The 1,092,420-nt window shown below is 35.1% G+C and overlaps 22 protein-coding genes across 27 annotated transcripts; 12 read left to right on the top strand and 10 right to left on the bottom strand.

Annotated features, from left to right (window-relative positions):
- Positions 1–24,810: 24,810 nt before the first annotated feature.
- zld (zinc finger protein zelda) lies at positions 24,811–31,163 on the bottom strand. Its single transcript, XM_023166638.2, is given in 2 exon segments — positions 24,811–29,441; positions 29,444–31,163. Coding segments are annotated over 2 exon segments (2,907 nt in total). The 5' UTR covers positions 30,756–31,163; the 3' UTR covers positions 24,811–27,846.
- Positions 31,164–155,172: 124,009 nt separating this feature from the next.
- Positions 155,173–156,660, bottom strand: LOC141479967 (uncharacterized). Its single transcript, XM_074169552.1, has 3 exons — positions 156,152–156,660; positions 155,871–156,092; positions 155,173–155,814 (listed from the first exon to the last, which is right to left on the bottom strand). The coding sequence occupies exons 1-3, from the start codon at positions 156,320–156,322 to the stop codon at positions 155,611–155,613; spliced, it is 597 nt and encodes a 198-aa protein (XP_074025653.1). The 5' UTR covers positions 156,323–156,660; the 3' UTR covers positions 155,173–155,610.
- A 159,713-nt stretch (positions 156,661–316,373) lies between these two features.
- pico (ras-associated and pleckstrin homology domains-containing protein pico) lies at positions 316,374–793,489 on the bottom strand. Its single transcript, XM_074169549.1, is given in 11 exon segments — positions 316,374–319,775; positions 319,893–320,804; positions 321,627–322,042; positions 323,749–323,918; positions 324,666–325,359; positions 326,972–327,206; positions 334,322–334,371; positions 334,374–334,559; positions 337,665–337,872; positions 752,428–752,538; positions 793,329–793,489. Coding segments are annotated over 11 exon segments (3,324 nt in total). The 5' UTR covers positions 793,365–793,489; the 3' UTR covers positions 316,374–319,469.
- Positions 498,085–499,651, top strand: LOC111503813 (RNA-binding protein squid-like). The gene has a single exon (XM_023158226.2). It carries the CDS (start codon positions 498,672–498,674, stop codon positions 499,569–499,571), a length of 900 nt encoding a protein of 299 aa, XP_023013994.2. The 5' UTR covers positions 498,085–498,671; the 3' UTR covers positions 499,572–499,651.
- Positions 510,041–511,122, top strand: LOC111516020 (RNA-binding protein squid-like). Its single transcript, XM_023172208.2, has one exon. The coding sequence runs from the start codon at positions 510,041–510,043 to the stop codon at positions 511,055–511,057; it is 1,017 nt and encodes a 338-aa protein (XP_023027976.2). The 3' UTR covers positions 511,058–511,122.
- Positions 511,891–514,187, top strand: LOC141479965 (uncharacterized). Its single transcript, XM_074169548.1, has 2 exons — positions 511,891–512,501; positions 513,652–514,187. Exons 1-2 carry the CDS (start codon positions 512,379–512,381, stop codon positions 514,144–514,146), a joined length of 618 nt encoding a protein of 205 aa, XP_074025649.1. The 5' UTR covers positions 511,891–512,378; the 3' UTR covers positions 514,147–514,187.
- On the top strand, positions 531,217–540,068 carry LOC141487608 (RNA-binding protein squid-like). The gene is made up of 2 exons (XM_074186761.1): positions 531,217–531,280; positions 538,898–540,068. The coding sequence occupies exons 1-2, from the start codon at positions 531,217–531,219 to the stop codon at positions 539,557–539,559; spliced, it is 726 nt and encodes a 241-aa protein (XP_074042862.1). The 3' UTR covers positions 539,560–540,068.
- Positions 574,190–575,388, top strand: LOC141479966 (RNA-binding protein squid-like). The gene has a single exon (XM_074169550.1). It carries the CDS (start codon positions 574,288–574,290, stop codon positions 575,293–575,295), a length of 1,008 nt encoding a protein of 335 aa, XP_074025651.1. The 5' UTR covers positions 574,190–574,287; the 3' UTR covers positions 575,296–575,388.
- Positions 581,468–583,650, top strand: LOC111509346 (uncharacterized). The gene is made up of 2 exons (XM_023165068.2): positions 581,468–581,608; positions 581,689–583,650. Exon 2 carries the CDS (start codon positions 581,713–581,715, stop codon positions 583,039–583,041), a length of 1,329 nt encoding a protein of 442 aa, XP_023020836.2. The 5' UTR covers positions 581,468–581,608; positions 581,689–581,712; the 3' UTR covers positions 583,042–583,650.
- Positions 589,438–590,945, top strand: LOC141487607 (polyadenylate-binding protein 4-like). Its single transcript, XM_074186760.1, has one exon. The coding sequence runs from the start codon at positions 589,438–589,440 to the stop codon at positions 590,812–590,814; it is 1,377 nt and encodes a 458-aa protein (XP_074042861.1). The 3' UTR covers positions 590,815–590,945.
- On the top strand, positions 594,425–595,954 carry LOC111509347 (uncharacterized). Its single transcript, XM_023165069.2, has one exon. The coding sequence runs from the start codon at positions 594,649–594,651 to the stop codon at positions 595,726–595,728; it is 1,080 nt and encodes a 359-aa protein (XP_023020837.2). The 5' UTR covers positions 594,425–594,648; the 3' UTR covers positions 595,729–595,954.
- A 5,613-nt stretch (positions 793,490–799,102) lies between the features above and the next one.
- Positions 799,103–840,075, bottom strand: LOC111506182 (esterase E4). Of its 2 annotated transcripts, XM_023161187.2 has the most exons (11): positions 839,830–840,075; positions 823,792–823,935; positions 815,590–815,737; positions 810,489–810,683; positions 807,772–807,968; positions 806,843–807,008; positions 804,796–804,971; positions 801,742–801,892; positions 800,489–800,624; positions 799,349–799,508; positions 799,103–799,295 (listed from the first exon to the last, which is right to left on the bottom strand). In XM_023161187.2, exons 1-11 carry the CDS (start codon positions 840,019–840,021, stop codon positions 799,278–799,280), a joined length of 1,683 nt encoding a protein of 560 aa, XP_023016955.2. In that variant the 5' UTR covers positions 840,022–840,075; the 3' UTR covers positions 799,103–799,277. The 2 variants fall into 2 exon arrangements, with proteins under 2 accessions (XP_023016955.2, XP_023016954.2); XM_023161186.2 differs by having other exon boundaries at positions 799,103–799,508.
- A 35,861-nt stretch (positions 840,076–875,936) lies between these two features.
- On the top strand, positions 875,937–892,078 carry LOC111506180 (facilitated trehalose transporter Tret1). 2 transcript variants are annotated; one of them, XM_023161184.2, is made up of 4 exons: positions 875,937–876,125; positions 881,506–881,696; positions 885,153–885,355; positions 890,826–892,078. In XM_023161184.2, the coding sequence occupies exons 1-4, from the start codon at positions 876,070–876,072 to the stop codon at positions 891,975–891,977; spliced, it is 1,602 nt and encodes a 533-aa protein (XP_023016952.2). In that variant the 5' UTR covers positions 875,937–876,069; the 3' UTR covers positions 891,978–892,078. The 2 variants fall into 2 exon arrangements, with proteins under 2 accessions (XP_023016952.2, XP_023016951.2); XM_023161183.2 differs by lacking the exon at positions 875,937–876,125 and adding an exon at positions 876,263–876,654.
- Positions 892,079–903,910: 11,832 nt separating this feature from the next.
- On the top strand, positions 903,911–940,069 carry LOC111514635 (facilitated trehalose transporter Tret1). Its single transcript, XM_074169545.1, has 4 exons — positions 903,911–904,360; positions 927,154–927,362; positions 928,116–928,318; positions 938,691–940,069. The coding sequence occupies exons 1-4, from the start codon at positions 904,353–904,355 to the stop codon at positions 939,843–939,845; spliced, it is 1,575 nt and encodes a 524-aa protein (XP_074025646.1). The 5' UTR covers positions 903,911–904,352; the 3' UTR covers positions 939,846–940,069.
- On the bottom strand, positions 916,303–920,717 carry LOC141479964 (uncharacterized). The gene is made up of 2 exons (XM_074169541.1): positions 917,317–920,717; positions 916,303–916,571 (listed from the first exon to the last, which is right to left on the bottom strand). Coding segments are annotated over exons 1-2 (3,060 nt in total). The 5' UTR covers positions 920,376–920,717; the 3' UTR covers positions 916,303–916,570.
- Positions 940,070–944,836: 4,767 nt separating the features above from the next.
- Positions 944,837–962,608, bottom strand: LOC111514632 (uncharacterized). 2 transcript variants are annotated; one of them, XM_023170890.2, is made up of 5 exons: positions 962,421–962,608; positions 960,026–960,123; positions 957,882–958,255; positions 954,596–954,917; positions 944,837–946,862 (listed from the first exon to the last, which is right to left on the bottom strand). In XM_023170890.2, exons 2-5 carry the CDS (start codon positions 960,093–960,095, stop codon positions 945,583–945,585), a joined length of 2,046 nt encoding a protein of 681 aa, XP_023026658.2. In that variant the 5' UTR covers positions 960,096–960,123; positions 962,421–962,608; the 3' UTR covers positions 944,837–945,582. The 2 variants fall into 2 exon arrangements, with proteins under 2 accessions (XP_023026658.2, XP_023026657.2); XM_023170889.2 differs by lacking the exon at positions 962,421–962,608 and adding an exon at positions 960,270–960,387.
- Positions 961,564–984,703, top strand: Aos1 (SUMO1 activating enzyme subunit 1). Its single transcript, XM_074169546.1, has 5 exons — positions 961,564–961,786; positions 964,526–964,697; positions 983,451–983,707; positions 983,766–983,956; positions 984,157–984,703. The coding sequence occupies exons 1-5, from the start codon at positions 961,695–961,697 to the stop codon at positions 984,465–984,467; spliced, it is 1,023 nt and encodes a 340-aa protein (XP_074025647.1). The 5' UTR covers positions 961,564–961,694; the 3' UTR covers positions 984,468–984,703.
- On the bottom strand, positions 964,705–974,301 carry LOC111516308 (uncharacterized). The gene is made up of 6 exons (XM_074169544.1): positions 973,832–974,301; positions 971,825–972,059; positions 969,888–970,451; positions 968,361–968,536; positions 968,087–968,307; positions 964,705–965,119 (listed from the first exon to the last, which is right to left on the bottom strand). Exons 1-6 carry the CDS (start codon positions 974,187–974,189, stop codon positions 964,712–964,714), a joined length of 1,962 nt encoding a protein of 653 aa, XP_074025645.1. The 5' UTR covers positions 974,190–974,301; the 3' UTR covers positions 964,705–964,711.
- Positions 984,704–987,860: 3,157 nt separating the features above from the next.
- On the top strand, positions 987,861–1,009,064 carry MBD-R2 (PHD finger protein MBD-R2). Of its 2 annotated transcripts, XM_074169543.1 has the most exons (10): positions 987,861–988,902; positions 993,437–993,782; positions 995,209–995,376; positions 995,429–995,670; positions 998,408–998,617; positions 1,001,755–1,002,150; positions 1,004,571–1,004,660; positions 1,004,862–1,005,013; positions 1,007,770–1,008,014; positions 1,008,466–1,009,064. In XM_074169543.1, the coding sequence occupies exons 1-10, from the start codon at positions 988,077–988,079 to the stop codon at positions 1,008,956–1,008,958; spliced, it is 3,168 nt and encodes a 1,055-aa protein (XP_074025644.1). In that variant the 5' UTR covers positions 987,861–988,076; the 3' UTR covers positions 1,008,959–1,009,064. The 2 variants fall into 2 exon arrangements, with proteins under 2 accessions (XP_074025644.1, XP_074025643.1); XM_074169542.1 differs by having other exon boundaries at positions 987,863–988,902; positions 1,004,571–1,005,013.
- A 686-nt stretch (positions 1,009,065–1,009,750) lies between these two features.
- Positions 1,009,751–1,019,100, bottom strand: LOC111506784 (uncharacterized). Its single transcript, XM_023161989.2, has 4 exons — positions 1,018,872–1,019,100; positions 1,013,708–1,014,000; positions 1,013,290–1,013,481; positions 1,009,751–1,010,171 (listed from the first exon to the last, which is right to left on the bottom strand). Exons 1-4 carry the CDS (start codon positions 1,019,030–1,019,032, stop codon positions 1,009,876–1,009,878), a joined length of 942 nt encoding a protein of 313 aa, XP_023017757.2. The 5' UTR covers positions 1,019,033–1,019,100; the 3' UTR covers positions 1,009,751–1,009,875.
- A 2,529-nt stretch (positions 1,019,101–1,021,629) lies between these two features.
- Positions 1,021,630–1,090,438, bottom strand: Cad96Cb (protocadherin Fat 4-like Cad96Ca). 2 transcript variants are annotated; one of them, XM_074169538.1, is made up of 10 exons: positions 1,090,141–1,090,438; positions 1,084,739–1,084,847; positions 1,080,738–1,080,833; positions 1,057,434–1,058,115; positions 1,048,747–1,049,029; positions 1,042,732–1,042,995; positions 1,039,489–1,039,720; positions 1,036,036–1,036,261; positions 1,033,478–1,033,736; positions 1,021,630–1,021,801 (listed from the first exon to the last, which is right to left on the bottom strand). In XM_074169538.1, the coding sequence occupies exons 3-10, from the start codon at positions 1,080,817–1,080,819 to the stop codon at positions 1,021,715–1,021,717; spliced, it is 2,115 nt and encodes a 704-aa protein (XP_074025639.1). In that variant the 5' UTR covers positions 1,080,820–1,080,833; positions 1,084,739–1,084,847; positions 1,090,141–1,090,438; the 3' UTR covers positions 1,021,630–1,021,714. The 2 variants fall into 2 exon arrangements, with proteins under 2 accessions (XP_074025639.1, XP_074025640.1); XM_074169539.1 differs by lacking the exon at positions 1,084,739–1,084,847.
- On the bottom strand, positions 1,027,134–1,030,788 carry LOC111506781 (rod outer segment membrane protein 1). Its single transcript, XM_023161986.2, has 2 exons — positions 1,030,107–1,030,788; positions 1,027,134–1,027,687 (listed from the first exon to the last, which is right to left on the bottom strand). The coding sequence occupies exons 1-2, from the start codon at positions 1,030,697–1,030,699 to the stop codon at positions 1,027,198–1,027,200; spliced, it is 1,083 nt and encodes a 360-aa protein (XP_023017754.2). The 5' UTR covers positions 1,030,700–1,030,788; the 3' UTR covers positions 1,027,134–1,027,197.
- Positions 1,090,439–1,092,420: the final 1,982 nt, after the last annotated feature.

Raw genomic sequence — 1,092,420 nt, 5'->3', positions numbered from 1 at the left:
AAGTAGTGCGTAGGATGGTGGAAGAATTGAGGTCAGCTTCCATGCGATTTTCGATGGTTGAAAACGTATTGGAAAGGTCAAAAAGCTCCAAAAGTGGGTGCCCCACGATTTGAACGATCGCCAGAAATCGTCACGTTTGGAGGACTGCTCTTTTTTACCTTTGAGAAACCAAAACTATTTTTTTTTTCAGATCGTCACGTGTGATGAAAAGTGGATCCTCTACGGCAACAGGACAGTTGTTGGACACCGATGAGCGAGCCAGGCACTTCCAAAGACGAAAACCCACCGAAAAAAGACCATTGTTACTGTATGGTGGCCAGCGGCTGCTGTGATTCACGATTACATTCTGCAACTGGGCCGAACCATTACAGCAGAGTCCTATTCTGAAGAAATCGATGAAATGTACCGAAAATTGCGTCAGTAGCAGCCAGCATTGAATAACGGAAGAGGTCCGATCCTGCTCCACGACAACGTCAGTTCACATGTTCACAAATCACCGTCAGACAATCAAATTTAGCGTCGAAGTTCTGCCTCAGCCACCATACTCCCCAGACCTCTCGTCAACCGACTGAAATCTTTCCAAGCACTTCGATAAATTTTTCACCGGTAGAAACTTTGTCAATCAGGACTTCGTCGGCCTTCGTCGACTTAATCGACTTCCAAGCATCCAATTTTTATGCTAACGTTGACAAAAGTGCACTGATTAAACTGACGTATATAGATCAAATTTAATAAGTATTCACTGATATGTCACAGTTTGAAGTAGACTAATAAAAAGGAACAAAACTTCTGAAACACCTTAATATTTCATACTCAATGTTTATTTCTTCTCATTTTCTTATATTGTTCCCTGTTTTCAACCAACTTTTCCGAATATGTCGGTCTCAGTATTTTTTTCTCGTGTCCTGGGTAGGCAATGTTAATAACTCTCCGAGCCACCTAGGGAGCCATGTAGCGTTGCAGATTCATCCCAACTTTTTCTCACGAAAAAAATATCTGGTTGAGGTTGGGATCGAACTGAGGACCTTCCAGTTGGGCGCCCTACCACTGCGTCAATTTACTGCTGAGTATTTATGTAGATTTATAATGTCAAAGCTACTCCCAGAGTTTTTTGGCCGTAGTCTGCAGATTTATGCCTGTTGTTTTGTCTACGACTGCGGTAGGCATAACCACGGCCAACAAATCTGTGGTTATGCAGCCAGCAATATTTTTTTTGTTCTTCTCTGATCCCAAATTTGTTTGTAGACTTGGATAACTTCAAGAGATAATCGATGATTGTTACCTAACATTGATTTCAGAATTTTCTCCTCCATATTTCCACTTGCTCAAACTCGGTTATAAGGTGGGAATATTCAGATGGATAATAATAATAACATGCTTTTTTTGAAAAATTTTATATCATGGGAACTGAGTAACATCTCAAGATTCCAGTCGGTATGGAACTCGTCTAGGAGGTAATTGTATTTTTTATATCATATTATTTTTAAATTGTTATTATCGTCAATTATTTTCATATTCGCTAGAACGCTTAGTCATTTAAATCTTCAATAACTTGAAATCATTCGTGAAATCATTCGATTTCAAGGTTATAATTCATTCGATGCTTAAATTTGAGGAAGCAAATAAATTATACTGTAAGATGTGTATGCGGAATATATACGATGAGGTTTACTTCTATTCGGCTTTTTCAAGTCATGAATCAGTTCCTGGATAGGAAACCGGTGTCCAGGTTTTCATATATTCATGTTCCCTAGAACTAGCTAAGATACAGAGCATTACGCAATGATTGAACAGTTCTTTTTCATGAAGCATTCCATATTAACACGCTTTTATTAGCATCACTGTTATGTTTGTTTGTAAGCGACTCCTTTGGACTTGATTTTAACTAACTTTGAACGGACATATGTATTTTAAACTTTGTATACTGATCGAGAATCGGTAACAAAACAATTATTTCATAAGTTTATGTTAATATCCTGATCAGGATCCCCAGGATTAAATAATTTTCTCGTAAAGTAATAAAATAAATTAGTTTCGAATTATTTTCTAGTTTGTGTTGCTATTAAAGCATGTTTTTTTAGTTCCTTAATCTATTATTTATTTTAAACTAAATTGGGTAATGCACCTAAAGAAGCCATTGTATAGTGGAAACTTCCTAAATAGCAGTTTGTTGGTCACACAAATGCGCAGTCCTTACGAATTTAACAGTCTTCCGAGGATAACAGGATAAGTTATGAACAAGCAGTTCAACACAATTTCATAGAGAAAAAATAGAGGAACAGAACTATTATGTCGCCTAATTAACTAGTCGCTCAATTTCTAACTGGAAGCTGAATGATGGAATTCTGTTTTATCAAAGTTCCATTGAACGACAACCATCAATTATCGTAACTTGTTCGAGTTAAAGATTGCCGGAGTCTTACCTTTTAACGTGCGATTCCTGATTGTATAGGTGAGATTATACACAAGGAACATTTGACACACTAGAGTTGGGGTCAAACTAACATTTACAATAGTAAAGATCTGTGAGTGGATCCCATATACAAACATTAACATTATTTAAATTTGATAACACCATTGTTTTCTGGAACTCCTTATAGAGCTACCAGTTACAATGTTCTAATTGAAAGGAGGTATCTCGTGAAACTTATAACTTGAGACTAATATAAAATCTAGCAGATCAGATAAATAACAATGCTGAACACGATTTTCTACTGACTGTTGTCAATTGAAAATAATAACATATTCGAAAAATTTTGCCGAATAAATGAATTAACTAGAAAAATTGAAACAGCCCTTCTCTCTATTCACGATATTAGGGGTTATTTCAATATAATAATAATAATAATAATAATACGTCTTTATTCACCATAAAAATACTAATGGAATAGACAAAAATAAAATAGAACAGAATACAGGAACAATAACAAAAACAAAGAAAAAAAAACTTCCAGTATATGGTGAATAGGCGGAGTATCAGCCAAGGCTGTTTTTCAACTCAACCTGGGAGAAACTAAAGATAAATAATATGAACACAAGTCGAGTTAACAATATCAAAAAATTTTAGTTATTGCTTTACTTTAGAAAATTCATTTTAGAAATGCCAAGGTCGGGAACGGGCAAGAGGCTAATGAGATAAATAAGTCTTCAGTCTTTTTTTAAAGTTTACGATGGTGTATGGTGTATCGTTAGTCTAATAGTTGTTGTTAATCCATAGCTGCACTATTAAAGTAAGTGAAAAGGACCAAGTCATTTTTGTGGACCTGCAAAGATGACATATACGTACGCCAATGTCGTGTTGACAATATCCTTGATGCGGCAGTTCTTTCTCCCACGAAAAGTTGTCTCGCTTCAATATCTTTTGAAATTGGATATAATGCATTTTGATTTGTGTCTGCAGATAAAGAGTCCATTGTAAGCATTTTGTCGATGTCGGATGAATGTCCAGGATGTTTTTCTAACTTTAATTGATTTTTGTGCATTATTTGAGCATGAGTCGTTAGAGAACACCGAATTGCTGATCGCTCATACCCGTCAAACTAGTGAAACGCTGACTAGATGTTTTAATTTTGATGCAGGAGTGATTGATTTTGATTGATAAAAGTATACCTCGTCCAATCGTGCAAGAGGGTTTGGCGAAGAAAAAACTGTAGAAGTAGGTACTGTTTGTCCCCCGTACAAACTTGGCGTGTTATACAGTGTGATCAAAGTGAAGTCAAATTATTGCAAACTTCTTTATTATTGTGTTTTCCGTTGATCAACGTGATACTACCAGAAAAACAATTGGATATCGCGTTTTTTGATATATTTTTTCAGATGAAACACCTTGTATATTTCTATCTTTATCGTGTGCCAAATCTTTTCTGAATTTATAAGATCATCATGAATTTTATCCTAGAACCCTTTTCAGTTTTTGTCAAGTTTGCAATGAAATTTGAAATTAAAACAAAATAATACACATCGGTTGCAATATTTGCTATTGAACTTACGGTATGTAAAGTAAAATTTCATAATAGTAGGCACTAAATTCTCAGAAATATTATTGCATTAAAACGAAAACATTGAAAACATTGTTGTCAAGGTTGTGATTCTATATATTTTATAATCATTTTTCCCCATCTGTTTAGTATAATTCCTGTAGCCACTGCAAAAGACACATCATGGAAGAACTTCAGTCATTTCTGAGAATTTAGTGCCTACTATTTTCGAATTATAGATAACAATCAACTCAATTGAACTTTTCACTTTTATGTTTATAAAATATCTCCATTAAGTTGGATAAGAAATCATTGGACCAGTTTTTCACTATGGTACTTTACTAGGTGAGCGTTATCTGAAGCTTCTGGGAGTCGACTGATGCATCATAAAAAGGGTATTTCGATTTCTAATCCATTGCCGATTTGCGTTTGAAAATCGGTTCACTCGTTTGCAAGATATGGAGCTTTAGAATGCCAAAAACACGGTTTCTTTAAACAATCAAAATTGAATGATTTTTTTTTTACTTGAAACCTTAGCTTCAAGTGAATGCTGGTAAAGGCCTGTCAGACATCGTAGTTCGTCCCTACTGTAGTCCAACAACTGTTTGGTATCAAGCTTCGAAGGGTGAATAAAGGCTTTGGAGTGAGCCAATCCTGGAAAATTCTGCCAGAAGTCCATAAATCTTCTTGCCATCCAGGTGTTCAATTTTTGTTTGGCAAAGCCTAAAGCGATGCCAATGACAGGTTTTGGTTCTATGAAGCTGACTGCAGCACCCTCCTTTGCAAGGGAGTTAGCAGCCTCATTGCCCTCCAGGCTGGTATGGCTAGGAATCCAGACCAGAGACAATCTGCTTCGTCTTCCTATCGAGGAGAGTCGTTTTTGGCAATCTGCTGCCAATTTAGACGTTGCTCGGTAGGGGCCTAGAACTTTCAATGCCGCTTGACTGTCCGAGAATATTTTTATTGACTTGTGTATGAGGTTGGATTCTTCCAATATCTCCGCACACAATTCAATAGCGTAAATTTCCGCTTGAAATACAGTCGCATAGGTACCTAGGCAGGTTCATATCTCTGTCCTGGTTCTGCGACTGAAACCACCTGCACCAGATCTGGATTGTAGGCATAAAGTCAGAGGTCATTTCCAGAATGCTGTAACTTCCAGTGTCAACTAACAGTCTGTTACACTCAGCTTTAAATTGATTTGTGCAATTGACAATGTTCACAAGTCTATATGCAGTACATCTAGCCTCTCTCTCCAGAAAAATGTGGAGAAGAGATAGATCTAGAAGGATTCCCATGGCCGCTGACGGTGTGGTACTGATGGCACCACTGATAGCCATACTAGCACGTCTCTGTAAGCCAGAGAGCTTCTCCTGAGCCGTTTTCTGTAAAGCCTTCGGTCACTAGACAATTGCACCATGAGTGATCCCTGGTCGGACAAACAAGAAAATAACAGGAATTTTTAAATTTCACAGGTTTGGAAAATCCGATTGTCATTTTTTTTTTATTATCTTGGTATACAGACCCCTGAAGTATGATAACATTTTCAGCTGTACTCATTGTTTAGTTTGTCTCTGGCTGTCGCTAAGGATTGACGTGTTTTTAAGATCTCGGAGTTTTCGTTTGTTGAAACAAATGATTCACAGATTTTGTATAAAAATTTGCGTGAAAATGAAATAAACTGTACCAAAGTGTGTGAAATGTTAACAAAGACTCATGGTGAGTCTACGATGAGAAGTAGACTTGTGGGAAAAAAATTCATGGATGTTGCACCACGATGATGCATCTGTTCAGACTTCATTGCTTGTTCGAGAACTTTGGGCCAAAAACAATACTGCACCAGCCCCAGCCTCCATATTTGCCAGACATGGTTCCACGTGTTTTTTCTTATTTCCAAAAATCAATAGAACCTCAAATGGCTGTCGACTCACAATCATAGATAAAATCGAAAGAGCATCGCTGAAAGAACTGAAGTCTATCCCAAAGATCGAGTTTGAGAAGTGTTTTGGCGATTCCAAGATGCGCTGGCATAAGTATATAGTATCTAATGAGGACTTTTTTGAAGGCGACAACATCAATGTAGAAGAATGAATAAATATTTTTTTAATTGAAATTCCCTTCCATTTCCTGAATATTCCTCGTACATGTCGTTTTCAGAACGATTTCGTACATTTAGAACACTTGTGCTGTCACTTCTCGATATACGATAATGATTCGTTCTCACTGGCATGAAAAACTTTAAAGGACTCAAGTCGGGCGACCCAGGAGGCCACTTAATTGCACCTTCTTGCCCTAGTCAGTGAGATGGTGACCTGATGTTCATATAATGACGTACATTTAGTGATTAACCAGATTGAACACCGTCATGGTGTTCCTTGACCTGTTGGTTGGTCATCACCTGTTGAATTTCCAGATAGACAAAAAACTCAGGACAGGAGAAAATTTCCTCTCAAATAACCCTAGGATAGCCATCAACGACAATTGTGGTATTCAACTATAAATATACGGTGCAGAAAAAAGTACACTAGTACATCAAATCAGAAATGACCTTTTTCCATGGCTCGTTCGCTATTATTATTTTGATACATCTACTATGTCTACTTCTATGATTCTTATATGATTGGAAATCTCTAAAAGAACATATAAAATGAAAATGAATAGCTTGAATATCAATTATAGTGAAGTAACTTGGTTCAAAATCCCTTTTAATTTTTTTCAATTGTTTAATTTAAAGTTTTTGCTTAGTTTTATTTATTTTTACTCTGTAGTCGTTTTCATTTTTCACCTTGATTATTTTACTTTTTTTATTGTAATTTTATTTCATGTTTTATTGCATACTTTAACTGATATTCAGGCTATTTGTTTCGATTTTATTTCAGAGATTTCAAATCATATTTCAAACTAATGAAATTTATCGTTCATAAAACATGTATAATGAAGGTACTTTTTGAGCATATCTAAGTATACATGAAATGAGGAAAGGATATGATTACGTCACATGAAATTTGGTCAATACAGGAAATTTGAAATCATCAATGAGCATTCGTCTGATTACATAAATTTGCATAAGACGTTCGGTCTGATGAGTAAGCTTTCATTTTATCCTAGGTAGGTATCATAATTTTTGTTATATTGCAGGTAAAATAAGACATTGTCAAATTAATCCACACTAATCGGGTCATAAATCCCAATTTTCTTTGGAAATATTCCAAAGTAGTTTTGAGTATTATTCAGAATAGCCAGCATTATTTAGGGGAAAAATGCAGCTCTGAATATATATTTATGAAAAATTCCAATTTGACTAGACTAATATTGGAATGTTTCAAAATATTTGACCGTTTAAATGTCATGTGTTTTCGTAGCTCCGTATCTCATTAAATATTTTTTCTACTTAGTCATGGTATAGACTGATCGATAGAGAATTTACTACTGCATACATTGATACTGTTCATTTTTCCAAATTTCAAATTTTTGTCTCTTTTCAGGTTATTACTATATGATGTTTTTGGCCAATTTTTCTCTACGAATTCAAATTGAACCAAAGCGCTGCCAAAACAGCCCGAAAAATTAACTAGGCATTTCAAGAAAGGCTCGAAACAAATTGCAAAATCATAAACCCTTCAGTAAAAAAAGGAAGGTTTGATTTTTGAAAATATTCCGGAAAATATTAAAGATATTCGAAAGTTCAAAAAAGATCCTCAAAGAGGAGGAAATCTAAAATAAGTCCCACATCCCGGAACTCTATCACCAATATTTATAATTTTAAATTAGAGGTGAAAATAGTGTTAGAAGCGGGACGAAAATCCATGGAAAAAATTTTTTCCCGTGATTATTTTATCAGATATACTTTAGTTAATCAACTAATTTTTACAAGTTTCAAGTTTCATAAAAGTCCCGATAATTTTTAAACTAAAAACCTAAAATTTTGTTGAATCCTTGAAGCTTTTTTTGAAAGCCTTCAGAAAAGATTCCCGTTGGAAAAATTATTTTTCACTTTTTCATTTGAAGTCACATAAAAATAATTTTTCATAATTTTTAGCTGTATTTGTTTAAAAAAAAATTATAAACAAATGTATTGTTTATGAAATATTTGAAAATTTTTGGGAAGATTTTTATCAGTGATGAATATTATGATTTTTCCAAACATAATCTTTTTTTAACAAAAATTTTTTATTGTTTAAAATCGCATTTCTTTTGCTACTAATTAATATTAAGAAACGATTTTTTTTTTGATCATAATTTCTATTTCTCTTTGATATTCAGAAAAAAACTTTTTTCAATTTGTTTTGAACATTCGCCTCGGTATGAAGAGAGTTACGGAAACACTTTCGGCACAGGTATATGTGGGTCCACGAGGAGCATATTCCAAAATTATTTTAAAATATACAGGGTGACTCCAAAAAAATATATACCAAAGTTATATTTTTTCTAATGTAATACCCTTTATGTTTTATATTTTTAGCTACTATAGACAAAATGAAGGAGAGCTACTATCATATTTCCCATACTTAAAACTGACCGTTTCCGAGAAATTTAAAAATATAGACCATAACTTAAAAATTATTTTCACCCTGTAACGTGTAACGAGCTGCCCGTGATTAAATGTACTACTTAGCTCAAAGGTTGAAGTTGACTACCACATGAAATTTTCAATGCAATATTATTCCGATTGGCGAAAAAAATTGCCTCAAATTTGGACACACATTTAATTAAATAACTTCTCAAAGTTGAATGGAACGTAATTGGCGTAATTTGACGCAGGAGTAGATTCCCTTTAAAACTACATTAGGGTTCCCTATACCTATCTCTTCTGCTTTTTACACAAAAGACGTTTTTATATTTTACTTATGAGTAATTTTTTTATCTTTAAAATGAAACACGCTGTATTGTAATGAAAAGCCTAAAAAGCGTTTCAAACACCTTTTTATTGTAGAATACGTAGATTCGCTTTAGATACACCTTATTTTGAAATTTTTCAAAATAAGGTGTATCTAAAGTAAAATGCAAGCAAATGTAAAAACTAAAATTCATTGCCATTTCTGAAATATTAAAGCATTCTTCAAAATAAGATGATGCACGTGTCTTAATTATTGAGGCAAAATATGTTAAATTCCCTTGTTTCTTAATAAATATATTAGACTTCATAGTAGAATAAATACCAAAAATTATAAAATGGGGTCAATAAAAACATTTACGATTGCCTATAAAACCTATTCTACTATTTTTTCAATGATAGTAGGCTCTGGCCTAGATGACGTTAATTATTATTATGAAACAAGAAGTATTTAACAGTGACACAACTTGATCACCAGCACAGATGGTCTGTTAATGTGTGGGGTGGAATAATTGAAATGCAAGTAGTAGGTTCTTACTTTCTTGATAGTCATTTAAACGGCGTCATGTTTCTCGAATTTATTGGGGATAATTTGCCTATGCTGTTGGAAAGTATATCTCTTAATATTCGTCAACGGATGTGGATGCAGCTAGATGGTACTCCATCTTTGATAAACGTGTTAGAAACGAATTAGATCAACAATATCCAAATAGATGGATGGGATGAGGAGGTCCACAGAACTGGCCAGACATTTCTCCCTCTGACGAAAACCAGCCCAAAGGGTAAGGGAGCAAGGCTCCAGCCTGATTAATGCGACGATGAACATCGCCAGGTCTCCGAACCTTACAAGTCCTGACGATTTTATGGGGATATATCAAAAGCATTGTTCATTTTTTCGATAAAATGACTTCAAGAATGCTTGTTTGCTTTTCATAACAATACAGGGTGTTTAATTTTCAAGATGAAAAAATTACTTATAAGTAAAATATATAAACGCCTTTTGTGTAAAAACTAGAAGAGATAGGTATAGGGAACCCTAATATAGTTTTGAAGGAAATCTACTTCTGTGTCAAATTACGCCACCAAATACGTGGTGTTCTATTCAACTTTAAGAAGTTATTTATTTGAATGTGTATCCAAAAACGGTCAGTTTTGAGTATGGGAAATATAATAGTAACCCACCTTCATTTTGTCTATAGTATCTAAAAATATAAAAAAATATAGGGTGTTCCTTAAGAAAAATTATAACTTTGGTATGTAACTTTTTTGGGAGTCAAAATAATTTTGGAATATGCTCCTTATGGACCCACATATAACTGTGCTAAAAGTTTTCCCCTAACTCTCTTCATTTCTCGTAGAAATACCGATGCGAATGTGGGCCACCCTGTATATTTTTTTCAATACTATCAAAAAAACAAAAACAACCATGTATCAATTTTTGTGTCAAAATATTTTTCTCCATTTTTTACAATTTTATCAATATTTTTCTATTTTTGCGTTTGCCAATTTCTTATGGTTCTCAATCATTGTTATTAAAATAACTCATAAAGTAATGGAGATAGGACAAAGATACTTCAAATCGTTTTTGTTCTCCTTTTAGTAGTTAACATATTATATATATTTCAAACGAATGCTCTAACACTATTATTTATTAAATTTTATGACAATTGTTTAATAAAATACCCCATTAACCTGTTTTTATGGCTTTTAAATCTTTCTAACTCATAAACTACTCAAAATACAACAATGACACTTCAAGTCTTTTTTGTTCTTCTTTTAATAAACAGAAACATTTCAAATAAATGCTGTAACCCTATTGTTTATCAACTTTTCTGAAAATTAATTTAAAAAAACCCTTTAAACCTAATTTATACGACTTTTCAACTCAATTATTTCTTAAATTATTGATAAAATGATTATTAATAACAAGGTGGAAAATCAAATTTTTTCAATTTTTCCAACGGAAATCTTTTCTGAAGGCTTTCAAGAAAAGGAGTGAGGTTTTCAGTTTAAAAATTATCAGGGTTTTTATGTAAATTTGAAATTCGTAAGAATTATTTAAGTAATTAAAGTATATCTAATAAAATAATCACAGGAATTTTTTTTCCATGGATATTTGTTTATTCAAGTGTCTAGAAGGCATGTGAATTTTTTTTCATAATAATGATATTTAGTGGGTTAAAATAATTTTTATTGTTCAAAGGTCCGTATCGGCCAGCGCATTGCCCGCTTTCAGCGCTAATTTTCGCCTCTAAATCAAAATCAAATATTGGTGATAGAGTTCCGGCAGGTAGGACTTTTTTTATTAAAGTTCCTCCTCTTTAAGGATCTTTTTTCAAATTTCAGATATCTTCAATATTTTCCGAGATGTTTTCAAAAAACCAAACTCATTTTTTTTTACTAAATTCTTTATAACTTTTGCAATTTCTTCGAGCCCCTCTTGAAATTTTTCAAAAAGTTGCTAGAGGTCATTCCGAATCGAATGAGCGCTGGATCATAATTTTCGGTGCCCTTGGACAGAAGTTCCAAAAAAAGTATCTTGTAACAGTCAGGTTTTAGAAAAGGTTACAGTTGTGTAACAGCAGTATTAGATATCGTAGTTGACATAATTGAAGCTATAGATAAAAATGAAACCACCATTTTGATTCGGTTGGATTATTCAAAAGCATTTGACACCATCAATCATAAAATACTTTGTGCTATATTACATTTTTTGGGTTCAGTAATGTTGATATCATCTTTCCCAGATAATAGATTACAAAAAGTACAGATTCATAATCTGTTTTCTACTTGGAGAGAAGTTAAAACAGGAGTACCCCAAGGCGCCATTTTAGGCCCACTTTTCTATACCCTCTATTCTGCCACATTTATCAAGAAGTCTTGTAAATATCACCTTTATGCAGATGACTCTCAAATATATTTATCTTTCAAATCTTCAGATATGGGTCAAGCAGTAACCGATATAAATTTTGATTTAAATACGATTCTAAAAGTGTCCATTGACCATATGTTGAAAATCAATCCAAACAAATCAGTAGCTATTATTTTTGGAAGTGATAGCATCAGGGAAGAAGTAAAAAACTACAGCTTGAAAATGGGAAACTTTGAGATACAATTTAGACCGTATTCAAAAAATTTGGGGTTGATTTTAGATCATAAACTAAGATTTCATAAACATATAACCTACAAACTTAAAATTGCTTATTCATCATTGAAACTCATACATCCCCATAGACAATATTTGGATGTAGGTGTCAAGAAAATGCTATGTGATTCGTTAGTTTTATCTCATTTCAACTACTGTGACGCTGTTTATCATTCATGTTTAGACAAGAACGACAGGTGTCGCATACAAAAAGTTCAAAACTCTTGTATCAGGTTAATATTTGGTATCAGAAGAAGGTCCAGAATTTCACACAAATAAGCAGATTTGAAGTGGTTGAATATGTTTAATCGTAGACGTTTTCATGCAACATACATATTCTTCAAAATATTCAAATATAGGAATCCTCCCTACTTATATGAACATTTGTCTAATAGAACAGATATCCATAACCTGAATTTGCGTATAAAGACAGTGCTAAACATTCCTGTACATAAAAAGGAAATATTCAAACTATCTTTTTCCTATAATACATATCTCTTTTCATAAATGCGAAGACAATTGTTTTAACATGTCGGAAACTGTTTTCAAAAGTAGGTTCAAACAGCATCTGTTCAGCATTCAGAATAACTAGGTCCGCGGCGAGAATCCTGAAAAAGGTTTTAGCTATTCATATATCTATATCTTTATATTACCTTCTCTTTTCTTTTTTTTTCTTCCTTTCTTCTTTTCAAGCCCTCATTTATTTATTTTTATACATTTTCGGCATTGGTGGAAGAGCAGATGTGAATGCAATTTCGCGATCTGAACCAGAAGCCATTTGCAATCAAATACAAAGTGTTTTTATTTTTCTCTCTCTTGTATTTTGTTTTTTGTTATTATCTTGTTATTTTGATTGGCAATAAACTTATTATAATTCTTTTTAATCCAAACACGGTACCAAATTTGGTTTGAAGTTAAGTGATACTTGTAGGCTTTCAACACTTCAGCGTAATCTTCATTACTTCAATACAGGGTGGTAATAAAATACAGTTTCTTTGTTTGCTTGAAAAAGTGATTATTTCAAATGGAACATCCTGTGTATCATTACAAATTCAGAAAGCTGTTAAAAGTGTCTTCCTTTCTATGTATATCATGTGTATACCTAACTAGTCAAGTTTCGGACTCAGCAATTATTTGTAAAATGCCCCTTCAGATTGGTATTTCCATTCGGTATTTTGTGAGCAGGCCATGACAGTAAAGTTATGACATTTGCATAGCCAACGAAACATCTCATCTCTTTATGGATGAGCCAAATGAACTTCACCCCGTATATTCACGTCCAAATTCAATACCTCCCACCAGTTAATAGGAACAATTAAGCTGAGCACAACAAGCAATCAGTACGAGTTTCATTAAGCAATCCTCGAGCAAAACCCGAGTTTTGATTGGGGTTAACTTAAGCCCATGCGATATCAAAGGTCTGATTTATAACCGGAAGTGGCGTAATGAGTTCGAACAGGTGGCGCGCGGAGGTGATCACAGCCTTCTTGTGGGAACAATCGACGGTCGTCTCGTATGGAGAGGATCTTTTTCGAAAGCGATTCCTTTCGGAAATACGAAAGAGGGATGATCCAGCACGTAGGATACGTCAGTATGAATTTTTGGCTTGTGCAGGTCGAGCCGGAATGAATATACAGGCTGATTCACGGTGGATGGCACATCACACGTTTCTGGTGGACCACACAACGGATCACTTTCAAAGTTCAATGGAGAGCATATTCGGACATTCTCTACCCAACTAAAATGCGTTCATTGAGAAAGTTAAAAAAATATGAAAGACGATGCTTTTGTGATTTATATGAAAAAAATCATGAAGACATGAATTCAGAGAAAGTTTAAAACATATTTCAGTAATATTCTATACATTATAATGTAGCTCCGATTGAAAAGAAACAGTGAAACTGAAAAACTTTAGTGTTAACTTTGTGATAAATGTTTTCATCTGAAAATGGAATTTTTAACAGGTGATGATTGACTGTATTGCCAAACAGGCGCCAAACTAACTGACTGTTATAAGGAAACAAGTATATCGGAGGCACCAGTCAATCTAATAATAACACTGATGATCTGATGATCATGTCTTTGCAAATGTATGAAACGATGTCCTAATGAGAATTTTGGACCAAACATGTCTCGGAAAAATGTGAAAATTGCAAGAAGCTAGCTATAAATTTGGCCACTATGTTTGGCTCGACATACGTATGTAAAACATCTTTCTCAAATATGAATTTTTTTAAAAATAAACATCGTTTGAGATTAACGGACACCCAATAGAATACCCCATTTGCTGTTTCTCTCGAGAACCAAACTGGCTCAAGATCGTCGGTGTAGTTTATCACATTAATTTTACGTCTTGTGTTATATAATTCAGAATTTGATTTGAAACCAAAATAATACATAGGTAGCATCTCATTGTTATCAGTTGTTTTTTTTTCCACAGTCTATTTTTGGAAAGTATTCGGAAAACATTGAGCAGACTCACTAACGTTTTTCCATTTATTTTTTTATGACACCCTGTATCGAATATTACTGGAGTTTTATCCCAACACCACACCGTTATTTTTAACTCGTCGACACGTGTCAAAATCACTAAGTGATCATCTTCAAGAGGGAGATTAAACAGTTTAGTTCAATCGTCCTCTTGAAAATGATCACTTGGTGATCAAAACACGTGTCGATGTGTTAAAATAACGGTTTGGTGTTGGGACAAAACTCCAGTAATATTCATTACTACACCAAAGGTTCCAAACAGTGTATTTATTACAAGTACCCTGTACTAGTTTGAATTGGTCCTTTTTGTTGAAGTTTTTTTGGAAAAATTTGCCAAAGATATCGCTAACTGTATGTGTTGCTTAGTTGTATTGTCTGCAGCTGAAATCTTCGTTATCTGTCCTATTTTGTTTGGGTATCACTCAGGGCCGTAGCGAAAAGAAATACCAGGGGGGTATATATTTATTTTCTTACCTAGCTATCCAAAGATTGGCTGAATGCTTATGTCCGTTAGGGTGTGCACAAACAAAAATAAATTTTGGTAATTATAAAAATAATAATGGGAATTATTCTACTTTGAACCATATCCACCATGTATAGGAATATTCAATACAAATGAAAGGAAACAACACTTGAATAATATTGTGCTTATTGTTTTGTACTATTATTTTTTCTATTTTCACTTCATAATTTGTGGACTGTTCAGGACTGTTCAGGACTGGGATCTCCAAGTTAAGCATGTTGGGAAATCCCAACCTTCTCCCTGTTCTTTTCCTCTTCTTATTACCTCTCCTTTCTTTTCTCTCATTTTTATTTTTTAAATATTCATTAATTTTTTTACTATTATTTTTTTCTATCTTCACGGCCCAAAAATTACCAATATTTTCCCAAGTCGAAAAAGCAGGGGGGAGGCTCCCCCCATGGCGACGGCCCTGGTATCAATAAATGTACAGTGTCTGCTGAGGAGGCCTGTAATACTTCTGAGCATATATGCCTTCTTTGTTGAAGCAGTCGTTCGATTCTTTTCTTTAATAGTTTTTTTGGTTTCTTCTATTCGTCATGATTGTGATAAATATTTTTGCCACTCACACAGTTGGCTCTAGACCTATATAGAATAGAATTCAGCCACATTTCCAGGAATGACAATCATAGTGACCTTACATTAAGGAGCATCTCACAGGGATCAAAATTATAGAAAATAGTGGAACGGTAGGTCCTACAAGGATATATGAAAGAAATTACAATGAAGTCATGTTCCGTTTGCTACTGTAATTAAAACTAATTATAGGTACGACAGGGACTTATCGTAATCCAATAGTAATTTAGTTGGGAGAATCTATACCTGCCATCGCAATCGCTTGCCATCACGTTTGGAGCTTGCTGTACATCAGGCTCATTAGCTTGTATGAGCCTGAGTTGGGATATGAATAGTACCAATGAGTTCGGCACTTCTAATTCCACAGAACGGATTTAATATTTCCCATAGCGTAAGACAACACTGGTATCTCGTCAATACCGTAAAAGTGCCTTAGATGAGTATTATTATTATTATCATTACACACATACAAATTTGCAATATTACATTTATAAATTTGAAAGGAAATGAAATTTATTATCATCATCTAATTGGACAAAAAAAGTGTAAATGACGTTGAGACCTTCTATGTTTTAATTCATAGAAAGAAAATAATTGAAAGCATGGGCTATTTCAAGAAAATTACTTTTATGTGAATTGATAGACTTCTGAGGGTTGTCGTTTTAGGGGGTGACTGCTGGTTAACGAAAAACCGTTTTTGTCAGATTTCAACAGATCTAATATACTGACACACTCGTATGCAATTTTGTGATGTAGGTCAATCGAGTGCTGTGCAAAAGTGAAACTCTTCTTCTTGTTTTTGATATCATTTTTACGAGCATTAATTCTATTCTTGTGAAGTCTATCGGTTTGACCAATATAATTTTGATTGCATTCTGCACAAGAAACTTCATAGACTAAACCAAAGTTATATAAAGTTTTGTCTTTCAATATTTTGAAAATATTATTCACCATAGCGGTGTTTATAAAAGAAATTATGATATTGGCAAAGGTTTCAAATATTTCTGATTTTATATGATGAATCATACATTTGAAGAATTGGATAAAGGAGTGTCAACCTCCCCTGCACAGTGCGGAAGTGAAAGACCGATTACAAATCAAACGGTGGACTAGCCGTGGAAGATAGCTTCTTTTGATGAATACCGAGAATGTTTTTGTAGTTTGATATCCTTGAAATGGAGTGACTTGTGAAGTTGACTCCATTTTTCGATGGAATGACTAGTAGATAAGCAATTTCTGGAAGAACAGAGTTTGGGTACACAAGAAGTAATCATAGAAACCTTGTACTCACACAAATCTACATCGCTATTACTCTTTTCATCAAGACAACAACAATGACAGTTGAATTAGTAAAATAAAACTATTTTTCAAACTTATTCCTCAACAGAAAGTATTTCCTTGTAACAAAATGAATGTTACTGCTGTTTAATCAATTTTTGCAAACTTTTTATGACGTTGAAAGTTTTTGAATATAACTTTCTTATTTCTTACCCTGCTCTTTCAATGATTTTTCATCTTCTAATTTAGAATTAAATTGTGGATATTTAATATTCCACACAACTGCCAAGATTGTTTCAAATATTCAACATTGTTTGTAGAGCTATTCACTCTGGTGACAAATTTTAGAAACTTAGCTCCATGTTCCATGAATACTTTTTTATATTTTTAATATTTTCATAGTTCTGTACTTTTATGACATTTATCATACTCAAAATAAATAGTACAAAATGTTATTAATTTTTAACGATTTTTAGTAGTACTATATGATAAATCATGTACTGTGAGTTTACGCATTTTTCTTCTTTGTGGTTGAATTATATTATTGTTTTATGTTCTAAGAATATTGAGTAATGTCTCAAAAAGAATACAATGTTACTTACCATTAACCTCACATTTTGTGAATATGATAATAACTAGCTGATTATGTTATTACTTATATTTTTCATTACACATTAGCGTTTTCGATGAAGAGCCAATGAAAGTCTCTAAAGCTTGAACAGAATCTGTTCAAAATCTGTTTTTCCGTTAACCAGCTGTCGCACCCCTACGAACGACAACTCTCAGAAGTCGAAACTAGTGAGAGCTAAGGTCTAACGAGGTTTTACCTTTTAACGTGTGTTTCCTGTAGAGTTATATTTTCTTTGCAGAGTGCAACAAACTGTTGATTGATACTAGAAGTCACAGCATTCTAGAAATGACCTCTAACTGTATGCTTCCAACTGTCAACTACGAACTGCCTTATAAAGTATTGTTCCCGAGTAGAAAGGACTGGATTCTCCGGGAGAAGGAAATTTTAAGAGCAGATAGTTGTTGGTTAACGGATGGATCAAAAAACACCTTCCGGTTCTGGTGCAGGTGTTTTCAGTCGCTGACCCAGGACAGAGATATCAACCTGCCTAGGAACCTATGCGACTGTATTTCAAGCGGAAATTTACGGTATTGAATTGTGTGCGGAGATATTGGAACAATCCAACCTCATATACAAGGCAATAAAAATATTCTCGGACAGTGAAGCGGCCTTGGAAGCTCTTGGCTCCTACCGAGCATCATCTAAATTGCAAGCAAATTGCCAAAAACGAGTCTCCTCGATAGGAAGGCTTAACATATTGTCTCTGGTCCATACTGGCGTGGAAGGCGTTAATGCTGTTGACTTCCTTGCAAAGGAGGGTGCTGCAAGCAGCTTCATCGGAGCAGAACCTGTCATTGGCATCGCTTCACCCTTCGAACCTTGATACCAAACAGTTGTTGGACTACAGTAGGGATGAACTACGATGTCCAACAGGCCTTCTTACAGGTCACTGTCATTTGAATCATTATATGCAGAGACTCGGACTGTGGGAAAATAGTTTGTGTTACTTTGTGCCTGTCCCGCTGGGGACCGAATCAGGTTTTAAGAGTTCGGCAGAGCCGTACCTTTGCGGGTTGCGGACCGGTGGAGGGCCGAATAGACCCACTCACTTTGGACGTATCCTATCCTGACCTATTTTTTCTTTTGTCTACGATTGCAATACCTGCTCCAATATACAGGGCATAACGTAAGTGATGACTTTAATTTCTGAATGTGATTCCTTGTTATATTTTATGAAAGTAAACGTGTAAACATATGTGCTAAATCATTCATTTTTTGAATGACAGGGTTTTGCTTTAGTAGATATTTCAAACATACAACGGGTCTATGCAATTTTGCCAAGCGATGGTCCCAATCGATTGGATTTTTGTTAGTGATTCCTTTGGAATATTGCAAACAATTCTAACTCTACGTCTGACGTTTTGTTCACAGATGAGGCAAGTTTTTTTCACAAAATGCTATCAGAAAAGAAACTTCCATAATAATCATCAAATACTTACGAAAATCTTCATACTATTGTAGAAAATGGATTTCCGCAGATGTCATCACTTGAGTTACACTCTGTATGATTTTTAACCGCTTATGTGAAGAATTGAAATAATTGCCTTTTTTGTATACTTGAAATGACGTCTTCAGTATGTACTACTAAATCTTTCATCTTCAAATATCCGTTAATTTTATATTTTTAGTGATACGGAAAAAAAATATCATCTTTCTGGGAAAGAAAGTTTTTGGCTTTCTACTACTACTTTCCCAAAAATTAGTTACTCTTAAAAGTATAACCCTTTCAAAGTAATCGTCTTTCTGTTTTTGATTCATCAGCAGAAATACAAATACATAATTTCTTTAGCTTGAAGAAAATGATTTAATATGATATATGCATGATATTTAATATTTCAATCATGAAAAAAATGTTTATACAGAGTGTTCATTGAACATGCGGCAAGGGACTATTCCTTGGAATATTCTAAGGATATTTTGTCCTTGATAATTTTTGATAGACCGCTTCGTTTCGAAGATACGGGGCGGAAAATAATTTCGACAATAACAATTTTGGTAATTTTAAAATTATTAACGTAGCCGTAATAAAAGTATGCGTACTACAGGGACCTACCAAGTAATCTAACAATTCCGTTGGTACCTATCAACAACATTCCGATTAGTACAAACGGCTGCAGACATTCAATTTGCTGGGTGTACCGCAATCAGAAACGATTCTGGTGTTTTTGAAAGAGTTTGGAAGTCGATGAGAAGAAGATTGGATTCTTGCATCTGACCGGGGGTAGTTATTTTCAACAGTTCTTGTAGATTAAGAAACAATTTATCTAATTTTTGGTAATACATTGTTTTTTCGCTCAAAATCATCAAAGGGCAAAATATCCCTAGAATAGTCCCTTGAATAATTATTGAGATGACGATCATATTAACATTTATTCATATATCATATCTATGATCATCTCATTACCAACTTAATTAATTAGAACTATTTTGATCTAACACATCATATGAGCAATATTTTGAAACACTGTACTTTCTGTGTAACTTCATCTAGATAACCATATCTATCGAAAAGAATTACAAAACTGGCCGATGCTACGATGTATCTTGAACATCAAGCTTCTACTTCACCAACATATATGTTCAGAACCACTACTTAAAAATTCTACAGTTTTTGAAAAATTTACATTTATCTCAAACCCATTTTGAGCTTTCTTATCTTACCTTCCGGAACTAGTTTTTGCTTCTTGCTTTCCTAATTTGAATATCTTAGTTATTAACGCAACCACAGACCATAAAAAAATAAAGATTTTTTGTATAAAATTTTATAAATAGTGAATGAATATTTTTTGTAACTATGAAAATCGAACACAGAATCTTATACATTCAACGAAAGACTTTTTTGTAGGAGGAAATCTTTTTTGGTTTTATCGTCTTTCCAAATTGAAAATAAAATGAAAGATTGTAATGGGGAACTGTATACAGCTTTTTTGGTAGGCCTATCTTTTTTGAAGGACCTATCCTTTTTCATAGGCTCATTATTTTTGATAGCCAAAATTATTAATGATAAATAAAGCATTTTCCTTTGTAGAGAATACATTGAGTTTACGCAGTAACTCATCGTGGTGAACTGAAAAGTTTGACTTTTCTACAATTGTATAAAGTTTTCCATTGAAATTTTTAATTTTTTTCAGATTAAAAAAAGGCGAAAAATTTGAAAAAAGGTGGAGAAAAACAAAATGTTGTTATATTATACTTACCACTTATCGCCAGTTTTTCACCTGTTGTTTTCGATCAGTTTGATCTGATTATATAACTTTAAAATAAATAAAGCCAAATCGAAACATTTGCGAAAATTTGAATTTGCATAACTTTCAGGCACTTACCTCTGTTGCAGAAGCAGGAATGAACCCTTTTTTGGCTTCCTACATTCTATATAAAATTGTATTCAATTACTATATGTAATTGTATTCAAAGAAACAAAAAAAGGAAAAATATCAATAATAGTATTTAGAGGAACTGTAAGAAAAGTACCATCTTGTCTCTATGGATAATTGAACATTACTAAGATGAAGTATAACCAATTTGTATCATGCAAATTTTCATCTTTTAGATGTGTCATTATGACGGACCAGAATTGTTTCCATCATTTTCGAATTACCACCAGTTTTTCTTTTTATTAATGTTCTGTCTGTGGTTGGTGTAGCAATCCAAATATTAAATTCATACGAGGTTATGAAAAATACTCAATGGAACAATGAAGAATAAGATTACTGAAGAATTCAAATATCATATACCATATGTGGAATTGGCCGCGGTGGTAGTGCGTCCGACTCACGATCGGAAGGTCGTGTGTTCGATTCCCGCCTCGACCAGATATTTTTCTCGAGAGAATTTATCTGGTTGAATCTGGAATGATTCTGCAACCGTGTTAGGAATCACACGTTAAAAGGTAAGACCTCGTTAGTCCTTAGCTCGCACAAGTTTCTCAACTTCTGAGAGTTGTATGGGGGCGGCAGCTGATTAACGGAAACACAGATTTTAAACAGATTTTTTTAAACAGATATCATAACCAAACCTTTTTCAAAATATACGATATAATTCATACTATCAAACTTTTGCTGCTGATGAACTGGTTGCCCGTTTACTAGTCATTTACTTTGTAGTGGAGATTATCAGAGATTATCCTTTCAGAAGCATTTTACATATTCAAATCAAGTTTTGATTTTTCTCGTTATATCTCCAGAACTATCAACAACTCTATGAAATTAGTTACTTTTTTTATTATAAAATTCTCTATAGAAAAAAGTTATCTTTCTTTTCATAGAAGTCAAATCTTAAGATTCATATGCCTCAAAAACTATTGTAGCAGAGATAAAATACTCGATAAATAAGTTATCTTCACTGTTCATCATAAATGCCCACAAAAAGTTATCTTGCTCTTTTGAAGAAGTCACCAATTTCAAAAAATGTATAACATAGAGAGATTTTCAATTTCGATTCTATATACTGTTAAATTATAGCGATGACTTGAAAAAAATTATTTTTGACGATCATCAGGAATATAGGAGAAAATGTAATATCAGAAGATTTCCAATTAAAAAATTGCCCTAAAAATACTGATCAATATTTGAACTTTCAAATTTCATAATGAATAATTATGTTAAGTCATTTCATGTTAGCCTGAATAGTTTTAGGGATATTTAATCTTATGTAAGGTTTCTCTGACGATTTATTCCATGCCAAATATTCGAGAAATGGCAACATTTACGAAAAAGGAGCTAATGATTCTATGGGCAATTTTCTTTCACAAGGTTAAAAACTTATTACATCGCACCATTGACGGCTGAGAATATTTTGTAATAAAATTTTTAAAACCTTAGCATCCAATACAAATAAATCTCCACTGTGATTTGCACAGCCTCTCCAAGAAATGTTATGCATAGATAAAAGTAGGTACTTGGTTTGAAATCTTTTTAAAGTTTTCATTATTTTTTTATTGTTTGCTCTTTCAATTCTTTTTTACTCTGTGGTCATTTTCAATTTGTATTATGATTATTTTATTCATTCGTTTTATTGTATTTTCAGTTCACGTTTCATTGCTTATGTATAATTAGATATTTTAGCTATTCTTTCTAATTTTATTCGTTCTTTCATACATTTCGAACCACTTGCAAATAAAAGTTTTATATTTCATTAGCTGATGTCCTTCGCCGATTTCTGATATTTCCAAATTAATGAAGGGGAAACAGGGCCCAAAATGAGACTAATACGATACAGTTGTCTCATTCGAATAAAAAAAACTCTTGGGGTTTTGCAATCTCAACCAGCAGACCTACGGTATATAACCTTTATATAAAAGACATTCTGAAGTTTGACTGTGATTATTGTATCGGTAAAATTGTTAGGAAATCTTGAAAAACAGATTATTGATATTTTCAAAAATAAAGATACTCCCGAGTAAAATTGATAATGATAGGATGAATTTTGAAGTTTTCAAAACGTTTCACGTTGGGTTTTTTTACTAAAACTAATAATAACGTTATCTATATGAGAAAGAAGCTTCTTTAAAGATAAAATGTGGGAAACTACCGAAGAAAAGAAGCAAGCAAAAAGTATCCCACAATTTTTTTATGAAAATGGGGAAGCAGAAAGCCAAAAAACTGATCTGTCTGGGACATACTGTATAATAACTATTAAGTATATTCTTCATGAGCTATTTTAACCAGCAGACCTATGGTTTTGCCTTTATATAAAAGACGTTCTCGAGTTTGATTGATTATTTTACCGGTAAAATTGTTAGGAAATCTTAATGAAACAGAAAGATTTCATGAAATGAATCATTTGAAAAAGCTTTTTCCTTCATATCAATATTTCTCGATAACAATTTTTATATTTTCAAAAATAAATGTACCTACTCCTGAGTAAAATTGATAATGATAGGATGAATTTCAAGTTTTGAAAAAGTCTCACGTTGGGTATTTTTTTTTTACTAAAATTAATAATAAGGTTATCTAGATGAGAAAGAAGATTCTTTGAAGATAGAATGTGGGAAACTACTGAAGGAAAGAAGAAAGCAAAAAGTATCCCACAAGTTTTTTATGAAGATGGAGAAGCAGAAAGCCAAAAAGCTGATCTGTGTGGGACATACTGTATGAGAACTAATTATTCTCTTCGTCAAAATTTGGATTTTGAAGGTCACTTAAATAACCTATGCAAAAAAATGTCATCAGGATTCTTTACAGTATCAGCAAATGAGTAGGGCACTAATATGGCAAAAAATGTGTACTTTGCCCTCATCGATTCTCATCTGAGATACCGTATCTGTTTTTGGGGAACGTGTTGCCAATACATGTTTGATAGGGTGTTTGTACTTCAAAAAAGAGGAGTTAGAAGTTAGAAATATGTGTAGAGTTGGATTCAGGAATTCCTGTCCTTTATTCAGAAAGCATACAATCTTGACCTTGCCTTCCATACTTCTATCGGAAATGTTATGTCTGATGCAGAAAAATACAGGAAGGAAATTATTATTTTACAACGTAATACCAGAAATAAGCTTATTATAGGTTTACCGATTCCAATATCAAAAATTGAGAGGTCTTTCATATATAATGAAAAAAAAATGTTTAACCATTTGCCAATTGAGATCAAAGGCATAACATTTACCACTAAATTCAGAAAGTCTGTAAAAATCTTCTGATTTCAAAGGCCTTTTATTCTTTAGACGAATTCTAGACAGAAATTTAAATTATACAAACAATTAATTGTAATTGTTGTGTTTCAGTACCTACTTGTATTTAAACTATGTGGCTTTTTTAACTTTTTGTTTGATGTTTACATTTAGCTCTGAACTGTATATAGTTGAACTTGTTTACGAAGTTGATACTTACTTTTATTTTCTATGCATCAACTTTTATATTTTTAGGCTTTATACTTTTTATATTCTTATACTTACATTTATGTGTTGCATGACAATATTCATTATTATCAATTATGTAGCATATAAATTATTACTTTTTCACCCCAAAATTCTGAAATTACCAAATGTTCAAATTTTACTTTTTATTTGTATAACTTATATTCTTTAAAATAATAACACTTTGAAAATGATATTTTATTTTCAACAATATCTTTTAAGTTGTGTATCGTATATTTCTTAGAATAGTAACAGTTTGTCAATGAGATTTCATCTTCGACAATAAAGTACATTTTAATTTGATTTGCTCAATATTCAATATTAGAACCACAGTGGCATTACCCAGGATTTCTTTGTAAAGTATTTTTGTTATTCATAACAGAATTACCCAAATATTAGGATTGCTTTTTTAATTAATTTCATTAAGAATTATTCATTTCTAAAATACTGTTTATTGGAAATTCCGATATGAATACCTGAAAAAGAAATAAAATAAAAAGCAGAAGTATAATAAGTGTCTATATTTAATCTTGTGTCATTGGTAAGAGTAACATAAACATTCCAACTTAGTACTAAATAGATGTAACCGTGAAAAATGTACAGAATGGCAAAAATTATAAACAAATCACTACATACAATCAGTCTCAAACAAATAATACATATCTTTTCTCGGTTTTTTCGACTACCATATGTATAAATAACGGGGTAAGAACAAGAACCACAGTAAAAATTGTCCAACATTATGAACATAACATGTAATCACACTCACAATTATTTAAAAAGGAACATAACAAAACAATTCAGACACAGATTGAGTGTTTCAATTGCACCCCCTTTGGCAGGCAAATATGTACAAAATCAGGAGAGCTGTTTATTTAGTCGAAAATAATATACAAATATAAAATGAGGATCTAGAAACATCTTCGTTTTGCAATGGAATTTCCTCGAGTACTTTTTTCAGTTGACGTGAATGGATGTAATAGCCATATTTATTTTAATAACAGCTACAATATTGAATTATGTGATTCATTTTCTCTCGGCCAATTACTCAACAAGAAACATTTGACTATTATCCTATATAAAATCTCCTGCGAGATATTTTATTCTGTAAACAAATATTTTGAAATTTATCAGCTTATCACAGAAAATCACAATGAATACCTACTTATCAATGATAGTTACGGTGCATTGAATATATTTTCTGATAAGAGTTATTTACTTAGTAAGTCACATTTCCAAAGAACTATATTTTCCGTTCAAGGAAAAAACCATTTTTTGGATAAAAAGGGGTTGAAATTCAACTTACTCACTGTGTTCGCAAACAATTGGTAACTAGTCAACTTAACACGATTTTTCGAAGCGTTCTAAAATTAAAGGTAAATTGCACTAAATTGTAACGATCAAGTACCATAGTGCTCACATAAATTGTTTGAGAAGAATATTTCGAAGCAAAAAAAATTGAAAATACACAAAAATCAATAAATTCTTTGTGAGGGCTTATTAAGAATTTTTACATTGGTTCAATATCGCCAAAAACATGAATAGTAACTGACTGAATGTATGAATCGAATCTTGAAAAAATTTCAGAAGGTAGAATTACAATAGGTGAATATTACTTTTTATTGTTGTATGAATTGTATGAAAATGTTTTAGGTAACTTGTATCGGAATGAGTAAAAATTGAATTTTATTTTTCGAAGCATCCTCAGCAATTATGTGAGACACCAAGTACTACCAAATTGGCAAAACATTGACATATTTTCATACATAATATATCAACATTGTGCAATATAATTTTGGCACGAGAATTGTCTAATAGCACCCGTCATTTGGGTTCCAAACTTAATTTTAAAATTGGCACATAAAATTCATCGTAACTGAGGTAGATCTGTTATGGAAAATCAATAATTTTTTCTATTTTCAATGGAAACATATTTACAGAAAAAATTTACGATTTCATTACATCTTATAGATAAAAACAAATATCAAAACCTTGCGTTGTAACATTATTGCATATTATTACTTCACGGTTAGATACAGGGTGAAATTTTCCAAAAGGAATATATATCACAAATATATACAAGGGAGGAACTAATTAAGGAATGTATTATTTACATTGAAAAAACAATCAAGAGATATTTCACTTTAGATTATGCGTAAAGTGAGATAACTCTCTTCAAAATTATACAGGGTGGTACAAGCCATGACGACAAAAAGTTTTCCAAATATTTGTAATTTTTGGAGTTAAATTTTTTAATTGTTTTCCCAGAGTTTTTTTAGGGTCTTTCAGGATATTTTTAAACTTAATCATTAGGAATTACATGGTAACATTTATGCAAGTTGCAAAAACTTTGATAACAAATGAAAACTAGATATCCGATTAAGAGAGAGTTCAATTTTCAAATCAAAAATAATACCCTTCTGAATATTTTTTGTGTTATAATGGAAACCTATAATGGAATTTTGAAAATTATTTGGGAATTGTAGAATAATTGTAGAATTTTTTAATGAAATCTTAAATGTGACAGAACAATCTCAAGTTCAGAACATATTCCAAAAACATTAAAAAATTCGTCCCGAGTACATTTGTATACCCCTCAATATTAGAAATCAAATTTTATTCTTTGACGTCATAGTTTGAACCGCCCTATACATTATAATTCACAGCGGAAGTTCGTGAAAAACGAAATAATCAATATGCAAAAATCATAAATATGATGACTTGAGTATACAATATTTTTTAATATACCAAAAACTCAAAGGTAAATACAACACATTTACAGAGGTGACGATAATTGAAAGTTAAAGTTAAGACTCAGATTCTGCCCTACTGAAAATGATTCCTGTTAATCAGAAAAAACTAAAAACAGGTCAACAAGTGAACACAAATTTGTGTAGTGACCTGATACTTTTTTTCTCGTGAACAAAACATTATACTACACCAACAAAAAAGACGTTTAAGAAATGCATTGCCCGTCCCTTTATATTTCTATAAATTTTCTGTATTAACTCCAGATTTTTTGAAATCATGAAAAGCAGTAAAGTTCAAAAATCAGTTATATCCAATTTATTTTTGGAAATAAATAACTGTAGAACTTATGGAGAGTCAAATATCACCCTGTAGCCATTATTTGTAACCAACTATTTTTCAATTGATGATGATTTCACCAATAGAAAAATAAAATTAAGTTGCTATCTCATTTTTATACATATTTATCATTTGAATCTAGATTTTGTACATCCACAAGATATTTATAATAAAATCTGATATAAATATGTTATATCTATATTAATAACTGAGATTCTGAGGTATTGCTGTTTGAGTATTGTTTATTATCGGACACTATGAAATAAACTTGAGCAATTTTCTTTGTTGTATTATCATTACTCTGTTTTTCTCCCTTTGATCGCCGTTAAAAATCAAATATAAAATAATATGTACAAATATAATAAAATATATATTTAAATAGAGCTCACAATCATTTAAGTAGAAAAAGTGCCAAGTGACAACTACTATTTCATACGTACACACAAGGGCCGTCCTTAACGGATGGCAGCGATTTTGGACTGAGTTTTCCTATTGTGCGTCTCCTTGTGTTTCTCCATGTGGTCCTTCCTGATGAAGCCTTTTTCGCAAGTGCTACACTTGTATGGTTTTTTCCCCGTATGAAGGCACATATGCCTTCTGAGGTCGGTCTTGTGGTTGAAGGCTTTTTGACATGGCGACACATCGCATTTGTGTGGCTTGTTTCCAGCGTGTTTGGCCAAGTGCACCTCATAAGTCTTTTCACATCCAAATCTTTTACCGCATCTCGTGCATTTGTAGGGTTTTTCCCCGCTGTGAAAGGTTTTGTTGTGCTGCGTCAGATAACATGCTTTATTGAAGAACTTGTCGCATGGGTTGCATTTGTGTATTCTGGCCTTGTTGTCAGTTGAAGACACAATCATAGTGTTAACGTTTTCTTGGTAATCTCTCTTTGTGTGAGCCTTTTCTGGGGAATCAGGCTGATTCGCTAATCTGTATTGGATTTCGTCAAACGTCGTTATCCTCTTTGGTTTGTTCATGGCCTCTGGATCATTCTCAATTGCCATAAGACCTTCCCCAGTATTGTTGTTATTCGGTGCGGGAGTATAACCCAGGATATACTCATCCTCGCAATGAGGCGCTACGGGTTCGTTCTGAAGGAGAATCGCTTCATTTTGATTCTGCTGGTATATTATATTTCTTTGATCTACGTTATCGTTGGGGATGTCATAATAGGTATAGGAGGACGTTACCGACCCTCCGCCCCCCACGTTATCTAAATCATAGCCGCCAACCAGCGCGTAACGGTTCGGCTGGAGTTGTTGGAAGCTTGGAAGCGGTTGATTTTCGTCAGCTTGGCTGATTGGAATACCGTATTGGTACTCACCAGTAGTATTGAGGTTGCTGGTAGCCATAGCCTGAATAACGTGGGGGGCCAACTCGTTTGGGTACATCTGGTACTGGTTGTCCTCCATTGACATCATATGCTGAGACGCCATGTTGAATCCAAGAGGGGTATTGACCGAATTGGTTGCTTGTGAACTGAGCGACAGCAGGCCCCTCGAATCTAGGTTGGTGGTGGAGAGGCCTGCATCCCCGTTTGGGGGACTCCCGTTAGATATGAGTTGGTTGCCGATATGGTTTCCCAACGGGCTCGGATGTTGAGGCATCGGCGAGAGGGGCATCGGAGAATGTGGCATTGGAGAATGTAGAGGCTGCGTGTGGTGTATATTTGGCGCCGGTTGCCGGTCGTAGGGACCATTTGGAGGATGCTGTAGTAAGCCTGGCATTGAATTCAGTCTCTCGTATTGAGATGACATACTGCTGTCATCACCTCGGATTTCATCTCCCGGGCTTCTCGATTGCGGACGATCATCTTGCTTAGAGTTATTGTCCCTGGCTGGATGATGATGGGCGCTAATTGGCAGAGATGCCGGATCTGGCTGTCCGCTGGATTTTACGGCATTTTTATGTAGGGTCGTATTGTAGTGCCTTTTCAAGTGACCGGAGCTGGTGAACCACTTGTTGCAAGCTGTACAGTTGTATGTCTTAGGCCTCCTAGCCTCGTTGGATTTCCAATTCGCTCCTTTCTGGTTTGTGCTCGACGGGGTTGAACTGGAGTGCTCGAAACTCCAGTACTAGTTATCACAGGAACATTTGGTTGTGGCGTCATGTGTTCAAACGGCCTATAAACCTGAGGAGTTTGATTCATGGCATTTCCTTCCGGGCTTGTAGTGGTAACGGCGCCACTACTCATAAATTCTTGATTATGTATCTGATGTGGTTGGAATAACTTTTGTTCGGGTTGGAATAATTTCGTCTCAGATGTGAACAATTTCTGTTCAGCTTGGAACATTTTACTATCCGGAATGTTTTCTGGAATGTTACTTTGGAACATTTTCTCGGAACTACTGAACACACTCTGTTCCTGGAACAGTTTTTGTGCTGGCTGGACGTTTTGCTGCTGCAAAGTTGACCACGACGGTAACATGACAGTTACAGAGTGCGGATTCGATTCCCCGTTATGGGGTTTTTCATCTTCGGGAAAAACGTTGTGAACAACTTTGTGAGAATCAAGATCCAGTATCTCGCTTTGTGAAGCGTCCTCCTGTTTAATGTTATGATGCTCGAACATAAAATGCTGATTGGGCTGATAAGATGAAAGATGTGATGCCGGGGTTGGAGGATGAACCATATTGAGATGTTCTATTAACTGCGAAGCAGATTCGCACACCTGACCACACTTGTCGCATTGTTTCGGGCTAGGGGATGGGGTTGGCTGTGGAGGGAACGCAGGACTTGAAGATGACACCTGTGCCTGCGTTTGCCTATCGTAAGGGCTGTTTTGGGGTTGCGTATAGGGGTGATACCTGTACGCGGAAGATTTGTGAACAAAGGAATCCTGAAACTGTTGGCCCTGGTTGGAATCCATAGGGAAGTATTGTTCGGGATAGCTGGCATAATTGTTTTGATATTGGGGTTGTTGCGGCGTGGGGGAAATTCGCTCGCTTTTCACTTGATAACAATGGAAATTCGGAGAAAAAGTGGAATTATCGTGACTTTGATAAGGCGAATTAGCGCTCTGATAGCTCTGAGGGGTAGGAGGGTGTCCAAAAATGGTTTCTGGGGTCGTCGTACTGTACTCTGGACTCTTTTTTTGGAAAGAATCGGAGCTATCAGCAGTCGCTGCTGCATTATTAGGAATTGACTCACGTTTAATGTTCGCCTTTGTGGTGTTGTTGTTCGTTTCCTCCGAGTGTGAGGAAGCTGCTTCTAAGGCCCAGTGTTTCAGCAAATTATCTTTGTGGTACTGATAATGGACGTTCAAGGACTGCTTCGAATTCATCACGAGACCGCATTCCTTGCATTGCAAATCTTCTTCGGCAGCTTCCACAAATTGTTGTTGCACTCCATTGCCGCTCGCCATTGCACTTCAGTTCGTAAACAATAAAAAAGTTTATAAAACGAAAAATACAACTGTCACTTTTTAAATATCATAACATTTCAAATGTCTTCAGTCGCGGTGGTGTAACGTTCTCAACAGAAAATAGAAAAGCGCATTCGTGCGAAAGGTGCATCACTTTTTCGAAATGAATCAAATAAATCGAAACCAAAAATAAAAAAGTTCCATAAGCGGTTCCGTTTAGCCCATCATTGGCTAGTTTCACAACTGTCCGTACACAAAACTATAACAACACTCGTAGACATGTCCAGGTAATATTCACCGAGAAACACCGACTGACTGATGTACGAATTTTCAGACCCTCACTAACGCACAGACGATACTAAACTGAAATGAATACCACTCTGGGCCGGTAGATCTTGACGAATTTGGGGGTCCAAGAAGTCGTCGGTCCTCGGTGCGTAGTTTTGCGAGTTCGCATAGGCTGGCCGCTCGGATTTCGGCCAATGGCGTGCCTCCGTTTAATGCGTTCGGGGTAGTAGGGGGTAAGATGCTGCATTTTTGAACATACACTGGGCTTTTGGATTATGATGCTTATGTTGTATACTTTGGAGTTTGCTTTCCTAGAATTCACCTTTAAAACTCGGCAATGTTTTCAAATTGTCAGAGTCGCAAAGAGTTATTGAAAATTGTTTTTCGGTTTTTTTGTTTTTCCGTCTATGCATGCATATGAAATACCGAGCTTTCAAAATAAACTAATTGAAACTGAATTATCAATATTTTTCTCTTTTTGAAAAATCCTAGATGCATTTTTGGGAATTATATTTTTAGGTTATTCTTGGCATTCCATTTGCAAGGACATGTTCAGATCAGGTTATAAAAAAGTATGGTTGTTCAAACAAGTTGAAAATAAAAAAAATGTCTTTGCTTTTCTGTAAATGATCTAAACTGATATAAACAGAAGATTTGTTGTTTGTAATTGATAAACTCGGAAATAACAACCTTTCTTTAATTATCTCGATTCACTATATAGTTTTAAGAATATCGTAGTTGTGGAGTAATCAAACTTGCTTTGAATAACTGAAAATTATTTTTCGGTTTATTTTATATAAAGTGTTTGGTTTTGTAAAATAACGACCTCATAAGATAAAAACGTACTTATATGTGTTTGAATAAATTAATAAATACAATAAATGTTGATTTCAAACTATTTCCTGTCGAATATTCGGGAACTTGAAATGATACCAAATAAAAAAGTAATGATAATTTTCTTTTGAAATAACGTAGATACATTTTTGCGAATTATTATGATATTTTAAGCTGCATGTGCGGGAGTATATTTGAATCAGAATTGCTCTTTCGAAAAAGACCAATTATTAAATTTCAGAGTTGTGACTTTATATAAACAATATAATTCATATATAAACTAATATTATGAAAAAGTAAAATTTTTTCGTTTGTAATGAATAAACTTGAAAAATACTTGATCGTTTTTAAAAATTATTACACTATAGAAAACTACATTATCGGCGGTAATCTGAACTGTATTTTGTGTTAGAAAAAATTCCATACCGAATAATATGTGTCTATATGAGAACAATTGTACCTCGGCGCACGCGTCAAGAGGTCGCTAGTTTTTTGTAATTTTGAAAATATTGAAAAGTAATTAAATTAACTTTTTTTCATTTTATGTCCGGTGTGCTTTTAGAAAAAAAAACAAACTTTCAACTATCTCCTATCAAATATTTGGGAACATGAAACCAAATATAAAAAGTAATAAAATAAAATATAATACTTCCATGCATTTGTTTGATTTGTGAAAAATAATTATTGCTTCGATTTTTTCTCTTTTAAAAAACTATCGTGATAGGATTGAATCAACTGGCTATTTTGTGAGATCAACACTTTACCTAAAATTTCATGATTTTACCTCCACCTAGCAAATATTGTGAACGATCTATAATGAAGATTTGAATAAAGTTTTTACGATTTAAAATTTCATGCATTTATTTCCTTCTCCGATTCCTATTAGGTGAATCAGTGAAAATGAAATAATTTCTTCTTTGATCTTGTCATTTTCTAATTTCTTTTTCAGTGAAAAATTTCCAAATGAACTCTATGACTATCTTTTTTATAAAGATAACATTATTTTTCCGAAGGTGTTGAATAAAAGATATATCGTGTGTATTTTGGTCAGTATACATATTTTTATTGCTTCTATCTATCTTTCTTTTTTCTATAGTTTACTTGTTTGAAGGAATTCTTGAGAATGTAAATAATTTTTTCAAATCATCTTTTTTTCTGGCAACGGGATCGACTACTTTGGTTATTAGCCTGTTTTTCTATGTAGGTTATGTTGATAACTCGTCGTGCCACCTAGGGAGATCTGTTTTCCGTTAATCAGCTGTCGCCCCCATACGAACGATAACTCTCAGAAGTTGAGTAACTTCTGCAAGCTAAGGACTAACGAGGTCTTACCTCGTGTGATTCCTAACCCGGTTGCAGAATTCCCAGCTTCAACCAGATAAATTCTCTCGAGAAAAATATCTGGTCGAGGCGGGAATCGAACCCACGGTCTTCCGATCGTGAGTCGGACGCACTACCACCGCTGCCAATTCCAGAACGAATGCTCCAACAATGCTCCAACTCATCGATGAATCATCATTTTTATTCTCTCTTTCAAAAACCGTATTGTGATGTGAATGTAATTTCTGGAATATACTTTGTCAATCATTTTGAGTTATTGGAGTTTGGAAATCAATTTATTTTCATTCTCTTCAATTTCAATATATTTTTCAATAACGTACCTAAGGTTTCTCTTAAGAAATGAAGTTGAATTTGAATTAATTTCATGAATAAGTTCTGGGAAGAATATAATGTTTTCTTTTGTTCCAGATTTGTTGCAAGCAATTTCTCATTCAGGTAAGGATTTACTCAATTATCTCTGTTAATCCTATAATTCCAGGAGATTCTTCATTTAGTATGAATTACAATAAAATTTTACCTGCAATTCAAAGAGAAGAGAAGTTTGTATATTCTATTTTATTTCCTATTTTATTTATTCAACATATAGGTGTCAATGAGAAATCAACAGAATATAAAACATTTTTGAGCAGAACAAATTCTCTCAATTCTTCGTTAATCAAATTATTTATACGATGAACGTTGAAGATTTTGCAAGGACGTTTCTCAAAAGCATATATGTATGTATTATAATCTATGTAAAAGTTGATAATTTGAAAAAACCTAGTTATTATTTCCAAAACTGACAGTAATACCTATACAAAAATAAGGCATCTGTAGAAATTCTGATTTTACTGGATTTCTGTCCTGTAATTTTTTCACAAAATGTTATCAGTCATCTTTGAAGATATGAGAGAATATTATATTTGTGATTCCAGGTCATGAGTGTTCCTCAATAATTGACTTTTGTGTCTCCTTCTTTTTTAAATGTTGGTTGATTTCATGAATCTGTATGTTCATATTTCGAATGCTGATTTCTGGTAGTCGATTCGTTGAATATATCCGGAAAAATATTTTCAATATTCTACTGAATGTCTCCAACTCCTCTGGTTATTCGTTTATTTTTTGTCGCATCAGAAAAGTCTTTTTAATCTCTCATTGGGTTAAAGTTTGCTAAGTAGTTAGTCACTTATTAAGTATTACTCAGTAAACATTGCATTTATGAGGAATTGATAACATTCGAATAAACGATGAAATCCTATGAAAATTATTTAGAAAAATATAGTTTAAAGAACTAAAAAATACGCTTTTAAAGAACATCGAACTAAAAAGTTAAAAATATTTTTTTAAATAAGCTTTAAACAATAACGAATGGAAAATACTAGTATTATTGTGAAAAAAATGACGGGCGCTTGATATACAAAAAAGATGACACAAAGAGCCCACACTTTTTTTACAATAATACTAGTATTTTTCGTTCGTTATTGTTTTAAGCTTATTTAAAAAAAATCAACTTTTCAGTTCGATGTTCTTTAAAAGCGTGTTTTTTTAGTTTTTTAAACTATATTCATTTTTTAGTTTTGTATGCTATAAAAGCGTGTTTTTCAGTCATTTCAAACATTTATTTTTTCTAAACTTTGGGATCAGACAGCCGTATATTGTTTAGAAAAATGACCATTGATATTTTCCGATTCCGGAGAGGGAGCCTGAAAATCAGCTATCAAGCTACATGTAAAGTGAGTTTGAATTATATCAAGGAGATTACGTACAGCGCCATCTGTCCGCGAATAGATCAAGCAATAATGTCGATAATTCTGTCAAATACACATCCCGATACGAAATGGAAAAAAGAGTTACAAACAAACATACATACATACAGGTGAAGCTAATATAAAGCGTGTAAAAATAATTTGCAGGCATTTTTCGTAAGCGATTTTTTTCTCACACAATGAGTTGTTAAGAATTTTTGGTAGAAATCTGGGTCAAAAAAGAGTAATGTCAATGTTTTTGAATGTAAGGAAAGTACTTATTTCAGATGAGCATATTTTCCAGTTTGTTATCTGACATAAACACAGATAACAAATTGTGTGATTTACTAATTTTTCCGAAGAGTTTTTTTTTTCGATTTGAATCGAAATAATATAAATATCTTACGGGGGACTAATTTTTGTGGAAGAAAAGTTTTGGCTACAAATAGATTGATATCTTCATTATTTGGAAAGTCATCTCCACATTCCTATTCCGATGCAGAGTCGCTATCCTCATATCAAACATAAGATCATTTGACATAAAATCTCAAATTCCTTTGCTTGTTGAAAACCAGATTTCCATTGCTACGAAGAAAACTGTTCAAAAATTCGTCGCAATATTGCATGACATCGTTGAAATTGAAAGTAGCACTTTGATTTGCCACGTTATCTTTCAGTCCAGCCCAAACGAACTCAATTGGATTCAAATCCGGGTGACATGGCGGTAATTGTACAACGTTGTGATCTGCTGCTAGGCATATAATTCAGGTTTCAGCATGCTTTGTCTGAATGAAGTATTCCTCTCTGATGAACATGATTGCATATCGGTCGATGTTGTTGGCATTTTGTCGATTTGTTTGTTATGATATGATGCATTATCGATAACCACATTGCTTTTTAACGACAAATTCGGAATCAGCTGTTCCGACAGCCATTTCTCATAATTATTAAAATTAATTTCGTTGTGATGATTACCTGTATTACAATTTGATTTCCATCTAATGTGAGCATTATGATCAGATGTTGCCCTTTTCTAACAGGTTTTCTCAGGCCTTCAATGGTATGGTAACTCCAATCTTTTTGGTGTATGTTGCGTGGATTTACGTTTCATCCATACAGCGTGACTCACGGTCCATGGTAGGTTAGACGTTTCTGGAAAACGCAAAGCATGATTTTTCTGAAAATTTCATCTCTCACTTTTCCTTACCTGTTCTATCGATCTAGAATATTTTCAACATTGCGGCGTTACCACTTCCATCAAAAAGTCCTAGCAACTTTATTTTTGTTTAATGGAACACCCCGTATATTAATACATCGCTCTGGTATTTTAATACTTTTTTGTTGATAATGTCCTATACCTATCTCTATCTGTTTTCGAGATAAAAAATAAATTGTGCTAAATATGGTCCAAAACATAGCCTTAATTGAAATTGAGTACATCAGTACTCTCAATTCATGAAAACTTGATATTTTGATGATAGTTTGGACAAACTTGAAATATTCAAATAACACCAAGAAATCGACTCCATATCATACAGGGCGTACTAAAATTACTATCATTATCATCGTGCATTAAAGTAGTCAAAAGTTCATTTTTTCAAATGAAACCCCCTGTATATTACTCGGTAAATTGAAAGATGGTGAAAAATGCTTCAAGATGATATATCATATTCCTATACCTAAATCGTCAAGTTTTCTCAATAAAGCCGCTTATTCTAGAAAAATATTTTTTTTTTAGAATTTGGATTTAGGTAGCAGTGGAATTATCAAGCTTACAGCAGTTCGGTTACTTTTATAAGTAATTTACAAAGAGTTATCGACGGTGTTTCGAATCATCTTCCAAAATGAATGCAAATATCGATTATTCAAACGAAGTTCTTATGAAATTATTTATTATACACATGAACAAAGTGATGAAATCATTGTCAGAACGTGTAAAAAATTCAACCAAATGTATTCTGAATTAACACCAATAAACGAGAGGAAGTTTGTAAGGTTACAAAATAATTTCCTTAACTATGGCTCAAAGTTTCCAGGGAACAACTGTACCAAAAATCAGTCATTTCTAGGTGAAAAGTAAGATTTTGTGGGCTAAAACATGTGAAAGTACAGACAATAACAGAATAGGATGATTCAAAATAACAAAATTGTAAACAAAATAGCACATTTGCACAATAAATGCTGAAAATATTGACCATTTCATTCTAAACACTTTAAAATGTTTTTTTGTACGCGACTTGTGGTTGCTTTTTCAATTTCCTGGGGATCCAGATCTTCAATACCCCGCATTATTCGCCGTCGCAATTCTTCTTTGGTAGGCACTGGAGTACTGTATACCCTTTCTTTCAAAACACCCCATAAAAAAGTCAAGTGGCGTGAGATCGGGTGATCTCGGTGGCCAATCCCACGGCCCTAAACGCCTAAACCAACGATCGTCGAAGAGTTCGTCAAGTTACCTGGAAACTTCCTGGGTGGAAAGAGCTGGCGCTCCGTCCAGTTGAAACCACGAATTCCTATATTCCTCTAAAGGAAAATTTTCAAGAAAATCGGTTACAGTCGTCCTTGATATTTGGAGATATTTCTCCGCATTCAGTGTGTCTTCATAATTAAAAAATACATTCAGAATACAGAAAACATTCAGGTCAAATTTTTCTTGAAAACCCATTTCATTTGTAACATGAGGATTATGATCAGCCCAAAAATGTTTATTCCTTCTGTTGAAAATACCATCCCTCGGTAATTTTGATTCGTCGCTCCAAATTATTTTTGACAAAAATTCCCGATCTTCCTGTGTAAGAATCAAAAAGGATTCTCAAAAATGCATTCTACGTTCGAAGTCTTCTGCTTTTAGAGCTTGAACTTTGGTAAATTTATACGGATGCATTCCGTGATTTTTAAAAATTCGTTGTACTGAAGCATGTGATACACCTAAATCTTTTTCAGCACTGCGAATGGAAGCTTCTGGATATGCATAAAAATATGCCAAAACGTTAACAGTATTGTCCTCATCTGAAGTAACAGGTTTTGGTAATATTGAAAGCGCTTTTAACATGGAGCCATAGTTGAGGAAATTATTTTGTAATCTTACAAACTTCCTCTCGTTCATTGGTGTTAATTCAGGATACATTTGGTTGAATTTTCTACAAGTTCTGGCAATGATTTGATCACACTGTCCGTGTATAATAAATAATTTCATAAGAACTTCTATTGAATAATCAATATTTGCATTTATTTTTGTCGATTTTTTGAAATACCGTCAATAACCATTTATCAATTAGGTACTTATTAAAGTCACCAAACTGTCATAAGCTTGATATTTCCACGGCTACCTAGAAATCAAATTCTTTAAAAAATAGTTTTTGTACAACTGTTATTGAAAATCTCTTTGATAGAAACACTTCAATCAGAACACCTACCAAAATATCATTTAGAAAAGTTCACACATGCAGTTCGTGCTATTGGTAATATTAAATCCCTGTGAAGTTACTGACGATGACGAAGTAGTATTCAGTCCAACTGTAGAAATTCCTTCATGACTAACCAATAATCCTCCTTAAAATAACGTGAGTTGGCGTATGTAGTTGTAACATATGCCTTGTAATCCAAATATCGTGTGTTCAAATCCCTTGGACCCTATATTTTTTTTTATTATCAGCAGTAACGTTATACAAAAAAAAATTGTATGATACATTTGTTAAAAGTGATTTTATCTTGCTCGTGAGTTTGCTCCACTTGCTGACGCTCGTTTTGCAATAATCCTTACTCACAAAATAAAATGCCACTTTCAACACTTGTAGGCAAAACGTGAATAACTATTTTTTCACAAAAACGGCTTTATTAAGAAAACTTGACGATTTAGGTATAGGGACATGTATATCATCTTGAAGCATGTTTCACCATCTTTTAATTTATCGAGTAATATACAGAGGGTTTCATTTGAAAAAATGAACTTTCGACTACTTTTATGCACAATGGAAATAATAGTAATTTTGCACGCCCTGTATGATATGGAGTCGATTTCTTGGTGTTATTTGAATATTTCGAGCTTATCCAAACTACCATCAAAATATAAACTTTTCATGAATTGAGAGTACTGATGTACTTAATTTCAATTAAGGCTATGTTTTGGACCATATTTAGCACAATTTATTTTTCATCTCGAAAACAGATAGAGATAGGTATAGGACATTATCAACAAATAAGTATTAGAATACTAGAGTGATTCCAAAAATGTATCAATATAGGGGGTGTTCTAAATATAATTGCTAGGACTTTTTGATAGAAGTGGCAACGCCGCAATGCTGAAAATATTTTAGATCGATAGAACAGGTAAGGAAATGTAAGAGGTGAAATTTTCAGAAAAATCATGCTTTGCGTTTTCCAGAAACGTCTAACCTACCATCGACCGTGAGTCACGCTGTAAACATAATAGGTCGACAATTTTCTTTATAGGTCCACATTTTCCTCAAAAATTCTATCCTAAGTAGTCCCATAGGCTGGCTTTCCATCAATATTTTCCTGTTATATTTCACCTTTTCCATCACAATCCAAGTTTATGAATTTCTCTTCGCAAAGACTCTATCCTACTCTGATATGAATTTCCCCAAACATTGGAGTTGAAAATGTTTTTTCTCACTATTTTCTATTTTCCGTCTCTGATTTGATTTTTCGTACAGTTCGCACGCAAACCCCTGTGACCTCAGGTACTTGTTCTTGAACTTTCAAATTTAAAATACAATATTCATTACAATTACCTTCGCAAGAGGAATTATTACTCTATCTTCCGTTGATTCAGCTTGCATGACTCTTTATACGTTCTTCACAGTTTCTCTGCTTTGTCCACTGAGAATCTTCTTTTTCGGTTTACTGTTCGAATGCATTTTTGAAGATAATAAATAATTCACAGTTCACCACACATAATGATTTCTCCACCTACTGTTCTAACACGATGTTCACTACACGAGTTCCTCAATGTTAACGAGCTCTCGCCTCACTCCGCCGGCTGATCTAAAGCACATCCAATTTTCAGAGGCACAGTTAGATTTGCTAAGATGTTCGTGGGATTTGACTCTCAAGAAAGGAACAACACCTCTCTTTTACCGATACCAACCTTAGGTCTAGATTTCGAATTAGCACAACCAGAAAAAAAATGCTTTCATAAATTGTTCAAAATGACCTGTAACTAATTCCATACAATAATACAGTCTACTCTTGAAAGCGTTCCGTACATTATTGAAGATGTCCGAAGTCAGCAAGCGGCATTACCGAACAATACTCTGTCGCAGGTCTTCTAGATTTGTAGGCTCAGTAGAGTACACTTTCGAATTCAGGTGTCCCCACAGAAAGAAGTCCATCGGTGTGAGATAAGGTGATCTAGCTGGCCACTCCACAGGGCTCCTTCTGCCGATCCAACGTATTGGAAAACGTTCGTCCAAAAACTGTCACACCCGAACATCAAAATGTGGGGTTGCACCATCCTGCTGAAATGTAATTTCATTTTCTTCTGAATTGTCATAATTTTCTAAAATTTGTGTAATTATAGGATCTTGTAATAGATTTAAGTATGTCTCCATTGAGATTACCTTCGAAGAAGAATGGTCCAACAATATGATTACCAAGAATGCCGGCCCAGACATTCAATTTTTATGGAGTTTGTGAATGTTTCCATCACCAAGTGAAGATTTATATTGGTCCAGTAACGACAATTATGTCTATTCACTTTAACACTCAACATTAAAGAACTTTCGTCGTAAAAATATGTTTTAAGGAAATGTTAATGTATGAAGGAAAGGTTACTTGTCTGATCCTGTTGGATTACAGCAAGGCATTTGATACCATGGATCATGAGGTTTTCGTTAGTAAATTAAGATTCTTTGGATTCCATCCTGATTCAGTGAAACTATTGGAATGTTACCTGAAGGGAAGAACACAGAGAGTGGTTCATGACCTTGAATCCTCAGAGACCCTTGCTTTGAGCCATGGCGTTCCGCAAGGATCAATATTGGGCTCACTTATTTTCTTTGTACATCTCAGATTTTCATTCATTCGTCAAACTCTGCCGCATACACCATTACGCGGACGATACCCAGCTGTACTTATCTTTCAATGAAGTGAAACCCGATGTTACCGCTGCTTCAAATTCGGATCTGGATTCTTTGATAAATGTATCTGCAGCACATAATCTGAAGTCGAACGCGAGTAAGTCCAGTGCATTGTTTTTCGGACCGAAGCTCCGAAGCGACATCATTTTTGGTGGGGAGAAAATTCCCATAAAAATGGAACAAAAAATCTCGGTCTCTGGTTAGACAATGAATTGAGGTTCACAAAACATGTCTATCAACTTTGCCGAGGTTCATATAATACACTCAAACAACTTTATCCAAGTAGACAATTCATGAGTTCTGCTCTGAAAATTCGTGTATGTGAATCCCTCATATTATCGAAACTGGCTTACTGTGACTACATTTATGGACCCGTTCTTCTGAGTGTTGACAGTAGTCGACTACTCAGAAAAAATACAGAACTCTTGTATTAGACTTTCCTTCGGAATACGCAAATATGAGTACATAAGTCATAAATATCGGGAAATGCGAAAACTGAAATTGTTAGATATGAGAAAATGACATCTATTAAATATGACTCATAAAGTACTGAAATATAAAATATCAACATATCTATATGACAAACTAATTAAAATAGGGAATCTGAGTGATTATAACACTCGTAACTCGGCAATGTACAAACATAAAACCTCCATTTTTCAGCGATCTCTCACGTAGAACTCCTGTAAGTTCTATAATCAACTTCCACATGATTACAGTACATATTCTCAGATGAACTTCAAAAAAAAGTTAAAATCTCTATTATCAGCTCAATATGATTAACAAATGTCGAACTCTGCATCTACAGAACGGATGATGACCAGTCAATCACTTTATGAATTTCAGATAGGTACTCATCAATTTGATAGATCTCAGACAGCAAAAATATTCTACAATGTAATAGAATTATACTCATCGTAGATATAGGTATAGCTAAGATAATTAAGAAAATTGTAAATTTATATTGTATTTCCATGGTTAAGTTGAAAAACACCCGCGGTGACACTTCGCCACTTTATCTTTGTCGAATACCTATTATTGTTATCTCTTTACATATGTGTTCAAAGATGAATAAAGACGATTTATTATTATTATTGTATAATAGGTTTGGGTTATTAGTCAATTTATCACTGAACACCTCCCAAAACTGAAGTCGACGATCAAGATCATATTCATTTAAGTCCTGAACTAGCCTTATTTTGAAAGGATGGAATTCAAAATCCGAAAAACACTAGTTGCTGATACACCAGAGCTGCTTGTCTGATAGATTGTCGATCATTCATTTGTACATGTCCTAAAACTGCAACTTCAACTCCGTCATTTCTGACAGGACGGAATACTTCATGTTTTCTGTTGTGAACAAAACCTGAAAATCGAAATTTATCCATCAACTGTTCAACGTACTGATGGCTCACGTTGTGGTACCTAGATAATTCGTATTATAATATAATATTATAATATGTTAGGAATCACACGTTGAAAGATAAGACCTCGTTAGTCCTCAGCTCGCGCAAGTTTAGACTTCTGAGAGTTGTCGTTTGTAGGGGTGCTATAGCTGGTCAACGGAATAAACATTTTAAACAACAACATACATAACGTAAATTCTTGCAGCAGTTTTAGCACATTCATTATTTCGATAATGGGTTGCAACAATTTTTATTTTTTCTTCAGTAAAATGAACCATATTGGAACACAGTGAACAAGGATTTCTGAATAATAATTTGTGATGAAGTGACAGTGACCAACTATCTACTTTTTGTTCTGCGACAACTAGTTTCAACAAAAACTACCAGTGCAAAAAAAACTAACAGTGTCGTCCATTTCAAAACGTTTACTACTAATTGAATAAATTCTACAAATCTAGAAGACCTGCGACAGAGAATTGTTCGGGAATGCCGATTTCTGATTCCGGACATCTTCAATAATGTAAGATACGCTTTTGAAAGTAGACTGTATCATTGTATAGAACTAGATGAAGGTCATTTTGAACACTCTATCCGTTGTTTGTGTTGTCATCGATATTACTTTTGTTGATCTCGTCAATGAAATGAGCGACAGCGAATTTTATTGTTTTTTCTTAATTAAAACATTCAACATTCAATTTCTCAATAACGAATGAACCAATTTCGAAAAAAATTACAGAAGTAATAGAAAGGCAAATAACCTTTCAAATGATGTATCACTCGACCCCCCATACCAATGAAAAAAATAGGGGGGTAGTTTGCTGGCCGCAGGGGGGGTGAAGTTTCGGATATGACTTTCATATCAGAATTAATCCCCCTAGAAATAAAAATTTACGTGTTCTTTGAAATTTTCGATTACACGTCTGTTTCTGACGTATAGGGGGGGTCAAGTTTTCGTTAGAACGCCCTGTATATCTTTTTAAAGGGTAAAACTGGAATCTCTAACGAATAATGAATTCAAAACAAGAACATATTTCAATCAGCAGAAAGGCAATAGTCTTCTTGACGACTTTGATGTCGACGAAATGATCATGATGATGAAAGTTTTGTTCAACAGATTACCGTTGTGGAAGTCGAAAATAAACTAAAAGAAATAATTAGGATTTTTTTAAATACTTATTCGAGCCGTACTCAATGTTTATGGCTCCATTAACCATTAGATTTTAGAAATCTGTTACTGTTAAAATCTGTTAAAGTAACTGTGTACAATGAAAACATTAAATCAATGACTTTAGTGTGCTGAAGATTTTGTTTCACAAAACCCTCATAGAATTCAATCATTTTTGACAAAGAGTGTGAATTTCATCAGTTCGAACTTCCATTGTCTAATATAATATAAATTGATTTGATAACCCCGAAAAAATCAAAAAGATTAACCGAAAATAACAGTTTTATTAAACAAAAAGAAAAATTGAAAGATTTCAAACCAAGTTATGTCACAACGTTTCGATTGTTGGTATCTACAATCGTCTTCGGGTGATAACTGGACTTATTCCTTCGAGATCTGACTATTTATAGGTCATTCGAGTGCTTCCACCTATCCCCTTTTCCCTCTTTCCACTTCATTGGTTTTGGCGGGAGACGACCGTTTGGCGGGAGTTGGTCGTTTTTCGCTTGATTAGAGGTTTCATATGTTACGTATCTCTACGCTAGCTTGACGTTGGACAACATATACGCGGCTTTTTTGAATTTTCTCCTAAACCAGTGTTCCTCTTTGTGGATGATTTCAGCTTGAGCCCACTTGATGTTGTGTTGATGAGTCCAAACATGCTCTGCTATTCCAGATTTGCTGGTTTCTCCTCGCTGTGTGTGTTTCTTGTGCTCAGCAATGCGAACTTTCAATGGCTTCTTAGTTTCACCGATGTATGATTCTCCGCACTCGCAAGGTATCCGGTAAATGCAATTCTTGGAATCACAATCCGCGTTTGGTGGCCTGGTTTTCGTGAGGCTGCCACGGATAGTGTTCCCAGATCTGAAATAGGTCCTGATGTTATACTTGTACCTAATCCGTCTTATCCTTTCCGATAATCCTCTGATGTAGGAAAGTACAAGTACTGGTTGTGGCGGCTTCTCTTCCTTGTAGAGCCTAGTTCCTTTTCGAGGCCTTCTTTTGTATTACAGAGCCCAAAAGCACGGTCCAGTAGAGTCTTGATGACTCCTCTCTTAGTCGATTGATGGTAGTTGGATTTCTGGTTCAGATACTGTCCTGTGTGAGTGGGTTTTCGATATACAGATGTTTCCCATTAAGTGTCGGTCCTCTTCACCAAGACGTCTAAGAAACGCAATTCGTTGTGGATTTCTTTCTCCATTGTAAAAGTGATGGAAGGCCATACGTTGTTGATCTGCTCCAGGTAAGTGTCTAGTTCTGCATTCCCATAGTTCCATATTATGAAGGTGTCGTCTACGTATCTCAACCAGACTCGGGCTTCTTGTGGGCTTCTTCAGTGGCCAAAGTTTCAAACCATTCCATAAATAAATTGGCTATAATAAGTGATAGTGGCGATCCCATGTGCAGTCCCTCATGCTGCGTTATCAGTTATCACCCGAAGACGATTGTGAATACTAACAATCGAAACGTTGTGACATAATTTGGTTTGAAATCTTTTAATTTTAATTTTTCATTTTCTGTTAATAATGTTTTTAATTTTTAAATTTTTTCAGCTTTTATTAATATTTCAATTTTTATTTGTTTGGTTAATTGTTGCTTGTATGTTATTTCTTTGTAATTTCAGTTTTTTGTTTAATAAAATTGTTATTCTCGGTTAATCTTTTTGATTTTTTCAGGGTTATCAAATCGATTTATATTATATCAGACAATGGAAGTCCGAACTGATGAAATACACCACGAAACATTGTCAACCACCTTCAAACAAAGAGTGTGAAGTTGTTAAAATATATTGTGAGAGCAATATATTCAAGTTATGTGTTCCCAAAATATACGTAATGAACTTTGAATCACTAAGATACTATCGCTAATTAATAAAAGTCATTCAATTCACCGATTCCCACGGACCTGTTTTTTGAACAGCCAAGCAAAAAGTGTTTACTTGTTTTTGAATCTGCTTAATCTCGTCTGGTAAATAAATATCAGTTCATTGTTCGCGCGACTGTCTCGAATATGAAAAGTAGAACTAATTTATAACTTTATTGACAACTAGCTTCACTACTTGATTTTCAAAAGCCCCAAAACCATCGCTGTTCTTAGTAAACAGTTTTCGAACATGCTGAAAATTGTTTTGCTTGAACACAATACACAATACTTTCTCTAGAAACGGGTTATAACCTTCGATAATGAAAAATACATAGTGATTTTGTTTAGCGCGCATACTTCTCCGCGAAAAACATTTTTGCACAAAATGATTATACAGTGTGTAAAAGCCGAATGGAATAAATTCATTATTTTGATTGAGGTACATATTTTACGTCAAATTTATATTATAATTTGAAATACTTTAACGGAAAAACGCTATCCCTAGCTTCAACCCCCGTCGAATGACAAGTAAAACCCCCAATTTTTAAATGGGAAGTATATGTTTGTGATATATCGTTCGTTTGAAAGGTATCTTCGTTCTCTTGCCAAAAATGTTATGACTTTCAAGTTTATTGCAACAATTAAGATAAAATAATATTAAAGTCATGTGGTTACCGAAATTCGATAAAACACACTGAAAAACTAAAATGTAATGCAAAACGAAATGAAATGTAGAATACGAAAAATAACTATAGATGTTCAAAATGTTCATCGCGAACGTCTTGGCAACATCCTAATCTCAAATAAAACTGTTTTTTAGCATTATTTAACAAATCAGGTGTGACCAACCCAATCGCAAGCGTTATTCATTCTCTTAAGTCATTCAAATCTGAAGGTTTACTTTTGTACACATTGCTCTTTAGATATCTCCATGAAAATAAATCTAATGATGAAAGATCAGGTGATTGCGCTGGCCATTCAATCGATCCTCGCCTCCCTATGTATTGCCGTACATTAACTTGGTAATGTGGTGGTGCTTCATCCTGCTGAAATCGTATCGTATCACTGGAACTTGAGAGTTTCCTGGATCAGGATATAAATTTACTGAACTTGGAATGATATCATTTTGAAGTAGTGCCAAATAATTATCGCCATTCAAGTTTTCCCCAATGAAAAAGGGACCAATGATATGGTTTTCTACAATCCCTGCCCAAACATCAACCACTTGAGGGTATTGTGTGTATTCTTCTCTCATCCAGCGAGGATTTTCCATTGACCAGTAGCGGCAATTTTGCCAATTAGCATGACCGTTAAGAGACAAAGTTCACTCATCAGAAAAATAACGTCTTCTAATTGGATGATATTGTTATCCAACAGGTACATCATTTGCTCACAAAAATAAGTTCTTATATCAAAATCGTCTTCCGTGAGCTCCTGAGTGAGTATCATTTTATAGGGATGCATTTTATTTCCTTTTAATATATTTACTATCGATGTATGGCTAACACTGAATGTGGAGGATGCCTGTCTACTCGATGTATGTGGGTTTTCCTCAATCTCAAGCATCAAATCTAATTTGAGTTTATTACTCATTCCATTGGCAGCAGGTTTTTTTATAATTGCTCATTGTTCCTTGAGATATGGTCGGTGAATTAGGAAATTTCTCATTTGTATTTTATGCACTTACGTTAAAGTAACCATTCGTCAGACTTGAAGTAAACGAACTTTAAACTGACAACTAATGTTGTGACATACAAAACAAGTTGACAAGGCGTTTTAAACTAACGTTGCCACGGAAATTATTTACAGTTTTTTAAAGGATACCATATAAAAAGAACATTGCCATGGTTTTTGCTTACTTTCTTATTATCAATACCTCAATATGAAATACGTTTTGAATTCAAAAACTACACCTCACGATTTGATCTCCACAAACTGTATTTGAAAAATATATCACAACATGTTTCGCTAGCACAGTAGTTTCATCAAATCACAAATCAATTTTTTTATCATTTTATCATTTTGGAGAAAATATTCGGTAAACTCTTAAGGTTTTGTAGTCTTACTTTTTATTGTGGATTTAGGTTGTTTCAAATGTTTTGTCCGTTTTTATGAGTCCATTGTAAACAGTAATATCTCAGTAAATTCTTATTCAATTCATTCGAAATCAGCGCTATTTGAATCAGTGCTGTTTTTCCAAGATAACACAAGTCGAATAATTCCGTCAGCATAAACATTGGGTACTCGAGATTCGACGAAGTCGATGAAATCGCCTTTGGGAAGTGCCTGGTGACTCATCGGTGTCAAACCACTGTTCTGAACATCTCTTTTTCATCATCCAAAAAAGAATCGAGAACAGACCTGGAAACGTGAGAATACGTTTTAAATAATCAAAAGCCGCATGGGAGCTGACTCCCAGTTATTCCTCCATCCCACGCACTGTTTTTGATGGTTCAGTCTCCACCAGGGTCCTCAAGTCCTCGTCCTTGATAACTGTAGGTCGATCACTTCGGGACTCATCTTCGAGGCTGAAATCATCGGAACGATATTTCGCAAATCAACGTCAAAATGTGCGTTCATTAACACAGTTACTTACAGCCTTGCCATGGGACACTCGCCGTTGCGATTATTCGCGCGGTGCGAACGGCGAAGCGTCTAGCGACTGACACAAACGTATAGCAATGTATGAAGCCACGCGTAACGGTGACCGGCGAAATGTACAAAGCGAACCGCGTAGGCGACTTGCGGCGCGACGGGCGAGTAAAACAAATGTCAAATATATGAATCAGTACTTCGCGAGCCATGGAGTTGAGTGGCAATAGCGGCGAATAGTGCAGTGATCAAACGAGTTTAGTTGTTTTCGCCGCGAAAAATAAACACCGAGACTTTTATTGCTGAAATACTAGCTAGACCATCTATTTGAAAGACTGATTAAAAAGTTAGAAATTCATTATTAATTCTACCGTCAATTACAAGTAAGAAGTTGTTTTTTGTTTCAGTTGTACGAAAAATTACTGTCATTCATGTTAGATTTTTGCAATAAATAACATAATCATCTGAAAGTATTTTTATATACAGGTACATATCAGAAATACGCGACGTTCTATGGCTGCTCATCGTTTTGAGGTTCAACTCAGTACTCTTCGGACTTCTCCGTTCAAAAATTCTTTGAGAACTTTTTTCCAAATGGATGTAATCTCCAACGATTCAAATCCAATGTAAACCGCTACTTTCGCACAGGCACCGCTCTTAGAGAGCCTCAAGGATTTTCCTGTAGCGCTTGTGTTTGGTCCTTAAGAAGAAACACGACACAGTGGAATGAATATTCATTGAGATAGAGATAATACGGACAAATAAATATAGTTTTTGTAAAAAAATGGAAATTTCTCGATAACATTTTCAGGTCCACTGGTATTACTTTCGAAAAAATGTTTTCAAAAGTAAACATTGTGGAATTGGCCGCGGTGGTAGTGCGTCCGACTCACGATCGGAAGGTCGTGTGTTCGATTCCCGCTTCGACCAGATATTTTTCTCGAGAGAATTTATCTGGTTGAAGCTGGAATGATTCTGCAACCGTGTTAGGAATCACACGTTAAAAGGTAAGACCTCGTTAGTCCTTAGCTCGCACAAGTTTCTCAACTTCTGAGAGTTGTCGTTCGTATGGGGGCGGCAGCTGATTAAGATATCTGATTTTTATTCCATAACGAATGTTTGAAATACAAACTGAGTAGAGAAAAGTATCTTCTGTATAATTCAGTGTTCATATAGAAGCATTTGTTTCGAAATTTTTTTTTTTCTTTCGTGTAATTCAATATTTATATAAAAGTAGCTGTTTCAGGAGGGCTTTCTTTCAGTTTGTGTTTGAAAGTTGCTTCTCTGCATGATGTACACATCCATGTATAGTTACTTATTTTCAAATTGGTTACTTCCTTCCTTTCTTTGGAAGATTCCCACTTTTTTTTATCAAGATGGAGTAGTAGAAAGCCGAAAACTTTCCCAAAAATTAATCACTCCTAAAAATATAATCCCTTCAATTTAAGTAAAGTACTCTTATTTTGAAAACTCTCGGGAAATGTTATCCAGAAAAATTGTTCAGCATTAAAAAATATGTCTAGATTCAAAGTCATAGCCATCTAAGTGAAGTTTTATTTTTTCAATAATTTTTTCTTAAATGGGGACTACGAAAAAAAATTGCTGAAACGATAAATAGACAGCATCCTGTATACGACGGTTTATTTCAAGAGCCTGCAATATTACAAATTACACCACCATGGTGTTAAGCATGGTCAACTTTTTTGAAGAGAAAAATAACTTTCAAAGTTTTTGATGCAAAGTTATTTTTATTTTTTGTTAACACCGAAAATTACTCAAAATTATAGAGTATAGTAACAAGAACTTATTATTCAACAATACCATTGTACAAACATCAAAATAAAATAGGTATTTTGGAACAAACTCATTGATTCTCTAGGGATTATTTTGGATAAATATTTTGGACAAGAAAATCTCCAGAAAATCAATGAGTTTGTTCCGAAATGCATATTTCATTTTGATGTTTTGTGATTTGATGATTTGATATTATTGAATATTGAGTTCTTGTTACAATACTATATGATTTTGAGTAATTTTCAGTGTTAACAAAAAATAAAAATAACTGCACCAAAAACTTTGAAAATTAATTTACTTTTAAAAACAATTGACCATAATTAAAACCACAGTTGTGTAATTTGTAATATTACAGGCTTTCAAAATGTACCGTCGAATACAGGAGGCTGTCTATTTATCGTTTTATAATTTTTTTTTCGCAGCTCCCACTTGAAAAATTTGGTAAAAAAATAAAACTTCACTTAGATGACCATAACTTCAAATCTAGATGTATTTTTCAATGCTGAACAACTTTTCTAAATAACATTTTCCGAGATTTTTCAAAATAAGAGTACTTTACTTTTGTCCCAAAATCAAATATTTGAAGGCTCCTCGTATATTAGGTGTGTTGTACTGTATTTTGTTGGTGCATATTCAGTTTTAGGGGATGCACAAACTTTCAAGAATAACTTGTTTTCCATATGGTGCAGATTTTGAGAATGACACTGTATATAAAGTTGAGAATTTAGCGATTGGAGAAATGTACAGTAAAATGGATTAACGGGGTATCTCAGTCAAAAAATCAAAACTCTGCTCTACTTTGCCAAGCTCTCGCTTCTAATGGAAAGCTTGTGAAAAAAATGAGTTGAACATATAAATCGACGAAAGAAAGTTAACATGTATGGATTTTTTTAGTTTCAGAAATGTCATTGAGTTGTGGATTTTTTTGCCTTTTAATTACATTACAAATTATACTTACAGTAAAAATGAGTGAAAAAAAATAAGTTGATCATATAAATTGACGAAAGAAAGTTAACATGTATGGATTTTTTGGTTTTACAAATGTCATACCTTCACATAAATTTCAATTTTCAATGGGCATGATGATTTGATAATCTTTGACTCTTATGGGAAGTCGCATCACTTCCCATAAGAGCGACTGTAGACGAAATGTTAATTCTTGTGCATTAACAGAACATGTTAATTCGGAGGATCATAAAATGAATTTTGAAAATCCAAATATTTTAGATAGAGAAACCAATACAACAAAAAGAATATTTTTGGAAATGATACATATTAATAACGAAGAACATTCAATGAATAAACGAACTGATATTGATAGTCTTAGCAAAATTTACACGTACCTACTGAAATATGATAAAGAAAATAAAAGATCTAGTAATTCGAGTATTATTCAGAATTTTCCCACTTGACATTGTCAGCCAAAATTTTTATCAACTGTCATTTATTAATGTTTTTCTATCTGTTTTTGAACCATTATATATTTTATTCTCACGTTAGTAAGTTCTCCATATTTATATATTTTTTACAAGATATATAATCTTATTATTGTAGTTGTCCTGACGAAGGTGTGAAATATACCGAAAGCTTGACATATAACAAAGAGTTTTCTTTGTAACAGCCCAGCTATTGACTGCAACCTCACGAATTAAATCGATTTATAGTTAATCCAGTCACTAATTATTCTGTTATATATATATATATATATATATATATATATATATATATATATATATATATATATATATATAGAATATATATATATATATATATATATATATATATATATATATATATAGAAATAGAAGTTAATATCGGACATAGCACTCAAGAAAGTGGCAAACCATAGACACGTGTTTCGGGCTTTTGGTTTACCACTTTCTTGAGTGCTATGTCCGATATTAACTTCTGTTTCTATATCAAGACACTCAATAACTTTCATATTCGTATATATATATATATATATATATATATATATATATATATTGATATATATATATATATATATATATATATATATATATATCAATATCAATATTGAATTCTACAAAAAGGATTTGAAGCTTTATATCTTCTATTAATTATCTGCGAGCGCTTTCGACAGTTGGTAGTACTGTCATCATCTGGCACTCCTTAAACTGTAATTCAAACCAACTTACAGTGTATGTGAGGTTATATGGCAGGTTGAAAGAAGTATGGACGTAACATATATGAAAAATTACTATGATGTCACTCAGGACGTTACAGACAAACAACATATAGTAGATTTAATGATATATCATTGTATTCTCAAATTAAAAAACCACCTGTTCCTTGAAGAGGAAACCACGTGCATGATTCAAAAAAAGACATATGACATGTAATCCAAATTAGCATGCGATGTATAAGCCAATTACGGGGCTCAAAACGAATTGACATTCGACATCAACAAAATTGTTTGATCTGTGGCATAAAACCTTAACACTCTTGCAAAATGATTTTCGGGCAATGTCTGGCTGTAGACATCGCATGTTTAGATTCCATTACATTTTAAAGCCAAGTAATTTTGTATTTAAACAATATCTGGAACAATTTTTGGGAAAAATTATCCTAATGGATTTTATATTAAACAATAATAACGAAAAAGGATCATGATGTATTGTATATGGAAGATTCAATCTGTGAGAAGAATACCATTAGATGAGATTTGATGATTTCTCTTTTTGTGATTATCCATACAAATTAAATAAGAGTAAATCTCACTTAGGTGATTTAAGTCGGTTTTTTTATTCATGGACTTTTGTGAATGTGCTATATGTACCATTTCTAGAAAAAGCCTCTTGGTAGTGTTTTTTCGGTTGATAAAATTTTAATTGAATTATAATCCATACAGTGCCCTTGTTTAGAGACATGTTCACTCTTTCCGGGTGTAACCTACTGTCACTTTTGTGTGCTGTGATCCGATCTTTTAATAATCTAGATGTCTGTGACAAAGAATATATAGGACAGACATCTAGATTATTAAAAGATCGGATCACAGCACACAAAAGTGACAGTAGGTTACACAATTATTTGGTGGATCGCTCTCCGGTTCCTATGATATACATATGTTTTCAACTCTCTTTTGAATTTTATATATATATATATATATATATATATATATATATATATATATATATATATATATATATATATATATATATATAGATATATATATATATATATATATGCTATATATTAAAAGAATCGAAATATGAAACGATAATTATCACTTCACACAAACGTTATTCGTGCAAGACCGATGGTGTTTCGGTCATCGAGTAATTCAAGAATGGAAGAATTCGATTAGACAATGGTAGATGGACCTTGAAATGTGCAGAGGAGAGCGCTGCTGCAGCCGAATTCGAGAATGCCTCGAGGATGCAATTAATGCATGCAGACGGAGTCTGGCCAAAATAAAAAATACCAAAATAAGTTCATAAGAGTTTATTCAGCGCCGAAAAGGCGAACTCTCTCACCTTGACTTTGCACATAATCATTTCAATTTGTCTACCAAATTATTTGCAATTTGTTGTACACAGTGGATGGGTTGTAGATATTCGCGGTATGTCTGTTAATAATTGTTGGGTGATTTATATTAAATGAATTTGTGGGTAAGTACTGAGTGCAAGTTGAGGATAACGGAGGAATTTTTGGAAGGCTTTCTTCGGAATGGAAACATTCCAATAATTTTATCGACAATCGAAACTTCGTGAAAACTCAGGTTGAACTCCTCAAATAATATGTGTACAATGATAGAATAAGATAAAATAATCTCCATGATGGGAATATATTTCAAAAAAATTCTCCAACAAATCGATTTTCAACTTTGAAAATACAGTTAAATACAAAAAGTTTCAACTTCCTGCTCTGCAGATCACCCCCTTCATAAGTTTTTAAATGTACAAGAAGTTTTAATCTTTATACGGTGCTGGGTCTATTTTTTGTTCGGTTGACCCTTATTAGTCAATTGAAAAGTTACATCGTGTGAAAAAGTCCTTATGTGAGTCTTTGGTGCTTTCAGTTCTCAACTACGCGAATGTTCAGTATGGTCCATGTTCAACCACTCAATAGGATTAATTTCTGGTATTGGCCGACGACACAGGATCTCGTAAAAGTTTCAGAAAATTGGATAGTTGAGCATGAAGAAAAGATGGTTACTCCACGCAACAAATAAACCTTCATATCTTCATTGGAAAATTACACATCGTACTCGTACAGACATCCACAACTTGAGTATTCAATATTAAAATATGCTTGCAATGCACAGTGTTTAGGCGGTCTTTCAGGTATCAAATTTGTCAAAAGTATAATTCTGTCTCCAACTTCCTTAAACAAATTTCAAAACTAAATATAAAGACTATTTGTTCGATTATAAGGAATAGGTAAACTAAACTGAATCAAATTTTGTTTTTTTCTTTCTCTTTTTATCTTTTCAGGGTTAAGAGGAAAATATTTTCCGTTATAAACTTTGTCCTTTATCCACTTGCTAGTTTGATAATATAACAGTTATGGGTGTTGTTGTTCTTGATATTTTTAAGGCCTATGACCCTGTGTGGCATGCGGGTTTGCTGGCCAAACTTCGATGCTATGGCTTATCGGATAATTTTTGCTTTTTCACAATAATACTAGTATTTTCCGTTCGTTATCATTTTCAGTTTATTAAAAAAAAATTATTTTCAACTATTTAGTTCGATGTTCTTTAAAAGCGTGTTTTTAGTTTTTCAAACTATATTTATTTTTAATTTTTTAGTTTCGTAGCGTGTTTTTTAGTCTTTTTAGACTATATTTATTTTTGAAGAGGATTTCGACCGTTGAATATGATTTTGATTGTCAAGTTGGCGAGAATTCGGTCAAAATGTTGAAGAAAACCAATTTCTAAATTATCGACGTTTCGAAACTTCATTGTTTCATCTTCAGGACTATTTAGGGCGGCTTTCCGAGTTGAAGGGTGAAGTGAACAATTTCGACATGAAATATAAATACGTACACAGATTCCTGAAAGACGTTGACACAGTCACAGATATTGTTAATCCCTTCGTGTCTGTGTCAACGTCTTTCAGGAACCTGTGTACGTATTTATATTTTATGTCGTAATTATTCACTTCACCCTTCAACTCGGAAAGCCGCCCTAAACAGTCCTGAAGATGAAACAATAAAGTTTCGAGATTGTTGATCCCTTCGTGTCTGTGTCAACGTCTTTCAGGAACCTGTGTAATTATTTATATTTTATGTCGAAATTATTCACTTCAGCCTTCAACTCGGAAAGCCGCCCTACATAGTCCTGAAGATGAAAAATAAAGTAGACAATTTAGAAATTGGTTTTCTTCAACATTTTGACAGAATTCCTGCCAACTTGACAATCAAAATTATATTTATTTCATCTAAACTTTGGGATCAATCAGCTGTATATTGTTAAGAAAAATGACCATTGATATTTTCCGATTCCGGAGAGGAAGCCTGAAAATCAGCTACCAAGTCCAAGGAAGGCAGCAGGCACGCGTGTTAATAAAAAAATACTTTTTCAGATGAAGAAATACATGTAAAGTGAGTTCGATTTATATCAAGGAGAGCGTTTAAAATTCATTCATTGAAGCAATAATGTCGATAATTCTGAGAAATATAGATCCCGAGTATTCAAACGGAAAAGAAGATTTACAAACAAACAAACATACATACATACAGATGAAGCTATTATAAAGCGTGTAATAAAAAGTAGTGCCATTTGAAAAAAGTTGGGAGTAGTTCCTTAAAAACTATAGTGTTACAATCATTTCAATTGTGATCGCAAAAAGTCTTTCAAGACCGATTGGCACATCAAGTGCCAATAGCAAAATGTGAACAGATTTTCAAAATGTCAGCGAATAAAGAAGATATAGGCAAAAAAATAATTTGGGATTTTTTGGTTTTTCCTGTAAATCTCCAGAACCGAAAGAGCAATATTCGATTTTTTTACATCATTGAAAAGGTCTCTAAAATACGCAACTTTGCCACAATTTAACCGACACTCTATCTCTTATTGTTTACGAGATCCCCACGTACAGAAACGAATTTGAATAGCCCTGTATAATTATTTTCATTCTTTCTGGTTGTTGATGAAGAAAGTCAAAAAGTTTATTTTTTTAAACACTTATGTCACCTGAAGAATATTCTCTTTTTAATAAATTCATTCATTTTTGTTCTTTCACCGTTCTGACTTCCCTGTCCGCCACTGCAAAAAAATAAACTTTCACGGTATAAAAATTGACAGAATGGAAGACTACTTACATGCGCCTTCAGCGCTCCTTATTATTGCTGTAGAATATCCTGAACTTTGTCAAGCCTAGGGGGTGTAACGTAACACAGGATAAAATTACTAAGAATTTCTAAAGATTACAATAGAGATTAGACAAGGCTAATAAAAGCGACAGAGATGGATGCATAGTGTTGAAACACGTGCAAATAGAAAGCTCACCATCAGCTTCGTGGACGTTTCTACAGCAGTTTCGTAGAAAGTTGGTACGAATTACAATGTTTAAATTGCGTTGAGGGATGAAAGTTTCCAGATATTTATCTTTTCGTCGAAAATTATTGAGATCAGTTGAATCCACTTGTTGGTATCATTACATTTACGTTCCTGGTTTTTGTTTGTGGTTTTTGTTCAACAGCATTGTGACACGTTTGAAAGTGGTTGATAATGTTTCATGATGAATTTTTCTAGTTTCGACTTTACAACTTCCATTGTCTTATATGATTGTGATATGATTCAAAATCTGTGAAAGAACAAATCAAATTAAAATGAATAACTAAAATATCAATTATATATACGCAGTAAAACATGAGAATGGTCACAGAATGAAAATTAATAAAAAATAAAAATAAAAAAACAAAAGGAATAAAAATAAAGAAATTGATTGAATTTAAAAACAAAATCATTAAAAAAATTGAAAAGATTTTAAAACAAGTTGCTTCACGACGTTTTGATTGTTACTATCATCTTCCGGGTTATGCTTATATACAGGGTGTTCCATCTCAGACGAGACCGTATATTTCTTATCCCATAGTTAGCGGAAAAATTTCCCGAAACACTTCGAATGATTTTGTTTGGGGGACATCTCTTGACGTATATTTTATTAGGCTTGAATGAGCAACACCCTAATAGGGGGCTCTTAAACCCCTCAAACTTGAATAGGGGAGAGGGCTTGAGTGATACTTCATTTGAAAGGTCTTGGAAGCCTCTTTACAACGGTGTATGAAAAACGTAAATTTGATGAACCGTTTTTGCCAAAACACAATTCACAATTCTTTGGCGTAGTTCGTCCAGTTTTTCACGGTGAGTCACAAAAATCTTGGACTTGAGATGTCCCCACAAGAAGAAGTCCAGAGGATTCAGGTCAGGATATCGGGCAGGCCACTCTATAGGACCTCTTCTTCCAATCCAACGACTGGGGTATTGTAAATTGAGGTATTGGCGTACTGGTGCGGCGTAGTGCGGAGGAGCTCCGTCTTGTTGGAAATGCAATTGTTGTTCAAGTAGTAGAGGATCGTTTTCTAAATGTTCAGTTATTAACGGATCAATCGCATTTTCAAGCATTTGAAGATAACATTCGCCAGTTAAATTACCAGGAATAAACAGAGGTCCAATTAGGTGGTCTCCCAAAATTTCTACCCAAACGTTTAGCTTTTCTGGATGTTGAGTGTGAGCTTCTCGAAATACATGAGGATTTGTATCGCTCCAAAACCTACAGTTATGCCGGTTAACCTCTGCATTAAGAGAGAAACTTGGGTTATTGTTGATACGCTCGGCCATAATTTCGCAAAACTCTTGCCTTCGATCCCAATCATTTATGTATCATCATCATTTAATTCATGAATTAGATTAATTTTGTACAGATGGAACTTTTGTCTATGTAAAATTCTGAAAACGTTAGATTGACTAATACCGGAAACTGCAGAAAGTTGTCGTACAGATTGCGTGTTTGGAATAAGTTGGACATGTCCCTATAACGCCACAGCTGCTCCTTCATTATTCACAATTCCAATGAGTGTCCTTTTTTTATCAATTACTGAACCCATCTCCACAAATTTTGAAATCAATTCCAGTACGTACTTATGGCGAACGCTACGTTCAGGATGATTTTGCTTAAATATCCTTGCAGCCGCTCGGGCACAATTTTATTTTTGGTAATGAAGGCTAACCAGCTCAACACGTTCTTGCAATGTGTACACCATATTTTTCGAAATTTTAAACAAATCAGCAAAGTAGTACTTGTGATGTACTGTTTGGAACCTTTGGTGTAGTAATGAATATTACTGGAGTTTTTTCCCAACACCAAATCGTTATTTTTACACCTCGACACGTGTTTCGATCACCAAGTGATCATCTTCAAGAGAAAGATAAAACTGTTTTATCTTGGGAAAAAAAAAACTCCAGTAATATTCAGCAAAGTAGTAACTCAACAGATTGATTTCAATTCTGAAATGATCGAAAAAACGTTACAATCAGATAATCACCTTCTAAGCACAAAAAATTAAGGCAAGATAAGGAAATGTTTTGCTGTTTTTTTATTTATTAGTTTGAGAGAAAGTGTTATTGTATGGATGTCAATGGAGGACAATTTGAACATTGGATTTAAACACGCAGATTTGGTTTTTTTGATTGTAAGCATGATGATAACAACAATTAAATTTTTCAAGAATGCAATTTTTTGACCATTTGTTTGAGTTTGTGAAAAGGGCTTAATGAAAATGGGCTTGTACATTGTAAAAATAACCAAATTATTCAAGGTGGCTCATTCGAGCTATAAAATAGATTTTTGGCAAAAACGGTTCATCAAATTCACGTCTTTCATACACCGTTGTAAAGAGGCCTCCAAGTATCACTCAACCCCTCTCCCCTATTCAAGTTTGAGGGGTTGAACCCCCTATTAGGGGGTTGCTCGTTCAAGCCTAAAATATACGTCAAAAGATGTCCCTCAAACAAAATCATTCGACGTGTTTCGGAAATCTTTTCCACTAACTATGATATAAGAAATATACGGGGTGGCTCGTCTGAAATGGAACTCCCTGTATATAAGCATTGCCCGGAAGAAGATACTAACAATCGAAACGTCGTGAATCAACTTGGTTTGAAATCTTTTTAATTTTTTGAATAATTTTTTTTATTCAATCAATTTCTTTATTTTCATAAAATCATATTAGATAGTGAAAGTCCGATCTAGTAAAATTTTGCATGTGACATATTATCTATGCATGACATGTTGAAGAAATTTTGTAATCATGGAATTTTTTATGTAGTTCATTTTTGAGGTAGGAAAAAATATGTAACTTTGCATCAGTAATGCAAATTTCATATTGCCACTTGAGAAAAAGTTACTTTTCAACAACAATATTTCACACTAAAATTTTATACATATTTTCTCCAGAATCTCCAGAAGAGTAAAGAATGGAAAGTTCTGCAAAACCAGGTCCTTGAAGCTTCAAAAGAAATAATTTCTGCAGCAAGAATATTCGACTAAAAGAATGAAATGGCATTAATCATAAAATGAAAATTAAATAATCCTAGACATAATTCAATGACATGGGTTCATGAGAAACGAATTGAATCCTATTTTATTTTCGCTTCAATGGCTTTGTGGAACCTATCGAATCTTGAAAGAAGTATTTATTTGACAATTTTTGAAAATAAATGCTTTTGTCTTAATGATGTCTTATCTCATTTGATCTGTGGTATTTACTTCTGCTTTTGAAAAATTGCAGATTCTCTTCTGGTTAAGATAACAGCTTATCATATCGAAAAATATAGTTACCTAAAATTTAAAAATAATATTATAATATAAACAGTTTTCGTCTAGACAAGAGGATCAATTTCATTCAGCAGAATAAACAATATTTTCAATATAATATAATGAAGAAGGTAATAATAAACGATAAAGAAAATATGAATTTCAAATGTATTCATTTGATATAAAATGGTATGAACATAGCTCTACATTAAGCGTAATATGTTAGAAATTTGATTGTTATGTTTACATTTATTGTCAGTTTTGTGAAAAGCAGAGGATGCACCAAAATCAGCTGTAAGAGTTTAATTTCATTTTAATTAAAAACATACTTGATGAAATTCATAACTTATTGAGAAATTTTCCCAACGCTATGAAAACACTTGATGAAGATATTGTAGGGCAAAACACGTGTTGGGGTTTTGTAAACTGTATGGTGGAAATCTCACAAAACAGTGGTACTCGACTGACACATCAAACATGTCAATAACCATGGCTGAAAAATTATTTAATCAATAGAGATGTGATTAAGAATACAATATATATATATATATATATATATATATATATATATATATATATATATATATATATATATATATATATATATATATATATATATATATATATATATATATATGATGTGTTGTTTTTCCGGGTGTTCATCCGTTGTGTACTATTCGATAGTCGACGTTTCGCCATCATCTCAGATGGCATTATCAAGACGAGTTACTGCTTCGCTTCGAGAGGTGTAACGAAGGTGTAACGAAGCAGTAACTCGTCTTGATAATGCCATCTGAGATGATGGCGAAACGTTGACTATCGAATAGTACACAACGGATGAACACCCGGAAAAACAACACATCATATTCTACCATCCGTGAAAACCTACATTGTAATATATATATATATATATATATATATATATATATATATATATATATATATATATATATATATATATATATATATATATATATACCTGAAAAATCAGAAGTCGCCCATCATATTTTGCAACAAAACCATTCCATAGACTTCAGTTCATTAAGATTAGTTAGACAAGTTACAACAACAGGCAACTAGATGCCTATGAGAGTGTTGAAATAAGTAAACACAATAATATTATGAATAACGATGACGGACCTATACCAAAGAGCATACTATATAGCTTGTTGAAATAAAATAAAATAATGTTTTTGGTTTACTGATTACTACATAAGGACACATTGCAAAAATAAATTTGGATTGGCAATATTGTGAAATTAATTTTTATATAGCTGAAAATTGTTTTATATAAACATACGTTGGTACGCCTGGATGGTTTACATATATGGGTTACCTTTATAGCATAAATAGGGTTAGCTCGCATTAGTTTCTAGTTTTAATCTTCCTCTTTGAAGATGATCACTTGGTAATCGAAACACGTGTCGAGGTGTTAAAAATAACGATTTGGTGTTGGGAAAAAACTCCAGTAATATTCATTACAACACAAAAGGTTCCAAACAGGGCATCATAAGTACTATGTAATATAGTAATAATCATTTAATATAATACAATGAGTTCTCTTATTGATGAGTCATTTCATTGAATTCTTTAGAAATATTTTATTGGGAAGTCAATGTTTCCTAGTTTTATATTGTCGATCCTTACTTTTTTTGGGATAACTATTGCGAAACCATTTCGGTGCAGCTCTTCAATAATGTCGTCGGTATACCATCAGGCCCATAAGAATACTTGAGCTTTAAGTTATGGCTACCATCAAAGACTTCAACCAATCCAATATTATTTTGTTAATATCAACTGTATTTTTATAACAGTAGTTTGGAATTATACAGTTTGTGTTAGAAAAGACTTTTGCGAAGCGTTGGGCAAACAAATTAACAGAATTATTTTTACTATGGCTGATCTGGTTTTCCAGATACATTCAATGAGGGTATGATGATGCCTTGTGTAAATTGGAGATATGTTTCCAAAACAAGTTTGGTTGAATATCATATTGAATATTTTTTCAATATTACAATTTTTACTCAGCTCTTTGCATTGAGAACAAAAATTCAAGATAAGTGTGTAACATCATTTGTCCTTTTAAATTCTTTGTGTAATAATTTTTTCCTGAAGACAAGATATTTTAATTCGTGAGAAAACTAAATTGAATAAGTAGAAGTTTTGAAATGTTTTATGGGTACAAAATGTTCAATACTGTTATATAAAACGTAAAAAAATTAAGTTGCTACATTGATACCATTTAGGCTATACATGTAATCCTAATTTGCCAATGCTAAAAAGTCATTCATTCCAGTTACGTTCATATTTTTGAAATCATAGTAATAATTATCGAATTTCAACGATTACTCTATATTTACAACAACGACTTCAAAGCTATATACATTATGATGATAATTAACATCCATAAGTATTTAATCTGCAAGGACCACTACAGTTTTTAAGTGTGAGAAACCAAGGTTTGGTATGTAGTTTACTTGATTCAATACAATGGTGCTAAGACTATCATTTACAACCTTTCCTGGCAAAGAATCTGGACAGCTGGCCATGAGAAAATTATCCCGAGATACCCATATAAAATCTCCAAATATCAGAAATTCGAAGACATTTTCAACAACAGAATAGGGCATCATTGGGGTGAAACTCGGTTTGTGAATAATAGCACCACCAGTGACCAGTTATTTCCATATCCGGTGGTGCTACGGGGAAGCAGACAACAGATAGGTGCATTTGCTCACCATTCCATAACCCAGGCTAACACATGCGAAAAACTGCAAGAGGTAGTTTGAGCGGTGAAGCAATGATCAAAGAAACCGACCCGATCAAAAGAATTGTGGGAGGGGCAGCACTCAAAGAAACTTTGAAGTTTCTCTCTTCTGTGGTATCTAGAATACTTTTTTTCATTGCTAATATATTGCCAATTTTCTTTGCTGCAAGCAATAGTTAAAGCACCCAACTCCGTCAACAGGATCGTATGGTAGATAGGATGTACTGACCTCCTCAGGCACTAGAGTAGTTTATCCAAATTATTGACCCTAAATTGATTCATTCACCCATTGTAATTTCAACTATATGCGAAGAAAATAAACATAAATATGTCATTAACAGGATAATTCATTAATTTCAATAAAATCAGAACGATAAATACAAAATTACAGATGCAGAAACATCTCGGGACCACTTATACGAGTCAAAAATAGCATGACGTAAGCCAAATTTAAATTTGAATGCAACATGCAATTTGAGATTTACAAGGACAAAGGTGCATTTACCTCTCCCCGAGATAGACGCTTTTGAATTAGTACTCATCCATTATACGTCATGGTTTAATGTGTTGTTTCTCGAAAAAATTTGGCTGCAGTGGAAGAATTTCCTAATGACTATGAATCTGTGGACATTAATAATAATTTTGTAATCAGCAACGAAGTATCATTAAATTTCATCAATGGAACTGATAATTATCTTTTTAGGATAAAGGTTAATTGAAAGCAAGTTCATTTTCGTTGATCATTTTTCTCTAGTATAATTTAGGTTTGGAAAAGATCGGTTTTTTTTTTCAAAATTACAAATTCGGTTTTCTGGTAATCCGATAGTTATTTGTTCAACTATGGGTGGAGAAGATTTACTGCCGCTGCTAATATTTCATGAATGAAACTAGCTAAGGCAGTGAATCTGTTTATCTGCCGTGCGAATCATATATTTTCTTTCAGATTGTTTGTACAGTGTGTTTAAAAATCAAAATAAAATAAAATTTTCTGTATAACGAATATAAATCAATCTCTCTAATATTCATTCCAGTCGAATGTTTCAGTTTATTATTTTAAATCGTTGAATAGTATTTTTTAATAATCATTATTGTCGATTAGATCGTATTTACCGAAAAATGATGATGTATTTGAATTGAAGGGGTTATATTTTTAGGAGTGATTAATTTTTGGGGAAAGAAAGTTTTTGGTTTTCTACTACTCCATCTGATACAAAAAAAGGGATGAGAGAATCTTCCAAAGAAAGGAAGGAAGTAATCAATTTGAAACTCTATACATGAATGTGTAGACCATGCAAAGAGGTAACTTTCATTTTATTACCATTCATTCAAAGTAGAACTCATGTGAATGATATCTGATTCTTATTCCACAACAAATGTTTGAAATACAAACTGAGTAGAGAAAAGTATCTTCTGTATAATTCAGTGTTCATATAGAAGTATATATATATATATATATATATATATATATATATATATATATATATATATATATATAACATACCTTTCTTTTTAAAAAATTAATCATTCATTTGTGTCCTTTAGTCTTAATTTAATAATAAATTTTTGTCATCGCCTTGTTTAAATGTAAAATAAATTCTGCACATCAGTTATGCATTGCGCAACTAAAGAATTCCCACGCACAACTTCGGTTTTAGTGGGTTTCTCCATGTTTGTTTGTATTGCTTTGTTTATATGTTACTATCTTGTGCTGTTGTATATTTATAAATAAACATTATATTATTTTCAAAAAATAGCTGCATGCTATTGACAAAGAATGTTTCAATGTCTGAACATTTTCGACAACAGCTTCGCTGGACTCTTCTATTACTTTCGTTGTAGGAATTGGCATTATTTTCATCAGACGGCAGAATGTGCCGCTCGCTACTAAGAAAACGCATCGGAATTATTGCCAAATAGCCGAAGGGCCATAGAAAGGTGCGCGGGGACCGAAATAACGGCCTCCAACAAAAGAAATCCTAGGATGCGCCAGCCCATGAAGATAGATGTTATCTCAACTAGAAGGCCATTTAGATCCAGCTCGGATTTTTTTAAATTAACTCCATTTAATTACTGTTTTCGGTCTAAGTTTTCGTCTAGAATTTCGGACTAGTCTCACGTATTATATATACCAGACACTGATGCCAAATGTTCCAACTAACACTGTCTTAAAATATCAACAGATTTGGAGCCTACCACTATAGAGTGATGAATGAAATAGAGAATTATAAGACTGAAATATTTCGAGTTGTAAATATTTCAAGGATGATTGAAAAAAGTAAAATATCAAATTGGAGAGTGAACATATATAAAAATCGAAAATTTAAAAAAACGACTCAAAAGTGATATATGTCGCTGTATTTAAACTCCTGTCAACGTCATTGACACTACGGCTAGTTACTCATTAAGATCTTCAAAATGAGCCCAAACATGTCAACGTCTGCTGTAAATTGCCGAGAAGTTGGTCCTTTGCACCATCAAGTCAAAGTATAAATGTTACTGTACATACTCTTAAAAATATCGAATTTTTATTTCGCTCAATCAAATGGATGTAGTGTTAACTGTAATTCAATGCATAATTTCACTTCATAACTTTGGAAACGAGTTGGTAACTTCTGAACGGCTGGAGCGATTTCCATGATTCATATCTAAGAACCACCCCGACGAAATTAGCTATTGAATTAAAAAAAACGCATCGGTTTACTAGTATAGGAGCTACAGTGCAACACACAGACACACAGATATACAAGTTAAACTTATAATATCGCACTGTATTATTTAAATAAATTTTGGATTAGTTTTAATTTTGAAATTTTTTTCTCAGCGGAAGCAGTACTCACAAGTATTGCTAATAAAATGTCAATGACAATGTAAACATTTGAGTAAATTTCTTTTAAATCGCTCTCTATAATATATTGGAGCAGATGTTTCACGTCTTTTGGTAAATTTCGGTCTTCACGACATAACACGACATCAAACTCGTGTTAGTTTTGAAACTTTGTACAGCAAGCGCCAAACGTGATGGCGAGTCCGCTTCCATGCGCACAAACTCGTTTTCAATGTAACATACAAATGCTCTGTACAGAGCCGTATCATTACTTGTCCTCTAATACTGTTTTGGATAAGTGTATATAACGTTTCAATGTTACCTATGATACTAAACAAAATATGATAAGAAATTACAAAGGAGTCATGTTTCATTTGCTACCCTAATTATAGGTACGACACTGACTGTAAAGGGGCTTATCGTAATCCAATAGTAATTTAGATGAGACAGTCTATACCTCCGCGATCTCTCGCCATCATATTCGGCGCTTGCTGTAACACTATTATTTATCCTCAATCAAATAGAAATTATAGGAACATTAGTCTCATGGTCACAATATTCTTTTTTTTGGAACTTCTGTCCAAGGACACCAAAAATTATGATCCAGGGCTCATATACATAAAAACTGTGATAATTTTCAAACCAATAACCTCAAATATTGCTCACTTCTTGGAGCTTTTCTTGAAAGCCTCAATAATCAAAAAGACGTTAAAAAGTGAAAAATTTTAATTGAAGCAACTAAATTTTTATTCAATATTCAAATTTATTTGTATACTTATTATTTAAAGTTACATAAATATGATTTTTCATAATTTTTAGCTCTAGTTTTTTGAAAAATTGTTATAAACAAATGTATTGTTTATAAGATATTTGAAATTTTTTTAGGGGTATTTTCATCAGTGGTGAATATTTTGATTTTTAAAAACAAAATCGTTTTTCGAAAAAAAAATTTTATTGCTTAAAAACGCATTTGTTGATATTCTAAAAAACAACATTTTTTAAAATACATTCCATTATTTCTTTAATAAACAATTTGTTTTGAAGAAATCAATTTTTACGATATGGTTTTTTTTGAATACTACAAAAAAAAACAAAAACAACCATGTGTCACTTTTTGTATGAAATAAATATTAAAAAATTTGTAAAAAATAGAGGAACTGTTTTTTTGCGTCTGCGTCTCTTTGTTCTTCAACCACATGGCTTTTACTGGTAATTCATAATTTCAAAACAAATAACGATTTTTGGTAAATTTTAATTCAATAATCTTCTTTGTATCCAGTGACATGTTTTTTAATTATTTAAATGTAACATTCTTTTCGACACGGCCATCCTCACTAACACTTTTCCTTGAAGAGTACACTTCCGTGCTGGTGCAATCAATTGCACCAGCGGCAAATGTCAAGTCTACTTCTTCTTCAAAATTTAATAAATTGACAAGTGATGTGTTTCTAACCTAAGATCACCACGTTCATTCTCAAATTTAAAAAAACACAATTTTATGAATATTCCTCATTTAACGTATATATTTTGTAGCTTTCACTTACTTCATATGTCTTGTAATTTTACAGTTGTTACGTGTTTTTATCATGATCACAACGTTCATATTTTAATTTTAACTCAACTCAATTGCGACCAATCTCACTAACATTGTAAGTATCTGTCTGTTAACTTAAATTCTGTATTAATTCAAAATCTATCATCTTAGCTCCCTGATGATGACAATAACCATTGTCGAAATATTGGAAATATAATGTTATAAGAGTACACTTGCGCTTCGCGCTGCTATCCCAAATAACTCCAGGGAATTGTTCGTAACTAGTCAGCAAAGACTACCTCTCTCTCTCTCTTCAGATATATATATATATATATATATATATATATATATATATATATATATATATATATATATATTGATTATATTATATTATTTATATATTGATATATTTAAATCAGTGTGACCCATTTAAAATGGAACCACCCCTGTAGAATGTGCATTTTTCAATCAATCTCAATTTTTTTTTATTGAAATATTAAGCATGAAAAACTGTATCTTGACACTAACTTTCACAATTTTAGTTTCATTTCCAAGGCACTCTATGGTTTTTTTTGTTTGTCAAAAACGGCAAAAGTTTATTAGGCAATTTTTGTTTTCAAATTTGACTACACCACTGGATTCGTAGTCGTTATAAATCAAAACTGTCAAATTTTCATTAAAAAATATTTGTTAACAACGAAGTTACAACAACTTTGGAAACAAAATTTTGGAAACAAAGTATTTGTTTGCAATTTTTATTCAGATTATAGACATATTTGAGATCTGACAACACTGTCATCACCAAGTAGAACACCAGTGAATTTGTACAGTGAAAATCCGAAGTCAACAGCTCAATGCGTTCTACAGTTATAACTCCTGAAAATATGGTAATGTGAGAGATTTGTGGTGCAAGCGTTTTGTAATAAAAATCTGACTACGCCACTGGATTTGTGGATAATATTCCCTTAAAATCATTCATTTGAGTGTAGGTTACGAGAAGTGTATTCTAGAATAACAGAAAATTAAAAATTCATTTTCAAGTTATGCAGTACTTAGTACATTCTTCCGCATAGCCGCTAAAATCAAATTGATTTAAAGCATGGAAATCATTTATTCAATAATAAAACAGAGAGCAGGACAAAAATTGTTCCCTGTAAATTCTTCATAACTCAGCTAAAACAATCTTTTAGAGGAGATATCAATAATTTGAGGAAGCTGAACTCATTATGCAAAGGTTTTATAATAAATCAACAGTAGGCTGTGATTTTGACAGTTAATCATAAATAAAATAATAGTTGTTAGTTACGTGCATTTAATAATGGCTTTGCAATTATCATTAGAAGAAAGAATTGAAATTGTGAGAATTTCTGGGGACAATTATCATAGTGAAAGAGAAGCAGCTAGGATATTTAATCACAGACATCCAAATCGACTTCCCATTGACAGAAGCACCGTCAGTAAAATTAACAAAACATTTAAAGAAACCGGTGCAGTCAGCAAACATATTTTAAAAAATAATCACCGAAGAAGAAATTTAAACGAAGGTGCTGTTTTAGATTATTTTAGAAACCACCCAAACAGAAGTTTACGAGTCGCCAGTTTGGATTTAAACTTACCGAGAGAGACTATTCGACTATGTCTTAAACAAAACAAAATGAGAGCATTTAAACCTAAATTTCTTCACTCTTTAAAGGCAGGTGATGAAGTGAAACGTATGGAATTTTGTTTGTGGGCACAAGGCGAGTACCTGATTACAAGAAATTTTTTAAACTGCATAATGTTTAGTGATGAAGCTTCTTTCAGCACCAATGGGGTAGTTTCATCGCAAAATGCTCGGTATTGGGCTACGGAAAATCCGCACTGGATCATAAATTGTAAAAGTCAATATTCCGAAAAAGTTAACGTTTGGTGTGGTATAGTACAAAATAGAATAATAGGTCCATATTTTTTTGATGGAAACATAAACGGGCAAAATTTTTTGGAATTTCTAAATAACCAATTATCGGACGAAATAGATGAAATGCCTCTTGCGGAACAAGTAAATTTATATTTTCAGCTCGACGGCTGTTCCGTGCACAATTCGAGGATTGTTAAAGAGTGGCTAAATAACCAGTTTCCAAATCATTGGATAGGACGAGGTAGTGACTTAATTGAATGGCCACCTAGATCGCCTGATCTAACAATATTAGACTTTTTTCTGTGGGGTATTCTGACACAAAAAGTATACAGAACAAGACCAACGAATCGAGCTGAACTCATGCAAAGGATACGACAAGCTTGTGCCGAAATTACAGTTCAACAAATAAGAAATAGTGTAAACAATATTCGGAAGAGATACGATAAATGTATTGAACTTAATGGAGGTTTGGTAGAAGCCACAAAAATTTGAATGTTTAGTTTTAAATCAATGTTTATTTTAGTATCAGTTTTTTCTTAATGGCAATTAATTGTTGAATAAATACTTTGAAACTTGTTTGTATACATTTTGTTTTCATCAGCTATAGAAGAAGATAGATTAAGTTCAGAATCTCATAAAATGTGATTTTCCAGGTGCGCTGTTACAAAAGTACTATTATTTATTATTGGGAAACTTCCAAAAAGCTTACAAGTATGACCATTAATACTTCAGGATTCTATCAAGATTTGGTAAAAGCGCAATTGGGAGATCCCATGACATGAGATTCTGAACTTGGTCTACTACTGCGTAACTTGAAAATGAACTTTTAATTTTCTGTTATTCAATTATTCAATTTTTATTTTAATTTTCACTTCTCGTAACCTACACTCAAATGAATGATTTTAAGGGAATATTATCCACAAATCCAGTGGCGTAGTCAGATTTTTATTACAAAACGCTTGCACCACAAATCTGTCACATTACCATATTTTCAGGAGTTATATCTGTAGAACGCATTGAGCTGTTGAATTCGGATTTTCACTGTACAAATTCACTGGTGTTCTACTTGGTGATGACAGTGTTGTCAGATCTCAAATATGTCTATAATCTGAATAAAAATTACAAACAAATACTTTGTTTCCAAAATTGAAGTTGTTGTAACTTCGTTGTTAACAAATATTTTTTAATGAAAATTTGACAGTTTTGATTTATAACGACTACGAATCCAGTGGTGTAGTCAAATTTGAAAACAAAAATTGCCTAATAAACTTTTGCCGTTTTTGACAAACAAAAAAAACCATAGAGTGCCTTGGAAATGAAACTAAAATTGTGAAAGTTAGTGTCGAGATACAGTTTTTCATGCTTAATATTTCAATTAAAAAAAAATTGAGATTGATTGAAAAATGCACATTCTACAGGGGTGGTTCCATTTTAAATGGGTCACACTGTATATATATATATATATATATATATATATATATATATATATATATATATTGTGAATTTCTATATTTGATTGAGTTTTTCAGTTTTTTCATGCTGTAGAGTCTCTAGAAATGAACTGATTTAATTTGATTTGAATTTCGAGCGCCGAAGGGTGAAATACCTTAAGGTTGAGATTTTTCTAATGTAATTATTATAAAACAAAATGGTGGCATGTACCCATTTTTTTGCTGATAGAATTACCCGACTTGTGTTACGCTGGCGAAAGTGCACTAATTCAAATGACTCTTATTTCAATTGCAATTCAATAAATATGCGATGAATTATTACATAAAAACCGACAAAACTGTTGAAACAACTATAAATTGTATATTTTAATTTTTAATTCTGATAACGTCATTCGGTTATAGAAATTATAAAATCGTCTTATTTATGTAATGTACTGAAAATCGCAATATTACCTAGGTACCTTGTAATCATCAGGCGTCAGATAAGAACGCTATTATTATTGCATGAATCAACTCTGTTCCCAAGAGATTACATATCATGAAAAGTAAACAGCGAACTGATAATACTTAGAAGAATCCCAAAAATACCTTTAAATAATTCGTTATGAACCAAAGAAATAGTACAAACATTGATAAGCAATTAGACAACAAACAGTGAAAGTTCGAATATTTCACAATAACAGTGAACAAAAACATTGAATGTTCTCAAACTTTCATTCATTTACAAGGGCAACATAATGAATTGGAATTTATTGCAAATAGTACCTCAGGAAGGGTGTTTAGGTATATGAAACTTGGATAAACCTTTTATCAATATCATATAGATAGAATAGAATCAATTCAACGACGATTTTAAAACTGCTAAGCCTAAAAACTGATGGTATTTATCCTCCAATAGGAACAACCCACTCTGAATTGCTACAAAATATGTGTTGTACTGACCTATAACATTATCAAAAGCATAGTTGACTGCCCAACATTACTGGAAAAGTTTAATATTTGCATTCCTAGAATCTGTTCCAGACACCCGAGTACTTTCCATATAAAACATCTCGCACAAATGTTCTGGAGAATTCTCTGATCCATACCATGTGTAAAGTGACAAACTCTGTTATCGATAATTTAGATATATTTAGTTGCAAACTGTCAGATATAAAATCCCACTTCCTAAAAATAATTGTTTTGTCATCTATTATAAATATAAAATGTGTAGTCTTTATAGTCACCAGTTTGTGATGTATTTATTATACTCTGTTATTTCCTGCTCTGTAATTGGGTTATGTCCTGTAGAGTATTGTATCACAAAATAAATAAATTAACGACCAAGAAATGCATTAGTGGAAAAATTTAAAGTGTTCTTATATACCTAATCGATTCATTAAAGTGTAAATATCCTCAAAACTTCCTTAATCTCAGAAACTGATAGGATTCTGATGACTTTTTCTTTTTCGAAGTTCTTTTTTGTTTATTATTCGAATTCAGAAATATTGCTGAATCAAATTTTGGTTTTGGCTTTATGCTTCTCCATTGTAATACAAAAAAATTTGGGAATCTTTCAAAGAAAGGAAGGAAGCAAAGTAAAATCTTTACAAAGATGAAAGAAAAATCCCTCTCTAAACAACTAGTCACATTAACGTTGAATTAAATTGTGCAATCCCTATTGTGGAAAGATTTCAAACAAAAGTCTCGACACATATTGCTGTATATTTTATTTTTCTGAAGAAATAGTGAGAATAATTCTTTCGTTTAATTCGATGTTTATATGAAAGTTGCTGTCATGATAAGGCTTCTTCTTCCAGTTTGTATCTAAAAGTTACTTTGCATGATCTACACATGTTTGTGAATAGTGTATTTTTAAATAAATTGCTTTCTTCCTTTCTTTGGAAGATTCTCACATTTTTTTGTTTGAGGATGAAGAAGTTCAAAACCAAAACCTTCGTTGCCCAAATATCAGTCTCTCATAAAAATATACCTCTCATTTCGATCAAACAACGTGTGTGGGTAAATACGGCATATTTCTCCCAATGAATGAATTCGATAGTAAAGAAATGGTGATATTTTCCATTGAATTTTATATTGAAACTTTATGGTGTCCCAAAAATTTTGGAAAAATATCATCAGTCTGTCTTACGACATTCTGGAGTGTATTGCAAGTTATAAAGGGTGTTTCCATCACACATCAGGGGGTGGAAAATAAAAATGGAGAATGAATACATTCTTTATGTGGACTATACTTCCTGAAAACGTATTTCCAAATGAATATAATCTCCAGAGATTGAAATCCAATGTGAATCGCTACTTTCGCACAGGCACCGCTTTTAGAGCGTCTTAAGGATTTTCCTGTCAATTGTTTCGTAAAGAAAATATTGGAATAACTTATTTATTTATGTATTTAAACTGAAAAGCATTAAAAACGTCAATTATGAAGGCTCTTTTCAAAACGAATACTCTCAAATTATACAAAAATTTCCATAATCTCGAATCTATCAAAAATATATGAGAAACTTTTGAAACAGAGAACTACCACATTTTTTGAAAAAATATGAATTGATGTCGGGTAAGCAATTTGTGTTCAGAGAGAATAGGTGGACAAATTGCTTCTGAATACTTTGGGGAATACAGTTTTTAGAGGTACTGCTTTTCAGTTATTCAAGAGTTACCTAAGTGACCGTGAAAAATGTAGCAAAATCCAAAACAGCATAAGTCCTACCCAAATAATCAAATTTGGTATAGCACAAGGTACCGTCCTTGGACCTATACTCTTCAACATATATTTGAACGACCCATTCAAATTAAATGTATATGGAAATGTGATGAGCTTTGCTGATGACACAGCCAAAACTTGAGAAGAATTGAAAATTGTAGTAGAACGGGACTTCGGAACTACCTTCGAAAGGTTTGACGAGTAGCTACTAACAGTGAATACAGACAAAACATACAGACAAACAAAACATACATAAAGATAAAACAAACTAATAAAGTAGTCAGTTGCAGATACTGAGGGATTCACCTAGATGGTAATCCGAAATGGAATGTACGAATTACTCAACATAGACCAAATAGAAATATTATATTATATTATGCGCTGATCGAGAGTCACCTCATTTATGGAATCATTGCTTGGGGTGCACTTGTCTCGTCAGTATATTTGGATTCCAGGATATCGGCTGCGGATGCAGCCAATGTGAATCATTAGTTTCACACAGCCACCGCTTCAAGAGCGCTCTAAGGATTCTTGTCGGGCATGTGTTTTGTCCTTGGAAAAAAGGGAGTAAAACAAAAACCTAGAAAAAATGCAGAAAATGATTCTCAAAGTCATTTTTTTAAAAACCAACTGAACCAACTATTTAATGAATCGAAAAACTTGGATATTCGATAATTATCCGTACCTAAGGCTAATTGCACACATTTACCTGAGGCTAATTGTGTGCAGTTAGCGTTACGCTAGTTGCACACACACCGATTTTGGACGGCCAGTATAAAATCGGCCGATATTTTATTGGTAGCGGGTGCTTGCGCACTCACCGGATTTTTATCAGTCAAACAATCAGTTGCTTTGTTGTCGTAATTAGCACGCACTACCAAACCGAAGTTAATGCGTAGTAACTACAATTTCACCGAGCATTCGAGACTGGAATGGTCGTTACAAAACCGGTGAGTGTGCAAGAGTGTATTTAGTCATGTACGCCACTACTTCCCGGTATTGCCGGCGATACAGTGGCAGTGGACGGCTGCTCACCAGTATTTTACCGGCGACGATCACCGGTAGGCATGTGTGCAAGGTCCCCTTACCACATGTGGTTCACTATTGGAATTTGGACGACTGGTACAAAGTCGGCCGTCCAAAATCGGTGTTTGTGCAACTAGCGTTACGCTAGTTGCACACACACAACTAGCATTACGCTAGTTGCACACACACCGATTTTGGACGGCCGACTTTGTACCGGTCGTCCAAATTCCAATAGTGAACCACATGTGGGAACGGGACCTTGCACACATGCCTACCGGTGATCGTCGCCGGTAAAATACCGGTGAGCAGCCGTCTACTGCCACTGTATCGCCGGCAGTACCGGGACTAAATACACTCTTGCATACTCACCGGTTTTTTACCGACCATTCCAGTCTCGAATGCTCGGTGAAATTGTAGTTACTACGCATTAACTTCGTTTTGGTAGTGCGTGCTAATTACGACAACAAAGCAACTGATTGTTTGACCGATAAAAATCCGGTGAGTGTGTAAGCACCCGCTACCAATAAAATATCGGCCAATTTTATACTGGCCGTCCAAAATCGGTGTGTGTGCAACTAGCGTAACACGACAAAAATTGAACATTATGGAAGTATCAAGACCATCAAAACACATATTGCAAATAAGTTTTCTTTAGTTAGGTCCAAAACTTTATGATGCTTTACTGAAAAAATTCAAAATATATCCAGAACTTAACGTTTCACTCTGACACATACATTTGAATCGGCTTCAGAAAATTATTAGGTATTCCTTTTGTGATTATGTATGTACTTATATACAGGATGTTAATTAAGTATGTACCATAAATTTAACAGACAATTCTTTAGGTAGTTCTAAGACGAAATGTTCATATAGATATGGGTCTGCAAATCCTTCGTTCTCAAGGTACAGGGTGTTAAAATAAAAATAAAAAAAAAGTTATTGGTAAATATCTCAAATATCCTTTACCTAATTTTGTTGTAATTTGGCAATGTTATTTATAACATTAAAGAGCTAATTTAGCCCTGACGTGATTCAATTTATTAAGTCCATTGGCGTTTCGAGCGGTATTTGAACGAATATTTTTGACTTGAAAATGTACGCCACTGACTTTTGTGCAATTTTTATTATTTCTTTGGATTGAGCAATTAAAAATACAACTTTTTTGTTTCTTGAATTTTTTTCATGTCTTGCTTAGTTTTTAAGAAAAAAAGTCGACCTAATTGCATATCTCTGGACCTCACAAGGAATAATATGGGGAATTGAATGTTTCTTTTAGAAATTATTATTTTTACACTTTTTCATTACTAATTATATAATAATAACAAATATCAAATAACATTAACATCTAGACTGACGAATTGCACTAAATTAAGTGTTGGAAATGGCCTCCTTCGGCTACAATACAACCGGCTTGCACACGTTGCATGTGATAGGGATATAGCTGCTGGACTCTTAAAATCTGCCACAGTGTGGCACAGCTATTTTCTGAGTACTGGTATGAGGATTTACTTCAATCTCATTTAAAACAGCTTCTTCAATTTGAACTGTTCGTATCGTTGCAGGCCTCCCAATGACAACCGTAGATCTTTTAAAGCTGCCTGTTTCAGAAAGTCGTGCATGGAGACGTACAAAAGTTCTTCTATTAGGCACTACACGCTAAGGAAATCTTTCATGATAAATGCGTCTTGCAGCATTCGAGTTTCCGTGAGCCATTCCATAACAGAAATGCATATCTGCCATTTCACTGTTAATAAATTGAACCATGTTTTACAAAAATAGTTCGAAAAATAACCACTTTTTATAACAATTATAAATTAAAAGCTTATAAAGTTGACAACAACTGTCAAGTTGTATATTAAATGCTGTAATCGAATTTCAAGGCAACCCTTGATTATTATTTATGGTATTTTCAGAAGAGTGCGAAATTCAATGATGCGGCGGCTAGACGATTGTACTGAAGCTGAAAGAGGCCATTTCCAACACTTAATTTAGTGCAATTCGTTAGTCTAGATGTTAATGTTATTTAATATTTGTTGTTATTGTTACATCATCAGTAATGAAAAATTGTAAAAATAATAATTTCCAAAAGAAACATTCAATTCCCCATATTATCCCTTGTGAGGTCCAGGGATATGCAATTAGGTCGACATTTTTTCTTAAAAACTAAGCAAGATACGGAAAAAATTCAAGAGACAAAAAAGATGTATTTCTAATTGCTCAATCCAAAGATATAATGAAAATTGCACAAAAGTCAGTACATTTTCAAGTCAAAAATATTCGTTCAAATCCCGCTCGTGACGCCACTGGACTTAATAAATTGAATCACGTTAGGGCTAAATTATCTCCTTAAGGTTATAAATACCATTGCCAAATGACAATAAAATTAGGTAAAGGATATTTAAGATATTTACGAATGACTTTTTTTTTTAATTTTAACACCCTGTATCTTGAGAACGAAGGATTTGCGGACCCATGTTTATATGAACATATCGTCTTGAAATTACCTCAAGAATCGTCCTTTGAATTTATGGTACATACTTAATTAACACCCTGTATTTGTGTTTACTCGCATTTCTACAAATATCTAATGTCTAGCCTGTAGTTAACAAAGCTCATTCTCAATGTTTACCTTTTGTGAGTTACCTTAATTTATTTGCAAATCATTACTTTTCTTAACATTTCTGTATAACTTGTGTGTCAATAAAAAAATGTATGAAAAAAAATCAGTTGAATAAATAGAATTTACAGTTATTTTGAATGTATGCATTTCGAATACATTTAAAAAATCTCGAAATCTGTGAATTCTATTTTATTTATGAAGAATATAAATTCAGAAAACATTATATCAGTGGATATTCAAAAACCAGGTATAAAAATTATATTTGAGGATTTTCATAAAAAAATTATTTATCCATTACTTATGAATCTAGCTGCTGAATATTTCAATAAAATTTGTTTATATTATATTATATTTATTGTTATATTATGATAACCTACCTATACCTACTGATACCTAATCTATGATAACCAAATGTGTTCACATCATTCACGTTTTTTCTTTCAACCCAGGTCCTACTATACCTATCGCAAATTTTTCCAATTACCTTTCAACACATGGATGATTTACAATTATTAAAGACGGCTTCAAAGCCGTTAAAATTTGTATTGTTTTCATCTTGTCCCCCCCACGTTGGATAAGCGCTTGTTTTCTTTTTCTCAGATCACCGCTCTACAGGAAATTAATCCCAGCGACCCTTCTATCAATCTGAATTAAGTGTTTAAATGTTGAGAATGGCATGAATTCTTTCTTATCCCTGACCTATACTTGGAGTTTTTCGTTGATGCTCCGCAGAAAGAGATATAGGCGGGATGGATGGATTGAAAAGAGATAAAGGGATCCCTTGATGGGCGAGTGTTGAATACTCTACGTGCCACTGTCGGTAGATAGCGGCCAATAAAAATTAATGTGATGCTGAAGTGTCTTTCCTTGTTTGATGTTTGGGGTATTCTTTTATTTCGCGTTGTATAAATAAGGTCTCACCTAGTTTTGTCTAATAATATCTGTTTAAAATCTGTTTTTCCGGTAACCAGCTGTCGCACCCCTACGAACAACAACCCTCAGAAGTGGAAACTTGTGCAAGCTGAGGATTAGGACTCACCTTTTATAGTGTGATTCCTAACACGGGTTGGACGATAGCAAGTGAACATCGATCGTTCAGACTAGGGCTTGAATCACCAACCAACACGACAGTCAATTCGACTGAGTGGCCAAAGCACCCACGCCGAACCACCTGGCTATAAAACTATGATTTAGGAAATAAACGCTATGATATCTTCCCCTATCAAAAAAGTCATCTATAGGGTCAACAGAAGGGTCGTCGAATAGCAATGATAAACGAGGCATCAACCACGGAATGAGATTGGGTCTTTCACTGCAAGGCAACCAGTGGAACTTGTAATTCAACACCAAACCGCACTGTTTCAACTCGTCTAGGTCCCATCAGTGGAACCTCGAGGACGAATCTTGTACGGCAATCGATGTCAAAGCTTGGCTCTGCAACTAACCTCCTTGGAGAGCCTCATATATCCTTGATCTTGAAGAATTCAATCTTCTGTCGATTCTATAGATGGCAACTTCGGAGCAGAAGTCATTGCCTTTACTTTCAGATACAATAATAGTCATTTTTTAAGACAGTTGAGTAGTTCATTCTAGTATCACTGATGAGACCTTTGCGGATCGAAACGGCGGTGTTAATGAATAAAACTGATAATCAAATCCGAGCAAAGGAATTTAACTGAGCCTCTGAATATTGGATGCCCAGCAGATCAGCCGGCGGAGTGGGGCGAGAGCACATTGACATCGAAGAGTTCGTGCAGGAATCTTTATGTCGATCAAACATGATTTTTCAGTTAAAAATCGAAGGTGATCATTATATGATTTTTCAGAAAAAATAATCATTGATTTCAAACCCTGTTATAATTAGTGAGCGAGCTGGAGAGAAAATTCAATGTTGTAAATGAATGGAATCCTTTACTTTTTTCAAATTTCATATGTAGTCCATTCAGATCATCAAAAATATGTATTTTCATTTTTATTTTGGATAATTTATCAGACTCACAAAAATATATAAAAAAAAAAACACTTTTATTATATATAATGGCGAAGGACCTGGGTAAAATTTGTGTTTTGCCTGTTTTGAATAACAGGTACTGCCGAAAATGGAATGTAGTGACGATGAAAATACCCCTTCACAAATTGTAGGAGCGGTAAATGATTTAAAATAAGAGTTTTTACCCTAAACTTTTTTGAAAAAGAATAATTTATTAGGCTCGAGATTCATGTAGCGACGACAAACCAATACTGTAAATTCAATTTCAGCTATCCAAAGTGTTTAAATATCCAACAATGTATGTCATGACCAAATTGTCGCTAAAGAATATTTCAAGCTATCAAAAACTACGTGCATTGGTCAATAGAAAATCCGAAGGATTTTCTGCAATAATAAATTAAAATCCTTAACTAATGAAGAAATTCATCAATTTTCACTAAGAGCTCTGACGATATGTATCTACTAACGAAAGTAAAATTTCTAACAGTTTCCACCTGTTATTTTTTGTACACCTGTTGTTTTTCGTAGACCTACGTCTAGTATTATATCGCGAGCTTGCAGACAGAAAGAACTGAAAATTTCAAAAATATGAGATATTCAGGACATGGACTCAGCTGTTCTACTGAATATAATGGAAATATAAACGAAAGTTTGTAGAAAATTCTCATTTACAAGATATTTTTGACGATACATCAAAAAATATACTGAACTTCGATCACCACATGTATTTCATGACGTCTTTTTTATAAATTATTGGAAGGGGAAACAGCAATTCATTACAATGAAGAAATTTAGTAACATGATACAGCAAACTGGTCAATTTTCAAAGTTGCCAAATACCAAAAACTATACAAGTCATTGCTTTCGACAATAATCCACAATATTGGCAGACCTGCCGTGTCGCTTGTAGTGGAAATCTATTATAATGGCAGAGGGATATATTGATGACAGTATGTCAAGCAAAGTATCATTCGCTAATGAAATTTGTCGAAAACGAAACAGCATTTTTTAGTGAAATAGCAGATTCTTATAGAATAGAAATCAGTATAAATTAGTAGTTTGCAAAATATGTTGTTCAAAGTTGAATACACAAACATATTTTTGATTTAAAACATAACGTAACATTATTCAAACTTCCGAAAAATGATTTATTGAATGAGAAAATTAAATGAAAAGAATAAGTGTATAAATTGTTAATCGAATTCCTCAACAATCGTACGTCAAAGTTTCTTCTTGTCGTTCGTCAAGGAAATTGAAAAATCGAAAGATATATTCATTTGATAGTCTGTATTAAATATATCCGATTACTAGTTCACGAAGAACTAGTTTACTTTCATTTTTTTCGTCTTAAACTACTTGGCAACTAAATTGATCTCATTCTGATTTGATTTAATTTGATTTTATTCTTAGGAATAAAATGAAAATCCATTGAAACAAAAAAAACAAAGATTCCTTTTCTTGTCTTTTAAATAATATATGCATCTTCAACTTCTCAAGTCTAGTGACAGTTAATAACATGGTAGATAACAAAGTTGCTCCAAGTGTCAATAATGAAGATTTGATTGTTTTAACCGCCTTTCTGATCGTCCTCTTCATTTTCTTAACAGTCTTCGTCTCGGATATAACATTAAAAATAATGGCTCACATATTGAGGATTGAGTGGGATAACCTTCGAAAGCATAATGTATATGGTGATTCAACTGAAATATAAAAGTTGGTTACAGTTGAATCTCAAACTTTCTATTGACATCATGCGCACTATGTTTCCACACACATAACGTGTGAAAATAGATCTATATATACAGAGTGCTACGTTTTTCCATGATGGAAATTTATTTTCAAGAAAAAAAAAATTCATCGAAATGATGAAATGGAAGTTCTCCAATCTCTGAATAGAATGATCAGAAAGCTATCTGCTGGAATGCCGTAGATAACAAAATAATATGCCTTGTTTGATGAAATTGAACATGTCACAGTCAGGAAAAGTTAGTAACTGCTGCTGAAACCAGTTATAAAATATTAATCTTCATTCAAGATCATTCCAGTGTAATTTCTCTCATAGACATATTTTTACCTAATCACGGTATCCAGTCTGTTTGATATTTTGTTTGTTTGAAGGTGATTGGTGAAGAGGTCCGACACTAAGTGGGAAACATCTGTATACCGAAAACTCACTCATACGGGACAGTATCTGAACCACAAATCCAACCACCATCAATCAACTGAAAGAGGAATCATCAAGACTCTATTAGAACGTGCTTTTGGGCTCTGTAATACGAAGGAAGGTCTCGAGAAGGAACTAGACATCATCAAAAATGATCTTCAACGGAATGGCTACTCCAAAGCGATGGTAGAAAACACTTTGGCTAAAAGACAGCAGGAGCCTCACAAGGAAGAGAAGCCGTCACAACCAGTTCTTGCACTTCCCTACATCAGAGGATTATCGGAGAGGATAAGAAGAATTGGTTCCAAGTACAACATCAGAACCTGCTTCAGTACAACATCAGAACCTGCTTCAGATCCGGTAACACTATCCGTAGCAGCCTCACGAAAACCAGGCCACCAAACGCAGACTGCGATTCCAAGAATTGCATTTACCGGATACCCTGTGAGTGCGGAAAATCCTATATTGGTGAAACTAAGAGGCCATTGAATGTTCACATTGCCGAGCACAAGAAACACACACAGCGAGGGAAAACCAGCAAATCAGGAATAACAGACCATGTTTGGACCCATCAACACAACATCGAGTGGTCCCAAGCTGAGATCTTGCACAGAGAGGAACATTGGTTCAGGAGAAAATTCAAGGAAGCCGCACACATGTTGTCCAACAACGTATTCAGCCAAGCCAGCGTAAAAATGCGCAACATATGGAAACCCATCATCAAGCGAAAAATGGCCAACTCCCGCCAAAACGGTCATCTCCCACGGAACCAGTGAAGCGGAAAATGGAAAGCGGGGATAAGTGAAAGTACTCGAACGACCCATAAATAGTCATCTCTTGTAGGAATCAGTCCAGTCATCACCCGAAGATGATTGTAGATACTAACAATCGAAATGTCGTGAACTAACGTGACTTGGAATCTCTCCACTTTTTGTTTATTTTCAATTTCTTTCTCTAGAATGAATATTCCAAAATATGGCCTCTTGTATAATTGTTCACCTATTTTTTTATTTTTTCCGAAAATCATTGTTACAAAAGTTATTGAGGGTGGCTCGTTTTCAACTCAAATAATTTGTAGTTCCCGAACCATAAGCTTCAGACTATATGTTTTACACTTTGTTAAAATCTGTTCATAATGTAAAACAAGATTGGCAGATCCATTTAAAAAAAATTCTCGGGGGGTGCGATAGGCGAAGTAACATAAAATAAATGTGAATATGTCAAAATGCGCCCCCTGTACACTATGGTTGACGTGTTTTTTTATTATTCCTGCAAATAATTGTACCAAAAGTTATTCAGGGTGGCTCGTTCTAAATAGAATGCACTGTATTTCAACCAAAGCGGAGATGGATAAAATAGAAATGATACAATCCAGCTCACATATGTATTCGTATTCCTCGCTATCGCTAGACTTTCTGTTTCTATGTATTTAGTGAGTGATCGGTAAAAACGTCACATATTTGGGATTTCTCGACTACTTTGATGATATAAAAGAAACGGATAAGTTGATTTGATTGAATATTCCAGTCAGTATTCTTTCTTTTAGTTTCAGAAGGCCAGTCGTGTGTGTGTGACAACCCTCTCCCTATTTTCATCCGTCCCGTGCGTATGTGCTAAATCGACCAATCGTCTTTTGTTCTTGACGAAGTTTGCCTTCGAGTTATCTTGTGTAGGACAAGTCAACTTCAGACGAGTGAAAGTCGCATCTTCTTTGAATTTTGCGTTTCGAAAGATAACAATGAGATTCGGAGAGAATGACGTATTAGTATGATGTCATTTTTTTAGCAGTGTGACCACTGTACTCTATCTAATTTATACTCCTAATCAACAAAAAAAATCATTATAGTTTTTATTTCATTATTCCTATCATTATTTCAGCTTTCATAATTTTTCGAATAATTCAATTCTTCATTAATAACCCAAAAATATTGATAATGATCACAATATGATGAAATGATAACAGCTTCTGTAATTGTAGATAAATCCTAGCCTCCATATTGATAAGACAACAAAATGAGCAAGTTTTGCTCATTCATTCATGGTTCAGAAGTATATTCTCTGGAGCAGAAAAAAGTCTTCTGCAAGTTGTGTAGGTTATATTAGGTCCAAAGAGAGTGGGTCTATTCGGCCCTCCTCCGCAACCCGCAAGGGTTTATTGTGGCTCACACCAATTCACACTTGACCAAATAAACCCAGCTTCTTAACGAAGCCGATTAGTTTGTATGGTGAGTGGTCTTTCAGGTTAGATGGTAAGAGTAGGGCTCTGCCGAACTCTAAAAACCTGATACGTTCCCTAGCGGGGCAAGTACAAAGTATGTGCTCTGCTATTTTACCATTTTCCAAACAGAGGTGACACACACTGTCTTCGGACAATCCGAGTCTCTGCATATTATGATTCAGTGGCCTATAAGAAAGCCTGTTAGACATCGTAGTTTATTCATAGTGTAGTCCAACAACTATTTGGTATCAAGCTTCGAAGGGTGAATAAACGCCTTGGAGTGAGCCAATCCTGGAAGATTCTGCCAGAAGTCCACAAATCTTGCCATCCAGGTGTTCAATCTTTGTTTGGTAAATCCTAAAGCGATGCCAATGACAGGTTCTGTTCCGATGAAGCACCCTCCATTGCAAAGGAGTCGGCAGACCCATTGCATTTCAGGCCAGTATGGTCAGGAATCTAGACCAGAGACAATCTGTTAAGTGTTTCTATCGAGGAGACTCGTTTTTGGCAATTTGCTACCAATTTAGACGTAGCTCCGTAGGAGCGAAGAGTTTTCAGTGCCGCTTAACTGTCCCAGAATATTTTTATCGACTTGTGTTTGAGATTGGCTTCTTCCAATCTTCCTATATAGACCAATCGCACTAGTACCTTGGTTTTTCAAAGTGCTGAAGGAAGTTATATCAATCTGGATATCACTAATAGCCGACAAGGTATGTTATTGTTGAGAATTATCAATATGGTTTCCGTTTTCTAGCTTGCCATACCTGTATGGTTTAATTTTTTAAAGAAAGGAGGAGAATCTGGCAGTAACTCCATGTATAATCTAAACTTCTTGCTCATCTTCTTATAACTTACCATCAGAATTGTGCTAACTCACAAAATTTAGAAAAACTTTGAGCTAAACTTTTGTTAGCCCAGAATTCAAGAACACCAGATATTTTTCTTACTGTACGGAAGCAGTAAGAAAAACGTTGGACCACGCTAGATCTTCTACACGATTAGTATAAATATATAGTCCTGAAAAATTCAAGTATGGCAAAAGGCAAAAGTCACCTGGATGCATTGAACACGCCTGATGAAGTTATCGCAAAGTGAAACACGTGCTGTAGTTTTGCATACTGTTTAGTAAAAATCTCACATGAAATTGTTATCATATTTCAATATTATCAATTATAATATCTTCATTCAATACTTTCAGATCACATACAGCATGATATAGGATACGTCACGAATAAAAACTATGAGAAGGTAGACACATTAACAATTAACAATATTAAAATATCACTACATAACAGTTTTGTGCACATATACATAGAAACATTTATTCAATTTATATTCATTAACACAAGCAAACACATTTTCAGTTTGCAACAAGAAACTCTTTTTTACCATAAAAACATTTGTCTTGCAAACTTATTTGATAACAATACATATATTTTGGTTACTGCTATATGTATAGAGGCATCTGATTTAGGAGCAGAAATTGCCAGACAAAGATGCCAGTATTGCATTTCGGTACCCTTCTGGTTGATTTTAAATTTGTTTTATATGTAAATTAGTTGCGAGTATAGAGTATATAATCATTGAAAAAAAAGTTTGTTATAATAATGAGGAGAAACCAACGGAGACAACAGGGATTGGTTTTCCCTTTTTGCCTTCTAGGTGCATCATGGAATCAATAGAATTAATAAATATACCATTGCCTAAATTTTATCTATCGAAAATTTATCAGAATTTATCGAGGTCTAGTAATATAATTTTTTCCACTTGTATTTTAAAAGTTTTGTGATTTTTTATTTCTCTAAGGTTGGGTGGGATAAGGTTGAAAAATTTTGGACCGGAATACATAAATGATCTTTGAGTTAGATATTTTTTTTTTAATATTAACGTGTCTCGGCATCTAATGGCCACTGACACGGAATCTGTGATACATTTACATAATAATACAAAACAAAAAAAATCAGATTAAATGAAACAGTCGACAGTCCTTGAGGAACTGTATCACGACACCGAGCTGGTTAGGTAAGCCGAGAATGTCTTTGAGAGTTCCACTGAGTTTGTGTTTGCGGCGAATTGGGCTGTAGTGTATACAATTCAAAAGTATGTGCTCAATTGTGAGTCTTGCATTACCACAAAATTCACAAGTAGAGGGATTTTGTGAAGACATCAGGTAACCGTGGGTGAGTCGAAAGTGGCCTATTCTGAGTCTTCTTATAACACTTTTGTCCTTTCTTGTCATTGGGAGCAGGTCCAGCACCGAAACTGTGGGTTGGATTGTATGTAGTTTGGTGGTACATGTGTTCCAATGTGTTTGCAATGTTTGTATCATCATTTGTCGAGCTGCTGATTTCAAGTCCTGGTGAAGTTGAATTTGCTCCTCAGGCAATTCGGAGAAACAAGCTTGTTCTGCTGCTTGGTCTGCACGTTCGTTGCCCGTAATTCCTACATGAGAAGGGATTCAGATGATATTCACAAGACCTCTGGTACGATGGTGGTGGCAGGTATCGAGGATATCTTGAACCAAAGGATGATATGAGTAACTATTTTTGATAGAGAATATTGATGAAAAGGAGGCTGTGCGTATGTGATATTTTTTGAAAGAGTGAACTTGAAGGTTATTGTTGAGAGTCGATCTGGTCATCCTTTCTTTTTCACTGTGAATTTTTAAACTCACTATACATTCGTAGTGATGATTGATGAATGAAGAGTGTTATTATATTGAGCGTTTTTCATGAAATGATGAGCTGTGTGCAGGAATTTTGATGAGTTAGGTAATCATGGCACTGAGAAACAATTCATTTGATTTTTGGTTTGAAATGAGTCGAATAATTATACTTGAGTTACTGGAGCATCCCCATATGTTGATGTTATATATGTGGGAGTAGATTGTAGCATAATACAGGGCTTTTCATGATGAGCGTTAATTAGTCGTCTTTGACAAACTATTTAACGGATCAACCTGAAAATTTCACAGTATGCATAAATCAATATGACCTACACGCCTAACAGTTTATCTCGAAAACGGTTCAAAATAGAAATAGTATTATCTGAACAAAGTTAATCTAAAATTGGATGTAGAGCTCGAAAATGTTGAAATATACAGGGTGTTCTATTTGAAAAAATTGAGTTCCACTAATTTTTTCATGAGATCAAAGTATCTGCATTTTTTGAAGACCCTGTATGAGTCAAATGAAAAAATGACAAGTGCAAGAGAGTTCAAGATTATCAGCATTTATAAAAGTTCATGTTTGGTAAAAAAAATATCGAAATTAATTTATATCTTCTAAACGGTAATAGATAGGTATAGGAAAATAGTATATGAATTTGTTGACAAAGTGATAATGAATCATAATATGATATTATATACGGGGTGTTCCATTTGAAAAATCAAAGAAGCCGCTACTTTATAGTAGAAGCGACAACGCCGCTTCGTCTAAAATATTTTAGGCGTGTAGGTCATATTGACTTATGCATACTGTGGAATTTTCAGGTTGATCCGTTAAATAGTTTGCCAGAAACGGCTAATTAACGTTCATCATGAAAAGCCCCGTATACATTGATGAGTGGATTGATATCAACCTTTTTTTTTAATTGCAATACAGCATAATAACCTGTGTTCACTTTTTGGATTATGGCATCAAGACTATTTTCCCAACTCATTTTACTGTCATTATACGTTTCAAAGAATTTCGTAACTTCAGGAAGATAAATAGCACTATGTCTGACAACTACTTGAATACCAATCACAGATCTCCATATAGAATAGAAATTCACACGAACTGTTTTTTCTGCATTCACTATACACACCAATTTATGAATTTCTCTGCTGAATCATTCAGTTTTTTGTATATCTTCATGACTGTCATAATCAGTTGCCAATATACTATCATTTGCATAGAGAACTACAGAATCTGAACTAGTATGGTCAGATAGATGGTTTATAAATGAAAAAAATAAGCGGAACAGAATAGATCCATGAGGAACTCCCAGGCCCATCTCGTGATATTCAGATTTATGCTCTTCGATTACAACTGAAATTTTTCCACGAAAACTAAGAGAATACAGTTTACTTTCGATTATCTTCAGGTCAATAATATCAAAGTCGAGAAGTCGAAGAAATGTGCTGCCATATATTTTTTTCTATCTAGCGACACGTTGATATAATTGGAAAAATTTGTATGAAACACTTTCGGTCGACTTTGACAGTATTTGGAATTTGGATAAAAATCATTAGTTACATTTTTCTATAAACACACCTTTTCAATAATGGTGGGAATTGTTATACGTCAAAAATTACATATATCAGAAGGAAGAATATTGAATTCTACTTAGAGTATAACATCTCAAGAATTTTCTTAGGTTTTTTAAGATGATTCAATACTACACTGACATGACACCGCTACAAAAAAAAAACTTTCTAAACGGTGGGCACGTGCTCAAAAATACCGTAACGAAGCGGATCTCGCGATCTCCTGCAATCTCCATCCAATCCCATCACCTAATCCGGCCCGTTCCAACCAAATTTCTCAGGAAGAAAGGTGAGAGACAATCCGCAATCCTTTTTTCCTTATCCTCTTATAATATGGAGTTATTAATATGACTGCGTCTCGTCCTCACCGGCACCGGCAATAACGTCCTGCGTCCCAATGGAGCGAAGGGAGACGGGGTAATCGCGTTTAGTATGTGAAATGCGTAAGATGCCTTGGGCGCACATTTGCGAATCCCCTGCCGCTCCCCGCGCTCCCGCTAGCCACATCTTTGATAATGGATATATTGTATCATCTTCGATACGATGGACATGCGGAGTTGCCGGGTCCTCCCTCATGGACTTACCATGGATGCGTGAATTAATAATTGAGGCACGAGAGGATGCTCATCATCGTCGAAATGAAGAAGTAACTGGAGAAATTACGGAATCATCAACCATTCTAGTATCACACAGCAAAGACGAGAATCGCACTTAGCCTCGGACATAATCCAACTGTGTTCCAGGCAGACGTAGCGGCCATCAAAGACTGTATAGGGGTAATAAACATGCAGAAGATCACAAATAAATAAATTTCCATTTTCTCCGACAGCCAGGCGGCAATTAAGGCGCTCAGCTCATTTCAAGTCTTCTCAAGACTGGTGGGAAGCTGTCTGAACGCATTCAAGGAGCTAAGTCCCCAAAATAGGGTCACTCTAGCTTGGGTACCCGGACATGAGGGTCACAAGGGCAATGAGGAGGTCGATGTTCTAGCCCGTGAAGGCGCAACCAAGGCTATAATCGGCCCAGAATCCTTCTGCGAGGTAGCGAAAGACATCCATAAACTCATGGCTGCGAGCCGAATCGATAGATGGGTGGAATAATCTCCCAGGAATGAGGCAGGCGAAAGAGTTCATAAAGAAACCATCACCCAGATTCACTGAAGACCTGCTAAACCACAACCGTAAGGTTGTAAGGGTAGTGGTGAGTCTACTAACGGGGCATAGCCGACTCAGGAAATATATGAGCAACATGGGTCTGACAGAAGGAGCCCAATGCAGGTTCTGTCAAGAAAAAGAAGAAACCGCACTGCATGTGCTCTGTGAATCCGAAGCGCTAGCAAGTCTGAAACACGTAAGATGCGGGAAAGAGAAACCAGAGGCTGTCAGATATTTGAATGGGTCAGCGTCAAGGCTATGGAGTCTCATCGTTGAGATCATGCTAGACAATGAGCTCTAACAACCAAGGAAAAGGTTGCAGTGAATCAGGCCAGGGACCAGGTCCCCGACAATCTTATCTAATCACACAGTTAACACAAACTTTCTCATTACTGCTTAATCGCTGAAGCCGCCAGAGCTATGACATCATTTTGCACAGTTGGTATTTTGACAAAATGGTCAAGGCTTTCGCGGCCACGGTGTTCAATGACAATTTTTGGAATTTCATCCTCATGTTTCGTTAGCGCAAGTTGCTTCATCAGAGGTTTATAAATCTTGAGTGTATCTCCGATAACTGGGTATTACGACTGCGTGAAGAGTATTTATATTGACTCAGGCAGTTTGATGTGCTAATACCTGTAGTCGAATTAGGTAAATTGTCAATAACATTCGTTGACTCTTTTGTAGGTGCCTTCTTGATGTTTGCTATTCTTGAACTTCTAAGAATGAAATTCACAGCGTCTTCTTTTCTGTTGAAATGATCCGTGTGCTTGTGGATCTCTTTTGCCTTCCGTACCAGTCGGCTATGTTATCCCTGGTTGAAGGCAATGAGTTTTGCCATAAGAGACCTGTTGTCAGAGTATTTTCAGCTATAATATCCCAAGGACATTGATGACTAACGAAATAATTTTATCACAGTTTTCGAAAGCACGTTATTTGGTAATATCCCGACGCCGAAGGCGGAGGGATGTTACCTAAAATAACGTGCTTGAGGAAGTTGTGATAAAATTATGAGTTATTTATCAATGTTCGAGGGATATTCGGTGAGAACATTTTTTGCAATTCGAACAAAATTATTTATTGAACACACAGTTATTAAAAGAACAATTCGTATAATGCTATTCCGTTGATCTTGCTGTATTTGCCTCGGTTACTGCATAGGTGTTTCCACGCATACTATTGATTATTTGGTTATGATGTTCCTGATCAATATTCAAATAAGGTTTTATGGAATTTCCATTATTGTGCCCAGTAATTTTCAACAATTGCTGTTCTTGAACTCCACTCTTAGCTAGTTGACTGACTGCAGTTGCTCTATTAGAGTGATTGGTTATTTTCCTCTGTTTCGTATCCAAGCCAATTGCTTCAGCAGAAGATTTCGTCCATCCGTTGATTATATTTCTACCCAGAGGCATATTGTCATACCAGTTATCGCTTCCTGTCTTCCAGTGACGATTTGGCCTTAAAAATAGTCTATTTGTCTTGATATTTGTGCCTCGTTTTGATAATAATTTAATGAATAATCTGACAGGACAAGCATTGTTATCACTATTTTGAACTAACCATTTGCTAGAGGCGCAGTTCTTTGAACCCCCTTGGCAGGTTTTACTGAAAATTGGATTATATTCTATCCTATTAGTTGGAGATCCATTGTTGTCCTTTTCGATATGAAAATAATCAACTAAGCAAGCAGCACCTTCACCACCTCTCCAAGCCAATTCCACCGCTGCTATGTGGGTATTTTCATCCCAAAAGTTTATAATTTTACTCATTTCATTTGAAGTTAATGGTACTGAGCTTGTTTTGCGTTTAGTGGGATCTGTTTGTAAATTTCTTCGTGCTGCGTCGCGTGCATTCCGCGCTTGTTTGAATGCAACACTTTTAAAGGGGTCTAGCATGATATTATACTCCTTGTAATACTTTTCTTGTAATAATTTGCTTATTATATTCCATACGGTTTTAACAGTAGCCTCCTTAAACTCTGTGCTATCCTTTTTTCTCATATTAATCGCCCAATCCTTGAGTATTAATGCAAGCTCTTCGAGAGTACGATTTCCATCCAATTCATATTTTCTGGCGTCACAAAACTCCATAAATATTTTCCAAGTGTATTTTTTACTATTGACAGTATTTTTTGGTGTATTTTCTTCAATGATTTTGTCAATTGCCGCATCATTTTGAACACCAAAGCGAGGAAGTGACATTTTCGAAATAAATTGAATTACTGAAATGTCAAACAACTTTATTGTGTTGGTTGCTTAGCAATGTCATGACATAAGTGATAACTACCCGTGAAAACTATCCATGGGTAGTTATCAGTATAATGATGGTTTCATTGGTTATTTCGACACACATGACTAGAAATAGACAAATTTGATAGGATAATTTTTTTGGCAAAAAATTTTCACAGAAATCAGAGCCCCTATAAGATCAGGGGTTTCTTGACTCCTGGTATTGAAAAAGTGCGTTCTAATGTCAGATCACTACTGTCAATAAATGGCATTGAATTTATTGGAGCCTCTGGAGACACCCTACATTTTGTTTTATGAGAGAGAGGACATTGTTGGATCAAGATCTTCAGATGATGTGGTGCTGCAGGTTTTTCCGGGTTTTCCTGCAGCTGAAAAAGCAAATGCGCCACTGGAATCAATGAAGTCGCCCCGGAGCGCCAATTAATTTTTATTGTTGTATTTATTTTATTTTTAATGTCATATATATAATATATTTCCAAAGTTAATTTGCGTGAAAATTTGAATGTAATTCCGTTATTTTCATTAAAAATATTTACGATAAATGACATTGTTGAAGCTGAAGTTTTTGATGCGAGGGACGATTCTTAGCCTTCTTCAAGGCTGAATACCTTTTCTGATTCGTATCAGAACCAACTTTCCTTATCATATTATGAGGATAGCGCATTATACCTTTGAAGGTTAGGATGAGAACATGGAACCATGTAAGCATACACTTATTTACCTATAACACAGGTAGAATAGAAATTAAGGTACTCTGATATTTGGGCTAACAGAAATTCAAGTTGTTCCTAAACTTATAACCATATCTTTCCTATCTATCTATCGCCAAGATAAATTTCCAACTCTATCGCAGAAAATTATAATAGGCAAAATGGCTGTAAATGGAGGTGTGTTTCCTTGTTGAGATCCACACCAGTGTAAAAACTATCAGTTTTTCTGGTAAAGTGACAAAATAATCTTCATTTGCATAAAGTGATCCCCGGTTTGCGGTAACAAGTTATAAGCAGATAAACAAAAGGGCTGCACTGCACTGCAAAACTTATCGCTATTATCATAATTATTAGAATAATTTTATTATTATATATCGTGTAAATATTCTGGCTAGTTATAGAACCAAGCAACTACATCAAAATTAAGAGTTCACTTTGAGACAGCGAGTAATATTGAGACAACTACATGAACCTATATTTTATAATTTTGGACTTGTGCAGTCCAAAATTCCATAGTGGCTACTCTTCTCGAAAAATCTAGCATAATCAATAAACATACTCGATAAAAAAAACCTATAATTAAATTCAAATAAAACAGAGTCTGTGTGAGATATCACCAAAATTGTATTCATTTGAAAGACATATCAATGTCATTATGTGTGGAATATAATTAGTTGTTTTTCAATGTGAATAGTTATTCATCAATTGGTTCACTGATTACAAAAGAAAAACTCAAAACCTACAAAAAGTGCCATCTGATAAGAACTTACCAACAAAGGCCCCGGTCCTGATGGAATTCCTTCAACTTTTCTTAAATCATTTAGCTTCATTTTAGCTCGACCACTTTTCTATATATTTAATAATTCCCTATCATCTGGCAAATTCCCGGACTATTGGAAAACCTCATATGTCACCCCAATATATAAATCAGGTCGAAAATCCGACGTCCAATTTCTATTCTTAGCGCAATCCCTAAAGTTTTTGAGAGCATCATTTTTGATTAACTTACTTATGACTGCTCCCCAATTATAATGACCCAACAATTCGGATTTACATCCAAAAAGTCAGCTGAACTGGGTCTGATTACCTACGTTGATTTTCAGTCTGATGCTCTGTCTGAGGGTTTTTAAGTTGACTCTGTGTAAACTGATTTCTATAAAGCTTTTGACATGAGCTATTGATCCATAAACTTTGTGTATATGGTGTTGATGGTCAATTATTGCAGTGGCTCAAGAGCTATCTTACAGAAATAACACAAATTGTTAGAGTTAATCATTACTATCCTCAAACCAACGCAGTTACATCGGGTGTTCCACAAGGTTCACATATGGGACCACTGTTTTTTTATCCCTTTCATCAACGATCTAATCAGCTGTTTTCATGAAAGCAAAGCTTTGGTATTTGCCGACAATTCTATTCGAAATTATCAACGGACTGAGTATCAGTTCCGAGCTTCTTTCGAAAATATCTTTACATATCCTCAGTCGTTCAACTAGACAGGTACAAACGTTTTACGTTTCTTTTCACATATTTAATTATTCATATAACGGATTTATTCCCAGAACTCTTCGATTGGATAACTCTTTAAATAACCTTCAAATCTTAAATATATATCAGTATCTGCTTGTGTTGTTGTATTGTTGTGTTGTGTTACTTGCCTGTAAGAATTATATTAGTTCATATTGTTATACATTTTAATTTTTTCTTAAATAATCTATTTGTTATCTTACTTCAGAATCGTATTATTGTTATAACTTACTTTTAATCCACTGTATTGCATCGAGTACTACATAACACTGTACTACTTATATCTGAATTAGGCTTGCCCGTGTATATGTTACGGGCAACATGATCAACTGGGCATTATTAATAAGGACCGGCCATTATTGATAATGCCCACAAGCCAGTGTTTGAATTCATCACTTGGACCGGGCAGTATGAATAATTCTCTACTTGTAGCCGGGCAATGTGATGAATTGGTACACGGCAAACCTCGTCATAGCCAATCTCAAGGTAGGTTCAAAATCAGTATTGTCATCATTTGACGGGTTAACGGAGATAGTAAGTGAATATGACCTTGAGACAATGTTAAAAGATGGTGACTCCGGTGAAGGTCAAAACGTAATTTTGGACTAGAGGATCAACAGCCTTATGCACTGGAACAACATTCTGCCGATAGTCTACCAGAAAATCAGCAACCCCCTATTAGTGTGGACATAACAAATGAAAACCCGCGAGCAGCTGATCAACAGCCTTCTGCCAATATGAGCAATGGAAATGAAAATTGTGATAATAAAAAGGCTGCATCTTTACTCAACGCAAAATCAAACGAAATTCGGAAGGCTCGTAACGCTGTTAAAGAATCACTTGATAGGCAAGCCGAAAAAATGTTGGCGCCTTCAAATGCAAAATTTCCCAAAGCGTTCGCGTAAGGATACCAGATTTAGACCGAGCCAAGACGGATAGTCGTAATATAATTGCTATTATTATATATGTCGAAAAAGAAAAAAATTACAAACTTGGAACTGAACATGGTATTTTAAACCAACTGTACTCCAGAAATGAGTTTACTGTGTGTAAAGAAAAGTTCATTTCGATCGACGATGTTCCAAAAGTTGATATCACTCTTCGAGAATGTGCTCGAAAGACTCATTTTGAGGGACAAGGCTTCCAGCATTGTAACTGTAGTGGTGACTGCAATTCAAAATGTTGTAAATGCAAGAAATTAAACATTCTTTGCAATTCCGAATGTCACAAAAGCTCATCTTGCAAGAATAAATAATTCTAAACTCAATAACTTTCTTGCGCAGTCCTCAAATATTAGATATTTCTGTTGATTTTTCTCAGTTTACTAATTTTTAAACTATTGTTCTTAAGTAATATTTTTATCAAAATAAAAGTAGGTAACTACTGATGTTATATTTTTAATTATTTATTTTTTAACTACTATGTTCAATAGTTTATTTTTTGTTAACTTTTTATGAAAATTTTGTAACTTTTTTTTCATTTAATAAACATAAACACTAGGTACAGTTCACGTATTTTATTACTTTGCCCAAGATATGGTGAGCATTATTCATAATGGCCAGGAAAAGTAATTAATCATGATGTTTTAATCACATTGCCCAATTGAGTCAGGCATTATGAATACAGACCGGCCATTATTAATAGTGCCCGAACTTATCAAAATGCCCGTAACTTAAATAAATATAACATCGCTCAAATGTCCGCCACGGCTTCTCTGGGTGGAGCGCATCGGAAACGTCCAATTTTCTATTACCCTGACGCATAAATAAATTTAGCCAATGGCATGGGTTACGTTGGCTTTGAGGACCCCTGTTGTTTATGGCTTATTCGCATACACCTGCGACTTAAGAAACCTCCACAAGAAAAAGCCTAATGGGGTCAAATCGCACGATCTCGGTGGTCAGTTGACATCACCTCCACGGAAGATGGTCAATGCAGAATATCCAATGTGGCATAAGCTGTTGAAACCACATGTCATTGGTGTACAGATTATCTAATTCAGACCAAGAGAAGTTGGTGCTTGGCGTTGACAGTGATGAACTGGCCAACGTCATTCCCAAAGAAATATAGACCGATGACGCCGCCAGCCGAAAATCCATACCAAATAGGGTCTTTTTCGAAATGTATTGGACACTTTTCGATAACATGTGGATTGGTATCGTTGTAAATTCGACAATTTAGTTTGTTCAAGTACCTTTTCTGGATGAATGGATACGTGAACGACATACTCGACAAAGAGCGTTTTTGCCTGGTCCTGATTGGCGAGAGGAAGTTATAAAAGTGCTTGAAGAGATGGTAGTCGGTTGGCGAGAGGTCTGAGGAGTATGGTGGGCGAAGCAGAACTCCGACGCTAAATTTGTTTGATTTTCGGATGATGATTTGTGAAATGTGCAGACGGGCGTTGTCATGGAGCCGAATCGGACCTCTTCTGTTGACCAGTGCCGGCAGCTGCTGACGCAATATTCGGTACATTTCATCGATTTCGTAATGGTTTGGTCCGGCGAGCCTCCATACAATAACCACTGTCTTTTTTGGCAGGTTTTCGCCGTTGGGAAGTGCCTGGGTGTCTCACCACTGTCCTGAACGTCTTCTGTTGTCGTAGAATATCCACTTCTCATCTCAAGTGACGATTCAATATAAAAAAAGATCGTTTTGGTTACGCAAAAGAAGATAAGAACAGACCTCGAAACGTGGAAATTTCTGTTGATCCTTCAAATATTTGTTTCAAATATTCCTAAAAGTGTTTTTACTCAATGTATTGATACAATAAAACAGCATTTACAGCTTTACATATTATGAGTACACCGACATAAATCGATGCTCATGATAAGTGCAGTCGACATCAGTATTTTGAACATATAATTATAATTTTCAGAAATTTAATATCTTCAGAAATTTCACACGAACTCTAAAATTTGGATTTTAGATGCAGATATCAACCGTAAACCAAAGTCATTCGATCAAAAATTGCTTTTCATCGAAAACTCAAATCATTATAGAACAGATTTCAAAAATTATATGGATTTGCGTCTTTCAGCTGATAAACTTGGCATACCCCTTGAAAATCTCCAACAAAACCCAACTGGTCTTCCAACCCAGCACTGAGGTGATTCAAAAAATGCATTCATCTTCTGTTTTGTTATGATACCACTTGGCAACATCGGCATCGGTTCAAATTAATACACCCTTTCGATCATATTCATTCCAAGGTGGATGGACATATCACTCTAGCCAATTTAACATGGGACACATTTCCAGTTGAGCTTTTGTTGGTCTGTCACATCCGTAATGGATTCGAATTTATGTATGTCTTATTTGAGAGCAGGATGACACGCGGATGGATGGTCCTAGAATATCGGTCCTATTTCAATATTTGGAGTAATCCATGGATGATAGATAGGTGTAATCTGCAGTACACAGAAGCACTTATTTTTTGTTGGTAGTTTGTACTTTCAAAAAACATTTTTTAAGGACAAAACACAAACCCTACAGGAAAATCTTTAAGGCGCTATAAGAGCGGTGCTTGGATTTCCTTCATACATGAAAACAATACTCCAAAGAAGGTCTGACCTGAGCTTTATGAAGCATCAAACAAATATTGCTACTCTAAGGATAACTATTATCAATTAGTACCCCCTGCATAGATTCAATCTCACAGGTACCTGTGTAGATTTTGATAAAATAAAATCAGATAGATAGCACTCTATTTTCAACAGGTGTACACCCAATTACAGTAAATGTCAAAGAAAATATACTAAAAAACATTCAATTCAATTAAATTCACATATTACATATTAAATTGGCAAATTACACAACACAACAAAGTTTTTGTTTCGGGGTTGAAATTAGATGATTTTAATGTATTTCCACGTGTTAAAACCGAAAGTGACCATAAAAATTATATATTAGCTCTTGTTTTCAAGATATAGTATCATTATATTATATATATGTATATTGAGTTTTCAACAAATGAAATATTTCATCACCAACAGTTGGTACACATGTTTGTTTACATAACACCCCTCTCATCAGCTGTTCTTAAGTAGTAAACATAACTTATGTGAGTTTGTCAATTGTACGCACGTGGTTGCTATTGAAATTATCGTGTGAAGTTGATTTTTAAATTAATTTAAGTGCTGATCTGAAATGCCTCGAAAGTGTGTGAATTCTGTCGATAGCTTTTGCTATATATGTGGTGAAATAACATTTAAGGCTCAGAAACGTAAAATGACACCTATCGTTAAGACAGCCTATGAACATTATTTTGGTGTGAAAGTTGGGGACCAAGATAAATCATGGGCTCTTCATATATGTTGTAATTCTTGTTCCGTCATATTGCGAGAGTGGCTGAAAAATAAAAACCGGGCAATGGCTTTTGCAGTACCTATGGTTTGGCGTGAGCCTACCAATCATACAGACGACTGTTATTTCTGCTTAACTCCTCCCATTGAGCAAGGTTTATCTATGAAGAAAAGAGGAACGGTTAAATACCCTAATCTCCCATCTGCTCTTCGGCCTGTACCACACTCAGACAATTTGCCAGTCCCTTCTCCACCCCAAAACTATGAAATTTTAGAGGAAGGTGATGAAGACTGTTTAGAAGGAGCAACCCATCCTTCTACATCCTATGACCCTGATTTTGAGGTAAGCGATAGGTCTAGTGATCCGCACAGAATTAGTCAAGCAGAGTTGAGTGACCTTATAAGAGATCTTCGCTTGTCTAAGGAAAAGGCTGAGCTGTTAGGGTCACGACTACAACAGTGGAATCTTCTAAAACATGATGTGAAAATATCTCAGTACAGACAGCGTCAAAATGATTTGCTTCCTTTTTTTGAGAAAAAAGAAAACCTCGTAGTTTGTTCTGATGTTAATGGTTTGATGGACTACTTGAATTAGGATCACACTCCATCTGAATGGAGACTGTTTATAGACTCTTCAAAACTAAGCTTAAAAGTTGTACTTCTGCATAATGGAAATCAGCTACCCTCTATTCCTATAGGTCATGCAGTTCACATGAAGGAAACGTATATAAATATGAAAACACTTCTCCAATCAATCAAATATGAACAACACAAGTGGCACATCTGTGGTGATCTGAAAGTCATTGCTATACTCCTAGGAATGCAATTAGGGTTCACCAAGTACTGTTGTTTTTTGTGTCTGTGGGACAGTCGGGATAGAAAATCTCACTATAAAAAAATGAACTGGCCTACACGAGACCTAAACCCTTATGAGAAAAATGTAGTTTACGAGCCTCTTGTAGATCCTAAGGATGTTCTCCTTCCCCCATTACATATTAAGTTGGGACTAATGAAAAACTTTGTGAAGGCCATGGACCAGGAAGGACAAGCTTTTAAGTACTTGAGAGCAAAGTTTCCCAGGTTGAGTGATGCTAAAGTCAAGGAAGGCATCTTTATTGGGCCTCAAATCCGTGAAATCGTAAATGATCCTGCTTTTGACATGATTTTAACAGGAAATGAAAAAAGAGCCTGGGAAGCCTTTAAGGGGGTTGTACATGGGTTTTTAGGTAACAAAAGAGATGATAACTTTACAGCATTGGTTAAAAAGCTTCTTCAAGCTTACCACCAACTTGGATGCAACATGTCCTTAAAAATTCATTTTCTTCACTCTCATCTTAATTTCTTCCCACAAAACTGAGGAGCTGTGAGTGACGAACATGGAGAAAGATTCCATCAAGACATTGCCTTAATGGAACAGAGATATCAGGGCCGTTGGAATGAAGCAATGCTTGCAGACTACTGCTGGTCTGTGTGTAGGGATGCTCCAGAAGTGTTTTATAAAAGACAAGCTAAACGACAGCGATCTTACAATGAATCGGATGGACTTAATTGAAATTTGGTGGTACAAACTTCTTTTATTTGTCAAAACACTAAGAATAATGTTTTTTTTTATTAATTTTGTACTTAAAATATTCTAAAAGAAACATAACAATATTGTTTTATGTACTTTCACTTTTCACGTATAGTATAACTACTCTTTAAGATTAAGTACTGTGTATCTCAAAAATCAGAGCTAATAAAAATTTTTCATTGTTATTTTCGTTTTTATCACCCCAAAATTAGTAGAAATTGACTAATTTAGTGTAGGAAACATTCAAAAAATATTTTTTTGTTGTGTTGTGTTATAAATGATATTAACAATATAAATGAAATTATATAATTAGATTCAATTGACATGTTAAAAATGAATTAGCCTTCACAAGGTATGCATAAAACGAATGAAAGTTATATAAAAAAAATTATAAATGAAAGGTTTGCGATAACAATTTATAAGCAGATAAACAAAAGGCTGCACTGCACTGCAAAACTCATCGCTATTATCATAATTATCATAATAATTTCATTATTATATATCGGGTAAATATTCTGGCTAGTTATAGAACCAGGCAACCACATCAAAATTAAGAGATAACTTAGAGACAGCGACTAATATTGAGACAACTACATGAACCTATATTTTCTAATTTTGGACTATAAATGAAAGGTTCTATGTAAGATACAGTCCTTGGTAAAGTTCAAAGAGTTTCCTTTAATGTCACACATGTTACATACTGAATTAAAATTATAACACATCAAATTCAATGGTGCTTTGAGATTCACATTTGTTCTACTACTCTGACATTGAAATGTTTTCTCGTATCTTGAGTTGAGGCGTGGCACATAAAAATTTATTTTTTGTAGGAGCGGAGTACAGGAGATGTTATTATTTATTAAATTATATAAAAATATGACCGTAATGAGAAGTCTACGTGTATTCAATGATATAATATTAAATTAGTTCAAAAGGATGGAATAGTCAATTCCCCTTTGGGGTAAATACCTGTAGTGCGAAAAGACAAGAATTTGAAGAACTTTCTTTGGACAGCTTCAATTTGCTGTATGTGAGAATTATAAATGGGATACCAGATCATCGCCCCATATTCTAGTTTGGACCTCACATAAGCATAGAACAGCGTGATTATCACCTTAGTATCTCTAAATTCTCTGGTGTTCCTCATTATGAAGCCCAAAAGTCGACTAGCGGACGAAACAGCTATATGTGAAACAAAAGTGAATTTCTGATCAAAATTAATGCCAAGGTATTTCATTTCATTAACTCGACTTATGGTATTGTTATCAATTTTGTAAGTAAATTGTATTAGACTTTCCTTTCTGGAAAAAGACAATGCATGACATTTAGCAATGTTAAGATTCAAACGATTACTGGAAAACCGATCATATATCAGATCTAATTCATACTGTCTAAGTCTAAGCAGTCTCCATAATTTTTTATCACCTTGAATATTTTAAGGTCATCAGCATAGAGCAGTTTTGAATTATTTTAGTTAAATCATTAATGAAAATCGAGAACAAAAGAGGTCCTAAATTCGAGCCTTGAGGCACTCCGGAACTGGGAGTATATAAAGCAGATTTGAAGCCTTCATACTCTACTTACTGTTTTCTTTTGAGTAGATAGGTTGACAAGAGTTTCACTCATTTTGCTGACAAACCAAATTCTGAGAGACGCTTGAGAAGAATAAAGAAATCCATTTGATCAAAAGCTTTTTGCATGTCTGTATAAATGACGTCAACCTGCAGTTTCCTATCCAAGGCTTCACGTGTGTCGATCACCAAGTGATAATCTTTGAAGATGATCACTTGGTAATCGAAACACGTGTCGAGGTGTTGAAACAAAGGTTTGGTGTAGGGAAAAAACTTCAGTAATGGTTATCGCCGTCGTGATCAGTTCAGAAAGTGATGGCGATTTGAGTGATGAAATTTGATATTGGTGCAGTTATAAACAGGTTCTCGAAATATTTGTTGTCTGTTAAAAATGTGGCGTCCTTGGACTAGTACTAATAGTAATAACGAGTGTGATAACAATGCAGACTTTTTCCAGTGTAGTGATTCCAATAGCGATGGTAAACAATGCGTAAAAGAAATACCAGTGAATAAGATTCAGAAGCATTTGAATATTGAAACACAGAGAGTATACTTCAATGTATATAAGAATCTACATCTCAAGTTTGGTTTCGAAAGAAACAAACTATTACAAGCAACATCAGATTTGACCGAAATTCCTTTCTCAACTGTACGTAAAATAGTCAAAATCAAACCTAATAAACGCAAGACGCGATGTGATATTGGATTACCAAAACTTTTACATGTTCATCTAATAAAATCATTGGAAAAAAAACAATTTATAACCGTTACAAAAGTAATGAGATTCCTTCAATTGAAATGATAAGGGAGAAATTGAATACTTCCGGCCATAACGCGAGCTGCTGTGACAAAACTCTCCAAAATTGAATAAAGAAACTAGGATTTATATTTAACATAATAAACAAACGCCAAGCAGTTACGGAAAGCAGAAGAATAGTGGAATTGCGTAACAAATACTTAGAACAAATAACTAAATATAGACAAGAACAACGGACGAAACTTGTTATGTTGTCACTCACGACACAGTTACGAAAGGGTGGACAGATAGTTCGAGAATGTGTACGCCTTACATGCCTGCAAACAAAGGATCGCGACTAATCATTATGCATTGTAGAGGAAGTGAAGGATGGATCTGAATTCTTTTAAATTTTGTGGAAAAAACTTGAGGACTGCAATGCTGACTATCATGAAAACTAATGTTTTCGAGGAATTTGGATGGGAATAGTGTAATAGTTCTTGACAACGCTTCCTATCATTCGCGACAGCTCATCAAAGTGCCGAATAAAAATTCGAGGAAAGATGAAATACAAAGTTTTTAATGGATTACAGTTCATACTTTGAAGATTACTATACCAAAAACCAACTACTTGAAGTTTTACAGACAAAAACATTTGAAGAAGTGTACGTCCTTGAGAGTATTGCTAAAAAGTATGGACACACCAAACTGATTCTTCCACCCTATTTTTGTGTTTTCAATCCCATCGAGATGATTTGAGGAAAATTGAAACGAAGCATCAGGCGTTAAAATAATTTTCCATAATTTGATAAGAATGTAAGAGTTATACTTATAATTAAAGAAGAAGTATCTAATAATACCGAAGAAGACTGGCAGAAAATGATTAAAAAAGTAATTTTAGTTGAAACAGGCTATATGGAGATTGGACACTTCCATATCAATGGTGGAAATAAATTTATTATTGATTTAAATGACGACAGTGATAGTGAAACAGAGAATATGCGAGAGGAATCATCAGAAGCTTTCGAAGAAAGTTAGTGAAATTTTTTTGATGCGATCGATTGTATATACCTATATGTAAGTATATGTAGCTCCCTAACTAAATTATTAAAGGGGAGCTTTTCAGGAAAGTAGTTGCACTATATCGTTTACTTGAACTATAATAACACGCTGTGAATTCCTATTGACATAGTCGATCCCAAAGAAATTGTCGGAATGAAGACAGAATTGCGATTTTTTGTCAAATACTTTGGTTCAATTCTATTTCAAATATGATTCATAACCGTGAACAATATTCCTCTCGCATATGTCACAAATTTTGTCTAACCTGTGATAACTAACTGTGGAGTTAGACTGGCCTGAATGTCCCGGAGGAAGAGTGGCCCAAACGAATTGTTCATTTAGATAATTTGATTCATAGCCAGACTTCAAGTATCCCCACTCACTATAGGTGGAATTTATTTCCTCATACAAAGATTCGCGCTATTCCAAAATGCGGTTGATTAGTACCTTGTCTACAGGCAGAGGGGGCGATGACAAATATATTGCTTGTCGTTCGCTTCATCTTTGTTTGGAGTGTGATACTCTAGAAAAATTTGATTTTTTATTATGGGAAATCATCGAATCCGTGGTGACGTAGAACGACACTACCTTGCACTGACGAGCGCCAAATAGCTCGTAACTGGTCTGCAAGTGTGCCTGTTCCAAAAATTGTAAATCGATTCCGGCAGTTGTATCGCCAAAAACATATGCAGGAATTTCTTTTGTGAATAATCCTGCACTGACACCTGTCGGATATATTCCAACGCCCTACGTGGTATTAGCCAGGGAAGTAGTTGTTTTCTAATAGGTGTCAGTGCATGAACCTACTGTGTAGCTGAGGGAAGACTGGCCTGAACGAATTGTTCATGTAGATAATACAACTTTGGAGCTGTTTCAATTCTCTTTTGGTTGCAAAGTCACGAATTATCATTTTCCCAGTCTCCAATTCATACACTAGTAACTCCGCACCTGGCTATACAAACTCAAAACAGGTGAAGAATTGAAAACCTTTTCAGCGAAGGGTCATAGGACCTTTCTATTTAAAAAAAAGTTGATAGTGTCTTCTCTGCGACGAGTGAAGTCACGCCATTTTGGTCGATTTTGATATCTCGTTTGAAAGTTAAGAGGAGGGCTGTTTACGTCCGCCCTGTATTAACAAACTGTTTTTTGCAGTCCGCACAGTAGTAATATATTGCGTTTCTCATTTTCCTGTTTTTCAATTTAACATATATTTTTATTAACAAAGGGATCTCATGGTTGGTTAGTACAAATTCCTTTTATAGTTATTTTTGTAGATGAAGATATAATGAACAATTATTGTATCTCAGAAACTAACAGCAAAGTCTTTATGTGGAAATCTATACTCAGATCTTCGTGAAGGAAAAATATAACCCCAGTAATTACCGAAATATAACAAAGTTTCACAACTCCGAAATCTCGAAACACTGTTATGGATACTTCGCCCTGACCACCCCGAAACTTCGTCCTTAGTAACTCGCCACGGACGGAAAACTCCTCTCCGCAACTCCTCGTAATCTGCAAGGTGAACGCCACCGAATCCTAGAACACAAGGAGACAATGAGATAGTGTTACATACAGGGCCGGTAAGACCTGGGGGTCGAGGGAAGGGGGGCGTGAATGCGTGTCAGCACACACACACTCACACCCTCCCTAGGCCTGTAGATCAATACCTCAGGGCAGCCTCGCTGGACCCAGGTCCACCAGCCTACTTTACATTTCCTTTCCCCCCGCACCGACCCCCTTAACTTCACTCGCTCTTGCTTGCTTTTGGTCTCATGCTAAGCTCAGCGCCACAGATGGATTTTCAGAGACGGACTCGGGCTGTATGTCCGGAGTTCAGATTTTCTGTGAATGTTAATTTGGATGCGGAAACGATGAATGAAAACTATTATGAATAAAATGATAGCAAACCTGAAGATGCTTTCAATAAAATAAGGAATGATATTTTTTGCGAATCTGGATTGAAATTAGATTGCTGCAAAATTTCTCAATCAGAAAAAACCTTTTTGCTTTCTATTTCTCCATTCATTAGTAATTATATACAGTGTGTAAAAGCCAAATGCAATAAATTCGTTATTTCGATTACGGTATATATTTAAAGAAAATCCCGGAACACGTCGAATGTAAATTATAATTTGACATTCTTCAACGTAAAAATGTCACCCCTACCTTCAACCCCTTTTGAATGACAGGTACAACTCCCAATTTTTTAAATGGAAAGTATAAGTTTGTGATATACCGTTTTTAAATGGAAAGTATAAGTTTGTGATATATCGTTTGAAAAGTCTCTTCGTTCTTTATTCAAAAATATTATCGCTTTCAAGTTTATTGCAGTAGTTAAGATAAAATAAATTAAAATCATGTGATTACCGAAATTCTATAAAATACACTCAAAACCTAAAATGCAATGCAAAATGTAATGAAATGTAGAATACGAAAAAGAACTATGGATGTTAACGAAGTAGATGTTCAAAATGTTCACCGCGAACGCCTTGGCAACATCCTGATCTCAAATAAAACTGACCTAATCGGTTGACTCATCAAACGTTGGAAAGGGAACTTTCCTAACATGAGTTCTAGGGGGGAGGTGAGTGCCCGCTCGCGGCTGGAGGCTAGTGAGCCTCATCTCCAACTGGCGTTGGCCTCTTAGGGGCAGCGGCTCCGCTAGCGGGTAAAGGGATACAGGGCTGCGGTAATCCATTCATGGGTGCATTGCAGCCCCATTCTGAGGCACTGGACGGCTTATGCTGTTCCGTGATCCTCGCCTGCTTCTGTACGGATCCAAGCGTTCGAGGTGTCGGGGCTCGCGGTCCTTCCGGGCTCTAGTATCCGAGTCTAGCCTTGGAGGGCACCAAGGCAGACGCTTGAGGTGTCGGAACCCGGTTGGACGGAGCTACTAGTATCCGAGCTTAGGACCCCGGCCGGCCACTTCCGGGACCATATTCCCAATTGATTTGGCATGGTTGGCGGGGGCAGGTGTGCGACGCGAGCACTCTCTGGCGAAAGAAGAGCTTAGTTAACTTGTACGAACGTTCGGTCGAACGCTGCCGATGGTCCTGTCTCTTGGTTTGCCACACTAAGTAGATGTAAGGAAGCAATTCCGAGTTCGGTGAGCGGGAGGAAGCCCTGCGAAATCCTGTTGGTGTGGGGTGAACTTAGTAATGTGGTTTAAAAAATTTTTTTGAAGTAGTATCAAATATTTATCGGCATTCAAGTTACCCTCAATGAAAAAAGGACCAATTATATGGTTTCCTATAATCCCTGCCCAAACATTAACCTTTTGATGGAATTGCATGTGTTCTTCTCTTGTCCAGTTAGGATTTTCCGTTGACCAGTGGCGATAATTTTGCCGATTAGCACGACCGTTAAGAGACAAAGTACACTCATCAGAAAAATAACGTCTTCTAATTGGATGAGATTGTTATCCAACAGGTACATCATTTGCTCACAAAAATAAGTTCTTATATCAAAATCGTCTTCCGTGTGCTCCTGAGTGAGTATCATTTTATAGGGATGTATTTTATTTATTTTTAGTATGTTTACTATCGATGTATGTCTAAATTGAATGTAGTTGAAGTCTGTCTACTCGATTTATGTGAGTTTTCCTCAAACTAAATCTAACTTGAGTTCATCACTCATTGGCAGCTGCTTTTTTATCTGCCCCACATGACCAAACTCCCGAAACTGCTTTTCTATTCTGCTTATTGTTCCTTGAGATATGGGTGGTAAATTAAGAAATTTATCATGAAATAGGCGAGCTACTTCCTGTTGTGTTCGGGTTTTATTTCCGTAACCAATCATTTGTAAAACTGTTATTTTATGCTTTTCCGTTAATCTAACCATTTGTCAGACTTGAAGTTAACAATTTGATATGACGTTTCAAAGTAACGTTGGCCACGGAAATTATTTAAAGTTTTTTAAAGGATACCCTCTAAAAAAATATTGCTATGGTTTTTACTTACTTTCTTATTATCAAAACCTCAACATGCAATAAGTTTTGAGTATATTACAATAAGCTTTGAGTGTATTTTATTGAAATTCGGTAGAAACATGATTTTATTTTATTTTATCTCAATTGTTGCAATAAACTTGAAAGCCATAACATTTTTGAAAAGAGAATGAATATACCTTTCAAACGATATATCACAAGCCTAATATGTAATAATAATAATCGTCTTTATTGTTTCCCAGCTGTAGTTTCATACAAATATTTAACTGAATTACAGAGCTAGTTGCTGACATAACAAAAGGCGAAGTTCAACTCAGTTAGCACAAGTGCTACTGAGTTGTTCTTCCACTCAACCTCAATATACTCCCCATTTAAAAAATTAGGGGTTATACCTGTCATCCGAAGAGAGTTGAAGGTAAGGGTAGCATTTTTCCGTTGAGGTAAGTCAAATTATAATTCAAATTCAACGAGTTTGGGGATTTTGTTAAAAATGTACCGTAAACAAAGTAATGCTTTCATTCCATTTGGCTTTTACATACTGCAGAAACTGGAAAACATCTGAATGAAGAAAGTAATTGAAACATCAATAAAAATTATTTCAATTTAAAAAAATCTGTTTAAAATATGTTTTTCCGTTCATCAGCTGTCGCCCCCATACGAACGACAACTCTCAGAAGTTGAAAAACTTGTGCGAGCCAAGGACTAACGAGGTCTTACCTTTTAACGTGTGATTCCTAACACGGTTGCAGAATCATACCAGTTTCAACCAGATGATTTATCTCTAAAAAAATATCTGATCGAGGCGGGAATCGAACCCACGGCCTTCCGATCGTGAGTCGGGCGCACTACCACCGCGGCCAATTATGCAACAAAAATAAACTCCTCAATACAATTAAATGATCACTTCTGTTTGAACTAACAGTAAAACCACTTTCTATATGTTATATTGAAAGGCAATGCAAATGGCTACCAAATCCATGCTAATAACTACCAAAATCAAAATGAAAACCCTTCAATTATTGAAATCAAAAATAAACAAAAAGTTGTTTTTGTGTTACAATTAACGACTCAATATCTTGGGTTTCCTCCTCGAGCAGAAATAACAGCTCTGATTCGCCGGCACATGGTTCCTATAAGCCTTCTGAAGTTTTCTTGAGGTTAATGCTGCTACTCTTCTCGAAGAACGATTTCCAGCTCATCCAAAGTGCAGGGTTGGTTTTGACGGCTATAGATTCTTCTTCCCAGTTGAGCCCAGACATGTTTGACGGAATTCAGATCCGGGCTGCAAGCAGGCCACCTCAGAGTAGTGATATTGTGGGCTTTCAGGTACTGCCGCATGAGTCCTCCAGGGAGAGGACGGGCCCCGTTGTGCATAAAAATGAAATTGTGCCCTTCTGCTACTGCTCTGTGACGTATCTGGATATTCAACACCTCATTAACGTACCTTTGGGAGATCAGGGATCATTTGCGGATGACTATAAGGTCTGTACGATCATTGAGTATTATTCCACTCCACACCATTATTGATCCACCTCCTAATGAACTCTTGAAGATAAGCAGCAGGCAATAAAACGTGCATTTCTTCTTCAATGTATACTCTGGCCCGACTATCATCACCAAAAAGAGTGAATTCCAAAGGTCACATTATTATATTTATCATAAAACTTATTCTTGTACATGATCATTAGAAAGTAGTGACCCTTTGATTGTTTTGAGGAGTGCATGTAGATCGTTCACAAAATTTTCTTTCAGCTTAAAACTTTTCTAATGAAATTGAAACAAATATTGTTTTCATGAACAATATATTTGCAAAATATCGGTTATGTAATGGTTTTTGTAATAAGTCCCCAAATATGTCTAAATTATTTATAAATAATGTATATGGGTCATCTCAATGACTCAAATAATTGGTAACACATTAAACATCATTGATATGTCTCATATTAGATCATTTTCGTTAAGCAGTTGAAAATATGTATTTTTTCAGTTGATAAAAATCTGTTTTACCACTGATGAATTAAAAACGTCAGAGAGAGAATGTCTTATTTCTGTATTATAATGAATAGAGAATAAACAAATATTTGAAAATGAAAGTTATAAATGATTCATCTTGAAGCACTTTATAAATTTTGTACCTATTTATGACGGTCATCTGAAACACATTCGTTTTGTGATGTTTATTTCATATTCGAAATATGTGGTAGATTTTTATACATCACAAATGAATCTCCATCATCCCATGATTTTCTTTGACTGACAAAAACTAATGAAAAGGCATATTTTTTAATCAATGTGTTTCTATTTCTGATGTAATGCATTCAAAGCATTGGAAAGAGAATGTTTCATCTCCGCAGGATTACAATCAGAAAATAAACAAATATTTGAACATAAAGTTCAGTCACCCGAAATAACGTTATATCAAAAACATCATTTCAAAAATTTAAAAAGACCGATAGTTTTCTTTCCTCATGAAACAGCTTGTATGTTCATGACTGTGATCCAAAAGACATATTTCAAATATTAAATAATACGTATTGCATAAAAAATATATTTATAGTACCATATCATTTGCACGGATGAAAATATGTATTTTATCAGTTTGGGGCATTTTTAATGATAATGATAGAAATTGAACAAATATTCAGAAGTCAAAGTTATTAGGTATATTAAATATACCTAGCAATAAACTCTAGATTGAAAACCAACATTTCAACAATCTATAAAAAATAATTATCAATACTACCTCCCACGTCATATATTTTATATTCTGTCAGATTTTATATTCAATCTTTCTGTACTTATAATACTTGAAGTTGAGGACACTTTCGTTTGCGTTTTAGTTATATATCTGAATTTTCTATAAGTGTTTATTTTTCCCATTCTACAAAAGATAAGAATTTTTTACATCTGTCTATCTATCATTTAGGTCGTTTGGAGTTTTTTCCTGATTGAAAGGTCCTAGGTTCAAGGCACCAAACCGTTATTTTATCACCACGACATGTGTTTCAAGATTAAATATTGCTCTTGAAGATGATCACTTGGTGATCGAAACACGTGTCGAGGTGTTAAAATAACAGTTTGGTGTTGGGAAAAACTCCAGTAACATCCATTATTACACCAAAAGTTCCAAACAGTGCATCACAAGTCAATGTGAACAGATAGACACAGGGTGACACTTATTTAGTCCAATTTCAACTAGAGCGAATGGGTTGTGACATTATCACACGAGGTTGTATTTCGGTATTAATTTTTGGTAAACAAAACATCAGTTTGTTTTCAACGACCTTATTTGAATGATTTGAAAAAACAGTAACCCGAAAATGACTTTGGATCAAGCAAGATCTCCACGACACGCTTGTGACTCAATCAAATACATTGGTTTATTAGCTCAGAAATTTTCTTTTACCATTTTTTCTATTCATATTTACTATTGCCATATTTCTAAAAATAACTTTCTCATGTACTACCTCAAAAATAGCAGATTTTGAGTATGTTAACTAACAGGCTGTAAACTACAACGATTTTATGGTCTTATCGCTTGCAATACATCCAATTTCAAATTTCCACAGCAAACGGCGGAAAATGAGGAACGTCGGTTCTGCTCGATCGCGGCAAAAGAAGAGACCTTCCTTATAAATGGTCAACAGGGAATAAGCCGGAATCACTACGGGAACGGTTAAGTAGCTACTCGAGTTCCAGGATTCTACCTCGATACACGATGTTATACGTTGGATATCACCAGTGAAATTATTTCGGTGACGGTTCGGAAATAAAACTTTGAAAAAGCGTACAAAGGAATATTGTTTCCTATTATTTCATTCGGGATATACTCTTAGTCAAATAAATCATTTGCTTGGACTCGACAAACATTCCAAATTGAATTTCAAAATATCCATTCCTCTCAGCTTTATTATTCAATGTACAATGGAAAATGATTTCCGGTAAACAATTACTTCTCTTTCTAATACAGTGACTTGATTACTTTCGACAGACAACTGGCTTAAATTTTTGAATTCCAATACATATACACCGTAAAATTTCCATAAACATGCAACAAACAAACACATTTTTCTATATTTTTCAACTAATATCTGCTAAAAATATACCCTTTTCAATCTAAACTCATTTCAGTTTTGAGTCAATTAGAAATAAATTCAAAAACAATATAAACCGTGTAGTGGGGCACTATAAATCTGCTATGTGGTAATATTTTTCAGACCATTTTCCTGGCTAGACATTTCTTTGCACTTCCATCAACATGTGCTTCTGCGGTCACTATAAAGTAAGAAAACACATATCATGACAAAACCGCAAATGATGTTCTTAACACGACAGTGGAAGAGTAGCCCACGCTAAACCCAGCCACATTGAATAAAGGGAACTTATTATCATATTATGTCATGAAAAATGAGGAATAAAACTTTCTATATTTTTATACCACTTTTATTTGTAACTAACGTCATCGTAGTTTTGTCCTACAAGGACATTTTCAGACTAATACAATGAACTGGAATAATTAACAATGATAATCCTTATATATCTATACACCACTTCAGGTAATAACAGACGGTCTTTAATGACTTCATTATCTGAATTATGTTTACTTTCCACAATGTCGGTTCGTTAATCTGAAACCCGGCGAGTAGACCAGATCCATTGCCTTGCCTGCTTAGCGCAAAATATCCATATCTTTTAGATTCGGAAATTTACGGTTGCATTCCAAGGAATGGTTTGAAAATGTTGAATCATTTTCACCTAGTTTGAAGGATATTTCATGTTCAACATACCGTTTTGAGAAATTTCGGCCACACTGTCCAACATAAACACTATTACACTTCGGACACTTAAGCTTATGAACAGTATAAACTCCAGACTCCTCCATCTTGTCCACTTCATCTTTCCCATCAAAAAGTAAATCAGGGGTTAGACCTGAATGCCACTTCCACATTTTTTTTTCTTCTGAAAATTCCTGCAATTGTCTCTGTTACCATTACAAATTTCTCAATTTCTGATTATTTGATCTGTGGGTATATCATTCTGTATGTTTCTGTATCTGTAGAGTAGGGGGGGGTGAGTGTAAGCCCACAGCATTTAGGCCACATGTGACCCATTGTACATCCTCCCGAGGAGTTGTCCTCCTAGGTCATCGTCCATCCTGTCCTTTCCAGAAAGGTGGACAGGTCACTGGGAGACATCTCCTTTATATCGGCAGGTGTAGGCCAAGACTCGCCAAACACACACTCTCTTATTAACGATAACTCAGGGAACTCGCATAGGACATGCCTGACAGTCTCATCTTCCTGTTCACACATCCTGCATAGAGCCATATTACCCATATTATGGAGGTGTTTCCTTAATTGACAGTGGCCAGTCAGAAATCCTACTGTTGAGCGTAGATTTTTCCTGGTCATCGCCAAATATTTTTTCAGCGCCAGCTCCCCAGGGTCGCCCAAGGTGATGGGCGACCCTGGGTGTATGGGTCGTGTATGGTATGTGTATGGTGTATGGTGCATGGGTGTAACATTTAGGTAGTTCCGCAATTGTCAAAGTCATCAGGCCGTAGGTGCCACTGGGTCCTAAAATTCTTGGTCCAGCCGCTTCCTTGGCTAAAGAGTCGGCAATGCGATTACCTTTACTCCTGTCGTGTCCTTTAACCCACCTCAGAATAATGTTATTATCTACCGAGGCTTTGGCTAAATATTGGTGACACACTTGTACTAACTCTGAGGTCAATAGGGCTTGTCTGCTGTCAGTGCAGATTGTTATGTTTTTGCCATGAATTCCCTTCCTGGCTATTTCTTTCGTAGCGCTGGAGATACCAGCCAGTTCTGTTTGGACCACGCTAGTATTTCTTCCCATTCCCCACTTAATCCTTAGGCTTAGTGATCTGGAGTACACTCCACATCCTGAGCCTTCTTTTGTTTTTGAGACTGTGTATAAGTGCGTATTGCAATTGTAGCATCTGACTCTGTGTTCCGCTTACTTTGTATTCTGTAGGGTTTATTAAACACCTGGGTTGAATTGCATCACTGGTTGCCTGCAGCAGAGGTTGCGCAGTAAGCGCTTCCCGCCATAGGCCCAGCCTCAATTGACCCATTCCCACTTCGAGGTTTACACCAGCCGTGCGCATTAAGCATTAAGGCCACCTCCTTAACGTATAGGTCCAGAGGGGTCAGACCCGTAATTAATTTCATTGCCGCGGTTGGTGTTGTTCTCAAGGCTCCTGTGTTGTTCAAACAATCCAGTCACTGTATTTGATATAATTTTTGGATAGCCGTTGCTTGTAGAACTTTGGGTCCCCATACAGTGGCTCCATACGTTAACATAGGTCTTATTATTGCAGTGCAGAACCAGGTGACCACACGTGGTGAATGACCCCATGCGCGTCCCACTGTCCTCCGACATTGCTCACAAGCCACGTATGCTCTTTTTTGCTCTACTCTGTAGATGAGAGTTCCATGTTAGCTTCCTGTCGAGGATAGTACCAAGGTATTTCACCTCTTCGGAGAAGTTTAGCTTCTGAAGATTCTGGGAGATTTTGAGTCCGATAAACATCTTCTCCTGGTGAAAAGGGCCATCCCAGTCTTCTTGTGATTGATCGACATTGAGTGTTCCTTGCACCATGTTTCTATCAATTTGGGCCCATCCTGCGCTCTATCGCACAGTGTGTTTAAAAATTTGCCGGTCTGCAAGATAACTATGTCGTCTGCGTATGCAATTGTTTAGAATCTATTTTTGTTAAAGTGATTAATAGGGTATCCAGAACTATGTTCCAGAGACGGGGTGATTAGACCCCTCCCTGTGGACATCCCCTCATGACCAGTCCTTTCACTGTGATGTCTTCTATACTATACTAATACTTATTGCTCTACTAGAGAACATCTTGAGTATCAATTCTCCATACAGAAATGTACCCCTGGTAGTAAGACTGGGTAATTATTGGAAATGTTGTTTTATCAAACGCTCCCTGGATATCTATGAATATATCTAAGGTGGATTCTTTGTTGTCCAAAGATTTCTCGATTCTGCCAACCACATGGTGAAGGGCCGAATCAGTAGATCTTCCCGGAGTATATGCATGTTGATTTAGATGAGGTGGGTTGTAAACTAGTACTTCATCTCTTATGTACCGCTCACATAACCTCTGCATGGTTTTTGAGAAAAACGATGTGAGACTAATTGGTCGGAATGCTTTTGGTAGAGTGTAGTTCAGCCTACCTTGTTTGGGTATAAATACTACTCTTACTTCCCTCCACTTACTGGGAATATACCTAAGAGCTAAAGAGGCTCTGAATATTTCAACCAGGTGCGGCATAAGAATGTCCAGTCCCCATTGAAGTAGGGCTGGTTTTATACTGTCAGGTCCTGGTGACTTGAAGGAGGGAAAGCCAGATATAGTTCATCTTATTCTCTATGTATTGAGGCTTTGTTTTCTGATTCACTTCTCGATTAAGTCTGCGTTGAAACTATTATCATGTCCTATCTGTATAATTATTTTCAACTTCCCTATCTAGGTTATTAGCAGACGAAGGTAACGAGATTTCTCTATGTAGCATCGAATTGTAGGATGCTAATTTATGACTGTCAGGATGGAATTAATAACTTAGGATTGTAATGTCTGTATAGCTCGGTTTTCTGAATATATTGAATTCAAATTTATTATGATTATGTGTGATGGTCAGTTCTAGGAAATGAATCTGTTCCTCTATCTCTGTTTCGAGTGTGAACTGTATGTTTCTATTGAAATTATTCATAACTGTCATTGATTGGTTGATCTGACATGTAGTACCTCTGAAACAGATACGTCCACATCTCTATAGCAGAAATGTATATGTTTCTTACCTAGGTTGGAATTTACTATAGTGGTCGTTTTCATTTTTAATGTGTCTGTGGTGTATGTGTTTTCAGTTGGTTAGTCCTCATGTTCGTTTGTACCTATGTTGTCTGACATATATGTTTTAAACGTTTTTTTGACATGAATAACTAATGTTTGGTATGTGCACCTGTTTGTTTCTCTTTCACATAATATGAGATTGTATATACTTTATAAATTTTGCAATATGTATTGGCATACACTGTTCACTTATTGAATTATTTTATTATAGAGCCCCGATGATGTATTTAATAAAGTGCGAAACTAAATTGTTTATCTACGAACATTTTTGATCCCTTTCCCAAACAATAGAGGAAACCGCATTTGAAAATATTTTGGATCATCAAACCAGGCAAAAAAACATATATACTTACATTCATCCTCACAAACTATCACATTTATACTTGTGCTGCACTGTTTGGAACCTTTGATGTAGAGTTTATTCCCAACACCAAACCGTTATTTTAACACCTCCACACGTGTTTCGCTCACCAAGTGATCATCTTCAAGAGGAAGATCAAATATTGGTATAGACCCATTTGAGATCATTTATAGTTTTACTAAGATATTGAAGTAGTGGGTTCCTCAGTTATCAAGACGGTTTCCTTTTTTTTGGCTAAAATTAGATGGCGCAATGAAGAACAACCTTTTTTTATCAATCAAACCTACGACGCACAAGTTTCTCAACTCTCAGAAGTTGAGAAACTTGTGCGAGCTAAGGACTAACGAGGTCTTAACCTTTCAACATGTGATTCCTAACACGGTTGCAGAATCATTTCAGCTTCAACCAGATAAATTCTCTCGAGAAAAATATGTGGTCGAGGCGGGAATCGAACCCACGGCCTTCCGATCGTGAGTCGGGCGCACTACCACCGCGGACAATTCCACAACCCAGCTGGGTATAACCTGTTGTTGGTGTATTATTGCATCTCCTACTGCTAGTATTTAAAAATTATCATTTGGCAAAATTCACCCTAGCAAGTTTCAAAATAATACCGATCTAAAACTAATAAAAACTTAGTTGAAACTTTTAGGGTCGAAGGATTCGTCATGATAATTAACGAATTGTCCGAACAAATGCTTCTTGGACTCTTCAGTTATCAATCATTCAAGATGTTGTTTTTTAAAAACGAGAAACTTCTTCGTATTCATTGTTATTCGAAGTTATTCTTGTGATTCGCTGGAGCGTACCCGATACTGCGGTAATTGAGTTATTATATGACATAAAGCCAAGGTCCCATCTAGAGGCAAATTATCCAATCACGCTGTGAACCGGTCGAATGTAAACCTTCTGGCTTTTCCTGCGACGGTGAAAATTCGTGAATTCCTCCTAATTCCTGCAGTTATCTTCCAATTCTCAGCGTCCTCTTTACATGGCGCTTCGTATGGTAACACGTGCGCCGGCAACTAACTGGACGTCTCCTTTCGCATACACTACCAGCATTAGATTATATAACACAGGGCAGTATTCAGGTATATTCTCCCAAATTAGTGTGAAATAAAATTACTTGATCGTATTCTTCCCAAACACCTGAACTACATAACGTCTCTCGACGCACTTTTTCACAACCAAGTTCTTAGTCTACTTCAACTCTTGAAAATGGCAACTTAGTCGGGGAAACGCGCGTCGAGAAGAATATCGCAATTCTGGTATTTGGTAACAATGCTTGCTTTGTTTTTATTTCGCACCGGAGGTTTAAGTTCTACATTTCAAAAATCGTATTCTAAGATAGAGCAATATGATGATATCAGCCTTCTGAGGTCTAAGAACTGTGTTACAGCTATTTGTCTTTGTCTGCAGGTTCTATTCTATGTATGGTGGGCGAAAAGTTGTTCCTATTGGTAAGGTGTATTGGCCTGATCCATGTATGGTTTAGGTTAGGTTCAAAGTGAGTGTGCCTATCGACCCTCCACCTCAACCCGAAAGGGTTTATTGTGGCTCACACCTAGTTACACTCGACCAAGTAAACCCAGCTTCTCAACGAAATCAATTAGTTTGTATGTCGAGTGGTTTTTCAGGTCAGATGGTAAGAGTACGGCTCTGCCGAATTCTAAATACCTAGTTAGGTCCCCAGCGGGGCACGCACAAATTATGTGCTCTGCTGTTTCATCATTTTCCACACAGAGGCAACACACACTGTTTTCCGACAGTCCGAGTCTCTGCATATGATGATTCAAATAACAGGGACCTGTAAGAATGCCTCTCAGACAGCGTAGTTCAACTCCTACTGTAGTCCAACAAATGTTTGGTATCAAGCTTCGAAGGGTGAATAAATGCCTGGAAGATTCTGACAGAAGTACGTAAATCTTCTTGCCATCCAGGTGTTCAATCTCTGTTTGGCAAAGCCTAAAGCGATGGCAATGACAGGTTCTGGTCCGATCAAGCTGCTTGCAGCATCCTCCTTTGCAAGGGAGTTAGCAGCCTCATTGCCTTCCAGGCCAGTATGGCCAGGAATCCAGATCAGAAACAATCTGTTAAGTCTTCCTATCGAGGATAGTCGTTTTTGGCAATTTGCTACCGATTTAAACGTTGCTCAGTAGGAGCCAAGAGTGTACAGTTTAGTGAGTATAGTATAGTTCAGAGTAGGTAGCCTGACTTAATTTATGTTGATTTTTTTTTGCTTTCGGTTGAAATTGCCTCTGCCTGTGTCCGTAGTCCTATATAAACAGACAGACAGACAGATAGTTTCATTGATCATGAAATCACAGATTTACATCGGATTGGCAGGTCATAAAAATTAAAAATACCATCGAAAAGTAACATTGCAATAGTAATAATTTGTCATAAAGGACAACATAGGAGTGTAAGTTAGCATGGCATTACAAATAATTAGTAAATGTGTAGAATACATGAATTTTCAACGAATAATGAATATAGTTTAAAAACTAAAAAACACGCTCTTAAAGAACATCGAACTAAAAAGTTAAAAATATTTTTGATATACAAAAAATATGGCACAAAGCGCCCACGCTTTTTTCACAATAATACTAGTATTTTTCGTTATTGTTTTAAGCTTATTTAAAAAAAAAAACATTTTCAACTTTCAGCTCGATGTTCTTCAAAAGCGTGTTTTTTAGTTTTTGAAACTACAGGGCTATTCAAATTCGATTCTGTACATGGTGATCGGTTAAATCATGGTAAAGTTGCATATTTTAAAGACCTATTCAATGATGTAAAGAAATCGAATATAGTTCTGGAGATATACAGGAAAAACAAATAATCCCAAATTATTTTTCTGCCTATATATTCTTTATTCACAAACATATTGAATATCTATCCACATTTTGCCGTTGGCACTTGATGTGGGCTCTCAGAATATATCCATTAATCTTTTATACAGGGTGTCATCTGATTTGGGCCACCCCCACTTTTGAATTTTCAAATACGGACCTGTATTTTTGTTGTAGTTTCTCGATCGTAGACGTTCACTTCATACTGAGAAATTAAATTCAATTTTATATTTCGAAATTTTTTGGTAATTTTCGATTATAATTGTGTGAATTATTCCCTTTCAAATTACGGTCCTGGAAATTGATTGACTGATTTGAATAAAAACACATTAGCAACTTTCACGTCTCCCTATGTACCGTAGAGTTTTTTTCTTATTTTTAGGTACCTATTCATATTTTTTCCATTGCTCTGAGCGTTTTCTACAATGAACTTCGAATAAAAAAACCTTTTATGATTATCTGAAACATATCTACAACAAAAATATATTATATGTGATTTGATGAGCAGAAAAAAAAAGATAGCAATAATAGCATCCGAAACGAACACCATAATTATAATGAAAATTGAAATGAAGTAAGGAATTTATCTACTCAAAAAAATTTATTGTGCAATAAATGTTCGAAATGGAGTCCTTCCATTTCGAGACAAATAATGGGACAATGAGATGGTCTGCAGGATCACCAGATCTTACTATTTTGAACTATTTTCTATGGGGGATATTGAAAAATAGGATTTACGCTGGCAGAGAAATAGAAAATGTGAAAGACTCGAGTTGAGGATTTTGAATGATTTCGCAACAATGCAGCAAATAAGTGTATTAAGGGCAATGAATAATATGAAAAACCGAGTTTGAAAATGTCTCGAAATGGAAGGACTCCAATTGGAACATTTATTGCGCCAATAAGTTTTTGGGTACCTATATAAATTACTTCATTTCAATTTTCATTACAATTATAGTGTTCGTTTCGGATGTTATTATTGCTATCATTTCTTTTTCTGCTTATTAAAACACATATTTTTGATGTCGATGTAGATATGTTTCAAATAATCATAAAATGTTTTCTTATTCGAAGTTCATTGTAGAAAACGCTCAGAGCAACGAAAAAAATATGAATAGGTATCTAAAAATTAAAGAAAACTCTCGAAATAGTCTACGATACATAGGGAGACGTGAAAGTGTTGCTATTATGTTTTCATTCAACTCAGCCAACCAATTTCCAGAGCCGTAATTTGAAAGGGAATAATTCACACAATTATAATCGAATATTACCGAAACATCCCTAAATATAAAATTGAATTCAATTTCTCAGTATGAAGTGAACGTCTACGATACAAAAACTACCACGAAAAAAACAGGTCCGTATTTAAAAATTCAAAGATGGGAGTAACCCAAGTCAGATGGCACCCTGTATAAAAGATTCATGGATATATTCTGAGAGCCCACATCGAGTGCCAATAGCAAAATGTGGACAGATTTTCAATATGTCTGCGAATAAAGAAGATATAGGCAAAAAAATAATTTGGAATTTTTTGTTTTTTCCTGTATATCTCCAGAACCAAAAGAGCTATATTCGATTTATTTACATCATTGAATAAGTCTCTAAAATACACAACTTTGACACAATTTAACCGACACTATATCTTTTATCGATTACGAGATCCCCATGTACAGAAACGAATTTGAATACCCGTGGATATTTATTTTTCATTTTTTGGTTTCGTATTATAAAAGCGTGTTTTTTAGTCTTTTCAAACTATATTTATTTTTTCTGAACTTTGGAATCAATCAGCTGTATATTGTTTAGAAAAATGACCATTGATATTTTTCCATTCCGGAGAGGGAGCCTGAAAATCAGTTACTAAGCCCAAGGCAGCAGGCGCGCAGAGGAGAGTTACAAATAATGCAGTAAACGCGCTGCCTTATTTGTAATACATTTTTCAAATGAAGAAATACATGTAAAGTGAGTTCGAATTATATCAAGGAGGTTATGTACAGCGCCATCTGCCCGCGAATAGATCAAGCAATAGTGTTGATAATTCTGTAAAATACAGATGCCGATATGAAATGAAAAGGAGAGTTACAAACAAACATACATACAGGTGAAACTGATATAAAGCGTGTAATAAGAACATACATACAGGTGAAGCTAATAGAAAGCGTTTAAAAAAAAAGAATTTATCAGCTCGTCTCAGTTCATATCACAGAGAGAGGAAAACCCTTAAATGTTATAAAATATTTTCGTGATCAAAAACGACTTAAGATTATCTTTGAATCTGTTCAGGCTTGTTATATTTTTGAATTGTTTGGTAAAATATTGAAGTACTACATACCAGCGTAGTCAGATGATTTTTTCTAACTTGAGTATCTCACCTTTTGCAATCTGAATCGATTTTTTTCTCTTGTTGGGTAGCCATGAATGTCGCTACTACGATAAAGTTATTTATATTCTTGTAAATAGTTGATAGTTTATATGAATAAATACCTGTGAAAGTTGATAATTGCTTTGTTCTGAACACCTTTCAGCAGGAGTCACGATGGTCTAGCACGGATTATTCTTTTTTGTGCCAGAAAAACTCTGTTACTTGAAGTTTCTAGCCCATAAACTAAGATGTTGTAACGAATATTATGAGTAGTCAGTTCTCTGAGGACATATTCGGATATTTACTTATTCATTCATTTTGAAACTGGTGAAAACCTCATCACATGAAATTAATGATTTCCATTAAAAATTTGAAAACTGTCTAAGAGTTTTAACGTGTATATATATATATATATATATATATATATATATATATATATATATATATATATATGGCGACTGGGCGGTATTTGGAAAGAAATAAAATTAAATGGAAGGGAGGGGTCTTGTGATACATCTTTTCGAAGCTCTCGACAAATGCTTCACAACCCTAGAATTAAATTTCAATATCTTCAACTACTACAAAATGGCTGAACTTTTAATAATTACCTAAATACATTGACCTTTAACTACATAATATGAGGTAATAAGCTTGAGGTCATTTTAGAAGCTGCCTGAAATGGTTGTCTCAAACTTCTTGAATAGCCTATCCGATATTTCAACAGTAGTTTTCAGCATATTCAAATACAGTTCCCCTGTTAAATTTTGATCAATAAATGGAGATGCTACAATATGGTTTCCCAATATTCCTGCCCAAACGTTATTTTTTTCTGGATATTGGGTATGTGTTTCCCGGAAACCGTGAGGGTTGGTGTCACTCCAATAACGGCAATTTTGTCTGTGAACATTGCCGTTTAAAAAAATATACATTCGTCACTGAAACAAATATTGTAGAGATAGGTAGGATGCCTTGCAATGGCTTCCGTCATGATTTCGCAGACTTCTGTTCTACGATAAGGGTCATCTTCAATTAACTGGTGTACCATTTTAATTTTCTATGGATGATACCTATTCCTCTTCAAAAGTCTCCACACAGTACAAGGAGACATCTCACAAACATTCGCGACGGAATAAATAGACTGTTCAGGATTTACTACCATCTCACCAATTATTTGCACTTGCTGTTCTTTCGGAATGGACGGATGACCTGGGGGCTTTTTGTTATGTATACTACCGGTAGTGGTGAATTTGGATACAAGTTCCCTCAAATATTTTATACAGATAGGACAATTCGGAAAACATTCATTGAAAATCCTTTCGGTCTCGTGAGAGTCATGCGTCGCACCGTAAATAAAAATGGCTTCAATTTTTTTTTCCAATGGACGAGAATTGAACATTTTAGAGATTGTTGACGTGGTACCTTTCGACTAGTAAAACCGAAAACTAAATGAGAATATTGAAACAATAATGTTCATTGTCGTACTGACATTTTTGGTCATTTTTATAAACGAAAAATAACTTATCAAACCTTATCGGGTTGTTGGAATTGCCATATGGCAGATAAAAAGGAAGATTTCTAGAAACATCGATATTAATGTGTTTGTGTTCAGGAAATTATTAAATGTTAAGACATTTTATAGTAGGTAAAGATATTGACTTCATATTCTAGGATTGTGAAGAATTCGTCAGGAGTTTCAAAATTATGTATCACAAGACCCCCCCTTTCTATTTACTTTTTTCCCAGATGACTTCCAGTCGTCATTTCGGAATTTTCATCTGTCAATTTCACTTCAAAATAAAGTATTCATGCATCAATTTCATTATCCCAAATTTCTATTTTTTGAGTTGACCCGTTCAAAAATAAAAGTGGGGGGACAATAAAGAAATGCAGTGTATAGAAAAAGTGTACCTACGGGATAAGTGGCTACAGTGGAATAGTATGATAAAGATTATAAATATTTTAAAAGATCGGAAAACACTATTGTAAATGGGATGGATTCTTATTATTTTATCGGTTTTAAAATAGACTTTGACTTTTCTCGTAATGACTTTTAATTAATAATTTTTAACAACTGAACTCTACTCTATACAATAGTTACCAAAAACAAAATTATTCCTATAGGGAGATAAAATATTAACATCGATATATTATAATAAACAATTCCAACATTCTCCCCCCATTTTGCAATCTAATTGCAAAATCATTCCAACCCAAAACGCTTCGGTATCTTCACTCTTCTTCCAGATCTTGTTATTACTTGTGATGAAGCCGTCGCATCTTGGTGTCTTCTTTCGCATCTATTTTCTCCCTCTTCATCTTCTCCTTGCTGTGTTACCTTTCCATTGTATATGCTATTGTTTTCTACGTTTCGATTTTCTGGTATCTCGTTAGTATCCCCTTCTCTAGTCTCCTTTAATTGGTTCGCCGTGTCTGCCTCAATTTCTAATGGAAACAATCGCTGAAGAGGACGAATTAATTCCCCTCGTTCTGTTTTAACACGTGCTACCCTTTCTATTCCATCTCTTCCTGGAAACAGTTGTAAAATTTTCCCCAATGGCCAGTTTACTCGTTTTTTGTTGTCACTTCCAATGAGTACAATATCTCCAATTTTGAGTGAAGTTACCCTTTTTTGACCAGTATGGACTAATTCTGCCAGATATTCCTTCCTAAATCGACTACGAAGGCCCTCTCGAAGTTTTTGCAGATACTTGTACCTTTTCAGTAGATGACCTCTATCAACCATATCCAACTCTGGAGTATCGGTGCTTGAGTTTGAACTGATAAACATCAAAGGCGTTAATGGAATCAGATCCTCTTCGCTACTTGAGATATATGTGAGAGGTCGAGCATTAATATTTGCTTCACAGTCACACAAAACAGTCATGAGTTCTTCGTAATTTAACGATGATTTTCCCAAATTACGACGCAATAGTTCCTTTATAATTCTGACTATTCGCTCCCACCATCCTCCCCACCAAGGAGCAGTTGGAGCATTGAAAATCCATTTAATTTTTCTAGTTGTCGAATATTCTTCAATCTCTTTCCACGAAATTTTCTGCAGCAAATTCCAAGTACCTACAAAATTCCCACCGTTATCCGAATAGATTACAGAAATATTTCCTCTTCTCGCCACGAATCGTCTGAGTGCCATCAAGAAATCCTCAGTAGACAGGGATCGCACTAATTCAAAATGTACTGCCCTGTATACCGCACACGTGAAGATAACAATCCAAGATTTCTCGCCTCCTTTAAGAAAAAGCGGTCCTGCCAAATCCACACCAGTTACTTGGAATGGTGAAGACTGTTTGATTCTATTCAAAGGTAACGGTGCATACGGTGTATCTGCGGGGTTTTTCTTATGTTTCATACAAATCAAACATTTTGCCACAACATCCTTGACAAACTTCCTTCCTTTCAGTATCCAAAATTTTTCTCTCAATAATCCTAGAAGAGTTTGGACTCCTATATGACAATGTATTCGATGTTGTTGTCTAATCATTCTTTCTACAAGTTCGTGTTTGTATGGCAATATAATAGGATATTTGAAATCAAATGAATCATCACTTAGGATTAATTTAGTTTTTACCCTCAACAGACCATCTTCTGAACGAAACAAATTGATATTTTGAAGAACGTTCATATTTTCAGAAAAACTTTCATTCTGTATTGCTCTGAATAAACAAATTTCAGCATGTTCAATTTCATCGAAAGTTAATGGACCTGATTTTCTATGATTCTCTTTATTCGCATTATAACAAAATCTGAATAGCCAAGCAATCATCCTAGTAATTTTCGTGAATACAGAAAAATATTTGAATATTTGTGTAAACCACTGGTTTTGATTACTGACACAAGAAGTTACAGTCTTTTTTCTTTCTTTATCAACTTCATCATTCGTACAGTAAATCTCTACGTTTGGCCAGTGTTTTGGATCATTCTTCAACCACTCTGGTCCCTTCCACCATTGTTTCTCAACCAAAGTCTTACTCGAGCAACCTCTTGAAGCAACGTCTGCCGGATTTAAGTGACCAGGTACATGTCGCCAATCATTAACATTGCTCACTGAAGTTATTTCTTTCACTCTGTTACCTACGAAAGTATTCCAGTAACCTTGTGTTTTAATCCATGTGAGAGCAACCATTGAATCACTCCAGAAGTACGTTTTCAGAACACTCAGTTCATTCACACTTTTTACAGTTTTCCAAAGTCTGACCCCTATAACAGTGGCTAACAATTCCAACCTAGGTAGGGTTATATTTTTAGGAGCTATTCTCGATTTGGCCTCAACAAGTTCAACAAACACTCTTCCTTCCACTACATTTCTTAGAAATATGCAGCAAGCATAAGCAGATTTACTAGCATCCGAAAACACATGAATCGTTGCATGGTCATAATCAACTCTTTGGCCACTACTGAGTGATCTTGGAATTTTACACAGACTGAGATAATGTATTTGTTTCAACCACATATCGAACGGTTTCACAATATCACTTGGCAAAACTTCATCCCAAGCAACTTTTAGATTCCAAATTTCTTTTAATAATAATTTTGGAATAAGTGTTACTGGGCATGTAAAACCTATCGGATCAAATACTCTATGTGCTGCTGATAGTATTCCTCTTTTCGTTCTTGGAGTGTTTTCTAATTGAATGAGTGCGTTTACATCACACGAGAGTTCATCATTATGAAAATTCCAAATCAATCCCAAAACATATATATTTTCATTTTGAGCTACTTCATCTTTCATGCCTGAATTGGAATTGGAAGTCCAATCTCTAAGATTGAAGCCTCCCAAAGACATTAATTGTTTGGATTCAATAATAAATTTATTCATATCTTTCTCAGAATCAAAACTACATAAACAGTTATCTACATAAAACGATTTCTTCAACAAATAAGCTGTGTCTTGGAATTCTGGAGGTGATCTAGATAAATGGTAGTTGATAGTTGCAGCTAAAAGGAATGGACTACATTTCAAACCAAAAACTACTCGACGATGCCTAAAAAATTTTATTTTTTCATATGAATCATCTTGCCACCAAAGAAATCTTAGAAAATCCCGATCCTTTTCAGTAACACTGATCTGTAAAAATGCTTTCTCAATGTCAGCTGTTACTCCTATCTTTCCTAATCTGAATTTAACTAAAAGTGATGGGATTAAATCAATCATATTTGGACCTTTTTCTAGACACCCATTCAAAGATACACCTCTCTTATCAGTTGCCGAAGCATCAAAAACCGGCCTCACCTTTGTGGTTATACTGACATCTTTAATGACAGCGTGATGTGGTAAATAGTGTACTTTTTTGTCCTCAGCTTGTTTTGCTTCCTCAATAATTGCCAGTGTTTCCCAGTCATGAAGAATTTTTTCGTATTCTTGTAATTTACCTGTATTTCTTAACTTTTTTGTAGTAGACATCAACCGAGAATTGGCCATTTCATCATTTCTCATTATTTCTGGATGACCTTCAATCCAAGGTAGATGAACTTCATATCTGTTCTCCTTCCAAGTTATCGTTTGATTAAACTTCTTTAAAACTTCTTCTTCATGTTCATCTTTGGTTTTGATATGTGCAACATCTTTTATTCCTATCACATCCAAATTCCATAGATCTGCAATGGAAAACTCAGTAAAACCGGCAAATATAGTAGAATATGTCGAACATTCACTTACTCTCTGACCCATTATTGTCCAACCTAAATAAGTTTCGAGAGCAACGTAGCCATTCATCAAATTTTCGATTTTTCCTGTCAAAAGCTTACCAAAAACATCGGCTCCTAATAATAATTGTATTTCATTTGAAACATCAAAGTTTCTAGTATCACTCAAAATTATATTTCTTTGTTTCAAATAGTCTATAACGGATAAATCAATCAAACGAGGTAAGTTGTTACATATTTTCACTTGTTCCACCACATTCACTTCTGTTTCAAACGTATTATTTGGATTTTGAATAATAATATTATACACATCATGTATTTTTGGTTCTGACTGAAACCCACCAAAAACACCTTGTACAATATTTTCCTGACGAACACTATCCAATCGTAATTCAGCTGCACAGTGTCGTGAAATATATGATCTTTGCGATCCTGAATCAAGTAACGTTCTAATCAATTTCTGTTTGTCATTATTGACAATTTTGACAACAACCGTTTGCAATAGAGTTTCGTTCGAAAAATTGTTAGTTAAAGTATTTTCAACCTTATTGTTTGGATTTTTATCATCTTGATCAGTGATACCTTTCTTCACATGCAAATTAGGACATAAAATGGGGTAATGTTTCTTTGAACATATCAAACACCTAATTACAGCTCGACAATTCTTACTAATGTGATTCAATTTTAAACAAGAGAAACATCCACGTTTTTTCATTATTCTAGATTTTCTTTCATCAATTGAAAGACTTTGAGCTTTCAAACAATCCTTACTTGCATGTGAATTCAAATCGCAGAATAAACAATTATTTTGCTTATCTTTTAAATAATCTTTGGGATTAGCTGTGTACAAAGCAGCTGCTGTATATAATTCGGGCTCACCTTGTTTTGGAAAATATTTATCCTTACTGTCATGATATTTGTTGTGCTCGTGTCCTTTTCCAAATCCTTTTTGTGCCAAATTTATTCGTTCTTCTGACTCAACCTCCATTTTCAAAAAACCTAATAACATATTCAAATAATTAGTACCTTTGGAAGTGTCATTATCATCCTTCTCATTTCGTTGATTGAAATTACGATGTCTTTCCCAAGTTCTTAAAACTTCTGCAGGCAAAGCCGATTCTACAAGAGGGAAAAGCATAGCCGCATATTTTTCGCTAGTAACTCCTAGGGATTCCAAAGCTCTTAACTGGGTTTCAAGTTTATCATACAGATTGGAAAGAGACATACCTGTTTTAGCTTTTGAAGATTGTTGCAGTACAAGTTGTAATAGTTCCCTTACGTAAACTTCGATTAGGAATTCGTCCCTGGCAAAACGAGTCTTCAACTGGTCAATGGCTTTAATGTAATTGGGCCCAGACGGGGGGTAACTTTCTACTAAATCTCGAGCAACTGAACCACTTTCCGTCGCTTGTAAAAGATACTGAAACTTGTCTTCATTATCTATTTCTGGGTCGTTGTGAATCTTCTTGAATTGTCCCCAGAACCCAATCCAGTTCTTCACGTTCCCATCGAATTTCTTCAGTTCTATTCTTGGTAAATGAAATTTTCTCTGAATTTTCTCCGTTATAGAGAAATTGGCACAGCTCAAATTATCTTCTTGGGTCTTCGTAATCTCGTTCAAACGGAATTCGCATTTGGATTTATATTTTATCAGTTCGTCTCTGTAATATTCTACCTCGTCGTACTCCTCTTCTAATTCAATATCATCGACGGCTTCTAATGACAATTTTTCTTTAACTCCTTCATCTGCCTCGAATAATCTGCTACTCTTATCCTCCAATTGTCTCAGTAGAAACAGTAAATCATCTTTGGTCGAATCTCTCAGCTTCAAAGCTCCATCAAGCGCTTCAACAGATTTTTTGAAAAGTCTCCTCAACTGCTGCCTATTTTTCTTCAAACTATCCATCTTTTATGTCCTGTCACGGTCGCCAAATATTGTAAATGGGATGGATTCTTATTATTTTATCGGTTTTAAAATAGACTTTGACTTTTCTCGTAATGACTTTTAATTAATAATTTTTAACAACTGAACTCTACTCTATACAATAGTTACCAAAAACAAAATTATTCCTATAGGGAGATAAAATATTAACATCGATATATTATAATAAACAATTCCAACAAACACTGGCAAATAATGAATCTACAATTACACCATTTCTGTACAACTCCTGGCGACCGTAATGCGGCGTAGGAGTGGAGGGAGAGCGAGAAGGAACGGTGAAGAATCGTCGTTAGAATTTGCATCGCCCTATCTCCTGATATATGGCCTGGCGGCGGTGGAGCCTTATCTGCGCTGTCCACCCCGGCCGGCCACTCTACCAAGTGCTAAAGTTTAATTTATAGTCACCGCACTGCATTGTCACGTCTTACAGATGACTGAGGCTAGTTCCTGCCACCGACTTCCTCTCTTATTCCTGCTAACGCACGTCGTTGCTGTGTTCTAACTACCGCCTCGCTCGGTTTTGGCTCCCTCTGCAGGAAACTCCACGTTTGGAATATTTTAATGAGCGGCCTAATGGTAGGCGAGGAGATTCGTCCTGAAATTAAGGGGGGGTAGGAGGAGTCGAGGATGTACACACGTGGCTATTATTCCAAAGATGTGACCATGAAGTCTTTTTATTTTCGCTGTCAAGTTCATCCAGTTCAAAGTCTTGGATATAACTTCTAACCGGTGATACCTGCTTTGTCTTAACGTGTATATACATATACATATATATATATATATATATATATATATATATATATATATATATATATATATATATATATATATATATATAATTTTTCCTTTATTTTCATTATTTTACTAGTACTGTAAGTTACAAAAAGGATTTGAAGCTCTATGACTTCTATTTGATTATCTGCGAGCGCTTTCGTCAGCTGGTCGTGTTGTCATCTTCTAGGCACTCTTCTACCTCATTTCTATCTTATCTATTTTTATAATTGTATAGAAAATGTTCAATAATAATTTGACAGTAAACAAGATTTTTGTAGGTTTGAGACAGGTTCAGTGATTTTTACGATTCTTTTTTTCTACACCAGTATACATGAATTCTATAAACTTTTTTACTAAGTCCTTTCTATCTTTGAATTTAAATATAACAAAATGTGTGTCTGATATCATCGACATCTGTTACTTTATTCGTTTGAAAGACCCATTGATGTCATTATGTGTGGCATATAACAATATTCAAATGTCTTCCACGGCTTCTCTGGGTGGAGGGCATCCGAAACGTTCAATTTTCCATGGCTGGGGTGTATAAATCAGGATGAATTTGACCGATGGCAAAGGTTATGTTGGCTTTGAGGACCGCTGTTTTTTATGGCTTATTTGCATACACCTACGACTCAAGAAAACTCCACAAGATAAAGTCTAACGGGGTCAAATCGTACGATATCGGTGGCCAGTTTACATCACCTCCACGTAAGATGCCTCTGCTCTCAAATCGCTCGTGCTCCTCTGTGTGGCATCAGCTGTGTGGCACATAGTACGGTCCTTTTAAAACCACATGTCATTGGTGTCAAAATCATCCAATTCAGTCCAAAAGAAGTTGGCAATCATCGACCTATAGTGCTCGCCGTTGACAGTGATGGTGGCCAACGTCGTTCTCAAAGAAACATGGAACGATTACGCCGCGAGCCAAAATCCACACCAAAATAGTGACTTTTCGGAATGCATTGGACGCTCTTGGCTCTCATGTGGATTGGTATCGCCCCAAGTTCCTTAACTTTCAGTGTCATTGCTTTTCGAGTTTGAAAGCCGTGGATTTTTGGAATTTCTTTCTGACGTTTCGCTGGCGCGAGAGGGTTGCTTCTTTAGAGGTTTAACCATCATGGCTTGCTGTCCAATGACTACCTTTTAGGCTTCGTAAAGCGTATTTATGCCTTTCCAAGTAATCAGTTGTATTTGTACCTGTATTTGTACCTGCATTTGTACCTGTATTCGTACCTGCACTTGAACCTGGAACATTAACAATCTTGCTGCCTGTTATCCTGTTCGTTATTCTCGAATTCCTCAAAATGGGGTTCCATATTTGATTGAGGTTCACCGCTTCTTCTTTTCTGTTAAAATTATCTCTATTGCCTCCCGTACCAGTCGGCTATGGTATCCCTGGTTGGGGGCAATTAGTTCTGTGTTTTCAAACAAAATTCTGTGGTCTCCTTCACTTAGTGCATGTTCTGCCACAGCTGACCTGTCTGTTTGGCCTAGTCTGCAGTTCCTTTTATGCTCTTTTAGTCTTGTTCCCATGGATCGTTTGGTTTATCAGCAGCAGGGGTCTATCGCATTCCGTGCACTTGTGGAAAGGTATATATCGGAACCACCAAACGATCCATGAGAACAAGACTAAAAGAGCATAAAAGGAACTGCAGACTAGGCCAAACAGACAAGTCAGCTGTGGCAGAACACGCACTGAGTGAAGGAGACAACAGAATGCTGTTTGAAAACACAGAACTAATTACCCCCAACCAGGGATACCATAGCCGACTGGTACGGGAGGCAATAGAGATCCACAAATACACGGATAATTTTAACAGAAAAGAAGAAGCGGTGAATCTCAATCAAATATGGAACCCCATTTTAAGGAATTCGACAATAACGAACAGGACAACAGGCAGCAAGATTGTTAATGGTCCATGTTCAAGTGCAGGTACGAATACAGGTACAAATGCAGGTACAAAGGCATAAATGCGCTTTACGAAGCCTTAAAGGTAGTCATCGGACAGCAAGCCATGATGGTTAAACCTCTGAAGAAGCTAGGCACTCGCACCAGCGAAACATCAGGAAGAAATTCCAAAAATCCACGGCTTTCAAACTTGAAAAGCAATGACACTGAAAACCTCAGCCGTGAAAGTCTAATCCATTTTTTTCCTCAATTTTGTTTGTTCACGTACCCATCCATCCAAAAATTGTCCTAATCTCTGAAGATGATTTTTCGATTAAATCAGGGTCAGTTGCCAACTGTTCCAGAGACCATTCAGCGAACACAGGTCATTGTCTATGGTAGTTTACCTTCAGTCCCTGGGTCAGTTGAATTTTGTACGGGGCATGCTCAAGTCATGACGCAAAATTCGCCAAGTTGTGGTCTGCGAAGGGGCGAGTGCGAAGGGGCGAATGTCTGGCATTCTCCTGCCTCGGCAGATCTTACATTTCGTCGACGTAGTGCTGTTGGTCAATCGTTTACTGAACCAGTGGATTCGAATGTATCTACCACTTTGCGAGTAGTCCTATCGATAGGACGATTATGGTGACCGTAAAATGGGCGAAGCGCGAGGTACGACCAAACACCTATTTTGATAAAAGAATTTTATTATTTTCACGTGTTATTGTTTATTATTTGCACGTGTGGTTGTATGCTATATCCGTTCATGGTGATTTGGCAAAACAGACTAAATAAGTGACAACTAATTTTACAGATATAGCTTCAACAAGATGACCGTTATCAATTGTCAAAGTTCTGAAGTTGCTATTGGAAAACTCTATATTTGGTAACGGCCCAGGCGTGAGAACCCGGCAACTCCTCACGTCCGTTCTTGGTCATTTCGTTAAACAGACTGAATAAATGACAACTAATTTGACAGATGTTATCAATTGTTTAAGTTCGGAAGCCCCCGCTGGAAGACCCTATATTAACAAAGACAACGATTCAAAGTCTTTAATGATGAACAGTTAATATTTTATCTGGACTAGTTCATAAACATCTTCAATCAAATCTGTTGTTATTGAATTGAAATGATCTGTTTTCAACAGATCATTTCAATTCAATAACAATACTAGTTTGAATAGAGAGCATTTTTAAGGAAATATTAGATGTGAAGAACTTCTCGATGTTTCGAGTTGAAAAAACTCATCTTCAACTCCTCATCAGCAATTTTTTGAACTTTTGAGACGAAAACACAGATATTTTGCCAAAAATTACGACCATATATCACCGAAACAAACAAGTCTCCTCTTGTCACGATGATAGTTCATAAAGACATTCATACAACTAACTGGTTCAAATCTAAAGAAATTAACTTTAAACGTTCAAGCCAGTCTCAGATATACCTACAATGTAGGTGGAATGGACTGACGCCTATCAGAAAACAACTACTCCCCTGGTTAATACCACGAAGGGCGTTGGATTATATCCGACAGGCGTCAGTGCGGTAATTTTCACCGAAATTTTCCTGCATACGCAATTGGCAATACAACTAAAAGAGTTGACGTTTAATTTTGGAACAGGCACACTTGCAGATCGGTTTCGGGCTCATTAGCCACTCATTAGTGCAAGATAGTGGCCAACTGGTTCAATTCCAACTATAGGAATTTCATTCAAATGAAAAATAAAACATTATTTGAAGAGATTTTTCTACACTGATGAGTGGTAATACCTCGAAACCGGTCTGTAGGTGATCTACACGATTGATTTCAGCGTGCTTCTGCTGCTGGATGAAAGAGAAACATCTGCCAGATCAACCTCCATGAGGTATTTTGCATACATGCCTATCGGATATAATTCAATGCCCATCGTGATATTAGCCGGAGATATAGTTGTTTTCTGGCAGGCATATACCAAAACCTACTATGGTACGTGGGGAGAGATAAATGTTCGGAAATTTCATATCGAAAGTTTTTTTGCAAAGATTTTATTTTGAAGTAAATTTTCCGCGTCTTCTCTTCGGAAGTTTCCAACATTTTTTGATCAGAGGTGCAAAAGTTGAAAACCAAAACGCTTTATTCTATATTAGATATTTTTTACAAGTGCTCCAAAAGCTTCAGTGTTACGGATTTAGAGATGTAAGCTACAATTGGTTCGAGTCATACCTCTCTGACAGGAAGCAACTTGTGAAAATGAAAGAGAACAACTCTAACTCCAAATTACGAAATATCAGGAGTGGCGTTCCACAAGGTTCAATCCCTGGGTCGATATTATTCCTATTATATATAAATGACTTAGTCAGTAATAATATACAGGACCAGTTCACAATGTTTGTTGATGACACGACACTGATGTGGAAGGAGTCTAATTTTCAGTTACTAAAATCAAAAATGGAAGATGATTTGAAGAAGGTAAAACACTGATGTGACTCAAACCATCTCTGCTTCAATGCAAAAAAAATAGCCTCCTAACCTTCAAAAACATTCATGAACCTCTTATATTTGACACTGAAACCATTGAAAACAAACTCTGTACCGAATTCCTTGGCATTGAAATTGATAGTAACCTAAAATTCCATATTCACATCCAAAGTCTCAAAAGGAAACTGGCATCGTGCTGTTTTGCAGTGAGAGTTGTGTCTGAGTTGGGTTTGCCAATGAGTAAGGTGACATATATTTCTCTAATCTCTAATTGGGGTTATTTCAGCAAGCAATTGTTCGATTCTGTTATCATCCTGCAGAAACCAGCAGTCAGATTCAAGTCCAGAGCTAAATATACCAACCATTGTAAACCGATATTTATAAAACACAGAATTTTGACTTTAACTTTCATTTTTATACTTGAAACTCTATGTTTGGAGCATAAGTACAAGTCCAAGTTTTTTCTCGTCAAATAACGAGAAAAAACTTACGTCTCCCCATCCTCCATTTAGATTTAACGAAAAAAATCAATAATGTATGAGAGCAAAAAGATATATAACAATTTCCCACCCTGCTTGAGAGAAATCTCCATACACCATATTTTTCGAAAAAAAAATTTAATTATACATATATTCATTTTAGATTATAATAAGATTATAATAAGCCATGTTACTGTTTTTTTTTTATGATGATGCTCACTTTTGGTGTTGTGAAAATTTTTGTATTCGACGACCTGTGGTATATAGAATACTATTTTCAAATTTAATTATGTACTGACTTTAGATTATAGAAAGCTTTTTCAATAAGAATATCTTTTCTTAGACAATAAAGTATATTGATTGATTATTCTATGATCTATCCTGTGCAGTGTGCATTGTCGGAGGATTTTCACGTGTTTATACTGATTGCCATAATTTTGGTACGAGTGAATACGAGTGAATGCTGTAATTTGATTGCGAATTAGGAACCCGTATTGAAACTGATGAGAATGGGAAATATTTTAACAGGTTCGCATTGAATGACAATTTGGTGAACCCAGTTTCGACATCATGCACCGGGAAAAATGATTGAAATTTACCTCGGAATTTTCATTTCGAACGAAGAAAATTGCTTCAGTTTTATTGAAAATATACTCTCTCTATTGAATAATTCACATCCCCGAGCGTAATTTCAGTAGGCAATGTACTTTTCATTGAGAATTAAATATTCATCTAATATATGTGTGAAATCATAACGTATTATTTCATGTGGAGAGAATTACTAACTGGACGATGGGTATTCCCTCTTAGTGAAATGTAAATTTTCGCCATCTCTTTATCGAATGTAAAATTACGCTTGTATTTGTGAGTGATTATTGTATTGTTCATTCTTGTCTACAGAAGCGCATCGGTTTGTCTGACGTGTGCATTAGAATATTTTTGTTGTTGGTGAAAATAAGTAAAGAAGGTGAGTACATTTCTTGTAAAATTTCAATAACTAGTCCAATAAACAGATGAATTCATTGAGTTATCTCGTTATGCATTATAGAGTGTTTTTTTTATTACAAGTATATCCTAACCTCACATCGCGAATTATTTCATACTATATGGAATAGTACAACATATATTATTTTAACTGATTTTCAAATAATTACAGAACATATATTTGAAACTGTTTGTGATAATTACTGAATGGTATCGAGAAAAAGAGATATACTCGATAGCAGTGGCGTGACTCATCAGTGACGCCGTATGCACGATCCATTTTAAAAATGATGAGGAATAAAGTTTCGTGGTGGTTGCAAATATCGGACAATGTTAAATCGTAATTTCATTCACCTAAAAAATATCTGAACGTTTTATTCGTATCTCTCATAATTTTGGATAAAGTTGAGGATTTGTGATTCTTATTATTGAACTTGAAAACATTTTTGCGATGGGAGGCAAGTTGGAACTCAAAATGGAAGGAATCGAGAAACACTTTAGGACCTTTTTGTTTCTGTTGAAGAGGTGAACAAAACACTTCATCACCACTTCATACCATATCATTATAGCTATATTTGCTATATTTCAGATGTTGGAAAACATTTAGAAAAATCTAATTTTTTATTTAAACGGTTGAATATGTATCAAAAATTTTTGAGAAATATTAAAATTGAAGTCAAACTAGTAGTAGTTTTTCTCTAGGAATGTGTGTTCGTCAACTTACTGTGTTTTTAGATTTCTAAACCTATTCATTTGATGATATTTCATTTCTCTTTTAGGATAATAACAGAAATTCAGGAAAAAAGAAAAAGAAATATTACTTTCATTTTTCTTTCCGAATAATACCACCATGAGCAAGAAAGAAAATGTGTATGAAGAATGTTTTTTTTATTTTGTACTGTTATTTGACTTTTTTGAAAATGAAAAAAAAATGTTTTGTAGAATTTCATTTCAAGAATGTGTATGAACTTATTTTGTATATATATATTTTTTTAATATATCAATGTGTGATATGTCTTGTGTGTTCAATTATCTAAATTATGAGGAAAAATGGCCACTTAAGAGTCAAGAGTCAACATCCGATTGAGGTATCATTGTCTTCAAAACTACTCTGAATACGGACCTTCTTACAACGGAATATCCCAAGGTAATATAACCCGTAAATGAAAAATTACACCGTAAAATTTTATCAGAGTATAGAATTCCACTGTGAAATTATATAAGAGTGTAAAATTCTACTGTAAAATTCTGTCAAGAGTGTAATATCTCGATATAAATTTATATCGCAAATTTACCCTATAAAGTTTTATTTCAACACAAAAGTACACTCAAAATGAAAAATTACAGTGAAAAATTCCACACTTGTCTTCGGGGTAGAATTACAAAATAATATTCCGCATAGAATGTGAGATCACACACGAAAGTAATTTCTCGCTAATATGGGCGGTAATTAAATTGCCACCGGTACCGGTGGAAAAATTTTTACCAGTGTGGTTCCTAAAGTATGGCTTTCTCTTATGAAACAGAATAACTGTAGTGTAACTTTGAAACAGTGAAAAGTACCTCGTTAAGGTGGTGATGCATTTTTTTCCTGAAGCTGAAAAGACAAAAGTCCATCTAAATAACTAAGCTCCAGCTAATAAACATGTTTTCCGTTTTGATATTACAACTGTTAGTAGAGATATATATAATTTTTTCGTAAAAGCATACTGTTATTTTGATTTAACGGTATCAGGATGACAATTGACAGCCTCCGTCCGTTAAGATTTTTCAACGGCCGTTAAGATTTTTCAACGGCCGTTAAGAGCAACCATGTATGATCCTCTGCCTCCAACAAACACTTAGTTACTTCTTCTTCTGGCAAAATTTTTGCTTTCTTTGGTGTGTATCCATCAGACTTTTGTCTCAAGAACAAAAATAATTTTCTAAATCTGAAAATACTATTTCTGTAGGTAATACTCTAATATGGTGTACGATTTAGAAAACTAACCTTGAAATGTCAGTGTTGTTATAAACTTTCAAAGCAAGTGTACGTGGTTTGTTCTTTCCTCGGAATCCTAAAAGTCAAGAACGACACCCGACCGATACGCAAATAACTCATTCGGTTGTTATAATATTCAACTTCATCCGTTATTTGCAACATATCTGCCTTGTAACGTTAATAACTATATCAGCACTTTGAAATTATTTATTGTTTTTCGCTTTGAGTAGAGGGAATAGAAAAGAAGAAGGTAGACTAATTTAATATAACGTTGATATTGAAATGAAGGAAAAATAAAAAATAACACTTATATTAGGAAACTGATACAAAAATCTATGTTTACAAAAGCGAGACACGTATTTCTCTATACAAATAGGAGGAAGTGAATCGTAGTTTTGTGATCCTTTTATTGTAAAAATCTAAATCCATGTCATTAGTAAATCTTTCGAAAAGTGTCGTTTTGGGTATTCAGCACAATTTCCATGAGTTAGCGTTAGTAACGTTAGTTACTCAAAATGAAATTTCATGATTTTAATAGAAAATGAATGTTATTTCATCATTTTTCGAATAAATACCATTTCTAGGTATGTTTATCGTACCGCTTATGCAGTTTGACGTCTTATATAGAAAAGGCGGCAAAAACACCTTACATTCTATTATTCCAGAAAAATCTAAAATGAATGTATATATGAACGCCTGTCAGTGAATATCTTCAATCGACTTTGATACATATGAAGGAGGAGACCGATATATAATTTTATATGAGAAATATGTGATTTCGGATTGGTTACCAAAAGTAAGGCGTTTTTACATCTGCAACAAGTTTCTAGAGTGATAATTCGTGTGTTTAAGTTAGAATAAAAGTTATTTCAGAGATCAACTAGTCATAATACTATTTCTTCAACTTCAAAATTCAAAATCAATACCAGTAAAAACCACTTAGGTTATGTTTTGAACAAAAAACATGGAGATTTCATGTTCCCCTCTAGTTTTACCATTTTGAAAACTCCAATCGTAAAAAACCACCCAGTGTTAATTCGTCGAAACGGTCTTAATCGAAACAATAATTCGACGTGCTCCGAATGACGTAAGCGGCACGATAAATCAGGATAAAAAACAAGTTCAGCTCCTGTTTTCCTCGGAGTGCTTTTCTAAACAAATAGGTCTCATTAAAGGGCACATCTCAGACCGGTTGGCGAGCTATCGAGCGCATCCTTCTTGCAGGATCCATTCGAAATTTGCTCTTGGAAAGGTAAAGCGATAACGAATTCTTCTCGGGGTGTTTCGAGATTCTGAAAAGAACCGATCAGAATATTGAATATTATTTATTTTTCTCTAATGTATCAGTGTTTGTTTCGGATCAGTCTCAATTAATTTGTAAGTCGGTTTACTAAGTCAATCGATTTTTTCTTTCAAAGAAGAATAAGTCATTGAAGCACATTTACTAAATTTGTGTAAGTCGGAAAGTTGAACTTTTATAAGTATTTATCGAATAAATTTTGAAGAATTGAAGTAAATTTAATGATTTTTTCGTAATATATGTCAAACATAATTGTATGACTTGTTACCATAGTGAGAAAGAAAATCTAATTCAGAATTTTCAGGAATATATACAAGCTTCCTGATATGAAAGATTGTTCACTGGATATTTTTCACATCATCACATACTCCATTTGGGTTGAAGATTTATTTTATCTTGAAAATAATAATAAAAATTTTGTAGTTTTCAATTATAGAAACATATAAAAAAAAGTAATAAAAACTATGAAACTATGAAACAACAACGAAAATTAATTGGCGCATCGGGGCGATTAATTTCAGTGGCGCATTTGCTTTTTCAGCTGCAGGAAAACCCGGAAAAACCTGCAGCACCACATCATCTGAAGATCTTGATCTGCGAATGTCCTCTCTTTCATAAAACAAAATATAGGGTGTCTCCAGAGGCTCCAATAAATTCAAGACATCGCCAGAACACTTACTGACACGACTATCGTCAAACTTAAACCAGTCCGTTTTGTCTTTGACCAATGCCTATTAATAACCAGATTCAACGCCAGAACCACAGCGAACAATGACTGCAGTATTATTATTAGATTGACTGGTGTCTCAGCTATGCTTGTTATCTGACAATAGTCAGTTAGTTTGGTGCATATTTGGTAATACAGTTGATCATCACCCGTTAAAAGTTCTATTTTCAGATGATTCAACAGTAAGCTTTGCACGGACTGGTTATCAGTCATATTAGAAAACGCTAGTTGAAGTTCTAGAAAGTCACATACGTTTCTGCTGCCTCTTGAATACGTACTACAAAGTAAACTACTGAGGATTTTTCCAGCAAAATATCTACAAACCCAAGACGAGGTAGACTGTACAAAATCAATCATTCCAAAGCGGCCAGGAGTATTGATTCTGCTATTTTCCTGCTCAAGAAGAGTATTCAACAAGAACCCCAAGAATCCTCTTGTTGTTCTAACGAGTATCTAGTGGACTTCAAAGACTTCAAGATATCGGTTGGTATGGAAGATAATACATTCTTACGAAACAGCATCTGCAAGAACAGGTGTTTGAGTGTGGTGAATAAGTAGGAAACATTCTCATGGACAACCGTCTACTGATTCGTAAGGAAGAACATATTTCATAGAATCTATATCAGAACCATTTCTCAAGCTGCATTCGATCCTTCAATGTGATGAAGGGTTTCGTAGAGGGATCAATTCGGCTCTTGGTCCATGAAGCTCTTTCACTGAAAGGGAACCAAAACCACAAACCTATGTCCATTGACCGCACTGAAAAAGAATAAGGTAAATCAATCACTTGCAAATTATCGATAGGAGACTGATGAATATACACATATCTCGACTTGTTTTGAAGAGATTTTAGTTCCGTTCTGAAATAAGGACAATACATGATCTCATCACAATTATGTGGAGGAGGGATAGTTCCAAGGACCAAAGTAGCATTACTATGTTGAATAGCAATACTAATTATTTCTATCAAAACAGAGGTAGAACGGTAATCTTCCGCTGCTTGGCCTAGTTCATGAACGAATAACAGAGACTTCGGGCTATAAACAACCGCTACTGGATGGAACAGATACTTGTTACCAAGATTTTGGTATTTTTTTTCATTTTAATTTTTTGCCAGACAATGCTGCAGTTCTAACAGACTTTGAACTTTCGGCTAGATGAGAAGTCGCGACCGTGTCAACGCAAGTGAAGTCCCATACCACAGGTTTACCGTATAATGATATAATTATAAAAATTGAAAATCTTTCAGAGATCAATATTCTATTTTTTATGAGTCTACAACTTTATAGAATTCCGAATTGTCACAAATGCTGGATTAATTGATCGTTCCAAAGCTATCATGGTATTTTAAAAACTATAATCAGTAAACATGATTTTTGATAAGCACCACAATTTGTTAGTTGCAAATTTTAAATTATTGATTGGTAAAATATGTTGAAATGGTTTGGAAATCATCACGTTGGTTGAATCCAATATATGAAATGTAAGTCGGTCTCTGACTCAATTAAAGTACCACCTGGTTCAACTTTTTGTAATCTACTCATTATCAATCTACCCAAACTACTTGTTATCAACAACTCATTCTTCATGCTCGCTGATGACTTCAAGATATTTGGAACAGTAAATTTGATATGCATTTAAAAATTTGTGAGTAATATCGATTTCCCTGTTATCATGATTGCTCTATTTGTTTTTCAATGACAGAAGAAACAAAATAAGTTATGTTTTTTATATTTCCATCTTGCTAAACAAATGTTGGCTAATATCAACAAAAAGTACTTGATTGTATTTTCTATAGAATATCTATAATTGATGATAATACCTGAGCTTACATAGGTACCGTGTTTTTAGCGCCGTAGCCTATAAATTATATTTATTTTGTCAAATTTGTTAAATGAATGAATGAATCTAATATCTAGTATATCATTCATAACTCAAGAACGACTCAAACCATCTTAATTATTTTTTGCTTTGTTGGATTTGTCTCCATCCGAAATAGTAGCATAATTATTGAAACAGTTGAAGAAGTTAGCAAAAAAATTCTAATGTAATTCCAAATCATTTTTTCAAGATCAAAATACAAGCACTACAGAAAAATCCCTAAAGGGGTCTAAGAGCGTTTCATGTGTGAAAGTATCGATTTACATTGGCTTTGAATCGCTGGGGATTGAATCATCCATTTAGAAAAACGTTCTCAGGAAGTTTATTCCACATAAACGCAGTTCGCCAGATGAAAGACTGAAACAGTGAAGTTCGAGGTGTATTGAGTTGAACCTCAAATCGATGAGCAGCCACAGTCCGTCGGGTATTTCTGACATGTATCGCTCTTGATGGAATCAAATGTGAAAGTATCTAAAGAAGAAAGACAAATCTCCAACCTTTCTTCGATGTTCCAGGCTACCAAGGTTGCACGTGATATTCGCGTCTCCAATCAGGCGGATGGCTTTTTTCTGATTGGAATCCAGAAACTTCAAGGTATATTTGGGAGCAGAGCTCTATACATGAGAACAATACTCCAAAGAAGGTCTGATCTGATCTCTATAAAGTATCAAAAGTTGCTGAGGTGTGTAGTTTTCTGGTTCGGAACAGTCTTCCAAGCTTTTGAGAAGCAGCCTATGCAATTCCATCGATATGATTGCGTCAAGACATATTGGTGCCCATTTTAACCCCCACAAACTTATCGAAGCAGAAAGCGGAATTGCCTGAGAAAATCGATGCCTTGGTTTTTGTGGCATTGAATTGAACCAGGTTAATTTCACCCCAATTCGAAATAACTTCTAGATCCTTCTCATTAGGATATTCAACTTCCTGCTGCCGGTGAAGATGTGCCTCCGTAGCCGATGTCCTGGAATCCAAATGGAACCTGTTAGTAGCTTTCCAGTTTTTCTATTCTAGTCCCCTTCCACTGAAATCCACCATACGCAGGGAAAGTCTTTCAAGACATCAAAAATACTTATAGGAGCCAAACCATTCAGAGTAGCAACACCTAGTTGTGAACAGCTGCTTAATTCGTCACTAATGTCTGGCATTACATCTAGGACCTGTAATTCGGAATTCCAAAAGTTACTTGAATTACTTACTCAGTACTGTGGTACTGAGTACTGTGGTACTCCAATGTGTGGAATACTATTACTGGAAATATTTCGAGTATTTTCCAAATAAAACTACAGGTATTGGTAGGTGATCTTCGGTTGAACTGTAGTGGCGGAGTGGTGTAAATTATTCTATGGAATCTTCGAACACTATACCATACTTTAAGAGTATTCTTCATAATTTCGATTTTGGTATAGATAAGCTGAAAAAATATATATTTTTTTGCCGAATTATCTATTTTCAAAAACGGAAAGTACAAGTATTATTACCTAATAATTTTATCAACGAAGAATTATGTAGGTCATCTACTTAGTCTGATCAAAGAAAACAAAAAAGGCCCAAATCACTTATATATATATATATATATATATATATATATATATATATATTTATATATATATATATATATATATATAATGTAGAAGTGAAATTTGATACAACTGTAGAAGTAATGCCCCTAAATAACACACCTGAAGTTCTAGAAGCTAGGGTTTAGGCTTCAGTACGGGGAAATCTCCAAAGGCTCCTTTCAAAGTTTCTCACCATTTACATCTGGCAAAAAAATGTGCATATAACTGAATTATCCTCATGAAAATAGTGGTGGAATTAGATATATGTTTGAATCATTTTCGATGTTTAACGTAGGTCAAATCGAAATAACATTGAAACTACACATAAAAGAAACATAGAAACAGTTTCCATGATGGAAGTCATCTCCTCACAGAGGAATATGAATTCGATCATAAATTCACAATCTTTCATTTCCAAAAGAAAATTTCGAGAAGGGATGGAAACCTTCTTTCTTGCAGGGGATATGGATGTCTCCATAAGCTCTGTCTTAAAGAAAGCATATCTGCATCGAGTTATAGCTGTCATTGGGAAAGATGTGGACTTCATGGATTAGTACTACCAGACTGTCAAAAAAATTTTTTTCAATGAAGCAAGGCTGAGAAAAGGTGGCTAAAAATGATTGTCTGTTCGCACTTTCATAGCTCAGCTTTGCTGTCATGATCCTCTTTCTTCATAGTTCATCTGTATGCACAATTTGTGAAGAATGATAGTCATAGCCTCATGACAATAATTTTTAAATGCCTCATCGTCTTTGAAGGGGCTTGTAGAGGCAGGAAAAAAGGTATTTTTCATAGCGTTGCTCCGAGACAAAGCAGAGATACAATGTCTTTGTGGTCTTCGTTGAAACTAAAGTACCAAAGTTCGACTTGGTTACTCTTCCCCTTTCAAGAGGAGAGCTAAACAACACTTCCAGGAGTCGTACTTACAGATAGTATCATACTTAGCACAAAATACATAATGAAATAGCTGCTATCTAACGTTTCCAAAACGAAATTATATAAATAGGTGGTGGCTCAATGACTTAGCCAACCCCCTACCTCTCAATGACATTGGGCCATGGAGAACAGGAATTACTATTTATTCCCCGTCACCACCAATGGATTATGTGGCACCTGTCGACATTCTCAACAAGATATTTGGAAATTGTGCAACTGGTTGTGGTGTACAGCGCTGCTGCTGATAAGTACTTATCGGAAGCTGCACCGATAGTGCACCTATTAACGATGTCATCAATGACGACGATGTAGATGGAATCGACCTTCTTATAATCTACGCATTTCACTCCAAATATTTTAAGAATTTTCTACTTTTTTTTAATAAAAATCAAAGTATCACCTTTTCGTCTTTCTTTTATACAGTGTGTCCAAGATAAGGATCCTAAGCATGGGAATCTCAGTACCTGTTGGAGATACAGCTTAGGTTGAATTAGGAAAAAGTTGTGTTCTTTAAAGCTTATTTACATGCCGTTCAGAAACTTGAAGAATTTTCATGGCCTGCTGATATATTTGGGAAAAACGAGAATTTGACAATATCAATTTTATTTTTTTCTGACTTTATTTGAAAAGATATCAAAAAACGAATAACACTTTTTCATTGGCACTTTCAAGGTACTACACGATGGTATTTTTAGTTTTTATATCCGACGTTTCGGTTTCTAAAAACCATCATCAACTTTATTTTTTTAAATAGCCCGAAAAAAAAAGTACACCCTGTATCTGATTCCATTTTTTATTACGAATTCAACGATGTAACACATGCCATTGTTTTCTTTTTAGTTTAAGGGAAAATTGCATTTTTTCTATTTTTAAAATGTATTTTTAAGTAGGTTAATAATGATTTTTTTGAAGTAATGAAAACAACAAAGAAATTATCGCATTTTTTATTTAATTCAAAGGAGGTGTTCAAACAGGTTTCCGTTATTTTCCAAACATAAGTATGATCTTCTAACTGTAGAACTTAAAACATCACGTAACATCTCTGGTGTAATACTGTTAAATGCGACAGTTACACATTCTCGTAACTGCTGTTCAGTTTCAAAAGAATGTTGGTAAACCCGGTTTTTAACAAAACCCCATATGAAGAAGTCCAGAGGAGTTAAGTCAGGGGATCGCGCTGGCCAAGACACTTCACTAAAGGTTCCAATCCACCTTCCAGAAAATCGCTGCGAAAGATACTCTCGAACTTGTCTAGAATTATGTGCAGGAGCACCCTCTTGTTGAAACCAACAGTTATTGACCTGTGCCAGAGGTAAATTATCTAAACAGTCTTCTACATAGTTTTGCAATAAATGATGGTATCGTTCGGCGGTCAAAGAATTATAGTAAAAAAACGGACCTAGTATTTTAGTTCCTAAAATTGCACACCACATATTAAACCCAAAACGTTCTTGATGTCTTGATATTTTCTTAACACGCGGATTTTGCTGAGCCCAGTAATGCGTCTTGCGGCGGTTGAAGATACCATTATTCTTTTAAATTTCGAGCCAGCTCTAAGAAAATGGACTTACATGGCTGCTTTCTTTCTGGATATGTATTAAGATACATTGCTGCTGTATTTACAGTATTTTTGTGGCACAAAATGTAGCACGTTAGCATGTCAAACTTTTCTTCATGGCTATAATGCTCACCCGGCATATTCGACGATAATAACACAATATTATCTATTCAACAATAAACAATAATAACGACAACAATAACAATAACTCTAAAAACAACAACTCGACAAACAGGCTAACAACAACGACAATTACTATTTTATCATGTAATTAAATAATATTTGACAGGCTCGGTGACAGGTATTTACGTCAAAGAATTTGTTTGCAACGCCTACTTAAAGATTTTTTTTAAAATAGAAAAAATGTAATTTTCCTTCGAACTGAAAAGAAAACAATGGCATGTGATACATCGTTGAATTTGTAATAAAAAATGGAATCAGATACAGGGTGTACTTTTGTTTCGGGTCATATAAAAAATTAAAGTTGATGATGGTTTCTTGAAAACGAAACGTCAGATATAAAATCTAAAAATACCATCGTGTAGTACCTTAAAAGTGCCAATGAAAAAGTGTTATTCGTTTTTTGATATCTTTTCAAATAAAGTCAGAAAAAAATAAAATTGATATTGTCAAATTCTCGTTTTTCCCAAATATCTCAGCAGGCCATGAAAATTCTTCAAGTTTCTAAACGGCATGTAAATAAGCTTTAAAAAACACAACTTTTTCCTAATTTAACCTAAGCTGTATCTCCAACAGGTACTGAGATTCCCATGCTTAGGATCCTTATCTTGGACACACTGTATATTTTTGAGTAATGATCCTATCAAAAACGTGTATAAAACCTTTTATAAATTCAGTAATCAGACATTTTTAGTAGATGTAGTTTTAGTTATTCAGAGGATTAACATGAGTAGTGCATTCTACTAATTCATTCTGCCTCTATGTGATACGGTGGTTCGAGCCTGACGGTCGAACGATCGATTTTCACTGCTATCGCCTTTCCTGTGCTAGAAATCGAACGTTGAAAGGTAAGACCTTCTGAATGTTGTCGTTCTCAACGTTTTTAAGAAGCAACGCCTGGTTATCGGAAAATGTAAAAAGGAGAAATTTGGTATATCGTTCAGGCACTGTCTTTCACATCTGTATCAATTTTAGCTTTTACACTAGTCGGTTGAACTAACGAATCATTTTAAACATGAAGAAGATGTTCCACCCTGACATTTAATTGAAGTCTTTCTCTTGATGGATTATTACAATGCCAAGAAGTAATGTTTCTGTATTTGTGAGGCATTTACAAGTCACTTGAACATTTTGGTGAACATCGCACCTCTCGCCACCTAAATTTGCTCATGAGTCGACGTAATATTTCCCCGGAATCCTAAAATTTCCTCAACAAATATCACTTGATACATGGGGGTAATATCGTTTATTCAGCTGGTCTTCAGCCCCGTCTTATTGGCCTCATTTGCAGCGCGCGATTCTTGATGAAGGGCGAAAGCGAAGGGAAAGTGAGTGTATTTTCTTGTCGGGAATGAATGGATGATCTCTGACACAGTAAATGTCGACGCAGCGATTCTTTGAATGTATTAGCGATAGAGGGGGTCGGTCCGGCAACCATATCCGACACTAAGTCGCGTCCACTATCTGCCGGACTCGTAATAGGCTTGATGCAAATCTGGATTTGCACTATATTTCATCCGGTCTTGGTCTTTTATGGCCTCGCAGGGAAATGGAAAGGCGTAGTTACAGTGCGTTCGAATTGAGGGGAGAGTCGTTTTGGAAATGTTCGTTTTCTTCTATGGTCTTTCAGATTTCCCTCTTGCAAATGCAACTGATTCAAAATAATTTCATTATTAGTAGTATCACAAAGTTGGAATAATGAAAAAAAACATATGGAGATTTAAAAACTCATTCTGATGATTTTATTGAACAAAAAGACGTTGAACAATTGGAAAGGAAGTAGAGATATAAAACTGGAATGATCTCTCATCATTTAGAAAATAAACAGACAAACTCTTGATGCAATGAAAGAATTCTGGCTTATCTTCAAGAAGAAGTCGGTTATTAATAGTTGGATTCGAATCGCTGGAGATTGAAATGATTTAGGAAAACGTTCTCAGGAAGTTTATTCCACATAAACACAGTTCTCCAGATGAAAGCGTTCTCAAACAGTAAAATTCGAGGTGTACTAGTTGAACCTCAAACGATGAGCCGATGTACCGCTCTTGGTGGAATCAAATGTGCCAAGTCACTTGAACACCTTCCGTGAGAGTATCTATAAAAGAGAAACAATTCTCCAATCTTTCTTCGATGTTCCAGACTCTAAAGATCGCAAGTGATGTTCGTGTCTCCAATCAGGTGGATATCTCTTTTCTGAATGAAATCTAGCAGCTTCAGGGAATGTTTAGGAGCGAAGCTCCATACATAGGAACAATACTTTAAAGATGGTCTGATCTGAGTTTTATAAAGCATCAAACGTTGCTGAGTTGTGTACAGTTTTCTGGTTCGAAACATTGTTCCAAGCCCCAACATGGGGCTGACGACGGCCCCACGTTGGGCGCCACTTTATTACGTTTACCCGTAGGATTATTAATTTCCAGATATAACGTAGTTACTTTTTGTTTTGGTTTAAGTACGGTCGGTTTAGTTACCAACTCGAAACATTCAACAGGGCCGTGGATCAAAGATGTTATTACCAATAAAATAAAAGATTTCTAATCAAAATGGGCGCCAAGTGATTTGGCCGGCTTTTATTACAAAAATCACTAAACTATACAAGAGATAACTACAAGATTCAATCCTAAACTAATACCCAGGGTGTGACCTAATATATGGATATGATAAATCACGATAAAGAAAAACTCCAAGGTCACTGAGTCTTAATGTTCTACTCAACGATGTAATGAGCCGATTCTTGCAAGAACTTCGGTGGGAAGAATTGAATGTGAACAGGCAACACATCAATCATTCAATTCTTCTCAACTATGAATACGGTTCCTAGTATAACATAAAATATAGGCATCGGTTTGTCCTTAATTAATTCACTTCACAAAAATATGATCTTTCAATTCTTATGTTTATTGTTACCGTAACGATTTTTTTTAAAGAAAAAGAAAATCCTCTACGAGGTACTTATCCTCGTCGATTCTATTATCCAAGTCCGTTGCATATAATCACCAGGTAAAAAGGTGTAGCAATACCAAAGTTTAAGTAGTAGCAATACTTCGGGAAGTAAAACAGGCTAAAACTTCCTTCTGGATACACAACGAGTGTAGGAAACTCATAAATATGGAACGTGGTCCGTGAGAAATGAAACGTCTGAAATTATGAACAGTTCAAGGTATTTTCAAAGTTTATGTTTCTAAATAAATGTCGAACGCTTACCTCCTTGTGTCTAGATCCCTAGCACAACAGGAGACGTTTCGAAATCAATGTATTATCTTAATCCAAACTCGTTTGAAACAAGGGTTGAATTCACTTTCAAATAACCCAAAAATGCACCAAACATTCAACCCTTAACAGCCTTTGAAATGTATATCCGCACTTTTGCGAAAATCAATCAATGATAGTTAAAAACACATTTACTAGGCAGATATCTTCATGATTTTCTCCAGAAATCGCTATCTCATTTACGTCGTTTCCAATCAGTACCGAGCCCAAGAGTTTTTGTCGCATAGAAAAAAAAATTATGAAGAAGACTACTTTTATAGGGTGTTCGTGATACAGGAAATATATTCAATTGAAGTTGAACCGATGCAAGGAATTAATTAAACAGAAAATATGGTAACAGCAATTCCAGTGACATGATTGTGCAAAGACAAATTGGTGACATATGGTCTTCAACCTATCATTATAAGGGGCAATCATTCTGGATGCAGCTGCTTACATGGTACCAATTGTATCAATGTAGAATAGAAGTTAAAACAAGACTCCGAATTTCGGGTCCAAGTGACAAATTGAGCAGCTGCTGAGTTGTTACTCTGGCTCCTATAAGTATTTTTGAAGCCTAAAAGAAGTTTCCTTCCGTATGTTAGATTCAAGTGGAAGAAGTATGAAATCGAAAAACTGGGAAGCTACTAACAGACTGAATCCTTGTGTAATCTGTAAATTATAGTTATAGAAAGGAAACAAAAGAAAACTGTAGGATTTTCCCTCCAACTAAAAAATGTTAACCCGATAGTAAAAAAGGTAATTTTTTAACCAGTTTGGTGAGAAGAATCTTATCAGTCGGCTAACGTACCTTAAAATCTGTAGGCAAACCACAGATACGTATTTTTATTTAATTGCCTCATCACCACGGTGTAGCTAAGTGCAAGTAGGAAATTTTCTCATCGGTTTAGGAAGATGAAATTCACAAAAAAAATCTACAGAATGTCATCTTTTGATGTACAAAAATCTGGGTTCGCAAATGAAGCGGTTACCTAGAAAATAAATTTCAGGCTTTATTGAAGGTTTTTTTTTCAGAAATGTTTTCATCTGTTTAGGAGGATGATGTTTCAGATAGAGTATCTATTAAATGAAGTCTGCCGATGAGCGGTTGAGTCTAGGGTGTCACAAGGAGTAGTTTCCTGAAAAATGATTGTCAGTATTTATTAAAAATATTTTTTTATGTTTCCATCAGTGTGGGAGGATAATATCTTCATGAGATGATTTAATGAATGAACTCATCAGATGAGCAAATTTCTGTTGGAAATATTTTTTTTGTGAATGTTTCAATCCGGTTAGGACTAGGAGGATGATGTTTTTAGGAAAGTATCTGATGAATGACGAAGAAACTTCCAGGTCTGAAGTCCACGTGGATGAAATCTCGCGTAACAGTCATGAGAGTAAAATATCTTAAAATTACCCACCTAGGAAACGTGATGTGATTCAGTACTATTCTTTTTCATGTTGTATTTTCCAAATATACTCACTGAAAGGTCCAATGGAACAATGGCTGGATCGGCTTTCCAAAAGTATATTTTCATGCTGTAGAAAGGTTTTGGCTTTCTAGTTTTCCATCTTCATACAAAGAAAAATGTGGAAATCTTTCGAAGAAAGGAAGAACGTAATTAACTTCAAAATGAACTCTATACAAATATGTATATTTCTTGCGAAGAAGTGACTTGCAGGCACAAATTGGAAGGAACCGTGTGTAATAATGTCAGGACAGACCATTCCGCTTTCTGCTTCGATAAGTTTGTTGGGGGTTCAAATGGACACCAATATGTCTTGGTACACTCATGTTGATGAAATTGTTAAGGCTGCTAATCAAAAACTTCAAATACTGTTCCAAACCATAAAATTGTACACACCTTAGCAATTTCTGATGCTTTATGAAGCTCATATCAAACCTTCTATGAAGTATTGTTCTCATGAATGGAACTCCGCTCGTAAGCATAGCATAGATTCATCGAATATGCCGAACGGTTCGGACGTGACTGTCGAGCTCTCCCAAAATTCAAATAATAAATTCATAAAATGCCACAGAAAATTGGCTAAAGGTGTACAATGTGTAGTGTGTGCTAACAATTCACATTTTAAGTGCGCTAATGTGGATGAAGATTTGGCCCCTAAGAACTTTATATGTCACCATTGTGAGTTACCGCATTCGGATTTTCACGATGTCATAGATGTAGTAGGAGATAAATTCGATCCTAAAATCTTCAAGTATATTTTGAAACAAAAAGACGAGTTGTTCAGTGTGTTGAGAAGTAAAATTCAGCTCTTGAACAATCATATTGAAATTCTCAATAAATTAAATCAAACTGTCGATAGCGGTAGACAGATTTCAAATATTTCGTCGAGGAAAAAAAATATTGGAATGTCTGAGATAAAGAAGCAAGAAATTCCGGCTAAGTCGACAAATAGGCCGTCCAAAAACACTGCCCTAAAAACAGTAATTGCCCATGGGGAATCCTTGGTGAAAACTGATAAAATCACCAAAAATGAAGATGAAAATTAAAGGTGAAAATAAGTGCCGTGAAATCATAGAATGAAATCGCGACGTCATTCAAGTTGATAATAATAGTAATGACCAAACGCAATGGACGACTGTACATAACAAAAATAGACAGAGAAAGAAACACCTTATATATGGGAAAACACAGAACTTGCTTCATGAAGAATACAAAAGGACATCTATCCTCGAAGATAGATCTGCTTCTTATGAAATTTTTTGGCAACAGTTTCATTAGAAACTTAACGTCGATACCTGCGACTTATGACAGACTCATCCTTGAAGAAAATTGGCTCAAGCGGAGGACAAAACGATGATAGAAGAAAAACTGCACTTACATCAATCTGATGCTGACCAGTCTTATAATCAAAAGCAAAACGACAAAAATTTCGCAGAATGATGCATCAAAGAAAACTTAACATTTGACATGCAACTATGCCTTGCAACTCCATTATTGAAACATTCAATTTCCTTTTTTAAAAGGACCTTTAATTAAACCATTTTCGATTGTGACAAAAACCAAACCTGCTGTTATGTGTAGCACGCCGGCTGTGGCGCAAACGAAATTGAATCATGTTTGTATCACTATTTCACCAATATTCTTGAGCATCTGTAACAATGTACTCCGATTCATGCCCTGACCAAAACAAATATAGCCATATTGTTCTTATGTACTGGTAGCTCTTCATAATTCCAGTAGCCTACAAGAGATAAACCACAAATTTCTCATTCCACGCCATACTCATATGGAGTGGGATACCTCTCATGCTCCGGGAAAAAAATTACATTTCATATAATCGAGTTGGAGAGAACCAACTTTTATAATTTCTCGGCATTACTAAAATCTGCATTAGTTAACAGAAAAAAATAACGATAATGGTGTGATGCATTGGGGTAAGGTTAAATGGCTAACTTACCACAACGTTGATTCTGGAATTTTTTTCTATAAATTAAGAATCGGCAATGAAGAATTTAAAACAGTTTCTTTCAAGAAAAAAGGGAAGGTTGTAAAACTTTTGTCGCCTCTTAGATATCTGAGATCACCAATAATACAAATAAAAAAAAGATCTCTTGGATTTACTTTCTTATATAGGTGCAACACACACCAAATTTTGATAGGACCTTGATTCGGGTAATGTAGCTGATGTGTACCTGGATGCTCAAGATGAAGAAGCCGAGAGGGGCATTTTATAATAATATTCAGGAAAGCAACAATTTTTTTAAAATTTTTTTACTATGTCTATACTTCTTCAATAATTGTTTTTTTTTATTAGCACATTTTGTTTTACTTGTTATTGTTCATTTTATGTTCCTAGCTACTTATGCCTCTTTTAATTATAATAACATTGTGATAAAAATTATTCTGAGTACGACATGTTATCATTGTTCACCTAGCTATTGTGTTTCAATAAAGAAATGTATGAAAAAAAATGTATTGTTTACTTGAGCTCTAACAGGGTAAATATGGCATAAAATTGAGGTACTATTGAGCCAACAATTCGTAAAAATAGAGGTTATAAATAACAAACAGAAAACGATAATATTTCCATAACTAAGAAAAAAGTACTGCCAATATTTCTAAGCTTTAAAATTGGAATTTAATCAATATGTATATTCTGGAAAAATTATAAAATAGTCAATTGCGTTTTTCCGAAAATGCGATTTTTGTACTTACCTCCTTCTACGCAGGTGACTCAGTTATGTTATAATTTCATCTCACGAAATAGAATAAAATGAACAGGGGTCCTTGTAGAATGTTGACAAAAACATCTCATTTCATTTGAATATAGAATTCATAAATTCTGATTTTGCGAATACCAATTGAGTAATACAAAGAAATATCATTAATAGGTTTGTATAAGAATTTCTTTCCAATTTTCAATGGGCTATCAACCTATATATGCTTATATCAATATTTAGTGGACAGACGAAAAATCTTTGATGAACGACAAAACAGTTATGCTATAAGACATTGCAATTTTTATAACTGTATATAATAATAAAGTTCGAAGAACGAATTTTATTTTTTTACACTACACACATCTTCCACATAACCATCTGACACCCATACCGCATTGATAATTATTTTTGGGACTACTATTTCCGCCAATGGTGTGTCAGAACAAAAGAGGAAAGAAAAACGATGAAACCATATTTCATCCAAATGGCCAGACCTGAATGAAAATCTCCATGTCTATTCTCAGTGACCCCGAAGGGAGAATTCAAATAATTCAATTAAAGTTTCCATTATGTAGGTGAATATACATTAAAATCATAAATAAAGGGTGTGGGCCAGCTCAGAGATAAACTTTATCTTGTAGGGAGAAAGTGCTTTTTCGACCGTCGCTTGACCGGTCCAAATAATCTAAAGGCAGTTTTGTGTCCGACCATAGGGAAGTTGTTTTATATTAATTAATTTATTAGTGGAAGTTTCTGAACATTTGTTAATGTTAGTACATATCCGGGGAAATTTCACGCCATTTTGGCAAGTAAAATTCCAAACATGTTTATGAAAGAGAGAACAAATTGACAGGTATAAATGAACATTTTTTTCATTCCACCACGTGAAATGGAAAATTTCAGAGAGTATTTCCAGTAATTAAATAACAATAACAATCTGATAAAAATGATCATATGGATGGAAAAGTGTTTTCCGCCTATTAAAATTTTGAATATCAAAGAATTATTATACATAAATACGTATGACTGAAATGAATAATAAATATAGGGTTGTTGAAGAATAATTCAGCTCAATAAAATTGTTTTCAATAAATCGCCAAAAAACTGGTAAATTTTTGGATGGAGTAATATGTTATGAAACTAGTTTATCATGCAGTAGTTTGAAGCATGGATGATTTTTGGATAATTGCACAAATGGTATAACCTCGTATCATTAACGAGTTTCATATTTTTTCATCACGTGGCAATGCTGCTTCGGTCATTGAAACTATTCCTCCTTCACATAATTTTGATGAGATCATGCATTGCCCTAATTTCAGGACGGAACTGAAATCTCTTCGAAACAAGCCGAGATATGTGGATATTCATCAGTCTCCTATCAAGTTTAATTCAAAAGTGATTGATCCACTTACTTCTTTTTCAGTGCGGTCAATGGACATTCTTGCCCCCCAAATATGAGTTGCAGTCCTCGTTATTCTGGTGACCTTTCAGTGGAAGAGCTTCATAAAGCAAAAGCCGAATCGATCCCTCTACGAAACCCTTTTTCACTTAGAAGGATCGATCGCAGCTTGAGAAATGGTTCTAATGGAGATTATGAGAAACATATTCTTCCTTACGAATCAGTAGAAAGTTGTCCTGAAAATCTAGAGGAGAAAATTGGATTGGATAATTTTGGAAACACTTGCTACATGAATAGCATTTTACAAGTGTTGATCATGACGAATAATTTCAAGAACGAGATTTTAATGACGAACGAGAACGGGAATGTTTCCTACTTATTCATCAAACTCAAACACCTGTTCAAGCAGCTATAATTTTGTAAGAATGAATCATCTTTCCCTCCAACCGATTTCCTGGAGTCTTTGAAGTCCACTAGATACTCGTTAGGACAACAAGAGGATTGTTCCGAATTCTTGGGGTTCTTATTGAATACTCTTCGTGAGCAAAACAATAGCAAAATAAATACTCCTGACCGCTCTGGATTGAATGATTCCATACAGTACATCTCGTCTTGTGTTTGTAAATCTTTTGCTGGAAAAATCCTCTCTTGTTTACTTTGTAGTAAATGTTCAAGATGTAGCGAAAACTTATGTGAATTTCTAGCTTTTCCTAATATGACTAATAACCAGTACGTGCAAAGCTTATTATTGAATCTCCTGAAAATGGAATTTTTAACAGGTGATGATCGACTGTATTGCCAAACATGTGCCAAACTAACTGACTGTTATAAGGAAACAAGTATATCTGAGGCACCAGTCAATCCAATAATAACACTGATAATCTTCACACAAGACTCAACCTCTGACGGAAGCAAGAAACTCTTTCGAAGGTTCGAAATTTCGAAATAGATGAATATTTCAATCTAGCAGACCACTATTATAATATTCATGCAGTCATTGTTCACTGTGGTTCTGGCGTTGAATTTGATTTGACATCTTTGGAAAATAGGAAAGTTATCCTTGGTATGAAATTCCTGTATAAAACAACAATATTGACACCACGGTTCTTTTACATGAGATCAATTTCTTAGTACCAAGAAACGGAGGTCGACACAATTTGAAGTTCTATTGTGAAGCATCATGCACAAATGTTATGCTACGATCACCATTGAATTTTATTTGCAGTAGCTTCAATAAAATCTGTGAACATTGCGATATTCATTTTGGATCTCTGAACGTCTTGGTATCATGTATCAACAATTACTTTTAATAATACTGTAATCTTTGTGTCAGTACTGCTAAATTGCATGATTTGTAACTTTTTGTGTTATATACTTAAATCTTCATTTCTCTTTTGAAATTCTACGTATACGAATATTTTATATATACTTTGTCTTAGCATTTACTTTTGTACAGTTCTATATTCCAATATTTTTAGTATTTATTTCATATATATACTCTGCAAAATAGCATTTCCTGTAACTCGGTACTTCTGTTGGAAATAAATTGCTTTTTTTTGGAATCACTAGAGAGACCTACCTACTCAGGAACATACTCAATCATTATTACCTATAGTATCTACTCAACTTTTATATACCTCAGGTGTATTCTCAATTATGTTTACCTAGAGCATATTATACATATTATTATTATCATATTATAATATCAATAGTAATATGTCTACAAAGATTAGGAAAATATCGATTTTTAAGAAGTTCAATAATGGTGATCTATTTAAATCCAGTTGGCCATTCAGTAGGATATTTGGATTTTCAAGTGGATTAATTTCCATTGTTTTCAAATGATTTAGCTTCAAAACTTAATTATCTACATGTATAATTTTCAAATTTCCATTAACGATATAATGTTCTTTCAAAAGATCATTCGAATATGTTGAACATGTTTTCCTATTAACATAGCAAGAACATCAGAAATCGAGGAAGCGGTATTAGTTTTCATTAACGGAAATTTCCTAAAAAATTGGGAACAATTTGTGTCACGAAGTGTTCTGGCGATGTATTGAAGCTATTGGAACCTCTAGAGACACCCTACATTGTTTTATGAGAGAGAGGACATTGGCAGATCAAGATCTTCAGATGATGTGGTGCTGCATGTTTTTCCGGGTTTTCCTGCAGTTGAAAAAGCAAATGCGTCACTGGAATCAATAAAGTCGCCCCGGATCGCCATTTAATTTTTATTGTTGTTTTTATTTTTATCGCTGTAATATTAAATATAAGATTTTTTATTTGAATATCTCACATATTCGTGTTCGGCACATTCTTTATATCGTTTTATCATATCCCTAATAAATGCAATGGGTTCAGGATCTATTCCCTCTCATGACTTTCCAATACGAACAAACTTCTGCCAATGGTTTCCTGAAAATGTGAGTGAAAATCCATTATTAGCGATCGAACTTCATAATAATGAATTATCTGTCACTACGAAATATAGAAAATATATATTTATTTCTGACCGGGATATTATAAGCTTATATCGTCATAGTTACGCTATCAATAAAGAGGGTCATAACTCCCTTGGGACATTATAGATTTTATAATTCCCTCTACCTTTCACAAGTAAAAATAAATAGAAATGAAAACTGAACCATATTTTATTTATTCACGTCATTACAAATAATAAATGTACAATTTTGAAATGTTCCCTGAAAATTACTTCCGCCACTGGAAACAATTTCTTCTTTTGTATGGCTGGAGCTTCTGTTCACTACAGTCGAGGTACCTGCCTCTTCTGATGACAAAGTAGACAACATACGCGCCGTTTTATTTCTCAATTCGATGCTATCCTCCAAATACCCCTCCGCCACCGTGGAACTTTTCCAACCTCCGTGTCTTTTTAAGTTAGTCATAGTTGCTCCTGCATTGGCTAGAGCAGTAGCAGAAGTGCGACGAAGGCAATGTCCCGTATAGGAAGATGAGTTTGGCAATCCTAAATACATTGCGATTTTGCTGGGGATTTTCCCAAACATGTTTTTTTCCAATTGGCTGAGATGTACATTTATTTTATCGGAAGCTCAAAAAAAATCGTTCAATACCTTTAGGACGCAAAGACATATAAAGTCTTTTTCATCCACAACTGTAAATTTCTTCGATACACCAGTTTTACTTTCCGGTACGTTCACTACCATAACGGAATCCCGGTCCTCTATATCCGATATCTTCATATTCAAAAGTTCCTGACTTCTGCATCCTCCAAAATAACCCATAATCAAAACAACCTATAACAAAAAAAGGAAATGAATACACACAAAAAGGAAAATAAGAAAAAAATTACCTTATGCAATAAATGAATATCATTAGGAGCGTTCTTTAGGAATCTGATAACATCTTCAGGAGATAAAACAGCAGACTTTTTCGGCTTATAACTCTTACTCTTCCGTTTCAAAAAAGCCTGTAGTTCATTGAACTTGGTGATATCTCGTTTCTCATGTATAGTCACCATCGATTTTAGCATTGACCATTTAGTCCATAAAGAATTCGGACTATACGTTTCTGACTGAAACGAATAAACACAATTACTACCAAATCTACCGAAAAACATAGAAAATTCCTTACCAGTTCTTGAAAATATGCCAGAAATACAGTTTCAGTGACATCTTTTGGCATAACATTTTTCCGTGTCAGCCAGTCCAGATATATCTTGTATTCTTTTTGGTATACGGCTTCACTTTTCGATGGAATTAATGATTCTCTTGCTTGTTCAGCTTTTTTCAAAATATCCTCCATTATATTTGGGGTAGAAAACACGTTTTCACCGCAAACACAGCTTGATAACAAAGTTCTGTTTATAAACAAGTAACATAGCAACAACCTAGCAACAAGAAAACTCTACTATAATCAACGGTACCTGATTCAAATATACCGGGAAGGTAATGAATTGGTACATTTTTCCGTTTCAAAAATGAACAAAATTTTATTGAAATCGGTCAGAAATAAAATTATCTATGTACCACGGGAATTAATGAGCCTTAATAACCTCAGGCAATTGCTGTCCCTCGGGCCAGAGGCCCTCGGGACGCAAACTTTGCCATCAGTAATTAAGGCCCTCCTAATTCCCTTGATACATAAATAACTATTATGTTCATTCAAAAAAAAATTAGAATACTTTATGAAATAGAATCATATTTTTCAACGGTATTTATCCATTATGACATATCCAATCCCTCCTGACTGATTGGTAAAAACTACTTTGAATTCACGCAGTTACTTATTAGAGTGAACTGGAAGTTTGGGTGTATTAAGTTCTCAATTAATACTAATTTTATCAGATTGTGAAAGCTAAAAATGCCTAAAAAGGTCGATGAAAACCCTTCAATATATTATTCTCCTCTTCTCATCGTCATCAGTTATGAATTGTTGTTACTCACTCCAGCATTCAATCTTGTCACATTCTTATACCAAACTTTAGGGAAATTCGTGACCAACGGAAGGGACTATCAATATATTTTTGACAAGTCCCCAGTTTCAACCGCATGGAAATTCCCACTCTGTATTAGTTCGGACTGAATTTCCATTCTTGGCATAACTAAATAGTAATATTAATAATATCACGCATACCTACAGTTCCTCTCGTACGCATTATGGGAAAATTTCTCGCATAACTCCAAGTCATTCCTCTGATTCTTGTCCTGCAATCGATACAAAACAATTTGAACTCACAAAGTCTTCAGTGAGGGACCCCGACAATGAAAAAAGTGTCAGTGATTAATATTTGATATTCACGGCCAAAATCATAAGCCGTGAAGAGTGGAAGACAGATAGATCGATCACCAAACATGGAACGGGAGCTGGAATATACTGAGCGGATAGAAATCTAAACTACAGCTATCCGCTAGGACTATACACATCCGTCTTTCAGGCGGAAGTGTATGCTATCTTGCACTGTGCTAGGATTATTAAATTGAGAACTCAAAGAAATGAGCGGATCAATATTTTTACAGACAGCAAGAGCGCACTAGGGGCTCTGACAAACCCGAAGGTGACATCAAAACTGGTCTGGGAATGCCATGAAGAACTGAATGAACATGCAAACAGGAACAAATTAACTTTGTTCTGGGTGGCAGGGCATTCAGGAATCACAGGTAATGATAAAGCGAATGAATGCGCTAGACGCGGATCATCAACTTAGGTCCTGAACCAGCTCTGGGGCTACCAAAATCATTGGTACGAAACCAGATTAGGACATGGACCAAGAAGAAGCACACAGAGTACTGGACAAAAGTACCTGGCAACAAACACAGTAGAACCTTCATTAGGGAACCGTCCGAGAAAAGAACCGAATAACTACTTCAATATAGTAGGGATCGGCTAAGAATAATTACAGGGTTACTAACCAGTCATTGTCCGCTTAGAGGACAGCTGAATAAAATGGGGCTGTACAACGGAGACATCAGCTGCAGATTATGCAACAAAGGGATAGAAACAGCTCTACACATCTTATGCGAATGTGAGGCATTGAATCACAGGAGGCAGGCAATATATGGACGTAAGAAATTACGTCCAGAAGAATATGACGAACATCCAACACGGAACCTGTACAAACTAGTACAGGGAATGAGACTGATGGAATGGGTGTCATGAGAAGATGGGAGAATAAACGCAATAAGAGGCTGCAGTGTTTTCTGGAGACTTGGACTAAATGGACAAGTCAGACAGCTCCCAAGGTACAAAAATAACCATTTAATATTGCGTTTCATCAGTTTCTATTCAAAATATTCAACCATTTCTCACTGTTTTTTGGGTATATACCCTTTCACAACCTGGAAAATGAACCGGGATAAATCAATAGAAAATCTGCTGAAATGTAATAAAGAATAAAGGGAACAGCTCAATATCAACAAGGCGTCTGATGAAGTGCCAGTTTTCATACCTAAAAAGTGCGCAAATGAACTCGCACCAGTATTTTGCAGACTTTTCAACCTGTTTTACAAGAAACGGGTTCTTCTTATTGAAATATTACTCGTGTTCAGCCTATTCCCGAAAAGGGCAAGAAAAATCTTCCTAATAACTATAGACCAGTCGCTTTTCTATCAGAGATATCAAAAATCATAAAGCACCATAAACAGGCTATCATAATAGTATATTGTGTAACAAGTGCGTGAAATCGACTTTTTTACACAAGCGTGGAATTTGCGACACGAGCCCTCAGGCGAGTGTCGCAAACAACGCGAGTGTAAAAAAGTCTTCACGCACATGTTCCATACTTTTTCTACGACCATACAGAGAACATCAAGCACCATTAGTTTGAAGAGCTTTATTGAATTTCAGAATAATTAGTAAGTACCTATATTATAAAATTAACAATTAATTCTTACACTGAGATCATTATTTTTGGTTTTCATTCTGATGTGGAATAATAATGATTATTAATAGTAATATTGGAACCTGTGACCATTCCAAAACTTACACCTGCAGCATTTGATTTTTCTATTAGTGTGTTTCTTGACTTGGAAGTTGAGATGATAGAAGTAGTGGCGATAGGGGCTGAGAAAATTTGATTTTGAGGCGATAAAATTTTATTTACCACATCAATTTCCTGAGTAACTGAGTTTTCTATATAATGCTCTGCTACTGCAGAGGATTTCCAACCTCCATGTTTTTTTAAGGTAAGCAAATCGCCTCCAGCTTCTACTAATAACGTGGCGGATGACCGCCTAAAACAGTGGCCTGTATATTGTTCAGCATGAGGTAAATTTAGGTATTTTGCGATTACCGAAGGAACTTTACCAGTTTTATTTATACCAACGATCTGGCAGGTACATTTTCCACCTTGATAATTAATAAATAATTTTTTTTCTGCGTATTTTTGCGGACGGAGTGCCGTATATTTTCGGTATAATTCAAGATGTTCCGTGATGATAAATTTTCTTGAGATTTTGGTTTTTGTATCATGGACGTTTACTATGAGTATTGTACCTAAATCTTCAATATCATCTAATTTCAGTTCATCTCTTCTAAGAGCTCCAGCAAGTCCAAATATTAGTATAACCTAAAAGAAAAAGAAATTACAATATAGAAACTAAAAAAAGATTATGGCTGTCAGAAATCGAACCCAGGTCCTTGGGCGCGCGAGGCCGACGCACTACCGCTGAACCATTCGTATTTACAAATATATGTGTGAAAACGCGATTCTCATCGCCCAATTTAAAATAATTTAGAAGATCATAGTTAGATATCATATTAACATAGTTTTAGATAATATATCTGATTTGGCCAACTATACTTATTAGGATCTGCTTAATTTATAGATATTATTTTCTATTTATTTAATACTACTGTGAGACATTAAACTTACCTTGGTCAATAAAAATTTTTCGTCAGGAGCTTCTTGTATAAACTTCAGTATTTGTTCTTTCTCCAAAACTCTGGATTTTTTGGGAACGTATCCCTCACTCTTCCTATTTAAAAAAGCGCGTACCTTAGGATAGTCAATATTTATGTTTTTTTTAATGCTGATGGTACTTTTTAGCATTGAAAAATTACTCCAAAGTGTTGCTGCCTTAAAGTTCTTGGATAATTCTGACAAATATGCCAATATTACGTTTTCAGAAAATTAATTGATATTCTTTGTTTTCCTCCATGCCATGAATTTCTCATACGTATTTTCAGACACGCTCAATGATTTTTGTGGTAATAAAGTCTTACTAGCCTCATTGGCTGCATCCATAACATCCGGCGGGGTACTTCGTATATCTGAATGATCAGAATCCATTATAAAATAATGTTAAAATATTAATAATTAACTCTCAACAATGAGCTCACAACAATAATGATCAAGCTATTTTGACAGTTTATTTATGATTTATTGCTGCTCTTAAACAAAAGATGCACTAAGGCCGCCTATCAGCGAAATATTCATGTATTAGGTCTTATGGACAGACTACAATGTATTTCTTATGAGTATATTTCACGCACTGGTAATAAAAACACTTGAATGTACCATGTTATTCTTATGGGTTCATTTCACGCCCTAGGGCGTAAAAATAATTTCACGCACAAGGGCGTGAAATTACATTTTACGATTCGTGAACGGTGTGTGAAAGTACTATTTCACGTACGGGAGTAGAAAAATAAATGTTTAAATGGTAAACAAATAATAAGACAAAAAGTTACATTGGAAATAAATTTTAGGGGTTGCGTTTTCCACCCCTTACAATCATGGGGTAAACCAAATAAATTTCTGGTTAAGTGTCTTTTTGGTAGTACGAAACGTCAGGTTAATTTCAATATTGTAACTTTTTTAGTGCTTGTGAAAAAAATTGCTATACAAATTTTATGTACCCCCTTTAAGGGGCTGTATCTTAACAAGGGATGCTCCAATGAAATTTGTTTATATGAAAGAGTCTATCTTTTTTTCGATGAGGAATCACCTCCTTAAATGTTTTACACACATTTAGTTACACCCTGTATATGGGAATAATAGAGTAGGTACTTTAAAAAAGCAAACACATTATTAAGAACATTTTAAAAGTACAACAGATTTGCTCATCTGTGGAACACCATAGTGGTGTTTTGGGGTACCATAATTATGCGTAGGTCAACTGGAATGATTTTCAATTTTTTTATATTTCAATATAACATTCAAACAATATAGTGGCCTCAGGTCCAGTATCCCGCATTCCTTATATAAAAGATCTGTAGAATATCGGTGGGGTTTTTCTAAAATGAACTTCAGGAATCTGTTTTGGATAATCTCTAGTGATTTGAGGTGTATTCGTAGGGGCCCCACCTCAACCTCCAACCTACTATGCCGTAAAGTAATTGACTGTCTACTAAAGCAAAGTATAGTGTTTGCATATGCTTGAATGACAAAATTTTCTTAAGGTATCTGAATTTATATAGGATGCTCTGTTGTTTTGTGATGACATACAGATTGTGATTTTTTCATTTCAAATTACTATCAATTGTAACACCTAAGTGTTTGATTTCTTTCACAGGTAATATTGAGAAACTTTGAATTTTTGAAGTAACGATTACGTTAGTAATTTATGTTCGAGCCAATTCTTCATATATGTTGAACAAAAGAGGTCCACGAACAATACCTCGAGGCACATTTAGATCAGACAATCTTTATCAGCCCTGTACAACCTTGTCAGCGATAATTATTGACATACTTGAACACGGATGAGAAATAGTTGAAGAATTCAAAAATTTTCAGAGAATTTCAAAATCTAATTTTTACTAATTCTTACTCGAAGCAAAAATCAATACAGTTGAATGTATGATTTTCACTATAAAGGGTTTTACAAAAACCACGACACGTGTTTCGCTATAGAATAGCTTTCTCAAGCGTATTTTAGGCTTGAGGACCTATTGTTTTCAGTCTTCTGATGACCCCACAGGTAGCGTCTTTGTAAGGAAATATGTCCATGTTTACATATATTTTTGAACTCTTTAGAGTTTTTCATGTATCTACGCCAGGCGAGTTGTGAACTATGAGAGGAACAAAAATAGACTCAACCAATTAGATATGGCTATAACCCCAAATGATTTCAATAACTTTTTTATAGGAATAGCAGAAAATATAATTAACTCTTTACCGCAAATATCAGACTCTGAATTACTTCACTTCAAAAAATTTCCGGCCCCCTCGAAGTCATTTTTTTTCCACCAGTTACATCTCAAGAAATACTGGATACTGTAAACTCTTTCAAAAATTCAAAATGAACAGATTTTGACAACCTAAACAGTGGAATATTAAAAGATACCATTGACATAATATTACTACCATTAACAGAGCTCATCAATTTAATTTTATTCACTGGTGTGTTTCCGGATGTATTCAAGTATGCAAAAGTTATACCAATTCATAAGAAGGGTGACAAAGCACTTCTTGATAACTACCGTCCGATTTCGATAATTTGTATATTTTCAAAGATTCTCGAAAAGATAATCAAACAGAAGTTGGCAGCTCATTTTGAGATGAATAACTACTTCCATGATCCTCAATTTGGTTTTCGAAAAAACAACTCGACTACTCGTGCAGTGATGAGTGTTGTGAGAGATATAGTTGAGGCGATGGACAAAGGATATCATGCGTCAGTAATCCTATGTGATTTGTCGAAAGCTTTCGACTGTGTCTCTCATGATATCCTTCTTCAGAAGCTGAGTTATTATGGACTGAGAGGAGTTGCTCTAAAGCTTTCTGAATCTTACCTAAAAAATTGCTATCAAGTTGTTGAATTCAGCAATGAGAGGTCAGAGTTAAAAACTAACAAACATGGTGTCCCACAGGGACATTTACATTAATTATTGCTGCCAATTTCTGTTGCCGGAAAAGTGTACTTCGTTTGCTGATGATACTACCCTGATTACCTCTCACTATGACTATCAGCAACTAACGATGTTATCACTGGCGTTACAAGAAAAAGCCAAATATTGGTTTCAGGCTAATAATCTACAACTTAATAATAGTAAAACCCAGAATATCACATTTTCTACAAATGATTCTCTCATGGAGGACATTAACGTTAAATTATTGGGAATAACTATTGATAACAGACTTGGCTAGAATTGTCATATTGAACAACTAAGACATAAACTTTCTAGTACGCTAATTTACTTCGGCAATTGAAGAGATATGTTAATCATGATACACTGAAAAGTACCCACTTTGCACTTTTTCATGCTTATATGAGTTACGGTATCATAATGTGGGGTAACTCCTCAAAGTCACTGCAAATCTTTCTACAACAAAAAAAGGCCCTGAGAATAATTTTAAATTATAATAGCAAAGAACATTGTCGTCCTGTATTTGTTCGCCTCAAAATCCTCTCGGGAATGTATATATGGGGTCAAAATATCACCAGTACTTCATATAACTTTTTTTCCTAAAATCCTTCGTTACCAAGTAACGGGCCCTCGAAGTTACAAAATGAAAAATGTTTTTTTTGATAACTTTTCAAGTGAATATTCAAAATCATCCAAATTTTGGTAACTGACTAAACAAATGAATTCCTTCGATGAGCTTTCATGCAGGAGTCAGTTGTTTTGCTACAAAGTCAGGAACGGACTACCCCCGATGGTCCACACCCCAAAACTTTGAAATGACAGATATTTTTCAATATTTTTCAACAAATTAAGGTTACTTGGACAATTTTATGAATAAAAGTACTCGTGTGGAAAGTCGATCGGAGCAACGAGTCTTGATAAAAATGTAGTTTCACTCGACGACATCAAACCCGCTCGTCCACCATTATTTGAAATGAATAATTATCAAAGCAGAAATAATAATGATAACGTTAATTCAACAACATTTATCCTGAGATGTCTACCATTATTCGAAAATATTAGTTTTTAAGGAAAATGGAAATGATAGGTAAAATGTTCATAACGAATTTTTATAATGCAAACACGTTTAACTAACGAAACTCAAGAGCCTCAAGAGCAAACAGAAATGAAAAATCCGCTACAGAAACTGCTCGATATGACCACCTTCTCTCTCTATACATTTTCTTAGTCTGCGAAGACACCCTCTCTGTACTTGAAATTTCATTCCAGGGTCGTTTCGTATGGCTTCACAATGTAATGTTATTCTATTCAACAATGCATCTCTTGTGTGAATAGGTGTAGCGTAAACAAGGCTTTTTAGATGCCCCCACAGAAAGAAATCCAATGGATTTAAATCCGGAGACCGCGATGGCCATGAATATGGCCCACCTCTACCAATCCATCTATTGTGGAAAATATGGTTCAGATGGTCACGCACAATCAAACTAAAATGAGGAGGAGCGCCATCATGCATAAACCACATATCTCTTCGGGTTTGCAATGGAACATGTTCCAAAAGTCCATTCAAATCGTTCTGAATGAACTCCAAATAACGTTCTCCATTCAATCGGTCCTGTAGAACGAATGGTCCTATAAGATGGTTTCCTATGATACCAGCCCAAACATTCACGTTGAATTTCCGTTGGTGTTTGGTTTGCAATATCCCATGGGGATTTTCTTCGGCCCATATATGGAGATTATGAGAGTTGATAACTCCATCTCTACTGAAACCTGCTTCATCAGTGAATAAAACTCGATTAATAAAAGTCATATCCTCTCTTTGCCTATCCATGAACCAATTGGCATATTCCAGTCGTGCTGGAAAATCTTGAGGTGTCATGGCATGTACCTTCTGGATGTGAAATGGGTGGAGCAGTTGTTCCCTAATTATTCTATGAATAGTGGACTTGGATGTATGGAACTGTTCTGATAGATTTCTGATGCTCATTGAAGGATCATCAGCGACGGCTTCCAAAATATTTTCCTCCAATACAACGGTACGTACAGTCCTAGGAGCGCCCTCACCACCTCGTTTTGGCAAAACTGTACCTACAATAATATCGAAATAAAACAACGTGCTCAAATTAATTATCAATTATTACATATCTGTCTCCCTCAAGCTGCGATCGACACGCTCAAATGTTTCTCTTGACGGTACCGTTCGATTGGGAAAATGCTCGGAATACAGACGACGAGCTTCTGCAGCATTACAAAATGCTCGTCCATAAAATACATGCATATCTGCATATTCATTGAATGTAAACTGTTCGGCCATATCAAAAAAATTCAAAATATCCTATAGAATATTGACAATACAATGATAGTCATATGACAACGCACCACTCAACAAAACAAAATCGCATTCCAGTTTCTCATTTTTTATCAAAACTTTCTAAAAGGTTTTTTTGTCAACATCTGTGAAAGAAATGGAACACAATTATTCCCTGGATATTTTTCACCTGATCATGTGCAGCCGTTTTTGTAGTTCATTCGTTTGCTTTTTATTAGTATAGTAAATATTTTTTCCGATGTGCGTTTTTTCAGCTAAATTTAGATTCGTGTTAAAGAATTTCTCCCATAAAATTATAATTATCAGTGAAACTCCTCAACAGTTTAGCTGTGAAGAAGAATTTGAAACATTCGAATGTTGAGTTTCATGAGATTCAGATAACTGATCAACACGAAACGTGATTATTCCACACGTATTATGTACATACAAAATATGGAATGATATTTCATAGTAGAGTAGCTTGTTAGTTTAGAAACACCACGAATCTACAGAACTTGATATTTCTTTTGAAAAAATATCTGCTATCACAATTGTGACTTAAACTTCCATATAGGTACTGTACTTTTTGTTTACGACTTCATTTTAGCATACTTTGTATTATTCCTGTTATAAATGTTGTTGAATTAACGTTATCATTATTATTTCTGCTTTGATAATTATTCATTTCAAATAATGGTGGACGAGCGGGTTTGATGTCATCGAGTAGAACTACATTTTTATCAAGACTCGTTGCTCCGATCGACTTTCCACACGAGTACTTTTATTCATAAAATTGTCCAAGTAACCTTATTTTGTTGAAAAATATTGAAAAATATCTGTCATTTCAAAGTTTTGGGGTGTGGACCATCGGGGGTAGTCCGTTCCTGACTTTGTAGCAAAACAACTGACTCCTGCATGAAAACTCATCGACGGAATTCATTTGTTTAGTCAATTACCAAAATTTGGATGATTTTGAATATTCACTTGAAAAGTTATCAAAGAAAAACATTTTTCATTTTGTAACTTCGAGGGCCCGTTACTTGGTAACGAAGGATTTTAGGAAAAAAAGTTATATGAAGTACTGGTGATATTTTGACCCCATCTATACATTCCCGAGAGGAAAAGAGGAAGTCCAGGGACACCCTGTATATGAGACTCTTACAGAAATACATAGACAAACAAGAAATTTAGTAATACAATATCAAGTACATTCATATGATACAAGACGATCAGATTATATCAGAACTCCCAGGTACAGGCTTACAGTCTCCCAAAGAAATTCACCAGACTATCATGTGTATAATATATTACCTTTCAAAAAAAGATAAGAAGATTTCTTTTGCAACACTGCTTCTATTCAGTGGTTGAGTTTAAAGAATATATGCAACATCTTGAAGTGCCTCTTTGAACACTCCTTTCAGATCCCATTCGCTCGACTCTGTTTTCTCAGAAGTGCTTTGATAAATATCATCACTATTTCTTTTTTTATATCATAATGATCATAAATATACTCAACGTGGCAATAAATGCTATAAATGTACTTTTGTATATAACATAGCTAAATAAATATTCTATTATATTCATCTACAATACGAGATGTTGCAGGTATTATTATTTTCTGATATTTTTGTCTAAAAATAATTGGAAACGCATTGTTTGAAATCTTAAATCAGCATCAACGCGCCCTCTTCTAATAACTGATCATTTCCGTTTGTTTTAAACGGAGAATCACAACTCACGCAAGCAAATTCCTTTCTTCCCCACCCTCACTTCCATTTCCCCCGCTGTTTAATCGCCTATTCAGCAACGGCCTGTCCAAATAGCCCTCGGTCAGCAGGACGAGTTGTACGTAGCAGGACTAACAGGAGAAGGAACGCTACCGCTTGTTTTTTCTCAAGTCGGAGCAGGAACAGAGAGAAGAGCGTTTGCAGGAATGCGGGCTAACTAGGAGAAGGGCGTTAAAGGCGAGTCATACATTAGGTTAGCCGACAGTGGCGGACGGTGTGGTTCAGAATACAAAAAATGTTGATATTAAATTCGGTTTTTTTGTTTGCCTCATGCTAGGTTATTTTCTGGAGATTATGAGTTGGTAGGATTTTTAAAAAGCATGTTGTTGTTGTCTCAGTAAAACATTATTACACGTTCTAGAGGTCATGAAAAATACCATATTAAAATAATTTTTAAGAAAAATAGAAGGTACTCAACTGAAGACCTTTACAAAGAAACTGGCTTATTTCATGTAAGAAAACTCAATACCTATTTCAATGCTTAATATGGGTGCAAAATACCTCCATCTCTCAGATACACCATACTTTCAACACACGTACTAAATCTGAGTAGAAAATAAATATTCTCCTCTATATATTAACACACACACACAAACACACAGAAATTTATATCATACTTTGGTGCAGAATTGTAAAACCTAGTACCTATAGAAATCTATATAATATAATAAACTATTATAATAAACGTAAAATGATATCAAAACCGAAAGAATATGTGAACCAAAATTATAACGGACTGAAAACCGTATACGAACTCGAATAATAATAATAAATACAAAATACAATAAATAACTATATTCTCTCTCCTTCACGATTAATTTAACTTTCTTTTTTTCCTTCTTTCTACTCACTACTCACTATGTGAATAATCAATGTAATCCAGGTTGATGACTACAACACAAGCATTGCTTAGGTGGCTCAGCCTGGACACACAATTTCCAGTTTTTGTTAGTTCTTTTCTTTTTTTTTCTTCTAGTTTCTCAAGTTATCTAGTTTCAAAGTTGAATTCATATTGTAGAGTATGCTTACCCAAATAAAATTTACTTCATTACTTACTAGTTTTACAAAGTGTTTCAATTCATTTCAATAAGGATTCTCCAGCATCAGAATTAGGCAAATAATTCAAAAGAATGAGACTATGGATTTTTTACATATTTTTTTTACACAATCTGAATTTCACTACCGCTAAAAGTTAGTCCCAACCAGCAAAATTGTTTTATAATTTCATGGTCCTGCAACATTTTTATGTTGTTGGTATTTTATAATTACTTCCAAAAGGCTAATTGATTATATTAGACGAGCTGTGAACGCAATACAGTTGTAGTCCATAAAAGTGTTTCATAAATTTGTCATAGAAATGTTTGTGAAATAAAATCGAAATACCATTATAAAATAGTCACGAAATTATCACATACACGTTTTTACAACTAACTTATAGAACATACTTTCCTATAAAAGTAAATTCTTTTGCAGCAGTTTCTTAGAACTTTCCTGCGAGGTTTGTATGATTTTTGTAAAACTATTTCTAACTTATGAAGTATAATTTGTCGGTTTTATTTCACTAGCGTCCCAACAACTATATACCTAATAATGTTGTGTAATATTGGTCATTGGAAAAAAATTAAAACCGTGGATTCAACTGTAGCACCATGTACCATCAAATCACTAGCTCATAACTTCTTCGAAATTCAGCCTTTATAATCGATTGAAGAAGCTTCTCAGCCAAAACATCCCGATGGATAATATTTATCCAAACTATAAGTGAAAAATCCTTCATACAAGCACTTTAGTAGAAATCTATAGTTTTAAAAGTAGTCCGGCTCTGCCGCAATACCATCACTCCTAGAACTAAGTATTTCTTAACAGTTTTATAGGGGTAACATAGTAGCTAAAATACGTTACATGCTTGCTATTGAAAACAATTTATTTCATAGAATGACGATATTTTAAAATGATAGCAATTCGGAATACTGACACTAGAGTTGAAAATATGAAATACCAATCCTGATGCGATTGACCTGTTGCACAGATGAACTGCAGTGTTTACTGCTTCTGCCCAAAAAGGTTTAGCTAATCGTGCATCGAATAACAAACATCTCACTTTTTCTACGACTGTACGATTGTACCTTTCGCAGAGACCATTTTGTTCCGGTGTGTATGGGTAAGTTTTTTGATGTACAATTCCGGCCGATTGCAAGAAATTTTCAAATGCCTTACTGCAGAATTCTGTACCATTATCTGTCCTCAATACTTTCAGCTTTCTGCCTGTCTGATTTTCTACTAACGTCTTGAATGCTTTGAAAATTGAAAATACTTCATTTTTAGTCTTCAGGAAATATACAAATGCCATCCGACTATAGTCATCGACAAACAGCAAAATATATTTCGTTCCTCCAATAGACCTGGCTTCCATAGGTCCACAGACATCAGCATGCACCATCTCGAGAAGTTCCACGCCTCTGTTGCCAACATGACTGAAAGGCAGCCTGGATTGCTTTCCCTCACAACATACGACGCAGCTAGTCTTACTGACCTGAGCCCTATCCGAATATGACATACCTTTTACAGCACCATCCTTCTTCACATTAAGGTCTTTGCTGTTAAGGTGACCAAATCTTCTATGCCATACACTTCCTGATTTGTTTGTATGGTGAGTGGTCTTTCAGGTCAGATGGTAAGAGTACGACTCTACCAAACTCTGAAAACCTTATTCGGTCCCCAGCGGGGACCTTCGAGAAGGCCTGTTAGATATCGTAGTTCATCCTGACTATAGTCCAACAACTGTTTGGTATCAAGCTTCGAAGAGTGAATAAACGCCTTGGATTGAGCCAATCCTGGAAGATTCTGCCAGAAGTCCATAAATCTTCTCGCCATCCAGGTATTCAATGTTTGTTTGGCAAAGCCTGAAGCGATGCCAATGACAGGTTCTGGTCCGATGAAGCTGCTTGCAGTTCTCTCCTTTGCAAGGGAGTCAGCAGTCTCATTGCCTTCCAGGTCAGTATGGCTAGGAATCCAGACCAGAGACAATATTTTGAGTCTTCCTATCGAGGAGAGTCATTTCTGGCAATTTGCTACCAATTTAGAAGCCAAGAGCTTCCAACGCCGCTTGACTGTCCGAGAATATTTTTATTGACTTGTGTATGAGGTTTGATTCTTCTATTCTCTCCGCACAAAATTCAGTAACGCAAATTAACGCTTTAAATACAGTCGCAAAGGTCTGGGTCAACGACTGAAAACATCTGCACCAAAACCTACAGGTGGTTTTGATCCATCTGTGAACCAACAACTATAAGCTCTTATTATCAAATACACAATGTTCGAATACATAAACAAAGTACACAATTGACTAACCTCGTATTTTTTTCACAATAGGATTTCATTGTTGAAATCTATCGTACCTTGACATGAAACAGTAGTGAGTACCCGAGTCACCCAACTCTCGACTTATTACCGAGGGTAAATGCAATCACTGTATGTAGCGTATACTTTACCATTCGATTACAATCCAAACATTTCAACTGCAACTGCGGCAGTCATCTGACATTTGAATTGTCTCAGTAGAGTCAGGGTCTAGTCACTGTCATAATCATAATGTCAAATGAAACCTGTGTATTTATGCAGAAACATTCATACGCATTTTCAATATTGAGTCACAATCATATTTAAATATTTGATTCCATTGGTACAATGTGTTTAGTGGCGGTGATTGAAATTGTGAAAATGATGCATTACTAGGTCCTGAGAGTCGGGTATAATTAAAAAATAATGGCAGCTAGATGTTAATTTCATATCTGTCAGTTTAATCACTGTTGCGAAGAAGGGTTTTATCGCTGTAAAACGTTTCAGTAAAATTCACATAGGGTTAGATGTTTAAGTAACCGTGTTAGGAATCACACGTTAAAAGGTAAGACCTCGTTAATCCTCAGCTCGCACAAGTTTCGACTCTGAGGGTTGTCGTTCATAGGGGTGCGACAGCTGGTTAACGAAAAAACAGAAAACAGACAGACAGACAGTGCATGTTTGTTGAAATGATATTTAACAAAAATTCACAAGTTTCGTTATATTATTTTCAAAGAATAACATTTGTATTTCCAATTCATGAGAAAATTCTTCAAATATGTAAGAACAAAAGTCAATTAAACACATCAAAACTATCGCACTAGGTAAAACTACGAACGACAACTCTCAGAAGCTAAAACTTGTGCGAGCCAAGGATTAACGATGTATTATCTTTCACCGTACGATCCCTAGCACAGAAACATATCCAAAACAAATTCGAAACAGCTAATAAAACAAATTATTGAAGTGTTTCTGTATGTCACCATTCTCTTTCCAGTCATCTAATCCAACTTAAAATCCATGTAACAATTACATGTTCAGAAAACAATTAAGAGGTACTCTCACGAGCAGTTGAATCCAAAAATGAACTACTCTGGATTCACAATTTTTTAATGCGTGTAGGCAAATATTCTTGACATCTTCAGGGCTACAATGAATATAATAGATATTTTGAATTTAACATACATGGAACTATTTCTCGAAGGTCTTGAGATTCTGTATGTAAAAAAAAATGGACGTTTCTTTCTGGGTTACTTTGTATATAGAGAAAGAGATGAATTTTCGATATATCATTACTTGATACAGACTGACAGAAAATCAATATGGATAATTTCATCCAGGTGTATGGTGGAAAAATTTTTATTTACTTCGGAAAAGTACTGCTTATCAAGTAAATTATTTTTCGAAGAAAAGTATTTACACAATAAATTATTGTCGTGAACCAAAACTTCTTCTTTTCTATATGTTCATATATCATGATTTCAATAAGTTTTTTACGAGTTGTAGAATGTAAAAATACCTAATACAGTCACAAAATTTTCCATATCTCTTTAAAGAAATCTTCTATAAATTGTTTTGATTTAATGATGATGAAATATTTGCACAAAGCCGAATTTCATGGTATATTCACCACATTATCGCTTTTTTTGTCTCAGATATTTTGACAATACATTATTTTTGAGTTCTCGCATACTTTCAGCAAATTCAAATACAAAAAAATGGAACAGAGTCTACGTAAACACATTTTTTTTCTACAGGTTAGTTTATAATTATTATAATCGATCATTGATTGATTTCTCAAAAATTCGTTCAATCAACAACAATCCACATTTAGAAACTACTTTGGAATCTGTTGAAGACGAATGAAAATAAAGAGAATCAGCATAGAAATGTGAGTATAAATAAATTTTATCAAGGCCTGAAGTCGAAGGCAAATTTTAGCCTCCAAAACGTTAAGATGAGTATCTAAATAATTTCTCAGTTTTTTTTTTTGATTGATGAAACTATAAAAAACACCAAGTTACTGATGAACAGAACATTTTCTCTGTGACGAATACTTTGAATTTACGCAGTTACTTATCAGGGTGAACTAAAAAGTTCTTCCTTTCTACACCTCCCAACCAGCAAAGTTGTTTTATAATTCCATGGTATTGCAACAGTTTTATTTTATGAGTATTTTATAATTACTTCCAAAATGCTAATTGATTATATTAGATGATCGGTGAACAGAATACAGTTGTAGGCAATAAAAGTGTTTTATAAATTTGTTATAGAAACGTTTATGAAATAAAATTAAAAAACCATTATAAAATAGTCTGGAAATTATCACAGAAACGTTTTTGCAACTAACTTATAAAACTTATTTTCCTATAAAATTAAATTGTTATGTAGCAGTTTTATAACACTTTTCTGCAAGATTTTTATGAAATTATTTTATTGGAATGCTTTCAGATACCACATTCTTTTCATTACCTTATTGTCACTTCAATGATAATTTCCCAACTATTTTATAGAATGGTATATTAACTACAATTCAAAAACATTAATATAACTGTGATAAAATCAAATTGCTTTTGCTAATATATATTTGCTGCCACCAAGAATAAAATGCAGCATTCAAGAACAACCAGCTGACATCGATTCCTAATCACAGCTTTGAAAAATTCTTCAGAATTTTAGTTATGTTTAGTACACCATCGATATCGTGGTGGAAATTAGTTCTTCAGCAACTTAATATTTGATTTTTATTGAGTATAAGTAAGTAAATTGAATATTTTTAATTCATCCTCAATTTTAGACACTATGATATGCATATATATGAATGTATATATGTTATACTTTCAATTTGATGATAATTCCATTGTGTGGATACTGTAGTGGATTTTTCTTTTTGTATCCCGAATATATAAATAAAAATAAATAATAACTCAATGGCGGCCATTTTGAACATTTATTGGGGGTATATAATAGTTTTAGATTCAGTTCGAGGTGCTTCAAATAGATGAAGGAATGGCTTGGTGTTCCATAAAAAAAACTTTCTGGAAGCTTTGAGTTGCCCTGTATATTGGAAATAATAAAAAAAATACTTAAAACTATCTCACCCAACCTAGTGCTTCAATTTTTTTTGCGAAAAACAGAAAAAGTTATTATAATGGTTAAAACCCGTCGTTTAGCCTTTATAATCGATGAAAGAAACTCTTTAGCCAAAACATCCTGACAGATAATATTTATTCAAAGTGTATGTGAATAATCCTCTATTCATACAAGCACTTTTGTAGAAACCTACAACTTTAAAAAATAGTCCGACTCTGGCGCAATACCATCACTACCAGAACTGAGTGTTTCTTAACAGTTTTATAGGGGTAACATAGTAGCTAAAATACGTTGAAATGCTTGCTACTGATACCAATTCATTTCATAGAACGACGCCATTTTAAATAATAGCGATCCGGGATACTGAAATTAGATGTGTTAAAAATATGAAATACCGCACATTTACAATACAGCTGAAAAGTACATAAATATTAGAACATTATATTACTTAGAATAAAGTGAGTGAAGTTGGTGACTAGAAAATTAATACGTCGACAGAGTGAATGTTTGTATAATTAATAATTTTATCGAAAACATTTATAAATGAGTGGCGCGCTTAAATTTTGCTAATAATAGGCTATATATTTGTCAATAAAATTTCATTTGCAGTTAAAATATCAATCTTTGAAACACAAACAATATCTTAAACAGTTTTATGAGTGCAAAAGTGAAATTTTAAAATGGCTTCAACCTCTCTATTTCTTAGTTTTCAGTTGGTGACATATCAATTATATTTTCCTAGTGTCCAATACAAAATTACTCCTTGCGTCTTCAAGAAAACATTTTAACATTTTATTGTTATCGTTTTCGGCTGTATTATATTTTATAACGCCTACTTGAAACTACTAAAAAACTCTTATAAAACTGTCTTCTGATTATTTTATAGGTATCGCTTAAATATGTTCCAAAAGTGCAGTAAGGGAAGTCTTTACAAAACTACTTTTTGAGAGTGTTAGACAAATTTTATAGTAACTGTCAAAATGTTTATAAAACTGTTTTGTAGTGTTTGTAAGAGGCCTTACAAAATATTGATAATTACTGTAATGTTTTATAAAACGGTGCCAATTTCTTATTTATTGCAGTTTTATAAACACATTGAAAACATTTCTGGGAGAAACGTAGTTTTATAATTTGTTCCTCCGAAACGTTTCCGCAACTATTATAAAATACGAAATTGCCCGTTGGGCTGTATAAGTTCTGCATTACAATTTTTATTTTTTTTTTAATTCTGGAAGGTAAAAATATCCAATTGAGATTGAGGAAAACTCTGATTTCATCCACAAAAAAAACTTTCATTGAATGCCCATAAACATGCTTGGGGTCTTTAATCTACATATTACAAGATTTCAATATTGCTCGATCTCTTGTTCCTCTATGAATTTTCGAGCCTAAATTGGCCACTTCTTGCCTACCCTTTTATGATGAAATGTAAAGAGGGTACATTCAAGAATATTTTTAATGCTGCCAAAGCTGCTGTTTCGATGTTTCCATTGCTTACTCAATTCTCAGAGAAGCAACACTTTGCAACCCACAGGCGAAAACTGCTCCACAGTGCTTGGTAGTTGGAGGTGTTCTCATGTAGGAGGTCTGTTCGGAGATTTTGATCCATTTGGCAGCCAGCTGAATTGGACAAAGATGCCTCCTACAACCGAGAACCGTGCCTTCACGTTACGCCTCTTTCATATCCTGAAAGTCAATGCCCGGTTTTTTAACCTCCAATCCACATAAGTATCCATATAGGTATATAGCATATCACGTTTTCTCACATCCTAAGAACCGGGTACCTTGGAAATTAATTATCTTCTAGGATCTCTGATATGAAATGGAATTGATCAATACTTGATAAAAATCCATAAAGTGTTTAAGACTCTTTCAATGTAACATAGATTAGGAATATACTATTAGTAAACTTGTTGGTTCTTTCCCAAAATTTATATTGGCCAATCGGGGAAAATCTTTTTCCAAAGAATGGAAGAACATATGAATAGTTTCTTGAATGTAAAGAAATTTCTCATTTACAAGCTTTTGGCAGAGGGACATGAGTAAGGCGTATTACATTTGAAAAGGAAAATTTTGACACTCACTATGAAGTCAATATCTTCACCTACTACAAAATGGCGGAACGTTTAATAATTTCCTGAAGACAAGCACATTAATATCGATATTTCTAGAAATATTCCTTTTTATCTGCCATATTGCAATTGCAACAACCCGATAAGGTTTGTTAAATTATTTTTTGTTTATAAAAATGACAAAAAATGCCAGTACGACAATGAACCGTTTTCGGTTTTACTAGTAGAAAGGTACCACGTCAACAATCTCCAAAATGGTCAATTGCAAGTGCAAATAATTGGTCAGATGGTAGTAAATCCTAAACAGTCTACTTATTCCGTCGCGAATGTTTGTGAGGTGTCTCCTTCTACTATGTGGAGACTTTTGAAGAGGAATAGGTACCATCCATACAAAATTACAATGGTACACTAATTAACTGAAGATGACCCTGATCGAAGAACAGAATTCTGCGAAATCATGACGGAAACTATGGCAAGGCATCCTACCTATCTCCACAATATTTGTTTTAGTGACGAATGTACATTTTTTTAAACGGCAATGTTCACTTCAATGTTGACTCCAACCCTCACGTTTTTCGATAAACACATACCCAATATCCAGAAAAAATTAATGTTTGGGCAGGAATATTGGGAAACCATATTGTAGAACCTCTATTTATTGATCAAAATTTAACAGGGGAACTGTATTTGAATATGCTGGAAACTACTGCTGACCCTCTCATTACTGAAATCGTCGAAGCGAATCCTAATGAATTCGATATGGACATTGTATTTCAACAAGATGGAGCACCACCACATTACTCCAAACAAGTGAGAAACTATTTGGATACTACTTATCCCGGTCGTTGGATTGGCCGTCGAGGTCCTACAGAATGGCTAGTACGCTCACCAGATTCAACACCTTTGGACTTTTTTAGGGGACTATTTGAAGCAAAATGTGTACGTAACTGAAACTGCTTCAATATTGGATATTCGACAGAGAATAATAAATATTTGTAGAGATATTGACGTTACTGTGTTCAGCGTGAAATATCGGATAGGCTGTTCATATGTCAATGAACTGACATGAACCTTATTATCTCATATTATGTAGTTAAATGTCAATATATTCAGGCGATTATTAAAAGTTCTGCCATTTTGTAATAGTTGAAGATATTGACTTTATATTCTAGGGTTATTGTGAAGCATTTGCCAGGAGCTTCAAAAAGATGTCATAAGACCCACCTTTCCATTTAACTTTTTTTCTCAGTCGCCATCTTGAAAGTTTCATCTGTCAATTTCACTTCAAAATAAAATATTCATGCATTAATTTCATTATCCCAAATTTCAATTCTTTGAGTTGACCCGTTCAAAAAATAAAGGGGGAGGGCATTAAAGAAAGGCACTGTATAAGTGCTTTTTGCCCAAAATTTATATTAGCCAAGCGGGAAACCTTTCTTCAATGAATGAAAGTACATTTGAATAATTTCTTGAATGTGAAGAAATTTCACATTTGCAAGCTTTTGGCAGAGGGACATGAGTATGGCGTGTTACATGTGAAAGGGAAAGTTTTGACACTCAATCTTTAGCAATGCTTGGATACTATTAGATTCAATAATTCGGAAAGTTCACTGAGAAACATGTAGCGGTTTACTGAACTATTCTAGAATATCTGCTCTGTTCTGAAAGGCTGACTAGCTTTTCTATAATGTACAATCTGAATGAGAATTGAAAAACGATATTTCACCATATTATATCCTTCTTCAAACGCTGCATGATTGTGAGGGCATAATAAAATCAAATTGAGTTGTACATCATGCATATGCCGCTGAGCCAGAGAATATAAAATAAAGCGATATCCATGTAAATATCGCGATCCTATCAAATTTCCCACCAAAATATTTCGGAATTTGTTTCGATACGTATATCCGGTCCAGCGAGCCGAAAAACAAATCCGTCCGAAATTCAATTATAATTTTCCACCGCGTCCACCTCTTGACCGACCCCCCCTAATCACGGGGATCGCCATCCCCGATTCCCTTCTTCCACACGCCCTTGAGTCATACATTAGGTTATCCAATATTCCACTCTGGTGGGCGAGCGCTCTAGGCATGCAAATGAAGTTAGTGTCGCTGGGGTGGCGAGGGGGGACGACGTTGTGGGGGGCAGGGGGCGGGGGACGCACACACGACTTGGCTCGTGCTATTGATTAAAGACGGCCGTGGTCCAGCGCGTAATTACCCCCTTATCTCGACTCCCCTACCGCTGCTACTACTCCGTGTGTGCACTGCGTACTAAGGCATTTGTTTCTGGTATCGGTGTCCTGCCATCGCAGGAGGCGAAAAACGCGAGTCGAAGGGATAAGCAGGATAACGAGTTTCAATTTCTTTCCGTCTAATTGGAATATGGAATCAGATTGATAAGGGAAAGTAATGAATAACAACGTGAATAACTATATCTTTCTGCAGACAAAAACATTTAATATCACGTTGGCTATGAAATAAAATAGTTATTCGTGAACCGATGAGGGTTGTTGAGTCGAACATATTTCAATACTCGCGCTGTATACGGAATTTTATGTCATACTACTTCGTTAATCACAATATACACACAATGTTTCAAAGTCTATTTTTCGGCTTCTATAGAAAATCTTAAAATATGCAGAAACACCTCAAACTAGTAGTTTTCGATTAAATCAACCATCTAGCGGGAACGAAAACACCCCACAGAGTCTTAAATGCAAACGAGGTTGGGTGATACCTCATTTCAAAGGTCGATCAGCTACCTTTTCAAAAATATCACAAACTTGACCTTCCTTGTTAGAAGTTCACGAGAAATCTGCATAAAGGAGAGTTTTTACCTGAATTGGTTTTTCTAAATGAGGTAACAAAAAAAATCATGATTTCGCAAGTCTCTGCAAGATGTAGGTATTCAATGGAATTTTTGTTAACTTTGGACAATCGATACGATTATTGAAAATTTTGTATATCAATTATAATGAAATAAATTCATTATTTCGGTTACTGTGCATATTTAAAAAAATCCCGAAACACGTCAAATGTAAATTATAATTTGACATTCTTCAACGAAAAAATACCACCCCTATCTTCAATCCCCTTCGAATGACAGGTACAGCCCCAAATTTTTTAAATGTGAAGTATAGGTTTGTGATATATCATTTGAAAGATATCTTCATTCTCTATTCAAAAATTGTATCGCTTTCAAGTTTATTGCTATAATTAAGTTAAAATAAATTGGAATCGTGGATACCGAAATTCGATAAAATACACTCAAAAACTAAAATGTAATGCAAAACGTAAACAAATGTAGAATATGAAAAAGAACTATGGATGTTAACGAAGCTCTCTGGCTTACAGACACAGGCTTGTCTGGCCATTGTGGTTCCATCAGTACCACACCGTCAACGGCCATGGATACCCTTCTAGATCTACCTCCTCTCCACATTTTCCTGAGGGAGAGGCTAGACGGACTGCCTATAGACTTGTGCATATTGCCAATTGCACAAATTGATTTAATGCAGAGACTCTTAGTTGACACTGGAAGTCACAGCAATCTGGAAATGACCTCTGACTTTATGCCTCCAACTGTCAACTACGAACTGCCTTATAAAGTATTGTTTCCGAGTAGAGAGGACTAGATCCTCCAGATCCTCCAGTGAGAGCAGATAGTTGTTGCTTCACATATGGATCAAAAACACCTTCCGGTTCTGGGGCAGGGATTTTCAGTCGCAGACCTAGGACAGAGATATCAACCTTCCTAGGAACTTATGCGACTGTATTTCAAGCAGAAATTTACGCTATTGAATTGTGAGCGGAGAGATTGGAAGAATTCAACCTCATACACAAGTCAATAAAAATATTCTTAGACAGTCAAGCAGTGTTGGAAGCTCTTTGCTCCTACCGAGCAACATCTAAATTGGTAGCAAATTGCCAAAAACGACTCTCCTCGATATGAAGACTTAACAGATTGTCTCTGGTCTGGATTCCTGGCCATACTGGCCTGGAAGGCAATGAGTCTGCTGACTCCCTTGCAAAGGAGGATGCTGCAAGCAGCTTCATCGGACCAGAACCTGTCATTTGCATCGTTTCAGGCTTTGCCAAACAAATATCGAACACCTTGATGGCAAGAAAATTTATGGCCTGCTGGCAGAATCTTCCAGGACTGGCTCACTTCAAGGCGTTTAATTCACCTTTCGTAGCTCGATACCAAACAGTTGTTAGACTACAGTAGGGATGAACTACGATGTCCAACAGGCCTCACAGGTCACTGCTATTTGAATCATCATATGCAGAGACTCGGACTGTCGGATTGTTTGGAAAATAATGAAAGAGCAGAGCACCATCTGACCTGAAAGACCACTGACCATACGGCAGACAAAGACGGTGAGAAGGCTCTGTGCAGCATTGAATTGTAGGCTGCTAATTCATGACTGTCTGGATGGAAATAATCGCTTGGGATGGTGATGTCTGTATAGCTAGGTTTTATGACAACATTGAACTCGAATTTATTCTGATTGTGTGTAATGGCCAGGTCTAAGACAATCTAGCTAGGGATATTGATACAATTACACAGATAGGTCATAATAACGGTTTCAACGCAGATACTATCCAGAAGTTAGTCAGGACACAAAGCTGGAAATTGACTTGCAGATTAATATATCCTCAGGTCAAACAACCAGAAATCAAGAAATGGGTAACGCTAACATATTTTGGAAAAAGAACAGAACTTATCGCAGGTTTCTTCAGAAAAAACAATGTGGAAGTAGCATTCAGACCACATGCCAGGTTATCTCATTTTTTTTTCAATGTCAAAGATAAGGTCGACAAGTTGGAAAAATCTGGAGTTTATAAGCTTAAGTGTCCGGAGTGTAATAGTGTTTATGTGGGACAATGCGGACGAAATTTCCAAAAACGGTATGCTGAACATGAAATGTCCCTCAGACAGGGAAAAAATGATTCGACGTTTTCAAACCATTCCTTGACATGCAACCACAAGTTTCTGAATCTAAACGATATGGAAATTCTGCACTATGCAAGAAAGGGTTGCAAACTCAATTATTTAGAATCCTTGGAAATTCACAAGCATAAACATTGCAGGTGCAACCTATTAAATGACCAAATCGATTTAATTTACTCTCTGGTTTTTAAATTGGCACATGCGCATTGTTAACTGTAAATTCAGGTACTCAATCAAGTACCTGAATGGTATATATTAGCGAATGTAAAGAATAATTCTTAGTTTATTGTTCAAATTTGAAAATGTCCACCATATAGGACGAAACTGCAGTAACATTAGTTACAAATAAAAGTGGTAAAAAACATGGAATTTTTTTTCTCTTTTTTGTCAGATTAGTTGTCATTTTCATTAGGCCTGTCCTGCCTAATGAAGTTAGGGTCCAGTTCAGGTCAACTTCTGTTGACCTGAACTGGATGATATGGTTTCAACAGGAAGTAGCTACGTGCAACACAGCTCATACCACATTTTGTATTCTGCACGAGAGATTTGAGAGCATGATCATCTCACGTGGAAGAACTGGCCACCAGGAAACGAGTGAGGTTGATATTAATAATTTTATAACCTTTTTAAAGAAGGAAAACTGGGAAGAGGTTTACTTGGTAAGCAATACTGATTCAAAATGTAACGCCATTCTTGACACATTGATTTACAACTTTGAAGCCACGTGTCCCATTGAAAACAAAAAAATTAAAAAAACCATTGGAAATGAATGGGTAACAAATGAAATAAAAAATCATCTAAAGTACGAATAGTCAATTTTACATCAATAAAATTCAAAATTCGTCAAACAAAAGTAAGTCTACTTGGCAGATTATAAATGAGCTCAATGGAAAAAAACCCAAAAACACTTCGTAATAAAATTATATGATGAAATTATTGAAGAACCATTAATTTTATCAAATATATTTAATGATTATTTTTTAAACATACGAAAGGAAACAATACGAAATATACAACACCCAAATCATCGAATTAAATATCCACAAAATAATTTTCAAAGAGAGAGTATGTTTGTTCAATATGTTTCTGAGATAGAAGTTCTCAATGTTATAAAATATAAAATTAAAAATAAGCCCTCCTGTGGTTATGCCATCGGTCAAATTAAGCCTGATTCATGCCCTAGAGTCATGGAAAATTGGACGTTTCGGATTCACTCCAACCAGAGAAGCCGTAGTGTCACAAAAAATGACATCAATAAGTCTTTCAAACGAATAAAAAAAATCAATGATATCTCACACATAGTTTCTTTTATTTACATTCAAAAATAGAAAGCGCTCAATGAAAGACCCTGTATTTAGTATTTATTACCATCCCCAGTTGTTATACTGATGAATGAATTAGTAATAAACTTCAAACAATAGTCATAACTTGGCCTAGTATAACTGTGGTAACGATATCTGAAAAACCTAACTCTAGTTCCTCAATACTCATAAAAGATATAGTAGTGAAGCAAATTTTCTGGAAATTTTCTTCCTAAAACATTCAAACGTATCATTTCTTCCTAATTCACGTAGCTTTCTGTGGTAGGAACCTTTTCCACATACTGAGTAATAGCTGCTGGAATTGTTAACCCGAAAGGAGTTTCTAATTGAATTTCCATATGACGTGAAGTATTGAAGTGACCTGAGGTTAGCCACCACTCTGTCACTCACACGAATCGCCCAGCCCTTGCCTGCCCTTCGACCCTTTACTCCGACAACACGCACCAAAATATACCTACAGAAAGCCTACTGAAGACGACACACGAAATAAAAGGAACGGGCACGTGCGTTATGTGCCAAAGATTAGCGTACCAAACAACGATTTAATCGAATTTTAATTGATAAATGTTTTGAAGAGAATTATCGATGTGTTCGTGGTAATTGAAATTATTTTCGTTCCTGAGATTTTTGACATTGAACGTTGTATACCAGGGATTTCCATTTTTATTATCGTTTGAGATGACTTACTTTGAAGTTCCCTCAACTAAAAGTGGAGAGAGACTGCAATGGAAAACCTGGAGTCTATTTATTTTATTAAATTTGTCTATTTGTAATATATATTATTGACATAACTTTTTTTATAAGATAATATCACACTGCTCAGTGTGACATTTCCATATGAGATTATTGTCCAAATGTATACACAATAATTACTACCATAAACATCAGATGTGACTCCAAAAATGAAGGCTAGAATGAAGGCTTTGTGCCTTTCCACCACTTAGTTGAATCAAAAGCCAATTTTGTGTACGACTTCTTAGGATATTTCTATGAGTTCTTCATCTGAATATATGAATTGGTATCGTCGACGAATAGTACAGTACCGAATAGTTGAATGACTTTTCTGATATCATTTATGTACATTATAAACATCAGAGGTCCCAGTACTGGCCCCTGCGGAACACCATACTTTACATGATCAAATTTTGAAACTCTGTTGTTGACACTAATGGTATGATATTGATTTGACATGTATGATTTCATGAAAGAAAGTACAATTCCTCCCGCTCCATAATGGTTTGATTTTTCCGATAGTATGATATGCAGTTGAAATCCATCGGGAGGTCGCAGAGCTTGATTAGTGCTTACTTTGCCGAAGGCTCTTGACTACGTCTCTTACTACAATGAGGACAGCCTGAGCAGTAGAACAATTTCTGCGAGAACCAAATTGTTAATTGTCACAAAAGTTATTTGTTTCAAAACAAGCATAAATACCATGTTTCAAAATGTTCCCCGATGACTTTGGAAAACATTAATATGATAGAGATAGGTCAAAAATCTTCAACAAGACTTGAGTTGTCTTTTTTGAATAGCAAAACGATTGTGTTTAGGGTTAGAGACAGTTCTTGTACTATTTGTAAAATTATCTATGGGGGCTATCATTCAAAACGAAGAGGTGTATGTTTTGTCTTAATAAATGAAACCCACGAAGTAGACATGGATGTGATGTGATTCCATTTACCTGATTTGTTTGAATAAACATCACACTCGTCGGTATGGATTGGTGCAAATAAATAATCATTGCGAAAAGCATCAGGAGATTCCTTGATCCTCCTCAGTTGCTAGTTTGAAATTTGATTTTGTTAGTTCTTCTTACTTCAGGATTGTCTCTGGTCTGGATTCCTGGCCATACTGCCCTGGAAGGCGTTGATGCTGTTGACTCCCTTGCAAAAGAGGGTGCTGCAAGCAGCTTCATCGGACCAGAACCTGTCATTGGCATCGCTTCAGGCTTTGCCAAACAAAGATTGGACACCTGGATGGCAAGAATATTTATGGACTTCTGGCAGAATTTTCCAGGATTGGCTCACTCCAAGCTAAATACCAAACGCTTGTTGGACTACAGTAGGGATGAACTACGATGTCTAACAGGCCTTCTTACAGGTTACTGTTATTTGAATCATCATATGCAGAGACTCTGACTGTCGGAAGACAGTGTGTGTCGCCTCAGTTTAAAAAATGATGGAACAGCAGAGCATATACTTTGTCCAATCCCGCTGGGGACCGAATCAGGTTATTATAGTTCGACAGAGCCGTACTCTTACCATCTGACCTGAAAGACCACTTACCATAGAAACTAATCAGCTTCGTTAAGAAACTGGGTTTATTTGATCGAGTGTGAACAGGTGTGAGCCACAATAAACCTTTGCGGGTTGCGGTGGAGAGTTGAAAAGACCCACACACTTTGGACCTAACCTAACCTACTTCAGATTTCTGCTGAAAAATGCTACCTTTTGGCGAAACACGTGTCGCCATTTTCTAAACACTCAAAAGTGAAAATCAAATTCTATTAGTTTTTACTTTTGAAAAAATTGTGTTTGAAATTTCGCCCAACATCAACGTGCAAATTATTATTTCTTCCTTGGTGAATATGGAGATAGGAATATCGTTTTTCCACAAGATGTGCGAAATATAATTTCCAAGATTGTTAGTTAATTAGACCTGCTAATCTCACAGAACTTCCTTGGTCAGTCACGAGAAGGATTTACGTAGAATTTCTCTCTCGCCCGGAAGAACGTATGTACACAGTTACCGAACTCCACCGACTGTTTCATTATTTCTCCAAACACTCGACTGCCAAGGAATAACATTACGTCTTTCCCGGTGTATTCAGATCGGAGCTCAGAAATGCCCCTGGGCGATTCGATTGTGTTTCGAGGCAAAATCCTAGAAGTGTAACAATATTTACAATTTAGATGAAACGAGAATCGAGTATCTGTATAACGTTTCTAGTCGTGGCACACAAAAGGATGAGTAGTTTCAGTCAATAGTAGAAGATCCAAATTAGAAACGGCGTTCGCCCATCTGTTCTATCATTGAAAAGTATTTTATAACAAATTGTCCGATGTTTACGGGTGTATCAGTCGTGGTCTACAGGCTTTTATACCTGGTGTTTCACTATTCACGGGCGTCATGGGACCTTCACTCAACTGAATCGGGAGGGGTCGTCTATAGTGTAATCTACAGCTTCCCTAACTAATGGGTTATCATGAGTTTCTGCTGATTCGAAAACTCTCTGATTCGTCGAGGATGGTCTGCTGTATAGTCGTTCAAATCTCTGCGGATACCCTCGTATCTGGAACTGAAATTGGTCCTGGTGCGGTTGTATTCATAAAGGGACTAGGTACCGTACGGTTGACTGCTTATTTGAACATTGCTTAATATCAACATACTTCCAGTGAGATGGAAAATTATATGAGCAAAAAGGAGTTGCAATGAGAAACCTACTGATTCCAATAGTTGCCAACTTCTACACGGAATAATTCAAACGACGAACACGCAAGATTTCTGGTATATTTCATTTCCTGGAATCCCAACGACCAGTACGCAATTGAAAAAAAAGAGGAAGAGAGAAACGCTTTTTTTCATGTATTGGTCAAAAGACGAGAGTGAGGCACCCTGGTGTAAGAAGTATACAGAAAACTAACCCATACGAACCGATATTTGAACAAACACCGAACATAATCTGCAATGGAAAGAGGGGTTATCAAGACTCTGGTAGAGAGGTATTAAAGACGATATTAAAAGGCTACATGAGGAAATGTTTCATCTGAAGAATGATTTTCTTGGTTACGGATATGACGTGGTGTGACGGGCCGCATTGAAAAAATCCTTGGAAAAACATGGAGTTATGGCCATTTTCAATCTTAAAATAACGTTAGAGGCCAGAAAATCTCCAAAGAACCAGAAATATACTCTATACCGTGTAATTGTGGTACTTTCTATATCGGAACCACAAAAAGAAGCGTAAAAACTTGCTTGACTGAGCCGCTATGGCCAAATAGATGAATCGGCAGTTGCAGAACACGCTTTCTCAGAGGGCAGCCATAACATTGTTTTCGAATGCATGCAAGTTCTTGAGAAAACCAGAGGCTAATATCCGAGGGTATTCAGAGAGACCATAGAAGTACATTAACATAAGGATAATTTCAACCGTAAGAGAAAAAGCCTAACCATCAACAAGACATAGATACCGGCTCTTCATAACACAAAGATTCTCCCAACAAGGGTCGGACCAATCAGGTACTAGAGCAGTTGGTCGTCTGACACCTAGTCCCATCATAATTACACACGCAGCAGGACCATTTTCGGTTTGTTTGAATATTCCAATGTTTCACTAGTTGCGGACGACCTCAAGATTTATCGAACCATCAAAGAAATGTCCCAAAATATGTTTTACTAGAAATAAAAATCCCATTAATTTTTGATACAAAATTAGAAATCATTCAATTAAAACAGTAAATGAAGTACTCGATTCAAAACTAATAATGGATTCCAAAATGATTTTCAAGTCTCGCATAGAGAAAACCGTTAATATGTCTATATACTGAATTTTCGGAAATGACTGAGGTTTTTGCCTTAATTTGTCCGTTGCCGTAGCGTACGGAGATTATACTAAGCAAATGGGGGAAAATGATGATAAAATATATGGAATCACAACAGTAACAACAATGTTTTGTTTTAATTCAATAATTAGTCCATAAAACAGAAATTTCTAAAATCGATGGAAATTTCCGTCCAGGATGGAGCACCAGCACCAGTTAATGTCCGGCAGCACCTCGATACAACATTTCCCAATCGATGGATGGGGAGGCGAGGATCGATTAAATGGCCACTGCGATCACCTGATCTTCAATCATTAGATATCTTTTTATGGGGATATGTAAAGAGCATTGCGTACAAAACTAAACCTTCAGTTTTGAATAACTTCAAAAAAAAACGAATAACGCTTGCGATAAGGTTGGTCACGCCTGATATATTAAATAATGTTAAAAGATAGTTTCATTTGAGATTAGAATGTTGCTAAGACGTTCGCGGTGAACATTTTGAACATCTACTTTGACCCTCCATCGCAACCCGCAAGGGTTTATTGTGGCTCACACCTATTAACACTCGACCAAATAAACCCAGCTTTTTATCGAAGCTCTTTTCATCATGATCTCCTACCACATAGTAACTGCTACATCCATCAATTTATTTAATCTGATAAATATTACTTCAAAAATTATGGCCGTTTTCAATTGTCAATTGTCGTATATGAACATCCCTACTTCCCTACTAATATTATAAATGCGAATGTAAATTTGTTTGTTACGGGTTCACGCGAAAACTACTCAACCCATCATTACGAAATTTTGTACTTTTTATTAAAAAAAATATTTTTGAGTTTAGGTAAGTAGTTGTTTACAGCTGATTCTCGGCCTCCCCCCACCACTATGACGTATTAATTGCTTTTTTTATTGGTTGTTGTTTGGTGAAGTTTTTTTTTGTTGTGCAGTGAAGTCAAGGCGTTGTGACCTTGAAGTGTCTGGTGCATGGATCGTTCAGATTTTTTTTTCATATGAGATTTTGTGTGTTTATGTGTGTGTGTAGGAGAATGCACGGTACAGGGTTTCATCATGTGCTTGTTTGTCTATGTACAAACATACGTCTGCATACTTCGAAGATCCTCCAAGTAATAAATGCTCCATCGGTGTTAGGGCACCAAGTTAGTAGTGGAGTGACGTCACAGCAATAACCGTTCAACGGCTAGAGAGCGACATGTTCACTCCACGACGTGTGGCAGAGTAATGCGTATTCATCGGTCTGCCCTCACCTCTCCTGAAGCGATGAAGGTTCGCTCTAGCCCCGCTATCGATGGTGACACAACGGCAGCCGAGGACTGTTTGCCTAGCGTCTACCCTCTCCGAGACCGCAACGACCACTGCTTGCTCGTACCGGCAACTGTTATCGCATCAAGTTGGGAGATGGGCTTGGCTGTGACGTCAGGCATCTCTAGTGGATAGCAACTAGCAATGTGAATCTTTCACGGTTTCATGGTGGGGGTGACTCACACTGTTTAATATAAAAGAAATGCCTGGCACACTATGAAATCAGTAGACGAATATATCTGCAGCAGTTAGCAATTGGTAGAGTGTTATTCAGTTCGTAATAGAAGGAAGACGGTGAGTGTATTTGTCTGTTGGAAATTGTTTATATTTTCATATATATTTTCATCATGTCCGTTTCAAAAGTAGACTTGAATAAAATTAATAATTTGATTGTACAGGAGGTTGAAATACTAGAGCAAAAGGCCTTATCATCATTGCCAATTGATGAAGTGTACATAATTAAAAATATGTCAACTTATTCTACACGATTTGGTAAATCAATTTTATTAACTTTGCAAGATGTGAGCAATGATAAATTATTTAAAACATGGCTACCAAAACGTATTTCGTTGCAATTCAGTGATGACGATATATCTTGTATCAACTCATCAGGTGGTAAATATACGATGATGTATTTAGGACAGAGCCAACAAAGTTTTGCTGGCATGAAAACGCGATCTCTAGTCAAATTCAATATGATTGAATAATAGTAATAATTTATAGTGAATTTCTTTAGGTCATAGCTTACAAAGTTTTTTTTGGTGTGAAAACGATAACTCTAGTCAAATTCAATATGATTGAATAATAATAGTAATTATAATGAATTTCTTATTGTTTTATTAATATTCATATATTAGATGATAATTATATGGAAATATAAACATTACTAACTTAGTTGAATACACTCACTTTGTAACTACAAGTAAAATGGGAATGTGAGTATTATATCACTGAAAAATTGGAGGTTGCTTATTGTTTTTTTTTTTTTGTTCGATTTCAGTTCCACCATTTAAAGATGTGGATGCAGTACGCAAGTCAAGATTGGGTCGATATTGTAGATCTCAAATCATCGGTTCAACATTTGTCGTCTAAATTGAAGGTGTTGGGTGATGGAGCCGAACATGCAAGCGTTTATGATATGAGTGTATGCTATGATGAAAAACAAATCGAATTATGCCTTCGTGATGCTGAGAACTATTGGAGTGGTGCAGAAGTTTGCAACAAATTTTTGGATAATGAATTGGAATTGTGGCAACTTTGTGAGGTTATGATTGAACTGAACCTAAGAAGATTCCTGTATAGCCTCCAACCATACTTGCCAGAATGGATTATTCATCACTTTGAATTGAATGATGAAAATCGAGAGGAAATTGAAGATGGTCGCGAAAATGATGATTATGAGGAAGAAGTTATTTTAGATAGTCTGTATGTTCCTGTGAATCATAAATAATGTCAAATAAAAAACTTTGTATTATTTTCATGTTTTATTTATTTAAATCTGATGAAATACAATAGAAAATGATTACAAAACAATAAATATGATATAAAATACAATACATGATATAAGTCAGTTACAAATAAAAAAAAAAAGATCATAAAACAGTACATGATAGAGTGAAAAAAAAGTGTCAATATCTGCTATGAACTGAACCATCCAATGCATTGTATGTTAAAACTGTATCATGCAAAATTAATGCATATACTTTAGTGTTGTCTGGAAACTTGGTCTTCCTCGTCTCAAACTCAATCTTTATATCAATAGTTGATGATTTTGTTGCATTCGGTTGATGGGAACAATCGATGACGAATAGTGGATTCTCTCTAAATTGTCCAATGTCCATCAGAGGTTCACTCATATCTTTATCATAATAACTTCGCTGGAAACTCTCAAAAGCATAATAAGCAGGAGCATCAAGTTTTTTATCGAAATTCAAATTCCAACGCTCATATGGATAAACTTCAGAATTCAAGTATACTCGAATACTATTGATATCAGCAGTTGTGAATTTTGTAATATCTTGTGTTCTATCTTCAGATGTGGTAGTACTTTGGAATGCGATGATGACAAAACGAGGAGTTTCCAATGCGTTAGTTGTTTTGATGGCCCATATGTCTGAAGAAGTCCCACGTAATGATGGTAGTTCATAGAGGTCCCACATACGATACGCCAACTTGATTTTGGCATTCAGACCGCTTTTGTTTATTCTACTCAAAAGTTTGAGCTTGTGTTTATCATCTGGTACAATATGCCTTATTTTCCATTCGATTTTATTTATTTCCAAATCAGCATCAACCTCACCTATATATGAGTTTTTGAATGATCGAGCGATAATCAAAATCAATTCCTGTTTGGCATTCAAGATACTTTTGTTGTAATCTTCAGCAAAACCCATCAAATATTTCAGTGGTAGTTTTCCACTAAAAACATGACTGTTTGTATCCAAGATATCTTGCTTCAATTGTGAAAGTCCCCAACCAGATGTCAATAATGTGTTAGCATGAGATTGTCCAAATGATATCATGGTTTTCATTGTAGATGTTATCCCAGGTTTTCTAACAACAGCCACTTGTTCACCTCCCATTTCATAACGAATTTCGTCAAAGAGAAATGCAATTGCATTATTCGAGAGATAGCATGTTTTCGCTACATCTTTGGGGGTGAATTTACCTTCTATGTAAATGAAGCTCTCGGCAATATCTAGTATAACATCTTGATTATTGATTGCAATTCTGATTTCATCCGAATTCCTGAATAGCGGTGATCCATAGGGCTTATATGTGTGCTCATGTAAACTTATGAGAGAATGATCGAGCACTGGTTCATTGAATATATTCAACTTTTCATTGTTTGTTTCGAGCACCATTGTTATTTTCTCACTTTCAATCCAATCGATTTCAAAAATTTAAGATCACTCACAGACAGAGCGTTATGTGCTAACTGTTTAGCATACACTTGTGGAATGAGCTTCTTTTTATGCACACCTTTCTTTTTGATAGTGCAACTCGTTTGGGATTGTTCAATGCGATTTTGTCTATTATAAATGAAACCCATAACAACAGTTATTCGATTTTCTTCAATTCCAAAATAATGAAAATCTCTTCTTCACTTCCAAAATCGATAAGGTTATTTTTTTCATCCAAAATACGCACTGTAATGTTGTGAATCAATTGACGACCTTCTGGACTGACAGGCATATATATAATACTGTGTGGTTCTTTAGTAAGATTGTAGCCAGGTTCAACATCAATATCGAATGAGAAAAGAATGTGGGATTCTTCACCATTTATATATGAACCAGATATTATATTGCAATCTAAGCGGATAAGTCTCACAGTTGTAATGTTTATTGGTAATGATGATTCATGTATCTGATTTGGTGGAAATATTTCATGAGCGAACCCCATCATTTCTGCTATTGAATTTGGATGTGTCAGATCAATTTCATATTTGGATCGCATTTCACATTTGAATGTATTATTATTGGCGTGTAGATAGAAAATATCATCTGCAACGACATCATTTGGTTTTTTATCATGAAACAATCTGAACATGATATGTTTCTGTATGACGGCATTGATCTCTTCTATTTCATAAGCACCACATGGAATTTCAATTGTCAACTTTTGGGGTATCGATGAGTTGTCATTACTGATTCTAAAACTAACTAAGTTATTAGCTTCAGTTATATTATTGATTGTATTGCATCCATAGAATCCCAAAAGTCCTAATCCATAACGACTGTTCCTATCCAATTCAATTGGTGGAAAAAAATCCGCACTCAAGACACTTGTCCCGACAGCTTGTAGCTCGAACTTTCGTGACATGACTGATGAATATTTTGAAACACATTTCAATTTATTATTGTACACAGCAACAGCACATTTGAGACAATTTACACTTTTTGGAAGGTGTTGTATTGTAATAAGTATCATTTTTATTGATACCAATATTCACATCCTCTATATTACAAATACAACACATAGATTTCCGAGGTATAGGACCGTCATTAACATCCGATTCTGAATTTTGATCGTGGTGGTGGTGCTCATAACAATATCTATGTTTCATTATATCGATGTCATCTTGCAGATGCTTAGGCAACTTTTCCCAAACATATGCAATCTCATGTGCAACACATGCAAGTATCACTTCCTTAGGCATATTTGCAAGCATCACTTTATCCATTTTTTTCAAGGTACCATATTTTGAAAACATTCTAAGTGAAAACCCCATTCCCTTGATAGCCTCCCGATCCAGTTTTGGTGTTGAATCCATTTTTATTTGGAAAATTATTTAGAGAGAAACTGCAAGCACAAGTGACCACAGAGAACTGTATTAAATTTCTGTTGTCGATCATAGTTATATTTGATTTTTACATTCGAACATTTTCGAAAGAATCGAGTCAATTCCAATGGTGGGGGTAGATCTCCAAAACTATCGAAATATGTGACTTCTTTCCCACATTTTTTATATGCCACCCAATGTGTTCCTGGTCCACTTATTCCATCTAAATTAACAATAGCTGTCTCGTTTTGTTTTGGACCTGAAGATGGTAATCTATCACGCATAAAAACACCACGAAAATGTGGAATTTTCATTTTTTGTGCATAATAACTGAGATCGAGATCAGTAAGAGGCCTCTGAGGTAGGGGTTCAATTAGTTTTTTGTTTTGTTTGTGGCTTTGTATGGTTTTAAATATAGTCCTAAACCTTTACGGTATGGTTTGAGATATATTCCACTTCCGCGTTTGCCTAATGCTACAGCCTCCATGGTTTTATTGTGACGATTGGCTTCCATTAAAGCCGCTCTGCTGGCTTTTGCCGAATTCACGGCCTTGGTAATACCAGCAGCAGCTCCCGCCAAACTTCCTAGTGCGGATAGTCCAGCAAAAATTGGTATCAATGGTAAAAGTCCACCGATCTTGGGAACAGGAATTATGCGTGGTGTGCGGATTTTCTTCTTTCCACCGGCAGCTTTAAGGTATTTACGTGCCGCCTGCAATGCCACAGTGATAGCTTTTTTGCTATTATTCGTCACAAATTGATTCCCACCAGCTTTCTTCAATACATTTCGCACTTTATGGACTATCCCAGCACCAAATGCAACTTTTTTAATTTTATTTTTCTTCGTTTGTTTCCTCTTACATTTTTTCTTATTGGTACTACAACCCATGCCCATATGTCTTTTCGCTTTCATAATGTTGGTGACAAGTAATGCAGCTGCTCTTTCCCCAATACTCGCGTCCTTCGATTTAACCCTATCCCAAGCGCTGTATTCAAGTTCTTTGTCGGCTAAATGTCTTGCTGCAAGATCGGATGGATGCTTAGAATATTGAATATCGTGTTTTTTGCATTCAATATCTAATTTATTGATTCCAGGGTCGTTACGAGCTAAACGTTGTTTCAATTTTGTACCCGGTCCACAGTATTGATAACCTCCGGTAGATGTAATTCGAAAGGAAGTTTGTTTATTAAATCATTAACAAAACCACAACCTCTTTTAATTTTACGATCACTTTCAATACGTCCGTATCGTTTGATGGTACACATTGAAATGAATAAGCTAATAACATTTATATAGTCTCCAACCACGGCACGATGCGCATTGTAAAACAGAAAGAAAAGTTTGCTGTAGATAATCTAGATGAGAAATTTGGTTGTGGATTGAATGGACAAAGGGTATTCAGACATGGTCCACTACTTCCATCATCAGTTCGAGGACTCATTATAGGACCTTCAAATTGTGGAAAGACGAATGCAATGATATCACTATTAACACATCCACAAGGACTGAGATTTAGAAATGTGTATCTCTATTCGAAATCACTCAATCAACCTAAATATCAGTACTTGCGAAGTGTTTTGGAACCTATAAAAGGATTAGGTTTTTATACATTCAGCAATAATGCAGAAATAGTGGAACCCTCCGACGCTAAGCCTAATTCTGTTTTCATTTTCGATGATGTAATATGTGAAAAGCAAGATATTATTAGATCATATTTCTGTATGGGACGTCATAAGGATGTTGATTGTTTTTATCTAGCACAGACATATTCACGGGTACCCAAACAGTTAGTGCGTGACAATACCAATTTCATTATAATGTTCAAACAAGATGAGACGAATTTACATCACATTTATTCAGATCATGTTTCACCCGATGTAACATTCAAACAATTCCAATTGATGTGTGTTAAATGCTGGGAGGACCAATATGGATTTCTAGTCATTGATAAGGATAGAAAAATAGATGAAGGTAGATATCGCAAAGGATTCGATAGTTTTATATACCCATGATCTTGTTTTTGGAACTTATTCGATCACTGAATATTGTAGTGGTCACTTCACCAACGAATTAAGCTTTAATTCAAAAAAAAGGGCATTATGAATACAAAAAAAGATCCTGAAAATAAAAACAATGAAATAAATTTGAAACGTCAACTAGTAGAGACAACAGAAGCTGTCAGGCAGAAATTCAACTCTATCAAGAATGATAATATTGAAAATCGTACGACACTTGAAAGATTGTATGAGCCCATAATGAAACCATTGAATGTTTTATCATCAAACGCTACTTCTAAATCACCAGTGTTATCACCAAATCATGGAACTGTTCAATCTACTTCAAATTATCCCATGAGTACTCCAATAGGAAGAAAACAATCTTTTGGTAGTGTATCATCTGTGAATAGTGACACGAGCACACTTCAAGACGATATGAGAACAACTCTATTCGAAACACCATCATCGTCCCACATCGATTCCTCGGATCCTGACATCTCACCTGTTATGAATGAAAGTGGTGAAGATGTTTTGATGAAACATTTGAATAATATAAAATCTAGAAATCCAGCATATGATGGAACATTTGGCGTACGTATGGATCCAATTACACAAAAGCTGAAAATGGGAAGTCTAGTGGTAAATTTCAAAGATGGAAACATTTCATTTTGGGATGCTAATAAAGTGAAAAAATATGAATGCGCAGGTAGTCCAGAATTGTATGATATGATTTTTTTGAAGAATCCACAAGATGTTGATAATGAAGAAACTCGTCAAGTATATTCCAAAATATTGAAAATAACGAATGCTCCATATAAACAATATCATCTGAAGAATGGTTTTAAAAATACAAATTCTAAAAAATTTCGTGAAGTTATCAAACCTCTATTAGACTCACGACAATATCCAATAAGAAGTAGAAGTAAAATTGGTGGAGCACTCAAACGAGTGAAAATGGAGAAAATATATAATTCTAAACCTGTGAATTATGTGTACTGGAATTCACCGAAAGAGTTAGTTGCTCGCCTACGACTATTGGTAGCTTCAAAGTCAGCCGGACATACCGGACATGATAATGAAATAATTTCAATAATTGAAGAATTACGTGAAGAAGGTATAATATATTAACATATTCACATGTAATGATCACTGTCACATCATCATTCAATGCAGTAACATTATCACCTTTTCTCTTTAATCATATTGAAATAGAATGACTAATGAAATAAGTGATGTCAAACGACAAGTTGTTAATGAATTACATAAACCTGCAAGACGTAATTTTCGTAGAAGAATAACCACCATCAAAGGTTTTGCAGATCTATGGCAAATAGATTTAGCTGAACTGCAACCTTATGCAAAAAGTAATGAAGGATACCGATATATACTTGTAGTGATAGATTGTTACTCCAAATATCTGTGGACTGTAGCAGTTAAAGATAAAACAGGTAGTACAGTAACTAATGCAATGAAACATGTACTGAAAGAAGCCAAATACTCCCCCAAACACATACAAAGCGATCAAGGGAAAGAATTTTTCAATAAAAGCTTCTCATCTCTCATGCGAGAATATAATATCAATCATTATTCAACATTTAGCACAAAGAAGGCAGCTATAGCAGAAAGAGTGATTCGTACAATAAAGGCATGGCTCTACAAGGAATTTTCGATGAGAGGTCACCACAAATGGCTTGATATTCTTCCAATTATAACTAGTAGATATAATAATAAAGTTCATCGTACAATAGGTATGGCACCCATCAATGTTGATTCAACAACAAAATTAAAATTCAAGGGTATCAATGGAATTGGAGGAAGACAAAGTAAACCCAAATTCCAATTAAATGATATTGTACGTATAAGTAAATACAAACATATTTTTGAAAAGTCTTACACTGCGAATTTTACCACGGAGCTATTCAAGATTGTTAAAATTAATAAAACCATCCCAACGACTTATAATCTTGAAGATATGAATGAACAGCCGATTAGAGGATGTTTTTACGAAGAAGAGTTATTACGAACCGAGAATCCTGACGTATATCTGATTGAGAAGGTGTTGAAGAGAAGAAAAAATAAAGTATATGTAAAGTGGTTAGGCCTTCCTAGCGAACAAAATTCTTGGATTGATGAATCAAATATGGTTTAAATGTATATAATAGTGACTTTTATGAATAAAGTAATATTAAAGTTCATTATTGTTTTCATTTCAATTATAAGTATGTGAACTGAAAAATATTGCAGCGGTAAACATTGCCCCAGCCATTCGCAATGTTCTGTGTATACCAAACCAAATTAATTGTATACTCCATTCCCGCTTATATTTTTCAACTCACGATATTGAAAACACATTATCATTCCCAAAACTAATCGCCGTCACTTTGAAATGCAGTATCCAACTCTTTTTGCCAATTATCTCTCACTGATAATGCTGTCTCATAAAGCTTAGTCGACTCCTCAAGCTCAGCCTGAGCTTGCATTCTCGAACGTTGATGGAATTGCTTATCTTTACCAATTTTTGAACGGAGTTCATCAGCATCTTTAGACATTCTAGCCAATTCAACCTTCGCTAATGCAATCTTGGCATCTAATGCTTCAAGAGTTTCATTATTAGCATTAATAGCTCGCTCACTCTTTTCAAGTTCAGCAATAGTCATCTGTGCCTTTACAAGACGGCATTTTGCTTTCCTTTTCATTTCCCCAAACCGATGGAGGGGGCTGAAAGAAGATAGCGGTTCAGCTTTCAAATCACTCTTCATTTCTTTAGGAGTACCTTTTGGCTTCCTCTTCGATCTGTCACTTTTCGTTGCGGGTTTTTTCTGTCGCACAACACTTTTGGATTCTTTCTTTTCTTTAAAGTCAGTGACAATCGATGAAGATGCCTTAGTAACCTTCCTCTTGATTGTTCTAGATTTCTTATCAACACCAAGAGGAAGGGTAGATGAAGAGTGTTTGAGTGATGATAATTGCGAAACGATCGGATTTTCAATAATAATTTGCTCATTTGGTTCTGGCACATCTGCAAAGTTAACGAAGTCGTTAATATCAAAATCATTTATCGAATCTTGACTCGATAAATGTAATACTGGAATATTTTCAAAATCAGTCTGATCGATATCAACAAGTGGTGAACCATCTTCAGCAATCAATAGCGGCATAGAGCTCATGATTATTAAGGTCTGAGGAATGATATGTGATAGCAATAGAATGTGGATAGGAAAGGTGATGATGTTACTGAGACCTCACCATTTATAGAAGAAAATAAACTAGCGCATGCGCTCTTTCATCAACTGGCACATGCGCTCTCTCACTAAACTATTCACGCATGTAACAATCTTTGTCATTTAAGAGGAAAACTTTGTGTTGCATGCATGTATTTTTAAATGTTAGAAAATAATACAAATAAATTCAAAATATATATATATTTATTAATAATAGAGGACAATAACGATAATAAAAAATGAAAAATGTTAATATGTCTCTGTGGATGTGGAACGTTCTTTGACTCTATTCCTCAATAGTTGTTGCTCGTGCGTCAAACACCAACATTGAAAAAAATGGATTCTCCTATTGGGGTAGAGTTGACCAACCTTCTCACACAGATCCCAAGTACTTCTACATGCATTGCATACATGATTCCAACAATTCATGGAATATGTATCACAACGCAAACAACGTTGCAGTGGAGTTGGAACGGCAGCACAGATACCACAAATATTTCTACAGATACCTATATTGTTAAATATTATAGGTTCGGAACACTTCAGACACTGTAACTGTTGTTGACGATAATCCGATTTTGTTCGCTTCGGTGGATGAGAAGGAGGCGATAGTTGAATCCGCAACACGCAATCACTACACATACCAGTACATGGATTGATTGAATCCTTAGGTCTACTTATTTGACAAAAGTAGCACACAATAGCCCCTGCAATCATCATTGGGTAGACACACACTTTTGGTTTTTCATTCCACTCTTTTGGAAACGGCATTTTACTAATTCGATTAGAAATATAAAGAGATGACTTACAGAAACTCTGAATGCTCTCTCCTATACCTACGATCTCTATTTATACAAATCAACATCATGTGGAAGTATAGTGGGATAACTTCTCCTACTATTCCACTCTAAACGAGTCAAGTGGGAGTCGCATCACCTCCTATATAAGTTGACTTGCAAACCTAGAGTTCATTCATTCACTCTCTACAACTGTGAGCAAACAACAACAAGATGAATTCTGCAAAAATAAATGCTGCATTAAATAGAATAGCTGCTGTTGATGAAAACAATTGGATAGACGAATCAGATGATGAGGATGTCAATGTTCCGCTAGAGGAAGTAATAGTTGAAGCAGAAGATGTTGGAGTCGATGAAGATGAGATAGACGAAGTTGAAAACGAGGCCAACCAAAGCGACGAAGATGATGACGTGATGGAGTTTGAGAGGGTCATGGATGAAGAAGGAGATGATGAAGGGATAGAAGCTGACACAACTGAAGGTGATGGTGCTATGAGGATCGGTATGCGAACACTCAATGTCAGTGAGACACTGGAAGATCCCTTGGATTTGTATTGTGCATTGGATGCATACGTATTGATCAGCACAATAGATGGAGAGAACAAAAAACTATGTTGGTGCTGCTTTCGGTTTTATTCGCATAGAAACAATAATGGAGGGTGGTATGCCCATGTCAACACCCACAACACTGTCTCAATTATGGAAATGGGACAGAATTGGTGTGAAGCTTGCGAGAGGCCACTAACAAACTTCACCCGAGTATCTACATGTATTATATGTAATAATGTCCAACCTGTGGCACAATAACCGTGGACCTACTGGTCAAAAAAAAAACAACAGCCCTTTTCAGGGCTACATTATTCACACAAACAGTAGTTAGTTGTATTAGTATTCATAGATTATGTGACAAATGAATACTTTGATTAATAAAAGTCTAAGTTGGAAATTTGTTAGTCTTTGAATATCTATACATTATATGACAAATAAATTACTACTTTGACTGAAAAGTCGAAATTTGGAATTTGATAGTCATTGAATATCTATGCATATGATGAGTACTACTTTAAATGAAAGTTGAAGTTGGCATTTGTCAATCATTCATATGCATATAATGATGAATACTTTCACATACATATATTTCGTTTGAGATTATAATGTTAACATAATGTTAACAATGGTATGAATCTGTTTCTGTTTGAAAGTATAATGGTAGCTCTGAAAAGAGCTATTTTTTTTATTGTTTCAGTCTTTAATTGTAGCCCTGAAAAGGGCTGTTATTTTTTTATTAATCCATGCAATGATATGGACTAACGCTCCTCATCATCAGAAACAATAATTATGGTATCGTCATCTGAATCAGATGATATACTAATGATATCATCCTCATAGTAGTCATCTGAATCAGATGATATACTCATGATGTCGTCGTCGTCATAATCAGCTGAATCAGATGATATACTAATCACATCATCCGCATTATTATCGTCAACAGCATCTATGTCGTCCTGAATACCTTGTTCCACTCGTTCTGCGAAATCATCAGGAAGATCATAGATTCGCTGCAGAAATTGAGCGAAGGTTGTACTCAAATGATCAGACGTTGAATCTATTTCATGTACTTGGATGGGTCCTGTACTCGACATTGTGGAAGAATGATATAGAACTGGGATTGTTGCTATATTTATATTGGAAGAAATGAAATGGAGGGGGTGAAATGTAGAACAGTGTTTGAGATTCGAAAACATCAAGAATGAAACTCTGAGCGATTATTAGGAGAAATTCTAGTGATTATTATGGAAAAAAAACTAATAAGAGGGAGAGGAAGGGAGGAAGACACTGCCCCAGCCTCGCAGTGCCTCGTGTACACCAACCAAAAAGTGTGTACTCCGTGGAAGGAAAGGAAAGGAAATGATGGACGAGTAGATGATTATATGTCATCATCGGAATTGAGGACATCATCATCGATTAGGATTGGGGATGGCGGAGGACTATCCTCGATGAGGATAGGGGATGGTGGAGGACGTCTAACGTCAAGCTCGTCATCAGCATCATCACCAGAGTCGTCGTCGTCATCATCGTCGTCGTCGCTACTCATTGGGACAATGTCATCATAAGCAGGGTCCCACCATCCGTCAGGATCTGGATATTCCGAGTCATCCAAGTGTCCTTCGTCACTGCCAGTGACATGCTGAACTTGCATCCTGATGTCGTGATCCCGGTATTCGTATGGCGGACTGTGGGGTTCCGTGGTGGAAGAGACAACCTGTACCTGGCTGTTATCCCAGTAATTGAAGTTGTACCCCTGATCCGGGCAGCTATAGGGTTCGGAGGTTGAATCGGGTTCCATCTCGATGCTAGCTGATCAACTGAATGTTTCATCAGATGATTTCTACTTTTATAACTATTAACCTAACCTAACGAGGGAATACTAACCTAACACCTAACCTAACGTAAGTATGCAGCTAACCTAACGTAGCTATTAACCTAACCTAACGAGGGAATACATTCACCATGTTGGTTCCATTAATACATCATCAGTTGGTTTTGGTTTTGGTTGTATTATTCTATGATTTGGATTAATGTTCAGTCCTGGATATCCCAGTCCACCTGATGATGATGGCCTGACTTTATAGTTTCTCTCCAAAACTTCTTTATGGTTTTTCTCCAATACTTCAACTCTCTGTTCCAGTACATCATACTTTTTCATTGTAGTCCCTGTTATGTTTGACATAGCATCAAATTTTTTATTTGTAGACGCTGTTATGTCAGACATTTTTATGTCTACATCACTTGTAAGTTTGTCAAATTTACGAGTGAAAGTTATCCGAGCCTCTGCAATTTTATCGTTAAATGCTTGCCGGGCGTCCCGAGCAATATTGCCTATTGTGGATTGTATTGCAGCTTGTAGGGCTAGAAGTATAACTTCCTTTGCTCCATTAATTTCCCCCTCAAGATATGATACAGTTACACAATCACTCTTGTCAATTGGTTCACTTGTATTTTTCAATATTTTCCTTTGCATGTCATAATGACCATCTTTTGTTAATTTAAAACCATTCCCAGGAGGACCTCGAATGACATTACCACCCCATTTTCTTTTTCTACCAAACTTATCGATTGTTTTAGACATTGTGCACTCTACGATGATTCTCTTCAAACTGATATTTCTGTCATTTACATTATACTATATATTGCAGTAATTGATTAGGGAAATAGAAATAATACAAATAAAATTTTAATCATTTTATATTCATTACAGTAATACATATACATACATACATAATACATTAATATCACATTACTTCTATCATATATTATTAATTATAAATGGCTACATAAATATCAATATTGAATTTTCCGGTTTTGAAGATATTGAATGATATTTCAATCATTGATCTCGGCAGATAATAAATTAATCAATTGATCCAATGGAGTCTCCTGAGATTGTGATTGTTGAATAATATTACTTATCCAACGAATGTTCTCATTTGGATCGTTTTCATAAAATTCAATATCATTATGACCCCAAGGAAGAGTGTGGGTAGTATTCGGAATGATAAATCGTTTATCATCGTGATATGATAATGCAACTTTATTTTTTAATTCAGTATACATATCATGTAACACGCTTCTAAATGAATTCATCTTTCTGAATATCATACCACCTTGTTCGACGATTTTTTGATAATCTTCGCATGTCAATTCATTCTTTATTACAGATCGTTTAACCCCTTTGGCTTTCTTAAATTCACCATCAACAGATTTCACATAATATGCTTTAGCACCTGTACCATAAAAACTCATGATTGGATCATTTGGAAATTCATCTTTGAAGTTACCCAAGACTGAACTTGTTACTGGAATATTGAATTGGTTAACTATACTGTAATTGGATGTATCAAATCTACTTATGTTAGTTTTTATGAATTCATAAAAATTTTCTGTGTTTACTTTAAGAATGAGCGAGTCGGTATCTGTGTAAAGTAAAGAGACATTTTCATCAAAGTGTTGTTTGATGCATCCATAGAAAAAGTCATACATGACTGTTTTAGATAATTCTAATATGGAAAATCCCAAATATAATGGTTTATCGTAATGAACCTTCACTCTACCCAATTGAATGGCAACGAAATTATCAGTGAAAATTGAACAATTTTTGAAATTTGGTTTGGCTATGAGAGTGCTGGCACCTATATTTTTCTTTATATTTTCCCAATGTGTAACGAGTCTAACATCAATTCGATTATCTACATTCTCCATTGTCTTTCCATACACCGCATTATTCATTAGTTTATAGAAATCTTTAACAGATTTGTTGTTAGACCTATTACGCATTTCAGTATTAAGATCTATATAGGGTTTCATCCAGCATGATTGTTTGAATTTCAATACTCTATGTGTATTCATTACAATCAATCCATTTTTGACAGCTTGCTGTAGATTCCTATAATGAACAATATATTTTCTTTTATCATTCAAATTTGGAATTAATTTGGGAATTTTCGATTGTGTACGAGGTGGTATTATTTTTTCGACTAAAAATGGAAGGTCAGAATGTTTATCATGCAACTCTTGTGGATAATGAATGTCCACTTCAAATACATACCCATACGGACTATCAGTACTCACATCCATCACATCGAGATTAAGAATTTCATTTGGTGTCAACCATGTAAATTCACTTGTTGGTAGAGGTTGTGACATACTGTGACCGTATAGATTTGTTGCATCTAAATATGTAATGAATGTGGAAGGTTCGTTGGGATTATAATTGGGTAAAAATCTATTATTTGCTATATGTTTCCTCTCGCTACATTGACTAATTCCACCTCGTATACCTTTTTGAAAAAAGTGAATCATATCAATGTCAGTTAGTAATTCCAATTCAACATTAGTGAACTTCAACATGGCATCCCATGATAATCCAGGTGCAGTGTAATATTGTGCCGGATCTAAGTTATATATCTCTAAACTTGTGGTGCGGAAGTTTTCAAAAATATCACATAGTAGCAATACATCCGACTTCAAATACAAATCAGAGTATTCCCCCAAATTCTGACACTCGAATAAATTCCAAACTTTTCTAGCCCTATCATAATCAGTTTCCGATATATGTTCACAATTGAGTGTGTCATAAAACTGATTTTTTGTCGGAAGTAATGGATAATTCAATTTGTCAATGTCATCAACAAAACTATATGGAAATACACCTTTCTGTCTCATCAAATTGAATTTCTCAATTTGTGGGAAATGTTTGTGCATCTCCAAACATTGATCGGAGGTCAAGTTTGCACCCAACTTCTCCAACGAATTAGTCATAAATTTATAACTATCGATAAATCTCATTTTGAGATAATTCTTCCTAACCACACCATCTTTATCGGTATAGCTGTGTGTAAAGAGATGCTTCGTGAAAGATATATATTTCTCTTTAGTTTGCGGGATAACATCAACTTTCTCTTTATTCCTATACAATTCTTTTATGAATAAATGACAATCATAACCACTTAAATTATGAAAAATGATAGGTATGAAGTTTGGTATTTTGAAATTTAAATTACATTTCGAGTGAGCGGCATGTGATCTTTTCTTTCCTGTGACATGACAATGATCTCTTACTTTGACGTCACCATCAGTAAATGCTTTATTACATATACCACAAGTTCTGGCTGCAACAAACTGTTCTTCTTCTTCGACAGTTTGTGTATCCATTGGTTTAGGGTTTCTGAGATGATTTTCATGTATCTCTTTCAAATCATCTTCAATGCTACTCACAAATTTCTGAGCTGCATCTACACCCCTATATGTAACAAATTTTGTCAAATCATCATTATATGAACACTTTATCAAATAAGCAAATGAATATGGGGCATGTTTGAATGTTTTAATCGTGTATGAACTTCCAGGATTTGGCTCATTCACATGAATCGGTTTAAGCACTGATTCAAAATCAGCATACACTACAAATGGCACCCTCATTTGCCTCTCAAAGTTTTCAAACATTAGTTTATTTTCCGCAACCATTCTACCATATTTATTGATCTTTAAATTAGTAGTTGGTGTTGTGGTACTAATGTGATTACAATCATACATATTATGACGTAAAAGCAATCTCTCATCAGAAAAATATATCAAACATCCGTCACAAAAATATTTTTTCTGTCTATGAGCTGATAGTTGATTAGAAACTAATCTTGAAAGATCTTTGATCCAACAATAGTGACCATTACCGGAGTCATCAGTTATAAACAACAAATTGACATGTCTCCGGAGTCTTCTCTGTGAGTATCGCAATGGACCAATCACTTCATACTTCATTTTACCCTTCTCAAATGTACTCTCTAAACCGTAAACATTAATTGAAATATCATTCCTATCTTCGAATATTTCGATACTCTTATTATTAACTTTAACCGGAAAATCCATACCTGTGACATCTAAAACAGTGGAAAAATGTGGATATGACGTAAGTTCGGACACTCGACTATCTGCAGGATATAATGCTGATGTTATAGCCCAAGCGAAACAATATTGATCTTCATTACGAACATTCACAACAGCTTTCTTCCATTGAATACATTGAGGCAGCTTCACATATGAACGTCCTTCCAGTGGACTGTATTTATTAATGTTGACCTCGAGAAACAATATTTTTTCACAAGTCCAACCTGAATTATAAAAAAAAAAAAATATTACTATTCAATCTTATTGAAATTTTTAAAAAATAAATACCTGAGTCACGATCCTGGAACTCAGTCGTTTGTGCCACAATTACATCACGGAATCCATCAAAAACAGCATTCAAATCTGAAGATTGGTCCACTATTTTATTTTGGGAATTAAATGACTTCGTGTCCCTCGAATCATCAGTCTGAAGAATATAATTCCCAAAAACTTCCATATTCACCTTGATGCTTTTATGGATCCTGATGGCTGATTCCAGTAATTCAATGACCTTCTGCCTAATCTTATTGAAAAATGAAATGTAGTCACTGGTTACAATCGAACTCTCCACCCTGTATGTAGCAATGCGGCAATTGAATGCATTCGTTATAATTTGAACACCGTCAGACAATTGAACACATGCATTATTTTTATGACTCATGGTTCTTCGGTGAGAATTCACTTGGCTCATAGGAATTGTCACATTACAACAATTGCACGTATACATAGGTGTTGCATTATCCACTCTCACCCGTTTCACTGCAGGCCCTCCTTGGCAACTCTGGAGCTGATGCCGACGAAGATTATCACTACGAGTGAAAGATTTACCACAATCACAGGAATACATTTTATATAATAGTTCTCACTAACTCACTTGATGTAAACTGACATAGCCAACACTCGTACGCTTCTTAAATACACTCTGATAGGACCCGTCAAGACGTCATAGCCAACCCCACTTCTCAACTACATGCGCCAAGATTACCTCCCAACTGAATGCGATAACAGATGTCGATATACGAGCAAGCAGTGGTCGTTGCGGTCTCGGAGAGGGTAGACGCTAGGCAAACAGTCCTCGGCTGCCGTTGTGTCACCATCGATAGCGGGGCTAGAGCGAACCTTCATCGCTTCAGGAGAGGTGAGGGCAGACCGATGAATACGCATTACTCTGCCACACGTCGTGGAGTGAACATGTCGCTCTCTAGCCGTTGAACGGTTATTGCTGTGACGTCACTCCACTACTAACTTGGTGCCCTAACACCGATGGAGCATTTATTACTTGGAGGATCTTCGAAGTATGCAGACGTATGTTTGTACATAGACAAACAAGCACATGATGAAACCCTGTACCGTGCATTCTCCTACACACACACATAAACACACAAAATCTCATATGAAAAAAAAATCTGAACGATCCATGCACCAGACACTTCAAGGTCACAACGCCTTGACTTCACTGCACAACAAAAAAAAACTTCACCAAACAACAACCAATAAAAAAAGCAATTAATACGTCATAGTGGTGGGGGGAGGCCGAGAATCAGCTGTAAACAACTACTTAGGTAAGGTTAGGTTATAATTTTTAAAAATTGATAATCCCAGCCGAGCATTAAAATATAGTTCTCATATTGATTCATTTCTATTGTACTGACACTTATTCAATGGCATAAATGTGAGCGAAGCCGCGGGTAAAAGCTTGAGAAAAAATTATTTTTGATAAATGTTAATAAAAAAACTGTTTGTGTGAAACGGTCTGTCACGAAACTCAATGTGACAAACCAAATCCTACGCACGCGAAACCGCGGGTAATAAATAGCCAGTGGGAATTTAAAAACTATATCTACCAATTGAAATTTGAACAAATGGTTGAGAAAACAGTGGACATAAGCAGATATATAATAATTGTAAACGGCATGGAATGATGAATGAAACGAAATAGACGTATAGCAGTAAACAGTAATTTTTCCAAAAGTTTCAAGAGTACACTAGTTGAGAACAGTTCAAAGGAATCTCTCTCTCTCGCTATTATTGGCGTTTGCTTCCTTTTAGGTGCAGTAAGCCGTGTCTATTCGAGGGAGTACATAATTCTTACTTTACGCAATACTGTACCCCATTTATTCTTTCCAAATTATTCGTTTTTCACGTCTTCTAACGAAGAAAATTGTCTACTGCATAAAAGATTATTGTTGCGATCCTACTCCCACGTGGACATCCGGTCCACCCCGGCCTCCAACTGGCGTGAATGGGAGTAGGTATTATATAAATTTATTCCACTTTAGCACTCCCACGTGGACATCCGATCCCCTCCGGCCTGTAACCGGCGTGAATTGGAGTACTATTGATTTTAACACTTAGCAATTTTTATTAACACTATTATTATTTAAATGATGCTGGCACGTTATATAACGGCGGACATTCACAACACAAAATGAATTCCGTCTCCAACAATGGCGTCCGCGTACCTTCTTTGTGGACGGTCGCTATCGGCATGTCCGTCCACCACCATATCGAAAACGAAACTGAAAGTTATGAATTGCAGTGTAATGGTTCTGCAACCATTGATATAAAAAATCATGGAGAAAGCCGTAAAGCACCACATTCTTGAATATTTGGAAGGCTCCAACATCTTGAGCGACCATAAATATGGCTTTCGGAAACAAAGATCAACAGGCGACCTTCTATCTCATGTAACCCGTATTTGGAATAACGCAATCGAGAAACATAGATAGTCAAGAGCTGTTGCGATTTCTAAGGCCGTTGACTGTGTTTGGCATGAGAGTTTGCTGGCCAAACTTCGATGCTATGGCTTGTCAGATCATTATTGTGTATGGCTCTGCAGCTTCCTGAAATAACAGTCCCTGCAAATGGCCGTTGATGGATATCTCTCGAATACTTTTACCACCAACGCGGGTGTTCCCCAGGGAGCCATATTGTCTTAAATCATCTTTATATTGTATATACTTGTCTCGTCATTCCATTTGGATTCCAGGATATTGACCGCGGATGCACATCTTTACCGATAGCAGGAGGTTGAGGTGTTCTAGGTGATCTAGAGGTGTTCTCGAATTGGAGTGGAAGCAACCAGGATCAATTCAAAGCCACGAAAATCCATGCATCAGATTTCTCCAAAAAGATGTCTCCAAACCGGATATAAATGTCAGGTCAGACAATTCCACTTTCTGCTCAAAATGGTCACCAATATGTTTTGGCACAATAATGTTGCTGAAATTGCGAAGGCTGCTTCTCTAAAGCTGGAAACACTGTTCCGAATCAGAAAACTGTACACACCTCAGCAACTTCTGATGCTTCATTAAGCTCAGATCAGACCATCTTTGGAGTATCATTTTTACGTATAGACCTCCACCCCTAAGCATACCCTGAAGCTGCTGGATTCTATCCAGAGAAGAGCCATCCGCCTGATTGAAGACACAAATATCATTTGCAACGATGATAGTCTATATAGGTTGGAGATTTGTCCCTCTTTTATAGATATTTTCACGGCAGGTGTTCAAGTAACTTGGCACATTTGATGCCCCAAAAGCTGTATATATCAGAAAAACGCGACTTACTGTCAGTAAACCTCAAACTTCACTGTTCATTAACTATTCCATTTGGAGAACTGCGTTTATATTGAATAAACTTTTTGATAACATTTTTCCAAAGCTATTCGACATAAAACAGATATATGTGACAGGTCAGGTCATATATGTGATATATGTGACAATCTATACTTATAAAAACAAACAAATACTCCAACAGAACAAACATACATACAATACTCGCATTAAATCAAGGGAAATCGTGAAAACACGCCAGAAAACAAATAGGACAAAGATCGTATACTTACGTTGACGTTAGAATGTACAATGAATTACCAGAAATATACAAACTCTACATCCACCGTATAAACTCCCTAGAACTGATAGAAAAGATAATAAAAGGATACTTACATGTGACAGATAGACATAAAATACATTCACTTGTCGAAAATTAAATACTGCTGTCTTCTTTTCTGTTTTCTCTGTATATAGAAATATGGGTATGTGTGTATGTATGGATATGTGTATGTATAGATATGTGTATATGTATATATATATATATATATATATATATATATATATATATATATATATATATATATATGTGTGTGTGTGTGTGTATATGGGTGTGATACTATGTAAGTGTTGTAAAAATATAATCTTTGAATAACTGTTTTACCTAAATGACAAATGTAATTAATAATTTCTTTGGGGAACATTCTGTTCAAAAAACTAGAAATAATGACCCATGCGCAACCATTTGGTCCTAAATGGGTTTTCTCCGTTGCAAATGACACCCAGAGTTATGCCATTATTGTAAACATTCTAATGTAAATAAACTTATCATTATCATTATTATAAATGAATTTAATCTCCAGCGATTCAAACCCAACCTGAATCCCCCCTTTCGCACAGGCACCGCTCTTAGAGCAGTGCCTGTGCGAAAGGGGGTATTCTTCTGTAGTGCTTGTGTTTTTTTCCTTACAAACAAGTGATACCTTTCTTTCTTAAGATGTTGAAACTGAAAACATTTCAAATATTCAAGAATATGGGGATTAGTAGCTTCCTATATGACACTCATCACTGGAAATTTTTCTTGTCCTTTTTAAGTATAGATTGTACAACTTAATTTGAGGCCTTGTTGATGTTGAGCAGTTTCGGTGTTTGTCTAATAGTACATGCACTGTTTGGAACCTTTGGTGTAGTAATGAATTTTACTGGAGTTTTATCTCAACACCAAACCGTTATCTTTAACACCTCAACACGTTTTTCAATCAACCAGTTATCATCTTCAAGAAGAAGAGTACACTGCCCAAACTGTTCAATCTTCCTCTTGAAAATGATCACTTGGTGATTGAAATACGGTTTGGTGTTGGGATGAAACTCCATTAATATTCAGTACACCATTGAAAAGTAATATTTGGTATGTTTTGGACGGTTTCCAAGTTTTGCCGTGGTCTTCTTTGGTTATGATTTTCAAACGTTTCGATTGCAACTGGGGCAGTCATCTTCAGTGACGTGGTCGAAGTACCCTTCTTGACATGTGTCAACACGTCAAAAATACCTGTGAAATTTTCAAGCCTGCAATACATTTATTCATGATTCTCTTGTTGCCGGGATTTTGACGCCACTATCGGTATGCGATAGTGGAATTTCCAGGCATTCCAGTAAGTGTGCAGTTTCTCCTTCTGATAATTTCATACTTTTTTCAAAATCCCTTTACATTATCAACTTTCAGGAACGACTTGAATGGTTTCTTTGACACGAATCTTTATTGATAGAATAACAGCTAGCGTGTTAATATTTTTGACAGTGGAAGACCAACCCCTGATACCACAGAAAGCATCGCTAGTCGAACGCTTTAATGAACCAACCCCTATCAAAATGAAAACAGTCGTATTTGAGAAAATATACAACCTGAATATGTTCATTGGGAATCTGAATAATTATTCAAATATACCAGGATTGTTTGAACGTATCGAAATTCCACACACATACTGAAAATCAAAGCAAAACGAGTAACACGGCCTTACAATAAATCTACAATCATAGAAGTTCGTTAACAGGAATTGTCCTGTTCTCTCATAATTAATTTATGGGTACGGTTGGATTTGCATGCACAAAACTTAACCTACTCGGACAACATCGAAATTAAATTTCCATGCTACTGCTACAACAGTACTTGTCTAATGGACATTTGCCTAACAAATAAAAGCTCTCTCTGGTGTCTCTTCCTATCGTTCTCGCTTGCACGGAGCAGTGCGGCTTCTTCCTATTCTCGTTCTATCATTTCATACGAGGATCGTTCATTGTTTCATGAATCGTGAACTTACATTTTCCAAAAGTAATACCCCAAAATCTCAAAATATTATCAATACATTTTCATTTTTTAACGAAGACTTTGTTATTTATCAATTGATTCAAAGGGATTACGATAACTATATAAATAATACTGAATCCTCATTGATTCTAGAAGTTTCTGGAAGCTGATTTACAGAAATCGAAAACTCCTCCCTAAAAACACAAGAATTACTCTATGTGACAGACTCGTTCTTCGATCTTTGAACTATGCAGGAACAAGAAAAGACTACAAAAGATTCAAAACTCCTGCCTTATTCATGGGGTACGTAGAAGGAACAGAATATCATCAAATCTGTCAAAAACTTGTTGGCTCAATATGGATAACCGAAGGTCGCTACCATATCTAGCGGTTTTGAACTTCGCCTCTTGGTTGTTATATTCTATTTCACCCAATAAAGACTATTATTATTATCATACAAAATGAAAAAACAAAATAATTCGGATATATCTCAATCAGTATTTTTAGACGATCAATCAGCAAACACCGTAGAAAGCATATGTAAACTATTTCCTACGTTTTTCAAGAGAGTGTACATTCACGATCTTCTTACAAATGATAATTTAATGCCAAACGAAGATATTGATCACTATATTAATATTTCTGAACAGCAACAAGTATTCCAACTTCAATCGGCATTGCGAGTTTCAAATCAAAATTTTTGATAGAGCTTAGGTCCGAAACAAGCACTATTCCAAAACACCAGAAATGCAGTACTATACTGTACAGTGTACTTTTATCTCCTGAAGACGCCATCTCGATTGGTGAAACGTGTGTCGAGAAGAGTATTGCAGTTCTGGTGTCAGGGAAGAGTGCTTGTTCATTTAGGCATTTATTCCACGCCAGAGATTACCTTTCGAAGCTCAAGGTGTTCAGGTTCACACATCAATTCGCAGATTGTCCTATGTTTCCGGGATTATTAGTCGTGCGAGTTTTATAGCTGGTTTACCTGTTACAAAAACCTGTCGACCACGGCTAATAAACCCGGACACATCGTTCACTGTTAGATTCCTCCAAAAATAATGGTTTTGCGAGTGCATGGTTTGCAGGTTTTTATACCAGGTGTGGCAACCTGCAGACCATGGCTGCTGAACGTAAAAACATCGGACAATCTGTTAGACACCGATAATGAAAGCCTACACGTAATGATCTGAAGATATCTCTAAAAATATTAGTTTTGTGGGTGCGTGGTCTAAAGATTTTTATACCAGGTATAACCTGGAAACATTGGACAATTTTTTAAACACCAGCCGTGAAAATCTCTAGAAGATTCCTTTGGAAATATTAGGTTTTGCGAGTGCGTGGTCTGCAGGTTTTATGCAGGTATGAAAACCTGCAGACCACGGCTGATGAAGTCGAAAACATCGAATTTGAGGAACACCGGCCGTGAAAGACTGCACACCATGATCTCGAGTTTCCTCCAAAAATATTTGTTTTGCGAGTCTGCAGGTTTTTATACCAGGTATAAAAATCTGCAGACCACGGCTGATGGACCCGGAAACATTGGATAATTTGTTAGACACCGGCCGTGAAAGGCTGTACACTATGATCTGAAGATTCCTTCAAAAATATTGGTTTCCCGAGTTTGCAGGTTTTGTATCAGGTATGATCTGAAGATGTCTTCAAAAATATTGGTTTTGCGAATCTGCAGGTATAAAATCCTGCAGATACGAAAACATCGGACAATTTTTTTAAACACCGGCCGTGAAATCCTACACACTGACGATTTCTCGAAAGATATTGGTTTTGCCGGTGCACTCAAATTTGGCCCAAAATATACTGACCGCCCCCTATACATCCCAAGCAGGATCACATAAGGAGCAGGAAGAAGAAATGTAAATTCTCTCGAGGGAGTCAGCCGTGCTCTGGAGCGGAATAACAGGTACACAAGTGGCGTACAGTTGCAGATGCAATTTAATTTATTCCCGAACTATCGCATCCCGTGGATTGTGCAGTGCATTCATCTTCAGCTAAAAGCCGTTTAGCGTTGACAATTGCTGGCCGGCCATACAGGGAATACATTATTTGGTTGAAACTTTGATGGTGGTAATGGTTTGGTCGGGCGCATTAATATGCATGATATTACGTTAAGAGTATGTAGATGAATTATGGAGGAAAGTAGAATTCAGAAGCGATAATTTCAGTTTTTTGGTGTGAATCGAATGAAGTTCTCGGTACCCCCTTAGCACACAACGTACTGGGTAACTACGAATTAAGTCCACTTTGTCTTTACATCCATAGACCAATCAGAAATGTTCCGAGTACGTACATTTCTAGAAGTAATGGGACTAGAAATGAACGTATTGTAATGAATCTGAAGCCACCTCTGACCTATATGTACGCCAGCGAACAAACACATGACAACACCGCAAAAGGAATGCAGTTGGCAAGCGCCGATTAAATTCTAGCTGAGTACCGAAACGAATATAGAATTCTAGAACAATCGTTACCGATATTTAAGGCCGGTTTCTTGTCCCAAGAGGGCAGTGGAGTTCAGAAAGTGAATTGAGCGGTTAAACAAGGAATTCAAATAGTGAAAATAAATTTAGCGTTGGTTACTAAGTGTTGTAAATAAATTAGCTTGGGATAATGAAATATTGTGGGAAATGAATTTGTTCAAGACAGTAAATTCTTTAATTTGTTACAGTATGTATGTAAGTTTATGTCCATTTTAGGTGTAAAGGTCAGTATACGTTCATCCAGTAATGTACGTACTCAAAATGGTCATTTCAGTACGTACTGAGAATGTCCAGAAATGTATTGTCTCAGTACATTCATTATATTTGGAAATCTGTTTTTAGTTCTTCATTTGCACGGTGATTCATTCGAAACTCTTTATTACTCTTATACATTATTCTCATGGTAGATTATTGGATTTGTCTTTCATGTAAGCACTTGAACCTGATGAACCCAAAGGAAACAGAAATGAAATGAAAACAGAAGAAATGAGTAGTTGTAAACTATACATTCAATGCTATCCAACTAAACCAAAGAGTAACTTTCTGATGATGAGGAAATTTTGTTTCAATATTTGGTTGATACTTTCTAATGTCATATAAAAGTGCATATATATTGTCAAAAACCGAAAAGTCATCTCAGAATATATTTGAAAAAGAAGATAAACTCTTTCTTAAACTGTACACTGATCAAGTTTTCCTGGATCTTCTGAAAGTATACCGACAATTTCTCAATAATTAGTCTTTTCTTTTGCATAGAGAAGAAGAAATTGCCGTTCTTGGCATGGAGTCCATCATAGTGTGTTACCATGTGTCTCGCGGCAAATTGTTATTAGAGATACACATAATTGATATTTTGAACCTGAATAACACAACCAATGCTTAGATACTCGACAAGGATTAAACTAAAAAAGTTCATAACCTCTAGCCAAAACTCAATTCTGTAATTCTCTGAAATTACTATACATATAATTCTCAAATAAATTTCTTATATAAACTTGTTTGTTGTCATTGATATATCACTTACTGTCGACAGAATGTAGGCAATTTGTATAATTTTTAAAAGTCCTGTGAATCCAACTGTTCTGTTACAACAGACAAAGGCATTACTGGTCAAAAAAATATTTTTGCAATACATCTGAAAGGTACACACATCGGATTCAGTATCATACTGTTCTGAACTGTCATTCTGAACAATTTCCTGAATTAACTTGATCAATAATTAAAAAAATGCCAATGCCCCCAATAGAAGGTGCCCAACACCCTCAGTTTCTGGGGGCATTGGCCACCCCCCCTTCATTTTTTTGTGGGGTTATTAAAATGACTACCACAATAACACAACACAACAAAAAAATATTTTTTGAATGTTTCCTACACTAAATTAGTCAATTTCTACTAATTTTGGGGTGATAAAAACGAAAATAACAATGAAAAATTTTTATTAGCTCTGGTTTTTGAGATACACAGTATTTAATCTTAAAGAGTAGTTATACTATACGTGAAAAGTGAAAGTACATAAAACAATATTGTTATGTTTCTTTTAGAATATTTTAAGTACAAAATTAATAAAAAAAAACATTATTCTTAGTGTTTTGACAAATAAAAGAAGTTTGTACCACCAAATTTCAATTAAGTCCATCCGATTCATTGTAAGATCGCTGTCGTTTAGCTTGTCTTTTATAAAACACTTCTGGAGCATCCCTACACACAGACCAGCAGTAGTCTGCAAGCATTGCTTCATTCCAACGGCCCTGATATCTCTGTTCCATTAAGGCAATGTCTTGATGGAATCTTTCTCCATGTTCGTCACTCACAGCTCCACAGTTTTGTGGGAAGAAATTAAGATGAGAGTGAAGAAAATGAATTTTTAAGGACATGTTGCATCCAAGTTGGTGGTAAGCTTGAAGAAGCTCTTTAACGAATACTGTGAAGTTATCATCTCTTTTGTTACCTAAAAACCCATGTACAACCCCCTTAAAGGCTTCCCAGGCTCTTTTTTCATTTCCTGTTAAAATCATGTCAAAAGCAGGATCATTTACGATTTCACGGGTTTGAGGCCCAATAAAGATACCTTCTTCGACTTTAGCATCACTCAACCTGGGAAACTTTGCTCTCAAGTACTTAAAAGCTTGTCCTTCCTGGTCTATGGCCTTCACAAAGTTTTTCATTAGTCCCAACTTAATATGTAATGGGGGAAGGAGAACATCCTTAGGATCTACAAGAGGCTCGTAAACTACATTTTTCTCATTAGGGTTTAGGTCTCGTGTAGGCCAGTTCATTTTTTTATAGTGAGATTTTCTATCCCGACTGTCCCACAGACACAAAAAACAACAGTACTTGGTGAACCCTAATTGCATTCCTAGGAGTATAGCAATGACTTTCAGATCACCACAAATGTGCCACTTGTGTTGTTCATATTTGATTGATTGGAGAAGTGTTTTCATATTTATATACGTTTCCTTCATGTGAACTGCATGACCTATAGGAATAGAGGGTAGCTGATTTCCATTATGCAGAAGTACAGCTTTTAAGCTTAGTTTTGAAGAGTCTATAAACAGTCTCCATTCAGATGGAGTGTGATCCAAATTCAAGCAGTCCATCAAACCAATAACATCAGAACAAACTACGAGGTTTTCTTTTTTCTCAAAAAAAGGAAGCAAATCTTTTTGACGCTGTCTGTACTGAGATATTTTCACATCATGTTTTAGAAGATTCCACTGTTGTAGTCTTGACCCTAACAGCTCAGCCTTTTCCTTAGACAAGCGAAGATCTCTTATAAGGTCACTCAACTCTGCTTGACTAATTCTGTGCGGATCACTAGACCTATCGCTTACCTCAAAATCAGGGTCATAGGATGTAGAAGGATGGGTTGCTCCTTCTAAACAGTCTTCATCACCTTCCTCTAAAATTTCATAGTTTTGGGGTGGAGAAGGAACTGGCAAATTGTCTGAGTGTGGTACAGGTCGAAGAGCATATGGGAGATTAGGGTATTTAACCGTTCCTCTTTTCTTCATAGATAAACCTTGCTTAATGGGAGGAGTTAAGCAGAAATAACAGTCGTCTGTATGATTGGTAGGCTCACGCCAAACCATAGGTACTGCAAAAGCCATTGCCCGGTTTTTATTTTTCAGCCACTCTCGCAACAAGAATTACAACATATATGAGGAGCCCATGATTTATCTTGGTCCCCAACTTTCACACCAAAATAATGTTCATAGGCTGTCTTAACGATAGGTGTCATTTTACGTTTCTGAGCCTTAAATGTTATTTCACCACATATATAGCAAAAGCTATCGACAGAATTCACACACTTTCGAGGCATTTCAGATCAGCACTTAAATTAATTTAAAAATCAACTTCACACGATAATTTCAATAGCAACCACGTGCGTACAATTGACAAACTCACATAGGTTATGTTTACTACTTAAGAACAGCTGATGGGAGGGGTGTTATGTAAACAAACATGTGTACCAACTATTGGTGATGAAATATTTCATTTGTTGAAAACTCAATATACATATATATAATATAATGATACTATATCTTGAAAACAAGAGCTAATATATAATTTTTATGGTCACTTTCGGTTTTAACACGTGGAAATACATTAAAATCATCTAATTTCAACCCCGAAACAAAAACTTTGTTGTGTTGTGTAATGTATCGGAGATATCACTGACGTCTTTGAATGATGAGGATGGTGATTGAAATTGTCTTTTTTGAAATGAAATTCTCTAAAAAGAATCACAAAAATGTTTTATGAAAAAAACATTCCACTCAGAAAGTCGGGAATGAATTGCTTGAATTCTTTCTGTTTCTAGCATTTCTTCCAGCATGAAAATACTAATAATTAGCTCAATTTTCCGTATCTCTGATAATAAAAAATTTTGGATCACAATACGAGACGAATCACAATTTTTTTCATAACATAACGACTCTGTGTCACCGTGAGAGACAAATATGTTCTTGTAATGATGATAGCACGTATACACATTCATACGGATGGTAAATTCCAGCAATAGGAATTTGAGATGAAAAGGAAATATTCTCAGAAGAAATTAGTTTAAGAACTTTTTCATTCGGAAAACTGCGTTTAATGTCCAGCGATTTAAATTTAATGTGAATCGCTACTATCGCTCTTACAGCGCCCTAAGGATTTACCTGTAGTGCTTGTGTTTTGTCCCTAAAAAATGTTTTTTGGAGAAAAAGCCTATTGGCATTTTTCACAAAAAACTAATCTCCCCTAAAAATATTCTTTTCTCAATTTAAGTTTCATCTGTGTTTTTCAACAAAAACACAATTGAGAGTTAAATTACGTTTACATTTTTTTTCAGCGGAGTATTGTTAAATGTTCATTGAATCAAATCACTCGTATTTTCACCGCTCAATTGAAATGATAAATACTGCTGCTTCTGTTGTCCCGAGAGCCATGCTTTTTTTAGTATGTTTCTGATCTTCAAGGATCTTTATTCAAATTTTGTTCAGTAACGTTAATCGTACGTATAGCCCGCGATATAACAGATCTCCTACATACGCAGACCCATGTAACTGATTTTATTTATTTGCAAATAATTCTTGTCACATTAATCCTCGTATCAATACAAATGATTATACAGTGCATTTTTTCAATGTTCCCCCTTTTATTTTTTGAACGAGTCAACTCAAAAAATTGAAATTTGGGATAACGAAATTAATGCGTGAATACTTTCTGTAGAGTAGGGAGGGTGAGTGTAAGCCCATAGTACTTGGCCACATGTGACCCATTGTACATCCTCCCGAGGAGTTGTCCTACTAGGTCATCGTCCATCCTGTCCTTTCCAGAAAGGTGGACAGATCACTGGGAGACATCTCTTTTATATTGGCAGGTGTAGTCCAAGACTCGCCAAACACACACTCTCTTATTGACGATCACTCCGGGCACTCGTACAGGACATGCCTGACAGTCTCATCTTCTTGTTCACACATCCTGCATAAAGGTGTGTCCAATAGCCCCATATTATGGAGGTGTTTTCTTAGTTGACAATGACCAGTCAGAAATCCTACTGTTAGGCGTAGATTTTTCCTGGTCATTGCCAAATATTTCTTCGGCGCCAGCTTCCCAGGGTCACCTAAGGTAATCCTGGCAAGATTAAATTCTTTGGTTTTGTCCCATCTCTTTAAGAATTGAGCATGGGTGTAACATTCGACTAGTTCCGCAATTGTCGAAGTCATCAGGCCGTAGGTGCCACTAGGTCCTAAAATTCTTAGTCCAGCCGCTTCCTTGGCTAAAAAGTCGGCAATGCGATTACCTTCACTCCTATCGTGCCCTTTAACCCACCTCAGGATAATGTTATTATCTACCGAGGCTTTGGCTAAATCTTGGTGACACTCTAGTACTAGCCCTGAGGTTATACGTTGTCTGTTCAAGGCTAATAGGGCTTGTCTGCTGTCAGTGCAGATTGTTATGTTTTTGCCAGAAATTCCTTTCTTGGTTAATTTTTTTGTGGCGATTGAGATACCAGCCAGTTCTGTTAGGACCACGCTGGTATTTCTTCCCATTCCCCACTCAATTCTTCTTTGGTTTTTGAGCCGTCTGTGTAAATCCGTATTGCATTTGTATCATTGTTTATTGAACACAAACCTGGGTTCAATTGCATCGCTTGTTGCCTGCAGCAGAGGTTGCGCAGTAAGCGCTTTCCGCATTGACCCATTTCTACTTCGAGATTTATACCAGCCGTGCGCAATCGTACCATGACCATCAATGCAACCTCTTTAACGTACAGATCAATAGGGGTCAGACCCGTGATTAATTCCATTGCCGTGGTTGGTGTTGTTCTCATGGCTCCTATGATGTTTAAACAAGCCATTCGCTGTATTTGGTATAATGGCCGTTGCTTGTAAAACTTTCGGTCCCCATGTAATGGCTCCATACGTTAACATAGGTCTTATTATTGCAGTGTAGATCCAGGTGACCACACACGGTGAAAGACCCCATGCGCGTCCTACTGTCCTCCGACATTGCTCATAAGCCACGTATGCTCTTTTTGCTCTACTCTGTAGATGAGAGTTCCATGTTAGCTTCCTGTCGAGGATAGTACCAAGATATTTTACCTCTTCAGAGAAGTTTAGTTTGCTTTTGAAGATTTCGGGAGGTTTTAAGCTTCTTTTTCTGGTGAAAAGGACCATCTCAGTCTTCTTGGGATTGATCGACATTGAGTGTTCCTCACACCATGTTTCTATCAATTTGAGCCCATCCTGCGCTCTATCGCACAGTGTGTTTACAAATTTGCCAGTATGCAAGATAACTATGTCATCTGCGTATGCAATTGTGTAGAATTCATTTTTGTTAAGGTGATTAATCAGGGTATCCAGAACTATGTTCCAGAGAAGGGGTAATAAGACCCCTCCCTGTGGATATCCCCTCATGACCAGTCCTTTCACTGTGATGTCTTCTACATTAATACTTATTGCTCTACTAGAGAGCATCTTGAGTGTCCATTCTCCTACTACCAGGGGTACATTCCTGGAGTGTAGTTGCTGGGTAATTGTTGGAGAGGTTGTTTTATCAAACGCTCCCTCGATATCTATGAATGTGCCCAGGGTGGATTCTTTATTGTCCAGTGATCTCTCGATTCTACCAACCACATGGTGAAGGGCAGAATCAGTAGACCTTCCCGGAGTATATGCATGCTGATTTGAATGAAGTGGGTTGTGAACTAGTACTTCATCTCTTATGTACCGCTCACATAGCCTCTCCATGGTTTTTAAGAAAAACGATGTGAGACTAATTGGTCGGAATGCTTTTGGTAGAAACCATCCTACCTGGTTTGGGTATAAATTCTACTCTTACTTCTCTCCACTTACTGGGAATATACCTCAGAGCTAGAGAGGTTCTGAATATTCCAACCAGGTGCGGCATAAGAGTGTCCAGTCCCCACTGAAGTAGGGCTGGTCTTATACCGTCAGGCATGAATACTTTATTTTGAAGTGAAATTGACAAATGAATTTTCCAAGATGGCGACTGGGCGCCATCTGGGAAAAAAATTAATAGTAGAGGTGGTCTTGTGACACATCATTTTGAAGCTCCTAACAAATACTTCACAACACTGGATTATGAAGTCAATATCTTCACCTACTATCGATATTTCTAGAAATATTCCTTTTTATCTACCATATGGCAATTTAAACAACCCGATAAGGTTGGTTAAGTTATTTTTTGTTTATAAAAACGACAATAAATGTCAGTACGACAATGATCATTATTGTTCGGTTAGAATATTCTCATTTAGTTTTAGGTTTTACTAGTAGAAAGGTACCACGTCAACAATCTCTAAAATGGACAATTGTCGTCCATTGGAAGAAAAAATTGAAGCGATTTTTATTTACGGTGCAATACGTAACTTTCACGAGACCGAAAGAATTTTCAATGAACGTTTTCCGAATCGTCCTATATGTAGAAAATATTTGAGGAAACCTGTATCCAAATTGACAACTACCGGTAGTGTACATAACAAAAAGCCTCCAGGTCATCCGTCCATTCCGGAAGAACAGCAAGTGCAAATAATTGGTGAGATGGTAATAAATCCTGGACAGTCTACTTATTTCGTCGCGAATGTTTGTGAGGTGTCTCCTTCTACTGTGTGGAGACTTTTGAAGAGGAATAGTTATCATCCATACAAAATTAAAATGACCAATTAACATCAATTAACTGAAGATGACCTTGATCGAGAACAGAAATCTGCGAAATCATGACAGAAACCATTGCAAGGCATCCAACCTATCTCCACAATATTTGTTTAGTGACGAATGTACATTTTTTTCTTCAAACGGCAATGTTCACAGACAAAATTGCCGTTATTCGAATGACACCAACCCTCACGTTTTCCGAGAAACACATACCCAATATCTAGAAAAAAAATGTTTGGGCAGAAATATTGGGACATCATATTGTAGGACCTCCATTTATTGATCAAAATTTAACAGAAGAACTGTATTTGAATATGCTGGAAACTACTGTTGACCCTCTCATCACTGAAATCGTCGAAGCGATTCCTAATTAATTCGATATGGTTATTGTATTCCAACAAGATGGAGCATCACCACATTACTCCAGACAAGTAGGAAACTATTTGGATACTACTCTTCCCGGTCGTTGGATTGGTCGTCGAGGTCCTACAGAATGGCCAGCCCACTCGACAGATTTGACACCTTTGGACTTTTTTATGGGGCTATTTGAAGCAAAAGGTGTACGAAACTGAACCTGCTTGAATATTGGATATACGGCAGAGAATAATAAATATTTGTAAAGGTATTGACGTCACTGTGTTCGAAAATGTTCGGTGTGAGATATCGGATAGGCTGTTCATATGTCAAGAAGTTCAAGGCAACCATTTCGAGCATCTTCTGAAGTGACCTCAAGCTTATTACATCATATTATGTAGTTAAATATCAATGTTTTCAGAGAATTATTAAAAGTTCCTCCATTTTCTAGTAGATGAAGATATTGACATTATATTCTAGGGTTGTGAAGCGCTTTCAAGATGGCGCTCATTCGCCATCTTGAAAGTTTCATCTGTCAATTCCACTTCAAAATAAAGTATTCATGCATTAATTTCATTATCCCAAATCACAATTTTTTGAGTTGACCCGTTCAAAAAATAAAAATAGGGGGGAGCATTAAAGAAATTCACTGTATTTACTCACAGGATGTTAGCAGGTTGGACTGGCGTAAGTTTTTTGTTTCACTCATCCAATAGACCGTCAGATGAAACGGTGGTTCGAGACACGAGGCCAAACAATCGATTTTCACTGCCAACCTATACTAGGAATCGCACTTGGAAGGTAAGGCCTCGTTAATCCTTAGTTCGCACAAGTTTCGCCTTGTGAAGGTTGTCGTTGGTAGGGGGGGGGGCAACAGCTTGTTAACGGAAAAACAGGTTTTAAACAGAATAAACAGATCAAATATATCTTAAATGGCCTTTAGCAATACTGAACTATTATAAAATGTCAATTCACTTTTGTTAAACAAAACAGACATTCATCTCGTTGTATTTATTTGAAAAATTATGGCTGCAGTAATTATTTTTGAATAAATTTAAACGTTCAGCCCTCCAGCTGTACAATACTGTCGCCTCCCTTATCTGCCATTCATTATGATAGCCCCCTCCTCTTGCATACTGCAAACTCTTTATTAAATTCTGACAAATATCTCTTTGAGGCCGTTTTTGGAAGGGTTGAAATGAACTCGTAACTCTGGAAAGCTATTAAAATACAGTAAAACGTGTCTAACAAAAACAACGTTTTCGCTCGTAAATCGTAACGAACTTTTCAACAAGTCTTGCAACAATCACTCTTCAAATTTACATGCGATACTGTTACATTCCCATTATCCTTTTCTCTAATTCATTTACCTGGATATGTCCTGCATTTGATTCTCAATCGGAAATGTCCACTCTTTTGATTTGGGTCACGGCAAAGACTCTAAGGTTCTTTCAGGATTTAGTTTCAATTCTTTCGCCTCGAAGGAACTTTTGAAATTGTAATTTTGTTGCACTTTCATTCTCACTGGTCTCATTTACAGTTATTTGAATATAAATGTGTGATATGGATACTTCTATTTTGGTGCATAATTTTGGTGTGAAAAAAGGGTTGAGGTTGTAAAATTGTTCATGTATGTTGAATGTGTCGAGGTTTGGAATATTCTTGAAGGAAAACGATTTCTGCATTTTAGCGCCTTTTTCCGAACGGTGAGTTCCAAAGCGAGGGGTAATAAAAACGTAATAAATGCATTAATGTCGATGTAAAGGCCTAAACCAAAAAACCAACCTTCGAATTGTCACCAAATTTTTTGTTTATCATGAATCCTTTTGTTGTTTTGTTTCAGCAATCGTATCACAAGATCGTATCACGACCCATACCCATTTTTTATTTGAAATACAAAACTCTGTATATTGAACAATTTTTGGATTCTTCAGATCATTCACAAAATCTTTCGTGAACAAAGTGTTTTCATATTTATAACAAATATTTACTTTAAAAAATATTTGATTACAAAACTTCGCTATAATACAATCGAAAATGGAAAAAGGTATATTCAAACCATTATATCCTTATATCCTTATAATTGGAAGGCTTCGACGTCTTGAGCGACCATCAATATGGCTTTTGGAAACAAAGATTAACAGGCGACCTTCTATCGTATGTCACTCATATTTGGAACAACGCAATCGAGAAACATGAAGAATCAAGAGCTGTTGCGCTTGATATTTCTAAGACATTTGATCGTGTGTGGCATGAGGGTTTGCTGGCCAAACTTCGATGCTATTGCTTGTCGGATCATTTTTGTACATATATAACTCTACAGCGATGGATATCTCTCGAATACTTTCACCATCAACGCTGGTGTTTCCCAGGGATCCATATTGTCTCCATCTGTATCTGTATCTATAGAGTAGAGAAGGTGAGTGTAAGGCCACATGTGACCCATTGTACATCCTCTCGAGGAGTTGTCCTCCTAGGTCATCGTCCATCCTGTCCTTTCCAGGAAGGTGCACAGGTGCAGGCCAAGACTCGCCGAACACATACTCTCTTATTGACGATAACTCCGGGCACTCGCACAGGACATGCCTGACAGTCTCATCTTCCTGTTCACACATCCTGCATAAAGGTGTGTCCACTAGCCCCATATTATGGAGGTGTTTCCTTAGTTGACAGTGGCCAGTCAGAAATCCTACTGCTAAGCGTAGATTTTTCCTGGTCATCACCAGATATTTCTTCGGCGCCAACTTCCCAGGGTCGCCCAAGGTGATCCTTTGATTCCATCCTATCTCTTTAAGGATTGAGCATGGGTGTAACATTTGACTAATTCCGCAATTGTCGAAGTCATCAGGCCGTAGGTGCCACTGGGTCCTAAAATTCTTAGTCCAGCTGCTTCCTTGACTAAAGAGTCGGCAATGCGATTACCTTTACTCTTGTCATGCCCTTTAACCCACCTCAGGATAATGTTATTATCTACCGAGGCTTTGGCTAAATCTTGGTGGCATTCTAGTACTAGCCCTGAGGTTATACGTTGACTGTTCAAGGCTAAAAGGGCTTGTCTGCTGTCAGTGCAGACTATTATGTTTTTGCCAGAAATTCCTTACTTGGTTATTTCTTTTGTGGCGATTGGGATACCAGCCAGTTCTGTTTGGACCACGCTGGTATTTCTTCCCATTCCCCACTTAATCCTAAAACTTAGTGATCTGGAGTATTCTCCACATCCTGAGTATTTTGATTTTTGAGACGTCTGTATATATGCGTATTGCATTTGTAGCATCTGACTCTGTGTTCTGCTCAATTTGTATTTTGTAGGGTTTATTGGTCACTTGTTGCCTGCAGCAGAGGTTGCGCAGTAAGCGCTTCCCGCCATAGGCCCAGCCTCAATTGACCCATTCCTACTTCGAGATTTACACCAGCCGTGCGCAATCGTCCCATGGCCCCTAACACAACCTCCTTAACGTACAGGTCCAGAGGGATCAGACCCGTAATTAATTCCATTGCCGCGGTTGGTGTTGTTCTCATGGCTCCTGTAATGTTTAGACAAGCCAGTCGCTGTATTTGATATAATTTTTGGATGGCCGTTGCTTGTAGAACTTTCGGTCCCCATGCAATGGCTCCATACGTTAACATAGGTCTTATTATTGCAGTGCAGAACCAGGTGACCACACGTGGTGAATGACCCCATGCGCGTCCCACTGTCCTCCGACATTGCTCATAAGCCACATATGCTCTTTTTGCTCTACTCTGTAGATGAGAGTTCCATGTTAGCTTCCTGTCGAGGATAGTACCAAGGTATTTCACCTCTTCGGAGAAGTTTAGTTTACTTTTGAATCCAATTGGATTCCAGGACATCGGCTACGGAGGCACATCTTCACCGACAGCAAGAGGTTGCATATCTCAATAAAGATCTAGAAGTGATTTCGAATTGGGTAACCAGGTTCAATTCAATGCCACTAAAATCCCAGCATCGCTTTTCTTCAAGAAGATGTCAGGTCTGAAAATTCCGCTTTCTGCTTCGATACGTTTTTTGGGGGTTAAAATGGACACCAATAGGTATGGGCACAATCATGTCGCTGTAATTGCAAAAGCTGCTTTTCAAAAGCTTGGAACACTGTTCCGAACCAAAAAACTGTACACACCTCAGCAACTATTGATGCTGTATAAAGCTCAGATCAGACTTTCTTTGGAGTATTGTTCTCAAGTATGGATCTCTGTCCCCAAAAATACCCTGAAGTTGAAACTGTGGAATAAACTTCCTGAGAACGTTTTTCCAAGTGGAAGTAAATCACTACTTTCGCACAGACACCGATCTGAAAGCGCCTTAAGGATTTTCCTGTAGTGCTTGTGAATTGTCCATAAAAAGCTGCATATTATAATGGAATAGAAAATACAGTTTTTATATCCAGATTGTCAAATTTAGCAAAAACTACCTTTTGTAAACTCTAAAGAAGAGAAAGTTTTGAACTTATTTTTACATCTCCATTTATTCATAAAGTTGTAGTAACACACGACAAAAACGTCAACACGCCTCAGTTCGTCAGTTCCCCCTTTTTATTGGAACACAAAAAAGTGGAGTAAATAATATGCGGAACACGACACGCCATAAAAACAATTTTATGATGGTGTATTTCTTGACCAACAAGGCATTAATCAAAAAAGGACGCCCCGAGCTGACGTTTTCGTGACGACTGAGTTGTGCATGCAATGTACGTTGTTGACAGATTTGTCTATAATATCCCGAAAATCAATTTTCAATTTAATCGAAAACTTTGTTTTCAGTAATTTCCATCGACTTCCACATCAGTAGTAAATTATAGTATTTCGACTTTCGTGGTGATTTTTTGTCGTGGATGATGTCTTTAATGAAAATCAGAAACTGTCTGTGAAAATTGATCATCACCAATCTGAAATCTCATCAGTTGATCTGGACGTCCCTCAAGGCTCCATTGTGGGCCCGCTAATATTTCTTTCATGTATTGATGATTTACTTATATGACTATCAACTATACGACTTTATACTAAACTACTTAAACGAAGGATGCAAACAGCTCTCAGAAGTACTTATGATGAATGATTAAAAATTTTCTCTTGGTGTTGGGTAAAAACTCGAGTAATATTCAGCTCCGAGATTTACTGGAGATGGAGATTGAGATGCTTTACATGTCAAGGTCAATGATAAAAGAATAAACTTTGCAAAATACACCAAAATTCTACGAACATCGACAGTAATTTGCTTATGCATAGGGTCTAAAAGACAAATAGTAGAAACTCAGTATAACTTTAGGCTCACTCTCGATAACGTAGACATTGACTGGGTAGACAGTGCTAAAAATCTTGGCGTAACCATAGATAGCTCTTTGTCTTTCCATGAGCATGTGACAAACATTTTCAAAGTATCATTCTTCAAACTCAAATCGCTATACAAATTCAAGTATCAGTTATCAGAAGAAATGAAACTCGGGTTAGTTAAAACTCTTATTTACCCCCATATCGAGTATTGTTGTTTGGTGTATCACAATTTTTTGCCGCTATATAACAATTAGAAGTTACAACGTATACAAAATGCTTGCATGTGATTCGTATGCTGTATACCATATGGTGAACATGTCACACCATATTATCGAGTTTTGTTGTTTGGTGTATTAGAATTTTTTGCCGCTATATAACAATTAGAAGTTACAACGTATACAAAATGCTTGCATGCGATTCGAATGCTGTATACAACGTATACAAAATGCTTGCATGTGATTCGTATGCTGTATACCATATGGTGAACATGTCACACCATATTATCGAGTTTTGTTGTTTGGTGTATTAGAATTTTTTGCCGCTATATAACAATTAGAAGTTACAACGTATACAAAATGCTTGCATGCGATTCGAATGCTGTATACCATATGGTGAACATGTCACACCATTTTTGTTATAAAATGAAGGAGCTGAATGTGAGGTACAGAGTTCAATATTTGATTCAATTTTTTTTGTTTAAGTTGCTGTCAAACTAAAACACCTAGTTATTTATATAGTTTATTTAGCAGGCATTCTGACATACATATGGTCAATTTGAGAATTAACTCATTCAACATACCTAGGTACCGTAGTTCCAAATTTCAAGGATGTTTTTCTTATATGTATAGCCTCTTCTTATCTGAATGGAATTTCCCCCCTTTTGATTATAATTTTCATCAATTTAAGAAATAAATAAAATCACAGATGCTCACTGCTCAGTGCTAATTTAAAATTTGTGCAGTGAAATTGTTGAATTGACCAAAATAATGTTGAAAATATTAAGAGTTATTAGTAACTATATGATATATTATCATTGTTATGATAGTAAATAAGTATTTTTATAACTATTTTCTTACACTCACTGTATAATTTTTGGGAGGGGTGGGAGATATCCTTTGGATAACCCTTTTCCTTCTTTAGGCCTATATCTATGCTTCTTACCCTTGCTAAAATCATGGAAAAACTTGTTAAACAAAAAAATATGATGTTTGTGGAAAAGCATAATATTATTAGTAGCAGTTTGGGTTTCAGAGTTTGAAAAACACGGAAGATGCTATGTTTCATCTACTGGAAAACGTGTATCTCAATTTGAATAATCGTGAAATATCAGCGGAAGTTTTTTGCGGTCTATCAAAAGCTCTCGATTGCGTGGATCATGAAATTCTGTTGCAACAACTAGAAGTGTATGGCTTTAGACATATATCTTTGAAATGGTTCAGATCATACCTGTCAGAACGTACTCAGAAAGTCAAACTCCCGGACAACATATCCCATCTCCAGACAGTTACTTGTGGTGTTCCACAAGAATCGGTTCTAGGCCCAATTCTCTTCTTGTTATATATTAACGACCTAGCCCGCATTAATATAACCGCAGAAATAACCCAATTCGTTGATGACACTAGGTACATTATTTTGGCATTGCAAGAATGAAAGGGAACTGCATGATTAGATCAGCATGGATATTATAAAAATAAAAGACTGGTGTGATGCTAATCTCTTGTCATTTAATATCTCACAAACTAGCATCATCACCCTCAACTGCTCTACACTAGATATCTACCTGAGTACTCAATTAATAGAAAACAAAATGTCAGCAAAATTTCTGGGATTACAAATTGATAAAATTTTGGATTTTGAAGGTCACATAAATAACCCATGTGAAAAAATTTCATCAGGATGCTTTGCAGTCAGTGTATCAGCAAATGAATTGGGCACTAATATGGCAAAAAATGTGTACTTTGCTCTCATCGATTCCCATCTGAGATACGGTATCTGTTTTTGGGGAACGTGTTGCCAATACATGTTTGATAGGGTGTTTGTACTACAAAAAAGAGGAATTAGAAATATGTCTAGAGTTGGATTCAGGGATTCCTGTCGACTTTTATTCAGAAAGCATTTGACCTTGCCTTCCATACTTATATTGGAAATGTTATGTCTGGTGCAAAAAAAATACAGGACGGAAATTTTCATTTCACCACGACGAAATACCAGAATAAGCTCAATAAAGGTTACCGATTCCAATATCATCAAAAATTGAGAGATCTTTCATATATAATGGAAAAAAAATGTTCAACCATTTGCCAATTGAGATAAAATGCATAACATGTACCACTAAATTTAGAAATTCTGTATGAAAGCTTCTGATTTCAAAGGCTTTTTATTCTTTAGACGAATTTTATTCAGACATAAATTTAAATTATATAAACAATTAATTTTAATTATGGTGTTTCAGTACCTACTGATATTCGAACTATGTGACTGTTTTAACTTTTTGTTTAATGTTTACATTTAGCTCTGAACTGTATAGTTGAAAATGTTTACGAAGTTGATACTTAGGTACTGTTATTTTCTAAGCATTCACTTTTATATTTTTATGATTTATACTTTTTATATCCTCATACTTACATTTATGTGTTGCATGAGAATATTCATTATTATTATTATTTCAATATGTAGCATATATTATTACTTTCTCACTACTTTTTCACCCCAAAATGCTGAAATTACCAAATATTCAAATATTACTTTCAATTTGTATAACTTATATTCTTTAAAATAATAATACTTCTGACAATAATATTTTATCTTCGACAATATCTTTTAAGTTGTGTATCTTATATTTCTTAGAATAGTAACCATTTGTCAATGAGATTTTATCTTCGACAATAAAGAACATTTTGATTTGATTTGATATAAATGTATTTTTTATGCATAATAAACGATATAATTATTATTATTATTTTTCACTCCATTGTAGGTATGGAAATTTTCAATAGTGTTCATATATTTCTATAATAAATACACATGTTGAATGATGTATCAAAAGCAAATTCGATATAACAACAATTATAATAACCGACACAGTCGAGAGAAAAACAACTAAAAATATTTCAAGTATTTCGGAAACATTACCGTTGACTTATCCGAGACAACCCCTAGGAATAGGAATTGAAAACAACCATCCGTGCAAATCGTTAATAATAAAAAAGACATATAATACAGATGTAGAGTAATCCCTTTATAAAAGGTTTGTAAGTCTCGTGCCGGGCCAGAGGTCAAATGACCACTGGTCAGTGACTGACTCTGGTCACCCTTATCTCTGTCCTCTCATTCCCCTGACTGTCGTCACCTTGCGCTACTTTTCATTTATCAAAATCCAGCCTTGATTTATAACGCATCTATTTTGTTGAAATCGGTTTCTTGGTTTGCGAAAATTATGAGTTGGGATACGCAGTGAATATTTATAAGGGAGATTTAGCGATATTTCACAAGAAAGACATTTTTGTCGGTTGGAAATTGAAAGAAAAGGCTGGTGGTATGATGATTCTTTTTCAAATTGTTACATATTTCAATAAATTATGTATAAGGGGTGATAATAAAATCTGAGATATCTATTTTCATTGATTTATTTTCTGTTAATGAATAGTAATAGTTTTGAAAAACTTCAACTTTCTCTTAAAGTGATGATAATGCCCTCCATGCCCTTTCCCAGACGGTTGAATGAGAAGAAACTAAGAGCTTCATGGTATCCATCCCCGCACGCTCATAATTCATAATCTGCTAAATATTACTGGAATTTTATTTATTTATTTATTTATTCATTGAGAAAAAACATCCAACAGGTCATGAGGCCCATTTACAGGAGTACATAATACAAAATAAAAAGCTTATATTAGTCCTGAAAACCAAAAATTAAACATAAAACGAAATCTATGTATATTAGCATTACATACCATGTAACATTATATCAGTTATGTAGTGCATTATATATTGCTTTCCTGAACTGAGATAGTGGTAAGAAGAATATATCGATGTTTTGTAAACTATTGTAGCTTCTACACATAGATGTCGAAGGACAGGGAAAGTGGTGTTGTGAGCTAGGTACGTCGATGTAAAAAGTTATATGTGACCTGGAAGTTATACGAGGAACGTTAAAATTCAATGGAGAAATTAGAGTAGAAGAGTCGTTTTGATTATGTATGATTTTGTATATAAAAATTAAGTCGTTAATTTGACGGGGTTTTTTAACTGATGTATAGTTAAACTCTTCCAAGAGTAAATCATAGAGCTATGCTCTCTTATGGGGTAAGAACCATGCTTTTTCAAGTAAAAAAATTTCAGAAACTTTTTCTGTACAGCTTCAATACAATGTATATATATTTTCCTTGACAACAACAAACCGTTATTTTAACACCTCGACACGTGTTTCGATCACCAAGTAATCATTTTCAAAACGAAGATTAAACCAGTTTAATCATTCATGAGTATTACAAATTACCGACCAATTAGATTCGCGCCACTTTCATCTCCAGGAGGGGGCGTCAATTGGAATATTCAAAAAAAAATCTTTCTAATTGCACATTAACAATATAAAACGAACCTACATACAAAATTTTAGCCTTCGAAAATATAGCGATGCGGAGAAACAATCATGAAAACGTAATTTTCATATGCAAACGCGCCCCTTTCATCTCTAGGGGGGGGAAAGTCAGTTGGAATATTCACAAATCCCTTCTCATTGCATATCTACAATATAAAACGAATCTACATACAAAATTTCAGTCTTCGAAAATATACCGGTGCGGAGAAACAATCATAAAAAAGTAATTTTCATATGTAAACGCTCCCCTTTCACCTCCAGGGGGGAATGTCAGTTGGAATTTTCAAAATTCTTCATTATTGCACATCTACAATCTAAAACGAACCTACATACATAATTCCAGCCACCGAAAATGTAGCGGTACGGAAAAACAGTGAGAACAAGGTAATTTTCATATGTAAAAGCACCCCTTTCATCTCTAGGAGAGGAACGTCAGTTGGAATATTCAGAAATCCCGTTTTATTGCATATTTACAATATAAAACGAACCTACATACAAAATTTCAGCCTCCGAAAATATAGCGGTACGGAGAAACAGTGATGAAAAGGTAATTTTCATATGTAAACGCGCCCCTTTCATCTTTAGGGGGGAGATGTCAGTTGGAATATTCACAAATCCCTTCTCATATTTACAATATAAAACGAACCCACATACAAAATTTCAGCCTTTCAAAATATAGCGGTGCAGGGAAACAATCATGAAAAAGTAATTTTCATATGTGAACGCTCCCCTTTCACCTCCAGGGGAAGCGTCAGTTGGAATTTTCGAAATTCTCTCTTATTGCACATCCACAATATAAAACGAACCTACATACAAAATTTCAGCCTCTGAAAATATAGCGGTGCGGAGAAACAATCATGAAAACGTAATTTTCATATGTAAACGCTCTCCTTTCACCTACAGGGGGGGAGCATCAGTTGGAATTTTTCAAATTCTTTCTTATTGCACATCTACAATATAAAACGAACCTACATACAAAATTTCAGCCTCTGAAAATATAGCGGTGCAGAGAAACAATCATGAAAAATGTATTTTCATATGTGAACGCTCTCCTTTCACCTCCAGGGGGAGCGTCAGTAGGAATTTTCGAAATTATTCTTTATTGCACATCTACAATATAAAACAAACCTGCATACATAATTCCAGTCACCGAAAATATAGCAGTACGGAGAAATAGTGATGAAAAGGTAATTTTCATATGTAAACGCGCCCCTTTCATCTCTAGGGGGGATGTCAGTTGGAATATTCACAAATCCCTTCTCATTGCATATCTACAATATAAAACGAACCTGCATACAAAATTCCAGCCTCCAAAAATATACGATGCGGAGAAACAATCATGAAAAAATAATTTTCATATTCAAAATTCTTTCTTATTGCACATCTACAATATAAAACGAACCTACATACATAATTCCAGACAACGAAAATATAGCGGTACGGAAAAACAGTGATGAAAAGGTAATTTTCATATGTAAATGCTCCCCTTTCATCTCTAGGGGAGGCACATTTACAATATAAATCGAACCTTCATACAAAATTTCAGCCTCCGAAAAGATAGCGGTACGGAGACAGTGGTGAAAGGGTAATTTTGATATGTGAACGCTCCCCTTCTACCCCCACGGGGAGAGCCCCAGTTGACATATTTGAAAATACTTTCTTGGTGCGCATCTAAGATCTAAGAAAAACCTATATACCAAATTTTAGCTTCCTATGGCTCACTGGTACGGAGAAACAGAGATGAATGTGTGATTGTTATGTGAGTAACTTTCGCAGTTTATAAGTATAGAAGAAGATATAAGATTTAAAATGATATATCTACACATTCAAAAATTACGAAAGTCCTGTATGAAATTGATCTTTGGTATTAATGGAACACTTTATTGGGAAATGTATACTAAACAGTTTTTCGAAAACGCAAAACGTGTTTTGCTATACAATAGCTTCTTCAGGCGTGTTTATACTATGTCTATACTTGTCTATACTAAAGTTTCACTATTCAACTATATTTTCAGTCCATACTATAGTTTTACAAAAACACAACACGAGTTTCGCTATGCAATAGCTTCTTCAGGCTTGTCTATACTGTCTATACATGTCTATTCTATAGTTTCACTATAGTCAACTATAATTTCAGTCCATACAATGGTTTCACAAAAATGCAACACGAGTGTCGCTATTCAACAGGTTCTTAGCTTCTTGAGGCGTATCTATACTATGTATATACGTGTCTATACGATAGTTTTACTATAGTCAACTATAGTTTCAGTCCATACAATAGTTTTATAAAAACGTAACACGTGTTTCGCTAGCTATGCAATAGCTTCTTCAGGCTTGTCTATACTATGTCTATAGGTGTCTATAATATATAGTATAGACACGCCTAAATGTTTGTTGGAAATCTCATAATGAACTATTTCTTGAATACGACACAGAATATGGCTGAATTGAAAGAAGAAACAAACCTGAACTACGATTCGCATTTTTTCATAAATCAATTAAATATAAGAAACCTGAGTATCTTTACAACAAAATGCACTTCAGAGACGACACATATGATCTGAATATTCGGCATTGTTTCTATATCTCATCACAGGAAAATCAAATTTGCCAAAATATTCATAAGGAGGCAAAAAAACCAAAATATATGTATGTCAGATGAAAAAAAAATTATAAGAAACTTCATTGATAATCATATCTCGTCAAGTCATCACTTCCACATATCCAAAAAAAATATGTCACCATTTCTCATGCCAAAGATAAACAAATTGCCCTCAGCCAAATGGGGTTAAATGCCTTTCAATTTTTTCTTTTCTATTGACAGTCCAACTTCTGGAACAACCCCTTTGACCTTCTTTAGTCTTAGCTCAGATTCACAGCCACCACAACTAATTGTCTGTGCTGAGATAGGGTGCTTCTGTCTTTCATAAAAGAACTCATCTTGGTATTCACTGGCGAACGTTATGTAACGGCTAAAGGGGGCCGACCAAACGATGAGAGATTTTTAATACTGCGAAGAGTGCGAAGACTTTCCGTCTGTTGCGAACTGATTATAAATATATCTAATTAATGTGAAGTTGAAGCTGAAAAGAATTCCAATTCACAGGGTTTTTAACAGAAAGTATGAAATTCATTTTCTCGGATGATTTCGATGTCAATATACTTTGAAATGGAATCAAAAATGGAATATATATGATGAATATTTATTTCAATCTTGTCACTTCCAAAGACAGAAATTAGGCTAATCGATATAATCATAATAATAATAATAATGAATCGGCTTTATCGAAAATACAAAAAATCCATAGAAATAAGAAAAAAAGTGATGGGAGATTCTGGTACTCAATAGCCGAAGTCTAGCTCAGAGCTATTGAAACTTAACCACAAGCACCACTCCAAAATAAATGCGAACATACAGAAATTAAAAAACAATTAACGTGGGTGGAATCATGACAAGAGAAAAATAAATAAAAATTATTTGGTGATTATCCTCTTAAGAGTTGATAAATCAAATTGATTCACCCGAAACTTTAAGTTGTGTAGAGTTCCTGTGGGTGATATTTGTTTCAATTCCGATACAAATATTTGAAATACAAACTGAATGAATATAAAGTATTTTCATATAATTCAATGTTCATATATTTGAAAATACATAGTTTTTGGAATGGGTTTTTATCTTCCGATTTCTATCCGAAAGAAACATCTGTGCAAGATCATCGTGAAGGGAATTCATTAATTTATTCAATCACTTTCTTTCTTCCTTCGGAAATGTTCACTTTATGTGTGATAATGGATAAGTACCTAGAGAGAGAAAAAGTTTCATGCCAAAAACTACTTTCCCCTAAAATATATTTCTTTCCAAGTAAATCGATATCAAAATAAATCTTTTTGAAATACAATCATGATCACAGACCCAAAAATCATTCCCATCTTATCCTTCGTGAAAAAATAGAATGAAAAAATTTTAATAAAATACAACTGCAGTGCCACAATTACCAACAACCATTATATTTGAAAGAAACCATAGATCAGCTCTTGATCATTTCAACCGTTTGAAAATATGCTACATGCTACTTGGTACATAATTGAGTAAACAATAATCCGCCAGCAGAAAGTTTTTTTGCAAGTTTCTTCATAATTATGCTTTTGTTGACTAGCATTTATTGCAAATCGAAGATTCACTGGAAAAATGATGAATTTTAAAACTGAAGCCCTAATTTTTCCATTCTTCATGTACAGTCAGAGATAATAAAAAATGAAAAACATGAATGAAGTATTTTTTCAAATATTCCGATTGTTTAGTTTTTGCGTTAATAAAAACTACATGAATATATTTTTCTGAACTGCGTTCAAATTGCTTGAAGAATTATTATAAACAAATGAATTTCAATGTTTTTTTGGAATTCGTATTACTAATGCGAATAATGATTTCTGAGAAAAATGAAATTTCTTGTTGAAAATGTCATTGAATAAAAACGCATTTGTTAACTATATATTTTTGCCATAAAATATCGATATTGAGGAAATGAAATTGAATAAAGAAGATATTCCTTACAAAATGATCTTCAATCATGTTACTATGAAAAAAAATGGTTCAAAAATGTTTTTATTTATAATAAATTGTATTTCGAACAAACGAATAAGAAAATTGATAAAATAATATTTTATTTTAGAAAACGAAATAACAGTGAAAATAATGATTTTTTATATGAATATCGTTCGTGAATACAAAAACTTGACGGAAATAAATAGTCAATCAACTTTGTGTTTCCTGAATAATGTATTACTTGATTTTTTCGATTTTTTAAATACAGGGTGTAACTAAATAAGTGTAAAACATTTAAGGAGGTCATTTCTCATCGAAAAAAGATAGGATCTTTCATATAAAGAAATTTCATTGAAGCATCCCTTGTTAAGATATATCCCTTAAAGGGGGTACATAAAATTTGTATAACAATTTTTTTCACAAGCACTAAAAAAGTTACAATATTGAAATTAACCTGACGTTAGATAGATTAGTTTCGTATTTTCGCATTTATGACGATGTATATCTGTAGTTGTTCGTAAAATAATTTTTTGCTGCGAACTGGTTTATTTTGGGCAAAAAACCCAAGAGACATTTTTTGTTTAGAATGAAACAGGCTATCGGAAATAAATTTTCGAATGGCAAACAAATAATAAGACAAAAAGTTACATTGGAAATAAATATTAGGGGTTGCGTTTTCCACCCCTCACAACCATGGGGTAAACCAAATAAATTACTGGCTAAGTGTATTTTTGATAGTACAAAACGTCAGGTCAATTTCAATATTGTAACTTTTTCAGTGCTTGTGAAAAAAATTGTTATAAAAATTTTATGTACCCCCTTTAAGAGACTGTATCTTAATAAGTGATGCTCCAATGAAGTTTTTTTATATGAAAGATCCTATTTTTTTTTCGATGTTTTACACTTATTCAGTTACACTCTGTATATATATTGTTCACAGAAAATGAAAAACTGAGATTTTGATATTTTTTCAGCAGAATCTTTTTTAATGCCTCCAAAACAGCTCTAAAATAAAAAAACAAGCTTCAGTTTCCAAAATTATCAATGTTCATATATAAACCTTGAAAAAAACTCAATTTCCAAGAGCAGGAAAGTGTTGTGCCAGCACATTATTGTTTATTCAACTAGCCATCACGAACCTAATTTTGTCGATTATAATCGACAATCAATATTCGTATTTAACGAGACAAAATAGCAATTGAAACTACAAATATTGAACCTATAGTTTCGAAAACTGACCCTTTTTAGTAAATTTTCTGCACTTTGAGGATCTTCTTTGAAGTATTTACACTCTTCAATTTTGAGATATTCGTAAAAATAAACCTGGCTTTTTTGTTCGATTAAATTGTTCATAACTTCCAAGCTCTTGTTTGAAGGTGATTGACAATGTTTCGTGATGAATTTCACTAGTTCGGACTTCCATTGTCTATTATATAAAATGATTTGAAATCCCTGAAACAAGTAAAAAAGAATAATTAAAAAAAGAATAGTTGAAAATAACAATTATATCAAGCAACAATAAACCTGAAATGAAATGATAGTAAAATAACCTACAAGTAAAAATATAATAATTGAATAAATAAAAATTGAAGGAATGCAAAAAGAAAATAATAAAAATAAAAAAGTGTAGAGATTCCAAGTCACGTTAGTTCACGACGTTTCGATTGTTGGTATCTACAATCGTCTTCGGGTGATGACTGGACTGATTCCTCCGAGAGATGACTATTTTATAGGTCGTTGAAATACTTTCACTTTCTCTACTTTCCATTTTCCGCTTCACTGATTCCGTGAGAGATGACCGATTTGGCGGGAGTTGGTCATTTCTCGTTTGATGATGGGTTTCCATATGTTTCGTATATCTACGCTGGCCTGGCTGAATACGTTGTTGGACAACATGTATGTGGCTTCCTTAAATTTTCTCCTGAACCAATGTTCCTCTCTGTGCAAGATCTCAGCTTGGGACCACTCGATGTTGTGTTGATGGGTCCAAACATGGTCTGCTATTCCTGATTTGCTGGTTTCTCCTCGCTGTGTGTGCTTCTTGTGCTCGGCAATGCGGATATTCAATGGCCTCTTAGTTTCACCAATATAGGATTTTCCGCACTCACAGGGTATCCGGTAAATGCAATTCTTGGAATCGCAGTCCGCGTTTGGGGGCCTGGTTTTCGTGAGGCTGCTACGGATAGTGTTACCGGATCTAAAACAGGTTCTAATGTTGTACTTGGAACCAATTCTTCTTATCCTCTCCGATAATCAATTTTTATTTATTCAATTATTATATTTTTACTTGTAGGTTATTTTACTATCATTTCATTTCAGGTTTATTGTTGCTTAATATAATTGTTATTTTCAACTATTCTTTTTTCAATTATTCTTTTTTACTTGTTTCAGGGATTTCAAATCATTTTATATAATAGACAATGGAAGTCCGAACTAGTGAAATTCCAAGCTCTTTGTTGGAAAATCGCATTTGTGAAATAGATTATTTGATTGGTTAGTGATGAACTGAAATTTGATATATCAAAGATACTACTAGTAGTTCCCCTGCTGAACAAAAAACCATGGCCAGTTATAGTATCTAAAGGGTCAGTAATTCAAGTCTTCTCGTCCTTGCCGTAAGAATTCGATTCTTATCAGTACAAAATGTTCCTTTTACTCGGGCAAATGAACGTATTCAAACTAGCTTAGTCTTTTATGAACGAAAGTGGTCAATCGGAAGTGGCCCGTACACGAATAATTTGATTAGGGTTCCTTTTGATACGTTTAAAAGGCACCAGGAAGGGCCAGAAAATTGGCAATTGTTACTTCCGAGGGACGCTATACTGGACGATAACCCTTCACGTTTCTTCAATTTATATTAGGATTATTATGGCCATTCTTCTGATGAGACTCAACTGGACGAGCTTCCCATGGGCTTCTAAAATGACATTTTCTTGATTCTGGACGAGCAACAGTGAATGCAGAAAGATGACAGTTGTAACGGTTAACGGACTTTCAAGTCAGATTACATTTCAAACTAGTTTATCAAAAATCTACACTTATTAATTCAACATTTTCATTGTTTTGTAGTTTTAAAATGTTATGTATAATAGGAAATATCCAATTAGTGCTTTAAGTTACACAATATGAATCATATGATCTTTTACTTACTTATTGACTGATGATTTCAAGTATAACCCAATTGAAAATTTAAAAGTTAGGAAAGAAATTGTACATATACATCTGAAATAATACCTGAATAATAACTTATTACAGAACCACGTCGTATTATGGTTCAGATACTCGTAAGTGGATGATATCCCCGTGAGTTTTGACGGCTCGACGAGACAAATAGTTAGGTTGGGTCCAAAGTTAGTGGTTCTATTCGACTCTCCGCCGCAACCCGCAAGGGTTTATTGTGGATCACACCTATTCACACTCGACCAAATAAACCTAGCTTCTTAACGAAGCCGATTAGTTCGTATGGTGAGTGGTCTTTCAGATCAGATTGTAAGAGTACGGCTCTGCCGAACTCTAAAAACGTGATTCAGTCCCCAGCGAAGCAGGCACAAAGTATATGCTCTGCTGTTCCATCAGTTTTTAAACTGAGGCGACACACACTGTCTTCCGTCACTCCGAGTCTCTGCATATGATGATTCAAATGACAGTGACCTGTAAGAAAGCCTGTTAGACCTCGTAGTTCATCCCTACTGTAGTCGAACAACTGTTTGGTACCAAGCTTCAAAGGGTTAATGAACGCCTTGGAGTGAGTCATTCCTGGAAGAATTCCCAACGTTATGTGTTATGAAGGTATTGAGTACGATAATCCTCAAGCAATTGTGGATGCCTTCTCTCTCTTTTTCTCAAGTGTCTATCTGTCACCTAATAACTCTCAAACTGAAGGCTGCCCTTACACTAAAATTAATAACACTAATATCAATATCTCTATTATAACCGAGGAAAATATTATAACGGCATCGAAAAAACTGAAGAACAAATTAACTTCTGGTTACGACAATATTCCAAGCTTCATTGTGAAAGACTGTATTTATGTACTTGCCAAACCCTTATCTATCATATTCAACATGATGTTGAAGTCGGGCCAATACCCTGAAATTTGGAAAAAAACAAAAATATGTCCGGTATTCAAGAGTGGTGAGCGCTATGATATATCCAACTATAGAGCAATAGCCATAATCTGCAACTTCGCGAAACTATTTGAAATAATTTTATACGACACTATTTATAGGGAAGTCAGTGGTTGTTTATCGAACAAGCAATTTGGTTTTATGACCGGTAGGTCAACGGTATCTAATTTAGTATGTATAACTCAATTTATTTCAACAGCTTTGGACTCCCAAAGTCAAGTAGATGTAATTTTCACGGACCTTCAAAAAGCTTTCGACAGAATCGATCATCACATATTGCTGTCAAAGCTGGATGTGATGGGACTTTCTGATCCTCTTATAAAGCTAATGTCATCCTACTTGATTGCGCGAGATCTTTACGTTGAATATGGTGGTTACAGGTCAGTCGAATTTCAAGCAGCTTCTGGTGTGCCTCAAGGATCCAACCTGGGACCACTGTTGTTTTTAATATTCAGTGACGATCTATCTCAGTTGTTGAAATGCAATCATCTTCTTTTTGCTGACGACCTTAAGATCTACAATCGTATAAATAATTTGAATGACTGCCATAACTTGCAGATTGGACTCGATTTGGCAACTGAATGGTGTTCTAAAAACCGTTTATCTGTCAACATTGCAAAATGCAAAGTTCTATCGTTCTCCAGAAAACAAACACTATTTTACAATTTGATTACAACATAAATAATAATATCCTTGAAAGATGCCTTTCTATAAAGGATTTGGGAGTTTTATTTGATCCTAAACTAAGTTTTATGGACCATATATCAAAGACAATCTCGTCGGCCCTCAAAACATTGGGATACTGTATAAGAAACTGGTCCAATTTTGCGAATACTAGTACACTCATTATCCTGTTTAATACGTTCGTAAGAAGCAAATTGGAGTATGCTGGCCTAATATGGTCTCCTTTTTACCAGTACGCCAAAATAATGATAGAATCTGTCCAGAGGAAATTCCTGAAATATCTATTCTTCAAGTGTAATGGCATATATCCTGAACGCGGAATTGAGTATAATGTTTTGCTTGAAACGTTTTCATTCGACTCTCTTGAACTACGAAGAGATCTGTCGGCAATTACATTCCTCTTTAAAGTCTTGCACAACAAAATTGATTGTCCAGACATTCTAGCTCAAATTTTCTTTAGAGTACCTCGTCTTCAGTCACGTAAAGAAATTACGTTTTACACTCCTACACCAAGAACCAATCTACTTATTGGATCACCAATATTCCATATGTGTGGTTTAGTGAATGGAATGAGCTTGCAGTGCGACAGTCACCATGACTCACTGAATAGTATATTGGAATGTTATCGGAGGAATACGGTCTTACTCTGAGATCAGCAAGGGCTACGGGTTTGTCGTTCATAGTCAATATGCCGTATGTATGTGTATAAATTCCATTTATAAGTTTCTGCATTCTCTTGAATTTCATTTGTTATTAATTAATTTTATATTAGTACTAATTTTTATGCCTATGTAACATTTCATTATAGTATCTCTAAGAAATAGTTTTAATTGCATTGTTCTGTATTTCCTGTGATTGGGTGTTAACCTGTTGGAAATAAAGGTATTATTATTATTATTATTATTATTATTAAGATTCTGCCAGAAGAACATAAATCTTCTTGCCATCCAGGTGTTCAATCTTTGTTTAGAAAAGCCTAAAGCAATACCAATGACAGGTTCTGGTCCGATGAAGTTGCTTGCAGCAGGGTGCTGCGAGGGAGTCAGCAGCATCATTGCCTTTCAGGCCAGTATGGCCAGGAATGTAGACCAGAGAATCTGTTAAATCTTCCTATTGAGATAGTCGTTTTTGGCAATTTACTGCCAATTTAGACGTTACTCGGTAGGAGCCAAGAGCTTCCAACGCCGCTTGACTGTCCGAGACAAATAAATCAGTTCCTGAATTTCATCAACACTCTTCACGATAATATCAAATTCACGATCGAAATTGAACAAAACAATAGCATTGAATTTCTTGATATCAATATTACAAAAATAATGTATTACACTTCAAAATATATAGCAAAACACTTCAATTCTCATGGATTCTTTCAGTCCATTGTCACATGAATTATCTGCATTCGGATCAATGATACATATAGAACATTCATGATTCCTCCATCAGAGACTTTCATTACTTTCATTATTATATTTATTTCAGTACTATGAAATACACTTTTGTAGGTATGTCATGAAAAAAGTTTAGGTGAATCATACTTTATTTTCTGTATTAAACATAGACGAATACCGTGGAAATTATGGGTTGACATTTGATTTACTGAGTTGTTTCAGTTTGCTTTTTTTCTGGAATTAATATCAATATTCAGTGTTTTACTCATTGCAATATATCAATGGAAAAATATGTATGTCAATTTGAAATAATAGAGTTAGATCTCTATGCATAAAATATTAATAATATATGATATGAAATATTAAAATATTAATATTACTCGTAGTAGATTGAGTGTGAGATTAAAAGTTCTGTGCTGGGAGCCAGCACATGTAAACGCTCGTCCCAAAGATGTTCAATGGGATTTAAATCCGGACTGTTTGCAGGACAAACAAATCACGTGAGTTGAACCTATACCCTTAAAAACTTTTCCCCTCCCAATTCCGGAACTCACCCGTAATTTATTTTTCCTTCTATAACAGCTGTAACTGTTTTTAAAGCACTAGAAACGAGAAAGCGGTAATTCAGTTTCGTGTACCGCCGCCATTTTTCGAAGCTGCCACAATTCTAGCCGCAACAACAGAATTTGTATTCATTTCGATTCACCAACATCGGTCGGTCGGTCGGTAGCCAAGCGGTTCGGCGAGGGTGCTTTGTTCACTCACTCAAATTGACTGCCGTATTGGTCGGTGGTTCAAGCCCTAGTCTGAACGATCGATCTTCACTTGCTATCGTCCAACCCGTGTTAGGAATCACACGTTAAAAGGTATGACCTCGTTAATCCTTAGCTCGCACAAGTTTCGACTTCTGAAGGTTGTCGTTCGTAGGGGTGCGACAGCTGGTTAACGGAAAAACAGATTTTAAAAACAGATTTTTTTTAAACATTGAAAACAGTACACAAACAAATGGCAATTGACAGATAAAACTGTAAAAAAAAGTATACTAATAGTAGTTTTTAGGAAATCAGGCGAGAGCTCGCTGTTGTCGAACACTTATTGCAGAAACAACAACTCTGTTTTTTGAAGCAATTCATTAGTAAAGTATGGTTCATCCAAAATAATTCAAATAAAAACATACATTTCGAAGATAACGTCGACTCAAAGGGTGACCCTAGTTTTATGCAGGGCAGTGTATATGTAAAATAAAGTATATCAAATATTATTTCACCACTTCCGGCATAAAGATGCTATTGTTTAATAAAACACGTGTTAGGTTTTGTAAACTGTTCAGCAGGAAAAATCTCACAAAACGGTGTTACTTATATAAGTTAACTGGTAATTCCAAAATATTCAAGGCCTCCTTTATAAAAATCTTTTGATTTTCTTGTAATTGAGTTGTTCAATAGGCTTCCAGTGATCAAAACTATTCGAGTGAAAATTAATGTCTTACTCATTTTACTTTTGTTTCTATAATAATAAACGAAATTTAACATTTTTTGTGATTCATTAAATCTAAAAAACCTTTTTAGCTGAAAGTAGATGGTTTCTGAAAATATTTTTAATGAAATAAACATTTAAAAATCCTTTCTCTACATTGATGGCTTATCAAAAGTAATTCAACAGGTTTTTTCAGACTAGTCTTAGAGATTTCAGAATATTTTTGAAGTAGTTTTCTTGAAAAATATTACTCAGATTCGAATAATCTGGTATGAGAAATAAACAATATTTCATACAATTTCTCTGAAATTCACAAATAAAAAACATGTCAATGGAAAATGAATTTCTCTTGAATTTTATACTTTTAAAAAACCTCTAGTAGTCTGGTTCACATGTACTCGATTTAGCTCTTTTTGGTGACATTTTTCAGCCCTGTCCAAAAATTACGACCAAGGTGTCATTCGATTCGTATTTTTGCCTAGAAAGTTTAAGGAAAGGTCCGAAAACGCGCCAATAAAAATTACAAAAGTTATAAACAATTAAGTGAAAAAAAAATGGGGTTTTAGTTTTTTCTTAATATCTCGGAAAATATTCAAAATTTTGGAAATTTGAAAGAAGATTTGAAAAGATCAATGAATTTGCGTAAAAAAAGTCCCGACTCTCGAAACTGTATCTCGATTATTTATAATTTTTACAGAACCCTGAAAATAGAGCCAAAAGCGGGTAGTCTGGCTTCCGCGCGCCTTTCGTCACTCTGACATAAAAACAAAAAAATTATTTAAACATTTTAAATGTGAATATTGAGGAATAAAAAAATTCATGTGATGTTAGAATACATCAATAAACAATAATCCGCAGTCAAAAAATTTTTATCCCAAGTTTAACGTTAATTATAAATTTGTTAATTAATAACTTTTTCTGAATTGAAAGTTAATATAAAAATCCCTATAATTATTAAACTAAAACCCTGGCATTTTTTTCCTTTGGTGAAGTTATCCTTAATAGGCAAAAAAATAGATTACCGTTGCCAAAATAAAAAAATTGTTATTTTCTATTTTTTTATTAACAATTGAAAATTATAATTTTATAAAAAATACATTACAATTTTTTTTAACTGTTACAATGTCTCATGGCTAAAAAGTAATCAATAATAGTTTTTTAATTTTTTACAACTATTGTTAATACATTCATTATAAACAAATACATTGTTTATAAGCAATTCGAAAATTTTTTTTTGCATTATGTTAATTGAAAAAAAATCATGATTTTTAGAAAAAAATGGTTTGTTAAAAAAATTTCTTTGTTGCTAAAAAATGCGTTTGTTAATCAACAATCGTTTTTTGCAACTAAATATTAAATTTAAGGAACCGTTTTTTTTAATCATAAATTCTATTGTTCTTTATGGTTTTGAAAAAACTTTCTTTTTATTTTTTTTTATTGTTTATTTGAAAAAAATTGTCATAAACAAATTTAAAGTAGGACATCAACAGGTGGAAACCACCGATGCGAGCAACAACATTTTTTAAGTCCTTAACTTTACAATTACACAAGATTTGTTGAGCTTTCATGTATAGAGGGTAATCAAAGGTCACAAAAATAGTTTTCTGATCCAGACGACGAGCATGTTTTGCTGCATACTGCATACAGTATAGACACTGCGTAAATCTGATGAATTTTCTTCAATAAACGGTAGGTACTGTATGCGAGAAACTGTATAAGGCATTGATGATGAAACCCGCTCCATAAAACCCCTTATTTCGGGTAAATTTACTTGCAAATAGCTTCCCCAAATATGAGTCGAGTAGCTAACAGGAATATCAGTAGTGAAATCGCCAAATTTTAAGCTACCAATATCGATAGATTTAATGGATTCTAAAAAAAGTCATTAGTTATTTTCCCCTCTTCTGATATTTCGACTGCAGTAGGTAACCGATCTAATTTAGCTACTTCTCCAAAGGTAGTTAAAGCTGTGGAGGGTGTAACGCAACAAATTCCACCCATGCAACGAAAACTGTTTAAACCATCTGAAGTCGATGGATTGTGGTCTGCATTATCAAACACGTATTGGACAAATGCACTAGGTTCTATTCTGATGACATTAGACTTGATTGCAGAAATTTCATGTAGAGCAACACTGTGATATGAAGAACAAACGCCTAACTTCGCTAGAATGTTAATAACAGTCTTAGAACCGCATTTTCGATTCAAATATATCCCTGTGGCTGGCTAATAAACTTCCTAATAATAGAGATAGTTTCCACTGTGTACTTTGCAAATAACTCGTACCTTTTTAGTGTTTGTGACTTTTGACTCCAACTTTTCAATCCTCTCACTTTTATAAAATTTCTTACCTGAACTTCGAAAAACCCAGACATATCCGAAACAGGTTGCTACAGTTTTTATTGTAACATGATATTTCATACAATATATTGTTTTTTCTAAATGGAGGACGTTTCATCGTTCACTTCCTTCCGTTTCTCCCATTATCAACGTTCGAATAGGAAGCATTCGCACCCCAAAAACTTTCAGAAGAAAGGTGCTGGCAAGTGAATGCATCAAAATGTCACTATTACAGGTTAGACAAGAGGGTGAGATATGCGAGAGGGACGCTGTGAGTTGCATATTTTACCCCCTTACATGTAGGTTACTGACAATAGCAACGGAATGATGATAAATGGCCTGACAAGGCTCGCAGGGGATGTGCATGAGAAAATCTTCGCAGATTCCCACTGATTTCGAAGATGTTAGTTCGAGATAAATGGGGATGATTTCACCTATTTCATTTCCGGACGGTTTCTATACGTTGTTGAGTTTTTAGGTTTATTCAGCTTGAGTCGTTTCAATAATAGGGATTGTAATCACGACGTATAATAGAGTTGTAATATGGATTATATATACTCATTCAGGAAATCATTAGGTCGTGAATATCCCTGTTTGGGAAGTCTGAGGAAACATGATTTCAACAATACAGTTTTCTATAAATGGCAATCAGATAAAAATTCCCAATGTAAATTTTATTAATACTATTGTAATATTACATAAGGTGTCTGGTGTTAACAAATACGAAAATCAATATTGATGTAAGTTTTTCCTCATCTGAAGAAGCAACTATTAGTTGAGAAAAAGTTCTGACTCCTGGATTTTCCTGGATTCAAAATTTCACCACATACCACACCACATTGGAAAATCGTTACCCTGATATTGCCTAGTTGGATGTAACCCTGAATTGAGCTGATTTGAGAAAAATCGATTGAAATTGCTACAATTCCAAGGTTCATTTGAATGAAATTTCAATAGAATATAAAATGAGTGAAATATTTCTTTATTTTTTTATCTGATCAATACCGTAGTGCTAAGGAGAGTGGTGTGATAACTGCTACCTAGGACTTCCGATTTATTTTTTAAATTTTCAGTACATTTTTCAATAAAACCGTTCAACATAATTTTTTTTTACTTATTTTTAGTTTCTTATTTTTATCCACTCAAATGCCACACAGTAAGTACTTTAACTTGGGAGGGAGATTCATGCTTCTATCCCGATTCTGAGTTGATAAAGTTCTTTGTATAGATTATATTGGATTTGCATCTTTTTCATAATGTACTACTATAGTATTAGTCAAACCCTGTCATTTGCTACTCATATTTAGGTAGTTGTGAAAAAAAAAGTTATCCGCCATTTTGTAGCTGCGGCCATCTTGGATTCACAATGATACTGGATTCATTAAATCGTATTGTCATCAAAACTAAATGTGTGTACCAAATTTCAGACCAATCTGTCAATGGGAAGAGGGTCAAACTTCAGTAACTAAATTTGACCCAAATAAGTGAACAAACAAACAAACAGGGCGAACTAAATAAAACTGTTTGAATAAAAATGATTTACTTTATAGGTAGGCTCACTTTTTTTAATCAATTCTTTCAAATTAGCATCTTACATACCGTTATATTAAGGTGAGTAAATAATAATCTTTTTAAAAAAATCTATTCAAAATCTGTTTGAAATCTGTTTTTCCGTTAACCAGCTGTCGCACCCCTACGAACGACCACCCTCAGAAGTATAAACTTGTGCGAGCTGAGGATTAACGAGGTCTTACCTTTTAACGTGTGATTCCTAATACATTGAATTTCTACTCAAACTGGTAATTTTCAGTAAAATTATTCATTTGCTATTCTGAAAAGATGGATATGTGATAGAACGAATTAATTTATAAACATGTTATTAATGCCATTACATTTTTGACATTTTTTAGAGTATTCAAAAATTTTACCATACTTTCCCTTTTTTCAAATCTCATGATTTCCTGAAACGAAAAACTGGACCATCTGGCGAGGGATACACTCAAAACAGCACTGCTCCCAAACACCAGAACTGCAACGCCCTTTCCGGAGTACACTTCACAAACCATGTATTTAGACTATCAAGTAGACATTTCTACTCAAATTTATAAAATAATTAAAGACTCCATTCATCAACATAACCTTAAAATGAAATACTTATACCCAGTGTAGTTTTGAATATAAATTAAAAGTAGTGTTCAGATCGAGCAGTATTCATACTGGACTTTGTCGAAAAAAAATAAATTATCGTTATCATTTAAATACATAAAATCAGTGAATTTTCAAAATCATTCGTGACTATTTACGAAAAGGTGAAGAAATAGGTCAACCGCATATATTGATAGTACTTATATCCCAACAATCGTCTCTATTCCTAACCAATCACTATTGCATGACACCCAATTCAAACTCCACTCAAGCAATCATCTTAATAATAATAATAAAATTAATGATAACACTGCATATTCCTAGCTAGAGGTTTAATTTCAGAACCAAACAGTTAACTGCTAATTCACAAAGAGCTGGAATCCTGTAAAGATCTGCTTGGTTACTAGTGATGTTCATATCCTTATTTACCATGTTTTTCGTCATTTGGTGAAGAACTCTGAGGAAATGTTTCAGTGAAATCACCATAGAAATTGATATGACGTCTGATGTGAATTATATTTTGACGTAATTAATTATATTGGTATATTCAGTACATTCAACAAAAATAAAAGGACATTTAGAAGAATTTGATCCTTTAGGGCATTTTCCATCATTTATCCTTCTTATTTCTGAATATTGGTAAGGTTTATTCTATATAGTATTCTTTTTTTTTTAAATACTTTATTTGAATTTCCTTGGTTTCAAATAATTTCATCAACGTTATTTCTGTGGGATTTACTGAATAATTTCCAGCCTCCTGGATCAGAGAGATGAAATAATATTGCAATTTTCCTTTCACCAGATGCCTTGTATAACCTCCATCAATTATATACAAATCAAAGGATTAATACCAAATTAACAATTCCATTTCGATATATAGAGTGAATCATCCTAATTTTGAACTTCCTGATTTTTCCTTGAACAGCTGAGCGTTTAAGATTTCTATCAAATCGAAACTTCCTCGCATCTAGATAAAATGTAAAAATGATTTTACTGTATTATGGTATTCAAATTGGTTTTTGGGTGAATAAAAGAAATTAGTTGATGTATGGCTTGACACACATTTTTTGGATTACTTTATTTTATAGCTTCGTTTGTGAATTATTACTTCATATCATATTCATATCTGTCAGTAACAAATCTAAAATATCATAAAATGAAATCAGAGAGCTGGAAAGTTATAGCTTCAGTTCTTTGGCATTGCCAAGGGTTAATCGTTTTCTTGAAAGTGATAGAACAATAACTGAAAATTGCTTTTCGACGTTAATGAACACTCTTTGAGGAAAAACCAATGAGGCATAATAAACGGACTATTGTCCAAAGGTTTTTTTGCTGGACAATGTCTTTGTTGTCATGCAAACAATTCGTAAATTATGGTTCTAATTTTACTTGAACACACTCCTTACTCACTAGATTTGGCTCCGTCTGATTAAGGCGTCTCTCCTCAACTATTAAAAAGAATGAAAGGCCGTATTTTTTTCTAATGAAGAGGTGGAGGCATCGCTTGCAAGCAAGATAATTTTTTGTATAGCCTTGAGTAGTTACTTTGACTTTTAAATTTTGTTTATTTCTATAGTATAGTAGGATATGTTCGTTAAACTACGTATTAAATAGATAGACGAGTAACTCATAAAAAAAACTTGCCCCCTTGAAGTGAAAACAAACATTATTCAGTAGTCGTCTTTCGAAGTAAGTTCTTCGCCTACAGTGTCCAGATAGGAAGTGTGCCTGCCAAATTAATGATGGTGTCCGAAAGGGTCATGACATGTGGTCATGTGATGTATGACCCACGACGTAGGATTAGCGATGACAATTTAATTATACGAGGTTTGCTTAAGTGTTGGACGTGCCGAATTACTAATTTGTTTTACATTGTAAATGGTGCGTTTTTGGCAGGGTTACTCCGTGTCTTGTTATTATGGTTTTCTGAAATTTTGCTAATTCCAAAGATAATGGGTGTCTACAAATGACAACTTTCGCAGTGAGGGATAAAAAGTGTAATTTCTGGACAGTTGCGTTATTTACATAATTGTGTTATACAACATTTTCTACGGAAACCTTTTTAATAGAGCAAATAAAGAGTATTTTGAAGTAGTGTCATCATAATTTATCCAAAGAAAACTGAAATATTACTGCTTGCAGAACTCAATGTATGCAGTAACAATGAATTATTTCAATTCATTACTGATACAATTTGAAATCTTTGGAAAAGAAAGTTTTAGGCTTTCTACTACTCCATCTTGATACAAACAAAGGGATGAGGGAATCTTCCAAAGATTATTATCATTCCGATAATTCGATTGAATATTTGATTTCATATATTTTATTCACGTTTGAAATAATTCACTGTGACTGGGCTGATTTTAATTTTGTAAATGTTAAGTGCTTCATTTCATATCATTTTTGTAGCCGTTCGGAGGAGAAAAATTCAAGTTTGTATCACATCAATATATCTCAAGAGATTTTCATTTTACATGAATGACATTTATTCTAGCTAGTTGAGCAATCAGTAACCAGTCAGAAAATGTTTAATTTTGGGCATTTCTGCGCTGCCTATATAGAGTTATACAAAATGAAATTTTCTAATGTGTTTCACACAAGATTTTCTTCTGATGTTGATTGGAATTTTTTTCCATTTTAAAATGCCACTTTGGCGTCATCTTTAGAAAAAAAATTGTAAAGAACGTTTTACATTCTAGCATGCACTCGAAATTATAAAAAAAACTCGATGACGCTTATGAACATTCATTCTCATTCGACTTCATTTGAATTTCACTTGAAAAATATATGGTTTCTTTTTAGGTGATTGGTAAGAAATGAAAATTCACTAGGAACGGATTACAAGAAGTGAAACAATTTGAAGAAGAGTCGCTTCATATGTCGAAATTTGAAAAGATATAGTTTCATATTTTTACCACAGTCAGCCAACATACGGAAGAAAAAAATAAGAGTCACTGATGACTTCAATTATGTTATCAATCGTTAGCAAACTTGTCGAAGACAACAAATAATCATTTTATTTGAACGGAAATGCACAACAAACATTTTTTTATTTTCCCGTTTTTCTGACATGAAAAAAAAAGTCTAATAATTTAAGGGGAATTAAAATTTTCTCTGAGGTTTCTAAGATAACGTTCTGTTTAATAGGTAACATAGTCTTTATCGCATTTCTCATTCGCAAAGAAAGGAAATATAAGTACATATAATCGGACTTCGTTGTCAGCCGAAAAGTTTCCATTGGTAAAGACGCATATACTAGAAATTTTTATACATGGGGTTTCCAAAAAGAGCAAATAGTTAAGTAGTTATAACTACATGTGGATTGATAGAAAATGGGGAATGTTTCTCCTGACGAAAATCAAGTAGTTTTCATAAAAGAGCTCTAAAACAACGTATTTTGAACTTATCATTTCAACCTTCTCTTTTAAAAAATTATTTAAATACTCAAAAAAGAGAAATGGAATAATGCATTCAACATTTAAAGGGATTGGTTTCTATTTCACCATTTGGCAACATCGGTTATAGCTAAAAAAGGACAATGAATCAGTTACTTGTATGAGACAAACAAAGATGACATATTTCAGAGGTGTGCTGTTCTGTTTACTCATGTTCCGAGTTCCGAGACATTCTGTGACTTATGACATTTTGTGCACCTAACCTATCTTCCTCTATATAAATAAATAACAAAGCAACTGTTGTTCATGTGGCTTGTGGAGGTGGTATTGAACTATAATGTTTATTTTGCCCCAATTGTTGATTTATAAAAATAATTTTCCTTTTTTGAAGTAGAATATCTAGGTACGTATAAATTATTTCAACTTGATATAGGCGATGTTGCCAATATGTGAATTAGAAACAAATCCCTTTAAAAATTGAAACCCAACATTTGAAACATCAATTTGAATACTTGTCGAAGTGAATTTGAAAAACTCATGAATTAAACTCAACTTTATTTTGTTCAACTTGCATTTGCTCTAATAACCCAAATTGAGGAACATTTCCCATTAGATACTGAGCAATACAGGACATTGACAAACAGTGTGTTACATTGAAAATATAGTTTTAACGTTTCAAATATTGCCACGTTGATACCGTCATGAAAGAAACCCAGTATAAGTTGTAGTGAATTTTCTCGCAAGGAATAATTCTATGGACTTTCATGTTTGTGAACACGTAATGATGCATCATTAAAGTCTAAGTACTTAATGTTTTAAACTACTTTGCAATTTTATCTGGATATTCTAGTAAATTATAAATAGCGTGACATAAACTCCATTCTCATCAAATTGAAATGAATAACTGCAAAATATTATACCAAATCCATGTATAAATAAAAAGTTGGGGTCGCTATTTTAAACAACTGCCTTTGTGGAACTATTTTTTTGTATAAAAAAATTAGGATATGCGTCCTGTCCTATACTATGAATTTTATTTGAAACTTTTGTCTATATTTTGGCTAACAATGTCTATTATATAGCCCTGTGTAGGCGTTTTGAAATAGAGAAAAATGAAAATAAAAACTCAAAAAAGTATTTTTTTCTGACATCACTTATAGTTATCATTATGAAAAATGCTACAGGGTTAGATAAAAATAAGGCATTACATGTTGTTATAATAATTTTTGCTCAAACCATTGAACACATTAATAGATTTTTTCACAAACTACACCAGATCTTCACTAACTTTATTTTCAAAAATATCACGATATGTTCTGCTATCTATCACAGTAGCTTTTTGTATTGAATAACATGTTATTTTAATTTTTTCTAGTGAATTTTTTCATATTTATATAGAAAAATATGATGGTTTTTCTAAGAAGTGGATATCATTAATAAACAAAAACTGAGAAAATAGATTAAAACAACTCTATTTCAGAAGAGATATTTTCGTACAGTGAGAGTATTATTTTTTCTTATTTAATCTTACTAGAAGAAAGCTGAAATCATATATTCTTTCATAAAAATCATCCAGATTGCTGATCTCGTTTTGTGGGACAGGAATTACCAACCCTTCCCATAAAATCTCTTTGTTGGATATCTTTTAACGTCTTGTATTGATCTCATGACACACCATATTGCAATGAATCATCAATTTCTTCTATAGTAATAGTCTTCACACAACATTTGGCAAATCGATTATAGTTCTCGAGAAAAACTCTTCGACAGCATGTGTCATAATTGAATAGAAACTTTCCAAATCATAAAGATGTGACTGAGTTCATATGTTTCCTAAAAGCTGTGAATGTTTAGTGGATTAAAAAAATCGAAAGAAGTAGTTTTGTCACATATTCATCCATTGTTTAAAATTGTAATATTTTTCTTACTTTTCTCGTGATAATAATTACGAATGAATATTGTAGAAAATATGTGATGGATCAACAAAAAATAATAACTCTATTTTTTCATTTTGAGGCATAATTGAATTGATTGTTTTCAATGAATAATTTGATAACCTCAAATAATTCTAACAGAAGACAATCATTAGTCCGTACAAATACATGGGTACGATACAAAAGATGATTATTCCTTCCTATGAATATATGGGTTTGAGAGACTTTCGATCATAAGGTGATATCATTAAGCATATAGAGTAATTTGTCCACTGCCATTTCAAGAAAAATAAAAAGTGATAGTTTTTACTCTCGTGCTTGAACTATTTCCAAGAGGTAGATATTACCCTTATAATTTTATAAAGCAAGAGGGTCAGGTGCCACAATATAAGGGATTTCAATTCTTATTACTAGTCTAGTTCACATATACTTTTTTTTGTAATATTTTTCAGCCCTGTCCAAAAATTACGATCAAGGTGTCATTCGATTCGTATTTTTGCCTAGAAAGTTTAAAGAAAGGACCGAAAACGCGCCGATGAAAATTACAAAAGTTATAAACAATTAAGTGAAAAAAAATTAGGCTTTAGTTTTTTCTTAATATCTCGGAAAATTTTCAAAATTTTGGAAATTTGAAAAAAGATTTGAAAAGATCAATGAATTTTCGTAAAAAAAGTCCCGACTCCCGAAACTGTATCTCGATTATTTATAATTTTTACAGAGCTCTGAAAATAGAGCCAAAAGCGGGTAGTCTGGCTTCTGCGCGCCTTTCGTCACTCTGACATAAAAACAAAAAAAAGTATTTAAACATATTAAATGTAAATATTAAGGAATGGAAAAATTCATGTAATGTTCGAATACATCAATAAACAATAATCCGCAGTCAAAAAATGTTTATCCCAATTTTAACGTTAATAATAAATTTGTTAATTAATAACTTTTTCTGAATTGAAAGTTAATATAAAAATCCCTAAAATTATTAAACTAAAACCCTGGCATTTTTTTCCTTTGGTGAAGTTATCCTTAACAGGCAAAAAAATAGATTGCCGTTGCCAAAATGAAAAAATTGTTATTTTCTATTTTTTTATAGACAATTGAAAATTATAATTTTATAAAAAATACATAACAAATTTTTTTTTTCTAATTTATTATTGTTTCAATGTCTCATGGCTGAAAACTAATCAATAATTTTTTTAATTTTTTACAGCTATTGTTAATAAATTTATTATAAACAAATACATTGTTTATAAGCAATTCGAAATTTTTTTTTGCATTATGTTAATTGAAAAAAATCATGATTTTCAGAAAAAAAATGGTTTCTTATAAAAATTTCTTTGTTGCTAAAAAATGCGTTTGTTGATTAACAATCGTTTTTGGCAACTAAATATTAAAATTAAAGAATCGATTTTTTTTTAAATCATAAATTCTATTATTCTTTAAGGTTTTGAGAAAACTTTTTTCATTCTTTTTTTAATTGTTTATTTAAAAAAAAATTGTTATAAACAATTTTTTTTTCAATACTTTGTTCTATAATAATAATGTTATATAATTGTAATAACTTTCAAACTATTGCAGTTATGATGAATATGCTACGAGTCTTTTTTGTTCATTATGTTTTGTTCTTTGTTCATTCATTATGTTCATTATGAATTTATTAACAATTTAAGCCTTTTACTAAAGTTGTAGTCCTGTTATTTATTTAATTATTGATCGTTATTTATCAAAAAAAGAAGTTTTTTTTAAGTTTTTTCAACATAAACTTCGTGTCATATAACAATAAATCATAAGGATTTTATTACTTGCACTTTTGATAGTTGTAGGATCATCAACATTCACTTATTGTCATATTTGTATGGAGTTTGAGAAAATGAAATGGAGCGATCAGTCATTCTGTTAATTTAATTTTAATGTGTTTACTCATTAAACCTCCTTTAAATTTCCGATGCTCACAATTTTTTCAAAACCTTAAAGAACAATTAACATAATGCAAAAAAAAAATTTCGAATTGCTTATAAACAATGTATTTGTTTATAATAAATTTATCAACAATTGCTGTGAAAAATTAAAAAAAAAATAATAATTAGTTTTTAGCCATGAGACATTGAAACAATAAAAAATAAAAAAAAATTATAATGTATTTTTTATAAAATTATATTTTTCAATTGTTGATAAAAAATAGAAAATAACAATTTTTTTATTTCGGCAATCTATTTTTTTGCCTGTTAAGGATAACTTCACCAAAGGAAAAAATGCCAGGGTTTTAGTTTAATAATTATAGGGATTTTTATATTAACTTTCAATTCAGAAAAAGTTATTAATTAACAAATTTATAATTAACGTTAAAATTGGGATAAACATGTTTTGACTGCAGATTATTATTTATTGATGTATCCCAACATTACATGAATTTTTTCATTCCTTAATATTTACATTTGATATGTTTAAATTTTTTTTTTATTTTTATGTCAGAGTGACGAAAGGCGCGCGGAAGCCAGACTACCCGCTATTGGCTCTATTTCACAGGGCTCTGTAAAAATTATAAATAATCGAGATACAGTTTCGGGAGTCGGGACTTTTTTTACGCAAATTCGTTGATCTTTTCAAATCTTTTTTCAAATTTCCAAAATTTTGAAAATTTTCCGAGATATTAAGAAAAAACTAAAGCCCCATTTTTTTTCACTTAATTGTTTATAACTTTTGTAATTTTTATCGGCGCGTTTACGGACCTTCCCTTAAACTTTCTAGGCAAAAATATGAATCGAATGACACCTTGGTCGTAATTTTTGGACAAGGCTGAAAAATGTCACCAAAAAGAGCTAAATCGGGTACATGTAAACCAGACTATATAATTAATTATTTTTTGACCAGCAGTTTCTAAAAAATCCCGTTCGTAAATGGCAGAAATAATCAGAACTCACCTAATACAATGAGTAGTGTAGAGTAGATCTACCCAAAATCTAGCGGATCTATGCGGAAGAGTCATTGAAAATTGGACCACTCGAATCCGTGCCACCGTAAGAAGCCGAGGCGGGCATTCGAATGATGTCATATTTCACACTTAATGGCATACATGCGCCTTTCAAATATAAAAATAATTCTGTTATTACCTCACACACAGCTTGTTTTATTCCATTTCAACATCTACCCGCCCTTTATAATTTTGTAAATGAAACTTATTGTATTGTTTGAAAAGCAAAAGTGCCTCCAAAAAATCTACGTCAAAGCTCAATGTAATAGTGAAATTTCAATGATAATTTACTCGCGTTTTTTAATTTATAGATTTTCACTTAAACTGGAATGGTATGGCCCTATTTTTGAGAAAGCAAAGCAAAATGTTGTTCACTAAATTTCAAGGATTTATACTACATCTTTTTTTTAAGGACAAAATACAAGCACTACAGAAACATCCTTTGGAAAAACATTCTCAAGAAGTTAATTCCACATGAACGCCGTTCTCCAAATGGAAGAGTTCTCAAACAGTGAAGTTCGAGGTGTACTGAGTTGAACCTCAAAACGATGAGCAGCCGCAGTCCGTCGCGTATGTCTGATATGTACCGCTCTTGGTGGAATCAAATGTGCCAAGTCACTTGAACACTTCCCTTGAAAGTATCTATAAAAGAGAGACCAATCTCCAACATTTCTTCGATGTTCCAGACTATCAAGGTTGCAAGTAATGTTCGCGTCTCCAATCAGGTGGATGGCTCTTCTCTGGATTGAATCCAGTAGCTTCAGGGTATGTTTGGGGGCGGAGCTCCATACATGAGAACACTACTCCAAAGAAGGTCTCATCTGAGCTTTCTAAGCATCAAAAGTTGCTGAGGTGTGTACAGTTTTCTAGTTCAAAACAGTGTTTCAAGCTTTTGAAAAGCAGCCTTTACAATTCCAGTGACATTGTGCCAAGACATATTGGTATCCATTTTAACTACATTCAGTTATACTTAATTTACTCTTCTGCTTCAATGAGTCTACACAACTTTAATAAGTGAATAAAATACAAAAAAGTGTAACTTTCTTCAAAAATTGATTGGCATAATTTTCATTCATGCAGAGTTGAAAAGTGCACAAGAAGCCCTCTACAAATTTGGGTTTTGAAAATATTGTTGCAAAGCCACCAAGTACTTATGAATAAATGACAGAACTGATATGGGAATTTCACGCGAGACTGTGAGAAATGCTCTGCAAATATATAAATTCATTTTCTCAGATTCCTGGGGGTGATTCTTGTAGAATACAGTTCTGTGAAAACATACCTGAGCAAATGGAAACATAGTTGTGGTTAGACTTCTTCATCATGAAATCGCCCACTATTGTGATAATTCATTATTTTATCAAATCGCACTGTGATTTCGACTGGTCTGTGCTGGGAATCGCAGGTTTACACTCAATATCTCGTTAATCTTTAACTAGCACAAGTGTCGAATTTTGAGGGTTCTCGTTCACCTCGATACGTGTTTCGATCACCAAGTGATCATCTTCAAGAGGAAGATTAAACTAAAAAGTTTACAAAGCTAATCCTATTTATGCTATACAGGTATACCACACTTACAGGTGTACCACACCTTAGTGTCTTAGATTGAATTTACAATTTGCCTCATCGATTTAATTTACAATATGTCCTTATGTAGTTTTTAGATGTTATAGCTATATATAAAACAGTTTTCAAGCTATATAAAAATTAATTTCACAATATTGCCTATTCAAATTTTCACAATGTGTCCTTATGTAATAGTCAGTAAAACCAATAATATTATTTTAACAAGCTATATAGTATACTATTTGGTATTGGTCCGTCATCGTTATTCATAATATTATTATGTTTACTTATTTCTACACTCTCATAGGCGTCTAGTTGCCTGTTGTTGTTAACTTCTCTAACTAATCTTAATCTTAACTAATGGTTTTGTTGCGACTGCTGAGTTTTCAGGTCTTCCATATTTCAAGTGTGTTCCTTATATCTTACTTTAATATATCTTTTTATCTGTCCATAATATTTTGCATGGCAGTCCTCACATTCAATTTCGTAAACCCCACACTTTTCCGAATTCTCGAATTTGTCTTTTGGGCTTCCCAAAAGGCTCTGTAGTGCATGACTTGTTATAAAAACCACTTTCATACCTAGTTCCTTGAATATCTCTCCAAAGTTCTTCGTGTATTGGTGGTATGGAACTGAGATGTAATTATCTTGGTTTTTGTCCTTTCTGAAAGTCGAGATTTCGTTCTGTCTTAACCTAAACTTCTTCTTCCTTATTATGTCATCTACAATACCCTTCGAGAAACCGTTAGTGGCTGCTATTTCTTGTAATGTACGTTTTTATTTTGTGTATAACATAAATAGGATTAGCTTTGCAAACTTTTCATTGAACTCTTCCTCTTGAACAGGGGTATCCAAACTACGGCCCGTGGGCCAAATCCGGTCCGCCAGTGTCATCAATCCGGCCCGCGACAGCCAATGATTACCTAATTGTTGTTACTATTGCTGTGATAAGTTGAAGAAAAAAACACAGAATGATTATTACTCGGTTTTATTTACTTGCAAGGTAAAACTTAACCGACAGAAATGATGACAAAGAAAACTTAACTTAAGTATCTAAGTTTAAGCATATTAATAACTAACAAATAATTGAAATGAATCACAGTAAAACAAAAACACTAATGAGATTTATGTAATTGTGATTTTCCACCGACAATACTTTGTAGTTGTGAATCAATTTTACTTGTACCAATTATCAAAAGAGATTTAAGATGCTCATCGGTTAATTGAGATCTGTAAACATTCTTTGTGTACTTCATCTTGGAAAACGTTTTCTCACACAAGTAAGTAGTACCAAAAACAGAAAACAACCCACAAGCAAATTTATGCAAATTATCAAATTGTTCCAGTGGAAGACTCTTATAAAATTCCAACAAAGATGAATTTTGATATTTGTTCTTAAGCATATCACTGCACCGTATATCAATAATTTCCATTTGGACTTCCGGAGCCAGGGTTTCAATGTCAGAATCAAAAGGATTTTGAAAAAGCTCAATTTCATTTGCAATGACATCAAAATCTGAAAAACGAGTATCAAAATTCATCTTCAAAGCATTCAAAGTTTCGATTGCATAATTGACAGGAAATTCAGTCTCTGTAGTGTGGCTGAATATTTGACATGCTTCAAAATGTGTGAAACATTTTTTACGTAATTGCGATTGAAATAGTATTATTTTCTGCCTGAAGGATTTGATATTGGTGTATAAATCAGGGAGAAGCTGATTTTTCTCCTTGCAATCTCAAATTCAGTTCGTTCATATGATTTGTCAAATCGACATAGAAGGCTAACTTCCACATCCATTCACTATTTTCTAAATCGGCAAAAGGGCGCTGCTTCTCATTTGAAAAAATTTCGACTTTTCTGCAACTAAGCCAGCGTACGGCAGTATGATTCAGTCGGTGATTCAGCCCAGTGGATCTGATGAAGTTAACAACTGATATGACTGTTTTTAGAACTTCAGACATATCCAAACATTTTCCGCACAAGGACTGTTGATGAATGATACAATGTAAGACTAATGGTTTTGAACCACCATCATTTTCTACAGCCTTTGACACAAGTGCAACCACTCCTTTATTTTTACCATACAGTTGTTATAGATTTCAAATTTCTCCATCGAAGGTTCTTTTTATTAATAGCATTTTCAACTCCCTTAAAAATATATGCCCCAGTTGTCGTGCCGTGAATACTATCAACATCAAGAAGTTCTTCATACACTTCATAGCTTTTATCTACTCCGCGAATAAAAATCAACACCTGAGCAGTATCTGACACATCCGTTGACTCATCCAATGCTAGAGAAAACCACTCATGATGTCCATTTTTGTCAGACAGTTGAGATGACATATTTTCTGCGATGTCTTGCACCCTCCGATCCACGGTGTTTGCTGACAAACTGACACTTTTAAATAAATTTACCTTTTCGGGGCATATTTCTTCGGCTACTGCAATCAAGCATTCTTTTATCATTTTTTGCCACGTTTTCCGATTTCGAGAGCCAAACGAAAGCTGGCGCGAGTTGCAGACTCTTATTCAGTATTCGCTTTGATAAACAAAGATTGCTGCGATTTGAGTCCGCGTTTCAAAGCTTCAAATTTTTCCTTCCGCAAACTTCCTGTATACTTGAAGTAACTTTGAAGATGTTTCGATTCATAGTGTCGTTTAATGTTATAGTCTTTGAGAACTGCTATGGTTTCATTACAAATTAAACATAGCCCCTTATTACTGAACTCAACTACAAAATAATGAAAGTTCCATTTTTCTTGGAACGTTGTGCATTCACTGTCGATTTTTTGCTTCTTTTCCATACTAACAAATCACACATAAGAACAATAATTCAAATCAAAATACTTTTATTGACGGGTGTTACTTTATTTCACAATAGACAGTTTCGCTTCCGTCGCCTTTCCTACGCAGACTATCTCGCAGTTGCGCCGCTAACCTTTTTATATGCAATTATTACTGGCATCTCGAGATGATCGGAATACACTAGCTAGAACCAGAACTTTCTCGAATCAACGCGGTAATTCCAAATATTTAATTACGCCTAATGCCACCTAGCGGGTAGCTGAAAAAGATAGTACATAGTACTACTACTCGCCACTAGATGTCATTAAGTGTCACAATACACAATAATAATTGAAATGCAAAAAAAGCGTAAGTTTGCTTAGGTCGCGCACTTTGCGCTAGTCTAGAAATATAGTTAAGGGCAGAAATTGGCCCTTGGAACAAACTGAAAAAATCATTATCGCCCGAAGGCTTCAAAGTTTGGAGACCCCTGCTTTTGAAGATGATCACTTGGTGATCGAAACACGTGTCGAGGTGCTAAAAATAACGATTTGGTGTTGAGAATAAACTCCAGTAATATTCATTACTACAAGAGCAAAGAAGAGCCAATGTATTTATGTGAGGTGAATATGAGTTATATCAAACTACGGTTAGACGGTCTGGTAAGGTTAGGTTAAAAATAATCAGTTTAGTTCTTCTACGTTTCGTTGGAATCGTTGAAACATATCTTTTTTGAGAAAATCATATTAAAATTGTTTTATGGTATTTCGCCAAACAAGCAATTATAATATTCATAAGTATTTTTTCAACATTGTCAACACTATCTAACTTACTCGGAATTTTCTAGAAACCCAACAAAAATCAGTTATAAATTCGCAATATAAACATGAGTGAGAGCATTGCGTATATCCAGTGTAAGTGAAAACGTTCTATTGTCGCCGAATTTACGAATAATTTTCCTAATCCGAAACATAATTTCTACTCAATAGCACCCATATCCCGTAATGTCATCAGAACGAACATTATAGGGGCGATAAGATATATATCGAAATTGCAATCCGACAACAATACCCATATTTTACACTCCACTTTTGAGAGGCCGCCTATACCCTATTTGCTTATAAATCTTAAGTAGCGAAGGGGTTATCTAATTTTTAACCCCTCCCTAGGAAGAAACTGTACCTTCGCATTGTCAACGAAATAAAATACGTTATCCTAGGTGGACTGTGTCTATTGGAATCAAATTTAGCGTACGTGGAGTAACGAATTTATCGGGGTGAGGTTCAGGTAAGGATTTTTTCTTGTAATGGCTATGTTCCTTGCGTCTTAAGTTACGTTATCTGTCAGCTGAAAAGCCGAAATGTGCTCCTTTCGAGTGGGTACAGCGATATGGTCAGTAATTATTTACATAATATATGGGTCAGAACGAGAAAGAGGTATCAGTGGACCCAGAATTGAATTTTCTACACGTTTGGTCTCTGGACCAGTTCAAAACGTTGGGTTGCTGCCTAGAGTTTTGGCCGGAGTACACGTGTGGAATTATGGTTTCATTTTTTGCAAAGAGCTTCTCGAACTTGTACAGTAGAATGTTCCCATAAGTCGCTAAAAAATCGAATTCTTTAGTTTATATTGAAGTCCAGTCTGCAAACTATGGTCAACACATCCCGTTTAAAAATACCTTTAGAATGGAAAATTGTTTCAGATATTATTCATTTACTTCTGAAAACAGACATAGTTTCATTTTAGACCTTCAGAATGTTAAAAATTTGGACATTGATCTAATAAGATTCACAAATTCAAAATTTAAGAGATATATTGAAAATTTTGATAAGGAAGGGTTTTGGAAAGGTTTGGCTTTCTTTCTACTTCTCCATCGTTATATGAAAAAAAGTGGGAATCTTTCAGAGAAAGAAGTGAAGCAATCAATTTTGAAAAATTAACATAATGATGTGTAGAACATGTAAAGAAGTAACTTTCAGGCAAAAACTCGAAGAAAAATTCCTCTCCAAACAGCTACTCTCCTATAAACATTGAATTACACGTAAGAAAAATAATTTCGAAACAAATGCTTCTATATAAACCTTGATTTATACAGAAAACACTTTTTTCTATTCAGTTTGTATTCCAAACATTCGTTATGGAATTGAATCAGATATCATTCACATGATTGCTACACAATATAGTAAATGAAAGAGGTAAAATTTAACTTACGTGGAACACTGTCATCCTCACTGATATACATACAATGTTTCGCCATAATACACTTGCCTCATCAGCTTTTTAGTACCAAATCTGAATAACATGATAAGAAAAATCACTCGATTTGTTATAAAAATTAATCTCTCATATGAATATACCCCTTTCAATTCAAACAAGATTCCTAGGGTTGGGATTTAATCAAATAAGCGAATGAATGTCATCACGAATTGCCATTGATAACTTGAGTAGATTGAAATGTTTCGTGATATAAATTCGTAATTTTAAGAATGAATTCAATGTTTCATCTCATAATGTTATCCAGATTTGGCACTGAAGAGACAATAAGTCAAGTGTCTTTTGCCGAAACATCGGATGTCCACCAGTGAAGTTAACAGTTCATTTATTACATTGTGTAGAAATCCTGTGAATGATAGCTGATTCAATTCCATAACAAATGTTTGGAGTACAAACTGAGTATATATAATATGAAAGTAGCTGATTCAAAAGGACTTTTTTCCAGTTTGTGTCTGAATTTTAATTCTTTGCATCATCGACACATTCTCAAATTTTTTTGTATAACGATGGAGAAGTAGAAAGTACGAAAAAGAACCATGAATGTTAACGAAGTGGATGTTCAGAATGTCCACCGCGAACGTCTTGGCAACATCCTTATCTCAAATAAAACTGTCTTCTAACATTATTTAACAAATCAGGTGTGACCGACTTAATCGCAAGCGTTATTCGTTCTTTTAAGTCATTCAAATCTGAAGATTCAGTTTTGTATACATTGCTCTCCACATATTCCCATAAAAATAAATCAAATGATGAAAGATCAGGTAATCGCGCTGGCCATTCAATCGATCCTCGCCCCCCTATCCACTGATTGGGAAATGTTGTATTAAGGTATTGCCTGACATTAACTTGGTAATGTGGTGGTGCTCCATCCTGCTGAAACCGTATCGTATTCACTGGAAATTGCGGGTTTCCTGGATCAAGATATAAATTTGCTAAACTTGGAATAACATAATTTTGAAGTAGTGCCAAATAATTATCGCCATTCAAGTTGCCCTCAATGAAAAAGGGACCAAAGATTTGGCTTCCTACAATCCCTGGCCAAACATTAACCCTTTGAGGGTATTGTGTGTGTTCTTCTCTCATCCAGTGAGGATTTTCCGTTGACCAGTAGCGGCAATTTTGCCGATTAACATGACCGTTAAGAAAACAGAAAACATGACGTCTTCCAATTGGCTAATATTGTTATTCAATATGTCCATCATTTGCTCACAAAAATACGTTCTTCTATCAAAATCGTGTTCCATGAGCTCCAGAGTAAGTATCATTTTATAGGGATGCATTTTATCTTCTTTTAATATGCTTACTATATATGTATGGCTAACATTGAATGTAGTGGATGCCTGTCTACTCGATGTATGTGAGTTTTCCTCAAAGTCAAGCATCGCATCTAATTTGAGTTCATCACTCATTGCATCGGCAGCTGTTTTTTATCTGCCCCACATGACCAAGCTTGCGAAACTGTTTCTTCACTTTGCTCATTGTTCCTTGGAAAATTAGGAAATTTCTCATGAAATAGTCGAGCTACTTCCTGTTGTGTTCTGGTTTTATCTCTGTAACCAATCATTTGTGAAACTGTTATTTTATGCGTTTTCGTTAATCTAGCCATTTGTCAGACTTGAAATTAATGAACTTTAAATTTAAATTAAAATGGTGTAACATACAAAACAAGTTGACAAGGCGTTTTGAACTAACGTTGCCACGGAAATTATTTACAGTTTTTCAAAGGATACCATGTAAAAAGAATATTGCTGTGATTTTTGCTTACTTTCTTATTATCTACATGATTTCAATTTATTTTATCTCAATTGTTGCGATAAGCTTGAAAGCGATAACATTTTTGAATAAAGAATGAAGAGACCTTTCAAACGATATGTCACAAACCTATACTCCCCATTCAAAAAATTGGGGGTGGTACCTGTGATTCGATGGGGGTTGAAGGTAGGGGGAGCATTTTTCCATTGAAGTATGTCAAATTTCAATTTAAATGTGACGTGTTTTGGGATTTTGTTTAAATATATACCGTAACCGAAATAATGAATTTATTCTATTTGACTTTTACACACTGTATGTATAGAGTTACTTCTTTTGAAGTTGATTGCTTCCTTCCGTTCTTTGGAAGATTCCCACATTTTTTTGTATCAAGATGGAATAGTAGAAAGCCAAAAACTTTCTTTCCCATTGGAATTCTAATATTGGATTTCTTCACATTTACCATATTCAGAATACTCATCGGAAAATTCGTGAAAATGTGGCAAACCTCTTTGTAAATATCTGGATCGAAAGCTGAATATTTTCCCTGACACCGAAATTGTCTGCACGACATATACAGGCCATTTCTTAGTTGATACCACTATTTCTATCTCGTAAACGGTAAGGCCTACCAGGTCGGTTGAATTAAACAAAAGTTTGCCATTTCGAGAAAATAGAATAATCTATTTTCAGATCAACAATTTCAGTGGTTGTTTTTGGAATATTCGCCATTAACTAAAATTGTCAAATTTCGTATTTTGGCTCTACCGCCTCCATTTTATATGATATAAAAAATCAGAAGAACTTTCAATATACTGTTTTATATTTATTATAATCTGATATAAACCAATATTGTTTCATTATCAACGTTATTTTTTTAAATACCAAATTATATCATAATACATAGCTAAAGTTTTAATTGCAGTGGCTACAAAACCGAATAAAAAAATGGAGGTCCGTATTAAAAAAAGTTGATGATGGAATCGAATGAATGAAACGTCGTATTACGAATTGATTCATACCAGATTGCAAAAAATATGAAACACTATTGAAGATCCTTCTGCTTTTTTATATCATTCGAAATGGAGGTGGTAGAATCAAAAAACGAAATTCGATTTCAAAAACAACCACTTATATTCTCGATCTGAAAAGAGATTATTCTAGTTCTCCAAAATAGGAAATTATTGTCCAACTTAACCTTGGAGGTCTTACCGTTTCCGAGATAGCAATAGCTAAAAAAACGGCCTCTATATAGCAACCATTCCACTCGTACCATCACCCCAAAAAAAATGTGAGTTATGAAATAGATATGTTCAAAACTGGAAATAAACAGGAAATGACCTATATGGACGTGAACCGTAGACACACTTTGGGTAAAACTGACCAGTTGTATTTTTGTCTTGTGCTCAGTGACCGTGGGTCAGTCCGTCAATGGTGAATAAGAAATGAATTATTGCTATCATTACTAGTTGTAATCCTTTTTGTGATCTACTTGACTGAAATATATTAAAATGTCGTTACATTTAATGGACGGTTTCATGATGCAGGTAGAAATAAGGCAAGTTTCTTTCAAGAAAACACGAATTTGTGCATTATATACAAGTAGACGTGTTTCTTTGCTAGGTATTTTCACTGAACTATAATACTACTAGAAGGAAAATGAGCATATAGGTTGTCTAGCACGAAAGGAGGATAGGTCAAGATCATGAAACAAGAAACAACGAGGCATGACGCATAAATGCTATAGAACAATTGGTTTGAATGTTAATTTCACTAGTTCGGACTTTCCTTGTCTGATATGATATACACTACAGGAAGGCATCAAGTTGTGGATGTTAACGGTTACCAGTCAGAAACTTTTGTGGTTAGATCAGGTGTACCACAGGGAAGTCACTTGGGACCATTACTTTTTATAATTTATATTACCAATATTGTTGAAGTATTTCAACATTCCAGCACTGTGAGAGATAGCAAAATGATCTTGAAGCATTTGCAGAAATCTGTGGCAATACTGGCCTATACTTAAATCATGATAAATGTCACAAATTAACTTACACCAAAAATAGAAATCCCATTGATTTTCAATATCAAATAGGAAATCACACAATCGAAACAGTTAATGAAGTACGTGATTTGGAGTGATAATGGATTCCAAAATGATTTTTAAATCCCACATTGAGAAGACCGTTAATATGTGTAATCATTTATTGGGTTTCATTATAAGAAATACAAGACATTTCAGAAATGCAAAAACTCTTCTTAATCTAAATTACTCTTATGTGTATAGTTGTTTGAACTTTGCATCTGTCATTTGGAGTCCACAATATACGATTTACCAACAGAGAATTGAAAATGTTCAAAATAAATTCGTCAAACAATTCTACGGCAACAGACATTTCTTTAATCAATGGACATTTCCGTCCAGTTTTCAAAAAGTATTGTTTGTTACAGATAGAAGAAAAATGTCAGATATATAAATGCTGTAAAAATTATTCAATAAACGTGTCGATTGTCCTACGTTTTCCTACAATTTCATTGAATACACTTTGCAGAGACTTGCGAAACCATGATCTCTTTGCAACCCCATTTAGAAAAACCATTTCAGGAAAAAACTCTCCTTTATGCAGAATTGTCAGATCCTTCAATACTCATTGCAATGATATTAAAAAACTGAGGTTACCTTTCCTTAGATTTAAAAAGTATGTGAAATCTATTTTTATTTATAATTAGTTATCTGTTCTTCATATACTGTTTATTTAATTTTTTCTTAATATTCATTACTATATAGTGTAATGTACTTAGCATTTATATTTTGTTTACTCACTATCTTTCATATGTAAAATGGGGAATTTTTTTGGATTTATTCTGTTTGAATCCCTATTCGTGTTAATAAATAAATAAATCCCTGAAAGTTACAATGTGATTGGAAATTAAAATCAAGGAAAAAATTTAACAAATTGAAAGATATAAAAAATTTAAATATTTCAAGCCAAATTACTTCACGACGTTTCGATTGTCAGTATCCCCAATCGTCTTCAGGTGATGACCCAGAGAAAGAACGCAGTAAATGACAGATATACTGATATTTTTCGATGATAGAAGTCTCAAATCAAGGGTTACATTACGATAAATCCTATTTGTTTTTCAATATTTATTTTTCAGTCATCACCCGAAGATGATTGTGGATACTGACAACCGAAACGTAGTGAAGTAACTTGGATTAAATTCTTTATATTTTTTATTTCTTTTGAATTGCTCAATTTTTTGCATGATTTCTATTTTATTGTAATTTCATTTCCAGGTTTTTTTTACTTAATATAGCTATTAATTTCAGCTATTCATTTTAATGTGTTCATTTCCTTTTATTGACTTTGGGAATTGCATTGAACTCAATCTCTAACGTAAGCAAGAAACTCTTTGGGAAGTTCGAAATAGATGAACATTTCAACCTTGCAGACCACTGTTATAATATTCATGCAGTCATTGTTCACTGTGGTTCTGGCGTTGAATTTGGTCATTATTACGCCTTGGTCAAAGAAGAAACGGACTGGTTTAAGTTTGACGATAGTCGTGTCACAACGTGTTCTGGCGATGCATTGAATTTATTGGAGCCTCTGGAGACACCCTACATTTTGTTTTATGAGAGAGAGGACATTGTTGGATCAAGATCTTCAGATGATGTGGTGCTGCAGGTTTTTCCGGGATTTCCTGCAGCTGAAAAAGCAAATGCGCCACTGGAATCAATGAAGTCGCCCCGGAGCGCCAATTAATTTTTATTGTTGTTTTTATTTTATATCATTTTAGACAATGGAAGTCCGAACTGATGAAATGCACCAGGAAACTTTGTCAACCACCTTCAAACAAACATTATTTTAAATGAAATATATAATTTATCGAACAAATATATAATAGTGATAAGGGACAACATACTGATCAGATTCAAATTAATTGAGATTTAGTCTTCAGTATCTCACACAGAAACTCATTTTCAGCATCGTTGAAATTATCATACATACACTGTAGTATACTGTCCAAACAAAAATAAATATGTCAAAAATTGTTGCTTTCTTTCAATGCCAATGATACATTCCTTGACAATTAGCAACAAATACAACATCTACGGTTATGAAACAAAATTTCACACAATGGCCAACAAAAAACCCAGGTAAACCGTGTGTGGACCAGATGAAGAATTTTTACGGTACTAGCACGTGGTCATACCTACTAGAAAGGACCAGGCTCGAGTTTACAATTATACCGAATTAAAGAATGAAATTTCTTGAATAAGAATACCAGGTCAGTATTATTTAAAAAGCAAAAAAAGGAGTGAAACTGGCGGGAGACCGTTGACTTGGAGCTATTTTGGTTAACGGTATTCAAAATGGGATGTTACGGTTTGGGATATGTTTTTGTGATGGAGTTAGATGATTTGTATTGAAATAAATTGTAGTATTATTGATTTCAGTTTCTAGCATTCGAATTATTGATAATTCTGTTCAGTTAACAAGTTGGTAACTAGTCACATGCGGTGCAAAATTGAGAAGAAAACTTATTTATCATCAACCTTACTTGATGAGGTAATTGGCGTAGTTGTGACATTGTCTATTCAATCTGTAACTTCTCGAATGCTCCTCGAATCTCTGGTTGAAACTGCGGCCAGTCTAGCCTATGTAAGGCATTGTAGTCATTGCATATAGGTACGTATATATAGTCCAGACTGGCGGCAGTTTCAACCAGAGGTTCGAGGTGCATTTGAGAAATTACAGATTGTACAAACGAAATTCCAAAAACATCAATCTCACACACACAGTTACACACAAAATTCGGAAATTCTACAAATTCAAACAAGAAGTATGAAATTAAATAAATTGGAATCAAAAGATAGATAGAATTTATTTATTCTTTGTACTACATTACATAGATGGGATACGTCAAATAAATATATATATATATATATATATATATATATATATATATATATATATATATATATATATATATATATATATATATATGTGGCTAATCCCCAGACAGCAATGTTGCAACATGGAGGGAAATTTTACGTAATAAACCGTTTGTAGAGATTTGGTATCTAGTATACTTTTGGTAATTTTATTAGTTAATAAGATTGGTTCAGTTTCTTAGATGTAAACTCTATGTGTTCTCTCCATGTGAAAAGCGAATCAATCATTGTTTCTAAAAACTTTGTACAAGTTGTTGATCTCGGAGATTCATTGAGAAAATTGAAGGTGAAGTTATGTATATTCCGAGGAGAATATGCAAATTCAATACAAACAGTCTTATTGTCATTAACAATCAATCTGTTTTCAAAACACAACTCACTGAATTCTTACAGTACAGTGAGTACAGTACAGTACGTATCATCTGCATAAAGGTACACATTACCATAACTTATGTTATCAGGAAGATCATTGACATACAGTAAAAATATCAGTGGACCAAAAATACCACCCTGTGGTGTTCCTGTTGTAACAGAATACTCGTCAGATAATGTATTATTCTGTTTCACTTTGAAATATCAATTAGTAAAGAAGGACACGATGAGCCTATTGATATTGCCTCTGATACCAAGAGTTTTTTAGAAATTATTTCTATACTCAGAGTATCCAAAGCTCTACTTAAGTCGAACAAAAGTCCCACAACGACTGTTTTCTCATTGATTGAATCATGGATTTGTTGAACCAATTTGAGTGTTGCTGTTTCCGTTGAATGATTTTTTCGAAAGCCATGTTGGCACTTGGTCATCAAGTCGAATCTTTCCAGGTAGTCATTTATTCTGCGCGATATAATCTTTTCAAAGATTTTAGAGAAGACGCTGATAATCGATATGGGGCGATAATTCTCTATGTTAGTGCAATCGCCACTTTTCAATATCGGAATCAATAGTGCGATTTTAAGAAGATCAGGATGGCCTCCAAAATAAATACATAACTTGTGGTTAGTAAGAAAAACATTGTTGTGTTGACATTGTTGATATAGAAATCAAGAAACATCTTGCTGATGAAAACAACATTGTTCTAAATGATCAGATAGATATTTATAATTCTCCAATTAATTATCAATAATTTCCCAAATGCCCCTTGATACCTCTTTCTACCTACCAATGTAACTTTTAGTATTCAAGGAGATAACATCATATACATAGGTTAGGTAGACAATAACACACTCCTGAGATGGGTTAAAGGGCACGACAGGAGTAAAGGTAATCGCATTGTCGACTCTTTAGCCAAGGAAGCGGCTGGACTAAGAATTTTAGGACCCATTGGCACCTACGGCCTGATGACTTCGACAATTGCGGAACTGGCCAAACGTCACACTAATAACCAATCCCTGAAGAGATGAGATGGAATCAAAGGATGCAGTCTTGCCAGGATCATCCTGGGTGACCCTGGGAAGCTGGCCCCTAAGAAATATCTGGCGATGACCAGGAAAAACCTACACTCAACAGTAACATTTCTGACTGGACACTGTCAACTATAGTCTATTTCAAAAGAGTGTAGAGTAATAAAATCTCATTAAGTATTCAAAAGCGCTACAGGGTGATCCGTCAATAAATTCTGTCACTTCCCTAGTCCGCATTGCAAAATTATGTCGTTTCATAAAGAGCAGGTAGGTATCACCCTGTTTTAAGAGATTTGTCCATTGTTATCGACGGATAAATACTGAGCCAGAGGCGCGCTAGTGGGATAATTGCCAAAAGAATATGCATTCATAAAAATTATATTAAAGGAAATAAAAATTTAATACAGCAGAACAGTGTTATTAAAAAAATATAAAATGTAACAATAAAATATATACGAACCGAAATCGGGAAATACTCACAAACACACACGAACGAACTTTACGTATTGAAACACTTGTGGGGACTTTAAATCAATTTATTCACAAAAACGACAAGAACTTTACTGGATACGTTATTACAATTTGACACTTGAACAATACTAAAACTGTGAACTTCCCTTAACGTTTAACAACACTCTATTTATACCCTAATTGAATGTTCTAGAGATTACTAGGTACAATTTTCGAGAACCTTCCGAGAAAATAATTATTCAGACTACCCTTAATTCTAAACCCTAACCTAAGCAAAAGTGTCACTGTCACTGATACACTGGTCTCTGTCCAGATTGCTTATCCCGCTACAGTATATTTACAATTCAATTAAATTATTCTACATCAGTATAGTCTTCATCCGAAGAACTGTCATCATCCCCTGGTGTTATAATTATAGGGTCAACCACCTGATCGACCAAGTTGTCCAGTTCCCACATTTTATCTTCCTCTTTTAAAACATGCTGGATTGCTTTTTGCCAGTTTTCTGATGTGATTTCCATAATGGCTTGATCAAACAATACCTTGACATCTTTCATTTTAAATGTGGTATTGTGCCTTGCAACATATCCTTTAACTTGTGCCCATATAAGTTCTATAGGATTTAATTCGCAATGATATGGCGGTAGGCGCAGCACAGTTACTTTATACTTTTCTGCTACATCTTCTACGGCATATTTCATGAAGCGAGATTCATGTTGTTTTACTATGGCTAGTAGTTCCTTCTTTACTGAATTCGTCTCAAACTGAATACCTTTATTTGACAGCCATATAATAATTTCTTGCTTTCTCCAAGCTGAAGTTGGTACCTTCTCTAAGCGCCTTGAATGGTAGCTTGCATTATCCATAACCACGACCGAATCAGCTGAAAGAAATTTTCTTCGAAGACATCCGAATTCATGTCCTCATGATAATCTCCCGTCCGGCACGACTCAAAGCTTAACAAACCTTCTTTTAAAAATCCGTCTTCGCTTCCAATGTGAGCAATTATAAGCCTCTTCCCTTTTCCCGAAGGCACTTTAATACCCGTCGAAAGGCCTTCTATGAAAGCTTGGCGAGAACTTGTTATATTTTTATCTTGCCACATTTTTTTGACTATATAACCTTCGTTTATCCACGTCTCATCAAGATAAAAAATTTTCTTTTGCTCTCTGCGGTACTGCTTTATAGTTGTCAAATATTTTCGTCTCCAGCAAACAATTTCATCACTTTCCAGTAATAGTGCCTTTCGATTGTGCTTTTCCCAGGCAAAATTCATACTTTTTAAAGTTTTCCATAAAAGTTTTCTGGATATCAAAGGAATATCGTTATCTTGGCTTATCTCGATAAATATTTTTTCAAGAGTGGGTATTTCCTTTTTAAAATAAAACGAATGAACTCTTCTTCGAATGTCACATTTGGTGTCTTCATCTAAGATTTTTATTGGTCTTCCTGATTTTCTCTTGCATGGACTTACCTGGCCTGATATCTTTCTTTCTCGCAATAATTTAAAAATCGTGGACTGTCCAATTCCAGTCATTCGGGCACATCGCTCAACACTTTCTTGCACAGACAAACTAGGGTGATCGTGTTTTATGCAATCATATACATTTAAAATTATAACTTTTTCGCAAACAGATAGCGGAGAATTTTTTACACTTCTTTTCTTTGGAGTAAATGTCCCCATTTTATAACTTTTTCACTATTTCTATATCACAATATCACTGTACGTTTAATTGGTGTAGTAACAATTACTATTATAACTCGAATGTTTAAGACACCATTACAATATATTTAAACCCTTTTTCTTAATTACCTGGGTTTAATAGGTATTGCATGATTGGTGGGCAGGGTCAAAAAGGGATTATTATAATGACATGGCACCTCGGAACTAAGTGTTAACCCTTTTTTGAGAAATCATGCTCAAGTATATGAACCCAAATTGCATATTAAATAAGTTTACAAGAACCACTAAAATTAATCTTAATCTTTTTTTAAGAAATTTTACTTACCTAAATACATGTAGGTACTTAGTTTTAGACCAAATTACTTCCCAAAAATGGCCTTTTATTATTATCTATGTCTGTAATTTTTAATTTACTTTAATTATTAAGTTTAATAATCCTAAGATTTGCCTACGCCCATGGACGACAACGAAATTCAGGCAAATTTTATGACACTTCATGATTTATTACTCTACACTCTTTTGAAATAGACTATAAGAGTGTCTTATGCGAGTGTCCGGAGTTATCGTCAATAAGAGAATTTGTGTTCGGCGAGTCTTGACCTACACCTGCCGATAGAAAGGATAGGTCTTCTAGTGACCTGTCCACCTTCCTAAAAAGAACTGAATGGAAGATGACCTAGTAGGACAACTCCTCGGGAGGATGTACAATGGGTCACATGTGGCCTAAGTACTGTGGGACTACACTCTCTCTTCCTACTCTACAATTACAGATACTTAGGTTAGTTTATAACTCGATCAGAAGATGACACCGAGTGTCGAAACAGCCATTAGCATTAAATGTTAGTGTTTTGTAAATTGTGACCTATTATTGCCAGCTTACCCATTCAACTAAAATAAATTTACATATATTAGAGGCCGAAACTGTAGAACATGTTGAAAAAACTTTCCCAACACCAGAACAAAAGTTATGGTATTTCGACGCGCGTTTCGCTAACAGAGTTAACGTCTTCAGGAGTTCATTATGACTAAATTTTACTACTATATTAGTGTTTTTTTATGCTAGTGGCCTAACTACTACCTGTTAGTAATACCTAACTAACTACCGGTTAGGTATTACTAACAGGTAGTACCGTTATTGATCCTATGCTTGTCTTTCGGACGTTGGAGGAAAATAAAAGTTTGGGATTTACGAAATGAGCTGCGAGTATTGTGATAAAGAATATGTTATTCAAACCAAACAGACTATATTAGCTTGCTACAAGGAATATATTTGGCATGTTCCGTTTCATAGACCGGAGGAATCTAGTGTCACTCTACATGCCATAGAGAATGACCATAGGATAAGTAGGGAATGTTTGAAATTGTTGAGATCAGTACATGACAAAAGGTTTCTGGATGCCGTCGAAAGCTTGGAAATCGAAAGGTGCGGAATGAGTTCTATGGCTATTTCGAACAACACTTTGTTTGGTCTCATACGTGATAATCCTGAATAAAAAACAGATGAATATTAGAGATAATCACTAACATAGTGAAAATACATAACAAATTACAGGTATTAAAAAAACAAGTAGTTTAGCATAGGATCAATAACAGGTAGCAGTTAGGTAATACTAACAAGGAGTAGCAAGGCCACTAGCATATAAAAGTACTAACATAGTAGTAAAATATAGTCATAATGATCTCCTGAGGACGCTAAGTTGGTTACCGAAACGCACATCAAGAGACCGTATTTTTTGTTCTGGTATTGGGAAAGTGTTCTAAATAAATGAATAGTATTCGTACTAGTTCAGTATACCATATTGATACCTTCTTAGTTAGCTGTAAGCTGTGATTTAGTTGAACTATTTAGCAGTTTCTACTCCAAATAAGTATTATTCAGGTGTTCACACAGATTGCCTTGTTTCATGTATCGATTGTTCCTTCAACTTCTCGGCAAATGGTTATGACACCTGCAGCTTGATTTGCGAAAATTAAGCCCTGTCGAAATACATAGTTTGAGTTTTCAAATGTTCAAGAAAACGACGCATATCAAGTGTTGTTCATGACGAAGATTTTCAAGAACGAGGTTTTAATGATGAACGAGAACGAGAATGTTTCCTACTTACTCACCAAACTCAAACACCTGTTCATGCAGCTGCAGTTACGTAAGAATGTATAAACTTTCCCCCCAACCGATTTCCTGGAGTCTTTGAAGTCCACTAGATACTCGTTAGGACAACAAGAGAACTGTTCCGAATCCTTGGTGTTCTTGTTGAATACTCTTCGTGAGCAAAACAATAGCAGAATCAATACTCCCGACTCCAGCAAATGATTCCGTACAGCCCATCTGGACTGTACGGAATCATTTGCTGGAAAATTATTTTGCGCTGGAAAAATCCTCATTTCTGGAACTTCAACTAGCGTTTCCTAATATGACTAATAACCAGTCCGTGCAAAGCTTATAGTTAAATCTTCTGAAAATGGAACTTTTAACAGGTGATGATCGATTGTATTGCCAAACATGCGCCAAACTAACTCACTGTTATAAGAAAACAAGTATATCTGAGGTACCAGTCAATCTAATAATAACACTGATGATCTTCAAACATGACTCCACCTCTGACGGAAGCACCAAACTCCTACAAAGGTTCGAAATAGATGAAAACTTCAATCTAGCAGACCACTATTATAATCTTCATGCTGTCATTGTTCACTGTGGTTCTAGCATTGAATCTGATCATAATTACGCCTTGGTCAAAGACCTAATGAACTGGTTTAAGTTTGACGATAGTCGTGTCACTAAGTGTTCTGGCGATGTATTGAATTTATTGAAGCACCTGGAGACACCCTACATTTTGTTTCATGAGAGAGAGGACATTGGCAGATCAAGATCTTCAGATGATGTGGTGCTGCAGTTTTTTCCAGGTTTTCCTGCAGCTGAAAAAGCAAATGCGCCACTGGAATCAATGAAGTCGCCACGGAGCGCCAATTAATTTTTGTTGTTTTATAATTTCATGATTTGTATTTTGGAAGTGTTAAACATGATATCAACTCATACTAAGCTTTCAACATGACATATGGATTTTTTTAAGACGGTTTGAAATTCGAATTGAAAAAACCTTTTATTGTTTTCACTTCATTGTTGTTCTTATATGAACGATAATTATATTCATTCCATATGGTTGAACATTCTCTGTATGAGTTCTTTCAGAACAAGGAGATCTTTCTTGGAAAAGTAATTAAAATCTTCATGTTGGTGGTCTTATTTGAATAATATATTCAAGTCCACCACCATGAAATGGTACTAAACCACCAAATCAGGTCGCAAGTTTTGGCATTTCAAGAACGTTTTCGCAAATTTGACATTGACTCATAGGTAAACTCCGTCGGCCATCAAGGCTGTCTATCTCTACAAAAGCCTTTCCATTCGTTCCCAATAATCCAAAAAATAAAATAAACACCGTTGCGATTCTTTTGTCTTAACCGCCAAAAGCATAAATATAAATTTTTTTAGATGTTGCATGTTACACGAATATTCGTTCTGATTAAGTTTTATTCTATTTTGTTTACGTAAGACTGCTCAGTCTTGTTGAACAAGAATTATTGCATAGTGTGGTATTCAGGATGTTTCAAAACCTTTTTTTTTCCAGGAAAATGTTGACGTTATTTTTTGTTCAAATGGTAAAGGGAAATACTTTGATAGTTTTTGGGAAGAATGAGATAATTTTGGTTGTCTGCTTCTCCATCTTCACGCAAAAAAATTGAGAAAATGCCAAAGGGTGAGATAAACTACAAGTGTTTTGAAAACTCAAAATAGCCTTATTATTTTTGTAGAAAACCGATATCATCTTTCTCTGAATTTTCACATGGTTTGTACATTTGAAAAACTGCGACGAAATTGATCAAACAAGTGTAAAAATTTCACCTGACCTAAAGTTACCTCATCTTTTTTTATTCGCTTTGAAATCAAACATTAGCGTGACACTAAATAGCAACGGTAACTTTACCAAAATTTGGAAAAAATATGTTCAATTGAGTAAATTTGACAAAGCATTAAACAGATATAAGGATATCCATTTATTTATTTTGTGGCTATGAATAATTTTCAATTCCCCACCAATTCAAACGAAACATGATTCAAACTTGACCTACGTGCAATTTCTTGTCCAGCAGTAGTTGAACTAACATCAGAAAAACTGCAACAACAAAAATTTGTCATTATTGCTACAAATTTGTTACTGTAACTGAATGGGCTAGTTTGCTTTTCATTATTATTTGAATGGATCAGTATGTTTTGTTAGGAATCTAACTACTGTTAATAACATATCTGATATAAAACTCATGAAATCATCGACAAAAATTTGAATAATGAGTCTAAAGATTGTATCGAGAAGAGATACATGCGAATAAGAAAATAAATATTTCGAAATGGAATCTTGAAACATACATCTCTCAGAACTTACCTACATGGTAGGTTCTGGTAAATGCCTGCATGAAAACAACTACTTTCCCGGCTAATACCACGATGGACATTGAATCATATCCGACAGACATTTATACAAAATACCTCACGGATGTTAGTTTCGCAGATAATAATAATAATGATAATATCGTTTATTATGCATAAAAAATACATTTATACATAAAAGGAAGAGGGTTAGCCAAAGGCTATCTTCCACGCCTCCCAAAAATTATACAGTGAGTGTAAGAAAATGATTATAAAAATACTTACTAGCATAACAATGATAGAGAAGAGAAAAAATTATTAGATCATATAGTTGCTAATAACTTTTAATATTCTTAACATTATTTTGGTCAATTTAAAAATTTCATTGCACTACCATACATTGAATTTTAAATTAGCACTGAGCAGTAAGCATCTATGATTTCATTTCTTTCTCAAATTGATGAATATTATGAATTAAAAGGGGTAAAATTTCGTTCAGATAAGAAGGGGCTATATAAGAAAAACATCCTTGAAATTAGGTATGTTGAATGAGTCAATTCTCAAATTGATCATATGTATGTCAGAATACCTGCTCAATAAACTGTATAAATAACTAGGTGTTTTACTTTGAAGCAACTTGAACAAAAAAAAATTATCAAACATTGGACTCTGTACTCTCATTCAGCTCCTTCATTTTTAACAAAAATTATGTGACATGTTCACCATATGGTATACAGCATACGAATCGGATGCAAGCATTTTGTATACATTGTAACTTCTGCTTGTTATATTGCGGCAAAAAACTGTAATACACCGAACAACAATACTCGATATGGGGGTAAATAAGAGTTTTAACCAACCTGAGTTTCATTTCTTCCGATAACTGATACTTGAATTTATATAGCAATTTGAGTTTGAAGAATGATACTTTGAAAATATTTGTCACATGTTCATGGAAAGACAAAGAGCTATATATGGTTACGCCAAGCTTTTTAGCATTGTCTACCCAGTCAATGTTTGCGTTATCGAGAGTGAGCCTGAAGTTACACTGAGTTTCTACTATTTGTCTCCGAGAATAGGAATGTTTTGTGCAAATCTGTGTTTATATTGGCCACGCAACTCTCTGTATCAGTTATGAGAAGACAAATATAACTGTATATCATCTGCGTACAGATTTACTTGACAATGTGATAAGAAAGCGAGGTAATCAAAAATAAACACTGAAAACGTCAATGGTCCTAAAATACTTCCCTGCGGTACACCTGAGATTGTTTCTTTTAGTGATGACCATGAGTAATCATCCAGTTTGACCCTCTGTGAGCGGCCTGTGAGATAGCTGGTCATCCATTCAAGAGAAATGTCATCGAATCCTAGGAACTTGAGCTTGCTGATGTTTCTCGTTCATCAAGCAGCAGGATGAACTAGAAACATTGAATATAATTTAAAATCAATCGTGGTATTAGATGAGAAAGTAGTTGTTTTCTACCAGAACTAACGTTGGGAGAGCTGAATATTTCGAGATTTCAGTTCGAAATATTTATCATTGTAAATGAATTTAGGAAAAGTAGTATCTAAGAATTCATCTGAATTGAATACAAATTTGTTATAATACATGAAGAAGTATTGCTTTATAAATGGAAAAAAATCTTGTTCAATCAGTTATTCGATTACCTCCTAATAAAACAAATTAGAATTAGTAATTTTTTTGATAATAAGCCAAAAATACTATTTTCCGGTAAAAATAATCATCAGAAATATTAGGGGGAGAGCAAAATAATGAAAAAATTCGAAGTGACAGAAGAGATTTCCAGAAACAACACTAATTTTCAAAAAAAAATCAGAAAACGTCGAATTTGACAGGTTCAGAATAGCATGTGGCTACTGAAGTGGAGATCATATTCAATTACTGACTGTGAAATGGAATTTCGATTATATAAATCAATAAAGAACTTCCATACGGTATAGACTTTAATATTATCACTGTATATAGGGACATAACCATTCATGTATATATTCGTATTGTCTTCAATTGAACAGTATTTTGTAAAAATCATTCTTTATACCAATGATGTGTGTTGCCGTTATTTAACGAATCTTGTTCACCTAATTGTATTTTGTGCATCCTGCCTAAATGTCCACGATTGATTTATCTGTACACAACTGCATATATACCTGAATAATGTGACTCCCTGTTGGTCCTGGCAATAGACAAGAAAGTAGATGGCTTCATTTGCATATTCCCACCGTATAGTATCCACATGACTTTCAATTTCTCTTTTACAGTTATCTATAGTTTTGGATTTGTTCATAGTTGATATGACGTGGATTCATTTATCTGATGATCATAGTTTTGAAGTAATTATAGTGCAGTGCAAGTCAGTATGTTGGTGAGTAGAAAACATGTGAGGGGATTCTTCCAAAGAAAGGAAGATAGCAATCGATTTCAAAAAATTTGTGTAGATCATGTGCAGATCATGCAAAGAAGTAACTTTCAGGCAAAAATTCGAAGAAAAAGTACTCTCCAAACAACTACTTTCATAATAACATTGAATTAAACGTAAGAAAAATAATTTAGAAACAAATTCTTCTATATGAAAACTGAATTATACAGAAAATACTTTTCTCTATTCAGTTTGTATTCCATACATTCGGTATGGAATTGAATCAGATATCATTCACAGGATTCCTACACAATATACTAGGTTAAGTGGAGAATAATTTAGCAGTTATTTACAGAGCTGCGAAAACTGAACTCCGCCTTTTACTGTAACTTTATATATGTAGTTAGAACTTAATATTGTTATTTTTTTGTTTGGTTATAGTAATAAATATGTTTATTATTATTATTGAAATTTCACTTACATGGGACACTGTCATCCTTAGTGGTAGACATCCAATGTTTCGCCGTAACACACTTAGCTCATTAGTACCAAATCTGGATAACATTATAAGAAAAAACACTCAATTTGTTAAAAAAATATGACTTCATTTCACGAATAAGTTGAATCTACTCATGTCAAAGATTATAATACGTAATGACATTCAATCGTTTATTTGATCAAATCCCAGTAATAGGAATCTTGTTTAAATTGAAAGGGGTACCTATGTTTTTAGGCTTTCTACTTGTCCATTTGTGGAATTGGCCGCGGTGGTAGAGCGCCCGACTCACGATCGGAAGACCGTGGGTTCGATGCCTGCCTCGACCAGATATTTTTCTCGAGAGAATTTATCTGGTTGACGCTGGGATGATTCTGCAACCGTGTTAGGAATCACACGTTAAAAGGTAAGACCTCGTTAGTCCTTACCTCGCACAAGTTTCTCAACTTCTGAGAGTTGTCGTTCGTATGGAGGCAACAGCTGATTAACGGAAAAACAGATATTTTTTTAAACATATTTTTTTGTATAAAGATGGAGTAGTAGAATGTCAAAACCATTATTTTCCAAAAATTCATCTCTTCTGAAAATATACCCCTTTCAATTCATGTAAGTGGGTAGGTTTTGGATGTGAGAATGAAGATGTTATTGAAATTTCACGTTTTTTTACTTTTTCAGTAATTGTGAATAAAATAATTATTGTACATGTTCATATTCACATCAATAAATTGTAAAATAACAAGTATATTATCAAGTTATTATATTTCCAAAATAAGTAATCGAATAAATTGACACAATCTTCCCTATGAACCCTCTTCGTAACAACTTTGAAAAATGAGGTAAAATATAAATGAGAAGACCTGATTAAAATTACACTTGTTTTACGCTCACTTTAGTTAATCATGAATTGCAAATCAGTGTACGGTAACAAATTGCCTTTTTCAAATATTCAAATCCGGCGAGCGTAAAAAACCTATTAAGCAAAATCATTAGTTGGTGTGGCATCGACGAGAATACAAATAAACGCCGCTGGGAAAAAAGCAACGATCGCAGAAGAAAAAAACACTTGAGACGTGCATCTCGGTGAAGGCCAAGGCTAACGCTGATGCACCAGTCTCGGTGCCAAGGTCGACCTCCCAAAAATCTCGCGAGTCGCGATCTATTATTCACGCGGGTCAGAGGCGGAGACAATTGGAAAAATCTGGGAATTCACGAAGTACGAAAATTCCAATAGAAGAGCATACTAATATAGGGTCTTCCAACAGGGACTTTCGAACTTTCACAGTTGATAATACGACTCACGATACAAAGCAATGCTTTATGTGGATAACTCTTTATTTGTTTGTAATATTGACATTGGTTACTGTACTTGTTTGTGGCAAATAAATATTATTATTATATCATTATTATAACGGCTATCGTGTCGAAGCTATGTCTGTCGATTAAGTTGTCATTTATTCAGCCTGTTCTGCCAAATCACCGTGGACGGACATACTCGTAGTATTCAACATCACGTGTTCTGTTTGGGCAACGTACCGTGCGCTCATTGTACGGTCGCCATAATAGTCTTATCGAGAGGAGTATTCGCAATGTGGTGCATGAATTTGAGTCCACTGGTTCAATAAGCAATCGACCAACACCAGTACGTCGATGAAATGAAAGATCTGCCATAAGTATCACCGCTGTCTGTGAGAGTGTGCAGAAGAATCCGAGATAGTCGATTTTGCGTCGCTCACAAAAGCCCAGCCTTTCGCATACCACAAATTGGCGAATTTTGTGTCATAACTTGGGCAGTACAAAATTCAACTGACCCAAGAACTGAAGGTAAACGACTATAGACTACGACATGTGTTGGCTGAATGGACTCTGGAGCAGTTGGCAACTGACCCTAATTAACATAGATATAAAAAAGGTAAAAAAAAAGTATGTTAAACGGTTTCATTGAAAAAAAATATTGATATAGATAATGTACTAAAAACTAAAAAATAATTCAGAAGGTCCGATGTCTCAGTCATCACACCTCTCTTCTCGGTAATCTACGGTATTGATCAGATAAAAATTTAATAAAATCTTTAGGCGTAGCGTAACCTGAGTAAATATGTAAATACTACCACCGTTTAATTTTGTTGTTTTCAATTTTGCTACTCAATCCTTCTCATTCTGTTTAGTTCAGTTAGTGCCTCAGTATCATAAGGTAATTTGTAATTCGCCATTTTGTAGCTGCGGCCATCTTGAATTTGCATAATTTTCAAAGTGTACTACTATTCTTATACTCAAGCCCTGCCATTTGATACCCATATTGAGCTAGTTGTGGAAAAATATGTAATGTGCCATTTCGCAGGTATGAATATCTTGAATTCGCATCTTTTTCAAAAAGTACTACTGTCATATGATACCCTTTGGAGTATTGTGAAAACATTTGTAATCCGCCATGTTGCAGCTGTGACCATCTTGAATTTGCATCTTTTTCAAAGTGTTAGGTTAGGTTAGGTCTAGAGTGAGTAGTTCTATTCGACCCTCCACCGCAACCCGCAAGGGTTTATTGTGGCTCACACCTATTCACACTCGACCAAATTAACCCAGCTTCCTAACGAAGCCGATTACTTTGTATGGTGAGTAGTCTTTTAGGTTAGATAGTAACAGTACGGCTCTGCCGAACTCTAAAAACCTGATTCGGTCCCCACCGGGGCAGGCACAAAGTATATGTTCTGTTGTTTCATCATTTTCCAAACAGAGGCGACACACACTGTCTTCCGACAGTCCGAGTCTGCATATGATGATTCAAATGACAGTGACCTGCAAGAAGGCCTGTTAGATATCTTAGTTAATCTCTACTGCAGTATAACAACTGTTTGGTATCAAGCCTCGAAGGATGAATAAACGCCTTGGAGTGAGCCAATCCTGGAAGATTCTGCCAGAAGTCCATAAATCTTCTTGCTATCCAGGTGTTCAATATTTGTTTGACAAAGCCTAAAGCGATGGTCCGATGAAGCTGCGTGCAGAACCCCCCTTTGCAAGGGAGTCAGCAGCCTCATTACCTTCCAGGCCTGTATGGCCAGAAATCCAGACCAGAGACAATCTGGTAAGTCCTCCTATCGAGGAGAGTCGTTTTTGGCAATTTGCTACCAATTTAGACGTTGCTCTGTAGGAGCCAAGAGCTTCCAATCCCGCATGACTGTCCGAGAATATTTTTATTGACTTTTGTATGAGGTTGGATTCTTCCAATCTCTCTGCACATAATTCAATAGCGTAAATTTCCACTTGAAATACAGTCGCATAGGTTCCTAGGTAGATATCTCAGTCCTGGGTCTGCGACTGAAAACACCTGCACAAGAACCAGATGGTGTTTTGATCCATCTGTGAACCAACAACTATCTGCTTTTAATATTTCCTCCTCCTGGAGGATCCAGTCCTCTCTACCCGGGAACAGTACTTTATAAGGCAGTTAGTAGTTGACAGTTGCAGGTATAAAGTCAGAGGTCATTTCCAGAATACTGTAACTTCCAGTGTCAACCAACAGTCTGTTGCACTCTGCATTAAATTGATTTGTGCAATTGGCAATGTACACAAGTGTGTATCCAGTCCATCTAGCCTCTCTCTCCAGAAAAATGTGGAGAGGAGGTAGTTCTAGAAGGATCTCAATGGCCGCTGACGGTGTGGTACTGATGGCACCACTGATAGCCAGACAAGCTTGTCTCTGTGAGTCAAAGAGTTTCTCGTGGGCCGTTTTCTGTAAAGCCTTCGGCCACAAGGCAATTGTACCATTGGTCTGACAATCATAAATCCAATGGATTTATGTGATAATTTTCATTAACTGTATAGTTAAAACCGACTGTTTTAACTGTGAACTGAGATGTACAAAGAAGTGCAGTTCAATTGTTCATTTCTTCAGTTTTTCCATGGATTCAAACGGGGACGACGATATGACCGCACTCGGTTTACTTTTTGCTATGTTAGAACAAAAAAGAAAAAGCGTAAACAGTGGTGCAAGAAGTGGCTACAAAAACAAAATGCATCTTCCCACATAAATTTATTGAAAGAATTAAGGAAAGAGCCATTAGAATTTCTAAATTAATTGCGCGAGACGCAAACAGTATACCTAAATTACTTTCGTTAGTTTCGCCTTTGATTAAGAAGCAAGATATGGGAGAAACAAACGGCACCTACTCTTGCGTAGTGGGGTTCAGGGGAAGTTTGATCCGAGCTGAGAAGTATGGGCAATGCCAATTCAAACCGCCACACACACCCAGTTCAGTTTGTCATTTCAGTAAAAAATATGAATAATATAATTTCTCTCAGTTGAACTGTACAGTTGAAAAATTGGAGTTGAACTGTGACCAAAATAGCCATACACGTACAGTTTTAACTGTTTAGTTATAACTGTTAGTTGAAACTGTACGTGGGTGGTCGGCCAAACAAAAAAATAAAACCATTTGAAAATCATCCTCAGCGATGAGGCTCATTTCTGGATGGATGAGTACGTGAACAAACAAGATTGTCGAATTTGGGACCATACCAATCCAAATGAGATTCAAGAGCCTTCAATGAATTCCGAAGGAGCCACTATTAGGTGTGGATTTTGGACTGGTGTGGTCATCGGTCCATATTTCTTTGAGAACGACGTTGGCCAAGCCATCACTATTAATAGCACTCGACACTATAGGTCGATGATTACCTACCAACTTATTTTTGCCTAAATTGAATAATATTTGTAAAAAGGTACAAACACATTAATAATAGTCAATTTCTCCTAAATAAATTAGAATGAACACATATCGAAAGCTATTATACATAGTACATCCTACACACATAAAGAGAAAACTGGGCTCGCTTCTGGATATAATCTTGTAAGGCGGTCCTTAAACGGTCAATGTTTGCGAAGACAATTCCATTTTATTTGAAAACCCATCAATATACCAAGGCGGCATCAACATTTTCGAAACGTTTGTCACAGCTTAGTTCTTAGTTCTTAAACTGATCGATATTATTGATTGGTGTGAGGTCTACTGTTTTTTCACGACATATTACGTCAATAATATTGGTCAATAATATTCACCGTCTATAAGGTATAAATGCTATTCGTATGTTTTTAATTCATGTTAAAAAGTTTTGATATTGGTTCCTGATTAACATTTTTAATATGACCAGAGTGCGACATGAAGCCATTTTTCTTTCCGGTATAATATTTGTGAGTGTTTGTTCAGTTATCTGTCATTACCAGCGGTGAAGCTATAAAAACACATGACGTTGAAACGAACAAATCTTTTAAAACAACCTCATACAACATATTGTATCATCTGTGGGCCGTTATTTTTTTTAAGGAAAAAACACAAGCACTACAGGAAAATCCCTAAGGCGCTCTCAGATCAATGCCTGTGCGAAAGCACGATTCACATGAAGATTAAATCCATTTAGGAAAAAGTTTTCGGGTAGTTTATTTCACATAAACGCAGTTCTCCAGATGAAAGAGTTCATAAACAGTGAAGTTTGAGATGTACTGAGTTGAACTTCAAAACGATGAGCAGCTACAGTCCGTCGCGTATTTCTGATAGGTACCGCTCTTGGTGGAATCAAATGTGCCAAGTCAATTGACCACCTTCTGTGAAAGTATATATAGAAGAGAGACAAAGCTCCAACCCTCCTTCGATGTTCCAGGGTATCAAGGTTGCAGGTGATGTTATCGTCTCCAATCAGGCGGATGGCTCTTTTCTGGATGGAATCCAGCAACTCAGGGTATGTTTGAGGGCAGAGCTCCATACATGAGAACAATACTTCAAAGAAGGTCTGATCTGAGATTTATAAAACATCAAAAGTTGCTGAGGTGTGTACAGTTTTCTGGTTCGGGGGGGAAATTGGGGGGAAAATAAACAGAAAGCGGAATTGTCTGACCTGACATTATTATATCCGGTCGGAGACATTCATCTTCTTAGAGAAAACCGATACCTGGGTTTTTGTAGCATTGAATTAAACCTGGTTACTTTCACCCAAATTCACCCCCAAATATCAAGCGCAACAGCTCTTGATTCTCCATGCTTATCGATTGCGTTATTCCATAAAACACACAACTTTTGATTCAATAACTTGTACTATTCTGAGACTACTGGTTTATTATATTGGGAACGCCTCTGCTTATGCATATTCCCAGGCGATAAAAAATTGTTTAACAATTTAGCGATTTTCGGATCAAGTTACCTACGCCAAGTTTGAATTTGTTACGCCATTTACAGCAGTCTGCAATTCGAACAATAATTTAAATTTTTTTTATGTTCGCCAAAGGTCCTGTATTGAAATATTGGTTTTGAAACTTGAAATGTTGACTGGCTAAGCGCGATATTGTCTTGTTTTTGTTTGGGCGGGCACTCGTTTGCGTTTTGAGAACTCTCACTGTACCGGAACGGTCAGTCATCCCAAAAGTTGTTATTCCTAATTCAGATTCGAGAATGCAGCGTAATAAAAGCGATGATAATGTTGTTTTATATGCAACTCATCATGAGTGGTCGTCAATAAGAATGAATTGCAGCTGTAATGAACAGAAACTTATAAAATGAAATAACATGGGTTTTGGATGAATCACATGAAATTCTGTCAGTCGGTAGCCAAGCGGTTCGGCGTGGGTGCTTTGTTCACTCACTCGAATTGACTGCCGTGTTGGTCGGTGGTTCAAGCCCTAGTCTGAACGATCGATCTTCACTTGCTACCGTCCAACCCGTGTTAGGAATCACACGTTAAAAGGTAAGACCTCGTTAATCCTTAGCTCGCACAAGTTTCTACTTCTGAGGGTTGTCGTTCGTAGGGGTGCGACAGCTGGTTAACGGAAAAACAGATTTTAAACAGATTTTAAACAGATTTTTTAAACTATCGTACAGCTAACAGCATATTGATGAAGTTATTGAAATGGCTTGATTCACCTGATGAATTGATTAAAGCTACACCATTTTTCCTCGGATGTAATATTAAATATTGAAGTAATAAGTGTAAGTAAAGTAATATTGAAGTTTTGTCCGTTTTTATGAGTCTACTTCAAACTATAACATATCAATGAATACGTATTTAGTTCAATCAAAACGCTTGAAAGGGTGGTTGTTGATTGGCGAGAGGTCTGGGGAGTATGGTGGGTGAAGTAGATGAGGTAGAAGTTCAACGCTCAATTTCGGATGGTGATTTGTGAAACGTGCAGACGGGCTTTGTCATGGAGCAGGATCGAACTCCTGGATCAATGCCGGCTACTGCTGACGCAATTTTCGGTACATTTCGTCAATTTCCTCACTATAGAACAGTACTACACTATAGTACAGTAAATCCCTGTTTTCCTAGCGCGTCGCGTGCGACGTGTTACGCTCAGCTTAATACGTCGCCTACTCCTCCATAGGGATCCAATAGGACTGTTTTCCTAAAGAGCGTAACACGTTCCACGCCGACGTGATGCGCACAACGTGTTAGACTGACTGCTTCGAGAGGAATCTATTCGGTTTTACGCTGCACAATATAGTCAGGTTTTGTCTGAGAACGTTTGTTTCCTTCAATGTTATTAGTGACTTCCTGATGATGACGGAGCCATGCTTCCAATCATAGGAAAAACCCCTACACTCGCAAAACTCCTTGGCTTTTTCTTCCTATTCTATGTAGGAGGGGCAAAAAATAGACACAAACACCGCTAACACCTTAGGTACTATAATGCTTTCGGCAGACGGCGATATGCGGTATCCAAAAGCCAGTAACCTCTATAACGTCTGGCCATCACTGGTGGCATCAGTACCACATCGTCAGCGGCCATGGAGACCCTTCTATATCTACCTCCTCTCCACATTTTTCTGGAGAGAGATGGACTGCATATATACTTGTGCACATTGCCAATTGCACAAATCAATTTAATGCAGAGTGCAACAGTCTTTTGATTGACACTGGAAGTCACAGCATTCTGGAAATGACCTCTGACTTCAGGTCTCCAACTGTCAACTACGAACTGCCTTATAAAGTACTGTTCCCGTGTAGAAAGGACTGGATCCTCCGTGAGAAGGAAATATTAAGAGCAGATAATTATTGGTTCACAGATGGATCAAAAACTCCTTCCAGTTCTGGTGCAGGTGTTTTCAGTCGCAGACCCAGGACAGAGATATCAATCTGCCTAGGAATCTAGGTCATACTAACCTGAAAGGCGATGAGGCTGCTGATTCCCTAGCAAACGAGGGTGCTGCAAGCAGCTTCATCTAACCAAAACCTGTCATTGGCATCGTTTTAGGCTTTGCCAAACAAATACTGAACACCTGGATGGCAAGAAGATTTATGGACTTCTGGTAGAATCTTCCACGATTGGCTCACTCCAAGGCGTTTATTTACCCTTTGAAGCTTGATACTAAACAGTTGTTGAAGTACAGTAGGGATGAACTACGATGTCTAAGAGGCCTTCTTACAGGTCACTGTCATTTGAATCATCATATGCAGAGACTCGAACTGTCGTAAGACAGTTACAAACTAATTCGTTCTTCGTTAAGAAGCTGGGTTTATTTGGTCGATTGTGAATAGGTGTGAGCCACAATAAACCCTTGCGGGTTGCGGTGGAGGGTCGAATAGACCCACTCACTTTGGACCTAACCTAACCTAACCTCTACGACTCTCCCGTGGTCAGAAACATGAAACAAAATCAATTATAAGTTGTTATAAGTGTCGTGTTCAAATAGAGTTTCAACCATCATTCAACCATCACATTTCATATAATTATGCTTTTTTTCCGGAGCTTTCGGAGTCTTGTTTTGTGTGTTACAGGCGGTAAGGGCAAGACACGGAGGAGAAGTTTCAGAGACCCTCACAGAAGGGAAAAAATCAGAAAAAGGATCCACAGGAAGCTTCAATAAAAATAATAAGGCAATTAAATGGGAACTTTTGCAATTTTTGGATGAAGTGGAAGATGAACGGAAGAATTTCACGAACGTTTTACCCGCACCAAAAAATCAACAGCCAACAGCCAGAAGTGATTGATAAAATTGCCACAATGCAAAATTATTTTTCTGATTTTTATAAAATTCACTCATTTCTTTTTCAAATTTCGCGTGTTTCCAGAAAATATGGCCCTCCTCTTCATCATTTTTCATTTGTTTACGAATAATCATTGCAAACTCTTCTTTTTTTTTCTGGATTCGATTCATAATGACACACCAATACACTGTCCGTTGTCCGTTAGTACGTTAACTGATGAACAGCGAAACACGCTTTGCTTTGGAAAATATTAAAACGCCGCGTGATAAGTTTTGCGCCCCTGTTGACGCGATTGGGGCGAATCCGGTTCCTGCTACGCGAAAAACACGTCGCTAGGAAAACATACCTTAACCATGTTAGGTTTTCGCTTTCGGGAAGTACATGGGTGGAGTATCGGTGTTCAACCACTGTCCTGGACGTCTCCTGTTGTCATTGAGGATTCACTTTTCATCACACATGACGATCCAATCCAAAAAAGGATGTTTTTGATTGCTCAAAAGCAAAGAAGAACAGTCTTGGAAACGTAACAATTTCTGTCGATCGTCCAAATCGTGAGGCACCCACTTTTCGAGCTTTCTGACCTTTTCAGTACCTCTCAAACCATCACAAACGCCAAGTTCTTCCGCCATGCCACTCTCCGTTCGTGGTGGATCAGTCTCTACTAGGGTCCACAAATACTTGTCGTGAATTACTGTAGGTCGACCACTTCGGAGATCATCTTCGAGACTGAAATCTCCTGAACGAAATTTCCTGAATCAACATCGAACAGTGCGTTTATTAACACTACCATTGCTAAATGTCTAATGTCTGCTTATTTTTTTGGGCTGTTTCGGCAGAGCTTCGGTTCAATTCGAAATCGTAGAGAAAGATTTACCGAATAACGCTTGGAGACATCTTATAGTAAAAAGGTGAAAATCAAAATTTGAAAAAAATTAAAACCATCAGTGTATTGAGTACAAAACTCTCTATTAATCAGTAGAATGCTGATCTACTCTACGACACAGTAGAATAAATATTTATTGAGATATGAAGTTACAAAAACACATGACATCAAAGTGGACAAATTCACAAAAATCAGTCATCAAAGTTTTCTTCAGATACATTAAAATACTCGAAAACAATGTTTTTTCATACAGTATGTACACTAAACATTTATAGTTCCCAAGTACTGAAGCTGTTTATTATTTGCCAATGATCACAACAGTTTTTAAAAATTCTAAACTGTCAGAGACAGTGTTATGTTGCAGAAGGACTTGCAATACGTTTGCGAGTGGAGTTGTAAAAATTAAATATTGTTCCATCTGAAAAAATGCAGTGGTATGAGAATAACAAGGCTGAGAGATCCGATAACATTTGATTACCTACATGATACACGGAGAGGGGTTAAAGAGCATTATGGAAACGAAAGATCTGGGTATTATATATAATGATAGACTATCCTTTTCAAACCATGTAAGAAATATAATCAAATCATCAAACCGTATGTTAGGCTTCATAGTAAGACAACCATAATATTTTTCCAAAATAGAACCTATGAAGATGTACTACACACTAGTCAGATCAAAACTTGAATTCGGATCAGAAATTTGGTTAGGAGTATATCAAACTACACTTTTCGAAGTAGTCAGAATAACAAAATTGAGAAGTGAATTCAGAATATTGTTTCTGAACGATTGTGAAGAAATCAAAATATATTAATATTTCTATTTAAAATACCGAATCATGAAGTTAACTCTCGTGAACTCCTTATACGGATAAGATTTAACCCTAGTTTGTACTACTGTTAGGTCACCGCTCATAATCATGTTGCGACTAGCCAATACATTCAACTTATTGATGGATATAGATTGGAAAATTTCAGTGAGCGCTTTCAAAAAATTCGTTACATAGTAAATAAGGAGCTTCAATTGAGCATGTATTAGACAGTAGACTGTAAGCTATACAAATATATCAATTAAAATTTATATTTCAGTTTTTTTATTCATGTAATAATGTCTTGTAGGCCTGTTTGAATATTAAATAAATAAATTTCTAATGTATTCAAAGCACACATCATACACAGTATTAAGGCTACACAACTTGAAAAATGAATGAGTGCATATAAAATTTCACTAACTGAGAACATTTTCAATCCCTTGGACGACATCCATGACTTTGGGGTGAAAACGCTAGTGTTTGACTCTTCATATGCACCTTTCTGGATGTTTCGTAAAGACGATTCACTCATTTCATGTCAAAATTTATCAACTTTATTGAAAAAGAAAAATCTGTCCCATCAAATCGACAGTTAGTTGAAAACCGTCATACAACTAGATACTTCAATTACAGAAAAAAGGAGTTCGTATCTTCAGAAATATCCGAAAACATTACTGAAAGCTACTAATATTTCGATATGTGCGTGTTCCAAAAATATATCTTGAAATTTTATCAAATTAAAAACTTTTGTCACCATAGCACTTAATCAGTAACCAAATGTAATGTAGGAATTCTTTTGAATGAAGTTTTCATTATTTCATAGATATATTCAGAATCTAGATTCATCCAAAATTGATTTTTTTAGATATTCTTCCTACTTTTCCACCTTGATTATTTGTTAATATACTTATAAAATTCACCCTACTTCTACCTGTAGCGTGAAACCGTCTATTGAAATAACGACATTTTAATTCGTTTCAGTCAAGTGGGTAAAAAAGGACTACGATTCGCATTTGACGGACTGACCCATGGTCAATGGACGAGCACAAGACTAAATATAAGTGGTCTATTCCCCCAACGTGTGTCCAAGGTGTATATAAATGTCCAGATAGAGCGTTTCCTGATTAAAAAAATAATATGATGTTTTTCTCGGACATAGAGGGTTTATGCCCAGATATACTAGTATTGAGTATGTAGCCTATCAGGAATTTGAGAAAAAGGAGTCTGTTCGAAGTCATTTAAAATGGAAAATACCCACACGAAGCAAGTTATAATGATAATCCTTCTATTCATGCGAATGCAAAGTTAAATGACACCTGGGCTGAAAAGTCTCAGGCCCAAGGAAGAAAACACGTATTTTTTTAAAAATTGGCTTTACTCAACAACGTAATCCCATCAAGAGCCACACAATCATTCCAGTGCCGCTCTAATATTTCAATACTACTTTTGTTGAACAATTTACCTTTTGCCTGAATATAGGCCTCAGTTTCAGCAATAATATCTTCATTCGGCCGAAATTTCTTACTGGTGGGTATTTTTTTGAGGTCTGCGAACAGCCAGAAATCACTGAGAGCCAAATCAGGCGAATACGGTGGATATGGAATATAGGAGCAATTCGAAGTTCAATTCATGTAGTTTCGCCATTGTTTCGATTGACACTGTGCGTCGTCTTGATGAAACAGAATTTTTTTCTTTTCTTTGCCGTATGCGGCCGTTTCTTTGCAATTCCGGCCTTCAAACGCTCCAATAACGCTATATAATATTCACTGTTGATGGTATTTCCCTTCTCAAGATAGTCGATGAATATTACACCACGCACATCCCAAAATACCAAGGCCATAACCTTTCCAGCCGATTGTTGTTCTTTCGGTGCTTTAGACGAGATTCACCAGTTGCTCTCCGCTCAGATGACGATCGTTTTGATTCCGGAGTGGAGTGATGGATCCATGTTTAATCCATTGTCACATAACGACGCAAACATTTCAGTTTTTTATGTTTAAACATGGCCAAACACTGCTCATAATCATCAAGACGTTCTTGTTTTTGGTCAACAGTGAGCTCGCGCAGCGCCCTCTTTGAACAGAGCTTTCTCATAGTCAAATGCGCATGCAATATAAACCCAACACGTTCTTTTGATATCTTCACAATATCAGCTAACTCACGCAACTTCACTTTTCGATCATTCAAAACGATTCTGTGGATTTTTTATGCTTTCTGGTGTTACTGCCTCTATGGACGTCCACTGCTCTCTGCATTATTGGTGTCTCTACGACCACGTTCGAATCTGTTTTAAAGAAATCTGTTTAAAACCTGTTTTTCCGTTAACCAGCTGTCGCACCTCTACGAACGACAACCCTCACAAGTCGAAACTTGTGCGAGCTAAGGACTAACGAGGTCTTACCTTTTAACGTGTGATTCCTAACACGGGTGAGTGAACAAAGTATGCAAGTCGAACTGACCGGCTACCGACCGACCAGTCAGCAAACCAACGTTAAATTTTTTTTCATATAGATCAGAGTCCTTATAACACTTTTAAAGCCATTACATCGCTTAAACGGTATTTTTTCTCATCAAGAAGCAGTGTAAAATTGAAACACGAAATTGTTTTTGATCGATTGTTTTGAAAATAACAAAAATAGTGTCACTCTTAGCACAATAACTCACAAACTTATGAGTAAAATATCATGAAATTCCAACAGCTTTCTATCGAAGATTGATTGACTTATAACATCGCAGAGATATTTCAACTTTTTTTCTTTTGTCTATTTGTGATATTTGTTCTTGGTTGGCTTGTATGAGAGTAAATTCTTATTAAGGAAAAAAAAATAAAAGAACATTAGAAAATCTTCAATCAGATGAGATGGGGATACTATTTCACTAAATAATACACTTTTTCAAAGCGATGTTTCCAAGCAGTTGCAAGATTATAATTCTTTTGAAAAAAGTAAAAATGGGGAAAGTAGTTGTTTCGAAAGGACTTTTTCCCCAGTTGTCTAATCTACATATCTTTAAGAAGAGTTCATTTTGAAATTAATAGCTTTCTTCCTTTATGTGGAAGAATCCACATAAAATCCACAACAAGATAGCGAAATAGAAAGCCAAAACCTTTCTTTTTCAAAAATATCGACGCATACTTACACTGTTCATTTCAGAAACAAATCTTGAAATACATGCAAGAAAAGATTTCAGAAAAGCTTGGTGAAAATTTTCTGTTATTATCTACAGTTTCGACACCTATTGCAGCCAAATATGGTTTGGTTTCGAAAATTATAGGAAAACCATTTATTGAAACTTTTGTTGATGCCACTAGTGATTTCTCATCATGGGGGTTAGCGATATCGACTTTACCTCTCTCGTTATGAATTTTCATTCGATCAATGAACAGTAATTTCTAATTGATTCCGAACTTTTACCCAAATATACAATTTGTTTATCAACATAACCATCATAATATGAATATCTATCTTATATACTAATATAAATGTGAAAGTTTGTGACGATGGATATGTATGTATGTATGTTTGTGGCTTTTTCACGCCTAAACGACTGAACGGATTTAGATCAAACTTTATAAAATACAGCTTATAAATCAGAATAACACATCACATAGGCTACAATTATCAAAGGTTTCGTGTAATTTTGCTCATAATATAACGATAAGTATTAAGTAAGTTGGAAAAATTCCTTCTCCCTGAGAGAAGGAATTTTTCCCTGTCTTAAATAGTCATAAATAAAATTCCGCGATAGCATATATCTACCTCTTATGTGGTAGCCACTATATGCAGAATACAGAGCCATGAATACAATTGAATTGGATACTTTTTTAACAATGCACATTATAGAATATATGTCAAATCTTATAAAAATTGATACAATAGTCGTTTTAAGTATTTAATAAAGATGAACTTTGTCTTTTACACTAAGTAATTTGGACGAATCACTTAAAATTTGTCACGATAAGATTAATTCGACACAACACAGTAAGCCATTACGCGTCGCATCTACTGCAAGACGACGGAGGACAATACGCGGGTGTAGAGGGGTGGTCTAAGCAATGAAGCGCCATCGCCGAGAACGCGACTCGAATGCAAGCAGACGCCTGAGGGCAGACGCCGTTGACGGTTCTGCTAGTTTTGCGAATATCTTTATAGATAACATAATTCCATTCTCGAAGCTACTCGATGCAGTTGACATATTTTTTAATTACTGTATTTTTAAAATATAAATATAAATTACTAGCTGTTGTCCGCTCTTATATTAACACAACCGAAGCTACTGAACCTAAAATCTTGAAATATGCAGGTAGGTTCTTTGTATAACGTAAATAAGCATCAAGAAAGGAAATCCAGAATTTCCACCCCCAAGGGGGATGAATAGGAGTTCAAAGATTGTATTGAATTTCGTCAGTTTTGAGGTTGGAAACCTGAAGTTTTGGAATAATTAAAAAATATTGTAACTATTTGTTTGAAATGGTCTATCACGAAACTTGATGTGACAAACCAAATTCTACGCTGGCGAAGCCGCGGGCAACAACTAGTACCTACTCCATAATTTGAAGATTCGCAAACATTCCCATCAGCTCGCGATATATCAACCACCAATTTGGCTAATAATATTGTGAGCATACAAAACATCCAAATATCGTCATCTAGAGGAATTAACAAATTATAGCCTGTCAAATGGCGATAAAATTGAACGGAGTTTAGTTCAACTAGTAATTAGATAATTACCATATCAATTTTCTGTGTTATTTAGACAAATCCTTGGGAAAAATTATACCACCTAGACAACTACGTTCTCCTACAAAAAAATGGGACTTTTTTATGTGTTTTGGATTGTCAGAGGTCAGGCACATTTCGTTTCACATGGGCGGTTATTGTTAGTGATAGATTTGGCCTTGCTATCATTGCCTAATTTCTTGGAAAAATCATTATAATATAGTTCAAAAAGTAACAGTAGCAGACGGTTCTAAAGTTTCATGTGAATAACAACAAACTGACTACAGAGAGGAACAACAAACCGGTGATAACGGATAACTTCAAGATGAATGACAAATAAATAACTGATGTATTTTCCATAGTAAAAGAATTTTAGTGTTGGCATTTGAAATATCCATATTGATGCTGTTTTGCCTAGAATGAGAAAATTGGTGATATTCGATTTTATAATAATAATAGAATGTATTCATCAATCAAAGATTATTCAAGGCATCATACATACACACGTGTATGAAACTTATCAGACTAGTCAAAATGAATAATAGTTTGAAAAAATAAAAAAACACATTTCAATAGCAGCACAAACTAATATAAAAAAATAATTCGAAACTAATTTAAGTTTATGTTCAACATCGATAATAAGTGCTATGGCTTGATGTAACAGATGACTTTCAATAAGCCTGCAATCTAAATAAATCTATTTACAAAAAATTATAATTGATTTTATTGTAAAAAAAGTATGGGGTGCTTTAAATTATTGTTTTATTATGGCTCCAATCTTGCAAACAGCTCCTCACAAGTATTTATAATAACGGAGATTTAGCACCCCAGGCTATTTTACAACAAAATAAATTTTTCTGTAAATAGGTTTATTCTGATTTCAGACTTATTAAAAGACATCGGTTACATCAAGCCATAAAACTTTGTATCGATGTTGAACACTTTCTAAGGACAAAACACAAGCACTACAGGAAAACCCTTCAGACGCTTTCAGAGCGGTGCCTGTGCGAAAGTAGCGATGTACATTGGATTTGAATCGCTGGAGATTAAATCCATTTGGAAAAAAGTTCTCAGTAAGTTTATTCCACCTAAACGCATATCACCAGATAAAAGAGTTCTTAAATAGTGACTTTCGAGGTGTACTGAGTTGAACCTCAAAACGATGAGCAGCAGCAGTCCGTCGCATATTTCTGATATATATTGTTCTTGGTGGAATTTGAACATTTCCCGTGAAATTATCTACAGAAGAGAGACAAATCTCCAACCTTTCTTCGATGTTTCATGCTATCAAGGTTGCACGTGATTTTCGCGTCTCCAATCAAGCGGATGGCTCTTTCCTGGATGGAATGCAGCAACTTCAGGGTATGTTTGGGGGCAGAGCTCCATACATGAGAACAGTACTCCAAAGAAAGTCTGATTGGAGCTTTATAAAGCATCAAAAGTTGCTAAGGTGGGTACAGTTTTATAGTTCGGAACGGTGTTCCAAGCTTTTGGGAAGCAGCCTTTGCAATTCAAGCGACATGAACGTGCCAAGACATATTGGTGTCCATTTTAACCCCCAACAAACTTTTGTTATATATTGAAAAAATCTTATTTATTCTGTATTATATTAGAGAAAGTATTTGTCTATAATAGTAGTGTCTGTCACCGAAATGTTGTGTAAACAATGTGTGGTTGACTCGGTAGATGTCAATCAGATTATCAATTTGTATTGCTTTTATACTATTAATGAAGTTATTATAGCGGTCTTTCTGGTTGTTGTACCAAGAACAACTGAAGCAGGTTTTTATTGTGAATAGCTCCTTCAATGAAAAAGATTCCAAGAATGATCGCAGAATATCAGCATTTCTGAGTTTAAACGGAGCAGATACATATAAGGTACTTCGAGATTCATGCACACCTAATTTACCAAAGGAAAAGCCTTATGAACAACTGTGTACCTTACTGAAGACTCATTTTTCTCCAATAACATGTGGATAGCGTGAAAGAATTGGGTTTCACGAAGATAGACAGGAAGGAAATGAATCAGTTAGTGCCACTGTCAACATTTTAAGTGTTTTTGAGCACCTACTTCAATTTTTTTGCATCAAACTTGATGCAAATTCTTTGATCCATTTTTTCGATAGCGAAAAATCGCCATACATACAACAAATTCTCTGAAGGAATGTCTGAAAGATCATAAAGAAAATCTGGATAGAATTTTAAATTTATGAAAGCTATAGGGCTATACTCAAAAATTTAAACGAGGAAACAAATGATAAACAAACTAATAGTAGATGGAAAATGACCTCGTATTCGGCACCTTCAAACATAATAACAAAACCGGTCTAACTTATATGCTTCTCCCCAACAAACTAAACATGATGGATATCTGAAACTATCAACATATGTTCGATACGAGTATAACAACATAAAAAAATCACTGATTGATATTTTAATATTCACCTTATTTTTTGAACAAAGCTCATATAGAAGATCTTCCTGATTATAAAGAAAAATTTTAATATTCACTGCATTTTTTGAATAAACATCGTACAGAAGATCTTCCTATATAAAGAAAAATTTGAATTTTGGCGTTCCTGCTCTAACTGGTGATACAGAGTATCTTTGTGGAACTATAAAGTGGAAACATTTTCTCAAAAGTTCCTAGTTGTGTGGTTTTTACATTAAAAGTTCCGACGTCGAACTGTACCCAAATTTGAATAATAATAATAATTTTTATTCACCATTTGTAATACATAGCGTATATATGGTAGGTCAATGATTAATTAGGTAAAACAAAGAACAGTACGTTACTTATTAATGAAATAATGAAATCAAAGCTTGAATAAAAATTAATATTTGCATATACAAAGGTATAGGTACATATAGACATATGAAATACTAATAAAAAAATAAATAAAAAAGTGGCAATTTTGCTTGCCATACTCAAATAAATATACATATATATATATATATATATATATATATATATATATATATATATATATATATATTTACATTTACATACATCTACACACATACACATATAAAAAACCGATAAAATCGCCAGTCGAAACACTGAAACTGAAGCAAAACAGCAAGTGAAAAATTTGAACGATTATATATCTTATTATTCTTCTGTGAAAGAATCCTATAAATATCCCTTATGACTGTAGTAACATTTGTCCAGTAATAAGTTTTTAACTTTCTTACTGAACAAATTTGCAGAATTCAACCTCTTTATAGAAAGTGGCAGTCTGTTATAAAAATTCATGGCATTATATAATGGAGATTTTTTTAAATGACCACTCTTATGCGAAGGGACCCTCAGAGCAGTAGCATGGCGAGTATAACGACCGTGAATGCTCAAGTTCGTTATATACAAGTAAAGGTTCCTGATGTGCACAAAAATGACACATTTCATTATATATATTGCGGGTGCAGTCAACAAGCGTTCTCTTTTGAAAACGGGTCTACAACTTTCTTGGTACCCCAGGTTGAATATCAATCTTATCAGTCGTTTCTGAGAGATGAAAACTCTAGACAATTCCTTCGCACATCCCCAAGTCATTATGTTGAAACTGATGTAGGAGTATGCATTCGCAAAGTGAACATTTAGTAAACCAAACCTTAACAATGTTTTAACTGTTTGATCGAATAATAAGCTGAATTGAGTTTACTGCACACTTTTTATATGTGACTTCTCCAGGTGAGATTCTCATCTGAAATAGTTCCAAGAAAATTAACTTCTTTTGATATTTTTATGTCATTCAAAGTGACTAAATTACAACAGAAATCCCTTCTAACAAATGTTTTCATCAGCACTGACTTAGATTTATTTAAAATCAGTTTGTTACGTTGACACCAACTACTGAATTCGTCAATAACTAAATTAATTTTCATTGATAAGACTGCTGAAAAGTCTGGCAACTCTTTCAACTCTTGCCAATGAGATAGAAGCACATTCTGTGATTTCAAATTCAGAACTATAATAAAAAGAAAGGAGGCAATTGGAAGAAGGCTGTTTAGGCTTTTTCAGTATTCATACCTAATATATCTATAACGTTTTTCACACTGGTAACCCCAAGTAACCTCCGAAGTTCCTGTTCCGATGTCCGGTATAAACACTCAACCGACTGATTTCGAGTTGTTCAGAACTTTTTTCAAAAAGCAAATCAACCTTCGGAAACAATTGGCTACCAAACGACGAACCCTCGTCAAAATTCCAGAAAATTTCGAAGCGATTTCCCACACGAAAATTTGCGTTCGGGAAGCGCCACATAATAGGAAGTAACAATTCAAGGAAGTCTCGATTTGAATAAGAGCAAGTGGCGTGTCGTAAGTGTTGCCAGGGGGTCAAAGGTTTCTCCGACCTACCTGCTCGGTGGTCAAGCTCGAGGGGTGGTCCCCGGCCAATCCCTTTGACAGGCGAAACATGATTTAAAGTATGTTAAGAAGTGTTACCTTCGTTTTATATTACAATTAAAACGGTACCGACCGGCCTACGAAATTTGTAATTCAGTTTCTGTTGTTATTTTTGTTATATTAGCCGGGGTTGGTACACCGTTATAAATTTAAGTGATCGTATTATAATGTTATAGTAAATTTATTTTAATGGCAGGGTCATTCTTCATACTGCAAAACGGTCAATCGTTTTTGTATTAATTTCTGTCAAGAAAGTTGGACTTGTGTTTTTTATGGGGTCTTTATAACGGTCGTCTTATTTACGATTTTGGCGGCAGTTGTGTAAGAATACTTTACATAAGTTATTACACCGTTTTTCATGTTCTAGGTAGTAATTTGTATATTGTAACTTAAGTTATATATTGTGTAACTAAGGAATAATAAACAATTTAAAAAGAGTTATGGATAAAGCGACTGTAACACTGAACTCTTACAATCAACCATTGTAGAGTCGCTGAGGAAATTCATTCATATTACTGGGTTGTTTCAAAAGTTTTGTCCATTTTGAATTCATGTGTTTTTGTAGCTCCAAATCACAATGAATATTTATTCTACTTCCTCATAGTATATACTGATCGAAAGAGAGTTTTGTACTCTATACATTGATGCTGTTCATTTTTTCAAATTTTAATTTTTTGCCTCTTTTCATTTTATCACTGTATAATGATATACGATTTCCAGCCAATTTTTTCTACCAATTCAAATTGAACTAAAGCTTTTTTAGTAATTGTAATGTTAATGAACGCACTGTTTGAAGTTGATAAGCGAAATTTCGTTATAAAGATTTTAGCCACCGATTGATTTTTACGATATATATTTTTTAATACCACCAACAAAAACAAAAACAACCATGTGTCACTTTTTTTGTAAAAAAAGTTTTCTCTATTTTTCACAAATTTTTCAATATTTTTTTTTTTTACACAAAAAGTGATACATGGGTGTTTGTTTTTTTTTGGTAGTATTAAAAAAAATATATCGTAAAAATCAATTTGTTTAAAACAAATTGTTCATTAAATAAATAAAAAATACATTAATTATAATAAAGCTTTTTTCAGAATATCAAAGAGGAATAGAGATTATAATTGAAAGAAAATCGTTCCTTTATATTCATATTTAGTAGCAATTAAAAAAAAATTTTAAGAAACGATTTTGTTTTTAGAAATCATAATATTCATCACTGATAAAAATCCCCTCAAAAAAAAAATTTCAAATATCTTTATTAACAACACCATTATTTATAACAATTTTTTTAACAAATAGTGATAAAAATTACGAAAAATAATTTTTATGTAACTTCAAATAATAAGAATACGAATAAATTTGAATATCAAAAAAAAGTTGTTCGTTGCTTTATTTGAATTTTTCACTTTTTACCGTCTTTGATTATTAATAATGTGGAAAATCAAAACTTTTTGATTTTTCCAACAGGAATCTTTTTTGAAGGCTTTCTAGAAAAGCTCCAAGAAGTGAACAGAATTGTAGGTTTTTAGTTTAAAAATTATCAGGGTTTTTTATGTAAATTTAAAACTTGGAAAATTTAGTTAATTAACTGAAGTATATCTAATAAAATAACCACGGGAAAAAAAAATCCCGTTGATTTTCGTTCATTTAAGTGTCCAGAAGGTATGTGAATTTTTTTTAATAATGATATTTAATGGCTTAAAATAATGTTCATTGTGCGGGACGCGCATCGCCCGCTTTTAGCGCTATTTTTGCCTCTAAATTAAAATTATAATTATTGGTGATAGAGTTTCGGTAGGTGAGCTTTTTTTGAGAAATTTCCTCCTCTTTAAGAATCTTTTTTCAAATTTCGGATATCTTCAATATTTTACGAGATATTTGCAAACAACCAAACCACCACTTTTTTACTGAATTGTTCAAAACTTGTGCAATTTTTTCGAGCCCCTCTTGAAATTTTTCATAATTTTTCATAATTTCAGGTGCCCTTGGACAGAAGTTCCAAAAAAAAGGATCTTATGACCCAGACTACATGTTGCTCAAAGAATAGGTGCTCCACGATTTGAACAATCGAAATTGTCACGTTTCGAGATTTGTTCTTCTTTGCTTTTGCGCAAGCCAAACGACCCTTTTTAGGTTCGGATTTTCATGAAAAACTATAGCAGACGTTCAGGGCAGTTGATGAACACTGATGAACCACCCAGGCACTTCTCAAAGGTGAAAACTCACCAAAAGATACCATGGTTATTGTATGATGATCAGCGGCTGGTGTGTTTCACTATAACTTTTTTCAACCGAGTCAAACCACCACAGCAGAATCCTATTATGAGGAAATCGACGGAATGTACCAAAAATTTCGTCAGCCGCAGCAGACACTGGTCAACGGAAGAGGTCCGATCCTGCTCCACGACAACGCCCATGTACACGCTTCACAAATCACTTTCCGAAAATTAAATGAATTGAGCTTCGAAGTTTTACCTTAGCCACCATTCTCCCCAGACTTCTCGTCAACCGACTACTCAAGCACTTCGATAACTTTTTCACCGGTAGAACTTTCGCCAATCAGGACCAGGCAAAAACGGCCTTCATTGACTTCATCGAATCCCGATCACACAATTTTTATGCTGACAGAAATAATCGACCTGTGTTACGTTGGCAAAATTGTAGTGGTTTCAAATTTCGCTTATTTCGACTACGTTGAATAAGTATTCACTGAGATATTACAGTTTAAATTGGACTAATTAAAACGGGCAAAACTTTCGAAACAACTCAATATAAAATGCGAACTGAGATATCTGTTTGAAAATCTGCTTAAAATCTGTTTTTCCGTTAACCAGCTGTCACACCCCTACTAAGGAATAACGAGGTATTACCTTTTAACGTGTGATTCCTAGCACGGATTGGACGATAGCAAGTGAAAATCTATCGTTCAGACTAGGGCTTGAACCACCGAATAATAAGGCAGTCAATTAGAGTGAGTGAACAAAGTACCCACGTCCAACCGCCTGGCTACCGACCGATGATCGAAGTAAACATTTTTGGGTTCGTTTAATTCAAACTTCTGAAAGAAAAAGGAAACATCAACAGCGAAATGAAACTTTTCGTGGCCATGAAGATCTGAAAAGAAAAATAGGCGAGGTTTCGGATTACTGTAACGTTGGGCAATTTCTATCGCAAAATATTACAATTAACTTTCTCTCACAACTCCAAGTATCAGTATTTTGTGGTATCTGAAGTTTTTGTATGATTTTATTAAAATATCTTCACCGATTTTATTCAAGTAACCTATAAAAATTGTAAGTATGTTGGAGATATACCAACTTTGGAGGAAAAACATAATGACAAGGATGTTTCTATACAATCCTATCTGGAGATCAGTTACAGAGTTTTCGGGTACCTATCATGTAAAATGTAAATAAATTTTGAAAAAATTTGTGAATTTTCCAATTAATAATTGCACATATATTATGTAATTGTTAAACAATCAATTAAAATATTAAATAAATTATCAATTTAGTAATTTCTCCTTAACATTTTTGGTGATGAACATTTTCATGTAATTTGACTTCTATTGACCTATCTCATTTTCAAAAACTAGTTAGTGGAATCGAGTTTACCCATTGATAACATTATCAGACAATAAATATCGAAAAATAATTCACGTTTTTGGATTTCTGGTATTCTGGTTCCATTCTACAAATGTTCTAGGTTTGTAGAATTTATTTAATTGGTAGTAAACGTTTCAAAATGGACGACGCTGTTAGTTTTTTCTGTACTGGTAGTTTTTGTTAAATCTAGTTGTCGCAGAACAAAAAGTAGGTAGTTGGTCACTGTCACTTCTTCACGAATTATTATTCAGTCATCCTTGTTTACTGTGTTCCAACATGGTTTATTCTACTGAAGAAAGAATAGAAATTGTTGCAACCTATTATCGAAATAATGAATGTGCTAAAGCTACTACAAAAATGTATAATACGAATTATCCAGACTACAACGTGAGCCATCAATACGTTAAACAGTTAATGGATAAGTTTCGAACTTCAGGTTCTATTCACAACAGAAAACATGAAGTATCCTATCCTGTCAGAAATGACGGAGTTGAAGTTGCAGTTTTAGGACATGTACAAATTGATAATCGACACTCTATCAGACAAGTAGTTAGAGCGTCTGGTGTATCAACTACTAGTGTTTTTCGGATTTTGAAAGCCTACAAATTCCATCCTTTTAAAATAAGGCTAGTTCAGGAATTAAACGAAGATGGTCCTGATCGTCGACTTCAGTTTTGTGAGGTGCTCAGCGAGAAATTGACCAATAACCGAAACCTATTATACAATACAAGTTTTTCAGACGAAAGTTCTGTTGTAATGTTGAATGGTGAAGTGAATAGACATAATTGTCGTTACTGGAGCGATGTGAATCCTCATTTTGTGATGGAAACACATTCACAAACTCCACAAAAATTTAATGTCTGGGCCGGCATTCTTGGTAATCATATTGTTGGACCATTCTTCATTGAAGGTAATCACAATGGAGACACTTAAATCTATTAAAAGACTGTGTAGATCCTATGATTACACAAATTCTAGAAAATGATGACTATTCAGTAGAAAATTAAATAATATTCCAGCAGAATGGTGCACCCCCACATTTTGATGTTCGGGTGAGACATTTTTTGGAAGAAACGTTTTCCAATGTGTTTGATAGGCAGAAGGGGTCTAGTGGAGTGGCCAGCTAGATCAACTGACTTCACACCGATAGACTTCTTTCTGTGGGAACATCTGAAGTCGAAAGTGTACTCAGAGAATTGTACGACAGAGAATTGTTCGGGAATGCCGATTGCTAACTCCGGACATCTTGAATAATGTACGGAACGCTTTCGAGAGTATACTGTATTAGGTAGGTAGGTCTAAAGTGAGTAGGTCTATTCGAACCTCCACCGCAACCCGCAAGGGTTTATTGTGGCTCACAACTATTCACACTCGGCCAAATAAACCCAGCTTCTTAACGAAGCCGATTAGTTTGTATGGTGAGTGGTCTTTCAGGTCAGATGGTGAGAGTACGGATCTGTCGAACTCATGGAACCTAATTCGGTCCCCAGCGGGGCAGGCACAAAGTATATGCTCTGCTGTTTCATCATTTCCCAGACAGAGGCGACACACACTGTCTTCCGACAGTCCAAGTCTCTGCATATGATGATTCAAATGACAGTGACCTGTAAGAATGTTGTTAGACATCGTAGTTCATCCCTACTGTAGTCTAACAACTGTTTGGAATCAAGCTTCGAAGGGTGAATAAACGCTTTGGAGTGAGCCAATCCTGGAAGATTCTGTCAGAAGTCCATAAATCTTCTTGCCATCCAGGTGTTCAGTGTTTGTTTGGCGAAGCCTAAAGCGATGTCAATGACAGGTTCTGGTCCAATGAAGCCGCTTGCAGCACCCTTCTTCCAGTGCATCCTCCAGGCTAGTGTGGCCAGGAATCCAGACCAGAGACAATTTGTTAAGTATTCCTATCGAGGAGAGTCGTTTTTGGCAGTTTGCTACCAATTTAGACGTTGCTCGGTAGGAGCCAAGAGTTTCCAACGCCGCTTGACTACGAGAATATTTTTATTGACTTGTGAGTGAGGTTGGATTTATCCAATTCACAACACAATTCAATAGCGTAAATTTCCGCTTGAAATACAGTCGCATAAGTTTCTAGGCAGGTAGTCCGGGGTCTGCGACTGAAAACATGTGTACCAGAACCGGAAGGTGTTTTTGATCCATCTGTGAACCAACAACTATCTGCTCCTAATATTTCCTTCTCACGGAGGATCCATTCCTCTCTACTCGGGAATAGTACTTTAAACGGCAGTTCGTAGTTGACAGTTGAAGGCATAAAGTCAGAGGTCATTCGCAAAATGCTGTGACTTCCAATGTCAACCATCAGTCTGTTGCACTCTGCATTGAATTGATTTGTGCAATTGACAATGTGCACAAGTCTGTATGCAGTCCATCTAGCCTCTCTTTCCAGAAAAATGTGGAGAGGAGGTAGATCTAGAAGGATCTCCATGGCCGCTGACGGCACCACTGATAGCCATGGCACCACTGATAGCCAGACAAGCCTGTCTCTGTAAGCCAGAGAGCTTCGCTTGGGCCGTTTTCTGTAAAGCCTTCGGCCACCAAAGAATTGTTCGGGAATGCCGATTGCTGACTCCAGACATCTTGAATAATGTACAGAACGCTTTCGAGAGTAAACTGTATTTTTGTATGGAACTAGGTGGAGGTCATTTTGAACAATTTATCCGTAGATTTTGTTTCCACGGATATTATTTGTTGATGATTTTCTTATTAAAATGAACGACAGCAAATTTTCTGTTTTTCCTTAACTAAAACGTTCAACATTTGATTTCTCAATAACGAATAAACCAAATTCGAAAAAAATTACGAAGGTGATAGAGGGATAAAAGACCTTTCAAATGATGTATCATTCGACCCCGCATGCCATTGAAAAAAATATGGGGGAGGGGGTAGTTGTTGGCCGCAGGGGGGTGAGGTTCCGTGATGGTTTCTGTATTAGAATTTTTCCCTTTAAAAATAAAAATTGACGTGTTCTTTGAAATTTTCGATTACACGTCCGTTTCTGACTTATAGGGGAGTCAAGTTTTCATTGGAACGCCCTGTATGTATTTGAGCGGAATTTTATTATTAAAATATTCTGTAGATACATGCCTTACTTCTCTGTTCGTAAATGTTTTTTAAAATTATAAATGTTATGTTATTTCAATTTTGTATGTGTATCCATTAATCCCAATCTACATGAGTTCCAACAAAAATAGTATTAGTCAGTTTGTTTACTTCAGAAGACCTTTGCCTTAGCAGGGGAATTGTTTGTGGTTAATTTTTATGTATTCAACTATAATATTTTGAGAAATATGACATTCTGGTTTTCTGATTTTTTATTCATTCCATTTAAATAAAAACGTTAACGAAAGTAATCAAAAAATAGCAACACAACGAAATTCAACTAATCAGATATAGATTTGTTACATGTAGAAAAGTATCGTAAAGTACCCAATAATTACCTAACTGTAATTATTGTTATTTCGTTATTGTTTTACTTCGAGAATTAAAACTCAAATTTTTATTAATCATTCTGTAATTGAACGTTCCCCAGACGGACGACGCATCAGGCTTGAATTTTCTAAGTATTTGAGGAATTATTTTTGACAATATAATTACAGGCTGGATAACAAATTTGACCTTTGCATCAGAAGAGAAGTAAAATTTCAGAGTTTCGCAGAATGTGCATCAGATATAAACCGCCGACACATAATTATAGTGTTCAAATTACTTTCATGGAATGATACATTCATGATCTGACACGTCTTCCACAACATGTATAGAAAATGAATATTCAGAATGCCATTGAATATCGTTGGTATTTTGGAATACTTACATGAAGGAATTCTTACCTGAATTACAAAAAAAGAAAATTGAGGGAGTCAAAATTAATAATAATTTGAATAAATCACCTGTTTTTTTTCAAATTATTACGTATAATTTTCACCAATTAACCAATTAATATTTCCTTACAGATTTTTTTTTCAATTTTCATAAGGATTTCAAGTTTTTAACTGAAGTTTTATTATGGAAAAAAGATTTCAGAAAAATGAACATGGAATCGACAAAAGCAATACCTAACATGCACTTAATTGTGGGCTAGAGAATAGAATTTAATTTCAATCTTTTTTCGAATTCTGCTCAATCGTTTCTGTAGATTTGGTATTCTTTCTCCAACTTTTCATATTCAGTGGAGTTCTTTAGTGGGGTCTGGTAGAATACTCATTTCGAATGCTCCCTCATAAAAATATTAATGGATGTGATATAGGAAGACCTAGGGGGCATTTTATGTGACTGTTAGTTTATTTATTTGTAATGCACTGTTTGGGACATTTGGTGTAGTAATGAATATTACTGGAATTTTTTCCCAATACCAAACCATTATTTTAACACTTCGACACGTGTTTCGATCACCAAGTGATCATCTTCAAGAGGAAAATCAAACTTACTTCCTACTACTAAGCGAATATGAACACCGACGTCTAGGTCAGATGACGCCACTTGCCGGACGAAATTACTCTTGCAGGCGGAACATCAACTGCTCATGAAGTTCTCATTTGAAGAGATATTTTGATATTCTTCCACAGTTTTGTTCAAATTCCCCTAAACTCCTTTAATATGTATATTGATAAAATGAAAACTTCTGTATTTCAACATTCAGGTCCTATGCTCCCCCATACAATCCAACTCTGCTAATTCTCTTTCACAAGTCGCCGATTTTGTTGTTGCTTAACAGAAATCTAAGATGATCTCAGGTCTGAACGATGCACGTTTAATTCTCGTCCAGAGATGAAAAGAATGAACCGGTCATGGCCAAATTGAAACGAATTCAAATTAATCTTTCAAACAAAGAAATTTAATTAACGAGAGAGTCGTACTTCTTTTGTTCTCTGGGAATACGTGGAAGTGAAAATTAATCACGAATAGAAATTGGGGTGAACGAATTTATGGATATTAATAGTTTGATTTGAAAAGTATCAAACACCAATCACTAAATATTGAAAAACAAAGTCCCCCGTCGTATTTCTCTGTCTGTCTGAACGCGATGAACTTGAGGAAACTTTATGTGTAATTTATTAATATTTTTCAATCCCCCTACTATATAACAGAATAATTCACTATATATTGGTCTGACGAAAACTTGACCCCTCCTGTAAGTCAGAAACGGACCTGTAATCGAAAATTTCAAAGAATTTTTATTTCTAGGGGGCATTCCCGAATAATTCTCTGTCGCAGGTCTTTTAGATTTGTAGGCTTAGTAGAGTACACTTTCGACTTCAGGTGTCCCCACAGAAAGAAGTCCATCGGTGTGAGATCAGGTGATCTAGCTGGCCACTCCACTGGACCCCTCCTGCCGATCCAACGCATTGGAAAACGTTTAACGTATTGATGGCTCACGTTGTGGTCTGGATGATTCGTATTATAAATTCTTGCAGCAGCTTCAGCATATTCATTATTTCGATAATAGGTTGCAACAATTTCTATTCTTTCTTCAGTAGAATAAACCATGTTGGAACACAGTAAACAAGGATGACTGAATAATAATTCGTGAAGAAGTGACAGTGGACAACTATCTACTTTTTGTTCTGCGACAACTAGATTCAACAAAAACTACCAGTGCAGAAAAAAACTAACAGTGTAGCACATTGCAAAACGTTCACTACTAATTAAATAAATTCTACAAATCTAGAAGACCTGCGACAGAGAATTGTTTCGGGAATGCCAATTTCTGACTCTGGACATCTTCGATAATGTAAGGAACGCTTTCGAAAGTAGACTGTATTATTGTATGGAACTAGATGAAAGTCATTTTGAACACTTTCTCCGTTGATTCTGTTGCTTTTGATATTACTTTTGTTGATTTCCTCAATAAAATAAATGACAGCGAGTTTTCTGTTTTTTCTTAAATAAAACGTTCAACATATAATTTCTCAATAACGAATGAACCATTTTCGAAAAAACTCACAGAAGTAATAAAGGAACAAAATACCTTTCAAATTATGTATCACTCGATCCCCCATGTCATTGAAAAAAATAGAGGGGGGAGGTGCTGACCGCAGGGGAGTGAAGTTTCAGGTGTGATTTCCATATCAGAATTTGTCCCCTAGAAATAAAAATTGACGTGTTCTTTGAAATTTTCGATTACACGAAACCCCCCCCTGACTTACGGGGGGGGTAACTTTTCATTGAAACGCCCTGTATGTCTACAATAAGTAGTAGAATAATGGTCACATAATGGTTCATTATGGTTAACTTCACTCAGAAAGCTTTAATTTTTTAAGGAGGTGCCAAATGCGTACATTTAGTACCGTTCATTGCTATTATTAATGAATATTACACATTGACACGTGTTTCGATCACCAAGTGATCATCTTCAAGTGGAAGATCAGACTACAGTTTAATCTGTAGATTAAAGAGGAAGATTAAAGTACAGTTTAATCTTCCTCTTGAAGATGATCACTTGGTAATCGAAACACGTGTCGAGGTGTTAAAATAACTACAGTTTAATCTTCCTCCTGAAGATAATCACTTGGTGATCGAAACACGTGTTAAGGTGTTAAAATAAGGGTTTGGTGTTGGAAAAAAACTTCAGTAATATTCATTACCATACCGAAGGTTCCAAACAGTGCATTACAAGTGCTCTTATTAATGTTAATTATTTTATAATCTTGATATTATTCTAACTGTTGGTGGTGATTGTGTTGAGCTGGTTGGACCTCATCTTCGATTCGAAAAAATGATACATTCGGGATCATAAGCGATCACTGGGCCCGAGAATCATGGGTCCTAAACAAACGCAATGAACCAAGAATGAATAGCCTTCTGCATTTTTCGGCTAATATTTCTGCCTTAGTGTGACAGGCCGGCATGATCTTGAGCAATGTAAAATATTAATCAGATTCAGATTTCATGAATCTTCGTTTCAAAGGCATTTGCATGGTGCTTCAAGTAAAAGTAAAAATTTGGTGGATGAATCAATCACAAGTAAATCTCAATTAAAACATGAATCGGTAGAAGCATCTGTTGAATTTATAGCGTACTAAATGAAGAGCCCTCTATTGCAGAAAATCTAAAACTTTTTTTGTGCACCCAGTAAGATGATCTCACCGTTGATGACTCGCTTATAACTTTCCAAACGATGACACAAAGTATATGTTTAACGTTCTTCAAAGTTTCGAACAAAGTTCATGATTCTACAGCTACAGCTACAGAACACTTTCGGTGTGGCTTCTTCTCGAGTTCGTTGAATGTTTTAGCAACCTATTACCAGATGGGGATACTTATCAACCATCCAATAATATTTCTTGGTATTTCGAATAATCGAACACTCCCAGTGCTACAAACAAGGCGAAAACTATACAAAATCTGCATATTGTAGTATCTTCGCGCATTTGTTGCGCTTTCCGGATTTTACGGAATTTCTGCACATTTTGAACCCAACCACTGCATCCCAACAAATCAGTTTCACCTCATCGTAACTAATCCCATTTACCTATCAATGTTAAATGTAGAACGGTAGAACAAACGGTTCAAGTAGATTTCAGTAGGTAGGTTAATCATGTATTTTGCTCTTGCATGTTCTATGTACCAATTACCAATCGATCTATTTTGTATCTATGTTCTATTAACGAAAAAATGGACTTCCTGTGCTTTTTCAGAAAAAGAATGCTGAGAGAAAAAAGAACAAAAAAATAAAACAAATAGCATTCAGTCTAACAGATAATTTGCTGTTTTCGTATGTATTGATGGTCTGTAGGTTTTTTGATCTGACGTTTCGTCCGCAAATGTGGCAGACATTATCACAGGTGTCGGGCAGCATGATTATTTGATTTTTTTATTATTTGTTTCATTAAACTGCATTTCGTTAAATAGCAGGTAAAACACTTTCTTAAGATTATGATTCAAGTGTGCGTCCAGTTTTCCATGAAATAATGTTTCGCGCTTTTCAATCAGGACATTACACCAGGACATTACATTCAAAAAATAGTTTTTAACTTATTCGACGGGTTGGAGATGAGTGAAGCATAAGCACGTGATTAAAAAATATATTGGAGCAAAGATTTGAGAGAACAGGTCACATCAAGCTGGAGGTTGCATATCTTAATGAGGATCTAGAAGTGATTTTGAATTGGGGTGAAAGTAACTAGGTTCAATTGAATGCCACAAAAACCCAGGCATCGGTTTTCTCCAAGAAGAAAAATGTCTCCGAACCGGATATAATAATTTCAGGACAGACAATTCAGCTTTCTGCTTCGATAAGTTTGTTGGGGATTAAAACGGATACCGATAGGTATGTTTTGGCACAATCATGTGGCTGGAATTGCAAAACGGTTCCGAAGCAGAAAACTGTACATACCTCAGTAACTTTTGATGCTTTATAAAGCTCAGATCAGACCTTCTTTAGAGTATGGTTCTCATGTATGGATCTCCGCCCCTAAGCATGCCCTGAAGCTGCTGTAATCCATTCAGAAAAGAGCCATCCGCATGATTGGAGACGCTAACATCACTTGCAACCTTGAAAGTCTCTCTTCAATAGATACTTTCACATGAGGTGTTCAAGTGACTTGACACTTGTTCAAGTGACTTGGCACTTGAACACTTCCTTTTGGAAGTTTCCCACATTTTTTGTATATAGATGAAGAAGTAGTAAGCCAAAACATATTTCAAAAATTGATCCCTCCTGAAAATATCTGTCTGTCTGTCTGTTTAAAATCTGTTCAGCTGTCGCCCCTATTCGAACGACAACTCTCAGAAGTTGAGAAACTTGTGCGAGCTATGGACTAACGAGGTCTTACCTTTTAACGTGTGATTTATAACTCCTTCAAATCAATTCGTATTCTATAACTATAACACACATACTTTTATCTGACTTATTCAATGTCATTTTTAGATAGTGTGACTGGAATGAATATTACTATTATCAAGCGAAACTTTTTGAAAACTGTTTCATAGCGAGTCAAGTTTGAACTTGATGATTTCAAAAATATAAGAGGCATGTGAAAACATTCAAGAAACTTTCAAAAGTTCTCTGTTATGTAATGAATCCTTTAGGATATGGATTCATGACTTCATTTCTCTATACTAGCAATAGAATCACGCAATGAAATATTTAAATGACAGAATTACCCCGTAGATGGAGATCGGGACAAGATTCAATACATTGTCTCAAAGAATAGCTTGTGAAGTATCTACTCTGTACCCATGAATCATCTTTGTTCACAGTCAGAAGAATTATCTCAATATATTGTTCATTTTGAATAGAAGTTATCCGAGGAACTTGCAATCATGACAATCATTGAAATGAGATTAGTGTGAAATTGGTAATAACTTTCGTATGAGGTATGTTCTGAAATTAACGTGAACTTTGTTTTATTGAAAAAATATTTGATTATTCGTCTACATATTGTCGCCTTCAAAATAATCTCCATTTGATTTCACGCACTTGTGCCAGGGCTTCTTACCATTCTGAAAACACTTCTTCAACTTTATCTTTGGGATAGCCTTCACATCTCAGCTTTTATCAATGCGCCTTTGAAGTCGTCTGTGGCAATAAAAAAGCTGATGAGTGTGCCAGAAAAGTGTCTTAAACTCCATATACAGTCCTTGAACCAGTTGTGGGGGAACCAAAGTCTGTGGTACGAAACCAGATTAGAAAGTGGGTCTAGAAAAAACAGAAAGTACTGGACACTGTCCACTGAGAGGACACCTAAACGAAATAAAGTTGTACAACAGAAACCTTAACCAAAAGCAATGTAGTGTGATCCAATAAGAAGCACTGGATCACAGAAGGCCAAAAATGTATGCTTCCTGTTCGGAAAAATAAGGCCCCCTCAGAGGCAGCGTTTTTTTCAATCCTCGAAGTAGTTCTGATTTGTGGACTATATGGTATGTCTTTGAGCTCTCTCAGCGATTCGGTTTTCATCTTCTCAATCGTCGTTGAAAGCCATCCTTTCATGGGTCTCTTCAATCTTGGGAAAAGGACCAAATCTGGTGAGTACGGTGGCTGAGGCAAAAGTAATGACGAGTTAGCAGGTTCATTATGGTGATGCAAAAGCCATGAATTGTTTTTTGAACGTCTTCTTCGTACTGCTTCTCGCAAGCAGCGCAACTCCCAGATAATACTCCTTAGTGACAAGGACTCCTGATGCACGACGCCACGGTAATCGAAAAAAACCGTGAGCAAAACCCTTGACATTTGATGGAATCTGGCGTGCTTTTTTTGGTCTTGGCTCTCCTGGGATCTTCCATTGGGACGATACATCATGTGATTCAACGTTTCTCCATAATAATTCTTTCACTTTCTCAACAATCTCATCGGTTGTTGATGTGCTGGGGCACGACCGTCGTCATTTACGTCTTCTCGACCTTCTGTGAAAAACTTGTACCGCTTGTAAACATTTTCCTGACTCAGAGTACAATCACCGTATGCCACTGTCAATATTTCAAGTGTTTTTGAGCACTTATGTCCATTTTTTTACACACAATTTGATGCAAAATCAACATGCAAAATTTGAACATTCATGAATGGACAGTCCAAATTATGTCCAGGAGAATATGACAGTCATTCACCAAGGGATCTGTATAAATCAGTGGCGGGAGCAAAATTGTTGGAATGAGAGTCATGAAAAAGATGGGGAAAAACACAAGGAGCCATATGCAGAACAAATCAGATGGTCCCAAGTGGTAGAATAAAAATTGTCATCTTTGCTCGTAAGCCGACAGCCTTTGAAGTTGTCTTCATTTTTGGAAATGGCAAAAAGTTGCATGGAGCCATGTTTGGCGAATACGGAGGCTGGAGCATTGTAACAGTATTGATTTTTATCAAAAAATTCATGAACAAGCAATGAAGTGTTAGCAGGTGCATTTACCGTGTTGCAAAGACCTGATTTTTTTTCCCACAAATCCAGGCGGCATAACAATTTTTTCAATTCTTCTACGGTTTCATAGGTTATTGATGTGCTGGGGCATTCGTCGTCTTCAAAGTGTTCATCTTGGAAACGCTTTTACAAGACGTTTACTCTTGTTTCACTTGAATCATTTGTTTTGACAAACAAAAATCGCCAAACTCTTGAAAATACACCTAATAATAAAAATGGACTAGCACTAAACACTGCTAAGACCTATCATATTCGATTCTTACCAAAAAATATGAATCCTAATAATGATATCTACTTAACAATGGAAAATCGATAGAAAGCAAAGACAGTATGAAGTTCTCAGGTGTTGTGCTTGATAGGAAACTTTCATGGGAAAACTATATCACCACTTTATGTTCAAAACTCAGCACAATCACATACATCATTAGGAATCTGAGGGATACAGTATCAGCTGAAGTACTGAGAATTCTTTATTACAGATTGGCACAGTCAGCTTTGCAATATGGGATAATATTTTGGGGATCCTCAACTCACATACTAGGAGCTTTTCGTTCACAGCTATGAATAAAACTTAGCCTTCAGAATCTTGTAAGCCACTATTCCGAAATTCCAAAATACTAACGCTACCATGTCTCTCATACATGAAGGACACTGAAAAAACATTTCTGAAGAATGACCAAATACATGCATATGATACAAGGAATGAGGAAAATATTCATCTTCCCTTTTCCAGGCTTCTCGTTGGTCAAAATTCCCCAAAATATGTAGGTGTAAAATGTTTCAATAAGATGAAAAATGTAATAGATATGATTGGTAGCAAGTCAGCATTTAGGACTAAAATATCAACATATTTCAGTGATAAAGAGGTAGCATGTTAAAAGATAGCAAATATCGTTTAAGACAACTGCAAGATGAACAGCTGAAGACAACTGTAAGATGAAGAGCTGTCATTGAATCTTTATATTGATAATGTCATCATTGAAAGGGTAACAACTTTTAAATATCTGGGAGTGGTATTAGATCAAGAATTGAACCTTAATGTGCACTGTAGTTATATTCAGAAGAAAATAGCTACGAAAAATCATCTTTTATATAGATTGAAAAATAAAATAAATGAATATACAAAATTAACAATTTATAAATCAATAATAGCACCCCACTTTGACTATTGCAGTACTTACATTACTCTATTTTGTGAGCAATGAAAATCTAAATAGACTACAGAAGATTCAAAACAGATCCAGATTAAGTTGTAATAAACGCACATGTTGGAAACACTGTCTCTTATGTCTGCTAATTAAAGGATAACACTCAATATGCTCATATTTATATTTAAAATCAAACACAATATGTTGCCAAATTATCTGAGTGATCAGTTAACCTACACAAGTAGTATTCATACACACTCCACTAGAAATAGAATAGGAAATTTTTATATCAACAGAGAACATATTGGTTGTGACTCGTTGTATAGTTCTGGTCTGATTGCATTTAATAATTTGCCAAATCATATAAAAGGCTATGATTCATTAAATTCATTCAAAAGAAAATGTAGTGAATATATTTATTTATTTATTTATTTATAATACAATACTCTTCAGGACATAGCCCAATTACAGAGCAGGAAATAACAGGAATAACATCAATAATTCGTTTGGTTTTCCAGTTTCTTGTTTTTGAAAGATGACTTGTTTCTATTTTTATATTTTTTTTTTTGTTTCGTATTTTATAAGTGACTGACTGCACTATGAAGAGCAGTATTTGCCAATAAAGAGTAATAATAATAAAATAAAGCTTTCTAAAGCTTAGAAGAGTTTCAGGGCTCCTGAATATATTTTAAAATTACAGTTGTACAAACCTCAAGTGAATTCATTGTCTGTTATAATTGTACATTCTTATTTTTTTTTTATTCTGGCAGCGATACCATGCAATTGTACCATATTCCAACTTTATATTCCATTTCATCCATCCCCTTTTTTATATGTATAAAACTAAATATTGTATTGGCTATATTTTATCAATTTCAATTAATCTATTTTATATGAAAATATCTTTTTTGACTAGTCAGATAAGTTACATATTCTGTAGTTTTCACAACACAATGTGTATTCTTTTCTGATGAATAACTGATTATGATTCTGACCTTAGCAGCTGCCGGCAAACAATGAACAGCTGAAAACTATCATATTTACATATTACTAACATAGTGAAAAATTATAATAGGACTCTCAAAACACATGAAATTTAAAATCCTTATTTTTGAAGATACTTCGTATTCACTCGACACTGAACTTTAATCAGCTTGGCAAGGTAATAGGATTAGGAAATGAAACACAATATTTGGTAAATATTTTTAATCTGGGTGATGACAAATTTTAAAATTGAGTCATTTATCATTTGATCCCACCCAAATAAACATATACGTATGCATGTTTTTTGATATCCATACATATGCATATAAATTATATAAACAGTAGATGGTATACAAAGTGTTCATTAAAAACAGTAAAAACAATAAAGATACTATTAAAGTAGAAAACTCTAGAATGTCTACAACGCCCTTCTACCTCTTTTTTGTGCTAAAAGACAAGTAATGTAGACCAATGAAATTGCACACAAAAACTGATTGTTGTTCTTCATATAAATTTAATTCAAATATACCTATACTTGTCTACATGTAGGACTACTAAAACTACATTTTGTAATATAGCATTATTAGTACAAAACATACAAAAAATATACGATAATGGCATTGTAGAGATCAATAAAGATTATATAAAAACGGATAATTATTACAGTATAATTACACGAAATAATCCGCCGTTGCATCGTGAAAACGGCATGGAACTTTAAACTATCTATATACATAAGTATCAAATACAAAAGGAAAAAAAGATTATTTAAACAAAGAAAAATAAATAACTGACTTTTTCAACCCTGTAACTTCATAATCATTGTATAAATATTTCAAACTAATTTGGGTAAAGTTTGTTATAAAATTTATAAAACACACAAATTCCGCTACATCTGTTGAAATTTTTAACTAGAGCTCACAGAGTAGGTAAGAACTTCGGATAAATAAAAGCAAATTGATGATGAATCATTCAACTGTGGTTTCATTTCTTTTATTACACTACCTACAATCTGTTCGATACTGACAAAGAGTGATAAAAGTTTCTATTAAGCATTTTGCATACAAGCAGGGTTTACCACTCTCTCTGTCAATATCAAATAGTAAATTTATCGTTTGAAATAAACCATGAATTAAAGTCAATTTTCCATCTGGATTTTCACAAATTACTTCTTTTTTTTAATTGTGACTAATTTTTTGTTTACTCCGTTTTTATGCTTACTCCATTTAAGTTGAAATTAACTCTCAGTCTTCCTGTTTTCATTTTTACTTCGATCCTATTTTTTCCAATACTACTCAAATTTATATCATTCAACAGAGTGCATTTTTTATCATCATTCAAATGAAAGAAAAGTATTCCCAGTCACCTTCTGTTGAACAAACGTTTTACAAACTACCTCATCCCTTGAAGGACATGAGAATTAGAAAATACCATTCTGAAATATTATATCCTAAAAATTTTCAAATATAAAACAAAAACTAGCCCACATTGCTCAATAATGTTTTCACTGAATTAAATAAAGTTGCAAGCAACAAAATAATTGTAATAAAATAATTGTAATTTTAGGTTAGGAACCAGTAATAAAATAAAAGTTTCATTCAGTACCTAGTATTAATTTCTGTAAAAAAATTTTAAATCAACTCGTTTATATCCGAAAATAAAAATAAATAACATTATTTTATCCCAAGTTACTACTACTCAGTAAACATTGTAAGCACCATTAATGTTTGACATTTTTCATCCATAAATAATTTAACTACCAATTTTAATTATGTACAGAAATTTTTTTCATAATTTCCACATCTAAGATTAAAACTAAGTAAGGAGTTCTTAAAATCACTCAATAAATGGCACAATTAATTTAAAATCACATCCCAGTGCAGACTTTTTGCTGGCAGTATAGTAGGACATACAAACTTGAAAAATAAACTCAAATTTCAGGAATGGTTACATACATTGGCAACAAGTTTTATATTATGCTTTGGTTATAGCATCATTGAATACTGTGAGTTGTGATCATCATTGTAATGAAAATTGCTTGTAAGATTATTGAAAATATTTGCGATGCAAACTGCAGGTGGCTTGCTTGATCATTATATGCTTAGCTTAGTCTCATTTCCTGCAGATATAATAGAGGGTTATTAAAAAATATTAATGGCAGGCTCAGAAAGACTTTGGAGTTCAGAACATTTTTATTTGGCATAAAATCTGCCCAGTTGTGTCATTATCATGGGTTATAGTCCTGGGTTGAAATCTGCAAATCCATGAATTTCAAAATGTTGCTAAGCAAATAACTCGAGTGTATAATAATTGAGGAAACTCAGAAAACTCAAGTTTCATAATCCAAATTTCAGGAATTTTATTTCAGATTTATTTCAGATTTTTATTCAACAAAGTATTTGCTCAGGAGCAAAATTGTCAAAATTATAAGATGGCAAGCATTTTTATTAATTCAGTTTGGTGTAAGATGGATATATGTTGGTGTTATTTCGTGAAAAAGGAAACGATAATATAAACTCAAAAAATATCATTTCAAAGTCCAAAATTTTCTCCAATGTATGTTAATTTCAATTGGTAAAAAAGGTCTAGTACAATGAATCATGGTAAATCGATTAAATAGGTCTAGTAGCTTGTTAAATAGGTCTAGTGCTTTGAATCGCTGTGAAACTCGGTAAACACCAGCAATCCTTCAACTGTTTCATCATTTCTTTGCATTGAGAAACATGATCTCTGTAAGTTCTGTAAAAGCTGCCTAGGTTAATTTTTTCATTGTTTTTAGTCATTGACGAAAATAATTAAATATTTCCCACAATCAATGAAAATGTATGCAATCCCGTTCTCCAAGTTTAGAAAATTATGGTATTTAATCAAATTATTATACACTCAAGTCAATTGTTTAGCAAAATTTCGAAAATTATGGTATCGCACATATTTTAACGAATTAAACTGGATGCACTGGAATGAACCCATTCATTTCACCAAAAATTATAATTTTTACATTTCTTGTTGAAGTTTATTCTGAAAAATACCTAGTATTTGTTACATAACCCTCCCAATTAAGAGTCTTTGGGATACTTGTGAGCAGTCCTGCATACGTAACAAAGCTCGGTACTTCACGAATGATTCACTTTGTTGGATGAAGGGTTACGTGTTGCTTAAGACTTTTCACAGCCCTTCTGAACCTGACTATCTTTCACACTAACCTTGAATATCACGGACAATTATAACATACAACGAAGCGACACTGATCTGATATGCCAAATTTGAGATTATTTTCCATGATCTATACTAACACACACAGCATCACTGAGTCTTTGGGGTACTTAAGTGCGTCGTTTCGCTCCGCTTGGGGGGAGGGGGCGGAGGTCGTTTGGGAGTGGATTTGCAGTCTCCTGACCTTGAGTGAACTGGACTTGTGGCATATTCCACTACAGAGCCATCTATGCTGTCCCTGTAGATGTTTTCGTAGAGATTGTTGGGACCATAGTGCTCCTGTACCCAGTTCGAGACGTTATGTTCTTTGTAGTCGGGAAGAAGAGGTGGAGGATCGCGGAAACCAAGAACCTCGTGAGGAGTCGTTTCTGGTTCGAGTTTACACTTTTCTGCAACCTAAAATCAAAATAAGGTTAAATTACATGATATATGGAAAATCATTAAAAAAAAGATCAGGTAAATCAGAACCCTCACTCACATTAATCGGTATCAAAACTAGAAGCAAGTTCTTACCTGCCACTTTTTCCTCATTACCCTCTGCAAGTCTTTGAGAAAAGTCATAGGTGGCTCGGCCAGCTTCTTTGGGCTTGTAAGCTTCGTGGACTCGGATCGTTTTGGGGGAGGAGGCTTCTTAGGTAGGGGAGGTAACTCTTGAGGTGGAAGAATAAAACTAATTTTCTTGCCAGACTTCTTTGGACTTAGAGGTTCCTGGAAGTTAACTTTCCTTTGTAAGCTGGGGGAGTTTTGCATGGTATAAGCACTGTTTCCAGAAGAACCGGAACTATTTGTAGATGCAATGCTATTCGAAGAAATTTGTCTTGGTAAAGAAGTTTGCCTGAGAGAAGATCTTAAACCCATGTTATTGTTGAAAGCTGGGTTGCTTGGAAGGGTGTTGGACTGCCTATACTGAGGAGGATTAACGTAAGGTGGCATTTCTTGAGTTGGGTAACTTGGGCTGTTCTGACTATAGCTACCCCTATGAGCTGGGCTGAAACCAGCAGGAGGATTGGCTTGTACTGGTGTACTACACCCGCTTCCAGCTGTCGACAGTGGTGGGCTACACACTGGGGTATTCAGTCTCGAATGTGTTGGAGTCAAGTCTGGCGACATTCCTTGAGTAGGAGTTCTTTCCGGACTCAGCACATTAACTGGCGTTATGCTACCTTTTCTCCTTCTAATTGTACCAGTATCAACTTCGCCTGGTGGTGGTGGTAAAGACATCAGGGATAACTGACTGCCAGTCAGTTCGCTGCCTGTTATAGGAGGGAGATCGCTTGGGTTGGGAGGTGGAGGAAGACTATCGAGAGAGAGGTTAGAATTGTATATTTCTGGAGGAGGGGGTGGAAGGGTGTAGTTGGGTGAATTGTTGAGAATAACGTCCCCATTTGTTTCTGGAGGAGGTGGTAGTGATGTTACAGAGTCGGTCTGTAAAAAAAAAGAAACCGTATTATAAATATGAAGAAAATGTATTATCCCTAACAATAAAAGCAATACGTTTCAATCATCAAATCATTCTGTTCAACATTCCTTGACACCCAATAATGAACTATTGTTCTGTTAATAATTATTTTCAAGACTATCACCAAATCTAGAATCATCAAAACACAATAAGCACGGGAACAATAAAGTAAATACTAACATGCAGTTGGAGGTTAAAATAAAGTTAGTTAGGTGGCTTCAACAAATTCTGGAAACCATGCTTTCCAACATGATTTTTTAGAACTTCTCGTGCTTTCAAAAAGTTAGAGTTCCGGTGCTTAAAACAGAAAAGGGGATAATTAGAAAAAAATGTATGAGAACTATCGGCAGAACCATGTCAAAAAAGGTGGTGTTAACAGAAGAAATAATCTATAGCAACGACATATATTTAGAACAGTGGTTTTCAAATTTACCTTCAATATCTTCAAAAACAACCAGAAAGATAACATATGAAAATTTTTTGGTGATTCATATGTTCGAAATTAAGATTATTTCAAATTTTTTTCATGAAAATTCTTATATGTTAGGCTGATAGAATTTTTAAGATACATTTCTGAAGTATTTTTTCATGAAGATATCCAAGGCAGATTTTCAATTAAAAATATCTAGAAGTAATAGTGCCACTTGACTGAATCAAGATTGAATCAAAATGAAATTGCTATGCAAGTTATGTTCAACAATCTTGTCTTCAAATTTGTCAAAGGCAGTGTCTTTCCATTGACTGTTAAATGAATACAGAATTTTTCACTACTTATAATCTTCACTCACCATGCAAGATGGAAGGTCCATATTATTTGTAGGCGAAGAGGATCCCCTAAGAGACCCACCAGTCGGAGACTCCACGAAGGGTCTTTCTCCGAAAGGAGACCCTCGATCCCTGATGGGAGTTCCGCACAATGGAGTAGAACTGCCACTTCTTCCTCCCATCGATTCCATGGACCCTCTCGACTTGTAGGAATGTTGCCTTTTCAGTGTACCAGTATTGGAAGAGTCGTCTGGAGAAAGTCCAGATTTTCTTCTGTTGTGCGATCTCGTTAGTGTGCCCGAGTTGGTATAGAGAGCGGGGCTGGAGGGAAGAGCCACGCCATCTACTTCGTCACGGGTTTCGCCTACTTCTTTCAGTTGTCTAGTGATGTTGGTTAAGGGAAGACTGGGTTTCATGGAGGGTTTCCGTTTGATCGTTCCTGATGAAGAAATAAAATTTAGTTCAACATAACAGTATTATTCCAGATTCAGGCGAACTTTTCGACATAATTCAACTACTGAAGAACATTTTGTAGTGACGTTCAAAAATGTTTATAGAGAGACTTCATTTTAGTATTCCATTTTTATTGTCGTGATCTGAGTCAATCACGAGGTATTTTTGAATTTCACGGGTTTGGAGAGTTTAACCATCAGAATTTTTTGATTGTGTTGGTATACATGCCCCTGAAGTATGATAAAATTTTCAGCTGTAACCATTGTTCATTGTGGCGGCCACTAAGGCTACCAAAAACGGAAGACTTAACAAAACATCAATGTATATCAAATTTTGCATAAAAAATAACTTGAGTATGTGAAATGTAAACAAAAGCCTATGGTGAGTCCGCTATGAGGAAAACAAACAAAAGTTCACGAGTGATATAAGCGTTTCCAAGATGGTCGTGAAGACGCTGCAGCTCCCATTTATAGAATTCAGCTAAAGGACATTCACGCAATTTTCTACAACTCAAGGGGAAATTTTCTCAAGAGTCGTACCAAAAAGATTGAGACTTTCAAAGACAATAGTGAATCAAATTATCCTGAAGCAACATGGAAAACTTTAGTCTCCGTGTGTGATACAAGAAGAGTGGAAAATCATGATGGCGTATTGAGATTCAACTAGATTTATAAATAAACTGTGGAACAATTAATGATCCAAATTCAGATACTTCTGGAGAGCAAAATCTTTCTCACAGTCAATCACTTCCACCCAATTTTTTATAAGTTTATAATACTGATTTCATTTTCACACACTGTACATTTATGTAGAATCTTTCAATTTCTTTTTTGTGATCTATTATCAGCTTTAGACCATGTTGATTTGATTTTGACCACTGTCGAAAATTATTATGTTTTGTAAAAAGTCTGCAGAAACCTTTAAATAACAAAACGGAAGAAATCCAGAGACATATTTGCACATGCAACACAATTTCTAGGTGATTTTACAGATCATTTTGCATTGTGAAATTCAGAGACCATAGGTTAATTTTGTCAAATATTGGCAGATTGGTTCCCTCAGTGGAGAATGAATACAATGTTGATACTTTCGCTTTGTACAAAAAATTCTGAACTTGGACACACTCGACTCGAAGATAAATGATGGATAATCAAATGGAAGTATGGAAAGGAAAATTATATACAAAGCTATACAATAGCTTTAAAGATTGAAAACTTATTCGAGAAACTCAACTGGAGAAAACAAGACTGAGTTTTCTGCCTTCGGAAGTTATTCATAGACATATTGATGTTTCTGTGGAAGAAGTAATTGACCTATTCGCAGCCAGAACAAATATATTTTCATTAGTATGGCTTTTTTGTTATGTGTCTGAAAATTTTAGAGAACATTGAATACTTATCAAATAAATAAGCGGTGTATTATCAAACCCTCTCACTCATTTAGAAAAGACTTCAACTATCCACTGATATAATCACAAAAAGTTATTTTAGTGGAGATAGTTTTCCGCAAACTGATTTTTTTATAGAGGTGAGTAATGTTTCACAGCATTTTATTTTCAAACACTTTGTACTTATTACCTCCCCGGGAATAAATTCCTGGTTGCGGCTTTGAAAATTGTTCATTGCCAATGAATTCAGATCAAGAAAGATATTGTCGTAGTCATAAATGTTTCAAAAACTTGGGATTACTCACCCATTGGAAATTCTGAATCAAAAGCATTTTCACAGCTGGAAGGGGCTCCATCTGACATACATCCACTAGAACTTGAACTGCTCGCTCTACTATGGCGACCTGAACTCATATCAGTAGAAGTGGAATAAGTTTCGCTCTGGGTTCCATAACCACCTTCACTGCTCTGATATCTGAAAAATTGAAAATTGAGATTGAAAGTACTCGTGAGTAAAGATACATGCTATCCTAAGAGATGTGAAATATTGAAACAAAGTATCTGCCAATTTCTGAACAAATATTCTTTATCAATTCATGTTCAAAATCATCTTCAGTCCAAATTGAAAATGTTTCGGGGCTGATAAGACTATCAAAGATTACAATTCACACAGATGGAAAGCTCAGGTCAACAAATATGATTTAACAAAAAAAAAATGAACCGAAAAATATTTACCATATTTTACATTTTTGCCTTTCTTTCGAAATATGAAAAATGTATTGGTTCTGAAATGTGACTGGAGAGGTTTAGAAAAAATATCTGGTAATGGTGGCATATTATTATATAGCAAGGCAAAAAGTGAATCAAAGAGGCGAACTTCATTATATTTACAATCTTTCTAAATAAAAAATTATGAAATACAATGACGAGCAAATAACTGTCAAAACAGAAACACTTTGAATTTATACAAAATTATAACCGCTCAAATTTCTCATACTAGTGATATTCATTCAGAAAGAAAATATATGGTTCCTAAGTAAAACCTTTTATAGTTGATTTCCTGAACCCAAGTGAAACCTTCTACAGATGGTTCCTATATTTATATTTTTATGTTTCATTTTAGCAATCTGGGTTTGTAGTTTGTTTGTGTATATATAACCAATTAGAAAACTAGAAATATCTGGTTTTTCCCAAACAGTAAAGTAATAAAAAGGATACGTACCCTTGCGTCGGAGTTGTAACATTGGACGGAAAAGACTGTACAGCAATCGAACTGACAGAACAACTCCTGGCATGTGCTAAAATATCCAAATCCTCCCGCTCCAGCTCGTCAATCAAACTCCGGTAATTGTCCATCAGCTGTTTTCCAAACTTGGCGATTCTCATTCCGACTAGCCATTTCTCCAGAGTCTTTTGGTCTTCGGCGCACAAATACTTGATGAATTTCGTCGATTTGGGTTCCTGTAATCTAGGATGCTTGATCGCGAAACAGAAGTCTGTTGGGGCTTTGTACTTTTTCTTCCACCCCAAGCCATAATATATGTGGTTATTGTCAAAAGTGGCTAAACAAACCAAGTCCTTGGCAGATTTCACTTTGTCCTTCGGGAAATAGTACAGACCGGAAGCTCTGAGGACGAAGTGGTATTTTTTCCAACCCTTCTTCGAGTCTGCTTTGAGGTAGAGAGGTCCTTCTAGTTCGGGTGGGTTGGTGGAAGAAAAATATTCCTCTAGAAGCATGTTTCTGGCATGTTCGTCGAAGTCTTGATTTTTATCATTGATGGATGGTAAAAACTTTTCTGGAGTGAGAAACAATCTGATTTTGTCTTCTCTTTCCACAAAATATATCTTGTTCTTGGATTCCCGAGTCCAAAGAAGGAGATTGTCCACGAGTAGCTCGTGATCTTCATAGAAACGTTCTGTGAAAGGATTAGAAGTCGTTAGTTTTTAATAAAAAGAAAATGAAACTGACTGTGGTTTAAATAATTTGGACAATCGAAAAAGTGCATTTTACAAAAGTATATGACTAGTATTTTTATTGGCATAACTGAGCTGAGATTGAAGGTACAAATAAAAGGTATTTCAAATGTTTTATTTCTGAAATATTCCCATTTCAGTTGTATATCAAGATGTTTATAATGTTCATTTCAAAATCATCTAACAACATACTTTTCAGTTTATTCCAATTTGCAGCTGCATAAAAAACTATTTGATTGGTAGGTGCAATCTTGTATTTTTTCCTACATTATATGAGACAGATCATGGAAATAAATATTAAAAGGTAAAAGGGGAGGAGAATAAATTATTATTATCATTATATTGTAATTTCGTGTCACTATGATTACTTTGAATGCTATCAAGGCTGTGAAATTGTGACTAGCATATTCATGGATGAATTATATACCATCGTTTTCCTCTCCAGACTATCTCATACTGTGTATTTGAAAATAAAATTATAAATAATAAAACTGGGTGATAAATAGTAACACTGGGTAAGTACGTGGTAGATCTACCTCCTCTCCAAATTTTTCTGGAGAGAGAGGCTAGATAGACTGCATATAGACTTGTACACATTGCCAATTGCACAAATCAATTTAATGCAGAGTGCAACAGACTGTTGGTTAACACTGGAAGTCATAACATTCTGGAAATGACCTCTGACTTTATGCCTTCAACTGTCAACTACGAACTGCCTTATAAAGTACTGTTTCCAATTAGAGAAGACTGGATCCTACGGAAGACGGAAATATTGAGAGCAGATAGATGTTGGTTCACAGATGGATCTGGTGCAGGTGTTTTCAGTCGCAGACCCAGGATAGAGATTTCAACCTGCCTAGGAACCTATGCAACTGTATTTCAAGGAAATTTACGCTATTGAATTGTGTGCGGAGAGATTGGAAGAATCCAACTTCATACAAGTCAATGAAAATATTCTCGGACTGTCAAGCGGTGCGGTGTTGGAAGTTCTTGGCTCCTACCGAGCAACGTCTAAATTGGTAGCAAATTGCCAAAAACGACTCTCCTCGATGGTCTGGATTCCTGGCCATACTGGCCTGAAAGGCAATGAGTCTGCTGACTCCCTTGCAAAGGAGGGTGCTTTAAGCCGCTTCATCGGACCAGAACCTGTCATTGGCATCGCTTTAGGCTTTGCCAAACAAAGATTGAACACCTGGATAGCAAGAAGATTTATGGACTTCTGGCAGAATCTTTCAAGATTGGCTCACTCCAAGGCGTTTATCCACCCTTCGAAGCTTGATACCAAACAGTTTTTGGACTACAGTAGGGATGAACTACGATGTCTAACAGGCCTTCCTACAGGTCACTGTCATTAGAATCATCATATGCAGAGAATCGGACTGTCGCCTCTGGAAAATGATGAAACAGCAGAGCACATACTTTGTGCCTGCCCCGCTGGGGCCGAATCAGGTTTTTAGAGTTCGGCTCAGAAAATATTCAAACACTAAAAATACATTACAAGAAATAATAAACAAACTTTGAATATACAGAAAACATACAAAAATAATCACTCACCCATGTACAAGTCAGGCAAATGTTCCACAAGAGCCCACTTCGGTTCCATCGGTACGTGATTTTTGTCCGCCAAAAGCCTAGTCACGTACGAACAAATCATTTTTTCGTCCACCAAAAGCGATTTCGCCGAACCGTCAGTAGTAAAAACTTTCAAAAACAGTTTCTGTATGTTGGCTTCTTTGATCTTCTCCATGGCCATTCTGATTTTTTCCGCCTTGAGCCTCGATGCATCATCCTGCGTGCAAGAACGAAAACGTACTGATTAAGAAAGGATATGAAATATTAAGCGTTGCAAAATAAAGGTGCATTTAATATTGTTAGTGAAATTATCCGTATGTAGTTATGTTGCCTCACAGGTAGGTATTATAAATAATGAAATCATTTTTCAAAGAAAACAAAGATTATATCCGCATAACCGTACTTTGATTTTTTGTTTAGGGTAATAAAAATACGATTAGAATTCAATAGTTTCATAATTCTGGTAAGTCAACTCTGAAAATTGAAATTGATCTGAGTATTTTGCATTTGAAAAAATAATGAATCGTTTGGATGTTTCTTCATTCGTTATAAGAAAAATCTTTTCAATTGACTGTTCCTAAACGCTTTATTTCCTTTTATGATTGAGTTATAGAGGTTTTTGGAATGGTACAATTTGTATCCGAAATCGAAGATAACAAACATCTGATTATTACTAAAAAATCGAAGTAAGTAATCCAGAAACTCTAGAAATGTCAGACATAAAAATTTTCGGACCAGGGCTAACGAATCCGGAAATTAGCTTTGGCATAGTTACATCCAAAAGGTTTCCCTCGTTTGACTCTAAAAATTGTTCACTTTTATTTTCTGAGATTCATCCTTCATTCTCTCTTCCATGGTTTCCAATATCTTTCTCCGGGAGCTTCATCTGGTATTCGACATACACATCCCTTTTAGTTTCTTCTGCTATTTTATTGTTTATAGATAATTCATAAACGATTCCTGAATGTTTCTTTAAATTTTCTGTCTTCCTGCCATGTCTTTGATATTCATTAGAATTTCATGTCACTATCATCAGTGTGGCAGAGCTATTTTTTCGAATTTTCGACTGTAGTCCGCAAATTTAATACCTGACGTTTCGTCTACAGCTCAGGTACTAGGAGAAGCACTTTAAAAGGTAACACCTCGTTAACCTTTACCCAGCTAATGCCGCGCAGAAAGCTGAAGGAAAACCATCAGGCGAATATGCAACGTCTTCCATTTTGAAGATTTGGTTTATTATATCCGTTAGAGCACGATATTCTTTTCTGTTTCTATTTCTTTTTCTGCGTGATGTACTTCTTCAAAGGATCATCTTTTACTTTCCACTGTTTGGTCGTCTTCTTCTTCATTATTAGTTGTTTTTACTATTGTTCTCTGAAGTTTTTGTTCATTCTACCACCGAATTCATTTCTTTATTTTTCATGGTTTGAAAACCCTTTTTCTTTTGATAATTTGTTTTCATATTTCGGTATTATTGTCCCTAACTCAGGTATTTTTTTCTTTCAATTATTTTTTGAGGTTAGAGCTTATTTTGATGTTCCACAATGTCCTCTACATAGTTTTGTTTCATTTGAAACTGATATTTGAAAAACAAATAATTTACTTTTTTGTATTCAAGAAACAGATTATCGTGAGATAACACCACTGTAGGTAATAATAGAGGTACTTAGCTCAATCGAATACCTGCATTTTGTTTACTTGTAACAATTTGGATACGCTAATATGAAAACCTGTGAGTAAACTAGATCGATTTGATCATTCAAAAGGTTGCACAAGCAATGTTTATGCTTATTGAATTTCCAAGGATTCCAAATAATTGAGTTTGCAACCCCTCCTTGCATAGTGCCAAATTTCCGTAACGTTTAGATTCGGGAACTTGTGGTTACATGCCAAGGAATGGTTTGAAAACGTCGAATCATTTTTACCTATTCTGAAGGACCTTTCATGTTCACCATACCGTCTTTAGTTTAATATATAGGTTTGAAAATGTCTTTATATAGGACGACACTGCAGTTAGTTAGTTACAAATAAAAGTGGTAAAAAACATAGAAAGTTTCAATTCTCTTTTCTTCACAAAGAATATTTATTAAAAATATTGAAATCTCAAGTTTTTTATACAAATTCAGATTCTGAACAGATATCTAAGAATGGTAGGTATCAAATTTTAATAAATGAAAGCAGCTTTTGATTTGATATTATGATATCTTCAGGATTACCAAATGTTATATTGCATTATGTATTAGTTGTAAAACAAAATAATATCATCCACAACCTTAACATTGAATACATACTATAGATTCACACATTGCCTCCATGTGAAGGGTTACCGCATCTAAAATTTCCATCATCTTTCCCAGGCGGATCGAAATTCTAAGGTCTAAAGTTTATCCACCATAAAAACGGTGAACTTTTGTTTTATTTACCGAATCAAAAGTTCAACTAGTCCACTGTCAACAAACACAAAATCAAGTATGAAATTATCACTATTTTGACGACCAGATAAGAAACGTGCTGATTCGTAAATACAGTCTGGTCGATAGGAACAAATTTATTGTTTCCAGACAAGGCTGTGAACCACAACTGAATAAATATGAGTATGTCCCAAGTTCTAGGTACTTAGGTCATTAGAGTAGACTATATATACGGGGTAATAACTAATTTCTTGTTCCTAGAAACTTTAAAACTCGTATTTAATTAATTTTTATATTAGGCGAGATAAGTACAAAATTTAAATAAACCTCTAGAATGGTTGATACATCACCTGCTTCCTTATTACAAATGGGCATAAAATAATATGTTGCGAGTGCGGAAGGTCTATAAAATGAAAATTCCATCATCCCTCTAGTAGGTAGGTATTGTCAATGGGGAATGTTCTCAATTTGGGTTATTCCAGCAAATGCAAGTTTGAAGAAAATAAAGTTGAGTTTAATTCATGAGTTTTTCAAATTCACTTCGAAAAGTATTCAAATTGATGTTTCAAATGTTGGGTTTTAATTTTTAAAGGGATTTGTTTCTAATTCACATATTGGCAACAGCCCCTATATCAAGTTGAAATAATTTATACGTACTTAGATATTCTACTTTAAAAAAACGAAAATTACCTTTATCAATCAACAATTAAGGCAAAATATAAATTATAGTTCAATACCACCTCCACAAGCCACATAAACAACAGTTGTTTTGTTATTTATTTATATAGAGGAAGTGCACAAAATGTCATATGTCACATAATGTCTTGGAACTCGGAACATAAGTAAACAGAACAGCACGCCTCTGAAATATGTCATCTTTGTTTGTCACATACAGGTAACAGATTCATTGTCCTTTATTAGCTATAACCGATGTTGCCAAATGGTGAAATAGAAACGAGTACCTTTAAATGTTGAATGCATTATTCAATTCCTCTTTTTTAAGTATTTAAATAATTTTTTAAAGAAAAAGGTTGAAATGATAAGTTTAAAATGCGTTGTTTTAGAGCTTTTTTATGAAAACTACTTGATTTCGTCAGGAGGAACATTCCCCATTGTTGACCAGACAGACTTATCCTTCTTGAGCACATGTGCAATATCAGATGAACAGATATGGTGTTGTAAATGTCTGCTCGAGTTATGAACAAAAAACATTTACCTTTGCAGCTACGTGTCTTTTGAATATTTCCTAAGAATAATTTCAGACTGTTTTTTATACTATTTCTATAGTATATGGATGTATTTATGGGATGTGAGACGGTAGCCTGGTGGGTTGACGTGGGTGGTTTGCTCCACTCGCTCAATCAACCGCTGTGGGAACCAATGGTTCGAAACGGAAGGCCGGACGATCGATTTTCACTTCCTATCGTCCAACCCATGTTAGAAATCACTCGTTAAAAGACTTCGTTAATCCTTAGCTCGCACAAGTTTCGACTTCTGAGAGTTGTCGTTCGTAGGAGGACGACAGGTGATTGAGGGAAAAACAGATTTATTAGGTTTCCTCTGTCGATTTTCATTTTTATGACATTATAGTAGAACAGATGTTTTAAAATTCTTACCTGCCTTTCAGCTTTGGTTATGAACTATCTATTTTACAGAAAGAGTACAGAATAGAAAATAAAGAAAGTTGGAAGTTTCCAGCTGCGCTTCTTTCACTTTTGTATGTTTTTTATGTTGCCACCATGGATGAAACTTGGCCAACTTGTCATCTGTCAAGTCTTGTTTGGTTAGACGCAGTGCTGCCAATGACGGGTAATCGAACTCATGGCTAAACATCCTGGAATGGTTTTGTGTAATGACATCGAGAGTTATGACAGAAATCATGATTGCCAACAATTAAATCTGAAACCCAGTGACAATGGGCGCCAATATCATCGTTAATAGCATCATTTTATACCGAATTAGTTTGGCAGTAGAGAAGTAGTACCTATTCAGTGTTTTTTTCATCACTTCATCGTTTGAAGGATATAAATACACTACTCGTAATTGTGCACTTGTTCTGGAAGTGTCTAAAATTCGCTGTTGCATGTATCATTAGGCAACTTTAACTATTTTACTATTTATTCACTTCTTTGCGGCCTCCCAAATTGAGCCTTGAGAAGTAAATGCATAGGTATCGAAAATTCCGTATCAATCGACGAGGAGATTGAGTTTTAAAGCATCACATTTCTTGCTTTTAACATACATATTCATCTAAAAACGCAGACTTCTTTGTAATGTTTGGTCCTTGCAAAATCTGGTAATTTCAAACACATTTGTAGGTAATCTGAAAATTCATCATTGGCAACACTGGTTTGATACGTTTTGAGGCTTCTATTACTTCAGATGTGTAGATTGTCACTATACAACGTATCAAATTTTGCATTGTTCCTTCTTGTTTCACGCGTTTTTTAAAAATTGTTCTTTACTCCCTAGTAGAATCAATTTTTATATGTCAGTATTAAAATTATTCAATAATATTCCGTATGACCCTAAAATATTTCTTTACTAACAAGACCAGAAATCGTTTTTGAATTATGATTTTATCACTGACATCTATCGGGGACATCGATCAAAGGTTTTTTTCGAAATACAGGAGTTTTAAAAAACTCCTATGATATCAATCGAGGACGTTGAGAAAATAAAACGAACCGAAGAAAAAACTCTAAGATTCATTAGAATTTTTCCAATTCTGAATACGGAGGCAGATTTTAGCTTCCGAAACATGAGGATCTGTAGGTGTATAAGCTCTTTACTCTTTATTAGTAGCAGATTACATCTGCTACTTTTATTTAAGGAAAAATAAATGAATACGATAAATGGATAGAACATTTTCTTTGAGAAAAATACTTTTGAGTTTAAATTTATCGGTGTCAACTGAAAAGTTTGCCCATTCTACACCTGTATTCATTTCATGACAATTTTTTTACACTTTTTAGATTGTGGAAGGTAAACAAACCAAAAAAAGGTCGACAGAAAAACCGTGCCTTTCTCAAAAAAATGAATTTGGGTAAAATATATACTCTTTCGTACGAATAAACAAAAGTAACATGTGAATCTGTATTTATCTCACAATGACAACACGTGGCCCAACCATAACTTTGTTATTTATAGTTCTTTTAATATTCCCATGAATTAAATGAAAGAAGGTTCAAAATTTCAAAGCTTCACACAAATATTTATTTGCAGTCGTTCTGGCGTCTTGTCAGAAGCCATGTCCTGTAAACAGACATCCAGTGAAGAATCAATCGTCAACGGTACTGATTACAAGTCGGCCATAGTACATTGCGCTGTATAAAGACATCAAAGAGATTTATAGCCCAGATCTAGATGCAACTTCGATGTTCTGTTCAAGGCACGTTAGTGACAGATATCCACTTGCGAAAGTCTGGATTTCGATATAGAATTTTATTTGAGAAGTCAGAACAACGGATACCTGGATATGTTCACTTTAGCCTCTAGTCCAAATTCATCTTCTATTTCATGTTAACTTTTATTCTTACATATCTCGCTTGTTAGTCCATAGGTGACCTTTTTACCTTCCTGGAAAGGACAGGTTGGACGATGACCTAGAAGGACAACTCCTCGGAAGGATGTACCACTCTACAGATACAGATAGAAACATAATGTAGTGATCGAACTCGAACTCGGGAGTGGAAGGTCGACACTGGGTTTCACGATGGATCATGGACTTCACCTTTACTCCACATATTGAGTGGTTCAAGTACGCTGTTCAAACCTGTCATTATGTAAGCTTCGAAGTAAGCTTTATCCATTTGGAGAAATATAAAATTGAATTCTCTCTTTGGAACATATACCAGGGAGACATTGAAAATGATGCCGAGTGCTTCATAGTACTCAGAGTTTCAATATTATATTTGGTGGATACACGACTCCTCACGGTATCAAAGGTCTGGTCACTCAACCATCTGAAGACGTCAGTTTCCCAACAAATGGTTTGGATGCAGTGGAGATACTTCTAAGAGAAGTCTACAGCCAGCACAGTAGAAAGGTCAGCTTAAATTTATACCACCCCGCCACTATCGATCAATAAAGTCTCATCTACCTACTGTCTTCTTACGGAAACTGCAGCTAAAAGTTTAAAGTTCGAAGATCGTTACGATTTTGGTTACTTAAATTTTTTGAGGGCCTTGAAATTTATATTTTGGCATTATCTAGGTCCAATTCGCATGAATCAATTGTGGCTCCCAAAAATACAAACTCCACCAAATAACTGGAGTTCGTTAACAAAACCGATTAATTGGTGTAGTGGGTGATGTTTCAGGTCCGATGGCGAGAGTGTAATTTTGCCAAATATTGAAAACCTGATTCGGACCGCGGTGATGAAAGTACTTATGTGATCTGATGTTTCATCATCTTCTAAACAGAGATGTCATGCCAAATCTTCCGACAGTACAAGTTTCTCCATATGATGATTTAAAGGAATTCAGAAGGTAAACGATCTGTAAAATGAGCAATTTATTCAAGTAATCTGTAAGTTTATACCACTGACGTGACATTAATGTGATATCATCTTTAAAAAACCATCTTGAGCTCTGCAACCTTTTGGCTGCATGCTGCAAAAAACTTCATCCCATGCTGCCCGTAGAACCAAGAACTAAATAAACCCTTTCAGTATTAAAATACACATTTCAATCCATACGAAATAATTAACCGAAGCCAGAGTACAAACATTCTGGAAGTCAGGAATGATTAAGAGATACCCGTGAGGAAAATTAATAAATATGCTCCCGTCGCACGTATGACTGATTTATCACAGCCACTACAAAAACAATTGGTGATTTATAATTCCGTTTGGTGCAGCGTTATAATAAATGGATAAATCCGACCCGAGTGTGGGTGAGATTAATTACTTTTTTCTTACCTGCTGCATGTTTTGTAGCCTCAACGTTTGAGGCTTGGCCCCACTTCCCCACTGCTGGCAGACGATTCGCTGGAGAGCATGGAAACGGTATCGCTGAAAGCGGAATCATTGTCCGGTGATTCGGTTCTTCCGGCTTCGGTTTTCAATAAGCTATCTTCTGGGTCGATCTTCATTCTGGAGGCTTCCGATAAGGATCTATTGTGCGTTCGGGTTTCATATTGTGACATTGTTTGAGCATCTGGAAACGAACGTGCATTTCAATTACTACGAACGGATAACAAAGTTATATTTATGTTGAAAATACTGTTGAAGAAAAAATAATTTGGACAAGTACTAGATAAGTGGCTAGAATCGTGCGTTAAATGCAGCAGTATTACAAGGAGACAGAACTTCCAGGCAGATAATTTTTTCAAGTAAACCAAAAACACGTCAACCGGGTAACATATTATTATCTAAAAACCACTGAAAAACCTTCAACCCAAATGGGGGTTTCATCAACAATATTTTTACAAAGGGAATGGAATTGGGTTGGAGATCCATGAAAAATCCGTTACTCAACAACTAATCTTCAGAGAGGTATCACAATGGATAGAATGTTGATTATGACAAAATAGCTACTTCAACGGGCGTAAGTCGTTCTAGTGCCTGGCACAATCATCGTTATTGGGCTGAAATACAAAACTACGGCCAGTAGCACGTTTATCCATGTCTAAGTGAGAAACAACATGGGTTCTTAACTAAAAGATCCACGATAACTAACCTAACATGTTTTATACAAGAGGCAAATCAAGTTGTCAAAAATAGTCATTATTTTTACAGATTTTAGTAAAGTCTTCGACAAGGATGATCATGAGGTTATGTTGAAAAAACTATACACTTTTGGGCTCTCAGATCAACTCTTGAAGCTGTCAGCTTCGTATCTTACAGTATGTACTTTATACGGAATAGGAATCAGAGAATTTCTTCACAAGATCTGGTGTACCCCAAGGGTCCAATCTAGGACCCCTCTTCTTTTTATTACTAATACATGATCTACCAGATGTAGTTCAGGACTCGCAATGTGCACTATTCGCAGATGATTTTAAATTATTCAAGGAAATCAAAAGCCAAGAAGATTTGATTTTGCTATAAAATGACGTAGATACGGTTTACGAGTGGTCACTGTCAAATCGTCTCACATTTGATGTTGACAAATGTTTAAGTATGTCAATTACTAGGAAAAAACTACGGAATGATTTCCAGTGCAAGCTAAACAATGAATATTTAGCCAAGAAGACATAATGTAGAGATTTGGGAGTTACGCTGGTTGAAAAACTCACTTTTGAACAACATATGACCAACATTATAAACAGATCATATAGAATACTTGGCTTCATTATTAGGAAATCATTCAAATTCACACATTACTTCACACATTACTAACACTTTGTAATGCATTTGTCCGTAGTATACTGGAATATGGTGCAATAGTATGGTCTCCTTATTATTCCGTTCGTAAAAATGAAGTTGAAAAGGTACAGAAAAAATTCTTAAGATTACAAAAAACATGGTTACTATATTTTTAATCTTGAATGAATGTAAATTCACAACCTTATAATTTAAAAGAAAAATTTCTTTTCTATAAGCTACTGCATAATAAAATGGATACTCCACACTTCTTGTCAAAAATGTATCTGAATTACAGTACATACTTCAATAATAGAAAGAAAGATATATTTGTTTTGCCTTAACCTCGAACCAACCTAGGTTTAAATTCCCCACTATACGTGTTCTCTGGCAAATTGTTTGAGGAATATAGATTTCTTTGTCAAATGTAAAATGCAAAAAAATATTGTAATTGTAACTGAGAGTAAATTTAAATGAAAAAAGGTCCATTTGTCATTTTCAACTGAATGGAGTAATTTTAGTTTTAGTCTTTGCATTATATTGAGAATGGTTATTTAATTAGTTTTTGATATTGTAATCGATTATTGGAACTGCTTGTTCTGTAGATTGCATAATAAATAAAATTAAATAAACTTTAATAAAATAAATTCACTTCAAAATGCTACTGACAAAGATCTTACTAACTAATTATCATAGAGAATGATCCTGCATACACTGAAGAGGAAGTGATGCGTTAAGAAGAAAACGTTGACGTGTTTTTGGATTTTTGTGAAAACTTTCATTCGAAAAAACTGTTTTTCTACTTTACTGGTCAAATCTGTACTATTTAACCCTCTCAAATCGAATATTTTTTGATAAAATTGTCATGAATTCATCTACAAAATAAATATTTACCGGTCAATTTGCTTTTTCTGGTACTGCCAACTCAACTAACAAAGGAAAATTGAACCCAGAATCGAACTATGAGTATACAAGTAGTTTTTTATGAAACACAAATATTCCTGAAGTTCACTTTTGATAGGTTGAAAAAATTACTCACGATTATTTACTATAGAATTTACTTCGATTAACCATCAATTCAACAATACTATGATTCCAAAATAATAGGCACTAAATTCTAAAAAATGACTGACACTTAGTGCCTACTATTATCGAATTGTACTATAGATTTAAGTGATGGTTACATAAAAATCATCCAAAACCAAATTTGAAAAGTACATAGGTACAAAATATTTCGAGACAAAAAACGTGGTATAATGAGGTAGTTAATAACTATATAGAAACATTGAATTCATCTTTGAAAAAAAGTTTTGGCTTTCTACTTCTCCATCTTCAAGAAAATTTCAAAGTTAAATGTCTTCTTCCTATCTTCAGATGTTTCCCTCAGTTTTTGTTTGAAAACGAAGGAGAAGAAAGCACAACGTATTTTTTTTTCGCAAAAAGTGATTGCTCCTCTTTCAATTTGAACCAGATCAATCGATGAACTATTTAAAAATATTCAACCTCTACATGATATGGACAGATAAATCAAAAAATCTGATACATTTGATCCATTCGTTCGATTTAGAGACAGTGATGTCTGGTGATATACTTACAAAAAAAATACCAAGCTTTTTGTCAAAGAAAAAAGTAGTCATTAAATTTTTCAAATCTTCAAGTTGCATATTGAAAAATCGATTCATTATTAGACACTACACATATCAATAATCTATATTAGTACCACCAAATGTTATTTACTGTAGAAATGAACCAGTAAGAGATTTTATCTTTCATTTGCCTGCCAAATTATACATCATGTCTGCGACAAAAAACTCATTTACTATTTTACTAGTAATATAGTATAGTAGTAGTATACGACCATGTAGTGGCTAGATTAGATATTCAGCAGAAAATATTTTCACATATTATTTTGTGACATCTGAAATTGTAATCAAGATACTTTCAAAGGAAACCTCACCTGAATGACGTTTGTTCTCTTTGACCTGTCCGATTTCCCTTTCGCAAACTGTTTCGAGCGCGCAGAGTTCCCCAAGGATCGCATCCAGGTCCACATCTTGAGAATCTTCAAGATTCGCCATCGAAAATCTGTAACTATCTATTCTGGGAGCTGCGATCTCAGAGTTGAGCGGCCTCAAGTGCGCTGTAGAATTGACGGGGTCTAAACCCTGAAACAATACAAGAACTCGTTAATAAGGTTCCTGTTACAGAAGCCTAAATGAATGAAGAGTGAGACATGAACAAATACTGATTGAAATTTTGGACCACTGCGCGAAGCAATGGCTAATAATTCCGTTCATATAAATAAGCTAAAATTCCTCCAATGTCATACATTTAACAATATTAAATTTACCAGAGTTATTCATTCGTGAATGGTTGAAAGTGATACGGATAGTAATTGGAGAATTAGTATAGCAAATATGTATTTCGCAATACATTTCACACCATGGGAACAGTACTCGAATAAAAATAACATGTTTGTAGTAAATGAAAGAAATTTAGATAACTGAATTCACTTGAAAATATCTTGTGTATCAGTTTCTATATATTTTAATTTTTAATCACTGATGAATTTATATGAACAAAAGAGAATTGAACTTTCTATGTTTTTACCACTCTTATTTGTAACTAACGTTACTACAGTTGCATCCTATAAGGACATTTTCAAACTTATACATTAAACTCTTCAACGTATTTAGTTTAATGTATAGGTTTGAAAATGTCCTTATAGGACGAAACTGTAGTAACGTTAGTTACAAATGAAAGTGGTAAAAAACAAAGAAAGTTTCAATTATCTTTTCTTCATAATGATTTCCTACCACGTAGTACATCCATCAACTTGATGAATTTATAATTGTTTCAAATCGACCCATAACAAAAAAATACCTACGTAGATTCCAATTTCTTGATATGCAGATATTCTTGTAGCAAAATCTAAAAAGTATTTGTTTTAGTTCAGTGACGTTATAGACTGCAGAATGGAATACACTTATATCAAGATAAAAATAAGTAAAACTATGCTAAGATATTTCATTGACAGAAAGATTTCAGTGGTTTTTGCAAAACAAGATTTACTATATTCATGTTTTCCAAAAGTTGGAATGAGTGTAATAAGATATTAAAAATTGTCAAAATATTGTCAAAATCTGTTTTTATTGATTGGGTTCCCCTAATAATCGGAGAACTCCTAAATGGTTATTTGAACCTAAAAAATCTATGAATGATTCTATTTAACTTGTTTCGTAGTTGATTATGCAATACCCATTTTGCATATAAAATTATATAAATGGCCAATTCTGATCTTAAAAATATTGACTCTGAATTGAATTTGTTTTCTCAATACCTTCCAATGATATAGTATACTGAAATTCGTATTCGTTTTTCGTACATGAGAAAATATATGATCAAGTATTCGATTGAAATTTCTTTTCAACGCAACACTCAATTGTTTAGTCTAAATATTTAGCACCGGTTGTCAGTCTAATTTGAGTTTTTCGTAGAAGAAACATATAATCGGATTTCTTTTCAATAAAACGATTCCTTGGAGGTGCTAACTAAATTTTGTGTTCGTCAATAATGTACCTTTTACAAACATACGTGAGTCAGCAGCAAATGATTTTCATATTTTCATCAATGTAGATCAAAACTAGCACCGGACTGAAATTGGTTCTTCCGTGAAATTTTTCAGCTATTTTGGCATTGTTCACCAGCGCCATTGGAAAAAGACTGCGTTGTTATCACACTCGTTATTACTATTAGTACTTATCCAAGGACGCCACATTTTAAACAAATAACAAGTAATTATAACTTCACCAATATCGAATTTCAACACTCAAATCGCGATCAGTTCCTGAACTGAACATTGACAACACGACTCTTCTAACCATTCTCACATTCTATTGGTCACCGTAACATGACTTCAAATTTAATTTTATGACTCTTCAGCCAATCATAAAACTCGGTTAGTAAAAATTATCCAATTCGAACCGCCAATTCTTCATTCCACGTGGACTAATTCGTAGCGGCATTATTTCTTTGTATCGGTTTTTTTGGCCTTTGACTTTGCCGATAGCTTTAAGAATTACTATATCGGTTACTTCGACTATACCATCGCAGGGGGAGTTGTCATCACTACTACATAATCAGAATAGCCGAATATTTTTCAATCAAAAGAATTGGATTGGAATATAGCTTGACCATTTCAATGAAAAGTGCTTACAGAATATTAGCAAGCCGCCCCGGCTCCGCATTGGTGCAATGCATATAAACGCGTGCGATCGCTGCTAATCATAAAGTGCTGTAGGGCGAAGCAAGGTCTTCGACGCGCTATTTATAGGTATGCGCAGCCTGCCACCCGGCCGGTACCGCCGAAACCGCTATGTCCCGCATTTCAAATCTGTAATAACTTCGAAAATATCCATTAACATTAATGCCGTGAAGGGCCATGTTGATCTACATTAAACGCACAATGTATTTAAAGTACTTAATTGGGTAAGGATGAATACTATATTGCTTGAAATCGCTTCGTAAATGAGCCATTATTTCTCGAGGATAAAAAATAGTTATTGTGGGCTATCCTTAAGAGATAGACATATACCATCGCGGACTTTTTGTAGACCTTTTTAAGGTGTACAATACTGTAGTATAGTTCTTGATCTATCTCGTAGGGTTCAGCCAGCTCTGCAATGTAAGCTGCAATGTAAGCGACATCACATTAGAAACCTCTAAAGTTATCAGTTTCTCTACTATATTATGCATGTTATATACATCAAAACCTTCCTCTCTAATCACTCTATCTATTGAAAAAACCCGCATTAAAATCCATGGCATAGTTTTGAAGATCTAAGCACAGTAGAATAACACAACCAGAAGGCTCTCTTACCACGTGATCCGTCCGAGTTTCCGGGGACCTTCAATCGCTCTTAGGATGAGATTCTCATCCAACGCGGTCAGTGCTGTAGTATCGAAGAATTTGACGGTACCAGGGACATCGGATTAGTTATAATAACGGTCGGAAATTGATATTGTGTTTATTCGCTGTTGTTATTGTTGTTTTTAGTTTTCGTAGTTTGATACCACAAAATATTCTATAATAACCTCAAATTTCGTTTTTATATGAGCGCACGCCTATGGTGAAAGAAATAAATTGGCTCCACACTTCGTTTTGAGATCACCGAGAAGTTTGTGAATTTATGAATGAAAGTAGTGGGACTGGACTAACTGGTTACTTTTACTATGATCTAAGCAAGCATACACAAGGACATCGAGAAGCGACATTGTTTTATACTATGTAGTGATAGTGAAGAACAGTTTCAACATAAGTATTCTGTTTTTGTAATTACAGAATTTATTGGTTTCATGTATTTATATATTGATAACTAAAGTGTTAAGTTTTACTATACTATAATCTCAAAATAGTGTACCTACACACTATGTGTAGGTACTAAATTCTCAGAAACGAGTTACGCTTTTGTATTATTCTGTCTTTTGCAGTGACGTACGGAAATTATACTAAACAGATGGGGAAAAATTATGAAAAAATATATAGAATCACAACCTTGACAACAATGTTTTCATTTTAATGCAATAATATTTTTGATAATTTAGTGCTGCCTACTATTACGGAATTGTACTATATAAGAATAATTTCTGTGGTGACCAGGCGCCCGACTTTTTTTCTTTTCAAATTGATGCAATTCATCAAACAAAAATGATTTCAATAAATTGATGGATGTAGCCGTTACTACGTGGTAGAAAATCATTATGGAGAAAATTGAAACTTTCCATGTTTTTTACCACTTTTATTCGTAACTAATAACTAACGTTACTGCAATTTTGTCCAATAAGAACATTTTCAAGCTTAACTTGAAAATGTCCTTATAGGACGAAACTTATACATTAAATGTATATGTCCTTATAGGACGAAACTGTAGTAACGTTAGTTACAAATAAAAGTGGTAAAAAACATAGAAAGTTTCAGTCCTCTTCTCTTCAAAAATGATTTTCTTATTTTTCAGAACGTTTTTCTTCTCAAGTTGACAAAAATAATGTTCAGATCAACGTCAAGTAGTGGGTAAAAAGCTGCAAATAGTTAGACGTTTCTGCCAATGCTTTGAATCATCTAGTGATTGTGCTGTATAAGTTAACTTACTTAACCAATATTTCAAGCACTTCTAACACATAGAATAAAACAATTGTTTAAATTGTAGACGAAAAAGTTTAAGAAAAATCACATTGAGCAGTATTTTCACTGTACTTCCAAACACTGATACAAACTTCCTTCATCGAAGTGTCTTTCAACAATGTCTACAGAAAAGACAATTCTATCTACCAGCGTAGCGACGTCCCATTTAACCGAAACATTTTTGTCTCGAGGATTTCCATATCGAATAACAATAACAGAATAATGAACAAAAAATCCGACATATTTCAATAATATCCTGCCACATCCATGTCTCACAGGCGCCTACATAGAATGATGAGAAAAATCAACAAACAATCGATTATCTGTCTGCCTCGCGGTTCAACGTACTTTGCATTGTTGTCGTTTCCATGTGAGTACAAGATTTTACCACCATAAAGATTGTTACCTAATTTTCTCATGCAGTAGCGATACAGAAATGAGATATACAGGGTGTATATCTCATCATCACCTCATCATCTGAAGATCTTGATCTGTCAATGTTCTCTCTCATAAAACAAAATGTAGAGTGTCTCCAGATGCTCCAATAAATTCAATACATCGCCAGACCACTTAGTGACAGGACTATCGTCAAACTTAAACCAGTGCGTTTCGTCTTTAGCCAAGGCGTAATAATGACAAGATTCAACGCCAGAACCACAGTGAACAATGACTACATGAAGATTATAATAGTGGTCTACTAGATTGAAGTGTTCATCTATTTCGACAGTTTGCAAGAGTTTGGTGCTTCCGTCAGAGGTTGAGTCATGTTTGAACAATATTCATTTAAGCGCCTCTCTTCTCAATGAGTGCATCGCAGAACAGAAAAAGAGATCTGCCGTTTCTACAGATCTTACAAAAGGAATTGCTTTCCGGATACCCATATCAAGAACAAATAGATAAGACTGTTCAAACAAAGATATTTTTTCAACAGATTTGATCCGCTCTCTGAATTATTGTTCAGCAAACAAATACGCTTCCAATTATCTACTTTCCATGAAAAGTAGAAAGTTTAGATTTGTCCTTTTTCGAAGATCTTAAAGGGCATTTCTCCCGGAGATTTATTTTATTCTTTCGTCACCATCTGGTGCCACAAGAATGATCTTCAAAGCTGTTCCCTTTCAATGTAACACAAACAAAAAACTGGTTATAAAAATTCCTCTCATTCCTGATAGTGTAGTTTTTTTATTTGAATCAGAAGAGAAATAATTGTAATAATAATATTTCATGGAAAACCTAATACATGTATGTAACGATTTATAGAGAAATAAATAGAAAAACGTAAAATATATTGTCGGTTTGAAATTATTCACAAAACCAGTGCAACATAATAATAAATAGCTATAATATAGATTTTTTCGAATTCTGAAATGAAATCACGTAGTTGATTTGGTTTTTTAATACCCTTCTCTGATAGCTATATTATCAGCTTACCACCTGTTGTGATCTTAAATTACGGTGGTTATTGTGGTTTGATGCCTGTTTCACTACTGCTCGAACCGTACATGTTTATTAAAAGATATTTTTGCTATTTCGACAACTGTTCTTTGTAGAATTATGATGTTACACCTACCTTTTGTTTTCCAAACAAGCTGGTTATTTGAAATATTTGAATATTTCTTTTGTAACTCAAATGTTTTTCATATTGAATGACTGATAGTTTTAGGTAGCTATACCTCAAATAATTGTCGTTAGAGAGTTTTATGTTGTTGTATACTGTGTCTGTTCATTATGAAATATTGTAACGAATAGAAATATGAATTTCTTGCTAAATAGCAGTGGTTAAATAACCATTAAGACAAATCAATGAGACCCAAGTGTCAATGGTTTTCGTCTTTTCTTCAAAGAATAATGAAAATATACAAATTTAACTTTCCGGAGACAACAATACAGGGATAGAGCATCGTTTGTTACGAATGTGTAAGTTTGTGTCAAATGCGAGGGAAAACGAATTTATAGCACAAGTTGTATATGTATGATACGTGTTAAAGTGTTTTGATTTCATACGCTTCTCACAAAATAAAATCACAAATATAAATTAGGGTGTTTCATTTTGAGGCAATATTTTTCTCATAGAAACAAACTGAAGAGTTCAAAATCTAAATACAGGTGGGTGAAGCCTTTCCGATCTTTATCTATTCCTGCGGAGGAACATTTGCCCCCCCTCCCTATATTACATATATATATATATATATATATATATATATATATATATATATATATATATATATATATATATATATATATATATATATATATATATAAATACATTTATGAATTATAAATATTCAGTACCAGTTATTGGATAATTTTTTGTATATCAATAAATCCAAAATTATTGGAGATGAAAATTCATTTTTCAATTCTGTTAGGTGAAAACTGTGGGTCATCGGCTTTAGCTCGAAGGAACATTATTTTGTAGCGAAATTAATGATCTATAACAGCTCTATACTAGTATGTAGGTACTTGCTCTTCCTAAAAATGAAAACTTAATAAATATAGTTTAAAAAGACTAAAAAACACGCTTTTAAAGAAGATCGAACTAAAAAGTTAAAAATATTTTTTTAAATAAGCTTAAAACAATAACGAACGAAAAATACTAGTATTATTGTGAAAAAAGCGACGAGCGCTTGATATATAAAAATATGGCACAAATCGCCCACGCTTTTTTCACAATATTACTAGCATTTTTCGTTCGTTATTGTTTTAAGCTTATTTAAAAAAAACATTTCTAAGTTTTTAGTTCGATGTTCGTGCGTGTTTTTTAGTTTTTTGAAACTATATTTATTTTTCATTTTTTAGTTAAGTATGCTATAAAAGCGTGTTTTATAGTCTTTTTAAACTATATTTATTTTATCTAAACTTTGGGATCAATTAGCTGTAAAATACATGTAAAGTGAGTTCGAATTATATCAAGGAGGTTACTTACAGCGCCATCTGCCCGCGAATCAAGCAATAATGTCGATAATTCTGTCAAATACAGATCCCGAGCATTCAAACCGGTATAAATATGAAATGAAAAGGAGTGTTACACACAAATAAACAAACATACATACATACAGGTGAAGCTAATAAAAGCGTATTAATAATAAAAAAAACCTAGTTGATACCCGAAAAAAATGTTTGATACGTTATATAAAAAAAAAGAATTTTTGAATGAGTACGCAATCTAGTTCATTCAGAATTTTTTCCAACAGGCATTTTATTTTTTTCTATTCATTATCAGATTTTCAGGTAGGAAATAAGAAAAAAAAGTCACATGAAAATGAAACACCTTAATCACGGAAGTGGAGGAATTGCTACGTTAAATTGACAAATTCCAAATTTTTGTTTTATGGGTTCACAATACTTTTTGAGAAATTTTCAATTAGGCCTACGTATTTTTCTCCACAGATCTGGAATTTGAATTTTTTTCAACAGTTTCGACTTTTCAATGGTCGTATATCTGAAAGTAGATCGGAGCGCAAGCTTCGTGATCAGCGGCGAAAATACGTATGTCCAATCAAAAATTTTTGACAAAACTAGACAGACCCACAAAAAAGACGCTTATCGGCGTTCTCGATGTCAACAAATAAAACTGGAAATAAACGATCAAATATATATCTTTGCCATAACATAATGAATGATGGTTGCTATTAATCATCATACCGCTGAGCAATCTTCTCAGAATCCTTGACCTGGTGCGACGAGGTAGGTGACCCAGTTCATTAACCGTTTATCAAAAAACGTAATATTAAACCAGATCATTATGAAATCAACATACATAGGCGTGCTTGTTGTAAACATATGCTTCATACGAGATTCTCGATAGCCTGTCAAATACATTTGATATGGATTTTCATCAAGTATTTGTCGTGTCCAACCAAATAATTTTATTTTACATTATTATAACATTGTTTTTTAGTCACTTATGAGCCACAAAAATTTGCATTCGCAAGATAATTTTCAACAACTTCTTCTTTAGTTTTAAAAGTCCACTTTTAGATTTTACACTGCTAAAAATCAAATTTATGTTTGTTTTACTGTTGTTTTTGCTTCCGTTTTTAATATTCACCAACGTGACATAATCAATATGAATGAAAACATGCGACGTATGTCTCAAGAGAGGTGCTGATTCTGTCAAAAAGATATTCAATCGAATCATAGAGAAATCACTTAAGTACCCTCTGTGTGTAGCGATGGGAACATGATCTTGGAATCAAAGCAAAAGAAAAGGTTAGTGCAAACCTTTATAAAGTTAGATGAAGAAGAATAAAGACCATCAATATCACAGTGTCCTTAGATCATATATCGGGAGTTACAGTTGTTACAATTCCCAACTTCCTTAGAAATCTTGGACTAAATAGTGCTAAACTTAACCTTTAGCTACTTTCTCTCCCTTCAACAAATCTTCGACAAAAGGTATGTCATTCCACTAACTGCTCAAGATTTGTGGATAAGGATTACTAGTCATGCAAAAAACTGCTAGGGACCAACTTATCCCAGAAATACCTTCTAAAATATCAGAAGCCCATCGAGCTAACATTTTTTATAGTTCTCCAAAGAGATCGGTAAATAACCGGAACATTAAGGAATATTATCATGAATGCATGAAAATACTCACAAAGCAGTCAAACGTTTTTGACAACATGGACTTCTCAAGATACATTCTGGTTGTATAGCTTGCATGTTTCTGTTTCACATAAACGACCTCATCTTCACAAATAACAGTACAAACTTCATCCTATCTGGTTGTCCAAGACTTCGCCATCGATCACCCAAGTCAGATCGTGAGTAACAACCTTGGTAATCAAATAATCGTACCATGAATGTTCTGGATATAGTTCATGTTCTTATGACGCCAACTTCATTAGTAAAACGCACGTCAAGAAATGTGTTGCATTTCTGTTATTATACGCCAGAGGTGCCAATTCTACTTTTGAATTATGACATAACTGACAGTTATGACATATCGATGAAGATCTGGCAAAGACTACATAATGTAGAGCAACCAATATTGTACAAATCGACGCTACTGAAATGATCAATGAAGAAAACGATAAAATTTTGCCTGCTGTGAATATTTTTGTTATTATTTTACTGTGATTTATTATTATTTATGATTTTGCGACTTTCATTACTCTATTGACAGTTATTTCTTTCCCAGCAAATTCTTAGGATCTGAGTATAGATAGAGAATAGTCACCAAAATAGATAGATCCCTTTCAATATATTCTGATAAATTATATACATACAGGATTAATGAAAATTGGCAATATAAATTGACAAAATAAATCAATTGTCAATTTGCGAAGTTGCCGTAGCTTCTATAAGGAAGGTCTGTGAACCTTATCCTCTAGCCTAAAAAGAGTTTTAAGTTTATTTAAATGAAAAGTTGAAGACATGAAAAATCTGTGAATGATGAAAGGAAAAGTGAAAATGAAACTTTCCTCCAAATATTCATAATCAAAGCCGGAATAATATCAATTATGAGATATATCTCACTACAGTTTGGCTGAGTATGTTGTTTGCTGGGCTCTTCTACAAGAGGTGCCAGAAAACCAAATGCTCTTTCTTACGGACACGATGTTTATTTATCATTCTCTATACCAGAGTAAAACAGTCAGCGCTTTAACAATGGTTATCTTTGTAAAGAAATACACACAATATATGTCGATGGGTCTAAGAATGTTTTTAACCATTATTTAATAAGCTGTATTATGTCAACTTTACCCACCCCGCATCCTGCCACCTACGCCACTGTACCACTGTACATCGAATCATCGAAAATACGCCCAAGACAAAATTACCTTGTTTCCAAACTTCCAACCCTTGAACATTATCTTTCTCCGAGCGCCAACGTGATCTACTTCACAACGGCCTGGTAATGGAAAAAATGGAAGATCCCAACGACGGACGGACTTTCCAATAACCCGTAATAGTTCGTATCCATGATGACAAATAGAAATCCACTAAAGCCTCAGCACCAATGTCATTTCCGAAACGAGTTCGCATCAGAAATCGTATATCCGCATTGTGAAAACGAACCGAGAAATGGAAAATGGAAATGGGACAAACCGGCAAAACGGCGTGGACGGAAAACGACTGCGGATTCTTCCGCGTATGACGTCACACTGCCTGGGATCCTCCACAACCGCCTTTCAAATCGGTTCGGGTAGGTTCGTCGTAGGTCGGAAGCAGAGGGTGTAAAAAATGAAGTTGTGCTGGAACTGTTTCGGCTCTTCGGGGTTAATGATATGTTAGGCGTGTTGATTATGTTTTTGATGGAAAAAGAGTCTGGATGTTCATTAATTTTACGGCGACAAGCTGACTTAGGATATGGATTTTGATGAAGATTGATCGAAGAAAAACATGGACATAATTAATTTTAGTTGTTAAGCTGAAATAGGGTGTCCTAAAAAGTGGACGTCCAAACAAAAGACGGAATGAGAACACACAAATACTCATAATGGATAGCACAGGCAACTCCAATTGGAGAAAAATACTGGACAGAAATGATTTAGGTACTTGTGAATTCATTTACTACTTCATTTCATTAAAAAGAAAATATTTACATCATAAGAATGGCTCAGTAAATAGCCATGTGCGTTAAGGCGTCTCCACACTAAGTCGATTTGCGTCAGTCGCCAAAGTTGGACGTAACGTCCGTATCGGTAGAGATCCCGTTGTGTTTTGTCAAGTGTGAAATGAAAAATGGTTTTCAAGTTAAACTATGATGAACTAGTCCGTAATCACTCGTTTTGAAAGAATGTTAACAGATAATTTTATTAAACTAGTTCAGCAAGACACAATGAGTGACACATACACACATGTTGACCAAAAGAGGTGTGGTGTTATTTGGTATACTCATGGTATGAAAGCTTTTATCGACTTGATGTGGCCGTTGTATCAAATTAATACCTACATTTGTTGATTTTGTCAAATCTAAGCTAAATAAGGGAGCAAGCTTTCGAGAACAATACAATTTTTCCAAGCGTTTAGCATCGTCGTATAGTTCTCCCCATTTTCCTCAGAAAACGACATGAAGAATTCGTCACCTTCAATGTTGGCTTCTAGTTTTTATCAGCTGCCCATAGTGATATGCCCACACTAATTCAATAGGGATCAAAACGGGATGATGAGGAGGCAATCTCACTACTTAATTATCCATGATTTTCTATTATCCTATCGATTTCATATAAGTACTTTTAAATGGTGGTTTGCAGATTTTTATCATAGAATACATTCGGCTTTGAGGATACCATTGTGCATTGCGTCGTCTTGACCACTCCTTAATTTTTTTTTCAGGGAGCTTGGAAATTAACATTCCTTGCAACTTTATGTAATTATTGTACTGCCAAACATGCCCCAAACTAATTGACTATTATAAGAAAACAAGTATAGCTGAGGCACCAGTCAATCTAATGATGATACTGATGACCATCAAACATGTCTCAACCTCTGACGGAAGCACCAAACTCTTACAAGGGTTCGAAATAGATGAACACTTCAATCTAGCAGACCACTGTTATAATCTTCACTCAGTCATTGTTCACTGTAGTTCTGGCGTTGAATCTGGTCATTATTACGCATTGGTCAAAGACAAAACGAACTGGTATAAGTTTGACGATAGTCGTGTCACGAAGTGTTCTGGCGATGTTTTGAATTTATTGGAACCTCTGGAGACACCCTACATGTTGTTTTATAAAATAGAGCAAATTGGCAGATCAAGATCTTCAGATGATGTGGTGCTGCAGGTTTTCCTGCAGCTGAAAAAGCAAATGCGCCACTGGAATCAATGAAGTCGCCACGGAGCACCAATTAATTTTTGTTGTTTCATAATTTCATGATTTGTATTACTTTCTTCTTTAATATATATATTTAATTCTCAGATGATGCAGTGATCAAGAAACAATCTAGATCATGTCACTGACAATCCGAACTACTGTGAATATGAAATTGATCCTGCGTCAAATGTAAAGATGTTTCTTTTTTCAGTTATTGAGTACACATTGTGAAATAGCAAAATAGGGAGTTCCCCCTATAACCCATTTTTGTTGTCATCAGCAAGAATGTTGTGTTTCATTTTCATCAATTCCATTAATGTCAATATATCTGAAACACCGCCGTAGATCATTTGTATAAATGAGCTTCCATTGGTAGAATAAAACTCTTTGCTGATATTATTCAATTAACATTCTCATATATCCCCAAAACTAATCTAAAAAATATTTCTTGTGGCAGCAGAGTTCCTTAAGTTGATCCATTATTGGCAATGTTTCCCAAATGGACCCATTTGCAAAGGCAGGGGAATACGGGAATAGGTGAACTTAATCCACACCACTACGAGGAGAAATGAGTCGACTCTTTATTTCTATTTTATACTTCGCCTCGTGTCATAGCTCTCAACCTTTGCTTTCTATAATAAAGTGCAAAGTTATTTCATCCGAGATTTTACAGACGTTTTATCACCTACCAAGCACAACATATTTTGGAATGTACTCTTGGTATTTCCGTATTTTCGGAACGCAGTCTAAACAAAAAGTCGAACTGGTTTACTGTGTTTATTGACCTTTCGTAATATTTACCAAAGGATTGCACATGCCCCATTCTGGATTGTGGCTGAATAATATCGATTAAGTTATCTGAGAGTCGCACGCAGTACAAATGTTTATTTACTCTCATCTGATGGAGATATAGCTTGTTCCAGTTTCGGTAGCAGCATCGAGAGAATTCGTTAAACATACGTTCATGTTAGAAGAACATGATACATTTTTTTTTCAACAACACTAATAGATACAAATTATTACGACAGATTCCAAAAATATAACAGAGCGCAAGTTATTAATAAGCCTCATATGCTATAAATACAGGATATTGAAAATGGATGTGTTTAGTTCCGACCCCCCAACACTAAGTGATTATTGCGATTTGTAAATCGTATATATTCATCAATAGTATTTTTCAAAACAATATCTACGGAGGAATAACAATTATTTAATTTTATCAAATGTACAAAATGTTGCCCATTGTATTAATAAAATTCTGCTTCAGTTGGAAATAGTAGTTCCGTACACAGCATCCCAGTAAGTCCGTGATTATTTCTATAGGTAAGTTCGTTCTATCTTCTAGGTCCTCCAGGTCTTCGGATAGCTTCCTCTGTGAGAGGAAGCTGCCGAAGAAGCACTTCAAATCATACTATCCGAAGACGAAGATCTGGAAAACAGAACGAATTTACCTACAGAAGACATCATGGACTTACTAGGATGCCGTGTACGAAACTGCTATTTCTAACTGAAGGACAAAATTCTACTTAATCTGTATGTTTCAATCAGGTATTCGTGATGATCTTTCAATAGCTTCTCTTCGTCAAATCCTTTGATCAGAAAATCTCATTCAGAAAAATCATTCAACTATTGCCTTACTGGAAAAGTTAGTGCAGTAGTGCTCCATCCTGTTGGAAATGGAGAAGATCTTTTTGACAAATATTGTTTCCAGTCGCATCAGCTTTTGTTTAATGGGTCGATTATCTGATCAAGAAGTAGTAGCTGCATTTCCAATACCAGCCCAAATATTACCTTTCCTTGATCCTGGTTTAGATCTGATACAAGGAAGAGGTATTCTTCTTATTCGACAAACTTGCGATCAATTAGGAACAACTTCAATTTTTTTAAAGAAACTTATATGACCCAGCTTATTTTAGAGAATAGACTAGCCAATTTGATGAAACGATTTTTGTGTTTACATCTACAGGGCCTTTTCCGTTGAATGTTCCGCAGACATACTAAGATATAGGTACAAGAGAGATCTGTTGGGAGTGAAACATAAGAAATGAAACTATGTGTTTTTTACCACTTTTATTTGTAACTATCGTTACTGCAGTTACAAATAAAAGTGATGGTCTCCTACCACGTCTATATCAATCAATCAATTCATCTATTAATAAAATTCTCTATGCAGTAAACCATGTTGTTCCTCTGATATATTTTTTGTTGGTGTATGATGGAAGTTCTATAGAATAATCTCAAACTGTTTGAAAATAAGCACAGAACTGCATATAACTTTGTATAACTCATGTGTATGTTGGACAATATACAACTTGCTACAGTTAATTCCAAATAATATGTACTAAAGATTGTAATAAAATCCTTTATAAAACAGCTAGAAATCTGATGAGGTCCTACAATCAGTTTATAATTAATTTTTCTGTAAGCCTTGATTACATCCTCAGAAATCTCTGTTGAATCGTTAAAATAATTATTACTTCAAGTTTACTAGGAAGAGTAATTGGTGTATTCTATTCAGAAAAGTAAGAGCTGAAAGCATCAACAATATTTTGGGTGAATCAGGGTAGATGTTGATCGCACAAGTGTTCATTAGGAGGAAAGGAGAGCCTAAAACCGTTCCTTGTCTCGCTCTTTAAGTTCAGTAAGGAATGTTCTATGCAGAAGAATGATTTTTAAGATTGATTTATTGGAGAATATCTGTTATATTTTCATAATGAAAAATCTCAAGAACTTTTAACCCGAGGAAACTTTTGATTTCTATCTACCACATTTGTTATTTTGTTATAACTGTAGAAGAGCGAATCATTAAGTTTTATTGGGAACTAATCGTAATTACAAATCCGTTCCGAAGCCTGCTATCTCATTAATGCATTTTTCTTCATGGAATAGAAAAGCATTTTTGACGTCGTGATCGTGACTTCCATTCCGAGTAATTGTCTTTATAAATTTCGCCGATAGACCTGATAAATCGTTTGCAGGCGTAAATACGATTTTTTCACGGTTACGTAGTAAAGATTTAGGTCATCGGGGTCGAGAATATAACCTCAAACCACAATGGTTATTACTTTTGCAAATGAATGATTGATTCGCTGATAGGTAAATATACTTAGTTAAACGGGCACCCTGCCGTTGTTCACTATTTTATTTCGATTGCATTACTGCACACGGTGATAAATGGAAAATAGTCGATGAGATCAATTTATATGCAAATTATATTGCAAATTGCACCGGTATATTGGGTACACCCACACGCGAAGTCTGAGAAAGAGACCATCGCGGGTTATGTGGATTCTTACTAAATACTTACTTGATTAAATGTTTGAACCAGTCATCATCCGCGACTCAACAATAACAAATATTATATTAAAATCGATCTCGAGAATTTCCGGACTGATTCCATGAAACTTTTGAAAAATTCTGATGTGACCAAAGAGTTTACTTCAAAGGTATCCCCACGAAAAAAACAAAGAAGGATAAATCTAGAATAAATAAGTACACCAACATTTTCTACGTCACTGGATGGAAAGAAGTAGCAGTATATAATAGAATAGCCTCCACTACTGATTAGTGATTAAACAGCAAAACAAAATCAAATTTTTAAATGATTTTTTTACAAAAGCAAACGGGTATTCAAAGGCCATTTTGAAGGCGAAAGAGGTCTTATTCGATCCCCAATGCCATTAAAATAAACTGGGGAAAATTTCACCCGTTTTCAAAGGTGTAAATGACGGTATCATTAATGTTGGAGAAGAGTGTCTCCACTTCAGTAAAAAATCTATGGATCCTTGCGTTTTTCTAAAATGTTCACGCGTATTCTGATAACGCTTTCGTTTTCTTGTCGTTTGTTCACCCTGAACATAGCCATAACCAAAAAGTTCATTATTCTCAAAAAGTTATCAAATATTAAATACCTGGATTTTCTTCTACGAGTGAATTCTGCGTACACGGATTTCAGCAAGGCTTTTGAAAAGATATAACAAAGTCAAAAATAAATTCAGTTTAGGCTGGAACCACTACCTTCTTATGTAAATTTCAGTGTTCCGCAAGGTTTCCACCTGAAACCATTACTATTTTCAATGTATATTATTGTAATAACCGCACATTTTTAAATTTACTAGATCAAATGAAGGTCAAAAAATACAATTTGTGATGGAATTTGCCTATGCTTGGTGAAAATTCATGATGTCCGAATTCAATAAAATTTTAATGATATATTTAAATATAATATTGGCAAAGCCGTTATATATAACAGTTGCAAAACCGAAACATTTGTTTCATTCCGCCCTCAGTCGGATCTAATTGCTGATATACACTCGATTTTCTTCAGTTTCTAAAAAAAGCATCCTAGAGAAACTTCATAATGAAATATAGTCTGCGTGGGGTAAATAGGACTATAATTAGAAAAATTCAGTGTTTGATGACGATCAGAGCATCATAGAGAAACAAAGAAACAATGAAAAGAGTAAAAAAGTCAAATGAAATCAAGCAGAGAACATAAAAAAGTTAGAAAAGTGAACAATTCATAAATGATAAAAATAATGCTTATCGCATACATCATGAAAACATTACATACATCATTTATACACTGACTAAGCAATGACATTTTCAGTAGCAATAGAAACATGGAAATCAGTAAAGAGGTCTTAAGAAAACAGCAATCATATAATATCATATAATGAACAATTATTGTGAAAGACAAAAGATTCAGTTCAGATAAAACTTACAAATATAATAGACAGAATCCGAAAGATACATAATCCGGTAATAAAAAAACAGAAGAAAGCCAGTTTAGGTGGAAAGATCAGGTGAAAATACTGGAAGATAAAGGAGAAAAGAGAGTGTTTAGCGAAAGGACTAGCAAAAAACTGAAAGAAAGTACCACCAATTGTCATCCATTTGCAAAAGTAGATGGAATGTGTAGTCATTATAGAGCGTCTGGTTATGTCTATTTGATATTTGCAAAATTGATGTCAATAATATGAGTATTAGGAAAATCGTTCATCACAAAAATATAACAACTGGAATTAAGTTACCAAGAAACGATTGAAACAAACTATTTTCAATGAGTCCAGAAAAAATGCAATACCTGAAATGTTCAAAAGCTCACCGACGTGTAACGATTGCATGAGAACCAGCGAGTCAATTGCAATTTCCTGAACGTTCTTGGTAACGGTTTCGCTCAAGCAGATTAATCCGCGAGTTTTTGTTAGCCGTATCTTATTCAAATCGATCCGAGACCGAAACAAAACGTGTGACCCAATTTCGAAGCTTCAGGCGGCTCTTTGAAAGCTGAACGTGATTGTCTGGTTTGTAAGGAAACTCTCGAACATCCTGGATATATTAGGAGAATGTAGGTTGAATGTAGGAACAAGGGTTAAACATAGAAAATAACCTTAGAACATTTCGTCGATCATGCATGACAAACGGTCTACTTCAAGTCTTGGAACAAACTGCTGCTGATTTGGATTAGAAAGAAAATATTATTGGAATTGAGCTTTACAACTTCTATTTATTATATGCGAGCGCTTTCGATAGCTGGCTGTGCTGTCATCTTCAAGGCTCTACTCATCCTTTTTGTGACATATGTTAATATTAAAATAATGAAAATAAAGAAAAATTAGTTGCATCATTCAAAGCTCTACTCAAACTGAACCTTTTATCTTCTTGTTTGTTCTTTCATGCGGTTAGAACGCCGTAGTTCAGGTATTTGTCCTCTACAGTCATCCGGATGTCTCTTTGAATTTGCCTGTATTTGGGTTACATCAGGTAATATCTTTTGTGTTGAGTTTCTCCAGTTTCATTGTTTCTAGGAATGTGTATTGTATTGTGTAGTATATTGAATGTTTGGTCTTGTTGTGTTTTCATTTGTATTTGTTCCTCGATAAGTGAATCATCAGTTTTTTCTTGGTTTGGCCGATGTAGAATTTGTTGCAGTCCGAGCATTGTATGCTGTACACTCCGTTTAGGTTTTGGTCTTCTTCTTTTTCATAGTTGTTTATTTTTTGTGTTATTTTCGTGTTCGATTTGTAAGTAATGTTGATGTTCAAGGGTTTGAAGATGTTTTTTGGTTTGGTGACCTACGTATGTGAGTGCAGTCCATCGTTGTGTTGTTTTATCTGTTGGAGTAGTTTGATTCTTGTTCTCTATTTTTTGTTTGATTCTATTTTCTAATTTATCTATTGTCTTTTGGGTCTATCCGTTCTCGTTTGCTATTTGGTATATAATTTTCCTTTCCTTGTTTCGACCTTCATTGCTAAGTGGTATCCTTAGCAATCTGTATATGAAGGCGTTATAGGCAGCCATTTTGTGTGATGGTGGGTGGTTTGAACTTGCTGGTATGGTGGAGCTTGTTTGTGTAGGTTTCCTTCTGTATATTGCCACTTGAAATTGGTGTTTCAATCACCAAGTGATCAGCTTCAAGAGGAAGATTAAACTGTTCAATCCTCGTCTTGAAAATGATCACTTGGTGATTGAAACACGTGTCGAGGTGTTAAAAATAACAGTTTGTTGTTGGGGAAAAAACTCCAATAATATTCATTATTACACCAAAGGTTCCAAACGATTTGATAAAAAAAAAATTCGTAAAATCTATAATTTTACCTATCAATTGGTGAGAGAACATTTTCTATGAAAATTAGGAGAATATGAAATACATTAGCGATTGTTAGACAAAATGAAATTTATCAAGTTACATACGAGTAAATAACCATTCTCCAATATTTATTTGAAACTCAATATTTATTGATGATATTGAATTTGAGAAATGTTATTATATTCACTTACACCATGTCTACGTTTATTGTATTTTGACACTGTGGCACCATTCACTTCGATATCATCACACCACTGTGTCAATAATAATTTTATATCTCAAGAGATTTCAGTTTCGATATACAATGCACTGGTCTAATATCTTATTACATTCCAAATAAAACAAATATTTCAGATGAGGAATATTTACCATACGCATTACGAGTACCATATAACATACATTATTAGAAACACTATGATAATTTATTCACTACAAGACCATTTTGTGAAAACATAAAGGTTTTCAACTCCTTGTGAACTTACTGGGTCAGTAATAATGAGAACAAAATCCGGGCTGATAGGCCGTGGTCGCAGAAAAGTGGTAGTACCAAACGTTTCGACTGCTATTGCAGCAGATTTCATCAGAGGTATGGGCGTTTACTGCGAGATAAAACCTTCGTCCTCGCAGTCAACGCACATACACTGATGATGGGTACCGCAGTGGCAGAAGAAACGTTTGGTACTCCAGAAACATTCGACTAGGGCTTACCAGCCCGGATTTTGTTTTAGTTAACTGTGACTCTAGCCGTGATGTGTTCTTATAGTGTAATTGGTCATTATGAGTGACGATCCACTCGATAATTGTCACGCTTTCATTGTAAAAAACATCTTTTCAGTCACAATTACGATTCGAAAATGTCATATGTATCATTCATGGTGGAAAATAGACAAAAGTGTGTTTTTGTAATGTATCCTCAGTGATCATTAATGGTACTTTGTGATACGATTCTGGATCCCAGACATGGGGACTAGGTTAATGAAGCATTACAAATCACTGGAGAAATAGAAAAACAAAAACTGTTTGGCTTGAAACTTCATTATTTCCACAAAATGTTTTTCCCTTAACGCACAGTACCTGTAAATTATTTCGATCTCTTTCTCTTAATATTCTGAATGATGCAAATAGAGTAAAAAAATACTATAAGTCCGCTTCGCTATTGTAATAAGTTACCTATCAGACGTGAAATTCTTTGATTCATGTCAAAGGTATTTTTATCTAAAGTTAGTACCTCATTAATGTCCCACTTAGTTTGAAACATATAGACAATCTTGATACCATTGTATGAACTTCGAAACAAAATCGGTGGTTGAAAGATATATATTTAAACTCTCCATTAATGCCTCAACAGAAATTCACAGGTTTAATTTGATATATAGCATGAAATGAATACTTTTTATGAATTCAGCATATTCGAAATACGAGGGAGGTCGAAAAAGTTCTCGACCTAACAAAGACACAAGACATTTATTTTATTTTATTTTTTTCAACATAGTCTCCTTTTAACTGTACACATATCTCCTAGCGATGCTCCCATCTCTGTAATCCGTCCAAATAGTACTCGGCGTTTTTTTATGCAAAATATTGTTCACGAAGGTGATTGTCTCTTCTTTGACAAAAATCGTTGTCCTCTGTGCGCAATTTTTAGATAAGGTAACAACAAGAAGTCGCTTGGGGCTGAATCAGGTGAGTAAGGCGGATGGTCAAGCAGTTTAAACCGTAATTCGTGGATTTTCGCCGTGGCAATCACTGAGGTGTGAGACGGTGCGTTGTCTTAGTGCACAGGGATTTTCTTTTTCTGCAAATGTGGCCGTTTTTCCGCAAATTCTGGCTTCAGCTTGTCAAGTAATAATGCGCACTATGCTACTGCGATATTTTTTTGAAGATAATCGATTAAAATGACTCCATGACTATTCCAAAATACATTCACCATCTCTTTTCCAGCCGAAAAAATAGTTTTACTTTTGTTTGGGCCAGTTCCCCCTATGCAGTCCACTGTTTGGACTGTATTTTTATTTCGGGCGTATAATGGTGTATTCGAGTTTCATCTACAGGAATTAATCGGTGCCAAAACTAGGATATTTTGCGCCTAAACTAAGCGTTGGAAATGTTCATTCGAACACGTTTTTTGTGTAACGTGAGCAAACGCGGCACCCAACGCAGGGACAGCTTTCTCGTTCCTAAATATTGATTCAATATATGACAAACACGTTCCACTTTTTTTTGGCATGTTCAAAACCTCTGCTATCTCTCTCACTTCAATTTGGCTGCCGTCTAGCGCCTTTTGGTGAACGTTGGCGATGTTTTTGTCGCTAGTTGCAGTTTTTGTACGTCCCAAACATTCTTCGTCTCCCAAGCTCTTACGGCAAAGTTTAAATTCAGCTGCCCAAAATTGCACTGTGGTAAATTTTGATGCAGAGTCCCCATACATAGGATCCAGATCATCTTTGATTTGCGTAGGCGTATTGCCTTTCATAAACAAATATTTAGTGACAGCTTGATACTCGATATCGTCAATTTTTATAAAAACACTCACATCTCCCTCGAACGACTGTTACAACTGCGCGTTCAAAGTAGCTGAAACTTTGGCGAGAAACTATCAACAGATGAACAACGAAATTCACAAGCTTTTATTCGCCAGTGCTGATATCTTCATGTTAAGGTCGGAAACTTTTCGGAACACCCTCGTAAAAGAGTATTCTCATTAATTTGCGAGTAAGCCACAAGTATACTCAAGTGTTGGAGTATCCTAAGCAATTTCCTTATTTATCAAAGGTTTTTCGACAAAAAGTTATTCTTGATTAAAAATTGTGCATCCCCTAAAACTAAATATGCAAGAACAAAATACAGTACAACACACATAATATACGAGGAGCCTTCAAATATTTGATTTTGTGAGAAGAGTAAAGTACTCTTATTTTGAAAAATCTCGGGAAATGTTACTTAGAAAAGTTGTTCAGCATTGAAAAATACATCCAGATTTGAAGTCATGGCCATCTAAGTGAAGTTTTATTTTTTTACAAATTTTTTTAAATGGAGACTACGAAAAATTTTTTTTTGCTAAAACGATAAATAGACAGCATCCTGCATACAACGGTTCATTTTGAAAGCCTTTAGTATTACAAATTACACAACTGTCGTGTTAACCATGGTCAATTTTTTTTAAAAGTAAATTAATTTTTGCTACAAAGATATTTTTATTTTTTGTTATCACCGAAAATTACTCAAAATATATTGTATTGTAACAAAAACTTGATATTATACCTGTTTTATTTTGATATTATTGAATATTAAGTTCTTGTTACAATACTGTATAATTTTGAGTAATTTTCGGTGTTAACAAAAAATAAAAATAAATTAGCACCAAAAACTTTGAAAATTAATTTATTTTTCAAATAATTGACCGTGGTCAACACCATAGTTGTGTAATTAGTAATATTACAGGCTTTTAAAATGAACCATCGATATCCCCTTTAAAAAAATGGGTAGAAAAATAAAACTTCACTTAGATCTCCTTGACTTCAAATCTAGATGTATTTTTCAATGCTGAACAACTTTTCTGAATAACATTTCCCAAAATTTTTCAAAATATGAGTACTTTACTATTGTCACAAAATCAAATATTTGAAGGCTCCTCGTATATTACGCGTGTTGTACTGTATTTTGTTGGTGCATATTTAGTTTTAGGAGATGCAAAAATTTACGGTGCATACTTTGGGGATGACACTGTATATCGCAAATACCGATTGAACGGCTACTTCGAAACAAACAGCCTCGTATGTCTTTGTCTAAAGGTCGCTGTGTACAATAAAAAAAACCTAAAAAACAATCGATTCAATTTCCTTTCCTTCCATACTAATCAAGAATTATACAAATTCATTCCATATTCGTTTCCCTCCTGGGCTTGTCCGACCCCTCCGAAATTGATCGAATCGTTATCCTCCAGAGAATCGTATCCTGACAACATAATTATTATTTTTAGCACGGTATTTTCTTCTCTCTCGACAATAGCGTACAACTCGTGGCCCATATGCGATTGACAACTGCTTTATAGAAAGCACAGAAATAAGATTCGGAACATCTGGCAATGGCGATTTATAACAATGATGAACCGGAAACTGGCTCCTGTGGCACCTCTCTCATCTAGGGTACATGCGCATCCGGTGAATAGTCATTCGGACAATATCTAGCTGTCTTGTCGGAGAAGCTCTGATGAATTATGTAACAGTGATCCAATGGAAATTATTATCCCGATTTGCATGGCAGGGATAGAAGGAAGAAAAAAGCTGGTGGATGTTTTTTCGAAAGAATTTACGATTTTCTAGAATATGTCTATGAAAAGTCATAATTTTATGAGTAATATTGAACGGTTTAGGCTATTCAACTATAACAATTACAAAGTATTCAAAAAATCACCTAAATAACAACCTATAGGTATGTCTCAGGATTTGGTTCTGTGACCATTATTGTTCCTCCTGTATGTCAATGGCCTACTTCAAAATGGCCACGTGACAATTCTTTCTGACGATACTAATATAACTTTACCTGAAAATAATGTTGAACAACTTGCCAGCAAATCTGAAAGCATAATCGATATATTCAGTGTATTTTAAACACTAACAAGTTTCTGTCATTGAAATTTCATTTAGTAAAATGATGGATGTAGCCGTTATTACTACGTGGTAGGAAATCATAATGAAGAAAAGAGAATTGAAACTTTCTATGTTTTTACCACTTTTATTTGTAACTAACGTTACTGCAGTTTCATCCTATTAGGACATTTCAAAACTTATACATTAAATTAACAATGGTTTATTACATTAGCCTTTATATAGCACCCCTGTAGGTAATAAGAGGTTTGATTGAATACCTGAATTTACAATTTACAATGCGGATGTGCTTATTTGAAAACTGGTGAGTAAACTAAATCGATTTGATCATTTAACAGGTTGCACAGATTTCAGACCACATGCCAGGTTATCTGATTTCCTTTTCAATGCCAAAGATAAGGTGGAAAAGTTGGAGAAATCTGAAGTTTATAAGCTCAAGTGTCCGAAGTGTAATAGTGTTTATGTGGGATAATGTGGTCGAAATTTCCAAAAACGGTATGCTAAACATGAAAGGTCTGTCAGACTGAGAAAAAATGATTCGACGTTTTTACACCATTCCTTGGCATGCAACCACAAGTTCCCGAATCTAGACGATACGAAAATTTGGCACTATGCACGGAAGGGTTACAAACTCAATCATTTAGAATCCTTGGAAATTCACAAGCATAAACATTGCGGGTGCATCCTGTTAAATGATAAAAAATCGATTTAGTTTAATCACCAGTTTTCAAATTAGCACATCCGCATTGTAAATTATAAATTCAGTTACCTACTCAATCAAGCCAAGTACCTCTATTATTACCTACAGGGGTGCTATATAAGGGCTAATGTAATAAACCATTGTTAGTTTAATGTATAAGTTTGAAAATATCCTTATAGGACGAAACTGCAGTAACGTTAGTTACAAATAGAAGTGGTAAAAACAGAAAGTTTAAATTCTCTTTTCTTAATTTCATTTAGGTAGATATATTACATCAAAAGTGATATTGAAAACTCATTTGAAGTAAAACTCTTAGATTCCTACCTAGACTAGAACTGGATGAAGCAAGTGGATCACACTTGCTCTAAGACAAGTTATAAGATGACCAACAACTGAAATCCAGTTTAAATGAAACTGGCTTGCTCAGCATCTAGATACTACGTTATGGTCTACTCTCATGATCATGAATATACTTGTTTGGAGTACGGTTAAAGATTTTTCTTGAGGATTTGTAGCCCAGAAACGAATAAGGCTCATTCTACAGCACCTTCCAGTTTATTGTTGGAGGCATTTTGTTTGCCAGACAAAACCTAGACCTATTAAACATAAAACTTATTTGAGTTTAACTATAATACACCTAATGGTGACCTTCTGAGAGTTTATTAACATTGAATGACACTGGTCCAGGTAGGAATCAATTTCAGGACATTTCGATTGTGAGTCGGGCGCACTACCACCGTGCCAATACACTGCTATCTAATGGAATTATTATCACATTTGAAATAAACAAAATGAAACATTGCGAAACAATAACAAAATAACTAGTTTCGATAACAAATTTCACAATAAAACTGACCTTACTTCGGCTAGAGCGACTTGGACGATTTATTGCTAATCATTTCATGCCTGGACGCACCTGCTCAGGTGTTTAACTACGCATTCGATATATATTTTAATTAACGTTTCGAATTGACTGATAAACTAGCAAATTGCTTGTTCATCAATATGCGCAGGCTTTAGATAAAAAATAGGTCATGGACATGGAATATATTTGTAGACTTTTGAGGTGATATATCTAATCAACAATCTATAAATTTATCAGAAGGTGTATCTCACCAAATTGACATTCTATATAATATGGCGAAACACTTGTTGTGTTTTTTGTAAAACTATTTAATGAAAATCTCACAATAAAGTGTTTTTTGAATACGTTAGTTACGGATTTTCATCAAGTATCGGCCAATTCTATCAGACATTCTCTGTTTCCATGTGTAGTAATCATTATTTTTCGGGTACTATATACGATCCTTCTAAATATAAAAAAAAACAAATGTATACAAATATAAAAAGACTATTGTGCTTCAGAGTCTATCTTTGTGGAGTTCATACTATTCATAGTAGGTACCAAAACCATTCAAAATATTGATATTCTTAGTGCATACAATTTCGTATGCTTTCATTTCTTGGCATTGAGTTAGTATCCCATGAACCTTATATCTTGATCCATGAACCTTTTTACACCTTGATCCATGGACCTCATTACACCTTGTAATGAAAATACCAACGCCAATTGCCGGACTTGGGCTTTCACCATCAATGGAAGGATGCAAGTGAGAAGGCTTCATGGAATACTATGTCAATAGAAAAAGAAATACTGCTTCCTGTTCGGACGTTAACTCGAATGAGGCTATAGACTTATCTCGGATGAGGCTATCGACGGCCAAGTTGCGATTTGTAGAATGCGTCTTCCCTCTCTGATATTTTGTTCACATAATGAGGCTATGACTTCAACATAAGATGGGGCTATCACTTCAATATTAGATGAAGCACAAGCTTATACATATAAGAACTGGAGTGCGAAGGCATCAATCAAGTTTCGGAATAATTTTCTTTGTAGTTAAGATTAGGAAATGAGTGCCTATTGCTAGTCACACTCCATCCAAGCCTCATAGAATAACTTCTGTTTCTTCAGAAGCAGCACGAGGGATACTACAGTGATTGTGCAAAGTTTAGGATTGGCTGTCACGTGTTGAGCAAAAAAACCATAGTGGTTGCAACTCGGTTTGCAAGTGTAGTGTCCTGTATATCATATCGTTTGGAGGTCTACAAATTGAATTTATGACTCTGATGATTTCATCTTAAACCACATGACATGAAAGCTTTGAGTTCAAGTGTGTCTTGTGGATTACAAAACAGATCACTTCAGAGTGAGAAATTCCAAAGTGATGTCTAAATTGAGGATGAAAGTCATAACTCGAATGTGGAAAGTTGACGTGCTTATTTTAGGACTGTCTTTGATCTCGATAAGTTAGTTCGCTGATTCTTAGCAACTGCAGTTACCGTCCTATTTCTTCATGAACCTACTGATGTTTAAAAAATCTGTTTAAAATCTGTTTTTTCCGTTAATCAGCTGATGAATGTACCCTGATGAATGTCAGAAATGATGGTTTCCAAATAACTACTGCAGGATAATACCCTTGATCCAATCCGCACCTGGAGATCCGATAGGGAGCTTTTTTGCCTTTGCAGAATTTCAAGTCTTAGAGCTTCCTCTATGAGACATTTTTTCCATTCTGTTCCCATTCTTAAAGCCAAAGACAGGCGGAACAACAACGAAACATTAAAAACTCAAAGTTCAACAGTGCATATAGAACTTACGTGGTGTTTATACTTGTCTGCCAGGACATAAAAATGTCAAAATTAGTGTAATTCTTCAACCTTTCATCCATTTGGTTTGAGATTGAACGGCGAAAGGTTTTTTAAACATTAGACATTATTCGATTTGTAAGTAAGATAGTGACCTCGATAACATTAACAAATTACACCCCGTATCTTCCAACAGTCAATTTTACAGGTTGTAAAACAATCCTAGGAGCGAGACCAAATCTCAGATGAGACCTCAGAGAGACAAGTATACCCTGATTGACATTTATCCGAGTCAAGGCAGCCATTTTCTCGTTCTGCCTTCAACTGGAAACCAGTAAGCATTTCCCGTTTCCACGTAACCGTACGGTGCACAATAGCGTAATTGCGAGAGTTGAAAATCATATTTTCATGAACGTTGTGAAAACGCCAAAAGAACGTAAAAAACTCAAACTGGTTCACGGAACATCAAAAGGACTCCGATGGGGAAGAGTTATCGACCGATTTCACACACTAGCGTTGTAATTTTGACCCTGAAATTGCACAAGCGACGCTAAACTCATTCAGTATAAAATGGTGTGCCAATCGCTCTCTAGGCACCCGGCGGCCATTGAAGGCAGTGGCGTGGGTGTCACTCGATGGGGATTTGAATCCTTTTATTCTCCTTTTTTTTTGTTCCGAAAGGATTAGTGGGAAGTGCAAATAAAAAGGAATTTTTACTAGGAACACTCATTTTATAAATATCAACAATATATTACTACTTGAAACAAGTGACGCGTTTCGCTATTCCTATAGCTTTTTCAAATAACAACGGTATTCAGTAAATGTAAAAACATTTTTTTAAGACAAAACACAAGCACTACAGGAAACTCCTTGAGGCGCTCTCAGAGCAGTGTCTGTGCGAAACTAGCGATTCACATTGGATTTGAATCGCAGGAAATTGAATCTATTTGAAAAATCGTTCTCAGGAAGTTTACTCCCCATAAACGCAGTTCTCCAGCTGAAAGAGTTCTTAAAGAGTGAAGTGCGAGGTGCACTATGTTGAACCTCAAAACGATGAACAGCCACAGTCCGTCACGTATTTCTGATATGTACGGCTCTTGGTGGAATCAAATAAGCCAAGTCACTTGCACACTTTCCGTGAAAGTATCTATAGAAGAGAAACAAATCTCCTTTCTTTCTTCAATATTGCAGGCTATCAAAGTTGCACGTAATGTTCGCGTCTCCAGTCAGGCGGATGGCTCTTTTCTGGATTGAATCCAGCAACTTCAGGGTATGTTTGGGGGCAGAGCTCCTGATATGAGAACAATACTCCAAAGAAGGTCTGATCTGAGCTTTATTAAGCATCAGAAGTTGCTGAGGTGTGTACAGTTTTCTAGTTCGAAACAGTGTTCCAAGCTTTCGAGAAGCAGCCTTTGCAATTCCAGCGACATGATTGTGCCACGACATTTCAACCTCCAACAAACTTATCGAAGCAGAAAGCGGAATTGTCTGACCTGACATTATTATATCCGGTTCGGAGACATTTATCTTCTTGAAGAAAACCGATGTTTGGGTTTTTGTGGCATTGAATTGAACCTGGCTACTTTCACCCAATTCAAAATCACTTCTAGATCCTCATTAAGATATGCAACCTCCTGCTGCTAGTGAAGATGTGCCTCCTTAGCTGATATTCTGTAATCCAAATGGAATGCCGAGACAAGGTTCCTGTCGTCAGCAAAGCAATATATTGGATTATTGGTTTTTTCCAATAAGTCGTTGATATACAATAAAAAGAAAGTTGGAGACAATATCCATCGACGGCTACTTTCAGGAAACGTCCTTTCGGGAAGCTGAAGAGCCATACACAAAAATGATCCGACAAGCCACAGCATCGAAGTTTGGCCTGCAAACCCTCATGCCACACACGGTCAAAGACCCAAGAAATATCAGGCGCAAAAGCTCTTGACTCTCTATGTTTTTCGATTGCGTTATTCCAAATATGGGTGACATACGATAGAAAGAAACCTGTTGATCTTTGTTTCCGAAAGCCATATTGATGGTCGCTCAAGATGTTGGAGCCTTCCAAATATTTAAGAATATGGTGCTTTACGGCTTTCTCCATGATTTTTATTGCCCTTTTTGGGAATAGGCTGAACGTGAGCTATCTTCCAACAAGAAGGAGAAACCCCTTTCTTGTAAAACAGGTTGAAAAGTCTGAAAAATACTGGTGCGATTTCAGTTGCGCACTTTTCAAGTACAATGACGGGCACTTTATCAGGGCCAGATGCCTTGTTGATATTGAGCTGTTTCAAAATTCGCCTGACTAGACGCTGTCGAAAAGTAATTTCCGGCATTGTGGATTCTAGTGTGGGAATTGTGGGTGATGCCTTTTTCAGAAAATCGACTTTAAAGTGGAACGCAAATTTTTCAGCTAGTAGATTTGCTTTTTCTATGGCTGTTGTTGCAATTGAACCACCCGCTTGTGTTAGTGGTGGAATTGTAGATTTTGTTAAATTTCTGATTAACAGCTTTAGCTGCCGACCAGAATGACCTAGACCCGTTGGGATTGGCAAGCAGTTTATCCCTAATTATCTGATTGTGAAGTTCTTTGCTTACATTTATCCTAAATTTGCAGCTGTTTGCGAGCATTAACAAACTTCAAATCAATTCAATATTACGAATTTCGCACGTCTATTTTATGAAACCATGGGTTTTGATACATTAACCATTAGTCTAGCAGATCCAAATTCATTTTGTCAAAGTTAAAAATTTGCAAACATTTTGTAATTTTCAAAGTTTATTCATCACTTGATATATTGAAAAAACTCTTGTTTCTTGTTTTTACCTCATGTATAAGCATCAAAAGTAGAAATACATTTTTTGTGTGAGTGAGATATCCTTTAGGAAAGTAAGATCTCGAAATATATAGTGGTATTTATATGCTAGTTTTGGGCTTATAGTTGTTACTGATTTCCCTTCAAGTTATTTGAAAAATCGGTGATTCTAGTTGATTAACTTTAAATTTTGCAGGACCAAATCAAAATCTTTCTTTTTATGAAAATTTAGAATTTCCAATAATTTTAGGCACATTAATTGAAGAACAAAAAATCAGGAAACGGAGAACAATATGAAACTAAAATTATAGCTTAAATGCACATACTGTGTAACATGTTACACAGTATGCATTCAAAAGTATTTCCATTGTAAGGGCTCAAACCGAACATCTTAATGTTTACATATGTATTTTTTCTCGATTCATGAAAAATGAACAGAAAAGAACTACAAAAATTACTAAAAACCAAATTTAATTCCACTTCTTCTTTTCGCACGGTTTCAATTTTAAAAAGCCGAAGTTTCTCACGATCAATTTGCACGGGCGCCGCGATACGCTTTTTCCAATCTTACACCGTCCTTCCTGAGGGTTAATAACTTCAATGTGCACGAATTCGCAAAACCGACTCTTCGCCGGCCAATTTTGAATCACCATTATTACCATAATCGTTCCGCGAAAGCGGTTTCACACCCACCATTTATTATTGTGTTAGTGGTAAGCGATTAGGCTCGACGTATCAGACCGTAGAGAACGTGTCGGCTTACAACTTCCTAAAGACAGATTTATTGTATTGAGCCCACTAATCTTAGAGCCAGCAGAATTTTTTTTTTTAATTTTGGTGAAGGACAATTTTCCATTTGATGGGGTTGGTTGTCTCAGTCCTTGAACTACTGGTGTTGCTTTCTGATGTGTTTTAACTTGGGTGAACAAATTCAGTTTTCGGGTGTCTGTTTCCACGAGTGCACCTCACCAACGAAACTTTCGAAAAAGCCCCTTCGTCGTAGAACTTGTCACAGTAACGCTGGACTTTGCTGTAACATACATCTTTTCCCTAGTTACTCGTGAAACACTTAAGGATCGTAAAGTAACCAAAAAGTCTGACCCAGAGTCTGCAAAGGAGATGAACCGTCAAATCAACCCCAAGGGACCTACTTGTGATATCGAATAAAGAGCGAGAGCTTAGTTCTCTAACTCTTGATCCTATTAACAAACCTATGAGGCTAAGTGGTGGCAGCTAGAAAGTGACTCAGTCACGTCCTAAGGAAACGATTCTGCCAAATGCTCAAGCAACAGAAGGAAAAATTGCATCAGGAGTCAGCAAATGCTTACGCTCAAACGATAATTCGTCCTAACCTGATGCGAACGTTACTGTAGGCTTCAGAGTGGAAATCTTGCACCTTCAACATCCGACAACTTCAACATCGAACAATCAACTGGAATCTCGTCAATATGCCATTATTTCAGAAAATGATGCATAGTTACAATTCCAAAGCAGCACATTCCGTTCCGAAGAGAGCATCTTCTAGATCTAGATAGTGGTTGTATTTAATTATCTGTAGCCATGTGAGAGCGCTTCCCCGTATCTTAGGAGCCCTACTTCCTGATGCTTCCCTACTTGACGAAGCTAGTCGCAGACTAATCAGATCATCACTATATTGAAGAAAAGTAATCATAATCTCTCAATTTTGAAGTGGACTAATCTTCAGAAGCCAATTTCAGGCCCTAGTAGCCTTACATATGTCAAGTTGACAAGACACTTTTCGAAATTTGCAAAATGAATGATTTCATAATTTGCCGCTATTTATTCGCTAATTAGTTCCGGAAGGAAATATTTTTTCGCCCCTTTTATTTAAAAAATACACTTTGTCAAGTTAGCGATACCGCTTCTTTATTATAAAGTTTTCCAGAACTTTGACTAGAACATTGGTTTGGTATATTTATTCGCTAAATAGTTGCGGAAGAAAATATTTGACTTTCTCTTTGTTTGAAAAACTACATGGTGTCTCGCTAACTTAACATCGATAAGACATTTTTTATTATTCACTGTGAAAACAGCCACGAGTTCCAGTCATGGATTTGTCGAACCGACGCGACGTGAGAGATCTTCCATGAATTAACTCAATTACCTGAAATTTACTCCAATGACATTGACATTTTTCGTCAGATGTCGGACTTTATATGTCAGACCTTTTGTAGGGCAGAAAATCCACCTTCATCCATGTTTTTATTAATCCATTATACTCTCTCAAAACATTCGTGGATGTAAATTGTTTCTCATTAACATATATTATTACATTACATTATAAACAAGTTACACATGTCAAATTTATTTTGTCAGGCATTAAATCATCCCTGTTTTCATCCATTTTCAACAAAAATCGATAACTCCTTCCAAACATTCGTGGATAGAATAAAAAAATGAATTCACAAATGTTTTTTGGAAATGAATGAAAACAGGGATGGAGATAGTTTTTTTGCCCGATAAAATGATTTGACTTACGGAATTTGTTTAGTAAGTAATATATGTTAATGAGAAAAAAGTCACACCCACGAAAGTTTTGAGAGAGTTACGAAATAATAAAAACAAGAGTGTGGCTTCATTTTCTGCCCTACAAAAAGTCTGACATATGAGCTTTGATGAACTACATATTTTACCTAGAATTCTCCAGATCAAGTTTTCATCCACGAAAATTTTATTGAAATTCAATCGTGGTTGTTTTCTCACTGATTTTTTATTATTGAGTTTTCCAGATCTTTGACTACACCATTAGCATGTTCTAGTTATTAGCGAATTACTTGCGAAGGAAAATATTATAATTTCCTGTAGTTTAAACAAGTACATGGTGTCTTGCTAATTTGTCACCCCTGCTAAGCTAGCAGAACCACTTTGGAATTTTACATTCAGTCTAATTTTGTATTCTATTGCCGAATTTTTTGCTCTTCGTTTAACGTAGATATCATGGGTCCTGCTAGCTTAATGTTAAGCTAGAAAAACCTACCCTCATAAAAAAACATTTTGTCAAATCGGATTCCATCATAATTTCAGGCTCATTTTAGGCACATCTTTTCCCTTATCGCCGATTATCCAGGTGTTCTACTTTTTGAAAAAATGTTGGGTTCTGCTGGCTTAACCGTTAAGATAGCAGAACCAAATCTAAATAGTTCACTTTCTAGAAATTTCGAATATGCAATAATTTCATTTAAGGCTACTTCATTAACACATTGGAACATGTTTTGATTTCAGTTAGAATCAATTATTCAGGGGATTACCTCCGGCACAAACGGTAAAAGATGGAATATTTCATTTGAATAATATTTTTCAAGTATATGAAAAATCCAGAACAGTGAGAATTTTAGGCTCAGGCTTGTCTTTCCCTCATCGCCTATATTCCAGATATTGTTTTATTTTTAAATCAATGGATTCTGCTAGTTTAACCGTTAGGCTGGCAGAACCAAATCTAAAGCATCAAAATGAATCTAATTTTTCAAAAATAAAATCCAATCTATGTTTTTCGCTGATAATGTAGTTTGCTATAGGTGATAACTGGTTGAGTAGGTTTTGAGTCCATTCATTATAAAACAAAGAAATATTCCCTCTTTACAATATTGGTTCATCATCATAATATTCTATTTTGACAGATCCGAATGACAGCTTTGGGAAAATACTCTTGATATTTGCCTATTATTTTTTAATTGTCGCGTCGAAATGCATACTTTTATACGGCATCCTTTTCCTCTACAAGTTAAAAACGAAGACTAAACAGTAAACGTTTACGTTTAAACAGAGAGAAAGAGCTTTTAACGAAAAGAGATAACTGAAAAAACTTTCATTTTCAGTCCGTTCAACAGTTTACATTTCAATATGGAAAATTTGTACGGTTCATGTTTCTAATACTACAACAAAAGTTGCCTTTTCAACTAATAAAATAAAAATTATGGGCATTTCATATTTCACAGTAAATATATTTCGTGTCGTTATTATACATTTCAACTTCAAATTGAAAATAGTTCTGTCTACTGTGTCGCATACTGGAAAATTTGAATTGCCAGGATGGAAAATGAGATGGTAAAATGTGTTACACAATAATTAATAAAAATTATAAGGAATTTTGTGAAATAAGCAATAGACCTTTACACTTTCCTGAAAAAAAAAATGAATATTATCCGTTAGTTCTCTAAAGAAATGATCAATTAATCAAATTCTTACATTTCGATGGAAAATCGAGGTTTCAAAAATGACTGCAATATCACTAACGATAAGTTTTACCCCCTTTCAAACCACGGTTCAAAATATATACGATTTTTGTGAAGCAGAAAAGAGTACATGAATGAATTTGTGAATGCCTATTCAAAGGATACTACTCAATCAAACATTTCTTTAAAAAAAATCCAAACTATTCAAAGGATACTACTCAATCAAACATTTCTTTAAAAAAATCCAAACGAGTATAAATTATTCGTTTCGTAATATGATTTGCTTCCTAATTTCGAAAGTAACCTCAAAAACCTCAAAAACAAGTTATCAATGTCGCAGGTACGGTCTGCACAACAAGAAAACAGAAAGAAAAAAGTCAAAATATGCAATATGAATAGGTTTTACAGTGTTGCTACTGGTGACGTCATGATCATCGTTTACTCTATTTTGAACAAACTACTGACAAAAAATTGTGAAAAATATAAAACAATTTCGTATTACCTACACATGCAGTTTTCACCTATGCGGTTATCCCAATATCAATGTATGGGTCCATTGTTCCTTAAAAAGATAATTTATTCAGATGTTGCTCTGTTGTTCTTAGCAATAGCCACATCGTTCCGTTTCCATCAGTTCGTGGTAAGTTTGTGGACTGATATCGGATATCGGACGAATTGACGTAGTATGTGCATTCTTTCGCCAGTGAGCATAATTCCACCTTTGGTAAAATACTTGTCGCCTATCGGCCTCTGGCTCTTAGACTATTATTACCATCATCGTTTCGCAAAAGCGGTTTCACACCCACTATTTATGATTGTGTTAGTGGTAACCGATTAGGCTCGACGTACCAGACCGTGCCGACTCAAAAGTTCCGAAAGACACATTTTCTTGTCATTGAGCCAATCTACCATGAAAACAATGACCACGCCATGGGACCACCGCGACCTGTAGTTCGATTTAATGGTTCACGGAGTTCATTCTCCGTGTGTATGTATGTATGGAAATTGCACGGTGGTGCAATCTGCTGTGGTCCGCCAGCGAGTTCAATAACTCATACACGGCTTCGAAATGACGAGGATTACGTATGGGAACAGGCTGGTAAAAATAGCACTCTCACAAACTGTAGGAATGTGCCGAAGCTGACGAGAATCTTCCCTCTCTCAACTGGCAGATATATCTGAACGTTAGTACTGACAGTTACAAACTTTCCCATTGAAAATGTCTGATGGACAACAATGAAAAACTTCAACCGAATCATGGAATAAAGAAAAAGTCCAATTATTTCCAGCTCGAAGCAACCTAGATATACATGCCATATAAAGAAATACAAACTGGAAAAGATCTATAAAAACACCAGAAACAATGTGGGTTGTGAAAAAATAATAATAGTGACCAAATTCCTGGAGGATGCAGAAATATCAAGCAACATCACTATCAATTCACTTTTCCCACGGCAATAGGTTTTATATCTTGATCGAAGTCCCGACAGAAATTCGGTTTGAGATGACAGAAACCAAGAAGAAGTCAATGCTATAAAAACCAAGGTTTCACTTTTCTCTAAGAATGGGGAACGTGACGGAATAGGACATCATAATATCTGGGCATCAAACCTGCGCTTAATTGCTCTCGTATCAGGTCATTTAATTCAACCAATAGGGACGAAGCCAAACTCACCACCAATGGAAAACATTCAGATACCCAAACCAATACTTGAGTAGCTGCTTTCAGCACTTTGAACACTTTATCCGTTGCTCCATCACCTTTGATAATGCCTACTGCAGTGGTAGACGAAACGTCAGGCATGCAAATCATGGCCAACGAACTCTGATACAGTTATTTCCGGCCGTGTAAGTTTTTACTTGGAAAGAAAACGGTCTTAAGAGACATATTTTATGAGACAGAAGAACATATAGTTGTTTATTTGATCAACTGAAACTGAAAACGTCATTGAAATTGAATGTCATGATGAAATTATAAAATATTCTGACGCTCCTGATTGGTCTCGTTTTTGGGGTATTGTCTGTGACGACAAAGTTCGATTTATTCATTTGATAAATTTCATACAATCAAGATTTAACGTTCTATATAAATGTGGGACAGCATTCCAGTTTGAACCACACTACAGTTTTAATTGACTCGGGTTTTCTTCGATTGATTTGGCCTTATTTCGTAAACTGAATATTTAAACAATCATCTTCGTGATAAATAACTTTGGACTTGAGTTGTTGGGTCGATCGGCGATAAAAACAGGTTATAATTGAAACATATTTTCTGATTTCATGAGTTTTTACCGGTTTGTTTAACGAATTGATTATGCAACCATGTTAGGAATCACACGTTAAAAGGTAAGACCTCGTTAGTCCTTAGCTCGCACAAGTTCTCAACTTCTGAGATGTGTCGTTCGTATGGGGGCGACGGAAAAACAGATTTTAAACAGATTGAAACAGAATTGACATTTTCTGAAAGAGGTGTTCAGAAAATAAGATAAATTTTCAATTTTCTCTTGGAAACGGGAAAAAGTCGCAAGGGGCCAAATCTGTTGAATACGGAGACATGATTTTTGGATGTATGCCACTGTCAACATCTCAAGTGTTTTTGAGCACTTAATTCCATTTTTTACACAACACAACAAACTAAACATGCTCAATAGCTGACATATACTGACACAATTGTGAACTTATATGTTCCAGACGACTGTAACATTATAACAAAATCGCTAATTGAATGTACGTATACCCAGCGAAATTTGAACATTCACCTTATTTTTTGAACAGTCCATGTATACGTCGAGATTGATTTCGTTATTAAATAGAATTTAATAGAAAGCAAGTTTGAAACTGTACTAATGAATGCATTTTCATGCAATATTTTTTAAACCATTTTTTAATCTTTACTTGATTGCCCGATTATTAGAATCTCTAAACAAATTTCGAGTATCTTATAAAACAATGCATTCGTATACAGTGCATTTCTTCAATGTCCCCCACCTTTTATTTTTTGAACGGTCAACTCAAAAAATTGAAAAGTTACTCAGTACAGGAGATACTAATCTAACCTAACAAATGGCAGAATTCAACGTCTGCGCATGATAAATCAAAGCAGAAATTGCTTTGATTTATCATCCAATGAAATTAATGTATGAATACCTTATTTTGAAGTGAAATTGACAGGTGAAACTTTCAAGATGGTGACTGGGCTCCATCTGGGAAAAAAATTAAATGGAAAGGGGTGTTTTGTGACAAATCATTTTGAAGCTCCTGACGAATACTTCGCAACCCTAGAACATGAATATCTTCACCTACTACAAAATGTCGGAACATTTAATAATTTCCTGAAGACAAACACACTAATGTCGATATTTCTAGAAATATTCCTTTCTATCTGCCGTATGAGACTTCCATCAACCCCATGAAGTTTAAGTTATTTTTTGTTTATAAAAAATTGGAGTGACACCAACCCTGACGTTTTCTGGGAAACACATACCCAATATACAGAAAAAATTAACGTTTGCGGAGGAAAATTGGGAAACCATATTGTAGGACCTCTATTTATTGATCAAAATTCAACAGGGGAACTGTATTTGATTATGGTGGAAACTACTGTTGACCCTCTCATCACTGAAACTATTTGGATACTACTTTTTCCGGTCGTTGGGTTGGCCGTCGAGGTCCTACAGAATGGCCAGCCCGCTCGCCAGATTTGATACCTTTGGACTTTGACACTGTTTTTTAAATTTTCAATATATGCGAAGATTTTGAGATATTTGCAAGAAACTTTCCGATTTGAAACGTTTTCGAAAGTGTACTTTGGTATTATGTTCGATGTTCATTCCCATCATTCTCTTTAATGATCATAAAGAGGTATGAAATGAAACATCTCAGGATGTCCAGTCTACTATGCCGATTTAGTGGAAAAGTTTTCATAATAACTCCTTTTCGAAATTTATTTTTTCGTATTTACCAAACGGCTCTTTCTTCATGTATGTGCTTAGTATTTAACGAGATTTCAATGATGGTGGCATAGAAAAAGTAATCTCTCTGTATTACATACCTTCTGCGAATGAGCCATGTGGACCTCCCCGCCATGAATGCTATTCATTAAATGAACAAATCCTAATTTTTTCCAAATGTAATATATTCACCCCCAAAGTCCCTCCGGAAAAACAACCGAATAGCCCAATTCTGTACGCATCCGATACCGAAATTCACACAATAAATATACAGTCCATCGTATTTGTCATCGAGTGAAAAGGGTAACTTTTCTATTCCATTAGACTCTCTCAGACAGACAGAGATGATGACGCATCGGTTCTCGTCCTGCAGGATAATACCAATGACTCATCCAACGTCGGGGCGCGGAGTCATTGGCGTCCGGAAATGAAGGCGAGGGTGAGCAAGAATTGGGAAGGGGTGGACGATATTTAGGAAATTTATCCGTCTGAGTTTTCCAGTTCGATGGATCTTTCCCTTTTGATCGAATATAATGAAAATTTGTGAATCAGAGGTAATTTGATAATCGATATTAATGACAAATTTCTGAGTCAATTTTTAAAACAGGGTCTCATTTTTGGGGAGCTGTGTTTAGTGATAGAACAACTATTGTGAAATTCGGTTCATCTCAATGTACCCAAGCACTGGAATGTTTATTAGTTTCTGGTTCATATGAATATATCCACTTTTTGTCACCTGTGACAATATTAAAGAAGGCGATGACATCTCTTAGGAAAACGCCATCTATGAGGTCGACAGAAAACTTAATCCCAAACTGGATTCGTCATTCATCTTCCTCTGCAGCTTTCACTGTAAGGCAACTATTCAAAACCAAAGCCCAAAATCAGATCCAATACTAGACAGCGATGTTTGAACCTACTATAGATATCATCAGTGGTATAAGGTGAACCAAAAATGCATTGTTGGCCTGCCCACAAAAGAGCTGAATATAACAATACAGCCTGGCACCACTGGTTGATCGAAAAACAACAACTGTTGTTGGATCTCGAATGATATGTTTTTGGATTCTGGTTTCAGATAATATCAAATATCAAAACCTAATAGTCAAGACGAGATATTCAACTTTGAAAAAATCAAAACACTGCCGAACAAAAACGTATTAAAACGACTGGTAGTGATAAAAGTTTTAATGTATTTCGAACAAACAAATCAGCCGATGACATTTTTTTGTCTTCTATATTCTCTAATAAATACCTCACGTGCAATAAAGCCTAATAACTCATTCCATATTCTCCGCAGTACACCTGAAAAGTTTTTGTGTGAAGTGAAACCATCTTCAGTATTTGAAAAGTTGGATCACCTCAATGATCTCCTAATGAATTAAATTCAATATGTCTAATGACATTCGAACAAAATAAAAACTGCTGAAGGAATAATAGAAGTGACAGTTAATGTCCCCCAATAGAGATGAGTTTTTAATTGCATTGGAACGGCAAGATTTTACAATAAAGTAAAAAAGTGATGAAAACTATTAGACATTCAAAAGAAAGGATAAAGAATTGGTTATATTTGAAAAATATTCAAGAAATAAATATTTTCCCCTGTCCGATGAAGCTGCTACAAGCAGTTTCATTAGACCAGAACCTGTCATTGGCATCGCTTTATGCTTTGCCAAACAAAGATTGAACACCTGGATGGCAAGAAGAATTATGGAAATTTAAATATAACATATTTTCCAAAATTTTTTTGCGGAATGCTGATTGGGAAAGTGTCCAATCAAGATCTATTGATATATCCAAACTATTGACTAACTTTAGTAAGGATATTAGTGGTGCTTTCGTTGCGGTACTTACGGTTGGAATATTAAACATGAGCGAAAATCGGGTGCGACGAGGAGGTACGTGAAATGGTAACATACTGAGAATTTCTAAAGGATCAATGTTGTTATTCAAGAGTTTATGCATGAATATCATTGCTGATAATTTGCGTCGCTGTTCTAAAGATAATATTTTAAATTCATGTCGTAGGTCCAAAGACCTTGTTGAGTTATAGTTTGGCCACCTGTGATGTCGCTTAAAAAATAGATATCTCAAGAATTTGTTCTGAATTTTCTCTAGTTCTTTCATATAGGTTTGGTATTCCGCAAACCAAATAATAGAAGCAAACTACAATTTCGATCTTACTAACGAAAAATAAAATAATTTAATAATGTCTATATTAGAGAATGGAGAAGTTTGTCTGATTACAAAACCCAACATTCGACTACCAGATTTCATAATATCTCGTATATGATCAGCAAATGAGAATTGTGTATTATACCTCAATCCAAGATCTTTAGTATCAGTTTTTCTTTCAAGAACCACACCATCAATCTCATAACTAAATATGATTGGCTCCTTTATGCGAGTTATTGAGATGACTGAACATTTATTGAGATTGAAGTATACTTTATTCTTCAAACTCCAATCTAAGATGTTATTTATATCCCTTTGCAGATATGTACAGTCTCGGACTGTTTGCACTGATGAACTACGATGTCTAACAAGCCTTCTTTCAGGTCACTGTCATTTGAATCATATGCGGAGACTCGGACTGTCGAAAGACAGTGTGTGTCGCCTCTGTTTAGAAAATGATGAAATAGCAGAGCACATACTTTATGTCTGCCCCGCTGGGGAAAGAATCAGGTTTTTAGAGACCTGAAAGATCACTCACCATACAAACTAATCGGCTTCGTTAAGAAGCTGGGTTTATTTGGTCGAGTGTGAATAGGTGTGAGCCACAATAAACCCTTGCGGCTTGCGGTGGAGTGTCGAATAGACCCAGTCACTTTGGACCTAACCTTACCTAATTGGGGACATTACCTTTCACTTCTTCAATTCTCTCAGTAGTTTTTATTTTGTTTGAATGTCATTGACATATTGAATTTTATAATATATTAGGAGATCATTGAGGTGATCAATAACTTCTCAAAGACTGAAGATGGTTTTACTTCACATAAACATTTTTCAGGTGTACTGTCACGGGTATTTTGAGTATGGAATGAGTTATTAGTCTTTACTGCACGTTCGAAAGCCTCAACCATTTTGTCCAATACAACAATCTTCACTTCACCAATTTCCAAAATAGGCGAAAGCATCCAATTTGTCTTTTCGAGAGTTGTGCTCAAGTAGAATCTCATGTGAATTTTTATGGAATTCTCTAAACAACGATAAAGTATACATAATGCCAAAGTTATTGAGTTTGAAAATATCTTAACATTTCTGAATGTGCTGTAAAAAAACAAAAGTGATAAATATACTTTGAAAATGTTGGACAGTCAGTATTGTTATGAAAAACTATTTAGAAATACAGGGTTATCAAATTTTGAAGACTGAAATTGAGACGATATCAACGAATATCACTTTCTCGATCTTTTTTTATTTTCAAGTGTGAGAAAACATTTGTGGAAGATCTACTCAATTCCTTAAGAAAGTTTTGATTAATATTTATGGAATCTTTTTTTTTAATGGAAAGTCCTATTCGCTTTATATCTAGGGTGAAAGACCACAAAGTTCTGCTAAACTTCTTCAATTCTTTTAGTTTTGAACACCAATGAGAACGCCCCTGATAATCAATCTAGTCTGATTCTTTCTGAATGCCAAGTTCGCAGTAAAAGTTCACAAATATCATTTATATTAAAGTTCAAGGCGGCCGAAATGCCGATACGTGGAAAATATATTACCATTGATGCGTTTTTGAGAACAAGCTTTCTGTGAATTCAGACCATAAATTATGCTTTCCCTGAACAGAAATAAATCAAAAACAAAAGAGAATAACCATTGATGCGTTCGGGGTGAATTGTGTAGGTTACTTCAAGTTGTACTCTTATTTCTACCAAATTTTCGTCAACATCTAAAACGTTTCTCTTGGGCTGCAATCAGTTTCATTTGCACTTATTCGGTTAATGGAGAAAGCTAGTAAGAACCGACTGAAATCTTATTTAAACTGGCTGAAGTCCTTAAGTTAAACTCTCGAAGGATGATGATTATGCGGAACCTAAGTGTAAGGATTAGGATGGCTTTTCTACAGAATTTTAGAAGTTGGCTTTTTTTAATTTGACATTGTTAATATTAACAACATAACTCTTCCTGATAACGCTCCATTGATATAATTTAATGTCCGAAATTAACTTCCCAGTATTCCACCATAAAATTGAGCAGGTTGAGCTTCTCTTGAACAGAAATCATTACCAATTAAATGACAAGTTTTATTTATGCAGCGAAAGTCTAATAATAGGAAACCCTTTCAGTCCATTGCTAACTGGAATTTTTATGAAAAAATCTATTAGAGAAAGAAATTCATATTATGAACAAATGATAAACACTCATTAATACATTTTATTGTATGATTTTTCACTTTATATGGTTTTACAAAAACCGCTATACAATAGCTTTCTCAAGTTAGGTTAGGTCTACTACTGACTTGAGAGTTTATAGTGAATTTTCAAATAAAATTAGTTTAAAAAAATGGTGGTCTCCAATAACAAACTCAGAAATTTTGGTAGTGAAAAATAAATCTATACTGATTATGTCATCAAATAAGGCAAATAACCAGAACACGCGGTATATGATAAAAAGTTCTGTGAATCTATAATAGTGTATGCACAATTGGAGAAATGTACAGACTTTCAAAATATGAGAAAGAAATGTTTGAAATGAAACTGAAGGAACCATTTTTTTCTATTGACTTTCAGCTTCTATATTTGACCTTATTTTTTTCCTTCAAATGGAATTCGCATCAGAGTAAATCCATTTGCCAGATTCTTGTAACAGATGGATATTGAGTGACATGGTATTATAAATGAAAAGAAGCTATTAGGATTTCAAACAGATTTTAAACAGTTTTTTTTTTAAACAGACATGGTACTTATGATGCACTGTTTGGAACCTTTGGTGTAGTAATGAATATTACTGGAGTTTTTTCCCAACACCAAATCGTTATTTTTAACACCTCGACACGTGTTTCGATCACCAAGTGATCATCTTCAAAGAGGAAGATTAAAACTCAAACTTAATCTTCCTCTTTGAAGATGATCACTTGGTGTTGTGTCGAGGTGTTGAAAATAACGATTTGGTGTTGGTAAAAAACTCCAGTAATATTCAGAAATGGTATTATCAATGAAAAGTAGTTATTGGACAAACACTCATAGGACAGTGGGCAAACCGCAGATACGTGTTTCTAGCTATATAGCCTTCGTCAGTACTGTACGGTCTAGCCAAGTGTAAAGGATAGACAACACTTGGTTGCGAGAAAGGGGTCAAAAAGAAACAAGCGGATTCACCATCAGGGTGCTGTTCCAAATAATCTTCCCTATTTGAATTTAATCATAGACACTCAATAACACCCCTTTTTTATATTTATATTCTGGACACGGATGTCACAGAGGTAGTTGTAGCTGCCTCCGTGGTAATGTTGGGATATCCTAGGAATTCTAGGTCTCTAAACTAAAATTATAACTGTGCGGTAGGCTCCTGTTGTTGACTCCGACCGTTTGTGCTGTCTTTCTGTTTTCGACAACCAAGTGTTGCCCATCTTTGCGCTTGGCTACACCACGCGGATGAGGCCACAATAGCCAGAAACACAAACACGCGGTTTACCGTCAATTTCTCTTGAGTGCTTTTCCAAATAATCTTTCCCATTTGAATTTAATCATAGACAGTCAATAACACCCCTGTCTGGTATATAATCATGTTTTGATGGCTACATACTTGTTTGTAGGGAATAGAAAAAACATGGCATGTTGAAAATAAAATAATTGAACCGATTTATTTTTTATATTTTCTACTTATATTATGTTACTTGTGGGGCATATTTCAGAATAAACAATATGCTTTACATAGAAGACGGTTACAACTATAATTTTTATGGTTTGAAAAAATCCATTAATCCGGTTGTTTCCCAAGTGATAAGAAACGCCTTCGGCTGAGACAATTACAATGACACGTCCCAATAAAATATTTTAATAGCTTTACTCGAAGACCTTTTTTAAAGGTTTATTTAAAGAAGGCTGCATTCCGAGCATTCTCTCCTGTGTCAGAGAAAGGAATGGCGTGTATTTTTAATCCCCGTTGCGCCTAATTGCTCGTAATCATTTTCAATAAAACTTTGAGCTTCAGATTAGAACGAGCCGTCTTAATAAGTCGAAATGAATTTCGTTAAGCATTTTATGTGGTCGTTACGAGGAGAAATTAATCGGTGTAAACAAATTAAAAGTTTCTGAATTTACTGTCGGTTTATCGCAAGAAAGTTTTCGGGAGTTCAGAACGAAAGAAGTTATTCGTGAACCGGGATGTTCATTATCCAAATTTGGGGGTGTTCGTGAGAATACTAAAAGACCAATGAATTTGTTATAGGCCATTTGTTAAAAATTCATGGCCATTATTCAATTTAACATTTACTCGTGAGTTGAATAATTCAGATTTGGTTTCTGAAGAATATACAGGACGGAAAAATACAATTTCTAGCCTCACAATTGTTTTTGTTTTGAACCAAGTCAATGTTTGTAATCTATATTAATGATGTTCCTTCCTTCTTGTTCCCAAACGAAAGTGTTCTATATGCAGATGACACTACGCTAATTTATTCCCATGAGGAATTTGATTCCCTAGAAACCGTATCGGAAGAAATTGAAGAGAAACCTGAACAGTGGTTCATAGCTAATAAGCTGAAATTAAAAAACAATAAATCACAAAACTTGATAATCTCTACCAGGAAACCCATTCCAGAAGATAACAATGTGAAGCTTCTACAAGATTTTTTTGGACGATAAGCTAATATGTACAACTTAGACATTGCACAAATATAAGCACTCTGAGATCAGTTTATTTTTCTTTATTCCATTCTCATCTTAATTATGGCATTGTCGTTTGGAGAAACTCATCTGCAGTTTCTAGCGTTTTCCGACAACAAAAAAAAGCTATTAGAATACTGTGCAATGCAAAATATGGAGAAACCTGCAGATCATTCTTTAAAAATGTAAAAATCATGAATCTTCATTCTATTTACATTTGGAATACTTTGATTAAAATTTACAAAAGAATTCCTACATTAATAATACAATCAGACACCAGAGGTTCAGATGTAATAAGAGAACTAAGACATAGGCTCAGTAAATCCTAAAATAATTCACTGAAATTGAACGTCTATAACATTCTTCTAGTGGAAGTCGGAAAATTGAGAACTTTCGCTTTCAATAAAATAATAAAATTATTCTTGCTCGAAAACCCCTCTTGGGGAATATGTGAAAAGTGAAAAGGAAAGTGTAACTATGCTCACAAAATCATCACTTTTTAATAATTTTTCAATTATTCAATTAATTGATTATATGATTGTTGACTTATGCTCAAGTTTATTTTTGTGATGTCCATTATGTCTGGAATAACATATTAATGTATCATTCAACTTATGTTATTGATTCATTCACACTATCTTTTCAAAAAACTTTTTCAACTACTTTTGAACTATTTCACCATTTTTTAACTGTGACTTGTCATACATATATTTTGTGTTAGGTTAGGTTAGGTCCAAAGTGAGTGGGACTATTAGACCCTCCACTGCAACCCGCAAGAGTTCATTGTGACTCACACCTATTCACACTCGACTTCTTAACGAAGCCGATTAGTTTGTATGGTGAGTGGTCTTTCAGGTCAGATGATAACTGTACGGCTCTGCCGAACTCTAAAAACCTGATTCGGTCCCCAGCGGAGCAGGCACAAAGTATATGCTCTGCTGTTCCATCATTTTCCAAACAGAGGCAACACACACTGTCTTCCGACAATCCGAGTCTCTGCATATGATGATTCAAATGACTGTGACCTGTAAGAAGGCCTATTAGTCCAACAACTGTTTGATATCGAACTTCGAAGGGTGAATAAATGCCTTGGAGTGAGCCAATCCTGGAAGATTCTGCGAGAAGTCCATAAATCTTCTTGCCATCCAGGTGTTCAATGTTTGTTCGGCAAAGCCTGAAGCAATGCCAATGACAGGTTCTGGTCCGATGGAGCTGCTTGCAGCACCCTTCTTTGTAAGGAAGTCAGCAGTCTCATTGCCTTCCAGGCCAGTATGGCCAGAAATCCAGACCAGATACAATACATCAAGTCTTCCTATCAAGGAGAGCCGTTTTTGGTAATTTGCTACCAATTTAGACGTTGCTTGGTAGGAACCAAGAGCTTCCAACGCCACTTGACTGTCCGAGAATATTTTATTGACTTTTGTATGAGGTTGGATTCTTCCAATCCCCCCGCACACAATTCAATATCGTCAATTTCAGGTTGAAATACAGTCGCATAGGTTCCTAGACAGGTAGACATCTCTGTCCTGGGTCTGCGACTGAAAACACCTGCACCAGAACCGGAAGGTGTTTTTGATCCATCTGTGAACCAACAACTATCTGCTTTTAATATTTCCTTCTCCCGAAGGATCCATGTATTTTATGTGATTAGCTGTCTATTTATAAAAAAACAATCTGCGTATCCTGGTCTGACATACCACATAGTATCTTATGCAATCCTATCTAATCTGAGTTATCGACTACTGCTAAAAAAGTTTTTAAATAACTGAAAATACTGTTCCTTGAATTTATATTTTATTCCACTAATGCAGACATTTACAGTTACCCTACGAGAGATTCAAACAATATAAGTTTCGACCACCATAGAGTTTTAAAAAGTATAGCAGACAATTTGAATACAAGAAATTTGAAGAAAGATTCAGAGAATTTTCAACCACTTCTAATTTTAGTTAACACCACCATTAGCAAAGCCCCCAACTTGTATGTGAAAAATTCAAATTGATAACTAAATATTTTCAAAGACTATTTTCGAAAAAGTTCACGATATTTCAGAATCCTCGACATGATTTATTTGTACTCCAAAATGTACAACTTTTGTCTAATTCAATGAATTTTGTAACCTACCAAAGAAGAAATAATTTGCAGTTTTCGCCAACCTCTATATTTACTGAATAACATCAATTATTCTAATAGAAAAACATTCATTTCGTTCAAGAGTATAAGGATCATATTTTATATTTTTATTTCATGAATAATTTTGATTTTGCTTAGTTAGTAGTCTCATTTACAGGAGGTTTTACAGAAATACTACAGAATAATACTTTAGTGATATATAGCATGTGTCGACAGAAACGACCTCCTCTATTACCTCCTTAGGCACCATGACTTATGAAACACGCTGTATATTTTTCTTAAATATCACCAAATTAAAACTAAAAGAAAATCACCATCTGTTATATAATTTGTCAATGCTACCAGTTAAACAATTTTGAATTAGATTAAAATTGTTTTCGATGACACTGGGACACTAAAAATGGAATGGAATTGGAAAATATTTAGTGAAAACCACGCGTGTTCATACTGAATGAGCAGCATTTAGTAAAAATCTCACAATAAAGTGCTATTTCAATATATTGAAATGAACATATTTGAAAACAAGATGACTGTTTTCACCATTTATAGAACAGTTTCATTTATATACTCTACTGACTACAGTTTAGCTTTCCCCAATCCATACAATTTCTGTCCCTTTTCTATTTCATTTAAGAGCACACCCAGTTTGAAGCTTATAACGCAACTTAACATGTTTCCTGAAATTTTATATGCACCTTACCGTCGAAAAAATAAAATACATTCCATATATTATATCGTTATATTACGGCATTATATCATGACACACCAATTTTTATGATTATATAAACACAAAAAAAGGGGTGAACGCCCAGAAAATATTGAAAAGGTACAGTGAAAATTTTGATATAGAAATTAGCCATTTGGTATAGAGAAAAATGTCATTTTTGGTAAACTGTTTCGCAAATAAGAAACAATGGGAACATATTATTGTTAACTTTAATTGGTTCATTTTCTGAACATATTGTATATCTCATAAAGTAAATACTTTATTGTCGATGTGATGATAAGTGAAAAACTAAAGACAGTGTCATATTTAACATTAATAGACTTTGGCTAAAAAATACAGCACATTACAATTAACCTTCGATTTTTAATTTTGTTTCATCCTTGATATTAATTCAGAAGTATTTTTCAAAATTGGTACCACAGCATGACCAATCAATATTTCAGTAGCAGGGTATGTTTTTAATTATATCATAGCACCTTTCAACACTAATTAAGTTTTTCAGAACAAATGTAACATTCAACTCACAAGCTGCACACCTTATAAGGAGTGGCATTATTCAAATGTGGATGAAATGAAAGTTAATTCGGGGGGTTTTGCATCTGCTATAAAGATATTGAAAAACTTACGAGAAAAATCCGACTCATTTCCATTTCGTGTTTGAATGTCATAACAGTCAGTAAACTTACCTGAAACAAAAAATATATAAATTAATATTGAAATATACTTTGACAGAATTGTTAGATTAGGAGGCCGTATCAATTTAAAACTATCATAAATTTTTGAAATCGCGATGTATTGATGGAAAAGAGTTCTCATGACATAAGAAACAACTTTAGAACATCAATAGCTTGAATCAACTCAATAATGTTATGCATGTTTCAAAATATACTAACAAAAATCAAAAAATAAGGTTATATGTTTATATTTTATGTAAATAAAAGTATGAGTAGAAAAATTCGCATATCTGAAAATACCATGTTCTATAATATTATCATCCTACTTTTAAGTTCCTTCAGGCAATTTTCTTTTATTTCATTCAGATTTCGATTTCAACATGAATGATTGCATAAAACAAAGCCCGTACCAGCTGAAAAATTATAGTATGTTCAATGCACAGGATAAGGAAATGTCCAGTATCGAAGAACTAGGAGTTAAAAACTAAAATTATTATCTGTCTGTTAAAAAAAATCTGTTTTTCCGTTAACCAGCTGTCGCACCCCTACGAACGACAACCCTCAGAAGTCGAAACTTGTGCGAGCTAAGGATTAACGAGGTCTTACCTTTTAACGTGTGATTCCTAACACGGGTTGGACGATAGCAAGTGAAGATCGATCGTTCAGACTAGGGCTAGAACCACCGACCAACACGGCAGTCAATTCGAGTGAGGGAACAAAGCACCCACGCCGAACCGCTTGGTTACCGGCTCAATCGGAGCAAAGTGCTATTATTACTAATTGTGAATAATTGGAAATAGTGACGGTATCATCCATTACCATGAACAAATAAAACTCTAAACTGCTTAGCTTGCACATTGATTTTAATCAAATACGGTGTATGGAAACAACTAAAGTTCACAGCTACGGTGAACAGTGAATTACATTTCTTCGTAGTATTACAATTATAAATAAAATATAGAAGATGACATATTGTAACTTGCATTTCAATTAAAATCCACCATTTCCGTTTCTAGATTTCATTGTAATCGATAAAAAACAAAAATTTGAGTTCGAACGTAGAAAAAATTTGGTTAACAACCTAGTAGATGAAATAACATTGCGATTACTAATAACGACAATAACTACAAAAAATGATAACAGTACAAATAATATCTCAAATTTATATGTGTCTAACAAAAGTTTATCAAAAATTGAGAAAGTTGAGTAGACTGGTTTACAGTCAATTCAATTTCTCATTTCTGTGATTTTCAATATGGTTATATTACAAAAAAATACCAAATTATATACAGTTCAATACAGAAATAAATGTTGCAGGCAAAGATTTTATAAAAGAAATTTGAAACTCATGATGCAAGAATTATATAACCGCCGAAAATGGATCATTATGTTAAGGAACTCAGACAAAAAATACAACTGTGGAAATAATCAGTTTGTTGAAAGTTGCATAAAAATATTATGTAAAAGATGTTTCTCTTATTATTTCTCTTGAAAATAATTTCTTAAACGAAAGTTAATAATTACGAGCTATGTTGTCAGCGGATGTTCCTGCAATTCTGGAACCCTTAGGTACCAGTCGAGATGATGGTAAACGACCAGATGGCATGTCTCTCATACCATGGAAATACGGTAAACCTGTGGTATGGGACTTTACTTGCGTTGACACGGTCGCGGCTTCCCATCTAGCCGAAAGTTCCAAGTCTGCTGGAACTGCAGCATTGTCTGGCGAGAAATTGAAAAGGAAAAAATACCAAAATCTTGGAAACAACTATCTGTTTCATCCAGTAGCGGTTGAAACTTTTGGTGTTTATGGCCCGGAGTCTCTGTTATTCGTTCATGAACTCGGAAGGAGAATAGGCCAAGCAACGAAAGATCACCGTTCTACCTCTTTTTTGGTGGCAATGCTGCTTCAGTACTTGGAACTATTCCTCTTTCACATAATTTTGATGAGGTCATGCATTGCCCTAATTTCAGTACGTAACTGAAACCTCTTCGAAACAAGCCAAAATATGTGGATATTTATCAGTCTCCTATCAAGGTTAATTCACAAGTGATTGATCCACCTTCTTCTTTTTCAGTGCGGTCAGTGGACTCAGGTCATTCTTGGCCCCAAAAAATGAGTTGCATTCCTCGTAAAATTGGTACCATTTCAGTGGAAGCGCTTCATGAAGCAAGAGCCGAATCAATCCCTCTACGAAACCCTTTTTCACTTGGAAGGATCGATCGCAGCTTGAGAAATGGTTCTTATGGAGATTCTGTGAAACGTGTTCTTCCTTACGAATCAGTAGAGAGTTGTCCTGAAAATCTAGCGAAGAAAATTGGATTGGATAATTTAGGAAACACTTGTTACATGAATAGCATTTTACAAGTGTTGTTCATGACGAAGAATTTCAAGAACGAAGTTTTAATGATGAACGAGAACGGGAATGTTTCCTGCTTATTCATCAAACTCAAACAACTGTTCATGCAGCTGCAGTTTCGTAAGAAGGTATCATCTTTCCCTCCAACCGATTTCCTGGAGTCTTTGAAGTCCACTAGATATTCGTTAGGACAACAAGAGCAAAACAATGGCAAAATCAATACTCCCAGCCGCTTTGGACTGAATCATTCCGTACAACCCATCTCGTCTTGTGTTTGTAAATCGTTTGCTGGAAAAATCCTCACTTGTTTACTTTGTGGTAAATGTTCAAGAAGTACTGAAAACTTATGTGAATTTCTGGAACTTCATCTAGCTTTTCCTAATACGACTAATTACCAGTCCGTGCAAAGTTTATTGTTAAATCATCTGAAAATGGAATTTTTAACAGGTGATGATAGAAGGTATTGTCAAACATGCGCCAAACTAACTGACTGTTATAAGGAAACAAGTATAGCTGAGGCACCAGTCAATCTAATTATAACACTGATGATTTTCAAACACGACTCAACCTCTAACGGAAGCAAGAAACTCTTTGGAAGGTACGAAATAGATGAACATTTCAACCTAGCAGACCACTGTTATAATATTCATGCAGTCATTGTTCACTGTGGTTCTGGCGTTGAATGGGGTCATTATTACGCCTTGGTCAAAGAAGAAACGGACTGGTTTAAATTTGACGATAGTCGTGTCACGAAGTGTTCTGGCGATGCATTGAATTTATTGGAGCCTCTGGAGACACCCTACATTTTGTTTTATAAGAGAGAGGACATTGTTAGATCAAGATTTTCAGATGATGTGGTGCTGCAGGTTTTTCCGGGTTTTCCTGCAGCTGAAAAAGCAAACGCGCCACTGGAATCAATGAAGTCGCCCCGGAGCGCCAATTAATTTTTATTGTTGTATTTATTTTATTTTTATCGTTGTTTTAACACATTGTATACAGCTTGAAATATATAAATTAACAAACCTTTTAAAAAAAAATTACAGAAAGGTTCAAGTTTTTTTAGACAACAGTAAATACGTTCAATGTAATAGAGTTTATCAATAGTGTCTTATATAATTGACAAATTTTAAGAGTTTGTGGCGTTTCAAATAAAACCAGTACCTAAAAAAATTAGCTTAATGTGACAAAAAAATGCAAACATCGCAAAAAAAATTCAATAACCAAAATTATAACATCAAAAATCATGTACTCAATTTTATAGATCTAGTAATAATTAATTATAATGACTCTGATTGGGATTCTGATATATGTATGTATATGATATATTGTATTTCTTTTTATTGTATTTATTTTTTCATTATTATACAATATTGAATTGAAATACCGATAAACCTCAATACCAAAATTAATATTTCAAGACTGGTTTCTATGGGCCATTTATATTTAAGAAGGCTCTGCACCCTGCCACAAACTATAGCCAAATTATCAATTCAGTATTTTTCTGAAAACACTATACCAACTCAACACCCACCCAGGACTAAATGCTTTCTCAGCACCCCATACATTAAACTCCTCCGTTGAATTCCCCCATAGAAATTACCCGTGTGGTCATCCCACTGCATCGACTACCACATATGATTATTTGCACGGTATAAATATAAATAACCTACCAATATGAACTGAATAAAGCATTCCTAACCTCCTACCAGTACCAGTACGTCAATTGAAAGTAATTTTATTACCAGTTAAAATGTTACCCGCATGTCTGTCACGGCCGACCATTACGAATTGCCCAGTTTTATTTACTATTTCCTTTCCGAATTATCAGAATGTTTTTTAAAACAATGAAATAATTGAGCCATAAAGTGATGAAGATTGTGAGGGTAGGACGAAAACAATAATTTTTAAATGTCATTTGAAATGAACTGCATATTATTGTTTTCATTTTTACTAAAGTGAGTTTAAAGAAATTCATGTTCTACGAAATTACAAAGATCCTGATCACAATTACAAATTCTGAATATGATATCAGACTTTATCTGGAGAAAAAACAGGTTCAATTTATGGTCTCCAATCTTCCTTCAGTGTTACAGCAATCAATTTCATTTTTTTTTTAATTGATTGCTTCAATTTTTGTTGTTGATTGCTTCCTTCCTAGAAAGCCAAAAGCGTTCATTCCCAAAAATGTATCTCTCCTAAAAATATTCCCTTTTCGCTTGAAAAAAAATATGATCAGCACATTTCCTGATGATGCTAACTTGGTTACCGAAACGCACGTCGAGAGACAGTGTTTTTGTTTTGGCGTGAGAAAAGTGGTTTCAATAGATTCATATATGATGGAATCGGCCGATACTTGATGAAAATCCATAACTAACGTATTCTAAAAACACTTTATTGTGTTTGTCACTAGATAGTTTTACAAAAATGCAACACGTGTTTCGCCATACAATGGCTTCCTCGGGCGTGTCTTAATAACTAATTTTACACACTAAATGCTATATATACCTTATTCTACAATTTGAGGTACCTGAATTTCAAGTACCTGTTTTTTTAACTAAGTTTGTAATGAATTTAATTACCTGAGCTTATGTTGCATTTTCCACATTTCAAAAAATATTCAGTAACGGAGAGTAAAGTGAATACCGTTGAAATTCAGGTACCTCAAATTGTAGAATAAGGTATATATAGCATTTAGTGTGTAAAATTAGTTATTAAGACACGCCCGAGGAAGCCATTGTATGGCGAAACACGTGTTGCGTTTTTGTAAAACTATCTAGTGAAAATCACACAATGAAGTGTTTTTAGAATACGTTCAATAGATTCACTTTACGCCAGAGGTTCCAAATTCTACTAAAAAATTTCGAGATAGCCTTACGGCATGTTGAAAGGCATAGCCCCATATAAGTGAGCAATACTACAAAAAGGCGAACATGATTAAAAGTTACTGAGGTATCTTCAAGTTTCTAGTTCGATATGGTGCCAAGGGAGGCTCACTTTGGAATTCAATACATATTAGTCTCCAATATGACATCCAACAAATTATTCGATGCAGTTGGTTAAAGTGTGTGCCCTGACAATATGATGCCCGGTTCCACCACATCAACTTAGAGAAAACTAATGTCTCAATTTTCGTAGCATTAAATGCCTTTTGATTTCGTCTAACCCAAATTGAATGTTTTCCAGGTCTCATCAAGACATGAAACCTCTTGTTGTCACCCTGGATACGCATTGACAGCTGATGTTCGGGCATACAAATTGATTGAAAAGCCTGCGTTCTTCAAAAGTTCTGTCACTCCTGTTACTTCTTCACAACCCACGAGTTTTTATTGTTCCAGATGTTTTTTATAGATCTTTCCGGATATACAAATGGAAAGCAGAGTGATTTTGTTGGCAAAGCAAAAATTGTATTTGTTGTCTTTTCCAACAGAATGTTGATTGATGTATATCATAGTAAAAAGGTTATTTGGAAGCTGTTTCATAGCCTTTTTTGGTATAGGATAATTTTGAGCAATCAGCAACAAGTAGGAATATTTTTTTTGAAAAAGAAAGTGCCTGTGGAATGAAAATCAGATATCATTCACATGAGTTCTACTTTGAATAAATGGTAATAAATTGCACTTACATGGAACACTGTCACCCTCACTGGTATACACCGATGTTTCGCCTTAAGACACTTGCCCCAAGGCTCTTCAGTACCAAATTGGATAACATTATAGAAAATACACACAATTCATTCACGAATTACGATTTTTTAATGTCAAGCAATAAGCTTGATCTGCTTATGTCATCGATGACATCGTAATGACATTCATTCACCTATTTGATTCAATCCCAGCCAAGAGGAATCTTATTTGAATTGAAGGGGTTATATTTTTAGGAGTGATTAATTTTTTGGAAAAGAAAGTTTTTGGCTTTCTACTACTCCATCTTGATATAAAAAAAGGGATAAGGGAATCTTCCAAAGAAAGGAAGGAAGTAATCAATTTGAAAATAAGTAACTCTATACATGGATGTGTAGATCATGCAAAGAAGTAACTTTCAGACACAAACTGAAAGAAAGTCCTCCTGAAACAGCTACTTTCATATGAACATTGAATTACACGAAAGAAAAAAAAATTCTTTCGAAACAAATACTTCTATATGAACACTGAATTATACAGAAGATACTTTTCTCTACTCAGTTTGTATTTCAAACATTTGTTGTGGAATGAAAATCAGATATCATTCACATGAGTTCTACTTTGAATGAATGGTAATAAATTGCACTTACATGTAACACTGTCACCCTCACTGGTATACACTGAATGCCTTAAGACACTTGCCCCAAGGCTCTTCAGTACCAAATTGGATAACATTATAGAAAATACGCAGCCAAAAACTTTCTTCTCCAAAAAATTAATCACTCCTAAAAATATAACCCCTTCAATTCAAATAGGAATAACTGGCAGTTTGTTCAAGAGGACCAGAAAGTTCGTTGTTATCAGTATTCGTCGAGAAGTAATATTTGGTATTGTGATTTGTACAGTGGGGAAAGTGGGTAGTGATTTTCTCCTAAAATTCAATTAAAGTGTAGGATGTAAATTGTGCGGCAGATCAATTTTATTTCATCTATAGCTGTTGCGTCTATTTAAACATTCGCTTGTGTAACTGGTTGAATTATGGACTTTTGATCATTGACCAGAAATATCCAGAACCGTTGAAATTGACAAAAAGTTTTTTCTAATTCTCTGGTTGTGCAGTGCTTTACTTTCGGTCGTTCTTACTTATCATTTGTTGCGAGCGTCAACAAACCTAATATAATTTTCGATACAGGGAGTTTTGCGGCACTGGAAATTGTCTTAAAAATCTTGCAATTTAGCAGATCATTGGTGATAAAATTTGGGTGGTTTGGAGTTTTCTCAAAACTTATTGGTAATTCATTTGAAACTGAAATGAGTGTTCGGTCAACACCAAAGAATACTTTACGAGGATTGTGTAAAGAATACTTGCAAATTTTCAATTTCAGCTAAAAAAATTGTAGGCTCAATTATAATCTGAGTAATAAGACCGCTGCTTACTGCTTCATTATACTCTCCAAATATACAGTGAATCTCAAATTGTTCCCAACAACACTCTTATCGATTTATCAGAAAATGTATCATTTGAAAAAATGTCTGTAAATTGAAAAAACAGGGAGAATCAAAAATCAGCAATCGATGCAAGAGTGGCTACCCTAAAATTTTCAGTTAGAGAAATATTTTATTTGGAAAAGTTGTTTTTATTGACACTATTTACTCGAATATGATGTAAATTCTAGCTTTCATTCGAATTCACACACACATTTGAGGTAAGACATGAGTTATTTCAGTTTTTTACGACTACAAAACTTCTGTTATTTTCAAAATTGATGTTTTGAAGCGCGGCAACTAGAGTATTTCGAAAGCTAGAAAGTATTCACCTAATTTTACTTATGATGCACCGTTTGGAACCTCTGATGTAGTAATGAATATTACTGGAGTTTTTTCCCAACACCAACATCTCGACACGTGTTTCGATCACCAAGTGATCATATTCAGAGAGGAAGATTAAATTTAAGATTAAAGATCTTTGAAGATGATCACTTGGTGATCGAAACACGTGTCGAGGTGTTAAAAATAACGATTTGGTGTTGGGAAAAACTCCAGTAATATTTATTCACCTAATGTCAATCTGAACTACTTTTCTAAATGAAATTTTTCTCTATTTGAAAATATTCAAGTGGTTTATTCCTGCACCAATTGATATAATGTATTTCCTTCTGTATGACGTAACGTTGTTTTTCAAATTTGATGTATTTTGTCTCTGTTGAGGATGATACAAAACTTTTTGAAAAGAGTAAATAAACATTTCTGACAAATCGAAATTAAAAAAGCTTTCCATTAAAATTCTACAATTCGAGACCGTAAAGTTTTTTGAAACCCATATGCCACGAATTCATATTCGAGTAAATGATGGCCATCTAAAAAACTTCCTCATTAAAAAATTTTCTACATATATTAGAAAATTTTAGGTACTTTTCCTTTCGAATCGATTTATACTTTTTTGTTCTCCCTGTATGATGAAAGGTTTGTCTTCGATTTCGATGTGTGTTATCTAGGTTAGAAATGATGCATATTATTATTTGAAATATACAACTTTTCAACTAATCGGTAAATGTAGAAAATGATTTTAACCGAACTGTATAAAAAATGATTCCATTACTTGATAAAGAACTACAAGTTGACAAATAAATTTCTGCGAGGTTTTTGAATTGTCTCTTATCAATAAAGACAAAAAACCTTTGAACTAAATATATGATCAATAAAATATAACCCATAAAATGAATCTAGAATTCTGAACGAGTGCCAATTTCTTAGATTATGAATAAAATTACAAGTTTTCAACAATTGGAATTATTTTCGAATCAAATGAGTGACGAAAAAGCCTAAAAATTGTGGAAAATTTGTGAATATTCCGATTATAGTGAATGATTTTGTTCTGGCTCTACCTGTAATGTTCAAGGTAGAAGAACAATGAGCAATGAAAAAGAACCAACAATTATGATGCAGTCCGTTTCAAAAAAATAATTTTTTCAACAGTGAAATAATTTTTCACAGCGACTGTTCTGACTCAAAGATAAGCTAGGTATCAATGGAGAGAATGGAGAGATAACAGAGTTTTATTTGTATTGATATTCGGGCAAAAACATCTCAAAAACTTCAACTTTCTTCTGCAAATAAAAACGTATTGCTTCCAACAAGCTTTATGTCTTTAAAAAACAGATGGAGCTCGTAAGAAACACCCACAAAAACAACAAATGTTTCAAAGGCGTCCATCGATTTCCAACATCCGAGATATTAAAACCCATCTATCACTTCCGCGAGGACTTTATTCAAATTTGAAGGGCGTCGCGACATTAATCAACTCGAGAACAATTTCCAAAATCTATTAGTCTCCCCCTTTCATAATATAAGTGCGACTGTCGCGCTCCTCCAACCCGTGCTTTATCTCCGGGCGATCGAAATACGTTTCATATAAACTTCCTGTTGTTACATTCTAACAGAATTTCATTTATAACGGAGTATAACGCAAATATTTGTCTAAGCGTGGCTTTTAATTCCGGGTCGATTCGCGTGGCATTATTATTAAAGGTGTTTCTGTGGGGGTAAATGCGACAGCCGGATGGGGTGGTTTGATGTGCCTGCAGATCCAGCTACACTAATTCCAGTTTAACTGGAATTGTAACTGATTCGAATTTTATCCAGGAGATTATTCACTTCAATTTTGTAATCATTTTTTTTGGTTTATTTTTGAGTAATGAAAATCTAAAAGCACAGTTCCATAGTACTTTCCGAAATAAAAGTTTGGATATATGATGGAAATGGCCGATACTTGATGAAAATCTATAACTACGTATAACACAATATTCCACTGTCTGAGAGTAATTATCAGAGAGAGCTGAGTTCGATCAAACAAATTGCGGTTAACAACGGTTATAAGGTAGATACTATAGACTCCATTCTTTCCAAAAGCAAGCCATGGACCTGGTCTACATTGTTATATTTGGACGAGCCAACCAATAATATTGCACGTTTTTTGAAGAAAGAATGCGTAAACGTAGCTTACAGAACGAATGATAGTCTAAGTGAATTTATTAAACACAATAAAGACGAAACTTCGGTGTCAGATAGATCAGGAGTATAGAAGCTGACTTGTGGCTCTTGCCCAAAACTATATGTTGGCCAAACAGGGAGAACATTTTCCCAAAGAATTAAAGAGCATCGAAGTAGTTTTGTAAATAGAAAGACCAACTCCACATTTGCAAACCAACTTTTAGTTGAAGGACATGAGTTCAATAATGAATAGAATGTGTTACATTTAGAAGATAAGAGTTTGAAACTCAATCGTCTAGAATGTTTAGAAATCAATAGATTCAGGAATTCGGGTAATTTACTGAATGATCAATTAGAATTGAATAACTACCCGTTACTAAATATTTTTTCAAATGTGGAAAATGGGACATAAGATCAGGTAATTTAATTCATTACAAACCTAGGTAAGAATCTGGTACTTAAAATGTAGGTTCTTCAAATTGTAAAATTGTGTCTATGGAACATTGAATATGTAGAATATAGTTAGTAAAGACACGTCCGAAGAGCCATTGTATGGCGAAACACGTGTTGTGTTTCTGTAAAATCGTTTAGTGAATATCTCACAATAAAGTGTTTTTTGAATATGTTGAAAGTTTGGAAGAAATGAAATAACTACAATGAGAACTCTATATGAAGATAATATGTAGATTATGCATACAAGTTTTCATCAGATATACACTGAAAGAAAAAATCTTTTCGAAACAACTACTTCCATATGAGCATTGAATTACACGAAAATTAATTTTTTCCATTTATAGTTCATGCTCCAAATGATATTCATGGAATTGACACAAATATCATTCATAGAAAATCTACACTAGGTAAGATATGAAAGAGTATTGATAAATCACTTACACGGAATACTATCATCTCTAATGGTGAACTTCGAAGTGTCGGGACAAAATTCAATTGTTTTGTCACCTCGTCAGCACCGTTTTACATAATATATCTACAGCTTTAATATGAGGTTTTTGCTGAACGGGTTCCAACTTGGTGACAGAGTTGTGTGTTATCATTATTATTATTATTATAATTATTATTCCAGGTTCATATCAATTGGAAAAAACTATGACAAATTTGTTTTGATGAATAGATTCCACAATAACGATACTAAGTAATAAAAAGGCTCATAATAAAGTGAAACATTTCAAAAAAGTGTATATTAGGTAAAATCATTTACAAGATACCTTTTTGAATGAAAATTGTTCATTCTTTATCTTTAGTCTCAGTTGTCATTCGTAACATTACTGTGATTATCTTATCTAATTCGATATAATTATTCAAATTGAATTACGATAAGGCTAGCCAACAGTAGGATAAGGAAATGATTTTATTATCATAATTAGGTTTTTAAATGAAATTGGAACACCCAAATGCAGAACAAGTTTGAATATCTTTTCTTGTGATCAAAAAAAGAAAGGTTATACTGACATTAAGTACTAGTAAAAAAAACCCTACCCATATCTCCGAAGAGAAATTAAAATTATTTATGTCAAAACTTTGGTATTTTTCGTGATAAAATTATATTGATATAATAAATTCATAAGTTAAAGTGTTTCTGATTTTTTCTATTAGTCACAATGAAAAGATACCATCCGTGTTAGGAATCACACATTAAAAGGTAAGACCTTGTTAATCCTTAGCTCGCACAAGTTTCGACTTCTGAGGGTTGTCGTTCGTAGGGGTGCGCCAGCTGGATAATAAGCGCAGAATCTGTTTAGGTTAGTCGCACATATTTAGTATACCAATTCAGAATTTATTTTGATATTAAGGAATAGGCTAATTCCAATGCTATTGCAAAAAAAATAATTTTAAGTTGATAGATGAAGGAAATATATAGGGTAGATTTTCTAGGGTATTATGGTTTTACTCGATTTCCACTGAAACTGAAGACCTTTTATCTAATAAGTTTTAGGTAATGCAGACAACAAAAAGATTTACCAATTTTTGTATGAACTATTTTATCACATGACCTGAAATTTCAACAATAAAGACAATTTTTTATTTTTTTTTTTTCAAAAAATGTTCACGAAATTTGGTTGAAACTAATTTTTATATGTCGCAAATACAATGCACTTTATTTGAATCAAAATATTCACTTTCACTTATATTTTAATTTTAATCCTAAAACAACCGAAAACATTTAACAATATTTTTAAAAATACCAATGGACTTCTTTATGGTCTTCTTTACGGCAGAATATTTGCTTTCTGGTACATTACAAAATCAACAAGAAAAAAAACAAAAAAAAAACAAACAAAAACGTGAAATAATTTTCAGATGTATTGTTAGAAATTTTCAAATATTTGTAAATTTAAAATATAATGTAATCACTTGTACTTCATTATAGTTTTTTTCAATCTTCCAGCATGATAGTTGTACATAAATATGTTGAAGATAATTTTTTCCACATCAGAGCAGAAGCAGCCTCCTTCCATTGAACAAGTAGCATCATTAGCATTACACTTTTCACCAAATGAGAAAAATATAAGATTTTAGTACAAGAAAAAACCAAAAACGAACAAACCAAGTTTGTCAATGTTTTTTTTGGAAAATTTCAGGTAACATGGAAAATTTATTCATATAAAGTTTTAGATCTTTACATATTATCTATAACTTTCACATTCAAGTTTTTTCAACTGGAATTCTACTTACAGTGGGGATTGTTAAAAACCATTTTCCATCCCTGAAGTTCACCTTATTTTATCCCCAATACCTTGTATAGGGTTCAATTCACTTTTCCTGATTTAAGCACAATATTTTCTACCCTATTGTTGTTACTACCCCTGTTATTTTGTTTCAATTGTTTCCCTTTCCAACAGGCTTGAGCATTGATCCAAAAGCATTTATTCAGCCAAAAATTGAAACTGAACAACTTTTCTGCCTTCTCGATGGGGTTACGTTGATTACGAGTAATCGGTAGGACAAACACAGAATCGCTCCCAAACTCGAATCAAACAACACCAAATTCGTCATTTTCCGTCGATACACATCCAACAAATTCCCAAGCAATGAAAAGTACACACTCTGTAACTAAACGCGTCACGACAATGGCTCTCGACACCCAAATTTTGAACGCAAACATTTCAATGGCCCCTCTTGTCGCACACACACACATCAACACATGTATTATATGAATGCGAAAACATGACTGGGAACGTTCATCTTATAAACAGGATACAGATACGGCATATTTATCATGGGACGCCTTCACACTTCCAATCGTTTATTATCTCGATCTCTGACACGTCTGAAATTCGCTGATATAACCCGCGAAGGATCCTGAACAGATCGCACGGAAAATGTCGGTGAAAATATCTTGTGGAAGCGAGTGTCGGAAATTGGGCAGAAATAATAAGCTCCGCTTTTAGCACCGCCGGATTTTCGGAAAGCTGGAAGTTCTTTGAAGATTATGGGGTCAGAATATATATTTAACTAGAATAAATCGATAAAAAAATAAATTCACACAGTATTAGAAAAAAGATTGTGGTGAAATTATAAGTAGATAATGAAAAAGCTACATTTTAGAAACATTTCCATAACAAAATAGGGACGGTGGAATAGAAAAACTTTTTGACGTTCTTTTTGGCATATAACTTCTAAAGTGCTTAGTGTTTATCCACGTAATATCAATTTATTTCAAGTACTTTTCTGACGAAATTCGATTACACTAAAAAAAACACTAACTTTGACAAGACAAGCTTCTAGTGCAGGGATCGACAAGTAGTTTCAGGTGGGGTCCGGTAACTGTGGGAAAATTTTGACGAGGTCCAGAAAAAAAAAACTGATAAAAATTATGTGCCAGTTATGTATTATTTTGGTTTCAAATCAAATTCTGAATTATAAAACACAAAACCTGAAATTAATGTGAGAAATTACACCGACGAGAGGAACAGCAAATTCGAAGTGAAATTCGAAGTGTGCCTTCTAGGTGGGCGTCCGTTAATCTCGAACGATATTTGTTTTTCAGGCCAAATTCATAGCTAGTTTCTTCCAATTTTCATATTTTACTGGAACGTATTTGGCCCAAAATTCATCAGTGAATACCGTTTTATATATTTGCAAATACACATCTTCTTGCAAATCAATTATCTCTATTTGAAGTGATGCCTTTGGCAGCCACATCTATCCATTCCGCTACTAAATCAACTTCAAAAGGCGATTTAAGAAACGGAGATAGCTTGCCCATCTCTGCAAAGTCTTGGAATCTTGTAGCAAATTCGTTCCTAAGATTGCCCAGAAATTTTACAAACATTGCAATATCTTCTTCAGAGTTCTTTTTATATTAAACAATTGTCGGAATATAAATAAATTCTTGTCTTGCAATATCTTTTTCAAAGATATCCAACTTGCGACGGAAAGCAGACACGTTTTGTATCTGATACAATATGTGATTTGATACTAATTTTCCATTTCCTTCTGATTCTGTGTTGAGCGCATTTGAATATTTCAAAATATCTTTTAAAAAAGCCATGACCGGCATATTACGCTCGTTTGTGCTTTCTGGCTCCCTCCGTATCTGAGGTTTGCAAGAAGGTTACTTCTTTTATCAGCCAGAAACTTTCAATAACTTGACCTTTTCTTAGCCAACGAACATTTTGTCGTATTGCAGTAAGTCAGAATACGCTGTCAGAAAGAAACTCCTTGAAATGTCGGTGCTAAAGAGCAGAATGAGATCTCATAATTTTAATCAATTCGACCAAGCTGTAGCACTAAGTATTCCACAAAGGGCTGCCTGGTGAACTATGCATTGATACGATACGAGTATTAGACCTGAGTTTTTATCCCTGAATCTCTTTACTGCACATTTTTCTTTGCCAATCATTGCTGGGGCCCCGCCAGTTGAAAACGACACCATTTTATATCAACTAATGTTAGATTCAGTAATAAATTCATCAATGACCTTGAATAAATATTCTCCTCGAGTGTGTAACCTTTCAACGGCAATATTGCTAGCAACTCTTCCTTAAAAATCTGACACTCAATATCAAGAAATCTTACGAAAATAGACATTTGTTCATTATGAACAATGTCACATGATTCATCAAGTGCTATGTTCAAGAAGACTGTTTTTGATATCAGCAGCAAAAATTTCCATTTTTCGTGTAATACTTCTCGCTGATAATGGAATACTTTTAAATGCAGCGACATCTTTTTTCCTTCAAAAAGTGCCATGCCTAATTCTAACATACATATTTTCACCATCTTTGAATGTGAAAATGGTTTCTGCTGTTTATTAAGCATTCAGCACACACGTAATGCTGCATCTGTGGATTTGTATTGCTCGCTTATGCAACTAACTAGTCATTTTGTGCTTTTTTTTTTTGGTGAGAACTGAGATATGCATGGAGTTTTTCTTTACGAGCCTTACTGCCAAGAGAAAAGCTTTTGTGAAATTGCTGATGAGTTGTTTCTTGCTTCAAATTACCACTCTTAACAATAGCGACAGTTGTATTACATAAAAGGCACACTGGAACCGCTTGAGGCGTATTAGGCAGCGTAAAACTATATTGTTCAGTCCATTCTATCAGAAACCTTCTATTTTCACTGTCCACTTTACCCTTTTTAGAATCCATATTAGCATAGGTACGAAAATATTATGAAAACGCCCGCACTCCCGATTTTGATACGCGCTCGCGCTTGTTTCAATAAAACAAAACAGTGACAAGCGCGCAAAAACACACTTACACACAGGATAGATAGGAAAGTAATAAAACCATATCAGTTGTAGATACTTGTAAAATAGGTTGACTGGGCAACCTGAAATAAAATAAGTACATGCTAGGAATCACACGTGTTAGGAATCACACGTTAAAAGGTAAGACCTCGTTAGTCCTTAGCTCGCACAAGTTTCTCAACTTCTGAGAGTTGTCGTTCGTATGGGGTGGCAGCTGATTAATGGAAAAACAGATTTTAAACAGATTTTTTAAACATACTTAGTTGAATTCTATGTGGCTTGAAAATATTACTTTAATTAATAAAGGTATATTATACCTTATCTACATATTAATTTTTATACTTGGTATGTAACACATTATAATATTTGGCGGTCCTATGTTCGACTTTTCGCGGTCCGCCTGTTGCTGACCGCTGTTCTAGTGGGTACCCTGTATATTGAAAAATATTTCAAAAAAATCCACAGCGTAAAACTAACTTCGATACGAAACATTTTTTAATAACTCACTCCTTCATCCCAAACTTCTTCTACTGGACGTTCTGACCTAATGAGTAGGTATGATTTTTATCCACATTTCTTGCTGATGGTTCCAATAATGAACCAATATTCCTGTAAATGTAAGAAGTAAACAATTACCATACTTATTTTGCCCCGCTAGTTCTCTCATTGTGACATATGAGACAAAACAAATCGAGCAATTTCTTTTTTATAAATCTTCCTATTATGCCACCTTCTCTATATGGAACCTCCACTTAACGTAATCAAACTCTTTTCAAAACCTTCATGTACAGTTTTAATTATAATCCCTTCAACAAATTGCATTCCAAATTGGGAGCAAGATATCTGATTAGCTGAAATTGACGACTTTCTATCAAATTACATTTCCCAATGATATGACGTAAGAGCCTAACCGCGTCCCCTGTACAGTATATCAATTCATCTAACGAAGTTATTTCTATTCAGTTCTTCTCCCAGTCGTGTACCATATAAATACCGTATTCAAATCAGGAGAGTCAATCCAATCATCCTAATGTGGAATAATTTAATAAATATGGAGACCAATAACACCATCAAACCCATACGGTTATTCGAAGTAATATCTTCTTCTCGCTGACAAAGAAAGTCTACGAAAGGAATGTTTAGACGATATAGTCGATGCACTCGAGATAAGTTGGGAGACATGGAACTGATACAGCCGCTGATAATGTTCGATTGTAAAATAGTTTATTCTGTCGCGATGATTGAGTTATTATTCTCAATAACATCGTAATGAAGTTATCAATCTTTGTTTAGAACTATTCGAGGAACAATTTTAATTGAACCGGCGTTAAGGAAATGTTTTTGCTATTAATACTGCGACTTTCAACCTTGATCTGAATATTGCGATTTGGAACTCCCACATCTTCCTGCAACGCATTTGTACGATATTCTGCACATCCTTATCACTTGTCTCATTGATATAATTCAAAACTTCCCAGTAGTGTCTGAAAGTTACTTCTTTACTTGATCTACTTTTTTGAAATTTACTGCTTCCTTCCTTTTTTTGGAAGATTCTTACATTTTTTGTATGAAGATGGAGATAAAGAAAACCGAAACTTTTCTTTCCCAAAAATATACCCCTTTCAATTGAAACACTCATTAGCTAATATAATATTTTCGATTATTTCACCAATCAGTCGAAGAATTCCATTGATAGAGGGCAATGGTTGATGTTACATACTGCATTAATATCAAAAAAGTTATAAGTTCTGACAAAAATAACATTAATATGTTTAATCAAAAACTTCAGTTGAAAAGGTCTGTCAAAACTATCGAGAGTCAAAAAAACCAATACCCTGGTTTGTCTACCACAAGTGGAAATGGCATGAATAATGAAAAACCTTCTAAAAAAGTCATGAGTATGGAGGATTTGCTCTTGGATTTTCCTAACGCCATTAGAGTCATCTCAATATAGGCCCTAGACATATAGTTAATCCCATATTAATCCTATATGGAGCTGATAAATTTCAAAATATTATGAAAACTTGCAAAGGTGAAGCAGTGCAATAAAAAATGGACTGATTTTTAACAGGAGTTGTTTGTTTAATACAACAGGAAACAATGAGCTCAGTAATGAATAAATAACCTCATGATCCACAAACGAACCCTGTGGGTAATTATTCTCAATTTTACTAAACTTATCATAAATAAATTAATAGGTTCCAAATCCAATTCAGTGTAAATTCTAAATCTATACTTATGAATGCGAAAGTCACTCAACACTCATTCATCTATGTTTCTCCCTACTGATGAGTCCTAGGAAGCTAAAATTTGGTATAAAGTTGATTTTCAGGTTTTAGAGGCGCACCAAAGAAGGATTTTCAAATATTCCAACTGGGGTACCCCTTTGGAGGTAAAAGGGGCGCGTTTACATATGAACATGCTGAAATTTTGTATGTAAGTTCGTTTTATGTTGTAGGTGTGCTATAAGGAGGCATTTTTAAATAATTCAACTGAGGCGCTAGCTGAGGGAAAAAAGGCGCGTTCATATAATGAAGATACCTATTTATCACTGTTTCCCCGTACTGATATATTTTTGGTGGCTGGAATTTTATATGTTGGTTCGTTTTATGTTGTAGATGAGCAATAAGAAAGTTAAATAATCCAACTGGGGCGCCAGCCGCGTTGTAGATGTGCAATAAGGAAGGATTTTCAAATAATCCAACTGAGGCGCCAGCCGCGGGGGGAAAAGGCGCGTTCATAAAATAAAGTTACCTATTTATCACTGTTTCTCCGTACTGCTATATTTTTGGTGGCTGGAATTTTATATGTAGGTTCGTTTTATGTTGTAGATGTGCAACAAGAAAGTTCGCAGGCGCATTTATAAAATGAAGTTACTTTTTCATCACTGTTCCTCCGTACTGCTACATTTTTGGTGGCTGGAATTTTATTTGTAGGTTCGTTATATGTTGTAGATGTGCAATAAGAAAGTTAAATAATCCAACTGGGGCGCCAGCCGCGGGGAAGAAAAGGCGCATTCATAAAATGAAGTTACTTTTTCATCATTGTTTCTCTGTACTGCTACTTTTTGGTGGCTGGAATTTTATTTGTAGGTTCGTTTTATGTCTCCGTACTGCTACATTTTTGGTGGCTGGAATTTTATTTGTAGGTTCGTTGTATGTTGTAGATGTGCAATAAGAAAGTTAAATAATCAAACTGGGGTGCCAGCCGCGGGGGAGAAAAGGCGCATTTATACAATAAAGTTAATTTTTCATCACTGTTTCTCCGTACTGCTACATTTTTGGTGGCTGGAATTTTATTTGTAGGTTCGTTTTATGTTGTAGGTGTGTATTATTATTTTCAAATAATCCAACTGTGGCACCGGCCGCGGGGGAAAAGGCTCGTCCATAAAACGAAATTATCTTTTCATCACTCTTTCCCCATGCCCTTAAAATTCCAGTGGGTGAATTTACATATAGTATCAGCATTGCACTCGTGCGGAACCGTGGCGGATTGCTGATTAAATACACATCCAAATAAACAGTATTGTATTCAAGCTAACTTCAATCCTTAACCAAAAATTCATAATGATTTTTCTATTACTATGGAAGAAAGCATCAATTATGTAACCCTCTCTTGTTGAGTAAGTAGCTAAAATGACACATTAATCACAAATTCGTAACGTTACAGTTGTGTATCAAATATTTTGAATAGAAAGTAGGCCTTAAAAATGTTTCACTCCTTAATATGTTCTCAAACAGAGTAATCTATAGTGACACTATTTGAAATTGAATATAACAGAAATAAGAGGAAGATCAAGACAAGTACAATCTGTCTTCTGATTACTGTAGGCGAAACTAGAGATGTTCAATAATTTCTTATCAATATTTCCCTTTATCATTTTTCTCAAACTATTTGAAATAGAATATGACAGAAAGAAGAGGAAGATCAAGACAAGCCGAAACTATAGATGTTCAACAATTTCTTTGTAGAGGCATCTAACATATGAAGTGACTTGTCCCGTTGGGGAGAAAATTTCGAATAATTTCACCCTTCCATAATTTCAATAACAATGAATATGTATAAGCTGAAATATTCTGGGCTCATTATCGGATTTTACTTTGTTTCCACAACCATTAAGAACTCTCCCAGGGCGATTTCTTGAAAGTTTATGGCAGGGAATGGAAGTTACGTGACTTTTTTCGAGCCAGTGTTATTGAGGGGCTTCTTATAAGTTGTTCTAACGCGTTGTGACATGTTTTCGACGGTTATTAAACTACTGTGGAAAGGAAATGAAAAAGGAAGGGTCTCCGAATTTTTTTGGTGCTCTGCTATTAATTAATGAATCCTTAAAAAATGAAAGCCTTTCAAGTTTTATAAAACTGTCACCTATATAATGGTGTGGGGAAAATATCACCTTAGATTGCTTCTAGAAAGGAATACTCATCTTGAGATTTAATTTTTTGTAATATGTAAATAAAAATCTAGGTAATTGGAACAATTTCTCTTTCTTTATCCACTACAATAATACAAGATACAAGAAGAAATTGAAACATTGCGCCATTCCAGAAAGTCCCTTTTTGAAAGTATATTTTTCATTTTGTATTAATCCCATTAACTTCCACCTTCCAGTTGGCAGATTACCATTCAAGGAGTTATTTCATTACATATACCTCGTTCTCGTAAAATCCACCCCCAACTAAATCAAGTATTTAATTGAAATGGAGCAGGTATAAGGATCCTTTCGATTCTGCTCGCATAACAATTTGTGATTGGACGATTTGAGTGATTAAATATTTGAGCAAATGTAATTGAATTTCGGAGTATTTCGAAATTGCTATTTATTGATAATAATTCGTTGGCCAATCCATGCGCACGGAACAAATCAATTTGGATTAACGACATTAATTATAATGGGTAACTACGCAGTGGTTCTAACTATACAGTGGGTCCCAACTAAAACTTGTCACACCCCTAATCTGCGAACCCGTGGAAAAAATTGAAAATAGCTCAGACCTGTCGATTTTCATTTCAAGGGGTGACACTTTCACCAAATACATAATCATTGGGTTGTCAACCCACTCATCCCCAGCACTCAACTTCAGAATTTTCAATGGGACTACTATACTTGTGATATATCATTTTGAAGGGAACTCAATCCCAAATTGAAATTGAAATTGAGGATCAAGTGTTGTTGAAGTTTTAATAAAAACTAGTTTTATCAAGATATATTTTTATTTTTCATCACCTAAAATGTTATCATCGTAAGAAAGGTTCACTGTGGATACGCCACTGTATTAAAAAAATGCTTTCAGAAATAATAGTTTAGAAGGTGAGACAGGCGTTTTCATGAAAAAAATTGTCGTTCCTATGTGTTTTTGTATACGCATATCTGTGGTTAAGCTGTGTTTAACAATTTGAAAACTTTCGAAAATGGTTTATACTATACAAGAGAATATTCATTGTAGCTGCGTATTTTGAAAATGGACGATGTGCTAGAGCTACGGCTCGAATTTTCAATGAGATTCATCCAGAAAAAACCACGTCAGAGCAGTACGTGACTCAATTGATGAATAAGTTCATGTAGTCGGGTTAAGTGCCGAATAAAAAACATGAACGAGAGAAGCCTATGAGGAAGGAAATGTAGGAGTCGTTGTTGCAGTTGTAGGACATGCAATGATGGACAACATCCAATATTTAAGACAACTTGAGACTATTTCTGGAGTCTCTAAAAGCAGCGTATATCAAATTCTGAAAGAAACAAAAATCAGTTCTTATAAAATGGACAATGTACAAGAATAAAATGAAGATGATCCTGACAGAGTTTTGCAAAATCATGAGTCGATTATTGACTGGTGATAATAATTACCTCTACAATGTGTGCTTTTCTGACGAATCATTTTATATAAATGGACATGTGAACAAGCACAACTGCAGATACTGGAGTGGCGTAAATCAGAGAAACTCATTCACAAACTCCAAAGAAACTGAATGTTTGGGCTGGTATTCTAGGAGACCACATTGTAGGTCCATGTTTTATTGATGGTAACCTCAACGCACAAACGTATGTTGGACTTCTTGATACAACTGTGAACCCCAAAATCAGTCAGTTACTTGAAGACGATGATAGTCTACTTGAAGGTCAGCTCACCTTTCAACGAGGTGGAGGTCCTCCACATTTTGTTGCACCTGTATGTCAATTTTTAGATGACAATTCACAGGGAGATTGATTGGAATGCTAGTACCAATAAAATGGCTGGCTGGATCTTCTGATTTATCAACATTAGACTTCTTTCTATGGGGTCATTTGAAATCCAAAGTTTATAATACACAGCCAAATTATCTTGATGATCTATGCAGGAGAATTGTTGTGGTGTCGTGCAGTGACTCCAGAAATGTTGAGAAATGTGCGAAGACATTTTGAAAATCGCTTATACTTCTGTTTGGAACTGAATGGTTCACATTTTGAACCTTTCATATGATGACAATATTTCAGGTTAGAAAAGAAGAGGAAATGTCAATTCCATGCAAAATAGTTAATTTTTTCGTGCTTTCCATTGTTCAAATTCGATGAAAAATTAATTGTATTATCAAGGAGTCAGGATACAACTGAGGGAAAAAGTTTATTTTTCGAGTAGAATCATAAATGTTGTTTATGCATTCATTTTCATTTATTACACCTTTTATCTAATTCACGAGTGTATAAATGTATAAAATTAGTCTTTGTAGCCATCAGTGAAGTGTCGTCACAAAAAACTTATATCAGACAAAACCAGGCAATGAATATGAATAGTCATAATTTTTCGTTGAAGAGAAATTGATTAATAATTACATTCATTATTGAAAAACGCAAAAAAATGCCAGTGTTGTGAAACAGTACAATGCAATATTATAATTTCGGTTTTTTCAGCTAAATCATTTCCGACGTCATCGTTCTAGTCGAACGAAATGTCTGATCTTTTTTCGCTTGACTGCCTAGTTCAATCTGGTGATCTGTCCGGTGGTGATTAGCAGAGCGATGATAAATGTGTAATATCGCAGATGGAATTGCAAAGGCTGCTTCTCAAAAGCTTGGAACACTGTTCCTAGCCAGAGAACTGTACACACCTCAGCGACTTTTGATGCTCAATAATGCTCAGATCAGACCTTCTTTGGAGTACTGTTCTCATTATGGAGCTCCGCCCCTAAGCATGCCCTGAAGCTGCTGGGTTCCATTCCGAAAACATCGAAGAAAGGTTGAGGATTTGTCTCTCTTCTATAAATACGTTCACAAGAGATGTTCAAGTGACTTGACAATTGAACACCTCCTGTTCAACAACAATGGCATTCTATGTAATCCGGAAACTGTCAAAGTAGAATGTTTTATATCCCGTCGATAACACGAGGATTTAAATAGCGATCTAACGTAATTTTCAGTGAGACCACAGACTAACGGAGTCTCAAGTAAGGCGCCAGAGTAAATTTAAATATGCCCTACCATGTGTTTGCTTTCCATCGATAAAAAGCGAGTGCATTTACACACATTCAGAGACATATAGAGACGAGGAGAATGGGAGACGTCATTAAAAAAATGAAACGGCTACATTTATGGCCGTAGCATGCGGCTAAATTTCTGTTATTCAAATTTGACGTTATTATTATTGTCGGTCGGAAAAACGGTGATAAATATATTCGTAATGACTATTAACGGTATTATCATCACTGTTGTTAATTCTATTTAGTCATAGTTATTAGTAGATGCGTTGCAGACACGGTGTGACGAATTGTGGGTTGTGGCTTGTTTGATATTCAGAATATTCACACGAGTATATTATTTGTTATGGTTATTTTACTTGAAGCGACTATTATTGTTATGCAGAAGAGCAATTACGCCATAGAATAAGTTAATTTTTTTTTAAATATTTCTATTGGACACAACAATTAGTTCGCTTTACATAGTATCTTAGTATGAGTGATGTGTCTGTCTGGGTTTTCCTCCACACCGGAGTCATTTTTCAAATAATTGAATAACATGTTGGGTACATTGAAAACGGATCATCCTAGAGGTTTTTTTAAGTTCGAAATACTACATAGTATGGAACATAGTATGCAACGTGGATAGTATGGAACAACGTTGATAGTATGGAACATTGAGTAAAGGTTGGGGATTTGTGTCTCTTCTATAGATACTTTCACATGAAACGCTATTGACTGTGGCTGCTCATCGTTTTGAGGTTCAACTCAGTACACCTCGAACTTCACTGATTTGGCACACAGAAATACGCTACCTGAGAACGGTTTTCCAAATGGATTTGATCTCCAGCGATTTAAATCCAATGTGAGTCGCTACTTTCGCACAGGCACCACTCGCAGAGCGCCTTAAGGATTTTCCTGTAGTGCTTGTGTTTTTTCTTGAAGAAAATATGCTCATAATTTAATTCTTTAATGTCAAATTTGTTAGGGACATATTAACGCTGTGTTTATTGACACCATTTTCACAATCAGGCAAACAAAGCATTTGTTAATTTCGCCGCGTTGCACTTATAATCTGGGTATCACTGTATTATTCAATATTTGTTTACTCTTATGATGCATTTAGTATCAAAGCAATTAGTATCGATACAATTACTATTTCTTTATAACAAACAATCGGATAAAAAGTACAAAAATATGTAACGAATGCATAATTAAGCCTTTCCCATATCAGCGATAGATATATCAATAGATCGTTTGAATGAATTTTTATCATTTCAGTTTATTTAATAAAGGTCTTTACACGAAGAATCAATACTTTTTTGAAAAAGTCAATGTTTTTCCAAAATTCAGCATTCAAATGATACAGACTACAAAAAATAACCCACACCTGAAGCATTCATACGAAAATAAAAACAAAGGCATGACAAATTATTCAGAAATATCAAATATTTAATTTAATTATAATAATTTTTTTAAATTCAAATTATTTTTCCAATACAAATGTAAGTAGCATCAAGAAAAGGCATGTACACTTATGTACTTATTTTAATTCGGTTCATTTGGATGATTATGAAACGCCGGTTTTTATAAATCTTTTATAAAATCGTTTCATTGAAATGGGGATTATTCATTTCTCATGTGAATTTGATGAATATTCCATGAATGTTTCAGACCTGTTACGTGTTGAAATGCCAGCAGTAAGCACGAACATTATCGTGAAATAAATGAAAAAAATAAACATCTATGAAGTTAAGCGAGACCAATTAGCAGTAAAATTGATAAAATTGCAATTGTCAAGAATTTGTGGCGCGCGAATGTGGCGCGCCTCTACTAATTCAAACAGGGGTATGTAGCTCTCCTAACTTTATGTCAAGTTAGCAGTTAATTCTTAATGAAACGCGAATGTTGCATGAATCTTCAGTCTAATGACTATCGTTACTCATTAGATATCATAAAAATCCCTGAAATGTCTTTATCTAATAGGTATTTATTGCATTTTTTATATCATAACTGGTGTTTCGAGAATATTTTGCACCATGTGACAACACCGCAATATGTATATTTGATTTCCTTGTCACTTTTTTCAAAAGAACGAGAACGAAAATGCCACAATTGCTTTTAAGCAATTCGCTTCGCTGAGAAAAAAACAAAAGGAAAGAAAAAGTATGGATTTCTCCCAGTTCATATGAATTATTTTTTTTTCAATAAGCAATTATCGTATCCCTTTCGACAATCGTTGTGGTGAATAAAAAACAATTGGCGCCCATATTTTTTTCAAAACGTATTTTTTTGTACTGGGGTTGTTGGTCTAACCTTATATCAAGCTAACGGAACAACCCATTTGATAGAGATGATGAGCGACTTTTTTTATCCATAAACAATTGTCGAAAAGGGTATGACAATAGGTCAAAAAATATGTACAAGAATATAGAACTACGTCGCTAACTGGGAAAAATTGATATATTTCTTCAATAATATTGACTCTTTCAACGGAAATATGTTTAAAAAAATATGTTTTTCCGTTAGCCACCTGTCGCACTCCTACGAACAACAACCCTCAGAAGTCGTAACTTGTTCGAGCTAAGGACTAACGAGGTCTTACTTTTTAACGTGTGATTCCTACACTACCAATCGAATCTGGTTTCTTTCTGTCACTATATTTTGAAAAAAATTCTAAATATTCAAATATGAGTATTGAGGGGTTGCTACATGGTGCATCGTGACAAGAAAAATGCAATAAGTAGTTATGACAATTATTCCACAAATATTGATTTGTTAACAGAAGTTTCAATTTTTGAGTTTTATTTAAAATGTTACTAGGGTGGCTGTGCTAACTTGATATCATTTTTCTTTCACGACAAATTCTCGGTAATTACTCGACAATTGAAAAAATATATTTCAATAATTTTACTGCAAGTGGTCTTGCTTACATTAGAGAAGTGAAAAAAAAAAGGTATGACACGCATAATCACATACTTATAGTTGGAAAAATCAATCGACTCAAAATTGTTTTAAACCAGTGGATGTTGTATTATTGAGTTAATCTGTATTATGAGTTAATAAACTCTTCAATAAACATGGATTCTTTGAATCCATAAAATATTAATAATGATACTTATAAACGATGAATATTCATTTCTCTAATTTCACAGATTTGCTAATTGATGGCAATATCATAAAACGAACACTCGAACGAGCATAACGAAATTTAGCTATAAATACTAATCAAACGTTGATTTACCTCGACCTCAGAGATGGAACTAAACAATCAATTAAGTTATTCTCTAGTGATTAATGACCTGTCATGTCAGGCACATACGTTGTAATTATAAAAGAAGATGCACGTTTTCTAGTACATCATGTGTTTTTTGTTATGATATTTGTTAGGTTAGGCAGAGAGTAATGTTACAAACTATAGATGCTCCTTATATATTTCAAATACAAATGAAAATTTATTAAGGATGTTTACAAAAGCATATGTCGTTGCAATTCCGTTTGTATTGTGGTCAAGTAATTTCTCACAAAAGTAATAGGTCTCCATTCATTAGAAATAGTTATTCTAAATTTTTCACAATATTTCTTTGAAGAATAAATATAGCCAAGTTTGTTAAACGTATTGGAATAGCAGTAATGGCTAATATTTGAAAATACATACACAAATACAAAATACATTAAAGTGTTTGCAATTCATATTCACTCCGATACTTGTATGATATACATTTCAAAAATTGATGTTTCAATCTGTAAATTGACATGCTTTTTTGAATTTTTTCTTCAGCAAAATATTTTCACAGATAAATAATGACGAACGAGATATTTTCTGGAAAATTTCAACAAAACTGGTTGAGAGATCATTAAAAGTCAACCTGAGAGACTGATTTTGAGATGTGATATATGAAGAGAATCAATTATTGAAAAAAAATAAAAACGAAAAATGAATACGAACAGATTTCTAATCTGATTCGCACCGTATATCAAATAACATTTCAAAAATCCGTGAAATGCATATTTTATAGATAATTAATTAAATATTAAAATACTTATAACAAATAACAAAATACTTATAATCAATCTATTTTTCATCGATTGAATAGAAATCTTTTGACGCCATCTTCTGACATAAATCAGGTAAAATATTAGGTCAAATGGTTACGAAATACTAGATCGTATTTCACTGCCAATTCTAACGTGACTGTGAAACTAAATCAATGTTCTATTACTATATTGCTCAGTAAACGATTCAGTTTCAATTTTACAACTACAATAAACACGTTCTTATGATCTGTGAGAAAAACACTCGGAGCCAAGATAAATAATGAATAGTTTCCTTTTATGATATTTATCGCGAAGCAATTAGTGCAGTCTAAGTGCAACGGAATGTCGAAAAAATGCCAGTGAACTCATTCATCAGACAGATCATTTATGTGCCGGTCGTAGTTCAGGAGCCTTGGTGTATAATTATAATCGAACAATTTTAATCCAGGTTGTAGAAGCAAAAAAAGAGCAAGTTTTATAAAACGCGGCGTGAAAACGATTTTGATTGAAATTATTGATGAAGGAGCCCCCAAATTAGCCAAAACCTTTCTTTCTCAAAAATTAATCTCTTCCAAAAATATACCCCTTTCAATTTAGATGAAACTTAGGTCTATCTAAATCCTGGAAGTATGAAGAATGACCAGCTGACACTGATTCGAAAATTTAATAGCTTCATAAAATAATTATACAGAAATATATTACTTAAGTAATAGTAGGTAAGTCACGAAAAAACTTCAAGATGAATAAATATAGTTAATTTTTTCTTCTACAAATGAACAGTTGTCTTCGTAAAGTGAGTGAGTCTATTCAAACCTTCACTACAACCCGCGAGGGTTATTGCCATTTTTTAGATGACAAGAGTGAAACTCTGACAAACACTGAAACCCTGGTTTAGTCCTCGGCGAGGCAGACATAGATTATGTGCTCTGCTGTGCATACAACCCTTAACACAAGAACTCCATTTTCATGAGAGTTTTAACTTTGAGACTTCTTTTCTTCATCCCCTACATCACTGAAGGTGATGGGAGGTTGTCTTTGGTATTTGACCCTATAATCTAGTTGCTGTTATGAGACATTAATGAATCCTACAGTAATATATTATTGAAACTCATCAATCCATCATGATGAATAAGTAGAAGTGGACAAAATCTCATAAAACAGCCGTAAACTTAGAATAAAGAAAGGACTTCACAATCAGAGAATTAGAGATGAATTGCTTGAAACAGCTCAATATCAACAAGGCATCTGGTCCTGATAAAGTGTCCATCATCTTACTTAAAAAGTGCGCAAATGAACTCGCAACAGTATTTTGCAGACTTTTCAACTTGTCTTACAAGGAAGGGGTGTTTCCTTTCTGTTGGAAGATTTCTAGCGTTCAGCATATTCCCGAAAAGAGCAAGAAATATCTTCCAAATAACTGTAGACCAGTCGCTTTCCTGTCAATTATATCAAAAATCAAGCTTCCTGAAACAATGTTTCCTGCAAGTGGCCATCGATGGATATCTCTCGAAGACTTTTACCATCAACGCTGGTGTTTCTCAGGGTTCTATATTGTCTCCAACCCTCTTTTTATTTATATCAACGACTTATTGGAAAAAACCAAGAATCTAATATATTCCTTTGTTGACGACAGCACACATGTCTCGTCATTCCATTTGGATTCCAGGACATCGGCTGAGGATGCAGCTCTTCACCGGCATCAGGAGGTTGCATATCTCAATGAGGATCTAGAAGTGATTTCAAATTGTGGTGAAACTAAACAAGTCTAATTCAATGCCACAAAAATCCAGGTATCGGTTTTCTTCAAAAAGATAAATATAATAATGTTAGGGCAGACCATTCCGCTTTCTGCTTCGATAAGTTTGTTGAAGGTTAAAATGGATACCAATATGTCTGGGTACAATCATGTCACTGGAACTGCAAAGGCTGCTTCTCAAAAGCTTGGAACACTGTTATGAACTAGAAAACTGTATACACCTTAGCAAATTTTGACGCTTTATACAGCTCGGATCAGACCTTCTTCAGAGTATTGTTCTCATGTATGGAACTCTATCCCTAAGCATACCCTGAAGCTGCTGGATTCCACTAAGAAAAGAGCCATCCGCCTGATTGGACACACAATCATCACTTGCAACCCTAATAGTCTGGAACATTGAAAAGAGGTTGGGAATTTGTCTCTCTTCTATAGATACTTTCACGGGAAGTGTTCAAGTGACTTGGCATATTTGATTCCACCAAGAGCGGGACTCGGGACACATAAAAAATACTAGACGGACTGTGACTGCTCATCGTTTTGAGGTTCAACTCAGTACACCTCGAACTTGACTATTTAAGAACTTTTTCATTTGAAGAACTGCCTTTATGTGAAATAAGAACTTCCTAAGAACGTGTTTTCAAATGAATTCAATCTTCAGGGATTCAAATCCAATGTGAATCGCTACTTTCGCACAGGCACCGCTCTTAGAGCGCCTTAGGAATTTTCCTGTAGTTCTTGTGTTTTGTCCTTGAAAAAAAATTTGTTTCAAAATTATTCAATCAACATGAGGCAGGTTGTTCTTTTGAAAAAATTATGTCGCCTACTATATTAGTTGCCTATTATATTAATGATGACCAAAACTTTAAATAATTTCAACTCAACACGTATTTTGAAATATATTAGTTTGTTTTCACTCAAATGCAAACATTTTCGGGTGACCAGAAGAGTAAAATTTTCAAGTGAAATGTAAAACTTGACATTATTTTATTCGCAAAAATATTTCATTTATATATTCATTATGTTCAGCGAATGTAAAAAAAGTGTCAGAAAACACGTTTAAAAAAAATTATCACGCGAGCTCCCGGTCTATCGTCTTAAAGACGCCACGGACCACTTTCAGTATATCGGTGGATGAGGAAAAGTGAAATTGTGACTTCCTGTTTATATTTATATTGTTGACAGAGATTTCGTTACGTCGATAGTTCTTCGAATGTACAGTTGTATAAAATTTAATATTACTTCAGTTTCACCGGAATGGAAATTTTACGTAAACTTCTCGGTTGAACTCATTTATATCGTTTCCTGGTAAAAATAGAATACAACTTCCCGATAAAAATATATTTTCAAGAATTTGAATGACAAGGCACTGAAGGACGATTTTATAGTGGTTTCAGTTGCTTGAAATGTCAATGAAATTAATAAATTAGGACTGGTAACCACAAGTTGGCCCTCAAGCTTGTTTTATGGAAGAACTGTGGGAATAAAAATAAGAAAGAAATTACCTGAATTTAATGCAAACAATACATTACTAAATTTCATGTATGACAATAAAATACTCTAGAAGTAACAACTGATGAATCTCAATGTCACACTTTCAACTTGATGACGGATTGGTTTCAAATAATAGCAACTTATCACTGTCACTGCTTATTATAAAACCGCCGCAGCCCCCGCCACTCCACATTTGTGTGTCTGAATGTCTGTCTGTTTGAAGGCAGTAAACTCATAAACTACAAATAATCTGTGATCATTTGATCTATTCTTTATTTTTGTTACTTTTCTTCGGGGTTTTATCACTGGACTGCTTACCAATTATCCATTGATCAACTTTTTTTTCCACACCTTCGTAGGAAAGTTGCAAAGACTTTGATGATGGCTGCAGCAGTTGCAGACAAAATTTCAGACCCAAAAACTTGCAGACGACAGCTAATAAAGCCAAAAATAGCAAAAAATCTGTCGACACTGGAAACCATAATCATATAACCTATTTGGTTAGTTTGTTTAACTTTTTTCGTTGAACTGCTTTTCGTAAAATTCCAGACACAGGGGGGGGCTTTTTTTAGGTTATAATTAAAACAGGTATATGCATATTTTTTATGAATCTATATATCAAGCTCTTCTACCGGAATTCAGACATCACGCCCGCGGGAAATAACTTTATTGTGTTGGCAACACTGGCAATTAGGGTTGGTAACTAGAAAACATATAAGGCTACATTTCGCAAAAGTGATGTGTGTGAGCGATCCCATGGAAATAGCTTGTACTTAATGAAGAACGAGAAAAGGGAGAGGAACGATCTAAATTTAACACTCACAACACGCTTTCGATGTGTGCTTCTACCATCCACTTCGAACCCTATTCTGAGTAAGGCCTAGAACTGCTTTCTATTGATAAATATTTATTTATAGTGGCAACGATAACGCGCACTCACAATACAAGACGTAGATTGATGTCGGTTTTTACAGAGACGAACAATGTCGTCTTTTATCAGAAATAAAGTAGTGAAGGAATTTTTATTCGTAGGAGTAAGTCGGAAGACAATAATTCTTATTACAAAAAATTTCATTCAATTTTTCGAATATCCAAGCTACCTCACCTAAAAAAAACAGTGTACGAGTATGCGACTATAACAGGTACGAGTAGGTATAACAATATCATAAGAAAACAGTTTTTGGGAAACAAATTCATTCATTCATATAAGTACTGATTTTTTTGACAGTCATGGATTGAATCATTCACAGTTTGTTTTTTAATAAAACCTCTGTACTGTATAAATTTCTCTCATGTTTTGGAGAAATAAATACCACCAATATTTGTTGTTTACCATGTCGATATCAAGACAACACAAATTCATCGACAATAGATGCATTGTTTTATATACATTTGAAATGACAATTCAAAATTTACATAGAATGTAATTGTTCTACAAAACCGGCATTTGAAATTTCATGGATACCCATTTTTATTACATCATTCACCTACTTGCAGTTATTTAAATTCAATTACAATGGTGAATTTCTATACAATCACTGAATATTTGATCTGAGCCTATATTTATTAGAGTGACAACTAATTATGTCTTCGATTATGTCACTATGGATTATCTGGTCGAAATTCATTTTTAGGGGAACACTTTGTTTTTGATAATGCATAACTTCTGGAGTTGCTTCCAGAGAAAATCTTTTTCATGTGTTTTTACTTACACAGGACAGTCGACGAGGGAGAATCCAGCCACCATAAATGTATATAAAGCGAATTCAATACCAGTATCTCCGAAAGAAGTCTAGATAATGGATAATTCCGCATCACAGGCGACCTCCAACAAAATAGTTCCCTGAGAAAACGCGTGGTACGAACATTGGTACGAAGAAAGCACACGAAGAAAATAAACTGTCAGAGCAGCGGTTTCTCTTCCTCATGTAAAAAGGCAGAGGAAATTGAAGAAAACCATCTTCAACCACCAAATACGTGGCATACATGAGCTATGTTTTCAGATACCATGAGAAGGTGGCAAAATATCTTTTGCATCAACTAACAGATTACTCTTCGAGATGGTGGATGAGTAGGTAATCGCACGTGTGGTTTTACTTAGCATGGAAGGAATCCTTGTACCAACATCGGGTACCAACATTTGCGGCTTTGATCAACCGAGTGTGGAAACCAAAATATATGGAAACCTTAACTTGGATGAAAAAACGAATTGTGAAATTGAAGTTTGAAATCATTTCTTGATAATTACTATATTTTATTTTCTACTTATAGGGCCTTTCATCTTCTGTAGGTGGAGCGCATCCGAAAGGTCCAATTTTATATGGCTCTGGTGCATATAAATCAGGCTGAATTTGACCGATGACATGGTATAATGGTTTTGAGGACCGCTGTGGTTTGAGGCTTATTCACATATACCTGCGACTTGAGAAAACCCCACATGAAAAAGACAAACCACATGTCGTTGGTATCCAGGCGAAAAATTTGCCAAGTTGTGGTCTGCGAAAGGCTGAGTTCTTAGGAGCGACGCGAAATCGACATACGGGTGTTGGTCGAGCGTTTGCCAAACCAGTGGAATCAAATTCATCCACCAAATTGCAAATAGTCCTCTCGGTAGGAAGATTATGGCGACCATAAAATGGGCGAAGCGCGCGCTACGCTGCCCGTACGGAAGACCCACTTTAAGAACTTGTTGCATTCTATAACCTTGCAATCATGTTTCAATCCCTTTCATTTCTAGCTCATTTGAGCAAAGAGAATATTTTTTCACATACTAGTTTCAAGAATTCTGTTTTATTTCAGATACTTTTTGAATAGTTTTGAATAATGTCATCTATTATGGTATTATTGTTCTATCCCGTTTTTATAAATAGATATTAGAAAAGATAGCAATTCTACATTTTCCTTGGATGTGGATATCAAATCTAATATAGTTATGGAGAAGTAACTATGTCTAACTTTTTATCGACTTCGACCAACGTCGTGTCATTGATGGTATTCATTCTGACTGACAACTTGCATACTACAGTGGGGAGACAGACATATGTATTTATTCGTGAAAATAGAGTTTTTTATTTCTAACATACTTCGAATAATTGTAAGTATTTTTTCATTTAAACTCAAATTGAGATATTTGTGTTTTGAACATATATTTTCTGTTTACCTACAAAAATTGTAAAAACTGTCTCAATGTTATTTTTATTTTGTAACAATTTTCCATGTAACTCTAAGCTACCACCATTCATCATTTTCGCCTTCTACACATTGATTATAGTTGTATTCATACAACATACTTAATCCTCTAACGAGGTACGATTTACATTTAAAAACCTACAAATTTAAAACTCAACATCAAGAGCTTCCCAAAAAATTATGACTCTCATGATATGCTACGAGGCATTGTGACTTACTTAGAAGTATAAAGCCGCATTTCACTTTACGAAAACATTCCTAAGTTTAATCGAATACGATTTTTCAATCATCTCCCCAGTGATATCAAAATTGAAAAAAATATTAATGAATTCAAAACAAGATTGAAAAAATATTTAGTGGAATCCTGCTTTTATGACATAAGTTAATATTTTGCTAATTCATAATTTTTTAGTTTGTTGATTGCTTGTTTGTATGGACGATATGTTTAAAGTAAAATAGTTATTTGTTTATCGTATGTATATATATATATATATATATATATATATATATATATATATATATATATGTGTGTGTGTGTGTACGTATATATGTATGTGGATATACATTTTATGACTTGTCCTATATCATGTGTATGATCTTAAAGGATGAATCAAGTTTATTATTATTATAACCAAAGCACGTTCAAGTAATGTCAAAGTTGGGAATCTGTCAGTTTTAGGAATTCATCTGGAGTCTTCCTAAATGTGTATCTTTGATACATTCGTTGTTGATATTAGGTAATAAAAACTTGATGTTATATCTGCTGGACGAACGGCTTTGTCAATTTCAGTTTGATGTACCTACTTACCATCTGGCAAAAATATCTAACATAAAGTAGAATTCATACATTTACTTTTTACTGTGAAAATATTCTATGATTTATGTGATCACTGCAGATTTGTCTGATATTTTCTGTGATAGTTTCGAACAGTTCTCGCTGAAGCCGAAGTTGAAATAAAGAACGGTTCCCCAGGGACGTGAACTTGGCCCCTGAATAAATGGTCCTTCGAAAGGCGATTCAAGAAACATTTCTACCCTTCCATTCATCCTTAAAACTTACCGAATCTTCCGAATAAGTCGAGCTGCTATCATCATCGTTATTATCGAACGCCACCTTATTTTTCGCAACTTTAACGGACGATCTCCTTATCCAGGACATGTTGAACTTAACCTCACTTGCACTTTCACAGAACAGACACAAAAAACTAATTCTCGGCAAAACAACCAAAGTCACAATAATAATTCTCTGTACGGTCGGGCGCGACGAAGAAGAAGAATATAAATGCAAAAGACGACATCAGAAATAGCTGCTTTTGTGAGGGAGTGAAGCTCTACACGCCGATGCACTCTGCCTTCCCAACCCAAAGCGACTGAACTTGACGTGCATAAGCATGAGGTCTAAGAACAGTAAAGCACCAGGCCATAGGAGCAATGGAACTGAATTAGTCACCATGGCCGTCCGTCCGTGTTGGTGAGCGTTTTGATGAGATTAGACAGAGGCGCGGCGTTGGGAGGGGATTACCGCACGTTGTTCACTTTGGATGATGTCATTCTGTATACTGAATGAAACTGCATGTGAGGCGTACTAGGAATTTCCGTTTAAAATTTGTGAAATGAGATTAGCTTTTCATCAAGTAACAATTTTAATCAGTCAATTAGTTCCCTAATGCCGCAGAAAACCACACTGTGTACACAAAGCTAACACGAACAAATATTTGATTTGAATACAGAAAAACAGTAATTTTGTATGATTATTAACCACCTCTGTAGGGTTTTTGTTAGGAAATAAACTTTTCATGACTCTATTCTCGAGCTGTCGTTTATAATATCTATCTGCTTGGGTTTTTATGTTAATTCTTTTATTTTTATTTTCACTTATGATTTTCATATTTTCTCATCGCATATCACTGGAATGCTCTCTTCTGTCAAAACGAAAGTTTATTGCCGAAAAACAGATGAATATTTAGAACGAAACCACTTGGGATGTTTCGAATAGGCACTCATCATACCTAACACTCTTATAGATAACAAGGAATTCGGGCCTAACTGGTTACCCTTTTGACTATATTTATGACCCCGACCATTACCAGTGGTGATTTTTCGAGAGTTACTTCGAACACATTTTTTACCCAAGGCATTCATTCTGTTCAGGGATTTCGGCTGGGAACACAGTTATTTTCTGTTTGTCGTTTTGTTGGTATTATTAATACATTTTATTATTCGTAAACACTGTGTCCGATGATTAATGATAATTCACCTATCACCAGTCCCGAAACCTCAAAGGTTTGATTCAGTGCCCCTTAAAGTGGTTTCACTTTCCAATTTCTGAGAATTGCCATTTATTAATAAAATTTAACAAAATCTATTTAATAACATGATAGTATAATCTCAAATAAACATCACCGAAAACATTCCCAAGGAGCAATTTCTATATAAAACGTACAAAATTATATTCCAAAAATATTGCTAGAGATCAATACATAATATTCGAAAAATAGAGAAACGGTTATTTTACAAATCTGGTCGAAAAAATAATTTTTCTAAGTGTTTTTTGGGTATATAACCTTCCACAACATGAGAAAAAAAACAAAGCTGAATCAATAAAGAATCTGCTGAAATGTAATAAAGGAAAACTTACTGTAATATAAACCACTGAAGAGAGTAATTAGTCACTACCCTGTCCTTTTCATACATTTTGCCTATATATTGAAACAAAAATTAAAAAATGTCTTTCAAAGAATACTAAAGTGAAATGTTTCTGAAAAGAATATTTCTTATTTTTTGTGCAATGAATCCTTCTCAAATGCTTTTCTGCATGGACTCTATGGTAGATCGAAACAATGTTGTTTGATTTTGAAACTTAAATGCAACATTTTCGAGCTGTGATGTTACTAATAAATAAACTATTGAAACTTCATCTTGTAATCATATTATTGCGTGTTGGTTGGACACCAGAACAAGAAGAATAATAGTAATGGCAAAAGTATTGATTCACATATAATGACCGTAATATTTCATGCGATACCAAATTATCTACACTCATTATTGTTGAATCATTATCATCATCTATAATGCTATTAACGTAATATTTTGTAATACGTATTCATATCAGCAATCACAGATCATAGCTTATTTACAAATTCGTTCGATGAACCATTACGAAGTCGAAATTAAAATTAATATACACGTTTCGGAAATTAATATCATTATTATTCGGATGTTTTATTCAATGAAATGGATGTTGACTTCCTCGTATATTCATGATTCTGAGCATATGACAATTCGCTTAACTAAATTGGCATTGATTTAATGAGAATAACGACAGTGCGACCAACTCGCCTTTGGGAATAATTTGTCCTACTTGTTATAACACCAGTTTGAATCATCTTAATTTGAAATGACACAATAATTGGTCTACATTAAATATTCGTATTGGTATTGAGATGGGCAATAATCGACTTTTAACAATATTCGCCTCATTATAAAGACAAGTTCAAGTTTCTCGACAGAATTGAGCACCTGGTCTTAACAACAAGGTTTGTTTTTATAGAAATAACTTCTTATAGAAGGGTAAACCGCTTGGTAACGTAACGCATAACAACGCCAGTGTGTCTGGCTTCCGTTTCTTCTCACTCTAACACATAGCGCTAGCCGTATCTCGGACAAAAGATTCTCTCGCCAGTTTCCGCATGACTCAGTATTCAGTGTGCGGTTGATATATACTGTTGACAGTGAGCATATAACCTAAAACTATCACCGCTTTTTATCTTCAAAACATTACATAATCTCCTAACGAAAGGATAGTTCAATATATTATATCAATTTATCAATATCAAGCATTCAACAAGTCTACTGCCGCAGCGTCTATATTTTGAATGTTTATATATCTTTAGCGTCACTGCTTCGATATACAGTGCATTTCTTTATAGTCCCCCCTTTTATTTTTTTAATGGGTCAACTCAAAAAATTCAAGTTTGGGATAATGAAATTAATGCAGGAAATGCAGAAATTGACAGATGAAATTTTCAAGATGGCGACTGGGCGCTAACTGGGAAAAAAATTAGAGGGGGGTCTTGTGACACATCATTTTGAAGATCTTGACGAATACTTCACAACCCTAGAATATGAAGTCAATATCTTCACCTATTACAAAATAGCGGAACATTTGATAATTTCCTGAAGATAAACACATTAATATCGATATTTCTAGAAATATTCGTTTTTATCTGTCATATGACAATTCCAACAACCCGATAAGGTTTGTTAAGTTATTTTTTGTTTATAAAAACGACAAAAAGTCAGTCAGTACGACAATCAACATCATTGTTCAGTTAGAATATTCTCATTCAGTTTTCGGTTTTACTAGTAGAAAGGTATCACGTTAAAAATCTCCAAAATGGTAAATTCTCGTCCATTGGAAAAAAAATTGACGCGATTTTTATTTTACGATACGAAGCGTAACTTTCACGAGACCGAAAGGATTCTCAATGAACGTTTTCCGAATCGTCATATCTGTAGAAAATATTTGAGGGAACTTGTATCCAAATTCACAACTACCGGTAGTGTACATAACAAAAAGCCCCCAGATTATACATCCATTCCGGAAGAACAGCAAGTGCAAATAATTGGTGAGATGGTAGTAAATCCTGAATAGTCTACTTATTCCGTCGCGAATGTTTGTGAGGTGTCTCCTTCTACTGTGTGGAGACTTTTGAAGAGGAAAAGGTATCATCTATACAAAATTAAAATGGTACACCAATTAACTGAAGATGACCCTGATCGAAGAACAGAATTCTACGAAATCATGACGTTAACCATTGCAAGGCATCCTACCTATCTCCACAATATTTGTTTTAGTGACGAATGTATATTTTTTTAAACGGCAATGTTCACAGACAAAATTGCCGTTATTGGAGTCACACAACCTTCACGTTTTCAGGAAAACACATTCCCATTATCCAGAAAAAATTAACGATTGGGCAGGAATATTGGGAAACCATATTGTAGGACCTCTATTCATTGATCAAAATTCAATTGTAGGAAAATTGTAGAAATATGCTGAAAACTACTGTTGACCCCCTCATCACTGAAATCGTTGAAGCGAATCCTAATGAATTCGATATGGATATTGTATTCCAACAAGATGGAGCACCACGACATTACTCCAGACAAGAAACTATTTGGATACTACTTTTCCCGGTCGTTGGATTGGCCGTCGAAGTCCTACAGAATGGCCAGCCCGCTCGCCAGATTTGACTTTTTTTTATGGGGCAATTTGAAGTAAAAGGTGTACGAAACTGAACCGACTTCAATATTGGATATACGGCATTGAATAATAAATATTTGTAGAGATTCAAAAAATGAAAGGGGAGAGGGACATTAAAGAAAAGCACTGTACACACACAAACACATATATACAAACAAATACATATATACATGCAAACACATATATACATATCACGTTTACGATTACTCAATATTGTATATTTATTGTAATACTGAATAATTGTAAACAATATATATTATACATATATACATAGTGTTGATGATTATTATAAAAATCTAACCAGCAAGCACGTAACATACTTTTATAATGTGAAACGTGTCTTAAAAATAATGATACTAATTTTTTGTATGCATTAGTATCATTATTTAATCCTACAAAAGTAACAATTGGCTAATGATAGCTATAATATATTATGAAGGTACATACAGAAAGTAATCAAGAAAATATTTTATCAATAAATAACCTTTCCATACAATATCATAAAAAAAATTTAAGTAACAACCTGAGCTTTTCTCGATTTAAACAATTTAATATTAAATAGTTCACACCAAAGGTTCCAAACAGTGCATCACAAGTTCAACTTAGATTAGTTTAAGTAATCACAATATCTCAGTTGAATTTGAAATGAAATCAGGCTAAAGCATGAAAAGAACTGCTAATATTATCCATATCACACAATAATCTGAAAAATATATAATTATATGGGATTCGTACATCAAACCAATACTTCCTAAATATTGACATGAAAGTCGATGTGTCTTTTTTCAAGGACAAAACATAAGCACTACAAAAAAATATTTAAGGCGCTCTGAGAGCGGTGCCTGTGCGAAAGTAGCGATTCACGTTGGATTTGCATCTATGGAGATAAAATTCATTTGGAAAAAAGTTCTCAGGAAGTGTAGTCTACACATTTATTCTGAAAAGCACGTATGTGAAGAGTACTAGACTTTAGATATTGAATTGTTCATTCCAACGATTTTAATTTGCTATTACGAAGCTAATCTATATTAATGGAAAATTCAATGTCCACTAACCTTGGGTCCGATATTCATGAGAAAATTAGTTATTGCCAATAATTATTCAATCTAGAACATATATGTCACATATTTTTTACAGTAGATCCGCAATTATACATATAATTGATAAATAATGATTCATTACAAATAATGTGTCTCTTACACAACTACATTTGACATTATCACTATGAAGAATTTACAATGAATTTATGTATATTCAAAAAACTATTTTTTACCATTTTCTTGTTATTGGTTTGATTTTATTATGAACTTATATGTGTTTAAATATGTTTGAAATACGTCTACCGTCAACCAGCTATCGCACCCTTACGAACGACAACCCTCAGAAGTCGAAACTTGTACGAGTTAAGGACTAACAGGGTCTTATCTTTTAACGTGAGATTCCTAACACGGGTTGGACGATAGCAAGTGAAAATCGATCGTTCAGCCTGCGGCTTAAACCATCGACAGACACATCGGCTGATTGACTGAGTGAACAAAGCACCCACGTCGAACCGTCTGGCTACCATAGATTTAATTGGAAACTGAAGAATGGCGAAAGACGCACTTTCAACGTATTTCATCGAGATCTACTGTGCTCCTAGAGTTCAGCCCGGAACACTGAACTATACATTGGTTCAGAGAAATAATAATAATTTGTATTATACATTATTGAAAAAGCCTAAGGTGTACCCCAAGGATCTCCTTGGGGTACACCTTACTGCTTTCTAAATAAGTTCACTAAGAATGATACAAAAATATTAACAATAATAAAGAACTTCAGAAATTTACTTGAACTGTTGGTTCTGTTGGTATAATTTGATATTCATACAAAATAGTAATTGAGAATTTAATTTAATACTAATTGTAACTGAGAGACAATTTAAATGAAAAAGGTCTATTTGTCATTCTCAACTAAATGTGTTCTTGAATTTGATTTTGATTCAGGTTATTTGGAGTAATTTTAGTTTTAGTCATTATATTGAGAATGATTATTTAATTAGTTTTTGATTTTGTAATCGATTATATGACCTGCTTGTACCTAATAAATAAAATATAATATAAAAACCTCCATTGCCTAATGATCATACTTGAAGGGATCGGTAATGAAAATCTATCTGTTAGGTTTCGAGTTGAATAATTACATCACACAAACAAACGAAATGAAAAAAAAGTTCCTGAATCATCATAATGGAATATCCAGGAAAAATTCCTGGAAACTTACAAGTATTCTGAGTACATCACATTATGTTGATATCTGTATTCCAAATTTCTTCAAGGATGAAATTAATCAATTATGTTGTTGATATTAGATAATGTAGTAGAATGACAATGTTTTCAATCATCGCCACAAATTTTTATCGAAATGATGAGTTAAGAGGAAATAAGTAGGAGTATATAAACAAAGGCTATATGGAAACATCGGTTACTTTATCAGCATGCCAAGGTTGAACGCATATCTTGCATTTTTATTATCATCAATTTTTATTATGGCTCAATCGAAAGAATTTCCTATATACAAAAATATGTCTATTAGGATTCTTTTAAGATATTAGTGAGTTTCACTTTGAACATCTTTCGTTTCTAGGATTCAATTGGTTTTTCCAAGAAGTTGTCATGCATACCTCTGTCCAAATATCCTGATATTGAAACTATACTTTCTATGGCTGATCCTTATGAGATAGATAAATTACCAGTTTACAAAATAATCGCGATACGTGTTTCATTATATGCAGTAACTTCCTCAAGCAGCAATGATTAATTAAACCTAAGTTACAACTATTTTATTTTCTAACAAAATTTGTTACTATGTATCTACCTAATCTACTCCACGGTCCAATTGGATGATTAATTCTAGGCTAGATTTAGATTTTGTTGTATTTTCATCGGCTATGACTCATACCGGCACAGATTACGAATTAACGCTTCAAAACTCTTCTATTAATCGTTTCGAAAACATCTCATTTGATTTGGCGCACGTCTATACGGATCAAAGTTATAGTACAGTCGAATTGTATTTTAGATTTAAATAAGTTTATTTCAGTTTTATTGTTGAAAAATTGTTAATTACTCCTTTAGTGAAGTAGTTAGTTGGGCTATCTACTACAAAGTAAGTAGTTCAATTGAATGATAACTATTATTAACAGTTGCAAAAAAATGTTTCCTCATTAACATTAAAATTCTTATGATGCACTGTTTGGAACCTTTGGTATAGTAATGAATGTTACTGGGATTTTTTCCATCACCAAACCGTTTTTTCAACACCTCGACACGTGTTTCGATCATCAAGTGATCATCTCCAAGAGAAAGATTAAACATCTTCAAGAGGAACACTTCGAAACGTGTTTCGATCACCAAGTGATCATCTTCAAGAGGAAGATTCCTTTTAAAATAACGGATAGGTGTTAGGAAAAAAACTCCAATAATAAACATTACAATTGATTGATTAATTTCTAATCGGTCATGATCTTTCCATCAACAGCAAATGAGTGAACTTTCTTTAACAAATGGTATTGTTCTTTCTAACTATTTTAATTTATCATAAATAATCTTTATGAAACAGAAGAGATATTTTCTGAAAAGTCTTATTTGTTGAACCTAAAAACCATAGAAAACCTAATTTCTCAATTGAAATTTGAATACAGTACCAAAATCCGTAATTTGGTAATTGTAGGTTTATAAATTTTCCAATTCTACTATTATAACCCGTCTCAAGACATTAGTGATGTCCGATTTTATTATCTTTCAACTTCCTATATTATTTATAACTAGATTTTGGGTTGTATCTGATTGGTACCTACATTTTTATCATAAGCCCTCCATAGTACCAACACAACACAAAATAAATTTAACGATTAAAACAGTGCTGTATTTAGTTACTAAAATATCTGTATTGACTGTAACAGCTTGCCAAATCTAGGAAGAAACATGAGAAATCTTTCTTCCTCTTTCTCTCTCTCTCTCTCTTTCCCACTGTCTTCTAACGAACGCAGATCTAGTGAGCGGGACATAACGGAATTCAGAAAGCTCTTCCTACATTTATCAAGCTGCATCCACTAGTGTAATAATAATAATTTCTATTTAATTAATACTCAACTCGTCCAGGGTGAACTTGGTCTGGACTATTGCAGTTTTTTAAACGAGTACGTAGGTCAATGTTTTCAGTTTTCACAATTGAACAATTTTGTACTCCTTACCGTAGAAACTACCTGAGAAGACCGGAAAAATCCTTAATCCCAATACAATAAAAAACATCAATATATTTTACCATTTCAAAATGTCATTGTGGCAATTTATATGCAGGCAGCCACGACAAATGATTTCTGATTTTGTTGACAAAAAAATATTTGAAATAAAGTTTTTATCAAGGTAAAAAAGTGTGTGAATGAACAAACTTTTCATTACTTTACAATAGACCCTCATATTATATATTAGTACATCAGGATTGTCCGTTTTACTTTATTTATTTATTATTATAATTTGTAACACACCGCTTACAACATTTGTGTCATTTAAATGTCATACAAACCATCTTATACCACTCACACCCATCAACCATTGTATTAATACATAATTACATACACATACATAATTACACATGTATATGCGTATGTGCGAATGGTTTATAAATATTTAAGTGTGAAAAACACTTATAGAGTACCTACTCATTTATTCACCTTCATCTTCTCATTACATTGTTCTGTATTCTTCTTTCCTATGTGAATAAATATTATTATTATATTATTATTATTTTATAATTAACAGCTTTTCAAACTATCAATTAATATATTTTGCAATGGCTACGTCGTAGAAAAAAATAACAATTTCCAAATTCAGCAACTTCATATAACAGTTTTAATTCTCACCCAAGGAAAAAGATAATGTTGCAAAATCGAATACTTTATAGGCAACTGCAACTAATATTACAAAATCAATCAAACATTGTTCTCACTGTGTACAGTCATTAGTGAGGCAATGTAATTTGAGTTGAACGATCTTAGGAACTTCCGTGTTAGGAATCACACGTTAAAAGGTAATACCTCGGTAGTCCTTAGCTCGCACAAGTTTCTCAACTTCTGAGAGTTGTCGTTCGTTAGGGAGGGATAGCTGATTAACGGAAAAACAGATTTTAAACAGACATAATACACGCGAAGCACTCACAATGAAATCAAAATTAAAAACCATTAGTTATGTTTTCACTCTCGATACTCTTCTCAAGAACTCAAACACCCATTACCAACATCGAACTCGACCAATCTCTTTAAACAATTCAAAAATAAAGTAAAACAGATACGATACCCGACAAGATCGAACTAGTTCCCAACCACTTTCGGCCAACATTCCTGAGATACTTTTGGCAAAATTGCGTCTGTCTATATTCGGAATCTAAAAACGAACAAAAAACTAAGATCCAAATATAGCAGGTATTTCTGTCTTTGGCGAGGTGAAGGAGCCGAATCAATAATTCAGAGATTGAAAGAATGCAGGTAGAGACACCAGCATTTGAAAACTGAGAGGGTTCCCGAAAGACCATAGACGTCGATGAGGAGTTGGAAAAATTTATTAGGGGGAGCAAACTAGGATTTGTTCTAGACTTATGAAAAAATTCGAAGATCACGAAAATATTGTATTATTTTCTCATATCCTTACTCAAAAATGAAGTTACGAGATTGATCCCAGAAGTACCTGACTTGTTCTAGAGATGGCGGTAGTTGTTCGAAAAATATCATTGTATCAGGAAGTAAACAATCTATAAAGCATATGTTTCAAGTTTGAAGACCCTGCGTTGTTTAGTATCTGTTTGTCAGCCATCAAAAGCGAACGTTTTCGGTGAATTTAAAAGGCCTCAGCCCAACTAATATAAAAGCTGAACTGGATTATATTCTGGGAGTCTGATCCTTCATTCACAACAGTAAAATATTGGGTAGCAGAGTTTAAACGAGCTGCCAAGACGAGCATCGCAGTGGCCGACCAAAAGATGGGACGACTCTAATGCGGTGAGGAAAGTCCACAAAGTGAGCTAGCAGACTCAATAGGCATTTCAAAAAGTACGGTACATCGTCCATCATCTGAAAATAGGGATATGAGAAAGCTGTGTACAAGAAAGGTGCCGCGTTTCTCACACAAACAGTGTCGTGAAGATATTTCAATTGTATGTTTAGCGAAGTTTTACAGTAACAAAGCAGAATTTTTTCGTCGTTTCATAACCATGGAACCACCACTTCACACCCGAGACAAAAGGACAATCAAAACAGTGGACTTAACAGGGAGAACCGGCTCCAAAGAAGGCAAAGACCGTTTCATCGGCAGGCAAGGTCATGGCATAGGATTTTTGAGATGCGCGTGGGATGATTTTTATTGACTATTATCTTGAACAAGGTAAAACTATCCACGCCGAGTATTGTGCGAATTTATTGCAACGTTTGAGTGGAGAAATCAAGCAGAAACGGCCGCATTTGGCTAAGAAAAAAATGTTATTTCATCAAGACACTGCACCAGCTCACAAATCCATAATATCAACAACCGAAACCACTTCCAAAATCACCACCAAAAAACTTCATATACCCTATTCGCCAGATTTAGGACCCTCGGATTATTTTCTGTCCCCATACTTGAAAAATGGCTCAGTGGTCAAAGATTATGAAGAGCGAGACAGTTCTTATTATAGAGACGGTATCGAACTTATTGAAGGTCGCTGAAAAGCTTTGTATAGAGCTGCAAGGAGATTATATTGAAAAATGAATACATTTTTTCCGGGTACCTACTTCTAGGACTAACCTCGTTCACCGAAGTTCACCAAAAACTCACTTGGAACAACCATTTGGAAAAGGTTCTCACTAAGACCAAAGCACAACAAAATACTTTAGATGACCTACTGCCTCACTGAGGTGGATCGGTTTGCCTTCAAAAGAATAAATGGGGCAACTTCTTTATGCCCCACTGCATGATATAATGTTGAATGTATTACATGTTATTACACATGCACAAGTGCTTTCGAAAAGAAAGGACGTGGAATACTTCAAATAATGTCATGAATATGTCATCTGAGGCTATTTTTGAGGTACAATCAGATATACTATGTACGTAGAAAATAGTTTCTGAAGTGACCTATGCAAAATTATACAAGAAAATGCACATAAGTCTTGAGCAATCGACAAAAAATTCCAAAATCACATTGGCAACTTGGTCAAGTATAGGGTCACAAGAACCGAATATTATTATTTATGACTCATTGAGATGGTGTTGCACTTGAAGAACCATCAGCACAGGTTAAGTTGCAGAAAAGGAACAACTAGCATGTTTGGGAAACACAGGATCAACTTCTATGTGCCCCAGAACTGCTTCAGAGGTAATGTTGATCCTTTCACCATGACATGTTTGTATAATGAAAAAAACAGCTCTCCAGGACGCACCAGACAACAAACAAAAAAGTAAATCTGTATGGATGAATGGACCACCGTATGAGAGTAGCTTTTTCTGCAAACAGCGTTGTCTCAGCCTACTAAAGTCTTTTTGTTGCCTTGCAGGGAAAGCTGCAAAGAAAAACTTGTCTCTGTATTGGACCTCTGCAGTTTGAGTCTTCTGTAGATCCTATAGATGACGTATTCATAATGGAAAATGTCCATGCCAACTTTAAGGGCAGTAAAGCCTAATAAAGCCTTCGTCGTTCAGCTTTGAACTACGGATAAGACCTATGACAGGTTGAAAGGGAACTGTCAGTTTTTAGACCACGAGTACATTTTTGGTGCTCTGATTTCATTTATTTTACAGTGTCACAAAAAGTCTTTGCAATATTATGTGGGCGATTTTTTTAGATATAGTAGATAACAGAAAAATCCAATTGATTATTACGAATTCAGCTTTCATTACTATTCATACATGTGAAGAAATGCTAGACAAAATTACCGTTACTTTTGACTTTTGAAGTTTTTTTTTCAAATTTTGGTCCCCTAGATAATTATTCGTAGCCACTCCTCTGATAACCAAGGCACTATATTCATATTCCCTCCTTATCGTTTTCGACGGGTTTCATGATCAAATAATCGAGACCGTACAGGGGCATTAATTTAAATGAAACGGAAGGGAGATAAGGGTGTGAAGAGTGTGGTGTCGGGGCTTAGAGGGCATGACCCTTAGTATCCCTTTGATGGACGGCGACCACAGAAAAGTCAACGAGCAAAAAAGACATGACATATAACCGGAATGAATTACTAAGGATTTTCTTTGCCCGTTGAAGGCAGGTAGAATAACTTGGCGAGTAGAAAAATTAATTAAAATTTTTCATCATCACATTATGGCAAGCAAGTGCTTTTTGATGCTGTGGAAATGTGTTCAAAATATGTACAACAAAAAGACATTTATTCCCGAAACACTAACTCAATCGAGAAACATGGAGAACTAAGAGTTGTTGCGCTAGATATTTCTAAGGCCTTGGAACATGTGTGGCATGAGGGTTTGCTGGCCAAACTTCGATCATTTTTGTGTATGGCTCCTCAGCTTCCTGAATTGGGGTGAAATTAACCAAGTTCAGTTCAATGCCACCAAAACCAAGGCATCGATTTTCTCCAAATAGATAAATGTTTCCGAACCAGATATAATAATGTCAGGTCAGACAATTCCGTTTTCTGCTTCGATAGGTTTGTTTGGGGTTAAAATGGACACCAATATGTCATGGCACATTCATGTCGCTGGAATTGCAAAGGCTGTTTCTCGAAAGCTTGGAACACTGTTCCGAACCAGAAAACTGTACACACTTCGGCAACTTTTGATGCTTTATAAAGCTCAGATCAGACCTTCTTTGGAGTATTGTTCTCATTTATGGAGCTCCGCCTCTAAACATACACTAAAGCTTCTGGATTCCATCCAGAAAAGAGCCATCCGCTTGATTGGAGACACGAAAATCACTTGCAACCTTGATAGCCTGAAACATCGAAGAAAGGTTGGAGATTTGTCTCTCTTCTATAGATACTTTCACGGGAAGTGTTCAAGTTTCTTGGCACATTTGATTCCACCAAGAGCGATACATATCAGCAATACGCGACGGACTGTGGCTGCTCATCGTTTTGGGGTTCAACTCATTACATCTCGAACTTCACTGTTTATGAACTCTTTCATTTGCGGAACGGCGTTTATGTGGAATAAACTTCCTGAGAACGATTTCCCAAATGGAGTTTATCTACAGCGATTCAAATACAACGCGAATCACTACTTTCGCACAGGCACCGCTCTAAGAGCGTCTCAAGGATTTATTCCCTGTAGTGCTTGTTTTATGTTTTAAAAAAAAAGACAAAAATGTGAAAAATGAAATTTTTCGATAAGTATTTGCTTTCGACTTTCGATAATTATCCCACTTTCTCTTCCCAGAGAGTGAAAAACGGAATATTTGACAATCAAACTATCTCTGCTTTTTTCGAAAGCACTGAAAATGTGAAAAATGTATGGCCATAATGGTATATTCAACAACTTTTCAAATGTGGCTGTTTAGATAACCTGATCAATTTTCCTAATGAACAGAATATTATAATCAACACCAGTTTCGTATAGAAAAATCGACAGAAACTGGTATTTATAAATTGTACTAATTAATATAATCTATCCGCTTGGATTTTTGTGCAACTTCAGTGGCACTATGATGATCACGACATTTTGATATCGAAATTATATAACTATGGAAAAATGAATAGATTACTTCCAGAGATAAAATTGAATTGCCAGAAGTCAATTCAGTATATCTATTGTACCTACTATACTGTACATTGGATCAAGTCATTCATCAAAAGTCAATCTTAAACATAAACGTAAGTGCCGTAATGACAAATTATCGAAGTAATCTATGAAATATTTCACTGTTCAAACTGATACTAGTGTTCCACAGGGTTCTGAATTAGGTGTGGTTTTCTTCATTTCATATAGGTACACATGATTCTGAAAAATCTAAAAATAATTATCAACTTTCTTTGTAACCTTTCTCTAAAATGTAGTAACTTAGAAATATGTAACACTATACTAAGGGATTGTGGAATGACTCATGGAAGGAAGGAGGAGGATCGAGAAAATTTGAGCACAAGAATTGATGGCATAATTAATATCTTTGAAATATATGGGAGTAGACATAGGTAGAAATAGAAGTCACCAATAGTATAGAGAAAACAATAAAAATATACTATACTATGAACAGAGCATTCATTGATGAAAATGAAATCACAAGGAAAACAAAGATTCGAAATTGCATCAAAAACAACCAAAAGACAAAAAGCAAAATACAAGCTATGAGGATGAAATATCTCGGGGTAAAATGCTTCACAAGAAGGGATAAAATGAGAGATAAAAAAAAATAAGAGAAGAAATAGAATCAACCCTGGAATATATGGACATGAAATAACTAGCACGATGAGGAAATTCACAAAGAATGAATATCACAAGACCAACTAAATAGATATGGGAAGCAAAAGCACAATAATCGAAAGAAGAGAAAGATCTTTACAATATCATTTCTCAGTTGTACCTAATTACGGAAAACTGGTAGACTGAAAGTAAGGCCTAAAAATTTATGAATTTCAGCTAGAAAATTCGAAATCAGATGGAAATTTGTTAAATAATGAAGGTGAAAGCATTACAAGAAAATTATTTTGATCCAAATGTATAAAATGAGTACTTCAATGGTAAATACCAAATGGCCATCGACCCATGGCCTTCAGTTATATCAACATATTATTTTTATTACAAAAACACTTTACGTGGTTTCAGTTCATCATTTTTATTTTTGTAAAAAATATAACAAAACGGACCGATCCAAGTCAGTTGGAAACAAACGTTTTTATTCAAACTCGCAACGTGAACCTCCGTAAAAAGAAAGCCACGGAAAAACCTTGAATGGGATAAAAGCTGTAGTCGATAAATCGTGAAGGCCATTCAGAAAAAAATCCACCGACATCAACAGTTTACACTATCACAGTTGGATACTGCTTTGAATTTTACATGCAATCCGTGACTGTGAGAGCTATTGTTTGAAACATGTGCCTCTGAAAGGATATTATACGCGAGGGCCTTTGTCATGATATTGCATACCGATCTGGAAGAAATCGGACAAATAATCAACTTTTTCCGAGAGAACTCAACGTGTTTCAAATGTCCGGTAGCGCCGGCGGTCAAGGATATTAGATACAAATGATATGATTCAAACAGCCTTTGTTCTTTTTACACCAGATGTGGAACTAAAACGTAAGATTAATTGAATTGATACGTTATAATCCAGGACGATTAAACTACTGCTGCTGATGAAATTGCAGCTGCCTGATTTTTTCACTAGATCTTCACATTATAGTGAGGAACATCACCTGATCAGCCGCAACAAAACCGAGTGGGGTTTTTTTATTCTTGTTTAAAAATGTGAAAAACCATTTTTCACATATATTGTATAACATATATATATATATATATATATATATATATATATATATATATATATATATATATATATATATATATGTTTCTGTGTTCTCTTCCTCTATTCCTGTATGACCATTGCTTCCTTCTCAGTCGTATTCGACCAATTTTTTATCAGCAATCACATATTCTTCTCTTTTACTTCTTTTTCAACTAGGTTCACCGTCATGCGCAAATCTGTCTGCCATCTTGACTGGCAATAAACATATTTCAGATATCGATCCTATATAAACTTTTTGAGTTGGTGTTTGTTCGTAAAAAAGTACAAGGAAGTGAATCAAAAACAATTCAAAATGAAATGTTTAACATTTGCAGTGTACAAATTATTAGGTTTTATGGAGAGGTATTATAAACATATTACACGAGTGCTGTTTACAGAAATATACCGAAATGGCATTTCAACCTGTGATGATAAAACCAAAAAGCATTCGATACCATCAATCATGAGCTGATTTGCATGAAACTCAAATATTTTGGTTTTGATAGTATTGCCTTATTTCTCATTTGCTCTTATTTACTGAGTAGATCTCAAAAAGTTTTTGTTGATGGTCACTACTCCTTATCTCTTGAAATTATATCTGGAGTACCCCAGTGTTCCATTTTGGGATCTTTATTGTTCATCATTTATACCTACTATTGACATTATCTGGTCAATCAAGAATTGTAAAATACAGGCTAAGCTGATGAAATACAGTTACAAACGCATTTTGAAATCGATGAGTAAGCTGAGACACAGAATCTCTTTAACGCTAATCTAGGCTAATGCTAATCCTAATGATGATGCATTCTGGATCGCAAAAGAATCGTTAATTTGCAGAAAACAAATTTCACTATCCTGACTCCTGACACTTCAATCAACAAACGAAGAAAAACAAACAAAATTCGTTAGCAGTTCATCCGTAAACATACCAGCATTTAATAAAAGTCACACACAGAAATGTATTTTCTATCATGGTCCAAAATTATTGAATCTTCTGCCAATTAGCATCAGAAACAATTCCAATCTCAATACATTTAAAAAATCAATCAAAACATTCATTATGTACAATACCGAACTTCTCGATTTATTCGGCTAAACATAAACGATGTTCAGCAAGCTCTTCATCATTTCCAATATTCATCAAGTCTGTAAATTAATTAATCGAAATGTAGGTATATATTACTCAAATAAAATTGTGGAAGCAAAATATGACATGAAAAAAATCTGGAGCAATATAAACGAAATAACTAACACCAAACCAGGAATAAAATTGAAACATTTTGATATTGTAACCGTCAATGAACTTGAAATTCCATTAGATACAGAGAAAGCCAACTATTTTAATAAGACTATTGTTGAAAACCATGTAAACATGTGCAACTCATTATTTCTTCAACCGATAACAACTAAAGAACTGATCACTGTTACAGCTGGACTCAAAAATAGCACATCTCCTGGACCTGATGTAATTTCTGTTCATATTATTAAAAAGTATCACACTTACTTTGCTATACCCCTCTGTCATATATTGAATTTAATTTTCGTAGTAGGAGAAATACCAGCCTCCTTCAAAGAATCAATTACAGTACCAATTTTCAAGTCTGGGGATAAAAAACTTGTAACTAATTATAGACCTATAACACTCATAAACAATTTTGCAAAAATTTTGGAAAAATGTATAAAAAAAAGAATGGTGCATTTCCTAGAAAATAATAATTTTTTTTCTCAATGTCAATTTGGTTTCAGAGAAAACAGGTCCACTGAAAAAGCCATCTTTGAAGTAGTTAATATAGTTAACAATTCTTTTCAAAATCAAGACAAAACTATCACTGTTTTTTTAGATTTAGCTAAGACCTTTGACACGGTGGATCACAATATACTTCTTCAGAGTTTATATGATTCGGGTATAAGAGGGGTAGCATTGAACATCTTTGAGGATTATTTGTCTAATAGGATTCAGAGAGCTAAAATAAATAATTCAATTAGTGAACCTCTATTAATAACCAGGGGCGTACCTCAAGGAACGGTGCTTGGCCCTATCTTATTTCTAATATACATAAATAATATTTTTTCAGTGAGGGACTTCGAAGGTAATATAACTTCTGTTGCGGATGATACAGCATTAACTTTTGTCGGGACCACATGGGAAGAAGCTCATAGAAAGGCGGAGGTAGGCATAAATATAATTTTCCACTGGCTAAGTAATGATTTATTGAGTGTCAACGTCAAAAAAACTACATTTATTACATTCTCCTCAACAAAGAAGGATCAGCCCACTATTACAGAGATTAAAATCCATAAACTTACTTGCCAAAACGAACGACTCTCTTGCACTTGTCCTTTCATACTTAGGGGTCATACTTAGGGGTCCTAGTGGATCAGTGCCTTCGTTGGAATGATCATATAAACTATACGGTAAAAAGATTACGTAAGCTCACTTACAAATTTTATCAACTCAGAAATATAGTCAGTAGAAAAATGTTGCTTACTGTATATGATGCCCTGGCCGAGTCCATTTTACGGTATTGTCTAATAATATGGGGCGGAATATTCAAATCTTCCTTACGTAATTTAGAAATGATCCAAAACTCACTCATAAAAATTATGTTGAAAAAGAATAAATTCTATAATACTCAAGCATTATATGAAGAGAGTGGAATATATAGTGTAAGAAAACTGTATACTTTCCGTTGTACATTATGGAAAGCCAATGTTACGAGTTCATTTGTTCAGAATATATATAATACTTGTTTACACACTTCTCAGATTGCAAAGGTTCCACGATGCCGACTTACTCACAATCAAAAATTTATCACATACATTGGACCAAAACTCTACAATTCTTTACCACCGTCACTAAATTGTATCAGAAGTTATACTAAATTGAAAATAGAATTGAAAACATTTATCAATCACAACTACCACAGATTGGAAACAATACTGGTTAGTTGACTAATTCACCATACTGCAATCACTCAAAACAATGTCACAAGTTGTTGTTTCTGTTTCTTCTTTCGTATTTGATGCTCTAGTTATGCTAAAAGACTGCTCATCATTTTGGTCGTCCTTCTAGGACTTTCCAGAACTATTTAGTAGGTTCATCTTAGTTTGTAAATGTATTGTTTGTATTGGATTCGTGGCTGTAACACAAGCTTGGCTTAGATAGCCACAATCCTTCATAGATGTAAGTTGTAACGGTTTATATTTTATATTAATCTGAATTGAATAAATTTTGATTTTGATTTTTTTGATTTTGATATAAGATAATTAATGACCTAAAATTGAATACCCTGAGCGGTATAGGCAAAGGGCAGCACAAGTACTTTACTTGCTTAGGGGCATCCATCCTCACACTGAGGATAATAAAACTGTATATGTAAACTGTAAAAATTATGACTTGTGAATAAATCTTGAAATGTTGAAAAAAAGCTAGAAACTTAGGGGTGATGCTTGGCACCAACCTTAGATTCTCTGATCATGTTGAAATTTCAATGAAAAAAGCCTATATGTCATTGAAACTGTTATACTGCAATCGTTTTATTTTGAGCCAACCTCTAAAAAATGCTTTGTGACAGTTTGATGCTAAACCACCTCAACTACTGTGACTTCATATATGGGTCATGCTTATATGACTCAGATAAAAAAAGAACACCAACAGTTCAAAATTCTTGTTGGCGTAATTCGTATGATTCCATTTCTGAAACCTTTGCTCGCTGGCTCGATATGAAGAACCGTATGATTCATCATTCCGGTTGTTTTGTTCATAAATTAATTACTCTTCCCCACTCACCCCTTCTAATACAAACCAATGCTGCGTGAAGATATCCACTCAAAAAATATTAGAAATGAAAATGAATTAACTATGCCACGACATCGCATTGCTCAGTTTCAGAGGTCATTTCTTTTCAGAGTTGTGGAACTCTACAATTCATTGCCTGAGGTTCAATACCAGGAAATTCAAATACAAATATTAAAATAACGTCTATATAGTCAGTAATGTCAATTTTTGCTCATTGGACAAATAAATAATCACCAAAAGATATCTTTACTTGATTTGAAAGGGTTATATTTTTAGGAGTGATTAATTTTTTGGGAAAGAAAGTTTTTGGTTTTCTACTACTCCATCTGATACAAAAAAATGGATGAGAGAATCTTCCAAAGAAAGGAAGGATTCGAATTGATTAATCCTTCCTTTCTTTGGAAGATTCTCTCATCCATTTTTTTGTATCAGATGGAGTAGTAGAAAGCCAAAAACTTTCTTTCCCAAAAAAAAAAAATATCTTTACTTATTTTTCTCTTGTAGTGGAACCATCCCCGTTAATTGTTTTTCAATTTCTGTATATTCGCATTAATTATGGTGTGGTGCTTGTTAGTTGCAGTTCAGTGTTAGATCTCATCCCGCAAAGGTTGAATCCAAACAAGTGAAAGTGAAAGTGTGAAGTGAAAGTGAATAGTGACCTACCTATACCAAAAGGAAGTACCTCAGAAACCCTTAGTGCGTGACGGATCCCTGATTCCCAGAATCACATCCATCCGAAGAAGGAGCAGAGATAACTCCCCAGGTAAAAGGAAACCACTCAAAACAGGTAAAAGCAAGCCAACCTAACCCAGGTAGACGAATCCAGCCACCAACTTCCAGGACGCCAGAAAATCAAATTCAAGGACACCAGGTAGTATCGGCCTGACCATGACCCGAACAAGGTCAACCAAAAAAAACCCTCTCTCCTCACCTCAACCTGAACCTAGTACCTCACCATCCTTCTCCTCTGAACCCCCAACAAGATCCCCCACACCGGAAACACAAAACAGACCAACAGAAAAAATTCTGAACATAAGAGACATCCCGGAAACACTCTCAAATCAAAAAACTCTATACAACCTACTAAACACGACAGAAATACTACGAGGACAAATAACAGAACTTAAAGTGAACTTCAACAGGACAGCACTATTAAAAACCACTAACATGGACAAAAACTCAGAAACACTACAAAAAATTATCAGACAAAGAACAGGCGACCCCACAATAAAAGTAATCGACTTACGACCAAACATCCAAACAAAAACCAACACAACAAACACACCACACCTCTCATACGTAATAAAAGGAGTGGACCTGAACATAACCGAGGACGAAATCATCCATTTTCTGGATGAAGAAAAAATTCACTATATAAAACTTTGGAGAATCATCTCAAGAAGGACGGGCAACCCAACTCCATTAATCAGAATAATCACAAATGACAAGGACCATTACTCCAAGAGCTTAACTAAGGGAATAAGCCTATACGGAAGAACGCACGAATGCGAAGCCTCCAACCTGAACCCGGTACCGCCAATTCCTAAATACTGCAGTATATGCAGCACCACCGGGCACCAAGCACAGGAATGCCCGACGCATAAAACAAAATGCCCACACTGCGGAGAAGCGCACACTTCGACAAAGTGTACAAAAATCAACAACCCAATCTGCCCAAATTGCAGTGGAGAACACCCGGCATATTCTCTAAAATGCCCAAAACGAGCCACTCAACCCGAAAACCCAAAAGAAGTAGCTCCAGTAACAATCAAAGAATCCACCACTACAGTACTGACAAAACAAATTGAAACAATAATCAAGCTACAAACAACACTTCTTCTAAACATCCTCCCGGATAGGAGAACCGAAATCCTCACAATTACAAACGAGCTCTGCAAGACCATTCTGGGGCACACAATATTCGCCACAGCACAAGGGAATAAAATCGAATATGTATTCACCGAAATTACACCTGAAATAAATGAACAGTAGACACACGGAGCAAGAAAATGGGCGTTTACTCCTCGGAACCGTAAACGCCCAAGGGCTAACCCGCAAGAGACAACACACCAAACTACTACTACATACGCACAAAATACACATACTAGGCATAACCGACACACTAACAAGGAACCCACCACACTTCACAGGATATCACACAATACACAGACCAAAGGACCAAAACTCTCGCGGGATAGCCATCCTCATCAAACACGGCATACCTCACAAAAAACACACCTTACCCCCACATATCCAATCCCTCGATTGCCTAGCAATCGATATACACATATCCAACAGCATAATAACCATTATCACACTTTATAACCACTACCACCAAACACTTCCTAGAGAAATCATGGAATACACCTCATCCCTTCCTAAATCCCTCCTAATAGGCGACCTCAACGCAAGACACACACAATTCGGAGACACCAACACCAACACTAACGGAAGACTACTCACCAACTACCTACTAGAACACAACCTACACAGAATCCCATGCCCAGACCCGACGTTCCTGAGCCACCAAGGGGCCTCGGTCATCGATCATATCCTATGTTCAGAAAAACTAATGGAGGAGATGGACGACCGAGCCTACACTGGTGACACAATCACATCCGACCACCTCCCCCTTATAGTCAAAACCTTCCTAGATCCCAAAATCCCAATCACTCCCGAATACATAACTTACAAAAACTACAAGTACACCGACTTCAAAAAATTTCAAAGACTCATTAACCAAAACCTACCACAAATCAGCAGACCTACCCTCAACAACAGCAAACTCATCGACACACAAATAGACAAAATACAAACACTCATCCACAACTCAAACAACGAATCCACACCAACAACAACGAGAAGACGCGACCAAACTCCACTACCCCCCTACCTAGTAAACCTAATCCGCAACAAAAGAAAACTATACAGGACCTACATACAAACTAGAGACCCCGCTACTAAAACAGAATGGAACAGACAAAACGCAAGAATACGCCTACTCATCAATCTTTTCACTCAGAAAAGATGGATGGAAGAAACAAGCAAACTAGACTACAAGAACGGCTCAGCATTCTGGAACAAATTCAAAATACTTACGCGACAAAAACAAAAATCACACAGCCACCTGATGATCGAAGACAAGGCCATCTCCAGCCCAACGGAAAAAGCGGAAGCCTTCCAAAAAACACTCAGAACGACTTACACGGTACCTACCAATGAACACTTCGACAACGAACACATGAACAACATACATCAACAAATCACCGCACAACTAGGCAGACACCCAGGACCAATCCCGACTGACCCACATTGCCCCCTCCGATCCCCTATCAGCGAGGACGACATCCTCAAAGCCATCCAGCGCGGAAAAAACACAGCCCCAGGACCAGATGCAATAAACCGCAGAACCCTAAGAAACCTACCAAACACCATCCTACCATACCTTAGTGATATCCTGAACTCCTGCATAACCCTAGCGTACTTCCCCAAGGCCTGGAAACAGGCCAACACCATAATGATCCCGAAACCTCACAAAGACCCTACCAACCCCGAATCCTACCGACCAATCAGCCTCCTAAATTGCCTAGGAAAACTACTCGAAAGACTACTGACCGACAGACTCACCGACTACCTACAAGAAAACAACATCATACCACCATACCAACACGGCTTCAGGGCCGAACACTCAACACAAAACGCTCTCATAGAACTACATACACACATCACACAAAACATAAACGCCTCGTTCGGCACACTAGCCGTACTACTCGACATACAAAAGGCTTTCGATAAGGTCTGGCACGCAGGCCTGATCTGGAAGCTTACACAAATACACCTACCACCACACTTCATCAGACTGATAGCCTCATACCTCACAAACAGACAAATACAAATCAAAGTCAACAACACACTCTCCAACCCATTCACACCCAAAGCTGGAGTCCCCCAGGGCTCCATACTAGCTCCCATCCTATTCCTAATTTTCGTCCACGACACCCCCACAACCCAAAGAATACTTCAATACGCCGACGACACCATCCTATACTCCTCCGCATCCAACACCCAAAGACTACAGACACAAACACAAAATATGATAAACCACTTCACACATTGGTGCAACAAATGGCGCATCCAGATCAACCCGACAAAAACTCAGACAATACTCTTCCGACACCCAAACACAACTAACAGATCCCGACTCAACCCCGAAAACTTGAACCTCAGGCTTCTGGGAGAAAACCTCCAACTCCAAGACTCTGTAACCTACCTAGGCGTGACCTTCACGAGAACTCTCAATTGGGAAACCGACATCAGAGAAACCCTGGACAGAGTCAGGAATAGAGCTAACCTCCTGAAAGCCTTGAGAGGAAAGCTCGGGAGAACCAACACCCAAACACTAATGCACACATACAAAACATACATACGACCGATCATAGACTACAAAGCGACAATCTACAGCACAATACCCACACGACTAACAAACCGACTACAAGCCACAGAAAGAAAAATACTCCGAAACATACACAACCTACACTACCGATTCCCCTCCAACGAACTATATCAAATAACAAAACTAACCCCAATAAACATTAGATTACAGGAACTCCGAAGAAAATACACAGAAAGGACCATAAACAGCAACAACACAGCAGCCAAGGACACCCTGACCACACCCTGGAGACCCCGCGGGGGCTCGAGGAGGATACCAAGGAAGAAACTCCCATTTCCCCCAGCCAGACTACTGGGAACCCTGGAGGATATACCGGAGAGATTCCTGGACATCCTGGACGAGTTCCCGCTGGCAATCAGATGAAAGAACCAACCAAACACTCCATTAAAACACAAGCCGACTCCAACACAGAACCAGCACAAATCCACACCCCCAAGACAACCGACCACAGCAAAGAACAAGGACATCCAAATTACTATTAATTATATTCATAATCAAACTATTATTCATACCCATTAACCATAACTTATTCAAAATTCATACATGCTAATACATACTAACACAAACTAACACTGATAGGGAAAAAATTGTAAACCCTGAAGAGGCACGAGCCTATAGCAGGGTCATAGCAAATACACCAAACAAATTGTAAAATACTAACCAAAATATGTGAATATACGTGTACTACTACTTGTTAGTTGAGTTTGAATAGCTCTGAGCTAGACTTCGCCAATGAGTACTAGAATCTCCTGTAACTTTTTTTCTCATTTACCTGAGTATTGTTGTTTGTATTATCAATAAAACCGATTTATTACTATTATTATTATTATTAGGTACTCGGCAGAGTTCACATAGTAGGTATTGTAGTAATTTCTCAAAATGTTAATTCTGTACATTTCTGAAAATATTTTACGTTTGAAGATGGTGCAATAGTCATGCAATATCATCGTAATCAATAAAATGATTATCTTCACTGATGAATACTAATCCCCTTGTTTCGAAATGAACTATAATTATTATTTCTTCAGTATATTCAGATTGTTCACATTCATGAAGAACAAAGATATGTTTGCAAAGGTTAACCTCAATTTAATAATATACTTTACTGCAATAATGCGAATTCTCAATGTCAAAAACTGTAAGGAATCACAGTAGGATTTATATCAAAAGTCACAAATAAATCATTAATTCTCAAGTTTCTTATGTTTCATTGCTAGTATTGTAACAGTACAGATCGCCATGTCTATATATCGCTGTGGATTTGAATAGAAATATACATACATTCAAAAATAAATCCGGTTTCTCAGAAGTTTCATTTCTATAAAACATTAGTATCATTTAGGTTCAATAAACATCATTTACACAAATACCATAGGTTTAGGTAAAGTTCGATAATGTTTAAATCAATCATTCAATTGAAAAATCTATTTTTTTCTGAACAAGAAAAGCAGTTCAATGTCTCATAGAACAATCTCCATAAACTAAGATCCAGTTGTGACAGTTTTAGAAAAAGTGACTTACGGTTCAGACTATACTAAGGAATTGTTGAATAGGACGTTCAATATGCCACCCGCTCGACTTACCTGGAAGAAAAAAAAACATGAAACAGATAAATCGCAATAAATTCATGAAGCACAATAAATATTGAAATTCTTAAGAGTAATTCAAAAAAACTAGCAATAAAACAGACAAAAGATCTCGAAATATATAAAGCCATTCTTTCATCATTTTTATTTATCAATATTTGTACCAGAATTTCACAAGAGAAAAATCAAAATGGTATGTAAAATAATCATGTACTCTCCTATCAATAGAAAAGTGAATCTATCACTAAAGCTAAAGTATATTCGTCAATCAGGAATATCATAATCTTTTTCACACCACATTCTCATGTAATATGGAAAATAATTATGATTCCAAATTTACAACACTGATTTCGCCAGTTATTTTTTTTAAATAACAATGGTTTAATTCCTGAGAGGAAGAATTAGTAATTGGAATTTTTTGAGTATTTTTGGCAATACTGCCCAAAACCCAATAATTAGAACCAATGAAAATCTTTCGTAACGAGCTTTGAGGTTTGCCCATCAGCTCGTATGCAATTGGCCATTTCTGGAAAACTATTCATTTTTGAAATAGTTTCTTACTGGTAACTTCTTAACACAATCATATAGAAGGTTCACATGACCATAACATATCAAATTCCAAATTTTACAGCTTCCGCAAGTACAATGAAAACCGTTGATGAAATCGTGAGAAAAGTAGGAAACATTTGTTGAAAAGTCGACATTCCACAATTTATTTCAGAAAATGAGTTTTAAATTAAAGAAACGGGCGGAGAAATAGTTTGTTGCTCGAGAAACCAGAAATAGTATTGTGGAGACGACAATATTTAATGAAAATGAGAACCTACAGAGGAGAGAATAGAAAAATCTTTTACCTAGATGAAACGCAGGCACACTGAGTCCAAAATTTGGGTTGATGAATCAATAACTTTTTCAAGAACTTGCCTTAATAACCTATCAGGTAAGAATCACCTTATTATACTCTCAAGAAACCGCATATGTTTGTGAACAAGATAACTTTTTATTGTTATGTGATGTTATTCGTATGAAAACAAAACACTATCCCTGTTTCCACTGAAACAAAATAAATCATTTTTTAGGAAAAGAAAGAAGGTTTATAATATGCCATATAGGAAGCGAAACCGGTTTTGTCCCCAACGTCTTGTGAGCTTATTTGGGAGGACAAAAAAAACTATGTTGCTAAAAAAAAACACTTTTGAATTTTGTGATTTTGTTAAGTGGAGCTGCTTCATCTATTACTGCTGAAAATGACATAATAACACAGGAGATGTGAAAGATTAAGTAGAAATGAAAATTTTAAGATTAGGACATCTAATGGATCATTTAGTTGACAGAAATCCGTTGATGAATAATCTTAATGATGATTCTTCTTATAGCAGTTCTTCAGAATCAATAATCGGTCTAAAATGACAAAAGGAATCATCATTTTATTATTATTTTTAATTCATTCGCTAAAACGTCATTTTGAGATCAAAAACTATTTACCCGTTCGCCCTGCTGAAATAAAATGACCCCATTTAATGTTAAATATACAAAATATACAAAATATACAAATATAATATAGAAATATTAAATATACAAAAAATATACAAAACCTAACTTCTTCAGTTAGGTTTTGAATAATTTTCCTATATCCAGCCGGTCATTTGGTTGTTCCTTAGTGCGACTCTGTACAATCAGCCTTGTCTGGGAGACCACGTGCACTATGCATGATAATATTTTGGATTGAAGGGGTTATATTTTTAGGAGTGATTAATTTTTTGGGAAAAAAAGTTTTTGGCTTTCTACTACTCCATCTGATACAAAAAAAGGGATGAGACAATCTTCCAAAGAAAGGAAGGAAGTAATCAATTTGAAACTCTATACATGAATGTGTAGATCATGCAAAGAAGTAACTTTCAGTCACAAACTGAAAGAAAGTCCTCCTGAAACAGCTACTTTCATATAAACATTGAATTACACGAAAGAAAATAATTCTTTCGAAACAAATACTTCTATATGAACACTGAATTATACAGAAGATACTTTTCTCTACTCAGTTTGTATTTCAAACATTTGTTGTGGAATAAGAATCAGATATCATTCACATGAGTTCTACTTTGAATGAATGGTAATAAATTGTACTCACATAGAACACTGTCACCCTCACTGGTATACACCGATGTTTCGTCTTAAGACACTTGCCCTAAGGCTCTTCAGTACCAAATTGGATAACATTATAGAAAATACACACACTTCATTCATGAATTATGTGTGTGTATTTTCATTCATTCATGAATTATGAAGTGTTTGTATTTTCTATAATGTTATCCAATTTGGTACTGAAGAGCCTTAGGGCAAGTGTCTTAAGGCGAAACATCGGTGTATACCAGTGAGGGTAACAGTGTTCTATGTGAGTACAATTTATTACCATTCATTCAAAGTAGAACTCATGTGAATGATATCTGATTCTTATTCCACAACAAATGTTTGAAATACAAACTGAGTAGAGAAAAGTATCTTCTGTATAATTCAGTGTTCATATAGAAGTATTTGTTTCGAAAGAATTATTTTCTTTCGTGTAATTCAATGTTTATATGAAAGTAGCTGTTTCAGGAGGACTTTCTTTCAGTTTGTGACTGAAAGTTACTTCTTTGCATGATCTACACATTCATGTATAGAGTTTCAAATTGATTACTTCCTTCCTTTCTTTGGAAGATTCTCTCATCCCTTTTTTTTGTATCAGATGGAGTAGTAGAAAGCCAAAAACTTTCCCAAAAAATATTTTGGAGTACTCCATTTCTTGGATAGACAGAGTTCAACAACTACGTATAAAATCGTTTTTACATATTATACCATTTTCTGTCGAATTATAAGTTTAGCTAATGAAATAAAATGGCATAAGCCTGTCTTTTCTGAGTCATTAATATCTGCAGATTACGAATGCTTTGCTGCAACTTGATTTGTACGCCCCAATGATTTACAGTGTATAACGAAAGAACAAAAATTTCAGAGTTCACAATCTTGATTTGAGCGTGAAGGAATCGGAAATTCTTGTCACATCAAGAAAATAACCAGAATAAATGAAGGTGCAACGTGAAACCGAAAAAGTGCAATCAATTCGGTTAAATAAGCGAACATTTCAAAATTACACATTTTGCGGTTGAATAACTGCGTTAATTATTGTATTCCCAACAGCTACAGGAATTATATATTCGGATAAAATCGATACATTAACTTTCTAAATCACGAGAAATTCGTGAAATTTTTGCTTCAATGGGTGAATGTGATCAGGAAGAATAAAATGTGTTATGCTTTACTATTGAAAGAAAGGATAAAAGAGATACTTTCGACGTGAAAGTAATCAAAGAACAAAGTGAATTTTTTAAGACTCCCAAAAATTAATCAACCGTTGATATCTGCCCCAATCGAACTTTCGCAATCCGAAATGAATGACAACCAATGTCAGGAAGAGATGAAAGTAGTTATTATACAATGTCGCATATTTCAAGAACCCCAAGAGACTAGGAAGGATCATGACAACTCTTCCTACGACATGCAATCTGTGGTGTCGATATTAACCAGTATTCTTCAATTGTTTACTTAGATAGGAAAGTTCTTTGTCCAGATACGACCTCTACCGGAAATACTAGGATTGAGTTGAAAAGTGAAACAAAAACAAAGTCTTGTCAACCGGCTCTTACACCATCATTGTGATTTCTTGCCTTCACGCTTGCGGAATTATTGTATTTCACCTATTATTCAGTTTCTCATGTTCAGTAAAACGGCATTCAAAAACATTACCCTCACAAATTCACAACTGAGCCACGCAGAACACAGTAAACTCCAAAATTTAAATGAAATGAATAAAAAAACTTTTGTCTAAATACCACTGGAAAATTTTATTTAAACGACCGGTTTCGGGTTTGATCCCATTGTCAAGTATAATAATCAGTAAAAGTTTTACCTCTCAATAGATTCTGAAAACGAATTACTATGTTGATGAAGTTTTCGCAATAAAAGTTAGGGATTCTTAAAGATAGTCTCTTCGAAGAAATGTGTTTCATCCCATTCTTCCAAGTGTCCGGAACTGCAGCCTCATGGACCTCATAGGCTGCAGTTCCAGTGTCTTCAAGGACTGCAGCCAGTAGTACTTTTTCCCTTTGCATCAAAGTTCATTAATTTGCCATTTTTCGGGATTGTTAACAATTGCCTCTTGGAATAAATGTGTTCGTTCCATTTCTTCCAAATGTCCGGTACTGCAGCCTCATGGGCGTCAAAGGCTGCAGTTTCATTGGCTTCACGGACAGCAGCCTCACATGCTTATTGTGTTTTCCTCCCTTCTTTCTGTGACGCCATTTCACAATCATGTACTAGTTTGAACAGGTTCTTTACTGGATTCTTGTTATATTTCTCTGAAGTACTTTTTCCCTTTGTATCAAAGTTTATTATTTTGCCATTTTTCGGGATTAACAATTGCCTCTTGGAAGAAATGTGTTTGTTCCATTCCTTCCATGTGTCCGGCACTGCAGCCTCATTGGCCTCAAACGCTGCAGTTCTATGGGTTTCATGGACTGCAGCCTTATACGCTTATTGTGTTTTCCTCCCACTTTTCTGTGTCATCCATTCCGCAGTCATGTACTAGTTTGAACAGGTTCTTTTTTGGATTCTTGTTATATTTCCCAGTAGTACTTCTTCCCTTTGTATCAAAGTTCATTAATTTGCCATTTTTCGAGATTGTTAACAATTGCCTCTTGGAATGAATGTGTTTGTTCCATTTCTTCCAAATGTCCGGTACTGCAGCGTCAAGGCTGCAGTTCCATTGGCTTCATGGACAGCAGCCTCACATACTTATTGTGTTTTCCTCCCATCTTTCTGTGACACCCATTCCACAATCATGTACTAGTTTGAACAGGTTCTTTACTGGATTTCTGTTATATTTCTCTGTAGTACTTTTTTTCTTTGCATCAAAGTTCATTATTTTGCCATTTTTAGGATTGTTAACAATTGACTCTTCGAGGAAATGTGTTTGTTCCATTTCTTCCAAGTGTCCGCAACTGCAGTCTCATGGCCTCATAAGCTGCAGCTCCATGGGTTTCCAGGACTGCAGCATCACAGGTTCATCGTGTTTTCCTCCTATCTTTCTGTGACACCCATTCCACAATCATGTATTAGTTTGAACATGTTCTCTATTGGATTCTTGTTATATTTCTCTGAAGTACTTTTTCCCTTTGTATCAAAGTTTATTATTTTGCCATTTTTCGGGATTGTTAACAACTGCCTCTTGGAAGAAATGTGTTTGTTTCATTCCTTCCATGTGTCCGGTACTGCAACCTCATTGGCCTCAAAAGCTGCAGTTCCATGGGTTTCATGGACTGCAGCCTTATACGCTTATCGTGTTTTCCTCCCATTTTCTGTGTCATCCATTCCGCAGTCATGTACTAGTTTGAACAGGTTCTTTTTTGGATTCTTCTTATATTTCTCTGAAGTACTTTTTCCCTTTGTATCAAAGTTCATTATTTTGACATTTTTCGGGATTGTTAATAATTGTATTTGTAGCATTTCTTCCAACTGTCCGAAACTGCAGCTTCATGGACCTCATAGGCTGCATGGGCTTCATGAACTGCAGCCTCATAGGCTTATTGTATTTTCATACCATCTTTCTGTGATACAATCATGTACTAGTTTGAACAGGTTCGTTATTGGATTCTTGTTATATTTCTCTGTAGTACTTTGTTATCTTATAAGCAGCTAAGGTCTATGTTTTCTCCTATTTTGTTCAGGTATTCTGAACGAATAGAGTCCAATAGCCCTGTATTCGTTTGAAGGTGATTGACAATGTTTCGTGATGAATTTCACTAGTTCGGACTTCCATTGTCTACTATATAAAATGATTTGAAATCCCTGAAACAAGTAAAAAAGAATAATTAAAGAAGAATAGTTGAAAATAACAATTATATTAAGCAACAATAAACCTGAAATGAAATGATAGTGAAATAACCTACAAGTAAAAATATAATAATTGAATAAATAAAAATTAAAGGAATGAAAAAAGAAAATAATAAAAAATAAAAAAGTGTAGAGATTCCAAGTCACGTTAGTTCACGACGTTTCGATTGTTGGTATCTACAATCGTCTTCGGGTGATGACATTTCAGGTTTATTGTTGCTTAATATAATTGTTATTTTCAACTATTCTTCTATAATTATTCTTTTTTACTTGTTTCAGGGATTTCAAATCATTTTATATAGTAGACAATGGAAGTCCGAACTAGTAAAAGCCCTGTATTCATTCTGAGCTAACCCATGCTCTGTTTAAGATATTCTTCAGTTGTTTTCTTAGACGGTTTTTGTGTTCCTACATAGATTTTTCCTACATTGATTTTTTCTGATTTAAACCTGTAGGTTGCAAATTTATGTACCCTCTTCTTCAGAATTGTTATCTGTGTTATGAAATTGCAATACTCTGAGGTTTCATTCAGATTCTGATCATCATTTTCAACAGTTATTATGAACCACATTGTAGTCCCCCATAATAATATATAAAAATGGTTAATCTCTTAAGGTTTGATAAAACTCTAAATTAGGGTACATTGCTGACATTTCATGTCATGAATATATTGTCGAATAACTTTATTTTCAGATTTTACCTGTTTTAAAAAAATGGTTTTTCTATGAAGCAGCTGAAATCCGCATCTAACCTAAAACTTCCAAAAGCGCAGCTCTCAGAGTGCCAGTTTATCGTTTTCTCGACTGTGCTGCACAAACCAATAACGCAATAAAAAAGTGTAACTACTTTGTATAACAATTCTCCCTAATTCTAATACTGTGGCACCATGCTTAGGTTACTCACCCTTAACGATGTTTTTTGTATTGCCCGCCCAGATGCATACAAGATTCAAAAGGAAAATGATTAATTAATGGTGTGAAAACTACACAATACATGATAGTTACCCGAGACGACCGTGTGTGTTAGGTATTTGAAAATGTGAAGAGTGTGCAACCATTCATGTTTAGCACTTAACATTCCAATAATAACTTGGTAATGATAGTTTTAATGCAGCGGCTGTAAGAAGTCTATTTCAGGTTCATCGGAAGTTGAGTTGGAAATGTAGAATTTCTTACGTGCCGATTGCAAAATACTTGTAATTTGAACATTTAACTTTTTTTATTTGATTCTTAGATTAATTCGTTATTTGGAATAATTGAGAATTTCAAAGGGTTTCAGTAGAAATGTAAGAAATTCGGTCATATTTCTTCCACATACAGGGTAAAACCTCGTGCAACTCTATCATATTTATTTCATTACTATGTGTTGTGAGCTGGTATTTTTTATACTGAATCTATGAAATAAATATTATAATTACTATTATTAAATTGAAATTGGGTACCATCAATTCATTCACCACGCCGCTACAGATTGACAAATCCTTTCTGATACGAATTCATTTTTCTTTGCCAAAAAATGGTTGGTAAATGTGGAATTGGTCATCACATTCAAAAAAATAGTCCGATGTTCTTTCAATCTTCAAAAATAGATTTTCCATGTTCGGCCAATATAAAGTTTTGTGCACTGATAATGTTATTTTCATTAATTATTGACCAATTCCATCACATATATTAGAAAGCTTGGAAAATGAAAGTGCATGTTTAAATTATGTTATTCGTAGACTAAAATGGAATTGGAATTGGAGAATGGAAAACATGTAGTGAAGTCGTAATGAGTGAATTCGCGGGCCATCTTGATGGTCGATATATGCAAATCGACGCATTAGAAAAGGCTACATTAAAGGTGCGTCGATGTTTAGGAAAAGTTCTCGTTTTGGATTCATTCTACGCCAGGGATTCCAGTTTCACGTTTCTAAGCTATAATATTAAAATATTTCTTCAATAATTTGATGAAACGAATTATTTGTCATATAGGCCTTTCAATGGCCCCTGGATTCAATTTCTTGACTAGTCTTGCTTTATGATATTGAACTTGTTTTGTTCAAATATTCTACAGTAGGAGTTCCTTCATATCTTAGTGTTATATTTTATTTCATCCAGAGAAGTCTTCGCAGGTTAATCAACTTGCTAAAGAACCAAAGCTATGTTGTGGCAATATCACACGTTGTTTTTGTGAAACTACCGCTATAGTGTTTCCAGAAACATCTAATTTACTCCATATATTGATTCATATGTTCTACCAGTTATTGCTCGTGGTTCGATTCGTTAAACAAAGTTTCAGCTGAATATAAAACATTCATATAGCATTTTTTTCCAAAAAATGTTCGACGTGGATCTTCAAATTGACACATCTTTTTCATTTATCAGCCGATTGAAATACACAAACACTAAATGTTGAGTGAATCTTACCATCCAATTCGAATGAGTACGCACAAACGCACAGACAGACAAAAATTCTATAAGTCACTGTTTTGAGTACTATTGCGTTAATAATGTTCCCCAACGATGGTTTTTCTGAAATATTATCCATCCTATGCAGTGATAACTTACATACATACTTACAATTGACAAAATTTAGAAACCGTATAGTAAGTATACTGTAGAAAAATATTAAATTGCGCAAATATTTTACTAATTTTACTAATTTTTCACTAATTTTCGGAACAGGCATCCTGATTCCAAGTAACCCTTGTTTTTAATGCTTGATACGATTAAATCATGAAAATGGGGGGTTTCCATTTGATGAAAGTAACTTTAGACGGTTTATTAAATTTCAAGTAAGAGTTTTTTTGACCAAATTTCATATAAAGTATATTGAATTTCGTTCTACTCTACAAGGAACCCGACCAAAACATAATGATAAAGTTTTCCTTATAGGAAAAACTGATAAAATTATTGTAGGGTCTGGAAACAAAATTTTTCACATAAAAATCAAATATGTCCAAAACGGTTAGACTTAGATATAGAAAATTTTACACAAAAATTATTTAGATTCTGATGTGGAATCCAAAAATTGTAATAATATATAGGGTGCTCCATTTAAAATAATGAAATTGACATCTACTTCCGGTATAACCGGAAGTGCCGCCATGTTGAAATGATTTTAGCCGAGTTGCCCCCATTGACTTTAGTATATTGTCAAATTTTCAGATTCTTTCTAATTATAGTTTTCCCACAATTGATCGATGCAGTTCCTGGAGATTCACCATGTAGAGACGAAAATATCTAAATCCGGACCTGAGCAATGGAATTTCCATCGGAATGAAATTGATCTATTCGAACGCAAGAGAAAAGTCATTCGGATGTGTTTAAGGGCGCGATGATCTCAATAATAAAATCGTAAAGATACGATTTTGAATTCCAGACTTTACAAATCCCTCAAACCGGGTTTATGTCGAAGATTGATGAGAGTTTGAGCCCTCTGGTTTCACAGAGTAATGGCACAAACAATAAATAGAAATTCTAAAGTGTTTACGAGTCAAATATCGTTCGGCTCAATAAAGATTCACATGAAGAATATAAAATACACAGAATCGGGCTGGCGAACTAAAAATCAAGTTCCAAATTGAAAATTGCTAAATTACGAAATGGCAGACAAATTATGAATGGCGCTCAAATGGGTATCAGTACTATTAATTGTCTTAATTATAAATGAGTAACTATTGAAATAATTGAAGTCTTATTTGTACTTTTGAAAATCAGAGATACAATTTAAAAACATATTTTTTCTAAGCCCACTCTGTACCAAAATGCGGGGGTTTTATAAATGGAACATTGTCCGATAACGCCTTACTGCCTGCCACACACAGGTTCGAGGACCGAGACAATAGTTTTCATTTTTAATTTATGGTCTTTCTCAGGATTAGAAAATCTACACCCATACAAGGCAGTAATACAGAAATAATATCCATAAACCATTCTTCTAATGGTGTTCGGAATTACAAACGGTACAGAGGTGGAGAAACTTAGGATCAAAGCAAACAATAAAGAAGTTGTTTGTTGTTTAATGCACTAGCTGTAGAGGAGTGGTTTGTCTAAATCATAATCAAGGCACCTACAAATATAATTTGTCATATTTTCAAGGGTCTGAGCGCATTAAATTTCAATTGAAAATGTTTTCACTATACTTCTTATGCAGAGGACGAAGATAATATGAAAAACAAAATCAATGTGCCATTTGCGGATAGTTATACCAAATGTTATTCCTTATTTACAGTGAATTCATTTCAATATGATCGACATGTTGACATGTTTTTGTTAAATTGTGACGGTTGAGACTTGACTGATTGACATATTTGAAACTGAGAAATAAATAGAAACTCGAAGTAAAAAGAATAAAACAACATTTTAGATTTGCTGCTGTGACTACTTTAAAGGCGGAAGAAGTACAATAAACAAAGTATTAGTTTCTGAAGACTAATATATGTAAAAAAAAAGAAATAAATACATATATTCAAGGCTTATTCACCATTCAAGGTGATAGGAGCTGTAAACCTAGTATAAATTTGAAAGTGAATCCGACTTTCACGTTCCAGAGGATACTCTGCCCATTTAAGCAAAAGAGTGCTCCAAAATATTATCATGCACAGTACCCGTGATTCCCAGACAAGGCTGCTTTTACAGAGTCGCACTAAGGAACGACCGAAATTTGATTTTTTTTTCAATATGCGATTGGGTATAGGACAATTTTTTAGGTGGAGTTTGGGTACACAAATTAGTAGTTTGTTCTGCCGTATCGATACTTTACATTTTTAAAATATTAAACTTTAAAATATCGTATATGTACACATCATAGACGTTAAAACGTAATAAACCACTCCAACCCTGTAGCGATATACGTGAGTGATTTCCGCCAGCCGATTGCACTGAAATCTGATTGGCCAGCATAAAGAGGTTAGTTCATTTTACCCAACAGATGCTTTACTTTGTTTGTTGTATGAACAGAGTTTAGGTAATAACAATAGAAATATAAGATACCTACTTTTTAATTCAAGTTACAGGTAATTGAGATAATTTCGACCTACGAAATGAATCTGAATCAAGTTTCAAATTCTTTTGGGAAAACAATTTTCAAAAAGGAACAACTTATAACATTTTCTAAGATTTGACCACGTTGTATGTTTCATCATAATAAAATACAAATACAAACAAAAAACGCCATTATGAAAAATGAACATTGTATCGTTAAAAAATATTCAGAAATTAACAATGATAATCAAATTTTAAAGTAAGTCATAGGAAGCCCTTAAGGAAGTCTAAAAGACAAAGAAGAGAATTCGAAAAAGTCTGAAATTTACGAAATTAAATGTAAGGACTGCGATGCAAAATATGATGGTCAGACAAAAAGATCTTTTGAAATAAGGTGTAAGGAACATTTAGCTCACTTAAAATATGGAAGACCAAAATCAGCAGTTGCCCATCATATTTTGCAACAAAACCATTCCATAGACTTCAAGTGATCAAGATTAGTTAGACAAGTTAACAACAACAGGCATCTAGATGCATATGAGAGTTTAGAAATAAGTAAACATAATAAATTTATGAATAAAGATGGTGGACCACTACCTGATAGTCTAATATATAAAAATGGATGTTTGTTAGTTGGTTGGTAAGTGATAAACTTCTACATCGCTCAACCGATCGTGATGAAACTTGACATGTATAAGTATTTTTTCATAGAGAAGGTTTCTAGGCTATCAATTTTTCTGTAACTCGCCACTAATGGCGCTGTAGAACAATTTTTTGAAAGCACTGTCCTATAACGCTGCGCACGCCTAAGTTCGTTGATTCTGATTCTGTCAAAACATTGGAACAGCAGCGATACAGCAACATAGTACTAATTAGTACAACAACTACCAAATTCAATAATGTGAAATTAATTTAAGACACTTAAGACTCAGGTTAGAACAGGTATCTATGGTATAAATGAGGATAACTTTGTGAGTATGATTAGTTTGATCTTTGCCTTGAAGATGATCACCTGGTGATCGAAACACGTGTCGAGGTGTCAAAATAAAAGTTTGGTGTTGGGAAAAAACTCCAGTATTGCTCCATCAAAGGTTCCAAACAGTACATCACAAGTTAAGAAATTCTGACGAAATTTCACGTTTTCTGTGAATCCACTATTATTAATGAGAATGATTCATTATACAGGATATCAAAACGTGCTCGTAGTCGCTTTATCCTTATAGGGGAAACCATGTCGGTCTAATTATGAGAAAGAATGCCAAGTTTTTATACGAGTACTCGGGTACTACCGTGAAATGTGCAAATGTTCAATTTACTTTCTGTGACAATGTGCGCAGATAGCACAGCAGCTGCGAGTTCAATGAATTGAAGTAAGTTCATTGTTGTTCAAAAAGGTTGCAACTTCATAGATGAGTATGTCACACTGTTCACAAGATTCGTGCCATCTGGACATTTGTAGTATCACATTTAACAACACATTCATACTTTTGAAAGTAAGAGAATTAGGCAACCTTAAATCTGGCGAATTTTTGTCGAATTTCTATTATAATAATTATTTTATTTCTTCCGTTACTTATTCTTCATTTTGCATTCGATTGGTACAGTCTAGGTACTGCATTCGTTGTAGTTATAGATATAGTCAAAATTGTTAAATAAATATTAATAAGTCCTTGTATGTAAGATTTAATGGTCAAGTAGGATAGTACAGTATGAATCACACGTTGAAAGGTAAGACCTCGTTAGTCCTTAGCTCGCATGAGTTCGACTTCTGAGGGTTGTCGTTCGTAGGGGTGCAACAGCTGGTTAACGGAAAAACATATTTTTTTAATATAATTATATGGAATATTATTATAATAATATGGATACACAACTGAAATCACAGTAAAAAGTTCGCAAATTGATAAAATTAAATACTCTTCAGAAGAATGAAAACAAATATAGACGGTATATGACTCTCGACAGAATTTCAAAAAGTAGTTTATTCAAAATTTTGATAACCATCACACAATTATAATTTCTTAGAAACATACTCGATATAAACGTACCATGAAAAATCTAATGTGGTCATAACATCTTTCGTTATAACCCTGACATTTGAAAAAGAAGAACTTTGAATATTTTCTCTGAACATATGCTATGCTGTCGATGACATTTTTTTAAAATGGTTATCAAATAAGCGTTGCATAAGGAAATTGGACCAGTCTCGTACACAAATTGTCGTATATGACTTCCCAAGTCTAAATTGTCGGACATCTCTCTAGGACAGCACTGTTTATAAAGTAAAAGTATTAGGTAAAAGTTATTGACTTATGTTTTCGAGAGAATGTCATTACGCCATTACCTTACATTTGAAAATAATGAGTTTCTGACAATTTCTGAAGCACCAGAACTCTTAGTGCTTTCAGTTCTTCTTGAAAAAATTTTTCAAAATCTCCAACCTCATTTTTTATAGTAACTGCAACATTGTTCTTTAGTTTCAAAAAGTCAACTGATAGCCACAAATGAGCGATATTTATTCAGAATGCTATACAGAGTATCAATTTGCAAAACCTTCAACCCTCTTAGTGAGGGTGTCATCTTTAAACAGTAATGAATTTGAGTATGGTTCAATGAAAAGGGGTTTCAATCCTTGTTTCATTTCATTTCTGCGTTCCTTTTGAAAATAGGTCCATTGGATTAGAAAATATGGAGCTTTGAAATGCCAACAATACGTTTTTCGTTTGAATTATTTGAAAACACTTTCCTAACCCCAGAAAGCTTTGCATTATTGCAAAAGTTGTGTGGAGACTTAAAAAAACAATATGTGTTAATCTAACAGACCGTAAACCCATGCAAAATTTGTGGCGTGGGTTCCATTTTTATAGTTCTGAAATTAAAAATTGTTTTCGGCTTTTATTGATAAAAATACTAATTACGACCTCCGGGGTCTTTCATAATCAAACCTAACCTAACCAAAAGCCGTATGGACAAAAAAATCAGTTTTTCATTGACATAAAAAACTGATTTTCAAGGTCAAGATCATTTATTATTATGTAGTTGACTACTCCTTGAATCAACTAATTTCTACGGCATATCAAAATGAATAAATATTTTCGATACAAAAAAAATAATTCACAAAAGTCATACAGAAAATGTTTTTTCCTGTTTTCCTATCCCATTTGTGTTTATTAGTATCTGAATCAGCGAAAGCCTTACAAGAACTTCTGGCAAATTACTCATCAACTGTTTGGTAACTTTTTTCACTTTTCCAAGATTCCACTTTTCCAACAACTGATGGAATATATCTGAAATAATATTTTTACGCCAGGACTTTACAGCTATGCTAATCAAAAAGGTTGTATCTGTATTTTTTATAGCTTGTTTCCATGAGAAAAACAAGTTTTCTTACAAAGTAACAGGTGAAGCGATGTGGGTATCGCATGCAAATACCTCGAAAAATCAGAGTATTTTTTTTATTTTCAGTACGAAAATGCAGAATGGTGCACACAATACTCATTCATCTTTAAGAATATTTTTTACAAAATGTTGGTACGATCTATATATGTTTCAATACCGGAAAGGGTGGAAAGGATTGAACTTTATTTCAAAATTATTGAATGTGGAAATATCGTCTTTCTAGACAAATCGCCAAACTGGTTCATTTCTAAATAGCAAGTGATAGAGTTTTATTTGTCATTATGTTATTATGTTAACTCTTACTATCTGAATATTCCAATAGTAATGTCTACCGTGTTAATATTTTGGGCAGTATGAAAAGTTTTGTTTTCGTTTTGGAGGCATTCAAAAATAATAAATTTTCAATGACCGATTTTTACGCTGTAATACTGTATATCAATTATGTACGTCCTGAAGTTGCATCGCCAGTTCTCCAAAATGTACGACAATTGCTTGAAGAAAACATGTATTAAGTAATGCGTATTGAGGTTGATTGACAACTTTCCAACATTTTCCTTGAATATCGAAATCCTCAAATGTTTGACTGTCTCTTGGTATTCTGAAGAATATTCTCCAATCTCAAAAGCAAATAGTATTAGGTAATAATTAAAAAAAAGTTTTCCAGCAGCACATTCAAGATGTAAATACATCCTTCCGAGAATCTACGTGGATCCCAACTTCAAAAGTATGAGTCATCATATTCTCCAGGCTTCCACGAGCAAGAAAAATTGTGACGTCGGCAAATTTTCTCTAGACGAGGGTGATTGCTCCCCTGCCGAAACACCGAGTTCTGATTTTGTTCCATGTTTACATAATAGAATAACGATTGTTTGAATTCGAGAATTAGGATTTATGTTGCTATGGCGATGGTGATCCAACTAGGGTGGTATCATGAGTTCCTTGAGAACGGAAACTACATTAGAACGGAAAAGAGCAATAATATGCGTGACTTCCAGCAATGAATAACTGAATTGAATATAATACTTATATTCAATTTAGTTATATCGATAGGATAACTATCACTAGTTTGATTTACTATGAGCTTTATTGCAGCAGAAATATCGAACTTCTATCCATTCGTGCTTGAATGTGGAGTGAGTTAATGAATCAGAACAATTGGAAGAAATGTGATATGGAATCTCAGAAAAGGAATATTTTTAAAGAAACTGAAAGATATTGAAAAGAGAAATGAAAATTTCTTTGTCTTTACCACTTTTAATTAAAAATAAACAATAAAAGCCCGTTAAAGAAATATGAAGAACATGCATAGAATGTTTTTAAGGTACCAGTAAAAAGACATAATTCTATCCCAAACAACTACTTTCCGTTAGTAACTTAGAATTATACATGAATCAGAATCATTGTCCTTCATATATTGATGGAGAAGAAGAAAAACAAATAAGAGTTTTCTTTCAAAAAATTAAAGTCTACTAAAAATACTCCCATTTCGAAAAATGCAACTCTGATTAAAGTAAACACATAGTTGTGAGATGGAAAATATTTGTTGTCCCATCGGTTTGCAAAGTGCAAATGAGGCCTTCAAAATTAATATTTCAAAGACTATGATTCAACTTAAGATTGACGGATATTCATATAAGTGAAATATTGAGTGAATATTATCCTGTATATCATCGGTTTGGTGTACAAACTGAGAGAGAATGGGTGATTTCTTTGTGATTGAATGTTCAACAGATTATGTTTTTTTTTGATGTCTTAAATTTCCTTCTTTCTTTCTTTGTAAGTTCTCTACTCTTCATTTATTGGTGGAAAAGTAGAAAACCAAACAGTGATATTGAATCATTATCTTAAATTATCTGTAAGATATCATCTATTCAAAGGTCAGAATTGATTCTACTCATTAAACATTTCCTCTGCATCTGGTTATTAATAATTAATTTAGGTTCTCCTCTTGAATAAATAAGCATCCGGAAAACAAAATCACATTTGGTATGCTATGTAACCATATGAATAATTCGTGAAATTTACAACAAGTTTGAAGAAACGATTAAGATACCTACAGAAGAAGATACAGTAATAATTACTACATTCTTTTGATTATTGAGGCTGATAAAAACAATATTGCCCCTGAAAATTTAACGTTAACCGAGTTCTAGTTGTAAACTATATTACAGTTAAAAACATGGAGAGTTAAAATTGCACTTTGTTAAATTATAAAAAAATTAACTCCTTAAACAAATTCTACAACTATTATGAGAGCAGCAATTGTCAAGAAAATAATGATTTATGGGAAACATACAGTCAATAGAATACCAAGTTACGAATTCATTCTATATATATTTTCAACAGAAATCGAACACTACCGTCAGTCAGTTGGAGGTAATTGTTTGAATTCAATTCGATATAACTGATCAACCTTTAATGTGGACAAATCAACTGAAATTAGCTCGGAAGAGCAAACAGAAACAGGGTTTCCCCCATATGGTTAAGGACCTCTTTCGGCTAGCATTTTGTTATCATTTTCGTCACCTATTTTATCATTTCGTTTCACTAGCAATTCTCTCAACATCGATTACTTTCCTGTAAATGAAGACCATGGGCTTTTTCGTAATGACTAAGGTATACTAGGTACTAGTACTACGAAATACTAAAAAATCTATAGAGATCCGCGTGCAAGTCCAGGTTTCTACAAACTACAAATCATGAAAGCTTTCAGTAACCATAATCTTGCACAACTCATCCAGAAACAAGGAATCAGACGATCACATTTCGCGAACATTGACAGAAAATAAACAATTGTAATGTATTGCCACAAGTCATATACTCCACCCCATCCTATTATGCTGTATGAAAGTTGGGACTGTACTAAAATATTTTCATGAATAAATGGCATTTCAAGCTTTTTCTGATACTGAACAATAATATTTCAACGCTTTCGAAAAAAAAAAAGACAAAATCAATATTATTCGTTGGTTCTATAAAGAAATTGTTCATTCAACAGAAAGTAAAAATATAAAAAATGCCGTACAGAAATGTATTAGCTTAGCATATAGAGGTCACTTTTGCGAAAATGAAAATGTTTCGTTTTTTCAGGTCCCATTTACGGCGTGTGGTTAAGTCGCATAAAGCGTGAAAACATTATCACAATCATTTTCCAAGACTTTCGCATATAACACTTACATCTGACGGCACAAAGATATAAAATGACCCCCTGAAAATGAGCTTGCTGACTTTCGGAACAAGGTTACAATATTCTCCGCCTCATGTATTACTGCCTTGTAGCTCGGGTCGAAAACAGAATAAATGAAGATCCAGAAAATCAACTCATTTCAGAAGGAGTTGAGCAATTCCTATAAACCCATCACAGTTCGAAGCCATGTTTGAAAAACAAACAGTCACGTTTTTTCTGACAGATGAAATATGGCCAAACTGCTAGAAACTTTCAGCTGAGCTAATCCAGCAGAACAAAAAAAGAATCCTTTTCTCTCGGGCCCGCATTACCGAGCGAACAGCAACAAACTTTGGCCATTTGTTAATTTTCCCTCTCAAAGCTCTCGAAACACCCATCGATTACCCCGTAGACCGAAATACTCACCAAAGACGGCTTGAAGAAGAGTTTATTCGCATCCACAGGCACTTTGGGCGGCACAACGAAAACTCTCTTCGGCGCTGGTCTATCTGCTGCCGCCAAACTCACACTCCTCATTATCCTAACTGTCTTGTTATTAACCCTGACACTGATGTATTCATCGTTCTTTTCGATTGTTCTCGAACGAAAACTGCCGCCGCACAACATCACAAAACAATCCGCTAACTCTCGAAAACAAAAAACGATCACCAATTATATCAGCGAAGACGGCCAGTTTGTTGCATTTCTGGGTAAACAACTTCGTAGTTTGTTCCTTTACACAGCTGCGTTCTCAAATGAACTGAAATCTTTCTCCCATGAGTGTTGTGCGGCAACACACCTTTACTTACCTGTTCTGTGGCAGAATAAGTATAAAGAGAACGACGAGTAGGCCAGGTGATAGCGGTCGAAGTGCATGCGACAGAGAGGGAAAAACACGGCTGCCGCTGACCAGTGGCTGAGGTGGTCTTTCGGTGCGAGAAGGGCTATTTCATGGATTCGCGTAATCGTGTGGCAGACAGGTAGATTGTTAACACCGACGATAATAAAATTGTCCGTCTTTTCAAGGATAAGGGCTGTTTAAAACTCGTAAAATCTTGTGCCTCTGTTGTCGCGATTTATTGAAAGTTTTAGTCAGTACCTGTGTAACTTAAAGGTTTTTCCTAGATGAATAGGCACTAGAGGTTTTGTTTACCAACACTACAATATTCTATTCCTAGTTATAGTACAAATAAACGATATAGTGCAACCTGTCAACAAGGAGCAAACTAATTTCGTTATTCAAGATTATATATATATATATATACAGAGTGACCCATTTGAAAGCGGGCCACCTCTCTAAAACTGTTATTTATTATCCGATTCAGAAGTTTTTTTTTTCAATAGATAGAGCGTCAATAGTTCTATTAGAGTGCTGTGAAGTCGAAATATAAATAAAATTTTCAAGGCCTACTTCGAATTTTTTTCAAGGTCAAAAATCCAAAAAACATACTAGCGATTTTTTTATATGAAATTTGACGACGCCACTGGATTTGTGATGCTTTCAAATGGTTGTGACTGAAATTTCAAGATGAAATATGTTTTTTAACAGAAATATAGCATAAGTAAAATTTTTATCACTTTATCTAAATATTTCGAATTGTCGTCATATTAAATCACAATATTATTAATAATATCGTTTAAAATGCTCTTTCACGTCGTTAGCAGTCGAGCTTGTAAACAGCAGTTATTCAAAATGGTGTCAAATTATGTTTCTTTCAAACAGAACTCCATAAAGTATAGAAGATAGTTATGTCCATCAAAACACTGCAGTTTTTTTGTCATCAGAGAAATGAAATATACATCTTTACATCAAATAGTAATCAATATTCAATAATCAATAATAACCAATACTGATGAAATAAATGAACTACAACAAAAAAATGGATTGAGATGAGAGTGCCCAGACATTAATTTCCGTACTTTGTAACTAATTTCCGATTTAATTCGATACGTTTATTCTACCATTTTCTAATGCTAACTAATCATAAGATTCGATCAAAATTCGATCATTGGTTTGGGGTAACATTTATGCAAGCCTGGTCTTATTCTTTCACGCAGTTCCTCTTTGGTGGTTGTCAGTTATTCCGAATATCTACATATCTTGGTTTCATTCAAACATGTTTGGGATGCCACATTTCGAAAATATTATTTTTATTAGAAGGCTTTGAAAGTTAAGTTGCCGTGGAGATGACAAGTCATTAAAATAAAAGACGAAAAGACACAAATTTGTCAGTATTAATAGTGAAGTTTATAACTCTTCAAGTACCTACACTAATAAAGAAGTATGGCAGATAATTTGACTTTGCAGGAGAAAATTGAAATAGTAAAACTTCGTGGTAACAACGACAGATCCGAAAGGGAAGTATGTAGAATTTTCAATAACATGCATCCGGAGCGTCGAAATATTAGCAGAGCTACAGTTGGAAGAGTAAACAAAATTTTCAATCAGTATGGAGCTGTTAGTAAACATATCCTGAAGAATATTAATACTGTACAAAGGCAGAAACGAAATAATTCTGAACGAATTCGAAATTATTTTAATAATAATCCGAAAACAAGTGTGAGAATTGCAAGTTTGGACATCAACTTACCGCGTGAAACAATAAGGAGAAATCTTAGGAAATATAATAATATGAAGCCCTTTAAACCAAAGTTTCTTCACACCTTAGAAGAAGGCGATAATGAAAAGAGGATGGAGTATAGTTTATGGGCTCAAGGAGAATATCTAAATAACAGGAATTTTCTGAAAAAAATTTTGTTCAGTGACGAGGCAACATTCACAACCAATGGAACAGTTAATTCTCAAAATTCAAGGTACTGGACGGAAGAAAATCCACATTGGATAATAAATTGCAGAAGACAGTACTCCCAAAAAATAAATGTTTGGTGCGGAATATTACATACCAGAATAATTGGCCCCTTTTTTTTTGAAAACAATTTGAATGGTCAAATTTTTTTGAATTTTTTGAAAAACGAGTTTTCCAACGCTATGGATGAACTTCCACTAGCAGAAGAGGCCCATATTCTATTTCAATTAGATGGCTGTTCCATCCACAATAGCAGGATTGTTAGAGATTGGCTGGAAGAAAATTTTCCTAATCGGTGGATAGGGCGAAATAGTTCACTGATTGAGTTTCCCCCAGATCCCCGGACTTGACTCCACTTGATTTTTTTTTATGGGGCACCGTTAAGGAAAAAGTATACAAAACTCGCCCAACGAGCAAAGAGGAACTGCGTGAAAGAATAAGACAGGCTTGCAGAGATATCACCCCAAATCAATTATTGAATGTTTTGGTTAACATTAGAAAACGATATGATAAATGTATCGAATTGAATGGAGATTTGGTGGAACAGTCCAAAATTTAATGTGTGGGCATTGTCATGTTAATACATTCTTTTGTAGTGGTTCATTTATGGTTTTAATATTGATAATTATATTATGATATAAAGATGTGTATTTCTATTCTTTGACAACAAACTGCAGTGTGCTAATAAAGATAACTATATCGCACATAAAGTTGTTATGTTCTGAAGAAGTATTTCAAACCATATTATTTACAAAATTGTTATTTAATATACAACTATTTGAATTATTTTGACAGTGATTGGTATATTTTACTTATGCCATATTTCTGTTAAAAAACATTATTTTATCTTGAAATTTCAGTCACAACCATTTGAAAGCATCACAAATCCAGTGGCGTCGTCAAATTTCATATAAAAAAATCGCTAGTATGTTTTTTGGATTTTTGACCTTGAAAAAAATTCGAAGTAGGCCTTGAAAATTTTATTTATATTTCGACTTCACAGCACTCTAATAGAACTATTGACGCTCTATCTATTGAAAAAAAAAACTTCTGAATCGGATAATAAATAACAGTTTTAGAGAGGTGGCCCGCTTTCAAATGGGTCACTCTGTATATATATGTATATATATATATATATATATATATATATATATATATATATATATATATATATATATATATATATATATATATATATATATATATATATATTTATATATATATATATATTTTGGATGATGCAACTAATTTTCCTTTATTTTCAGTATTTTACTATTAATGTAAGTTACAAAAAGGATTTGCAGATCGAGTAGGGCCTAGAGGATGACAGCACGCCCAGCTGTCGAAAGCGCTCGCAAATAATTGAATATATGAATGAATATTCATGAATATATATATATATATATATATATATATATATATATATATATATATATATACATATATTCAACCAATGCTTCAAAAACACTTTACTAACTTTTTTCGAAAGCTTCTGATGATTTCTCTTCCATATTCTCTGTTTCATTATCACTGTCGCCATTAAAATCAATAATGAATTTATTTCCATCATTAATATGGAAGTGTCCAATCTCCATATAGTCTTTTTCAACTAAAATTACTTTTTAATTCTTTTCTGCCAGTCTTCTTCGGTAATATTAGACACTACTTCTTTAATTAGCTCTATTACCTTCTTATCAAATTTTGGAAAATTATTTTTACGCCTGATGCTTTGTTTAAATTTTTCCCAAATCAACTCGATGGGATTGAAAACACAAAAATAGTGGGGAAGTCTCAGTATATTTTCAGCAATACTCTCAAGGGCATACACTTTTTCAAATGATTTTATCTGTGAAACTTCAAGTAGTTTGTTTTTAGTATGGTAAGTAATCTTCGAAATACTAATTGTCATCCATTAAAAAACTTTGTATTTCATCTTTCCTCGAATTTTTATTCGGTACGTTGATGAGCTGTCGCGAATAATAGGAAGCGTTGTCAAGAACTATTACACTATTCGCATTCAAATTTGGGATCAATTTGTTTTCAAACCATTCCTCAAAAATATTAGCTTCCATGTTCTTATAGTAGTCAACATTGCAGTCCTCAAGTTTTTTCAATTCGGAACCCATCCTTTACTTCCTACGCAATTCACAATGATTAGTTGCGATCCTTTGTTTGCAGGCATGTTAGGCGTACACTCGAACCATTAGTCCACCCTTTCTTAACTGTCTCGTGAGTGTCATACCAAAATTCGTCCAAATAGAAAATTTACCGTTGTTCTTGTCCATATTTAGTTATTTGTTGTAAGTATTTGTTACGCGATTCCACTGTTCTTTTGCTTTCCATAACTGCTCGACGTTTGTTTATTATTTTAAATCTAAATCCTAGTTTCTTTATCCAATTCTGAAGAGTTTTGTCACAGCAGCTCACGTTATGGCCGGAAGTATTCAATTTCTTCCCTATGATTTCAGTTGTAGAAATCTCATTGCTTTTGTTACAGCCGTATATTGTTTTTGCAATGATTTTATACATGAACATCTGAAGATTTGGGTAATCCTATATCACATCGCGTCTTGCGTTCATAAGGTTTGTTTTTGACTATTTTACATACAGTTGAGAAAGGAATTTCGTGTTTCGTGTTTCAATATTCAAATGCATCCGAATTCTGTTCATCGCCGTAACATGATTTCAAATTTAATTTGAATACTCTTCGGCCAATCATAAAATTCGGTTAGTAAAAATGATCCAATACGAACCGCCAATTCTACAGTCCACATGGCCTAGTTGGCAGCCGATTGATTTTCACGTGATGGTATTTTGACCTTTGAGAATGCCGCAAACTTTAAGTGTGCACAATATCGTTTACTTCGACTGTACCCCATTTTTCTCAATGCCTATCAATTTATGCAACCCGGGAACCACGACAAGGGGTCTACTGAATGGCCTGCATGATTACTGAAGCTTGCAGAGCCCAGTTAAATCCAACAATATACAATTATATGAGCTTTTTCTTTGTTCCGCAACTCTGTAATTAACCACAAATTATGTGCACTCATGAGTCCGACTACAAAAAATGCAGTTGAATAGAGAGTGGTGCGTCGTGCGGCATGCTCGACACAATTCCAAACCAATTATCCTAGTTTAGTATTGCCAAATAAAAAATGGCAAATGCTTCTACTGATTGGCCACTATAAACAAAACCTATTATTGTCACGCATTCAATTTTCTGAAAATAAAGATGATACCATGTGCACTTGTCAGCTCGATTGGATAATGATGTTTCAAGTTTTAGTAAAGTGAAATTATAGCATAACACGGCAAAATAAGAAAGATTTAGTGGAGAAATTACTCACCAGACTTTTAAAAGAAAATATGGTACGTTTTTCATAAAAATAGTCCTATATATTTCTTATCACATTCAATTTGAAAAATTACTGAATTTGGTACCTATCAATTTTTATAGTAATGATACAGATCAACAAAAGTAAGAAATTAATATATAAAACATTTATACTTATAAATGCAAAAGTCACTTAACAGTCATTCAACTCTGTTTTTCCGTACTGGTAAGTCCTATCCAGCTGAAATTGGGTTTATAGGTGCTTCTTAGATGCGCGCTAAGAAAAAAAATTCAAATATTCCAACAGGGAAGCGACCCGTGGGTCTGGCCATCAGTGGTGCCATCAGCGGCCATGGAGATCCTTCTAGATCTACATCCTCTCCACATTTTTCTGGAGAGAGAGGCTAGATGGATGTGCACATTGCCAATTGAACAAATCAATTTAATGCAGAGTGCAACACACTGTTGGTTGACACTGGAAGTCACAGCATTCTGGAAATGACCTCTGACTTTATGCCTCCAACTGTCAACTATGAACTGCCTTATAAAATACTGTTCCCGAGTAGAGAGGACTGCATCCTCGTGGAGAAGGAAATATTAATAGCAGATAGTTGTTGGTTCACAAATGGATCAAAAACACCTTCCGGTTCTGGTGCAGGTGTTCTTAGTAGCAGATCTAGGACAGTGATATTAACCTGATTAACGGAAAAATAGATTTTGAACATATTTTTAAGCCTATTCAACTGTATTTTAAGCAGAAATTTACTCTATTGAATTGTGTGCGGAGAGATTGGAAGAATCCAACCTAATACACAAGTCAGAAAAATATTCTCGGACAGTCAAACGGCGTTGGAAGCTCTTTGCTCCTTCTGAGAAACGTCTAAATTGTTAGCAAATTGCCAAAAAACAACTGTCCTCGATAGGAAGACTTAACAGATTGTCTCTGGTCTGGATTCCTGGCCATACTAGGCAATGAGGCTTCATCGGATTAGAACCTGCCATTGGCATCGCTTCAGGCTTTGGCAAACAAATATTGAACACCTGGATGGCAAGAATATTTATGGACTTTTGGCAAAATCTTCCAGGATTGGCTCACTCCAAGGCGTTTATTCACCCTTCGAATCTTGATACCAAATAGTTGTTAGACTATAGTAAGGATGAACTACGATGTCTAACAGGCCTTCTTACAGGTCACTGTCATTTCAGTCATCATATGCAGAGACTGCATATGCACGGACTGTCGGAAGACAGTGTGTGCCATTTCTGTTTGGAAAAAGATGAAACAGCAGAGTAGATACTTTGTACCTGTCTCGCTGGAGAGCGAATCAGCTTTTTAGAATTTGGCAGAGCCGTACTCTTACCATCTGACCTGAAAGACCACAAACTAATCGGCTTCGTTGAGAAGCCGATTTGCTTTATTTGGTCGAGTGAGAATAGGTGTGAGTCACAATAAACCCTTACAGGTTGCGGTGGGAATAGACCCACTCACTTTGGACCTAACCTAACCTAATCCCCGTGGGTGTAAAAGGGCGCGTTTTCATACGAAAATTACCTTTTTATCACTGTTTCTTCGTACCGCTATATTTTCAGATAATGAAATTTTCTATGTAGGTTTTTTTACATTTCAGATGTGCAATAAAGAAAGATTTTTAAATATTTTTACTGGGGCGCCAGTCGCGGAGAAAAAAGTGCGTTCATAAAATAAAGTTAGCTTTTCATCACTGTTTCTACGGACCGCTAGACTTTTGGAGGCTAAAATTTTGTATGTAGATTTGTTTTATGTTAAAGATGTGCAATAAAAAAGGATTTTCAAATATTCTAAGTGAGGGACCCCCACTGGGGATAAAAGGGGACGCACTTACATACGAAAATCACCTTTTCATCACGGATTCTCCGTACAGCTGTATTTTCGGAGGCTGAAATTTTGTATGTAGGTTCGTTTTATGTTGTAGATTCGCAATAAGAAAGGATTCTATTGCAGATGTGCTGTTGCTGTGCTGTTTTTGGAAAAAAAAGTTTTTGACTTTCTACTACTTCATCTCGATACAAAAAAAATATTGGAAACTTCCAAAGAGAGGAAGGAAGCAATCAATTTTAAAAGAAGTAACTCTATGTGTAGATCATGTAACTTTCAGACACAAACTGGAAGAAAAAAGCCCCCTGCTATCCAAATAGATTTTTAGTAAGCCAAAAATTTTTTTCCCGAAAATTAGTCACTCCTAAAAATATATCCCTTTCAATTTAATATTTATTATTATTGTATATCAACGACTTATTGGAAGAAACCAAGAATCCAACATATTGCTTTGCTGACGACAGCACACTCATCTCGTCATTCCATTTAGATTTCAGAACATCGGCTGTGCAGGAGCAGGAGGTTGCATATCTTGATCATGATCGAATTAAGGTGAAAGTAACCAGGTTCAATTCAAAGCCACAAAAACCCAGGCATCGGTTTCCTTCAAAAAGATAAAAGTCTTCGAATCCAATATAATAACGTCAGGACAGACAACTTAGCTTTAAGGCCGGGACACACTTCTTCAACCACCTCTCCGATCCGACTCCGGTTTGATTTTGCCCCAAAAGCGGATCGGTGCAGGATCGCCAGTGGATAATCACACTTGTCATACATACTTCCGACTTCTTTCCGATTTATCGCTCCGGCTTGATACACTTGCCACTCACGCCAGTGTCGATTGAAACAATATCTAGGAAGGTCCTCTAAGCAAAATACTCACGAATTTTAGCAACTGCGATTTAGCCATCAAGGCACTCTGTTTGGAAGAAGAAGAAGAAGAAAATCGGAGAGCTCTCATAGAGAACAGCGGTACAGCTCTTCAGTCTGGTCATACAGAACTGGATATTTTCTGACTTGTTCAATAAGCTCCTCTGGTTTTAATGACATTTTTCAAAATTTAATTTGAAGAAAACAAAAACTCAAATATCACACAAACTCCAAGCGATACGCGTTCCACAGCTGGAGAACAAATAGGCTGCACCATCGTATCATGATCGAAATACACGATCGGAATCTGGTGGGAGCGGAATTGGTCACGTATCAGAACGATGTGAACTACTCTATTCGGACTAAAGTACCATTTCCCTCTCAGACACTCGTCCGACTGTATGGTGGGAGTCGGATCTAAAGGGTGTATGACAGGTATGTCCCGGCCTTTATGCTTGGATAAGTTTGTTGTGCAATATGCAATTGCAAAGGCAGCTTCTCAAAAGCTTGGAATACTATTCCGAACCAAAAAACTGTTGAAGCATTATATAAGGTCAAATCAGATTTTCTTTGAATTATTTTTCTCATTTTGGAGCTTTGCTACTGAGCATACCTTGAAGCTGCTGATGGATTCAATCCAGAAAAAAAACCATTCGCCTGATTGGAGACACGAACATCACTTGCAACCTTGATAGTCTGGAGCATCGAAGAAAGGTTGGAGATTTGCCCCTCTTTCATAGATACTTTCACGGGAGGTGTTTAAGTGACTTGGCATATGTGATTCCACCAAGACCGGTACATATCAGAAATGTGCGACGGATTGTTGCTGCTTATCGTTTTGAGGTAAAACTCAGTACATCTCGACCTTCATTGTTTGAAACTCTTTCATTTGGAGAGTTCCGTTTATGTGGAATAAACTTCCTGAGAACGTTTTTCTAAATGATTTTAATCACCAGCGATTCAAATCCAACGTGAATTGCTACTTCCGCACAGGCACCGCTCTTGAAGCGCCTTGAGGACTTTCCTGTAGTGCTTGTGTTTTGTCCTTGAAGAAAATATATTTTTTAAATATTTTTTATTTGTTGGCTGAAACAAAATTTCACGAATCTCGTATAGTTCGAGGACCTCCGATAGAATAAACTAATACATTATATGCAGATATTATATTTTACTTCGTAGCAAAAATTCACCTTATTCACCCTTGTTGTCTTCAAAACTAATAAACAAGAAAACAATTCTGACCTACTTTTTCTCTGATTCGTTTCCAAATCCGAAGCTCTGGTAACGGAAACTTGCATAACGTAACAAAAATAATGAATAATTTGCTATGCTGAAATAATTTCTTCCAATTTTGGATTTTTCGGTTTGAGATTTTTATTCAGTTTCACTGTATTATTTATAGTGGGAGATCTCTATCGAAAACGAGGGGCTTGTTTGATGCCGCGATAATCGCAGCAAATTATTTGTCAAGTGGGCTGAGAAGATCAAAGACACAAGAGATGATCAGTGAGATTTCTCAGAGTTGAAATCATGTAGTTTGATTTGCGTTGTCAAATATGTCTCTCAGTTGAGACTGCAGCAGTAAAAATTGAAGTGAAATGAAAGTTTGGTTACAATAATCAAATTGCAATATTGTTTGATGATAGTGAAGGAAATATGATTTGTTTTGTTTAATGAAAATAAAAACGTTTACTCGCTATATTTTCCTTTGATTTTCCTGTTCTAAATGAAACCCCCTCTACACGTCTATACAGGGGAAATGACTTTTCAGCATAATATATTTTTATTAAATTTAAACTAATGGCCAGCTTAGACGATAAACTAACAACAAGATACTAGATAAGTACTACTTTTTTTTCAATTTTCTCTGATAAACAAACCTGTAATAAATAAAGTGAACATTTTATATGTTAAAGAAAATGTAAAAATCATCCGAAACTTATTTCATTCGAATGAATCATATATTATACCTACATTATATCTAGAGCTCAACTATATAAAATTACATATATACCAATGTATAATTGTGAAATTTTCTGGGAAACGTAGATTTTTTAAAATTACAGTGGATAATCGAACAAATCTACTGAGTATGATTTTTGATTTACATTGTTGAATTCCGAAAACATGGTTTTCCAAACTTTGTTTGAAATTGTAAACGATGATTTTGTTCTCTTCAATACTATACTTTTTCGCTTTTTATTACATCTGTACAGCAGTTGCTACAATGTATTGTTGCTTCATACACTCCAACTGGAGCAATGAAATTCCTCCTTACTTTGGCCTAAATGAATAATAATATATAGTATATATATATAGAATAATAATATATAGAGTATGATTTTTTATTCATTCTATTTATATAGAACTTAATTATATTTTTCTTGAATTATCATTCAAATCTTCATAATGTGTGTGAAATATATACCAATTAAAATAGTTTCTTCTTTTGCTGAAAACTTTTTTCCTCATATAACCAATAATTGTACTGTTTTTTTTATTATTTCATAGTAATTCATAGTATTATTAATGAGATGCATTTCTTTGATCTTATATACTTAAAAAGTTGTACGAAAGCATCATATCCCTCTTCCCGTTTAGAAAACAAATACTAGTATAGTTTTACACTTTCAGTATTTCTTTCATTAAACACATTCTATTTTAAAATTTAAATAAAACAACGCGTGTGAGATATCATGAAAACGTCCAGTTTTCCATGACTCTGGCGGAGGATGAATTTGACCGAAGACATGAGTTTGACCGATGACATGAGTTACGTTGGCTTTGAGGACCGCTATGGTTTGTGGCTTATTTGCATACACCTGCGACTTGAGAAAACCCCACAAGAAAAAGTCTAACGAGGTCAAATCGCACGGTTTCGGTGGCCGGTTCACATCACCTCCCCGTGTGATGTCCATGCCTTCAAACCGCTCGTGCAGAATATTCAATGTGGCATGAGTTTTGTGGCACTTACGCCGTCCTGTTGAAACTACATAACGTTGGTATCCGAATCATCCAATTCAGGCCAAAAAAAGCTGGTTATCCTCGACAGTGATGGCCTGATCAACGTCGTTCTCAAAGAAATATGGACCGATGACGCCACCAGCCTAAAATACACACAGTTACTTTTTCGGGATGCATTGGACGCTTTCAGATCTCATGTGGATTGATATTGTTCCAAATTCGACAATTTTGTTTGTTCACGTACCCATTTATCCAGAAATGGGCCTCGTCGCCGAAGATATCAGTTTCAGAGCTCATTCAGCGTTGTCTGCGGTCGGAACTTTCGAGAGCTGCAATTCTGGAACTTTTTTCGTTCGGATTCATAATCTATACGTCAAAAAACGTTAGTACTCTAAACTTTTTTTTAATCGAAGGGTATTGCCTATCCGGAGTTTTACCTTATTGTTTGTAACATTTATTTGTTGGCTGTACTGACTACTACGATTTTAGGTGAAGAAGAAAATCCAAAAAACAAAAAGTAAATGATACCCCTTGTTACGCCAATGTCCGTCTGATTTAAGTATAGAGGAAGTTACTCGAGCTGCAAGGAACACAAGCTGATTTAAAGCGCTTGTACTCGCAATCGCTTTCGACATTCTTTTTCAATCGGTTTGGCGAGGTGAAGAAAGACAGCGACACCAAGACTAGTTATTATGCAAATCGAATTTGATGTAAAACCGTATACCCTCCGTCGGTTTGTAATGTTGCACTGAGAAACGATTTATCTTCAATGACAGTCATTAACCTATTTGATAGTAAAAACTACTATGAGGTATATCAAAGACCATGACGTTTCGAACTACTGGTTTATTTTTTGCAGAAAAAGTTATCCCGTATCAAGATAAGGAGGCAATTATGTCGTCACCGACTTTTCAAGAAATATATGTTGCATGTTTTTGTATGGTAGTTAAGTTTCATGGTGGAAAAACTACAAGAACATCAAAGACCTACCAAGACAACAATTTACTCGCAATCACAATATTACTCTCTGGATTTTCTAAAAAAACTTTGTTCATATACAAAAATGGCGTTGCCTCATTCAGAAAAACGATTTCTAGTTTATTATAAAAAAAGTTCGTAATAACTGCTATAGGAAGTGTATTGAATTGCATCAATGAAGAATGCATCGAATTTCTGAGAAATCGCTTTTGATAATTAACAAGAGCTATTCATTTGACATTCTGAAAATCGTCTCGTCTCATCTTAACTATCTCAGATTCTTCTACATTAACTTTGTTGAAGCAAAGTCCGTGAATTCTGTGTCTAATTGAGATTATTTCAAAAGCATGATTTCTAAAAATAAATAAATTGGTATTTACTGACTTCTGGGTCATAAACTCATGCTGTTCAGGAGCTATGCATTTATTATCGAATTTATACATTTTCAAATATATAATTTGAAGAATCATATTCTAGTCTTCTCCGACCCTTCATTTCCAATTTCTTCATCATCTCAGTCTTCCTTATCATCTTCAAAGAGTCTGAATCTCCTTTCTCACCATACAAGACATTATTATCCCCCTCACTCGACGCGCATTTCGCTATAAGTTAGCATCATCAGCAAATGACTGAATTTCATTTTGGAAATTTGAAATCAGTTCATATCAGAGAGGTAGGGAGATGACATTGCTCCAGCTTTAATTTGAAAAGAGTTTACGACTGTGTATTATTGTAGTAGACTATCATAAATTTACGAAAATAAAACTCTAATTTTCAATTATTATTTTGAATATTGAAGGAAAACTGAAAAAGGACTTCACATTCCGTTAACATCACTTAATAGGTATAGAAAGTCGAAAAGTTAATTTCTGCCCTTCCCCATTGAAACTATCTGTTACTTCATCAATAACAGAACATCTGTCTCAATTGAATTCCTGAAGATTGGTTTATCCAGTTTGACTTTTGTTAGAAAGCATGTTAGAAGATGGACAGTACAATCGAGTAGTTATTATTTACTTGTCAGCTAACTTTAACCGACATGTATTATAACTTTACTTTGGTATTTCTATTACATTTAAATGAATTAAATTATAGGGATATTTGATGGATATGCCCGTATCATCTGCCATTAACCAATTAACATGATCAGGATAACAAATTAAGTTAATGACATAACCAGAGGGATTTGGGACATTGTCAAAGGCTAATAAATCGATAAGACTAGTTAGAAAATTTAGTATGAATTTCACTAAATATTCTCAAGAAACAATAACTATATGTCAGTAATTAAATTTCCATCAAGAGCGACATTTTACAATACTACGTTAGCGGCCGCTTGATTTGTTAAGAAACTATAGGGTCTTTCAATAAGCGCCTACTATCTTTCAATATAAATAAAACAAAGTGTGTGTAGATGTCATCGAAACTTTTCACTCCTTTGAGACACCTATCGATGTCATTATGTGTGGAATATAACAACGTTCACATGTCCGCCACGACTTCTCTAAGTGTAGCGCATGCAAAACGTCCAATTTTCCATGACTATGGCGCATAAATCAGTCTAAATATGACCGATGCCACGGGTTATGTTGGCTTTGAAGACCGCTGTGAGGTGTGCCTTGTTCGCATTCACCTGCGACTTGAGAAAACTACACAAGAAAAAGTCTAACGGGATCAAATTGCACGATCTCGAAGGCCAAATCACATCACCTCCACATGAGGTGACCATGCCCTCAAATGAACCATGCAGAATATCCAATGAGGGATGAGCTGCGTGGCACATAGCACCGTCCTGTTGAAACCACATGTTGTTGTTGTCTAGATCATCCAGTTCAGGCCAAAATAAGTTGGTATTCATCGCCCAATAGTCCTCGCGGTTGACAGTGATGGCCTGGCCAAAGTTCTTGAAGAAATATGGTCTGATGACGCCGGCTGCCCAAAATCCACACCCAACAGTAACTTTTTTGGAATGCATTGGACGATCTTGGATCTCATGTGGATTGGTATTAATCCAAATTCGACAATTTTATTTGTTCACGTACCAAGCTTAAGCTAACTGCTCCAGAGCCCATTCATCGAACACACCTCGTTGTGTATAGACGTTTACCTACAGTTCCTGGGTCAGCTGCATTTTGTACGAGTGCAGGCCCAAGTCATGACGCAAAATTCGCCAAGTTCTGGTCTGCGAAACGCCGAGTTTTTTTGAGCGACGCGAAATCGACTGTCTCGGATTCTCCTGCACACTCTCACAAACAGCGGCGATGTTTGAGGCAGATCTTGTGTTTAGTCGGCGAACGGGGTATTGGTCGATCGTAGAGTGACCCACCACCCTGCGAATAGTCCTGTAGGAAGGACTTGGCAAAACAGACTGAATGAATGACAACTAATTTGACAGATGTTGCTTCAACAAGATGACCGTTATCAATTGTTAAAGTTCGGATTTCCCTGTTGGAAGACCCTACAAAAGAGATATGATGAAGGGCATTTAGGTCGTTTCTATACAAGATTGATCTTTGAAATGAGTGGCTATTGGCATAAGCTGTTATAGTAATTTGTTTATGAAAATTGAGGTGTTTTATCTATTTTCGTATATTTCATGACTAACAGCCTATCTCATTGTTCAGAAGTTGAATCAATTTGTTTCTCAACAAATTATGCGGTCGCTATCGTGTGATATTAAAAAGGGTTTTTTGTTCCTAATAGCTGTTCATTTAATTCATGTTTTGAAAAAATTGAACGCTAGTCGAAGTTTCTTGACATATTTTTACTCAATGAGCAAATAAATTATTGAAAAGTATTTTTTCAATTTCCTTCATCTCCTGAAAACGCCAACTTGGTTGGTGAAAGGCGCATTTCTGGTGATTGGGAAAAAGGGTTTGTTGTAGAAACATTATTTGTTACTCGTTAGAAGTAGTCATAATCATCACATTATGATAATAATCACCGGAACGTAAGTCAAGAGACAGTGTTTTTGTTCTGGCAAAAGAAAAGAGGTGTCATCTGTTTAAAAAAAAATCTGTTCAAAATCTGTTTTTCCGTTAACCAGCTATCGTACCCCTACGAACGACAACCCTCAGAAGTCGACACTTGTGCGAGCTAGGGATTAACGATGTCTTACCTTTTAACGTGTGATTCTTAACACGGCTTCCTTCACAAGCAAGTGAAGATCGATCATTCAGACTAGGGCTTGAACCACCGACCAACACGGCAGTCAATTCGAGTGAGTGAACAAAGCACCCACGCCGAACCGCTTGGCTACCGACCGACCGAATTATAATGTCTGATAACTTTATGTTGAAAGAAGCAAAGTTATATATCAATCTGAATACCATGAAAATAATTGAATTAAAAAACGACAAATTACCGAGGGATCGCCTTCATTGACTTGAGGTGTTACAGCAATATATCTATGATAACAATCAATTTAAGAAATTCAACATCTGTCGCTAGTTCCAAGCATTCAAACATTATTAGTGTTGATATTCTGGTGCCCAATTTTTCATTGTTGTCAGTTGTCGGCAGCCAGCGAACCAGTAATAAAGCAATTTAGAAATTAAATTGGGCCATAAATCGACTAACAAACATATCATTCGCTTTTATAAATTGGACAGGCTGTTATTTTCAGGTATAAGAACACAAAATGTTTTTTGAAAGGAACCAGTGAAATTGTTTTATAAGTGATTTGGAAAATATTGTTTTTTCACAAATGTTCTCGTCTTTGCCGACCTGAATATCTGAAAAACTGATTTGATTTTTTTGGGAAAGGGAGGTTTTTCGTTGTCTACTTCTCTATCTCTATACAAAAAATGAGTAGATCGAGCATAGAAGTTACTTTCAGACACAAACTGGAAGAAAAAGCTCTTCCGAAACAACTTCTGTCACATGAACATTGAATGAGCCTTTTTTCTGAGAATAGTACAGCGAACGTGTCACGAGAGGCAGCACTAGTAATAGGGACAAACATAAAATATTCACATGTAAAACAGTGTTATTTAGGTAAAATTTATTTATTATTTAAAAATATAGTATAATGCCAACAAAGCATTGCTGTTTTACGAATTGTACGTCGGATAATCGATATCCAGAAGAAAACGTGTTTTTATACCATTTATAATGGTTAATGAGGTTAGATGTAAGATACATGCTTCGAAGAGAGTGGATTTAACAGTGCAAAAAAGAATAAATATTCATATGTATGCTCTAAACATTATATTCATTTATTATATTTAATTACATTTATTTCATTACCATCCATATATATTTCATTCATATTTCACTGGGAAATAAATCTGAAATTCGTAATTATTTTAAATTTCTTTTATAACAGTTTGAATCTACCGCTACTCTTTTACTAGAGTCTGTATACTAACCTGTCTATTAATTCACTTTTTTTCCAGATACTTTCAAATTACGGCATGCAAGCCAACGTTTTAATGTTACAACATTGTTATCATTTACAGTTGCAAATTTTAGTTTTGCTTTAGGAACATCTTCTTCTGGTAAAAACATTATTTTTTAATTGTACTTTACCGAATGTTTATATGAGGATTAGGCAGTGTTTGAAAAAGTACCTTCGATACAATTAATTTCATATTAACATTGAATTATACAGAAATCACAGTTTGTACTCTAAATATTCATTATGGAATTGAATCAAATCAGATATTATCTATAGGAATGCTATACAATATAATATATGAGAGTTACGATATAAAATTTACTTATATGGAACATTAGCATCTTCAATGGCGTACTTCGAAGTTTCGAAATGAGACACCTACGTCATTAGCACCATTCTGGATAACATTACTATTCATTCATAATATTACGAATTTATAGCACGGGGCAGTTAAATCTTACTCTTAATAATAATAATATCACATACAGCATGATAAAGGATACGTCACAAATAAAAACCATTAACACATTAACAAAACACATTAACAACCAACAAGATTAAAATATCTCTATTCAACAGATTTGTTCACATATATACATAAAAACAATTCAATTTATGTTCATGCACACAAACAAACACATCTTCATTTTGCATCAAAAATTCTTTGATAGTTACTGTACTTGCAAATGTCTTTTCAATTTTAATTTGAAGGAGTTTTATTCCGTAGCTCTCTCATGTTTGCGGGAAGAAAATTGAAAAAGTGTATAACTACCTCTATATGACGGGATTTTTTGTAAAATGATGAGCTGTGTGCAGGAATTTTAATGAGGTCTTCATTTCGAGTGGAGTAATCATGGCACTGAGAAACTGTTTGATACATGTCAATACAGCATTATATATTTGAAAATATAAATAATAATAATAATAGTAATGAATATTTCAAGTATAAATATTATTATTATACAAACAACAATAACAAAGTATAAAGGAAAGTAATTTCGAATAGCAAATGGCATTGTTCACTCTTCTACGTTACGAAAATGATAGAATAGCGATATTGCACGCAATCACGTGTAGGAACCAGTGACAAGAAGTAGTCCAGCCAGGAGAAAAAAAGTACATGGTACAAATAAAAGAGAATATATAGGTATCTAAATTATCTAAATATAAATGGGACATACTAAATTGCATCAAACATAGCACAAATAAGTTAATTATGTCACAAAGTGCAATGAAATTCGAGTAAGTTCGTCAATATATCAGAAGTCAACTGCTAAAGCCCCGTCCAACAAAAGGCATTTGAACTTTTTCTTAGAATTAAAGATTATCAGGCTTTCTAGATTATCGGGAATACAATTGTAGATCTTAGCGATGCCATAGGAGAAGCAAGATCGGTAAAGTGAGGTGTTATGTACAGGTGTTATACAGTTAATTTCTGTCGAAACTGGACGTTTACGTTGTGAGCCTCAGAACGTCTCAGAATTTTCGAGTAGAGATATGAAGGTTTTTTGTGAGAAGAATTTTGTGATATAATTCACAGCAATGCAAAATACGTCGTTTGTTCATAGACAACCAGCCCAGTGCAGTAATGTAACTCGAAGTCGAACTCGGAATTTTTAAAGTTTAATATTTTTGAAAATATGTATGACACGATTCATCTGGTTTCAGGCTGAAAATGAGTCGAATAATTCTTTTTTGGGAAACAAATATTCTGCTTGAATTACTGGAGCATCCCCAGACGTTGATGTTTTTTTTTGATATATGTGGGAGTAGATTATAGCATAATATACATTGATGAGTTGATTGGTATTAAACATATTTTTCAATTCCAACATAGCACGAGAACATATGTTCACTTTTTTGCTTATGCCATCAATATTATTTTCCCAACTCATTTCACTATCTATATACGTTCAAAGGAATTTCGTAACTTCAGAAAGATGACTAGTACTATTTCTGACAACGACTTGAATACCAGTCACAGATATCCACCTAAAATGGAAATGCATGCAAACTGTTTTCTCTGCATTCACTATCAAGTAATTTCTTTAACTAACAACAATTTATGAATTCCTCTACTGAACTATTAATTTTTTTTGTTAGTCTTCTGTTGCCAATGTAGTATAATCTGCTTAGAAAACTACAGAATCTGAACTATTATAGTCTGGTAGATCATTGAGCGGACCCAGCATCTATCCCTGAGGAACTCCCAGCTCCATCTGATGATATTCAGATTTATGGTCTCCGATTTAAACTCATATTTTTCTGAAGCGCATGTATGACATCACGATGACAGTTCGTAAAGACATTCATACTCTTATTTGATTGAAACTCAGTCATACGTTTGGACCTCTAGGTCGGGTTTATGATAAAATGGCACTTGTGAACCAGTCTATAGAAACTAGGAAACCAGCTCAGAAGAATGTCCGATCAAAACGGAACTAATCCAAGGAGATAATCACTCAAATCGATTACCACACGTACATGGTTTCAGGTTACAAAACTATTCAGCGACCGAGCATCTATTATTAGCTGCACCCATGTAGTTTATTATTAAAGAAATCATATTGCATCCTCCTACAATCAAGTACATCCCGACCATAAAAATCTCAGAACGACCACTGTAACATCAATTGTTGAAATGCGTGGCAAGCACGCACAATGATTTATTAACTATTCGATAATGCAGCCATTAGTGATTCGCCAACTTCCTCATTCAGTATCCGGTAGCAAAAGTACAAAGTAATTCGAAAAATTATCACCGGCTTCAAAAAGAAATTAACTCAAGAATATGAAATAATATTTTTATACAGGGCTATTCAAATTCGTTTCTGTACATGGGGATCTCGTAAACGATGAGAGACAGAGTGTCGGCTAAATTGTGGCAAAGTTGCGTATTTTAAAGACTTATTCAATGAGGTGACAAAATCGAATATAGCTATTTTGGTTCTGGAGATATACAGGAAAAACCAAAAAATCCCAAATGAATTTTTTGCCTATATCTTCTTTATTCGCAGAGATATTGAAAATCTGTCTACATTTCGCTATTGGCACTCGATATGGGCTACCAGAATATGTCCATGAATTTTTTATACAGGGTGTCATCTGAAATGGTACATAAGAATGTACAAAGGAGGCCCTCTTACTAAATTGGATGGACAAGGTAATAGATAAAAAGGACTGAAAAAAGACTTGAGAATAAAGTATTTAAAAAGACAGTTTTCAACTGCTTCATACCCAAGGCCTTTAAATTAACTGTCGAGCATTTGTAATAATAATATTGCATCAATTATTGATCTTTTATATGACTTTTCACCTTCCGCAATCTGAAAAAAATTATTTTTTGACATATCTCGAGAAAATTTGAAAATAAATCAATTTTCGAGAAGCAAACTGCGAAATGAATGTATTTTATTCCTAAAGATGAAGCCAGATTCAGATTTGAGGAATGTTAAGATGAGAACCCTATAATTTTTTTTTTCGATAAGCAAAATATCTTGATTTTACGCTGTAATTTTTTGGGATAAACCAGAAATTTGCCCTTTCTACACCTTCATACAGTTTTTCATTACTAATATTAACTTTTTCAGATTGTGGGAGGTGAAGAATCTCAGAAATGGTCTATAAAATCGCTGATTCCTCCACAAAATATGACTTTCGTTCGATAATATTTGATCTTCCTACAATCAGATACTTCTTGACCATAAAAATCTTAGATCGAACACTCGACTATCAATTGTTGCAATGCGTGGCAAGCACGTACGATGATTTATTAACTATTCGATAATGCAGCTATTAGCAATTCGCCAACTTCCGCACTCGGCATCCGGTGAATATATTTTCCCGTCACATTATGAGCGACCGCTCATTTTTGATTACCATTTATCTCTGAGTTGAATATTCGGGTTGTCGATTGTTACAGTAAACAGGAACTGATTTATTGAATATTATAGTCTATTTCAAAAGAGTGTAGAGTAATAAATCATGAAGTGTCATAAAATTTGCCTGAATTTCGTTGTCGTCCATGGGCGTAGGCAAATCTTAGGATTATTAAACTTAATAATTAAAGTAAATTAAAAATTACAGACATAGATAATAATAAAAGGCCATTTTTGGGAAGTAATTTGGTCTAAAACTAAGTACCTACATGTATTTAGGTAAGTAAAATTTCTTAAAAAAAGATTAAGATTAATTTTAGTGGTTCTTGTAAACTTATTTAATATGCAATTTGGGTTCATATACTTGAGCATGATTTCTCAAAAAAGGGTTAACACTTAGTTCCGAGGTGCCATGTCATTATAATAATCCCTTTTTGACCCTGCCCACCAATCATGCAATACCTATTAAACCCAGGTAATTAAGAAAAAGGGTTTAAATATATTGTAATGGTGTCTTAAACATTCGAGTTATAATAGTAATTGTTACTACACCAATTAAACGTACAGTGATATTGTGATATAGAAATAGTGAAAAAGTTATAAAATGGGGACATTTACTCCAAAGAAAAGAAGTGTAAAAAATTCTCCGCTATCTGTTTGCGAAAAAGTTATAATTTTAAATGTATATGATTGCATAAAACACGATCACCCTAGTTTGTCTGTGCAAGAAAGTGTTGAGCGATGTGCCCGAATGACTGGAATTGGACAGTCCACGATTTTTAAATTATTGCGAGAAAGAAAGATATCAGGCCAGGTAAGTCCATGCAAGAGAAAATCAGGAAGACCAATAAAAATCTTAGATGAAGACACCAAATGTGACATTCGAAGAAAAGTTCATTCGTTTTATTTTAAAAAGGAAATACCCACTCTTGAAAAAATATTTATCGAGATAAGCCAAGATAACGATATTCCTTTGATATCCAGAAAACTTTTATGGAAAACTTTAAAAAGTATGAATTTTGCCTGGGAAAAGCACAATCGAAAGGCACTATTACTGGAAAGTGATGAAATTGTTTGCTGGAGACGAAAATATTTGACAACTATAAAGCAGTACCGCAGAGAGCAAAAGAAAATTTTTTATCTTGATGAGACGTGGATAAACGAAGGTTATATAGTCAAAAAAATGTGGCAAGATAAAAATATAACAAGTTCTCGCCAAGCTTTCATAGAAGGCCTTTCGACGGGTATTAAAGTGCCTTCGGGAAAAGGGAAGAGGCTTATAATTGCTCACATTGGAAGCGAAGACGGATTTTTAAAAGAAGGTTTGTTAAGCTTTGAGTCGTGCCGGACGGGAGATTATCATGAGGACATGAATTCGGATGTCTTCGAAGACTACTTCGGGGAAATGTTAAAATTTCTTTCAGCTGATTCGGTCGTGGTTATGGATAATGCAAGCTACCATTCAAGGCGCTTAGAGAAGGTACCAACTTCAGCTTGGAGAAAGCAAGAAATTATTAACTGGCTGTCAAATAAAGGTATTCAGTTTGAGACGAATTCAGTAAAGAAGGAACTACTGGCCATAGTAAAACAACATAAATCTCGCTTCATGAAATATGCCGTAGAAGATGTAGCAGAAAAGTATAAAGTAACTGTGCTGCGCCTACCGCCATATCATTGCGAATTAAATCCTATAGAACTTATATGGGCACAAGTTAAAGGATATGTTGCAAGGCACAATACCACATTTAAAATGAAAGATGTCAAGGTATTGTTTGATCAAGCCATTATGGAAATCACATCAGAAAACTGGCAAAAAGCAATCCAGCATGTTTTAAAAGAGGAAGATAAAATGTGGGAACTGGACAACTTGGTCGATCAGGTGGTTGACCCTATAATTATAACACCAGGGGATGATGACAGTTCTTCGGATGAAGACTATACTGATGTAGAATAATTTAATTGAATTGTAAATATACTGTAGCGGGATAAGCAATCTGGACAGAGACCAGTGTATCAGTGACAGTGACACTTTTGCTTAGGTTAGGGTTTAGAATTAAGGGTAGTCTGAATAATTATTTTCTCGGAAGGTTCTCGAAAATTGTACCTAGTAATCTCTAGAACATTCAATTAGGGTATAAATAGAGTGTTGTTAAACGTTAAGGGAAGTTCACAGTTTTAGTATTGTTCAAGTGTCAAATTGTAATAACGTATCCAGTAAAGTTCTTGTCGTTTTTGTGAATAAATTGATTTAAAGTCCCCACAAGTGTTTCAATACGTAAAGTTCGTTCGTGTGTGTTTGTGAGTATTTCCCGATTTCGGTTCGTATATATTTTATTGTTACATTTTATATTTTTTTAATAACACTGTTCTGCTGTATTAAATTTTTATTTCCTTTAATATAATTTTTATGAATGCATATTCTTTTGGCAATTATCCCACTAGCGCGCCTCTGGCTCAGTATTTATCCGTCGATAACAATGGACAAATCCCTTAAAACAGGGTGATACCTACCTGCTCTTTATGAAACGACATAATTTTGCAATGCGGACTAGGGAAGTGACAGAATTTATTGACGGATCACCCTGTAGCGCTTTTGAATACTTAATGAGATTTTATTACTCTACACTCTTTTGAAATAGACTATAGCATTACCGCACAGGTCCAAGTGTATAACGTATAAAAAAAGTTACCACAAGAAATATTCATGGGTCTTTGTTCTTTAGATTTTTCGAGAATTTATAAATGGTAATAAGAATATGTTTTACTTTTTAAAACTGAACAGATTTTGCTACAAATACTATTTATAACTTGTTTTCTACATTTTCTCACTTGAAAGAATATGGCTCATGAAATATGCATTATTTCGCAGGTATTCTTCCTGGGCTGAAAAGTCTGGGACCTAACACATAGATAGCGCTAGTTTCATTGCATTCACCGCTTTTTCAGTTAGTACCGACCTCCAAAAGAAAGCTATTTGAAATTTCGATTTGTGAGTTATTGTGCAAAGAGTGACACTACTTTTGTTATTTTTGAAACAATGGATTAAAAACAATTTCGTGCTTGAATTTCACAGTCCAAGCGAAGCAATGCTTTGAAAAGCCATCAGAAAATAATTAAACGTTGGTACCATCAACAGTGAATATTATAGCGTTATTGTAGCGTTTGAGGGCCGAAATTGCAAAGAAACGACCGCATATGGCAAAGAAAAAAAATTGATTCACGAACAATCTTCATCATACCTTCTCGAAACGATAATAGCTCTAATCGAATCTTTTGAGCGAAAGCCAAAAAACAAGATACTAGAAAATGTGTCTCATTTTGACAAGTAAGTGACAAGAGACTTGAGAATTCTATCTCTTTCTCTCTCTCTCACCGTCTCCTAACGAACGCGCATCTTAGGAGAGGTCCTAAGCCGAGACTTTGAAGTCGCTTCTTAGATAATTTGTAAACAATATCAAAAGACGACTATCTACATTAATTTCTTTCGCCCTCTTCAGCTGATGTTTCATTTTTCGTTGGCCAATAGACCCAGGTCTCTTCTTCAACACATTCAAAAAAATATAATATATGGGAAAAACACGCTTACAATGAGAACAGTTTTTACATAAAAAATGCGTCTATCGTTAGAGAACACCAAACTGTATTTAACTCGTAATCTCAAAACTACCCTTGTCATAATTCCTTTCTTCGATCACCTAATATTTGTATTAATTAACAGACTGAAGTACAGAATAGTGATGATATTTTTATCGTCAACTCATGAAATTCTTCAATATTACGGACTCTCTGTGATTTCTATTTTCTTCGGACAATTCATCAGAGAACTTGAAAGTAACTCTTGAGAATTATATATCTGATTTTCAAGTAACCACTGTTGAAAATTCTGGTTAGTATCGAGTAGGAAGTGATTATTTATGGAAAATACTCTTATTCTGAAGTTTTGTTGTACATTAACAGTAACCGCGTAAATTTGGATATATTCAGATGAATTTGAAAAACAATTTGTTGTTCTTCAAATCTTCATCATACACTTACTAATTTTCTAATTAGTTTATTTTAGCTACTCCATTTTGAAATAAATATATAATATTTTTGCAAAATTCTGAAATATTACTCAGTGATATGTTTTTGATGTGTTGTTAGGTGTGCTGTGAATAATTTATTTATAGTTAACGACGGATTTATCGAAATTTTGGTTCATATGATTGTAAGGAGTTGGTGAATATACTAGTGGTGGGTTTGAATTTTTTAAATTTTTTTTAAATACACTAGTATTATTTTCCATCAGTACAAAAATGTTTTCTAATCCGATCTGACGAGACATTCTTGATGTGAATTCATAACAATCGTTATTTACCTATTTGGGTTGATATGAACTGTAGAAATATTGGTCTATTGGTCATGAATAATTCCAACATTCTTCAGCATCATTTAACCGCTAAACAAAACTGAAATGCTTACAAGCATATTCATGAATGAAAAAGGTAATTTACAATAATTTGAAATGTCAAGTTTGAGAATCACGTCAAATATTCGTTAGAACAAACTGTTCAACTGATTTGGTTGAAATTTTGGTCAACTATACAGGGTGTACCTGAATGAGTGTAAAAAATTTAAGGAGGTGATTACTCATCGAAAAAAAAAGGATCTTTCATATAAAGAAACTTCATTGGAGCATCCCTTGTTAAGATACATCTCTTTGAAGGGGGTAAATAAAATTTGTATGACAATTTTTTTCACAAGCACTGAAAAAGTTTCAATATTAAAATTAACCTGACGTTTTTTACTACCAAAAAGACACTTAGCCAGTAATTTATTTGGTTTACCCCATGGTTGTAAGGGGTGGAAAACGCAACCCCTGAAATTTATTTCCAATGTAACTTTTTTGTCTTATTATTTGATTACCATATAAAAATGTATTTCTGATAACCTGTTTCATTCTAAACAAAAAATGTCTCTTGGGTTTTTTGCCTGAAATAAACCAGTTCGCAGCAAAAAATTATTTTACAAACAACTACAGAGATACATCGTCATAAATGCGAACTGGATTTATTGTTATTTTGTAGTCAGTACCTGCATTGAACGATTAAAGTGTAATGAACAAAACTAATTCATTATTAACAAAACACACAACATGTAGAAATCATAGTAAATGTTCAATATGTCTACCTTCAGACATTACGCATGCGTCTAGACGACGGCGCATTGAGCCACGTATTTGCTCAAATTGCTCAAATATTCCTGGAGTCTCTCTGATTACCCTGCACGCATCGATGATGCGGTTTCTTAAGTCCTCTACATCGCGAATAGGAGTACGATAAACCAAATGCTGTAAATGGCCCCAAATAGAGAAATCGAGAGGATTGAGATCCAGGGATCGAGCGGGCCAGTTCTGTGGTCCTTCTCGACCTATCCTCTGATTTGCATATGTTTCAGTTAAATGCTGACATGCTACTTGACTAAAATGGACGGGAGTCCCATCATGCATGAAAAACAAATCATTTCTGACGCCCAAAGGAACTTCCTCCAGCAGTACTGGATGCACTTCTCTTAAAAATTGAACGTATGCCTCACCATTCAATCGAGGAGGTAGAAAATGAGGCCCAATTAAATCACCCCCAATAACTCCGAGCCACACGTCAAGAGAAAACTGCTCTTGATGGTTAGTTTCGACAATAGCGTGAGGGTTTTCATCAGCCCATATGTGGTAATTATGAAAATTAATAATCTTGTCCCGAGAAAAACTACATTCGTCTGTGAATTCTATCATCATCAGAAAGTCACAATTTCTTTTAATCACTTCCAGCATACAATTGCAAAATTCAAGACGGTTCGGAAAGTCTCGCGGTAACAGTCAGTGCCTGTACTCGTTGCAGATGGTAAGGGTATAAGAGTTGTTCCTTTAAAATTCGAAATACTGTCATATGATCAACATTTAGCTGGAAAGCAATCTTTCTAGTACTGGTAGTAGATTGTTCTTCAATCAAATTGAGCTGTGGTGTTCGTACTTCTCGATGGCGACCACAATCCTACGTTCTTTTGTCGAATGTACCATATTCTTGTAATCGTTGATGAACTCGAGCAAATATTCAATGTGAAGGATGATGCCGTTGAGGATACATTTCAGCATATCTTCTAGAAGCTTCTAACCCATTCCCCTGCGACAGACCGTAAACGTAATGCGTATCATTTGTGTATGCCATTTTAATAACAAATGAATTATTGAAGTAACAAATTAAGAACAGAACAACAACACACAATTAGCATTAAGTCAATTTCAAAAATTCACAAACTGACAGCGTCATACCAATTTAATTGTCACTATCGCTAATAGCGACCTACTAGAAAGATTAGTTTCGTATTTTCGCATTTATGACGATGTATCTCTGTAGTTGTTCCTAAAATATTTTTTTGCTGCGAACTGGTTTATTTTGGGCAAAAAACCCAAGAGACATTTTTTGTTTAGAATGAAACAGGCTATCGGAAATAGATTTTTAAATGGTAACCAAATAATAAGACAAAAAGTTACATTGGAAATAGATTTTAGGGGTTGCGTTTTCCACCCCTTACAACCATGGGGTAAACCAAATAAATTTCTGGCTAAGTGTCTTTTTGGTAGTACAAAACGTCAGGTTAATTTCAATATTGTAACTTTTTTAGTGCTTGTGAAAAAACTTGTTATACAGATTTTTTGTACCCCTTTCAAGGGGTACATAAACTTTCTGCTGATATGAAATCTAGCAAAATCCAGAAGCAGAAGTATATATGCAAAGGAAGTCACAGGTATTCAAAAATAAATTCAAGACAACTATTTTACAGTGTACAATATCCTACCTATCGATGTAGGTAGGATATTGTACACTGTTTTGTAATATGTATTCACTTCTATTGTGAAGATTTAAGGATTTCATTCTGTAATTAGAGGCAAACATTTCTATTTGCTGGTAATGGATATCTTCGATAATTCTGTATCCTTATCTGTTGCTAGATTTGCTTGCCTGAATGTTAACCTGTATGGAAAGTTCTACGAAAGGATTAAGATATTTCCAATTAATATTTATTCAGAAATTTTATATCTTCGATATATATTCGATAATCCTCTGAATGGCCGAGATTATACCGGGTGTCTCAACGTATCCAGATATCGATAGTGCTAGTAAACTTATGTTGAAAACTTTTTGGCAAAACACTAAGCTATGGAAGCGTTCCGTGTTTCGATCATATTCAGGAAGAACTACAATGATATCTTCATGGTTAGGTTAGGTTAGGTTAGGATATTCACGAGAAGTCTAACTTATAATTATTCCATCACGTTATACAGTGACTTTCAAAATTTTGCACCACATGGGAAACTTTTTAATTATCCATTCGTCAGAAAATTCAATTCCTGATGAAAATGGGTGCATTACGGGAAACTTGAATTTGAGTTGTCAAAATTTCAAATTTCCGAACGATATACAGGGGAGAACAAAATATTTTGATCAGGAGTAAACTACTTTATTTTCGACATTATTAAAAAAGTGTATTTAGAAAAGTTGTTTGAAATTTAAAACGATATTCAGAATTGAAATCACAGCCACCTACGTAATAAAACAAAAAAAAATTAATGTTTCTAGCCTCATGAAGAGTACTAATACCACTTACAGATTTGTATTACTTAATTGTTTAGCATTAATTAATTTAGTCAATTATTTCTTATCATCATACTGATACTAGCATACTGATAGTAATTATGGACATGCATACAGAGTAATTATTTTGCACCAAAAAACTAGTAACAATTTAAACCATTTTCAACAATCATCGATATACTAGTTCGAATAATAAATTGAACTAAATTTCGCATTGAAATATTATTATAGTAATATGAGGAAGGCGCTTAAGGTGTATATGAGATACCAGTGTAGTCGAAGTGCATATTTAAAGGTCGAAAGGCCGAAAAAACCAATACATAGAAATGAACCGGCAGCGAAATAGTCCACGTGGACCGTAGACTTGGCGTTTGGTATTGGATAATTTTTACTAACCAAGTTTTATAATTGGCTGAAGAGTTATAAAATTAAATTTGAAGTCATGTTACGATGACGAATAGAAGTCGGGGAAGGGTTCAGAAAGTTACTAAAAAACTTAATGTCGTACATTTGTATATTGTGTATGTTCTTGAAAGATATATTATTTCTAATATTGGGCTTTTTGAAAGTTCCTTCTATTAACAACAAGGATGATGACAAATGAGTGTGACAAATACAGCTGCCGGACTGAGTCATAGCCGGTGAGAAGAAGATGTGCAGTAGATGTGTAGAAATCTGTTTTCAGTCTGTTATATTATTCGAGCCGTAAACATCCAAATGCAGGACCGTATTCAGTTAGTGATGAAGTTTTGAAAATAAATTGCATGTACACATCTACTGCACATTTTGAGGAAGGGACTAGTCCGGCAGCTGTACGTAGACATGGGCTTGTTACTTTTTTCTTTCCTTTAATTTGTTAGGCAGAACACCAGGTTCGACCTTTTTTCCTTCATAATCACATTCTGAAAAATATGCTTGAAGCAAATTCATGAAGGTATCAGACTGATACTGCAAAGCCCTCTTTATAGGTATGGTTCTCATTAAAAAACTGTGATATCACGAGTTTTTCGTTTTATAAAATCTGAAACAAAAAAACGAATCACTGTCATTACCAAATAATACTTTGCTGAACCACTTGGGATTTCGATTAATCCAACAAATCAATCGTCGCATCAATTCCAACTGAATGAACGAAATATTAGATAGCTATTCCCAGATAAATGGAAAACAAACTTCGACGTCAAGCCATTAGGATGGGCCGCGAAGGGAAATAATTAAGTTACTCCACTCCCTATCTGTAGGACCCTCTCGACATGTATGTGCATCGAAGGGCTATTTTTGGATATTTATGTACTACGGTTGTTACCACTATCGACGGATTTGTAATATATTGGCTTTGTTGCCGGAAGGAAACAGAAGAGAAACGGATATTTCTGTCAATTTTTTCATGAACTTATAATGCATGGTGGACTAGTGAGACATTTTTATGAATATACTGAATCAGATTGTAGACTGCATTAGAACGTGAGACCACTTTTGATTCTACTAGCCTACTAATATTACGATTGTGATCGTGGATGTTTGTTTCTCGATCACAAAAAATTGCCGAACGGATTAAATGTGGCTCATTGATAGTTTACATTCATAACCCGTTCCAACAAATATTTATTTGTAGGTATGTTTATATGTATTAACAACATATACATAATATGTTTAAAATATGTTATTTCCGTTAACCAGCTATTGCAGCTATTGACAACCCTCATAAGTCGAAACTTGTGCGAGTTAAAGACTAACGAGGACTTACCTTTTAACGTGTGATTCCTAGCACGGTTTGGACGATAGCAAGTGAAAATTGAGCGTTCAGCCTGCGGCTTGAACCATCGACTCACAGATCGGCCAATTGACTAAGTAAACAAAGCACCGACCTCGAACCGCCTGGCTACCGACCGACCATATGAACATATACTACATATAAACATTTATAAACATATATATACATAAACATACTACATATACATGACACACTTAAGGTGAAGAAATTCCTGTATTTTTGTCATTTTTGAAAACAGATATTTGATCAGTCATAGGTTCAGACATAGGTACATAGGTACAGACATAGACCTTCACGGGCCGCTTTTTTTGCAATACTTAGCCCGAGTGACAGCATCAAACTCAGCCTACTGCTTTTATGCGAAAAGTGCAAATTATCAACATTGTGCTTCGCGTTATTTGAAAACGTTGCTTAAAAATAGATTTGGACCCTACATGCCGAACTTCAAAGCAAAATTCGAATTTTGATTTTATTTTGTAATTTTTCCATATTAAAATCTGATCTTCAATTAATAGTTCTGAATATGAAGCTACGAAAATAATGAATTCATTATAATGTAGGAATAAGAATGAAAAACCTAATATTCATTATGAAAAAATTAAAAATTTGATTATTAGTTACTAAAAAGCCAAAGAGACATCGGTCGAAATTAATGAAACGAATTCAACAGAAAATAAAATAAACATTCAACAAAATAAAAATTCTCAATTTTAGTTATTTCAATACATTAATTTCAATGATTTTGACTATTTTATCATTTCTATAGATTTCTATTCGCAACCATCAATTGAAAATCGGATTTGAATATGAAAAATTTTTTGAATTTTGGGTTGAAATTTGATATGTAGGGTCAAAATCGATTTGTAAGCAGCTTTCTCAAATAACTTATTTCGGTATCTCCAACGCGAAGCAAGAATTTGCACTTTTCGCGGGATCTCAGTGGGCTGGCTTTTACCGGTAATCCATAATTTTGAAACAATGAACGATTTTTAGTAAATTTTAATTCAATATTCTTCTCTGTATCCAGTGAGGAGTCAACCTCTTTTAATGTAGTGACTTGTTTATTGTCTTGTTTTAATTGTTTAAATGTAACATTCTTTTCGACACGGCCAACCTCACTAACAGTAAGTTGTGACATTTCACATTAATTTTTATATTGTATCACCATCATACAAATTTTGTAGCTTTTCCTTGAAGATGATAATACATGTTATCGAAATATTGGTATAACTGGCGTTCTGCTGATCACCCAAAGATATTTTCCAAGTTTTGTATATATATATTTGGAATTTCGACAACTCAAATCCAAGTTTCCCGCAATGCATCAATTTTCATCAAGTATTGAATTTTCTGACAAATGGATAATAAAAAAGTTTTCCATATGGTGCAAACTTTTTGAAACTCACTGTATAACATGATGGAATAAGTATAAGTTGGACTCCTCGGGAATACTGTGTTCCAATCATTAGGATGCCATTGAAGTTCTTACTGAATATGATATATCGAAATATTGGAACGCTTCCATAGCTTACTGTTTTGCCAAGAAGTTTTCAACATAAGTTTACTAGCACTATCGATATCTGGATACGTCGAGACACCCGGTATAATCTCGACAATTCAGAGGATTATCGAATATGAAGATATAAAATTTCTGAATAAATATTAATTGGAAATATATTAATCCTTTCGTAGAACTTTCCATACAGGTTAACATTCAGGCAAGCAAATCTAACAACAGATAAATAAAGGTACAGAATTATCGAAGATATCCATTACAAGCAATATGAAATGTTTACAAAATTAAATCCCTAATGCCTACAAAAGAAGTGAATATTACAAAACAGTGTACAATATTCTACCTACAGCCATACAAAATAAAAATTACAACGTGTAGGTAATGACAATAAATTAACATTTTCAAATTTATGGAAATGTCGTATCCTAACAACCTCAAAAGTTAGTTTTTATGTAGATGTGACAGTTAACGAAAAAAGTGGCATTGCAATGTTTCCAAAACATTTGCAGACATTAATATTAACAAACGAGTTTCCATTAAATCATCCGTGCATGGATGTAGAGACACTGTAAAACTGACGAAAACAATACCCAATAACATAAAACAATGATACTGTCAACTGTCTGGCAAATGTAGGTAAATTGTAAAACACTGTCGGCTGTCTGGTTATCTCTTTCCACTGTTATGAGTATTAATTGATCATCACTATAACATAAGTCTTTGATTAGAAGACAAATGTTAACGAATTGTCATCTGTTCATAGCGGTTGATAGAAAGAGATATTACATAGAGGGTGTGTGATTTCTATGATCATAAATTGATGATGCATCGGTAAAGTTAAAATAATCGAAGTGTATAGTTAACCAAAATTTCAACCAAATCAGTTGAACAGTATGATTATAGTAGTATGTGCCAACGAATGCTTGACCTGATTCTTAAACTAATCAGTTCAAATTATTGTATATTACCTTTTTTATTCATGAATCGATTGAAATGAATAATACTGAATATTACAATATTTTATGTTGAAGAAATCCTCCCCCAAAACGTTCACTCCTTTTTGACATTATTGTGCATAACCGCACAAAAAAATTATAAAAATAGTTGTTTGTTTTGTTTCTATTACGTCAATAAATTGAATGACAAAAATTCAAACCCACCAGGTTACATTTCAGTATACTCACCAACTCCTCACGATAATATGAATAAAAATTTTGATAAATCCGTCGTTAACTAAGTGGTAACAGAAAAAAATTCAAAATAAAATATTCACAGCACACCTAACAACATATCAAAGACATATCACTGAGTAATATTTCAGGATATTGAAACAATATTATATATTAATTTCAAAATGGAGTAGCTAAAATAAACTAATTAGAGAATCAGTAAGTGTATGATGAAGATTTGTACATTTTTTGGATTAGAGTTTTTATTTTCATTCAACAAATTGTTTTTTAAATTCATCTGAAAACATCCAAATTCACGCGGTTACTGTTAATGTACAACAAAACTTCAGGATAAGAGTATTTTCCATAAATAACCACTTTCTACTCGATACTAACCAGAATTTTCAACAGTGGTTATATCAGAAATATTGTGGAAGTCTTTTTTTGTTCACGTTTTCGAGGCTTTTATTGTCTCTTCATTGGAAACTGTACAATTATTGATTTATTTGAAAGAATTGTGCAAAAAAATGTTATCACTTACAAAAGTTAGGTTACAATTATATTATTATAAATGTACCATGGAGGATGCATGTCATGAATAAAATTGTTCAAAAACACATGTACACACATTGTATGATAAACTGAGGAGATTACATGAAACTGAATATTCAGCGTTAAAATCAATAGGTCGTCAGACATTGTTAATGACGGATGAATTTCGACAGAAAATGTTTGACAGAATATGTATTTATTAGACTCATACTTTCAATGTCTTTCGTGGAATAATTCGTATTGGAATCTTATTTGATGACATTTCAATCTAAGTTAATTTTTTGAAAATTAATTTCCGAGACTAAAATTTGTACATTATCAACCAATTATTGACTTAGATCATATTTGTAAAACTGAACAGAAATCAAATTTAACACGTTCTCAATATCCAAGCCAAAATTTATCACCACTTGAGAGTCTTGTCATATTTCAGGGTACAATCGAAATGCAAAAATTAAGGTGAGTTATACTATAAGTCCAAAATAGTAGGCACTAAATTTACTGACGTTATTGCCTTAATCTGTCTCTTGCAGTGGCGTACGGCAATTATACTAAACAGACTAGGAAAAATGATAATAAAATAAAGAGAATCACAACCGTGACAACAATATGTTCGTTTCAATGCAATATTTCTGAGAATTTAGTGCCTACTATTATGGAATTGTACTATGGCTCCTTTTACCTCTGTTATTTTAATATAGTCACTACCTTAACAAATGCACTGAATCAGTGACAGATGATATTATGCCACTGTTGCACAGATTTTTTCATAAACTATTTCAAATCACATTTTCTACAGACTTGGACTGCCCATTTTTTGAAACTCTTACAAAAAACTAACCTAATCTTTAACCTAACATAACCCACAATATTGAATAGAAAATGTTCTTATTCAAAAATAACCTAACCTATAACTTAACGAATTTCACTAGTTCGGACTTCCATTGTCTACTATATAAAATGATTTGAAATCCCTATAACTTAAAGTTGTCTACAAAGTTGAAAAAAAATATTCACATTTTGTTTTAGTAATACTTCGTATTTATCTGCTTGCATCACCATTGATGACAAAATACCGAATTATGTGTACAGACTTATTTGTCCTCACATTAACGCACGTTTTACTCATTTATGTTCTATTATAATGTATACCGAGTATGAAATTAAGTTAGAAGTCGATAAAAATAAAAAATAAAAAACAAACATTTCCATTGATACTTTCACCTATCGATAACAATAGATAAGACAACTCAGTCTTACAATGCGTGGTTATGAAAAGTTTGATTTTTCAACTTGTATACTTTTCTTTATTTCAATTTCTGATGGTTAAAACAGCCCAAACTTCGAAAAAACATTAAAAACCAAGAAAAAGGTTTCTTTGACAATGTACGAAATGAGTTCGAACGACAATGAAATCCACTATATTTCATCAGTTAAGACGGTATTTTTTAAACAAAAACCTGAATGTCCACATTTTTCAATCAATCTGCGACATAATTTTTGCACATAAAACTCCTCAAACAAAGTCTTTGACTCGCCCCTGGTTGAAATTCATCATTAACAATTTCGACAACCGTATAATCACAGAATATTTTGCCAGAGATGTAATCAACCCAGGCAATAAAGGATTATCCAAAACTTTTGAAGTTGGTACGTTTGATTATTTACCTGATATGTGAGTGGGGTGTTTCCTATAAAGGAGGCAACTTTTCAACATTTTCATAGTAGGAGTCAGTTTATCTTGGCCAGTCCCAGGTGAAGTTGAGTTAATAGTTTACAGTCAAGTATTTCTCCAACATAATCTTCGACCATGGAAGCCGGACAAGATATGTCTTCAGTTGAACAAGTTGAACAAGTTCAACAAAATTGTGATTTCCAAAGTGATAACGGTGGCGTAGATATGCCTGCTTCCAGTGACGCTCCAGCGGCAGTCGATAATAGTAGTGCTGATGACAGAAAGTTATTCGTTGGAGGAATGCATTTCCAAACCGGTGAGAAAGAATTGAGGGAACACTTTGGACAGTATGGTGAGATCGAACACATCAAAATAAAAACAGATCCAATTACTGAACGGTCAAGAGGTTTCGCTTTCATCGTTTTCAAATCGGTTGAAGCATTGAGCAAAATTGAATCAGCTGGCGATCATATCATCAACGGAAAAAAAGTTGACCCCAAAAAAGCAAAGGGTAGGCAGGGCAAAATCTTCGTTGGTGGATTAACGGCTGAGCTTACTGATGACGACATCAAATGTCATTTCGCACAGTACGGAACCATAGCAGAAACTCAGATGCCGTTCGATAAGGTGAAAAACCAACGGAAAGGTTTCTGTTTCATAACCTTCGAATCTGAAAAAGTTGTAAGAGATTTGATTAAGAATCCCAAACAAATGATTAAGGGGAAAGAAGTCGATGTAAAACGAGCCAACTCTGATTCCAACCAAATGAGTGGACCAATGATGGGGGGACGAGGAGCCCGAGGTGGTGTCCAAAGAGGTCGCGGTGGTGTGCAAAGAGGTCGCGGTGGTGTGCAAGTAGGCCGCGGTGGTGTGCGCGGAGGTCGAGGTGGCAGAGGGGGTTTTGGAGGACCGGGAGTCCCTGGCCAACAGGGATTCGATAACGGCTATGGAAATGCCGGTGGATACGGACAAGGTTATGACTACTATGGAGGTGCTGCTTTTGGAGGCTACGGCCAAAGGTACCAACCGTACTAAAGGAAACCTTTGACATTTCTCGTTTGAGCTGTCTATCTCTGATTGTTATTTACTCTATATTGTTTATGTATCTTTTCTATGAAGTTTATTGTGATTAAATGTTCTATTCTATAACAACTCTTTTATATCTATTTCATCTTGGTATAGGTGTTTATAGTAACCATACTACCTTTTCTATTAGAGCTCTTTATATTTTCATTCACAAGATTTATCACTATATTCAACAATGTGAGGGTTCTTAGTATAAATTGTATTGTAGTTTTTAAGACATGCTAAACTGAAATACAATGTATATGTATCTCTTCTTAAATTCATTATGATTAAATGTTCTATTTTGTAGAGAACCAATATCTTTTTCATGTTCATAGTAGTGTTTAAAGTAACCATACTACCTTTACTATTGAAGCTCTTTATATGTTCATTCAAAAGTTTTATCACTATATTCAACAATGTGAGGGTTCTTAATATAAATTGTATTGTGGTTTTTAAGGCATGCTAAACTCAAATCCAATGTATATGTATCTTTTCTTAAATTTATTCTATTGTTCTGTTCTGTAGAAAACCAATATCTTTTTCATGTTCATATAAGTGTTTAAAGTAACCATACTACCTTTAGTATTACAGCTCTTTATATTTTCATTCAAAACATTCATCACTATATCCAACAATGTGAGGGTTCTTAATATAAATTGTAGTGTGATTTTTAAGACATGCTATACTCAAATCCAATGTATATGTATCTTTTCTTAAATTTATTATGATTAAATGTTAAATTCTGTAGAAAACTAATATCTTTTTCATGTTCATATAAGTGTTTAATTTACTATTACAGCTCTTCATATTTTTATTCAAAAGATTTATCACTATATTCAACAATGAAAGGGTTCTTAATATAAATTGTAGTGTGGTTTTAAAGACATGCTATACTCAAATCCAATGTATATGCATCTTTTCTTAAATGTATTATGATTAAATGTTCTATTCTGTAGAAAACCAATATCTTTTTCATGTTCAGATAAGTGTTTAGAGTAACCAAGCTACATTTACTATTACAGCTCTTTATATTTTCCTTCAAAAGAATTACCACTATATTCAACAATCTCAGGGTTCTTAATATAAATTGTAGTGTACGTATATGTATCTTTTCTCTGAAATTCATTATCATTAAATGTTCTAGTCCATGAAAAATCTATATCTTTTTATATCTACTTAATGTTCGTTTGGGTGTATATAGTATCCATACGACCTTTACTATTACAGCTCTTTACATTTTCATTCAAAAGATTCATCACTATTTTCAAGAATGTTAAATTCAATAATAAGTATCAAACAGTCGATAACGTTCAGTTCGAAATCGATGATTATAAAAGAATTTTCTGAAAGAATTCCTATTGAATGAACAGTTCAGATTATTTAAATATAGCGATTTTGAATAGTGTTACGATATGAATATTTCATTCTATCGCAAAGTATAAGGGAATCGATACTACGTTGTACACATTTCTCAGTTTTTATCAATGCATAAACTAATACGATAACTCTGAAGATGGCAGTCATATGTGTGAATATTTTTACAGACAAAAAAAGTGGCTAGTTGGAGATGTATTTTTACTATGCGAACATCCACTAGTTTTTATTGAAAATGCTCTATACATTCTTCATTGGATCTTACATCATTTTTCTCATTTACCACATTTCCCAATTAGATTTGAGGATTTACGTTTCGATATTCGCCAGCAGTTTGAACATTTGTATTTTTCAAGTTATTATTGAAACTTATTCAACCGTGTTTACCCAATTTGAATATTAAACATTCATACACGGCATAAAGAAACGCGAATAAAAATATTCGCAAATCCATTTTCAGCTATTTTCTTTGAGTAAAGCACTTCATAATTGAAAGATAACATGAATAAACAAATCTCATTCGAAATTTTTTATTGCATTCGAAATGTGACTGGTCAATCAAATTCTGTGCATAATCGAAAAGTATTTTATTTTCGAGACGAACTGATTATACATATACGAGTATACCTATACTAATCTCTACTTCTTGAATTTCCACACATAAAAATTTACTTCACAAACTAAGCTCGATAAAAAGTATTGAAAATGACGAAACTTCATCCAACTCATTTTCACTAAAAAATAAATTGTTGTCAAAAACGACTTCAAAGTATATACTAATATTTAAAACTGAATCCAAAAAACAAGAGCAGATTCAAATTATTAAATAGTTTGAAGATTGATCGATCTCTGCATATGTTGAATACATTTCAAAATAGAGGCTCCATCTCGATTCTCAAATTGACAAGACACTTCTGTAAAGAGCTGTTATCGCAGGAGACGCTATAATTTTCAAGATATTTTCGTTCATAGAGTTCAAAAAAATGTAGTGAACATATTTCTTTCATTTTGGGTCATTCAACTGAAATAAAAATAACATCGTGAATTATCACTTTTAACATAAAAGCAACTCGTTTCTACACATGAAAATTGTGAACTCTCATCTCTCCAAATGGAATAAAAAAAAATTCCAGTCTCAATTATATATTTGTTTCCTTGTGCAAAAGGTACCAAGCCAGCGTCGCATCTTAGGGATAAGGAACGGCTTGAGAAGCTATTTGGTAAGTGGCTTATGTAGATATAGGTATTATAGATGAAATGTGACGATTGTTTCGAAAGTACTTTTTTTTTTTAGTGTAATTCAATGTTCCTGTGAAAGTAGTTGTTACAGGTGGTCTTCTTCTTTCAGTTGGTATCTGAACGCAACTTCTATGCATGATCTACACATATTTGTAAACAGTATATTTTGAACTCAATTGCTTTTTTTCTCCTTCCGAAAAAAACCTCATGTGTCTATAAATATACTCCTTTTAATTCACTGAAACCTGTCAGTTATGTACAGGATAGAGAATAGCGAAAAAATAAATTTAAAATCGACTTGCAATGGTTTTTTTTCAGTAGGACACCTCAATTTTAATGAGAACTCGAATCAAAATATTTCCTTTGGATATTCTCGTAGGATACAAATTTGAAATAACCAATGAACAAATTCTGATCGTACTGAAAAAGTTGCTATATTTTTCTTCGAGTCGAACCAAATATGTGATGGTGTAGTTTACCATAAAAATTGATATTTTTAAAAAGTAATGGAAAGTAAAATAATAAACAAAGATTTCGTGTCTCCATAAAAAAATACAAGATGATAATAGCAAAGACCGCTTTAAATATTGTAATACTCATAATGAGTTACGTGCAAAAATCTCTAAATTAAGATAAATAAAAGAAAAGTCGATTATATTCGATACATTTGCACTGAATATAATTAGAAATTTAATATCAATATTTTTTTATGAATTCGGTATATGCTTCACAAATTTTAAAATAATCCTCCTTCATCGTCATGTCTCTTTACCAAATCAAGTTAAAAAACTATTGGTTGCGAGAAGAACTGTAAATTAGACAAAAATGTTGTTTGGGAGATTTGAATCGTGAGGAAATTACAAAATCCAACTACTAGTTCAGGTAAAGTTTAGAAAACTGTCATTCAGGTATTGAATTATCCTGAATAGGATCTTACAAAATAAAAAATGACGATCTAGAAAGGTAGTCAAACTCTTTTCCGATATCTTTTGAAAACATGCCAGAAGAAAAGATTCTTCTCTACTTCATTAATTTCAATTTTCTCTTGAATAATCCGATAATTGAAATGAAGATTTCAACATTATTTTGACTATGAATATGAATATTTTTAATTATCATGACATATTGACTTTTTTGTGGGAAAAGTTACATAACTGATCTGTAGATACTAAAACGGGAGAATACGCAGACGTAGAAAGCCAATACCATTCTTTCCGGATCCGTAGATGTGTTTTGCGCATTGATTCTCTAAAATAAAAACAAAAGTATGCAATTAAATTGTACGTTCTAATTTTTATGAAAATGCGTCAAATTTCGTAAATTTTGTTATTGCTTGAATCTTGAATTATTCAAATTCCACAAAAATTCAACGAGTTGATAACTTCCTAGGGTTGAGCTCTAAAAAAAAAGTTCTCAACAGGCTCATTTTACGAGAAATGAACTTAAAAGTTTTTCTTGTATGATTTTTGTATCTCTAGATGTACTTTCTCGACGAGAAATTTTCTTTTAATAAAATATTTTTATCGTCGATGGTTTTTCAATAATTTTCAACAAACAAGACCTTTCTTCTGGGATATTCAAATGTATTGGGATTGAAGAGCAAGAATTAAAGTTTCCCAAATTTCAGCTTTTCAAAGAATATTAAGGGATATCGAACCCCCTTAAAACCAAATCCCGGATTAACCCCTGGTTGGAAATTGGTCAGGTCAGGAATATAATCCCTTGGCATTAACAATTCCATGAACTGTGCAGAACTTTCTGTCAGTGAAGTAATTATCTTAAGCAATAAGGGATTATACCTATTTTTATTGTAGTTCAAAGAAATTTTAAAATAATATTAGCAGAAAGAATGTCGAATATGTTAGAGTCCTTCTAAAAGTTTTTACAAAAAGTACACTGGAAATTCAGCAGCACCAATTTTCATGCAGTTTGTATAAGTTGAAAACAAAATCGAAATTTGACCCCTGACCATTTCTGTTTTTCAAATCAAATTAGGATGCGAATACCGTTAAGAGAAACAGGCTGTAAATTTCAAGCATTGAAGAGAAAAAATAGAAAAAGAAATATTATTTTTCTGAATATACAATTCGTTTTATAACAGCTAACCCAAATCAAAATAACAAATTGAATTATCCCTAATAAACTAAAAGCAACTCCTAAAAACCCACGAAAAAATTTAGAGCTCTTCTCTCATCAAATGAAAATCGAGGAAGATTAACAGTTTGATATTTAAACTTTCTCAAAACTTTGATAAATTGTAGTATACCACGCGAGGCCAAATTAATATCCGGTTTTTTTTTCTCGCTTATGAATATTTTTAGAAAATTTTCAAAATAGTCATGAGCTCGAAAAATTTTTACGGAAATAATTTGACCTCTAGTGGTATTACTAGTGAAAAAACAGGGATCATTCGTCTTGGTATCAGTCAGAGAAGTAGTTTTTACTGGCAGACATTCGTCAAATCTCACAGTTAGGAGAATTTCAGATATACGTATTAATCGCAGGATAAAATATTCAAAAAATTGTTAATGATATATAAAAAATTAAATTACTTCAATACTTGCTTTGCAGGTATAGGACAACATATGGAAAAAAAATCGATAAACATAACATTATACCAAAAATTGAATCCAATATCACAAAGTCCCTTTTTCTGAACACAGTGATAAAAAATGAAGTCATTAAGATATCTACTTTGAAAAACTACAGCTCTTCAGGTCCTGATAGCATATCGATCTAGTTTATAAAAATACATCATTTACTTCTATTGAGTCCTCTCTGTCATATCATTAATTTATGCTTCATGAAAGGAAACATACCAGCCGCTTTCAAAGAATCGATAACCACCCCAGTATTCAAATCACGTGACAGAAAACTTGCAACAAATTACAGACCAATAACCATCATCAATAACTTTGCCAAGATTTTTGAAAAGTGCTTGAGAAATCGACTAGTTGATTTTTTAAAACAAAATAATATTTTATTTGAAGGTCAGTTTGCTTTCAGAGAACATATGTCAACCGAAAATGCAATCTTTCAATTGGTTAACAGTGTTTGGTAAAATTTCAATGACAAAAAAAAAGTTTGGCAGTATTTCTGGATCTGGATAAAGCTTTTGATACTGTGAACCATCAAATTCTTCTGGACCGTTTAGAAACTGTAGGAGTTAGAGGTATTACTTTAGACTTATTCAAAAACTATATATCTGATAGAAATCAAAAAGTTAAAATAAACAGTACCCTCAGCGATCCACTACCTGTCAACATGGGCTTGCCTCAGGGGACAGTGCTGGGTCCTATTTTATTTTAGATCTATACTAACAATTTTCATAAACTTCATAATATCAATGGCAGAATAATATCTTACGCAGACGATACAGCACTTTTATTTGAAGGTGATTCCTGGGATGAAGTCTATGAGAAAGCTGAAACAGGGCTCAAATATGTAGTCTCTTGGTTGAATATGAGCCTCCTGAGTCTGAATGTGGGAAAAAATAAGTTCATTGCATTCACCACAACAAAAAAAGAGCAACCCTTAAATAACACTCTCATTGTTCATAAGTATCTATGCCGAACCCCAACGCAGTGTTCATGTCCAATAATTAAAAAAGTTGACAACATGAATTATTTGGGCGTATATGCGGACCAACACCTGCGACGGGAAGAACACATTGATAACACAGTTAAGAGACTCAATAAGTTACTTTATAAATTCTATCCAATCAGAAATCTGAATAATAAAAATCTTTTACTTACGATTTACAACTCAGTCGCTGAATCTTCATTGAGGCACTGTATCATTATATGGGTTGGTCTCAGTAAAACATTATTACACGGTCTACAGGTTATGCACAATACCATAATAAAAATAATTTTTAAGTAAAATAGAAGGTACTCAACTGAAGACCTTTACAAAGAAACTGGCTTATTTGATGTAAAACTCTATACCTATCAATGCTTAATATGGATGCAAAATACCTCCATCACTCAGATAAGTCATACTCACAACACACGTACTAAATCTGAGCAGAAAACAAATGTTTCCCTTTGTAGACTAACACACAGAAAAATGTATATCATACTTTGGTCCAAAATTGTTAAACCTAGTCCCTTTAGAAATCAGAGTCATTCCTAATAAACGTAAAATGAAATCAAAACTGAAAGAATATGTGAACCAAAATTATAACAAACTGAAAACCGTATATGAACTCGAATAATAATAAGAAAACAAAATACAAACAAATAACCATATTCTCTCTCCCTCAGAATAAATTTAACTTTTTTTTAATTCCTTCTTTCTACTCACCACTCATTAAGTGAATAATCAATGTAACCCAGGTTGATGTCTACAACACAAGCATAGCTTAGGTAGCTCAGCCTGGACTAACAGTTTCCAGTAGTTCTTTCCTTTTTTTCTTCTAGTTTGTCAAGTTATCTTGTTTTAATTTTAAATTCATATTGTACATTATGCTTACCTGAATAAAATTTACTAATTTGATTTAGCCATAACATAAGTAAAAGTCCAGATACCAATGACCTCCGTACGTGAAGTAAAGGAAATTTCATTGAAAAATATCGACTCATGGAAATTCGTAACTACGATTGGAATTGTATACTGTTTTTTTTGGGTTCATAACCTTCCATAGTCTGACAATATTGAAGCTACTGAAAAGTTCACCCTGTAAAATTACTGTGTAATATAAACTACTGGAAAGTCCAACTAGTCAGTAACTTGTATTTATAAATTTTGCCTACACATTGAAAAAAATAATTGAAAAAATTAAATAGTTTTGGAAAACAATTCTTTTCCGTTTTCAAAACCTGAAATTCACTACGAAAATCTCGCCTCAAACTGATAGTTCTAATTTCTTCTGACAAAAGTCAGTTGAGCGGTAACTTTTCAGATTGTAAAAGGTTATAAACCCAAAAAGAACATTATAAAATATTGAGTCCTACACAAAAAATGCCGTCTGAAGAATATGATTGGAACTTTTCATATATTGTTGGAAATAGGGTTCCGCGAAATAATGTTATACCATAATTCTGCATCGAAACCTGCCATCACGATAAAAAATATTTCTTATACTGTTTAATGATAGTTTGAAAATAGAGTAACAATTTACCAGAAAAAAAAATCGCCAATTTTTCATCAACTGAAATTTCTCCTTAAAAAATCATCTATTGTCAATAGATTTCGACTATGTTACAAACAACTAGGTATATCTTGTCTATGATCTTCGAGTTTTCATAAATATTGTGCAACTTGTTATGTATTCGTCTGAAACAGTCGCAAATTTTTCTAGATGATGAAAATTTAATGAGTTCTCGTGGTTATTTCAACAATAACACGTTTGGAAACATGTGAACCAGTCATTTGAAACGCTCTCATATGCAGTAGCATATATATGTAATCTATACTATACATCCTACTACATTTTGAATTTCAATGGCAAAAACATCAAAAAATTTAATGTTCAGGAAATTGAGTTCAGTCTTGAAGGTCCCTTTCAATCTCAAATACCAGTATCCTTTCTGGAGAGGACCTCAATTCGTGGTATCATTCGAAGAGAAATTTCGTTAGTTTTTGGTCAGCATTTTTACGAAATTCAAAAAAATCGTTAATTTACGCCTATTCAATTCAAAATGGGTCCGATTCTTGACAACAATTTTCAATATTCAACCATAAATCAACATTTGGTAGATATATTTCACAAAAAGTTTCAGAATCTTTGAGAGCTTATGGCTTCATTGTTAGAAATTGCAGAAACTTTAATAATATTAAAACCATGAAGCTGTTGTACTTCACCTACGTACGTTCGAAGATAGAATATGCAAGTATCGTCTGGAGTCCATTCTATGAGATTCATAACATAGACATTGAAAGAGTTTAAAGAAAGTTTTATAAATTTCTAATTTTCAGAATAGATGGTTCTTACCCTGAGATAAGTATCAGTATCATTACTGATTATACATTAACTTTTGAAACTTTTTAGTTTATAGCATTGCAGAAAATATGCGTCGCTCATATTTTTATCCAAATTAGTGAATGAGAGAGTTGACTGTCCTAAAATTCTGGAAGAAATTAACTTCAATGTACCACGGCCAGCTTCACGATCTCAATCAATGTTTAGACCTCTCAGAGCAAGAATTAACATTATGCTTCATTATCCAATATATGTTATGTGTATGAATTTCAATAGCATATGTTCCCATTGTGATATATTCTCCAATAACCTCCATAACATTATTAGAATTGCAAACATGTACTTGAAGTAGGTAATTAGAATTAGTTTTTTTTTGTTCATTTTATTTTTCGTTGTTTATGGTTGTATTGTAAATATTCTTTAATAGGCTATACGAAGTTACCGGGTCTGATAAATTCACTAGTTAATACACTATAAAACCTTCCACATGAAAATAATGATAAGACTTGGTATTATACCACGCCGCCCATGTCATGCCAAAAAACTGTCGACGTTCGGTAACTATTTAGTTTTGATGCAATTCGAATTGACTTCGTATATACTACACATATGCTAGTCTTGACTATTCGCATTGAAAATGAGCGCTCGATTACAACATTAAAACGTTAGATAATTATATCAATAAACAACGCGTTCTTTACCCTGTGACAATATTTTTGTTTTTAATCCGAAAAATTGAGGAAAGTCAGACGTAGATATCCAGGTATCAGAATGGCAACAAGGGCATGTCACAATTTAATTGCTTAATAAAATCTGTGCTCTGTCGTTAGAATGTGAAGAATCGATTTCATGATTATTGTCAAGATAATAGCTCTGCTAAATTGATCTGACGACTTTGGTATTTTGGTCTACTTGTATTTGGTGAAGTATTCATATATAATTGAGTTGCAAGTTTTGTATTTGATGCTTGATTTTTCTCAAATCATACGAATAAACACAAATACGGTGAGAGTACAAATGTTCATATTATATTAACTTATTTGATAACTCGACAGTATATTGTCAGTACATCAATAAATGTACATCCATATCGTATCCTATCGAAGATGAACCTTTTTTTCAGTTATCAGTATACAGACTTTCAGCTAAACATATTTTTTCTCAAAAAAAATCATTCGCCTCTAAATTTACTTTATTTTCTATGCCTTCTCACGTCATTAGAAAAATCTATACGAGTTTTACAAAACAGAATCTGTGTTGTGTTTCCACAAGTCTAGCGCTAGCGAAGTAGAGAAAAACCTCAATAAGAAAGAATAGTCGAAAGTACAAAAATCCACAGGAGCATAGGTACAATTTTTGAAATTATTGGTATTCGAAAAAGAAACAAACTACGTCATTTCTCGAATGATATTTGAATGGGGTTATTCTTGAAGCTACCGTCTGTAACACATACCCATTAGAACTATAATTGTCGAATACGAGTTACATCATAAGTTCGGATATAACAGGTAGGTCAAATTCGCATTACTTTCATTCTGAATCTGTCATTGTCACCAAAAATTCTTCGCTCGCTTCACTCGATCAAAATGTTTCGAGAAAAGATAGCAAATAACGAGGTGAAAAATTTCTGGGAAGTATGTCCTCAAATCACAACTAACATATAAATAATCGAAAATTGTGAATTTGTAAACCGTACGGGTTGGTATTCCTGACCGTAGGCAAATGGGGATTATCTATAACAATTTAAGTTGGTATACTTGATGATTTACTTGTTTTATTTCGTATAAAGCAGGAAACTTTATTATATTTTCATTGTAGTGTTCAGTTTATCTTATCCAGTCTCACGTGAAGTTAAGTTTACAGTTCACAGTCAAGTATTTCTCCAACATAATCTTAGACCATGGATGCCGAACAAAATATGTCTTCCGTTGAACAAGTTCAACAAAACTGCGATTTCCAATGTGATACTAGTGGCTCAGATATTCCTGCTCCTGTTAGCGCAGATATTGCTTCTGTTAGCGCAGATATTGCTTCTGTTAGCGCAGATATTCCTGCTTCTGTTAGTTCAGATATTCCTGCTTCCAGTGACCCTTCAACAGTCGATGGTGGTAATGCTGACGCCAGAAAATTATTCGTCGGAGGAATGCATTTCCAAACCGGTGAAAAAGAATTACGTGAGCACTTTGGACAGTACGGTGAGATTGAAAATATAAAAATCACAACAGATCCCGTTACGGGACGGTCAAGAGGCTTCGCTTTCATCGTGTTCAAATCGGTTGAAGCACTGAGCAAAGTTGAAGTAGCCGGCGATCATATTATCAACGGCAAAAAAGTTGACCCCAAAAAGGCGAAGGGTAGACAGGGCAAAATCTTTGTTGGTGGATTAACGGCTGATCTCACCGATGACGACATCAAATCTCATTTCGCGCAGTTTGGAACCATAGCGGACACTCAGATGCCGTTCGACAAGGTAAAGAACCAAAGAAAAGGATTTTGTTTCATAATTTTCGAATCCGAACAAGTAGTTAGAGACTTGATTAAAAATCCGAAACAAACAATTAAGGGTAAAGAAGTCGATGTGAAGAGAGCCAATTCTAATCAAATGAGTGGACCTATGATGAGAGGACGAGGAGCGCGAGGTGGTATGCAAGTAGGCCGCGGTGGTATGCAAGTAGGCCGCGGTGGTATGCAAGTAGGCCGCGGTGGTATGCAAGTAGGCCGCGGTGGTATGCAAAGAGGACGCGGTGGTATACGGGAAGGTCGAGGTGGCAGAGGGGGTTTTGGAGGACCGGGTTTTGATCATAGCCAACAAGGGTTTGGCAGCGGCTATGAAAATGCCGGTGGATACGGACCAGCTTTTGACTACTATGGAGGAGCTGCTTTTGGGGGCTATGGCCAAAGGTACCAACCGTACTGAAGGATATTTCCAGTATTTCGCTAAAATGCTATTTAATTTATTTTACTTATGTAAATTTTCTGTGATTGTGTGATTAAATTTTATATTCTGAAATCTGAATTTTTCTCTATATCTAATTCATTTGAATTGAAGGGGTTATATTTTTAGAAGTAATTAATTTTTTGGGAAAGAAAGTTTTTGGCTTTCTACTAATTCAATGTTTATATGAAAGTAGCTGTTTCAGGAGGACTTTCTTTCAGTTTGTGTCTGAAAGTTACTTCTTTGCATGATCTACACAATCATGTATAGAGTTTCAAATTGATTACTTCCTTCCTTTCTTTGGAAGATTCTCTCATCCCTTTTTTTGTATCAGACGGAGTAGTAGAAAGCCAAAAACTTTCTTTCCCAAAAAATCTAATTCATGTTCATATATATGTTTATAGTAGCCATAATACCTCTATTAGTGCATCTCCTTATATTTTCATTCAAAAGAATTGCCACTATCTTAAATTCAAGATGATGAGGGTTCTTAATAAAATTTGTATGGTGATTTTTGAGACATGCTATGTTCAAATTTGATAAGAGGTATTAAACTTTCACTAACTTTCAGTTCCAAGTCGATATGTGATTAAGAAGGAAGATATTCATGAGAGTTCTGAAGGTAATATAATTCTTGTTTGACACTTTTTGCGAGTACGTTTCGCATGATTAGATAAGTCAAATTATTCATATGAATATTTCATTTTGCCTGATTTGAAAAATAAGTGTTTTCAAAAATATTTCTAAGTTTATGTATACCTACATTATGAAATCTTAATTTTCATTCCCTAATCTGACTATTCATTCAGTCCTTAAGGGCCCTGTAAACGATCAAATTATTTGTCAAATATTCGTTTGACAAACGTGTTTGTCAAATTTTTTGAAAGTGTGCGAGCTTGTTTGACGTGTTTGTCAAACAATGTAAATGTTTGACCTGTTTGATGGAAATTTTGATTGACGGTGTGTTTGGCAAACCTGTTTGATAGTGTGCAATGGTGTTTGTCAAATAAGATCTCAGTTATTGCCTTGATACCATGGAGAACACAACTGCGACAATCAATAACGGCAACATGTCAGAAAAAGAATGTCTTTTGGAATTTATCTCCGTATATCGCGACATGCCGATGCTGTGGAGAATAAAATCAAAAGACTATATGGATAAACACAAGAGAATGAATGCGATCAAAAAAATGACGGAGTTATTGAAAGTGTCTCGCGGGAACATCACTGAAGAAGATGTTAAAAAAAAAATAATATTTTACGAACAACTTTCAAGCGTGAAAATAATAAGGTGAAGAAATCTATGCTTTCTGGATCTGGTACTGATGAACTCTATGTACCTTCATTATGGTACTACAAAGAGCTTGAATTTCTACAAGACCAAGTGGAGGAAGAATCGGGGATCAGTTCAATAACAGGACAAACGGTAAATAGTAACAATGTTTATTTTATTTTAATTCTACAAGTACAACATATACAGTTACCCACTCTAAACATTTGAAATTTTTTCATTTTCAAATAAGAATTCATTTTCAAAAGAATATTTTTATAAACAACTTGTTACAAATAGGTACAACATAATATTTTAACCTAACCAATAATAATATTTTAACTTAACCAATTAATAAATATTTTTTATTTTCACAAGTACAGCAAATACGATTAGGTACCTATTCTAAACATTTGTTTTGCCATGGAATAGCACCCGTTGAATTAAAATATTCACAAAAATCATCTCTCACTTCTTTTGCTAATGTAGCGCTATTTCCAGCCCGTGCACGTTCGATATTCAACAATTGATTTGACTCATTTCTCCAAGATCCTTGTATGACAGTCCCTGTAACACAATCTTCCATGTCTAATTCTCCATTCCTAATGTAGTTTTTTTGTTTCATTAGTAAATTGTGTAAATGACAACACGCCATTACTACAATTTTAGCTTTTGTAGGACATAATTTGATGGGTTTTTGGAGAATCTTAAAACGACTCGCAAGAATGCCGAATACATTTTCAATTATTCGCCGAGCACGGGATAAACGATAATTGAAAATCCTTCTGTTGTCATTTAAAACCTGCTTATTGTAGGGCTTCATAAAATTTGGAAGAAGCTGGAAAGCTTCATCGCCTACAAATACAAATGGCATTTTTTTATTAAAGTTTGGCAATTCCTGTGGCTCTGGAATCTGCAACTGGTTGTTCTCAAACATATTCCAAAATTTTGTATTTTTAAGTACTCCTCCATCTGACACTCTACCATTTGTACCGACATCAATCATGATAAATTCATAATTTGCATTAGCTATGGCCATAAGCACTATGCTGTGTGTTCCCTTATAATTATAATAATAGGAACCGGAATGCTCAGGTTTTTGTAACGTGATATGCTTTCCGTCTACAGCTCCGATGCAATTATCAAAGTTCCATGAATTTCCAAATTGTCGTGCCAATATTTTCCAACTTTCTTGTGTTTTGGGTATCTGAAACATAAAAATACTTATTATTATTATGTAATATGTTTATTATTATGTATTATTATTATTATGTAATATGTTTATATTTATTGTTTTGGTTTCTAGGAATCGTCAAAACTATCAACATCAACATCAACACAATCACCTTTGCCACCTTCAGCATCTATTAGTCCTGTACAAATAAAAAAGAAGAAAAAGGAGGACTTGCAACAGGACTTATTGACATTAGCCAGGGATCATTTCAAAAAACCTGAAAATGAATATCAGGTGATGGCAAGAAACTGGGCCTTTAAGCTAGAGCGCATGTCTGGAGAACAAAGAAGACTGGCAGAAAAATTTATAAACGAAATACTCTTTGAAGGAGAAGAAGGAAACCTTCATCGACATTCGGTAGTTATTAATCCGTCTCAGCCAGCACTCGCTTGGAACACTCCATCACCTACTCCGTACAGCCCATCTCCTATTTCACAACAATCATATCTGTCCAATACGGAGCAACCTGTGGTGATTCATATTTCAGACTCGCAAACAAATGAAACTAATACAGAAACTGAAGATGATACAGCAGCCAAATTTATAAACAATTTTTATTCTCTTTAAATTATATATTTTGTAATTTTGAAATAAAAATCTTACCTGAATATTGCTTAATTTTTCATTTATTGCCTCACAAGTTTCAATGATAATGCCGCTGAGTGTACGAGGTGCAATGCAGGCTTGAAATTTTAGGTCTTCAAAATCGGCGCCACTAGCCAGGTACCTCAAGGTTATAGATAATCTTTGAGAAGCTGGTATAGATTTACGCATAACGGTATCTTGTTTTGCTATGCAAGGACTTAGCAATGTTAATAAATCTTCAAATGTTTTATGGTCCATGCGCAGGAAGTTTGCATAGTCATTTGGTTCTGTGAGCACTATTTCCCGTAACAAATTTTCGTGCGTATATTTATCCCGTAATTTCAACCATTCTCTAGACCATCGACGACCTTTTTTCTTTTTCTTCATACATAGTGCTAGTGTCAATGCCAAAAACGCCTTATCTGTATTATCACTCATTGTTATATACGACAGAAGATGATAACAACACACGAACGTCAAGGAGAAAACTGAAATATGGGCAAATTTATTTGATCTATTGGTTTGATCGTATGCGCTTTTGTTTGATGAAAACATGAAGTTTGACAAACAAATTCGACAAACAAATTTGACCGTCTACAGGACCCTTTAGGTATAGCATAATCTCTTGTAGTAATGCATCAAAGGTACGTCTACCTATTTGTTATTCAAAAATCTGCAGTAAGAAGAATAATCTCTGCCAATTACAATGAAAAGTGTCCACCAATATTTGTAAAACTTAAAACAATGACCCTATATTTAGTTATTGTTCATGAAATTCTGCTTCTTGTTCATCAGAACTTTGTGAATGAAGTTGCTCACAAGGATATTCACCAACAGGATACAAAAAAATAATCAAACCTTGTTCCTACAGCTAATAGGTTGAAAAGAACAGATAATATAGGATCTAAACTATACACTACATTATCTGTCAAATTTCGTAACTTGCCATTCAGTTGTGTTAAAATTTTTTTTAAGAAAATATTAAGCAAACATTCATTATATGAAATTGATCAATTTTTTAAAGTTATTCAAGAAGAAAGAGCCACTTTTGTGGTCACTTCCTGAACTTGTACTCAACTTTGAATAGATATAATATGTCAGTTATATGATTTATAATTTGTAAAATACTCATGGCTTTACACTTTAGTCAATTGTTATTAGATTGGAATTTTATCTTATAATCTTCAATTTTTCTTGTAAATCTAATGAATCTTCAAGCATTTTTTGGAAACTGTATTGACGTGTTTGAAAACTGTTTCTAAAGATGAATAAAAAAATCAAAAAGCGTTGGATGCTGTAAGTATATTTTTGTTATGGGAACTTTCAATAGTTATCGCAAAGTCTCTATATATTCGATATTTTATGTAATATATTCCCTATATTACCTAAAAGGGTTAAGTAGTTACACTTTCGTTATTTTCCAATACTTTGCTGATTTCAGTCTTTTAAATTTCATTTTTGTGTTTTTTTCGTTTTTGAATCGTATCAATCAATCCATTGAAAAATTTAGAAATGACGCAACAATTATGAGGATCCTCTCTGAATTAATTCTAGTAGGGACGTGAAAGGTCTCAGCTTCTTTATACGTATCTACTACTTTTGGATAAAAGAAACAGTTTTCACTTTCCCACATAGTGACGAGAACTTTAGTTTTATATTGAGTCAGTCTTTTCTCATTTTAATATCCAAAATTTTTTCCAATTACCTTACTACTATACTAACTTCCCAAAAATTGGTTTCACTTTGGCCTGGTCATGGCAATTTCAAAATATTTTTCTTATTTAGACATTTCAAATATTCCGCCAAATAACTGCTAAGATTGTTGAATGTCTTTCATTTTTTATGTTTTTGTCGAACTTAAAGTTTCACGTTCAATGATCACGAACCGATAAATTTGTTACTATTCGATTCTCCAGTGATATCATCCACATTCGATGAAACAAATGAATGGTTGATTATACAAATCGACATGGGTAATTTTTTTGAGTTCAGTGCAGATTTGTTTCCTAAGGGTAATGCACATCTTGGGGTAAAAAAGGGAAGCACAGTTCATCATTACATGTGTAAGTTTTCTTCCATTTATATTTTTCAAATGAGTAGAAATGGGATATGGGTTCATTGGCCAGCGATAAATGAAAGTTCAACTGAAATAAGTCGTCTTAAAAATGTCATAGTTCAAAGTATCGTACACTGTTATTTTTGGTATTTCTGATCTCAGGCCTACGTTGCCTAAAAAGTTGAAAAATATTCACTATTCATTTTATTTTAGTAATACTTCGTGTTTACCTGCTTGAATTGCCATTGATGACAAAATACTAAATTATGTATACAGATTCATTTGTCCTTACACCAATGCACTTTTTACTCATTGAGGTTCTATTATAATTTATACCAAGTAAAAATTTAGAAAAGTTTGCCATATTACTGTAAACCTCCGAAGATAAAGTTCTATGGAAATGTTTATACATGTAACGTAGAAGTCGATTGAAATAATAATTAAAAACAAAAATTTTTATTGATTGTTTCAACTATCGATAGCAATAGATAAGACAACTCAGTGGTTACATGGAATTCAGTTGACAAACAAAAATTACAACAAGACGAAACAATACGAAGTTATTACAATAATGATTAAGTATGAAATCCTTTGATATCATATCAAAACAGAAAAGGTTCAAATTTCTCAATAGTGTAAAAGCATTCTATGACTTGGAGTTCCTTAAGTTTACACTTAAAAACACCCGGGGATCCTGCGGTTTTTATTTCATGCGGCAGACTGTTGAAAAAACGGTAGCCTGCATTAATGGAAGACTTTTTTTGATATGAGTGTTTGGGTTTGTTCACCAATATTTGATATGTCCAAAAATTATTTCTCTTTCTTATTGGTATAGACACCTATTATTTTGAAAAAACCTCCAGAAATTCGCAACCTGATTCGAGAAGTTACTTTATGTTCAATAATTTGATATATCAAAGAAAAATATATTAATCATTTACATCTCAGATACCAGCCGTTTCGATTTAATATTCATATTTTCAGTGGTTCCGATTCTCCTCAATAGTACTATTGAACCCGAAAATAATGGAAGGATGATTGATACACCCAACCGGCAAAGTTGTTTTATAATTCCATGGTGTTGCAACAGTTTTATTTTATTAGCATTTTACAATTACTTCCAAAATGCTAATTGATTATATTAGATGATCAGTGAACACAAAACAGTTGTAGGCAATAAAAGTGTTTTATAAATTTGTCATAGAAACGTTTATGAAATAAAATTAAAAAACCATTATAAAATAGTCAGGAATTTATCACAGAAACGTTTTTGCAACTAACTTATAAAACGTATTTTCCTATAAAAGTAAATTGTTATGTAGCAGTTTTATAACACTTTTCTGCGAGATTTTTATGATAGATATAAAACTATTTCAAGCTTATTTTATAATTGTTTTCTGTAGCTTTAATGAAATTATTTTATTAGAATGCTTTCAGATACTATTTTATTTTCATTACCATATTGTCACTTCAATGATAATTTCCCAACTATTTTGTGGTATGGTATATTAACTACAATTCAGAAACACTAATATAACTGTTATAAAATCAAATTGCTTTTGCTAATATATATTTGCTGCCATCAAGAATAAAATCCAGCATTCAAGAACAACCAGCTGACATCGATTCCTGATCTCAGCCGTGAAAAATTCTTCAAAATTTTAGTTATGTTTAGTAAAAATATTTTTGTTTAGTTATTCAAGTGGGACACCATCGATATCGTAATGGAAATTAGTTCTTCAGCAACTTCTAAATATTTGATTTTTATTGAATATAGGTACCCCATAAGTAAATTCAATATTTTTAATTCATCCCTAATTTTAGACACTATGATATGCATATATATGTGTATATATATGTTATACTTTCAATTTGATGATAATTCCATTGTGTGGATACTATAGTGGATTTTTCTATTTGTATCCTGAATATATGAATGAAAATAAATAATAACTCGAAGGCGGCCGTTTTGAACATTTATTGGGGGGGTATATACTAGTTTTATATTCAGTTCGAGGTGCTTCAAATAGACGAAGAAATGACTTGGTAATCCATAAAAAAACTTTCTGAAAGCTTTGAGTCGCCCTGTATATTGGAAATACTAAAAAAAACACTTTAAACTATCCTATCTAACCTAGTGCTTCAATTTTTTTTGCGAAAAACAGCCATTTTGCCATATTATAATGGTTAAAACCCGTCGTTTAGCCTTTATAATCGATGAAAGAAACTTTTTAGCCAAAACATCCCGACAGATAATATTCATCCAAACTGTATGTGAGAAATTCTTTAATCATACAAGCACTTTTGTAGAAACCTACAACTTTAAAAGTAGTCCGACTCTGCTGCAATACCATCACTCCCAGAACTGTTTCTTAACAGTTTTATAGGGGTAACATAGTAGCTAAAATACATTGAAATGCTTGCTACTGATACCAATTTATTTTATAGAACGACGCCACTTTAAATGATAGCGATCCAGGATACTGAAATTAGATGAGTTGAAAATATAAAATACCGCACATAAAGTGATATTTACAGCTGAAAAGTACATAAATATTATAACATTATATTATTTAGAATGAAGTGACTTAAGTTTGTGACTAGAAAATTAATACGTCGACAGAGTGAATTTTTGTATAATTAATAATTGTACCGAAAACATTTATAAATGAGTGGCGCGCTTAAATTTTGCTAATAATAGGCTATATATTTGTCAATAAAATTTCATTTGCAGTAAAAATATCAATCTTCGAAACACAAACAATGTCTATAACAGTTTTATGAGTGCAAAAGTGCAATTTTGAAATGGCTTCTACCTTTCTATTTCTTAGTTTTCGGTTGGTGACATCAATTATATTTTCCTAGCGTACAATACAAAATTACATCTTGCGTCTTCAATAAAACTTTTTTAACACTTTTTTATTTTATTGTTATCGTTTTCGGCAGTATTATATTTTATAACGCCTACTTGGAAATACTAAAAAACTCTTATAAAACTGTCTTCTGATTTTTTACAAGTATTGCTTAAATATGTTGCAAAACTGCAGTAAACTATGTTTTTACAAAACTACTCTTTAAGAGTGTTAGACAAATTTTATAGTAACTGCCAAAATGTTTATAAGTTTTGTAGTGTTTGTAAAAGGCCTTACAAAATATTGATAATAACTATAATGTTTTATAAAACGATGCCAATTTCCTATTTATAGCAGTTTTATAAACACATTGAAAACATTTCTGGGAGAAATGTAGTTTTATAATTTGTTTCTCCGAAACGTTTCCGCAACTATTATAAAATACGAAATTGCTAGTTGGGCACCTACTCTTTCAGGAGATGAAAATGAAGCATATAAAACACTCTCTGGAAAATATTGATATATTCAACGTAAATATCTATCTTTATGCAAAATAGGCGGCAAATCGAATGCGTAGCTATGAAAAGTTTGATTTTTCAACTTGTTTACTTTGCTTTATTTCAAGTTCTGATGGTGAAAACAGCCCAAAGTTCGAAAAAACAATAAAAACCAAGAAAAAATTTCTTCGACAATGTACGAAATGAGTTCGAAAGACAATGGGATCTATTATATTGAATTCGTTGAGAAGAAAAAAAAAACCGAGTGTCCATATTTTTCAATCTGTCTGCGACTGTATTTTTACACATAAAACTCCTCAAACAATAAAGTCCTTGATTCGACCCTAGTTGCAATTTATAATTAACAATTTCGAGTCTAGAGATACATATTTTCTTCTTCACTTAAGCTTCTTTAGCTGCGCGATCGACCAACTCATTGCACATTATTCCCGTATGACTTATCACCCTAACGAATCTAACTCTACCTGAAGAATAAATGATAGAATGTATGTGTATTCCGATGTTGCAAAGCAATACATTGTCATATTTTTTCATGATTGGATGACTGACAGAATCTAGTGCCGATTTGGAATCTGACAAAATAATTGATTCGCTCACTCTGTTGCTCGTTATCCACCGTAATTTGCTCTCTACCGCGTAAATCTCAGCTGTATAAATAGATGCATCATTAGATATTCGGACTTTGTGAACCATTTTGGTGGATTAAACGTAAAAAGCACATCCAGTATCTAACTCAGTTTTGGAGCCATCAGTGTATATAATTTCTACATTAGGCTTATAGTCACTCAGCAAGTTTTTGATGAGGTTGAGATTATAAAGAGGAAACTTATCGGTTGTTGGCAAGGCTCCGATAGACTTCATCTCAATAAAGGCCTCTGCAAGAGGTGAACTATTTTTTATTCTCCAGTAGTTATTTATCAAATTCTCTACAGATAGACTACAGATCTTGTTTGCGAAGCCATCTGATGAGAACCTCATCTTTTTCACTAACATCTTGCATGCCAAGAATTGTCTGCTTATATATATAGGTGGCTCTTGTGCCTCCGCCAGAATTGCAGGACATGGAGAAGATCTAATTACTCCTATACATATTCTAATTGCTCTGTATTGAATTCTACCAATAGAGGTTAAATTCGTGGAAGATGATGAACTGTACAACACACATCCATAGTCGACGATAGAGCGAGTTATATCAGGAACTGATAGTACACCGGTATAACATTACAGATGCATGTTCCCAGACCAGGTCGTTAGCCGATCCAGCTTGCTTACTCAGCATTGCGTCATATGCGAACTTATTTATACACCTTGTTTTATTATTCATGTCATTCAATTGTAGTTATTTGCCTTAAATGTACAAATAAAGTTTTTAAAAAGTCTCAAAGCAAATCCTTCGAAATAATTAATTATTTCGAAGGATTTGCTTTGAGACTTTTTAAAAACTTTATTTGTACATTTAAGGCAAATAACTACAATTGAATGACATGAATAATAAAACAAGGTGTATAAATAAGTTCGCATATGACGCAATGCTGAGTAAGCAAGCTGGATCGGCTAACGACCTGGTCTGGGAACATGCATCTGTAATGTTATACCGGTGTACTATCAGTTCCTGATATAACTAGCGTATATAGGCCCTATAAAACATTAGTGCTACTTTTGGATCTGCACCTTACTTACTGTTTGCTACACATCTTAACATGTTCATGCTTTTTCCACATTTTTTTGCACATGCTTAATATGAGACGTCCAGGTAAGTTTTCAGTCCAAAACCATACCTAGATTCTTATGCTCGTGCTTCACTGGTATATCGATACCACATACTCTTATTGTATTTGGAGTAGAGGGGCGAAGTCTTGAGAAAAAAGTGATGCATGATTTCTCGGCGGAAAGTGTAAAACCGTGTCGTGTAAGCCAATTCTTTAAGCAGTAAATTATGCATTTTAGGTCCGATACACATTCACCGTACAACTCACGAACCGTGTATATATAGAAATCATCTGCATACTGCATGACTGATTGAATTATCGAACATGTTGTGCAATTCAGCTGTATACACGTTGAATAAAATGGGGCTCGTCACTGATCTCTGTGGTAATCCTTGAGAAACAAATCTAGGTCCATGCAAGGCGTTATGAGAATCTCTTACAAAAACTTGTCTCTCACGGTGTAGGTCGGTACTCCTGCAGGCAGCCTTTATATCGATACGTAAGTGATTCAATTTCTCCTCGAGAATATTCACAAAATCATATGCCCCTATCAGGTCCAAGAAAAAGTAGGCTAATATCGTATTATCAGAAAAATTGTTTTGAATAAGAGTAACAATTGTTCCCAAACCTCTTCGAAAACCGAACTGAGTAACTGGAAGTAGATTTTTTTTCCACATGTAATTCCAATCTTAATTTTAACATCCTCTCAAAAACCTTTGCTAAGCTTGACATGAGGGCAATAGGTCTATATGAGAAGGGTAGAGTTTTATCCTTCCCTGGGTTTGCAATAAATGTTATAATAATGTTTTTTTAAATTGTTTGAAAATTCACCTTTCAACCACCAGTCATTAAATTTTTTTAATAAATATTGCTTCGCATTCAAAGGGAGTAAACCAATCATCCTGTAAGTGACACTGTCGACGCCTGGCGATGAACTATTAGTTGATTTAATGACATTCTCCAATTCTTCCATTGTGAAGTTTTCATAAAATTCCTCATGTGCGGAATTGATATTTCGGTTATTTATTCTGATAGGAGTGTTTATAGCAAAACTTGGGGCAAGTTTATCCAAAAGCTTATCGATCAATTCCGGATGCAATGTTGTACTACCTATCTGATGATTTTTGTTTGATATTTTTGTCATGAATTGCTATATTTTAGTGGGGCTAGTGTTTTTATTCAACCTATTAATGAATGTGACCCAGCAATCTAATGACTTTTTTTTAAATAACAACTTAGTCTAAGCCTCAATATTTTTGTACTCCAGATAATCATCACAATTTGACAGAGTTTTGTAATTTGATAATTTTTATTTTCGTCGTTTAGTGATTTGAGTACATTCCTCAGCCCACCATAATGGTCGAGAGGTGGAGGGTTGAAAGGGCAATTTCTCGGTCATTGACTGAGAAGCTGCTTCCGTAATAGTTTCCAAAAAACAAGAACATTCATCTTTCGTTCCTGCATTGATTTATGTTGCTTCAAAATCAAAGTTTGCTAAAAATGACTGAAATCTCTCCCAGTTGGCGGATTTTTCATTCCATTTTGTTCGAAATCAATGTTTGATTGGAAAAGAATTTTCTGAAATAATTCCTATTAAATGAACAGTTTAGATTATTTAAATATCGCGATTTTGAATTTTGAATAGTGTTACGGTATAAATATTTCATTCTAGTATTGCAGAGTAAAAGGGAATCGATACTACGTTGTACACATTCCAAAATCTCACTTTTTATCAATGCATAAACTAATACGATAACTCTGAAGATGGCAGTCATATTTGTGAATATTTTTACAGACCAGGTCTGTAAAAATCTAGTAATTGTTATTGAAAGTGCTCTATACATTCTTTATTGGATCTTACCTCATTTTTCTCATTTACCACATTGCCTAATTAGACTTGAGTATTTACGTTTCGATATTCGCCAGCACTTTGAACATCCCCGTTTCTATACTTCCTTCGTGTATTTTTCAAGTTATTATTGAAACGTATTCAACCCTGTTTACCTAATTTAAATATTAAACATTAATACACGGAATAGAGAAACGCGAATATAAATATTCGCAAATCCAATTTCAGCTATTTTTTTTTGAGAAAAGTACTTCATAATTGAAAGATAACATGAATAAACAAATCTCGTTCTAAATCAATTCTGTGCATAATCGAAAAGTAAATTTTTTCCGATTATACATATACGAGTATACCTATATTAATCTGTACTTATTGAATTTCCACACATAAAAATTTACTTCACAAACTGAGATCGATAAAAAGTGTTGGAAATGACGAAGCTTCTCCCAACTCATTTTCATTAAAAATAAGCTGTTATCACAGACAGACTTGCTAGTATATACTAATATTTAAAACTCTTTTCTGAAGAACTAAATCGAAAAAACAAGGGCAAACAGATTCAAGTTATCATATAGTTTGAAGATTCAGTATCAATCTCTCTATATGTTGAATTCATTTCAAAATAGAGGCTCCATCTCTATTCTCAATTTGACGAGACACTTCTGTGAAGAGCTGCTATCGCAAGAGAGGCTATAAATTTCGAGATATTTTCGTTCATACAGTTCAAAAAACATGTTTTTAATAATTCCTATTATTTCTTTCTTTTGGATCATTCAACTGAAATGAAAATAACATACTGAATTATCATTATTATAAAAGCAACTCGTGTCAACACACGAAAATTCTGAACTCTTATCTCTCCAAATGAAATAAAAAAACTTATAGTCTCAATTGTATATGTATTTCTATGTGCAGAAGCTTGAGAAGCTATTTGGTGAGTGGCTTATGTAGATATAGCTATTATAGATGAAATGTGACGGTTTTTTCGAAAGTACTTTTTTTTAGTGTAACTCAATGTTTATGTGGAAGTAGTTGTTGCAGGTGGGCTTCTTCTTTCAACTTCTATGCATGATCTACACATATTTGTAAATAGTATATTTTGAACTCAATTGATTTTTTTCTCCTTCCGAAAAAAACCTCATGTCTCCATAAATATAGGTACTCCTTTCAATTCACTGAAACCTGTTAGATATACACGAAATAGAGAATAGCGAAAGAATAAATGTAAAATCGACTTGCAATGGTTTTTTTTTGTCAGAAGGACACCTCACTGTTGATGAAAACTCGAATCAACAAATTTCCTTCAGATAATCTCGTAGCATACAAAGTAATGGAAATTAAAATAAAAAACAAAGACAATACTTCGTGTCTCCATGAAAAAATACAAGCTAATAATATCAAAGACCGCTTTAAATATATTATTATTCATAATGAGTTATGTGCAAAGAGTTCGAAATTAAGATAAACAAAAGAAAAGTCGATTTTATTCCATAATTTTCTACTGAATATAATTAGAAATTCAGTATCAACATTTTTTGATGAATTCGGTATATGCTTCACAAATTTAAAAATTATCCTCCTTCACCGTCATGTCTGTTTCCCTAATCTGGTTAAACTATAAATGAGAAAAAAATGTTGTTTGGGAGATTTGAAACGTGAGGAAATTACAAAATCCAACTACTAGTTCAGGTAAAGTTTAGAAAACTGTTACTCAGGTATATTTATCCCAAGAATCATCTTCAATAGGATCTTCCAAAATGAAAATTTATTATCTAGAGAGGTAGTCATACTCTCTTCTGGCATATTTTGAGAATATTCCAGAAGAAAAGTTTCTTCTTTACTTCATTAATTTCAATATTCTCTTGAATAATCGTGAAATCTGATGATCTAAATGAAGATTTCAACTTTATTTTGACTATGACTATGAATATTTTTAATTACCATGACATTTTGACTTTTTGTGGAACGGTTACAGAACTGATCTGTAGATATCAAAAGGGGAGAATATGCAGACGTAGAAAGCCAATACCGTTCCTTCCCGATCTGTAGATGTTGTGTTCTGGGCATTTATTCTTTAAAACAAAAACAGAAGTATGTAATTTAATTGTACGTTCTAATTTTTATGAAAATGCGTCAACTTCCATAAATTTTCTAATTGTTTGAATCTTAAATTATTCAAATTCCTAGGGTTGAGCTCTAAAAGAAAAGTTCTCAACAGGCTCATTTTAAATATTACTGGAGTTTTTTCCCAACACCAAATCGTTATTTTCTTCCTCTTTGAAGATGATAACTTGGTGATCGAAACACGTGTCGAGGTGTTGAAAATAACGATTTGGTGTTGGGAAAAAACTCCAGTAATATTCATTACCACACCAAAGGTTTCAAACAGTGCATCATAAGGCCATTTTACGAAAAATCAACTTGAAAGTTTTTTCTTGTGAGACTTTTGTATTTATACAAAAGTAGATGATATTATGATTTTCTCAAATTATTTGATATTGACGAGTAACTCTTCTTCTTGCAATTTTCTTTTAATAAAATATTTTCATCGTCGATGGTTTTTCAATAATTTTCAACAAAAAATATCTTTGGATATTCCAATGTGAATACCTTTTGCAACTGACGATATGCGGGATTGTAGAGCAACAATTAAAGTTTCCCAACTTTTTGACTATTGAAATAATGTCAAGCGATATCAAAACCCCTTTAAACAAAATCCCAGATTCACCCTTGGTTGGAAATTGGTCAGGTCAGGATAATAATCCCTTGGCATTAACAATTCCATGAACTGTACAGAACTTTCTGCCAGTGAAATAATTATCCTAAGCAATAAAGGATTATGAATACCTATTTATATTGTACTTCAAAGAAATTCTAGAATAATATCAGCAGAAAGGATGAGAAATGTGTTCTATTCCTTCTAAAAGTTATTACAAAAAGTACATTGGAAATTCAGCAGCACCAATTTTTATGCAATTTGTATAAGTGGAAAAAAAATCGAAATTTGACTCCTTTAGGTCCACATCTGTTTTCCAAATCAAATTTTGATGTGAATACCGTAAAGAGAAACAGGTTATAAATATCAAATTATTCCTGTAATAAAAGTTTTAATCATTGAAGTTAAAGAATGTTCGTAGAGAAGTATTATTTCTGTGAATAAAAAATTTGTTTTATATCAGTTAACCCAAACCAAAATAACATATTGAATTATCCTTGCTAAACTAATAGCAACTCCTATAAACCCGTGAAAAAATTTAGAGCTTTTCTCTCATCAAATGAAAATATAGGAAGATTAACAGTTTGATATTCAGACTTTCTCAAAACTTTGATAAATTGTAGATTGGCAATAGAATTATTTTAGTCTAGCATAGGAAATAACAAGTAACTGTTTATGTAGATAAAATAGTTCAGTAGTTAATATAGATAAAATAAATTGATATTGGGAAAATATTAAGAAAAAAGCAAGAAAAGAAAAAAATAAAATACAATTTATATTAATCAATCCCTATATCGATTTATTACATTTATACAGTGTGGTCCACTAAGTCTGCAACAAATGGGAATATTTTCATTATCGATTTCTCAGAAAATTTGATTCTTGACAAAAGTTGTTGCATGTTCCAAAAGTATACCAAGTGTACCTGAAATGGCTTTATGACAAACACCATAAAGGCAAATACTTTACTAAGTATAATGTTCATATGAATAAACTGTCAAAATCTATCGCGGATAGCCATGAACAAAAAAGATCCAACGTTAAAAAGAGTATTTGTTTCGTTCTAGAATTCTGTTAAATATCGTTGCAACAAACATGAAGGTGACGGTCACCTAAAAAAATACAAATTCAAGTAAATTTTACAAATACACTTTAATTTGATGAAAAATACTCCAAACTGATTTGATTGTGGCTACTTCAGATACATATTAAAAAAAAATTCGAATAGCAGGCTATGACTTCTTATCTGAACATAACTTTTAATTTTAGGCAAATTTTCTTTCCAACATATTTCTATATTTTTTGAAATAAGGGTACTTTACTCTTGAACGAACTTTATATTTTTTGGCCTATCCTGTATGGTGTTTGTCATAAAGCCATTTCAGGTACACTTAGTATAGTTTTGGAATATGCACCAACTTTTGTCATGAATAAATTTTTCTGAGAAATCGATAATAAAAAAGTTTCCCATTTGTTGCACACTTAGTGGACCACACTGTATACGATATAAACGCTTGCCGCTAAAATTATCTATTTTATAAAACATTTTTCTTCTTCTTAGAATCACTCATGTCAAAAGTTGTATATTGTTTTTATCGACCTTCTTCGGGTATTTTTACCTTCCACAATCTGAAAAAGAAAAAAATGAAAATTTTAATGAAGAATAAATTGATGGATGTAGCCGTTACTACGTGGTAGGAGATCATAATTAAAAGAGAAATGAAAATTTCTATATTTTTTACCATAATTAAAAGTGGTAATAAATTTTCATTTCTCTTTTCATTTAATGAAGAACTTCACAGACGTGAAGAAATAACAAACTTTTTAGTTCGCCCCGATAAGTTACTGCGTGTTGTTGGCAAAAGACTTACAGGGGTGAATCGAAAAGTTTGGCCTTTCTACACGTATATAAAGATCATGTTTTATATTGTGGAAGGTAAAAATACCGAAAGAAGTTCGATAAAAGCTGATTTTTTCTTCACAAAACTGAATTTCGTTCAATATTACTTCTTGTTTACTTTCACAGGTGAATCTGGCACCAATCTTTTACATGCTTCTATCTGTTACACTGTATACTGGTAAAATATACAGCCCATTGCATTGGTTCTGAAACTTTCACACGAAACATTTTTAATACCTAATTGCTGCATCTCAAGCACGATGTACCTCACACTGATTTTATCGCCATTTTTTTGAAAATTTACCAGATTTTTAACGGGATTATGCTGAAAAAACAGCGGTCGGTCATCCGTCTTGATATCATCCAGAGAAGTAGTTTTTACTGGCAGACATTCGTCTGCATTCAGGTGAATTTCTCTCTTATTCTCTCCTTAGAAATCATCTATCGTCAATAGTTTCCAAGTATGTTACAAAAAACTAAGTATTTCTTGTCTATGATCTTCGAGTTTTCATAAATTTCGTGCAACTGTTTATGTATCCGTCCGAAACTGTTGCACATTTTTCTAGATAATAAAAATTTAATGAGTTCTCGTGGTTATTTCAACAATAACAAATTTCTGCTGCATTTTGAAATTCAATGGCAAAAGCATCACAAAGTTTAATGTTTAGGAAATTGAGTTCATTCTTAAAGGTCCCTTTCAACCTCAAATACCAGTATTCTTTCTGAAGAGGACCTGAATTCGTGTTATAATTCGAAGAGAAATTTCATTACTTTTTGGTCAGCATTTTTAAAAATTTACCCCTATTCAATTTCAAAATGGGTCAGATTCTTGACAAAAATTTTCAAAAAGTCAAAAGAACATTTGACCAACGATGGGCATCATTGCCAACCAGGTGGCAAGCGAAAGCCATACATCAAAGCCAAGAATTCCCAAATTTTACCGTAAACATGAAAAATTGCAAAAAATCAACTTCAAATTTAATGCTTTCAAAACCTGTACCTGGGTCCACCGACTCTATTCTATTTGAGAGAAGATTTTCTTATACACCTTTTATTGTAAAATCCCGTTGAAAGCATTTTTTATAGTACATACGAAGTCAATCCGAACAGTACCGGATCTGATAAATTTACTAATTAATACCATATAAAACCTCCTACATGGGAATAATTATTAGAATTTGTATTATTCCACGCCGCCCATGTCATGCAAAGAAACTGCCGACGTTCGGTAACAATTAAGTTTTGATGCCATTCGAATTAACTTCGTATATACACACATATGGTAGTCTTGACTATTCGCATTGAAAAAGAGCACTCGATTACAACACTATAACGTTAGATAATTATATCAATAAACAACGCGTTCTTTACCCTGTGACAATATTTTTGTTTTTCATCCGAAGAATTGAGGAAAGTCAGGTATCTTCATCAGACAAAATGGCAACAAGGCCATGTCACAATTCAATTGCTTATTAAAATCTGTGGTATGTCGTTAGAATGTGAAAAATCGATTTCCTGATTATTGTCAATATGAAAGTTTTGCTAAATTGATGTTGATCTGGCGACTTTGGTATTTTGGTCTACTTGTATGTGTAAATCATTCACATCTAACTGAGGTGCAAGTTTTGTGTTTGCTGTTTGATTTTTCTCAAATCATATGACTCAACACAAATACGGTGTGAGAGTACAAATGGTCATATTAACTTATTTGATAATTTGACAATATATTGTCAGTATATCAATAAAAGTCCATCCACAGTCTATCCTATCGAAGATGAACCTTTTTTTCAGTTGTCAATATACAGACTTTCAGCTAAACATATGTTTTCTCACAAAAATCATTCGCCTTTAAAATTACTCTATTTTCTATGCCTTCTCACGTCATTAGAAACATCTATACGAGTTTTACAAAACAGAATATGTCTACCATATGTTCCCACAAGTCTAGCGCTAGCGAAGTAGAGAAAAACCTCAGTAAGAAAGAATAGTCGAAAGTACAAAAACCCACAGGAGCATAGGCACAATTTTTGAAATTATTGGTATTCGGAAAAGAAACGAACTACGTCATTTCTCGAATGAGATTTCAATGGGGTTACTCTTGAAGCTACCGTATGTAAACACATTCTCATTACAACTATAATTGTCGAATACGAGTTACATCATAAGTTCGGATGTTACATTCAAATTGACTACACATATGCTAGTCTTGACTATTCGCATTGAAAACGAGCGCTCGATTACAACATTATAACGTTAGATCATTATATCAATAAACAACACGTTCTTTACTCTGTGACAATATTTTTGTTTCCATTCCGAAAAATTGAGGAAAGTCAGACGTAGATATCCAGATATCTTCATCAGACAGAATGGCAACAAGGCCCTGTCACAATTTAATTGCTTATTAAAATCTGTGCTCTGTCGTTAGAATGTGAAAAATCGATTTTCTGACTATTGTTAATATAATAGCTCTGCTAAATTGATGTTGATCTGGCGACTTTGGTATTTTGGTCTACTTGTATGTGTAAATCATTCACATCTAACTGAGGTACAAGTTTTGTGTTTGCTGTTTGATTTTTCTCAAATCATATGACTAAACACAAATACGGTATGAGAGTACAAATGGTCATATTAACTTATTTGATAACTCGACAATATATTGTCAGTATATCAATAAAAGTCCATCCACAGCCTATCCTATCGAAGATGAACCCTTTTTTCAGTTGTCAATATACAGACTTTCAGCTAAACATATGTTTTCTCACTAAAATCATTCGCCTTTAAAATTACTCTATTTTCTATGCCTTCTCACATCATTAGAAATATCTATACGAGTTTTACAAAACAGAATCTGGCTACCATGTGTTCCCACAAGTCTAGCGCTAGCGAAGTAGAGAAAAACCGCAAAAAGAAAGAATAGTCGAAAGTACAAAAACCCACAGGAGCATAGACACAATTTTTGAAATCATTGGTATTCGGAAAAGAAACGAACTACGTCATTTCTCGAATGAGATTTGAATGGGGTTATTTGAATGGGGTTATTCTTGAACCTACCGTCTGTAACACATACTCATTAGAACTATAATTGTCGAATACGAGTTACATCATACATGTGGGTCTAATTCGCACTAGTTTCATTCTGTCATTCCCACCAAAAATTCTTCGCTCGCCTCGCTCGATCAAAATGTTTCGAGAAAAGATAGCAAATAACGAGGTAAATAACTTCTGGACGGTATGCCATCAAATCACAACTATCATATAAATAATCGAAAATCGTAAATGTGTAATATTCACCGTACGGGTTGGTATTCCTGACCTGAGATTATCTAAGAGGATTTAAGTTGGCATACTTGATGATTTATTTCGTATAAAGGAGGTAACTTTACTATATATTAATAAAAGTGTTCAGATTAATTTGATCAGTCTCAGGTGAAGTTTAGTTTATACCGACCATGGATGTGTTTTCGGTTGAACAAGATATTCCCGCTTCCAGTGGCCCTACAACAATCGATGGGGGTAATGCTGACGCCAGAAAATGATTCGTCGGAGAAATGCATTTCAAAGCCGGTGAAAAAGAATTACGTGAGCACTCTGAACAGTACGGTGAGATTGAACATATTGTTACGTCCTTGCGTTTTATTAAATTCGATTTTGCGTGGGTGGATAATATATAAGTAAATAACCAGTGGTACGCTTATTCAAACTCAATATCTTTATTCAACTACACAATTTACACTTTTACTAATCGCAATACTTCAATTCACACTGTATAGCCTTCCTCGCTGTTGGATCAGAATTTCCGCGCTCTGATTTCAGACTACTCGTGTTTGCCTGTCGGCTGCCTTATATACCGCTAGTCTAGGATCTCGAACATTCTGTTGTCTTCGATTCGTTCCGCTAACTTCGCTATGTGTTCCACATTATTCCGGTTCATTCGATGGATGTTCGGGTTACATATAATTCATCACAATGTACTCCATCATAACATCAAAGGAGAGAAATCGCAATGCATCATAACGCTGCAAGATCATAATCGTAATATACAAAATACGTAATGCAGAGAAACGTAAGCCGTCATAATCGCAATTAATCATAACGTAAAACAACAGAACGTACTTTGTCATAAAGTACAAATTCATAACGTACTTATAGAAACGTTAACCGATTATAATCGTAATGCATCAAGTCTGTTGCACAATAGCTTACCGGTGCCATAGTCGATGGGCCGAACACAAATATTCTAAGTAGAATAACCATCATAATTAATTGATGTTTCGAACTAATATTAAACGTTTCCTAATTTTTAATTGATAATGGAATTGTTATTGAAAGATTCAGTGTAATTACTAGACAGATGATTGATAATAACACAACACAACAAAAAAATATTTTTTGAATGTTTCCTTCACTAAATTAGTCAATTTCTACTAATTTTGGGGTGATAAAAACGAAAATAACAATGAAAAATTTTTATTAGCTCTGGTTTTTGAGATACACAGAACTTAATCTTAAAGAGTAGTTATACTATACGTGAAAAGTGAAAGTACATAAAACAATATTGTTATGTTTCTTTTAGAATATTTTAAGTACAAAATTAATAAAAAAAACATTATTCTTAGTGTTTTGACAAATAAAAGAAGTTTGTACCACCAAATTTCAATCAAGTCCATCCGATTCATTGTAAGATCGCTGTCGTTTAGCTTGTCTTTTATAAAACACTTCTGGAGCATCCCTACACACAGACCAGCAGTAGTCTGCAAGCATTGCTTCATTCCAACGGCCCTGATATCTCTGTTCCATTAAGGCAATGTCTTGATGGAATCTTTCTCCATGTTCGTCACTCACAGCTCCACAGTTTTGTGGGAAGAAATTAAGATGAGAGTGAAGAAAATGAATTTTTGCATCCAAGTTGGTGGTAAGCTTGAAGAAGCTCTTTAACCAATGCTGTGAAGTTATCATCTCTTTTGTTACCTAAAAACCTATGTACAACCCCCTTAAAGGCTTCCCAGGCTCTTTTTTCATTTCCTGTTAAAATCATGTCAAAAGCAGGATCATTTACGATTTCACGGATTTGAGGCCCAATAAAGATGCCTTCTTTGACTTTAGCATCACTCAACCTGGGAAACTTTGCTCTCAAGTACTTAAAAGCTTGTCCTTCCTGGTCTATGGCCTTCACAAAGTTTTTCATTAGTCCCAACTTAATATGTAATGGGGGAAGGAGAACATCCTTAGGATCTACAAGAGGCTCGTAAACTACATTTTTCTCATTAGGGTTCAGGTCTCGTGTAGGCCAGTTCATTTTTTTATAGTGAGATTTTCTATCCCGACTGTCCCACAGACACAAAAAACAACAGTACTTGGTGAACCCTAATTGCATTCCTAGGAGTATAGCAATGACTTTCAGATCACCACAGATGTGCCACTTGTGTTGTTCATATTTGATTGATTGGAGAAGTGTTTTCATATTTATATACGTTTACTTCATGTGAACTGCATGACCTATAGGAATAGAGGGTAGCTGATTTCCATTATGCAGAAGTACAGCTTTTAAGCTTAGTTTTGAAGAGTCTATAAACAGTCTCCATTCAGATGGAGTGTGATCCAAATTCAGAACAAACTACGAGGTTTTCTTTTTTCTCAAAAAAATTTAATTTTGAAAGCTTATCCCATATTTTAATTACACTATTCATGGAAATAATCCAACATTTCCTAAATCTGACTCGATTTGTGACATTTTTGTTCTCTGAATTGAAAATTTCAAGAATTTTCAAAAACGTTAGAGCCTCTTCAAAAAAATCTAATTGGAAGTTTTTTACCACCGAGCTCAAATTCAGATTCTTCTGAAGTGACCCCTTATAACTTTGACAATTCATAAAAGTTAGAGCCCATGTCACTCACAGTGCCAACAACATGCAGACCTATATTGGATAATTTAGAAATGCACTCATCCAAAATATCACGTAGATTTTTTGCTGGTAGCTGTGACTCAATGAAAAAAAAAAGCAATCGGTTGTTTCCAGGGAGAATAAAGTCCTCTAGCCATAATAACGAGAATATTTCTACACATGGAATTCCTCTTATTTGCCTCTCCAATATCTTCGTAACCAATAATTTCATCACTTCCTATATAAAAAAAAAGATTGGATTTTACAGCCATCTCATCTATAGATATCACACATCGCTTGTCCTGTTCGAGCATTGTTCTAATTTTAATTTCAAGTGCCTTAAATATTGCTGAATTTTCCAAGCCCGGCCTACATGATATGTTTTGGGTCATCCTTTGCAAACATCGTTTTGTTGGAAGAGTCAATAACTTGCTAAGACGTATATGATTCTTAGAACTTGAAAAGTAGTTGATCAAAGCAAACTGCTTCACTTCTGAAGAATATCTGCGAGATAAAGGTTTCTTGTTCTTTTGTACAACATACGATTTTATCACTTTCGATAAAGGATTCTCAAGAAACGCATCAAACCCTTTTAAAAACGTATTCACTGATAAACCTGTTGTCGCTTTAGATCCCTTGGTGATTTTCTCCCTTCGTAAAATTTTCAATTTACTTCGCACTGTTCGTTTTCGTGGAGTATTGCTGCTTAATTTCAACTCAGTTTGCTCTTGCTTAAATAGCATAATTTTAATGTATACCGAGTTATAGTCTATTTCAAAAGAGTGTAGAGTAATAAAATCTCATTAAGTATTCAAAAGCGCTACAGGGTGATCCGTCAATAAATTCTGTCACTTCCCTAGTCCGCATTGCAAAATTATGTCGTTTCATAAAGAGCAGGTAGGTATCACCCTGTTTTAAGGGATTTGTCCATTGTTATCGACGGATAAATACTGAGCCAGAGGCGCGCTAGTGGGATAATTGCCAAAAGAATATGCATTCATAAAAATTATATTAAAGGAAATAAAAATTCAATACAGCAGAACAGTGTTATTAAAGAAATATAAAATGTAACAATAAAATATATACGAACCGAAATCGGGAAATACTCACAAACACACACGAACGAACTTTACGTATTGAAACACTTGTGGGGACTTTAAATCAATTTATTCACAAGAACGACAAGAACTTTACTGGATACGTTATTACAATTTGACACTTGAACAATACTAAAACTGTGAACTTCCCTTAACGTTTAACAACACTCTATTTATACCCTAATTGAATGTTCTAGAGATTACTAGGTACAATTTTCGAGAACCTTCCGAAAAAATAATTATTCAGACTACCCTTAATTCTAAACCCTAACCTAAGCAAAAGTGTCACTGTCACTGATACACTGGTCTCTGTCCAGATTGCTTATCCCGCTACAGTATATTTACAATTCAATTAAATTATTCTACATCAGTATAGTCTTCATCCGAAGAACTGTCATCATCCCCTGGTGTTATAATTATAGGGTCAACCACCTGATCGACCAAGTTGTCCAGTTCCCACATTTTATCTTCCTCTTTTAAAACATGCTGGATTGCTTTTTGCCAGTTTTCTGATGTGATTTCCATAATGGCTTGATCAAACAATACCTTGACATCTTTCATTTTAAATGTGGTATTGTGCCTTGCAACATATCCTTTAACTTGTGCCCATATAAGTTCTATAGGATTTAATTCACAATGATATGGCGGTAGGCGCAGCACAGTTACTTTATACTTTTCTGCTACATCTTCTACGGCATATTTCATGAAGCGAGATTTATGTTGTTTTACTATGGCTAGTAGTTCCTTCTTTACTGAATTCGTCTCAAACTGAATACCTTTTTTTGACAGCCAGTTAATAATTTCTTGCTTTCTCCAAGCTGAAGTTGGTACCTTCTCTAAGCGCCTTGAATGGTAGCTTGCATTATCCATAACCACGACCGAATCAGCTGAAAGAAATTTTAACATTTCCCCGAAGTAGTCTTCGAAGACATCCGAATTCATGTCCTCATGATAATCTCCCGTCCGGCACGACTCAGAGCTTAACAAACCTTCTTTTAAAAATCCGTCTTCGCTTCCAATGTGAGCAATTATAAGCCTCTTCCCTTTTCCCGAAGGCACTTTAATACCCGTCGAAAGGCCTTCTATGAAAGCTTGGCGAGAACTTGTTATATTTTTATCTTGCCACATTTTTTTGACTATATAACCACGTCTCATCAAGATAAAAAATTTTCTTTTGCTCTCTGCGGTACTGCTTTATAGTTGTCAAATATTTTCGTCTCCAGCAAACAATTTCATCACTTTCCAGTAATAGTGCCTTTCGATTATGCTTTTCCCAGGCAAAATTCATACTTTTTAAAGTTTTCCATAAAAGTTTTCTGGATATCAAAGGAATATCGTTATCTTGGCTTATCTCGATAAATATTTTTTCAAGAGTGGGTATTTCCTTTTTAAAATAAAACGAATGAACTTTTCTTCGAATGTCACATTTGGTGTCTTCATCTAAGATTTTTATTGGTCTTCCTGATTTTCTCTTGCATGGACTTACCTGGCCTGATATCTTTCTTTCTCGCAATAATTTAAAAATCGTGGACTGTCCAATTCCAGTCATTCGGGCACATCGCTCAACACTTTCTTGCACAGACAAACTAGGGTGATCGTGTTTTATGCAATCATATACATTTAAAATTATAACTTTTTCGCAAACAGATAGCGGAGAATTTTTTACACTTCTTTTCTTTGGAGTAAATGTCCCCATTTTATAACTTTTTCACTATTTCTATATCACAATATCACTGTACGTTTAATTGGTGTAGTAACAATTACTATTATAACTCGAATGTTTAAGACACCATTACAATATATTTAAACCCTTTTTCTTAATTACCTGGGTTTAATAGGTATTGCATGATTGGTGGGCAGGGTCAAAAAGGGATTATTATAATGACATGGCACCTCGGAACTAAGTGTTAACCCTTTTTTGAGAAATCATGCTCAAGTATATGAACCCAAATTGCATATTAAATAAGTTTACAAGAACCACTAAAATTAATCTTAATCTTTTTTTAAGAAATTTTACTTACCTAAATACATGTAGGTACTTAGTTTTAGACCAAATTACTTCCCAAAAATGGCCTTTTATTATTATCTATGTCTGTAATTTTTAATTTACTTTAATTATTAAGTTTAATAATCCTAAGATTTGCCTACGCCCATGGACGACAACGAAATTCAGGCAAATTTTATGACACTTCATGATTTATTACTCTACACTCTTTTGAAATAGACTATAGTTAGGTACCTTTTGTAACTAACTACCTATCTCATCATGTTTGCTCAGTGCTCACAGACTAATGGAGACAACTAAGCCCGAATTGACTGATAGAACTTTCAAGATGGCGACTGGGAAAAAATTAAATGGAAAGGGGGTCTTGAAACACATCTTTTTGAAGCTACTGACAAATGCTTCACAACCCTAGAATATAATGTCAATATCATCAACTACTACAAAATTTTCATTCTGCAGTAGATGGAATCTAAATGAAAATAGAGCATTGTATCATTTAATAGATGTGTAACAGATGAATTAACATTCTGATAGATATGTTGTGGAACAGAAGCATTAACTCAATATTTTCAGTAAGTATTACTACACACAAGAATCTTTCATGATAGAGGTGAAGATTGTACACCAAGTTATACTAATGTATATGTTGATCGAATGCAAAAACATTTTAATTTCACACCGAATTCAGAAAAAATATTCATTAAAAGTATATTCTTTTCACCTTAGCTAAATATCTTTCGCTTTCTATGCATGTCTGACAGTTATTTCTTTTCTTGAAACATTGAATAAATATTTTTTTCAACAGTCCCACCCACCTATTTCCTGAAGGTATCTGAAATATATTTAACATCAGTTGCGTCCAAATCAAATGCAAATCACTAAATTAAGCGCATACTTGTTAGATTTCAGAATTATACTGCACTCACCTACATACGTTTTTTTTCAATGAGTGTTTTGGTTTGGTTTTTTTTTTTAAATATTTATAATTGGGTAGATTCAAAGTATTGAATCAATGTGATGAAACTAGGAACCTGATTTTGGAACCTTGACACCATCAAAGTCCCACTTGTTACAGAATACAAAGTTATATTGATAGTTTCGTAATTATTTTTGTTTTCTTATTAACAATTTGAAAGCTTCAGAGAGAAAATAGATGCAAATAAATCGATCTGAAATATATTCATGATAATAATATTCAAACACTTTTAAAGTTTAAAGAAAACACAGATCGAATCAACCATTAGCAATGGCCGATGGCTAATGGCCAACTCGTTCACAATTAGTTTTATGGTGTAAATTTCCCAAATTTCACTTAACATTATAATGCAGAATTATGAAAAATTGGAAACAATTAAATAATGAATTCAAGTATTTCATCATATTTAAACTTCTTCAGTATCATAGGGCTCTTCTTAGATCTTCGATGAGTTCAAAACTTCAACTTCCGCCATTATTCCCAAATAGTATAAGCAAGCGCATGGACTATAGGATTATGACAAAGTACGTTATGATACTTTACGTTATGATGTTTTATGAAGTACGTTATGATGCGTTGCTGGTATGATGCATTGTGTTTATGATCGAATGATATTATGATGCGTTAGCGTTATGTATTCCGTATACGTATTCCGTATACGTTATGATGAAGTATATTATGATGGATTACGTTATAAAACTGTACATTATGCCGCTGTACGTTTCTATCTTGTACTAAATGATCAATTGCGATTTCTATCGTTATCGTTATGATGATGGAGCTATCGTTATGATGGAGTAAATTTCTGTGTATTACAATTTCTATCTTGTACATTATGATGCATTAGGTGTCCCCTTTCGAAGCAGCCGGCGATTATATTACCAACGGCAAAAAAGTTGACCCCAAAAAGGCAAAGGGTAGACAGGGCAAAATCTTTGTTGGTGGATTATCTACTGAGCTTACCGATGACGACATCAAATCTCATTTCGCGCAGTTTGGAACCATAGCAGACACTAAGATGCCCTTCGACAAAGTAAAAAACCAACAAGAAGGATTTTGTTTCATGATTTTCGAATCCGAGCTAGTAGTTAGGGACTTTATTGAAAACCCGAAACAAACTATTAAGGATAGGGAAGTTGATGTGAAGAGGGCCAATTCTAATCAACTGAGTGGATTTCCAAAGTGATACCGGTGGCTCAGATACTCCAGCTTCTGTTAACGCAGATATTCCGGCTTCTGTTAGCGCAGCTATTGCTTCCAGTGGCCCTCCAACAGTAGATGGTGGTAATGCCTACGCCAAAAAATTATTCGTCGGAAGAATGCATTTCCAAACCAGTGAAAAAGAATTACGTGAGCACTTTGGACAGTACGGTGAGATTGAACACATCAAAATCACAATAGATCCTACTACTGGACGGTCAAGAGGCTTCGCTTTCATCATGTTTAAATCGGTTGAATCATTGAGCAGTGCTGAAGCAGCCGGCGATCATATTATCAACTGCGAAAAAGTTAAACCCAAAAAGACAAAGGGTAGACAGGGCAAACTCTTCGTTGGTGGATTAACTACTGAGCTTACTGATGACGACATCAAACCTCATTTCGCGCACTTTGGAACCATAGCAGACGATCATATTATCAACGGCAAAAAAGTTTGCCCCAAAAAGGCAATGGGTAGACAGGGCAAAAACTTCGTTGGTGGATTAACTGCTGAGCTTACCGATGACGACACAAAATCTCATTTCGCGCAGTTTGGAACCATAGTAGACACTCAGTGTTTTGACGTACGATTGTTTTATCGTCCGTATTTGAGTTACACACAAGGCTTGCACTAAGTCTTGTGTCAAATAAAAGGAATGCGAAGATAGCACAGACAAGTGTTTATTTCAACTGTTCTCTACAAGGTTTCAACTTATACTGACTTAATTTTAAATTTACAATATCGAACTGAGATTTGAGCAACTTACTATGGTAGGAGAATAATTCGGGGGTGGAGGCACCTCATTGGGTAGACATTTGAAAAGGCCCACCCCACAGATGAAAAGATTCACAGATGCCAACCTTTTCAGTTGCTACAGCTAGATGGAAATATTCATGAAAGAAATATTACAGAACCAGACTTAATCCTTTGTGTAATATTAGAAAAACCCAAGAGAGCAAATACAATAGGGTCCTTTCATAATTCTACTAATTTCAAATATTTCTCTAGATTTGTGATGGATTACGGAGCAATAGATAAGCTGGCCATTTATAAGCTTTTAAGGATTTTGAGGGATACAATCTTAGGTATAAAATCTAATTAAAATTCAAATGCTTAAGAATTTCGAAGTACTAATCTTACGGCTTGGTATTTTATAACTCAATCCCGTTAAAAGGCGCAATATGATAAAAATAATAAAATGTGAATTTAATAAAAATTGTACTATCAATATAATAATTGAGATGAGACTCAACATTGCCGCCCCCCTTGAACTACTGAGTTCAAAGAAATGAGAGCATTAGGGAACCGCTAGTCTATCGGCAGTGGGCATAGTTTCTTGCTGCACCGCTTATATTCGCCGTTCTTGGTCCTCACGGTTGCAACTCGTATGACGCCATCCGGACCCGGATGTGTAGCTATGATGCGGCCAACGGCCCAGGCCAATGGTGGCAGATTGTCTTCATGCATGATAACCAGATCGCCAACTTGAAGTTCAGGTCCTTTGGTTTGACGGTGAAGACTGATGATATTGTTGAGATATTCATGATGCCATCGATTCCAGAAGTGCTGTTTCAGCTTCTGAGCGTGCTGCCATGCTGAGAGGCGGTTTGCAGGGAGGTCCGCCAAATTTTCCTGTGGAAACGAAGTCAGTGGACCACCAATGAGGAAATGACCAGCGGTCAAGGGAAGGAGATCGTTAGGGTCGGAAGACATGGCGGAAAGTGGTCGGGAATTTAATATCGCTTCTATTTCGACAAAGTATGTCTCCAATTGATCGTAAGTTAATAGTGTGTCGCCAACAGATCGAATCAAATGTAACTTGAAAGATTTCACGGCGGCCTCCCAAAGCCCTCCGAAATGAGGTGCTCTGGGTGGTATAAAATGCCAAACTATACGTTCATGCTCAATAAACTTTTGCATAGCAGTTTTATGATCTGTGGATTCGAATAACTCTTGAAGCTCACGATTAGCTCCTACGAAATTAGCCGCGTTATCGGAGTGAATCTCTAGGGATTTTCCCCGTCGGGCAAAAAGACGCCTAAGGCTAGCTAAAAAAGCCTCGGTGGTGAGGTCACACACCAATTCTAAATGAACGGCCTTGGTGACCATGCATACATATATAGCTACATAAACCTTTATCTTGTTTCGATTGCGGTATCGCTTCTCTTTTATAAATAGAGGGCCACAGTAATCAATTCCTGTTTTCAGGAACGGTCGTGAAGCTAATACCCGAGCTTGAGGCAGAATGCCGGAGCCGTGATCAGCCAAGCGGGGTTTAGCACGAAAGCATCGTATACAACGATGAAGTACCTTGCGCACGGTATTACGACCGTTAACAATCCAATAGGTTTGACGGAGAGAATAGAGGGTAGCTTGGGTACCTGCGTGCTCGAGACGTTGATGTTCTTCGCGTATAAGCATATCTGTTACGTGATGAGAGCTGGGCAGCAATATAGGGTGCCGAGTTTTTTCTGGTAGCTCCGAGAGTTGAAGTCGCCCACCAACCCTGAGTAAGCCGACATCATCGAGATAGGGGTTGAGTGGGATTAGCCGGCTATTCGTGGAAATACTTTCGTTTCTCTTGAGGCAATTAATTTCTTTTGAGAATGTCGAGCACTGAATAAGCTTAATAATTAGCGTATGAGCCTCCGAGATATCCTTCAATGATAAGTTTTCGCGCCGAGGCTGGTTTTTATTACGCGTGTTGAAAATAAATCGTAGAATATATGCCACTACGCGCTGTAATTTACCGAATGAGCTATATCGTTCCAGAATGCTTGCCCCCGTTGAATTTAAAGCGATATAAGCAGTTATTTTTTCAGAGCTTGTTTTTAACTCGGGAATCTCGACTAATTGTAAAGCAGCTCCTTCGGGCCACGCACTTGACTCTAGAGGCAGCCAAGAAGGGCCTTGTGACCATAAACCATTTCGAATGAATTCGCTAGGCAGCTGGCCACGAGATATGTAATCGGCGGGATTGTCTTGAGAAAAAAGGTGGCGCCAACGACAGCATGAAGTTTTCCGCTGAACGTCTGCCACGCGGTTGGCTACGAAAGTTTTGAGTCGATGAGGGGCTGTTTGCAGCCAATGTAGGGTAATTGTGGAATCTGACCACAGGTGAACCTCGTTAATAGGCATCAAAAGTGACTCTTGCACAGTACAATAAAGATTTGCCAACAAAGCTGCAGCGCACAGCTCTAAGCGAGGTAGACTTACCGTGCTGACGGGCGCTACGCGAGATTTAGAACATTCGAGAGTAATTCGCACAATACCTTCGCTGTTTGTGGTGCGCAAATAAATACAAGCCCCGTAGGCCTTTTCACTCGCGTCACAGAATCCATGCATTTGAATACTTACAACGTTCGGGCTAACGAGGCAACGAGGAAAGAGTAATTTTTCCAGGAGTGGAAGTTGTTTCTGATATGCGATCCACATATCATGTATGTTTTGAGGGACTGATTCTTCCCAGGTAACCCCAGACTTCCAGCAAAGTTGGATAATTATTTTGGCATATACTATCACTGGGCCTAGCAAACCCAGTGGATCAAATAATTTAGCAATTTGGGAAAGGATACTTCGCTTGGTGGGTGATCCTTGCGCTACTATGTTTACGCTGTAAAATAGCGTATCTTTCCGAGCATTCCACCGTATACCGAGAGTTTTGATGGAAGCTTCGAGGTCTAGAGACATATGTGTAGAAGTGGGATGCTCGGCACCATTGACAATAAGAGAGGGTTCGTTTGAGGCCCATTTGCGCAAGTTAAAACCTCCCTTCCCCAAAAGCTCGACGAGCTGATCTCGCAAGCAGGACGCCTCCTCATGGGTGTTGGCACCAGTGAGGACGTCATCAACATAGAAGTCCCTAGTCAGAACGACAGCCGCCAAAGGGTATAGATGACCTTCGTCCTGTGCTAGCTGGTACAATGATCGAACAGCCAAATGAGATACACAAGATGTACCGTAAGTAAGAGTATTGAGGACATAGGTGTTAATGACAGCCCGTGGATGGTCCCGATGGACAATTTTTTGATAACGAGCGTCAATTGGGTCGACGAGAATTTGCCTATACATCTTTTCGATGTCAGCGGTAAATGCATATATGTGAGACCGAAACCGAGTCAAGATAACAAACAAGTCGTCCTGCAGCTTGGGACCAACCATTAAGGTATCATTTAGTGAGATACCGGTTGAAGACTTTGCTGATCCATCGAACACGACACGAATCTTGGTGGTGACATTATCTTGCTTAAGCACGGCGTGATGGGGAAGGTAAAAACCGACACTATTGTTCTCGTGCTCCGGGATTATCGACATATGATTGAGATCCTTGTATTCAGCTAAAAACGCTGAATAGTCACGCTGCAGCTCAGGGTTCCTAGAAAACTTGTTTTCTAATATATGGAGACGCCTGAGGGCCGCTGAATAAGATGTACCCAAATTTTCAATTTGGTCGTTGAAAGGTAATCTTACTACATATCTTCCGGAATCATTCCGCGAAGTGTGAAGTTTGTAATGCTCCTCGCAAGCTTCTTCTTCTGGAGAAAGGGCGTTAGACGAGGGCAGCTCTTCAATTTCCCAGAACCGAGTAAGTTCTTGCTGAGACGATGGTGAATGAAGGCCGAGATGGCAAACGATGCTTCGAGATGAGGGTTGATTTCTCAATTCCCCTGCTATAATCCACCCCAGCTGTGTTTTTTGTAGCACAGCGTTTGGGTGATTTTTCAGAGATATCTGACCTATGCTCAGAAGCTTATAGAAAAGCTTCACTCCGATCAAAGCGTCTACTGGCGACACCTTGTAGAACTCGGGGTCTGCCAGATGAATGTTTTTTGGAATTTCGATGGAAGAAGGATCAATAGTGATAGATGGCATTGCAGCGCTGATTTGAGGCACAATAAGAAATTCGATTGTCTTTCGAAATTTGTTGTGACGAGATTTTATAATTGCTGTAGTAGCCTGGTTTACGGTAGTTGATGTATTATCAAGACCTGAGACTGCGATTGTTACTGGTTTGCAATCTAAATTCAAGAACATTGCGACGCTCTCAGTAATGAAGTGAGCCTGAGAGCCTGCGTCAAGAAAGACTCTGCATGTTTTAGTTTTACCATGCATGTTAACTATATCAATAAGTTAACTATATCAATAACAGCTTCCGAAGCAACGCGAGTGTGTAAAGTTAAAGTGGAAGATGCAGCCGCTGTCGACGGTGAAGTTTCAGGAGCTGCTGGCTTGTTGCTGTCGAAATGCAATAGAGTGTGATGTTTCCGATTGCAAGTGCGGCAATTACTAGAGGAACATTGAGCTGATCGATGACCTTTGCGAAGACAGTTATTGCACCAATTGCTCGTTTTGGCAATTTCATGACGCTGTTTTGGCGTAAGTGTAAGGAATTCAGGGCAATAGTATATCCAATGATCACCTTCACAATGAAGGCATCTATTTGGCGACGCAGCAGCCATGTAGACCTTCTGAGGGCGTGAGTCCGCCTTTTGGTAAGCAATCTTACCCCTTTCTCGAGATATATGCGGTTTGACTAACGGTGCTTGATTATGAGATTTAGTACCCTCCAGCCGAGCGTGCCGGTTGAGAAATGTGAGCATCTGCGAAAGTGTTGGGTTAGGAATGTCAATGCTGTAATCTTGCCAACGTTCTTGGAGACGCTCGCCAAGCTTTCTTCGAAATACTAAAACTAAAATTGAATTCCACTGATCGATGGGTTCTCCCAACCTCTGAAGAACCCGAATATTTGTTTGGATGCCATCTACGAATTCTCGCATTGAAAATTCTTTCGATATACTAGGTAAGTCTAGTAGTGTATTTATATGGCTATCGCGAATGAATTTTGGATCATCGTATTGCTCTTTCAGTAAATTCCAAGCTATGAGATAGTTTTGAGCCGACAAGTCCATAGATGATATCGCTCGAGCGGCATCCTTGCGTAAACAGCCTTTAAGATAAAATAACTTATGAACAGGCGGGATACTAGGCTCTTCATGGATTAAAGAAGTAAACAAGTTACGGAAATCCAACCATGTATTAATGGATCCATCAAATGTAGGAAGACCAATGGTTGGTAGGTTTGCGCTAAGTTGCGAGCTTGGAATAACAGAAGCAAACTGTTGTTGCTGTGTAATTGATTGCTGAGGCTGATCTGCGCTTACTGATGCAGGGTTGACATTGGATGGTAATGAAACGGTACTAGTGAGTGCTGAATCGACATTAACCTGAGTGTCAGGGTTGGCAATATTGTTAGTTTGGCTATCTATAATGGAATTGTGGGATTCCGGATCAGAAACAAATTCCGTACTCGCGGGTATTACCGATACGTTTGTTTTTGTAGGAGTTGCTGTGACAGTAGTTTCAAGCAATCGGTTAGATAAAAGGTTCGTAGCAATTGAATAAGTTTCAAAATATAGGTCTTCGAATTCATCTCCATACTCGTGATGCTCATCGCCAAGCTCACAGAGCGATTCGAGCTCTGATTGAGCGCTTTCAAATTTTTCGCGAGTTGTTTCAATTTCCTTGTATCTCTTTTCCAGAGCGGGAAAATCCCTAGATGGATCAAATGCTTTAAGAAAATTTGAATACCTGGTTAACGATCGTTTAGCACCTGCGCGTTTGTTTTTCAAGGCTTTGATTTGTTCCGCGGCCATTTTAATACAATTACTGGAATCTTATTATGGTATATAACAATACGGTACGAAATAGATGCGATAAAGTAAAAGGGAGTTATGGAAAAAAGTATATTTCAGGTGGTACCAACTGACTTACCTGCCCGCTGAATATGGATCTCCTGATACTGTTGTTGTCCAACTGTAATTGAACTTGACTCGGCAAGATTATGATTGACTATTAGAACCGGGAACTGGAGTTCTGCTTCTGACGACAAACTCGTCGGAGTGTCAGCAAATGAATGATGATTGATGAAAATTGCACTAATTTTCTTCAAGTTGCCGATGAACACTGGATGGTTTTTTCGACTCTGATATGTTGCGCGAACCTGCGGCTTTCGATGAATGACACACAAATGAATATGGATGATCACTGTGCAATTACAGCGAAGTTGCGATGAATAAAGCTTACTGCTTTTCAGAATATAGAAACAACACTGATTATTTTTACACTAATCCGGCTCGAAGGACCAATGTTTTGACGTACGATTGTTTTATCGTCCGTATTTGAGTTACACACAAGGCTTGCACTAAGTCTTGTGTCAAATAAAAGGAATGCGAAGATAGCACAGACAAGTGTTTATTTCAACTTATACTGACTTAATTTTAAATTTGCAATATCGAACTGAGATTTGAGCAACTTACTATGGTAGGAGAATAATTCAGGGGTGGAGGCACCTCATTGGGTAGACATTTGAAAAGGCCCACCCACAGATGAAAAGATTCACAGATGCCAACCTTTTCAGTTGCTACAGCTAGATGGAAATATTCATGAAAGAAATATTACAGAACCAGACTTAATCCTTTGTGTAATATTAGAAAAACCCAAGAGAGCAAATACAATAGGGTCCTTTCATAATTCTACTAATTTCAAATATTTCTCTAGATTTGTGATGGATTACGGAGCAATAGATAAGCTGGCCATTTATAAGCTTTTAAAGATTTTGAGGGATACAATCTTAGGTATAAAATCTAATTAAAATTCAAATGCTTAAGAATTTCGAAGTACTAATCTTACGGCTTGGTATTTTATAACTCAATCCCGTTAAAAGGCGCAATATGATAAAAATAATAAAATGTGAATTTAATAAAAATTGTACTATCAATATAATAATTGAGATGAGACTCAACACTCAGAGCATTTCCAAATCGGTTAAAAAGAATTACGTGAGCACTTTGGACAGTACGATGAGATTGAACACACCAAAATCACAACAGATCCCACTATTGGACGGTCAAGAGGCTTCGCTTTCATCATGTTCAAATCGGCTGAATCATTGAGCAGTGTTGAAGCAGCCGGCGATCATATTATTGTCGGGACGGTGATAGGTAAATTATTATTTACACGTGTTCAACGATAATATTTATTAACACAACACCACTACAAAACACTACAGCAAAATAGCAAGAAGAATTTGATGGACCACGTGGTTTGCAGAACGGAGACCACGTGTTTGCAGGCCTAGCCTTCAGTGAATGGATTCGGTGTTATTCATTCCACCGTTGGCATCAGAAAGAACTCCTGTCTCTGCATTTCTCCTCAGGTGGCGACACGGAAGTTCAGGTTAGCTAACGCACATTTCGAGAATTCGACTACTCGATTTTCGAGTGTTCAATTACAGTGTTCGATTTGGATGACTGATCGACAATAAAGAATTTACATGTTTTTATACTAAGCAGTTGTAGGAAAAGTCCCTACAGTACCTCCCTGCCAGTAGTGAACGATATAACATTGAGAATGAATATGATATATGAGGAAAATAAAATTTCGTAAACTGAAGTATTAAGAAAGAATACTAAGTGCGATCCATTTGAGTTCCTGATAGGTGAATACATTTTTGCAACAATGAAAATGAGGCTGAAATTGGAATTGTATTTCCCAAATAAATAGATTTTTGCAAAGATACAATTCGTGAAATGTTGAAGTTGAATCGCGAGTTTTAAATTGAAATCCAATTGTGATGAAGAAATGATGAAACGAGAGAAATTAAATTTTTTTTGAGTATTTGAACGTGAATGTGCAAAAATTTATCGAACTGTATGAAACTTTTAAAGAGAATTGTGAAATTTGCGTGGATGAGAGAAAAAAAAGGTTTGCAATTTATTTCTTCTTGTGATTACTAATTGAATCGTCAAAATGAAAGAATAGGTTGCAAAATTATTTAATTGAAGCCTGCCTGGTAGCGTTCGCTGAATCGAACACGACGACCTGAGCGCGTCCTGAAGGCAGGTGATAATGCTGGTTCTTGTTGTAACGGAGCTTGATTATCTCCTGGAGTTGTAGGAATAAAGGTTTCGTCATCATCCAGGTCATCTTCGGGTGCAGCGATGTCCTCGGGGATAATGTAGGCTGGTTTGAGGCGGTCGATGGATACTGGAACGTTTCTGCCTCGCATTGCAAGAGCGAAGTGTTTCTCGGCTCGGGAAACAACTTCGTAGGGTCCATCGTAGGGCAGCTGAAGCGGTTCTCCTGAAGCGTCGTGCCTGACGAAGACGTGGCTGGCGGTAGCGAGGTCTTTGAAGACAAAGAGCTTTCGCTCGCCGTGCCTGGTGCTGCTGACCGGCCTGAGTGCCTGGAAGTGCTGGCGTAGCTCACGTATGAAGTCGGCCGCGTCGTCTATGTCCCTGGTGGAGGTTGATGCTAGGAACTCGCCAGGAAGTCCGGAGTGGTTCTCCGTACATCATTTCTGCAGCGGTGGCCTGAAGATCTTCCTTCTAAGCTGCACGAATCCCCAGGAGAGCGGTCGGGAGCGTATGTGTATGTGGAACGACGTAACGTGCGATCCAGGTGGAGTAGAACGCTCTGGCAACGGTCTCGGCTTCCTAGTCTCGGAGATGTATTGCTTTTGGCCATCGTGAAAAGCGATCGACGAATGTAAGACAATACCTATATCCCTCGGAGTAGGGCATAACGATGAGGTTGATGAGGACGTGCTCGAACCGTCTAGAAGGTGCTGAGAAGTTGCCAATGGGTGTTGATACGTGTCGTGAAATCTTGGACTGCTGGCACTGGATACAGGCGCGAACCCAAGCGCGACAATCTCCGTTGGTGGAGGGCCAGACATAGCGCTGTCTGACGAGCTTTGTGGTCGCTCTGGCTCGTCTGCGAAAGGCGGCTGTCAGGAATGGCCGCGCCGTCGTCGTGGAGACGTCGCAGAAGATGGCAGCGTTAGATCCAGGTATGGTCACTTGACGCAGGTTTAGGCCAGAGTCATTTCTCTGACGGAGTTCCTGGAGCTGCTGGTCTTGTTGCTGAGACGCTGCGAGGGCTTCAAAGTCGAGTGGCGTAGTGATGGCATCAACTCGGGAGAGAGCATCCGCGACAACATTATCCTTACCAGAGATGTGCTGGATATTGGTGGTAAACTGTCTGATGAAATCCAGGTGGTGAAACTGACGCGGGGAACACTTGTCAGACTTCTGGCGGAAGGCGAAAGTCAGTGGCTTGTGATCGGTCAGGACTGTGAAGTGGCGACCATGTGTCGAAAGTACTTGACGGCCTTGTAGATTGCTAGAAGTTCCCGGTCGTAGGCAGAGTATTTGGCCTCAGCATTGCTCAGTTTCTTGGAGAAGAAACCCAGAGGTTCCCATTCGCCGTTGTCCATCTGATGTAGGGCGGCTCCAACGGTGTGATCCGACGCGTCGCAGACCAAGGAGAGTTTGGTGCCGAGCTTCGGATGGGCAAGAAGTGTGGCGTTGGCTAGGGTGTCCTTGCAGGCAGTGAAGGCAGCTTCGGCGGTGTCGTTCCACGTAATTGGCCTCTTCCCCTTGATATTGTTCTCAAGTATGTCATTGAGTGGGGCCTGGGTCCTAGCAGTCCTACGCATGAAACGTCTGTAAAAGTTAATCATGCCTAGGAACTGCCTGAGGTCTTTTGCTGTTTCGGGCCCTGGATACTCCTGGATTGCAGAGACCTTCTCAGGAAGCGGTTGCGTGCCTTTGCCAGACACAAGGTATCCAAGAAACTTCACTTCTGGCTCTCCGAAACAGCATTTGGATGTGTTGATTACGATGCCGGACTCCTGTAGACGTTCGAACAGCAGCCGGAGATGTTTCTCGTATTCTTCGTCGTTCTCGGATGCAACAAGGAGGTCATCAATGTATGCGTAAACGAAGTCCAGTCCACTTAGTTTCTCATCGATGAATCGCTGGAAGGTCTGTGCTGCGTTGCGGAGACCGAAGCTCATTGCTGGGAACTCGAAAATCCCGAATGGCGTAGTGATGGCCGTTTTCGGGATATCCTCTGGAGCTAAAGGAATCTGGTGATAGACGCGGACCAGGTCGATAGTGGAGAAAACATTCTTTCCGCGCAGCATCTGGGCGAAGTCCTCGATGTGTCGCACTGGGTAGCGATCCGGTATCGTGCGGACGTTGAGAGCACAATAGTCGCCACAGGGACGCCATTTGTCGCCTTTCTTAGGCACCATGTGGAGAGGAGAAGCCCAGCTACTCTCGGAAGGGCGACAGATGCCCAGTCGCAGCATGGACTCGAACTCCTTCTTGGCGACGTTGAGTCGATCCAGAGGAAGGCGTCGCGGTTTGGCGGCGACGGGCTGACCTGGCGTCGTATGAATATGGTGCACCGTTTTGTGCTTCACGTTGTCCGTAATTTTGCACGCACCATCGGAACGAGTGATTGTGGAACTGCTGAAGCAGCTTATTGTATCGCGAGCTGCCAGTGATAGTCTTGATTCCTGCGACTGTCGCGCACTTCGATTCCAGTCCCACTACATTCAGACTCGTCGTGCGATCAAGCAAGAGTTCGTTGCGCAAATCGACGAGGAGATCAAAATGGGATAGGAAGTCCACACCGATAATCGCCTTAGACACATCCGCGATCACAAAGTTCCACGTGAAATCGCGATGGAGACCCAAGTTGAGAGTCATCGGGATTAGGCCGTACGTGGCGATAGTTGTACCGTTAGCCGCTGATAGCTCAAACCCGGTTTTCATTCGACGGCCACGAACAAGTTTACGCGGAAACACGCACAAATCGGCACCTGTGTCTATTAAGAAATCTACGGCACTGTCCCTGTCTTTTAAAAATAAGCGGCGCGCGGTGGGGCATCTGTCACTTGCCGCCATTAGCGACTGCCCGGTGCGTTTCCCGTGTCCATAGCGCTCGCGGCGAATGCACTTGGTTGCCGGCACTTATATGCGTCCCTACCGAATCGGTGGTGATACCAGCATAAACCATCAACCCGGCTGGCCGATTGCGAACGCGTGCGATTTCGCGAGCATGAGCGGTCACGCGATTGTTGTTGGCCGCGTCTCTGTCTCCTTTCGGCCCGAAGAGCATTGATCTCGCAGTACTATTCGGCAAGTTGTGCTGATAACCGCGAAAATCCCTCACGCAACCATGATTCGGTAGAACTCGACACTGCTGAGACTCTTTGTTGGGGCGCGATAGCTCCCATTGCATCCGTGACAGAATCGGCGGTCCTCGCCAGGTCGTCGAGGCTGACTCCTGGTTGTGCTGCTTGCACTGCGAGGCTGGCGCGAACAAGTGAATTAATACGGTCCATCCACATGGTCCATATGATGTCGTCGGCTGCTGAGGGGCCTGCAAGTGCCTGTAGGTGCCGCAGAAATTGTGATGGCGTCCTATCGCCGATATCCTCGCGTTCCAGTAGTTGACGCGTCTTCTGTGCTCGTGACTTCCCCAGGCGTCTAAGCAGTGTGTCTTTAAGCTGTTCGTAGGGCCTATCCGCTGGCGGGTTGAGAATTAGGCCGCGAACCTGGCCGACTTCTCGGTCGTCGAACGACTTTGCGAGTTCGCGGAACTTTTCAGAGCTGGTTTTGACCAGCTCTTCTAGAATCCACTCGACCCGTTGGAACCATAGCTCCAAGTCATTGACAGTAAACGCAGGTAATCTGAGACGCGCAGACGCCACACTCGCGAATTCGAGGCTACCGTTTTGCATTGTAGCGACTAATTACTAGGACTTGTTCAGACAGTTTGAAAACTGTATTGTTTATGTACACAACGACGCGTGAAATTCACAGGGTACTTACTTTTATAGCTGTTATAGTCAATATTTGGAAACGACGCGTAAAATTCACTTGTATCACAATCACTCACGAAAAAAATAATCACGTCGGGGTCACCAATGTCGGGACGGTGAAAGGAAAATTATTATTTACACGTGTTCAACGATAATATTTATTAACACAACACCACTAAAAAACACTAAACCAAAATAGCAAAAAGAATTTGAGGGACCACGTGGTTTGCGGAACGGAGACCACGTGTTTGCAGGCCTAGCCCTCAGTGAATGGATTCGATGTTACTCACTCCACAGTTGGCATCAGAAAGAACTCCTGCCTCTGCATTTCTCCTCAGGTGGCGACCCGGAAGTTCAGGTTAGCTAACGCACATTTCGAGATTTCGACTACTCGATTTTCGAGTGTTCGATTACAGTGTTCGATTTGGACGACTGCTTGACAATAAAGAATTTACATGTTTTTATACTAAACACTTGTAGGAAAAGTCCCTACAGAACACATGAAAATCACAACAGATCCCACTTCTGGACGGTCAAGAGGCTTCGCTTTCATCGTGTTCAAATCGGTTGAAGAATTGAGCAGTTTGGAACCAAAGCAGACACTCAGAGCATTCCAAACCGGTGAAAAATATTTACGTGAGCACTTTGGACAATACGGTGATATTGAAAATATCAAAATCACAACAGATCCCGCTACTAGACGATCAAGAGGCTTCGCTTTCATTGTGTTCAAATCGGTGAAGCATTGAGCAATGTTGAAGCAACCGGCGATCATATTATCAACCGCAAAAGAATTGACCCCAAAAAGGCAAAGGGTAGACAGGGCAAAATCTTCGATGGTGGATTAACTACTGAGCTAACCGATGACGACATCACATCTTATTTCGTGCAGTTTGGAACCCTAGCAGACACTCAGAGCATTCCAAACCGGTGAAAACTAATGACGTGAGCACTTTGGACAATGCGGTGAGATTGAACATAACAAAATCACAACAAATCCCGCTACTGGACGGTCAAGAGGCTTCGCTTTCATCGTGTTCAAATCGGTTGAAGCATTGAGCAATGTTGAAGCAACCGGCGATCATATTATCAAATGCAAAAGAGTTGACCACAAAAAGGCAAAGGGTAGACAGGGCAAAATCATCTTTGGTGGATTAACTGCTGAGCTTACCGATGACGACATCATATTTCAGTTTGCAGAGTTTGAAACCATAGCAGACACTCAGATGCCGTTCGACAAAGTACAAAACCAAAGAAATGGATTTTGTTTCATGATTTCCGAATCTGAGCATTTCCAAACCGGTGAAAAAAAATACGTGAGCACTTTGGACAGTACGGTGAGATTGAACATATCAAAATCAAAACAGATCCCACTACTGGACGGTGAAGAGGCTTCGCTTTCATCGTGTTCAAATCGGTTGAAGCATTGAGCAATGTTGAAGCAACCGGCGATCATAACAACAGCAAAAAATCTGACCCCAAAAAGGCAAAGGGTAGACAGAGCAGAATCATCGTTGGTGGTTTAACTGCTGAGCTCTCCGATGACGACATCAAATTTCATTTCGCACAGTTTGGAACCATAGCAGACACTCAGATGCCGTTCGACAAAGTACAAAACCAAAGAAATGGATTTTGTTTCATAATTTTCGAATCCGAGCATTTCCAAACCGGTGAAAATCAAATACGTGAGCACTTTGGACAGTACGGTGAGATTGAACATATCAAAATCACAACAGATCCCACTACTGGACAGTCAAGAGGCTTCGCTTTCATCGTGTTCAAATCGGTTGAAGCATTGAGCAATGTTGAAGAAACCGGCGATCATATTATCAACCGCAAAAAAGTTGACCCCAAAAAGGCAAAGGATAGATAGGGCAAAATCTTCGATGGTGGATTAACTACTGTGATAACCGATGACGACATCATATCTTATTTCGCACAGTTTGAAACCATAGCAGACACTCAGATGCCGTTCGACAAAGTACAAAACCAAAGAAATGGATATTGTTTCATTATTTTCGAATCTGAGCATTTCCAAACCGGTGAAAAAAAATACGTTGGCACTTTGGACAGTACGGTAAGATTGAACATATCAAACTCACAACAGATCCCACTACTGGACGGTGAAGAGGCTTCGCTTTCATCGTGTTCAAATCGGTTGAAGCATTGGGCAACGTTGAAGCAACCGGCGATCATAACAACGGCAAAAAATCTGACCCCAAAAAGGCAAAGAGTATACAGGGCAAAATCTTCGATGGTGGATTAACTACTTAGCTAACCGATGACGACATCATATCTTATTTCGTGCAGTTTGGAACCATAGCAGTCACTCAGAGCATTCCAAACCGGTAAAAAAAATTACTTGAACACTTTGGACAATACGGTGAGATTGAACATATCAAAATCACAACAGATCCCGCTACTGGACGGTCGAGAGGCTCCGCTTTCATCGTGTTCAAATAGGTTGAAGCATTGAGCAATGTTGAAGCAACCGGCGATCATATTATCAACCGCAAAAAAGTTGACCCCAAAAAGGCAAAGGGTTGAAAGGGCAATATCATCGTCGTTGGATTAACTGCTGAGCTCTCCGATGACGACATCAAATTTCATTTCGCACAGTTTGGATTCATAGCAGACACTCAGAGCATTTTCCAACCGGTAAAGAAGAATTACGTGAGCACTTTGGACATTGCGGTGAGATTGAACATATCAAAATCACAACAGATCCCACTACTGGACGGTCAAGAGGCTTCGCTTTCATCGTGTTCAAATCGGTTGAACCATCGAGCAATGTTGAAGCAACCGGCGATCATATCAACGGCAAAAAATTTGACCACAAGAAGGCAAAGGGTAGACAGAACAGAATCTTCGTTGGTATATTAACTGCTGAGCTTACCGATGACGACATCAAATCTCATTTCGCGCAGTTTCGAACCATAGCAGACACTCAGAGCATTTCCAAATCGGTAAATGAGAATTACGTGAGCACTCTGGACAATACGTTGGGATTGAATATATCAAAATCACAACAGATTCCGCTACTGGACGGTCAAGAGGCTTCGCTTTCATCGTGTTCAAATCGGTTGAAGCATCGAGCAATGTTGAAGCAACCGGCGATTATATTATCAACCGCAAAAAAGTTGACCTCAAAAAGGCAAAGGATATACAGGGCAAAATCTTCGATGGTGGATTAACTACTGAGCTAACCGATGACATCATATCTTATTTCGTGCAGTTTGGAACCATAGCAGACACTCAGAGCATTTCCAAATCGGTAAATAAGAATTACGTGAGCACTCTGGACAATACGTTGACATTGAATATATCAAAATCACAACAGATCCCGCTACTGGACGGTCAAGAGGCTTCGCTTTCATCGTGTTCAAATCGGTTGAAGCATCGAGCAATGTTGAAGCAACCGGCGATCATGTTATCAACCGCAAAAAAGTTGACCTCAAAAAGGCAAAGGATATACAGGGCAAAATCTTCGATGGTGGATTAACTACTGAGCTAACCGATGACGACATCATATCTTATTTCGTGCAGTTTGGAACCATAGCAGACACTCAGAGCATTTCCAAATCGGTAAATAAGAATTACGTGAGCACTCTGGACAATACGTTGAGATTGAATATATCAAAATCACAACAGATCCCGCTACTGGACGGTCAAGAGGCTTCGCTTTCATCGTGTTCAAATCGGTTGAAGCATCGAGCAATGTTGAAGCAACCGGCGATCATATTATCCACCGCAAAAAAGTTGACCCTAAAAAGGCAAAGGGTTGAAAGGGCAATATCATCTTCGTTGGATTAACTGCTGAGCTCTCCGATGACGACATCAAATTTCATTTTGCACAGTTTGCAACCATAGCAGACACTCAGATGCCGTTCGACAAAGTACAAAACCAAAGAAATGGATTTTGTTTCATAATTTTCGAATCCGAGCATTTCCAAGCCGGTGAAAATCAAATATGTGAGCACTTTGGACAGTACGGTGAGATTGAACATATCAAAATCACAACAGATCCCGCTACTGGACGGTCAATAGGCTTCGCTTTCATCGTGTTCAAATCGGTTGAAGCATTGAGCAATGTTGAAGCAACCGGCGATCATATTATCAACCGCAAAAAAGTTGACCTCAAAAAGGCAAAGGATATACTGGGCAAAATCTTCGATGGTGGATTAACTACTGAGCTAACCGATGACGACATCATATCTTATTTCGTGCAGTTTGGAACCATAGCAGACACTCAGAGCATTTTCCAACCGGTAAAGAAGAATTACGTGAGCACTTCGGACATTGCGGTGAGATCGAACATATCAAAATCACAACAGATCCCACTACTGGACGGTCAAGAGGCTTCGCTTTCATCGTGTTCAAATCGGTTGAAGCATTGAGCAATGTTGAAGCAACCGGCGATCATATTATCAACCGCAAAAAAGTTGACCTCAAAAAGGCAAAGGATATACTGGGCAAAATCTTCGATGGTGGATTAACTACTGAGCTAACCGATGACGACATCATATCTTATTTCGTGCAGTTTGGAACCATAGCAGACACTCAGAGCATTTTCCAACCGGTAAAGAAGAATTACGTGAGCACTTCGGACATTGCGGTGAGATCGAACATATCAAAATCACAACAGATCCCACTACTGGACGGTCAAGAGGCTTCGCTTTCATCGTGTTCAAATCGGTTGAAGCATTGAGCAATGTTGAAGCAACCGGCGATCATATTATCGACCGCAAAAAAGTTGACCTCAAAAAGGCAAAGGATATACAGGGCAAAATCTTCGATGGTGGATTAACTACTGAGCTAACCGATGACGACATCATATCTTATTTCGTGCAGTTTGGAACCATAGCAGACACTCAGAGCATTTTCCAACCGGTAAAGAAGAATTACGTGAGCACTTCGGACATTGCGGTGAGATCGAACATATCAAAATCACAACAGATCCCACTACTGGACGGTCAAGAGGCTTCGCTTTCATCGTGTTCAAATCGGTTGAAGCATTGAGCAATGTTGAAGCAACCGGCGATCATATTATCGACCGCAAAAAAGTTGACCCCAAAAAGGCAAAGGATAGACAGGGCAAAATCTTCGATGGTGGATTAACTACTGTGATAACCGATGACGACATCATATCTTATTTCGTGCAGTTTGGAACCATAGCAGACACTCAGAGCATTCCAAACCGGTGAAAAATAATTACGTGAGCACTTTGGACAATACGGTGAGATTGAACATATCAAAATCACAATAGATCCCGCTACTGGACGGTCAAGAGGCTTCGCTTTCATCGTGTTCAAATCGGTTGAAGCATTGAGCAATGTTGAAGCAACCGGCGATCATATTATCAACCGCAAAAAAGTTGACCTCAAAAAGGCAAAGGATATACTGGGCAAAATCTTCGATGGTGGATTAACTACTGAGCTAACCGATGACGACATCATATCTTATTTCGTGCAGTTTGGAACCATAGCAGACACTCAGAGCATTTCCAAATCGGTAAATAAGAATTACGTGAGCACTCTGGACAATACGTTGACATTGAATATATCAAAATCACAACAGATCCCGCTACTGAACGGTCAAGAGGCTTCGCTTTCATCGTGTTCAAATCGGTTGAAGCATTGAGCAATGTTGAAGCAACCGGCGATCATATTATCAACCGCAAAAAAGTTGACCTCAAAAAGGCAAAGGATATACTGGGCAAAATCTTCGATGGTGGATTAACTACTGAGCTAACCGATGACGACATCATATCTTATTTCGTGCAGTTTGGAACCATAGCAGACACTCAGAGCATTTCCAAATCGGTAAATAAGAATTACGTGAGCACTCTGGACAATACGTTGACATTGAATATATCAAAATCACAACAGATCCCGCTACTGAACGGTCAAGAGGCTTCGCTTTCATCGTGTTCAAATCGGTTGAAGCATTGAGCAATGTTGAAGCAACCGGCGATCATATTATCAACCGCAAAAAAGTTGACCTCAAAAAGGCAAAGGATATACAGGGCAAAATCTTCGATGGTGGATTAACTACTGAGCTAACCGATGACGACATCATATCTTATTTCGTGCAGTTTGGAACCATAGCAGACACTCAGAGCATTTTCCAACCGGTAAAGAAGAATTACGTGAGCACTTCGGACATTGCGGTGAGATCGAACATATCAAAATCACAACAGATCCCACTACTGGACGGTCAAGAGGCTTCGCTTTCATCGTGTTCAAATCGGTTGAAGCATTGAGCAATGTTGAAGCAACCGGCGATCATATTATCGACCGCAAAAAAGTTGACCCCAAAAAGGCAAAGGATAGACAGGGCAAAATCTTCGATGGTGGATTAACTACTGTGATAACCGATGACGACATCATATCTTATTTCGTGCAGTTTGGAACCATAGCAGACACTCAGAGCATTCCAAACCGGTGAAAAATAATTACGTGAGCACTTTGGACAATACGGTGAGATTGAACATATCAAAATCACAATAGATCCCGCTACTGGACGGTCAAGAGGCTTCGCTTTCATCGTGTTCAAATCGGTTGAAGCATTGAGCAATGTTGAAGCAACCGGCGATCATATTATCAACCGCAAAAAAGTTGACCTCAAAAAGGCAAAGGATATACTGGGCAAAATCTTCGATGGTGGATTAACTACTGAGCTAACCGATGACGACATCATATCTTATTTCGTGCAGTTTGGAACCATAGCAGACACTCAGAGCATTTCCAAATCGGTAAATAAGAATTACGTGAGCACTCTGGACAATACGTTGACATTGAATATATCAAAATCACAACAGATCCCGCTACTGAACGGTCAAGAGGCTTCGCTTTCATCGTGTTCAAATCGGTTGAAGCATTGAGCAATGTTGAAGCAACCGGCGATCATATTATCAACCGCAAAAAAGTTGACCTCAAAAAGGCAAAGGATATACAGGGCAAAATCTTCGATGGTGGATTAACTACTGAGCTAACCGATGACGACATCATATCTTATTTCGTGCAGTTTGGAACCATAGCAGACACTCAGAGCATTTTCCAACCGGTAAAGAAGAATTACGTGAGCACTTCGGACATTGCGGTGAGATCGAACATATCAAAATCACAACAGATCCCACTACTGGACGGTCAAGAGGCTTCGCTTTCATCGTGTTCAAATCGGTTGAAGCATTGAGCAATGTTGAAGCAACCGGCGATCATATTATCGACCGCAAAAAAGTTGACCCCAAAAAGGCAAAGGATATACAGGGCAAAATCTTCGATGGTGGATTAACTACTGAGCTAACCGATGACGACATCATATCTTATTTCGTGCAGTTTGGAACCATAGCAGACACTCAGAGCATTCCAAACCGGTGAAAAATAATTACGTGAGCACTTTGGACAATACGGTGAGATTGAACATATCAAAATCACAATAGATCCCGCTACTGGACGGTCAAGAGGCTTCGCTTTCATCGTGTTCAAATCGGTTGAAGCATTGAGCAATGTTGAAGCCACCGGCGATCATATTATCGACCGCAAAAAAGTTGACCCCGAAAAGGCAAAGGGTTGAAAGGGCAATATCATCGTCGTTGGATTAACTGCTGAGCTCTCCGATGACGACATCAAATTTCATTTTGCACAGTTTGGAACCATAGCAGACACTCAGATGCCGTTTGACAAAGTACAAAACCAAAGAAATGGATTTTGTTTCATAATTTTCGAAACCGAGCATTTCCAAACCGGTGAAAAATAAATATGTTAGTACTTCAGACAGTACGGTGAGATTGAACATATCAAAATCACAACAGATCCCACTACTGGATGGTCTAGAAGCTTCGCTTTCATCGTGTTCAAATCGGTTGAACCATTGAGCAATGTTGAAGCAACCGGCGATCATATCAACGACAAAAAATTTGACCCCAAAAAGGCAAAGGGTAGACAGGACAAAATCTTCGATGGTGGATTAACTACTGAGCTGACCGATGACGACATCATATCTTATTCGTGCAGTTTGGAACCATAGCAGACACTCAGAGCATTCCAAACCGGTGAAAAATAATAACGTGAGCACTTTGGACAATACGGTGAGATTGAACATATCAAAATCACAGCAGATCCTACTACTGGACGGTCAAGAGGCTTCGCTTTCATCGTGTTCAAATCGGTTGAAGCATTGAGCAATGTTGAAGCAACCGGCGATCATATCAACCGCAAAAAAGTTGACCACAAAAAGGCAAAGGATTGACAGGGCAAAATCATCGTTGGTGGATTAACTGCTGAGCTTACCGATGACGACATCAAATTTCATTTCGCGCAGTTTGGAACCATAGCCGACAATCAGATGCCGTTCGACAAAGTACAAAACCAAAGAAATGGATTTTGTTTCATAATTTTCGAATCCGAGCATTTCCAAACCGGTGAAAATCAAATACGTGAGCCCTTTGGACAGTACGGTGAGATTGAACATATCAAAATCACAACCGATCCCGCTACTGGATGGTCAATAGGCTTCGCTTTCATCGTGTTCAAATCGGTTGAAGCATTGAGCAATGTTGAAGCAACCGGCGATCATATTATCAACCGCAAAAAAGTTGACCTCAAAAAGGCAAAGGATATACTGGGCAAAATCTTCGATGGTGGATTAACTACTGAGCTAACCGATGACGACATCATATCTTATTTCGTGCAGTTTGGAACCATAGCAGACACTCAGAGCATTTCCAAATCGGTAAATAAGAATTACGTGAGCACTCTGGACAATACGTTGACATTGAATATATCAAAATCACAACAGATCCCGCTACTGGACGGTCAAGAGGCTTCGCTTTCATCGTGTTCAAATCGGTTGAAGCATCGAGCAATGTTGAAGCAACCGGCGATCATATTATCAACCGCAAAAAAGTTGACCCTGAAAAGGCAAAGGGTTGAAAGGGCAATATCATCTTCGTTGGATTAACTGCTGAGCTCTCCGATGACGACATCAAATTTAATTTTGCACAGTTTGGAACCATAGCAGACACTCAGATGCCGTTCGACAAAGTACAAAACCAAAGAAATGGATTTTGTTTCATAATTTTCGAATCCGAGCATTTCCAAGCCGGTGAAAATCAAATACGTGAGCACTTTGGACAGTACGGTGAGATTGAACATATCAAAATCACAACCGATCCCGCTACTGGATGGTCAATAGGTTTCGCTTTCATCGTGTTCAAATCGGTTGAAGCATTGAGCAATGTTGAAGCAACCGGCGATCATATTATCAACCGCAAAAAAGTTGACCTCAAAAAGGCAAAGGATATACTGGGCAAAATCTTCGATGGTGGATTAACTACTGAGCTAACCGATGACGACATCATATCTTATTTCGTGCAGTTTGGAACCATAGCAGACACTCAGAGCATTTCCAAATCGGTAAATAAGAATTACGTGAGCACTCTGGACAATACGTTGACATTGAATATATCAAAATCACAACAGATCCCGCTACTGGACGGTCAAGAGGCTTCGCTTTCATCGTGTTCAAATCGGTTGAAGCATTGAGCAATGTTGAAGCAACCGGCGATCATATTATCAACCGCAAAAAAGTTGACCTCAAAAAGGCAAAGGATATACAGGGCAAAATCTTCGATGGTGGATTAACTACTGAGCTAACCGATGACTACATCATATCTTATTTCGTGCAGTTTGGAACCATAGCAGACACTCAGAGCATTTCCAAATCGGTAAATAAGAATTACGTGAGCACTCTGGACAATACGTTGACATTGAATATATCAAAATCATAACAGATCCCGCTACTGGACGGTCAAGAGGCTTCGCTTTCATCGTGTTCAAATCGGTTGAAGCATTGAGCAATGTTGAAGCAACCGGCGATCATATTATCAACCGCAAAAAAGTTGACCCCAAAAAGGCAAAGGGTAGACAGAGCAGAATCATCGTTGGTGGTTTAACTGCTGAGCTCTCCGATGACGACATCAAATTTCATTTCGCACAGTTTGGAATCATAGCAGACACTCAGATGCCGTTCGACAAAGTACAAAACCAAAGAAATGGATATTGTTTCATTATTTTCGAATCTGAGCATTTTCAAACCGGTGAAAATCAAATACGTGAGCACTTTGGACAGTACGGTGAGATTGAACATATCAAAATCACAACAGATCCCACTACTGGACGGTCAAGAGGCTTCGCTTTCATCGTGTTCAAATCGGTTGGAGCATTGAGCAATGTTGAAGCAACCGGCGATCATATTATCAACCGCAAAAAAGTTGACCCCAAAAAGGCAAAGGATAGACAGGGCAAAATCTTCGATGGTGGATTAACTACTGTGATAACCGATGACGACATCATATCTTATTTCGCACAGTTTGAAACCATACCAGACACTCAGATGCCGTTCGACAAAGTACAAAACCAAAGAAATGGATATTGTTTCATTATTTTCGAATCTGAGCATTTCCAAACCGGTGAAAAAAAATACGTTAGCACTTTGGACAGTACGGTAAGATTGAACACATCAAACTCACAACAGATCCCACTACTGGACGGTGAAGAGGCTTCGCTTTCATCGTGTTCAAATCGGTTGAAGCATTGGGCAATGTTGAAGCAACCGGCGATCATAACAACGGCAAAAAATCTGACCCCAAAAAGGCAAAGAGTAGACAGGGCAAAATCTTCGATGGTGGATTAACTACTGAGCTAACCGATGACGACATCATATCTTATTTCGTGCAGTTTGGAACCATAGCAGACACTCAGAGCATTTCCAAATCGGTAAATAAGAATTACGTGAGCACTCTGGACAATACGTTGACATTGAATATATCAAAATCACAACAGATCCCGCTACTGGACGGTCAAGAGGCTTCGCTTTCATCGTGTTCAAATCGGTTGAAGCATTGAGCAATGTTGAAGCAACCGGCGATCATATTATCAACCGCAAAAAAGTTGACCCCCAAAAGGCAAAGGGTTGAAAGGGCAATATCTTCGTCGTTGGATTAACTGCTGAGCTCTCCGATGACGACATCATATCTTATTTCGTGCAGTTTGGAACCATAGCAGACACTCAGAGCATTCCAAACCGGTGAAAAATAATTACGTGAGCACTTTGGACAATACGGTGAGATTGAACATATCAAAATCATAACAGATCCCACTTCTGGACGGTCTAGAAGCTTCGCTTTCATCGTGTTCAAATCGGTTGAACCATTGAGCAATGTTGAAGCAACCGGCGATCATATCAACGACAAAAAATTTGACCCCAAAAAGGCAAAGGGTAGACAGGACAAAATCTTCGAAGGTGGATTAACTACTGAGCTGACCGATGACGACATCATATCTTATTCGTGCAGTTTGGAACCATAGCAGACACTCAGAGCATTCCAAACCGGTGAAAAATAATAACGTGAGCACTTTGGACAATACGGTGAGATTGAACATATCAAAATCACAGCAGATCCTACTACTGGACGGTCAAGAGGCTTCGCTTTCATCGTGTTCAAATCGGTTGAAGCATTGAGCAATGTTGAAGCAACCGGCGATCATATCAACCGCAAAAAAGTTGACCACAAAAAGGCAAAGGATTGACAGGGCAAAATCATCGTTGGTGGATTAACTGCTGAGCTTACCGATGACGACATCAAATTTCATTTCGCGCAGTTTGGAACCATAGCCGACACTCAGATGCCGTTCGACAAAGTACAAAACCAAAGAAATGGATTTTGTTTCATAATTTTCGAATCCGAGCATTTCCAAACCGGTGAAAATCAAATACGAGAGCCCTTTGGACAGTACGGTGAGATTGAACATATCAAAATCACAACAGATCCCACTACTGGACGGTCAAGAGGCTTCGCTTTCATCGTGTTCAAATCGGTTGAAGCATCGAGCAATGTTGAAGCAACCGGCGATCATATTATCAACCGCAAAAAAGTTGACCCCAAAGAGTCAAAGGGTAGACAGGGCAAATTTTTCGATGGTGGATTAACTACTGAGCTAACCGATGACGACTTCATATCTTATTTCGTGCAGTTTGGAACCATAGCAGACACTAGGAGCATTCCAAACCGGTGAAAAATAATTGGGCACTTTGGACAGTATGGTGAGATTGAACATATCAAAATCATAACAGATTCCACTACTGGACGGTCAAGAGGCTTCTCTTTCATCGTGTTCAAATCGGTTGAAGCATTGGGCAATGTTGAAGCAACCGGCGATCATAACAACGGCAAAAAATCTGACCCCAAAAAGGCAAAGATTAGACAGGGCAAAATCTTCGATGGTGGATTAACTACTGAGCTAACCGATGACGACAGCATATCTTATTTCGTGCAGTTTGGAACCATAGCAGTCACTCAGAGCATTCCAAACCGGTAAAAAAAATTACTTGAACACTTAGGACAATACGGTGAGATTGAACATATCAAAATCACAACAGATCCCGCTACTGGACGGTCAAGAGGCTTCGCTTTCATCGTGTTCAAATAGGTTGAAGCATTGAGCAATGTTGAAGCAACCGGCGATCATATTATCAACCGCAAAAAAGTTGACCCCAAAAAGGCAAAGGGTTGAAAGAGCAATATCATCTTCGTTGGATTAACTGCTGAGCTCTCCGATGACGACATCAAATTTCATTTCGCACAGTTTGGATTCATAGCAGACACTCAGAGCATTTTCCAACCGGTAAAGAAGAATTACGTGAGCACTTTGGACATTGCGGTGAGATTGAACATATCAAAATCACAACAGATCCCACTACTGGACGGTCAAGAGGCTTCGCTTTCATCGTGTTCAAATCGGTTGAACCATCGAGCAATGTTGAAGCAACCGGCGATCATATCAACGGCAAAAAATTTGACCCCAAGAAGGCAAAGGGTAGACAGAACAGAATCTTCGTTGGTATATCTCTTCGTTGGTATATCAACTGCTGAGCTTACCGATGACGACATCAAATCTCATTTCGCGCAGGTTCGAACCATAGCAGACACTCAGAGCATTTCCAAATCGGTAAATGAGAATTACGTGAGCACTCTGGACAATACGTTGGGATTGAATATATCAAAATCACAACAGATCCCGCTACTGGACGGTCAAGAGGCTTCGCTTTCATCGTGTTCAAATCGGTTGAAGCATCGAACAATGTTGAAGCAACCGGCGATCATATTATCAACCGCAAAAAAGTTGACCTCAAAAAGGCAAAGGATATACAGGGCAAAATCTTCGATGGTGGATTAACTACTGAGCTAACCGATGACATCATATCTTATTTCGTGCAGTTTGGAACCATAGCAGACACTCAGAGCATTTCCAAATCGGTAAATAAGAATCACGTGAGCACTCTGGACAATACGTTGAGATTGAATATATCAAAATCACAACAGATCCCGCTACTGGACGGTCAAGAGGCTTCGCTTCCATCGTGTTCAAATCGGTTGAAGCATTGAGCAATATTGAAGCAACCGGCGATCATATTATCAACCGCAAAAAAGTTGACACCAAAAGGCAAAGGGAAGACAGGCAAAATCATCGTTGGTGGATTAACTGCTGAGCTTACAGATGACGACATCAAATTTCATTTCGCACAGTTTGGAACCATAGCAGACACTCAGATGCCGTTCGACAAAGTACAAAACCAAAGAAATGGATTTTGTATCATAATTTTCAAATCCGAGCATTTCCAAACCGGTGAAAAAGAAATACGTGAGCACTTTGGACAGTACGGTGAGATTAAACATATCAAAATCACAACAGATGCCACCACTGGACGGTCAAGAGGCTTCGCTTTCATCGTGTTCTAATCGGTTGAAGCATTGAGCAATGTTGAAGCAGTTATATTTTTCCCAACACCAAATCGTTATTTTTAACACCTCGACACGTGTTTCGATCACCAAACGATAACGATTTGGTGTTGGGAAAAAACTCCAGTGATATGCATTACTACACCAAAGGTTCCAAACACTGCATCATAAGTATATTATCTCTGGCAAATTGATCTGTGCATTCTTCAATATTATTAATTTCAATTGGATTTTTTTTAAATATCCCATTAATGAAGTAAATTATTTTTGTTACAAGTTTTTCTTTGTATGGCATGAATTCATCTCTGTGTGTGTTTGGTATTATTCGTTTTGATTGAGATGGGTGAGGGTTTTAATTGAGGAGAGGAGTAGGTGATAAAGAAGGGGTATTTTGTTTCCGTTTCTTTGGATTATTTATTGTAGTGAAAGATGATTTCCGAACCGGTTTTTGAACGAAGTTGACATGTGATGACTCTGATTGAGTGGGGAGCAAATTGGGAAAATTTTGTAGATTATTCAGAATTGAAAATCAATCATTAGTAACGACCTTACTGTATGAAGGGTTAACGAATATTAACTCAGCTTCTTTGAATAAAGACGATTCTTAGGACATTATTTATTTTTTTGCCGAGAAAAATTAGTAAATTTTTCAGATATGGAAGTGTGATCATTACTTTTACAATACATACAGTATAATTCGTCCTGGCATTGTCCATTTTCTGGATGAGTTGTTTGGATTTACATTGTCTGTTCGTGTGTCCGTATCTCAGACATTTGAAACATTGAACTACCGGATGAATGTATGGTTCAACCATAACATTTACTAGATTGATTGGTACATTCGGAGGTAGTTCACTTCCCAAGAAGGATACTACTATCATTTGTCGATCAACATAAACCTCTTTGCCATCCTTTTCTGAGGAAAAGGTGTCCACCATTCAAATGATCCCCTTTTTCTGGGTGTAGAATTTGGGTATATTTGCAATCGTATCGTTTATTATGATAGTTTTGTGATTTATAAGACCATTGGCTGCTTCAATGAATGAGAAAATAACTTTAACCCTATTAATTCCAACTGATTTGATGTCGAGTACGTTATCTTTAAATTGGTTATGAACCATCAAAAAATGACCTAATTTTATGGGAAACAATCTTCCGATATTTTTATTCTGATGCTCAACAAAAACGTAATACGGACCTTTATCTCATGACCTATATCTGTTGTCTAGGTCGATCATATTTGGACTTCTTTTTTCTGTATCTTCTGTTAGTGCTTTTTGCACTTCATCAGGTGGCCCTGTACCGCACGGTGCTTCTTCCATTCTATCTTATCTTGATACTAATCTATGTTTTTATGATACTATAAAACAGAATGTATTTATTTGGCACTCTCACGAATATTTATATTTGAAGCACAATTCTGATTCAATGTCACTCTCGGATTTCACTAATCGCAAATTTTTTATCTAGCCCGAACACCTGTAGACAGTTTGACTGCCGATGCTGAACTATCCAAAATGACGGTCAAGAGGTTTCGCTTTCATCATGTTCAAATCGGTTGAAGCACTGAGCAAAGTTGAAGCAGCTGGCGGTCATATAATCAACAGCAAAAAAGTTTACCCCAAAAAGGCAAAGGGCAGACGGAGCAAAATCTTTGTTGGTGGATTAACTGCTGAACTTACCGATGATGACATCAATCTCATTTCACACAGTTTGGAACCATAGCAGAAACCCAGATGCCGTTCAACAAAGTAAAAAACCAACGGAAAGGTTTTTGTTTCATAACCTCCAAATCAGAAAAAGTTGTTAGACATTTGATTCAAAATCCAAAACAAATGAGTAAGGGCAAAGAAGTCGATGTGAAGAGAGCCAACTCTAATACTAACCAAATGAGTGGACCAGTGTGATGGAGGGACGAGGAGCCCGAGGTGGTCGCGATGGTGTACAAGGAGGCCGCGGTGGTTTGCGATGAGGCCGAGGTGGCAGAGGGGGGTTTTGGAGAGTCGGGTTTCGACCATGGCCAACAGGGGATTGATAACGGTTATGGAAATTCCGGTGGATACGGACCAGGTTATGACTACTATGGAGGTGCTGGTTTTGCGGGCTACGGCCAAAGGTACCAACCGTACTAAAAGAAAACTTTGATATATCTGATCTGTCTATCTACGAATGTTATTTACTCTATATTGTTTATATGCATCTTCTCTTTGAAATTTATTATGATTAAATGTTATATTCTATAAAAAATCAATTTCTTTTTATATTTATTTCATGTTTGTTTAAGTGTTTATAGTAACCATACGACCTTTACTATTACAGCTCTTTACATTTCTATTCAAAAGATTCATCACTATTTTCAAGAATGTCAAATTCAATAATAAGTATCAAACAGTCGATAGCTTTCAATTCGAAATCGATGTTTGATTGGAAAAGAATTTTCCGAAAGAATTCCTATTGAATGAACAGTTTAGATTATTTAAATATCGCGATTTTAAATTTTGAATAGTGTTACGGTATAAATATTTCATTCTAGTACCGCAGAGTATAGGTTGTTCACGTTCAGAAGAGAATGACGTCACAAGATGACAAGTTAAGGCGTTGCCAACATGTGCACTATTTCAAAGTTTCAATTTTTTTTGTACTGTTGGTATGTTTCATTGCTATTATCCTTACTCACTTTTAGTATTTGTTAGGACTATTTCGACAATGCTTTAGGCATATTGAATATACGCAGGCCTTATCAAAAGATATGATTAGTTCTGAAAAGAAAAGAAAGACTGACAGTTATCGAGTTTTTTTCGATTCGGCAATGCCTGAAATTTTTCTATCAGTTGAGCAATTTACAAAATGAAATGTTACTAGTTTCATTGCTGTGAACGCATTTCCTGGGAATTTTAACGTTGTTATGTTGGTTATACAAAATTACTAAAAATGACGTAATTCTCTTAACGTAAACAGCCTATAAAAGGGAATCGATACTACGTTGTACACATTTCAAAATTTCAATTTTCATCAATGCATAAACCAATACGCTAACACTGAAGATGGCGGTCATATTTGTGAATATTTTAACAAACAAAAAGAGTGGCAAGTTGGAGATGTATTTTTTCTATTCGAACATCCAGTAATTTTTATTGAAAGTGCTCTATACATTCTTTATTGGATCTTACATCATTTTTCTCATTTACCACACTGCCTAATTAGACTTGAATATTTACGTTTCGATATTCGCCAGCATTTTGAACATCCCCGTTTCTATACTTCCTTCATGTATTTTTTAAGTTATTATTAAAACGTATTCAACCCTGTTTACCCAATTAATTTAAAAATTAAACATTTATACACGGCATAGAAAAACGCGAATATAAATATTCACAAATCCATTTTCAGTTATTTGAGTAAAGCATTTCATAATTGAAAGATAACAAATCTCGTTCGAAATTTTTTATTGCATACGAAATGTGACTCGTCAATCAAATTCTGTGCATAATTGAAAAGTACATTTTTTTCCGAGACGAACCGATTATACATACCTATATGAGTGTACCTATACTAAACTGTATTTCTTGAATTTCCACACATAAAAATTTACTTCACAAACTGAGATCGATAAAAAGTGTTGAAAATGATGAAACTTCTTCCAACTCATTTTCATTGAAAAATAAGCTGTTATCAAAAACTGACTTGAAAGTATACTAATATTTAAAACTCTTTTCTGAAGAACTAAATCAAAAAGCAAGGGCAAACAGAGTCAAGTTATCAAATAGTTTGAAGATTCAGAATCAATCTCTGTATATGCTGAATACATTTCAAAATAGAGGCTCCAGCTCTATTCTCAAGTTGACGAGACACTTCTGTAAAAAGCTGTTATAGCAGGAGAGGCTATAAGTTTGAAGATATTTTCGTTCATTCACTTCAAAAAAGTGTAGTGAATATATTTTAATGAATCCTATTATTTCTTTTCTTTTGGATCATTCAACTGAAATAAAAATAACATACTGAATTAAAGATGAAATGTGACGATTGTTTCGAAAGTACTTTTTCTGTAGTGTAATTTAATGTTTAGACAACTCAGTAGCACTTGTGCTAACTAAGTTGAACTTCGCCTTTTGTTATGTCAGCAACTAGCTCTCTAATTTATTTAAATATTTGTATGTAACTACAGCTGGGTAACAATAAAGACGATTATTATTATTATTATTATTAATATCATTAAGTAGTTGTTGCAGGTGGGCTTATTCTTTCAGTTGATATCTGAATGCAACTTCTATGCATGATCTACACATATTTGTAAACAGTATATTTTGAACTCAATTACTTTATTCCTCCTCGAAAAAAACCTCATATCTCCATAAATATACTCCTTTTATTTCACTGAAACCAGTTAGTTATACAAGGGATAGAAAATAGCGTAAAAATAAATTTAAAATCGACTTGCAATGGTTTTTTTTTTCAGTAGGACACCTCAATTTTAATGAGAACTCGAATCAACAGTTTTCCTTAGGATATTCTCGTAGTATACAAATTTGAAATGACCAATGAACAAATGAAAATGTTTGAATTTGTTTTGATGTACTGTTCGTGTTTTCATAAGTAGTTCACCATGATAATTGACATTTTTGAAAAGCAATGTAAAGTAAAATAAAAAAAATAAAGACTTTGTATCTCCATGAAAAAATACAAGCTGATAATATAAAAGACCGCTTTGAATATTGTAATATTCATGATGAGATATGTAAAAAAAAATTCTAAATTGAGAAACACAAAAGTCGATTATATTCTATAAATTTCCACTGAATATAATTAGAAATTCAGTATCAATATTTTTTGATGAATTCGGTATATGCTTCACTAATTGAAAATAATCCTCCTTCATCGTCATGTCTGTTTCCCAAATCTAGATAAAAAACTATTGGTTACGAGAAGAACTATAAATTAGACAAAAATGTTCGGGGGATTTGAATCGTGAGGAAATTACAAAATCGAACTACTAGTTCAGGTAAAGTTTACAAACCTGTCATTCAGGTATAATTACCCCAAGAATTATCCTGAATAGGATCTTCCAAAATAGAAATTGACTATCTAGAAAGGTAGTCAAAACTCTTTTCCAACATCTTTTAAAAATATGCCAGGAGAAAAGATTCTTCTCTACTTCATCAATTTCAATTTTCTCTTGAATAATCGTGAAATCTGATAATCGAAATGAAGATTTCAACTTAATTTCAACCATGAATATGAATATTTTTAATTACCATAACATTTTGAATTTTTTGTGGAAAAAGTTACATAACTGATTTGTAGATACTAAAACGGGAGAATATGCAGATTTAGAAAGCCAATACCGTTCTTTCCCGATCTGTAGATGTTGTATTCTGCGCATTAATTCTTTGAAACAAAAACAGAAGTATGTAAGTAAATTGAAAGTTCTCTAATTTTTATGGAAATACGTCAACTTTCATAAATTTTGTTATTGCTTGAATCTTGAATTATTAAAATTCCACAAAAATTCAGCGAGTTGATAACTTCGTAGGGTTGAGCTCTAAAAGAAAAGTTTTCAACAGGCTAATTTTACGAGAAATCAACTTGAAAAGTTTTTTTTTGTAAGATTTTTGTGTATGAGATGATATTATGATTTTCTCAAAGTATTTGATATTGACGGAAAACCCTTCTTGCAATTTTCTTTTGATAAAATATTTTTATCGTCGATGGTTTTTCAATAATTTTCAACAATCAAGATATTTTTTCTGGGATATTCCAATGTAAATACCATTTGCACCTGACAATATGCGGGATCGAAGAGCAAGAATTAAAGCTTTTCAACTACTCAAAGAATGTTCAGCGATATCTAAAGCCCTTAAAACAAAATCCCATATTCACCCCTGGTTGGAAATTGGTCAGGTCAGGACTATAATCCCTTCCCATTAACAATTTCATGAACTGTACAGAACTTTCTGCTAGTGAAGTGATTATCCTAAGAATTAAGGGATTACGAATACCTATTTCTATTATAGTTCAAAGAAATTCTAGAATAACATTAGCAGAAAGGATGTTGAATATGTTTTTACAAAAATTACAGTGGAAATTCAGCAGCACCAATTTTTATGCAGTTTGTTAAAAAAAATCGAAATTTGACCCCTGACCATTTCTGTTTTTCAAATCAAATTAGGATGCGAATACCTTTAAGAGAAACAGGCTATAAATTTCAAGTTATTCCAGTGAATACTGTCTTATGCATTGAAGTGAAAAAATATTAGAAAAAAATATATTATTTTTGTGAATATACAATTCGTTTTATATCAGTTAATCATAACATATTGAATTATCCCTAATAAACTAATAGCAACTCCCATAAACCCACGAAAAAATTTAGAGCTCTTCTCTCATCAAATGAAAATCTAGGAAGATTAACAGTTTGATATTTAGACTTTCTCAAAACTTTGATAATCTATAAATCGGCATATGTATCATTTTAATCTAGCATGGGAAAGAAACGGAGAAAATAACAAGTAACTGTTATAAAATAGTTCAGTAGTTCATGTAGGTAAAATAAATTGATATTGAGAACATATTTTCAAAAAAAAAAGAAAATGCACTTCATAATAAATCAATCCTACATCAATGTATTACATTAAACAATATATATGATATATGAAAGCATGTAGCTAAAATTATCTATTTTACAAGACGGTTTTTTCTTATAATTACCCATGTCGAAATTTGTATATTTTTTTCGACCTTCTTCGGGTATTTTTCCCTTCCACAATCTGAAAAATATGAAAATTTTAATGGAGAATTTCATACACGTGAAAAAACGACAAACTTTTAAGTTCACCCTGATAATTTACTGCGTGTTGTTGGCGGGGTGAACTGAAAAGGTTGGCCTTTCTACACGTGTATAAAGTTTAACATTACCATTTCAAAATGTTTCATATGGTGGAAGGTGAAAATACCGAAAGAAGTTTGATAAAAGCTGATTTTTTCTTCACAAAAACTGATTTCGTTCAATATTACTTCTTGTTTACCTTCACAGGTGAATTTGACAACAAGATTTTACATGCTTCTATTTGTTACACCGTATATTGGTAAAATATACAGTGGTAAAATAGATAGCCCATTGTACTGGTTCTGAAACATTCACACGAAACATTTTTGATACCCAACTGCTTCATCTCAAACTTATGGAAGCTCGATGTGACTCACACTGATTTTAACGCCATTTTTTCGAAAATTCACCAGATTTTTAACGGAAAAAGTAGTCTTTACTAGCAGACATTCGTCAAATCCCACAGTTAGGAAAATTTCAGATATACTTATCAATTGCAGTATTAATTTGATAAGTATTTCATAAGTAAAAGTCCAGATAGCAATGAGCCTCCGTATGCGAAATAAAGGAAATTTCGGTTAAAAATATCGACTCTAGGATTGGAATTGTACACTGTTTTTTTTTGGGTGTATAACCTTCCACAATCTGAAAATATTAAAGCTAAATCAATAGAGAATCTGCAGAATTGTAGTGAAGGGCAAACTGAGAAGTTTACCCTGAAAAGTTACTGCGTAATATAAACTACAGGAAAGTCCAACTAACCAGTAACTTGTCGTATTCATAAACTTAGCCTACACATTGAAAAAACTTATTGAAAAATTAAATATTGATACTTAGCTTACTTAAGTGGTTAACGTTTCGGAAAACAATACTTTTCCATTTTCAAAATCTGTATTCACTATTAAAATCTCGCCCCAAACTGTGATAGTTGTAATTTCTTCTGAAAAGTCAGTAAAGCAGTAACTTTTCGGGGTGAACTTTTCAGTTTGACCTTTACTACTATTCTATAGATTCTCTATTGATTTAACTTTTATTTTTTCTGATTGTGGAAAGTTATGAACCCAAAAAAACATTATAAAATATTGTGTCCACAACAAAAAAAATATCGTTAAAAGAATGTGATTGGAACTTTTCATATATTGTTGGAAATAGGGTTCCGCGAAACAATGTTATACCTGCCATCGCGATAAAAAATATTTTTATACTGTTCAATAACAGGTTGAAAATAGAGAAGCAAATTACCAGAAAAAAATTCGCAAATTTTTCTTAAACTATATTCTCTCCTTAAAAATCATCTATCGTCAATAGTTTTCGAGTATGTTACAAAAAAAACTAGGTATTTCTTGTCTATGATCTTAGAGTTTTCATAACTTTTGTCCAACTGTTTATGTATCCGACCAAAACTGTTGCACATTTTTCTAGATAATAAAAATGTTATGAGTTCCCGTGGTTATTTCAACAATGACACATTTGGAAACATGTGAAATAGTCATTTGAAATGCAGTAGCTTATACATGTAATCTATACTATCTATCCTGCTGCATTTTGAAATTTGAAATTGAAATTTGAAATGGCAAAAGCATCACAAAGTTCAATGTTTAGGAAATCGAGTTATTTCTTGAAGGTCTCTTTCAATCTCAAATACCAGTATTTTTTTCAAAGGGGATCTTGAAATTTTTGATATTCGGAAAAGAAACGAACTACGTCATTTTTTGAATGAGATTTGGATGGGGTTATTCTTGAACCTACTGTCTGTAACACATACTCATTAGAACTATAATTGTCGAATACGAGTTTAATCATAAGTTCGGATACAACAACAACTGTCATATAAATGATCGAGAATTGTAAATGTGTAGTATTCACCGGACGGCTTGGTATTCCTGACCTGAGATAAATGGGGATTTAAGTTGGCATACTTGATGATTTACCTGATTTATTTCATATAAAGGAGGTAACTTTACTATATTTTCATAGTAGTGTTCAGATTTATTTGACCAGTCTCAGGTGAAGTTCAGTTTATAGTTCACAGACAAGTATTTCTCCATCATAATCATCGACCATGAATGTGTCTTCGGTTGAACAAGTACAACAAAACTGTGATTTCCAAGGTGATACCGGTGGCTCTGATATTCCTGCTACTGTTAAAGCAGATAATTCTTCTTCTGTAAGCGCAGATATTGCTTCTGATAGCGCATTTGTTTCTGCTTCTGTTGGTGCAGATATTTCTGCTTCAAATGACCCTCCAACAGTCGATAGTGGTAATGCTGACGCCAGGAAATTATTCGTCGGAGGAATGCATTTCCAAACCGGTGAAAAAGAATTACGTGAGCACTTTGGACAGTACGGTGAGATTGAACATATCAAAATTACAACAGATCCCGTTACGGGACGGTCAAGAGGCTTCGCTTTCATCGTGTTCAAATCGGTTGAAGCATTGAGCAAAGTGGAAGCAGCTGGCGACCATATTATCAACGGCAAGAAAGTTGACCCCAAAAAAGCAAAGGGTAGAAAGGGCAAAATATTCGTTGGTGGATTAACGAATGAGATTACCGATGACGACATCAAATGTCATTTCGCGCAGTTTGGAACCATAGCAGACACTCAGATGCCGTTCGACAAGGTAAAAAACCAAAGAAAAGGATTTTGTTTCATAATTTACGAATCCGAGCAAGTAGTTAGAGACTTGATGAAAAGCCCGAAACAAACAATTAAAGGTATAGAAATCGATATAAAGAGAGCCAATTCCAATCAAATGAGTGGACCAATGATGGGGGGTCGAGGAGCCCGAGGTGGTGTGCAAAGAGGTCGCGGGGGTGTGCAAGGAGGTCGCGGGGGTGTGCAAGGAGGTCGCGGGGGTGTGCAAGGAGGTCGCGGGAGTGTACAAGGAGGTCGCGGTGGTGTGTGGGGAGGCAGAGGTGGCAGAGCAGGTTTTGGAGGACCGGACTTCAATTATGGCCAACAAGGGTTCGGCAGCGGCTATGAAAATGCCGGTGGATACGGACCGGCTTTTGACTACTATGGAGGGGCTGGTTTTGGGGGCTATAGCCAAAGGTACCAACCATACTGAAGGACGCCTCTAATATTTCTCTCAAATGTTATTTAATTTATTTTGCTTGTGTATCTTTTCTGTGATTGTGTGATTAAATTTTCTATTCTATATAAAAACTGAATATCTTTCTCTCTCAAAATCATGTTCATATATATGTTTGTAGTAGCCATAATACCACTACTAGTGCAGCTTCTTATATTTTCATTCAAAAGAATTGCCACTATCTTATATTCAAGATGGAGAGGGTTCTCAATATAATTTGTAGGGTGATTTTTAAGACATGCTATGCTCAAATTCAATAGAAGGTATCAAACTTTCGCTAGCTTTCAGTTCCAAGTCGATATCTGATTAAGAAGGAAGTTATTCATGAGAGTTCTGAACAGGTAACAGGTAATATAATTCTTGTTTGCCATTTTTTGCGAGTACGTTCCGCATGGTTAGATGAACCAAATTATTTATATGAATGTTTCATTTTGGCTGATATGGAATATAAGTGTTGTCAAAAATATTTCTAGGACTATGTATACATTACGAAATCTTTAATTTCATTTACTAATCCTACTATTCATTCAGTCCTTAGGTATGACATAATCTCTTGTAGTAATGCATCAAAGGTATGTCTTGATAGCATATTTGTCATTCAAAAATCTGCAGTGAGTAGCATAATCTTTGTCAATTATGATAGAAAGTGTCGACCAATATTTGTAAAACTCAAAATAACGGCAATAGTTTGAAAAGAACAGATAATATAGGATCTAAGCTATACACTAGATTATCTGTCGAATTTCATAACTTGCCATTCAGATGATTCAAAAACTTATTGAAGAAAATATTAACCGAACATCCATTATATGAAATTGATCAATTTTTCGAAGTTATTCAAGAAAAAAAAATCACTTTTGTGATCACCTTCTGAACTTGCACTCAACTATGTCAGTTACTTCATTTATAATTTGTAAAATACTCATGGCTTTACATTTTAGTCAATTTTTATAAGATTGGAATTTTATCTTATAAACTTATTTTTGTTTCGTAAATCTAATGATCCTGCAAGCATTTTTTAAAAACTGTATTGATGCATCTTGTCCTCTCGAACTTATTTTAGAAATTCATTCGACGTGTCTAAAAACTGTGTGTTTCTGAAGACTAATAAAATTATCAATATCATATGACATCTCCGAAGGAGGCTTTTTTCTAAATATTCTTGCATACAAAAAGCGTTGCAGGTTGTAATTAATTTTTGTTATGGGAACTTTCAATCGTTATCGCAAAGTCTCTTTATATTCTATGTTTTATGTAATATATTCCTTATATAGTATCTTAAATTTAATTTTTACGTGTTTTTATCTTTGTTGAACCGTATCAATCCATTAATAAATTCAGAAATGACGCAACATTTATGAGAATCCTCACTGAATGAATTCTAGAAGGGACGTAAAAGGTCTTAGCTCCTTTACACGTATTTACTACTTTTACATAAAAGAAAACAAATTCAATTTTATAGTAACCATGCTACCATTATTATTACAGCTCTTTACATTTTTATTCAAAAAAATTATCACTATATTCAACAATGTTCCTAATGAATTGTAGTGTGGTTTTTATGACATGCTATGCTCAAATTCAAAGTATATGTATCTTTTTTTAAATTTATTTTGATCGAATGTTCTATTCTGTAAAAAAATCAATATCTTTTTCATGTTCATATAAGTGTACAGAGTAACCATACTACCTTTACTATTACAGCTCTTGATATTTTTATTCAAAAGAATTATCACTATATTCAACAATGTGAGGGTTCTTAATATAAATTGTAGTATGGTTTTTAAAACATGCTATACTCAAATCCAACGTATATGTATCTTTCATTCGAAATTTATCATGATTAAATGTTATATTCTGTAAAAAATGTATATCTTTTTCATGTTCACATAAGTGTTTACAGTAACCATACGATCTTCAGTATTACAGCTCTTTACGTTTTCATTCAAAAAATTATCACTATATTCAACAATTTTAGGGTTCTTAATATAAATTGTTGTGGTTTTTGAGACATACTATACTCAAATCCAACGTATATGTATCTTTTCTTTGAAAATGATTATGATTAAATAATCTATTCTGTAAAAAATGTAAATCTCTTTTATTTGTTTGAAGGTGGTTGACAATGTTTCCTGGTGTATTTCATCAGTTCAGACTTCCACTGTCTAATATAATATAAATTGATTTGAAATCCTTGAAAGAATCTGTAAAAAAATTAAAAAGATTAACTGAAAAATAACAATTTTATTAGACAAGAAACTGAAATTACAAAGAAATAACATACAAGCAACAACCAAAAAAAAAAATAAAAAAAATAGAAATATTAATACAAGCTGAAAATTAAAAAATATTAACAAAAACATTAAAAATTAAAATTAAAAGTTTCGATTGTTAGAATCCACAATCATCTTCGGGTGATAACAGTTATGACCCGAAGACGATTGTGGGTACTAACTAACTTTGATCATTTGTATTTTTCAAGTTATTATTGAACCGTATTCAACCCTGTATACCCAATTTGAATATTAAACATTCATACACGGCACAGAGAAACGCAAATATAAATATTCGCAAATCTATTTTCAGATATTTTCTTTGAGTAAATCACTTCAAAATTGAAAGATAACATGAATAAACAAATCTCGTTCGAAATTTTTTATTGCATACGAAATGTGACTCGTCAATTAAATTCTGTGCATAATCGAAAAGTATATTTATTTTCGAGGCAAACCGATTATACATATACGAGAATACCTATATACGAGTATACCTATATTCAGCTGTACTTCTTAAATAACCACACATAAACATTTACTTCAGAAACTGAGATTGATAAAGAGTGTTGAAAATGACGAAATTTCTTTCAACTCCATTTCAATAAAAAATAGGCTGTTGTCAAAAACCTACGAAAGTATTTACTAATATTAAAAGCTCTTTCTGAAGAACTGAATCGTAAAAACAAGGGCAAACAGTTTCAAGTTATCAAATAGTTTGAAGATTCAGTATTGATCTCTGTATATGTTGAATACATATCAAAATAGAGGCTCCATCTCTATTCTCAAGTTGACAAGACACTTTTGTAAAAAGCTGTCATCGCAGGAGGGGCTGTAAGTTCTAAGATATTTTCGTTCATACAGTTCAAAAAATATAGTGAACATATTTTAATGAATCCTATTATTTCTTTTCTTCTGGGTCATTCAACTGAAATAAAAATAACATACTGAGTTATTATTTTTAACATAAAAGCAACTCGATTCTACACACGAAAATTTTGAACTCTTATCTCTCCAAATTAATAAAAAAAAACTTCCAGTCTCAATTGTATATGTATTTTCTTTTCTTAAGGATAAGAAACGTCTTGGTAAGTGGCTTATGTAGATATAGGTATTATAGATGAAATGTGACGATTGTTTGGAAAGTACACTTTCTTTAGGGTAATTCAATGTTCATGTGAAACTAATTGTTGCAGGAAGGTTTTTTCTTTCAGTTGGTATCCACACGCAACTTCCATGCATGATCTACACATATTTGCAAACAGTATATTTTGAACTCAATTGCTTTTTTTTTCTCCTTTAGAAAGAAACCTAATGTCTCCATGAATATACTTCTTTCAATTCACTGAAACCTGTTAGTTGAACAAGGGATAGAGAATAGCGAAAACATACATTTAAAATCGACTTGCAATTTTTTTTTCAGTAGGACACCTAAATTTTACTGAGACCTCCAATCAACATATTTCCTTCGGATATTCTCGTAGCATATAAATTTGAAATGACCAATGAACAAATTCTGATCGTACTGAAAAAGTAGCTATATTTTTCTCCGAGTCGAACCAATCATTTGATGGTGTTATGATATAATTTTCGTGTGTTTTCATAAGTATAGTACCATAAAAATTGATATTTTTGAAGAGTAATGTAAAAATACAAGCTGATAATATCAAAGGCCGCTTTTAATATTTTAATATTCATAACGAGTTATGTGCAAAAAATTCTAAATTGAGATATTAAAAAGAAAAGTCGATTATATTTTCAATTTTCCATTGAATATAATTAGAAATTCAGTATCAACATTTTTGATGAATTGGGTATATGCTTCACTAATTAAAAAATAATCCTCCTTCTTCGTCATGTCTGTTTCCCAAATCTAGTTGAAAAAACTATTGGTTACGAGAAGAACTATAAATGAGACAAAAATATTTAGTCTAATCAACAAGTTCAAAAACATGAAAAATAGAGATAAAGGTCCTGAAAATATGAGCAATAGCTCATTCGATTCGGAATCACCTCTAGAAAAATGTTTTTGAAGGATTTTGGTGCAGGTGAAAAATTGCAAGTGTTATTAACAAAATAGCTTAAAAAAATGGTATTTAGTTTTTCGTTAATAACTCAAAAAATATTAATATTTGAGCAATTTTGAAAAGAGCTCGTTAAAGAGGAGGAAATTTCCGATGAAAAAGAATGGAATCCCGAAACTCTATCTCGATTATTTATAATTTTAATTTGACGTTGAAAATAGGGCTGTTACGGCGCGCTGCCTCTAAAGAGAGTTTACCGAAAGAAATAATTTTTTTATAATATAAAATGTCATTTTAAAGATTTGAAAAAATCTAGTATCTTCTTAACATTTGAATGAATCGAGTCCGTAGAAAAAAAAAAGTTTCATCACCATTTTTCGAAAAGTTATTCAATTGTTAACTAACAAATTTTTTCCCAATCTCCGTTGGCATAAATAATGGGATAAAAGGTATAAATAATTGGCCTATAAATTTTAAACTTCGTGGAGCCCTTTTGATATATAAATATACTTCATACGATCCTGCGATAAAAGTTCATAAAAATGTATTAATTTGTTAATCATGATTTTTCATAACTAATGCAAAATTAAATATCTAAAAATTGTTGATAAAATTTGTTTTTTCAATTGATATTTAGCTATGTCTGTTTTCACATTGAACAATGGCAGTTATTAACATAGGATATGAATTTTTTACGTGATTTGTTTATTAAATTGTTTTAAAAGAATAGAGAAATTCAATATTTTTGAAACATTTTTTTGCTGTTTTGTTGTCTAGAGATAATTATGATTGAATTTTTTTTTACTAATTTTCATGTTCAGAGTCCGTATCCACCGTCATTTCCATAGCTGTTACCGAACCCCTGTTGGCCATTGTCAAAACCCGGTCCCCCAAAAACCTCTTCTGCCATCCCGGCCTCCTCTCACACCACAGCGACCTTTATGCACACCACCACGGCCTCCTCGTCCCCCCATCATTGGTACACTCATTTGATTAGAATTGACTCTCTTCATATTAACATCCTTTTCTTTGATTTTTTTAACTTTGTCGAACGGCACCTGAGTTTCTGCTATGGCTCCAAACTGTGCGAATTGAGATTTGATGTCGTCATCTGAAAGCTCAGCAGTTAATCCGCCAACGAATATTATGCCCCTTCTACCCTTTGCCTTTTTGGGATCAACTTTTTGCCGTCAATAATATGATCGCCAGCTGCTTCAACTTTGCTCAATGCTTCAATCGATTTAAGCCATATTGTCTTCTGCGTTTGAAATTACAAGGACTCACACTGTAGTTAATGGGTACAAGCTATCCGAGTCCTGTTTCAAATCTTATCGGTTTTTTGTTCAATGTGACTTTTTATAAATCAACACACTCGTGTTTGTATTGTCTGTGTGGTCGTTCTGATATCTATATTCGAAAGAAGTAAATAAACCTACCATTTCTAAGAATATGTGATCTGTAGATTGTAGAATGCTATCTCTATAAGAGGTAATTTTTCACTTCCGATTAACTAGCTTTAGTTGTTGATTGAATAAGTCACCAGTTGATTCAAATGGACCTTTGAATCCTAAGAAGTTATGTCTTCAGATCCAGGAACTTCTCAAGAAGATAACCCAGCTGCTAATGATAGTTTTACGAACTATTACACTGAAAGGGTATTATTCGTTAGCTATCTGAAGTGGAGTACCAGAGTAACAGAATTAATGAATTACTTTGGAAGATATGGTAAAGTAAACGTAAGCCTACAAACTCATACGACTGGACAATCAAAAGGATTCGCATTCATCTATTTCGCATCTTCTAACGCATTAAAAAAAGCAGGAGAGGTTAGTGCACATATTATCGACGGAAGAAAAATTCACCACAAAATAATTGCAAACCATATTAGTGAATTATATGTTTCTGGTCTAACAGCAGAACACACCATTGCTGATATCAGATCACATTTTGGAAAGTTTGGAGAGATTTTGGAAGTTTATAGGCCGGACAACGGTGAGAAATTTTGTACCATCATATTCAAATTAGAAGAAACTGTAAATACTTTGTTGAAAAATCGATTTCAAATTATTAAGGGTACAAGAGTGGAGGTAACGAGAATGCACCAAAGACCAGGAATGGGCAGAGGAAACATGAACAGGAGCACAGGCAACATGAGGGTCGAAGAAATCTTGACGAGACAGCTATCATCGCAGGAGCAACGTGGACCACCTCCTAACAATCCACTGCTTGGAAGAAACATATTACCACAGACAAGTCATGGACGACTGTTAGACGGACACAGATTACCGCAGGAAAGAAATGCAGCAAGGCTAGAAGAAAATCCACTAAGGCTGGATGAATTTGGGTATCCGCTATGGGGTTCTGGACTACCACCAGCAGGATGTGGACCCCCACCGGTGGGATGTGGACAACCATTGATGGGACGGGACCTACCATTGGTGAGCCATGGATTACCAAAGATAAGACCGACGGGAGGACATGGACCTCCAATGTTAAGACATGGATCACCTCTGGTGAGACGTATACCACCGTTAGGAGAGCAAAGATTACCTATGAGAGGGCGTGGGCTACCGGTGGGAGGACATGGACCACCGATAGGAGGACATGGACCACCGATAGGAGGACATGGACTACCGATAGGAGGACATGGACCACCGATAGGAGGACATGGACCACCGATAGGAGGACATAGACCACCGATAGGAGGACATGCACCACCGATAGGAGGACATGGACCACCGATAGGAGGACATGGATCACCACTGGTGAGAAGTATACCACCGTTAGGAGAACAAAGATTACTTATGAGAGGACGTGGGCTACCGGTAGGAGGACATCGACCACCGATACGAGAACATGGACTACCGATGGAAAGATATAGACCACCGATGGGAGGACATGCACTACTTGTGGGAGAACGTGCACCACCGGTGGGAGGACGTAGACCGCCTCTGACAGAATGTGGACCACCGATGGGAGGACTTCCGTTGGCAAGATATGAACCACCGATGGTGGGATATGGACCCCCGACGGGAGGATATGGACCACCAGTGGTAATATATGCATCCCCGATGAGAGAATATGGATCAACGATGGGAGGATATGGACTTCCGATGGAAGGATATGGACCCCCGATGGGAGGACTTCCGGCGGAAAGACATGCACGATCGGTCGGAGGACACGGACCACCGATGGGAGGACATATACCACCGATAGGCTATCGGCCTCCACGGATGAGACCAGATCTTGTGTCAGAAAGTCGTGGACAACCAGATGCACCAACGACGGACAGACAGGAAATGCCGCCGGAGTCAAATGAACAAACTTTGGAGGAAAGTACAACACCAGGCCTAAGAAGGAATAGGCGGGGCAGACAGATTCGCACTAATGTAGGGCCGCGTTTTTTTCAAAAAGACGATGCGTAAAGTTTCATCCAAAAGGAATTGGTTTATTAGTGTAATAGAGGCTCTTTTTGTATAAATTAACTGTACCGGGAGATATAATAGTGGTTCGCATATCCAACTGACCTATACGACGAAATATTGTTCAATCTCTAGGTAACAGTGAATATTGATTCATGTTTGTCTTTGTTTTTGTTCGTGACCGATGAATCTTAGTATAGTTTCATATCGCTGCGTAAGTTTTTATTAAATGTGATTTTATGTTTCTATATATGTGTATTATAAATTGAAAGAAGTATATTTTTAGGTGAGAGTAATTGTTGGCAAAGAAAGGTTTTCGATTTTTGTTTCTCCATCCTTGTACAAAAAGATGTGGGAATTTTCCAATGAAAGAAATAAATCAATGGATAAGTAGAAAAGGAAACCCTTCTTTTCCAAAAATTTTCATTATGTTCATTGATTATTATTATAACGAGAAGTTGTCGAACACAGTATATTAGAAAATTACAACCTTCTTTGATTCCAATGTGAAATCGAAATATCTCATCATATTTTGTGTGCATAATTTACTTGTCATTTACTTACTTTACAAAGCATATTATGTTTCATATAATTACAAAACTTTTTATTCTATTTTCGCATTTTAATTTTCTATATTATGTCCTAAATATTGGTGGATAACACAAAATTTTTCAACTCATTGCTCTATACTTTTTTGTACGAAATGAATACCTAGTCATTTTCAAAACGATAACTGATTGAAATTTTGCAACTTTCGAAAACCCACTCATTTCAGGTTTTTTGAATTATGATCATATATTCACCGTCACTATGAACTTTCATTTAAAATATACCAGAGGCATCACAAGTAATTACTTCAATGCCAAAGACAGATTCCTCATCATATTTAAAAATAAAAGTTCATATGAGAAAATAATGCATGGAAATTTTACCTGAATAATGTTTTCATTCATTACTGAGAAATATTTTTGGCGATTATAATGAAATTTGGCATGTTTGACTGCAATATTGGCTTGACGTGAATATATTTGAAATAATTGCAAGCGGCGCGGCGTTAAAAATCATTGCCTACTAATTGTTTGAATATTGAATTTATTTGAAGATTTCCATACCTAAAATCAACCAAGAGCAAGACATATACAAATTTCAAATTCAAGGAAGGGGCGAGTTATTAGAAATAATATATGAAGAAAATTATTCATAAATTATGCCAGAATTTGATGCCACTTAATTTACCAAAATTCAATATTTATTAATTCATTAGTGTGATTGACTTCGGATGGAAACCAACATTTTAGTTTGGAATAGGAATTTGTTTGTACTTGATTATTACACACAGGTCAACATTGTTTATATTTTCATATATTGATTCGAGTTTGTCTTTTCTGAAGTTCTTTAAGAAAAAATTATTTTTTTGTTAACCAGATGTCGTTCCCTAAAAAAAAGACCCATTCAAAAGTATGAACTTGTGCATGTTGTAGATGAAAGTGGACTTACTTATATTACCAAAACGATTAATCGAATATAATGATATTAAAAACACATTAATCTTTGATAATCCCGTCAATTTATTGAATATTTCTGATGCAACACACTTACTTCTTTGTAGTGCTTAGTAAATTAATTGAATATAACTGGCCGGTACTTGATGAAAATCCATATTAAAAAACTAATCAATACCGTTTATTGTAAGATTTTCACTATAAAGGATTTTACAAAAACCGCGACACGTGTTTCGCTATACAATAGTTTCCTCAAGCATAAACTTTCGTTTATGCTTGAGGTATGCTTGAAACTTTTGTTTATGCTTGAGGAAGCTATTGTATAGCGAAACAAGTGTCGCAGTTTTTGTAAAGCCCTTTATAGTAAAAATCTTACAATAAACGGTATTGTGCTTAGTAATTTGCAATCAGTTTTGAAATAATCACCATATGTTCCTATACAGTGTGTAAAAGCCAACTGGAATAAATTCATTATTTGGGTTACTGTACATATTTTAAAAAAATACCGAACGGGAAGTATAGGTTTGTGATATATCGTTTGAAAGGTCTCTTCACTCTCTATTCAAAAATGTTATAGATTTCAAATTTATTGCAACAATTGAGATGAAATAAATTGAAATCATGTAGTTACCGAAATTCGATAAAATACACTTGAAAATTAAAAGGTAATGCAAAACGTAATGAAGTAAATATTCATAATGTTCACTTCGAACATCTTGGCAACATCCTAATCTCCAATAAAACTGTCGTCTAATTTTATTTAACATATCAGGCGTGACCGACCTAATCGCAAGCGTTATTCGTTCTTTTTCGACATTCAAATCTTAATGTTTAGTTTTCTGCACATTTTCTTTACATATCTCCATAAGAAGAAATCTAATGATGAAAGATCGGGTGATCGCGCTGTCCATTCTATCGATCCTCGCCACCCTATCCACCGATTGGGAAATGTTGCATCAAGGTATTGCAGGACATCAACTTGGTGATTTGGTGGTGCTCCATACTGCTGGAACCATATCGTATTCACCGGAACTTAAGGGTTTCCAGGATCAGGATATAAATTTACTAAACTTTGAATAACATCATTTTGAAATAGTGCCAAATAATTATCGCCATTCAAGTTGCCCTCAATGTGAAAGGGACCATTGATATGCTCTCCTACAATCCCTGCCCAAACATTAACGTTTAGAGGGTATTGCGTGTATTCTTCTCTCATCCAGTGAGGATTTTCCGTTGACCAGTAGCGGCAATTTTGCCGATTAGCATGACTATTAAGAGACAAAATACACTCATCAGAAAATATAACGTCTTCTAATTGGATGATATTTTTATCCAACATGTCCATCAGTTGCTCATGAAAATGAGTTCTATCAAAATCGTCTTCCATGAGCTCCTGAGAAGGTATCATTTTATTCAGGGCTTTTCATGATGAGCGTTAATTAGCCGTTTCTGGCAAACTATTCAACGGATCAACCTGAAAACTCCACAGTATGCATAAGTCAATATGACCTACACGCCTAAAATATTTTAGACGAAGCGGCGTTGTCACTTCTACTATAAAGTAGCGGCTTCTTTGATTTTTCAAATGGAACACCCCGTATATAATATCATATGATTTATTATCACTTTGTCAACAAATTCATATACTATTTCTCTATACCTATCTATTACCATTTAGAAGATATAAATTAATTTCGATATTTTTTTTACCAAACATGAACTTTTATAAATGCTGATAATCTTGAACTCTCTTGCACTAAAACGATCAAATTTGAAATGGAGTGAAGTGATACTATGAGGATTTTCACTCCGAGTCATATTTTCATTTGCTTCATACAGGGTCTTCAAAAAATGCAGTTACTTTGATCTCATGAAATAATGAGTGGAACTCAATTTTTTCTAATGGAACACCCTGTATATTTCAACATTTTTGAGCTCTGCATCCTATTTTAGATTAACTTTGTTCAGATAATACTATTTCTATTTTGAACCGTTTTCGAGATAAACTGTTTCAAACGGAAATTGACATGGTTTCCTTGTTAATCACTCATTTTTGTAAAACAGATTTCGTTTGATGTTTCTCAATTAGTCACAGATGAAACAATGAAAAGATAATTATTAAAATACTCCTCAACCATCGAATGAAACTTCTCTTCAAACAATAGTTTTATTAACGCTGAAACACGAACTGAAAATAATAAACCGATAAATTAATGAGTTGATTCAATCGTCAGTGCTTTTCAGAATATGTTCAAACACATCTCCACCTCTACTTAAATAAACATGTAATCACTTCAAAAGATTGTCATGTGTAGCGCTTCTGATCAAGTCTGGAGTCAAACTATTGAAAGCAGTTGTAACTCTCTTCCATTGTTGTTATTGGAGTAGAGTAAACCATATTTTTAATGAAACCCCACACGAAATGATCTAATGGATTGCCATCTGGTGTTCTAGGAGGCCAACGAAAAGGTCCATTATTACCAATCCATCTGTCTTCGAAGATTTCGGTTGAAGCTTCGCTGACTGAATGAGAATTATGGGGTGGAGCACCATCCATTTGGTACCATACACGTTCTCTTCCTGGTCTATTATTTAAAATCATTTGAATTCCATTCCTCAGTAAATCTTCATATTTTGATGAATTCATATTATCATCATAAAACTCGATATAAAAAATTGACTCATTCTTTATGGCACAAAATACATTGAATTGCCATCTTTTTCGAAAACCCCTTTAGAGGACAACATGGGGATTTTCTGGCGCCCAATAATGACTGTTGTGTCTATTGAAAACTCCATTTTTTGTGAACTTGGCCTCATCTGTCCATATGATATTGTCAAGGAAATGTTAATCCTCTTGAGTCTTGACAACTAACCATTCAATGAATTCCACTCTACGAGGTGAATCAGTCTCTTTCAAATGTTGGACACAGTAGAACTTATAGGGATGCCATTTATGCTTATTAAGAATTCGACAAATTGTCACGTAGGGTATACCTATCTCCCTTTCAGCCTCGTGCAGAGAAGCATTTGGAAATGCATGAAAGTATCCCAAAACTGTTATACTACTGTCGTCGTCATCCACTTTAGTCTTCTTACGAATGATTTTTGGACGGAAGGTTCCATTCAACCTACAGTTTTTTAGTAGTCGATTTATCACATTATTATTCGGCTTCGGAAGTTGTGGATATCTTTCATGAAATACTCGGCATGTTCTACTTGCAATTCAATTGCACTCACCATAAATTATTAATAAATTCAAGAAATCTTCATTACTGTAACCTAATCTTAATATTATTCTATTATAATTGGTAGCTATCACAATCAGTCAAAACCACCAACGAAAGTCTGACGTTAAATAATTGGTTTATTTATTTTTCCAAAGCACACTATTAAAAAATATTAATGTGTACTGTTGTACGTTAGAGACCAATACCTCAATGTATACAAATTGTAACTTTTTCTAAGGTAGGTACATAACAATTTCGAATTGACTGATCTGAGACAGATAAAAAACTGGATCAAAAAAAAATATTATTAAGTATATAAAAAAAATGTTGAATATCGAAAATAAGTGAAGTTTGAAACAGTTTATCTCGAAAACGGTTCAAAATAGAAATAGTATTATCTCAACAAAGTTAATCTAAAATTGGATGTAGAGCTCAAAAATGTTGAAAAATACAGGGTGTTACATTTGAAAGAATTGAGTTCCACTCATTTTTTCATGAAATCAAAGTATCTGCATTTTTTGAAGACCCTGTATGAGGCAAATGAAAATATGACTCGGAGTGAAGATCCTCATAGTATCACTCCACTTCATTTCAAATTTGATCGTTTTAGTGCAAGAGAGTTCAAGATTATAGGGAAATAGTATATGAATTTGTTGACAAAGTGATAATGAATCATAATAAGATATTATATACGGGGTGTTCCATTTGAAAAATCAAAGAAGCCGCTACTTTAAAGTAGAAGCGACAACGCCGCTTCGTCTGAAATATTTTAGGCGTGTAGGTCATATTGACTTATGCATACTGTGGAATTTTCAGGTTCATTCGTTGAATAGTTTCTCTTTCCTTCTCAGTTTCTTCCAGACGATATTTTTTCTGGCGTAGTCGTGAAAATTCTAGACTTTCCTTTTCTACTCTTCTTCTTTGTCAAAATACGTAAAGGACTCCTTGTTAGCGTCCGGTTTACTTGTCCTTAATGACCTTACGGCTACCAATGCATTTTTGAAAAAATAAGCAAAATTTTCTTGGTATCAAAAATCAAGAATTACTTGATTGTTGCTAATTTCAGACTATCATGAAACAGTACTCGTAATCCTAATTTTTACTCTCAACCTACTGGTTGAAAAATCCTAATATTTCAATTTTTGTCGTCTAATTTACCTAAATTTTTCCCCATATTGGTAAATATGAAGTGAATATTACGTAAATATGTCTTCTTCAGGAAAAGTCGCCAACCTGATCGAAGGTCAAAGTAACGTAGTTCTAACTAAAGATGTTAGTTGGATATGAATGGTAGGCGTTGCACTGAGACTTATATTTTATTCATTTAACTGATATTCATTATTTATAAATAAAAAAAAACTTTTGAATTTCATTCTAAATTGTTTACATTTGTTAATTGAAATTTGGTTATTAATTACCATAATACCAATTCAAGTATAGAATTATCTATTTGGTAATACAGGTATGAAATTACAAAATTATTAAATATAAAATAGGTAATTTTATACCTGTATGAAATTACCTACATAGGTAATTTCATATCTGAACTACCTGTATTTCGAGTTTAAAAGGAGACAACAGAAAGCTGACATTCATATAGAGTTTCAACTTTGAGTGTGAATTTACTGTTGTGATATAATCAAGAAGGAATAATTCGACTTGTCATAATGGAGAGAGTGAATTACCCTTTTTTCGACAACTCCAGGACATTGTACATTGGAGAAGTACCCCTGGGCATTTCGGATGAAGAACTTCATAGATATTACTCAGCATACGGAGAAATCAAGACCGTCATAGTTTCAGCCGATTCAAAGACGAGCGTATCTAGAGGTTATGGATATATACAATTCAGATCAGCGGAATCTATGAAAGCAGCGCTACAAGGCGAAAATTTTACCAAAATGAATGTCCGTAGTGACTCAGGACATTTCTGCGGAGTGAGGAAAAGCTATCCTCTATCAGACGTTTCCAAAGTGAATTACCCCTTATTCGACAACTCCAAGACATTGTACATTGGAGAAATACCTTGGTATACTTCTGATGCAGAACTTGAGAGTTATTACTCAGCATACGGAGGGATTAAGGCCGTCATAGTTTTAGCAGATTCAAGGATGAGCTGGTCTAGAGGTCATGGGTACATAGAATTCAGATTAGCAGAATCTCTAAAAGCAGCACTACCAGGCAGAAATTTGACCAAAATGAATGTCTGTAGTGACTCAGGACATTCCTGCGGAGTGAGGGAAAGCTATCCTCTATCAGACGTTTCCAAAGTGAATTACCCCTTATTCGACAACTCCAAGACATTGTACATTGGAGAAATACCTCGGGATACTTCTGATGCAGAACTTGAGAGTTATTACTCAGCATACGGAGGGATTAAGGCCGTCATAGTTTTAGCAGATTCAAGGATGAGCTGGTCTAGAGGTCATGGGTACATAGAATTCAGATTAGCAGAATCTCTAAAAGCAGCACTACAAGGCAAATATTTCACCGAAATGAATGTTCGTAGTGACTCAGGACATTCCTACGGAATGAGGGAAAGCTATACTCGATCAGACGTTTCCAAAGTGAATTACCCCTTATTCGACAACTCCAAGACATTGTACATTGGAGAAATACCTCGGAATACTTCTGATGCAGAACTTGAGAGTTATTACTCAGCATACGGAGGGATTCAGGCCGTCATCGTTTTGGCAGATTCAAGGATTAGTTGGTCTAGAGGTCATGGATACATAGAATTCAAATTAGCGGAATCTCTAAAGGCAGCGCTACAAGGCAAAAAAATGACTAGTACAATTGTTCTTAGTGATTCCTCCGGTGTAAGTGAAAGCTATCCTCAATTGTATTCTAACGAGACACTTTATATTGGTGGAGTGCCTTGGGAGTGTTCTGATGCGGAACTCCAAGATTACTATGAACAGTATGGCGAAGTAGCTAGCGTTACAGTTGTTGCTAGTTCAAATATCAGTGGACAGAGAGGTGACGGATTTATCGTTTTCAGGAAGAATGAAGATTTGAAAAGAGCATTAGCAAACGAAGCATGAGATGAGTTTTGGGAGTATTTCTGTCTGATGTACTTTTCGTTACTTCCAATGGTTTTTTACCAATAGAAGCCACCTTAGTTGAAATTTCCTTTTGTATCATATAATTAAATATATTATATTTGAAATAAAATAACTGTTTTTCTTGCAATGGTTACTTTTTGCGATTAATGAAAAGCCATCAATTGCAGCTAATTTGTCAATAAAACTAATACACGCTGGACACGTGTCTAAGTTGATTGTATGTTATATGGTTTTCCTTCTGGGGTCTTCCGAACTGGTCAATGTTGCCCCTAGGTTAAAGGTGAACCAAAACGGTCATTATCAAGTCGGGTCTGTACAAGGAGTTGAAGAATAAAAAAATTAAATATAAATAGGGAGTCATCACCCGAAGACGGTTGTGGATACTAAGAATAGTAACGTGAAGTGACTTGGCTTGAAATCTTTTGATTTAAGATATAACTCTGGAATCTGAGGAACCAATCTGGAAAATGAACCAATAAAATAATATTCGATCACAACAGATGGTAGCGTAAGATGAGCTTTCGCAATTACTCATCTTCGTATAAGGGACGCAATTACTCATCTTCGTATAAGGGACGTGAGTGTGATTATTATGAATTTTCAGTATTGAATCTGAAAGTCGAAGAATATCTAGAAGCAAATGATATCAAAAGTGATATTATTGAACGTGAGGTATCGAAAAAGGCTAAAAGATCGGGTCATATCCTTAGGTTAGAGTGGAGTTAACATTAAAATTACCCTAATTCATCAAAATATAGAAAGATATCATAAAAAAGGATATCACGATGAACTATTTACGCCTAGACCATATTGTGAAAACACGGCCCTTCGGAGTTGGGACTGGGGAGCGGAATATTACCTTTGACTATCGCTCAGCAAAATTATATTTTTCAACAATAATTTAAGCAGAGGTCTATTTGAATGAAATTTACTCTATAGATGTTATAAATGTATTTCAAAATTGACTCTTTCTGATCTTGGTCTGGGCAAATGACTGAATCGTACTAGCAGAGTTAGAAGTTCTTATAATTCATTTTCGATGCTCAAGAGAGCAAGAAAATTGAGCTGTTTTTAATGCATGTTGTTTACGGTATTGCTTGTTTCTTTAAATGAATTCAAACGAAAAAAATTAAAATGTATAATCAAACAAACTATTCATACAAAGGAATATAATAATCAAAAGACTAAACATGGTGTTTCAAATTAAGTCGGAACAATTGCCAACTCCGTTATTATTGATGCTACGAATTCGGTTAAATGGCAAACAAAAATCATTCTCTTCTTCTCTTCTCGATGCCAAAAACAAAAAAAAACAGTCGCATTTTCTCGTAATCCTAATTTATACCCTCAACCTTATGGTTAAAATGTCTTAATATGGCAATATTTGACGTCTAATTTACCTCAATTTTTGTCCCATATTGGTAAATATGAGGTGAATATAACAAACATTTCTTCTTTCGGAAAAGTCGCCAACCGAATCGAAGGTCACAGTAACGTAATTCTAACTAAAAATGTTAGTTGGGTATCAATGGTAAACGTTGCAGTGAGACATATGTTTCACTCATTTATCTAATATTTATTATTTATAAATGAAAAAAAAACTTTTGAATTTCATTTTAAATTGTTTACATTTGTTAATCGAAATTTGGTTATTAATTCCAAGATAATGTTAACAGATAGGTTATTATACCTGGACACGTGTCTAAATTTATTGTATGTTATATGGTTTTCCTTCGGGGGCTTTCCGAAGACCTAAGAGTCATTATTAGGTCGGGTCTATACAAGAAGTTGAAAAATAAAAAATATCAATATATATAGAAAGTCATCACCCTAAGACGGTTGTGGATACTAAGAATCGTAACGTCGTGGAGTATCTTGGCTTGAAATCTTGATTTTTAATTTTCATCTAATTTCAATTGTTCAATTTTGCTTGATTTTCATTTTATTGTAATATCTCTTCAGGTTATTTTTCAGCTGTTCTTTTCAGTTTAAATTTCCATTTGTTATTTCACAGATTTCAAAACATATAGTAGACAATGAAAGCCCGAACTAATGGAATTCACCATGAAAAATTGTCAACCACCTTCAAAAAATCATAAATAGAGAGTTGATAAATAATAGATAAAAGATGGTGATATGATGAGCCAAATTAACTCCATAATACTCATGTTTCTCGTCTCTTAAAATATATTAACCTGCAGATAAAAACCAGAATATTCCGACTTGTTAAAAAAATCCGATAGGTAAGTCTCAGATATAACTAGGGTCCTTTTACATAGACTATTGATAATCATAACAATGTATGTGACTATATGATTTCAATTACTGCCTCTGAAGATTAACTATATTTGCAATTTGTACGTAGAAAATAATAACTGGCTTTGATCATTAACGTACAACTGAAATTGAGGTAACTATTGTATTATCAAGTTAGTGTCTGACTCTGAAAACTCTGTGTCATACAAAAGGATTTCAAGATGAACTATTTACGACTAGACCACATTGTGAAAATAAGCCCCTTCGGAGTTGGGTTTGGGGAGTAGAACATTACCTTTGACTATCGTTCAGCAAAATTATATTTTTTAGCAACAATTTAAGCGGGTCCATTTGACTGAAATTGACTCTCAATTGACTGAAACAAAGAATGTTTTTACTAGTGAAATAAATAATTATTTCCACATAGTTCGCTCATTTTCAACTTGAGGTAGAAAGGAGATATGAGCTTTGTTGTTGAGGATATGTTTACGAATCGAAATGCATGATAAACTATAGGGTGTCCCATTCAAAAAAATATCATTTTATAAAATATTTTGAAAACGCGACCTGCAGTTTTTTTGTTTTCGGCATCGAGAAGTCCATTAAAAATGCTACTGGTTTGTCCATTCAACCGAACAATAATAACGGAATTGGCAATAATGCCGACTTAATTTGGAACACCTTGTATAAATAGTGTGTGTTTGCCTTTGAATTATTTAAAAACTTTTCGATTTTTCCCAGTGATCTGCGCCTCCCACAAGTCTGCGCCCTATGTCATGGTCTAGGTTTGAGTTATGGGTAATATGGGAATGAGGATGAGTTTGATGAGATGGATGCATGCATAATGATTCTTACTCGAAAGGAGAATTGACACTGAAATCATATAGCAGGTGTCTATTCCCAAAGTACTTAAGGAACTGCTTGATTGTTAGCGTCCAGTTTACTTATTTCATAGATATCCCTAATGGCCTGGCAGCTACCAATGTATTTTTGGAATAATAAGCAAAATTTTCTCGTTATTATGAATCAAGAATTACTTGATTGTTGCTAATTTCTAACCATCATCAAGACAATACTTGTAATCTTAATTTATACCCTCAATCTAATGGTTAAAATGTCTTAATATTGCAATATTTGACGTTTAATTCACCTAATTTTTTGTCCAATATTGGTAAATATGCGGTTAATATAACGTAAACATTTCTTCTTTCGGAAAAGTCGCCGACTTAATCGAAGGTCAAAGTATCGTAATTCTAACTGAAAATGTTAGTTGGACATGAATGGTAGGCGTTGAAGTGAGACATATATTTTATTCATTTATCTGATATTATTATGGAATGAAAAAAACTTTTGAACTTAATTTCATTTGTTAATTGAAATTTGGTCAATAATTCCTAGAAAATATTACGCTAGAAAATAGGTAATTTTATACCTGAACTACCTGCATTTCGAGTTTAAAAGGAGACAACAGAAAGCTGACATTCATATAGAGTTTCAACTTTGAGTGTGAATTTACTGTTGTGATATAATCAAGAAGGAATAATTCAACTTGTCATAATGGAGAGAGTGAATTACCCTTTTTTCGACAACTCCAGGACATTGTACATTGGAGAAGTACCCCTGGGCATTTCGGATGAAGAACTTCATAGATATTACTCAGCATACGGAGAAATCAAGACCGTCATAGTTTCAGCCGATTCAAAGACGAGCGTATCTAGAGGTTATGGATATATACAATTCAGATCTGCGGAATCTATGAAAGCAGCGCTACAAGGCGAAAATTTTACAAAAATGAATGTCCGTAGTGACTCAGGACATTCCTGCGGAGTGAGGGAAAGCTATCCTCTATCAGACGTTTCCAAAGTGAATTACCCCTTATTCGACAACTCCAAGACATTGTACATTGGAAAAATACCTTGGTATACTTCTGATGCAGAACTTGAGAGTTATTACTCAGCATACGGAGGGATTAAGGCCGTCATAGTTTTAGCAGATTCAAGGATGAGCTGGTCTAGAGGTCATGGGTACATAGAATTCAGATTAGCAGAATCTCTAAAAGCAGCACTACAAGGCAAAAATTTGACCAAAATGAATGTCCGTAGTGACTCAGGACATTCCTACGGAATGAGGGAAAGCTATCCTTTATCAGACGTTTCCAAAGTGAATCACCCCTTATTCGACAACTCCAAGACATTGTACATTGGAGAAATACCTCGGGATACTTCCGATGCAGAACTTGAGAGTTATTACTCAGCATACGGAGGGATTCAGGCCGTCATAGTTTTAGCAGATTCAAGGATTAGTTGGTCTAGAGGTCATGGATACATAGAATTCAAATTAGCGGAATCTCTAAAGGCAGCGCTACAAGGCAAAAAAATGACCAGTACAATTGTTCGTAGTGATTTCTCCGGTGTAAGTGAAAGCTATCCTCAATTGTATTCTAACAAGACACTTTATATTGGTGGAGTGCCTTGGGAGTGTTCTGATGCAGAACTCCAAGATTACTATGAACAGTATGGCGAAGTAGTTAGCGTTACAGTTGTTGCTAGTTCAAATATCAGTGGACAGAGAGGTGACGGATTTATCGTTTTCAGGAAGAATGAAGATTTGAAAAGAGCATTAGCAAACGAAGCATGAGATCAGTGTACATTTCATTGCTTCCAATGGTTTTTTACAAATAGAAAGCCCTTTAGTTGAAATTTCCTTTTGTATATTATAAATAAATATATTATATTCAAGATAAACTAACTGTATTTCTTGCAAAGGTTACTTTCACGATTATTGAAAAAGCCGTTTATCAATAAAACTATGACACGATCGATGGGCCATGTCAAAATTGGTTATATGTTAACTGGTTTCACTTCGGGGATATTTTGATTGTACAGGTTGATAATGCTTGGTAAAGATGTATGAATTTCGAAATGCTGAGGCGTCATTTTCAACCAAATTCGGGTGGGAAATCTCATCAATGTGTTAATCTGGATAGTAACATTCTATGGTAGGGTAAGTCTATACGAGATGTTGACAAATATCATATTTCAATACAGGTAGGGAGGTAACATACATGTATATACATATATATATATATATATATATATATATATATATATATATATATATATATATATATATATATATATATATATATATAAAAAATAAATAGATAAGTACTCTTTGATCATTCCCATATTGATTTCAATTTAAGAGCCACCGGTATACAGCTGTTTCAGCCTATTGGGCATCGTCAGTACCGGGCAGGCGGTCCTCGATTGAAGACAAAATGAGAAAAAACCAAGAAAGTACTTGATAAAAATAGCTGCGTAAACGCAAGCGAAACATAAGTGGAACCACCTATTGGTGTGACACCCAAGTCAACTTGCCAACTTGCCCGGTACTGACGATGCCCAATAGGCTGAAACAGCTGTATACCGGTGGCTCTTAAATTGAAATCAATATGGGAATGATCAAAGAGTACTTATCTATTTATTTTTTGATTTTCATGGAATTATTTTCCAGCAGCTTGACTGCATTAACCTTTCTAGATTTTATATATATATATATATATATATATATATATATATATATATATATATATATATATATATGTATATATGTTTTTTACCACTTTCATTAGTTACTAACGTTACTGCAGTTTCATCCTGTAAGGACTATTACAAACTATTTTAATAGTTGGCAAAAAAAAGTTGTGGTGTGATGAAAGTAGATTTACCAATAACGGATGGTTCAATGGTAATACACATTATCACTGGCGACAAAAAAAAGAATATTCTCTGAGGATACACTATAAAAACACACTTTTGTCTATTTTCCACGATAGTTTTATATTTGTTGACTAGTTTCGGTCATTACACCATTTTCAAAATTAGGTCTTGTTTTAACGTTTTCTGGAGGTCTGAGAAATGACAATGTATGCATCATATAAAGAGATTTCATTATTGTTAGAAGTTGAAAAAAGACAACTTCGAATATAAAATATTATCTGTATATTCAAACAAATCTAGTATCGCTTTGTTGTCAAATCTAACTAAATAGTTCATATGTTCATTCTTAAAAGATGATCCACATGTGAGTCATTTACTTACGGCAACCTCCAAATTGTCATGGGTTGTGTATCTTACCTGGAAATAAGAAAATAATCATACATTAGTTGGAAGTTTGGGATAATTTGGAAATTGTTATAATTGTTTCAATGATGACAAATTATAATAGCATTATTACAAATATTTTCAAGGCGAGAGTTATTGTACGTGAGTAAATAATAAACTAAACAACATAAGATTCGTTTCTTTCACTAATATATTAAATGAAACCTTCCACTTTCTGCACATAGAGTCACAGAACTAGGCAGTCGTAACTCTTTCAGTGGTGGAGTTTTGTGCTGTTCCAGGATTCTATGTATATAGCTATACTCGTGTTTTGATATTTCACTTTCATTGCTTACTAATGGCTGTTTTAGACATAAACCAAACTTTTACTAGTACTTTGTATTTTATTTTCAATTGTTACCCACAACTTGTGAGCATATACATTGATGGAATCGTTCAAAAACCACATTTTTAATTCAAAGCTTTGTGTAGGAATGAAATTATTCACATCGTGACAACTTTTTTTAAATAAATCTGAAAGATGAAGTGAAAATATACACTATCAGTGTCTGGATTGAAAAGGAATACCTTGAAGAAGTTATTATATAATGGAACAAGTGACGCGATTTGTAAACTGTGAAAATCTTGGAATAAAGTGTTATTTGAATTCGAATTGGTTTTTATCGACCTTCTTTGGTTTTTCCACTAGCAAATTGAAAAAAATTATTGATTGTAATGAAGAACTTTATATAGATGTGAGACACAATTTTCAGTTGGCCCCGATAAGTTACTGGGTAAACTTAAAGTATTTCTCACAAAAAAAATCTATTCATTAGTGACTTCTCGTATTTAATAATTCTGCCTATCAATAAATTACCTCAACGTTTCGGAGGCTAAAATCAGTCTCCGTCTTCAGAATTGTAAAAAAATCTAATAATTCTGCATTTTTTCTTCAGTTCGATTTATTTTCACAATCGGGTTTCTGTATAATCTCTCAGCTCTCTTATTTTGATAGTCAAAATAATTGAATACTACAAATTAGTGATAAAAAGAAGATTGTTCTATGTGAAAAATACTTTGAATTCACACAGGGTAAACTGAAAAGTTTAACCTTTAACCATCTGTATACATTCTTCATTGAATTATTTTTTCATATTGGAACAACCCAAAAGGGTCAATTTTTTTCAAGGACAAAACACAAGCACTACAGGAATATCCTTAACGCGCTATAAGAGGGCGCTGGTGATAATTTCCATTTGGAAAAACGTTCTCAGGAAGTTGATTTAACATAAACGCAGTTCTCCGAATGAAAGAGTTCTTGAACAGTAAAGTTCGAGGTGTACTGAGTTGAACTTCAAACCGATGAGCACCCACAGTACGTTGCGTACTGTGGGTGCTGAGGTGTGTACAATTCTCTGTTTCGGAACAGTGTTCCAAGCTTTTGAGAAGAAGCCTTTGCAATTCCAGCGACATGATTGTGTCAAGACATATTGGTGTCCATTTTAAGCCCAAACAAACTTATCAAAGCAGGAAGCGGAATTTTCTGTACTGACATTATTATATCCGGTTCGGAGACATTTATCTTTTTGGAGAAAACCGATACATGGGTATTTGTGGCATTGAATTGAACTTGATTATATTCACCCCAATTCGAAATCACTTCTAAATGCTTATTAACAAAAACTCTATTTCCTCCACAAGAAATGACTATGCGAATCAGTTATATTTCCACAAATTTCAAAAGGAGTTCGTGAAAAACAAAAACGATTTCACCGGCTTTATGATAGAGTTAAAGCTGCATACCTAGTACGTAAACACTCGGCGTTGGCCACTGGTGGGTTTTTTTCATATGATGAATGTAGCTGCTATCAAAAGCTAAATAACCCTTACAAAAAGCATTCCGACTATGGAGAGGCTATGTGAGCGGTACATAAGAGATGGAGTACTAGTTCACAACCCACTTCATCCAAATCAGCGTGCATATACTCCGGGAAGGTCTACTGATTCGGTCCTTCACCATGTGGTTGGCAGATTTGAAAGATCATTGGGCAACAAAGAATCCACCCTAGGTATATTCATAGATATCGAAGGAGCGTTTGATGAAACAACCTTTTCAACAATTACCCAGCAACTACACTCCAGGAATGTACCCCTGCTAGTAGGAGAATGGATTCTCAAGATGCACTCTAGGAGAGCAATGAGTATCAATGTAGAAGACATCACAGTGAGAGGACTGGTCATGAGGGGATGTCCACAGGGAGGAGTCTTATCATCTCTTCTCTGGAACATAGTTCTGGATACCCTGATTAATCACCTCAACAATAATATATTCTACACAATTGCACATGCAGATGACATAGTCATCTTGCAGTCCGGCAAATTTGTGAACATACTGTGCGATAGAGCGCAGGATGGACTCAAATTAATAAAAAACATGGTGTAAGGAACACTGTCACTGTCAATTAATCCCAAGAAGACTGAGAAGTTTATCGGGTTTAAAACCTCCCGAAATATTCAAAAGCAGAGTAAACTTCTCTGAAGAGGTGAAGTACTTTGGTACTATCCTCGACAGGAAGCTAACATGGAACTCTCACCTACAGAGTAGAACAAAAAGAGCATATGTGGCTTATGAGCAATGTCGGAGGATAGTGGTACGCTTATGGGGTCTTTCACCCCGTGTGGCCATCTGGATCTACACTGCAATAATAAGACCTATGTTAACGTACAGAGTCATTGCATGGAAACCGAAAGTTCTACAAGCAACAGCCATCCAAAAATTATATCAAATACAGCGATTGGCTTGTTTACACATCACAGCAGCCATGAGAACAGCACCAACCGCGGCAATGGGATTAATTACTGGTCTGACACCTCTGGACCTGTACGTTAAGGAGGTTGCGTTAATGGCCATGTTACGATTGCGCACGGCTGGTGTAAACTTCGAAGTAGGAATGGGTCAACTGAAGCTGGGCCTATGGCGAGAAGCGCTTACTGCGCAACCTCTGCTGCAGGCAACCAGTGATGCAATTGATTCCAGTTTTGTGTTTAATGAACCCTACAAAATATAAATGAAACAGAACACAGAGTTAGATGCTATAAATGCAATACGCATATATACAGACGGCTCAAAAACCAAAGAAGGCTCAGGATGTGGAGTGTACTCCAAATCACTAAGCCTAAGAATTGAGTGGGGAATGGGAAAAAATTCCAGCGTGGTCCAAACAGAACTGGCTGGTATCTCAATCGCCAGAAAAGAAATAACCAGAAAAGGAATTTCTGGCAAAAACATAACAATCTGCACTGACAGCAGACAAGCCCAATTTGCCTTGAATAGATAACGTGTTACCTCGAGGCTAGTACTAGAGTGCCACCAAGATTTAGCCAAAGCCTTGGTAGATAATAACATTATCCTGTAATCGCATTGCCGACTCTTTAGCCTAGGAAGCGGCTGAACTAAGAAGTTTAGGACCCAGTGACACCTACGGCCTGATGACTTCGACAATTGCGAAACTAGCCAAATGTTACACCCATGCTCAATCCCTGAAGAGTAGGGATGGAATCAAAGGATGCAATCTTGCCAGGATCACCCTGGGCAACCCTGGGAAGCTGGCGCCGAAGAAATATCTGGCGATGACCAGGAAAAATCTACGCTTGACAGTAGGATTTATGACTGGCCACTGTCAACTAAGGAAACACCTCGATAATATGGGGCTAGTGGACACACCTCTATGCAGGATGTGTGAACAGGAGACTGTCGGGCATGTCCTATGCGAGCGCCAGGAGTTATCGTCAATAAGAGAGTGTGTGTTCGGCCAGTCTTGGCCTACACCTGCCCATATAAAGGAGATGTCTCCTAGTGACCTGTCCACCTTCGTGTAAAGGACAGGATGGACAATGACCCAGGTGGACATCTCCTCGGGAGGATGTATAATAGGTCACATGTGGCTTGAAAGCTGTGGGCTTACACTCACCCTCCCTACTCTACAGATACAGATACAGAACTTCACTTTTTGATCATTCAAAACGATTTTGTGGATTTTTTTATGTTTTCTGGTGTTCCTGCCTCATTTGAACGTCCACTGCGTTCTGCATAATCGGTGTCTCTACGACCACGTTTGAAGTCAACAAATCAATGTTTAATTGTTGTTTCTGATATAGCGGATTCCTTGGAACACTTTTCAAGCCATTGCTTCGATTGAACGATATTTTTTTCCATCAAGAAGCAGTGTAAAATTGAAACACGAAATTGTTTTTGTTCCATTGTTTTAAAAATAACAAAAAAGTAGTGTCACTCTTAGCACAATAACTCACAAACTTATGAGTAGAATATCATGAACTTTCAACAGCTTTCTTCTGAAGGTTAGTACTTACTGAAAAAGCGAGACTTTTCAGCCCATGTAGCATTTTTTAAATCTAAAACTTTTGTTATTCGAATTAATTACAAAAAAATCTAAAAGATTATTTCCTAAACTGCGGAGAGGAATGTTACATCTTCTTATATACTTCAAAGAATGATGAAACGAGAAATGAAAATTTCTATGTTTTTACCACTTTTATTTGTAACTAATGTTACTGCAGTTTCGTCCTATATGGACATTTTCAAACTTTTATTGTTTAAGAAATTTTCATTTCTCTTTTCATCATGATCTCCTACCACATAGTAACGGCTACATCCATCAATTTATTCAAAGAATGAATTTAATGACATAGCTACTCAGATGTCAATATGTCGATGTACTTCATGAAGTCATAATTTTTGATACTTTACATTTTTTGGATAGAATATATTGTCATATATTAATGTACTGAAACTTTGACATTGTATTTTCACGATTTAGAGAATTTTCTACTTTGTTTTTCTTCCCCACACTATATTATCTTGAAAAAAAGATACCATCAATGTTGCATGACTGTACTACCACGTGAACAGTCTGATGAATAAATCACTAGTATTATAAAATATATTAGTCCCCGCTGAGCCCGACAAAATAACACCAACAAGAAAAAATATGTAACCACTTTCATTGATAGACATCATTAAGATTTTTTCTCTTCTTTCAAACTTGATAATGTATAGTGCCAATAAAGTATCAAATAAAAAATCAGCATATGTTCATACAACGAGTTCCGGCCAAACAACACGGCAGATAACTTGGCAACTTCGTAAACATACATCTGCACGTTGTCGTCCTTTTACGTCTTCTACCTGCGAGAGAAGTAGCTGAAGATAGCACCTGCCCCTAATTGAAAATTATCAGGATAATGTTACCCTACGTTTAGTTGTTTTGTAAAATACGCACCTGATGTCCGTATGGAACTAACAACTATTTGCTTATTTTTATAGCTCTTGTTTATCTCAGAGTATGGGATTTGAGTTACTGCCCTTGAAGAAAAAGTCATAAAATAGCATGACAAGGTTGTCTTTTTCTGAAGGAACTGTGCAACCATGGGCATACGGAAAATGCAGACCGAAACAGGTCCATTTTATTTACTATTCACCAGTAATTTTGAAGAGATGAGTCGAGAAAAAGGTATTGATTAGTTCCAAAACGATCATTTGGTGAATTCAAGTCACAAAATACTTTGCACCAACAGAAAACGCTAGAACAATTAACGTCACTTGTATAAGTACATAGTTATATTTTTTTCAAACTGAAAATTAATTTATTGAACTTCGAAGGAGTGTAGTTACATTATGAATCATATTGAATGAAAAATAGCACATTCGATTTACATATATTATGATAATGAAACATTTTAAACATGATTCTACACGGATCGTTCATAAAAATATCAAAAAAATTAAGGGGCTAGGTTCAGAACCCTGTGGCATACTTGAATTTAAGTGAATAAGAAAATACTTCTACTGCTTTATATCCACCAGATTTGTAATGGAATAACTATGTTATGTTCCCCAAGGCTCAATATTGGGACCACTTCTGATTTCTCCATATGCCTCAACAATTGTGAAATTTATTAAGCATTGGTCTGCTCACTGCTAAGCTGGTGATAACCAAATTTATCACAGTTTTGATCCGGTGAATGGGGAAATCTTATTAAGGAAGATCTCTCCACTTACAAACAGCTTAGGACAAGTGTCTAGTAAATCAAAAAATTATATCAAAAGATATCAAAATTGATGATAATGTTGACCAGTTAGTTCATGTAGAACACACAAAAAACATTGGGGTGGAAATAAACTGTAATTTAGGATTCAAAAAACATATAAATAGACTTGTTCAAAGATTTTACCTATTTGAAAAGGTAAGCTAAAGTCTATCCAAATCCAAGATAGAGTAAAACAAAACAAAACCGAAGCGTGATGTTCACATGATCGCCCAGTGTCAGATGGAAAGGACAGCATTCATTGGTGAATTCACCTTCTTGGTACGAGTTCGGTACCAGCACAGGGTTGTAATCAGTCGTTTGCGTGTTTGTGTGGCGTGCGTTATAGTATATTGTTTAAAATTGTTTTCCAAGATGTCCAGTACAGACACTGCTGATGACAATGTCTGAGTCCAGCCAGGAAACGACAAAAACAGACATTTGAGTGTTGAGATGGAAGAAGTGATTTTAAATGTGTTCAAGAAAGAGATGGCAGAAATTGAGACATCGACTGTCGACGAAGTCGTATCCAAAGTTTCCGATAAAATTGGAGTGTGTTCCGCTTCGATTTACAATGTTTTATGGGAATATAAACAAAATCATACATTTTCCAAACCGAATACAAATCAGAATCGTCAAACCATTATAAAATCAATAGATGATGCTGATAAACATGTAATCAGGAGGAAAGTGCATGAGTACTTTTTCAGAAATGAAATACCCACGATAGACAAAGTACTCACAGAAATGAAAGAAGATGTTTTATTGCCAAGTTTTAAGCGGTCAACATTCCATAAAGTATTGAAACATTTGAATTTTGTATGGAAAAAACGAGGGCGCAATAGTTTATTATTGGATAGAGGGGAAATTGTGTTATGGAGGAGAGAGTATTTGACCAAAATCAAATATTATAGGGAACAACAGAGAACAATTTATTATATGGATGAAATCTGGGTTAAGGCTGGTCATACTACCCCTAAAGTATGGGTCGATGAAACTGTGGCCTCATCTAGGAGGGCCTTTCTAGATGGACTATCAATCTCAATATAGAAAAAGTAACCCTCGTATTTGTTTTATTTACTCACATACCTCTTCATAATTTCAGGTAAAGGAAACGAAGGGCTGTGGTATTTCGAGTCGCGGAAAACTGGAGATTATCACGAAGAAATGAACGGTGAATCTTTCGAACACTGGTTTTCCAAAGTTCTACCCCATCTGGAGGATAATGCTGTGATTGTAATGGACAATGCACCTTATCATTCGCGACGGTTAGAGAAGATTCCGACAACGTCTTCAAAGAAGGTTGAAATCCAGAATTGGCTGCGATCAAAGAATATTAGCTTTGAAGACTCAATGCTAAGAGTACAGCTACTAAAAATTGTCAAGGAGCGCAAGCTTGAATACCAAAAATATATAGTCGATGAGATGGCAACAGGCCAAAACAAAATTGTCCTTCGCCTGCCTCCATACCACTGCGAGCTCAATCCCATCGAGTTAATATGGGATGTGAAGAATTTTGTAGCTCAGCATAACACCACGTTCAAATTTGCAGATCTCAAAGTACTTTTTGATGAGGCTTTGAAAAGAGTCACAGCGGAGAAATGGGAGAAGTGTGTTCGGCATGTGATATCGGAAGTCGAGACAAAGATGTGGAAGCTTGATAACATAATAGAGGCACAAATCGAGCCACTGATAATTCAGATTGGTGAGGATGACACTAGTGATGAAGAAACAAATTCATCCAGTTGAATAATTTTGATTAATATTCTTTTTGATTTTACATGAAATAAAAATTATCAATAAAGAAATAATTACGTCTCTTTTCATATAATGCTTGAGTGCGCTGTGAAAAATCCAATGAAAATATTTTTATATTACACATATTATCTGCATTTTTCCCGTTAAACTGCAAAACTTGTACATTTCACTCGTTATTATAAAAATGTTTTCCTAAGTATGATATAGCATTTGTGATCAACAAGATGTTGGTTCTGAATACGACCCTGGCCAATTCTTGGGATTTTTAATATCACGTGCGTAGGGCATGCCAATGTTTACATCCACTCAATCTTGGATTTGAATTTGCTTTAAGCATTTTTAACGACATATATAAAACTACTTCGGCGTTAATCGTTAATGGTGTCTATTTTTAATTTTCAGACAGCGTTTACAGTCATAAACTACTTCAAAAGTCAAGTTTTAAAATGTAACGAGTTCAAAACTCTTGCCTTTTGACTTCTATACTGTGTTCGTAACGGAGAGGCAATTTCGAAGGAACTCATTGTGTCGGGTGGTTGAGTATGGAGAAGAGAATACTATTTAATGCTGCTACTTTATTCCACAAAATCATCTACATCGTGATCACGTTTCGTTCAGATACTCATAATATAAATATAAGATTCAGAAATGAAAAAATGTTCATTTCATATGAAAAATAAAGTCGCGCATCATTTTTATTATTATTATTATTATTATTATCCTTGAGGTTGTACTGGTCGGGCCTTATTCCCAAAGCACCGATACATTCGATGACTACAACCACTGGGGTAAGTGATCATTGAGTCCGAAAAGCATGTGTCCTGAGCAGACACAGTGAGCCAAGAATGACAGCCCCCTGCATTTGTTCCGCTGAGATTTCTGCCTTAGTGCGGCAAGCCGGTGTGATCTTGAGATTGGAGAGTAGGAAAAACATCATTCCACCAAGGTCAAAACAATCATTTCATCTGAGCGAAAGTCTGTGGAGTTGAAAGGAAAAATTTCCATGTTTCATCCATTTTTTCTTCTCTTTTCGGACGATATCGTCTCGGCAGGAGGTGAAAACTCCACGACAAATAGCGTCTTGCTCTGATGGTCGAGAAGAACTACATCTAGTATTATTATTACCATCATTATCATATGAAAAACATTTTTTTTTATTGAAATTCATACAAAATTTAATTAAAATCAAAACCTTATTGATTTTTCGAAAAATTTAGTTATTTTTGCCGAAGTACAAATATTTTATTTTGGTGAAGGTGTTTCAAAAGATATTTTGTTTGCATATGAGTATAATCTGAAAAATCCTGTCTTCTACAGAGATTTGTGTTGTTCAAAATACCATCTGATCTATATGAAATGAAAAGTAAGAATTTCGAAATAGATTTTTGTGGAACTTCTGAAAGATTTGAAAGTCTGAATGGGTATGACTTGTTAAGGAATAGTGTCTTCTCTGAATGATGCAGACATGACTCTATATAAAAAAATATACCGGTAGTTGATAAGATATTCAGTAGCTACGGCTTTATTACTTCATTAGATGCTTAGCAGTTTAGTTACGGTGAATTTCATCAGTTCCGACTTCCGGACAACTAAAACCGAAAATCCAAAAAGAATAGCTGAAAATAACAATTACATTAAGCAACAAACCCTGAAATGAAATTACGATAAAGTAAAAATAAGCAAAAAATTAAAATTGAACAAATAAAATGAAATAAAAATCAGAAGATTTACACAAACTTGACACACACGGTATTCGAGGCCAACTAAACCTATGGATTGAAAATTACATGATATATAGAACTTTCTCGATCATAGTGGGTCACTCTTTTTCTTCGCACAGACGAGTCACAAGTGGAGTTCCCCAGGGATCTGTTCTTGGCCCGCTCCTCTTCGTTGTTTATGCAAGTGATCTTGCTCTTCACATACAGTCCAGCAAGTCGTTCTGTGCCGATGATACTAAACTGTATGGAAATGCCTTAGTCGAACATCATTCCCTTCAAGAAGACCTCGACTCGATTAGTCAGTGGTGCGAGGATTAGCTTCCACCTCTTAACGTCAACAAATGCGTCGTACTTCATCAAGGAAAGAACAATCCACTCCATACGTACACAATAAGCGGTCAATCATTACGTACGTACAGTGACTATTAATACCGACTTAACTTGGTCCGAACATATAATATGCAAACGCGCAAACACACTGATTTATCTCATCCGCAAAACGTTTCTCCATCTATCATATTCAAGTTCCATAAAACTCTACAAAACCTACGTTCGTCCAATCATGGAGTATGCAGGTCCAGTGTGGTGTCCTGTTCTGGTGCGCGATAGAAACTTGTTGGAAAATGTACAGCGTCGAGCCACACGTATGACTTTTGGTGAAGTGCGTCCAACCTATCCCGAAAGACTGAAGATGGCACAACTGCTAGCTTTTGACCAACGTCGACTCCGTGGGGACCTCATCATATCTTTCCGTATAGCTAAGTATAACTATGCTAATCAGAAAGAACTTTTTGTTTTCAACAATGATTCGCGGTTACGTGGTCACACACAATTCGCAACGAGGCAGAGACAATATTTTTTGGTGAATCGTATTTTTGAAACATGGAATAGCTTACCCAACGATGTTATGAATTCCGACTCAGTGAACAGTTTCAAAAACAAAATGAACATTTGCTTATTTGCTTAATCGGCTCTATGCATATATTAATTTTTTTTTGCATGCATTGTATTAACTTATTGATATCCTACGTTTTTAGGCTTACATAGGACTTTGTCCTCAGCCTTTATTTATATGTAATAATAATAATAATTTCAAGCCAAGTTACTTCACGACGTTTCGACTGTTAGTATCCACAATCATCTTCGGGTGATGTCCCGACCAATTTTCATTTTTTCCTCATTTTCATTTTATTTCAGGGCATTTTGCTCAATATAATTGTTATTTTCAGCTATTACCTTTAAATTTTCAATTTCAGTTGTTCTTTTACGGATTTCGAATCATATTATGTCATATTAGACAATGGGAGTCCGAACTAATGAAATTGACCATATTCGGTGAACCATATTAACCAACTCAACAAAATTCATATTGTATCAATCCTCGGAATTACATTTCTGTAATTACTTCCTTATCCAAAGGAAGACAATTTTTATTTCATGTTCTTTCTGTTACGAAACATACGATAACCTTTTTCATTAAGAGTTACTGAGAGGCTGGATAAATTTTTATTCTTAATTTCATTATCATGCAATCACATTTTCAAGCAAATTTGGTAATTAGTGGATATCGAAAATGACTCAAGTATTCCTCCAAATAGCGATATTTCCATTAAATCACTGAATGTGAAATTTCAAAAATATTTCGAGAAGTGAAACAATGAGGGAATATTTCAATATAATATCATAATCAAAGAAAATATGTAAAAGGAACCCATCTTTCAACACTAATCCCCATAATTCTTAAATTTAAATACACCATTCTGACATAATACCTGTCTGTGCCTCAAAGGATCAATTTGATGAACATTTCATTCTCGAACAAAGCTCTTTGGAGACGAAAGCAGAAAACTCTTTTACATAAATGCAAGACCAAAACAGGCCTCAAATGTAAATTAGTATGAATGAGTAAATACCCGTTATATTATGGTTATTACGGCAGTAAATAAAGAAATATGTAGGAGGTAAGACAGCGGGTCAGGAGCTCAAAGGTTGTCATCTCACAATGGTTATTACTTTTGGCATTTACATGCCTTTGTCTGAATATTTTCTTCGTATTCTCTGAAAATACAAAAACATTAGCCATGTTTCTTGGAAACTGTAATCTCTACAAATGATTATTGCACCAGGTGATTTGTTAAAATATATATTATCTGAATCACAAATGCTAGACAGAAAAAAATTTAGAATAAGTATATAGTATGTTTATGAAAATTCAAATTTTTTCATATTATATATATATCTATTTAAAATCTGTTTAAAATCTGTTTTTCCGTTAACCAGCTGTCGCACCCCTACGAACGACAACCCTCAGAAGTCGAACCTTGTGCGAGCTAAGGATTAACGAGGTCTTACCTTTTAACGTGTGATTCCTAACACGGGTTGGACGGTAGCAAGTGAAGATCGATCGTTCAGACTAGGGCTTGAACCACCGACCAACACGGCAGTAAATTCGAGTGAGTGAACAAAGCACCCACGCCGAACCGCTTGGCTACCGACTGACCGGTATATATATATATATATTTATATATATATATATATATATATATATATATATATATATATATATATATATATATATATATATATATATATATATATATATATATATATATATTTGTGGAATACTTTTTGTTATAATTTTTTAATGTCATTTTTCATGGTGATTTATATTGTATACATATTACAGGATGTATTCAGGTTTTTTTTGTTAGTAAAAATTAATAAATTTTGAGGTCAATTTTTAATGTTCGGTTATGCAGTCAAGAAAGGCATGGTAAAATAAGTGAACTCTTTTTTCTGTTCTAGCTTTTGAGTCTTTATTGGCTCTTCATCAGGAACTCTACAATGAATTGATAAAATCGATTTCAATATTGATTTGACAAATTTTGACACTTGCCGAGATTGGTAAAAATAACATATCACAAAGACAAACACTCTTGGTAAAAAACAATATGAATTTAAAGAATTTACATTATGTATTGATTGATTAACTTATTTGAGAAACCAAAATTTTTATTACATCATGTTCGATGACAGTTACATTTTTTTCCCATTTAATCGTCTTCGTATCTGTTACAGTTTTCAATATAGAAATGTTACCACATAATAAAAGAAATGGCGTGTCTAATTTTTCAATTGTGTGTATGAAATATTGGTCATCGTGGTGCATTGAGATGCATACATCAAGAACAAATATTCAACAAAGTTTGGCAGGGATTAATGAGAGGACGACATTTTTTCATGCAATTTTGATGAAATCTCTGATATACATATTTTCCTTGATCCAAAACAGGAACGAGCTTGTAATAGACCTGTATACAAACCTGTCTGGCAAAACCTTATTTTTAATTGCTCTTTTTTTATTATTATAGATTTTCTTCAAGAATTTCATGTTAACATTGAAGTACACTAAAAAAACTTTCTAAATAAAAACTTTCATATAAACATTCAATTATACAAAAAACATTTATTTTTTAATCACTTTGTACTCGTTATGGAATTGAATCAGATATCATTCACAGGATGTAACTAATTCCATAGCGAATGTTTGGAATACAAACTGAATGGAGAACAGTTTTTTGTATAATTCAGTGTTCATATAAAAGTAATTGTTTCGAAATAATATTTCTTTAGTGTAATTTACTGTTTATATGAAAGTAGCTGTTTCGAGAGGACGTTTCTTCTAGTTTGTTTCTGAAAGTGACTTCTTTGCATATTTTATTTCATTTTATTCCATGTTACATGGAAATTTTTATTACAAATTAATTGTGTGAACTTACTTCTATACATATACACTGAAATGTTTATTTTCAAACTTATTCTTTACGATCACAGTTTATATTTCTGATAAATGATTAATAACATCATATCTGAAACCTGAGAAGGAATTACTGAAATCTAAATTTTTTAAAACATTAAGTTTATTTGCTTTACGAAGCATGGTTGAGAGAGGACTCAGAGCAGTTATTTTTTTACTTGCCTTGGGTAGTTTAAAAAGAAATGGACTTCTAGTAGGATACTGAGGAACATTAAAATGTAGAGTTCGAGTATGTTTGCTGACTTTTGTGTGATCCGGCCAGCAATGTTTTTCTTCATAGTACAGATATCTCAGTAACCTATTTTGTATTTTTTTCGATTCTGTTTGAATACATCTGTGGTTGAGATTTCCAAATGAGCGAACCAAATTTTAATATTGGTTTTACAAGTGTGATATAAAGATGTTTTATCGTGAATACGTTCACAAACGAATAGCTAGATCTTATAATAAATCCCAACATTTCATTAGCCTTTTTACAAATTTCATCAAATTGTTTCGAAAATGACAAAATGTGATCATATATAATCCCAAGATCTTTCACTTAATTTTTTCTGTCAAGGAAAGTATCTCCAATTTTGTGATTAAATTCAAAAGGGGCTTTTCGCAAAGAAAAGGTAAAGATATTACATTCATCAATATTGAAGTATAATTCATTTCATATCGTCTAATTATATATTCCATCAATGTATTTTTGTAGTGGAATGCAATCTCTGACGGTTTGAATTTATTTAAATCATTTGAAATCATCTGCAAAAAGGAGCCCTTTAGAAAAATGTAAACATGATGTTAGATCATTGATAAATAAAACAAATAGAAAAAGCCCCAAATTTGGTCCCTGTGGGACACCCGAGTTGATTTCATAGGGATCAGAGTAAATACCATTATATCTGACTATAAAGTTACGATTCTGGAGGTAATTATTGATTAAACCATGGTTGATACCGAATTTGTTGAGTTTTGAAAGCAATATGTCATGATCAACTTTATCGGAAGCTTTCGAAAAATCTGCATATATCGTATCAAGTTGCTGTCCATTCCCAAAAGTTTTGTAAAAATCATTGGTGAATAGGAATTAATTTGTATTTATTGTATGGCTGACTTCCAAATCATTGGAAACTCTTCGTTTTCAATCGCTAGATTATAAATGAATAGATGTGGAGATTCCAACCATTCAGAACATACTTTCAGTACTTATGGTGGTATGTGGTCAACTCCAGCAGATTTCTTTGGTTTCAATTTTTTTACAGAATATCCTGTTCGTCAATTGAGTTCAACCGAAATATATCGTTTGTGATATGACTTTCCGTTAATTTCATATTATAATCTGATTTTTGTGCTGTATAGATGAATGAAAAATTTCATGCAAAACCATGAGCAACTTGACTTCTCTGTATGTGAACACCATTTTAATAAAATATATCTCTTTTTGTACTATTATTGGATCTCTTTTTGTTGACAAATGTCCAAAATGCATTCACATCTGACGTAATATCAATTTCGGTTTCAGTTAAATTTTTCTTATATATACATCTCTGTAAAGAATTTATTTTAAAATCACTTAATCTCTTCCCCTTTAAGGAGATTCCCACATTTTATGAAAATGGAGAAGTAGAAAGATAAAACCTTCCTTTCCCAAAATTTCAGTGTAATTGTTTCAACTGTTCACTGTATTGATGGGTTTTATTTGATTCAAATATTCATTCGAGTTGTCTCAGTAAAGTTGGGGTCTAATCACGGTCATAATCATCATCATCAAATGGAAATTGCAAAGCATTTATGCAAAGTTTTTATATTCAGCCATTCAATTAGGACAGTGACAGTGATATAAATTTTTAGAATGATGCATAACTAAGCTTTGAGGGCTTAACATAAGCCCATCCAAATCAACCATAGTAGCATTCACCAAGAGGACTAAAACGGAGGGTCTCGGACTTCTAAAACTTCGAGGTGAAGAAATACAAGTGTCGGGGGACGTTGACTATCTGGTAGTAATTCTATATTCCAAACTAACCTGGAACCAACACTTGGACATGATAAAGAGGAAAGCGGAGATAGCACTGATGCTCGCCAGACGCACCTATGGAAAAACATGGGGGCTAAAACCAGACATGGTATATTGGCTATACACGATGGTGGTTAAACCCATGATAACATACGCATCTCTGGTCTGGTGACCAAAGATAAAGCAGGCGACCACCATCAACAAACTAGGCAAGGTGCAAAGACTTGCATGTTTGGGAATGACGGGAGCAATGAGAACTACCCCAACAGCTGCATTGGAGACACTCCTGAATCTACCTCCTTTACATTTTGTGATAATGGGGGAGGCCAGGATGGGTCAATTGAGACTGGAAAACTCACCGAACTATAAAAGATCGGACCGAACAGAAATTTCGGAACAAGTGGAGGAGCACATATTGCATATGCGCACGCACCATTTGACACTGAAGTACACCTTTAACAAAAACTCCACGGCCAAAATCATAAGCCGTGAAAAGTGGAAGACCATAATTCATCCCGAAAACATGTTTGGAAAAAACACCTGGTATACAGATGGATCGAAGACCAAACATGGAACGGGAACTGGAATATACCGAGCGGATAGAAATTTAAACTACAGCTATCCGCTAGGACTATACACATCCGTCTTTCAGGCAGAAGTGTATGCTATCTTGCAGTGTGCAAGGCTTATTAAATTGAGACCTCAAAAAAATGAGCGAATCAATATTTTTACAGGCAGCAAGAGCGCACTAGGGGCTCTGACAAACCCGAAGGTGACATCAAAACTGGTCTGGGAATGCCATGAAGAACTGAATGAACTTGCAAACAGGAACAAATTAACTTTGTACTGGGTGCCCGGGCATTCAGGAATCACAGGTAATGATAAAGCTGATGAATGCGCTAGACGCGGATCATCAACTTCATATATAGGTCCTGAACCAGCTCTGGAGGTACCAAAATCATTGGTACGAAACCAGATTAGGACATGAACCAAAAAGAAGCACACAGAGTACTAGACAAAAGTACCTGGCAATAAACACAGTAGAACCTTCATTAGGGAACCGTCCGAGAAAAGGACCGAAAAACTACTTCAATATAGTAGGGATCGGCTCAGAATAATTACAGGGTTACTAACCGGTCATTGTCCGCTTAGAGGACAGCTGAATAAAATGGGGCTGTACAACGGAGACATAAGCTGCAGATTATGCAACAAAGGGATAGAGACAGCTCTACACATCTTATGCGAATGTGAGGCACAGAATCACAGGAGGCAGGCAATATATGGACGTACGAAATTACGTCCAGAAGAATATGAAGAACATCCAACACGGAACCTGTACAAACTAGTACAGGGAACGAGACTGATGGAATGGGCGTCATGAGAAGATGGGAGAATAAATGCAATAAGCCCAAGAGGCTGCAGTGTTTTCTGGACTAAATGGACAAGTCAGACAGCTCTAAAGGTACCAAAAAAAATGCTTTGAGGATCACGTATGATTTGAGAATAATGAACCTAGAAGTTATTATCATGGCTGTTAGTTTTCTCGCTTTAAAACTTTGGTTTAGTGGCCTATAGCCTTAATTTTTTATCACTGTATCGGTTTGAGGAAAATAGACACTGTGAAATATCAAATCATCTTCTGATACATGTAAGTTTGAGAAGTGTAGAGTGGGTAAATTTTTGATATCTTAAAAAAATCTCCCAGTCTATAGAACTCTAGAAGAACGAAGTTCGGTAACTTGAAAATATATAATTGTCTTTCCTGATAGAACTTCATCACATAGGCAAACCTGACGAGAATGTCTCACAATTCTTAAAGGAACACCTGACCGTAGTTTTTCTCAGAAAGGGAAGATAAAACATAACACCGAATAACAATGAGCTTGTATAAGAAACAATATCGGGTGAAACGGAAATATAAATTCTACAGATGCAGTTGTTGTTTGACTTAAATTAACATAAGACAGGGTATAATAAAATTAGTAAATAGTAGGTATTAATACACTATATCATACACTTACAACAAATTGAAATTTCGTGTCCGAAAAAATGATGTTTTTCCCATACAGCTATTTTATTCAAATGAATTCAACCGAATAGAAATATTCCAGTAGTGGCTGAAAGAATGTGAATTTACAGCTAGAACTGTTTCAATCGCATGGCCAACGAGACAATTTCGGTAGTTAATTTATTATTATTATTAGAGACGTTAGAACGCACTGAATGAATGTGAAGTAACTTACAACTTAATCCAAACCGGTCATCAACGATACACCTGTTTTTCTGAAATTTTAGTTCATCTGTTTAATCAGTCATTAATTGAATAGCTTCACACCGGATACTCAAAATCAAGTTACACTACATTTTTTCTGGCTTATATTTCGTTCGGTGTTTTTTACCCACGAATTTAATATGCACACTAATGAACCACTGAACTGAGTAAAAATGAAAGGATATTTGAAAAAGTTCAATTTGATTATTTTCCTGCATGAAAAGTTCAAGGCTAGGCAGCGTTTATAGAGTTTCACAGCGAAAACCGAATAAAATGAGTATACGAGGTTTGTTAAAAAAAATTTCGTAGGCCACGTACATTCCTACAGAAAAATTATCAAGGCGCTCTCAGAGCGGTGCCTGTGCGAAAGTAGCGATTCACATTGGATTTGAATCGCTGGAGATTAAATCCATTCGGAAAAACGTTTCCAGAAAGTTCATTCCACATAAACGCAGTTCTCCAGATGAAAGATATCTAAAACTGTGAAGATCGAGGTGTACTGAGTTGAACCTCAAAACGATGAGTAGCCACAGTCCGTCGCGTATTTCTTATATGTACCGCTCTTGGTGGAATCAAATGTGCTAAGTCACTTGAACACTTCCCGTGAAAGTTTCTATAGAAGAGAGACAAATCTCCATCCTTTCTTCGATGTTCCAGGCTATCAAGGTTGCACGTGATGTTCGCGTGTTCAATCAGCCGTTGCTCTTTTCTGGATGGAATCCAGAAACAATACTCCACAGAAGGTCTGATCTGAGCTTTATATATAAAGCATTAAAAGTTGCGGAGGTGTGTACAGTTTTCTGGTTCGAAACGGTGTTCCAAGCTTTTGAGAAGCAGCCTCTGCAATTCCAGCGACATGATTGTGCTTAGACATATTGATATCCATTTTAATCCCCAACAAACTTATCGAAGCAGAAAAAACCGATGCCAGGGTTTTTGTAGCATTGAATTGAACCTGGTAACTTTCTCCCCAATTCGTAATCACTTCTAGATCCTCATTAAGATATGCAACCTCCTGCTACCGGTGTAGATGTGCTTCCATAGCGGATGTCCTGTAATCCAAATGAAATGACGAGACAAGTGTCCTGTCGTCAGCAAAGCAATATATTGATTCTTGGTTTTTTCCGATACGTCGTTGATATACAATAAAAAAAAAGTTGGAGACCTTTGGATCCGTGGGGATCACAAGCGTTGATGGCGAAAGTATTCGACAGATGTCCATCGACGGTCACTTGCAGGGAACGTTCTTTCAAGAAGCTAAAGAGCCATACACAAAAATAATCCGACAAGCCATAGCATAGAAGTTTGGCCAGCAAACCCTCATGCCACACACGGTCAAAGGCCTTAGAAATATCATGCGCAACAGCAATTAATTCTCCATGTTTCTCGATTGGGTTATACCAAATATGGATGACATACGATGGAAGGTCACCTATCGATATTTTTTTCCGAAAGCCATATTGATGATCGCTCAAAATGTTGACACTTTCCAAAAGTCTGTTCGAATAATGTTTTTCAACAATCCATAAGCTTTACCTATTAGTGAAATCCCATGTGATTGAAAGCGTAATTTGTACTCAATATTGAGTCCCAGAGATTAAATTTCATAGCTACATTAAATCTTGTTATTATCGTTCCTAATTTTGGTACTATCTATGGCCCTCTCTGTATGACTCCAGAATATCCAAATATAATACAAGATTTGTTGAGATTTATGTTCAAACAATGGTTTCTAGAAATATTCACCACGTTTTTTATATCGTGTTTCAAAGAATGCTCATGTGCCAACAAATTTTCTAATTTACCTGAAAAATATAAAATCGTATTGTCTGCGTAGCAGTGCATTTCAAATATTTCAAGTACTTTGCTCGAAATATCGATAATAAAAATTAACGGAGATAAAATGGACCCTTGGGGTGCATCAAGTTTTAAAAAAATCTGTTTTTCCGTTAACCAGCTGTCGCACCCCTACGAACGACACCCCTCAGAAGTCGAAACTTGTGCGAGCTAAGGATTAACGAGGTCTCACCTTTTAACGTGTGATTCCTAACATATGTGAAATTTTAATATAATCAGACGTTGAACCGTTTAGTTTAACACCACACTGCGTTCTATAACTAAGAAATGTTTTGATAAATTTTTGTAAGATCACATCGAAACCCTGAAATTTGGCTCATAGAAGATCATGATTTATAGTATCGAATGCTTTACTATAATCAACTGATACGAAAAGAGTTAGTTCACCGTTGTCAGAAGACCGAAATATGTCATCCGTCGTCATTTTCAGTAGAGCGCTAGTGCTGCTATGGTTTTGTCTGAAGATTGATTTTCAGATATTTTTTTCCATTGTCTACTCATATATTTGTTCCCACGCTAACTTCTCTAGAACTTTTGATATAGCCGTCAATCTACTCATTCTCAAAGAAACATTTCTCACCCTCGAGAAGGGGTGAAATTCACTGGAACACGATCTACTTTGAAGTAAAGAGAGAGTAGAACTTTAATTTAAATTTTTGAGCAAATCGGTGCTGTACGTCAAAATTATACGAGAAAATAGTCATTCACTGGACTATTTCCTTTGTTGTGTTTTTATTTCAGCACCAAGTGCGACATTATTAATGAAAAAACGTTTCATATTTCTTATACTTCAAGTATTTTCTTTTTTCCTATTCTTTTTGGTAATCTCAACTGAAAACCAGGGTGGCTACTTCCTTCGTCTATTAATTTTTATGTATCAGTATTATATACAAATGAGAAGAATACAGTAACATTTAGTTCGTCTTCTCAGAACCCATCCTTGAAACGGAACTGTTCTGATTTACGACGTTTTTTTTCTTGGGAACGTCCCTCGTAAGGCTAGCAAAATTTCTTGCAACACCCAAACATTTTCAATATGGTTTACATCTGTCGAGACAAAAAAAAGTTCATGCAATATAAATATTATAACAACTGCTCTAAGAGTTATGAAATAATTAAAATCATGCTGGACCACATGTGGGATATTGTCATTCAAAGTCCAAATTCAGATACAGTAACCGACATGAAGGAGAGAATATACAGGGTGTCTCCTGATTAAGTATGGACAGGTGCATTCTTTGGACAAAAAATGAGAATTTGAAACTGTTAATTATTTAATACGATGTATGCGTTAGGACTCTTTCACAAGGGGAGTTTAACGTCGCCAACAGCATATGCAGGAATAATTTCAGTGAAGAATCCTGCACTGACACATGTCGGATATAATCCAATGCCCTTCGTGGTATTAGCCAGGGGAGTAGTTGTTTTCTGATGGGTGTCAGTCCATTAACCTACAGTGCAGGGAGTTGAGACTGGCCTGAACGAACTGTTCCTTCAGATGATTTGCAAATTTCGGATATGCGGTTGGTTACCTCGTTCACAAGCAGATGGGGCGATGACAAACTTGTTGTTTGTTGTCCGCTTCAGCAAAGTTCGAGGAATGATACTCTGAACGAATTCGATTTTCAATTATCGGAAATCATCGACCTTATGTTGATGAGACACTACCTTGTACTGACGTGTGTTCAAACAGCCCAAAACCGGTCCGCAAGTGTATTCCAATAATTAAAAATCTATTGCGGCAATTGTATCGGCAACAGCATAGGCAGGACTAACTTCCGTGAAGAATCCTGCACTGATACCTATCGTATATCGAGTGGTCCAACGAAAAGTATGCACCTTGCTTTCCTCCTTTTTTTGTAACTTAACGCAAAAATGCTCGGACAGGTCAATTTTGCTTTTGAGGGGGACACATTTTAGATGTATTTTTCTACCTGTGCCTTCAACCCCCTAGCGAGGGTGAGTACCAACCCTAAAATTTTAAATGGAAAGTGGGGTCGAGTGATATATCATTTGAAAGGGCACAAAATTCTTTTTCCAATGATACCTAATTTGTTGTATTTACTTGAATAGTTATAAAAAAAGCAAGAACATTTACTCGATATTTTTGGTGTTAATGAAAATGCGGAAAAAACGGCATTTTTATCACTACTACATTCCTCAATTTCTCTCGTGCCTTTTTTGGTTCAAATAACAAGAGCAGATAAGTGTACAAAAAGAATTTAGGCAAACGTTCATTGATTCAGTTCGGTTGCTTTCGAAATTATTTCAACTTTACTGTAAAAATGGTTTATTCCATTCCTGAACGAGTTGAAATTGTTAAACTTTATTATCAACATAATAGTTGTGCTAGACTTACTGCTCGCCTCTTTAATAACAGTCATCCCGGCAAAAATGTGAATGATTTTCGTACGTTGCCAAGTTAGTCCAAAAGTTTGTCGATACCGGATCTGTCTGTAATGTGAAACACCAGCCACGGAAACCGATCAGAAATGAAGCAGTGGAGGTCGCTGTTTTGGGACATGTTGAATTGGATCATACTCAAAGTACCCGTCAGCTTGCTGCAGCCTCAGGTGTCTCCCGTTCGTCCATAATACGGATATTAAAAGCCTATAAATTTCATCCGTACAAAATTAAATTAGTACAGGAACTCAATGAATATGATCCTGATAGAAGGCTGCAATTTTGTGAACAACTGAGCCAGCTACTAATTGATGATCCGCACCTATCATTCAACACGTGCTTTTCCAATGAGAGTACATTTTTTTTGAATGGAGCTGTGAATAGGCATAATTGCCATTACTGGGATGACAGTAACCCACACTTATTCCGAGAGGTCCATACCCAGTACCCACAAAAAATCAATGTCTGGTGTGGCATATTAGGTAGTCATATCGTAGGGCCACTTTGTATTCCTGTGAATTTAACTGGTGAGGTCTACCTGAACATGCTTGAAGATACAATTGATCCTTTCATAACAGAAATTATTGAAAATGACCAAAATCATAATGATGATTTGCTTCATTTCCAGCAAGATGTAGCAGCTCCTCACTATGTTGCTCCGGTAAGAGAGTTTTCAGATAACCGGTTTCCTGGACGGTGGATTGGAAGGAGAGGCCCCATCGAATGGCCTGCCAGGTCACCTGATTCATCGGCCTTAGACTTTTTCCTTTGGGGACACTTGAAAAATAAATGTTTTGCTACGCAGCCCGAGTCCATAGAAGATATTCGCCAACGAATTACAGCAGATTGCAGAAGTATAACACCTGATATGCTACAGAATGTTAGGAATAGATTTGAACAAAATCTGTATTACTGTATGGAAGCAAATGGGTCACATTTTCAGCACTTGCTGAAGTAGGATTCTACTAAGTCAATTACACATTTCATAGTACTGGGTTATAGTTGTTTTTCTTCATAATACCTACATGTTTGAGTGAAATACAACAAATTAGGTATCATTGGAAAGATAATGTTGTGCCCTTTCAAATGATATATCACTCGACCCCACTTTCCATTTAAAATTTTAGGGTTGTTACTCACCCTCGCTAGGGGGTTGAAGGCACAGGTAGAAAAATACATCTAAAATGTGTCCCCTTCAGAAGCAAAATTGACCTGTCCGAGCATTTTTGCGTTAAGTTACAAAAAAAAGGAGAAAAGCAAGGTGCATACCACTCTGTATAATCCAACGCCCTCCGTGGTATCAGCCAGGAGAGTAGTTGTTTTCTGATAGGTTTCAGACCGTTAACCTACAGTGTAGGGAGTTGAGACTGGCCTGAAAGAATTGTTCCTTTAGATGATTTGATTTTATTGGAAAACTACTTTGACAAATATGATATTAATCCACAACACATCAATTTATAAATAACCTTAAGCACTTCATGTACATTATAATTGATCTTTGAACAATTGTAATTGAAAACTTCCAACGATTAAAACTATCAAGCGAAAAAATGAATTAAAGCGGTCTGACAAATGGATGCGTCATAAAGAATGGTTACAACTGCGTTTTTACGTCATGTATCATTTCTAAAGTTGAGGACGCATTTTTTCTTTAGGTAGGTAGGTAGGTAGGTATTTCAAAATTAAAATTGATTACTTATTATCTGTATCCCTTACCTAACTCCAGTTCTAACATATTTAGTCAAGAAATGCCTAGAAACTAGTAGCTTCCCAGAACTATGGAAACAATCTAATATTTTTCCTTCAAACAAAATTTCTAAACTTTTGAGTCCCATAAATACATTACCGACAATTTTCAAAAACTGTAGAAAAGGCAGCCAATAGTCAGATATACTCTCATGTCTCTGATAACATCCTGCCTGAATGCCAATCTGGTTTTCGGAAAAATCACAGTATATCTAGTGACCGACGATTTTTTCAGCCACCGATAATGAAAAGGTCACTCTTTTCTGGTCTCTCGATTACAGTAAGGTTTTTGACATCATGATCACAGTCTGATGTGCGCTACACTTGTTTTTTTTGGTTTAAGTATGGAGGCATGTGACTTCATTAGTTCATTTTAAAAAAATAGAAAGCAACGTGTTGTGATAAAGGGTAGCCAGTCTGATAATATGAGTGTATGTCATGGAGCCCCGCAAGGTTCAATTCTCGTCCTGCTAGTCTTTATTATCTACACATCTGACTTCTCCAATTTTCTTATGTTATTCAACATTGATACATATATGCAGAGGACACTAACATGTACTACTCCGATAAAGTAAAACAGCGTATTGATTACGAAATAATGCTCAATAATGATATAAAAATCTTGTTCAGATTTCGCAGCAACACTGTTTAAACCTTAATCCTAGTGAATCATCTTTAATAGTTTTTGGAAAAGCTAAAGACTGTGGAAGGACCATAGATAATATCGATTTGCATATTGATGGACATTCTGTGGAATTGACTGACAAAATAAAATGCTTGGGACTTCATATAAACTACAACCTCAGATTTGTTCATCAAGTCAATACTATCATTAAAAGATCGTACGGTGACTCTGAAACATCTGTATTCAAACAGACACTATCTTAGAAGGCCTCTCACAATTACCCTTTCAGGCGTACTGATTCTATCTATGTTCAATTATTGCGATATCGTCTATGTCCCTTGTAACTATTCCATAACTTTTGCAAGAATTCAGAAAGTACAGAACGCCTGCATTAGACTAATCAGCTTGAATTACAGAGATCATGTGACTCCTTCAATCAATCAATTAAATTGGTTAAGAATACAAAACAGAAGAGAATTGCATTCGCCTGTTTCATTCACATATTGATAAAAAACAACAACCCACCTGGTAAAGAAACTCCTTCCCAGACATCAGAAGCATTCAAGAAACCTTAGATTTAATAATAATTTTGACATTCCGAATCATAACAGCACTATCTATGAACCATCCTTCACTTATCATGCTGTAACAATGTATAATTCATTCAGTGAATCTTTGAAAAATTCATCACTACAACTATTCAAAAGTAAACTTAAAAGTGAATTGGTCAGTCAACAGTGATCCAAACATAAACATTTGTATTTCATTTTACTGTTGTCCTGAAATTGCCATTAATTTTTGTAATGTTTCTTTATTTTCAAACGTGGTTGAGTGGAAGAATAGCGCTTTGCTAACTCCGCCACGTAAAATAAAGACCACATATTATTATTATTTGCTAGCTGGGGTACCCGGCTTTGCTCAGGGAGTTGATATGAGTTTGCAATTCAAAACATAGCTGTCCCTGTAACATATATTTTTTTGGGAAAGAAAGTTTTTGGATTTCTACTACTCCATCTGATACAAAAAAAGGGGATGAGAGAATCTTCCAAAGAAAGGAAGGAAGTAATCAATTTGAAAATAAGTAACTCTATACATGGATGTGTAGATCATGCAAAGAAGTAACTTTAAGACACAAACTGAAAGAAAGTCCTCCTGAAACAGCTACTTACATTCAAAATCGTAATTCATGAATGAAGTGTGTGTATTTTCTATAATGTTATCCAATTTGGTACTGAAGAGCCTTAGGGCAAGTGTCTTAAGGCGAAACATCGGTGTATACCAGTGAGGGTGACAGTGTTCCATGTGAGTACAATTTATTACCATTCATTCAAAGTAGAACTCATGTGAATGATATCTGATTCTTATTCCACAACAGATGTTTGAAATATAAACTGAGTAGAGAAACGTATCTTCTGTCTAATTCAGTGTTCATATAGAAGTATTTGTTTCGAAAGAATTTTTATATGAAAGTAGCTGTTTCAGGAGGACTTTTTTTCAGTTTGTGTCTGAAAGTTACTTCTTTGCATGATCTACACATCCATGTATAGAGTTACTTATTTTCAAATTGATTACTTCCTTCTTTTCTTTGGAAGATTCTCTCATCCCCTTTTTTGTATCAGATAGAGTAGTAGAAAGCCAAAAACTTTCTTTCCCAAAAATCAATCACTCCTAAAAATATAACCCCTTCAATTCATATATTTTTTAAACTGTTATTTTCTAGAATGTCAGCACTTAGTAATCTAGTTCATTATTTCTACCACCCTGTTGGAAAAACCTCACCGCATCTTTCGAGATAAATGATCTTCATCACAGTAACTCATACTTCTCGTAAAACATCCGACACGGGCGAATCTCTTCGACCCGTCAAGTTGAAGAGGGTTGGTCCGATAGAGCCAGATGCTGCGCCACCGCCCATGGCCCCGTCGTCCATATGGCCCGGCAGCTGGTGGCACTTTTGAGAGAAGAAGAGATTGCGATTGCGAGAGGCCCGAGTGCGGCGGCAGGAAATCAAGGGGGACAGGTGGCGCACGTTCGGGTCACGTGCTCTTCGGCATGGCCGCAGCCAGCCCAATCTTGATTTCGTCTTGGTTTTTCGGTCAAACGACCACAGTACAGAGTGAGCATTTTCGATCCGAAGGACGACTCTCATGCAGGTTCAACAATAGAAAAGTAATCCTCTAATATCTTCTAAAAATGGGGTTGGCAAAAATTATTATTTAAAAGCAATCAAAATGAAGCAACTTGCAGCTGTTTTTGAAGGGGTTTGTTACGGTTCCGACTATTATTTCAGAATAAAATACCAACACACGTTTAATATTTCAGTATATTCATTTTACTACTTCACAAAATATATACCAATAATTGAAATGCATCCAATATTGATAATAATTACAATTTATCTGTACAATAAATTCGTAGCAATCACCCTGCATAAATATTCATTTCTTCAGTTGATTATTTCTTGTTCTTCTGTTTGGAACCTTTGGAGTAGTAATGAAAATTATTGGAGTTTTTCCCAACACCAAATCGTTATTTTTTACCACCTTGACACGTGTTTCGATCACCAAGTGATCATCTTCAAGAGGAAGATAACACTTCTTCATCTCCAGTAATATTCATTTCTTGTTGTCAAATTCCATGTTAGTAGGGTAAACAGACAAGCTTGACCTTGGAGCAAAATTCCTAATCTTCAAAGGAAAAAAAGGTTCACTTTTTTATTGTCATCAAGAGAAGTTTTTAATAGGGGAGCCTAAGCGGGGATTTCAGGATTTACTAAAGCGCGGCAAATCAATATACAGGGGGATACCTTGTACCCGGTTAAGTACCTCCACCAAATATGAGCCCCATATATAAGACCGATCAGATTAGTAAAAAAAAATGATCTTCAGAAATTCTCAAGCACGTCAGTTTAAGGTGGGGTGAGTTAATTACATGCTAAAAAGTGTATATTCCAGTAATCTGATAATTTGAGTGACGTAAAGAAAGGGGAGGGCAGCAAAGTTGTAAAAAATAACGTCATTTCGACATTCTCGAGCGTAGCTAATTTTTTTTTCTATTTTGAAGGAAATAATTCAAGGTCAATGAAAAATATATAATTTGACAATTTCCGCAAACCGAAATAACAAAAATTCGTCGATAAAGTTCAACGCGTGCAGCTGTGTGATACCTATATTTCCGTCTCCGAATTTGTATTCCTCTTACACTTTTTCTCCATTCATTACTCTTTCACTCCGTCCCCACTCTGAATTCTGTTGCCATGACGCCATCACAGCTGATCACAGAGACTCGTTCGTGATGAAGATGATGATTAATTATTCAATTGTTTATAAAAAATTAACTATGTTTGAGCATTTTTTAAAAATTATTTTCTCATAAAAAAAGATATTCTACTTAAAAAACATAAATTTATTTATTTGCATGCTATTTCCTGAGCTTCTTAATTAATTGAGTTCAACGATTTAAAAAAAAAGAAAAAATAATATTTTTTTGTCAGATTAGGCGAATCCCTCTAGATAATCGTCAGATTATGAGACAGCACGTCTAGAACATGAAGATGAACGATATATATCTCAATCTGATGCGCTTGAGTATTTCAAAATGTCGAATTTCTTTTGCACGTTATAATAATGGCCGCGAGTTTGAGTCAGATCGAAATCATCAGATTATTGAATGAGAGCTTTTTTTGTTGCACTCAATACCCCGTTAGAAAATCTGACGCGCTCGTCAATTTTTTTTTTCACTTTTAACCCTTACGTACTACCCCCCGCATCATGTAAACGATCAGATTAACATACGAACATTATTAAAAATACGTAGGACATTGATGCTATCAATATCTGACGCGCTCGAGTGTGTCCATGCAACAGTATTTTTTTACATATTAAAAATCTATAGCCGCTTCCCCCACCGATGAAAAGGTATATATTGTATAACATTTTTATCTTCTTATCATCTATGCTTTGCAACCTAATATGTCTCTATGACGCTCGAGTAAATCCCCATTTTGCATCGTGAGCTCCCCTACTATTTGGTTACATTTTCCTGAGCAGGTGTTTCAGCTCAACACATTTATGGATTTTAGGAACTAAAATGGAAAACACGAGTGAATATTATTAATTGTTATCTGAAGGTATAACATACCCACTGTTTTGGGGATATTTGTAAAATACTTCGGCTCTCATAATCTAATCTAGTGACGCCATCCACCATCTACGGTAAGGATCCTTTTTCGAGTATAAACAAAAACACATTTCTCCTTCTAGATCTCCTTCCAGGTCTTTTTACTTGTACCCTCAAGCTTCCTTATTCTGCCTTCGGCAGCCTACAACAGAACTCATCCTGTAATGTCAACATTGTTGGAAGGGTGACATTTATACCACTCCAGGAGCAGGCTATCATTTGGAAATAGTCCTACTGTTTGGCTGAAACCAAAAGTATACTTCTTGGCTACAAGCTTGTGGTGACTACCTTCATATCCGTCTACATTGCCGAAGGTATTACATTATACAATTCTCAGTTGAAAATTCTATTACCCAGCATCCCTCTTCAATGAGCTCCAGCATTCAAATTCCAGCTTTAAAAATGTTACACCCCTTTTTCACCACTAAGGTCGAGGTTGTTACAGGTGTCTTTTTCAAACAATCGATAGAAGTATAACTGATTTATCTATGATTTCTTTCAAACGCTCCATTTCCAGTATTATTATATGCACCAAAATCAACTTTTGCCCACTTCAATGCCATATGCAAATACTTATACTGAATACTAATTTAGAATAAATTGATAGATGTAGCCGTTATTACGTGGTAGGAAATCATAATGAAGAATGAATTGTAGAATAGCAGTGTACAGTTGAAGATCGACCTGGCACACGTCTATACGGCTCCAAGTTATAATACAGTTGAATTGTACTTTCGATATAAGTTAGCTTATTCAACTTCGTTGTTAGTTTTAGTTTTACTGTTGAAGAGTTATCCAATAAACTTTATCTACAAAGTAAATCGTTTAGTTGAATCAATATTATTATAAGCAGTTGCAAAAAAATCCTAAAAAACCTATATTTTTAATATCATTAGAATTGGTTGTTGGTTGGTTGGTTGGTGACTTCTACTCGCTCATAATCTTCTTATCAACAGTAAAATACATTCACTTGATTCTGGAATACATCGTTTTTTGTAAAGCGACTATTTTGATTCATCATAAATAATCTTTATAAAATTCAAAAGATATTTTCTGAAAGTCCATACTTATTTTTTATAAACTGAAAACCATTGAACATATTTTGTCAATTGAAATTCAAATAGATCACTATCAAAATCCGCCATTTAGTAATTGCAAGTTTCTAAACCTTCCATTTCCATTATTGCCTGTGTCAAGGAATTGGTGAATACCGATTTTATTATCTTTAAAATCACTGTATTTCTGGGAGACTTTTTGTTGTTTCTGATTGTACCGACATCATTATCGTAAGTCCTTCATCGTGAAAAGACAACACAAAATAAATTTAACGATTAAAGCAGAGCTGTATTTAGTTACTGTAGTATTTGTATTGAATTTTGAAATATGTCATCTACGTATATAATAACAATTTCCACTAATTTTCTGAATGACTCGATATCCGCCTCATATCCTCTCTTTATTTGAATAAAATGTTGTACCTGCCATCAGAATTACAATTTAAACCCTTTGTTTTTTTCGGTTTTTATCATTTTCATCTTTTTTGTATCCTATTGACAAATTTGTATTTTTTCTCTGTATTATAACATTCAATTTCAGCTGTCAATAAATTCATTTATTATACTCTGGGTTGTAAACTGTGTCCCCACACACAAGATGATTTTCTGGATCCGCCACTGCATGTGGCAACCCTAGTTATACGTAATTTCAGTTTCGTATTCAACAAAAATATAAGTACTCCTATTTCGAACGAACTTATGATTAATTCAAACATTTCCAACGTAGTGGAATCACATCAGCAATAACGAAATGAGCAAATCACAGATTGTTTGGCATTGTGATTTCACAATATATCATCCTTCAATAACAAATGGTCGCATATCCGACATGCTGAGATATAAAGGCCAAGTTCGGTAATGGACAGAGGGAAAAGGGCATCAGTGTAGGGGAGAAGAAAAACGTCTTTGAAAGTAATATTTCGGTGACGCGTGTTTTTGTTGGATTCGGATATTTGATCTATTTGTTGAACTGATTGTTTGTCGGTGAACATTTCCCAGTCTTGGAGCACAGAAAAATCAGTGAGTTTATTCAAAACTGATGTAAAAATAATAACCCAGTAGTAACTGACAGAACTGGTTAGAAATTTTAAATTGAAAGGGTATATTTTTAGGAGAGATTAATTTTTTGGGAAAGAGAGATTTTGGCTTCTACTTCTCCATCTTGATACAAAAAATGTGGAAATATTCCAAAGGAAGGAAGCAATCAATTTAAAAAATTAACTCTATAAAAAGATGTGCAGATCATGCAAAGTAACTTTCAGACACAAACTGAAAGAAAAAGTCCTTTTGAAACAACTCTTTCCATATAAACATTGAAGTACACGGAAAAAAAATTTTCGAAACAAATATGTTTATATGAACGCTGAATTATACGAAAAATACTCCTCTTTATTCTGTTTGTGTTCCAAATATTCGTAATGGTATCGAATCATATATCATTGACAGTATTCCTACACAATTATATTGTTAAAAAAAAGCTGATTAACAGAAAAATAGATTTTTTTTCAAACAATATAATTAGGTACTGAAAGACGTAGAATACTGTCATTTTCACTGGTAGACATCCGATGTTTCGCCGTAAGAAAATTGCCTTATTGGCTTTTTAGTACCAAATACGGATAACATAAAAAAACTCAATTCGTTGAATATCAGTATTTTCCCAACAACAAATTATTATTTTAGCATCTTGACACCTGTTTCGATGACCAAGTGGTCATCTTCAAGAGGAAGAACAAATTTGGTTAAGGCTTTCGCGGCCGAGATTTTCATTGTTACAATCTTTATTCGGGTTTGAAGGTCGTCGTGGTTTGGAACTGTATCCTAACGTTCCGCCAGCACAAGTGGCTGGCTTCTTCAAAGGTTTATTCATCTTGATGGTTCACCGATGAGTCGGTTACAAGATGAATAAACCCCTGAAGCCAGCCACTCGTGCTGGCGAAACGTTAGGATACAGTTCCTAACTAAGACGACCTTCAAACCCGAATGAAGATTGTAACAATGAACATCATAGTTATATGATCTTTCCCTAATCTCTCTATCTGAATCACCACGTCTCAGCAGCTTGTCATCTCGTAAGTCAGTTGGCATCTATTTAAAGTTTTTCCGAGCAGTTCCACACGCATATACAGGGTGTAACTAAATAAGTGTAAAACATTCAAGGAGGTGATTCCTCATCGAATAAAAGATAGGATCTTTCATATAAAGAAACTTCATTGGAGCATCCCCTGTTAAGATACAGTCCCTTAAAGGGGGTACATAAAATTTGTATAACAATTTTTTTCACAAGCACTAAAAAAGTTACAATATTTAAATTGACCTGACGTTTTGTTCTACCAAAAAGACACTTAGCCAAAAATTTATTTGGTTTACCCCATGGTTGTGAGGGGTGGAAAACGCAATCCCTAAAATTTATTTCCAATGTAACTTTTTGTCTTATTATTTGTTTACCATTTAAAAATTTATTTCCGATAGCCTGTTTCATTCTAAACAAAAAATGTCTCTTGGGTTTTTTGCCCAAAATAAACTAGTTCGAAGCAAAAAATTATTTTACGAACAACTACAGAGATACATCGTCATAAATGCGAAAATACGAAACTAATCTTTCTAGTAGGTCGCTATTAGCGATAGTGACAATTAAATAGGTATGACGCTGTCAGTTTGAGAATTTTTGAAATTGAATTGATACTAATTGTGTGTTGTTGTTCTGTTCCTAATTTGTTACTTTAATAATTCACTTATTATTAAAATGGCATAGACCAATGAGGAAATGGCTGATATGCATTACGTTCACGGTCTGTCGCAGGGGAATGGATTAGAAGCTTCTAGAAGATATGCTGAAATGTATCCTCAGCATCCTTCAAATAGAATATTTGCTCGACTTCATCAACGATTACGAGAATATGGTTCATTCGACAAAAGAACGCAGGATTGTGGTCGCCATCGAGAAGTACGAACACCACACCTTGAGAAAGCAGTACTTAATTTGATTGAAGAACAACCTACTACCAGTACCATAGAGATATAGAGATTGCTTTCCAGCTAAATGTTGATCATATGACGATATTTCAAAATTTGAAGGAACAACTCTTATACTCTTACCATCTGCAACGAGTACTGTTACTGGCACTGTTACCGCGAGACTTTCCGAACCGTCTTGAATTTTGCAATTAGATGCTGGAAATGATTAGAAGAAATTGTGACTTTCTGAAGACGATAGAATTCACAGACGAATGTAGTTTTTCTTGGGGCAAGATTATTAATTTTCATAATTATCAAATATGGGCTGATGGAAACCCTCACGCTATTGTCGAAACTGACCATCAAGAACAGTTTTCTCTTAACGTGTGGCTCGGAGTTATTGGGGAGGCATACGTTCAATTTTTAAGAGAAGTGCATCCAGTACTGCTGGAGGAAGTTCTTTTGTGCGTCAGAAGGGATATGTTTTTTATGCATGATGGGGCTCCCGCCCATTTTAGTCAAGTAGAACGTCAGCATTTAACTGAAACATATGCTAATCAGTGGATAGGTCGAGAAGGACCACAAAACTGGCCCGCTCGATCCCCGGATCTCAATCCTCTCGATTTCTCTATTTGGGGCCATTTACAGCATTTGGTTTATCGTACTCCTGTTCGCGATGTAGAGGACTTAAGAAACCGCATCATCGATGCGTGCAGGGTAATCAGAGAGACTCCAGGAATATTTGAGCGAATACGTGGCTCAATGCGCCGACGTCTAGACGCATGCGTAATGTATGAAGGTAGACATATTGAACATTTACTATGATTTCTACATGTTGTGTGTTTTGTTAATAATAAATTGGTTTTGTTTATTAACCTTTAATAGTTTAATGCAGGTACTAACTACAAAATAACAATGAATCCAGTTCGCATTTATGACGATGTATGTCTGTAGTTGGTCGTAAAATAATTTTTTGCTGCGAACTAGTTTACTTTGGGCAAAAAACCCAAGAGACATTTTTTGTTAAGAATGGAACAGGCTATCGGAAATACATTTTTAAATGGTAAACAAATAATAAGACAAATAGTTACATTGGAAATAAATTTTAGGGGTTCCGTTTTCCACCCCTTACAACCATGGGGTAAACCAACTAAATTACTGGCTAGTGTCTTTTTGGTAGTAGAAAACGTCAGGTCAATTTCAATAATGTAACTTTTTCAGTGCTTATAAAAAAAATTGTAATACAAATTTTATGTTCCCCCTTTAAGGGGCTGTATCTTAACAAGGGATGCTCCAATGAAGTTTCTTTATATGAAAGATCCTATCTTTTTTCGATGAGGAATCACCTCCTTAAATGTTTTACACTTATTCAGTTACACCCTGTATTTTGTTAGAAACTAGGCGATTTTGAAGGCGAATCATTGATTCGTCAATGGCTTGATGGTAATTAGACGCGAACGATTTCAAATACGATTCCGACAGTGTGTCAATAAACGACAGAACTTTAAAAAGTTTATCAAACTTTAGGTTTTGCTTTGTTGGTTGAGTTGCATTATCATTCATGTGTAGGATACTAAGCAACCAGCCAAAACGGTGTTTCCCCGTAGCATTGGTTACGTAAGGGCCTCTCAGCTCAATTCTCGATGACCAATGATCTCTATAGCTGGGCATGGATTTTAGTTCTATGAGAATATTCAATCTAAGAAAAATCTCTATTTTCGATGGGTTTGTCGCAAAGAAAGCTCGAGAATTGTCACCGCTTTTCTGTAGGACATAGAGGTTTGTTTGTAAAACAATTTTTTCAATCGAAACATTCGTTAACAAATGAATTAATATATCAGTAGGACTCTCTTCGTCTCCTGGAATGATTGGTCCTGTTTCCTGTATGAATGAAGAGGGCTTTGTACAGAATGTGGCATCGCTTGTCCATACTGTGGTCAGTCTCCATAGTTGTAGTTGTGATTGTGTTCCATCCATCAGTTTCTTTGGCTATGGTAGGTGATGCATCAATATCACGCTGACAAACTTGTTCAACTTGCTCGTCATCCACCATATCAATATGCATTGATTTTATGTCATAAAAGCTATGCACATCATCTTCTTGACCTTTCATAATTAGAGATTCTTCTTGTGGTTAGCCTGGAAAGCCATATATTACTTTATGCAATAAAATATCATAAACAACACATACGGAGTTACGGGCACTAATGGCTTATTATCACTTAGTTTAACATAAAAACACATTCTCACCTGACATCTGACATATAGTGACAAATAGTGAGTAATACATTTTTTACGCGAAGATAAATTTGAAACTGATTGAATGCGATTGGTTGAACGGGTCTAATGATATGAATGAAATATACAGTAATATTGAGTCGAAATGTGAAATACTATTAAATGATATTGCGCCAATAGTTGAAATTGAGAATAAATCAAATCAAGTCCCCTGGTATGATGACGAAATCAGATCTGCTTCGAAACTTAGAAACAGGGCTTACAAAGAATTCATTAAAAGTCCTGGCATTGAGAAGAAGGAGTCCTAGAAGCGATATAAACTGAGACGAAATCAAGTTGTTGATATGTTAAAAATCAAAAAGTCTCAATATGAAAACAAAATTGATGGGAATAGCGATAACTTGCGGGAAATGTGGAAAACAATGAAAATATTGATAAAAGTTGACAAACAAGCATTAAATTTCAAATATATCAATTTTATTACTAATGGTCCTGTCGTCAAAGCGAGAACGCAGCTACAAGCTGCTAACAACTTCAATTCATTTTTTGTTAAAAGCATTGAAGATATCTCCAATTCTATTGTAAGTGTAAAAAATTGGTCTCCTCAAAATCTAAATGATATAGAAACGAGATTTGTTGAATTCGAGAAGATTGATGTAAGTAAGCTGAAGTCAATTATTTTTTCTCTCAAAAATAAAGGTAATTCTGATGAAGTAATGTCTGCTACATTTTTGAAATCAACATTTTTTACACTTGGATTTCATATCCTAAACTTAATACACACATCAATATCGTCCGGTAACTTTCCAAATATGTTGAAAAAAAGTACAGTTATTCCCATCCCAAAAATAAATAATGCAGTTGAAATGTCAGACTTCTGAGCAATAAATACTTTGCCGGTTATTGAGAAAGTTTTGGAAATTGTTGTACATGAACAAATTACTAGATACTTTACTGAAAATAACCTGTTTATAGGAAATCAATCCGGATTTAGAGAACACCACTCGTATGAAACTGCCCTTCAATTAACAAAATGGAAGAAATAAATCGATAGTGATAAATTTATAGTAGCAGTGTTCCTTGATTTCAAGAGGGCATTTGAAACTATCGATAGGCAAATATTACTTCGTAAACTGAGATATTATGGACTCGATGGAATAGCCTTAAGTTGGTTCAAAAATTATCTCAATGGCAGGTCACAAATAACTAGAGTGAGGAAATGTTTCTCAAATGAAATTTCAAACAATATAGGCGTACCTCAAGGAAGTGTCCTGGGACGACTGCTGTTTATAATTTATAAATTATATACAAGGTTATGATTTTTTAAATTTATTTGCAGATGACATGTTACTTGGATACTATGGACATGACGCTGTAGAAATAGTGGAGCGCATGAATCGATTGTTGAAAAACATTTAAATATATTTAAACGAAAATAAACTAAAAATTAAAACGAATGAAACCAAATCAATGATAATTAGTAAGAAACATAAACTGAAATCAATTGACTATGTAAAACTTCAACTCGAAGTGGAGGGAGACAAAATTGAATGGGTGTCAGAATTCAAGTATTTAGGCTTCGTGTTGGATGAATCACTAACACTCAATGCACACTTTGACTATATTTGTAATAAGATATCAGAAAAACAATTTTTTTCTCCAGGATTTCATCGGAAGTTTCCATGTTTTCAAAAATAACAATATACAGAAACATTATACAGCCCCATTTTGATTATTGTTCCACTCTGCTTTATCTTTTAGATAAAAACAATATACAGAAGTTACAGAAACTGCAAAATCGAGGTTTGAAAATCATCTTAAAATGTAATAGATACACTTCCATTCAATGCATGCTGAGTGCCCTCAAGTGGTATGATGTGGCAGAAAGACTGTATTACTCAAGTATGATATTTATCTATGAAATAACGAGAAATTTATTACCAAAATATTTTGATTCCTTCATTACGTACAATAATCAAATTCATGACTACAACACAAGAACCACCAATCAATTCCAGATTTCCAGGACAAGAACAAAGCAATCTATGAAATCTTTGTTTTTCAGAGATTTGAATTATTTCAACCAATTACCATACCACATTGAAGATACTGTTACTTTATATTCATTCAAGGCTCAGTTGAAAATATATATTACATCACGTACCTACTCTATGAATTTTCGGATTTTTTTTAATTTTTTTGTTTCACATCATCGAATTGTTTTATGTGTTCTGTATACAGTGTGTTACATCGTGTTACATTATGATATGTCAAATATTTCATTACCTACCCACTCGAATAATTTGTTCTGTGTTATGGGACAATATTCTCAGGAACACATTTCTATTTCTAGCTTTTTAGCTTCTTGTATTTATATATTATTTGAACGTATTTTATTGTTAGAGAATTTTTATACTATTTTAATATTTTTTATATACAATTTTTACCTTTCTGGACTTGTATTTATATAAGGATTTCCTATTTTCAAATAAATAAATTAAAAAAAATCCAGGAAATACGTTACTCATAAAATTGAGTTCAGAAACTATAACTTCTTCAAAAACTTGAATAATTCGTGAATAATGATAACACAGAAGAATATTTTAGAAAATCTGGTTTCTTGAGTTGAGCAGTTGTCCTCAAAGGGTTAAATTGAAAGGGGTATATTTTTAGGAGAGATTAAGTTTTGGGAAAAAGTATTTTTTGAATAATTCGATGTTCATATAAAAGTAGTTGTTTAGAAACTATTTTGCTTTCGTCTTTATGTTGAAGTAGCTGTTTCTAGGTTATTTCTTTCATTTTGTGTCTGAAAGTTAATTCTTTGCATGATCTACACATGTTTGTAAAGAGTTTATTTGAAACCAAATTGCTTACTTCCTTACTTTGGAAGATTTCCCCCTTATTTTATATAAAGATGGAGAATTTGAAAGAAGATTGCTCGCGTTCAACAATCGCAATTAACAAGATGGAGAATCAAGAGCTGTTGCGCTGGATATTTCTAAGGCCTTTGACCGTGTGTGGTATGAGGTTTTGCTGGCCAAACTTTGATGCTATGTCTTGTCGGATCATTATTGTGTATGGCTTTCCAGCTTCCTTAGAGAATGGTTCCTGCAAATGGCCGTCGATGGATAGCTTTCGAATACTTTTACCATCAACGCTAGTGTTCCCCAGGGAGCCATAATGTTTCCAACCATATTTTTATTGGAAAAAACCAAGCTTTGCTGACGACAGCATACTTGTCTCATCATTCCATTTGGATTCCAGGACATCGGCTGAGGATGCACATCTTCACCGGAAGCAGCAAGTTGCATTTGAAGAGGTAGAGGTGATTTCGAATTGGGGTGAATGTAATCAAGTTCAATTCAATGCCACAAAAACCCAGGCATCGGTTTTCTCCAAGAAGATAAATGTCTCCAAACCGTATATAACAATGTCTGGACAGACAATTCCGCTTTCTGTTTCGATAAGTTTGTTTTGGCGCAATCATGTCGCTGGAATTGCAGAGGCTGCTTCTCAAAAGCTTGGAACACTGTTTCGATATATATGGATATAATCTCCAGCGATTGAAATCCAATGTGAATCGCTACTTTTATAAAGACACCGCTCTAAGAGCGCCTTAAGGACTTTCCTGTAGTACATTGTGTTTTGTCCTTAGAAAAAAACTTTATTTCCCAATAAGCGTGATGTTTCTCTAATACTGTAAGGTATGCTGTAAATAACATATTTTGCAGATTTCATGTTAAATATCGTTAACAAGAGATGCGATTCATCAAAATTTTGTCTTATTGTCTGATGTATTCTAAACCAGAGAGGATAAAAAAACACATAGATCACCACACCACACACCATGCAACTGATACGATTAATTTGACCCTCTTGAAACAATTTAGAATCGAGAACCAATTGAGAAGCGAATGCCAGACAAATTATATAATAACAAACAACAACGCGAAATTCGTCTCAATTAATAAAACAACCACTAGTCTGGTATGACGGAGTCGAAGGAAATGCTTCGAAATTGGTATCGAATTAGATGGGGTCATAGTCCCCATAAATTATCTAGTTACCTATTAATAGAAATATATCAGCGAAATAGTCGTCTGGCACATGGGAGAGGCTGTGAAGGGTGAAAGTTGACTTTCTGTAATATTGTCAGGTAAAGAAAACACTTATCTATCATTGGATGGGGACCAGAAAAACAAAGTCGATATCTCAGGCTTCACAAAGAATGTAATATAGGTATATGACAATCAAATATTCGAAACTTCTTGCAGAATAGCTTTCGAAAATTTTGGTAAAAGCTTATTTATGTGAAAACCGAAATACAAATAATGATTTAGAAAGAAAAGTTTGAGACAACTTAGACAACTTGATAGCACTTGTGTTCTTTTTTATCTTAGCTGTGTGGGAATACGTTTGTACTTATCTCCACTTTATCTAATTTCATGACAAATTTTTTTGATGACTCATCTTTTTCTAGGTTTTGCATATAAAATAATGAAATTATTTTAGACAATCAAAAACGTCTTTATCTTGGAAATTCCAGAGGCAAAGTTATTTAGACAGTCCATTTTTCAACATTTCTCAATTGTGGATATTCATTATTTACATGAAGGTTTAAACCCCATATGACAACAACTTGATAACAAAGTAATCTTTCACAGTAGCCTCACCATTCCTTAACACAGACTTGATAATCCATTAATATTAGGCTTTTTATATTTATACTAGCTGACCCAACAAACGTTGTTTTTTCACATAAATTATTTCTAGGGAATTTATAGGGTAGAGAATAATAACAATTATAGTAATCTCTTGGGTGTGTACAATATGTTTCGTAAGTGTTTAGCTAACACAAACGAACTGGATGGTTTGCTCACTCGAGAGCTACATATAATGGGGAATGTTCCTCCTGACGAAAATCAAGTAGTTTTCATAAAAGAGCTCTAAAACAACGCATTTTAAACTTATCATTTCAACCTTTTTCTTGAAAAAATTATTTGAATACTTAAAAAAGAGGAATGAAATAATGCATTCAACATTTAAAGGGAATCGTTTCTATTCCACCATTCGGCAACATCGGTTATAGCTAATAAAGGACAATGAATATGTTACCTGCATGAGACAAACAAAGGTGACATATTTCAGAGGCGTGCTGTTCTGTTTACTTATGTTTCGAGTTCCGAGACATTCTGTGACATATGACATTTTGTGCGCCTAACCTATCTTCCTGTATATGAATAAATAACAAAACAACTGTTGTTTATGTGGCTTGTGGAGGTGGTATTGAACTATAATTTATATGTTGCCTTAGTTGTTGATTTATTAAGATAATTTTCCTTTTTTAAAGTAGAATATCTAGGTACGTATAAATTATTTCAACTTGATATAGGCGCTGTTGCCAATATGCAAATTAGAAACAAATACCTTTAAAAATTAAAACCCAACATTTGAAACATCAATTTGAATACTTTTCGAAGTGAATTTGAAAAACTTATGAATTAAACTCAACTTTATTTTGTTCAAACTTGAGGAACATTCCTCATTGTCCGTGTGACAAACATAGTATGCTCAAATCCAAGCCACAAACGGACATTGTGTGGCCTTAGGACTTATTATTAGTCATTGCAAATGCCAATCTAATTGGAAATTCTACACGTTTAAAATGAATTGGCACATATGTAGGTTATAACAGATATTCGTTGTATTAATATATTTTCACCTCGGAACTTGCTATTTAAAATGCAGGCTTCGACAACGTTATTAATGACTAATCGCGTGCCTTCGCACAGCCGAGGTGGAATAAAATTAGGGAGCGAAAATTATGCGGTGGCATCCCTGTTGGATAATTCACAGCTTCGTTGACATCGCAAACTGTATTTACGCTCGATGGATAAATAATAATAGTGGCCAAAATTTGTGTAGGGACTGAGAGAAGGCTTATTGTGTGAGAGAGACAGGGGACCGGCTTCTTTTTCATTCCTACTCCGTGCTCCGAGTGGCGGTAATAACAAACTGATCTATGAGTTAAAAGTGATTAAATTACTAAAATGACTTTAAAAAATAGGGGTTGATGATAGTAAGGTGAAAATTGAGGGTTATATGTATTTTATAATGACACATCATAAAAAAAAAACGAAAAATTTTATCCACAAATGAACAAAAAATATTTGGAGTCGAGCGCTCTCATCACAAATGAAGATTGAAAACAAAAAACGAATAGTTGGAAATGACAATTATATTAGGCAAAAAAGCCTGTCATCGGGTAGTGACTATCATCATCAGCCATCACCTGAAGACGATTGTGGATACTAACAATCGAAACGTCGTGAATTCTTTTGATGTTCAATTTGTATTTCATTTTAATTGTTCAATTTCCGATTTTTTGCTTAAATTTTATTTTATTGTAATTTCTTTTCAGTTTTTTGCTTAATGTAATTGTTATTTTCAACTATTCGTTTTCTAATTTCAATTTCCATTTGTTAGTCATTATGAATATCACTGGAGTTCTTTCCCAACACCAAGTCGTTATTTTCAACACCTCGACACGTGTTTCGATCACCAAGTGATCATCTTCAAGAGGAAGATTGAACTGTTTAAACCAGATCGAAACACGTGTCGAGGTGTTAAAAATAACGATTTGGTGTTGGGAAAGAACTCCAGTGATATTCAATACTACACCAAAGGTTTCAAACAGTGCATCATAAGTCATATTATATTCATTTATTTATTTCATACACTATTCTACAGGACGAACTCAATTACAGAATAGGGATAAACAGTGACATTTACAAATATGAACTTACATAATATAATTTGTGAATCTATATAAAAAAATGAATAAAAACAGAACCGTCAGTTAGCTAAGAAATGTTTTTTGATTTGTATAATCTGGCATGACTAACAGAATTAGAGGTATCGCACATTGTATAAATTGGAGATGTTTTCATTATAACTGATCGAGGAGTGTTGAGATGAAATGTGACACTTTTCCTAGATGACCGTCTAGGAATCCAAAAATTCAACATATGTAACAATTGAGAGCAGGTAATGATATTTTTTATGACCTTGAATGAAAAAATAAATGAATAATATTTGCGCCTTACCTCGAGACTACAAAAATTGTGAGTTTCAAGCAATTCATAATATGGTATTCCTACAGTAGGATACGTGTCTTCAAGTTTAAAAGACATATATTTTAGGAAGCGCCTCTGTAGGGCTTCTAGTTGATTTATATGAACCTGATAGTAAGGACTCCACACATATTAGACAATGGTAGTCCGAACTAATGAAATTCACCATGAAACATTTTCAACAACCTTCAAACACTGATCAACCTCCTAAAATCTCATACCTCGAACGTACCAAGAAAGTATATGTACTAAGTGTGAGCTAAGGCCTTCTCATTGAATGCTCGAAAGTAATTGTATTTAATATAAGATCTGATAACGATATAAAACATTCTCAAGAAACTAATAGAAACAAATACAATTCGAATCAATCGGGAACACGAGAAATATCTCCATATAATTCCAATTCCATGACACTCGCTTGAAATATCACTTAGAGAAACAATCGAATCGACATTTACATTTCATTTGCGCCTTTCCGAAGGTGCGCTTCCGTTTTTTTATTTATTGTTTTCTCATTGAACAGCACCTGACATTGGCGCTTTTCAGGTACGTACTAGCTAGAAGTGAACCACCTGGACAACTATCTATGATCCAATAAAAATCACCTGAAGTTACTGAAAATATTTCAAAGTTTAATTACGTTAAATATAATGTAACTTTTGGAAGAACGTCACGTCAAGTTACTCAATCCCAAACAGCCTGCAGCTTGAATCTGTTGCAGGAACAGAGTGGATCCAGTCTTCCCTTCCTGGCAACCAATGGTTTGCTTTGTCGGATTAGCTGATTATGATAGATCAAGTGTTCATTTTTTTGGTTATCATGTAGGGGCCTTTCCATCTCCTCTATAACTTGGGATGAATACATTCTTCTCTGTCAGTCATATAGCATCTCCTTCTTTGAAGTCTGCACTGTTATAGGAGTATACTTCTCTCCAGTTGGAGGATTCTTTCTCAGTATGTGTGACGGTACTGATCGTTTTCAAGAATCTACCTGGAAAGACCCTACAGTGTCCTTTCACACGTTTCTATCAATTTGAATAGAATTTCTATATAGATTTTGACCTAAAGATCAGAAAGTAAAAGACCTAGAGGCTTACTTTCGACCAAAGAAGGTCAGAGGTCAATCATGCTGAAGTGCCCACAAGTGCCCATCCACGACAGCTCCGGAGGAGCGGTGGTGGATGGACGAGATGGGATGTTCTGCACACATTGACCATGTAGAGACGATGTGGAGACGATTTCAACTCAGGGTACTCAACCGGGGAGGGGGGCATGAGGGGGCTTGACCTATCCTTCGATGTTCGAACAAGGTATCCCTCTTTAACTGCATTTTTCTTCTTTCGTATGGCAAAGCCTTGACGTCAAAACAACATGTATCGTTAGACATCCTTAAAAACCTGTACAGTATTTTTTCTTTGAGGGATGAAAGATGAACGGAATCGATTTATATTTCTATACCTGTTGCAAGGTTTTCTGCAGTTGTTGATGTTTACTCTGGTCAACATGCTTCAAGCAATGTTTTTCATATCAGATTTCCAGAGCTTTCCCAATACTTTGACAGTAATTTTGGCACTTGTCCAGTAGCCGATTTTGTGCATATGTGCAGTGACTTTTACTTTTCTAATCACCTAATGACGTTGGATCGTGCCTTAAATTGTCAGAGATTTTATCGAGTGTGCATGATACAAATAAAAAATGAAACAATTCGTGGACACAACACTCCAAAAAGGGGGGCAAACCGCGGAAACGTGCTTCTGGCTATATTCTGGTGATATTATTACATAATGTAAAGAGATGAAGTTATTATTATTGTTTTTTATTATTAATGAAATGAAAATTATAACTCAGTGTATAGAGATTTTTCTCAACAACTCAGGTGGATTCAGGCACAAATACAAAGATTACTTATCCAAAATGATCTTACTATCAGATGGTCCTGTGAATAAATTTGAAAAAGACACAACTGAATTAAGAAAATATAGAAGAAATGTAAAAATTTAAATTCAAAATATATAAATTATCTAAAGAGAAAAGCAACTAATTCTAAAAATGTTCTATGGCTACACCGAATTATTTATCGTGAATATCAGAACGCACTATTGTCAGTTATTATTTCAGGGTCACTGTGACTTCATGTTGGCATGTATATATATATATATATATACACATATATATATATATACACATGCATATTTTCAATCTTTGATGTGGAAAAGGTAAATACCTGGTTTTCCTCCAGAGTGTTGTGTAGTGTAAGTTTTCTAACCTCCTGCATTCCTCTTCACTCTGTTAGGAATGTTTCAATCACTGGACTTGGCCTCGATCTGGCTTATCAGGTTGAAAATCTCTTAGTTTCCTTAGTTACCAACTCTCGATTTTCATTACTTCAAAGTTTCAACTTTAATATCACAAAAACTATCTGTTCTTCGATTTTGCTACTTGATCCAAAATTTAACTACATCTTCACTTAACAATTATGTACATAAATGGTCAACCTCACTTATGTCTAAATATAAAAATTCTTCAAAAGCATCACTTGATGTCCGTATCTAAGGAAATAATTTACAACAATAATATTCAAATATTTCATCATTTCTATATATTCACAATGAGTTCATCCTTTCGTAACTAAGTTTCGTTCAAATAGAAAATTTGCCGTTTGTCCTTGTCTACATTTAGTTATTTGTTCTAAGTATTTGTTACGCAATTCCACTATTCTTCTGCTTTCCATAACTGCTTGACGTTTGTTTATTATTTCAAATCTAAATCCTAGTTTCTTTATCCAATTTTGAAGAGTTTTGTCACAACAGCTCACGTTTTGGCCGGAAGTATTCAATTCCTTCCTTATTATTTCAGTTGTAGGAATCTCATTGTTTTTGTAACAGTCGTATATTGTTTTTTTGAAAGGACGGCGTTTTGCAATGATTGGGGAAATTAAAACCGAATCGGTGAGAGAGCTCGAATACATACCAAAAAGTGCATATAGGAGGACTGGAAAAAACGCTAGCGCAAGTGTATTATATCTGAAGGAGACTACTCTGAAGAGGAACAACATAGAAATTGATGAACGAATAAATATTTTTTAGGAAAAATTAAAATTCACCTTATTTTTTAAACAGACCTCGTATAAGTGAATACTACAAAAACACAGTAAAATGCAACAAAAAGAACACATCGATTTCCAAAACCACACTCCTTTTCTCTACAAGGCCAGTTAGGCTCTGGAGCTTTCAACCTTAGAATGCAGGACACGGACAGTTACCTGAGCGCCGCTATGAGTACGCGACAAGAGCGCAATGAACATATTGAAATTCTGTTGCTGTCCGATTTATTTCCTGCCCTGTCAGCGGCACGATGAGTTTTATCCCGCTTTGATGAGTTCATTATTACTACTTTCCTCGAGTAACTAAATCCTTTTGTGAAGCTTTGTAATCGCCGACTAGGGGAAATATAAGTGTTTCATGGTGTTAACTTATTGCAAAAATCCACGCATTGTATTAAGTTATTCCAGAAGTTTCGTTCGTTTCTATGAGTATGCTTTAAACCGTGATATCTCAGTGAATACTTATTCAATTTAATCGAAGTAAACAACATCTGAATCAGTACACTTTTGTCAACGTAACATAAGTCGATTCATTCCGTCAGCATAAAAATTGTGTGATCGGGATTCGATGAAGTCAATGAAGTCATTGCCTGCAGATGTAACGGTCTTCACGTCTTTGGAGCAAGTTCTCCCTTTTGAGTCCACTATTTTGATTGTTTTTTCGTATAAGGTGTGATGGACCCATGTTTCTTTCATCCACGGTTATGGCATGATGCAAGAATTATGCTTTGTTGCTGTGAAGCTTCGCTAAACACTCAATTGAAACATCTTTAACTGTTTTTGCTCGAGAGTGAGCAAACGATAATCGATGTATCGCACTTTCTGAAATGCCTACGGTGGATGATTATTCAGAACCGCTTTGTGAATTTTCTTCACCGTTCCTGGAGTCATCCCCATTTGGTCGCCTGTCATGTTCTTCTTGGCAGCTCGTACGGCCACGTTTAAACTTTGCTACCCAATATTTTACCGTTGTAAACGAAGAAGCAGACTCTCTCAGATTAGAGTCGAGCTCAGCTTTTATATTGATTAGGACGAGGCCATCAAATGAAAATATTGTTCCATTTAACGATGACCCATTTTCTCCATTTTCACAAATTTACCGAAATTGTTCGTTACTTGATGGCTGCCATTCGAATACTAAACAAGGCAGCGTCTTCAAACTTGAAACATATGCTTTATAGATTGTGTACTTTCTAATACAGTGATATTCTTCAAACAATTACTGCCATTTCTAGGCCAGACCTGGTACTTCTGGGACCAGTAGAGCTGTCAACACATGTAGGAGGTTCAACAGCGGCAAAGAGAAACAACGCAACAATTTTTTGCGGGAAAGTAAATGTGGAATACTCAACAAATAATATGTAAGGGTGCACAAGTCTTCTAGCTAAGTCGATTGATTTATTGAAAAACCTGTTTTCCTCAAGATGCTAACCAAGTTAGCATAATCAGGAAATTACATTGGTTCAACTTTGGTGTAGACGTGGATATCAATGAATATTGGCAAAGGATTATTCTCACAACGTTTCGATAGTCTCATTTGCCATCTCTTGGTGATTTTTGGAGCTTTTCAACTAGACTAATTCGTTCGAACTCTGTGTCATGATTTATAGAGATGGATGTTACCATTTACCTGGATTGCTGCCACTACCTGTTTTTACTCGACTACCTTTTTTGGCCCTATTACCTGAGCTGCATCTTCTGCCTCTGTTATTCTACCCTTATCACTCAGGGGTATGTAACCCCTGAGTGATAAGGGTGTATGTAACCCCTGAGTGATGAGGGGTATGTAACCCCTGAGTGATAAGGGTGCTATACGCCAACAGTTTTTTAAATTTTTTGAGCAAGATTTTTTGTTTTTTTAATTTTTTTGTGATGTGGCATTGAAAAATACATTTAACCCGTCAATTTTCAACCTTCTATCACCAACCCCTATTTTTTAATAGACATTTTGGTAATTTGATCATTTTGAACCTTGATCATAGATTAGTTATTCCCGCCAGTCAATTCTCACTCAGTGAACAGCACGGAGTAGGGATGAGAACGAAGCGGGTCTCCTGTCTCTCTTACACAATGAGCCTTATCTCATTTCCTTCACAATTTTCGGACACTATTTTTGTTTATCCATCGAGCGTAGATACAGTTTGCGATGCCACCGAAACTGTGAATTATCCTGCTGAGTTTTTGAACTCATTGGATTTGCCAGTAATTTGAATCCACCACGGCTGTGCAACAGTACGCGATTATTCATCTAAAAAATAATGAAAAACGTTGTCGAAACCAGCATATTGAATGGCAAATTCCGAGGTGAAAATATATTGATACCACGAATCCCTATTTTACCTGAAGATGTGCCAATTCATTTGTAACGTGGGCAATTTGCAACTAGATTGGTATTTTTAATGACTATTGATAAGTCCCATGGCCAAGCAATGTCCGTTTGTGGCTTGGATTTGGGCACTCCACGTTTTTCACACGGATCATTATACGTGAAATGCTCTCTTGTGGGTAAACTATCCAGTTTGTTTGTGTTAGCTAAACATGGACTAACGAAAAATATTGTACACACTATAGCATTGAGGGATTAATATTATTTGAGAGTGTTATTGTTCTGATGGAACTAATTTTTGTGGCAAAACAACGTTTCCCAGGTCAGCTAGTTTTTATATAAAAATGGAGAAGTAGAAATACGATTATTTTTTACACAAATATCCCAAAAGCTTAAAAATATACTCTTTCTGATTTAAATGTCAAAGTATAGTGCAATAATTCATGAGGTGTGTTGCTTTTCAAAGCAAATCTGATATATACCAAATAATGAATTTGTACTATTTCGACCTAACCAAGACAACAACTACTGTACATAAAATTGCAAATGAAATATTTGATTATTCACAATAATACAAAATGTTTTCACTTTGAGAATATTGAGGTGGCACGACTTAATATATTTATCTAAACGAACTAAAACTTTTCTCACTATATCATGTCAATAATGAATTTTCAAAATGACAATAATTGAAATTATTCCACTTGAGTTTATAGCAAATATTCAAAATATGATTGCGCAATGGCCTGCAACAGATCGAAAAACTCACGCCAATGAAAGCAAGGAATATTAAAAATTCTCAACAATACCAGATGAATATCGAAGAATATTCAAATGTGTAATACCTCATTATTATTCAAATATGAAGTGTAATTACATCTCCAAGCTCTGTTAATGCAAGAAACAACTCCTGATATAATTATGCAATAACAGTAATAACAGCGACTTATTTATTTAGACAAATTGCAAATTATACACACGCCGAAGAAATAACGAACGCTGCTAATATTACACTTCAAGTTACGATATTTTTTCGAAAAAATATTGGCTCAATCAGTGCCGTCCCACATCAGACAGAAAGAAAAGTTTATTTCTTCAATATCTATGTCAAAATAAAATGAACTGAGTCAAACTTGAATTAAAACAATAAATGTCATATATGTGCATTCAAAAAAATAATCATATTTACAGAGTTAGTAGAATTATTACTCGCAATATCCATTATGAACAAGTAAAAATTGTAGTGAATTAAGTAAAATATTTGTTTTAATAAAGCTTTTGAATTGTAAGAAACTGAATTAAATAGAAAATCTGGCATATGGTATCCACAAGTTGAAAATTTTCAAACATAGTTATTTTCTGCAATGAAGAACAGAATAATACCCTCTATCTAAAAATTTGTGACGAAGTGAAAATCATGAAACTTCAGTAAGAGGCATCTTAGTTTCTTTATGATTTGTGTGTTTTTTAAATATCTACTGTTAATAAATATTCGGTTCCCTACCAGTGGATATGGACCGCTCCTGAGGTCGTGAATACCTATATTTCTTCTAGTCGCCAGCATAACTTTACAATGGACGATCTACTAGGTCAGTGGTCGCAAACCTGTCGATCGCGAGCTACCGGTAGCTCGATTTTAATTTAAAAAATACAAACTGCAAAAATCAGAGAAGCTTCCGAAAATTCCACAAAAAAATCTAATTGTCATAATATTAAACATAAACAGCGGCAACGTTGCGGTGAGCGATCTGCCGCTGACGCCATCAAGCTAGAATCGGCTAGAACCGACCAGCCGGACCAGCGCGTAGGTGTTCGAGAACGATCTGGATTGCTTTGAACGGGATAAAGACGCACGGCGCGGCGACATTGCGCTTAGTTTAAAACTGAACGCGTAACCAACGTCCAGCGGTTGGGTTAGTAGAGAACAACAAAAATAATATTATGGCAAGCAGTTGTAAGAAGGTAAAGACATACCACTTTCATTCGGAATGGGAAAAACAATACTTTTTTACAGAAGTTGAAGTGTGTTTGTTATGTAATACTTCGGTCTCCGTTGCTAAAAAAGGAAATATTGAGAGACATCATAAAACTGTACATTCTAATTTTGAAAAATCATTCCCACTACATTCTGCCGCCAGAAAGGAGAAACTGAAATAGTTAGAAAAGCAGTTAATTGGACAACAATCAATATTTTTAAGAACAGTCGACAAAAATAAGGCTGCAACTTAAGCATCGTAACGTGTGTCCCAGATAATTGCACAAAAAAAAACCTTATGAAGACGGGGAAATGATAATACAGGCGTTTTTAGAAGCTGCTGATTCGTTATTTGCCAACTTTAGAAATAAAGACGAGATAGTTTCAGCTATAAAATCTATGCAACTTTCTGCTAATACAGTGATGAGACGTGTAGAAGTAACGAGCAATGATATTTTTTTACAGTTAAGAACTGACTTAGATAACTGTATTTATTTTTCACTTCAACTGGATGAATCAACAGATGTCGTTGACACTGCCCAGATGGCCGTGTTCGTCAGGATGGTTTTTAGTGATTTTACGATTAAAGAAGATCTTTTGAAGATCATTCCACTGAAAGGACACACTACTGGACATGAGTTGTTTTCTCATTTAATAAATATTATTTCTTCCGAGAAAATTCCAATATCGAAAATGGTAGGCTTGACAACCGATGGCGCTCCAGCTATGGTGGGTTGTGATAAGGGTCTGGTGGCGTTATGTCGTAAAGATGAAACATTTCCGCAATTTTTCTGTTACCACTGCATACTGCATTATCCATCAGCAAGCATTATGTGGAAATTTTCTGAAACTATACAACGTTATGAAACTGGTGGTGAAAATTGTGAACAAGATTAGAGCTTAAGCGTTACAAAGAAGATTATTCAGAACCTTGGCCGATGAAGTTGACTGTCAATACGGGGACCTACTCCTTCACTCTGAAGTCCGATGGTTAAGTAGAGGACGGGTGCTGAAACGTTTTAATAATGTCCTATCTGGCATAGTTCAATTTTTCAAACAACGCGATGAACCGACTCCGGAACTAGAAAATTCAATCTGGCTTAGAGATTTTGGTTTTCTCGTGGACATTACAGAGAAATCAAACGAACTTAATTTGCAGCTTCAGGGGAGAGACAAAGAACTAGCGGAAATGATTTCTGATATAAAAGCATTTATCAAAAAGCTGGAGTTTTGGGAACAAAACCTAATTAACAGCGATGCCAAGCATTTTTCTATTCTTTCAGAAAAAATATCTCAAAATCCATTAGAACCCTTTGACAACAAATATCATGTAGAAATAATTTCTACCCTGAAGAATAACTTCAAAAATCGTTTTTAGGATTTCAATGAAATGGCTTTAGTAGCGCAGTTTGTTGTTTCACCATTTATGGAAATTGATATCCAACAACTTGTGTTATGCAGAACTTTGGCGAAGACATCGCTGCAACAGAAATGGAAGTCATTGAGTTTCAAAATGATTTAGCCTTAAAATCGTTAGTCTCAAGTACTGAATGTATCTGGCCTATTGTAAGTAAAGACAAATATTCAGTTCTATGCCGTGTTGCCTTGAAAGTGAAAGCATTATTCAGTTCAACCTATTTGTGTGAATCTTCTTTTTCCAATATGAAGTTCATTAAGAACAAATATTGCAATCGACTTACAGATGAACATTTGGATAATTGTATTCGAATGGCTGCATCAAATTATACTGCAAACATTAAAAAAATTATCGATGAGTCTGAGTGTCAGCCTTCTCATTGAACGTGCTTTTTTATTTTTATTTTTAAATCATACATGACATGCCGTTGTGGCTGGATAAAAGTTTGTGTTTATTTTTCAAACACCTTCGTTTGATAGGTAGGAATGTAGCTATAAACAAGTACGTACTAGTAATATTAGTTATTTTGTTATTAGTTTATTATTAGTACCTATGTATTATGTATTACCAGTTAAATAGTAAAATAAATACATATAATGATAAATTAACTATGGATTATTTCATTTACGTTGCGATACGTGGCTTCCTTGTGGGTAGCTCGCTGTTTATTCCAAAATTAACAAAGTAGCTCAACACATTGAAGAGGTTGACGACCACTGTACTAGGTCTTCTGAACCATATGGAAGAGAAGGAATAAGCAATGAAGTCATTATAGTCCCGGAAAAGTGAAAAGGGATTGAACATCTAGGAGTGATACTGAATCCAAAAATAACTCAAAATCAACTCAAGAAAGGAAAGAAAGAAGATGAGCTATCCGCCCAAATCTTTTTGTGATATGTTTTGTATTACCAGATGAAAGTTTTCCTCGCTAGGAAATAGTTTTTATAAAAATATCACAACTGGAAATATATTATTTCAAAGGTATCGAATATGTAACTTCATGAAACGTACCAAGTTTTTTTCATAAAAAAAATTAGTACCCACTGGACCCAAATAATTTATCAATTTGGTGATGTGAATATGGTAATGTAGCTTAATACAAAGAAATATCGACCCTAGATGAGAGCCTTGAAAGAAGACCGAAGTAAGTCTACAATGATAAAGAGAAAAAAATTGTGGGAAAATTTTCAGGAATTACATTTCAGCTGACAAAAACAGAACAGAAAATTTATGAGGAAACGTGAGTGTAAAAAGATGTATTATTTGAACGAAACTTGGAAAGGTGTGGCAAGACAAAAACATTACGTGAACAATTATTAGAAAGACTCTACCAACATTGGAAATGTGGTTTTGTTGAGGGCTGTTTATTGATGTTTGAGTAGAAGCATGAAGATACCCAACTCTGTGATTCTGATGGATAATGCAAATTATCATTCCAGAAAAGTTGAAAGAATATGGAGGAAAACGGATATCAGGGGCTCCGACAAATGACATACAATTAGATGAAAGTGCGGTTGAAAAAGAAAGATTGTCCATAGTATGTACAACTGAACCTAGTTTCACGGTATATGAAGTAAGATGGAACCCTTACATCTGTCCCCTTATCATTGCGAACTTGTTTTCATCGAACCCGTTTGGGTTCAAGTAAAGGGTTTCGTTGCAAACAGGAACAAGACATTCGAAATAAAACATGTGAAAATATTTGTTGAGGAGCCATTAAAAATTGTTGATTCCGTGAAATGGCAAAAGTATATTGAACATGCCATAAAAAATATGTGGAAATCAGACCATAATTTTTGCTTGTATCTAATATCATCTTGAATGAGCATATTATAATGTATGTATTTCAAATGAAAATGTTATAACAGTATCAATTGTGTATCAATAAATGAACATAGTTACTGTTTCAATGAGTAATTTTGAATGAATACCCAAACGCACGCCACTGCAAGTAGAAAACAACCCAAACGATCATGAAGTTATTTGTTTGAGATCCGTTTTTATAACAAAAATAGAGTGGACCCGTAAAAGTATTATAAACCCGCCTATACCGTCTGTGGCAAATCATAACGGAATCACAAATGGTAGCTCGAGTACTCCGTTAGCGTCTCGCATTCATAATGAACATTCAATAATAATAATAATGATAATAATAATAATGTTTATGCAAGGAAATAATTCATAAAGAAACCATTGTTATAGGAATCGGAGTATAGTTTCCATTCTCTTTCGTCCATTAGCATACTATATCAGGGAATGTGCAGTCTGGGGAAATTATCAGGATTTGAGAAGATGTATAGGGTCTTTCATTAAGCGCTTCCCTTCTTCAGATTTAAATAAAACAAAGTGTGTATAAGATTTAATCGAAATTTTTAATTCACTTGAAAGACTTCTTCGATTGACGACTTGTTTATTTTGTGGAAATTCATGTTCACTGAGGATACACTACAAAAACACACTTTTGTCTATTTTCCACCATATTTCTTTATTGTTGATCGGTTTCAGCTATTACACCATTTTCAAAAATAACTATATATGTTAGTATCAATTATGCTGGTAGAATCTCCGAGAATATTAAAAATTATCTCTCAAAATTCAATTTACAAACATCCTACACATCCAACGGAAATTTAGGAAACATATTATTTAATGCCAAACCTAAATTAGAGAAAGGGAAGAGATCTGGTATATATCGAATGTGGTGAATGCCCCGCCATATATACAGGCCAAACTGGGAGAAATTTTGATACAAGGTACCAAGAACATGTCATTTCGGATAAAAAATCATTAATGTACGAACATCTTCAAAATTCGAAACATAAAATAGATAAAGATAATTTAAAGATCCTACACACATGCGAAATAGGGAAAATGATGAATCTGTTGGAATCTGTTGGAATCTATGGAAATAAACAGGTCAAAGAAAAATCCCAATTCTATTGTCCTCAACGAACAACTTGATTTAAATAATAGTCCTCTCCTGAACTTATAATCCAGATCCCAAAACCTATATTATATTGAAAGCTTTGTTATGTTCATGGATTTTACAGGTATATGAAACGCAGGTACCGGGTATCAGGTATATCAGGTATATCAAATCATTTATGATAGAATAAGCAACATAGGTATAAATTACTCAGATTTAAATGTAATCAGTTAGTTTTGAAAATGGTGTAATAGCCGAAACCGGTCAACAATAAAGAAATATAGTGGAAAATAGACAAAAGTGTTTTTTTTAGTGATCCTCAGTCATTTGAAAGACTTATCGATGTCATTATGTATGGAATACAACATAATTCAAATGTCCGCCACATTTTGGTTATTTTGGCTTTGAGAACCCCTGTGGTTTGTGGCTTATTCGCATACACCACAAGAAAAAGTCTAACGGGGTCAAATCGCACGATCTCGGTGGCCAGTTCACATCACCTCCACGTGAGATGAGCCTGACCTCAAATCGCTCGCGCAGAATATCCAATGTGGCATGAGCCATGTGTTACGTAGCGCCGCCCTGTTGAAAACACATATCATTGGTGTCCGGATCATCCAATTCAAGCCAAAAGAAGTTGGTAATAATCAACCTATAGTGCTAGTCGTTGACAGTGATGGCCTGCTCAGCATCGTTCTCAAAGAAATATGGACCGATGAAGCCGTCAGCCCAAAATCCACATTAAACAGTGACTTTTTCGCACGTGACACGTCGTAGTCTATGGTCGTTTACTTTGAGTTCCCGGGTCAGTTTAATTTTGTACGAGTGCAGGCCCAAGTTACAGTGCAAAATTCGCCAAGCTGTGGTCTGCGAAAGTCCTAGTTCTTGTGAGCGACGCGGAACCGGCTGTCTCGGATTCTCCTGCACACTCTCACAGACAGCGATTATGTTTTCGGCAGATCTCACGTTTCGTCGACGTGCGGGTGTTGGTCGATCGTTTACTGAATCAGTGGCCTCCAATTTATCCACCACATTGCGAATAGTCTTCTCGATAGGACGATTATGGCGACCGTAAAAGGGCGAAGCGCACGGTACGTTGCCTGAACAGAGCACCCATTTTCATAAAACAATTTGTTGTATTGTTTGTGTTGTTGAATGCTATGTTCGTCAATGCTGATTTGGCAAAACAGACTGAGTAAATGACAACTGATTAATCAGATGTAGCGTCAACAAAATAGGCGTTATCAATTGTCAAAGTTCTAAAATCCCTGTTGGAAGCCCCCAAAGTTGTCGTGGGAATATATTTTATTTCCGACACTGCACTTCTTTCAGATATATTTTATGACAAATTCTTTGTTGTGTATTCCACAATTTGGCGAACCGCCACTGTGTCGACTCCTAGCTTAGGCAACAAAGAAAATGTTGCAGAACCAGTGCTCTGGGCGTTGGTAAACGCCTGATTGAGTGAACTGCACCTGGGACAGGTGAGAAGTCTCGGATAAACACGAGATTTGTTTTGAAACGAATCATCTGAATGTGTATCGATAACAACTATCTTGAAATATGATCGATATGGAAATCATTGATGTAATTTATGCCAACGCGGCAGGTGGCAGACCTTTTTTAAGACCTAATCAGTCGAATTAGGCTGATTATCAAGGATTTTAAAGTCAGTTGGCTCATGTTTGGCCATTCATTGGACTCATTTGATATTCCTTGTAAAAATCATTAATTGCATATTAATTGAGTAGCAGCTGGCTCATGACTTGGTTTAGCTCATATTTGCGAACCCGAAAAATAGAATCTAACACGGTGGAGAATAATAATAATAATAATGTTTATTGGCAATCTCAAAATACAAAATACAATGAACATTACGTTGCATCAGACAATAAACAAGGGCAGGATGAATTCCATTGAAATCGATTTGGTTGTGGGTGGAAGGGTTTCCGGTTCTTGTATTGCTAACAGGTGTGCCACTTGCACGGGTATTAAAAAATAATTTATGAAAAAGTGATTTTTTTAAGTAAAAATTTAGAGCTATTTTGAAACATTATGAATACGTTAAAATAATTAAAACCTTATAACTACGTTGGAACATTCTAGATTGATTGATTTGATTGGTAAGTGAATTGTATGTGTGTATCTCTTCCAACTTGGACAATGAATTTTTTGAATATTCTTTTGATCATATTCAGACAATAGTGCGAAGTAAGATGTGTTTTGAATATTTCGGGTAAGTGATTGAATATTTTAGATGATAGGTAAGTATACTTTAGTGTTACCACATTTCTTTTAGTTTGTATTGTTTGGACATGTTCATTTTCTTCATGCCTTGTTTCATATTAATTATTGATTTTTTAAAGTACAGATTTGTTTTTGTAGATGTATATGATTATTTGATGCATAAATAGCTGAATATAGCAAATGGGTTTTGACTAAACCATCCCAACTGAGAATGGCGTATTGTAGCCTTGACTGAACGGGAGCGTAGTATATCAGTTTTAGGTAAGTAATGTCAAGTATGTTTTTTATTTTTCTGAATCTTTATAATAAGCATCTTATTGTCTTCGTTATATTCATTATGTAAAGATACCAGCGTAGGTGTTTATCTATTGTTACTCCTAAGTATTTTATGTCGTTTAGAGAATGTATTACTTCCATATTTGTTTGAAGGTGATTGACAATGTTTCGTGATGAATTTCACTAGTTCGGACTTCCATTGTCTACTATATAAAATGATTTGAAATCCCTGAAACAAGTAAAAAAGAATAATTAAAAAAGAATAGTTGAAAATGACCCAGTCATCACCCGAAGACGATTGTAGATACCAACAATCGAAAAGTCGTGAACTAACGTGACTTGGAATCTCTACACTTTTTTATTTTTTATTATTTTCTTTTTGCATTCCTTTAATTTTTATTTATTCAATTATTATATTTTTACTTGTAGGTTATTTCACTATCTTTGCATTTCAGGTTTATTGTTGCTTAATATAATTTTTATTTTCAACTATTCTTTTTTAATTATTCTTTTTTACTTGTTTCAGGGATTTCAAATCATTTTATATAGTAGACAATGGAAGTCCGAACTAGTGAAATTTATTACTTCCATATTTCCGTTATGTTCTACTACAAATCAATATGTTGAACAACTAGAAGTGTGAACTTGCCTAGTTATAGAATGGATTTTTTCTCTGATGATTACTCTATTAGTTTTGAAAACTTTAAGTAGCACCTGTAAACTATCTGCAACACGTAAGTTGTAGTAGTATGTTGTGCACCTGACTTAATGGAATTTTTCTTTGTAGTTAACCATATTTTGCTAACTAGCTAGCTAGTTGTAATATTCACCCCACGATACATTTGGGTGAAACTTGTCTGCCAGCCCTGGATCTTCAATTTTTTTGGGCAGGGTAAATGAGAAATACCGCCCTCGCCCACTTATATTTATTTTTACCTTTATCATCTTTATGATTTCAGCTATCAGATGTCCACTAATTGATTGACATTTGGACATAGGCCTTTCTGAAATAATGCATCTATCGATGTTCTTTATATTTTTAGGAGTGGACTGATTTTTGGGAAGAAAGTTTTTGGTTTTCTACTACTCCATCTTGATACAAAAAATGTGGGAATCTTCCAAAGAAAGGAAGTAACTCTATACATAGATGTGTAGATCATGCAAAGAGGTAACTTTCAGACCCACACTGGAAAAAAATCCCTCCTGAAACAGATACTTTCATTTAAACATTGAAATATACGGAAAACATTGTTTCGAAACAAATACTTCTTTATAAACACTGAATTATACAAAAACCACTTTTCTCTACTCAGTTTGTATTCCAAACATTTGTTATGGAATTAAATCAGATATCATTCACATGATTTCTACACAATATACTTAATGAAGGATAAAAATTTCACTTACATGGAACACTGTCATCCTCACTGGTAGACATCGATGTTTCGCAACGATTTTTATGTCTCGGAATAAGTTTGATCTACTTATATCAGCGATGACATCGTAAAGACATTCATTCACTTATTAAATCACAGCCAAAAGGAATCTTGTTTAAGTTGATAGGGTAATATTTTTAGGGATGACTAATTTTTTGTATAAAGTTACTTCTTTCAAAATTGATTGCTTCCTTCCGTTCTTTGGAAGATTTCCACATGTTTTGGTATGATGGAGTAGTAAAAAGCCAAAACCTTCTTTCCCAAATATTATTGCATATTGTGAATTGAAATTACAATTTTATTGTTCAAGCTTTTTCAGCTATTCAGCAAATGAATCTATGGCCTTGTCATTATTTAAGTCATGTGCAATTCGATTTTATATTGCTAAAATCGCGAGACTCGATAAGCGTTCCTGGCTCATAGAATATCACAAATAAATTTTAATTAGTTTTAGTTTACTAAACTTCGCTCACAGCTTGCAGATGTAGTAAGAAGCGTAGAGTAAATTCACAGGGCAATACAAATATCAGGAAAAGCATCATACAAATCATGCGCATAGATCTGTTGCAAGAGAAAGAAACATAATAATAATAATAATAATACTTTCATTCGTCTTTTCGATCATTTACATGATATAAGACATGTCATAAAGGAAAATATGAAAATTATATAAAACAATAATAACGGTCCACAGTATAACATAGATCGGACACTTGAAACAGGTACTTAACTATATACATATATAAAAAATAACACAAACACACATACACACATATATGTATACACATACATAAATATACATAAAGTAAATTTATCTTTAACTAGGATGAAAGAAATGCAGTGAAAGCAATAATCATGATAACAGTGTATCCCGTTCTAAGAATTCTTCTACGCTATAATATCCTTTATTAGTTAATAGCTCCTTTATTTGTTTTTTGAATGGTATAATATGCAAATCTTTAATATTTTGAGGCAACGTATTGAATAATATTATGCCATTATATGCAAGTGATTCCTTGAATGTCAATGTTTTATGTTTTGGAATAGTTAATAAATGTCTATTTCGTGTTGCATAGTTATGAACTATTGATTCATCTCTCAGATTTGGTACATTATTTTCAAATGGAGCAGAGCTTTATATATATATATATAGATACAAGGTAACGTTAGCATCTTGTTCGAACAGAAAGCAGGTCTACAGCTATCCCTGGGTGCAATATTGAAGATAGTTCTAATTATTCATTTTTGAACAATAAAACACGTTTTGCCCCCACAGAAGAACCACACATTAATACATTTTGAGCCATATGTGAGTACGCCAATGAATAATAAACAGTCCTGCTACCATCTAAACTAAGTACGTCTTTGATCTGTCGTATTGCAAATAACGCTTGATTCAATTTTTTGCAAACATAATTGATATGGGGCTCCCAAGACAAGTTTTTATCTATAAACATACCAAGGAGAGTTTCCGAGAGAGAGTGTTTCCGAGAGTTGGATGTTGTTGAGTTTCAGTGTTTTCCTTTACGCGAAGCTTAAATGTACTGTTTTACTTTCGTTCAGTTTTAGTTGATTTCTATCACACCAAGAAATCATGTCATCCATGACTGAATTAATGTTGTTTTCTAGCTCCTCCGCAGTGTTTCCGGAAACTGTTATGCTAGTGTCATCTGCGAATAGGATAATGAAACTAATGATAATAAAAAACTAATGAAGCTAATCAAAGCCTGAAGAAAATTGCACATACACCTATTAATAATACAAAAATTAATATTCATAACATATGTGTATGGACCCGTGAAAAGCATGAAAAAATTATTCATGTGTTGCAGAATTTATTGATCAAAACCATCGCCTCATTAAATAATGACGAAAGATATTTTGAATCATTATGCAGAATAATAAATTTTAAAACTTCTGAAGGTACAGCCATCTACCGACTAATAGCGACACTTGTGCAAGGTGAGCCAGTAAGTACACTGTAACGTCGTATGAACTAACAAACTTTAAAAATAGTATTTCAATAGATCAGTAAAAGATGTCTCGGAAATAGTTTCGGGGTAACAAATTGAATGTCGTAAAATTCCCGGTTCTGAATAAATGTATCGATTTTATTATAATAATCTGAACTGAAATTTATCTGGAAGAATACAAAAGGAAAATGATATCTACCTTCTGATGAAATCAAATAATGTATTATGCTGGTTTCTTTTGCATCACAAGTGTATGATGGAATTGTTATTTTTCAATAATTTTATAAAAATAATTATTTATAACTGATTCATCGGTAATAGCGTTTGTGATTTTAAGCAATCAAATGTGAAAAAAAAGCTATTTAGTAATCTGTGACTAATGAAAATATTTAGGTATAAGAGATATAAAATTACTTATCTTATCTACTGTCTTTTCTGAAAAAATGTTGCCGCATATAAAAGACTGAATACAATGCATATGCAGGAATTACTTCAGTGAAGAATCCTGCACTGACACCTGTAGGATATAAACCAACGCCTTTCGTGGTATTAGCCAGGGAAGTAGTTGTTTTCTGATAGGTGTTAATCCATTAACCTACGGTGTAGGGAGTTGAGACTGGCCTGAACGAATTGTTCCTTTGATGACCTGATTTGAAAACTAATTAACTAAAATGAAATATATTATTTACATCATACAGAAGAAAAAATATCTCTTCTGTAAATGTCAGATGGTCTCACGAGCCAAAATACGGTGAAAATTTTATGAGTCAACATGTTGACAAAACTGTTGAATAAGATGCTCTCAAAATAGATTGAATTTCATTTGGCAAAGTTTTCCGATTTCCTAGGTAAATCAATATAATGACTTCACAGAAATACCCGTGACCGTTTATTACCGGGAAAAGAGATCTCGTAATCTTTTCAATCGTTCATTTTTATCGCTCGATAATAATTCTTGCTCAAGTATACAGATTTTGTAATGTGAATGTGAAATGACAGTTGATGAATACATCTTTCACAAGTATTGGTTTTTAATATGAGCCATGCTGACAGTATTTTTTTCATCAAGTAGTAGCAGTGTACCATATGGAGGTAGGTGCTGCATTAATGTGACTTTTATGATTTTTGGTAGCGTATTAGAAACCAGAAATAATGATGTATTAAATAATAATGTAAAGACCCAAGAAATTGTGCATCTCTATAGGAGTTTGCATCCCAAAACCGTCCGTTCCACGGTTGTACTTCCCCCGACAAGAGGGAGGTCGTGGACTTTTGAGTTTGGAGTATGTACATGACAGAATGGTACTGGATATAACCTGTAAAGTCGTCAGGAGTTCGGATCCCCTTCTCTGCATGGTCTGTGACCATGAGAGAGCAGGGATTGGAGCATTTCTCTTTAGGGCAGCTGCCCGAGCAGCTGATGAACTCGGTTTAGTTTTCGACACTGAACGAGGTGACCACAACTCTGTCAGCGAGTTGGAACCCGTTCAGCAGAAAGCTCAGAAAAAAGCCGCAGAGATCACCTCACTTCTGCGGAAACACAAGGATAAGCCAATGCATGGGGTCTTCTTCAATAAGTCGAAAACTGAGGGATTCATCATAGCTTGCCAGGATGGCGTCTTCAACACCTTAGTCTATCGCAGTCGCGTGATGCGTATAGAGGTTCCTGACATAAGGTGCAGGGCCTGCCGCGAGGCGCCCGAGACCCTAATGCACTTGCTATCAGCATGTCCAGCATATGCGGTCTCGGCCTATATCCATCGACATAACGCGACCTTTAGAGTGCTATATTACCTTCTACGGCACTTTTACGGTATTGACGAGACACCGGTGTTGCCCTACGCTCCGGGCGATATTGAATCCGTTGTGGGGAACGAGAAGTGCCGAATTCATTGGAACTATTCGTTCCCCACCTTCAGGCTCATACAAGCTAATAAGTCTGATGTAGTGCTTCTCGACCACCAGAGCACGACGATATTTGTCGTGGATTTTTCATTTCCTAGCGAGACGAATACCGTCCGAAAAGAGGAGGAAAATAGGATAAAATATCGGGATTTTCTCTTCGAAATCCGCAGACTATATACATACCACTATGTTAAGATGGTTGTTCTGATTGTTGGAGTCCTTGGTGGAATGATGCCCTCCTTCTCTACTCTCGGCTTGCCGCACTAAGGCAGGCATCTTAGTCGGACAGATGCAGAAGGCTGTCATTCTTGGGTCACTGCGCTTGCTCAGGGCACATGATTCTCGGACCCAATGATCACTTACCCCACGGTGTAGGGAGTAGTCGTTGGTTGATAATGCTGGCGCGCCCTTCCGAATGTGTCGGGGTTTCGGGGGGATAGGGCCTGACCAGCGCAAATTACGGTTAATAATAATCATAAATATTCTTTCAAGAATAAGTTTAAAACACTGAAAAATGAGACTTCCTTGCTTTTGATGTTGATTTGCAATAGACGTGACCATAATTCAACTAAGTTGACTTGTCATCGTGCTAGTCATCGCACGATTAAATGTCTCCAGAAGGCTTCTGAGGGCTGCTGTTTTTAGGACAACAGCTGGTTAACTGCATATCTCATTTTTGAATAAAGTTGTAGACATGTGCAAATGTAATGAATAGCCCAAGAACATTGATAATAAAGAAATAATTTCACTACAAAATTTCGAAATCATGTTTCCTGGAAAATGAAGGTAACGTATTTTAGAAAATTGCAATGGAAGTGTTTTCGTGGATAACTCGACAACATATAAATTCGATATGGATATTGTATTCCAATAAGATAAAGCACCACCACATTACTCCAGACAAGTAAGAAACTATTTGGATACTACTTTTCCCGGTCGTTGGATTGGCCGTCGAGGTCCTACAGAATGGCCAGCCTGCTTGCCAGATTTGACACCTTCGGACTTTTTATGGGGCTTTTTGAAGCAAAAAGTGTACGAAAGTGAACCTGCTTCAATATTGGATATACGGCAGAGAATAATATATATTTGTAGAGATATTGACGTTACTGTGTTCGAAAATGTTCGGCGTGAAATATCGGATAGGCTGTTCATATGTCAAGGAGTTCAAGGCAACCATTTTGAGCATCTTCTGAACTGACCTCTTATGATGTAGTTAAATGTCAATGTATTCAGGAAATTATTAAAAGTTCCGCCATTTTGTAGTAGTTGAAGATATTGACATTATATTTTATGGTTGTGAAGCATTTGTCAAAAAAATTGTTCACATTTCATTTTCATTTATTTTTTTCCCAGATGGCGCCCAGTCGTATCTTGAAAGTTTCATCTGCCAATTTTACTTCAAAATAAAGTATTCGTGCACTATTTTCGTTATCCCAAATTTCAATTTTTTGAGTTGACCCGTTCAAAAAATAAAAGGGGGGACTTTAAAAAAGTACTGCATACTGTTGACATTATTATAAAAATTTAACCCACAAACACTTCATACTCTTCATTATGTGAAACGTGGTTTAAAAATGATGATGCTGATTTTGTATATGCACATTATTAGTCTCATTATGTATTCCTAGAAAAGTAAAATTGGCTTATGGTACCTATAAAACATGTACATACACAAAAGAATCAATAAAATATTTTAATATTAAATACCCTTTTCTTACATTAGCATATTAATATACATACAATTTAAGCTTTTCTCAAGTTAAACACTTTCAATATTAAATAAGTCAACTTAGATTAGTTTGAATGCTTCGACTGCGAGGACGAAGTCTCAACAACAACATTTTGCTAATTGTGAAAAAAATTGCTGAAGAATCAAATGCCTGATCATAGTACTGTAAAAACACTTACCGTGAAAATTTAGACTAAATATTATTACTCACAGCATGGTGACTTACCTGAAAAAGAAAAAAAACAATTTAAGTAATTCGGTTCATCAACATTTCAATATTAAAATCTACTAGAGAGTGAGACAATGTGAGTTCAAGATCATTCGTCGGTTATTTGAAGAAGACATTCTTCTTATTGAAGCATTTAATTTACAGTTGACTGAATAATCAGAAAGATTGCTAACGACTCATATAGCGCAGTGATTATACCATCGAAAAGGGCATTTTATATCGGCAGCCATTTTTTCTTAGTAAGCCACGTAACCATGAACTTCAATTTTAGTTTTCGGGGTCGAAGTGGTGTACTCAACTCTCCTATTTCTTATTTCGCTTCGAGGTTTCAGAACATCTCAAGAAATGAATAAAACTAACTATTAACATTAATAGGTTAAACTTTTTGTCAAAACAGTTCTATATGAAAGCTCCCTAGACATTCTTGAAGAATTAAAGTTATTATACTTCAAAAGTATAAACCAAACAGCTTGTAGAAAAAGTTGTAAAAACATAATTATCCAAAAAAATTGCTCCTCACAAAATTTTAATGGTCCTTACAGTTTACGCGATAAACTCACACCTTCATTTTCAATATGACAGCCCAAAAAATGAAATTTAAGTTCACGGTTCTTAAAAGAATCGCACCCGATATAACGGTTAGTCTTTTTTAGCCAGTAGTACTAGTAATAGTGGACATCAAACCATTCAAATCATTTTGACAACCTATTTTGAAGGGTTCATATCGGGGATCTATGCGATGCGAGGCCATTAGGTTCAGGGTTACCAGAGGCTGCCATCAAGGTGGTGTACTATCTCCCCTTCTGTGGCCGCTCCTGATGGATATTCTGCTTGATGCCCTCAACAGAAGAAAAGTAGATCTGCAAGCTTATGCATATGACCTTGTCATCTTGGTAATGTCCACGTCGAGAAGGATAGCTTGTTATATCCTCCAAAGCACGATAGACGTTGTACACAGTTGATGCCTGAGGGAGCAGATGTCTGTCAATCTCAGCAAAACTGTGATAATCCCCTTCACCAGGAGAAGAAAATTGGACGATCTAACGGTCATTCCATTTGGAACGGAGGTGAAATATCTTGGCATTGTCCTTGATAAAAAACTCAACGCTCACTTGGAAAAAGTTTTACACAAAGCCAGACTGTCTCTATGGACATGTCGAAGGATTTGTGGTGAAACTTGGGGTTTAGGTCCCAACCAAATTCATTGGATTTATGTGATGACTGTCAGACCAATGATCACTTATTATGCAATTGCCTGGTGGCCGAAGACTTTACAGAAAACGGCCCAGTCCAATCTCTTTGGCTTACAGAGACAGGCTTGTCTGGGCATCAGTGGTGCCATTAGTACCACACCGTCAGCGGCCATGGAGATCCTCCTAGATCTACCTCCTCTCCACATTTTTCTGGAGAGAGAGGCTAGATAGACTGGATATAGACTTGAGCACATTGCCAATTGCACAAATCAATTTAATCAGAGTGCAACAGACTGTTGGTTGACACTAGAAGTCACAGCATTCTGGAAATGACCTCTGACTTTATGCCTCCAACTGGCAATTACCAACTGCCTTATAAAGTACTGTTCCCGGGTATGGGGGACTGGATCCTCCGGGAAAAGGAAATATTAAGAACAGATAGTTATAGGTTCAGAGATGGATCAAAAAAACACCTTCCGGTTCTGGTGCAAGTGTTTTCAGTCGTAGACCCAGGACAGAGATATCAACCTTCCTAGGAACCTATGCAACTGTATTTCAAGAGAAAATTTTTACGATATTGAATTGTGTACGGAAGGATCCAACCTCATACACAAATCAATAAAAATATTCTCGGACAGTCAAGCGGCGTTGGAAGCTCTTGGCTCCTACCGTCTACATTGGTAGCAAATTGCCAAAAAACGACTCTCCTCGATAAGAAGGCTTAACAGATTGTCTCTGGTCTGGATTCCTGGTCATACTGGCCTGGAAGGCAATAAAGCTGCTGACTCCCTTGTAAAGTAGGGTGCTACAAGCAGCTTCATCGGACCAGAATCTGTCAATGGGTTTGCCAAACAAAGATTGAACACCTGGATGGCAAGGAGATTCATGAACATACTTTTGGCAGCGGAGCAGGCACAAAGTTTGTGCCTCCCCCGCTAGGGACCGAATCAGGATTTTAGAGTTCGGCAGAGCCGTACTCTTACCATATGACATGAAAGACCACTTACCATACAAACTAATCGGCTTGGTTTATTTGCTCGAGTGTGAATAGGTGTGAGCCACAATAAACCCTTGCGGTTTGCGGTAGAGGGTCGAATAGACCCACTCACTTTGGATCTAACCTAACCTAACTAGTAATATCGCACATTCAACCATTAGAATAATTTTGATAACCTATTTTTGAAGGGTTCTAATGGGAATTTTTCGATGCACTTTCGTTTTTATAAAACATTATTGTGTAGTCTGATAGGAAACGGATCAATTAAACTACACCATAAATATCAGTCGTCCTCTCACATGTAGTATTCTTCTTTGAAAACCATAAATAACATTCCTGGTGTGATTAAATTGTTATTGTTTTATTATCGATCCATTCAATAGCGCGTCATAAGTTTCTGAATACAGAATATGTTTATATTCAACAGCGGGAAATAAAAATCATGACGGCAATATATTAATACCTTTTAATGCCCGTTGAATTTATAGGCATTTCGTTTTATATTCTGTCTCCGTGAAAATTTATCATTCATATTTCAGCTCCTGATATTTTACTTCAACCTTGATAGTACTGATAATATAAAATATTTCAAATGAAATAAAACATATTCTATATTAGTAAATCGAAATGAAATGAATTTGTTACTGATCGTTAGGTACAAAATGGAATGTGAAAGACTGGACAATCAAAAACTGCCTACTCTGATAAAATATCAAACCGAATAGAAAGTATACGTGGACTGTTCAAATTTCACGGGCTAAGTACATTCGATTAGCGATTTTTTATGTTGGTACACTCGTCTCGAACATATGTTCACAGTTTCAGATGTTTAGCATATTCAGTTTGTAGGTGAGAAGTATGAAAGTTATAGGTATTTTGCGTATTCGGTGATTTTTTGCTATTGGAAAAAAACTATCGAAAACTCATCAAATTTTGTGTGAAAAATGGAATTAATTTCTCAAAAACTCTTAAAATGTTGACAGCGGCACACGGTGATGGTACTTCGAGGCATTGAAATGTCCACGAGTGGTACAAGCTTTTCACGAAAGATTGAAGAGATGTGAATGATGACGATATTCCTGGACACCCCAGCACGTCAACAATCGATGAAAGTGTTAAGGAAGTGAAGAAAATTGTTATGGAGAATCTTCGAATCACTATTAGAGAAGTGGCTAAGGATGTCGGCATATTGTTAGCTCATGGCATGAAGCGTGTAGCAGCGAAGTTCGTTTAAAAATTGCTGAATTTTTACAAAAAAAACGTCGCATGGGCATCGCTCAGAACTTGTTGAATGACTTCAACGGCAATATGTTCATGTATGACAGTATTGCAAGTAGAGTTCTATTTTGCCAACAATAACTGAGTCTCCACGAAAATCGAACGTGGTTTCAGTTGACGCAACTAAACAGTTGCCTGTTTGAGGGTTCTCATAAGAAAAAACGTGATCCATTTATATGAATAAAAATTTGCTCGAATAAAATTGCCCGTGTGAGGCGGGCCTAGGATATACTAAATTCATCGTGAGCTCCGGCTATAGAAGTTTTGAATTTACTTATTATATTATACAGTTTTTAAAAGCCAAATGGAATAAATTCATTATTTTGGTTACGGTTACGGTATTTTAACAAAATCCCGAAATACGTCAAATGTACATTATAATTTGATATTCTTCAACGCAAAAATGCCACCTCTACCTTCAACCCCCTTCGAATGACAGGTACAACCATCAATTTTTTTATAATCATGTGGTTACCGAAATTCGATAAAATACATTCAAAAACTAAAATGTAATGCAAAACTTAATGAAATGTAGAATAAAAAATACTATAGATATTAACGAAGTAGATGTTCGAATGCTCACTGCGAACATCTTGGCAACATCTTAATCTTAAATAAAACTGTCTTCTATGATTATTTAACATATCAGGCGTGACCGACTTAATCGCAAGCTTCATTCGTTATTTTAAGTCATTCAAATCTGAAGGTTTGGTTTTGTACACATTGCACTTTACATATCTCCGTAAAAACAAATCTAATGATGAAAGATCAGGTGATCGCGCTGGCCATTCAATCGATCCTCGCCTCCCTATTCACTTATTGGAGAATGTATCGAGGTATTGCCGGATATTAACTTGGTAATGTGGTGGTGCTCCATCCTGCTGAAACCATATCGTATTCACTGGAACTTAAGGGTTTCCTGGATCAGGATATAAATTTGCTAAACTTGGAATGACATCATTTTGAAGTAGTGTCAAATAATTATCGCTATTCAAGTTACGCTCAATGAAAAAGGGACCAATGATATGGTTTCCTACAATCCATGCCAACACATTAACCTTTTGAGGGTATTGCGTGTGTTCTTCACTCATCCAGTGAGAATTTTCCAGTAGCGGCAATTTTGCCGATTATCATGACCGTTAAGAGACAAAGTACACTCATCGGAAAACATAACGTCTTCTAACTGGATGATATTGCTATCCAACATATCCATCATTTGCTCACAAAAATAAGTTCTTCTATCATAATCGTCTTCCATGAACTCCTGAGTAGAAATCACTTTATAGGGATGCATTTTATTTTCTTTTGATATGTTCACTATCGATGTATGGCTAACATTGAATGTAGTGGATGCCTGTCAACTAGATGTATGTGGGTTTTCCTTAAACTCAAGCATCACATCTAATTTGAGTTCATCTCTCATTACATTGGCAGCTGCTTTTTTTATCTGCCCCACATGACCAAGCTCGCGAAACTGCTTCTCTATTTTGCTTATTGTTACTTGAGATATGGGCGGTAAATTAGAAAATTTATCATGAAACAGGCGAGCTACTTTCTGCTGTTCGTGTTTTATCTCCGTAACCAATCATTTGTAAAACTGTTATTTTATGCATTTCCGTTAATCTAACCATTTGTCAGACTTAAAGTAAACGAACTTTCAACTTAAATTGAAATACTGACAACTAATGTTGTAACATACAAAACAAGTTGACAAGGCGTTTTAAACTAACGTTGCTATGGACATTATTTACAGTTTTTTAAAGAATACCACCCAAAAAGAACATTGCTATGGTTTTTGCTTACTTTCTTATTATCAATACCTCAACATGAAATACGTTTTGAGTATCTTGCAATAAGTTTTGAGTGTATTTTATCCAATTTCGGTAACCATATGATTTCAATTTCTTTTATCTCAATTGTTGCAATAAACTTGAAAGCGATAACATTTTTCAATAGAGAATGAAGAGACCTTTCAAACGATATAACAAGCCCATACTTCCCATTTAAGAAATGTCATTCCGTTGAAGTATGTCAAATTATAATTTGAATTTGATGTGTTTCGGGATTTTGTTAAAATATGTACTGTAACCGAAATAATGAATTTATTCCATTTGGCTTTTACACACTGTATATTTTTTATTAATCGTTACTCGAAAATGTATGTGATATGTTTTATCAAACTCTCAATACTAAAAAGATTATCAGATGATGTTAATGATAGAATCAGTTTTATAGAATCACATTAAAAAAGAAATGTTGTCACTAGCGTAAGCAATTACAAACGAGGCTTATTCAGTGATCTCGTAATTTATGGTTTAAGATTTCGCGTATCATGTTTATTTATATACCAATATTTTCTTGTAATATCAGGTTAGAATGTGTCACGGTTAAATGGATACAAGTGAGAACACACAAGTAGGTGCCATGAAAAAAAAATGTTGTCATTGATATGTTTGTTTACAATCATTGCTATTTAAACTTATTACTTTCAATTTATATGATGACGATAAGTTAAAGATAGGAATAAATTAATTTCAATACCACATTCGAGTATACAGAGATGGAACTATTGCATATTTTGAAACTCAGTTTATGATAAGTATATTGACAATAATAAATAATTTTACTAGGGATGGATATCTCTCACTTACAGAGTGGAGCAAAAAGATCATATGTGGCTTATGAGCAATGTCTGAGGACAGTGGGTCGCGCATGGGGTCTTTCACCCCGTGTGGTCACCTGGATCTACAATGCAATAATAATAAGCGTGGGCGCTTTGTGCCATATTTTTTGTATATCAAGCGCCCGTCGCTTTTTTTCCACAATAATACTAGTATTTTTCGTTCGTTATTGTTTTGAGCTTATTTAAAAAAAAATTCAACTTTTCAGTTCATGTCCTTCAGAAGCGCGTTTATTAGTTTTTCTGAACTATATTTATTCTTTCTATTCTTCAGTCGCCTCCAAAAATCTCGCCTAAAGGTAGTAGCGCAAAAATACCAGTACCAAAAAACGAACTAGGTTTGTTAATGCTCGCAACAGCTGCAAACTTAGAAAAAATGAAAGCAAAGAATCAGAGAATTAGGGATAAACTGGCTTGCCAATCCCAACAGGTCTAGATACTTCTGGTCGGTAGCTAAAGTTGTTAATCAAACCTTTACAAAATCCACAATTCCACCACTAACACAAGCGGATGAAAGGAAGTTTCCCACAATTGGCCGTCGCGTCGATTGATATATCTCAAATACTTTTACCATCAACGCTGGTATTTCCCAGGAATCCATATTGTCTCCAACACTTTTTTATTATATATCGAAAAAAACAAGAATCCAATATTTTGCTTGGCTGACGACAGCACACTTGTCTCGTCATTCTATTTGAATTTCAAGATATCGGCTGCGGATGCACATCTTAACAGGCAGAAGGAGGTTGCTTAGCTCAATGATGATCTAGAAGTGATTTCGAATGAGAGTGAAAGAAACCAGGTTCAATTCAATGCCACGAAAACCCAAAAAAGTAAATGTCTCCGAACCGGATATAATGTCAAGACAGATAATTGCGCTTTCTGCTTCGACAAGTTTGTTGGGGGTTAAAATGGACACCAATATGTCTTGTCAAAATAATGTCGTTGGAATTGCAAAGGCTGCTTCCCAAAAGCTTGGAACAGTGTCCCAAACCAGTAGATGTTCTCATGTATGGATCTCCGCCCCTAAGCATGCCCTGGATTCCATCCAGAAAAGGGGCTTCCGCCTGATTGGAGACGCGACTATTCACTTGTAACCTTGATTGTCTGGAGAATCGAAGGAAGGTTGGTATAGATACTTTCACGGGAGGTGTTCAACTGACTTGGCACATTTGATTCCACCAAGAGCGGTACATATCAGAAATACATGACGGACGGTGGCCGCTCATAGTTTTGAGGTTCTACTCAGTACACCTTGAAATTCACTGTTTGAGAACTCTTCCTTTTGGAGAACTGTGTTCATAGGGAATGAACTTCCTGAGAACGTTTTTTCAAATGGATTTAATCTTCAGCAATTCAAATCCAATATGAATCGCTACTTTGCACAGGCACCGATCTTAGAGCGCCTTAAGGATTTTCTTGTATGTTTCTGTGTTGTCCTTAAAATACTACGTCAATGTCTTTTAATTCTTGGGAAAAAAGTTCTCTCTGTTTTGCCAATATAGAGTTTTGGGTAAGAGCCCACTGCCTGAACTACTGTGCATGATGTTTTTGGCTTGGGATGTAGGGCTTGAGCAAACCGGCCATCGGCCGGTGCTTCTGTTATTCCCAAACTGAATGGCATCCCAACGATGGCTTAATACTAAGGTGTGTGTATCCGTGCCGAGAGGATGAATGACACTGAGCTTATCAGCTGTCTTCTATGGAACCGGGCGCCCTCTCGTCGTAGCATCGCCTTGATACGGCAATGCGGGGCTCTGCCGTGATTGACCTTCTTTCCCTAGATAGTCGTGGGACTTTTATGGACATAGTAAACTAAAAATTATTTCTGACGCTGAGTCTACAAAGGAGATGGATGTCAAGCTTACGACTCCAACTGACCTCCCTGTAAATTTAGATCAGAAGCGAGAGCTTTTCAACTCTCCAACTTCTGATCCAATAACTGAACCTAAAAAAAGGTTTGGTGGTGCAGCGAGGAAGCGACTAAGTCGTCTCCTCAAGAGCGGGGTACCTTATGAAACCGCCTTGCACCAAATTCTTGAGCGGCGTACGCAGAATCTGTCTCAGACGGAGAAACAAACCCCACATGAGCAGGTTAGCAAACATTTGCGCTCAAGTGATGATTCACCAAAACCAGAGGCGAAAAAGCCTTGCACGGGTGAATCTAAGGCATCGTCAGGTGTAGCTGACGTGCAAAAACCCTCATATGGGAAAATTGTCACGGGTATCAAGGTGGGAATCTTGACTATCCGACTACCTCATTAACGATGAACCAGCAGAGCATATACTTTGTGCCTGTCCCGCTGGGGACCGAATCAAGTTTTTAGAGTTCGGCAGAGCCGTAGTCTCACAATCTGACCTGAAAGACTACTCACCATACAACCTAAGCACCTTCGTTAAGAAGCTTGGTTTATTTGATCGAGTGTGAATAGGTGTGATTCACAATAAACCCTTGCGGGTTGCGATGGAAGGTCGAATAGACCCACTCACTTTGGACCTAACCTAAGAGCCACAAGTCAACTTTTATACTGCTGATGTAAAATCGTTTAGTGAAAATCTCTCAAAAATTTTTTTAGATTGTTTGAGTTTTACATTCTTTCATACCTTAAATTATTCATAAAACATCGTGTAATAATTTACCGCTATAGGAATATTTATTATCTATAATCTTTCAACAACTTCATTTCCGCAAAAAACCATTTTGAAAATTCAATCAATTACATCTCGGCACGACATTTTATCGATATAAACTTCGCGATACAGAAATGTAACGACAACGAAGTAACAAACTCTATAAGAAGTAATTTCACACATATTTCCTTGGAGACGTCTGTGCAGACTTTACAAGTCTTTATATCTTATTTTCTGTACGAATGCTCAAAGGAAACGAACTAGTAAATTGCGCTGGGCTGTACTTGTTTAGCGTTGTGAAGGTTGAGTAAAAGAGAGAGAGAGAGAGAGTGAATTGTAGAGGGATCTGAAGATTTTCCGGTTTCTCAGTCGTGCGACCTATGCGACCTCTTGTGGATATAAAAATATATTCGCTGGAGAAATGTTTTCAGGATTATAGATATTTTTTCAGAAGTTCGCGACAGGCCAGTATATTTACTGAAAACTCAACATAACTCACTCTGAGCGTTACATAGGATTTGAATCGCTGTAGATCAGATGTGTCAAACTCAATTTTAACTAGGGTCATATATTAAATTTAAAATGCGTAGGCGGGCCAGATTCACATAGAAATATGTACTGAATTATTATAACATTTTATTTATTCAATTATATAGTATATAATATACAATATGTGTGATTGATGACTTGTTTACTTTATGGTAATTCATGATCACGTAAATGAAATGAATAAAAACACTTTTGTCTAAACACCACTGGTTGATTTTATTTATTCTGCAGGCTTTTCCGGGTTTTCCTGCAGCTGAAAAAGCAAATACGCCACTGGAATCAATGAAGTCGCCCTGGAACGCCCAATAATTTTTATTGTTGTTTTTATTTTTATCATTGTTTCAATAAATTTTCAACGACCAGTTTCAGGTTTGACTCCATTATCAAGTATTACTTGAAGTGAGGTATCATATTTTTTGTAATTATTTTAAAAATTGATTGGAGATTTACATTCGTAACTCTTGTGCGATGTTTGTTCTTATTAATTTTCATGACGAAAAACATCTTGAAATATTTTGTATAAAATGTAAGAGCGTTAACCTCTTTGAATTTTTTTTTTCAAAATACTGTCCGATTGAAGATTAATCAACTCCATTTGCAAATGAATGAAAATGATTGAATTGATGAAAATTGGGAATTCCATTTCATTTTGTGGAAGCGCATGGAAGATTCTATTGTTCTCAACAAAAATAAAAGGTCAGTTCCACTTGTTGCTTGGAGATGGCGTTACTTTCTATGATCGAGTTGTTTACTATAACTAAATAGGTACCTAACTAACACTCTCTAGCTTGTCTAGGCATGCTCTGCCATTGAAATTACTTATAAATGTAGTGTGTACATGTAGAAAAATCGACTGAAGTCTAAAATCTAAGATTCTTCTTTCTGCGACATATTGCGATCGCGGACCGTAGTGCGCGCACCATTGAAATTCCTATTAGTATAGTTTTTTGTCCATTATCGCCACATATTATTAAGGTATCATTCAGTTTCTTTGCCTTATGAATTAAAAAATTGAATACTCCATTAAACAGAACGTTTCTATGAACGATTTTTTTTCAGCAAACAACAATTAGTTAACAATAGTCTTGCTTTGGTACAATACTCTCACTAAACCCTTTCGAATATGCGCCATTTGACATGTACCTCTATCTGTTCGGGTATAAAGTTTCCAATTTCCGAAATTTTTTGTTCGAGAAATTAAAGATTGTGTGAGTGAGAACTTTTCATTGAACTTGTGATGCACTGTTTGGAACCTTTGGTGTATTAAAGAATATTACTGGAGTTTTATCCCAACACCAAACCGTTATCAGTGTCATTGCTTTTCGAGTTTGAAAGCCGTGGATTATTGGAATTTCCAAAAGCAATGACACTGAAAACCTCAGCCGTGAAAGTCTAAACCATTTTACCAAACCGTTATTTAAACACCTCAACAAGTGTTTCGATCACCAAGTGATCATCTTCAATGATAAGAGCCAATAAAATATGACTGAATAACTTTATAAACTGTTCTTTTTGATTGTATGTACACCATTCAATTTGCCTTTCATTTTGTATATTTGTATTTTTTTCCACCATATTCCATCTCATTAGAGATTAAACTTTAATCTTCCTCTTGAAGTTGATCACTTGGTAATCGAAACACGTATCGAGGTGTTGAAACAACGATTTGGTGTTGGGATGAAAACCCAGTAATATATTTTTTTCACTGGACTTTATCACATTACTTTCGAATATTTCACAAGTTATCTGGACCTTTGTAGTAGTTATTACAAAATCCACGACCTCTCTTCACCCGAGATTTCGTTAATCGCAAGAAACAAAGTATCTCTAAGTAATATATTGAAACCGTCACATTAGTTCTGTCTTCATAAAACCTTACAGAGGTATATAAAGAAAGTAATCGTCCCTCGTAAACCAACATACTTGATGTAACAGTAAAAAAATCCCAACACCGGCATCGTAATTTGTAATCGGTACTCCTCGCATAGTTATTGTTGATATAAAAAGAGCGGCGCCTAGTTAGGGCCATAGACGGCTTATCTTGATCCATGTTCGTACGCCTACTCGAAGAATATCTGTGGTTTACGTCTCCTGGAGGAAGGAAGCGCTTATAGCCCAGTGTTAGTTGGTTGAATTATTGAAGACAGTAAAGTTTTAGTTAACAGTAACAAAAATTAACATAAAATTTGACGATCTACGACGTTCATTCCAATATGACGCATTTGTCTTCTAGCTACAGGAAATATTTCGGAAAAAACCTACAACACTAATATGTCGAAAAAGCTTTAGTGTTGTTTCAACTGTCAGAAGATTCAGTTTGAACTTTTTCCAAACTGTCCTGACGAAGCTGAATTGACATGACGTGAAGTTTCGTTGCTTTTTCTATATTTCTTATGGGAGGGGGGCGCGTACTAAAAGTCTACGCACACCTCGACAGGACGGCACTAGAGCGATTTTCTTAGACGTCTCCAAGGCGTTTGACAGAGTTTGGCATGACGGACTTCTGGCCAAAATGAGCAACTTTGGTTACACGAAACCAATGGTAAGCCTAATCGAGTCTTTTCTAGCTGACAGGCGATGACGCTGCAGAGTAGCACAAGAACTCTCAACCTGGCGATTACTAGAAGCAGGGGACCCACAAGGTGCAGTTCTTTCGCCACACCTTTTCTCGATATACACAGCAGACGTGCACAAGCCGGAGAACAACTTTAGCAAGTTAGCGCTCTACGCGGACGACACAGCTCTGCTGGCGAGATCAACAAGCCAAGCATACGTCACCAGATACTTGCAGCAATAGGCAGATAGATTAGAGATATGGGCCAACCTGTGGAAGATCAGTATAAACTCTGACAAGAGTCAGGCAATACTGTTCACCCGGAAGGGAAACGTCATCTTCAACGGACAAGAGATTCCGTGGACCAACGAAGCTAGATACCTAGACAAAAGATTAACGTTCTGGTTTCACGTACGGCAGAGAATAGGAATTGCGAGATCTGCCCGACAAAACCTATTACCAATAAAATGTCGAAGAAGCACTATGGGATTGAAAGTGAAGCTGCTGATGATAAAGATCATAATATTACCCATAATTCTGTATGCCTGCACTGTCTGTCTGCACAGAAGACAGATCCAGTCGTTTATGAACGCGTGCGTAAGGGCCGCCGTAAACTCTCCATGATATGTACCGAATAGTACATATTCTGGGATCTAGACCTGAACATACACTACGTAGACTCATACATGAGAAAACACGCAAAGGACACATTTGACAGAATTCGAGCGCACGACAATCCAGCGCTAAGTGACCTACATAACGCACTGAACAGGGATGACCCCAGATTCCGAAAGAGGGACAAACATAGGGGGCCAACGAAGCAGAACCAGAGACCAGCCCCTAGAGTAGCTATCAGGCGGCTCCGGTAAGTATAAAAATTTCTTAATCAGATTTCAAAGTGATCTCATTTTTAGATTCACTGAGAAACAACACTTACTGGCGACATGAAGATACTCTTCTTCGGCACAGGACGAGAACATGCCGGGACAGGAACATGACGTGAAGTTTATTTTATTTCTCTTTGTATAGTTGCTAATGGAGGGGCTCACACTGAGGCCAAATTCACACAGAACGGACGTCTGGCAGAGACGAGGCGCGGACCTTTGTCCCTTTCTCGTCTCTTCTATGTAAACAAATGATCCAATGTTCACAGAAGTGACGTGGCGCTGGAGGTCGCCCTCCCGCTCTCGCCCCATTACTTTGCCGTCTCTCACGGCGTACAAGAATTGTATGTTGACTCCAACATACAACTTTGCGAGGCAGTTGGCAAAAATCCTTCTTTATTTGATTTTGATCTAATGCTAATTATCGTAATAGGAGTGTCCAAGACCAAGCCTGGCAGAAAATTACTGATAAAATACACCAAATCCCGTTCTGCCGTTGGGCCTAAGACCCAATCCACACATAACCTCGTCTGGCAGAGACGAGGCTTCAGTATGGCACGGACGTGGCGTGACGTATTTAATGCACACAGAGGGGCGGGCCAGTGGCGAGAAAGGAAGTCAGTAAACTGCCAGGCCCGGTCTGGGGCACTCCTATTACAATAATGAGCACGATTGAAATCAAATAAATAAGGAGTATCGCCAACTTCTTCCCTAAATTGTATGTTGAAGTCAACATCATTCCGCATTTTTTGAGTATGAACACGAAAAAATACGTGGCGAAGAACTGGCGTACCGCTTCTTCTACACCACGAGAGACTGCAAAGAGACGGGGCGAAGGCGGGTGAACATTGGACCATTTGTTTACATAGGAGAGACGAGGAAGGGACGAAGGTCCGCGTCTCGTCTCTGCCAGACAGCCGTTCTGTGTGAATTGGGCCAGGACGGGAACAGGACGGGCCTGGCCAATGCCATGCTGTCTCCGCTCGAAGGTCACATCCCGTCATGTTCCCATCCTTAAGTAGTGTGCGTAGATTTTACGGCTGGCAACGGAAAGGCCGACCAGGTCGGAAACAGGACGAGCCAGGCTAATGCCGTGCTGTCTCCGCTCAAAGAGCGAAAACTTACTGTGCCTGTCCTAGGCTGTCCTTCTATTCCTGCTCTTTGCCTCTTCACATCGCATGCTTGACCTTGAATTTTAGTGCTCTAAAAACACACGACGTGTCTTTCCTTCAGCTGGCTGGATTGATGCTATAAAAATATGGAAAGTTTCAAGGAAAAATTGATTGTTATCCAACACAACAATACCTTGTCTTGTTTGATCTGTCCAATAAATTATATTCGAAGAACAAGTTGCAATTACAATATCTTCCTCACTGGATGAGGTGTAAGATTCCGACAGAGAAGTCATCGTAAATAATACTAGTATCGAGCTATTGAAATGGGAAATAAGCAGTGGAACCGAGCAGAAAGGAAAGGAAGAAGGTGGAAGAACAGGACGCGGCATTTTGCTTTGCTATAGTGTGCGAAGGGGGCAAAGGCAGGCAAAGGACAGGCCTCGTCCGAAGGCCAGAGTGAAATATGATCTGAATCAGGATGTGAACAAGAAGGGAGCAAGCTTGAAATGATATCGATTCACGGTAATACTCTCGCCATTGTCAATATACTTATTAATTTTTGCTTCCACTCAACGAAACAAATTGAAATCATATACAGTGTGTCCAAAATAAGTAGAGCCGCAACCGTAAAAGATACCCAGTTGCTTGAACTAGGAGGAAGTTGTCCATTTTGTAGCTTGTTTGGGCGACGTTCTACAATTTGGGACATTTCGATTGTGTGTGATAAATCATTGAAGTTCTCGCCAACACGGCTAACTTATAACGAGTGATTTTTTTATCAGGTACATTCAAAAAAGTAAAATTGTCAAATCTAGGAAGAGACTTGAGAATTATCTCTCTTTCCCTTACGCTCTCATAGTCTTCTAACCAACGCACATCCGCACATCTAGTGGGCGCGACCATAACGGAATTCAGAAAGTTCTTCCTTCATTTGAAAAGCTGTAAGTATTGAGTGTTTCCAGGTATACTGATGACTCAGTTCACCTTCTATAATAATTGCTGAATAACTGTAGTTGGTAGAAATCTCCTGTTTTTCTGACACAAAATCACTACTGAGCACAAAAATGACCTGATAACACAGGCCCTGTTAATATGGCTACCAAACACAATATGAAATAGTCAATTTATAGTGGAGCGCCGTAAGATTTATACCTCGGAATCCATGGCTTTATTGAAGATGGTGAAATACGAAAAACAACAGAATCTATGTGGTGAAATAATGTTACTGTACCGTTGTAAGTGGCAAAAATATTTTAGCAGTATTTGTCAATATGTCAGATACCTACACGACTATATTTATGTCGCCGCATATATAAAACATGGTTACAAAGGATTTTATGAGTCTCTGAGGAAAGTGATGAAAAAAATAGGGTTCAGATGGAGGAAAACGAGAAAAAATAAAAAAATTGCTCGTGGAGAAACCGGCTATTCAGCAGTTGCGAAGAAAATTTCTCAAGGACATGAAAAAATGCCGTGAAAAAGGTCGAACAATAATGTATATGGATAAAACATATATTCATGCTTCACATACACATGAGAAGAGTTGTAATGATGCTTTGAATGAAAGGCTGCTTGTGCCAATTCCAAAAGGGCAGAGACTTATAATTGTTAATGCAGGAGAAGAAAATGAATTTCTGAAAAATTCATATCTAAAATTCAAATCCAATACAAAATCGGGTGACTATCATAGCGAAATGAATGACGATAATTACAAAAAGTGGTTGCAAGAAATGTTAATTCCCAATCTTCCAGAAAAAAGCGTTTTGGTTACAGACAACGCCCCATACAACAATGTTCAGTATGAAAAGTGCCCAAGCATATCCTCGAGGAATGATGTGATGAGAGAATGGTTAAGACGACGGAAAATTCATTTCACGGATGATATGCTAAAAATCGATCTGTATTCCATTATTAAAATCCATAAACCACGATTCAAGTTGTATGAAGTTGGTAAGATTATGGAAAATCATGGACATACTGTATTCAGATTGTCTCCTTATCATCTAGATTTGAACCCAACAGAATCATTATGGGCATCACTGAAACAATATGTGGCTGATGAAAATGTGGATTTTTTTTTTTATCATAACTTCAATTATATTTTTGTTTGGATCAATTCATCTTAATGAATATAATGTTTTCCAAGAAATTTCCATTTTGAAATTAAATCTTCAACCCAAATAAATTACATTTTCAGAATGAGTCTTTCTACCTTTCCTTAATAAACCCGAAATTGAATGCAATACAGACTGCTGAAAAATAAACTCTTTCAAATTCAATTACGTAAATTTTCAATTGACCGTCAATTGAAAAACCATCAACCCTAAATGCTAGTTGCGGCGAGAACTGTACTCTTAGGTTACTCTAAAACCCAAATAGGCGCACCAAGTCGCACGGTGGATTTCATCCTTCTCTATCAGTAGTGTACGCAGGTGGTGATATGTCGCTTCCTAGATTTGACAAGCTGTACATTCTCTAGGAACATGTCCTCTCGTGCGAGTCCAAGCATTTTCCGAACGCATTTCTGCACATATTCTAGTCTCTATGTCCAGGTAACGTGAAAATGACCGTACTGTCTGTTCTCTACTGAAAAGACTTCCTAACCGAATAACTAACGCGATACGGAGAGGCTAAATGTGGGCGATACGGACGTGCTGTATGCATACAATGCCTTTCGCTAATGTGGCCGTGTAGCAGCTCTCGTTCTTATCGAACGCATTTTATCAACTTAATATGGGCAATTCCGCGATATTTATGCCGCCGCTGAACACGAATGAACGAGGTTGATGCGAAAAGTCTGCCGGATTACAACGGAGCCGTTCCTTTGTCGTGAATGTTTGCACTTGTACTTTGAATGGCATTTTGAACAGATTCTTGTTTGGGTTGAAATGAGAAAAGTTACAATAAGAGTACCTACAGCTCTCGAATTCAAAAATGTTCATCATGATGTAGGGTCTCCCAACAGGAACTTCCAATCTTTGACAATTGATAACGGCCATATTATTGGAGCTACATCTGTCAAATTAGTTGTCGTTTATTCAGTTTGTTTTGACAAATCACCATTGACGGATAAAGCGTTCAACAACATGTGCAAACAATCAAATTGTTTTATCAAAATGGGTGTTGCGCCCAATGCATCCTGAAAAAGTTACTGTTTGGTGTAGATTATGGGCTGGCGGCATCATCGGTCCATATTTCTTTGAGAACGACGTTGGCCTAGATTGGATGATATGAACACCAACAACATATGTTTCAACATGACGGCACTACGTGCCATACAGCTCATGCTACATTAGATATTCTGCACGATCGATTTGAGGGCATGGTCATTTTACGTGGAGGTAATGTGAACTGGACACCGAGATCGTGCGATTTGACCCCTTTAGAGTTTTTTTCCTGATTTATGTCCCAGAGTTATGAAAAATTTGACGCTTTGTATGCCATCCATACAGAGAAGCCGTGGCGGACATGTTATATTCTACACATAATGGCATCAATAGCTCTTTCGAACGAATAAAACATTTCGATGATATATTACATAGACTTTGTATAATTCAAATTTGAAGATAGGAAATGAAAGAAGAATAAATGAAACACCCTATATATGGGAGCCCATCAAAAACGTACTGCAAGGCACTATAAGAAGGAAAAGAACTAGCCGGCCAAATCCAAAAACACGTTTTGTCTCTTTGAAACCCTTGTAAGTGAATTGTCATTTCACATTTCTTTTTTCAAATGTCAATAAAGGTCGAAGATTCATTAGAGAATAGAAAATTCAACAATATGTTCAGTAAAAATGCAAAAATCCGTCAATTTTTTTAATTCCACCAAAAGAAGTCGCGGTTTCTGCTAATTTGCAGGTCTTATATTCAGGGACTACACAATTATCAAGTTTTTGTTTCACATTCAGATAAGCCAGGTAGTTTCTAGATAGCCATATAGTCTTTAAAGGCCTCCTCGATAGGAAGGCTTAACAGATTGTCTCTAGTCTGGATTCATAGCCACACTGGCTTGGAAAGCAATGAGACTGCTGACTCCCTTGCAAAGGAGGGTGCTGCAAGCAGCTTCATCGAATCAGAACCTGTCATTGGCATCGCTTTAGGCTTCGCCAAGCAAACACTGAACACCTGAATGGCAAGAAGATATATGGACTTCTGGCAGAACTTTCCAGGATTGGTTCACTCCAAATTCCATCCTAAATAAATTCATTCAGTACGATAATTTAATCAAGACGAATTCGACAGTTACTTTCAATTTTGCGAAATCATAAGTGAAGTCATTATGTGTTTTTCGAATGACTGTACTTTCTTCTTGAAACGGTGAGTCGCTATAATTGTCGTTGAAGGATTAATAATAATTCGAGAGTTAGTTACTTCAACCGGTTTAGGAACCTTTCCCCACCAGTTTTTACCTTGGAACGACCTTGACCTACGTCTCATGACTCAGCCAAGGTGATTTGAGCTATGACACATGACGCAGACAAAGTGATTTTAAAATAGTGTTTAGAGTTTGGCTTTAAACGACCTCGGTGGACGCCTTATATTTTCGACAAGATGACTTTGACCTCGAATGAACTCGAGTCAGTCACGCGGCTATCTTGAAGTTTTGAACCTACACCACACGACGTAGTTGAGGTGACTTTGAGGGAGTGTTTTGAGATTGACCTTGAACGAATTCAACCGACGTCACACGACGCAAATGGAGTCATTTGTAGTAGTGTTTTGGGTTCCACCTTAAACGACCTTGAATGCATATCAACTACGGGGACGAGGTGGCTTCTAGCGCTATCTATGTGTTAGTCACGAGACTTTTCAGCCCATGTAGCAATTTGCGATGAAGGTGAACTGAAATTATGTGAAATAGCAGTTGTAAAGGAGACAAGATGGGGGGAATTACCGTCACGACGTGGTGTTGCAACGTCCTGTATAACATCTTTTCATACAATCATTTGCAGTTAACGCCATCAGAATAACTCACATTCATCGGAGCCGAAGTAATTTTTTCACTCGCTTTGTTCGTTGATTCTTTCGTTGTATACTTCCTTATATACTCATACAATATCCGCGAAAGTGTAAACAATGCACCATTCAATATTACGGTATGTTCTGCCTGCATACGCATCACGAGGCCTTTTAAATTACACAAAGGCCTAAACGAAATCATGTTCCAAATACGGTGTCGGAGGATCTTTTGAAATTTTTAACCGTTACACCATTATTACATTGCGCTCCTGGCAGAGATTAAAATTGGCTCAATTTCGTAATGATTTAAAGTTATTGAAATACTTGGTGCCGGCAGACAGGCGGCATCTTTTCATTATTAATAAATAATCTCGTCGTTCAATTGAATATACAGGGTAATGGGAAGTAGTTAGTTTTGATATATTTCCTTGTATTGTTGATTACAGAAGACTTTTTTGATGAAGACGCAAAACACGTTTTCTGAGGGCGGTGAATTTTCGAAATGAAGAACGAATTTTAAGAAACTTCATGAAAATTGTAACAAACTGTCATGTCGCAAAAGCCTATGTGTTTGGCAACAAGCTATTTAGTCTCTCTTCCCAGAAATATGTGGACAGAAGATAAGTCTAGAAATATTTTCATAGATTCTGATGTTGTGATTCTGATGATAACAGAGATAACTAGACAAACCTGCGTCTGTACAGAGTAGGAAGAAGGGAAACTCCTGTTCTCAAAATAGATAGATAAAAACTGATGGCTGTGTCTGGGGATCATATTTTATGGCAAATTCAATGGTGAAAACCGCGCTTGATATTTTTAAGGCCTTTGACCATGTGTGCAGAGTCGTCGCCATGGGCGAGGATGGGGGAGACCCTCGACTTGGGAAAAAAGTTGGGAAATTTTGGGCCGTGGAGATAGAAGAAAATAATAGTAAAAAAATGAATGAAAATAAAAAAAATAAAAAATAAGAGAAAAGAAAGGGAGAGTTAATGAGAAAAAACCAGGAGAAGGTTGGGATTTCCCAACATGCATAATTTGGAGATCCTATACTTTGAAATTCTGAGTTGTTTGAAAACTTCAAAAAAGTTTAATTTCTTCCAAGTAAGAGAACAGTCCTGAACAGTCCACAAATTTTGAAGTGACAATTTTACAAAATTCCCAACTTTTCGCTGTTTTTTCGACTTGCAAAAGTTGGGAAATTTCGGGCAGTGAAAATAGAAAAAATAATAGTAGAAAACAATAAGCACAATATTATTTAAGTGTTATTTCCTTTCATTTGTATTGTATGGTGGGAGACCAAGAACCTTGGTCCAAAGTAGAATAATTCCCATTATCATTTTTATAATTAGCAAAATTTATTTTTGTTTGTACACGGGCATAAGCATTCAGGCAATTTTTGGATAGCTGAGTAAGAAAATTAATCTATTATAGTAGTAACTAATCCCTTGGCTTTGATTTTTTCAAAAATTAGAAGATTTTGCTGGTGGTTCCTGGTTTTTCGTTTCGCTACGCCCCTGCGTGTGTGGTATGAGGGTTTGCTGGCCAAACTTCGATGCTATGGCTTGTCAGATCGTTTTTGTGTATGGCTGCACGGCTTCCTGAAAGAACGTGGCCGTTGATGGATATCTGTCGAATACTTTCACTATCAACGCTGGTGTTCCTCAGGGATACATATTGTCTCCAACCCTCTTTTTATTGGAATAAACCAAGGATCCACTATACTGCTTTGCTGACGACATCACAATTGTCTTGTCATTACATTTGGATTCCAGGACATCGGCTGTGCATGCACATCTTCACCGGCAGCAGGAAATTCAATATCTTAATGAGGATCTAGAAGTAATTTCGAATTGGTGTGAAAGTAACCAGGTTCAATTCAATGCCACAAAAACCCATAAATCGGTTTTCTCCAAAAAGATAAATGTTTCCGAACCGGATATAATAATGGCAAGTCAGACAATTCCGCTTTCTGCTTCGATAAGTTTGTTGGGGGTTAAAATGGACACCAATATGTCTTAGCACAATCATGTTGCTAGAATTGCAAAGACTGCTTCTTAAAAACTTGGAACACTGTTCCAAAACAGAAAACTGTACACACCTCAGCAACTTTTGATGCTTTATAAAGCTCAGATGAGACCTTCTTTGGAGTATCGTTCTCATGTATGGGCTCCACCGCCAAACATACCTGAAGCTGCTGGATTTCATCCAGGAAAGAGCCATCCGCCTGATTGGAGACACCCACATCACTAACCTTGAGTCTGGAACATCGATGAAAGGTTGGAGATTTGTCTCTTTTCTATAGATCCTTTTATGGCAAGTGACTTGACACATTTGATTCCACCAATAGCGAAACATATCAGAAATACGCTACGGACTGTGGCTGCTCATCGTTTCGAAGTTCAACTCAGTACACATCGAACTGTTTAAGAACTAGTTTAAGAACTATTTCATTTGGAGAACGGCGTTTATATGGAATAAACTTCCTGAGAACGTTTTTCCAAATGGATTTGATCTTCAGGGATTCAAATCGCTACTTCAGGGATTCAGATCTGTGAATCGCTACTTTCGCACAGGCACCGCTCTAAGGGCGCCTTAAGGAATTTTCTGTAGTGCTTGTGTTTCGCTTTTAAAAAAAATTCAATATTTTTCATCGTTCTTGTTAAAGATTTCTTGCTTCTATGAAAACATTTCCATTTTTTACGTAGAAGTCAATGGAGTAAAAAAACTTATTTTTTCAACTAAGATATCGCTAGTCAATGTCACGAAACTCTTTTTTAATGAGACAACCAGTATATTCCTGCATATTTCAAAAGAACTTGAAATTACCTTTCCAAAAATGTAGCACACTTGACGTTTTGCTAGAGTCATCTTTGAAATACAGAGCTTTCAGGTTTTTTCATGTAGTTAGTGAAAGTTTTACATCACTCAGTGACTCAGACTCGGACATGTTTCAAGATGATATATATGAAAAATTGGTCCAATACCTCACTTCGATGAGCGCATCTTTTAAGAAGTATTTTCCCGAAGAACAGAATACAAAAATGAAACTGAATTCATGGATTCATATTTCATTTTTACCCAACTTGCAAAAGCCCGAAAGTATATCAAACGAGATATATGAATGAAGAAAAGAGAATTGAAACTTTCTTTTATAAAAGTGGTAAAAAACATAGAAAGTTTCAATTTTTTTTTCTTCATTATGATTACCACGTAGTGACGGCTAGATCCATCAATTTATTGAAAGAAATATGAATCTCTTTTAGAGAATGTCATCAGACACACGAGTATGGAGTCACTGTTCAAAACGACGCTTCTCAACGAGTTTTGGTACAGCATCCGTGATGAATATTCAATACTTACCAAAATAGCTATGAATATTCTTCTTCCGTTCCCAACAATATATTTGAGCGAAACAGGATTCTCAACATATGCAACCACGAAAACAAAATACTACAATAGACTGGACACCGAACCTGATATGAGACTTCAACTGTCTTCTATCAAACCTAATAACAACCAATTGATGGAAAATAAAAAACAGTTTCATACATACCATTAGTTAGATTATTTCATTTTTAATATCTTCAACTAGCAGACTCAGCCAGCCACGCGTTGCTGTGGCTAAGGTTTTTGTTATATCACATTGTAGTAAACTACTTAAGAGGAACGGTAGGTAAACATCAGTCATGGGGACCACTATGCTTTTGTACATAGATGCCATTTGTAAAAAAATATGGCGACCTCCATGACAGATTTTCTGCTACCGTAACCCTTAGTACAATGAAATTATTATTTACGAACGAAGACGGAAACGTTAAAGCTGGTATAAAAATCCACTGGATTGGGATTTGAAGGGACGATTGATTAAAATTTTGGTACAGTTGATATTAAGCAGAAATCAATACAAAAGAATCAATTTTAAAATTTATTATTATTTTTATTCAATTTTGTAAGAAATGAGTATATTACAAAGTTGTGACACGTGACACTTGAACTTATGAATGAGAAAGGTAGGACAGATAGTCTTAAATTTCTAACAATAATATTTATTATTTCGAATTATAAATACTTCTAATTTCAATTTAATTTAGCACTAATCGGTCCACAATATTTTTGGTTAACCTGTCTCTTTAGCTAACACAAATAGATTGGACGGTTTCCCTACACGTGAACATGTAACATATAGTTGCCCATGAGAAAAACATGGATTTTCCAAATCTAAACCACAAATGGACATTGTTTGGCTTTGAGACTTATTGATAGACATGACAAAAGCTAAATGAATTGGAAACTGTAGCCTTCTGAAGGGTATGATAGAATCTGACGGTATCATTGGAATACGTGGCAACAGGACCTCTTTTCCTCTAAACTTCCCAGTAAAAATAGTTGCTTCAAGAATATTTTCGGTGATCTTTTTGATGACCAAACGCGTACCGTTGCATAATTGAGAAAAACATGCAATTATAGCACATTGAAATGAGAAGTGCAAAATAATTTTCAATAAAGGTTAAATAAAAATAATGCAAAAAAATTGTACAATTATTGAAAAGTGTGAGGAATTTTGTTCCATTTTCTCATAGATATATTAATTTTAGACAATGTTTGTAGGTTTAACATAGCAGCGCCTCTATCGATTACTTACTCAATCCGGTAAACAGATATCGCCATCTGTTAAAATCGTTTGGAGTTAACAGATAATTGTGAATGTCAAATAATAGACAAATAATTTGCAATAAATTAAGATATAAGCTATCCTATCTTTCCAGTTGGATCAAACGCTGTGCAAATTTGAAAAAAATCGGTTAAGTAGTTTGGGAGTCCGTCGCGGACAAACAACGTGACACGTCATTTATATATATATATATATATATATATATATATATATATATATATATATATATATATACAGTGTCACCGATAAAGTCCGCATCAAATGGGAAACTTTTTTATTTATCGTTTTATGTGAAATTGGATTTTGGCAGTAGATTTTGCTTAAGAAATGATGTCAAATGGCGTCTACAAAATAGGTCACGTGATTTCCTTAACCTGTCAAAATTGACATTTAAAAAAAGAAACATCAAAAAATGACATTATTCTTTGAAATATCCAAAAATATCAAAGGATAAAAACATTTTCTTTTGTAATTTTATACCCACACACTAAGTTTCGAACCCATAATAAGTATTTTATATTTTCACTATTTTTCCGCATTCCTGCTTTTTCTACTTATCATAATTTAAGCACACCTGTACTAAATCATTTATTTTAACTAAACTCGTCACCGAATTTTTTTTTTGTAATATAATAATATTTTGAGAGCCTCTTTGATGTTAAAAACAAATTTTGAAAAATAAAAGTTGTCAAACTTGATGCAAAGTTCGTCTAGTTTCAACGGGGCTTTCCAAACTATACAGTACTTGAGTTTTTTAATGAGGAAATGCCTCACAATATGAATTAGAACAAAACGGAACATTAGGAAACAATATCTTAGAGTGTTTATTGTTTTTTTAACAAAAAATACAGTGGAATTCAATCTTAATTAAAAGGAACTGAAAATAAACATGTACCTATACCTAATAGCAAAAAAACACGAAAAAAGACTCACGACATTAAATACACTACATTTCTGTATGTCTTCCATCGCGTTCTATGCAGATAATTGTCCTTCTTGATACATCTTTTATTGAGTTGCTGATACTCACAGGGTTTATGTTTAAAATAGAGTTTCTAATAACAGTTTCTAGGTGATTCACGTCACGAAAAGGTCTTTGTTTATAAACGATTTGTTTTAAGTAACCCCACAAGAAAAAAACTAGTGGGGTTAAATCTGGCGACCTAGGCGGCCATATCTGCTCCATATTTCGCCCAATAACTTTGCCCCTAAACATTTCTAATAGTTTCTCTTTGACTTGTCTTGAACTATGAATAGGAGCCCCGTCACATTGATACCACAGACTGTGTCTTATTTCAACCGGCATATTGTCCACTATATCACTGATCTCAGTATTTAGAAATTGCAAATAATCCTGAGAAGTTAAATTGTGTCTAAAAAAGAATGGTCCCATTACCTGATTATTTAAAACACCGCACCACACATTTGTTTTAAATGAATATTGGTCCCGACATTCTATCACAAAATGAGGATTTTCCTGAGCCCACCACCTACAATTCTGGGAACTGACTACGCCGTTCAATGTGAAGGTAGCTTCGTCGGTCCATAGGATTTTGTAAGGAAATTTTCTGTTTAATTCTACTTCTCCTAGGTACCAGAAAGAGAAATCTAGTCGAACATCGAAATCTCTTTCCTTTAAGGTATTTATAAATTTGGGTTTGTAGGGTTTGAATTTATTTTTATGTAGAATTACTCTTACGCTTTCTCTTTTAACGCCAGTTCTATCTACAATATTGGTAATACTTGATTTTCCCTGTTCGATAACATCCAGGCAGACAGCCAACTGAACCTCATCATTATTGCGTGATGGATTATGACGTTTTTTAAAAGTATTTTCAACTGAACCAATCAGTTTAAATTTTTTTGAAATCCTACTTACAGTGGATTGCTGTACATATCTACCAGGATGTCTTGCGTTAAAAATATCAGCCACTTGTCGATGCAATGTGTTTTCACCACAAATTAGCACAATTTCAATTTTTTCTTGTAAAGATAATATATTATTTTAATTTTCATTACATTGAACTAACGGGCATTAATTTATTCAGTGACAGTGACGTTTTCTAAAACACATTATGTAGTTTCATATTTTTTCACAGCCTACCCAGTTTTTTTGAATTAGTGTTGTTAGCGGAGTAGGTAAATGTAAATACTATGAGTTTTTTTCTTTTATTGAATGGGCTTCAAGAATCACGAAATGATGTTTCCTAATGTTCCGTTTTGTTCTAATTCATATTGTGAGGCCATTTGCTCATTAAAAAACTCAAGTACTGTATAGTTTGGAAAGCCCCGTTGAAACTAGATGAACTTTGCATCAAGTTTGACAAATTTTATTTTTCAAAATTTGTTTTTAACATCAAAGAGGCTCTTAAAATATTATTATATTACAAAAAAAGAAATTCGGTGACGAGTTTAGTTAAAATAAATGATTTAGTACAGGTGTGCTTAAATTTTGATAAGTAGAAAAATCAGGAGTGCGGAAAAATAGTGAAAATATAAAATACTTATTATGGGTTTGAAACTTGGTATGTGGGTATAAAATTACAAAAGAAAATGTTTTTATCCTTTGATATTTTTAGGTATTTTGAAGAATAATGTCATTTTTCGATGTTTCTTTTTTTAAATGTCAATTTTGACAGGTTAAGGAAATCACGTGACCTATTTTGTAGACGCCATTTGACATCAATTCTTAAGCAGAATCTACTGCCAAAATCAAATTTCACATAAAACGATAAATAAAAAAAAAATATCATTATTATTATCATCAGAAAAGGCTAAATATTTTACCTGAACTCTATAGTACCCTATTTTCAAGCAGACAGCCATACAAACCCAAAGAACCATCACATAGTACTAAAAAATATAGTTTCCGAAGAAAGTTTAGTTCATTCCGCAACCTTCTTTCGCATTAAAATAAATCAACAGCTATCAGCCAAATTTATCTGGAAAAACAATAATATTTTCGATTATATAGCAAAAGTAAAGTCCACAGATTAGGCAGAACCAATAAATTTGCAGAAAAAAGTAATATGAAAGAACTCAGGTATGTATTTGAAAATCTCATCTAAATTCTATGCACAAGTGTCAGAATTCGTTAATATGGCAATTCTTATAGAAAAATAAACATTGCATAATTTTTGACAGAGCCCAAAAGATAGAATAAATCATAAATCTTTTAAAAAGCAAGTTCAAATTGTGATATTTGCTACATAACCTAGATTAGAAATTAGTCATGAGAATTTTCTGTACAAATTAGTGAATAAGAATAGTCTAGGCCCATAGAAACTAAAGTGCGTGGAAAAAGTGCAATAAAATTCATCCTTTTCACGAGTGCCGTGAAAAGGACGCGTATGACGACTTAGCAACGGTAGTTGTGTATTGAGGAGATTGTTTTTTGGTAAGATTTTGGTGAATTGAGTATTTTGTACCGGCATTTATAAAATCATCAAAATGTAAAGAAAAACTACAAAAACTAAGCAAAATCCAAGTTATATCCTCTCAAGAAAGGTTCACTATAGCAGGGTAGGGAAATTTTCACCTGATGAGCAGATCCAGAGAAGAAAATCCTGGTTGAAAAACTTCACCACTCCAAACCACATCGTCACCTGCATTTTGCCAAGGTACTTATTCCATATCATCGTTCGTGGAGAACTTCCTTGAATTTTCGGGGTATGTATTTGAAGCATGAACTATTACAACAGTTTTCTTCGAACATTTAAAATCGTGCAAACCAAATAAACTTTCATTTCCTCGCACCAATTTCCTAGAGAACTTTTTTACACCCTTCTTCCGAACTTTCAAGTCATCTATATCCGTTATTGACTGCTATTCGTAATTATGTTTGTGAAATTTCATAATTTTCTGTAAAATTTTCCACATAACCAAAGAATAACTCATAATTCCTCAACAGTACGTTCAGAAATCTATCCCGAGCAGAACGCTCTCATGTTTGTTGAATATTCTGATAGAGTGCGTTCCATTTATAGCTTGACTCGGAACTTAAAATTCTTTGGTTATTAGCATTCAGTTAAACCTGATATTAGCAAGCTAATAGATAAGTTATCTAGCGCAGAGTAGGTAAATATAAGAACCACATTTGGGAATATCACCATTTACTGCGTGTCTTTTGAAATTTGATGAAATAAAAACATATTTTGAGTGTTTGAATATTTGAACCTTTATTTATTTGTATAAATATAACAAACAAAATATTTGGCGAACCCTTTCCTGGAACCCAACCTGAGAAAAGAGACTGCATGTTTCTTTGGCAACGACTGAGCTGAGCTGCTGAAACAAACTATATTTTTTATACAAAAGGGTAATAAGAGTAAGTAATTTAGCCATCATCTATATCAACAGGCATCTACAATCTATACTTATCCTTTCAAAAAACTAAAATATAAATATAAACTATTATAACAATATATATATATATATATATATATATATATATATATATATATATATATATATATATATATATATATATATATATATATATATATATATATATATATATAAATCTGGCACTTTTATGGCATGGCACTTTTAAAATGCTTATTAATGAAGAAAATACACTTTTAAAAACTATTGTTATATTGTAGGGTTTCGCCAAGTATTTCGCTTTCCAAAAGAGTTCCTTCACAAAAAAAGTTTAAGCACTGCTGATCTGTTGCATGGTGAATAAATAAATTTTATTATTTATTCAATTATTATCAGTCCATTACTTTCAAAATGTTGAGTAAAAATATTTTGCTCTATTCCGGAATTGATATTTGTAAAAGTGTTCAAAAAAATCTAATTCTTCATCACAGTTCTTTTTTCACACTGTAGAACTTTCTGTTCCACATGATCGCAATTCCAACTAGTTGATACTCAATAATTATATTTTATTAACTAGTCCAGATATAGATCGATGCAATTATACGGTATTTCTATCCACATATAACGTGAAGGCCTAAGAAGGTTCATAATGATTACTTGTTTCTTTTTTTTCAGAAAATCGAAACCGCTCTCGCATTATAATGTTTGTGATGTATTTATAATGAGAGATAATTTTATATGGAAATAACTACTGATTTATCTGATCGTCGCTTTGCAATCTCAGTGTTTACGTTCATCAATTAGTAAATGTCTCGACACTTGAAAGGGTAATCACTGAAGGAATCAATATTTTTTACCATTAGGTCAGTTGAAGTGTAGTTCACTACTTCAGTTTTATCTATACCCAATTTATACTCGAAGTCATATTACTTATGAATTTGTATTTGCAACTTTTACAAGTTTACAGACACTATTGCTAGCTCAGTAACGGTAGAATATAAACCATCTTGAGCCGTTCTCAAAATGATCGAAAGAAAATAAAATGGCTGATTATGATTTTTCTGCTCTTATAAAAATATGAAACGAATTTATGAAGATTTTTGATTGAACTACATGAAAGTCACAATATATATTCATTTTATTTTTCATTCCTCATTTCGTTAATATTTTTTTCAAATACGGACCTGTTTGTTGTTGAACGAATTATAATGCATGTCCCAATCCTGTATTTATCTATGTAACACTTTCTCGACGTTTCACCCAAAAAAATATCATATCTTCATTGATTGCATTCAAAATTTGATAATCAGATAAGTACTTTAAGCCTGTAATGAAAATTCAAAAATCAAATTATGCTTGAAACAATGTCGGAATCTTATTACTCAACTCCGAAATTTCGAGAAAGTTGAAATTCGTTTATTAGACATCTTATCATTACGTTATTCAGTCTATAGTACTCGAGACTGTACCCGATATATTAGTAATTATTAGTGGTCAAAATATAGTAATATTATTTCTGTGAATGAAAAAACACAACATGAAAACATAATTTATCATTTCATTCAAGTTGAAAGAAATGGGAAATAGCTGGATGCGTATCACTACGTCGAATTCTCACTACGTTGAAATCTCTCCATGTGGGATTCTCACTACGTCGAAAGCCATCTCTTCCACTTACGACCAATGATTAAAATAACTGGAATTCGACATAATGGGAATGCCACGTAGTGAGAATTCGACGTAGTGAGAAATTGACGTAGTGAGAATAAGACGTAGTGAGAATTCGATGTAGTGAGATTTCGACCTAGTGAGAATTTGACGTATGAAGAATAATCTGTCTAGGAGCAAGGAGTAACACTACGTCGAATTCTCACAACGTTTAAATCTCACTACTTCGAACTTATTCCTTTCGTTTATATCATCAAAACGCGGATATGCCGAACGATTCCCTTTTTAGAATATGATTCAACAAAGTGTTAGTTGGAAGGATGTCAGTTTTCCCTTTATAGAATATTTGAATATATCTGTTGAATTTTAGCTAACTATTTTAAAGTTGAAACACGAAATGGATACATAATGAGTACGAATAATTTTATATAATAAATATTAGCATTTGAGGACAGGTTATGACCTGAAGAAAAAATGTCTTTTTGAATCCATTTTACTGAGACTTCCTGCTCCTGAAAACGTTATTCTTCTCACTATGTCAAAAGCTTTCTACGTCAAATTCTCACTACGTCGAATTCTTGCCACGTGAAATCAATTTAGGTTTCTACAACTTTCGTATTCTGGTGACGTCAGTAAAAGGGATGGCTTTCAACGTAGTAGAATTTCGACGTGGTGAAATTTTGACGTAGTGAGAATTTGACGTATGCAGAATTGACATGAATACAATGAATGAGTTTTTTTAAAATTTTTGCTTATTTAATGAATCACATCGTATAAATAACCATTCTAATTCCAAGGACTTTCTATACGCAGTGGATTTACCTGTATATCTTGAAGAATACACAGGGCTGTAGTTACCCACAATATTTAAGGTTATGGACCAAAAAAGCAGCGAAAAATTTGTAAAATTTGCTTCAAGGAATTGCAAGATATTGCTTCAAGGAATTGTCCATAGTTCTTTTGAAAAGGCATTTCAATGAAGTTTTTCATAAAATGATGAAATTCATAATTATCACGATGGAAATCTGAACCCCACTGAATGGAGTTTTTCAATAGTACTGTACAGGAAAACATCAACTTTAACATTTTACCTTCCGAGATGCTCTTAATGTTTCCTTGGATATTAAAATTACGAAATTCAAATTGAATAACGTCTATCGTGGAAGGACTTCTTGAACTTCTTTGATGTCTGATATCAGAAATATGTAAAACACTCCAATTTGTCGTCACTAAACCCTGTCTTATTGAATATATTATTTGTGAAAGTTTAGCGAATTGATTCAGAATAAATAAGACTGTTTGAATATAAAGCAGTAATTTTTAACGAGCGTGGGCGTAGCGAAAGATTTATTACGTTGGAAATTAAGCTTTCTATAGGTAGCATACAGTGTGTTTTTCTCAGATTGATAGATACATCAACATCTAGGAAATACGGTCTCTCTTCATAAATAATTCGTCTCGATTGTCTAAAATGGTTAAATGATTTCAAACATAGGAAAGAACAAATGAGAAAGTTAAACAAATATCAATGAAAAATATATGATGGAATTGCCCAATACTTGATGAAAATCCATAACTAACGTATTTAAAAAACACTTTATTGTGAGATTTTCACCAAACAGTTTTACAAAAACACAACACGCGTTTCGTCATACATTGGCTTCTTCGGGCGTTTCTTAACTAACTAATTCTGCTACATATACCTTATTCTACAATTTGAAGTACCTATCTTCCAAGAACCTGATTTTCACCTAAGTTTGTAACGAATTCTTGAATCTATTGATTTCTAAACATTCTAGAAGATTGAGTTTCAAACTCTTTTTTTCTAAATGTGACACATCGCATTCATGATTAAACTCATGTCCTTCCGCTAAAAAGTGGTTTGCAAACGTGGAATTGGTCTTTCTATTTACAAAACTACTTCTATTCTCCCTGTTTGGCCAATATACAGTTTTGGACAAGAGCCACAAATCAGCTAATATACTCCTGATCTATCCGACACCGAAGTTTTCTCTTTATTGTTTTTAATAAATTCACTTAGAATATTCGTCGTTCTCTAAGCTACGTTTACGCATTCTTTCTTCAAAAAACGGGTAATATTATTGGTTGGTTCAACCAAATATGACAATGTCCTATAACTGACGTTATCGCATCTTGAATTTTGGTAGACCCGGTCCATGGTTTGCTTTTGTAGTCCTCTGGAAAGAATGGAGTCTATAATATCTACCTTATAACCGTTGCTAACCGCGATTTGATTGATTGAACTCAAGCTCTCTTTGGAAATTGCTCTAAGACAGTGGAATATTGAACAGTTTGTGAAGCATATTATTGAATGCAGCAACTTTATGCTGGTAAGGGTGTGTGGAGGAATTATGCACAAGATTCGTGTACGATGGTTTGTGGAAAATTGCAAATTCAAGTTTATTGTTATTTTTCGTGACGGTTAAGTCAAGGTAATTTATTAAATTATTTACCTTCCTCTCAGTGGTGAATTTTATTGACGGGTGGATCGAATTAGCATATTCAATGAACTTGTCTAATTGCCTACTGTACCAGTAAAACTGACAAAGATATCATCTACGTGAAAATATTTATGATTTTGTGATATAATTTCAAATTTATAATTCTATTAGTGTTCTGTAAATTTGCGACTGATTTTCATTATTTCTTTATTGAAAAATTATGTATCTAGTTCTATTAAAATATACAGTTTTTGATGAAGTCCTCATTGATAATTTTATCCAACATTCGTGTTGATAATTATTTAAACGAAGGCATGTATATCATAATGATATCCAAACAAGTTCCTCAACGAACCCCATACTGATCTAGAATACGAAATCTTTCAAAACACGATCAGGAATATATTAATATCCATAAAAATTGTCAAGGGGTTGGAAATCAATAACCAGTACAGATGATCGATTGTCTAACACCCTCGATTGACTTAACAGTATGCACATATTAACATAAAATCGATAAAAAGTTCCGCTACCGCTTCCATTCCAAATCTACATATTGCGAAACAAACGCGGACAAGGAACCGATAAATACCACCGCAAACTTTCCTCACGTTCTCGCGTCTATTCCTGAAAGACCGATAACGATTCGAAACAACTGCTAACAGAATTCTTACTGCAAAGTCCCGCCTGCAGCCAGCCACAGCATCCGATTAGACTTTTCTCAATCAGGAGCAGGATTGAAGATTCTCTTAAATTGGCTATTCTCAGTTAGTAATTAATTTGGTGAAGGATACCGATACTCCGGAGAGATTATGCAACGGAATCAGAAAATTGGAGAGTTTCCATAAACAACTATTTCTCTAAATAACACAATTATAAACCAGAAAAATCAGTTTACATTCCATTCTTTCCAGTAAATCAACTTACCCTTCACTCATTTGCGGCCGGTAAATTGAACATTATAGTACCTGGCACTTTTTGTTTTTGAAAGTAATATTTTAGTTTGGACTATGGACCAGTTCTCACTCAAAAATTGACTGAGCATGATACCATATCATCATTTCTATTCAAAATTATACAGGACGTTCCAACGAAAACTTGACACCCCCCTTGACGTCAATTTTTATTTCTAGGGGGACTAATTGTGATAATTGTGATAATGTGTGATAAAAAATAAGAAAATTCGCTGTCGTTCATTTCAATGAGGAAATCAACACCAAATTATATCAGTAGAAACAAAATCAACAGATAAATTGTTGGAAATAACTTCCATCTAGCTCCATACAATAATACAGTTTACTCTTGAAAGTGTGCCGTCATTATTCAAGATATCCGGAGTCAGCAATCGGCATTCTCGAACAATTTTCTGTGGCAGGTCTTCTAGATTTGTGGGGTTAGTAGAGTACACTTTCGACTTTAGAAAGAAGCCCATCGGTGTGAGATCAGGTGATCTAGCTGGCCACTCCACTGGACCCTTTCTGCCGATCCAAAGCATTATAAAACGTTCGTCCAAAATCTGTCTCACCCGAACATCAAATTGTGGGGTGCACTATCCTGCTGGAATGCTATTTCATTTCCTACTGAATCGTCATGATTTTCTAAAATTTGTGTACTCATAAGATCTACACAGTCTTTTAATAGATTCAAGTATGCGTCTCCATTGAGATTACCTTCAATGAAGAATGGTCCAACAATATGATTACCAAGAATGCCGACTCAGACATTCAATTTTTGTGGAGTTTGTGAATGTGTTTCTGTCACCAAATAAGGATTCACATCGCTCTAGTAACGACAATTATGTCTATTCACTTCACCATTCAACATGAAAGAACTTTCGTCTGAAAAACAAGTATTGTATAATAGGTTTGGGTTATTGTTCAATTTCTCGCTGAACACCTCACAAAACTGAAGTTGACGATCAGGATCATCTTTTTTTAATTCCTTATCTAGCCTTATTTTGCAAGAATGGAATTTGTAGGCTTTCAAAATCCGAAAAACATTTGTAGCTAATACACCAGACGCTCTATCTACTTGTCTGATTGATTATCGAATATCCATTTGTTAATATCCTAAAACTGCAACTTCAACTTCGTCTTTTCTGACAGGACGGGATACTTCATGTTTTCTGTTGTGAACAGAACCTAAAGTTCGAAACTTATCCATTAACTGTTTAACGAATTGATGGCTCACGTTGTGGTCTGGATGATTCGTATTAGCAGCTTTAACACATTCATTATTTCGAAAATAGGTTGCAATAATTTCTATTCTTTTTTCAATAACCATGTTGGAACAGAGTGAACAAGGATGATTGAATAATAATTTGGGAAGAAGTGGCAGTGGTCAACTATCTACTTTTTGTTCTGCGACAACTAGATTCAACAAAAACTACCAGTATAGAAAAAAAAATAATAGTGTCATCCATTTCAAAACGTTTACTACCGATTAAATGAATTCTACAAATCCAGAAGACCTGCGACAGAGAATTGTGTGTGAGAATAATGTAAGGAACGCTTTCGAAAGTAGACTGTATTGTTGTATGGAACTAGATAGAGGTCATTTTGTACAATTTATCCGTTGGTATTACTTTCGTTGATTTCCTCAATGAAATGAGCGACAGCGAATTTTCTGTTTTTCTTGAATGAAACGTTCAACATTCAATTTCTCAATAACGAATGAACAAATTTCGAAATAAATTACAGAAGTATTAGAGGGACAAAAGACCTTTCTGATGATGTATCGCACAACCCCTTTGACATTGAAAAAAAAATAGGGGGGTAGTTGCTGAACGCGGTGGCTTGAAATTTCGGGTATGATTTCCATATCAGAATGAGTCTCCTTAGAAATAAAAATTGACGTGTTCGTTGACATTTTCCATTACACGTCCGTTTCTGGGGGTCAAGTTATCGTTGAAACGCCCTGTATAGGTTGTTCCAACTTTGACAATTGATAACGTCCATCTTGTTGAAGCTACATCTGTCAAATTAGTTGTTATTTATATAGTCTGTTTTGCCAAATCATCATGGACTAATCTAGCATTCAACACGTGCAAATAATAAAATTGTTTTATAATAATGGGAGTTTTGTTCGGGTTACGTACCGCCGCTTCGCACTTTTCAAGCTAGACGCAAATTGGAAGCGTGCGGGGTGACGCAGTACAGCACGATCTTTTGTGACCCATCAAAACCAATAGGATCGCGCAAGTTGGCGCCCGGACACGAAGTGACGCGACCAGTGTGACACGTGACTCGCGTGGCACAGTGGTTGAAAAACAGTTTTTCTTGCCAGTCCTTTCGCGTATCGCCAAAGTCTTTGTATGCTCATTAGGAATAGGTTGTTGGTATGCCTCGTTGGATCATTTCATGCACTTCGGCAAATTGGTTTTGATTCAATGATCAAGTAATTGCAAAAACCACCATCACTCATCTGCTTTGTTATCATAAATTGTCAACATTTTCCACTATCCAAAAGAATATTCCTGTTGGGTGCAATGAAGCAAATGTTCGTCTTCAGCATCATTGTGGGATTCTGATTCCGAACTCAATCGGACATAGCTGTACGACTGTCCTGCAAAACTGCGTTCAATTTCCGGATCATCCACGCTACGCGTGCTCAATCTACGCCTAGCTACCGAAAGGGCTATTCGCAATTTGGTGGATGAACTTGAGTCCACTGGTTCAGTAAACGATCGACCAACACCCGTACGTCGACAAAACGCAAGATCTGCTGAAAACATTGTTGCTGGCCACTTCACCGGCCCATTATTCCCTATCCATTTATCACCACACCTTTCAGTCAGGTAATTAGATACTCGTGTGGTAGTGTGCGGTGGAGCACCATCATGTTGAAACCAGATGTTGTTATAGTTAGCCAAAGGTAGATCATTCAAAAAGTCATCGAAAATCGACATTTGAAACTGGTTATAGGTTTCTCCATTCAGAATTCCTTCATTCGTGAAAGCCATTTTTCGCCAAAAATTCCATGACTTATAAAATAACAAAATGTCATTGAGTGTAACAAATTGAAAGTCATATTTAAAAACATAAAACTCGAAGCCTACAATACTCAAAACAGAATGAATCCAATGTAGCGCTCATAAGAAAAAATAAAAATGATGATGGTGACCAGAAGACAAAACGTCGGATAACAAATCTGAAAACACCATTATGTAGCAGGGAAAAAGTGTAAATGTGGTAGTGCCAATTTATTTTCCAACCCTTCGAAAAATAAAGCCAGAAAAAAATAAAAAGCATTTTCCGAAATTTCTGTTTTGCTCCAATTTAATTAATTTTCCTATCTCTCATAGTTTCCAAGATCCCAATGGTGAGGATCAAATTTGATACACCCTGTATTGCAAAACGCAGAATGTTTTTCTTTTTTTTTATATGTTACTTGTTTCTTGCTTCTTAATAAACTACTAGTTTGTCTATGGATATACTGTGTATTTCCAATAATAAAGTTGGCAATGCTGTATCCTCAATTTGGAACAGCCACTATACACTTCATGTGTCGATGAAACGCGAGTGACGACTTCTGCCTAATATTCCTGAAGCAAACCTCAGATGGTAATTAATTTAAATATACCAGGCGATTAATCAGACTCGTGTGGGTTTAGCGAGTTCGTAGTATTTACAAGTGTTCTCTTTCTGCACGTAAACTGCCAAGTAGGTAGAAAGGTAATCGATATACATATCTGATTAATTGTTGGGGGAGTACGTAAATTTCGATGCAGGTGTTTATTACCCATTCAGCGATAATAATCCAGAAACAGCCAGTGGAAGGGTCTCCTCAGATGTTTTACAAGATAAGTCGAATAAAGAATGAAATAATAGACTTTGAATGGTGTGGACTGATTGGTCTTTCACAATTAATGGAATTGAAGATTTACGAGGTGAAAGAAAGTGGTAGGCGTCAAAAGTATTCGGCTGAAACTTTTAACAGCACGTATTTAATAGACTGAAAGAGATATATCTCTAGGAAATATTGATTTTTGGGAAAGAAACGTTTCGCTTTCTATTTCTTCATCTTTATACATCCCTGTGGAAAAATCCCAGCGCAAGGAAAAAAATTAATTGAATTCAAAATAAAATCTTTACTAACATGTGTAGATCAAACAAAAATTGTCACCAACTATGACTGCAACACCCACCATACTCTCCAGACCTTTCGCCAACCGACTACCAACTTTTCAGGCACTTCGATAACTTTCTCACCGACAGAATATTTACCAATCAGGAACAAGTAGACGTCCTTCATCGACTTCATCGAATCCCGAGCACACAATTTTCATGCTGACGAAATAAGTCGGCTTGTGTTACATTGCCGAAATCAAATGGCGCTTATTTCGATTGAATTGAATAATTATTCACTGAAATATTATAGTTTGAAGTGAGACTCTAGAATATATTATGTAGCAATGCTATGAATGATATTTCTGATTTAATTCCATAACGCATGTTTGGAGTAAAAACTGAATCAAAAAAAGTGTTTCTTTGTATAAATGAATGTTTCTAAAGTACTTTTCTTTCGTATATTTCAATACTGACACAATACTGACGTATTGTGATGCCTGAAGATGCTATGGTGTAGCGAAACACGTGTCCCGGTTTTGTTCACTGTCAAGGGGAAATCTTAAAGTGAAGTTTTTTTTAATACGTTTTGATTTTGAAACTGATTTTCATCCAGTATTGCTTTTTTTGTTACTTTGGGAATTTCTCACACATTTTTATATAAAGATGGAGAAGAAGAAAGTCAAAAACTTTCTTTACCAATATTTCATACTAGTCTTCACATTTATTTTGTTCATGTGCATTATTTAAGGCTTGATTTGTCCATGAAAAACTGGAAACCTTCAGATATTTCGTATATTTTTTTCTGTGCAGTCACTTGTTTCAGATTTCCAATTGGAATTGGATTCGTCACATATCTGCTATAGATTCTGATATATCAGAATTTTTAGGCTGAAGGCACGAAAATGGCAACGGCCGAGCCATGGCGAAGCGACGCGACGGCGGAACGGTGGCGATGCATACAACATCTACAGCATAGGTGACGAGTGGTGGCGAGGCGGAGCCATCGAGCGATGCATGGGCTGGTGGAGAGCGATGGCGGCGCGGAAGCGACGAGAACAAACTAGTGTGATTAGGTCGCTCGCGATTACAGTAGTGTTGTGTAGAAAAATATTATAATACCAATACTGAATGGAAATTGATAATGAAGAATTCATCTCGTGTATTTTGTCAAAACATGCTCTATGGGACAGTGAAAACGTTCACCTTAGCGCGTAGTAAAGGCTAGAAAATTCGGCAAAATTACTTTGTCCTGTGATGTGAATACCATCTCTAGGTAATAATAACTACGTTCTCATTAGTCGACTTGGCTCCAATAGTTCTTTTCGAACTTATGTTACGATGACGCGACATGTTGCTCATAACTCTACAGCACGACTGACCGACCAAAGTTTCGTACCCACGCAATTACTTCTCCTCATCGCCCCGCGGTCGCCATCGCTCGGCCGTCGCGATTTTCGTGCCCCCAGCCTTAGAATCTCCACTAACCACATCTTGAAAGTAAAAATGTAGTTTCATACTAATATATTAGTTCTAGGGCATTTGCCAGGCATTTATATCCTGCCGCCATCACCGAATATAATGATAAATATCCTGAGAATGGTTTCGACTGATCTGAATCGATTTGGTTCAAAGCGTATTGATAGTGCTGTGAAAGCATACGAAGTATGAATTTTACTGCATTTTTATTTTGCACACATCACAAGGAAAAACTAGAAATATTGAATGCTGGATTAAAAATAATTGAAGTTTCGCTAAAACATGAATCTTATTCAATTAACACGTTTCAGATGCTGAAATCTGCACCGTCTTCAGAATTGGACAAAATTTTAGTTTATGAGCAGTTTATCTTTGCTGATTCTTTTCATTTTAAAACTTCCTCGACAGATGTCAAATGAGTTTTGAAATGTCAATTATGTAACACGGTGTCCTCTGATATCAGTCTGTTGCTATTTCGCCATTATTTATATTTTTCTTCAAGACGAATAACCAAGTACGACTCATTTCTAAGGAGCTGTTCGAATTACACTTCTCTTCATCTACACTGATCCTTTAATCATTCACGTCGTGTTCCATTCAATTCCATGTCCACCGTCTGATTTTAAAATGTATTCTGACGATTTTTATCCTGTTATTTGTCATTAACAATATAGGGCAATATAATAATTTTACAGAAAAAATCAGATGGCACATGCATTGGCAGGTCACTCAGTTAGGTTAAGTCCAAAGTGAGTGGATCTATTCGACCCTCCACCGCAACCCGCAAAGGTTTATTCTGGCTCACATCTATTCAGACTCGACCAAATGAACACAGCTTCTTAACGAAGCCGATTAGTTTGTATGGTGAGATGGTAAGAGTACAGCTCTGCCAAACTCTAAAAAGCTCATTTGGTCCCCAGCGGGGCAGGCAAAAACTTTGTGCTCTGCTGTTTCATCATTTTTCAAATAGAGGTGACACACACAGTCTCCCGACAGTCCGAGTCTCTGCATATCATGATTCAAATGACAGTGACCAGTAAGAAGGCCTGTTAGACATCGTAGTTCATCCCTACTGTAGTCCAACAACTGTTTGGTATCAAGCTTCGAAGGGTGAATGAACGCCTTGGAGTGAGTCAATCCTGGAAGATTCTGCCAGAAGCCCATAAATCTTCTTGCCATTCAGGTGTTCAATATTTGTTTGGCAAAGCCTAAAGCGATGCCAATGACAGGTTCTGGTCCGATGAAGCTGCTTGCAGCACCCTTCTTTGCAAGGGAGTCAGCAACCTCATTGCCTTCCTGGACAGTATGGCCAGGAATCCGGACCAGAGCCAATCTGTTGAGTCTTCCTATTGAGGAGAGTCGTTTTTGGCAATTTGTTACCAATTTAGACATTACTCGGTAGGAGCCAAGAGCTTCCAAAGACACTTGACTGTCCGAGAATATTTTTATTGACTTGTTTATTAGGTTGGATTCTTCCAATCTCTCCGCACACAATTCAATAGCGTAAATTTCCGCTTGAAATACAGTCGCATAGGTTCCTAGGCAGGTTCCCGAGTCTGCGACTGAAAACACCAGCACCAGAACCGGAAGGTGTTTTTGATCCACCTATGAACTATCTACTCTTAATATTTCCATTCTATGGCAGGTCACTCAGTATTTTAAATGACTGTTATTTTAGAAATACTATCTCTTGTAACTGGATTGAATTTTAAATTTTAGAATATTGATGCAGGTAGTTAGGCTAATTTCCAAGCTAAACAGAATATCAAGGACGCCTTTGGTTACCCGCAAAAGATAACATAATCTGGCGAGATAAAATATTTTGGTGTACATTGACATTAATGTCAAGGTACAATATCCGACATCAGCACATAAAATTTTTGATAATTCAGAAGTTTCAACAAATTTTATATTATCAGTTCCACTGAAAAATAGATCAGAATCAAGAATAATAATAATAATAATATACATTATTATCATAAGACATAATCTTGTAGACAAAGCTTGTGCAGTACATACTTATTGACAGATTTAATATATGCTTATTTAATAAACACACAGTTTCCAGTATAAATAATGCAGTAACCGTTAGGATATTATGTTTTTTGAAGAAGTTTCTACAGGAGTCTCTTGGTTTAAGGTTTCCTATATACCGTATTGCCCTTTTCTGTAAAATTAATAGACTTTCGAATAAAGTTGGACTGCATGAACCCCAATTCTTTATAAATCACTCTAACCGCATAACAGCCAGAGCAGACTTTTCTAGTGAGTTGTTTAACATGATCCACAAATTTTAAATTCTGGTCAATAAAGACGCCTAGAAATTTAGTGTTATTTTTAGATTCCAGTGATCTATTTTCAAAATATGTTTGAAATCCCAAACGGTTGGTTGGTGAAACGCGCATCGTGAAGAGAATTGCATTTCTGGTAATTGGAAAAAGGGCTTTCTTTAGAGTTAGACTACACCAGAGGTTCCAGTTCCACCTCAATTTTGGAATCTGTTAACAAGTTGTCGACGCTGTACACCAGAGGTTCCCAAACTCATTTCGTCTTTCGTCCACTTTGAAAATCAGTTATTTTGTAGCGCCTACCTCAAAAACTTGAATTAGTCTCTCCTGAAGTTTAGTTAAACCTACATGAGTTTCAAAAAGTGTTCTCCATATGGAAAACTTTTTTATTATCCATTTGTCAGAAAATTTTACTCTTCCAAAGAAGTGAACTTCAAACGTTCAAGCCAGTCTCGATTATATCTACACAGTAGATTGAATGGACTGACGCCAATCAGAAAACAAATACTCCCCTGGCCAATACCACGAAGGGCGTTGGATTATATCCGACAGGCGTCAGTTCAGGAATCTTCACAGAAAATTTCATGCATATGCAATTGGCAATACAACTGAAAGAGTCGACCTTCAATTTTAACGGGCATATTCGGGTATATTCGAGACTGGCTTGAACGTTTAAATTTTATTTCATTAGATTTGTTTACTGCCAGTCTTCAAGCATAGCCCACTGACTAATAAGAAAATTTTACTCTTGATGAAAATTGGTGCATTGCGGGTAACTTGAATTTGAGTTGTCAAAATTCAAAATTTCCGAACAGTGTACAGTGTACAGTGTATTTTCGACATTATTTGAAAAGTTTGTTTAGAAAAGATATTTAAATTTGAACACAATATTCAGATTTAAAATCATAACCCACTAAGTGTAATCGTCTAATATAAAAATTTATTTGTGACTCACAAAAAAAATAATGACGAAGGAAAGTTTTGTAATATACCAATTAATTTGTATAAAAAAACATGACAACAATGTGATGTCGGAGGACAGATTTGTTTACAACTTTATTCAATAATTGACTCCTTGCTATATATTACTATAATAAATTGTAATTCTATTCACGAATTTATTTTCTCAGATATATCAATCAGTTCTCAACAAGATGAAAGAAAAAACTTGATGATGCTATCCAGTCAATATAATCATCCTACACAATAACAGTGCAATTTCCAAACTTTTCAAGAATCCAATCATCTCTGAAAGGAAATACTCCCATTTAGGGCTGGCAAATATATCCCCTCTCGCTTTACAAATGAAATTAGCAAACTGGGCATGATGCCCCTAATTTGATCTCGCAAACATTTCGAATACGGTTGTTCAATCTCGAACAGTTAGAAGTATAATGAAAACAAGCCTCAATGATATATCATTCGGCTCGCTCGTCTTATTCTTTTCAACAATAAATCTCTCTCATAGACAACATGAATCGTCTTTCATCTGCAGGAAATATTAAAAATTAAAGTCTGCAGCTAACCGCAATGAGCTCTTTTAATAAAACTTGCAGTTGCGGCAATACTCGATGCATGAACTGGAAATATTGTTGATGGAAAATATTCCTCATGAAATTCTGAAAAGATTTTCGCGAGTATGACTTCTTTGTTTGTCGGTTTTCCATCTATGAAGCAAAAATGGGGGGTTTTATTACCCTTAATGTGAAAAAATATCGTTTGTATCTCTGTTCAGATCGAGGGTGAGGTCCAGATACGATATTTGATATAGTTCTCCGCATTCATTACAATATAATCAAATTGGGATGGGGTGTACGAAATTGTTTATAGCAAAAATACTACGATAATGAGTATAGAGAAAAGTTTAAAAATATCTAAAAATAATCTATTGAAAATGAACACTGTGTTGGTGAAGATACTTACCAAACTGACGATTATTGGATAACCGATGGTTCAAGTTCAGAGAAACCGAAACTAAAGCATTAAAAGAAATGGAGGAATATTCCTATATATATGTTATAAGTTTAACTATTTGGTTTCACTGAGACCTTATGAAATATAAAGTGTCACCATTCTTAACAGATGAAGAACAACTTCCTTTCTTTGAAGGTGGTTGACAATGTTTCGTGGTGCACTTCATTAGTTCGGACTTCAATTGTACTTTCGTGCTCTGTCTCGAAAAGAAACTAGGCATCATCAAAAATGACCTTCAGCGGAATGTCTACTCCCAAGGGATGGTGGAACAGGCTCTAGCTAGAAGACAGCAAGAGCTCCACAAGGAAGAGAAGCCGTCACAACCACTACTTGTACCTACTTCCCTACAACACAGGATTGTCGAAAAGGATAAGAAGAATTGGGTCCAAGTACAACATCAGAACCTGTTTCAGATCAGTGAACACTAACCAGAAAACACTAACCAAAAAACCAGACCACCAAACGCGGACTGCGATTCCAAGAATCGCATTTACCGGATACCCTGCGAGTGCGGAGAATCATACACCGGTAATACTAAGAGGTCATTGAAAGTTCGCATCGCTGAGCACAAGGAACACACACAGCAAGGAGAAACCAGCAAATCAGGAATAACACAGCATATCTGGACTCATCAACATAACATCAAGTACTCTCAAGCTGAAATCATCCACAAGGAGGAACACTGGTTTAGGAAAAAATTCAAAGAAGCCGCATATATGTTGTCCAACAACGCATTTACTCAAGCTAGCGTAGAGATACGCAACATATGGAAACCTGTAATCTAGCGGAACACGACCAACTCTTGCCAAACGGTCAGCTCCCGCTAAAAGCGATTAAGCGGAAAGGGGGAAGAGGGAATAGGGTAAATCACCCGAATGATCTATAAATAGTTAGATCTCGGAGGAATGAGTCCAGTTATCACCCGAAGACGATTGTTATTTTTCAGCTACCTAATCAGTTTCATTTTTTATAGATTCTTTCAGGGATTTTAAATCAGTTTATATCATAATGAAAGTCCGAACTAGTGAAATGCAACAACTACCTTCGTGGCTTTTGAACTAAAAAGAAAACAAATATTGGAAAAAACCAAGAGTAACAAGAAATATCAATCAGTTTGGACTTCCATTATCCAATATTATATAAATTGATTTGAAATCCCTGAAAAAAGAATTATAAAGATTAATCGAAAATAACAATTTTATCAAACAAAAAACTGAAATTAAAAATAAATAACATACAAACAACAACCAAAAAAATAAAAATTGAAATATTAATAGAAGCAGAAAATTAAAAAATTAAAAAATATTATTAACAAAAAATGAAAAATTAAAATCAAAAGATTCCAAACCAAGTTACGTCTCGACGTTTCGATTGTTAGTATACACAATCGTCTTCCCCTCTTCCCAATCAACGCTTCATTGGTTTTAACGGGAGATGGCTGTTTGGCGGGAGTTGCTCGTTTTCCCCATATTTTACGTGTATCTACGCTAGCTTGACTAAATGCGTTGTTGGACAACATATACGCGGCTTCTTCGAATTTTCTCCTAAACCAGTGTTCCTCTTTGTGGATGAATTCAGCTTGAGGCCACTTGATGTTGTGTTGATGAGTCCAAACATGCTCTGCTATTTCGGAAATGCTGGTTTCTCCTCGCTGTGTGTGTTAAGCTCAGCAATGCGAACTTTCACCGATGTATGATTCTCCAAACTCGCAGGGTATCCGGTAGATGCAATTTTTGGAATCGCAGTCCGCGTTTGGTTGCCTGGTTTTCGTGAGGCTGCTACGGATAGTGTTCCCAGATCTGAAGGTCCTGATGTTATACTTAGATCCAATCCTTCTTATCCTTTCCGATAATCCTCTGATGTAGGGAAGTACTAGTACTGGTTGTGACTGCTTCTCTTCCTTGTGGAGCTTTTGCTGTTTTCTAGCTAAAGCCTGTTCTATCATTACTCTGGAGTAACCATTCCGTTGAAGATCATTTTTGATGACGCCTAGTTCCTTTTCGAGATCTTCCTTTGTATTACAGAGCCCGAAAGCACGGTCTAGTAGAGTCTTGATGATTCCTCTCTTAGTCGATTGATGGTAATTGGATTTCTAGTTCAAATACTGTCCTGTGTGAGTGGGTTTTCGATATACAGATGTTTTCCATGTAGTGTCGGTCCTCTTCACCAAAATGAAAGGACTCACGTTGTTGATGTGCTTCAGGAAAATGTCTAGTTGGAGTTTGCAACTCCAACTATTAAAGAAGCTACTGTGCTAGCGAAACATGTCGTGATATATTTTTCAAATAAAGTGTGTGGAGATCAAATCGTGAGTTGTAGTTTATTAAATCATTATGGATCTTCATCAAGTAACGGCCTAATCAATCAGAAAAATATTTCCATATATTACTTCATTGTTGCGCTATATTAAATTTGTATAAAATCGCTTCTACGCCACCATTTTTAATGAAATGATCACTTGTCATATACAGTGTGATCCATTCAAGATGGAAGCACCCTTACAAAATCTTTGTTTCCCAGCCGATTTGAATAATTCCTTTTTGCATTAGGCAGACATTCAAATTGTCTACTAGGACACCATATTTCATGAATTATTCGTTATTTTCAGGTCCAACTATTTTATTTTTCGAAGCCGAAAATAGTAATTTTTTCTGGCACTCCCTGAAAAAGAGTTATTGTAATTATACGCAACATGTGTAATTGCCCCAAATTGTTTTACTTTATGATTAATTTATTTCACAAAATATGCTAGAATATTAAATGAAAGACACCCAAATCGTCCAGCTATAAATAACAGCACAGTAGGTACATAAAATCAACCAAGTATTCAATGGGACTGGAGCAGTATCCACGTATATTTTGAACAATAATATACGATGAAGGAATGAAAATAATCTGTCTATAATAGCTTATTTCAGAAATAATCCAAATAATAGTTTGAGGGTGGCCAGCTCAGATTTAAACTTACCTAGGGAGAGCATTAGGCCATGTCTGCGAAAAAACAAATTGAAGGCATTCAAACCAAAATTTTTCCACACTCTAAAGCCAGGTGATCAAGAAAAACGTTTGAAATAGGGAATGTTTCTCCTGACGAAAATCAAGTAGGTTTCATAAAAGAGCTCTAAAACAACGCATTTCAAACTTATCATTTCAACCGTTTTCTTTAAAAAATTATTCAAATACTTAAAAAAGAGGAATGAAATAATGCATTCAACATTTAAAGGGATTCGTTTATATTTCACCATTTGGCAACATCGGCTATAGCTGATAAAGGACAATGAATCTGTTACCTGTATGAGACAAACAAAGATGACATATTTCAGAGGCGTGCTGTTCTGTTCACTTATGTTCCGAAACATTATGTGACATTTTGTGCACCTAACCTATCTTCCTCTATAGAAATAAATAACAAAAAAACTGTTGTTTATGTGGCTTGTGGAGGTGATATTGAACTATAATTTATATTTTGCCTTAATTGTTGATATATAAAGATGATTTTCCTTTTTTAAATTAGAATATCTAGGTACTTATAAATTATTTCAACTTGATATAGGCGCTGTTGACAATATGTGAATTAGAAACAAATCCCTTTAAAAATTAAAACCCAACATTTGAAACATCAATTTGAATACTTTTCGAAGTGGATTTGAAAAACAAATGAATTAAAGTCAATTTTATTTTGTTCAAACCTGCATTTGCTGTAATAACCCAAATTGAGGAACATTCCCCATTTTGCTAATAGGCCCAGGGCGACAGAAATTTTTCAAAGGATATATTATTCCGTGATGAAGCTAGTTTCACAACAAACGGAGTGGTTTCATCACAAAATATTCGATATTGGGCCACTGAAAATACTAACTGGGTGAGTAACTGTAAAAGGTAGTATTCACGAAAAGTAAATGTTTGGTGTGGAATACTGAATGAGAAATAATTGACAGCAACATCAATGCCGCAAATTTCTCACAATTTTTAAGGAATGAGTTGTCGGACGCAATAGATTTATATTTATCGGATTTATATTTTCAGTTAGATGGCTGTTCTGTTCATAATGCGAGAATTATGAAGAGTTAGCTGAATCAAAACTACCCTAATCGTTGGATAGGACGTGGAAGTAGAGTGATTGGATGACCACCTAAATTGCCTGACCTTACTGTACTGGATTTTTTCCTATGGAGCTATGTCACACAAAATGTCTACAAATCACGACCGAGGCATCGAGCAGAACTGTGCAGCAAGGGTGTGCTTCAATTACTCCGCAACAATTACGGAATACTTTAATAAATGTTCGCAAGCGATATCATAAATGCTTGTCTTGAATAGAGGTTTGGTGGAGACTACAAAAAATTGAATTGTACTCATTTCAGTTTCATCTTGTTATCGTCTTCGATACTTATATGTGCATTGCTTGTGAATAACAGATTGATTTTTACTAGTTTGTAATTTGAAATTAATGCAGGTGTTTTTTGATTTGACTTCTGAGAGTTGTCGTTCGTATGGGGGCGACAGCTGATTAACGGAAAACATATTTTAAACAGATTTTTTTAACTGGGTCACACTGAATCTTTAAAGAGAGATTTGTATTCGAAATTTTTCACTTGGGTTCAATTCCGGTTAAACGGTATAGATTTCCAATTGTTTTATCAATAGTGATATTTGTAACAATGAACTATCTATATCTTCTTTCTCAAAATCAAATTCTTTACCACACAAACAACTAAATGGAGCCATGTACAATGATTTCTTTATCATCCGGTATACTGGCATGAAATATATTCAATATTCCGCAATTTCAACGAGCTCAAAAAACCAGTGAACTATTTTGATGCCTTTCTATTTATCTTTCAAACGTATATTCAGAGCGTAGAATATCTTCTGAAATGTTATTCTTTCACACGGAGCTGGAAAAATATTTTTCATCCCTATATTTATCTGTAGACACAAATAATTCCCACGCAAACAAAACACCTCCGTAAAATACAAGAGATGAATCACCTTGTTTTCGTCTCGCCCGAAACTTAAACCAATAAGCAGTAAAAAAATCTGAAAAATGATTTGCGAACATCAAACAATGAAGGAGAAACACTTTGTTTGTCGAAGTGTTTTCCGCTTTGCTGGGGCCCGAGTACTCTTCACAGAAATCGGCGGCTTTTCAAAACAATGCTGAACGTTTACCAACACTCGAGTGCTAGTGTGTTCACTGCCTACCGCTTACAAACTTCAATTTCAGAAGTGTGAAAATGAACGCCCTCAGCATATTGTTTGAGCTCTCCAAAAACGCTAAGGGGTTCCGAGTACGAACACTGCGTTGTTCTTTTCCGGGATGAAGATCGAATTTGAGATTATCACGAGTATTTTTTCATACGTTATAACAGCAAATAGTGCGTAACATTTTGCGGGATTTGAGAGCATTATTTGTAACCAAAAGAAATTATCAAGAGTCAGCAAAGGATTGTTTGGGATAAGATTGTTCTTTTTCGGTATGAGGATCGAGTTCGAGATTATCACGAGTATTTTTTCATACGTTATAACTGACAGATGACAGCAAATAGTGCGTAAAATTTTGGGGAATTTGAGAGCATAATTTGTAACCAAAAATATAAATTATCAAGAGTCAGCAAAGGATTGTTCGGGATAAAGTTGTTCTTTTCCGGACTGAGGATCGAGTTTGAGATTATCACGAGTATTTTTTCATACGTTTTAACTGACATAACAGCAAATAGTGGGTAACATTTCGAAGAATTTGAGAGCATGATTTGTAACCAACAATATAAATTATTAATAGTCAGCAAAGGATTGTTTGGGATTGTTTGGGATAAGGTTGTTCCTTTCCGAAATGAGGATCGAATTCGAGATTATCACGAGTATTTTTTCATACGTTATGACTGACATAACAGCAAATAGTGCGTAACATTTTGAGGAATTTGAGAGCATGATTTGTAACCAAAAATAGAAATTATCAAGAGTCGGCAAAGGACTGTTCGGGATGAGGTTGTTCTTTTCCGGAATGAAGATCGAGCTTGAGATTATCACGAGTATTTTTTCATACGTTTTAACTGACATAATAGCAAATAGTGCGTAACATTTTGAGGGATTTGACAGCATGATTTGTAACCAACAATATAAATTATCAAGAGTCAGCAGAAGATTGTTTGGGATAAGGTTGTTCCTTCCGAAATGAGGATCGAATTCGAGATTATCACGAGTATTTTTCATACCTTATAACTGACAGATAACAGTAAATAGTGCGTAACATTTTGAGGAATTTGAGAGCATGATTTGTAACCAAAAATAGAAATTATCAAGAGTCAGCAAAGGACTGTTTGGGATAAGGTTGTTCTTTTCCGGAATAAGGATCGAGTTTCAGATTATCACGAGTATTTTTTCATACGTTATGACTGACATAACAGCAAATAGTACGTAACATTTTGAGGGATTTGAGAGCATGGTATGTAACCAACAAAAGAGATTATCAAGAGTCAGCAAATTATTGTTTGGGATAAGGTTGTTCTTTTTCGGAATGAAGATTGAGTTTGAGATTATCACGAATATTTTTCCATACATTGAGTAACTCGGTAAAGACACGCTCGAAGAAGCCGTTTTATGGCGAAACACGTGTTGGGTTTTTGGTAAAAGTGTTTAGTGAAAATCTCACAATATAAGATATTCATTAACGACAGCAAGAAATATTTTTAGGGTGATTATTGAAAATTTGCCGTACGGAAAGCAAATTTTTTATTGATTATTCCGTCAAGAATACCGAATTGATATCAGACCGATCGTTGTTAGTCATATGGAGAATGCCTAATCGTGGAACAAAATTCCATACAATGATACAAACATACAATGAAAACCTTTCTTATCATTCCCGATCAATTCTCTGACGCAGTTCTCGCAAGTTTGTAGGCTAGGTAGCTTAATTTTTTCCAGAAAGAAATCCAGTGGTATTAGAACAGATAATCTAGCAAGGTACATAAATCCAAAGTGAGTGGGTCTATTCAACCCTTAACTGCAACCCACGAGGGTTTATTGTGGCTCACATCGAATCAAACTCGACTAAATAAACCCATCTTATGATCACTATCTATGATGCCTTGGTGAATATAGTTTGGATACATTTGTAGCAATATGTTTCAACTGATTCTCCTTATGTAATTACATGTTATAGACAAGACAACTTGGTCAGCAAACATTCCCTCGTCAAGGTGGCGCTGTAGATATTTTTCCAGTTTATTTACATTGCATTTTTCAGGTTTGATGTTATTCTGCTCACAGTTTGTAAGGTTATTTTTACTATCTTTGTGTTAATTTTACTGTAATATATTTAATATATAACATTTTTGATAAACTCTGCAGCTATATGTATTTCCTCCCACTGGGTTTCATTGAGATTTAAATTGCACACTTGCAAAGAGCTGCTGATCCACATCCCAAGTGTCAAATAAACGCCTACAACATATTGTTCTTGTTCTCGCAAAACGTGGTTGGACTTACAAGTGCGATTTTTTGTCGCCATTGTTACTTGTTTATGATTATTTTTCAGAGAAAGCGCGCAAATGAGTGACTCACTTGCGACGTCTTTCGTCGTTAAATAATACAAGCGGTTGACATACTCTGCCGTAATAAATTTTCGGTGAATTATTTCTCTGGAAGTAATTGTAGTTTATATCTTAAGGTTAAAATCGTATGAATTCTAGCTCCGAGTTAATGAATATCCGTGATATCATATTTTCAGAAAAGAGAAAATGAATAAACAAATCGAACAAAATGAAAAATCAAAATTATGAAATCCAACAACTTCTCTTTCTTTATTTCGTGTGTGAAGGGTTTCAATTATAATTTTTAATTTCACTATCCCTTCTTTGGCAGTTTTCTACCCTTTATACAGTGTCATATGTAATATCTGCATTAAATGGAAAATTAATTTTCGTTTAACTTACGAAAAGTTCATCTCTAATTTCAGCGATTTGATTCAAAACCTTTATTTTTGAATTTCTAATGAACCTAGTTCAAAACAAAGTAAAAATAGCTGTGTTATAAGTTCTTAAGTATCATTAGCTCCAGAGATTCAGACACTCAGAACTTTTCCAGATTATACTAGCAATAATTGAACCACTGCAAGGAAAAACATCTTTTGTCAAAAATTTAAGGCATTTTGTTGAACTACTAGGGGCATTCGAAGTCAAAGAGTAGGATCAACTGATCAGTTTCGACGTGGAAAGCCTCTACTCCAACGTCCCTGTCGAGGAAGCACTCCAAATCATATAGAGGAAGCTATCCGAAGATGGGGACCTCAAAGATAGAACAAACTTACCGATACAAGTAATCATGGAATCAATAGGATACTGTGTACGAAACTGCTACTTCCAACTGAATGACGAATTCTTTATACAAGGTGAGGGATTTCCAAAGGGATCGCCACTTTCACTGGTTATAGCCAACATATATATGGAGTGGTTTGAAACTCTAGCCATTGAAAAAGTCTGCAAGAGGTCCCGGGTCTGGTTAAGATATGTGGACGATACCTTCATAGTAGAACCATGGAAATGCAGAACTAGACACCTTCCTGAAGCACATTAACAAAGTACGTCTTCCATCACTTTCACAATGGAAAAAGAAGTCCACAACGAATTGCCATTCTTAGACTTATTGGTGAAGAGGACCAACACTAAATGGGAAATATTTGTATACCGAAAACCCACTCACACGGGACAGTATCTTAAACCAGGAATCCAATCACCATCAATCGAATGAGAGAGCAATCATCAAGACTCTAGTAGACCGTGCTTTCGGGCTCTGTATTACCAAGGAAGGTCTCGAAAAGGAACTAGGCATCATCAAAAATGACCTTCAACGGAATGGCTTCTCCAAAGTGATGGTGGAACAGACTCAGCTAGGAGACAACAAGAGCCTCACAAGGAAGAGAAGCCGCCACAACCAGTACTTGTACTTCCCTACATCAGAGGATTGTCGGAAAGGATAAGGAAAATTGGGTCCAAGTATAACATCAGAACCTGCTTCAGATCTGGGAACACCATCCGTAGCAGCCTCACGAAAACCAGACCACCAAACGCGGACTGCGATTCCAAGAATTGCATTTACCGGATACCCTGCGAGTACGGATAATCATACATCGGTGAAACCAAAAGGCCTTTGAAAGTTCGCATTGCCGAGCACAAGAAGCATACACAGCGAGGAGAAACCAGAAAATCAAGAATAGAAGAGAATATTTGGACTCATCAATATAACAACAAGTGGGCTCAAGCTGAAATCATCCACAAGAAGGAACACTGGTTTAGGAGAAAATTCAAAGAAGCCGCATTTATGTTGTCCAACAACGCATTTTGCCAAGCTAGCAGCTAGATACGCAACATATGGAAACCTCTAATCAAGCGGAACACGACCAACTCCCGCCAAATGGTCAGCTTCCGCTAAAAACCGATGAAAAGGAGAGAGGTAAGAGGGGATAGGTGAAGGCAATGGAATGGCCTAGGAATAGTCAGATCCCACACAAATAAGTCCAGTTATCACCCGAAGACGATTATGGATACTAACAATCGAAACGTCGTGGAGTAACTTGGTTTTCATTTCTTGTTAATTGTTCAAGTTTTTAATTTTTTTGGTTGTTGCTTGTATTTCATTTCATTGTATTTCAGTTTTTTTCGCTTGATAGTATTGATATTTTGCAGCTAATCTTTTTTAATTTTCACAGATCCTTTCAGGGATTTCAAATCAATTTATATCAAATTAGACAGTGGAAGTCCGAACTAATGAAATTCTTAAGTATAAGTTTAGAAATAAAAGTGACCAAATTCGGTAAAAATATTCCTGTAGGCTGCATCGCTTGGTATAAATTTATATTTTTCATTACAGAGTGTTGAACTTCATTTTCTTATCTTATCAAACATTCAATTTCACTGGTATACAATTAGTGATCATGGAGTTATTTCCTGTTTCTATATCGAAACGAACATATCGCATTTGAATACATTTTCGAATCCATGCACAAATTTAGTATTCATGTTCTTTGTTGGAATCCGTATTTATTATTGACGTTTGAACTACTTGGAAAAAAGATTGTATTTATTACAGGTCACTTTAATGAAATGAATAAAAACAATTTTGTCTAATTTCCACTAGTTAATTTTATTTATACGACCGGTTTCCGGTTTAACCCCATTATCAAGTATGAAACTAATATGTGAAATTTGAAAACTAGGTTATATCGGGAGTTTTCAGGTAAGATCTTCTTCTTCTTCTTCTTTCAATTTTGGTCCCAGCTTCCAGGTTTGGCGCTATTATGACCAGTACTCTTTTTATTACAGTGTTGACTGTAACAAAAACTTTGTCCGGGAAATACAAAAATCTTGTATTACACAGTATTGTACTCCATGTTTTTTCCTTGTATATGTATTGTCTCTATTTTTCCATCTCCATTTCTTTGTTTTCTTCTGTGTGCTAGATCGTTATTAATAGTAGGTTTAGACTCTTCTCGCTTCAGGGCAGCAGTGAAGCATTAACACAAACCGAAATATGTATATATATATATATATATACATATATTTTTAGTTTTCATTATTCTTGGTATACTGTTTTTTTCCAACCTATTTTCTTTTCTTTTTGTATCTATATTTTTTTTCTTTTCTTTTTTTTCGTCTATAGTTCTATTTTATTATATACTAAAAAATTATTGATTAATTTAACTATTTTTGGTGTTATATTTCTTGAAATTGTTAGGAAGTTCAGTGGGGGAACCACTCCGTTTTCAATAAACGTCCGATACATATCGACATTTGGTATAATGTTGATTGGACATTCGAAAAAAATATGCTCCAACGTTTCCTCTTGCCCACATTCACAGTATGGACTGTCTTTTACTTTAATTCTGTGTAAATGCTTGTTTGTTAAACAATGACCTGTTTTCATCCTTATTATGGTTGTATCAGGTAAGATAGAGGGACAAGTAGTTGAAGGAACCAGGGTGCCAACTATAAAATTCAACACTAATAGTTGGCAACCCTGATTCGTTCACCTACCTGTCCCTCCATCTTACCTAAAAATTCCCGATATAACCGAGTTTTTCAAATTTCACACTCTAGTTTTATACTTTATAATGGGGTTAAACCCGAAACCGGTCGTATAAATAAAATTAACTAGTGGAAAAATTAGACAAAAGTTTTTTATCGACCTTTTTTTTGGGTAATGGTTACCTTCCACAATCTGAAAAAATATAAAAATTATAATGGAGAACTTTATACAAGTGTAGAAGGGCAAACTTTTTAGTTTACCCCGATAAGTTACTGCGTAAAAATCAAAGTATTTTTCACAAAGAAAAATCTTCTATTTATCAGTAACTTGTCGTATTTCACAATTTTGCCTATCAAAAAAATATTAAGAAATTATACTTATCTTTTACGTTTCGGAGGCCAAAATCTGCCTCCGTCTTCAGAAATGGATAAAAATTCGAATAAATATGCAGTTATTCCTTTTTTGAGAGCTTATTTCTTTACTTCTTCGAAAGATGTCAAAGAAGTTTTGAAATATGAAATTATGTCAATGTTGTTGATTGACAACTGAAATATTCGATGTAATACAAGGTTTGTTTGAAGGTGATTGACAATGTTTCGTGATGAATTTCACTAGTTCGGACTTCCATTGTCTACCATACAAAATGATCCGAAATCCCTGAAACAAGCAAAAAAGAAGAACAATCAAAAAAGAATAGTTGAAAATAACAATTATACTAAGCAATAATAAACCTGAAATGAAATGATAGTGAAATAACCTACAAGTAAAAATATAATAATTGAATAAATAAAAATTAAATTCCTTTAATTTCATTTCAGGTCCATTGTTGCTCAATATAATTGTTATTCTCAACCACTCCCCTCCAATCATTCTTCCTTTCTACTTGTTTCAGGGACCCCAAATCACCCCACATAGCAGACAATGGAAGTCCGAACTAGTGAAATTTAATACAAGGTACTCTCCGATATCAGTTTGTTGCCATTTCGCCACTATCCAAAGTTTTCTTCAAGATGGGTAGCCATTACCCAAAAAAAGGTCGATAAAAAACTGATTTTTTCCTCCACAAAAAATGACTTTCGTTGAATATTTAGACAAAAGTGTTATTATTCATTTCATTAAAGTGATCATGAATTATCACAAAATAAACAAGTCATCAATCACACATATTATTATTACAGACAATTGCAAATAAAAATTTTACCTACTAGCCATTTCCACTTGAAGATATGTGTTTAGACAGATATATGTCGAATGTTTTTACATTTCTGTAAAATATTGATGCTTCAAGATCATTTGGAACGACCACTTTTCGTTCTGATACCTTATGTTTACATAAACAGCTATCAAACAGATAGAAACGGAATAGAATAAAAAAAATTATCAACTTGGCAAGTACGTATGTGGAACATTTTAATGATTCACATGTGTCACCCGTATCATTAGATTCCCTCATCATTTAAAAAGGTAACTTTTTATAACTCCTAGTAGAGGAGATTCAATAGTAGATCTGTACAATTCAACAAAAGAAATGAATGCTTCCTCACATCTTGATGAAAATTAGTTCTTCAAAAACATTCTCGTTTAGAGGTTCAGAGTGGTAATCCTGCCTCATTTTATTAGGTATTACAATTCAATTAAAAGTTCGCAGTCCTCCTGGAAAAGTTCCGGAAATAAATATTGGGAAAGTTTGGCGAGATCTTTCAGAGTTGAGAATTTGCTGAAAACTTTACAACAATACGAAACAAACTCGAAAATGTCTTTCACGATAAGATCGCCAAGAGCATTTTCGATTTCAATAAAATATTATTGGTGGTGCCGAAAAATATAATACTTTTCTTCAGTTCGAATAATAATGAAGTTTTTCACAAGTATGAGTTGGCCAGACAAAGAATACGAAAAGTTGTCGATTGTCGATGTTCGATGTTCAACCACCATGAAGTATGTCTGTGTTTTTTTGTTATATTTCGGGTATTGGTTTACAGAAAAAATATTTGTTAATTTTAGAGTAGAGAATTTATTAGGAAAAGAAAGTTTTTGGCTTTCTACTACTCCATCTCGATACAAAAAAATGAGGGAATCTTCCAAAGAAAGGAAGGAAGTAATCAATTTGAAAATAAGTAACTCTATGTGTAGATCATGCAAAGAAGTAACTTTCAGACACAAACTAAAAGAAAGTCCTCCTGAAACAGCTACTTTCATATAAACATTGAATTACACGAAAGAAACAATTGTTTCGAAACAAATACTTCTATATGAACACTGAATTATACAGAAGATACTTTTCTTTACTCAGTTTGTATTTCAAACATTTGTTATGGAATAAGATCAGATATCATTCAGATGAGTTCTATTTTAAATGAATGGTAACAAATTGTACTTACATGGAACACTGTCATCCTCACTGGTATACATCGATGTTTCGCCGTAAGACACTTGCCCCAAGGCTCTTCAGTACCAAATTGGATAACTTATAGAAAATACACACAATTCTTTCATTAATTACGATTTTTTTTTGTCACGGAATAAGCTTGATCTGCTTATGTCATCGATGACATCGTAATGTCATTAATTCACCTATTTGATTTAATCCCAGCAAAGAGGAATCTTATTTGAATTGAAGGGGTTATATTTTTAGGAGTGATTAATTTTTGGGAAAGAAAGTTTTTGGCTTTCTACTACTCCATCTTACGGCGAAACATCGATGTATACCAGTGAGGATGACACTGTTCCATGTGAGTACAATTTGTTAGAACTCATGTGAATGATATCTGATCTTATTCCACAACGAATGTTTGAAATACAAACTGAGTAAAGAAAAGTATCTTCTGTATAATTCAATGTTCATATAGAAGTATTTGTTTCGAAAGAATTTTTTCTTTCGTGTAATTCAATGTTTATATGAAAGGACTTTCTTTCAGTTTGTGTCTGAAAGTTACTTCTTTGCATGATCTACACATCCAGGTATAGAGTTACTTATTTTCAAATTGATTACTTCCTTCCTTTCTTTGGAAAATTCCCTCTTTTTTTGTATCGAGATGGAGTAGTAGAAAGCCAAAAACTTTCTTTCCCAAAAATTAATCACTCCTTAAAATATAACCCCTTCAATTCAAAGAATTTATTAATAGTTGAAATTGAATATTAATTAGGGTTTCACGGAATGACAATGAATTCAATTACGTAAAGGTCGTGGGAATTGTAGAGAAGATAACAAGATATTAAGCCAAAAAATTGTTCATTTCTGGAACATTCACAAATAGAAATAACTGAGCTGAACTGAACATAGTGCTTCTAGTATTACTTGAGTTAGAACCTCTCTCTTCGGAGCGAGGCCATTAGGTTTGGGGTAACCAGAAGCTGCCTTCAAGGTGGGGTACTATCCCCCGTCTGTGGTCGCTCCTGACGGATAGTCCGCTCGATGCCCTCGACAGAAGAAGAGTAAATCTGCAAGCTTAGGCAGATGACCTTGTCATCTTGGCAAGGTCCACGTCGAAAAGGGTAGCTTGTAATATCTTCCAAAGCGCGTTGGACGTTGTTAACAGTTGGTGCCTGAGGAAGCAGATATCTGTCAACCCCAGCAAAACTGTAATAATCCCCTCCACCAGGAAGAGAAAATTGGACAATTTAACGCCACTTTCCCTCAATGGTGAGGTTTTTTTCATTTGGAATGGAGATGAAATATCTTGGCATTGCCCTTGATGAACAATTCACCTAGAACGCTCACTTGGAAAAAGTTTTACACAAAGCCAGACTGTCTTTATGAACATGTCGAAGTATTTGTGGTACACCTTGGGGTTTAGATCCCAAACAAATCCATCGGATTCATGTGATGATTGTCAGACCAATGATTACTTTTGGTCCGATTGCCTGGTGGCCGAAGGCTTTACAGAAAACAGCCCAAGCGAAGATCTCTGGATTACAGAAACAGGCTTGTCAGGCCATCAGTAGCACACCGTCAACGTTGTGGTGGATCTACCTTCCCTCGACATTTTTCTGGACATAGAGGCTAGATGGACTGCATATAGACTTGTGCACATTGCCAATTGCACAAATCAATTTAATGTAGAGTGCAACAGACTGTTGGTTGACATTGGAAGTCATAGCATTCCGAGTAGAGAGGACTGGATCCTCCGGGAAATATTAAGAGCAGATAGTTGTTGCTTCACAGATGGATCAAAAACACCTTCCGGTTCTGGTGCAGGTGTTTTCAGTCGCAGACCCAGGATAGAAATACCAACCTGCCTAGAAACCTATGCGACTGTATTTCAAGCGGAAATTCACGCTATCGAATTGTGTGTGGAGAGATTGGAAGAATTCAATCTCATACAATACAATACAATAAAAATATTCTAATACAATCAAACAGCTTTGGAAGCTTTTGTCTCCTACCGAGCAACATCTAAATTGGTAGCAAATTGTCAAAAATGACTCTCCTTGATAGAAATACCTAACAGATTGTCTCTGGTCTGGATTCCTGGCCATACCGGCCTGGAAGGCAATGAGGCTGCTGACTCCCTTTCAAAGAAAGGTGCTGCAAGCAGCTTCATCGAACCAGAACCTGTCTTTGGCATCGCTTTAGACTTTGCCAAACAAAGATTGAACACCTGGATGGCAACAAGATTTACGGACTTCTGGCAGAATTTTCCAGGATTGGCTCACTCCAAGGCGTTTATTCACCCCCCGAAGCTTGATACCAAACAGTTGTTGGACTACAGTAGGAATGAACTACGATCTCTAACAGGCCTTCTTACAGTTTGGAAAATGAATACATACTTTGTGCGTACTCCGCTGAGGACCGAAACAGGTTTATAGAGTTCGGCAGAGCCGTACTCTCACCATCTGACCTGAAAGAACACTCACCATACAAACGAATTGGCTTCGTTAAGAAGCTGGGGTTATTTGGTCGAGTGTGAATAGATGTGTGCCACAATAAACTTTTGCGGTTTGCGGTGGATGGTCGAATACACTCAGTCACTTTGTTCCTAACCTAACCCAGTACCTCTCTCAAAACGTTTATTAAGGTGCAATGCACGGGTGCAATGCTGATACTAAATATAAATTCACCACCGGAAATTTGAGGGCACGGAGAAACAGTGATGAAAACATAATTTTTGTTTCATGGACCCGCGACTGGCGTCCCAGTTGGAATATTAAAAAATAATTGCTTATTGCACATCTAGAATATAAAACGAACCTACACACAAAATTTCAGCCTCCGTAAGTATACCGATACAGAGAAACAGTGAAACAGTAATTTTTATGAATAAACGTGCCCCTTTTTTCCTCAGTGAGGGCTCCCCAGTAGGAATACTTAGGAATCCGTTCTTATTGCATATCTACAACATAAAACGAACCTACATAGAAAATATCAGCCTCCGAAAATAAAGCGGTACGAAGAAACAGTGATGAAAAAGCAGTTTTTGCATGTGAATGCGCCCCTTTTACCCCCACTGGGGCGTCCCCCGTTGGAATACTTGAAAATCCATTCTTAGTGCGCATCTGAGACCTAAGAAGCACTTATGTACCAAATTTCAGCTTCGTAGGACTCACCAGTACGGGGAAACAGAAATTAATGAGTGAGTATTAAGTGAGTGACTTTCGCATTTATGAGTATAGATTTTCATCGTGCAGCAACTGGTGCAAAACCGGACCGTCAGCAAAGGCGCACCCGGAAGAAAGACCACTACTCTCCCTCCGGTGCCAGCCGTGGGTTTACAGGTCTAACCACCCAGTAGACCAACAACTCGGTTCCTAGAAGTCAAGGAAGGAGCCTCCACAATCGAGCCGCTTGGTGGGGTCAGAAGCAAGGTGGTGGGACCCATAACAATGATTTGCCTACCGATGACAACCCTGGCAATGATAACATATGCTTTGAGTGGACGCATGAGCTAAGAGATAGCTCTATGCATTGCTATAATGATAGTGAGCCCGTGCGAAGAGGGAACATGATGTGACTGATATATATGTGGTGTGAAACACATCTGGAGCATGCCTCCTTTTCCGCCCAAACCCTAAGGAAATACGAATCATATCTTCGGCTGCAAAGCTATATAGCTCCTCCCCAGCATGCTATTGAAGTGGTAGAAGTGGCAGTTCTACCACTCGTAGGGACAGTTGGAGAGGAGACTCGCATTATGCCACCAATGGAGTTTATTAAAAAACGCAGGACGCTTCACAGAATTAGGCCTCTGAAGCCACAAAAACTAGCTCGTAGTATTCTTATAGAACAGGCCGACATCTGGTAAATCAACACCGCCGTGTACAGCGCCGTTCAATCATTTTTATTATTATTTTTACGTTATGATTGAAAATCTTTCGAATATACTTTCAAATACGTTCTTACTGTTTAGAAATAATTTCTTACAAATTACGTAACTTTGAAGTAGAAACAAATTTCTTTCCTGCCAGTTATTCGATTTTTAGGATTTAACATATTGAAAATATCAAAAACAAATCAATGCATTCATTTCTAGTATCTGATTTTTTAATTTGACTAAAAGTTATGAAACTCGGTATTCACTCATTCTCTACTTAACAATACCCAAGATGGTAAAAAGATTGACAGTTTCAGTTGTAATTTTTATAATTTTTCCCATTTATTCACATCTTCCTTTCTGCAACATAAGTAAGTCGGCTGAAGTAAACTTTGGACTAGTAATCCACCTATGCGAAAACATTTCGGTTGAATAATTTCACCATGATCTACAATAAAAAATTATACTGAAATTGAAAACCTAAATAGTCCAACCCAAACATTCACTTCAGGAGAGCAATATGATCCTCCACTTTCCAATGTGGGTTCTCGGGAATACTAAACTTATAGTATACTTTCATAGTTTCAGATTAAAAGCATACGGAAATTTGAAAACGATTACAATTGATTATATTCAAGTTTTATAGATATTTACCCCGTACGAACAACAACCCTAAAAGGTCTGAACTTGTGCGCGCTGAGGATTAAAGAGGTCTTACTTTTAACGTGCGATTCATATCGCGGGTTGAACGAATGGCAATGAAAATCGAGCGTCCGGCCGCGCACCTTGAACCGTCCTACCTGTACCAAGACATTGAATCAAACTTATAACTTGTAGGAGAAAGTATTGGTTTCTTACCATATATTCAATTGGACACTAAAAGTGTCAGATTTACCCCACATCTCACATTTTATTTTCATTGAAGGTCAATTGATTCATAAAGAAACTAAACGCAGAAGGGGGATGATTTATTTTCGTAAATTTCTTCATGAAATTTTAGGGGCTATTGTTTGATAACCTTTACTATGAAATTTTTATGTTGTGATTATAAAATAACCTTATTTTATGTGAAACTGAAACTTCTTCAGAAAATTTCTTGAATATCAAATACAAAAAGATTGAACAATTGAAATAATGTTGTGAATCGTTTCTTAAAAAAATAACGCCGGCTGCCGCTGGTCATTAAAAATCAATTGTGACGTGACCAAGATCGCACTCAACTCGACGTGCGCTTCGCGATTGTTCTATTTAGATGCCACGTCGCTTCGATGAACATCCAGCAAATTCCCTACTGCTTCAAGGGAATTCGATTACCACATATAAACCCTACCTACGCGCATATCGGGAATAGTCAAGTGACAGTGCGGTATGGAGTGAATTCAAATAAAGCGATAGGTATTTGAATATTGGTTTGAAGTTTTAGTCAAAGTATTTGGTTATATTGTCAGTGTAAAAGAGAAATAAAGTTGAGTGCAAAGTTGTAGAGTGCAGTCAATGATTGTCAAACCCACGGGAAAAACCTAACAATTTTATGACGTAGAAATTATTGAATATGAAAAGTGAGTGAGTGTAGAATTGGACAAATAATTCAATGAAAATAACTGTTTCATACTGTTGTTCCATAAGAATAATAAAATTTGAAGAAGAAAGAAATAAAAACGGATATAGAACCATATATTAGTTGAACATTGAGAAAAATGCTGCATATTGAATAAACTAGGACGAAAACAAAATTTGATGACAGTAATGAATAATAGATAAAAAAGAGAAAGAAGTGAATTTGGACAGGAGTGGAGTGGAAAAGTTCTGTAAAACTACTATTTTTAAACAATATCAAGTGCACTGCTCAAAGTTTTTAAGGATTAAAGACAAATTTAGTTATTCTCCCCTCCATATTTGATTCAGCTCAGCTAAATTGTTGGCCTCGCTGAATAACGATTTACAAATAATGAGATGAATTATATCCTGAACTGGTCAATTTACATCTCCGACAACATGTTTTCACGCGAACTTTCAAATCCACCACAAAAATCGCCGATCCCAACCAGCGTTTATTAATAGAACTAACGTAGGCATAAAAGAAGGAAAGTTGAAAAAAATGAGGTTAGATATAGGTGTATGAGCTTATTTGTTATTAGTTCCGTACGTTTAAGTAAGAAAAAACAAATATCGAAACCTACGAGACCAACGTGCGGTAAATGTGGGCGCCGTTTTATCGTTCGCGGTTCGATAAAGTGACTCGAAAATGCATTTGTTAATTGAGGAAATGGCGACGATAACGTTGTCAAAACAAAAAGAGAGGTTGAATCGTTAAGAATCAATGAAAAAATGCTATTTGCATACGAATCGACGACGTATATGGCACTTGTTTCCATTTCAAAACAAGATCGATATTAGTAAAGTTAAGATAAAATCCCATGTATTGATAACGAAAAATAGTCATTAGTTCGGACTTCCATTGTCTAATATGATATCAAGTGATTTGATCCCTGAAAGAATCAATAAAATTTAAAAAAAATTAGCTAAAAAAATAACAATTATATTAAGCAAGAAAACTGAAATTACAGTGAAATAAAATATAAGCAACAATGAAAAATCGAACAATTAACAAAAAATAATAATGAAAATTAATTTCAAGCCAAGTTACTTCACAACATTTCGATTATTAGTATCCAGAATCGTCTTCGGGTGATGACAGGACTCAATACTCCGAGATCTGACTATTTATAGGTCATTCAAGTGATTTTACCTTTCCCCTCATCCTTCTCTCCGCTTCATATGTTTTAGCGGGAGCTGACCCTTTGGCGAGAGTTGGTCGAGTTGCGCTTGATTAGAGGTTTCCATATGTTGCGTATCTCTACGCTAGCTTGGCTAAATGCGTTGTTCTCCTAGACCAGTGTCCCTTCTTGTGGATGATTTCAGCTTGAGCCCACTTGATGTTATATTGATGAGTCCAAACATGCTCTGCTATTCTTAATTTGCTGGTTTCTCCTCGCTATGTATGTTTCTTGTGTTCTGCAATGCGAACTTTCAATGGCCTTTTAGTTTCACCGATGTATGATTCTCCGCACTCGAAGGGAATCCGGTAAATGCATTTCTTGGAATCGCAGTCCGCGTTTGGTGGTCTGGTTATCGTGAAGCTGCTAGGGCCAGTGTCCCCAGATGTGAAGCAGGTTCGGATGTTATACTTGGACCTACTTCTTCTCATCCGTTCCGATAATCCTATGATGTAGAAAAGTACAAGTACTGGTTGTGACGGCTTCTCTTCCTTGTGAGGCTCTTTTTGTCTTCCAGCCGAAGTCTGTTACACCATCACCATTCCATTGAAGGTAATTTTTGATGATGCCTAGTTCCTTCTCCTGAAAGCACGAATCGCAGGAGTCTTCGTAGTGGGCACCGAGAATGAATGCCGCACACAGACGAAGACGTTTGAACTGTCCAGAAAACCTATTCACAATGGAACCAATATCAGTAACAAAATACCATGTTTTCCGATGAGATACGTTTTGGACGTCAGTATCGACTGAATTTGGCATTGGCATGGCATTCCACCAACGAGGATGCATTTTGGTGTGAGGTGGTATCATCTATGAAACACGAACGCCACTGATGATTGTACCTAGGACAATGCCTGGTCAATTTTCCCTTCAAAATGTCATTTTGGAAGTGGTTAGATTCTTCCGAGGCGCAATAGGTAATGATTTTGTATATATGGATGATAAGGCTCCACCACATCGATCGAACACTGGCTGTGCAAAACGTTCTGGAAGAAGAATAAATTGCAAGGATGTATTGCCCACCGAAATCACCATACATGAATCCTATAGAGCATGTTTGGTAGAGCATGTTTGAAGTTACATTTCGAGGAGGTTGCATACCAGAAATGATCCACCTGACAACTTAGACCAGCTTCGAAATGCTATTTTGGAAGAGTGGAACAATGTTCATCAGCATGTTATCAACAACTTATCGACAACATGGGTAGGAGAGTGGAAGCCTATAGAAGGGTCTTTTTTGCAATTTCGGCCTTCAAACGCTCCGATAATGCTGTGTAATATTCACTGTTGATGTTATTTTCCTTCTCAATATGGTCAAATAATACACCACGCACATCCCAAAATACCGAGGCCAAAACCTTTCCAGCGATTGTTGTGCTTTCGGACGCTTTAGACGAGATTTACTAGTTGTTTAGATATTCACATATTAATATTGAGGCCAACGTTGAATTTGTTTTTAATAAATATAGTAATGATGGAAATGAAGCAGAATTATCTTTTTGTTAACAGTCTTTAGCAGCATTATTTTCTTTTGTTAAACTCTTCCAATATGTTATTTTGCTACATCCTCCATCAGAGGTAACGAAAGTATAGTATCAGATATATACAACAAGATAAAAAACCAAAAGGTAAATATTGTAATAAATCTGAAGCCGGCCCTGACCAACCAGGAAGCCTTTATCGTAGCTGACGTCCTGGTAAAGGAATGGATATGTCGATTCGGTGTCCCATTGGAGCTGCATTCGGGCCAGGGCAGAAATTTTGAGTCCAACCTGTTCCAAGAAATATGTAAACTGTTTAACATTCGAAAGACCAGAACCACAGCCTTACATCCACAGTCCGATGAAATGGTGGAACGAACGAATAAGACCATAAACCGCCACTTGTCCAAGGTAGTCTCTGACCATGAAAGAGACTGGGAACAATACCTTCACCTGCACTGCTGGCTTATCGTTCAGCAGTGCACGAGTCAACCGGCCAAACCCCTGCCAGTATTATAATGGGCCGAGAGCTGCGGCTTTCTTGCGACCTGAAGTTTGGGACGCCGCCAGAACGAGACACTGCGGGGGAAGACTATGTCAGCAAGCTTCGGCAGAGAATGGACGACATCCATGAATGAGACCGTCTGAACATCCGGAGTGCCAGCGATATAATGAAGAAGGCTTATGACATCAAGGCGAATGCTGGAGAATTCGAAACCGGTGACCTAGTTTGGCTGTACAACCCTAAGCGACGCCGTGGTTTATCACCGAAGTTGCGGAACTCGTGGGAAGGTCCTTACAAAATCATGAAAAAGATTAATGACCTCGTCCATAATCCACCTCGAGGAAAGCTTAGGGTCGTCCATTTTAATAGATTGGCTCTTTATGCTGGAAATCACGATCAAGTTCGCACCCTCAGACCACCAGAGGATGGAATGGCGTTCCAGCAATTCATGTCCCTATACTCGAACGGACAGGAGGTCGTACATGGGGTAACTCGAGAAGAGCCACGAGACCTTTTCAAGGTTCCAGTTGATTACGCAGTAGCTCACTGTGTGGTAGAGGATCTCCAAATGTCCAAGGGTATCGCTGTGGTATTCAACAAGAAATTCGGTAAGCTCCAAACATTACGAGAACAGAATCCAGAAGTCGGAGGAGTGCTACAGTTGAAGAAGGATCAGAGAAACATCTTCTACTTGACTTTACTTCTAGACTCGATAATGTCAACTTATTTGTTTTTTGATGTCATGTCAAGTTGAAATAATTTATACGTATCTAGATATTCTACTCCAAAAAAAGAAAAGTATCTTTATAAATCAACAATTAGGGCAAAATATAAATTATAGTTCAATTTTATTTTGTAAGTGGTTGAAGTTACCTATCAGAGTACCTCGACTTAATACATAGTGTGTGTTTAAAAATGAACTATAAGTGCTGTAAACTCAAACCATTTGTGCATTATGTATGCACAAAATGTTCCAGTGTGTTTCACAGGAGTTGTATTCTACAAAATTACAAAAATAAAGTGAGGTTCGTGAAAGATAACAAGATAATCTGTTGCCAAGAGAGTATCTCCATAAGTGTCCTGGAAGAAGAAACGAGTCTATTAGAAAAAACAATTAGTGACCTTGCAGAAGAGGGAACAATGAAGGACAGGTACATTCAAAAATTGAATAATGAAAAACAAATTATTATCGAACAAGCCTTAGAATCAGAAACAGAAATGAATACACTTTTAGAAGCCCAGAAAAAACTTATCCTAGAGATGGAGAGACAAATAAAGGATTTAAAAAAAGATCTGTCTGAAAAAGTGACATTAGTAAAAACAATTGAAACACAAACATATGTTTGTCAAGTGAATCATCAATCCACAATGACTAACTCAACTATTTCCAGTGGCGTAGATATTGAGGATTTTGTAGGGGAACATGTAATGGCTGAACAAAAAAAAACGAAGACAAATTGGAAAGAGGAGAAGATGCTACAAAATAACTACAAGCAAACGTAACAAAAATGGAAAAGTACGTAAGAGGCCAATCAACAGAAACAATAAAAAAATAAAAAAACGCACGAAAGAAGGACTCTGGGAGCAACCAGTTCTGCATGAAACAAATATTGATAGTGACATCGAAAAATTGGAGCAGCAGGAAGGCATGAGAAAATATGAAAAGGAAATTATGGAAAACAGTAGATGTTTAAAAATTGGCGAGAGACAGTCAGTAACAATGCCAGGAAAATCAAATTCAAAGATTCTGATCCTAGGTGATGAATACGCATCAGGGTTTTCCGAAGTATTGAAGAAATTTATGGACAATCCTTGTTATAGTGTTTTTGAAATCATCAAGTTGGAGACGGAATTATCGACTTTGACAAGGGATATTTTTGATAACACCGTAAGTTACGGTCAAAATGACTATGTTATAGTGATGTTCAGCACTAAGAACATCAGTAACTGTAAAACCTTAAATTTAGCATTGAAAAATATCTTACAAATATTGTACTACTTTCAGAATGTAATGATCCAATAGATCACATTATAAATGATAAATTGAGAACCGCTATAAGCCGTTTCTCTCGACTTGATAGAAATGTTTCTATTGTACTCTTTGTCGACAGAAAACAACAGGGAAGTAAATTAAAGATTTTTCATAATCTTAAGAACCATTTAAATACGTCAAAATATAGTAATGTTGTTTTAAAAACAATATGTAGGACTGAGATAGGCGAAGATGAACATGACAATACAGTCGTGAGTATAGATACAAGCTCAGGTTATGATGACTCAGTAGTAAACTCAGAATCCTGTTCTGCTGATCAAGTAGAAGAGGACTCTTTTTTAGATATAAAAATTGTAAAAACGGTACATCTCTGATGCTCTTGAACATTCAGTCAATAAGAAATAAAGTAGATGAACTCTATATATTCTTAGATGACCATAAGTTCCCTAATATTGTTTTGCTAACAGAACACTGGCTGGAGATGGAAGAGCCTCTGCACGTACCAAATTACATTACTATTGCAAAATATTCGAGGCAGAACAGCCAGCATGGGGGCACATTGATCCTCATCAACATGGATTTTATTAAAAATAATTATTTCACTGAGATTAAAAACTTTGATTGTATGTTGGCTGAGAAGGAGTTCGAATTCTCTTGTATATATAGTGAAAATCATAAATTATTTATTATTTGTCTATATCGTTCCCCATTATCCAGTGAAAATCGTTTTTTAGAAAGATTGGAAGTCTTGCTATCACAGATTCCTTATAATGCGACTGTAATTCTCACTGGAGATTTCAATATAAATTTTAAAGACAAAGCCTCAATGTCAACAAAATCGTTAGAAAATTTATTAATCAGCTTCAATTTAGAGATGCATGTTGAATTGCCAACACGTCACTCAAAATATTCTAGTTCTATAATTGACTATGTTTGTTCTAACATGAAGGGTATCAAATGCGACGTCATCAATGCAGGTATATCGGATCATGAAGCAGTAATGTTTTATTTACCTCAGACATTTGAAAAAAGTAGTAGAAAAAAATATATGGGTAGGATATTTAGCAAGAAAAACTTTGATGGATTTAAGAAGAATTGTAATATGCTCAACTGGGATCAAGCAATGATATGTAAGGATCCTTTATCCAAATTTCATTCAATTCTTTCTGATGTATTTAATATAAGCTTTCCTCTTAAGCTAATCAAGAAAAAAGCTAAAAAACCCTGGTTGACAAAGGGTATCAAAATTTCAGCGAAAAATCTACGATCCCTACATATGATTAGAAAATTTGCCAATGAAAATGAAATCTTCACTTCTTTTTATAACAGGTATAGGTCCATTCATAGAAAAACCTTGAAAATGGCTAAAAAGGTATACTATAGGAACAGAGTAGAAAATGCAAGTCACAGGCAAAAAGAGAGCTGGAAAATTGTCAATGACTTCAGAGGTAGAAACAACTCTGCTCCTGTGAAAACAAATTTAGAATGCAACGATATCAATGAATATTATTGCTCAGTTGCAGAAACTGTTTCTAAACAGTTTATTTCCTCAAAGGATCCACTGATTTATTTAAATCACATCTCTGTTTCTGAATCTTTCTTTTTCACGCCTACGGATACAGTAGAGATGAAACAAATCTTTAATGAAATTAAAAATAAAAATGCATCTGGGTGGGATGACTTATCTATAAAAATATTTTCACATCTTCCCGACTCGGCTATTATGGTACTAGTTGAATCAGTAAATGTTTCATTTGCAACAGGAGTTTTTCCATCATGTTTAAAAAACGCAATAGTAATTCCAATACATAAGGGGGGTGATACTGATAATCCCGCAAATTTCAGACCAATTTCAATGTTACCCACACTTTCAAAAATAATAGAGAAACTCGTGAAAAAAAGAATAATGGCCTTTCTGAATAAGCATAACACTATTATTTCTACACAATTCGGATTTCAAAGAGGGAAAGGAACAAATGATGCAATTTTCAACCTTCTTCAAAACGTTTACCTGAATCTGAATGATAGGGAAGTTGCAGCAGCAGTTTTTTGTGATCTGACAAAGGCTTTCGACTGTGTTAATCACAAAATTCTGTTGCAAAAATTAGAGAAATATGGGTTTAGAGATGTAGCAATCCAGTGGTTTGAGTCTTATTTATCCGGACGGAGTCAAAGCGTATTTCTTCAAGGCAACTTATCACACAAATTAGAAATTAAATGGGGGGTACCTCAAGGATCAGTTCTGGGACCCACCCTTTTCTTAGTCTATATAAATGATCTAGCCTCAATTGATATTTCCGGAGAGTTCACTCAATTTGCAGATGACACCACAATACTTTGGCATGATAAAAATGGCACACAATTGCATCAAATGATTGAGAATGATATTAGAAAAGTTAAAGATTGGTGTGATGCCAATAGGTTGTCTTTCAATATATCAAAAACTAACATCCTAACTTTCAAATGTAATCTTCAAGAACTTCATATAGGAAATCAGGTGATAAGTTATATGTCGGAAACAAAATTCCTGGGTTTATATATAGATGATAAATTGAAATTCGAAAGTCACATTGAAAAACTCAGAAGAAAATTGGCATCAGGATGTTTCGCTGTAAGAACCATTTCATGGGAACTTGGTGTAGATATGGCAAAAAGTGTGTATTATGCTTTAATCGATTCACATTTGAGATATGGAATCTGTTTTTGGGGATCATGTAGTCGATATGTCTTCAATATGATTTTTGTTTTGCAAAAACGAGCAGTAAGGTATATGTGCAAAGCTAAATTCCGGGATTCTTGCAAGCCACTCTTTATAAAACATAAAATCTTAACATTACCTTGTATTTTTATCTTAGAATCAGTATGTCTCATGCATAGCAAATTTAAAAACAAACCTCATGAATTGTCTCAATACAACACAAGACAAGCACTAAATATAACCTTACCAATTCCAACATCGACACAAATAAAAAATTCCATATTTTATAATGGTAAAAAATTATTCAATCACCTACCAAATGAGATAAAAATTTTAGATAGCAAAAAACAATTCAAAAGTACCGTAAAAAAACTTCTATTGACGAAGGCTTTCTACTCATTAGATGAATTCTACTGTATGAACTTTTAATGCGTGAAATTCGACTTCGTTATACATTATTATTTAATGTGTTTCAGTGATACTTATATTTTATTTATATTTATATGAACTTCATTTTATATTTACACCTCTTTGTTGTTAATATTCGTACAAAGCAAATTTTTATTGTGACAATTTTAATATTTTATGTACATGCATTGTATAATTGCACATGTTGTTGTTAAGTGTTTTAGAGTTATATATGTATATGTGTGTGTATGTGTATGTATGTATATGTGTATATGTATGTATGTGTATATATGTGTATATATGTATATAAAATTGTGATCATTTTTATTATTTTCATGTACTTATATTTCATATTTTGTATTTTATATTTCATATTTTGTTGACCAGTACGAGGATAATGTATCAAATTTCCTTTGACTCAGATGTGCGTCTATCGTAGTCCAATTATAATTATTATCACTTTTTCTACATCACTATTTATCATATCGATATATATCTAAAGGTGATTGTTGTGTTATTTTGTTCTTTTATTTTGTAAACGACTTTGTCAATGAGAATTATGTTCTTCAGACAATAAAGTATATTTTGATTTGATTTGATTTTGATTTGACCAAAAAACATTCTCGAGACAAACCGTCCCATGAAGATGTCTGGAGGAGTCTTACTAGACTGAAGGTGATGATGCTCGACCAGAATCTCGTGGACTTGGCAATACCGAAATTAGCCTCTGGGCTCGACAGGCTGGACTGGATAATTGTGAGAAGCATGTTGGAAATGATCTTCAGATCCAGCGGCAGCCAGATTTTGGTGTGCGGTAACCATCTTCCACGACCGAGCATGAAGACTGTGGGGTGTTACTTCCATCGAACTTCACAGTGCAGATATGGTGAGTCCTGCAGGTTTCGACGCACGCCAAGGATGACATTTCGGGACGAAACGTCTTTAAGAAGGGGGCAATGTAATGAATCTGAAGCCGACCCTGACCGTTATCTCAGACGCCAAACATATGACTCACCGCGAAAGGAATGCGATCGACGAATCGCCACGAAAATAATAGATGAGTACCGAAACCGCTAGAGGTATCTAGAACGTTCGTTACCAATATAAAAGGTCGGGTCCTCGCTCAGAGAGGGAGCCTGTATCTAGAAAGTGAATCGTGCGTTTAAAGAAAGAATTCTAATCGTGAAGATAAATTAAGCGTTAGTTGCTAAGTGTTGAATATACATTAGTTGTGATAGTGAAATACTGTTAAAAATAAATTTGTTTAAGACAGTTCATTCTTTAATTCGTTACAATATAATGAGCCATCGCTTGGTCTAACAATAATCCAGTTTATCCCTGTGTACCTATGGTAGGCACTTAGTATACCTCTGATAAAACTCTTGTTCTTTGAAGCTGATGCTATGAAAAGTTTGTTTAGGGTCTCGCAGTAAGCGCTTCCTATCGTCCAATTTTCCATGACTTTGGAGCATAAATCAGGCCTGAGTTTGACCGATGACATGGGTTATGTTGGCTTTGAGGACCGCTGTGGTTGGTTGCCTATTCGCATATACCTGCGACTTTAGAAAACCCCACCAGAAAAATTCTAACGGGATAAAATCGCACAATATCAGTGGCCAGTTCACATCACCTCCACGTGAGATGACCATACCCTTAAATCGCTCATGCAGAATATCCAATGTTGCTTGAGCTATGTGGCACGTAGCACCGTCCTGTCGAAACCACATGTCATTGGTGTCCATACCATTCAATTCAGGCCAAAAAAAGTTGGTAATCATCGACCAATGGTGCTCGCTGTTGACAGTGATGGCCTAACCACAGTCGTTCTCAAAAATTATGGACCGATGACGCCGCCAGCGCCATTGATCGCTCTTGGATCTCATATTTGTCTTTTATTACACTTTAGCAGTTTCTCAGATTCTATCGTGAATCTAAACCATTTTCAAATAGAAAATCTGATGTTTCTACAGATGAAAATATTTTTTGAAATGTAAATAAGTTTATAGAATATAATGGGTGGGTACAGTCTACATTCTCTCTACTTTGTTCCTCATTGTGAAGTTCTGAGGATGGTCCTATTGAAGTTCGAAAAGTTAGCAGTAAACAAGTAGATTCTTCTACAAATTCTACCGCAAACTATTTTTTTGTTTATATAATATACGACAACTATTCAATTATTTTACCCTTGAAATCTTGTTTTGAAAACTTCGTCATCCCAAGTTACCGTCAGATAAAAGATAAATTTACTGTTTACCCCGTCATTTCCAGTGATAGAGCTGTCGTAAACTGTGTGCACATTACAAGGTATTTTCATATTAAATATTTACAAAGCTAACACGTGACATAAAATGCTTTGCTGATAAAAAAATAAAGGTATATCGATCGAAGCATTTACTGCAGACTACGATTGGATGGATACGACGTCAGATATACTCGTAGTGCTCGGTGAAAATCCCGATGGGAGAATGAACTGCAAGTTTGTTGATTTATGACAAAGATAAAATTAAAGTCGTAGAGAGATATTCGGTATTGCTTTATTTCGACAATAAAGTAGAATGAGGAGACTTCTGAATATCACATGTAATGAAATACAGGTTCCGCTATCTTTAAAACTCCTTAATCTGATATAAATTTACGTTTCCATGCAATAAATTCTTAAAGCGAGTTCTAAATTGAATGTTTAATACGAGTACAGAAGGTTAAAAATAGTTGTCGGTCGGTAGCCGATCAGTTCGACGTGGGTGCTTTGTTGACTCACTCAATTCAACCACCGTGTTGGTCGGTAGTTCAAGTCCCATGCTGAACGATCGATTTTCACTTGCTATCGTCCAACCCGTGTTAGGAATCACACGTTGAAAGGTAAGACATCGTTAGTCCTTAGCTCGCACAAGTTACGATTTCAGAGGGTTGTCGTTCATAGGGGTGCGACGGCTGGTTAACAGAAAAACAGATTTTAAACAGAATCATTTGTGACATTGAAAACATTTGAACTCATGTCTCATGAAGTCAACATGGAAATTAAAGGACAACTTCATTTCAGTACCTTCGTTATGATACTTTCGGCTCTTCCGAACTCTAAGAAACTGATTCGGTCTCCAGCGGGACAGGCACAAAGTTTATGCTCTGCTGTTTCGTCATTATCCAAACAGAGGCGACACACACTATCTTCCGACAATCCAAGTCTCAGCATATGATGATTTAAATGACAGTGACACGTAAGAAGACCTGTTAGACATCGTAGTTCATCCCTACTGTAGTCCAACATCTGTTTGGTATCAAGCTTCGAAGGGTGAATAAACGCCAATCCTGGAAGATTCTGCCAGAAGTCCATACATTTTCTTGCCAATCAGGTGTTCAAAGTTTGTTTGGCAAAGCCTAAAATATCAATGACAGGTTTTGGTCCGATGAAGCTGCTTGCAGCACCCTCCTTTGCAAGAGAGTCAGCAGCTTCGTTGCCTTCCAGGCCGGCATGGCCAGGAATTCAGACCAGAGACAATCTGTTAAGTCTTCCTATCGAGGAGAGTCGTTTTTGGCAATTTGCTACCAATTAAGACGTTGGTTTACTCTTCGAACTTAGATTAATTCAAGGAATTTTAGAAACAAGTGTAATTCTATGATACATATACAACATGTAAATTATATACGAAGTCTATTCGAATGGCATAAACTAAATAGTTATCGAACATCGGCAGTTTCTTTGTATGGCATGGGCGGCGTAACAAATTTACATGACGTCATTATTTTTATATAGGAGGTTTTATATGGTATTAACAAGTAAATTTATCAGACCCGGTACATTAATCTTTCATTTAGCTGTTTGTATTAACTTCGTATAGACTGTAACCAGAGTTCAAAATATATTTTTCCGGAAGTAAGTACTTTCTGGACTAGGCCGGAAGGAATCAAATCGTTGTCATTGAAAATATGAAAATCTTGGTATGTATGGTTTTGATAAATGCATTTGATCATTACCATAGTAGCGAAATAACAACCGACAGCTATTCGAAATGAAAGCAACAGCGATAGTGAGTTTGAAAATGTGACTTTCGAAATTTCCAATGCATCTGCTGCTACAGCACACTTGTTCTTGAAGATATGAGGAAAACACAAAACTGTTGTTGGCTACCTTGTAGGGCACGTATATGTATAGTCTGATAAATTCACTAGTTAATATCATATAAAACCTCCTACATGAAAATAATGATTAGACCTCGTATGAATTTCCTCGCCGCCCATGCCATTCAAAGAAACTGCCGACGTTCGGTAACTATTTAGTTTTAATGCCATTCGAATTCACTTCGTACACACTTTCGGAAAGTACCATTTTAGTGAATGAAGGTTATCGAATTTCTTAAAAGGAACAATGTTGGTAACACAGCAAAGAAATCAGAAGTCTTCAACAGCGAGCAGATCAACAATTTCACTAGGGAAGAAAATAATGAAAACGTATCGAATGCTAAAGGTAATTTTGACAAAATGATACGATTGCAGAATATAAAAGTATCAATTTAATTTGTTTTATTTTCAGGCACCAACAATTATTGGATTAGCCGGTGCGTGTAGACGGGAAGAACTAAAAAAAGTTCAATAGATCTAATAAACGACCAAGAAAACATGTTGCTTGCGAAAATACCAGGTGACATAACAAATATTGAGAGAACTTTTGTTATAATTGGGAAAGAAAACCCGCTGTTGTGAAAGACTAAGAATCCCATAATTTTGAATTTACCCAATCCTAAAAATGATACTCGCCATAGCATTCGTCGAACTTCAGTGACGTTATTTGATGATGATGCTTAGATTCAAAGTCAATGAGTCTATTGGATACTCCACCGCAACCCGTAACGGTTTATTGTGGCTGATGATGATGAAAACATCACAGATAAGAGACACAGTTGCTGGAAGTTTACCAATATCGCTGAAGACATTGAAAATTCACTCATAAACAAAATAAAAATGTCCAAGACCATTCAAAATTGAAATTGCGAAGACTATTCAAAACTTATAGATGAAAACAATCAATGTGAAACGGAAACTTTATCTTCTTGTTCCGACTTCAAAAAAAGATTTTTGAACGTAACATGCATTTCAAACAAAATGAATCTCTTCAATATCAGCAATTGCTCGAATTTTCATATAAATATTAATATAAATAAGAAATATACTGTTTCTGTTAGTACCTATAGTCTGTTCGATTTTCAACTCAAATACAAATAAGAATTGAAATGTTTGGACAATGGAGTAGACAAAAAAACAGTATTTTCCGGGTATTTTTGGGGGATGTTACGTAAATTGCTATTCGATAATGTGCTTTAATTACTATTTCAATTTTATATACAATATCATACAACCTCTTTTATATTATTTATGAACTCAATTTGGTAATGTTGCACCCAGCCATAATTTTCTCGTGTCATTAGTTGAAAAAAAAAGGGAGTTCAGCCCTCTGAAGGTTAAGTAGAATAGCTACAGCTAGATTTCGCCATTAGTCTCACAATTTTTTGTTTCTGCTTTATTTATCTACGATAAAAGACGAGTTATTATTATTGTTTTCTCGGCGCTATTTGTTAATTTTTTCTTGCTTTCTTTTGGAGTTCATATATTATTAGAAAAAGAGAGGGCTGAAAAAATTCAGCAAACCTCTTCAGAAAATATAGTTTTTTGAATTTTGGAATCTATTCCGTATTACAACTACTGCTAAAATTATATATTTCGTGACAATATAACGATCCCCGTTCCATTCGATCATTATTACTCTAAGGTGAAATAGGACTATGCTGACAGTTGATACAATAATAATAACTTTACCTTGTTCGTGCACAGGTGGTAATTCCCTTTCACTTACCACTGAACTCATTCCGGCTGCGCTAATTACTCCACTCCATCATAACTTCCTTTTAGTCCAACAAATAAAAGTACGTCAAATTAGAAGGGCGCTGAATAACGACCTGCAAGGCACGGTATCGTTTTTCTATTTTGGCCGTTAATCACGCGGGTTTTCAGCATTTTTACTTGTGTTATTTTTACGACGGGCTTATTCGACGTCAGAAACTATTGAGTGTAAAACATTAGAGAAGAAGAAACAACCAAAAATTTATCTCTTACAAGAGGCAACACTACCAATAACGGAATCTCCTTGCATAAAGTGATCACCTGGTCCGAAAATCAATCAATAATGCTCAAAAAAATGTATATGGAAAGGATTAGTTACATTCAAAATGAAGTCCATTTCACCAAGATCTACCATAATTATAAAAAACATTTTGAGAATGTGGTCTGGAGGCACGGACGGACATCTTCACCGGCAGCACGAGGTTGCATATCTTAATGAGGATCTAGAAGTAATTTTGATTTGGGGTGAAAGTAATCAAGTTCAATTCAATGTGACAAAAACTCAGGCATCGGTTTTCTCCAAAAAAATAAATGTCTCCTTACCGGATATAATAATGTTAGGTCAGACAATTTCGCTTTCTGCTTCTATAAGTTTGTTGGGGTTAAAATGGACATCAATATGACTTGATACAATCATGTCGCTGGAATTGCCAAGACTGCTTCTCAAAAGCTTGGAACACTGTTGCGAACTAGAAAACTTTACACACCTCAGCAACTTTTGATGCTTTACAAAGTTCAGATCAGACCGTCTTTGGAGTATTTTTCTCATGTATCTAGCTCCGCCCCCGAACATACCATGAAGTTGCTGGATTCCATCCAGAAAAGAGCCATACGGCTGATTGGAAACGCGAACATCACGTGCAACCTTGATAGCCTGGAACATCGAAGAAAGGTTGGAGATTTGTCTCTCTTCTATAGATACTTTCACGGGAAATGTTCAAGTGACTTGGCACATTTGATTCCACCAAGAGCGGTCGGTACATATCAGAAATACGAGACGGATTGTGGCTGCTCATCGTTTTGAGGTTCAAATTGTCATTAAACATTATTACAAAAACGCAACACGTGTTTCGCCATACAATGGCTTCTTCGAGCGTGTCTTTGTAGAACTGTTTAGTGAAAATCTCACAATGAAGTGCTTTTTGAACACGTTAAATCTCGATATTTGATTCGTTTCTTATTGTATGGTGAAAGAGAAGTACGACTGACTTGCATGGATCATCAACTACATACAGGGTGTGACTAAATAAGTGTAAAACATTCAAGGAGGTGATTCCTCATCGAAAAAAAGATAGGATCTTTCATATAAAGAAATTTCATTGGTGCATCCCTTGTTAAGATACAGCCCCTTGAAGGGGGTACATAAAATTTGTATAACAATTTTTTTCACAAGCACTAAAAAAGTTACAATATTGAAATTAACCTGACGTTTTGTACTACCAAAAAGACACTAAGCCAGAAATTTATTTGGTTTACCCCATGATTGTAAAGGGTGAAGAACGCAACCCTAAAATTTATTTCCAATGTAACTTTTTGTCTTATTATTTGTTTACCATTTAAACATTCATTTCCGATAGCCTGTTTCATTCTAAACAAAGAATGTTTCTTGGGTTTTTTGCCCAAAATAAACCAGTTCGCAGCAAAACATTATTTTACGAACAACTACAGAGATACATCGTCATAAATGCGAAAATACGAAACTAATCTATCTAGTAGGTCGCTCTTAGTGATAGTGACAATTAAATTGGTATGACGCTGTCAGTTTGTGAATTTTCGAAATTGAATAAATACTAATTGTGTGTTGTTGTTCTGTTCTTAATTTGTTACTTTAATAATTCACTTGTTATTAAAATGGCATACACAAATGAGGAAATGGCTGATATGCATTACGTTTATGGTCTGTCGCAGGGAAATGGGTTAGAAGCTTCTAGAAGATATGCTGAAATGTATCCTCAACGGCAGCATCCTTCACATAGAATATTTGCTCGACTTCTTCAACGATTACGAGAATATGGTTCATTCGACAAAAGAACGCAGGATTGTGGTCGCCATCGAGAAGTACGAACACCACAGCTTGAGGAAGCAGTACTTAATTTGATTGAAGAACAACCTACTATCAGTACTAGAAAGATTGCTTTCCAGCTAAATGTTGATCATATGACGGTATTTCGAATTTCAAAGGAACAACTCTTATACCCTTACCATCTGCAACGAGTACAGTCACTGTTACCGCGAGACTTTCCAAACCGTCTTAAATTTTGCAATTGGATGCTGGAAATGATTAGAAGAAATTGTGACTTTCTGAAGACGATAGAATTCACAGACGAATGTATTTTTTCTCGGGACAAGATTATTAATTTTCATAATTACCACGTATGGGCTGATGAAAACCCTCACTCTATTGTCGAAACTAACCATCAAGAACAGTTTTCTTTTAACGTGTGGCTTGGAGTTATTGGGGATGATTCAATTGGGCCTCATTTTTTACCTCCTCGATTAAATGGTGAGGCATAGGTTCAATTTTTAAGAGAAGTGCATCCAGTACTGCTGGAGGAAGTTACTTTGGGTGTCAGAAAGGATATGTTTTTTATGCATGATGGGGCTCCCGCCCATTTTAGTCAAGTAGCACGTCAGCATTAAACTGAAACATATGCAAATCAGTGGATAGGTCGAGGAGGACTACAGAACTGGCCCGCTCGATCCCCGGATCTCAATCCTCTCGATTTCTCTATTTGGGACCATTTACAGCATTTGGTTTATCGTACTCCTGTTCGCGATGTAGAGGACTCAAGAAACCGCATCATCGATGCGTGCAGGGTAATCAGAGAGACTCCAGGAATATTTGAGCGAATACGTGGCTCAATGCGCCGACGTCTAGACGTATGCGTAATGTCTGAAGGTAGACATATTGAACATTTACTATGATTTCTACATGTTGTGTGTTATGTTATCAATGAATTAGTTTTGTTTATTACCGTTTAATCGTTTAATGCAGATACTAACTACAAAATAACAATAAATCCAGTTCGCATTTATGACGATGTATCTCTGTAGTTGTTCGTAAAATAATTTTTTGCTGCGAACTGGTTTATTTTGGGCAAAAAACCCAAGAGCCATTTTTTGTTTAGAATGAAACAGGCTATCGGAAATAAATTTTCAAACGGTAAACAAATAATAAGACAAAAAGTTACATTGGAAATAAATTTTAGAGGTCGCGTTTTCCACCCCTTACAACCATGGGGTAAACAAATAAATGACTGGCTAAGTGTCTTTTTGGTAGTACAAAACGTCAGGTTAATTTCAATATTGTAACTTTTTCAGTGCTTGTGAAAAAATTGTTATACAAATTTTATGTACCCCCTTTAAGGGGCTGTATCTTAACAAAGGATACTCCAATGAAGTTTCTTTATATGAAAGATCCTATCTTTTCTTCGATGAGGAATCACCTCCTTAAATGTTTTACACTTATTCAGTTACACCCTGCATATTGGTCCGGTACCAGATCAGGAAACGGGTCAATAACAAACAAATAATACAGATAAAATAAACATGACAAACCCAGAACACGTTCATAAAGCAAACGTTTGAGAAAAGAACCAAACAACTGCTTCAAAAAATAATTACAGGGCGCAAAGAAGATCTTTTCTGTAGGCAATACAACAAACCAGTCGTAACTTGACCAATAAAGAGATCAGTTCGAAGAAAAATGTGGGATTTTCTTTTTTTTTTCAAGACCGACTGGTGGTAAAGAAGTGGAAAGTGTGATAAAAAGTTTCAAAAATGAATTATCGAATAAACTGATAAAATACCAAGTATTGCTATCGAACCTATCTCGCATGTTATATCTGAACCACTAGAATCTGTTTTGAATCAGGAACATTTCCAAAAAAACTAGAGCATGCAAAAATGGTACCAGTCCGTCCAAAAGGGGCCAAATATGAGTTTGTCAACTACAGGCAGATCTCACTGTTGCCAGTGTTCTCGAAGATTCTAGAAAGACTGTCATATAAAAGAATACTCGATTACTTACAACAACATAACATTATTGATACATGTCAGCATAGATTTCTACCAAGTAAATCAACAAAAAAATGCTATTCACCAGTGGTAGACTTAATTGAAAGAGGTTATATTGGTCAATTGAAATATATGATCATATCGAGGAGTTCTACTCGTCTACCAAAAATATCAACCTGGGTGTACATCAGGGATCTATTCTTAGACCATTGTTGTTTATATTAAATGTGAATGATCTGTCTGAAAATCTGACAAGACCAGTTGTTTTTCAATTCACATATGTGTAGTATCAGCACAAAATCTTGGAAATCTCTCAAATGAGGCAACAAAAGTGGCCAATGAAATGCTAAATTGGTACAATGAAAACGGTCTATGCTTGAATATTAGTAAACCGGAAGCTCTGTAAACTACAAAACACTAGGGCTACAGGAAAATCCTCAAGGCGCTGTAAGAGCAGGACCTGTGCGAAAGTACCGATTGACATTGGATTTGAATCGCTGGAAATTAAAACCATTTGGCTCTCTAAATGGAGAAGTTCTTGAACAGTGAAGTTCGAGGTGTACTGAGATAAACTTCAAAACTATGATCAGCCACAGTCCGTCGCTTGGAGGAATCAAATGTGCCAAGTCACCTGAAAATCTTCCCGGAAAGTATATATAAAAGAGAGACAAAACTCCAACCTTTCTTCGATGTTCCAGACTATCAAGGTTGCAAGTGATGTTCGTATCTCCAATCACGCGGATGGCTCTTTTCTGGATGGAATCCAGCAGCTTCAGAGTATGCTCAGGGATAGAGCTCCATACATGAGAACACTACTCCAAAGGTCTGATCTGAGCTTTATAAAGCATCAAAAGTTGCTGAGGTGTGTACAGTTTTTTGGTTCGGAACAGTGTTCCAAGCTTTTGAGAAGCAGCCTTTGCAATTCCAACGACATGATTGTGCCAAGACATATTAGTGTCTTTTCTAACCCCAACGAACTTATCGAAGCAGAAAGCAGAATTGTCTGTCTTGACATAATTATATTCGATTCGGAGACATTCATCTTTTTGGAGAAAACTGATGCCTGGGTTTTTGTGACATTGAATTGAATCTGGTTACTTTCACCCCAATTCGAAATCACCTCTAGATCCTCATTGAGATATGCAACCTCCTGCTGCCGATGAAAATTTGCAGCCGATGTGCTGGAATCCAAGTGGAATGACGAGAAAAGTGTGCTGTCGTCAGCAAAGCAATTTATGTCCCTGTATGCTCAAGTACTAAGTTTGTGGAGGTAGGAACTCATGCAAATTCATCTTTTAAATGTTATATAACTGGTACAATTAAAAAATTTAATAGAAAGTGCTAAAGTGCTATCTATTGAGATAATTGAATGATTCAGTTGTCTATGAAGTATTCAGAGTTTTCTACTTCCCCCAAATACAATCAACCTTATGTTATGGCTTGATATTTTGGGGAGGATCCCCTAGCAAATAAAGTTTTTCTGATATAAAAACGTAGTTGTTGAGAACTCATTTTTTGAAGCCTTGCAGACTTCCCTTCAAAAACCTTCTTCATATATATTTAGGTTGCTTAATTTTGTCAAAACCAATCTTAAGCAATTTACAAGGAATATAAACAAGTATACTGGACAATGCGTTCTTCAAACAATCTGAGAATACCTCCGCACGGATCTAGTTCATTTGAAAAGGGAGCTTAAAATGAGATAATCAAAGTATATAATACTCTACCAGATCATCTTAGGTTGATTGGGGGTGAACATGCGGTGTTTTCCGAATACTCGGAAGACATGAACAAGTCGGACGATTCGCAAGTAGAAAAACAATGAAAAAGAATCATCTCAATTTTTTTTCTAATTTTTTCATGTATATGACTATATCAATTCACATACATACAATTTGCGAATCGCAAAAAACTGATTTCCATTTGTATTGCAGTCTTTATACCAGAATTCTACTTGCTCCATCGTTTACTTATAAATATAAGGAAGTCTTCAGATTGAGTGATACAGATTTCTTTCGACTGAGTGCAGACTACAAATAACCTGCATTATTTATTTCGGAATGGTGGGGCATACTGCACGTAACAACAACAAAATTATGGTATTTCAAGCCCGAACGGTGTTTGCCCGTCAAGTCCACGGGGAAATGCGATTCATTTGTCGCAATAGTACAGGGAAATGTGATGAATATGTCGAAATATTAGAATGTCAGAAAAAATCAATAATTTCTTAACCAATAAATCTCGCAATGATTTTGATTACATATTCAATATCAATGAGGAAAAAAAAGGATCGGGATATTTGGAGCCATTCTTTGTAAGAATGGCTCCAAAAAAAGGAATATTTTCTGCTCTTCAAATATCTTTCTTATTACTTAAAATATCTCCAATAGTTTTGATATATTCGCAAAAAACCAACCTATCTTCATTTTTTCAAACTGAATTATTTATACTTTTTGAACTGTTTGTACAACTTAGTTCAAATCATAAATCAATCTGGGTGGAATTACGAATCATAATTTTCGGTGAAGGCGAACTCGAATTTTGTGAAATGGTGCTTGTCAACTAGACTGAAATTACAATTGGAAAGTCAAAAGCAACTTTCAATTTCTATTATCGCACAAGAGATATCCCATTTGCTCAACTAGAAGTCCAACAACAATATCAATACGAGAAATATTGACCACTATTGATTTCTTGCACTGTTCTTCGAATGTTGTTCTATTTACCATGAATCGAACCCAAAATTAGTGGACTGAACTGAATTCTAGCACGATTCTTTGGTTTTTCGTTAGAGCTAATTCCACCAGACTTAGTGATTTTAGATTCTTCATTGTCAGCATGAACAGATTCGTTGTCCTGTTGCATTTGCTCAACTAGTAGTTCAACGACAATATCAGTATGAGAAATAATATTGACCACTATTGTTTTCCTGCACTGTTCCTCGAATATTGTTCAATTCACCACAAATCAAACCCAAAATTAGGGAACTGAACTAAGTTCTAGCACGATTCTTTGGTTTTTCGTTAGAGCTAGGTTCATCAGACTTCGTGATTTTAGATTCATTATTGTCAGCATGAACAGATTTGTTGTCCAGTTGCATTTGCTCAACTAGTAGTCCAACGACAATATCAGTATTAGAAATAATATTGACCACTATTGTTTTCCTGCACTGTTCCTCAAATATTGTTCAATTTACCACAAATCGAACCCAAAATTAGTGGACTGAACTAAGTTCTAGCACGATTCTTTGGTTTTTCTTTAGAGCTAGGTTCACCAGACTTCGTGATTTTAGATTCATTATTGTCAGCATGAACAGATTTGTTGTCCAGTTGTATTTGCTCAAATAGTAGTCCAACGACAACATCAGTATGAGGAATAATATTGACAACTATTGTTTTCCTGCACTGTTCCTCAAATATTGTTCAATTTACCACAAATCGAACCCAAAATTAGTGGACTGAACTGAGTTTTAGCACGATTCTTTGGTTTTTCTTTAGAGCTAGGTTCACCAGACTTCGTGATTTCAGATTCATCATTGTCAGTATGAACAGATTTGTAGTCCAATTCCATTTGCTCAACTAGTAGTCCAACGACAATATCAGTATGAGAAATAATATTGACCACTATTGTTTTTCTACACTGTTCCTCGAATATTGTTCAATTTACCACAAATCGAACCCAAAATTAGTGGACTGAACTGAGTTTTAGCACGATTCTTTGGTTTTTCGTTAGAGCAAGGTTCACCAGACTTCGTGATTTCAGATTCATCATTGTCAGTATGAACAGATTTGTAGTCCAATTCCATTTGCTCAACTATTAGTCCAAGGACAATATCAATATGAGAAAAATTGACCACTATTGTTTTGTTATCAGTTTTCCTACACTATTATACGGATATTGTTCAACTTACCACCAATCGAACACAAAATTAGTAGACTGAACTGAAAACTTGAACGATTCTTTGGTTTTTCGTTAGAGCTTGTTTTACCAGACTCCGTGATTTCAGATCCATCATTGTCAGCACGAACAGATTTGTTGTCCAGTTGCATTTGCTCAACTAGTAGTCCAACAACAATATCAGTATTAGAAATAATATTGACCACTATTGTTTTCCTGCACTGTTCCTCGAATATTGTTCAATTCACCACAAATCGAACCCAAAATTAGTGGACTGAACTAAGTTCTAGCACGATTCTTTGGTTTTTCTTTAGAGCTAGGTTCACCAGACTTCGTGATTTTAGATTCATTATTGTCAGCATGAACAGATTTGTTGTCCAGTTGCATTTGCTCAACTAGTAGTCCAACGAAAATATCAGTATGAGAAATAATATTGACCACTATTGTTTTCCTGCACTGTTCCTCGAATATTGTTCAATTTACCACAAATCGAACCCAAAATTAGTGGACTGGACTAAGTTCTAGCACGATTCTTTGGTTTTCCATTAGAGCTAGGTTCACTAGACTTCGTGATTTTAGATTCATTATTGTCAGCATGAACAGATTCGTTGTCCAGTTGCATTTGCTCAAATAGTAGTCCAACGACAATATCAGTATGAGAAATAATATTGACCACGATTGTTTTCCTGCACTGTTTCTCGAATATTGTTCAATTTACCACAAATCGAACCCAAAGTTAGTGGACTGAACTAAGTTCTAGCACGATTCTTTGGTTTTTCTTTAGACATAGGTTCACCAGACTTCGTGATTTTAGATTCATTATTGTCAGCATGAACAGATTTGTTGTCCAGTTGCATTTGCTCAACTAGTAGTCCAACGACAATATCAGTATGAGAAATAATATTGACCACGATTGTTTTCCTGCACTGTTTCTCGAATATTGTTCAATTTACCACAAATCGAACCCAAAGTTAGTGGACTGAACTAAGTTCTAGCACGATTCTTTGGTTTTTCTTTAGACATAGGTTCACCAGACTTCGTGATTTTAGATTCATTATTGTCAGCATGAACAGATTTGTTGTCCAGTTGCATTTGCTCAACTAGTAGTCCAACGACAATATCAGTATGAGAAATAATATTGACCACGATTGTTTTCCTGCACTGTTTCTCGAATATTGTTCAATTTACCACAAATCGAACCCAAAGTTAGTGGACTGAACTAAGTTCTGGTACAGTTCTTTGGTTTTTCTTTAGACATAGGTTCACCAGACTTCGTGATTTTAGATTCATTATTGTCAGCATGAACAGATTTGTTGTCCAGTTGTATTTGCTCAAATAGTAGCCCAACGACAATATCAGTATGAGAAATAATATTGACCACTATTGTTTTCCTGCACTGTTCTTCGAATGTTGTTCAATTCACCATCAATCGAACCCAAAATTAGTGGAGTGAACTAAGTTCTAGCACGATTCTATGGTTTTTCGTTAGAGCTAGGTTCACTAGACTTCGTGATTTTAGATTCATTATTGTCAGCATGAACAGATTCGTTGTCCAGTTGCATTTGCTCAAATAGTAGTCCAACGACAATATCAGTATGAGAAATAATATTGACCACGATTGTTTTCCTACACTGTTCCTCGAATATTGTTCAATTTACCACAAATCGAACCCAAAATTAGTGGACTGAACTGAGTTTTAGCACGATTCTTTGGTTTTCCGTTAGAGCTAGGTTCACCAGACTTCGTGATTTCAGATTCATCATTGTCAGTATGAACAGATTTGTAGTCCAATTCCATTTGCTCAACTAGTAGTCCAACGACAATATCAGTATGAGGAATAATATTGACCACTATTGTTTTCCTGCACTGTTCCTCGAATATTGTTCAATTTACCACAAATCTAACCAAAAATTAGTGGACTGAACTAAGTTCTAGCACGATTCTTTGGTTTTTCTTTAGAGCTAGGTTCACCAGACTTCGTGATTTTAGATTCTTCATTGTCAGAATGAACAGATTCATTGTCAAGTTGCATTTGCTCAAATAGTAGTCCAACGACAAAATCAGTATGAGAAATAATATTGACTACTATTGTTTTCCTACACTGTTCCTCGAATATTGTTCAATTCACCACAAATCGAACCCAAAATTAGTGGCCTGAACTAAGTTCTAGCACGATTCTTTGGTTTTTCTTTAGAGCTAGGTTCACCAGACTTCGTAATTTTAGATTCATTATTGTCAGCATGAACAGATTCATTGTCCAGTTGCATTTGCTCAAATAGTAGTCCAACAACAAAATCAGTATGAGAAATAATATTGACTACTATTGTTTTTCTACACTGTTCCTCGAATATTGTTCAATTTACCACAAATCGAACCAAAATTAGTGGACTGAACTAAGTTCTAGCACGATTCTTTGGGTTTTCGTTAGAGCTAGGTTCACCAGACTTCGTGATTTCAGATTCATCATTGTCAGTATGAACAGATTAGTAGTCCAATTCTATTTGCTCAACCAGTAGTCCAAGGACAATATCAATATGAGAAAAATTGACCAATATGAGAAAAATTGACCACTATTGTTTTGTTATCAGTTTACCTACACTGTTATACGGATATTGTTCAACTTACCACCAATCGAACACAAAATTAGTAGACTGAACTGAATTCTAGCACGATTCTTTGGTTTTTCGTTAGAGCTAATTTTACCAGACTTCGTGATTTTAGATCCATCATTGTCAGCACGAACAGATATGTTGTCCAGTTGCATTTGCTCAACTAGTAGTCCAACGACAATATCAATATAAGAAATATTGGCCAATATTGTTTTGTTATTAGTTTTTCTTATGCAGTGCTCTGAGGAAATTTCTCAATTCACCACCTTCGAACACAAAATTAGTACCGAACTGATTTCTAACCAGTTCCTTCAGTTTTTCGTTGGAGATAGGTTCCGTGATTTTAGATTCTTCACTGTCAGCATGAACAGATTTCTTGTCCATTTTGATCAAATCTTGGAAAAGATATGATGAATCATATTCAACCACAATTTGCGCTTTAAATTCAGCATCCATATGTTAAGAATTTTCAGTTCTTGGCGAACTTCAAAGGCACATATGCTGGAAAATATAAATTCCCATAAGAGGACCACAAGGTTTTGAAAGTCTGCCAGTCTCCACTGATTTAACTGACCCAAAACTTTCTTAGCAAACATGGGGTGTACTCGTGAAGGTTACTTGACCTTGTACATAGAAAACTGCAAATAAACATAGTGGTAGAAATTAGGTCCTGAGTGTAGTGTTCACGAGAGTTATTTTCAAAAAGACGATTGCTGGACTCAAATGAAGAAGTCCATAGAAAAATATGTTAGCGTTGAAGTGACCTTCACCATAAACCATAAAACTCGAGAGCTTTGTGAAATCACGATTCGGATATCATCCGAAACGAATGTAATAATTAAACACCGTTCAGAAACTTCCCAAAAGTTGAGTGTCTCATTCATTTGAAACCTAACCACCAGATTACTGAATTATCAAAATTTTCCAAGCTGGGGAAAAATATTTTCAGAAACGATCAAGTTCAATCCAACTGTTGGTGTTACTGACGACTAAAAATGTCGTTTCTGCTGCGATGCTTGATTTTGACAACTTCAAATCACTTCATCGTGCATTTTCCTGGACTATACAGCCTGGGAGCCACCCGGAATAAACATACACATGCATCCGAGAGTGTTCATTACGTTTAACGACAATGCGGTGGTGATTCGGCCTCTCGTGTTCATTGTTATGTTTAGCGATGCTCGGAATTGCATTATGTTGCACTACTGTGCACTCCTGCAGATGAATTGATGCACCGACAGTTCGACGGCATATTGAAAGCTCTGTACCATAATCGATTTAGAGTGTTTTTCAGTAACATTACATACCAGAGTGTCGTGTTGATTTCCAAACCGCTGAGATTTTGAAGAAGAACCATTTTTGATGTCACCGCATATAGATCCGGTAGAAAGTAATTGGAAGGTTTGAAAGGAATTTCAATTTTTCACATTCATTGATAAAGGCAGATTGTTGGTGTTCTAAAAACTAACTAGTTGAACCCATGGCCAAAGATACAACAAGCAAATATGAATAAACTAATTAGGAAACAGGGACTTGTTAGTTTGGGAATAACGGAGTAAAAATAATCATATCCCCATTATATCTTGAAGTCCCCTTTATATCTTGAAATAACGAGGAGGGGGGAGCAAGGCAGGGCATATCGTATAAAGGCGTGACGATAACCGAGCAAGGAACAATGTTTGAATATACTTCGCGCCAGATCCTTAACCTATTGATGCCCGAATTAATTTGTTTTCAAGTTTCAACAAGCTTTCTTTGAGAGGAAAAATATACAAATGAAATTTATATAAAGGAATATGAAAAGTATTGAGCATTTATACATTGATTCTTTACTCATTGATCAATGTTTCGTGTGAAAATATTGGAAACAATGTTCATGACAGTTAAATCTACACATCATACAGCATTTGCAAACTATTCTGTTTTTTTGCTGCAACAAGATAATGTTTCGTTTGATCTCACTTGATTCGGCACACGTCAAGCATTTTGGATACTAACATCCACACAATAAGCAAATAAAGACCACCACCACTTCTTTGATCTTATCGATATCCTGTGGTTTTCTATGTTCTGATCCAATCTATCTACAACTCCCATACATCTGTTATATTGAGAGACAAACAAATGGTCGAGTAACAGGAATCTTCTTCTATTCAGACGCTACCCATCTTTCGACATGACCTTCTGGGCCTGTTGAATCGCACGCACTAACAATACGATTCTATTGTTTTGCCAACATGTTTTGATCAAATTATTCTCCACATCGGTGCAAAAATCAGAAGATCCTCTGGGCTGTTTTTCTATGTATCGTGCTGTTGCAGAACATTTTTTGGTTCGATTATATTTTATTTATATTTATTGTAACAGTGTATCCGATACCTTGTCAGAGATATCAACCTGCCTAGTAATCTACGTGACTGTACGGAGAGATTGGAAGAATCCAACCTCATACGCAAGTCAATAAAAATATTCTCGGACAGTCAAGCGGCGTTGGAACTTTTGGTTCCTACCGAGCAACGTCTAAATTGGTGGCAAATTGCCAAAAACAACTTTCCACGATGGGAAGACTTAACAGATTGTCTCTGGTCTGGATTCCCGGCCATACTGGCCTGGAAGGCAATGAGGCTGCTGACTCCCTTGCAATGGAGGGTGCTGCAAGCAGCTTCATCGGGCCAGAACTTATCATTGGCATCGCTTTGGGCTTTGCCAAACAAAGATTGAACACCTGGATGACAAGAAGATTTATGGACTTCTGGCAGAATTTTCCAGGATTGGCTCACTCCAAAGCGTTCATTCACCCTTCGAAGCTTGATACCAAACATTTGTTGGACTACAGCAGATACCTAACCTAGTAAGTGTGTGTTATCTAGGTGTCAGTGTTATCTTTAATGTATGGAAATACTTCTATCATATTCAATTCTTGTTCTTGCAAGCGATTGATCAATTTTAGTGTTGAATAAAAGAAATCACTATAAATCTTGAATGATACATCTTTTGGCAAAACTTTCAAGAAGTTAATCACAGCATCTTATGATTTTTCCTCTTATTCACAGGTTTTCGAGGAGATCCTGGATTCATATCAGGATCAGGTGTCATCTTTTTGAAACATAGACCGGAGAAATCTAGTGTCGCTCAACTCACTTGATTTAGTACAGTATAAGTTCATAGGCGAAATTTAAGGATCTTTCCATTCCCAACGAATAGTGAGACTTTAACATAATGGAGCATTGGTGAAACCAAGGGAAACAAGTCTGGAAATGGCGTGTACTGAAGGAACTACCGAGAATGTGGTAGTCAAAGATCAGAAAATGATTCAAGACTACTGGGAAATTACACCTGAGAAATACGAGTGGATTTTCATTAAATATAATGGGGACCTTAGCTGTAGAAAATGCAACAAAGAGCCAATCATGCGAATATGACACAACCATATTATTTGAAATAGGCGACTGAAAAGATGGAATTAAAACGACAAGTTCGGAGATTTGAAAGACGTGGTCGGTTTTTAAGTAGCAAAAAACGGTTAGGTAAATCTTGACTGCCATTAGGTACAATTTCAAATTTCATCATTTTTATTCAAAGTGAGCCAGAAATACATTTCCATTGTACTTTCTGGAATTTCTAAGCATTAACTTAGCATAAGCATATTTTATATTGAACTGTCTCTGTTTGATCTATGACACTTAACGGTGACGAAAGAAAGATTCTCACTATTCAAATCAAAACTGACAATTTATTGATGACTGTTCAATTACGGTTATCGATAAACTGTAACCACTCTTTTCATGCTAGCGATAGCTTTACTTGACTTCAGAAAAAGTATCAACCAATCTGAACAAATTTCAATACTCCTTTATTGAATGTGCCATATGTTCTTTCAAACTACTTTCAATTTCCATTTCGGTTTGACCAAAATACTATCTATTGCAGTCCTCACAACTGATAATAAATTTCAGACATCTCAGTTTCCATAATCTTGTCCTTCGGTTTATCTAAAAAAAAATTGAAATTTACACTTTTGAAAGATACTGTTACGTCCAGTTTTTGACAATCCGCTCCAATTCATTGAAGTATCCTGAATATTATTAGTTTCACGTATTATTTATTTTGGAGTACTTCCATCTTGTTTTTTACTTTTTTAAAAGAGATGGGTCACGAAATAAAGCTATTGGAAGTGGAACAAATTGCAAAATATCCTATTCCCCTATTTCGTGTTAGGAATCACACGTTAAAAGGTAAGACCTCGTTAGTCCTTAGCTCGCACAAGTTTCGACTTCTGGTGTTGTCGTTCATAGGGGTGCGACAGCTGGTTAACGGAAAAACAGATTTTAAACAGATTTTTTCAAACAGATATTCCCTGATCATGCCTGGAAAACAGTTTGATCATTTTCTGATATTTCAATTTAGCAAAACATTTGATTTGAAGTGAAAAATAATGTTAACTGAATCATTTTGCAAAAGTATCCTAGCACTGAACTTTATGAATCAAAAGTTTGATTGCCTTCCGATACCGATTATTCCAAGCCACGTTATGGGGATTATAGTTCTTAAAAAATTAAAGATAATAATATATAGGCTATTTTTCTTGAAAGTTTATAGCAATTCTGGATAGACCAGTGAAAGAAAACATAACTTTAAATCAAACAGCATGTTACCCGAAACGAATATGAAATTGAAACGAAAAAATATGCTAACTGTAATTTGAGTTATCGAATTGACAAGCACCTGTATATTTACATCTAGTAACAAAATGTTCTACAAAAAAATCAGGTAGCAACAAATCTGGAGACCGTAAGGGCCATTATATACTCTCTCTCTTCTCCCTATCCAGTAATGTGGGAAAAATTGGCCTAAATACTGACGGACTATTATTAAGGTATAATGCGAAGAGGCATCATTCTGCTGAAACACTGAATGCTGTTGGTTTAGGTCGTACTCTTTTATGATTTGTCTACCAGAGCCGTCGAATCACTGGGAATGTGAGAGAAGATCGTTTTTATTATTGTATAGATGCAGGTTCTTATCAATCAAAAAATTACCCATCCCAAACTATTAGGCGGAATTTTTAAATTCAAAGTAGTGTAAAAACAACATCTTACTGTACATTTGAAAATTTTGGAGTGTCTCCTTTGAATAAAAAATTATAGCCTTGTGTTTTCCGAAAATTTTAATGCAGTTCCTGAGAACACTTTTTTATATTATTTTGAGTATTTGTAATGTTTGTTGGGAAACAAGAAAGTTTCAGAAAACACTTGAAATCGTGCTAACCGATTATGTAACTCTTCAGCAATTCAGTTGTTGAATTGACGTCACTTCAACGCCCATTCTAGAACGTCAGAAAGTTTCTATTATACAACTGGAAACAAAACAACCTGGAATTCGTACTACATCAATGCCACACGCCCGCATATACAATATCAAAGTTTCACACGGACGAAAGTCTGAACGCAAAAGTTTTTGAAACAATGGTAGAAATTTTAATTAAAAACTCACCCCTGTTAAAATGTCAAGTTCTCCCAGCCACTCGTTTAGTAATTGTTCTGGATCTTCTGGATCTGAATCGACGTCGCAACTTTCCGTGCTCTCACAAAATTTGTTGTTCATCTGGAAAACAATGAAAATAATGATTTTTCGCTTGGTTTAAGATGATAGACGGTGTCAATCATGTGTAAAATATGGTAGGAGCAGGGAGTACATTTTGTCGTGAATGAGAAAAGAATGTGTTGTGAAAATTATTCACTTTTTTGCCATTTGATGGGGATTCCATTTCGCAGAAAATGAAATAGCAATCAAGCAATGCTTTTTGAGAAACAATCAAAATATCTGATCTCTTTCATTGATATTGTTACGAACTATGAGTGTTGAAAGTAAGGTTTTTCGCTCACAAAATGAAACTTACTTTTAACACAAATATGTTACAAAGTTTTTTATACAACTGTCCTGTTTTCATGATAAAATAAATAAATTTAATATTTCTATAAAAACAAATTTTAACATCACTTGAAAGTTAATTATTTTCATGGTACCTATCGCATTTGCTGTGAGGAGATCGTGTCAGGTGACGCCGAGTCACTTGGTTACCAACAAACAGAATTGTTTACAGCTCACGCGTTTTATTTAAAGTCAATTTTAAAGTTCTTGCTGGTGGTTAATGTATATAATAAATTTGTAAGAGAATGTAATTATACCTATCTATATATATTGTGTCCAAGATAAAAATGAACATGGAGATATCGAAAACAGTAAGTGATACCTGGTCGATTGAAGTTTTAATATTCCGAGTAGTTTCGGAGATATCCGAAAAAAAACGAAATTTGAGAATTTGTTTTTATTTTCCCCTAGCTTTATTTTCAAAGGAAATGTATAACAAATCGCACTTTGCCATGGCCACTTTATAAGGACTACACGATAACGTAAGCAGAATTTTTCTGCAACGTTTCGTCTTTCAATAAACATCACCAAACTGAATAAATGACAACAGATATATCTTCAACAAGATGGCTGTAATCAATTGTTTAAGTTCGCAAGTCCCTGTTAGGAGACCCTATACAAATTCTCTCTCAAGTAACTTTTAGGCAAGAGTACTTTTATGAAAAATGTATTTTAAACTTCATTGGCTTCTTTTTTCCTTTGCAAGTTTTCCACAATTTTTCATATAAAAATGGAGAAGTGAAATCTAAAAAAATATTTTCTCTTTTAAAAATATACCCCTTACAATTCAAATGAAAATCGTATAATTCAACGAATATTTGTACACATCACAAATTAGACTATCTAGCTTGAAGAACCTATTGAAATAGTTATTTATTATACAACGGAAAAAAATATTAGATATAATACACAATTTTTTCTGAAGCGGAAAAAAACGACGATTTAATATTGAAAAAAACATATTATTACAATATGTTAAAGCCATCAACAGTGTGGTCGAATTGTTCAATGATTAAAAGTATGTTACAGTCCAATAATAAGGTAGATATTTACGAGTACACATAATAGTGACTTTTTAAATAATGCTCCCGATGAAGTTTATTTAATGGCCAAGGTTGTTGTTGTATTTGGGATTGCAGGAGCTTGTCGAATTTGTGAAATCAGCCCGGTAATATTAGATGATATTGAAGATTCGGGAACGGTATTAATTGTGAAACTCAAGCAAACAAAGAATGATGTAAACAGGAGATTTGTAGTTACTGAAGAAAAATATAATTTCAACACAAGAAAATTCGATTGTTGTATCGAATAGTTCAACTATTCAACAACCGGATTCTAATTTGACCATCTAGGAAAATCATCACCATTGTACGAGACGACCACTGCTAAGAAGTAGGACAAGTCCGTCGTCTCTTTGGACACCAAGTGTGAGCCTCTCCATCTCCTCTAGTATTTTCAGATCGATATTAATATACCTTATACCCTTTGTTTTCCACTCCAGCATTTTTCCCATCATTCGTAATCTGATGACATTTTTTCAAGAACACATGGACTCTTTCCTAGTTCTCTGGTCTCCCGAAGCCTTTTCTTGCAGTTCAGATGACGCATTCTCCTATGTTACGGCAAAAGCTAACCCAGTTTACACATGTCAGGGTCCTGTTGATGCCAAAGTGTTCTCCTATGGGATTGGTCAAGCACACCTCTGACTCGTACTTTTGGTATGATCAGCTATGTCTCTTCTATAGCGGAGAAATAAGGGTTCTCACTAAGCCCAGAATAGTATACTTGGAGACTCGATATCAATGAACCAGCTTCAGATCATCATTTTTCTTTTGATTTTATCTTATTTCATTGAGGTACGTATCGGTTTCCAAATTTCTTCTTCCTTTAAGGTGGCAGCTCCTGCATTGCCTTTTTCTATGCCTGAATCCATTTCGAACCCCATCGATCTTCAGTCCTCATACTTCTTGCTGTTCACTTGTCATTGGAGGGGTTCGTTCACATTCCAGTGTTGGTGACCTGTAGCTTCCTTCTGATGGTGATGACCTATGCCGTTTCCCAGACGTCTGCGAGCTATGTCTTCTTTCTAGTGTTGGCGACCGGTATCATCTTTCGGATGTTGGAAAATCATTCATCCACTCCCAACTCGATTAAAAAATTTCTAAATTTAATGGAATCGAACAGGGATCAAATCCTGCGTCCAGTGTAAAAGCTGTTTCATAAATTGAACCCACAAGTTTGGCTACCGACCATAATAACTGAAAAAAGATGTCTGGAATCTAGGTCTGAGTATGGTCTATTTCACTAGATAACAATTGAATAACCACCCTGTGTATATATACACTTGTATCAGAATAACCTGTATCAGGAATGACTGGTTATAATTCACAACGACCATATGTTCTTGCCGTATCCGCCCTGCTTTTTTGAAATACTATTACTCCTGATGTACTATACTTTCTTCGTCTACCCACACTCTACACACAGCCTACTCTGACTTACACTTTTCTCGCTGCCCACAAATAGTGGGCGAATGTTATATGAATGGATTGTTGATCTCGCTTCGACGCTTTTGTCTACTTCGATCTCCCTTGCATTATTTAAAACTGTATATTAATGATGTTCGTAGTAGAATTGAGTATGAAATATGATGTCCGTAACAAGTTGCAGAATTGGAAGAAAACCATGTTTCTAAAAGAAAATTAATCCTAAGCAAATGAGCAATATAATATTTAAATGAACGTTTTATTTATAATTTTAGCTATGTGACATATGTGGAATTTATTTTTCCATTCTGGAAACTATTTTTGTGTTTCTTTATGCGTGCTTTGAACTTTCTTCCAGTTTGACCTAAATAAAAAAGAAAAACAAAGATAAAAGTTCAGTTTCAGAAAAATCGGGAGTGTATAAATTATCATGTGGGTCATGTGCGATGTTTTATATAGGTCAAACTGGAAGAACATTCAAAGCCAGCATAAAGGAACAAAAATATAGTTTCCAGAATAAAAAAAAAAATTCCACATATGCCACCCATTTAATCACAGGGGGACATTAGTTCAACCATGAATAAAGGTTTGAAACGTAACCTGTTGGAGAGTATGGAAATAAACAAATTCAAAAACTCCCAATATCTCTTGAATGATCAAACTGAATTGAATAATTCGCCATTATTGAATCTATTCATTTCCAGGTAAAAATATTTAAGTACATTTACGGTACTTTCGGAAAATTCATTCATATAGTTATTGAATTCATACCTGACCTTTTCAGGTAGATTCATTCATTAGAAAGTAGGCATACGAGTAGGTAATAGGTTAGAGTATAAAATGGTTGTAATTTAGAAGTAACTGTTGTGGGTTCCATGAGAAGCCATCGCCACCCTGACTTCCCCATGGAGGCCCCGCGGAGGCGCCAAAAAGATACCAAGGAAAAAGCCCCCATTCCCCCCAGCCAGACTTCTGGGGCTGCTGGAATAATATCCATTGGCTATCAGATAGCGGATTCACGCCCTGGAATACCCTGAAGAACATCATGAACTATCGACCACACCACTCCAGGCTCATCACGAACCAACACTCCCCAAACACCGCTATGAACTAGGACACCCGAACGAACAAAAAAAGGAAAAACTAACACAATACTAACATAGATTATAAGATAGATAACTGTAAACCTGAAGAGGCATAAGCCTAAAGCAAGGCCCCACTATAAACATACCTTGTAAACACTATCGCTAACCCCAAAAATTTGAATAAATACATTAGTCAGTCAGAAGTAACTTTTAGTTTACGCTTGAGGAAGCCATTGTATAGCGAAACACGTGTCGCGGTTTTTGTAAAACCCTTTGTAGTGAAAATCATACAATGAACTGTATTAATTAGTTTTAAAACTTCTTTGATTGACCACTTGTTTATTTTGAAATTGGTGTAATTACCAAAACTAGTCAACAAATATTAAACTACCGTGGAAAATAGACAAGAGTGTGTTTTTGTAGTGTATCCTCAGCAAAATATAAAAAAATATTTATGTACACCATAAAAAGTATCAACGACTCATAATAGTTAATCGTCATGACAATTCAGTTAATGTATTACTATGATACTCTGCATTATTCATAACCTCTATCTGAATACATCCTTCATTTGAATTTTATATCGTTCTGTACAGTCACCGCGAATCTGTTATAACACACTATAGTTTCGGATTATCTCTGCGATGATTATCTCTAGTTGGTGTTTGAAATATAACAACTAGAACTGAACACAAACAGAACATTAAATCGGATATGGTGATTTGAGCTTCATCTACCACATCATTCCACCTACGGAACTGTCTCATTATTTATTAGCTATTCAATGACGAAATCAATATTTGTGGGTTATACGGAAAATTGATTGAGTATATTGTTATGAGTCACTTTACATTTCAATTATTACAAGTGAAACGACATAACGTGGGCTTTTGATTTGCGATTTTTTTATTTGTTTTGCTTGAGAAATAGTGGGCGATTACAGAATACCATTTCATCAGTATTTTGGTAGTGTTATTACTATGAACAAGAAATAATTTTAAAAGAAATTAATTTTATTGACAAACACAGCAAACCTGTAACTACTTTTGATATTTTATATAGATACTAGTTGTTGCCCGCAGCTTCGCCCACGTAGAATTTGATTTGTCACCATTAAGTTTCGTGACAGTCTACAAAACTGACGAAATTCAAATCAATCTTTAAACCCCTTTGTTTATCCTTGGAAATTTCTGATTCCCTTTCTTGATGCTTATTTACATACAAAGAACCTACCTGTATATTTCAAGATCCTAGGTTCAATAGCTTCAGCAGTACGTTAATATAAGTGTCAGTCGATCAACTTATACAATACTGAATAGCATCAACAGGAAAAACTGAAAGGATTAGAATGAAATAGATTGGTAATCCTATTAATATTATAAATGCGTGAAGTTTGTGACGATGGATGAATGTAAAGTATGTATTTACGTTTTTTACTTTTTCACGTCTAAACAGCTGAACAGATTCAAATGTGATAGTATATAGATAGATTATGACCTGGAATAACACATAGGGGAGGTTTCCACGATGAAGCGGGGAACAGCTATTATTGTATAAGTGGGTACCTATTGATTGAATGACACTCTTATATTAACGTACAGCCGAAGCTACTGAATTCAGAATCTTGAAATATGCAGGTAGGTTCTTTGTATAGAAAGGGAATCAGGAATTTCCACCCCAAAGAGAAAAAAAAGGATTTCAAAGATTGTATTGAATTTCGTCAGTTTTGCAGTTGGAAACCTTAAGTTTTGTGTTATTATAAAAATATTGTAACCATTAGTTTGAAATAGTCTATCACGAAACTTAAATGTAACAAACCACATTCTACGCGGCAAAGTCGCAGGAAACAGCTAATAATTTATATTTTCACTTCAAAAATACAGTAACTAAAAAATATTCCAACTGCTCTAAGTGATAAATAGCTTCGAGAATCGAATTATGTTACCTCTAAAGGAATTTCGAAAAACTAACACAACCGCCAATGACGTGTGCCCACGTTCGGGTCGCATTCTCGGCGATGGCGCTTCATTGCTTAGACCGCCTCTCCACCCCCGCGCATCTTCCCCCGTCGTCTTACAGTAGACGCGACGCATAATGGCTTACTGAGTTGCGTCAAGTTAATCTTACCGTGATAACTTTCAAACGAGTCGTAAAAAACAAAGTTATCTATATAAAATACTTAGAATGACAATTGTATCACTTTTTATATAAGAATTTGGCGGATATTCTTTAATGTGTAATGTAGAAAAGTATTCAATTTAATTGTATTTATGACTCAGTATTTTTCATTTAGTCGCTACCACATAAAAGGCAGATATGTACTATTGCAGAGTTTTATTTAAAACTATTTGAGATGAACAATCTTACGGTACACTATCTTCATGTAACTCCAACGGTATAGGCAGCGAATGCCAAGATAGCTCTCAGGGAGCAAGAATTTTTCCGACACACTTAATATTTATAGTTATATTGAGACCAAAATTACAGAAAACTTTCCCGTGGAATGGGCTACCTATCGGGCGCGTCCCCAGGTGGCGGCCAGGGAACTGGAGGTCTTGTCCGGGAAGCCAATGTGGTCTTACGGACGGGGTCGCCAGACCCCTGGTCAATGGCAGAAATAAGTAGGGTGAAGGGAAATAAAACCCCCCAAAAGCATTTGCAAAACATGCCATCGTAGACCAGCCTACCCAAGCAAAGGTGTAAGGAATTGTGCCGACAGCTGAATGGCCGCAGATTGATATGCGGTCACGAACGATCCCCTTGGGGAACTGGGCGAAACCTTATTGTATCAGCCTACCTCTGGTAATACGGGGCTCTGCCAGAGACGACCAACTCTTTCCTTGCTACTCGTGGGAACACACATGAATCAAACAACATAAAAACAAAAACAACAAAAATAAAAACAAATCCCGAGGCTGGACAGAAGTGCTCACCTCAATCTAAGCTGGGGATGAACAGAAATCTCCACCACAATCTACCCTTTGGAATGAAGCTGGACATAGCAGATCACCTCCAACAGCAAGGGCACTTCCTGCGGCGGGCGCCAAGAGCTCCACCTCGAATAAAGGAAAGGAAACGGCTGCCCCTGCAGGAAAGCTCCCTCACTTGTGCACCTCCACGGAGGGAACCCCAAGAAGGTTGAAGAAGCCGCGCAACGACAGTAGCATTGCTGCACCTTCCAAAACCTTCGCGGAAGCCACCGTGAGATACCTCAAGGTTGCCAAAGAGAGTGTGTGTTTGGAGAGGCTTAGCCTAAACCTGCCAATACAAAGGGGATGTCTGCTAGTGACCTGTTCACCTTTCTGGAAAGGACAGGATGGACGATGACCTAGCAGGACAACTCCTCAGGAAGATGTACAATGGGTCACATGTGGCCTAAGTGCTGTGAGTCTACACTCACCCTCCCTACTCTACAGAAACAGAGATACAAAGATACAAAAAATGTATCCTAAATTGTAGCCTATATATTATTCTGATGTATAAGCTGTATTTATGTAATGTTGTAATGTAATATTTATGTAATTTAATGGAGTGTAGGGTCTCAATATCATTGTTCTAGGTATCTGTTACGTCATTCCTTCAATATGTGATGGTTTTTCTTGTTGTCATTTTTATAAATTCTATTTCATCAAATTGAACGCGAGTGACGATATTGAAAATAATCAAGAGGTTTTCGATAAAGAGTACGAAGTGCTTGATGAGATATACGATGGGGTATGTAATGAAGATGGATCTTCTGCAAGTTCTGATTAAAATATTACATCAGGAAATTGTGAAATGGAGTATGCTGAGTTTGAGGAGAATTTGAATGATACACAACTGAATAGTTTTCGCCTCAGCATCGTAGAACTTGAAGAATCTATCGAAGATAAAAATGAATCCGAAATCATAAATTCTTTTTATGGGGAAAATTCTTCATAGTGTTGTTCAAATCGATGTAATAGAAAAATATATAGAGATATAGCTGTCAAAAGTGGCAGATACTGTCAAAACATGTATCCTAATTTTGAACTCAGACACTCTGAAGCCGCTGTTCGATGTAAAGTAGGTCAAACTAATAAAACAAAATTGTAATTTTTAGTGTATTTTTGAAATGACTCACTAAGTACTCACTATTTTTCCAGCGAATGATTCTGAACAATCCATTACTAAATGAAGCAGTAAACATTTTGTTTCTCGCAAGTTTAACGAAGTCCACATGAAAGAGCATGCTTTGAAGTGTCTGAAACCATCGTTAAGTCAAAACTCTTTATAGGAAAACACCATACATTGTGAAAATTTGTGATTATCATGAATAGTAATATATTCAAAGCTACTGGAGACTTTGACCCCAAATAAATTAATGCACTGTTATTGTCATTGGTTTTATCCAAACTTCAATTTTATCAGTCAATTCACGCAATTCTATGAAATATTTTTATGATTAATGCGCGAAACAAACAAGGTTGGTGGGTATTTGCACGAATCGGTACGTCGGCGTTGTGTCTGCCAAATTGCACGTGGATTTTAATCACCAACAGAGATAAGATTTCAGCAATCGATAAATGAGTATGCAATCATTACTCCTTTGTTCTGACTATAGAATATTTGAAAAACTGTTAATTCGAAATATTATTATCTAAAAGTGCAATTATGAAGTTATCTTTATAGAAGACACAATTAAATAATACAATAAAGTCTATGATACCGAAATGAAATTTATTTCATTCCGTTCAGGAAATCACTTAACTTATTTTTTGTGGTAAATCGAACTTTATATTTCTGCCAACTTAAAGTGAAAAAAATATTCGAAAACTATATTATTGGACTACTAATTATATTTTTTTATTTATTTCGTGTAACTAAAATTAGTAGTTTCATTTCAAGCTACCAAATGACATTTGTAATTAAATGTATTCATAAAACATTATAAAAACAGAACGAAATAAAATCTCATACATGTCAACATCTACGTGAGCGGAAATCTACTGGGTATTTGCCAAGGATACTATTGCCAGTACAGTTGGTTTCCTCAGAAAAGAAAACATAGAATTGGAGGAGGAAAGCCAAAGGCTATTAAGGGCAGCCCACGTTCCAGCGACATCTGAACTTGAGACCTCGGCCGGAATTGGCTCTCTCCCAATAAGGTTTAGAAGATTCACAGCAGGGGGGTTAAAAGCTAGCCGCTGAAATGATGAGAAGATTAGAAGGGCGATCCAGAAATTCCATTCGTACAAATCAACAGGAATGAATGGAATCTATCCGGTTCTACTACATAAGGAACTTGATGTGCTGATAGCACATTTGAGCAGGAATGACATGCATGACAATGGGTGAAAGTAGTCTTCCTGCTCAAAATAGGAAAGGAACTAGATTGGACATCCAACCCATCAGTTCAACATCATTTCTTATGAAAACCCTAGAAAGGCTGCTAGGAAAAGGCTACAAGGAAAATGCTGAAAGAAAAAGATCTCTGAGTGTTCGTCAAAATGCGTACCATTCTAGGAAATCGACAGATCTAGCACTGGACGATCTCATCAGACCACTGTCTAAGCCTCTAGAAAAAAATCATAAGCTCATTGGGAAGAAGACGAGTCCCAAAAAGTATCTGCATGTGGACAAAAGCTTTCCTAGAAAGTAAGAGGATATCCGCAGTGTTTCAGATAGAAGTTACCGCTATCGAACACTTTGTAGGAAAATTGCTTGGGAAGAAGGTTGAAAACAAAATCATTGTCAGTCGCTCAGCTGTCTTAGTGCAATCGAAGAGAGTTAGGATTCCATAATAGCCTGGATAACCGGCACAAAGGACACAAGGGCAATGGGGCGGTCGATGCTTTAGTCCGGGAAGGTGTATCAATGATAGATCCAGAGCCCTTCTGTGGATTGAGAAGACAAGCATAAAGCTATCTATCGATTTGTGGATGCAAGCCAAATCGCTCAGTTCGTGAATCAAGCTTCCAGGAATGAGGCAGGCAAAAATGTTCATAAAGGAACCCTCTCTCATACTCACGGAAGACCTGCTAAACCACAACCTTGCGGTTGTGAAAGAGCCGAAATCAAGGCTTTGGAGTCTCATTAAAGAGATCAAGGTGAAGAAAAGGCTCTTAGCAACCAAGAAGCATCACAATAGACATGAAAATGTCGCAGTGAGATAGGCCGCATGCCAGTTCCATACCAATCTAATAAAATCTTCGCCCTTGCAGTTAACGAATATATCACTGATGATATCTGCTACAGTAACACACGCCCAAACTCAAAGTATAAATTTATAAATATTGTATAATATATAATACGTCTATACAAGAAAATTGAATTAAATTGAACATCGTTATATACTGTTTCACTTCAAGACTGATTGAGCTGAGCTTTCATCAATGTCTGTATTTTATGGATTATCTGTATTGGAAATGGAAAATAAAATTGACGACAAAACAAACGTATACTTAATACCCTACATTAATACTGGACCCCTTGCAAGGGAGGGTACTGCAAGTATCTTCATCGGACCAGAACCTGTCATTGGCAGTGCTTTAGGTTTTGCCAAAACAAACATTGAACTTCTGGATGGCAAAAATATTTAAAGACTTCTGGCAAAATCTTCTGGGATTGGCTCACTCCAAGGCGTTCATTCACCCTTTGAAGCTTGAAACCTAACAGTTGTTCGATTACAGTAAGCCTAACAGGCCTCCTTACAGGTCATTGTCATCCGAATCATCATATGCAGAAACTGGACTGTCTGATGAGTCTCTTACCTCTGTTTGGAAAATGATGAAACAGCAGAGCATATACTTTGTGCCTACCCCGCTGCGGACCGAATCAGGTTTTCAGAGATTGGTAGAACCCCACTTCTACCATATGACATGAAAGATCACTCACCATATAATTTCCAGTTTCGTCAAGAACCCCGGTTTATTTGGTCGAGATTGAATAGGTGTTAGCCATAATAAACCCTTGCGGGTTGCGGTGGAGAATCGAATAAGCTAGTACATTGAGTCTTGAGTGAAGCTTATGACAATACATTAGTGAATCCAAAGGGTTAAGCTATTTTTGAGCGAAAAAGTCACGCAAATAGATTAACATTCTGAATTTCAATGTTTTGGGTTCTAATAAGGTGAAAAAAGAATCAATAATAGACCACGTTCATAAGGCATATCGAATGACAATTTCTAACAACCGATGCTATTGAAACCAACGTTAATGTCTGTGTAAACACGTTATCGAATAGGTTTAAAAACTAACGTTCTGTGGAGCTAGATGTCATTATGAAATTGGATTCACTGAGTCGTGTAAACACCTCATTTGAGCGGTATCATAATTTAATGAAGAACTTTTTTTTAATAATGCCTAATTAAAGTGGATAAGATTCCGCTGCCTGCTTGACTTATTGTAACTGGTAGAACTTATGCAGGAAATAGATATTACAAAACTGCCAAACGAATTCAAATACAAACGTTTCAAAAACATATGAGCAATTCCTGGGTCAACAACATTTTCATTTCGTTTGTTGATTATATGGCATCCAAGTTTCCAATGTATATGAAAAATAGGCTCTCAAACGTCTGACAGAGGTCATATGGCCAAACCAAAGAGTTTGATGAAAATAGATGATCCAAGTTAATAGTTTCCAGACGATGGATGTTAGAACACCGATTGTTAAATGCGGAATGATCGTGTAAATGTGGTCATAATTTTTCTCCAATATCTTCCTGTACAGATACAGACTGTAATCAGTAACACTTTCATTATATGTATAGATTCATTATCAAAATATCAGCTTCGCTACAATGACGTTGGTTGGCGTTTCTGCAATTCGGATTACTCGTATCACACCTGTCGTGTTTCTAACCCAAAAGCTCAACCCCGTCTAGCTGCACCTCTCTCATCTAAGAACCGCTATCATGAATAAATTTTCAACTTCCGTCTCGCCCATACTCGAAAGATGTCGGTGGGCCAATGACATCTAAAATGAGGTAGGAAGGAAGGAAGGAAAAGGCGCTATATGGCGACTTCGACTCGAAAGACGATATCGTCAGTTTGGTCACGTTTTTCTTGTCCGCTTCTGCCACGCTGACTTTTACTTCAGTTTTCGTGCCGTGTCGGGCGAACTATTAATGATATTTCACGGAAATACTCCGACACGACATATACTCGGTGTTCTTAGTGGCAGGACGATATATCAAAGGGTTCATTCCGGAGAGGGGGTTGAGGGTGGGCTCTACCGAGAGAATTTTTCCTTTGGTTGCCGTGGTATCGATTTACCTTTCGTATGTGGCTCCTCTTAGTCTCGACATCAGACCAAACTGAAATATTGCTAACATGTCAAAAAACATGAAAAGAGTTAAAAAACACTACCACCACCAATATTACACCACAAATGCTACTAATTCAAAAACAATGACCAATTTATTCTGAGATAATAAGCTTCCTGGACAAATAAATACATGTAATCCTTTTGAATACAAGATATTACAAAACTTGAATTTAGGAGTGGTTAATTTTTGGCTTTCTACTACTCCATCTTGATACAAAAAAAAAATGGGATTCTTCCAAAGAAAGAAAGAAAGTTATCAGTGTTATATTTTTAGGAGTGATTCATTTTTGGGAAAGAAAGTTTTTTGGCTTTCTACTACTCAATCTTGATACAAAATATAACCCCTTCAATTCAAATAAGATTCCTCTTGGCTGGAATTTAATCAAATAGGTGAATGAATGTCATTACGATGTCATCGATGACATAAGCAGATCAAGCTTATTCCGTGACATTAAAAATCGTAATTCCTGAATGAAGTATGTGTATTTTCTATGATGTTATCCAATTTGGTACTGAAGAGCCTTAGCGCAAGTGTCTCACGGCGAAACATCGATGTCTTCCATTGAGGATGACAGTGTTCCATGTAAGTGCAATTTGTTACCATTCATTTTAAGTAAAACTACTGTGAATGATATCTGATTTTATTTCACAAGGAATGTTTGGAATACAAACTGAGCAGAGAAAAGTATCTTCTGTATAATTCAGTGTTCATGTAAAAGTATTTGTTTCGAAAGAATTTTTTTCTTTCGTGTAATTCAATATTTATATGAAAGTAGCTGTTTCAGGAGGCCTTTCTTCCAGTTTGTGTATGAAAGTTGCTTCTTTGTATGATCTATACATCCATGCATAGAGTTACTTATTTTCAAATTGATTGCTTCCTTCCTTTCTTTGTAAGATTCCCATATTTTTTTGCATCAAGATGGAGTAGTAGGAAGCCAAAAAACTTTATTTCCCAAAAATCACAAAACTATTCGTTATTGGCTGCATCCATCCACATAAATAAATGTTGCCAATATGTCAAAAATCATGAAAATGAGTGAAGAAAAGCAACTACTACCACCAATAACAATGACTCACTTGAAAAATCGCCAACTTAGCTCGAATAAAATTATATAATAAGCTTCCTGAACAAATAAAAACCTGCGATACTTTTAAAAAATTAAAAAGAAATCACTGGAAGATTTGTTATTTGCTAGAGCTTACTATACATTACAAAAATATTTCTGTGTGAATGATCTTATTTTCAACTTCATACTTTTGCAATTTTATTTATCTATTATAGCTATGCTCACCAATTTGAGACCCATGTGCTCATTTTTTTCAATTTGTAGAGGCACAGTTCTGATTTTTGTGATTAGAAATTAACATTTTTTTAACAAAAGGAAGAATGCGGTTCCCGTTCTCTACTGGCATATGTGTAGTTGTCAACACTTGCCGAATTTATTCAAGCCAAAATTTTTTTTTCGATTGTACTTCCTGATAAATGTTGGTAGTGGACCTCAGAGGCACAGCTAGATTTATCACGCTCTACATAGACAACTAAGCGAATGAGAACATCTTAGTCTGGGTTAGATGACGTCACTGGCCGGACGAAATCATTCTTGCAGGCGCAACTAATTCTTTCACAGTTTTGTTCTATTCTCCAAAAATTTTTATAACGAATCCATGTTGCAAAATTAAATGTACTTAAACCGTCAATGTTTCCATTGATACTCCTCATGTTGCTATGGAAAATGTTGAATGGGTGTCACTAGACTAGACTATTAAAATCAGTTTTTTCAATTATACGTCACTAGTACTTTTTTGATAGTGATAACCAGGTTCAATTATACAAGTCTACAAAAAATATTGAGGACTGTTTTTTTTGTGTAAGTCTTGTTTTTGGATGTGCTCAAGCCAAAAGTGACTTTCATTTTATCCGAACTATTCTCAGATATCTAATTTTCCAGGCCGTTTCGCAAACATAAGGACAAGGAAAAAGAGAAATCATGTTAAGGTGCCATCACGGCCAGGCCTAGGGCAGGATGTTTGCCTCTCAGGCAGACCTACGACTTTGTAGGTACGTGTGGCAGATACCCGACGGAAAAACAACAAATAACCCAGCTAATGCCACACAGAAAGTTGAAGTAAAACCATCAGGCATCTGTGCAACGTGTTCGATTTGGACGATTCGTCGCAAGTTATTTCCCACTATTGAAAGCATAAATTAATTTCATTTGGTCGATCCGACCAACCGATAGACCGGTTTCGGGGTACTTGCCCCATCATCAGTACCGGGCATGGTCTCTTCAGAACAATGTGAACCATCTTGAGTATCACGACCAAACAAATATGAATCAAGCTAGTCCTAAACTCTTTCTGCAGTTGACACAACACTCCAAAATGGGAGTCAAACCGCGGACACGTGTTTCTGGCTATTGGCCTCATCAGCGCGGTGCAGCCAATTGCAAAGATGGACAACAACTGGTTACTAAACATGAAAAACATCACATATGCAAGGTGTCACCAAGAGGAGCCAACCGCACATTTGTGGTTCCAGTTAGAAGACTTAGAATTCCCAGGCTACATCTAACATGACCACGTAGCAGCAGTTATTGCTACCTGCGTGACATCCTGGTCCAGGATATAAATACAGATAGAGATTTTATCGAGTGTGTATGATACAAATCAAAAATGAAACAACACAACACTCCAAAAAGGGAGTGTTGTGTTGTTTAATGAATAGATAAGTACTCTTTGATCATTCCTATATTGATTTCAATTTAGGAGCCACCGGTATACAGTTGTTTCAGCCTATTGCGCATCGTCAGTACCGGGCAGGCGGTCCTCGATTGAAGACAAAATGAGAAAAAACCAAGAAAGTACTTGATAAAAATAGCTGCGTAAACGCAAGCGAAACATAAGTGGAACCACCTATTGGTGTGACACCCAAGTCAACTTGCCAAGTTTTTATGTCAGTGTTGGTGGTTTGACCAATCAACCGACAACTGCGGTAGTAGAAATTTGGGAAGCTAACCTGAAATGCCATCGGAAAACGAATCCATATGTTCACATTCCTCAATTTTGGAATATATTTATTGGATCAGTAAACCAAGGTGTAATTGTGAAAATGTTTGATACAAGAGCGTGATCTGCAAAGTTTTCAATATCAAAAAAAAACGTTCAACAATATTCTCGTTACTGAACTACTTCCATTCAACGAATATTCCATTGTATGATGTCATTTCTCTTCAATGTATTCTGCATTTTCGTGTCTAAGTATCTACCAAACATCCTGCCCTAGGCCTGGCGGTGATGGCACCATTAACCTGATTTTTCTCTTTTTCCTTGTCCTTATATTTGCGAAACGGCTTGGAAAATTAGACGGTCGTATCTGAGAATGGTTCGGATAATTGGAAATTTCTCGGCATCGCAAAACGAAGAAAAGTCCTCAAATAGCTTGCTCTTATCCAGGTCAGTCCTTCAGAGATATTTGAATTCTTGTCAGCCGTTTCTCTGTTCATGAAAGTGAATATAGGACGCGTTTCTATATTGAGGGATGAATAACACAAGTCTGCAACAAAAAAGCTGTCTGGATGTTTTCAACTGATTTCTGTGTATTTAGGTGTTCTGAAATGGGCTTTTCTGGGCTAATTTGAAGCCATAAATAAATGTGTACAATTTTAATTTCATTACTGTTTTGAAATGTATACAGGACAAAACTATCGTTACTTTCAAATAAAGAACGTCCTGTGCCCTGTGTCCAAGAGGGCGAGTTGGTTTATTGTTCCAATATTGATGGGTTGATGAGACAGTAAACTGGGGTATTGGCGAGTTGACCGTTCTTGTTCATCTTTCACTGCCTGAATCACTGTACATGCTGTTTTCGGCGAGTGCATTGGCTTGGGATGTGGGGGTTGAACAAACCGGCCATCGGATGCCTGCTTCCACGTAGCCCCGCTGGATACGGAAATGACAGAATCACTTGTGGTTCTGTTATTCCTCAACTGAATGGCATCCCAACGATGACTTAATCCTAAGGTGTGTGTATCCGTGCCGAGAGGATGAATGACACAGCCTATCAACTGTCTATACGGAACCTTCAAAATACCAGGCGCCCTCTTCGTAGCATCGCCTTGTCACGGTAATGCCGGGCTCTGTCGTGATTGACCTTCTTTTCCTAGATACTCGTCGGACTTTTATGGACAGACTAATCTTAAAAATTCTTTCTGACACTGAGTCTATAGAGGAGATGAATGTCGAGCTTACGATTTCAACTGACCTCCCTATAAACTTAGATCAGGAGCGAGTCTACAGAGGAGATAGAGGTAGAATTTACGACTCCATCTGACCTCTATGTGAATTTAATTCGGGAGCGAGTCTACAGAGGAGATGGATGTCGAGTTTACGACTCCAACTGACCTCCCTGTAAATTTAGTTCAGGAGCGAGTCTATAGAGGAGATAGATGTCGAGTTTACGACTCCAACGGACCTTCCTGTAAATTAAGTTCAGGAGCGAGTCTACAGAGGAGATGTATGTCAAGTTTACGACTCCAACTGACCTCCCTGTAAATTTAGTTCAGGAGCGAGTCTACAGAGGATATATTTGTCGAGTTTACGACTCCAACGGACCTTCCTGTAAATTAAGTTTAGGAGCGAGTCTACAGAGGAGATGTATGTCAAGTTTAAGACTCCAACTGACCTCCCTGTAAATTTGATTCAGGAGCGAGAGCTTCTCAACTCCCCAACTCCTGATCCAATAACTGAACCTTAAAAGAAAAGTTTGATGGTGCAGCCAGGAAACGACAGAGTCGTCTCCTCAAGAGCGGGGTACCTTATAAAACCGCCTTGCACCAAATTCTTGAGCGGCGTACGCAGAATCTGTCTCAGGTGGGGGAACAAACTCTCCATGAGCAGGTTAGCAAACGTTAGCGCTCAAGTGATGATTCACCAAAACCAGAGGCGAAAAAGCCCTGCACGGCTGAATCTAAGGCATCGTCAGCTGTAGCTGACGTGCAAAAACCCTCATATGGAAAGGTTGTCGTGGGTATCAAGATGGGAATCTTGCAACTTGACTACCCGACTACCTCATTAACAGAGCATATACTTTGTGCCTGTCCCGCTGGGGACCGAATCAGGTCTTTAGAGTTCGGCAAAGCTGTACTCTTACTATCTGACCTGTGTGAATAGGTGTGAGCCACAATAAACCCTTGTGGGTTACGGTGAAGGGTCGAATAGGCCCACTCACTTTGGACCTAACCTAACACTGGCGTATTTTCATTGATACTTCAAAAAGAAGCGGTTTCTGTACCTCCATTCCTGTCGATCATTCCGTACACCTTTAGGAAACCTACAAGCCTCTGGAATTGATTCTTTGCAAACCGAAATACACGGTTAGCAGTTAAAAGTAAAAAGTAAAAAAATCTTGGGTATGTTGTTAGGACAACCATCCGGGTTTACCAAATTGCCTTGATTTTTGTGTCTGTGGGATAGTAGAGACCGAGCAACTCACTGGATCTAAAGGTGTTGGCCTCCGAAGGAGCTAAACGTTGGCGAAAAAAGGTCCTGCATGAAACTTTGGTGCCTCCTCATAAATTTCTTCTACCACCGCTTCACATAAAGCTGGGATTGATGAAACAATTTTCACTGCCAATGGATGGAAATTGCTTCAAATACTTAATATCGTTCTCCAACCTGAACAAACTCAAGACGACGTGCAGCAATACTCAATATCAAAGTTTTCAGACCGCTCAGAGTTAAAGTTAAAGAAATGAGTTTTCGTTGGGCCAGATATTAGAAGGCTTATGGTTGATCCACAATTCGTCACAACCATGACCATGTCATAAAGACATTTTTAGGCATTAAAGACCACAACTAGAAACAAATCGTCAAAAGAATGTTGAAAGCATTTCAAGCTTTGGGTTGCCTAACAAGTTTTAAAAGTACATTTTCTTCCCACCTCGACTACTTTCCAGAAAATTTAGGAGATGATGGCAGACTACTGTTGGACGCTTCAGAGGGAACTTCCAAATTCTTTCTACAAACAGAAAAGTAGCAAAAAGAATCTCACTTTGGGAAAAATAAATGTGTTTAGTGCTTATGGTAGCTATAATATATGTAGGTACATACACAAAATAATCAATAAAATATTTTATTAATAAATAACCTTACCTCACATCATCATATTAATATACTTTCCTCAAGTTAAACAGCTTCAATATTAAATAGTTCAACTTGTTAAAGTTATCTCTTCTGTCGGGCGTTCCGAGACGCACACATTTTATTTAAATGTACTCAAAATTAGCAACTATCAGCATATTACTTGATCTATACATGTAAAAATGGTCAGCACAACCATTTCAACAGTAACCGTCATCGGTTATCCTGTTGAAACAAAATTCCCGATTTCGTGATTAGGTTCCCCTGTTGAGGAAAACGCGAAATTTCTCAAATGAAACCTTGAATTGATACAACGCTCCCGATTGATCAATAAACAAATTTCCGACAAAGCCGAACTTGATAAGATAGCGTCCGCCATGGTATCCGGCATTCGCTTCCAGTTGACGTGATTTCACCTCATCAGGTCTATCTGCTAGATGCGCTAGCAGCAACATTGCGAATCGATACTGCCAGTATCAATGACCCTTTTACATTTTACACATTCGCACGAAACGAATATATTTCAATCATTTTCTTTCGAGTGGAAATCCAAACGCTGATGAGATTTCTTTTCAATTTACAGAATGTTGGAGAAATGGATGAAGAAAATAAACAAAACGTTAACGTTCCAAAGACTATTCATTCTATCGGAACTGAAAACATTTTATTTTGGAATCTCTCTCGTCCGTTAGACGTTGAATTGAATGAAATATTGATTGATAAGAATGTGATACACTTCTTTACTTTACAAGAATTGAATTTTCCACTGAGCAGAGTATAAAGAAAGAGAGTGATGTTTTATTTAGATGAATACAAACAGTTAATGAACAAAAAACCAGATCAAGGGTCTTCAAATTGTTGAAGCGTTACGAGTATTTATGTACTGACTCTGAGCAGCTAAATTATATAACAAATTGGTGACTTCACATACCATTTACTTTTAATCAAATCCTTGAAGGTCGATTTATATTTTTCATTGCGGATAGATCAATACATATACCAAAGAGGTTACGCCACCGGTTTCGACACAGCATGGTAAAAGATGATTTTTCAGATTTTTCAAAATGAAAATAAACATATTTTTAATTCAGTTATTAGAGAATGACTTTGCATAAATAAAAAAAAATATGTAAATTATGTGAAAGGAGCCCCCAACAGAGTGTGCATATTGTTCACCAACGATATTTATTTTTTTCTTGTTCTAATATAAAATGGTACATCTACGCTGTTTGTTAAAAAAATGAAGTGAATTGTAATTCAAAATATTTTCATACATTCATCAATTTCTATTTTGTCCCGTTCAAAGTGATCCCCTTCAGATATAAAACACTTGTGTCAGCGTTTATTACAATCCTCGAAGCGGTTCTGATTTGCACTTTTTGGTATGTCCTTGGGCAAACTCAGCGACTCGGTTTTCTTCTTCTCAATCGTCGCAAAACGCTATCCTCACAAGGGTCTCTTCAATCTTGGGAAAAGAAAATAGTCGCAGTGAGCAAAACCTCAATACTTGATCAAATTTGGAGTGCTTTTTTTATTCTTGGCTCTCCTGGGCTCTTCCATTGGGATGATTCGACTTTGGTTTTGATGTCATAACCATATACCCATGATTCGTCACCAGTTATCACCATTTCGAGCAAATCTGGATCGCCGTTGACGTCAATCAACAATTTCTAAGTGATGCTTGTGAGACGGTTTTGGGTCAAAATTCAGTAATTTTGGAACGATCTTCGCTGCTACACGCTTCATGCCCAAAATTTCCGAAAAAATTGCAACCGATATGCCGACATCCACACCAACTTCTCTAATAGTTATTTGACGATTCTCCATGAAAAATGTCCTTTCTTTCTCAACATTTTTATCAGTTGTTAATGTGCTGAGGCGTCCCGGGCCAGCATCGTGATTCACATCTTCTCGACATCTACAATGAAATAAAATACAAGCAACAACCAAAATATCAAAAAGAAGAATTGAACTATCAACACGAGATAAAAATTTAAAAAAATCACTAAGAAATGAAAATTAAAAAATTAAAAGATTCCAAACCAAGTTACTTCACAACGTTTCGATTGTTAGTTTCCGCAATCGTCTTCGGCTCGGGTGATAACTGGACTTATTTCTGCGAGATCTGACTATTTATAGGTCATTCGAGTGCTTTCACCTATCCCCTCTTCTCTCTATTCGCTTCATCGGTTTTAGCGGAAACTGACCATTTGGCGGGAGTTGGTAGTGTTCCGCTTGATTAGAGGTTTCCATATGTTGGGTATCTCTATGCTAGCTTGGCTAAATGCGTTGTTGGACAAGATATATGTGACTTCTTTGACTCAGAGTACAATCACCGTATGTCACTTTCAACATTTCAAGTGTTTTTGATTATTTAATCAATGAACGAAATGTCGTATTGAAAACTGGTTTATATGAGACTAGTTGTTGCCCGTGGCTTCGCACGCGTAGAATTTGGTTTGTGACAGACTATTTCAAACAAATAGTTACAATATTTTTTCATCCACCCAAAACTTCAGGTTTCCAAATTCGAAACAAAGTTCAATACAATCTTCAAACTCCTGTTTGTCCCCCTTGGGGGTGGAAATTCCTGATTTTCTTTCTTGATGCCATACAATGAACCTACCTGCATATTTCAAAGTTCTATGGTCGGTAGCTTTGGCAGTACTTTAATATAGAAGTATCAGTCAATCAATAGGTACCCACTTACACAATATTCAATAGCATCGTAAAAAAACTGAAAGGATTAGATTGAAATACATTGGTAATCCTACTCCTACGAAAATTATAAATGCGTAAAATTTCTGAGGACGGATGAATGTACATATTCAAGTTTTTATTTTTTCACGCCTAAACAATTCAACGGATTCAAATGTGTTTGTATATAGATAGATCATGACCTGGAATGAGTCTCCTATATTAACGTTCAGCCTAAGCAACTGAACCTAGAATCTTGAAATATGCAGGTAGGTTCTTTGTATAACGTAAATAAGCATCAAGAAAAGGAATCAAGAATTTCCACTCGCAAGACGGAAAAATAAGAGTTCAAAGATTGTATTGAATTTGGTCAGTTATAAAGTTGGAAACCTGAAGTTATAGGTTGATAAAACAATATTGTAACTATTTGTTTAAAATGGTCTGTAACGAAAATTATTTATAGGTCAATAGCTAGTGATTTATATCTTTACTCTACAAATAACTAACAAGCAACAAGTAACTAAAAAATATGTCATCTGCACTAACTTCGATTATCGAAGTTATCCATTACTTAGTGCAGATTACAAATTTGAAAAAATTTGCAAAACTAACACAACCGTCAACAATGTCTGCCCGCGTTTAGGTCGTGTAGACCGCCCGTCTACCCTCGCGCTTCCCCCACCGTTGTCTTACAGTAGACGCGACGCGTAATGGCTTACTATGTTGCGTCAAGTTAATTTTATCGTGCTACCTTTTCAACGATTCATCCAAAATACTTAGTGTAAAAGACAAAGTTTACCTATATTAAATACTCAAAACGACAATTGTATCAATTTTTATAAGAATTTGACAGATATTCTAAAATGTGCATTGTAAAAAAAGTATCCAATTTAATTTTATTTCTGGATCAGTATTTTGCATATAGTGGCTACCACATAAGAGGTAGATATTTAGAACTATTTAAGATAATCAATCTTACGGTACATTATCTTCATCACACCAATTTTTCCGACTTAAATTATGACCAAAATGTAAATTTATGTAAAGTTTCATTCAAATCCGTTCAGTCGTTTAGGCGTAAAAGAGCCACATACATACATACATAAATACATTTATCCATCGTCACAAACTTTCACATTGATAATGTTAGTATAAATTATTAAAATATGAAACAGTATTGAAATTTTCTCTGCTTTTTTTATCCTATTCGAAATGGAGGCGCTGAAGTCAAAAAACGAAAATCGACAATTCTACTTTTTGGCGAATATTTGAAAAACAATCACTGATATTCTCAATTTGAAACGATTATTTTAGTTACCCAAAATAGGAAACTTGTGTCCAATTCAACCGACCTTACCGTTTCCGAGATGGCAATAGTAGGATCAGCTAAAAAACAGCCTGTAGGGGAGAGTGTGTATGAAAGAGCCAGTTTTGAAAAACAGCAAAAAAAGTTAACGTCAGATGATGTTTATTGAATAAAATTGATTTTTGTGAATAATTAGTTCAATAGTCATGGTTATACAATCAAAATAAAATGAGATACAATGACAGAAATTAGTTATATGGCAACTTTAAAAAAAAAGGAAATCGGCTCTTTCGCAGCAACATGTGTATGAAAGAGCTGGACATATGCTATGAAAGAGCCGGATTCTTCTTTATGAAAAAAACAGTCTTTCAGAAAATGAAAATTACTTAATAAACTATCTATCGGTTATATAAATCTTATCAAACTATAAAGTTGCTTATTTCTGTGAAAAGCAGTTATACACACTCTCCTCTACATTACGAAAACGTTACTTTCCAATTTATTTCAGATTTGGAATTGTCCAACACTTTGTCTTCAAGAAACATATTATTTTTCATATTGCAAAAATATACTCCCTTCGGAGTATATTTTTGCAACTATATCTGCCCCCTTTGAAGAAAAATTTTGAAATCGAGAAAGTGTCGATTTAAGTATACTTGAGTATACTTAGAGGATACTTGATTCAAAATATGTAAAGTGAAACTTTACTCAAAAAAATTCAAACTCTATTTCATGTCAGTAACACGAAAAGGTTTACAAAATGGTTGTTCTAATTTCGAACTTTGGCCTATTCCCACAAAAACCTGAAAACACTGTTTCGTTTAACGATTTATCAACAAGCAACGAAGCGGAATAATTGAATTTCGTTTCGAATCAGGAATGCATATTTAATCGTTTATATCAAATACTTCCCAACACCAAAACTAAGTGAGTTTTGATTACATGTTCCGCATGATTTTTTTTAAGCTCTTGTTACGGAATTATCGATATAGGGTCTCACAAACATGCCCTGGAGGCTCACTGCGGCTTAATTTTCTTGAAATAGACTGGAAATCCTAGAATAACTCAATAATATCGAGAGCTATGTTGCAATATCCTTTATGGCACCGTTGCGTCTTGCGCTTTCTGTCAGCCGAGGAAATAAGTACATTGTAAATTTTATATAGCGTTACACATTCCTCAGCCATGGCAGCGTCTTTTCTATACCTACAACAGATTCACGATGGAACGTAAATAGAGTTTTTGTCGTCGGTGATCGAATGAAAACATTTTATGCATTTCCGATGCGTTCCTGCAAGAGATTATGGTTTTGCTGGGTTTCAGGCTGGCAGAAACGGCGTTAAGATTTTTACTGCCACTATGAAAATACCATTCGATTTAAAACTTCTGTTTCAATCCCACTACTCTCTTTTTAATGAATAGAATAGAGTCAGGAACGTCTGAACCAGCATGTCCTAATGAGTTATGTTCTCCTTTGTTTTCCTCAGGCAGTAATGTTCATAGAAAATACCATGCCTGGTAAAAAAAATTCATTTAAACCTCACAATTACTCAAGCAACTTTCTAGTAAATTCGAAAGACAAAATTAGCAAGTTACATAGAAGTGGAGTCTATAAGCTTGACTGCTCTGATTGTTCTGCATCTTACATTGGTAGAACTCGTAGACCTCCTATCACTCGCATTAATGAACATCTGGAAAAACCTGAAAAATCTGCATTTGACAACCATATTAAATTTCACAATCATAACATTTACAATAGAAATTTCCTCAGATTAGACTTGTTTGAAGAGCTGGATATTTTCAAAGAACTTTCCAACAATGGTTACTGCTTGAATACTCAGTTAAACGTATACAGAGATTTTCTTTTCCTTCATAAAAGTATTATGAATTGTAATTAAAAAAAAATATTATTGAAATTTAATTCTATATTGGCGTCTCCACAACAAAAAAAAATAAATTCATACTGGATCACTCCTCAAGTTGGTACCACTATTTTCAACATGACACTTGACTTAACACATTCTGTCGCAAGTTGCCCTTCATTCATATCATACTTTGACCAAACCACATGTATTTCGTTGGTTATTAGGCTAATCAATTTTATATGAATCAAATCTCATAAATGTACTATGTCCTCGTTTTCGATACTTCCTGTTGCCTGACAAGTAAGTAATTCTCAATAATTTTTCCTAAATTCATAACCTTGAAATTTAATTTTCACAATAAACTGTCTTCTCGATTAGATCACTTACTTTCAGGTTAGCACTGATGACAAAAGTCGAAAGCGCTTTGCAATAAGAATTTGTAATTATACACTTTATACAAAAACTCTTCGGTCCATTCAATAATGTTACATTTTTCGTGTTTTTACAGTACAATAGATCAAAATAGTTTCATTTAATTTTTCCAAATATTTGTACTTTCCCACCAAATTTTTCACCGTGTAAATTCAACTCCGCAAGCCACTGTACGCGTTTTCATCCCCGCTACGCCACTGGCTAGAACGGTCACGTATCAAAAATCCATAACCTACTTTCAATCTAGAAGTTTTCAACAGCCTTGTTTCAAAAATATCAGATGTTTTTTAGACTCAATTTGATATAATTAGAAAGATTTTAGAACGAAATTCTCTACTATGATTCTGTTACGGAATTCTAGACTTGAGGGGGGGTACTGTTCTGTTCATGAAAAAAACACCACATAGATAAAGTTTCTCTGACTAGTTACCAAAAATAACAACAATATTCCAGAAGGATGAAAACTACAAGCAAAAAATATTTAAAAAGCGAATGATTCTATACATTCAACACATCTAATATATTTACTGATGCATCTAGACATGTTGTTGAGTTTCGTATTCGCAGTTTAATGCAACAATTTATGATTAATTTTGAGCACTTCATAAGTAAATATAGACATGTATGTTATATCATTCAGTTCAGATATTCAGTTGATGTTGGAGTAGCGCAAGGTTCAATTCTGGGGCCATCGCTTTTCTCACTTTTTCTCAATGACCTCCCAATAAATGTCGATAGGCCCTTTTATCTCATCAATTTTGATGATGACACAACATATGGTATAGCTGAATCATCTATGGAGGATATGATTCTATCGGTGGAACTCGGTATTAGTGAATTGACAAAATATTGTCATTCCAATAAACTGCTCAATGCACAGAAAACAAAAATTATTTATTTCAATAAGAACAATCTGATAGACAGTGAAGTCCTACAGACAAATAACACCACTAAATTTCTGGGTGTAATGATTGATAAATCACTCATGGTCTGAGCATATTGAAAGTTTATCAAAAAAACCCTCCGAATCCTGCTTCGCAATTTTGTAATTGAGATATGCACTTCATGAGACTATTCTTAACCAAGTTTATTATGCATTAGTATATTCTGCTTTATCATTTCACATCATGTTATGGAGAAATGCTACAGAAATAAATAGGATATTTGTTACACATTAACAACTATAATCTTTTTTTTAAACACAATTCCTGGAGGCGCCGCCAATCTTCGTTGCTATGAAGCAGTATGCTTTTATCAGTTTCATGTCAAAGGCAGAACGAAATTCCTGTCAGAATAAAATTCGCTTCCCTTCGTGCGTGTAACGTAACGAGAATTACTCCGGTTAATTTATGATTTGCCGGTTGGTACCCTCTAATTGAACTTTCAAACTCTTTCGACACGTAAATCTCTTCAATTTGCGATCGAATTTCCTACAGACTGAAACGCGAAAAGGTAATTTCGGATGATTTATTTATTACGTTATTTGGGTTTTTCCTCTAAGCCGAAACAGTTGTAATTAAATTGTTTGCTTTGCATTGATTTCGATATATAAGTACTAGTAAAAAATAATTGCTTATAAATTTTGATTACCGCCACAGTCGATAAAAGAATAATTTTTGAATGTCATTTTTATAATTTCTTGACTTTTTAACCCCCCACAAACCAAAAATTATCAGAGTACCAACAGATAAGTCGGACAAATGTTCTATAATGAAAATTGACTCATTAGCGAGAAAATATTGACATTTTGGGAATCAAACTGTCAAAAATAAATCAAAAACACTATTTAAATGCAATTTTTCTCCTTATATTGCTTTCAATCACTATATCAGAGCAGAGAAGGTGGTACTAAACAACTACATTAAAAAAAATCGTTTTGACCAGTAGAGGAACATTTATAAAACCTTCTGTGATGTCACTCATCAAGCTAATCAAAACTACCGAAGGTACTTGAATGAGATGATGATGAAGAAGGAAGAAAAATTTTAGGGTTGCAAATAGTAGGATCGATCTTCACTGAAGTTAAACCCGAATTAGTCTGCTGTTTTCCCGCTCAAATTTGAAACAAAAGTTTATGTGTATTCCTGACCTGACTGGCTAGATATAAATATCTCTTGCTCAGATTCAAACGTAAAATCGTATCATTACGATTTAATAGTAAGTAAAGGTATACTGATATCATCCAGTTATTGATTTCAAAACTGTTAAGTCAAAGTCTAGTGGTATTCAAATAACACTTTAATCGTAACATAAACTGAATCCATTCCACTATCAAATCCAGAACCGATCGTTCGCTCCTCCTTTGCCACAGAGCCGGACTGAGAATTGAATGAAGCTCGCGTTTAATCATTGATGACATGATCTTTATCAAAGCAGAAGTTTCTGACTACTAAGAACCTCCAACAACATCCAGCCGAACCAAATGTTGAGAACAAACCTTCAAGATTCTTCTGCTCATTGGTAGTAAGTTGGATTTCCAAAACTAGAGCAGACGATTATTTTCACCATAACAGGAGGCGGTGAATTTCAGAGATATTTTTGCCCTTGGAGAACGAATCGGCCCAGAGAATATTTTATCTGCTTCTGAAATCTCAAATAACTGTTAAATATATCGATAATCAATGAATCAATGAAGAATTCTCATAGCTAGCCCTTTCAGAACCAATAATAATCTTGGACGATCGCCCCACTATTACCCATAATGAAAAATTCATGCAATCCGGATTCAAATTAGTTTCTCTTATAACTTTCCTAAGCCTAAGAATTGAACCTTGAACATACAATGTGTTACCTCAGGGCTAGTACTAGAGTACCACCAAGATTTAGCCAAAGCCTCGGTAGATAATAACATTATCCTGAGGTGTGTTAAAGGCCACCACAGGAGTAAAGGTAATTGCATTGCCGACTCTTTAGCGAAGGGAGCAATCGGACTAAGAATTTTAGGACCCAGTGACACCTACGGCCTGTTGACTTGGACAATTGCCGAACTAGCCAAATGTCACACCCATACTCAATCCCTAAAGGATTGAGTATGGATGCAATCTTGCCAGGATCACCCTGAGCGAAACTGTGAAGCTGGCGCCCAAGAAATATCTGGCGATGGCCAGGAAAAACCTACGCTTAACAGTAGGATTTCCGACTGGCTACTGTCTACTAAGTAAACACCTCCATAATATGGGGCTAGTGGACACACCTGTATGCAGGATGTGTGAACAGCAAGATCAAACTGTCTATGCGAGTGTCCGGAGTTATCGTTAATAAGAGAGTGAGTGTTCGGCGAGTCTTGGCCTACACCTGCCGATATAAATAAGTGACCTGTTCACCTTCCTGGAAAGGACAGGATGGATGATGGCATAGGAGGACAACTCTTCGGGAGGATGTACAATGGGTCACATATGGCCTGTGCTGTGGGATTACACTCACCCTCCGTACTCTACAGATAGAGAAAACGCTTAACAACATTATTGAAAAGAAGCAAAACATTAAAATTTGGAAACAAAATAACCAAAATTTTCTATCTATCAGTATATATCACGATGAGTATATATCTTTCGTGGTTCCTTATGAATAAACTACGATTTCCGAACAATCCTTTCATTGAATATTTAATGATACAATGTTACGATTTTTCCCGTGGATTGACCAATAATTGACTACACTGAACAATAATCAAACCTAACTTTATGTCACTTTGAATATAACAAGCACTTCAACTGAAACTTCAACTATTATTCGAATGCCTATCGCCTTACTGGATCGCTTCGCGTACCGCACTGTTAATATTATTCTCGCTACATCCAAAGCGGCAGCAAACATCGTACATTCGCGCGCTCTTAGCTACGTCACGATTGGTTTACGGCTACCAGTGGCGGCCGGCGTTATTTTCTTTAGGGCTTGATTTACAACACTATACAAAATCCAAGTAGCCACTCACAAAATAGGTGACTGCATAAATCACATCTATCTGATAAGCAATACGTAAGTTATATCTCACTCAAATACATATACAGGGCATACATTTAATGATAATAATAATATTATATTTATTGCCCATCAAAAATAACAAGATACAATGTGACATTTGATCTGGAACAATTAGATATTATTGTGAACTTGCTATGTTGTATCCTAAATGTTATAAATGAACGAATGAATACTCTCGGGAACTGTTCACATTATAAAGACTCAAAAGATAACTTGAAGGGATAACGTTAGGTTTTGAAGTAACCTGTAAAAATGTAGGTATGAATACAGAAATGAAATTAGACAACAGAAAAAGATTTATCAATAAACATAACTACACAACATCAATAAGTGTTACACCTACAATTCAACCTAAACCGGCTCTATCCTTTCTAGTATAAGGATAATACCGTTCATTTTATAGTCGCTGCACTTTCCCAAATCTCACATAACCTATTTGCAACAAGAATGCCCTCCATATCACCCAATAACAATAAAACTCTTGTCTCAATTATCATGATGCTATTACTCTAATGGCGTTTCGGTGTATTGTTTATATTATTACACTTATTGGATAACCTCGGCCTTGAAAATGCCCGGAGCACGTCCCAATGTGCCATTATTCAGTCTAAAGACGTTTTCATCAGAGGAAAGATGAAGTACGCTTTGAATATCAATCGAAGGAAAAACGATAATTGAATTCTTAGCTGTACAATGCCAAATAGCACGAATGGTATACATTTTCCGGTGGGTAAGAGAAGTATTGTGCTATTACTGACCACCCACCAGCGATTTATTTGCAAATGAATAATTAATGTCAATAACAGTACTAAAATTTTATAATAAGGGAGCCCAAGCGGGGATTTCGAGATTTACTAAAGCGCGGCAGATTAATATACAGGGGGATACCTTGTACCCGGTTGAGTACCTCCACCAAATATCAGCCCCATATATAAGGCCGCCTGTGAGGGATAAAGGATCAGATTAGTGAAAAAAATTGATCATCAGAAATTCTCGAGGCGTCAGATTAAGGTAGGGTGAGTTTTTTACCTGCTAAAAAGTGTATATTCCAGTAATCTGACAATTTGAGAGTGACATAAAGAAAGGGGAGGGCAGCAAAGTTGTAAAAAAATAACGTCATTTCGACATTCTCGACCGTAACTAGCTCATTTTTTTTTATTTTGAAGGAAATAATTCAAGGATAACGAAAAATATATACTCTGACGATTTCCGCAAGCCGAAATAACAAAAATTCGTCGATAAAGCTTGATGCGTGCAGCTGTGTGATACCTATATTTCCCTCTCCGATTTTCTATTCCTCTATTCTCTATTCACTATTTCTCTGTCTATTACTCTCTCACTTCGTATCCACTCTGAATTCTGTTGCCATGACGCCATCACAGCTTATCACAGATACTCGTTCGTGATATGAAGATGAAGATGATGATCAATTATTCAATTAATTGATGGATGTAGCCGTTACTACGTGGTAGGAAATCATAATGAAGAAAAGAGAAATTAAGCTTTCTATGTTTTTTACCACTTTTATTTGTAACTAACGTTACTTCAGTTTCGTCCTTAAGGACATTTTCAAACTCATATATTGTATACTTATATATTGTATAAGTTTGAAAATGTCCTTATAGGACGAAACTGCAGTAACGTTAGTTACAGTTACAATTAAAAGTGGTAAAAAACAAAGGAAGTTTAATTTCTCTTTTATTCATTAATTAATCAATTGATTATAAAAAATTAAATTTTTTTAGGCATTTTGAAAAAATTATTTTCTTATAAATACAAGCGTTATACTTAAAAAATATTCACTTATTTATTTGCGTGCTATTATCTGAGCTTTTCAATTAATTAAGTACAATGAATTAATAAAATTAAAAAAAAAAATATTGTTTTTGTCAGATTAGGCGATCCCTCTAGATAATCGTCAGATTATGAGACAGCACGTCTAAAACATGAAGATGAACCATATATATCTTAATCTAACGCGTTTGAGTATTTCAAAATGGCGAATTTTTTTACACATTATAATAATGGCCGCGAGTTTGCGTCAGATCGAATTCGTCAGATTATTGAATTATAGCCTTTTTTGTTGCACTTAACACTCGCTTAGAAAATCTGACGCTTTCGATTGATTTTTTTTTTCATTTCACTTTTAACCCTTACGTACAACCACCCACATCATGCAAACGATCAGATTAACATACCAACATTATTGAAAATATGTAGGACTTTGTTGCTATCAATATCTGATGCACTCCATGCAACAGTATTTTTTTACATATTTAAAAATCTATAGCCGCTTCCCCCACCGATGAAAAGGTATATATTATATCTCATTGACGCTCGAGTAAATCCCCATTTTTTATCGTGGGCTCCCCTGCTATTATAAAAATAAGATACTAACAGTGTACCCATTAAAATTTTATAAGCTTTGCCAGTTCTAACTTAACGAAACAAATTTTTGAAAAACCAAATAGTATTGATGTCGTTTCAGATTGAGAATTATTACAGAACATCTGCTGTTCATGTATCAGAGTGCTTGAAACTCCTTTGCATATGCATTTGATAAATTCAAATATGGCAAAAGTTTTTGCATATGAACTCAAAATTCTACGAAATAATATTTTTGGAAAATAAGCATTACATTATTCTAAAATGAATATATGGATCACTCAAAAAAAAATCTAATATATAAAAATAGATGTTTGTTGGTTGGTTGATTGGTTGGTTAAGTGATAAACTTCTACATCGCTCAACCGATCGTGATGAAACTTGACATGTATAAGTAATTTTTTATAGAGAAGGTTTTTAGGCTATCAATTATTCTGTAACTCACCACTAGATGTCACTGTAGAACAATTTTTTTTAAGCACTGTTCTATAACGTTGCGCACGCCTAAGTTCGTTGATTCTGATTCTGTCAAAACATTGGAACAGCAGCGATACACCAACATAGTACTAATTAGTACTACAACTACCAAATTCTACACGGGCGAAGCCGCGGGCAACAACTAGGTCACTATAAAGTACGAATTTTATTGATCATCGATGTATCCAACTAGTCAATGAATAATTAAGGATTTTTTTTCGTGATATTTTTGAGTATATTTGGAACAGTTACTCCAGATGCAATCAAGTGCATAATTCAACTTCTCTGGTTGAAATATCAACTTCTGTATCGGTATCTGTATCTGTAGAGTAGGCCACATCTGACCCATTGTATACCCTCCCGAAGAGTTGTCCTCCTAGGTCATCGTCCATGTTGTCCTTTCTAGGAAGGGGGACAGGTCACTGGGAGACATCAATATATCGGCAGTTGTAGGCCAAGTCTCGCCGAACACACTCCCGACACTCGCATAGGACATGCCTGACAGTATCATCTTCCTGTTCACACATCCTGCATAGAGTCCACTAGCCCCATATTATGGAGGTGTTTCCTTAATTGACAGTGGTCAGTTAGAAATCCTACTATTAGGAGTAGATTTTTCCTGGTCATCGCCAGATATTTCTTCGGCGCCAGATTCCCAGGGTCGCCCAGGATAATCCTGGTAAGATTGTATCCTTTGATTCCCTTGTATCCTTTGTATCCTTTTTAGGGATTGAGCATGGATGTGACGTTTGCAAGTTCCGCAATTGTCGGGGACATCAGGCCGTAGGCGTCACTGAGTACTAAAATTCTTAGACCAGCCGCTTCCTTGGCTAAAGAGTCTGCAATGCGATTACCTTTACTCCCGTCGTGTCCTTTAACCCACCTCAAGATAATGTTATTGTCCACCGAGACATTGGCTAAATCTGGGTGGCACTCTAGTACTAGCCCTGAGGTAACACGTTGTCTGTTCAAGGCTAATAGGGCTTATCAGTGCAGATTGTTATGTTTTTGCCAGAAATTCCTTTCCTGGTTATTTCTTTTGTGGCGATTGAGATACCAGCTAGTTCTGTTTCTCATTGGTGTCTACCAAAATTTTAAGGAAAACGGTCAAGTCTATCAATATTTCTTGAACCCCCATAGTAGGAATGACACTATATCGACTTTTTCGTAAAGATTTCAAAGAACAGTAATAGTTGAAAGACATTGTTACATGCAACTTCAACTTTAACTTTAACGATATCGTCTTCCAAATCATACCAACAATTTCCTATGCCAAACAGATATATAATTCCGAGGGTTCTTAGCCAACATCTCAATTCCATTATAGATCAGCGAAACCCTCTTGACGGATGAATCTCGACTAGGGGAGCTAGGGTGGAGTTGATTTGGTGGGTGTACTAGAGAAACTTGTGTTATCGTGGAGCGATACATTTTAATGGATCATAATGTCCAAGTATAAAAACCAGAGATAATACAGTCATAACAATACAGTGTTCGGAATCTTAGGAACATGTCGATACTGAAAAATGTAACTTTGTTAATATGAAAAATGATTTGAAAATGATATGAAAAAAGATTTTGATTAATTTAGAATTCCAATACTTGCTGTGTGTACATTTACAGTATTTGGTATTGACGGCAAGAAAATAAAAGTGAAAAAAGTTCCCACCATAAGTTGAAGCGATGACTTTCCCCCTTATAAAGTCGCCATCTATGAGATCGAGAGAAAACTCAATCCTTCGATATCAAATATAATCAGGGCTCCCAAGGTGGTCAGTTGCAAAGTCAAGCTTCGACAACGACTGCAGAACGAGATTAGTCCTTTGTCAAGGCAATTAGATGCAACCAGAGACCAAATACAAAGCATAAGTAATCCAACACCAAATTCCGCTGTTTTGATCCGTCATAGGTATTATCAAAGTTGCTAGGCTGTACCAAGAATTCATTGATGGACTCAACTGTTCTTAAAGGGCAAGCCTAAGTGAGAATAGGAGATGAAGCGATGATGATGCTGGACACAGATCATCAGTTCCAGATATGAGCCTCGAACCAGCTATTTCGGAGTTACCGAAATCTATGGTAAAGTACGGCCTGATCATTGGGGATTGGGCCAATGAAAAACATTTACTAGAAAATACACCCAGAGACTCAAAGAAAATGTTTAATAAAACAGAAATTACTCCCTTCCACACTGCTTATTGAGAAGACAATGCATATTTTGGACAACTGACAGTCACTGAATCAATTTTCCTTTAAGGACAAACCACAAGCACAACATAAGAATGAATTCATTTGAAACAATGTTCTCAGGAAGTTCATTCCACATAAACCCAGTTCTCCGAATGAAATACTTTTTAAACAGTCCGTCGCGTATTTCCGATATGTACCGCTGTTGGTTGAATCAAATGTGCCAAGTCACTTGAACACCTTCCGATGTTTCTGGGTGAAATCCAGTAGCTCCAGGGTATGCGTAGGGGCGTAGCTTTATAGATGAGAACAATACTTCAAAGTATGTCTGATCTGAGCTTTATAAAGCATCAAAAGTTACTGAGGTGTGTACATTTTTTATGGTTCGGAACAGTGTTCCAAGCTTTCAGAAGCAGCCTTTGCAATTCAAGCGACATGATTATGCCAAGACATATTGGTGTCCATTTTAACCCCCAACAAACTTATCGAAGCAGAAAGCGGAATTGTCCGTCCTGGAAAAAACCGATGCTTGGGTTTTCGTGACATTGAAAAACCATAGCATCGAAGTTTGGCCAGCAAACCCTCATGCCACAGAGGGTCGAAGACCAGACATATCAAGCGCAACAGCTCTTGACTGTCCATGTTTCTCGATTGCTTTATTCCAAATATGGGTGACATACGATAGAAGGTCGCCTGTTGATCTTTGTTTCCGGAAGCCATATTGATGATCGCTCAAGATGTTGAAGCCTTCCAAATATTTGAGGATGTGGTGGTTTAGGGCTTTCTTCATGATATTTAATATCCCTGGTCTATAGTCATTTGGAAGATATTTCTTGGCCTTTCGGGCAATATGTTGAACGCGAGCAATGTCCTAGCAAGAAGCAAAAAACCCTTCCTTGTAAGAGAGGTAGAAATGTCTGCAAAATACTGGTGCGACTACATTGGCGCACATTCACTTCATCACTTCATCAGCACTTCATCAGCACTTCATCAGGACCAGACGCTTTCTTGATACTGAGCTGTTTCAAAATTCTCCTGACTAGACGTTGTCGAAAAATAATTTCCGGCAATGTGGATTCTAGTGTAGTAGATTTAAGAACGTTTCCAATTATATTCACAAGGACATTTTCATTCACCAATAATAGAAAGCAACATTGTTGAAATGACTGACATCAAAAGATGTGAAGGAGACGTAATAAACCAAAAAGGCTATATTTCCAAGACTTGGAAGAAATAGACAAGAAGCAAAGAAATACGAAGGAAAACCTAGTTTTGTTCATCTAGTCCCACTTTTATCCTCTGAATGGAAATGGAGTACGCAACTTCGATGATCTTTGATGTTCTAGGAATGAAGACTTCACAAACCACATGCCTTCATGAGATGCCAGCAATGTTGTTGAGATGAGTGACATCAAAAAATGTAAAGGAGACGAAATAAACCAAAAAGGCTACATTTCCAAGACTTGGAAGAAGGAAAAAGGAAGGAAGGAGACGCAATAAACCAAAAAGGCTACATTTCCAAGACTTACAAGAAATAGACAAGAAGTAAAGAAATGCGAAGGAAAACCTAGTTTTGTTCATCTAGTCCCACTTTTATCCTCTGGATGGAAATGAAGTACGCAACTTCGATGATATTTAATGTTCTAGGAATGAAAACTTCACAAACCACATGTCTTCATGAAATGGCTATAATGAAAATAGACATGTGTTGTTTTTTTTAGAATCCGTTCTTCCTAGAGGAGAAATAACTTTTCCTGTATTCCATAGATTTACTCAAGATTCAGAGAGCACCATTTCGAGCAACGACCGTGTAGCACGTCTTTCTCATCTCTGGTTGTTCGAAAGTGCCTCGAATATACGCCTTGTCGTCTTGCGGCAGGCACCATATTAGAGCATAAAATTTTTCTTTTTGTTTAGACAATTATCTTCTTTGTTCAGGGGCTGCGTTACTCGACGCTAGTTGCCATATAAGTCCGTGAGATAGATGCGCCTTACAAGTTGTCCTGCATACTAATGGCCTTTGCTCTGGACCGCTCTCGATGCATTCGCTTCTTTTTCGGTTCGACATCGTGGAGTACTCGACATTCTTTCGATTTTCGACTCGATACAAAACGAAAATATACGGGGTCACTCTAATTTGGTACTGAAAATAACACCGTACTGAAAGTTCCCGAACACTGATCGAGAACTGTTTTGTGATTTCAGTGAAAACCGAGTTACGTGATGAGGTTGAAAAACAAAAAGTGATTGTATTTGTTTTTCTTTTCCAAAAAAATGTTTCGAAAATTTGCTACATAATGCCAGCAATGAGCATGTGAACCACGTTGAACGCAAGCAGTTAAACCTGTTCCCCGGGGTCATTCAGTTAATCATTATTTCCACTGACTTACTATTAGGTTGATTGAGTTTTGTCCGTTTTTATGAGTTTACATTGATCTGTAATATATGAGCGCCTTTTGGATCAGTGCACTTATGCCAACGTAACACAAGTCGAATAACTCCATCAGCATATAAGTTGCGTGCTCGGAATTCGATGACGTCGATGAAGACCGTTTTTGTCTGATCCTGATTCGCGAAGGTTCTACCAATAAGAAAGTTAACAAAGTGCTTTTAAATATGGTAGTCGGTATTTCACACAAGGGTGTGAAGTAATACGGCTTTTCGATTTTCTGGACCTTGTACCAATATACGTTCTTTCATAATGAAGGCACGGAATTGAATATACTACGTCTGATTGACACATGATAGGAGTTCAAGCCTTAAGTTTGAAAAAATTTAATTAAAAGTAAGAACTTTCATTCGCACTCTAACTGAACTCACCAAAGTTATACTGAAAAATAAATACACTAAATAAAATATGACAAATGAATGTGCCAAAAGAAAAGAGGACGTTGAAAATCTTGTTTCATTTGAGGAAACGGATATGTCGCATTGGAATGTGTACAGAATTGTTCCAAAGATTTTTTGGCTATGGGTTTATAGAAACCTTATGCAGGTGCATTTTTGCGTCAAATTCATCACCACCCGTTTCAGAAAAGCAATTTGCGATGATAGTATACTAGATTACTTATGAGTACATTCAGGCGTTTCTGTACATCGAGTTTCTTCATATACTCTCCTTTAAACAAATGAAACAGCATGAGGTTGAAAGGAGAAAAATGTTATGCACTTTCGATCATGTAAAAACAAAAATATAGTAAACCCAAATAACGACTTGTATTTTTAGAAATCTATTGAAAATAAACTATTTCGTTAACCTCCCATAATTAGCAGGTGATATTTATTTAATTTTCTACGTTTACAATTCTTCATAATCCAAAGATTGTCACTGATAAAAATTCATCATTAGTAAAGAAATATAATTATGGAAAATCCCTGAATCGGTAGGTATACATCTCAAAGCTTGTTTTGAAACAAGCTTTGTTTTGAACATTTCAACAATGGAAAATGTTAAAATGTTGAAATGTTACAGGGTAATTACCATTTAAAAGTAAAAGGCTGACTTCTATTTGAGATTTTGACGGATAACTGGATACATAAAAATTATAATTATCAGTTAATAGGTGTCTGCATCTTAGTGGATTTTGTTATCAACTCAAATCATTTTTTACAGTAACAGCAGCATTCTGCACACTCAAAAACGTTATTGTATCGTTATTGTATGTTGTTTCCTGTTTTTTCTGGTATTTTTCCAGATCCCTGGAGATATCTTGCGCTTTTTTAAACCTGTTATATCTTACGTATGCGTTGTATGTGTTGTATCCTGTTTCATCTTGTATTTTTTCAGATCCCTGGAGATATCTTGCGCTTGTTTTGAACCTGTTATATCTTACCTATGCATTGTATCCTGTTTTATCTGGTATTTTTACAGATCCCTGGAGATATCTTGCGCTTTTTTAAACCTATTATATCTTACGCATGCGTTGTATTCTGTTTCATCTGGTATTATTCCAGATCCCTGGAGATATCTTGTGCTTTTTTAAACCTGTTATATTTTACGTATGCATTGTATTCTGTTTCATCTGGTATTTTTCCAGATCCCTGGAGATATCTTGCGCCTTTTTAAATCTTTATATCTTACGTATGCGTTGTATGTGTTGTATCCTGTTTCATCTTGTATTTTTTCAGATCCTTGGAGATATCTTGCGCTTATTTTAAACCTGTTATATCTTACGTATACGTTGTATGCGTTGTATACTGTTTCATCTGGTATTTTTCCAGATACCTGGAGATATCTTGCGCTTTTTTAAACCTGTTATATCTTACGTATGCGTTGTATGTGTTGTATCCTGTTTCATCTTGTATTTTTTCAGATCCCTGGAGATATCTTGCGCTTGTTTTGAACCTGTTATATCTTACCTATGCATTGTATCCTGTTTTATCTGGTATTTTTACAGATCCCTGGAGATATCTTGCGCTTTTTTAAACCTATTATATCTTACGCATGCGGTGTATTCTGTTTCATCTGGTATTATTCCAGATCCCTGGAGATATCTTGCGATTTTTTAACCCTGTTATATTTTACGTATGCATTGTATTCTGTTTCATCTGGTATTTTTCCAGATCCCTGGAGATATCTTGCGCTTTTTTTAAAACCTCTTATATCTTACGTATGCGATACAATCGTTGATTGCATTAATGCAGTGATTGATTTGGTGAAATGAGTTCTACCAGTTAACATTCTCGAAGCATCTACAGTATTCTCTAACATTAGGTTGACAGGGTTTTTGAAAAAAAATGTGTTCGTTTCAAGCAAGATAACAATTTCAAATATCATTTTCCAGACCTGGAATTTTCAATAAATCATCGAGAATGATTACCCTGTGTAAAAATGAAAAATGATTTTGCCAGTTTGGGAATTAACGAGAGAACGAGGTAATAACTTTTTTCTATAAAGATCGATTTTTTTCAACATGAATACTTTAGGAAAACATCATCAGGAATACAAAACAATATTTGTACTACGTAAGACAGACGTCTTCGTATGTTTTATTATTGTCTTCGTCTTATTATTGTGGTAACAACTGATTGCATGTTAACACGTACACTAAGGTATGTATTGCAACAAAGTATTGACAACCTAAGCAAGTAGCTACATAGCACGGACGAAGACCAGTAAGAGCTCAGAATTATTTTTTGTGTTGAAATATAGTAATGATTTACGAAAACGGACCTGTATATTAAATTCATTCAGTATACCTCAATGCTCCGATCATTTTCAGCGTAGGGAGATTTATTTATTGTTATTAGAATTTTGCTGAATTAAAAATAATAAAGTTCACATATCTGATGTTTACTTTAAAACTCTACGGTATTCGATTTTGTTATCTTAAAATTTGAAGTAACTGGTGTTTTTATGATGAATAATCATCGATAATATATGATTCTGCGAATTTGTTGCCAATCAAAATACATCTGTGGTTGTGAGAATAATTTTTAAAAAATATCTGAACTATGTTTATCAGTGTGTCAGAAAGAGTGTGAGTTTTTTGTTTTCCTATATCCTTGTCAAAATTTCACTACACTTTTTGAAGGTGCTCTATATATGTTATCATTATCGTTATTTTATGTAATAATCAAAGAACATAAGTTGAATAACCAAGTACAATGTCACGAGTATTGTAAACTAACTATTCATTTTGTTATAAACTCGAATCAGATGATGATTCAAATTAGAGTTAGTTTACATCCACTCCTACTAAAGCCAACTCATTTTGTGAAATGTGCGTCAAGAAAAGTATCGCAGCTCTGGTGAACAAGAAAAAAGTTTTTGTTAGCAGATTAAATGTACAAGAAAGACCAAATCATGACTTTTCTTTGATGGTAAAAATATTTGAGGCTGAAATTTAAATATTTTATTCATTATATCACTTGTATTGTTTACTTAGAACTTTATATATTATTGTGAATGTTTTCTTTAAATGCAACATTTTTCTACGAAAAATTAAGCTGAGCAACTTTTCAGTCCCTCAAACATAAAATGGACACCAAATGTTGATTTCTCATTAATAAATGAATTTTCAATATGTCTTCGAGCATATCTCAAAGCAATCGACTTCTTCGTAGATGTGGATATTTTCGAAGATATTGTAGATGTTACAGAATCTGTACATTTTACAATAATGTCAACATTCAAATTATTATTTATCCATACTCGATTTATCCGAACTTCAAGAAATTCAAGTAAGTAAACCGATTCATAGCTGCCATACGCATAGGGTCAGAGGGGGCAAATGCCCTCCCTTCCCCCAGGGAATACATAAAACCAGAAAACGCTGATTTCAAACAGATTTGTGTGTAATTCATCAGAAACACGCCCTGAATATGTGACTGGCTTATAATATCTATGTAATTTTAAACAATAAGCTTATACCATGAACTATAATTACCCCCACAAAGCAAAAATTTGCAATTTGTTCAAAATATGAAAAATAATAGACTGAATAAGTCTCGGAACAGTAACATTAGGTGGGATATTTGGACAATGTTATCAGCAACTAGATACTTAGACTACACATACTATTTAGAGTTTAATCTATCTATATCATTGTTAAAACCTCCACCATATCTCACTATCAACCTGATTACACAATTTTCACTTTTCATTTTTTTCTGTTAAAACGATACGAATAACAATTAAACTTTATATCTCGATTTTCCATAAAATTGCCTGATCGTTGACCCATTGTGATTATTGTAAAACCACCCAACAGCTTTCATATTTGTGTTTTGCATCCTGTGCCACCAATAACTAGAATTTCCATATAGAACCAGTTGAATCTTCCAAAAACCATTGCATCAATTCATAGTAAAATTGGTTATTGAAATCTGCAATGCAATGAACCTTTACAGTCATAATACAAAAATATCTTGAAAAGTCTTATTGAATTGCACAATTATTTCCAATGACATTGAATAAGCATTCAATAAATGATGAAATAAGTGTAAGGAAGACACAAATTTGTTCAGTTGATTATTAGGTTTGGAACTACCAATTTAATTTGCAGTTTCCCGGTCAATATTTCAAATTTAAAACCCACAAGTCAAAACATAACCTCAAAATGAAGTGATATTCCCAAAAAATGTTGAACATTATTTATTTCATGCAGATTTCCAACAAGATTCACTCACCTTGCTGAAACTATTCGATCCTTGTAGGGAATACATTGTACACCACTGAAAATCCTTTCAACTATGAAGGAGAGAACAGAAATCTACATTTAAGTCAAGAATCCTTCCGTCAGAATCACTACACTTCCCATCCGCGTAAAACCGTACTTCGTACTGAGGCGGACATATAACAAGATAGGAACATCGAACATCTGACTGCACTGGGTGGAGTGCCACGTTGCCACTTTTGAGACGGGAAATTACTATTTTTTTATTTAGGTGATATAAAAAAATTTAAGTGAGTAATATCAAAACTATTTACAATTTTCAAATCGAAAATTGACAAAAAACTTTAATAAAAAGTACCATAATGCTTTTGTACTTCAAAAATTTGTTGACCATTTTCATCAAAAGACAAAATTATTGTAAGATAACGATTAAACTTGATCTTACTTTTTTATGTGGTTAATGTAAAAATGATTGAACCTATGACATAAATACTCATAAACGATCGTTAGTTCCAGTAAAGTGAAACATGTTTTGAATATTTTTCTGTATAACTTCTATTATTTTCTATTCGATTATAGTTATTCATAAATCATCATTTGTTTTGTGGAGAGATGTTGAACATGGAAAGTTCACAAGATTCTGTGTAATTTGATCTGTAAATAGACTATTTGATAATAATTGTAATGTGGTACGACTCAGTTTCAAATGTTGGTTTATTCAACTATTGTCTCAGTCAATTTTTATTACTAAACCAATATTTTTCAATACTTCAGTTTTGAAAAATTTCGAAGATTGTGGAAAAAGGGTGTATTTTCCAAATTGTTGACAAATGAGTATCTCTGAAAATGAAGATTGCCATCAAGTAAACTTTTGAAAAAACGTAGATGCAAAACAGAGATTGGAACATAACACAAGAAAATTTAGGTCAACTATGGATAAGTATTATTGCTACTGTTTTTTTGTAATATGTATGATGATATGATTTGCTACGTTAGTTTTTCACGAAACCAAAGCTGTTCTTAGAGACTTCATTTCTGGAAATTATTTTTGATGTTGCTGTCAGACCCACAAATGAGTTTTTAAGATCTAAGAAATATTTCAAGGAGACGCAGATAGATATTCTCAACACGGTAAATTTCTACCACATCGCAAAATTATTACAAGTTTTCTCCAGAAGGTGATCTGTAAACAATAATCATATCGAAAGATCCTTGAATGTGTCTATTCTCATTATATTTTTCAAATATATTGAACGTCACTTTGAGTCACTGTAAAAAAATGGATCGTAAAATAAAAAATAATTTGTATTTTTCCTAACTCTATATATACAATGATTTATGAAAGATCTGGCAACATGTCTGAACGTGTGCATGAGATTGCATTAAATCCAGAATGGACGCCTGCGTTTTATTTAAAATAAATGTAAGTATTTGATTTGGATAGATTGATTAGATATGCTCTCAAATCATTTTCGAAATATCGTACTCAGACAGTTTTATTACCGGAATCCAAATAATATTGCTCCTTTGCATAACTAATAGCATATTTATTTGTTCTCATAAGTGATTGAATCAAAATGTATTCATTTGTAGGATCAACTGATAATTTTCAAAACAAAACATATCTCCTTATTAGAGATATATAAATCACTCATATGATTATCAAATAAAAAGCAACGTAATTTTTTCGAACTTAACTTTTAGTTGTATTATGTAAGTTTTTTATTAACTATTTTTTTTTGGATCTCCCACATCACCAATTTTTCTTTGCATAAAGTTTAGAATAGTGTTAAAAAAAATTTAAACGAGTTTGGTAAATCACGTTTTTTTAGCAAGTCTTCGGAAGTATGTAAAATTTTTCGTTTTTCTCAACAGCATGTTGATAACCCTTAACTCCTGAAGTATATATTGGTCAAATTGGCAGAACATTTAGTAATCGAATCCAGGAACATCATATGTCATAGTGTCTTTTCTACTTATGCGGGGAGCAACTGAATCTTACTAAATCACAGTTTGAACTGCAATATATCAGTGAATGCTCATTGAATTTGATCGAAGTAAGCGCCATTCGAATTAATGCACTTTTGCAAACCTAAAACAAGTCGATTAATTCCGTCAACATAAAATTTGCGTACTCGGGGTTTGATGAAGTCGACGAAGGCCGTTTCTGCCTGGTCTGATTATAAAAGTGCTTTGAAATATAGTAGTCGGTTGGCGAGAGGTCTGGGGAGTATGGTGGATGAGGCAGAATTACCACGTCCGATTTGTTCAATTTTCGGACGGTGATTTGTGAAACGTGCGGGCAGCCGTTGTGGGGCAGAATCAGACCTCTTCTGTTGACCAGTTCCAGCTGCTGATTATGCAATTTTAGGTACATTAAGTCGATTTCCTCACTATTCAACACTGATGTGATGGTTTGGCTCGGTTGCAGAAAGTTATAGTGAATAACACCAGCGACTGACCAACATCAGTAACCATGGATTTTTAGTGGGTTTTCGCCTTTGGGGAGGGCCTGGGTGGCTCATTGGTGTCCAACCACTATCCTAAACGTCTCCTGTTGTCATAGAGGATCCACTTTCCATCACACATTGTTCCGCGAGCAAAAGAGAAGAAACGTGATCTTTCCATTACATTTTAAACCATTAAAAACCGCATGAGAGCTAACGCACAGTTCTTTCGCCATCCAACGCATTGTTTGTGATGGGAAGCCTCCACCAGGAGCAAAACTTCGTCTAGGATTATTGTGGGCCGATCACTTCGAAGCTCATTTTCGAGGCTAAAATTTTCGTAACGAAATTTCGCATACCATCGTCGAACAGTGCGTTCGACACTATTATTTCCAAATGCCCGGTAAATTTGTCGGGCTGTTTCGGCAGCGATTAACGAGGTCTTATCTTTTGACGTGCGACTCCTAGCACGGTTTGAACGATAAGCAGTGAAAATCGTCCAGCCGTCAGGCTTGCACCACAGTTCACATAGCGGTGGTCAACTGAATGAAAAGAACGAATCTTACATGCTAGCCAACCAGCTACTCTCCCGCTATTGTACGTGTACTGTTTCCAATATTCTGCTGCGATCCACTTCGATACACACTAGCTACTTGGAATGATAAATAGAACGCGTATCTGTCGAGTTCTTTTCACTTTAGCCATAATAATAATAATAATTTTATTAGTCTCAAAAAAATACAGTTTTTGACACGTCAATGCAGTTTCTAAAATAAGTTTGAGAGAAAAAGATTTGTCAATATAGTTTTAAAAAAATGCTTGTAGATTTACAAAAAAATACAAGTTAACACGAGAAAATTCTCATAAGAATTGACAAAAATGTAAAGCCATGAGCTTTTACAAAATATAAATCACATAGCTAACGTATTATACAGTGCCTTCATTTCAAAACTTTCCACCCCTAGTACTTCGTTTAGCAGGAAGAATTTGCCGTAGGCAAAAAACACGGCAATTTAGATATCAAGGGGGAAGTTTAAAACCAGTGCCAGTGGTATTTTAGGTTTAACCCCCTTACCCCTAGCTACCCCCACTTAATAATTTTAAATGGCATTCCCTATCTTGTAACACATCATTTTAAAGATCTTAAAAATCCTCACTCAACCCCATTTTAAAAACTTAAATTGGTTGATCCGTTCTCGTAAAAGGGCAAAAATATGCATTATTCCAATTGATTATACCATACCTAAGGACTGAATGAAAAAGTGAGTGATATGTTGCAAGTGCCGCACTATTTTACTATTTTTTAATTCTTCTGATAGCAAAAACTGTCTTACCAAATTTACTGCACATGTTATTAATAATATAACTAATAATAGTTGATTGTTATACAAACTAAAGCGAGCGACATTTCGAGAACAAGTGAGAAGGAAACAAATTTTACTCTTGAGAAAATTAGTCCATTTTCCCTTCAAATTTCTTGATCGCACAAGAGGAGTCGATATAGATAATTCATTCTGAAGCCTCTTTTGAAAAATAAAATTATCGTTGATTTTACCGAATTTATTTCTAGTAAATTTCAGAGAACTTATTTTTCGAGGATTTTCAATTAGTAGGATTAAATCAATGTTCGTATTTGCCAAAATGAACACAATTTGATATGACCTTCTGCCGAAACCAGTAATGGAAATACAAATAAATCCGTGTTCAAAGGAAATGTACTACAATTGATCACATCTGCTGTATAATAATTCATCACTATTCAATTTGAAGTTCGTACGGAGTACCAAAGAAAAAAACGTATAGTGAATTAGTTACTTATTTTTTCTTCTTTTCTCTTGGTAAATTTCCCGAATTACATTCTATATTTCTCTTCACTTCTCATGAATCTGGGTGAGTGAAGACGATAACATCCCCCCTAACGAAGACACCATCTATTTGATCGATAAAAGAATCAATCCACGTATAAAAAATAAACGAGGATCCTGAGGAAGTTTGCAAATCATAGTTTCAACATCAACCGCCGAATAATATTCGTTGTCTGTCTTTCGCTGCGGATTCTGATCCTGTTGAATGCCTATTTCTAATATCTCGTTGTTCATTCTCACGCACTTTTAATTGTCTTGAAGTTTCACCAATATAACTTCCACCAAAAGTACATTTTCTATTATAAATGTATTTTTTGTTCTTTCTTCTGTGTGGTTAGGTTTTGTTGTTTCATATAGAGATCATCATTAAATATTTTATATGTTTCAAATTGAGGAAGGAAAGAAAACCAAAAATGGTTGTTATTTTTCTATGTTCTTTATTGTCTGATAATGAATACGATATTCATCTACCTAGCTTGTAATATCCTCCAAAGCACGTTGGACGTTGTTCACAGTTGGTGCCTGATGGAGCAGATGTCTGTCAACCCCAGCAAAACTGTGATAAGCACCTTCACCAGTAGGAGAAAATAGGACGATCTAACGCCACTTTCCCACAATGGTGAGGTCATTCCTTTTGGAACGGAAGTGTAATATCTCGGCATTGTTCTTGATAAAAAACTCACCTGGAACCCTCACTTGGAATAAGTTTTACACAAAGCCAGTCTATCCCTATGAACATGTCGAAGAATTTGTGGTAAAACTTGGGGTGTCGGTCCCAAACAAATCCATTGGATTTATGATATGATTGTCAAACCAATGATCACTTATGGTACAATTGTCTGGTGGCCGAAGGCTTTACAGAAAACAGCCCAGGCGAAGCTCTCTGGTGGTCATGAAAATTGACAGTATAACCAAAAAACCAAAAATTTTAAACTTCAAATGTCATAATGTCAACTATCAATTTGCAAATATTTCCTGATCCCTTTCTTTCTAGTTGCTACCACGCCACTAGTAAGTGCCATGCATGGCCGTTAAAATAAAATTTAAAATTTCAAATCCTCTAAATGTTACTTCTGAATAAGTTTTATATATATTTTTTCTTTAAACCATAAAAATTTAATGTGTGACACTTTTCTACATAATGAAAAGGACTAGTTTGTGTTTCTCAGTGAAATTTTCGACTTTTTACTATAACCCCAAGTTAGTAAGTACTTTTTATCTATTGTTTTACAATTTTGCTTCAATGTTATCAATTTATTGTAGATGTCTTGATAAAGGGAATAAACATTCTCGAAAGCTCGACCATATAACAAAGAGTATTCTTTAAACAACAGCCCAGCAATTTTGACTGCATCCCCAACATTATTCCGTATTTCTCCTTAACTAGTCAGTCAAGACTACCCATATATATATATATATATATATATATATATATATATATATAAATTGGCTTCGCGTATTGTAAAAATAACACATTTTGATTAAAGTTATTTCAAAGTTTTAATGACATCTGCATATAATAACAAAATAGAATAACATTCATTTATATTTGCACCGTTGCTTTCGATTTCCTGAGATATTTGTAAAAAAACACATTCTAGTACATAAAGTGAGATACACATGCTGTTCTTGGGTTTTAAGGGATACCCTTTACAATTTATTGGAAACCTATAAGAAAAATCAAATTAATAAACCTATAATTCAATTCTCAAATCAGTTACTGGATCATTTATCACTGATCTCCAGAGTTGAATTCTTTCTGGGTAAATTCCAGATCTCATTTCCGTTGATTTTTCATCGATGTAATAGTAGTTCTCATTTTTCAAGGAGTATGGAGTCCATAGTTCGGGAATGATATCGGTTACCTCAGGCGATGGGTTTCTGGAAAAAATTGAATTGGTTTCAGAGAGTTATTATTGAATATTCGATAACCATACTTCGATTGCTTGAGAGTATTAACAAACTCAAAATTCAAGACTATCGATTTGGGTAAAATGGTAAAACATAAGAACAAAACAATGGAAAGAGCTGATGGAAAATCAATTTTGAGAAACTGAATATGGAAAAAAAGTCAGTGAAGTATCAAGACCCGGGTCCAGAAATCAATCACTTAGAAATACAGGAGGATCGTAGGAAAACTATTATTTTTGCCAAGATTTCATATTTATTGCTTCAGATACTACTCTACAGATACAGATTTGCTTCATTCTCGGGGGCTATGTGTGAAATAACATTCTCGACTACAGTTTTTTAAATGTTTTTAATGAATTTTCACACTTTCAATAATATGTGTCGACTCTGAACTAGGAAAAAGAAAGGTACACTGACTCACAAACAAGGGTTACAAGTGTGATGTGTGAATTTTGATTCGAAATATTTTCATTTTGGTATTTTTTCAATTTACGTGCTCTCAATATTTCATTTAAGAATACTAACATTTGTTCAAATCTCAATATGCACTTTTTTTGAGTCATGATACAATGTTTTGTTTTCTAGATATCATTTCTGATTCAATTCCATTTTTTCACTTCTACTTCAGCTGTTTTTCCACAAATGCTCTTTTGGTTTTCATCCTTGATGGGTTTTGTATTTTGTAAGGCCCCGTATTTATATGAATTCACATTCATACTTCAGTATTTCTTCAACTTCGAATATTTTAAGTCTTATTTATTTTATTCATTCAAAGATTTCAAATTTGCCAATATTTTCAGAAATTGAAACTCCGATTTCCTCAAAATGCAAAACAATAAAAGTACAATCAATAAGTCCTAAGAAAAAATAATATCACTTGTTATAGCCCAGCAAATTCAGTTCTTCATCAAGCTGACAATCGAAATCTACATCATCTTGTTCTAACTTACCCGGTTTTTGCAAAGTTTGCCCAGAGTGTTGTTAAAAGTTCTGCAGTTCGTTTATCCTCTTCGGAAGGTGGAACATCTGGAAACAGTCCATCTCCAAGAGGAAATAGATACTGTAACTCATCAGCATGACATACTCCTAGAATGAAAAAAGTTATTTAAATTCACCCCATTCATCAGTTTGTGTACTGCGGTAATACGAAGATGATACCAAAATAAATTTATTTCAAAAAAGTCAATAAACCGACACACAGTCATCGATGTGGCTTCATCGCCTTCAAAATCAGTGACACTACAAGAAATATATATTTTTTAGTACACGTATTACTTTTCGAAACAGTCATCAGGTATATTTGATATCTGTTTGATTTTTGCTACAAATAATGCTTCAGCGCTTAGAGCTTTATTTACGAAAATAGCTGTTACTACTTATTATAGATGAACCAGATCCCATCTCAGAAGGTTTCATAATTTCAGTACCTTCAATTTTCTTCGAAAGTCTTGGTGTACTCATTCACTCACTAAAGCCCCCTTCCGAAGTGTGGGGGGGCTTAGAATCACACATCCTATGGTGCTGACTCCCTTGCAAAGGAGGGTGCTGCAAGCAGCTTCATTAGACCAGAACCTGTCATTTGCATGGCTTTAGGTTTTGCCAAACATTGAACACCTGGATGGCAAGAAGATTTAAAGACTTTTGACAACATCTTCCAGGATTGGCTCACTATAAGGCGTTCATTCACCCTTCGAAACTTGATGCCAAATAGTTGTTGGACTACAGTAGGGATGAACTACGATATCTAACAGGCCTTCTCACAGGTCACTGTCGTCTGAATCATCATATGCAGAGACTCGGACTGTTGATTATTTTTTCAAAGCAACCTGTTCTGCATTCAAACTTAAATCATATCTTTTGAAACAAGAATATACATGCGATACGAGAAGGAAGATGGGTCATTTTAGAACACCATTTGCCTCAAAGTCTTGTGGTCAATGGTGTTATACCCATTTCGTTGCATATTCTAGCGCAGTAACCTAAAGTCATCCTGATGAAAATCAGAAGAGAGCCTCCTGACTGAATGGTACATTTAGTATAACCGATCGGGAGTGGATTATTGTTCACTAAAAAATTTAGGCAGGCACTTTGTACCTGCCCCACACTCAAAAATCAGTTTATTGACAGTAGGTAGCGCTAATGTTAGTCGATCTATTCGACGCAAACTGATTCAAGAAAATAATTTCATGAAATGGATACTTACCGTAGTCCGTGTCTCCTCCATTGAAAATTTTTGTCATACTAGTACTTCCTCGGTACCCAAATAGATAATAATACACCGGGCTCTGGTAATACTTGGTCTGTAGTCTCACCACGTCATCGGCACCTTTGAGAAACCAGCCATCAGTATAAAGCTGAAAATTATCACAATAATGTAATCTGATATAGAATTGAGATTTTAGGTCAAAGAATTTCACTTCTGTCAGAAAATATTGAATTCAGAGTGGAGAATAGTAGTCCGGAATGTAGTTATGTGTGCTATATAAATATTACCGTAAGAAGCAACTTGTGGTATTCAAATCACTGTTGAGGAAGCTACTGTGTTAGCGTTACATGTCGTGATATATTTTCCGAATAAAGTTTGTGGAAATCAAATCGTGAGGTGTGGTTTATGAAATTACTATGAATCAATCAGGAAATACTATAAAAATGGTATCGAAAAAAAATGGAGACTAAATATCGATTTTATTTAATTTCATGGTTTTCCCCTTGTGACGAGACGGATATCTCCAAAATTCAGAGGAAAATTACCTAAAGATATTCTGGTGATTTTTATCGCAAAAGAGTCTTCCTTGGAAGGTTACTGAGAAATATTGGCCGGAAACATGCTTACAGAATTATAATTATAATATGTCACATACAGTTGGAACCATATAGAAAACGTTTTCATTATAAATTCTAGAAAAAAGTGTTTCTTCCATGAAGAATCAAAAGACATGCAAGAACCAAAAACTGAAACGCAACCATTGGTTATCAAGTTCCTTCATTATTATATGAGGTTTGTCAAAAAAATAATAATTTTGCTCAGGAGTGAAGTATATTTGGGAAAAAATTCAATGTTAAGAACTTCCGGAATAAGGAAAAAACGTTATATATGAAAGTACACTGTTATAAAATGTAACTCACATGGAAATTGTATGCGGAAATATTGGAAGATTCCAATCTCATACACAAGTCAATAAAACAGTCAAGCGGCGTTGGAAGCTCTTAGCTCCTACCGAGCAACGTCTAATTGGTAGCAAATTGTCAAAAACGACTTTCTTCGATAGGAAGACTTAATAGAGTGTGTCTGAGCTGGATTCCTGACTATACTGGCCTGGAAGACAATGAGGCTGCTGACTCCATTGCAAAGGAGGGTGCTGCAAGCAGCTTCATCATACCAGAACATGTCATTACCATCGCTTTAGGTTTTGCCAAACAAACATTGAACACGTGGATGGCAAGAAAATTTATGGAATTCTCGCAGAACCTTCCAGGATTGGCTGACTCCAAAGAGTTTATCCACCCTTCGAAGCTTGACAGCAAAAATTTGTTGGACTACAGTAGGGATAAACCACGATGTCTTGTAGGTCACTCTCATTTGAATCATCATATGCATCAGAGACTCGGACTGTCGGGAGACAGTGTGTGTCGCCTCTGTTTGGAAAATGATGAAACAGCACAGCACATACTTTGTGCCTGCCCCGCTGGGGATCAAATCAGGTTTTTAGAGTTCGGCAGAGCCGTACTCTTACCATCTGACCTGAAAGACCACTCACCATACAAACTAATCGGCTTCGTTAAAAAGCTGGGTTTATTTGGTCGAGTGTGAATAGGTGTGAGTCACAATAAACCCTTGCGGGTTACGGTGGAGGGTCGAATAGACCCACTCACTTCTGACCTAACCTAACCTACTTGGAAATGTATCATCTGTAAGATGTACTTCTCGAGTTTTGGGTCATAAACACCTTGTTCTACTCCTCATCAACACCTCTTTGAACTTCTGAAAACGAAAACACACGCATTTCTCGCACAAGAGTATGACTCTGTGTTATCGAAAGAGGCAGAAATTACCGTAATTTCCGACAGTACCACTGAATACAACTGAAAAGAGTTGACCAGACATGAAAATATCGCTAATTTAATATTTTTTATTTCTCGGAGCAACTCTTTAATGGAAATTCAATTATTCATATAGAAATATTGGAAAATGAATACATTTTCGTATATATATTGATCTAAAGAGATCAATGTTCATTATGGAAATTACCAAAATTGAAATTCATTCACAGATTATTAAATTTTGGTGAAAAATTGCAAAACCTATTTTTCCATTGTAAATTGATGCAATGGCATATATGAACGCATTCATGATGCAATGGCATATAAAGGTTCTGGTAAACTTAATATTTTTTGACGAACCTCGTATACAACTGTTCGGGTTTTGTTCAGGAAAGAGAGGTTTTGATTTCCTACTCCTACTCTTTATATAAAAAAGTGGGAAACCTATAAAGGAAAGAAAGAAGTAATTGTTGATTTTTCACACAGAATAACTTTTTTCCTAAAATACTCAGTAATAAAAAAAATGAATATATGGTTTCAACTTATTCAGTATTTCCGTGGCAGTATATTCAAATAGAGCACATACTTCTCTGATGTAATGGTAGAAAACAATCGTAATTGAGAAAGTAGAATCCCTCTAAGACAATATCTGAAAGTAGAAACGCCAATCGATCAGAGTTGGATTATTTTTTAATTCGCCAGGTACATTTTTTCCAATATGATAACAATGAGTTATTTTATGATAAATTCATAACCAACCAATTTATATGTGAATTGAAACAAACTATTCACGAAGATTGGTAAATATCTATGAACAATCTAGTTCCAAAGTAAATTCTCAACGAAAATCACATGAAAATAGTGGTTACCCAAATTCTACCCGATGGAACAATCACTAATTGAATTACGATTGAACTAAATGCCAACATTGATTTTGATACCACTGGAAAGCTTACTTTCGAACCCTGATTCAAGCAGAAATTGAAGGATGCAGCATTTCAATGTCGAGATTAACACAATGTGGAGGTGCGATTGACTATTTTTATTCGTTGCGTTCCTAACTTACTGATTAGGATTAAATACTTCAGAAACAAGTAAGTACTGAACAATGACAAAGTAGGCTGTTATCATGACTTTCGAATCATTGGAGAATGAATTATCAAAGCTATTACATTCCAGATGAATATGTTATACAACTTTGATCAACTCTACTTACATTCACAACATCACCAATAGTCGATGAATCTATCTTTTTATTTCCAAAATAGAATTTCCTCAAATTCCTTGTTATGGTGTCAGTATTTTCTACATATCTATCAAACCCGAATGATATAGGAACAAGTTCATCAAATCTCTCATCAAACTCACTAGTAAGGTTGAAGTTTTCATACCCTGAAAATAATTCGATTTTTTGTTAGTCATTTGGAATTTATATGTAATACCTATGACTACGTTCAACTCAAAAGTTCGTTACATCTCATTTTATCAGGAAAATCAAGTAAAGATACCTACTGCTATAAAATTATCTAGAGTCTCAATAAAAATGAATTGAAATATAAAGTGAAATGGCTGAAAGGTATCAAAAAGGTAAGACCTTGTTAATCCTTTGCTCACACAAGTTTCAACTTCTGAGAATTGTCGTTCGTAGATGGCGACAGCTGGTTGACGGAAGAACAGATTTTTTCCAATAAATCAATTTTTATTTTTGGAAATACAGTTTTTTCAATATTGCATCCTGGTCGTCCGTATCAAGGAGATATCAAGGAAATACCAAAGTTACAAAAATGGCAACAACAATATATGAACATACGTACATATAGCAAGCGCTAAACGTGATGGCGAGCGATCACGCAGGTATAGACTCTCCCAACTAAATTACTATTGGATTACGATAAACCTCTTTCTGGCAGTGTAGTAGCTATAATTAGTTTGATTTAGGGTAGTAAATGGAACATGAGTTCTATGTAATTTCTTTTCATATTTCATTTGTATTATAGGTAAAATAGTACAGTTCATTAAAATATTATATAAAGATACACTCTTGATGACTAGAAACAACACGAATTATTTAGTCAATGCCAAAAGCCAACCGCATTGGAGGACAAGTAATGTACAGAGTATTTGTTTGTCTTGCAAGAGCTTTAGTGGGGGTTACATTGTAAATGACTTTGTGCGCATGGAGGCGAGCTTGCCATCACGTTTGGCGCTTGCTGTATACTATGTTATCATATGTCTTCATGTCTACAAACCTGTGTATTACAAATGACTACTTCTAGCAGGTTCACAAAATCAGCATGATAACCCCTCAGGAGTAAAATTTTTTACTCAACCTGATACCTCAGGAAACAGGCAAAAAGAAAACTCGTGAAAATAAAAAAGCAAAGAAACACAACCAAATTGAATGAGAATATCTATTTTAGCAGACATCCAAGAACAATGAGAGTTCTTCAATTACAAACTTGTAAGCCTAAGTGATATATACTTGTGATTCACAACCCAAGTTTGATTCACTCATTGAAGGAATTTGGGAAGTAGGATATTCTTGAAAAGAAAACAATTCATATAATTTCATCGGTAGCGATAGTCCATTAACTACTATGTAATCTGTATAACGATATTTTATGAAAAAGTCTCAAGATACCGTTCGTCCAGAATAAGGAGGGCCAGAATGGGAGAATCGGAAATCGTGAAAGATACGAATTTGGTATAATTGAAAAAAGTTTTTGTCTGATGTCATTGAAAATTTAATCGAAATTTCTTAAGTATCAAAACGTAACTCAAACAAGCTATAAAATAGTAAACCTTTCCTTAATTAAACCACTCTATGTAACCTCAGTGATCAACTCTCCTGAAAACTATTGAACTCCGTAGAATGTCTCTGCATTTGAACTTTCGAATAGACTATATGCGTTGTTGCCATTAATACACAAGACAATTGTGATTCATACTTTCCTTGTTCTGAAAATTACTATGGAATAATATTTTGTTATTTCATGGAATATTTTTCCGAAAACACATTGCTGAGCTCAGTACAGGATTTCACAAGCTCCAGATTTGTTTCAACAATGCAAAAAATTTGCACATTAACAAACACTTCTTCCATACTGTCTCTTCCAGACTAAATTTTGCTACACCATCATTATTCAAGCTAATTACTATCCTTTCATGTTTTTTGCTGAAATTCAGTATAGAACATCTCCTGATGATGCCAACTTGGTTAGTAAAACGCGTTTCGAGAGGTGCGTGGGAAGATTACTCCTTACCTGCTACTTTCAAACTGCCATCTTCTGTATTCAACCCAACTATTATGGGTACATCCATACTTTGTCCGGATTTAATCAAATTGAGTGGATGATCAGGTAGAAAAGCACCTTCATGTTTTGGTTCCACTGATGGTTTGAAGGGTATCATTGGATCGTAGTCCCATACCTTGGAATGAAAATCAAGTTGAAAATGCTCTCATACTGTAGTCGAGAGACACTAATTATCATATAAAATAGAATTTGAAATTGTTTACAAATACACTTCAAATTGGAGTTTATTGATTACTGTAATTAAATCTGAGTATCATTAGGTAACCCTATTCTATTCTACTTTTTCTTTGACTGTAAATCTGGAATCAATAGCAACATTTTCTAATTTCTTTTTGGCATTCTTTCAAGATTTTTTCCAGTGTCGATTCAGTTTTGGTAAGAACCTTCAGTTTTTCACAAACAAAAATGTATATGTGAAACAATTTTTCGCCTTTGTTGGCTGTGATTTGTAGGTTTTTATGCCTAAGGTTTTGTCCTCAACTGCGGTAGGGCTAGCCAAAGCCAACTAACGATGTGCTTTAGTTATCCTTACTGCTCATACTACTCTGTCCCGGGTTTCGGTCTCCGGCTTCATTCCATCGGTGATTGGCGTGGCTTCGTTTTTATTTGGCAAATTAATTGGCTAAATTTGTGTATAGTTGAATGCAGGTAGCCAGATTTTGTTTACGTTAACTTCCACTCCCTTCTGGTCGAAACTTTCTGTGTTTCAGAATACCCTACATATCATAAACTAATAATGATATAAACTAATAATGATTACAGTTTCTGTTGCTCTTTTTCAAATATCGATAATTCATTCTGGAAAGCAAATTTGTTCAATTATGAATACTATATTGAAATTATATATTGAAATTGAAAACAACAAACAAGAATCTCACCTTGAAGATTTCATCTTGTTCTATAATAGTGACTGGATCGACTTTTCTCAGACATTCCACCATATCTTTTCTAGGTTGGGTAGGACAATCTAAAGCAATGGCTAATTTCTCGGAATTCTTGAGGCCCTCGTTGTTTTCTGAGAACGCCCAAGGACACAATGTTGTGCCACTTTCAAGTATTGCTCCTTTGAAGAGACCTGGCAAGTAATGAAATTTATTTTAACGTAAAGATACTCTGGTAGAAGTTGTGATGAAAATACTATGTCGGAATTGTTTTATTTTTGAATGGTTGTTTGTTGAAACTTTTGATAGTATATGGTAGTTTATTGAACTAATAGAAAATTTCATATCAGTTGATAGTGTGTATGTTGATAGATCTCATGTTATATTGATAAATATTCATATCGAACACAAAATATCTTTGAAAATATGCAGATGTCGAAGAATTGTGATCTGTATTCTTCAGACAGAAGAACCAGCACAATAATTCAAGGCTCAAACGCTTTTGTACAAACTGCATACGTGTTCAAGAGGTTAAAATTCCAAGATATTTTCAGTGAAGACAAAAGATTAGTAAGTCATATTGTCATATTAGTTCATATTTATTTCCATTAGAAATGCTGATTATACCCTAAAATGCTAAATTTTGGCAAAAAAACATTCCTTCAATCGAACGCTCGATGGATTTTGTCGTATGGGGTTATTTGAGCAAAAATTTTATAAAAATCACCGAGATTCAGCGTGAAGGTGATTACTGCTTATATATGGAAGCACAATTTATATGAAATACCAGTAAAGACGTTAGCTTAAAATACCATTCGTACTGAACTCTACTTTGAAATGTGGAGCAATAAAGTGTCTATAGCTAATTTTTTCAATCTTAATTTGAAGTGTTTTGAATTTTCCGGTGTCTTCAAAAAATCTTATTATATCTTCCTCAAGCAGGACTGATGAAAATCTCACAGAAAGCTATATTAGTGAGTTTCAATATGGGTTTTCACTACCCACTCAACTAGGCTTCTGCTATTTTTTTGAAAAATCGTTGATATATCTTAATTGAATTTAATTTATTTTATGTTTTTTAGTTTAATGGCGTTTCGAATAATAAATAATAACGTTTATTCGGAACATCCATGAAATATTATTTACGAAGAATTGAATTTGAATTTATTATTTGAAGGTTTGTTTCCAAATAATAATAATAATATAATAACAAACATGGAGAAACCCACTAAAACCGAAGTTGTGCGTGGGAATTCTTCAGTTGAGCAATGCATAACTGATGTGCAGAATTGATTCTACATTTAAACAAGGCGATGACAAAAATTTAATATTATACTAAGACTAAAGGACACAAATGAATGATAAATTTTAAAAAAATAAAGGTATATATATATATATATATATATATATATATATATATATATATATATATATATATATATATATATATATATATATTAATGAAAATACATTTATCAGTAAATGAGTATGAACGAACAATGACAACGTAGATATTTTATTTTAAAGTACAAACGATGATTATTTATTTATTCATGAGTATATCATGAACAATATCTCTATTAGTATTATATACATACTTTTTGAAGATGGTTTTCATCAGGTTAATATTATTTATTTTATGAATGTATGTTCTGTACAGATCAGGTAAGTAATTAAAAATTTTTGCACTGTGGTATTTGTAAGAGTGTTGCCCAATTGACTTTTTTGTTGCGTTTAGCTGTACATTACCTTTTGTTTTAGTGCGAATATTATAATCATGGCCGATTTACTGAAGAGATGTTTTATTTTTGAAGATATACAATATTATATTATACATATATAACTGTCGTACATTAAGTAGCTTTGAATCTCTAAAAATATAATTAGAGCGGTAGTCATTCTTTCTATTGTACATAATTTTAATCATTTTTTTTGTAATATCTCAGCTTTTTTCAGGTGGATGTCTAATATGCCACCCCAACTGAGTATGGCATATTGGAGCCTAGATTGTACCAATGCGTAGTATATTATTTTAAGGTGATTGATATCGAGAACGGATCTCAAGTACTTGAATTTATACAATAAACATCTCAATGATTCAGTTATTTCATTAATATGTTCATTCCATCTGAGATGTGAATCAATTGTGACTCCCAGGTATTTAATATGGTCTGCTCTTAGGACTTCTATTTTTTTCCGTGGTTATTTATTATTAATTCATTATAGTTGGGTAGTTGATTTTCGTAACTTGCAAAGGGTAGACATTTTTTTTTCAAAATTGATTGTAAGTGACTTATGATCAAACCAGTCTTTCAATACATTAATTTGGGTTTCAACTTTCATTTTCAATTTTTCCCAATTATCATCAGTATATATTATGGCCGTATCATCTGCAAAACTGTAAACGAAACCATCTATCTTCATGGTAAGTAGGCTGTTGATATATAATGAAAATAATGTAGGTCCAATCACAGTACCCTGTGGTATACCATAAGTAATTTCTTTTTCAGAACTGAGAGTATTGTTTACTTTCACTATTTGCCTTCTGCTACTCAAATAACTTCTGAAAAGTAGTAGTGTTTTGCATCGTATTCCTGATTTATTCAATACCTCCAACAACTGATCATGGTCAACAGTGATCGTGGCCAACAACAATGAAATCATAATTTGTTAAAAATAAAAAAAAAAATGATCTCAACTTGAATTGGAATTACCTCTGCTTAACGGGGACAACATATGATTTTGTGAACTGGCTCCTCCGGCAGATTCACCAAAGATAGTGATGCTCTCGGGGTCTCCGCCAAACTTTGCTATATTTTTCTTCGTCCATTTTAAAGCCAAATTTTGATCCTTCAAACCATTGTTGCCTGGGACGACTTCATCTCCTGTTGTTAAAAATCCCAAAGCACCTGAAAATTGAAATAAAATGCATACTTCGAATACACAAACCTGAACCTCCGATTCGTCAAGTCTTTTCTAGAAAACATCGATACTAGAACCTTCTAGAGTTTCACCTTTGGAAAATTAGAAATTATTTTCTCCATATAAATACAAACTGCTTGTATACAGAGACGAAGTTTGAAAATGAGGTTTGAAGTTGTTAATGGAACGAGTTGGACGAGCAACAGAAGTCTAGTTCATCTTAGTGTCCATCAGGGGTACCGCAGGGATCCCATATGGGCCCACTGCTGTTCAACTTGTTTATATCGGACCTTTTCCGTATGGTGTAGAAATAATTTGTTAGAGGTAAACATTGATGAGTGTCAAATCATAACGTTCGCTAAAATTAGAAGTCCAATATTCTCTGAATATGCATTGAATAATATAGCACTGAAAAGAGAAACATTTATTCGCGATCTGGGTGTTGAATTTCATAGCGAAATTAATTTCAATCTTCAAGAATCAGAAATTGTATTTTCTTCCGAGTAAAAGCTATTGTCAACAATAAACTTTCATTATAGAACACCTAAAATATTGGGAACATTTTTTTCACATAACTCACACTGTATTGAAAATATGATGTTAATAATATGATGTATCAACTATTCTCAAGGAGAGTTACTACTTTTCCCACGCCAAATTTCAAGGTGAACTTTTCGACAACCCATGTCTTGTTCATTGCCGAATATAATCATCATTCAGTACTCGAATGTATTGATTTTTGAGTTCCTTATTCCTTAAGATGTATGGAATGTCATAATAGAATGTGAATATTTTTTCGCACCAACTTGTTTTTTGATAGCAATGAATGTAGTTTTGTCATTGTTTTGATTTTCTTGTAAACGGTGCGTTGTCTTGATGAAAAAACATTATTTTCTTTGCCATATACTGTTATTTCTTTACAATTTCGACCTTCAAACCCTCCAATAACACTATATAATATTCACTGTTGATGGTATTTTCCTTCTCAAAATAGTCTCAAGATTCGGTATCTTTCCATTCAATTGTTGTGCTTTCGGGCGCTTTGGACGAGGTTCAAGAGCGTCGCCAACGGGGGGGGGGCAGTTACCCCTCCCTAGAGAACAAATGCAGCTAGCCGCAAAGCGTTGTTGTGTGCAAGTGTGTTGTGTGCATTGCATTTCTTTCTACGACAGCTGTCCACCAGCGTTCACGTTAGTTTTGTATAATTTGTATGCGGCATACCTAAAGTAGAAGTTATTGTTACGACGAACAATGATCTAAAATCACTTCCTGAAATTGGAAATGCTATGGGGACCACCGAAGATACTTTAAACTTTTTTCGGGAATCAGTTTTGAGGAGGAAGTTGATACCTAATATTTCCAGACTTTGCGAGACAAGATTGAGTGAGAAACACAAAACCATCAGAGTGTTTAAAGAAAATCTTCCAATAATTCTGGAAGCCTTACAAACATTATCTCGGTAAGGAAATAGTGCAACTCGGAAAAGTGTCTTCCAACTGCATGCGGCTACTTCCAGAATTTCTTTTATTCTCGGGATTATGTTGATAGCCAAATACTCGGCTTTGATGGAACCCGTTGTCAACGTACTCCAATATGTAGCGTGGTCAAAGCCTCGGAAAACGTTAAAAGGATTTTACTTTTAATTGAAAATCACCGTGAAAATCCGGAAAAAGTGACAGACGAAATCATAAAGGAAGCTACTGCTGTTGCGGAGAAAGTCGGACTGGAGGAGGACATTACATCAATGCCGCGTATTACGAGGAAACAACGTCATAGAAGCAATCACCCAGCAGAAAGCCCTTCAGAATACTGGAAGAGATCTTTAGTAATACCATAGTTGGATTCAATTATCACCTTCCTTGAAGTACGTTTTGCTGAAGAAAACACGGTGGAAGAACGGTACCGATTGCCATAGTGAATCTCGTCCATTTACTTTTTTATAGTTCACATGTATGAATATAACTGAAAATTAATAAAAGACCTTTATTGTTATTATTATTATTCGCATTTATCTAAGTTACACCCGGCGCAGATGCGAAAGATGACAACTGAAAATCTGAAACAAACTTGTGAATCTATTGCCCAGTTTTATGATTTACTGAACATAAAGAATGAAATCGAACTTTGGCAGCAATTGTGGCACGATAGGCTAAATCTAACAAATCTTACAGTTGTTGATATCCGTAAAGAAACAAATTCCTTCTTTCCCGAAACGGAAAAAGGATTAAAAATTTTGATCGCTTTACCATGCATGACATGTACAGTAGAGAGATTCTTTAGCAGCTTTAGAAGACTGAATACATGGCTGAGAAGCACCATGGCAGAAGATCGCCTTAATGGTCTGGCAATGATAAGTGTACACAGAGCTATAATAAATAAAAACCTAAATAATTTTAATGACAAAGTGGTTGAAAGTTTTGCAAAAAAATCCCCGCAGGTTATGTTTTAATTGAATATTATTTTTGTTAGAATAAATAATTATAACTGTGTTTAAAAGTTTGATTTAGTTATTGTGCTGTCGAGGGCTTGTGAAGTTTTATACATTGATATCAGAACCGTTCGTTCTTATCACAATCGTCATCGAGGCAAAGACTTCCAAAATGTAACGCTTCATGTTTTCAACTGTACCATGCGTTCATATTTTTTATCCTCCATAATATTGCTCCATTGCCCCCCCCCCCTTAGTCATAAGCTGGCGACCCCCTTGACGAGGTTCATCAGTTGCTCTCCACTCATATGACGATCGTTTTGATTCCGGAATGAAGTCATGGATCCATGTTTCATCCATTGTCACATATTGACGCAAAAATTCCGGTTCGTTATGTTTGAACATGGCCAAACACTGCTCAGAATCATCAAGACATTCTTGATTTTGGTCAACAGTGAGCCTCGCGCGGCACCCACTTTAAACACAGCTCTCTCGTAGTCAAATGCTCATGCAATATAAAGGCAACACATTCTTTTGGTATCTTTTCAATGTCAGCTGACTCACTCAACTTCATTTTTCGGTCATTAAAAACTTTTTTGTGGATTTCTTTAATGATTTCTGGTGTTACTGCCTCATTTGGATGTCCACTGTGTTCTGCATCTTTGGTGTCTCTACGACCACGTTTGAAGTCAGCTAACCAACGTTCATTTGTTGTTTTTGATGGAGCGGACTCTTTATGACACTTTTAAAGCCATTGCTTCGCTTGAACGGTATATTTCCGATCAAGAAACAGTGTAAAATGAAAACACGAAATTGTTTTTGATCCATTGTTTTGAAAATAACAAAATTAGTGTTATCTCTTAAGACAATAACTGACAAACTTATGAGTAGAGTGTCATGAAAATTCAACAGTTTTTTTAAAGGTTCATCTTTTCACTTCGAAAAGAAGATCAAACTGATCTTCCTATTGAAGATGATCACTTGGTGATCGAAACACATGTCAAGGTGTTACAATAACGGTTTGGTTACGTACTACAGTATTTTCTAATTCTACAAATTCGAGACTAATTTAGGATTGTGTTCAACATCGATAATAAGTCGGCAATTTACGTCAATGCTTATTTTTTATAAAGTAATTAACAAGTTCACACCTATTTGAATTGAAGGGGTTATATTTTTAGGAGTGATTAATTTTTGGGAAAGAAAGTTTTTGGCTTTCTACTACTCTATCTTGATACAAAAAAAGGATGAGGGAATCTTCCAAAGAAAGGAAGGAAGAAATTAATTGGAAAATAAGTAACTCTATACATGGATGTGTTGACCATGCAAAGAAGTTACTCTCAGACACAAACTGAAATAAAGTCCTGAAACAGCTACTTTCATATAAACATTGAATTACACACCTATGTATTTAAAAGTAATCTAAGCTAGATTTAAGGAAAAAATATATGAAATAAAAAAAATCGTCAAAATAAGTTGATGATTTACAATCTTCTCACAGTCCTCTCAAATGTTTCGAAAGAAGAATTAAAAAATTCTAAATCTACATTGTATTTATTTGCAAGTCCCAAAATTCTACCTACAGATTCATTCCGGCCATAGTTGGTGCGACAAAAGGGTACTTTGAAGATTTCCGAATTTCTTGTTCTCCTTGGATTCACATTAAAAGTTATAAGTTCGACAAGTTCCGGGGAATTTATTATTTTATGAATTGGTGTAAGATCTGATTCTAATCTTCTATGCACCAGAGAATTCAAGTTGAGAATGTCCAATATAATTTTATAGTCATATTCACCAATATGATATCCCAGTTTATATGCAGAGTAGATATATGGCTGAAATCAAAATAAATCTATTAACAAAAAATTAATTTTGTTGTTACAAAGCGTGAGATGCATTAAATTATATTTTTATTATGGCTTCAATCTGACAAAAAGCTCCTAACCAAGTATTTTCAACAATGGATATTTAGCACCCCACACTATTTTACAACAATTTTTTTTGTAAATAGATTTATTCTGATTTCAGACTTATTGAAAGTCATTAGTTACATCAAGCCATATAACTTATTATCGATGTTGAACACAATCTTAAATTAGTTTCGAATCATTATCAGTTTTTCAGTTTATGTTGCTATTAAAGCGTGTTTTTTTTTAGTTTTTTGAACTATTATTTATTGTCCACTTTTCAGTTTACCTTCTTAGTGGCAAGTGAATAAAAATCTACAGTATGTAAACGGGAAAATGTGTAATTCTAAAAGTTTTTATTAACGCATGTGTGTCCTTGAAAAACACAGGAGCTAAGAGTTTCATCGTCAGCGTTCAACAATACTTTTATATTTTTGAACGCTGTTATCCAGGCGCAAGCCTGGAAAACAGAATATATATCATACAAAATGTCCCCTCTTACACTTTTCCACATTATACATACTATCAAAAATCAGTTTATGAGGAATTAACTCTTACCTAATCTGTAATTGGTAACGACAAGGACTATGTCTCTGTCAAGGAAGATGTCGGGTCCATACCAGAGGGAATTGCCACCCCCAGCTAACCAGCCTCCCCCATGGAAGAAGACCATTACGGGTAGTGGATCTGCATCAAATCTTGATAGCTGAGAAACAGTTGTCGGGTAATTTATCTGAATGAATTCTGTTAAAGTGATTTCTTTGGTGTATTGTCCCTTTCGTATTTGAGGTTCATTCAACCCCAAATGGAATATTATTGATGCTAGATATTTTTCATTCCTACATTTATCTGGATTATAGACTCATTTGAGGAAGGTATATTTCGGATGAGGAGTTAATAGGAGTATCAGAAAGATTTCCCTTGAGTCACAAAGTGGGCAATGATTGCTTGCTTCACTAACTGGTTATTTTTCATTATTTACTTTCCGCGCAGTGACTTCGATCATAGACAGCATGTATTCGATGTATTTATGGAGATGATGATTTTCCAAAAAATGAAGAAGTTTAATTTGAATAAACAATATTTTCTTCTCCAAACAAAAATGTTTGTAGAAGAAAATAATGTTAACTTCTTGAATGTTAGATAGAAATTCCTTTTTTGAGTAATTTGTATTCAGAGGAAAAAAAACTGCTAACATATACATATACACGGTGAACCAATGAATACGAAAACAATAAAGGCATATTTAATAATAACAATAATAATAATGTGTCTTTATTCCGTCAATCTAGGATACATATAGATTTTTTTTTACATTTGGAACATTAATGATCCTAGGGCGAAGGCGAAAATCAAATCAATAATTCAAAATTACTGATTTGTTCTACCACTTAACCTCACACATGCTTAACATTATGGAATATGCCTATAATACAGAATTTGAAGAAAAACAATAATGGGGACTCTCAACAACTTAGAGATCTGAAATGTATTATTTGGTTTATTGCTTCCACAAAACATTCTTATAGTCGTACTTAAAACTAATCTCATTCATTTTTTTAATTTAGTTTGGAATACCGTTGTACACGTAGCCAATTTGGTAACTGAAGGACCGTTTAAAGAATTCATGATGGTGAATTGGTGGTGTTAAAATACCTTCAAATCGAATATTGATTGTATGAACATCGGTTCGAAATGAAATTTTTTCATATAAGTAAATCGGAATCTTCGTTATGATTATTCTGTGAAATAAGCACGCTGCATGCAACCGCCTACACATTGCCATATTTAACCAACCCGTTTCAACCAATTTATTGGAAATACTTTCTCGCCTTCGAACCCCATGAATGAGACGTAAAAATGAATCCTGAATCTTTTGCATTTTTTGCTCATATGCTTTCGTTAAGCAGGGACCGTACACTGAATCAGCAAAATTTCAATGTAGACAAAACTAAACTTTCACATAACATTATTTTTGTTGCTTTTGTAAGAAAATTTCTATTTCCATAAACAATCTTAAGAGTTCCATTAGCCTTTTGAATAAGTTTTCTCACGTGTGTTTCGAATCTTAAATTACTTTCGAGAATGAGTCCCAGACTTTTCGCTTGATCTACAATGGACAGGTCCTTGTCAAGTATTTTTATTTTTATTTTGTCTTCAATCTTCTCCCTGACATTTTTTGGCCCAAATATCAAAACATTTGACTTTTTTGGGTTGTTAACTAAACAAGGATCAGTTACAGTTTCAACATGTCTTCATTAACTTGTGCACAAGCCTTATCAACGTCTTCAGGTTTGAAAGAGATATAGATATGTGTGTCATCTGCTTATAAATGAGAAGAACAATGTCCAAGGGAGTTAACGAGCTGGCTGGTATAAATAGAAAAGAGTAGTTGACCTAGGATTGAACCTTGTGGCACTCCCGACTTCAATTCTAGGAAATTCGACTTATTGGCTGCTACTGTCTCACTCTGATATCTTCCCCTCAAATAATTATTGGAGAATTCACCACTGCAAAATTGACATTAGTACGTCATAGTTTATAGTGTCAAATGCTCTACTGAAATCAAGAAGTATCAGGGCTGTACATAAACCTTTATTTGAAGCTGAGAGAATATTATCGTCTATCTATATGTACCAAGGCGGTAGTGCAACTATGTCATCTTCTATATCCAGATTGTGTCGGCGGTGAAATTGATTTTTCATTCAATCTTTTGAGTTCTACCTACTTGAAGGGTTGACTGATTTCTGTTTTCAACGCTATCTACTGTCTTATATACTGAGAAAGGTACTTTTCATTAACTTCCCACCGAAATTCTTGCAGTGCTATTTTTGGAAAAACAAGTAATTCTTATTTAGTACAGTTTTGAAGTCTTGATTATACAAAGAAGAAAAATGAAAATACTGAACATCCAAAAGTTCACTCATTCACTTATACAAGAGTTTCAAATTATTTCCAGCAGCTTCTATTCAATAATAGATGTTTCAGATGTTCTGAAGCATTTTCCGTGTAATGATTTCACATTCAACAATAAAGCGTTGACATAAGTTATTCAGAAAAGCTGACTGAGTTTTATTGATTGTACTGACGAAATACCGTGTAGTAACATCGAGTTCAACAATGTGTTACTTTAGAAGTACAAGTCTACTTTCAACAGAAGATACCAAAAACTGGTTATTTTCTTGTGATAAGTGTCAAATTCAGAGTTCTTCATTGTAATCAAGTAAATCAATTCTTAATAATACCATATAATTGAATCGAAATATGCAGAAAGGGCACACGTCAAAAACAGTTTTAGAAATCAGAAAAAAAGGGTTTTGACCTAACCAGCTGTAAATCCCTATGGTTGCTTACTTAATTCATTGTTAAAATCAAATATTAATATTTTGATTGTACATTTTTCTTGTTTGTCTAAGGATTGAGAAGGATAAAATCTTTAGAAAATTTGCAACATTATACCTATCATTACTGAACTTCTCATAGCATTTGAGTCTACATCCAAAATATTATTCATTGTATTTTCATAAAAAAAAATATTTTTTCTAATACAACGATCTCGATGACATCCCCTTTACAAAGATGTTATCAATAAGATCGACAGAAGACTCAATCAATGAATATCAGACAAGAACTGGGCTCCCCAATACGAAACGTTGCAAGGCCAAGCTTCCACATCGAACTAGCGAACGAGTCTCGTCTTCTGCCTTTCATTGCAGCTCTAATTCTGAATGAACAACAAATGTCTCAGACTTTTGACAGGTAGAAACAGCATTGTCTGGGGTTTCTTTGGTTTCTAGTTTCATTACGATCGCATTGAGAAGTTTCCTTGCAGCTTTCACTGCAGCTCTAACTGCAAGGAATTTAATTGAAACCAAAGCCCAAAAACAAAGCATTTTTAATGCAACACCAGACAGCTTTGTTTCGCCTCTTACTAGTGGTGTTAGGCTGAACAACAAATGTCTCAGACTTTTGACAGGTAGAAACAGCATTGTCTGGGGGTTTCTTTGGTTTCTAGTTTCATTTCGATCGCATTGAGAAGTTTTCTTGAGTTCTCCTGTTTTCTTCCATTTTGGATAACCATGTTGTGAAGTAACAAAACAAACAAACTGAAAAAGATGACGCCAATGACAATAATCCAGAGGCGGTTGCATCGACATCCCCACCATCGCAACTTTCAAACGCTATGCATGAAGGAAACCTGTCTATCGTATATTTCATTAGTTTTATCCAAGTAACTATTCCTGACGTCTACTGTTTTTACATATTCAGCCACTCGTGCTGGCGAAAGGTTATGTAGCAGTTCCAAACTGCGACGGTCTTTAAACCCGCTAAAGGCTTAACCAAAATATATGTAATTGTTTGAAAAATTACTTGTGTTCTTTCTGCATATTCAGATTCAATTACACAATGCGCAGTTCATCTTGAAATTCCTTTCTCTCTTGCCTGAAAGAAGAAATCAATGGCCTTACGAACAATTTGCTGTTTGACCCCTAATCCCATTCAATATTTTAGAGTTGGATCTTAAGTGAGTGAAAGTATAAAGCATGTTGATGAAATGGAAAATGAGTTTCAGTTGTTGCAGATGGAGGTTCCAATATTTTCACGTGCACCACCTACAACTGACGATATAAAGCTGAAACCCACTTTTTAATCCAGGACTATGAAAATCATACATTTTTGAGAGCCATCAAGGGGCTCCATAAAAATTCAGCGATCAATTTCGTTATTATTGAATCACCCTGTATTATTTTTTCGAACTAAATTTCAACTTGGTGAAATGATGCGAATAGAAAGAGTAGACTATATAAAAAAATGGATATGTTTTCATTCCGAAATAAATTGTAATTATGATTTTGGTTACATTGGAAAACTACTTTTTTTTTCTGTTCATTATGCTTACATATTATGTTATTTCTTTCGCCATAACAAAAGATTATTATTTTACCTCGCCTAGGTTGAATTCACTAAAAACTATTATTTTTGTAGAGCAACAATTAATTAATTTTGCGTTGGGTTATTCAGAACTTTTTGACAAACTTTCATAATTCACCTGTTTCAGTGTCAATTTTTTTTACCATATAACCCACCAAAGAACTTGACCCCATCAAAACACGAGAAATAGCTAGTTTCTTGCAAGTATAAATTACAATACAAATCTGCTCTGAAACTCTCCTATTAACTTATTAGGTTATGTTCAAAGTGAGTCAATTCAACCCAACTATGTCCACCCTCCTAATGAAGTCGACTAATTATAAACGTCCCACTACGTCGAAATTTCCTTAGGTTAGGTTAGGTTTGGTCCAAAGTGAGTGGGTCTATTCGACACTCCACTGCAACCCGCAAGGGTTTATTGTGGCTCACACCTATTCACACTCGACCAAATAAATCCAGCTCTTCAACGAAGACTATAAGTTTGTATGGTGAGTAGTCTTTCAGGTCAGATGGTGAGAGTAGTATGGCTCTGCCGAATTCTAAAAACATGACTCGGTCCCCAGTGGGGCAACCACTATGTGCTCTGCTGTTCCATCATTTTCCAAACAAAGGCGACACTCACTGTCTTCCGACAGTCCGAGTTTCTGCATATGATGATTCAAATGACAGTGACATGTAAGAAGGCCCGTTAGACATCGTAGTTCATCCCTACTGTAGTCCAATAACTGTTCGGTATCAAACTTCAAAGGGTTATTGAACGCCTTGGAGTCAGCCAATTCTGGAAGATTCTGCCAGAATCTTCCATGGACCACTGGAAAAATGTTCTCGCCATCGAAGTGTTCAATCTTTGTTTCGCAAAGCCTAAGGCGATGCCAATGGCAGGTTCCAGTCCGATAAAGCTGCTTGCAGCACCCTCCTTTGCAAGGGAGTCAGCAGCCTCATTGCCTACCAGACCAGTATGGTCGAAAATCCAGACCAGAGTTAAGTCAACAATATATTGTTGTTCCTAGGCAGGTTGATATCTCTGTCCTGGTTCTGCGTCTGAAAACACCTCCATCAGAACCGGAAGGTGTGTTTGATACATCTGTGAACCAACAACTTTCTGCTCTTAATATTTTTTTCTCCCGGAGGATCTAGTCCTCTCTACTCGAGAACAGTACTTCATAAGGCAGTTCGTAGTTGGAGGCATAAAGTCAGAAGTCATTTCCAGAATTCTGCGACTTTCAGTGTCAACCCACAGTATGTTGCACTCTGCATTAAATTGATTCGTGCAATTGGCAATTTGCACAAGTCTATATGCAGTCCAGCTAGCCTCTCTCTCTAGAGAAATGTGGAGAGGAGTTAGATCTAGACGGATCTCCATGGCCGCTGACGGTGTGGTATTGATGGCCAGACCAGCCTGTCTCTATAAGCCAGAGTGTTTCGCCTGGGCCGTCCTACTACGTCGCATTTTCCTTACGTCCAGTTGTTATTACGTCGAATTGTCACTTCGTCGAAAACCTTCCCATCAACTGACGTCACCAAAATACAAAAATTGTCGAAACTGAAATTAATTTCACATGCATAATCATACACACCCGATTAATTAATTGGGAAAATGATCTTATCAAGGCCTTTTACTGTCACAAAAGTGTAGAGTATACTAAAAGGGAAGAAAACAAAAAAAAATGAAGGGAAACTGTAAATTGGATGTTGAAAGAATATACAGGGTGTTCATTTGAAAACTTCCCACCACGGATTTATCGAAAACTACTGATTGAAAGAAAAAACGCCGAGACACGTCAGAAGATACATCAAAGGGGACAACTTTTTAACCAATAACTACTTCACCCCCTTTCACCCTCTGCACCCCAGGATCATTTCCTTGAAAATTTTAAATGACAAGGGGTATCGAGTGATAGCTTGTTTGAAAAGTCTTCCGAAGTCCTTCATTATGACGTTTATTTTTTTCAAATCGGTCGATTCGTTTTCCAGAAAATTAGAAAAATATTATTGATCCTAATTTGGGAATTTTCGAAACAATACATACAAAAATATTACATTTTATTTCAATAATTGTTCAAAATGTTGCCCGTTGGTGGCCAAACAATGATATAGGCGATGTTCAAATTCCTGACGGACATTTTCAAATACATGTTGTTGGATATCATGGCAGCTGTCGATAATGCGTTGACGAAGTTCATTCAAATTTGCAGGTTGGGGAGTGAACACAATGGACTTCAAATGGCCCCATAGAAAAAAGTCTAATGGCGTCAAATCCGGGGACCTAGCAGGCCATTCTATAGGCCCTCTTCGCCCTATCCATTTATCGGGAAACTCGTTGTCTAGCCATTGTCGAACCGGAAGAACATAGTGAGGAGGAGCACCGTCTTGCTGGAAATATATCTGAGCCTCATCAAGTGTAGGGTTTCCATCCTCTTCGATTTGGTTTTCAATGGTTTCAGTGATAAGCGGATTGATAGTAGTTTTCAACATATCCAAATAAATGTCTCCATTTAAATTTCTATCAATGAACAATGGCCCAAGCACTTTATTTCCTAAAATGCCTGCCCATACATTAATTTTTTGAGGGTACTGGGTGTGCCCTTCCACAAAAGCATGCGGATTTTCATTGCTCCAATACCTACAGTTATGCTTATTGACAAATCCATTTAGATAAAATGTGCATTCATCAGTGAAGCAGACATTCTTCACACGAATGGTATTATCATTAATCGCTGCAGTCATTATTTCACAAAACTCCACTCGCCTATCAAAATCATCTTCGGTTAACTCTTGCAATATTTTCATTTTGAATGGATGAAATTTATGGAGTTTAGTAACTGTGTGTACAGAGCCTAATGAAATATGAGTCGCAGCAGCAATTTTGCGTAACGAAGTATTAGGATTTATTCCAAAATGACCTAAAACTTCAATTTGAGCGGCTTCATCCAAAACTCTTCTATTATCACGTTTTTTATTTGCAACCGATCCAGTTTGAGTAAATTTAGTAACTAGGTCCAAAACATACCTATGCGAAGTTAACTTATCTGGATGTCTGGCATTAAACGTGACGGCAGTTTGCCGAGCACATTGATTTTGGGCACCATAAATCAGAATAATTTCCACTCTTTCGGCTAGTGTGTAAACCATTTTCGAAATAGATTCTGAATCAATGATTTACTTTTCACGATCTGAAAACTGTGACAGAGGTAACTGACAGGAAATTCTATTCCTTCTTTCACCTAGCAACTGAGAATAACTACACATGTAAACAATAAAAACAGTTCGCCTAGGATATCTGTGTTGATGAAAAAATCGCGGAAAAAATTGGGATTGGTATTTGGTTATTGCCACGTCTAATCATTCGAACTGCTGTTTATGTTGGTAGTTTTCGTTTTGAATTATAAACGAATTGTGGATTTGGCAAACCTTAAATGTAATTGAAATGAAAAGTGATATTTTCGTGTGTTTTTGTTTTCTATCGGAACAAATAAAAATTAATGCAGATTTTTCTAATTTTCTGGAAAATGAATCGACCGATTTGAAAAAAATAAACGTCAAAATGAAGGACTTCGGAAGACTTTTCAAACAAGCTATCACTCGATACCCCTTGTCATTTAAAATTTTCAAGGAAATGATCCTGGGGTGCAGAGGGTGAAAGGGGGTGAAGTAGTTATTGGTTAAAAAGTTGTCCCCTTTGATGTATCTTCTGACGTGTCTCGGCGTTTTTTCTTTCAATCAGTAGTTTTCGATAAATCCGTGGTGGGAAGTTTTCAAATGAACACCCTGTATAGTAGAGAAAAAAACACCAAGAGAAACCTAAAAACTTATATCTGCTCAACTCACCTTTGGTGTGTAAACATTCAAGTATAAACAGTCCTCCTCTCCCTCAATGATATTTGATCTCCTATAAACATCTCTTTGAGGACAAACAGCATGAGTTTCCGTGGCATTTATTGTTCCATCCCAAGGATCAATGGGAACCGGTGGCTGAAAAAAATAGTTCGTTATCGATTTTGCTGGACTATTTGAATACCAAATACAATGATGTAAGTTGGCTTCAATATTGTATGAACGCGGCGTACTTGTGTATATTATGAAGAACACAACTTTTTATATTTTTGAATCATTATATTTCAGAAACGGTGACTCCCAGGAGAGAAAATGTGTAGACAATATTTCTAGATAATTACCTATATGTTTTTTACCTTCTATTCGACCTATTTTTATGATGAAACTTGCCGTTGAGTCAAAACTGCAAAAATAGAATATTTGCAAATTTTGATCTTGAACAGTTTTTTTTGCAGATGTAGGATCTATGGGGATTGTTCACATTTCACTTGAAACAGTGTTGCTAGCATCCGTTTCAATTTTTAGTTATATGCGAGTTAATGTAACCTCGTCCCTATTTTTGGGCTAACTTGACAGGCCTACATAATTTGCAAATTTTTACTGCTATTCACACGTAACACGTTATACATGTGATCCTTGAATGGTTAGGCAAGATTGGACTGACGGATGAACATATCAAATTATACTAGCGAAACACGAAATGTCATTTCTAGGACTACACTTGAGCTACATTATAAACTGGTTTCGAACAAATCGAAAGTTAATTAGATAATAATGATCTATACATGGTAACCATATAATTCATCACATCATGCGAATGAATATTCCTTGAAAGTTCCCAGGCTGTGCTTAACTGATTTATGAAGATATTCATCGAAATTTCAATGACTGAGAGATAATCAATTATTAACCTCGCAGCTCGTTTCAAATGAATGATTCGACAATTTGCTGCTACAAAGAAGTATGATTTCTTCATCCCAATTAGTCGCACATCGTTGTACCAATGTCCTTCATGGTAACGTACTTATTAGTAATCTATTTGCTATTACAGTTTCATTATTCATCCTAGAAAAGATGAAATTTGATGACCTAGAGACCTACAGAATATGTCTTTTATTATAAGTTTGAAAAATACCTATAGTACGATTCGATAATAGTAGGCACTGAATTCTCAGAAATATAGCTGAAAACTGGTCAGAGGATCAAATTTTCATTGTTAATAATATTAGTGATACACAAATGCTCTGTGATTGTATTTGGAAGGAAAGTCACAAGATCAAAAATTGGCGATCTGATCGAAAAATTGATCACGCTGTTTTAACGGTTGCAAATCAGATTGAAAATCTAGGAGTTTTTATCGATGATTACCTCAAATTTAAAAAACATACTTCAACATTGATTCAAAGAGTATTTGGGAAAATTAAAGTATTATACCCTCACAGGCATGTTTTGAGGCTAAAAAACAAATTACTCATTCGTGATTCGTTGATACTATCTATTTTCAACCATTGTGACATAGTGCATCATTATTTTCTGAATAAAAATGACCAACAACGAATTCAAAGAGTTGAAAACTCTTGTTTGAGATTTTTGTAACGTATCAAAAAAAGAGAACCGATTTCTCATACACTAAAAAAGCCAGGTGGCTGAAAATTTAGCACAGGCGGACTCTTCATTCTTCGATATTATTTCATGAAGTTATTGTCAGTAGAACACCTTATCGAATAACTTATCGAACTGATGTTCATAATGAGAACATCAGGCGCAAAATGATCCATGTTGTTAGACACTCCATTGAACTATTCAAAAGTTCTTTCACATATACAATAGTCAAATTCTATAACAACCTTCCACCTTCCTTTCACTCGAAATCTGTTTCCAGTTTCAGGTACTGCCTGAAAGAACACCTTCTGAAAAAACAATAATACTCGAATATCTTTTACGATACATTGGCTCTTGTCGGCTATAGTTAAAATAATTTTAGTATTCTTATGTTTGTATCGATATCTGGCTCGTCTCACATATTCAAATAGTTATTTCTCCTACCCAGCATGGTTTCGTTCAAGATCATGTATGACAAATCTTGCATGTTTAAATAGATATCTCTGTACGTATCTGAACAAGCAAAAACAAGTCGATGTTGTTAATTTGGACTTTCAAAAAGCCTTCGATCAAATAGACCATTATATTCTTCTCAGCAAATTGACAAAATTGGGACTCTCTAACCAACTGCTTACTCTAATTGAATCATATATAATTAACTGAAAACAATTCGTCAAATATTAATCTTTCAAATCGGCTCAGTACGTAGTTACATCTGGGGAACCACACGTTTATAATCTCGGACCTCTTTTATTTTAATTTTTTTTTAATGACTTGGCAACCTCTTTGAATATTCCTAGCCTACTATTTGCAGACGACCTGAAACTATCAATGTCATTGCTTTTCGAGTTTCGAAAACCTCAGCCATGAAAGTCTAAACGATTTTGTCGACCTGTAACTATATTATAAAATCGACGACATTACTGACTGTCAACGTGTACAACATGATTTAGATGTAATTAAACTTTGGTGTAATAATAATCGTCTACAACTGAAAGTATCCAACTGTGAAATAATATCATTTACAACAAAAAGCGAACTTTAATGTACGATTATTCAATCAACAATACTACAATCAACCGCGTACAAGAGATAAAAGATCTTGGTATAACATACGACAGTAAATTAACATTTACAACACATATAAGGAATAAGACTGCTGATGCAAATAGGAGGCTTGGATACATTTATAGAAATGGCAAAAACTTCAAAAGTATTGCCACTTAAAATTGCTATATTTTGCGTATGCCAGATCTAAGTTAGAGTATGGCTCTGTGTTAAGGAATCCAGTTTACGAATATCAAAAAACATCAATTGATGTTATGCTACGATCACCATTGAATTATATGTGCGGTAGCTTCAATATTCATTTCGACTCTCTGAACGCCTTCGTATCATGTATCAACAATCACTATTGATAATAATATAAATGAAATTTGTGTCAGTACTGATACATTGCATGATTTGTAAATATTTGTGTTATATACTCAATTTTTCATTCCTGTTTTGAAATTCTACGTGTACGAATATTTTATATATACTTTGTTTTAGCATTTACTTTTATACATTTCTATATTCCATTATGTTTAATATTTATTTCATATATACTCTGTAATAATAGCATTTTCTGTAACTGGATACTCCTGTTGGAAATTAATCGTTTTATAATTTTTTTTTATTCGAATAAAATGTTGCGCCCGCTATCACAATTAAATTACAATTCAGCCCCTCTGTTTTTTGTTTTTTGACTTTTCCATCTTTTTTGTGAGATGCAAGAGGAAGAATGAACTCTGTTCAATCTTGTATCCTACTGACAAATTTGTATTTTTTTTTCTCCATATTGTATCGTGTTATTTCTGCTGTCAATAAATTCATTTATTATTATTATTATACATATACGTATTACGTAATTGAAACTGGAAGGCGGTATTCAACTTTGCTGCTCAACAAACCTTTACTCCAGTTACCAACCCAAAAATATATAATAGTTGATATTATTATGAACAACGAGTAATAAAATAATACTAATAATCAAAAAAAAATTAATAATAACCAAACCTAACCTATTTTTTGAAATGTCTTACTGTTGTTTTCCGTTTCTCTTTTAACCTCCCTACCCCTTTATTTTTCTCTCATAGATTTTCCATTTCCTCAACTTCATTTGTTTTCTTTCTGAATTTTCTTCTGATCTCAATTACCTACTCTTTGAACTTGTTCAAACTTGTTATAACCTACTATTGTTTCCATCGTCTTCACCTGGTTATTGATGTGTTTTATTTGTGGTCCACTCTTTTGGCATCTTTATTATTCATCTAAATGTTTCTATAGTTTGTCTAGCTTTTAATTTCGAATCCTCCCCCTCTCCTCGTTTTGTCTTAGAATTTCGTTTAGTATCAAGTTATGTCGGTTCGGAAAAAATATAGTGATGTAGGTTGTTTTTTTCCATTTTGTTACATAACAGACATTTTCTTCCATTCACTTCAATCTTTTAATGCATAGAATTTTCCAATAACACATTGAACTTTCATCTGATTTCAAATTCGAGTAGGAGTAGTAATGAGTATGCAGGAATAATTATATCGACATGATTACCTCCAATCTGAATATCAAATTATACGATCATCGTTCTCGTGAATTGTTTATTCATAATTTTATTAGAAATAAATCTCAGTAAAGTGGATTTTTCATCGATAGGAATTCGTTGTAATGTGTTTCATAACGACACGTGCTTGTGGCAAATTTTTCCGAAGATTGGCAGGCCAAACAAGTGGATAACAACATGAATACAAACTAGTTTCTCTAACACAATCAACATATATTGAGGAAATATTATTCAAGGCAAGAAAAAAGTTGCTCAGTTACTTCAGAGGAAAAACCTGGTGGAATTCATTGAAGATCCAATATTCAGAGTTCGACAGAGGAAAATCGCCAAAAATTGTCTCAAGAAATGTTCCACTTTAGGATAACTCACTTTTCTACTCGCACTTCCTTTGGCATTGAAAATAAAGAAGAATCATACATTCTTCTCAATATTCGAGAAAGTATTTCAGAAATACTTTCTCCGTCTTGAATTATCTTTTTCTTAAATAATTCAAACATGCCTGATTTTTACACCATATATTAAACTTCAAACAAATTATGTGGACGATTTCAGCCTTTCAAAGTAAATCAAAATAGGCTTTGAATGACTTTACAAATTTAGGAATTAAAATTGTCGTGTTCTGTGACAATCAATTCGTCGACAATCGAAACGTCGTGAACTAGCTTGGTTTGATATATTTTTTTTATACTGAAAACGTTATATTTTTAGGAGTGATCAATTTTTGGGAAAGAAAGTTTTTAGCTTCCTTCTACCTCATCTTGATTCAGAAAAATGTGGGATTCTTCCAAAGAAACGAACGAAGCAATCAATTTCAAGGGTAACTCTATACATAGATGTGTGGTAGATCATGTAAAGAAGTAACTTTCAGACACAAACTGGAAAAAAACGCCCTCTTGAAACAGATACTCTCATATAAACATTGAATTACACAAAAAAAATATTTCCAAACAAATACTTTTAATTGAACACTGAATTATACAAAAAACAATTGTTGTCTACTCAGTTTGTATTCCCAACATCCGTTATGGAATTGAATCAGATATTTTTCACAGGATTTCTACACAATACACAAAATGAAAGGTAAAAAATTTCACTTACATGTAACACTGTCATCCTCTCTGGTAGAAATCCGATATTTTGCCGTAAGACGCTTGTCTTAGACCTCTTCAGTACCAAACTAGGTACCATTATAAGGTAAAACACACAATTCATTCATGAATTACGACTTCATGTCACGTAATGAGTTTTACTCATGCCATCGATGATATCGTAATGACATTCATCCGCTTATTGATCAAATCCCAGCCAAAGGAATCTTCAGGGCTTGAAGATGAGCCGTGAAATATTCGACCTACAGTAATCCAGGACGAGGATTTGACAGCCCCCATGCGGCTTTTGATGGTTTGAAAGGTAGTAGAAAGGGACAAAATCTTGAAATGTGGGTGTTTCATAATTTGAATGATCGACAGAAATTGTAAATCTTCGAGGTCTGTTCTTCTTTGCTTTTGTGCAACCAAAACGATCCTTTTTTGGATCATTTCCCAAAGGTAAAACCCCACCAAATCAATTTAATTTTTTCCTATTTCATAGAATTGAAAAATCTATCAGAGATCCTAATGGGAAACATCTGATTAACATTCAAAGCATTGTCAACGAGTTTTTGTTTGAATGAAGTTTTGTATGAACGTACATATCAGATATTCAAACCCAGGGCTATGCTAATTTTCCTCGACGGATCATCAAATGAAATACATCAAGACTAGTATTAGTCGAAGATATTAATTATGAGAATCTCTGATATGGTGTCCCACAGGATTCAAATCTTGTTATACAGGCTGATTCACGGTGGATGGCACATTAGACGTTTCTGGTGAACCAGACAACGGATCACTTTGAAAATTTAATGGAGGGCATATTCGGACATTCTCTAGCCAACTAAAATATTTTCGACAATGCGGTGTTGCCGCTTCTATTAGAAAGCAGTAGCAACTTTGATTTTTCAAATGGAACACTCTGTATATAATATTATTTTTGGAATCTCCAACAATTGCCCGACAACTATTTTTGATATTTCCCTATACCTATCTGTTACCGTTTTCGAAATAGAAATTAATTTCAATTTTTTTCTTCGAAAATCATGACTTCTAAAAATGCCGATATCTTTTAGTTAAGAAGTACTATGATATCGAAATTTGGTTTGGAGTTAGGTGATACTTGGACACTTCCCACACGTCAGCCTAATCTCCGTTACTTCAATACAGGGTGGTAAAAAAATACAGTTTTTTCGTTTGCTTCAAAAAGTTGCTGAAATTTGATTATTTTAAATGGAACACCCTGTATATTATTGAAAATTCGGAAAGCTGCTGAAATTTGCTTTCTTTCTATGTATATCATACCTATACCTAACTAGTCAAGTTTCGGACTTATGAACATTTATTTGTGAAAATGTCCCTTCGGTATTTGGTAAGCAGGCCATGATTACTATTTGACAGTAGCGTTGTGACATTCTCCTAATAATATCGACATTTTCGTCACTTCAGAAGTTGCAAATACCTTCAAAACGATGGAACAAAACTATTCAAACGAAGTTCTTATGAATTTGTTTATTATTTTTGGACTGTGTGACAAAATTATCAGCAGAACATGTAGAAAGTTCAATGAAATGTATCCGAATCTACCGCCAATGAACCTCAAGAAATTTATACGAATTCAGAACAATTTCAATGCATTTGGATCAACTTTAAAAGCACCAAGAAACTTGCCTCGACCCGTAACTTTCGAAGACAACCAGATTAATGTCTTAGCATATTTTCACGCATTTCCCGAGTCATCGATAAGAAGTGCTGAAGAAGATTTGGGTATAAAATATTCATCGGTTCAAAGAATCTTGCGAAGACATAAAATGCATGATTATAAATTCACCAAAATTCAAGCAATGAAGCCTCAAGATCCTCAACAGAGAGTAGAATTTTGTGAAATGTTGTTGACACGCATTCAAGAAGATCCACTTTTTTTAAATAAAATTATTTGGACTGATGAATCGAAATTTTCGAGAGAAGGGATTTTCAATAGAAAAAATCGTCATTATTGGTCCAGTGAAAATCCTCACGTCACAAAAGAAGCCGGATTTCAAGAAAAATTTAGTTTTAATGTCTTCTGCATGTTGATGGACAACAAATTGAGGTACGTGATATACGAGGAGTCATTAACATCCAGAAGCTACCTGAATATTTTGGAGAATACTGTAGACAGTTTCGTGGATAATCTGCCACTCGAAGATTATCGAAACTGTTGTATACATAGAAAGAAAGCAAATTTCAGCAGCTTTCCGAATTTTCAATAATATACAGGGTGTTCCATTTAAAATAATCAAATTTCAGCAACTTTTTCAAGCAAACGAAAAAACTGTATTTTTTTACCACCCTGTATTGAAGTAACGGAGATTAGGCTGACGTGTGGGAAGTGTCCAAGTATCACCTAACTCCAAACCAAATTTCGATATCATAGTACTTCTTAACTAAAAGATATCGGCATTTTTAGAAGTCATGATTTTCGAAGAAAAAAATTGAAATTAATTTCTATTTCGAAAACGGTAACAGATAGGTATAGGGAAATATCAAAAATAGTTGTCGGGCAATTGTTGGAGATTCCAAAAATAATATTATATACAGAGTGTTCCATTTGAAAAATCAAAGTTGCTACTGCTTTCTAATAGAAGCGGCAACACCGCATTGTCGAAAATATTTTAGTTGGCTAGAGAATGTCCGAATATGCCCTCCATTAAATTTTCAAAGTGATCCGTTGTCTGGTTCACCAGAAACGTCTAATGTGCCATCCACCGTGAATCAGCCTGTATATTACAATAGGTAAGCTATAAGTAATTTATATTATGTACCTAAGGATCTGCTTAACCTTGAGTATAGATCAGTTCACGAATACGATGAATGATAGTATTATTAGTGCATAAAATATTAATTTCCTGTGTTCCGATGCTTCGTATTCGCAGAAATCTGAACGTGAATAGCAATAAGGCAGAGCCAGTCATTGTTCTGGTGAAGTAGTTCCTTGGAAAACCTTTTTATGGGTTTTCTTATGTGTTTTTCCGTGTATTTTTACTCAATATCATTATTGGTACCGACCGGTTTGAGGTATTTCCTCACCCTATGAAGTTGGAATAAATGGAATTGGCAGGACTCTCATACCATAAAAAGCAAATATAAACATGACGTCTAAAGGCCAAGCCTAGCTTCGACATCAACCATTGCATGAAATAGGCTTTCTGTGTCTCTCTGCAGCTCTCATTTCGATCTGTTATATATCTCATCAGTGCTACAGGCATGGCCATGGATACACCATTTCAACCAGTCTCTTCTTAATCATGTTATAATCTAGTTGACTGATTGATGTAAGAGTTGCGAAGACAGAAATATAATACCATTCTACAGTCAATGTCGAAGCTAGACGTCTTTGGAAGCTTTGATATATTTTCGAAATTCGTAAATTGAGTTTTTCTCTATCCCACAGAAGGCGTTGTCTTGAGTGAAGACATTTTGGAAGCATAACTTGGATTTAAGCAGTCTAAGTTGTTTGCTATCTCACCTCCTTCATTGGGGTCAGTGTTGCCACAGATTGGTGCATTGACGGAATAGTTAATTGTGATCTATTTGCTGGCCAGTAGTAACTGTTTCTTTAGTCTTGGTTGATGGTGGCTCTGGTATTCCAACACGTGTCGTCCTTAATGTTTAACGGAAGTTTAATTCCTATGTTATGTTGATAATATAGAACAGAATTAAAAAAATAACTTTCTGAAGGAGTCGGAGGATTAGCTCGTAGAGTCTTGTTGCACACACGTGTGGTCCATTTAGTTCTTACAATTACGGAGGAAAAGAAGGTCTACGTCTCTTCTAAATAAGTTACGAGATCACCTGATATCCTAGAAGCTCTGTTTTCTCAGGTATCATCCATCCTTCGCCACGGTCTCATACAACACTGTAAGCTCAATTTCAAGGCGAAGGATACCGTAGAGTTACACTAGTTATACTAAAATAACATAATATCCACATATGAAGATATAAATAATTGAAAAAATATGATTTTATAATTTCAAAATTACGACATATCATAAAACCCGCGCCGCGTCTGTCTGTGTGAACACGATAAATTTAAAAACTACCGAATGGGTTTTCATACTGTTTTCATCTGAAAGAAATGATTCAAGAGAAATGTTTAGGTGCGAAATTCATTAATGCCCCGTATTCATTTTTTTATGACTATTTTATCATTTGTCTGCATGAAGTCGATATGGCGATGGCAATGCTAGTCAAGCCATTTTTCACCGAAACCACTGCTGATTCACACAGTTGGAATCAAATCAACCATTAAATGAGTAGAACTAACCACCGGGCTACCGTCTGAACGTTATTGCAAATAGCTTATCTCTATGGCATGAGTGGTTCAAGCCTTGAAATGTACAACAGTTATTGTCGAGTAGATAAATCGTTCAAATAGATAAGACTTGAACAAAATATGGACTGCATTATGTATTACGAAAGAATATATTGAAAGGAATAATTTCCTTGACTGATTATACTATCCTGAGAGTCTTGAGAACTAAAATTGATATTGTTATTTTGAAAGTAATGTTGACCATAATATTTTGACACCGAAAAAGTCGTTCAATCATTCCATATCATTGTTTATGAATGAAAATGAATGCTTTCATATTTATATTCACAAAAATAATAGGAATTTTATCAGTTCCGATTTTTGAAAAACATAATTTCTTATTGAACAAGAAAGTAATACAAATCATGAAATTATTAAATTATAAACATTAATTGGCGCTCCGAGGCGACTTCATTGATTCCAGTGGCGCATTTGCTTTTTCAGCTGCAGGAAAACCAGAAAAAACCTGCAACGACTTATTGGAAAAAATCAAGAATCCAATATATTGCTTTGTTGACGACAGCACACTTGTCTCGCCATTCCATTTGGATTCCAGGACATCGGCTACGGAGGCACATCTTTCATTCATTTCATTCAAGCATTATAGGCTGACAATATCAAAGTTTGATATTGCTACACCTTTTTTACCTGGTGATTATATGCAACGGACTTGGATAATAGAATCGACGAGGATAAGTACCTCGTACAGGATTTTCTTTTTTCTTTAAAAAAATCGTTATGGAAGCAAAAAACATGAGAATTGAAAGATCATGTTTTTGTGAAGTGAATTAATTAAGGACAAACCGATGCCTATATTTTATGTTATTCTAGGAACCTTATTCATAGTTAAGAAGAATTGAATGATTGATGTGTTGCCTGTTCACATTCAATTATTCTCACCGAAGTTCTTGCAAGAATCGGCTCATTACATCGTTGAGTAGAACTTTAAGACTCAGTGACCTTGGAGTTTTTCTTTATCGTGATTTATCATATCCATATATTAGGTCACACCCTGGGTATTAGTTTAGGATTGAATCTTGTAGTTATCTCTTGTATAGTTTAGTGATTTTTGTAATAAAAGCCGGCCAAAACACTTGGCGCCCATTTTGATTAGAAATCTTTTATTTTATTGATAATAACATCTTTGATCCACGGCCCTGTTGAATGTTTCGAGTTGGTAACTAAACCGACCGTACTTAAACCAAAACAAAAAGTAACTACGTTATATCTGAAAATTAATAAACCTATGGGTAAACGTAATAAGATAATAGTTGAAAAAAACTAAAAGAACATGCATTAATAGTAAAACGAACTGAAGAATAAAAAATAATTTGAAACTGTTTTAAGATTGTATTCAACACAAGCACTGCAGGAAAATCCTTAAGCCGCTCTTAGCGGTGCCTGTGCGAAAGTAGTAATCCTCATGGGATTTCAATCGCTGGAGATTGAATCCATTCGAAAAAACGTTCTCAGGAAGTTTATTTCACATAAACGCAGTTCTCCAGTGGAAAGTGTTCTCAAATGTGAAGTTCGAGGTGTACTGAGTTGATCCTCAAAACGATGAGCAGCCACAGTCCTTCGCGTATTTCTGATATGCACCGCTCTTGGTGGAATCACTTTACTAAGTCACTAGAACACTTCCTGTGAAAGTATCTATAGAAGAGAGACAATTCTCCAACCTTTTTCCGGTGTTCCAGATTATCAAGGTTGCAAGTGATGTTCCTGTCTCCAATCAGGCGGATGGCTCTTTTCTGGATGGAATCCAGTAGCTTCAGCTGTTTGGGGACAGAGGTCCATACATGAGAACAATACTTCAAAGAAGGTCTGATCTGTACTTCATGAAGCATATGAAGTTGCTGAGGTGTGTACAGTTTTCTGGTTTGGAACAGTGTTCCAAGCCTTTGAGAAGCAGCCTTCCAAATTCCAGCGGCATGATTGTGCCGGGAAATATTGTTGTTCATTTTAACCCCCAACAAACTTATCGAAGCAGAAAGCGGAAATGTCTGACCTGACATTATTATATTCGGTTCGGAGACATTCATCTTTATGGAGAAAACCGATGCCTAGGTTTTGCCAGCATTGAATTGAACTTGGTTGCTTCCACCCCATTTCGAAATTACTTCTAGATCCTCATTAGGTTATGCAACATCCTGCTGCCGGTGAAGATGTGCATCCGCACCCGATGTGCATCCGCACCCGAAATATATGACGAGACAAGAGTGCTGTCGTCAGCAAAGCAATAACTTGGATTCTTGTTTTTTCCAATTAGGCGTTGATATACAATATACGGAAGATTGGAGACAATATGGATCCCTGGTGAACACCAGTGTTGATAGTTGAAAGCATTCGAGAGATATCCATCGACGGCCATTACGGCCACTTGCAAGTAAGTTGAAAGGCCATACACAAAAATGATCCGACAAGCCGCAGGATCGAAATTTGACCAGCAAACCAACATGCCACACATGGTCAAAGGCCTTAGAAATATCAAGCGCAAAAGCTCTTGACTCTCCATGTTTCACGATTGCGTTATTCTAAATATGGGTGACATAAGATAGAAGGTCCGAAAACCATATTGATGATCGCTCAAGATTTTGAAGTCTTTCAAATATTTGAGGATTATTTGTGATAGCAAAGCGACTGGTCTATAGTTATCAGTCCGAAATTAGTCAAAATTGAATCCAACGGAGTCGGTTACAAACAATCATACAAGTGAAGCTAATAAAAACGTGTTAAAATGAGCATTTCCATTTCAAATATGCATTATACAACAAGTATGTACGTGATGAATGGATAGATCGTAATTGTACACAAGGAATTCAATTAATCAAGTGAGATCGATAAAGATATCATCGATAAATATTATACATTTTCAGACCCCTATCACATAACATCATAGCAAAGAAAAGAAAGTTGTCTCGTTGATATAATGAACTTGTCAGAATTTATTCATTTTCATGACAACGAACAGCGTTTGGCTTTCACGGCAACGAATAAAAACACTTTGCATTGATTCAAATCAGAAAGCATATAGAATCAGTTTATGGGGTGATGCCTAAGTTGAGTCCTTTGCTAGCTGAAAGAAATTATGGATAACCTTGAAAATGAAATTCATAATAATCAGTAGATCAACAGTTTCTTTTACTGGTATAGATACGTAGATATATCAGTCTGTTTAACTGGTACAGGTAGGTAGATGGACATGTTTGTTGTTTTCTTCAATTCCATTCACCAATCAATCAAATTGGCCACTGAAATGGTGATATCACTGAAAATGATAATAAACATGATTCTGCAATTTTCCACAAACCATCTTATACGAACATTGTTACACATAATTCATCGCTACATCCCTATCGACATAAAGTACCAACATCCAATAGTATACATCACATAATATTGAATATTCCACTGTCAAAAAATAATTTTCAGAGAGGACTGAGTATCATCAGACAAACTGATATCAATATTAGTTGCTACAAGGTAGATAGTATCCACTCTATTCCGTCAAAAAATTACGATGATTAGCTATTTACCAGGTTCATACCACTTCAAGACCTGAAACTAATGAATAACTTCATATTATTCCCAACACAACATTCTGTAAAACCTGCCCAAAGTTCTGATAGATTGTTATTGATTTCCTTAATATAAATTTATATGAAATTTCTGCAAATTTCGTCATCCATTTACCACTTAGTCTTTTGAAAATGAGATCAAAAATGAAATAATCAGAAACTACAGAGTGCCGAAGCGATGAACAACAGATATTGTTCAACAATTTTCCCTCTTTACATCATGGTATTTGGTATGATAGGTTGAGTCCAAAGTGAGTGGGTCTATTCGACCTTTCACCGCAACCCGCAAAGGTTTATTGTGGATCACACCTATTCACACTCGACCAAATAAACCCAGCGTCTTAACGAAGCCGATTGGTTTGTATGGTGAGTGGTATTCAGGTCAGATGGTAAGAGTTCGGCTCTGCCGAACTCTAAAAACCTGATTTGGTCCTCAACGGGGCAGGCACAAAGTATGTGCTCTGCTGTTCCATAATTTTTCAAACAGAGGCGACACACACTGTCTTCCGACAGTCTCTGCATACGATAATTCAAATGGCAGTAAGAAGGTATGTTAGACATCGTAGTTCATCCCTACTGTAGTCCAACAAATGTTTGGTAACTAACCCAAGATTTTGATTTCTTCCAAACCAACTTCAGCCTAGAGGAAATCAGCAATATAGCGTATAAAAGAATAAAATAAGGCCATGCTGCTGGACTAAAATAATTTTCGTTGAGAATTTTGTTTACGTCTTTTTGAAGCATTCTCTACTTGAACAAAAACATATATATTAGGAAATTTATTATTGGCAAATATCTCTAATCCAGGCATTACATTATTCACAAATATATGGGTTAGTTTAAAGTGATAGATAAATAGATATACCAACCTCATCTATTATGTTGTTTCAAAATATTTGTTCGTTTTAATGTCATGTCTTCTTGTAGCTCCATATCTCAATAAATATTTATTTTACTGGGTGTCATTGAGTGATTTTTGGCAACTTTCTCCTACAAATCCAAATTGAATCAAAACGTTGCCCAAAAAAGCAACCCTTAGCCATATGACAACGCTAGTTCTAATGAACGCACTTTTTTTTCAAGTACGAAAAACAAGCACTACAGGAAAATCCTCAACGCGCTCTCGAAGCGATGCCTGTGCGAAAGTAGCGATTTACATTGGATTTGAATCGCTGGAGATTAAATCTATTTGGAAAACAGTTCTTAGAAAATTTATTCCACATGAACGCAGTTCTCCAGATGGAAGAGTGTTCAAACAATGAAGTTCGAGGTGTACTGAGTTGAACCTCAAAACGATGAGCAGCCACAGTCCGTCGCGTATTTCTGATATATACCGCTCTTGGTAGAATCAAATGTGCCAAGTCACTTGAACACTTCCCGTGAAAGTATCTATAAAAGAGAGACACATCTCCAATTTCTACGATTTTCCAGGCTAACAAGGTTGCACGTGATGTTCAGGCGGATGGCTCTTTTCTGTTTGGAATCCAGCATCTTCAGGGTATGTTTGAGGGCAGAGTTCCATACATGAGAACAATACTTCAACGAAGGTGAAATCTTTAATAAAGCATCAAAAAATGCTGAGGACTGTACAGTTTTCTGAATCGGAACAGTGTTCCAAACCTTTGTGAAGCAGCCTTTGTGATTCCAGCGACATGATTGTGCCAAGACATATTGGTGTCCATTTTAACCTCCAACAAACTTATCGAAGCAGAAAGCGGAATTGTTTGACTCAACATTAGTGTGCAAAATTTCGTTTCAGAGATTTTAGCCCCGAAGATAAGTGGTTGACTCACAGTGCTTCATGATAAGGACCCTGGTGGAGACTGACCCATCAAAAGTGATGTGTGGGATGGCGGAAGAACTAAGAACTGGGCGTCAGCTTCCATGCGGTTTTTCATGGTTAAGGACGCTCAAAAAGTGGGTGCTTCACTTCTTGAACGATAGACAGAAATTATCACTTTTTGTTGGGGTCTGTTCTTCTTTGCTTTTGCACAACCAAAACGATCGTTTTTTGGATCGCATCGTCACATGCGTTGAAAAGTGGATCATCTACGATAACAAGGGACGTTCGGGACACTGGGTAGACACCGATAAGCCACGCAGGCACTTCCCACAGATGAATAACCACTAAAAAAGACCATGGTTACTGTATGGCGGTTAGTGACTAGTATGATTCACTATAAATTTCTGCAACCGGACCAAACCATCACAGCAATGTTCTATTGTGAGGAAATCATTGGCATGTACCGAAAATTGTGTCAGCAGAAGCTGGCACTGGTCAACAGAAGAGGTCCGTTCCTGCTCCATGACGAAGCCCGTCCGCTCGATTGACTACCATATTTTCAAGCACTCCGATAACTTTCTCGCCGGTAGATCCTTTGCCAATCAAGACCAGGCAAAACGGCCTTTGTCAACTTTGTCGAATGCCAAGAACATGATTTTATTGCTGATGGAATTAATCGACTCATGTTACATTGGCAAAAGTGCACTGATTCAAATGGCGCTTATTTCAGTCATAAATATTACAGTTTAACGCTGATTCAAAAAAACGGGCAAAACTTTCGAAACAAACTGATATTTCACTTCAAATGTTTTTTGATTTCATATTATATTTATGAATGTAATCGAGATTGAAATCGGTAGGATTATTCAATTCTAAACTTTATCCTCCAGAGTTATATTATGCTATAGATAAACTGAAAATGACAATTATTCTTTGGAAAACTTCCAACTCTATGGGAGTTGAGATGTCATCAAACCCCAGATTCCTCAATTAATCACGAATAAAAAGCAAAATCCAGTTACCTTAAATCTAAGTGGCCCAACAGGTGGTTTCGCATAAGGAATGCTGGTGAAACCACTAAACTTCCGATTGTTTCTTGTTTTCCAAAACTTTCCTCTCAATAGTCCGTCACTGATTTCAACTTGCGGATAATCACTGGCCGAAACACTGCACTGGAAAATACAAAAACAAGTGATAAGCAGAGTGACGAACATTTTTTCAAACCGGTACGGCGGTCAATCACCAACTGACTGTCAGAGTCAGAACCCGAACAAAATTAAACAATATTTTAAACGCAATATTATTATAATTACTGTTGGTGGGAAACCTTTCAATCCACCATTTTAGTACGGTGAATTTGGGAAAATACATCGATATATACATTGAATGCTACTTCAGCCAAAGTATGGATGTAAATTCGTGTTTTGTGTCAGTTTTATGATTAATTTAACGGTAAACTTTCTTTTTTTTTATTTTACTCAATTATAACTATTATGAAACAATATAAATTCAACTTATCAGGTACACAAATACAAATACATATTTGAATATAAATATTGAATATATTGGTACAGGAGCATGAAGAAACTTTCCCTCAGTTATCTCAAAGGTGCGATTTTGTTCCATTCTTTTCATAAAAGAGAACGTATGCTTTTTCACTCACAAGCGATTTTTATGAAATTAGTAACTCATGTGAATCGTTGTATTTGTGCCACGTGTCAGTATTCGGGTGTCTGCAGTGTGCCCTCTGTAAGTAGTCCCACTGTGATTTAAAAGTGCATATAGATTATAACAACAAGTAGCCACATTTTCTGCTGCAAAATTGTCCATATCCAATCCTTCTACAGGAAATTCGATGACAACATTCAATTTGCCTCTAAATCTTTCCGTTGGAGAGAAGACAAATCTTGGTTACATCACTTTCAGTTTCTAGAGGAGGATTAGGATTCGTTCAGCCACTTCACTCGCTCTGCCATCATTTCTGTCCACATCTTGCAGTGTTTCCAATCTGATAGAAATCATCTTACAATACCCAAAGCCAATATCTGCTTGTGTTTTTGATCTGGGCAAATCTCTTTGGGAATCTAGAAATGGCCAATCAATGAAAATTGAAGACATGAAAAACCAGAGGGCATATGACAAACCATTGCTAGATCGAGCAACTAGTATTTTATTGAAGACAGCTTCTGACATTTTAAAAAATAAGGCACATCTTCTAGCAGTTACAGTGAAAGAAGCTGGTGCTTAATTGAATGCTGTTTCTGTAGCATCACTTGAGACTCTATTGAATGACGTCTCTTTCAGACTTTGTGGATTTGTGGATGAATCAGGTACTCATGGGTTGAGCTGCCGTTTTAGCACTGGTCGTTTATCTTGCCATTGAGCAATAAATCAAAAGGGCTTTAACTTCAGCAAAAATTCCTGCGATTTCAGAACCCATAGGCACAAGTAGAGACGACGGAAAACTTCTGGATGGTATGACACATGTTCCATGGGAAAACGGTAAATCTGTTGTTTGGCACTTTACTTGTGTGGATACATCAGCAAATTGCCATCTTTCTGTTACTTCTGCGAAAGCCGGTGCTGCTGCCTCTTCAGGAGAAAGTTCCAAACTACGGAAATATCATAATTTGGGAAATTATTATATCTTTCGTTCAATATTCCACAAATGACTGATACTGCTTGTTGTCGAATAAATGAAGATCTCAAAGCTTTCACAGGGGCAGCCACAAACCACTGTCTGATTATTATTAATAGTAAATCTAATGTCATTGTTTTCGACTCCAAAATCAATCGCAGTAATGTACTTAATGATTTTGATTTTAGTTTAAATGAAACTTCTCTCACAACTGTTGAAGAAGAAAAAAGTCTGGGAATTCTCCTAGATGCCGATCTCAGATTAGAAAAACACATCAATATACTCTTACAACGTGCATATTTCATGTTGAGGATTATATACGGTCAAATACAGTTCATTTCATTGAGATTGAGGATGATATTATGTGAGGCAACAGTCCTTTCAAATTTCAATTATACAGATGTGCTCTTTGGTCCATGTTTAACTAGTCAATGTAAATCGAAACTTCAAAAAGTTCAAAATTTTTGCTTGAGGTTGATCTATGGCCTAAAGAGACGTCAAAGAATTTCACAAAAACTCAAAACTGTTGGCTGGTGGAATATGAGTAATAGAAGAGCTCTTCATTCCGCAGTACTCTTCCATAAAGTCATACTGACCAAAACCCCAACATATCCGCATAGAAAAATTACTCGTCGGACAGATGTTCACAACCTCTATGTTAGAAATATAGGTTTATAAATACCTCCTAGTTTTCGACTTGAACTTTTCAGACGCAGTTTCAATTATCAAGTTTGCGCAATATATAATAATATTCCTAAATTAATAAGAAAAATGGGCTTCAGCGATTTCAAATTATATTTAAGAAATATTTATTTGAAACTCTGTGATCTATTTTCTTATTATTCTCATCATGCCTCGATTACATTAGAACGAGGTATTTTATAATAATGCTCTTATAACACCACAGCGACTTTTTGAGGTTAAGTGGAAGAACAATTAATAACGATTTATCGTTATGAAAATTGAACTTCGCCTTTTATTTCCAACTTATTCATATTTTTGTGCATACTGTTTATTAACTGTTAAACCTTATTAGTTGTAAACAATAAAGACATTTATTATTATTATTATCAGTTATCTTCGGTATTTTATTTCTTTTCTTTTCATTACACTTTATTTCATTTCAATTCATGTTATTTGCAACACTGGCTGACAAAGTAATATATAGTTTACAGTTTACACCAGAAGATTCGAAACAATCAAGTATTTCAGTTCATCTCAGTAATGGGTAAGCAATTCGTAAATCATGATGTTAATTTTTGATAGCTTTGGATTGGCCGAGAATAGCCAGGAGTGACAACAATGTATTCATTTTTTAGTGAAACACAAGGAATATATTGGCCGTTCTGAAAATTTCGGCTTCAGTGTATTTCTTAGATGATATTGATCTTATTTTACTGGACTAATGATGTTTCAGCATCATTCTTTACTTAATATTTGGATGAAGGACCAAAGAACTCGTTTGAAGGTTGAGTGTTAGTCAACAACATCTATACCAATTTGAGATTCTTATGAATTATTCATTTTTATTCGTGATTACATCGAATACCTTTTATATGCATTATGTGTGTGGAACGTGGAACCATTACAGAATTATTTCGTGGTAATGGTTAGTTTCCACTATTCACCTAAAATGATTTCCAACTATTATTGTTTACGATAAATTTGGTACGAGTGCAAAATTGTCCACAAGGCCGATGAACTTGAAGGATTTTTCCTGGAAGATACAGTCAATGTAATATTTATGAAATTCAGGTCGTAACCAAATTATTTCAGTCCACCCAAATAAAAATAAAAATGAACTTTGTTCAAAACAATGTTTCATAAAATACCCAGGGCTACTCGAATCCGAGTCTATGTATCGGGATCTCGTAAACAGTACCATATATACCTACTGGGTTGAATTGTGGCAGATTTGCCAATTTGCAAATACCGAAAAATCCACTCTAGCTGTTATTACGCATATTACGAAATTGCCGTACCTTCATTACTCTGTATACACTCTACATGAAAACTTCCATTGTACTATCAAAATACATTTTCATACGAGGTTTCTTCAGATTTGGGACGCCCTCAACCTAGAGATGTTGAATCCCGTACCTATATTTTTATAGCAATTGAAGTTATTTCTATTTTCTCGAGAGATTCGTTAATGTACCACTCTTTATGTACCACTCCGTAAACTCAAAAATTTCATCGAATATCACATATGGACCTCTAATATTTCCCACAACGTACAACTGCCAGGAGTTGAAGCAACTTTTTAACTTTCATGTCCAGCATATCGTTTCTCCGTGTTCGATCGAGGATCAATACTATTTGAGAAAAATCAGCGATGATAAAAGGCGAAGTTGAATTGTTTTTCCACTTAACCTTAATTTCCACTGAGCATCTATCTATTCTGATAAAACACATTTCCAAACGTAGATCAAAGTGATGAACAATTATAGCAATGAAAAAATTGAAAAATTTGTCGATAGTCGTGTCACGAAGTGTTCCAGCCGACACACATTTTTTTTATAAGAGAGAAGACATTGGCAGATCAAGATCCTCAGATGAAGTGCTTCTGCAGGTTTTTCCGGGTTTTCCTGCACCTGGAAAAGCAAATGCGCCACTGGAATCAATGAAGTCGCTCCGGAGCGCCAAATAATTTTTATTGTTTTTTTTTGATATTACACCACATTGAAATTTAGTTTTCTATTATGAAAAAAAGTTCTTGAAATAATAATAATAATATTTATTCACAAAAGAACAATTTTTATATGATTATAGAATATGGAAAGTATTACATTGTGAACAATTATTTCAGAAATATATTTTCCCATATAGGCTCTTGAAGACCCTGTCCATGGGTATACTTAATCATACATATAAGCAATAATGAATACTACCTAAAAAGATACACCCTGCTCATATTCCAGTATAATTTTTCGAATTTTCAAAAAGTAGAAATATTCCTAATAATAACAAACACACTCGAAGAAAAGAAAAACGAATAACTATAGTAATGGTTTCTTAATTTCTAATCTACTTGGAAAAACATAGACATAAACATTAACTATCTTTAGCAAAGGGAAAAAAATTCATTGTAAAAATGGGATGAATCATTTAAAAGTATCAATCAGTTCATGGAAAATATGTCTATTTTCTGAAAGTATCCATTTTTTGAGTTCCCTCTTCAAACTGTATTTGTTATGGATCGCTTCAAGAGAATTTGGCATTATGTTGTACAATTTTCGTCCTAAATATGTAAAACATTTCTGACCTACTGCTCTATTTGCCCTGGGTATGGCAAGACCGGCCGATATTTAGGCCCCAGTACTGAATGGATGATTTAATTTACTTGTATACTGTTTACGCTGAAGGATAAAAAATATTGCCGTTTTGGAAAACAACTGTCTGATGTCAACAATTTGTAACTCGATATATAATGAATCAAAAGAAAATCGAAATGATTTGTGATATATTATTTTCAAGATTCGTTTTTGCACATTTTCAAGGGTTTTGACAATGGTTTTGTTTGCTCCACCCCAACCAAGTATTCCATATTACAGCAAAGATTTCACTAGTGCATAATAGAGGATCCTGAGCTGTGTAACAGAAAGTATTTTTCGTAATTTATAAAACTTGAACATTAGTCGTCGGAGTTTATTTTTCAAATTTTCGATGTGTATATCCCATCCCAATACAGAATCTATAAAAATACCTAGATACTTTACTGACAGTACTAGTTTGACATCTTGGTTATTAATTTTTATTGACTCATATGGGGGAAAGTAGTTCTCATATGATGTAAGACAAATTACATTTGTTTTACTGAGATGTACTGTAAGCAAGTTCTCTTTAAACCACTGTATTATCTGTTTCAGGTCTCTTTCTGCCGCATCTTTCACATTCAACAGTTCTTGTCCTCATATATGATGACAGTATCATCAACGAACGATATTACAGAACCAACAGTATTTAGGCTAAGGAGCTCATTTATATAAATATTGAAAAGTATCGGTCCAAGACGGTGCCCTGTGGGACACCGCAAATTATTCTTTTTTGATCACTAACTACATCGCCAATTTTTACTCTCTGTTTTCTGTTACTCAAGTAATCTCTGGAAAGATCAAGGGCAACTCCTCTTACGCCTATTTTTTCCAACTTTTCCAACAAAAGCTCATGACTCAAAGTTTCAAAGGCCTTTTTTAGATCTACAAAAACTCTAAGACATGTTTTTTTCTTATCTACATTTCCGTATATCCTACTTTCAACATCAGCTATGGCATCCTGGGTTGATATATTTTCTCTGAATCCATACTGTTTAGGAGAAATAATTTTGGGTTCATTTAAGTAGTTCATTAATCGAATTTTTATAATTTTTTCCAATGATTTTGCTATAGACGGACGGTAGTTAGAGGCATTTAGCCTATCTCCATTTAGCCTATCTTCAGAGCAGATGGAAATTTTCCTTTTTCCATACACTTATTGAAGATATGGCACAAAGGTCTTGCAATATAATCAACTGTTAATTTCAGATATTCATTCTTCATTTCATTTGGTCCTGGAGATTTTTTATTTTTAAGGTCACCGATAACTTTGGTGATTTCATTGACATCAGTTGATGCAAGATATATAGAATTTGCATAGTAGCAGGAGTTCTGTCGTAGCTTACGATTGTGCAGTTGTGGGGCGAGGTGTTGACCTATTTCACTGAAAAATGTATTGAACGTATTCGCAATGTCATAGGGGTCGGTGACTTCAGAGCAATTTTCGTCAATGACTTTATTTATAGCTGGATAATTATTTTGCGTTAGGTTTGCTACAGTTTCCCTGGTTACTTTCCACAGATTATCCGTAGAATCCCGGTTCTCTTCGATTTTATTTCTATAGTAACTATTTTTTGCTTTCTTTAGTAATTTGTTGAGTCCTTCAAATCAAAATATTCTTTTTTTCTCTGGTCATTCGGTTGTTTGATGTATAGCTTATATAGTTTGTCTCTTGTTTTTATCGAGTTAACTAATCCTGCTGTAATCCATTAATTTTTTTTAAATTTTTTTCATTCTGAAAGTTTTAGTGCTCTTTTTTATTACATTTATAAATTTTGTAAGAAACATATTCATCGCTATATCAGGGTCTTCACATCTGTATATTGCCTCCCAATTCTCGGTTGTAATATAGCCCACGATTTTATTCTGGTCAACTTTTGTCATTGTTTCTTTATTTGGATTTTTTTTTAGTTTCTAACGGTATATTTTTCACTTCAGCTACAATTGGAAAGTGGTCCGTTATTAGATTCATAAGGACACTCCATTTTAATTTCATTAACATTGAGATTTTTATTTCTGACGAACATGTGATCGATACAAGTTGCTGAGTTATCAGTTATTCTAATATTACTATCGATTAGGGAAGTAAACCCATTTTCTGCCCCATATAAAGCATTAACTTGACCAAACATAGATAGTACCATAGTATGAAGATAAAAGGACTCTATACATTGAGTTTCATGATAGACCAATAAAATCCCTACTAATATTATAAATGCGAATGTAAGTTTGTTTGTTACGGTTTCACGCGACAACTACTCAACCGATCATCATGAAATTTTGTACACATGTTCTTGGGGGTATTAGAAGTAACCTAGGATACTTTTTATTAAAAAAAATATTTTTTATGTAAGATAAAAAAATTGTTTTTCAAAAAAATCTCAAAATCTAGCTACTTTAACGTCATCTAGAATTCCAGTAATGAAGTTCCAACCCTTAGTACCGTAATACCGTCGCACTGTATTATTCACAGTCACGACAATATCCAATTCAATCCATTCCAATTGACTATAGTTTCAGCTGTTTGGAATTTTTCTATATTTATTGTTATTTTCTTCTGTCATCCGCGAGCGAAACCGCAGGTAAAAGCTAGTAGTTAAAATATTTTTATCAACCCAAAATTTCAGGTTAGCAACTTAAAAACTGAAAAAATTCAATACAATCTTCAAACCCCTATTTTTCCCCTTGGGAGTGAAAATTCCTGATTTCCTTTCTTGATGCTTATTTACGTTATACAAATAACCTACCTGCATATTTCAAGATTCTAGGTTCAGTAGCTTCGGCTGTACGTTGATATAAGTGTCAGTCAATCAATACAATCAATACAATCACTTATACAATATTGAATAGCATCAGAAAAAAAAACTGAAAGGATTAGAATGAAATACATTGGCGATCCTACTAATCCTACTTCTACCAATGTTATAAACGCGTAAAGTTTGTGAGAATGGATGAATGTAATGTATTTACGTTTTTTAATTTTTCATGTATAAACAGCTCAACGGATTCGAATGTAAGTTGGTATCTACAGTGTCACCATTGAAGTGCGCACCATACGGGAAACTTTTTTTTGGAAAAGTTTCAATGAAGTTTAACTTCGGCACTTGTTTGTGCTTTAAATTCAACTTAAAATGAAGCGGCCAACTGCGACCCACTGACGTTCAGTGTTTGTCAAATTCAACTTTTTTTTTATTGAAAAAGTGCATTTCTAGATCGAATTTAACAAGAAATATTTGAAAAAGTTGTGTCTACGGCAATTTTATATCTATATGCCAAATTTTATGTAACTAGGATAAAGTTAACGTTTTGCTTATTTTTGACAGATATCCCCTTTATTTTAAAAAACAAGTTCGGTTAATTGTCATCCATTCATGTATACATAACGAACTCATCATGGAGTTTAACTTTTCTGATACATTTTTACTTATACGGACATTTTTAGAGAGAAATTAAAAATTTGCTATAAAAATTTCAACATGACTGGAGCAAAGTTTCAATCACTTGGCTATTTTCTTAAACAAACGGCAGTACCTTCAATTTTGAAAAAGCGGACCGAACTCAAAAACTGCAATAAGTATTAATGAAATTACTAGAGTTGAAATTACATTAAAATTTCAATATTCAGTATTTACAGATGATTTATAAATACTAACTCGGGCGGCAACTAAAAAAAAATGCAAATAATTTCGATAGAACTATTATTATTATTATAAATTTTAAACAACAATATCATTATAGGAAATACAAATGGGTAGAAAAAATTACTCATTGATCTAAATGAGGTTGTATGTCAGTAAATGGTCTACTTTGGTACACTTTTTGTTTCAGGTAACCCCACTAGAAAAAGTCTAAAGGCGTCAAGTCGGATGATCTAGGTGGCCAATAATGTTCCCAGTTACGTCCAATAACTTTGCCTCTGAACATTTGTTGGAGGGACTGTTTTACAGCAATCGTGTGATGTATTGGTGCGCCATAAATCTAATACTATTGGTCGTATTTAATATTTAAAGGTATATTATCTAAAACTTCACTAACCTCATTATTCAAAAGGTTGAGATAACCGACGGATAATAAATTTTCCCTAAAGAAAAATGTCCCAATTATTTGGTCGTTAAGTATCCCACACCATACATTAGTTTTAAAGGAATACTGATCACCACATTCAACTGTGAAATTGGGATTTTCTTGGGCCCACCATAGGCAATTTTGAGAACTTACCGTTCCATTTGAAGAGAACGTTGCCTCATCTGTCCATAAAATTTTATACATTTTCTTCTCTCTCTCCTATCGGTTATGCTCGTTTGCCCGTGTTCAATAACTTTTGAACAAATTTTAAGTTGGGCCTCCTCATCATATTTACTTGGAGTGTGCTTTTTCTTAAATTGATTTGCTACGGATCATGTTTCTCTGAATTTCGACATTATCCTTGACACAGTAGTATGTTGAACATTTTTTCCTGGATGCCGTTCATTAAAAATGTTAGCTACTTGCCGGTATGGTGTATTCTCACCACATATTGAAACTATTTCTATTCTTTCCTGAAGAGACAACTTGACACTACCATAGCATGCATTTTGTTTGTCAAGACCTACGTAAAAATTTTATTCAACGTGATTAAGCATCCTTACCGCCCTAGTAAGTATTTATAAATAATCTGTAAATACTGAATATTGAAATTTTAATGTAATTTCAACTCTAGTAATTTCATTAATACTTATTGCAGTTTTTGAGTTGTGTCCGCTTTTTCAAAATTGAAGGGACTGACGTTTGTTTAAGAAAATAGCCAAGTGATTGAAACTTTGCACCAGTCATGTTAAAATTTTTATAGCACATTTTTAATTTATCTCTAAAAATGTCCGTATAAGTAAAAATTCATCAGAAAAGTTAAACTCCATGATGAGTTTGTTATGTATACATGAATTGATGACAATTAACCGAACTTGTTTTTTAAAATAAAGGGGATATCTGTCAAAAATAAGCAAAACGTTAACTTTATCCTAGTTGCATAACATTTGGCATATGGATATAAAATTGCCGTAGACACAACTTTTTCAAGTATTTCTTGTTAAATTCGATCTAGAAATGCACTTTCTCAATTTTTTTCAAAAAAAAAGTTGAATTTGACAAACACTGAACGTCAGTGGGTCGCAATTGGCCGCATCATTTAAGTTAAATTTAAAGCACAAACAAGTGCCGAAGTTAAACTTCATTGAAACTTTTCGAAAGAAAAGTTTCGCATATGGTGCGCACTTTAGTGGTGACACTATGGATAGATCGTGACCTGAAATGAAAAATAGAGTAGGTTCCCACGGTAATGCGAGTCAAACAGCGGGAAGCAGCTTGTATAAGTATGTACCCATTGATTGCTGGCACTCTCATATTTACGTACAAACGAAGCTACTGAACCTAAAAACATGAAATATGCAGGTAGGTTCTTTGTATAGCGTAAATAAGCATGAAGAAAAGGAATCAGGAATTTCCACCCCTAAAGGGGTGGAAATGTTGCTGAATTACTTGACAGAAGGAAGTGGCAGTCTAACCACCAATTAGGTCCTCATCATATTGAGAAAAAAAGACCATAATCTGTATGGAGTAAATTATTCTTGAGAAGAAAATGAAGGCCGTGTTAGTAGATCATATACTGCTCCACCGTATACTGGTGGGGCAGAATCGCGACACATATAACAAAATGTTGATTTTTTTTAACACCCGAGATTAGAAAAATTTGGAACTGAGCTCTCTGAAAACTGATCTTACGGGTGAGTAAGTAGTAGGCTTGTAGTTATTATACTGCTCATGAAGATAATATAGTTTCAATTTGATATTAACTGGATATTTCATCCTCTACTATTATTGAGTTATTTCTTAGATCAACTCATCCTCGTGCCAATATGGTTTTTTATAATCATTTGCTAATCTTTTCCAGGAAAAATAAATCATTACTGATATGATATTTCTGTAGGAATATTGTCAACAACACTTAAGATATCACTATAAGTACAGTACTGCAATTTATCAGGGGATTATAACATCGCCATTTCGATTATCCCAGAACAACTGAAGATGACGATCCTACAATCTCATTACTTCAATTCTACACGAGGAAAATGAGTTTGGAAAATTATTTATGTTCGAAATGTTACAACGAACTCCAGTAATATGAAACTATTCATCGAATTCGCTGATTGATTTCAGTTTTCTAATTGTTTAAAAATAGTGTAACGACCTAGAGTTGATAAAAAAATGTAAACTTTCACGGCTGGAGGTAACTGTGTGAGAGTAATTTTCTGGGGTTTTTGGCCGTGGCCTGCAGATTTTTATACATGACGTTTCGTCTACTACTGCGGTAGACATTATCAAAGGCGATGCATTTTTGAATTTATAGTGCATCGCTATATACTTTGGAATAGTAATTCAGCTTTCACACAAATCAAGAGTTGCAACTTTAGGACATAAAGCTGAGTGTGCACTTGGGACAAAATTTTTAGAAAAAGTCTCGGGAACACAGTATTTTAAAGATGTAATTCTTGTGTATGTTTCCGTTCAAGGGGTTTGCGAAAGTGGGAAACACCTGTTTTTGAGTTGTTTCTGTGTTCATTTCACAGAAAATACCTTCATGAAGATTTCATCATATGTTTTTCCAGTATATTTTCCCAGTTCTTACTGATTGATTTCCTAATCTGATCCCCTACCATATGATTATAAATTGTATAATTGTCTTCTAGCAGAATTTGAAATTCTTAGCCAATATGAGTTTGAAAAAGTTGTAGAAAACTATCTACTGAGATAATGCTTCTATTTTGTAATATTTTGACAATATTTGAATTTGATAATGGTCATAATAGTTTTTGTAATAGACATTTCTTTCTTACTTGGAGTTTGTTGAGTCGGATATTAATTGAATAATCTATTTCTAGCTGCAGTGTCATATGACATTTTGAAGTGTTTTAGTTGTTGAATATTTACGACCTCAAATGACTTGCTACAAACATATTTCAGTATGAAACGTCTGTTACTCTACTTCACCTCTCTTCTACCCTATCAGATGATGAATCTTAGGTTTTTATTCAATTCTTATGTAAGTACAAACTGTTTTTTGGCATTACACTTTACTACTAATAAAAAAATCCGTGTAAGTTCATGGGAAATGAAATTAATTCTGAAAAAAGAAATTATACCACGCTACCCATGCCATACAAAAAAACTGCCGACGTTCGGTAACTATTAAGTTTTTATACCATTCGAATTGACTCCGTACACAGTATACCTGGGTCGCCGGACTTCTGGTCAGGGCCATAAATGATTAGGGTGAGGGGAACTAAAACTCCCCAGAAGCCTTTGCGAAACATGCCACCGTGGACCAGCCTACCCAAGTTAAGGTGTAAGGAATCGTGCCGACAGCTGAATGACCGCAAATATGCGGTCGCGAACGATTTCCTTGGGGAACTGGGCGAAACCTCATTGTAATCAGCCTACCTCTGATAATGTGGGGCTCTGCCAGAGGTGACCAACTCTTCCCTTGCTACTCGTGGGAACACAAAAGAATGAAACAAACCCGAAAACAGAAACAAAAAAACCAAAAACCGAAAAAAAAATCAATCACGAGGCTGGACAGAAGTGCTCACCTCAATCTACGGCGATGGCTGAACAGAAATGTCCACCCCAATTTACCGCTTGGAATTAGGCTGGACATAGTAGATCACCTCGTGATGTAATACAAAGGCCAAGGCGACGAGGCCAAAAGGAGAAAGAGAGCGAAGGAGGCGGGAGTGGTAGCAACTATAATCGCATTCTCCTCCTCCCTCACTCCACCTCCAACAGCAAGGGCACTTCTTGCGGCGGGCGCCAAGAGCTCCGCCTTGAATGAAGGCAAGGAACCGGCTGCTCCTGCAGGAAAGCTCCCTCACTTGTGCGCCTCCACGGAGGGAATCCCAAGAAGGTTGAAGAAGCCGTGCAACGACAGTTATGTCGCTGCACCTTCCAAAACTTTCGCGAAGGCCACCGTGAGACACCTCAAGGTTGCCAAATAGAGTATATGTTCGGCTAGTCTTGTCCTAAACCTGCCAATATAAAGGAGATGTCTCCTAGTGACTTGTTCACCTTCCTGGAATGGACAGGATGGACGATGACCTAGGAGGACAACTCCTCGGGAGGATGTACAATGGGTCACATGTGGCCTAAGTGCTGTGGGTCTACACTCACCCTGCCTACTTTACAGATACAGACAGACAGATGTATGTTTGAAGGTGATTGACAATGATGATTGGCTCGCTGAATTTTATTAGTTCGGACTTCCATTTTCTAATATAAAATGATTTGAAATCTCTAAAAAAACCAATACAAATTAAAAATTGAGAAATTGAAAGAAACAGCTGAAAATAACAATTATATCAAGCAAAACACCCTGAAATGAAATAACAATGAAATAAAATGCAAGTGAAAAAATTGAAAAAAAAAAATTAAGAAATTCCAAGCCAAGTTACTTCACGACGTTTCGATTGTTAGTATCCACAAATGACTGTTTCATTGTTCTATTTTTTTTTACTTGTGTTTCATTTCACTGTGATTTCATTTCAAAGTTTTTTTGCTTAATATGATTGTCATTTTCAGCTATACTTTTCAATTTTTCAATTTTGAATTTGTATTGGTTCTTTTAGGGATTTCAAATCATTTCATATAATATTAGACAATGGAAGTCCGAATTAATAAAATCCATATATTATTATGTAATTCATTTTCAGGGTGTATAAATCTGTATCCAATGAACTTGATCATTCCGTGAATTGGAACAAGATCCCACTTATTGATAAAAATTGAGATAATAAATATCGTTTAAATAAATCCGTTTTTCCAACACACTTATCAGTTCCAATAATATCCTCGCCGATAAAACAACTTGCGTGGTAAACAAAATACGTTTCAAAATGAGCCAAAATGGAAACGAGAAACTTGGATGTGGGCCACCATCTGGTCCACCTTTTATCCCAATCTATGACCCACCTCATAGCCCACCGTTTGTTCCACCCCCAGGACCACCACACGGACCCCTCACGGTCAACCTTGTGATCCTCCATCTACGGTTGTTATTCATCACCACCACCATGAACAACCACATCATCAACACCATGAGCAGCCACATCACCACCACCACGAGGAGCCTCGTCGAGAGATCCAAGGACCATTCGGACTAGTTGGAAAAGTTTTGGATGGCGTCCTGCTGGCTCCAGTTAGAATTGCTGATCACATTTTGAACCCGCGTGATCGTGAACATCATCGTCATCCGCCACATGAGCATCACCACCCACGTGATTAAGTCATGGCAAGTGTTTGATGTATACTCAGATGTAACATGTGTACTATCGTTCAATAAAAGATTTTGCCTGGGGATATTCTTATTTCTTTCGAAAACATTTTCCATGAAAATAGTTTCACAATTTTCACAAACATTTTTATTTCTAGACGTGTTTCGCTAACACCGTAGCTTCCTTGGTAGAAATAAAAATGTTTGTGAAAACTGTGTAATTGTTATGATGGACAGTATTGTTTATTTTCATCAAGTAGCGGGTCAGTCCATTCGTAATTCAAAAGCATATTTTGCCAAAAAGTCATTTATATAAAACATAACAAAACCGCGCTTTTTAGATCAATGATGCAATAAGTTGCTTGTTCGCAGAGACAATTGCAAAAATGCAGAGATTAATATTGCTTCTTGGCTTGACAACAGTCCGCTCTTAGGACCATCCTTTATATTCTATTTAACAAGTGGCTTCATGATTCGATTCGTAATTTTACACAGATTAGAGCATTATATTGTTTTTTTTTTGGCTTATAACCTTTCACAATCTGAAAAAATAAAAGATAAATCAATTCAATGCTACAAAAACCAAGGCATCGGTTTTCTCCAAGAAGATAAATGATTCCAAACCGTATATAATAATGACAGCTTACACAATTCCGCTTTCTGCCTCGATAAGTTTGTTGAGGGTTAAAATGGACACCAATATGTCTTGGCCCAATCATGTCGCTGGAATTGCAAAGGCTGCTTCTCAAAAGCTTGAAGTAGAGTTCCGAACTAGAAAACTGTACCCTGAAGTTGCTGGATTCCATCCAGAAAAAAGCTATCCGCCTGATTGGAGACGCGAACATCACATGCAACCTTGATAGCCTGGAACATCGAAGAAAGGTTGGAGATTTTTCTCTTTTCTATAGATAATTTCACGGGAGGTGTTCAAGTGACTTGGTACATTTGATTCCACCAAGAACGGTACATATCAGAAATACGCGATGGACTGAGAGAACGTTTTTCCAAATGGATTTAATCTTCAGCGATTCAAATCCAATGTGAGTCGCTACTTTCACACAGGCACCGATCTAAGAGCGCCTTAAGGAGTTTCCTGTAGTGCTTGTGTTTTGTCCTCAAAAATAGGGAATCTGCTGAAGTGTAGTGAAGGGTAAACTGAAAAGTTCACCCTGAAAAGTTACTACGTAATATAAACTACTGGAATGTCTCATTAGTCAGTAAATTGTCGTTGATAATCATTATTAACGCTTGATAAAGCTAAAGTATAGCCAAAACACATGTCTCGGTTTTTGTAAAACCCTTTCCAGTGAAATCATTTTGTTGATCAGTCTGTACTTACCTAAACATTACTTTTATCTTCGGTTATGCATGCATTGTTATCTGATTTAAATTTACGTATGATCTCATTAGTTGAAAATATAGAGAAAGTACATTCAAATCTGAAAAAAGAGTTTTTCAACTGTCATTTTCAATAATGATTTATCAATACGCACATCCATAGAAAAATAATACGGTTTTTTAATAAAATTACTGTTGAATCTTTTCTGCGTTTCCAACAATTAATATAAGGATTTTTTCATATGGTTCAACATTACTTTGAAAGTGATGTTGAACCATATATTGTTCTAAAATATCTATATCATTATGCAGACAGGGCCGTCGCCATGGGGGGGGGAACCTCCCCCTTCCTTTTTCGACTTGGGAAAAAATTGGGAAATTTTGGGCGGTGAAGATAGAAAAAAATAATTGTAAAGAAATGAATAAAAATTAAAAAAATAAAAAGGAGAGAAGAGAAAGGGAGAGGTAATAAGAAAAGGAAAAGGGCCAGGAGAAGGTTAGGATTTCCCAACATGCATAACTTGGAGATCCCACACTTTGAAATTCTTAGTTGTTTGAAAACTTCAAAAAAGTTCAATTTCTCCAAAGTAAGAGAACAGTCCACAAATTTTGAAGTGACAATTTTTTAAAATTCCCAACTTTTCGCTGTTTTTTCGACTTGAAAAAGTTGGGAAATTTCGGGCCGTGAAGATAGAAAAAAATAATAGTCGAAAATAAACACAATATTATTTAAATGCTGTTTCTTTTAATTTGTATTTAATATTCCTATACATGGTGGATATGGTGGTAACAAGGTAAAATAATTCCTATTATTATTTTTATAATTACCAAAATTTATTTTTGTTTGTGCATACTCTAACGGGCATAAGCATTCAGCCTATCTTTGGATAGCTAGTAAGAAAATTAATATATTATAGTAGTAACGACTACCTTGGCTTTCATTTTTTCGAAAGTTGGGAAATTTTGCTGGTGGGTTTGGAAAAATTTGGATTCCCTCCCCCCCTAGTTTTTCTTTCCGCTACGGCTCTGCCTGCAGACCACATTCTTTGGAACAAAATCTGTTATAAATATCTCAAAAATGTATTTTTGTGAATAGAGGAGTAGCCGTAGATAAATAATTTTGTGCTTTTGTATTACAGTATCCTATTTATCCACCTTTCTATGATCATTTATTGAAGTTTAGTTTGAAATGAAATACTCCAGGTTCGAAGATTTTCCAAGCACGGTAGCCGGTCGGTTCAACGTGGGTGCTTCGTTCATTTACTCAAATCGACCGCCGTGTTGGTCGGTGGTTCTCAAGCCCCAGGCTGAACGATCCATTTTCACTTGCTATCGTCCAACCCGTGTTAGAAATCACACGTTAAAAGGTAAGACCTCGTTAGTCCTTGGCTCGCACAAGTTTCGACTTCTGAGGGTTGTCGTTTGTTGGGGTGCGACAGCTAGTTAACGGAAAAACAGATTTTAAACAGATTTTTCAAACAGTCACCCAAACTATTTCACTTCTGTCAAAAATTCAGCTTACCTTAATTTCTTTCGTTGGGAACACGGCTTACAAGAACACGTTCTACCAAAGATCACTCATTCGAATAAAGTTATCAGATTTTTCGGATTTTTGGGATTTTTTATTGTTTCTTTTCATTTTTTTGTCAACTACGGTTCATTCCATTTTTGATATTGATTAATATTGTAGTATTATTCAATAATAACTCTACATTTTTATAAAATTGCAATGTGGAATGTATAGAATATGTTACTCTATTCATTTGGAGAAATGCAGAGAAAACTTCTAGACAGTCCTGAACATCAAATTTATTTTCATATTATTATTGATTCAACTATCGATCAGAATAATACAAACACTTCAATTGGGTATTTGTTCAAAATGAAAACTGTTGAATAGACCAACTTTTTGCGATTTTATCCAAATCAACTAATACTTGTTCTTACAACTAGTGATTTTTTTCCAATTCATATGCGAATATTCACACATTTACTTGAAACAAAAATGTATTTTTCATCGAAATATATTTCGAGACAAAATAACACTTATTTGCTGAATTTCAAGTAATGTGTTATCGACATTCACTAGAAGTGGTATCAAAATAGGATTAAATGCTTCAGAACAAAACAGATAAATAAATTGATAAAATAATCAATCACCTTTAGCACATTAATATTGGAAAAAGTGACAATATGCAAGGATCACCGATTATCAGTAACATTTTCCAATTTCTAAATATGTATCTGTTGTAGAAGTTATTGCCCATTAACTTGTATTGTGTCCGTATAAATGCATGTGTTTTCATAGCTCCATATCTCAATGAACATTTATTCTAGTGATCGTTGTACTCTATACAGTGATGCTGTTCATTCTTTCCAAATTTCAATTTTTTGTCCCTTTTGACCTTACTACGATTTCGTCAAAAAGTTAACCAGGTATGATAGTGTTAATGAACACACTGTTCGACGTTGGTTTGCGGAATTTCGTTGCGGAGATTTTATGCTAGAAGATAAGCCCCGAAGTAGTCGAGCTACAGTAGTCCAGGACGAGGATTTGTGGACCCTGGTAGGGAATCACAAACGGTGCGTGGTATGGCTGAAAAACTGGGTGTCAGCTTCCATGAGGCTTTTGAAGGTTTAAAACGTATTGGTCAAAACGAGGTCAAAACCTCGAAAAGTGGGTGCCTCAAGATTTAAGCGATCGACGAAAATAGTCACATTTCGAGGTCTGTTCTTCTTTGCTTTTAGGCAACCAAATCGATCCTTTTTTGGATCGGATCGTCACATGTGATGAAAAGTGGATCCTCTACGACAACATAAATGTTCAGGACAGTGGTTGGACCTCGATGAGCCATTCAGGCACTTCCCAAAGGCGAAAACCCACCAAAAGAAGACCATAGTTACCGTTACTGAAGCACCTGGTGTGGTTCACTATAAATTTCTGTAACTGACCAGCAGAGTCCTAGTGTGAGGAAATCAACGAAATGTACCGAAAGTTATGTCAGCAGCAGCCAGCACTGGTCAACAGGAGAGGTGCGATCTTGCTCCAGCAACCTTGAATATATCGGGTGTGTCATCAAAAATGGACCGTAAGTCCGTATCAATTCAGTGAATACTGAAAATGACGGACACAAAATGAAAACAATAATACTTAAAAGATCAAGCTGAAACCTCTGGCGTGAAATGAATCGAAAACAGGCACTTTTGCCAAACACCAGAACTGCAATTCTCCTCACAACGCGTGTTTTATCAATCAGGTTGGCTTCTCCGGGCTTCTTATATCTAACTAGGTACACCTTCACTTTCTGACATATATCAGTGATTTCGAGAAGAAAGTCGCGTGAAATTTTCTCGTGAAATTTTCTGCTAATTTCAAAAAAGTGATTCATGAAAAGGTAACCAATACGCCGTTTGAAATGGGACCTCCGTCACTGTTCATAGTTGCTATTTCCAGAGTTTCGGCAAACATCTTCATTATATATTAATGAAGAAGTTGAAAGTCAAAAACGTTTTTCTCAAACTTTCTGAAAAATCTTCTTTCTGTAAATCTAATATATAAAAATGGATGTTTGTTGGTTGGTTGGTAAGTGATAAACTTCTACATTGCTCAACCGATCGTGATGATAAGATGATGGATAAGTAATTTTTCATAGAGAAGGTTTTTAGGCTATCAATTTTTCTGTAACTCGCCACTAGATGGCGCTGTAGAACAATTTTTTGAAAGCACTGTTCTATAACGCTGCGCACGCCTAAGTTAGTTGATTCTGATTCTGTCAAAACATTGGAACAGCAGCGATACAGCAACATAGTACTAATTACTACTACAACTACCAAATTCTACACAGGCGAAGCCGCGGGCAACAACTAGTATTGTATAAAAACATAAAAGGTTATTCATATCATACCGTAAAAACTCATAATGAATATTCAATGTATTCGTAATGAAACATATTTGTTAAATTAGATATTGATCCTAATTAAGTAGGTACTTATATTATTGACTATTAATGACTTCGTTCCGGAATTTTTATTTTTCCATGTTCGGTGGTTCACTAATTTACTGTAATTATTTAAATGATAACTAGCAACCAAAACAAGTATGAAGAATGTATCGAGAAGAGATGCAAACATATAAGAAAATAAATATTTCGGAATGCAACCTAGAAACATTTATCTACTCCAAAGTATCTAAACGGTAGTTCCGGTAAATGCAATCCGTTAAACTACTTCCCGGCTAATACCACGCTGGACATTTAATTATATGCGACAGACATTTATGCAAGATACTTCACATAGGTATCACATTCATCAGATTCATAGAACTTTTTATATTTTTCCTATATGTCTATATGAATTTAGTATCTCAATAAAATGTATTTATCGATTGTTGATTTTCTTGAAGCGTAGTAAACAAAACATAAACAATAAAAATAAAAGAAGCATGCATGAGCTGGGAAAAGGTTAATTAATTGTTGGTGATCTGAAATCTTTGATTTCAATACGTTTATTAATGTAACCTTAGAAAGCAAAGAGTTATTATCGCGTCACACAAGTAAAGTTAAATACTGGAATCTTCAGATACTGATTGTCATATATTCAAAAAAAAAGTAATCCTGCAGGTTTGGCAATGTTGACTTAAAATATAATATAATAATATAATATAATATTTATTTACCAAGATTTCAAATCAATTTTACAATATATATATATATATATATATATATATATATATATATATATATATATATATATATATATATATAACAATGGTGAATAAATAAAAGAAAGGAAGACCCACAAAAGTAAAACTTGTGCGTGGACAGAATATTAAAATGTGTAAAGTAAAACAATAATAATAATGATGCATATAGAGAACACTCCTAAGTCGAACAATATTATATTAACAATGTAATAGTACTAATACTTATTGTTATGAATATAAGTTTCTGTATCATTCTAAGTACAATAATGGATATCAGTTTCTTCGATGATTTCCATGAATAAACAGGGAGACCCACAGAAACCTAGGTTGTGCGTGGGGTTTTTTTCTGTTTATTCATAAATTTTGTTGTGTAATGTACTGGTATTTTATGATTTTTCAATATTGTAGTCAACATAGGGGAAATAACCCTTTAATTTTCAACTAATTGTTCTGTACTCTTAATATATCGTGAATTAATTTTTTGTCTAGATTAAATGTGTACGATTTTAGTTTTTTTCTAATTAAAGTGATAGAGTTGATGTGAGTGATGAAATCCTTTAAACTTTTATGTAAGAAGTTGAAAACCCGAGGTGCGAGGTAAGTATAACATCGTTGTCCTACCGCTTTTTTTGAGGATTTCGAACGAATATCAGAATTGCTTTTTTGTCTTGTTGTGTATTTATGTTCTAGTGTTTTCAGTTCGTGTTTGTTTCTGTATAGGTTAACTAAAATGCTATAAAAAAATGATTGTTTCAAATCGAAGCATTTCGATTCTTTATATAATTCGTCTGTAGGATACCTATATGGTCTCTTGAATATTATTTTCAGGAATCTTTTTTGCAAAATTTCAATTTTTTTTTGGTGGATATCTGCTATGCCTCCCCACCCTAATATCCCATATTGTAATCTTATTTCTATTAATGCGTGGTACAGAACCTTCATATGGTGAGTATTTAATATTTTCACCAAATATTTGAATTTTGGGAGCATGTACCTTAGAGTATTAACGATATTCTGAGCGTGTATATCTCATCTCAAGTGTCGATCTAATGTTATTCCCAAATATTTAAAACTAATTGTGGAATATATAAGTTCGATTGTATCATTTCTTTGAATTAAAATCGTTTCATACTGAGGTAAATTGTTTTTGTAGATGGCAAATGACATAAACTTGGTCTTGTCATAGTTTACTGTGAGGTAATTCTGGTCAAACCATTTCAACACACTTTCAAAATCTAACTCGATTTTGCTTTTCAGGTTGTTCCATGAATCATCTTTGTATAACACTACTGTGTCGTCAGCAAAGCTGTAGATTTCTCCTCCACACTTCAGGGTAAATAGTTTATTCACATAAATAGTGAAGAGAATGGGTCCTAAGACGGTACCTTGTGGTACTCCACATGTGATTATCTGTTGAGTGCTTATTTTGTCTTCAATTTGTACTGACTGTTTCCTATTTGATAAGTAATTTCTGAATAATTTGAGCATGATACCCCTAAATCCTAATTCTTCCAAGGCACCTAGAAGCAGTTCATAATTGACTGTATCGAATGCCTTGGAGAGATCGAGAAATATACCAATTGTTATTAATCCGTCTTCCATACCCTCGTATATTTTTGATGTGATTTTCGCTATTGCATCCTGGGTGGATTTTCCCTGTCTGAACCCATACTGTCTATCTGAGATCATTTGATATTTATCCAGATATTGTGTCATTCGACCTTTTATTATTTTTTCAAAAATTTTTGTTATATTCGTTATGAGTGACACGGGTCTATAGTTCTCGGGTTTTGTCTTTTCTCCTTTTTTGAAGAGAGGTTTTACAATGCTCACTTTGAAGTGTGAAGGACAAATTCCAAATATCATAGTTGAAGTTTTGCTGTACTGTAAATACTGGAATCTTCAGATACTGATTGTCATATATTCAAAAAAAATTAAATCCTGCAGGTTTGGCAATGTTGACTTGAATATCATAGTTAAAGTTTTGCTGTATCTTTATTCATTTCATTATTACTAACACAATAAATGATTGTATACTTAAATGATGAATGAATGATAATGATGATAAATGATGAATGAATGTATACTTAAATAAAAAATACTTAAATTTCACTATTATTTCATTTCAGGGTTTTTTTACCTAATATAAATGTTATTTTCAGCCACTCATTTTTAATTCTTGTTTTTTAGTTGTTTCAGGGATTTCAAATCATTTTATATATTAGACAATGGAAGTTCGAACTAGTGAAATTCATCATGAAACATTGTCAATCACCTTCAAACAAACGAATACTTAAATGTTACTTTCCCAAAGCCAACGGTGATCAAAGATCTATTCGGCTAACCTCAAAAATTGTCGAAAGGATAATGGAATCGTTTATCAGAATATTTTTGTTTAATGACAAAAATTTGTTTATGAAACAATTCGTTTTCCAGGGGAATATCGCTGTGCAACTGTTCTTAGGAGATGAAGCTGTTGACAAAAAATTTGCTTATTTCGATGAACCGTTTCATCCTTACCTAGTTTATATTCGGTGGCTCGGCATGTAGCCTTAAGAATTCTTATCTACATGATAGATTACAAGTTGTGAAACCTAATGACAGTTTTTCCACACCTGTGGAGGTGTGATCAGAAGTAATTTCCCCTTCTACGCTTATTGATGTTCTCAAATTTTATTGGTAATACCTCTACGCTGATGATATGTAAATATTACCAGTATCACCGCTATTGCAAATTTTTCAGCTTCCTTGATGAGTAATGAAAGAATTGTTACGTTTTCTCCGTAGGTATGACAATTATACTACACTCAACTTTATTTCACTGCTACACTGACAATACAACAGAAACACTTTAGAAACTTCGGACTAATATTCAACTATCTATCGCTTTATTAGATGACACTTGAATCCACAATGCCGGAAATTACTTTTCTACAACGTCTAGTCAGGCTTCTATCGTATGTAACCCATATTTGGGACAGCGCAATCGAGAAACATAGAGAGTCAAGAGCTGTTGCACTTGATATTTCTAAGGCCTTTGACCGTGTGTGGGTTTGCTGGCTAAACATCGATGCTATGGCTTGTCGGATCATTTTTGTGTATGACTCTCCAGCTTCCTGAAAGAACGTTCCCTGCAAGTGGCCGTCGATGGATATCTCTGGAATACAGTTATCATGAACGCTGGTGTGCCGCAGGGATCCATATTGTATACAACCCTTTTTTCATTGTATATCAAGGACTTATTAGAACAAACGAAGAAACCAATATATTTCTTTGCTGATGAGAGCACACTTATCTCGTCATTCCATTTGGATTCCAGGACATCGGTGGCAGATGCACATCTTCACCGGCAGCAGGAGGTTGCATATCTTAATGAGGATCTGGAAGTGATTTCGAATTGGAGTAAAACTAACCAGGTTCAATTCAATGCCACAAAAAACCCAGGCTTCGGTTTTCTCCAAAAAGATAAATGTCTCCGAACTGGACATAATAATTTCAGGAGAGACAATTCCGCTTTCTGCTTCGATAACTTTGTTGGGGGTTGAAATGGACACCAATATGTCCTGGTACAATCATGTCGCTGGAATTGCAAAGGCTGCATCTCAAAACATTGAAACACTGTTTCAAACCTGACTTTTTATGGTTTATAAAGCTCAGATCAGACCGACTTTGGAGTATTGTTCACATGTAAGAAGCTCCGCCCCTAAGCATACCCTGAAGCTGCTGGATTCCATCCAGAAGAGAGCCATCCGCCTGATTGCATCACTTGCAACCTTGATAGTCTGGAACATCGAAGAAAGGTTGAGGATTTGCCTATCTTCTATAGATACTTTCACGGGGAAGTGTTCAAGTGACTTGGCACATTTGATTCCACCAAGAGCGATACATATCAGAAATACGCGACAGATTGTGGCTGCTAATCGTTTTGAGGTGCAACTGAGTACACCTTCACTGTTTACGAACTCTTTCATTTGAAGAACGTTTTTCCTATAGTGCTTAAAATCGTCCTTGAAAATCTAGACTTTCTGGATCTGCGTATTGGTAGTTTTTAAATGTCGTGATGGAAGTATCTGAAAGTATATAGGGAAGTCTCTAGAAGTCTCTCGAAGCTACGCGATATCTAGTCAGTTGAGCGCAAACTCGCCAACTGACAATCTCATCACGAAGACCAGCGGCGGCCGGCGTTTTTTTCAGGGGATGATTTACAACAGTATTATCATTATTTATGAGTATTTGTCATGAAGTCGTTATTTCGCTATTATTATATTGACGACGACAACAACGATGTAATTTTTTCCTGAAAAATACTATTTTCTCAAAGAAAAAGCATCCAAAAAGTGGGTATTTCTCGGCCGGTTGCCGAAAACAGCTTTTGCTTGTATATTAAACAATTTTTTGGTACGGATGAGTCACTTCACAGCACAGATATGTTTCTGTATGGTACAGTTGCTGGATTGTGATGAATGATTAATGATGCTGATATTCACAATCGTAGCACAAAAACACTTCGTTTTCGAAAATTCATTTCGGAGACTATATTCACATAACCAAAAAACTTTTATAACAGAATGTTGCTATTTGGGTTGCGAAGCATGCACTGCAAAGGGTATTTGACAATAATTATCGTGTTATTTCACGCCAGATCATGATTACATTTGAAATTGTTTTAATGTTTGAAATATCATTCATGTCTTTGTAGCTTTTCCAATTAAGTGTTTTTCTTCGATGTTTGCGTGTCCGGCATTAATTCACATCGAATTTAATATAATCTTTGTGCAAGATCTAATTAGCATAATTAGGGTGATGCAATTTAACTTGGAACATTCACAATTGATCTCATTGCTCTAATTATCATTTCATTATTAATCAATTAGAAAATCTACTTTTCGGTATACTTGTACCGAATTCATAATATATTATGCACTGAAGCAAGTGCCACAAAATGTCTTTTTAGAAAATTTGATTTGACATTCACTTTTACACCACTTCTGATGTAAGTTTAATTCGATTATTTCAATTTTTCCAAGTCATTGGGTTTTGGCTGCCAACTATTCTTGAAGAAAAATTACTTCGATATTACTCATAATATGTTTCAAATTATTACATAACGATCGGAAAACATATTGATTGATCAATGAAAATAGTGAATTAACAACTTGCGAGAAATGTGACCACGAGAATGTGTGAGAATGAACATTTTTCTCGAGTAGAATACTATACTTTTTTTATGACTCATTACAGGAAAATGTCAAAATATAATTAAACTGTGGAGGATATCCTGAATCAAAGTAAATCCATTGAATTTCATTACAAGACCTAGAAAACTAACCTAAAGAAGAATTCAAAAATCTTTTTGCGTGTCTTGAACCCAGAGTGAATGCAAGAACACTGGTACATTAGCCAAGAGTTCTATACTGGTACAGTTTGCCAGGTTACAAATTTTTAGTGAATAACACTCGTTTTCCTCTTATATATTTTTATTTTTCATTAGAAACTATATATTTTAAAACTGAACTGTCAGTTCAGTGATGAAGTTTGATGTTTGAGGTTCACTTTCCATTGTAAATAATTGCAATATAATTGTACAGTCATGAATTTACTCATCTGTGATTGGCTCGAGGTAAGGAGTTATGAATCTGATGAATTGTGATTGGTTCGAAGGCATAAGTTTTGTATCATTTTTACTTCTTACTCAAAAGGAAACGGTAGAATAATTCCTATAATTGATTTCCTATAAAACTCTTGCTTATTTTCTAATTAATCGAACAGTAAAAAAACATCATTTTTCTAGTATTTTACTCTGTGTATCTTACTGTAGTTACTTTGCAGGACATTTGAATTTGAATGTTTTACATCGTTACATTTACAGTCAACATACAACATTGTAAATCTGTTCAAGGTATCACGTTTAGGTGACAAACAGCCTTCTCATTATCACGATTTTTTTCTGTGCGCATGTTTTTGCATGTATCATGTTTTTGATGCAAACAATTAACAATAAAATATATCATATGTTTACATATACAATTCGATCTAGCTTGTATAGTGTGGTATAGTATAGTGGTATATAATGATCGATAGATATAATCTCCCCCTTTTAGTTTTTGAACGGGTCAACTCAAAAAATTGAAATTTGGGATAATGAAAGTGAAATTGACAGATGCAATTTTCAAGATGGCGACTGGGTGCCATCTTCACCTACTACAAAATGGCGGAACATTTAATAATTTTCTGAAGACAAACACATTAATATCGATATTTCTAGAAATACTCCTTTTTATCCGCCATATGGCCATTCCAATAACCCGAAAAGCTTTGTTAAGTTATTTTTTGTTTATAAAAACGACAAAAAATGTCAGTAGGACAATGAACGACATTGTCCAGTTAGAACATTCTCATTTAGTTTTCGGTTTTACGGAAGAACATCAAGTGCAAATAATTGGTAAGATGGTAGTAAATCCTGAACAGCCTACTTATTCCCTCGCGAAAGTTTGTGAGGTGTTTCCTTCTACTGTGTGGGGACTTTTGAGGAGAAATAGGTATCATCCATACAAAATTAAAATGGTACACCAATTAACTGAAGACGACCCTGATCTCCACAATATTTGTTTTAGTGACGAATCTACAGTTTTTAAACGGCAATGTTCACAGACAAAATTGCCATTATTGGAGTGACACCAATCCTCACGTTTTCCGGGAAAAACATACCCAATATCCAGAAAAAATTAATGTTTGGGCTGGAATATTTGGAAACCATATTGTAGGACCTCTATTTAGAGAAACTGCCCTGTTAAATTTTGATCAATAAATATATATGAATACGCTGGAAACTACTGTTGAACTCATCACTGAAATCGTCGAAGCTAATCCTAACGAATTTGATATGGATATTGTATTCCAACAAGATGGAGTACCACCACATTACTCCAGATAAGTAAGAAAGTATTTGGACACTACTTTTCCCTGTCGTTGGATTGGCCGTCGAGGTCCTACAGAATGGACAGCCTGCTTGCCAGATTTGACACCTTCGGACTTTTTTATGGGGCTTTTTGAAGCAAAAAGTGAACGAAACTGAACCTGCTTCAATATTGGATATACGGCAGCAAATAATATATATTTGCCGAGATATTGACGTTACTGTGTTCGAAAATGTTCGTCGTGTAATCAGATAGGCTGTTCATATGTCAAGAAGTTCAAGGCAACCATCTCGAGCATCTTCTGAACTGACCTCAAGCCTATTACCTCGTATTATGTCAATGTATTCAGGCAATTATTAAAAGTTCCGCCATTTTGTAGAAGTTGAAGATATTGACATCATATTCTAGGGTTGCTAAGCATTTGTCATGAGCTTTATTTTTTTCCCAGATGGCGCCCAGTCGCCATCTTGAAAGTTTCATCTGTCAATTTCACTTCAAAATGAAATATTCATATATTAATTTCATTATTTTTTGAGTTGACCCGTTCAAAATGAAAGTGGGGGACATTAAATAAAAGCAGTATATGATGTCGTTGAGCGATTTTCGGCCAATTTTTCTCTACCGAACTTTTGAAACAACCTAATATTTGATACTTCAAAGGCGATGACATCACCCCTTTTAGAGATCTATTGGATCGACAGAGAACTTGAACATCAAAGATAAATGAGGCTCTCCAAGGCGGTCATTTGCAAAGCCAAGCTCCGACATACTTGAAGCCTATGCCTTTTACAGAAAGGCAGCTGGTTAAAAACCACAGCCCAAACACAATTTTTTTTATACAAAACACAAGCAGTACAGAAAAATCCTCAAGGCGCTCACAGAGCGGTGCCTGTGCAAAAGTAGCGATTCACATTCAATTTGAATCGCTAGAGATTGAATCCATTTGGAAAAATGTTCTCAGGAAGTTTATTCCACATAAACGCAGTTCTCCAGATGAAACAGCTCCTAAAAAAAGGAGTTCAAGGTGTACTGAGTTGAACCTCAAACAATTAGTAGTGACAGTCCGTCGCGTATTACTGATATGCACCGCTCTTGGTGGAATCAAATGTGCCAAGTCACTTGAACACTTTCCGTGAAAGTATCTATTGAATAGAGACAAATCTCCAACGTTTCTTCGATGTTCCAGGCTATCAAGGTTGAACGTGCATTCATGATTCAACACCAGACAGTGCCGTTTCGAACCACCGTAGGTCTCCTCAGTAGTGATAGGCCTGAACCTTAATTGCATTGCTACACTCAACTGCCTTAGAAGGACAAGCCTTATTAAAGTAGGGCGATAGCATTTTTCCTTTATCTCTGTGTTTTTACTACAATTTCTATTGAATTTTGAATTTCTATTGAATGTAGAAAAAATTATAATATATGAAGTTTCAATTTGAACAAAAAGAATGAGTTTTTAATTCCAGTTAGTTTGAATGAATGCAGTAATCACTTCCCAACGATTATGGACATACAGGATTGCTTACTTTTGCGATTTTGTTAGACACGTCACGTGATCTCGTGACGTAACAGTGGTGACTCTGGATTGATTCGGTACTGCACTTTTAAATTAAAATAAACAAATTTCATAAAAATCCCTTATTAAAATATTATTTTTATATAGGATTAAATACTTAATATAAATGGATTAATACTAAGTGAAAATTTTTCTTTCGTGGATGATAGGGCGACCTATTTTGCCCTTTTCAAAAGTAAGAGGTTTCATCGGTTTCTTATTATTTTCGTGAAAACTGTAATTCACCCAAAAATTCTGTAATGAACTTTGTTTTAGATAATAGTATTATCTAAAAATTTTTCTCATAACTTTTTGTTCCTTCTTTTATAATAAACGCTTAATAATCAAAAAGATATAAGTAATAAATTGTTTACAGGTGTAACAACTTTTTTACATATACATGATACGGTTTTTATTTTTTATTAAGAAAATGAGAAATTTAGATAGGATAATTTAACTTAAACTTTGTTCCATAAATGATGAAATTGATAAATCTACTATTCAATATATTATAATACTACATTAGAGCAAAAAGAAACTAATTTATCTACTGAATATATCTGAAATATTTTTTTACATGAATGTAGAAAAATAAATTCAAAGGACTATTTTTTTCGTATTATCAGAATTTTAATTTTTCAAGTGACCTATTTTCGTCGGCCTTTGAGTTATTATATTTCATTTTGATAATTGTTCTCAGCTTACAAAATTCAAAAATAATACTTAAAGGAATATCTTTCCTTTCTGCAATTTTTTTAAAGAGCTTTTACAATTCCTGGCCCTTTTCTAAATCCATTTAAATTATGTTTTTCTAAAAGCTTGTTTCACTTTTTAATTTTTTCTAACCAATTATCTGTGGGTTTAATAAAACCTCCCAATGAAAGTTGCTAGACCCAAGAAGGTATATTATAATTATGATCTTCTGCTTTTATTTTATAATTATAATCGCCCAAACCATTTTATGATTCTTAGCAACAAAGTAGCCAGCAATATATTCTAGAGTTCTCTGTTATTTCTGGAATATTTGTATTTGAAATTGAAGGAATGTTAGTAGAAATATCAGAACTACTAGATGAAAATGAGCAACTGCAATTTGATCCTATTGTCTGCTCTAAAATCGTGTCTGCGTTAATTTCAATTTCCACATTTTTCATGACTTTTGGAGTAATATATTCTTCTATTGTCGGTTCTTCAGTATTTACTGCAGCCTGGATGATGGTAGAATTTTTTCCCAGAATGACCATTCTGATTCGATGAATTGCTTCTAATGGACTAGGATGTTCATTTGGACCACGGCTTCTAATTTGAGAAAATCCATTTATGATAATGAATTTATCCCCATTCTTTTTGCAAAATTGTGGAAACCATATCCTTAGCAATACGAAAAGAGTGAAATATTAAATCAGTAACACCACTTTTCTTCAAAGTCAACTGATTGCTTTTACAAGTTGACACTGCACAAATACGATCAGGCATTTTAACTAAAAATTACAAGATTATTTATTATTGCTATTACTTACAAAAATGTGAATATTTCCAATTTTTACCTCAATTTGATTTACAAAAAACAAAAAAGTTCCACAATGGAAAAAACAAACCTCAAAACGGAAGAAAATAACAAAAGTCTTATATGGCGTCTACTTGTACATCAGTTTAAAAAATGTCTGAAACTCAATGTTTCAGAAACCTAATTGGTATAGTTGAATGAAAATTCAATCAAAATAAACAAGAACAATATAATACTGTCCGAAAATAATCCTCAAAAAATGTTAAAATTACACACAGTCTTATGGCAGCTACTAAAAGTGTCACCAGTGTTACGTCACATCTGCTCGGCGCTTGTTTAACGTGGCGATATAATATGTAAGTAAGCAATCCTGTATGTCCATAATCGTTGACCACTTCCAGTTTCAACATTCCCAGCCTATCCTGTTAATAAAACATATACTAAGATTTAAAATTTCATTCTTTGGCCATCACATCAGTACGTGTTATTTCTTACCGACAATAGGCAACTCGTACTACACATCTAGGAATATCTGACTGCATAAGTTAGACCTTGTGTTTGTTTCAATATGGCTGACAATGCTTCTTACTGAATGATTTTAATATTTGAACTACAAAAAAATAATATGAAAACAAAAAAGTTGGGAATTTGCAAATCAAGGGAGAATGCAAAAAGTTCTGTAGAATCTGAACACTATAGAATTTTTAAAGTCCAACGGGGAAAATTCTACATTCTTAATTAAATTTTTTTGGATATTCCCTCTGCGTATTTCAAAACCCAATATTATTTCTCCACTATTTCGCAAACAATGCAATAAATATATCTTTTCTCATTATACTTCATACTAAATTACATATATTTTATGAACCGCACATACAGAGCACATGAAAGAAAGATGTATTAGCTTGTCCCAAAAGTTCGGTCCGTTTTTATGAGTCCACTTCAAACTGTAATATCTCAGTGAATACTGATTTAAATCAATCGATATAAGCGCCATTCAAATCAGGGCACTTTTGCCAACGTAACACAGGTCAATGATCGGGATTCGATGAAGGCCAAAGTGTTGGTCGGTTGGAGTAAGATCTGGGGAATATGATGGATGAGGCTGAACTTTAACGTTGAATTCGTTCAATTTTCGGACGGTGACTTGTGAAAGGTGCAGACGGGCTTTGCCGTAGAGAGGGATAGAATCTCTTCCGTTGACCATTGCCGGCTGCTGCTGATAAATTTCGTCGCTGGTACATTTCGGCACATTTTGTTGATTCCTCGCAATAGGAAGTTGCTGTGATGGTTTGACCCGGTTGAATAAAGTTATAGTGAATCATACCATCCAGTAACCATGGTCTTTTTTGGTGGGTTTTCGCCTTTGGGAAATGCTTAGGTGGCTCATCGGTATTCAAGCGCTGTCCTGAACGTCTACTGTTCTCGTGGAACATCCACTTCCCATCAAACGTGACGATCCGATTCAAATAAGGAATGTTTTGGTTGCACAAAAGCGAAGAAAAACCACATAGGAGCTGACACCCAGTTCTTTCGCCATCCCGCGCACCGTTTTTATTACACGCTTTATATTAGCTTCACCTGTATATATGTATGTTTGTTTGTATGTATGTTTGTTTGTAACTCTCAAGCTCAGGATCTGTATTGATAGAATTATCGGCATTATTGCTTGATCTATTCGCGGGCAGATGGCGCTGTACGTAACCATAAATTATTGCTTGAGCTATTCATGGGCAAATGCCGCTATACGTAACCTCTTTGATAGATTGTTCAAAAGAAAATCAAAATAAAATACATATTTTAGGAATTATAGTTGGCGAAATTTTGTACAGATGAAATATTTAAATATTTACAATTACCCGTAATTCAGTAAAGAAAAAAGTTTTGAACGAAACGGACGATACATTTTAAAATTTAATTCGTTTATTTGAAAGCAAACCATAACAAGGATTTCAACAATGAAAACTTTGTCGTGAATTGTACACCTGAAAAATTCAGTTACTCAAATATTTAAAAAATCGAAAAATTAGAATTAAGGTGATTGACTTACATATCAAATCAAAAGATATATTTGAAAAATAAAATTATTCACTGAAAAAATATTTTTAGTCCATTAATATTTTGAATGAAACTTCAAATAAAAACATCAAGTCTGAATTGTTTTTTGAAATTATTATTGTAAATTTTCTCTTTACTTCGGAACAAATTTTACAACTGTCCGCCCTCTGTTGAAGACCTCAAACTTTATTATGTTGTTTGAGAGGAATTTTAAATTCGTGCGCCGTCTGTTAAAGATTTATAATACTTGACTAGAACTTAAAAAAAATATTTTTGACAATAAATCGGACTAAAAATAAATATAGTTTAAAAGAACTGAAAAACACGCTTTTAAAGAACATCGAACTAAAAAGTTGAAAATATTTTTTTTCTAAATAAGCTTAAAACAATAACGAACGAAAAATACTAGTATTATTGTAAAAAAAGCGTGGGCGCTTTGTGCCATATTTCTGAATATCAGGCGACCGTCGCTTTTTTCACAATAATACCTACTAGTATTTTTCGTTCGTTATTGTTTTAAGCTTATTTCAAAAAATCATTTTCAACTTTTTAGTTCGATGTTCATAAAAAGCGTGTTTTTTAATTTTTTTTAAACTATATTTATCGATGGGTCAGTCTCCACCAGGGTCATCAAATCCTCGTCCTGGAGTACTGTAGGTCGACCACTTCGGGGCTCATCTTTGAGGCTGAAATTTCCGGAATGAAATTTCGCAAACCATCGTCGAACAGTGCGTTCATTAATAGTATCATTACCAAATGCCTGGTTAATTTTTCGGACTGTTCGTAGAGAAAAATTGGCTGCAAATCTCTCAACATCATATAGTAATTATCTGAAAAAAGGCAAATAATTAAAATTTGGAAATGAAATGAATAGTATCAATGAGTAGAGTACAAAAATCTCTATCGATCAGTACACAGAACTCGCTTCTGTTTTTTCCTTAACCAGTTCAACGATAACATCGATAAATCAATAATAAATAAATAATAAATAAAAAAATTCATCCAATACCCTAGATGCCCATGAAATTAGTCGTGCTATAAATAACAATCTGATGAAGAGAGTTAATGAATGTCTGAGCGTTAATGGAAATGTCTTAAAACATATTTTAAAATATTTTTGAATTTTCGCTCTTTTAAGAAACAAATAGAATAAACAATTTTTTATAATTTATTCATCTGGAATCCTGTCTTCAATAAAAGCCATGACGACAAATTGATAGCTCTTCTAAACGTTCTGTAACTGTTCGGAATTAAGGTTTTGTAGTCCTTAATTTTATGTTTGACATGCGCATGTTTTATTAATAAAAAAAAACTAAAATATCTCGCGAACGGTTAATTTTTTAGTTACGGAATGTTTCATGAAATTGAGTTGAAATTTATTTGAAGGTGACTGACAATGTTTCATGATAAATTTCACTAGTTCGGACTTCCATTGTCTTATATATAAAATGATTTGAAATCCCTGAAACAACTAAAAAAAGAAGAATTAAGAATGAATAGCTGAAAATAACAATTATATTAAGCAAAAATAACCTGAAATGAAATGATAGTGAAATGAAATACAAGTAAAAATAGAACGATTGAACAAAAAATAAATAAATATGAATGAAAATAAAAATAAAAAAATAAAAATAAAAAAACTTTTTTTTATTTTTATTTTCACTAATTTTTCTTTATTTTTTGTTCAATCGTTCTATTTTTACTTGTATTTTATTTCACTATCATTTCATTTCCGGTTATTTTTGCTTAATATAATTGTTATTTTCAGCTATTCATTTTTAATTCTTCTTTTTTTTAGTTGTTTTAGGAATTTCAAATCCTTTTATACATTAGACAATGGAAGTCCGAACTAGTGAGAGTCGAAATTATTTCGTAATTTCACAAGTTTCCTAAAATACAGAGTGTGTTCCATCGAAAAAAAAAAACTGAGTTTTCGCCGATTTTTATATATTTACAATTAGTTATCGATTCCGAACATCTAATATAACATTTTCGAAATGTTACTCCTACAAGTTGAGGAAATAAAGTATTTTGATGAATAAATATCAGCTGATTTATGTATTTTATCAAATGTTTTATGGGGAAATCACTCGAGAACCGAATACAAATGAATACTTGTATCTCGAAACTGGTTCATTTTTGGTATAGACTGTATTACATATGCTCACATTAGAGTTATAACAGCTATTCAAAACTGTAAAAATAGACAGGGTGTTACAGGAAGTTGGTACCAACTTCCGGTATAATCGGAATTGTTGGAGAAACGCCATTCTATAAAGCCGTTCGATAGCCGGTCGGTTCGACGTGGGTGCTTTGTTTACTCACTCAAATCGGCCGCCGTGTTGGTCGTTGGTTCAAGCCCCAGGCTGAACGATTGATTTTCACTTGCTATCGTCCAACCCGTGTTAGGAATCACACGTCAAAAGGTAAGACCTGGTTAATCCCCAGCTCGCACAAGTTTCGACTTCTGAGGGTTGTCGTTCGTAGGGGTGTGACAGCTGGTTTCTCTCGGATAAACAGATTTTGAACAGATACTCAAATACTTAGGTATGGGAGAGTGTATATGAAAGAGCCAGTTTTGAAAAACATCAAAAAAAGTTAACGTCAGGTGATGGTTATTGAATAAAATTGCTTTTTGTGAATAATTAGTTTAATAGTCATGTTTATCCAATCAAAATAAAATGAGATACTATAACAGAAATTAGTAATATGACAACTTAAAGTAAAGAGCCGGGTTCCTCTTTACAAAAAAAACAGTCTTTCAGCAAATAAAAATCACTTGATGAACTATTTATCTGTTCTATAAATCTTATCAAACTGTAAAATTGCCCATTTTTGTGAAAATCAGTTATTCATCAGTCTTAAATCACAATCCACTCGTTCATAACTATTCAATATCTTGTTTTGAAAGACCCGTAAACCGCAACATCCAGAGGTTGGAGTCTATGGCGCTACAATGAGGTGGAAATATTAGCAGAAGTAACTTGTCCAATTTGTTTTGACCCTTTTTCAGCGATGATTTTAGGAGGAGCTGAAACAGTGCTGCATCCTGGAGCCGGCTCTTTCAAAGCCTCCACAAGTGTCTCTTTCAAAACATTTTGTCATTCAAGTTAACCTCAAAATACAGCTATTTCGCGTTAACATTATGACATCAATATTATCATAAAATAATGCTAAATATATGCCTAACAATACATCATATCAATTTTATCATCTCATGCACTTTTCTTTGTAAAACAAAATAAGTGAACGCAAAAAAAATAATTTTAGGTCCTGAAATTTTTGATGTGGTCTACCGACGCCATTGGTTTTCGCAGAACTGTTAAATGTTTGTGGATGACAGATTTTGGTAAGTGGCAGAAAATCACATCGGCTCTTTCAAAGCCTGGCTCTTCCATACACACTCTTCATTTGCCAATTTTCAGATTATGAATCCTATTATTTCTCAAAATACGGCTATCAGATGGTTACTGCGCTGTACCCTGTATAATAGAAGGGCAGTCTTTGCTGACCAGTTAGGATACAAGTGTTTTTCTTAGAATAATGAAATATTACAGGAATTCTTCAGAACTTCAAATCAAATATAGATTTAATATAGGTCTATCCGCATTCGATCATTCTTGTGATATTTCAGATAAAAAAGAACAACAATGCGTTATTGATGACAATAATGGAATGTTAATGACCGAGTTACAGATAAATTATAAAAGCACAATATATGCATTTATCGACAATAACATTTACAAGCTCGGAGTTGTGCTAATATTTCGGGAAATATTTTCTTATTTGTTGAGATGAGGATGAATATAAAAATTTAACTTGTCGCCAGATTGTACGAAAACAATAATAAGGAGGTGTAATAACAAATTTTTATCTTTCCGTATAAGACAAATGAATCCATGCATCGAAATCATTGTGTATGAATAGTGTTTATGTGCATACTCGAAAAGTTATTGTACCAGTTCCAACAAAGAGAGGTCATGAAGAAGTAAGTCACACTTTCTTTTGTCAGGCTTTTGAAGTTTTTTTATGTGTACAACTTGTTGGGTTTTTATCTGATTCTGGTATAAAGAGTTGAATATATTTGTAATTTTAAAAAATGCAAAGTAGACATCTACCTACCTACGAAAATGCGGCCTCAACCTTCGGAGCGATTCTCTATGTAGATACAACAAAGTTAACGCAATTGCAAATTTTCTCCATCACGCGCGCGCGCGCGTGTGTGTGTGTGTGTGTGTGTGTGTGTGTTAGCTTCAATTTAAAGTAACCAATATATTTATTTGATAGGATTAACCCTTCAACGCCCAATGTGACCGTACAGTCACAACTAAATTTACAAGTTTATCCTACCTCTCACCTATCATGACCTTCGAATTTGCATTCAAAATAAAATGTGTTGATTTCAGTGAGATTCGACAGTGGTGTGAGCACGATCGTGGGCGTAACGTGTTTCAGTTAAAAAAATTGTTTCTTGAGACATCTCGGTGGATTTTGAGAAATATGAACTCTCGACTAGAGTAAGTGGTTTTTAATTAAAAAATCTATAATGATAACTGATTTTTTGAAAATTTGCCTCAAAAATATGTTATTTTATGTGTTTGGACTATGTGTAATGTAAAATTTTATTATGTGCGTTAGATAGATATTTCGTGCCATATACTGGCGCGTCACCATATTGGACGCTTTGAATGTATAATGCTTACGAGAGACTGGATAAAAGCAACATTGTCCACTCTTATTACAGACGAATTTTACATTACAAAAAGCTCTGAATATCGCTTATGACCAGTCGAAAAATGGGACACCTGTTGATGGTATTTCAATAGCTCCGCCAAATCCTTGTGTTTTGACTGACGAGGATTTTGCGTATGAAGAAGATGGAGGTGTAATAGAATTTATCCCGTCTACAGTCGCCCTCTCAATCGAAAATCAACATCAACAGATTTTTTTTAAGGGCAAATCACAAACACTACAGGAAAATCCTTAAGGAGCTCTAAGAGCGGTGCCTGTGCGAAAGCAGCAATTCACATTGGATTTAAATCGCTGGAGATCAAATCCATTTGGAAAAACATTCTCAGGAAGTTTTTTCCACATAAACGCAGTTCTCCAAATGAAAAAGTTCTCAAACAGAGAAGTTCCAGGTGTACTGAGTTGCACCTCAAAACGATGAGCAGTTACAATCCGTCGCGTATTTCTGATATGTACCGACCGCTCTTGGTGGAATCAAATGTGCCAAGTCACTTGAACACTTCCCGTGAAAGTATCCATAGAAGAGAGGCAAATCTCCAATATTTCTTCGATGTTCCTGTCTATTCGGTCGGTAGCCAAGCGGTTCGGCGTGGGTGATTTGTTCACTCACTCGAATTGACTGCCGTGTTGGTCGGTGGTTCAAGACCTAGTCTGAACGATCGATCTTCACTAGCTATCGTCTAACCCGTGTTAGGAATCACACGTTAAAATGTAAGACCTCGTTAATCATTAGCTCGCACAAGTTTCGACTTCTGAGGGTTGTCGTTCTTAGGGGTGCGACAGCTGGTTAACGGGAAAACAGATTTCAAACAGATTAAGGTTGCAAGTGATGTCCGCGTTTCCAATCAGGTGGATGGCTCTTTTCTGTTTGGAATCCAGCAGCTTCAGGATATACTTAAGGACGGAGCTCAATAAATGTGAACAATACTCCAAAGAAGGTACGATCTGAGCTTCAAGAGGCATCAAAAGTTACTGAAGTGTGTACAGTTTTCTGGTTCGGAACAGTGTCCCAGACTTTTGAGAAACGGCCTTTGCAATTCCAGCGACATGATTGTGCCAAGACATTTTGGTGTACATTTCAACCCCCAACAAACTTATCGAAGATGAAAGTGTAATTGTCTGACCTGACATTATATCCGGTTTGGAAAAAACCGATGCCTGACTTTTTGTGGCATTGAATTGAACCTGGTTAGTTTCACCCCAATTCGAAAATACTTCTAGATCCTCTTTAAGATATGCAACCTCCTGCTGCCGGTGAAGATGTGCATCCGCAGCAGATATTCTGGAATCCAAATGGAATGACGAGACAAGAAATATTAGATGTTGAAAAACAAATGTCGATAAACAAAAAAAGGACCTGAAATTGTTGAAAAAAATTGTGTTTCAGGAGATATACAGTATACTGAGAAAGACTCTCATAGGCCGAAGTACGCACGTTTCGAAAAATATTCACCAACTAAAATGTTTCAACTTTTTATTGATGATGAAGTAATGTCGTTATTTGCTGAAGAGTCAAATATGCCAAATTCCTCAATGGTACCAATCCAAACATAAGCAGTGATGAAACATAGTGCGCTTTGGGTATTCTCCTTCTCCCTGACTATATGAATTACCGGTAAAACGATATTTTTAGGATTCTGGTACACCCAAAATAGTTTCGATTTGTTAACACATATGAATATTTTGGGATATGGAGTATCTGGTACTACCTTAGAGACTGCCCTTTACCTAAAAAAGGAACAATGAAAAAGGTACAGCGGGAAAGTTTTGAAAACCAACTAAATTAAGATGATGGAACAATACTTATCCGTTGGATTGAAAGTTTCATAGTGACAATGGTGTCAACATCTTACGGTGTTCAAGCTGCTTCGACTGTATAACGATATTCTCAGACTGAGAAGGACAAAATCTGTATCAGCAGTCTTTATGCTATTCGTCAGTAAAATGAGTTCATGAGCGAAATTGATCATATGTATGAAGATTTTGCAAGAAGAAGGTCCAAAAAATGGTACTGGCCTTTTCTTACGTGTATGATTGATTCAGCTTGTCACAATGCTTGGATATTATACAAAAGTAGCTTTGTAAGCAGTTACCTGATGAAGTGCGAATCAGAGCCCTCCACCTCAGGACAACTATCTTCTTTCTAAAATCAAAAAAAATTATAGCCGATTTCCGATTTGATCGTACCACCACTTCGACTTCCCATGAATAATATCGTCATATTTCAAGCAATTTACATAAAAAGTCAATGATATCATGTACAGATTTTAAACAGAATTCAAACTGGTACATTGATATTATATTTATAGATTTTTCGAAGAACCCAGAAACTAAAAAAATCTTTTAATTCCGTTTTCATGAGGTTGTTTTCAATGATAGCTATACCCTTTGTGATTATGAAATCTTTTCGTGTCTGCATTAATCTCATTGTAGTCACGTTTAACACCTACCTCTCCATCGCTGACTTTCTGACATGTAGAAATTCTTCTAGTTTTTTGTTTTGCTGAGCTGGTTTGAGCACCAACACAACTTAGTGTTTGTAGTTTTTCTACCTTTCCTCGTTGGTCGTCAATTAGTTTTTGAATTTCGGCGATTTATTCTTCATATTCATCACGTGATTCACTGACACTTATGTGTTGTACTGAATAACAAGCTTCATATACATAGTGCAGGAATCATCAAGACTCTAGTGGATCATGATTTCGGGTTCTGTAATACGAAGGAAGGTTTCGAGACGGAACTAGGCATCATCAGAAAAGATTTTCAATGGAATGTTACTCCAAAGTGATGATGGAACGAACTTTGGCTATAAGACAGCAAGGGCCTTGTAAGGAAGAGAAGCCGTCACAACATCACAACCCGCTCCAGATCCGGAAAGGCAATCGGAAGGTTGTATTGCAGAGCACAAGAAAATCACAGAGCGAGGAGAAACCAGCAAATCGGGAATAGCAGAGCATGTTTGGATCAATATAACATCAAGTAGTTCCATGTTGAGAGTAACCACATGGAGACACATAAGGAAGTTCAAAGAAGCTGCATATATGTTGTCCAACGACGCACCAGACAATTGCCTCTATAAGTGATCATCGATCTGACAATCATCACATGAATCCGATGAATTTGTTTGGGACATAAACCGCAAGTTTTACCACAAATCCATCGACATGTCCATAGGGACAGTCTGGATTTGTGTAAAACTTTTTCCAAGTGAGCGTTCCAGGTGAATTTTTCATCAAGGACAGTGTCAAGATATTTCACCTCCGTTCCAAATGGAATGACCTCGCCATTGAGGGAAAGTGGCGTCCAATTTCCTACCCCTGGTGGAGGGAATTATTACAGTTTTGCTGGGGCTGACAGATATCTGCTTCCTTTGGCACCAACTGTGAACAACGTCCATCGTACAAGCTACCCTTCTCGACGTGGATGATGATCTTGTCATCTGCATGAGCTTGCAGATCTACTTCTCTTCGATCGAGGGCATCTAGTAGACTATCCATCAGGAGCGACCACAGAAGGGGAGATAGTACCCCACCTTGAGGGCAACCCCAGGTGACCCTGAACCTAATGGCCTCGTTTTGAAGAGTCGTCGTAGTTTCAGTTCTGTTTACCAGTATGGCATAGATCCAGCCAGTTATGGTCGTCTCTATGCCTTTTCCAGCCAGGGCTGATCCTATAGATTCAGGTAGTGCATTGTTAAATGCCCCTTCAATATCGAGAAATATAGCAACCGCAATCTCTTTTTTGTCAAGGGATTGGGACATTTTCTCTACAAGGGTGTTTATTGCCAAATCTGTCGATTTGCCGGTTTGACATGCATACTGGTGGTTATTCAGGGGCGTTATATATAAGGCCATCTTCCTGATGTGTCCATCTAGTATCTTCTCAAGTCCTCTCAACAGGAAGGATCAACCAATCAGCCTTACCCACTTCAATTATATATACCACCCTTGCTGCCAACCAACTGGGTGGTACGTAGTTCCACGCCAGACTAGCTCTATTCAAGTTGTACCGTACAGTACGTGGAATTTTTGCCGATCTCATTTCGTTTTGGCAGAGATATGTTCATTTACCAGAGCAATAGGGGTGAATTCATTCATTCAATCAATCCTTTCTCTTGTTATTCAACCTGAGTCGTATATAGGTTGGAAATGAGGGTATTCTTTCCAATACTTTCATTTTCTATAATTATGTCGACCTCGACAAATTTTTTAATGAGTTTCAATGAAATATATTTATATCAGCGGCTGTTCTTAAAAATAAATCTCAATGTAAATGATATCGAGGAGGTTATCATGCGTGGAAGCGCAGAAGGGCTACATATTTTTTATTATTTGTTTCTTGTAAATTCCGACTCCTTTCTCGAGATTTCGACTTTCAAACTCGAAATTTTGATATTGAAGTCTTAATTTCCAAGAAACAAATGATAAAAATATGTGATCCTTCTGCACTTCCATAATTGTGAGTCATTTGATCCCAAAATAGTTTGCTGATCCCGTTCAAGTTTTGGTAGACAGAAGTTTATATCCAATGGTATTCATTTTCATGAAGGGGGTCCTAAGTACCCATTTGCATAATTTCTCCGTGCTTTTTGAAAATCATTTACATATCTTCAATTCCAGAACGAAAACGAGAAATGAATTACCAGAATGGAGACAAGCAGTTCCTCAGGTGATAGCGGTGTCCATTAAAAATACACTACTGTTGAGTTTCGGTATGACTTTGGGGTTTCCTACCATCCTCATTCCAGCACTATCAGGAGATGATGCATCCGAAACAATAAAACTGGGAACAGAGGCCATATCATGGATTGGTGAGTTTATGAAAATATTTTTGGTGTTTCTAAAAATATTATTTGTGATATAGAAGAACCAATATTTTCGAAAGTTTTCGTTGGTGTATCTAAAAAGATTTGTGGATATGAATATATGCAGAACAGGAAAAATGTAGGATTAGGCATGATTGCTTTATGTTGAAAAAAATCCGCATTTAAAGGTACTTATCATTACTTCTTGAATGTTCCTACAGAAACTCATGAATTACGAAAAACCAATTAAGAATTTTCAATGTAGCTGATAAATATAAGTTAAATTTAATTATTGAAATCAATGAATTCCACAATATGGAAAATAATGAAGGTAAATCATTATTTACTCACCAATTTCTATTTCGTTTTCAAACATAACAGAGTACAATCACCGTATGCTACTGGCAATATTTCAAGTGTTCTCAAGCACTCAGATAATTCCATTTTTTACACAAAATTTGGTGCAAATTATTTGATTCATTTTTTTGATAGAGAAAATTCGCCTTACACGCAAAACATTTCTAACTTGTTTGCCTCTCACCAACAAACTGAACAGCTGAAACTGTGAACATGTATTCGAAATGAATGTACCAACATAAAAAAATTAAAAGGTCCCCAATCGATACGTAGCCCGTGAATAAACTTTTTCATTTTTTCAATCGTATTTTCGGGTTTACTTTGTGTCAAAAGAGATCTCACTGTGTTGATCTTTACCTATTCACTGCATTTCTTTAATGTCCCCTCGTTTTATCTTTTGAACGGGTCAACTCAAAAAATTGAAATTTGGGTTAATTCAATTAATGCATGAATACTTTATTACGAAGTAAAATTAACAGATGGAACTTTCAAAATGGCGATTTGGCGCCATCTGTGAAAAAAAATTAAATGGAAAGGGGGGGTCTTGTGATACATCATTTTGGAGCTCCTGACGACTACTTCACAACCCCAGAATATGAAGTCAATATCTTCACCTACTACAAAATGGCAGAACATTTAATAATTTCCTGAAGACAAACACAATAATATCGATATTTCTAGAAATATTCTTTTTTATTAACCATATGGCAATTCCAACAACCCGATAAGGTTTTATAAGTTATTTTTTGTTTATAAAATTGTCACAGTTGTACAGTTAGAATATTTTCATTTAGTTTTCGGTTTTACTAGTAGAAAGGTACCACGTCAACAATCTCTAAAATGGTCAATTCTCGTCCACTGAAAGAAAAAATTGAAGCGATTTTTATTTACGGTGCGACGCGTAACTTTCACGAGACCGAAAGGATTTTCAATGAACGTTTTCCGGATCGTCCTATCTGTAGAAAATATTTGAGAGAACTTTTATACAAATTCACAACTACCGTGTGTACATAACAAAAAGCCCCCAGGTCATCCGTCCATTCCGGAAAAACAGAAATTGCAAATAATTCGTGAGATGGTAGTAAAGCCTGAACAGTCTACTTTCTCCGTTTGTAAAGTGTCAACTTCTACTGTGTGGAGACTTATGAAGAGGAATAGGTATATATCATCAAAACAAAATTAAAATGGTACACCAATAAACTGAAGATGACCCTGATCGAAGAACAGAACTCTACGAAATCATGACGGAAACCATTGCTAGGCATCCTACCTATCTCCACAATATTTGTTTTAGTGACAAATGTACATTTCTTTTAACAGCAATGTTCACAGACAAAATTGCCGTTATTGGAGGGACACCAACCCTCACGTTTTCTGGGAAACATACCCAATATCCAGAGAAAAATTAACGTTTCGGCAGGAATATTGGGAAACCATATTGTAGGACCTCTATTTATTAATCAAAATTTAACAGGGAACTTTATTTGAGAATGCTGGAAACTACTGTTGAACCTCTCATCACTGAAATCGTCGAAGCGAATCCTAATGAATGAATGAATGGATATTGTATTCCAATAAGATGGAGTACGACCACATTACTCCAGACAAGTAAGAAACTATTTGGATACTACTTTTCCCGGTCGTTGGATTGGCCGTCGAGATCCTACAGAATGGCCAGCCCGCTCGCTAGATTTGACACCTTTGGACTTTTCTTATAGGTCAATTTGAAGCAAAAAGTGTACGAAACTGAACTTGCTTCAATAATGGATACACGACAGAGAATAATAAATATTTGTAAAGATATTGACGTTACTGTGTTCGAAAATGTTCGGCTTGAAATATCGGATAGGCTGTTCATATGTCAAGAAGTTCAAGGCAACCATTTCGAGCATCTTCTGACTTGACCTTAAGCTTATTACCTCATATTAGTTAAGTAGTTAAACGTCAATGTATTCAGGCAATTATTGAAAGTTCCGCCATTTTGTAGTAGTTGAAGATATTGACAGTATATCCTAAGGTGTGGAGCATTTGTCAGGAGCTTCAAAAAAATGTATCACAAGACCCCCTTTCCATTTTTTTTTCCCAGATGGCGCCAAGTCGCCATCTTGAAATTTCATCTGTCAATTTCAGTTCAAAATAACGTATTCGTTCATTAATTTCATTATCCCAAATTTCAATTTTTTGAGTTGACCCAAAAAATAAAGGGGGGGGGGGGAATTAAAGAAATGCACTGTATGTTGGTTATTGTCTCTACCAACCGTGTTAGGAATCACACGTTAAAAGGTAAGACCTCGTTAGTCCTTAGCTCGCATAAGTTTCTCAACTTCTGAGAGTTGTCGTTTGTATGGGGGCGGCAGCTGATTAACGGAAAAACAGATTTTAAAACAGATTTTTTTTAAAAACTTCATTGAGAGCTCTCGATGTTGTTGTTGGGTTTGTGATGATTCTGGAATCTGTATATGTTGGTTATTGTTTTTACCAACTTCATTGAAAGTTCTCAATGAAGTTGGTAAAATATTATTCAGAATCAGTGACAAGGATGAACCCAAAACCGTTCCAAATTCTTGTTGATACAAAAACATCTCAGAACTGGAAAAAGTTTCATCAGTTCATAACTTCATAATGCAAGTAGTGTTCATAACAAATTCACCAGAAAACTATTCCATTATTATTATGCGGTGTTGCTTAAATCAATAATCACGGATTTTTTACAAAAACCTCAATACCTGTCATCATATTGTGATTAGGAAAGCTTAGTTGGCGGGGGTTGAAAGTGTATATATGATTGTTAGACATCAAAAACAGTTGAAAATTGCTTTTTTCGACTTTGTACTTTCTCATTGTTGTATGATAAATGGAACATATCCAAAAATAACAGCCAATATCAATGAAAACTCCCCAGCAAAATATGTAGTGTGTCAATTATCTGTAGTAAAAGATATTTCGAAATGAAATTCTAATTTATTCTTTGTGAAACGGACATGTCTGCCTGAAGAAGATATAATAGCTATCCCTCCCTCTACCAAAAGCTTATTTCTGAAAACCTACAAATAATTCTTCATCAAATATCTAATTGTCAACCTCAATAATTATTCATTCTTTCAGGATCTATCAATTTGATATGCGCTCCACTAGGTTGTCTAATGTCTGGATCCCTCACACATCTTCTAGGGCGAAGAATGACAATGCAGTTAGTAAATATTCCTATTTTGACAGCTTGGTTCCTGTTTTATTTCTCCACTGATGTTTGGCATATCTTCTTGGCATCCTGCATAACTGGTTTGAGTGGAGGACTACTAGAAGCTCCTGTAAGTATAGGGTCTTCCAACAGGGAAATCCGAACTTTGACATTTCATAATGGCAATCTTGTTGACGCTACAACTGTCAAATTAGTTGTCATTTATTCAGTCTGTTTTTCCAAATCACCATGGACGATTATATCATCCAACAACTCGTGCAAATAATGATTTTTTTTAATCAAAATGGGTGTTCTGTTCGACACGACGTGTGTTCGCTGAATGGGATCTGGAGCAGTTGGCTGCTGACCCAAATTTTCTTCCGTAATGAGGCCCATTTCTTGATGAATGGGTACGCGAACAAACGAAATTGTCGAATTTGGGACGATACTAATACACATGACATCCAAGAGCGTCCAATGCATTCCAAAAAAGTCACTGTTTGGTGTGAATTTTGGGCTGGCGGCGTCATCGGTCCATATTTCTTTGAGAACGGCGTTGGCCAGGCCATCACTATCAACGGCAAGCAATATAGGTAGATGAATACCAAGTTCTTTTGCTCTGAATTGGATGATCTGGACACCAACGACATGTGGTTTCAACAGGACGGCGCTACGTGTCACAGCTCATGCCACATTAGATATTCTGCACGATTTGAGGTCATAATCATCCTACGTGGAATCGATGTGAACTGGGCACCGAGATCGTGCAATTTGAGCTCGTTTGAGTTTTTCTTGTAGAGTTTTCTTAAGTCTAAACCACAGCGGTCCCCCATGGGTTGGGCTACCTATCGGGCGAGCCCCCAGGTGGCGGATAGGGGAACGGCCAGGGGACAAAAACCAATCCCGAGGCTGGACAGAAGTGCTCACCTCAATCTATGGCGGTGACTGGGGATGAACAGAAATGTTCACCCCAATCTACCGCTCGGAATGACGCTGGACATAGCAGATCACCTCGTGATGTTATACAAAGGCGGCGCATTTGAGGCGGCAACTATAAGTGCACCCTCCTCCTCCCACACTCCACCTCCAACAGCAAGGGCACTTCCTGAGGCGGGCGCCAAGATCTCCGCCTTGAATAAAGGCAACGAACCGGCTGCCTCTGCAGAAAACCACCCTCACTTGAACACCTCCACTAGGGGAACCCCAGGAAGGTTGAAAAAGCTGCGCAACGACAGTAATGTCGCTGCACCTTCCAAAACCTTCGCGGATGCCTCCGTGAGATACCTCAAGTTTGCCAAAGAGAGTGTGTGTTCGGCGAGTCTTGGCCTACACCTGCCGATATAAAGGAGATGCCCACCTTCCTGGAAAGGACAGGATGGACGATGAACTAGGAGGACAACTCCTCGGGAGGATGTACAATGGGTCACATGTGGCATAAGTGCTGTGGGTATACTCACTCACCCTCCCTACTATATACATACATACCAAAGCGGTCCTCAAAGCCAACATAATCCATGCCATCGATCAAATTCAGACTGATTTATGTAGAGTAATGGAAAATTTGACGTTTCGGATGCGCTCTACCCAGAGAAGACGTGGCGAACATTTGAGCGATGTTATATTCCACACATAATGGCATAAATAGGTCTTTCAAACGAATAAAAAATTTCGATTATATCTCACACACACCTTGCTTTATTTGAAGCGCTTAATACAAGACCCTCTTGGTGCTTTAAATTAATTTCGTTCACTTAGTATATTAAAATAATTGATCATGGTTTGTTTATAAAAAAAGACGATTCTGACATTGACAATAATTTTGAAAAGATATAGAATGAATATATCGATTTGAAACGTTCGATTCCTGGTTTATTTCGACTTTAAATCAAAGTAATTCACAGTAGGACTGACTAGTCCGAACATTGGTCCTTCGAGCAAAAGAAAAAACCAAAAGTATTCAATTACAATATGTCCATGCCTAACCTGAGGAGGAGTGAGAGGAAAACTAAAGGAGTTCCTCCTGAAAGATATAGCGACGTATGTTATGACCCACGACAAGTTTCGGAGTTGCACAAACGTTCTTCATCAGAAAACCCATCTAATGCCGAAGACAAATCAATAATTACGAAATCTTCAAGCTCTAGATGACGAATGTTGGAAATAGAATTGGAAGAAACGATAAAATTGGTCGCAGAAGAAAGAAGGAGAGCCAATATTGAAAGGAGAGCCGAAATTGATGCTGAACTAATAAGGAAAGAAGCACAACTACAACGTGAACTGAATCAAGATTCTTCATCTAAAAAGTCCACAATCTCTAGTGGCAAAAACATCATTCATTTGGAAGAAATGACGCTACAAGAAAAAGGTGGTGAGTGGAAAATCGAAGAAACGGAAAATAAAACCGAATTCGTACCGACAAACAATTTTATTACGATGACTACTGATAATTTGAATCAGATTTTAGACGTTCTGGAAATAAATAAATGAAAATGTTCTCAGCATTACACTGAAAGAGAGACATCCCAAAGAAGAAATTCTTATTACCCTGATTACGGAGGCGGAGAATATTCTCCGCCTCCATAAATAGCAGACTTTTATCATATTCTCCGCCTCCGTAATCAGGGTATGAGCACTTCTTCTTTGGGGTTTCTCTCTTTGAGTGTAATGCTTTGAATATTTTTCACCGACCTCACCAACTTCTCCCAACTTCTTCCCATATGCCGATGGAATGAATTTCCATGTAATGTTCTTAAGGGGAAAAAAACCCAAAATTTCAGTATCGTCCATGTCCTTGACAGCTTCTCTTTATTCTCTATTGGCATAATGCATGTTTGTACCGTTATCTGAGTAAATTTCTCTCGACTTATATATCTTCTGATCGCCAGATGATTCGCTCGTACTCTCATACGGGTATATAGTGTTTTTCATGTTTTCTGCCATGTTTCCTGTTACGTATAAATGAGGAAAAATTATAACTTTTCATTGATAGATTTGGTCAGACAGTTGTCATATACAACCTTTCTTGTATCCCCATACGAATTTATTCAAAAGTTTTCAGTGAAATAACCAATATTCAGGGTTGTCGTTATTGCAAATTATATTGGCGGATGACATTTTTTTGCTTTTTACCTTCGTTTACCCATTTTACCTTGTTAGTAATCCCACGCTAAAAGGTAAGACCTCGTTAGTCTTTAGCTCGCACATGTTTCGACTTCTGAGAGTTGTCGTCCGTTGGGGGCGACAGGTGGTTGATTTGTTAACATCATCACCCAAAGATTCGAGAAAAAGTTGGCAATTTGCTTTTTTACCAGTTCACTGGAAGTTGTTTATGATTTCATCTGTTTTTTGTAATCCACTATGTTTTGGGATACATGTAATACACTGCTTATGTTTTATCCCATGTGGGCTGTTATATATTATCAATGCAAGTAGCAGTCTGCCAGGTAGCTCTTGCGTTTCCTTGGATAGTAATTTTCAACTCAAAAGATTTTAGGAGGGATGAAATCAGTCAAGGTTATTTTATATTTTTAGTTGAAATATTCGTTTTTGCAAGGTATTTAAGATTCACCTGAAAATCACCATAACATGATCAATAACAGGTTTTCAAGGCATTTAAGATAAAGCTGAAAAATCACCATTACATGATCGATATGAAGTGATAATAATGACGTTTGAATTGGTTGATTCCAAGGCACATAATTCTGATACAAATTATAGGTTACTGGTTTTCGTCGCGATCTCATTTGACTATGGAATAATGCAAACGCCTTCATATCAAACTTGAACATTAATATGTTTTCAAGTTGAATTTATATTGTCAATGTTGGAATAAGCATTAAACACTGATGTTTTTGTTATTTAAAAGAAAATTGAATTGACCTATTTTATTTTCAACACATCAAATATTCAATTGAGAAAAAACCTATCGCACCTCTAGGCATATGGAAGGCGATCTCTTTTTGTGAAAGGTTACTTCTGTATCTGTAGACTAGTGAAGGTGAAGGTGAAATGAAGGTCCACAGCACTTGGGCCACATTTGACCCATTGTACATCCTCCCGAGGAGTTGTCCTCCTAGGTCATCGTCCATCCTGTCCTTTCCAGGAAGGTGGACAGGTCACTGAGAGACATCTCCTTTATATCCTGGTCATCACCAGATATTTCTCCGGCGCCAGCTTCCCATCCCATCTCTTTAGGGATTGAGCATGGGTGGCTGAATATTTCCAGGTTTCCGGTGTTAGATGTTTGATTTTTGTCTTAGAAAAATACACATGCAGAAGTTTTCTTACAGTCTTGCCTTCTATTTTTGTATATTCTCTAGTATTTGTTTTTTCCATACTATCATTTAGGGTCTAACGCAAACTTGGGTCTGTACGACCATCGTCCAAGAGTTGGAATCAAACCACCAACGTTCTCATAGCGGTTGAATAAATGACTAGAACCAACCACTTACGCTTACCAACCGGTTACCGTTTGACCATATGACTACAGTACCTAATGCAACGGCTGTCACTCCTCTACGTCTTCACTCCACGAAGGAAGAATTGAACTATGTTGAGTTGTTCACCATAATAATAACGTTTTTCCACGTGGGTTGACCAATAATTGACTACACTGAACAATAATCAAACCTAACTTTATTTCACTTTAAATACAAGAAATAATTCAAATAAAACTTCAACTATTATTCGAATGTCTATCGTCTTACTAGATAGCTTCGCGTACCGCACTGTAACTTCCACTGTCTCGATGGGCGAGTGGATGGCGCTTATATTTGGCAATCGATGGCCCTGGATCATCCCTCGGAATTCCCTCGAAGACGGTAGCATTATTCTCGCTACATCTGGAGCGGCAGCGCACATCGTACATTCGCGCACTCTTAACTACGTCACAATTAGTTTATGGCTACCAGTGGCGGCCGGCCTTTTTTTTTTTTGGGCATGATTCATAACACTAATTTACGGTAAATGCTCACCTCATCTTTCATTTTTGTTATTACTTCCTCAGGTAAGGTGATGTGCATTGAAGCCCAGCAGTGATTTTTCTACTCTGCAGACCCTAACTAGCTCTTCCAAATCCCTGGTGGTGGTTTTTCTCAACCATCGTAGGGGAGGTCTGCACTGAATCATTGAATAATTCCTCAGATCTTCTCTGACTGATTGTCTTCAATTATTGGCCGCTGTCAAGTCTTTCGCATGGACGTTGACTCAGCGTCAGTATATTTAATCTTCTTCAGATACATTTTTATTTATTTACGAGTAACCCCATCAGTATATATATTCTTGGGGTCCCTGAGGTTCCTTATTTACTAAAAGTTCCTTCCAATATTTTTCAATCTTTTGACCCTAGGTTTAGTATAAGAGCAATATCATACTTCCCCATAAGCTTCGTATGGTCTACTAGGACTCCCTTACTGTGCGATAATGCCATTGGAACTTCGAGGAGTATTTTGATACTGGCATAAATTCACTAATGACAAAAATATAAAGATTTGATTATTTCGAGGAAAAGGCATAATCAGGGTTATGTAATACCATCTCACCTGTTTTTAACACCGAAGAGATCTGTATTTTATCGTAGTTCTAATTGAATTTCCTTGCAGGTTCTCACTTATGTAGCTGAAGTAACCCAACCACGCCTACGGGGTATGCTCTCATCCACAAGCACCACGTCCATTGTCCTAGGAATCTTCGGCCAATTTCTACTAGGGTCATTCTTATCCTGGAGGGTACTAGCAGTAGTGAACTGTGCCTTTCCCATAGCATCCCTCATTTTGCTTATGATTATTCCGGAAACACCCGTATGGCTCATTACAAAAAAAAGATTGGAAGAAGCCAAGAAGAGTTTAGCATGGCTAAGGGGTTGGACTTCTGTCGAGAATATTGAAGATGAGTTCCAAGTATTATATAAAGAAATCACTATCGATGGAGATGACGGGAACGAACTTCTGTCAAATAAATTATTGATCATGAAGCTTTTCGGAAAACTCAACTTCATCTGGCCTTACTCTCTGATAACACTAGCTTTCGTCCTTTGCCACTTCAATGGAAATTCAGCGTTGCAGGTGTATGCTATAAAAGTATTTAAAACTTTCAAAACACCTCTCAGCGAATATTACTGCACAGCTATTATGGGACTAGCTCAGTTACTTGGATGTATCGTTTGCATCACCTTCATAAAATTTCTTGGCAAGAGAGTCATCAACTTCATTTCTACTGCTGCGACTGGAATATGCTTCATTATAGTTGGTACCTATGCTTACATGAACAATATCAAGTATTTAGAAAATCCAGCAAATGACACTTCCAGCGCCGATAATAGTACGTACTTTCATCAGTGGATTCCAGTAACTTTTCTGGTCTTCTCAACTTTTTTTTCCTTCTGTGGAGTAAAAATACTGCCTTGGGTGCTGATTGGTGAACTTTTCTGTAACGAAATAAGGGCTTCGGCAGCAGGATTATCTGCTGCTATGGGTTACATCATCAGCTTCTTCGCTAGCAAGCTCTTCCTGGACATGGTGGCCACGATGACACTGCCAGGGATGTTTTGGTTTAGCGGTGGTATTGGAGTTATTGGAACAATCGTATTATACTTCGTTTTGCCAGAAACTGAAGGCAAGTCCCTGTTCGAGATTACGGAGCATTTCGCAGGAAGAAATAAGCTCACCAACAGTGTCAGAAAAAGTAAGCCTTCGGGACGATGTAATCCCGCTTTTGAAATAGAAGAACAAAATTTTACAGATATTCGATTTTAGTTCAATGAAGTACTATACAATTTGTGATATTTGATACTAAATCATATTTATCAATTGATGTGATATTGTATTGTAATAGATAATATATTTTTAATAGAGTAGCCCACCAATTGTTTATTTATATCTATTTGTGATTTGATAAACATCCAACTGAAGGTTTAAACCGGTTTCACTCATCCCTTCTTCTCTGTCTCCGCTTCACCGGTTTAGCGGGAGATGACCGTTTGGCGGGAGATGACAGTTTCCGCCTGATTATGGGTTTCCATATATTACGTATATCTACGCTAGTTTGGCTGAATGCGTCGTTGGACAACATATGTGCAGCTTCTTTGAACTTCCTCCTAAACCAGTGTTCCTCGTCCTCCGTATAGATGATCTCAGCTTGGGACCATTTGATGAGTTGATGAGTCAAAACATGCTTTGCTATTCCCGATTTGCTGGTTTCTCCTAGCTGTGTGCTTCTCTTGTGCTAGGCTACGCGGACTTTCAATGGTATCTTTTTTTTCACCGATATAGGACTTGCCGCACTTACAGGGTTTCCGGTAAATGCAACTCTTGGAATCGCAATCCACGTTTGGTGGCTTGGTTTTCGTGAGACTGCTTCAAATGGTGTTTCCGGATCTGAAGCAAGTTCTGATGTACTTGGAGTCAATTCTTCTTATCCTTTTCGACAATCCTCTGCTGTAGGGAGGTGCAAGCACTGGTTGTGACAGCTTCTCTTCTTTGAGAGGTTCTTGCTGTTTTATTGCCAAATTCTTTTCCATCATCATTAAAAGTAACAATTCCATTGAAAATCTTTTATGATGATGCCTAGTTCCTTCTCGAGATCTTCCTTCGTATTACAGATCCCGAAGTTTACTAGAGTTTGGATGATTCCTCTTTTGCATGTTAAATCATATTATATTATATTAGACAATGGAAGTCCGAACTAAAAATTCAATTGTTTTGATGTGGCAATCTACCAGATCCTAGACTGACCTGGAACCAATTTCTGTAAAGAGACGATGACATATTCCTTCATGAAGTCGCTACATGATACTTAATCCACAAATACCAAAGATTAACGAGGCTCCCTAATGGCAGTCCGTGACAAAGTTAATCTTCGACATAAATCGCCGAACAAGATTCGTTTTCGTTGCAAGGCGACAGAGTTCAAACAAAGTATCTAGCACAAGATAGTGCTGTTTCGATCACATCGTCTTCACTTTTTCAGACTTGTATTTCAAGGACAGTGAGTCCATCAATGCATTCATGCCTAGCACCATTGATGAGACATATGGCAGGTCAAAATAGCGCTATCTAGTGTTGTAACACGAATGCTCTATCGATGGGAAAACGCAAGAATTGTTGAGTGTTAGATATGGATCATCAACTCCATATATGGAATCTGAAACTTTTTTTGGATACCAAAATCAGTGGTATAATTCAAGATCGGAACATGGGACAATAAGAAAACAAACAAAAATCTGTATAGACTCATCTGAGAAAGGTACTGTTGTAGAAAAAGATCATTTATGTAGCTTCTCACCTGATACTGTTCTTTAGATGACACTTGGAAAAAAATAATTGTTCAACGAAGGGACAGAGATAGATCATTTCTTCTCATGCGTTTATGATGTATTGAGACTCCCGCTCTTTTATACTTTGGGTAAAATTCTGTCGCAAAAAAACTCCATCTCCACCTTTCTAACTGGAGACATTTACTTTAAAGCAAATTCATACTTTATAGATATTAGGTTCAATCATCTACCTTGGAGGAACGATTAGTTTGGTTCAAGTTTCAACGGAAAATCTTTTTAGTAGCACCAAAATCGCTGCTCTCTACGATGCGATGTTTAATCTCGTGAGGTTCAAGATCAACTTGCCAGCAATTTTACTTGTATTAATGCACTAGTTATGCATATTCAAGGTGGCATTGAGATTTTCAAGAGTCTTCATGGTGTACACACTAGTTCTGCTTTCTTTAGTGAATACTTCATGTCTGATGATTTTTATCACAAAATTGTTCCATAAAGTTTTGAAGCCCAAATTGCTCTCTTCAATTGATTGAAAAATGTTTAAACATAATTGAAATGCAGCAGATTGCATCATCTCTGGGTAAAAAATAGATAGTTGCTGAAGATGAATTATTAATATTCATTGATTTTTTTCGCTCTTCGAAGGTTACCTAAAGAATTTAAAATACTTATTCGAGAAGTATTCGTTTTCAGTTGTGTTGAATAGTTTGGAAAAGAGGCGCTACTCAATTGATATTTATATCAATTCAGGTTGTATTGGAAAAAATAATATGGTAAATTAAAAATGCAGTTTGAATAAGTAATTATTAATGGAAGGAATAGCAAAGTACAAACCAGTCAGGAATGCAGTTAATTAAAACACCGTTCAACCCGTCTCATATTTCATAAAAAATAATTTAGCCGCTATTTGTGAATGACAAAAAGATTTTGCATTGACGGGAACAAAGGATGTCACAGTGGTAAAGAATGTCGTTATAGTAATTTCCCTCATGGACTAAGATTTACTTAACAAGGCCTCTCTTGAATAGATGAATGGATTGAAGATCATATCGTAACTCTGACCTTGGCTTTTGTCTAATCAATACACGTGTCAGGGGCAGAAATAGATCCAATCTTCATGCAACATTTAACCTTGTTTTATGATGAGCTGAATTACTGAATGATGTTGTACAGAGGAGTGACAGCGAACAGAATTGAACAAATTTCTACTGGCTAATAATGTCGTCTTATTATTCGAAGTAACACTCCATTGAGTATATAATATTTAACATAGTTATATTACCTATTTCTGGAAAATACCATTTCCCTAAGAATAGATTGCATTCCAACAAAAATTATCCATATTTTTTTAAAGACGAAACACAAGCCCTACAGGAAAATCCTAGAGGCGCTCTAAGAGCGGTGCCTGTGCGAAGGTAGCGATTTACGTTGGATTTCAATCGCTGAAGATTGAATTTATTTGCAAAAACGTTCTCCTGATGTTCCAGACTATCAAGATTGCAAGTGATATTTGTGTCTTCAATCAGGCGAATGACTCTTTTCTGGGTGAAATCCAGCAGCTTCAGGGTATGCTTAGGGGTGGAGCTCCATACATAAGAACAATACTCCAAAGAAGGTCTGATCTGAGATGTATACACAACAAGAGTTGCTGAGTTGTGTACAGTTTTCTGGTTCTGAACAGTGTTCCAAGCTTTTGAGAAGCAGCCTTTGAAATGGGCTTGTTTCATGATTTTTTGTTTATAGTTCATTTGATAGAAATTTCAAATTGAAAAACAGTGCACTTTGTTTCATCTCTCTAAGTAGCGTAGTTTTTCCGTCATTAATTATTAAAAATCGAATGTGGTAGGGTGGTGACGTCACGGCCCTATTCCCGCTTCTTGTTCGACTGACCAATAGAAACAATAGAAATAATCAACATTGCCAAATCGTTAAATTTACGAAGCCTATAATTATCATTTTAATTATGGAAGTGTATATGAACCCGTTAACGTTTCAATTAATGAAAAGTTCTTCACATGGAATAAAATGTACACGAAAATCATGTTTGGAAATAAGTTCTATATCTAAAATCAGTACACAAAGTCAATAGATCATCAAATATTTACCTAAACTATGATTTTATGCATCATTCAATAATATACAGTTATAAAAATCAAAAAATATAGCAAACTGGATTAAAGACTCATTTCAAGTATTCAATTTATTCTACAATCCTCAATCTAAGAACTGCAATTTATTATAAAAAAAAACTATTCCTACATACATACCTCTTTCTAATATAGCTACTGAATTCAAGCGTTATAGGCTCACTTGGGTAATCTGTTGAATCTTCCAAAACTTGAGAGGAAGGTTGAATGAGTTCAAGTATAGACAGAATTGATTGTACTCGAACTGATCCAACAAAAGCTTCTGAGGTAATACCATTAATCATATGTTGAAATTTAATGAAGTAAAATGTATCATACTTTCGGTATTAACTCCAGATACTTTCTGTGGAGAATACTTGGAGTTGAAATAAAAAAATGCTGTCATCAAATTCAATATTTTCGTTCCCCGTTCATTTATAGTCACTTTTTAAATGATTTCTATAAAGTCTTGGAAGAGTAAAAAGATTGCAGTTATTTCTTTTCGATACTTTCAACCATTTTTTTCCCATCATTTCATCCTTTAGGATCCTAAAATCATTATATGAAATAACTCACTCATAAACCAATGCGCTTTCTGTTTTCTTGTGCCTTTCTGCACAATTAAAATCAGCACAAGAATATATTACCATATTAATATTCAAATATATCTCTAAAACACTTTCAAAACATAAACAAATTAAACTCGATGAAAAAACGAATTGTTCCCACGCGAGGTGTCAGCTAATAAAAAGTTTAAACTCAATGCTGCAAAAAAAAGCAGAATGGATCCGATATGACATACATTTTCAATGCTGAATAAACCAATAAATTGTGATGTGGGTACTCCATTTTCCTGAGAAAATTAACGATGTAATTATTCACTAATTTTTTTTAAGATTAAAGCCAGCAAACAAATAAATAAGTATACAATAATAATATTGCTCGAATCCACAAATTAAGCATAAAAATGGACAATTATATCTGCCTTGATAACTGATATATTACAAGTTATATTCAAATATGATTCTGAATAGAATCAAACGAGCTCGAAAGAGGTGTACATAAATGTTGAAAAACTGATAGTTACCAAATTACTAAATGCTAACTTATTGAAAAATATGATAATATTGTAACGAATATAATACCCCAATAATCTGAATTACATATATCTACACATATACACCGATACAAATATTCACCTATATATAAAAAAACAAATACAATAATTCACGATACTACAATAATCTACTGATGAACATATTATCATAAAAATAAATTTCGAATTTCAGATACAAAGTAATGTGAAGAAACATTGAATACATATTCATTATTCGAACAATTGTAGAATAGCGCTTCCTTCTATGGAAAGTATAAAATGCCATGAAAAAGAAAGTATGATTCAACAATTTTTCTTGGTAGATAATTGAAAAATCGTGGTGCTAAGAATGCTTGGCATTTTTGACCTATCGTTTTCCTTGCAATTTGATTTTTGAGTTTGTTGGAGTCCTTTGCTCTCGTGAGATATCTATGCGACATATAATCAAGCTCATTAAATTTTTTATGTTTGAACAAATAAATGATTGACTGGAAAAAATAAAATTGTCTTAAATCAAGCATTTCAATTTTTGTCAATAGGAGATCAGACGAATAGGTTCTTCTTTTATGGAGCATAATTTTAAAAGAAAAGTTTTTGCATAACTTGCGATTTTTGAAGATGTGTTTACGATGCAGCACCCCAACCCAGAATCCCATACGATAATCGAGATTCAATTAGGGATAGGTTCAAAATCTTGCTCATGTATCGGAATCTCCCTAGTAAAGTTCTCAGAGTACTAGTGACACTATCTATATGACAATGCCAACGTAAATGACCGTCGATTTTTATCCCTAAATATTTTAACATTTTCAGTAGACATAACTCTCAAAATATTGCTATGGTTTTTCACTTCTAGAAATTTGTAGTTGGGTAAATTGTTTATATAACTTGTGATAGACGGAAACATAGTTTTATCAAAATTGATAGTTAACAATGTATAATTGAACCACTCGATGATTTTGTTTAGATATTGTTCAATTTCAACTTTGAGGTCATTCCATATTTCACCAGAATAAAAAATTACGCCAGAGGTTTGTGAAGTTAATAAGTTATTGCTGTAAATAATAAATAGTGTCGGTCCCAAAACCGTCCCTTGTGGAACTCCACACTGTACTACCCTTTCCTTGCTCACATAACCATCTATTTTTACCCATTGCCGGCGGTCTTTCAAGTATGATTCAAATATACTGTAAACATTTCCACGAACTCCCACATCTTGCTAGGCCTCCAACAATTGAGTATGGTCCACAGTGTCGAAGGCCTTTGCAAGATCAAGGAATCCTCCAATTGCAGGTCTGTGATTCTCTATTGCATTTTTGTAGTAACTGATAAGATGCCGGGTGGGACCAGCATCTACCATCTGAGGAAAGTCAATTTATCTGTAATTTTATCATTCGAATTGACTTATATATTATAATTGAAAAGTAAATACTTAAAAAAATTAAAGACCCACAACAGTATCTGAAGTAAAGTGATTTAATAATAAATTGAAATGAAACTATGAGGTTCGAGGTATGATGAACATTTTTTGAATTGTAGAATTATGTGAAACTCAAGTTTTAACGAAGTCATTAGAAAAGTTAACTTTAGATATTATTTGATCATAAGTCTATATCTCATTTTTAAACAATTGAATGTATACTCGTCTTCGTTCGTATATCTTTTACGATATATTCTTATGGGTATGAGATGATCTGTCGATATTATGAGAATTTTCGTTATTCAAAAAAAAGTAGTGTCTTATTTTCAATTTTGGTTTCAGAAATTTAAAAAAAAACTTATTTTCATATTTGCAAAAAGGGTCATCTCATATCATACACTCTCAAAAGGGGCCAAAATTGTATAATCATCTACAACTTTAAAGAGAACTCAAGGATTAACTGACTCACAAATGTTTTTGTAGTGTAGATTATACAAATATTTGGCTATAAGTAATTCATGCAGGAATCATTATTATACAAACACTGAGTCAGATTCCGCGTCCACTAAATGTTTGAAGTAAGGTAGTGAAGTTATTATAATTTCAAATTTCAAGGTAATGTGCTCTTTTAAATTATTCGCCACTATGCCAAGTATCAAATGTAGGGTTTTTCAATGAAAATGTCATATATTTTTCCCTACTCTTTTTTTTATTAAATAATTCAATTATATCAATGAATTTGAGAAGAAAGTAATATAAATCATGAAATTATGAAACAACAAAAATTAATTGACGCTCCAGTGGCGCATTTGCTTTTTCAGCTGCAGGAAAACCCGAAAAAACCTGTTTCCAGATGCTCCAATAAATTCAAAACATTGCCAGAACACTTCGTGACACGACTATCGTCAAACTTAAACCTGTCCGTTTCGTCTTTGGCCAAGGCGTAATAATGACCATATTCAACGCCAGAACCACAGTGAACAATGACTGCATGAATATTATAATAGTGGTCTGCTAGATTTAGGTCTTCATCTATTTCGAACCATCGTAGGAGTTTGGTGCTTCCGTCAGAGGTTGAGTCATGTTTGAAGATCATCAGTGTTATTATTAGATTGACTGGTGCCTCGGCTATACTTGTTTTCTTATAACAGTCAGTTAGCTTGGTGCATGTTTGGCAATACACTTGATCATCACCCGTTAAAAGTTCCATTTTCAGATGATTTGACAATCAGCTTTGCACGAACTGGTTATCAGTCATATTAGGAAAACTTGCGTTTCCTAATATGACTGAAAATTTACTATAAAGTAAACAAGTGAGGATTTTTCCAACAAAAGATCTACAAACACAAGACGAGATAGACTATACGGAATCATTCAATCCAGATCGGTCAGGAGTATTGATTCTGCTATTTTTTTGTTCAGGAAGAGTATTCAACAAGAACCCCAAGAATTCGGAGCAATCCTCTTGTTGTCCTAACGAGTATCTAGTGGACTTCAAAGACTCCAGGATATCGGTTGGTTTGAAAGATGATACATTCTTTCGAAACTGCAATTGTTTGAATTTGGTGAATAAGTAGGAAACATTTTCGTTCTCGTTCGTTCTTGAAATTTTTCGTCACAAACAACACTTGTAAAATGCTATTCATGTAGCTAGTGCTTCCTAAATTATCTAATCCAATTTTTCAGGACAACTGTCTACTGATTCGTAAGGAAGAACATGTTTCACAGAATCTGTATCAGAATCATTTCTCAAGCTACAATCGATCCTTCCAAGTGATGAAGGGTTTCGTAGAGGAATCGATCGGTACAAAACCCATTTTAATAGATTATTTCTAATGGAACATGCTACATTTTTAATACGTCGGAAAATCATATTTCAAGTGATTCGTAAGTTATAACGATTAAAGATGTCAAAAATATGTTATCCATTAGATTTTCAGATAAGTTTTCAGAGATAGAAAGTATTTCAGGTCTTATTTTAGTGTGTTATGTTTTATGAACTTGTTCCACGGTATATTGGTAGGCAACACTGGTTGTTGGTGTTGTGTTTCTTTTTTTTTACGAAACACAAGCACTACAGGAAAATATTTAAAGGCGCTCTAAGAGCGGTATGCGGTCCATAAATTTTGAAGGAAGATTACTATTTATCGGGTTACTAATAATTACGGTATAGTGAAAATGATGGAGAAAGTAGTTATTCATGACCCACAAATATTTGGTTAAAATTTTTTGTAATGGATATTAGCACTGAATACTTTCCCTAATTGAATCATCGATACAAATAATTCCTACAGTCCCTCACATTGCAAAGATTACTCGTCTAGTACAGTCATCAGTAATCGCCATTCAAATGAACGTGGTAATTTGCCTAGAATTATTGCTGTAATGTTGACTTTAATATTTTGTACAAACCATTTCGAAATGGTGGTATATTACTTTAATTGTTATAACAAAGCCAGTTTTGAGTGTACAGGGTGTAATTTTAGATCTATAAGGGTTGGTTGAATTATGTAACAATAAAAAATATCACTGAACCATTCAATATTGTTCTTTCATTTCATGTGTTTTTCGCTGCCTAATAACTCTATATTTGAACTTCGATGCTAGCCAATTGGTTAGTGAAGTACTTTATGACATATTTTGCAAAAATGATGAAATGATGAATCACAAAAAATTATTCCAGTCCTCTAAACTAACTAAACAGGCAGATCTCGACGGATTTATAAAGAAATCCAGTAAGGTGTGGTTTTTTTAAAAAAAATATTCGTTTATCATTAGTATCGACATCTACACATCCATGTATAGAGTTACTTATTTTCAAATTGATCACTTCCTTCCTTTCTTTGGAAGATTCCCTCATCTTTTTTTTGTATCAAGATGGAGTAGTAGAAAGCCAAAAACTTTCTTTCCCAAAAAATCAATCACTCCTAAAAATATAACCCCTTCAATTCAAATGAAAATAGAACTTTGAACAAATAACAATAATTAACTAAAATGTAAATACAAAAGGAAATCACATCAAATTCCCAAAATGCTGGCTTTGTTCATGAAAACACAATTGTACCTTCTTCGAATATTATATATTATACTGCACGATGAATTTTCCTCCACCTCAATATACCTTCTGACCATTAACTCTATTTTTCAGTGTACTCCATAAGAATGTATCCATAACACTCAAGTCTATAGACCTTGCTGGCTACCTCACCGGCCCATTATTTCCTATCCATTTATCACCAAACCTTCCAGTCAGGTAATTAGATATTCGTCTGGTAGTGTGCGGTGGAGCACCGTCATGTTGAAACCAGATGTTGTTATAGTAAGTCAAAGGTAGATCATCCAAATAATCTTCGAAAATAGACATTAAAAACTGGTTAAATAAATGAGGAACCAAAATTCTATCTCTGTAAATTCCTGCCCACACCTTAATACTAAACACCACTTGAGGTTGAATCTCTCGGAACTGCCTGGGGTTGTTTATGCTTCAAATGTGTTTGTTATTTCTGTTGAATATCCCACAATTCGTAAAAGTACTTCCATCTGTCCAAATTACATTTTCCAGGAAAACAGGAAAATCAGGTCTTCTTATTAGCCAATTACAAAATTGGCTCCTTTCGGGATCAATTGGATGCCATTTTTGAGATATGTGTATTTTGTAACATTTCAAACCGCTATTTTTGAGATGTCTCCAAACAAATTTTATGACAAATATTCATTTCAGAGGAAATTTGACGTGTAGATTTCCCCGGGTTCATGTTTATCTGCAAATAATTAATTGAAAAGGACACAATTGAAAAGGACACAATGTATAACTTACCTCATGCATACCTCATTTATCAAAAACGAAACTGATGTAAAAATAGTGAGTAAAATTAAGTATCTAGGGTTCATTGTAGATGATACAATTTCATTGAATGATCATGCTGACTATATAATAAGCAAAATATCAAATTTTTTTTCTAGATTGGCATCTGTATTATCAATGTATGCCAAAATAACGTGCTATAATTGCATAATAAAACCTCATTACGATTTTGGCGGGACTCTCCTATATCTCTTGAATCAGAACAAATTAAATCAATTACAATAATTACAAAATCGTGGAATGCGAATAATATTACTCTGCAATAGAATGACACCTATACATAATATGCTCTGTAGTTTAAGGTGGCTTAATGACTCTCAACGATTGTATTATCAAACTATGATATTTATATTTAAAATAATAAATAAATTGCAACCAACATACTTAGTAAACCTTTTAATCACAAATAGTGAAGTACATCATCATGATACTAGATCGAACATCAATTTTCACATCCCAAGGATAAATTCACGTAGTAGTATGAACTCGTTATTTTTCAAAGGTCTGGACAGTTTCAATAAACTACCAAATAACATAAAAAACTCTTCTTCTCTTCGTCTATTCAAGAGGGACTTGGTAACATTCATAACGAAAAACTGAATTGAAGCTAATTTATATTTAAAAGATAATAATAACTAAGACTTTATTTTGAATGAATATGTAAGTAAATATGTCAACGTGTATCCTATATAGAATATGTGGGGTATAGTTTTTTTTTCTTTTTTGTGATTTTCTGTTATTTGGTTATAATATACTAATTTATTTTGATTTTTATGCATTATATTTAGATAAAGTACATTAATTATGTTTATATTAGGCTTGCCTATCTGGAAATGAAGTTCTTCTTCTTCTTCTCAAATTTACTTTAGTTTTTTGGTCCATTCTCTCTCCGTATTTTTCCTCAGCTTTTCAAATGAACCAAATTCGGTGAGATTTTGATCCAATAACTTGAACATAGTTCGATGTGGTTGTCGTCTTTCGGGATACAAGTTTAAATACATTTCCGATGCCCTAACATTGTTTCTATCATATTTGTAATAAATTTGTATCATATCTCTTTTCTCTTCATAAGTGAAAGCCATTTTCCGCCAAAAATTCATTGACTTGTACAATGACAAAATGTCATTGAGTGTATCAAATTGAAAGTCAAATTTTGAAACATAAAAGTCTATTATGTTAAGAATTTTTCTTTCAATATCTCCAATTTTTTTAAAAAATGATAACTTATGATACATCATTGAAAAGGTAAAATCTGGTTCTATTCAAAACAGAAAGAATCTAATATAGCGCCCATAAGAAAAAATAAATTTGATGATGGTGGCTGGAAGACAAAACGTCGGATAGCAAATCTGAAAACACCATTATGTAGCAGGGAAAAAGTGGCAATGTGGAAGTACAATTTATTTTCGAATCCTTCGAAAAATAAAGCCAGAAAAAATTAAAAACATTTTCCAAAATTTCTATTTTTTCCTGATATCCTCGGATATACTCGGAATTTCAGAACTTTCTCAACGGCATATTGTGAGTCAGGTAAATGCGCAACTTTGCCCCGATTTAACCATCTTCGTATCTCTCATATTTTTCGAAATCCCAATGGTGAGGATCCAATTTGAAACAGCCTGTATAGAAAATTAAAATAAAAAAAACATGTTAATGTTAACGAGAAACAGAGAAACCAAAGACTCCTGCTTTTCTCACGGCCAACAAATAATTGAATTGTATTGATGTTCAAAATCAATTTTTTAGCGATTAATTTGATTGTTTTCATTTCACTGATTTTTTTGCCTCTAGATAGTTGACCATTGGACAGTAGCCCTGATTGTCCTGCCTTGGGATCGGCGCTGACGATTCCGATTTTGGCGAAGGGGGGGTGGCGAAAGTTTTTAAAAATCAGTGTCTGGTTGTCCTGCTAGGCTAATGACCCCTTCTAGATAAGCGAGCTGGTCTTTCCTGCATATAAAACGTCAAAACAATAATTATTGGCAATCAATCGCACAGGTGTGTTGTCTTGGGCGCGTTAGTGGGGGGGCTGACAATGTGACTTCCTCAACAGCAGAATTAGAAAGTCTATCGTCAAAGTGGCCGGTCCGGAGCCAGCATGCACACAACACCTATTCGTAAAAATTACTCGTCCAAGTTGTAGTGGAATCTGAAAAGTTTGTGTTGATGTGGGTTTTAAACTAATACATATCGCGTAACGGTGACTGGGAACCGGCAATGAATGAGAGTAATAATCACGTTTAGTACATTTATCTCATTTATTAAGAACAATAACCCGATAAACCGGAGTCAACTGTAGACGGGGAGCATGTGATGAATGAGCCCATTTCAAAGTGCGAAGTGGAAAAAAGATGGAAGAGTAAGTCACTTTATCCGAAAGATCATGTTAGTTTATCAGGTTGTGAAGGTAAAAGGGCATTTTTTTATCTGATGCAACAAAAAACTACCTGGAACGGTTTCAGTTATAATGCTTACTTGGCCATTGTTCTTATTCTTTGATAAAAACTTTGGAGTTTGGGAGTTACGATTTGAATACGTGAATTTTGATTGGGTAATTAACAGTGAGAAATGTTTTCTAAATGCATTAAATAGCTTTCGCATTTTCAAATATAGGGTCTCGTTCTCAAAGCCTTAAAAACTTGTTGGAAAAGAAAGTAGACACACTTTAAATGAGATCGGTGTATTGATTTTCAAGCTTTTATTAAAAAAATCGTTATTGAAAATTCAATATTTGAGACTTACATAACAGGAATTCATTCAAGTTTTGGTACTAAACTTAAAAATCAGTGAACCCTGAAAACAATCCTGTCCCGGTCCTCCACTTATAAATAAATGTATACCAGGATGTGCGTTTATTTCACAATTATTTTCATCAGTATTTGCGACTTATTTTGAAAGACTATTCTCAGTTTTTCAATTTGTTTTCCCCATTCAGTGGTCGTGGTTTTTGTTTTCTCAATCCATATAATATGAAATTATACACTTAGAGTGGAACACAGCAAACATAGAGCTAGTCATATAAGTACAAATCTAAGTGATTCTTGAAAATGACTCCAAAGTAGGAGCCGAAACGTCGAAACCATGAAAATTACCAGTTCAACCCGGACATATATAATAATAATTATAATATAATAATAATTTCATGAATATCAAAAGATGAATAAATAAGTACTACCTTGATCATTCCCATATTGATTTCAATTTAGGAGCCACCGGTAGACAGCTGTTTCAGCCTATTGGGCATCGTCCGTACAGGGCAGGTGGTCCTCGATTGAAGACAAAATGTGATGGAAGGTCATCTTGATTTCAGATAGGTTGGAGCCTGGCTCCCTTACCCTTTGGACTGATACAATAACCAAGAAAAGTACTCTGCTTGTTTTGTGTTATTCAGGATACTGTCAGTGATAAACAGCAGATCAGTATCATCAGCAAAGGTTACCAACATAGTTAGGTACATGTTGTTTTATGGATTCGACAAGATCATCAACATAAATTACGAATGAATTTCATTAGTCAGGACTTCCATTGTCTAATAATATATAAACTGATTTGAAATCCCTAAAACAACCAATACAAATTGAAAATGAAAAAAAATTGCTGAAAGTAACAATTATATTAAGCAAAAAAAGCCGTCACAACCAGTGCATGCACTTACCTACATCAGAAGATTATCGAAAAGAGTAAGAAGAATTTGGTACAAGTTCACCATCAGAACCTGCTTCAGATCCAGAAACACTATCCGTAGCAGCCTCACGAAAACCAGGCCACCTAACGCGGACTGCGATTCCAAGAATGGCATTTACCGGATACCCTGTGGGTGCGGAAAATCATATATCGGTAAAACTAAGAGGCCATTGAAAGATCCCATTGCCGAACACAAGAAAAACATACAGCGAGAAGAAACCAGCAAATCGGGAATAGCAGAGCATATTTGGACCCATCAAGTGGTCCTAAGCTGAGATTATCTACTGGTTAAGGAGAAAAATCAAAGAAGCTGCATCCATATTGTCCAACAATGTATTCAGCCAAGCTAGCCTAGAGATACGCAACATATGGAAATCCATAAACTCGAATGACCCATAAACAGTCACCTCTCTGAAAAATTAGTCCAGTCATCACCCGAAATCCATTGTGAATACTAATAATCGAAACGTCGTGAAGTAACTTGGCTTGGAGTCTCTCAAATTTTCATTTTTTGTTTAATTGTTCTATTTTTTACTTGTATTTCATTTAACTGTAATTTAATTCCAGGGTTTTTTTGCTCAATATAATTGTAACTTTCAGTTATTCTTTTTAATTTTTAATTTGTATTGGTTGTTTTAAAGATTTTAAATCATTCTATATATTATTAGACAATGAAAGTCCGAGCCCATGAAATTCATCATGAAGCATTGTCAATCACCTTCAAAGAAATAAATTATGAATAATGTGGGCCCCAAAGTCGAACCTTGAGGTACTCCAATTTCAGCAGGCATTCCTATCTGACACATAATTATTACATTCCTGTTGCTACCTGACACCATATTTTTCTGATTCATATTAACACAATAATTTGCCTTGGAGATGTCTATGAACAACCATAATGCCGTCAGTTTTTTGTCAAGTGCTAGGGAAACCTCATTAACAAACCATTAGTGTCCGACCGAAAGTTTGGTTATATACGGTTTCAGTCGAGTTTCGGCAAAAAAACGGGTTTCGGTTTAGTTTCGCTTTCGGCGGCAAACCTGCCGAAACTACGACCGAAACCGAAACTGCATTAGGGAGTTCCCGCGCTGTGATCGGTCATGTTCGGCTCGTTAAATTTCATACAAGTGATATTAGGTAACAACTCAAATAAGTAATTTTTTCTACACCCGTACTCTAACAATACACTTATATGACCATTATCCGTTTCATAATGATATCCATTATGATACAGATTTTTCATAACGATACAGATTATCAACCAATAGAAACCCATAATTTTTCAATCAAGAATCCTGTTCCTTTGTTTGTCCTAGATTCTAACCTAAGTAACTAATTGCTTTATTTGTCAAAATCAGTTGTCATATTACCTACCTATATTATCAAAATGTCTGAAAACAGCGATATAGAAGGAATACCATCGACTCCAATATTTTTAAAAGATCAGATTAATTACAGTTGTTATATTCAATATAAATATAATTAGAATCTTTATAGTTTTCATATATCCATGATAATACCATTAAGTTTGTGTTTTTTTGAAAAAATTTGAGTTAATTACTGTAAATGTGTTCAATACAAATATAATATTTATAGTTTTTCATTATTTATCGGGTCTAGAAAAAATAGCGTATGCAACTCTCATGTAATGGTTATTAATACACTCGCATATACCATACAAAACTCGCCTTCGGCTCGTTTCGTATCCCGGTTAATGCTCGTGTCTTAATAACCAACATTACATGATCGTTGCATAATATACTATTATGTTTAATATTTTTGGAAACCCATCAATAATATTCAAAGGTAGGATCTAAATCTACTCAAATGAACACCTCACCTATTTTAAGTATTTTTGAGGTGCAATTAATATTTTTCCTTAAATAAGGGTTTTTTATATTGATTATCCATAAGTAAAAATGTCGAAGACTGCATAACGTTGTGATTTAAAGATAAAAAAATTAAGACTAGCTGATTAAAATAACCTTTTCTTTATTTTTTCCCTCGAAACATAATCCTTGTAAGGAAGTTACGGATTCGGCCGAAACTGAGACCGTTGCCGAAATTCGTTTTCGTTTTCGGTCGTAAAAACCAGTTTCAGTCGGACACTAGAAACCATATTGGCAATCCGATAGTCGGTTTTTGTTGACTAGAAAATTTAGTTTTTTGGTAACTACAACTATATTTTCAATTCTTTGTTTATCTCCTCGAATATTTCAAGTTTGTGTTTTTGAATGTGTAATTGAAAATGTTCAATATTCTTAAAGTTAAAATCTATCTAAACATTTCATTCAAACTATTGTAGAGCGAACATTTGAACAAGGTATGTCCCAAGTTTTTTTATTGAAATGAAATCGAACACACTGTCCTTATATCGATTGAAAAATGAGAGTTTTCAGAAATAAGAAATACATTTTGAACAATCTGTAGGTACTCTAAAGCGTATCTCTATGTCTCGCCGGTATTCTGTATACTTTTGTTAGACTTAGTTATCTTCCATATACTCACATAATAGTAATATTTGGAGAGTTGGAAACCAATTCGAATGAAGCATAAATCTAGAAGAATAAATCCACCGTTGTCAGTTCTTCGAAATATCATTTAGGTTGAGCAAATGGGCCGATCCAATGCTGAAAGGTTATTTACGGTTGCAAAATAATTGGCATAACAACATCAGTAACAAACATTTCCATTTAAATGGATGTTACATATAGTAATAAAAAGTTCAATTCCATAAAACGCAGTAAAACTTTGGCATGGTAGCAGGTACTTCACATAAGTTTTGGAAAACCTGACCAGCAACCTCTCGATGATTATTTTAATTGATAATGATAATATGTAACTCTCACCTATATGCTAATTAGTTTGGTGAATATAAATAGTTCCCATGAAGATGAAAAAATGCATCTCGTTAATATACGGAGATACTCTCGCAATGGGAATCCTAAAATATCGCACAAAATATCATAAATGAGTCGAAATGAACGTTTAGAAGACAAGACATTGAAGAGGTCTGACCTTTTAGCGTGCGATTCCTAGCATCGAACCGTCGCGTCGATCAGGTTAGGAAACAACGCCGATCAATCACATCTAGTGTATTCTCGTGTTTGAATAATTTCAATTGTTTTAGTGAAGACATCTTTGAACTGCCTGAAAAGGCAACTATCAGACAATTCACCATTGAATTTTTTGGGCAATTAACAAAACATAATGTCGAAAATGATATCGAGGGTCGAGATGGTAACATACCTGTATCAAAATTGAAGAACGATGAGGTTTTTATATTTATTTATTATCAAATGTTTCACTTGTTGAAAGGTACAATGAAAAAAAAGATGAAAAAAACATATCTTCCAATATACAATATCAAGGAAAACGTCAGTTGAAAAAAAGAAAAAAACTATAGGTATTTACAAATGATTTGCCAAATGAACAAGAAACACAAATAACATGGAGAGGGATAAAATCATCGATAAAATTTCTCCAAGGAGTATCAATTTTTTTCAATTAAAAAAGTTTTCAATCTTGATTTAAAAATATTTATATTAGGGGCTGCCTTTATATTTACGTCTAATTTGAAGAAAGATTAGAGGAGGAATTGAAACAATCAGATGGCCCCGTAGGTTTCAACAATTTACCAGTCGAATCCCAGGATCCCTGGATTGAAAAATGTTTATTCCTAAATCTCGATTCATTAATCCCGATCGGGGATTACATTTCCTATTCATTACTATACAGGGTGTTTCCTACCTACGGTACGAAACTTCAGAGGGTGATTCGTTAGGTCGTTATAAGAAAATATGTCCGGAGTTGCTTCGTTTCTGAAATACGAAGCGTTGAAGTTAAAATTCGCTACAGTTATTTGAAGTATATATGGCCATAAGTAAATTGAAATTATTATGTCCAGTGGAGTCTCAATGGGCACCACAGCTAACAATATTGGGAAAAAAGTACGCCACAGTGATAATGTCATATCAATGGAAGTCAGAGTTGTCAAATAAGCAGTGAAAATGCGGAAGAAGCACGAATAATTTACCAGGACAGACATCTTAACAGAGTAATTCCATGTTCTAAAACATGCAAGAGTATGTGAAACTGAGAGGTTTAATAAAAATGCAGGTGGTGGAAGGCCAGAAACGCCTAAACTAGAAGAAGTTATACTTGATGCGATAGAAGAAGATTCTTCAAATAGTGCCAGGAATATTGCACTGCAGCTGGAAGTCAGACCAAAAAACCGTATGGACAGTTTCAAAAAGAAACCTTCTATACCTATATCACATACAGGGGGTCCAAGCTTTACTGTCTCGGGATTTTCATCCAAGATTATTGTTTTACCTGTGTTTGATTCATACGATGACACACAATAATAATTTTTCGCCAAATATTTGCTATTATGAACTTTCACAATTACCATTTTTGGGCCGACAAAAAAATCAAAAAAAAGTCATTTTCAGCAACAATTTCAGCTGAACGTTCGGGGAGGATTGACTAGTGACTACCTAATTGGCCCATCTTTTCTACCAGCAAGATTAACGGGTGAATCCTACACGGACTTTTTGTGAGATCCTTCAGCCATTTCGTTAGAAGTGCCTTAAAAGTACTTCTAAGGCAACATGTGGTTTATGCGTGACGGGGCTCCAGCTCATTTCAGTGTTCTTGCTGGAAAGCATTTCGACATCACCTACTCTAATCGCTGGATTGGACGTGCAGAACCTCGAAATTGGCCAGCACGCAGTCCTGATATGAATCTTCTAGATTTCTATTTATCTGAAGACTCTCATTCATAAAACTCTTGTAATAGATGTGAATGACTTGAGGAATCGAATAATTGACAATTACAATGTCATAAGGAATACTCCAGGTATTTTTGAACGTGTCAGACAATCAATGACAAATCGATTGCAGTAGTGTATTTTATTAGAAGGTGGATATTTTGCTCATTCACTTCAAGGTCGAAATTTTTCATTATTTACTTTTGGTTTTTTAATTATGTTGTCCATGCATAGTTTTCAAAAGTGTTTTTTTTTCTTGAAAACGAAGCTTGATATGAAGAAAATACAAGCGACGAAAAAGTTGTATTTTTAGTTGCCGAATCTAAAAAAATAAGAAACTACAAAAAAGTCAGTGCCTTATTACTTCAAATAACTGTATCAAGTTTCAACCAAATCGGTATAAGAATATTTGTGATATTTTATAAAAACCTTTTTTTAACGCTCTGTATCTCAGAAACGAAGCAACTCCGGACATATGTTTATACAAACTTTTTTTCTTAAAACGACCTAACGAATCACCCTCTGAAGTTTCGTACCATAGTTAGAAAACACCATGTAGTTACAAATATACTAAGTGTATTCAATAAGAATGCGTTATATGAGCAACGACGTTATAATCAAATAGATATTTACGCGTATTCTCAACTCAACGTATTACTATTTTTCTCTTCATTAGTTTGAGTTGATTCTATGGGCGAATTAAAATGTATCGCAATTTCCAAATATAATAAAGAAATGAAACATTGCAATCTTCAGAAGTACAAGAAGCAAATTTCACGACACAATCTTCTCAACATCCGCAAGATAAACACTGTCACCTTGAAGATTTCTTCTATTTAGATCGTGAATTATCTGTGAGTAATATGCTGCATTCCCATAATTATGGTGTTTACATCTTCTCTGAAACAATTTCAAGGAAACTATTTATCTATACAAGGGATTTCCAAGTGGCAGCGTCCTATCGATATTTTTTTCATGCCCATAAATTGGTCTTATTCATTCTCTTGTTGTTGATTCAGTGCAATAGAGCAATGAAATTATGTCTGACAAAATAGTAAATAACATTTTCAGATGTTGTATGACACCGTAGAAACCATCAATGAAATAATTGGTGTAACTTGTATTTTTAATAAGTTCAGAAAAAACTGTTGATACAACCATGTCGCTGGAATTGCACAGGCTGCTTTTCAAAAGCTTAAAACACTGTTCCGAACCAAAAAAACTGTATACACCTAAGCAACTTTTGATGCTTTATAAAGCTCAGATCAAACTTTCTTTGGAGTATTCTTCTCATGTACGGAGCTCTGCACCCAAACATACCCTGAAGTTGCTGGATTCCACCCAGAAAAGAGCCATCCGCCTGATTGATAGCCTGGAACATCGAAGAGAGTCTACGCAAAAGATATTCGAGACGTTTTTTCTGTTGATAAGGTAGATAATCAAAATTATAGAGCTTTAACGTATTTTGGACAAACAACGAAAAAAGTGGCTTCATTTGAGAAAACGCAATATTAAAATTGCGTATAGAACAAGTAACACGTTGGGAAAGGAATAAAATATCAGTGGCGGAACATTAAGGAATCGAATCCAGGAACATCATACGAGCTATGTGAATAAGAAAACAAATTCAACATATTCAAATCATCTTCTAGAAGAAAATCATATATTTACCGATGAGTTCGAAATTTTGCACATAGAAAATAAAGATTTGAAACTGAATCATCTCGAAGCAATGGAAATTAATGAACTTAAAAATTCAAACATTCTAGTGAATGACCAACTGGATTTGAATAGATCACCATTATTGAACTTGTTTTCTCAAAAACCGAAAAAAAAAAGATTAATAATGTAGATGTGAGGTAATAGGCTTCAGGTGATCATAATTGAACAGGTACCTTAGGTAGAGATTTAGGTAATTTTCTGAAAGAAGTCTTGATTATGGTTACTTGTCTAATATATAAAAATGGATGTTTGTTGGTTGATTGTGATGAAACTTGACATAAATACGTAATTTCTCTTAGAGAAGGTTTTTAGGCTATCAATTTTTCTGTAACTCGCCACTAGATGGCGCTTGAAAGCACTGTTCTATAACGCTGCGCACGCCTAAGTTCGTTGATTCTGATTCTGTCAAAACATTGGAACAGCAGCGATACAGCAACATAGTACTAGTAGTGTATAAATATTAGTGAAAGAAGCAACTTGAAGTATTTAAATCGCTTGATAAAGCTGCTGTCTTAGCGAAACATGTTGTTATATAGGTATATGTTTTGAATAAAGTTTGTGAATATTAAATCGTGAGGTGCAGTTTATGAAAAAACATCGAAGAAAGGTTGAAGATTTGTCTCTCTTTCATAGATACTTTCAGGGGAAGTGTTCGAGTCACTTGGCACATTTGATTCTACCAAGACCGGTACTGTGGCTGCTCATCGTTTTGAGGTTTAACTCAGTACACCTCAAACTTCACTGTTTGAGAACTAATCCATCTGAAGAGAAGCAAGCAAACCAAAAAATGTTGTAGTATAAGGTCGATCAGTAGAAACCTGGATGAGTTGAAAATTCTCCTATATGGTTTCAAAAATGATTTTGCTGTTTTGATATTATCTGATACATGAAAACTTGTTGATTTATCATTGTGTAAATTAAAAGAATACACTTCTATATGTATAACAGCTCTATTTTTCAATAAATTGATAACTACATGGTTTTATTTCTCGTTATTCTCTATTTTTCACATTGTGGGAGATTGAAACCCTCAAAGAAGAGCTAAAAATATTGACTTCAGAAAAATAAATGTATTTCAAAAAAAGTTAAACAAAATTTATATTGGCATAATCCGTATAGTTAAAATACAAATCATGAAATTATGAAACAACAAAAATTAATTGGCGCTCCGGGGCGCAGGAATACCCGGAAAAACCTGCAGCACCACATCATCTGAAGATCTTGGTCTGCCAATGTCCTCTCTTTCATAAAACAAAATGTAGGGTGTCTCCATTAAATTCAATACATCGCCAGCACACTTAGTCCGGCCGTACACGGACCACATATTTGCAGGCAACCACAACATTGTGGTCACGATGACTACACTTCGCAGTTGACCCAACCACATTTTTGTGGTCGACTTGCGGTCATATAAACCGCAGTTGCAGTTGAGGCAACTGACATAAAAAATTGAATGATGTGAGACCAATATGAGAAAAAGTATACCACGGTGTACGCGGTTGGGTACGACTGCAAGTTTGTGGTTAGTGTACGGCGGATGCCGCGATGACATCTCGGCGGAGATCAACAGCAAGTGTCTGCAGACGTCCGTTTTGACTTTTGTGAACGCCCGTGTACGTGTAGTACAGTATTTCTTATGGGCGGCTTGAGGTCACTGGAACGCGACTGCAATTGTGTGGTCGATCCGACCGCAAAATGTGGCCTGTGTACGGGCGCTCTTATTGACACGACTATCGTCAAACATCAACGCCAGAAGCACAGTGAACAATGACTCCATGAACACTATAATAGTTAAAAGCTTTGCTCGGACTGATTATAATAATAATAATAGTAACCTTTATTAACCATATGTGTATGAAATCTAACAACAAAGTAATAGTATGGTTAAAAGGAGCCCGATCAGTCAAGACTGGTCTTCCTCGGGAACCTGGGATACAAAATAAAAAAAACACCAAGATTAAAGAATAAAGATTTGAAAAGTCACAAAGATAAGTAGTTATATAATTATCATTGGAAATATAGAGGGGTTTTAAGAAAGACATATTAAATAAAATTTATGGTGATTACATGAACTTATATAATCAAACATTGCTCCTCAAAAAGTTTTTTCTGTAGGTGATTACGAAACCTGACCACTGACATTGTTTTAAGATTTTCAGGGAGTAGGTTGTATGCTTTAATCAGATTGTAAGAGAATGATTTTTCAAATTGTTTAGTACGGTGATGGGGAATTGTGATTATTTTTTTATTCCTTAAATTCAAATTGTGAACGTCTGTCCTATATCTGATTTTTTCAGTGAGAAAAGAAAGAGTTTTATTTATTATCACTTTATATAATAGAGATAGGCCATGAAGTTTCCACCGATTACTCATAGACAACTATTCCGTAGTAACTAAGGTATGAGAGATTCTTTCGAACTTCCGGATGCCAAAAATAAGTCTTAGGCAGGAATTTTGCAGTTTTTGGATTCCAGATGTATATCTTGCAGTCAGACAGGGCCCATAAATGAAATCGCAATAGCTGGCTTGGGATAGTACCAGAGAGTTGCATAATAGAGTTTTGAGTGACCTACTCTAATATGTCTATGACCATATAAAATTTTAAGTTTTGCGTAAGATTTCTGAAGTGTGAAAGATACATGATCGGAGAATTTTAACTTACTATCGATAAATAACCCAAGGTTTTTAGACTTATCTTTCACAGTTAGTTGATTACCTTCTAATTGAATGTTATATCACGTGGATCAATAGGTCCAGATAATATAACAGACGATTTCGATGGGTTTATAATCGAGTCATGTTTCTTAGAAGTCTCTACAATTTGAAGCAGGTCTTCATTGATTTTCTGTTGGGACTCTGCTAATGTGTTTGAATCGAAAAACTAGTAAATTTGAGTGTCATGTGCGTACATATGGATTCGTGAGTATTTCAAAGAATTGGAAAAATAACATGTGTAGATAGTAAAGATCAGAGGACCGAGAATTGAACCTTGTGCTACTCCACGTGATATAGATCCATCGTCAGATGAAACTCCCTGTAATACCACTGTCTGAGATCTTCCTGTGATATAGTTTCTGAAGAACTTGAGTGCTTGATTTTCTAAACCTATGAAGTGAAGTACCGAGAGCAGTATATCGTGATTAAGTATGTCAAATGCTTCACTATAATCTAATAATACTAAAACACCGATCTTTTGTTTGTCTAATTCCCTGAAGAAATCGTCCGTTATATTTAGGAGTGCTGTGCCGCAGCTATATCTTGGTCTGAATCCTGACTGTACTGGGGAAAGGATATTATATTTATCAAGGAGGTCACGTGATTTCGTGTTTCAATGACCCTCTCTAATACCTTGGACATAGTTGGCAGGATGATGATGGATCTTAAATCATCAAGGAATTGACTTTTGGGATAGGTATAACAAGCCCCTCCTTCCAAAGTTTGGGGAATGCCCCATCTATACAGTGGTTTACTAAGTGGGTTATGTACGGTATGATAAAAGGACACATTAGCCGAATGAGGGTTATATTGATTTGGTCAGCCCCACATGCTCGTGTATTCACCTGCAATAAAATATGAGCTACCCTCTCATCGGTGACTAGTTTAAAAATAAGTTTTTATTCAAAATTGGTTTTAACATTGTTTCGGTAGAAATGAATGAGTTTTTCATCTGCTTTCGTAGAAATATTTGTTATTTTCAAAAAATGATTATCAACTTCGTTTGCGGTCGTGTGGAAATCGATATTTTTATTTTTTCTCTTTCCCATTGTACAAAGATCTCCAATTATCAATCATATTGGGAAACGCTAGATGAGGTTCCAGAAAGTCACATACGTTTTTGCTACCTCTTGAACAATAACTACAAAGTAAACAAGTGAGGATTTTTCCAGCAAAAGTTCTACAAACACAAGACGAGATAGACAGTACGGAATCATTAAATCCAGAGCGGTCAGGAGTATTGATTCTGCTATTTTTTTGTCACAGAGAGTATTCAACAAGAGCCCCAAGAATTTGGAACAATCCTCTTGTTATCCTAACGAGTATCTAGTGGACTTCTAAGACTCCAGAATATCGGTTGGTGTTGAAGATGATACGTTCTTACGAAACTGCATGAACAATTTGTTGGAAAACTAATAATTGAAGCACAATTCACTTCCCAAAAATATATATTTTACTTCCGTACGTTACAAATGGTATCGATAGAATGAATAACTTTCTCTCCCCTTGTCATGCCTATGACTCAACTAACTGATTCCTATACCACATAAAAACTATAATATATATGACAACGAATATAAACAGTGATATATAACAGACATCTATTGAGTGGTCGCTTATCATGGGATTTCTAACATTCGGCCATCCTGCATCTTCCTTGTCCTCAAGGTGTTCAATCTGTAACAAAATCAACGGTTTATAATTGCAGCTAGATAAATTTATTCTCCTCGATTTCTGCAGGATTGGAATAGCTTTCCAATGTCTCAGAAATCTGAATACCACGCATAAGTAATAACAATTTCCACAGGACTGCTATCATAAACAACAGTGTTTTAGAAACTTGTCATTACTCACCATCACAACTTTCTACGGAACTCCTCTTGTAAGAGCGAGTGTTTTAGAAAATTATAATGAACATTTCTACCGGACTGTTCATGTACACTAAGCACACGCACAGTGTTTTAGAAATGTGTTCCCTATTTCTTGATGACAGTTTCTACGGAACTCACCTTGTAAGAGCGAGTGTTTTAGAAATTTTGTCATCATTCACCATCACAAATTTCTACGGAACTCCTCTTGTAAGAGCGAGTGTTTTAGAAATTTTGTCATCATTCACCATCACAAATTTCTACGGAACTCCTCTTGTAAGAGCGAGTGTTTTAGAAATTTTGTCATCATTCACCATCACAAATTTCTATGGAACTCCTCTTGTAAGAGCGAGTGTTTTAGAAATTTTGTCATCATTCACCATCACAAATTTCTACGGAACTCCTCTTGTAAGAGCGAGTGTTTTAGAAATTATGATGGATAACCGTTTCTACAGGACTGTGCTGTTAGGCAACAGTGTTTTAGAAACTCTATATAAAAGTAAAGATTTTCATTTTGGCAGGACTGCATGTGCAGTGTTTCCAAATTTACTCACTATATGTCGTCGGTTCTGGTTATAAACGGCTTCATATGTTCTGCTGCTATGACGCCTTCGTAACGTTTGTCTGTTTTACATCTCTCTGATCCAAGATCATCCTTGACTCTGTACCTATCATTTCCTATAACTTCTTGCACTGTGAATGGCCCTTTGAATTTTTCTCTTAGTTTCTTACTACATCCATCACTTTCGAAATTCATTACTTTTACAAGTACTTTATCACCTACTTGATAGTCAGGTGCACTCATACGTTTTCTGTTACAGTATTCATCTTGTTTCTTTCTATTGTCTTCTAGTCTCTTTCCAACTTCTTCTCTCAGTTTTGTCACATCAATTGCTGGTGTCTCTGTGACATGATTCACATAACGGTCACCTGTTGCATTCAATTTGATACCGAAAAAGACTTCGGCTGGTGTGCTTCTGATAGTTTTGTTCACTGTACTATTAATACCAAGTTGGATTCTATCGATATTTCTGTCCCACTCATCGGACTCGATATTTGCTCCACTTGCCGCCACCGCATCAAGTATGGTTTTATTAAAACGCTCCACCTGACCATTAGCCCTAGGCATAGCTATAGCCGTATGATAGTGACGTATTCCCTTTTCAGTGCAAAATTTTCGTAATTTGGAGGAAACGAAGGCTTTTCCAGCGTCGGATATCAATCGAGTTGGGGATCCAAAAATGCTGATAATATTGGTCAAATGCTCAATCACCGGTTTACTTTTAGTATTAGGTACTGCCGTGACGAAAGTAAACTTTGTAAATGAATCTACGATTACCAGTAAATATTTATTTCCGTCTTTAGTTTCAATAAATGGTCCGACGTGGTCTATGTGTAAAGTATGGAATGGGCGTGCATATTTTACAATAGAAAATAAGAACCCTGGTTTTTTGCCTATTTGAGCTTTATAATATTGACAATGAAGGCAAGATTTAACATATTTAGTAATAAACCTACGCATCTTGGGAAACCAATATCTATCCATAACCCTCTGTGGTGTCTTTTCAACGGAGAAATGACCCATTTCATCATGATTTGCTTGTATTACCTGCCAACGGCAATTTTTCGGAACCACCCACCGTCGACCATTCGCCGTTATTTTAAAAACTTTACCAGCTCTCAAATCATAGTTATTGAAAATGTCTTTCTCATCCTCAATAAGTCCCGACTCTAAAATTTCTTTTATTCTTCTAATTTCTGGGTCTTCATTTTGTACTTTAGCCAACCAATCTCCCTCAGAAATAAGCATCACGGATTCGACACAGTATTTCTCACTTCTACTAGGTATTGGATTTCGACTCAAAGCATCTACATGGCGCATTTGCTGTCCCGGTTTATGTTCTATTGTATAAGTACATTCTTGAAGGCTCAAGACCCACCGACTTATTCTTGCATTAATATTTTTCTTTTTTACTAAAAGAACTGGGCTAGCATACGGTGAACGACTTTCTTGAATAATATTTGTTTTTATCAATTTAGCAATGATATCATTTAATACCGATTTTTCAGTTTCGGCCACTCTATACGGATTTCTAGAAATAGGGTTGTCAGTTGTAAGCATTATTTTCATAGGTTCACAGTTCATCTGCTTCAAATCATCAAAAGAAACTGAAAGGATATTACGGTATTCATATAGCAATTGTTGAAGACATGTTTCCATATTGGAATTGATTATTTCGCTTATTTGACATATGTTTTGCCTTGCGTAAAAGAAACACAATTCATCGCCCATTCTGCAATAATTTATAACTTTATTTTCTGTGAAATTTCTATCAATAATGCATTCGCAGGACTCTAAATAATCATCAATTATATAGAATTCGCAGTTAAGGCATACTTCACCAATATCCACCGAAGCTTTAACAGACTGTTGAACGCTTATTCCATCTCCCAAAAATCCAGCAAGTGTGATAGGTCGAGTTAAACTGGATGGTTTCAGGTACAAGCGTTCAGCAGTTTGTCTTTGTAACACCGAACAGTCACTTCCGAAATCGATAAAAGCTGAAACCAGTTGATTGTTGATAGAAATATTCCGGAAGAATTTGTTTTTTGTTCCTGTTGAAATTAAGTTGACCTCTAATTTTTTTATGTCTTTGTCCCGTTTATCATTTTTCTTTTTGAAGCAAGCAGCTTCGAAATGCCCATTCCTGTTACAATATCTACACGTTTGCTCTTTCACAATATTTTTGAAATTGCAATCTCTTTTCATGTGCCCAATTTTACCACAAATATGACACTCATATTTTGTTTTCGTTTGAGATTTATTTTGCGATTTACTTTGGAATTTAGTTACGGTGGAACTACGAGAATTCGTTTCATAATTTAATATAGACTTGCTAGTACTTGCACCATCGTGCATTCGATCTTTCAAATAATTAGCCAATGAATTTAATTTATTGATACCGCTAGCTTTCACTGAGGAGGATATTGTTTCATTGCCAATTGCACCCAAAATAAGAGAAATTTTGTCTGTTTCTGAAAAGGCTGCCTTAAGTTTATTTATTTTTGCAAGGTGATCAAAATAAAAAGAATAGAGAGATTCTCCGTAGTGAGGTTTATGGTGAGCTATGTCCATAAAAAGAGCGTACGTATTTCGATCAGCTTGAAATACCCCATTAAGTAGTTTCTTCCATTTTGACCATGAAAATTTTGCCCATCCAATTTCATCTTTAATGAAATCATGGTACCAACTTTCAGCAGTACCTTTCAGTTTATTAAGTGTTTGAAATTTAATACTATTTTCATCCCACCCATAGCACTCAGCATGCTCGTCAATAATAGTTAACCACTCGGAAATATTTTCCTTGCTAGGGTCAAAATCTGGTATTACTTTTGCTAGAACATTACTGGTATTCCTTTCACGTAAAGAATGAAGTGCAGTACTCACCCCGAATTCAACTAATTGTTTTTCAGATAGTCTTACTCTTTTGGATCCCCTCGAATGTCTCGACTTTCTGGAGCCTCGAGATGATTTCTTTGTAGTTTTTCCGAAACGGCTTCTTTGGCGATTTTCTCTAGTTTTCGAACTTCGTTTCCGTTTGTTTTTCGGCATGATTACACACTTAACAATTTTACTCGATAATGCAAAAACGTGTACGCGATTCTTTATCCCACTTCTGAGTTGTTGGAAAACTAATAATTGAAGCACAATTCACTTCCCAAAAATATATATTTTACTTCCGTACATTACAAATGGTATCGATAGAATGAATAACTTTCTCTCCCCTTGTCATGCCTATGACTCAACTAACTGATTCCTATACCACATAAAAACTATAATATATATGACAACGAATATAAACAGTGATATATAACAGACATCTATTGAGTGGTCGCTTATCATGGGATTTCTAACAAATTGTTTGAGTTTGGTGAAGTACTAAACATTCTCGTTCTAGTTCATCATTGAGACCTCGTTCTTGAAATTCTTCGTCAAGTGCTTCCTGAATTATCTCATCCAATTTTTTTCTCAAGATTTTCAAGACAACTGTCTACTGATTCGCAAGGAAGGACATATTTCACAGAATCTGTATAAAAATATAAACATCTTCCCTTTTTACGTATATTCCTGTTGTTGCAAATACTGAAATAAAAACGATGTCTTATCACTAACTAACCTTCGATAAGCAATATTTTTAGATCATTATAATGAGTATATAAAGTGTGATAGTATCTTACCATTCAATGAAGATTTTTCCACGTGTCTGAATCAGAAACCATTCCTACTTTTCAATTCTTCCACGGCTATCACGATATTTTGAAACAACTATATAAATACAGTTATTTAGGTATATCTCAATAATACAAGTAATGTATTGTCTCAGTCATTTGGTTTCAATTTACTATCATCAGCAGTTTCAAAATCGCTGAATAAGAAAACCTGACATATATCGTCAATGACTGATTATCGATATATTAGGGAATATTACATGAAAGTGAGTCATATTCGTCTCGGACTTCTTAAACTATCCTCAAATATAGGGAATTATATTTTTTAAAAGTCCAGTTATAGAGTTCCGTAACCATAACTGAAATTATCGAACATTCGAAATAATAACCTGTTCGAATCGGTGCGGTGAAATAACATAGTTTATGAATGTTCTTTAAACGACATTTGTTTGTGGAGGACTCAATACTTTCTAATGTTTTTTGGTTATATAACCTTCCAAAATCTAAAATGAAAGCGAAATCAATAGAGAATCTACTGAATTGAAATAAAGGACAAACTAAAAAGTTCACCCCATAAAGTTACTACGTAATATAAACTACTGATAAGTCCAATTAGTCAGTAACTTTTCGTATTCATAAATTTTGCATGCAATAACTTTTTGGGGTAAAATTTTCAGTTTGCCCTTTAATACACTTCAGCAGATTATCTATTGATTTCGCTTTCGTTTTCCAGATTGTGGAAGGTTATGTATCAAAAAAAAAGTTTTAAATATAGTTTATGAAATTTCGTCAATATAATTCCTGATCTGTTGCTGAATATTGATTTTTTGTTGAACGACACAATGTACCTTAATATGTTTGAAAAAACTATCGATCTTCTAGTAGGTTAGGTTAGGTTAGGTAAAAAGTAAGTGGGCCTATTCGACCTCCACCGAAACCCGCAAGGGTGTATTGTGGCTCACTCCTATTCAAACTCGACCAAATAAACCCAGCTTCTTGACGAAGCCGATTAGTTTATATAGTGAGTGATCTTTCAGATGGTAGAAGTGTGGTTCTACCAAACTCTGAAAACCTGATTCGACCCGCAGCGGGGCAGGCACAAAGTATATGCTCTGCTGTTTCTTCATTTTCCACACACAGTCTTCCGACAGTCCGAGTCTCTGCGTATGATGATTCAGATGACATTAGCTGTAAGGAGGCCTGTTAGACCTCGTAGTTCATCCCTACTGTAGTAGAACAACAGTTTGGTTTCAAGTTTCAAAAGGTGAATGAACGCCTTGGAGTGAGCCAATCCTGGAAGATTTTGTCAGAAGTCTTTAAATCTTTTTGCCATCCAGGTGTTCAATGCCTTTTTGGCAAAAACCTAAAGCAATACCAATGACAGGTTCTTATACGATGAAGCTACTTGCAGCACCCTCCTTCGCAAGGGAGTCAATAGCCTCATTGCCTTCCAGGCCAGTCTGGCCAGAAATCAAGACCAGAGACAATTTGTTAAGCCTTACTATTGAGGAGAGTCGTTTTTGCTAGCAACTTAGAGTATGCTCAGTAGGAGCCAAAAGCTTCCAACGCCGCTTGACTGTCCGAGAAAATTTTCATTGACTCGCGAGCTAGACAGTCAAATTGATACTGAAGATAATTTGGTTTTCAGCATAGCGGTGCTGTACCTCAGTAGGTAGCAATACTCCTTTCTTGACTACGTTATATGGAGAACATATATTTCTAGCAAGTTCGCATCCATAATCTGTATTGATCAATACATTACAACCTGAAGGTAAAAAACTATAGACTTATACAAGCCAACAGATGAAAAAATGTGGAACTGTGATATTAATTACTAATAAACAACGTTCAGACGAACACAGTCACATCATCTACCCCAGTAAGGGTAGATTCACCATGAGGGTTGAAAACATTTTTGGGAAGTATTTTTCTCAAAACTGAAATTGAGGTGTCTTTCAATTTATTTTCTTACAAAAAACAGATACATCAAATCAAAGGTAGTACCTGAAACCTGTTGAACAGTAAGCAATTCTTTAACATTAAGAGAGTTACCAACACGAAGTAGGAGCAGTTACATGCCGTCATAATGTCATGGACGATGGAAAAAAGTTGGCCTTCAAAAAGTGCTATCGATGGCTTTATTCTATTCCAGAGGCTCCAATTACTTATCATCTCAGACCTTTGTATGCTTTGTACTTCCTTCCCCCCCATGCCCCCGCCCGAGTTAAGTGCCCTGGGTGCAGAACATCCCATCTCGTCCATCCACCCTGGCTCCTCCGGAGCGGTCCTCAATTTACTGATGGGCACTTCAGCAAGATTGACATCTGACCTTCTTTGGAGGAAAGTCAACCTCTAGGTGCTTTCACTTCCTGATCTAATGTATCGTTTTAACTGAATTTTTGCATGTGGTCACCTAGAGCGCTTCCTTTCATGATGTCAGCGAGTTTTAGCAGAAGGCGGATTACGACTTTTCCAAATAAAATCAGTTTTCCAGTATTATTACTATTACAATGAGGAATGTTCCTCAATTTGGGTTATTACAGCAAATGCAAGTTTGAACAAAGTAAAGTTGAGTTTAATTCATGAGTTTTTCAACTTCACTTCAAAAATTATTCAAATTGATGTTTCAAATGTTGAGTTTTAGTTTTTAAAGGGATTTGTTTCTAATTCACATATTGGCAACAGCGCCTATATCAAGTTGAAATAATTTATACGTACCTAGATATTCTACTTTAAAAAAGGAAAATTTATAAATCAACAATTAAGGCAAAATATAAATTATAGTTCAATACCACCTCCACAAGCCACATAAACAACAGTTGTTTTGTTATTTATATAGAGGAAGATAGGATAGGTGCACAAAATGTGATATGTCACAGAATGTCTCGGAACTGGGAAGATAAGTAGACAGAACAGCACGCCTCTGATTTATGTCATCTTTGTTTGTCTCATACAGGTAACAGATTCACTGTCCTTTATTAGCGATAACCGATGTTGCCAAATGGTGAAATAGAAACGAATCCCTTTAAATGTTGAATGTATTATTTCATTCCTCTTTTTTAAGTATTTGAATAATTTTTTAAAGAAAAAGGTTGAAATGATAAGTTTAAAATGCGTTGTTTTAGAGCTCTTTTATGAAAACTACTTGATTTTCGTCAGGAGGAACATTCCCCGTTCAAAAATGCCAACCTCTGTAAAATCAAGTCAAAGCGAAAGGAAAATAATTACAACACAGCTCAAAAGTAGGACAATTATTCATTTTTCACATCTATTATGTCTAACGAATTAATATTGATTTATCGGACACATACCGATAGCTGTTTTATATTTACAAATTTTATATCGATTAAAATATGAGTAATTTATTCTAGTGCACAAACAAATTAACAGTGTCAATCAGCAGCAGTCGCATAACATATAAACTGTAATTTTATTATTTATCGCTTTATCTCATAATTATGCAGTGTTTTTCGTGATCATTGCATTTTTTCTATTGTGTAAATGAGATACATCGAAGGAAACATTCACCACATTGATTATTGAAAAAACAATGATTATAATCTTCTTCGGCAGTTAAATCAACTTATTTTTTTCTAGAATAACATTTTGCACTCAAACCTAGGTTGCTTTATGAAAGTATTTTTTGGCGATGAACAGTATTCAAGATGATTTTGAAATTTACATTTACTGGGCAAAATTTGTTCTCAAGCTTGATCCATTTTTAAATCAGCACCATACGGTGGATGAAAATCGGAACCCATACCAACTCACTGTCATTAACGGAATGATTTTTCAGACATCAATTTTATGTAGTGCTCGTGTTTTATTCTTTAAAAAAATGAATATTGTATACGAGGGCGGTTCCAAAAGTACCCGGTCCAACAAAGAAAACACAAAAATTCTGGAAAACAAAAATATTCATTTTCTCCTTTCAGCTCCATACACGTTTCCCTGCGAGCCATTTTTTCAAGTTTGTAGTTTGGGAATAGAAAATGATCCAAGGGGGCTAAATCTAGCGAATAAGATGCATGAGATAGCAATTTAAACTTTAATTCGTTAATTTTGCTACTTACGATAATGGATTCGTGAGCTGGTGCATTATCTTGATGAAAGAACACTTTTTTCTCAGCCAGCTACGGCAGTTTCTGCTTCATTTCTTGACTAAAATGTTGCAATAAGTTTGCATAATACTTGCCGTTGATAGTTTTACCTTTTTTAATATAGTCAATGAAAATTATTCCATGCGCATCCCAAAAAATCAATATCATCACTTTGCCTGCAGATAAAACTGTCTTCACCTCTTTGGAGTCGGTTCTCCCTTTTGAGTCCACTATTTTGATTGTTATTTGTCTCGGGTATGAAGTGATAGATCCATGTTTCATCCATGGGTATGAAACAACGCAAGAATTCTTTGCTGCTGTGAAACTTCATTAAACACTCAACTGAAACATCTTTACGACACTATTTTTGCTCGAGTGTCAGCAAACGCGGCACCCATCTTGCACACAGCTTTCTCATGTCCGAATTTTCAGATAATATACGATGTACCGCACTGTTTGAAAAGCCTACTGAATCTGCTAGCTCGCGTAAATTCAGTCAACGATCATTCAGTACCGCTTTGTGGATTTTCACAAAATTACCGAAAACGTTCGCTATTGATGGCTGCCAAACAGATACTAAACAACACAGAGTCTTCAAACCCCCACCCCCATGCTCCCTCTCGGGTTGAGTGCCCTGAGTTGAAATCTTCTCCACACTGTTAATGTGTGCAGAACATCCCATCTCGTCCATCCACCTCTACTCCTCCGGAGCGGTCCTCAACTTACTGATGGGCACTTCAGCACGATTGACATATGACCTTCTTTGGTCGAAAGTCAGCCTTTAGGTGCTTTTACTTGCTGAGCTATTATATTGTTTTATCTTGACTTTCCTACCTGCATTTTTGTAAGGGGCCCCCAAAAACTAACCGGAGACTGTCGTTTTAAGAAACATCGCGGTCGAGAGCTTCTCATTGAACCGGAAAAGGAAGTGTGTGAAGTGTTAGATATCTGTCGCGTGACAGCGACTCTCGGGGGTGGTCTTTGGTTCTGCTTCGTTGGCTACCTATGTTTGTCCCTCTCTCGGAATCTGTGGTCATCCCTATTCAGTGCGTGTTTCTACGTAGTGTATGTTCAGGTTTAGATTCCGGAATAAGTATCTATTCGGTACTTATGTTGGAGCGTTTACGGCGGCCCTTACGCAAGGATTCATAAACGACTGGATCTGTTATCTGTATGTTGCTGCGCACTGGCCCCAGGTAGTGCAGTCATATAGGATTATCGGTAGTATTACGGTCTTTACCATCAGCAGCTTCACTTTCAGTCCCATGTTGCTTCTTCGACCTTTTATTGGTAATAGGTTTTGTCGGGCAGATCTCGCCATTTCTATTCTCTACCGTATGTGAGACCTGAACATTAATCTTTTGTCTAGGTTGACCCCCAAGTATCTAGCTTCGTTGGTCCACGGAATCTCTTGTCCGTTGAAGATGACGTTTCCTTCCGGGTGTACCATCCTCCGGGTGAACAGTATTGCCTGGCTCTTGTCAGGGTTTTGGCCCATTCCTCTAATTTATCTGCCTGTTGCTGCAAGTATCTAGTGACGTGTGCTTGGCTTATTGATCTCGTCAGCAGAGCTGTGTTGTCCGCATAGAGCGCCAACTCGTTAAAGTTGTCTTCAAACTTGAAACATATGCTTTATATATTGTGTACTTCCTGATACAGTGATATTTCTCAAACAACCACCGCCATCTCTAAGACAAGCCGGGTACTTTTGGGATCAATCTCGTACGTTACGAACAGCTTTCAAAGTCAGCTTACAAATTAAGAGGGTAATTATTTAAAAATGAGCGTTGGCAGCGATAGAAATAAGTGAAATAATTATTCAATGAATTTTCAGCATACTGATTTGAAATTTATTTCAAGTAGTTAAACAAAGCTGTTGAATTTTTCAAGTGTACCTCTTATTAGGAATACCCGCAGTCGTAACATTTGTATCAGGAACACGACGTAATAGTATTTGAAACAACCTTAATAGTTTCAGTACAAATGGGATTTTAGATTTCTTCATAAAACGATTTGTAAAAGAATAAAAATAGTTACTGATTTTATTTTTTTATTTTTCAGATCCCCAACCAAAACAACGAATTCACAAGAAATAAAATTATCGGAATGCAGACAAGCACTGCCACAAATATTAGCAGTATGTGTGAAAAATATGCTTCTATTAGTTTTCGGCATGAGTCTGGGATTTCCAACCATCCTTATTCCAGCAGTGTCGGGGAGTGATCCCATTGAAACGATAACAATGGGAGAAAATTCCATATCGTGGATTGGTAAGAAAAAACACCCAACAGACAATTGGTAGATCTATGATACTGTTACGTTTTTCCCCGTGAGTTGACCAATAATTGACTGCACTAAATAATCAAACTCAACTTTATTTCACTTTAATACAACAAACACTTCAACTAAAACTTCAACTATTATTTGAATGTCATCGCTTTACTAGATCGCTTCGTGTATCGCACTGTAGCTTCCACTTGACTGTCTCGTTATCCTCGTCGCTAGCCTTTAAGTATCGTAATCGAATGTTGTAGAAATTTCGCCAAAGTTCCGCCGAAATCGGCAGCATTATTCTCGCTGTTTCTAGGGTGGCGGGGAATCATCGTACACTCGCGCGCTCTTAGCCACGTCACGCCTGATTTATGGCTACAAGCGGCGGCCGCGTTATTTTCTTTCGGTTATGACTTACAACAATACTATTTAAAATAGGTGATAAAGTAGCAGTGGCAAAAAAATTAGGCATATGTAGATTACTCTTGGTGAAGTAGAAGCAACTAGCATCGTTGTTACGCCCAATGATTATTTTATTTCCTGCATTTAGTTTTCCAAAATGAAATTAGCCTCAATAATTGTTTGTTCTTCGGAAAGCGATTTAATTTTTCAATCAATCAATAGTTCAGTGTTCTTTTATACGAAGAAAAAATTGTGATATAACAGTGCTCATTTGAAAATAATTGTATGAAACCTGTTCAATAAAAATCACTTTCAATTGAACAGTGAAATGTAAACAATATCTATTTCAGGTTCTATAAATTTGATCTGTGTTCCACTGGGTTGTCTCATATCAGGATACATCACACATACCATTGGACGAAAAATGACGATGCAAATAGTGAATATTCCTTTTTTGATGGCATGGTTATTGTTCCATTATTCAACTGAAGTTTGGCACATTTTTGTGGCTTCTTGTATGACTGGACTGAGCGGAGGACTTCTAGAAGCCCCTGTAGGTATCCAACAACTAATACAAATTATAGCATGGGAGCCCACGATGCAAAATGGGGATTTACTCGAGCGTCATAGAGACCTATTAGGTTGCAAAGCTTAGATCATAAGAAGAAAAAATTGTTATATAATATATACCTTTGCATCGGTGGGGGAAGCTGCTATAGATTATTAAATATGTAAAAAAAAACTGTTGCATGGACATACTCGAGCGAGTCAGATATTGATACCATCAATGTCCTATGTATTTTTAATAATGTTGTTAGGTTAATCTGATCGTTTGCATGATGCGGATGGTTGTACGTAAGGGTTAGAAATGAAAAAAAAATTAATCGAGCGCGTCAGATTTTCTGAAGGGGTGTTGAGTGCACCAAAAAAAAGCTCTCATTCAATAATCTGTCGATTTCGATCTGACGCAAACTCGCGGCCATTATTATAATGTGCAATAAAAAATCGTCATTTTGAAATACTCAAGCGCGTCAGATTAGGATATATATGGTTCATCTTTATGTTTTAGACGTGCTGTTTCATAATCTGACAATTATCTAGAGGGATTCGCCTAATCTGACAAAAAATATTTTTTAAATTTTTTTTTTTAATCATTGAAATTAATTAATTGAAAAGCTCAGGAAATAGCATGCAACTAAATAAGTGTATGTTTTTTAAGTAGAATACTTGTATTTATAAATAAATAATTAAAAAAAATGCTCCAAAAAATTCAATTTTTTATAGGTAATCAATTGATTAATTGATGAAGAAAATAGAAATGGAGCTTTCTATGTTTTTACCACTTTTATTTGTAACTAACGTTACTGCAGTTACTTATACAATATATAAGTTTGAAAATGTCCTTATAGGACGAAACTGCAGTAACGTTAGTTACAAATAAGAGTGGTAAAAAACGTAGAAAGTTTAATTTCTCTTTTCTACATTATGATTTCCTACCACGTAGTAACGGCTACATCCATCAATTAATTGATTAAATAATCATCATCTTCATCACGAACGAGTCTCTGTGATCAGATGTGATGGCGTCATGGCAACAGAATTCAGAGTGGGGACGGAGTGAGAGAGTAATAGATAGAGAAAAAGTGAAAAAGGAATAGAAACGCGGAGAGGGAAATATAGTTATCACACAGCTGCACGCATTAAACTTTATCGACGAATTTTTGTTATTTCGGCTTGCGGAAATCGTCAAATTATATATTTTTCGATAGCCTTGAATTATTTTCTTCACAATAAAAAAAATTAGCTACGCTCGAGAATGTCGAGATGACTTTTTTTACAACTTTGATGCCCTCCCCTTTCTTTACGTCACTCTCAAATTGTCAGATTACTGGAATATACACTTTTTATCATGTAATTAACTCACCCTACCTTAATCTGCCGCGCTCGAGAATTTCTGATGATCTTTATTTTTTTACTAATCTGATCTTTATCCTTCACGGGCGGCCTTATATATGGGGCTCATATTTGGTGGAGGAACTTAACCGGGTACAAGGTATCCCCCTGTATATTAATCTGCCGCGCTTCAATAAATCCTGAAATCCCCGCTTGGGCTCCCCTATTATTATGTGTATTTTATCAATTGAATTCGATACAGGGTTTGCTTTTTATGGAAAATAACAAAAAAGTTGACAAAAACCAAATTGTTTTTCAAAGTATTCTTCGTTGACACAGTTTTAGATACGACTGAATTTTTTTCAACTAGCTTTCGTACCGCCCTCTCACGAGTAGCGGAAACAAAGATCAACAGGAACAGGCGACCTTCTATCATATGTCGCCCATATTTGGAATAACGCAATTGAGAAACATGGAGAATCAAGAGCTGTTGCGCTTGATATTTCTAAGGCCTTTGACCGTGTGTGGCATGAAAGTTTGCTGACCAAACTTCGATGCTATGGCTTGTTGTGTCATTTTTGTGTATGGTTCTTCAGCTTCCTGAAAGAACATTCCCTGTAAGTGGCCGTCGATGGATACCTCTCGAATACTTTTACAATCAAAGCTGGTGTTTTTCAGGGATCCATACCGTTTTCAAACCTATTTTTATTGTATTTATTGGAAAAAAACAAGAATCCAATATATTGCTTTGCTGACGACAGCACACTTGACTCGTCATTACCTTTAGATTCCAGGACATCGCTACGGAGGCACATCTTTACCGGCAGCAGGAGGTTGCATATCTTAATGAGGATCTAGAAATGATTTAGAATTGGGGTGAAAGCAACTAGGTTCAATTCAATGTCACAAAAACCCTGGAATCGATTTTCTCCACGAAGGTAATTGTCTCCGAACCGGATATGATAATGTCAGGTTAGACAATTCCGATAAGTTTGTTGGGGGTTAACACCAATATGTCTTGGCACAATCATGTCGCTGAACTTGCAAAGGCTGCTTTTCAAAAGCTTGGAACACTGTTCCGAACCAGAAAACTATACACACCTCAGCAACTTTTGATGATTTATAAAGCTCAGATAAGACCTTCTTTGGAGTATTGTTCTCATGTATGGAGCTCTGCCCCCAAACATACCCTGAAGTTGCTGGATTCCATCCAAAAAAGAGCCATCCGCCTAATTGGAGACGCCAACATCACATGCAACCCTGATAGCCTGGATTTGCCTCCATGGAGGTGTTCAAGTGACTTGGCACATTTCATTCCACCAAGAGCGGTACATATCAGAAATACGCGACGAACTGTGGCTGCTCATCGTTTCAAGGTTCAAATCAGTAAACCTCGAACTTTATTGTTTGAGAACTGTTTCATGTGGAAAACTGCGTTTTTGTGGAATAAACTTCCTGAGAACGTTTTTCCAAATGGATTTAATCTGCAGTGATTCAAATCCAATGTGAATCGCTACCTTCGCACAAGCACCGCTCTGAGAGTGTCTTGAGAATTTTTCTGTAGTGCTTGTGTTTTGTCCTTGAAAAAATGTATGCCTACATTTTTTCTGCCATATTGTCACATCAGCTCGTCCATCATGAAGGTGGAATGTTCGGTATTGAACTGGAACATTCTTGAATATCCCAGTTCACAATGAAACCATCAAGGGGGTTATATGTTGTGGTAGCCTTCTATCCTTCGTTCAAGTAAAAACGTTCTAATTTCAACTGTTATCCTTCTAGAAAATTCTTAGAACAGAGCATTCCATAACAGCACAGATAATTCCGGAAGATTCTGGAAAGGACGAAGTACTCGGGTTATTTTCACAGCAGATACTACATTATTGGAATGTATTTTCGGTTATATCTCATAGGTGGTGGGCGTGGCTTAGTTCCTATTGGTTGGATTAAATTACGATACTTGTGTGCAATTGAGAACAGGCAGCCAAATTTAATTTATGTCTATTTCCTCCCTATATAAGTTGGTAGGTATGTAGGTCTAAAGTGAGTGGGTCTATTCGACCCTCCATCGCAACCCACAAGGGTTTATTGTGGGTCACACCTATTCACACTCGGCCAAATAAACCCAGCTTCTTAACGAAGCCGATTAGTTTGTATGGTGAGTGGTCTTTCAGGAAAGATGGTGAGAGTACGGATCTGCCGAACTCTAAGAACCTGATTCGGTCCCCAGCGGGGCAGGCACAAAGTATATACTCTGCTGTTTCATCATTTTCCAGACAAAGGCAACACATACTGTCTTCCGACTGTCCAAGTATCTGTATATGATGATTCAAATGACAGTGACCTGTAAGAAGGCCTGTTAGACATCGTAGTTCATCCCTACTGTAGTCCAACAACTGTTTGGTATCAGTGAATAAACGCCTTGAAGGCCTGGAAGATTCTGTCAGAAGTCCATAAATCTTCTTGCCATCCAGGTGTTCAGTGTTTGTTTGGCAAAGCCCAAAGCGATGCCAATGACAGGTTCTGGTCCGATGAGGCCGCTTGCAGCACCCTCCTTTGTAAGAGAGTCAGCAGCTTCATTGCCTTCCAGGCCAGTATAGAACAATTCAGAACATTCGGGAGTATTCCAGAGCGTTCCGCATTTAAATTAAAAAGGAGGATATTTTACGTGAGATTAGTTTTTTGTGTGAAAAAGTTTTTTGCCTTTCTACCACTCCATCATTGAAAACAATTTGGGGAATTCACAGAGGTATTCTGGAATACCGGAAAAATCTGGAATAGTCAGGAACATTTAGGAACATCCCAGGTTATTGTGACACATTCCAATATGTGGAATGTTCTGGAACGTTATAGACAATTCAAAACCTTTTTTGTATAGGTGAAACTATTCATTTTCAGGGGTATATGAAGCAGGAGAACTGCGTTTATGTGGAATAAACTTCCTGAGAACGTTTTTCAAAATAGATTTAATCTCCAGCGATTCAAATCCGATGTGAATCACTACTTTCGCATAGGCACCGCTCAACTTGAAAAAATTATGTGTTAAAAATTTATTAAAAACATTTATATTTAGCTTCATAATAAAGTTAAAGTCAAAATGAGACAGTTTGGGACACATAGAGAAATGTGTCCAGTTTTAACAACTAATTTTTCGGGAAATTTATCATGTCTATGTCCGATAAACAAAGTGATTTTAAATCAGTTACCTTGAAATTTTCAGGAATATATTTTACAACAACTTTTAACATTTAACAATATAAGTATGTACCTAATAAACGTCAGATGAAACCTATAGATGTTTGTCCTATAATAACATTTTCAATTAGTATTAATTTGAAAATATCCTTATAGGAAGAAACTGCATTAATGTTAGTTACAAATAAAAGTGGTAAAATATATAGAAAGTTTTATTTATCATCTTCATGATGATCTCCTTGAAGATTCCCACATTTTTTTATATCAAGATGGAGAAGTAGAAAACCAAAAACCTTTCTTTTCCAAAAATTCACCTCTCCTAAAAATATACCCCTTTCAATTCGAACGAGATTTCTTTGGCTGAGATTGAATCAAATAAGCGAATGAATGTCATTACGTACTGTCATCGATGACATAAGTAGTACTGGTACTGAAGAGCTGATGAGGCAAGTGTCTTACGGCGAAACATCACCAGTAAAGATGACAGTGTTCCATGTAAGTGAAATTTTACCTCTTTCATTTGCTATATTGTGTAAGAATTCTGTGAATGATATCTGATTCAATCCCATTACGAATGTTAGGAATACAAACTGAATAAAGAAAAGTTTTTTGTATAATTTAGTGTTCATATAAAAGTATTTGTTTCGAAAGTTTTTTTGTAATTCAATGTTTATATAAAAGTAGCTGTTTCGAGAGTTTCAGTTTGTGTCTGAAAGTTCTTTTTAGTTACTTTTTTAAATTGATTGCTTGCTCCCTTTCTTTTTTTTGAAGATTCCCACATTTTTTGTATCAAGATGGAGAATTACAAAGCCGAAACCTTTCTTTCCCAAAAACTTCCTATGTTTTTATACCACTTGTATTTGTAACTGAACTTACTGCAGCTTCGTTCTACAATGATATTTTCAAACGAATACAATAAACTTTGTTTCTTATTATGCTCGTTTGAAAATGTCCTAATAGAATGGAACTGCAGTAACGTTAGTTACAAATACAAGTGGTATAAACACATAGGAAGTTTTATTTATCATGTTTCGAATATAAAATTGGTGATGCTCATTAATGAACGTTCACATTGAAGAACACATAAAATAAAACAACATGTACATATTGAGAAAAATAATGTTTTTAGATTATGTAACATAATTTCAGTTCTTCAAAACACGTTACCTTTATTTCATTTACATCGCCTAAAAATAAATTATGTACACTTCCAAACTGCATTCGTTACAAACCATCAACGTAACATGCCAGCGTTTCAAAATGGTCCGCACAACATACTAAGCCTGACATTTCTATGTAAATTACCACTTTCATTTATATAGAAACTGCTGTACCAGGCAAGTGGGTAACACAGGTCTGCAAAAAAAACTTTAAAAAAAATTGTTTTGATTTCGTTAACTGATCTTTATGTAGTTTTTTGCGCGAATTTCAAAAATGACATTTGTTTTTATCTATCACGTAAGGTTTGCCTACAAAATAAGGATGATATAATTGAAAAAGTACAAGAAAACGAGGAATTGTGGATTTATTTTTATTATTTCAACATGAAGTAAATGCAAAATGGTACTCGTTCTTGTGTTCTTGTGAATTTTTCCTTTTTAACATCCAATAGTAGTCTGCCAGCATGTTAGCATTCCACCGACCGTGGTATCTGCGTTCCATTTCTTTTATATCTTGATGGAACCGGTCTCCTTGTTCCTCACTTACAGCCCCTATATTTTCGGGAAAGTACCTAGTCGAGATGTGAGTGAAGGAAATGGACTTTGACACTCATGTTGAAGCCCAACATTTTGTAGTTTTGTATCAATTCAGCAACCAAAATTTTGTAGTTTGGGTCTTTTTTGTTTCCAAGAATGCCTGTTATAACAAGTTTTAATGAATTCCAGGCATTTTGTTTCTTTCATTTCCATTTTAGTGACAAAGCTTTCATCTTTTAAAAGTTTTTTTTATGTCAGGCCCGATGAAGACTCCTTCTTTTAGTTTTGCATTCAATTGAAACCTTGCACTGAACAAGAACAAAAATAACATTCATCACTGTGATTTAGGCTCTCTTTGAGATATACACTCACATTGTGTAGTAACTTGTTCATCATAAAAGCGCCATAATTCAGACTAAATTTACCGCTTATATAGGCTATATAATACAGAAAAATCGAACCCATACCGAACCTAAAAACCCATTTAATAAAAAAATTTCAGGGGAAATTTGTGACTTATCTATTTTTTCCGTAATCTGTACACAGAATACTGTTAAAATCACTAGTTAAATATCCTACAATTTTTTCATCGCAGACCTGTGTAATCTTTGCAATCTCAAGAGCCAGAAATTATTTGCATCAATACATCTATTACGAAAAGTATTCAGTATTAGGTAAATAACCACCAAAAAAGACCGAATACCCATGGGTGATTAACAAATACTTTGTCAATCAATTTCTCTATCTCGTAATTATTAGTAACCTTGCAAATTATTCCAACAGATAATTCTTTAAATTTCTTTGGCAATTAGGAAAATTTGAGGATTTTCGTTAAATGTTTTTATAATAGGTATATAGTATTTGTAATGACCGAGATAAAAATGTTATTACTATTTCTATGCATTGTAATGAAAAGTATTGTCTCGCAGTATACAGAGTGTCTGCTCGTTCGATGTCTATAGAAATCTTGAAAACTGTTGTTGGCGTCACATAGGATTATCTGTTTCACATGTACACGTATGTGAAGTTAATATATAGGTGGCTTAATGACAGAATGGTGAAAACTCAAAAATAGCCATTTGATACAATGTAGGAAATACTGTAAAAGCGGTAAGACGTTATCATGATCATGATTAGAATGCAATATTTGAAGAACTTGTTAATTTCTCAAACAGTCAGATAATTTAATCACGAATTGGTGAATGTTATACACTGCACATTGAATTTTATGAAATTTCAATACATCTCATTGTCAGGCTACCTAAAATAAATAAGTAATTCATGAAATTTTGTATGTAACTCTTTTGACTGATTTTTTTGTCAACGATTTTTTCTGATACTACAAAATTACCTTAGAACTAGGCCATTTTCGCATGCATCTCCAAGATTACAAAATTGTAATGCGTTCCGTTAAGTAGGCACTGCTTATGAAATTTTTGACATCAAAAAAGATTCTGGCAGTTTTTTTTTAGAGTTTATAAATCACTAGGTACATATGTATTACAAAATAAATTCGTCCCGCTGCGATGACGATATATTAAAAATAGCTTAAGTAATATACCTATTCATTTCAATGTTTGAAAAATGGTCACATACGAGGCCAACCCTGTAAATTTTGCGACTGAGAGTTTTTCAAACTAATCTCCATGATAATTAATATACTTTTGCGTTCGTTCAAACCACTTATTATAGCATGAATGTCACTCAAAAAATGGTACCCCCAACATTCATTTGTCTAAATGTAAATTTAAATAATATTGGTGTTCTCCAAGGTAGTATAACTGGCCCAATTTTATTTGTTCTCTTCATAAATTATATTTTGGAAATATTACAGCATCCTCTTGATATGTCCCGCGGCATCAGTAAATATGTAGACTACCAAAGATATTTCCAAAACTAATCAACCTACTGTGGTCAATTTCATTTTTTTAAGTTATAGTTCAAAAATCTGAGTATTGAATTAATTTAAGTAAATCATAAGTTTAATATTAATGCCAGGTTTACCTACTTTGATTAAATTTTCATTGCAACAAAAAATGTTTTTGTACAACTGTCATTGAAAGTAACATTTTCAATGGTTTTTAAAAGTATTAAAAGATGATGTAGCGTGTTGAAAGTATTTTTAACATGATTTATTTCGACCAAATAGCAATAAACAAAACATAATTATTCAATTTTCAAGGAAGTTTTGTTATGAACAATAGATATAGATACAATTAAATTCTTTTACAAATGTTTTTATATATATTAATTACATTATTGTTATCATTATTATTTATGAACATTAATATGAAAAATACAATTAGAACAACTGCTGATATTAATACCTTGCGATGTTGAAGAGCCTTGTAATATATTTGAACTGAGTTGAAAATTTCATGGGCATTAACAAGAGGACGATACAGTAACGAGGGAGCTAGCTGTTGGGATTAGATTGATGGATGTAACCCTCAGCTACTGTTGTAGACTTCCATCCTCCGTGCTTATTAATATCGGTTATATTTGCTCCTGATACTGCTAGCGAAGACGCAGAAGACCTTCTGAAACAATTACCTGCATATTCCTTTAGTCCCGGGAGGTTTAGAAACTCAGCAATGGTAGAGTTCATTTTCCTTAACGTGTTTATAACAGGGTTGGCGTGTTTATTAAAATAGTCAATGTTTTTCCAACAATGCAAAAAGAACGACCTATTTTCGTTTTTGTATTTGAAATTTGAACAACCAATGATTTATTCATTAATTTAATGTATTTTATTGATAAATGGCACAGCTCTTCACGCCGGCAGGCTCTATATATTCCGAAAAGAGTAGCAACTTTTATCATCAAATATTTGTCATCTAACGCCTCATTTATAAACCTCTAGGTTTGTTTAAACGTAAGAGTTTTTTTATTTTTTGGACCTATAACTTTCATTTTTCCGCTTTAAGAATGTTAGAGTCAAATAAGTTAGTCTTAGTCAAATTTATCCCAAAGTTGTATTGTAAGTAGCATAATCTTATCCATAATGTTTAAGATTTCATCTATTTGTACATTAATATTTTATTCTTATAGAACATGTAATATTTGTCTAAGGTTTTATCTATTTTTCTTAATTTTTGTTTGTCTAGTATTTAATCGGCCTATTTTACCTCAAGCCGAAATATAATTTGCTTAACTATAACACCAAATTCACAAATTCAATAAAATGTTTTGTAGTTTCTACTCCATGAAGGCCATACTTACTTTTATACAAATATTTTCATGTACTTACATATTCTTATACGTTGTGTATACATTGTGAATAAAGTTTTTTTTCCACCGTAGTGTGCGCTGGTCAGGCCCTATCCCCGAAGCCCCGATACATTCGGGAGGGCGCGCCAGCATAATCAACCAATGACCACTCCCCACACCGTGGGGTAAGTGATCATTGGGTCCGAGAATCATGTGCCCTGAGCAAACGAAGTGAGCCAAGAATGACAGCCTTCTGCATCTGTGCGGCTAAGATTTCTGCCTTAGTGCGGCAGGCCGGTATGATTTTGAGATTCGAGAGTAGAGAAGACATCATTCCATCAAGGACTCCAACAATCAGAACGACCATCTTGACAGAGTGATCTGGATAGAGTCTGCGGAGTTCGAAGAGAAAATCTCGATATTTTATCCGTTTTTCCTCCTCTTTTCTGACGATATTCATCCCGCCAGTAGCTGAAAACTCCACCCTAATATCGTCTTGGTCTGGTGGTCGAGAAGGACTACATCAGGCTTATTAGCTTGTATGAGTCTGAGGGTGGGGAACGAATAGTTCCAAAAAATTCGGCACTTCTCGTTCCCCACAACGGATTCAATATCCCCCGGAGCATAGGGCGTATTATATTATTATTATTATTACCTTGAAATATTTGCTTGTATTAACACCATTTGAAACGAGCGCACTCGACTTTATCATTGAAAACTTGCTCCACAAAGGTGACGAGTTCTAAATTTTTGATTTATCTTCTAGATAGACTGGGAAGACGGTTTCGCTGATATTTCCTTCGACGTTTCTAAGTCGTGAAATTGCTTAACTGGCTACGTTCGTTTCGCTTTTTCAGTCACAAAATAAAACCTTACTTTTAACACTCATATTAGCTATTATTATTATAGCTTCTGTTTGTTCATTTTCAGGTTCTCACATACGTCGCAGAGATAACCCAACCTCACTTACGTGGAATGCTCTCTACGACAAGCACGATGTCTGTTGTGATAGGAATCTTAAGCCAGTTCATTCTGGGTACATTCTTTTCATGGAGAACGGTAACATTCATAAACTGCGCTATCCCAATTATATCTTTCACCTCGCTCATTTTCATACCTGAAACGCCCGTTTGGCTCATTACAAAAAACAGATACGATGAAGCTAAAAGGAGTATAGCATGGCTAAGGGGATGGACAACCATTGACAATATCGAAAATGAGTTCCAAGAGCTCTACAAGCACAACATGAAGACAAAGGAGAATGTCTGCACAAAAAACAGTCTTGCGAAAAAACTTCAAACTGTGAAACTTTTCGCGAAACGCAACTTTATTCGGCCTTACTTGTTGATAATGCTGGGCTTCTTTCTAGGACACTTCAATGGAAATACCCCATTCCAGGCCTATGCAATCAAAATATTCAAAGCAATGAAAGCTCCACTAAGCGAGTATTACTCAACAGTGCTGATGGGACTGGTGCAACTTCTAGGGTGTATACTAAGCGTCACACTAATCAGTTTCCTTGGGAAGAGGGTTATTAACTTCATTTCTCTATTCGCATCAGGGATCTGCTTCTTGATAATTGGAACCTACGCACATTTAAACAATATTAATTATATGACGGAGCCTGTAGTAGTCAATGCGACTACTAACGAATATCCACATCGATGGATATCAGTCACGTTCCTTGTTGGTTCCGCTTTCTTCACTTACCTCGGTATAAAAATCCTACCCTGGATCCTCATCGGAGAGCTTTTCAGCAATGAAATTAGAGCTACCGCTTCCGGTTTGTCCGCAGGAATGGGTTATGTCATTGGTTTCCTCGCCAACAAACTATTCCAAGATATGGTAGCCACTTTCTCGTTACCAGGAGTGTTTTGGTTTTACGGTTGTGTTGGTATTGTGGGAACCGTTGTATTACATTTTGTTTTGCCAGAAACAGAGGGAAAGTCTCTATTTGAGATTACCGAACATTTTGACGGGGGAACTAAGCTGAGAAAGAGTGTGAGAAGGAAAAGGACGTTTGAGGGTAATGTTAACAAAGCTTTCGAATCTAATGAGAATGGAAAAGTAGAGAGCAATCTATAGCAAGAAGAGGAAAACGTAAGCCAATACTCATAATTTATACCTGAAAATCTCATGTGATATTGATTAATTTTCGAGAAGTTTCGGCAAGACAGAAATCAATAAATATCATATTTTTCGATTTGTATTATTCTGTCCGATGTCTATCAATCTTAGTATATTGACTGATTTTGAAAATTGTAAATTGTTTCGTTACATGGTGAAGTGAATATATTTTATGAATTTTTCGTTTTCTTTCCACATTTCCCTTCATAACTAGAAAACTATAGAAAATACTTTATAGTTGAAAAAATCAATGGATATTGAAAATAAAAATATTCGCCAAGTCTCAGTAAGTGTATGATATCCTATGCTGCTGACTCCCTTGCAAAGGAGGATGTTGCAAGCGCCTCCATCAGACCAAAACCTGTCATTGGCATCACTTTAGGCTTTACCAAACAAAGATTGATTGCCTGGATAGCAAGAAGATTTATGGACTTCTGACAAAATCTGCCAAGATTGGCTCACTCCAAGGCGTTTATTTACCCTTCGGAGCTTGATACCAAACAGTAGAGATGAACTACAATGTCTAACAGGGCTTCTTACAGGTCACATACTTTGTGCCTGCCACTCACCATACAAACTAATCAGTTTCGTTAAGAAGCTGGGTTTATTTGGTAGAGTGTGAATTGGTGTGAGCCACAATAAACCCTTGTGGGTTGCGGTGGAGGATAGACCCACTCACTTTGGATCTAACCTAACCGTAGGGATGAACTACGATGTCTTACAGGCCTTCTTGCAGGTCACTGTCATTTGAATCATCATATGCAGAGACTCGGACTGTCGGAAGACAGTGTGTGTCGCCTCTGTTTGGAAAATGATGAAACAGCTAAGCACATACTTTGTGCCTACCCCACTGGGGACCGAATCAAGTTTTTAAGAGTTCGGCAGAGCCGTACTCTTACCATCTGACCTGAAAGACCATTCATCATACAAACTAATCGGCTTTGTTAAAAAGCTGGGTTTATTTGGTCGAGTGTGAATAATTGCGAGCCACAATAAACCCTTGCGAGTTGCGGTGGAGGGTCGAATAGACCCACTCATTGTGGACCTAACCTAATCTAAATGTATCATACCCGAAAGGTAAATGAATATCCTATACAATTGACACTATTACGTCGGTGTTCCTTGTGTATAAACCGCCAATGGAATGACAGAATGCGGATTGGTGTATCGGCACCATAATAATGCCTACCGAGCTTAAGGGTACCAAGCTGCAGTGATGATTCTCGTTCGGTGTTTGCAATTGAACGCCTTGGGGAGCCTCGTGTATACTTGATATTCGGGGAACAAGTATTCTGTCGGTCCCATAGATGAAGTTTTTGTAGGAAAAGATGCCAGAACTCACTTTTAAGGATTGTTCTTTTTAGGGCAGGCTTTCTGGTGTTGGATCACAAATTCATCGAAGCACTGAATTGGTAAAGGAAAAGTTCACATATTTGTGAAAAACAATCAACGAATGAGGAGAGCTACAGTTGGCTGGTTGAAAGATCAATACTGTAGAAACATTTGTTACCTGGTGGTAGTCCACCTTTCAAAAGAGTTTACACTATACCTTGTATAGAGCAACAGGTTTAGCATCTGGACCATATTTTCTAGACAGAAGTTGGTCTTTAGAAAAAAACAGAGTTATTGTTTTGAACTTTTATTAAAAACACAGTATAAATAAAAAAACACTCAAGTCTGAGACGAAAAACAAAACGAAATTCTAACCCTTCTATACATAATAATAGAGATGAAACCATCTATGTTTTTAAAAAACACTTATTTTTCGACGATAAAGAGTAATATTTATTTCAACTAGTAACATCATTAAATGATATTTCAATACAACTAGTTGAAAAAGTAAGCTGCAGTCGAATTATTTCCTAGAGATTCTATTTACAAATAATATTCAACTGGTAACCTGATCTTCATTTAATTATTAAACTGGAAAAAGATGAAAAACAAAAATAGCATTATCTGTATTTGCACTCAGGAAAATATTTTCATTTATCATTGTTCAACAGACTGTTTTTATAACTGAGAATCCTAATAATTATTTACAGTAAGGTAGTAAAATAACCATATGTCCCTCCTCCCAATTTCTTTACAAGAAAAGTTTTTAAAGTGGAGTTAAATGTGTACAGCACTTTTATAATTTATACCTTCCAACATGCCAATTGATAATTGAATAACAGGAGTTTTATAATAAAATGTGTCCAGAAACTTTCCATTTTAAAAAAATTGAATATGTTCACTTGACTAGTTGAAAAGTTGAACAGGAACCACTGGCGTAGAATAAATTCAAAACAAGTACTGCTAAACAAGTCTGTCGCATTTCTGGTGTTTGAGAGCGGTGCTTGTTTTGGACCTCAACTTGTTCAGAAATTGAAGAGGGACCATTTGTCAAATATGTAATCTGTGAAAAAACTATCTAACGAGAATTTCTGGAGATGTATCTGACAGATACCAGTAATAGTATACAGATACCAGTAATAGTTTTGGAATCAAAAATAAACGCTCAAAATAAGAAACTTTGGTCTGATTAGCATCATACTTGTTTGACAAGTACAACAATTTATGAAACAAGTTAAATAGATTCATATGATTAGCAATACACTTGTTTAACAAGTACAAACATTGGTTCAAGTACTTGAATATGTTAGTTTGTCATATTAGTAGATAACTTTTCACAGAATAGAAATGCAATAATCCATCGGGAAACCTAATTTCAACCAAAAAACCTGTAGCAATAACATTCCCCGAAATGTTCTGCATAATAAAGTATTCTGATAAAACTATCAATTATTATAATAAAATCTAACAGCTAAGTACATACAAAATCAAAATGTGAATAGGAGTAAAGCAGTTAATTTTACTGAAATGATATGTTAATATTTATACCAATAATACGAATGATATCCAATCAAGAGTTATTAATTTTCAATAACATTTGAAATAATAGCTAAACTATACGTTCAAGAGTGATATCGGAAATAGACTGGAAGAAAATCAATAATAAAATAAAACAAGTGAAAGAACAGAGAACGCTGTTTTCATTTTCAAGGCAGCTTTTTTATTAAAAATAGTAAAATTAGATCTACTATAAGGCAACATTTCGGATTTTGTTTTATAGTCAGATGCCTTGAGAAAGGCATCTGACTATAAAGAGAGAGAGAGAGAGAAATCTGATCATTCATGAACTTAAACAATATCAAAATATATTCTTCTCTCAATAAGTTAGGTTAGAAAGTACAATCAGTTAGGTTTTTTCTTTGGCTTTGGTCTATAAGGTGAAAAATTTGTTTTTACTGCTTGATAACAAATCAATACTTTCATACTATTTGACAGTCTGACAGTTTGATATGAGAAAGAAAATTTCGTTATTTTTTACTGCCAATCATGTGCTTTCCCAAACATTTTATACAAAAACATTACATATTCTCCTTTTTTTGGAAGTACAGTCTGAACGATTGGAAGTAAATCAAGTTGTTTTTTTTATTTAAAAAATGATTCAAATGTTGTAAAGCAGTGTCAAAGTTTTCAAAAATAAAAATCAGGGGCTTACCAATTCTGTAAAATGAAATATGTATATATTAAAGTTTTAATAATTACTATTCCTGTTGTAGAAAAATATTCAGTCAGAGGCGTATCCAGAAATATATTTTTTGGAAAACGAGCATTTTAATCTGTTTTTTCTTCAAGAAAACATAGAGAATAGGAAAACATCCAAAGAAATGAAGATTGAACGTTAATGCACGTAAATTCTTGTTTTAAATATCGACTTCTCCAATAATACATACAGAAAAAAATTCCAATAACAAATATTCGATAAATATGAAAAATATGCAAGAATTTGAGTCGATCTAGATATTTGAAACAGTGCTAATGAGAAGCTGAAATTGGGTATTTCCATACAAAATTTTATACTGGTGCTTTCATATACTACAGTGTGTAGTGATTCGTGTAAATAAATTAATAAATGGGTTCATTATTATATTTTCATTTATGGTCGCAACAACTGATTTTCTTTAAAAATTAGCTTTCTTATATCTTTCAAGATTTTATACTCATTACTAATTCATTTTGGCAAAATGTTTTCCTCTTGACATAATTTCTGAACTCATCTGAATATTTCGGTCCGATTATTTTCAGTATTTTCAATGATTTCAACATCTCATTCATTTTCGTTTCATTTGTTTTTCCATAGATTTCAAATCAGCTTACATTTTTTTTCAACAATGGAACTTGTAACATTCAAGAAAATGTTTCTTTCCTCTAAATGCAAAAGTCATACTATGAAATTTATTCTAATCAAAAAATATATTTCATCAATTCGTTTTTGTAAAAAAATCCAATAAAGTGTGACTATCTTTTTCAGGCTATATTGACCTTTAAATATTATTCACCATTTAACTATACATTAGAATTTTGCAGGAATTTAAGCGAATTATTCATCTTTAAAGAGAAAAGATCTAGTACGAATAGAATTACACTTATGTCCTACTGAAAAGATGAGCTTCTAGAAATAAAAGAACAACTAAAATGAGTTGGGGAGTTTCTATAAAAAATGACATATATAAATTTTTTGCAATGGTTCTAATTCAAAATTGAGATTCTATAGTTATATTTGAAGAAATGGTCATCACAATGACAAATAATGATTTGAAAATGTTGTGGGCAGAACAAAATCAAAATTTTAATGTGGGTATTTTGAGGGAAAATGTTTTTTTTTTACATTTTTTGATGAGTTTTTATTTCGATAATTTTGCTTTTACGAAAAAAACATGTCTCAATTAATTCTTTTGTTGTTTTCAGCTGATCTTTATTCTGTTGTTATAACAAATTTGTATTTTCTACTATAGTCATAAAATATTAATTTTTTTGTGTTTTCATTTGTATTCCAAAATATTTTGCAACTCTCACTTTCAAATGATTATTCGAAAATTATGTTGTGAATAAATGTATCAATATATAGAATATGAATGTAACAGACACATTACATGCCAATGTAATATACATGTTTGTTACAAGTTACGTCAATGTGGAGCATAAAACAAATTGCCTACTAGAACATACAGAGGACTCAGCAGAGGCTAAACATGTGCAGAAGAGTAAGGCTTGTTTTATCAAATTCAAAGACACTCAGATTCAAGAAACTACAGCAGTTTAACATTCCGGGTACTAGAGAAGGGATTGATTCTATTAAAATAAAAAAATTCAATAGAACAGTGAAAACTCAAAAGGTTGAATGGAGCTGCAATAGTTTCTTATATGGATTATTAAAGTTTTATCAGCAATGTTCTGTCTAGCTGGAAACAATTATGCGTCAACCTCAGGGATACAATCTCAAGCAAATAAAAAAAGGAGAATGTACTCCTAAAGATGCCAACTTGTTGGGTGAAATGTTGAGAAACAGAATAAGGTGAACAATCTGATAATACAAAACTCTCGGTTTCAAACTTTCAATACACATTCCAAGTTTTCCAGGTTGATTGCCCCCTGCTCTTATCGTTCATGGCATTAAAAACACAGTTTCATAAGTAACAAAGTCCAATATATGATGAAATCTTGCGTAAGTTACAGATTTCTATAATCTTGAGTCAATTTTGAAACATAGAACAATAAACAGACAAAAATTTTTCTTCAATTTGTTCGAAGGTTACCAGATTTTTCTTCACAAACTTTTACAAATCACAAAATGTATATTATTTATGAATCAATCCTTAGAAACCAAGAGCAACCCACTATTATTACCCAGTGTAGAAAATGCCAATGTTGTATTGAAAAACTCATAAGTGTGGCCATAATAATTAGGAGGGATTAACTTATTTTTCTTCTGGATCATTTTAACTAGGGAATCAATGGGTTCGACTATGAAAGCATCCGGTTTGACTGCCTTGACCCTTTTATTTTGCAAGATTCTTAATAATTTTTTTGTACCAAAAATGGTAGACAGCATTTCGTTAGTTACTGGGTTTACTTCAAAGTCAACACCTTGGGAATCAGGAGGTTTTTCCTTATTTTCTACATTATTCGTTAATCCTAGTACATTATTAATATTATCACAGTTTTTATCAATACTCATTTCAGTCTCGTCGTCGCTTTTTAAGTAAAACTTGTTTTCGGGAGATTTTTTTACAAAAGTTTTATCAGGGAAAGGCTCTTCACTATCTACAAATTCGGAAACAAAGTTAATGTCACTCAAATTCTCATCATCACTCAATTTCATGGAATTTTCATTAGACTTCCGAAAAAAGTTTTGATGGTTTTTGGAATCTAAACTATTTTCTTCTTTCAAATCTTTCCTAACCCTTATTCCCTTATTGGATTCAATTCCCGGAATAGATTTGTTCTGGTTTTCATGTATGCTTTCATCACTATTATTATTTTTATCTATATCACAGTTTTTATCATTTCCAGGTTCATTAATCGCTACATCTATTTCAGTCTCATTTATATCGTTTTGATCTGCTTCTAGTTCTTTGGAAACTTCATATGTAGTTTCATTCTCATCTGAGCAATCCACAATTTCAACAGACTTGGTACCTTGCAACATTTCACAAAGTTCCTGAATTTGTTTAAGAGCCTGGATTTTATCTTTTTTTTCTTCTGGGACTGTGCTTTTAGGTTCCGTTTTATTCTCTCGTTTCTTTTTTTTCTTCTTTGATTTAGATTTGCCAGAACTTGTACTTGGAATATTCGGTATATCTTCATCATTCTTCTTTACTTCAATTTCATTTTCACAACTTGTAAAATCAATTTTTTTTCTTACAGAAGAATTCAACGGATGAGGTATCGCAGTGGTTTTATCTTTAGTACAAGTCCTAAATCTAGATTTCTGGAAAGTCATGTCCCTCAGAATATCTATCAAACAACTCCATTCTTCTAGTCTTTGTACTTGGTTCAATTTCACGCAATCTTGTTCAGTAAATTTTAAGAAGGATCGTACACAGTTCAGTAGGACAGCACTTCCTTTTGCATTAGAAGAAAGAACATCTGAAATATACAAAAGAGACATTCTTCAAATCTGTTATGAGAGTAGGATTTGAGAGCCACCAGACCTACATTATTTCAACTAATACTTTAAAAATAGTGAAAAAAGTAATTGAGAATGTATGTGTACTCACTAGATATGAAAGATTCATGAAAAAAAAACGTATTGATGCTAAACACTTCAGTGTTCACACAAATCAGAAAAAGCTTTGTAGTGAACAAGGACATAGTTACCAATATGAAATACACTTAATTGAAACACAATTTGAAAGATTAAACATTAAAAATAATTTATGAAATATTTTTGGCATAAACCACTTGCTACTGTAACAGTGGCAGAGAAGAGAGCACATCATCTAATATGAATTTTCTAATGTTACGTATTGTTTAGGTACGATTTTTTTGTCGAGTATTATAAGAATGAGTAGTATATATATATATATATATATATATATATATATATATATATATATATATATGTGGTATATATATATATATATATATATATATATATATATATATATATATACAGGGCTATTCAAATTCGTTTCTGTACATGGGGATCTAGTAAATGATAAGAGATAGAGTGTCGGTTAAATTTTGGCAAAGTTGTGTATTTTAGAAACCTATTCAATGATGTGAAGAAATTGAATATAGCTCTTTTGATTCTGGAGATATACAGGAACAACCAAAAATTCCCAAATTATTTTTTTGCCTATATCTTCTTTATTCGCAGACATATTAAAAATCAGTCCACATTTTGCTATTGACACTTGATGTGGGCTCTCAGAATATATCCATGAATCTTTTATACGGGGTGTCATCTGACTTGGCCCACCCCCATCTTTGAATTTTTAAATACGAACCTGTATTTTTTGTTGTAGTTTTTGGATCGAAGACGTTCACTTCATACTGAGAAATTGAATTCAATTTTATATTTCGATATGTTTCGGTAATATTCGATTATAATTGTGTGTATTATTTCCTTTTAAATTACGGCCCTGGAAATTGGTTGACTGAGTTGAATAAAAACATAATAGCAACTTTCTCGTCTCCCTATGTATCGTGAAGTTTTTCGAGAGTTTTTTTTCATTTTTAGGTAGGTACCTATTCATATTTTTTCCATTGCTCTGAGCGTTTTCTACAATGAACTTCAAATAAAAAACCTTTCATGATTATTTGAAACATATTTACATCAAAAATATATTATATGTGTTTTAATCAGCAGAAAAATAAATGATACATAACATCCGAAACGAACACTATAATTGTTATGAAAATTGAAATTAAGTAATTTATATACCTAGGTACCCAAAAAAATTATTGGCGCAATAAATGTTCGAATTGGAGTCCTTCCATTTCGAGACATTTTTAAACTTGGTTTTCCATATTATTTATTGCCCTTAATACACTTATTTGCTGCATTGTTGCGAAATCAATCAAAATCCTCAATTTCGAGTCTTCCACATTTTCTATCTCTCTACCAGCATAAATCCTATTTTTTAATGTCCCCCATAGAAAATAGTCTAAAATAGTAAGATCTGGTGATCTTGCAGACCATCCTATTGTCCCATTATTTGTCTCGAAATGGAAGGACTCCGATTTGAACTTTTATTGCACAATTAATTTTTTTGTGTATATAAATTACTTCATTTCAAATTTCATTAGAATTATAGTGTTTGTTATTCGGATATTATTATAGCTACCATTTTTTATCTGCTCATCAAAACACATATAATATATTTTTGTTGTAGATATGTTTCAGATAATCATAAAAGGTTTTCTTATTCGAAGTTCATTGTAATGGAAAAAATATGAATAGGTACCTAAAAATGAAAAAAAAAACTCTCGAAAAACTGTACGGTACATTGGGGGGACGTGAATGTTGCTATTGTGTTTTTATTCACCCAGTCAACCAATTTCCAATAATTCACACAATTATAATCGAATATTACTGAAAAATCCCGAAATATAAAATTGAATTCAATTTCTCAATATGAAGTGAACGTCTACGATCCAAAAACTACAACAAAAAATACAGGTCCGTATTTAAAAATTCAAAGATGGGGGTGGCCCAAGCCAGATGACACCCTGTATAAAAGATTCATGGATATATTCTGAGAGCCCATATCAAGTGCCAATAGCAAAATGTGAACAGATTTTCAATATGTCTGCGAATAAAGAAGATATAGGCAAAAAAATAATTTGGGATTTTTTGGTTTTTCCTGTATATCTCCAGAACCAAAAGAGCTATATTCGATTTCTTCACATCATTGAATAGGTCTCTAAATACGCAACTTTACCATAATTTAACCGACACTCTATATCTTATCGTTTACGAGATCCCCATGTACAGAAACGAATTTGAATAGCCCTGTATATATATATATATATATATATATATATATATATATATATATATATATATATATATATATATATATATATATATATATATATATATATATATATATATATATGAACTTAAGACACCGGTTGATGAATAGTGATTATACAGTTAAGATACCTGATTCAGTAAACTTTGTTTGAATATCCTCTCTATGAGTCAGATTGAGAATATATCGAATAACACCAATGGATGCCAAAATTCTTTCGATATATGCCAAGTGAGCCCAGCAAAGAAATACATACAAAGCTAATGACCTGAATAGTGCATAGTGAGCCTTTGATAATATTACAATACAAACACTTATGCCAAAATTTTCCAACAGATAAGTTGCAATGCATTTTTTTTATTGACTCTGGTAATATGGTAATTCTTCTGTTCAATAATTTCATGTTATTTTATACAATGCTATTGAAGAATTTGTTCTACATGAAGCGTTTAAAAAAGTTATTTCCCAGTTTGGTTTGCTACCAAACAATAATTGATAAGTATTTGTATAATTTTTAAGTACCTTTCTCAAGTTCCCAATTTGAAAAGTCAGATAGAGTTCTGCTGTGAAATTAGCAAGTACACATATATTTTAACTGAATATTACCCAATTAACTATCAAAATTTCAGCTCTGGCAACTCAAAACAAAATGTGTTTTATAATCTAGTTATCAGGTGACAACAAAGGCAAAGAAAACATTTTGGTGGTTTTGATTCATGTTTGCGTTAATTTTTTTGCAGAAAAACGTTAAAAAATATTACTTGTTTTATTGAAACAAAATATAACCTATAACCTGACCAAGACTACAAGAAATGAAGTTAACTGCAATAAAATCTGAATATACATGGAAACCTAAATGGTAGAGCATCACCTCTTCTCTGAAGAAAGATGTAGTAGTAGTTGTTGCAAATTTGGTAGTGGGTATTATTGAATGCGTCTATGATTCTGGGATATTTCGAGGAATGCAGCGTTGCCTGTTATACCATTGTTTAAATCAACTTGTTTTATTTTCAAAAGATACACCCTGTATGATTCTGATCATTCCCACTTTATTATATTAATGTGAAAAAAATGACAAGCAGAACTTGCACACTTTAATTACTCTATCCTTATTTGTATGAATACTGGAAAATTCAAATGAACAAAAAGTCATTGTTTGTAAAGGAAAATCAGTTTTTCTTATCGACCTTGTTTAGGTATTTTTTACTTTTTGGGAAAGAAAGTTTTTGGCTTTCTACTATTCCATCTTGATACAAAAAGAGATGAGGGAATCTTGCAAACAAAGGAAGGAAGTAATCAATTTGAAAATAAGTAACTCTATACATGGATGTGTAGATCAGGCAAAGAAGTAACTTTCAGACACAAACTGAAAGAAAGTCCTCCTGAAACAGCTACTTTCATATAAACATTAAATTACACGAAAGAAAAAAAAATTATTTCGAAACAAATACTTCTATATGAACACTGAATTATACAGAAGATACTTTTCTCTACTCAGTTTGTATTTCAAACATTCGTTGTGGAATAAAAATCAGATATCATTCGCATGAGTTCTACTTTAAATGAATGGTAACAAATTGCACTTACATGGAACACTGTCATCCTCACTGGTATACATCGATGTTTAGAGTTACTTATTTTCAAATTGATTACTTCCTTCCTTTCTTAGGAAGATTCCCTCATCTTTTTTTTGTATCAAGATGGAGTAGTAGAAAGCCAAAAACTTTCTTTCCCAAAAATTAATCACTCCTAAAAATATAACCCCTTCAATTCAAGTATTTTTTACATTCCACAATCCGAAAAATATAAAAATTGTAATGGAGAATTTTATACACATGTAGAAAGGACAAATTTTTCAGTTTACTCCAATAAGTTACTGCGTAAATTAAAAGTATTTTTCAAAAAGAAAAATATTTCATTTATCAGTAACTTACCTCATTTAATAATTTTGTCTATCAAAAAAAGCAATACTTATCTTAACGTTTCAAAAGCTACAATCTGCCTCCGTCTTCAGATTTTTTTAAACATCTGATGTAGTACAAGGTGTTTTCTGATATCAGTCTGTTGCTATTTTACCACTATCCACATCTTTCTTCAAGACGGGTAGCCAAGTACGATCCAATTCTAAGGAGCTATTAGAAAAACACTTCTGTCCAGATATGAAAATAAACGCTGATTCTTTAAGTTTACATCTCTTAGATTGGCGATTATTGACAATATGGCAATCATTCTTGTCTTGTTCCATGCATATGACAATTTTGATACTGTAAATTGTCTATTTCTGATATAATCTCGATGTTAATTCTCACGCACTTTCAATGGTATCGATGATTCACTAATATAACTTTATTCACCATAAGGACAACATATTTCATAAATGCAATTTTTTGTTTTTTCTTATGTGTTGTTGGGTTTTGAATGTGTGAGTGAAGATCTCAGTGTATTTGTTGTATTGTAAGAAGTTCTAACATCATATCTATCTTTTCAGATAGTCCTGGAATGTGAGGTATAAAGTTAGTTGTGAAAGGTGTCGGTGGTTGTTGAGTCAGTAATTGTTGAGTTGATGGTTATTGAATTTGTTATGCTGTACGTAGGGTCATTTGTATCAAATGAGATTCGATATTTTATTTCATGAGCACTTTGTTAGTACATACCTATACCTACCAATCACAGATTTAAAAGATATTCATCGATTTTTTTCAACAAAATAAACTTTTGTTAATTTTGTCTCTAAACAGTTTGCTGTTTCTATACGAGTATAAAATTTTCCTTGTACAATTTTTATATTTTTCAGATTGTGAAAGGTAACGAATAGACAAAGAAGGTAGATGAAAAATTTTGAAAATCAACACTTATACATCTAGAGTGGTGCAAAATGAGGATGAAGTAATAAATACATCAGCATATTTCCCCACAAACCCAAAAGCATCCATGATCGATGTGAAAATCAATTTATACATTTCTGGAAGTTATACTGGAAGAGTTCTCTAAATGTATAGAATACACACACTCTCTTAGATATGAAAAATATATGCTCAAGCAATAATAATGTATTTCAAGGATTGTTAAATTTTTTTTAAATAACAAAACTAGAAATGCAGAGCCAGACAAATCATAAAAAACTGAAAATTATCTTGGAATTCCTGAATCGAATATAGTAACTCAGTAATCCAATAAAAGAACTTAATTTGATGGTTCGACAAAAACTGAGTTTTTGAAAAATGAAAACGTTTTCACTCGTATGATTTTCTACTACCATATTGTACTAAACAAACTAAAGCATTTGAAAAGTAAAGATCTATCTAAAAAAAACAAAAAAAAGAAGATACACTAACAGTGGATGAATATCTTTTGAATCTGTGATTGGTAGGTACAGGCGTGTTTTAAGAAAAAGTTCACTTAAAATAAAATATCGAATCTAAAGTGACTTATATGTAAAATCTCATTGAGTTGAAGGAACAATGTCCGTAAGACACCCTATACATATTATCTCCAACTTTGATACAAAATAAGTTTCATATCTGGTCTCAATCATGAAAAATATTGAAAAAAAATATTATTGTCAAAAAGGGTTGGGATATCAGAGAACTAATAAAAATAAAAGTTTAAAAATCAACTACTATCCTCAACCTATTAATTATGCCTTCATAGGTTCTAATTTGATGGTATATCTTTTTTGGCCGCATGTAACAATCAGTTGTTTCAATCAGTGTTCATATTTCAGAAGCGAGCAATTAGGTACCATTGTAAAGTAAAATGATCATTGTAAAACAAAATGGAAGGAATCGTGTAAACATTTGTTCACAAAACAACCAACCTGATCAGAGATACTTTGATTTATAATGGGGTAAAGTGTATAATGAATTACCAAAGAGAAGAACTACAATATTTTTAGAAATGAAACAAGAAAACTACTGAGTGAACAGGCTTCTTATACTTTATCTGAATTCTATGGTGTCCCAATGTGTTTCTCATTCATAATGAGTTTGTTCTTCAATTTTATTATTTGTATAGATTTCAAAAAATATTATCTAATTAATTTTTTCAAGAACAAAACTAAAGCACAAGAAAATCTTTAAGGCGCTCTCAGAGCGGTGCCTGTGCACCTTACCCCTTGCCTCTCATGTAGACCTACGATTTTGTAGGTACGTATGGCAGATACCCAATGGAAAAACAACAACTAACCCAGCTAATGCCGCGCAGAGAGTTGAAGTAAAACCTTCAGGTACCTGTACAACGTCTTCGATTTGGAAGATTCTTCACGAGTTATTTCCCACTATGAAAAGCAGAAATTAATTTCGTTTGGCTGATACAACTAACGGATAGAACAGTTTCGGGGTACTTGCCCCATCATCAGTACCGGGCATGGCCTCTTCAGAATGGTGTGAACCGTCTGAGTATCACGACCAAACCTCTCACCCATGTTGAGTGCCATGGCCCTGAGTTGAAATCTTCCCCACAGGGTTAATGTGTGCAGAACATCCCATCTAGTGGTGCTTTTACTTTTTGATCTGTTGAATTGTTTTATCATGACTTTCCTAACTGAATTATTGCATGGGGGACCAAAAAAATATAATTCCAGCTAGTCATGAACTCTTTCTACAGTTGATTCAGTGGGATGTCTACTGCGCCACCTGCAGACAAAGGCAGGAAACAACTCCACACACACATGAAGGGCAAGGGGAAAGCTGTTTTCATCTGAACCTGGGCATGTCATATGCACTTTTCCGGAATATTGATCATTATTCCCACCCCGGAGTACTTTCTTATGTAAAATAAACATATAAACCAGTAAAAATGTTGAAATCTACATGGTGCTTTCTTTAGAAAGACTTTTGTATTCCTACAAATAGGCATAGTTACTGCGCCTGAACAGAAGCAAAACCCAACATTAGTTATAGAGAGGTATTCATTGATAGTCACTATTAAATTTTTATATCAATACGTCTTTTCGTTCTCTAGATACGTCTAATTGTCCATTGACAATAGGTTTCCCCATATATTATATGATGATTTTACAGACAAGTCTTCTAAAATGAAAAAGTTAATGGTATCAAGACTCAAACAACAGATTTTTAATTTGGTAGGCAAACATTCCTCGCGCAACAGGAGTATTTGATTGACAGCCGCATTAAGTTGATACTGCCTTATTTTAATTGTTTTTTCTGGAAAAGTGATTCAGCAAAATCAAGCTTTAACATCAAACAACAAATAGGAAAACCCTAAGTGAAAAACAGGCCAGTAAACGCAACATACACAAATTAGTATATCCTCATTTTTTTTTTCTCACTCAGAATTGAGTTTTGTCCAGTAATATAAACTTTTCAAAATGAATCATACCTTGTCTCTCTGCGTCTAAGAAATGATCATATATTTGTTGTGTGAAGATATGAACTCTCCGGGAAACGGGCTCATCATTTGCCAAAAACTCCGCCAACATTTTATATTCCGGATACATACTAAAAACCTTCGTCATATCTTTCCATGAGGCCTGGAATATTTCCTTTCCATTTACATTTTCATCTTCAAACCTCACATCACCTTCTTTGAATAGAGTCTGTAGCTTGATGAGCAGGAACTGAATGTCATAAATGTGAATTATTTCTTTGAGAGGATGAACAGAAAAAGATATAATAGATGAATGTGTGTCCAAGTCTTCTATCTGAAACAAAAAAAAGGTTCATCTATTTTGATATTATCAAAGAGAGTATTTTTTAGAGTGGTTGATTTTTGTAAATACATGTTATTCTCTGTTATCGACTAACACATTAAGCAACATCTATATACTGTGTTCATATTGATGAAGTTTGCATAATGGGTTCCCACCAGCACAGTCTCCCATTGACACCATCTTTTTTCACCCTTGAGAGTTGAAGATATAAGACAAATTAAACAAATACCCACTAATTCAGTATCACTATTCATGATTATTACTTAATTTTCAGTATATTCAAAATTCAGTATTAGTTATAGATTTATATGATGGAATTGACTGATACTTGATGAAAATCTATAACGTATTCAAGAAACACTTGGTGAGATTTTCACTAAACATTATTACAAAAACGCAACAAGTGTTTCACTATACAATAGCTTATTTAGGCGTGTCTATACTAGTTAGTTCATGTGTCAATACGGACTAGCTTCTTGAGGCATGTCTATACTAACTAGCTTCTTCAGGCGTGTTTATACTATTTAGTATTACGTGTCTATACTAATTAGTATAGACACGCCTGAAGAAGCTAATTTTGTAAAACCGGTTAGTGAAACTCTCACAATAAAGTGTTTTTAGATTTATTTGTTGTAGATTTATTTATTGTTAGTTTAAAAGATAGAAAATATTTCTCCTGGAAAATCTGAACCCCAATGATATGGAAAACTTGAAAAACTTTTTTTAAAATACCCGAATGAAGCTAGAATATTTAATTCTCATTTCATTGTCTGTATTCAAGAATTTGAGGTTAGTATTTTACCTTCTTATTCTTAGTCAAATCAGAATTTTCCAGGAATTAAATGCGCATTTGGAAAATTTAAGCCGTTAACACTAGAAGAATTGAAGTCGATAATAAACAACTTGGATAATAAGTGCAATTCAGATATCTTAAATAATAAAGCCTTGAAAAATATACTTGACATAATTGGCCTTTATTGATACATCACTGGAAACTGGTATCTTTCCTCATCAACTCAAAAAATTACAAATTCGAATGAGTAGAGAAAACATCAGTCCACCAAATAATACAATAAAATTCATCCTAACAGAGTAGTCTGAATAAAGTCTGTGAAGTCCTAAGAGAAAATTTTAATAACTCATCCATTTTCCCTCCTCTTTTCAGACAAAATCATTATTAGATCATGTAAGGAATTCAGTTTGAACACTCTCAAGTTATTATATTGTTCATTAGTTAGATCATTATTGGAGTACGCTTCAATAATTTGGTGCCCATATTATGAAATACACATAAACCAAATTGAAGCTGTACATAACACTTTCCTGAGGATCTGTGCATACAAGTTAGGTCTAAGAAGGGGAGAATATGCATACAACAACATTAGAGACCAGATGAATCTATTATCTTTGAAGAATAGAAGAATTATTTAAGATGTATGTTTTTTAAGCAAAATTTTAACTAGCAACATCAACTGTGAGGAGATTTTATCTTTAATTAATTTGAATGTCAACAGACAGACCAGAGCCAGTATCGAAACATTTAAAATACCGTTCCACTCCACAAATTATGGTTTTTTTCTCTCCTGTCACTCGAATGCCCAGAAATGGAAATATGTATCAACAGGATGATATCTTTAGCAGCTCCACAAATACCATCAAAATTGAACTGAGTCGCATTATTTAATGAAACATTTCCTTTGAATATTCTATACTATTTCATCATTATATTGCTTTCTTTTTATACTATATCCAGTTTGAGATTTTACAAACTTTTTTTTTCTTTTTTCTCCATGAAAAAATTGTACTGTGATTTTTATCACTATATTATTGTATTGCGTTTTATATTGTATTATGTATTTATTGAATTTATTATCTTTGATTTAGTTAAGATTTTACAAATTATTTTTTTATAACAAATTGTAATTGGGACTACCCGTTGAATAAATAAATAAATATTTGTCCCACATGGAACTGAAAACTCTATGGGGAATATCATCTTGCTCTGAATGTCGAGAAGAACTATATCAGGATTATTAGCTTGCATAGGCATTATGATGAAAAATGAATAGTTTCAATGAATTCATTAGTTCTCATTACTCACAATGGATTCAATATCCCACTGTAAATAGAGCAACACAAGTGTCACGTTAATACAGTAAAAGTGCGGTGGATGTCAACAAAACACTCCTAGGACTCATTTTGCTAATGGATGTAGGCTGAGATCGCATATGCTGGATATGCAGTTAGTAAATTCAATAGGATTTCAGTCCCTGCACCTGATGTCTGGAACCTCTATATCCATCACGCAACTATGATGGACTAAGTTTTGTTTGTGACTTCAGATCAATCGATCTGAAGAAAGCAAAGTTGAAGTGCTTTGATAAGCCAAAGCATTCAATGTTGTTGAAATACCTCACATGTCGGCTTATTCTTGAGCTGCTACAGAAGGTAAGTGATCTCTGCAGCTTTTAAGTGGGCCTTTTGCTGAACGAGTTCCAACTAGGTTACAGTGTCGAAAGCTAAACCAAGTCATCATGTTATTACGATTATCAGTAGGATGAAGGTTTATATATGTCCAAAGTGAGTGGATTTATTCGACCCTCCACCGCAACCCGCAAGGGTTTATTGCGGCTCACATATTCATGTATGATCTGCCTTTATGAAAAAGAGAAATTAATGATTTTTGATAGGTGTTGATTTGATTGTGAAGACAGAAATCGATTTGGTTCCCAAAATGTACTCCAAACAGATATTCCAGTTGATTTTAATTACATAGTGTTCCTGTATTGTAAAAAGAATAATGAGAATCAAGCCTGTGTGGTAGTATGTATAATTGATCATAACCACAAAACAAATGAAATAAGGTAATATCAAATTCATGAAGTCGGCTTATTTTATTATATTAACTATTGTAGATATATTTTACCTTAATTATTCATCTACATCAATACTCACGTCAGCAATGCAGCTCATTATAGCTTTAAAAACTTTAAACGCTGGTGAAACAGTTGCCACCACGAATAGTCCTAACTTCCATAAGTCAGTTATGTAAGCTTTCACACACTCTGCCAGAATGGCACTCTGGTCCAAATGCTTGTAAACAAGCAAACCTCCGATAGGTTGAAATATATTTTCTGCGATGAATCTTATACAAAAAATAATCACGTCAGTAGGTGACTCAGGAGTATTCGGATGTTCTGGATTGATTTCGTTCATAGGGTACTCATTCATGATCAGAATGACATGTCTTTGACTAGGCATTAGAGTTAGTATTTGTTCCACAAGTATCATATATGTAGATGGCAATATGAGATGAGGTCGATACCTTTCTGAAAACGAATTCAAAGAATAAGAAAAAATTAAATAAAATCATGATCAATAATGAAATTTCAATTTTATTGATTTACAAAGATAAATAAAGAAAACAGAAATAGCATCCGGTTATTTTTTTAATTAAATATGTAAACAGGCTGAAAATGTATATTTTGTGATCCATAAAATAATTATGCACTAACTTTTCATTAGATAAACTGTCAACTGTATCTTTTCAGATAAATTTTTTCTTTTTATCCGAAAGTAAATTCTGTGTATAATCTACATACTTTATCAACAATTTTTAATATATTTTTTTGTTTAATATTTTTTTTTCTCCCAACTTTCACTTATATATTAATAGGGAAGTAAACAGCCATATATATGCAATTGGTGGATACTTGATGAATCTATAACGTTTTCAAGTAACACTTTATTGTTTAGATTTCCACTAAACAGTTTACAAAGCAGCAAGAAGTGTTTCACTATAGAACAGCATCTTCATACTAACTCAATTCATAGTAACTACATTCTACTTACTTAGTGCTTCATATAAATTAGGAATTTGAAGTAAGTGACTTTCTACCTCCTTGATGACAAATAATTTACCTGAGTTTATATAAAAACTATTCCCCAACTTAAAAGTTAGAAAAGAAATTTCACAAAATTATTTAAATGAACATGTAATAGAATCAAATTATCTAAGTTTACAAATCAACTAATTACTAATTTCAACATTAGTAAACAAGGAAATTATTCAATTATATTAGGTGACAACATGCTAGATGACACTGTGCTAGGAATCATAAGTTAAAAGATAAGACTTCGTTAGTCCTTAGCTCGTGCAAGTTTCGACTTTTGAGAGTTGTTCGTAAGGATGCGACAGCTGGTTAACGGAAAAATATATTTTAAACAGATTTTAGACACAGTAAATGTTCCGAATTCTCAAATCTACTGATTTCCAAGCATTCCAAATATAACATGTCATAGTCATGATTGAACTCATGTTCCTCTATCAATTAAATGGTTTGCAAATGTGGAATTAGTATTCACATTTAAAAAATGCTTCTATGCTCTTTTATTCTTTAAAAAAAAGATTCTCTCAGTTTGACCAATATAAAGTTTTGGGCAAGAACCACAAGTCAACTTATTTTCTCCTGATGAAGTTTTGTTTTTGTTCTTTATAAATTTGCTTCCATTATCATTTGTTCCAGCCATGTCTAGGCCTTTCTTTTTCAAAACACGAGGGATATTATTCTAGTCAATAATATCTACCTTTGAACCTTTGCTGACAGCTATTTGTTTAATGAAACTCAGTTCTCTATGAAAATTACTTGCTGACAGTGGAATATTCAATAGTGTGTGAAGCATACTTCGAAAAATTTACTGAACTTTTCACTGTTTTCCAGATTGAAGTTTTTATTCTTGAATTCAATGGAATGTACCACCGAAATATACAAAACCTCTTACAGTGGCGAAATCAAAAGTTGTTTTAGAGTTTGAATAAAGTTCAAAACCAAGATTGGCATGCAGACTTTCAAAAGTTCAGACCAGGTTTAGTTTTTCTGTTTTGATTTTATTCAGGGTCCAATAGCATGCAACAGGTGGAAAGTTCAAAAATATTATTTTTTGAACATATGTTTTTGAATCGTATCTACATACCTACTACAAACAGGTAAACTTCAGCTGCATAAAGAAGGCATAGCCATTACAAGATTCACAAGAGATAAAAATGATAGGTACTACTTAAATGTTAGAAAGAAAAACAAAAAGTTTACAGGACTCACCATCTTCTTCATTATCAATAGATACGCCAGCTTCTGAATAATCAGAGACACCAGAACAATTGTCATTCATTTTTTGTTAGTATATTGTACAAACTACTCTGTAAAATAATAATTTAAATGGATGCCTTTCGCAAAGTTTTATGCCGGGTAAAACACAAGGATCGCAGATCAGTCACAGCTCACAGCAAATAGGTGAAATAATATAAAACTAATTTAATTTATCAAGGTTCCAAATAATACCCACACAAAACAGAACATCGGCCACCGGCCTCAACCTCAAATAAATTCAAATAAGGTAAACTCAAACTGTAAACTACATTCTATGTTGCCCTCATTGCTTGCCACTTGCCACTCATTTCATCTGCCAACTGTCATTGCAGATGTTAAATGTGTGGAAAATGACATATCAAGGATAGCGGACTTTTCTCAGGATGGTTAAATCTCTATTCTGCAAAATAATCCAGGTTGTGTTAGTTAGGGAAGCTATAGACTATGGTGTAGACGACCTCTCCCGATATAGAAGGCTCCGACACTCTGTCGAATGAGGCCCTCATGTCCCCCGTTAACGGACGAATAGCTGTTTCATCCATCCCACCCCAGCCAGATAGGGGTATCCCGTGAAGGGCGGTACTGATGTCTGCACAGACCATGATGTCTGAGGACTTCATACCGTCATCCCCTCAGTCATGAACCCATTTGTCCTTCTTCGACAAAATTCAGCAGAAAGGGTAAGGGAGCTGGGCTCCATCCCGATTGAACTCAAGACGGTCAGTGTAATCCAGGTTGAGCTGACAAAATGAAGGGAGGTAGAACTTCCTCTCCGATCGCGATATGTAATGTGTGATGAAGTAAATATAGCAATGAGGAAATAAGGAAAATATAGGTGGTAGTATTGCTTGAAACAGGACAAATACGATCAATCGATGGATGAAAATGTAACCATGTTATATTATTGTCAAAACTGTGTTAATGATCATAGCCGAGCCTGTCTAAAGGGAGAAAGGTAACACATAGATATCACTGTCGTTGAACTTAAGTCGGGTACAGACCAAACCAGCAAGCATACCACTGAGCTCGAATGATGTCTAAATGGCTGAAACATTTTCTGTGTATATAATTGCCAACGCAGGGTTACGAAGTGCCAAAATTATTTTAATCAGTGTTGCAAAAAAATGTTATATCAAATCAAAGATTATGAACCATTATCAATGGATAAACCCTGAGCTCAGTAGATATGAAGAAATTCAAGACAGGAAACTGGTTAATTAGGTTAATTAGTGATATATGTATTATAAAAGTCGAAACAGTTGTCAGGTCTCGTCCCTGAATGCAAAAAATGAAACTTCAACCAATATTTGTGAGGGAGGGGAAATTCTGTATCTTAAGGTTCATTCTATGCCGACACCCCTTGATAATAATTGTTATGGGCGCAATACAGAGAATGCGAACAGAATTATTCGGTCTATCATTTGTGACCCAGACAACAAAACGTGACATCAATAACATTTTTGACAGAATCACTGTTAGGTTATGAAGTCTGTTTACATTTATCAACGCTTGCGTCCAATATTTTTTTGGGTTATTTCTGAAAAGACCGCCTGAAACTGAAAGTTAGGAAAAACTATAAAATTCAGTACTTCTAAATAGTTTAATTTCATATTATCAAAAAATGGGCGAAAACATAGGAAATCAATTATCGGCAGTTGAAGCGGAACTATATGATAGACAAATACGGTTGTGGGGAATAGAATCTCAAGAAAAGTAAGTGGTAATCTGAATAAGTAGAATATAAAGGAACTTCAATCTTTTACCAGTTAGTGAATCTAAAAATTCAGGATAACATTTGGTTAGCCGATGCCAAATCAAATAACTTGAAATACTGTGAAGTAAGAAATGCATATCAATATCAGGGAAGTATGTATGCTGCTTCAATTATATTTACATGTATAAACCTTATCATAAATATCAATTTACTCAAATATAGTAATTGTTTAAGATAAAACTGCCCATCGGTTGACACTACAATATTTTAATTTTTGGTGAAAAAAAAGAAATAACTTCTGCATTATCAAGAAATGTTGGCATAAACTTGATTTAGTGACACCAATCGTCAAAAATGTGGTATATATGGTATTATTTTTATAACTACATTTCACTACTGTTTAAAAATTCAACAGTGCAAAATGAGGGCAGTGGAGATTCAAACAGAAAATCTGTGAAAATTTAGTATTTACATAATGCTGTGATATATGGACAGCTCAAAAATTCACTAATAAATCATAATTTCAAAACTTAAGTGATACAATATTATAGTATACAATGTCAAATGGAGTGCTTTCGTTTTCACTAGAAAATTCAACAAGTATATTTGTAGTTATCCTAATTAGATTCATACCTTATTTTGTCGTTTAATAATTCCTGGGATTTCAATTTTTTGTAAAACGTTTGAAAACTTATTGGAATAGTTCACTGTGGTTTTCACTATGATAAGTTTACAAAACTACGATACATCTAAACAATTATGTAAACCTTTCACCTTGATACAGTAAAGTGTATAAGTATTCAGTTTTGATATAGATTTTAATCAAGTATCGGCCAGTTCCATTCAATTTCAAAATTTTTTTGTTGAAAAAGTCAAATAAAGTTACTGTCAATATTCTACTTTTTTAAACTTTTGGTGATAAACATTTTCAACAAGCTTTTTCATTCTTCTTTTTCAACACTAGTTCTTTTTTTCCTGCTGATAAATATTCAGCTGACTCATATTTTTGGTTATTGAAACACTTGAAACCTTTACTAAACTACGTATATTGATGAGAACAACTTGTTTTATGTAAAAGGGTTGAAAACGTACTGGTTCCCAGTTTTCTGGTATGTTTACAATATAAAATGCCCGTTAAAGTCATAGCCTTTCTGCACCAATCACTTTCTGAGCTCGGTAATCTTAAAAAAAGCTTCTTAGCGTGCATACTTGAAACGTGAAGTGAGAAAGTGGACTGTATTTATGCAATAACCTTGGTTCAGTTTTGGTAACCATCAATTTTTTCTTCGTGTAGTTTTTCTGGTAATAGTAATGCCCGTTGTCTCAATGTCTGAAATGAGAAATTTCTTGTTTGTTCTCTGCATATAAGTTTGTTACAAACTGGAGAAGTTATTTATATATAGATCAGTATAAGTTTCATGACAATATAAGAATGAATTGACCTCAGGGGATATGGATGAAACAAATTGTATAAATAATACAACATTTGAACAAAGAATATAGTTAAACATCAGTAAATGCTCATATCAAACTCAAAAACAATATATACTTAAGTGACTGAAATTGGACGCATTTGAAATAATTTTAATAATCCATAGCTTCAAATAATTTTTAGCAATAAATGATGTACATTGCTTTACTAAAGCATGATAATTGATTTTAGTGCTGGAGTAAATAATTTGATGTTCTGTATTGTATGCAGTGACTTCCGATTTTTTCCTAATCTTATAAATTAAACTTTGTTAGGAATCACACGTTAAAAGGTAAGACCTCGTCAGTCCTTAGCTCGCACAAGTTTCTCAACTTCAGAGAGTTGTCGTTCGTATGGGGGCGACAGCTGATTAACAGAAAAACAGATTTTAAACAGATTTTTTTTTTAAACTGCAAGGGGTATTTTACGTTCACTTTGTAAAAATAACTCTCATTTTTTTCATTATTTCGACGTGCTTTTTACCCAACAAGTGGCGTTTTCAGCAGATTAATTAGACTAGTTCATCTGAAGACGTTTGAATTAATCCGGAGGTTGCAAATATTACACCACCCCCCTTTCCAAAGTCCATATTACATTTGAACTGTCCTCAAATATTTCAATATTAATAACCTTTGAGACTCATAAGAGTTTAAACAAATGTTTCATATGTATGTAACTTGAAGGAGATTAAGTAGACTATTTCATCTGAAGACGTTTGGATTGATCCAAAGGTTGATACACCAATGAAAATATTACACCATCCCCTTTTCTACAGTCCATATTACATTTGAACTGTCCACAAATATTTCAATATTAATAACCTTTGGACTTATAAGAGTTTAAACAAATGTTTGATATGTATGAAACTTGATGATCATAATGGATTACTCATCTCTTTTGCTTTGTACTTCTCATATGAATGTTGAATGGCTTTAGGAGTGGTTTCATCTTTGAAATAGTCAGCTAAACCGATTTTATTCAATCATCATTCTCAACATGTTTCAGATTGTCAAGCATTGATTATCTTACTTTAACTGCAAGTAATAAGCTACAAAGTATTGTAGATAGCAATGTTGATTTGAATATGACATTGGCCGATGTTTGATGGAAATATGTGAAACACATTCAATAATATTCAGCTGTGAGATTTTTACAAAATAGTTTACTGTATCATAATTTCTTCAGGTGTGTTTGAAGCAGAGTATTTATATGAATTTATTTCACCTGAGTTTTTAGCATTTTTTTTTAATTTCAATTGTTTCAATAGGCTGAGAGCATCAAATGTTCTTCTCATTGGAATCAGAGCCTTGGGATCCGAGATTGCCAAGAACATTCTCCTCTCCGGAATAAACTCACTAACAATTCTGGATGACGGAGTAGTTACTAAAGAAGAGCAAGTTAAAAACTTTCTTTTATACCCAGACAGCATTGGAAAAAAGGTAAGCCTACAAAATTATTTCTTTTTATTTTTCATCATTCTCACTTTGGGTCTAAAATCTTTCAAATAATCAAAAGCATCATGTGGTAATGTAGGCATGCACAAACTAGGTCTTCCCTTATACAGATGTTGTTTCGAAACAGATTTGGGCACAATTTCTTTGATAGATTTTTTTCTCAGTCCTGTATCATCGGCGGTGAACTCCAGATTTCTTCTTATATTCCTGATTTGTTGTGCTTTCTTTGTATTTTCTTCTTTCAAGTTCTCCAATTCAACAGAAAGGGTTTTCAGTTCCTTCATTGAACTTTCCATGTCCCGAAGAAGTTCAGGTTCAGTTAAGAGGCCCGACTCTTCCCTCAGTTTATTTGTCATGAGTCGATAGTGATCTCTTTCCTGCTTTGCACCATTCAGCTGTGCTCTCACCTGCAATTAGAAAAAAAAATGAACGGTTAAAATGTCATATAGCTTTGATAAATTTTCAAGGAAGGGTTTTTCCCGGGTTTGTTGGTTGTGGTCGGCAGGTTTTAATGCCTGAAGTTTCATTTAAGGCTGCACAAGACATTATCAAGGGCGATGACAAAGTATTCTAAAGGATCTTTCATTGAGCACTCCCTATCTTCAAATTTAAATAAAACAAAGTGTGTGAGAGAGATATCATCGTAATGTGTTATTCAGTTGAAACTCTATTAATGTCATTATGTGTGGAATATAATATTGCCAGAACTCTTTGATTGACTAACTCTTTAAACAACTTTCAAATCTTTAATATATCAGCTTTAGGCTCTAAAAACCATATTCTTCACCTAGCCATCTAATACTCTCTGCTTGTGTTGTATCGTGTCTAGTGTTACATGCCTCTAAGAATTACATTAGTTCATATTGTTATACATTTTAATTTTTCTTTAAAAGTCTACTTATCATCTCACTTTGAAATAGTATTATTCTTATAATTTACTTTTTATCCACTGTATTGCATCAAGTACTACATAGCTGTTGCGCAGCTTGTTTTATGGGTACTTACATGTTGCGCAGCTTGTTTTATGGGTGCTTAATGGCTAAAGCACGTTGAATTTTATTAGCTTTATTCAACTCAAGACACAAATTAAAACATGAAAATATTGTAAAGTATTATGAAATTGAGTAGTGCATTGTCTCTACCGCTGTTAATAATCTACTACTTCGTATCCCGAAAGCCAGGGTGCTAGGAACGTCCCTCTCCTCTCGGCACTCACAGGGCCTGACTAAGGAGGGCGTGAACAATAGCACTGTACTTCTTATATCTGAATTAGGCTAGCCCGTGTAAATACATAAATAAATAACACCGTTCGAATGGGTTATGGGCATGGGTTATGTTGGCTTTGAGGACCCCTGTGGTTTGTGGCTTATTCGCATACATCTGCAGAATATCCAACATGTCGTTGGTGTCCAGATCATCCATTTTAGTCTAAAAGAAGTTGGTATTCATCGACCTGCTGACAGGTCAGCAATGATGGCCTGGCCAGCGACCTTCTTAAATAAATATGGACCAATGACGCTGTCCACCAAAAATCCACAGCAAACAGTGACTTTTTCGGGATGCATTGGGCGCTCTTCCATCTCAAGTGGATTAGTATCATCCCAAATGGGACAATTTTGTTTGATCACGTACCCATTCATCCAGAAATGGGTCTCATCGTTGAAGATGATTTTTCGATGAAACTTAAGGTCAGTTGCCAACTGTTCCAGTGTGGTCTGCGAAAGGCCGAGTTCTTGTGAGGGAGCGAAATCGACTGCCTCGGATTCTCCTGCACAATCTCACAGACAGCGGCGATGTTTTCTGCAGATCTTGCGTTTCGCCGACGTACAGGTATTGATTGATCGTTTACTGAACCAGTGAACTCAAATTTATCCACCACATTGCGAATAGTGCTCTTGGTAGAACACACATTTTGATAAAACAATTTGCACGTGTTGTAGATTGCTATATCCGTCCCTGGTGATTCGGCAAAACAAACTGAATTAATGATAACTAATTTGACAGATGTAGCTTTAACAAGATGGCCGTTTTCGATTGTCAAAGTTGGGAAGTCCCTGTTGGAAAACCCATTGTTGTCTTCAAAGCAGATTCTACAGAATTGTTTTGTCTACGAATTTATTCCACTGGTGGTGGGCCTGGCTTCATTCCTGTTGTATTAAATGACTTGATATGAGAGCAATCAGGTGCAGGTATAGATAGATAGATATGTACTTTATTGTCCAAAAGAATACAATCTTATTGACAAAGATTTTTTTAAATCTAGTATGTATAGCACTTCAAAGAATAAAAGAAAAGAAACAATTTAAAAACACAAATACCCAGAATCACAATTTGAGCAAAACTAAGTTAACATATCAAGCAGATAAAATATAACAATAAAAAATAAAATTTTGTCGAAAAAATAGTTTGTAAAGTCCCTTTCAAAAAATGAAAAAAACAAATACACACAATTTGAACATAAGTTCACGTGTCATGGCAATAAAATAAGATATATAACAGTATAAAATATGATTTAAAGTACCTATAGGTGTCAATATAAACAACAACAACTAAATTTTAATATTATAATATTCATCAATATTGTAGTACGCTTTTGTTGCAAGGGCATTTTTAACAAGATTTCTGAACGTTTCGTAAGGTATGTGATTATACAGCTTTTCACTTTCATTAATTAGAGAATACTTTGTCTGACTTGTTTTTGGAACAGGAAAACGTATTTTATTTTATGAGGGGGTTTAGAGCAAAACCGAATAAATCCATTTTTTACAAAAATTTAGTTAGCTGCGAATATCGGTTCATCTTGTTGAGTTACATCATATCTACAAAATATTTACGTGCAAAAACGAAAGAGAAAGTATAAGCATCCGGATATCTGAACATGAAAGAAACTGTCCTGGGTAATACCAATAAATCAGCAGTAGCGGAACATGTACTCAAAGCAGGTTCGCACGTTATCGCATTTGTAGAATACTTAGAGTTACTTTCCAAAACTATATGGGGAACGGAAGAAACGGTAGAAAGAAGGATTCAACATTATTAAAATTTAGCTACCTGCATTTCATTGTTCTCCTGAAAGGTCATTTAATTTAGCCAATAGGAACGTGGCCACGCCTACCACCAATGGCATGGTTATCTCCGACTGCGAAAGTTTGCACTCTTTAAGTAATCTTGAATGTATTTGATTAGATCTCACTCAGCAATATCTGCAATAGATCACTCTCAAACAGCATTGAAAGACTAGTAAAGAATACAAATCATTAGATTAACAAGTAATTACGTTTCTGTGATGATACAGAAAACTATAGATAATTTTCCCTTTTTTTTTTCATCAACTTATTAGGGTGAATTGAATTTTAAAAAAATTAGGTATTGACCTGCAGACTTTGTATTTCTGTCGTAGACAAATCTTCTCTGATATCGTCTATATCAGAATCCAACGCAGACGACTTTTCTCTTATATGCGCCAGAATTTGTATTGTATTTTGACACTTGAATCTTAGTCTGGTGAGTTCCTCTTCTTTTTCTTCAATTTTATCTGCGTGGCTTCGATTCTCTACTTTGAGCTGCTCATAGTCCATAAGATGCAGACCTTCTCCTGTAACATCCAGAATGGTTTATATTCAAAATCAATTTCAAACTGAACCATACCTATTTTGTCCAAGGCCTCTATAGCACTTTCCTTTTCTGCAACCATCTCTTTTAATTGCAGGTATTTCAGCCGCATTGAACTGACCTCTTCCATTTGAACTTTTTGACGTCGAATAAGCCTTTCAATTACTTTATCAGGTATAGGGTTTCCAGTTTTTTTATTTATGAGACCATTTCTATAGTGGAAAACAAAACTTGAATCCGATCCTAATATTGACTTATAGATATTGGAAGGGTTAAGTAATTAAATTTATATTAATTGAAAGCGTGACTAGAAGTAGCCTTGGAATTCAATGGATAAAATAAAATCACCTTAGAAATTGTAGAGAACGATCCTGTTCAAAACCGTCGTGAAAAATCAGATCAAAACAGATTCCATTCCAAATAGAATAACTTCTCAGTCCTAATGTTTGATTAAAGTGAAAGGAATTAAATAAGTACTTGTTACTTAGACTATGGCATCAGTGTTTATTTTGAAATTGATTACATTACTTTCAATAGTCCTATTTTGTATCAATAATTATTCAAATTTTCGTTATTGCCTATACATTATTTGAGAAAAACTGTTATTGGGGTTTCGTTCGTATGAACGAAATATAACTAAAAAAATTTATTTTCAAATGTTTGTCTGTGCGTTTGTGCAAGGAGGTTACGTATAGCACCATCTGCCCGCGAATAGATCAAGTAATAATGTCGATATATCAAGGAGTTACTTACAACGCCATCCACCCGCGAATAGATCAAGCAATAATGTCGATATATCAAGGAGGTTACATCTGCCCGCAAATAGATCAAACAAACATACATACATTCAGGTGAAGCTAAAAAAAGCGTGTTAATTAAAAAGGGTGCCGCGCGATCTAACAAACGACCAAAAACAACAACGAATTTTTTATTCTGAGCAGTGTTTGAAGCAAATTCACTGTAAAAAACCGGAATTTATGTGACAATGGATGAAACATGGCTCCATCATTTCACACCAGAATGAAAACGATCTTCATCTGGGTGTACTGCACAAGGTGAACCGACTCCAAAGCGTGCAAAGACACAACAGTCAGCTGGCAAGGTTATGGTATCAGTATTTTGGGATACGCATGGTATAATATTCATCAACTATCTTGGAAAAAACATTAGCAGCGACTATTACATAGCATTATTGGAGCGTTTGAATGACAAATTCGCCGAAAAACGCTGAAGAAAAAAAATGGTGTTTCATCAATTCGATGCACCGTGTCACAAATCAATGAAAACGATGGCAAAATTGCATGAATCGGGCTTCGAATTGCTTTCGCAGCCACCGTATTCTCCAGATCTGGTCCCCAGCAACGTTATGCTGTTCTCAGAGCTCAAGAGAATGGTCGCTGGAAAGAAATCTAGCTCTGATGAAGAGGTAATCGTCGAAACTGATGCCTATTTTGAGGCTAAAGACAATTCTTACTATAAAAATGGTATCGAAAAATGTTCTGACTGCTATAATCGTTGTATCGCCCTCGAAGGCAACTATATTGAATGATAAAAAAGACATACCCAATTTCTTTTTCTCTTTCTTGCATGTCATTGAATAACTTGGTCAACTCTTTGAACTTCTGTTCCCGTTTCTCTTTCAGTACATTGAGTTCTTGCGCAATGGCATTCCTTTGGGTTCTATCAATTTCAACCAATTCCCCATAAGTATCTAATTTCTTTCCATATTTGATTTGTGTATCGTACTGTTGGTCTGTTTCTCTCAAAACGTGGGCCATATTCCTGCGTTTAAAAAATAACGATAATTTTTTTTGCAGTATGCAACTACGAATTTTTTCGTTTCTTATTTCAATATTGAGAGTGAGATGTTTCACGTAATAGGGCCCCCTATCTATGCGTTCAATTTCCTCCTCTTCTTCGACTCCTACATCCTCTTCCTCTTCTGCTTCATCGTCCATGTATACATAATATTTTGTTGAGGAGTCCACAGCATCCACCTCAGGTGCTAAACCAAAATCGCCACTGGGGCGACGTAGATCTTCTTCTTCCAATCGAAATCTCGGTTTCAAATCATAAACTAAACTTCTCTCTCTCATTTGCGACTTGGTGCTTTTTCTTTGTTTTGGTCTAAAATAATAATAGTGTTTCAGATGATTTAACAACTAGTGGTGACAAGTTTACAATGCTAAAAAGTCAACAGACTGCTTTTCAGTCAGTTTCAACAATGAGTATGTATAACTTTTGATACAACTATCAGGTTGTATCAAAAGTTTTGTCCGCTTTTATGAGTCTACTTCAAATTGTAATATCTCAGTGAATAATCATTCAATTTAATCAAAATAAAATCAAATCATCTGAAAAACAACTCGTTCAGGCCAGTGGTAGTGCGCCCGACTCACGATCGGAAGGCCGTTGGTTCAATTCCCGCCTCTACCTGATATGTTTCTCGAGATAATTTATCTGGTTGAAGCTGGGATAATTCTGCAACCCTGTTAGAATTCACACGTTGAAAGGGAAGACCAGAACAGAACAGTCAAACTTAGCGTATTTTCAATCAGTGCAGTTTTGCCAATGCGACATATGTCGATCAATTGGATGAAGTCGACGAGGGCCGTTTTTGCATGGTCCTGATTGACGAAGGTTCTACCATTGAGAAAGTTATCGAAGTGCTTGAGAAGATGGTAGTCGGTTGGCGAAATTAGTAGAATACATATTTGTTGAAATTTGAAACTAGAAAAGCACTTTTGAAACAGCTTAATAGTTTTTTCATAAGTTCTAATTGATACATAAGTTTGAATCAGACTTGGAAATGTATTATTTCTCTTGTGATTATGTGTTATTTGGGTATATGTGTATAAATGTATAGCTTATAGTTAAGCATCTCACGCTCAAGGTTTACCTTTTGTGAGTTATCTTAATTTATTTGCAAAGTATTATTTTTCATACTAATTCTGTATAACTGTGTAACTTGTATGTGTGAATAAATTATTATTATTATTAATTTGGCCTATTCACTTGAATGTAATGTAGTATTTTTAATTTCTTTTCAATTACTTTCAAAGTCGAATTTATAATGAACAAATACTTTGGATTCATATGTAAACTATCCAAAACTCTCCTTTCATTTATCATTTCACAAACTGCTCTGGTATAAACAATGAAAAGGGTTTTATTTTTATGAAAATTGCAATTGACCCATACAGAATAATCGCACCACGTTCAGGAGGACCACAGACCGGTTGATCTTGGTTTGATAATCGAAATATCTATTTCCATAAGTAATTCATAATAATTACTAATTTGTCATAGTTCAATGCCTAAACCCGAGCTCTATGTTTATTCAACAAAAAATCATTTTTAATCGTTACCGGCTCCTGATGATGAAAAATTAGATTGCAAAACGTAGAGATTTGGACAGTTTTTATAAAATTCCTTATAGGTGGAGTGAGCTCCTGTTTGTGAATATTGTTATTGAAAAATATTGAAAATAAATAAATTACTTTTTGGAGAACGAAGATGTTTCGGAGATAGTTACGGATTTTTGTGTGGCTGTGGTCATATAAGATACTCGTTCTTTAGGCACAATTCCACTTCCATCCGCGGCTAATTCTGCGGTCTTCTCAATCATTTTCTGTTCCGATTCATCATCTCCATCGGCTACCTGTTCCTTTTCTTTCTCCATACTTTTTTCACTTGTTTCTGAAATGGTGACTCGCATTTTGCCACTCATGCCACCTAAAACACGGGAACTGATCGAAAAATACGACCTACAGTAAAATATAATAGCCGAGACATATTTCTATTTATCTAGAACCATTCATTAAGTGACTACATTAAGTGTACTACTGAAACAAAATCAACGCAGTTGCAACCTTTCTTCTACACGCGTTTCGTATCGTTGTGAGACCGCTTGAATTTATTTTGTCGCTCGATAGTTTTAATTTTGCGGTAACTATAAATACTAAGATATTAATTTAATTTCAACTAACGTATTTCATTTGATACGAATTGATGTCGTATGTGATGTCTAATTCAATTTTTTCAACTAACGTATTCAATATATTCAAGAAACACTTTATTGTGAGATTTTTACTGTTCAGTTACAAAAACGTAACACGTGTTTCGCTATACAGTAACTTCTTCAGGTGTGTGGAGACGCAATCGTCGAAAAACGCCGCCCTTAAATCTTGGAAACAGGAAAAAGTTATAGGGGACAAATCTGGTGAATACGGTGGCCGAGGCATGATTACGGTGGTGTTTTTGGCCAAAAAATTACGAACAAGCAATGACGAGTGAGCAGATGCATTATCGTGATGCAAAAGCCATGCATGATTTGTTTTTTTCTTTATTGACCGTGCGACCATTTGGCAAGAATTCCTGATGCACTACGCCAGTGTGGATTGGACTTTGGTTCGATGTCATACCCATTTTTTTCAAGGACAAAACACAAGCACTACAGGAAAATCCTTAACACGCTATCAGAGCGGTGCCTGTGCGAAAATAGTGATTCACATTGGATTTGAATTGCTGGAGATTAAATTTATTTGGAAAAACTTTCTCAGGAAGTTTTGTTCCAATAAACGCAGTTCTCCAGGTGAAAGAGTTCTTAAACAGTGAAGTGTACTGAGTTGAACCTCAAAACGATGGGCAGCCACAGCCCGTCGCGTATTTCTGATATGTACCGCTCCTCGGTGCCAAGTCACTTGAACATCTTCCGTGAAAGTATCTATAGAAGAGAGACAAATCTCCGATCTTTCTTCGAAGTTCCAGGCGATAAAGGTTGCATGTGATGTTCGCGTCTCCAATCACGCGGATGGCTCTTTTCTGGATGGAATCCAGCAGCTTCAGGATATGTTTAGATGCAGAGCTCCATACATGAGAACAATACTCCAATGAAGGTCTGATCTGAGCTTGTGTGTACAATTTTCAATGGAATGACGAGACAAGTGTGCTGTCGCCAGCAAAGCAATATATACTCATGATTCGTCACCAATGATAAACCTTTTAAGCAAATCTGGATCGTCATTGTCGTTATTCAATAATTCCTGGGCGATGACACGTGTTTCGATCACCAAGTGATCATCTTCAAGAGGAAGATCAAACAGTTTGATCTTCCTCTTGAAGATGATCACTTGGTGATCGAAACACGTGTCGAGGTGTTAAAATGACGGTTTGGTGTTCGGAAAAAATCCAGTAATATTTATTTAAAAGTTCACTGAAAACTTTTATCATTCGTTATAGAAAATAAATTGTATGCAGTTCATTAATAAAATGCCTTCTAAATGTGAAATTAAAAATGTATTTATAACATGAAAAAAATCTCAAAGTGAGTCTTAAAAGCAAGATTTTCAAATTTCAGAATAGCCGTATTTCCGAAGTTTGAAGTTTCCGCCAAACTTGCAAAAATATGTAAATAACAGCAAAATAAATATAAAAATTTAGCGCCAGTTGAAATCCCTCTCTCTGATGATTACCACTAAATACTTCTCTATTCATCATACTATTACCTTCAGATGCGGTCTCTAGTTTCCTTTTGTTCTCTTCTTCCATTGTATCGTCTCCAATGTTGTTTGAAGTTACCTGCGGGGAAACGTCGTCATGTTCGGGCATGTATTCCCCTGTCACCATTTGTGGAACAACTTTTTTCTCCGCGAAAAATTCAGAGTCCTCTTCGACATCTTTGTTTTCATCTTCTGGATGGTATATAATGGAGTCGACACCCTCGCTAAGTTTCCTGTCAGGTTCACTTTCTTCCGGGCCTTGTTCTTTATCTTCACCATCGTCTGGATCTTGCTCTTTATGTTCACCTTGTTCGAGAAGTTCAGGTTTCGTTTCTTCGGATTTCACGTCTTCAGATTCCTCCATTCTGCTTGAATGTTGAATATTTGACAATTCGACACTGTTTCTATAGGAATGTAATTTTTAACTGAACTGTACAAAGTGTTCTATAGTTGAGAAAAATGAAGTCGTAATATTCACATGAAATTATTGGTAAGTTGAAAATTCCTATGGATGGTGAAGAGCAGCTTAAGACCGACCCCTGAGGAACTCCATATGCATTATAAATTTAAGTAATTCGTCAATTTAATTCAACACCTGAAAATTATTATGAAAATTTCGTTTCATGTATACACACAATCAGTTTAGCGTATATTAAGAAACAATCTAAGTACCAGTAATCAAAATTTATTAATAACCTTCTCGAAAACGATGAATCATGAAATAGTAGCTTTTATGGAAATGCAGAAATATATTATGCTGAGACGGAGTCTCCAACAGTCTTCAACCATGGATTTGCCTTTCGTACCAAAGAAAATTTGTTTAAAGTCAGGATCACCACCACTGATGTCCGTCTGATATAGTTTGAGAAATAGTATTTTTTTTCACATTTCTTTGGAAATAATTCTTATACTAAATTTTCACATAATGTACATTTCTGTATGAAACTTTTTGTTATCCGTTATTTGATTCTCAATAAGTTATATATACTAAGTAAAATAGAAAGGTAAACACCCATTTATATTGAAAATATTTCAATATTGTTTTGCATATGTATTTATGTTGAGGCCACTAAAAAGCCTGTAAAATTTCAGCCGTATCTGAAGCTATTCTGACCAGTTTTTTAACTGTTTTTTTGTGTGAGCATTTACCATTTCTTCAAGTTTTATTCTTATTTGTGCTTTAACTGTTGAAGAGTATATTATTGATTCGATGTGTTAAACATGTGATCATATTCTCTTACGTTTGCCTCCATAATATTGTGTGTTCAATCCAATTGAAATGGTTTGGGCCACAATGAAAGAAAGCTTGCGGAAATGTAATCAGTCACTGACTTTGAATGCTGTGGTGCTTGACAATATGAGGCGAGTGGTGAATGAAGTAGGTAATAGTGATGTGTGGAAGACCTGTGTGGCCCACGTTATAAAAGAAGAGAACAAATATTATGTGCAAAGTTCCATAAATTGGATCGTTATTCAACCCGATGATGATTCCACCTCATCCGAATATAGCGAAGAAGAATTTTGATTTTTCTAGCAATTTTGTTGGCCTCTATTATTTTGTAAATATATGTTTGGCGATAATTCGGTGTGATTATTTGAGTTTTCATTGTATTTTAGAGTTTTAGACTCGGAAATCAACTACCTTAAATTACCCATGGTGGAGAAATTCAGTTGAGAAAACTGTTTCGTGGGGTGATCAATTGCTATGATTGTAAAAGTAACTGAAAAACTACCACTGAAAAATAATATGCCGACGCCTATGTCGAGGCAGGAATTCCTTCTCTGTGCTGTTCCAGTTGGTATTGGAAATACTATAAAGTGTTTCGTATTGTTAACACTATGCCTCGAGTGCGAAGACTTTGTCGTATTCCTCAACTTACTGATTATAAGAGAGGACGAATGGTTGGCTTACGTGAGGCAGGTTTTTCAATTAGAGAAATTTCAAGAAGAACCAATTGATCTTTGAATTCTATTGTAAGATGTTATCAGGCATGTACCCAAGAAGGCCAGAAACATACAGCTAGGGGCACCGGTCGTCACAGGGAAACAGCGCGTGAGGATCGCCGATTAAGACTTTTGGCTCTTAGGGATTGGTTCATTTCTACTAGGGCAGAATGTCATCTTCATTTCTTTCAGGTTTGGAGACCAGCTCCCCTACCCTTTCGACTGATTCTACTAGGGCAATTACGAATCAATGGTTTTAAGAACACGGAAGAGTTGTTGGAATGCGTATATCGGCGCATTGGGTGTTACCACTGACTCTCGAGCATCGACGCAACCGATTGCACTGGTGCAGAGACAGAATAAATTGGGATCAACAGTGGAACCGCGTAGTCTTAAGCGATGAATCTCGTTTTTGTTTGGGTATGCACGATGGACGAGCAAGAGTAAGAAGACGTCGCGTCGTAGGGAAAGACTAGTTCCCCAGTTTGATGTTTTAATGATATGTTGGTTTAATGATATGGGGTGCCATTGCATATGGTAGCAGGACACCTTTAGTCTTTATTAGAGGCAACATGAGAGCTCTTCGTTACATTCAGGAAGTAGTGGAGCCACATGTCCTTCCAAATCTTGAGACCATCGGTAACCCCATATTTCAACAAGACAACGCTAGACCGCATGTGGTTAGAGTAACTCTAGACTTCATGGATAAATATCAACTAACTGACCAAATAAAATTCAGCTGGTTAGTAATTATATTTCATGTTTTTGTAAATAGTACATGTTGCAAAGGGGGAACCTCTTTGATCAAATCGAGCATTTTGTAGGACAAATATTTTTTTGGGTAATTCAGATAATCATTTTCAGAATTATATGAAAAAAAGACAGTTAGTAATGAATTTTTGACAACCGCCAAATCAACAAATTACGTTCTTATTACCCCTGTTAGCTACCACTTATGAATTTTTTGTACGAAAAAGGGCGAGGGATCCCGGACTATAGTGGATTAATTCCTTCAGCATAAAAGTGGCTGCTCGGGTTTCAATGAAGTCGACGAAGACCGTTTTTGCCTGGTCCTGATTATCGCAGTGCTTGAAAAGATGAATTCTGAATTCGTATAAATTTCTTGAGGTTCATTGGCGGTAGATTCGGATACATTTCATTGAACTTTCTACATGTTCTGCTGATAATTTTGTCACACTGTCCAAAAATAATAAACAAATTCATAAGAACCTCGTTTGAATAGTTTTGTTCCATCGTTTTGAAGGTATTTGCAACTTCTGAAGTGACGAAAATGTCGATATTATTAGGAGAATGTCACAACGCTACTGTCAAATAGTAATCATGGCCTGCTTACCAAATACCGAATGGAAATACCATTCTGAAGGGACATTTTCACAAATAAATGTTCATAAGTCCGAAACTTGACTAGTTAGGTATAGGTATGATATACATAGAAAGAGCAAATTTCAGCAGCTTTCCGAATTTTCAATAATATACAGGGTGTTCCATTTAAAATAATCAAATTTCAGCAACTTTTTCAAGCAAACGAAAAAACTGTATTTTTTTACCACCCTGTATTGAAGTAACGGAGATTAGGCTGACGTGTGGGAAGTGTCCATGTATCACCTAACTCCAAACCAAATTTCGATATCATAGTACTTCTTAACTAAAAGATATCGGCATTTTTAGTTGTATTGGGCCAAAGTTATTCAACAAATTACCTGAGTCAGTAAGAAATTGTACTAGGGAAGTAAAATTTGAAAAAGAACTCAAAATATTTATGTTGGACAAAGTTTTTTATACTGTGACCGAATTTATGTGTACGTAATTTACCTATTTGTAATATACACTCATTAGTTTTTAAGTTTTATAGTTGTGTAGTATCTGTGACTATCCCTTTACAATGTATTTTGTCAATTATGGGAAATAAATGATTGATTGCAGAAAGTTATAGTGCTGACCACCATACAGTAACCGTGGTCTTTTTTTGGAGGGTTTTCGCCTTTGAATAGTGCCTGGGTGGCTCATCGATATCCAATAACTGTCCTGAACGTCTCCTGTTTTCGTAGAGGATTCATTTTTCATCACACGTGACGATCCGATCCAAAAAAGCATCGATTTGGTTGCGTAAAAGAAATAAGGACAGACTTCGAAACGTGACAATTTCTGTCGATCGTTCAAATCGTAGGGCACCCAATTTTTGAGCTTATTGACCTTTCCAAAACGTTTTGAACCATCAAAAACCGCATGGGAGCTGACTTCAAGTTCTTGCGCCATCCCACGTACCATTTGTGATGAGTCAGTCGCCACCAGGGTTCTCAAATCCTTGTCCTGGATTACTGAAGATCGACCACTTCGGAGCTCATCTTCGAGGTTAAAATCTCCGGAACGAAATTTTACAAACCAACGTCGAACAATGCGTTCATTAACACTATCATTGCCAAATGCCTGGTTATGTTTCGGGCTTTGGTTCAATTTGAATTCGTAAAGAAAAATTGGTCAAAAATCCCTCAATGAGTTGAATGCAGACAAAAAAATAAAATTTGGAGAAAAAATTATTAGCATCTATGTATATAGAGTTCAAAATTCTCTACCGATCAGTATATACACGACACAGTAGAATACATACAGGGTGTTCCATCTCAGACGAGCCACCCCGTATATTTCTCATCCCATAGTGAGTGGAAAAATTTCCCGAAACGCGTCGAATGATTTTGTTTGGGGGACACCTTTTGACGTATATTTTAGACTTGAACGAGCAACCCTTTAATAGGGGGCATGTACAAGCCCATTTTTATCAAGCCCTTTTTATAAACTCAAACAATCGCGAAAAAATTACATTCTTGAAAAATGTAATTGTGTTATCATCATGCTTACAATAAAAAAAATCAAATCAAAAAATCAAAAATCAAATCCAATGTTCAAATTGTCCTCCATTGACTTCCATACAATAATACTTTCTCTCAAACTGATAAATAAAAAACAGCAAAACATTTCCATATCTTGCCTTAATTTTTTTGTGCTTAGAAGGTGATTATCTGGTTGTAACGTTTCTTCGATCATTTCAGAATTGAAATCAATCTGTCGAGTTACTACTTTGCTGATTTGTTTAAAATTTCAAAAACTATGGTGTACACTTTGCAAGAACGTGTTGAGCTGGTTAGCCTTTATTGCCAAAAACAAAATTGTGCCCGAGCGGCTGCGCCATAAGTACGTACTGGAATTGATTTCAAAATTTGTGGAGACGGGTTCAGTAATGGATAAAAAAGGGCACCCATTGGAATTGTGAATGATGAAGGAGCAGCTGTGGCGGTATTGGGACATATCCAACTTATGCCAAACACGCAATCTGTACAACTTTCTGAAGTTTCCGGTATTAGTCAATAAAACATTTTCAGAATTTTGCATAGACACAAGTTCCATCCGTACAAAATTAAATTGTATCATTAATTAAATGATGATTGGGATCGAAGGCAAGAGTTTTGCGAAATTATGGCCGAGCGTATCAACAATAACCCAAGTTTCTTGTACAACGTTTGCTTTTCTGACGAATGCACTTTTTTACTCAATGGAGAGGTTAACCGGCATAACTATAGAATTTGGAGCGATACAAACCGCATGTATTTCGAGAAGCTCACACTCAACATCCAGAAAAGCTAATCGTTTTGGTAGGAATTTTGAAAGATCACCTAATTGGACTTCTGTTTATTCCTGGTAATTTAACTGGCGAACGTTATCTTGAAATGCTGGAAAATGCGATTGATCCGTTAATAACTGAACAATTAGAAAACGATCCTTTACTAGGTACTTGAACAACAATTACATTTCCAACAAGACGGAGCTCCTCCGCACTACGCCGCACCAGTTGGATTGGAAGAAGAGGTCCTGTGGAGTGGCCTGCCCGATCTCCTGATCTGAACCCTCTGGACTTCTTGTGGGCACATCTCAATTCCAAGATTTTTGTGACTCACCCTGAAAATTTGGACGAACTACGCCAAAGAATTGTGAATGAGTGTCGTCAAATAACTCCAATTATGCTGAACTATGTCAGAGATGGTTTTCAGTCAAGATTGTATTATTGTATGGAAGTTAATGGAGGACAATTTGAACATTTGATTTAAACACGCAGTTTTTTTTTATTGTAAGCATGATGATGAAACAATTCAATTTTTTCAAGAATGTGGTTTTTTGAAAATTGTTTAAGTTTGTAAAAAGGGCTTAATAAAAATGGGCTTGTACATGTAAAAATGACCAAATAATTCAAGGTGGCTCTTTCGGGCTGCAAAATAGATTTTTGGCGAAAACGGTTCATCAAATTTACGTTTTTCATACACCGTTATAAAGAGGCTTTCAAGACCTTTCAAATAAAGTATCACTCAACCCTTCTCCCCTATTCAAGTTTGAGGGGTTGAAGAGCCCCCTATTAGGGGGTTGCTCGTTTTTTTCACTCACTATGGGATAAGAAATATACAGGGTGGCTCGGATAAAACTTTTGAAACAACCTAATATTACTTATTTAACAGTTGGTTCTTACCGTTATTGATATCTCCTTGCAGATACTCGTATTTGAATAGTTCTGTATTTATACATTTTAATTAATTTTCATACTATGTACTGATATGTTTTCGCATAATTGTATTCTCTTAGAAAACCCTTATTATTTACCACCAGATGAAATTGAAATTTCCCATTTTGCTTTAACAATAACCATAATCCTTCAGAAAAAGGAAGTATGTTTTTCATTCGACCTGCTTACATACCTATTTCCAACATTTAACGTAGTATTTTATGTGGTTATATATTCTTGCATGACTGTATATCAAGTTAATTACTATTGTTCCAATCAACTATGTTCCGCACAATTGAATATCCATTTTTGTCTTTATTGATCAAACATTTTGCTGTATCTAGGTTCTAGGGTCAGACGGCAAAAAGTAAGAATACTGGGTGTCCCACTTTCAATGTTACAAGCAAAACCTCTTTTAATAAATGATATGGCTGAATATTTTGTCTACCTTGTTTTTAAAGGACATAAAAGCAGTGTTCAATTCTTATGGGGTTTTTGGTATTGGCGTTACCAAAAAGAAAACAGTTTACAAAACCGCGACACATGTTTTGCTATACAATAGCTTCCTCAGCTACTTCATGAGTATGAACAAGCAGGTGAAGTTAACCACATTTTGAAGAAATAATAAAATCACAGTTGAATTTGAACACTTCCTCATCATGGCTTCCATCAATCAAGTGAAATATAATATACAAGTCACAAAACTGCTTTCATTATTCAAATCTACAGATAACTTTGGATATATATATATATATATATATATATATATATATATATATATATATATGTATATATATATATATATGTATATATATATATATATATATATATATATATATATATATATATTGCTCTGCTCACTGTCTAAATTATTTGAAAAAATAGTCGCAAATAGGATTACGCATTATTTGGCAGAAAATAATATACTGTGCAAAGATCAACATGGATTCAGAAAGAGTAAATCAATCGAAACTGCAACATATCACTTACTGAATTATATCTACAAAGAAGTGGATTCGAATAATTTTGTAATGTCTTTATTTTTTGATCTAACAAAAGCGTTTGACACAGTGTCTCCTGAATTTCTAGTTGCAAAACTGACCCAACTTAGGTTCCCAAATAACTTGTTACAATGGATTGAATCTTACCTCATGACTGTGAAATGTGAAAATGTTAGATCAAGGTGCAACGACGTTGAGCTTGGAGTGCCACAGGGGTCAGTGCTTGGACCATTGCTTTTTTTGTTATATGCAAATGATTTGTCAGAATATCTGAAAGATTGCCACCTTACCATGTTTGCGGATGATACCACTATCACAGTTACAGGGGGAAATATTGATGTACTGCTTAGTAAGGTAAAATGCATAATCGATAGTTTTAGCTCCTGGTGTCAGCGAAACAGATTAATATTAAACTCCACAAAAACTGTAATAGTAAATTTCTATAATAGGAAAAATAATGTTCCAGATGACCTACAAACTATTGACGAAATAAAGATTAGTAACGAAGTAAAATTTTTAGGAACTTACTTGGATGAAAGCTTATCATGGGATCTGCAAATAAAAGATGTCTGCAACAAATTAAACAAGACATTCTTTGCTTTAAGGCAAATGAAATCATGCAAGGACACAGCAGGTCTACTAGAAATCTATTTTGCTATGGCATATTCACATATATCCCTCAATATCATAGCATGGGGTTGTAGTAATGAATTCATCAGAGTATTCGTAGCACAAAAGCGCATTGTTAGACTAATTTTCAGCATTGAACACCGAGACAGCTGTAAACCAGTATTCGTTAGGGAAAAATTATTACCGGCTTATTCAGGAAAAGTGATATAATTTTCAAAGCTGATCTCAAACTTTGAAAATAGTACCTGAATTGAATGATACAGGAGTTTTTTCCCAACACCAAACCGTTATTTTAACACCTCGACACGTGTTTCGATCACCAAGTGATCAGTTTGATCTTCCTCTTGAAGATGATCACTTGGTGATTGAAAGACTTGTCGAGGTGTTGAAAATAACGGTTTGGTGTTGAGATAAAACTCCAGTAATATTCATTACTACACCAAAGGTTCCAAACAGTGCACCACAAATACCTGAATTGATAACAAAATTTTCTATAGATTCCAAACCTGCGATAATATATACCTAAGATGCTCCATTAAAATAACCACAACTCGTATCTGCTATGTCTACACAATTCAGGACTCTTTTTCGTTTCCCTAACTATAGGGTCTTTCATTAAGTGCTTGATATTTTCAAATTTGAATAAATCTATCAGAAAACAGAAAACAACTACTCCTCTTGCTAATACCACGAAGGGCGTTGGATTATATCCGACAGGCGTCAGTGCAAGAATCTTCACAGAAAATTTCCTGCATATGCAATTGGCAATACAACTGACCTTTAATTTTGGAACGGGCACACTTGCAGACCGGTTTCGAGCACATTAGCCACTCATCAGTGCAAGATATTGGCCATCATCGACCTAAAGTCAATGATATTATAATCGAAAATCGGAATTCTTTCAGAGTATATCATTCCTCTTTCTAAGTTGGAGTGACATTTTGATGTTTGTTGTTTTGTTGTATTGAACATGTGAAAACCTTGCCATTCAGTTGGCAAAATTGTAGAGCCTTCAGCCGTAACATTCGACAAAGATTCTTCATATTCATCTGATGATAACGTACCATACTTTTTGTTTGTACCTAATATCGTCTTAAATAACATATCTATTTATTATGTAAATACTACAATTAAATTGTTGTAATAATATTAACAGGTATTTTTAATGGATTACTCAAACGCATGCCACTGCAGGTAGAAAATGACCCGAAAGCTCATAAAATGTTTTGTTTACGACACAAAACAGGGTGGACCTGGTAAAGTATTATGAACCCGCCTATACAGGCTGTGGCAAATCACAATGAAATCACAAAATTTTGTTAAAGAACTTTGTTAACGTTCTGCATTTATATTGAGGATTCTTACTTTTTGCTATAAGGAAACAGATTATAATTATTCCACTTTCTTTTTATAATAACCTATTCATGTTTTTTGAACATTTGTTGAGATTTGACGACTTATTCAATTACTTTTTCCTTTTCAGATAGCTGATGAAGTTCTTCTCAAAGGCCGGGCACTCAATCCACTAGTTAAAATTAAAGTGGATACTGATTCTCCGGCATCAAAGGACCAGAGCTTTTTCAAGAAGTTCACTATCATTATAGCCACGGGAATAAAAACAGATCTCTTATTGAAAATTGACAAAATATGCAGGGCAAATAACGTTAAACTGATTTTTGGGGACGTTTTTGGATTTTTTGGTTATAGTGTAGCTGACTTTCAAGAACACAATTATTTTGAGTAAGCGGTTTCTTCGTTTCTAATATTTTTTATCTAGTTAAAATATGTGTTTTGTTAGAGATCAAGTACAACTTACTGGTAAAGGTAAAAAAAGAAAACACGATGGAGAGGAAAAAACTACAGTCAAAGTACAAGGTACCATTAATTATCCAGAACTGAAGAAGGTTATCATATTACCGAATACAAAACAGAACGCAGACTGCATTAAAAAGACAAAGAGGAGAAATGATTTATTTTTCCTTATGTTGAGTAAGCATTTTTCTGTATAATTAACAGTTTGTTGATAAAATGATATTTTTTTAATAAACACTGGGAAATAATATTTAAAAATGTCAAATCTCTCAAATGAAAAAAAAGTTCCTGAAACAATTTCATTTAAAATTACTATATCCCCAACTTTTTGTCTTTGAATTATATTTCACACTTCATTATTTGTTTTTTTTTTTCAGCTCTGATAGAGTTTAGAAACAAACACAACCGGCACCCTTTAGTATCCTCAAAGGTTGAAGACATAAAATCCCTGCAGGCTATAAGGAAAGATGTGTTTGAGCTCTATCAAGTGGACCAATCAAAATCTAGCCTTTTTGATGACCTTTTTGAAATAATATTCGATGAGGTTGTGCCTGTTTGTGCTATTCTTGGAGGAGTCATTGCTCAAGAGGCCATTAAAGCTGTTTCTCACAAGGAGGTGCCTATAAATAATGTATTTCTTTTTGATCCTATTTCTTATGATGGCAAAGAAGAAACTATAGGTGCTTGATTGAAGGAACATTCTAATTTTTTAAACGAGTTACTAGTTTTTTTATAAATGAATTAGAGATAAGAAAATAACTCCAGTGGAACCTATTATACTGTGGAGAACAACTTCCTTGTACTTATTCTCTCATCATAAAATTTCTTTTTGCAAAAGATTATGCTCCTGATCAGTTGGTTTTAATCCAGTGAATTTTAGATTTTTGAGTAAATTGATGTCTCAATAAAGTATTTCGAATAATTCTTGTTTTTTTGTAAGTAGATTGTTACATTTTCCCCGTTGGTTTGAAGATAATTGACTACACTATACAATTAAACTCAACTTTATTTCACTGCTACACACAAACACTTCAACTGAAACTTCAGACTAATACTCAAATGACTAGCTCCTCATTGGATCACTCCGTACCGCACTTTCAACTAGACTTGCCCCATCTGCTTGTTGTTAGTGTTTATATATGGTAATGGAAGTCTTTGGAAGCTGATATAAATCTTCCCGAAGTGACGCACTACCTAGAACGTTCGTGAAACGCAAGTCGAGTTGAGCGCGACCTTGGCCAAGTTACACTCCATTGACGAAGAGCAGCGGCGGCCGGCGTTATTTTTCATCAGGGGATAATTCACAACATTATTGGCAACTACAATCGAACTATAATACCTATCAATAAGAATTAAAATCGAATATATTTATATACTACTTAACAGTTACACAGTACCTACTATTTATCAATCGCCCCGCTGTCGTGAAAAATACGTGCGGTGTTTTTCAAAGAGAAAAATCGTTCATTTCGATAACAATGGTGATAGCGACGGCACCAGGTACAGTAATCCGGCCAAAAAAAATACTGGATTTTAACGAATTAACGTTAACTTGCGTTCAAAAAGCAACTCATTAACGTTTAACGAAGTTAACTTTTTTAATAACGGATTAGCGATTGACGAAGTTAATTATTTGATTAACGATGCCAAACTATGTATACCACAGATATAAAATTAAAAAAAAAAACTGAAATTGTGATACATGATGATATGATTAATGAAACCTGGAAAACCTTCCAGCTTGGAAGTCAATTGATAGAATAGGTAATTGAGTTACTGAAATAGCAAAGGTAGTATCTCAGAAACTTGGAACACTATTTTGAATCAGAAAGGCAGGTATACAATTTAGCATCTTCTACTGTTTCTTTTGGCTCCATTTATTCCTTCATTGGAATATTACTTTTTACCTATGAACCATCATCCTGATTAATAAAGCTTCGAACATTACTGTATACTGAAAGACTATGTCCCAATTGGAAGGTAGTTTCGATTAAAAGTTTAGAAGGCAGCAAAATTACCAGTGGAATCGAGATTTCAGCCATTTCGTAAAGGAAAGTTCGTACGTAATAATAACTTAAATACTGCTTTAAAATTGCTTTTTGATAGTGCATGTATCTCTCTGTATACTCAAACTAAAGAACTTCATTCATCAGCAGGTAATTACCAATAAAGTTGACCGCGGCATAATGAACGGTTCGGTCGTAATATTATTACCATATTTAAATGAATAATGAAACTTTGTTTGCAGCTTACTCACAAATTCTGCTTGCCTATTTTATAAATACTTCTTTTTGAAAAAGACTCGATGGTGATTATATCACTATCATCTTAAAAAATAATTTTTTAATCGATAATAACAATTATTGGTCAGTGTATTTATTTGAATAAAGTTTCTAACTTTACAGATACCCTTTGTAATTACATTCAAACAAAACTCTAGCTAATTACTCATTTCAAAACAAGCACTTTTCCCATTCACCAGAAAAATACTCTTTCCGACACGCGTTTCGCTAACCAAGTTGGTGTCTTCAGGAGATGAAGAAAAATCGTGAAACGCGTATCGAGAAGAGTATTTCATTTCTGATGATTGGGGAAAGTGCTTGTTTAGGATTTATTCTACGACAGAGATTTCATTTTTACCTTTTATTAATAACCCAAAAATGGATACCTGAGTTATATTTCGCCATTATCATATATACTCATGATTATATTTATTAATTTTTATTATTTATTGTATTAAAAGTAAACACAAAAAAGAAAACAATTTGATGAATTATACTCATCCCAGACTAAAAAATCCTTTAAATCGGTTCAGAATTGACGAAGATGGGGAACTTTTTTCCAAGCGCAGGGGTTTTTAGTCACTTATGCAGCCACGCGCGAATCCCAGAGCCTCGATTCCCATTTCTCTGAGCTCCAAGTTAAACGCTCATATTCAACCTTTAAACCCACTTTTTTTCATTTTTTTTTAATTAAATCATAAAGTTTCGAGTATTCTACTTTTGTGAAAATTTCATCACTTAATATTCACAAATAAAGGGGCGGCACTTTTTTTAAATATTCCAGCTCCTGATTGAGCTGAAATAATATTTTTTTAGTATATGTTTTTCCACTGCTATGAGAATATATAGATAACTGTAAATGTTGGATTGATATATATACAGTGTGGCACATAAAATGAAGACACCCTGTATTTCAGTCATTTTTGAAAGCAGATATTTGATTTTTGGTACAGGCTTAGATCTTAATGGGGCGTACTTTTCGCAACCTTAAATCCACTCTACTGCGTTCCTGTGAAAAGGGCACATTCTCGATATTTTGCTTCGCGTTGATGATACCGAAATAAGTCATTCGAAAAAGTTGCTTAGACATCGATTTTGACCCTACATACTGAATTTCAACGCAACATTCTACAAACATAGTCGTACAATTTGTTTACTAGTTTACTGCTGTGACATGTCCATTCTGATCTAGTCCTTCGTAGAGACAGATTCATATTTAATGGTATTCATCTCTCACTGCACACTTTGTTCATCTTCACTTTGGTTCTTTGGTAAATTTATAATTACCGAAATATAAAATTGAATTGGCTCTTTAGAATTAGTATTTCTAACCTGTGATAATGATTAAACTGATATATATTATCAGAACTGCTTCATAATGAATTTTTTTCTACAAGGTTTCAACTATATGTTAGGTAAATGATGATGATACCAATGTTTTTGGAAAAAGACGAATACAATATTCTTTCAACCATGCAGAATTTCAACAGTATAAATAATATCAATATACTCTCCATTTACAAAGTCTTCTCTATGTGATACGTACATTTTAAATAATTTCTACTTTATCTTTGTATTTTTTCTTTTGACACTAAATATTTACTTTGGCATAATAAAAAACTTTCGCGTCTTTTGTTAAAATCGGGAAGTCGGGTATTTCTATAGCAGGTCCTGGTCTATTGTGCCTTGTCACAAGAATGCAAAGACCAAATAAGAAGAAGATTTTAAGGGTTAGGATATGATATAGGATATAGTTGCAAAATAATAATTGTTTTTTTTTGGAGTAAGAAAAAAGTATGTTTTGATTTTGATGGGTGTTTTAAGATGTCTGAGTCAGATACATCTAGGCAGCCTTGAACATTTCAATTTGAAGTTTATATTAATACTGCATATTTTTCTTTCACCTGAGTGATTGTGCAAATATAATTACAAGTACTGTAAAGATAAAGCACTCCTCAGCTAAAGGAGTACTGAATATTGTGGAAAACAATTCTTTGTTATTATAGATATAGGAGATGGGACGTAAATGTAGTGTAGAAGGTTGCTTGTCCGATTCGAATCGTACTGAAGATGTGGGAGTTACTTTCCACAAAGTACCACCTCATTCTGATGTAAGACCTAAATGGCTGTCACTTTGCCGAATTCCAGACGACAAGAAATTGATAAAAGTGATTTATATTTGTTCACGACACTTTTTACGAGCAGACTTCTGCAATTTCAAAGGAAAGAAGTATATGTTGAGGCAGGGTGTTTTGCCAAGCGTTTTTCCTTGGGACAAGTCTAAACTTGAGGCTATCAAAGCGGAAGCTAAAAAAGAAAAACTTCCAGATGTAAAAAATGAACCAAGTACAAGTCTAATTAAAGAAAGTGATGAAACTTCTCCACTCGATATAAAACAAGAACCACTCGAAGAAAAAATGAAACGGGAGGAAGTCGATATTGAGGATGAAATTCCTCTGAATGAAATCAAAATCGAACCAAAGGAGAAACTGGATGATTTTGAAAAGAGTAAACTGGCTGACACAACAGCAAATTCACTAAGCTTTGCGATTAATTCAAGAATAGAAGCACTGGATTTTAATAGTGAATGGTTTCCTGCAAGAATTGTGGAAGTCGACTATGAAGAGAACGAGGTTCTTATCCACTTTGAAAAGTTTTCTAGTAAATATGACGAGTGGATTTGCATGAACAGTTCCCGCCTGAGGCCTTTACAAGTTCAGCCTGGTAATGCTACTAAGAAAGGAGGATCAGTGGAGGATTATACAGTAGGTGAAAGGTGCTTAGCTGCTTGGAGTAATTCTAGAAAGTTTCCAGCTACAGTAACTAAAGTGATGGACAATGGTGAGTTTTAGATTTTCATGAAGAATCTGTTTGCTGAGTAGTGTAATTATTATTGTCAAATTTATACTTCGAGGGATCATTTGGATACTCACCTTGCTGTTGTAAAAAACTATGACACTCATGTATTTTTTTCCGCTGATCATAAATCTGAAGTCTAAACGTGGTGCTCTAGTTTTGCCATTATTTTTTTGAGAACATAGGCTTTCATACAAATTTGAAGAGAACAAAATCCGGGCTGGTAAGCCTCGGTTAAATGGAACCTGAAGTAATAAACATTCTGTCTGCTACTATGGCAGACGTCATGAGTGGTATGTGTGTTGAGTGCGAGGATGACGTCTCAGCAAGACTGACTGGTGAGCTACTCATTCACTCATATTTATAATTTCAGAGGGTGGTAGGGGTGATGACGGTAATGGTTGTGGGGTTGATAGTGGTTGGAGGAGGTGACCATGCAAATGCTTACTCCTGATTGGTTGGTACTTTTGCCGAGTCTTTCTGATTGGTCCACTTTGACAGGTATGCTACTGATGGGATGTGGATCCAAGTTGTATTCTTCTCCATTTGTGGCCTTCTTGAGGCCAGTACCACATTCTGTTGAGCTCTATTGTAACTGGAAATTAGACAGTAGGGATATTGACGTGATATATTCGGATATTATGAAAAATATCATCGAAGATGTTGACTCTCTTACGCAGTTGAATTCAGTTTGTCATAAGCAAAACCATCTTTAAGGTACAATTTTCAAATCATTAACATAACTCGATATAGAGATAAAAATTATAAGGAATTTAAGGTAGTCAAAACTGATGATGATGATAATTAAAACGGGCCATCTAGAAAAGTTTGAGGAACCAAATCGTTAACCTACTGAAATTGAAAGGATCACAATTCTATCAAAAGAAATGCAATACTCCGAGTTAGCGTCAACGAGAGATGTGAACCTAATGAAATTGTATTTGATTTTCAACATAAAACTATTATTGCAGAATCTAATCAAAATATGGTTGAAATTCTCAGTATTTTTTTCATACCAAGTACTTCTAGATTAGAGCCACTATTCCTGCATATCCGTTATGGCCCAATATAGCTCTACCAGTTGTAACAGCTCAATAGCAGAATTCAAACCACTTATAGTGCTTGATATAAATAATATTGTAAATCATCTTGACAGTTAAATCCAACTAAAGTACTTAAATTTTGTCAGAACATCACCGACGAAGAGCCAATTTCCACAAGACCTAAAAACTAGTAACAATGTCCTAGTGTCAATAATCAGTAATACTATTGAAATTAACAGCTTCCGTCCCATCAATACCTTGCCAGCTTCAGAAAAAGTATTGTCGCTGCTTGTGATCATATTTGTTATTAAAAATAAGCTTTAAATGGAATATCAAAGTCTTACGGTATAGTTTGTTTAATTTTTGGTAAATAACATCCCTTTGGTTGTTAACTGAGAGCTTATAGTCAGGTTCCAGACCCAAGTGTCGTACTGATTCTGATGTATTTATTTCAATGCCATCAATATTTTATTGTAAGAGTATGTATGTTCATGTATTTTTGTCAGATCAGACACAAATACCCACAGTGAAGAATTCGCCGAACTTCGTCAACACACTATTAAGGGATATTTTGAATGCTCGTCAGTTGTTAGTGCATCACATCAAATAGTTTTATTATGTATATATCGTCCTCCCTCAGGGGACACTGAAATATTTTTTAACTTACTGAGTAAAATATTAGATGCATGTTTAGTGAAATTCTCTAAATTTAATATAATCTTATGCGGAGACTTTAACATAAATCTACTAACAAAAGACGCACTGACAAATGCCTTTTTAACCATTTTAACCACCTATGATATACATCAAACTTATTTGACCCAACAAGAATTACAAAAAAATCACATACCCTTCTAGATAATATATTTATCTCTATAAGTAAACACTATGAATCAAAAATTCTAAATACTGCACTTTCTGATCATGATGGACAAATCTTAATGTTATCCACATTAGGCGAAACGAGACCCAAAGCAACACAATGCAAAAGAATATTCTCTGAAGCAAAGATGGAGCAATTTAGACTTGAAATAGACTCTCTTGATTGGAAAGAATTATCTACTACTGATGATCCAAATATAGCTTATGATATATTCATTAATAAAATAATGAATTTGATAAATATTTTATTTAAGCCAAAAAAAATTAATACCTAAAATGAAGACACAAAAACTGGATGACTAAGGGCATTAGAATATCATGTAAAAATAAAAAAATACTCTATCAAAAGAAATTAAAACAACTTATATCAAATGAACAATACCGACAATACTGCAAAATACTAAAAAATGTTATCAAGAAGTCGAAGGTAATATCTGACAATCAATATATTTCAAATGCTACAAATAAAGGAAAGGCAACATGGTCACTAGTTAAAAAATACACTGGGAAAGCAAAAAATGAAAGCGACACAATTTTAAGAAACCTAGATACAGAAAACGGAAATAAAAAACTGGTTCTAGATAAAGTAAATAGTTTTTACATAAATCAATGCTCGGAACCTGCGAATCCAAAATTAAATAACCCTGCTAGTCTCCTTTCCAAACCAGCAAACAATAAAATAAATAATCCTGTTACTTACACCAACAACTGAAGTAAAATTTATAGCATAATACTATCTCTAAAAAACATCAGATCTGTCGGCTATGATGAAATTCCTGTAAAACTACTGAAATTCACTGCGCAAGAACTTTCAAAACCCTTAACATTGATTGTCAACATGATGCTTAGTAATGGCATTTTTCCCAATAAATTGAAAATTGCTCACATAAAAGCAATTTTCAAAAAAGGTGATAGAAATCAAATTGAAAATTATAGACCTATTGCTCTACTATCGACCATTAGTGAAATATTCAAAAAAGAGCTATATAACCGCCTTATAGCCTATCTAGAAAAGTTATTGAGTGACACCCAAAATGGCGTCCGAAGAGGCAAATCTACTACACGAGCAATTTATCAAGCCTTTAATGATTTGTCTAGATCTGTCAAAAGCTTTTGACAGTGTCGACCATAATATACTAATAGGCGAGCTTAATGCCTATGGAATCGGGGAAATCTCAGCCGATTTAATAAAATCATACTTGGATAATAGAACACAAAGAGTTGTTGAAAAATACCACCTCACTAACGAAAACATACAGTCAGATGAATTAACAATCTTGAGAGGAGTTCCGCAAGGATCAGTCTTAGGACCGTTGTTATATATTCTGTATGCCAATGAGCTAGCAAATGCTATTGATTTCAACACTGTGCAGTTTGCAGATGACACAAGTGTAGTAATCGAGGAACATAGTATTGAAGAATTAGACAGAAGCGTGTTTGAAGCACTGAATACATTGGAAGATTGGTTCACACATAATCACTTAAAGTTGAATATAAACAAAGCACAAGTAAAAAAGTTTTCCCAACAATCAACTGCATGTGAATACTCACCCTCAGATGGTAGATCAACAATATCAGCTTGCAGAAGTACAAAGTTCTTGGGAATTGAGCTTGATCTTAGATTGAACTGGAAATCTCACCTAACCTCAATAATACAAAATATTGCAAAATACTACTAAGCTCTAAGAGTGCTAACAAGATCAATATATATAAACGCTGCTGTGTGTGTCTACTACGTACAAGTTCACTCAAGGATCAAGTACGGTTTAATATTCTGGGGTGCTTCGTCAGATGTCCCCAAGATATTTAAGATGCAAAAGCGATGCATTAGAATTATATTTAACCATAAACAAACTGATAGTTGTATACCCTTATTTATAAAAAATAAAATACTAACCTTATACAGCCAGTACATTCTTGATACTATACTATTTGTTAAAACACCAAACTTTTTGAGAACTCTAAAAAGACACACATATACTCTACAATAAATAAGTCAGACTTGACCTGTAATATTCCAAACTTCTCATTTATTCAAAAAAACGTACCACATACTCTAATAACAATTTACAACAAACTTCCACTTACAGTGAGGGAATTCCATAAAACAACATTAAAAATGAAATTAAAAGTATTTTTACTTGAAAAAGCATACTATGCAACTGATGAGTATTTAAATGGTACTATTATTATTTGATATATTTGGACTCTAAGAGCCTATATCTACATGTACTAATATTTTTATATGTATGCATATATTTTTGTGTAGTTTATGTACTGTACATCTTTCCTTCCTCTTTCAACCTAATATTATTGTGATATATGTTTATATTTATACTGACATGTTCTATGCCCTCAGGGGTATTTTTATCCTGAAAAATAAATTTTATCTATCTATCTAAAAGTAATGTTATCATTCTAATCAGAACCTAATCAGGTGATGATTCGTTTTCAAATTTCAATCATTTATCAGATGGTTACTTGTTTTGTAGTTTTGTGTACGATACATAAAATGCTACCTTTCATGAGTTTCTAGAATAATTCATTTGTATTTGCTATTTCCCTTCATTTATTGACTTCCTCATAACTTCTAGATGTTTACGAAGTATTATTTGATGATGGCTTTGTAAAAACTATCAAGGCCCACAGAATGAGCAAGGCACAAGGCAAGCAATTACAAGCATGTCCATTGTTTGATCCGATTAAAAGTAGCAAACAGGACAGAAGAGATAAGAAAAGGAAGCTGAATGTGGCAGCATTGTTCAAAAAGAGGGCCAGGATTGATAAAGAAGACAAGCCCATGAAATCATCTCAATCTAGTATTTCTCAGGAATCACAGAGTCCCAAAGAAGTTCAAGAAGAAGAAGCAGTAGAACCTGAACCAGAACTTCCTGTTGAAAATTTGCAAACTGAAGAGGACATTCAGAATTGGAAACCAAGGTATAGTCACTGCTTTCAATATGTTTTATATTAAATATATAAACTCACCTTCTGATCTGTAAGAAGTAGTTTACTGTAAGTTTGAGTTGACAGTCAGCACCATCTTCTGAAATTTTTCACAAAGTACTAATTTAAAGTCAAATATAAACATTTTATTTTTAGTTAATGAAGTTGGAAGTCTTGTCAAATTTTTATAACATGAATATAACATGTTTTGTGGAGGTATTCAGAGTTTTTTTCTGAGCTAAGAGATTAAGAATACATCTGAACAATACTTCAGGTCACACATAACTTGTAATCTAGTTTAGAGAATCTTAATAAGAAGGTCGATTAAAAATGATCAATCTACTCTTCATTAGTGTAATATAACAATTATAGACTACAGCTTAATAAAATATGTATTGAGCAAACATCTACTCCATCGAGATATTTTTCACAATGTATTTGAAGTGATGTTACAATAACCTTTTGTCTTCAAGAATCTTTGGTATCCAACTTCTTCAGTTCAATAGGCACTGAAAACGAACTTTGTAAGGATGGAGAAAATATAAATTATATGTTACTAGTTGTTGCCCGCGGCTTCACCCGTGTAGAACATCCCTTTTTATGTATTAGATTTGGTAGTTGTAGTGCTGATTAGTACTATGTTGCTGTATCGCTGCTGTTCCAATGTTTTAACAGAATCAGAATCAACGAACTTAAGCGTGTGCAGCGTTATAGAACAGTGCTTTCAAAAAAATGTTCTACAGCGCCATCTAGTGGCGAGTTACAGAAAAATTGATAGCCTAAAAACCTTCTCTATGAAAAATTACTTATACATGTCAAGTTTCATCACGATCGGTTGAGCGATGTAGAAGTTTATCACTTACCAACCAACAAACATCCATTTTTATATATTAGATAATGAATGATGGGCCATTCAGAGTTCTGCTGACTGAATGAATCAATATATGTGAATTAGAATAGAATCGATGATTTGCTAAAACTATGAGAAAAAATATAAAAAAACTAATTTAATAATAATGATCTTCATTAATCTCAAAGCCTAATATTCACCCATAAACATAGATCTTCTGTTATCATGCATTGTAATCTGCATGGATATGATACTAGACATAAGGATCATATTTACATTGATTTCCATCATTTGCGCTAAATAAAGTTTAAATGGAAATTAAAAAAATACTTGATAAAGTAACGTGTATAATGAATATTCTAATAATAATTCTAATGACATTAAATAATTAATAATATTGTGTTTGTAAAGTTCCATTTTAAATTTTTGTTTTCAGTCATTAGGTTTTGTTTCTTATGGCTTGTGTAAACAAATATCTATGGCACCAATAAATCTATTTAGGTTATTTTCAAAAACCCTTATTTGATTGGTGACATAATACTTAGCAACTGTAAAGAAAGTGAATTTCAGATGGATAAAAGGAAAGCCAGTTGGTATAGAAGCCACTATAGAAACCCAGGATGGTCCAAAAACATCTGTTATTGTTCCTGATCCTCGATTGCCTGAAGGTTGGCATAAACATTTGTTGAAAAGAACCAAAGGAACTGATGCTGGAAAGTGGGATACAATAATAGTCAGGTAATATCTACTCCTCGTGAGATGAACATTTAACTTGACTTATTTTTTACAGCCCCGAAAACAAACGATTCAGATCAAAGACGGATGTGGTGAAGTATTTGGAAGAACACGCTTCTGAAGGGCTGAATCTATCCATGTTTGATTTTTCACTTGTTTCCAAAAGAAAGAAAAAAAACATTTCTGTGGTTCCTGCCCCACCTCAGGAAGCTGCACCTGTACCTGCACTTGCTCCTGTTGCTCCAGTTTTACAAGAAGAACAAGTTACCTTGGAAGAAACTGAACTAAAGGAAGAAGGTTTGAAATTTATTTGTTTAATTGAGATTTTTTGTGACTGCGGAGCCAGGAAATTAAGAATACATCTGAATGATACTTTAGATCACACATAAGTTGTAGTATAGTTTACAGAATCTTTCATAGATAGATAGATTTATCGCGTTCCCACAAGAATAGTGTCACGTTCCTCTTGAAAAATATGAAAGCTGATGGTATTCAAGTATGTTTCTTTCTATATCTCTTTCTCTGATAGTCATACAAAAACACAAGTATATGAGAAATCGAAGAAATGGCGTTATTGGTGAAGCTTGTTAGAGTTCTATGGTTTTATGTTCCATGTCATATGTCACATTCATGTCGTCATGTATTAGTAGTGATATACATTAAAATGAAAAGATAAACCACCGCGGTATTTTGTCGTTCATTTAAAATTTAACGTTCTCCATTTCACGCACAAATAACAATGCTCACAATATTTTAAAAATTATACTAGTAACAGAATTGCACTATATTCACATGAGTTCAGATGTTAAGGATTTTAAATGTCTATTAGAATCCTCTTTTCCTTGAAACATCAAAGTAAAAGTGTTGAGTTTTAGGATTGAACTCGTCACCAACAAACTTTCCACAACTTCATTGTTTTGAAACGTCAAAGCTAAGGGATAGATAATAGTTCAAATGGTGTCATAGCTGCCTATTTTAGGGTACCATTGAATTATATTGAAAAATCAACTAATTTATTTTGGTTCTGTGACTTGTCAAAAGCATTTGATTGTGTTAACCATAGAATACTGCTGAGGAAGCTACATCATTATGGAATTGCTGGAAACTGCCTGAAATGGTTTGAATCCTACCTTACAGGACGTAGACAGTTTGTTAAAACCAATAGTTGCTCAAGTACAAAGAATGTGAAAGCAGGTGTGCCCTAAGGATCGATCTTAGGACTCACACTTTTTTTACACTATGTAAATGACCTGGCTACTGTACATATCTCTGGTAGTTTCACCATTTTTGCAGATGATACCACACTTTTGTGGCATAATATAAATCAACAGAATTTATATGAAAGCATCTGTAATGATCTCAGCGAAATTAAACGTTGGTGTGATGCAAATCTGCTGTCATTCAACACTAAAAAAACTAGTATAATCACCTTTAAGTGCAATTTACCAGAAGTTCATATGATTCACCAAAACTAGAGGCGAAAAAGCCCTGCACGGCTGAATCTAAGGCATCGTCAGGTGTAGCTGAAGTGCAAAAACCCTCATATGGGAAGGTCGTCGTGGGTATCTAGGTGGGATTCTTGCAACTTGACTATCTGACTACCTCATTAACAGAGCACATACTTTGTGCCTGCCCCGCTAGGGACCGAATCAGGTCTTAAGAGTTCGGCAGAGTCGTACTCTTACCATCTGACCTGAAAGACCACTCACCATACAAACTAATCAGCTTCGTTAAGAAGCTGGGTTTATTTGTCCGAGTGTGAATCGGTGTGAGCCACAATAAACCCTTGTGGGTTGCGGTGGAGGGTCGAATAGACCCACTCACTTTGGACCTAACCTAACACTATTTGAAAATAAGATCTTTACAAAATTCTTGGGAATGAATATCGATGAGTGTCTGAAATTTAAGGAGCATATAGGTATTATAAACAAAAAATTTTCCTCTGGGTGTTTTGCACTCAGAATAGTATCAAAGGAAATAGGATTTCACTCGGCAAAAAAATGTTAATAATGCCCTCATAGACTCTCACCCAAGATATGGCATAGCATTTCAATCTGTTTTCATATTACAAAAACGTGTGATACGGTATCTCTGTGGAGCAAAGTGAAACGATCCTTGTAAGCCACTGTTTTGAATACATGAAATTTTAACTGTGCCTTCATTGTTTATTCTTGAATCAGCATGCCTTATACACAAAAACAAAGGTACCTTTACTTCTCCGCCTCACCACAATACTACACATGCTTGCCAATTGAAAGTTCCTATCCCAACAAGTAGTCAAATCAAGAACTCAATTATATATAATGCAGTGAAAATGTATAACAAGTTACATAAGAGTTCAACAGAATGTGTCACGCCACTATCTTTTAGGAGAAACTTGAAGGCAATTCTGGTCAAGTCTTACTATACATTAAATGAATTTTTTGAGGATAAACTCGACACATTATAATAAAATTCATGTGTAAATATGTTTGTATATGTATGTATATATATTATATTATTTATACATTTATACAAAAATTACTTAATCATAGTTTTTCCCATGTACAAGATTACACTTTAACAAAGATACTGTTTGTGTATGTGCTCATTTGTGTATATAAGTACATTTATATATTTACTTAACAATTTATTGATATTTATAGTTATTTTTTTTTAGCAGAAAAATGTTTGTCGACAAGATGTATTTCTTATGACATTAAACGAATATCTCTCTCTCTCACTCTATACAGAAAAAAATGTTTTTGTTGCAGACCTGATAATTGCTCAAAAGAAAACCCATAAATTATACAATTTATATGACATACAAGCACGTCGCGAGATTTTCTTATTTTATAAAAAACATAATTTTTGTCTTAGAATTACCAACGTCAATCAAGATGAAGTTACATACAGTGTTCCTATTTATTTACACATATAAAATTTCATTACATTTTTCTCCTCATTCATTATTTTACTCTTATCAAATCAGTTCCGTAACTTTAATTATACTATCTACTGAAATTGAATGAAACTTTATTCAACTTTTTTTCAGAAAATGCAAATTCTTTAAAAATTCTTTTTGAAGATGATGCTTATAAGTGTCCTATAGAAGGTTGTGGAAAAACTTTCAGGAAAGAGAATTTGGCACAGATGCACGTTAAGCATTATCATCCTGAATATACAAAGTTCTTGGACTCTACCCCAAATGTAGCTGATCTTGCATATGCACGTACTGTTGGTGAAAATTTAGACAGATCTCCAGGTGAGTGTTGTATTGCAGTGTTATTAGTTGAATACGACAATCATAAACCAATAATAAATATATGAAAAACTACATGTCGATTTTAGTTTTATTGAAAATATGGATGATTTTTCGCAATAGAAACGTGAAAATGTGAAAATTAATTTTTTTCTTTCATTGCAATCGTAGAAGAGTTCTTTGGATTCAGGATCGAGAGCCACTTCCTAAGTAGGTTACTTTTATTATTGCTTACAAGTAGAGTACGGGAAGAAGTAACAGCTTGTAATGACCGATCATCATCTGGGACATTTTTGTTCATTTTGAACAATTGTTAGTTGTCATTAACTCAAATACAAAATTTCCAGTATGGGGCTGAAACTGACTTCCTGTTTTTGTATAGAGAATGCATTGAAACCAGCACTTATTTGAGAATATTTTGTAGATGATTTAGTGAATAAGTATCTTAGATGTTCCAATTAAAACATTTAGTAGTGGGTGATTTCTTGCTATGACTCCTTAAAAAATTCACTTTAAACTCTGGTTTGCTTCACTTGTTGATCTGGATCTATAATTTGAAATCCTTATAGGATTCTGCTCATAGACGAGAACGCAAATTCATAAAACCACTCCATGTGTATTCAAATAAGTTATTTAACCAAAATATGAACTAAATAGTCTGTTTTTCATCAAATACTCGTAAGCAATCAATAGCCAGATAAATCTTCATGTGGATTGAATGTTTCTCTCAAGAAATAATTCAAAATAGTTAGCTCTGTTCGCAGTGCTTCCACAGATATAGTTGGCATTTCAAACACTGTCCGAACATTCAACCCTGAGTTGGAGGAATTGTGCCAAAAATTACCATATATTTGATATAATTGCATTTATGCAATCAGAATATCAGAATATTTGTAACTTTCATATTGAGGGGTTCTTCTCAAGTTCTGTCATTAATTTCAAAGGGCAATTACTTGTTATATTTCATGAAGGAAAGTTCCTTTGAATAAATGTTGAAAAATATCTGGGAAACTACTGAAAATGAAAACTTCAATTTAGGTCGAAATTTGTATCAAGTAATATTGTTGATTTCATGGAGATGGATGTTAACAATTCAATGTTGAAAAACTTTTAATGATAACATCTCAAGTTCCTGACATAACTTTTTGCAACATAACAAGGCAACTTATTTTGAGAGCTTCAGTTTCATCTATTATTGTTCTTTATTTTGTTTCCAGTTTGTTGAGAGTTCAAAGAATTTCAGTTTTTGATGAACTCGACAAGGATCAAATGAATCAAAAATCCATGTGACTTTTTTATGTCATACGTTTCTTTGTCCAAATAATTTTTAGGAAAACCTGAGTTCTTGAGTGTCTGTAAATGTGTCTTTACGCATATGCTGTTGTCAAATCATCTTAGATCTTCTTCAATTTCCTAAATATAAATAATTGTATTACAAATGGAAAAAAATATCAACGGAGTCTTTCAAGCATAATTCTGAAAGTAGAGGCAGATTGATAACAGTAATTACACCACAATAAGTAATTCTACAGGAAATTAACATAATGCCCTCCTACAGGAAATTAACATAATGCCAGATTTTCATAGGCCCATAGGTTTTAAATTGTTTTAATTTTCGACTTGGTGCCTTTACAAGGTATTTATTTTATTTATTTATTTATACGGGATAAACCCCATTACAGGGTAAACATTTCACACAAAAAAAATTACAATATAAAAATGTAAAATATAAACTAAAACGCTACGGAACGTTTCTGCAGCACACAACTATATAACATTATAAAATACTGTAGGATATAGAATTGAAATTAAACTTGTTACTACCTTTTTATCATTAACCAATTTTAATGTATGACCTTATATAAATTTTTAAATGTATTTTTCTACTGACCTGTCGACAAACTTTATGTTTCTTGAGACCAATAAAAATTATTATCATTATTATTATTATGTAAACAATTACCAACTTAAATTATTCAATGATTGTTTAAAACGACCATAGGAGACACCAAAAATACTGATGTTTTTGTAATCTACTAACTTTAGGGTTCTTTCCAAGGGTGTAAGTTTGCCATAATTTGTATGATGGAAGGGTATATTGAAAGATATATTGAAAGGTATATTGAAAGATGCTTATTTCATTCATATATTTATGAATATCTTCATAACACTTATGATGATCATTAGGTAGGTCACGCGGAACCTTAATGGTTGCACAGAGAGCCTTCAGTAATACAGCAACCAGATCCTCTCACACAATATTAATTATTGTCTTTTGTATACCGGCAAATTGGCAGTTGTGAAACATGCTCTTAGAGAAGGCAGTCATATTACCTCGTTCGAAAAGAGTTACAAGCACTTGGAGAGAACGCAGTATTACTATCCAAGTGCCCATAGACAGGCAATAAAAACTCGTAAACACAGAGACAATTTCAATCAGAAGAGATATGGAATTAACATAAACAAATTGTGGCCACCTGCATTGAATTACTTAACCAAAAGTGAATATATGCCCACAAGTAATATAATAAAATGCGAGGCCCAGACACTGAACGAATTGTTTGTGCACTGCATTCGTTGCCTTATTGCCTTAGGTAATGTCTACTACAGTTGTAGACGAAATGTTAGTCATGAAAACCTCAACAAACTCAGAATATGACTTTATCACAGTTGTATCTGGCCATGGTAGTTTACACTTTTTAATCAATGGCGATATTATTTGTAAAACCCCTGGAATTTTGAATGTGTTTGGTAATAGATGAAAAACAGACTTCATTCATGCTTCTCAACCCAAAATGACTACTTTAAATAATTAAATTATGATTTCATTGTAATTTTCAAATGAAGCCTTTCATTTGAATGAAATACTGAATGAAATATCTAGAATAATTATAGTTTTTATGTTCCTATACTTCTTTTCTTCCCAGAATTTTTATCAAAGGATAAACTCCTGATTGTACTTGAGAAACACTCTGTATATATTTCATTTATATTACTTCACCTTCCCTGAACACATATCCATCCCACCCAACTCTAAAAAATGCATTTGCGTCCTCGCCTGAGTTCTTACCATTCACTAATTAGCTTTTACTATATGGAAGTGGTGTCAGGTTTACCGCCTTCTAGCTGTTTTCTTATAGGGCCTGCAAAACCTGCCCCTGCTAAAACAAGCTTCAGAACTTCAACTCCTAAAATTACAAAACCGCCGATTCCTGCTCAAGAGTTGCCTGAATCGAAACTGGCAACCAAATCAAAACCAGTTGTCTCCACTCCAAAATCTAAGGACTCCGAAATAATAAAACTCTTGAACTCCAAACCTTTCGACAAGAAAGAGACGGAAACCATTCAGCCTTTGCCTTCTGGATTGCCTATGAACATGTACCCCGATATAAAATTAAAAGATTTGCTGAATAGGGCTGAAGGTGTTCCGAAAAGGGATGATCTTAATTTGAAAACTTTGTGCTCCACCCGAATTTCTTCTGGTATCAAGACGTTGCTTCCTGTCGTTAGGCAGCCTCCTGTAGAGGCACCATCAGGTTAGTATTGTTATAGTTTCTTTAAAACAAATGTGAGGTAGTTTTTTATCATCAGAGAAATATCTCATGATAGTCTAAAGGCTCATGAATGCTACAACTTTCTTATTTAATGAAAGCTGAAAGTTTTTCATGACAGGCCCCTAAAATGTAGGAACGATGAGCACTATGAAGTTTGGATTACCGTGGCTTTGGTAGGTGAAGGGTGAAAAAAGGTATATGAATTAGCAAATTGAAATATGTCCAAGTATAATGCGTAATTTTTTAACTATTTCTCCGGGATAATATAAATCTCGTCATACATTGCCAGACACTTCATATCCTGGCAACACTTCATCAAACTACCTCAACTTTAATAAATTGTAACTGTGCTCACTTCATAATATAGAATCTCAATTTAATGTATGTTATTCAGAAAATTTTTTGCCAAAAAAATTATCCTATCAAATTTGTCTATTTCTAGTCATGTGTGTCGAAATAACCAATGAAACCATCATTACACTGATAACTACCCATGGATAGTTTTCACGGGTAGTTATCACTTATGTCATGACATTGCTAAGCAACCAACACAATAAAGTTGTTTGACATTTCAGTAATTCAATTTATTTCGAAAATGTCACTTCCTCGCTTTGGTGTTCAAAATGATGCGGCAATTGACAAAATCATTGAAGAAAATACACCAAAAAATACTGTCAATAGTAAAAAATACACTTGGAAAATATTTATGGAGTTATATCATTATACGAATTGTTCTTTTAATAACTGTGTGTTCAATAAATAATTTTGTTCGAATTGCAAAAAATTTTCTCACCGAATATCCCTCGAACATTGATAAATAACTCATAATTTTATCACAACTTCCTCAAGCACGTTATTTTAGGTAACATCCCTCCGCCTTCGGCGTCGGGATGTTACCAAATAACGTACTTTCGAAAACTGTGATAAAATTATTTCGTTAGTTATCAATGTCCTTGGGATATTATAGCTGATAACTATTGAAATATGTTTACTCATCAGCCAGACAGTTTCGACACTTGTAGTACCTGGCCAGACAAACATAAAAGGTAGCTGTAGGTATGAACGTGAGTGATATACATCCAAGTGAATGCAAGTGAGAGTCCGTTTTATGTCTTTTGCTGCGAATGTTTACTTTATTTTCATGTTTACAAAATAAATAAAATAATAATGAGACACTGAAAAAATGTCCACAAATTTTTGGAACTTCAGAAAAACATGTCAAATATAATGATAGTATTTTACCAAGTCAATATTATCACAGAATTAATCATTCGTCAGACTAGTGAAAGAATATTCTAATTTTGATTCTTTAAAAAAAACATGAGAAAAAGAATCGGATCAAGAGCAAGGGATTTTCAAATCTCTAACTCTTGATCTTGTTAAAATTAATAAGAGGTTAGGTGATGTAGCCAGGAAGCGATTCAGTCGCCTCTTCCTGAGCAAGATCTGTATCTGTAGAGTAGAGAGGGTGGGTGTAAACCCACAGCACTTAGGCCACATGTGACCCATTGTACATCCTCCCGAGGAGTTGTCCTCCTAGGTCATCGTCCATCCTGAGGTTTCCAGGAAAAGAAATAAACTCCTACTCGCAGGTCTGCAAATGCTTATGCTAAAATGATGAGAGGGCCCATATCAGTCTCACATTTGCCAGCTGACCTGGAAGATCACCCGTCAAATCTGTTTTAAAATCTGTTTTAAAATCTGTTTTTCCGTTAACCAGCTGTCGCACCCCTACGAACGACAACCCTCAGAAGTCGAAACTTGTGCGAGCCAAGGATTAACGAGGTCTTACCTTTTAACGTGTGATTCCTAACACGGGTTGTCGGTAGCAAGTGAAGATCGATCGTTCAGACTAGGGCTTGAACCACCGACCAACACGGCAGTCAATTCGAGTGAGTGAACAAAGCACCCACGCCGAACCGCTTGGCTACCGACTGACCGACTGACTGGATAATCGATTTCAATAAGAAGCTGGATTTATTCAATTGAGTTTGATTAGCTGTGATCCACAACATATTCTCCCAGGTTACAGTAGTGGGTAAAATAGCCCCACTCATCTTGGAAATGTATCAGTTTTCAATGATATATTCATAAGATTGCACCATATATGCCTCTTCATAAACCATAATTACAAAGTTACCAGTTCTATATTCGAAATATATCAGATATATTAGATTTATGCCATTAATAAATTGAATTTTCCTTAGACTGTGGCAAGTGTTTGTGTTGATTTTGATTAAAAACGAGAATTAAGACTCAATTAAAAATTACAACAAACTTGGAACTTTGACTTCAATCTCGTATTAATTTCTTAGCAATTCTGGAAATTTGAAATCTACTTAGTTATTCAATAAGTTCTTTGACGACCAGGTAATATCCAATAACTCTAAAATGTTTCTTAGTTTCTGGCACAAATACAATTCAAGAAGAGACTCCGAAACAGCCAGGGAGACGAAAACGCCCTATTAGCGAACACATCGAAATCATAAAAGGTAAAGACTCTCCACAATCTTTGCCATCACCATCACATCAGCAACAATATACGACACCTATAGCAACGTCTACAGTATCTGACAACTCTCTTTTCCCATCGATACCTACACCAAATCAGTCACAACTTTCTCCCCATCCATTTCAATTCGAACCACCACCTCCCGACCCTTCCCAACCCCCTAATAATGTTATAATTGAAGGAGGCGAGGTTATTAAGATCGTTAGGATGAAGCAGGAAGAGATCATCAACTGTACGTGCGGTTTTACTGAAGAGGACGGGCTCATGATCCAGTGCGAGCTGTGCCTTTGTTGGCAGCATGCTTACTGCAACAATATTGAACGTGAGAGTCAGGTGAGTTTTCAGACATTATCAGAGAGCTACTGATGAAGTTTTGGTAATAATAATGTTCATTCACTGAAATAGACTTATGAATTATGTGAAATTACATAAAATTTTAAGAAAATACAAATATTCACACTTAATCTAAAAGTATATTATACAATCTTCTAGGCTATAATTTGGATGTGGCAGCAAATATTTTTTCATGATGAGAGTGAAATTGGAAAAAGATGAATTTGTGAACAATCAAATTTTATTTTAGCCATCAATAACTGTAATTTTAAAGTCGATCAGAGCAGGGAGTGGACAAATATGATGACTCACGTAAAGTGTTAGATATACAAATACCATTTTTATTTATTTGTACAAAACTTCCAGACAGAATTATGCTAGTATAAGGAAGTTGATAAAAATCAATAACAACTTTTGATAATGAGAAAGTATGAACATTCAAATATTTTTAAGTTAATGATCATCATTGAACTAACGATGCCATGCACGAACTTTGCATGGCTAAAAAGTTTGAGCCTTCATAGAGCTTGATGCCTCTTTTAGAACATTCTGCCATTTTTTATTTTCAACAAAGATTTGACCGTGAGATGCATGTCTTGGTGTTAGATGTCATGTTTGTTTATAACAGAGCAAGAAAAAAGGTTATACTCGATAGTATTTGTTGTTTCTAAAAGTAAATAATTCATTCCATTGAAAATAGAAGCATATTTTTCCATTAAAAAAAAATAAGTTCCAAATTGTGCTTATGATGTCACATTCACCGTGAATATTTCCAGAATGTACAAGATTATTCTAACATCACAAATATCCACAAACGAATATATCCCGTTCATATTTAATAGACTTTTCCGCAAAAAATAAAAGCTTAAATCAATATTATTTGATAGTTCTATAAAAAATGGTTCGTTCATCTAGAAGTAACACTCAAATTTTTCTATTTTGAAAGAAAAATCAAAGTTTCATAAATGATTGTGACGTCACTACTATCGAGACCTTGCCGCCCCCCTCCTTTCAAAACATCTTTCCAAATGTATATAATTTTTTGTGAAGCTGAGAAAAATTCAAATATGAACTGTTTGTTTGGTAATATGAAGTGCTTCTAAGTATTGTGAATAAGTTTTATCGTGTTGCCAAGTTGAAACTACTGGCAAACATATTTGAAAAAATATAAATAATAATAATAATAAGAAAAAATAATCTAACAGCACCCCACAACCTACTAACAGTTTGAATTTGGAAAATAGTGAAAGATTATCAAATTATGCAATATTATGGTTACTTCTTGAATAATGAATGTTCATTTAATATTTTACCATATTCATTGTTCAAGAAAGGTTTAGATGTGTGAGTTTTTGTATTTTATCTTTGTTTACTAATGAATATAAAGCACGGTTTTGTAAGAGTGACATCCAAAAATTTGCCCCAAATAGATTATGAAACGGCTGATTATTTATTTGAACAATTTGTATTTTTTCCAGTGCTAAATTTTAATAGATCTATAAGCTGTTCTTTAGGAACATGAAAATGAATTTGAGAACATTATATTACCAGTAAGTTAGTATAGTATAGAAAAAAAAGGTTGCCGTTTCAGAGCTTATTTGAATGACCCTTCAAAATTCACAAAATTCTGATTAGTTCCAGGGATATTTGACAAGAACTGAAAATCATTCAAGGATTCATCAAAAAAGACTCTCATTTCCCCTCAAGCAGTACGAAATGGCGTTTACAGAATTTCAATCCGATGTATTGTCCAGAAAAAACCATAGCCAATTTATTTTTTATATGATTTGGAAAAAATCACTGATTTATGAATTAGCCTTCTTGCGACAAATCCATTGATGTATCACAACTTTTTTATAATATGAACGACTTTGTATCTCTCACAGTTGCCAATTTTTCCATGCTGACATTTCTTGCACACACTGAAATATCGTATTATCATGTATTGAGGTCCTTCGTTTTGATTCAGTGGGGAAGCAAACAATGAAATGAAGCGATTCCCAACAGCTGATGAATCTTTTATGCATACCTAGCGTTGGGAATATAAATAAAATTTAAATTGAGTTTCCTAAACACTGTTACGCTACTGTGTAATTATCTATGTCTTGTTGTCAAGGGATACCTATCTTCCTACCCTCGTGAACCAATAGTGTGGGTCCCGTTTTCTTTACCGCTCACTGAAAGAGTACCCTCGTTCGACAGTATGGTTTTAGCAAAACCTAAGAAAGGTCTAGTTAAGTACGAAGTGTTAGTTTATTGTGGAGAATATCAAAGGTTCTCATTTGTATGAGCTTAGTGATAGTGTGTCTCACAACAAATAAACAGATCAAACCAATTGTCGTATTCGACATTCTGTGAAATCTGTAAACTAGGTGTGACAGAATAAAGTGTGTTACTTAATTACCTACGTCGCATTATTTAATAGTATACAGTCCACTAGAAGGGGGCCAGCAAGCCCAAAAACCAAAATTGGGACCCAACACCTAGTAATGTTTTGTTGCTACAATTATTGGTTTCAAAATTATTTGTTTCTCATCTACAAATATTTTGTTGAATGTAATTCAAGTTAATGAAAATAATAAAACTCTAGATTACAAAAAAAAACTTATTCAAAAAAACACTTTATTGTGAGATTTTCACTAAACAGTTTTACAAAAACGTTTGTAAAAGTGATTTAAAATTCGAACCAGACCCAAATTATTGAATTATAAACAAAAATAATGAAATTTTAAAATGATATTTTTACTCTTTATCAGGTTCCAGAAAAGTATATTTGCTCCATCTGTCAGAATCCATTGAAAGAGCGATATTCAAGAAAATTCTACCATGATCAAGACTGGCTTAAGCAGGGTACTTTACCCGTCGGCAGTTACCATTCCAAAGATGATGAAGCTCTTCAGAAGAGGTTCGAAAAAATGAAGAAGAGCCATGACATATCTGGAGGGCTACATGAACTCCAGGATTATCTACACAGCTTGAGTATCAAAATGAAAATTGCAGGGTATGTACTCTTATTTTTTCTAACTCTAACTCTTACTTTACAGGATGTTCTTTTGAATCATAAAAGTGTAATAAAATAATTTTAAAAGAATGATTATACCACTGAATGCTGATGAGGCTAATAGCCTCCGCGGTTTGCCCCTCCCTTTTCTGGAGTGATGTTTCGTGAATTCTCCTTCTTTTTTATTTAAATCATATACATATGATGATTTAGCGAGAGATTTTAACACCTTTTCAAATATTTTTTCAAATAAATTTAAGAGAGCAATCGGAATATGATTTAAAGCATTTTTTCGTTCTCCTCTCTTATGAATTGGTTTAAGAGTAGATTTTTTCAAACCTCAATGAATTGAATTGTATCTCAATCAATAAAAATGTAAGAAAATTAATGAATGGTTGAATGAGAAATCAGCATTCTGCTTATATAACAATAATTCTATTATGTTTTCTAGATCTAAAAATCACCCCAAACTGTACTTGTGGTCGAAACCTTGGGACAAACAGCCTTTGCCTGAAAAGATCAAACAAGATGAAGATGTCAAACCAAAAGTAGAAAATGAAGAATATCTCAAGTCCGGAATAGAAGAGGACAAAGATGAATCTCAAAATGAAAATTCCATGCTCATGATGATTTTGAGGGAGGGCAGAGATGTTATACCAAAAATCGACCTCAACTCTCTGATGGACACCAACGGCCCCATTATTCCCCAACCGGAGGCCGCAATCGATTCTACTGATTGCCGGTTGAATCTTTTGGATCATATCATCCACCAAGAATCTCTGGTCGAGGAGCGGTTGGATGATTTTGAAAAACAAATTGAGGCTTTAGAGCAAGGAATGAACATGGAAACTGATAAAGACTATCCTGTTACCAGACATACTCTTCAGATGTTGACGAGAGATCTGGATACTTTGAAGGAGATAAGCCAGAGTTCTACCTTGTAGTGATAAGAAATTTTTCCAAAGAGTTTAAATTGTTTTTGTTGATATTTGCTATATTATCATTGAATGATATTTTTTATATATTCAATCAATAAAAGATTTGATATTACCACTCTTTTTTTCAACTCGTCGAGTTCAAAATTTATATTCCCTATGTAGGGTGGAGTTTTGAAATCTGACTTTATAGAGGGAATTCAGCCGAAAATTTGCACAAGGGATATCTAGTCCGAAAAATATGTATACCATGAATTCCAGGTCAAATGAGTCACCCTGAATAAGCCATTTGATGGCAGGGGGACACATTTTTACGTAAAAATAAACCTCTTGGAATTGATAGTCGAGTTACATCTTATTTAAAAGGCACTTGAATTTTTTAGAATATGGCCTGGATCGAAGACCTGAAATCATTGAATATTGAACGGATTCAGCACACTTTTTTCAATTTCCAAGCTCCAAATACACATTAACTACCAATATTGTGAACAGTTCACCAACCTGTCCTCACTCTCCTTCAGAAGATAAATTGATCAGCAGTAAAATAAACAGTCCTTGTTTACTATCGAAAATATGAAGTACTCAAAAACAATAGCATCTTCGGGCGTCATTAAATTTTTGAACCACTAATATTACAGCGCAGATTTTACTTTTGATATTTGCCCTTTTTCAAATTGTGTTATAATAGTACATCTTTTCGTATTGGTAATGAATAAAATTGAATACATATATCTACTTTTATTTTGATATAGACTCAATCTGCCGAAGAACAACTATCAATTGAAAGGAAACGGCCAAGAAAACATAGCATTAATAGTATATTATAATAATAAATAAAATATATATTTACATAGGTCAATAACATTCATCTTCCCTAATATAAAAAATACTATCAACTTATAACACTAAAATTTGGTGCTGAACGTTCACAACTCATCATTTAAAATTCTTCTTTCCCTCCCCAGTCTTTTCACCTCATTACTCGATGTGGTTTGAGAAGCTTCACAAATGAAGTTGTATCTGACTGAGCAATCTGTTCCTCTGTATGCATAAGAACGTAGGGCGGGGTTGTAAGCAACTCGCAAACACCGCCCTTCACCGTAAATGGCTGCTGATGGGTTTTCCTTATTGTGTTGGGAGCCTGGGGCTGCTACAGGACGGGCACTATTGCTCCATATCCATAACAAACCTGGATTCAGACCACCCACCCAGAAGTCTTTTCCTGAAAATTGTGTTAACATTTGTACAAATTTGTCACGTTTGAGAACAGAAAACACTGGTATAATTAGGATTTGCGTGGGATGAAGTAGGGTCAGTTAGTAGAATCAAACGTGAAAAGGTGTGGATATCTATATCAACTCCCTTTTCCTATAAAACTATAGTTTTTTAAACTTAAGTAGACAAGTGAATTAGTAGGCCCCACGTTGGGCGCCGAATTTACTAAGTACCTACTTATTCAAAATAATAATTCTAGGAAACAAGGCATGCGCTAAATGAATGAAAATGAAATTAAAAATAGTTGTGCGTGTACACTATTGAGTCGGATGAATTGCTAAGTTAATTGATTTCAGAGCACCATCACACAAATGCAGGAGATTTTTTTGGCTCAAGTATAGTCTGACTATTTGAAATAAAAATTAGGAACCTAGGTGATTTTTTGATATATGTACCTGATGGTTTGTAACTCCGATCAAAATATATATGTTATGGTGTAATAATAAATCAAATTAGTAAAACAACAATAAACTGACAGTATTCATCAACGAAACATACCAACGAATAACAAAAAAAAATTGTTCAATGTCTAAACAGGAATAAATCCCAATAACAAGACATATTATTATTATTAACAAGCATGTTACAGTTTATATGTGGCTATATACACACAATACACATACATATATACATACATACATACACATATATATGAATACAATACTAATTTATCAACTAGAAACACCTGAAGCGAGTAAACAAAAAACAAAATAAAGTAAACATTTAGGAGAGTTAAGCAAAAATTAGGTGGAACACTTGTGTGCAGCAAGCTAAGAGAGTCATTGAAAAAAAAAAACTTAAGTCAGATATCGAGCTAACAAGTAAAAACAGTTCAGGTGTATTACAAAAAAAAACATAATTCAGCAGTAATACAGTAGGTAGTAGTAATAAGCTCACATGGTAGAATAACTTTCAATTTGGGCTCATGTATTTTGACTAGAGTGTAAAAGTTTCTTGACGTGGTTCTTAACTTGACCAATAGGTTCATAATAAATGTCGAGATTTTCACAGAGTTGATTGTAAAGTTTGCTCATTGCAACAACTGGTGACTTGAGTAATATGTTTGTTCTAGAATTTGGTAGATAAAAAGTCAGTTCATTTCTAAAATTGATTCGGGACAGTCAATCAGATTATTCACTAGTTTATAAATAAAAATTATAAAGTACCAGGTTCTTCGGTTTTGAAAGGATAATAGATTAAATTTATTCTTTGTTACGCTTTGTGGCGTAACATAATTCTATAGAAATATCTACAACCGTCAAGGATTATACGTTGACTGCGTATGTTAGATTTGAACAGATATGGACAGTTAACATTGTTGTAACTATTCCTTTGTCTACAGAAAGTTGCATTATCGACGAGTAATTTGATTCCTACGACATTTTCAAGGTATAATAAAATTGCCTGAAGGATTCAATTATTTGGCGTGTGCACCCAAAATACTAGTAAGTAATAAACATTCTACCTATAAAAATTGGTAAGTGATTCGACCAACAATAAAAATTATTTTTGTTTTTTATGAAGAATATAAATAGTACAACAATAGTTTTATTCCAACACCAAACCTAGCAGAGGTATGAATAAGGACAACATTGTATATAGATTTTAGTTTAATCTTCCTTTTGAAGATGATCACTTGGTGATTGAAACAAACGAGGTGTTAAAAATAACGGTTTGGTGTTGGCGAGATTTGAAAAACTAATTCATATACATGGGTTGCATAAATATGTTGATTTTTACAACTACACCCACCCTTGAAAAACTTCTAACTATTCAGTCAGTTACTCCACAACACATTTGTGGCTTCGCCTGCGTACAATTTGGTTTGTCACATTAGGTTTCGTGACAGACCATTTTAAACAAATTTATATTTTCACTTCAAAAATACAGTAACTGAAAAAATATGCCAACTGCACTAAGCTTATTAAGATATTCGCAAAATTAACACAACTGTCAACAACGTCTACCTTCACGCGTCAGCCCGCGTTCGGACTGTGTTCTCGGCGATAGCGCTTCATTGCTTAAACCGCCCTTCTACCCCCGCGCATCGTCAGTGGTCATTTCCAGAAAGCTGTGACTTCCAGTATCAACCAACAGTCTGTTGTACTCTGCATTAAATTGATTTGTGCAATTGGCAATGTGCACAAGTCTATATGCAGTCCATCTAGCCTTTCTCTCCAGAAAAATGTGGAGAGGAGGTAGATCTAGAAGGATCTCCATAGCTGCTGACGGTGTGGTACTGAGGGCACCACTGATGGCCAGACAAGCCTGTCTCTATAGGCCAGAGAGCTTCGCCTGAGTCATTTATTGTAAAGCCTTCGTCCACCTGGCAATTGCACCATAAGTGATCATTAATCTGACAATTACCACATAAATCCAATGGATTTGTTTGGGACCTAAACCCCAAGTTTCACCAGAAATCTTTCAACATGTCCATAGGCACAGTCTGGCTTTGTGTAAAACTTTTTCCAAGTGAGCGTTTCAGGTGAGTTTTTTATCAAGGACAATGCCAAGATATTTCACCTCGGTTCCAAACGGAATGACCTCACTATTGAGGGAAAGTGGCGTTAGATCATCCAATTTTCTCCTCCTGGTGAAGGGGATTATCACAGTTTTGCTGGGATTGACAGACATCTGCTCCTTCAGGCACCAACTGTGAACAACGTCCAACGTGTTTTGGAGGATATTACAGGCTACCCTTCCCGATGTGGACCTTGCCAAGATGACAAGGTCATCTGCACAAGTTTGCAGATCTACTTTTCTTCTGTCGAGGACATCAAGCAGACTCTCCATCAGGAGCGACTACAGAAAAACAAGTTTATAAATTGTAGCCTACATGTTATTTTGATGTATAATCTGTATTTACGTGAAGTTTCATCTAAATACGTTCAGTCGTTTAGGCGTGAAAGAGCCACAAACATTCATACATACATTTATCCATTTCCACATTTACAATATTAATAGACTGGCTTCTTTATTAACATAGCTTTGTTTATTTTCCAGATTGTGGAAGGTTATTTACCCAAAAAACAGTAAGAAACATTAGTTACTATCTTAGAACTCACCTCTCAAATGTTGATTGCTTTGTATGTAAGTAATCAGATCCTGGTTCTCTTCAATGGTTTCCATTTCAGCTAGAAACCCTCCAAGTTTTTTACAGTGTTTACTGGCTACTTTCCAGTCGTATTCCCTGCCTGTAGCACTGTGCACGTGATAACAGTTTGATCCAACTCTTGTAAAATTTTCTCTACAAGGTTCTGAAAAATTTTCAACAATCTATAGGTAAAGATATAAATCGTGGATGATATAAAGTGACTGTATCAAATTATCATATCTATTCGTGAAACATAGCATGCCTAATTAGGTACCTAACAACTTTTGCTACCATCAGAGAAGTTTTACTAAATTCCAGATTCAGCAATGTTTAAATGATTCTTTAATTTTTTCATTCCGAAATCACCATTATTTCGATGAGTTTCTTACCGGTATCAATTCTATTGCCAGCCATTGTATAATACAGCATTTCCTCGACTCTCCTCAGTCTCTTCTCCATGAAGTCCACCTTGTAAACCAATTTTTCTATAGCTCCTAGCAGATAAAGGTCAGTTTCTGAAACTTGTCGGCCTGGTGGTATTTTATTTGGTACCGTATTGCCAGTTGAAACTATTTTTCCAGGTGTACTAGGTACAAGTTTGGTGCCCCTCGTATAATTGTCGGTTCTATCATCTGCCACGTAAGAATTGGGTGATATGGGTATCATCATGATGCGTCCTTGCCTACACAAAGAAATAATTATGGTTCACTAATGATAATTGTGACCTGAATACACAATTAATTGTTGAATAGACATAGTTAAAAAAAAACAGAAATTTATTAGGAATAGTCCTAGATTTCGAAAGAAAGCGAACAAATTGACTACATCAACACCTTTTGAGAATTTGTTATAGAAGGAAGGAATTGCAAACTTCATTATTTCCATTCTTTTTATTGGTCACCATCAACAACTGAAATTTAAAAGTAGGTAGTACCGCCAGTAGACCCCCATGCATAACATGAAATCATTTATTTTTCAAAATGCGTCACACACAGTACCTGTTCCTGTGCCCTGTTGGAATAAACCTTTCCAGATAGGAAAAACTAAAAAATTAGCAATCGATATGGGAAAAGTTTTTATATCGACATAATTCACTCGAAAATGAATGAATGCATGACCTTCTAGGATTCACAAAATTTTTATTTATTTTTGTGAATAAATTTGGCTCAAACTGTTTACTATCGATTCGTCAGAAACTTTTACTCTTTGAAAAAAGTCTCAAACTTAGATAACACATATCTAATTTGAAAAACATCGTTTAATCATATAGGGGGAACCAAAAAGCAGTATTGGTGCAAGAGTAAACTACCCTTATATTTCCAAACACAGATCGATATGTCGGCCCTGATCGGTATGTCGGCCAGAGAACAAACACATGATATCACCGCAAAAGGAATGCAGTCGGCAACCGCCGATTAAACTCTAGTTGATACCGAAACGACTATAGAATTTTAGAACGATCGTTATACTATTGTGGTTAGTCTATATATAAAGGTTATACCAATACATAAGGCCGGCTTCTCGTTCCAAGAGGGCAGTGTAGTTCAGAAAGTGAATCGAGCAGTTAAAAGAGGAATTCAAATAGTGGAAATAAATTAGGCGTTAGTAAGTGTTGTAAATAAATTAGTTTGTGATAGTGAAATATTGTTGGAAATAAACTTATTTGAAACAGTTAATTATTTAATTTGCTATAGTATTTAGGAAAATTGTTCAGATTGACATTAGTTATTAGAATATGAATTTACAGCCTTTTAACTCCTGAAGTGCTTTTATTAAAAGTTTTGTTGTCACAACAACTTTTCCAAATGACATATTTGTGTTTGGAAAATTAGTATTTACTCTTAGATCGACTGCTATTTGCTGATTCTGCCTATATGATGAAAGTTTTTTTTAATAAGTATGTTATTTAGGTTTGAGATGATGCAGAATTCCTAATTAGGAGTTCAATTTTGTGACAAATTTATAACAAAAATGTTTTTCATTTGTAAGAAACAATTTGAGAGTTACTTTTTTTATAATTATTTAATGAACTATCAATAATATTCATTATTATTAACAGAGTTCCAAGAATTCGTCATTTGAGAGTTACTGTATAATAGATATGTTAATGAACTATTATTATTATTTATTATCATTAACTAAGTTCTGAGAATCCTTTATAAATCCCGATGTTTTGAGGAATTGGAAAATTTAAGAAGTCTTTTTGGTTTCGAAATAAACCTATGTGTAGGTTTGCTATACGAGTATTACCTAGGTAGATACAAAGTGAAAAAATTAAACCTAGGTAAACAAAAAATTCAAAGCGGCTCTGCAAATACGCCATTACGAAATTATAGTTCCAAAATAATTCTAATAAAAAGTAAGTTCAAAAATTCAACTTGTGAAAAATAACACGCTAAAAATGGAAAAATATTATAGGGAAATAAATGTGTTGGCTTCCTATTTATCCAACTTTATACAAAAAATGTGAGTTTTTTCTTTTCCTGAAGGTCAATATTTTTCATCTTACTCGAGAGTGAAATTGTCAATTTTCAACCATCAAACCCACTGTTTTCGTGAATAACTTAAAATTTAAGTCCCTATTTTATCAATAAAGTCATTCTAAATAGGAATGTACATTTGACAAAACCAGAAGAATGGTGGATTTGTGAAGTTTGTAAACCCAATAGAACGTAGTGATAGCTCGTTGCAGGTTTATTCGTATATGCCAAAATTCAAATTTTAGAAGTGAAGTAATCACAAGAAAATGCACTTTTCAGGAGAGAACCTGAAAAACTTTCCTTTTTTTAAGTTCCTAGCAATAAATCTGAGCGTCTTAGGGCGAAAATAGGGTTGCTTCCTATGTTTTCCGGCCACAAAAAATGTGAAAATCACCCCATAATTACCACCCCAACTGAAAATAATCATTACCACTTCACAGTTCACTCCATTTTTGATCTTCGAATATGGCCTAAAAGTTTTACTTCGAATTAAACAAAAACTAATAAAACTGGAGCATCGGTAAAACACATTCAAATACACTTCAAACCGGTCAAACTTCTAGAGCATATTATAACTGTAAAGTGGGTCAAAACAAGAACGTTCCCCAATTACTTTTCCCACAAAACTGTTTTCCTCATCGTCTGAAGACAGTAGCGTAGCCAGGAACTTCGTTCGGGAGGGCGTCCAAAACCATAGGGGTCTGGGGGTATTCCCCGGGTAAATTTTTGAAAAACAGGTTACTAAATAGAGGATTTTGAACTAACTTCATAATCGAAGAAGCTTCATATTTCAAAGAAATCTTTTAAAAATTCATGATTTTTCAATATTTTAATTTTTTATGATGAAGCAAAGTAATTGTGTTCCATACAACTAAACATAAATATAGTGTTATAGTTTGTCCATAGTTTCAAACTCTTTTTTCAAAAACATGAGTTAAGCTAGAGATACAACAGTCTAGAGCAACAGTTAAAATATATTCATAACGTTTAACAATACATAAATGATTTCAACAAAATAATGTTCTAAGTTACAGCACTAATCTCCTATTTCCACTTCTGGAAAAAACAAACCAATAATGGTATGATAATTTAATGTTTATAGGCAAGGTCCAGACCCCCCCACCGCTACGCCACTGCCTGAAGACGCCAACTTTGTTAGTGAAACGCACTCCGAGAAAAGGGCTTGTTTTGGATTCATTCTACACCAAAGGTTCCAGTTTTGCCTTTCATGATATAAAGTTGTAATTAATATTTATGGAGTGCTAATTAGGAGACGATTTCCACATTTTTTTATCGTCGCAAAAAATAGGGACCAATAACTTTTGTCATAACTTACTCACTTTCGATGAAAATTACTTTTATGACAAATAGAAAAGGTTTTTTCGAGTACCTCAAAAAAAGATCTATGAGTTTTTCCCGAAAAATGCATTGTTTTTTGGTTTCTTCAGTTTTGGCGTTTGTCGTATAAGGACAAACCTTTAACAAGCTAATTACTCTATATGTATTGGAACTATAAACACGTGGGTTTATTGGTTGAAAAATTGCACTTTCACTCGCGAAGTATATCGAAAAATATTTACTTTTAGGAAAAACAAATTATAGAACGAAAATTTCTTGGAAATATTCAATCTATCCATTCCCCGACTTTTTTTTTAATGTAACATTTTTTACCCCAGAGGAGGAGTGGCATCCAACTCCAGGGTAAAAACAACCTCGATACAGGGTTCACTTTGAAGTAGAAGGTAAGTAGGGTCTGAATCTAAATCTGTATGAACATTAATGCTGTTTGCCAAAATTATGTCACTTTCTCCTTACAGTCCTTTGGACTATTAGGACATAGTGGCGTACGACCACGGCTATCCTCTGTACATCACAATGGATATGTGAGTATTAAAAATAATTTATATATAATACGTGTATGTTGTTTATTTAATATTCGATAAATATTGAATGGTTTGTATATACCTTACAATTTCAGATAACAGATAGGTGTCGGTGTTTTGTCTGTGTTTTTGTAAACAGAGTTCGCTATATGGAAACGGTCGACGACAACAATAAGCAACTATTCGGTTTACTATTTTGTTTTGTTGTGTGACTTATGTGACATTATTACTTTATTTAAAGTGTTAATCTGAGGTGGGTATAAATTTCGATGATCCCTTTCTCCATTCTTTGCTATGTCATCATTCATCAAATCTGTCAAAATTTTATCCGTTTCATAATCTCTTTGTCTTCTCAACAATGATCTCATCATCAGATTTTTTTGGCTTTCGCTCCAAAGATTCGATTTTAAAAAATTCGCAGGCCATTATAAAACATTGTTTAGAGCACGATGAAAATGTTCGTTTAGTGGAAACGACAGAAAACATTTCACAACAAAACACGCTACTCAGACTAGTTTTTGTCCGTTTGTGGAATTCGAGTTTGTTTTCGAAACAAAAACAAGTTTTTGTTTCTGATTTTGAAAATGAAACTAGTCGCAGGCGAGTCCGTTTGGTGGAAAACCGCCTTTAGACCATAACTTTTCAGTGGACATGCAGGCTTCAGTTTTTGAACTTACTTTTTATGCCCTACCCACTCCTACGTAAATATTTCACACTCATGTTTTGACGTTTTTTCAACTATATATTTCTTTAGGTCATTCGACTTTTCTTTTTGTCACTTTAACGTACTTACAGACGAATTATAGAAAAGTTCCCGTGTGGGAATAATTTTGGTTTTGTATCTAACAATAAAATTTAACAAACTTATTTTGGTCTTACCTAATTGTATTGTCCTTAATATTCTAAGTGAGTGAAACCTAGGATATCTAAATAATTAATACGTAATAAAATTTAATTCAGTACCACGCGTTCTACTCCAAGTCTTTCCCAATTGAACGAGGTGAAAATCGTGACTATATACTTATTTTCTCTTTTGAAAATATAAACTGAAATGGGTTCAGTAAGTTATAAATTAAGGTTTCAAGTAAATGCGGATTTTAACATTGATTACATAGTATATTATCTTAAATATATACCGGTCATTCTCGTTAGGAAAACTACCATCCCGCATAATATCACAAAAAACTCACCTGTAGTTTCCCGAAATTGCCCAGTCTTCCAATAACGGCCACCAGATACCCTCGTTTTGCTCCACATCGTTTTTTTCTTTTCTCCGCACACTTTCTGTGTCACAGTTACAGTTCGAAAAAAACCAATAAAATAACAAGAGAGTAATCGTCATTGCGCTCATGGCACACTTTAAAACGGATGATTTGGTTGGAAGGCTGACTCATGAATGAAGAAAGTGAAGAAACTGATAAAATAAATGTAAATAAGAGGACACTCTCTCTTCCACAGATCCGTTTACCGGGGTAGATCAATATATTACATAAGTTCGTTGTGGGTATTTCCAGTGAGACTGTACAATGAGTATTATGACCAACAATATCTTCTTTGATTGTCGACTTGTTTATTTTGTGGAAATTCATGTTCACTGAGGATACACTATAAAAACACACTTTTGTCTACTTTCCATGATAGTTTTATATTTGTTGACTAGTTTCGGTCATTAAACCATTTTGAAAACTAACTAGTTTACATTAAAATTTGAGTATTAGTACCTACATTGCCTACCTTGCATAAATAATTTGATACCTACATTGTCTATACCTAGGATAACCTCAAATAATAGCTGTATATCGATAAACATAACAAAAATTTTGACAAAATGTTGTTTTTGGGAACTGGGCTATAGGTTCAAGAGAGGACTATTGTTTAGATCGAGTTGTTAGTTGAGGATAATAAAATTGGAATTTTTTTTGACTTATTTATTTTCCTAGATTTTAACAAATTCATCATTTTCCAGTGGTATATATCTGGTATATACCGACTAGAATGTGGTGATTGCCCCGCCATATATACAGGCCAAACTGGTAGATATAATTTTGATATAAGCTAGGTACCATGAACATGTCATTTCGGATAAAAAATCATCAATGAATATTTTCAAAAGTGACCTGAGAATGAAGAACATGTTCCCAGAATCTGAAAGTAGGCTTTTAATACTATTAATATTCTTTGTACATGTGCAAAACTTGCATTTAAAGCCCGTAGCTTATATTTATATCCGGGTGGTTGCTATTTCCCATAATATGATTTAGTTAGTTTACTACAGATATTTCAATAATATAAATAATTTAACTTGATGACCAGTCAAGCCGTACTATTAGAACTCCACAGTTTTTGTAAGTGCAGCATATATTTAAATTTTCTTTATTCAGGAACACTTGGTCATATCCAAACTATTTCTTTGAACGATGAGTCACTCACGAGCCAGTTATATCAGACATTTTTTCAAGATGTAGTTGGAAGGCCATCGTGTTTTGGAACTGTATCTTAACGTTTCGCCAGCACGAGTGGCTGGCTTCTTCAGACGTCTATTCATCCTGATGTTTCACCGATGACTCGTGATTTCTAGTTCGTAAGCTGTATTTATGGTGACACTTTCTAATTGGTGCGTTGTTATTGGCCGAAGTGTTATTACCTGTTACATTGCGTTGCACTGCTGCCACTTTAGCATTTTTTGGTATGGGATTCCAAATACGGTTAAGCGTTATCACCTCCTCTTTTCTGTTGTAATTTTCTGTATGTTTATGGTTTTCTATGGCTTCCCGTACAAGCCGACTGTGATATCCATAATCGCGCGCAAGTAGTTTCACATCTTCAAACAGTATCGTATGATCACCTTCACTAAACGCGTGTTCCGCTACTGCCGATTTTTCTATTTGTATTATCTACAGTTTTCTCCGACGTTCGTTCAGCCTTGTACCCATGGATGTTTTGGTGGTACCGATATGAACTTTTCTGAAGGTGCATGGTATACTGTATACCCCCGCAGCTGGTGGGCTTGCACACTGTTTTTTTGTTATGTTATGTTGTTTTGTTATGCTTCCTTAGGATTTTTTATTTTCCTGATGGGCTTGAACACTGTTTTTATATTATGCTCACTTGGGATTTTTCCGATTCTATCTGTAACCCTGGGGATGTACGGTAGAAACGCACGCGCAACCGTTTGAGTTTCCTCCTTATTTTGACTTGTAGAAGTCTTCAGTTTTAAGGCCTTGTTGATCTCGGTTACATTGTATCCATTCGATTTTAAAGCAACTTGAAGATGTTCCAATTCTACTTGTAGGTGTTCCGGTTCACATATTCTACGGGCACGTTCGGTCAGGGTGTTGATAATTCCCCAATTTTGACTTGGATGATGATTCGAAAGTGCATGCATCTGTCCGTGTGTGTCGGTTTTCAGTACACTTTATGTGTTAGTCTTGTGCCACGCCATTCGACGAGTACATCCAGAAAAGCTATCCGTTGTTCCTGTTCAGTCTTCATGGTGAACTTGATGCTAGGGTGTTGAGCATTTATGTGGTCTAGAAATAGGTTCAGTCTGTCCCTCCCATGTCTCCAGATAACGGCTACCTGTGTCAACATAAATACAGCTTACGAACTAGAAATCACTAGTCATCGGTGAGCCATCAGGAGAATAGACCTCTGAAGAAGCCAGCCACTCGTGCTGGCGAAACGTTAGGATACAGTTCCAAACCACGACGGCCTTTAAACCCGAACGAAGATCGTAACACTGAAAATCTTGGCTGCGAAAGCCTTAACCAATTTACTGCTACACACAACTCTAATTTGCTCAGAAACTTGATGTCAATGACAGAACCACAGATTTTTATTTTCCCTCACTGACCTGACTTCTACTATTTAGAAGTTATCGATATATGAAAAGAATACGGCTGTGTTATAGCTTAGTTGTTAGTTTGTTTACATTCAAAATTCGCATAATTTGTTTCACAGTTTTTATTAGAAAATTGACATAAGAGTTTACACATTTTACATTCAATGAATATTTATTATATAAAAAATACATTCAAAAATATACTGTCAAGTTCGTATTACTTTGTAACTTTGGCGTACTTTCCGGTTCATTTACATGTTCAGCGCTTCCTGCTTCATTCTGAAAAGAACAATATCGTTAATAATAATAATCACAAATGATATTGCAGTACTGTTAATGACATGAGGTGAGTAATGTTCTATAGAAAACAAAATATAACGTGACTTGCGGACGTTAAGATGAACCAACTGTGTGTTATAAAACATATTTATAACACTCGAAAGTTCAACTGGATATAAATAACCCGAATCATCCTCGAATAGTGAAGAAAAAAAGGAACACAAACAGATATGTAAATTATATCTGATAGGCCAATGTTTTGTAAGCCGGTCCAATTGAAAAGTATCCATTTTCAGATTCAAATTCGATATTCGTATATTCAATTAGCGATTTTTTTGTTTTTCATGTTGGTACACTAGTCTCGAACATATGTTCACAGTTTCAACTGTTTAGCATGTTCAGTTTGTTGGTGAGGCGTATTAAAGTTAGAAGTTAAGAGAAATTTTGAATTCGGTGCTCAAAAACATTTGAAATGTTGACAATGGCATACGATGATTGTACTCTGAGACATAAATATGGTTACAAGTTGTACAAGTTTTTCACAGAAGATGTGGATGACGCCCCAGTGCATTAACAACCAATGAAAATGTTGAGAAAGTGAGGAAAATTGTTTTAGAGAATCATCGAGTCACTATTAGAAAAGATGCTAAGGATCCCGGGATATCGCTTGGCTCATGCCATGCAATTTTTTTGGAAAGTTTGTTCATGAATAGTCTAAACAATAATATATAACTCAATATCTGGAAAAATAGTGCATCGTAGAATGCTATGGAACATAGGAATGTCGGCTTTCACGGCTGTCGTCAATGTTTTGGTTGGTTTCCGGGTTTTGCCGTGGTCTTCATTGGTTACAATCTCCAAACGTTTCAACTGCAACTGCGGCAGTCATCTTCAGTGGCGTGGTTGAAGTACTCTTCTTGACGTATCAACTAAATACGTTTTGAGATTGCAACTAAAGAAGACCACGGCAAAACCCGGAAACCAGTGAAAACATGCTATAGAATATTTGGCACTGTCGTAAATAACGTATGAGTCACTAAAAGTACTTCTACCAAAAGTTTGAGTAGTTGAAAGAAATCAAAACAATTTGATAAAAAGAACTGAAAAATGAATATCTTTTTTCTAAAGACAAAACACGAGCACTACAGGAAAATCGTTAAGGCGCTCCCAGAGCGGTGCCTGTGCGAAAGTAGCGATTCACATTGGATTTGAATCGCTGCATGGAGATTAAATCCATTTTGAAAAACGTTCTCATTAAGTTTATTCCACATAAACGCAGTTCTCCAGATGAAAGAGTTCTTAAACAGTGAAATTTGAGGTGTACTGAGTTGAACTTCAAAGCGATGAACAGCCACAGTCTGTCGCGTATTTCTGATATGTACCGCTCTTAGTGGAATCAAATGTGTCAAGTAACTTGAACACCTCCCGTGAAAGTATCTATAGAAGAAAGACAAATCTCTAACCTTTCTTCAATGTTTCAGGCTATCAAGGTTGCACGTGATGTTCGCGTCTCCAATCAGGCGGATGGCTCTTTTCTGGATGGAGTCCAGCAACTTCATGGTATGATTGAGGGCAGAGCTCCATACATGAGAACAATACTTTAAAAAGGTTTGATATCAGTTTTATAAAGCATCGAAAGTTGCTGAGGTGCGTATAGTTTTCTGGTTCGGAACAGTATGTCGAGCTTCTGAGAAGCAGCCTTTGCAATTCCAGCGACATGATTGTGCCAAGACATTTCAACCCCCAACAAACTTATCGAAGCAGAAATCAGAATTGTCTGACCTGACATATATTATATCCGGTTCGGAGACATTCATCTTGTTGGAGAAAACCGATGCCTGGGTTTTTGCGACATTGAATTGAACCTGGTTACTTTCACCCTACTTCTAGATCCTCATTATAATATGCAACCTCCTGCTGCCGATGAAGATGTGCCTCCGTAGCCTACGTCCTGGAATCCAATATAATATATTCCATGTTATTTACTGATTCTACGACGCCTGTCCAAAATAAGTTGAACAGGTTTTTCTTTTCCGTTGTCCAATGGAGAGAGAGAACATTTCGCCAGTAACTACGATGGGCATCTTCAGCGGTGGTAGGCAGCTTTGCGTTGCGACCTCCTCAATGTATCAATATAGCATGTAATTATAGATCCGAGACAGAATACCAATAGAGATCCGATGGCAAAACTTAATTCTCCTGGAATTTATCGACAATCCCATAAAAACAAATTATTTTTAATAGAACTCAAGTTAATGGCTTTTCCAAACAATCAGGATGTGATAAACGCATGACGGTAAAAAACTACTTTGAGAAAGATTTGTTAACTAGTAACAGTTCCATCTCGTGAATAATGCCTCAAGCGGGAAAAATCATGCCATGTATTAACATGTCAACATAAATCAAATTAAAAATTCCTAGTAAGGAAACTTTCATAAATGTTTGATATTAGCCGGGAAAGTAGTCGTTTGTTTATGAGTGTTTGACAATGTTTCATGGTGAATTCCATTAGTTCGGACTCCCACTGTCTAATATGACTCTATAATGATTCGAAATTCATGAAAGAAAAAATATATTAGAATAAATAGCTGAAATGTAACTCATATTAAGCAATAAAACCTGAAATGAAAATACATTGAAACGAATGAAATATTCAAGATACAAAATGTAAGTGATCACAGAGTAGAAAGAAATAAAAATGAAAAAAATTAAAATGAGCACAACCTCACAGCCTCACGAAAACGAGGCCACCAAACGCGAACTGCGATTCCAAGAATTGCATTTACCGGATACTCTGCGAGTTCGCATTGACGAGCACAAGAAACATACACAGCGAGGAGAAACCAGCAAATCTGGAATAGTAGAGCATGTTTCGATTCATTACCATAACACCAAGTGCTCTCAAACTGAAATCATCCACAAGGAGAAACACTGGTTTAAGAGAAAATTCAATGAAGCCGCATATATGTTGTCCAACAACGCATTTAGCCAAGCTAGCGTAAGGTTACGCAATATATGGAAACCCATAATCAAACGAAAAACAGCCGCCAAACAGTCGGCTTCCGCCAAACGGTCAGCTCCCGCCAAACGGTCAGCTCCCGCTAAACCAGTGAAGCGGAGAAGGAAAGAGGGAATAAGTGAATGCACTTGAATGACCCATAAATAGTCATCTCTCGGAGGAATAAGTCCAGTCATCACCCGAAGACGATTGTGGATACTAACAATCGAAACGTCGTGAAGTAACTTGGCTTGAACACTTTTAATTTTGAATTTTCATTTCTTGTTAATGGTTCAATTTTCAATTGTTGCTTGTATTTTATTTCATTGTAATCTCAGTTTTTTGCTTAGTATAATTGTAATTGTTCAGCTAATCTTTTTAATTTTATTGACTCTTTTAGGGATTTCAAATCATTTTATATCATATTAGACAATGGAATTCCGAACTAATGAAAATATATCATTGGACTCATCAACATAACATCAAGTGGTCCCAAGCTGAGATCATCCACAGGAAGGAACACTGGTTTAAGAGGAAATTCAAAGAAGCTGCATGTTTGTTGCCCAACGATGCATTTAGCCAAGCTAGCGTAGAGATACGCAACATATGGAAACCTTTAATCAAGCGGAAAAACTGTCAACTCCCACTAAACCGGTGAAGCGGAGAGAGAAGAATTTCTTTTTTTATTTCTTTTTACTCTGTAGTCATTTTCATTTTGTATCTGAATTATTTTATTCGTTCAATTGTATTTACATTCCAGGTCTTAATGCTTAATATAATTGACATTTTAACTATTCATACTAATTTTATTTGATCTTTCACATAATTCGAATGATAGTAGAACTAACTAATGTCCGAACTTAAGTCCAAACTGATAAAATTCACGGGAAAGAAGTTCTTTTCCAGAGGCGGCGTAAGGCGCCACCGCCGACAGCCTCGCGGTGCAAAGAGCCTCGCGCCTCAAAGCCGAAAATAATTTATAAAACGTAGGTATGGAAAATCCAAAAGCACACGTCATGGTTTTTTTTATAGATAATACGTTAGAAAATTCTCAACCTAAAGGTATTTAACTTCGGCGCACGAAAGCATGTTAAGTTATGAAATAATTATTTAAAAAATTATCATCTTTGTCGTTTCTAATCATTCGTTTTTATTTAGTCTGGCAACAATACTTGGCGTTGAGAGGCAATCGCAACCGGGGAATCCCCGGTGAGAAACCTCGGGACTTCCCCTTAATAGAAAACCAATCAAAGTATCACAGGCAGACGCAATCTTCCTCCATGTTCCTATAGTATAATTTCTAATAGTATTTGATGTGACAATAAGTAATAGTGTTACATAGTTTCAAAACGATAACAAGTGTTTAATAAGTAGAAATTCGGATTGTGTCCTGAAGAAAAATAATAGCATTTGCCTTCATTTTATTTATCAAAAATGAGGTAAGAAGTATTCATTATACTCATACTCATTTTTTTATAGTTTTCTTTACAAAACATTACATGATTAAAAATTATGTCTAGATATAATTTATTTCTCTGGAATTGCTAGAATTCACCATTTTTTTCATTGTATGTATTATATTTTATTAAACATATATTACGTGAAATATTAAAGTAGATAATATACAAAGTAATATTCTTATTATGTATTATATTCATCCAATTTTCATTCAGACTCATTAGTCCAATTCTTTATAAGTTAATTATAGGTACCTAAAGAAAGAGAAAATTACCATCAAATGTTATTATTTTTTTAACAGGTTACAGAATATTGGTGCATTCTTTCTAATTTATCAATCATGTCAGGCTTAGGCACTAAAAAAGATAGAGATAAAGTAAGAATCTGGTTCAGCAATAAAAGAAAATTTTTGTTTCTTTAACTAAAGTGAGTAAATAACAGTATATCAGTGACTTCAACTGGGGTTTTAATACGGCTACCCAGACATTCTTTTTTTTTATCACTTTTGAGTCGATTTTTTTTCAATTTTGTTGTTTAATATTCCAAAAAAGTACACAAGTATAAGTTTTAGTGTTTCTTAATGAATGAAAAATTGTTTTATTCGATTTTTTTATAAACCCTTCTTCTTGCATCACCAGAGGGTCTCGCGAAATGTACCTTGCCCAAATTAAATTTAGATCTTGCGCCGCCACTGTTCTTTTCCGGCAGGTATTTACCAGATCCTACTGTGTTGAAAGTTGAGAGAGATGAATGGTTCGAAAATTAATCAAGGAATATGTATTTTCTTGTTTTCTGAAAAATTTTGAAAACCTAGTAAGTCAAGTACTACAAACATTTTTTCAAGTAATATTTTCTGATTGATAAAAACTGCTAAAACTTGTTTTTCAAAAATCGCTATAATCAATACTCAATACAGGAACATTGAAATATATGGATATTTTTAGCTCATCAGTTCTTCGGGAACCGGTGGAGGTTCAGGAGGCACGACTGTCAAATTTTTCCCGGCTGATGCACATCCGAAGAGCCACACGGTATATAGCCTGCTGTGACCCTCGAACCTATTCTTTGCATAATGTGCCGTTTGCAAAAACCGCAAACAAATCACCAAAGCAACTTGCAGAATGATGAACAAAACCAAGTTTCCAACTATACTCCATCCCACTTCTTTCGTTTTCTTTCTGAGTCCATCGTAACAGCCTTTGGTAGAAATACTGAGGTTTTGCTCGGGGGTGTACAGATATGCTTTGCCGGTGGTTTCGATATTGTGGTGGATGCAGGGGAAGATCGAAGATATCGAACAACAGCTGAAGGGAGTGTTTCCTTGGGTGTTGTCTGTTGCTGCTTTTTTCACCAAGCTGGTATCGTACCATTTTATGTTGTACCACTCGTCGTATTTCTTGCTTCCACAGCATTGGAATTCAATCTGCAACCTTTGAAAAAGAAAATGAACTTTCTAGGGGGATCCTAAGATTTCAGGAGAGTTGTCACGAAGAAGCAGGTTCTCAGATTTCGTTTACTACTTGTTGAAAGTGGTCTACTTCGTCAATGCAAGACGAATGCTTTGTATTTTCGTAGATTATAAGTGATAGACAATTTCCCATCTTTCACTGCTTACAACATAATTTCATTTTATTCATGAGATGAAATACCTAGGCTCATTTATTGATATCGTAGGATATTTATGTTATCTCCCCAAAAACACAATTTGAGTTTTTCGTGAAACAAAATATTGAACGAATATGATGTTATTTTCAATATCGGAGTCAACTTATTCAAAGATATGATTTATTCAGCTTTTTGGTGAAGGTCTTTGTAATCATATCCCTTATGTTCTTAAGTTTACTCCAATAGCAAATTGGTGTGATATCAATGTGACATTTTTTCAGTTCACAAGAGAAGATCTGCCGTTGCCTGACCACAAGTAGTTTATTAGGTTATGAAAGTAGCTAACAGTTCTTCGAAACCACGAGTTTGCGTCCAAACACGGTATGCACACATGTGTTTATAACCCATTTTCCGTTTTCACGTTAATTACCGTAATTTGGCAAGGTGATTGTGATGTTATTTGTCCAAATGACACTGAAAGAAAATGTTCCATTTCACCGACTCTAGATATTCAATCCTAAAAAGCTTCCTGAAAGTTCCTATTGACACCACTGATAAAGAGCGGCTACACATAACAAGACAGTATTCGTAATATACAGTGCATTTCTTTAATGTCCCCCCCTATTATTTTTTAAACGTGTCAACTCAAAAAATTTAAATTTGGGATAATGAATTTAATGCATGAATACTTTATTTTGAAGTGAAATTGACATATATGAAACTTTCAAGATGGCGACTCGGCGCCATCTGGGAAAAACAATTAAATGGAAAGGGGGGTCTTGTGACACATCTTTTTGAAGCTTCTGACAAATGCTTCACAAGACTAGAATATAATGTCAATATCTTCAACTACTACAAAATGGCAGAACTTTTAATAATTGCCTGTATACATTGACATTCAACTGCATAATATGAGATGATAAGCTTGAGGTATTGAGGTCAGTTAAGAAGATGCTCGAAATGGTTGCCTTAAACTTCTTGATATATGAACAGCCTATCCGATATTTCACGCCGAACATTTTCGAACACAGTAACGTCAATATCTCTACAAATATTTATTATTCACTGCAGTATATTCAATATTGAAGCAAGTTCAGTTTCGTACACCTTTTGCTTCAAATAGGCCCATAGAAAAGTCCAAAGCTGTCAAATCTGGCGAGCGGGCTGGCCATTTTGTAGGACCTCGAAGGTCAATCCAACGACCGGAAAAGTAGTATCCAAATAGTTTCTTACTTGTCTGGAGTAATGTGGTGGTGCTCCATTGTGTTCATTGAAAATCCTTTCAGTCTCGTGGAAGTTACGCGTCGTACCGTAAATAAAAATCGCTTTAATTTTTTTTCCAATGGACGAGAATTGACCATTTTAGAGATTGTTGACGTGGTACCTTTCTACTAGTAAAATCGAAAACTAAATGAGAATATTCTTACTAAACAATAATGTTCATTGTCGTACTGATATTTTTTGTCGTTTTTATAAACAAAAAATAACTTAATAATACTTATCGGGTTGCTGGAATTGCCATATGGCAGATAAAAAGGAATATTTCTAGAAATATCGATATTAATGTGTTTGTCTTCAGAAAATTATTAAATGTTCCGCCATTTTGTAGTAGGTGAAGATATTGACTTCATATTCTAGGGTGTTGAAGTATTCGTCAGGAGCTTCAAAATGATGTGTCACAAGAACCCCCCTTTCCATTAAATTTTTTTCCCCAGATGGCGCCCTGTCACCATCTTGAAAGTTTCATCTGTCAATTTCAGTTCAAAATGAAGTGTTCATGCATTGATGCATTATCCCAAATTTCAATTTTTTGAGTTGACCCGTTCAAAAAATAAAAGGGGGGGTATTAAAGAAATGCCCTGTATAAGGTTTTTGTGCGGAAAGTGTGGCCTCCCTTATAGTCCAATAGTTGTTTGATATGCTACCATCTTCTCGCCAACCAAATCACCAAGAGACTCTTTATTAGTTTTTTAGGAACCAACTGCTGGGTTAATCGTCAATGCTAATGTATGGCATCCAAGGAAGGATTTTTTAGTGAGTAAACCTTGGATGCATGTCTAGTATTCCACCTTTTGCTCTAATAAATGAAGGAACAATCAATTAATACCATTACTGGTAGTTTCATCTATGTTTTCAACTACCGAGGAATCATTTAATTGGTCTGTATACCTACATTTCTACAACCCAGTTTTTGACTTAGTTCTGAATAGATATCTAATGAAAATGTTCCTATAAGAATCATACCTGTCGATTCTTTTCTTGTATAAAGAATTGCCAGAGTAATTATTCATCGCTTCGACTATCCCATTGTGCAGACCTTCATTCTCTGAATATACGTGGCTGAGAACGACTATTAGTAAAATAAACGTTATGCATATCAAAGCCACGGACATCATGAGCAAAATGTACAAAAACCAATTGAATTTATTCTGCTTCTTCCGATCGAATATTTTAAAGATGAAGAAAACGAATGCCACGTCCACCAGAAAGAAACACAGCACTGGTATAGCTTGCAGTACAGGCAACTTCGATCCATCTCCTTCGGACACCATGTTTATGTATTGCCCGAGGTGTTTTCTAATTCCAATTGAAGAGGCGAATAGTTTCAGAGAGAACAAGATACATAAAATAATCAGAGATAGGCTCATGGCGGTCAATAGTTTGATGGTGCGGAAAGTTATATCGAATTCGGGTCTCCCACATTTCACTGCCACTAGTTTTGCAGATTTTTCTTCATCACCACTTGCTGGTTCGCTGGGTGTTTCGGTTTCCTGAGATCTTGAAGGTTTAGTCCTGGGTAGTATTTTACCAAATTCAATTTTCACTTTTTTTCGCATAGTTGTACATTGACAGACAATCTGACAGCTGCTGACTAATTGCACTTAAGTCATAATTCTGTCTTGATGGAGTTTTCCACATAAGATTCCAGCTTCGACTAAAGTGTAATGATAACGATTGTTTCATGTAGTTTGCTGTTGACTTCTGCATTTTTCTAGCCCTGCATATTATTTCTAACTTTGGAATGTTGCAGTTTAACACACTTTAATGTAGCACTTTGTTAGGTTATACTTTGGTCCGGTTTCTCCACGTACTTAAATCAGTTTTAACCAACTTAACAAGCGTTTTTATTCATTATAATCTTGTTACGATTAAACTGAAATGGTATATTTTTAGGAGAGATTAATGTTTGGGAAAGAAAGTTTTTGGTTTTAGTTCGAGTCGAGCATTCGTAGCGATCAGATGTATTGAGACGAAAGTGAATAGTACTGAAGTAAGTTCTACTGTGAACAATAAAAACTACCTAGGAGCAAAAACCAAAGTTTTTATCAGGATTACTCGTGTGCAATGCACGCAAACTAATATTTATTTTCAGATAAAAATTTCTTGTGCCATTGAAGGATGGACCAAATAATAGAGAAACTGGCCGATGAGAATCGCCAACTCTGGGAAGTGGACAGAGAATATGATAACAACATTACCAAACTGATGGAGGAACTTAAAAGCATGAAAGCAAGGATATTGGAACTGGAGAAAGGAAAGAAAAAGAAAGACTGCGAAAAAACTAGGAAGGAAAACGAAAAATCACACCCTGAAAAAGGGAAAAATAAGGACAACGAAAATACACTCCCTGAAGAAGAGACCCGAAAACAACAAAAAGTAAGTGACAAAAAACACCCTGAAGGAGGAAATAATAAAGTGGACTCGCGAACCTTCAAAAGGCCACGCAGCCCAGCAGAGAGTACAGAATCCGATTCGGAAGACGGATTCGAAAAAGTAGAGAAGAAGCCAAACTGACGCATTAGATGGCGCTTAGCGCAAGAGAAAGCGGAAAAAGCAAAAAACGACGAACACGAGGCCATATACACGTTGACACAGAAAACAGCTGCCGTTGAAGAAATGGTGCCAACTACTGAAAAAAAAAGCAGAAGCACCGATCAATAATGAGCCAGCAGTTGCGCCAACTGAAAAAGTATGACCAACAAATAAAGAAGTGCTGCCAACCGCTGAAAAAGCGGCAGAAACAACGGCAGACAACACAATGCCACCACCAATCGTGCGCCACGATTCAAGGAAATGGAACGAGATTTCTAAGGATCTTGAAATAAAGAAGATTAAATATAACAAAGCTAAACTAATAAAGGATGACATCTATATACATTCAACGACGAGACAGAATGTCGTAAAGTCACCAGATATATGGAAGACAGGAAACTGGACTTCCATACTTACTCTATTGAGAAGGAGATTCCTTTACATGCTGTTATCCTCGGAATCCCAGAAAATGTGGAGGCGGAGGATGTCACAAATGACCTCGTAAAACAAAGATTCAATGTGATTGAATGTCACCGAATGAAATCAAGGCGCATAAGGAACACGCTATCTCTATTCCTGGTAAAAGTGCCAAAAACAGAGGAAAAGATCTTCGCACTGAGAACGTGCGTGAATCTCATAGTGCGGGCGGAACCGCTAAGAACAAATAAGGGACAAGTGTCTCAATGTCACAGGTGTCAGTTCTTCGGGAACGCATAACGATATGTGAAATGTGGTGAAAACCACGAGAGCCGAGACTATAAGAAGACCAGGGATATGCCAACGAAATGCGCTAACTGTCTGGAAGCACATCCGACGAGCTACAAGGGGGTTGCAAAATGTTGCCCAGATCGACGAAAACAGCATGGAACAGGCCCAGACAAGTGGAAAGTCAGAGGCCTAGACAACAGCCGACAGCCAAAAAGACACCACCGCAGACAGACGAAACCAGCAATGACCTAATGTATGTCTTAGGAAATCTTTCGACCGAGCAGCAGAGGATCGCGCAAGCGGTATTAGCTGCATTACTACACGCATCTGGAAAACAATGCCAGCACGGATTCCAGAATGATTAGAATCGCTAAAAATAGGATCGTGGAACATCAACGGTGCCACAGAAAGGAAAAACGAGCTCCCAGAACTGTTATCACGGCTAAGCATAGATGTCATGGCAATCCAGGAGATAAGGATACGTAGCAACAACAATTTCCGCATCCCAGGATACACAACATACAGGTCAGATAGGCCAGGGGGGCGCCACGCCGCAGGGGGCGCTACTAGTAGAAACATAACTAGCACAACATAAAGACAGAAAACCGGAACGACAATTCGGAGAGGCAGTATATTGAAAAAATCTTTGTATAGTCATAATATTTTAACACAGTTTGTTAAGTGTGAACACTTATGTTTGGCTGGGTTAGTGTGTATAGATTTTTCACAGTAAATGCTGAGTAACTAGCTGAATACTTCCTAGGCAAAACAGAGAAAACAACAGGAGGAATACTGAGTCTAGTACAAAAAATGCAAACATTTCCAGGATTTTTGATCGACCGACGTGAATAAAAAATCCAAACATGTTGGAAGGGCCATGTAGTGGTTTTCATCAAGATTTCGACTTGCATCTTTTCGAGTTCTTCACTTTTTCAAAGTCTGAAATCTCGAGGAAAAAGTCGAAATGAAATAAAATCTTATAGTGTGGCTCTTCTACGGCTTCGTACATACCGAATTAATTTAAAAAACAAATCATAACTCCTTATTTCTCATTGGCGATTGCACATTTTTGGTACATGAACTGAAGTACTCACTCGATCATCACCCCAACTCAATTTCTTCACCCTGTTAGAAGCGTCCGATGAAGGCCACACAGGCGGAGGTTGAGGGGCGGGGTGCACTTTCGGACTGGGTATCCTCGACTTCATCTCGCTGGAAATCCCGCCCAAGGCAGATGCAGTTGGCGTCCCAGATCTGCCACCGAACATGGGGTTGCTGATTTTCTTGGCACCACTAACGGGGGTCTGCTTTTGTGATTGAAAGGATGCTACTTCCGAGTGGGAATTTTTCTTTCTGCAAAAAAGTATTTCAAATATTTTTTATTGTGACAACTTAATGTAGAAAAATTAAAGCTGAGTTGAAACCACAAGTGTATTCCTTCAGACACCCTTCATTAATAATAATAATGATAAATATCAGCTTAATTGCCCAAAGAACATTAGGTCTTATTTTGACAAAGCTGCAAATTTTCATCGGTCATCAGAAACATAAACATATATATATATATATATATATATATATATATATATATATATATATATATATATATGTATATGTGTGTATGTATATATATATATATATATATGTATATGTGTGTATGTATATATATATATATATATATATATATATATATATATATATATATATATATATATATATACATATATACATATATACTCGCATATACAGATGCAGATATACATATCTATACACACACATATACATATATAGGGTAGGTACAAATAATATTAAAATTGATTGAAGATATCATACAATAAAAAAATACTAAAACAGTTTCAAATATTCAAATGCAGCATACCAAACTTAGTTTAATAAAACATACAGTTGACAAAATAACTTAGAGAAAGCGGTCCTCATAGAACTCTTCTAAACTATAATAGGGTCTACAACATAATGAGTCTTTTACTGATTTTCGAAATACACAGTTATCCTCTAAAATTTTAATATGGTCAGGTAAATGATTAAACATCTTGAGACCATTATAGTCTTTGACTAGAGTAGAGGCTAGTATGGGTAATCTTAGGTCGTTAGATTGATGAAGGGCTTAATAATTGGAGTAACCACTGAATATAAATTTGGTTTGTTAATCAAACATACTTTTTCTAAAATAAAGATTCCAAAAACTGTCAAGATTTTATGTAATTCAAATAGTGGTTTGCAGGAGTCTCGACTTTTGGCATTGCACACGAATCTTATAGCCCTTTTCTGAATAATGAACACCGTCTGCATTTGAGTTTTGCAACATACTCCCCAAAAAGGAATTCCATACCTTAAATGCGACTCAACAAGTGAGAAATAAGCCGATTTAGCGGCAGACAAACCATGATCCTTATAAGTTATTCTCACTGCAAAACACCCTGAGGCTAGCTTTTTATTGAGGGTTACAATGTGATCAGCAAATTTGAGTTTATTATCAATTATTACCCCCAAAAATTTAGTACTAGGTCTGTCTTCAAATATCCTGTCCGCGTCCTGTGTTGGTAAAGGAATGCTGTCAATAAAGCAGCGGAATGATTTTAAATTTGTTTTGGAAATATTGAAAGACAGCAGATTAGAGTCGCACCACTTTTTTAATTTTTTTATATCTGCACTTATGATCTCGTGGAGATTACATAAAGTTTTATCACGCCCTAATATTGTGGTGTTATCGGCGAATAGGATAAATTTTCCTTCTATATCGATAGATGCGGCTTTATATTTTACCGTCACGAATGTAGTATATATGTCACCATTTTCTATAGTTTTCAAAGAAATCATATTACGTTAATCACAAAACAAAAGCAAACCTATCTTTTTGACTTTCTCAAGATTAAGAACTTAATACCTATTACATATAGGTGTAACTTCTTTCAGTTACAATCTTCAACTACCAGTCTTCAAAAATGCCTTTTATCTCTTGGTCCAAATGGATATTATTTGTACAATTAATTTGTATTGAATTCCTGGCATTGTCAACCAGTGGTTGTGGAATTTTCAATCCACTGAATACTGCTGAACGGATCTGCTTCCGGTTGAAGGTGAACATCAGAATTCTTACCGTGCCTTAAGAAAAGCTCTGCGGATCTGGTTGATCATTTTTATTGATGTTCCCCCAAAAGCAATTTTATGTTGCCTAAACTGACTCAATAAGATGCAAAATCTTAATGGATTAAATAATTTAAAGAAAATCACTGTGGTTTTGCCAGGATTGTAAGTGTTCCACGGACAATCGTAAGTTTTTTACTTGCACTTGCCTAAATTTGAAGAAAAACAGTTTGGGACTGTTCTTTGTGTGATTTTATTTGTCGAATGTGAGCAAAGTGGTATAACAGAACCATGAAGTTGAAGTTTCTCATCTAGATCTTGTTCAACCACGGTACACGTGGACATCTATGGCAAGATTGTTGCAAGAGGTGTTGAGCAGAAAAAATCATTCATACACTGTGTTCTTGGCAAATAGCAACTGAAGTAAATCATTTTTATGAAGATTTCATTACTGAAGAATCTCTTTAAATAGTTTTTTATTTCTGAATGATTAGAACGAACTGAGAAATAATATTTAATAAAAGTAATGAAACTCAAAAATACTTACACTTTACAAATATAAGCGATCAATATGATCACGACGAACGTTAAAAGTAACAATATTGCACCTAGTCCGGCCAAAAGAAGGAGACCTTCATTACTTTTTTTACTGGAAGTTATACCAGACTTGTCTCCAGTTTCCGAAAAATGGACGGTAACTGGAACTGTTGCGGTTTTTGGGGGTGTTCCGCTATCGGTTGCTATTACAGCAAAGTTGGCAACACCTTTAAAACCTGTCAAGAAAAAAAAATAATTAGTGAACTTTCATATTGTATAAATTGAAAGGGGGAAAGCTTTGGCTTTCTACTTTTCCATTTTCATACAAAAAATATGAGAATCTTCCAAGAAAGGAAAAAAAAAAAATTCCAAAATAAACTGTAAACAAAGATGTGTAGTTCATGCAAAGAAGTGACTTTCAGACAGAAACTGAAAGAAAATAGAGGGTGTCTCGCTATAAAATAGCTTCCTCAAGCATAAACTTTATGGTTGAGGTGTCGCGGTTTTCGTGAAACCCTTTATGGTGAAAATCATACAATAAATTGTATTAATTAGTTTTTTAATATGGATTAAAAAACATTTTTTCCTATTCAGTTTGTACTACAAAAATTCGTCATGAAATAGAATCAGATATCATTCACAGGATTTCAACACAATAAAGTATAAGAAAGAGGTGAACTTTCACTGACATGAAACACTGTCATCTTCATCGGACAACCGATGTTCCGATATAAGGCACTTGCCTTATTGTCTCTTCAGCAACAATCTGGATAATATTATTACATGAAGCACTCAATCAATTCATGAAATCATGACTTTATATCACGAATGGCTGGGATTAAATCAAATAAGCGAATGAATGTCATATTGCCGTACTGGCATTGATGACATGAGTAGATTTAACTCATTCGTGACATAAGGTCGTAATTTTATGAATGAATTGAGTAGTTCATCTTGTAATGTTATCCATATTGGTGCTGAAGATGGAATAAGGCGAGTGCCGAAACATTGGATGACCGCATTGAGGTGTCTATTCCATGAAAGTGAAATTTTATCTCTAGTATTTTCAGAATGAAGGAGAAAGTAAATGAAAACTATCTTAACATTAAATTTATATAAAGTCCCATAAGTCGTGGTGCAAACTGACGTAGGTAATGTAGGAGATCAATTTTGATAAAGAAGTTCATATAATGGTGACAGGAGGTCCGATTCCTCACCGTTTTTGACATTTATATTTGTGAATTTTATAGAAAATCTTATTTTTTGGTTACAGACAATATTTTTTTGGTAAAATTATATTTTATGCTGATCAAAACAAGGTCTCATTTTTTTTAATAATTCCAAATCCTCATTTTTTTAATAAGGTGCTCTCGTCCCTAAAATAAAAATGAAATTATCACTAATTTGGGCTTAAAATTGTCTGTGCTTACATCTCAAGGCTATATCATTAGCGGCACACTAATAAAAACAAGCATCCTGACCATCGAGTTTTTATTCGCATACCCCACATTGCATACCTCGAGGGCTATATCCCTGGACGACCACATCGGGAAACCTGACGTAATTTCTCCCTTGTCTTATAAATCTATGACCTGTAACGAAAATTGAGAATACCCCAAGTATGATGAAACAAATCGCAGTAAACAACAACTTCGACCCCAACATGATTCATCACATCCTTGACAAAAAACTTTTCAAACAGGCCAGTAACCAAGTATACTCCCACATTAAAAATAACAATAACACCAACAAAACACTCACTTATACAGGAAAATTATCAGATGAACAAAGAGATTACAAACAAAAGAGAACATTAACATATAAACAAGTCAAACATAGACAAAGATGAATATTACTGGAGTTATTTCCCAACACCAAACCGTTATTTTAACACTTCGACACGTGTTTCGATCACCAAGTGATAATATTGAAGAAGATCAATAATTAGCTGATGATTAACCTATATAGGTTCATCTAGTTTTTAGAAAATTCTACAATTAAAGAAGAACAACATAACAAAAGTTAATACAATAAAGTATAAAATACTACTAAATCTGTTTTGAAATCTGTTTTTTCCGTTAACCAGCTGTCGCACCCCTACGAACGACAACCCTCAGAAGTCGAAACTTGTGCGAGCTAAGGATTAACGAGGTATTACCTTTTAACGTGTGATTCCTAACACGGGTTGGATGGTAGCAAGTGAAGATCGATCGTTCAGACTAAGGCTTGAACCACCGACCAACACAGCAGTCAATTCGAGTGAGTCAAGTCAAGTCAAGTCAAGTCAATTCGAGTGATGCTTGGCTACCGACCGACCGACTGAGTATAAATACTTACTATTAACATGTCATTGTGACCAATTATTCATTGGTAACATGTGATAATTTTCTTTTCTCCTTTATAAAAAAAATTTCTTCATGTAAGTATTTTATATTTCATTGTATTAACTGTAGCTGTAGCCTATATAGGTTCGGAACATGTACTGATTGATGGTTTTACCATTCTAACATCTGAGGGTGACAATAAATTGAGAAGCCGACTTTGAGTTTTCATGCATATCATGGACTTCTTCCACAGGTTTTTTTAAACGACCAACAAGAAATTATTTACTCACCATTATTGACCTTGTTTTTGTAAAATGTATAAAAAATAGTTTGTTGAGCAATACATATTTTTTCACGCAATTTACTGGAATCAATATACAAATCTACTCTATGAAAAATATAATTAATTAGCATAAGGATTGAAGAATATCAATTATTTCGGATTTGGGGTCCTCTGCTCATACTTTGAGCCTCCATACCTTCAAATCCGGTCCTGGCCATAAATTCTAATTTGATTTGTACCATGTATGTGGCAATGATAATGAGCAAGAAATGGTCAAGGTAACAAACGCTTTATTTTATGGGGAATAATATCGTATTCATCTAAATAGCTTTCCAATTATGTGATGAAAATGCATCTCAGTTAAGTAACACTTTCTTGTGAGATTTCATCTAGACAGTTTACAAAACCGCAACACGTGTTTCATATGATATATCTGTTGGATAGCAAAAAACGTGTTGCGATTTTGTAAGCTGTCCAGTAAAAATTATATGTGAGCATTATTTCAAACATCAAAATGGGTATGGTAAGACATTCTTAAAAATGAAGTCATGTCATATACCTATGAAAGAATAAAAATATGAAGTGTTTGTTTTTGTCATGTCTCAAAGAAAATAGATAGAGTTTTCGATGAAAACTTACTACTGCATCCGTCATATTTTAATCAATTCATAGCAAACCTTAATAAATCATACAAATGAACCTTCATTTTCTATTCATTGGTGAAGATCGTATAAACACCGGTTCAGTAGTTTTCCTATTTTCCCCTTCAGGAATGCATCCTGACTACGTCACTGGAAACATTCATTCAAGCCAGTTTGAATCATGACTATTTCTGTATAAATCGCGTTATTATTACCTTGAGGATTTCTCAACCTCAACTCCCCATTTTGCGATATGGAGAAAAGGGTGGCGTTGACTCCGGTCAAGGAAAGGGTGAGCTTGTCGTTCTTGTCTCCATCGGCGGCTTCGATCCTCCCCAATAACTCTTCCGGCTGACCAGCGATGAAGAACTCGTAGTGCGGGTAACGGAACCTCGGTTCCCATTCGTTGACGTCTTCAACTGTTATATTCACCACGCAAGAGTCGTTCTGTAATATGTGTGACCAAACGATTAAAATATACATTCGTTTCTGTTATGATATTTTAATATTTTTTTTGAAGTTTTAGACTACAACGATTACAAATCGACGGTTTCAAAAGGTTATTTTACATTTATATCTACAAGAACCATACCAGTCCACTTATCTGTGTTAGGAATCATACGTTAAAAGGTAAGATCTCGTTAATCCTTAGCTCATACAAGTTTCGACTGCTGAGGGTTATCGTTCGTAGGGGTGCAACAGCTGGTTAACGTAAAAACATATTTTTAAACAGATCTTAGTAAGTTCACGAATATTACCCCAACACCAAATATTTTTAACACCTCGACACGTGTTTCGATCACCAAGTGATCATCTTCAAGAGGAAGATTGAACTTCCGCGTGTGTAATCTTCCTCTTGAAGATGATCACTTGGTGATCGAAACACGTGTCGAGGTGTTGAAATAATGGTCTGGTATTGGGTTAGAACTCCAGTGATATTCACTACTAAACCAAAGGTTCCAAACAGTGCATCACAAGTTAGTAAGTTCACCTGGAATTTGAGATATCCAGCTACAAACTCGTGTGAACTTGTATTTCGACATCCTAAAAAAAGTCTCAAAACCTACATTTTTTGCAAATATGTTTCCTATGGATTTTTCGCTATTTGTTTTCGTTATCATCGTTATATTGTCATTAAAAATTTATTAATTAATGATGAATTCATAATTATCAATAATTTTCATTCCTCATTGACTATTACATTATATTTAATAATTATTTTATTTACATAACTATTTTTAATTCAAGTATGAATTTATTCAATTACCTGCCCGTGTAATTATAAAATTGTTGAGCAAACTACTTGAATTATATTTCAATTCTAATATAATTTATATTAATAACTTCTTAAATGAATAAAAAAAAAGAAAAACATGTTCTATCAACATATATTTATAATTGTGGAAATTAAAAAAATTAATAAATCGATGGATGAAGCCGTGTTACTACGTGATAGGAAATTATCATAAAAAATGAGAATTGAAATTTTCTGTTTTTTACCACTTTTCTTTGTAACTAACGTTACTGCAGTTTCGTCCTATAAGCCTGGTGGCCGAAGGCTTTACAAAAACGGCCCAGGCCAAGCTCTCTGGCTTACAGAGACAAGCTTGTCTGGCCATCAGTGGTGCCATCAGTTCCACACCGTCAGCGGCCATGGAGATCCTTCTAGATCTACCTCCTCTCCACATATTTCTGGAGAGAGAGGCTAGATGGACTGCATATAGACATATAGGCACATCGCCAATAGCACAAAGCAATCAAAGCAAAGTACTGTAGACTGCTGGCTGGGAATGACCTCTGATATAATACCTCCAACTGTCAACTACAAATTGCCTTATACTGTACTTTTCCCTAGTAGAGAGGATTAGATCCTCCGGGAGAAGTAAATTTAAAGAGCAGATAGTTGTTGGTTCACAGATGAATCAAGAACACTTTCGGGCTCTGGTGCAGGTGTATTCAGTTGCAGACCAAGAACAGAGATATCAACCTGCCTAGGGACCTATGCGACTGTATTACAAGCAGAAATCTATACTATTGAATTGTGTGCGGAGAGATTGGTAGATTCCAACCTCACACACAAGTGAAGCGGCGTTGGAAGCTCTTGGCTCCTACCGAGCAACGTCTAAATTTTATTGGTAGCAAATTGACAAAAATGACTCTCCTCGATAGGAAGACTTAACAGATTGTCTATGGTCTGGATTCCTGGCCATGCTGGCCTGGAAGGTAATGAGGCTGCTGACTCCCTTGTAAAGGAGGGTGCTGCAAGCAGCTTCAGCGGACCAGAACCTGTCATTGGCATCACTTTAGGCTTTGGCAAAAACAGATTGAAAACCTGAACGGCAAGAATATTTATGCACTTCTGGCTTAATCTTCTATCTTTCTTCACTCCACATCAGTGGTGTGTATTATTCTGCATTATTTTAATCGAACTGATGTTCATAATGTGAACATCAGACACTATTCAAAAGGTCATTTACATATACGATTGCTGAATTCTATAACAAACTGCCACCTTCCTTTCGGTCGAAATCTATTTCCAGTTTCAAGTACTGCCTGAAAAAACACCTTCTGAAAAATCAATAATACCCGAATATATTCTATGACACATTGGCTCCTGTAGGCCATAGCTAAAATATTTGTAGTATCCTTATGTTTGTATCGATATCCGCCTTATGAATTAAATGTTGTACCCGCTATCACAATTCCAATTTTATTTTAGGTCCTTTGTTATTTTTTTTTTGTGTTTCATCTTTTTCATTTTTTTTGTATTTGTATTTGTATTTGTTTTTCTCCATGTTGTATCATGTTATTTCAGCTGTCAATAAATTCATTTATTATTATTATTAATATCAATTCTGATTCAGAATTTACTTTTCGTACAATATTTTTTTTATAAGTGTGATAGAAACGCCTTATTCACAATCCTTTCCGCTCACTAGTACAAGAAATGTTCCAGTTCAGCCAAAATTCAACAGTTATTTCAGTTGAGTTGATGTTTTCAAACCAATTACTATTGTTAGTATGAACTTTATAAGTCATATTATAATATTATTAACGGCATCTTCATTTTCAGTATTATTCGTCATAGTCTTCAATGGTTGTATTCACTACGCAAGACGTTTTAATTGCAGATTATGAGTGATTTATTGCTTTCCACTCTGTAGATGGAATTAGTGCATAAGGAGAAATGTCTGAAGTGGTCTATATAAATTTCACACAAATCTCTTGGAAACTGATTTAGGTATATTATGGTAAATTTAACGAACTCCTGTTAATGCAACTAGACGCATAAAGTTATATGAAACTATTAGTGTGTTAGATGTTTTCCTACTGTGTCTACTAACATGAAGAATTGGAAATACGTTGAAACTCCAAAGAAACCGAAACTTATAAAAACAATTATTTTTGTCAAGAAACAACAATGTTCATAACAGTGAATATGACTTATAACAACTTACTGTTATTCCATCAGTGGCAAAAACTTTGAAAAAATACTCGGGTCTATCTTCAAAATCTAATTTCTTCCTCAAAGAAAGTTCGCCTCTGGTATTCAAAGCAAAAGTCTTCAGAATATTTTGATCCGATACAAAATATCGCAATAGTTCTCCAGGTCTATTATTGGTGAGTGTTCCTATCACTGTACCAGGAGGTAATACTTCGGATACCTTGATGTAGAAAGTGCTGTGCAAGAATTTTATTTCTTTCGCATAACTCCTCGACACCTGAAAAACAAAATAAGTGGAAATTGGATCAGGTAGTCGATGAATTTAATGATGTTGAAAACAAAAAACATTGTTACAAGCTGGAAGGAAACAGAGCCCAACAGCAAAATATTCGTGATCCAACACCCGACTTATTCCTCAAATATAGTTTTGTCCACCATAACATTCGTAGTTCTGCTTAGCACCACTGATGGTGGGTCGAAACTGCGCTGCCTGGTGATAAATTACGAATGCTTTGCGTTAAGGTTCTATAGTCTATTTCAAAAGAGTGTAGAGTAATAAATCATGAAGTGTCATAAAATTTGCCTGAATTTCGTTGTCGTCCATGGGTAGGCAAATCTTAGGATTATTAAACTTAATAATTAAAGTAAATTAAAAATTACAGACATAGATAATAATAAAAGGCCATTTTTGGGAAGTAATTTGGTCTAAAACTAAGTACCTACATGTATTTAGGTAAGTAAAATTTCTTAAAAAAAGATTAAGATTAATTTTAGTGGTTCTTGTAAACTTATTTAATATGCAATTTGGGTTCATATACTTGAGCATGATTTCTCAAAAAAGGGTTAACACTTAGTTCCGAGGTGCCATGTCATTATAATAATCCCTTTTTGACCCTGCCCACCAATCATGCAATACCTATTAAACCCAGGTAATTAAGAAAAAGGGTTTAAATATATTGTAATGGTGTCTTAAACATTCGAGTTATAATAGTAATTGTTACTACACCAATTAAACGTACAGTGATATTGTGATATAGAAATAGTGAAAAAGTTATAAAATGGGGACATTTACTCCAAAGAAAAGAAGTGTAAAAAATTCTCCGCTATCTGTTTGCGAAAAAGTTATAATTTTAAATGTATATGATTGCATAAAACACGATCACCCTAGTTTGTCTGTGCAAGAAAGTGTTGAGCGATGTGCCCGAATGACTGGAATTGGACAGTCCACGATTTTTAAATTATTGCGAGAAAGAAAGATATCAGGCCAGGTAAGTCCATGCAAGAGAAAATCAGGAAGACCAATAAAAATCTTAGATGAAGACACCAAATGTGACATTCGAAGAAAAGTTCATTCGTTTTATTTTAAAAAGGAAATACCCACTCTTGAAAAAATATTTATCGAGATAAGCCAAGATAACGATATTCCTTTGATATCCAGAAAACTTTTATGGAAAACTTTAAAAAGTATGAATTTTGCCTGGGAAAAGCACAATCGAAAGGCACTATTACTGGAAAGTGATGAAATTGTTTGCTGGAGACGAAAATATTTGACAACTATAAAGCAGTACCGCAGAGAGCAAAAGAAAATTTTTTATCTTGATGAGACGTGGATAAACGAAGGTTATATAGTCAAAAAAATGTGGCAAGATAAAAATATAACAAGTTCTCGCCAAGCTTTCATAGAAGGCCTTTCGACGGGTATTAAAGTGCCTTCGGGAAAAGGGAAGAGGCTTATAATTGCTCACATTGGAAGCGAAGACGGATTTTCAAAAGAAGGTTTGTTAAGCTTTGAGTCGTGCCGGACGGGAGATTATCATGAGGACATGAATTCGGATGTCTTCGAAGACTACTTCGGGGAAATGTTAAAATTTCTTTCAGCTGATTCGGTCGTGGTTATGGATAATGCAAGCTACCATTCAAGACGCTTAGAGAAGGTACCAACTTCAGCTTGGAGAAAGCAAGAAATTATTAACTGGCTGTCAAATAAAGGTATTCAGTTTGAGACGAATTCAGTAAAGAAGGAACTACTAGCCATAGTAAAACAACATAAATCTCGCTTCATGAAATATGCCGTAGAAGATGTAGCAGAAAAGTATAAAGTAACTGTGCTGCGCCTACCGCCATATCATTGCGAATTAAATCCTATAGAACTTATATGGGCACAAGTTAAAGGATATGTTGCAAGGCACAATACCACATTTAAAATGAAAGATGTCAAGGTATTGTTTGATCAAGCCATTATGGAAATCACATCAGAAAACTGGCAAAAAGCAATCCAGCATGTTTTAAAAGAGGAAGATAAAATGTGGGAACTGGACAACTTGGTCGATCAGGTGGTTGACCCTATAATTATAACACCAGGGGATGATGACAGTTCTTCGGATGAAGACTATACTGATGTAGAATAATTTAATTGAATTGTAAATATACTGTAGCGGGATAAGCAATCTGGACAGAGACCAGTGTATCAGTGACAGTGACACTTTTGCTTAGGTTAGGGTTTAGAATTAAGGGTAGTCTGAATAATTATTTTCTCGGAAGGTTCTCGAAAATTGTACCTAGTAATCTCTAGAACATTCAATTAGGGTATAAATAGAGTGTTGTTAAACGTTAAGGGAAGTTCACAGTTTTAGTATTGTTCAAGTGTCAAATTGTAATAACGTATCCAGTAAAGTTCTTGTCGTTTTTGTGAATAAATTGATTTAAAGTCCCCACAAGTGTTTCAATACGTAAAGTTCGTTCGTGTGTGTTTGTGAGTATTTCCCGATTTCGGTTCGTATATATTTTATTGTTACATTTTATATTTTTTTAATAACACTGTTCTGCTGTATTAAATTTTTATTTCCTTTAATATAATTTTTATGAATGCATATTCTTTTGGCAATTATCCCACTAGCGCGCCTCTGGCTCAGTATTTATCCGTCGATAACAATGGACAAATCCCTTAAAACAGGGTGATACCTACCTGCTCTTTATGAAACGACATAATTTTGCAATGCGGACTAGGGAAGTGACAGAATTTATTGACGGATCACCCTGTAGCGCTTTTGAATACTTAATGAGATTTTATTACTCTACAGTCTTTTGAAATAGACTATAGTTTCGTTTCATTGTTCTTCAGTGAAAGCTACTGTAATAGATAAAAAAACGAATCCTATTCGATGGTCGGTGTTGAAGTTTGGATTTGTATCTGACCGTCTTGAGGAGCCACGTTCATCTTTGATATTCGTAAATTGATTCTTCTGTCAATTATATAGATGGCGTTATCGTAAGGGGAGATGTCATAGCCGACTACTACTCAGTTAGAATCTATTGCTCATCACTGACAAATATTTTAGTAACGTATCAGCTCAATAATTATACGATATCTAGAATAAAACTGTGATATGTTACAGATACATTGAACCTACGCAATATCTTATTAGAATGTTAATGTTACAATTTTTTGAAGGATAAAACATAAGCACTACAGCAATCGCCGAAGATAAAATTCATCTGGAGAAACGCCGTTCCTAAAACAGTGAAGTTTGAGGTGTACTGAGTTGAACCACTAAACGATGAGCAGCCACAGTCCGTCGCGTATTTCAGGTATGTACCGCTCTTGGTGGAATCAAATGTGCCAAATCACTTGAACACCTCCCGTGAAAGTATCTATAAAGAAGATAAAAATCTCCAACCTTTCTTCGATGTTCCAGACTATCGAAGAAGCAAGTGATTTTCGTGTCTCCAATTAGGCGAATGGTTCTTTTCTGGATAGAATCCAGCAGCTTCAGGTTATGTTTAGAGGCGGAGCTCCATACATGTGAACAATACTCCAAAGAAGGTTTGATCTGAGCTTTATAAGGCATCAAAAGTTGCTAAGGTGTGTACAGTTTTCTGGTTCTGAACAGTGTTCCAAGCTTTTGAGAAGCAGCCTTTGCAATTCCAGCGACATGATTGTGCCAAGGCATATCGTTGTCTATTTTAACTCCCAACAAATTCATCGAAGCAGAAAGCGGAATTGTCTGTCCTGACACTATTATATCCGGTTGGGGTTTTCGTGACATTGAATTGAACCTGGTTACTTTCACCCCAACCTCCAGCTGCCGGTGAAGATGTGTATCCGCAGCCGATATCAAGAAATCTAATTGGAATGACGAGACAAGTGTGGTGTCGTCAGCAAAGCAATATATTGGATTCTTGGTTTTTCCAAATAAGTCTTTGAAGTACAGTAAAAAGAGGGTTAAAGACAATATGAATTTCTGGGGAACACCAGCGTTGATGATGTTCCCCAGCCACTGGCAAGGAACCTGCTTTTAGGAAGCTGGAGAGCCTACACTAAAATGATCCTCCAAGCCATAGCGTCAAATTTTGGCCACCAAACCCTCATGCCACACGCGGTTAAAGGCTTCAGAAATATCAAGCGCAACAGCTCTTGACACTTCATGTTTCTCGATTGCGTTATTGTAAATTTGGGTGACATACGATAGAAGGTCGCCTATTGATCTTTGTTTCCGAAAGCCATATTAATGAAATGTAAGACATAAAAAGGTTATGTACTTATTTCATAGAGGTTACGAAACAATATTTAATGGGACTAGACTGTGGTAGCATTGCACCATTCGAGTTTATGTTGCTTCAAAATGTTTTTGAATGAACTATACTCAATTGTATAGTTCATTTAGCTTTAAATATATTACACTCGTTAATGAGAATATTAACAGAAACCTTAAAACTCTATACGATGAATCCTGTGCACATAGTCTTACTATCAATTCAAAGAAATCCCAGGTCATGTTATTTGGTCCCAAATGTAAAAGAAATATTGTGTGTGAGTCATTGTCGATCCGTATCAGTAATAACATGATTCCTTTTGTGAATAAATGTAAAACATCTGGGCTTGTGGTTAAATACAGACTTGAGATTCACGAAGCATGTAAGTCATCTGTGTAAAACGTCATTCAATGTATTGAGACAACTTTATCCAAGTAGACACCTTTTATCAAAAAGTCTGAAGTTGAGTCTCTGTGAAACAGTTATTTTTCAAGATCAGCTTACTACGATTGTATCTACGGACCCGCCCTACAACAATTGATGTAATGCGACTCCAGCGTATACAAAATAGTTGTGTCAGATTTTCCTACGGTATCCGAAAGTATGATCACATAAGTCCGTCCTTTCGAGATTCTGGGTGCTTTCACTCAAATATCTAAGAGCAATCCATTTGCTCAGTTTCACGTATAGAATTCTTGTTTCGGGATATCCGCCTTACTTACGTGAAAGACTGGTTGCACTATCACACAATGGCACTTCTCGTAATAGGCATACTTTGCTCACTCTCAGGCATTCCACAGTAATGTTTACTCGAAGTTTCTCCTACCATGCGGCAAAGTGGTATAACACCATCCCCATATACTTTTGAAAAAAGTTCAATGAGAAACTTTAAGAAAAGGTTGAAAGACATGTTTCTTACACGACAGTGATAGGGCACGACATATGCAAAAAGATTTTGGAAATTTCTCACATATCCGATTATTATAAAAAAATAATAAAAATACATACCAATCGAGGTTGGGTTTAAAAGCGGCTCTCATAGCGGAACTCCGCCTATTCATCATTTCTTTGAATGTTATTTAATTTGTACTTCTTATTGTGATGAATGAAGACATTATTATTTTTATATAACAATTTTTTAAATGAATGTTCAGAAATTGTATTCAGAAATGAATTAATGGTTGAAAATATAAAATTAAACCTGAAAATTCATGAAAGGAATTCCAATTGCAAAGCAAAATTTCAACATTTTCAAAAATTTATCTGATACTCGTAAAAGTGAACTTTCCGTTGACGTTGAGAAAATATGATTGTAATTGTAACAGAGGTCAAATAATTTGAAAATATTCTTTATCCCTCCCGACATGAAAAATGTACGAGTCTTCTATCGTTCCGTTTCTTTGTTTATTATTACAAGTTTGGATAAAATTAAATGATCAACTCAAATTAATGTTTGACTCATTCTAACCAAGTACCGTGAAATAATAATGCTCACCGTCAGTGTTGCCAAGGCATATCTATCAGGATTATCTTGCTGAGTCGCTCTGATTACCAAAGTTACCGGATGTGGAAGATCGTTTTCGGTCAAGTTTTTGGCAAGACTGATTTTAGCAGTTAACCTGTTCAGTCTGAAAAATGTATACTCCACGCCTACTTCGTTGAAAGTATAGTAAACAGGAGCATTTATTCCTATATCTTGATCGACGGCTTTGATTTCTCTTGGCTTGACAAATAACAGAGAGCCTTTCTTTGGTGGTTCAGGAACCGATGAGGTATATCTGAAATAGGAACTTTTACTTTTTTAAAGAAAAATACAGTGCATTTCAATTAAGAAGAGCCACCCTGCAAAAGACAGTCGATATTGAAACTGTGAAGAAATCGTGAAACACTTTAGTTTTCAGGACACATTTCTACGTTAAAATAAACCTCTAGTCAGCCACCCCCTCCCCTTAATAACCAACATGTAGAAAATTTGAAAGGTTTTTCAACTCTGTATCTAACCTTGTAACATTTATGACTTTATAATGATACTCAATGTCAAAATAGAACAGCACCTGACAAGCTCTTTCCGTAAAATACCTACCATCCTCAAAAAGTAGTTGGAGTCAAATCAGGAGATCCGGGTGGCCACTGTGGAAAACATCTTCTCCCAACTTATTGACTCAGAAAGTTATTAACGAGGAACTGTCGCACATGTACTACGCCCTATCTTGTGGATAAACTACCCATTTTTTAATAGGAGATATAACTGGATGGCGTTGTTGATGCTTGACATAACTTGATCATTTGAAAAACTGACATATATTTCACTATTTAGGTTTTCATCCAAAAATAATTATCTTATGATCTCACGAAATCAACTTATTTGAATTCATAAAAACTTCTGAAAACTTTTGTATGTCAAAGAATACATATTTTCCATCAAGGCAACGTGGCCTAAAAGTGCAACATCAATGCCTTGATTATTGACTATTCCTGACGATCATCTTGTCTATTATTAAAGGTACCAGTTTTCGTGAATTTATGTAATTCCAATATATATTTATGTCTTTTATCGTTGAATATCGTTGAAAAAGTTATCAGTGGCCCTTGCAGATTTTTCATATCACTATTTCAAAATGATTTTGACATAATTAATAAGTTCAGCAATAACTAAGTGATGGAATTAAGGACGATATTGTGTACTTGAAAAAAAATGTTCCACTACGAGTTCTTACTTTTGTCATTTCTGTAATAGTTATCGATCAGTACAGCTCAGTTGGAATATTTCAAATAGTGAAATTGTGTGTTCAGGTTGCCTTCTAGTATAGAGTTGAATGAAAACTGAAAAAATATTGAATTTTTGTTTCTGTTCTTTTTGCTCATCATTGTAATGTCAAATAACCCATTAAGGCCCAGAACAATTTTTTTCCAAAATTGGTTATTCTGATAACTTTTTCAGTTCAAGGAACGTCAGAAATGACTCAGAAAAATACTTTGAAAAATGCTATCTTTTTGGTTTTTGAGTTTTGAGGTGAGTCGTTAATGACCCCTTGGAACTTAGGAGTGCTATAAATGTACACTTGAGATATAAGGTGGTTTATTAACTTTATATTATTTGAAATTAACTATGATAGGTTTGAAAGCATTTATCATGTAGCGGAACTTAACAAGCATCACAAGACTTGTTGGTCTTATTTTTGCATACCACACATCGGAGTCTTCTTTGTCCAGTTAAGATTATGTGTCGTCCGCTTGCAATTTTTGGGTACTGAATGCTTGCCCTCTTCGGTCCTGGACATGTGCTTCGTTTTCCGTATTTCAGTAAGAGTGCTTGTATAACTGTACGGAAATTAAGACTGTCTTCACTGTATCCATACTCACGCGCTAAAAGCTATGTAGGTGTACATATCGCCAACATTCAACTGAAATCCTGCTTTATTTCTTTTCGCAGCATACAAGCATGAAAATCTTACTAAATTTTCAATAATTTCTGGGGTCAGAAATAGTTCAAAAAAATCTAAAGGATAACTCTCCCTGGAAACAGTTAGGGGCTGACAAAATTTAAAATCAGTATTGGTTTCATTTTTCTGGAAATCACCTGATGCTTGCCATTTGAAATCTGCAATTTTTGGCAATGTTTGTGAAAAAATGAAGTTTCCAATATTATGATTCACAGGTAAGTTTTTAGAAGTAGAGGGTTGAATTGTCTCCTGAATTACTTCTGCGGCTTCTTTGCTTTCTTCTGGGGGGTCGGAATTGTCATAAAAGAACCCTGCTTCAACATTTAGTTGTGCTGCACAAAGACGGTCCGGATCCCTACAGTCTTCGTCTTCTGAATCTTCAGCACTCTCATCACCATCATTAGGTGGTAATATCACAATTCCGTCTGGAATCACATCATCTTCCTCTAAATTATCTATCTGCTCTAAAAGCTCAGCAGCTGTGAGTGGGCGCTTCCTAAAAAAATAACCAATAAAAAAAACACATGCAGTTTGGCAACCACGCAATCGAAGTTTGATTTCTTATAACCTTACTTGTGAGACATCTTTTATAATTGTACTAATTTACCAAAATAAACAATGAAATACTTAAAAAGGTACTTACCAGTTCCGATATGAAGTCATTGCACGCAAGAAAAAAATACTGTTTTCAACAATTTCTCTGAAGCCAGAAAAATCACAAAAACCCTGAAACAAGCGCCCGGCATGCAAAAGGTAAACAATGCTCATATGGAAATAAGTTTTGATCTTTTGTTTATGCAAAAGAAGTTAGGTTTGACAATAAAAATCTGAAGTGGGTCGTTAACGACCCCAGGGTCCTTAATGGGTTAAATAACAAGATTGGATAGAGAAATAAAGGACCCTTCAAATAAAGTGCCTAGTATCCGATCGAAACTGCACTCGGGAGTTCACGCGCTGTGATCGGTCATGTTCGGCGCGTTGAATTTCATACAAGCGACCACGTGCCTAATCATGTCGTGATTCAAGACTTTCTTTGTGATTTACTTTGTTTATTACATAAATATTAAGTACCTATTGTGATATTAAGTAACAACTTAATTTTATGTTTATTATATTCGAAAAACCATCAATACTATTCAAAAGAAGGATCTACACCTACTGAAATGAACACCTTACCTATTTTGAGTATTTTTAAGGTGCAATTATTATTTTTTCTTAAATAAGGGTTTCTTATGTTGATTATCAATAAGTAAAAATGTCGAAGACTGCATAACGTTGTGATTTAAAGAGAAAAAATAAAGACTGACTGATTATAATAAAGTTTTCTTTATTTTTCCCTCAAAACATAATCCTTGTAAAGAAGTTTCGGTTTCGGTATCGGTTTCGGCCGAAACTGAGACTGTTGCCGAAATTCGTTTTCAGTTTCGGTTTCGGTCGTAAAAATCAGTTTCGGTCGGACACTAAAAGCACAGTATTTTGTATACAGTAATTTCATAAAGGCTGATTTGTGGTTTGAATTTTCCTACGCGCAGACCCACGCGTCGATGTCTTAGGTCTGCGCAAACGACGAGTTTAAGACAGGCATGCAATCAAAGCGTTTAAACACTGCTCAACATAACAAATATTCATATAAACTGCTCAAAAAAATACAGTCGATGAAAACCATGTTGGGCACCTAAGAAAATTGTACAAATGATAATTTTGCATTTGAGTAATATTCAAGTAACCCAGATCATTTCGACAATGATGAACTATGTTTCAAGTAGATTTTAAAAATTCATGGGATCGGATGTGACAAAATATACTTTAATTTCAACAAGAAAAAAGACAAGATGAAGAACGAGTTTTGTTATTCATGAACCATGGTACTGTGCAAGAGCTCTCTAGGAGGAATAACGAGTCCCTGTGTGTATACAACCGTGATAGCATGGTCTGCACTGATGAGGAACACTTCAAAACGGTTCGCAGTTGGTTCCTTGTTCGAATCAGGCGAAGTCCCACTATTTGTCCTAGAGAGCTCTTGCAAAGTTGTTTCTTCAAAGTGAGAATCTTTGCAATTATGTCTGAGGCGACTTGGATTCCGAAAGGTTAACAGTCGTAAGGTATTTTTGATAGTCAAATTTACATTATATAAGAAGTTGCTGACTAATAGGACATGTTTCATTTAGAATAACTGTTTTTAATCTACGCAGCAACTTTTCGGGGTTGATTAGACATCTAGACTTGTATAGATTCAAATATCAACATTTGTCAATATATGTCGAGTTATTAGCTAAAGAAGTAGTTGTTTTCTGTCGGAAAACATATATAATGGTATAGTCAAAATGCATTTGGACTTGTCAGTGATTTTATTATCAATTTTTACTTGGATAAAAGCTGGAAGCAGCAAAACAACCTATTATCTTACAGTATAAATAATTCATAACTTCCGACTCCGAAAACTCTCACATACATTTATAGTTAGTACATACATACAAAAAAATTATTTTTGTATGATTGAACACTACATACTTAATTACTTTTTTACTTCTTCAAGTCCTGAATAGTAACTACATAATTCAGAAAGAATAGGCTCTACAGATTCCTTAATCTTGAGTGATGAATTCGATTAGGAATATTTTTAATAATTGGTCCTTAATATAATCGAATCGGCAAACTCGTCCGCCATCTTGAATTCTCCAATCAATAAATGAATATGCTATATTTGGCCCCAAAAATCACTACAAAGAAATTTCGCATGGATTCGTACCATGGTTCATGAATAACAAAACACGTTCTTTATCTTGTCTTTTTTCTTGTTGAAATGAAAATATATTTTGTCACATTCGAATATGAACATCTGCCGATTCCATGAATTTTTAAAATCTACTTGAAACTTAGTTCATCATTGCCCAAATGATCTGGGTTACTTCAATATTACACAAATGCAAAATTATCATTTGTACAATTTTCTCAGGTGCCCAACATGGTTTTCATAGACTGTTTTTTTTTGAGCAGTTTATATGAATAGTTGTTATGTTGAGCAGTGTATACACGTTTTGGTTGAGATTTGGGAGAAATGTCATTAGTGTCAAATACGTCATCATTATAAAAAATGAAACTCCTGGACACCGACATCAAAGGGAGCGACGCTGAGTGAAACTACTGTATACAGAAATACTGTGCTAAAAGTGCCTCTTTACAAATATATCCATTTGGCATGAAGGTTATTGAAGGAAGGAGGTGGGTGACAAGTGGTTAACTTTTCTGTAGAAAACTAAAGTTAACGTGTTTCATGATTTTTCCACAGTGTCAATATCAAATGATTCAGGGTGACTCGTTTCAACTGGAATGCACTCTACGAAATATTAGTAAAACATTTCAATAAGTATGTAATGTAATCTTTGGGCTGGAGGAAAGAAACAAGCTATTTGTGTTTTTTGGATGGTATCAGTAATTTGATTGATGTATGAAGCACACTAGAGATCCTCTGTTTCTAACTTTTCATTATTTCACCATGGTCATTAAGGATATCGTAATTTTGAGAAAGCGTTTGAGAACAAAATACTGTTTGGAACTGAAATGTTTCTTGAAAATATGTTTTATGAAATTTTACGATAAAGAAAGTGAAAAGAGACAAGTTTTTAATCAATCTACAGAATCAGGACCATTTATATATTTGTATGAGTATCTCAGGAAATATAACTGATATAAATGACAAATAACTATTGAATAGTCGAAGGCAAATGGTGGGTAATAAAAAACGATATCACATTGAAAACAAACAAATGGCTTAATATGAGTTCCTTCATTCTGCCTGCTTCTTTTAAAAAGTTTCAAAATACCAAAACCCCCCTATTTGTACAATAATATAACATTTCGCTCTGATGTACACAATATTAACAGTCGACGAAAAAGTTTGCTTACTCCCCCAATATTTCACACAGAATTTTACAGACATTCATTTTTATATCACATCACCAAATGTATGAATGAAATACCACCAGAGTTGAAAGAACTCTTGTTATCGACTTTCCGGAAGCGAATCATCAGATTTCTCGATAGATAGGTTCTATTTTTATTTTTTGAATTCTGTTCATTTTTCCCACTCTTCATCTTCAGTTTGATATGAGAATTATCAATTTACCACTTACAATGTTCAAAAAAAATTATGAATGCTTCTTTGACTAATCTTTATCTTCAATTTGAAATGAGATTTATTAATTTAGTGATAGCAATGTTTATATTCCTTGTAACGTACGTGCATTTGAAAGTAATCAATGTTTTTTTTTTGTGTTTGTTCTGATTTGCCATTTAGTAGTATGCTCTGGGTTATGTCGGTTAAGTGGAAGAACAGATGTCAGTCTGCACCTTCAAGCTCATTTACTTTTTTGAGTTCACATGTATGAATATAACTGAAAATTAATAAAAGACCTTTATTATTATTATTATTATTATATTTCCCTGTCAATTTGGTGACTATTTTCAAATATTTCATATTATTGTTTCTATATTTCACTTGAAAGATTTTCAATTCGGTCATCTTCCTTTGATTATTAGTAGTTGGTAGGTACGTACCAGAAAGTCAATTTTTTTCCATGTATTAGAATGTTTCAAAAGTCTTGTTTTTTAGCTCGATATCTCAATGAATATTCATTCTACTGTGCCATGGTATATACTGATCGATAGAGAATGTCGTACAATATACAGTGATTCTAATAATTTTTTTGCCTTTCTTCAACTTATAAAATGTCGTTAAGTGATTTCCGATTTCCGATCTACGAATTCAAATTGATACAAAGCGTTTCGAAATAGCCCGAAAACCTGATGAGGCTTTTGGCAATAATAAAAATAATGTTTATTCACTAATAATCAATAAAATAAACAGTAAGTGTACAGGATTACAAAACGAGGTGAGTATTATCAAAAATATTGTGCATAAAACATGAATAGGTCACTGATAACAACTGTAGGCTACACCACTTGTGTGTGACTTCTCATGCTATTGTGAATGTATGATCATACTAATTTCCATCTCTATAATGTTAAAAAATAAAGCAAAGGTTGTATAAGGTAAATACACGGAGTTGGTAAAATCTTGACATATGTGAAAAACAGGCGCAGTATGTATAATCACATTCAGGCAACCATATGAAGAAAAATATTGAATAATAAATAATAGTGTTGATGAAACGCATTGTTCGACGTTAATTTACGAAATTTCTTTTCGGAGATTTTAGCCTCGAAGCCCCGAAGTGGTCGACCTACAGTAATCCATGTCGAAGATTTGAGAATCCTAGTGGTGACTCACCCATCAAAAAAGAAGCGTGGGATGGCGGAAAAACTGGACGTCAGCTCCCAAGCGGGTTTTGGTGGTTCAAAAACGAAAGGTCAAAAAGCTCTTAAAAGTCAGAGCCCCACGATTTGGACAATCGACAGAAATCGTCACGTTTCGAGGGCTGTCGGTTTTTGCTTTCGCGCAACCAAAACGATCCTTTTTAGATCGGATCGTCACGTGTAATGAAAAGTGGATCCTCTACGACAACGTGAAATGTTCAGGACATTGGTTGGATACCAATGAGCCACCCAGACACTTTCCAAAGGTGAAAACCTACCAAAAAAAGACTATGGGATACTATATGGTGATCAGCGACTGGTGCACTATAAATTCCTGCAACCGAACCAAACCATCACAGCAGAGTCCTATTGTGAGGAAATCGACGAAATGTACAAAGATTGCTTCAGCAGTAGCCGGCAGTGGTCAACAGAAAAGATCTGATCCTGCTCCATGACAATATAGAGTCTAGAATCAGATATGACGTTCCTTTGGGGAAGCTCTTCATTAGCCTCCTGTATTTAAAAATTCCAACTTTCTCGGATATTTTCATTTTTGAGATGTGTGTATTCATACACATCTCATTTCATCTAATCACAATGTAAATACAAGAAAGTGCAATGATTTTAACATAAATCTCGTCAATTGTAATATAACCTCTAACTCACCTTCTTACTTAAGGCTAAAACAAACTGCCCGAATCATTGAAAACTACTGATAGAATTCAGGTTTTCAAAACCACACTTAAAAGGTTTTTATTATATTATAATTTTTATACCATAGATGAATTTCTGAATCTTTTGTTGTAATTTTATTTCTCTACTTATCACATTAATTTAATGAAGCTGAAGTTGAATGAAGTCAATATGTTTTGTCCATAATTATAACCCTATGACAATCTTTTATATTTTGTATGTTTTGTATAGTTCAATTTTACTTTCAGTATTATTTGATGTATGTACAAAATGCTATTGGAGCTATCCTATAACGTTGTAACTTCTACGGGATTAATAAAGTGATTTGATTTGATCTCTCGCCAACCGACTACCATCTTTTCAAACACTTCGATAACTTTCTCACCGGTAGAACCCTTGCCAATCAGAACCAGGCAAAAACGGTCTTCATCGACTTTATCGAATCCCGAGCACACAATTTTTATGCTGACGGAATTAATCGACTTGTGTTACTTTGGCAAAAGTGCACTGATTCAAATGGCCCTCATTTCGATTGAATTGAATAATGATTCACTGAGATATTACAGTTCAAAGCAGACTCATGAAAACGAACGAAACTTTTGAAAATGAAGTATATTTCCAATAACGTTGCCATGAATTACTGTTTCAATTTGAATTATTCTATTCAACGGACATTCTCTTAAGCTTGAATTTACATAACTTGTAAAATCCAAATGTAACTGAATCATACCTGTCATCGAGGAATTTCGGATTCTGATCGTCAGCATCTATCACATGAACAGTCAAAATGGTGTCTGTTTTCTTCGGGGGTTCGCCGTGGTCCTGCGCCCTTATATGCACCTCAAAACTCTTCAAACTCTCATAGTCCAGAGGTTTTTTCAGCACCAACGTCCCTTCAAGTTCGTTTTCGAATTCGAAAAAGTCGGAATTAACACCCGGCAACACCGAATATCGAACACTCGAGAAAATGCCCTGCTGATCGTTGTCTACCGCGTGCACACCCTGTAGAACCCGCGTTCCTATCACAGTCACTTCGGAAATGTTGAGAACGTACGGGGCGTTGATGAAAACCGGGGCGTTATCGTTAACGTCCGTCACTCTGATGTTGACCGGTATCACGAATCCCGGATCAAGTGTGCCAATTCTCTCGCAGACGAGATTCACGAACACTGAGGATGGACCATCGATTCCTTCTTTGTCTAGAGGCTTCCTCAGGGTCAGGTTTTTGGTGCCAGGCGTTACAACTACCGGACTGTCTGTTTCTTTGAGATGGAGGCTGATGGATCCGCTTGGTCTGGGATCCCCGTGGACTCGAATTTGACCTATTACGGCTCCCACGGGGAGGTCTTCCGCGACGAAGAAGTTTTCTGAAGAAGCACCGTTTTCCAGGAAGCATCGGTTGTCCGTGAGAGCTGCAAATGTAAAATTAGGTTATTGTAGATTGTACATTGTACATTGTTTTCAGCCGCAGCACCAAAAACTAAGTGGTCGCATGTTCTCTAAATGCATATTATATTTCAATCAACCATGATTCATTTTCCATTTCTTGATTTGATTTGAAACCTCATACGGAAAATATCTAGTAAACGTAATATTTCACGAAATGATGGTGAGAGAAACGGAGAGAAGATTTGTAGACTTGGTGAGATGCCTACACCTGAAAATCTTCTTCACGACAACTTCCAGACTAATCTGGTAATCAGAAGAAACAGAATTGTTTACCATTTCTAACTCTTGAAGACCCATCAAGTTTTTTCTACGTACTAGAAAAATAGATATTTTGCATAGCATTTCAAAACATTTACCTCTCCCGGTGTTCCTACATACCCTGACTTACACCCCATCGCAGTCTTGCATTCTGCTTAACTCGATCCGTATTCGTTTTTTTTAAGGGCAAAACACAAGCACTACAGGAAAATCCTTAAAACACTCTAAGAACGGTGCCTGTGCGAAATTAGCAATTCATATTGGATTTGAATCGCTGGAGATTAAAACCATTTGGAAAAACGTTCTCAGGAAGTTCCGTCCACTGTGTTAGGGTCACACGTTAAAAGGTAAGTCCTCGTTAATCCTGAGCTCGCACAAGTTTCGACTTCTGAGGGTTGTCGTTCGTAGGGGTGCAACAGCTGGTTAACAGAAAAATAGATTTTAAACAGATTTTTTAAGCATAAACGCAGTTCTCCAAATGGAAGAGTTCTTGAACAGTGAAGTTCGAGTTGTACTGAGTTGAACCTTGAGACAATGAGCAGCCACATTCCGTCGCTAATATGTAACACTATTGGTGGAATCAAATGTGCCAAGTCACTTGAACATTTACCGTGAAAGTATTTTTGGAAGAGAGACAAATCCCCAACCTTTTTTCGATGTTTCAGACTATCAGAGTTGCAAGTGATGTTCGCGTCTCCAATCGGATGGATGGCTCTTTTCTGGATGAAATCCAGCAGTTTCAGGGTTTGCTTAGGGGTGGAGCTCCATACATGTGAATAATACTACAAAATAAGTCTGATCCGAGCTTTAATAAAGCTTTCTTATTAGTCAGTGGGCTATGCTTTACAACTTTAGGTCGATGATGGTCACTATCTTGCATTGATGAGTGGCTAATAAGCCCGAAACCGGTCTGCAAGTGTGCCCGTTCCATAATTGAAGGTCGACTCTTTCAGTTGTGTTGCCAATTGCATATGCAGGAAATTTTCTGTGAAGATTCCTGCACTGACGCCTGTCATATATAATCCAACGCCCTTCGTGGTATTAGCCAGGGGAGTAGTTGTTTTCTGATAGGCGTCAGTCCATTAAACCTACTGTGTAGGTATATAGAGACTGGCTTGAACGTTTGAAGTTCAGTTGCTTTAGATCTTTAATAAAGCACCAAAAGATGCTGAAAAGTGTACAGTTTTCTGGTTCGGAACAGTGTGTCAAGCTTTTGAGAAGCAGCCTTTGCAATTCCAGCGACATGGTTGTGCCAAGACATATTGGTGTCGATTTTAACCCCCAACAAACTTTTCGTTTTTGGACATTCATTAAGAAATGCTTTTCTGGAAGATATATCAACCTTCGCCGTTCTTTCTGAACCCCAGCATCTTTATTCGTATTTTGAAAATTTTTGATATTCAGACATTATATATAAGATAATATTCGATAGACATCTGTGTGAGCTTTTTCGAAGGGAATGTTTGCAGATGCTTCTCTTGAAACTTTGTTCGCAAAAAAAATCTATTACTACTCCATTGTACTCCTGTCGATGAACTCAATTGAGTATCAGACAGGAATTCTGTCTTGATTAGATTTATTTTGCACAGAAGAGGAGTTAACGGTTTTTAACTGATCACTCGATTGATTTCAGTAAAGTCCTGCTTATGAACCTATAGTAATCCAGGACGAAGATTTGAGGACCCTGGACTCATCAAAACGGTGCGTGGGATAGCGAAAGGGATATTACCTTTCGAGGCCTGTCCTTCCTTGCTTTTGCAAACGATCTTTTTTTAATCGGATCAGCATGTGAATGAAAAGTGGATGCTCTTTGACAACAGAAGATGTTCAGGACAGTGGTTGGACACCGATGTGCCATCCAGGCACTTCTCAAAGGCACAACCCACCAAAAAAGACTGTGGTTACTGTATGATGGTGTGGTTCACTATACCTCTCTGCAATCGGGCCCAACAATCACATCATCAGAGTCCTATTGTTAGTGAATCGAGGAAATGTAGAGCAGCAGCAGCAGCCGGACATGACAACGCCCGTCCGCACATTTCATAAATAACCGTCCGACAATTAAACGAATTGAGCGTCGAAGTTGTGCCTCACCCATCATACTTTCCAGATCTCTCGAAAACCGACTACAGTCTTTTCAACAGTCAATTCGACAATCAGGACCAGGCAAAAGCAGCCTTCATCGACTTCAACGAAACCCGATTACGCAAGGTTTATGCTGACGGAATTAATCGACTGAGTAGAGTCTTGAAAACGACAAAACTCTTGAAACAACCTTTATTTTATTATCAATGTACGATTTGTAGACTTATAGCCTATAACTTGACTTATTGGTTGTATTTTTGATAATTGTCGGTCACAAAAACTCAAAAGTGTTTATAGGCTCACGAGCAATAAAGGATCAATCTATTTCAACGCCACTTATCAAATAGACATCAAGTTGTGAAAGTAGACGATGTATTTGGCAAGCAGGAAGTGATCGAATACGGTGTTCCTCAAGGCACTGTCCTCGGTCTCATACTCTTTAATATATATGTCCACGGATTATTCTCCCTCGAAAACAGTGGTAATAGCATGGGTGTCGCCGATGACATGGCTATTGTGTATCGGGGTGAGAACTGAAACACCCTCAAGAAAAAGCCAAAAGAGGCTTTGAATTGATAAAAAAACTGGGGATCTATATAGATTTCCATTTGAGGTGGGATCATATCCAAACAATAATGTACAAATTTGAATATCTACAAAAGTTACTATATTAGGAACACTCTAAGACAACGGTCAGCAACAGGCAGACCGCGGTCCACAAACGGACCGCAAAGGTCGAATCTCGGACCGCCAAATATTGTAATGTGTTGTATACCACATTAATACGTAGATAAGATATACTATACATTTATTAAATAAAATAATATTTTTGTGTCACTTATAATTCTACTGAGTACTTATTTCACTTCAATAAGTTGCCTAGTTAACCTGTTTTAGAAGTACTTACATCTAATATGGTTTAATTAGTTTCCTATCTAGCTTGTATGTGTGTTTGTGCGAATTAGTTGATGTTGCGGTAGAATGGACAGATGTGGCTGTCAAGTTGTTGAATCTGTCAAAGTCATAATTGGTTCGCAAGAAGATGTGTCTTTGCAAATGTATAAAACGGTATACACTGAAGAACTTTGGATCAAACATGAAAATTGCGAGAAACTAGCTATAAATTTGGCCACTATGTTTGGTTCAACATACGTATGTGAAATATCTTTCTCAAAATTGAATTTTTTGAAAAACATATTTCGTTCGAGATTAACGGACGCCCACCTAGAAAACACACTTTAATTTGCTGTTCCTATCGAGAACCAAACTATAAAAAACTGGCTCAATACCGTCAGTGTAGTTAATTTTAACCAAAATTTTAACCAAAATAATACATAGGTAGCACCTAATTATTATCCGTTATTTTTTCTAGACCTCGTTAAAATTTTCCCACAGTATCCGTACCCCACCCAAAACTACTTGCCGACCCCTGCTCTAAGACATTATATCATGCCTTGGTCGAAAGCCATTTACGTTACGGGATTCTGGGATGGGGTGGGGTTCTTAAAACTCATCTAAGCAAATGTGTGAAGTGTATGAAGAAAAATGGAAATTCTTTAACTTTTGTCAAATTGTTTATAACTTGTTTAAATTTTATATCAAATTGTTTATATCCCTTTTTTATTTTATTACCACTTTGAAAGTATTAAGTTACTTTTCGAATACAAGTTATTTATTCACCCATTTATATAATTTGTACTTGTATTGTAATTGTTTTGATCCATGAATAAATGACATTATTATTATTATTAATCAGTTCATGTACGAAAACTATATAGTGCCAGCTATTTTTGTAGGAATATGTTATTTGCATAGTTTGTAATAATGCTTATGAAAAATTTAGATATAAATTGGGACATTTGCCAATTACCAACTAATTTCTTTAAATATCGTTGTTTGGTGCTTTCATTGGTCATGATTTGGCTAAGCAAATATAGACACTGGAATATATGGAAATAATGAATCATTTTTTACTGGCTAATAATCTGGTTTTGTAACTATAATTTATTCGTGTTGGAATATGTTTTTTCATAAGCTCGTACATCATATTATAAACCATATAATTAATTATTTTCGTGAACACACAAGCAAAATTCTATCTTGGAGAGATCATTCCAAATCCTCTCTAATCCGAGAGGAAATCGGTATAATAATCTCATTGAGTAAATATATTCCGGATGTGTAATCTTCCTACTACTAATGACTAGGATTTCCCTCAGAAGTAAAAGTTACCATCACTTTTATTTCAATTGAAGAAATTGCTGAACTCGCCAACATATGTTTACTGCCTGAAGAAATAATCTCTATCCGTGATACATAATTAGTTATTGTTTTATTTAATCTTATTTGTTCCACGAAGAATTCAGATTGCTTGGGAAAGTGGATCATAAAATAAGATTATCATTGGTAACCTACTACATTGACATGACATGTCGATTGCTAGTTTGCCGGTTCCAATTTGATATAATTCGAATAGATAAATTAATTGGCGATCGCGATGTGTAGTCAACTTACAAAATAGAACGGAGGATAAGAGGATTTTGTATTTCGATAATTACCGTTGAAATCTCATAAATTAATCCAAGTCAGGGTTGTCTTAAGGAGAGGTCCTGCCCTATTTGCTACATAATAGACCAGGGCTGAAGCCTTCAAAAATGGTAAAAAGGGAAAAAAAATAATAGTAGGATGAAACCCATTCAAAAAGGATATGAATATGTTAAAAATGAAAGGAAAAATAAATTATGGGCTATGTGAGATCGACAAGTGGGAGGGCGTGAGTTTTTAAGGGTAAAACTACAACAACAACTACAAGGGTAAAACTACAACTACAAGTCCTATGGAAAAAATTAAATGGCAAAGTTGTAAATACTGAAAAGATCTACATCTTTTGTGTCCACAATTTTTTCACATAACCTCAAAATTTATGTGAAAAATTCAAGTAACCAAGTTTTTGGTTTTTAATTTTTCTTTTTCAAAAAAAATTATTGTTCTACGAAATTTGGTGAAAACTTACCTTTGTATGTCCCAGATACACTTTTTCTTTTCTAAATATATCGTATTCTAACCCTCCATATCCATATTGGTTAGAATACGATATATTTAGAAAAGAAACAAACACGTACATATTCCTGACAGTTCACATCACTGTGGACAGCACAAACGTGCTGTGTTGAATTTTTTAGTGCATCGTCTTTTGACTTTCCCTCTAACATATGAGAGGTTCACAAAACAAAAACGTACAATACAGGAAATAGCAGGGGTGTTGTAGATGACATAATAAGGAATAAGAAGTTTAGGTTAAGAATTAACGAAATCTATACTTTCAGAAAGGACAAAAACCAAGATAAATATATCTCAGTTCTATACCACCAATACACGAAAAACTTTGGAAAGATTTTCAAGGAACTAGGTATGAAGGTGGATTTTAAAACAAATCATATACTACAGAGCCTTTTGGGAAGTCCAAAAGACAAAGTGGAGAATTCGGAAAAGTCTGGAATTTACGAAAATGAATGTAAGGACTGTGATCAAAATATTATGGACAGACAAAAATGTCTATTGAAGTAATGAAGAAAAGAGAAATGAAACTTTCTGTGTTTTTACCCCTTATGCAATATTGTATAAGTTTGAAAATGTCCGTATAGGACGAAACTGCAGTAACGTTAGTTACAAATGAAAGTGGTGAAAAACATAGAAAGTTTCATTTCTCTCTTTTTCATTATGATTTCCTACCACGAAGTAAAGGCTACATCCATCAATCTATCAAAGTAAGATATAAGGAACACTTAGCACACTTAAAATATGGAAGACCTGAAAAATCAGCAGTCGCTCATCATATTTTGCAACAAAACCATTCCATAGACTTCAGTTCATTAAAATTACTTAGACAACTTAACAACAACAGGCAACTAGATGCCTATGAGAGTGTAGCAATAAGTAAACATAATAATATTATGAATAACGATGACGGACCAATACCAAATAGCATAATCTATAGCTTGTTAAAATAATATCATTAGATTTACTAACTATTACATAAGGTCACATTGTAAAAATATATTTAGGACAAGTAGATAGGCAATATTGTGAATTATATAGCTAAAAATGGTTTTATATATAGTTATAACATTTAAATATTAGATTTGATTAGATTAGAAATATTGTGAAATTAATTTAAGACACCAAAGGTGTGGTATACCTGTATGTGTGGTACTCCTGTATTGTACAGCTGTATAGTATAAATATGGTTAGCCTTGCAAGGACCGTTGTGGTTTGTGGCTTATTCGCAAACACCTCTGACTTGAGAAAACCCCACAAGAGATAGTCTAACAGAGTCAAATCGCACGATCTCGGTGGTCAGTTCACATCACCTCCACGTGAGATGACTATGCCCTGATATCAATCGTGCAGAACATTCAATGTGGTATGAGCTGTGTGGCACGTAGCGCCGTCTTGTTTAAAACACATGTCTTTGTTGTCCAGATAATCTAATTCAGGCCAAAAGAAGTTGGTTATCGTCGACCTAGAGTGCTCGCTGTTGACAAGATGGCTTGGCCCACGCCGTTCTCAAAGAAATTTGGATCGATGATGCCGCAAGCCCAAAATCCTTACCAAACAGTGACTTTTTCGGAATGCATTGGACGTTCTTGGTTCTCGTGAGGATTGGTATCGTTCCAAATTAACAATTTTTTTTGTTCACGTACCCATTCATCCAGAAATGGGTCTCATCGCTTAAGATAATTTATCGATGAACATTAGTTTCATTAGTTGCCGACTGCTCCAGAGCCCAGTGGACTTGAATTTATCTGCCATATTGCGAATAGTCCTCTTGGTAGGACGATTATGGTGACCGTAAAATGGGCGAAGCGCGCGGTACGTTGCCCGAACAGAACACCCATTTTGATAAAACAATTTTATTATTTGCACGTGTTGTTGAATGCTGGTGATTCGGCAAAATAGACTGAATAAATGACAACTAACTTGACAGATGTAGCTTCAACAAGATGGCCGTTATCAACTGTCAGTTAGGAAGTCCTTGTTGGAAGACCCTTTATAAAAAAGTGTGATTAAAATTTTTTGAGCTGCCGGAAATTAAACAAAATGTCATATTATCGAGCTTCTAGAGCTCGAGTGCCTACCTATGAACTATTTCACTTGCAAGTCGTCAGTTGGTCAGTCCAAACTACTGCAGAATATTATTATTCGAGTACATGATTGCCATTGTTTAGGTCAATATGTTAACTCATAGCCTTTTAACCTCTTGAGAAATTGTGAACGGGAAAGTTTTTTTATTTCAACAATGGTGTTTCTGGGGTCATGTTTGCCATAAATTCTTGCTATCCAAATTAATTGTTGTTTCATCATTTGCAGAATTTTTAACAAGCAGAGAAAACTAACGAATTCAATGAATCAAAACGAAATGTTGTACACGTTCTTAATTATATTAGTTCTCAAACGTTTTGTTCCTCTTCTTCGAAAGTGGAGTAAAGTAGTAACTTTTTTCAAGCATTGCAATGTGTACTTAGATAGCGTTTTAGACGTGAAATCACGCAAAAGTATTCGTTGGAAGTAGGTAAACATTTCATGATAATTACTTGTCATGGCTCATTTATGAAAAGTGAATGTTTCACATGAACGTTCTAGAAAATGAGATAGTAACAATGAAGAGGCATACGTCGAATTTAATCATATTTGACTGCAGGTCATGATACAATTTTATTTAATAGAAATAATGTATATACATGCCAAGCGATTTTAGTTTTCATTTCATTATAAATTGCATGAAATTGCATGAAATCGCATGAAATTGCATGAAGCCTGCAAAAAAGTTCACTTTCACCATCATCGTAAGGAAGAAAATACTACAGAAAAAATATTTACAGAAAAGAATATAGGTATAGGAGATACCTGGAAACCTCAAAGAAATGTACACGATTTTTTTAATTTCTTCCTGACGTTTCGCTGGCACGAGTGGCTAGCTTCTTCAGAGGTTCATACATCTGGAGTTTATCTCCGATATTGCGACTGCGTAAAGCGTATTTATGTTGACTCAGGTAGTTTGATGTGCTAATATCTGTACCTTTGTTTGAAGGAGGAAAATCTTTCAAAGACGGAGTGTCGGGTTCGAGGGTGAAGCTCTCGCCTAAAAATCCTCCTACCTGTTTGGCCCTAAGAAAACCTGCGTTGAATCAACCGCAAGTCTGGCAAACTTAACTTCTCGTCTATCTTTCCAAACTATCGCCCAGATTCACGGACGACCTGCTGAACCACAAATGTAAGGTTGTAAGGGTAGTGGTGGTTCTACTAACGGAGCATAGCCGACTCAGGAAACCTATGAGCAACATGGGTCTGACAGAAGAAACCAATTGCAGGTTCTGTCCAGAAAAGGAATAAACCGCACGGCATGTGCTCTGTGAATGTGAAGCGATAGTAAGGCTGAGGCACGCAAGATGCGGGGAATAGAAACCAGAGGTTACCAGCTATATGGAGGGGTCAGTGTCAAGGCTATGGAGTCTCATCGAAGAGATCAAGCTAGACAATGATATCTAACAATCAAGGAGCATCACAATAGATCCTAAAAGGTCGCAGTGAATCAGGTCATGGACCAGCTCCCCGACAATCTAATCTAATGTTTCCAAAATTTGGAGTGTGCGTTCGTCTTTCTCTCTCAGTGTCATCCCAATTCTGGCGAATCTCACACATGAGTTGTGTTGGGTTATCGACTATCAATTGGCTTCCTGAGTTGGTCTCCGCCACATGCCTCTCCTGGCTCCATCTGTCGTATTTCAGAATCGTGTGTTCTGGAGTATCCCTTGCCAGGCAGTAGGCACACTGATCATCTTCTCTCTTCCCTATTCTTGATAAGTAGGTTCCAAACGAGCCATGTCCGATTGGGAACTAGGTCAAAAAGTAGTGCAGCCTTCTGAAACATGCCAGCCATGTTTCTTTACTGGGGATTAATGTCTTCGTCCACTGAGCCGGGTGCAAATGCTGCGCCCATCAAGCCTGCCATCTTGCTACTGTTTCCTGCCTCATTTCAACCTTGCTCCTGCGACCCTGATTATTAAACCCCTCGGCCCTCTCCTCGATAAGTATATCAATGAAAATGACATATGTAATGACATACAAGCCTCCAGTAACCGTAGTGCGCTCCGCTCTTTCTATTCCCAAGAGCATTCGCCTCTGTACCCTTGTGAACATATTATGATATATTTCGATTTGCAGGACACCATGCCAGATGGGAGCACCATATGTTACTATGGACTGGACTACCTCGTTCAAAACCGACCTTCGCATGCTTCCCATGCCCCAGATATTCAGCATTATCCTCGTGAGTGCCGCAGTTAGTGTCTCTGCTTTCCGAACCGTTGTGCTCACGTGCTGTCCGAAATGGCATTTATCGTCCAGTCATATCCCAAGATACTGTAGCTAACTGGCTGGTATAATAGTCCTTCCGCTCACTTCGAAAGTGATGCCCTCCGTCTTTTCGGGTGCAAGCTGGAGATGTCTCTGGAAAATCCTTCTAGCTATTCTCCTTATGGCATAATTTGCTCTTTCCATGAGGCCATTCCCATTTTGGGCTCTGACGATTAGGTGCCAAGTCCGCAGGTAGTTCGACCCTCAAAACCCCATCATACAGGATATTCCACAGGCACGGTCGAAGCATCGATCCCTGTGATACCCCCTGGGTCTGTTTCATTTTTATTCGGCCCATAAATACCTTCCTATCAGTGAAATAACTCCCAATGATGTTCACCAAATATTGGCTTATACCCATGTATCTTAGCCTCACCCAGATGCAGCTCCATTCTGCAGTAGTGAACACATTTATTATGTATCTACCACCCATCTGACGGCATCAATCGTTGATCTCGAATTTCGCAAACCAAACTGGTTCGGTGACAAGCCTTCCGTCTCCTCTAACTCCTTTTCTAGACGGCTTTTAATCGAGTGTTGGTAAAGTTTACCCAGAGTATCCAGCAAGTATATTGTACGGAACTTTCGAAATTCAGCGTTCAGTACACCCTTCGGAACAAGAACGATCCTAGCCCTCTTCCATTCCATTGGAAAGCTCTGCGCTTTGAGGAAAGTGTTGAATATGCTTCTCATTTTTTCGGGGATCGTGTCCACCACAATTTTTAGTGCCTCCACTCGAATGCTATCCGACTCGGGAGACTTGCCACTTTTAAACTTGTTCACTGCTTGTCGGATTTCTTCTTCCGTGAACTCTTTCTCAACAGTGAGCTGAATAATATCGCTACCATTCCATATGTGGTCCCTGGTTGGAAAAAGTTGCATAACTGTATTCCACTCTTCTTTTTTATTTATCTCGTACGTACCACTTACTTGTGTCTGTGGACAAAGGAATAGTTTTCCAGATTGTCACACATCTCCTTCTCCGTTTCTAATTGATTTTCTATATAGGAAACGTGCGTTTTTATATGACATTTCCAAATCTCCCAATACCTGTCCCCGCGCTCTAGCACGACGACGTAATCCATCTTGAGTTTATTCAGGTTGAAGCCTGGCTCCCTTCCCCTTTTAACTGGTGTTTGTCAGAAAGGCAAACGGGTCATGACTGGTGTTTGATGGTGGCATGAAAGTCCTCAGACATTCATACCGCCCTTTGCTGTATACCCCTACCTGGCTGGGGTGAGATGGATGAAGATATTATTCATCTGTTAACGGAGGACATAGGGGCCTCATTCGACAGAGTGTCGGGGCCTTCTATATCGGGAGGGGTTGTCTACAGCGTAATCTATAGCTTCCCTGACTAATGGATTTTCGTGAGTTTCGGCGTAATTAAAAACTCGCCGGTTTCTCGACTGGATGGACTGCTGAATGGAAGGCAGCTTCAAATCTCGGCGGATGGCTTCATTCCGCACGAACCACGGAGCATTCACAATCATCCGTAGAATTTTATTTTGTAAAGTCTCCAAGATGGAGATGTTAGTCGGAGCCGCTTGTCCCCAAACGCCTGAAGCATACATGATGACAGACTTGAACATCATGTTATAGATCGTGATTTTATTCTTTAGGCTCAACTTAGATTTTCTATTTATCAAAGGGTACAGGCTTGCCACCCGACTCTGGATCTTTGCCTTCACGCTTAACAGGTGCGGGTTCCAGGTGAGCCTACGGTCTATAAGAAGACCTAGGTACTTGACCCGCGTTTGCCAATCAATCTCCCTTCCAGAGATTCTTAATTTCATGGCCGGAGAAGCTATCGTTCTTCCCATGGTTATTGCCTGAGTTTTTTCCGGATTCACTCGGATCTTTCACTCGAGGTACCAGCGCTCGAGGTCGCCCAATGCACGTTGCATATAGACGATCCCGAGCTCCCGACCCATGGAAGATGAGAGGAGAGCCGTGTCATCGGCGTAGAGAGATACCTTCACATGCTCGGACCTCGGAAGGTCGCTGGTGTAAAGGGAATAGAGCGTGGGAGAGAGCACGGCCCCCTGTGGCACTCCAGCGAGGATCTCTCTGTTGTCAGATAGAGAGCCCTCTACTCTAACCTGAAATGTTCTGTCTTTCAGGAAAGACCCAATCCACCGGATCAGGCCCCGAGGCAGGTCGAACGCGAAGCACGAGTGGCCCTCCTCCGGGTGTTAAAATATTTGCGAGGCGCATCTACTTCGTCAGTCCACCAATAAGGTTGTTCCTTTCGCTGTGCAACATCGCATACCCTCGTCTCGGAGGCGAGGGCATGCGCAACCCAGATCTTCTGCGCCACATTAGCTACTGTCACATTATGTGACAGTTTTCTCACTGATTTCCGGAATACCTCTCTGTTAAAGGTGGCGTTTCCTTTGAGAGTAGAACGCTTTCCTCTTTTCCCCATATCAATATTGTAAATGATGAATTCGTGCAGGCTAAGGGACTCCTCCAGGACCCTCCATCCTGTGACCTTCTGTGCACTCCTCTCCGACGAGATCGTTAGATCAATGTGCGATGTGCTGGCTCCTTTGACGAAAGTGGGAGCACTAAATTCATTATGAACTAATAGGTTCAGAGAGTGAATCCACTCCTCCAAGGATTCCCCTCTCTTATCCGCAGCCGATGATCCCCATGAGGGAGACTTGGCACTAAAGTCGCCGGCAATCACCACCTCTCGACCATCCAGCCTCACATCCCGCATCAATTCGTCGATGGAACGATCGCAGGACCACATAGATGAGTTCGGTGATTCGTAACAGTTATACAAGACACAGTTGGTGAAAATGAGTTTAACATATCCATTTTCTTTCCGGTGGCTTGTTATACCGACATCCTTGACTCTACAATATACGGCGACGTCAACTCTGCTGTCTGTTGCAAGGCCCCGCCGCTCTATTTTCGCCTCATTTGGTTCCTGGAGGAGAATGATATCCGCAAGTCTACCAGCTGCCGCGATGACCGCGTCATGAGCAGCTCTCGCCTCATTGAAGTTTATTTGGAGGATTCGCGTCGTTCTGTTCAAAATCTGTTTTTCCGTTAACCAGCTGTCGCACCCCTACGAACGACAACCCTCAGAAGTCGAAACTTGTGCGAGCTAAAGATTAACGAGGTCTTACCTTTTAACGTGTGATTCCTAACACGGGTTGGACGATAGCAAGTGAAGATCGATCGTTCAGACTGGGGCTTGAACCACCGACCAACACGGCAGTCAATTCGAGTGAGTGAACAAATCACCCACGCCGAACCGCTTGGCTACCGACCGACCGTTAGGCAAATAGATTGTCACCCTTTTCCTCCTTGCTTCGGCCTTGTTTCTTATGAGGCGTCTATACTTCGGGCAGTTGGTCTGGTCGGCTCTGTGCCCTTCGGTGTTGCAGCTCAAGCAGAACTTTTCATTTTTGCATTCCTTTGCGACATGCCCCCTCTTGGTTGCAGTTCAGACATCTTTCTTTGTGCTTTCTGCACTTCTATGAAAAAAATTGAGATAATTGTAGCATCCCATCAAGTTTACCTCGGATCTAACTCTACACAGATCCGAGCCAACTCTTATAGTTTCAGCCTTTATGACTTTCCTTGGCCAGTGCCAGTGCCGTCTAGGTTTGGTCTAAATGAGATTAGTTTCACGTTTTTGTCCACCTCCTCTAGTGAAAGATTCAGGGTTCTCGCTTAGGCAACCTTCAAATCATGTTCATTCATATTAGCATATTAGCTAAGATGTGTAGAGTACTGTCTTGATTTCGATATGCTACCTTTGCATACCGGTTATTTCTCTCTATCGTGTCCTTTAGCGTCTTCGCTTCTTCCTTGTCACCTTTAACCTCCAGTAGGATGTCGCCCTTTACAGTCTTCCTGATGCTTCTTATGTCTACTCTAATGTTCCCCATGTTAACGCTTTCCCTCACTTCTTTGAGGGCGTCCGCGTAGTTTTTCTCTTCCACTTTAATTATCACTTTCTCCAATGGTTCTGCTGTTTTGGGGGCTTTTCCTTTTAGCTTCATTTGTTCCAGCTATCTGGCTCTTTTCTACATGCCGTCATGATGTTTATTATTTTTGAACTTTTCAAAATTGAATATCATATTTGGTTGAAGTTCACAGCTTCTCCTTTTCTGATGAAATTGTCTCTGCTGGCTTCCGTACCAGTCGGCTGCGTTTTATACTTCGTGTTATCCTTAATGGCGTACCTACTTCAAAGTTTCGGAATAAGACACTCCGCATTACTTTTGTTAAGAGTAAAAGGTGAAGCCTTATTTCATTAAAAACATTACGACAATATCACATCCAAAAATACTATCACTATCACATTGAATTCTCTGATAGTCATTCCTGTTCAAATTCCAAGATCTCGTTAACAAACAATCGCAATTCCATATAATAATTTTATCAAAAGCATTTTATTCGTGAATCACTCTGTCGCACTTGTAAGACGTTAAAAACCTCTGGGACAGGTGAAAACTAACCAAGCGGAATTTGTTCAAGACCGTGGTTCCTCTTTTCTACTGGGAATAACGATTTTTCTGAACAAAGGATATTTAATAATGCCGATGTATACGGTCATACAAGAAGTTTCACATAGAATTTACATAAGTACATGTACACATATTTTCTGAATCCTCCGAAGAATTTATGAAGGATGTGATGTTTACTGTAATTACGATATAGGTATTTGTGGGAAAATTCACGAGAGGATGTTATAATGTTACATAATGTATTTGCTACCAGATTCATCTAGAAAAATGAATCAATGATATCATAAGTTATTGATAAATTCATTAGTTCGTCGTTCATGTAAGTGCTGATATCTCCCTTAACCAAAGTGTCATCAATGATAGAAAACTAAACCACACAAATGATGACGTGGCTCCCAATCGTGGTTCATTGCAAATAGAAGCTTCGAACTTCGAATGAGTTTCATCGCTGCAAGGCAACTATTTTTGCTAACGTTTGCTGAAAATGGTGAAAGTATATGCGACCTATTTGCTAGATATTTTCGCAGCGTTTACGAGCCCTATCAGCAAACCTATCATACTCCTCTTCAGATCACCAACAATAATCTGTTAAATTCAATAGAGTTCACTCCAAAAATCATATTAGAGAAAATGAATTCACTTAATGTGAATAAGGGTGCTCGATGGTTCTCCTACATACTTCGATAAAAACTGTGCCTCTGGTCTATGCTATGCCTTGAGCATCTTATTCAACAAATCCATGCAGTCTGGTGCTTTCCCAGAGGTTTGGAAAACTGCTAGTCCCGATTTATAAAAACTCTGGTAATAGAAACTCAGTAATAAATTATCGAGGTATCAGTGAACTGTCCATTTTCAGCAAATTGGTTGACAGCATCGTTTATGACTCTATGTTTTATTATATCAAGTCAGCAAGGTTTTTCTCCAAGAGGGCTATAGAAACAAATTTGTTAATATATGCCGACTACATTTCAACTGCATTAGACAATCGAGCACAGGTAGACAGGTAGACACTGTATACTGACTTCAGTAAGGCATTTGATAAAGTCGACCATAACCTTCTTATTCCAAAACTTTCTGGAATCGGTATACAGGGAGATCCCCTTAGATGGCTTTCATCCTACCTTCACAATCGCAGTCAGCTAGTGAGCGTAAATGGATACAGATTCACTCCATTTGTGGTAACCTCGGGAGTTCCTCACATCTGGGTCCATTAATGTTTTTAGTATTTATGAATGATTTGAAAGATTGCTTCAAGCATTCACAAGTACTATTATATGGTGATGACTTAAAAATCTTTAGAAAAGTAACGACGATTATAGATTGCTCAAAGATTCAGGAAGACCTCAATTCTTTTTTAGAATATTGTTGCCTCAATAAATTAAAACTTAATATTAATAAATGTTCATGAATATCTTTTTGCAGAAACAACATACCGATACATTTTGAATACTCCCTGGGCAATAATATTATCAACAGAGTAGACCAAATTAATGATCTTGGAATCTATTTCGATACAAAAAAGACTTTCAATCCCCATTTGGATTAAATTCCTGCAGCAAAATCTTGGGATTTTTCTGCAGAATATGCAAATACTTCAACAAGGAGGCAGCAATAAATCTATTTACTATGCATTTGTTTATAGTAAACTTAATTTCGGAAAAGTCATATGGAGCCCACATTATAATACACATAAATTACGATTAGAAAGACTCCAGAACAGAACAAATTTGTAAGGTTCTTGCATTTCAAAATAACGAAGACTTATGTAACACTTGGCATTAGCGAAATTCGATCTCACTACAAAATACAGCTTCTAATAAAAAAAATCTGTTTGAAATCTGTTTTTCCGTTAACCAGCTGTCGCACCCCTATGAACGAAAACCTTAGAAGTCGAAACTTGTGCGAGCTAAGGATTAACGAGGTATTACCTTTTAACGTGTGATTCCTAACATGGGTTGGACGATAGCAAGTGAAAATCGATTGTTCAGACTAGGGCTTGAACCACCGACCAACACGGCAGTCAATTCGAGAGAGTGAACAAATCACCCATGCCGAACCGCCTGGCTACCAACTGACTTAGTTTTTATTTATAAAATTATAACAAACTGTTATGACTCACCCAATCTAGTATCAATGATTTTTTATCACGTTCCTCATAGGGAACAAACAATTACTTATCAGTCCGAATTTCAACATAAATTTGGGCAAAAACTCCCAAATTACTAGAATGTGTGATTCATTCAACAAATATTGTAGTAACGTAAATGTTTTCTCTATTACGTTGAATTCCTACAAAATAACTATGAAAAGAATATTCAACACATAGCAAAATAATGAATAATTGGTTAGTATGTACGAAATTTATTAATTCATTAATTTTTATTCTTTCTTGTATCTGTTGACACCGAGTATCTCTGTAACCACTACTATCAGTGGATGCTTCTATGGGTATTTACCTGTTTGTAGCCCAAATTTTGAATAAATAAATAAAATCTCCCCTAACCAAAGCGTCATTTATGATAGAAAACTCAAACCACACAAATGATGACGTGGCTCGCAATCGTGGTTCATTGCAAAAAGAAGTTTCGAACTTCGAATGAGTTTCATCTCTGCAAGGCAACTATTCGTTCGAAAAACCTATTGATGCCATTATGTGTGGAATATAACTTCGTTCAAATGTCCACCATGGCTTCACTAGGTGGAGCCCATCCGAAACGTCCAACTTTCCATGACTCTGGCGTATAAATCAGGCTGAATTTGACCAATGGCATTTATTATGTTGGCTTCAAGGACCGCTGTGGTTTGTAGCTTATTTGTATACACCTGCGACTGAATAAAGCCTTACGAGAAAAAGTCTCACGAGGAAAAAACGTACGATCCCGGTGGTCAGTTCACATCACCTTCACGTGAGATGACCATGTGTCATGAGCTGTGTGGCACGTAGTGCCGTCTTGTTGAAACCACATGTCGTTGGTGTTCAGATCATCCAATTTAGGCCAAAATAAGTTGGTAATCATCGACCTATAGTGCTCGCCCTTAACAGTGATGGCTTGGCCAACGCCACTTTCAAAGAAATATGAACCAATGACGCTGCCAGCCCAAAATCCACACCAAACAGTGACTCTGCACTGGAGGCAATTCTGTTCGTTTACGTTTCCATTGATTCAGAAATGGGCCTTATCGCCGAAGATGATTTTTTTTAAGGTTGGTTGCCAACTGCTCCAGAGCCTATTAAGCGAACACACGTCGTTGTCTATGTTCCTGGGACAGTTGAATTTTGTACGGGTGCAGGCCCAAGTCACGACCCAAAATTCGCCAAGATATGGCCTGCGAAAGGCCGAATTCTTGTGAACAACGCGAAATCGACTGCCTCGGATTCTCCTGTACACTCTCACAGACAGCGACGATGTTTTTAGCAGTCAATGTACGAGTGTTGGTCGATCGTTTACTGAACCAGTGGACTCGAATTTATCCACCAACATTGCGAATAGTCCCCTCGATAGGACGATAATGGCGACCGTAAAATAGGCGAAGCGTGCGGTACGTTGCCCGAACAGAACACCCAATTTGATAAAACAATTTTATCATTTAGACGTGCCGTTTAATGCTATTTGGCGAAACAGACTGAATAAATGACAACTAATTTGACAGATGAAGCTCAAGCAAGATAGCCGTCATCAATTGTCAAAGTTCAGAAGTCCCTGTTGGAAGACCAGCCTCGTTTATCATTGATATTTGTGTATTGAGTCTTATGTCGTCTCCATGGTGCCTTCGTAAAGGGAGATGTCCATCCCTACTCACACTCCGGTTTAATAATAATAATATGCTTTATTATCATAAGACATAATCTTGTAGACAAAGCTTGGGTAGTAAATATTAAAAAAAATGAAAATAAAAATGGTGCATGGGTACAAACTATGTTACAATGGAGGATATAAAAGATATGTATGTATAAAAGAGTAAAAGTCAAGTTTATAAAAGAGTAGACATAAAAAGTAACAACTTAGGCGCTCCTTAATTAATAAAGATAAAAAATATGAGTAACTCAGTCAAAGACTATCATTAAAATATTCATCCAATGTCTAATAGGGTCTATCAGATAGAAATTGTTTGAGTAAATTCCTGAATTGGAAGTCATTTATATTGGCAGATCTTATGTTCATAGGCAAAAGATTGTATATTTTTCCACCGTTGTAAAATATGGAGTCTCTGGTGATGTTTTTAGTTGACAGAGTGAGTTTCAGAGTGTGTCTGCTGTTTCGGGTGTTATAATGGGAAGAGGATGCAGCAAAATTCAATATATGCTTATTTATTAAACACACAGATTTCAGTATAAATAATGCAGTTACCGTTAGAAGGTTCTACAGGAGTCTCTTGGTTTAAGGTTTCCTATATACCTTATTGCCCTTTTCTGTAAAATTAGTAGTCTTTTGAATAAAGTTGAACTGCATGCTCCCCAAAACGGTATTCCGTAGCGTAAGGGAGAATCTATGAGTGCATAGTACGCCATCTTTGCAGTGCTGAACCCCAATATAATATACAATGTCACCATTAAAGTGCGCACAATATGGAAAACTTTTTTTCGAAAAGTTTCAATGAAGTTTAACTTCGGCACTTGTTTGTGCTTTAAATTTAACTTAAAATGATGCGGCCAACTGCGACCCACTGACGTTCAGTGTTTGTCAAATTCAACTTTTTTTTTTTAATTGAAAAAGTGCATTTCTAGATTGAATTCAACAAAAAGATACTTGAAAAAGTTGTGTCCACGGCAATTTTATATCCATATGCCAAATTTTATGCAACTAGGATAAAGTTAACGTTTTGCTTATTTTTGACAGATATCCCCTTTATTTTAAAAAACAAGTTCGGTTAATTGTCATCAATTCATGTATGCATAACAAACTCATCATGGAGTTTAACTTTCCTGATACATTTTTACTTATACGGACATTTTTAGAGAGAAATTAAAAATTTGCTATAAAAATTTTAACATGACTGGTGCAAAGTTTCAATCACTTGGCAACTGAAAAAAATGCAAATAATTTGGATAGAACTATTATTATAAATTTTAAACAACAATAATATTATAGAAAATACAAATGGGTACAAAAAATTACTTATTGATCCAAATGAGGTTGTCAAACACTTATAGCCTATATTTCAGTATGGCATCTTCCACGTTCAATACAAATTATGGTTCTTCTACTGACATCTGTAACTGCATTTTTAATAAATCGGGGATTTATATTTGCACAGCACTCGCGAATGGTATTTTCCAGATGTTGTATGTCAGTAAATGGTCTACTTCAGTACACTTTCTATTTCAGGTAACCCCACAAGAAAAAGTCTAAAGGCGTCAAGTCGGGTGATCTAGGTGGCCAATAATGTTCCCAGTTACGTCCAATAACTTCGCCTCTGAACATTTGTTGGAGGGACTGTTTTACAGCAACCGTGTGATGTATTGGTGCGCCATCAAGCTGGTACCATAGGTCGTATTTAATATTTAAAGGCATATTATCTAAAACTTCACTAACCTCATTATTTAAAAGGTTGAGATAACCGACGGATGATAAATTTTCCCTAAAGAAAAATGGCCCAATTATTTGGTCGTTAAGTATCCCACACCATACATTAGTTTTAAAGGAATACTGATCACCACATTCAACTGTGAAATTGGGATTTTTTTGGGCCCACCATCGGCAATTTTGAGAACTTACCGTTCCATTTGAAGAGAACGTTGCCTCATCTCATCTATAAAATTTTATACGGAAACTTTACATTTTCTTCTCTCTCTCTCTCTCCTTGAAAGCAGAATGAAAACCCCAAACGGACATCAAAATCTCGTTTTTTTAATGTGTTAATAAATTTTAGCTTGTAAGGCCAAATTTATTCTTTAATACAATTTTTCTCTTGTAATCGGTATTTTTTATAATATCGGTTATGCTGGTTTGCCCGTGTTCAATAACTTTTAAACAAATGTTAAGTTGGGCCTCCTTATCATATTTACTTGGAGTGTGCTTTTTCTTAAATTGATTTGCTACGGATCCTGTTTATCTGAATTTCGACATTATCCTTGACACAGTAGTATGTTGAACATTTTTTCCTGGATGCCGTTCATTAAAAATGTAAGCTATTGATTGAAACTTTGCACCAGTCATGTTGAAATTTTAATAGCACATTTTTAATTTCTCTCTAAAAATGTCCGTATGAGTAAAAATTTATCAGAAAAGTTAAACTCCATGATGAGTTTGTTATGTATACATGAATTGATGACAATTAACCGAACTTGTTTTTTAAAATAAAAGGGATACTTATCTGTCAAAAATAAGCAAAACGTTAACTTTATTCTAGTTGCATAAAATTTGGCATATGGATATAAAATTGCCGTAGACACAACTTTTTCAAGTAACTTTTTGTTAAATTCGATCTAGAAATGCACTTTTTCAATTTTTTTCAAAAATAAGTTGAATTTGAAAAACACTGAACGTCAGTGGCCGCATCATTTTAAGTTAAATTTAAAGCACAAACAAGTGCCGAAGTTAAACTTCATTGACCCTTTTCGAAAAAAAAGTTTCCCATATGGTGCGCACTTTAATGGTGACACTGTATAAAAATGGATGTTTGTTGGTTGGTTGGTAAGTGATAAACTTCTACATCGCTCAACCGATCGTGATGAAACTTGACATGTATGAGTAATTTTTCATAGAGAAGGTTTTTAGGCTATCAATTTTTCTGTAACTCGCCACTAGATGGCGCTGTAGAACAATTTTTTGAAAGCACTGTTCTATAACGCTGCGCACGCCTAAGTTAGTTGATTCTGATTCTGTCAAAACATTGGAACAGCAGCGATACAGCAACATAGTACTAGTTCTTTATGAATCACTGTAACCGCGTAACAGCCAGAGGAGACTTTGCAAGTGAGTTTAACATGATCCACAAATTTGAAATTCTGGTTAATGAACACTCCTAGAAATTTAGTGTTATTTTTAGATTTCACTGATCTGTCTTCAAAAAAAAGTTCGTAGATTGAGCATCTGAATGATATTAAATTTGTTTTAGTTGAGTTAAAAGATAAAATGTTTGAATCAAACTAATCTTTAACTTTTTTCAAGTCGGCAGAGATTATTTTGTGCAACTCACAAGTGTTTTATCATTCCAAAGTATGGTAGTGTCATCTGCAAATAAGGTGAAATATTGAGCTTGGTGAGGGCATTAATATATAATAAGAAAAGAATGGGACCTAATACGAACCTTGTGGAACTCCAGAATTAATTTCCTTTTTTTGAAAGTTGAGTTGTTTTGACCATTTGCGTCCGTCCCTTCGAGTGGGAATCGAACCATTTGAGAGTTACTCCTCTGCATCCATAACGTTGGCGCTTTCTCAGCAGTATTTTGCTTAGATTAGGTAAATATCTTTCCTTGTCTAAGCTATTTTGTGATCAACGCCGTCAAATGCCTTTGACAGGTCACAAAATACTGCGGCAGTCTTTTCACTGACATTTATCCCAGAATAAACTTTATTCAGAAATGGGAAAATAGAATGGGGCGTAATTTTATTATTCTGGAAGTCAAATTAATTTTTACTGATGATGTTATGCTTATTTATGAATCCAAGAAATAGTTTTTAAACTAGTTTTTCAATGATTTTTGCGGTGGTTGGTATGAGAGATATAGGGCGGAGATTAGAGGGATCATCAGAATCTCCGCCCTTATGCAGATGAATGACTACAGTGAAACCAGTATATTTAGGGCACTATGAGGAAGGTTTTGTATTATTTCGATCGAAATATCATCGTGGCTTGTTCTTCAAGAACAGTTGATCCCAATGAAATAACACCACTGATGAAACCTTCGTCAGGGCCAAACTTTACTGTTTTGGAGTGTTGTGGAATACTGTCGAATGTTTTAGAAGGTTCAATGAAATATATTTTCTTGATTTATGAGAATGAATTCAGCATATTTATATGACGAAGTACTTTCTCACCATTATTAATGTTTTAATTAATTCAACATTTAATTGTAAACACGAGAGAGAGCGGATAAATTTGAATTTTTTAGTAGAATGAAATGAGTATTTTTATTTTACGAAGTATCCTCGAAATGCCAAGAAAAATCAGTTCAGTTTTACTAAATAAACGAAACGCAACCCATCTAAAAATTGTATAGATAATTCTCAATATGTGCATAACCTAAATTTCTGATTAGAGACAAATTTTATTTGATATTTCAACCTCCCCAATAATAAGTCTTAGAAATACATGTCAAAAATTCGTCATTGTGGAAATATGTGATAAATTTGAGATGAGCTGTATGAAAGTTCGAAATTGTTTTCTTACCTATTGTCACCGATCTTTGAATAAAAATCGTGAACATCCATAATAGATGCCTGTGGATGGTGGCGCAATGAGATTTGGCCATGGTTCAAGGAACATCTGCAATTAAGAACGATATATGAATTCATGCTTATCAGGATTTCTCTTCAAGTGAAGATCTCTCGTTTGATAGAGGGAAATTTCCGAAACAAGGCTGAAACATTAAAAACTGAATTTAAAATATGATCATTCATATTTAACAGCGTGTTTCTTACAATTCAAATACTAAATTGAATATTTTTCTAACAGCATTGAAAGCTACACTATGAAAACTGATATTAATTGATATGTGACTGATTTCAATTCCTAACAGGTATGTGTATTGTAAATAATATAAAATTTTTGAAAAAGTAATTTCTAACGTATTCAGAAAACACTTTATTGTGAGATTTTTCACTGAACAGTTTTACAAAAACGCAACACGTGTTTCGCCATATAATGGCTTCTTCAGGCGTGTCTTTACTAACTATATTCTACATATTGAATGCTCAATATATATAATTTTATAATTTGAAGTAACTAAATTTCAGTTACTTGAGTTTGTAATGAATTAAATTACCTGAGCTCATGTCCCAGTTTCCACATTTGAAAAAATATTTAGTAACGGGGAGTTATTCAATTCTAATTGATCATTCAGTAAATTACCCGAATTCTTAATCTATTGATTTCTAAACACTTTAGAAGATTGAGTTTCAAACTTTTCTCTTCTAAACGTAACACGTCGTATTCATGATTGAACTTATATCCTTCTGCTAAAATGTGGAATTGGTCTTTCTATTCACAAAACTACTTCTATTCTCTTCAATTCTTTGGGAAAATGTTCTCCCTGTTTGACCAATATATAGTTTTGGGCAAAAGTTTATATACTCCTGATCTTTCCGAATTTCCGATATGAGGAAAAAATTGCATAATAAATATTTTCGAAGACAAGTGAAAAACAGCAATACAATTAGTAATAAGTGTATTTTTCGAATAATTCAATATAAACTCAGGCCAGAGTCTACTATCATGAAAGTCTGTTAATGAAAGAAATCGATATGTTCGCCACACTGAATATGACGAAGTCAAATTATTGCTGAATATTGCTGAAGTAATGGTAGAAAAAAACAAGATTTCGGAAATACCTCTATTCCATTATTAAAGATTTCGAATGAGTTAGAAAGCTATACATGAAGCTACACTGAAACTAATTGACATACATGAAAATAATTATGCTGAACAATTAAAAAAAATATGTTTTTTAAAATATGTTTTTTCCGTTAACCAGCTATCGCACCCCTACGAACCACAACCCTCAGAAGTCGAAACTTGTACGGGCTAAGGACTAACGAGGTATTACCTTTTAACGTGTGATCGCTAACACGAGTTGGACAATAGCAAGTGAAAATCGAGAGTTCAGCCTGGGGCTTCAACCATCGACTCACACATCGGCCGATTGACTGAGTGAACAAAGCACCCACGTCGAACCACCCCGCTACCGATCGAGTATAAAAAGTAATTACCAGATTCGTTGGCTAGTATTGAACTAATACATGAAAGAACTGTTTCGTGTATCTGGTAATTATACAAATAGTCAAAGTGCGTCCTGATTGTTTTGCATTTCTGCAATGAAATAATGACCATTCAAAATATTCAGTTACGATCAATCAAACACAATACAATTTGACTACATGAAACCAGGGAAAATGCATAATTTTCATTATAGGTTGAAGACAGCTGTTATAATTATTGAATGTGATGAAATTCACTCACAATAATTCAGAGTTTGATGAATGGGCTACTTGCATGTCTCACAATTTTTGCTCAAATTCTATTTATCATTACAAGAATATATGTTTACTTGTTTCTTTTGCCAAAAATGTATGTACGGTAACATTTCTATAAAAGATTTAAGATATTTAACATCACATCGAAATGCTCAGCGTCACAAGTTGGCCGTACTACACGTCGTACACTGGTGTTGTTGAATTTTATACAGTCACTATACAATGTGGGAACAATTTGTCGTTGATATATTTTGCTAATCTGGCAAAATCAATAACAAATTTTTGTTTTGGATTCACCTGGTTTTCAATCTGGTACTATCATGTTTCTTTTCAATAAATTATTTTCAACTTTTGTTTAGTTCAAACGTGCAGTCACATGAATCCATTTTTTAAACTCATCTTCAATTATTTTGAAATAATAACAACAACAACAAAAATTAATTGGCGCTCCGGGGCGACTTGATTAATTCCAGTGGCGCATTTGATTTTTCAGCTGAAGGAAAACCCGGAAAAACCTGCAGCACCACATCATCTGAAGATCTTGATCTGCCAATGCCCTTTCTTTCATAGAATAAAATGTAGGGTGTCAAATTCGAAATATTGCCAAAATATTTAGTGACATGACTATCGTCAAACTTAAACCAGCCCGTTTCGTCTTTGATCAATGCGTAATAATGACCAGACTCAACGCCAGAACCACCAGTGAATAATAATGACCGCATGAAGATTATAATAGTGGCCGCTATATTGTTCATCTATTTTGAACCTTCGTAAGAGTTTGGTGCTTCCGTCAGAGTTTGAGTCATGTTTGAAGATCATCAGTATTATTAATAGATTGACTGGTGCCTCAGCTATACTGAGTCAGTTATGCAATTGGTGAACGCAGTTGATGAAAGAAAAGCTCTTCAGTTCCACGTTATAATATTCAGTAATTAAATTAAGCTTCATTTTCTGCAAGTGCTGAGAAAATATCTGTTTTTACTCATTGAAAAATTCATGTCGTGCTGGTTCGAACCATGATTTTCTTTATTATATTCGTGTGGCAATACAGGGTGTTTCAAATTCGATTATCACTATTGGGATATCGGAAACTATGAGAGATACGAAGATGGTTAAATTGGGGCAAGGTTGCGATTTACCTGACCAGAGAAAGTTCTGAAATTTCGAGTATATCCGGAGATATCCGAAAAAAACAGAAATTTTGTAAAATAGTTTTTATTTTTTTCTGACTCTATTTTTCGAAGGATTCGAAAATAATTTGCACTTCTTCATTGCCACTTTTTCTCTACTACATAATGGTGTTTTCAGATTTGCTGTCTGACGTTTCGTCGTCCGGCCACCATCATCAACTTCATTTTTTGTTATGGGCGCTACATTCTGTTTTGAATAGAACCAGATTTAACGTCGGATAGCAAATCTTAAAACACCATTATATAGCAGAGCATATGGCAATGTGGAAGTGCAATTTATTTTGGAATCTTTCGAAAAATAAAGCCAGAAAAAAATTAAAATCATTTTCCGAACTTTCTCAAAGGCATATTGTTAGTCAGGTAAATGCGTCAGCCAAACCATCTTCGAGTTTGAAACACCCTGTATTGTAAAATCCTTTTTTGGCGTATTCACGTTAGTACTTTTGCAATAAGCCATATCTTGTGAACCAATTTCATTTGTTTTAACGAATCTCTCCACTGCAAGAATCATAGCTTCAATTTTATTCAATATCTAATGACTCACAATTTAAATGAAATAACAGAATTTCAAATCGAATCCAGTATTGCCAAGCTGGTAAGAAATACAACACTTTTGAGCCACGTGGTCACTTAAGGTTTAAATGTATTTTACATACGCGATAATCAGGTATGAAAAGTTATTTTCTTTATTATAAATAAAATACGTGCAAGTAATTTTTTGTTGAAACCGGCCGTAAATGACAAAACTAATTTTTTCAGTCAATCCCACCAATATTTATGTAACAATAAATAACACATTCAATTATTGAATGAGATTACCACAACAATATTTGTGATCATCAGTCACATTTCCTATTGAAATATGCAGTTTCGAGGTCCAGCACATGATGCCTGTCAACAAACAGGATTTTGCAACAAACCACACAGATTAAAATCAGCAGTTTCACTACATCCATTGTCTATGGGTGTAAAATATTTCGACATGATGAAAATGTACGGAAGTTCTTACCACGCCGACTTGATACTATGGTTTCCTTGGTAACTGGAGCACATTATTTTTAATACCATCAACTACCATGAGCCGCACACTATATCGATACGGATAGTTTGGTTCTGGTCTGAAAATATACCGTATAATGTTAATATTAATATGAAGTGTGCTCTTGAAACAGTTAATTTATCAAATTGCTGATCAGTGATGTGATTCAAAATCAGAAAAATACAATGTAACAATTTAAATCATTTCATGAAAAATACTTTATTCTATACAGTTTGCAGTGCAAACTGTGAAGTCTTAATGACCCATCGTTACACCATTTTTCTCCTGAAGACAATGAGTGATGATAAATTTCAATAATGGAAGCTATTAGGTAAAACTCTAAAGAAAAAGCAATTTCCCTATCAGGCGATTAAATCTACAATCAAATCTCTACAGTACCTCAATAAAGTTATTACAGAGACTTTTATGGAACTCTTTATACCTTAATTAATACAGAAGGACTTTTGGCAACATCACACATGAATTTTTAACTATAAGAACGAAATATAGACTCTTCACAGATTAGATGTACTGTCAGTTTTCGAAAGTAAACTAGTGTTTCAAAGAAGACATACAAATTTCTCCTCAAGAAGATACCATTTTTTGTGCTTGCTGAGAAACTGATCGGAGATAATCTAGAAGCATTTTCTAGGTTATTCCGATGACATAATCGGCTTGATTATTCACTAAAAAGTTAGTTGGAATAATCGCATAAACAAATAACTTTCTCTCCAGAGCTATAACGGTATTCTAGGTACAATATTCTAGATAGAATATTTGGAAAGACAACGGGTTGGAAAATCAAAAATGATCTGATCCTATCAGAGAATCATCAAACCTATGCATCCTTGATAGGTGACTATGAAATGGAACAACCAATATTTACAAAAGAAGCCTTTGTTTAGAGATTCCAAGAGCTGTTCTAGATTAAATATCAAAACTCCAGTTACAATTTAACTCATTCATTAATTGACCAGAAAACTGCCAGAAAAGCCGGAAGTTTGGGTTGATACAATAATATTCCAGATCTCACTGCCAAATCTGATCTATGCCGAATCTGATAGATTACATAACAGTTGAGCAAAATTTCGACGTCAAGTCTGAAGTGTTATTTCAAATCAATGGCTTACTTTACTATTGTTATTGTACACTGATGGATCCAAAATGGGTGAAGGGGTTGGCATGACAGGGTCAAGATTCAAACTTTTTAAACCCCGTTGAAGGCTCCTTATCATAATTCAAGCAAAAACGCATGTTATAGAAGCTCTTCTTTTTATCAAACAACCAAGCATCATAAAAACTTTGAATTCATTTACTTATATTGATTAACCTATTTCCAACAAGACTGAACAGTTTCTAGGGTCAAATTGGGAAAGGAGGAATTCCCACAGGATACTGATCACGTAAGTATCAATTCTGTAGTGACAACTACAGTTGTAATAGTTGCCGCTATCGAAACTGCACAATAGTTGTTTTGCGAATGTTTATCTCTGGTCTGCAAAAGGCTTTAATTACTTGAAAGGATAACACTCATAGTCTGTAATATCCAAATAACCTCCCAGGAAACTAAGTAAGTTCACTAGTAGTGTTAACATTCTGAAACTCGAATGATTGGCGCTGAGTAAAATAGAACTATACGTTGCAGTTAGGAACAATAAACAACAACCAATTTCACAACATAGAGGCGGAGCAAAATTGACAGCTTCCTTTTGCAACGCAATTACCATACTAATTTGATACTCTGATGGTTATTTTTTTTGTTAGTTTGTTATGTAGTCTCAACGATGAAAATGGTAGAACGCAGGATTTTGAATCTCACATGTCGGGAATAAATTCAAAACATGTACCTCTAGCAGTTACAGTATACAATACACAGCTTCTACTTGTCTACTACGAAAAATACTAACTAGCGGACCAGGTTCCCAATGCAGAGGATTATTGTAGATGCTTCTTCGTTTCCAGTATCAGTAAGTTACTGGTCACAGTCATACTGATCACAGTCTACATATCTGTACTATACATATCGGTTTCGAAGCATTTTTGGAGAAGCACAGGCACTGTAGGAATATCTTCTGAAAACAGTGCCTGTGCGAAAGAATCAATTTCCTCAGATTTAAATTCATTTGGAAAAACTGTTTTCTAAAGTTTTTTGCATAAGAGGCATTGAAAGTTGCTGCGGTGTGTACAGCTTTGTTGAAAATGGAATTCCAAGTTTCTGAGAAGCGGTTTTTTTTACTACTTGGCAGCCGTCTGACTTGTCCATTTTTTCAGTCTCTGGAAAACACTGCAGCCTCATGGGCTCATTACGTTTTCCTCCCATTTTTTCACTATTTCAACAATTTTGTACCCTGTACTGGTTTGTATAGGTCTCTGGCTGAATGTATGTCATATTCTTCTGGACATAATTAAGGTTGTCCTTAAATTGTTTGTCTCCTGTTATCCAATGCCTCGCATTCCCGTAAAATATGACGAGCTGTCTCTGCCCTATTTTGTCCAGGTATTCTCTCAGTGGGTAGTGACCAGTGAGAAGCACTGTAATTGTCCTGAGCCGAGGCAGGTCTTCGGTTCTCTTCTCGGACGGCCCCTTTATAAAGGTTCTCTCGTGGTTGTTTTCCCAGTACTCTGTATGTTTCTTATAGACACATTCACCAATCTGGTTCCGTACCAAAGATTTTGGTAACCCCATAGCTGGTTCGTAGTTGATGAACCGTGTCTGGCACGCCCATCCACTCTTTCGTTATTTGAGTGTCCAGGCACCCAGTATGTAATCGAACTATACCTGTCCGCGTTAATGGCCATGTTACGATTGCGCACGGCTGGTGTAAACCTCGAAGTAGAAATGGGTCAATTGAGGCTGAGCCTATGAGGAGAAGCGCTTACTGCGCAACCTCTGCTGCAGGCAACCAGTGATGCAATTGAACCCAGGTTTGTGTTTGATAAACCCTACAAAATACAAATGAAACAGAACACAGAGTCAGATGCTACAAATGCAATATGCATACGCATATATACAGACGGCTCAAAAACCAAAGAAGGCTGAGGATGTGGAGTGTACTCCAGATCACTAAGCCTAAAGATTGAGTGTGGAATGGGAAAGAATACCAGCGTGGTCCAAACAGAACTGGCTGGTATCTCAATCGTCACAAAAGAAATAACCAGGAAAGGAATTTCTGGCAAAAACATAACAATCTACACTGACAGCAGACAAGCCCTATTAGCCTTGAACAGACAACGTGTTACCTCAGGGCTAGTACTAGAGTGCCACCAAGATTTAGCCAAAGCCTCTGTAGATAATAACATTATCCTGAGGTGGATTAAAGGGCACGACAGGACTAAAGGTAATCGCATTGCCGCATTAGCCAAGGAAGCGGCTGGACTGAGAATTTTAGATGGATGGAATCAAAGGATGCAATCTTGCCAGGTTCACCCTGGGCGACCCTGGGAAGCTGGTGGCGAAGAAATATCTAGCGATGACCAGGAAAAATCTACGCTTAACAGTAGGATTTCTGACTGGCCACTGTCGATTAAGGAAACACCTCTATAATATGGGGCTAGTGGACACACCCTCATGCAGGATGTGTGAACAGGAAGATGAGACTGTCAGACATGTCCTATGCGAGTGTCCGGAGTTATCGTCAATAAGAGAGTGTGTGTTCGGCGAGTCTTGGCCTACACCTGCCAAAATAAAGGAGATGTCTCCCAGTGACCTGTCCACCTTCCTGGAAAGGACAGGATGGACGATGGCCTAGGAGGACAACTCCTCGGGAGGACAACTCCTCGGGAGGATGTACAATGGGTCACATGTGGCCTAAGTGCTGTGGGCTTACACTCACCCTCCCTACTCTACAGATACCTGTCCGCCATTTTTCTCAGTTCTTCACGGCATCCACAGGCCAGTCTCGACGTCACTTTTGGGTTCGTCAGTGCCCCAAGTGCAGCCTAGTTGTCTTTGAAAATATTGATCCTCTCATATCGTTGAGTCCTCAGATCAACAAAAGAGACAATTAACTTTGGATTTGAATATTTGTAGGTTGAATTCATTTTTAAAAACTGTATCGGGAGTTCTTTCCATAAGATCGTCGTGAAAGCAATAAAAGTTGCTGAGATACATGTATAGTTTTGTTGGAAATAGTATAAGTTTCTCAGAAGGTGTCTTTGCTATGGCGGTAACTTGATATTGTTGAAACATATTAGTTACAAGATCAAAAAATCGACGTAGTTGAGGGAATTCTGTGCCCTGACATTACTATGGGTAGTTCTCACATATTTCATAGAAAATTGTATTGTTACCCCAAGCTAATCTTTCCTTCAGATTCTTAATAAGATATGACATTTCATGTCAGCGACGGTGTGTATTGGCAGCTTATGTTCAGGCATTTGAAGGAAAACAAGGAAAGTGAGCTGTCATTAGCAAAGCAATTCCGGTGTTTTCCATTATGTTATTGATGGTTAATAGCAAAATGGTTGGAAAGGAATTGATGGTAAAGGTATCCAAGAGAAAGTGATCCATTTGAGGAACTATATTTACGAATTAAAACTATCTGATGGGCCATAACTTCACGATCAGAAAACTGAGAATGTCGAGATGTTTCGTGTTTCTCGATTACATGGTCCCAAAGATGTCTGAGTCGCAAAGATGGCTGTTATATAAAAAAAAAGATCGCCTGTTGATATTTGCTTTTCAGAAAAATTCTACAATTTTTGGAACACTTCAACATCTTGAACAACCAGGAATCAACAGCTTAATCCATGTCTTTGATGTCACTGATGGTGAAGCAACGAGTCTATAGTTATTTGAAAGATGTTTCGAATCTATATTTGGCATAGATCGAACTTGTGCGATCTTACAATACGAAGAAAACACTTTTTTCTCTAATGCAGTATCGGTGCTGTATGGTTTTATAGTATCAACAACCGTTGTATGAACATGAACCATTCAACCTGATTGAAATAATGTCAGCTATAATGTCGCTTTTTAAAATTCTTCTATGCATGATAGCTGGGAGATATTAATGTTCTGAATCTCATTCGAGTTCGCTATTTCATAGTTTTGTCTTGGTTGTGCAAGCTTACCGGTTAATCTAGCAGAATCATAGTTTTAAATGCACGCCTCATAAACATCAGGTTATTAGGTTCTGTCCAGATATATAAAAAAACTTTCATTCAATTAGTTGTAGGTAAGTAGTAAAATTTTTAAAGTAATACATTTTCTAGGGATGGATCAATAGTATCTACCAAAAAAATTGTACTAAACTTAAAAAATAATTATGATATGCTCACAGAACTTGTCAAATAATCCTTCAATAGTATCATAATTGTAAATAACTCAGCAACTCTCACGAAAACAAACATTTTACGAAAACAAAATTCACCTGAAAAACTCCTAGGAGAACTTTCAAATCAAACTCCAACTTGAAGCTTGGAACTTTAAACAAGCACCTTTTGCACTATCACAAAAAAAGGAAGGTACCACACTGCAGAATACACTTTGTAGCACGTTCATACTACAATGAAACAATTTCTTGTCTGTTAACTCGCACCTGTTCGTGTTCAACTAGCGTGAACTTCGAAACATCGAAAGCTTCCACCTCTAACGGAGAGCGATTATTAAATTGCTCGTTCTGTACTTTGATGTCAAAGCAGATTCTCATTTTTCAATTTTCCAGTACCTATTGAAAACTTTGCCTATGAAACGGTTGTCAATGAAAGGTCAAAATATACTCTTGTTTGTGTTGACTAACCATTAACGAATACGTTTGTATTTACCTTTGGTTGCCATGGTGTCTCTTCGAATAAACACAGTAAAATATAAAATATCAACCCAACCTGAGAAACTTAAAAAATTGTTGTAATTGCTTTCGTGAAAAATGTAGAATTAACGTTTCTCCTAGGTTATGGCCTATGAAATAATGATACTTTCCTGTTACCCGAATATGGAAAAAACACAGTAATACCAAATTTGAAAGTTTACTTTTGAAAACTGAGTGAAAAAAAATATTTCATTATTTCCAAAACATCGCATCTTCAGTATATAAGTACAGTGTCATCCCCAAAGTATGCACCATAAGGGACATTTATTTATTAAGGGTTTTTCGACAAAAAGTTATTTTTGATAAAAGTTTGTGTATCCCCTAAAACTAAACATGCACCAACAAAATACAGTAAAACACACGGAATATACGAGGGACCTTCAAATATTTGATTTTGAGACAGGAGTAAAGTACTCTTGTTTTGAAAAATTTTGGGAAATGTTATTTGGAAAAGTTGTTTAGCGTTGAAAAATACATCTAGATTTGGAATCATGGCTATCTAAGTGAAGTTTTATTTTTTTCACCCATTTTTTTCAAATGGAGACTACGAAAAGAAAAAATTGCTAAAACGATAAATCCTGTCCTGTTTTATTTTAAAAACCTGCAATATTACGAATTACACCATCGTGTCAACCACGGTCAATTTTTTCGAAGAGTAAAATAATTTTAAAAGTTTTTGGTGCAAAGTTTTTTTATTTTTTGTTAACACCGAAAATTACTCAAAATTATACACTGTTGTAACAAGAACCTAATATTCAATGATATCGAATCATTAAACATCAAAATAAAATAAGGTATTTTGGAACAAACTCATTCATTTTCTGAAGATTATTTTGGAGAATTATTTTGGACAAGAAAATCTCCAGAAAATCATTGAGTTTGTTTCGAAATACCTATTTTATTTTGATATTTTGCGATTTGATTTTATTGAATATCAAGTTCTTGTTACATTACTGTATAATTTTGAGTAATTTTCGGTGTGAACAAAAAATAAAAATAACTTTGCACCAAAAACTTGGAAAACTATTTTAGTCTTAAAAAAAATTGACCGTGGTTAATACCATTTTTGTGTAATTCGTAATATTGCAGTCTCTCAAAATAAAACGTGGTATACAGGATGCTGTCTATTTATCGTTTGAGCAGATTTTTCTTTTTGTGTTCCCCATTTAATAAAAAATGGGTAAAAAAATAAAACTTCACTTAGATGAATGGCCATGACTTAAAATCTAGATGTATTTTTCAAAAGTTGTTCAACTTTTCTAAATAACATTTCCCGAGAGTTTTCAAGATGAGAGTACTTTACTCTTGATTCAAAATCAAATAATTGAAGGCTCCTCGTATATACTACGTGTGTTTTACTGTTTTTTGTTGGTGCATGTTTAGTTTTAGGGGATGCACAAACTTTTATCAGGAATAACACTTTGTCGCAAAACCCTTAACAAATAAGACACTAATCTGCTAAAACCGACTGCTAAAACCGAGACAAAAATTAGTATTGAAAAATATTTATTCATAACTTTTTTCAAAGACAATATACAGGCAGTTTCTATATTCTAAGCCGTAACAGATACGAAGACGATTAAATGGGAAAAAGGTAACTGTCAAACTGTCATCAAGAACAATACAATGGTCGAAGAAAATTTACGGGAGTCTCGCCCTTCTCGAGTTATACGGAAAAAACCAAAAATGCTGTTTTTCGTTTTTTTTTTTCGAATGTTATTGTATTCGAAGTATGCTATGACAATTTAATAATGAATATTCGATAAAACGTTTCGTGGCAACATTGCCACCATCAAGTTTTTCTTTAAATACGGACCAGTCTTTTTTATTACAGATATTGAT

This window comes from Leptinotarsa decemlineata, unplaced genomic scaffold (genome assembly GCF_025532065.1).
Source record: "Leptinotarsa decemlineata unplaced genomic scaffold, Ldec_3_MD MMD2_P_RNA_scaffold_5, whole genome shotgun sequence".
Lineage (NCBI taxonomy): Eukaryota > Metazoa > Arthropoda > Insecta > Coleoptera > Chrysomelidae > Leptinotarsa > Leptinotarsa decemlineata.
The sequence above is the reverse complement of the archived record's forward strand: the minus strand, read 5'-3'. Positions and strand labels throughout refer to the sequence as shown.

Excerpts from the sequence above, each read along its gene's own strand:
- LOC141479967 (XM_074169552.1), bottom strand. The coding sequence starts at position 156,322 with ATGGAGGATATTTTGAAAAAAGCTGAACAAGCAAGAGAATCATTAATT. Across the intron at positions 156,093-156,151 it reads TGGCATATTTTCAAGAACTG|TCAGAAACGTATAGTCCGAA; the intron begins GTAAGGAATTTT and ends TATTCGTTTCAG. Across the intron at positions 155,815-155,870 it reads ATATTCATTTATTGCATAAG|GTTGTTTTGATTATGGGTTA; the intron begins GTAATTTTTTTC and ends TTTTTGTTATAG.
- LOC111503813 (XM_023158226.2), top strand. The coding sequence starts at position 498,672 with ATGGAAGCCGGACAAGATATGTCTTCAGTTGAACAAGTTGAACAAGTT.
- LOC111516020 (XM_023172208.2), top strand. The coding sequence starts at position 510,041 with ATGGATGCCGAACAAAATATGTCTTCCGTTGAACAAGTTCAACAAAAC.
- LOC141479965 (XM_074169548.1), top strand. The coding sequence starts at position 512,379 with ATGCTTTCTGGATCTGGTACTGATGAACTCTATGTACCTTCATTATGG. Across the intron at positions 512,502-513,651 it reads GTTCAATAACAGGACAAACG|GAATCGTCAAAACTATCAAC; the intron begins GTAAATAGTAAC and ends TTTGGTTTCTAG.
- LOC141487608 (XM_074186761.1), top strand. The coding sequence starts at position 531,217 with ATGGATGTGTTTTCGGTTGAACAAGATATTCCCGCTTCCAGTGGCCCT. Across the intron at positions 531,281-538,897 it reads CCCTACAACAATCGATGGGG|TGGATTTCCAAAGTGATACC; the intron begins GTAATGCTGACG and ends TAATCAACTGAG.
- LOC141479966 (XM_074169550.1), top strand. The coding sequence starts at position 574,288 with ATGAATGTGTCTTCGGTTGAACAAGTACAACAAAACTGTGATTTCCAA.
- LOC111509346 (XM_023165068.2), top strand. The coding sequence starts at position 581,713 with ATGCACCAAAGACCAGGAATGGGCAGAGGAAACATGAACAGGAGCACA.
- LOC141487607 (XM_074186760.1), top strand. The coding sequence starts at position 589,438 with ATGGAGAGAGTGAATTACCCTTTTTTCGACAACTCCAGGACATTGTAC.
- LOC111509347 (XM_023165069.2), top strand. The coding sequence starts at position 594,649 with ATGGAGAGAGTGAATTACCCTTTTTTCGACAACTCCAGGACATTGTAC.
- LOC111506182 (XM_023161186.2), bottom strand. The coding sequence starts at position 840,021 with ATGTTCGTCACTCTGCTTATCACTTGTTTTTGTATTTTCCAGTGCAGT. Across the intron at positions 823,936-839,829 it reads TTGGGCCACTTAGATTTAAG|CCACCGGTTCCCATTGATCC; the intron begins GTAACTGGATTT and ends TATTTTTTTCAG. Across the intron at positions 804,972-806,842 it reads TGGCAGTTTGAAAGTAGCAG|GGTATGAAAACTTCAACCTT; the intron begins GTAAGGAGTAAT and ends AATTATTTTCAG.
- LOC111506180 (XM_023161183.2), top strand. The coding sequence starts at position 876,500 with ATGACCTTCGAATTTGCATTCAAAATAAAATGTGTTGATTTCAGTGAG. Across the intron at positions 876,655-881,505 it reads AATATGAACTCTCGACTAGA|AACGAAAACGAGAAATGAAT; the intron begins GTAAGTGGTTTT and ends CTTCAATTCCAG. Across the intron at positions 881,697-885,152 it reads AGAGGCCATATCATGGATTG|GATCTATCAATTTGATATGC; the intron begins GTGAGTTTATGA and ends TCATTCTTTCAG.
- LOC111514635 (XM_074169545.1), top strand. Across the intron at positions 927,363-928,115 it reads AAATTCCATATCGTGGATTG|GTTCTATAAATTTGATCTGT; the intron begins GTAAGAAAAAAC and ends TATCTATTTCAG. Across the intron at positions 928,319-938,690 it reads GAGGACTTCTAGAAGCCCCT|GTTCTCACATACGTCGCAGA; the intron begins GTAGGTATCCAA and ends GTTCATTTTCAG.
- LOC141479964 (XM_074169541.1), bottom strand. The coding sequence starts at position 920,375 with ATGCCGAAAAACAAACGGAAACGAAGTTCGAAAACTAGAGAAAATCGC.
- LOC111514632 (XM_023170890.2), bottom strand. The coding sequence starts at position 960,095 with ATGAATGACAATTGTTCTGGTGTCTCTGATTATTCAGAAGCTGGCGTA. Across the intron at positions 958,256-960,025 it reads TATTGATAATGAAGAAGATG|AAAGGTATCGACCTCATCTC; the intron begins GTGAGTCCTGTA and ends ATTCGTTTTCAG. Across the intron at positions 946,863-954,595 it reads CTTAGACGCAGAGAGACAAG|ATGTTCTTTCTTCTAATGCA; the intron begins GTATGATTCATT and ends TGTATATTTCAG.
- Aos1 (XM_074169546.1), top strand. The coding sequence starts at position 961,695 with ATGGGCGAAAACATAGGAAATCAATTATCGGCAGTTGAAGCGGAACTA. Across the intron at positions 983,708-983,765 it reads CAAGAACACAATTATTTTGA|AGATCAAGTACAACTTACTG; the intron begins GTAAGCGGTTTC and ends GTGTTTTGTTAG. Across the intron at positions 983,957-984,156 it reads TTTATTTTTCCTTATGTTGA|CTCTGATAGAGTTTAGAAAC; the intron begins GTAAGCATTTTT and ends TTTTTTTTTCAG.
- LOC111516308 (XM_074169544.1), bottom strand. The coding sequence starts at position 974,189 with ATGGAGGAATCTGAAGACGTGAAATCCGAAGAAACGAAACCTGAACTT. Across the intron at positions 968,308-968,360 it reads AGAGGCCTTGGACAAAATAG|GAGAAGGTCTGCATCTTATG; the intron begins GTATGGTTCAGT and ends TGGATGTTACAG. Across the intron at positions 965,120-968,086 it reads CAGAAATACAAAGTCTGCAG|GTGAGAGCACAGCTGAATGG; the intron begins GTCAATACCTAA and ends TTCTAATTGCAG.
- MBD-R2 (XM_074169542.1), top strand. The coding sequence starts at position 988,077 with ATGGGACGTAAATGTAGTGTAGAAGGTTGCTTGTCCGATTCGAATCGT. Across the intron at positions 995,671-998,407 it reads AACTGAACTAAAGGAAGAAG|AAAATGCAAATTCTTTAAAA; the intron begins GTTTGAAATTTA and ends ACTTTTTTTCAG. Across the intron at positions 1,008,015-1,008,465 it reads ATCAAAATGAAAATTGCAGG|ATCTAAAAATCACCCCAAAC; the intron begins GTATGTACTCTT and ends TATGTTTTCTAG.
- LOC111506784 (XM_023161989.2), bottom strand. The coding sequence starts at position 1,019,032 with ATGAGCGCAATGACGATTACTCTCTTGTTATTTTATTGGTTTTTTTCG. Across the intron at positions 1,014,001-1,018,871 it reads GCAATTTCGGGAAACTACAG|GCAAGGACGCATCATGATGA; the intron begins GTGAGTTTTTTG and ends TTCTTTGTGTAG. Across the intron at positions 1,010,172-1,013,289 it reads AAGCAATCAACATTTGAGAG|GAAAAGACTTCTGGGTGGGT; the intron begins GTGAGTTCTAAG and ends CACAATTTTCAG.
- LOC111506781 (XM_023161986.2), bottom strand. The coding sequence starts at position 1,030,699 with ATGCGAAAAAAAGTGAAAATTGAATTTGGTAAAATACTACCCAGGACT. Across the intron at positions 1,027,688-1,030,106 it reads TACAAGAAAAGAATCGACAG|GTTGCAGATTGAATTCCAAT; the intron begins GTATGATTCTTA and ends TCTTTTTCAAAG.
- Cad96Cb (XM_074169538.1), bottom strand. The coding sequence starts at position 1,080,819 with ATGGCCAAATCTCATTGCGCCACCATCCACAGGCATCTATTATGGATG. Across the intron at positions 1,049,030-1,057,433 it reads CCGAAATTCCTCGATGACAG|ATATACCTCATCGGTTCCTG; the intron begins GTATGATTCAGT and ends TTCCTATTTCAG. Across the intron at positions 1,042,996-1,048,746 it reads ATGCCTTGGCAACACTGACG|GTGTCGAGGAGTTATGCGAA; the intron begins GTGAGCATTATT and ends TTTGTTTTTCAG.